General features: G+C 46.2%; 2 protein-coding genes and 1 long non-coding RNA gene across 5 annotated transcripts; 2 read left to right on the top strand and 1 right to left on the bottom strand.

Annotated features, from left to right (window-relative positions):
• Positions 1-187,669: 187,669 nt before the first annotated feature.
• On the top strand, positions 187,670-719,115 carry CCS (copper chaperone for superoxide dismutase). 2 transcript variants are annotated; one of them, XM_078660836.1, is made up of 8 exons: positions 187,670-187,802; positions 270,382-270,454; positions 304,393-304,530; positions 386,193-386,370; positions 484,286-484,346; positions 502,354-502,431; positions 611,542-611,645; positions 717,572-719,115. In XM_078660836.1, exons 1-8 carry the CDS (start codon positions 187,782-187,784, stop codon positions 717,726-717,728), a joined length of 810 nt encoding a protein of 269 aa, XP_078516962.1. In that variant the 5' UTR covers positions 187,670-187,781; the 3' UTR covers positions 717,729-719,115. The 2 variants fall into 2 exon arrangements, with proteins under 2 accessions (XP_078516962.1, XP_078516963.1); XM_078660837.1 differs by lacking the exon at positions 270,382-270,454 and having other exon boundaries at positions 187,681-187,802.
• Positions 719,116-1,020,276: 301,161 nt separating this feature from the next.
• On the bottom strand, positions 1,020,277-1,140,625 carry LOC144781822 (uncharacterized). The gene is made up of 3 exons (XR_013601072.1): positions 1,140,475-1,140,625; positions 1,061,998-1,062,171; positions 1,020,277-1,020,699 (listed from the first exon to the last, which is right to left on the bottom strand). It is a non-coding gene; the product is annotated as an uncharacterized LOC144781822 (long non-coding RNA).
• Positions 1,140,626-1,140,692: 67 nt separating this feature from the next.
• RBM14 (RNA binding motif protein 14) lies at positions 1,140,693-1,152,994 on the top strand. 2 transcript variants are annotated; one of them, XR_013601071.1, is made up of 4 exons: positions 1,140,767-1,141,460; positions 1,145,103-1,145,226; positions 1,148,928-1,149,918; positions 1,151,980-1,152,994. XR_013601071.1 is itself a non-coding variant. In XM_078660835.1 (3 exons), exons 1-3 carry the CDS (start codon positions 1,141,130-1,141,132, stop codon positions 1,152,173-1,152,175), a joined length of 1,518 nt encoding a protein of 505 aa, XP_078516961.1. In that variant the 5' UTR covers positions 1,140,693-1,141,129; the 3' UTR covers positions 1,152,176-1,152,994. The 2 variants fall into 2 exon arrangements, 1 of the variants encoding a protein (XP_078516961.1); XM_078660835.1 differs by lacking the exon at positions 1,145,103-1,145,226 and having other exon boundaries at positions 1,140,693-1,141,460.
• The last annotated feature ends 439 nt before the right edge of the window (positions 1,152,995-1,153,433 follow it).

The following is a 1,153,433-nucleotide window of genomic DNA, read 5'->3' as shown; positions in this document are numbered from 1 at the left end:
ACATCACTAAGTCAGACATCATATTATTTATACTTTCAAAGTCCCAATCATCAGCAAATGAGCTTGGTTTTACGAAGTCACTCAACGAGATCTTGATTTGGTGTGGATATTTCAGGATTTCAACCGGACCATAAATTTCGTAGTCAGTGTTGTCCCATGCTACCCCACCCAGTATAGGATTGGCTGTGAAGTTGACTGAAGAAAGTTCTCTTTTCTCGACGTGTGAAGATGTGTGTGGTTTGAGGATCAAGTTGATTTTCTGACTTGCTGTGTCCATTTTAGCATATTTTCCCTCAATGAAGCGTCCCAAAGTTAGTACCATGATGAGCCAAAGTATGAGGATAAATGCACCAAAACCCACCCAAATTTCAATCCATGGAGAAATTAGATATGTTTCTTTCAGTTGTTTCAAAAGTTCTTTAACTTTATCTTTAAAGGTTTTTGTTGATGGCTGTGTTTTTGATTCAGTGAAGCCTTCAGAGGAATCATCGAAGTTTATGAAGTAGCCGGATGCAGTTCTGTCAATTGTTCCAATTGCTTCAGGATTACAGTTTCTTGCATATTCGTTTGTTACTTCATTGTAGGTTGGTGTGTCTCTGCTAAATGTTTTTATTTGGGTTTTCAGAGTTCCATTGCATTGTTGCATAGTCCTTGTTGTTCTTCTGTAGGCGTTTCGAATGTGATTAGCCTCTTAGATTGAACCTCTGTATTTGTAGCAAACCTTGGTGTTCTGCTACTTATCGGGAGTCCACTTGGCCTACTGTTTGTTATCGGCCACATGATTGTGGTTTTACCAGGTCGATGGATACAACTCGGTTCTCCTTTTTACCAGCAAGTGGCGGTAGTACAACTGATCTTGTCCCGTTGATAGACAAGACAGGAACTCCTTTTCTGTAAGAAGGCCCAAATTCCTTCTTTAACGCGATCTTTTCTCTGACTAGATCCCCGACTTTTGGAATCCAGACAGGTCTTGCTGGGACAGGTGGTGGTTCTTCAGTGGTTGTTGGCTGCTGTTTCAACTTTATGTTGCTCAGGTCTTTTCTTGTTTCGTTTAAGTCCTGCAAAATAGCCAAACGATCTTTGATATCAAAGCTTTTTTCCTTCACCACTGAAGTCTGACTGTCGAGGTCTAAGACTAACATCCTAGTTCCAAATAATAATTCGTACGGACTGAATCCCTTCAGAGAATTTCTTGGCAGGTTATTTAGACTACGTTGGACACTTATTAGATGTTTGACCCACCCAGCTCCCGAACCTAATATCCTTTCTGTTATAGATAGCTTTATGCCTTGGTTTTTTCTTTACACCATCCCGTATCCCTCAGGAAGGAAGTGAGAAGAATCCCGCTATGCTATGCTCATTTGGCCATGTTTCCCCTCAGGCTTAAGGCTAAAGTGAAAACAATGGTCAAACGTAGCATGCTCCTAGCGTATATGCCATTTAGACTCGCAAATCTTTGTATAACAGTCCAGACGTCAGCCGAGTGCTGAGGATCTACATTATAAGTGGAAACTAGCCTGTATATGTTAATCGGACGCTTTGCTTTTTACTGTTGATTCTTTCTGGAGTGAAACGCCACGGTATTACACCGTTTCTCTCACCACTGCGATTTCTGTTACAGTTTGGGCAGTTCTTTACAAAAATGGTATGATGCAGGCTCATGCCTGGCCACCAGTACCTTGATTGTAATTCTTCCAGAGAATCTTTTAGTTTGAGGTGTCTGAGACCCTCACCCATATGTGCGTCTGCAATTAACAAGTTTCTCCTGTCCATGTTTGGAATTACTCTATCCCCCACTCCAGGGATTCGAGCAAAAGGGACGGAGTTTGCATCGATTATGTATGTGTAATTGAGTGGATAGTTGATCGGTAGCGCTGAGCAGTCGCCTTTTGATGACGTTTTCACCGCCAGCACTGTTTCACCGTCAATGTATTTTAATGTACGCTTTTTTCTAGCTACGGAAGCCGATTTAGTTGCTACCGCTGTGGCTGTCTCAGCCAATGAATTCCCTGCAACGTGAACGCCATCACGCTGATGACTCAGTGAGTGTGTCACGTGAGTCTTTGGTAGTTCTTTTTGTAAAAGAGCTATTTGTTCCCAGAGCAGTTTTTGCTTTATTGTTGCATCTGTGTCATCTTTGTACCCGTTTTGAATCCATGTCTGCAAATCGTTGTTATATGATTTGACGCAGTAATATGAATCGGACACTATAAGTGTCGGGAATTCGCGATCCGCATTATCTAGCGCCATTTTCAATGCTATTATTTCAGTCTGTTGTTCTGAATTAGTTTCTACTGAGTGTGTTTTTGTTAATAGAGGTCTTAGTTTACCTCCGCGCCACACTTCTTTTGTAATCTCACATGTGGGGTTGTATGCTTGTTCTCCCCAAACGGAGGGTTGAGCATGTCCGTCTGTATAGATTACACAAGCGTATTGTCGTAAGGGCAGAATGTCGATTGGCAGAGGGAATGTTCTTTCATATTCTAGATTTTTTAATTCCTTTAGTTCTGGATCAAAGTAGTAGTATACTTTGTCCGTTGTAATTGAATTCACCCATTGTATCCATTCCGGATTCAATGTTGTTGTTGGTAAATTACACGGTGTTGTTAATGCCTCAAAAGCTGATTCTGCTGTACTGACTGTGATACGTCTACCGTCAGCTTGATCTTTTTCTCTAGCTATTGCGGTTTGAACTGCATGAACAATGTTTTCTTTAATGCTGAACTTCTTTTCAGCTTCTGTGTACAAGTGTGATTTGAATGCAATTGGTACCTTTTCTCCCTTATTAGAGGTTAGGTATGTGAATCCGCATCTTCCTGGGATGACTCGAATCACAAGATTGCGTGTGTTATCACGTGTTTCTAATTTTGTTTTTATTAGCATGTCTGTTTGTAAGGATCTCAAAATTTCTGTGTGTATTTGAGTCCAATTGGTTCTTTTAAAATCTGGTTTTATTAGATCATAAAGGGGTTTGACCCTTTCTGCGTAATTTGCAATGTATGTTCTTCCGAAATTTAGGAAGCCTAGAATTGACTGTAGGTTTTTTAGTGTTCTAGGTGCTTGGAGTACGGCACATTTCTCTAGGAAATTGTCAGCCAGGCTTTTGCCTTCACTTGATAATTCATATCCTAAGAACAGGACTGTTAGATGGGCAATTCTGGATTTTTTTAAGTTGAATTTGTAACCCTCTGCTGCGAACCCAAGTATTATGGTGTTCACTCTCTTCAAGTGAGTATCCAAGTCATCATCTGTTAAGTATATGTCGTCGACATAAGATAATGCTTCGTCATCGTACGTTTGTAGTAATTCTGTTACTCTCGCTGCGAATACCCCTGGGCTATTCTTGTACCCCTGGGCTAACCAACAGAATTGTTTTTGAGTGCCATTTATTGAGAACGCAGACAAATATCTGCTCTCTGGTGCTATGTTTTGACAAAAGAATCCATTAGAGATGTCTAATGTTGTTTTGTATTTTTTGCGCACTATGTTATTCATTAGTGCAGCACTATGCGAGTTTTGCACTGCAAAAGTTTTGCAACATGAGTTAAGGTGTCGGTAATCCAAAACTAGACGATATGAATTGTCTGGTTTGGAGACCGGAAACAAAGGGTTGTTCATTTGTGAGGTGCAAGTTTCAATCACCCCCTGGTATTCTAATTGATCTAGAATTTCTTTTACCTGTTTTTTAGCTTCTTGCTTAATTGGGTACTGTCTCTGTGCAGTAGGTTGTGATTTTAACTGGATTTTGTGAGGAGGAGAGTCCTCATCCCATCCTACATGATTGTTATATAAAGCAGGAGCGAGAGCTACTGCCCACTTTCTAGCAAGTGTATATTTTTTATGAATTGGGATGTGATTTGAGAAGGCAGGCATAATTATTTCTTCGCCATGAGGGCAGTCCCTGGCAAACTCTGGTGGCCAGTCTTTTTCAGCTAGAAGGATGTCATAGCCTTTGGAGAGATTATCCCAAAATAGTCCCCTTATTTTTCTAGTCTTATCCCCCTCTATACGTAATGTTATTTCATATATTTTGTGAGGTTTGCTAACTCTGGTGTCTGCAGTTTCCACTTGAAGATATTCATTCGTGTCCACTGTCTCCAGAAGATTCATAAGGACTTTGCGAGCTATGCTCACTTCTGCTGCGCTGTCTAGCATTGTCTGAGCCCATTCTCCGTTTTTCAGTTGTGTCCTCAGTATTCTCGGCATTGTTTACTACTTTAATACTGGCTACCTTCTTTTTTGGAAATTGTAATTTCTTTTTTAGATGAGCAGGTTCCTTGTCTTTGGACTTGGCGTGCTCTTCTCTTTGTTCTGATCGTCCTCTTCTTTCCGATTTCTGCGAGGAAGTCTGAAAAGATTGAGAGGGACGTGTATCAATGTCTTGATATCTATCAGGCTTCTTTATATTATCCCTATTTCTAAGGTTATATCTTTTCCCAGAGGGGTCACTTCGGGGTGACCTGTGTCTTTGGTTCGGAGATTTTTCTCTCCGCCGAGGAGACCTTCCTCTGGACTGGAATTTCTTTTCTTTAGGATTGGATTGTTTGTTTCCATCCCAGCTCTTTTTTTGTGATGTTGAATTATTATTAAAAAATATTTTTTCAGGACTTTCAATCAGTTGTGGTTTTACTGGTATTCCACCTAAACTATCTCTACCTAGTTCCTCATAGGATTTTTCTATAATTCTGGCAATTTCAGCTGGTTGGTCTGCTATATCTGTCTCTTTTAACCTCTGGCGGATCGCCACGTTTGCTGCTTCTCCCTTTATGTTGGCTAATAATATAGCCGAGACCTGCTTGAAGTCTTTTAGTAATTTCATACCAAGAGTTAAAGCAGGTTCTGGACCGTATTCGTCTTGAATTTGTTTTAGAACATCTGGTATTACCGAAATGGATGGAACACCGTGCGTTTTTGTGTAAATGGAAGCAAAGACTGTACCCCAAGTGTCACAGTCCTCCACGTGTGGTGCGATTCCCATTGGAAGACAGATAGTCAGAATCCTGTGTTTTTCTAACGGGGTGGTGTCTGGAAACACCGCCTCTATTTGGGTGATTTTTTGTGCTAACCAGAATGGTATTTGTTCCCGTTTAGCTGGTACTTTACCTAGGCAGGATTGTATGTTCTGTGGTGTAATTTTATTTGTGTTCCCCTGATGAGGGGTCAGTTGTGGAATTTTAATTGCTGGTTGGATTGTTGAAGTCCGCATTACATATTGGACTAATTGTCTATGCAATTTTATTAATTGTTTTAGTTGTATTAAAAGATTTGCTGCAGACATCCCGTCGATGTCTGGATGTGGTGTGTATCCGGCTAGGACCGGCCACGTTGCTCCTGGTCTACCTAACGGACCGAGCCTGGTGTGGTGATTATTATGTTTTAGGGCGCCATTAAATAAGAGCAGGTGCTCTTGAAATTTAAGTGGTACTTCCACCTCCTCGAAAGGAGTGTACTCTTCAGGAGGTTCTTCTGTTTTGTAATAGTGGAAGACCTTTGTTACAGCATTTGCTGCTGGAAAGTTTATCCATGTATAGAATACCTCTGTCTGCCGATATTCGTGTGCCTCAATTACGAATATGACTGTGCCACCTCTAGGTGTCAGTCCATTTTCTATAAGTTTTAAAGTTATAGATTTCCTTGTGTTGGCCGGGATGATTATTATACCCGATTCTGCTTCTTGCAGTGCATTATCAGCTGCTACGAGTTCAGCAGTTATTCTAGCTGCCTCTCTATCTCCTTCATTGTCTGACATTGTACTGTCCAGAAGGTTATTCCGTTTGTTTGCAGATCAGGTTTCTTATGGAAACAAAGATTAGATGCACAATATTTTGGAACAGTGTATCCTTCAACGTTGACTAAACCAAGAACCATACATAGGAGTTTCCTCCTGCGAGGTCTGGCGGATATTACCTTTCACCCACTCCAGACGTCTTTGGAGTATTATGGGAAAAAGGGGTCTGAGTGAAAAAGCACGACTGAATTACTCTAAATGTCTTACGTTAGTTTTATCGCCCATCCAAACGCGTTGGGCGCCATGTAGTGTAGTTCCTATTATCCCAATAGGCTCTGCGCATTGGAATAATACCTTCAATAGTATAGGCCTAGACCAGACGTTAACTAGGTCTACTACTGTCGATATTAGACTTAAAGTTTTGGGTTTGCCAGCTAGCTCAGAGTTCACTAGAAACGTTCTCGAATAGGCAAGGAGGAGTTGAACCTCCCTGGATAGACAAGAAGGGATTTAGTTTCTGACAACCATAGAACATGACAACTTTGCTCTCCCCTAATCAAGAGTGTATCTCTAGAGTCGTGTGAAAACAAAAGACGACTTATTTTACTCAGTCAGTACGTGCATTCTTAGTCTCACCAGATTGTAGAGAAAAGGAAGAGACGGGCATGTTCAATAAAAGATGTTATTTATTGATCAGTCTCTTTTCTCATACAAGAGAAATGGATCGATATTATTGCAATACTTATGGTTAAGTAAAGTGCATACATTAAAAGCAGAAGTATAAAATAATACTGTAAAAACATTGATATGGTTTCTAAGCCATAAGATGGTTTAAAATGGATAAAATAGATACATACACATATACATTTGACTAATCGTACTCAACTGGTGTTTCTAACTACGCCTACCCCAGATGTACCTGACCTAAGCCTAATACGTGGGCGGGAATAGAAAGTAGCAGTTTAAGTTAAGTTTGTTTTGCCAAGTGACTGACTCAAGAATTCTCTGCGAGGGGTTATTCAGTTCTGTACCTGGAATTTAGGATGAATGAGGGATGGTATCTCTCGTCTCTGGTCTCGATATTCCAGGCTGCCTGCGAGGGCTACCCGGAAGCGCCGCAGCTGGGTTTCTCGGCAGGAGAAAGCAGCGTCTCGTTCTCAGCGCGTCAGGAAGGCGGGGCTGCGCCAGCGGGGTCTGCTCTGCTCTGGGCTTCGGCAAGTCTGGCTGCTCCGATCTCGTCACCACCGCGTGTGTTTGCATAGGGCAATATCGGTAATATTTATACCTTTAAGGTGCCGAGATTGACGTAAGGATGGACATAGATACGTCAATAAGGATGTCATACGACCTGGTCGTTAGCACATTCTTTTGCTGAAGTTCTCGGTGAAATCAAAACAATGGCCGCAGGGTTTTTCCCAGGTTGTCATAGGTTTGATTTGTTTTGAGAACTCCGTATGCCTTATCAGGGGCTGGAGGAATATCGCTTGTCTAATTAGATGGCAAGTGTTATGACCTAATCAGATAACACGTTCCTGTGCCGTAGTGTGGCTTAATCAGATAACGGTTCCTGCATCATGGGGGTTTTCTGCATCATGGGATGGCTGCTAGTTAACTTGTTAACCAGAATAGGGTCAGGAATAGGGGGATCGATACAGAACCTATAGGAATACATCACAAAGGAGGTTGCTCTAAGCCAGCCTTGGCGTCTGAGCACCGCAGCACCCGCTGACGGAAATTAGTATTCGCAATGTCCAGGGCACAATCTATTATTTCTGAAGCTGCTCTTTCTCCTTCAAGCAGTATCTTACGTGCCTCTTGTTGACGGTCCTCCGGTATTAACTCCAGGACTTCAGACAGCTCCGACCACATCTGTCGGTCATAGCGGGCAAGAATCGCAAGAGAATTTGCTGCCTTGATAGAGGATGCAGCGTTGATGGAAAACTTCTTGCCTATTAGGTCCAATCTTCTGCCTTCTTTATCCGGCGGTGTTGAGATTGGAGTGGACGGATTCTTGGACCTCTGTTGAGCGGCTTGAGATATCACAGAGTCCGGACGTGGGTGACCCACCAAACAGGATGGAGAGTCTGGTGGTGCTCTGTACTTTTTCTCTATACGAGGAAGGACTGCAGGGATAGAAGCGGGTGTCTTCATAATCTTTAGTCCTTCCTGCCAAATAAAGTCTATAATGGGTATGGCCCTTGTGATCCTCCTATACCCCTCTTTAAAATCATGTAAAAAACAGTCCGACTGCTCAATGGTAACTGGCAGTTCAAATCTTGTAGCAGCCCTTTGCATGATATTATGAAAGCCTCCAATGTCCTCCGGCGGAGAATCAGAGGGCTGTGGCAAAGGAGGTGAAGGCATGGGTATTAAGTAATCATCCCATGGATCCGTAGGCGTGTTGTCTTGAGGCAGCTCACCTTCCTCTCTTCCATCTTTAGCCGAAGAGGAAGTATCCTGATCTCCTTGTGGCGCGGGTTCCTCAGTGTGTCTTGATGACACTGGAGGTTGCGGTGGAGGAGGTGCAGGTATGTCCGCTGGTACCGGAGGTACACTTTGTTGCGTGGATGGTGTTGGTGGGTACCTCTGGCGATAGTTTGCCAACATGGCTTGCAAATCCTGTATCAAAGTAGGCGGGAGATGACTTGGCTCCTCCGAACATGGAGGTTTGTATGGCTGTCTATAGAAAGGGGTAGACAACTCCTCTTGGTAGAAATGTTCTTGGATATCCTCTTCGTCGTCCTCATCCTGGCATTTTATGTCTATTTCAGATGGATGGCGTGCAATCCCAAAGGGACCTTCATTATCTCCGTCATCCTCCTCAGAATCCTCTTCCTCCACATAAGACTCTAAGATCTGCGATGGCAACCGTGGGGAAATATTAGAGTAGTTCTGCCTATGATAGGTCTTCAGCTGAAAATGTGTATAGGCCACAGGTGAGACATGAGACACCTGAGGTGGAACAGGCCAGAGTCTTGTTGGCGGAGTTTTGGTGATAGCCGAACTCCTTGAAGATTTAGGCGTCTTAACCAGCTGCGCTGAGGGTGGCTGGCTTAATGGTGGAAGCGCCGTCGACGAGCTAGTCGTCGATGGGATCATCGATGGGGTCGTCGTCGACGGTGGTACTGTGGATGGACTCTTCGTCGATAGGGGCTGTCGTCGACGGGGTCTTCGTCGACGGGCTCTTCGTCGGCTAGATCTTCGTTGTCGACAGCTCTTCGTCGACGTTGATTTCAACGTCGACGGGACTTTTATCGTCGATGACTTCGTCGACGAAGGTATCGTCGTCGATGCAATGGTCGACGATGATCTTTCGTCCTTAGTCCCTGAAGATTTCTTAGAGGAAATCTTAGCTGAAACAATAGGTGAGGTAATGGCAGATGTAGATACCGTCACCGAAGAGCTTGAAATGGCAGAAGTCACAGAGACTGAGTGAGAAGACACCATAGAGACAGTCTTAGTCTGGGCTGTACTCACAGTTGATGATGATCCTGGAGAAGCTGGGGATTCCATAGGAGGAGAGGACAACCTCCTTGAGGGTTCAGACACTCTGAGAGGATTTGTGATGTTTTTTCCTCTCAGGAGAAGAGCTATCCCTTGATCTGGCTCTCTTGCTGCATGTTGAAGCCTTGTCCTCATCATCTGTGGAAGATGATTTGAGCCAAAGTAGAACCCATGCCTCCCTGTCCCTGATGGTTTTGGCAGGGAAGGTGCGGCACATCCTACAATCCTTCACAATGTGAGAGGGATGTAGATAGTAGATGCAGTCCTTGTGCTGATAATCTACATGGACCCTCTTCTTATCACAGGTTCTGCAAGCCTTGAAAAGAGCTTTCTTCTCAGACATTCTGAAGAAAAAAGGTTGAAAACTGAGTAGGCACTCAGGGAAACTCCCTTCCACACGACGTGTGGTGAAAATCTGAGGAGAACTGCCTCTGTTGGGAAGGTTCTAGAGGGTGCTGTCAGCTGATTGGTTGGAACTACTTTTCAGTTCTTTTTACATAATGAGGTAGATAGGCTGCTAAGTTTTGGGCCTAGTTGGGCCTATAGTCTTTTCAGCCTACTACAAATAATTTTCTAAGGCACTGCTATTGTATATATTATTACCGTGGGACTCCCGCCTCGACGACGGGGAATGATTCAGGCATGTGAATCTATGAAAGATACCCCAATACTGGATAAATACAGTTGCAGGTAACTTATTTTCTTCTCCAGCATTTGATCTTTCGTAGATTCACATGCTTGAAACAGAATAGTTAGCAGTAAAATCACTTACAATTAATAGCATAATCAGAATAAAGCGGATGGTGGGAAATACCTTAAGAAATGGCTCACCTTATTGAAATAGATTGTGCAACACTGCTTGCCCACAGCCGCAACACTTGTCAGAGGAATCAATAATGCTTTGTGAGGGTGTTCCTGCTGGAACAGCTTTGTAAAATGAGCCTTGACTTTACTTGTCAATAGTATTCAGCCTGCGTGTGACAGAACTGGATAGCTGCTGCAATCCATCTTGCTATGCTTTGTTTAGAAACTGGGAATCTTTTTCGAAGGTTTCCATAAGCGATGAACAATTAATCCGCCTTGCTGAATGTTCTAGTCCTGTGTATGTGGAACTTGAATAAGTAAATAAAAAGGTTTCCCTTTGGACTATTCAACTTCCATTTATTCCATACAATCACAATGCCATCACACAAATGAATTCTATATGTGGAACACCTCCAAAAATACTGCTAAGAAACCATCATTAAAAAAATATATGCATGTAATCAATCATTCAAATAAAAAATCACAATGTCAAGACATTTAATAAAAGTTCATTGTAAAAACATTACACTGGTTTCAATGTAATAGTGAGATACAAATCGATACCTCAAAACACTACATAGAGCAATACTAAAATATACAAAAACTATAAAAATAGCATGGAAGGATCATAGAGGAGGCAAAACAACTGTGCCTTTGCAAAGTTAATTCGAAATAGCTGTGAACAAGGCACAGGACAATAGTATCAAGCCTCTGTGTGACATGTCCCAATTCAAATGTAATGGGAACGTAAAGCGTTTCGGTGGGACCAACATGATAAAGCCACCTTCTTCAGGACGTGAAAATGTATTGTTCCTTCCAGAAATACAAAACGTGTATCTAACAAAACATAAATATAACACAATTAAAATCTCATCATGCAACAGAATAAAAAGATCTGCTTATTCGGTACAGATAGCTTTATCTAAACATATTGCATAAGTACACCCAAAACTTTTTATAGCACATATTAAAACTCAAAAATGGCATAATATGATATCACAAAGCTGCATATCTCATTTACCACAAATTGAATTCTAAATGGCATGATATAACGTCACCAAACTACATATTTACAGGTGCTTTTTGTTTAGAGCAACAGTTATATCATAATTCCATATATATCCTATAGAGGTGTTCCTCTCCCCCCAAATTTATGGCATCAATCCACCACGCCACATCCAGTTTCACATTCACCCCCATTCATGGGTGAAACATCAGGAGCGGCAAACTTGGCTGGGACGCCAACGGGTGGTGCCGTGAGGTGAACAGCGGAACTTTGTTTGGCAGACGGGGAGCGCCTGGAGACTCCCCGAACTACAGCCCCCAGCAGCCTCAGGGGCGGCGCGCCCGTGACACGCCTGGAGCGCCCGGAGGCGCTAGAAAAACGCTGACCTCCCGTGAGCCCAGGGGGGAACATCAGGAGCGGCAAACCTGGCTGGGACGCCAACGGGCGGTGCCGTGAGGTGAACGGCGGAACTTTGTTTGGCAGACGGGGAGCGCCGGGAGACTCCCCGAACTACAGCCCCCAGCAGCCTCAGGGGCGGCGCGCCCGTGACACGCCTGGAGCGCCCGGAGGCGCTAGAAAAACGCTGACCTCCCGTGAGCCCAGGGGGGAACATCAGGAGCGGCAAACTTGGCTGGGACGCCAACGGGCGGTGCCGTGAGGTGAACGGCGGAACTTTGTTTGGCAGACGGGGAGCGCCGGGAGACTCCCCGAACTACAGCCCCCAGCAGCCTCAGGGGCGGCGCGCCCGTGACACGCCTGGAGCGCCCGGAGGCGCTAGAAAAACGCTGACCTCCCGTGAGCCCAGGGGGGAACATCAGGAGCGGCAAACTTGGCTGGGACGCCAACGGGCGGTGCCGTGAGGTGAACGGCGGAACTTTGTTTGGCAGACGGGGAGCGCCGGGAGACTCCCCAAACTACAGCCCCCAGCAGCCTCAGGGGCGGCGAGCCCGTGACACGCCTGGAGCACCCGGAGGCGCTAGAAAAACGCTGACCTCCCTCTCGCCCCGCGAGTTGCGCGCGGGAGCGACCGGGAGAAGCCCGGGACAAGGGCGGGACAGTCTTTGGCATTCGTTGGCAGGAGGAGGCAGGGCAGGGCCACAGAGCCTGCTCCTTGCAATGGGGAAACGGAAGCTGACTGTGAACGGTGGAGAAGGTAAGAAGGCCAAGGTTCCAAGGAATTCAGAGACCATTATATCTTACCTGACATCTGCTGTGGGGGCACTTAATGATGAAATTGCAAATGCGGAAAAAGAACTGGGACTTGGCCAGCCCGCTCTAGAGCCCGGGGACCTAATCGACCTAGCTGTCCCCGAGTCTGCTTCTTATATTCCACTGGAACCCAATGTTGTTGTTAGGGCTCCTACCATTCCTCCCGCACCCAGGATTACCACCTCACCTCCTCAACCAAGTAGTGAAATTATATATTCTGAACTGGCTAAAATCCGTAAGGGTGACTCAGGCAGTGCGGACAAACTGATTCCCGAGGATGTTCAAGCCAGCCTGGCTGTAATGATCGAGGGCTTATTTGAATCGCGGTTGGAACCATTGTTGGTCAACATAGCGAAAGACATTGTGGACACCCTGAAATCATGTGTGAATAACATTATGAGTAAATGCGACAAGATTGATAAATATTTATATGAGCGCAATGCACACAGCGAGATGCACTCTAAAAGTAATTCAACACCTGAGCAACAAGGGAGGGCGTCCATGACAACTAATGACCAAGTCAGCCCGCACATGCAATCGCATAGCACTAACTGTGCCCCCATGGTTATAGCACGTGATGATAGGATTGCATCTTTGCGGGGGGTACAAAAGGGTGATGGTGCGGGGTTGGGGTACCAAGTGTGGCAGCGACCCCAACAGCGACTCAAATAGCCCAGGGGCACCAACCCAATGATCCCCGTAAAAAATTGACCCGGGCAGTGGACCTTCCACCGGATGCTGCCCGTTTAGTCGTTATCTTGACCGGGATCCCGTGCCTTAAACCACATCAAAGTGAATCTGCTAAATAGAACTAGAAATTGGTGTTCACAGTTCAGCAGTGGGAGTGTGGATGTGGGCAAACACATTATAGCTGCTCGTAGGGTCGATTGGGTGGGAAGCAAGGTCAAATGCATCCCCGGAGACTGTGTAATTGTTAACTTCAACAGATGTAACATGGCAGATACTCTTCTCTGGGATGGTTCCGATCTAGTTGGTGTTGGTATTAGACCACTCCCACTAGGGTTTTTTTATCCCCCTCCTACACACCCGCAGCTAAGATCATCCCACCAGCCTATCCCACACCTGAGAGGAAAAGCAGGACGGATAGGGGTTCCGCCACACATAACCTACCAAACCCACCAGGCTCTACTGCGGGTGAGACCAAATCCTGCAATAGCTCCACCCATCCAAGAACATTACATTGGCAGTCAGGGGACAGGAATCTTACTTAGTAATAGGTTCTCCCCGATTTCTACTGACTCTCCCCTAGATTCCAATGATTGACAACCACCCACCGCGCCCTCTATCACGGAGGTCACCCCTGTACATAGGCATTGCCATATATCAGTGGTAAGCTGGAACATCGCAGGGCTAGGGAAGAAAGCCACAGACGCTAGATGGTTAAACTTTGTGTCCCAATATGAGATTTTGGGCTTCCAGGAAACATGGGATGCCAGTGATAATTTTTTCTTGGACGGGTTTCGGAGTTTTTCAGTCAAGGCAACTCCCGGGGAGGGTGGTAGGCACAAAGGAGGGCTGCACATACTTTTCTCTTTAAAATTGGCGGGTGTTACTAGTAAGATTGATTGTACCTCTGATAATATCTTATGCATTGAGTGGGCCAGGCCAAATTCCCCGCTAACTCCGATAATTAATCACTATAATGCCCCTACAAGGGATAGAAACTGTTCACATTTGAATTCCTTATTTCTGTTTTTATCATCATATAAGTCAAAGCAACATGCTTCATTCGATATCCTGTTAATGGGAGATTTTAACGTCCACCCATGTGGCTGGGGTTGTTTGGACAAAGAGGTACTGGGCCCCCCGGGAGCTGTCAGTACTCACTTTGAGCATACTGCACAGGGGGCGGATTTGGAAGATCTACTCGCAAATCTAAATTTATATGAGGCTGAAGGGTCATGGGGAGATGAGAGGGCACCTACTTTCGTAGGTAGGGATGCCAGTACGATTATCGATTACATTTTCATCACTCCCGGGCTAATCGATTTGGTGGTATCCTATGAAGTGTGTACTTCCCCTTTCAGTGACCATAATCCTGTAGTCTTGACCCTAGACATGGGTAGCAACATTGTCACCCAGGTTGAGCGTCTGGGGAGCCGTGGTGATACCCTCGTCTCTAGGGAGCAGGGCCGCAGATTAAATTGGGCAAAGGTCGTCCCGGATAGCTTTATTGACAACCTTCTACATAACAGACAAGCTGACATCACAATTTGCACCGACAGCACATCTGAAGGTACCGCTATTATTAGTTCTTTCACCTCTATATGTACACAAATCAGCCATGACCTGACGACCATAAAGAAACGAGCGGATTCATCTAGCCCCAGATGGTTTGACAGGGAGTGCTCTAAAAAACATAATGTTCTCCTTCAGGCTCTTAAACAGCAGCCAAGAGATAGGGAGTTGGTGGGCCGGCTTAGAAAAGAATATAGGCAGGCTACCGAGACACGTAAAAAAACAATAAAAAGTGAGGCCTGGGACAGCTTAACATCGGTTAGTGTATTGAGAGACAGTTCCCAATTCTGGATGATTTTAAATCACCCTTATTTTGCCATCTCAAATAACACTGTTCTGGATTGTGTGATTCCCGAGGATGCCTGGGTGAATCATTTCAGTAAAATATATAATAGCGAAGATGGGCCTGCTACACTCCGTCCCCAACAGCCTTTTACTGAAGCATCTCCTCTGTCCTTTTCTGAATTTGAGGTTATTAGGGCAATCGATGAAATGACCAAACATAAGGCCCCGGGACCAGATGGTGTCCCTGCTGATCTATACAGTGCCCAGTCACCACTATGGGCCAAAATTCTTACTAATGTTTTTAATTCAACTGTTAATGAGGGATTTCCAAAAACCTGGTCTACCTCAACCATTATCCCTATATTTAGGAAGGGCTCCAGATCTGATCCGGCCTGTTATAGGCCGATCTCGCTAATCGATTCTGCCGTAAAGATTCTTGGTTTTTTTATCCCCCTCCTACACACCCGCAGCTAAGATCATCCCACCAGCCTATCCCACACCTGAGAGGAAAAGCAGGACGGATAGGGGTTCCGCCACACATAACCTACCAAACCCACCAGGCTCTACTGCGGGTGAGACCAAATCCTGCAATAGCTCCACCCATCCAAGAACATTACATTGGCAGTCAGGGGACAGGAATCTTACTTAGTAATAGGTTCTCCCCGATTTCTACTGACTCTCCCCTAGATTCCAATGATTGACAACCACCCACCGCGCCCTCTATCACGGAGGTCACCCCTGTACATAGGCATTGCCATATATCAGTGGTAAGCTGGAACATCGCAGGGCTAGGGAAGAAAGCCACAGACGCTAGATGGTTAAACTTTGTGTCCCAATATGAGATTTTGGGCTTCCAGGAAACATGGGATGCCAGTGATAATTTTTTCTTGGACGGGTTTCGGAGTTTTTCAGTCAAGGCAACTCCCGGGGAGGGTGGTAGGCACAAAGGAGGGCTGCACATACTTTTCTCTTTAAAATTGGCGGGTGTTACTAGTAAGATTGATTGTACCTCTGATAATATCTTATGCATTGAGTGGGCCAGGCCAAATTCCCCGCTAACTCTGATAATTAATCACTATAATGCCCCTACAAGGGATAGAAACTGTTCACATTTGAAGTCCTTATTTCTGTTTTTATCATCATATAAGTCAAAGCAACATGCTTCATTCGATATCCTGTTAATGGGAGATTTTAACGTCCACCCATGTGGCTGGGGTTGTTTGGACAAAGAGGTACTGGGCCCCCCGGGAGCTGTCAGTACTCACTTTGAGCATACTGCACAGGGGGCGGATTTGGAAGATCTACTCGCAAATCTAAATTTATATGAGGCTGAAGGGTCATGGGGAGATGAGAGGGCACCTACTTTCGTAGGTAGGGATGCCAGTACGATTATCGATTACATTTTCATCACTCCCGGGCTAATTGATTTGGTGGTATCCTATGAAGTGTGTACTTCCCCTTTCAGTGACCATAATCCTGTAGTCTTGACCCTAGACATGGGTAGCAACATTGTCACCCAGGTTGAGCGTCTGGGGAGCCGTGGTGATACCCTCGTCTCTAGGGAGCAGGGCCGCAGATTAAATTGGGCAAAGGTCGTCCCGGATAGCTTTATTGACAACCTTCTACATAACAGACAAGCTGACATCACAATTTGCACCGACAGCACATCTGAAGGTACCGCTATTATTAGTTCTTTCACCTCTATATGTACACAAATCAGCCATGACCTGACGACCATAAAGAAACGAGCGGATTCATCTAGCCCCAGATGGTTTGACAGGGAGTGCTCTAAAAAACATAATGTTCTCCTTCAGGCTCTTAAACAGCAGCCAAGAGATAGGGAGTTGGTGGGCCGGCTTAGAAAAGAATATAGGCAGGCTACCGAGACACGTAAAAAAACAATAAAAAGTGAGGCCTGGGACAGCTTAACATCGGTTAGTGTATTGAGAGACAGTTCCCAATTCTGGATGATTTTAAATCACCCTTATTTTGCCATCTCAAATAACACTGTTCTGGATTGTGTGATTCCCGAGGATGCCTGGGTGAATCATTTCAGTAAAATATATAATAGCGAAGATGGGCCTGCTACACTCCGTCCCCAACAGCCTTTTACTGAAGCATCTCCTCTGTCCTTTTCTGAATTTGAGGTTATTAGGGCAATCGATGAAATGACCAAACATAAGGCCCCGGGACCAGATGGTGTCCCTGCTGATCTATACAGTGCCCAGTCACCACTATGGGCCAAAATTCTTACTAATGTTTTTAATTCAACTGTTAATGAGGGATTTCCAAAAACCTGGTCTACCTCAACCATTATCCCTATATTTAAGAAGGGCTCCAGATCTGATCCGGCCTGTTATAGGCCGATCTCGCTAATCGATTCTGCCGTAAAGATTCTTGGCAGAGTCATTTTACACAGACTAGGCGTTATCATTAAGGAGAAGGGGGTGCTCTCTGACCTACAATATGGCTTCAGAGAGAAACGAGGTACAATAGAGTAGTGTTTGAACCTCCACATGCTGGTCAGTAAATACACTATGGCAAAGGAGGGCCATTTATATCTGGCCTTTATGGACCTTTCCTCGGCCTTCGACTTGGTCAATAGGGCCAAGTTATGGGCCATATTGGCTGGCATTGGGATCGATCCCCCTCTGGTAGACTTTCTGGCCGCACTTCATGCAGACCTATCAGCCACCATTAGAACTAACCGTGAAGGCAGTACCACCAGACCTTTTAATTCTAGAAGAGGTGTGAGGCAGGGCTGTATTTTAGCCCCACTTCTTTTCACCCTTTATATTAACTCCCTAGATAAAGCCTTGGAGGGGTCCACACCTGACATCCCCTATGTGGGGGGGTCCGCAGTACCCGTACTCCTCTACGCGGACAATGCAGTACTTGTAGCACGTACAGGGGTGGGGTTACAGAGGCTTCTCGACGCATTTGGCCACTTTATGACCTCGTTAGACCTCCTAGTCAACAACAAAAAATCACATATTATGCTGGCAGGGAGGCGACCTAGGCCAAAAAAGTTGAAATCCTTTAGCTGCTGCGAAGAGAGGATTTCGAGGGTACAAGTGTTTACCTACTTGGGTGTGATATTTGAAGAGAAGGGCTCGTGGACCCCACAGGTGGATGCGAAATCTCTAGCTGTCACTAGATCCACTTCCGCACTTTTGAGTTTCGCTAAGCGTCTTGGGTCTCGACCGATGGAGGTATTATTGAAGGTTTACAAAACCAAATGCTTATCTATAGCCTCCTATGGAGCCCCACTGTGGGGTTACTCTCACTGTGGTAAACTACAAACAGTAGAAAATCACTTTCTAAGGTCTTTATTGGGTGTTCCACAATCTACACCAGTCCTATCAATACACACCGAGTTAGGGTTGGGATATATCACTGACTTGCTCCAATTAGCGCCCCTAATATGTTGAACCAAAACCTGGCTGAACAAGGACATCACACTAAACCATACTATTCTTAGGGACTGCATGTCCTTGGATAATGCCTCAAAGATTCCGTGGCTGGAATACGTAAAGGGGGAGATGGGCAGACTTGGCAGGCCTGACCTTTTTAGTCACCCAAACACTATACTTAGGGAAGACCTGAAATGGATTAAAGAAAATTTCATGAGGAGGGCAACCCAAACAAGGGAGGAGAAAGAACTAACTAAACCTAGAGCTAGAGCCAACTTCCTCCTCCTGACCACGCCCCAAATTGAACCTTATCTAAAAATTGTGAGCAGACCATTCCATCGTCATTTGCTCATTAGATTTAGGTTCAATATAATCCAATACTCCCTGTGTGATTTCCCTGTGTGAGGTGTTCCTGATGAGTCTACCCCATGTAGCTGCGATAATTTTTCTGAGCTGACCCTCATGCATTTTGTCATGTTTTGTAGTCACTACAAAGAGAGTAGGATGAGGTTCTTGGCACCCATTCTAAGAGATGCAGGTTTTGTCCAGGTACGCCCTGCTCTACTTTACCTGCAGTTATTAGGTAGTACCAGGACAACCCTCGGGGTTGCTAGCTTACTGGTCGCAGCCATGCGTACGAGGACCAGGATGCTATCCCCGAGGCAACTGGAAGGGTGATCTCACTATCTTGTATTCGCTGCTATTGTTTTTTAACTATATTTAACCTTTTTATACTGTGTATGAATCATATTGGTGTGAATTTTTTTTATATCTACGTATATTGGACATTGTTACAGATTCTGACCTTGAATGTCTTTTAACTTCTTGAACTTTGTTACATTGTAATTAATTTTTAAATTTATGCTGCCTTGTTGCTTTTATGATTTTAAATGTAATCGAATAAAGCTTGTTTTGACTTGACTTGACTTGAATGTTCATTATATACTGTTATGGAAACCACCATTTCTCATAACACCCGGTCAAGGTCACGAATTAAATTAAAGACCCCCACCCCTGGTGTGTGTAAATATATATGGCACTATGGGACCTATTATTCAATAGACATATAGCTCTCCACTCACTTGTAATGCTCCCGTGCAAAAGATCAATACCTTGGTATAAATCCTGTTGTGTGCTGTGATCAGGAAGATCTAATGCTTCACAGTGAATTGTACTTTAAAAGTGTGCGTGCCTATAAAAAACACACAAATCACCCTTTATGTCATACTCCATGAGGTAAAGAATACATTAAAATAATAGTACAGAGGGAGCAACGGGTTGGCCCCCATCTGATGTCTTCACCTCATCATAAAAGTATAGAAGGGTCACCTCTGGACCCAGGATCAATAGATACTTCCTACTTCTGTCTTTCTAGGTGATTAGTCACACATCTATAAGAATGAATGCACAAATAAAATCAGTGCACACTTCAGTGATCTTTGTCTGCTCCCACCCTTATCCTACTTGATTACGCTTATTAAGACATGTTATCTGCTCACCTTATTTTTGTGGCGCTGTTGGGTTAATCAGCCGCGTCCCATTGATTTAAAGATTTGCTGTTGTAGGTGCACCTCTTATAAAATGAAAACCCTGGGCTCTATGGAACACATAAAAAGACTGAGCTATAATATAGCTATTCATATGTACCAAGACATATTATTCAGTCCCCATATGGTTAATAAACGTAATAAATCTAGTGTGTTTCTTAATTAGGGTTCGCTTCATTTTGAAAGGAGCTTTGCTGAGTACTGCTACACTCAAGTAATACATTTATTTTATAGCCCGGGGGTGGCTCTCAGTCTTGTATAGGAAACAGCAATGTTGAGAAAATCTTCCGGTAAGATAACAAAGGATTTTGAAGTCCATTTTTGTTGTAGTTTGCAGGCGTTAAAGCGATGACAATTTACACTCCGTCTTTGTAAATATGCCACTAAGTTTTGTAATGTCGACAATGTCGTCTTCCATTTAAATAGGGAGGAAGTATTTATTGAAGTTCATTATGAATCGTGAAGCATCACTGTCTAATTGTGATCGATAAAGAATTGAATGAGTTGTGTGCTTGTTTTGCCCGTAATGTGCATAGGGGCAGATTTACAAGTTCATTGCGTAACTATTGCATTACTTTCAAGATGTTAAAAGTGACACGAAAGTGGCGCAAGGGGGTTTCGAATCTGGTACACAGTGTTCTGTTTTACTTTGCTTTCCTTTCTGTAATGTAGAGGATCCTGGGTAAATATATAACGGTTTCTGTACAGCCAGTGCCTTTCAACGCTACCCCCAAACGGCTTTCTGCCTGTTACCATAGTAACAGTTCATGGAGCACTTAAATGAGCACAGAGGTTAGAAGTTCACCACACTATGTTGCTAATCGAAACAGTTACTGTGCTGTACTTTTAAAACTTTTCCATAGGAATCGTTAGTCATAGCTATAGACTCTGATAAAGATCTGGTAAAGAGTTAGCCTCAGAATTATACTTCAAATTGTAAATATCATTTCTATTTTTAAATGTTTCTAGGTATATTATTATCACAGTAAATAATAGTGAAATGTCAGAAAAAGATGACGTATATACTTTTTAAATTACATTTTATTCAAACAACAATAAATAACTAGAAACGTAACTTAAAAATAACAATATAATAAATAACTAGAAACATAACTTTAACAAAACAATATAATAAACAAAATGTGATATGGAGTCCAATAGAACGAACGGTAGGTAATCTGCAAAACAAAAATGAAAATAAGTGTTTAAAATTAGATCGATGTAACACTTGGCGATATTTGTTTTTTTTTTACGACTGCAGTGTGCCTGATACATTTCACTTGTCTTATAGGCCCGCGTTCAAGAGGTGTCTGTATGGAAGTGCCTACTGCACCAGATTTACACTATGGCTCAACAGGTCTTTAAAATGATTCAGAGATGAGACAGAATTAGGTGGGAGATCAAGTCATTATGGAGGACAATATACTTTAGGGCTTATTTACAAGAATCTTGCGACACTTTTGTGTTACTTTTCCCATGTTGAAAGTGACGCAAAAGTGGTGCAAGGGGCTTGTAAATAAGCTCTTTTTATTTATAATGCATTTAATCAGAGGTATTGTATATATAGGCCGCTCTGCTTACCTTGTGTAAACACTGTGACCAACAGAATTCACAACTTGAACTCAGCTTTGGTTCTACACGGCAGAGTGGACAGCAGTGTCCATAACATTAAAGGAGAAAGAGAAACAATGTGAGAGAGAGTGAGAGAGAAAGAGAGAAAAAACGACATTAAAAGTTTGAGAGAGAGAAAGTTATAGATGGAGCAGTTAATACTGGAGAAAATACTCGTAGCTCACCTTTTGCCTCCGTTGTGTGTCCAAGCACGTGCTGGTTCATAGTGCACCCTCCAGTTTAGTGATCTGAAAGATAATATATAGAGTTAGTAATAGCATAGTACATACAACTGCACACGTATATTTTTGGTTTATTTATTTGTACACTCAGGATACTGTATTACATTAAGTTCCACTGTAAGGAGGTGTCTCTGCGCTGTTTTTCTTCCAAAGTAGTATGTCCCATGCATTCCCACTGCATAGCGGTAAGTTCTAAATATTGCGTATCTAGACTGTTGCACCCCATTGACTCGCAGAGTCCGGAGGTGAGTGTTTTTCTTGGAAAGTCTGAGGCAGATTTAGAAGCTCCTTGCGCCACTTTTCCCATGTTAAAAGTGACACAAAAGTGGCGCAAGGGGCTTGTACATCTGCCCCTCAAACTGTTGTAACCTATCTATTCTCACTGCCTGGAGGTAATTGTACATTCCTACGCAGTGAAGCTGCTGCACACTACCCACTCTCTCCTTTCACAGATGACTTGTCGTTGTTTCGGAAACAAGCTTCTTTGCTCACCTTGTGCCATTGGCCTGATCCAAAGAGGGTGCACTACGTGTCGAAATAGTCTTCTCAGACGTTGTTACAATGGCCACGCATCATCGCAGAATCCTCGAACGTAGAGGTTTATAGGTGTTTTTGGGCGGGGATGACGCCAATTTGTGAAACACAACCTGTAAGATAAAAAGGAAGTTAACATTGTGTGTCATTTCTTTATCAAAGGGGAGAGGAAGTGAGAGAGTGACTGAAAAGAATATTCGCATCTCACCTTTCTGTCACCGGTGTGTTTTTCACCATGTGCCAGGACATAATGCACCCTGAAGCTCTACATCTAAAAGATAGTAAAAGAAGGATGTTATGATTGGTGATGTGAATTTGAATAACATCGCACTTTTTTCACATTTTCCCTCGCATTTAAAAACAACTATTTGTATAATTATATTCCGGACGTTTGACCGATTATGAAAACGTTCCTGCTATTGGAAAAAAAATATATAAATGAAATAACATTCAGTATATAGGACTGCATTCATCTAAATCGCTGCGTCGCCTTTTTGTATCCAGTCTGCTGCACCTCATCGACTCCCTTCGATGTGCACCCAGGCCTCATTGCTCACCTTTTCATGGACAGGACACCTCCTACATCATATAATCCCGCTCTGCCAGCAAGAAGCCTGACATATGGTGCCGAGTCTTGGTATCGGTATGGCTAACGACATACTTGTGCTCCCATCATCATCATCGCAGGTTCCTCACCCGCTCAGTCCTTCCGGTACCACTAACTCAGTGACCAAAGATGCCACGCACGAAGTGGTGGACCGTTGTACTCGGTGGTTCGGGCCTACATGGGGCGTTCAAACCACTAGGACGGGCCATCACAGCGCTTGCGATGGGAGCAACTCTAAAATGACGTACAGCACGTGCGCCCTGTCTTTTTTATTGGTACGGTCACATGTGTAGTGAAGGATGCGCTGGATGGGTGTGGTGTGAGTGTATACCAGCCATGAGGGAGTGTGTGTGTGCCGTTCTGACAACTAGACCTGGAAGTAAGAAATCACTACAATGGAAATCTGGGCAATGTTTCATTGTTGTTTTCCTGGAAGCGTAAGTGGAGTGGGCTGGCCTGATGTATGCCAGTGCTGCGTGAGGCTCTGAACCATGATTCCAGAGCTATGGGCGTGGTCCCGTTATGAGCTATACGAGAAATCAAGTGATTCGGGTGTCCGTTTTGTAGTGCTGACGTCACCCGGGTCTTAAAAACAAATGTGTCATTATATCTGTAAAGTCCCGCAACTTGGCCAACATGGAAGGTACGGGGTATCACTGACTATATTCGTTCATAGTTGCATACATAAAAGATGGTGGACATGACACATTTCTTCGACTATGAATGTTTATTGTACATTCCGTGGAGTGTTGTAGCTGTAGTAATACAGGGCTGTTTAAGTTGTAGTTTTTGGCACATGTAGGGCAGCTAATATGTATACGTATGTGGTTATTCAGGTACACTGTAGAACTTGGTGCTGGAAATCAGTGTTCGAGTGTTATACTTAGGCAACATATATATTTTTTTAACTTTGAAATTCACAAAACAAACACGAAGATTACAGAGACATTATAGTTAAGAAATATAATTCTTTTTAAATGTAGAAATTCACTGAAAAAACCCCCAAAGGTTACAGGGATGTTATAATTGGGAAATAGAATTATAAAAACCAAAGAAATTCACTGAAAATAACAAAGGTTACAGGGATGTTATAGGTAGGTAGTGATGTCACTGACCATGTCATGAGTGATGTACTATGTGATGTCATAAGCAGTGCATTGCGGGGCCGCAAGTTATAATTAAGGCTGTTAGCTATAACTGCTGAATTTCTATGGTTTTGTGCGAGTAAATTCAGTACCTTACTAGAACGTCCCTGTGACCTTTGTTTTATTCAGTGATTTTATATATATTCACTCAAAAAACTACAAGTTTTAGTGGTGTTATAGTTAGCTGGACATTTTACTCATACAAAACCATTGAAATTGCTCCTATATAGTTAGTTGTACTAACTATATTTCACGCACCCGCAATCCACTGCTGATGATGTCACATATTAGATCATTCATGACATGGTCAGTGACATCACTGATGACATCACTGATGACATCACTGATGACATCATCCAGTGAATGTGGTTTGCTTCGTTATTTAAATATGCATTATATATATAGCAATTTGCATTGAAGAATACGTGGATATATATAAATAAATATTTGGATGGAGGATTTAGTAGCAGTGTAATTGACTGTTTACTTGACCAATTTATAATGTCTCACTAAATATAGTGGATAGTGACTAAACTGTGTGAATATCTGTATCACTTTGTCAGTTGTTGTGTAAACTGATTCTACAGTTGGTTACTAGCTATGTGAAAGTCTATATTAGTTATTGATTAGTTAACTGAGTATTTGTATGGGAGTGTGAAAGTGTGTGTGGTTCGGTGGGGGGTGTGTGACTGTCCAAAGATGTGTGAATAGTTGATTCAGTAGATATATGAAGTTAAAACTACATGTTCTAACAGTTGTTTGGGTGAGTGAATCTCTTTATGGGTGTGGTGATGAGCAAATATATTTCTCAATGGTACATGTCCAACAAACTAGAAAAATAAAAGGCAGTGTATGTGTCAGTTGTTGTATATAAATAAGTATACATAAGACACAATGATTGTGTGAGTGACTGTATGGATAACTGTATCCTTGTAATAATGATTTTATAATTCACTAAGTATGACTTACTATCTAAATGAATAGAAGAAGTGGTGTTTGTATAAGTGTTTTGCTAAGTAAATATGTAAGTATGATCCATTGTTTGCATAAGTGAGTAGGATGACTTCATATGTGAATAGGATGCGTGCTGTTGTTTAATGTCGATATAGATGTATAAGTATTTTTGATAGTGTTCTATTGTTCATTGACAGCATGTATGAGTGAATCCATAGGTAAGTGATTAGATGTGTGTATACATCTATGAATCACTGAGTGGATTTTTAGATACTTGTATTGCTGTGACAATGGATTTAAATATGATACTCTGTATTTTACAGAGTGATGAAAAATTGTAATAGTGTATGAAAAGGTGTATGTGATTGTCACGTGGATGATGTCATCAGTGATGTCATCAGTGATGTCATTTGAGATGTCATCAGTGATGTCACTGACCATGTCATGAATGATCTAATATGTGACATCATCAGCAGTGGATTGCGGGTGCGCGAAATATAGTTAGTACAACTAACTATATAGGAGCAATTTCAATGGTTTTGTATGAGTAAAATGTACAGCTGACTATAACACCACTAAAACTTATAGTTTTTTGAGTGAATTTCAAAGGTTTTTTAAAAGCTAATTCCTAACTATATAACTCCTGAAACCTATGGTTTTTTCAGTGAATTTCAAAGGTTTTTTTAAATGCTAATTCCTAACTATATAAGGCCTGAAACCTATGGTTTTTTCAGTGAATTCGCAAGGTTTTTTAAATGCTAATTCCTAACTATATAAGGCCTGAAACCTATGGTTTTTTCAGTGAATTGCAAAGGTTTTTTAAATGCTAATTCCTAACTATATAAGGCCTGAAACCTATGGTTTTTTCAGTAAATTTCAAAGGTTTTTTAAATGCTAATTCTATTAGCGGATAACGTTTAAATATATTAATATCCTAGTGGGGCCACCTGAGCAGCCCTAAGGGGTCAGGGTGTTTGTACCCTGCCCCCTTTTTGTGTTCTACACGTTTGTTTTTCTGCTTTCTTGTGCCTAATTCCTGACTATATAAGGCCTGAAACCTATGTCTTTTTCAGTGAATTTAGGTGTGCCATACTTTTGTCATAAGTAAGACTGTTAGCGCTCTAGTTGTTCTTTAGAACACTCTGGGACATTCTGTCATTGGGCTATAGTTGGGCTACATCTGGCTGATATTTGTGCTACATTTGTTTTTTTTGTCTCTGGTGGCCATCTTTGGGCTACATTGGGCTACATTGGGCTACATTGGGCTACATTTGGGCTCTAACATATATATAGCCCAATGTAGCCCAAGATATATTTTTTCAAAGTTAATTTTCGTAAAAACCACTGGAGCATATATCTTGAGACATAGCAAAGGCACATCGGGCTACCAGTCCCTACAATTTTGCCAAGTTTGGTGGAAAACCATTCAGCCGTTCGGGCTAAAAGTGAGTCCAACTGCCCTATGGAAATTAACATGGGGAAAACATGTTTTGGGACCCCCTTTTATCTCGGCCCCCGCTTGACGGATCCCCCCCAAACTTTCAGGGAAGGACCGGAGCGCCGCGAGGCAAAGTTAAGGAGAATTTCAGGAAGATTCCTCAACCGGTGCCAAAGTTATCCCCAATAGAATGTTGCGATTTCCCTATGGAAAACAATCCTAACTATATATACCTACTGGCTATCGCCAGTAGGTAATATATTACCTACTGGCGATAGCCAGTAGGTATATATAGTTAGGACCTAGCTACCATAGGAAATCCGCAACATTCTATTGGGAATAACTTTGGCGCCGGTTGAGGAATTTGCGTGTAATTTTTCAAAATTTAGGCCAGCTCCGCTCCGCTTCTTCCCTGGAAGTTTCAGGGGGATTCGTAATGCGGGCGCCGAGAAAAAAGGGGGGTCCCAAAATGTGTTTTCCCCATGTTAATTTCCATAGGACGAATAGACAAGGCTACAGCCCGAACCCCTGAATGGAATTACACCAAACTTTGCAAAATTGTAGGGACTGGTACACAGAAGTGCCTTTTCTATATTTGGTGAAAATTGCTCCAGTGGTTTTTATGAAAATTAACTTCAAAAACACATATATAGGGGGGCGTGGCTAACCACCAGCCAAGATGGCCGCACTCTGAGAAAGCTCTGTGACTGACGAGCCCTCCTCTTGAAATCCGCTCACCTATCCGTACCTTGAGCAGTTGCTGCACGGCGGGATTGTGGCCCCCTTGTCCTCCGGTGCAGGTGGCTCCTACCAGCGTCCAAATCCGAGGTTCCCCGGAGCAGCTACGTCGTGAAGAAGACTGCGGCCTGTTCTGGCGCCAAGAGCCGGGGTCTTGCGTGAGGACTGGATCCGAGGAGCCCCGCACCCTGCGCCGCCTGCCGCACCCTGCGTGCACACCACACCGCCATCGGAGGACCAGACGCACTCCTGCCTCACCTACGGGACCTGCCAACGTCCCCGTGTGACACCTGACCCCCCGCGCTGGTTCGAGGGCTCAGCCGGGCTGCAGGCGGTGACGGATCCTGACAGGAAGGACTGGGGAGTGAAGGAGCCTCGCCGACCCCCACCACCACAGCGCCGCACAGCGCGAAGGCCCCCCTGTCCAGCCGCGGTGAGCTCCTGCTCCGGAGACTCGCGGCGGAAAAAAAAAGCGGCTCGCGCCCGACTGCCTGCCAAATCTCATGCATTTCGCGGGGCGCCCGACTGCCTGCCAAATCTCACGCATTTCGCGTGACGCTTGTATTGACTATCCAAGGCAGAACAAAAACGACAGGAGCAGGGGTAAAAGTGTCCCCCTAATAAAGCGAGGCTGGCCCATGCCGGCAGGCAGATCCTAGGGTCCCCATTGGCAGTGGGGGCAGGATCTGGTTCTCAAACCCTCCGCAGCGACCCTCGATCGCCCCGGGTATTCACGACCACCGAAGCACCGAGCTAGTTGGGGGATTGCAACTACAAGCAGGCAGAGGCTGCGAGAAGACCAAACAACGAGGCAGACAGCGTAATATCCCGCCAGAACCAATTTGGGATTCACTCCACGGAGCACCCCAAACGACTTCCTGCACACCACAAACGACGTCGGCGGCTATGAGTGGCAGGGGTACGAGGGGTCAGCAGACCTCGAAACTGGAGAAGTACGCCTATAATAAGGACCCACCGGACGCTGCGAGGGGAGACTCCGCATGAACACCACCCCACGCCGGGGTAGAGGGAAACAACACAGAAAAGATCACTCTCCACGACGTCATGGCGGCCCTAAAGACAATGCAATCCTCAATGGGCACCATCTCAACGGACATCTCCCTGATTCGCGCTGACTTCGCTAATATGTCTGACCACCTGGAGTCGGTCGAGAAGACAACTAAGGACCTTGAGGGAGACACGTCGGCGTTAAAGCGCAGAGTCCAACGGCTGGAGGACGACAACCTCATGCTAAAAGCGAAACTGGATGATCAGGAAGGCCGCTCGCGGCGAAATAATGTACGCCTGATTGGCGTTCCAGAATCAGAACGCGGCCCGGCCCTGGACCTATATGTTGAGGACCTTGTTACTAAGCAGCTCCAACCTAAAGGACTCTCGAAGTATTTCTCGGTGGAACGTGCCCATCGAATCCCTGGGGGTCAGCCAAAGCCCGGGGGCCCGCCTCGACCTATCCTGGCACGCATTTTCAACTTCAGGGACCGAGACACCATTTTACAGGCGGCGCGCACTCGACCTCCTATCCAAATTGACAACTCGGAGATCCACTTCTACCCGGATTACACAGCGGCAGTGGCTCAACAACGTCGCAGCTTCACGGAGGTAAAGAAAGAACTGCATGCTCGAGAACTCAAATACTCGATGATTTTCCCAGCGAAGCTACGTGTTGAATCCGAAGGCAAAACGTGGTTCTTTGACACGCCACAAGCGACTCAGGAGTGGTTGGAGGGATGGAGACCGGCGAGAAACCCGAAGAACCGACATCCGCAGCGCAGCCCTGGAGAGAGGAGCCCTCAACCTAACAACGAAGCAGAATGAGCAGGGGACGTCGCACTAAAATCTCCGTTGGGGTCACCGAAATCTCTCAACCTTTGATTTCCATGACAGACACCAATCCCCTCACCAATCTGTTGGCAAGTGCCGGACATCCAGTGAAAAGGTGAGTCGGAGGGCCACTTGCGGAGGGCCGAATAGGGTGGAACTATGAATCAACGGGGCAAGACCCATGCAGGTATGACTATACGGTTAAGACTAGCACTGCACGAGTATCTACAGAGAGGGGGGAACGACAACGGACACAGAAGTCTCACCCCCACGAACAAATTTCATGTGTTGGGACTGTAAGCACTCTGCTCAGTTGGGGAGGTGGAAGGTTCATTGTCCGCCGGGCAGGGAGGCAGGGAGGGGGGTAGGGGTTCTTAATGTTTTTACCTGGTTTAGTTTTTGTTTTAATAGTCTATTTCTAAATTGGTTGGCTAGTTACGGACACACGCAACACATACACGGTCTCTTCTTCATGCACTTAGGCTCGATGGCCTGGCCGGAGCGACCACCCGGGAGCTTCCGTTCTTGATTCCTTCCACGTGTCACCCGTCCCACAGGCACACTGCTAGGCACACGGGAGTACGTTCTACACTACCACGCACCTCGGACCTCGGTCCGCATCCTGAATCCGCTGACACTGCGACACCTGCTTACCGATGATCATGGCTGATCACGAGGTCTCTACACTGAGCCCCCAATCACAACCACTAGTTAGCCCCACACTCACAGTACTATCGTGGAATGTCAATGGCCTAGGCCATAAGATTAAAAGAGGACTAGTCCTCCAATATCTCAAGAGGAAGTCGCCCACATTAGCTCTGCTACAGGAAACACATCTAGTAGGGACTAACTCCAAGGCCCTTAATCGCTGGGGCTTCAAGATGGTCGCACACGCCGAATTCTCGGCGGGTTCCCGTGGGGTGGGAATTCTGGCCCAAAAAAACGCCCCACTCCTCATTCAACGCACATGGGCAGATGACCAAGGGCGGTTTGCGGCGATCCATTGTCAATGGGAGGGACGACCCTATAATATACTTTCGGTATACATTCCCCCCACGCTACACCAAGGGGCATTCCAAGACCTGGGTAAACTCCTGCTTGAACTCCCAGAAGGCGAACTGATCATTGGAGGAGATTTCAATGCAGTATCGAATGCAGCAATTGACCGGCAACCTCCTCGTGGATCCACTAGATCTGACCAACTGTTTACCGACTTCCTAGAAGCAATAGGATTGGTGGACATGTGGCGACTTAAACATCCCCATGACCGTCACTACACTTTCCATTCAGGGGCCCACAACAGTCTCTCTAGAATAGACTACATACTAACCCTGGCGATCCCCCCGGAAAAGATTACGGCCCTAGAGCTCCTCCCCAGAGGGATATCAGACCACTCCCCGCTGCACCTCACCTACACGGCACACCCCACTAGACGACGAAGAATATTTCCGATTTACCCCGGTTATCTTAAAAACAGGGCTATTTTGAAAGCTCTGAAAACTTCCACCACGCATTACTTTGAAGAAAACCCAGACTCAGTAGATTCGCCCTCAGTTCTATGGGAAGCATACAAGGTAGTACTCAGAGGACAGGCCATTTCTACCATTACCAGGCACAAAAAAGAACAACGGGCGGCTGTGGAGGAACTGGAAACGGCAGTCCAAACAGCAGAATTGGCCCATGCCTCAGTTAACTCGGAAGACACAGCGCACACATTAACATTGGCAGTACGGGAATACAAAGCATACGTAGAGGACATGACCAGAACAAAACTAACTGACACACTGCATAGGGTCTATGAGTTGGGTGACAAGACTGGTAAGATGCTCGCATGGATTGAACGTAAGGAAAGAGCCAATAGATGGATTGCCACCTAGAACGCTTAGATGGCACACGCACGACTGCCCCCCCGGAAATTGTAGAAGAACTGGCCACATATTATGAGACCGTATACACTGCACGGGGTGGGAAGACGGAAGAAGACTGCTCGCGGTACCTGCAGGACATACCCCTGCCCACATTACCGCAAGAGGACGCACAGACACTTGAGGAAGACTTTACAGGGGAAGAATTGGGGAAGGCAATAGCAGCACTACACACTGGGAAAGCGATGGGGCCCAACAGCCTACCAGTTGAACTCTACAAAACACTCTCACGACAGTTGATCCCCTACATGCTCCCGATGTATACAAACTGCCTGTCGAGAGGTGAACTCACGACCGACCAACGGCTGGCCACAATAGTCGTAGTACACAAACCAGGCAAACCACCTGTCCAGCCATCTTCCTATAGGCCGATCTCCCTAATGAATGTGGATGCTAAAGTTCTGGCAAAAATTCTGGCGCTACGACTACAGCCCCACCTCACAGACCTCATACACCCAGACCAATCGGGCTTTATGCCTGGTAGGAATACCTCACTTAATCTGCGGCGCGTCAATGGGGTCCTGCACCGTATTCCCATGCTACGGGAAGACGCGGCCATCCTCTCTCTTGACGCCACCATGGCTTTCGACCTGGTCGAATGGCCATTCCTATTTGCGGTCCTCAGAAAAATGGGATTCGGCCCTAAATTTTGCAATTGGGTCAAACTTCTCTACACCAAACCGACGGCGCAGGTAGTAGCCAATGGCCACACTTCCCGCACATTCACACTGGGACGAGGAACGAGGCAGGGATGCCCTCTATCCCCGCTCCTCTTCGCGCTTATTCTAGAACCCCTGGCGGTGCAGGTGCGAGTAGACTCCATAATTAGAGGAATCACATGGGGGACTGGATGGGAATATCGCATCTCCCTCTATGCGGACGATGTCTTGATTTATTTGATGTCCCCCACCCAATCCCTGGCGGCTTTGATGGACCTACTCAGGGCCTACGGTGAGGTATCAGGTTACACAATTAATTGGACCAAGTCACTTCTTTATGTCCTAAAAGGTAACACACTGACACTGCCCCTTGACTGCACCCTACAGACGGTCACCGGGGGATTCAAATACCTAGGAATCTATGTCACGCCACTGGAATCATTATTCATGGCAGAAAACTTGCTGAAACCCCTACTGAGGCTAAAATCTGACGTCACACACTGGCGCTCGTTACCACTTACATTGCTGGGAAGGGCCGCGTTATTTAAGATGCTATCCCTCCCTAGATTTCTTTACGCATTGCAAAACACACCCTTTCCGGTCCCTCTCACCTATTTTAAGTCCATAGACACGGAAATCTCAGCACTACTGTGGGATGGAAAGCCAGCCCGTATAGCACACTCCAAATTAATAAGGTCCTGGTATGACGGCGGGATCGCACTGCCGAGTGTTAAATTGTATTACTGGGCGGCACAATTAATAGTGGTTAATCAATGGTTGCACGCCCCACAACTTGACCCAGCCTTCCGCCTTGACCAAACTGTGCTGCCACCTGACCGACTCATGCGGGCGCTATACACGAACAAACGACGCCACGCTTTTACAGGCCCAACAGCTCACACGATCAAGATCTGGCATGTAGTACAGAGAGCCCTGGGATGTGAGGGAGTGCTCACGCTCGCCACGCCACTTTGGGACACGCGGCGTCTGGGTACACTGGCAAACACAAAGGGTTTCCGGCAGTGGGACTTAATTGGGATTACTAAAATCGGGGATTTATGGAACAGGGGTGAAGTAATCACTTTCCCAGCCCTTAAAGAAAAATACAGGATGGCAGACACCGAACACTATCGCTATGCGCAAATCAAGCATGCACTACAAGGGGCAATTCCGACGGGCACACAACTGATTGAATCCTCCCCCCTGGAGGACAGACTCCTTACTGACTGTCTAGAGAAAAAAGCGATCTCCCTTACGTATCGCAAGCTTATCAATAACATGCCTGACCCCACAGCTGTCCTTCGGAGCAAATGGGAAATTGAACTAGGGGACATAGAGGATGAGGATTGGCTGTACGCGCTGGCATCTGCCAGGGAGGCTTCCATCCCATCACGACTCAAATTAGTGCAATTGAAAATATTACACAGAATATACTACTCCCGCACACTCCTACACCGGCTGGGCCGCATCCCGGAACCTATCTGCCTGCGAGGCTGCGGCCTCCCGGGCACATTCTTCCATACCCTATGGGACTGTCCCAGGATCCAATCATACTGGGGCCATATACTCTCTGAAATATCGGAAGCAAGTGGTGTTGAATTGTTAAGAGAACTCAGATGTTGTTTATTAAATATTTGGTCGCCCACGGACATGAATCGGGGACTGCAGACATGGGCAACTTTGGGTATAGCCCTTGCTAAACGGAACATTGCCAGGAATTGGGGATCGGGTGTGACACCCACATGCACTCAGTGGGGAAAGGACATGGACATAGCTATGTTGGCAGAAAAGGCGGTATATGTTCACCGAGGATGCCCCAAAAAGTGGACTAGAATATGGGGGAAATGGAATGAATATAGGGGCCAGCTGTGCGACCCCCCGCAAGAACTGTCTGATATTGAATGTAGTCCGTGAAGGGAATGCCTTGAAGTGCTAATGACACATTGACCCAGGGGGAGGTATTTCCCAAAGGGAGAGCCATGGACCCTAGATAGCTATCAACAAGCATGATGGGAAACGGCTGAATATGAAAACATAAAGATGTCCCTCTTCCCTTAGGTGATGTTCGGGAGCACCCGTGGCCCAATGTGTTGGGGTATCACTAACTGTAGCAAAGGATAACTGCATTCTGCCTGATGTATGAGACAGAAAGATACACTGCGAAGAATATATGGCATGTATTCTATATTAAACCCAAAATGTCAAGTGTTGTATGTAACGTGTGAAAGCCAATAAAATATGTTTTAAAAAAAAAAACACATATATATCTATATAAGCTTACTGTAAGCTTACGGTAAGGTTACTGTACTCTGTACCTTCCCGAGTACGAGCTGCATTCTGATTGGCTGTCAATGTCTGTCAACACTCCAAAACAGAAATTGTTGGCAGCCATCTTGTACCTCAGTAGACTGAGGCACAGGAAAGCTGAAAAAAATGTGTAGAACTCAAAAAGGGGGCAGGGTAGAAGCACCCTGACCCCCTAGGCCTGCTCAGGGGGTCCCAAAAGGACCCCCAAGGCAAAAAAAGAATTTTTTTTTTTCAAAATTCAAATTCTTCATCCAAGAAGTGTTGGCAGCCATCTTGGGACCAATATACATGATAGCACCTCATTAAAAAGCATTGCAGTTAATAGAAGGTTTTAGGACTTTAGTTACATTATAAATCATGTGTTGATGGTACCATACTCATTTTAGGAATTGTGGTGTGTTCTAAGGTGATTTTACCATGTGAAAAAGCCTTCTGCTGGGATATCATGAATCATGTTTGAAAGAAAACTATTATCTCATGCTTTTCCCACAGTGGTTTGGAAGGGGATCTATAAGCTAAACTGAAAGCATATTTTCTGTAAATTCACATTATCTTTCTCAGTCATGTGAGAATGAAGTCTGACATTCTCAGTAAAACATGTACATCCAACAAGGACAGAAACTGTCAGTTGATTCCTTTGTGTTCTACTGCAGCTTCCCAGAGTGTTCTAAAGAACAACTAGAGCGCTAACAGTCCTACTTATTACAAAGGTATGGCACACCTGAAGCCATCTTGATTGGAATAAAGTGGTAACTCTTAAAACATTTAATTTAAAAAGGAACAAAATGAGGGGGTATATTTTGCCATAAAAAGTATGATTAGTGCTGCAGAAAGAAAAATTAGGGCACATTTTGAGTGACTTCTCAAATCCTCTTCTATTTCATTAAAAAATTCTGACATGCAGTCTCCCAAGATGGCCACCAGAGAAAAAAGAGCCCAAATGTAGCCCAAATATCACCCAGATGTAGCCCAAGTATAGCTCAATGACAGAATGTCCCAGAGTGCTGTAAAGAACGACTAGAGCGCTAACAGTCTTACTTATGACAAAAGTATGGCACAACAGAAGCCATCTTGATTGGAATGAAGTGGTAAGTCTGAAAACATTTAATTTAAAAAGGAACAAAATGAGGGGGTTCATTTTGCCATAGAAAGTATGATTAGTGCTTCAGAAAGAAAAATTAGGGCACATTTTGAGTGACTTCTCAAATCCTCTTCTATTTCATTAAAAAATTCTGACATGCAGTCTCCCAAGATGGCCACCAGAGACAAAAGAGCCCAAATGAAGCCCAAATAGCATCCAGATGTAGCCCAAGTATAGCCCAATGACAGAATGTCCCAGAGTCTTCTAAAGAACAACTAGAGCGCTAACAGTCTTACTTATGACAAAAGTATGGCACACCAGAAGCCATCTTGATTGGAATGAAGTGGTAAGTCTGAAAACATTTAATTTAAAAAGGAACAAAATGAGGGGGTTCATTTTGCCATAGAAAGTATGATTAGTGCTTCAGGAACAAAAATTAGGGCACATTTTGAGTGACTTCTCAAATCCTCTTCTATTTTATAAACAAATTCTGGCATGCAGTCTCCCAAGATGGCCACCAGAGACAAAAGAGCCCAAATGTAGCCCAAATAGCACCCAGATGTAGCCCAAGTATAGCCCAATGACAGAATGTCCCAGAGTGTTCTAAAGAACAACTAGAGCGCTAACAGTTTTACTTATGACAAAAGAATGGCACACCAGAAGCCATCTTGATTGGAATGAAGTGGTAAGTCTCAAAACATTTAATTTAAAAAGTAACAAAATGAGGGGGTTCATTTTGTCATAGGAAGTATGATTAGTGCTTCAGAAAGAAAAATTAGGGCACATTTTGAGTGACTTCTCAAATCCTTTTCTATTTCATTAACCCCTTCGACGCTCATGACGAGCTGGGCTCGTCATGAGGTAGCCTCCTCGCACGCTCATGACGAGCCCAGCTCGTCATGTAAAGTGCACTTTACAGATTCCCAGCGTACGGGCGGAATTCCGCCCGCACGCATGCGGTTAAAAACAGTCTGACATGCAGACTGAAACATGCACTTTGAATACCAGCAGCAGACTTCCCTGGTGAGCAGTAGCTTTACTACAGTGATATAATGAGCAACTAGAGTGCTAACATTAAGAATGTATGGCAAATGTGTGACACATCTGAATGCCTTCTTGATGGAACCAAAGTAAACAAGCATTGAAAATGCAATAGATCTCGCCCTCGTTTAAGTTAAAGCCATTCTGTTTGTAATGAGGTGGCTTTTTAGCTTTACTTTTAATAGTGTTTTTCAAACTTTCATGTAAATAACATGAATATGTATGCATATATTTATATGTATGCATGCATTTATATTTGTATTTATATAGATATGCAGATGATATATGTTTATATATGTATGTATATATATATACACATACATATATATAAATGCATATATATGCATATATATATATATATATATGTGTATATGTGTGCGTGTAGATAGACTGAGGCACAAGAAAGCAGAAAAACAAATGTGAAGAACACAAAAAGGGGGCAGGGTAGATACACCCTGACCCCCTAGGCCTGCCCAGGTGATCCCACAAGGACAAAAAAGGCCAACATTTTATTTTTTAAAACCTGGTCTGTTCTTTTAAAAATTACCCCCCCGGGGGGACCAAATCGCGGCGGCATAGTGATAAAGAAGTGTGGGGGTCCCCAATCCCCCCCACACTGCCCCGGGGACCGCCGCCCCCGGGGCAAAGCAACGCAGCCTCTTGGCGCATACTGGAAGCTCCTGGTGGGCTACTTGGCCCCCAGGGACCCCCAGTATGCAAGGGGAATTAGTTCCTATTCTGCAAACACGCCAGGGGTTGCGCTGCAGAGAGGTGTAAAAAAGGGTGTGGCCTCATTACACCTCTCTGCAATGCAGCGCCCTGGCGCACACTGCAATTTCCAGGTGGGCTAGTTGGCCCCCAGGGACCCGCAGTATGCATGGGGAATTAGTTCCCCCTCTGCAAACATGCCCGGGGCTGCGTTGCAGAGAGGTGTAAAAAAGGGTGTGGCCTCATTACACCTCTCTGTAATGCAGCTCCCTGGCTTATACTGGAGGCTCCTGGTGGGCTAGTTGCCCCCAAGGGACCCCCAGTATGCAAGGGGAATTAGTTCCTCCTCTGCAAACGCGCCAGGGGTTGCGCTGCAGAACGTTGTAAAAAGGGGGCGTGCCCTCTGAACACCTGCCTGCAAAAATGTAGTAAAATAATATTTAAAAAAATAACAATTAATACATTTAAAAATTGTCATTTAAAAAACCTTCGAAATTCAATGAAAAAACCATAGGTTTCAGGCCTTATATAGTTAGGAATTAGCATTTAAAAAACCTTGCAAATTCACTTAAAAAAACCATAGGTTTCAGGCCTTATATAGTTAGGAATTAGCATTTAAAAAACCTTTGAAATTCACTGAAAAAAACATAGGTTTCAGGCCTTATAAAGTTAGGAATTAGCTTTTAAAAAACCTTTGAAATTCACTCAAAAAACTATAAGTTTTAGGGGTGTTATAGTTAGCTGGACATTTCACTCATACAAAACCATTGAAATTGCTCCTATATAGTTAGTTGTACTAACTATATTTCGCGCACCCGCAATACACTGCTGATGATGTCACATATTAGATCATTCATGACATGGTCAGTGACATCACTGATGACATCTCAAATGACATCACTGATGACATCACTGATGACATCATCCAGTGAATGTGGTTTGCTTCGTTATTTAAATATGCATTATATATATAGCAATTTGCATTGAAGAATGAGTGGATATATATAAATAAATATTTGGATGGAGGATTTAGTAGCAGTGTAATTGACTGTTTACTTGACCAATTTATAATGTCTCACTAAATATAGTGGATAGTGACTAAACTGTGTGAATATCTGTATCACTTTGTCAGTTGTTGTGTAAACTGATTCTACAGTTGGTTACTAGCTATGTGAAAGTCTATATTAGTTATTGATCACTTTTCCAATTCTAACATCTTGTAGAATATTCTTGTAATCTTCATCCTTCGCCTGACGCATATTTTCATGCAGTTCAGCATAATTGAAGTTTAACCATATATTGACGTTGCCAATGCTCCCTAGGCACTTCCTGGTATCTTCATGCGTGAGCATTTTGAACACGGTTGTCCTTTCACTGGTGTCAGCTGCAGAAGATCTCCGAAAACAATGATGTGTTTGCCACCAAATAACACATCATACTCTGTTTTAAGAAGTTCTTGCATTCTCAAATGCACAAAGGCAAGCATGACATTGGAAACCATGCTTACTTCGTCAATGATAAGAAGTTTCATTTTCCTCAAGACTCTTGAAACTCACAACAAGCATCTCCAGATAACTTGTGGTATTGTAATTTGTTATCATGCTCCACTGGCAGCATCAGTAGACGATGCAAAGTAATACCTTTAATGTTATGTGCTGCCAGTCCAGTTGGAGCGGTGACAACACAAGACAGCGATGACTCAGTCCTTTCCTGCAAATAACATGAAATTGCTTTAATGAGGAAACTTTTTCCAGTTCCCGCTTCGCCACTCACGTACAGTCGGACAGGCTTCAACGACGTACATGAGCACTCTTTCTTCTCATGACTTAATCCATGATCAATTTGGTTGGTAACTTCGTCATATATTTTCCTCTGCTCAACGTTGAGTTGTCTTTCCAAGTCTTCTAAGTTAACCCCATCCTCCTGAGCATGTGCCATGGCTCTTTCCACTTCATTCATGGCAGTGGCAGCTTCATTTTCGATAACTGGTCCTCCTAGTGGATCCTGACTCAATGAAACAGAACTCTGATTGTCCTGAGAACTGTCTCTAGCAATCTCGGCTGCAATCGTTGCTTCCTGCTCGATTTCCGCATTCAACATTTCTAGATATTTGAGAAAAACAGGACATTCTATGGTCTCCTTGGCGGCAGTGAAAGAGTCTTCGTAACAGAGGAAATCTCCAAGCAGTTCCTCTTCTGCACGCCAAGGCTTGAAAAGTTGCAAAAGTGCTAAATAGAAAAACTCTTTTTTTTTCAGGAGATTCGCCACTCAATTTTCGATGGTTTACCAAGTGGCATTTTCTTTGCTTGACCAGACATCCCTCAGTTCCAATTACAGCATACACTCCTTTATCAATATCTTCTTTGATGTTCCTCTTGAATATGTAATTTTGTAGAATCTCATACAGACAAACATTCTCGAGGTGACTGCTTCTATTTGGATAATATGTATCCAACATGTTGGTCTTCAAAATATCGGTACTGTTTGGCTCCTTTTCTGCCAAATACTCAATTTCCCGCACAGGTTTCAGAACTCGATTACGCGTTGCAGCAAGACCAAGACTCGCCCAAACGATACTCCTGGATTTGGCATAGAGACTTGCTGAAGACAACCGGTCAGAACATTCGTAAGCTCCGATTTCTCGATGTGACAACATCTTCAGACTGAAACTGTACAACTTCTTGCTGAGGCTCTTTTCATGGGAAATGTCCTCCCACATATCCTTCAATTCTGTCTTTTCTTTTTTGGTGATGTAAGATGTCACATACCGACCCACAGCCATACAGTTATCAGCCACAAACTGTATATCCATGTTAGCATTCCACATGGACAAAATCACTGGGTTGTAGTCGTTGATGTACTTGGACTCTTCGTTCCTTTTCAAATTGTATGTGTTTTTAGGTGATTTCTTCATCACATTATGTCGCAGCGAAGACATCAAACTGTTTACTCTTCCTTTAGAAATCACCGGTCGTGGAAAGCTGAAACGACATTTGGTGTAGAACTTGTCCTTGTTTCTGAATTTACGACAACAGTACTTTCCACAACGATGGCTTTGGAAGCGTAGAACTTGTTCTCTTAGGCTTTTGTTCTCCTTTGCGTTTGGAACAGCACACGTAGAATACTGTTGTATGAAACTCATCACTATGTCTTCTGGATCTGTTCCAAATTTAGGTGCATCCTTGATCCACAGCAGCATATGTATATGAGGAGCACCTCTTGCTTGGTACTCCTTTCTCCAGAAGAAATCCAACACCTCTCCAAGAGGTGGATTTTTCTTGTTCATGATGAAAGACATCATAGCTTCAAATCTATGATTGAAGTACCTGCATACATTCACTGGATCCAAAGAGCACAGTTCTCCGGGTGTCTTGAATTCGATATTTTCAATGTTTCCATTTGCCTCTCGTAGAAATTCAAGTAAGTCTTCCCAGCCATACTCAGCACAGCTCAGAGTGAGGAACCATGTGGGAGTTCCTAAGTTCCTCAGCATACATTTTAAATCACCATGACGACGGTACCAGTACTCATTAGTACCACGCTGACACGCCATGAGATTAATCAGGTGAGAATCCAAAATACTGTCTTGCACATTGACTTTATCCATAAAGTCACTTGCCGAGATGTTTTGCATCTGTATACCACTTTTCAAGATGTGGTTCACTGCATATGACAGTCCAGACAGATCGCTTTCAAACAGGAGATGAAACAAATAGGGAATGCATTGTCGAAACCTAGGATCTTCTGCATACAATCGTAAAGTCCGGTATTCAGAAGCAGGAATTTGATGAGGTCGCTCATCATATCTTCCTCCTTGACCTGTTGGAAATAACTGTGGGAAACACCGAGCTTCCAAACTTTCCTCCCAAACACTAATGGGACTTCCTTTGGCTTGTTTCATTTGAAACAACTCAATAGCATTCCCCATGACTTCCTTGGAATGCAAAGGATGAACACTATAATGTTCATATATTTCTTCAGTTTTAGAGGGTTCTACTTTCTCAATTTGACCAGCACACAAATCGCTATCCTCTTCTTCACTTACTTCCTCTTCTGCAACATATACATTCTTATAGTACTTATTATTTTTTTTCAAATACAATGTTGCCTTTTTGACTTTCTTAACATCCACTAAATCTTGCCATATTTTCTTACTCTTTGTCGGAACCCCATTAACTAAGATAACCAGAGGTTCCTCTTCCACTTTTTCTACTCCAATTGTATTAATGTTTTTCTTCAAATCTAGAGGCAAATAAACAACTCTTCCCTTTAATCCTCTCTGTAAATCTGATGGAGGCAATTTTCCTGTCTTTGGCTCCATTCTTACAATAGCCTGAAAGGGATGGATACTTTGAATCAAAATAGATTCATAAGTATTTAAATCCTTCAATTCAGAAGGAATCTCAACCAATTCCAGATTATTATGAACCGCTCTAGCAGGCATCTGGTTTTGATTTAATTTGTTACAACAATAAGTACACACACGTTGATCCGATCCAAATCAAAACAATATTCTACCATCAAGTATGTTGCGAAATCCTTCCATTCACTATTATTTTCCCTTTCACTTTTTGCATATAAATCCACTAACTTAGTCTGATTGTTATAATAAGTGCGTCGACAACACACACAAGTGAAATTAGGCCTCTCACTTGATTTCACCTGAAACGTGGCAATTTCCTTCTGAAAATTATCTGTACTGGAAACCTGTACACTATCTTCCACATTACCCTCTTCTTCTGGGTCAATTTCAACATTCTCCTCTTTACTTCCAAAGTAACAAAACTCAATTTCTTCACAAATATTCTTCACATCTATTTCAGAACCATGCAAAAGAGCAGTGCATAATTGTTTAAGCATAATTGCTGGACTCTTAGCATAATACAACATTCTAACTAATTTCCTCACTTTATTATGATGCACTGCTAGCATCCTGAAATGATGAAAAACACTCTGGCATACTCTCCTGGAAAGACAAGCCACTGAATGACCATGCAAACCTGTCACTTCTCTCACTCTGCAAGGATCTAATTCTTGCAACAACATCATTTTCTGCTTCAAACTTTTCTTATTAAATGTCCGTACAAAATCACAAAGCAAATTGATGGAATCCTGTCGTACACTGCAAATACTACTACAATTCCAGGTGTACACAGGACCCTTAGGACGTCTTCCTAAAACCTCATTACCTAACACCTCTTCTGTCTCTGTTGTCACAAGTTTTTCTTTTTCAACTGGACAACCATCTCTCACCTCATAAGCTCGACCACTGGTGTCAACTGCATGCACCAAATCATTATCCTGGAAATAACTCTCCTCAATAAAAAATGCCTCACAACTTGAACTATGCATCCATTCTCCGAAAAAAACTTCACAAAAATTACTACGATTAACTATTCTCTTCCATCTACTATTTCTTTTGAAATCATAAATTGCCTTGTTTAGCTTCCTAATTCTATTGATTATCAAAATAAATAACTTTCGTTTAATTTCAAATGCCTGATCAATAACTTTCTCAACTTTTTTTTTCTCTTATAAAAAACCACTTTCTGTTTACCTTTCTTAATATTTTTTAACAAATTGCCAATTATCCTGTTGTGGAACATTCGTTTACGAATGTCCCTAAACTGTTGTTTCCTTCTACTATCATGCACAGAGTTATCTCTTGCTCTAGCAGTAATATTTTTGATTGGCCTTTCCTTTCCGTTTAAATTGCTTCTCTTTTTCTGGACTAAAACATTTTCTGTAGTACCACTTTTTTTTCTACAAATGTTTCTTATGAATGATTTCGTTGTCTAACCCGGTGCTTTCTTGGTGACTTGACGATTTTTTATTGTAGAGGACTGCTGCAACAATTTATGAACCTGCTGTCTTTGACGTTTTGTAGCCTTTCGGATTCTATCCTTAGACGGCATTCTCTAATTTTGAAATGATCTGCAGTTGAATCTGTGGTAAAATATAATAAAAAATGTTATTAACCACTATTACCAAACAGTAAATCAATGACAGTCATCAAAAACTTAACACACTACTTGTCATTTTTACATAGAATAATTTTTAGTGCATTGGCAAATTTAGTATTCACAAATAGTAGCAAAGAAATGGAATGCTTCTACATTTTACCTGTGCTGTTTTATATGTGAATCTGATCTAATTTTATGAGCATATTTGAATATTTTATTGAAGACACTACACATAACCTGTTTTTGAAGGTGTGTTTAATTTTAAATGAAACGGTTTACATTTTTACTTTTCATTTCCAGTACATTTTAAAAATAAATGTTTATAGTTCCATAGGCTCAAGCAGGTCAGCTTCCCACCCTATGTCATACAATTCTGACAAATCGGCATCCTCATCATATTCTTCATCATCCTCAGGATTTAAATCATCCAAGGGATCTACTTCCACTGACGTTTCAATGACAAATTCAATGATAAGATCAAGATCAACTGATTGCTCATTATCACTCATGCTTGATGTTGTCGTTATCTTTAAAAAAAGAGAACAACAATGAGATGTTGCAGAGTAAGACACAAATCTCAGAGACTATAATAGTAAAATTGTTTAACAAGAGTAACATTTTGCAGCTATTATTTAGCCATGTCCAGCGATGCTGAGGAGGTGAGGCCTATGTCCAAGTTTTCAGTGAACAGGACTCATCTCTTCTTAACCTTGGATAAGCCTCACCGACTCTGTGTCCCCTGCTCATACTTAAATGTAAAGGGGCAGATTTATGTTAACTGGCACATCCCCAGGGATGCACCAGTTAACGTGCACCGCTGCTCTGCCACCCATGGTGTGCCGCATTTACAATGTGGAGCACCATTGAGTAAAAACAGCACAGATGCGTCACGCATCTGTGCCGCAAAAGCAGCACATTGCAGGAATCAAGTCATAAGCACGACATGTCTACTGCAATGCACAGGAGGAAGCCACACATTGCATGGTGCATCACTCCTTATGCCTGTTTCAAACAGGCATAAGGATTTGATTCAGCAATGCTATAAAGCTGACTCAGTGAAATCTTCTAAATTTCACTGTGTTAGTTTTACAGGGCTTTCATGCAAATGAATGCCCACCCTGCAACAAAACACCTATATGAAACCTGACGCAGGTTTCATGTGGCACAGGACTTTACAGCATAACACATCTGCCTAGATGCATCAAGTTGTAAATATGTCACAATATAGCAAATCTTTTGCACCGCCGCTGCATCACAAAAGTGACGCACAGCGGCGCAAAAGAGGCACACACCTATCATAAATCTGTCCCTAACATTTTAAATGATTGATTCAGGATGACGATAAGGTGTAGCCTATCCAGAGGTTTGTTTGAGGTGAGGCCTACTCAGGGTTGCAGATGAAATTTAGGCTTGTTGAAGAATACAGAGGAGATAATACATGTGCAGGCCTACCAATGAAGTGAGTCAAGTCCACTTCACTCTTGAACAAAGGCCAGACCTCTTCTGTGTCCGTGGACAGGCCTAAAGCTCATCTGCACAATGTCATTCGTAAAGTTAGGAAACACAGGTGATGTAAGTGAAAAATGTGGAGTTTCTTTTCCTCATTTCACAATCACATCACCTGTGTTTCCTTTGCTTTTGTATCTCATAGTGCAGATGGAGTCTAGCATATTAAAGAGTACACAGAAGTTGAGCAGTGTATACAACAATTTTGACATTTACAGAAGATTCAGCTTCTTATCTTGTTGGAGATGAAGTGAGGCCTGTCTTGCAACATGGTGCATCTTTTGCATCACTGCTGCATCGGTTTCATGTGGCACGGGACTTTACAGCATGACACATCTGCCTAGATGCTTCAAGTTGTAAATATGTCGCCACATAGCAAATCTTTTGCACCGCCGCTGCGTCACAAAAGTGACGCACAGTGACGCAAAAGAGGCATACACCTATCATAAATCTGTCCCTAACATTTTAAATGATTGATTCAGGATGACGATAAGGTGTGGCCTATCCAGAGGTTTGTTTAAGGTGAGGCCTACTCAGGGTTGCAGATGAAATTTACGCTTGTTGAAGAGTACAGAGGAGATAATACATGTGAAGGCCTACCAATGAAGTAAGTCATGTCCACTTCACTCTTGAACAAAGGCCAGACCTCTTCTGTGTCCGTGGACAGACCTAAACCTCATCTGCACAATGTCATTCGTAAACTTACGAAACACAGGTGATGTAATTGAAAAATGTGGAATTTCTTTTCCTCATTTCACAATCACATCACCTGTGTTTCCTTTGCTTACGTATCTCATTGTGCAGATGGAGTGTAGCATATCAAAGACTACGCAGAAGGTGAGCACTGTATGGAACATGGCTATGTAAGTTAAATAATCAAAATCTAAATTTGCCAAGCACACAATGGTGTGTATTTACAAGGACCTTCCACCACGGGGAAATGTCTTTAATTAAAATGGGAAAAATAACATCAAAGGGACTCAAATGCCTTTTAAATATACCCCAAGCAACCTATGAAACTCTAGCACTACATATCAAGAAACCTAATTGATTTCAAAAATCGTTTTTAAACACATCATCCAAATCAATTATATACCTACATTCAAGGGGAAATGACTTAAAATGGCCTAAGACACATGAAAGCGTTTTTTAGTGCCCTTGCACCATTTTTGGGTCACTTTTAACATGGCTATGTTAGTCAAAGAATTAAAATCTAAATTTGCCAAGCACAGATGGGGGCGTATTTACAAGGACCTTGCACCACGGGGAAAGGTCTTAAATTAAAATGGGAAAAATAACATCAGAGAGACTCAAATGCCTTATAAATATGCCCCAAGCAACCTATGAAGCTCTAGCAGTACATATCCAGAAATCTAATTGATTTCAAAAAACGTTTTTAAACACATCATATAAATCAATTATATACCTACATTCAAGGGGAAATGACTTAAAATGCCCTAAGACACATGAAAACGTTTTTTTAAAGCCCTTGCACCATTTTTGGGTCACTTTTAACATGGCTATGTAACTCAAAGAATTAAAATCTAAATTTGCTAAACACGCATGGGGGCGTATTTACAAGGACCTTGCACCGCAAGAAAATGTCTTAAAATAAAATGGGAAAAATTACATCAAAGGAACTCAAAAGCCATGAAAATATGCCCCAAGCAACCTATGAAACTCTAGCAGTACATATCAAGAAACCTAATTGATTTCAAAAAACGTTTTTAAACACATCTTGTAAAGCAATTATATTCATACATTCATGGGGAAGTGAGTTAAAATACCCTAAGACACATGAAAGCTTTTTTGTAAGACCCTTGCACTATTTTTGCGTCACTTTTAACATGGCTATGTAACACAAAGAAACAAAATCTATTTGTAAAACACTTGAGACAAAGCAACATTTTAAATACACAACTTTCTTCATAATTTTCTCCTTAAAGCATACTATTCTCTATCTAAATTAAATGAATCTTTTCTTACCTTAGCAAATACTTTATGAGTTTCAAAACAGTCTCAGAAACACACCAATTTGTCTTTAGCAGAGCAAAGGGTATGCACTCCAAAGGCTGCAGCCATAAAAAGCACAGAAATGCTGTAATTCATCACACATATCTCTCATGCCACCCAATCAAAACTCTTCCCTCACTTTTTTCAAATCAACACCCTTCCCCCCCTCTGCCTTTTCTGCCTTTTTTGCTTAGCAACCACCTCCTGAAAGACCTCTGATGTTTGCAAGTTCACACAACAATGTTTCAATTGAACTCTGAACTCTCAGTGCACCTGCATATCCAGTGCAATCTTTCATAAAATGATTTTTTCTTGACCATTCAAATTACATCTTTCAAAGAACTCATCCATGCGCCCTAACTTTCTGTTTTCAGCAATCAAAATCCACCAATCACTGCTACTGCTTCCTTAACACAGAAACTCCACAGTTTTTTTCATTTTAAACTCTTATTTTTTCAACTGCCATTTCATTGCCACACTTCATCTGACTGCAGCAGAACCTCCTCTCACCATGTTTTCTGTCTGGATTGTTGGACATAGTTACATCTACTGGGCTCAGAGGTATGCTGATAACAGAAATTTACCTAACCTCAATTTACAAAATGTGGAAATTAAGTGGATTGGCCACAGAGGATTAAAATGTCACCAATTGATACCATTGGTGAAAACCTTTATGCATTTGCCAAAACCTGACCTGTTAATTGTGCACTGTGGAGGTAATGACTTGGGCACTTTGACTGGGGTAGGTCTGGAAATGCTTTTAAAGGACACCTTTGAGCAATTGATGGCACTTTTTCCTCAAACTGCCTTGGTATATTCAAATATATGCCAAAGACAGAAATGGAGGTGGTCGAACCAATTTTGTCCACAAATTGAGAAGTCGAGGAAGCATGTAAACAAATCTGTTTCAGCTTACATGAGAGACCATGGAATGGGCTCTATGTACAACAATAACTTGCGTTACTACATGCAAGATATCTACAGAGGAGATGGAGTTCACTTCTCAGATGAGGGGAACAGAATTTTCATTTTGAATTTAAGACTGTGCATTGGTACCTACTTATAAGTACCTAAATGTACCATAAACCCAAAAGCTCTTCTCAGAGCTACCCTAACTATGATCACCATAAACAATATTTTAATGTAAATTTTTTTTACTAATTTTCACAATTTACGCTTTCCGGAGCGCTACCCGGTACGCACACCGGAAGCTAAGCGCGCGAAATGTTTTTTAAAAATGTTTTTTTTTCGCACATATGGACCTCCTCAGCCACCCTCAGAAAACCTAGGGGGTCAGGATACGTCTACTGTGCCCCCTTCTACCCATTCTGAACATTTTTTGTCCTCCATCTTGTATCTCAATTCTACCGAAACACAAAATGGAGGACTCCCGTAACGCTGCCGGTTCGCGTACCGGGGCGCTCACCGGGAAGCGTTCATTTAAAAAAAGGTGGGAAAGTAATTCACAGAAAAACGACTGGAGACACTTTCACCAACTATAGATTAGCTCATACTACATACCAATCCCTACCATTTTCACAAATTTGATTGAAAATCCATTTAGCCATTTAGTCTGTAGACCTCTCTAAATACCCTGAGGTAAATTACTTCACAAAACACATCTGAAGTGTTGGAATTGGCCACCAATTAAAATGTTACTTTCATTTTCTACTTTTTTTACCTGACATTTGATTGGTTATGTACCTGAATATATATAAATAAAGAGAGAGAAACACAGCCATTTTGACTACTACTTCCTGAAGTACATTGCAAGATCATTTTCACTCACAACTTAAACTTGTTTTTAAAAGGTAAGATGTTATTTTATAAATTTGAAAACATTTTCAGATAGTTATATACTATCCCTCTGTAAGAGATAGACATTGAGAAATGCTTGTTTATTATAATTATGGATTGATTTAGGTTTCTGTAGTATAATTATGAATTTACGTAGGCTTTTTCACAGGCACTTATTAATAGTACTACTTCAGGCCTCAAAAGTACCTGTCTGAACTTAAAACCAACAGTGCCCTATCTCTACTGATATATTTATTTTTTATTCAAATTTCAGCACAAAAATGCAAGGAGAACAGAACGTTTCCTTTGAAATTGTCCTAGACATGAACAATGAGGAAATCATTGAACCCATTGACTTAGAATTCATGGATGAATCACGAGACCATGAACTTCTACAATGTGTAGAATCTGTGGATTTGTTACTTCATTATGATGACGGTCAAATGTGGGAAGTTATGTTCACTCAACAAGAGGACATATCGGACAGTCAAATGTTAGACGTTCTATTAAATTTTGAAAAAGAATCAGAAAAATAAAATTATATTTAATATTAAAAAATTGTTTGAGTCTTTAATCATTTTTATATGTAATTCATAAACTAGTACCAAATTGATTATAATGTAAAGTCAGACTTATAGTATACTGTGCACAATCCCAAAAATAAATTTATATTTAATAATCATTAATACTGCTACTTAAATTTAAATTTTTTTTTAAAAAAAACAACAAAAAGAACAATCAATAAACATACAATATTTCAAAATATCATAGTCTATCATTCTTTTTTCCTTATAGAACGCTCCCCAGACCGCTTCCCGGTGCGCGTACCGGGCGCTCCCTACGAAAAAAACCCAACAATTTTTTTTATTTTTTTTTGCCCCGCGGGGCCCTTTTAAATCCTCCACATCAAACCTAGGGGGTCAGGGAGGATCTACTATGCCCCCTTATGGTAATTTCCCCCTTTGTTTTGGCTCCTCTTGTCTCTCGATCCTACCGAGAGACAAGATGGCGGCCGCTCCGGACTGTTTAGAATGTTGACAGACACCGGAGAGCCAATCAGCTTCGTTTCGCGAAGTTTCGTTACGCGTCAAGTACGCGAACCGGGGCGCTGCCCGGAGCGCTGTTACAGATATATATATTTTTTGGACGGTTAATTTATCTAAATCCACTGGAGCACATATATTGAGACCTAGCAAAGGCACATCGGGCTAACAGTCCCTACAATTTTGCCAAGTTTCGTGCAAATCCATTCAGCCATTCGGGCTAAAAGTGAGGCCAACCGCACTATGGAAATTAACATGGGACAAACGCGTTTTGGGACCCCCCTTTTTTCTCAGCCCCCCCTTCACGACCCCCCCCCCCCAAATTTTCAGTGGCTGCTCAGAAACAAAATGTTCCATTTTCCTGAAAATTTCAGCCAATTCCGTCCTCAAACGCCAAAGTTATTAGACATAGAATTTTCAAAAATCCCATAGAGAAAAAATCCTAACTATATATACCTACTGGCGACCGCCAGTAGGTAATATATATATATATATTCACTGAAAAAACCATAGGTTATAGACCATATATAGTTAGGAATTAGCATTTAGAAAACCTTATTTTACTCACACAAAACCATTGAAATTCCATATATAGTTAGTTGCACTGGCTATATATCGCGCACCCGCAATCCACTGCTGATGATGTCACATATTACATCATTCATGACATGGTCAGTGACATCACTGATGACATCACTGATGACATCTCAAATGACAACATCCAGTGATTATGTGTTTCTGTAAAGTTTAAATATGTTTTACATATTGAAGAATGAGTGGATGTATAAGTGTCTGAATGAAGGTTTTAGTAGGTGCGTGATTGACTGTATGAGTGAGTGATTAAATGCGTCTTACTAAATGCACGGGTTAGTGACTAAACTGTCTGAAAGTGTGCATCAGTATGTCTGTTGTTGTGCAAGCTGCTGCATGTGTTGATCAGTAGCTATATAAGTAGCTATATGGGTTATTGATTGGTTGCACAAGTATTTGTATGGGAGACTGAGTGTGTGTATGGCTGGCTGGGAGGTGTGTGACTCTGTGCAGATCAATGTGTACTTGTATCAGTGATTCTATAAGAGAGTAAGTATGTGTTAGTATATGTTTGAAAATGTAAGGTACTCTATGTTTAACTGTGTAGATTAGAAAATGGAAGTGTGATTGATTCTTTACAGGACTGACTAGGTGTGTGAGTATCTCCATGGATGAGTGGCAGAGTGTGAGTGTCTGTATAGGTGTATGAGTGCATATGATAGTGTTGTAAAGATGAGTGATTGTATGTATGAATGATTGTATGGGTGAATGAGTGAATGTGTGTGTAGACGTAGGAATCAGTGAGTGCGTATGTAGTAACTAGTATTGGTGTGTCAATGGTTTCAAAAATTATACTCTGTATTTAACACTGGGTGTAACAGAGGTTATATTAAAGTGTGAGGAGATGCATTGTATTGTCACATTAATGATATCATCATTGATGTGACCATTGATGTCAAATGAGATATCATCAGTGATGTCATTTGAGATGTCATCAGTGATGTCATTTGAGATGTCATCAGTGATGTCATCAGTGATGTCACTGACCATGTCATGAATGATGTAATATGTGACATCATCAGCAGTGGATTGCGGGTGCGCGATATATAGTTAGTGCAACTAACTATATATGGAATTTCAATGGTTTTGTGTGAGTAAAATAAGGTTTTCTAAATGCTAATTCCTAACTATATATGGTCTATAACCTATGGTTTTTTCAGTGAATTTCATTGGTTTTTTAACAGCTAATATCTGTAGCTGTAAAATGTATTCTTCTTTAAATCCAAAAATATATTTTGTTTATTAATAATTTTTTTTAAAAATATTTTTTTTTCTTCGTTCCCGCTTCGCGAATCGGGAAACTTCCCGTTAGCTGACCTTGATGCCGCGAAATAGACCGCGAGCCGGTAAACGTTTCTTTACCGCAACTGCCGCGTTAGAAAACAACATCGTGACGCCTCCCGTCCACATGACGTTTCGCGTTGTCGCGTGATACGTCATATGACGTGCTACGTTAGCGAACTGGTACGCGAAGCGAGGCGCAAAGCGCAGGTTTCTGGAAGCAAACCGGGAGGCCCTGCAAAGCGCGTAACGTAAACACAGCAGGTCATGTGACTTGGTAATAACACTTTTCATTGGTTCATTTCACTTTTGGTTTCCTAATGATGTAAGACTAGGTCATATAATCTAAAATGAACACTTTTCATTGGTTGAGAACTATTGTTTTTCCCAAATGATGAAAATCCCTCCTTCTTTCCTCACTCTGACTTTCATCATTGTGAGAGAAAGACCCTTTGTTACCAGTGAGCAATGGCTTCTTTAGTAGCTTCAGCTGGTGCTTCCCCACCACCTCCACCACATCCAAGGAAGAGTGGACCACCTGCTGAAGTTATAATTCAGCAAGAAGAGGAAGAAGAGGAACAGGACGAAGAGCACGAAGAGAGGCACTTTTTGCCTGAGGAGCCCAGGACGTCTCACCGGAAAGAAAACTTCATTTGGCAATTTTTTAAAATTCCCAAAGGTCAGAAAAAAGTAAATGCAAGATACGTAACTTGCCTTATATGTCAAGATAGACTGTCCAGAGGGACCGACAAAAAATACAGTTTCGGAAACTACACAATGCATCGCCATATGACTAGGTGGCATCCTAACAACTACAGTGCTGCACAGTTTCGTAACGACCTAGATAATCTCCCTATTATGGCCAGAAGATCTGTTGTACCGGAAGTAACGGACCAGAGGGCAGGGAGATGGTGCCAAATATACAAACGAGATTTCGTGAAGTAAAACAAGTCTGCGTACATTGCAGTGGATTCATTTGCTACGGAGAAAGTAGCATCACTCTGATCAACAGAGCTATTGACAATCATGCTCATGTTTGTCCGAAACGCCCCAAACAATAAATTCTTTTTGTTTTTTTGTTGCTCCTGTTGAGCCCTTTACAATGAATCGTTTTCGTTGCCCCCTCCAAAAAAAACAAAAAAAATATAAAACTGTTCAGAAAAATTCAAAAAAAGTAAAAAAATGTTCAGAAAAATAATAAAAAAAATATAAAACAACAAAAACAATAAAAAAAAGTTCTTTTCAGAACTACCTCCCCGGTATTAAAAAATTGGTACAATATTTGGAACTGTGCCAACCTCTATTTCTCTTAGTTCGCTTCCCAGTTCGCTCGCCGGTACGCGAACCGGAAGCGAACCAAAAAAACAGTAAGTATAAGGGAAGGAAACAGACAGTTATGTTAAAAGAAAGACAGCTATAGGGGAGTAAACTAGAGATACTATTACCCGTAATCCACTGCTGATGATGTCACATATTACATCATTCATGACATGCTCAGTATGTATGGAAAGGGGCAGATTTATATTAACTAGAACATCCCCAGAGATGCACCAGTTAACGTGCACCGCTGCTCTACCACCCACAGTCTGCCGCATTTACAATCAGATAGGACAAAGCTGCATCAAAACCCTGCGCCTGCTTGAAGCAGGCATAGATCTTGACGCAGGTAGGCTGAAAGCTAAAGCAACAACTAAGTGTCGTGTGCAGAAGTTGCAAAAAAGGAAAAATGGCGTTTAAACCAATAATGAGCCCATGCTAACTTAACACAGTGTAAAGATATCCAGGATCTACATCAGTTTGGGGTTCACGAACCTGGCAGGTAAAAGGCACTGAGGCTTTGCACCGTGCATATCTCATCCCAAATCATATGTTGTTTGTGAATGAAACAATTTCCCAGACCAAATGCTTTGGATTGGCTACTTCTAAAAAATTAAACACCCCTACTATCCCGGAGTTAGAGGAATATGATGGTTGGAGTAATTTTACTCGGTTGTCCATTAAAGATTTACAGGCCCTACTCCATAATTCTTCCTTTAACATTTCCAGTATAAATCCAAAAGGTTGGCTGCTTTGGCAACGTGCCTTATCCACGGTTTAATAACGCTGCCTTTTGCTTTATATAAGTTTTCAAATTGTATGAAATATATACCAATAGGTCGTTATGCACCTTTAGGTAGTGGTTTTCTTCATGAGGTCTGGTCGCTTCCATACACATACAGATGTTTCAAAGATGATCAAGAAGTTTATCTGAATGGAGAGGAATGCACTGAGACGCCAGATCATTCACTAATGTGTAGGCACATACAGTTACACGGTTCATGCAACAAACACCGACCAAATATGGCTTGCGTGTTGCAAGGCACGCCAGTTCCTGCTATCATCCCCACGTTCAAGTTGTTGGAAAATGGTAGTTATTTGATGCTCAATAATGAAGATTGTTCTGGGTTAATAAAAAGTATTCCTTTTATCGTAACAGTAAGTGAACGGGTTATTTGCTGCAGAAATGTTCTATTTCCTCCCACACATGAACATAGGGAGTTTTCAATCTGGCCACAAATACCAACCTTGGGAACAGATTTCAACGGCATGGCAAGAATAAGAGCTCTTTTGTCTCAGAGAGAGGTGGCCTTGAGTTCGGCCCGTGAAACTTTCGTGCTTCACATAGCGAACACCCGTACAGAGGTGCAGACCCTTTTAAATACAGATTTGCCTTTCCATTTCAGCAAGATGGTTCGGACTATCTTTAACGCGTCCTCCACAAAGGGCCTGGCGCACTTTTTTAAAGTTGTTACCAGTGGTCTCGTGACTTCATTTGAGAAAATCTTTGGAGTCATCCCTGCTTTCTTTCATTCTATTTTTTCCACTGTGCTTGGTGGATTCCCATTTTTACTTGCATTACCAGCGGACGCTCTTGTGCTTTTTTACATTTTTAAATATGGATGTCCCTCCTGTGCAAGCTCCCGCCCTGCAGCTGCTGACGCTGTTCCGCAATCGCATGCTTGAATATTATGGCACAATGCCGTTGGCGATATTAAGCAAGGCATATGGATTATCTTTTCGATTCTCCTACTTCACCTGTGTCCAGCCTGTATTTCACTGCCTGACCTGTGATTTCGATTGGGCCATTGATTTGTGTCTCTGCGGACCGGTTTCTCCTGACGTCGACTTTAATCAGCTGATGACTCCTATCATTACTCACGAGTTGGTTTGTCCTGGCGAAAGGATTATGGCTGTGGCATTGATGCATGGACTAATTGGTCCCTGGAATTTACTGGCGGCAACACAGTCTTTCTTGGAACAGAGCTTTCTTGAAAACCCACCGAGCTGTCCTCTGATGGTGATTGAGGATCCGGTGCTGGGAGAGCACGTATGTTCTTTTCCGCTTTTAAATTGGATGGCTGAACTCTTTTCGGATGAAGACGGTGACTTCCTATTGGAGGCTGTTGCAGCTTATTCTGCATACACAGTTATGTCATAGACCTTTTTCATGTTTGATATGCTGAGTACTAGCATTTCATTGACAATTCATTGACTTATTTGTCAAGTTTTTATTATTTAGCTTGCCTATTGGCTTAAGCCTCGATAAAGTAGTTGGCTGTTTTATTTTTCTTTAGCATTAAATTTTCCTAGTTTTTAATGTTTTACCTTGCGGACCGTCCACATATAAAGTTGCAATCTGCTCTCATGAGATGCCACTTCTATTATCTTATTCAGTTCGTTTCCGGATCATGGGGAGGTGTCATCTAGATCCTGGATATCTTTACACCGTGTTAAGTTAGCATGGGCTCATTACCGGTTTAAACGCCATTTTTCCTTTTTTGCAACTTCTGCACACGACACTTAGTTGTTGCTTTAGCTTTCAACCTAGTAGTTCATCGTGGTTACATGAGAATAATATGTTATTGCTCTACTATCTGCTTTGCTTGTTAAACTATATCTGTACAGCGACTGCTGAAGTTTCAAGAACAACACGATACAGAATTGTTATGAGGTCTGATCTCCACGACTTCATACTCATAACATAAGTGCAGCTTCTGCCAATTCTGGGCATGAGGCGGGTTTTATATTGCTTTGCCGAACACACATACACAACACTTGATGCGGTTCACATGAAGAGAGCTGGTGTATGCTGATGTGATTCCTTCAAATCTAAGACACTAAAGTATGGGCACGCCCTAAACCAACACAAAGAGACCTTCTTAGCAAATAATATAATATGTGTATTAGGGAGGGTCAGATATAAGCAGCTGCGGGCCGTGGAGGGAGTTACGGTGAGGCAGGGAGGCGGGGAGGGGGAGGGGCAGGGTGGAGCCCTCTCCACCCTGCCCCTCCCCCTCCCCGCCTCCCAGCCCCACCGTAACTCCCTCCACGGCCCGCGGCTGCTTATAAGTGTTGCTAACTCTTATTCATTTACAGCATGTTAACATACTGTCACCATTCGCTTTTTATGTACTAGTAACTATGCTGGTAATTTTGCTACTGATAATATGTGTACTTCTATTATCTAAGATACTACGCCTGAGAAGACGGCATTAGTAAATAAACATTTCAAATACACATGTGTTCTTCTTAACTCCATGTTCTGGTTTCTAAGAAATATATAACGACCGACTGTTCATGAGTTCCACGTATCCTGAGGTACTATAAGTTCATATTCTGGATTGTCTAAACATTGAGTTTGTTATATCCAATGTGACACTGTACCTAGCTTGCTAAGGGGTTTTTGATTACTAAGGTGAGTTTTGGGGCACCCTAATTCGCCGAGGTTCCAATCCTCTGTCCACAGTTCTGTGTGAGAACAGAAACCCTGCGACAGGGACACCCCTGAGCCTTGCTGGAGCTTCATCACACTTGCAATACAACTCCAGCAATGCGCCACCTTTACGGCACAGATACGTCACGCATCTGTGCTGTTTTTTGCCCCATGATGCGCCGCATTGTAAATGCAGCACACCATAGGTGACGGAACAGCGGCACAGAATGACTAACACATCCCTGGTGATGCGCCAGTCATCATAAATCTATCCCTATGCTTCTTATCTTGTTAGAGATGAACCGCCATATGTATCATCAAAGTTTTTTGCATTTCCTAAATAGCGAACTTTAAGGAATAAATAGCGATTCTTTACCATTCCTAGTTTGCGATGAGCTATTTGCTAATTACAAATTACCCATTCATTTCCATGCAGCAGGAGGCCCATAGGAATGAAGGTGCAATTTGCGATTAGCAATTACCTCATCGCAAATTACGAATTTTTCCGAGGGTGCAGGGGTGTCTCAAGAACACCCTGCTGCACCCCTGAAAAAGAAATTTGGGGGCATATGGCGCACATAAATTTTGAAAACATTCCTTTACCTCAAAAACGATTTTCAACTCATAATTTGAAAACACTGCACATGGGGAAATGACTTAAATTGTCCTTAACCCCTTCAGTGCTAATGACAAGGGTAACTCGTCATGGAGTTTCCATTGATTTCAATGGAAAGTCAATGGGAAGAAGAGGGAGTACCTTAGCAGCCAAGTGGTTAAGACACATAAAAGCGTTTTTTGATTGCCTTTGCAGCATGTTTCAGTCACCTTTAACATGCCTATGTAACGCAAACATTCAAAATCTAAATTTGCCATGCACAGGTGGGAGCATATTTACAAGCAATTTGCTCCACAGACAAACTTCTTACATTGAAATGGGAAAAATAACATCAGAGACTCTCAATTACCTTATAAAGAAGCAGACACCATTATGTCCTTGTCATCAATATTAAAACCATTGCTTTTTCTCAAAAACGATTTACAAGTCATAATTTGAAAACACTCCACAGCTCCTATGCACATAAAAACCCTGTCAGTACTAATACTTCACATTTTCTCCAATTACAATTTCTCAAAGAAACAAAATCTATTTGTAAAACACTTGAGACAAAGCAACATTTGAAAAACACAACTTTCTTCATAATTTTCTCCTTAAAGCACACTATTTTCTATCTAAATTAAAGAAATCTTTTCTCACCTTAGCAAATACTTTGAGTTTCAAAACAGTCTCAGAAACACACCAATTTGTCTTCAGCAGAGCAAAAGGTATGCACTCCAGAGTCTGCAGCTATCAAAAGCACAGAAATGCTGTAATTCTTCACACATATCTCTCATGTCACCCAATCAAAACTCTTCCCTCACTTTTTTTCAAATGAAAACCCTTCCCCCCTCTGCCATTTCATGCCTTTTCTGCATGGCAACCACGTCTTGGAAGACCTCTGGTGTTTGCAAGTTCACACAACAATGTTGCAATTGAACTCTGAACTCTCAGTGCACCTCATATCCAGTGCATTCTTTCATTTAATGATTTTTTCTTCACCACTCAAAATACATCTTTCAAACAAATCATCCATGCACCCTAACTTTCTGTTTTCAGCAATCAAAATCCACCAATCACTGTTACTGCTTCATTAACACAGAAACTCCACAGTTTTTTTCATTTTAAACTCTTATTTTTTCAACTGCCATTTCATTGCCACACTTCATCTGACTGCAGGAGAACCTTCTCTCACCATGTTTTCTGTCTGGATTGTTGGACATAGTTACATCTATTGGGCTCAGAGGTATGCTGAGAACAGGAATTTACCTAACCTCAATTTACAAGATGTGGAAATTAAGTGGTTTGGCCACAGAGGATTAAAATGTCACCAATTGATACCATTGGTGAAAACCTTTATGCATTTGCCAAAACCTGACCTGTTAATTGTGCACTGTGGAGGTAATGATTTGGGCACTTTGACTGGGGTAGGTCTGGAAATGCTTTTAAAGGACACCTTTGAGCAATTGATGGCACTTTTTCCTCAGACTGCCTTGGTATATTCAAATATATGCCAAAGACAGAAATGGAGGTGGTCAAACCAATTTTGTCCACAAATTGAGAAGTCGAGGAAGCATGTAAACAAATCTGTTTCAGCTTATATGAGAGACCGTGGAATGGGCTCCCTGTACAACAATAACTTGCGTTACTACATGCAAGATATCTACAGAGGAGATGGAGTTCACTTCTCAGATGAGGGCAACAGAGTTTTCATTTTGAATTTAAGACTGTGCATTGGTACCTACTTATAAGTACCTAAATGTACCATAAACCCAAAAGCTCTTCTCAGAGCTACCCTACATCTGATCACTCACAATTATTATTTTACTCTAACTTTTTTCACTAATTTTCAAGAAAGTACGCTCCCCAGAACGCTTCCCGGTTCGCGAACCGGGCGCACTCCACGCAAAAAAACTAAAAAAACGATATATTTTTTTTTTGCCCTGCGAGACCCTTTTAAAGCCTCCACATCAAACCTAGGGGGTCAGGGACGATCTACTATGCCCCCTTATGGTCATTTACCCCTTCGCTTTGGCCTCCTCTTGTCTCTCGACCTACCGAGAGACAAGATGGCGGCCGCTACGGACTGTTTCGAATGTTTACAGACGCCGAAGAACCAATCAGCTTCGCAAAGCTCCGAAGCGGAGCGCTGTTACAGATATATATCTTTTTTTTAACGTTAATTTCTCAAAATCCACTGGAGCACATATATTGAGACCTAGCAAAGGCACATCGGGCTACCAGTCCCTACAATTTTGCCAAGTTTCGTGCAAATCCATTCAGCCGTTCGATTATTATTATATATATTTGTTTTTTTGCCACGCGGGGCCCTTTTAAAACCTCCACATCAAACCTAGGGGGTCAGCGAGAATCTACTATGCCCCCTTATGGTCCTTTGCCCCTTCGCTTTGGCCTCCTCTTGTCTCTCGATCCTACCGAGAGACAAGATGGCGGCCGCTACGGACTGTTTGGAATGTTTACAGACGCCGGAGAACCAATCAGCTTCGCTTCACAAAGCTCCGTTGCGCGAAAAGTACGCGAACTGGAGCGCTGCCCGGTCCGCTGTTACAGATATATATCTTTTTTTGAACGTTAATTTCTCAAAATCCACTGAAGCACATATATTGAGACCTACAAAAGGCACATCGGGCTACCAGTCCCTACAATTTTGCCAAGTTTCGTGCAAATCCATTCAGCCCTTCGGGCTAAAAGTGAGGCCAACCGCCCTATGGAAAACTCAATGTTAAAAACACGTTTTGGGACCCCCCTTTTTTCTCGGCCCCCCCTTGACGAACCCCCCCCAAATTTTCAAGGGCTGCTCAGAAACAAAATGTGCCATTTTCCTGAAAATTTCAGCCAATTCCGTCCACAAACGCCAAAGTTATTAGACATAGAATTTTCAAAAATCCCATAGGGAAAAAATCCTAACTATATATACCTACTGGCGACCGCCAGTAGGTAATATATATATATATATATATATATATAAAAGGGGTCCAATTAAGATTGGAATATAATGTCACATGAGTAAATCAACTAAAATCCTCCTTTTCAGTAAACAAGCACAAATAGTTGGGACTACAATAGGATCTATAAAATATAGTATAAAAGCCCACTGGAGGGCAGCAGGAAAGTTTAAATGGTTTCCGAAAAGGAGCCACTTACAATAGTGTAGTTCCATTAAGAATGAATGCCCACTGGAGGGGTGGAGGAAGTTTTAAATACCATGTTTTTATGCGTCAGCTGCTAAAATTGCGGGAATACAAGAAAAACATCAGGAGCCATTAAACATTGGATCCAATGTTAGTTAACGGGAAATCCCATCCCTTTATTCTGGAGAAAATACATTCTCATCATTAAATACACCAACCACGGAGTTAGATAAAAAGAAAGTAAAAGTGGGTTTCTAACCTAAACAGGGACTGATAACATCCCATTTCCGATAAAAATGATAGAATCCCTGGTTAAAACGACAGTTTATACAGAGACACATACAATAACTCTAAAACGGTTTTAAATGCCAGCAATATAATGAATATCATGAACACATACATGAACTGCCCTTGCCTACAAGTACCACAATACCATGCACAATCTGTTCGAGGAAGTTGTCACGAGTCACATGGTGTTTTTAGAACTGGGATTTAAAAAGAATACATCCAAACTTGGTGTTTGTAACCGTGAGCAAGCAGCGGACGCTGCGAAACGCGTCGGTTTTTCATTGACCTAGACAGTTGCCTTTGAAAAATAAAAGGATTTGGGACACGCTTTCTCCTGCGAGTGCGTTTTCATTCTTTCCTGCAAAAAGGAAGGTTGTCTGTGAATTAAATTCGGCGAGGCTCTGCCGAGGATTTACGCACCAGGACTAGAGGCGCAATGGGTCCGATTTTCTGAGCTATCTTTGTGGCAATCAATTACACGGAGCCCGGTGCACGCCAGCTGTCGGAAAGGAGATGGAGATTTACAAACACAAATGCACGGTATATGCCTGCAGACTAACATCGGAGGGTGAAGGTAAGCATGGCAGATAACCGTGTGTAATGTTGTAAGTGGTGGAACAATTCGGAATGCAAGAATGTTTGTTCTGCAATAAAGCTGGTTTTCTCCGTGGTAGGAGACACGTGTGTAGTGACAAGATACCGCAATAGCAATTCAATGAGAAGGAGCGGTTGAAATCTTTTATTAAACAGTAACAGTGTCTGTTTTCCCTGAACCACGGGCAGGAGCGATATCCCTATAAAGCAATCATATGATTAAAATTTACAAGCAGCAACAGTATAGACCAGGTCTTTAAGAATATTAAACATGGACAAACGAGATGCTAAGCGCACAGAGGAAATAGACTCGTTTTTTTAGCAGGATGGAACCTCACAAAATCAAACCTCACAACAGAAGAATGTGTCTTTTAAGAAATCTGACACACAGAGCAAATTAATACAATGGGAAAAATTAAGTAAACAAGCATTTACAATGCAATGGTTTCGCCTTTGGAAAAGTTAGAGCTATTGGCATTGTAAATGACAAAATTTGTATTTATGTGTTGGTTTTGAAAACAGATAAATAAATGGCATTGGCATTTACATTGCCATTAGCTTAATCTCTCGCAAATGTGAGACCTATTGTACCCTACGGACGAGCTCAGCAGACAGCAATTACTACCACACACACACACACACCCAGAGCCATACACACACACCCAAAGCCAGCCACACACACACACCCAAAGCCACACACACACACACCCAGAGCCACACACACACACTCAGAGCCACACACACACACATCCCCAGGGCCACACACACATCCCCCAGGGCCACACACACACACACACACACACACACCCCTGCACACTCCTGGAAGACTAAAGACAAGGCACAACCGAAGACTACGCAATGCACACTCCCGGACCGGGAGAAAGAGACAAGGCACGTTCAAAGGTTGTTCCCTGTAGACCCCAGGAGCATAGAGAAGGGGCACAAGGCATAACTGAGGACTGTTTCCTGCAGACACTAGAACCTGGGAGATGGGGCACAAGGCATAACCTGAGGCTTGTCTTGCAGACTGTGGGAGCATGGTGGTTGGGCGCATGATACAGCCGAAGACTGTGCCATGCACACTCCATGGCTAGAGAGTCTACAGACATGGGATAACTGAAGGCTGAACTCTGCAGACTCCAGCAGCAGGTTTACAGGGTGCAAGGCACACCTGACGGTATGCCTGGAAGACTCCTGGACAGTACGCCTAGAGGCAAGCCATGGATAAAAGCAAGGCATGGCCGAAGGGTGTGGTCTGCAGGCTCGAGGAACAGTAAAACTAGGTGCAAGGCATGGCCGAAGGGTGTGATCTGTAGGCTCCAGGAATGGTAAAACTAGGTGCAAGGCATAGCCGAAGGTTGTGGTCTGTAGGCTCCAGGAACAGTAAAACTAGGTGCAAGGCATGACCGAAGGGTGTGGTCTGCAGGCTCGAGGAACAGTAAAACTAGGTGCAAGGCATGGCCGAAGGGTGTGATCTGTAGTTAAAAGCTCCTAGTGTTTAGAACCAAGACGGCAAGGATTTATGCAAACAGCCGGAACAATCTATATAATTAAAATCAAAGAGTCAGAATTGAGGGGGCGCTGGAAAACCGGCGGACAAGATGGGAACACCTTAGGGAGGCTCTGTGCAGCAGCAGCCTGCACTTACTGCTGTCAGAGGTGTGACATGGGCGAGTGTAGGCTGCACTTACTCCTGTCTGAGAAGATGAGACTGGCATGGCGAGGCTGCATTTACACCTGTCTGAGGAGTGAGACGGGCGCGCAGCAGCAGGGTGCACTTACTCCTGTGTGGGGAGTGAGACGGGCATGCACTTGCTCCTCTTTGAGGGGTGAGACAGACGTGCACTTACTCCTATCTGAGGGGATGAGACGTAGCAGGCGCGCACTTACTCCTCTCTGAGGGGGTGAGGCGGGCGTAAAGTTACTCCTCCTCTGAGGGGATGGCACGGGCGTGCACTTTATTTTTACTCCTGCCTCCGAGGATGAGCAGGGCATGCGCAGGCTAGGGGCGTCTCGTGAGTAACTTCGCCCCATTTGAATGAATGATTAAAAACCAGAGGGACGTTGTACTGACTGCCGACGCTGTATCTGGTAAGGTCGCCTACATATTGTGAGATTTTAAAAAACTATTTTTCCGTATGGGATGACCTAGAACATGTTAATCCTCATCCATGGCGCATCCAGTGGCAATGCTGGGTGCCTGCAAGATCGGTCCATTATACAAACATACTTCACAAGCGCTGCATGCCACGGACGTGAAGTCATCCACACTGCTGGGGTAGGCATAGTTGGCACGACGTGCCATCCCACCATTTGGGAATGCGAACATTCCACCGTTATGATGGATTTCCACTGGGGCACACTGAGTCCAATGGGTGGGCGTGTCAGCATCCCTTGATGGGCACCTGCAAAAGGGCCGTCACCTCCGATGTACAGTACCCGCCCACTGGCACGTGACACACTCAGAACGTTATTCATGTGAAGGTGCAAACACACATTTTTTGTTTTTTTATTCTAGCTGTATATAACGCTGTCAACACAGGCTCTAAAGACCTAGAACTAACGTTTAATATACAATCAATATATATATATAACTCCTGCCTGTTAAAATTCCAGAAACTATACAGTGGGTCGGGCCTACGCTTGACACCCTGAGTTTTGCTATACTATATTCCAATGTGTTCAAAAGCGCTTACACCGCATGTGTGATCCGCTGCACGTGTTGCAATCACGCATGCACGAATACTCAACTTGCAGATCACACACACTGCGGTAAAATGCTCATGGTCTGCAGTACGGCTGTGTAGGAAACTAGAAAACACCGCCACTTATATATGGAATGCTCACAAACTGAAGGACACTCTAATGCTCTCAATAGTTTCACCACGCCAGTGCCAAACACACTGTCTGCATTCAACAATAAACATAAATACACAAATAGCACGATATTTTGTCACACATCTGGGCCATCATATCATATCACCACAATACACATCTTTGCAAAATAGCCTGCAGTGAGGCTGGGTGAGTTGAGCGCTCGCTGCTGACAAAAGCGGTGTTCTGAAGATCACAATTTCGAATCCGGGTAGGCAGACTCAACCTTTCAACTTCAAATGTATTGCAATACATAATAGTGACATCTTTCATTTACAGCGCTTAGAAATGGCAGAACTGCAGCCTGTGGCCATATAAAGCGTTATCAAGATATCTGAACATAACACAATAACAGGTAACACAACCAACCAAAAGGCTGCAGCACAAGCAGGCACGAGATGCAATTTAGTGAGTGGGCAAGTATGCATACAGGAGATCACGTTGTGTGATCTTGGGCCTTTGACGATTGTGAGCTTTTAGAATTAGACTAAATGCTTGGTTGCTGTTTGTATAAAACTGGATATTTACAGTATATAATGGGCACCTTCATGTCCTCTGACAGATTTGTGGCCGAGAACCCTGGCGTCAGGCAGTGTGTTTTTGAAGTAGTTACAGGCTCGGTTTAAAATGGACAGAATTTCTAATGGGTGCGCCAATTTAAAGCACTGCTGTGGGTATGTACATCCAATAATGCACAGGGTCTAACACATGATCACAAAAAGAAAAGAAATTAGAGTGAAGGAGATATAAAGAGCTCTTCTCAAGCCACCACCTGCGCTGCCGTAGTGACCAAAGCAGAGAAGATGGAGGCGTAAGCCGCGGGCAGCTGCAAAAACATAAAAGCACGCTACTATGCGTGTCGGATCACAATGTTTTTTTTTTTTAACAAGTGAAAAATGCATTCTTTCATTTACTTGAAGTGCCAGCTAAAAAGTATGGATTACATGAAATGGAGAGTCATGGTCGATCAATTAAATACACATTTGTAAATTTTACTCGCTTAAAAAAGCTCCCCTTTGGAATAAGGTTTGAGGTAGTTCATCCTTAAGAAAACATTTTACCGTCATTTTCCAAAAGCAAGGGATAAAAACCTCCCCTTTCAAAACCTTATCTGCAGCCTTGCACAGAGGCCTTTTATTCTAGTTTTAGCTTGGCACAGCATGCGGCGGGAAGGGTGCTTGAAAGCATGGCCTGGAGGCGCTGGACAGGGGCCTCTACACCTCCCCCCTCACCCCCCCCCAAGTGCGTTTCTTCCGGGTTGATGAGGGGTCTCCCATAGAGTGTTTTTCTAACGTGCGCCCGAGTGTTTCTTGGCACAGTATAACAGATGTTTATTATACCTCAAAAGTACTCATTTGATCAGCCTCAGGAGGATGAAAGTCTGCGCGGCCCGCTGTGACAATGGGGTCGACTGAGGCATCAGCCGCTTAGGCTGGGAAGGCCTCTCCAGATACTTGCATACATTTTTTTTTTACTTTATCTCCCTTTGCTCAAGTTGTGGTGAGATAAATAGGGTGCCGAGAAGAAAGATGCGGCGCTTGTCTATTCGGCCCACCCTTGGGAAGGGCCTGGGGTTGAACAGAGCCTTTTGCATCACCTTTCCTTGAAAGAGGGGAGGGCATGCCCCAGCCCGTGGGCTCACACCTCCCCATCTGTCATCCTGCCTCCCAGTGCCTAAACAGCCAGGCCTCTTCACGGGACTTCAAGCTACTCCCACGACTCCTGCCTGTGACAGGTCATTGTTAAACACCCCTTCCCTTTTCCACCCCTCTCCATTGTCATAAAGACGTGGCTGCAAGAATGTCCTCCCCCCTCTCATCTCTGCCAACAGCAGCTCCCGAGAGCCATGTAGGCAGTTTCCTGAGGTTTGGAAGATTTGCTGTCATGACACCATGCCTTGAGAAATCGGCTTTCATGTCACAATAGGGTGCATTCTGGGACTTGTAGTATTCGGATGCTTCACTGAAATCATCTGGCCAAAGTGATCTGTTAACAGTGATTTGTGAACCGAGAGCAAGCATTTGTAAAGTTCTAGGGGCTTGTTGCAATTGTGTTCTGCGTGTACGCAAACACATATGGTAAGTATGGATCGCTTGTGTCATTCCGTGTCTAGTGTGTGTGATGGCGGGTTTGTTCCTGCCAATAATGCACAGGGTCTTAACATGATCACAACAAGACACGGTACAGCTGGGCAGAAAAGGAAGGAAAGGGGTTGTAACAAAGGTTTAAAAAAGAAGTTTTAAAACTACGTAAAAGAAAGCACTTTACAGGGAGTGGGAATACACTCCATGATTTTCAGAAAAGCACAGCAGACCTGCAATAAATGCATTTAGCTGCAGCTTGTTGGGTCTTGGGACTTCCAAGGTCAGTACGATTCAATCGGTTGCCTCTGAACCTCGTTTTTACCGAGCTGCAGAGCGCTGTGAAAAGAGTCAAGTGAAGCCACTAATAGCAGAACGCATAAGGGAACCAACGACATGAGTGAATGTACATTTAGTGCAAAAGTCCCCCCCACCTCTTTCTGACAGAAAACAAAGACAAGCCACGGACGATACACGGAGATGACGGTACACACAGAATACAGAACACAAAGACAACAGCCACGCACAACGAGACAACAGAGACAACAGGACACGGGGTAGACCTACAAAGTAAACAACAACAAAAACAAGTCAGGTCCCGGGCCGGCCAGCCAATCACAGCGCGGCCCGGGAATGACGTCACGGGGGTGTCCCGGGCCGGCAGCCAATCGCAGCGCGGCCCGGGACAAAGGGGCGGGGCTTAAAAAAAGCACCAGAAACGCCCCCGAATCGCGTTTTCGTGAGAAAGCGCGATTGACAGCCTCTGCCTCCCAATGGCTAGCCTCCATTTATGGAGCTAGCCAATTGGAAACAGAGGCTGTCCTAACCTCACTACTAACAACAAAAGATTTCGACTGGGAGGGGCTTCGCCCCTCGCCAAAAGTCGAAACCTAAAAAGAAATTAACAAATGGTGGGAGTTGACGATGCTCAAAAAGTATTTAGAGGTACAAAGAGTCCTGAGAGGACTAAGGATTTCCCTCATGCCTAGTCAACAAGATGCAAGCAACGAACTATTGCAAGAATGGGGGGGAGTACGTTCTCAATTCCTCATTGAGTGTCATACATATTTTGGTCAAACATATAGAAATATCATTATCAAAGATTAAAAATGAACTACAGGAGTTGGAAAAGGAGTTAACAATGATTGAGATGAATGCAGAAATTACAAAATTAAAAAAGGATTTGGAAAAATATGCGGAGAAACACGAAGAAGTTGTAAAAACAAGAAAACAGTCTAAATTTCAAAGGACAAGGAGGATTATGCGCAAGGGCGCATAATTATGTATGCAAAAAAATTTGATTTTTTCAAACATCAAGGTCAGATGCCACATATGATACCAAGCTCAAGCAGTGTCACGTCACTTACATCGAAAGAAGCCAGTGAAAACGATGCTGAATCAAGTGGAGAACAATCCAGACAGGATTTTTTAGGGGACATGAGGCTAGTCCTCCAACAGGGACACTGGGAACAAAATCAGGGCCTATATCAAGCCCCAAGAGAAGGGAAGAGGACGCAAATGGGTCCCTGGAGGACCGGGACAATCAAGCCCCAAGAGAAGGGAAGAGGACGCAAATGGGTCCCTGGAGGACCGGGACAAACAACAAGAAAGCAACAAGGAGAGGCAAAAGGAGAAAGTGGCTCCGAAGAAATTGGCACAAAAACCAGGAGCATGCGTCAGAAGATTGCCAAATAAACCCAATGCCCGCTCCGCAGCATACTGAAGAGTTGGTAGTAATGAATTTATCAGCCCGAAACATCACAGAGAACGAGATCTCACTCTTAAAACATGGAATCAACTTCTGTCCGACACAAGCTATGGATATGGCTCAAACACGAATATACATTTACAAATATGTGAGAAAGATCAAGCTGGCCAAAACCTTTCAGAAGAACCAAGAGATGGCGAATTTCTCAAAGAGAAAAAAAGAAAAAAGTGAGATCAATGAAGGAGAACCATCACTCACAACCACGGATATGACAGCTCTACTGACCTTAGTCAATTTGGATGTGGTAGACGACCAAGATATCATCACACAAACCACAGTGTGCCCACAGAAGGGAGCAGGTTTGAGTGGGAAAAAACCTTCCTCTCGGTTGCCTCGTGGTAATAAGATTGACCTCTTTCAGGAGGCTGTAGTCCAAGATATTTCTAAAATCAAAGGAACCAAATATAAAGACAATCTCAAGAAGGAAGAGAGAATGGCCTTGAAAAATTTAATGGAGGATAAATTGATAACAATCAAAATGGCAGACAAAGGTGGCAACATCATCATCCCAAATACGACAGATTATGAGCTGGAAGCCCACCAACAATTGAAAAATAAAGAATACTACAGAAAATTGAATAGAAATCCAACAGATATACATATAAAGAAAAATTGGATAAAAAGATCATGGAATGGGAATTTCAGAAACTCATTGATGATGACGAAAGAAAATTTCTAACAACAGACCACCCAATAACAGCAAAACTGTATTTTCTGCCAAAAGTCCACAAAAATCCATGTAAACCACCCGGACGACCAATAGTCTCCGCAAAGGTATCTTTGCTGGAGCCAATAGCTAATTATATTGATTTTTTCTTAATGCCCTTTGTATTTAACTTGAGTTCATATTTGAGAGATACAACTGACCTTCTAAGACATCTTGAGGACCTCTCATGGCAAGCTTCCTACAAACTCATACCGATGGATGTAATATCTCTCTATACAAACATTGAAAATAACATCGGTCTACTGGCATGTGGTTTCTTTCTCAAAGAACGTGAGATACGATTCAAACATCACAACCAAATGTTGATGGACATGATAGAAATGTGCCTTACACAGAATGTGTTCTATTTTGGAGAAGAAATCTACCAACAAATCAAGGGATGTGCAATGGGGTTCTCTTTCAGCCCAGGATATGCGTATCTCACTATGGGGTGGTGGGAACAACAAATTGCATGGCACCCCGAAAATGATAGATTTGTAAATAGAATCACCAAATGGCTAAGATACATTGAGACATCTTGATTGTGTGGGACCGTACAGAAGAGGAATTTGAGGAATACTTCAAGATCTTAAACTCAACTGAGGCCAATATTAAATTCACATATTCTATCAGTGGTGATAAAGCGATTTTTCTGGATACTGAAATCTATATCGCCAATAACAAAATAGAAACCACACTACACAGAAAAGAGACATCAACAAATGCCACTCTACACGCAAATAGTTTCCACAAAACATCGGTAATTGAGAACATCTCATACAGGGAATTCTTAAGACTCCGTTGCATCTGTTCGGAAGAATAGGAATGGGACAAACACAGCCAAAGAATAGCTGAAAGATTCAAACAACGTGGATACAAGGATTATGTAATCAAACGAGGATGGGAACGAGCAAATGATAAAAATCGAGTGGAGATATTGAAAGCGAAATGTCAGATATCGGATGAAGAATACAAAACTGGGGACCGAGTGAGACTAATCCTGGATTACACTAGAGAATCTAAACAAACTGTAAAGATCTTAAGAAAGAACTGGAATTTGTTACATCTCGACCCCACGGTGGGGCAAATAATGGGCAAACATCCCAATGTGACTTTCCGCTGTGCACAAAACCTAAGAGATAAATTGGTACATAGCCATCATCAGGGTCTAGGAAGGAAAAAAGGAACCCAATGGCTAAAAATAAAAGTCGTTATTAAATGCCAGACATTCAAGGTTTGTCAAATTGCCAAGAACACAATGACAGTGGCTCTGCTAAATAACAAAATGTGGCAGATCAAAGAGTTAATTACATGCAAAAGTCAGTTTGTCGTATATGTAATTGAGTGCCCATGTGCATTGAAATACATTGGGAGCACAAAGTGCAAGTTAAAAAAAAGGTTACTTGAACATGTGCGCGCCACTACAAATCGGGATAGAAGTAATACAGTGGCGAAAAACATGGAAGCAAACCATGGAGGAGATTGGAAAGGGTTACGCTTTTATGCACTGGAAATGATACCTGTCCACGAAAGAGGTGGAGATCAGGAAAAGAGACTAAGACAGAGAGAATCCCGACAAATTTTGAACTTTCGAACTTTTACTCCGTGGGGTCTCAATCAAAGTGAGGAACTTTATGTACATCTTTAGGGGGAATTTTGACCATCCTGTTTTTATGAGTAATATGTGGTATGAAGAGGGGCTAAATATTGATTCAATTTCATTAATTTTTGTTTGCTGGAGGGAATCTCTTATTGTATGTTGGTATTGTTTAACAACCTCTGTTGTTTCATGTAGAGTATTTACATACATAGCAATCATATAAAAAATAATATAAATATATATATATATATATATATATATATATATATATATATATATATATATATATAAAAAAAGGGGTCCAATTAAGATTGGAATATAATGTCAAATGAGAAAATCAACTAAAATCCTCCTTTCCAATAAACAAGCACAAATAGTTGGGACTACAATAAGATCTATAAAATATAGTATAAAAACCCACTGGAGGGCAGCAGGAAAGGAACCACTTACAATAGTGTAGTTCCTTTAAGAATGAATGCCCACAGGCGGGCTGGAGGAGGTTTTAAATACCATGTTTTTATGTGTCAGCTGCTAAAATTGCAGGGCACAAGAAAAACATCAGGAGCCATTAAACATTGGATCCAATGTGAATCTAACGGGAAATCCCGTCCCTTTTTTCTGGAGAAAATGAATTCTCATCATTAAATACACCAACCACGGAGTTAGCTAAAAAGAAAGTAAAAGTGGGTTTCTAAGCTAAACAGGGACTGATAACATCCCAGTTCCGATAAAAATGAAAGAATCCCTGGTTAAAATGACAGTTTATACAGAGACACATACAATAACTCTAAAACGGTTTTAAATGCCAGCAACATAATGAATATCATGAACACATACATGAACTGCCCTTGCCTACAAGTACCACAATACCTTGCACAATCTGTTTGAGGAAGTTGTCACGAGTCCTATGGTGTTTTTAAAACTGGGATTTAAAAAGAATACATCCAAACTTGGTGTTTGTAACCGTGAGCAAGCAGCGGACACAGTGAAACGCGTCGGTTTTTCATTAACCTAGACAGTTGCCTTTGAAAAATAAAAGGATTTGGGACACGCTTTCTCCTGCGAGTGCATTTTCATTCTTTCCCACAAAAAGGAAGGTTGTCTGCAATATATATACATATATACATATATATATTTATTTTTTTACGAAGCTGCAAAGCGAAACGCCTCTGTCGGGGATGAGGGGTTTGTAATAAAGCATTGGGAGAACGGATATCTGAGTGCTTGCCGTTTTTTTAACTCAACCTAGTTAAAGTGTGTTGGAATATATATATATATATATATATATATATATATATATATATATATATATATAGATATATATATATATATATATCTTTTTTTTCTCAAAGCTCCAAAGTTACCCGCAGGCAAGGCAGCACCCTCCAGCAGCTTGTCGCAAGCATATTTCTCGCAGCAATTGTAAGGGTAAAAGCTACACTCTATCCTTCTGTAATTACAGTCCTTGTGTCGCATAATGAAGCCTGGCGCGTTTCTGGGCTAATGCCCTCATCATATTTATATATTTATATATGACCCAGTATTTTTTGTGTATTTTTATTCAGCCAGTGCCACCATAACGCGTTTCGGGAGATCCCTTCCATGATCACATGACAACTCACAGGCATTACCAGTCGCTTTTTAAAGTGCTAGTGCAGTGCAGCCAATGAATAAACATAGTGGAAATACTTTGTGTGAGTACATTTTCTGGGCCAATTGTACATTGTTATATATATCTTCAACATAATGTTTAAAGTATGGTTCTGGAATCTCCGAAATTCCTCAAAATTGTTGTCAAGGAAAATCAAACAGTGAGATTCACAAAAAGAAAATAACAGCTTAAATGCTCAAAGTACTCCAGTTCCCCACCATGTGAAAACAGTGTTACTTATTCAAGTGCCTAACAAAAAATAATAGTGCAATTTCCATCAAGTGAATAAGTTAAACATAAAAACACTCAAAAGTTTCAGTTTGTCAGCAAGGTGACTATCATTCCGTGCAAAAGTTGCATAAACACTTAAAGTGCAAAGTAGCTTCAGGACAGTTAAATACATAATTCGTATTTCATATAGGGTTAATCCATGAGAAAAATCACTATAAATATCAGAAGTATAAAATAATTTTATATACTTTCTATTTAATGACTTTTAAAAATCAATCCCTAAGCTTATAAATATATAAATACATAAATAACACTATCCTAAAATTACTATACACTCCAAAATTATCAATTTACATTCGGTGGATCTGATATCAGTTTACATTTCCCCTTCCAATGAGTTTCATACTTCATCAATGGCTTATATATCATTATAATTAGATGTTCATACCTATATTTAGATGTTCATAGTATACAGCAAAACTTCAGTTAACCTACTAATATTCCATAAATATTCTTGTTATAGGAAGGTATACAGATCTTCACTGATGTTGAACCCATTTGGGTATTTTGAAACAAACCGCAGGATGTATGTTGTTTCCAAACTCCTCAGTTTAGATTCCCTGTCCCCTCCTCTTTTCTGCGGTATTATGGCGTCTATGGCATAGTATTTCAAATACCTCGGATCGCTATTGTGGCTTTGTTGGAAATGCCGTGCAACTGGATAATTATCATCTTTGTTGCAGATAGCGCGAATATGCTGAAGTACCCTCTTGTGTACAGGTAGTTTAGTGCTCCCTACATAGCATAAATTACAACTGCAGGTGAGCACGTAAACTGCAAAATCAGATTTGCATGCAAGATGTTGGTTGTTTTTGCATATTACAGGACCAAATGCCGTGGTGTAAGTAGTGGTAGTAACACCATATTGGCACGCCTTGCATACAGAGCATTTATAAAAACCCCTTCCTTGCCATTAGCCAAGACCCCTTGCCTCTGGTTTCAAAATTACTCCTAACCAGAGAAGAGCCCATACTGTTATTTCTCCTGAAGGTTATAGATGGTAAATTAGGCAATGACCCCCCCCCCCCATTACAGGGTCGCCCTTGACAATGGGCCAGTTTCTTCTGACTATCTCCCTGATCTGTTTCTCCTGTCGTGAAAAAACAAGGATTAGTCTTATGGGTTCCTCTCTTAAATCCTCGCTGCTCTGTTTTTTCCTGTACTTCAGCAAATCCTCCCTGGCCAACGATTTTGATTTTACAATCGCTGACTCAATGACTTCCGAGCTATATCCCCTATCCAGAAACCTGCTTTTGCACTCACTCTGTTTTTTGTTACAATCATCCTCCCTGCTATATATCCGTCGTATACGGAGCATTTCCCCATAGGGGATGCTCCTGATTAGATGAGGCGGATGCAAGCTGGAAGCATGCAAGAGTGTGTTGCCTGAACAATATTCGTTTTCCTGCGGTGTGGATGTAGTGCCGCTCCCCTCAGAACTCCTTGGATTGGGCGCGCGAGAACAGCAAACTCACGGGGAAATACGACCGTCCATCTACCTGTGTACAACCACTAGATGTCCCAGTCGGGAGGCATTCAGCGCCTGCGAGTCCGTTAACGTCGCGGCCAGGAAAACGCTGGAACACCAGAGAGACTCCTAAGACGTTTGAACGCGTGATAGATAGCAACATCCACAGCTGCATCTACACAGTGAGTCCATTTTACCAGGCCTTTACAGTTTTCTGCCCATCGCGCCTATCGCGGCTTACCTCTAGGAGAGGCGGGGCGGGCTTGGTCCCCCTTGGTGCGGCAACGGCCGTGAACGAGTGGGGCAGAGAGGAGACTCGTGCGACACAGGAGGAGGGGTTCGCACAGTGGTCCAGGGCAGACCTTGAGATTCGGCGCGGTTCGGCAGAGCGGCGGCCAGACTCTCCCCAGAGGCAAAGGCAGGGGCTGCACATGACTCAATGTCCCAGAATCCCTCAGAAACAGTAAAAGTGTAGAGGGAGCACTCAACAAACTATTTGAAAAAAAGCCAAGTCAAGTTGCTGCAGGGAGCAGATTTTGACCCGAACAGCTCTGAAAACAGTGACAAGCTTCTTCGGGAAGGGGAAGTAGCTACAGAGGGAAACCCACAGTGAAGTGAAGACAAAAGAGTACAGAGGATACAACAGAAGAGGGTCCATCACTCAGATACACTCAGATACACTTTAAAAAGTACAAATAAAAACTCTGACATAAAAGCTGATAACATACTTAGTGGGTTTAGTCACCTTGACTGGACTCGAAGGTCCAGGAGCCCTCAGCACACTTGCGCCCGCCCACAAGCGCTAGAACACTCCTTGCGGCCCCCGCGGGCGCGCGCTGGGTGAAGCCTTGGCCAAGGGCGGGCCTGTTTGAGCCCGTTGGAGACTGGAGGAGGCTGGGCTGGGCCCCCTCTCTAACGTCGACAACCTGAGAGATAAAGTAAGTTCATTTACCTGCATGTGCTTCTTAAACTACTTTATCTCTGCCACCGTAGTATTCCAACAAACTTGATATGGCCGGACGTGCAGGGAAGGGGAGGAAGGCTGCAACAGGAGGCTATGTGGCCGGGACACTCAACCAATTTATTACAAGGGCCACATCAGTATTAGCGCACGAAATCAAACTTACGGAGCGCCGCCTTTTTCTAGACCCAGTTTTTTGCAAAAGATCCTCTCTGGGAAACTTAATGTTGTCTGTTACCCCGGAGCAACGCACAAATGCTATTGTAGAACTAGGCACCTTAAATCACAACAGTAACGTAACAATGGAGGATATGGGGAATACCAGGATGAATGGGGCTCCTAGTGTGCAGGCCCAAAGTAATATCAACATACCAATAACTGTACCTGGCAGGGTATCTACTCGCACATCTATGATGACTGCTCTCGAAGTTGCACCACCTCTTCCCGGGCATATATCAGGAGCAATCCCTAAGAGGAAGTGTGGTGGGGGTGGCCCAAAGGGAAAACCCCCCTAAGGTGGCCAAAGCTAAGAATATGTTTAACTCGGTATGTTCCGCATCCACTATTCCTGAAGATCAGACAGCGGCACCATGTACCCCACCTAACATCCCTCCTGTCGATACCACGGCTATATTGGATGAGGGTTTTTGGTAAAAAGTAGGCGGACTTATCACGTCTTCTATACAGCTCATCCTGGTAAGATTGTCGTCAATTGAGGACAAATTAAAGAAACTCGAACAATTGAGTATATCAAATTTTGAGTGTATTAAGAAGAACCAGCTAATAAACAATCAAGATAAGAACTTGTCGTCAAGTGGCACAAGGAACACTCCCGTCCTTAATCTGATCCCAATACATCGGAACAGAACTCCACGGAAGGCACCTTGCGGGTCTGCGTTGGAACTGGACTGAGTACTAAGGATGATGTAGTGTTTCATGGAACCTTGGACACAGCAAAGGGCAAAAGTACAGACCACCATGTGCTGGGAGGGGGTATAGCGAAAACCCTGCAGGGGGGACGGAAGGGATCCTTTAATATTGCTGAGCACGAGAATTTGTTACCACAAATTGACTTACCACCAGAGTCTATACACTATGTTGTTGTCCTGGCAGGGGTCCCAGTATTAGAGAAGGGTAGCGTGGAATCGTTTGTTGAATTGAAGAATAAAACAATTCACTGGCTGAATGCCAATAGACCCCTCCCCTCATACATGCACAGCCAAATTCTGTTCGCACGCAGAGTTAGCTGGGTGGGCAGGAGCAGGAAAGATATACCAGGTGACTGTATCGTCATACATTTTAGAGATATGCGAGTAGTGCAACACATTTGTGAGAGGTGGAACCATATCACAAGAACTAGAATTCAGCCACTAGATCTTACCTACTTTTATACTCCCAAAACACTACGAGTAAACCCTGTCTGTAATGGAAATGTTTTTGAAAGGGGTTCTGGGGAAAATAATGGCAGAAATGGGATCGGGAAAGATGGCTATGGTTTTGTTTCTAGTATTCCCCTTAGTAACAGGTACAGTGTACTTGATATGGTGGATTGACTTACCCCAAATAGTACTAACTTCCATGGTGTTTTCACTCTGGATAGAGGAGTTGGGGCTATGAGGCAACAACCTGACAATAATTCGATCAATGCGTATTCTGGGGGGTCTGAAAATTGTACCAAATATAGTATAGACGGTGCCTTTAAGGAAACGGGATATGATATTGTTGTTACTGAAATTAACCACTCTATACTTAGTGATGGCAAACCCCACCCCGAGCCTAATATAACTCTGAAAAGAGGGTAAAGGGAGGAGACTCTGGAAAATAAATATCAGGCTACCCAATACAGTCCGATTGCAGCGGAACAGTACAGAGAAGTAAGGAGCCCAATGGGAGATGTTACCACCCAAATAGCTGTTAGTCCGAAAATTAACAAACCAGAAATGGATAAAATTTTAAGCTGATGTCGTGGAACATCGCTGGGATTTCTTGTAGAGCAAGGGACCCAATTTGGTTAACATTTATATAGAATTTCTCCATTATCTGCTTGCAGGAATCATGGGTAACCAAGGCCATACATATAAATGGGTATCGTACCTTCCATACCCCTGCCAGACCGAGCATAAGGGGACGGAACAAAGGGGGATTATGTACTTATGTTTCTAACCTTTTGAACAAGTGAAATTTGAAAATGGATCTGAATATTACCAGATACTGCTAGTAAGCGAAGATGACGGCTGAGTGAAGAGCCCAGTCGTGAGCTCCTTGCCCGAGGGAGCAGTTTTTTTCCCTAAAAAAATGCCCACCGGAGCTGAAATATGATGTTACCTCGTCTCCTGTCGTATGTGACCTGGGTCCGCGTTTGTGCTCACACAAACATCTCGAATCACCCTGAATTGCCAGCGCCAGTGTTTATGCCTGTGTTCACGTCAGCCTCTGTGCTTGCATCCGCGTCCGCGAGGAGCCTGGTGCCCCGACCGGTGAGTGCCGCTGGCTGTCAGCCTGCCTGCCTGCAACTGGGGGTCTGTGGAGAGTGGCCCCGGGTCTGGGTGGCTCAAGGTTGCTTCGGATCACCCTCCATTAGCTCGGAGGCCCAGGGGACGCGGCTGCATCCTACATCTCTGCTCTCTGCTCTCACATGACGGAAACAGTAGCCGCCCCTGCCGCCTCGGAGCTCAGCTGTTTGGTGCACTCGGCTTTCCGACCCCACAAAGCTCGGGGGTCCGTGGTTTAGTGGAAAAAACAAACAATGCTGGGCTCATTGAAGAGGCTTAATCTAGGAGCCAGCAACGAAAAAAAAAACGGAAAGCATATTCTGAAAAAACTTAAAACGATCTATCAGAGAATAATTAAACTCATTGTGGGCTCTGTTCTGCACTGATTTGGATCTGGATTGTCCACCTCACACCACATCTGCATCTGCGCTGCATCAGCGCTGCACGGCTTGCCGAGAACTGTAGTGGCGCGCTCTAGTCTATGCACGTCACGTAGCTACGTGACGTGCGGCGGCCATTTTGAGGGACTGCGCGCGCAGCGCATGAGGAAGCGCGGCAGCCGGGGAAACGGAGCGCTGGCTCGGCGCTCTTCAGGGAACCATGTAATTAAATAAAGAAGCTGTTAACAAGCCACATTGGGTCAGCGGTTTATTCTTAAAGTACATCACAACAGTGGCGACGAGGATGGGATATGCCCTGCGTTCAGGGCCAAGTGTCTGCACTGTGGCATCATCGGCCACTACGAGAAAGTGTGCCGGAAGAAAATGTCCAAGGGCGTGGTGAAATATGTAGACCAGGAAGAAGAAAACCAGGAAGAGACGGGAGAGGAAGAAGTCATCACCGTGTTATGCATATACGACCAGATCATGAGTATAGAAGGGAGAAGGACGACTAAACCCGTGTTGGAAATGAAGATGGGAGGAGTAACCATCAGCGTAGTGGCAGACACAGGTTCTCCCTTCACGATAATACCAAGAGCAGTGTGGGAGAAAACATTCAGACCAAAGATCGGACCGGAGCTGGAGAGATTGGACATCCGACCAGTCACATATAATGGCGATCGTATCCCAATGGTAGGATATAGACTCTTGAAGTTTGAGTTCAGAGGCAGATCAGCGGAATGCAAGCTGTACATCTCAGAGAGAGGACCGTCCGTCTTAGGGTGGCTGGACCAGGGCGACCTGGGAATCAAATTAGACCCGGGAGGCAAAGAACAGATTTTGCTCACAGAACCAGACACCTGGCCCAATCTCGAAAAATGGAAAGAGGAGTACCCAAGAGTGTTCGGAGGCACAGTAGGAAAGCTTGAAAGGTTTCAACATAAGATCGTGCTCAAGGAAGACGCAGTTCCAGTTGCCCACAAGGTGAGGAATATACCCATAGCGGTAAGAGAGGCGGTCCAAAAGGAGCTTCAAGAATTGGAGAGCAAGGGGATAATTGAGCCTATTACCTGCGCAGAGTGGCTCGCACCCTTGGTGGTAGTCATGAAGCCGAATGGAAAGGTCAGGCTCTGCGTCGACCTAAGAGAGTTAAATAAGAACATTGTCGTCGAGAAATTTCCCCTCCCAAGGATCGACGAAATGCTAGCAAAGACCAGAGGAGTCAAATGGTACTCCACCATCGATTTGACCTCTGCGTACCACCAAGTAGTATTGCACCCAGACAGCAGGAAACTCACGTCTTTCATCACCCCATTCGGATGCTACCAGTTCTGCCGCATGCCGTTCGGACTGGCCTCGGCGGCTGCGGTATTCCAAAGATTAATGCACCAACTGTTTAAGGACTTAACTGGCATCCAGTATTTCCAGGACGACATTCTGATAATGGGGCGAGATAGAATGGACCACGACCAGAAACTAGGGAAAGTGTTGAAGACCCTGGAAAGCAAAGGCCTCACGGCAGAATGGACCAAATGCCGCTTGGGACTAGAATCGGTGACTTACCTAGGTCACGAGATAGGGGTGCAGGGCATTACACCCAAGGCAGACAACGTAAAGGCAATTGCTGAAGCTCCGCCCCCCACCAACAAGGAGGAAGTCAGGTCGTTTTTGGGCATGGCGGAGTATTACAGTAAGTTTGTGGTTCACTTTGCCTCCAAAACGCACAATATGAGGATGCTGACTAGAGAAAACACCACTTTCGAATGGACACCAGAGGCACAACAGGAGTTTGATACCATTAAGAGAAACGTCACGGGAGCAGTGCCACTGAAAGGATATGACCCACAGGGTGCCACGGTCCTCACCACCGATGCCAGCGAAAAAGGCTTGGGAGCTGTGCTCATGCAAGAACGAGGACAAGGTCAGATGGAGACGATTAGTTTTGCATCTAGGGCATTGACGGCCACCGAAAGCAAGTACAGCGTCATCGAAAAGGAGATGCTGGCGGTAGTGTGGGCTACAGCGAGATTTAGGCAGTTCCTATGGGGCACCAGATTCCTGCTCAGAACAGATCATAAGCCATTAGTAAAAGTGTTAACATCGAGTGGGCATGCCAATGCTACGCCCAGGATTTCGAAGATGTCCCTAAAACTACTCGAATTCAGGTACGACGTGGAGTACCTCCCTGGAAATCGCAATCGAGTGGCCGACTATCTGAGCAGGGCAGCAGCAATGGAGCCTGGAGAAGAAGACCCCACGGACCAAAGAGAGCTGGTGGCTTTGGTGGGGGATCAAGGCAAAGTTATCGACTATAAAGAGTGGGTTGAAGAATATAAGGAAGACAGAGTGTTGGAGGAAGTGAAGAAGTACATTGTAACGGGATGGCCAGATAAGAGGCACGTGAGTGAAGATGTCAAACCCTACTACGAAGTCAGAGAAGAATTATCAGTGGGGGATAGAGGAGTGTTCACATACAGAGGGGACAAGGTAATCCCTCCCAGGAAACTCGTAACCCAGTTACTGGACATGCTACATGAGGGCCATCTAGGCATTGGGAAACTGAAGTTAAGGGCCAAACAAAATTACTGGTGGCCAGGCATGGACATAAGAGCGGAGAGGCATGTCAGAGAATGCCCACAGTGCCAGGGAGCGGACAAATCACTCAAGCCCCTGCGCCCCGCGCTGGGACAGTTCGAGACCCCACAGAACCCGTGGGAGGAATTGTCTATAGACATATTGGGACCCATCCTGGATAGCCAGGGCACTCAGAAGTATGTTTGTGTCCTCATGGATAGATACTCCAAATGGCCTGAGTTGAAAGTGGAGGAGACCATGGACACGGAGAACATCCTGAAATTTCTGTCAGACACTTTCGTGAGGGAGGGCATACCCAAATCCATCTTGAGCGATAATGGCCCCCAATTCACGTCAGAAAGGTGGAACAACTTCATGCAAAGGAACGGCATAGCCATTAAACACACAGCGATCTACCATCCCGCAGGGAACGGCTTGGTGGAAAGGTTTAACCGAGTGGTGATGGGTGCCGTACAAGCAGCGATTTCCTGTAATAAGGATTGGGAAAAAGCCATAGAGAACATGGTATGGGCTTACAGGATTACGCCAACTGGAACAGGATACAGTCCATTTCAGATCCTGAGAGGGCGAGAACCTTTCACCCATGACAATCGGATTTGGAAGGAGAAAGTTATCACCAGCGAATGGTCCCCAGCGGTGGTACGTGCCAACCTAGAAAAGGCACAATCGATATACACCAACCACTACAACAAACGGAGAAATGTAAAGGGGACAAGGTTGGAAAAGGATGAGTGGGTAAGAGTAAAGTTGGCAACACTACAGAAGAAGGGAGACAGTAAATACAGCAGGCCCATGCAAGTAAAGGAGGTGTACGATCGTGCGGCCTTGCTGAGTGACGGCAACGTGTGGTCCCAAGATCGCATGGCCAGGTGTAACAAAGTTTTACAATGGAATCAACATGGAGCTGAGTGGGACGATGGAGAAGAGCCGAATGCAGAAGAAGAGCAAGGAACCGGCGAGCAATGTGAAGAAGGAAGTGGTGGAGACGAACCAAGAGAGGGAAGAAGGAGCGTAGAGGAGAACATGGCGGAACAGAGAGAGGAAAGAAGCGATGAGGTGCCGAGTCAAAGGTCCCAGGGGGGCTACACCCAGGTAACCAGGAGCGGAAGACCGGTGGTGAGACCAGCAAGGTTCCAAGATTTTGAAATGGACAATTGAACTGTAAGTGACTCTTGAACTGTTTGGAAAAAAGGGAGATATGTAGTGGCGCGCTCAAGTCTATGCACGTCACGTAGCTACGTGACGTGCGGCGGCCATTTTGAGGGACTGCGCGCGCAGCGCATGAGGAAGCGCGGCAGCCGGGGAACCGGAGCGCTGGCTCGGCGCTCTTCAGGGAACCATGTAATTAAATAAAGAAGCTGTTAACAAGCCACATTGGGTCAGCGGTTTATTCTTAAAGTACATCACAACAAGAACTTTCTTTGAAGCTACAAAAACGACCGTAGCCTGCATAAAGGGAGCTAAAGTGAGTTACAAGATCGACCAGCTAACAGAGGCAAGACTGACACCCAGTGGAGAAAGGGTGAACTGCACGGCACTGGAGTCACACGAAATTCAAAGCCCTGTGGATCGGGGCTCACTGGTAGTGTGGGCAGAGGCAGCCCGAGCACACCAGAAAACAAGCATTTACAATGCAACGGTTTCGACTTTGGAAAAATTTGAGCTATTGGCATTGTAAATGACAAAATTTGTATTTATGTGTTGGTTTTGAAAACAGATAAATAAATGGCATTGTCATTTACATTGCCAATAGGTCTAACTTTTCCAAAGGCGAAACCGTTGCATTGTAAATGCTTGTTATGTTTGTGCCTTATGATTTCAATTTAACAAAATGTAACCATTGCACCAATTTTGTCAAGGCCAGACCTACTGGCTTGTTTTTAAATGTGCTCAGTTGTCATTCGATATTGTCCAATACGTTTATTATTAATTGTCACGTTTGTTTGTTTCATTTGGCTTTCATCAGTGTTGGCACATGTTACATTAGAGGTTGTGTACTTTTATTGAGCCATGGTCAAGCACTGTACTGAAATCAAATGACCTGATTCTCTCAAAAGGTTTAGACTGTATATTCATTTCTGAGACATGGACGAGAGAAGACTCTGGACCTGAACTAGTAAGCTGCTTTACCTCCTGAATACTTGATTGCTACGCTACACAAACCCCTCTGTAGAGGGGGAGGACTGGCCTTGATTTTCAAAAACTCGCTAAACTGCTCACTAGAACCCTTATGCCTTGGGCCATCCGAAACATACGAGATGGCCCGTTTTAGAATCAAAGTTAATTATAACTCCACATTTTCAGGGCTTTTGGTCTACCCCCTCTGGGTCACTGGTTAAAGATTATCGAGGAATGGAGATTCGTATTGCAAACTTACAGCACTTGTCACCGTATACACTATTTTGGGGGACTTTAATTCCCTTCCAGAGGACACAGACTATAGTGACTCCACTAGGCTGCTGGAACTAATGAAGGACTTTGGTTTCACCCAAGTAGTGGAATTACCTACTCATATGGTAGGACACGCTTTAGATGGTATCTTTGTTAATCACAATGCTCTGGAGGGGGGGGGGGATCTTCTCCCGCTGTACTGGACTGACAACTTTCTGGTACCTTTTAAAATTACTTTACAGAATGACAAAGGTCAGCGGCAGAGCAATATCTCTACTTTTGGGAGAGGGAATATTATCACTTCTGAAAACTTAGAAGTTGCTTTAAGTGAATCCCTAGTAAGGATTTATAGACCACTGGAATGCACCTTTAAGATCAGGACATAAACCAGAATATCTCCTCCCTAGTTCTCACAGGACTTAATAAATCTTAGACTTGAGTGCAGAAGGCAAGAGCAGAGATGGCGGCGTATGTCCTCAACGGAAGAAAAAGATAAGTCTAAAGAATTGGTGCGTAGGTATAAGTGTGCCATCGTGGCAGCTAAGTCTTCCTATGTTTCTGCAAAAATGAGATTGGGTATTAATACTCCCAAGGAACTTTTTTAAGTGATCAACAGTCTTTCCACCCCGCCGGCCCTGCAAATTGTGTAAAGCTCACAAAGCTTTTGCAATAGTGTGGCAGCTCAAAACAGGAACAAAATCATGAAGAGTGTATCCTGTTTCATTTCTAAGGAAGATGATTCCCCCTTATATAGAACTGAGGAGGTAATTAACCCTGCCTTGTCTCCCACTCTAGCTGCCTTTCCGCCATTTCTTTTTAAAAATTAAAGAGCTTCTCCTGCATTTAAAATCCAGCTCTCCAGATGACCTGTGCCTTCCTAGAATTCTACACTTGGCCCTGGATTAGGTTGTCTCCTTTCTTGAAAGAGCTTTTAACCATATTCTTACAACTGGGATGTTTCCCCCATCTTGGAAGGAGGCAGGAGTCAAAAAGAAACCCAAAGGAGACCTTGAGAACCTAAGAAATGTGTGTCCTATTTCTCTTTCGAATGCGAAGATCCTTGAAAAATATATTAATCAGGAACTGACGGAGATCCTTGCCACTAAAGATCTTCTGGATCCTTCACAGAATGATTTGCAGAGGGCCACTGCACTCAATTCGCCCTGCTGGTGGCTACTGGTGCTATATGCTGCTTGGTGGATCAATGAGGGTCTGCCGCATTGGTATTGTTGGTTCTCTCAGCTGCATTTGATATGGTGTCCCCTTCCCATCTGGTCCATAGGCTGCACCAGGCAGGTCTGAGGGACTCCACTTTGGCCCTGTTAAATTCCTCTCTCATGAATAGGACCCACGTGGTGAGTTGTGGGTATTTCAAGTCAGAATCTTCCCAGCTGCCTTTGTGGGGTTCCGCAGGCCTCTTGTCTTAGCCCAGCTTTGTTTAATCTGTAAGTTGCCCTTAAGCAAAACTGATGAAGTGTCATATGCGGTTGACACCCAAATTATTGTCTCTATTTCAGATGACTTTCGTGAGGTAGCTGATGGGTTCAAATGTTGCATGACAGAAATAAGTACCTAGATGAAAGAGACTTGGTTAAAACTGAAAGAGATATTCCTGTTTGGTGAGCACATTTTGATGTGGTCTGAATTGTGATAGCCAGAGGTCTGTGGCCCCTTACTGCGTCCTGTCACTGAAGCTAAATATGTAGGTGTAATTTTTGACTGTAACCTCTCTTTTGATTCTGAGACCAAGAGAATAGTGAGCACCTGCTTTCTCATCATCAGGATCCTAAAAAAGAGTTTCCCTTTCATTCCTGCTGAGCTCAGAGTGGTAGTGGTCATTGGCCGTATAACGTCTCGGTTGGGCTAATGCAATTCTCTGTAATAAAATATCAATTAATCTACTCTCAATAAACTTCAGAATGTCCACAATGCAGCTGCTGATTTGATTCTAGATGTCCCTAACCGATTATATGTTAGGGATGGCATTCGGTCCCTTCATTGGTTGCCGATCAGGAAACGTGTGACCTTCAAAGCTCTGTGTTTGGTTCACACTGCCCTGCATTTGCAGGGCCCACTTGCCTTGAGAATGACTTTCCAATGGCATATTCCCAACAGATGTTTGAGATCGTCCTCTAATATGAGGGTGAATACTTCAAAAGAAACTCAACACCTGTCTTTCCTCCCTTCCGTGATGGTTGGTTGTTGTCTTTCTCACGTGACTGCCTCTTCCATCATTGCTAGCGCTTTCACATTCTCGGGTATAGTGCGTTTTAAAAATTCCTAATACAAATACATTTGGAGCTATATATGCAGGCTGCATTAGTGGAACCAATAGAATGTCCCTCTTTGATGATCAGATCGCCTGACTCACACGAGTGCTGCTGGAGAGAGCAGGGGATGGATATGTTAAACTTTCCCTGCAGTTTACACCAGGGCTCCAGAATGGCTGCAGTAGCTGCCATTAGTACGCAGCATAGTTTTTTTTGTTCGACAACAAAAACAACATATGTTTCTTAGTTTCCAATTTGAATAAATTGCTTTTATGTTTTGGCAGGATAAAAAAAGCCATCCGTTACAGACTTGTATTGCTGAAGCAAGCAAAGTAGCGTTGATGGAAGTCGAAATTGCACTCCAATTAAATGATGTACATTGTACAACGTGCGTGCACGCGTTCGATGTTTTATATATAGCGACGCGAGGTGGGCCCAAACAGCGTCTCACTGCGTTTGACGCACGTAAAGTCCTAGCCGAGAAGCCGCCATCTGCAGACACCCCAAGCAGAAGGAAGCATCAACCAAAATACTACGTTTACTGAACGGCCACGGGGAAATAACGTGAGCCTTCGCATGTGTCTTAAACCCAGGCGAGGAGTTTTTATTTTCGATTGCATCAGGCTCCCTGCCAGCAACAGTCATTTATTTCGCTGCTGCTATTTTTAGAGCGCCGTGTGTGTGAAATTGTGAAGGCTGAAGTGCCGATCCCAATCCGCCGTGCGCGAGCTGAATTACAGGGCGCGAGGCAGTCTTTATCTCCAAACTCGTTCAGCCCCCCCAAAAACGCGCGTTCGAGTTCAGCAAAGGAGGCTAATTCTGTCTCCGGCATTGACGTCACTAGCTTTCCTTGTACCAATCTATTTTTGGAACTGTGCTGAATTTAATCTGGGAGCCTTTGAACGAAGCTGTCGTGCCATAAAAATACAGATAAAACGTGCCCCGTGTTAACTAATCTTTTCTCGCGATGCTACCCATGCGAATTCAGCAAACTTTTATCGCGGTCAAATGAAATGGTGTGAGCCAGCGCCGTGCAGCAGTACGAGTTGAGACTGGCAGTCACTATCACCATTTCCACATCTGTCAGTATTTGTGCTGTTGATGTAAAGATCCGTGTTGCTTGCTTAGACACAGACCCTTCCTGATGTTTTAGGCCTGGCTCGCGTGGATAGAAATAGCTCTCTGACGCTGTCAGTGGGAGAAGTAAATAGACTTTAGTGGACTTTGAGTACCCTGTTTACACGGCGGGAGGGGGCGGGAGGAGGCGGGAATGGACAGCAAATGTGGATCACGTGCGGCGGGAGGGGGCGGGAGAGGACACGGACGGCGGGAGGAGGCGGGAATGGACAGCAAATGTGAATCACGGACGGCGGGAGGGGGCGGGAGGAGGCGGGAATGGACAGCAAATGTGAATCACGGACGGCGGGAGGGGGCGGGAGAGGACACGGGGGGCGGGAGGGGGCGGGAGGAGGCGGGAATGGACAGCAAATGTGAATCACGGACGGCGGGAGGGGGCGGGAGAGGACACGGACGGCGGGAGGGGGCGGGAGGAGGCGGGAATGGACAGCAAATCTGAATCACGGACGGCGGGAGGGGGCGGGAGAGGACACGGACGGCGGGAGGGGGCAGGAGAGGACACGGACGGCGGGAAACGTGCACAGGACAGCGAGGGGGGGGCGGAAAGGCACACGGAGGGGGCGGGAATGGACAGCGCATCAGTGAAAGGGGAGGGAACGGGCAAAAACGTAACTCCGCCCTGGGAAAAAATCTCGGGAACGCCCCCGAATCTGGTCCGGCCTTGACGGACAGATCTCTGTTCCAATGGCTAGCCTCCATTTATGGAGCTAGCCAATGGGACAGGGGGGCGTATTCCATTCTCCTTACTGGAAATCAAGAGATTTCTCTGGAGGCGGAGCTAAGAGCTCCGCCCTCCAGCCGAAACCTAAAAACCAACATTGCCCATCGCGTCTCCTTTAGGGGAAGCACTATATCCACTTTGGACTATTCTACAACATCTAACAGTGCTAGGACTGATAATTGTACCCTTAAAAATCTGAAAGGAAGATTGAAAGGAAGAGAAACAGAAGGAGATCAACAGCAAGACACAATAAGAGACACCCCTTTTCGTTCCTACACAAAAGGTTGTGAGTCTGGGGACCCTAGGGTGTCGCAAAAACTAGCTCAGGAAGCTGCAGTGAAGAGTGGAGAGGGGGAAAAAGTGGAAGGTGGAACCTACAAGACAGAGAAACTGGAAAGACCTAAGGCCACCCTTGTAGGAAAAGAAAAGAAAAGTTTGGCGGAAGAGAGACATATTGGAGGTGGGTATAGCTTGAGGAGCTCGAAGAACAGACATTTGGATACAAAATCCATCAAAGATCCGAAAAGTTTAAAAATAACTAAAGACCATAAGGACACCAAAAATCCTAAAGAATCTAGAGAGCCTAGTGATAGTGACAAAAACACGGACAAGGAAAGGGACAAAAACAGAGGCAAGATACACCTTACCCCCAAAGAAACCAAAAGAAGAAACAAAAAGGGCACGGCTCCTCTTTCACGAGCAACCCGGCTCAGTTTAGTAAAACCTGGGCCGTGCAGTATCCAAAAAATTACCCCATCACTTAGATCCTTTTTTAAGGTACAAGAAAAAAGTACGAATAAAGAGCTCCAAGCAGTACCAAATACAAGTGTAGCCTCAACGATGGCCGAGAAGCCTGAAATAGGAGGCTTTGGAGTACCAACAAGCAACAAATATCAAGCATTGGTTATGGTTGAAAACCAAGAACTAGAAGGAGGAAGTAAGCCTGAAGAGCAGATGAAAGATACCAGAAACACAAAAGCACAAGATCAAGCTTCTCCACCCAGAAAAGACCATGACCTAGAGACAGCACACACCAAAAATTGTAGCAACAGTATCAGCAACAGTACCCAGGCTAGCACTAGTGCGGATCACTCTAACGAGCCTCAGGCGGAAAAGATCTTAGGAGAGATGGGGGCAATGATGAGAGAGCTAAGAGACAAATTTGCAATTTCTGAAAAAAACCATACAAAGATTCAAGAAACATGTGAGACACTCGACCAAAAAATAAATACTCTTATCGACAGAGTTACACATGTAGAAGGAGAAATAGAAACCTTGAACAAGAAAACGGAAGCAAACCATAAAGAGATAAATAAACTTAAAACTAGAGAACTGGAGATCAGTGAGAGGCTAGAGTCTATGGAAAATCATGCCAGACGAAACAACTTAAAAATACTAAATATTCCCGAAGGCTTAGAAGGGGAAGATATAAAGGGTTTCATAGTCCACCTTCTAGAAGAACTAATTCCCTGGACCAAATCCATCAATCTTGCTGAAGATATCCAAAGGATACATCGGGATCCCTTTAGAAAAGGCAAACAAAGAAAAAATCCCCGGAAAATACTGATTAATTTTATGACCTATTCTCTAAAGGAACGGATTCTAAGTGAGGGTCTAAAGGCGGTTTCATTCTCAAAGGATGGATGGTCTTGTAGGATTAGATCGGATATATAAAAAACCACTCAAGACAGACAGTGGGAACTGGGACAACACATGCCACAACTAAAGCATTAGGTGCAAACGTCCAAATGCGTTTTCCGGCCTCATTAAGGATCATGTGGAACAATAAAATGTTTAATATAAGGGATCCAAAAGAGGTGGAAAACCTCATAGACCAAATCAAGACCCAGCAGGAAGATCACTCTCGCATCCACTCTCACTCCTAATCAACAACTAATAATCTTTAACCTAACATCTAAACAATAGTATTATATGGAGACAGGCCTCAGCAAACGCTTTAAGGTGGGAAAGGAAAGTGCACAACTTTGAACTCAAAGGCAGGGAGCTCAAAATGGGCAGTATATGCCCAGCGGAGAAAAGAAGAGGGAGGCTTCTCCGGGGGGGGGGGGGACTAAACACAGTAATCCTCACCAAGGAAAAACAAAAAAGAGAAAAAGAAAAAGTATGTCACAAGGTGGGGAGCAAATTGGGGGGGAAAAAAAAATAATAAAGTCCTAAAAACAAGCTATGGGGAGTTGAGAGGTCACCAAGTTAAAAGCATAAATTGGACTGAGGATGATTAATACAAGTTCAGGAGGGGAAGAAAAAACGCTCAACATCGTAACTTGGAATGTAAATGGACTGCGAGTAAGAAAACGTAGAGCAAAAATCCTGGAGTATCTGAAAAACATTGATTGCGAAATAATAATAATTCAAGAATCTCACCTAACTAAGGAGGAATGGGAGTCTATATGTAAAAGCCAAAGCTGGATAGAACACTGTATTCCGACAAACCAGACTTGTAATGTAAAAGGAGTGGCAGTCATCTTTAAGAAATCTCTTAAAGCAGTCATTGAAAATTCGGAAGTAGATAAGAAGGGAAGATGGGTGAGCATAAAAGCAAAAATATATAACAACATGTACACGGTGGTGGGCTACTATGGTCCAAACATTGACGACCCTGAACCACTTCAAAATCTGTATTCCCATTTATTGATGGTTGACTCACCCATAATATTGGGAGGTGACTTCAATGTTTTACTAAACCCTAAAGAAGATCGATACCCGATAGGAAAATCATTTCTAACACCCAAAATGAGAGAGTGGCTTGGAATCTGTATCAAAGACTTGGGGATAGATGATATCTGGAAAGAAAAAGGGAATAAACAACATAAATTTACCTTTAAAAATAAGAGATTAGGTCACGAATCCAGGATTGACTTCTTCTTGGTCAGCAGTTGTCTAACTGAACACATAAAAAAAGTAGAACATATACCAGAACATCTCTCAGACCACGCCGCGGTAAAGCTTAACATGACTCTAATAAACTCTCCCATCCTCCAAAGATGGACAGTAGATAAGAAAATATTATTGGACCAAGCTTGCATAGCTAAACTAACAGAGGAAACTCAACAGTTTTTTGATTTAAACAAAGAAGGAACAACAAAGCAAATAGCTTGGAATGCTTATAAAGCATGTATTAGGGGGAAAATCACTAACATAATGGCCTATAAAAATAGGGAGAAAAGATCTTTTGTAAAAAGCATTGAGAAAGATTTAATGGAACTCAACATACAGTTATATAGGGCCAGTACCAGTAAAGAGAGAGAAGAATTAGAAATCAAAGTAAAAAGCAAGAAAATGGAAATGAATGACTACTTGGAAACAACAGTCAGAGAAAGATGGGAGGCCAGCAAACTTTCGCATTATGAATACGGTGAAGGGTGCGGAAAGATCCTAGCATGGAAATCAAGAACTGAGCGAACTAGGAATAGGATTAACAAAATACAAAAAGCGAGCCAGCAAGGTATACTCTCAGAAAATAATGAAATAAGGAAAGAATTTGCAGAATTCTTCACAAATTTGTACACCGAAGAATCTTCTTGCTCCAGTGACGAAATACAAAGCTTATTAGAAGGGATTGAAATCCCAAAGGCATCCCTAGACCACAAGTTAGATCTTAATGAAGAAATTACTGAGAAAGAGGTCTCTGAGGTAATAAAGGCTCTAAAAAGGGGAAAAGCAGCAGGCCCAGACTCTCTACCAAATGAAGTCTTTTTGGCCCTTCAAACGGTTGTTTTGACTCCTCTCACTGAACTTTTTAATGAAATCTTCCTTAATAATAAAGATCTCCCCGGATCCTGGAATGAAGCAATAGTTAGTATCTTGCTGAAACCAGGAAAGGATCCTACTAAATGTGATTCCTATAGGCCCATCTCACTCTTAAACTGTGACTATAAGATCTATACACAAATTTTGGCAAAAGGATTAGGGGCTGTGGCAGGGTCCCTAATCCATCCAAACCAAAAGGGTTTCATCAAGGGCAGGCAAATTACGGAACTATCACATGAATTGATTACCACTATAGACATTGCGACTCACTATCATACACCTTTGGCAGTTATAACATTCGATGCTGCCAAAGCCTTTGATAGGGTCAGTTGGCCCTTCTTGAATGCCACTCTGGCTAAGTTCGACTTAGGGGATAAGTTTGAGAACGCAGTAAAAAACATCTATAAAAGACCAACAGCAAGAATTTTGGTAAACGAGGGTCTCACGGACAAGGTCCAGGTAGAAAGAGGAACTAGACAAGGATGTCCCCTCTCCCCCTTATTATTTAATTTCTATATAGAGCCTCTTGCATGCCTACTAAGGGAAGAAGAAGGGATAATTTCTTTCACACATAAAGGATGGGAGAAGAAAGTTGCATTATTTGCAGATGATTTAATGATATTCACGAGCAACTTAACAAGCTCACTGCCAAAAATAGAAAACATTTTTGATTGATTGATAGCTTTATTTCGATATGCGTATATCATAAAAGCATTACACAAAAATATATAAAAGACGACATATCAGAAACTCATAGACTGTACATAACATCAATAGTAAAAACAGAATAAATAGATTATTTTTAAAAAAGCATTAAATCGATAGGGACAGTCTTTTAAGACGTATCAACCAGGCCCATTAAAAAAATTTAGACACAGCACAGACAATAGGGGGGGCAGTGTTAGTCAGTAAAATGCGTAAAGCCTCAGAATGCTTGCGGATACCCATCTCATTGCAAAGCGGTTTAAGCCAGAAAGATCTTGGGCGCGCATAATCTGGACAATCAAGGAGAAAATGCGCCACAGTTTCACAACAGTCAGAACAGAGGGCACAGAAGCGTGATACCTGCTTTTGCGAGTTCCATCTGGAAAGGAGGTCAGCTAGGGGTAAAGTTCCTAGTCTGAACTTGATGTACAGAGCCCGGTCAATTGGAATGGTGATGATATCCAAAAAGGGTTCAAAGGCTGTGACATCTTTAATCCTTAAATATACTGCGGTGGAATTGCAGTGGTGTTGGTTGCTCATGAGTTTTGTAGACACCCAACCCCAGTATATTTTCTTCAGGATCTCCTTTGGGGGGGCTGAATGAGTAAGCCAACAGTTGTCCAGACCTAGTTCCCCAAGCAGATATTTAATGTCCCTGAGCCACTTAATCTTTGACCAGCCAACCGAATGCATTATCTCTGCTAGCCCGTCTGCATAGGATTTTAGTTCCGGGACTCTCCAGAGTCGGGCCCACAGTAGAAGGGGCCGAAGGCGGGCCAGGTCTTTAATTGGTTTACAACCTGCATCCATAAGCATCGGTACCGTCGGGGTACTCATCGGGACTGCCATTAAGTCTTTGATAAATTTGTTCTCTGCTTTAGACAGAGACTCCATGCAGCCCAAACCCCATAACTCTGCTCCATATAGCGATGCAGGTACCGCTCTAGCCTTGTATATATCGATGATTGGTGATACGCAATGTTTCGATGATGTACTGTATTCCTTAAGCAAAGCTCCCCCCACCCTTTTGTGAACCAGTGTCATTTTGGTGGTATGGGGTACCCAACTCATACTGTCACTCAGCCGAATTCCCAAATAGTCGAATTCTGCAACTTTTTCCAGCGGGATCGAATTCAGGATAGGAGGGCACCCCAGTTTTCTGGGGGGATTCATGACTAAGTATTTAGTTTTTTGTACATTTATTACGAGACCTCTCATTACACAGAAATCCTGGAACCGGTTCAGGAGTTTTTGAAGGCCCTGGGGAGTTTTTGAGATGAGACGGGTGTCGTCAGCAAACAACAAAGTTGGAATCTTAACATTACAGAGTGTGGGGGCGTCTGCTGGATCTTCAAGCAAGTAGTCAACCACCCCATTCACGTAAAGCGAAAATAGGGTGGGTGCTAGGACGCAGCCCTGCCGTACACCCCTCTCTACCTTGATCTTGTCAGTCTTCTCCCCATTCAAGCCCCATCTGACCTGGGCATAGTTAGCTTTGTGCAATTTCATTAGGAGGTCCACGATGTATGGGGGCATCCCAAGGCCGTACAGCACCCTCCAGAGTTCCTCCCGGGGGACAAGGTCAAAGGCAGTCTTCAGGTCTATAAAGGCCAGATAAAGGCTGCCCTTGCCCAGTACCACCACCTTCCAATACAATAGCAGGAGTCTGAAGACTTGTTCAATTGTTCCTGTGCCTGTGCTGAACCCGGCCTGCATCTCGGATAGTATGTAGTTTTCGTCTACCCAAGAGAGGATCCTGCCCAAAATTGCTTTTCCCGCCACCTTCTGGGTCGAGTCTATCAGGCTTATGGGCCTATAGTTTCCCGGTAGATCACGATTTCCCTTTTTAAATATTGGGACTACCTCTGCCCCTTTCCAGGACTCTGGAACAGACCCTCCCTCCATGATGGCATTGAGGAGAGCGGAGATCAACACCCCCCAGTCACCTGGATATGCACGAAGAAGATCCCCTGGTAGCCCATCTGGACCTGCTGCTTTTAGTGGAGTAAGGGTTTTAATTAAATTCTCAACTTCTTGGGCTGAAAAAAGCACCATATCTCTATCCATAGGATAGGAGGGGAGAGTGAATTGGTCGTTAAGTGGGCCTTCAATAGCACAGTAGAGACCCGAAAAGTGATCAAACCATGCCTTGGCTGTGATAGTGCATGTCCTCAAGGTGTCATCAGGGCGCTTCCTACTACCCACCAAATTCCAAAAACTTCTCGCATCTCTCCCGCGACTAGCCGTCAGGAGTTCCTGCCAGAAGTTGTCTTCCCACTCCTTCTTTGCGATTTTTTGGCAAAGTGAATATGACCTTCTGGCCTCCCTAATCCTTATTTGGGATTTAGATTTAACAGCATCAACCAGCAGAGTCTTCGCCTCTCTGCACGTGCGGTTAAACCAGCCTTGTCTAGCCCAAGAACCTGGCCTCTTTCCCTTGGTGCTACTTGGGACAGTAAAAAGGTCACTAAGGGCCAGGGTTAATTTACAGAATCTTACAGATACATCCCCCACCCCACTCCCCAGAGGATCAAGATTACCTACAGCTGCCGCTAGGATCTGTGATATGGAAAAAAGTTTCTCAGTTGAAAGTGACAGCTTGGCCCATTTTAGCCGACGACCGCAATTCGAAACTACTGACATATCCGGGACTGAGGAGCACACATTTTTTCTGCCAGAATCATCTAAACACCTGTTGGACAAGGTAAGTGAAAGGAGATTATGGTCACTTTCTACGGTGGGTATAATAACCATATCCTTAACAAAACTCCATAAGTGAATATGGAGAAAAAGATAATCTATTCTGGAGGAGTGCGCAGGTCTATTGTAGGTGTGAGCTCCCTTTTTGTCAGAGTTGGTCCTACCATTGAGTGCCCTCAGGTCAAACTCAGATGATATAGAGTTGATCTGGAGCGCCACTTCCGACCATTTCTTGATTGGTCTAAGCTCTAGAGCCGGTATGCCCCACCTATTATCCACAACCTCTTGATCCTCTAGTACTTCAAGGCCAAGAGGCTCAAAAGTACAATTAAAATCACCACCCACCAAGGTGCAGTGCTTGTATGGCGAGGATCGAAGCAAGGCTTCCAACCGCGCTATAATGGGGGATTCTCTACCTCCCTTTACACCTCGGGCATAGATGTTAAATATATTGAGGATAACCTGGCCCTTAGGATTTTTTAGTGTGATATTAAGAAGACATTTTTAGTAAGTTCGGGGCAGTTTCAGGATACCAAGTAAATCAAACAAAATCTGAAATAATGGAATGGAACAACTTGTCGGGGAACCCCCTCATGAAGAACAAAATAAAGTATCTAGGGATAGAATACATCAAAGATATTGAAGGGATAGCCGCCTTAAACTTTAAGAGAATATATAAGGACATAAGAACTCTCCTTAAGGCCTGGGCCGGCCTACATCTTTCCTTCCTAGGGAAGTCAAACTTAATTAAAATGACGATTGTTCCAAAATGCACATACCTGTTTAATTCTCTCCCGCTTGATTTTAACAAAATGGAGATAAAAAAACTGCAAGGAGAGTTATCCAGCTTTATTTGGGCCTCAAAATGAACAAGGATCAGCTGGAAAAAGCTGAGAAGAAGCAAGATGCAAGGAGGCATTGCCAGTCCAGACATTTTGGAATATTGTAAAGCTTTCCAGTTTAAAAATATAGGGACCCTGTTGGGCATCTGCGAAAAATGGCCCATGCACTGGAAGGCCTTAATCGGTCCTGGGGAAGACTACTACCTATATAAATTCGGACACCCAAAATTTTTTAAGAAAATTAAATTGAAGACGGTAAGATCAGCAGCAAGAACCTGGTATGAAGTCAGAACCACTTTGACAATACCCTATTACAGTAAATTCTCTCCAATCTGGGATTCCCCAGGCACACCGGATTGCCTAAAAGACACCCTAATAAACCCCTTAAAGGAAGCTAACATAAACTACTGGGGTAACCTGATAAGCGATAGCAAGATCATAGAATGGGAGATACTAGACAGAGAAACCAAAGGAACCTTATCAAGGTTTAAGTATTACCAACTAAATAGCTGGATCAAAGGAGTAAAAGAAAACATGCAAGGGGATGAAAGTATCGAACACAAACTTCTGGACACAGAACCTTTTAGAAAAGAAATAGCTTTCTGGTACTGGGCATTGATAAGATCTGGTGAGGAAGAATACAAAGCCCCTCAAGACATCTGGTGCAAATCTATGCCAGAGCTCGATATTACAAAAATCTGGGAATCCTCTAATAACATCGCAGGACAAGTGGCAAAATCTGCTCCTCTGAAAAAAAATCACTTATTCACAATTCACAGAGCATATTGGACACCAAAAAAACTGTCAAAATTCAAAAACAATACAGTAAAGAAATGTCCCAAATGTGGAATCGAAAGAGCAGACGACCTCCACATGTTTCAAGATTGTGCGATGCTAGAGGAATACTGGAGCCAGATTGGTAAGACACTTTCAGAAGTACTAGAACAACCAGTGGAGGTAAGCAGTGATTTGATTATTTTTGGGGTTAGAAATAACTTGCATGCCACTAATGCGTCGAAGGATAAAGAAAAAATCCTCTTTTTGTTAATTCTCCTAGCTAGAAGGGAAATTTGTATTAATTGGATAAAACGATCTCCTCCAAGATACTCGGATTGGCTTAACTCAGTACTTAGGGTATATAATCTGGATAAAAAGGGAAGGCAAAGTAAGAAAAATAGGTTCTGGAATATCTGGGAAAAATACAATTTGGTAACATCTAGGGTGTCCAATGATTAAGGCAAAAGTAACAACGATTTCAAGCGGAGTCTTGAATAGAGTAGTCATAATGACTAGCTCCCCCCACTGTCAAAAATCGTGTATCTAGACATGGAAAAAAGGGGGCCTCAGAGGACAAGGCAAACAGTTCCCCCAGAGAGTTATAAGGTGGTCGTTTTGGAACGGATCCAAACGAGATAAAGGGGCCCCCGACTTCTCCATACTCTAAGAAATCTGTTTGCTTGATGAGGACTAAAAAAAAAACAAAAACAAAAAAACATTTTAAGCTGATGTCGTGGAACATCGCTGGGATTTCTTGTAGAGCAAGGGACCCAATTTGGTTAACATTTATACAGAATTTCTCCATTATCTGCTTGCAGGAATCATGGGTAACCGAGGCCATACATATAAATGGGTATCGTACCTTCCATACCCCTGCCAGACCGAGCATAAGGGGACGGAACAAAGGGGGATTATGTACTTATGTTTCTAACCTTTTGAACAAGTGAAATTTGAAAATGGATCTGAATATTACCAGATACTGCTAGTAAGCGATGAGGGGACAAAGAAAACAATCCTAATACATTTTCACAATAACATCCCGAAATCGTAAGTTAGTAAGGTGTTAGAAGAGTTAGAAGAGTTATGTCAAATCCTGAAGCACATTGGTGAACATCTGTTTGGGGACATGTGCGTAATATGGGTTGGCGATTTTAACTGTTCTCTATGCCCATATAGCCATCTGGGCATCTGTGGGTTGGCACAGATAAAGAGGACCCCTTAACACATTTTTCCCATACTACTCTGGGTAACTGGTTGAATGAACTAACTTTTCAATTTGACCTGGGCATTGCAAATGAATTATGCATCCCCCCGGTCCCCTTTGAGCCAACTTTTATTGGGAGGGGGTGAAAATCAGTCATTGACTTAGTTCTCATCTCAAATCGGTACTCTCGTTATGTTTCTACTTGTGAAACTTGTGATATAGTGACGAGTGACCACCTTCCATATAGGCTACTTTTTTCTCTTGCAGGGAGTAAAAAAAATCTAAAGAAATAGAACAAACATATAATTATAAACCAAAACTTGCAAGGACTAATGAATATGCCATAAAATGGAATAAAGTGGAACCCACGGCCTTTTTTGAAACCCTTGTAAAAAAATAAATATAAGGAATTCGAAACTTGTCTATCCCGGACAGGCAAAAATGCCCTAGTCACCGAGGCTTTCCTTAGAATTACTGAGGAAATACGAAAACTCCTCACAGGGACACAGAAACCGGGCATGAATAAGGCACAGGGGTGGTTTGACAGGGATTGCAGAAAGGCCCATGCACACTTATTGAAGGTATTAAAATGTGAGCCGAGAAGTAGGGATGACGTGAGGCTGGATAGAACTGACTATCAACGAGCAGTTAAAAAGCGCAACAGTCAGTTGAAACTGAAAGCGTGGCAGGCGCTACACCAAGCCTGCTTAATCAAGGACAATACGGGCTTCTGGAAGGTTGTAAATGCTCCTTTTTTTGTTGATAGGGTAGCAGATACAATTGAAGTGGAAATCACAGAAGACAGATGGGTTAACTATTTTAAAGACCTCTATCAGGCAGATGATTTAATTGAGAGCGGGGGAACTGGCATAATTGAACAAGATGAAAATGTGAATAACACACCTTTTCCCCTGAACATCGAATTCTCACTTGCAGAAGTTTTAGTTGCTATAAATGAGAGTGCCGCAGGGAAAGCCCCAGGACCAGACGACGTGCCAGTGGATATATATAAATCTAACACTGAGTTATGGGCCCCACTCTTAACTAATGTTTTTCATTTCATTCATTAAACTTTATTCGGTTCTCAAAATAAAAACCACTAATGTTTTAAATAGCTGTAATAAATATAGGTTCTTTCCCACCTGGCTAGAGGCAATAGTGATTCCAATTTATAAAAAGGGTGACCGAAATGAACCAAGTGTTATCGTCCAATATCATTATTGGACTCACTTATGAAAGTTGCTGGGAGAGACATATTAAATAAATTACAACTCTGGGTAGAAGAAAGGGGCATACTTTCAAAGTTCCAATACGGTTTTAGGGCAGGACTCGGAACGACAGAACAAGGATTAAACTTGGCGCTGATCATTGCTAAATATGTATCAGCCAAAAGGGAAAACTTGTTTTTAACGTTTGTCGATCTGGAGTCAGCCTTCGATTGTTTAAACCATGACAAACTTTGGAGCACCTTGTCACAAATGGGTGTGGACCCAAATTTGCTCATATTTATTAAGGAGTTATATCGGGGGGCGGGGGCGAGGTTGCGGTACGGTAAGCAGGGCGAGTGCACAGCTAAGTTTAGTATAAATAAAGGAGTCATACAAGGATGCATACTCGCACCGTTCTTGTTTAATTTATATATAAACAGTGTAGGCTCCCACCTGGTCCAGGATAAGCAGGATTACCCTCAGATTAGAAATGCCCCAGTCCCCATTTTATTATATGCGGATGACGCAGTAATCATGGCAAGGACCCAGATAGGCCTCCAAAGAGCTATCACCAAATTCTCAAATTACATGAATGATAGAGGCCTAAAAATAAATATAAGCAAAACATTTACTATGTGCTGTACTACACGTAAAACCACCACATGTAAAACTTTTATTTCATAAACGAAAATAGATACAATTGATAAATTCTCGTATCTGGGTATTACCTTTGAGAAATCGGGCACTTGGTCATCTGCGGCACACGCAAGAAAATTGGCTTTCTCCAGAGCCATAGGTGCAGTTTGTAACTTTTCCAACAAGTTGGGTGGACGACCAGTTCCAGTGCTTGTGGACATATATAAATCTAAATGTGTATCCACAGCGATATATGGGGGCGGGGATTTGGGGAATAGCAGAAGTTCACAATATACAACTATGGGCCAGATGTAGGTGGCCGTTTCAGGCCATTTACCGACCGGTAACGGCCGATTTCGGCCGTTACCGACTGGTAAATGGGTTTTCGGTATGTAGGGGCACTTTTTTACAGAATCGGTAAATTTACCGATTCGGTAAATTTACCGATTCTGTAAAATACCGAATCGGTATTTTTACCGATTCGGTAAATCTGAGATGTAGGTGGGACTCTTCTGAGTCCCAAAAGCCTTACCGAATCGGTATTTTACCATCAAATCCAATTTGATGGTAAAATACCGATTCCGGTGTGCATGCACATGTGTGCATGCACACCTATGCCATATGACAGGCAGACCTGCCCTTAGGGCATGTATGCCTGCCACATGGCACCCGAGCCTGTTTTGGGGGGGCCAGAGGGTGTCAAAGTGACACCCCCTGCACCCTTGTGAAAATCGGTATTTACTGATTCGGTAAATACCGAATCGGTAATGCCCATTCATTCCTATGGGCTTCAAAGCCCATAGGAATGAATGGGCATTACCGATTCGGTATTTACCGAATCGGTAAATACCGAATTGTTCCGATTTGGTATTCCAGCACATCTGGAATACCTATATATCCACCCCTCAGATTTACCGATTCTTAATTACCGAATCGGTAAAATTCGGTAATTTTCGGTAATAAGAATCGGTAAATCTATTCTACCTACATCTGGCCCTATGTGAGAATGCGTTTTTGTGCTATCTCCTTGCCGTCCCGGCTTCAACCTCTACTTATGCATGCCATAAGGAACTTGGCCTGCCATAAATATCGACCTTATTAAACTTAAAACCCTCCTTTTATGGCATAAGGTGTGGTCCACTGATGAGACCGGCCTTAACAGAGATATAATCAGGGATTGCCATGATTTAGAGGGGGTTACCAGGATCTCCTGGATTAAGTATGTAAAGAAACTATTTTATGACATTGGTTATCCAGAATATTTTGACTCCCCAAACTGTCTAGAAACTGTATCAAGGAAGAGCTTGAAAGAAACATGTTTACATTTCCTAGAGAATAAGCCCTGGCTTATAGAGAAATGTAAGATCTCAGTTATGGAGAACCATTTGATGCTCCAAGGCAAGGGAATTCAACCTTAGCTAATACAGATCCAAAGCTGCTATTCACGCATGTTACTGACACGTTTTCGAGGGGGGACTTTTTTTAGACTGGTTACATTCCCAGAGGCAAACTCTTGGTCTAAAAATGTGTTACCGTGTCCATGCGACAATACCTCTGTTCAATCAATGTTGCATTGCATACTTTTCTGTAAATTTTATGACTTGCCAAGGAGAAGATTTCTAATATTTATTCTGAAAAAGTGGGGATTTAGACAATGTAGAGCAGCACTTTTGAGGCTTCAAATGCTGGAGGATGAACTGATCATGTTGCTTATGTCGTCCTTTTTAAAAACTGTAATCAGACATAGGATTACAATGAATTAATTTATAATTATCTGTCTGAGTAAGCCCAAAATGTTGATGTATTTAATACGAGCTGCTTTTTCTATTGTATTATAATGATTTATAGTAATGCTCATGCAATTTTATGGTAAATTTTTTATAACACAAATTGTTTTTTACTGTGCTTTTATGGTTTTTAATCAAAATCGAATAAAGCAGTCTTTGACTTGACTTGACTTGTGTTGCCTGATGAAGGTTTACGATATAGGGTAGTGGTTAACTCATTCTCAACAACCTGAACTTTCACGTCAAGGAATGTGACAATTTCTGTACTTATCTCCGCCGTAAAATGTAGATTAACCTTGTTGCAATTCAATGTTTCAATAAAATAAGTAGCACTTTCTATGCTTCCGTCCCACACTATAAACAAATCATCAATATAGCGTAGCCATGTTACCACACTGCTGTTAAAATCCATTTCATGTTGCTGCCTGAGGACCAGCTCCTCCCACCAACCCATAAATAAACAGGCATAACTGGGGGAGAAGCTGGCTCCCAAAGCTACACCCTGCGCCTGTTGGAACATTTTACCATCAAAAAGAAAAAAATTGTTTTCTAGGCAGAATGTTATCATTTTAAGCAACATATTGGAATGCTGAGAGTAAATAATGGACCTGGTATGCAGAAAATACTCAATTGCTCGCATGCCGTCTTTGTTTCTGATACATGTATATAAACTGGCCACATCAAGTGCTACCAACATGTGGTAAATAAATAATTAATTACCGGTACTATTTTTCTATACATTAACTAAAACAGATAGCTCAATAAATAAGAGGCAGGATCCGTGATATCTGAGTCAGAATGGCTTTAATCGGATGGCTCGAGCCTAAAGACCATGAAGTGGCATGCAATGGAATGGAATGGCAGCTGCCCCGTCTCATTAACATTTCATAGTATATATAGTAAAACAGTATAATTGCATTGCATACAGTAGGCGTAACAAGTGACAAACGTAAGATAAGAACATATGGGCGTACAAAGAAGGCGTGCACAGGGCGTGCACGTAGACATGTGATGAAAACGTCACAGAAGTGTCATAAATGGGTGGGTACATGGAGGGGGCTACCTGGGCAGCTGGAACCTTTAACCTACTGGTGCGCGCAAACGGGCCATGACGTGTAACTGAGGAGAGCTGGGGGCTCTGATTTCTACACTAGAAGAGGAGACTAAAGTCTGGGATGTCAGGACGACATGTGCCTATAGCATATCTGATATCTTGTGTTTGGAGTACATGTTGATAGGATCTAAATGTCATCAGGGTAAAGGCTACTTGACACTAAGGCTGGTGCATGCATATATTCTACATGTATTGCGTGTGCTATGAATCTTCTATGGATATTAATTCAGTAATTCTCTTGCATGGAGACAGGAAGACTAGACTATAGCTGAAGATGTTTATGCGGTTCGTTAGCTTAGGAATGTGAAGCCGGGGAGCTGAACTGATAACTAGAGGCATAACATATTCTTGGCAGACAGGCAGGCAGGCCAGGCCGGGCACCGCGCTGCTTGGCAGAAAGTAAGCGAAGGGTCAGGGATGCGGGCGGGGCTGCATCGCTCCTCGGAGTGATTTCAGGAGACTGGAGCTTGAATCTGGTATCCGGGCCCTAGGAGGCCTAAAAACGGGGACAACTCGATGAATTAACGTGCACAATGTAAAACGTTGGCAACATAGGCCTAATACTCGTTGCTTTCACGAGGACTGGATAACTGGCATACTAACGTTGGACACAACTATAATTGCGTCTTTATTCGGTCAAGGGGGAACATATGCATATCGATCATGCACATATAACATATAATGGGGAACACGTAGGGACACATGACAAGGCAAAATTCAATTTTCCTCATTCCCTCCTTGTGCCCTACGTTTCCTTCAGGAAACATCAATATTCATGATACCATCTATCTGTTCATATAGCATCATTTGTTCGTCTCGAATCTTCTTGGAACGGGACTTAGGACTTGGAATACAAGAGGTAGCGCACAAGCCGCAAATCGCAGGGCCACATTGTAAACATAGACAACAACTGAATAGGATCATTACTACTATTCCTAGGAATGACAATACTTTCCATCCCCAGGCAGATATTATACTCCAGAGCCAACCGGACCATGTCCAGGTGCCTGGATTCTGGTGTAACTGATGGGCTATTTTATGAAGTCTGGTTATAGCTGAATAAACAGACGGTGCGTTATTAGGAATGAAAATGCAACAACTAGATCCGATGACTCTACAAGCTCCGCCCCTATCGGCCAGTATGACGTCAAGAACAAGGCGGTTCTGAAGAACAACAAATCTCATAGCAGATTGTTCTTCAGTTAAGTTACCTAGAGCGGAAGTAGTCTCATTCACTACTGCTTCAAGGGTTCTGGTTAACCTACGTATTAGCTTACTATTCTGGACAGGTCCTATGAAGAAAAAGAAACCTTTATTGAAGTCTGTATACTGTTCTAATGCAGTTTCAGTTTGATCGACAATTGGGGACTCGATCTCCCTTCTATGTCTGACGTGTACTAGATGTGTATTTCTGTGATAATCGGATGGGGCTAGAAAAACTGGTGGCAGTAGGAAGGCAATGTAACATGTTCCATCCCAATCTAGGGGCAGACGTACATATGCGGTCTGACCACATACAAAATATGAATGACGTGAGGCTTTGAAAGTAGACTTCCCACTGTCACTATACTCGACCACAGTAGTACAATCACTATGTCCTAGATGTACTGAACCATTCTTTCTGACACATAATTCGCCTTTCACTTGTAGGACTCTAATAGCAGGCAAATCTGGAGTAGTCTCGGATTGAACATTCAAAACCATGAAATTCGAGGAATAATTACCTAGATCATATACTTCATTTTCTAGATCTAACTCTGTTCTATGGGATAGTCCTTCCTTATCGTAGAAACATGTTCTATTCAAAAGGGACTTATCGTCTGAGGATGACGTTATCGTAAACCATGCTCCACACGAACCATTGTGTGAAAACGGATAGGGAAAGAGTGGCAGAACTCCCTTCGGTGTCTGGAAAGGGGGGAGTCGACCACACACCCAACAATTAGTGGCATTGCTAGTCTGGTGTGAATAGTGTAACATTCGGATAAAAGTATTGTTGCGCATGGCAAGTCTGTAAGATAACTCGTGAGGAGGTAGTTCACTAAAGGTGTGCTCTACTGTATCATTAGAGGACAAATGTACATGTAAATCAATAGGAGGAAAATATACATGTAAAACATAACTTATGCATGTAACCATAAGACTCAGAAACAACATAAACAGTAACGTGATTACGCATCGGCTGCACACATTTTTACAATAACGTATTTTCTTGGAGTTTCGACTAACTCTCTCACTATGGGGGTCTATCTCATACATGTCAGGAACCTGTCTAACCGCTTCACCCGAGAGGGACTTAAACAATTAAACTGTCTGACTTGCTAGACCTCAGTTTCAGTTTATACTCCTGCTGCGGAGTTTTCTCTAACAGGGGGAGTTTAGAGTCAGTATCTGGGCAGTCCTTGAAAAAAGTCTTTGGACGGAATCCATGAAAACGTTTAACGTGACTGGAGTGGAGCCATCCCTTGCGGCCCTCCACTTTGACGGCGGTCCTTGTGGTCATCAGAACAAGCTTCGGTTCTTTCCAGCGGGGCTCCAGCGGACTTGAACGATCAAAATTCCGGATCAAAACCAGATCACCTGGAACGACCTCGTGCGGTTTCACTTGCGTGTTGTCTGGAAAGGCAGCAGCGACCTGTGAACGACAAGAGAGTAGTGCAGACATCAAGGAAGCCAGGTAATCTGTCAGCATATTACTGTCAACATCTGTTATTTTACGTGGCATTGGTGTACCCCACATGTTCGGGGGACGACCGAAAACAACTTCGAAAGGTGACAGACCTGAACGGGAGTGAGCGACCATTCTCATGTAAAAAAGGGCGACTGGCAGAGCTACCATCCAATCTACGCCTTTCTCGGCACAGACCTTCGCAATGCGTATTTTCAGAGTTTGATTATGTCTCTCGACGAGGCCAGCTGCCTCGGGGTGTCGTACACAATGGAACTTCCACTGGTACCCTAACAGAAGAGATACTTGTTTCATGAGTTCGGATGAGAATGGCTGGCCGTTATCTGAATACACGACCCTAGGTAAACCATAGCGGGGAAAAAACTCACGAACCAACTGCCTGGCAGTGGTCGCGGCAGTGTAATCTGGGACTGGATATGCTTCCGTCCATCTGGACAAAGCGCAAACTACTACGAGGACATACTTGAAGCCTCGGCATCGATCCATCTGAATATAATCCATCTGGAGGACTTCAAAAGGGTGGTCAGGAGGATGGAATCCACCTTGTTCCACCGGGACACCTTTACCTGGATTGAATTGACAACATATCATACACGTACGTACTTTCTGTTTGGCTGCTGCTCGCAAATGCTTGTTAAACCAAATATTCTGGATACTGTCTATCATGGCTTTCTCTCCTAAATGTGCTGGACTATGCGTGGTATTAATAATAACTTGAACCATAGAGTCGGGGAGAAACCATGTGGCTTTTCCCTTCGTCAACCATCCCTGATCTGTCTGGACCCCTCCTTGTTCAGACCATTTCTTGATTTCGTCTGGGGTAGCATGTGTCTGTTTGTCTAGTACGTCTTGTGTAGGGTCCTTTACTGTCATACAAGTCGTCTGCTCTGGAACATCTGTCTTTGACTTGTCAGCTGGAATGACTGGAGTCTGAGCTGTAAGCTTGGCTGTTCGATCTGCTAGATCGTTACCTTGGGAAATGGTGTCAGTAGCTTTCGTATGTGCTTTGCACTTCATAATGGCAATAGCTTTCGGTAAATGTATTGCTTCTAACAGAGCTTGAATGAGGGGACCATGCTGAATCTTGGCTCCATGAGAGGTCATGAAACCTCTTTCTTGCCAGAGTACTCCAAAGTCGTGAACGACTCCGAATGCATAACGTGAATCTGTATATATGTTTACTTTCAGGTTCTTAGCTCGTATGCAGGCTTGGGTCAGAGCGATGAGCTCTGCTGCTTGAGCAGACAGGGTGTCAATACGATGTGTTTCTATAACTTCAGTTCCAGTAGTCACTGCATACGCGGCTACTAGTTCTCCTGTACTTGTTCTCATACATGAACCATCCACATAAAGTGTCAGGTCGGGATCAGGTAATGCAATGTCTGTCAAGTCTTGTCTTGGCTTCGTCATGATGTCAATAACTTCCACACATTATGAACTCTTGTGTTTTCTTTAAATTTCATATGATGACGTACTTCAGATTGTAAGGGGGAACACTGAGTCTTGGCAATCACTCATACTTTTCTTTTCTCATCTTTGTTACAGCTTTCACATAAATCATTCAATTGTGTTATGAATTAGCTCCTTTTACTTTTTTTCATTTTAAACGTTTTTTTCACTTTTACCCTCACTTTCACTTTTACCTTGTCACCTTAGACACTCTTGTATCAAGCGTAGGAACACAATAAGAATCCATGACAGTATGGCTGAGACTCTCTTTGAGTTTATTTCAACACACTTTTGTGCATAATTTCACTAATGAGGGTAGTACACTACAATTTCTTTGTCTTAACTCAGGATAAAGGACTTTAGAATTAGTGACCCTTTAAGAAAACACTGAACAGGTTCACTGATGATCCATACGACAGATGCACTCATTGTACACAGTGTTAAGGCTGCAGGGCGCACTATAACCGCCATGTTTAGAGAGGCAAAACAAAGTTACGTGACTATTGTCCCTCCTTTGTGTTGAGTAAGGCTGTATCCACCGGGCGAGTTCCGCACCACGTGATCGGTAGGGCGGACTCGCACCGGAGAACTCATTCAGGACGCTGAAGCTGGAGGCGGCAGGTTAGTTGACGAACACAAAATTATTAGTTAGTTTTGGTAAGGGCGGCAGCCTTACAGCATTGGACTGACCGCGAGTCTTATTTTAACACATAGAATGTTGCTGGGCGACCACTTCGTGAGCAGCGTCTGCACCCGTTTCTGAAGTTGGCGGTAAGATGTGTTTTGAATTCAGAATCACACTGGCATATAAATATAGTGCATTAGAGTAACAAAGGCTCCCATTTATTTATTTGTTGTTTAGGTTTGGACACAGAAAGGGATATTTATGCTGGATAAATCATTTGATAAACGTGAGACTGTTTACACGAGTGTACGTACTCTTTTATATTGAAGATGTACCTTTAGACTTAAGGGCAGACATTTGGATACTGCAATTCACCTGGTGAAATTGTCACCGGCATGTTTTTTTATGTCACGGTTTTGTAGCCTGTTTCTCACTTTTTGAGAGTGCAGCATGTTTAATTTTCAGTACTTTTCATTAATGAGTCGGTTTCATCTCCTGCACCTCACATTCATTGATTGTTTTGTATGACACGGGTGTCATCTTTTGGTGGCGTGTACTTTGGCCTTTTTCCCTCAGTGTTCACTCCAGAATGTTCTTTTGTGATGAATTCTTGTACATATGAAAAAATTCAATATATTCTGGTATGTTGTTGTTTTTTAGATCCTGTCGAATCTGCACTTTGAGATACCAATCATTCAAGGACGATTGAATTTTTGACTGTATATAATTAATCCCCTGAAGAAGGGTTCCTCACGTAACCCGAAATGCATTGGGATGTTGGTTATTGTTTTTGAATACCTATTATTGATGAACCGTTAATACCATCTCACAGGAATTGAAAATATGTCTTGTTAATATTTTCATGTGCCAAATGCTGACATTGATTACGAATGTTCTTTGAAACATGTGTATATACATTTTTGATGATTACTACTTATGAGCAAATAAGCTACTCGTTGAAAAATAAATGAAAACATTGAAATCTGATTACATGTGTAAAAATTCCATTTAATTTCGAGAGGCTTAATGCCCAACTGCTGTGCTTCTAGCAGCCCAGGGTCTCCCTGGACTTGTATTTGAATGATTATTATTTAGGAGGGAGTTAGGCACGCAACCCTCACGCTAGTAAGCACGCTAAGATTTCCTCAGAATCCACATAACCTATTTACATAATTGAGTACTGGTGTGCAGATCCACCCCACACAAGCAATAACTTCCACACAGTCATGTGTGGCAGGGTTTGGAACAGTCGAGGGTAACAGTGTAGCCGGATTTAAAATATTGCAGCGTCTGATTTCTATGTGTGGCTGAAACAGTGTCAGTTCATAACCTGTTAATCGTGCAATTGTCAAGTGCTGAGTCTGTGTTCGGTTTAAAAGAACTTCCACGGAGTGTGGAACTTGTACTGTCAGGGAATGTCCTAACACTATGGAATCACTTTGTCTGATAGCTAGAGCTGTGGCTGCAACTGACTTGAGGCACACAGGCAGAGCCTGGGCTACTGGATCTAATGTGCTAGAGAAATAAGCACAAGGCTTGTGTTGTCCTGCTTGATCTTGTGTGAGGACAGATAATGCTGTACCATCACGTTCAGTAACAAAAAGTGTAAAAGGCTTACTGTAGTTTGGTGTCGCTAACACAGGTGCATTACATAAAGCTTTCTTTAACTCATTAAAAACAAGTGTATGTTCCTGGGTCCAAGGGAGGACAGTCGATGTCGCTGCCTCCTGTGTGGTTAACTGTATCAGTGGTTTAGCTAGATATGCATACTGAGGGATCCATTGTCTGCAGTAAGAAGTGAGGCCGATGAAAGCTCGTACCTCCTTCTGTGTCTTGGGCTGTGGAAGATGTGCTATTAACTGGATACGGTCAGGTGTCAACTGTCTACCCCTCTTGGACAGTAAGTGTCCAAGGTATACCACTTGCTGGACACAGAATTGCAGTTTCGAAGGGGACACCTTGTGCCCCATCTCTGCCAGAAAATACAAGACTGTCAGTGACGCACGTTCGCAGTCACGTTCTGTACGGGCTGTGATTAATAGATCATCGACATACTGGAGCAGGGCAGTGTCAGTTGGCATGTGAATACTGTCTAGTTGTCTTTTAAGTGCTTGACTGTAAATACTAGGACTTTATGTGAAACCTTGAGGAGCTCGTGTGAATTTATAGCTTCTTCCATTTAAACAGAATCCGAAAAGAAACTGGCTGTCTGGATGAATGGGGACACTAAAGAATGCGTTCTTGAGATCAATAACAGTAAAGAACGTAGCTTCAGAATCAATGGCAGTTAATAGGGAGGAGATATCTGGAACCACTGGGTACTGGGGTATGATACATTTATTAAGTTCTCGGAGGTCAATCACTAATCGATATACTGGAGGTGCATTTGGATCAGTACGTTTAAGAATCGGAATGATAGGAGAATTACATACATTGGAGTCAGTTTCTACAACTACTCCTTGAGCGATGAGTTCGTCAATTATTTTCGATAAGGCTGCTACAGCCTCAGGGGGTAACTTGTACTGTCGGATTCGTGGTAGTACAACACCTTGTTTCAGAGTGACACGATATGGTGTAATATGCATACAACCTACATCAGTTGGACCTTGCGCCCATAAATGCTGTGGTACATTCAGTAATCTAGGATCAAAATCTCGTAACACATAATGACCTTTAAAATCACGTAAAAACAATCTCACTCCTTCCGGAGAGCAGCATATTACCGCTCCTAATTCTTTCAATGTTTTAATACCTAGTAAATTTTCAGGACATGATTTCGTAAGTAACAAGTCGGTAGTTCGGGACAATGGACCAACTTCTAGGGAAACTGGTTTCGATATTTCATTAACAATAGGCTTTCCTGAAAATCCCAGGGAAACATTTCTTGAGCCTGAGAGTGGAGCCCCTGGAACCTCGTCATGACTGATAGTAGTCCTACTTGCCCCTGTATCAATCAGGAACTTTCTGTCTTTCCCTAATACTTGACTGTGTACATAGGGACCCTCTTGATCTACAGGAACCTCGATGAGAGGCAAGCCAACCTCCCTCTCTAGGCTGTTTCATGAATACTGCTGATATTCTGGATAATCTGACTGTGCGTACTGGTACATCTGTTGTGTAACGTGTTGTGTGGCAGCTATAGGCTGTGGTACTGTAACGGTCTGCTGTGCGTTCTGCGGTGGCTGGGAATTCTGCGGAACATGTTCTTGTCTAGGAGGACGTGGTCTCTCTTTCGTCTTACCTGTAGCTATGTTGTGTTTCAGAACTGCACATTCGTTTATATAATGACCTGGCTGTTTACAGTAATTGCATGTCCCTTTAACAGGAGTTGCAGAATGACTAGTCTGATTCGGACCCCTCTTCTGACTATCTTGTGGAACGGACTGTGCAACTAGTACTTTCATTTTCGTGTCTTTCATACGTCTCCTTTCGTGTTCTTGCTCTTCCCTGATTCTATTCTGGTGATACTGTAGCATCTGGAGTATTTGAGATGGGGTATTAGCTTGCCAAGTACTCTCGACTTTCAATACTCGGTTTTTAACTTGCGGTAAAGAATTCTCAACTAGTTTGGTAACAAAAAGATGGGGATACGATTCACTACTTGTTTTCAGACCGCTATTTATAATGAAACATTTCTCAAATCTGGAATAAAAATCACTAGTGTCTTCGTCTTGTTTCTGTTTACAGGCTGAGATGGCATCCCAGTCTTCCTTTTTCGTGGCTAGTAATCTTGGCAAGACTTGTATTAGCAGTTCGGGCAACTCTTTGGCTTTATCCCCAAGACCAGTACCTGGGACTCGTGTGTTATCTTCGGTCTCTAACGCGGTCCAGTCAATCTTTTTCTCTCCCACCTCCCATTCTTTTTCTTTCAGTTTTTCATATATGCCCGCAGGCAACAGGACCTTTAACATTTTGATGATATCGGGATACGTGTATTCTCCCATACGGAGCATGTCTTTTAATTCTCGGTGGAACCCTGCTGGATCTTTATCGTGACAGGGCACTAACTTTTTCATTTCTAGTAGTTCTATTTTCGTTATAGGGGTGTAAACAAATACTCGTTCGAGATTACCCCCGTTCCCTTAACAGGATGCACTTCTCGTAACGGATTCTGTCTGTCTATGTAGAACGGAGGTGAAACAGGAACAAAATGCGGAGTCAAGAACGTTCTGTATTTGTGGCGCTGTTCTAAAATGACGTGAATTAAATCGGTACCTAGACCTTTCCATCTGTTTAGTAGTAATTCGTTCAATACAGTATATAAGGGACCTGGATCAGAATGCTGACTCTCGTACAGTGTGATGAGGTGCTGGATCATGTACATACCCACCAGTCGCTGCTCGGCTGGGGGCAGTTTCAGAAACATTTGGGCCACTACTTCGTCTGGAAACGTGGCAGAATCACTAACCCATCGGACTGCTGATCGGGCTAATTCTTGTTCATGCATGGTACCGAGTTCACTGTAACCTATTCGTAGTTTCAGAACTTTATCGGTAGCCTGGAATACTTGTTCAAGAGAACACTGTTCTGGTACGGGAGGAGGAAAAGCTTTCTTGTAATCTAGGTGTGGTAAATAAATAATTAAATACCTGTTCTATTTTTGACTAGATATACAATAACAGATAGCTCAATAAATAAGAGTCAAGATTCGAGGTATCTTGAGTTTGCAGGTTTTAATACAGCATAAAGGACAGCAACAGGACAACCTGCACGGGAATAGGATGGCAGCTGCCGGGGGCAGGATCTGGGAGCATAAGGGTAACTTTTAATAACAGTGCACAAGTATATATATACTAGAACAATTGCATTACAGTTAATACAGTAGGCGTAGCAGTGGGCGGAGTTCGTAGCAGTCGCGAAAGATAAGGCTGAAGTGGGTGTAACAAGAGGCGTGTACATAGACATGTGATGTAAACGTAACAGAATATGTCATAAATGGGGCGGAAACATGGAGGGGGCTACCTGAGCAGCTGGGACCTCTGACCTAGTGGTGCGCGCAAGCTGGCAATGACGTGTTACTAGGAAGAACTGGGGGGCTATGACTTCTGCACTAGAAGAAGAGACGAAAAGTCTGGAGTGTCAGGGCGACATGTACCTAAAGCCTATCTAGTATCTAGTGTTTAGAGAACATGTTGATAGAATCCAAAAGTTATCAGGGCAAAGGCTAACAGACACTAAGACTGGTGCATGCATTATTCTACATGTAGTGTGTGTGTGAGGAATATTCTATGAATATGAATACAATATTTCTCTTACATGGAGACATAAAGGCTAGACCATGACTGAAACTATTGATGTGATTCAGTAGCTTAGGAATGCAGAGAAGGAGGGCTGGACTGATAACTAGAATCATAACATACTCTTGGCAGACTGAGAGGCAGAGCCAGGCCGAGCCGGGCACTGTGAGGCAGGAAAAAAGTGAAGGGTCAGGGATACAGGTGGGGGCTGTATCGCTCCTCAGCGAGGGTTCAGGAGACAGGAGCTGAATCTGGTGTCCGGGCCCTTTTGAGGCCTAGAAACGGGGACCTTTACTGAATTAACGTGCACACTGTGAAACGTGGCAACATAACTTTACATAAGCTTGATACTCGTAGCTTTCACGAGAACTGGAAACTGACATACTAGAGATGGACACAACTGTAATTGCGTCTTTAATTGATCAGAGGGGAGTACATGCATATCGATCATGCACATATGACATAACATGGGGAACACGTAGGCACATATAACATGGCAAAATTTACTTTTCCACATTCCCTCCTTGTGCCCTACGTTTCCATCAGGAAACATCTATATTCATGATACCATCTATCATTTCATATAGCATCATTTGCTCGTCTCGAATTGGCTTGGAACGGGATTTAGGACTAGGAATACAAGAGGTAGCACAAATGCCGCAAATCGCAGGGCCACATTGTATACAGAGGCAGCAACTGAAAATGATCATTACTGCTATACCTAGGAATGACAATACTTTCCATCCCCAGGCAGAAATTATACTCCAGAGCCAACTGGACCATGTCCAGGTGCCTGGATTCTGGTGTAACTGATGGGCAATTTTATGAAGTCTGGTTATAGCTGAATAAACAGACGGCGCGTTATTAGGAATGAAAATGCAGCAACTAGATCCGATGACTCTACATGCTCCTCCTCTATCGGCCAGTATGACGTCAAGAACGAGACGATTTTGGAGCACGACAAATCTCATAGCAGATTGCTCTTCGGTTAAGTTACCTAGAGCAGAAGTAGTCTCATTCACTACTGCTTCAAGGGTTCTGGTTAATCTACGTATTAGCTTACTATTCTGGATAGGGCCTATAAAGAAGAAAAAACCTTTATTGAAATCTGTATACTGTTCTAGAGTAGTTTCAGTTTGATCGACAATCGGGGACTCGATCTCCCTTCTATGTCTAATGTGTACTAGATGTGTGTTTCTATGATAATCGGATGGGGCTAGGAAAACTGGTGGCAGTAGGAAGGCAATGTAACATGTTCCATCCCAATCGAGGGGCAGACGAACATATGCGGTCTGACCACAAACAAAATAAGAATGACGTGAGGCTTTGAAAATAGATTTCCCACTGTCACTATACTCGACAGTAGTAGTACAATCACTATGTCCTACATGTGCGGAACCATTATTTCGGACACATAATTCGCCTTTGACTGGTAGTACTGAAATGGCAGGTAAGTCTGGAGTAGTATCAGACTGAACATTCAATACCATAAAATTCGAAGAATAATTACCTAAATCATAAACTTCATTTTCTAGATCTAACCCTGTTCTATGGGGAAGACCTTGCTTGTCTGGAAAACATGTACTATTCAAAAGGGACATATCTGATGAGGATGACGTTAACGTGGACCATGCTCCACACGAACCATTATGTGAAAACGGATAAGGAAAGAGTGGCAGAACTCCCTTCGGTGTCTGGAAAGGGGGGAGTCGACCACACACCCAACAATTAGTGGCATTGCTGGTCTGGTGTGAATAGTGTAACATTCTGATGAATGTATTATTTCTCATAGCAAGACGATAGGATAGCTCGTGAGGAGGCAGATCACTAAATGTGTGCTCTACTGTAGCATTAGGAAACTTATTTACGTGAGAAATTGGAAAACATAAATGAAATGCATAACTTGTGCAGGTAACCATCAAACTCAAAAATAGAAGAAAACATAGAATAACGATACATCTGATAGAGTTTTGACTAACTCTCTCACTATGGGGGTCTATCTCATACATGTCAGAAACCTGTCTAACCGTTTCACCCGAGGGGGACTTAGACAATTAAACTGGCTGACTTATTTTACTAGACCTGAGCTTCTTTTTATACTCCTGCTGCGGAGTTTTCTCTAACAGGGGGGGCTTGGAATCAAAGTTTGTAGCGGGACAGTCCTTGAAAATAGGGCAGTTTTTAAAATTCTGGCAGTCCTTAAAAATGTTCTCGGCAAACTCTTTTTTCCGAAGTCCATGAAATTTCTTGACGTGAGACAGGTGCACCCAGCCTTTGCGGCCTTCCAACTTCACGGCCGTGCGGGTGGTCAGAAGGACAAGTTGAGGTTGTTTCCAGCGGGGCTCCAGCGGACTTGAACGATCAAAGTTCCTCACAAGTACAAAACATCCTGGAACGATTTCATGCGGTTTCACCTCGGTATTGTCTGGAAATGCGGCGGCAACCTGTGAACGACAAGAGTGTAGGGCAGACATCAAGGAAGCTAGGTAATCTGTCAGCATATTACTGGAAACATCTGTAATACTTCGGGGTCTAGGTGTACCCCACATGTTCGGGGGGCGGCCGAATACGACCTCATAAGGGGACAGACCTGATCTGGAATGTGCGACCATGCGCATATAGAATAGGGCGACTGGCAGAGCTACTAGCCAGTCTACACCTTTCTCTTTACAAACTTTAGCAATGCGGATTTTTAGTGTCTGGTTATGTCTCTCTACGAGACCTGCTGCTTCAGGATGGCGCACACAATGAAACTTCCACTGGTACCCTAACAGAAGGGACACATGCTTCATTAACTCAGATGAGAATGGCTGGCCATTATCAGAATACACGACCCTAGGGAGTCCATAACGAGGGAAAAATTCACGAACCAGCTGCTTGGCAGTGGTCGCGGCTGTGTAATCTGGAACTGGATATGCCTCTGTCCACCTGGACAAAGCGCATACAACTACAAGGACATACTTGAAACCTCGACATCGCTCCATCTGAATATAATCCATCTGGAGGACTTCAAAAGGGTGGTCAGGGGGTTGGAATCCACCTTGTTCCACCGGGACACTTTTACCTGGATTGAACTGGCAACATATCATACAAGTGCGGACTTTCTGCTTGGCTGCAGCTCGTAAGTGCTTGTTGAACCAAATGTTCTGGATACTGTCTAACATGGCTTTTTCTCCTAAATGTGCAGGACTATGTGCGGTATTAATAATGACTTGAACCATTGAGTCGGGGAGAAACCATGTGGCTTTTCCCTTCGTCAACCATCCCTGATCTGTCTGGACCCCTCCTTGTTCGGACCATTTCTTGATTTCATCAGGAGTAGCATGTAACTGGATATCTATGACATCTTGAGTGGGGTCCTTAACTGTCATACATGTAATCGGATCTGGAGTGAATGTCTGTGTCTTGTTAACTGGAATGTCTGGTGTCTGAGCTGTAAGCTTGGCTGTTCGATCTGCTAGATCATTACCTTGGGAAATGATGTCAGTAACTTTCGTATGTGCCTTGCACTTCATAATAGCGATAGCTGTCGGTAAATGTATTGCATCTAACAGAGCTTGAATGAGGAGACCATGCTGAATCTTGGTTCCATGAGAAGTCATGAAACCTCTCTCCTGCCAGAGTACTCCGAAGTCGTGTACAACTCCGAATGCGTAACGTGAATCTGTATATATGTTTACTTTCAGGTTCTTGGCACGTATGCAGGCTTGGGTCAGAGCAACTAGCTCTGCTGCTTGAGCGGACAGGGTGTCAATACGGTGTGTTTCAATAACGTCGGTGTCAGTAGTCACTGCATACGCGGCTACTAGTTCTCCTGTACTTGTTCTCATACATGAACCATCCACATAAAGTGTCAGGTCGGGATCAGGTAATGCAATGTCTGTCAGGTCTTGTCTTGGCTTAGTCATAATGTTAACGACTTCCACACAGTCATGTGTGGCAGTATTTGAAGTAACTGACGGTAACAGTGTAGCAGGATTTAGAACGTTGCAGCGTCTGATTTCTATGTGTGGCTGGAATAGTGTCAATTCATAACCTGTTAATCGTGCAATTGTCAAGTGCTGAGTCTGTGTTCGGTTTAAAAGAACTTCCACGGAGTGTGGAACTTGTACTGTCAGGGAGTGTCCTAATACTATGGAATCACTTTGTCTGATAGCTAGTGCTGTGGCTGCGACTGACTTGAGGCACGCAGGCAGAGCCTGGGCTACTGGATCTAATGTGCTCGAAAAATAAGCACAGGGCTTGTATTGTCCTGCTTGATCTTGTGTGAGAACAGATAATGCTGTACCTTCACGTTCTGTGACAAAAAGCGTAAAAGGCTTACTGTAGTTCGGTGTTGCTAGAACAGGAGCTTGGCATAAGGCTTTCTTTAATTCATTAAAAGCAAGTGTATGTTCAGATGTCCAAGGGAGGACAGTCGATACGGCTGCCTCCTGTGTCGTTAACTGTATCAGTGGCTTGGCTAGGAATGCATACTGGGGAATCCATTGTCTGCAATAGGAAGTGAGGCCGATAAAAGCTCGTACCTCTTTCTGTGTCTTGGGCTGTGGAAGACTCGCTATTAACTGGATACGGTCAGGTGTCAACTGCCTACCCCTCTTGGACAGTAAGTGGCCTAAGTAGATCACTTGCTGGACACAGAATTGAAGCTTCGAAGGGGACACCTTGTGCCCCATCTCGGCTAGGAAATACAGAACTGTAAGTGACGCACGCTCGCAGTCACGTTCAGAACGGGCTGTGATCAGTAGATCATCGACATACTGGAGCAGGGCAGTGTCAGTTGGCATGTGAATATTGTCTAGTTGTCTTTTAAGCGCTTGACTGTAAATACTAGGACTTTCTGTGAAACCTTGAGGAGCTCGTGTGAATTTATAGCTCCTTCCATTTAAACAGAATCCGAAAAGGAACTGGCTGTCTGGATGAATGGGGACACTGAAAAACGCGTTCTTGAGGTCTATGACAGTGAAAAACGTGGCTTCAGAATCAATGGCTGTCAATAGGGAAGAAATATCTGGAACAACTGGGTACTGGGGAATGATACATTTATTAAGTTCTCGAAGGTCAATCACTAATCGATATACTGGAGGTGCATTTGGATCAGTACGTTTCATGACTGGAATAATAGGAGAATTACATACATTGGAGTCAGTTTCTACAACCACTCCTTGAGCAATGAGCTCGTCAATAATTTTGGATAAGGCTGCTACAGCCTCAGGTGGCAATCTGTACTGTCTGATTCGTGGCAGGACAACACCTTGTTTCAGAGTCACACGATAGGGTGTGATTTGCATACAACCAACATCAGTTGGACCTTGCGCCCATAAATGCTGCGGTACATTGGACAATCTTGGATCAAAATCTCGTAATACATAGTGACCTTTATAGTCCCTTAAAAACAATCGTATTCCTTCTGGGGAGCAGCAAATAACTGCACCTAATTCTTTTAATGTCTTAATGCCTAACAAATTTTCTGGACATGATTTCGTAAGTAATAAATCAGTAGTTCGAGACAATGGACCAACTTCTAGAGTAACTGGCTTTGATATCTCGTTTACAATAGGCTTTCCTGAAAATCCAAGGGAAACATTTCTAGAGCCTGAGAGCGGAGCCCCTGGAACCTCGTCATGACTGATAGTAGTCCTACTTGCCCCTGTATCAATCAGAAACTTTCTGTCTTTCCCTAATACTTGACTGTGAACATAGGGACCCTCTTGATCTACAGGTATCTCGATGAGAGGCAAGCCTACCTCCCTCTCTAGGCTGTTTCATGAATACTGTTGATACTCTGGATACTCTGTCTGGGCATACTGGTACATCTGCTGTGTAACATGCTGTGTTGCAGCTATAGGCTGCGGTGCTGGAACTGTCTGTTGTGCATTCTGTGGCTGAGAAGTCTGTGAAACTTGCTCTTGTCTAGGCGGACGTGGTCTTTCTTTAGTCTTACCGGTAGCTATGTTGTGTTTCAGAACTGCACACTCGTTTATAAAATGACCTGGCTGTTTACAATAATTGCAGGTCCCTTTAACAGGAACTGCAGGATGACTGGCTTGATTCGTACCCCTCTTCTGACTGTCTTGTGGAACAGATTGTGCAACTAGTACTTTCATTTTCGTGTCTTTCATACGTCTTCTCTCGTGTTCTTGTTCTTCTCTGATTCTATTCTGGTGATACTGGAGCATCTGGAGCATCTGTGACGGGGTACTAGCTTGCCAAGTACTTTTGACTTTCAAAACTCGATTTTTAACTTGTGGACTTGAATTCTCGACTAGTTTAGTAACAAAAAGATGAGGGTATGACTCGCTACCTGTCCTCAAACCACTGTTAATACTAAAACATTTCTCGAATCTAGAATAAAAATCACTAGTATCTTCGTCTGGTTTCTGTTTACAGGCTGAGATTGCATCCCAGTCTTCCTTTTTCGTGGCTAGTAATCTTGGCAAAACTTGTATTAACAGTTCGGGCAATTCTTTACATTTTTCTCCAAGACCGGTACCTGGTACACGTGTATTTTCTTCAGCTTCTAGAGCTGTCCAATCTATATTTTTCTCTCCCACCTCCCATTCTTTTTCTTTGAGTTTTTCATATATGCCCGCAGGCAACAGGACCTTTAACATTTTAATTATATCTGGATACGTGTATTCTCCCATACGGAGCATGTCTTTTAATTCACGGTGGAACCCTGCTGGATCTTTGTCGTGACAGGGAATTAACTTTTTCATCTCTAAAAGTTCCATCTTCGTAATCGGGGTGTAAACAAATACTCGTTGCATTTCACCATCCGGTGTCCTAACTGGGTGTACTTCTCGTAACGGATGTTGTCTGTCTATGTAAAATGGTTTACCTTCCGGGGGTGAGACGTGAACAAAATGCGGGTTCAGAAACGTTCTATATTTGTGGCGCTGTTCTAGAATGACACTAATTAAATCAGTACCTAAACCTTTCCATTTATACTGGAGTAACTCGTTCAGAACATCATGTAACGGACCTGGATCAGAATGCTGACCCTCATACAGTGTAATGAGGTGCTGGATCATATACATACCCACCAGTCGCTGCTCGGCTGGGGGCAGTTTCAGAAACATTTGTGCCACTATTTCGTCTGGAAAAGTGGTAGAATCAGTAGCCCATCGGACTGCTGATCGGGCTAGTTCTTGTTCATGCATGGTACTAAGTTCACTATAACCGATACGTGATTTCAGAATGTGATCGGTAGCTTGAAATACTTGTTCAAGAGAACCTTGTTCTGGTGCTGGAGGATGAAAAACTTTCTTGTGTTCTAGGCGTGAATGTCGGTCTGGAAATCTGATTCTACCTACATACGCTATTCTAGTGGGATTCTCGTCGTCTACCTCTTCAGTAGAAGAGTCGTTTTCCTTCTCGCTTACTTGTGCTTCTTTACGATTTTCGTGTAACCTTATTATTTCCTTACGAATTTTCTTGTACATACTCTCTATACTACTGAGTGTCTTGTGTCTACCCTCAGCTATATTATCACTCCACCTTGTCAGAACTTTCATTTCGGTCGGATCTTTAGTCGGATAATCTTGTTCCCTTATTAAACAATTTATTAGGAATTTTAATAGCATGAACTGAATCTCAGCTTTTCTTAGAGACATGACTTCGCCAATACTTTCTGGGTCTGTTCCTGTACGAATGAAACGATATATTCTATCTAGATCTTCTTTCATATTTGGTAGGGTGTCCAAATACTCGGTCACCCGTCTTACACGCAATGAATATATAACCATACTATCATCACCTGGGACTGGATCATAACGGCATTCGGTAAGAGCTCGCCTGATATCTGCAACGGACTGATATTTGGGCGTACGCTGTAACGCACGTTCATGTAACTCGGCTAATATTACACGTTTCTGTGGCGGCGGGGTACCAGGAGCACCTCCCCCCGCGGCCCCTAAACTGGAATCGTCGACTGATACTCTTCGTGCTGGCAGAGTGATCAATGTAGCGGGTACTTGTAACGTAGGCTGGACCGGGGGTACCGTAACAGGTGCTGTAACAGGTGCCCCGGTGACTGGAGGAGCAGGAATTATATTATTTACAGGAGCTGGCGGAACAGGGTTTGCATATTCTGGGACTGTGTCGTCCAAATAGGACGAGAGAAAAATATCAGCTGCGGTCGGTTTGTGACGTAGCTTGGTCGGAACTAAGGGTGGCGGAAAATTACTGGATGCCTCCGGGGTTGCTTTTGGCAAGCCCTCGGCAAGAAGAGGGTACATACCCTTAATAAGGGCATTCCTCTGTCTGTCTGACTGTTCGGTTTTAACTCGTTCACCTATTTCGATTAATTCCCTTTCTTGGGCTCTTTCTGAGGATTCTCTACTCAATTCTGACTTTCTGATTTCTTTTTCCGTTCTTTTATGAGATTCTTTTCGCCATAACTCGATGGCATCTTTCTGTGACTGTCTGGCTTTCTTTTTCCATAATGCTTCTTCTACTCGCATGATGCACTCGGCATCCCATGTGCCTGATACAGGCCATCTATATTTCTCTTCTAGATCTTTAGTATACTCGACCCATAAGTCTAGATATAATATGGCACTTATGCCATGCTTATGATACATAAAATGACCTGGACTGTCCCTAGGCGGGACAGGAACTGCTTCCTCGAGCAGACCTTTCCTAGTTCTTAACTGACGTAATCTTGAGAACAGAGGCATGACTTTGACTGGAATCTAGACACAATACAATACACGATGAACACAATAATGACTGGGGAAACAACTCATTCATACCACGACATTGAAAACACATTGAAATGACATTTAAAATAACAGTTCGGACAGAAACATTACCTGGAATACTTGAAAACAAAAACACATGAATTTCTCGAGAACAGAACTTACTAGAATTACTAGATGCACTGCTGAAACAGTACGAAACATACCGGTCTCATAAAGAGACACGTCAGGACCCGCATCCACCTAGGTGGACACTTCGTGTTGGATTTGCGTACCCAAACCCACGGACCAGAGACAAATTAATTGACCCTGTCTAGATACTACCCCAGCAACGGTACTCACCGGGCAGCAAGAACGGAAGGCCTCGGACTGGACTGGACTGACTACGACGACGGACGACGAACTTCGAACTTCAGTTACAGGTGGGCCTCCGGATACCTCGGACCTTGGACTCTCGGCTTGGGCTCTGGTCGGGACTCGCCGCGTTCCTCCACCGCCTCGTCTGGATGCTGGACCGCAACCTCCGTCTCCTCCGTGGGCCTGAGGGATACTTGAAGCAGAAATATCTGCCACTGCGCAGGATGGTTCCGTCACGACTGCAGAGGATCAGGGGGCTTGCGTGGCTTCTCCGGCGCGTGGGGAAAGGGCAAGTCCCTGTTCGGGCGCCATTATGTGGTAAATAAATAATTAAATACCTGTTCTATTTTTGACTAGATATACAATAACAGATAGCTCAATAAATAAGAGTCAAGATTCGAGGTATCTTGAGTTTGCAGGTTTTAATACAGCATAAAGGACAGCAACAGGACAACCTGCACGGGAATAGGATGGCAGCTGCCGGGGGCAGGATCTGGGAGCATAAGGGTAACTTTTAATAACAGTGCACAAGTATATATATACTAGAACAATTGCATTACAGTTAATACAGTAGGCGTAGCAGTGGGCGGAGTTCGTAGCAGTCGCGAAAGATAAGGCTGAAGTGGGTGTAACAAGAGGCGTGTACATAGACATGTGATGTAAACGTAACAGAATATGTCATAAATGGGGCGGAAACATGGAGGGGGCTACCTGAGCAGCTGGGACCTCTGACCTAGTGGTGCGCGCAAGCTGGCAATGACGTGTTACTAGGAAGAACTGGGGGGCTATGACTTCTGCACTAGAAGAAGAGACGAAAAGTCTGGAGTGTCAGGGCGACATGTACCTAAAGCCTATCTAGTATCTAGTGTTTAGAGAACATGTTGATAGAATCCAAAAGTTATCAGGGCAAAGGCTAACAGACACTAAGACTGGTGCATGCATTATTCTACATGTAGTGTGTGTGTGAGGAATATTCTATGAATATGAATACAATATTTCTCTTACATGGAGACATAAAGGCTAGACCATGACTGAAACTATTGATGTGATTCAGTAGCTTAGGAATGCAGAGAAGGAGGGCTGGACTGATAACTAGAATCATAACATACTCTTGGCAGACTGAGAGGCAGAGCCAGGCCGAGCCGGGCACTGTGAGGCAGGAAGTAAGTGAAGGGTCAGGGATACAGGTGGGGGCTGTATCGCTCCTCAGCGAGGGTTCAGGAGACAGGAGCTGAATCTGGTGTCCGGGCCCTTTTGAGGCCTAGAAACGGGGACCTTTACTGAATTAACGTGCACACTGTGAAACGTGGCAACATAACTTTACATAAGCTTGATACTCGTAGCTTTCACGAGAACTGGAAACTGGCATACTAGAGATGGACACAACTGTAATTGCGTCTTTAATTGATCAGAGGGGAGTACATGCATATCGATCATGCACATATGACATAACATGGGGAACACGTAGGCACATATAACATGGCAAAATTTACTTTTCCACATAGGCGTGAATGTCTATCTGAAAGTCTCGTTCTACCTACATACGCAATTCTGGAGGGATTCTCGGTGTCTACATCTTCGTCTGAAGAATCATTTTCTTTCTCTGCTACTCTCATTGCTTCCTCCTTTTGGTGTATACTTATAATTTCTTTACGAATCTTCCTGTACATGGTTTCTATACTATTCTGTGTCTTGTGTTTTCCTTCTGCTATATTGTCACTCCATCTGGTCAGGACTCTCATCTCTTCTGGATTTTTATCAGGATGATCCTGTTCTCTTATTAAACAATTTATTAAAAATTGCAAAATCATGCCTTGAATCTCAACTTTTCTGTGTACCATAGCTTCGTGAATACTTTCTGGTTTCTCCCCTGTTCGGATAAAGTGATATATTCTGTCTAGATGTTCTTTCATATTTGATATGGTAACCAAGAAGCTTGCAACTCGTCGTAAGCGTATGGAATATATTATCATACTATCTTCACCTGGTACTGGATCATATCTACAATCAGATCCGCACTCATTGAAATACTTTCTGAGGGCTTCGTACGTAGTCACTTTCGGCGTACGTTGTAACGCTGCATCTCTCAGCGTCAGTCGCTTTGTTTGAGGCGGGGTGATAGGAATACCTCCCCCTGCTCCTCCTGAACTGGAATCGTCAATTAATACTGAATGTGCGGCTACTGGTAACGTAACTGGCAAAGTAGGAGCACATAATGTGGGTTGGTCCTGGGGTACTGGCACATGGACAGGGTTCCCGGGACCCACAACTGGAGGCACAGGAATTACATTATTGACAGGAGGCTGGACTTGAACTTGGACTGACGGGGTAGGATCTGTATTAGCATATTCGGGAACAGTGTCGTCTAAATAGGAAGAAAGAAAAAGTTCAGCGGCAGTCGGTTTATGACGCAGCTTAGTCGGGACCAAGGGTGGCGGTAAATTATGGAGTGCTTCCGGGGTTGCCTTCGGCAAACCCTCGGCGAGAAGAGGATACATACCTTTAATAAGGGCATTTCTCTGTCTGTCCGACTGTTCTGCTCTAACTCGTTCACCTTCTTCTAGTAGTTCCCTTTCTTGGGCTTTTTCGGAGGATTCCCTACTTAATTCTGCTTTTCTGAATTCTTTCTCGGTTCTTTTATGAGATTCTTTACGCCACAACTCTATGGCATCTTTCTGAGACTGTCTGGCTTTCTTTTTCCATAATGCTTCTTCTACTCTCATGATGCACTCGGCATCCCATGTACCTGAAACAGGCCATCTATATTTTTCTTCGAGATGCTTGGTGTAATCAACCCATAAATCTAGATGCAGTATGGCATCTAAGCCATGCTTGTGATACATGAAATGTCCAGGACTGTCCCTGGGAGGGACAGGAACTGATTCTTCGAGTAACCCTTTTCTGGTTTTTATCTGACGTAATTTCGAAAACAGTGGCATATTTGAACCGTACTTGAACTTGAACACAATACACAATGAACACAATAATGAATAGCAAAACAATCATTCATACCACGACATCAAGAACACATTAATAACAGTTCGAACAGAATACTACCTGATACATAGAAAACACAATACTTGAATTTCTCGAGAACGGACTTACTAGAATTTCTGGATGCACTGCTAAAACAGTACAGAACATACCGGTCTCCTAAAGAGACACGTCATACCGTATCCACCTAGGTGAACACGTCGGACCGGATCTGTGTACCCAAACCCGTCGGACCGGGCACAAATTAATGAACACCCGTCTAGATACCCCCAGCAACGGTACTCACCGGGAAGCAAACTGAAGGCCTCGGACTGGACTGGACTGCTACGACGTCTGGTAACTGCTACGCACTACGCATGCGCTTCGGGCTTCGGGCTTCGGTTACAGGTGGGCCTCCGGATACCTCGGACCTTGCTCTCTCGGCTTGGGCTCTGGTCGGAACGACCCGCCTTCCTCACCGCCTCGTCTGGATGCCGGACCGCAGTCTCCGTCTCCTCCGTGGGCCTGAGGGAGACTTGAGCAGAAATATCTGCAGGTGCGCAGTAGAGGTCCGTCACGGCTGTAGAAGGGTCAGGGGGCCTGCGTTACATCGCCGGCGCGTGGGGAAGGGGCTCGTTCCTGTTCGGGCGCCATTTTATGTGGTAAATAAATAATTAATTACCGGTACTATTTTTCTATACATTAACTAAAACAGATAGCTCAATAAATAAGAGGCAGGATCCGTGATATCTGAGTCAGAATGGCTTTAATCGGATGGCTCGAGCCTAAAGACCATGAAGTGGCATGCAATGGAATGGAATGGCAGCTGCCCCGTCTCATTAACATTTCATAGTATATATAGTAAAACAGTATAATTGCATTGCATACAGTAGGCGTAACAAGTGACAAACGTAAGATAAGAACATATGGGCGTACAAAGAAGGCGTGCACAGGGCGTGCACGTAGACATGTGATGAAAACGTCACAGAAGTGTCATAAATGGGTGGATACATGGAGGGGGCTACCTGGGCAGCTGGAACCTTTAACCTACTGGTGCGCGCAAACGGGCCATGACGTGTAACTGAGGAGAGCTGGGGGCTCTGATTTCTACACTAGAAGAGGAGACTAAAGTCTGGGATGTCAGGACGACATGTGCCTATAGCATATCTGATATCTTGTGTTTGGAGTACATGTTGATAGGATCTAAATGTCATCAGGGTAAAGGCTACTTGACACTAAGGCTGGTGCATGCATATATTCTACATGTATTGCGTGTGCTATGAATCTTCTATGGATATTAATTCAGTAATTCTCTTGCATGGAGACAGGAAGACTAGACTATAGCTGAAGATGTTTATGCGGTTCGTTAGCTTAGGAATGTGAAGCCGGGGAGCTGAACTGATAACTAGAGGCATAACATATTCTTGGCAGACAGGCAGGCAGGCCAGGCCGGGCACCGCGCTGCTTGGCAGAAAGTAAGCGAAGGGTCAGGGATGCGGGCGGGGCTGCATCGCTCCTCGGAGTGATTTCAGGAGACTGGAGCTTGAATCTGGTATCCGGGCCCTAGGAGGCCTAAAAACGGGGACAACTCGATGAATTAACGTGCACAATGTAAAACGTTGGCAACATAGGCCTAATACTCGTTGCTTTCACGAGGACTGGATAACTGGCATACTAACGTTGGACACAACTATAATTGCGTCTTTATTCGGTCAAGGGGGAACATATGCATATCGATCATGCACATATAACATATAATGGGGAACACGTAGGGACACATGACAAGGCAAAATTCAATTTTCCTCAAACAAGTAAGAAGACTTCCATCCTATGTCATGTATCTTCCTAAGAAAGTCACTTGTATCCTGCATGTATGATTTCAGACCCCTGACAAGGTCTTGCAGGAAAAAATCAATGTACCTCGAAAGGTTTTCCAGTAGGCCATCGCATGCGGCAATAATAGGGCGACCCGGTGGTTTATCCATACTTTTGTGAATTTTGGGTATGAAATAAATCACCGGGATGATGGGATGTTCCTTCTTCAGATATTTGAACTCCTCCCAATTGAGCAATCCCACACTTTTCCAAGCCAATAATTGTTTAAACAAAGCCTCTTGAGTGTCTTTGTACTTTGCAAATGGAACTTTCCTATAGCATTCGATGTTATTTAGTTGACTGTACGCCTCATGCAAGTAATCCTGAACAGGCCATAACACCAAATTCCCTCCTTTATCCGAGTTCCGTATTATGACTTGGTGATTGTCCTTCAATTTATTGACAAGTTGCCAATACTTCCTCTCCTGATTTGTTAATTTCTTTTTAGATTTTGTAGTAACAATATTGAGTCTTTTAACTTGTGCTATCAATTGTTTATTAAAAACATCTATTGAGTCCCGTGCCATGATGGGTACAAATTTATATTTTTGTTTAAATGATGTTCGAGGCTTGACATTCGTCCCTGCTATTTGTGTTGGCTGGATGTTATCATCTCATCTCATTTTCTGACATAGGTACTCCTGAATCTCCCAAAAAACAAACCATAGAGGTATTCACCATGGGGCATGCCGACGCCACGCCAGTCGGGCAGACCAGCCATCAAACAACAGAATAAGCGGATAACAGGAAAGCATGTGAAAGAGCCAAAGTCAAAGAAACGCTACAAGGGCCAATGAACAATACAAAACTGCACTCAGCCAATCCCTGTCTGGGAGAAAAGGTCCACGCTGGATTGTGATGTCTGCAGTGGAGGGGAATTGGACCTTGAGCCACTCGACGCCCCATTTTTATTGTTCTTGAAGTCTCGAAAGAACTCCTGAGCAGCATTCGGAGTGTCGAAGATCCTTGGCCTGCCATCAATGTCCACCTTGAGACGAGCTGGATAAAGCATGCCGTATCGGAGCCCCAGATTTCTAAGCATGGCCTTAACACTTTGATACTTGCGCCTGGCCTCCTGCACCATGACCGTGAAGTCCGGAAAGAAAGAGAGACTGCATCCCTGCCACTGATCTCGCCCTTCTCGCGGGCCGCTCGGAGTGCAGTGTCCCGATCACGGAAGTTCATAAGTCTTGCGACAATTGTTCTGGGAGGCAAACCAGGTTTGGGGCGAGGGCCTAAGGATCGATGAGCCCGCTCTACAACAAAGCCTTGGGTGAAGGATTCCCTGCCAAACAGATCAGAAAGAAGCTGCTCCACGAATGTGTCTAGTCGACCAGTGGCTGTCGTCTCCGGTACGCCGAGAATGCGTATGTTGTTACGGCGCCCCCGGGCCTCCAAATCTTCGTTCTTTATAGCCACTTCCTTAAGGATCTTCTCGACCCTCTCCAACCGCTTCAGAGAGGAGGAAGCCCCATCTTCAAGATCCGAAACCCTAGATTTAACCACATCTAGCCTACGATCGTGGCCCTAAACCTTTGCATTCATGTCAGCAAGTTTCTTATCAAGGTCATCGAACCGAGCATCAAGGGCCTTGAAGCCCGCTCTCATTTCGACGAGCCTGGCAACGGCCAGGGGGGCCGAATCGATTGCTTCCTGAGGGGGTGCAGTCTCCGCGGCCGAGTCTGCCGAGGGATCCGACATGGTACCCGGCGTCTTTTCAAATTGGGGCTTGGGCTGCCTAGGGTCCTTCTTGACCATCGTGGCAAGCAAGTTGAAGCAGAATTGTGAGGAAGATGACCAATACTGAGCTCCTCAAGTAGGACACGGGTGGCGGAAGGTGCAGCCAGGCAAGGGGGCGGGTGCAGAAGCGAACAACTGATCACAGGGCAGGAGCAGGGCCGCCCGCGTGGGCAATGCTGCAGGCACAGTGAAAGTCACTGTGAAATCCAGGCCCCCAAGCAAACAGTAAACCAGTAGAAGCAGGAGTGCCACCAGGAAGGAGCAGCAGGAAGGCGAGACCAGTATAGCGCCAGAGGGGTTCATAGCTGCGGTGTAAGTATGGCCGAACGGCCAGGAGAGGGTCATGTGGCAAACAGTAGTGGCTGGAAACGGTCAGCAGGTTCCCGGTTACAGGATGGCCAAAGAGCGCAGCAACCCATCAGGCAGGACCAGAAGCGAATGTAGGCCCATCAAGCAGGGACGGACGCATATCAGGGAGCCCAGGCATCCACCAGCACAGCCGGGCAATCAGGGCCACAGGTGTGTCCCAGAGGGGCCCCAGACCGGAAGGAAAGGGGGTCCTGAGTAGGCCCGCAACCCAGCCGGCCACAGAGAACCCCCCAGTAGCCGAGAGGGGGGGAGCACAACCGCCCACCACCACAAGTCCACTACCAATCCCCGACCCCCACCCCGACCCCGGATCACCTCCCCGCAGCCCGCACCCAGGTCTGGCCTACACTCCTACTTGAGGCCCCGGCTTTGCAGCGCGGTGGGCCTGAAGGCCAAGAGGTCTGCACTAGCAGTGGGGCCGGGCAGGAGAGAGGCGATCGCGTAGCGGGCCGCGAGAGCAGGCCCCAGGGCAGGCAGGAGCGGGAAAAGCGATCGGGCAGGGGGTGGCAAAGGGCGAAGACTCACCCCGTCTCCGGCGGCACCGCGAAGGAGTCTGGTAGGCCCAAGCCGGGGCCCGGTGACATCGGGCGCTGGCGGTGTCCTGCGGAGTGTCCCAGCAGCTACGGCGGCATCAATCACCGGCGCAGAGCCCCGTGATCACAGGGGGACGGTTCAGGCGTGTGGAGAGGCTCCTTCATCGCAGGATCGAGGCTGCTGACATTGCCCACCGGCGGAGCTCTAGTCGGATGCTGCCATCTTGGTCGCCTCCGTAGCCACGCCCCCGGGCTGATTCCTCACTTCATCCTGCCCCTGCTGTGAGACTGTTGACCCTCATGCAGCCGAACTCCACCCTGCTCACATGAGCAAGACAGCGCTCTCCGTGAATCCCTGGAGAACTCCTCCCATAGGGCTGCGACCCGGGACTGACTCTATGACCCGTCATACCCCTTCTACGCGACTTAACTCCTGTGCAGCCGAATCTGAGCACGCAATCCTCAACAGGGATCGTAAAGGTAACCTTGCAGCCAAGCTCCCCTCAACTCATCTATACCAGCATTGGGAGAATTCTATAACCTGAAGCAGAGACCATCTTTTTGATCTCGTTCAGACTGAATCAGACGATTGCGTGTTTAGTTTATATTCGAAAATCATGCGTCATGCACACATTAATTAAGCTGTATGTTGACCTACTCTGCCTTCCGATCGATCGTTATGATACTCGCATAAAATGGCCGCTGGGTTAGAACTCTTTTCAGATGTTCCTGGGCTATTAACCACTGATTTGCCTGTTGCCTTGGGAGTGCCTAAGGAGGTGCATGCTGCCACTGCTGAAGCCTGAGGGTCTCGCAAGTTTTGAGGAGTGACTGGTTGTTGCACTGTTACACTGTGGTGCCCCTCTGATCGCTTCCGAGGGGACTCCAGATGGTATGGGAACCTATTTTTATTTTGAATCCCCCGATTACTGAAACCCTTTCTGCGCTGCCTCTGCGAATAACAGAAGTTAAAGAAGAACGCTCACATCGCTCTGAACCTCACACCAATTAGTTGACTAGGTCACTTGTGTATTGTTTTACTGGAATCACCTAATCTCATTTGTTACCCCTCCTGCCTCCTTACCGCTTTCAGGAGTTTTACTCTCGTCACTTACTGCCCCTTTACGGATCAACAATGCCCCCCCTCACTAACTCCCTCATTTCGCTGGATGCAACTATCACTAGACACGCCCCAAACTCTTGGACCATTCTCTATCCCCCTAACCTCTCCACAAATGCCAAGAAAAACTTTAAACACAATCAACTAATTTGTCACAAAGAAACGCTATTTGTAGATAATTATCGCAGTCTCACCTCTATTGTAAAAACCAACTACATTTTCTACTCCAAAAGCCCCTCTAAATGGAAAAGCACCTTCCTCCACCACCTCCCTATCACGAGGTCATGCAAAATCCCATATGGCTTAAAACTATCTACCACCCCTTCCCCTACTTTTCTTGGTGAAATAGACATCTCCAGTTTCAAATCTTGAAACATCCTCATTCAAGCCTCGGAAAAACATCTCACCATCTTTGAACACCATTTCAGCGCCTTATCCCACCTACATTCTATACCTTCCTCTGACCCATCAGCCTCCCAATCACCGTACGACCCTACACCACCTCTGTCACATACTCTAATCCCCCCTCTTACAGTCTTTGAAAACACCATGGAAGTCTCCCAAGCAGGGACTCTCAATCTCTCAATCTCTCCCCTACCTTAACAACTGGCCCTCCTAATGATTCACCAACGGCCTACTCAACTGCCCTTACTCCCTCTCCTCCTCTTGAGGCTCCAACATCTCACAGCAGTTCCCCCCTTCTAGCTTCTTCTTCCTCCCAACCCCCTCAATTTGCCTCCCTCAGACCCAATCACCTGCTCCAACTGACCTTACCCTCCTTAACCAAGAGGTCAACCCTCCTCACTCTCATCGAGCCCCCTTTCCCTCTCCTGACTCTCCTCTATCCCCAGTGGCTGCCTTGTCTCACCTCTCCTCCCTCCCTTCAGCCATAAATCGAAAATCCCCTCTTCATCCCCCACCTGGACTCCCTCCCCTCCATCTCCCCAGGCCTCTTGTCTTGACTAACACAGAATATCCTCCAATTCCCCCTGAACTCCCAACCTCCATCCCCTTCTCCCTTATTCCCCAGACGCTTTTTAATATAGAACTCCATCTCGCTAACCTCTCAGAAAAGATGTTAACTCCCTCTCCTCACTTAACCACCCCATTCACTCTATTTCCCTGTGCAATGAACACATAAACTCTACACTCTCCCAGCAACAGGTTACTACCCCCCTCTATAGTGATACACTTAGAACCTTCCCCGCCCGAACGACCTACCCGCCTCTGACCTACCTGACCACTGTAATCCTTCCCCCCCCTGCTCCTTAACTACTGACCCTTTGATCCCACAGGTACCTATCCCTGTGATCCTGGGGACTAACAGAATTCCAACTTCACCAACTTCACCTAGACTTCCCCCGCAATTTACCACAATCCACCCCTGCCCTACCCCTACAAGCAACCCTACACCCCTGACTTGCATGCTGGTTAACTGTCGCTCGGCGGTCCGTCATGCGATTGAAATTTCCGAAACCATCCTTAGTGAATCCATTGACATCGCCTTTCTTACTGAAACTTGGCTTAAATCTCCCTCCTCTTCCATTCTTGATATGCTCTCCACCCCTGGCTACTCCATCCTCAGGAAAGATAGACCTGTCAAAGCTGGAGGCGGGCTAGCAATAATCTATAACAAGCATTGGAAATGCAATAGGTCTCGCATTAGAAAAGTAGGAGCTATTGGTCTTGTAAATGATTTTTTTTTTGTGTGTGTAGTTTCTCCAAATAGCTACATTGATAGATTTGTCATTTACAATGCCAATAGTTGTAATTTTTGTGAATGTGACACCTATAGCATTTGGAATGCCACATGATTTGTATTGACGTGATTTTGATGGCAGCTTTTGTTGTTATGCCACCTTTTAGAGAACAGGAGAGTGCAGCAGGGGATAGAAGCACAGCCCTGCAAGCTGAGCGTCCTCCCATCGCACACCCATTTGTGGCTTGAGTGGTGTGAGGGTGAGGGGTGTGAGAGTGAGGGATGTGAGGGTGAGGGGTGTGAGCGTGAGTGTTGTGAGTGTGAGGGAGTGTGAGTGTGAGGGGGTGTGAGTGTGTGTGATGGTGAAGTTGAGTGAGTGTTTGTGAGGCTGAGTGTGTGTGACGGTGTGTGTTGGTGAGGGTGTGTGAGGGTGAGTGAGGGTGATTGATGTTGATTGAGGGAGTGTGAGTGTGTGGGTGTGTGACGGTGTGAGGGTGAGGGTGTGTGAGGGTGAGTTAGGGAGTGTGATTGTGTGTGAGTGCTTGAGTCTGAGAGTTAGGTGTTGTGATGTTGATTGAGTGTGAATGAGGGTGAGGGGATGATGGTAAGGGTGTGTGAGGGTGAGGCGTGTTGATTGTGACAAGTTGCAAGGCTGAGGGTGGGTGAGTGTGTGGGAGGGTGTTTGATGGTGATGGTGAGGGTGCGAGGTGTAGTGAGTGTGAGAGTGTTGTGAGGCGTGTGAGGGTGTGAGGGGAGTGAGCGTGTGTGAGGGTGATGGGATGTGAGGTTGAGGGGGTGTGAGTGTGTGTGAGGGTGAGGGTGAGTGAGGTTGTTTGCGGCTTAGAGTGTGTGAGGTGTAGTGAGTGTGAGAGTGTTGTGATGGGTGTGAGGGGAGCGTGGGTGTGTGAGTGTAAGGTGTTTGAGGGTGAGGGTGCGTGTGTGTGAGTGTGAGGGTGAGTGAGGTGGTGTGAGGCTTCGGGTGTGTGACGGTGTGTGAGTGTGAGTGTGTTTGAGGGTGAGAGAGGTGTTGTTAGGCAGAGGGTGTGTGACGGTGTGTGAGGGTGTGTGAAGGTGAGTGTGATTCATTGTGAGTGAGTGTGAGTGAGTGTGATTGAGTGTGAGTGAGGGGGTGTGAGGGTGTGGTTGTGTGACGTTGTGTGAGTGTGAGTGTGTCTGAGGGTGAGTGAGGGAGTGTGAGGTTGTTTGAGTGGGTGAGGGTGTGTGAGTGTGAGGGTGTGAGGGTGACTGAGGGTGTGTGAGGGTGACCGAATGAGTGTAAGGGTGTGTGAGTCTGAGGGAGTAAATGTTGAGAGAGGGTGAGTGTGGTGAGTCTGTGAGGGTGAGGGTGTGCGGTGTAGTGAGTGTGAGAGTGTTGTGAGGGGTGTGAGGTTGTGAGTGTAGCGATGTTGTGTGGGGGTGTGTGAGGGTGAGTGTGTGTGTTTGATGGTGAATGATTGAGTGTGAGTGTGTGGGTGTGTGATGGTGTGAGGGTGTGCGAGGGTGAGTTACGGAGTGTGAGGGTGTGCGAGTGGGTGAGTTTGAGAGTTAGGGTGTTTGAGGGTGACTGAGGGTGAATGTGGTTGAGGGGATGAGGGTAAGGGTGTGTGAGGGTGAGGGGTGTTGATGTTGATATTTTGCAAGGCTGAGGGTGGCTGAGTGTGTGTGAGGGTGTTTGAGGGTGATTGTGTGAGGTGTAGTGAGTGTGAGAGTGTTGTGAGGGGTGTGAGGTTGTGAGGGGAGTGAGGGTGTGTGAGGGTGATGGGGTGTGAGTGTGAGGGGGTGTGAGTGTGTGTGAGGGTGAGGGTGAGCGAGGGAGTGTGAGTGTGTGTGAGTTGTTGAGGGTGAGAGTTATGGTGTGTGAGGGTGATGGTGTGAGGGTGATTGAGGGTGTGTGAGGGTGAGGGGATGAGGGTAAGGGTGTGTGAGGCTGAGGGGTGTAGATGGTGAGAGAGTGTGAGGGGGGTGAGTGTGTGAGGGTGAGTCTGTGCGGTGTAGTGAGTGTGAGCTTGTTGTGAGGGGTGTGAGTTTTTGAGGGGAGTGAGGGTGTGTGAGTGTGTGTGAGTGTGAGGGGGTGTGATTGTGTGTGAGGGTGAGTGTGAGTGAGTGTGTGTGAGGCTGAAGGTGTGTGATGGTGTGTGAGGGTGATGTTGTGTGAGGGTGATTGAGGGTGTGTGAAGGTGTGTGAGAGTTTTGGGGTGTGAGGGTGATGTTATGAGTGTGTGTATGTTAATAAGAATTTTTTAATATGTGTCGTGTGGAAAAACGCGTGATCGAGCTTCCCTTTGTAATTGTCCTGCCTTATGTGTATTTTTTTATGTAATTTAACTGTGTGTGTGTTTTAATTAATGTGTGGTGTTATGTGTGTTTTTTGTGTCAGTGGAGTCCCGTATTAATAGTATTATTTTTAAAATGGCCGACGCAATGCGTCACCTTGACGTTGCCTACGTTAGCAATCTAGTTTTTTTTGTGTTGTGAGTGTTTACGTTTCCTTGACGTTTATTTGTAGCCAATCGGAACGCGACGTTTTTGACATTGCGTTCTGATTTGCTTACGTCAACGGTGGAATTCCCCAGAAGATCGAGAATGTTGATGCGCGGAAGGCGTGTTCTTGTTCCTGTGCTGTTGCTGCGTCGTTTGACAGGTAAGAATGTATTCCAAATTTTTTTTTTAAGTAATGTAATGTAGTATCTATAGTATGTTTAACTTAACGAATGAATAGGAGTGTATTTTTATAAATGTTGACATTGTTTGTTTTCGATCGCAATATTTGTAAATGATTATTACGTAATGTAAATTAAAGTCTTGTTTTTATTCGTCGATATGTAATGTATATGTTTTCGTAAAGTGTAATGTAATGTATTTTTAGCTGGTGTTTGTTATTTGACGTACAAGAGCTGTTGTTTGAATTTCTAAGTACTATTTAGTTGCTATTATATTTATGTATGTTGTGTTTGCATTGTTTTTTTTCCTGTGATGCTGAATTAGCCTGATTATATGTTATTGAGGTAATCGATGTATTAAAGGAAATTTTTTGTATTTGCAGAATTTATGTTCCCTATCAATGTATTAAGAGGATGCACAGTGATGTAATGTGTGTATTTTATGCGTTTTGTGAAATAACTGTTTTATTTTCCAATCCCTGTTTGCATATTTGTGTATTAATAGCTGCACTCTCCTTACGTTGCTTTAAGTTTGCATTTTGGAATAGGTGCAAGTGTGTAATCCGCGTTGTACGTGTATCTGAAATAGTTGCTTAACGATTTTTATGTGTACAGTTGGAGGCTGGAGTTGTATTTGGAGGGTAGAGTTGTAGAGTGGTATTGTAGTTATAGGGTGTAGTTTGAGGCTGGACTTTGACGGTGTGAGTGTGAGGGTGAGTGCATGTGAGCCTTTTGGAGTTTGCCACAGTATGTGTGACTTTGTAGTAGTGTATGCAGTCTATTTTTTTTCCCAAGCGTTTTTTGTGTTTTTTAGCTTTCTATGTGTTAGATCAGAATGTGTATGTGAACTATCTTTGATGTATGCAATAGTGAGAATAAGGGTTTACACATAAGTATTTTGAAAGTAAAGCTAGCCATCCCTCCTGTGCCTCGAACTTGCTCTCATTTTTCTGTTTTTGGTCTGGCGAAGTGGTATGAGCTGATGTATGCTTTGTTCGTAAAAATCAATCTCCCTTCTCACCCAACAGACATACTGTAAATGTTTGCATGTATTTATTGTTCGCAAGCATTGTAAAGGTTATAATAACGTAATCCCAATGATGTCAAAATAGGAAATGTTTTTTAGGTGCAAGCCTATAGATACAATCGCAAAAATTTGCGTAGCACGCTGTAGAGGGAGGGGGGGGGGAAATATTAGGCCTGCTGAATGGGGGTGAGTCTGTGTCTTTTATTTCGTTTATACATAAGTATTTTGAAAGTAAAGCTAGCCATCCCTCCTGTGCCTCTAACTTGCTCTCATTTTTCTGTTTTTGGTGTGGCGAAGTGGTAAATTTCCGTAGCACGCTGTAGAGGGGGGGGGGGGGAATAGTAGGCCTGCTGAATGTGGGTGAGTCTGTGTCTTTTATTTCGTTTACACATAAGTATTTTGAAAGTAAAGCTAGCCATCCCTCCTGTGCCTTGAACTTGCTCTCATTTTTCTGTTTTTGGTGTGGCGAAGTGGTATGAGCTGATGTATGCTTCGTTCGTAAAAATCAATCTCCCTTCTCACCCAACAGACATACTGTAAATGTTTGCATGTATTTATTGTTCGCAAGCATTCTAAAGGTTATAATAACGTAATCCCAATGATGTCAAAATAGGAAATGTTTTTTAGGTGCAAGCCTATAGATACAATCGCAAAAATTTGCGTAGCACGCTGTAGAGGGAGGGGGGGAAATAGTAGGCCTGCTGAATGGGGGTGAGTCTGTGTCTTTTATTTCGTTTATACATAAGTATTTTGAAAGTAAAGCTAGCCATCCCTCCTGTGCCTCTAACTTGCTCTCATTTTTCTGTTTTTGGTGTGGCGAAGTGGTAAATTTACGTAGCACGCTGTAGAGGGAGGGGGGGGGAATAGTAGGCCTGCTGAATGTGGGTGAGTCTGTGTCTTTTATTTCGTTTACACATAAGTATTTTGAAAGTAAAGCTAGCCATCCCTCCTGTGCCTCGAACTTGCTCTCATTTTTTTGTTTTTGGTGTGGCGAAGTGGTATGAGCTGATGTATGCTGATGAATGGGACAGAGGCTGGATGAATAGTAATTAAAATAATGTATCCAATGTATGATGTTGAATGAGAGAGATGCTGGATGATTTGTGTGTAAAGACCGAAATGTAGACACAGGTGTGGCAAAATGGTATGAGCTGATGTATGCTGCAGAATGGGACAGAGGCTGTATGATTAAGATTGTAAATAATGTATTCAATATATGATGTTGAGTGAGAGAGATGGTGATTGATTTGTGTGTAAACAGCAAAATGTATACGGCGATTTAGATTGTAATTCGTCTGTGAATTTTTTTTTTTTTGACGACGATTTCAGTTTCAAGTCTTTCGTTTATTGTGTTGTGCGAGCCTGGCTGTGTGCAGGGAGAGAGAGGGGAGGTGCTGGCGTCTGGGGAGGGGGAGTCGAATTGCGAGCCTGGCTGTGTCCGGGGAGAGAGAGGGGAGGTGCTGGCGTTTGTGGGCTGGGGAACAGATGTCGAAGGCTGGTGAATTTTGTTTACAAAATAGTCTGTTTCAGTGTCCCAAAAATGATTTGTGCAGGTTAGGGTTTAAGACGAGACAAGGTTTAAGGGTTTAAGAGGAGAGAAAGCCGTGATACTGCAGGGAGAGAGAGGGGAGGTGCTGTCGGATGGGGGCAATAGGTCTTGTATTGGTAAGAGTTTAAGTTTTTGTCATTGTAAATGACAATGCCTTTAATTTATCAGTTTAGATAATTAACAATAAATTACAATGCCAATAGCCAGCGTTCAAATGCTGGTGAGCCCAACAAAATCAAAATACAATGGCAGCCCTCTATCTGTTTCGTGTGGCTTGATGGTGTGGGTGGCTGAGGGGGCTTTCAATGCGGCTTCCCTTTGCAGGCTCAGTTTGAAGCCCTGGTCTTAAGTATGCAGCCTCGGCACTCGATACAAACTAAGTATCAGCAGAAAGGAAGGGGCTGCAACTTGGAGACACGGCCGTGATACTGCAGGGAGAGAGAGGGGAGGTGCTGGCGGATGGGGAGGGGGAGGAGAATTGCGAGCCTGGCTGTGTCCGGGGAGAGAGAGGGGAGGTTCTGGCGGCTGGGGGCTGGGGAACAGATGTCGAAGGCTGCCGAATTTTGTTTTAAAAATAGTGTGTTTCAGTGTGTGAGTTGTGCATGTTTAAGGGTTTAAGACGAGACACGTCCGTGAAACTGCAGGGAGAGAGAGGGGAGGAGCAAATGACAATGCCTTTAATTTATCAGTTTAGATAATTAACAATAAATTACAATGCCAATAGCCAGCGTTCAAATGCTGGTGAGCCCAACAAAATCAAAATACAATGGCAGCCCTCTATCTGTTTCGTGTGGCTTGATGGTGTGGGTGGCTGAGGGGGCTTTCAATGCGGCTTCCCTTTGCAGGCTCAGTTTGAAGCCCTGGTCTTAAGTATGCAGCCTCGGCACTCGATACAAACTAAGTATCAGCAGAAAGGAAGGGGCTGCAACTTGGAGACACGGCCGTGATACTGCAGGGAGAGAGAGGGGAGGTGCTGGCGGATGGGGAGGGGGAGGAGAATTGCGAGCCTGGCTGTGTCCGGGGAGAGAGAGGGGAGGTTCTGGCGGCTGGGGGCTGGGGAACAGATGTCGAAGGCTGCCGAATTTTGTTTTAACCCCTTCAGTGCTAATGACAAGGGTAACTCGTCATGTAGTTCCCATTGATTTCAATGGAAAGTCAATGGACCTACATGCATACCCCTTAGCAGCCAAGTGGTTAAAAATAGTGTGTTTCAGTGTGTGAGTTGTGCATGTTTAAGGGTTTAAGACGAGACACGTCCGTGAAACTGCAGGGAGAGAGAGGGGAGGAGCAAATGACAATGCCTTTAATTTATCAGTTTAGATAATTAACAATAAATTACAATGCCAATAGCCAGCGTTCAAATGCTGGTGAGCCCAACAAAATCAAAATACAAAGGCAGCCCTCTATCTGTTTCGTGTGGCTTGATGGTGTGGGTGGCTGAGGGGGCTTTCAATGCGGCTTCCCTTTGCAGGCTCAGTTTGAAGCCCTGGTCTTAAGTATGCAGCCTCGGCACTCAATACAAACTAAGTATCAGCAGAAAGGAAGGGGCTGCAACTTGGAGACACGGCCGTGATACTGCAGGGAGAGAGAGGGGAGGTGCTGGTGGATGGGGAGGGGGAGGAGAATTGCGAGCCTGGCTGTGTCCGGGGAGAGAGAGGGGAGGTTCTGGCGGCTGGGGGCTGGGGAACAGATGTCGAAGGCTGCCGAATTTTGTTTTAAAAATAGTGTGTTTCAGTGTGTGAGTTGTGCATGTTTAAGGGTTTAAGACGAGACACGTCCGTGAAACTGCAGGGAGAGAGAGGGGAGGAGCTGGTGGCTGGGGAGGGGGGTGAGAAATGGCAGCCTGGCTGTGGAGGAATGCGAGCCTGTCTGTGTGCGGGGAGAGAGAGGGGAGGTGCTGGCGGCTGGGGGTGGGTATTGCCGTGGGAGGGAGCCTTGTAGCTTTCATGTGCGAGAGAGAGGGGAGGTGCTGGCGGATGGGGTTGGGGATTGCCGTGGGAGGGTGCCTTGTCGCTTTCATGTGCACGCGCGTTTAATGTCAATGCGCTTGCGTATTGAGCTTCAATTTGACGGGCACTGCAAGGAATCGCCATGGAATCGCAAGTTGGTTAAAGTCTGTTTAAGCCCCCATAGTCTCACAAGCTCAATGCGCATGCGCTTTGACAGGCGAGACCTAAAACGACCTCCAACTCTCCCCTGTGCTTAGCCCGATCTCTCTCGCTCTCGGGAGCCTGAAAAAGAATTTTCACTCGTTGCCGTTGTTTGTCTGCGGGGCCAGCGGACCGGGGCGAGAGGTGACCACAAGCCCCGAGCTGCCACGCGGTTACCAGTGTCACCACCAGCGCCCGAAGGCGCAATTAACTTGGAAGCGGCTCCCGCAGCACGGGAGCCTGAAAAAGAATTTTCACTTGTTGCCGGCTGTTTGTCTGCGGGGCCAGCGGACCGGGGCGAGATAGGGCCACAAGCCCCAAGCTGCCACGAGGTTACTAGCGTCACTGCCAGCGCCCGGAGGCGCATTTAACTCGGACACGGCTCCCGCAGCGCGGGAGCCTGAAAAAGAATTTTGACTTGTTGCCGGTTGTTTGTCTGCGGGGCCAGCGGACCGGGGCGAGAGAGAACCACAAGCCCCAAGCTGCCACGCGGTTACCAGCATCACCACCAGCGCCCAGAGGTGCATTTAACTCGGACGCGGCTCCCGCAGCGCGGGACACGTGCGGGCAAAGCCGGGCCAAGGGCGGGCCCGTCCGCGCCCGTCAGCGGCCGGAAGAGGCTGGGCTGGGCCACCCCTCTTTTATCGGACAATTCGTGTCTCTAAAGACTTGGTTAGTGAGGTTGTCTTTTAAATTAATTTTGTAATTACTGTCATTTTTCCTAATGCCCAAAACCCATTTGCTGTCTGTTATCTCGCTCATATAGCTGCAAGCACTGGGTTGACAGCTTTAACCAGTTGTTGCCCCCTGCTGCTTCTATTGGGGCCAATAGGGGACTATATACCAAAATATTTTATCCGACCTATTGGGAGAGTAGTCATCAAGAGGTGTCGATCACGGGGCTGGGCTGGGGTGTCTGTCAGAGGCAGCTGGAGGCAGTGCTAGTACTCTTACCTAACCTTCCGGCTTTAGTACAGGACTTTGTGGTATAGGATTCTGGTTTGCAACCAAGAGTAAAGGCAAAGGAAGATCTGTCGTTGGGACACTAGACACTTTCTTGTCGAGGGCTGAATCTCTCCTTGTCCACGAAATTCAACTGACAGAGCGTAGACTGTCCCTAGAACCGCCACTTCCACAGTCTAGACTTTCACTGACCCCCACACTTATGGTAAATAATATAGTATCAAATAACATGACCTCACCATCATTAAATCACACTCCAGTACAATCTTTAACAAATTCAGCCGCGAACACTGTCACCCTAACATCCCCTGAACCTAGCTCCATTGGGCCAACTGTTATAACTAGAGGACAAAAGGCAAAATGTAAACGCAAGCACGTCCAAAATGCCGAGTCTTTATTAAAAATTGCAAAAGATAAAGGCAAAATTATCCCTAAACAGAGTAAGATCATTGCATGCTTAAAGGGGAAGAAAAGAAAATTGACTGAAGTTGCATGTGCATCTACGGAGCACTCAGGAAGTTTCTCTCAACAGAGAGAAATAGTCAACCCAGAGCACCTACTACAGGACAATAACTTTTGGGATAAATTAGAGTACCTGATGTTAACTGTCATGGAGCCCATTTACTCTAAAATCTCAAGTATAGAAACACGGCTAGCAAAAGTTGAAGAGTTGATGCTAGGCACTCTTCAACCGGTACAGAAAGCCGCCACTAAATCAATAGCATGCACGCTATCTAGCAAAGCTAAAGAGCATACTGTGGGTCTGGCCTCCAATCCTGTAATTACTGAGAAAACAAACGTAATGTTGTGAACACTAACTTAAAGCCAGATAATCCTGCTTGTATTGAAAGAAGAATAAATGCAGGGGGGATGGAAGGGGGAAGCCCCGACATGGGTACAATTGACACAAATCAGCGGAGTCACCATGAGAATTATTATAATTGCTCTCAAAATTTAAACTTACCTCCGGAAGCCACCCCGTACACGGTTGTCTTGGCCAATGTTCCTCGTTTAGCACCTAATGTATTTGAGCATTGGTCAACCCTAAGGAATAAGGCACTTCACTTCCTTACCACCAGGACCGGTCTGAAAGATCATCTCTTTTCGGAGTTTAAAATGGACCGTAGGATCGGTTGGGTTGGCCCATCCCTAAAATCGTTAAGAGGAGACTGTGTCATTATTACATTTAGGGCACCACAAGTAGTGCGCACTATCATAGAGAGGGGTCTAAATGGGCCGGTTACACCTCATGATATAAACATATTACCTCTAGGATATTTTTATTGCCCTTTAGAGCCTGTAATGAACCTAGGCCCTCAATATTCACCAGGAAACTATCCGGATACTAGGCACCCAAGATATGGTCTACCCATATATAATCGCTTCGAGGCTTTGAGCGGTTTGGAAGACAACGATTGACTTAACCTTGTGCCAAGTGTAAAACCCTTTCATGATATGGAACGGCATGTAATTGGTGATACTCAAGGATATGATGATAAGAGGGACAATATGCCCCACGATCTTTGCAACGAGCCCCCAAGTAATAACCAAGCTGTCCCTAACGATTCTGCTCAAATAGTTAATGACTCCTACAGAGGGTGTAAACGTCGTTATTTCCCCCATATCGGTTGTAGAGCCCCAAGCGTGTCATATTGTATCTTGGAATATAGCGGGCATTCGATTGAAATTGAATATTCAACTATGGTGGGATTTTGTGATACAATATAAAATTATCTACTTCCAGGAGACCTGGACCAAGGAAGCAATTCATTTAAATGGCTACAGGACTTATCACATCCCTGCGGTTGAAGGTCGGAGCGGTAGAGCTAAGGGTGGTTTGTGTGTGTACTTATCTAACACCTTGAGCTTAAAGCTGATAACTGAGTTCCCGCTTCTGTGCCACCCTGCTCCCCGCTTCCCGCCGCTGCTCCCCTGCAGCCCCGCCTCATTCTCTTCTGTACCACACCCCTTCCTAACGCCCATTGGCCGCCCCGCTCCCGCCTCCCAGCTGCTCCTCCCTCCCACTTCGCCATTCATGGAGGACGCCGCGCGGAAGCACAGTGGATGCGCGAAGCGGGCGCGCGAAGGTGCGCCCGCACCTGGACTGCCCCCAGCGCCAGAACCCCTGGCCCCCACCCAGCGCCAGAACCCCTGGCCCCCGCCGGAACCAGGATACCCGAATGAGATACGACGACGCCACACTCATCGCACTCGACACCGAACGACCACCCGCATACTACCAAGCCACCCCAAAGCGCACCCACGGACCCTTCACCTGTCAAGCCTGCAAATTCACCTGCCCCCAACCCCGCACCCGGCCCGCCAAAACTAACAGCAAAAACAACCACCTCAAGCGCATCCTCCTCAACACCCGCTCCGTTCACAAGCACGCCATCGAACTCTGGGACCTCCTCGACACATCAGCACCAGACGTCGCCTTCATTACGGAAACCTGGATGAACGCCTCCTCAGCCCCCGACATCGCCATAGCCATCCCAGACGGCTACAAAATCACCCGGAAGGACCGCATCAACAAGGAACAGGAACACCATCAGCGTCACGACCAACGCCGAAGATATCATCTCCACCGCCGAACAACTACACTTCCAGATCCACACCGACCCCCAGACCACCTTCAGAGGAACGCTCATCTACAGACCCCCGGGCCCACGCACACAATTCAGCAAAACCATTGCAGACTTCATCAGCCCGCACGCCCTAGCCTCACCAGAATACATCCTCCTAGGAGACCTGAACTTCCACCTGGACAAAAACGACAACGCCACCACCACCCTGCTCGCCAACCTCGTCAACCTCGGACTCAGGCAACTGGTGGACACCCCCACCCACCTCGCTGGCCACACGCTCAACGCCATCTTCTTCGCCAGAAACCACGTCACCTTCAACCACTCCACCGGACTACACTGGACCGACCACAGCTGCATACACTTCACCTTCAAGAAGACCACATCTCACCACCTCATGCATCGGATCCCCCGCAGATGCTGGAGCAAAATCACCATAGACCAGCTAACCACATCACTGAGCCAAAACCCACCAGCCGACACCAACCTACCTGACACCAACAACGCAGCCCACAACCTTGCACAGTGGATCACCAACTGCGCCAACGACCTCGATCCACTAAAGAATCCCCAAGGCAAGACCGGCATCAGAAAACCCTCATGGTTCACAAACGCCCTCAAAGCCGCAAAGAAATCCTGCCGAACACTCGAAAAAACCTGGCGACGCGAACGGACAACAGAAAACATGACACCCCTCAAAAACGCCACCCGCAAATACCACCAAGAGGACATCGTTCAAAGAGCAACTGGACAACAACACCCACAACAGTAAGGAACTCTTCAGCATCGTCAAAGAACTCTCCAACCCCAACGCCAGCATCGCACGCAAACACAACATCAACATCATCTCCTACGCTGACGACACACAACTGATACTCTCCCTCACCAAAGACCCAGCCTTCGCCTAAACCAACCTTCAGGAAGGCATGAAAGATGTAGCACAATGGATGAAGCACAGCCGTCTGAAGCTCAACTCGGACAAGACGGAGGTCCTCATCCTCGGACAATCCCCATCAGCATGGGACGACTCCTGGTGGCCCACAGCGCTGGGCACCGCACCGACCCCCACGGACCACGCACGCAACCTTGGATTCATCCTGGACTCCTCCCTCACGATGACCAAGCAAGTCAACGTCGTCTCATCCTCATGCTTCAACACCCTGCGCATGTTCCGGAAGATCTTCCGATGGATCCCCACCGAAACCAGAAGAACAGTCACCCAGGCCCTCGTCACCAGCCGAATGGACTACGGGAACGCCCTTTACGCAGGAACTACTGCCAAACTTCAGAATCGCCTCCAGTACATACAGAATGCCTCCGCACGACTCATCCTCGACATCCCTCGCCACAGCCACATATCCGCCCACCTGAGAAACCTCCACTGGCTCCCTGTCAACAAAAGGATCACGTTCAGGCTACTCACCCACGCACACAAGGCGCTCCACAACATGGGCCCGAATACCTCAACAGCCGTCTCTCGTTCTACACCCCCACCCGCCAGCTCCGCTCCACCAGCCTCGCCCTCGCCACCGTCCCACGAATTCGCAGAACCGCCACCGGAGGAAGATCGTTCTCCTACCTGGCAGCGAAGACTTGGAACTCCCTCCCCAAACACCTACGACTGACCCAGGACCACCTCACCTTCAGGAAACACCTCAAGACCTGGCTCTTTGAGCAATAGCAGCAGCCCCCCCCCCCCCCCCAGCGCCTTTTGAGACCCTCACAGGTGAGTAGCGCGCTCTATAAATGTCTTGATTGATTGATTGATTTGCTAATGATAAATATTATCAATTACTTGTCCTAAGTCTGGACTCAAAGTGCTCTTTAGCCCTGGATAATTTTTACAACAACCTTCCCCCAGGCTTACTGTATACTGTGATGAAGAACATGTATAAATCTTTGACTCTTTTAAGTAAAAGTAAAAGGAGTGATATTATGTTATTTTTGGTGGGGGACTTTAATTGTATGTTGTGTGTAAATGCCGAAAACAATTTATGTGGGGCCCTACGTGAAGAAGGTGTATGTTCCTCACATTTTAGTTATTCTGCTTTAGGGGATCAGCTGAATGAATTAACTAATAGTTTTGATCTTGGGTCTGTTAACGAAATATGTTTATCACCAGCTCCCATGCCGCCAACATTTAGCGGTCGGGGTTGTTGTTCTACCATTGATTTCATGTTAGTTTCTATTAATCATGCACCCAGACTTCATTTTTTTCATGTATCTGATAACTCACTTAGTGATCATTTTCCGCTCTGTTTGACTGTTACACTACCATCTGAGAAAACACTAGGGTTTAACAATAGTGATCGCTTGTTAGAGAATTTAACAATTGCAAGTACAAATTGTTACTCCCTGCAATGGGCTATGGTGAACCAAACAGAGATGCTTACATTAATAATTGTCAAATGTTATTCAGATATAGAGATGTGCCTTAGTGAAGACACTATCCCCGCTGTTATATTAGTGTCCTTTCAAGCAGTAACTAAAGTAATCAGAGAATCCATCACCAGGCAATTCAAGAGAAAGAGGGCCCAGAGTGGGTGGTTCGACTCAAAGTGCACCCATTATTAAAAAAAGAATCACATAGAAAACCTAGGAACGTTTCAGATGTCAGAAGAACCAGACTGACCTATAAACAAGTGCTCAAAGACAGGAAAAACATGCTAAGGAAAGAGGCTTGGGAGGCCCTGCACTTGGCTTCAGTAATTAATGACAGCGCAGGCTTCTGGAAAGCAATCAGAACTCTATTTTTATCCAACGACACTGGCCCTACCATTGAGATTGCCATCACGGAGAATCATTTTACTCAGGTATATGGAGGAGAAACATCCCCACCAGAAATTCGAGATACAAATGATTCTCCCTACTCCTTGGACTTAGTGTTTACCTTGGAGGAAGTTGAGAGGGCCTAACGTGCCAGTCAGGGGGCAAGGCTCCTGGACCAGACGGGTCCCCATAGACTTGTTTAAGTCAATTATTCCATTTTGGGGGCCTCTTCTTGTGCAGGTCTTTAATGTGAGCTGCAACTCCTGATTCCTTCCCACCTGGGTAGAATCTACAATATTTCCTATCTTTAAAAAAGGGGATAGGAACGATCCGGGTTGCTACAGACCGATCTCCCTGCTGGACTCTGTTACGAAGGTAGCAGGCCGGGTCATATTAGAACGCTTATTGGACTGGGCTGACGAAAACTCGATCCAATCCGATCTGCAATACGGCTTCAGAGCCGGCTTAGGGACAGTGGAACAGGGACTGAACCTTTCCCTGTTGGTGGGGAAATACACGAGGGCTAAGAAAGGGAGCCTGTTCTTAGCTTTTGTGGACCTCTCAGCCGCTTTCGACTGCGTGTTCCACTCAAAACTATGGAAATTGCTGGGAGATTTGGGGGTTGATGTGAATATTATTTATTTTCCTAAATGTTTTTATTGCGAGGCCAAGGCACGTGTGCGTTACGGCCTGAAGGGCGAGTGTTCGGCCGCATTCCCGATTAGGAGTGGAGTTAGGCAGGGCTGTGTCCTGGCTCCATTCCTTTTTAATTTGTACATAAATAGGCTCAAGGAATCCTTGTGTAAAGATAACTGTGACTTTCCCCAGGTCAACGGCCATCCAATACCAGCCCTATTGTACGCTGATGATGCTGTTTTAATGTCACGTACTCAGGTGGGTCTGCAACGCGTTGTGGATAGTTTTACTCTTTTTATGGAAGAATTGGGTCTAAGGGTCAATTTTTCAAAAACATTTATTATGCGCTGCGGCAGAGGTTTTAAGATTAACTAAGATATTTTTATTGCAGGACAAAAGATCAAGGCTACTAACAAATTCTCCTATCTGGGTATCCTTTTTTCCCAGAATGATTCCTGGGTACAAGCCGTAGCAGCAAAATAAATTGTCCATTTTACGCTCTACCTCTGCATTTACTATCTTCGCCAGGAAATTGGGCAACAGACCTCCTGAGGAATTAATTTAAATATATAAGGCTAAATGTGTTTCTGCAGCACTTTATGGGAGTGGGGTATGGGGGTTTGCCGATCTTTCCCCTATCCAGATAGCTGAAAACTCCTTTTTAAAATACAATTTAGCCGTACCTGGGTACCTCAGGGTGTGTTTGCCATGCTGAACTAGGTATCCCGTTCATCTCTGATTTAATCAGGATAGAGCCTGTGCTATTGTGGCACAGGTTATGGACGAAAGATGAAACCAAATTAAACAGAGATATCCTCACAGACATACTGAAACTGGGAGGAGTTATGAGGATTCCCTGGTTGAGATATGTTCACAACTTTTTTAAGGATCTGGGCCATTCACAATATTTTTTAAATCCATCCTCTATTATCACAGTAACAAGAAAGGATTTGAGGAAAGTGTTTAATGCTGCTGGATACCTTGAGAATGACATCTGAGATTTTAAAGCCTTCTGTCCTGCATAATCAATTAATTTTAATCACTTTTAACATTCAACCCTACTTATCTTTCGTGCCCGGTGCTTACGACAGATTCCTGCTAACCCGTTTTAGGTTGGGGACATTCCATAGATTAGTTGTTTTTCCGGTTAGGAATGATTGGAAACATGATCTCCGGCCCTGCCCCTGTGATAAAATTTCCCCCTAAACCACGATCCACTGTATTTTATTCTGCACATTTTTTTCCACTGTAAGGCGGCTGCTCTTAGTCCCTATTCTAAAGAAATCTGGACTACGCCAATGTCGCCCTGCCTTACTGTTATTACAGCTATTAGACAACGAAAATGGAATCCTAGCCTTTTTGAAAAAAGTGCTCATCTTAGGAAACTTATGACTACTTGATGTTTGCTTTTTGCACAGTAACGATGGTTACAATTTTATGAATATTGTACTATAATTCTTTTTTAATATGATATATGTAATATTCTCATTATGGATTTTTAAATGAAATTGTCTTTGTATGTTATATTTGTGTGCTTTTATGACTTTTATTTAACAATCGAATAAAGCTTTTCTTGATCTTGATCTTGATCTTGAATACCTCGGAGCGGAACTTAAATTGCAAGGCTCCCCTCCAACTCTATTACACAACATCTATCACCCTCCCGGCGACCCTCTGCCTTTTGTAGAAGAATTGTCTGACCTTCTCACCCAATCCTCACTTTCCAACTCTAAAAACCTCTTCATCAGAGATTTTAACCTCCATTGGAACAAAAAGGACAATCCTATGGTTAACCTCCTCACTAATCTACTTGACATCAATGACTTAAAACAACTATGCCACTCTCCCACACACTCCAAAGGAACCACTCTTGACGCTATCATTACTAACAATGAGTTGGCCTCCCTTTCCTCCATAGTCCCCATCGACTGGTCTGACCACCACCCCATCCTTTTCACGATAACCAACAGAGTTTTACCCCCTCAACCTAAAACCATCAAACAAATGAAACTGACTAGGAATTTTCATCCTATCCCCCCCAGGCGAACTTGAGGCCAAAGTCAAAGCTCAACTTCAACTCTCTCCTCACTCCCAAAATACCAATGCCTCACCAAATACTTTAACAAATCCACCATTGAGGTCCTAGACCAAATTGCCCCAGCCAAACTTAAACGACAGAAAAGCTCCTCCAATTCCTGGTTCTACCCAGATCTCAACTATGAGCGGCGCACACTTAGATCAACTGAACGCTTATGGAGACAAAACTCGTCCCCCTTTAACCTCTCTCTCCTCAGACCCGCTAGATCCAAATATAAAAATCACATCCTTAATGCTAAGACATAATTCCTCCGCTCCCAACTCAACCGGGCAAAAACAGACCTAGGGAACTCTTCAGTATTGTGAAAAACCAAACTTCTTCTGCACCCCCAAGGTGATTGCCACCACTGAGAGATGTGAGGAAATTGCCACTACTTCTCAGAAAAAATCTCCATAATTGACGAATCCTTCCCCCTAACTCCCCTCCTTCTTAACCCACTACCCTCACCAGACATCTCCTCAAATCCTCCTTCACCCTCTACGCTTCCTCACGACTCCCTATCGCTCCATCTTATCGTCCCTATTCTTGAACCCAGCCCCATCATACTTGAACTAAAAAACAATGCTTCTTGGCACAACTTCCATCCAGTCACTGAACTTGATGTCCTTAACGTCATTTCCAGGCTGAAACCATCATCTTACACTAAGGATCCTCTCCCTTCTAACCTAGTCCAAGATCTAAAACATATCATTGCACCCTATTGGACCTCTATTGTCAATTCCTCCCATCCTCAAAAATCCTGCTGGCGACCCTAATGACCTAAATAACCTTCGTCCTATCTCTATCCTGCCTCTCCTCTCAAAAGCCCTTGAAAAATGCGCCCTGCTCAAACTAGATAGACACATTGATTCTTTCAATCTTTTAGACTTGTTCCAATCAGGCTTCAGGAAGGGCTGTAGTACAGAAACAGCAATGCTAAACATAATTGATGACATCCATCACGCCCTTGACAAAGACAAATCCTCCCTACTCATTCTCCTAGATCTTTCCGCTGCTTTCGACACTGTTAATCACCCTACGCTTCTTAATATACATAAAGATCGTTTTGGCCTCAACGGTTCAGTCTTCAAATGGTTCACCTCCTTTCTCCAACACAGAACCCAGCAAATTAAAATCTATGACTGTCTTTCTAAACCACAGCCCGTCTCCCTAGGGGTCCCGCAGGGCTCTATCCTCTCCCCTTCTCTATTTAATCTCTTCATGGAACCCCTCACCCTCATCCTTAAACAAGCGGGAATCAATTACTACCTCTACACCGATGACACTCAACTCTACTATAAGATTCAATCCAGCTCAGATGCCCTTCACCTCAATGATACCTTGTGTAAGATTCAATCCTGGTTCCACTACAACCACCTCAAACTCAACCCAAAAAAGACAGAAATCATTCTTTTCTCCCCTCAGAACAACTCGCTCCCCATTCAGTCCTGGATCTCTGACCTCACAGCACCCAACTGATCTCTCACTATATCAAACTCAGTTAAATCCCTCGGTTTTAACACTGACCAGAACCGTACTCTTATCCCCCACATAAAAAATGTGTCCAAAAGTGCACTCTTCACACTCCATCACTTAAAGAAAATCAAACCCTTCATTCCTGCTGACGACTTTAAGTGAGTCGTCCAATCGCTGGTCCTGTCAAAAATCGACTATGGTAATGCCATTCTCACTGGTACTCCTAAAGCCCACCTCGTCCCAATCAAATCTGTTCTTAACCTTGCCGCTAGGCTCATTTCCGACCTCAAACGGTTTGATCATATCTCCCGTGCCAATAAGGCCCTCAAGTGGCTGCTTGTTGAAGGAAGAGCTTCATACAAGACTGCTTGCATTACGCACAAAGCCTTTCATCAACACTCCCGCAGTACCTCACAGATAAACTTCACAAAGCTGGCTGCTCTAGATCATTGAGGAGCTCCAACACCCGCGCTCTTGTCCCTCCTCTATTAAACAAGAAAACCACACAATCTCGCTCCTTTTCTGGGAATGCACCTAAGATCTGAAACTTCCTCCCAAATGATCTTTGTTGCAAACCCTCTTACATCAGCTTCAAAAAAGACCTCAAACTTCTCCTGCTTAACATACTGGGGTCCTTAAATCCTCCCTTGGGTACTCATCCCACCCCTACCTCCTATTGTTCTCCTCCCCCTCTCTCTTCTTCCTTCACCCACTTAATCCTCCCTCCAGTCTTTTCCTTTAGGACCTGCCTCGCCCCACCCGGTTTTACCTTATCCTCCCCCCCTCATCAGCCTCCCCCATTCCCATACCCTGCCCCCCTCTTCTCCATCCTTTCCCTCCCACACTAGGCTAATTTCTCAGGACTTGCTGTAACCCTTTGTACATGTAATGTGATGGTGTAAAATTAGAATTGTTTTTACTTTCTTATTGGGTTTTGAATTCTACCTCATTGTAATTCTGTTACATTCAATCAATTCCTCTCTGTATAGCTGTTCGATTTTGCCTTAACTATTCCTTTCCCGTGCCTCTCCCCATTCCTATACCTTACCTCCATCTTTTACATCCTTTCCCTCTCTCACTAGCCTAATCTCTCATGATTTGCTGTAACCCTTTGGCAACTTGTTTAATCAGACTGTATAATATTTAATTGTTTTCTACCATCTGTATTGGTTTCTGAATACTACCTCATTGTAAATTTTGCTATATTGAAATGTACACTCATGTAAAGCGCTCTGGTACCCTCGGGTCCAGCTAGCGCTATATAAAACATGTTAAATAAATAAATAAATAAACCCTGCCTTTGCAGGCTGCAGAACTGTCAAACCAACCATGCATCCTTACCATGAATGTGCACTGGTGAGTTTCTCTGAGACGTTATGGACCAACTTCCCAGTACCCTACCTTATAACCAGTGTCTCTACTTCCACAAGAGCTACTCAATAGGGTTCAGGGAGGAGGGCCGGATACTGGACGCTGATGGGATCTTGTTGTCGACCTGCGAGGCAACAAGATTTAATTACCTTAGTGTATCAGTTGTATTTTAACTCACAACGAATCCCCTCCATTCTTTCTAATTGAAATAATTATGTTTGTTAACCTTCCTACCTATGAGCTTGAGATGATGGGCACTGCGTCCTAGTAGTTTTGTGGTGGTTGGATTTTGTCACTGTGTTGATTTATTTACGGGAGGGGGCGTATTGTCGAGCGAAGTGTTCTTCAGTCTTCTTTGTCTAAAGAAATAAATATCAAATTATTTCTAAAAACTATTCACTGCAAGATATTTGTTTTTTTAACTATGTTGTCTCAATTTTAACTATGTTGTCTCAGGTCTTTCTTTTTTAAAAACACTTACTTTTCAATGTTACCCCAGATGTGTTCCATCACTAAAACAAAATAAACAAAAGAGAAAAAACAAACAAAACACTCTGCATTGTGATATGCGACAAGAATATTATACTTTCATCATGAATGGTCTTTGTTGTGCCTAATGCTGTTCTTTTCTTTATAGCATTAATTCAAACAAATGTCCAAACTTGTTCTTCCTGTTGAAGAAAAAAACTTTCCAAAAATTGTCTCTAGGTTTTCATTTAAACGTCCTACCAGTTAGCACTGTCTTGCTCCACAGGTTTTTAAGCTATGAGAAGAGCGCAACGCTGCTGCACAGCCGAGATGTCATCTGAGGAGAAAACGGAGTCGAAGAGGTGCTGTGACGACTCCCAGGTAAGCGTTCCTGGAAACCAGCACTCGTCTTGGCAACCGGTGGAAGGCTAAGCACCTTCCAGAAGTCGGGTGTGGCATTAAATAGTAGTTCCACACCCAAGATGGCCGCTACACCGACGTACACTCTGCGTTACGCAGCGTGCAGCGTTCCTCAGTTCTTTTCTTAGTTTCTTTGTTTCAGGCTGCGAATCAGACATGAAATTTTACTGCGGTCCCAGTTAGAATTCTATGTCAGGACAGGAGGCTCTGATTATGCTTTCTCATTTCTTTAATGAAATGCTCAGCAGCCAATAAAACCAAAAACTACAAATCCCATGAACACTTGGGAATGACCATAGAGATTACACTATATAAGGTCCAAACACTAGTCCTTCTTCCTCTTTCTTTGCTGCTCCGCAGCCAGTTAAGTCTCTTTACCTTTATTATGATACATTTGCTTATATTGCTGTTCTAGCTTATTGTTGTTTACACTTGCCTTGCATTCCGCTGCTTGTATATCTTGTGCGCGGTGCTTGTGTACTTTTCGTTCGGCTCCTCTTTCGGTGCCGGTGTTTTGGGCGTCCGTCTTGCGGCGTGTCTTCTTGGGAGCGTGTGTTCGCCTCCCTGCGCCTGGCCGCTTGTGCCCGGTTGCGTTGGTGGAGTGGGAGCAGGGGTCGTCGGCTTCTTAGGAGAGCGCGAGCGCTCTCGAGCCGGTGTTTCAGCGGCAGCAGCGTCGCGCATGCGCGCTGCTTTATTTCCGGCTTCAGGCTGTGTCTCCTCACGCCGGTCGAGTGAAGGAACGCTTCTCACCAGCGCTCACGCCCACAGCCCTGAACTTTCGACCCCGGTCTACACCGGAGCACAGATAAGTGCTTTGGTTGCTATTATTGTGTGCATAGGCTCTGCCTAGAGTGATTTTTGTTGGCAGGCTTGTCTCCCTCCACATTCTAATTGTTTTGTCTTGAGTTTGGTTCTTCCAGCCTCACTTTAGCCTGCTTTGGGGTGGTCACTCCCCCTTATTTGTATCTTTGATACTCAATATCTGTTCCAGTCATCTTGTGGGCACTGAATTTCTGCACTCTGGTGCGATGGCTGATTACTATGACGCAGATGATGACTGTTTTTATGATGAACAAGAGGATGACTCTCTTGAGTATAACCTGGTGGAGGAATTGGATAAAGGAGTGCAACTTTCAGTGAATAAGGCGCTTGTGAGAGCTATAAATCCTCTAAAACGTCATTTGAATCAATATGCTGTTCAACAGGGCTGGTTGCCTCCATCCCAGAAGTCCGCCAAGTCGCCTCGTAACCCTCATAAATCAGACTTTCAGAGACTGGCGAAGACTTTGACTTCGGAAAAGCCCAAATCTTCTGCGTCACGCTGCACGGAGGAGTCAGACCATGCTCAGACCTCTTCAGGTCAGGATTCTCCCCCTCCGGCAAAACGTCTCCGCAAGGAGCATTTTGTTGACGCCCCTGCGCGTCCTCTCCTTTTGAATTTTGAGCCAGAGGACATTGTCCATCCTAATTCGTCATCGTGGTTACCCGCACCGGAGGTGGCCGCCTATCTTGAGGCGCATGTTCGCCAGCCATTTGAAGTGCCAGTGCGGACTAGGCTTCGATCCGAATGCCCGAGGCCGGACCATGCGGGCCACTTAGCTGAGACTCCGGAAGTGGACCCGATGATGGTTACCTACCTTAAGAAATATTCAAAGGATCCTAAAAAGGGCCTGGACCGTTCCTGGAGGTCTTGCCAGGATAAGTTACTGGACATGCTTGGCCCCCTTTCCAAGATCCTAGATCTCGGCTTCAAAGCTAAGGAAGCTTCAGCAACTGTCAACCCGGATGAGCTCATCGAGTGGGCTCAGCGGGCGGTCTGCATGCTAGGGAATGCTAATTGCGCGATTTCTGCAGAACGGCGTAGCTCCATTCTCCTCAAGTTGGATCCCAAATTGGCGGAATTGGCGACTTCAGAGGCCGGTCTGGAGGCACAGGGCCTTTTATTTGGTCAACCCTTTTTGAAGGAGCTCACAAAATTTGTGTCCGCCTTCAGCGGAATTGATAAAGCACAGGCGTCCTTGCGCCGGGCCATGCGCCCGGTTTTTGCCAAGGCCGGACGACAGCGGGGACGGTCGTTCGGCCGTGGGTCGCAGCAGCAGTCCCAGAGAGGAGCCTCGCAGCAGCGTGGTGGGCAGTATGACTCTGGTTACTCCACTCGCGCCAATTTCTACCCTTCCCGTAAAGGAAAAGGTCAATACGGCAAAGGGCGATCTGGTGGACACCAGGGCCACTATCAAGATTCCGGAGCTACAGGTGAGCCTAATTCAAGCATGCGATGTGATGTTGGGGGGCAGAGTGCAATTTTTTCTGAACAATTGGCGCATGATCTCCAACGATGCTTGGGTGCTAGAAACCGTTCAGGGTTTCAAGATAGAGTTCTATCACCCAATGCATCAGACCCGTCTTCCACCTCCTATGCTTTTTTCCCGTCACTCTCAGGTTTGTCTGTCAGGCGAAATCGAGGTTCTACTCAGCAAGGGAGCGATTGTTCCTACCGAACGCCATCCGAAGGGCTTTGTCAGCTCAGTCTTTCTGGTCGAGAAAAAAGGAGGCGGGTCTCGCCTAGTTCTCAACCTGAAAGACTTCAACAGCGGGGTGGTTTACAGACACTTCAAGATGGAGGGCATCCATCTTCTGCGGGAACTCCTTCGGGAGGGAGATTGGATGGTCCGTCTGGACCTGAAGGATGCATATCTGTCAATCCCGATTTACAGGCCCCATCGCCGATTTCTCCAGTTTCAATGGCTGGGGCGTTGGTACGAGTATCAGGTTCTCCCGTTCGGCCTTTCGTTGGCACCATGGTGCTTCACGAAATTGCTGAGGCCAGTTGTAGAGCATCTTCGTTCCAGGGGAGTCAGACTGATCATATATCTGGACGACATCCTTTTTATGGCGGATTGTCCTCTCAAGCTTCTGCAACATCTGGAGTGGTCCATCACACTCTTGCAGTCTCTAGGTTTTCTAGTCAATGTTCCGAAATCGGTTTTGGTTCCCACTCAATCTATCGATTTTTTGGGCTTTCAGATAGATTCGGTGACTTGCCAACTTCTCTTGCCCAATCAGAAGCTCCGTTACATCAGGAGGGAATTGACGTCTGTTATTTCCAAACAGACTGTGTCGTTGAGGTCGTTGGCACGTGTGGTAGGTCTTCTAGCGTCCTCCATTCAGGCAATCTTTCCGGGTCCTCTACATTACAGGGCGATGCAACGCCTGAAGATTCAGCATCTCCGGAAAGGCCTCCGCTATTCGGATCAAGTTCCTCTTTCGGAGGGGGTGCGGGGGGAGATGCAATGGTGGCTGGACCACATGGAGGCCTGGAACGGGCGAGCCCTGTTCGGTTCATCTCCGGAACTGGTGATCGAATCGGATGCCAGTCAGTGGGGTTGGGGAGCCCGTTGCGGGTCTGTCTCGACAGGGGGTCGTTGGTCACCCCAGGAGTTGTCTCTCCACATAAATTGTCTGGAACTCCTGGCGGGTTCCCTTGCGATACGGTGTTTTTCTCCCCTACAGACGAGTTGTTGCATTCTTCTCCGAATGGACAACGTGTCCGCAGTCCGCTATGTCAACAAGCTGGGCGGGACTCGGTCCAAGATATTAGCGGAGATCGCCAAGGATTTTTTGCATTTTTGCCTACACCGGAAGATCACGGTTATTGCAGAGTATCTTCCGGGTCGCAACAATCAAGTTGCGGATTGGCACTCCCGACATCTTCGGGATTTCAGCGACTGGAGACTTCATCCTCGAGTCTTCCGTGCCATTCTTCGGCAGTGGGGCCAGTGTCACCTGGATCTGTTTGCCTCTCGCCTCAACGCGCAACTTCCCCAGTTTTACAGCTGGAGACCGGATCCCTTAGCTCTGGCCACAGACGCTTTTCTCCAACAGTGGCCATCGACTCTTTGTTACGCGTTTCCCCCGTTCATGATGCTTCCCAGAGTGCTTGCTTACACCAAGCGGTTTCGAGCGGAGCTGATTCTGATTGCTCCCTTGTGGAAGGCTCAAGCGTGGTTCCCGGTTCTCCTGGAGATGTGTTGCGCGCCTCCCCTCCTTCTTCCCCTGAAGTGGAATCTGTTGCAGGATCCTCTCGGAGATCCGCATCCCCTCATTCTTTCCGGCACTCTCCAGTTGCTGGCATGGCGAATCTCGGGGATCGTTGGTCGATCCCTGGCATTTCTAGCGACGCTGCCAAATTCATTAGTAACGCCTGGTCTCCCAATACCCACAAGCGGTATCGAGGAGCTTGGAAACGCTGGTGTGATTGGTGTGTTCAACGGGAAGTTGATCCCGTTTCAGCGGATGTCAGTCTAATCATTAATTTTTTGACTTCCTTGGCCACTTCCGGTCTGGCTTATCGGACCGTTAATAGTTTTCGTTCTGCTATTTCTGCGGGCCATGTCCACATTGATGGTAAACCTGTTGGTGAACATCATTTGCTTTCCAAACTACTTAAAGGGATTCGTCTTGCGAAACCCCCCACACCGAAATATGTGTCTTTGTGGGATGTTTCAGTTGTCCTGAGGTTTTTGGAGGCTTGGCCTTCTAATCTTTTGTTGTCCCGTAAACAGTTGTCTGCAAAACTGACCATGTTGCTGTGTCTGGTCTCTTGCAAGCGTGTTTCGGATATTCGCGCATTAGACCTTGCGGGTCGCAGTTTCACCCCTGAGGGTGTTACTTTCACTCTCTCTAGGAGGACTAAATCCAACACTTCCTCCATAACATATCCTTCTTTTCCTGATCATCCCAATCTTTGTGTTGTCCAGTGTTTGAAGGATTATGAGGTGAGTACCGCTTCTTTGCGTACGGACATGCAAGGTCAGTTGTTGATCGCCTTGCAGAAGCCTTTCCGTCCTGTTGCACCGGCTACTCTGGCTCGCTGGGTGCGCTGGCTCATGTCTGAGGCGGGCATTGATGTTTCTGTGTTTGGGGCACATTCTGCTAGAGGGGCAATGGCCTCAAAAGCTTATTCCATGGGTGTTACTTTATTTGACATTATGAGAGCTGCAGAATTGTTAGTGTTGCTTCTGTTGTGGTGGACGAGCTTTAAACAAGCATAATCAGAGCCTCCTGTCCTGACATAGAATTCAAAATTTGCAAACATTCGTGACAAGAATTTTCAATTCTATTAAGGACTAGGAGGCGAGGATTATCCCACCCTTATTATGACTATGTTGCATTGTTATGTACTGTATTATATTTGCATATTGTTGCAGCTCTATATTTCCTTGTTCTTTTTCCCCCCCTGACTTGCTTTGATTTTTTCTCCATTATTTGGATATTACGGCTCTGTATCTTTTTCCAGGTTCAGATCAGAAATGATGTGGTTGATCTTCCTCGAGAGTCTCCTATGTCTCCTACTTCTCGGGCCCAGTATTCCTCCATCATCTGCTACAGGATCCTTTGGATTTCGGCAGCGTGCTTGGAACTGTTGTTGTTGCTCTACCTGGGATTGTTTTTCGATGTTGAACTGTTTCCCCAAAGAAAGAGGAAGAAGGACTAGTGTTTGGACCTTATATAGTGTAATCTCTATGGTCATCCCAAGTGTTCATGGGATTTGTAGTTTTTGGTTTTATTGGCTGCTGAGCATTTCATTAAAGAAATGAGAAAGCATAATCCTCGCCTCCTAGTCCTTAATAGAATTGAAAATTCTTGTCACGAATGTTTGCAAATTTTGAATTCCTTTTTACCTTGCGCAATTGAAGTCAGTAATTTCTTCCTTGAATACAATCTGCATAAGACCTTAACACAAGATTCTTCTTTCTAAAAATGTTTGTGCTCATTATTTCACATAACATGTTTTATCAGTAAGAACACTTGTGCTTATTGATAAAGCATTAAGCATTATTTACGGTGCAGAAACAAAAAACGTGAATTGTAAATACAGTCATGTGCATTATAAAGATTACACTAACCACCCAACGGGTCGTGCTGGTTGCACAGGATAGGGGTGTTTTTTTTTTTTTAAACATCTTTTTATTGAAAGAAAAACAGTTCCATCATAATACACATTTTGGAGCAGTGAAAGAGCAGTATTAGCTTACAGTATGAAAATCACATCAATTCAATCATTAGCGGGTATTGGGATGATCTACCTCCAGTCCAGTGCGCCCTCTAGCCCGACTCCAGCCTTCAGTCCATCCCCTGCCCTCCTAACCACCCTCCCTCTTGACCCTCCCCTCCTCTCCTACACCCCTATCAGAAATGCAAGCCGTAGCTGAGTCTAAGACCATAACCTCCCTGGAAGGAGGGAGCACAGGCATTTCACGGGCGGTGCCCGACAGGGTAAGGCCCCACTACTCATCCTCCGAGGCGTCCAGCCACTCTCCTCTGTACCTCCTCCAGGCCTGCCAGATCTTTTCCCATTTTCTGGGGCAACCCTGACTGTTATATATGACCTTTTCCGCCCTCTGGCACCAATCCATGTCTCGTTCCCATTCCTCTATTGTTGGTAGCAGGTCACTCCCCCAGAGACGTGCGATATTTCTCTTTGCCACCATGCTCGCAAAAGCCAACCACACCTTATCTCCCTTGGGCCATGTTACCTCTCCCGTGACTCCTAATATATGCCACCTGGCCTCCAGCGGCACCTCCGCCCCAACCACTTCCTCCATTATGTCCTTCAACCAGACCCAGTAGGAACTAATTTTGGGGCAGTCCCAGAGGATGTGGAAGAATGTACCCTCGTTCCCGCACCCTCTCAGGCAGAAGTGTGATGTCGCATATCCCATTTTAAATTGCACCGTGCGTGGGGTGTAGGACCTATGAAGGATACGAAGCTGTACCAAATGGAATCTTGCCCGAATCGCCACTTCCCTGGGACACTGCAGGGCCTCGCTCCAATCATCGTCTTCTAGCAAGCCCAAATCGGATTCCCATTTTTCCCGCAGTGGTCCGAGTGTATCTCGGAGTTTATTAATTAGTTTCTTATAGGTGAGTGATATAGCCTTATCAATCATTGGGTCCAAAAGCAGCCTGTCTTCGAGTGGGGCGTACTCAGGTAGCTGGTCCCCCTGTGATAAATGCGAATTTATGGCATGTTTGAATTGTTGGTAATGGAGGAATTCACCATTCCCCACCTGGAATTCAGACTGCAAAGCCGCGAATTCCACCACTTGCCCCCTCTTCCAGACATCACCCAATAGATCTATGCCGATGAGGCTCCATTGGTGCAGATCGCGGAGTTGAACTACTTCCCTCAGGAAGTCGCCTTTCCATAGGGGCGTCTGAGCCGTGAGCTTCCTCTCCCAGCCGAGCAACTTCGTTGCCCGCTGTCAAGGGGTGGGTTTTTAACTTTGAATGACTCTGCGATTTGCAGAGGAATTATGACAAGACCAAAGTGAAGAGTTGACATGGCACACATCTCTGTGTGCCATGCCTACAACCCACTGCCCTGGCATAGATCAGTCACCCCTCTAGCTGGGTGAACTATACCAGTGGTGAGGGTACAGGTGCATGAGCCCTGTACCCTTACAGTCTCTAAGTCCATTTTTAGTCATTGTAAGTGCAGTGCTACCATTAAGAGTATATGGTGCTGGGAGTTTGTCATTACGAACTCCACAGCACCATAATGGCTACACTGAATACTTTGGTATCAAACTTCTCAGCACATTAATCCCACACTGATGCCAGTGTGGGATTTAATGAAACATGCACACAGAGGGCATTTAGAGATGCCCCCTGAAAACGAACCTACCACTAGTGTCTAGGCTGAGTGGATGCTTTCAGCTGCCACCACCAGATGTTTCTGGACCCCTGGGTCGAAAGCCTGCTGCTCTCTGGGGCCTGAAACAATGCACATCCTGCTACAAGGTGCCAAGCCCCGTCCCCCAGGATGGGCAAGGTTCACGAAGGGGAAGCTTCAAAGGCTTACCGCCTTTGTGAGCTTCCCCAGGCCCCTTGCTGCTTTCAGCAACTGGCCCCCACTAGTTCTGACCCCCCCTTTGGGCGGAAGAACCGGTCGGAAAAACATGTGAGGAAGAAAGGTGTACCCACCTCTGCCAACTCCACCCCTCAGGTGGGGGAGGCGAGGTGAAGCACAACTCTCAGTCCCCACCATCTGGGGGGACTCAGCCAACCAGGCAAAGGCTCATGCCCCCCTCCCACTCGAGGGTGGCATTACCCACCCCAGGGAAGGGACCCACCTACCTACCTACCTGTAATGCCCCTAAATCTAGTATTTAGGGGCACCCCTGAACCTTGCTTCCATAGACAAGAAGAAACTACAAGAAGGACCAAACAGCCGTGCAGCAGCTAACAAGAGAAAGATATTCACTGACTTGGCCACAGCCCTACCGGCCTCTCTCCACCTTGAACCTGCTCCTGTGAAATCCCGCTGTATTCTTCAGCCAGCAACCTCGAAAACCCTGGACCTGCCTGCCTTCAACCACAAAGACTTTGTCTCCAGTGAACACCGGATTTGTTCATCTGCAACCTCTGGCTCCGGCCGGACACCGCAAATCCACCCCACTCTGCATCTGCCATCCACGGCCCGAGCTCGGGTGGGCAAACACCACGAGGAGGTCCCCCCGGCGATCCTGACCTGAGATACGGCAACCCCTGACCTGCCTCAAGCCTCCAGCCGCCGCCTGCAGCCTAAATCCAGAAGGCCCCCCCAACCGCGATCAGGAGCTTGTAAGAAGTTCCGACCCCAAGAGGCACCCCTGCACCCGATGCCCCACAGCCTTGGGTGTCCAAACCGACATTGCCTATCCAACACCTAACTTCCCAACTTACCTCTCGAAGTCCCAAAGCCTGCAGTGCCTTTGCAAACCGGATGTTCCCCATTGAAAATAACAGGGCACCCGAAGTCGAAACAGCACCCTGCACCTGGCCGTCCTAGTGGCGCTGATGGTGCATCTTTGGCGCTACTTTGTTTCCTCATTTGCCCTGAGCTACAGTCCAGGAGCTTTGCTCCCACAAACAAGTGGTCTGCTTGCCAGCAGCCACCAACTGGAGGCTCCCTATCCCCCATTGGATAACATTGGGCCTAAGCACTCCGCATCCAACAGCCCTAGTGCCGCTGAGGGTGTAACTAGAGTTTATCCTTGACCCTGGGGGCCCCTGAGTCTACCCCCAGAACCTCAGCTCCCACTACCAAATACTTACCTTAAAACCGATAACACTATTTTCGTCCACAGGATAACATTGACTGTTTTTCTTGGAAAAGTTTCTGTGTGTGGAGTTTGAAAACCTAAAGAAATTCTTTAAAATTGCACTAACTAACAAAAACGATTATCTCATAGTAGTATCCAGGTATACTACTCTAAGTACTAAATGTAATCTCAAAAGTAACGTACCTGTATTTAACTGAAAAGCCCATTCAAGTCTATGTACTGTATTTACAAAGTACTGCATTTCTCTGAAACCATACAGTAAGTCAAAACAAAGTGCATATACAATTTCAATTCAAACTGTTTACAAACTTCATTACTACTTGTTGGAAATGGCCCTTTTTGCAGGGTCATCCCTAAACGTTTTGCCATCCTCTTGTATTTTTTCTGACCTGTTGTTGTTGGTGTTATGACTCTGGGCACTTTACCACTGCTGATCAGTGCTACCGTGCATATGCTCTCCCCTGTGTAAATAGAACTGTGAATTGGTATATCCCTGATTGGCTTATTTGGTTTACCTGTTAGTCCCTAGTAGTGTGAACTGTGTGGACAGGGCTGGTAACCCAAATGCTGCTGGTGGGCCTGCAGCACTGGTTTGCACCATCCACAGAAGCAGCTTGTAAAGTGTACCTCAGACCTGCCACTGCAGTGTCTGTGTGCAGTCCAGAACTGCCATCTTGGTTGTGAAGTGTCCACACTTTCAGCCCCTGAACCTTCCCTTGGCATCATATAAGTCACCCCTATGGTAGGGTGCATTGTATGTGTAAGGTAGGACATGGCTTGATGTGTGTAGCATGTCCTGGTAGTGAATTACACCCCATTTCGTTTTTCACTACTCCAAGGCTACCTGTTCTCCATAGGCTAGAATGGGAAGATTGACTATTACATCTTATAGTCCTAACTGACTCAGGAAATATGGTAGAAATTCGAGTTTAGTATGCCTGAACTCAGAATGATAAAATACATATTTTAGTGAAGTTAGTTTTAACATTCTATGTTTGAAAATACCACTTTTAAAAAGTGGGTATTTTCTTGCCTAAGCCTTCCAGTGTACTCTGCTGTTATGTGTATTGGCTGTCTGGGTTTAGAGGGGCAATGCAGGCTGAGTCAGACCTGGGTTGAATAGAGAGATCTGCATTGAGTACTGGGGAGGGATAGCTCCTTGACCTGAATAGGGCTCCACCTCCTACTGTTCGTCTGATGGCAGACCCCTTCTTTCTGAAAGGAAGGATGCAGCCTGGTAAACAAAGTGCTCCAGGCCTGAGCAGGACTGGTTTTGGCTGGGTTCAGTGACTAGTGACTTTTGAGAACAAAGACTTTTGGGGTATAAATATCTGTGCCCAAAGCCCTACAATTGGTATTGCCCCTGGATGTCATGAAAACCTCTATCCGTTTCACTGTTCGGAATCTGCAGGAGAGGACTGTCCTTGTGCTTGTGTGCTATTTCTTGGATTGGCCTGCAGTAGTTCCCCATGGACTTGGAAGAAGAGGGAAAAGCACTTTCAGAGAACTTTTATTTGCTAAAGCAATCACCCAAGGGCTAGAAGAGAGCTAGCCTCCTGCTGGAATCACAGGCACATCTGACTCCCCCACCAGCCTCCAGATTCCTCCCAGCGAGGATTTCTATCTGCAGGTGAGGCTCCTGTGAGTTCCAGGGCCTCTAGTTCTACTCCAGAGAAGAGAGTGCTGAAATCATCGCTAACGCCCGTTTGCGAGCCGCCGCAGCTGAAGAGTGTTAGAAAAATTACTGAGCTGCTGCCGCCGAGCGCTCGCAAACCAAAGATCATCGCATCGCATGCTTGCGGGCCACAAAGTGCTCGCTAACCCCAGAGATCGTTGCATCGCTCGTTTGCCGGCTGTTGAGTGCTCGCTAACCCCGGATCATCGCATCGAGATCATCGCATCACGACATCGCAGTGCGGGCGCAGTGCGTCCGCCATTTTCCTCGCATCGCACCAGGATCGTTGCTCCCTCGCGGGGCGCCATTTTCTTTAATTGCAACAAGGTCACACACACAACCGGACCAGCGCATCATCCTCCCTTGCGGCAAGGATTCAATGCATCACTGGGCCTCGCGTGAAGAAGTCTGTTGCTTTGTCCCGCACGCATCCGCAGACCGGCGCATCCTCCTCCCTTGCAGCAAGGATTCAACACATCGGCGACCTCGCGTGAGGAAAATCATTGCTACAGCCCGTTTGTTACATTTTTGCTTGTTTTGCTACGAAATCCAGGTACAATGTAAGTAAAAGGGTCGCAGAGACCCCTGCTTTGAACCAAACCCTTATTTGAACCCTTTGAACTCTTTTTACAGCTTTCCAAGAGTACCCCCATTTTCCAGTATTGTGGCTTTTTATCGTTATTGGTCTTGTGTTAAGTCTATATATAAAGATACTGATTTTTTTATAACTACTTGTGTGCTGTCCCTTTGTAGTGTCCTTCGCTGTGTTACTGTGTATGATCATAAATGCTTTACACTCTGCCTCTGAGATAAGCCTAGCTGCTCGTGCTACGTTACCACATGGTTGAGCAGGGGTTATCAAAGGATGTAGCCCCCTCACTCTGACTTAGGACGAAGGGTCCCTACTTGGACAGTGCCAGCCACTGCCAACTAGAGACCCCCATTTCTAACACTCTGGTAAAGTATTTATTGCTTACATGTCCTAGGCTTGCTTGGTTATATAAAATAAAATAATATTTTCACACAAAAACAATTGGTCTGTAGTTCAGTCTTTGAGTGTGTGAATTCATTGCTGACTGAGTGTGTACAATGTGTTTCCATCGAACATGCTGGTATGTTCAACAGATTTACCCCCAGATGCATCAAATACCCAATTTGAGATTCCTTAATAGCCAAAAATACCGATTCCCTATTAAGGAATAGCAAAATGGAATGCACCAAGAAATCACTTAAAAAATAGCGATTTCTTAGAATTCCTTAATTGCGACTCACAAATTGCGACTCGCAATTAAGGAATACCTCCCCATTCATTCCTATGGGCCTAGAGGCCCATAGGAAAGAATGGGAAGATAATCTCAATTTGCAAGTCGCAATTAGCGATTCGCAAAATCAGATTGCGATTTCAAGGGTGCAGGGGTGTCCAAAGTACACCCTGTTGCACCCCTGAAATTGATATGTGCACATATGTTGCGCACACACATGCCCTTAGGGCATGTGTGTGCGCAACATGAAACTTTTAAAAATGCACAAAAGTGCATTTTTCAAAGTTTTTCCAAATTACCATGAAGTTGTACTTCATGGTAATTTGCATGCCCTACTAGCGAATTCGCTATTTTTAAAACTTTCATGCATTGCATTTAAGGAATCTCAATTTGAGATTCCTTAAATGCAAATAATCGCAATTTAGCGAATTCTCTATTTGCGATTTTTGCATTTGGGATGATGCATCCCAAATGCAAAAATACCGCTCGCAAGGGGCAGATTCTCAGAACCTGCCCCTTTGCGAGCAGATTTTTGTTTGATGAATCTATGGCTTAGTCTCTTCGATGCGTCTACGCGTTTCGGTGGTACTACCCAAGTTTAGGCCACCTTTATTAAGACCAGATTTATTTCTCTCTTTTGGTATTCTTGTTCTTGATACCTATATATAAGTATCACTGTTACAGTTTTTGCACTACCAAGTTTCTTAATCAAAGTGCTACATTACATATATATTTTAATAAAACACAGTGCCAAGCACTCTATGTCATGTCTATGTCGGACTCGCTCAAAACCGGAATTTTCCCGGAGTCTTGAAAACATGCCCAACTGGTCCCGATCTTAAAGAAAGCTAATACAGATCCTAATGAGCCGGTGAACTATCGACCCATCTCTCTGCTCCCAGCCCCTGCCAAGGTCCTTGAAAAGCTAGCGCAGCAACAACTGGCAGGTTTTCTTGAATCCCACGGTCTACTTCATGAATCCCAACATGGTTTTAGAAAGTGCCATAGTACTGAGTCGGCCCTTATAGAAATGGCCGACTCTGTGCGGTGGAAACTGGATGGGGGTTCCAGAGCGGTGCTGGTGCTGCTCGACTTGTCGGCAGCATTCGACACCGTCTCTCACCCCATCCTGATTGACCGTCTTCGGTCGAAGGGCATTCAGGGGAAGGCCCTGGAGTGGCTGACCTCTTTTTTGTCTAATCGCACCCAGGCAGTCTATACTCACCCTTTTACTTCTGTTAGCCGTACCCTGAAATGGGGTGTCCCTCAAGGCTCGGCTTTGAGCCCACTATTGTTCAATGTTTATTTTTCTCCTCTGGCCGAACTCATTGCTAGGTCGGGCATTATAGCTACTTCCTATGCAGATGATATTCAGCTGCTTTTCTCCTATGAGAGTGCCACACAAACTACTTTTGATCCTTTGAAGAATTGTCTGCGGGACATTTCAAAATGGATGGACCATAACTGCCTCCGCATGAATGCGGCGAAAACGGAGGTTCTCTTTTTCCATCAACCCTCCCCTCTAGATGCAACTCTCTGGTGGCCACAGGAACTCAGCCTTCCCCCTGTCCCTAAGGACTCTGTAAAAAATCTAGGGGTCAAGTGGGACTCAAATCTTTCCTTTAGTAACCAAATACAGACCGTTTCTGCCGCTTGTTTTTCCAAGGTCAGGATGATTAGGAAATTCATCACCTATCTCCCCAGTGACACCAGGAAAACCATAGTCCAGGCATTGATTACATCTCACCTGGACTATGCGAACGGCCTGTATTTAGGGTTGCCCGCGGGCCTGCTACATCGGCTCCAGACAGTCCAGAATGCGGCTGTTTGGCTGGTCTGTGGGGTTTCCCTACGCACCCATATTTCGCCACATCGCAGAGCATTACATTGGCTACCAATCCTTCAAAGAGCTGCATTCAAAGCCATGACCTTAGCCCATCGAGCAACTAGGGGTAGGGGATCGGCCTACCTCTCTGTTAGCATCCGTCCTTACTGTAACTCTCGGAACCTCCGTTCCAACTCCCAACATCTGCTTTCCATACCAAGATTCAGGAAAGCACGTTCTGGAGGTAAAACCTTCCAGGTCTGTGCCACAACTCTCTAGAACAAACTCCTGATCGCAATTAGGATGATCCAGGAAGAATTACCCTTCCGTAAGGCACTAAAAACTTTCCTCTTTTGTTAACCCCCCCAGGATTATCACTCTGCTTTCACTCAGAAGCGCCGGGACACCCCGTTGGGGTAGCTGCGCGCTATATAAAATACACAATAAAATAAAATAAATGATTCCATAAATTAAAATCGCTAGCGTTGATCATATTGTGGCACCATAATGTTAGTCAGGGCTAGACCCATATATATCCATCACTCACAGCAACTCCCATTGGACCACACCTGACACAATTCATACTTAACACCACCGATAACAACTCCCCTTATTGTCATTGACACTTTCATTGCTGTACACGTAGTTAAAAAATCACCAACTTCCATTCTATTTTAAGCCAACCATATTTTCAAGTGCTCAAATGTATTTAATACTTTTCTATATCTAACGAAGAGAGTTCCATCCCCTATAAACTCACTGATTGAGTGCCTTAGTTAGTCTCTGTATTATATCAAATGCATGCTCTTTTTGAGACCAAGCCAATAATCATGTTTTACTTGATCGTCCAGTGATGTTTAATCTCTATTAAAAGTAGATGAAAAAAGAGAATAACATTATTTCTCTTTCTACAGAACTACTCTTCTTTGGAAGGTGAAATGAAATACAATATAACTGAAACCAAACAAACGGAATTCCCCACCTTATTTTTAGAATATTAACCCTACTTTGTAGTGGTATAGGTGTTCCTTCTTTAGCCATGGACAAGTCCTCGTCATTGACCATTTGGCAAAGGAAATGGCATCCACTCGGCCTCTATGGATCCGTTTTCTCTAGATAACAAAAAATATAGGTGCGTTACATACCCCAACATCCCTTGGTACAAGTATGACATAAATGAAACCCGACCCTCTGTACTGGATTAACTCTACACTCAATCCCCTCACCTCCGCACTCGAATTATAAGCGCCGTCCATACAGATTGCCTTTCCATCCTGAAGGAAGGTCCAATTGCTCAAGGTAAACACATTCTTGTAGTTTCTCAAGTGCCAAGCCCGAAAGCTGTAAAAAAAAGGCAGCCTTCCTAATGGAAAAGCCCTCTACCCTCGTTGGAACAGCCATGGATGTCAACTTCGTCTTTGACTGTTCTTTGCAAACACAAGAATTTTTGCAATAGGAACATGTCTATCCTTTGTCTTCTTTGATTCAGCCCATCGACCAATATATGTCCATCATTTATACAGATGGGTCTGCACAACCTGCAATAGGTTCTAAGCAGCAATATTCTGCTGCATACGCCATCATTCTTGGGACTATCTCCGATGGCATCTTTCATCATTAAGCTACTTGCATGCAGTCTCTTGGGGACTGCACTGCGCAGTTGACCGAACTGAAGGCTTTAATTCTTGCACTTGAAAATACACATCCTAAAAATCCTGCGCTTATTGTGTGTGATTCCTACTTTCTGCACAATATTTTAATGATCATTTACATTTCGGGTGACAAAATGACTTCAGAGATACCAAAGGTAGCATAATCAAGTAAAATATGCTTTGGGTTAAAGTGGCAAATCTTACCACAGACTCATATTATACATACCTTGAGCCATCAACGTGTGGGAGCACACCCCATAGGAAATTCTCTGGCTGATGAAGTGGCCAAATCTGCAGTAGCAACAGCAAAAGTAGCAGCAATCACGTGCTCTAAGACATGTATCAACAATATTATTTTAGTAGCCGTTAATACTTTTAAAAGCGGCACGCCATTACCAATGGGCTTTTCTTCTACATATTCTTATAATTTAAATTACAAAAATGTTCCTTTTGCAACTATTCCTGGCATTGGTTATCACATGATTCCCAACTCAGACATGATTTAATTGTAGCCGCACGTGAAGGTATAGCATCTGCACATGCCGGTGTGGCTGCCACCATTTCGTTATGACAGCAACACTATTGGTGACAAGGTTTATACCAACAAACCAGAAAATATGTTTTATGTTTGACAGTTGTCAGCAAATTAAAATCTCTACTGTGTCTCGTCCATTGCAGACGCAACTCTTTATCTCAAAGCAGCCATTTGGTGCATTTATTTAGAGCACTGCGGTCCACTGATTTAAGATACTGCTTGCAAATTTATTTTGGTTGCAGTTGATTCCAGATTTCTGTGTTTGGCCACACTGCCTGGCTGATACTTGAACTGTGAATAAAGACTTGCAAGTCTTCATTGGGACTTTTGCCTGTTGGGCATTCCACTCGGACCCAGGTCTGGCTTTCGCTTCAAAAGTGTACAGTGATTCGATGAATTCCATGGGTGTGCGCGTGCATGTTTCTTCTCCGTATAGACCTGGGGTACTGGGGTTGAACAAATTCAAAACCCTGCCACCAAATCATAGTTTATCTTAAGTACTTGAAAGATGATAACAAGGTGCCTGTTTATTTGCTCCCATTGCATTGATATCTAGGAGATAAGCGTCAGATAGGTACCGGACAGGATCATACTTGCCCAAAAGGAGGGTCCCTTAAATTCGGTCTTTGTTTTGGTCCTATCTAGAATTATAAATAAGAAGGCCCCTTAACTGCCTGCATGTTGCTGCTCAGAACTGAGAGCAGATAATGAATTTGTCCCGGTGTATGTAAATTACAACAGGACAAATTCACAATATTTCATTGGGTCCAGCGCAGCTCTAACTTAATAATAGCTGCCAGATCCTGCGGGATCCCCTCATTTCCTATACTGTATGACGCACTGACATCCCTTGATTACTACCACAGTATTGTCAGGGCCATGTAGGAGGGGAAAAGTTGATCTTTAAAAATGTGCTCTTGATTAATGTCTATGTAATGATATATCCTAATGTACTAAACAGAACATAGTTGTTCAAGAAATAATCTATGATAAGCTGAAAGTGTCTATGCCATATTTATTTCCTGGTAACATCAAAAAGAATAGTTGACAACAAGTCGGTCACAAACATATGCCAATTAAAACCCATTCACCAGGAATCACAGTTCCAAATTCACAATACAATATGAAAATATGCAATCCAGAACATGTAATAGCCAGTCCCATAAGCCCACAGGTAATCACTGGGAAATAAGGAACGTAAGTGAGAGCGTTGGGTTCAATCGGAGGTACACCTGGAGGAGTTACCAGTATTCTCACCTGAGGCTCAGTCTGACCCAGAGAGGTCCAGGAAGGAAGACAGTATTTTTTTCCCCAAGTATCGACATCCTCCCCCAGTTTGTCGTTAGTTCCTAATTTTTTCAGTCAAACTTCCTCTGCCACTGTCCATTCAGCCACATCATGTTCCAAGCGCTTCAGGTCTGTGCCCGCCGTGCCCATCCAAGTGACTGCAAAATGGCGCATGGCAAGGACAAGATGTTAGTGTAAAAACGTAAAAGCCATTTTCCGTCCCTTCGCGTGGCGACTGTTCCCCAGGATACAAGCAATTGTGTCTGCTAGACAGGAGATCAGCACTACTGCCGTCTCACCCACTCGGTCCCAAAAGGCACAGCACCCACAGGTAGTGCAATGCGAGGATCAAGAAGGAGGCTATTGGGTGGGCACAAGGGGGGCACAGCCGGGGTCCTGGAGGAGTCTATCATGTGTAGCATGTATGGTGTCAGATATGTTCGATACATATAGTGAAAATGTGTGAATTTAAATCTGGCGTTACTAGAAATAGACTGTACTAACCCACATATGCGGGGCAACTGCAAGCCGTCAAGCTCCAATACCAGTTCTGCACTCCAGGCCGCACTAGCGGGGGAGGGAACCTGCTCTCCATTTGCTGACATAGCCTTGTATAAATGCAAGATCAGGTGTCGCACTCCGCCCTACTCCAGCAGGGCCTGGAAGGTGTGGGAAGTGGGAGGGGCAGCTGTAAAAGAGGCCCAGGGAAGTAATAGCAGAGAGGCTAGCGTATTGAAGGTAACATCCTAGACCCAGAGTAAAGGCTTCTTGAGCTGCCTCAAATGTTATAAAGTATTCATTAGGGAAGAGATTCCCTAAGGTGTCACACCCTCTCTCCCGCTATGGGTTCATATTGACCAAACTCATGAGTGGCCTAAATGCTGGTAGCTCTCATTGCCTGGAGACCCTCTCGGGTGAGTTGCACGCGTTAAAAACCCGATTGATTGATTGATTCTAAGTACATTCCCTTGCAAAGGGGGCCCTTTCAGCACAAATCTGGGTGTGTGTTCCCACAGCTGTGTGTTGTGTTTCACCAGAAATTGCACCAGACCTTCCCTCCTACCCCAGCCATCAGGATCCGAGGTAATGAAATGGCATTGGAGTTGTCTCAGAGAAATTTCTTCTCCCAGTTTTTTCTCTCCATGGGCCAATGTACCTCATTATATATGTGTGGCCAGGTAATATTACAGTTTAAGGACTGCCAATCCCCCCTCCATCAGAGAGCGAAACAGGATGCCTCTGGCAACACAAGAGTGGCCGCTTTCCCATAACAGAGAGGAGGGCAGGGCGTTCAGTTGTTGAAATATGGTAGAAGGGATACAGTCAAATGAATGTTGGATGCAGTAAAGGCAGCGCAGCAGGAGGACCATTTTGGTTCCAAAACTGAATGGATGAGCAAAGGCCTCCCATAATTCTAACGATATTGTGTTGCAAGTGTTTCTGAGTGGAATGCACCACCATTACAACCAATTAGCGAAACTTGATGGTCTACGAGCCCAGGGGAGGGTTGGCTAGGTCGCGGGGTCCTGAGCAGAAGAGCAAGTACTTTCAATAATGAATATGAACGCCCAGTACCCTTCCGAACTTGTCTAAGAGATCCAACAACCGGGGAAGCAAGTGTCTCAGTGCTTACAAATAAGAGAGTGTGGTCCGCATATAGGGACACAAGGTATTTAGTGTCTCCCACTGTGAAGCCCCAGGGTACCATCTCCCGAAAAAACCCAGGCCGTCATCGGCTCCACAGCAAGGGCAAAGAGAAGCGGGGATAGGGGGGCAACCCTGATTTGTTCCCCTGCCAATGGGCCAGCTCTCAGAACATAATTTACCCACTCGAAGCCTGGCGATAGGCCTTGTGTACAGAAGTTGTACCCTGGAGTGAAATTGAGGACCAATCCCCATGGCACCCAAAACTTGCATGAGGTATGCCCATTCCACTGTGTGGAAGGCCTTTGCAGTATCTATGGAGACAATGGAGTTCAGAGAGCGTGCAGCGCGAGAGCCCCACTGGACCTTTAGACAGCCCTGGGTGTTGAGCAGACTGGCCGGTGACAATGGGGTAATAAATGACAGAGGTCTGTAGCACAGGTATGGTAGCCTCGACATTAATCAGGAGCTCCCCCCTCCCCCTTATCCAGTCCTTACTGGGAGGCCCAGCTATGCTGTGCTTTCCCCGTGCCTCTGATACCTCAGCCAAGATCTATTTCACCCCTCTGCACAAGGTTTATTTATTCCTTTATTGGTTGAGTTGCGTTAATTAATTTTTTTTTCTTTCTCTTCTATTGTTTGTTCTTGATAAAGGAAGTAATATTTTGATGATTATCAATGTTATATTTGTATTTCGGATTGTTGGTGGCAACCCCCACATACAACTTATTGTGGACTAATTTTAGTGAAACATGTACTAGAAAAGATAGGCATCACTTGTAGCTGACAATAATATGATGGACAATTATTTGAATGTAAGCGGATATGTATACGGACTGCAAGATACATAGTCAGAACCAATCCCTGGTTCTGCTCTTGGACATTGAGCTGTATACCCCTGAACTGTGTTATCACTGTCATTAAGCAAACTGTTTCTACTTGTGATGTTTCCTAACCCATATGTTGTATGTTAGATATAACAAAATGCCAATAAAAATACTTTAAAACAAAATACATCTATGGAGACAATGGCCAGTTCTTCCTCCCTCCCAACCGCCTCGGGCAAGACGTGGGTCAGCTGTTGTAGGTTCATAGTGGTATTACTACCAGGAATTAAGCCATATTGATTCTCGTGGACCAATTGGTGAATGGCGGGTCACAGACATAGAGCAAGGGCTTTACTAAGGATTTTGCTGTCCGAATTAATCAGGGACAAAGGTCTATCGGAAGAGCTGTCAGACCCTGATTTAACCATCATGGAGATGTATCAATACCGCAGAACCCCAACACAACTGGCACCTAGTGGCAGAGAGATTGGAACTTGTAAGCAAATATAAATACCTTGGAGTCTGGTTCGAACGGCCCTTGAAATGGAAAATTCATCTAGAGACCCTGAAGACCAGAGCTATTGCCTCGGGGAGCGGGTTGACAACATTTAACAAGGCCTTTGGAAAAATGTCATGTAGACCAGCACTAAAAACATATGCAGCAATGATCCCCGCAACTGCAATATGGAGCTGAACTGCTATACATAAGTGGCAAAAGCAGGTGGGATGCTGAGGAGGGGAAATGCTTGAAGTATTTGCTCTCACTCCCCAGCTCCGCCATGATACAAGCAATAAGAATGGAAACTGGCATAATCTCCTGAAATATACTGGCTGCACAAGCCTTAGTATGGTTCTGGGGAAAATTGATTGGGGAGGAAGGTCAGAAAGTGGCTCAGTGGTGCAAGAATGTAATTGTGCAATGTAAACTCAAATGGGCCAGAAGGGCTAGGTCTAACATGGTTGCCGTGTGTAAAGATATGAAAGTAAGGCTGCCTCTGCAGTCCTGACAGATTGAAATTTTCAAAAAGTGAGCTGAAAGCACTAGGCAAAGAATTGTCCTATGAAAGTGACTACAATTACGTAAAAGAGAAAAAAATCAGTTTGCTTTATGCTTAACGCATGGCGGAATAATGTGAGTTACCCGTATGTGGACACCCTACCTAACCAGTTTTTATGAAATGAAGTATTAGGAGTAAGAATTGGTCTTAATCCTTGTAAAACAAATGATATGATAAAAACTAAAATGCTCAGTATAAGTGGGAATGGAATTGTTCTTGTGGGTTGAACTCTAAATGTGACATGTTGCATATTCTGTTGGACTGCCTAACAATTAAACAACAGCAGAGATAGTAGCTACGCCCAATATTCCTGGAATATGAAATTAAGACACAAGGGCACGCTGCTGAATTTTTAACCGATATGCGCTTTGTAGATGTAGCATGTCCTACTGGAAGATTTATGAGGGCAGTAAGGGTAATGCTTATGGAGAATTAGGAGGAAGGCTGAGGTACCACTTATGGGCATTCGTAGTTCTAATTGGAAAACATGTCGATTTTATTGGAATTTATATTTTATATGAGAATTGTATATGGTCTTATCAGATGTATTTTTATATATGCATTTGAACTATATTTTAATTGTGTGTTGTTTAAAGGCCGTTGGTCTAAATAAACATAATTTTTTGATTAATTGACTACTAGCTTCTTGATATTCTTCCAAAAGGTGTTGGGTGAGGGAAGGCGAAAAAGCCTAGTAGAACTCTGCTGGGAGGCCATCACCGCCCGGTGCCCTGCCAAGAGGGTGGAGATTGACTTTGATGAATACACCCACAATTTGTCTCTCAAGGGGTTCCCTAGAACCATGTATGGCTGCCAGTAAAGCCACACTGGAAGGTTTTGTCTCCCGCTCTGGAGGCTGTTCCAGTGAGAAACCCAACCCTGCTGCATAACCCTATGCGGCGGTTGGTGGTATACTGTGTGATGGTGTTGCCCTGGGCATGGCGCTGAGATCTGACCTCCCTCATCCCAGTGGCACCACCGCAAGCTGGCACAAACCAAGTGGTTCAATGGGTCAAGGAGCTATCCCCCAGGTGTGCAGGCCTTCAATCTGGGAGGGAGGCTGTCCAGTGACCCTAAGCTACTCTGGGTGCTAGGGCAATCGGTGTACCAGAGCGCCACTCAACAATCAGGCCTTCAGCAGTGGGTTTGGCCCCAGCACAACCTCCACATGGGCCATCCATTGCTAGTGGTTTAAATCCCTGGATCTCCACCAGGGTAGGGGTAACCACCAGGGGAGCAGAAGCTCACCAGCCCCTGCAAAACACCAGCCCCTGGCAACAGGGCCACCTTACAGCAGACGCAGCAGCTGGGCCCGGATGACCTGGACAGTACTTTTTTGCTGGGAATCACAGCCAGCAGTCAGTTCAGGTGGGAGTCTGCGGTCACCCATAGTCCTTGCTTTCCCCTGGGAATCCCCGCACCACTCATCCAGGGGGGAAGAGGACCTACAAACTGGCCCTCGGTGCTCTGTGCTGCTTCTCATCGCTTCAAAGAGGGGGTGTCATACTAGGCCAGCACTCCGCCGACCATCGGCAAAAGGAAGAGGGGCCCCCCTTGATGAGCGGATACCCCGGCAAGCAGCTACCAGCGCCCTCCGCAGTCAGGGGGGGAGGTGCACCCTCAGTCTTTCCTCCTCTGTCGGCGCCCATTCCAGCCGAGCGGCGCCCCAGTGCAGACCTCCAATGAAGGGCAGCTTTGCCAATGTCCCCAGCCGCGTGGGTTCGGGCCGCCTCCAGCTGCACAGAGACTCGCAGCCCGACCGCTTCTCCCCAGCTCCATGGGGCTTTGGCCTCGCCAGTCCAGGTGCTAAGCTCGTTGAACTCCAGCAGGTCAGTAGTGGGCATAGGGTGCTGCTGTCTGAGCCCCCTACAGCCGCTGGAGACCCCAAGCAGGTAGCCGAGCCTCAGCCACCCTTGTGGCTGCATTAAGGATGCGGGGGAAACTACAAACCCCTCCACCACTTCAGCTCTTGAGCGATCAGTGAACCACTGCAACAACTTTGTGGACTACTTTGACAGAAAATTCTGAGACATCCATATCTTCCCACACACCTGTGAACTTCCGGAAACTGTGTTTCTAACATGCAAGGCACTTCATTCATGGTCCTCTTTGTCCCCTATTTCTAAACGAGACCTACAGCGAACAATCTCTAAAGTTAAACCCTCTAACCACCTTCAGGACAACATTCAAGCAAACCTCTTGACACACACCTACACCCCCTATGCACCAACATGGTCAACTCCTCTCTTTAACAGGGCATATTTCCAGAATGACTAAAAGTGGGTCAAGTCTCTCCTCTCTTGAAAAAATAATCTTTCGACCCAGAGACCATGAACAACGACCGCCCAGTTTCCACACTTCCATTTTTAGGCAAAGTCATTGAAAGTTGCATTGCTTCTCAGCTCACTTCACACATTCGAACAAACAACATCCTAGACTCTCTGCAATCAGGGTCCCATCAGGGCCACAGTACAGAAACTGCAATCCTACAAATAGTCAATGACTCCGTTAGAATCCTCAACTCTGGGGACTCCTGCCTCTTGGTCCTCCTGGACTTGTGCGCGGCATTTGACACTGTTAACCATCTGAACCACCTTCGCACTCTTGAACAACACATGAGCCGTGGATGCACAGTCCTCAATTGGTCCTTCTCTTACCTGTCCAACCGCTCCCAAATTGTGAAAATGGGCAACACGTTCTAGAGACCAGTCAATATACATCAGAAGGTCCCTCAAGGCTCGATCCTCTCCCTAACCCTCTTTAACCTGTACCTAGAACCACTATTTGTGATTCTCAGAAACAGCGGTATTCTCTTCCACCTCTACGCTGACAACACTCAAATATACCTGAAAATCTCTTCTCCTGAAGACCTTCTCCTCCTTTAACTCCTAAAGATTAAAAACTGGATGTCTAACCATCATTTAAAAGTCAACCCAACCAACACAGAATTTCTTTTGATCTCACCTCCGAAAGCAAAAAACAACTTTACCATCCTGGATGGCTGTCCTGCCATTATCCAGAGTGCTAGATCCCTTGGTAGCACCCTTGAAAATCAACTAAATCTCCACAGCCACATTGCATCCATGGCCAACAGCACACAACACCAACTTAGGCAGCGGTGGGGCGTCAGACAACTGATCTCAAAACAGTGGTGCAGTCTTGCTTACTCTCCAGACTAGTTTACGGAATAGCCCTTCTCACAGGCATTCCCAAAGTTCATCTAGGCCCACTGAGAGCAACTCTACATGCAGCTGCATGCTTCGTGTTTGGTCTCAAGAAATGTGACCACATTTTCCTAGCCCTGCTAATCCTCCAATGACTTCCCATTGAAGCTCGGACCCAATTCAAAACCGCCTGCATTACCCACAGAGTGCTGCACTCCTCTTCATCCGCCTATCTAAGCGACAAACTGAAACTCCCTGGAGCAAAGAAGGGTTCCAGAAATGCCCAATCCCAGCTCCTGGAACCCCATACCTTCAGTCGAGAACAGTACATGAGCCCGTCATTCTCTGGTAGTTCCACAAGAATCTGGAACTTCTTACCTCTCTCCCTTCGCCTAACACCCTGCATAGTCACCTCGAAAAAGGACCTCAAGCTCCTCCTATTTGACAGACACCTGGGTTAATCACCTTCAACCACACCTAAGTGCTCTATCCAAGAGACAAACTACCTTCATCCTGTGTCCCTGTGATCTTAATCAATGCTTGAACTGTGTACTTCCTTGTTCAACGGAGGCTTTTGTCTTGGTCACAGCTACCGATGCAATATGTCTGAACTCAATTATTGTAACTGTAACTTGCTGTACCTTTGTATTATGCTACTGTTGTAAAGCGCTCTGATGCCTTCAGGCCATGTCCACGCTATTGCAAAGATAAAATAAATAAATAAAAAATAAATGGGCCTCTTCGAACCTAACCAAAACAAGTCAGCTTTCACTGGAAATTATTGGAAACCAGGGGCCAGATGTACGAATGATTTTAGCAGTCGCAAACAGAGATTCAGGCCGTTTGCACCCACTAAAATGCTTTTTGGAATGTACCACCCCTATTTTGCGAGTCTGTAATCAATTATTGACTCGCAAAATGGGGTTTGCGTATCGGCATTAGGAAGGGTAGTGGCAAGGGCTTCTCGTCCGAATAGCGAGTCGCGGGGGGGGGGTATGATTCTTATTCAACGGGAATGCGGTCACAAAGCAATCGCAGTTTTCCTCATACTTCAAGCAGGTGGTAGCCCATTCCCGAGGGTACCTCGCCCCCTTGTGAATCGTAGCGAAAACATTTTTTAAGAGAAGTCAGTGGTCCCACAGACCACAGTCTACTCTTCAAAAATTAAACAGAAATGTTTCATTTTTCTTTTTGAAATGCATCCTGTTTTCCATTAAGGAAAAAAGGCTGTGTTTAAAAAGAAAAAAGTTGCTTTATTAAAAGCAGCAACAGACATGTTGTCTGCTGTCCTCAGCAGGCCACCATTCCCTGTGTTATTGTCTATTCCCAATGGCCCGCAAATTGCAACCTGCAGCAGGTCCGTTGCTACCCATTTTGGAATCGCTAATGTGTCTGAGACACATTAGTACATTTCATTTTGTGAATCTCGAATTGCTAGTCGCAAAAAATTACAATTAGAGACTCTCAAAAAGAAATGTTTGTACGGCCCTAGGCTTGAATCCTGGCAAATCTCCCTGTGCCAAAAAAGCAGAAAAAAATGGGTAACACAGTCGGTGTTTAATGTCAAGCTCTCTTATGCCCTTGGGCAATGTTCTGACTATGTAAAACTGCCAAAAATAAAATGTTAATTCTGCCTGTCCCCACACTTTCATCTCATTGTCCAAAAATTTAGGACAAAGCCTTAACCTTTGATGATATAAAACTATATCTATCTAGCTGCTAAATTGCAGTGTGAAACTGGAAAATCTGAGATCAATTTTGGCTTCCCTGCAAGTCAAGATTGTGTTCCTATGTGAATACTTTATTTCACTAAGCATATTTTGTTTGTTCTTTATCAAATTTGTTAGCACATTCAAATATGCGAGCTCACTACGTGAACTGTACTAAAACCTCTTGTGTTGGATTTTAAATGCTATAATTCTATGTCAGGACAGGAGGCTCTGATTATGCTAGTCTCATTTCTTTATTTAGAAAGGCCCAGCAGCCATGTAAAAAACCACATTACCCAGAAACACTTGGGTGATAACCATAGAGTCTGCACTATAAATAGGTAAGTAGACAATCCCACTTCCTCTTTCTTTGCTGCTCCGCAGCCAGTTAAGTGCTCTCTTACCTTACTATTAATGTTATTGCGCTTGTATCTGTACTTGCATTGCTGCATTATTTGTGCCTGATGTTGCGCTCTGCTTGCGCTTTCCGCCGCGTTCTGCTTGGTTAGCTCCGCTTTCCGTTTCAGCGTGACGCGGTTGGGTGCGAGGTCTCTCCACCCAGGGGCCGGGCGCTTTGCGCCTGTACTCCTTATACTTGTGGAGTGGAGTTTTGGGGTCCGGACAGCCTCGCGCTGCTCGCGCGAGCTGTCCTACTTCCTGGTAGGCGGCCGGTAAACGCGCATGCGCGTTCTGATATTTCCGGCGCTCCGTGTCTCTCCCTTCACCGGAGCTTCCCTGAAGGACGTCCTTCGCGACGTTAACGCCCACGGCCTCCAGACTTGCCCCTTTGACGCCGGAGTCTAGCAAAAGGCTCTGGCTGTAATAATTTGCATAGGCTTTGCCTAGAGTGACGTTTTTTGTATGGCAGTGAGCCCTCCCTCCACTCTTTATTGATTTACATCAGTGGTTTTTTCAACTGTTTGGCTTACTGTGAGGGTTTTTTTCACTCCCCTGTGCATTTTTGCCTTTGGCATTACTTATTGTTTACCTTCCTCCTTTTGTGGGCATAATACTCGTACATTATGAGTGAATATTATTATGAGGAAGGTGGGGAGTTTGATGAGGAGGCACCTGACTCCCTGGAGCATGACCTTGTGGAGGCATTGGACAGGGGTGTCCAACACTCCATGAACAAAGCCCTTGTACGTGCTATTACGCCTCTGAAGCGGCACTTGACCATGTATGCCCAACAGCAGGGTTGGGTCCCTGCGGCCAAAAAGTCCTCTTCATCTTCTCCTAGTAATCCGCATGCTTCGGACTTCAAGAAGTTGGCACAGTCTTTGTCTGCCAAGCCACCTACTATTGTGGAGGATGACGAGAGTGATGAACAGCAATCCTCTTCGTCTTCTGATCCCGCTCCTCCCCCTCCAAAGAAGAAGAAGAAATGTAAGGAGCATTTCGTAGACGCACCGTCTCATCCTCCGGTTCTCACTTTCGAGCCTGCGGACATTGTCCACCCCCAATCCTCTGCATGGCTACCATCCCCAGCTGTGACGGAATACGTTCAGCAACACATCCGTCAGCCTTTCGAGAAGGAGGTACGTGCCCGCCTCCGTTCTGAATGTCCCCGTCCCGACCTGGCAGATCACCTGGCTGAGACTCCTGAGGTGGACCCCACCATGATCACTTATTTACGCAAATTTGCTAAAGATCCGAAGAAGGGTCTCGACAGGTCGTGGCGTGCCTGCCAAGACAAGGTGTTAGATCTCTTGGGACCACTCACCAAAATGTTGGATCTAGGTTTTCTGGCAAAGAGTACCTCCAGGATGGTTGATCCTGACGAACTCATCGAATGGGCTCAGCGCGCCATTTGCCAGTTGGGCAATGCCAACTGTGCGCTCTCTAGCGAGCGGCGCCGTTCCATTCTGCTCAAACTAGACCCTAAGCTGCAGGAACTGGCGACATCGGAGTCGGGCCCTGCTGCTCAGGGTCTACTTTTCGGGCAACCTTTCTTAAAAGAATTGACCAATTTCGTCAATACCTTCAGTGGCCTGGATAAAGCCCAAGCATCTCTTCGCCGGACCCTTCGTCCGGTTTTCAACAGGGCCGAAAGAAGTAGGGGACGTTCCTCCGGCCGTGGTCAGCAGCAACCCCCCCAAAGGGGGTTCCAGTCCCAGCGAGGTGGCCACCAAGATTCGGGCTACACACAACGTTCCAATTTCTATCCATCAAGGAAAGGCCATGGCCAATATAAAAAAGGACGTTCCGGTGGCTCCTCCGGCGGATATCACGATTCCGCCACTTCAGGTGAGCATTCTTCCTGCATGCAGTGTTGTTCTGGGGGGCAGGATTCGCCATTTTCTAGACAATTGGCGATCGATCTCCAGCGATGCATGGGTGCTGGAGACAGTTCAGGGCTTCAAGCTAGAGTTCTATCAGCCAGTCCGTCAGTCCCATCCTCCTTTTCCCCTATATTTCTCAAGACTAAGTCAAGAGTTCATCACAGAGGAACTCAGGTCTCTGGAATTGAAAGGGGCAATTGTGCCGACGACACGTCACCCTCAGGGTTTTGCCAGCTCAGTCTTCCTGGTGGAAAAGAAGGGAGGGGGATCGAGGTTAGTTCTCAATCTGAAGGAGTTCAATGCGGGAGTGGTATACCGTCACTTCAAGATGGAGGGCATCCATCTGTTGTGGGATCTCTTGCGGGAACGGGATTGGATGGTCCGACTGGACCTCAAAGATGCTTACCTCTCGGTTCCAATTTTCCCGCCCCATTGCCGCTTTCTGCAATTTCAGTGGCTGGGGACTTGGTATCAGTATCGGGTTCTTCCCTTCGGCCTTTCGTCAGCACCTTGGTGCTTCACGAAACTGTTACGTCCGGTAGTGGAATCCCTCCGCAGTCGCGGGGTCCGTTTGATCATCTATTTGGACGACATCCTCCTACTGGCGGATTGCCCTGTCAAACTGATGATGCATCTGGAGTGGACTGTCGACCTTCTTCAGTCCCTCGGGTTTTTAGTGAATGTTCCCAAATCTGTACTACTTCCTACTCAAGTGATAGATTTCTTGGGGTTCCAGATCAATTCCCTCACTTGTCAACTTCTGTTGCCTCGTCAGAAGATTCGGTACATCAAACGGGAATTGAGTTCCGTTATCTCGAGTCCGACAGTGTCATTGAGATCGTTAGCTCGAGTTGTCGGTCTTTTGGCATCTTCACTGCAGGCGATATTTCCTGCTCCACTGCACTACCGTGCTTTGCAGCGTCTGAAGATTCAGCATCTTCAGCGGGGTCTTCGTTATTCAGACCACATTCCTCTTTCGGAGGAGGCGAAGTCGGAAATGAAGTGGTGGTTGACTCACATGGAGGCCTGGAACGGCAGGGCTCTTTTCGGATCCTCTCCGGAGATTGTGATCGAGTCGGATGCCAGCCGTTGGGGCTGGGGGGCCCGCTGCGGCCCAGTCTCGACAGGGGGTCGGTGGTCCCCGCAGGAACTCTCACTCCACATCAATTGTTTGGAGTTACTGGCGGGATCGTTCGCGATCAAGTGTCTGTCTCCTCTTCAGTCCCGCTGCTGCATACTTCTCCGGATGGACAATGTATCAGCAGTCCGCTACATCAACAAGCTGGGAGGGACTCGATAGAGGATGTTGGCGGAGATTGCCAAGGAATTTTGGCACTATTGTCTCCACAACAAGATCACAGTTATTGCGGAATACCTTCCGGGTTGTCGCAATCTTGTGGCGGATTGGAACTCCAGGTATCTGAAGGACTTCAGCGATTGGAGACTCCATCCACGTGTCTTTCGCCAGCTCCTCCGGGCTTGGGGCCCCTGTCAGATCGACCTCTTTGCGTCCCGTCTCAACACCCACCTTCCCCGGTTCTTCAGTTGGAGACCGGATCCAGAGGCTCTGGCGACGGATGCTTTCCTTCAACCGTGGCCGTCCTCCCTCTGTTATGCGTTTCCCCCATTCATGATGATCCCCAGGGTTCTGGCCTATGCGACACGCTTTCAGGCGGAATTAATTCTGATTACTCCTCTGTGGCGGGCTCAACCGTGGTTCCCTGTTCTCCTGGAAATGGCATGCGCATTGCCATTTCTTCTTCCTCGGAAGCGGAATCTCCTGTTAGATCCGCTTCAGAATCCGCATCCCCTGGTTCTGTCAGGCTCTCTCCTTCTCCTGGCGTGGCGGATTTCGGGGAACGTTGGGCGGTGTCAGGCCTTTCTGCGGACGCTACCAGATTCCTCAGCAACGCCTGGGCACCAGGTACTCACAAACGTTACAGAGGTTCATGGAAACGTTGGAGTGATTGGTGTGCTCAACGGCAAGTTGATCCGACATCAGCTGATGTCTCTTTGATTGTCAATTTTTTGGCTTCTCTGTCTTCTGCTTCTGGTTTGGCGTACCGTACAGTCAACAACTTCCGTTCCGCAATTTCGGCAGGCCATCTTCCTGTTGATGGGAAACCTGTGGGGGAACATCCTCTTGTGACTAAAGTCCTTAAAGGTATTCGAATGGCTACCCCTCCACGTCCCAAATATGTTTCTTTATGGGACGTCTCGGTTGTCTTGCGTTTTTTGGAAGCTTGGCCGATCAATTCTTTGTTATCTCGTAAGCAACTCTCGGCCAAGCTTACTATGTTGCTGTGTTTGCTTTCTTGTAAACGGATTTCAGACGTTCGCGCGTTAGATCTTGCTGGACGCAGTTTCACACCTGAAGGGGTTACATTTCGCCTTTCCAGGCGCACTAAAACTAATACTGAGGTTATTTCTTACCCTTCTTTTCCTGCTCGTCCCAACCTTTGTGTTGTCCAATGCCTTAAAGATTATGAGGTGAGTACTTCGCCTCTTCGCTCTGATATGCATGGTCAATTGTTGATTGCTTTGCACAAGCCCTTTCGCCCCGTTACTCCTGCTACATTGGCTCGCTGGGTACGGTGGCTTATGGGGGAGGCGGGCATTGATGTTTCTGTATTTGGTGCTCATTCTGCTCGTGGGGCCATGGCCTCTAAAGCTTTTTCATTGGGTGTCACTTTGTGGGACATTATGAAAGCTGCTGATTGGTCAACAGATTCTGTGTTTACGACTTTTTACTTTAAGCCTATTGTTACTGTTGCTTCTGTGGTGTTGGATGAGCTTTGAACAAGCATAATCGGAGCCTCCTGTCCTGACATAGAATTAAAAATTTGCAAACATTCGTGACAAGAATTTTCAATTCTATTAAGGACTAGGAGGCGAGGATTATCCCACCCGTTGTTTCTACATTGTATTTACTAACGTATATTGATGCATTACTCTGTTGCAACAGTTTCTATTGCCTTCTCTTTTTCCCACCCTTTTTTGAACATGTTCCTGTATATGCTGGACGTGTATTACGGCTTTGTGTCTCTTTTCAGGATCTGATCCCAAGTGACGTGCCTACAGTGCGGCGTGGAGGCTCCTGTTTTCTTCTTTGAAGATTCTTCCTGGTTTCTGCCTTCGGCTGTTGCTGTTTTGGAGCTTTCCGTCATGTTCCCTGGACTGGGGTTTGCTTTTGCATTGACTTTCTTGAACTGTTTGCTGTTTCCTGGATTACTCCTCACCAAAGAAAGAGGAAGTGGGATTGTCTACTTACCTATTTATAGTGCAGACTCTATGGTTATCACCCAAGTGTTTCTGGGTAATGTGGTTTTTTACATGGCTGCTGGGCATTTCTAAATAAAGAAATGAGACTAGCATAATCCTCGCCTCCTAGTCCTTAATAGAATTAAAAATTTGCAAACATTCGTGACAAGAATTTTCAATTCTATTAAGGACTAGGAGGCGAGGATTATGCTTATACTCAATTTCTTTACTGACATACAGCAGCCAATCACAGAACAGTAAAGAAACAAAAAACTACATTACCCATAAACCCAGGGTAACCATAGAGTACACCAATAGTATATAAACAGTCCTAGAGGTAACCACTTCCTCTTTCTTTGTCCAAAATCCATTAGGAAGAACAACTTGAACATCATAAATCCAGGAAGGATATCATCCAGAAGAACCAAAATCCGAACGAGGAGGCGAAGGAACTTCCCAAAGCCACAGGAACAATAGCAGGCCAACGAGGAGAAGAAACTCGCAGCACACCTCCCACAAGGATGGAGCCGGAGGAACATCATTTGGGATCAGAGCCTGAAAAAGACACAAAGCCGTAATACACATTCCGTGTAAGCATGAGCAAATAAAGGGTGGGTAGAGAAAAACAAAGGAATCATCACAGTACAGTAGGAATAAGATCCACGAATCATTGCACAATAACACTATATGATATAGCAAATGCATATACAATGGGTGGGATAATCCTCGCCTCCTAGTCCTTAATAGAATTGAAAATTCTTGTCACGAATGTTTGCAAATTTTTAATTCTATGTCAGGACAGGAGGCTCCGATTATGCTTGTTTAAAGCTCCTCCACCACAACAGAAGCAACAGTAGTAACAGGCTTGAAGTAAAAAGTTTTAAATACTGAATCTGATGACCAGTCAGCAGCTTTCATAATATCGCATAAAGTGACACCCAAAGAGAAAGCTTTAGAGGCCATGGCCCCCCGAGCCGAATGAGCCCCAAACACAGAAACATCAATGCCCGCTTCACCCATGAGCCACCTTACCCACCGGGCCAACGTGGCCGGAGTAACCGGGCGAAAGGGCTTCTGCAAAGCAATCAACAATTGACCTTGCAAATCAGAGCGATAAAGAGAAGTACTCACCTCATAATCTTTAAGGCATTGGACAACACAAAGGTTAGGCCGAGCAGGAAAAGAAGGGTAAGAAATGACCTCCGTATTAGTCTTAGTGCGCCTGGAAAGGCGAAAGGAAACACCTTCGGGCGTGAAGCTACGTCCCGCAAGATCCAAAGCGCGGACATCAGAAATTCGTTTGCAGGAAAGCAAACACAACAACATAGTAAGCTTGGCCGAGAGTTGTTTACGAGATAATAAAGAATTAACCGGCCAAGCTTCCAGAAAACGTAAGACAACCGAAACATCCCATAAAGAGACATATTTAGGACGAGGGGGAGTAGCCATACGAATCCCCTTAAGAATTTTAGACACAAGAGGATGTTCACCAACAGGTTTCCCATCCACAGGAAGATGGCCCGCCGAAATAGCGGAACGGAAATTGTTGACTGTGCGGTAGGCCAAACCAGAAGAAGAAGACAGAGAAGCCAAAAAATTGACTATCAGAGAGACATCAGCCGATGTGGGATCAACTTGTCGTTGAGAACACCAATCACTCCAACGTTTCCAGGAGCTTCTGTAACGTTTGTGAGTATTAGGGGCCCAGGCGTTGCTGAGAAATCTGGTAGCGTCTGCAGAAAGGCCTGACACCGCCCAACGTTCCCCGAAATCCGCCATGCCAGGAGAAGGAGGGATCCGGACTGAACCAGGGGATGCGGATTCTGCAGTGGATCCAGCAGGAGATTCCTCTTCTGAGGAAGAAGAAATGGAAAGTCGCACGCCATTTCCAGGAGAACTGGGAACCATGGCTGGGCCCTCCACAGAGGGGCAATCAGAATCAATTCCGCCCGAAATCGTGACACATACGCCAGAACTCTGGGGATCATCAAGAACGGGGGAAACGCATAACAAAGGGACGACGTCCACGGCTGGAGGAAAGCATCGGTGGCTAGAGCTTCCGGATCCGGTCTCCAACTGTAAAACCGGGGAAGTTGTGTGTTGAGACGTGACGCGAAAAGGTCGATCAGACACGGGCCCCAATTGCGAAGAAGTTGGCGAAACACCCGAGGATGGAGTCTCCAGTCGCTGAAGTCCTTAAGGTACCTGGAGTTCCAGTCCGCCACAAGATTCCGAGAACCGGGAAGGTACTCCGCAATAACTGTGATCTTGTGCTGAAGGCAATAGTGCCAAAACTCCTTGGCAATCTCTGCCAGCAACCTCGATCGAGTCCCTCCCAGCTTGTTGATGTAACGTACTGCTGAGACATTGTCCATCCGGAGAAGGATACAGCAGTGGGACCGAAGAGGCGAAAGGCATTTGATCGCAAACGATCCTGCCAGCAACTCCAAACAATTTATGTGGAGTGAAAGTTCCTGCTGAGACCACCGTCCCCCCGTCGAGATCGGACCGCAACGAGCTCCCCAGCCCCAACGACTGGCATCCGATTCGATCACAATCTCCGGAGAGGAGCCGAAAAGAGCCCGGCCGTTCCAGGCCTCCATATGGTCCAACCACCATTGCATTTCCGACTTGGCCTCCTTCGAGAGAGGAATCAGGTCGGAATAACGGAGGCCCCGTTGAAGATGTTGAATCTTCAAACGCTGAAGGGCACGATAATGCAGCGGAGCTGGAAATATCGCTTGTAGGGAAGACGCTAAGAGACCGACAACTCGAGCTAACAACCTCAATGATACAGTCGGACTCGAGATAACGGAATTCAATTCCCGTTTGATGTATCGAATCTTCTGTTGGGGAAGCAGAAGTTGACAAGTGAGGGAGTTGACTTGGAACCCCAGGAAATCGATCACCTGAGTAGGTCGTAGCACGGACTTGGGAACATTTACCAGAAAACCGAGGGACTGAAGAAGGTCGATGGTCCAGTCCAGATGAGTCATCAGTTTGATAGGACAATCCGCCAGTAGGAGGATGTCGTCCAAATATATGATCAAGCGAACACCGCGGCTGCGGAGAGATTCCACCACAGGACGTAACAGTTTCGTGAAGCACCAAGGTGCTGACGAAAGGCCGAAGGGCAGAACTTGAAACTGATACCAAGTCCCCAGCCACTGAAACTGCAGAAAGCGGCGATGGGGACGGAAGATCGGAACGGAGAGGTAAGCATCTTTGAGGTCCAGACGAACCATCCAATCCCGTTCCCGCAGGAGATCCCGCAACAGATGGATGCCCTCCATCTTGAAGTGTCGATAAACTACTCCCGCATTGAATTCCTTCAGATTGAGGACCAACCTCGATCCCCCTCCCTTCTTCTCCACCAGGAAGATCGAACTGACAAACCCTTGGGGATGGCGTACTGTCGGCACAATGGCTTCCTTCAACACCAGAGACTTGAGTTCCTCTGTGATGAACTCTTGACTTTGCTTGGAGAAATGAAGGGGAAAAGGAGGACGAGACTGATGTAAGGGTTGATAGAATTCTATTTTGAATCCCTGAACCGTTTCCAGTACCCAAGCATCGCCGGAGATTGCGCGCCAATTGGCTAGAAAATGGCGATCCTGCCCCCCAGAACAACACTGCATGCAGGAAGAAGTCTCACCTGAAGTGGCGGAATCCTGATATCCACCGGAGTTGCCGCCTGAACGTCCTTTGTGGTATTGTCCACGACCTTTCCTGGAAGGGTAGAAGTTGGAACGCTGGGCATAGCCTGAATTCTGTTGGCCACCCCTATGGGACTGGTATCCACGTTGAGTGGGTTGGAATTGACCACGGCCGGACGAGCGTCCCCTGTTTCGTCCGGCCCTGTTGAAAACCGGACGCATGGCCCGTTTCAATGTAGACTGTGCCTTGTCAATACTGCTGAAAGTAGTGACAAAATGCGTGAGTTCCTTTAAGAAAGGCTGGCCGAAAAGAAGACCCTGAGCTGCAGCTCCTGCCTCAGAAGAAGAAAGTTCAGATAATTTCGGGTCCAACTTAAGTAGAATGGAACGCCGACGTTCACTCGAGAGTGCACAGTTGGCGTTACCCAACAGGCAAATGGCGCGCTGCGCCCATTCAATAAGTTCATCAGGATCAACAGTGGAGGAAACCTCTTTGGCTCGGAAACCCAGGTCCAACATTTTAGTGAGGGGGCCAAGAAGGTCCAAGACCTTGTCCTGGCAGGCTCGCCAGGATCGATCCAGACCCTTTTTGGGATCTTTAGAAAATTTCTTCATGTATGTTAACATGGTAGGGTCGACTTCAGGAGTGTCCGCCAGGTTATCTGCCAAATCGGGGCGCGGACACTCTGAGCGAAGACGCGCACGCACGTCTTTATCAAATGGATGGCGGATATGTTGCTGAACATACTCCGCCACAGCCGGGGAGGGGAGCCAGGCAGAGGAGTGAGGATGCATAATATCCTCAGGTTCAAAAGTCAAGACAGAAGGTTGAGAAGGAGCGTCAACAAAATGTTCTTTACATTTACGCTTTTTAGGCGGAGGAGGCAGTGTCTCCGAGGAGGATGAGGAAGCATCTTGGTCGTCACTCTCAACAACTACAGGAACAGTCTTCAATTTAGAGGAGGACAATGACCGTGCCAGTTTACGAAAGTCAGAAGAATGGGGATTACCAGGAGCTGACTTTTTGGAAGGCACCCAACCTTGCTTTTGCGCATAATGCGTTAAATGGCGCTTCAGGGGCGTAATGGCGCGAACCATCGCCTTGTTCATGGAATGCTGAACCCCTTTGTCCAGCGCCTCAACCAGGTCTTGTTCAAAAAATTCAGACCCGTCCTCCTCATAGTCACCTTCATCCTCATAGTAGTAGGAATCACTCATGATACACAGGGAAGTGTAAATATATATATATATAGCCCACTAGGTGACTAGAAATCTGGTATGTCAGTGACACAGTCTGAGGGAGTGAAAAAACCTCACAGCAAGCCAGTACAAGCAGAAAAAACTGCGTGGAAACAATAATTAGAGCGTGGAGGGAGGCTTGCTGATAAAAAAGAGAGTCACTCTTGGCAAAGCCTATGCAATTATGCAACCGGAACCTTATGACCAAGCTCCGGTGTCTGAAGGGGCCAGCTGAAAGGCAGTGGGCGTATTCGTCCTTCTGACGAGTTCAGGAGCCGGCGCTGCAATGTTTACAATACAGCGTGAGGGGAAAGGCAGCGTGACAAAGGTCGCGCATGCGCAGAGAAGCCGGCTGGCCAGACAGCAACGGAAACCGCTCGCGCTAGACGCGCGCGAGGCAGCACCACCCCAAAACTCCCTCCAGAATGAAATGCGGGATACGGGCAGCAAGCACCCGACCCAGGGAGGTGACTCACGCTCCCCAACAGCGAGCGCCGCTCGAGCGAGGACACCAAACAAACGGCAGCAAGAGCGCGAGAGAAGCGCGTATCAAAGCGGCAAACAATGCAAATACAGTGAAAACAGCATGAAAATGCACAATTTAACCAAGTAAGTACAGAAGAATAACAATAATGCACTTAACTGGCTGCGGAGCAGCAAAGAAAGAGGAAGTGGTTACCTCTAGGACTGTTTATATACTATTGGTGTACTCTATGGTTACCCTGGGTTTATGGGTAATGTAGTTTTTTGTTTCTTTACTGTTCTGTGATTGGCTGCTGTATGTCAGTAAAGAAATTGAGTATAAGCATAATCGGAGCCTCCTGTCCTGACATAGAATTGAAAATTCTTGTCACGAATGTTTGCAAATTTTTAATTTTGCTCTATCTATATTATAGAGTCTGTGCCAAATATAGGGTACACGTGACCCCTGACTTGCCTTTGAACAGTGATAGCATGGTCATTGGGGCAGGAGAGTTTCCCAGTTCGTTTTAAAACTCTCTTTCGATAAATACATCTTTGTTAATCTGATATAACAAGGAGAAACACCTCCAGGTGTTAACAAAATTCAATGTTTGAGTTCTGAAGGCACATCATACTCAACATGATCTCTGTTGCACGATTTCCATGCCAATATACAATCAACACTCAGAGGCGACTCTTAGCTCTATTCTTGTTAGGCTCCCCTGGTAAATGAGGTTTGATGCATGTCATTAACAAATTGATGGTTCGGCTCGCGGCTCTAAAAGCATAACGAATAAATGTATATAATATGCGCACGTAAAAAGCTGATGTGGATTAAAATGGCGAGCGTTCGAGTACATCCTCCATGCCTGGTGTGAGGAAGAACCACGCAGGTAGAAAGGTAAACAGTGCCAAAATCAAGACTGTGTAGCTCACCCGGCAGGCACAAAGAGGTGACACATTAGAAACCGGCACAAAAATGGCACATGATAATCGTCAAGAATTGCCTGCGCTAGGGAGATAGAAGGAGGGGACTGTGTCAATGACACGCACTGTGTCATTGGTGGAGACCGTATGGCTGCTGAAGCTGGAGTCGAGTGCATAGCCAATCACAGTAGCAATTTCCCAAGCCAATGCAAAGTCATTACACTTCCCCACCAATAACATTAGAATGTGCCTTCCTACAGGATTGGTTGAAAGCTATGTGCGTGCCAAAGGTTACATTGTGGTTTCCGTGTTTACAACTAAGAAAGAAGGCGCATGTCGGGAGTTGACACAGTCAACGAACATCAGTCTTTAATAAAACGATCCACTAATACCCTAAATGGAGAAACCCAGAAAACAAGTGAGTGGATGAATAGCTTATAGAAAAGCCCAGGGTGATAAGCACGAGTTATGGTTTTAGAAAATTGGACTCTGGGACTTGTAGTTTCGTTGTTACATTTTCTTTAATTATCTCTTTATAGCTGGATAGCGGGCTCATACTATGTGAGTCGCCTTGAAACATTTCTTTTTTTAGGCACATTTTGTTCTTGGATATGAGGTTTTGTTTCCACAGTGTAAGGGAGGACAGAATGCCAGCGGGCAAATTACTTCTGGTAAATGAGCGAGGCTGGTTTCTCAATCATAGGACGCTTCGCTTTGGGCCACTTAGCAGCAGTGGGTAATGTGTTGAGAATCTGATGGGTGAAATGGGGGCCAGTCGACAGTTGCTTAAGCACAGGTGAGGAGATTCAACGAGACCGTGAACCCTTTCTCAGGCCACAGATAAAGTGCAGCATAGTGTCATGGAAGATCGTACATGGTTTGGGGTACACTACACAGTGGCATGAAACGGCATAGGTGTGGAGGTTTAGCAGCAGAAGCCACGGATTACAATAGGCATAGAAAAACCCAGAGGGCGTTAAGACGCTCTGAAAAGTTCAGGACAAATATATTTGTTTATTGGGGATTTGCGATCAACAGTATTCTCTGCCCTTTGGGCAAGATACTATTTCAGTATACTGGGAGTGAGAGAGAGACGGGTGTCACTCGCAGAGCCATGAATAGTTTTGAATAGCTCATCCAGTATAGAGGAGTTTTCTTTGCAATCTGGGATTTGTAGTCCTAATTTTATAATGGGTTCAAGCGAACCACAAATCCCAGAATACAAACAACAAGCATTTGCAATGCAATAGGTCTCCCATTTACACAAGTTTAAGCTATTGGCATTATAAATGACACCTCCTTTTATTTATGTTTTAGAAACAAAAATAAGAGGCATTGTTATTTGTTATCAGGGTTAAGGGCATGTGGCGTCACTTCCTGAAATTCCGGTTAAAAAGTCCTATGATGTCACTTTCTGCTATCCCTGCCATTTCGGAGAGTCAGCGCCCATGGGCACATGCCCAGATCGATTGATACAGTGCAGTCTCAAGTCTTGGGCAATGCTTCATAGTTTCCATATTGGTGGTGCGCTGCACACTGCAGGGCCACGGGCAGCACTGCACTATTACCAACCGCTGGCCTGAGGGCTCTGGTCCTGCTGAACTCTCGGGGTCTGTGCATCACATCCATAGGTGACTGTCATGTGTAGTACAGCTGCACACTCACGGACTACGAGTGTGACGTTCTCTCCCTTCAACAGACTTGCCGTATGACTGTCCTCTCGGGTGACAGGGGTGCCAGGGTCTAAGCCCAGCTCTATCCGGAACCCTCTCCCTCAGAGATAACCTCCTTCCTTCCACATACGGGTTGTAACGAGCCCTTAGCAAGTCCTACCCTACAGCTCTCCTGCCTGCCTCTCCCCTGCGCTCGGCCCGGAGCCCGCCCTTCATCAAAACCCTCTTTCCAAAGAATGCGGGCAGGGCTCGATCCCCCGCCACTGACGTCAGAATCAAGGCCACGTGACTCCGAAGGAGCACCAGCCTCACAGGCGGAGATGGAGGGGGAGAGAGTGCTCACCTAACACGCACACTCTGACCGGCGCTGACACGCAGCGACAGAGGGACGCCCTGATTCAGTGACACATGCACATGCACAGAGGCAGGCATGTAAAGACGTGAAACTAACTAGGAGGATGGGGAGGGAAAGTGAAAGCGTGCCATGCGCATGCTGTGTTCAAACGCCAGCCCTACGCGATGCTGTGGCGTTGAGTGGTGCTGTGCCATTCAGTGGTGCTGTGGCATTCAGTGGTACTGAGTGATGCTGTGGCGTTGAGTGATGCTGTGTCGTTGAGTGATGCTGTGTCGTTGAGTGATGCTGTGTCGTTGAGTGATGCTGTGTCGTTTAGTGATGCTGTGGGGTTGAGTGGTGCTGTGTCGTTGAGTGGTGCTGTGTCGTTGAATGGTGCTGTGGGGTTGAGTGGTGCTGTGGGGTTGAGTGGTGCTGTGGGGTTGAGTGGTGCTGTGGGGTTGAGTGGTGCTGTGGCATTGAGTGGTGCTGAGTGATGCTGTGTCGTTGAGTGGTGTTGTGGGGTTTAGTGGTGCTGTGGGGTTGAGTGGTGCTGTGGGGTTGAGTGGTTCTGTGGGGTTGAGTGGTGCTGTGGGGTTGATTGGTGCTGTTGCGTTGAGTGATGCTGTGGCGTTGAGTGATGCTGTGTCATTGAGTGATGCTGTGGTGGTGAGTGATGCTGTGGCGTTGAGTGGTGCTGTGGTGTTGAGTGGTGCTGTGGCGTTGAGTGGTGCTGTGGCGTTGAGTGATGCTGTGGCGTTGAGTGATGCTGTGGCGTTGAGTGATGCAGTGGCGTTGAGGGGTGCTGTTGTGCTGTGGCGTTGAGTGGTGCTGTGGCTTTGAGTGGTGCTGTGGCGTTGAGTGGTGCTGTGGCGTTGAGTGGTGCTGTGGCGTTGTGGTGCTGTGGCTTTGAGTGGTGCTGAGGCGTTGAGTGGTGCTGTGGCATTGAGTGGTGCTGTGGCATTGAGTGGTGCTGTGGCGTTGAGTGGTGCTGTAGCGTTGAGTGGTGCTGTGGCGTTGAGTGGTGCTGTGGCATTCAGTGGTACTGAGTGATGCTGTGGCGTTGAGTGATGCTGTGGCGTTGAGTGATGCTGGGGCGTTGAGTGATGCTGGGGCGTTGAGTGATGCTGTGTCGTTGAGTGATGCTGTGTCGTTGAGTGATGCTGTGTCGTTGAGTGATGCGTGTCGTTGAGTGATGCTGTGTCGTTGAGTGATGCTGTGTCGTTGAGTGATGCTGTGGGGTTGATTGATGCTGTGGGGTTGAGTGGTGCTGTGGGGTTGAGTGGTGCTGTGGGGTTGAGTGGTGCTGTGGGGTTGAGTGGTGCTGTGGGGTTGAGTGGTGCTGTGGGGTTCAGTGGTGCTGTGTGATGCTGTGGCGTTGAGTGATGCTGTGGCGTTGAGTGATGCTGTGGCTTTGAGTGATGCTGTGGCTTTGAGTGATGCTGTGTCGTTGAGTGATGCTGTGTCGTTAAGCGATGCTGTGTCGTTGAGCGATGCTGTGTCGTTGAGCGATGCTGTGGGGTTGAGTGGTGCTGTGGGGTTGAGTGGTGCTGTGGGGTTGAGTGGTGCTGTGGGGTTGAGTGGTGCTGTGGGGTTGAGTGGTGCTGTGGGGTTGAGTGGTGCTGTACCATTCAGTGGTGCTGTGGCATTCAGTGGTACTGAGTGATGCTGTGTCGTTGAGTGATGCTGTGTCGTTGAGTGATGCTGTGTCGTTGAGTGATGCTGTGTCGTTGAGTGATGCTGTGTCGTTGAGTGATGCTGTGTCGTTTAGTGATGCTGTGGGGTTGAGTGGTGCTGTGTCGTTGAGTGGTGCTGTGTCGTTGAATGGTGCTGTGGGGTTGAGTGGTGCTGTGGGGTTGAGTGGTGCTGTGGGGTTGAGTGGTGCTGTGGGGTTGAGTGGTGCTGTGGGGTTGAGTGGTGCTGTGGGGTTGAGTGGTGCTGTGGGGTTGAGTGGTGCTGTGGGGTTGAGTGGTGCTGTGGGGTTGAGTGGTGCTGTGGCATTGAGTGGTGCTGAGTGATGCTGTGGGGTTGAGTGATGCTGTGGGGTTGAGTGATGCTGTGGGGTTGAGTGGTGCTGTGGGGTTGAGTGGTGCTGTGGGGTTGAGTGGTGCTGTGGGGTTGAGTGGTGCTGTGGGGTTGAGTGGTGCTGTGGGGTTGAGTGGTGCTGTGGGGTTGAGTGGTGCTGTGGGGTTGAGTGGTGCTGTGGGGTTGAGTGGTGCTGTGGCGTTGAGTGGTGCTGAGTGGTGCTGTGGCGTTGAGTGGTGCTGTGGCGTTGAGTGGTGCTGTGGCGTTGAGTGATGCTGTGGCGTTGAGTGATGCTGTGGCGTTGAGTGATGCAGTGGCGTTGAGGGATGCTGTTGCGTTGAGTGGTGCTGTGGCGTTGAGTGGTGCTGTGGCGTTGAGTGGTGCTGTGGCGTTGAGTGATGCAGTGGCGTTGAGGGATGCTGTTGCGTTGAGTGGTGCTGTCGCGTTGAGTGGTGCTGTGGCGTTGTGGTGCTGTGGCGTTGTGGTGCTGTGGTGTTGAGTGGTGCTGTGGCTTTGAGTGGTGCTGTGGATTTGAGTGGTGCTGTGGCGTTGAGTGGTGCTGTGGCATTGAGTGGTGCCGTGGCGTTGAGTGGTGCGTGGCGTTAAGTGGTGCCGTGGCGTTGAGTGGTGCCGTGGCGTTGAGTGGTGCTGTGGTGTTGAGTGGGGCTGTGGTGTTGAGTGGTGCTGTGGTGTTGAGTGGGGCTGTGGTGTTGAGTGGTGCTGTGGTGTTGAGTGGTGCTGTGGTGTTGAGTGGTGCTGTGGTGTTGAGTGGTGCTGTGGCGTTGGGTGATGCTGTGGCGTTGAGTGATGCTGTTGCATTGAATGATGCTGTGGCGTTGAGTAATGCTGTGGCGTTGAGTAGTGCTGTGGCGTTGAGTGATGCTGTGGCACTGCGGGATGCTGTGCGCTGAGTGGTGCTGTGGCGTTGAGAGGTGTGGCATTGAGTGGTGCTGTGGCGTTGAGGGGTGCTGCGGCATTCAGTGGTTCTGAGTGATTCTGTGGCGCTGAGTGGTGCTGTGGTGAGTGATGCTGAATGATGCTGTGGCGTTGAGTAATGCTGTGGCGTTGAGTAGTGCTGTGGCGTTGAGTGATGCTGTGGCATTGCGGGATGCTGTGCGCTGAGTGGTGCTGTGGCGTTGAGAGGTGTTGTGGCATTGAGTGGTGCTGTGGCGTTGAGGGGTGCTGTGGCATTCAGTGGTTCTGAGTGATTCTGTGGCGCTGAGTGGTGCTGTGGTGAGTGATGCTGAGTGATGCTGTGGCGTTGAGTGGTGCTGTGGTGTTGAGTAGTGCTGAGTGATGCTGTTGCGCTGAGTGATGCTGTTGCGCTGAGTGATGCTGTTGCGCTGAGTGATGCTGTTGCGCTGAGTGATGCTGTTGCGCTGAGTGATGCTGTTGCGCTGAGTGATGCTGTTGCGCTGAGTGATGCTGTTGCGTTGAGTGATGCTGTTGCGGTGAGTGATGCTGTGGCGTTAGTAATGCTGTGGCGTTGAGGGATGCTGTGCGCTGAGGGGTGCTGTGGCGTTGAGTGGTGCTGTGGCCTTGAGTGGTGCTGTGGCGTTGAGTGGTGCTGTGGCGTTGAGTGGTGCTGTGGCATTGAGGGGTGCTGTGGCATTGAGGGGTGCTGTGGCATTGAGGGGTGCTGTGGCGTTGAGGGGTGCTGTGGCATTCAGTGGTGCTGAGTGATTCAGTGGTGCTGAGTGATGCTGTGGTGTGTTGAGTGGGGCTGTGGTGTTGAGTGGTGCTGTGGTGTTGAGTGGTGCTGTGGTGTTGAGTGGTGCTGTGGTGTTGAGTGGTGCTGTGGGGTTGAGTGGTGCTGTGGGGTTGAGTGGTGCTGTGGCGTTGAGTGGTGCTGTGGGGTTGAGTGGTGCTGTGGGGTTGAGTGGTGCTGTGGGGTTGAGTGGTGCTGTGGGGTTGAGTGGTGCTGTGGGGTTGAGTGGTGCTGTGGGGTTGAGTGGTGCTGTGGTGTTGAGTGGTTCTGTAGCGTTGAGTGGTGCTGTGGCATTCAGTGGTACTGAGTGATGCTGTTGCGTTGAGTGATGCTGTGGCGTTGAGTGGTGCCACAGATTCACAAACACATCACGCAGATGCAGAAGTAGTTTGACCAACGGGAGCCAAGAGTCACAAAAGCAACACAATTAAAAGGAAAACAGAGACAAAGCACCCTACCAGTAGAAAAAAAAGCATTGTCAAAGTCTGGTGTTGGCTGCCAGACTTCTGACTTTGTCAATGCTTGTTTGATTCTGTTGAGAAAGCTACTGGGCCCTCGTGGATTTAAAAGAAAAATTTTTTTAAAAATGGGGAGAAGAGGATAAGCTGATAAGCACTAAAAGAAAAGGGTGCCGGCAGAGGAAAGGCAGCGCTGGGAGGGGGGCTGGGCAACCATGCCAGCATCCCGATTCACGAGCGATATCGAGGGTACGCGGAGGCAATATCCTTGTTTTTTTTACTAGTTGGGAAACTGCATCCATACTCTTGGGTACAAGTGTATTTAAAAATAAAATTGTGCGCTATCTATCCCCGTTGAAAGGCATATCGGCTCACCCTGCCTTAAATAAAATATGAAAAAATAATTCTACCCTATGAGACGAATGATGTAAAAATCAGCTGCTGGCTGAAACGCCACTGCACAACCCTCATGCAGAAGAGCAAAACGCAGCATTGTACATAATCTCCAGTAAAGAAGTTTGCTACAAAGGACGGGGCCCAGATAGGTGTTCAGGTTGCCCCCGCGCGTAGAGAAATAAACTTGAAATGTGGAAAATGAACGTTAATGATCAGCGCGGCGGCCGTGAGATGGGTGCAGCGATGAGTGAAATGAATGCCTGTAATAGGTGGTGGGGGGGGAGTGGGAGGGAGTTACTGACCAGCGCGGCGACTCTGAGATGGGAGTCGCGCTGAGAAAAATAAATGCTTGAAATATGTGAAAAATAATGTTACTGACTACGCGGCGGCCATGCACTGAGCGTTAATTGAATGCCTGTAATGTGAAACGAGCATTGGCAAGGTCAGAAAGTTAAGCGGGCGCCTGCTGAAATATTAAGCATGGGGCCCGTGTTGTTGTTCATGTTGAAAGCATAGCGCGTGACGAGGAGCAGTAAGGAAATGAGGAGCAGGCTGCAATGCTGGGTAACTTTTTTTAACAAGAAAGACGAAACTGGCATTGCGCAGAGGGGGGCGGGGGAGAGCATTCCTTTGAAGTCTGAAGCTCTCGCTATGGCGGGTCTGATGCGTGCGACAAATGGTTGTTTGTGAGATGGGTGGGGGGGAGCGGAAAGGATTCCTTGGGAGCAAATACCACTGCACAACCCTCATGCAGAAGAGCAAAACGCAGCATTGTACATAATCTCCAGTAAAGAAGTTTGCTACAAAGGACGGGGCCAGATAGGTGTTCAGGTCGCGTAGAGAAATAAACTTGAAATGTGGAAAATAAACGTTAATGATGAGCGCGGTGGCCGTCCGATGGGTGCAGCGATGAGCGAAATGAATGGCTGTACTGGGGGGGGGGGGGGGGGGGGAGAGGGAGTTACTGCCCAGCGCGTCAACTGTGAGATGGGAGTCGCGCTGAGAAAAATAAATGCTTGAAATGTGGGAAAATTAATGTTACTGACTGCGCGGCGGCCGTGCACTGAGCGAAATAAACGCCTGTAATGTTAAACGAGCATTGGCATGGTCAGAAAGTTAAGCAGGCGCCTGCTGAAATATTAAACATGGGGCCCGTGTTGTTGTTCATTTTCAAAGCATAGCTCGTGACGAGGAGCAGTACGGAAATGAGGAGCAAGCTGCAATGCTGGGTAACTTTTTTTAACAAGAAACACGAAACTGACATTGTGCTGAGGGGGGCTGAAATATTAAGCATGGGGCCCGTGTTGTTGTTCATGTTGAAAGCATAGCGCGTGACGAGGAGCAGTACGGAAATGAGGAGCAAGCTGCAATGCTGGGTAACTTTTTTAAACAAGAAACACGAAACTGGCATTGTGCAGAGGGGGGCGGGGGAGAGCATTCCTTTGAAGTCTGTAGCTCTCGCTGTGGCGGGTCTGATGCGTGCGACAAATGGTGGTTTGTGAGGTGGGGGGGAGGAGCGGTAGGGATTCCTTGGGGGCAAATTGGTGCGAGGCTAGGTGAGTGAGGCCAAGCGCGCGCTGGCGAAGCGTCATGCTTCGATTGATCACATGCATTGGGAGGAATCCGCTTGTTCAAGAGAGTTTGTTTACCCTGCAATAGGTTCGAGCTATTAATCCCTGCGGGATATAATAGTCGAGACCTAAAAATTACAAAGTTATTATGCATCAGGAATCAATCTGCATTCCGGCAGCATGTCAGGATACAACAGGAAAGAAAAGTTTTTTTTACGCCTTCTTTTATACCCTTTGTACTAAATAAACTATCTAATTTTCTGAAACATTTGGGGTCTCAAATGTCTCTGATTGGTCCAACCAAGGGGTGGATGATCATAACCTCATCTCAGCTTCCGCAATTTCAGCAATTTTCAATATGGTCTTTGTCTTTGTAAATGTTCATGTCACTCGTGTCCTCAATTCGTAATTTTGGTCTTCTTTCCCATGATTTCACTACCGACTTCCAATTTGTTGGCAGTCATTCAGGGTTCCAGGGCAGTTTGTCCTTGACCCATCTCATTCAGCTAGAGGCTTTGCAAGCTTCGTCTACAGTTTTCATTCACAGCTCTGTGCATGCGTAATACGCCTCAAACTAGATTTCATGCAAAGGTCCATTTTCCTACAGGCCGCAGAGGCCCATACAGGAACTATTATAGAAACAAACACAGCTATTAATTATTGAATTAAAACCCATTCTGTTTACCTCCCCCTTCATTAAGGTATCCCTGTTAGTTGTTACTTCAAAATAAAGCACAATTATGCGTGATTTTTCTTACCCATCTTTCTGTTTCTGCCACAAATAGACAAACAGAAAGCACATTCATGCCGCTTTCGGATTAATTTAAAGCTGCTTGTTAGTTTAGGACATGACAAAGTTAGTATTTCAAACCACTCAATTAGTTCATGTTACTGTTATGGGAAAGAGACTTTACAAGGGGTATACAAAATTTTGTTTCTACCCTCGCTCCATCAACTTCCCCCTTTGGTGATCTTATCACCAAATCTCCCCTAAATTTTATCAAAATTTAATAAAACATGTTTCAAATTCTTCAGTTAGTATTAGTCTACAAATTTGTTTAATCTATCTCTCTATTTCTTTTATACTCTATTGATTGAAATTCTTCCATCTCAACATCTTCATTTTCTCGTTCTTTATCTTGTCTTTCTTTACTCATCTTCTTTATTGATCTCTTAATATTTCTCTTTTTCTAATCATGCAACATATTCTTAATATTAATATCACTATTGCTATTACTATCACTGGAAAAATTACCATACCTATAATTGAACTACCTATTTCATATAACCAATGTTTAACTGCTGTAAAACCTTTACCTATTTTTCCAAGAACCCTATAAACTTCCAGTGCTTCAATTTCTTTATGCAACTCTGTAATATTTCTAATATACTTTTCAATTTTGTGACTTTTATCTGGTATGTACGTGCAACAGTGCTGTACATGTAAGGTTCCACAAACTCCTCCCTCTTTTGCCAAGATTATGTCAAGAGCAAGACGATTCTGCATCACCATAGCTCTCATAGCAACTAATTCAGTATCTACCATTAAAAATCCTCGTGCAGTATCTGTTGACAATCGATCTACTATCGTTGACAACTTTCAAATTTTGTTTGCATTAAAAGATATCCCCACCATTTGTATCAGTGCTCCAAAAATGTCACCAATTATTTCAGCTACACTCTCTCTTTTTCTACGACTTAAATGTTTACCTATCTCATATGTTCCTCTAGTACTTCTATCTACATGAAAGATTTTTGGAAAGAACAAGCCAACCTAGCATGTCCCGTACCAATGATTTGGTAATTTGTAATTAGCCTTATTTCCGCAAATAAAATATATCCCAGGAAAAATTGGATCCTTACCTCCTTTAAACCCCCATCCCTCAATTATACGATATGTATCTTCACATTGACTCGCTCCCACAAAGTAGTTATCATACAAAGTATTGTCTCTGCGAATACAGAATTTCCCTAGGGATGGAGTGTCTATATTTATAGCACCATTCATATTCTGACCATTCAATTTTTCATCCTCAGCTTGCCAAAACTCTGATTTGGTATGTCTCATGCTTTCATTTCTTTTGTACATAGCCCTCCTTTCTTCAACCATATTTAAAAATACTTTTTCTTTATTCCTCATCTTTCAAGTCAAATTATGTCTAAAGGCATACTCGTGTGTCAATTCCCGCGTTACTAAGAAAAATTCTCCCATTACTTAAGCTGGCTTGACCTTATTTAATGCATTATCAATTCTCAGCTTCGCAAAAATATCAGAATTGGAATAATAATACTCTAATTTTCCTGTGTGTGTGTGTTATAAAACAAACTCGCTATTACACTGCATGTCACACCATATGTAAGTGGAAGATGTTGATAGGTCACACCTTCTGAGACAGATGCTGGTAATTTCACACACAAGTAGCAATCGCTAGCATCCATAGTTCTAACATACTCAGATAGCAATCTTGAAAAAGTATTTCTAAAGAAATCGCTAATCGATCTATCCTGGTGAATTTCTGGTCCATATGCAGGTGGTTTATCAGTTTTGAACTCATTCTTAGTCACATTGTATTGTAACTTCTCAAAATTGTCTCTAAAAAGAATAATAACAGCTAAAATCAACCATACTAGAATTAGCAATACAGTGCATATCATTGACATTTTGCAACATTTTCTAAAAATTGAACACTTAGTAACTTGTTCATTACTAGCCATTTCTCTTTTTTTTACACAGCGAGTTTTCTAACAATTTTCTTTACCCTTATTTTATTGCCTCTTCAGTATGCATTCATAATGCTTTTTCAATGTCAGTCTTTTCGAATTTTGGATCGTCCTTCAAGCCTTCACAATCAGTACTTCTTTTTTCTTTTAGTCTCAGTTCCTTTTACTCACTTTCTTTTTCCAAATCTATGATATTCAGATTTTCTTGGCTGATTCCTACTTCCTCTATAGGAGGCAAGATTATATATGTCCACTCAGGTAATTTGTATGTCTGATTTGGTCTTTTTACTCTCTTTGCCCTCTGAACTACTTCAATTTTCCTTCCCAATGATTCCTTTTGACTTGTTATTTCATCACTTGATCTTCTGATTTCCTTGCTTTATTAACCAACTTGAATCTCAGTCCATCATTTTCTTTAGGCCAATTGTCTCCTTTTCAAACTTTGTTTGTCTTTGGTTCTGTAGGATTATGTTCCACTCTCCAAGCTCTTTTCCTAGAACTTCTCCTTAATTGTGCTTCATCATCACTGTTATCAGTTTCACATTCTGTATTTTCAACAGTTTCATTTACAATGACTTTTATGATGTCTGTACCTTTTTCAAAATCAAGTCTTTCTTTACTCGGCAGTTTCACTCTGTTAGGATCATCTCCATAACTGGTACTTGGAATCTCATCCTTGTCGTGAGTTACTTCCGCTTTTCCAGTGTCAGGACTTTGGTCCCTATTTTCAGAGTTTTCTGACTGCTTTTCAATACTTTCTTGAGTATCAGTTTTGTCTGTATTTGGTTCAATACATTCACTGGCTTCAGTTCTTACCAAATCTCGACATTCAGGTCGATCTTCAGAATTTGGTATTTCAACAACTTCACCTTTCCTTCTGATGCAGAACTGGCATCCGATACTTCCAGATGTCGACGTTCCTGTCGAGCTTCAGTATCTGGATTCTTCTCTGGTTCTCCTTCTGAGTCAGAGTCAGTTGTGCTTTCACCTTCGTATGGATCATCAGGTTCAGGCACACAGATTGTGTGGCTTGCATGCACCCATCTTTTAATTCCAGCACACTTGACTGCAGTTGTGCTGACCAGAATAACTTGTCTTGGCCTCTGCCAACGAGGTACCAAACAGTTTCTTCTTCGGGTGTACCTTTATCCGAACCCAGTCTCCTGGAACTAGATCATGAGCTGGTTGTGTTTCTTTCGTGTTTGATTCAGTTCCCACCCAATGGAACACAGAAGTTACCACGTCAGACAGATTCTTGCAGTAATCCAGTATGATGTCATCACTAATAGTTAACAGTTTATCAACTGGTACAAATGCCTGTCTCATGACCCTGCCCATCAAAATCTCATGTGGACTTAATCCAGTCTTTTTGGCTGGTATGCTTCTTAGGGTCATCAAAACAAGGGGTAATGCGTCCGGCCATTTCAGTCCTGTTGAAAAACACATTTTTGCAATCCTGTTTTTGATTGTTCCATTCACCTGCTCAACTACCCTTGAAGCTTCTGGTCTGTAAGCACAATGTAGTTTCTGGCGAATGTCCAGTGCTTCACACATCATCTGTAGCAACTCATTCTGAAAATGTGGTCCACAATCTGTTTCAATTGTTACTGGAAAACCGTATCGTGGTATGAGCTCACGTAAAAGCAATTTTGCAACAGTTACTCCATCATTTCTCCTGGTAGGGAAGGCTTCAACCCACCGAAAGAACAAACAAATAATCACCAGTACATATCTGAGTCTATTGCAAGGTGGCAATTCAATGAAGTCCAACTGCATTCATGTGAATGGACCTCCCTCCCGTCCTATGGTTCCCAAACTTACAATAGTTTTCCTGTTTGGATTGAACTGTTGGCAGATGAGACATCTTTGGCACAAGCTCTCAGCAATCCTCCTGAACTTTGGATTGTCCAGGTTTGTCTGAACAACCTAATCATGGCATCCCTCCCAATATGGGCTTGACCATGGTACATTCGGGGCATGTTGGAAATCATGCTGTCAGGCATTACTGGTCTTTCATCTTTATAAACCCAGATTTCATCTTCCTCTCTTTGTCAACATCCTGCTTTTAACCAAGTATTTTTCTCCTCGTCACTGGCTTCTTCCTGCATTTGCCTCACTTCCTGCCAGGTTTCAACTACTGTGGTTAGCATTAAAGGACTTGAAACATGTTCTTTTTCCCTATCACCATTTATGGATGCAAGATTTCTAGCACAGTATTTTGCAATGGAATCAAAAGACTTATTTCCTCTAGTTATGTAGTCATCTCCTCTCTTGTGCGCCGCACACTTAACCACAGCAATCTGGTCAGGCAGCTGGATAGCGTCAATCAACATTCTCACAAATTCAGCATTTCTAATGGGGGATCCTGCAGAAGTTAAATAACCTCTTTGGGACCACAATTGTCCATAATCATGAACAACCCCAAATCCATACTGACTATCAGTCACTATGGTAACTCTGATTTCTTTTCCCAATTCACATGCTCGAATCAAAGCAATCAATTCCGCTATTTGAGCAGAACGAATTCCTTTCAGACAAGATGCTTCCAAAACACCTGCAACTGTGCACACTGCATAGGCAGCACTCAAAATACTCCGTTCTTAGGCATGAACCGTCAACCAACATCACATAGTCAGATTAAGGCAACGGCTCACCCCTAATGTCAGGTCTTGGTTTAGTGCAATATTCAAGAACATCCAGACACTTGTGATCAACTTCATTTCTCACTTCAGCTTCCAAAGTATCAGGTAACAATATGGATGGGTTCACATTGACACAACGGGAAATTTCCACATTGTCTGCTCCCAGAATGACCTTTTCATACTTTGTCATTCTGTTATTTGTAAGATATTGTGTCTTGGTTCTAGTGAGGAGAATTTCCACAGAATGAGGCACATATACCCTCACAGGAAATCCCATCACTATTCCTTCCCTCTGTTCCAAACTCACACTTGTGGCTGCTACTGCTTTTAAACAACCTGGTAAGGCTTTTGCAACTGGGTCTAAGACAGCTGAGAAGTATGCAAATGGCTTTCTCAGTTTTCCGTGTCTTTGTATTAGTACTGACAATGTACATCCTTCTCGCTCACTGTAATACAGTTCAAACTCTTTTTCATATTCAGGCATCCCTAATGCTGAAGCTTCACACAGGCTTGTTCTTAACTGTTCAAATGCTTCCATCTTAGTTATGTTTAACACAATAGGGTCTCTTATGTTTGCTTTTGTCAATCTCTGCAAAGGCTTTGCAATCAGTGAAAATCCACTTATCCACTGTCTGCAATAACCTACCATTCCCAGAAACATTCTGACTTGCCTCTGTGTTTTTGGTGGTTGCATTCCTTGTATCATTTTTATTCTTTCTGCAGTGACCTGTCTAGTTCCCTTTGCAATCTTATGACCTAAATATTGCACTTCTTTCTGACAGAACTGTAATTTTGATGGAGACACTTTATGTCCCTCCTCAGCCAAATGATTCAATAATGCCACAGTATCTGAAATGCATTCATCTTTTGTTTTTGATGCCACCAATAGATCATCGATATATTGTACCAATACCGATTCTCCAGGCATGCTCAGACCTTCTAATGATTTCTTTAACAACTGATTGAAAATCGATGGACTCTCAGTATACCCCTGTGGAATTCGGCACCATGCCAAAATACGATCTCTGAACCGGAACGCAAATATTGGCTGGCTTTCTGGGTGTAATGGAACCGTAAAGAATGCATTGCACAGGTCAATACCATTCCGCATCATGTAGAATCTGGTATAGAATCACTGCTGGATTCGGTACAATTGGACAACATGGGACAACAATTTTATTTACCTTTCTAAGATCCTGTACAATTCTAAATGTCTCGTTTGGCTTTTTCAATCCCATTATCGGCGAATTACAAGGACTGCTTTCTATTTCTCTCAAAATACCTTGTTCAATCATTTTGTTAATTATTGGCATTACTCCTTCAATTATTTCTGCTGTCATTTTGTATTGTGGGACATTTGGGTAACTAGCTCCTTCTTTCACAGAAACGTTTACAGGATCTACACCTTTCATTAAGCCAATATCTTCTCCTGTAAAGTCCTCCACTTGCTCTTTCACTGTTTCCTTTAGCTCTGCCGGGATCTTTTCTTTGTCAAATCCCAGAAATAATTCACTTTTCTCAGCTTCTATCATTGACATGGTCATTTTATACAGGCTGTCTTTATCTGGAGTTTGTAGTTCTATGCCATCCGGTGAACAGTATATGGCACAGTTCATTTTACACAAAATATCTCTACCTAACAAGTTTATAGGACTGCTATCACACACCACAAATTGGGGCATGTCTTTGAAATTTCCAATTTATACTTCAACTGGTTTTGTTAAGGAGGTTTTAATTTGTTTATTCGCTACACCTACAACTTGGATGTGGTCTCCCGAGAGAGGAAGATTTTGGACTTCTACTGATCTAACGGTAGAACGGGTAGCACCTGTGTCCACTAGGAAAGTTATTTCTACATCATTTATCTTTCCACTCACAAACGGACCAGATTGATCTACCTCAAGAGTGGCTCCAAGCACACACTCTTCTTCCTCCCTCAGACACCGTCAGAAACTATCGTCTGACTCACTCCCGTTTTCCTCTTGCAACCAATACTGAGAGCTCATATTCACTCTGGGCGATCGGTTTACCTGTTCGCCTCCTTTGAATCCTGTTTCTGCACTGTATCTCTGTAGATTTACACTGTGTGGAAGTGGCGGTTGTGGCACCTGACTTTGCTGAGTAACTACCTGTTGCTGTAGCGGAGGTTGCTAAATTATCTCCCTCTGCATCTGTGAATTTAATGTTGTGTTTTCGGGATTAACTTTTGGTGGATACTTACACTCTTTTTTTCCAGTGCCCTATCCTGCCGCAGTTATGACAAGGGAACTTTTACTTGAGTTCTTCTATATTGCCTACCGTTTTTGTCTTATTAAAATTTCCTTTTGATTTTCCCTGACTCGAATCAGCATTCTTATTCTCCAATTGTGCTATCTGTTGTGCTGCTACCTTAACTTGTGCCCACATAGCCTTTTCTTTCAGCTTCTTTTGTTTACCTTCAATTTCATCACTACAGTATTTGGCTTGTCTCAACACTTCATCTACGGTACTTTACTGCCATCCTATTAAGCTATGCCTAATCATGTCTCCAATTTCTGGTCTTAATCCATACACAAATCAATACACAAAATGACTCGTGTCTTTTTCGCTTAGTTCTTCGTATCCACTGTATTGTTTAAACACTAGCAATAGTCTTTCATAAAATGCATGTACTGATTCTTTCGATTCTTGTATAGTTCTGTCTATTTTAACCCAATCTGTTTCTTTTGGTGGAATTTTATTTTTCAAAAACATTATTACTTGCTCATATTTACGCATCACCTCAGGTGATGGGGCACCTGTCACTTTATCATGAGGGTATTCCTCTCTTGGCCAATTTACAGTTATCTTGCACTCAGTCCACAAATCTGCAGGTAGAACTATGTCAAACAATCCATCCAAATCAACCCATAACACTTTTGAAACTTTCACAAATCGATCTACTTGTCGGTACCACTCTACTAGTTTTTCTCTCAAACGGGGAAAATCATTTGTAAATGATAATATATCCTGTCTGGTCCAGGGAACATGCACATATCCTCCTCCTGGTATCTCTCTCATTGGGAATTCATTTATGACAGTCTCTTTCTCTTTCATAGGAAATGCTAATGAGGATTTATCACCGGCTTCTTCTTTTTTCTTATCCCATTTTATTCTCCACTTATTCACATCACCCCATCTCCTCAACAACACAATTAATTCCTTTTTTTGGGTTATTCTTCCTGCGGTATTCATGTTTTCGATGTCTTTTTCTGTAAAATCTACTCTGTACGATTTCTGTAATGTTTTCTGTTTTGAAAAATCCACTTCTGATTCACTAGCTAATCCTTCTAGCTAGTCATGTATAGATTTTGTTTTCCAGATAATACTTTTGCACATGAACATTAGTTCATCATCCTGATATGCTTTTAGTCTATTGTGGAAAAGTAAATTTTGCCATGTTCTGTGTCCCTACGCCTCATCCATCATATGTTATGTGTGCATGATTAAATATGCATATGTATTCCCCATGTCTGATTAATGACGCAATTACAGTTGTGTCCACCTCTAGTATACTAGTTTCCAGTCCTCGTGAATACTACGAATATCAGACCTATGTAAAGCTACGTTGCCACGTTTCTCAGTGTGCACGTTATTCCATTATAAAGTCCCCGTTTCTAGGCCTCAAAAGGGCCTGGACACTAGATTCAGCTCCTGTCTCCTGAAGCCTCGCTGAGGAGCGATACAGCCCCCACCTGTATCCTCGACCCTTCACTTACTTCCTGTTTCGCAGTGCCCGGTGCAGCTTGGCTCTGCCTCTGAGTCTGCCAAATGTATGTTATAGTTCCAGTTATCAGTTCAGTCCTCCTTCTCTACATTCCTAAGCTACTGAACTGCATCAATAGTTTCCGTCATTGTCTAGCCTATTCGGCTCCATGTTAGAGAAATACTGTATTCAATGGTCATTTAATATTCTTCATCACGCACTACATGTAGAATAATGCATGCTCCAGTCTTAGAATCAAGTTAGCCTTTCCCCTCATGACTTCTAGTTTATATCAACATGTTCCCTAAACATCAGATACTAGATAGGGTTTAGGTGCATGTCGCTCCAACCCTCCAGACTTTAGTCTCTGCTCCTAGCACAGAGTTCATAGCCCCCAGCTTCTCCTAGTAATACGTCATTGCCAGTTTACGCGCACCATTAGGTTAGAGGTCCCGGCTCCTTAGGTAGCCCCCTCCTATGTTTCCGCCCCATTCATGACATATTCTGTTACGTTTGCACCACATGTCTATGTATATGCCCAGTTACACCTCTTTTTACTCTTATCTTTCGCGACTGCTACGCGTCACGCCTTCTGCTCCACCCACTGCTACGCCTACTGCCATGTAATGCTATGTGTTTGCGTTATGTATATAAGTTCATGTATTGTTATTAAAAGTCAGCGCGCTCATCCCAGACCCAGCCCCAGCAGCTGCTGGGCCCCTGTTCCCGTGCAGGTTGTCCTGTTCCTGTCCTTATGCTGTAATAAACCTGCAAACTCCTACTACCTCGAATCTTGACTCTTATTTATTGAGCTATTTGTTATGATATATGCCTAGTCAAAAATAGGGTATTATTTATTTATTTACCACATAATGGCGCCCGAATAGGGACTTGCCCTTTCCCCACGCGTCGGTGAAGCCACGCCGACCCCCTGACCCTCTGCAGCCGTGACGGAACCATACCGGCCACGTGCAGATATTTCTGCTTCAAGTATCCCTCAGGCCCACGGAGGAGACGGAGGAGGCGGTCCAGCATCCAAACGAGACGGTGGAGGAACGCGGCGAGTCCCGACCAGAGCCCAAGCCAAGAGTCCAAGGTCCGAGGTATCCGGAGGCCCACCCGTAACTGAAGTCCGAAGTTCGTCGTCCGTCGTCGTAGCAGTCCAGTCCAGTCCGAGGCCTTCCGTTCTTGCTGCCCGGTGAGTACCATTACTGGGGTAGTATCTAGACAGGGTCAATCTAAATTGACTCTGGTCCGTGGGTTGGTGGTACCCAGGCCCACAAACGAAGTGTTCACCTAGGTGGATACGGGTCTTGATGTGTTCCTTTATGGGACCGGTATGTTCCGTACTGTTTCAGCAGTGCATCCAGTAACTCTAGTCTGTTCCGTTCTCGAGAAATTCTTGTATTCTGTTCTCAGTATTTTTCAGGTAGTATTCTGTTCGAACTGTTATTCATAATGTTCTTCATGTATTTTAATGTTGTGGTATGAGTGCGACGTGATTTCGTGTTTTCATTGTGTATTGTATTGTGTCTAGATTACAGTTCAGTCATGCCCATATTTTCCAAGTTACGTCAGTTAAAAACTAGAAAAGGTCTGCTGGAAGCAGCAGTTCCTGTTCCGCCTAGGGACAGTCCAGGTCATTTTATGTATCAGAAGCATGGCATAAGCGCCATATTATATCTAGATTTATGGGTAGATTATACCAAACGGTTAGAAGAAAAGTATAGATGGCCCGTATCGGGTACATGGGATGCCGAATGCATCATGCGAGTAGAAGAAGCATTATGGAAAAAGAAAGCCAGACAGTCACAGAAAGATGCCATCGAGTTATGGCGCAAAGAAGCTCATAAAAGAACCGAAAAAGAAATCAGAAAGTCAGAACTAAGTAGAGAATCCCAAGAACGAGTCCAAGAAAGAGAATTAATCGAGATAGGTGAACGAGTCAAAGCCGAACAATCAGACAGACAGAGGCATGCCCTTATTAAGGGTATGTATCCTCTTCTTGCCGAAGGCTTGCCAAAAGCGACCCCAGAGGCATCCAGTAATTTCCCGCCACCATTAGTTCCGACCAAGCTACGTCACAAACCGACCGCAGCTGATATTTTTATTTCGTCCTATTTGGACGACACAGTCCCTGAATATGCAAATCCTGTTCGCGCTCCGCCAGTCCCTGTAAATCAGGTAATTCCTGCTCCTCCAGACACCGGGGTGCCCTTAACAGCTCCCCCGGGTCAGCCCGCCATACAAGTCCAGCCCACGTTACAATTACCGACCCTGCCAGGACGAAAAGCATCAGTTGATGATTCTAGTTTAGGGGCCGCAGGAGGAGGTCTTCCTCAAACCCCGCCGCCACACAAGCGTTTATCAGCACTCGAATTACATGCTCAAGCATCACAGCGTACTCCTAAAAGTAATAAGTCTGTTACAGAGATCAGGCAAACCCTTGGCGAATGTGCCTATGACCCAGTTCCAGGCGAGTTTAATATGGTTTTATATTCCGTACGCGTAAGGAGGGTGACCGAGTATCTAGTCACCCTATCGAATATGAAAGAAGATCTAGACAGAATATATCGTTTCATCCGTACAGGGGATGATCCAGAAAGTATTAGTGATGCCATGTCTCAAAGGAAAGCCGAGATTCAGCGTATGATATTAAAGTTCTTAATTAACTGTCTAATAAGAGAACAAGATAACCCGTCTAAAGATCCAGCCGAAATGAAAATCCTGACAAAGTGGAGTGATAATATAGCCGAAGGAAAGCACAATACTATTGGTGCCATGGAAAGTATGTACAAGAAAATCCGTAGAGAGATAATAAAGATACACGAACAGCGTAAAGCAGCACAAGTAAGCGAGAAAGAAAGCACCTCTGATCCTGAAGAGGAAGACGACGAGAATACCGCCAGAATAGCGTATGTAGGAAAATCTAGATTTCCAGATCACCATTTACGTCTAGAACACAAGTCTATTTTCCATCATCCAGCACCAGAACAAGGTTCCCTAGAACAAGTATTTCAAGCTACCGATCACATTCTGAAATCACGAATCGGTTATAGTGAGTTAAGTACTATGCATGAACAAGAACTAGTCCGATCAGCAGTCAGATGGATTACTGATTCTACCACTTTTCCAGACGAAATAGTGGCACAAATGTTTCTGAAATTGCCCCCAGCCGAGCAGCGACTGGTGGGTATGTATATGATTCAGCACCTCATTACTTTGTATGAGGGTCAACACTCTGATCCAGGTCCGTTACACGATATTCTGAACGAGTTACTCCAGTATAGATGGAGAGGTCTAGGTACCGATTTAATTAGTGTCATTCTAGAACAGCGCCACAAATATAGAACGTTCTTGAACCCGCATTTTGTTCATGTCTCACCTCCAGAAAGTAAACCATTCTACATAGACAGACAGAATCCGTTACGAGAAGTCCACCCAGTTAAAGGAACGGGTGGCGAAATGCAGCGAGTGTTTGTATACACTCCAATCACAAAGATGGAACTCCTTGAAATGAAGAAATTAATTCCCTGTCATGACAAAGATCCAGCAGGGTTCCATAGAGAATTAAAAGACATGCTCCGTATGGGAGAATACACGTACCCAGATATCATTAAAATGTTAAAGGTCCTGTTGCCCGCAGGGGTGTATGAAAAGCTAAAGGAAAAAGAATGGGAGGTGGGAGAGAAAAAGATCGATTGGGCAGTTCTAGAAGCTGAAGACAAGGCACGAGTACCAGGTACCGGTCTTGGAGATAAATGTAAAGTATTACCAGAATTATTGATTCAAGTTTTACCCAGATTATTGACAACTAGAAAGGAAGACTGGGATGCAATCTCAGCCTGTAAACAGAAACAAGACGAAGATATTAGTGATTTTTATTCTAGATTTGAAAAATGTTTCAGTATCAACAGTGGTCTCAAGACAAGTAGTGAGTCATACCCTCACCTTTTTGTTACTAAATTAGTCGAGAATTCAAGTCCACAAATTAAAAATCGAGTTTTGAAAGTCGAAAGTACCTGGCAAGCTAATACTCCGTCCCAGATGCTCCAGATGCTCCAGTATCACCAGAATAGAATCAGAGAAGAGCAAGAACACGAAAGAAAACGTATGAAAGACACGAAAATGAAAGTACTAGTTGCACAATCCGTTCCCCAAGACAGTCAGAAGAGGGGTCCGAATCAAGCCAGTCATCCTGCAGCTCCCGTTAAAGGGAACTGCAATTACTGTAAACAGCCAGGTCATTTTATAAATGAGTGTGCAGTTCTGAAACACAACATAGCTACTGGTAAGACTAAAGAAAGACCACGTCCGCCTAGACAAGAGCAAGTTTCACAGACTCCTCAGCCACAGAATGCACCACAGACAGTTACAGCTCCGCAGCCTATTGCTGCAACACAGCATGTCACATCGCAGATGTACCAGTATGCACAGTCTGAGTATCCAGAGTACCAGCCATATTCATGAAACAGCCTAGAGAGGGAGGTAGGCTTGCCTCTCATCGAGATACCTGTAGATCAAGAAGGTCCCTATGTTCATAGTCAAGTATTGGGGAAAGACAGAAAGTTTCTGATTGATACAGGGGCAAGTAGGACCACAATTAGTCATGCCGAAGTTCCAGGGGCTCCGCTCTCAGGCTCAAGAAATGTTTCCCTTGGATTTTCAGGAAAGCCCATCGTTAATGAAATATCAAAGCCAGTTACTTTAGAAGTAGGTCCATTGTCCCGTACTACTGATCTGTTACTTACTAAATCATGTCCAGAAAACCTATTAGGCATTAAGACACTGAAAGAGTTAGGTGCAGTCATATGCTGCTCCCCAGAGGGAATACGTCTGTTCCTACGTGACTTTAAGGGTCACTATGTATTACGAGATTTTGATTCCAGGCTGTCTAAAGTTCCGCAGCATTTATGGGCGCAAGGTCCAACTGATGTAGGTTACATGCAAATCACACCCTATCGTGTGACTCTCAAACCAGGTGTAGTGTTACCACGAATCAGACAGTACAGATTGCCACCAGAGGCTGTAGCAGCCTTATCCAAAATTATTGACGAGCTCATCGCTCAAGGAGTAGTTGTAGAGACTGACTCCAATGTATGTAATTCTCCGATCATTCCAGTCATGAAACGTACTGATCCAAATGCACCCCCAGTATATCGATTAGTGATTGATTTACGAGAGCTTAATAAATGTATTATTCCGCAGTACCCAGTTGTCCCAGACATCTCTTCCCTATTGACAGCCATTGATTCCGAAGCCACGTTCTTCACTGTAATAGACCTCAAGAACGCATTTTTCAGTGTTCCCATTCATTCAGACAGCCAGTTCCTTTTCGGATTTTGTTTAAATGGAAGGAGCTATATGTTCACACGCGCTCCTCAAGGTTTCACAGAAAGCCCTAGTATTTACAGTCAAGCACTCAAGAGACAACTAGACAATATTCACATGCCAACTGACACTGCCCTGCTCCAGTATGTCGATGATCTACTGATCACAGCCCGTTCTGAACGTGCTTGCGAGCGAGCATCCCTTACAGTCTTGTATTTCCTAGCCGAGATGGGGCACAAGGTGTCCCCTTCGAAGCTTCAATTCTGTGTCCAGCAAGTGGTCTACTTAGGACACTTACTGTCCAAGAGGGGTAGGCAGTTGACACCAGACCGTATCCAGTTAATAGCGAGTCTTCCTCAGCCCAGAACCCAGAAGGAGGTACGTGCCTTTATCGGCCTTACTTCTTATTGTAGACAATGGATTCCCCAGTATGCATTTCTAGCCAAGCCACTGATACAGTTAACGACACAGGAGGCAGCCGTATCGACTGTTCTCCCTTGGACATCTGAACATACACTTAGTTTCAACGAGTTAAAGAAAGCCCTATGTCAAGCTCCAGTTCTAGCTACACCGAACTACAGTAAGCCTTTTACACTTTTCGTCACTGAACGTGAAGGTACAGCATTATCTGTTCTTACACAAGATCAAGCAGGACAATACAAGCCCTGTGCTTATTTTTCGAGCACACTAGATCCAGTCGCCCAGGCGTTGCCTGCGTGCCTCAAGTCAGTTGCAGCCACAGCCCTAGCTATCAGACAAAGTGATTCCATAGTTTTAGGACACTCCTTGACAGTACAAGTTCCACATTCAGTAGAAGTTCTTTTAAACCGTACACAAACTCAGCACTTGACAATTGCACGTTTAACAGGTTATGAATTGACACTGTTCCAGCCACACATAGATATTAGACGCTGCAACGTCCTGAATCCTGCTACACTGTTACCATCAGTTAGTTCAAATCCTGCCGCACACGACTGTGTGGAAGTAGTTAACATTACGACAAAGCCAAGACAAGATTTGACAGACATTCCGTTACTAGATCCTGACCTGACACTTTATGTGGATGGTTCATGTATGAGAACTAGTACAGGAGAACTAGTCGCCGCGTATGCAGTGACTACTGACACTGGAGTTATTGAAACACACCGTATTGATACCCTGTCCGCTCAAGCAGCAGAGCTAGTTGCTCTGACACAAGCCTGTATACATGCCAAGAACCAGAGAGTTAATGTTTACACAGATTCACGTTATGCATTTGGAGTTGTACACGACTTCGGAGTGCTCTGGCAGGAGAGAGGTTTCATGACTTCTCATGGAACCAAGATTCAGCATGGTCTCCTTATTCAAGCTCTGTTAGATGCCATACATTTACCGACATCTATTGCTATCATGAAATGCAAAGCACATACGAAAGTTACTGACATTATTTCCCAAGGTAACGATCTAGCAGATCGCACAGCCAAGCTTACAGCACAGACTCCAGACATTCAAGTTAATCCGACACAGACACATACTCCAGATCCGATTACATGTATGACAGTTAAGGACCCTACACAAGATGTCATAGATATCCAGTTACATGCTACTCCCGATGAAATCAAGAAATGGTCCGAACAAGGAGGGGTCCAGACAGATCAAGGATGGTTAACGAAGGGTAGAGCCACATGGTTTCTCCCCGACTCTATGGTTCAAGTCATTATTAATACCGCACATAGTCCAGCACATTTAGGAGAAAAAGCTATGTTAGACAGTATCCAGAACATTTGGTTCAACAAGCATTTACGAGCTGCAGCCAAGCAGAAAGTCCGTACCTGTATGATATGTTGTCAGTTTAATCCAGGTAAAAGTGTCCCGGTGGAACAAGGTGGTTTCCAGCCTCCTGACCACCCTTTTGAAGTCCTCCAGATGGATTATATTCAGATGGAGCGATGTCGAGGTTTCAAGTATGTCCTTGTAGTTGTATGCGCTTTGTCCAGGTGGACAGAAGCCTATCCAGTCCCAGATTACACAGCCGCGACCACTGCCAAGCAGTTGGTTCGTGAGTTTTTCCCTCGATATGGACTCCCTAGAGCCGTATATTCTGATAACGGTCAGCCATTCTCCTCAGAATTAATGAAGCACGTTTCCCTGTTGTTAGGGTACCAGTGGAAGTTCCATTGTGTACGCCATCCTGAAGCAGCCGGTCTAGTCGAGAGACATAATCAGACTCTGAAAATCCGAATCGCCAAAGTATGTAAAGATAAGGGTGTGGACTGGCTAGTAGCTCTGCCAGTCGCTTTGTTTTATATGCGCATGGTCGCACATTCCAGATCAGGTCTGTCCCCTTATGAGGTCGTATTCGGCCGCCCCCCTAACATGTGGGGTACTCCTAGACCCCGAAGTATTACTGATGTTTCATGTAATATGCTGACAGATTACCTAGCTTCCTTGATGTCTGCCCTCAACTCATGTCGTTCACAGGTTGCTGCCGCATTTCCAGACAATACCGAGGTGGCACCGCACGAAATCGTTCCAGGATCTATGGTGATGGTCCGGAATTTTGACAGATCAAGTCCGCTGGAGCCTCGATGGAAAGAGCCCCGTCAGGTCCTCCTCACCACCCGTACAGCCGTGAAGTTGGAAGGCCGAAAAGGATGGATACACCTTTCTCACGTTAAACTTTTTAAAGGACTGAAACCCGTCTTTAAGAACATTTCCCAGGATTCGAAGGACTGCCAAAACATTGTTCCTAAGGACTGTCCCGCAAATAACATTGATACAACCCCTCCCTTGGTAGAGAAAACTCCGCAGCAGGAGTATAAGTTAAAGCTCCGGTCTAGTAAAATAAGTCAGTCAGTTTGATTGTCTAAGTCCTCCCCTAGGTGAAACGGTTAGACTGTTTCTGACATGTATAAAATAGACCCCCATAGTGAGAGAGTCAGTCACAACTCAATTCAATGTATCGTTTTTCTAAGCTTCATATTATTTCTCAGCATTTTGATTTCCTGCACCAGTTACGCATTTTTTCTGTATTTTCCAGTTCCTCATGTAAATAAGTCTGCTAATGCTACAGTAGAGCACACGTTTAGTGATCTGCCTCCTCACGAATATTCATACCGCCTCGCTATGCGTAATAATTCATTTATCCGTATGTTACATTACTCACACCAGACCAGCAATGCCACAAATTGTTGGGTGTGTGGTCGACTCCCCCCTTTCCAGACACCGAAGGGAGTTCTGCCACTCTTTCCTTATCCATTTTCACATAATGGTTCGTGTGGAGCATGGTCCACGTTAACGTCATCCTCAACAGATATGTCTTTTCTTAACAGTACATGTTTCCCAGACAAGCAAGGTCTTCCCCACAGAACAGGTTTAGATCTAGAAAATGAAGTATATAATTTAGGTAATTATTCGTCGAATTTCATGGTCCTGAATGTTCAGTCTGATACTACTCCAGACTTACCTGCTATTTCAGTACTGCCAGTTAAAGGCGAATTATGTGTCCGAAATTATGGTTCCGTACATGTAGGACATAGTGAATGTACTACTGTTGTCAAGTATAGTGACAGTGGGAAATCTATTTTCAAAACTTCACGTCATTCTTATTTTGTTTGTGGTCAAACCGCATATGTTCGTCTGCCCCTCGATTGGGAGGGAACCTGTTACATTGCCTTCCTACTGCCACCTGTTTTTCTAGCCCCACCTGACTACCATAGGAATTCCTTCCTAGTACATACTAGACACAAGAGAAATCTCCCGATTGTCGACTATACTGAAACTGCTGCAGAACAATTTATTGATATAGATAAAGGTGTGTTCCCTTATTTAGGTACAGTTGTAAATAGTAAGCTAATCCGTAGATTAACAAGAACCCTTGAAGCAGTAGTAGATGAGACTGCCTTCGCTCTAGGTAACTTAACCGAAGAGCAATCCTTTATGAGAATTGTCGTTTTACAGAATCGTCTCGTCCTTGACGTCATACTGGCCGATAGGGGCGGGGCCTGTAGAGCCATCGGATCTAGTTGCTGCATTTTCATTCCAAATAACGCGCCGTCTGTTTATTCAGCTATAACCAGACTCCATAAAATTGCCCATCTGTTACACCAAAATCCAGGCACCTGGACATGGTCCGGTTGGTTCTGGAATATAATTTCCGCATGGGGATGGAAAATATTGTCCTTTCTAGGTATTGCAGTAGCGATCATATTCAGCTGCTGCCTCTGTATACAATGTGGCCCTGCGATTTGCGGCATTTGTGCTACCTCTTGTATTCCTAGTCCCAAGCCCCGTTCTAAATCTCGTTCCAAGATAATTCGAGACGAGCAAATGATACTGTATGAAATGATAGATGGTATCATGAATATTGATGTTTCCTGATGGAAACGTAGTGACAAGGAGGGAATGTGGAAAAGTAAATTTTGCCATGTTCTGTGTCCCTACGCCTCATCCATCATATGTTATGTGTGCATGATTAAATATGCATATGTATTCCCCATGTCTGATTAATGACGCAATTACAGTTGTGTCCACCTCTAGTATACTAGTTTCCAGTCCTCGTGAATACTACGAATATCAGACCTATGTAAAGCTACGTTGCCACGTTTCTCAGTGTGCACGTTATTCCATTATAAAGTCCCCGTTTCTAGGCCTCAAAAGGGCCTGGACACTAGATTCAGCTCCTGTCTCCTGAAGCCTCGCTGAGGAGCGATACAGCCCCCACCTGTATCCTCGACCCTTCACTTACTTCCTGTTTCGCAGTGCCCGGTGCAGCTTGGCTCTGCCTCTGAGTCTGCCAAATGTATGTTATAGTTCCAGTTATCAGTTCAGTCCTCCTTCTCTACATTCCTAAGCTACTGAACTGCATCAATAGTTTCCGTCATTGTCTAGCCTATTCGGCTCCATGTTAGAGAAATACTGTATTCAATGGTCATTTAATATTCTTCATCACGCACTACATGTAGAATAATGCATGCTCCAGTCTTAGAATCAAGTTAGCCTTTCCCCTCATGACTTCTAGTTTATATCAACATGTTCCCTAAACATCAGATACTAGATAGGGTTTAGGTGCATGTCGCTCCAACCCTCCAGACTTTAGTCTCTGCTCCTAGCACAGAGTTCATAGCCCCCAGCTTCTCCTAGTAATACGTCATTGCCAGTTTACGCGCACCATTAGGTTAGAGGTCCCGGCTCCTTAGGTAGCCCCCTCCTATGTTTCCGCCCCATTCATGACATATTCTGTTACGTTTGCACCACATGTCTATGTATACGCCCAGTTACACCTCTTTTTACTCTTATCTTTCGCGACTGCTACGCGTCACGCCTTCTGCTCCACCCACTGCTACGCCTACTGCCATGTAATGCTATGTGTTTGCGTTATGTATATAAGTTCATGTATTGTTATTAAAAGTCAGCGCGCTCATCCCAGACCCAGCCCCAGCAGCTGCTGGGCCCCTGTTCCCGTGCAGGTTGTCCTGTTCCTGTCCTTATGCTGTAATAAACCTGCAAACTCCTACTACCTCGAATCTTGACTCTTATTTATTGAGCTATTTGTTATGATATATGCCTAGTCAAAAATAGGGTATTATTTATTTATTTACCACACTATCAGTTCCAATGGTTCCAATAATGAATTCTTCCATGTCTACTTTCAGTCTGACGACATCTAATACCATGGGTTCATTATCCTTTACTTTTAGGGTTTTTAGCCAATCACTTAACTCTTGTTTTGACGGACCAATTGGGGTTTGTGTCAAGTCTATTTTCTCTATGCTCCTCTCTGGTGTCGCAGAGTCAGATTCTGCTCCGATTGGAATTCTATACGGTAAACTTTGATTAAAAGTTAAATCTGGCGGTATTAAGTTACTTGTTCTCTTAATCTCGGATAAATCTGGATACTTTTTTCTTTTAGTTTTTGCAAACTCGGATTTAAAGGAATGGTCAACATTGGTTCTTTTATTCTCTGAATTTCAAAAACTGGGATTACAGGACCTATAGTCATGGGGACTGTCGCAGCTTCTATGTTCTTGGTAAGTTCCTGTATCTTTTCAGTTAATTCATTTGTAGAACGTATATACTCAGAAGTACTTTGCTGCTCTTCAGTTCATCTCTCTACATCTTTTTGAATGTCATTACTTTGCAAAGGAGTCCCAGTAAGTCTGGTTTCTCTCACTGGTGTATTAGAATCATATCTCATTTCTACTCTTTCAGGTAAGTCCTTCAAATTTGAAAACTGTTTTGGGGTTTCATTAAACCTGTCCTCTCTTGTTGGAGCATTAGAAGTAGTCCATGAAGAACCTGGCTGATAAGGTGGCGGCCTTCTATTTAATATTTCTTCCAGCACTGCATCCTCCGAATCACTCTCTCCACAACTTCTCCTTCCTATTTCTGCATTATTTCTTTTCTCAGTGCATTTTTGCGTCCTACCATGTCATCTTCCAATCTAACCGGATACATTCCATCACATATGTCAGCATTTCTCCATCGATGCATTCTACTCTCATGTGTCTCTCCCCATAATACACATATCCTACCCTTAATTCTGCGTGGATTTTCAAATCTTTCCCTTTCCATCTCGTGCATCTCATCTTCCCATTCAGCTAATGCTTCAAACTGTGTTGGGCTAAGTCTCGGTTCAAGTCTTATAATTTTTTCTCTTAAATTTCGCAAAACAGCCGGATTTAGAGATCCTACTTCTGGGAAAGCTACAGCACCGTCATTTTTAGTATATTGAGGCCAATTCTCTAACCATATACAGGTATGATATCCAAATTTTATTGCCTTGTAGGAAGCGGGCGTTTTTACTGGAGGAAGCACTTTTCCTTCCCTCGTTACTATTTCTTTGTCTGGTTGAAATACAATTTTCAATCTTTTAAACCATGAAGGTTTCTCCCTGTGTTCTCTGTAATAATAATCCATATTTCTTGATTGTTTTCCTGTCTTTCAAAAGATCGCTCACTTTTTTGTTGCTGATCCGTAACACCAGCCTATCACAGCACGGTTTACACTAGCGTACCAATTAGAACAAGATACGTCTCCTTAGTGCTTAACCAATTGCTTATCTGCTTTCGCTAATGTACCAATCAGCCCTTACTCTGTCTTGGTCTCGAGGACCAATCCCTGCGCAACACTTTTGACGTCACCAGCGCTCCGGCTTCTTCAGGGCTGACTGACCCCTCCTTTACAGGATTTTTCGAGAAGCCGTATTTACAAGATATACAACTGAATCAGTTAGTAACTTACACAAAAGAACTCCATTTGTCTGTTTCGCTAAACAAAAGTGATAGTTTCCTCAATCACACAAGTATTCTGTATTTCCAGTAGACAGCGCTTACCTCTTCTCTACCACAGAATTTTACACTCACCGATAAAGCAGCGCTTACCTCTACCTTTACCCTTCTCACAAGCTCGGGTTAAGCTCTATTACTCTCCCTGCAGTAAGTTTTTTAAAACAGGATACTCAATGATCCCTGTACTCGAAAGCTAAGATTTTATAGGCTGTCCTCGCTATGCATTTATCCTTCCACACGAAAAGTCCCTAAACTTGTGATGTGCGACAACACCACTTGTGATATACGACGATACCACTGCAGTATATGACAATCCTACTTTTGAAACAGACTACGCGATGTGCAACTTCACTTGCCACACTTCCTCTGCCTGCAGACAGAAGCATCAGCTTCACGCATTCCTCGGAAGCCTTTTCAGGACTACATATAACGTAATATGAACTCAACAGATGTTAGTCATAATTCTGTACATCAAACTCTATATATTTCACCTTATACATTATCCTAGCTAATTCTATAGCAACCAATGCTCTGCTACCAAGTTTATAACTGATGCAGCGCCCCTCCTGAAATAATTTCTAAAAATCCTCATCACCTTTCCCTGAAGTCACAATTATCACATTTACTCATCAGTGGGGCCCATAACACTGATTTCACTTTACGCACTTTCTCTCTACTTCATGGATTGGTGTGATTCAAAAGAGAGCGGCTGGATCATAGCGGAGTGTCTAAATTCAACTAAACTATTTACAAAATATACATCTGCAGTTTAAATTCTTTTACCATCGTTCTAGTGTTAAATTGGTTTATTCAGACACACCACCATTAGTTGCGATGGATCATGCTAGTAAAAATCAGGCTAAGGATGAACAAGACCAGCTTAATTCTTCATTTATCTAATTTTTATTTAGCAGAGATTCTTTGTCATGACTTATTTTATTCACGCAATTTTTTTAAATATACTGAATTCAGGTTTATTAATCAATAAATCTCAAACATTTAATTTATTAAATGTAAGCTCAGAAATGGACATTTATTTAGATTCAAAGGACACTGTTATATAAAAGAAGACATAATAGTTCCCAAGTTCATCTTTCTATTTCCCTATCTCTCAACCTCACCTAAAGACTCTATTCCCATTCAGGCTAAGTTCAAAATCTCGAGAAAAAACGATAAACTTACGCATCAGGAAACAATCAGCATTCCGGCAGCATGTAAGGATACAACAGGAAAGAAAAGTTTTTTTTACCTCATAGGAACTCCTTCTTTTATACCCTTTTTACTAACGAAACTATCTAATTTTCTGAAACATTTGGGGTCTCAGATTGGTCCAACCAAGGGGTGGATGATCATAACCTCATATCAGCTTCCGTAATTTCAGCAATTTTCAATATGGTCTTTGTCTTTGTAAATGTTCATGTCACTCGTGTCCTCAATTGGTAATTTTAGTCTTCTTTCCAATGATTTCACTACCGACTTCCAATTTGTTGGCAGTCATTCAGAGTTCCAGGGCAGTTTGTCCTTGACCCATCTCATTCAGCTAGAGGCTTTGCAAGCTTCGTCTGCAGTTTTCATTCACAGCTCTGCACATGCGTAATACGCTTCAAACTCGATTTCATGCAAACGTCCATTTTTCTACAGGCCGCAAAGGCCCATACGGGAACTATTATAGAAACAAACACAGATAGCTATTAATTATCTAATTAAAACCCATTCTGTTTACCTCCCCCTTCATTAAGGTATCCCTGTTAGTTGTTACTTAGCAAAATAAAGCACAATTATGCATGATTTTTCTTACCCATCTTCCTGTTTCTGCCACAAATAGACAAACAGAAAGCACATTCATTCCGCTTTCGGATTAATTTCAAGCTGCTTGTTAGTTCAGGACGTGACAAAATCACTTTATTAGTCAATTATGGTTGCAACATAAGCAAAATTAGTTTCCCACGTGTACTTGTGTAGGTGCAATTTTACTCTAGGTTGATTAGTATTTCAAACCACTCAATTAGTTCATGTTACTGTTATGGGAAAGAGGCTTCACGAGGGGTATACAACATTTTTGTTTCTAACCTCGCTCCATAACAACCTCCGCTTCTCTTCGAGTCTTTACAATTTCGGCGACAACCAGTTCTGCCCTGAAACCACGACCAACCCGCTGCCTTTTTCCTTTCACCGCTGATGCCAGTCGTGCAACTGCAGCCTGCCTCATTGTTCCTGCTGTAGATTGTGTGTACCCTCAAGTTTTCTCCTGCCTGGCCGATGCCTGGTGGAGCTGTTTAAGGCAGCTATAGAGGAGATTGACTTTGGTTTCACCCCCTTAGCCGTCACCTACCCAGCCAGACGTTGGACATTGTTTTTCTCGTCTCTCCTTTGTGTATCCTTCCCTCCCCCGCCTCCCCCCTCCGCGATTCTGTGGTTGACTCCCCTTTCCAGCCCTATCTGAACTTTTTTTTTCCAACACCCCTGTCTTGATCCCTCTCCCCCACCCTCCCTCATGCTCCAGGTAAATCGTCGGCAATTGCATGCAGTGCCCGTGAAAAAAGCGCGTGCACTTCAAAGCCACCAACCTCCCTCCCACAGGCATCTGAAGCTGTGCGCTCTGCCTCAGGCATTTCTCCTCCCCTATTTATTCACGGCCGGCCGGCCGTACTTTCCCGGCCGCCAGGCCGTGTCTCGCGTTTCTCCTCCCCCCTTCCCCCCTCCCCACAGCAATGCCAAGAGCTTGCTTGCAGTCATTGATGTAACAGAGTGCCCCATATGGTGTTCCCTCCCACTCGCTCATCAAAGGCTGCCCACTCCCCTTCTCCCCTGCCCCCCACCCCATCCGACTTGTTCTCCGTTCAGCCCACCTATTCCCTGTGATTTCTCCTGATGCTCCCCCTTATCCCCCCCTCCGTATCCATCTGAGTAACCGCATCGATTTCCATTACACGCCCTTATTAGATTTTGCTCGTAAGTTAGATCGTTTCCATTCTTGTTCTTTCTGACAAACGAGTAAACCTGGCAGCTATTACAGTTTCCATCCACAATTCATCCTCTCTCAAGATCTGGGTTCACTTCGACTCTAACCCCTTCAGTCCACTCTCAGATCGAACGTGTGTACAATAACCACACTGCCCCTAAACCCATCAAGAGTCACCCACAGCCTGGTTACCCTCCAGACCGCATGCTGCACTTAATCTTTAACACTGAGCCCGCTGCCGTGTCTCGCGTTTCCCTCCCCCTTCCCCCCTCCCCACAGCAATGAAAAAAAGAGCTTGCTTGCAGTCATTGATGTAACAGAGTGCCCCATTTGGTGTTCCCTCCCACTCGCTCATCAAAGGCTGCTCACTACCCTTTCCCCCCGCCCCCCACCCCATCCGACTTGTTCTCCGTCCAGCCCACCTATTCCCTGTGATTTCTCCTGATGCTCCCCCTTATCCCCCACCCTCCGTATCCATCTGAGTAACCGCATCGATTTCCATTACACGCCCTTATTAGATTTTGCTCGTAAGTTAGATCGTTTCCATTCTTGTTCTTTCTGACGAACGAGTAAACCTGGCAGCTATTACAGTTTCCATCCACAATTCATCCTCTCTCAAGATCTGGGTTCACTTCGACTCTAACCCCTTCAGTCCACTCTCAGATCGAACGTGTGTACAATAACCACACTGCCCCTAAACCCATCAAGAGTCACCCAGAGCCTGGTTACCCCCCAGACCGCATGCTGCACTTAATCTTTAATACTGAGCCCGCTTTTACATTCAGAACACGGGTGCACACATTTAACAATGCCACCCGTGGCTCGCTGCCCGTCATCCTCGTTTATCGGACGCACATTCCCCCTGCAGCAGTCTCCGCTGTCAGCCATTAGCAGACTACATCTGGCTGCCCTAATGACCACCCTTGCGCCATCAGTCCTGGGGTCTAATCCTCTGCCTGTCCACGTGCTTGGTAAGAATTATTCAACAGTCTTTACTCAGTTCTTGCCTGAATTGTGTTTTTGTTTTGTTGCATGCTAGGCCCTGTTTCTTAGCAACTAAATTGTTCCAGTTGGCATAGGAATAATTTTTCTTTCAGCATTTATGTTTCCATAGCTCTTTGTTTGGCAATGTATTGTTTCCATTCACCATCTTTTCAGTGACATAGCACATCACTAAGCTGATGAGTGTTACTCTTTGTAAGTTCATTTACTCGGATATATATATAAATCCATAGGTAGGAAAACAACTTGCTGCGGAATGCCACACAAAGTTAGAGTTTTTTGTGCCCTTCTGCCCTCTGTTAGACTTGTTTTTGTGCCTTTCTGCCCTCTGCATCACCACATCATCACTCAGCGCTACCCCAGCATCACTCAGCACCACCACATTATCACTCGGAACCACCACATTATCATTCAGCACCACCACAGCACAACTCAGCAGCACCACTCAGCACCACCACAACATCACTCAGCAGCACCACTCAGCACCACCACAGCACCACTCAGCACCATCACATTATCACTCAGTACCCCCACATTATCACGCAGCACCACCACATTATCACTCGGCACCACCACAGCACCACTCAGCACCACCACATTATCACTCAGCACCACCACATTATCATTCAGCACCACCAAAACACCACTCAGCAACTCTCAGCACCACCACAACATCACTCAGCAGCACCACTCCGCACCACCACAGCACCACTCTGCACCAGCACATTATCACTCAGTACCACCACGTTATCACTCAGCACCACCACGTTATCACTCAGCACCACCACATTATCACACAGCACCACTCAGCACCACCACAGCACCACTCAGCACCACCACAGCATCACTCAGCAGCACCACTCAGCACCACTCAGCACCACCACTCAGCACCACCACAGTACCACCCAGCACCACCACAGCACCACTCAGCACCACCACAGCATCACTCAGCACCACCACAGCATCACTCAGCACCACCACGGCACCACTCAGCAACAGCACAGCAGCAATAAGCACAACACCAGCATCATTCAGCGCAACACCAGCATCACTCAGCGACACCCCAACATCACTCAGCGCCACACCAGCATCAGTCAGCAACAACACAGCATCACTCAGCACCACCCAAAAATCACCATTAGCGCCAACACAGCATCACTCAGCACCAACACAGCACCGCTCTGCGCCACCACATTATCACTGGGCAGCAACACATTAACACTCAGCGCAACACCAGCAACACCACAGCACCACTCTACACCACAACAACACAAATCAGCACCACCACAGCAACACTCAAAGCAAAGACCAAAGCCATTGGGATTTGTAATATCAATACATGTAAGTCAGGGAAAAACTAAACATGTAGCTTTACTAATGCTATAGGTGTCACATCTAATTTTATAACTATTGGCATTTCAAAGAACAATATTAATAATTTTAATATTTTAAAAACATAAACATAACTTAAAAAATAATTATATTTACAAGATCAATAGCTCCAACTTTTCTAATGCGAGACCTATTGCATTTCCAATGCTTGTTTTTTTCTCTGCACCGGCGTTGTGTTGCTTGCTCTGATCCTATCCTATTTGACTTCACCCCTTGAGAGCATTTTCCTGCAGTACTGTCTCCCCTCAGACTCTTTGTCTCTTCAGGCCATACTGTGCAGCTCATATCTCACTTGACATCACTGGAATGCAGCGCACACCGCAGCCATTTTCCTTTGGGCTACACGTTTATACGTGGCTGCCATTTAATGTAACACGCAGTGTTACCAACGTTTATGCCTTTCTACATCAGTGATGCTCACACTTTCAAGTGCTTCCACTTAGCGTGATTGTGCTAGCTGCTTTATATGTAACATGTTGTGTTACCGTTATCATGATTTGTGCTAAGCTACTTGATGCCATTTCCGTCTCTGAAAGGCACATTCACGGCTAACAGCATCCTCCTTCAGTGTCATTGCACCTCCTGCAACCAGTTTGTTGTTACCAGCCTGTACTGATTCGGTGTCCATAGCAACAAGTGTTACCCACGCTGATGCACTTAGCTGTTCACAAGTGCGGCACGCTGAAGATTCTTTCACGCCGATGCACTCAGCTGTTCTCTTGTGCGGTGTACAGTGTAAATTCTGTTCGCTGATACACACAGCAATGTTATCCTGACTTTTATCTTCTCCCCACGTTTATGCCTTGTTTTTTTTACATGTGTGTTGCACGTGTTTTGTGCACTATTACTGACTTATGCACACAGCTCATTACGTTCATGCATGCAGTCCATCACCACCCCCTTTTGTACCGCTTTTGGCCGCCATAAGTGTGGCAGGGTATGCTCAGACTGAGTGCCTTGCTCACTTTGCCACTGGATTCAAGCAAGCCGGGCTGAAGACGGCTGGAATGCCAGAAACCGGTCCTCGGAAGCTTGTTTCCGGTCCAGGGAAGACATGGCTTGGCAGTTCGGGCTGGACTGTTCCCATGAGGCACAGGGTCAGACTGATTTGCATATAGCCATGCCTGAACTGGGGTGGCAGAGTGGGCTAAAAAACGGTGATGGATTAAACCCAGATCTTTTGACTGGGTGTGAGTGTTTGATTGATTCAGATGCTCCGTCCATCACCACCCCCTTTTGTACCTGCAGTTCTTCGCAAGCATCACTTTATTGTTACAGTGCATTGCAGCTACATTTGGTGTACATCATGTGTGTCATTTCATTTCTTCTCCTTTTCTTTCCTGGTTCTTTCTCTCCTTATAATGACCTCGGGTAACGTTTGGAACATCTCTATTCCTCAACCTTTTATTCCCACGTCTGGCGATCCCTCTCTCAAGTGGGAAGAATGGCGTGAATATTTTGAGAACTACATTTCCACCTTCAACGATGATGAAGATTTAACTCCAGAAAGGAAGGAACATTTTTAGGAGCTCAAGGAATGAAAATTTACAATCGTATCAACAAGAAACCCAGACTTGCGGGCCAGGGTGATTTGCAGACCAATGCTATCAAGAATCTGCCCAACTATTTCAAACCTACTGTTTGCATATCAGTTGATAGATTTACGTTTATTCATCGCAAAAAGGGAATGGAGAAATCTGTTGAGGATTTCGTTGCTGCACTCAAAAATGTAGCATTATCTTGGTGTTTTGGCACGCTACTTGATGAATTTATTCGCAATTAAGTTGTGATGCAAGCCTCAAATCGCAATAGACAAGAGAAATTGTGGGCAAAAGGAGAATCTTCCCTCCAAGAAGTTATTTACATTCTAAAAAGTGCAGAGTTGATAGGAAGATACGCCAATGCAGTCTTGTCAGAAGAAAAAAACAAAACTCTCCTTCTGTGTCTTTCCTCCGTTTTTCACTCGTTCTTTACCCTCATCTCAATGTCCCCCTTTCACTCTCCTTCTGTGTCCTCTGTCTTTCCTCCACTCTTTCTTGCACTTTTCCTGCCTTATTTGCACTTTTCTCTCTCTTTTTGCCTTTTTCCTTTTTCAGCCCACTTTCCCCGCCGCTGCTGCCCCCGCGGCCCCTCCCCCCCAGCACGTCCAGAGCGACCGGCCCAATCCAGCTCCCCTCCCCGCCTCCCAGCTGTCCAGCCCTTCCCGACCACTACTTATTGGCGGCTGCTGCGGGGACAGGCGAGCAAGACCACTGACTCATTGTCAGTGAAATTGCTCTCCCTCCCTCGCAGCTCCACCATTAAGTGAGGCCTTCCCCCAAGCCCTTGCACTCTCGAGTGTTGGTGTTCGAGGCCCTCCTCCACCCGCAGATTTCACCTGCGCCTCATCCCTGGTGGTCCAGTTGACCTCTGTCTCCATGCTCTCGCTCCACTTTTTCTCTCCTTTTTCACTCGTTTTTTCCCTCACTTAAATCTCCCACCTTCACGCTCCTTCTGGGTCTGTCCTCCATTTTCTGTCGTTTTCCCCTCATTTCAAGCTCCCCCCTTCACTCTCCTTCTGTGTCTTTCCTCCGTTTTTCACTGTTTTTTACCTTCATCTCAATCTCCCCCTTTCACTCTCCTTCTGTGTCCTCTGTGTCTTTCCTCCACTCTTTCTTGCCCTTTTGCTGCCTTATTTGCACTTTTCTCTCCCTTTTTGCCATTTTCCTTTTGCCTTTTTCAGCTCGTTTTTTCCCGCCTCTGCTGCCCCGTGAGCCCAACCCCCAAGCACGACCAGTGCGACCGGCCCAATCCTGCTCACCCCCGCTCCTGCCTCCCAGCTGTCCAGCCTTCCCTGACCCCTACTTAATGGCGGCCGTGCCGCCGGCGCACCAGAGGCAAGCCCATCCGAGCCCATCCGTGACCCGACTGCGACCAGCACCAGGAACCCTGGATCTCTGCACCGCCAACGCTACGACCCAGCGACACTCCACACTCTCAACCCAGGCTGCAACAACAACTGCAAGCCAGCATCACCAGCCGACACCCACTGACCCTTCAGCTGTCACCGCTGCCGGCACACCTGCAACAGCGCCAAGACCACGGACCCAGCGCAACCCGCCCGCAAGAACACAACCGAATCGAAGATTCTGCAATGCATCCTCCTCAATGTCCGATCCCTCTACAAACACGCCACTGAAATATGGGACCTCCTCGACATCACCACCCCGGACGTTGCATTCTTTACCGAAACCTGGACCAACACCACCTCGGGACCGGACATCGCCATCTCCATTCCCCAAGGATACAAGATCTCCAGGAAGGACCGCCCCACCTGCTCGGGAGGAGGAATCGCCGTAGTCCACAAATCCATCCTCCGCCTGAGCACCCTCCCCGACGAGCCCACAGACCTGATGGAACACCTTCACTTCAAGATACTGGCCAGCCCTACCTCCACCCTCCAAGGAACCCTTATCTACCGACCCCCTGTAACCCTCGGACTTTTCGCCAACTTCAACATGGATATCATCTCCCCGCACAGATGGATCTCCGACAGCGCCAACACCATAGCCCCTCTAAAGAAAAACAACAACACCCACGCCAAGAAAGCTAGATGGTTCACCACCGAACTTCGAGAGTCCAGACGCACTTTCCGCCACCTTGAAAAGGCCTTGAGGAACACCATATCCACAGAAGCCCACAAAAACTTCAGAGCCACTACCTACGCCCACCACCAACTCATCGGAAAAACGAGGAAAAAAGCAATTGAAGACAGAATCTCCACTCATGCACACAACAGCAAAGAACTCTTCAACATCATCAAGATGTTCGTTCCCAACCCACCAGCTAGTCCACCAACATCCCTCCCTCACAAGACCTATGCGACAAACTCAACACCTTTTTCCACCACAAAATCAAGAGCAGCTACGACAACTTCGAAGACAACCAACACACTGATCCCTCACCAACCACCCTGACACTTTGCAACCAGCGATTGACAACTGGACATCCCTCACCCCCGAAGACACACTGAAGACGATGAAGTCAATCCACTCCGGGGCCCCCATGGATCCCTGCCCCCACCACATTTTCAACAGAGCACCCGACACCATCGCACCCATGCTCTGCCACACCATCAACTGCTCCCTGGCAACCGCCTCGCTACCTGACGACTGGAAACACGCTGAAAAAAATACAGACCCATCTCCCTGCTCCCGTTCCCAGCGAAAGTCATTGAGAGAGCCATCAACAGCCAACTCGCAACATTCATCAAAGAGCACAACATCCTCGACTCCTTCCAATCCGGCTTCAGAAAAAACCACAGTACGGAAACATCCCTCCTCACCGCAACAGACGACATCCGTACCTTACTGGACAAAGGAGAAACAGCAGCCCTCATCCTCCTCGACCTCTCAGCGGCGTTCGACACGGTCTCTCACCGCACCCTAATACGCAGACTCCACAACGCAGGGATCCATTGCAAGGCCCTCGACTGGATCCGCTCCTTCCTCTCCGACAGAACGCACCGGGTCAGACTCCCCCCTTTCCTCTTGGACCCTACACCTACCACCTGCAGAGTCCCTCAGGGGTCCTCCCTCAGCCCTACGAGCTTCAACGTCTACATGGCTCCGCTCGCCCCCATCGTCAGAACCTACGGACTCAACATTGTGTCATACGCAGACGACACCCAACTCATTCTCTCCCTATCCAACAAACCCAACCCTGCCAGACACAACTTTCGAGAAGGCATGGAAGCCGTAGCCAAGTGGATGAAAAACAGCTGCCTACAACTAAACACCAACAAAATGGAAGTACTCATCATGGGCCCAAACCGTGACACCTGGAACGACACCTGGTGGCCCTCCGCCGTCGGAAGCCTGCCCACTCCCACGGACCACGCACGCAACCTGGGAATCACCCTGGGCTCAGAGCTCAAAATGAACCACCAGATCAACTCAGTCTCCTCCTCCTGCTTCCACACCCTCCGCCTCCTACGTAAGACCTTCAAATGGATCCCCCTCGAACACAGAAAGACCATCACTCATGCCCTGGTCACTAGCAGGCTCGACTACAGCAACGCACTCTATGCCGGAATAATCAAAAACATCACCGCAAGCTACTGAACATCCAAAACTCCGCAGCAAGACTGGTCCTCAACCTGCCAAGACACTGCCACATCTCCCAGCACCTGCGCACACTCCACTGGCTCCCCATCGAAGCTAGAGTCACCTTCAAGATGCTAACCCATGCTCACAAGGCCCTCCACGACCACGTACCAGCATACCTGAACAGCCGTCTCAAATTCCACGCACCCCAAAGGACCCTAAGATCAGCCCAGCTCTCCTACGCCGTGGTCCCCCACACCAGAAAGACCAGATCGGGAGGCCTCTCCTTCTCCTGCCGCGCGGCCAGAGATTGGAACAACCTTCCGCTCCACCTCAGACAGACAACATCGCTCGCCATCTTCACAAGAAACCTCAAAACCTGGCTCTTCGACAGAAACCCTCCATGATGGACTGGAACCTGCGACCCCCCACAATCCCCAACGCCTTGAGTCCCTTACGGGTGAGTAGTCACCCTTAACAAACACCTGATTGATTGATTGATTGAATGAGCATTCAACAGTCGCTAGAGTCAGTAACTCTAAAAGCACTGCTCATAAATTTCCTTCTGAAATTAGATCTGCAAAGAAGGATTTTAGTCACAAAACAAAATTAGGACGGAACAGGAAATGTTTTAGGTGCGGTAGCAAGTTTCTGCGGAAACCTCTACTGACCTGTAGGATGATGATATAACCAGGTCAGTGGGAATCCTAACTCTTATACCACAGAAGTAAAGATGGTGTGTATTGTGGGGAACTGAATAGCAGTGCTTTAGAAAAAGGTGTAAGTGAAAAAGGATAAGAAAAAGTTCTAAAATTAGGTCGTGATCAGGGAAAAAGAACAACTTTAATATATGCCCTAACACTCCTAAATCAATAAAAACAGTGCAATTAGCAGTGTAACAAATAACCGCTAAACTTAAGATGTAAGGTCGACATGTTTCTGCAGTCACTGGAGCAAATGACACTCCTGCTGCTTCATCAGGACCATTAGTGCTACTGCTGTATACAAATTAAGACCATATCACCTGATAAGTGTATGTGTACTCGTCTTCCCGTTCTAGAACAGAAAAATGAGAAAAGAATATAAGGGTACATATGAATTGGTTAAAAACTATATGATAAGCAACGAACATGGTCGTGCACTGCTATTCAGTTCCCCACAATACACACCATCTTTACTTCTGTGGTATAAGAGTTAGGATTCCCACTGACCTGGTTATATCATCATCCTCCAGGTCAGTAGAGGTTTCCGCAGAATCTTGAACCACAAGAGATCCCAGATGATGAAGGGCGGTCTCGATGGTGAACTGATGGGAACTCGTTTCAAGTAGTAACCTTTCCCTTATATTTTTGGTGTCTATTCGGGTACATATTTGGTTTACTTAGACTCACTGCTAATTTTTGTTGGTGTTATGTAGATACAGGGGTTTAGCAGTAAGGGTCTTTAAACTTTCCCTGGGACCTTCTTTTGTGTGTAGTTGCGGTAGCAAGTTTCACCTTGCAAATGTCAAGAAATGTCCCGCACTTAAACAAAAGTGTTCTAGATGCGGTTTTGAGGGGCATTTTAAAAAAATGTGTCGGAGCAAATCGAAAAATAATGCAATGTGAAATTTGTCGAACCAGAAGATCTCAATGATTTGAATTCTTCTGATCATGATTATATGAATCTATTTGTCTTACAATTTGATGAGCATATTCTCAAAGTGCATGGTAAAAGCAGGAAACCTATGTGTGATTTAAAAATGTGGTGGTGTTGAAATATCCATATTAGCAAATTCTGGTTCACCTAATACCATTATTAACAGGAATTTATGTTTAGAAAAATGTGTACCTGTCGTAGGGAAACATTTAGTGAACCCTGACATCTCTCCCAAGACGTTCACTGGCGAACCTATCTATGTATTAGGTTACAGGGAACTTTGCTTTCAATTCAAAGAGAGCGAAATGCTGGGAAATTGTCTGTTTCTGGTGTTGGTCCTTCCGTACTTGGTTGGAGGGATCAGGGAAAATTGGGCATAATATCAGATCCTAATAGCCTGAATCCTGTGCTGTCCTTACATTCTGCAGACGAGTATAAGAACATCATTGTTAAAAGGTATCACAGAGCTTTCTCGGAAAACATAGGGATATTAAAAGGTTCCAACACAAAATTCAACTTAAAAAAAAAATGCTGTTCCATGTATTCACAAGTCCAGACACATTCCCTTCTTCATTAAAAGTGAATTTGAAGCAGAGCTTCGCAAATTACAAAGAGCTGGTATAATTGAACTTATTGAGTCAGCTGAATGAGTCGCACCCTTAGTCGTTCAAAAAAAGCCAATGGCAAACTCGGCTTATCTGTAGATCTCTGTGACCTTAATATGAATATTCTTATCTATCAGTTTCCCTTACCCAAAATCAGCTAGATACTTTCACACACCAATGCCATAAAGTGGTTTTCAACTATCAATCTCACTGCAGCATACCATCAAGTTGCACTCCACCCAAACAGCAGGTGCTTCACCACCTTTGTGATGCCCTTTGTGTGCTTTAGGTTTAAGAGAGTACCCTTTGGGCTGGCCTTTTCAGCGGCTATGTTCCAAAGACTAATGCAAGTAATTTGCAAGGATGAACCTAACCTTTTCATTTTCCAGGATGTCATTATGGTCATGGGCCCTAACGGAGATGAACACAATGACAGGCTAGCCAGAGTCTTAGAAATCCTTAAAAACAAAGGTCTCTCTGCAGATATTAGTAAATGTAAATTTGATGAGACCAGTGTCACCTATTTAGGGGACGAGATTTCGGGGAGGGCATTAAACCCAAGAGAGAGCTTCTGTCTGCTATAAAAGAAGCTCCCACCCTTAAGAATAAAGAGGATGTTAGAGCCTTCTTAGGTCTCTCAGAGTTTTATGCCAACTTTCATTTTACGACAACTGATAAAACAAAAATAAATTTGAATGGACGGATGCTTGGGAGGAAGCGTCTACTAGGATTAAGAATTACATTTGTGATGCACAGCCTTTTACAAGGGTTCCTTACATTGCATTGTTACAACACATGCTGGTCTTGCATTGTTACAACACATGCTAGTGGTAGAGGCCTTGGAGCTATATTGAGTCAAACCGATGTGATTGTCAATGAAAGAACTATCACTTTTGCCTCCAAATACACCCACTGAAGAAAGGTACTCTGTGATAGAACGTGAGGCTCTTGCATGCGCATGGGGCTTGGAGCATTTCAGGCAATACATTTGAGTTTACCTTAGAAGTGATCATAAACCCCATGTCAAGGTTCTTACCACCAGGGGACTGCAAAGTGCTTCACCTTGTCTAGCACATGTCTGTCAGAATGATGGATTTCAACTATGTGGTACAATACGTCCCAGGCCTCAAAAATGTTGTAGCTGACTGTTTGAGTCTTTTGCCTTTGCCTGAAGTGAGTGAATTTGCTTTGGATATTGAGTCTTTCTGTGTAGCAAACATTCTAGAAGAAATTCCCTGCATTTCTCAGTCCGAAGAGTCATTGGCCCAGCAGGCTGATACAGTTTTATGCGAAGTGAGAATGTATGTCATGGATGGTTGGCCCACTAAAAAAGACGTCCCTACTAATTTGCATACCTTCTGGGAGTTAAGACATGAATTGTTATGTAAAGGAGGTCTTATTTTGAGAAGCGGAAAAGGAATACCCCCTGTTTGCCTGCTGTCTAAACTTCTTGATATTTGCCATGAAGGACACGTAGGCATTGGTAAGACTAAAAGTAGAGTAAAAAAACTCCTACTGGTGGCCAGGATTAGATCTTGAAAGTTAAAGGAAAGTAAGGGATTGTTCAGCATGTGAAAATTCAGACAAAACCCAATGCACGTTTAGACCACCTTCACCTTTGCAACCCCTTTCCAGCCCCAGTATGCATTGGACCAGATTAGGGATAGACATTTGTGGCCCCATTTGGGAGAATGGTGAACAGTTGTACCTCATCGTTTTGGTTGACCACTTTTCCAAATGGCCTGAGGTAGAGGTTGTACATAAAACTGATACCAAGACCATTATTAGTTTCTTGCATAAGTTATTTTTAAGAGAAGGATTACCCAAGTGTATTGTGAGCGACAATGGTCCCCAATTTGCCTCTGATGATTTCAAGAAAATTTTGAAGGATAACGGTATCACTAACAAGACCACCTCTCTGTACCACCCTGCTGGCAATGGTACAGTAGAGAGATTCAACCGAGTCATTAAAGGTATTATCCAACTTGCCAACCACAATGATCTTTCTTGGAGGAAAGAATTGATACACAATCTCTGGGCTTTCCTGGTTACGTCTTCCGAGTCTACTGGTTCAAGCCCTTTCATGTTTTTGAGAGTTAGGACCCCTATCACCAAGGATAATGTAGGATAGTTAGCACCCAAGAAAGTAGCTTGGTCCTCAGAGGGTGTTAGGAAGAAACTTCTACACTCCCAAATCACTAGCAAGAAATATTACGATTCCAGACATGGATGCAAACCTGTTAGCATTCGCATAGGTGACAAAGTCAGAGTAAAAAAAAGTGGTTCTTTTAAAAAGGGACTGTCATTTTTCACAGCCTTTGGTTGTTGAGAAAATGTTTTGCAATCTGCTCTTTTAAGTGATGGCAAGAGTTGGCATTTTTTATCCTTGTCATTGTGTAGAGGAGAAGGGAAGGTGGTTCAACAGCAAACTGGTTCTGTGTGCATCAGGTCCTCTACCTACCTTAAATATGATTGGCTTCTGGATGAAGATACCAGGAGTGACAATAACCTTGAAGGTGCTGTTGGTGGATCTTCTGGAAGAATGGTGGTGCAGAGTGGTGAAGCTGTTCAGAATGATAACTGTGATGACTGTGTCTGTGAAGAGACTGAAGATGATATACTGCTTGACCCAGTTGCTTATGGAGAAAGAATATACATAACGAGGATGATGAGAATGTTGAACAAGAATATTCCTGTCACAATGACTCTCACTGGGAGGAAGGGACCATGAGGGAACCCCTTGTGAGCAGACGGGGAAGGGAAGTCAGACTAACCGCGAAGTTGCTGGATTTTGTGTGTGAATAACCCCTTCCATATTTTTTTTCTGTATCCCTTCTGGGATTGTTGCATTTACTTACGTGCATCTGCATATTTTGTAATTGCACTGTATTTCTCCTCCCCTATTCCTCCTTTCCTCTTCTTTCCTAATTGTAGCTCTCCCCTAGCCATCTTTTGTATCCACCTAAAGTCTTTGCATTTCTCACCCTTTTCCACGGTTTGTATTGTACTTCATTGTTGATAAAAAGGAGATGTGTTGTGTTGTACCTTTTGCCTCGCTCTGTCTTCCTGGCCGCGTGCACGTGCCCAGGGTTCTATGACGTCCATCCATTGTGGAATAGACCATCGGGCATGGGCGATGGTTGGGAAGACAGTTGGGGCTGACTTCTCCTTCGAGAGGACACCCAGTCTGGTGTTAGGGCATTTGTTAATAAAGACTCACCTACTTCAACGTCCACGTCTCTTCGAGTCTTTACACTGGTTTCTTCTTTTGTTCATTCGATATTCCATCCAGGCAGCTCAACTGGACGGCAGCATTGCCAGTGGCTCCTGCCTGCTCTTCGTGGGCAACTTTAATGGCTATAACTTATTCTTAGAAATAAACTCTTCCTCGTACTTTCTAATCAGCTTTCAGCACGTTATTGTCCTGGGTATTCAACATATTTTGGCGACGAGTAGGGACCCTGGCATGAAGTGTGGAGAGAAATCGTGGAATGCTAGTGAAAGAAAGCAAGACCTGAGAGTCGGTTAGAAGTCAAGGTCAGTGATGCACAGATCCTATTGATGTAGCGCTCTTCCTGCCCACGGCCACTTTAACTCCAGGTAGTTCTTGCTGTGCTCTCCCTTTGTCTCCTAATAATGAATAGATTGCATGCAGAATCTGCACTTGACAGTTAGAAGGAGGGCGAGCCAGGGGATCTGTGCCCGTAGGCAGGGGTAGATGTTCTTGGGAGTATGGCCCCAAGGTACAATTACAGCAAATAAGATGTCTGAGTTGAACGGTGGTGAGGTCCCCCTTTCATATTAAAATAAATTAAATAATTTGGTGAGATTTTTAAGACACACAAATTATGGATGGAACGCAGAACAAATCAATAATTCACCCTCAGTCAAGAGATCTGGGTTAAATCCATTGTTCTTTTGCTCAACATGCCACCCAAGTTTAGACCCACCCATATGCAAATCAGTCTTGACCCTGCCTCATAGGAACCGCCCATTCCGAACTACCAAGTCAGGTCCTCTCTGGACCAGAAACAAGTTTCCTGGGACCTGTTATGGGGTATCACCCCTCATCAACCAGGCTAGCTTGAATCCAGCGGCACAGTGAGCCCGTAACCCAAGTTTAGGCATACGCGGCACACTTAGGACGAGAAAGCAAAAGACCCACAAATGATGGACAGGATGCAGAAAAAATCAAACATTCAGCCCCATTCAAGAGATCTGAGTTAAATCGATTGCATTTTTTGCTCACCATGCCACCCCAGTGTAGATCCAACCATATGCACATCAGTCTTGACCCAGCTCCTCATGAGAACAGTCCAGCATGAACTGCCATGCCAGATACTTCACCGGGTATGATTTGCATATGGCTGTGTCTAAACTGGAATGGTGTGGTGTGTAAAAAAAAAAAAATGGATTTAACCCAGATCGGTTACTGGGGATGAATGTTTGATTTGTTCAGCATTCCGTCCATCATCTGTTCTTTGACGGTCGAGCCTAGAGTCAGTGCGTATCCGCTGCTCTGCAAGGCATGATGCAATCCGCCTGTGGCTTTCAAAATGCCCACCACTTTTTCATTGGTTGCTTGGTCTGCCTTTATAAATTCCATTGATTTTGTTGGTGAATAATGTGCATTTGTCCTGTATTGTTACTGTTTTGTTACCGCCATGGCAAAAGGTTCTGCTACATGGATCCTTTCACTAGTAGCTATATGTTTGGTTTCAGTGCCTTACTTTATCTTTCCACCCTCTCCTCGCATCTCCCTTGTATTTATTGTTTCCTGCTCCTGTCTTCGGCGCTTGTTCAGCTTCAGCGACTGTCGCTGGTCCCAGCTGCTTGTCTTTATCCTAGCTGTCATGGTGCCTTGTCCTCATCTTTTTGCTGTGCTCCCAGTGAACAAGGCCTTGGACCCGGCGCATTGGACGCTTTCAGAGGGGCAGCACCAGCTTGCATCAGCAGGGAGCTCAGAGGAGGCAGGTTCACCCCTTCGGGAGGCAGCCGGAAGGCCAGGACCGCCATCCTTCTCTCTCCTTCTCTGGTTAGGTCTCGCCTACGCAGCGCGATGCGTTGCATAGGAAAGAGACCTGTGGCCATCGATTGCCTTTTTCAGGCTAAAACGTGCACGTGTTCCATTGCCTTCAATGGCAACGCGTGCACGTACGGCGATTCCCTTGCGGAATCGAGCTTTGGAAACATACAAACACATGGTGCCCCTGACTCTCTCCCGCAGGGGAATCGCGCAATCCCCCTCTTCTCTCCCTCCCCACTGCTGCCAGCACGTGGCGCGCGCGCTTGTTTTTTTATGTTAGTCCCCCTGGGGCACACACACACAGGCATCCACTTCTGTCTTTTTGCTGCGATCAGCTGTAATGACAGAAGTGGATGCCTGCTTGTGGCCCGGTGAAACTGCAGGACAGCTGAGAATATGTCCCAAAATGGCGGACTTTAAAACGATGCCACCATACCTTTCAGCAAATGCAGCAGTAGTTTTTCGGAATTCACAAAGGCTTAAGGATGGGAGGTGCTGTGCGCCTCACTATGCGCCTTGAGTAGTGATTGGGATCGTGTGTTGAGTGATTGCCGCAGTGTGTGTAGTGGGTGACAGGCGTGAGCTGTGCAGTGTCATCTCGCTTGGTACCACGATTGTCCGGAGAGCGGTCGTGTTCTTTCATTGTATCATGGGTGGCTGCACGGGTAAATCTCTGCTGTTTCGTGCCATGAGTAACTAAAGATGTGTCCCTAAGGAGATAGGTCTGTATATGTGGTTTATTTTATTTTTTATTTTAAGGTTTTATATAGCGCGAACTAGACTCTTTCGAGTATCAGAGCGCTTTACATGACAAGTAGAAATATAAATGCAGAATATAACATGCTATAGTGAATCACGTAATAAGGAAGTGATAGAAAATTCAAGAACTGTAAAAAGGCAGTGCGATGCTAGTGTAAAATGGCAAATATAAACAAAGGACGCATATAAGTGAAAAACAAGTAATAAAGTACAGAGGATAGATAGAGTTCACGTTCCTTGAGCCATGAGGATAGCTTTGACTTCTCTTTTGAAGGAAGCCGAGGAAGGGTTCATTCTAGTTTCACTGGGCAGCGCATTCCAAATCCTTGGAGCCATACCGGAGAAGGACCGGTTATACGTTTTTTTTCATGGCAAATCGTTGTGGTTGTTGAAGAAGAGTCTTGGCACTCCTGGAAGCTCTGCTGCCCGCTGAGAGCACCAGTTTCTGAGCTAGATAAAGTGGAGTGTTGTGGTAGAGAGCCTTGTGTGTCAGGCAAGCGATTTTTAAATGAATTCTGGCTTCAAACGGTAGCCAGTTGAGGGTTCTCAAGTCTGGGGATATGTGGGCATTTCTCTTAGAGCCTGTGATGAGTCTCGCAGCAGAGTTGATCGTGGCTCTTAGCGGGGCTGTCGATGACCTCGGGAGTCCGCAAAGGGTAACTGCTCCGTATTCCAAGCGAGGTATAACTAAGGCTTGAACAGCTTGTTTGAAATCGTATGCGGGTAGATAGGGTTTCAGTTTTCGTAGGGTCCTTAGGTGGAAGTTGGCTCCCTTTGTTGAGGCGCTGATGTGTTTCTGCATGTTGAGGTGATTGTCCAGCGTTACCCCTCCGAGATTTTGCTGAGTCGACCACGAGTGGTTGACCATTTAGGTGCTTCATCCAGTCTGTGATAGTTTGAACTTTGTTTGGGGGGGCGATTATAAGGAATTCCGTTTTCAAGGAGTTAAGTTTCAGGTGGTTTTCGGCCAGCCAGATTTGGGTTTTTTGTAATGTGGAGTTGAGTGATTTGATGTCTTCCAGAGAGAGAATTTTTTTTGGGGGGAAAATATTTTTATTGCGAAATTATAAGAAGGCACAGGTTACACGGTCATCCAAACCACTTACATGCAAAGGTTGATAACATGCAGTTTCTATGACAATACACAGCCATATTCGGCCCACAACCCGGAGGCTGGGCGGCGTAGGAACAGAGCATGTAAAAAAGGGAATAAGTTCATCCGTGCTCTAGGAATATGGAACTATCCTTGTATTTGCTAGTTTTCCATTTTTTGTGCAATTATTCTATTTAACGTTTAACAAGAACCAAATTCCCCAACTATGGCATCATTAGTACAGAGTTTAACGAGGCAGGTCATTTATGTGAGGCCCAGCTAAGGCACAGTCATTGTAATACAGTAAGGACCTGTGGGGATCACAGCTATTTACAATTATGCGTATCAAGGAATATTTGCGCGGCTGCGTAGGGCCTTCACACCGGGTCCAAACTCTCCAATTCAGCCCCCTCCCCAGCACACTCAGACTCTGATTCAGCCGAAGTGAATAATTCAATGCTGGTGGCATCCGAATCATCATCTGCCAACCCCTCTATGCACAACATCCTCCAAGCAAGCAGATCATCCTGTAGCTTCCCATCTCTGCGAGTGCGCTGCATGTGCGTCTCCTCAGCTAGGGCCCATTCTCTAGCATCCCTCAGCCAGAGGGAAATCTCGGGCGCTCTTTGACCCATCCAGGTGATAGCCACGCGCCTCCTTGCCAAAACCAGCAACAGCTGTAAGAATTAATAAGACAGCTTCTTCTTTCTGGGTTTGGGCACTAGTGCCAGGAGACAATGGAGCGGGTCTAGGAGAATTCTGATTTTTGCGGCTCGAGCAATGTGGGCCACCACCTCCCCCCAGAAGTTATGAACCAGGGGACATTCCCACGCGAGATGGAGAAAGCCCGCTCTTTGCGCCCCACACCTAGGACAATTGTGTCGTTTATCTGCTGATATGCGATTCAGAGATACAGGGGTCATATAGGTGCGGTGGACAAAATTGAAATGTATAAGTTTAAAACGTGCATTGCAGGAGACCTTACGGGTCAAGAGTCCGATTCTTTTTCGTTGTTCAGGTTCCAGCCCCACCCCCAAGTCCGCCTCCCAGGCCGCCCAAGCCGGTGCGATCGGGGGGGTCGAGTCCCGACGCATGGCCGAGTAGAGCAGGGAAATCAGCCGTTTTCCTCTCCCACAGGATAAAATAATGTCGAGAGTATAGGTGAATGGAGGTGCTTCCGGGTATTGGGGCCACGCTGTTCTGGCTATGTCCCGGAGGCTTCTGTAGTGGAGGTATTGTCCCCCACTTAGCTCAAAGGACTCCATGGCACGTTCAAAGGACACGAAGGAGTCGCCCGGGTAGAGGTCCGCCAGGGTCTCGCATCCGCCACAGCGCCACTCTCGGTAGGACATGTTCTCTTCCAACCGGAGTACCGGGGCCAAGATCCAAACTTGGAGCTCCCTATGAAACGGAGCCCTCCTCAGTACCCTTTCAACAAACCGCTGCCAAATTCCTGCTGTGTGACGCACCACATATGGTAGAGTTTTATCGGCGCCACGACCCTGCATCAAGGCCTCCCTCAGAGCTTTTTCATTCGCCGTACCTGCCAGCAGTGCCAGTTCCCATTTTTCCTCGTCAGCGAACCACTTTGCGGCTGGGAGAAGCTGCGCCGCATAATAATACAAGTCAAATCTCGGGGCCTCTAGGCCTCCCTCCTCCCAACACCGTGTTACTGTGCGTAGTGCTACTCTACTGCGCCCGCCCGCCCAAAGCAGGGAGGTAAGGAGCGAGTCAAGTGTACGAAACACTCGGGGGGCAATGGACATAGGGCATTCTGTAAAACGTACAAGTTCCTGGGGAGCATCACCATTTTGGCGATCGCCAATCGCCCCATAAGAGAGAGAGGAAGCGTGTACCAGAAGGTAACAGATTTATGGAGAGCTTGGAGTACTCTGGCGACATTGTAAGTCAGCAAAGCCTCATCAGATGTGGCCACCTGAATGCCAAGGTATCGGAACACCTTCCGCTCACAACGCAGACCCAAATACGACAGATCCACGCCTGGGTCCGGAATACAACCCGTCAGCGGGAAGACCAGGGATTTATTGAGATTAATACGCAACCCAGAGGCTGCAACAAAGCGGTCAAGGGTCCGCATCAAGACGGGGAGGGCCTCAGTGGGGGAGGTCAGATAGAACAGTGCGTCGTCAGCGTAGAGTGAGACCACATTTATAGTGTCACCCACTGTTATCCCCCATTGCTGTAGCTCAGCGCGGGCGGAGACGGCGAGGGGCTCGATCGCGAGAGCGAACAGGAGAGGGGAGAGAGGGCAACCCTGTCGGGTGCCTCTCTCAAATGGCCATTCCTCCGAGCGGGCCGAACCTAGCTGGACCCTGGCTCGGGGCGTTCCATAGAGCACCCGAATCCAATTACGAAATCCCGGTCCGAACCCCGTTTTTTGGAGCACCTGTAGTAGATACCCCCAATGTACGGTATCAAAGGCTTTAGCCAAATCAATTGACACCAACACATGAGGACTTTCTCAGATAGAGAATTTTGATGTAGATTTGGGTACCTTCAGCGTACATGTGGAATTGGATTTTGGAGAGGCTGAGAAGATCAGTGAGGGGTTCCATGAAAAGGTTGAAAAGGGTGGGGGAGAGGGAGGAGCCTTGAGGAACGCTCAGAGTGACGATGGGAAGGACAAGGATTGGTTGACCTTGAATCTTTGGGATCTGTTTTGGAGGAAGGAGGCGAACCAGTTAAATACACTTCCAGATAAACCCATTCTGTGTTTCAAGAGATTCAGCAGGTTGTCGTGTTTGACGGTGTCAAAAGCTGATGACAGGTCGAGTAGGATTAACAGACAGGCATCATTTTGGTCGAGGATTTTCAGAGCGTCATCTACTATATGAGTCATGGCTGATTCTGTGCTGTGACCTGCTCTAAAACCAGATTGAAATTGGTTCAGCAGGTTGAAACGATCAATGTGACAGTTCAGTTGTATGTTAACGCATTTTTCCAGGAGTTTAGCTAACATAAGGATGTTGGAGATCGGGCGATAGTTATTAGGGTCGGTGGGATCCGCTGTGGGTTGAAGCTAGACCTTATTTAAATATATAAACACAAAAAGTGCCTCACCACACTTACTTCAAATAGAACCTTTCAAGGAATGGAAACATATTTATTCAATCCAAACCGGGCAAATTCGTTTATTGCCAGTTATTTTGTATTTCATCCCAAAAAATTTGATTTAAACAACAGAAAACACACACTATGCATTGAGATATTTTACACTTTTTGTATATAAATCATATTTTTGACAAATAATCCAACATCTAACATTATACAAAGAAATAAGTACATTACACAAATAACACCACAAATACATATATGAACAATCAATAAATGGACAAATCTAATGTGTGGGGAATATTGCCAAATTAATAGCAATAATGATAATCACTGGACTCTTAAGTCCTAGTTGTCATTCCTGATCAAATTATATTCCACCAAACAAAACTGCCGACGCGCTTCGAGGCCAGGACGACTGTCCCTGGTCTCTCATCAGGGCTTTTAATCTTTGTATCTGCAAGATGCAAAGGAAAAAAGCTAATTAATTGAATTGAACTAATGATTGTCTCTACTAGTATCTCATATTTGTATTGCCCGTTGAAAATTAGTACATACCAGGCTTATTTTGTGGGGAGGAGGCGATATATTCATAAATTTTCTAAACCACCGAGGGATTCAATCTTTTTGTTGTGGGTAACCTAATGAGAAAACAGGTGAAAGTGTGTATAAGTATATCATGTCACAGCCTGATGCTGATCCGCGGCGTCTTAGTGAAAAAATGGATGCAAGGGCACTGACCTTGTATCTGCCGTCTCGCAGCTGAATATCAGGGAAAGTGTGACCATCTGCCGTTTTTTCTATAAAAAAGAACATTTATGAACTTGTGATGACCTGTGTGGCTGGAGAAACCCTCCCGTATAGAATGTTGAAAAAAAGCGCAATTTCAAGCATACCTTAATGATGCTTAGATGGCCCGTAAACTGGGTGATAACTTCGCACTGCCGCACCTGACGAGTTAAAGAAAAGACGAAGTTGAAATAGCGTATTGCCAGTTTTGAAATTCGAGGCAAAACGGAGGGATTGATGCGAGCGCTTCTTACCGTTTATCTCCGTGTTGTCTCAGCGCTCAATTGCTTCGACACAAAATCAAGATGGCCGGTTTGCGGCTCACAGCAATTTATATAGATGTAGCCCTGGTGCATTATGGGCATTGAAGTTTCTAGTGGCATTGTGCGCCGTATAGGACCATTTGCGCTCAATATCAAGGTTTCCGGTGTTAGGTAGCTGACGCTACATATCACATGATATTCAAAATTCTCTTTGATCGGTTCATATGGGGGGAAAAAAGGAATAAAGCACTGCCGCACTGACGAGTTAAAGAAAAGACGAAGTTGAAATAGCTTATTGCCAGTTTTGAAATTCGAGGCAAAACGGAGGGATTGATGCGAGCGCTTCTTACCGTTTATCTCCGTGTTGTCTCAGCGCTCAATTGCTTCGACACAAAATTAATTTTTAAAAACAAACGTTTTTATTGCAGAACCAAGTTATACAGCATACATTTATAATGACCCTGCACTGCCAGCGCCAGTGCCTATTCTTGTTCATATGATCTTCGTACACGGCCTGTAATCCCACATCTCGGAGGTCGGGCGGCGTCAATCGATGGATCACCATTCTCAGCAATATTTTAACATTTGTAGTCTTCATGCAAGGATTTCTTCAGTCCGCTTTTCCTTTTTTTTTTTCCCTCCCACCCCGGACCCGCCACCCCCCCAACTTCTAATCTCCCTAACCCCCTCCCCTACCCACCCGCAAGTGCCCCCACCTACTCCTGATCTCGCTGCTAGCGTGTGTGTATGAGTACTAACAGGAGTAAATGATTAACTATGGAGAAAGTGTACCTGGTGTGTTTATGGGAACGTCAGCACCTAAGTCGGAAGGTCCCTCCTCCGCCTCCAACGTGCTGTCTCACAAGGCCTGCACCAACGTCTCCCATGCCGCTGCCGCCTCCAATGCCTTGTCGTCGGACTCGCGGCGAGCCATCTGATACCTGAGTGTACTTTCGCTCGCCGCCCATTTCAGAAACTCATTAACCCACCGCTTGTGCGTGGGACCCTTCCTCGACTTCCAATTCCTCGTTATTTCCCTCTTGGCCAGTATCAGGCCCATATCTGTAAATTTACTCGTGATCCTATTCTTGGGTGTGTGCGGAAACCAGTGCAATACGCTGATAGCCTTGTTGTATTGTAAATCCCTGTCCGTTACTTCGTTTAGTGTCTCGCCAATCTCCTGCCAGTAATCCCGTAGGCGAGGGGAGTCCCATAGCATATGGCCCAGGTCTGCTCCCGCCATATTACATCTGGGGCACGCCGCGTTCTCCACTCCAAAATACTTCCAGATTTTCCCTGGTGTGAGGTAGGCTCTATGGAGGACATAAAAGTGTATCAACTGGAAGCGTGCGTTCCTCGTGCTCTTCCTTGCCCGTCTCATTATTTGCACCCAAGTGGTGTCAGGGATCTCTGTCTGAAGATCTAATTCCCATTTAGCTTTCAGTGCCGTTAAGGGCTGCAAAGGTTCGCACAGCATTCTGGAGTAAAGGCACGTTATCGCTTTATAAGTACCAGCTGACATCATAGCATATTGGCAAGCCATGGACGTAGCGGGCTCCAGAAGCCCTTCCCCCAGTGCGCCTGCGTAGCCCCGGTCACAGCTGCATGCATCAAATAGTCCCCCCTCGGAAGGTCAAATCGATCTTGCAAGGTTTGGTATGGGATTAACGCCCCATCTTTGTATAGGTCACCTAGCATTTGCAGTCCCGCATCCTCCCACATCTGTAACCGCGACGAATCGCCGCCGACAGAACCAGGTATCCACATAGGCAACGTGCGAAAGTAGTAGAGAAGGTGTGGTAAAGCTATCATTTTCAATAATGAAATGCGTCCCGTTACCGAGAGCGGGAGGGTGGCCCAAAAGGACATGCTGCCCTTCAGTGCCCAGATACAGAGGCCCACATTGCCCTCCAGCATATCCGCAGCCATGTGATACACATGTACCCCCAAGTATTTCAGGCAACTAGGTTCCCAATTGAGCAGCGGGCGGGTGGCAGGTCGCATCTCCCCCTGTCGCAGTGGAAATAAACAGGATTTGGACCAGTTGACTTTCAAACCAGACAGCCTACCAAAGAGCGCAAGAAGTCTCTCTGCGCCCTCCAGCGCCTCGCTTGCGTCCTCTAGAAATAACAGGAGGTCATCCACATACAGCGAGATAAACTGTGGGCTTCCCCTATAGACTAGGCCCTTGTAATAATGTCCCGTCCTGGCTTCTGCCGCAAAGGGCTCTATCGCTAATGCAAACAACAGGGTGGATAGTGAGCACCCCTGCCTAGTACCACGGCACACCCGATATTGGTGCGATATGAGGGAGCCCACCCGCACTCGTGCCATCGCCGATGCATACAGCACTCTCGTCCATCCTATGTAACCGTCTCCAAGGCCAAAGCGCTGCATGACCCTGTACAGATATTCCCACTCTAAGTTGTCGAACGCCTTCTCAATATCGATTGACAGTACTTAAGGCGATCGCGCACTCGGCATTGGGTCTCCCAGCAATTGTATCAGTCGTCGTATATTGATCGTAGTGTTTCGCGTGGGGATAAAACCGGTTTGGTCACTATGGATCAGACCCGGCATGTGCTCTAACAGTCTAGTCGCCAGAATAGTACTCAGGATTTTGTAGTCCGTCGTCAGCATGGACAGCGGCCGATAGGATGCTGGTCTGCAGCTCTCCCTCCCTGGCTTCAGCAATGGAATCATTAGAGCCTCACACATGGACTGAGGCAGCCTGCCTCTGGCCTTGGCTTCATTATATACCATTTGGAGCCGCGGAGCAAGTTGCCCCAGGTATTTGCTGTAAAATTCTTTGGGCAAACCGTCCAAGCCCGGGGTTTTATTACGAGCCATCCGCTTCACAGCCCTCCCGATCTCCACTAGTTCAATATCCCTGCCCAGGGTCTCCGCCTGCTCTTGGTCTAGCTGCGGTAACTGCAGCCCCTCCAGGAAGGTGTCAATTTCGCATTCCGGTCCCTCCAACGCACTCTTATAAAGCGTACCGTAGTACGATTGGAAGCTGTCCAGTATTCCCATTTGGGTGTTAAACGTGCGTCCCCCTTCCCCCTCTATGGCCAAGATCGGGTGGCTACGTCTAGTGGGGTTGGCCAACCAAGCGAGCAACGTCCCAGCCTTGTCCCCCTCAGCGTGTGCTCTCGTCAAATAAGTCTTGTGGTCGAAGCTACAAAGCCGTTCCATTTCGACCGCTACTGCTTCCTTGGCCTCACAGACAGCATTCTGCAGCTCAGGATGATTAGGTCGTGCCATCTCGGCCTCCCGCAGTGTCCTCTCTGCCTTATCCAAATCATCTAGTAAAACCTTGCGCACTCCTACATATTTCCCTATGCAGTGGCCTCTGATAACAACCTTGAAGGCGTTCCATTCCATCGCTCTGGATGCTGTGGTGCCGTCGTTTTCCTCAAAATAATGAGTAATCCTCTCTCCCAGCGCTTCCCGAAACAGGGGATCGTCTAGTGTGTCGGGTCGCAGTTGCCACGTTGGGACCCGCGAGACCTCAGTCATCCAATTTAGCGTTAGCAGCAAGGGGTTATGGTCGGACAGCGTACGAGTTAAGTACTCGGTACCCGCCACAGCAGAGATCACGAGCGGGGAGCACAGAATAACATCAAGTCGGACATGCAGGTCATGTAGGCTGGAGTAATACGAGTAGTCTCTCATAGTTGGGTGTTGCATGCGCCAAGCGTCCTCCAATTCCCACCTCTCTTGCCACTCAAGCCCACGCTTTGCCAATCGGTGCACCGGGGATGTTCCTAATGGTGGGTGGGACCTATCCAGTGTAGTGTCCGCCACTGAATAAAAGTCTCCGCCCATGACTATGGGGCCCGCTAAGTAGCTCGCCAGCGCTCCAGAGAGCCTCGTCAAAAATGACGATTGGTCGACATTGGGTGCATACACGCTACAAAGCACTATATCCCGACCCTTAAGTTTCCCCTCTACGGCCACAAACCTACCCTCTGGGTCTATAGTATGCCTAACCACTTGAAAAGGAGTCCCCGCCCTTATCCAAATCAGCGCGCCCCTTGCAAATGCAGAATACGTGGTGTTGAACAGTTGCCCTCTCCACCTTTGCTGCAGCGCAACACCCTCCTGCTTTGTCAGATGTGTTTCCTGCAATAGCGCAATCTGAACCCCTCTACGAACTAAATAAGCGTGAACCTTATGCCTCCTTGCCATAGTATGTAGCCCCCTCACGTTCCAGGTTACACATTTCACTGTTCCAGCATTAGCCATAGTGCCATATTAACCAACATGATGTAACATAAGTCTGCATCCAGGCGCATGTGGTGGGACTCTCCCAACCCAACCCCAACACAACTATCCCCCCCTTCTCCTGTCCCCCGCCTCGAGCCCCCCCAACTACTCTCGGCACCCTCCCCCCCAGAACAGGACCTAACTTCGCGAAAGCAGCTCCCATCCAAACTTAGAAAAGGGCTAAATAGACCCCCCTCAACTACCCCCCTATCCCGCAGTCTACACTACGGCAGCCTTATGGGCCAATAGGGCGTAACTCTGCTCCGAAGGTGGTTACCACAGTCCCATCCCTCCGCCCCGCAATCCCCTCATAAACACTCACGAACATCCAAACTGCTTTGCTGCTTGCTACGGTATCGGTAGGCACAGGCCCCCCCAGGCATCGTTTGCAATCAGCACTGCTCGGCTCCCTCTTTAAGATTCAATAATTTCCTCCGATGTCTGCGGCGTTACCACTGGGCCCTTGGCGCCATTAAGTTCCGACAGGTCCGTTTCCGAGCCCGTGACGTGGCACTCCGAGTCCGAGCCCCTACGTGAGTGGTTTCCCACAGTCCCCGATAAATCCACCACTGCCTGCAGCGCTGCTCTTCTCTCCTCTTCCGTTTGAGATTCCGTGGGTTTTCTAGATCTCTGCCGATGCCTTCGGAGCCTCTGCGATTTCCGCACCGGTTGTTGTCGATTCTCCTCTTCGGCTCTGAATTTTGCTCCGTCCGTCCCCGCCTTGTAAGTGTCCCACCACGCCCAGGCGTCCGCTGACGTAGGAAAGAAGAGCGTCTTGCCATCCACCACTACTCTTAGCTTGGCTGGGAAAAGGAGCGAGTATTGTATGCCCTCCGCTCGCAGTTCTCGCTTGATTGATAAGAAGGAGGCATGCAGTTTCTGAGTCTCAAACGTATAGTCAAGGAACAACGTTACGTTGCTGTTGTCCACTTGGAATGGCCCCACGTCCCTGGCCCGTTGCAGCAGCCAGTCTCTGTCCTTATAGTGCAACAGTTTTATCACCACTGGACGGGGCGGTTGGCCCGGCTTAGGAGGCCTCGCCGGGACCCGGTGCGCTCGTTCTAATGTGAAGAGAGGTGAAAGGCCCTCCGGCGCCACTTCTGACCGTAACCAGTTGTCCAGGTATCCCACAATGTCATCGCCTTCCTATTTCTCCGGCAGACCCACCAAGCGTACATTGTTGCGCCTGCTGCGGTTTTCGGCTTCTTCCGCCCGCCTTTCCAGCACCTGTATGCGATCAAGCGCATCCACCAACCGCCCCTCCATGGACTTATGTGCCGGTACCAGCCCCTTGCGGGTGTCCTCCGTGCTTTTGACCCTGTCTTTCAGCTTGGCATGGTCCGCTCGCAGGAGCCCCAGCCCCGTCGCCACCTGAGCTATATCCTGCTGCAGAGCGTCCTTCGTAGCCGTAATGGCTTCCAGGATACGGTCCTGCATCTGCTGTAAATCCGCAGGGCTCTGCACCGAGCCATCCGGCGCCTCAGAGCCGGCAGCTCCTTCCACTCTTCCCTTGGGCTTCCCCATCCTGCCCCTTTCGCCAGCCGACAGTGCTCTCACTGCAGTTCCCGAGGGGAGGTCCGCTCCGCTCCCTCCCAGGCGGAGGAATCCCAGCAGGCGCTCACTCAGGGCCAATAGATCTGCGAGTCCGGGGTCTCAGGCCGTCTCCAGCATATTCCGGACTCTAGCGCATAGATGCCTGTCAGTGCCAATGTCCCAACAGCTACTTAACGCCCTGTTGTCCCAGCCCCCAGCTCTGAGGGATCGCCCACGTACCAGGCACACGCAGCGTTCCACCTCTGGGCCCGGCTAACCCCGGTCCATCGTTCGGCGCTTCAACCCTTCTCCAGGCTAGCACTCCACTAGGGTCCTGAGGATCCTCCAATATCACGCACTCTTTGCTCCGCTCACCTCATGTGTAGCTTCAGGCTAGCACCGTGACATGGCTCTTGCCGCTGTCCCGTTTGCAGAGCCCGTTGCCTCCAGGTCGCTCTACCTCTGTCCAGGTCTGGGTCACTGTGGCAATCATCACCGGGACTCCCTGTCGCAGCCCAAGGGCCCCCCTGTCGCCGATGCTTCCTCCTGTTCCGCTTACACAGGGTGAGTCCTCGTAGTGGGCGCCCAGCCACCTACTCCCACTCCAGGCAGAACAGATGCCGTCAGTACTGCCGGCAAGGAGGCCCCAATACGGTCTTGGCGCAGGCCCCTCACGGGACTCTCCTCTTCTCCAGGCCAGCCAGCGCGCCCGACTCCAGTGCCCCCAGAAGCGTAGCCAGACCCAGTGCAGCCCGGATCTCGCACCTCCTCAATCTTGGCGCGCCAGCGGGGGTCACCTCTCCCTCTGCCATTGCCGGCAGCTCCCCATCGGCCCGCAGCGCTGTCAGGTCCGTCTTGCTCCACACTCCAGTCGCCGGAAAATCCTCGCCTCGTTGGGCAGATGTGCCGTCCTTCCCACAGCCAGGCCCAGGGCAGGGTATCCGCTATTGCAGTGCTCACGGCTCTCCTCCTCCGCCTCAGCTCACGGCAGCTTCTTCAGTTACTAACTCTCGGGGCGGCCGCCATCTTACAGGTCTTTATGACGGCAGGTCAGCGGGCGAGTCAACCCTCATCTGCAGGGTCCGAAGTCTCGGCTCCCGTTGATGTCGGTGCTCGGATGCACCCGAGTGGCGCCACCACACTCCCAAGCTCGTCCGAGGAGGTCGCCGTGCACTATCAATCCTTAGCTGTGCCGGCCCTTGGTGCCATCCGCCATTTTGGGTCAGATTGCCCCGATGTCCCTTTGTTCTCGCCTATGGGTCGTCCTACCGCCGGAGGTGGCGTTGTGTCCGGTTCCTGGGGCTCCGCTGCCGTTCCGATGCCTGATGCTGCTAGGATGATTCCGTTCACGCTGGATTTCGTCCCGTTTTTCAGGATTTTATCGGGGATCGGGCGCGGAGCTCCAGGCTCACGCTGCCAGTCCCCTCGGCATCCAAGCCACGCCCCCTTCGACACAAAATCAAGATGGCCGGTTTGCGGCTCTCCGCAATTTATATAGATGTAGCTCTGGTGCATTATGGGCATTGAAGTTTCTAGTGGCATTGTGCGCCGTGTAGGACCATTTGCGCTCAATATAAAGGTTTCCGGTGTTAGGTAGCTGACGCTACATATCACGTGATATTCAAAATTCTCTTTGATCGGTTCATATGGGTGAAAAAAAGGAATAAAGCCAGCCATATTTCTTATGAACCCACAAAACATAGGTGGCATTTTATTTACAGGATATTATTTAGAAAATGAGGAACATGGCCCTTCCATCAACCAGTCAAGTCACATAGGGCACCAAGTCCGAACACAATTGAGGGCAAGGAGTTCATTCACCAAGGGATCAAATGGTCGCACACTGAATTTTCAAACTGTAGGACCAAAAATGTTGTGTATGCGATACTGTGCCCCTGCTCAAAGATCTATGTCGGAAAGACGAACCAACAGATTAACCATCGAATCAGCCAACATCGCTCCAGGATTAAAAAGAAGGTGACGACGGCCCCTATGGTCGAACATTTTCCAGAAAGGTGACATACTGAGCATGATTTTAGATGGTCTATTCTATATGTAGCAAATTAAAAAAAACATCTCCAAGATGTAGATCGCGTCCTGCTCCAGAAAGAGGCATACTTGATTTTAAAATGTAATAGTGCCCAGACAGGATTAAATATTCTTTCTGAGGTCGCGCGCCTGTGAGACCCCAACTTTGGGAAGCGACTTGGTGCCCTATGTGACTTGCCTGGTTGATGGAAGGGCCATGTTCCTCATTTTCTAAATAATATCCTGTAAATAAAATGCCACCTAGGTTTTGTCGGTTCATAAGAAATATGGCTGGCTTTATTCCTTTTATTCCCCCCATATGAACTGATCAAAGAGAATTTTGAATATCACGTGATATGTAGCGTCAGCTACCTAACACCGGAAACCTTTATATTGAGCGCAAATGGTCCTACACGGCGCACAATGCCACTAGAAACTTCAATGCCCATAATGCACCAGGGCTACATCTATATAAATTGTGGTGAGCCGCAAACCGGCCATCTTGATTTTGTGTCGAAGCAATTGAGCGCTGAGACAACACGGAGATAAACGGTAAGAAGCGCTCTCATCAATCCCTCCCTTTTGCCTCGAATTTCAAAACTGGCAATAAGCTATTTCAACTTCGTCTTTTCTTTAACTCGTCAGGTGCGAAGTTTTCAACGAGTTTACGGGCCATCTAAGCATCATTAAGGTATGCTTGAAAAATGCGCTTTTTTTCAACATTCTATACGGGAGGGTTTCTCCAGCCACACAGGTCATCACAAGTTCATAAATGTTCTTTTTTATAGAAAAACCGGCAGATTGTCACACTTTTCCTGATATTTTGCCGCGAGACGGCAGATTCAAGGTCAGTGCCCTTGTATCAATTTTTTCACTAAGACGCCGCGGATCAGCATCAGGCTGTGACATGATATACTTATACACACTTTCACCAGTTTTTTCATTAGGTTACCCACAGCAAAAAGATTTAATCCCTCGGTGGTTTAGAAAATTTATGAATATATCGCCTCCTCCCCACAAAATAAGCCTGGTATGTACTAATTTTCAACGGCCAATACAAATATGAGATACTAGTAGAGACCATCATTAGTTCAATTCAATTAATTAGCTTTTTTCCTTTGCATCTTGCAGATACAAAGATTAAAAACCCTGATGAGAGACCAGGGACAGTCGTCCTGGCCTCGAAACGCGTCCGCAGTTTGGTTTGGTGGAATATAATTTGATCAGGAATGACAACTAGGACTTAAGAGTCCAGTGATTATCATTATTGCTATTAATTTGGCAATATTCCCCACACATTAGATTTGTCCATTTATTGATTGTTCATATATATATTTGTGGTGTTATTTGTGTAATGTACTTATTTCTTTGTATAATGTTAGATGTTGGATTATTTGTCAAAAATAGGATTTATGTACAAAAAGTGTAAAATATCTCAATGTATAGTGTGTTTTTTCTGTTGTTTAAATCAAAACATTTTGGATGAAATACAAAATAACTGGCAATAAACGAATTTGCCCGGTTTGGATTGAATAAATATTTTTCCATTCCTTGGAAGGTTCTATTTGAAGTAAGTGTGGTGAGGCAGTTTTTGTGTTTATATATTTAAATAAGGTCTAGCTTCAACCACATATACAGACCTATCTCCTTAGGGACACAACGTTAGAGCGGGTTTCCACCCGCGAGAGATTCAGGACAGTAAAAGAAGTCCTTTATTGTACACACAATTAATAAGTAGAGAGACTTTCGGGTCTCTCTTAGTTATGGCAGAGAAAGACACCTTGTCCTTCACTGAAAGTCACATTCAGAACCTGATTGCCTCTTCCCCTTTCTCTACGGTCTCACTGAGCACTAGTGCAAAGCAACAAAACAAGTTATACAAATTATTTAGACTCCGTAAAAAGCACGTAAGAACTGAATTGCACGGGTATTTCCTCCTGAAGCACCTCAAGGGAGGCACAATTCCTTGGGGCCTTCAGGTGAAGAATATTCCCGTTATTTTTACTGAAGATCAAGAATACAGAAAAGGCTTCAGTTTTATCAACACGAAGTGCAGCCGGGACCTTATGGTCCACACCATAGAAACTGCACAACGGCTATGTAGGAAGGAGGAGGAAGAGATTGAGGAACTCACCAAGGCCTTAGAGACCAGCCAGGTGGTCACAGACGCCAAGTCGCTCTTGGAAAAGATCGAAAAAGAGATACAGGCATTTAAAGATTATACGATCAACGATAAGAGCAATAAATACGAAAGGGACATCAAGGCATTTAAAATAGATCAAGTCTATCCCTTTTTGCGAGACGAGTTCTACCTACAGTCAGATTCACGGCAGGCTCTGTCTAATTTCCAAGGGAGATCAAGAACTAGGTTCACAACCTTCTCAAGTACGTCCTCGTCGGATTCATCGGGATCTGACAACAGAAACAAAAAGAAGGGTGTGTCTTTTTTAGAACAGGGCAAACAATCCAAACCCAGATACAAGGTACCATGGGAGATGCGAACACGGAGCAGCCATTACAAATCGTAGGTGGTCCAAGCACGGTTGTCAATTTATCATCTAGGCAACTATCTGCTGATGAGGAGGCAGTTTTAAATTTAGGTCTCAAATTTGTTCCCTGTTTAAGAACAGATTATACTAAGCTCAAAATGGAAGCTATGGAGTTCTGTCGGAAAGTTAGGCTTAAAGCCTTTTTTGCTAATTGTTAGAACTGGGGGTCTCTAGTTGGCAGAGGTAGGTACCACTGTCCAAGTAGGGACCCTTGCTTCTAGTCAGGGCAAGGAGATAACCCTCTGAGATAACCCCTGCTCACCCTCTAGGTAGCTTGGCACGAGCAGTCTAGGCTAACCAGAGGCAATGCGTAAAGTATTTGTACCAACACTCACAGTAACCCAGTGAAAACACCCCAAACTGACTCCACAACAGTTTTAGAAAAATAAAGGTATTTAATCTAAACTACACAAGACCAAAACGACAAAAATCCAACTTACACAGTTCAAGAATATGGTTTCAAAAAGAGTTCTTAAGGTTGCGTTAAAATTCTTTAGGTTGCGACAGAATTCTCTACGTTGCGATAGAATTCTCTACAGATGTGTGAAAAGTTCACAGTTGCATCACGTTTACTCACAGTACCTTTTAGTTACAACAAAGTTCGAAAAGCAGAAGCTGGTGCGGTGGAAAACAAGCGATGCGTTGCTCCTGAGACCCTGGGGAGGCGTTTGCGACAGCCCCGCTGCAGCAGCGGGCGTGTTGCGACGAATCCGGTCTGTATGGGGAGGAAGGCCACTTGTATGGATTCCGGTGCGTAGGTTCCGTAGGAAGTTTGTTCTCGCAAAGGCACGATGCAACGATCTCGTAGGGGCTGCGACGATCTCCGGGGCGACGATGCGCGGTCCAGCGGTGATCCTCTCTCTCGCAGCTCCTCGATGCGATGGTTTCTGCGACGACACTCGCAGCGACGTGATGCGGTCCGCAAGCAAACTGTGCGGCGATCTCACCCAGCGACGACAGACTCAGCGACGACACTCGCAGCGATGTTCGATTCTCCCGCACCGGTCTGGTGCGTCCCGCAAACGAAGGATGTGACGGCTCTGGCAGCGGCGTCAGGCGCTGCGATGATCTCGGCCTTCGTAGCGGCGGGAATCTTCTCGCACTGTCGGGGATGCGCTCCGCAAGCGAGCGATGCGACACTTTTCAATTTAAAAAGTCTCTCAAGCTTAGTTTCAAGCTTCCCAGCACAGGTACAACTTCCAGAGGCCCCACAACTGGATCAAGCACTCTGGGAAGGACAGAACTCTCTCAGCAGAGTTCAGGGAAGCTGGGGGGGAAGTCCTTTTGTTCATGGGACTTCAGAACAGGGAGCCAGCTCTTCTCAGGCCCTTGGAGATTCCTTCAAGCAAGGGGACACAGTACACAGCAAAGTCCTCCCCCCCTCCTTGGCAGCAAAGCAACAGGTCAGTCCAGCAGAGCAACAGCAGGACAGTCTTCCTTCTTCAGTTTCAGCTTTCTCCTTGGCAGAGGGTTCTTCTTGAGTCCAGGATGATCTACTTTTCTGTTGTCAGGGGTCCTGTACTTATACCCCTAAAGTCTTTGTTCTCTCTGTGCATGTGGGCCCTGAGCCCGGTCTGAACCAGTTCTGGTGTTTCCTGAGTACTTTGTTTTGCTGGCTGCTTCTTTCCTTTCAGAGTGAGGGGCAGGGTCCTCAGCCGCCCAGCAGGAGGTGGAGCCAGCATTGTGGAAGGCAGGCACAGCCCTATTCAGGCCCAGGTGCTAACTCCTCCCACCACTCCAGTTGCAAATGCAGTCATTCAGCCTAGTGCTGACTCATCCATCCTACTGGGGAATTCCCCAGCCCCTGTCACTCTCAAACCAGACAGTCAATACACAAACAGGCCCAGGCACACAGAAGGGTCAGACAAGAGAACAGCAACTTTCTAAAAGTGCTGTTCTCAAACACAGGATTTAAAAACAACCTTTCCTAAAAGATGTGTTATTAAATTCTGAGTTCAGGGATACTAGATACTTATGTCCTATCTTGTTCCTATGGGAAGAAGTGCTGTTAACCACTGTAGCCAGCATCCCCCATGTTAATCTATGGAGCAAGATAGCCTTACAATAGTGAAAAACGAAAATGGCTGCCATTCACTATCAGAGCATGTTATCTGCACTAGTACATGCTCTACCTTTTACATACACTGCACCCTGCCCAGGGGGGTACCTTGGGCCTTCCATAGGGGTGGCTGATGTGCACAAAAGGGAAGGGTTAGGCAGGAGGACATGGCAGTTCTAAACTGCACACAGGCACTGCAGTGTCAGGCCTGAGACATCATTTTAGGGCTACTCCTGTGGGTGGCACAATCAGTGCTGCAGGTCCACTAGTAGCATTTGTCATCACCAGCCCTGGCACACCCAGTGCACTTTACTAGGGACTTAGTGGTGATACAAATATGCCAAACATGTATATCCAATCAGAATAATACTTTACATAGGGACCACTTACACTCTGGCACTGATCAGCTGTGGCAGAGTGTCCAAAGCATCTAAACCAGCAAAAAACGAAATCCAGCACAGCATCAAAAATACAGGGGGTAGAGGCAAAAAGATAGGGGAAACCACGCCAAAGATGCCAGGTCTAACACTAATACTCCAGCAATTGAAAATACTGAGCCGACGGGCCTGAGGAATTTGTCCAAGTTTGTTCCATACAACAACATTCCCAAACAAGTTGTAGCATTTGAGCAGGTTCTGCTATCCTCTATCAGCAAGTTTGAGAAAAATAAAAATAAAAGCTATACCCACCAAAATATGAGCCAACAATAACGTGCTGCAATAAGATCCCTAAAAGACGACCCTTCCATCATAATAAAACAAACGGACAAAGGCGGGGCGGTAGTCATCTCTCCCCGCCCTATGTATATTTCTGAAGGTGAGAAACAAATTAGAAATACCACTTGGTATCGTGCATTACCAGAAGATCCAGTCAAGCAAATCCAGGGAATGATCTCTCAAGTTTTAGAACTTGGCAAAGAAAGCGGTTTTTTAGGCAATAAAGAATATGACTACTTGCTTAAAAAATTCCCCAGGACGCCGGTCCTTTATCTTCTCCCGAAGATCCACAAGAGCTTGCACGAACCACCGGACGCCCGGTAGTTTCGGGTTGCGACTCCTGTTTGGAACCGAATGCACAATACGTAGATTTCTTTTTTAAACCCTTTATAAGAGAAGTTAGATCTTACCTGAGGGATACGACAGACTTCCTTCTTAACCGCATCGATGCGGTGCATTTTCCCGTTGTGTGCTGGAAAATGCAAAAACAAATGTTCCATGACGAACTGGGCTCGTCATCAGCGTAGCAGGAGGCTACCTCATGACGAGCCCAGCTCGTCATGAGCGTGGAAGGGGTTAAAGTAGAAGGTACTCCATTCGATGCACAGTCACAAATAATGGTCACCATGGACGTTATGTCCCTTTATACCCAAATTCCTCAGGAAGAGGCTTTGGAGGTGATGCAGTTATACCTTGATAAAAGAGAAAGACCTCATCGGGTACCTACGTCTTTCATTCTAGAATTGGCTTCAATAGCCTTGAAAAAGAATTACTTTACCTTCAATGGTGAGTTCTTCATGCAGATAAAGGGGACTGCCATGGGGTGTCCTTATGCCCCAGAAATGGCAGTCCTCTTTATGGCACAGTATGAGGAGAAATTTGTGGAGGTAAATAACCCCTTCAGGAATCACATCATGCAGTGGTACCGTTATATTGATGATGTCGGGCTCCTGTGGCAGGGGAGCCAGACTGAATTAATGACATTTCATGCTTGGCTTAGCTCAAAACACAGTGATATACAGTTTCTATTGAGCATAGCATCAGCCACATGACATTTCTTGACGTTGAGCTCACGTGTGCCCAAGGACAAATCAAAACATCTCTCTTTAAAAAAAACTGACAGGAATACTATTTTACACCACAGGAGTGCCCACCCAAGAAATCTTAAGGCTAATTTGCCTTTTGGCCAACTACTCAGAATTCGGCGTAATTGTTCCGAAATGAACGACTATGACAAACATGGCCTTAACTTTTGCTCTGACATGCGACAAAGGGGCTATCCCAAAAAGCTCCTCAAGCATTCTTTCAAAAGAGCTAAATATACACCTCGGGAATGCCTATTACAAGTTAAGAAACGCACACCACTTGACAAACTTGTATGCGTTACAACATTCTACCCTGATACACACAAACTAAGGCAAGCTGTGCTCAAAAATTGGCACCTTTTGGAAGGGCTTGATTGTCCTTTCCCGAAGCCCATCTTTGCGTATAGAAGGAATCGGAGCATAGGCCAGCAGTTAGTCAGAGCTGATATTGCCATACCAAAACCAAAAAACGATTTGCTGGCACAATGGAAACTCAAACCCATTGAGGGCCACCACAAGTGTGGAAACTGTGTCGCTTGCCCAAACACAATTGAGGGCAATGAGTTCATTCACCAAGGGATCAAATGGTCGCACACTGAATTTTCAAACTGTAGGACCAAAAATGTAGTGTATGCGATACTGTGCCCCTGCTCAAAGATCTATGTCGGAAAGACGAACCAACAGATTAACCATCGAATCAGCCAACATCGCTCCAGGATTAAAAAGAAGGTGACGACGGCCCCTATGGTCGAACATTTTCTAGAAAGGGGACATACTGAGCATGATTTTAGATGGTCTATTCTATATGTAGCAAATTCAAAAAACCATCTCCAAGATGTAGATCGCGTCCTGCTCCAGAAAGAGGCATACTTGATTTTAAAATTTAATAGTGCCCAGACAGGATTAAATAATCTTTCTGAGGTCGCGCGCCTGTGAGACCCCAACTTTGGGAAGCGACTTAGTGCCCTATGTGACTTGCCTGGTTGATGGAAGGGCCATGTTCCTCATTTTCTAAATAATATCCTGTAAATAAAATGCCACCTAGGTTTTGTGGGTTCATAAGAAATATGGCTGGCTTTATTCCTTTTTTCCCCCCCATATGAACCGATCAAAGAGAATTTTGAATATCACGTGATATGTAGCGTCAGCTACCTAACACCGGAAACCTTGATATTGAGCGCAAATGGTCCTATACGGCGCACAATGCCACTAGAAACTTCAATGCCCATAATGCACCAGGGCTACATCTATATAAATTGCTGTGAGCCGCAAACCGGCCATCTTGATTTTGTGTCGAAGCAATTGAGCGCTGAGACAACACAGAGATAAACGGTAAGAAGCGCTCGCATCAATCCCTCCATTTTGCCTCGAATTTCAAAACTGGCAATAAGCTATTTCAACTTCGTCTTTTCTTTAACTCGTCAGGTGCGGCAGTGCGAAGTTATCACCCAGTTTACGGGCCATCTAAGCATCATTAAGGTATGCTTGAAATTGCGCTTTTTTTCAACATTCTATACGGGAGGGTTTCTCCAGCCACACAGGTCATCACAAGTTCATAAATGTTCTTTTTTATAGAAAAACCGGCAGATGGTCACACTTTCCCTGATATTCAGCCGCGAGACGGCAGATACAAGGTCAGTGCCCTTGCATCCATTTTTTCACTAAGACGCCGCGGATCAGCATCAGGCTGTGACATGATATACTTATGCAAGCTTTCACCTGTTTTTTCATTAGGTTACCCACAACAAAAAGATTGAATCCCTCGGTGGTTTAGAAAATGTATGAATATATCGCTTCCTCCCCACAAAATATGCCTGGTATGTACTAATTTTCAACGGTCAATACAAATATGAGATACTAGTAGAGACAATCATTAGTTCAATTCAATTAATTAGCTTTTTTCCTTTGCATCTTGTAGATACAAAGATTAAAAGCCCTGATGAGAGACCAGGGACAGTCGTCCTGGCCTCGAAACGCGTCGGTAGTTTTGTTTGGTGGAATATAATTTGATCAGGAATGACAACTAGGACTTAAGAGTCCAGTGATTATCATTATTGCTATTAATTTGGCAATATTCCCCACACATTAGATTTGTCCATTTATTGATTGTTCATATATGTATTTGTGGTGTTATTTGTGTAATGTACTTATTTCTTTGTATAATGTTAGATGTTGGATTATTTGTCAGAAATAGGATTTATGTACAAAAAGTGTAAAATATCTCAATGTATAGTGTGTTTTTTCTGTTGTTTAAATCAAAATTTTTTGGATGAAATACAAAATAACTGGCAATAAACGAATTTGCCCGGTTTGGATTGAATAAATATTTTTCCACTCCTTGAAAGGTTCTATTTGAAGTAAGTGTGGTGTGGCAGTTTTTGTGTTTATATATTTAAATAAGGTCTAGCTTCAACCACATATACAGACCTATCTCCTTAGGGACACAACGTTAGAGCGGGTTTCCACCCGCGAGAGATTCAGGACAGTAAAAGAAGTCCTTTATTGTACACACAATTAATAAGTAGAGAGACTTTCGGGTCTCTCTTAGTTATGGCAGAGAAAGACACCTTGTCCTTCACTGAAAGTCACAACATTTTTTGGATGAAATACAAAACAACTGGCAATAAACGAATTTGCCCGGTTTGGATTGAATAAATATTTTTCCATTCCTTGAAAGGTTCTATTTGAAGTAAGTGTGGTGAGGCACTTTTTAGGTTTTGCCTGGCGAAAACGATGCGAAAGCATCGTTTCGCTAGGCGAAAACCTAATGAGTATAGTATGGGGCTGGGAATCCGCCCCCGTCTTTCATTGGCTAGCTCCATAAATGGAGGCTAGCCATTGAAAGACGGCTCTGTCCGTCAATCCCGGACCAGATTCGGGGGCGTTCCCGAGAATTTTTGGCTTTTGGCGACGTCAGCCGAAAGCCTGTCCTCGGGAACGCCCCCGAATCTGGTCCGGCATTGCCGGCACCCGCCTTCCTGCTCGGGGTTGTGGGCAGATGTGTACATTTGGCCTCCGTGCATGGTGTGAGGTGTATTTCCTCTCTGCATGGAGTGAGATGTGTATTTCGTGTGGTGTGGGTGTTGTTTCGAGCGTCTTGGATGTGGCTTAAAAAAACTCCGTGTTATGGATACATCCCGCTCTCCCGTTTGAGAACGGACGGTTCTTTTATTTTTCGACAACCACATGGGCTATGCGTTTATTAGAAAATGCCTCTAACTCTTGTGGTGGAATGTAAATATCTACTTTCTCACTTTTTATATGAGAACAGCGAGCATACCTGGGTCTGTAAAAAGCACTCGGCCTGCGAATGTCATGGGTGAATGCAGCAGAATCGTGTGCAATGAATGAACTGTACACGTGTGCACCTACCTACCGGTGTCATCTTCATATCCAGAGCTGAAGTGTTTCAAACGTAGAGTAAAACTATGATCAGCGCGCGTTAGGCTGGAGCACGGACAGATGAAAGGTCTGGGCTTGTGAATCATGAATGGACTGCGGGTGGTTCAAAAATGTAGATGCCTCCCAGCTAAGCAGAGAGCATGTGAAAGTATTCGCTTGAAATAGAAGTACAATTTTAAGATTAAATTAAAATCGGGTGTTTTAGCAGCGAAAGAAAGGTGATGGAAACGTGAGAGTGACTGTAAAAGTCAGGAGTTACATAATAGTGAAAATAAAATTAGCGGGGCTCAGTTGCTATTAGTTTTCTTTCATGTGGACCTCTGCAAATATTACATAGAAGCAAACATTCTATAGGTTTCTTGGCTCAATGGAAAATGTGTTGCGATGTTTTTGACACGCAGTGAAATCGTTTTATTTTTTCCCCCATGCCGCCCTCAGAATGTGATATTTCTGAACTGCCACTTTCTGTTTACTCGTGTCTGCTGTTCAAGTAGGGAACAGTGCAATACACAGAAAATTAATCTGATAAAAACATGAATGTCTGCACTCTGATACATGGCTATATGTCACTCTCCATGTACAGGGGATGCCGCACAAATCACGTATAACCGCTGCGCTGCAGAACTTAAGTGATAAATCGACGTGTATTGTGCCACATACAATCAAGTGTTTGCTTTATCCACGAGGAGGAAAAATCCGCTGGAGAATACATGGCGGAAATGCATGTTCGCAGCTTTTCACTGTACCTTTTTCACCATAAGGAAATATTTCCCCTGTGGGTGGGAGGATGAGCGGATGAATAAGTGGGTGGGAGGATGAGCGGATGAATAAGTGGGTGGAAGGATGAACGGATGAATGAGTGGGTGGAAGGATGAGTAGGTGGAAGGATGAGTAGGTGGAAGGATGAACGGATGGATGAGTGGGTGGAAGGATGAGTGGGTGGAAGGATGAGTAGGTGGATGGATGAGTAGGTGGAAGGATGAGTGGGTGGATGGATGAGTAGGTGGAAGGATGAGCGGATGGATGAGTAGGTGGAAGGATGAGCGGATGGATGCGTGGGTGGAAGGATGAGCGGATGGATGAGCGGATGGATGAGTGAGAGGATGGATGAGTGAGAGGATGGATGAGCGGGTGGAAGGATGAGCAGATTGATGAGTGGGCGGATGGATGTGTGAGCGGATGGATGAGTAGGCGGAAGGATGAGTGGATGGATGAGTAGGTGGAAGGATGACTGGATGGATGAGTGGGTGGATGGATGAGGTGGTGGAAGGATGAGCGGATGGATGAGTAGGTGGAAGGATGAGCAGATGGATGAGTGGGTGGAAGGATGAGTGGGCGGATGGATGAGTGGGCGGATGGATGAGTGGGCGCGGATGGATGAGTGGGCGGATGGATGAGTGGGCGGATGGATGAGTGGGCGGATGGATGAGTGGGCGGATGGATGAGTGAGCGGATGGATGAGTAGGTGGAAGGATGAGCGGATGGATGAGTGGGTGGATGGATGGATGAGTAGGTGGAAGGATGAGTGGATGGATGAGTAGGTGGAAGGATGAGCGGGCGGATGGGTGGGTGGAAGGATGAGCATATGGATGAGTGAGAGGATGGATGAGCGGGTGGAAGGATGAGCAGATTGATGAGTGGGTGGTTGGATGTGTGAGCGGATGGATGAATAGGTGGAAGGATGAGTGGATGGATGAGTAGGTGGGCAGCTGGAGGGAGGGACGAGGGAGCGGATGTATGATGAGGTCGGCGGGCGCCTGCTTTGATAGATGAGTGGGTACCAGAATGGACAAGTGGGCAGCTGGGTGGGTGAATGAAGAGATTGGCAAGTGCACGCGTAGATAGATGAGCGGGTGGATCAGTGGCTGGGTGTTCAGATGGGTTAGATGAGTGGTTGAATTTGCTATTGTAAATGACAATGCCATTTATTTATGTTAAAAAAAAAACCAAATAAAAATAATGTCAAGAGCAATGCCAATAGCTCTAACTTTAACAAAGGCAAAACCATTGCATTGTAAATGCTGGTGTTTATATGAGTAACTAAAGAGGCTGAACCGTTGATGTCTGGGGAAAGGGGGTGCTATTGGTGCTGAACTGTTGATGTTTGAGGGGAGGTGGTAGTGGCAATTAGTGAGAATTAGTTTCACAGGAGACTGGGGTAGACGTGCCAAGTGCGTGCCAAACTCCACACAGGTTTGCAATGTTGCTGCTAGTCATACGTATGGAATTCTCAAGCATCTATATTTTTAACAAGTTTTTGAATTTTATGAGGGGACTTCATGTGTGCTATGTGTCCGTCTTCTTTCCACTTATTTTATACCTGGTCTGGTTTTTTAGGTCTCGCCTAGCTATCGCGTAAGCGATCGCTATGCGAGAGATTTAGTAAGGGGCACTAGAAAATGCTCCCAAAGACCTTTGGAATGCAGTTTAGGGCCAGTGCATGTGAGGCATTCTAGCGCGAAGCTGGCATCTGGCATCGTACTTGAAAGCAGCAAACTGCTTTCGCCAGCACGCGCTCGGCCTCACTTCCTGCTCCCCCTCATACAACAATTAACTTTCGTTAAAATTTTATTTCTATTAGTCCTTGATCATTACGGACATAAATTAATTCATGCCGATGTTTAAGCATAATGGTATATTGTAATAATTGCGATATTGCACACTGACCACACATGCACTTTATTGGTATATTGTAATAACTGCAATATTGCACATTGACCGTGCATGCATTTTTCTAGAAATCGATATTGACACAGAACAAATAGAATTTTCCTGTCCATACATTGCACAGGTACTTTATAGATGAACAAAATACTAGGACAACCTCTAGATTGTCAAGTCCAACTTGTGGGACTTTTACAAACCCGAAAAAAGATGTGTATGGATGCGATATAGTGAGGAATGGATGAGTGTATTTTAAAAGAACTGTTTATGTATGTATTGAATTGTACTGTTTTCTTACTTTTATGGCCTCATAGGCCGAAATAAAGTTTTTGGATGATAATGACGTACTCCTTCTCTAGTGCCAAACGGGCATCAGTGATGATTATTTTGGCAAGTCTAGCAGCATTACGCGTTTTGACTCTCTTAATCATATGCAGTTAATGAGACTAAGTATACACTTGATCTTTTTAAACGTAACTTCATGACAATGAAGAAAGACAAGGAATCCAAGCAATTGCAGTTGGTATTTAAAGTGGCAGTGGATCAATTATTCAGAAATGTAAATACGAACTTTTGCATCGAAACAGTGTGAAGTACGTGATCTTTCTTGATATTCCTGACAAACCTCTTTGTGAGCGACTACCACAATCTGTGAATAGCCTTTGTTTGTGTGCAGTGAGGACCAAGATTGTCCGCACAGACTGGAAGTCATTGATAACTTGTATCAATCTGTTGGATTGCATTGTTTAGCATGTGGCACATGTATCTGTTGTGGTGCGCAAAATCGAGATGTTCGGCTGAAGCAAATTAAATACCCCAGAAAAGTTTGAAAATATTTAATTCTTCTTTAACCCCAGTTTTTGATTTCCTTTTTTCATACTAGTGACCCGAAACTGACTTTTCCCCAAAAAACTGTCACAAAACATTTATGAAAAAATAAAAAATAAATGTTCTTCCCATAGTTCACTCTAATGCTATAAACATTTATAATTATGTGATTTGTTTTTATATATGAGTGGGATAAAGTGAGTCAAACTGCAGAAGATGAGGAGGGTGAATGAATGAAATTGAGTGAGTATGTGAGATGACCTGAGTGGGTGAAATAATAGATAGCGAGGTAGAGTGAATGTGAAAGTGAGCGAGTGAGTGCATGAGACATACACAAGAGTCCACTCCGTAATGGATGAAGTCATGAAGAAACAGAGGGCACAAACGAGTGTGTGCAAAGGAGAATGGAGGGGCCAAAAGCTAGTGTATTGAGGAGCCAAGGGCACAGCTTCAGTGTGCAAGTGTGCAAGATGGAGCCCATCACACATGTCAAGAGGTGGAGCATGGCCATGGTTTAGCCAAAGACACAGCTGTGGTATTACATGAGGGCCCAAGTGGTCAGGGGAGAGCTGTCAACCATATAGATGGAGTTCTGCACCTGTTTTTGATTGAGGTAGTACATTGGTTGCAGAAGATGTATCTATTTCATTTCGGGTCTGTCTCCTAAGTTTATTGACAGTAATTGGGTGCAGTTTGGTAGGAGCTATCATGTCATCTGTCTGCTGGAAACCTGAGAAGCAACTAACCTTTTTTTCCTAGAAGGTTATAAAACGTATTTTTCCCCCCGCAGGGATGTTGGTGTCAGGGAAGGCTAAAGGGGGGCTGATCATCTTTCTGGGATTGGATTTGTGTGGTTATATTAAACATCTCATGTGGGATTCACATCTGTTTTGGGCCCTGAAGCTGATTGTCTCCGACTTCATATCCATAGTATTGATTATCTTCTATAATGCAAAATCAGGGTCATATGGGGGCTCTAACCTCCCCAGTTTATGCTCCGCTATTAAATTCCTGCCATTTGGGCGTCTGCCCTAGAGCTTTAGATAACATCAAGCCCAAATTTATGATAGCAGAGGTTCATACATCGGTGCGTGCGGAGTGGAGCATCTTTTTAAACACTCATAACCTAGTTTCCACTGTAGAGAAGTTAGTAAATTCTGTTAATCAACACATTTTCCCCTTGTTTAAGGGGGTTGTCCATTATAGAATTTATTTTTGTTTTTGTCCCTCTGTTTTTGTTTATCTCGAATTTTAATTCTCTGTCCCTAGCCATTGGAGGAGTAAAGAGTGGGATTAGGCAATTGGTGAAGACACAGAGCAGGCTTTCTTTCTCTGACCAAGCTAGATGACTGAGATGCTCACATTAGACCCAAAGGAATTTTATTTGTCACTCTTTACTGAGTGCTGATTGGAGTTACCTGCCTGCCTGGATTTGAACTCCTGTGGGTGATATTGACTGCATTTGTATGTATTACCCAGATCGTGTCGGCATTATTATCGGTCCCAATGACTACACCTAACAGAGATAAGCCAAAATGGCTTGATCAAGACTGTACTAAATCCCTATATCTCTTGAAAGTTTCCCTAAAGCAGGTTCCCAGAGACAGGGAGCTTGTTGCCCACATTCAGAAGGAATATAAGAAGGCTTTAATTAATTGCAATCTTATTTTACGCAAGTCTGCGTGGGAGGACTTCGCTTAAGCTAGTGAAAATAGAGAAAGTGCCCTCTTTTGGAGGGTGATAAATAAGCCTTGCTTTGCCGAACTTACGGTGCCTGCTCTATGTCATCACATCTCGGAGCAGCATAGGTTGGACCACTTAAAAGGCATGTATAATTTTGGATGTGCTGATAACGTGGGGATCAGAGTGGAATAGCGTTGGGTAGAGCTAATGTTGTTTTCACCTAGGGGAAGTTTCTCAGGGCATCCAGGTGCTATCTTATAACATGGCGCCAGGACTGGGTGGTATACCTCCTGACTTGTTTCGGGATAACATCGAAGCCTGTGGGCCGTTCCTGACGCTGGTCCTAAATGCGGCAATGAGGGAGTTTGTCCCACTCTCGTGGTCCACTGCTGTAATTGTCCTGATTTTCACCAATCTCAGCAAATCTCACTTATTTATGCAGCGGTGAAGGTCCTTGGGAGGGTACTTTTAAATGGGTTGATGCTGTGGGCAGATGTGAATGATATATTTTCAGAGGTTCAATATGGTTTTAGACCAGGCAGGTTCACAACTGATCAATGCCTAAACCTTTATTAAATCATAAATAAGTACACTGTTGCCCACCCAGGATCGCTTCACCAGGCGTTTATGGACCTCACGTCCGCATTCGATAGGGTCAATGCAAGAAGCTGTGGGATCTGCTCATTGTCATGGACATAGAATAGGGCCTGGCTTGCTGTACCGGGCATCAGGTGTTTTCGCAGGAGGCTGTAAGAGTGGGGGCAAATTCGGCAGCGGTGTAGGCTGGTTTTGTTTCTAGGGGCTGGTTTTGAAGCAGTGCCATAATATCAGCCCCCAGTAACAAAAGCAGCACTGCTTCACACTTGGCCCCCCAAAGGGCTGGTCCGACAATATGCCAGGGTGGCTTTGAGTTTCCAGTCCTGGCGTGGATCCAGAAGTAGTACTCCTCTTATTGTACCTAGATGCTAACACCTCAGCTGCGGCGAGGTACTCATTTTAGTACCACAAGGGGAGTGCATCAGGGTTGTATACTTGCACCTTTTTTGTTCACCCTTTATGTTAACAGGTTGGAACAGGACCTCCTTTAAGTGCAGGTCGATTGTCCTAGGGTGGGTAAGAGATAGTTACCGGTCTTGCTATACACCGATGACGCAGTGCTAATGGTGCGTACTGCTGTGGGACTGCAGTCACTACTGGACAAAGAAAACTGCCATACAGGAGTGTATCAATGCCAACGCACACAACATCAAAGCACTCTTCACCGTGATCAAAGAATTTGTCAAACCCAGCACGGATGTCACAGACATCCCCCCGCCCCAGACCTTTGCTACAACCTCGCCACTTTCTTCCACTAAAAGATCATAGATATCTACAACAGCTTTGCAACCCAGGTCCCACCCACAGCCACCGCACCCAAATGTTCCAGATCCCAGTCGACCCTGCTCAACTGGACCACCCTCACCACTGACGGCACCCAGAGGATCATGATATGCATCCACTCTGGAGTCCCCTCGTACCCCTGTCGCACCACATTTTCAACTGAGCCTGCGCCACCATCGCTCCCAAACTCTGCCGCACCATCAACTGCTCAATCGAGTCTGCCACCTTCCCTGAAGACTGGTAACATGCAGAGTTCAACCCCCTGCAGAAAAAACCCTTGGCTGACCCGCCGAACCTCAAGAATTTCAAATCCATATCTCTGCTCCCCTTCCCAGCCAAAGTCATCAAGAAGGCCATCAATGCCCAACTCACCAAATTTGTCGAAACAACCACACCCTGAACCCCTCGCAATCAGGCTTCAGGAGCAACCACAGCACAGAGACTGCAGTCCTTGCTGCAACAGACGAAATACGCACTTTCCTCGACTGATGCGAAACCGTAGCCCTCATCCTCCTGGACCTCTCTGCTGCCTTCAACACTGTCTCCCACCATGCCCTCTGCATGAGACTCCATGACGCCAGCATCCGCTGCAAAGTCTAGAGTGGGTCCTCTCCTTCCTCACCGGCTGAATCCAGAGAATCTCGCTCCCACAGTTCTCCTCAAAACCTATAGAGATCAGCTGCAGAATTCCTCATGGCTCCTCTCTGGGTCTCACTGACTTCAAGATCTACATGGCCCGCTTGCAGTCATCGTCATAAACTACGGACTCAACATCGTCTCCTACGCCAATGACACCCAGCTGATTCTCTCCTTCACTGACAAACCTACAGCCGCTAAGAGCAACTTTCACAACGGGATGAAGGTAGTCGCCACCTGGATAAAGGACAGCTGCCTCCAACTCAAGTCAGACAAAACCAAAGTGCTCATCCTGGGCACCACACCCTCTGCCTGGGCGACTCCTGGTGGCCCGCCGTGCTCTGAAACCCCCCCCACACCCACTGACTAAACACGCCACCTCAGCATCGTCCTTGATTCCTCTGTCTCAATATACCCGCCAAATCAATGCCATCTCATCCTCCTGCTTCCATACATTCTGCCTGCTTCTGAAGATTTTCAAGTAGATCACCACCAAGTCTAGGAGAACAGTCACCAAAGGTGCTCGTCAGCAGTAAGCTCGACTACAGCGACGCACTCTACTCCTACGCCACCCAAAAACTCCCCAAAAAATTGCTGAGCATCCCAGAACGTCTCCCCCAGACTTATCTTGGACATCCCTCCAACGCAGCCACATCTCCGGTCACCGGAGAGACCTTCACTGGCTCCGAATCAACAAAAGAATCACCTTCAAGCTCCGCACACATGCCTACAAAGTCTTCCACAACACTGGACCTGCATGCCTGAACCACTACCTCTCCTTCTACACACCCACCAGACATCTCCGCTCTGCCCAACTTGTCTTTGCCACTATACCACAGATCCACAAATCTCAGCCGGAGGAAGATCCTTCTCCTACCTTGAACTGGAACTCTCTACCTCTACATCTCCAGCAATCACCTTCACTGCCTCAATTCAGGAGGGACCTCCAGACCTGGCTCTTCGACTGAACTGCAGAATCCCTCACTTCAGTGCCTTAAGACTCTAACAGGTGATTAGCCATGCTCTATAAGAACCCTGATTGATTGACTGATTGTCAAGTTTGTCACTTTTATGGACAGTTTGGACCTTGCGGTTAAGTTTGCAAAATCATACATTAAGGTAGTTGGCCCTCCGTCCACCAGTTCCAAAACCTTCTGGGTGGGGAGTCATACTTTGGCAAAAGTTTCAGCTTTTTCCTATCTTGGGTGTTATTCGATATAAACTTGATTTGGAAACCCTTTGTTGAGGGAAGGAGCTGTGATCTAGTCAAAACCACTGGGGCAGCAGCTAGTTTTGCGCAGAGGTTGGAATCATGGTCACCCGACACCTTAGTTAAGCTTTACCAGGAGAAGTATGTTTCCGAAGGCTCTATAAGGCAGTGAGGTATGGGGATATAGAACGCTGATAAGATCCAGCTAGCAGAAAATATGTTTCTAAGAGGCATTCCTCAGGTTCCTCAAAGTACCCCAACCTTCTCTGTTCATGAGGAGCTTGGTGTAAGATACATTGGATAAATCGTTGCACTCTGGCCCTTGCTTTGCTGGATCAGGATTTGGACCGGGGAGGGCTCCCAGCTGAACACACTGATTCGGTCTGATTGATTCTCCCTTGGCCACACGCAGAGAATCCCTTGGATTGCCTATGTGAAGGCAGTTTTTGCCAGCATGGGTAGGGCTGACATATTCCATAACTAATATTATCTGCTCCCCCTGGAGCTTAAATAAGTGAGAGATTTGTTTTTCAAACGTGTTGTACTGCAACAAGGACAAACAAAGCATGTGAAACCTAACTGCGGCTCCTCTGCTAAGGTAGAGGAGTGTTGCCCCCACTGCTCTGCGAGCAGTATAAAAATGAAAGCTAAAATGATAATAACTAATTTTTTAGGATTTTAGTATTCCTTCCTGCTTAGGTGCAGGGCGGGGCTGGCCATCGCCGGGGCCAGGGGTCGGAGTGTTAAGCACACTCTAAACTGCACATGACATTTTGCATGGCCCTCTTGGGACGGCCAAACAGTCATGCACACTTTGCATGTTCCCCATCAGGTTGTAATGCACAGCCTGGTGAGGAACATGCACAGTCTCCCAGTCCCCCTCTGAGCGCCAAACCACGGCGCACAGACCAATCACAACGCTGCTGTAAGGTAGCGTCGTGATTGGCCTGGTGATTCTGGGAGGCTATGTGCTTCCTGATCCTGTATTTTTTTAGTAACTGCTCCACCCCCGCCCACCACACCGTTCAGTAGCAATCGCTACTTGTGAAACCCATGGCATGGGGGCACATTCTATTAAGAACTGCTATCTTTCCCTTCTACTTAACAAGAGGGACACATTGTGGTGGTGAGATTCAGGTGTACTTTGCTGCACCCTCATTTGGTCTCACCCAGGAACTATGGAGCCCTGTGGTTGTGACAATATTTCTGCACCAGACACCTTACATTTTGCGCTGTTCTGTAAATATTTTAGCATGGTAAATACTATATGGGGTTAGACACGCACCGTTGAGTAAACAAAAGGTTGAACTGATAAAAAGTTGTCGCGTGCAAACCAGGGCTTCGCTGTCTGAACAAATCAGCCTTAGAGTCAATACAATACCGCAATCTCCCAGTGGGAGTTGTCCCCCCGTGCACCGCGTTGAAAAATACCCATAGGTATAATGAAGTTCAAATAAAGACCAAGTTCATTCCAAGTCAATTTGTAATTGCAATTATCATCTCATCATTACAAATTTCTTAGTTTTCATCCATGTGATGAAGTTAATTTCTTAGATTTGAAACTATACATCCAAAATTCATTATTTTCATATCCCTATGCATTTCGGGCTTGTCCAGCCCTTCATCAGGGGAATAGTTGGAAATGTATTACCGAGACGCTATGAATCACAGCTCTCCATTTAGCGCTAAATGGAGAGCTGTGATTCATAGCGTCTCGGTAACACATTTCCAACTATTCCCCTGATGAAGGGCTGGACAAGCCCGAAATGCATAGGGATATGAAAATAATGAATTTTGGATGTATAGTTTCAAATCTAAGAAATTAACTTTATCACATGGATGAAAACTAAGAAATTTGTAATGATGAGATGATAAATGCAATTACAAATTGACTTGGAATGAACTAGGTCTTTATTTGAACTTCATTATACCTTTGGGTATTTTTCAACGCGGTGCACTGGGGGACAACTCCCACTGGGAGATTGCGATATTGTAATATTTTAGCATGCACAGGAATCAGTTTATCCTACCGTTACTGAAAGTGCTTAATTTCTCACAAGCTGTGTGGGGGAAAGGCTCGGTACATACGTTTGAGTCCCTTGTGGAGCAATATAGTCTACACCAAAATGAATACTTCCGATACTTGCAGGTGAGACATGCTCTCACCACTCATGTCCCCAAGGCCACGGATCTCCCGGAGGCGTTCCCTCTTGAGGACCGTGTACTGGATGGGCATATTCCGGCGAAAACCAATTCATTGATATATCGGAAATTGGTTAATAACTCCGAGAATCCATTGTTGAAGGTTAGTGGAGTGTGGATGGGCTAGAACTTGACGACGAGGATTGGGTGGAGGCAGTGTCCTCCCCCAAGGTAGTCGCTATCCAGATGCGGCTCCGTTTGGTGCAGCTGAAGATCCTGCATAGATCTTACATTACGGGGCCTCGCCTGGTACGAATGGGGCGTGCTGAGAGTGGAGTTTGTAGGAGGGAGTGCGGAGCAGTGGGCACCTTGACGCATACCCTCTGGCATTGCGATGTGATACAAACATACTGGGCGAAGATTTACGATGAGTTTGGAGTGGTACTGGGGGTGGAGGTGAGGTCAGAAGCCCGGAGATGTCTGTTGAATGTTTGGGAGCCATCCGATCTAAGTGTGTATCAGAAACAGTGGGTTACGTTAACGTATATGGTGGCCAAGCGCAATATCGCTCAACTTTGGGGTGCCAGCCAGCCGCCCCGAATCAACAAATGGGCGGAAGACCTTGATTGGTGTATGTTCAGAGAAAAGTCGGTGTATGTGGCCCGGGGTTGCCCGCAGAAGTGGGGTAAGATTTGGGGGGCGTGGAATAGTCATCGTGGGGGAATCTGTGAACCGCCCATGTCAGGTCTTGATTTGGAAGCACAAGAATCCGCTAGACCCTAATATTAGCTGTTGGGTATTTAATTCTGTAATGTGCCGTATTAACCCGTGCGTTGGAATTGAAGGCATTCACCTGAGAGTTATTTTATGTGTTTATTTGTTTTTCTTGTTTAATAAAAAGATTTTTTTTAAAAACTCTCACAAGCTCGTCTGACACTTATGTATTTGCAGCTCCTGAAGAATGTACATATTTTATTTGCTGTTTAATGCTTTTTACCTGCAGCCTTGAGATCAAGGCGATCTAGACCTGATTAACCCCGTTGTTGTAGGTGAGGATTTTTCTCTGTTTTTTTAGAAATACTTTTTTTTTTGTAGGTGAGGATTTTTAATGTAATGTATTGTCAACACAATTTTATCTTTAAATTTTTTATGGTATTATAATAATACATTCTCATTTGTTTTTACAGTTTTATGAAGTTTGTTTAATGATTTTATACTCTTATATGGTTATATTTACAACCAATTAAAGATTTATATGATGCTTCATTTCTTTTTTCAAGCTGGAGTTTGCAGTGCAGATGACCTGCCAGAGTTGTGTCCAAGCTGTTGAACAATGCCTCAAAGGAGTCCAAGGTATGCTGCCTGGGGGAAAAGGGCAGCTCTTATAGGGCTTGTGGCTGTTCCTTCTCTTGCATCAAAAAGCCTCACGCTGCATTAGCGCACTAGGAGTGCTGGGCCCGATTCACAAAAGTAATCTGAGACAAAATCCTAACCTTACGCCTTTCGGTATTCACAAAGGGCATTTAGGAGTAGTGAAGTTAGGATTCCTAACTTTACTACTCCTAAATGCCCTTGTGAATACCGAAAGTCGTAAAGTTAGGGTTTTGTCTCAGATTACTTTTGTGAATCGGGCCGTTGTTCCTACTTTGTAAATAAGTAATCCTAGGCAAGGTTGACGCCTTCGTTTATGTAGTGCTTCAGTGTGCAAGTGGCCCTGCTAATGCTGTGTTCTCATTCAAACCTCTGCTAGACAATGTCAACATCATTTTAATTCTTTAATGTACCAGGCTGGGAAATAGAGTTACACTGCGAAGCTTCAGACGTTTTGTTGCAATCTATAACTGGTTTTGGCTTGCGTAGTTTATATTGTGTATGCTGAGCAATTTTTAGGTCTCGCCTAGCGATGCAGCGCACTTATGGAAGTGGGGTTGATGACCGCCCTGTCTCCCTTAGGCCCCGCCCACCTGGTCTGGACTCGTCATCTGTTGCTTGTCGGCACTTGAGGTTGGCATGTTGTGTCCTTGCCTCAGGCTCAAGCCCCCCTTCTCTGAGAGGCTTGCGTCGTGTCCCACCACCGCAAATCAGTGCTTGTTATTTAATTCAGTGTGTTCATGTCCTATTCTTCTCTGTATTTATATTTAACAAAGTCCAATTCCAATGTGTGTTCATGTTCTAAAATGGTTACAAACGGAGATCTGCTCTCGGTTGTTGCTGCTAGGTTCACACCGCAGAACTTGCTTAGAAGCACTGCAAGAAACTCATACAATAACAACGCATAGGTCAGAGATCCTTGCCTGAGCCTTCCCTGTTATCGGCCCCACATAGTACAGCATGAAAGCATGTACCAATGTGATACAGCAAAGTCTGCTTATTCAACAGTTGTTGTTGCCTGGAAAGGAGACAAGTTACAAGGGAATATATAGCTTGCCTTCCTTGGTAAAGAAAGCCCGCAGCGGCCGATGCAATCTGCCACTGATAGCCAGGCAGAGGGGCGCGTCGATAGAATAGACTCTTTCAGTCAAGGCTTGCAGGGCAGGGCCCAGGGATCGATCGATATCTATGCTGGTCAGTAAATGACCGGTCATAATGCAGCTGGCTCGGCCAAAAGCTGAAGCAACGGGACCACAGTGAAAATCGTTACAAAACGAGATGCCAGGGGGGTGCAATTCCGTGGGGGTTGTCTTTGTCTTTTGAAGCTGAAACCCGCCCCTCTCTCCTCCACGGCCTGCTCCAAGGAACCGATTTCTGCAAATGGAAAGGTTTTAAAAAGCAGCAATGCTCCTGGGCTGCCAAAAGTATTTATGACAGTTTTCTAAATCAGCTTACATACATGACCTCTCCTAGCTGCATAACAGTAGTTATATTTGTTGGTAAAACATGGTGTTAAAGATGTCTCCCAGCTCTTTGTTTTACAGTTAACAGGTCGGCAGCTAAGGCGTTTGATATCTTCATTATCGGAAAGAATACATATTCAGTTTAACACTATTTTCTTTTGATAAAAAATGGAATCCTGTTTTCAAGGGGTGAAGAAACAGGGGCTCTAAGAAGGGGTGAAAGAACAACTAAGCCTTGTTACCAAGTAAATGGTCTTTTACAGACCTGTGAAGTACTCGAGTGCGGCTGCAGTAAGACGGACGCCAGCCCGCAACAACTCAGAAACTGCCCGGGAAGCTGTCCCAGCCCGAGCTGACACACACGACGTGGGGTGGGTGGGGGTTGCAGTGGGGGGAGGTGGGGGGGGTCCGATGGGCGTTGTGCACCTGACTCAGTCAGAGACCCTTGCTTTGAAAAAAGCAAATATTAATTAGGTAAACTGACGTCACGTGACACGGAAGAAAGGATGCATGGTAGAATATTACGGCTGTAACCAGTTTGAGCTATTGGCATTTGTAAATGACAATGCCTTTTATTTATGTGTTGTTTTTTAAAACTGATGAATAAAAGACATTGTCATTTACAATGCCAATAGCTTAAACTCTTGCAAATGTGAGACCTGTTGCATTGTAAATGCTTGTTTAGAAGAGCAGCAACTCGGAAATTTAATTGCACTTTTCGGTTTCTGGACCGTAAGAGTCCAATTGTGAATGATTCATACTTTGGTAGCTTATTAAGATAAGGCAATGTTGCCAAATCATTTTTAGGTCTCGCCTGAGCCAACGCATGCGCTGCTCTGGCGAGACATTTAGTGAGTGGGCTTTAAAAAGCCGACCACAGTTTTTTGTGTGGCCTAGCGCATGCGGTTACGCGCACAGTTACGAGCAGAGGCGCCATCTGGCTTTCCTCTCTCGTCATGGCTCATTCAGTGCATCGCTCGAGGGCACCCTTACAGTCCGCAATCACTTTCACTTTGACAGCAGCGTTACTTTCACGACCACGCGGCCAATGCTTATCGTTCTTTTTTTCCAACAGAAGTCTTTGTCCCTTTCCATCTCCCTTCATTAGTTTGTGCTTTTCCCACATTTATGCTGCCTTCGGCCGCTCATGCTTGTAAATCCATGTTTTCCTCCAAATTTTCCCTCTTAGCAGTTCCCACATTTCCTCCCTACTCCTTGTACAGTCCTTGTGCACGGTGCTTCTAAATTTGTCATGCGACACATACATACTTTAAGCCAGGCATGGATGGCCTTGTAGCAAGGGGCATTTTGAATTTTGCACCCCGTGGTTTCATTTTTCCCCATTATAAGTTTATGACCGAGTCTCAGTTTTTATGCTCCCTTATCTCCCTTGATCCATTCTGTTCTTTCCGCAGTTCATTTAACCACTGGGCAATCCTCTTAGCAGTTTCCAGATGTATGCTGCCCCATCACTTCTGAGGTCCCTTCTTGAACGTACAGCAGCTTGTTCTTGCCAGAGGCGCTGCCTTCTTTACCTAGTCTCGCATCCCCTTCTCTAAACATTCCACAGCCCCGTGTGGAGATCCCCACGCCCCCATCCTTTCAGAAATCCATTCTGGGGCAGTGCCCTGATAGCGCAGTAAGTCTCCAGCCCTACCACGCTCTGGCAGCCCTTCTGGAAAGCTGTGGACAGGGTGTGCTCTGTGGCTCTCTGTGCTGGATTTGGCAGCTTTGCAGGACCTTTCACAACAGCAGTTTCAGGAGGTAAACTAAGGTTGATAGTGACCTCGGGCGATCCCTCACCAGAGATGAGGCAGCACAATTGCAACACTGTGCGGGGAGGGGCCTGTGCCTAGGGTCAGTACTGCATAGTCACCTAGTGGCCTGCTCTCTGTAGAAAACAATTATTTTACTTGTTTTGTGCGTATTGGTATCTAGTGATAACTGGACTTGAAATCGCGTCGCGTGACAGTGACCTTCCACCCATCTGACCCATGACTGCCTCTTCCGGCCATTTTTTTCTTTTTTAAACCCACTTGGCCTTTGCAAAGTCTGAGCCTAGCAGTACACGCCACCGATCATACAGGAAGGCCCAATTCTCCTCACAGAGCTTCACTGACTGAGATGCAGAAGGCGAAAGCTAAGCATGGAATTGGCGAAGGCCTGTAGCGCTCTCTGGTGGTCCGACTGGGAAGGGCAGTACGTTCACCCTGTGTCCATTACTGTCACTTCTCGGGGGTTTCTTCTCCACTGGAAGGGAATGTGTTTTCTTAATATTTTGTACTTCTCTTGATATTATCGCTTCTTAATAAGCCCTAAAACCCACAAACCGCTTAGTATTCTCCCCTATTATTAAATAATCCTCACAACTGACATCAGTCAAAGTCAAAAGAATGTTGCAACTCGTTTCTAGGCAGTAGGATCAAATTTCCTGCTGCCACTGGTACCATGTGCCGCGGTTGTGACTACCTAATGTGACCCAAAACTGGCTAGAATGACCCTCACTTCTAAGAACCATTAGTATACACCCCTCAGTGCTCCATGACTATTCTGATTTACCCCCGTATCGTCTAATACAGGGTCCTTTATTGGGAAAAATAAGACTGCGTGGTTCCAAATCTCCCTCCTGGGAACACGAAACCCTCCTTTCCTACCCGAAACAGATTTCAGAACGAAAGTTCAATTACTTCTCTCACCTTCCTGGAAGCCTTATCCCCAACTCCACACGGACACACCTCAAAGCCACCCTGTATTCAGCTGTATATTAAAGCCTGAAGAAGTTCAACCACATCCTGACCAACTTTGAACAGCTACGAACTCCTCTTGCAACTCCACATTATCTGCTAGACAACTTTGAGGCCACCTGAAGTAGCATCTCTGACCTACTACAAAGCACTGAAAGTTTCAAGTGGTGCATTTTCAGCAGAAAAGACGGAACTATTACATCACACTAGATAACAAGCATTGGCTTAGCCAATAGGTCTCGCCTTTTGGACCTTATAAGTGTTTAGCCATGCAACAGTTGATGTTGTTGCACCAAGGATATTGTGCTGCATAACTAAATACTTACAAGGTCCCAAAAGCGAGATCTATTAGCTATGCCAATGCATATTGTTCCTTTTAGGTCGGCAGGGTGTAGGTTTGACGGTAATCGCCATATTAGTAATAGAAAAATATGAATTCAGTTCAAGTGCTACAGATATTTGTAGTGTCATCTCGCTATGCAAAAGTCTTCTAAAATTAGCCCTATGCAATATGTGTTTTATTTGTGATGTTCTACTTAATACAATGCTTTACGTTTTTTAATACTTTTAACCCAAAATTCTTGAGAATATGAAAGATCTTGATTAATTTTGTAAAACTATTCGGACTGCTCTATATTTGCTCTAACGACATTGTACAACACTTACATACGTTATTTACGATTGCCCTTTGTCATTTACCTTATTGTCTAAGGATGAGCATAGCTCAGTTGATGCTGGAGCGATAATACGATTGGTTGGTCAAAAAAGGCTCTACATTATCTCTGCACGGCAGATGTGTGAATTTAATTTTAAGACACACGATATTAGAATGACTTTACCAGCAATAGTGATTGTATGAGATGAATGTCATGTTTCTGTAACGCAAGTAGAGTCCTAAAATAAAATGCAATAAAGTTTGTGGGAGAAAAAGAAAAACAGCAATAGTGATTGTAGATATTATTGGCACCTCAAGGGCAATAGATTGACAGAGATGGAGACATTTTCCAGTTTGGGTACCTCATTGAAACACAAAATCAACTGTTCAGCTAGTATTAAAAAAACATAATGTTTCAATGCTATAATACTTTAAGGGGGTCTGTCGCTGATTAAAAACTTTGTGAGCCTGTAATGGTTTCTTCAGTCTCGTTAACAGACTTGTGTGATTGGAAAATCATACCTCTAGTTCCATATGTGTCTGTGCTATGGGGGGAAACTAAGAGCTCTGTCTTGACGAAAGAGAATTAGATAAACTACAGTTAGGAATCTGGGTAATTGCAGTGGCAGTCAGGAAGAACACAGTCAGAGCGGCTATCCTCCTAACTCTGTTTGTAATTGCGTTTATATAGTGCTTACTGCCCCTGATGAGGCTTTGAAGCACTTTACAGCGAGTAGCACACAAATTGTATGCATTTACTCAAGTCCTGTTGTGAGCAATTATAATAATACCAGTTAGGTGTGATCAGTAATGGGGTCTCTTTGTGGTATCCGGTGAATGGTTGGTGAGATAGATAGGCAGGGGGAGATTAGGTAATGTTAGGTTGCAGGGATCTTGTTTTAAAGCCAGAGAAGTTGTGATCTATGAAATGAGGTGTCTGCCTTTTGCAGAATAACAATAAGAGCAAATAACTCAGGCGTGCATCAGACTTAGAGGACTTACACTCAGAAATAGAAAGTATGCCGAGGATGGAAGGTAACAAGAGGGTTACTGTGAAGAAAGAGAGGAGAGGAACCAAGCCCAAAGGAATCAAGTGGAATCAGGTCAAGTTCAGTTTTTTTATGCAGGGTTTGATGAGTAGAGTGGAATGAGGCTTTCGAGACCGCAAGCAGTGTAAGGATGTAAGCTGTAGAAAGCAATCCGAGGATGTAAGCTGTAAAAAGAAAACTTTATGCATAGTGAACATGCAAATTCGAGTGTACACATCACTTAAACTTTGAGTCTAGCCTACTGTGTGCCAACCCTAGGACAGCCCTTTTAATCATAGTCTGGAGTATGTCAACTTTGGTACAGGGTCTGTATGTTGCACAATGCCAAAGTATACTTTATAAACCTTCCTTAAAATGGGGACATGTCTTCAAAATTATCACTTCCTGGATATAAGGCCCTACTTCTGATTTTGAATAATCAAAGACACTCCTAGTCACACATTTAAGCAATGTCTTTCCTTTTCTTATCTTCTTTCTTGCGTTTCTTCTTGTCTTCCATGAACTATTAGTCCTTATCTTGCTCCTTCTATCTGAGGGTTGGTTGTGGAGTTTTAAAAATAACAGTGTCTATAGCGCTTGGGGCCTAATGGTAAAAATACTTTTGTTTAAGAAATATTCTGAACAAGACCGGTGGTTAAGATTATGCATTTACCTGCTTTACTCCAAAAACCTAATTTTAAAGACACTTATATTTACATAGTAAACCATCTCTCCGGCAACACCGGGGGAGGAACTACGAACTATATAGGCATTTACAAATCGCATTACACTTGCTCCCACAAAAGGGGTTCAGTCAGAGTCAGTGTGCTTCCTTTCTTTGCTGCTCAGCAGCCAGTTAAGTTATTTCTTTTAATTCTTTATAAAATATTCTGTGCTGACTGCCATAGTTTGTGTTCCGTTTTGCTTCATTTCTGCCTTTTTATTTAATAGTTATGTGGCATTGGCAATTGTTATGTATATTTCTCTGCACCTTGGGTGCTGCCATATGAACTCGCCGGAGGTGACTTTAGACCAGATGCGCCAAGTCATTCTCTCGTCTGACGATCTGATGACTATGTATGTGCCTTATCGAGGATAAGCAATGTTTCCTGCTTAACCGGGGTTCTATCACAGCAAGGAGGCACTCTTTTGGGAGGCATCTTGTATCACTGTATGGCACTTGGGTACCAAGTTGCTCCCAACATATGGCACTTGGGTACCAAGTTGCTCCCAACATTTTGTGAACATTAATCAATGCAGGAGCAGCACCCTTAATCTCCATGCGCATAGCTTTGGAGAAGCTGCCCCAGATGTTCTCAATTCAAGCATGCGACTCCTGCAGGCCGTTATCGCAGACCTACTTCTCTTCACTTTTTGGGCCATGGTGGTTTCTCTTCCCTCCACTATTACTGACCCAGACCTTTACAGGTGGCCCGTATGAACTCGCATGCATGCTAGTTTTGTTTATTCTTGGTCACTCAAAGGGGGAATTTTCAATTTGATTGGCATTCTGTTTTTCTGGCTCTTTCTTCACTATTCAAACTATTGGAGGCACAGATTAAACAAGTGATTTCCTGTTCAGCTTGTTTTACCCCAGGTATATAAAATGGGTAGTCTTAAATGTGACGAAGGTGAAGGCTTCAGCCACCCTGATGCAAGAAGAGTATAGGACCAAGGTTGGATAAATTGTATCATCAGCCCATTCAACATAAGAAACTTATGGTGGTTCATTCTCCTCAATATCAGAAGTCACATCATTAAATGGGGTACAGATAAAACCTCTGCTCTCGTTCCAGGGCCCCATACTTTAGTCCATTTACCGGGGCAACCCCTACTTTCATACACCGCCCTCTCAGCTTGCATACACCAGTCCATGTCCAATGCCAAATCAGCGTATCGCAATTCGACCCACCCTTCCATGTTCTTGCAATGTTATGTTTTGCTACCATGCAACCTAAGGTAACCCAGATCTGTTCGAACCTTGTTAGGTCCGTAGCCTCCGCACAGTCAATTCTTGGGAGAAGTCGGGGGCTTGAGCAAGGGTGCTGTGTACATGACCTCTTTCAGGGTGCCAAAAGCATTCTGGAACACCTCTGTCCAGATTACCTGACATGGCTGCCTCTTCTGAGTCAGGTCTGTCAAAGGTGCAAGAATGGTGCAATACCACTTGACAAATCTCCTGTAGTAGCCTCTCACCTCTGTCTTGGTCCTGGGGGGAAGGGAGGGGGAGGTCTTTAAACCGTAATGGTTTAACTCTTGGCACAGGGGGCTGCACCTTGCCTCCTCTGACTTGGTGACCCAAGTAGACCACTGAACCTGCCCAGTCTGTCGGTTACTGGCCTTGATAGTCAGGCATAGTCTGCAGAGCCTGAAGCACTTGTCTGAGATGGCTTCAGGTGGTCCTTCCAATTAGAACTGAAGACCGCAATGTCATTTAGGTAGGCAGCACTAAAGTTCTCCAACCTAGCCATGACCCGGTTGACCAACTTCTGGAAGGTGGCAGGGGAACTTGAAGGGCATGACCCAAACTGGAAGTGTCTTCTGCAGTAGATAACACAGCCCTCTCCTTGGGCCCCTTATCCAGATGTTAAATCAAACATGCTGAGAAACTTGGCAGCTTATAGCTGAATATATTAGATCAGCAGCTCTTGGGATGGGGTGCGTGTCAGTCTTGGTGAGTGTATTGAGCTCCCGGGAATACACACAGAACCTAAGTTCTGGAGTAACACCTACAGGGGCAGCCTTGGGGTCCAACACCACTGGGCATCACCAAGGACTGTTTGAGGTCTCAATACCTCTAACTTCAGTATCTTAAAGACTTCCTCCTTAATGTTGGCTCTCACAGTATCAGATAACCTGTAAATCTTTCTCTTCTCTGGCGTTTTGCCCTCAGTGTCAATATCATGGGTACACCATGTAAGAAGAGTCCCGGGGTAAAGGAGAAAAAAGAGGTAAACTGCCCCAACAATTGGTGTCAGTCTCTCTGTGGTCTAGGGTCAGTGTCAGGGAGAGGCTGACACCTTACACTGAACCATCCAGCTCCTTGGAAGAATGGGGGTTGGGGAGAGGTTCACTCTCCTCTCCCACCCCATCATGCATGACCAGGAGCTTGGTTAACTCAGACCTATCGAAGTGGGGTTTGAGGCAATTGACATGTGATACCCTTAAAGGGTTCCTAGGAGTCTTATTTATTCATTTATTTATTTATACCATTTGTAGAGCGCACTGTAACCCTGCGGGCATCCTGGCGCTAAGACAGCATACGGATCGGAATACTAGACAGATCAGCTGGATGGGCGCCACTGATATAGAATTAAAGACTCAGGGAACAGACTTTGGGAAAGAGTCAGGTCTTTACTTTCTTACGAAATGGCATTAGGTTCTGTGTGCTCCTAATTTTCAAGTGAAGGCTGTTCCAAAGGCGGGCAGCCGCCACACTAAAGGCTCTTCCCCCCATGGTTGCTCTCTTTGTCCTTGGTATCCTGACCGAATAGGCAGATGCAGATCGAAGGTTACGAGTGGGTACGTACCATTGAAATCTGGCTTGGATCGGCTTTGGTCCTTGTCCATGAAGTGCTTTAAACGTTACGCACAAGGATTTAAACAGGATCCTTTGCGCTACTGGGAGCCAATGAAGCTCCGCTAAGGCCTGTGTTGTCGAGGAGCGACGTGGGCGGCTCAGCGCAAGCTAGGCTGCAGTTGTCTGGACTCTCTGGAGTCTGGCGATCAGATACCCCGGGAATTCCAGAAGCAAGGCATTACAGTAATCTAGACGGCTTAAAATAATGCTCCTGACTACTGTGGTTCTTGCCTGAACAGGCAGCAAAGGTAGTATTTTCCGCAGTCCTTGAATAAGAGTAATGCAAACTCCTACTACTTTGTTTACGTGGGACTCCAAGTTCATTTTCTCATTAAAGCTGACCCCCAGATTGCGCACAGATCTTACTGGTGCCAGCAAGCCGTTTTCATTTGTTGGCCAGAAATCATTCGGCAATCCTCGAGAGATCTTTCCCACTTTGCAGTGCAGAATCTGTCTTTTCCCTGTTGAATTGAAGCGAGTTTCCCTTCAGCCATTTTGCCATTTCAGACATGCAGGCATGAAAGCTTTCCAATGAATCGGCTTGGTCGCCATCCAGGGACACAATGAGCTGGGTGTCATCGGCGTAATTAATCACACTGATATTATACATTTTGATGATCCCCAGCAATGGTCGCAAGTACACATTAAACAGAATCGGGCTGATGGAAGACCCCTGTGGAACTCCATATTCATTTTTTACAAATTGCGATTGGTAAGGAGGGAGCGCTACTGCTTGCCACCTGTCAGATAGATAGGGGCGCATCCACCCTAGTGCCACCCCTGTCACTCCTAAGAATTCCAGCCTTGTCAGAAGAATATCATGGTTGACCGTGTCGAATGCGGCGGACAGGTCTAGCAGTACTAAAGTTACCGATTGCCCCCTGTCCGCCCGCATTCGGAGATTGTCCAAGACGGTCACCAAGGCTGTCGCCGTTCCATTACCCGGTCTAAACCCAAATTGCTCCTCAGCCAGTTTATTATTTGTCTCCAAAGAGAGAGACAATGCCCTTCTGTCCAGACACTCCACTATTTTGGTCAGATAAGGCAAGAGGGAGATGGGCCTATAGTTCTTATAGCATCCAGGATCTAGTGTGTTTTTTTTTCAGAAGTGGCGTGATAATGGCCTGCTTCCAGCTGGACGGAACCAATCCGTTGATGAGCGATTGGCAGCACAGCTGATGCAGAATGGGGAACAACTCTGATCCGAGTTCTTTCAATATCTTATGGGGGACGGGGTCCAAGGGTGACCCAGATGAAATTCCCAGGGCCGTTTGGGTGAACTCCTCTTTCGAGGGTATCGGAAAAATATCCATGATGGCCGTAGATACTACCGGGCAGATGTCCTCGTACCAATTATCACAACTGTCACCCTTCATCTGGTCTGGCTGCCTAGGTGGGGTCGTATCTTTCAGACCTTCCATGATCGTGTTGATTTTTTCTTGGAAGAAGAGGTTCAAACCATCGCACAGCTCCTGCGTAGGTTTGATTTTACTGTTAATAGAGTCAGGGTAGGTCATATCTCTTACAATCCTAAAGATATCCCTGGATTTATTGGCACTTTTGAGGATAGTAGAGGCGAAGTATTCTGCTTTTGCAGTGGCTATTTCACTTTTGTATTTTATTAAAGCAAGCCTCCAGCTGGCTTTATCTCTTTCTCCATCGTTCTTCCTCCACTGTCTTTCAGCCATTTTGCAGGCCAGTGTCAGGTTCCTGAGGTTTTCCGAGTACCAGGGAGCTGAGGGGTTCCCTCTTTTTCTAATATCTTTTAAAAAAGGTGCAATTTCATCAATCTTCCTGGTAAGCTGCTTACAGAGAGCTATATAGTTTTCTGTGACTTGTTTCTTCGGGTTAACCAAGGATCCTAGATCGAACAGAGGGCCCATTTTTGCCTTTCTCAGCAATCCTTTCCAGTCTCTACCACGGAAAGTCCTTTCATGCCCCTTAGCTGGCCTCATCTGATTTCGGATATGCATACTAAAGTTAACCAGATGATGGTCCGTCCATCCCACTAACAGGGTATTCCCCATGGTAATAAGGCCTTCCTCCGCAAATACCATGTCCAAGATGTGCCCCTCCGTGTGTGTTGTTTCGGATACCCATTGTCTCAGGCTCAGGTTATCGCAGGACTGAATACGGTTGTTAAATGCTGTATCCAGCCTACCATTGGCCCACAGATTAAAATCTCCCAGGACCATAAGTCTGGTATGGGTGAGGGCCATATTATTAATTACATTGATCAGCCCATGCTGTTGTTGCGCGTTCATTACTCCCGGTGGTCTGTAACAGACCATACCCGGGAGGGGCTGTCCTGTCGGCTCTTTAACGGAAAAACCTAGGAGCTCCGCGCCAGAGACATCATCAATGTTTAATGGGGAAATATCCAGGGTTTCTTTAAAGATAATTCCAGTCCCACCTCCCCGCCCCCTGGATCTAGGTTTATGAAAGGCTCTGTATCCCACTGGGCATGCCGGATCAAGCTCCATCTCCAGCCCTTCCATGGTCCAGGTCTCCGTCATAAACAGAACGTCTAGACTATGCGTCTCTACCAACAGTTGTATTTCTGTGGAGTGCTTAGGGAGAGATCTTACATTGAGCAGACCACAGTTAAGAGCACCATGTCCCCGTGGGCCGGGCACCATCCCAACCACGTTGCCTGGCATCCATTTACTTAGTCCATCAATGTTATGAGTGTAGCTATTTGAGAACCGAGTGGGCGACCGTAAGAGAGACGTGCTCTGTGGGAGAGGCGATAGGCAATTAGTACAGAAGGCTACTAGACATTCTCGGTAGATGTCAGGTGACAGCCAAGGGCAGTTTGCCTCTTCCCGCAAAGGGTTAAGATCCAGGAGAAAATCTCTGGAGTAACATATCCTCCCTGGAGCAGGAGAGCCAGGGGGACTGGCCCTGAGCCCGGTCCGAGCGCAGACGGGCGCAGACGGGCTTGCCTTTGGCGCGCGGGCGGCGCACCGCTGCACGCCCGGCAAGCCATCTGCCATTAATCCCAATGCCCCCGGAAGTGATGCAGTCAAGGGGAGGAGCTATGTCCCTCCACTCAATCGGTCCGCGAAGACCGTGGTGGACCGGGGATCCACTAAGCCCTAAAGTGCGAGTGCAAAGGTAGGAAACAATGTTTTAAAAATGCCCTCAGTTAGCAGCAATGATAAAAACAGGTCTGCCCTCCTGCGCGCGTTTGCTGTCACTGCGTGGCCGGCAGCTTTCCCCCTTTAACCCCAATGCCCCCGGAAGTGATGCAGTCAAGGGGAGGAGCTATTTCCCTCCACTCAATCGGTCCGCGAAGACCGTGGTGGACCGGGGACCCACTAAGCCCTAAAGTGCGAGTGCAAAGGTAGGAAACAATGTTTTAAAAATGCCCTCAGTTAGCAGCAATGATAAAAACAGGTCTGCCGTCCGGCGCGCGTTTGCTGTCACTGCGCGGCTGGCAGCCTTCCCCCTTTAACCCCAATGCCCCCGGAAGTGATGCAGTCAAGGGGAGGAGCTATGTCCCTCCAATCAATCGGTCCGCGAAGACCGTGGTGGACCGAGGACCCACTAAGCCCTAAAGTGCGAGTGCAAAGGTAGGAAACAATGTTTTAAAAATGCCCTCAGTTAGCAGCAATGATAAAAACAAGTCTGCCCTCCGGCGCGTTTGCTGTCTTGAGGTCTGCCAGGTAAGTGACATCACTCTTGCGCTCCTTCCCCTCATAAGGCCTGACCAGCAGTCTTGTAGGGCCCTAGGCTCCATAAGCCACACTTTTTGGCAGGCTGAAACTCAAGAGTGGCGTTCTGGTCATTACACCATTTTTTACCCTCCTTGCTGGCTTCTAGATTTTCCTGCGCTTGCTTCCAGAAGCTCTTCATCTGGTTATGGAGGGTTAGCATGTAGCCAACCACAGTCTGGGGGGGCCTTCTTGAGAACTTGCTTGCATCCCTCATTCACTAGACTGAGAGGTCCTCTCAAAGGATGTCTGTACCGTTTTCAAAGGGGCTGAAACCAAACCCCTTCTGAGGTACCTCCTTGTAGGCAAATAAAAGGCATGGCAGGAGGATGTACCACTTCCGGCTCTGACAGACCCATTATCATGCCTTTTAGCCTCCTGCTGATCATCTCAACAAGACCATTAGTTAGGGAGTAGAAAGGAGTGGTAACTTATGGGTTACCCCACCCTCCTTCTACATGGCCTTTATGTACCCCGTTAATTTGGTACCATGGTCTGACATCACCTCCTTGGGGAATCCCACACGGGTAAAGATCCCCATCAGTGCCCTGGCAACAGCGTGTGCACCAACTGTTCCTCAGAGGAATAGGCTCCGGGTACAGGGTGGCATGGTCCACCAAGACCAGGATAAACTTGTTGCCCATGACTGTCTTGGGGTCCAGAGGCCCAATAATATCAATGCCCACCCTTTCAAAAGAGATGCCAACGACGGAAAGATTTCAGGGGAGCTTGCCCTTCCCTCCTGACCTGCTACTGGCCTGGCTGGTAGGACAGGGCCAGCAGAAAGCATCGGAGGCCCTCCTCATTTGGGGCCAATAAAAGTGGGAGACAAGGCTTTCAAAGGTCTTGTTCTACCCCATATTACCTGCCAGGAGTACATCATGAGCCAGCTCCAGTAGGAGGGACCTGTAGCAATGGGGGACCACCAACACAAGAGTTGCACCAGGCTCAGGAACCTTAGGCTCACAATACAGGAGACCATTCTTCCAATAATTCAGGTGATCGGCAAAGGTGTCACCAGCTGCCTGGGTCTCTGCATACTGCCGTAGGACCCTAAGAGTAGGGCATTCCCTCTGCGCTTTGCAGAACTCCTCCCTGGTCAAACCCCCTTCCTGCTGCTAGTTGGCCAGTTCAGGTAGGTTCAGCCTTTTTCCCCCACCATAGGAGTTTCTGGAGCAGGGTTTCCGTTCCGTGCCCCTTGCCTTTTTTTGTTTTTGGCAGTCACCTGGGCAATTTTTCCAGGCTCCATGTCATTCTGTCTGTCTGGCTACCCTCTTGGGTGCCCAAGGACTGTGTGGATATGCACACTCACTTAGACAACCCCAACATTTCCAAGTGGGACCTGAGATCCACATTCTTCCAGATGGTGTGCTCCAGGTTATTGCCATCCAGACAAGCCATGGGCACGGACAGACTCACAGCTACTCTCAGGGAACCTAAGACCCACTCCTCCATACACTTAAATGGAACCAGAGTCATTGGGTAGTGATTCTTATGGTTGTCCGCTACAACAGCTTGGTGGAATGCATTAGGTACTACTTGCTTTGAGGTCACCAGATGACATCTGACGTTGTCATGCTGGCTTCAGTGTCTCTCGGAGCCCCCTGCCCATTGATGGTGACCAACTGCCTGTATTTCCTAGTATTACTAGGCAAGTGAGTTCTCTGCACCATCTCTCCGTCACCCAGGGGCACTAAGGTAACCTCTACACTGTCCCCTCCACTAGCTGGGATAATTTCCTCCCCAAGCACTAAACTAGCCATCCCCGGTGTCTGCTCACCCGCATGAGGCTGTGCCCACTTAGCACACTTGGCATCCCCCTTGATGTGCCCTTCCTGCTGGCGCCCATAGAGCACTTAGGGAGTGCCTTCCCTGAAGACTTACTCTCAGGGAACCAACTTTCTGCTTAGGCGGGGAATAGGAGTCCTGACCAATGGAAGTCGTTTGAGGCCCCTTAGAGAACTCCTTGTTTTTAAGTTTGTCACTCCTCTCTTTCATCAGATGGGGGCCCTTTCCACCCTTGTGGTGACCCCCCGTCCCCCTGACACCTTCTTTTGGACACTGATGCTGACTCAGCTGTCCTCCTCCTTAGCAAGCTCCATGGAGTCAGTGAGCTTACTATCAATCAAATGTTGGCGCAGATCTGCAAAACAAAGGCTAAACATATTCTCCTTTGCAATCCAGTTGTGCAGCCCCTGAAAGTCCTTTACATCTGAAAGAGTCACGTTAGTGATAGATTCCTTACCTTAGAATATTCCCCAGGCGTCATACTGGATCCGGAAAGTTTTCTGCTTAGCAGTACCCCTGCATGCTGGTATGTGGCGTCATGCGGCTCCGCGCCCGTCACTGGCGTTGTACGCGCCGGGATGACGTCACGGAGACTACTTAGGTGCCACCCATGCGCGCTGACGTCAGTTCTTTCTTTTTCCCCACCGAAAGCGCAGATCCAGATTGAGCACGTACCTCTGTCATTTTTTGACCACTTTTTTTAGACTTTTTGTCTCCTTCTCTTGTCTCCTGGTACACGTAGGGATGCCCGGCTTTAAGTCTTGTGGGTCGTGCCGTCGTAATATGTCGGTGGCGGACCCCCATGATGTCTGCCTCTACTGCATGGAGACCGACCATGACTCCCGGGACTGTCGAGCCATGGCCCCGAAGGCCCTGTGGGAGCGTCGCCGGAAGTTGCTGGAGGTCCTGCACTCCTCTCACTGCCGCTCCTGGTCTAGGGGCTGGTCACTGGACCGCTCGCGGGACCTGAGCCGTCGCTCCTCAGACTCTAAGTCTTCACCTTCGGATTCCGGAAAGCGACGCCATAAAAAGAAGTCGAAGAAGCGTGTTCGCTCTCCGACGTCCCCCCGTCGCTCCTCGGAGGTGGACGAGGGGGACAGGGCCTCCTCCCCAGCCGCTCCTCCGGAGCCTGGGAGTCCCACGGCCTACCCGCTATACACGGGTCCGTCTGCAACTCCCGAACAGATGCAAGAGTTTCTTGCTGCCATGGACCGCCTTTTTAGGCCTCGGGCTCCTGCCGGTGCGCCTGCGGGCCCCGCTTTCCCGTGTCCAGATCCTGTTGGCCCGACGGCACCGCCTCTTTGCGCCAGCCATGGAGCCAAAGGATCCAGCGCCCTCGGCTCCGGCGCCACAAGATGCTCAGCGGTACAAAAGGGGTTGGTGATGGACGGAGCATCTGAATCAATCAAACACTCACACCCAGTCAAAAGATCTGGGTTTAATCCATCACCGTTCTTTAGCCCACTCTGCCACCCCAGTTCAGACATGGCTATATGCAAATCAGTCTGACCCTGTGCCTCATGGGAACAGTTCAGCCCGAACTGCCAAGCCATGTCTTCCCTGGACCGGAAACAAGCTTCCGAGGACCGGTGTCTGGCATTCCAGCCGTCTTCAGCCCGGCTTGCTTGAATCCAGTGGCAAAGTGAGCAAGGGACTCACGTCTGAGCATACCCTGCCACACTTATGGCGGCCAAAAGCGGTACAAAAGGGGGTGGTGATGGACGGAGCATCTGAATCAATCAAACACTCACACCCAGTCAAAAGATCTGGGTTTAATCCATCACCGTTCTTTAGCCCACTCTGCCACCCCAGTTCAGACATGGCTATATGGATATCAGTCTGACCCTGTGCCTCATGGGAACAGTCCAGCCCGAACTGCCAAGCCATGTCTTCCCTGGACCGGAAACAAGCTTCCGAGGACCGGTTTCTGGCATTCCAGCCGTCTTCAGCCCGGCTTGCTTGAATCCAGTGGCAAAGTGAGCAAGGGACTCATGTCTGAGCATGCCCTGCCCCGCTTTCCCGTGGCCAGATCCTGTTGGCCCGGCGGTACCGCCTCTGGCGCCAGCCATGGAGCCAAAGGATCCAGCGCCCTCGGCTCCGGCGCCACAAGATGCAGCACCACTGGCTCAGGCCTCGGCGCTTCCCTTGACTCCGGCCCCAGTGCCGCCCCTGGCTCTGCCACAGGTGCCGCACTGGGTGCAGTTTATCCCACCCTTGCCCCGGTTCTCGGACCATTTCGTTCCAGCCTGGGATCCCTATTGGGATGCGGCTCCGGCTTCGCCGCGGCCGGTTCCTTCTACTCCGGAGCAGGACGAGGACTGGGACGGCTCGAGGACCCACTTGCGCGGCAGTGTGACTCCGAGCAGGATTGGGTGGATGACCTTCAAGATGCGGGTGAGATTGATGTGTCTTCTGACCCGGGATTTGTCTCCCCTCCGCCTACTATGGAGGAGGGCGCTTCCTACACTATGGTGCTGCGTCTGGCGGCAGAGGCTCTTCATCTCAACCTCCCTATGCTAGCCCTTAAGACCAACCTCCTTATGGAGGTGCTCCAGCGGCGTCTACGTTGTCGGAGCCGCTGCTCCCTTTCAATGAGGCCCTTACCAAAGTCCTCTTGGGTACTTGGTTGCGGCTGGCCTCGGGGGCACCGGTGGATAAGAAGGTCTCTAGGCATCATTGCTCGGCGCCTGGTGATCCTGCCTTCTTCACCACTCACCCCACGCCTGAGAGCCAGGTCATTCAGGCTTCAACGTCTCCGAGTGCCTATCCCACGGCTCCGCCGGATCAAGACTCTAAGAAGATGGACCAATATGGCAAGAGGTTGTTCTCCTCAGCCAGCTTGGGAATGTGGTTGGTTAATACCGCCTGCTTATTGGGCCATTACTCCCACGCAGTGTGGGATTCTGTAGCAGAGGTCCTGCCTCAGTATTCTGAGGAGGTCCAGGCTGTCCTTTCCCAACCGATTGCGGAAGGCAAGGATGCGGCAAAGTTTGCCATCCAGCGTGGTCTGGACACGGCTAATTCCTTGGGCAGGGCGATTTCCACGACTGTGGCGTTGCAGCTTCATGCTTGGTTGCGGTCTACCGGGTTCTCGCCTGATGTCCAGAGCTCGCTCATGGACATGCCCTTTGATGGCTCCCGCCTCTTTGGCGACTGATAGTGCCCTGGAGCGCTTTAGAGACTTACGGGCCACGGCCAAGTCCTTGGGCCTTTCTGCCAAGAGACATGCCACGCCTGGGTTTCGTTCCTTTCGTGGCCAGGGTCGAAGCACCCAAGCACGCTCTTCCACGAAGCCTGTGCAGAGCCAGCCTCAGCGCAGCCGTGGACATGGCTTCCGCAGGGGCTGGTCTGCTGACCAGCGAGCGGGTCAGTCCACCTCCACCCCCGCTGCTTCCACCTCTAAGCCTTCCTAATCCGAGCTTCAGGGAGAACCCCACGCCGGTAGGATGCAGGGTCCGTCACCACCTCCACCACTGGCGCGAGATCATATCGGACAAGTGGGTGCTGCAGATAATCTGCCAAGGTTACTCGCCACAATGCCACCTCAATACCACCGCATATCGGGGGATCATTTGGCTCTTCACCGTCAGGAAGTCACGGCCCTCCTGGCAAAGGGGGCCATTGAGTGCGTTCCCAGTCAGGAAGTAGGGAGTGGTTGTTATTCCCACTACTTCCTGGTCCCCAAGAAGGAGAAGGGGGGCTTGCGCCCCATCTTGAACCTCCGGTACGTCAATCGCTTCCTCCGGAAGGAGAAGTTCAAGATGCTGACTCTGGCTCAGGTCCTGACTTCCCTGGAGACTGGATGGTAGCGTTGTACTTGCAGGACGCATATTTTCATATCCCCGTCCTGCCGGCCCACCAGCGTTACCTGCGATTCACGGTAGGCCACGAGCATTTTCAATTTGCCGTGCTCCCCTTCGGCCTTACCAGTGCCCCTCGGGTGTTTATGAAGGTGAAGGTGGTCGTCACAGCTCATCTGCGCAGGTTGGGGGTGCCAGTCTTCCCCTACCTCGACGTCTGGCTGTTGAAGGCGGGCTCGACCCAGACGCTTGTCGCCCACCTCCAGACTACGGCCGACCTCCTGCATTTGCTGAGGTTCTACATCAATGTGCTGAAGTCGCACCTGAGTCCCTCTCAGAAGCTCCCTTTCATCGGAGCGGTTCTGGATTCGACGCTGTTTCGGGTTTATCCTCCCGAGCAGCGAGTCCGGGATATTCAGGCTATGATTCCACTCTTTCTGCCTCTATCTCTGGTTTCAGTCAGGATGACACTCCGGCTTCTAGGCCTGATGGTCTCCTGCATCCTGCTGGTGACACATGTCAGATGGCATATGCAGGCTCTGCAGTGGGACCTGAAGTTCCAGTGGGCCCAGCATCAGGGCGTCCTGTCCGATCACGCCCAGATATCGGAGGGAGCTGCAAGACAGTTCCTGTGGTGGCTCACGAATCACGATTGGGTCAGTGGCAGATCCCTCTCCCTTCCCCAACCGGAGCACACAGTGGTACAGATACGTCCCTCCTGGGATGGGGAGGTCACATGGGTGAGGCGGAGATCAGAGGCCTCTGGCCTCCGGCGGAGTCCTGGCTCCATACCAACCTTCTGGAGCTGCAGGCGATCCGGCTTGCACTGAAGGCATTCCTTCCCTCTGTCCGGGGAAGTGTAGTGCAGGTGCTCAATGACAACACCACCGGCATGTAGTATTGCAACAAACAGGGCGAGGTGGGGTCGTGGACCCTCTATCAGGAAGCTCTGCGCCTCTGGACATGGCTGGAACGTCAAGGCATTACCTTGGTGGTTCAACACCTGGCAGGTTCTCTAAACACCAGGGCGGACAAACTCAGGCCGCCAGTGGATGATGGATCACAAAGGGCACCTGGACTCGGATGTGGTGCAAGGTCTCTTTCTGCAGTGGGGAGAGCCCTGGTTAGGTCTATTGGCCACCGAAGGAACGCGCAATGTCATCAGTTCTGCTCGTTGGAATTTCCAAGGCGGCACTCGCTCTGCGACACTTTTCGTCTCGAGTGGAGCTGCGGTCTTTTGTACGCCTTTCAGCCTATACCACTTCTGCCCAGAGTGCTGAAGAAGATCAGGCGCGACCGGGCCCAAGTCATTCTTGTGGCTCCGGACTGGGCTCGAAGAGTATGGTATGCCGAGCTACTCAGTATGAGCATCGATCCCCCGATCCGTCTGCCTCTTCGGGAGGATCTTCTGTCGCAGCAGCAGGGGACGGTCCTCCACCCGAACCTGTCCAGTCTCCACCTCCATGCATGGAGATTGAGCGGCGGAAATTGACACCTTTCGATCTTCCGATGTCTGTGATGTCATTCTGTCAGCCAGGCGTCCCTCCACTAAAACGGTATACGCCTGCCGATGGAGCAAATTTGTGGCATGGTGCACAGCAAAGGCTGTGGATCCCCTTGCTGCCCTCTTTCTGACGTTCTTTTGTTTCTTCTGTCTTTGGCCCAGCAGGGCTCTGCCCTGGGCACTATCAAAGGTTATCTTTCTGCCATCTCCGCCTTTCTCAGGCTTCCTGCTCAGCCTTCTCTTTTTAAGTCCCCGGTTGTAAACCGTTTCCGCATTACACACACGTTTCCTCCAGTGCCTTTCATAATGCCTCAGTGGGACTTAAATCTTGTCTGGACTTTTCTGATGTGCGCTCCCATGAAGCCTCTTCATAATTGTCCTTTACGCCGTCTTACCTTAAAGACTGCTTCCCTGGTTGCTATCACCTCTGCCAGAAGAGTGAGTGAGCTCCAGGCTCTTTCTTCAAAACCTCCTTTGCTTTCTGTTCATCCGGACAAGGCGGTTTTAAGGACCCGTCTTTCTTTCTTGCCAAAGGTTGTTACGCCCTTCCAAATCAGGCAAACCATCACTTTGCCCACCTTCTTTCCGCCTCCGCATCCTTCCAGGGAAGAGGAGAGGCTCCACCATCTGGACCCCAAATGTGCGCTCGCATCCTATCTGCAGCATACACAACAGTTCCGGGTGGACAATCAGCTCTTTGTTGGCTACGTGGGCACCAAAAAAGGTCGGGCTGTGCACAAACGGACCATTTCCCGGTGGGTCGTTCTGTGCATCAAAGTATGTTACTCCTTGGCCAAGAAGGAGCCTCCTGTGGGGCTGTGTGCCGATTCGACCAGGGCAACTGCAGCCACTACTGCCTTGGGACGAGGTGTTCCCTTGCAGGACATTTGTCAGGCAGCTACGGGGCCTCGCTGCACACGTTTACAAAGTACTACTGCCTTGACAGTCAGGTCCAGAGAGACTGCTTCTTTGGCCGTTCTGTGTTCCGTGACCTTCTGGTGTAATCCTGTTCGCAGACCCACCTCCGGGTCCTGAAATTGGTGGGGTATTTATTCTTAGGTAAGGAATCTATCACTAACGTGTCTCTTTCAGATGCTCAAGTTACTACTTGTGTAATGATATATCTGTAAGAGAAATTAGTTAGTGATAGATTCCTTACCGCCCCACCCATCCTCCCCGTTCTGTGAGCCGATTACTAGGGTTAAGGACATCCCCTTTTAGGGCCCTAGTTGTATGCACCAATGGTCAGTTTCTTGCATGGCTTTGCGTTTCGGCGCGGAAAATCGTGTACAGAACTGATGTCAGCGCGCATGGGTGGCGCCTAAGTAGTCTCTGTGAAGTCATCCCGGCGCGTACAACGCCAGTGATGGACGTGGAGCCGCATGACACCACCTACTGGCGCGCAGGGGTACTGCTAAGCAGAAAACTTTCCGGATCCAGTATGGCGCCTGGGGAATATTCTAAGGTAAGGAATCTATCACTAACTAATGTCTCTTACAGATATATTGTTACACAAATAGTAACTTGTGCTTCACTGCCCTTCACTTAACCACCCAGCGCCTTGCAAAAGGTATCCACATAATCCACCCAGGTATGTTGGCCAGCTTTTGACTGTCCCTGAACTTCTGCCTGTCCTTGAACTTCTGCCTATACTTCTCTGGGGTAAGGACATATTTTCTGACAAGCACTTCCTTCATCTGGGGATTCCTCATCCTGTCTCCCTTCTCTAGGGCCAGAAGGGTGTCACACCCTTCACTGGGGATATGCCTCCACACACTAGTTCACCCCCAATCTTCCTCGGGGATCTTGTGCATCTGTAAGACAATCTCATAAGCCTCAAACCACTTGTCAATATCGTCTCCCTCAGCAAAATTAGGCACGACACCTTTAAGAATTTGAGCCCTCTTGTCTTCTGAGGGCACTGCAGGTATTTTGCCTCCATCACTGCTGGATTCTGCTTACCTGGCCTTAATGTCCAGCTCCTTGAGGCTCCTCTCCTGAGTCAGCAAGCCTTTATTTTCTTCCATGGCCAGTCACCTTTCCTCCATGGCCAGTTTATTTTCCTCCAAGGCCATCTCAGCCTTTTTCTCCTAATTCTGAGCTTGTCTGTCTGCAGCCTTTTATTCTCTCTCTGCTATCCTTTCCGCTCATTCCTCTGTGGACATGTGCAAGAGGACACACTGCTTCCTGCACTGGGAGGGATCTCCAATCCTGGGGGTAAGTCACCCCCTCCTCAGCAAGCTGCATTTCATAGACCCTCCTGCAGGTCCTTCTCTGATACCTCCTCATCATTCTCTCCCTCCTAGTCCTCTGTAGTGACTGGCAACATGTAGACCACTGCTCATGCCCTCAAGGCCTCTCGGAGCTCCACCTTGTTGGTACGCCTCTTGGCGGCTACCCCCTCTCCTGACAAAATTCCTTGAGCTTAGCCACAATGTAGCCCTCTAGGTTAGAAAGCTCAAACTTTATCTTTGCCGGAGAGTTCATAAACACAATCAGTCAGGTAGAGTAGGAATGAATTTAAAACAAAAAGGCCAATCAGGAGAAATTTAAAACTCAAATTGGTATTCAGTATATTATGGTAGTGTACACCTGAATCACTGTATGGCACTGCACAAACACAAGTCCTAATCCTCACCTCTGATCACCAGTGTTAGAAATTGGGTTACTGTTTGACTAAGTTCTGAGACCTGGTCAAGCAGTAACCACAATCCTGGTCAGGGTAAGGCACAAGCAAACCCCAAAGTAACCTGTTAGCCCCCTGGTAGCTTGTCACAGAGCAGCCAGCTTCAAACAGTAAAACAGTGAAAATGCCTCACAAAAGGCACCTAGGTTAGGAGTATAGAGCAAGATTCAATAAATATAACAAAACCAAAACAACAAAAATGCAATTAGTAAAACTGGAGTTATGAATTTTCAAATAATAAGCTGTAAAGTAGCACCTAAAAGCAAAAAGCAGGAGTTGCGGCTATCTGGTCTCACTGGACTGGGTCAAGGTCAAACGTTCAGGCTAGCCGCAATGGAGCGTGGGTGGAATACAGTCCCAGATTAGTCCAGATGAAGTTTTACCTTCTCATATGTTTGTGCGAAGAGTCTTGTTCGCGTTGTGGAGTAGGGCGCAAGGAGAGCATGCTGGCGGCAGGCGGCATAGTGCAAAGAGCAGGCCAGATGTCGTTGTTCGGGTTGGCAGTCCCCCCAGACTATCGACGCTGCTGTGCAAAGAGACCATCTGAGGGCTAGTGTTGAATTATGATGCGAGTGGCACAGTTCTGGGACAACGTGCCAGTTTGCAGTCGCAAAGAGCGCAACAGTTTGGATTTCAAGAGCTTGTGAGCCAGACCAATGATCAAGATCCTGAGAGGCACTACTTGGGGGTCAGGATCTCGCTGACGATGGGTCCAGGAGCTTTTGGCTAGCCTTTTATGTCCCTGAGGCTCAGATCAGGAGGTCAGCAGACTAGCCATTGGAGTCAATCTGGCATCCTGGGTTCTAGAGGAAGTTGCAGGTCTAGTTTGTCTTTCCCAGGCAAGAGGGTAGTGGGCAGCAGTTCAGCAGAGCAGCAGTTCCTTTAGAGCAGTAGCCCAGCAGGGCGGCAGTCTTTGTAGCTGCACCTTCTTCCTTCTTCCTGGCAGAGTATCCGCAGGTCCAGAAATGTACTGAAGAGTTGGTGTCTGAGGAACTTCTTTCATACACAGTTATGCCTTTGAAGTGAGGAGAAGCTTCTAGAAGTATTCCTTTGAAGAACATTGATGCCCTGCCTTCCTGGCCCTTGCTCCAGACTATCATTAGGGCTTATGCAGGACACAATGCACAGTTTCTTCCTCATATCCTACAAATGATAGCCCATCTAGTCACATCTAAGCTCCCATTGTGTGTGTGGCTGTCTAGGAGGAATACACAAAGTCCAACTGTCTCCCGCATCGAGTCATGTGACCCAGAGACAGACTGCGGGCACCAAATGGCAAAGGCAAGAAAATGCCAACTTCCTTGAGATGTTGGCCCTATACAGCCTAAGGTTAGACCAGTTTTCTTGCGCAAACTGAAATATACCTAGGCTACTTTCTTTATTGGTTCAGGTTTATGATTTCCTGATGCCTCTGGTTTTTATTTTACCACAGTTATGTTTTATACCTTTCTATCCATTTTTTCATGCCAAACATCATTAGATCACATGCATGACAGGATATAAAAGCCCATTTGGGCCTTTTTAAAACACAATTACAGTTGTACCTTCTCAGTTACACTTTGTTCAAAACTCAGTTACAATAATACTTCCAATAGAATGTTTTGCAAAATGCAGAAAACATTAAATCCACATTTTCCTATTGACATATGTAATACATAAACAATATATTATAAACATATACTAAACCAGTCTTGAATTTTACAAACCAGACTCCATATCTTTTTCTTTCTTTAGATAGGACTCTTGAATGACCGCATTATAAACAGGGGTTATATTCACTGCTTCTTTTTACAAGAGAGGTCCCAAGATTAGTTAATGGTTGCCTCAGGTTGCAGGTTTAACTTTACAGTTTTTAGACTCCCTCGTATTGGTAAAAAACTGACACCTTTCGACCTCTTCAATCTAAGGTCTCTTTAGGACCGAGGCCAGTTTGACTGTAAAGTAAAAAATATATATAAAAAGGCAGAATTCTATCTCTGTATCTGCAATGTTTGAATTTTTTTTAACATTTATTTACCCCTGACATCTTTGACACTCCTATCTTTTAGCTGTGCAGTACTCTATTTTTTGGATAGGTTTTGCCCCGTGTGTGCTTTTTACAACCATGAATGTTGTTGATCTATTAGAAGATGATGAAATTTGAAAAATGCTTACACTAATATCCTTGCATTTATTTCAATTCGTCATGTGTTTCTACAGTTATTTTTACTTGCCCCGTGTTCTGTTCTTTTTCTATTTTCTTCAACTACCTTTATTGGCATTTTTAGACGACACAGCAGATATTCCAATCAATTTCTTTAAGGCAGATGACATTTTAACAACACAGTCCTCTTCAGCATGGAATGGCTTTCCAACTAGCGACCATACATAATTACATACTTTGTGATCTATTTTCACGGATTCACAACATTTTGTCTACCATTACACATGCCGTACAAATCTTGGAAATAAACTAGAGAGAGCACGTGCAAATGGAACACAAAAGAAGAATTTACGACAACAGTGGCAACTACCACCAGTTCAAGGCCACCATAAATGTGGCCGCTGTATAACGTGTGATCAAACCATAGAAGGCTCCGAATTTCAACTGGACAATTAAAATGGAAAAGTACTGTGTTTTCAAACTGCTGCACAAAAAATGTGAACTATGGCATCATTTGTCCTTGCAAAAAACTATACATTGGTAAAACAGACCAAGAAATCAGCCCAAAAATAATCCAACATAAATCAAGAATTTAGAAAAAAGTAATTTCAGACCCTTTAGTTGGACATTTTTGGGAAAAGGGCCACCAAGAAAATTACCAAAAGTGGACAGCTCTGATGGTCATACAAACAAACCCAAGGGGAGGAGACACAGAGCGGACTCTGGTCCAGAAAGAAGCATATCTACGTCTGTGTTTTAACACAACCACCAAAGGATTAAACTAAATGTCCATGATCCAGAGGCTATGAAAATAATCCCCTAAGAACATTTTTTAAAAATTGCTTCAAGATGTGATATATTATGTACACAATAAGGTCTAAAGTACACGAAAATCCCGTTTTACCTTGTATGATGCTATGTTGGAAAAAAACAGTTGAGAGGAAAACTACCCTAACCAGAATGCATCTGGAATGCTCAACAAAAACGGACAAAAAAATAAAATTACCGACAAGAAGGAAAATTAGACATTATATTCCGTTGTGAAATAAAGTACGGCTCAACTAAAATACATACAGCCAGATGCATCAACCTAAAAACCGGTCGCAAACGGGCCGATTCTCAGAATCTGCCCCTTTGCGACCTGCATTTTTGCATTTGGGATGCATCATCCCAAATGCAAAAATCGCAATTTAAGGAATCTCTAAATTGAGATTCCTTAAATTGCGATTGCGTTTAAGGAATCCCAAATTGAGATTCCTTAAATGCAATGCAACAAAGTAAAAAAATTAGCGATTTCGCTAATAGGGGGAGGAAATTACCATGAAGTTGAACTTCATGGTAATTTGCAAAAACTTTGAAAAATGCACTTTTGTGCATTTTTCAAAGTTTCATGTTGCGCACACACATGCCCTTAGGGCATGTGTGTGCGCAACATATGTGCACAAATTAATTTCAGGGGTGCAACAGGGTGTCCTTTTGACACCCCTGCACCCTTGAAATTGCATTCTCAATTTGCAATTCGCTAATTGCTAATCGCAAATTGAGAATGTCTTCCCATTCATTCCTATGGGCCTCTAGGCCCATTGGAATGAATGGGGAGGTATTCCTTAATTGCGGCTCGCAATTTGCGAGTCGCAATTAAGGAAAATGTAGGAATCGCTCTTTTTATAAGATTCCTACATGCATGGGCTTTTGCGATTCCTAAATAGCGATTCCTTAAAAATCGCTATTTAGGAATCGCAATTCCATCTGTTGATGCATCTGGCTGATAGTACTAAAAGGAATCATGCTTTAAGAAAGCTTTTATATCAAATAAAAAAGACAGGAACGAAAGGAAATAGGCAGTTGGCTGTAAATGTCTGTCAACGTGTAAAGATAAAAATCCACAATGGCAGCGTACCCGAATTACGCAACAGAAGCCCACTGGACATGGAGAGAAATCTGGGGGAAAAAAGCCACCACTTAAAAGGCATTCAAAACCTTCAGGCTGCTGCATAGCAAGCGACGATTAACCGATCAGAGCAGCTAACTTACAAGTATCCTTGTCTTACCTGTTTAGACAACAAAGTAACAAACATAAACAAAAGCGTACCCACTCTTGTTCCATACAGAACTCTCAGGAAATCCACAACGGAACACAGAGGCAAGTAAAATTTAACTGTAGGCATGCTTGACAAATAGGAATAAATGAAAGTATATTAGTGTAAGGATTCTTTTTATTTGATCTTCTAATAGATTGACAACATTTATGGTTGTAGAAAGCATACCCTGGACAAAACCTATCCCAAAAATAGAGTACTGCACAGCTAAAAAAGGTAGGATAGTCAAAGATGTTGGAGGGTAAATAAATGTTTAAAAAATGCAAACATTGCATATACGGAGATAGAATTCCCCCTTTTTATATATATTTTTAATATATTTTTTACTTTACAGTCAAACCAGCCTTGGTGCTGAGGAGTCCTCAAATGGAAGAGGTCGAAACTTGTTGACTTTTTACGGCTACGAGGGAGTCTAAAAACTGAAAAGTTAAACCTGCAACCTGAGACAACTATTAGGTAATCTTGGGGATCTCTTGTAAAAAGAAGCATTGAAAATAACCCATGTTTATAATTCGGTCATTCATGATTCCTAGCTAAGAAAAGAAACATTTTGACTCTTGTTTGTAAAATTTAAGACTGGTTAAGTATATGTGTATAATATATTTTTTCTGTATTACATGTGTCAATAGGAAAATGTTGATTTCATGTTATCTGCATTATGCAAAACTTTCTTTTGGAAGTATTATTGTAATTGAGTTTTAAACACAGTGTACCTTTGAAGGTAAAACTGTTTTGAACAAAGCCCAAATGGGCTTATATATCCTGTCATGCTTGTGATCTAATGATGTTTGACATGAAAAAATTGATAAAAAGTTATAATCCATAACTGTGGTAAAATAAAAACCAGACTCTACCCTTGAAAGTACAACTGTAATGGTGTTTTGAACAATGCCTAAATTGGCTTAAATACCCTGTGATGCATGTGATCTAAGTTATAAAAAGTAACTGTAGTAAAATAAAAACCAAAGACATCAGGAAACCATAAACCTGAACCTATAAAGAAAGTAGTGTAATGAATAGTTACAGCCTAGGTACATTTCAGTTTCACAACTTTCTAAAAGTGCCATTTTCAGAATTGTGATTTAAAATCTGACTTCACCATAAGTTAGGGTTTTTAAATTAAGAATCAAGAGGCACCAAACATTATCCTAGTTATCTCTTCCCATTTGGGAATTACACTTATAAAATGTAACAAGGCAACTCCAATGTTATCATATGGGTGAGATAGGCCTTATACTTGTGAAAAACAAATGTAGGCGTTTTCCACTTCCAGGACATTCAAAACTTAAAATTATATGTCCTACTTCTTAAATATATTACCTACTGCCCTCTGGGCTGTCTAGGGCCTTCCCTATGGGTGACCTATGTTTATTAAAAAGGAAGGATTGTGCCTGACAAAAGGTTTATTTTGCCAGGTCAAAATGACAGTTTAAAACTGTGCATACAGGCTCTGCAATGGCAGTGCTACTTAAGTAGGTGGCACAACCAGTGCTGCAGGACCACTAGTAGCATTTAATTTACAGGCCCTGGGCACATGTAGGACCAGTTTGCTAGGGACTTGCAAGTAAATTAAATATACCAATTGAGTATAAGCCAATGTTACCATGTTTTATGGGCAGAGCACAGGCACTTTAGCACTGGTTAGCAGTGGTTAAGTGTGCAGAGTTATGAGGCCAGCAAAAATATAAGTCAGCAAAAGCAGGATGTCTAAAAGGAAAACGTTAGGGGGAAGCCACACCAGGGATGCCAGGTCTAACAGAGAGGATTGTAAGTGACTGCTATTTATTTATTTATTTATTTATTTTCTTATATAGCGCAGGATTCGATCCCCAAAGGGATATCTCCGCGCTTGCGCCTGGGTGCAAATGCTGGACTTGTTAGTAAGATGTAGGGCTACCAGTGAACTATGAGGTCGAATAAAGATAGGTTTTAAGGCCCTTCCTAAAGGATTGAAAATTTAAATTAGTTTTTAAGACAAGTGGAAGTGAATTCCAGAGAATGGGGCCTTTGTAGGAGAGGGCCCGTCCTCCCTGTCTCACTCTCTTAATCCTGGGGACCTGAAGCAGCTGCTGATTGCTGGAGCGGAGAGAACGTCCGGGGCTATATGGGATGAGCTTATCTGTTAGGTATTTGGGGCCTACACCAAAAAGGCATTTGTGGATAGTGCAGCAGATTTTATGTTTAACCCGCTGCCGAACCGGCAGCCAATGAAGGCTATCCAGAAGCGGGCGGGAAGAGGTTCTGGGCTGGGCATTTAGTACCAGCCTTGCTGCGGTTTTCTGGACCACTTGCAAACGACTAAGTTGTTCCTCGTTGGCCGAGATGAGCAGGCCATTGCAGTAGTCCAATCTACTGATTACCAACGTCTGGACAAAGGTCTTACGATGGTGGTCAGGCAAGATTGGAAAAACACGACGCAGGAGTCCGATGGTGTGGAAACATAGGCCGGCAACTTGATTGACATGCTCTTTGAGCACCAGTGCCTGGTCCAAACGCACTCCAAGGTTTTTAACGGTGAGTTTTGGACTTGGCACTGGCCTGAGATCTAAAGGCCACCATTCTGGGGACCACAGAAGTGGGGCCTCTCCGAATAACATCACCTCTGTTTTGCCTACATTGCATTGAAGGCAATAATCCAGTTAGAAACAGCCCTCATACCATCCGCAAAAGATTTCCTTATTGCTGGAGTGAGGGAATGGAAAGGAAACAGGAGCTGGGTGTCATCAGCACAGGACACCGGGGTGAACCCATATTCTCTCACAATGTTAGCCAGGGGTGCCACATACACAATAAATAGTGTAGGGCTGAGGCATGAGCCTTGTGGCACTCCCTTGGTGAGCTCCCTAGAGGTGGATTGATGGGAGCCCAGTCTGACACCTTGTGAGCGGCCTGTGAGAAAACTCTCTACCCAGGACAGTGCTACACCCCCTATGCCCACCTCCCGCAGACGGCCGAGAAGAATCTCATGTGACACCGTGTCGAAAGCCGCGGACAGATCTAACAGCACCAGAATCATTGAGCCCCCTCCATCTAGTGTCATCCTGATCGTATCGGTCACTGAGAGGAGGGCAGATTCGGTGCTGTGATTGGGTCTGAATCCCGATTGCGAGGGGTCCAGACCGCCCGCTGTCTCGATGAAATTTGACAGACAGGTGTTCACATGCTTCTCGGCCATCTTGCTAAAGTATGGTAAAAGGGAGATGAGTCGGAGGTTGGAAAGATTCGTCCATGGGTGTGCCGTGTTCTTACGAATAGGGTTCACCACTGCTCTCTTCCATTCCATAGGTACGTGCCCTTCCTTGAGTGAAAGATTTAATAGAGATGTGACCACAGGTCCAATCAAAGTACTCAAGGGGGCAATCAATTTGGCAGGTAGAAAATCATCCGGGGACCCAGATTTTATGTGACTGATAAGATTGAAAAAATCAGTATCATTAATCGGTGGAAAGGTGGTAAGTGAATGGTTCCCAAGTGTGGATGATTTAGGTGGACTAGGAGAGCTGTTCATCTTACTGGAGGCTATCGTAATCTTATCATAGATCATATTGATTTTATTTTCAAAAAACAGGGAGATGTCATCGCAAAGAGGCTGTGAGAAGTCATCCGAACTTTCGCAGGCCATCGGTTTTACGAAGGTCTGTAGTATTTTATAGAGCTCTTTAGTGGAATTGCCTGCTTCATCGAGTTGCTGGATGAGACTGTTCTTCCTAGCCAACCTTATATTTTTATAGTAATTCGATTGAGCCTCTTTATATGCCCTTTTATTCTCCTCTGTTTGGGTTTTCCTCCACTTCTTCTCTATTTTCCTGCAACCCTGTTTCTCAACTCTAAGTGCTTCGGTATACCACATTTCTTGCTTAGAGGTGGGATGTTGTTTGTGAGTTTTAGTGGTGCAAGAGTGTCTACTGCCACTGTAAGATAATCAATAAGTTTAGAAAGGGCCAGATCCACGTTGTCTGTCTCAGTGAAGATTGGTTTCTTCCATGCTATCTCTAGCTCTTCTACTGTTAATTTATGCCATTGTCGTCTCCAGATGGATGGGAGCAATGGCTTAAGGGAGGATTTAGAAACACCCAATAAGGAAAATTCCAATAAATAGTGGTCAGACCAGCTTATCTGGGTTGCAGGATGGCATCGTATGTCAGGGCAGTTAGAAAAGAGTATGTCCAGTGTGTGGCCTCCTTTGTGTGTAGGGCCCTTGTTATACATTTCAAGACCTAAGGTAGAGAGATCTGCTAAAAAAGTTGAGGTCTCTGGATGTGAGGGAATATCAACATGAATATTAAAATCACCCAAGAGAATAAAGTTTTCTTTAGCTTTAAAATGAGGTGCTAATGCTTCCACCAGGGATAGGGTAAAACCCAATAGAGGTCTAGGTGGGCGATATACTAGGGCACCTTTCCAAAAGGTTTTAGCATCAGAGCTTATTTTAAAAATCATTGTTTCCATAGATAAACAGTGGAATTGCTCTAGTATAACAACCTTCAACTCTTCCTTGTGTAGGATGGCTAATCCACCCCCAGTTTTATTGGGCCGATCAAAATGTAAAAATTTGTAGCCTAAAGGAACCCCCAGTGTTATTGCGGGAACTGTATGGGGTTTCATCCAGGACTCAGTTAGGAAGCATATGTCAGGCTGTAAGGAAAACACAAGGTCCCATAGTTCTAAATGATGTTTTGGCAAAGAGCGCACATTCAATAAGAAGCTCTTCAGGCCACATTGTGGCAGAGGTTTTAATGGTTTCCCCCCAGCAGTTGGTGCAATATAGGATGCCTGGAATTGGCAATGTATGCAAGAAAACTGACCCTCTGGACACGGCCAGGAGTTTCTATTACATCCATTGAGTGGGGCAGGACATAGATGATGTAATGCAATGCTGGAGTACCTTATTCTAGGCGCCATTGAGACTGTAGAAGTTCCACGAGGAGCAGAGCCCATGGCCCCTGGCCCCGTCCTGGCGCGGACGGGCGCAGACGGGCAACTCTTTGGCTCCTCTTAGGCGATCTTGTAGGTGATCCACTGCGCGCGACCGCTGCGTGCTCGAGGTGGAAGAAGGGCTTTATGCCCCTCGCACTTGTAAAAGCTAGAGCGCTAACCGCTCGCAGACCGGAAGTGTGTCTGGCTCTTGCCTGTCCGCCCTCCGCTCAACGGTGCTAGTCACCGAGTTGGAACGAGGCGTGCAGGCTGATGATTGAGCCCAGACTCCTTGGAAGTGTCAATGCAGATAGGTAAATAAAATGACAATAATGCCAAGTGATAACGTTTTTAAAATATGTCCGTTTTTAAAATTGCCACGATAATTCTGACAGTTCATGCAGTCATGCAGCCTTTTACACAGCAGTAACGCTAGCTTGTTCTAAGAAGCGGAAAGGGGAGACTCTGCCACCGTCTCTGCCTTTACCGCAAGCGCCCGCTGCTCCTTCCTGCCTTTATGCCCCTCGCACTTGTAAAAGCTAGAGCACTAACCGCTCGCAGACCGGAAGTGTGTCTGGCTCTTGCCTGTCCGCCCTCCGCTCAACGGTGCTAGTCACCGAGTCGGAACGAGGCGTGCAGGCTGATGATTGAGCCCAGACTCCTATTCTTTGCGGATAAATGAGAACGTGGGTGGATAAGAAGAAGGTTCCCTTTACTTAGATGTTGAAGTTTGTGAGAAGGTGAAAGAAGGGTAAAGCAGTTGCGTCTGGCAACATTAAAATTTGGTGGGGTGCGATACCCCAAAACCTCACCATATATGTTGCACTTCCTGGCCTCCGTCCAGTGTCTCTCTTCTCGGCGGAATTCTGGTGTCCTTGCACAGGAAAAGGGAGGACTTCCTTCCTGCTTGTGGAAGGCGAATCCAACCAATCCTTGAGCTGCTCTCATACTGTTTTCAGCATGAGAGCAGCTCCCGGATTGGTTGGAGCAGGCTAACCCAGCGCTCCTTTTGAGGCTGGGGGCCTGTGCCAGCAATCCCCAGGCTGTTTCACAGCCCTTGGATTGCTGGGTCACAGTGAGCTTGTTGAGTTGGCCGTCGCAAGACAGACGGCCAATCCGATATGTGCAATGTAGACCAGTGCAGTTATACGCCATGCGTAGGATTCAGGCTCGCCCTGTACACAGCACGAGCAGTGGCAAGGTAAAATGGCATTGACATACCATTTTATTTATTTGTGTTTGCCTGCTACTCTCGGAGTAGGCGGGGGGACTCTCCTCCGCTCTTTAGGAGGAACTGCACCTGGAGTAAAATAAATTGAAAGCAGAATATAGTGGCAGTAAAAAGGTCAGTGTGCCCAAAGATACTGTTGGTTGTTGGTTTCACATAAGAGATCTGATGAGGGAGGAAAACTAGAATCAAATTTGAGGAATATGGTGAGAGTGCACTGTTTGTGTTGGCATGCTGTTAGAATCTTTGGGAATGATTAGTGGAATCCTCTCAAAAAAAATCAATATTATTTCCTGTCTAACGTTGTCTACAGTAGAGCCAGATTTTTATGAAAACCTTCTAATTGCAAGCAATTGAATATAACCTTTAGTTGCTCCATTTCCACTGTTCAAACCAGGGACAGAATGTTAGGCTGCGGTTGGTAAGTTGTCTAAGCATTCCCATAAGCAAAAAAGACCATGCCAGTCTAGCCAAATTACTTTATCTCCATTTGCTCTATTCCTTCATTGGGAAATATATATAAAACATAGATTTGTATCCTTGCTAAATACCGTTCATTCTGCTTCCTGTAGGCATTCAAGCTGTGACTGTGAACCTGGAAGCTGAGAGTGTGCTGGTAGATACATCACTGACAGCTGAGGAGGTTCAGGATCTGATTGAGAGTACCGGCCGCCTGGCAGTGCTGAAAGGCATGGGAAGCACCACCCAGAGTAAGTAGAGTGGACTAACAGACGAAACGGGGATGCCTTATTGGGGCAATAACCCTTTCTGCCTAATTGTGCTTAGCAGAACCCAAAAATGTTAGTATTGGATTTTACCACATAAGGTATAGTACATCCTGTTTTGTGTCTGCAAGAGTAGCAACTGATTTGCAAAATGATGGAGGTCCACTTAATAAATGGGGATTGTAACAGATCTTGCTCTTAAAGAGATCAGAATCTTTTTTTCAGTAGGGTACCCAATGTATGTGTGTGTGGGTGGGCATTGAAGGATTTACATCACTAGCCTTATATGAAGTTGCTTCTGTATCTGACCTACAAGAGTAACAACTACACTGAACTTAAAGAGTCAATAAATGCTGGTACGCTGTGTTCTGAAAGGGAACTGTGCCAACAACATTTTTATTATTGCACCCGTGCAAAAAAACTACCTATCTATAATACTGAATTCATGTTTTAATATTCACAGAAATATCCCACATATGCTGCGCTCCTTAACTGATTGATTATTTTAGTGTATATGTGTATGTTATTTGAGTTGGTCTCTGTACCTTATTTTAGTGTACCTTATTTTAGTGTACCTTATTTTAGTGCATCTGTGCATGTTATTTGAGTTGATCTCTGTTCCTTATTTTAGTGTATCTGTGTATGTGCCCATAACTTTCTAATGGTTTTATGCTTTTCTTCCTCACAATTTTCATTTAGTTTAACTTGATTTCCCAGTAACTTTCCCTCACAATGGAGCCTGTGCAAGGAAAGTGGGGTGGCTGGGCCCTGGATTTGTTCCCTGTTAACTTTACCCGTCTGTTTGTTAGGAAACTCTCACTCGCGCTACGGCGCTGGCGTGTACACACGCCCACCCTCTTACGGAGGGATATTTAAATTGGGCTGTAGCGCAGACGCACAGCTGGCGCACCAAGTGCAAGCCCGCCTGTGTCTGGACCGAGCCCAGTACCGGAACCTCTGCCGGTTTTAATGTACATCCCAATACGAATATCAGATACTCAAGTAAGGAGCTACTTGCCCTCAGAGGATCCACTAAAGAGTGCCCCTGTTTTAATTTGCACTCCCTTTGGTTTGGAAATACTGCTGGCTGCAAGTCATGTGGTTTTTCTTTGGTAGCCCCCTCTCCACCACTAAGCCTCCCCGCACCTTGCTCACAGCGCAGGTCAATCCTTATCCCTCTTTGTACCATTGTGCACTCATAAATGCCCAGTCCCTGGTTATACACGCCATGGAAATGGCTATTTTTATTGAAACCTACCAAATTGACATCATGTTTATCACAGAAACATGGGCCAATTGAACCTCCACCCCTGATGTGATTACTGCAATTCCCCCAGGATATACCATTTGAAGACTAGACCAAACCCTAAGAAGAGGGGGCAGACTCTGAATCATTTACAGGGATCAGATCAGGGCTAGATTCCCAGCCACGTCCAATAAAGAGTGTGAATCCCTATCTTTCTGGATCGAACTCACAAGAAAATAAATCCTTTAGAGAGCTGCCTATTTACCGCCCACCCGGACCACAAAGTAGGTTTCTAAATACTGTTAGCACTCTCCTGGAAGGAGGCATCTGTAATTCAGACGTCACAAGTCTGGGAGATTTGAACTTCCATCTAGACTTAATTGAAGAGAAAGACACCAGGGACCTCCTGGAAACTATGAATGATTTTGGGCTTACTCAGCTGATCCAGAATCCCATCCACATAGCAGTCCACACACTGGATACCATCCTTAGCAACAATGACTCGCTCACTAGATTAGACATTTTACCCCTTGCATGGTCTGACCATTCCGCTATTCTTTTTGAACTAGAAATCAATAAAGATACTCCAGTTATCAACAAGCAAAAGGGTCTGATCTCTATCCAGCATGGAAGAACTTAAACTTCAGCCAACTTCGGATGCAGCTTTTAGAAAGTATGCCTCCCTCCTCTCCAGACCCTGTAAAGGCCGCCCCGAATTACTCAAACTGGCTATATGCTACTTTTTCACAACTAACTAGCTCCTCCTAAAGCCGTCACACAAAAGAGGAGCCAACCCTCGGAGCCTTGGTACTCAGAGGCTCTTTGACTAGAAAAACAAAATTGTAGTCGACAAGAGAGGAAATTGAGACTTAACTATGAAGCTCATGAGAAGGAACTGTACAGAAGTACTCTGCCCAAATACAAAACTCTCCTGGCCAAAGAAAAAACGGTGTACTTTACGTCCCAAATAGAATCCTCGAAAAACTCCCCTTGGGAGCTCTTCAGATTATAAAAAAAAGAACAAAACCTCCTGCAGCTAAAGAAAATAATAGTGGTCAAATCTTCTGTGATAATATAGCTCAATACCTCAGAAACAGGGTGGACCAAATCTACAACCTTTTTAGTGCCTCTGGGAACAACCACCTTATCCAGCATCCTGTTAACCAGTTATGGAGGTGAATTATAACAAACCTCTCCCTTTAGAATTGCTTAGTTTCAACCCAGTCTCTACAACTCAGGTGCAGCATCTTATTCAGACCACTAAATCTGGATTTCCAACTGACCCTTGCCCTCCCGCAGTGCTCAAACAAATTCCTGAACCTATTGCTAAAGTTCTGACGAACATCTTTAATTCTATGTTTGGGTCAGGTTGCTTTCCCGCTTATTGGAAGAATGCTGCTATGATTTCACTCTTATAAAAGCCCAATCTTGATCCGATTTCCCGCCTAGCTACAAACCCATCTCCAGACTTCCTTTCCCTGCCAAAACCATTGAAAACATTAAGAATACTGAATTCACTCAATTTATTAAAGAGCATGATCCGTTAAACCCAACACAGTTTGGTTTTTGATCAGACCACAGTACAGAGACAGCTCTCATCAAAGCAACTGATGAACCTAAAGCTATCCTTGATGAAGGAGGCAATGAAGCTCTGATCCTGCTGGAGCTACCTGCGGCCTTCGATACCGTAGATCATTTAACATTATGCCAGCGGCTAGAGGCTATGAGCATAAAGGGTTCAGCTCTAGACCTACTTAGAAGTTTCCTTAAGGAGAGGGGAAATACAGTGATTCTAGATAACTTCAGCTCCAAACATTCTCGCTACCACGTGGGGTTCTGCAGGAGTCCTTGGTCAGTCCCACCCTTTTTTAATATATATGTAGCTGAACTCACTCCGCAGAACCAGTTGTTTGGCCTCTTACTCATTTCCTACACAGATGACACACATATTGTTCTATCTGCTGCAAATAAGGCCAAAAACACAAGCTCGCAGCTACACAACTGTATGAAAGAAATCAGCACTTGGATGGACAGTCACTGTCTAAAGTTAAATTCTGACAAGACAGAGGTTATTCTCTTCAGAAACAATACCCACTATTGGACTCCTGAATGCTGGCCATCAGAGATGGGCCCACTCCCAGTGCCAAGCCCCAAAGTTAAAAGTTTGGGAGTGATTCTGGAGTATAAACTAAATCTTGGTAGACAGATCAATACCATCTTATCTACTTCTTATAACATCTAATAACCATCAACAGGTCCTTCCTTACATACCCATCAATTCGAGAAAAACAGTAATGTCCTCCCTCAATTTGATCTCAAATTGATTATTGCAATGGTTTATATATCATCTACAGAAACAATACATTAATAAACTACAGGTCCTCCCAAACTGTGCCACCAGAGTATTGCTCGATCTCCCTAAACATCTTTCAGGATCTTCTGCTATCAAAGAACTACACTGGCTTGCCATCAGGAATCGAATTAAATTTCAAAGCCTCTACCTCACTTTTAAGGCTCTACATGGCTCTGGTCCCGAATTCCTACAAAAAAGCTATCACTTGGTATAGCCCTAACAGGAAACTTGGATCCTTAGGAACTCAGTAAGGGCCAGATGTAGGTCGCCCAATACCGGTCGGTAACGGACGAAATTGCCGAATTTCGGACGTTACCGACCGGTATTTGGCTTTTGAGATGTAGGTGGCATGATTCCTGGATTCGATATTTTACCGAATCGGTAATTTAAGGAATCAGTAAATGACTGAGGGCCAGATGTAGGAGCCCAAATACCAGTCGGTAACGGCCGATTTCGGCCGTTACCGACCGGTATTTAGGAATTGGCATGTAGGGGGCCAATTTTTGCGATTCCGTAAATTTACCGAATCGGTTAATTTACCGAATCTGTAAAATACCAAATTGGTATTTTTACCGATTCGGTAACTTCCAGATGTAGGTGGGATTCTTCTGAGTCCCAAAGGCCTTTCAGATTCGGTATTTTACCACCCAATCCAATTGGGTGGTAAAATACCGAATACAGGTGTGCATGCACATGTGTGCATGCACACCTATGCCATGTGACAGACAGACATGCCCTTAGGGCATGTCTGTGTGCCACATGGCACACATGCCTGTATTCGGGGTGCTAGAGGGTGTCAAAGTGACACCCCCTGCACCCTTGCTGGATTCGGTATTTACCGAATCGGTAAATACCGATTCGGTATTGCCCATTGATTCCTATGGGCTTCAAGGCCCATAGGAATCGATGGGCAATACCGAATCGGTAAATACCGATTTTTACAGAATCGTCATTCAATTACCGACTTTACCTAAATCTCCCTCCTTCATATTTACCGATTCATAAATACCGAATCGGTAAAATTCTGTATTTATGAATCGGTAAATACGAATTAGCTACATCTGGCCCTGAATTCTTAACATACCGATTCGGTAAATTACCGAATCTGTAATGTAGGGAGCACTCAAGTTAGTGCATTCCTGAGTTAAGGATTTGTTATTTACCACCAACTACAAGTTGGTGGTAAATATCGAAAACCTTTGAAAAAGCAAATATTTTGCTTTTACAACAGTGCGATGTGGCAGACATACATGCCCTTAGGGCATGTATGTGTGCCACATGTGCACCCATGTACTATTCAGGGGTGCAACAGGGTGTCAATGTGACACCCTGCCACCCTTGAAAATGTTTCCCCTATTACCGATTCGGTATACTGAATGGCTTCCCATTCATTCCTATGGGCCTCCAGGCCCATAGGAATGAATGGGAATTACCGAATCGGTAAATACCGATTCTTAATTACCGAATCCTACCGATTCGGTAAAATTGACCAAATAATTATCTACATCCCATTTACCTATTCTTAAATACCGAATCGCTAAAATTCGATATTTAAGAATAGGTAAATTGAGATTACATACATACGCCCCTAAGTGACCTCCTTCGGATTCAAGAAAACCAAATTGGGTGGCAGCAGCTTTCTCACCGTAGCCACTAGACTCTGGAGTACGCTGCCTCTCCACAGCAAATCCACTGCATCCTTACAAGTTTTCAGGAAACTTCTTATGTTGATCTCTGTAACTGTGCTATGATTTACTTAGAGTTTTTAACTTTCAATTTTAAATAGGTAAATGCTATATTGTATGATATGACTGGTGTTCTTCATGGAATCCAGGGTAACAGTAACTATTCTAGTAAATTATGTTACTGTTATGTTCTGATTATTTTCCATTCTTAACCTGTAAGTTTTCCTGCAACCCAATGAAAATTTCTGCAATGGATGTTTTAATTCAGTTTTGCGTGCCAGTACTATGCATGAATGTATTGACCATACACCGCATGCCCCATCCCTGTGTATATCCTCACCACTTGCGTTTTTGCCATTAACTGGTGAATATCGAAACTTGTTTCTATATTCGCCAGGAATTTCTTGATCAGTATCTAGCTTTTCTTCCCGTCTCCTACCTTCCCGCACTCCCCCCTTCATGGCCTTCTTTACAGGTGAAGGCTACATATTTTATTGTTGTTTTGTATCTTGCTGCATGTATTTTTGAGACTACAGAGGAGTGCTTTATAACAAATACGGTGCTGGAGCTAGTCTAGTTCCAAGTTGACAGAGTCATCTCAGAGCTCCCTTTCTTTACCTTCCCCTCTGTCTTGCCTGCATGACACCAGCTGACCTAGTGGGCTGGGTGCCGTGGCATCGGACACCTAATATGGATAAGCGACTCGAGGCAGAGAGATATCCCCAGTGTTTTACAGCACGAGACTCTGGCCTATCCCCCCTCTGCCATTTCTTGTGGGTAGTGTAAGCTGCAGTGGTGGTGGCGACCTTCCCTTGCTTTGCATCCATGTTTTGGGTGTGCGATGTTTGTGCCCTCCTGGAGCGAGCAGAGGTGCAAGGGAAATGCTGGTGGTATTCTCTGTGATACCCAAAGCAGAACCAGAGCCACTGGCATAATTATGGGCTTCCTGATGTAACCAAAGCAGGGGAGAAGACCCCTGGAGAAGACAAAGACTTCAGAGCCTCCAGTGGGGCACCCTCTGAATATGCGAGAGCCTACAACTGCCTTCTTTGGGCCAGCACACACCACCTGTTCATGGACAAAGGGTGGATCAGCATCCCTGGGACAGTTTTCAACATCTCCCGATCTTCTATTGGGAAGAAAGTTAAGAACTTTGACTTTGCAGGCCCGAGAGTTTGGATTGGCGCAGTGTCAGAATGGAAAAGGGACAGGTAAGATTGCTTTAACTAGAAATTGGTTATAAGGTTTAAAGAAGACCGTACTCCGGCTCTTACATGTGTGGCGGGGGAGTGAATGCTGTTGAGCTACATTAATGCTTAACTTTGTAATCCCAACTGCTGGGATCGGAAGAACACTCCAGCAGTTCAGATCATATAGTGTAGGATAGGAGTGGAGCGGCACAGCCGTGGGAACATTAGCCTAGAAATAGAACAGTATTCTAATGTACTATCTGTAGACTATTAAACCATGGCCATTTAAAGAATTGCCACAACGCTGAAGACTTTTCCTGGCAGCATACTCACACATCTCGAGGGAAACATACTACCTGCCTGTAAACATGACTGAGCCAGCCATATTGGTCTTTGATGACACAGTGATTTCCAATAATTTTACAGTTTTGATAGACACAAATTTGATACAGTCCTTCGCCCACATGAGCTTTTGGTAATTATTGACACATATGAAGTGGAACCAAATAAAAACAACGCTCCACGATACAATCATGACTGGGTACCTCAGGGCCTCATCCCTGATACTGATCAGTGAGCCACGCATTTTCCTTGATTTGACCTTCGGCAAGGAATGGTCATTCATTGCCTGAAAATGCACTAGAGACTGGCTGGTTGTGCTAATAAGAAACACATCCAAGTTCATTTCTGATACAATGCTGATCCAGACAAGCGAGAATAATCTAAGAGGAGTGGTCCAGGTATCATCTTTAAAGAAAAGGCTGGATGAAATCAGTAACGATATGAACTACACAGGAAGTTCCCGACTAATTCGAAAATAAAAACTGCAGAAGGATGTCTGAAAAGTCGGTTACGAGAGCACTTCCCCTACTCTACAGATGAGTACTAAACAACCAATACCATCAACCATACACACAGAAGCAAGGGAACAGAAGGAGACCAATGCCCCAGAACTGGTCATTCATTTCCGACGACAAGAGTACTAGCAGTGATGAAAGTACACCCATTTGCAACCCCCCCCCCCACCCCCCCGCCAGGTTTCCCATTTGGGGTTTGGCCAAGCCTGTACCAGCAATTCCCGCCTATATTTCCATTCGCACAAGGAAGAGACAGAGGAAGGGACTGAGAGAAACAAAAAGACAGCTAAGGGTCCAATGGTCTAACGAATCCAAGATAGTGACAAGGAGCAAAGCGAATGACAACTTACCAGTCTCAAACAAAACAACCTAGTAGTCAGCCTTATTACAACCATTCTATCTGAGATTGAGATGCAAGTCAAGTTAAAATAAGCTTTATTCGGCCATGAAGACATAAAAAATACACAACACAGTTATACAAAGCGCATATAAACAATACAGATATGCTATAAAATATATTTAAAATAGTGCAAAACAAACACAAATCCCTGTTGTGTGTCTTTCCTAATAGAGGACCAAATTAAACTGATGACAGCATGACAGACACATTCTGAGACTGCATATCTACAGTCAAAAGAACGTAAAATGGAGCGTACATTTTTGTTCCTAGGAACAGAATAAAAACTGCACAAGAACATAAAATGTAATCAACATTGCTGGCTAGTACCATTACAAGGGCAACAAGGTGGGAATGGAAACCAACTGCCCTGTAGAGGGTAAGCAACCAAAAAATGAATGAGGTTCAACCTGAAAAGCGTTAAATAAAATCGGTGCTTTGAGTTAGGGATCCACTCCAAATAAGATCCGGGTTGTGCCGGAATAACAATCTCCATGTAAGAGCTCACCGTAGCCATCGCTGAGAATTTTTTTAGATTGATTTAAATTACTATTACATAAAAAAGGGAACAAATCAAGCCTTCTAATTACTATCTACCTCAGTAGGAGAATAAAAAAATTGTGGTACACCCTGGTCTGTGAAGAATTTTTTAACATAAGCCAACCGAGGGATGTTGTTACCATGGTCTAAAGTGATGCAGTCAGTCAGGAAAAGGCTGGAAAAATTTGTGAAGGAAGAACTCCAGATTTTTACCCAGAGTAAAAGGGGTGCAAATTTAATTGTGTCCTCAATATGACACGTTGACCTCAATATGAGTGATAAATTTGGACGTATCCTTTGGGACTGGCAATAATCTAGAAATTAATTTGTTTTCCACCTTTTGGAAAAGGGTAGAGTTGGCATACCCTCAAACACCATAAGTTCACAAAGAAAGACACTTTATAGGGTGATTAGATCCCTTATTGGTTTTATTTTAGTTTTTTGACAAACAAAAAGATTGCATCAATCGCATTACACAGTTTAAGCACTTGTTGGGTCAATAAGTTATCCCAGTTAAAATTAGTGTCCATTACAATCCCTAGATAATCAAAGTTTGAAACTTTCAGAATAGGAGTCTCATTGATTGTAAATCTACGTGAGCGAGTATTCCTAGGGCCAACCATCATAATAAAAGATTTAGTGTGATTGACCTTCAAACCTAAGTTGATCGTAAAATCATTAAATACATTATTCTTTTTTTCTTTATAAAACTTTTTATTGGATTTTGCATTTCACAAATTGACATATAGCAAACATTTGCATCTGTGATATATAACACTGAGCTAGTGCTAACATTGAACAGAATGGCGGTGGAGGATCTGATCCCGAATTGAGTACCGGAGATAGGGAAGGGGGGGATTTTGCACCTCACTACCGCCTGTGAGATCGGGAGGTATGTAGGATACAGTCAATGGATTAGGGACCGCAGTTCTTTGGCGTATGCCACAGTGTCCATGTCCCTTCCTCCCATGCATGAAGTTAGAAAATGATAATCCAAAGTCTAACTGGAACCGGGGGTCGAAAAAACCCAGGGAAAATGTAGGGTGGGGGGGGGGCAAAGGGGACGTAGCTGGCGGGGAGCCAGAACGAAAACGTGGCTCAGCAATTGCGCAAACCCATTAAAGTGGTTCCTGTATGGCGGTGACGCATAAGCAGAACAGAAGCCTAGTGATGGGGTGATGCGGTGCGGGGGGAGCGTGCGCAGATTGGTGCGAGGTCGTGGGAGCCCGGTGTCTCTTGTGGCGCCTGTGCTGGGGTTGCGCTCGTCGTTTGTGTTTGCTGGAAGGTATGAAGGAGTGTCGCCCACTCAAAGGAGATGGGTCTCCGGCGAATGCCACGAGCCTACTTCAAGCAAATAAGGTCTTCTTCAGCCGCTGCCCATTTCTTCACTGCCCCCCACCACGCAGCCCAAGGGGGGCCCTCCGCCGCGCGCCAATGCATTGCTATGCTGCGCTTAGCCAACAATATGGCTAGAATTGCAAATTTGGTCTCTACTTTCTTGCGTTTGTTTCGCTTAAAAATGCCTAGGGCACAAGCCTCCCATGTGTGAATATTTGCGAGGCCGGTGACTGTCCGCAGAGTGGTATGGACCATCACCCATAAGGTTTGTAGTTTGGGGCAAGTCCAAAACATATGGCAAGTCCAAAACATGTGCATGAATGGGGCGACTGGCGTGTTACAGCGGGGGCATTCAAAGTGGGAGGCTGGGTAAAAAAGCTTGAGACGCGCCGGTGTGAGGTAGGCGCGGTGTAAGATGTTGAATTGTACATTTTTAAATGGCTGGTTACGGGACACCTTTTTATGATGCTCTAGGGCCTTTCGCCATTCCCCATCATGAAGGTTGCGCCCTATGTCCTCCTCCCATCGGAGCCTGAGGTTCGACAGGGATATCTGGGTGAGTTCTATAATGGATTTGTAAATCCATGTGATCTGGTCTCTGCCCGCCCCCATATGAAGTAAAGTGTGTATTACCGGGTGCGTCACAGGTTCCCCGTTCCGTAGATCCCACGTGCGTCTGCAATCTGCCATTAGTTGCCGATGTAGTAGGAATTGGCCAGCTGGCAACCCTCTATCTTCGGCTAGTTCCGCAAATGTGGCTAGTTGGCCGTCGATACATAAGGCCTCCATTTCAACGAGTTGGAGGTCAGTCCAGACGCGAAGATCTCTCGCCGTATAGAACTCGCGCCCTTTTGGGAGGCCCACCAGCGGGAGCAGTGGAGAATAAGCCGGCGTCCCTTTGGACATGCGATGGACCCGCATCATACAGGATCGAGCTGCCTGGACCAACATTGGGTAAGCCGGGTTGGGTCTCGTGCCCGGGAGAAGCAAGCGCGTTACCTCCGGGACCGCCAGCTGCCCGTCTAGGGTTGTAGTTTCTCCTAGTTGCCGCTGTGCCGTCCAGCGTGACAGCCACTGTAGCTGCGCCGCCAGGAAGTAGGCTTCGAAGGACGGGGCGCCTAGCCCACCCCTATCACGGGGCAGCTGAAGGATCGAGAGGCCCACTCTACTGCGGCCCTGTCCCCAGACCAGTGAGATTAGTAATTAATTTAATTCACGGAAGAAGGATCGCGGTGGGACCACTGGGATGTTAGCGAAGTAGTAAAGGAGCCTGGGCACCATAATCATTTTTGACAGGGCAGGCCTCCCGATTGGAGCCAGGGCCAGTGTTTTCCAGAAGACCACCTGACCCTTAAGGCCTCGGAGGGCTCAGACATGATTTCCCTCCAGAAGATCTCGGTGGTCATGATAAAGTCTGATCCCCAAGTATCACGGGGGATCCCCAGTCCACGTCAGAGAGGCTTCCCCAAGACGGACCCCCCTGGGCTGGAGGTTCGGTTGCAAGGGGTAGAGAGAGGATTTCTCCCAATTCACTCGCAATCCCATAGCCCTTTCGAAGTCTGAGAGTGCGGCTCAGATAGTCGTGAGGTCCGAAGCAAAGTCTCTGATATAAATGAGCATAGAGGAAAACACAGTGTACGCGGTTCCCTAGCGGAATCCCCCAGTGGTGGCCCAGTTCCCGTAGGCGGACTGCCAGTGGCTCCATAGCAATGGCAAAGATGACAGGGGACAGGGGGCAACCCTGGCGTGTCCCGCGCATTATCGGTATTGGAGGGGAGACCGAGCGGTTTATTCGCACCCTAGTGGAGATGTCGGAATATAGTAAGCGCGTAAATGCAATGAAGTGGGGTCCTATTCCTACCTTCTGAAGTACCTCGAACAGGTACTGCCACGCCAGGGTGTCAAACGCCTTCTCGAGGTCCAGGATAAGGCAGGCAGCCCGCAGGAACCGATGTCGAACTCCATCCTGGACCTGGAACAGACGTTGTAGATTTTGGGAGGTATTTCTCCCAGGGACGAATCCGCTCTGATCCGGATGGATCAGCCTGGGAAGTAGGTCTGCCAGTCTGTCTGCTAGGATTCGTCCTAGGATTTTGATGTCCGTGGTCAGCAGGGCAATGGGTCGGTAGGAGGTACGGAGCAGTGCGTCCCGATCTGGTTTGGGGAATGTCACCAGGAGAGATTCCCGCATGGATTGGGGGAGCAGGCCGATCTCCAATGCCTCCCGGAAGACCGCGTAAACCCGGGGGGCCAATTGCCGGGAGTAAGTGGCATAGAGCTCCACCGGAAAACCGCCATGGCCCGGTGCTTTGCTGAAGTTTGATCTCTGTCACTGTAATCGGGGCATCGAGTGAGGTGCGCTCTTTGTCTGTGAGTTGGATTATCGTGTCCGCGCTCAGTAGGTGTCGGATGTGAACCTCCCGGTCTGGCATTGGTTCCCTATATAGTACAGTATAGTAGTCGTAAAAGGCGGATATGATATCCGCTTGTGCATAGACAATATCCCCTGTGGCGTTGCGAATGCCAGTGATCGGCTACGTGTGGGTATCCTGGCGGATGAGCCATGCCAGCAAAGCGCCAGCGCGATCCCCCTCTTTATGGGCTCGGGTAGTGTAAGCTCGAGAATTTTAACGCCGCAGGTCTGCACAGGCCTCCTCATATTTGGTTTTGGCTTCCGCCAAGGGCAAGGGGAGGACCTCCCGTCTATCCTCCGCTTTAGATAACTGCACAACCCGCCGCCTGAACTGCCCTTTCCAAGGTCTGCTTCACGCCCGTGATTTGGCGAATACAAGCCCCCCGCAAGACCACTTTGAAAGCGTCCCATAGGGAGCGAGACGCCGCGGTGCCACTGTTTTCGGCAAAGTAAAGGCGAATGGTGTCGATCTGTTCGTGTTGGAACACCGGGTCTAAAAGGCAGTCCCTGGGGAGGCGCCATGTAGGTATCGGTGGTGTGGGTGGGCGCCATGCAAGGGATACTGTGTGCGCATCGTAGTCCGACACAACCCTGCCTAGATAATCGGAGTGGGCAATGCGCGTCAGAAGAGATCGTGCACATAAGAATCGATCTAATCGGACCCGCAAGTCTTGCGGTATCGAATGGAAAGAATATAATTTGGTGGCTGGGTGAATATGACGCCAAGCATCCGTGAGTGACCAATGGGTCACCCAGGCAACATGGTTTGGTCTGCATTCGGGGCATAATTGCTGCCTACCAGGATGGGTTGTCCGTCTAAGAGCCCCTCTAGCAGGGCATAACGGCCCCCGGGATCTGTCCGCCTGCTAAGTTCACGAAAGGGGACTCCGGGCCGAATCCAGATGAGCGCACCTTTTGCGAAGGCAAAGTACGTGGTACCACAGAACAGGCCGCCACCATTTCCTCTGGAGTTTGCCCAGTTCCTCCCCAGTAAGGTGCGTTTCCTGAAGGATGATAATCTGCGCCTGCTGCCGCTTAATGTATGCATATACCGCATAGCGCTTCCTGGCCATGTGCATCCCCCCTCACATTAAGGGTGAGAAACTTCACGTCTACATGTGCCATAATGGTCTCAGTGTCGCGACATACCTGCGCGCAGCGGCGGGTGTAGTGGGGTCCCCCATCTGCGTCTGTTGAACTGATTGCGCAAAGCTGTAGAATGTCGTGAGTGTACGCCCCTGCCCTACAAATAGGAGGTATCGGAAGGTCATGGGTATCAGGGATGGGGAACTAAGAACTGGGGATGGGAAACTATCCCAATACAGGGGACCTATCGCCGAAAGCGATACGTCCAAACTAGCCCTCCACGTAAAGGAGAGTGGTAACGAACAATCAACAATCATGGGGTGGTGGAGTGTGCATGCGAGAATGGTCCTCGACGGACTGTGTAGGATTAATGTACGTCAAGGGTCTCTCCGTAGTGGAGAGTAGTGCCGTGAATGTGCCCTGTGGCGAGTAGTAGCCTTGCAAGGGGGGGGGGATCCCCGGACCTCCCAGGGAGGTGTGGCCTCCTATGTGAATACGGGGTGTCAGATATCGGGGGCCCTTCGGGGGATACACCTTCTGGTGAGTTCACTTGTCCATTAACTGATAAGATCCGCTGTCTGAGGTGTCACCCGAGGGAGGGTGACCGAGTCCCCCTTGGATGATGTGCCGTCGCTGTCGTCTTCCCCCGCAGAAGAGAACAATCGCGGGGCCCCATTCAGGTCGTCCGATCGTGGCGAGGCCTGCAGTGACGAGACTGTCTGGAGGACATCCCTGCGTTCCTGCATTATGCGTTCCAAGTCTGAGGAGTCGACCGTGAGACTGCGCGCTCTAAGAGGTCTATTCGCACGACGCCGGGGTTGACTGCGTTTCTTGGGTCGTGGCGCCCTTTGTCCCCGACTCGGTTCAGGACCCGGTCGTGGTAGTCGCGGGCAATGTAGCTTTGCCCAGTCCAGTGCCTCCTCCCCGCACGTGAAAAAGAGAGTAGAGCCCTTATAGATGATGCGAAGCCGAGTGGGGAACAACAGGGAGTATTGAATTTCATTTGCCCGAAGGCGACGCTTTACGTCCAAGAAGAGTGACCTCTGCTGCTGCACTGCCCTGGCATAGTCGGGGAAGACCATCACTTGTTTGTCGTCGACACGGAGAGGGCCAGAACGTCTCGCGGCCCTGAGCACTGCGTCCCGGTCTTTGAAATGCAGGAATTTAGCCAGCATCGGGCGAGGCGGTGCTCCGGGAGGGGGCCGATGCGCCGGCACCCGGTGGGCGCGTTCAATGGAGAAGAACGCCGACCAGTCGGTGTCCGGAGTGAAGGATTTCGTCCATGCCTCCATATGGCCCACTGGATCCTGCTTCTCCACTCCCTCTGGCAGGCCCTGGACCCGGATGTTGCAACGCCGAGAACGCCCCTCCAAGTCGACCATGCGCTCCTCTATGGTGGACAGGCGAGTCAGGACATCTCCGTCGTCTGCTGATGGTCCTTGACCATCGGTTGTAGATCCGTAAGTATTTTCCTCCCATCGGCGACCCTGTCCGCTAATTTCCGGTGGTCATCTTTGACTAGTGTGAGGTCTGTTGCTAGAGCGCCCAGCCGTTCCTCCATGGATATTCGGGATTGTTCAATGACGGCCAGGACGCGGTCCAGCTTGACCAAAATTGATTGGTCCGGCGGGGGTGTAGACGATGCGGCGCCCATCTGGTGGTGGGGCATATTCTCTGGCACAGTCTCTGGCACAACCGTGGTTTGCGTATGCCTAGGTTTCCTCATGGGGCTGGTGAGGGAGGCTGCGTGGTGCTGTGGTCGCGTGCTGTGGAGATCGGGCGGGTTCAGTAGGAGCGGCTCCTTCCACAGATGGGGGGGCGAACGGGTCCTGACCCCGGTTCCAGTCACTGATGGGGGCACCCACTGTTATGGAGGAGCTTCTGGATCCGGGTGCAACGACGTCCCCCCGCTCTCGCCTCCTCACTGAGCATTAGACAGGCGCCCTGCGGGGTATCAATGTCCCAGGGGTCGGACTAATTTCTCCACCCTTCACACCGACTCCAGTGGTGCCCAGGGCAAAAAGTGCTGTAGGAACCGACCCCACCCGGCCCCTATGGATCCAGCGGTTTGAGCGTGGAGTGCCGGGAGACGATGGAGCCTCTTCCCGTGCAGTCAGTAGCGCACTAGGCCGCCATTGCAAGGTCAGGCAGGCAGCCGGCGGGGTCTCAGTAAGGCGCGGGATGGCTGTACCCCCCCCCCGTATACAGCAATCCCGGGGGGGGGTTTGCCCTCCTCTGTGTCACCTACCACAGGGCGTTCGTTGTTTCCTGGCCCGCCACGGGGTGTGCGGCGAGTGCCGGCCGCCACATTGGGGTCAGGCAGCCCCGGTGCTGAAGGCGCCTTCACTGTCCTGCAGCGGGGTGATAGGGCTGCTCCGCGTCCTCCAGTCGCCTCCCGATGGTACTGCCTTCCTCCGTCGCCCTGTTCAGCCGCACACAGGCGGCCTAGCCTCCCGGCACCTTCTGCTACGCTGGATGTGGCAGGCCCCCAGGACTAGGTCGCCGGTCCTAAGGCGCGCCGCGCCGCTGCTCACCCCGGGGGTCCGGTGCTGATGGTGGGGGCCGCCGCAATGTCTGCGCGGCTCAGGATCTCTCGCTGGTCAAGCCGCCATCATAAAGGCTCAGCCCTCAAGCATTAGGCTGGGCTGGGCGCGGCCGACATTTTGTCGTCGCCTCGCGGGGGAGTCGTCCCGCTCCAGCACCGGTTTCACCCCGAGATCTGCTCCGTTTCGGGGTCGACACCACTTCGTCGGGCTCAGCAGGGGTTCTGGTCTCAGGAGCGGCAGAAAAGGTTGCGGAATGACGCTGTAGAACGGATCCGTCCCGCCGAGGAGCCTCAGCAGTGCACGTCCACCATCATGGCCCTCTTGGCCACGGCCCCAAATCATTAAATACATTAAGTAAATGTTGCAGCCCGTTGACTAGTGCTAGTACTGGCCCATCTCCTATTCTAGGCAGATCCTGTCCATTTGTCTGTAAAAACCTCTCCAAGGAATTAATATAAAAAATCAATAAAAAGGATGCAAGCATGCACCCGTTTCTAACCCCCTAGCTGACCTTAAAAGTAGATGTGCGCTTCTCGAAAGGATCATATATATCGGACCTGTGCCAAAGTGTCCCAGTACAGTTGTTTTAAAAGTTCGATTATGGCAGTATAAACCCCAGCACCATTCATCAGAGTCCACAACCTACACCTGTCCACAAGGTTAAAAGCACTAGACAAGTCCATAAAGGCCAGATGCAAAACGCTGCCTCTGGCCCTTACATACTTCTCTGTGATCAAGAGCTGGTTGAGAGACTATTCGACCATGTCCACACGTGGTCAAAAAACATATTGTACCTCTGACAGAAACCCTCAATCTTCCGCCCATTCCTCCAGTTTCTGGAGGATCACTACCCACAATCTTGACAGTGGAATCCAACAATGACATTGGACGATAACATGTAGGATTTCCTGTGTCCCCTTTCTTAAAGACAAGGACAATGGTAGATCTCCTCCAGGAACTAGGTCATCCCGCCTGGAGAAAGACCCAAACATATTTGCCAGTATAGGGGCCCAAAATGGTACATTGTGACTAAAGACATCTATTGGGACCCCGTCTGGGCCAGGGGTCTTCCCAGTGAAGCTATTTAAAATGGCAACTGTGACATCAGACGCATCAAATGAAAGCGCAGGAAGAAAACAGTCCGTCACTTGGGTGGCAGGGAAATTTGCCTGGCTGGGAGGGCTATTTGAAGGACTAGAGCCAGGGGAACTAAAAATCGCAGTCAAATGGAGCAATCACTCCTCCGGAAAGACGCAAGTCATTAACAAAGGCCTAGGATTTGTGCCCACTCCATGTCTGGGCAAATTTAATCTGAGGCGTGAGCTCGCATAAATGTTTTGTAAGGTGGGATTAAAAGCATTTCTTCAGGATAGCACCATACTCGGATGATCTGAGCCACAGATGGGTAACATGATGCTGTTCTTTCAACCAAAGGTTGACTGAAGATCTCAAATCTACAGCTTCACCTTTTTGGTCCTCCAGCCACGTGCTCTAGCCCATGCTGTGCATTGCTTTGAGATCCAGCCAGTGTCCTGAGTAAAATGGAAGTCTTCGGCTGTGCATGCCTCTGTCTTAGTTACAGCCCGGGTTCCTGATTCTCAATCCACCTACCGCAGTGTTGCCCAATCATACCTAAACAGCTTGTGAAAGTGATCAGGCTATATGGCAGCATTTATCAAGCAAGCCGCAGCCGCCTAGTACCTGAGCTTCTGGTGTCTGCCTAGACTTCAGCTGTTGCTCCCTTGCTGTCTGCTAGTACCATTTCATTTTTAACTGAAACTGCCAGCTAGCGAAGTCATACGATGTTGACTGTCTGGGGAGGGAATTGTACTGCTGGGTTGAGGTACAGTCTGAAGTTTTTTCATCAATCTTAAGTAGGAGTGGTATGACACTTTAGTGGTGTGGTGCCATTATCACTGCCACATGTTTCAAAGTTTTTTAAGTGAAGAGCATGGCTGCCAGGTAACATTATGTTCCATGCAACACCACCATTCAGTCCCGATTTTCTCTCCAATAGCACTTTGCATGCAGAGATTTTTAAGCCAATGAATCTAAATGTATAAACAAAAGTCCCAAGTTCTAGATGTGGTAAATAAATAAATAATACCTCTCTTTTTGAATGCATAAATGAATAACAGATAGCTCAATAAATAAGAGTCAAGATTCGAGGTAGTAGGAGTTTTGCAGGTTTATTACAGCATAAAGGACAGGAACAGGACAACCTGCATAGGAATAGGATGGCAGGGCCCAGCAGCTGCTGGGGCTGGATCTGGGATGAGCGCGCTAACATTTAATAACAATACACGATCATATATACTAAAACAGTTGCATTACAATACATACGATAGGCGTAGCAGTGGGTGTGGTCAATAGCAGTCGCGAAAGATAAGGGTGAAAATGGGTGTAACAGAGGCGTATACATAGACATGTGATGCAAACGTAACAGAATATGTCATGAATGAGGCGGAAACATGGAGGGGGCTACCTAAGGAGCCGGGACCTCTGACCTGATGGTGCGCGCAAGCTGGCAATGACGTGTTACTAGGAGAAGCTGGGGGCTTCGAACTCTGTGCTAGGAGCAGAGACTGAAGTCTGGAGAGTCAGGGCGACATGTACCTAAGCAGTATCTAGTATCTGATGTTTAGAGAACATGTTGATGGAATCCAAAAGTTATCGGGGTAAAGGCAAACAGACTCTAAGACTGGAGCATGCATTATTCTACATGTAGTGCGTGATGAAGAATATTAAATGACCATTAATACAGTATTTCTCTAACGTGGAGACGTGAAGGCTAGACAATGACGGAAACTATTGATGCGATTCAGTAGCTTTAGGAATGCAGAGAAGGAGGGCTGTACTGATAACTGGAATCATAACATACTCTTGGCAGACTCAGAGGCAGAGCCAGGCTGAACCGGGCACTGTGAGGCAGGAAGTAAGTGAAGGGTCGAGGATACAGGTGGGGGCTGTATCGCTCCTCAGCGAGGGCTTCAGGAGACAGGAGCTGAATCTGGTGTCCAGGCCCTTTTGAGGCCTAGTAACGGGGGCTTTACAATGAAATAACGTGCACACTGAGAAACGTGGCAACGTAGCTTTACATAGGCCTGATATTCGTAGTATTCACGAGAACTGGAAACTGACATACTAAAGGTGGACACAACTATAATTGCATCTTTAATCGAACATGGGGAATAACATATGCATATTAATCATGCACATATAACATATGATGGAAGACGCGTAGGGACACAGAACATGGCAAAATTTACTTTTCCACATTCCCTCCTTGTCACTACGTTTCCTTCATGAAACATCAATATTCATGATACCATCTATCATTTCATACAGTATCATTTGCTCGTCTCGAATTTTCTTGGAACGGGTTTTAGAACGGGGCTTGGGACTAGGAATACAAGAGGTAGCACAGATGCCGCAAATCGCAGGGCCACATTGTATACAGAGGCAGCAGCTGAATATGATCGCTACTGCAATACCTAGAAAGGACAAGACTTTCCATCCCCAGGCGGAAATTATATTCCAGAACCAACCGGACCACGTCCAGGTGCCTGGATCTTGATGTAACAGATGGGCTATTTTATGGAGTCTGGTTATAGCTGAATAAACAGACGGCGCGTTATTTGGAATGAAAATGCAGCAACTAGATCCGATGACTCTACAGGCCCCGCCCCTATCGGCCAATATGACGTCAAGGACGAGACGATTCTGTAAAACGACAAATCTCATAGCAGATTGCTCTTCGGTTAAGTTACCTAGAGCAGAGGCAGTCTCATTGACTACTACTTCAAGGGTTCTTGTTAACCTTCGGATTAGCTTACTATTCTGGATAGGTCCTATAAAGAAGAAGAAACCTCTATTGAAATCTGTATACTGTTCTAGAGCAGTTTCAGTATAATCGACAATTGGGGACTCGATCTCCCTTCTATGTCTAATGTGTACTAGATGTGTGTTTCTATGATAATCAGGTGGGGCTAGGAAAACTGGTGGCAGTAGGAAGGCAATGTAACAGGTTCCCTCCCATATCGAACATATGCGGTCTGACCACAAATAAAATAAGAATGACGTGAAGCTTTGAAAATAGATTTCCCACTGTCACTGTATCTGACTATAGTAGTACAATCACTATGTCCTACGTGTACGGAACCATTATTTCGGACACATAATTCGCCTTTGACTGGTAGTACCGAAATTGCAGGTAAGTCTGGAGTAGTATCAGACTGAACATTCAGGACCATGAAATTCGAAGAATAATTACCTAAATTATACACTTCATTTTCTAGATCTAACCCGGTTCTGTGGGGGAGACCTTGCTTGTCTGGAAAACATGTACTGTTAAGAAAAGACATATCTGTTGAGGATGACGTTAACGTGGACCATGCTCCACACAAACCATTATGTGAAAAAGAATAAGGAAAGAGTGGCAGAACTCCCTTCGGTGTCTGGAAAGGGGGGAGTCGACCACACACCCAACAATTAGTGGCATTGCTGGTCTGGTGTGAATAATGTAACATGCGGATGAAAGAATTATTTCGCATAGCGAGGCGGTAAGAGAGTTCATGAGGAGGCAGATCACTAAACGTGTGCTCTACTGTAACATTAGAAGACTTATTTACATGAGAAACTGGAAAATACAGGTAAAATGCATAACTGGTGCAGGAAATCATAATGCTGAGAAATAATATGAAACATAGAAAAACGATACATCGGATTGAGTTTTGACTAACTCTCTCGCTATGGGGGTCTATTTTATACATGTCAAAAACAGTCTAACCATTTCACCTAGGGGAGGACTTAGACAATCAAACTGGCTGACTTATTTTACTAGACCGGAGTTTCAACTTATACTCCTGCTGTGGAGTTTTCTCTAACAGGGAGGGTGCAGTATCATTGTTCTTTGCGGGACAGTCCTTAAGAATAGTACTTTGGCAATCCTTCAAATCCTGGGAAATGTTCTTTGAGACGGATTTCAGTCCATAAAATTTCTTTACGTGCGAAAGGTGCACCCAGCCTTTGCGACCCTCCAACTTCACGGCTGTACGGGTGGCAAGGAGGACCTGTCGGGGCTCCTTCCAGCGAGGCTCCAGCGGACTTGAGCGGTCAAAATTCCGCACCAGGACCATGGATCCTGGAACGATTTCATGCGGTGCCACCTCGGTGTTGTCTGGAAATGCGGCGGCAACCTGTGAACGACAAGAGTTGAGGGCAGACATCAAGGAAGCTAGGTAATCTGTCAGCATATTACTTGAAACATCGGTAATACTTCGGGGTCTGGGTGTACCCCACATGTTAGGGGGGCGGCCGAAAACGACCTCATACGGGGACAGACCTGATCTGGAATGTGCGACCATGTGCATATAGAACAAAGCGACTGGCAGAGCTACTAGCCAGTCCACACCTTTCTCTTTACATACTTTGGCGATGCGGATTTTCAGGGTCTGGTTATGTCTCTCTACGAGACCTGCTGCTTCAGGGTGGCGTACACAATGGAACTTCCACTGGTACCCTAACAAAAGGGAAACATGCTTCATTAACTCTGAGGAGAATGGCTGGCCGTTATCAGAATATACGACCCTAGGGAGTCCATAACGGGGGAAGAACTCACAAACCAACTGCTTGGCAGTGGTCGCGGCTGTGTAATCTGGGACTGGATATGCTTCTGTCCACCTGGACAAACCGCATACAACTACGAGGACATACTTGAAACCTCGACATCGCTCCATCTGAATATAATCCATCTGGAGGACTTCAAAAGGGTGGTCAGGGGGCTGGAATCCACCTTGTTCCACCGGGACACTTTTACCTGGATTAAACTGACAACATATCATACAGGTACGGACTTTCTGCTTGGCTGCAGCTCGTAAATGCTTGTTGAACCAAATGTTCTGGATACTGTCTAACATGGCTTTTTCTCCTAAATGTGCTGGACTATGTGCGGTATTGATAATGACTTGAACCATAGAGTCAGGGAGAAACCAAGTGGCTTTTCCTTTCGTTAACCATCCTTGATCTGTCTGGACCCCTCCTTGTTCGGACCATTTCTTGATTTCTTCGGGAGTAGCATGTAACTGGATATCTATGACATCTTGAGTAGGGTCTTTAACTGTCATACATGTAGTCGGATCTGGAGTGTGTGTCATGTTAACTGGAATGTCTGGAGTCTGTGCTGTAAGCTTGGCTGTGCGATCTGCTAGATCGTTACCCTGGGAAATAGTGTCAGTAACTTTCGTATGTGCTTTGCACTTCATGATAGCAATGGATGTCGGTAAATGTATTGCATCTAACAGAGCTTGAATAAGGAGACCATGCTGAATCTTGGTTCCATGAGAAGTCATGAAACCTCTCTCCTGCCAGAGCACTCCAAAGTCGTGTACGACTCCAAATGCGTAGCGTGAATCTGTGTAAACATTAACTTTCCGGTTCTTAGCGTGTATGCAGGCTTGTGTCAGAGCAACTAGCTCTGCTGCTTGAGCGGACAGGGTGTCAATACGGTGTGTCCTAATAACTTCGGTGTCGGTAGTCACTGCATACGCGGCGACTAGTTCTCCTGTACTTGTTCTCATACATGAACCATCCACATAAAGTGTCAGGTCGGGATCTGGTAATGGAATATCTGTCAGATCTTGTCTTGGCTTGGTCGTGATGTTGACTACTTCCACACAGTCGTGTGTGGCAGGATTTGGATTAGCTGATGGTAACAGTGTAGCAGGATTGAGAACGTTGCAGCGTCTGATTTCTATGTGTGGCTGGAACAGTGTCAATTCATAACCTGTTAAACGTGCGATTGTCAAGTGCTGAGTCTGTGTTCGATTTAAAAGAACTTCCACGGAGTGTGGAACTTGTACTGTCAGGGAGTGTCCTAAGACTATGGAATCACTTTGTCTGATAGCTAGTGCTGTGGCTGCAACTGACTTGAGGCACGCAGGGAGAGCCTGGGCTACAGGATCTAATGTGCTTGAAAAATAAGCACAAGGCTTGTATTGTCCTGCTTGATCTTGTGTGAGGACAGATAATGCTGTACCTTCGCGTTCTGTGACGAAAAGTGTAAAAGGCTTACTGTAGTTTGGTGTAGCTAGAACTGGAGCCTGACATAGGGCTTTCTTTAACTCATTAAAACTAAGTGTATGTTCAGATGACCAAGGGAGGACAGTCGATACGGCTGCCTCCTGTGTCGTTAACTGTATCAGTGGTTTGGCTAGAAATGCATACTGAGGAATCCATTGTCGGCAGTAAGAAGTAAGGCCGATAAAAGCACGTACCTCCTTCTGGGTCTTGGGCTGAGGAAGACTCGCTATTAACTGGATACGGTCAGGTGTCAACTGCCTACCCCTCTTGGACAGTAAGTGTCCTAAGTAGACCACTTGCTGGACACAGAATTGAAGCTTCGAAGGGGACACCTTGTGCCCCATCTCGGCAAGGAAATACAATACTGTAAGTGATGCTCGCTCGCAAGCACGTTCAGAACGGGCTGTGATCAGTAGATCATCGACATACTGGAGCAGGGCAGTGTCAGTTGGCATGTGAATGTTGTCTAGTTGCCTCTTGAGTGCTTGACTATAAATACTAGGACTTTCTGTGAAACCTTGAGGAGCTCGTGTGAACATATAGCTCCTTCCATTTAAACAAAATCCGAAAAGGAACTGGCTGTCTGGATGAATGGGGACACTGAAGAATGCGTTCTTGAGGTCTATGACAGTGAAGAATGAAGCTTCGGAATCAATGGCTGTCAATAGGGAAGAGATATCTGGGACAACTGGGTACTGGGGAATAATACATTTATTAAGCTCTCGTAGGTCAATCACTAATCGATATACTGGGGGTGCATTTGGATCAGTACGTTTCATGACTGGAATGATCGGAGAATTGCATACATTGGAGTCAGTTTCCACAACCACTCCTTGAGCGATGAGCTCGTCAATAATTTTGGATAAGGCTGCTACAGCCTCAGGTGGCAATCTGTACTGTCTGATTCGTGGTAACACTACACCTGGCTTGAGAGTCACACGATGGGGTGTGATTTGCATATAACCAACATCAGTTGGACCTTGCGCCCATAGATGCTGCGGGACATTGGACAATCTGGGATCAAAATCTCGTAATACATAGTGACCCTTAAAGTCACGCAGGAACAATCGTATTCCCTCTGGGGAACAGCATATAACTGCACCTAACTCTTTCAGTGTTTTAATACCTAATAGATTCTCTGGACATGACTTAGTAAGTAACAGGTCAGTAGTACGGGACAATGGACCTACTTCTAGAGTAACTGGCTTTGATATTTCATTTACAATGGGTTTTCCTGAAAATCCAAGGGAAACATTTCTTGAGCCTGAGAGCGGAGCCCCTGGAACTTCGGCGTGACTAATTGTGGTCCTACTTGCCCCTGTATCAATCAAAAACTTTCTATCTTTCCCTAGTACTTGACTGTGAACATAGGGACCTTCTTGATCTACAGGTATCTCGATGAGAGGCAAGCCTACCTCCCTCTCCAGGCTGTTTCATGAATATGGCTGATACTCTGGATACTCGGACTGTGCATACTGGTACATCTGCTGTGTAACGTGCTGTGTTGCAGCGATGGGCTGCGGTACAGTAACTGTCTGTGGTGCATTCTGTGGCTGAGGAATCTGTGAAACTTGTTCTTGTCTAGGCGGACGTGGTCTTTCTTTAGTCTTACCAGTAGCTATGTTGTGTTTCAGAACTGCACACTCGTTTATAAAATGACCTGGCTGTTTACAATAATTGCAGTTCCCTTTAACGGAAGCTGCAGGATGACTGGCTTGATTCGGACCCCTCTTCTGACTGTCTTGAGGAACAGATTGTGCAACTAGTACTTTCATTTTCGTGTCTTTCATACGTTTTCTCTCGTGTTCTTGCTCTTCTCTAATTCTATTCTGGTGGTATTGGAGCATCTGTAACATCTGGGACGGGGTATTAGCTTGCCAGGTACTTTCGACTTTCAAAACTCGATTTTTAATTTGTGGACTTGAATTCTCGACTAATTTAGTAACAAAAAGATGAGGGTATGACTCGCTACTTGTCTTGAGGCCACTGTTGATGCTAAAACATTTCTCAAATCTAGAATAAAAATCACTAATGTCTTCGTCTTGTTTCTGTTTACAGGCTGAGATTGCATCCCAGTCTTCTTTTCTAGTTGTCAATAACCTAGGCAAAACTTGTATTAACAATTCTGGTAATTCTTTACATTTATCTCCAAGACCGGTACCTGGTACTCGTGCCTTATCTTCGGCTTCTAGAACTGCCCAATCGATCTTTTTCTCTCCCACCTCCCATTCTTTTTCCTTGAGCTTTTCATACACCCCTGCGGGCAACAGGACCTTTAACATTTTAATTATATCTGGATACGTGTATTCTCCCATACGGAGCATGTCTTTTAATTCTCGATGGAACCCTGCTGGATCTTTATCATGACAGGGGATTAATTTTTTCATCTCTAAGAGTTCCATCTTTGTGATCGGGGTGTAAACAAACACTCGTTCTAGTTCGCCACCCGTTCCTCTAACTGGGTGGACTTCTCGTAACGGATTCTGTCTCTCCATGTAAAATGGTTGGCTTTCTGGGGGTGAGACATGAACAAAATGCGGGTTCAAAAACGTTCTATATTTGTGACGCTGTTCTAAAATGACACTAATTAAATCGGTACCTAAACCTTTCCATCTATACTGGAGTAACTCGTTCAGGATGTCATGTAACGGGCCTGGATCAGAGTGCTGACCCTCATACAATGTAATGAGGTGCTGAATCATATACATACCCGCCAGTCGTTGCTCGGCTGGGGGCATTTTCAGAAACATTTGTGCCACTATTTCGTCTGGAAAAGTGGTAGAATCAGTAGTCCATCGGACTGCTGATCGGGCTAGTTCTTGTTCATGCATAGTACTTAACTCACTGTAACCGATTCGTGATTTCAGAATGTGATCGGTAGCTTGAAACACTTGTTCTAGAGAACCTTGTTCTGGTGCTGGATGATGGAAAGTTGACTTGTGTTCTAGGCGTAAATGGCGATCTGGAAATCTAGATTTTCCTACATACGCTATTCTGGCGGAATTCTCGTCGTCTACCTCTTCAGTATCAGAGTTACTTTCTTTCTCGCTTACTTGTGCTGCTTTACGTTGATCGTGTAACCTTATTATTTCTTTACGAATTTTCTTGTACATACTTTCCATAGCACTGATGGTCCTGTGCTTACCCTCGGCTATATTATCACTCCACTTTGTCAGGGTTCTCATTTCGGCTTGATCTTTGGACGGGTAATCTTGTTCTCTTATTAAACAATTAATCAAAAACTTTAGTATCATGAGCTGGATCTCGGCTTTCCTTTGAGACATGACTTCGCCAATGCTTTCTGGATCATCCCCTGTACAGATGAAACGATATACTCTGTCTAGATCTTCTTTCATATTCGGTAGGGTGACTAGATACTCGGCCACCTTTCTTACACGTAATGAATATAAAACCATATTATCCTCGCCTGGGACTGGATCATAGCCGCATTCATTAAGGGCTTTTCTTATTTCTGCTACAGACTGATGTCTGGGCGTACGCTGTGACGCTTGTGCATGTAATTCGGCTGACGTTAAACGCTTGTGTGGCGGCGGGGTTTGAGGAGGACCTCCTCCTGCGGCCCCTAAACTAGAATCGTCGACTGATCCTCTTCGTCCTGGCAGAGTGGGAAATGGAAATGCAGGCTGGACTTGTATGGCGGCCTGGACCGGGGGTACCGTAACAGGTACTCCGGTGTCTGGAGGAGCAGGGAGTGCCTGATTTACAGGGACTGGCGGAGCGCGAACAGGATTTGCATATTCTGGGACTGTGTCGTCCAAATAGGACGAAATGAAAATATCAGCTGCGGTCTGTTTGTGACGTAGCCTGGTCGGAACTAATGGTGGCGGAAAGTCACTGGATGCCTCCGGGGTCGCTTTTGGCAAGCCCTCGGCAAGAAGAGGATACATACCCTTAATAAGAGCATGCCTCTGTCTGTCTGACTGTTCGGTTTTAACTCGTTCACCAATCTCGATTAATTCCTTTTCTTGGGCTCGTTCCAAGGATTCTCTACTTAATTCTGACTTTCTGATTTCTTTTTCGGTTCTTTTATGAGATTCTTTGCGCCATAACTCGATGGCATCTTTCTGTGACTGTCTGGCTTTCTTTTTCCATAATGCTTCTTCTACTCTCATGATGCACTCGGCATCCCATGTGCCTGACACAGGCCATCTATACTTTTCCTCTAACTGTTTGGTATACTCGACCCATAAATCTAGATACAATATGGCGCTTATGCCATGCTTCTGATACATAAAATGACCTGGACTGTCCCTAGGCGGGACAGGAACTGCTGCTTCTAGCAGACCTTTTCTAGTTCTCAACTGACGCAGTTTTGAAAAGAGCGGCATGGCTGAACTATAATCTGGACACAATACGATACACAATAAACACGATAACTACTTCACACTCATTCCACGACATCAAGATACATGAAGAACATTCAGAATAACAGTTCGAACAGAATACAACCTGGAATACAGGACACAGAATACCTGAATTTTCTCGAGAACAGAACTGACTAGAACAGAAACTAGATGCACTGCTGAAACAGTACGAAACTTACCGGTCTCATACAGAGACACGTCAGGACCCGCATCCACCGGAGTGGACACTTCGTTTGTGGGCCTGTGTACCACCAACCCACGGACCAGAGTCAATTAAATTGACCCTGTCTAGATACTACCCCAGTAATGGTACTCACCGGGCAGTAAGAACGGAAGGCCTCGGACTGGACTGGACTGCATCGACGCCGGACGGACGAACTTCGGACTTCTGTTACGGGTGGACCTCCGGATACCTCGGACCTTGGACTCTCAGCTTGGGCTCTGGTCGGGACTCGCCGCGTTCCTCCACCGTCTCGTCTGGATGCTGGACCGCCTCCTCCGTCTCCTCCGTGGGCCTGAGGGATACTTGAAGCAGAAATATCTGCCGGTGCGCAGAAGAGTTCCGTCACGACTGCAGAGGGTCAGGGGGTCGGCGTGGCTTCACCGACGCGTGGGGAAAGGGCAAGTCCCTGTTCGGGCGCCATTATGTGGTAAATAAATAAATAATACCTCTCTTTTTGAATGCATAAATGAATAACAGATAGCTCAATAAATAAGAGTCAAGATTCGAGGTAGTAGGAGTTTTGCAGGTTTATTACAGCATAAAGGACAGGAACAGGACAACCTGCATAGGAATAGGATGGCAGGGCCCAGCAGCTGCTGGGGCTGGATCTGGGATGAGCGCGCTAACATTTAATAACAATACACGATCATATATACTAAAACAGTTGCATTACAATACATACGATAGGCGTAGCAGTGGGTGTGGTCAATAGCAGTCGCGAAAGATAAGGGTGAAAATGGGTGTAACAGAGGCGTATACATAGACATGTGATGCAAACGTAACAGAATATGTCATGAATGAGGCGAAACATGGAGGGGGCTACCTAAGGAGCCGGGACCTCTGACCTGATGGTGCGCGCAAGCTGGCAATGACGTGTTACTAGGAGAAGCTGGGGGCTTCGAACTCTGTGCTAGGAGCAGAGACTGAAGTCTGGAGAGTCAGGGCGACATGTACCTAAGCAGTATCTAGTATCTGATGTTTAGAGAACATGTTGATGGAATCCAAAAGTTATCGGGGTAAAGGCAAACAGACTCTAAGACTGGAGCATGCATTATTCTACATGTAGTGCGTGATGAAGAATATTAAATGACCATTAATACAGTATTTCTCTAACGTGGAGACGTGAAGGCTAGACAATGACGGAAACTATTGATGCGATTCAGTAGCTTTAGGAATGCAGAGAAGGAGGGCTGTACTGATAACTGGAATCATAACATACTCTTGGCAGACTCAGAGGCAGAGCCAGGCTGAACCGGGCACTGTGAGGCAGGAAGTAAGTGAAGGGTCGAGGATACAGGTGGGGGCTGTATCGCTCCTCAGCGAGGGCTTCAGGAGACAGGAGCTGAATCTGGTGTCCAGGCCCTTTTGAGGCCTAGTAACGGGGGCTTTACAATGAAATAACGTGCACACTGAGAAACGTGGCAACGTAGCTTTACATAGGCCTGATATTCGTAGTATTCACGAGAACTGGAAACTGACATACTAAAGGTGGACACAACTATAATTGCGTCTTTAATCGAACATGGGGAATAACATATGCATATTAATCATGCACATATAACATATGATGGAAGACGCGTAGGGACACAGAACATGGCAAAATTTACTTTTCCACATTCCCTCCTTGTCACTACGTTTCCTTCATGAAACATCAATATTCATGATACCATCTATCATTTCATACAGTATCATTTGCTCGTCTCGAATTTTCTTGGAACGGGTTTTAGAACGGGGCTTGGGACTAGGAATACAAGAGGTAGCACAGATGCCGCAAATCGCAGGGCCACATTGTATACAGAGGCAGCAGCTGAATATGATCGCTACTGCAATACCTAGAAAGGACAAGACTTTCCATCCCCAGGCGGAAATTATATTCCAGAACCAACCGGACCACGTCCAGGTGCCTGGATCTTGATGTAACAGATGGGCTATTTTATGGAGTCTGGTTATAGCTGAATAAACAGACGGCGCGTTATTTGGAATGAAAATGCAGCAACTAGATCCGATGACTCTACAGGCCCCGCCCCTATCGGCCAATATGACGTCAAGGACGAGACGATTCTGTAAAACGACAAATCTCATAGCAGATTGCTCTTCGGTTAAGTTACCTAGAGCAGAGGCAGTCTCATTGACTACTACTTCAAGGGTTCTTTTAACCTTCGGATTAGCTTACTATTCTGGATAGGTCCTATAAAGAAGAAGAAACCTCTATTGAAATCTGTATACTGTTCTAGAGCAGTTTCAGTATAATCGACAATTGGGGACTCGATCTCCCTTCTATGTCTAATGTGTACTAGATGTGTGTTTCTATGATAATCAGGTGGGGCTAGGAAAACTGGTGGCAGTAGGAAGGCAATGTAACAGGTTCCCTCCCATATCGAACATATGCGGTCTGACCACAAATAAAATAAGAATGACGTGAAGCTTTGAAAATAGATTTCCCACTGTCACTGTATCTGACTATAGTAGTACAATCACTATGTCCTACGTGTACGGAACCATTATTTCGGACACATAATTCGCCTTTGACTGGTAGTACCGAAATTGCAGGTAAGTCTGGAGTAGTATCAGACTGAACATTCAGGACCATGAAATTCGAAGAATAATTACCTAAATTATACACTTCATTTTCTAGATCTAACCCGGTTCTGTGGGGGAGACCTTGCTTGTCTGGAAAACATGTACTGTTAAGAAAAGACATATCTGTTGAGGATGACGTTAACGTGGACCATGCTCCACACGAACCATTATGTGAAAAAGAATAAGGAAAGAGTGGCAGAACTCCCTTCGGTGTCTGGAAAGGGGGGAGTCGACCACACACCCAACAATTAGTGGCATTGCTGGTCTGGTGTGAATAATGTAACATGCGGATGAAAGAATTATTTCGCATAGCGAGGCGGTAAGAGAGTTCATGAGGAGGCAGATCACTAAACGTGTGCTCTACTGTAACATTAGAAGACTTATTTACATGAGAAACTGGAAAATACAGGTAAAATGCATAACTGGTGCAGGAAATCATAATGCTGAGAAATAATATGAAACATAGAAAAACGATACATCGGATTGAGTTTTGACTAACTCTCTCGCTATGGGGGTCTATTTTATACATGTCAGAAACAGTCTAACCGTTTCACCTAGGGGAGGACTTAGACAATCAAACTGGCTGACTTATTTTACTAGACCGGAGTTTCAACTTATACTCCTGCTGTGGAGTTTTCTCTAACAGGGAGGGTGCAGTATCATTGTTCTTTGCGGGACAGTCCTTAAGAATAGTACTTTGGCAATCCTTCAAATCCTGGGAAATGTTCTTTGAGACGGATTTCAGTCCATAAAATTTCTTTACGTGCGAAAGGTGCACCCAGCCTTTGCGACCCTCCAACTTCACGGCTGTACGGGTGGCAAGGAGGACCTGTCGGGGCTCCTTCCAGCGAGGCTCCAGCGGACTTGAGCGGTCAAAATTCCGCACCAGGACCATGGATCCTGGAACGATTTCATGCGGTGCCACCTCGGTGTTGTCTGGAAATGCGGCGGCAACCTGTGAACGACAAGAGTTGAGGGCAGACATCAAGGAAGCTAGGTAATCTGTCAGCATATTACTTGAAACATCGGTAATACTTCGGGGTCTGGGTGTACCCCACATGTTAGGGGGGCGGCCGAAAACGACCTCATACGGGGACAGACCTGATCTGGAATGTGCGACCATGCGCATATAGAACAAAGCGACTGGCAGAGCTACTAGCCAGTCCACACCTTTCTCTTTACATACTTTGGCGATGCGGATTTTCAGGGTCTGGTTATGTCTCTCTACGAGACCTGCTGCTTCAGGGTGGCGTACACAATGGAACTTCCACTGGTACCCTAACAAAAGGGAAACATGCTTCATTAACTCTGAGGAGAATGGCTGGCCGTTATCAGAATATACGACCCTAGGGAGTCCATAACGGGGGAAGAACTCACGAACCAACTGCTTGGCAGTGGTCGCGGCTGTGTAATCTGGGACTGGATATGCTTCTGTCCACCTGGACAAAGCGCATACAACTACGAGGACATACTTGAAACCTCGACATCGCTCCATCTGAATATAATCCATCTGGAGGACTTCAAAAGGGTGGTCAGGGGGCTGGAATCCACCTTGTTCCACCGGGACACTTTTACCTGGATTAAACTGACAACATATCATACAGGTACGGACTTTCTGCTTGGCTGCAGCTCGTAAATGCTTGTTGAACCAAATGTTCTGGATACTGTCTAACATGGCTTTTTCTCCTAAATGTGCTGGACTATGTGCGGTATTGATAATGACTTGAACCATAGAGTCAGGGAGAAACCAAGTGGCTTTTCCTTTCGTTAACCATCCTTGATCTGTCTGGACCCCTCCTTGTTCGGACCATTTCTTGATTTCTTCGGGAGTAGCATGTAACTGGATATCTATGACATCTTGAGTAGGGTCTTTAACTGTCATACATGTAGTCGGATCTGGAGTGTGTGTCATGTTAACTGGAATGTCTGGAGTCTGTGCTGTAAGCTTGGCTGTGCGATCTGCTAGATCGTTACCCTGGGAAATAGTGTCAGTAACTTTCGTATGTGCTTTGCACTTCATGATAGCAATGGATGTCGGTAAATGTATTGCATCTAACAGAGCTTGAATAAGGAGACCATGCTGAATCTTGGTTCCATGAGAAGTCATGAAACCTCTCTCCTGCCAGAGCACTCCAAAGTCGTGTACGACTCCAAATGCGTAGCGTGAATCTGTGTAAACATTAACTTTCCGGTTCTTAGCGTGTATGCAGGCTTGTGTCAGAGCAACTAGCTCTGCTGCTTGAGCGGACAGGGTGTCAATACGGTGTGTCCTAATAACTTCGGTGTCGGTAGTCACTGCATACGCGGCGACTAGTTCTCCTGTACTTGTTCTCATACATGAACCATCCACATAAAGTGTCAGGTCGGGATCTGGTAATGGAATATCTGTCAGATCTTGTCTTGGCTTGGTCGTGATGTTGACTACTTCCACACAGTCGTGTGTGGCAGGATTTGGATTAGCTGATGGTAACAGTGTAGCAGGATTGAGAACGTTGCAGCGTCTGATTTCTATGTGTGGCTGGAACAGTGTCAATTCATAACCTGTTAAACGTGCGATTGTCAAGTGCTGAGTCTGTGTTCGATTTAAAAGAACTTCCACGGAGTGTGGAACTTGTACTGTCAGGGAGTGTCCTAAGACTATGGAATCACTTTGTCTGATAGCTAGTGCTGTGGCTGCAACTGACTTGAGGCACGCAGGGAGAGCCTGGGCTACAGGATCTAATGTGCTCGAAAAATAAGCACAAGGCTTGTATTGTCCTGCTTGATCTTGTGTGAGGACAGATAATGCTGTACCTTCGCGTTCTGTGACGAAAAGTGTAAAAGGCTTACTGTAGTTTGGTGTAGCTAGAACTGGAGCCTGACATAGGGCTTTCTTTAACTCATTAAAACTAAGTGTATGTTCAGATGACCAAGGGAGGACAGTCGATACGGCTGCCTCCTGTGTCGTTAACTGTATCAGTGGTTTGGCTAGAAATGCATACTGAGGAATCCATTGTCGGCAGTAAGAAGTAAGGCCGATAAAAGCACGTACCTCCTTCTGGGTCTTGGGCTGAGGAAGACTCGCTATTAACTGGATACGGTCAGGTGTCAACTGCCTACCCCTCTTGGACAGTAAGTGTCCTAAGTAGACCACTTGCTGGACACAGAATTGAAGCTTCGAAGGGGACACCTTGTGCCCCATCTCGGCAAGGAAATACAATACTGTAAGTGATGCTCGCTCGCAAGCACGTTCAGAACGGGCTGTGATCAGTAGATCATCGACATACTGGAGCAGGGCAGTGTCAGTTGGCATGTGAATGTTGTCTAGTTGCCTCTTGAGTGCTTGACTATAAATACTAGGACTTTCTGTGAAACCTTGAGGAGCTCGTGTGAACATATAGCTCCTTCCATTTAAACAAAATCCGAAAAGGAACTGGCTGTCTGGATGAATGGGGACACTGAAGAATGCGTTCTTGAGGTCTATGACAGTGAAGAATGAAGCTTCGGAATCAATGGCTGTCAATAGGGAAGAGATATCTGGGACAACTGGGTACTGGGGAATAATACATTTATTAAGCTCTCGTAGGTCAATCACTAATCGATATACTGGGGGTGCATTTGGATCAGTACGTTTCATGACTGGAATGATCGGAGAATTGCATACATTGGAGTCAGTTTCCACAACCACTCCTTGAGCGATGAGCTCGTCAATAATTTTGGATAAGGCTGCTACAGCCTCAGGTGGCAATCTGTACTGTCTGATTCGTGGTAACACTACACCTGGCTTGAGAGTCACACGATGGGGTGTGATTTGCATATAACCAACATCAGTTGGACCTTGCGCCCATAGATGCTGCGGGACATTGGACAATCTGGGATCAAAATCTCGTAATACATAGTGACCCTTAAAGTCACGCAGGAACAATCGTATTCCCTCTGGGGAACAGCATATAACTGCACCTAACTCTTTCAGTGTTTTAATACCTAATAGATTCTCTGGACATGACTTAGTAAGTAACAGGTCAGTAGTACGGGACAATGGACCTACTTCTAGAGTAACTGGCTTTGATATTTCATTTACAATGGGTTTTCCTGAAAATCCAAGGGAAACATTTCTTGAGCCTGAGAGCGGAGCCCCTGGAACTTCGGCGTGACTAATTGTGGTCCTACTTGCCCCTGTATCAATCAAAAACTTTCTATCTTTCCCTAGTACTTGACTGTGAACATAGGGACCTTCTTGATCTACAGGTATCTCGATGAGAGGCAAGCCTACCTCCCTCTCCAGGCTGTTTCATGAATATGGCTGATACTCTGGATACTCGGACTGTGCATACTGGTACATCTGCTGTGTAACGTGCTGTGTTGCAGCGATGGGCTGCGGTACAGTAACTGTCTGTGGTGCATTCTGTGGCTGAGGAATCTGTGAAACTTGTTCTTGTCTAGGCGGACGTGGTCTTTCTTTAGTCTTACCAGTAGCTATGTTGTGTTTCAGAACTGCACACTCGTTTATAAAATGACCTGGCTGTTTACAATAATTGCAGTTCCCTTTAACGGAAGCTGCAGGATGACTGGCTTGATTCGGACCCCTCTTCTGACTGTCTTGAGGAACAGATTGTGCAACTAGTACTTTCATTTTCGTGTCTTTCATACGTTTTCTCTCGTGTTCTTGCTCTTCTCTAATTCTATTCTGGTGGTATTGGAGCATCTGTAACATCTGGGACGGGGTATTAGCTTGCCAGGTACTTTCGACTTTCAAAACTCGATTTTTAATTTGTGGACTTGAATTCTCGACTAATTTAGTAACAAAAAGATGAGGGTATGACTCGCTACTTGTCTTGAGGCCACTGTTGATGCTAAAACATTTCTCAAATCTAGAATAAAAATCACTAATGTCTTCGTCTTGTTTCTGTTTACAGGCTGAGATTGCATCCCAGTCTTCTTTTCTAGTTGTCAATAACCTAGGCAAAACTTGTATTAACAATTCTGGTAATTCTTTACATTTATCTCCAAGACCGGTACCTGGTACTCGTGCCTTATCTTCGGCTTCTAGAACTGCCCAATCGATCTTTTTCTCTCCCACCTCCCATTCTTTTTCCTTGAGCTTTTCATACACCCCTGCGGGCAACAGGACCTTTAACATTTTAATTATATCTGGATACGTGTATTCTCCCATACGGAGCATGTCTTTTAATTCTCGATGGAACCCTGCTGGATCTTTATCATGACAGGGGATTAATTTTTTCATCTCTAAGAGTTCCATCTTTGTGATCGGGGTGTAAACAAACACTCGTTCTAGTTCGCCACCCGTTCCTCTAACTGGGTGGACTTCTCGTAACGGATTCTGTCTCTCCATGTAAAATGGTTGGCTTTCTGGGGGTGAGACATGAACAAAATGCGGGTTCAAAAACGTTCTATATTTGTGACGCTGTTCTAAAATGACACTAATTAAATCGGTACCTAAACCTTTCCATCTATACTGGAGTAACTCGTTCAGGATGTCATGTAACGGGCCTGGATCAGAGTGCTGACCCTCATACAATGTAATGAGGTGCTGAATCATATACATACCCGCCAGTCGTTGCTCGGCTGGGGGCATTTTCAGAAACATTTGTGCCACTATTTCGTCTGGAAAAGTGGTAGAATCAGTAGTCCATCGGACTGCTGATCGGGCTAGTTCTTGTTCATGCATAGTACTTAACTCACTGTAACCGATTCGTGATTTCAGAATGTGATCGGTAGCTTGAAACACTTGTTCTAGAGAACCTTGTTCTGGTGCTGGATGATGGAAAGTTGACTTGTGTTCTAGGCGTAGATGGCGATCTGGAAATCTAGATTTTCCTACATACGCTATTCTGGCGGAATTCTCGTCGTCTACCTCTTCAGTATCAGAGTTACTTTCTTTCTCGCTTACTTGTGCTGCTTTACGTTGATCGTGTAACCTTATTATTTCTTTACGAATTTTCTTGTACATACTTTCCATAGCACTGATGGTCCTGTGCTTACCCTCGGCTATATTATCACTCCACTTTGTCAGGGTTCTCATTTCGGCTTGATCTTTGGACGGGTAATCTTGTTCTCTTATTAAACAATTAATCAAAAACTTTAGTATCATGAGCTGGATCTCGGCTTTCCTTTGAGACATGACTTCGCCAATGCTTTCTGGATCATCCCCTGTACAGATGAAACGATATACTCTGTCTAGATCTTCTTTCATATTCGGTAGGGTGACTAGATACTCGGCCACCTTTCTTACACGTAATGAATATAAAACCATATTATCCTCGCCTGGGACTGGATCATAGCCGCATTCATTAAGGGCTTTTCTTATTTCTGCTACAGACTGATGTCTGGGCGTACGCTGTGACGCTTGTGCATGTAATTCGGCTGACGTTAAACGCTTGTGTGGCGGCGGGGTTTGAGGAGGACCTCCTCCTGCGGCCCCTAAACTAGAATCGTCGACTGATCCTCTTCGTCCTGGCAGAGTGGGAAATGGAAATGCAGGCTGGACTTGTATGGCGGCCTGGACCGGGGGTACCGTAACAGGTACTCCGGTGTCTGGAGGAGCAGGGAGTGCCTGATTTACAGGGACTGGCGGAGCGCGAACAGGATTTGCATATTCTGGGACTGTGTCGTCCAAATAGGACGAAATGAAAATATCAGCTGCGGTCTGTTTGTGACGTAGCCTGGTCGGAACTAATGGTGGTGGAAAGTCACTGGATGCCTCCGGGGTCGCTTTTGGCAAGCCCTCGGCAAGAAGAGGATACATACCCTTAATAAGAGCATGCCTCTGTCTGTCTGACTGTTCGGTTTTAACTCGTTCACCAATCTCGATTAATTCCTTTTCTTGGGCTCGTTCCAAGGATTCTCTACTTAATTCTGACTTTCTGATTTCTTTTTCGGTTCTTTTATGAGATTCTTTGCGCCATAACTCGATGGCATCTTTCTGTGACTGTCTGGCTTTCTTTTTCCATAATGCTTCTTCTACTCTCATGATGCACTCGGCATCCCATGTGCCTGACACAGGCCATCTATACTTTTCCTCTAACTGTTTGGTATACTAGACCCATAAATCTAGATACAATATGGCGCTTATGCCATGCTTCTGATACATAAAATGACCTGGACTGTCCCTAGGCGGGACAGGAACTGCTGCTTCTAGCAGACCTTTTCTAGTTCTCAACTGACGCAGTTTTGAAAAGAGCGGCATGGCTGAACTATAATCTGGACACAATACGATACACAATAAACACGATAACTACTTCACACTCATTCCACGACATCAAGATACATGAAGAACATTCAGAATAACAGTTCGAACAGAATACAACCTGGAATACAGGACACAGAATACCTGAATTTTCTCGAGAACAGAACTGACTAGAACAGAAACTAGATGCACTGCTGAAACAGTACGAAACTTACCGGTCTCATACAGAGACACGTCAGGACCCGCATCCACCGGAGTGGACACTTCGTTTGTGGGCCTGTGTACCACCAACCCACGGACCAGAGTCCATTAAATTGACCCTGTCTAGATACTACCCCAGTAATGGTACTCACCGGGCAGTAAGAACGGAAGGCCTCGGACTGGACTGGACTGCATCGACGCCGGACGGACGAACTTCGGACTTCTGTTACGGGTGGACCTCCGGATACCTCGGACCTTGGACTCTCAGCTTGGGCTCTGGTCGGGACTCGCCGCGTTCCTCCACCGTCTCGTCTGGATGCTGGACCGCCTCCTCCGTCTCCTCCGTGGGCCTGAGGGATACTTGAAGCAGAAATATCTGCTGGTGCGCAGAAGAGTTCCGTCACGACTGCAGAGGGTCAGGGGGTCGGCGTGGCTTCACCGACGCGTGGGGAAAGGGCAAGTCCCTGTTCGGGCGCCATTATGTGGTAAATAAATAAATAATACCTCTCTTTTTGAATGCATAAATGAATAACAGATAGCTCAATAAATAAGAGTCAAGATTCGAGGTAGTAGGAGTTTTGCAGGTTTATTACAGCATAAAGGACAGGAACAGGACAACCTGCATAGGAATAGGATGGCAGGGCCCAGCAGCTGCTGGGGCTGGATCTGGGATGAGCGCGCTAACATTTAATAACAATACACGATCATATATACTAAAACAGTTGCATTACAATACATACGATAGGCGTAGCAGTGGGTGTGGTCAATAGCAGTCGCGAAAGATAAGGGTGAAAATGGGTGTAACAGAGGCGTATACATAGACATGTGATGCAAACGTAACAGAATATGTCATGAATGAGGCGGAAACATGGAGGGGGCTACCTAAGGAGCCGGGACCTCTGACCTGATGGTGCGCGCAAGCTGGCAATGACGTGTTACTAGGAGAAGCTGGGGGCTTCGAACTCTGTGCTAGGAGCAGAGACTGAAGTCTGGAGAGTCAGGGCGACATGTACCTAAGCAGTATCTAGTATCTGATGTTTAGAGAACATGTTGATGGAATCCAAAAGTTATCGGGGTAAAGGCAAACAGACTCTAAGACTGGAGCATGCATTATTCTACATGTAGTGCGTGATGAAGAATATTAAATGACCATTAATACAGTATTTCTCTAACGTGGAGACGTGAAGGCTAGACAATGACGGAAACTATTGATGCGATTCAGTAGCTTTAGGAATGCAGAGAAGGAGGGCTGTACTGATAACTGGAATCATAACATACTCTTGGCAGACTCAGAGGCAGAGCCAGGCTGAACCGGGCACTGTGAGGCAGGAAGTAAGTGAAGGGTCGAGGATACAGGTGGGGGCTGTATCGCTCCTCAGCGAGGGCTTCAGGAGACAGGAGCTGAATCTGGTGTCCAGGCCCTTTTGAGGCCTAGTAACGGGGGCTTTACAATGAAATAACGTGCACACTGAGAAACGTGGCAACGTAGCTTTACATAGGCCTGATATTCGTAGTATTCACGAGAACTGGAAACTGACATACTAAAGGTGGACACAACTATAATTGCGTCTTTAATCGAACATGGGGAATAACATATGCATATTAATCATGCACATATAACATATGATGGAAGACGCGTAGGGACACAGAACATGGCAAAATTTACTTTTCCACATTCCCTCCTTGTCACTACGTTTCCTTCATGAAACATCAATATTCATGATACCATCTATCATTTCATACAGTATCATTTGCTCGTCTCGAATTTTCTTGGAACGGGTTTTAGAACGGGGCTTGGGACTAGGAATACAAGAGGTAGCACAGATGCCGCAAATCGCAGGGCCACATTGTATACAGAGGCAGCAGCTGAATATGATCGCTACTGCAATACCTAGAAAGGACAAGACTTTCCATCCCCAGGCGGAAATTATATTCCAGAACCAACCGGACCACGTCCAGGTGCCTGGATCTTGATGTAACAGATGGGCTATTTTATGGAGTCTGGTTATAGCTGAATAAACAGACGGCGCGTTATTTGGAATGAAAATGCAGCAACTAGATCCGATGACTCTACAGGCCCCGCCCCTATCGGCCAATATGACGTCAAGGACGAGACGATTCTGTAAAACGACAAATCTCATAGCAGATTGCTCTTCGGTTAAGTTACCTAGAGCAGAGGCAGTCTCATTGACTACTACTTCAAGGGTTCTTGTTAACCTTCGGATTAGCTTACTATTCTGGATAGGTCCTATAAAGAAGAAGAAACCTCTATTGAAATCTGTATACTGTTCTAGAGCAGTTTCAGTATAATCGACAATTGGGGACTCGATCTCCCTTCTATGTCTAATGTGTACTAGATGTGTGTTTCTATGATAATCAGGTGGGGCTAGGAAAACTGGTGGCAGTAGGAAGGCAATGTAACAGGTTCCCTCCCATATCGAACATATGCGGTCTGACCACAAATAAAATAAGAATGACGTGAAGCTTTGAAAATAGATTTCCCACTGTCACTGTATCTGACTATAGTAGTACAATCACTATGTCCTACGTGTACGGAACCATTATTTCGGACACATAATTCGCCTTTGACTGGTAGTACCGAAATTGCAGGTAAGTCTGGAGTAGTATCAGACTGAACATTCAGGACCATGAAATTCGAAGAATAATTACCTAAATTATACACTTCATTTTCTAGATCTAACCCGGTTCTGTGGGGGAGACCTTGCTTGTCTGGAAAACATGTACTGTTAAGAAAAGACATATCTGTTGAGGATGACGTTAACGTGGACCATGCTCCACACGAACCATTATGTGAAAAAGAATAAGGAAAGAGTGGCAGAACTCCCTTCGGTGTCTGGAAAGGGGGGAGTCGACCACACACCCAACAATTAGTGGCATTGCTGGTCTGGTGTGAATAATGTAACATGCGGATGAAAGAATTATTTCGCATAGCGAGGCGGTAAGAGAGTTCATGAGGAGGCAGATCACTAAACGTGTGCTCTACTGTAACATTAGAAGACTTATTTACATGAGAAACTGGAAAATACAGGTAAAATGCATAACTGGTGCAGGAAATCATAATGCTGAGAAATAATATGAAACATAGAAAAACGATACATCGGATTGAGTTTTGACTAACTCTCTCGCTATGGGGGTCTATTTTATACATGTCAGAAACAGTCTAACCGTTTCACCTAGGGGAGGACTTAGACAATCAAACTGGCTGACTTATTTTACTAGACCGGAGTTTCAACTTATACTCCTGCTGTGGAGTTTTCTCTAACAGGGAGGGTGCAGTATCATTGTTCTTTGCGGGACAGTCCTTAAGAATAGTACTTTGGCAATCCTTCAAATCCTGGGAAATGTTCTTTGAGACGGATTTCAGTCCATAAAATTTCTTTACGTGCGAAAGGTGCACCCAGCCTTTGCGACCCTCCAACTTCACGGCTGTACGGGTGGCAAGGAGGACCTGTCGGGGCTCCTTCCAGCGAGGCTCCAGCGGACTTGAGCGGTCAAAATTCCGCACCAGGACCATGGATCCTGGAACGATTTCATGCGGTGCCACCTCGGTGTTGTCTGGAAATGCGGCGGCAACCTGTGAACGACAAGAGTTGAGGGCAGACATCAAGGAAGCTAGGTAATCTGTCAGCATATTACTTGAAACATCGGTAATACTTCGGGGTCTGGGTGTACCCCACATGTTAGGGGGGCGGCCGAAAACGACCTCATACGGGGACAGACCTGATCTGGAATGTGCGACCATGCGCATATAGAACAAAGCGACTGGCAGAGCTACTAGCCAGTCCACACCTTTCTCTTTACATACTTTGGCGATGCGGATTTTCAGGGTCTGGTTATGTCTCTCTACGAGACCTGCTGCTTCAGGGTGGCGTACACAATGGAACTTCCACTGGTACCCTAACAAAAGGGAAACATGCTTCATTAACTCTGAGGAGAATGGCTGGCCGTTATCAGAATATACGACCCTAGGGAGTCCATAACGGGGGAAGAACTCACGAACCAACTGCTTGGCAGTGGTCGCGGCTGTGTAATCTGGGACTGGATATGCTTCTGTCCACCTGGACAAAGCGCATACAACTACGAGGACATACTTGAAACCTCGACATCGCTCCATCTGAATATAATCCATCTGGAGGACTCAAAAGGGTGGTCAGGGGGCTGGAATCCACCTTGTTCCACCGGGACACTTTTACCTGGATTAAACTGACAACATATCATACAGGTACGGACTTTCTGCTTGGCTGCAGCTCGTAAATGCTTGTTGAACCAAATGTTCTGGATACTGTCTAACATGGCTTTTTCTCCTAAATGTGCTGGACTATGTGCGGTATTGAAAATGACTTGAACCATAGAGTCAGGGAGAAACCAAGTGGCTTTTCCTTTCGTTAACCATCCTTGATCTGTCTGGACCCCTCCTTGTTCGGACCATTTCTTGATTTCTTCGGGAGTAGCATGTAACTGGATATCTATGACATCTTGAGTAGGGTCTTTAACTGTCATACATGTAGTCGGATCTGGAGTGTGTGTCATGTTAACTGGAATGTCTGGAGTCTGTGCTGTAAGCTTGGCTGTGCGATCTGCTAGATCGTTACCCTGGGAAATAGTGTCAGTAACTTTCGTATGTGCTTTGCACTTCATGATAGCAATGGATGTCGGTAAATGTATTGCATCTAACAGAGCTTGAATAAGGAGACCATGCTGAATCTTGGTTCCATGAGAAGTCATGAAACCTCTCTCCTGCCAGAGCACTCCAAAGTCGTGTACGACTCCAAATGCGTAGCGTGAATCTGTGTAAACATTAACTTTCCGGTTCTTAGCGTGTATGCAGGCTTGTGTCAGAGCAACTAGCTCTGCTGCTTGAGCGGACAGGGTGTCAATACGGTGTGTCCTAATAACTTCGGTGTCGGTAGTCACTGCATACGCGGCGACTAGTTCTCCTGTACTTGTTCTCATACATGAACCATCCACATAAAGTGTCAGGTCGGGATCTGGTAATGGAATATCTGTCAGATCTTGTCTTGGCTTGGTCGTGATGTTGACTACTTCCACACAGTCGTGTGTGGCAGGATTTGGATTAGCTGATGGTAACAGTGTAGCAGGATTGAGAACGTTGCAGCGTCTGATTTCTATGTGTGGCTGGAACAGTGTCAATTCATAACCTGTTAAACGTGCGATTGTCAAGTGCTGAGTCTGTGTTCGATTTAAAAGAACTTCCACGGAGTGTGGAACTTGTACTGTCAGGGAGTGTCCTAAGACTATGGAATCACTTTGTCTGATAGCTAGTGCTGTGGCTGCAACTGACTTGAGGCACGCAGGGAGAGCCTGGGCTACAGGATCTAATGTGCTCGAAAAATAAGCACAAGGCTTGTATTGTCCTGCTTGATCTTGTGTGAGGACAGATAATGCTGTACCTTCGCGTTCTGTGACGAAAAGTGTAAAAGGCTTACTGTAGTTTGGTGTAGCTAGAACTGGAGCCTGACATAGGGCTTTCTTTAACTCATTAAAACTAAGTGTATGTTCAGATGACCAAGGGAGGACAGTCGATACGGCTGCCTCCTGTGTCGTTAACTGTATCAGTGGTTTGGCTAGAAATGCATACTGAGGAATCCATTGTCGGCAGTAAGAAGTAAGGCCGATAAAAGCACGTACCTCCTTCTGGGTCTTGGGCTGAGGAAGACTCGCTATTAACTGGATACGGTCAGGTGTCAACTGCCTACCCCTCTTGGACAGTAAGTGTCCTAAGTAGACCACTTGCTGGACACAGAATTGAAGCTTCGAAGGGGACACCTTGTGCCCCATCTCGGCAAGGAAATACAATACTGTAAGTGATGCTCGCTCGCAAGCACGTTCAGAACGGGCTGTGATCAGTAGATCATCGACATACTGGAGCAGGGCAGTGTCAGTTGGCATGTGAATGTTGTCTAGTTGCCTCTTGAGTGCTTGACTATAAATACTAGGACTTTCTGTGAAACCTTGAGGAGCTCGTGTGAACATATAGCTCCTTCCATTTAAACAAAATCCGAAAAGGAACTGGCTGTCTGGATGAATGGGGACACTGAAGAATGCGTTCTTGAGGTCTATGACAGTGAAGAATGAAGCTTCGGAATCAATGGCTGTCAATAGGGAAGAGATATCTGGGACAACTGGGTACTGGGGAATAATACATTTATTAAGCTCTCGTAGGTCAATCACTAATCGATATACTGGGGGTGCATTTGGATCAGTACGTTTCATGACTGGAATGATCGGAGAATTGCATACATTGGAGTCAGTTTCCACAACCACTCCTTGAGCGATGAGCTCGTCAATAATTTTGGATAAGGCTGCTACAGCCTCAGGTGGCAATCTGTACTGTCTGATTCGTGGTAACACTACACCTGGCTTGAGAGTCACACGATGGGGTGTGATTTGCATATAACCAACATCAGTTGGACCTTGCGCCCATAGATGCTGCAGGACATTGGACAATCTGGGATCAAAATCTCGTAATACATAGTGACCCTTAAAGTCACGCAGGAACAATCGTATTCCCTCTGGGGAACAGCATATAACTGCACCTAACTCTTTCAGTGTTTTAATACCTAATAGATTCTCTGGACATGACTTAGTAAGTAACAGGTCAGTAGTACGGGACAATGGACCTACTTCTAGAGTAACTGGCTTTGATATTTCATTTACAATGGGTTTTCCTGAAAATCCAAGGGAAACATTTCTTGAGCCTGAGAGCGGAGCCCCTGGAACTTCGGCGTGACTAATTGTGGTCCTACTTGCCCCTGTATCAATCAAAAACTTTCTATCTTTCCCTAGTACTTGACTGTGAACATAGGGACCTTCTTGATCTACAGGTATCTCGATGAGAGGCAAGCCTACCTCCCTCTCCAGGCTGTTTCATGAATATGGCTGATACTCTGGATACTCGGACTGTGCATACTGGTACATCTGCTGTGTAACGTGCTGTGTTGCAGCGATGGGCTGCGGTACAGTAACTGTCTGTGGTGCATTCTGTGGCTGAGGAATCTGTGAAACTTGTTCTTGTCTAGGCGGACGTGGTCTTTCTTTAGTCTTACCAGTAGCTATGTTGTGTTTCAGAACTGCACACTCGTTTATAAAATGACCTGGCTGTTTACAATAATTGCAGTTCCCTTTAACGGAAGCTGCAGAATGACTGGCTTGATTCGGACCCCTCTTCTGACTGTCTTGAGGAACAGATTGTGCAACTAGTACTTTCATTTTCGTGTCTTTCATACGTTTTCTCTCGTGTTCTTGCTCTTCTCTAATTCTATTCTGGTGGTATTGGAGCATCTGTAACATCTGGGACGGGGTATTAGCTTGCCAGGTACTTTCGACTTTCAAAACTCGATTTTTAATTTGTGGACTTGAATTCTCGACTAATTTAGTAACAAAAAGATGAGGGTATGACTCACTACTTGTCTTGAGGCCACTGTTGATGCTAAAACATTTCTCAAATCTAGAATAAAAATCACTAATGTCTTCGTCTTGTTTCTGTTTACAGGCTGAGATTGCATCCCAGTCTTCTTTTCTAGTTGTCAATAACCTAGGCAAAACTTGTATTAACAATTCTGGTAATTCTTTACATTTATCTCCAAGACCGGTACCTGGTACTCGTGCCTTATCTTCGGCTTCTAGAACTGCCCAATCGATCTTTTTCTCTCCCACCTCCCATTCTTTTTCCTTGAGCTTTTCATACACCCCTGCGGGCAACAGGACCTTTAACATTTTAATTATATCTGGATACGTGTATTCTCCCATACGGAGCATGTCTTTTAATTCTCGATGGAACCCTGCTGGATCTTTATCATGACAGGGGATTAATTTTTTCATCTCTAAGAGTTCCATCTTTGTGATCGGGGTGTAAACAAACACTCGTTCTAGTTCGCCACCCGTTCCTCTAACTGGGTGGACTTCTCGTAACGGATTCTGTCTCTCCATGTAAAATGGTTGGCTTTCTGGGGGTGAGACATGAACAAAATGCGGGTTCAAAAACGTTCTATATTTGTGACGCTGTTCTAAAATGACACTAATTAAATCGGTACCTAAACCTTTCCATCTATACTGGAGTAACTCGTTCAGGATGTCATGTAACGGGCCTGGATCAGAGTGCTGACCCTCATACAATGTAATGAGGTGCTGAATCATATACATACCCGCCAGTCGTTGCTCGGCTGGGGGCATTTTCAGAAACATTTGTGCCACTATTTCGTCTGGAAAAGTGGTAGAATCAGTAGTCCATCGGACTGCTGATCGGGCTAGTTCTTGTTCATGCATAGTACTTAACTCACTGTAACCGATTCGTGATTTCAGAATGTGATCGGTAGCTTGAAACACTTGTTCTAGAGAACCTTGTTCTGGTGCTGGATGATGGAAAGTTGACTTGTGTTCTAGGCGTAAATGGCGATCTGGAAATCTAGATTTTCCTACATACGCTATTCTGGCGGAATTCTCGTCGTCTACCTCTTCAGTATCAGAGTTACTTTCTTTCTCGCTTACTTTGCTGCTTTACGTTGATCGTGTAACCTTATTATTTCTTTACGAATTTTCTTGTACATACTTTCCATAGCACTGATGGTCCTGTGCTTACCCTCGGCTATATTATCACTCCACTTTGTCAGGGTTCTCATTTCGGCTTGATCTTTGGACGGGTAATCTTGTTCTCTTATTAAACAATTAATCAAAAACTTTAGTATCATGAGCTGGATCTCGGCTTTCCTTTGAGACATGACTTCGCCAATGCTTTCTGGATCATCCCCTGTACAGATGAAACGATATACTCTGTCTAGATCTTCTTTCATATTCGGTAGGGTGACTAGATACTCGGCCACCTTTCTTACACGTAATGAATATAAAACCATATTATCCTCGCCTGGGACTGGATCATAGCCGCATTCATTAAGGGCTTTTCTTATTTCTGCTACAGACTGATGTCTGGGCGTACGCTGTGACGCTTGTGCATGTAATTCGGCTGACGTTAAACGCTTGTGTGGCGGCGGGGTTTGAGGAGGACCTCCTCCTGCGGCCCCTAAACTAGAATCGTCGACTGATCCTCTTCGTCCTGGCAGAGTGGGAAATGGAAATGCAGGCTGGACTTGTATGGCGGCCTGGACCGGGGGTACCGTAACAGGTACTCCGGTGTCTGGAGGAGCAGGGAGTGCCTGATTTACAGGGACTGGCGGAGCGCGAACAGGATTTGCATATTCTGGGACTGTGTCGTCCAAATAGGACGAAATGAAAATATCAGCTGCGGTCTGTTTGCGACGTAGCCTGGTCGGAACTAATGGTGGCGGAAAGTCACTGGATGCCTCCGGGGTCGCTTTTGGCAAGCCCTCGGCAAGAAGAGGATACATACCCTTAATAAGAGCATGCCTCTGTCTGTCTGACTGTTCGGTTTTAACTCGTTCACCAATCTCGATTAATTCCTTTTCTTGGGCTCGTTCCAAGGATTCTCTACTTAATTCTGACTTTCTGATTTCTTTTTCGGTTCTTTTATGAGATTCTTTGCGCCATAACTCGATGGCATCTTTCTGTGACTGTCTGGCTTTCTTTTTCCATAATGCTTCTTCTACTCTCATGATGCACTCGGCATCCCATGTGCCTGACACAGGCCATCTATACTTTTCCTCTAACTGTTTGGTATACTCGACCCATAAATCTAGATACAATATGGCGCTTATGCCATGCTTCTGATACATAAAATGACCTGGACTGTCCCTAGGCGGGACAGGAACTGCTGCTTCTAGCAGACCTTTTCTAGTTCTCAACTGACGCAGTTTTGAAAAGAGCGGCATGGCTGAACTATAATCTGGACACAATACGATACACAATAAACACGATAACTACTTCACACTCATTCCACGACATCAAGATACATGAAGAACATTCAGAATAACAGTTCGAACAGAATACAACCTGGAATACAGGACACAGAATACCTGAATTTTCTCGAGAACAGAACTGACTAGAACAGAAACTAGATGCACTGCTGAAACAGTACGAAACTTACCGGTCTCATACAGAGACACGTCAGGACCCGCATCCACCGGAGTGGACACTTCGTTTGTGGGCCTGTGTACCACCAACCCACGGACCAGAGTCAATTAAATTGACCCTGTCTAGATACTACCCCAGTAATGGTACTCACCGGGCAGTAAGAACGGAAGGCCTCGGACTGGACTGGACTGCATCGACGCCGGACGGACGAACTTCGGACTTCTGTTACGGGTGGACCTCCGGATACCTCGGACCTTGGACTCTCAGCTTGGGCTCTGGTCGGGACTCGCCGCGTTCCTCCACCGTCTCGTCTGGATGCTGGACCGCCTCCTCCGTCTCCTCCGTGGGCCTGAGGGATACTTGAAGCAGAAATATCTGCCGGTGCGCAGAAGAGTTCCGTCACGACTGCAGAGGGTCAGGGGGTCGGCGTGGCTTCACCGACGCGTGGGGAAAGGGCAAGTCCCTGTTCGGGCGCCATTATGTGGTAAATAAATAAATAATACCTCTCTTTTTGAATGCATAAATGAATAACAGATAGCTCAATAAATAAGAGTCAAGATTCGAGGTAGTAGGAGTTTTGCAGGTTTATTACAGCATAAAGGACAGGAACAGGACAACCTGCATAGGAATAGGATGGCAGGGCCCAGCAGCTGCTGGGGCTGGATCTGGGATGAGCGCGCTAACATTTAATAACAATACACGATCATATATACTAAAACAGTTGCATTACAATACATACGATAGGCGTAGCAGTGGGTGTGGTCAATAGCAGTCGCGAAAGATAAGGGTGAAAATGGGTGTAACAGAGGCGTATACATAGACATGTGATGCAAACGTAACAGAATATGTCATGAATGAGGCGGAAACATGGAGGGGGCTACCTAAGGAGCCGGGACCTCTGACCTGATGGTGCGCGCAAGCTGGCAATGACGTGTTACTAGGAGAAGCTGGGGGCTTCGAACTCTGTGCTAGGAGCAGAGACTGAAGTCTGGAGAGTCAGGGCGACATGTACCTAAGCAGTATCTAGTATCTGATGTTTAGAGAACATGTTGATGGAATCCAAAAGTTATCGGGGTAAAGGCAAACAGACTCTAAGACTGGAGCATGCATTATTCTACATGTAGTGCGTGATGAAGAATATTAAATGACCATTAATACAGTATTTCTCTAACGTGGAGACGTGAAGGCTAGACAATGACGGAAACTATTGATGCGATTCAGTAGCTTTAGGAATGCAGAGAAGGAGGGCTGTACTGATAACTGGAATCATAACATACTCTTGGCAGACTCAGAGGCAGAGCCAGGCTGAACCGGGCACTGTGAGGCAGGAAGTAAGTGAAGGGTCGAGGATACAGGTGGGGGCTGTATCGCTCCTCAGCGAGGGCTTCAGGAGACAGGAGCTGAATCTGGTGTCCAGGCCCTTTTGAGGCCTAGTAACGGGGGCTTTACAATGAAATAACGTGCACACTGAGAAACGTGGCAACGTAGCTTTACATAGGCCTGATATTCGTAGTATTCACGAGAACTGGAAACTGACATACTAAAGGTGGACACAACTATAATTGCGTCTTTAATCGAACATGGGGAATAACATATGCATATTAATCATGCACATATAACATATGATGGAAGACGCGTAGGGACACAGAACATGGCAAAATTTACTTTTCCACAGTCAGGCAGCCCCGGTGCTGAAGGCGCCTTCACTGTCCTGCAGCGGGGTGATAGGGCTGCTCCGCGTCCTCCAGTCGCCTCCCGATGGTACTGCCTTCCTCCGTCGCCCTGTTCAGCCGCACACAGGCGGCCTAGCCTCCCGGCACCTTCTGCTACGCTGGATGTGGCAGGCCCCCGGGACTAGGTCGCCGGTCCTAAGGCGCGCCGCGCCGCTGCTCACCCCGGGGGTCCGGTGCTGATGGTGGGGGCCGCCGCGATGTCTGCGCGGCTCAGGATCTCTCGCTGGTCAAGCCGCCATCATAAAGGCTCAGCCCTCAAGCATTAGGCTGGGCTGGGCGCGGCCGACATTTTGTCGTCGCCTCGCGGGGGAGTCGTCCCGCTCCAGCACCGGTTTCACCCCGAGATCTGCTCCGTTTCGGGGTCGACACCACTTCGTCGGGCTCAGCAGGGGTTCTGGTCTCAGGAGCGGCAGAAAAGGTTGCGGAATGACGCTGTAGAACGGATCCGTCCCGCCGAGGAGCCTCAGCAGTGCACGTCCACCATCATGGCCCTCTTGGCCACGGCCCCAAATCATTAAATACATTAAGTAAATGTTGCAGCCCGTTGACTAGTGCTAGTACTGGCCCATCTCCTATTCTAGGCAGATCCTGTCCATTTGTCTGTAAAAACCTCTCCAAGGAATTAATATAAAAAATCAATAAAAAGGATGCAAGCATGCACCCGTTTCTAACCCCCTAGCTGACCTTAAAAGTAGATGTGCGCTTCTCGAAAGGATCATATATATCGGACCTGTGCCAAAGTGTCCCAGTACAGTTGTTTTAAAAGTTCGATTATGGCAGTATAAACCCCAGCACCATTCATCAGAGTCCACAACCTACACCTGTCCACAAGGTTAAAAGCACTAGACAAGTCCATAAAGGCCAGGTGCAAAACGCTGCCTCTGGCCCTTACATACTTCTCTGTGATCAAGAGCTGGTTGAGAGACTATTCGACCATGTCCACACGTGGTCAAAAACCATATTGTACCTCTGACAGAAACCCTCAATCTTCCGCCCATTCCTCCAGTTTCTGGAGGATCACTACCCACAATCTTGACAGTGGAATCCAACAATGACATTGGACGATAACATGTAGGATTTCCTGTGTCCCCTTTCTTAAAGACAAGGACAATGGTAGATCTCCTCCAGGAACTAGGTCATCCCGCCTGGAGAAAGACCCAAACATATTTGCCAGTATAGGGGCCCAAAATGGTACATTGTGACTAAAGACATCTATTGGGACCCCGTCTGGGCCAGGGGTCTTCCCAGTGAAGCTATTTAAAATGGCAACTGTGACATCAGACGCATCAAATGAAAGCGCAGGAAGAAAACAGTCCGTCACTTGGGTGGCAGGGAAATTTGCCTGGCTGGGAGGGCTATTTGAAGGACTAGAGCCAGGGGAACTAAAAATCGCAGTCAAATGGAGCAATCACTCCTCCGGAAAGACGCAAGTCATTAACAAAGGCCTAGGATTTGTGCCCACTCCATGTCTGGGCAAATTTAATCTGAGGCGTGAGCTCGCATAAATGTTTTGTAAGGTGGGATTAAAAGCATTTCTTCAGGATAGCACCATACTCGGATGATCTGAGCCACAGATGGGTAACATGATGCTGTTCTTTCAACCAAAGGTTGACTGAAGATCTCAAATCTACAGCTTCACCTTTTTGGTCCTCCAGCCACGTGCTCTAGCCCATGCTGTGCATTGCTTTGAGATCCAGCCAGTGTCCTGAGTAAAATGGAAGTCTTCGGCTGTGCATGCCTCTGTCTTAGTTACAGCCCGGGTTCCTGATTCTCAATCCACCTACCGCAGTGTTGCCCAATCATACCTAAACAGCTTGTGAAAGTGATCAGGCTATATGGCAGCATTTATCAAGCAAGCCGCAGCCGCCTAGTACCTGAGCTTCTGGTGTCTGCCTAGACTTCAGCTGTTGCTCCCTTGCTGTCTGCTAGTACCATTTCATTTTTAACTGAAACTGCCAGCTAGCGAAGTCATACGATGTTGACTGTCTGGGGAGGGAATTGTACTGCTGGGTTGAGGTACAGTCTGAAGTTTTTTCATCAATCTTAAGTAGGAGTGGTATGACACTTTAGTGGTGTGGTGCCATTATCACTGCCACATGTTTCAAAGTTTTTTAAGTGAAGAGCATGGCTGCCAGGTAACATTATGTTCCATGCAACACCACCATTCAGTCCCGATTTTCTCTCCAATAGCACTTTGCATGCAGAGATTTTTAAGCCAATGAATCTAAATGTATAAACAAAAGTCCCAAGTTCTAGAATGCAAAGTGCTGTTCTCTAAAAAGAGAGAACTGGCTGAAAGTGTCTTAAAATTGGCCTAATCGGAAGCTATGGAGGTTGGTGATTCAATTGGCTCGAATCGGGGTGCCTCAGCAGACTCTGGTATTGGTCAGAGTTCTGGAGTACCAAGGTGTGCTGTGGTTCAGAATGCCCGGTTACTCACCGGTATTCTTAATTACTCCGAGTCCTGTTTCTGATGATTGATTTGCTTTTTTCTTGAGTTTTCTTGTGTATTCTCAGGAAGTGTGGGTGACGCACTTTCCCCTTTATGCATGCCGGACCGGGTAGACGGGCCATATTGGGGGCATTATTTGACTTTGCTAGGTAATAGGTTTCGGGAGAAGAGACAAACCGCTCCTTGGTAAGAAATGGGCCGGGAATATGGATGAGGGGGTAATTGATGTTATTGGTAGTAGAGAATGGGACACAGAGCAGAACTGCCAGTAGCATTGATGTGAATTCAAGTATTAGAACGTGCATCTGTGCAGAAAGTGCTTAGTTAGAGGTATATGTTGTTCCAATATTTTAACAGAAGGGGGTGCTACATGTAAACGTTGAGGTACGTTAGCAGAGCAGTATGAAGTGCCTCCCTGCAGTGGAATAGCAGGAGGTGCTGGCGTTTGTTAAATACTGGAATTGAGGGCAGGACGTTAGTGAGATGCACCAGTAAAATAATTTAAAGATAACACTACTGTAACGAGGCTGAGTGGAACTAGACGATGAAGGCACCTGGATGGAACGTGGAGGGTGTGAGAGGTGTTATTAACAGGGCTGAAACTATCCATTTATTTACAGTCTTGCATGGCGCTCCTCCACCAAGTGATATTAAGGTGCTATACAGCAAACCACGCATTGTCTTCAAAGAAGGTTACCCAACGAAACCAGTGCAAAAAACTGAATAACATTTAGAACTGGAAAATAGGCATTCGGCGACTGAAAAGTCATTCAAAAACATCTATTTTTGTATGCATTCATGTTACTTAGCGTGGGCAGCGTGTGGACAGCTTCCACCTAGTGGGTCAACAACTGCACTACATAAATAGACAACAGGGGTGGGAGCACACTGCTACACCTCTCAAGCAAGTTTCACCCCTGGCATTCTGGTAAATGCAGTCTCTTGTTGCTCGCTTTGCTGAAATATTTTCTCGTGTTTCGCCAGAGTTGGCACAGATGGTGCTGATCTCTAGACACGTGTTTCTGATTTGTTAACCGTCATCAGTAGAGATTACAGGCTTACAATTGGGGGTTTACTGAGTAGGCTGCTAAACAACATATCAGGTCAGGTACCTCTCACTGGCGTGCAGGTACTTCTTCCACGAGCTCGTCAGCTCCATGACTCACAGGTGTACTTTTAAATAGACAACAGGGGTGGGAGCACACCACTTCACCTCTCAGGCAAGGTTCGTCCCTGGCATTCTGGTAAATGCAGTCTCTTGTTGCTCGCTTTGCTGAAATATTTTCGAGTGTTTCGCCAGACTTGGCGCAGATGGTGCTGATCTCTAGACACGTGTTTCTGGTTTGTTAACCGTCATCGATAGAGATAACAGGCTTACAATTGGGGGTTTGCTGAGTAGGCTGCCAAACATCATATCACTACATAAGTACTCTGACACGAGTCATTACTTTTACCTTAGGCTGCACTATACAGTTCGATGAAGGTCAGGGTGCATCATCCTTTTATGCTCTGGATGCAGTAAGTGGTAATCTGCAATTGGGGAGAAAGTGCATTAGGCAAAGGCCTGTCATTGGCGAGAGTTCAGGAACATAGATCAACTCGGGGAAGGTTCTAGAAGAACGGTTCTCCCATTGTGGAGGGTGCAGAAAGTACGCCAATGGGGACATTGCAAGAAGCCTAGCCTTGCCAAGCACGGAGAAAGTAGGAAAAACAGATCAGCTTATTACCAGGGGTGTACAAGAAGCTTAGGCCTTTATTATGGAGGGCAGAGAAAGTATTGACCTGCTCTCTTAATGATGCCCAGGTGTGAAGGGATATGCTGCTATTCTGTGCAACCAGGTAGCTCTCTCTGATTAAATGCTTCCATTTTCAATTATTGTCCTGGCAAACATTGCCCAAACACGCCAGGCCTACAAGCTTTGGAAACATTAATTTATCATAGATGTATCCAAAACTCATCCCCAAACAGTATTTAAACAATATTTCACGATAGACTGTGATCTGCCGATATGGGCTACTTTTCTTTGGGTGCCTGGGCCTATTTTTAGTCCCTGGCCCACTCTTCCCATTTGTTCTAACTTTATTCAGTACCCCCGGACTTGCCCAATAGGAGTGTTTTGCTTCTTCACCTTGTATTTCTTCCCCACCCACCTTATCTATGGGGCGAAGTGCAGTGCACATTTGGACCAATACCTATCCCAAGTGCAAGGGAGGTAGTCCTGCAAAACCTCAACAGAGCTGCTGGACCCTCCCCCCCCTTTCTCTTGGAAGGATGCCGGTGAAGGTGCACTGGGACAGATAACGGGTTTTCTGGTGTCTGGATACTGGCAGCTGGTAGTAGTCTGTCTTCCTTATGTGGTATACTTTTGAGGCTCAATAAGGACTGAGGCAAGTGACAGCTGTCCTTCTGGTCTGTTCGCTTTCATGAACAGCTGTGACATTTTACGTTCCCCGTGTCGTGTGGTCTTTTGTGGGACAAGGTGGAGCAGTCCTGTCCGAGTAGTCGGGTGTGTTTGATAACTAAGTCAGATTTAACTTGTCCCTGTTCTTTTCCACCCTCATTGTTTTGGCACTGAAGGAGGACAGTGGAGAAAAGCCCCTCCTGCATAAGAACATACATCTTCCCCATTTTCTAGAGCAAGTAGGGAGACAACTCCTGCTATCTTTGGGCAAGACTAGGAGAGGGGTTCTCAGTTTTTAGCATGGTGGCGGAGTTTTCACTTCGACATTAGCAACACTTTAACAAGCAAACAGTTTGGTCTTTGAGGCCCCCTACACAACAGTAAAAGATTCAACAAATGTTTAACCAACATTGACAACTCCTTTAACAGGCAAGTGTCCATGTTGGAGCAGTCAACTCAAAGAAAAGCCCAAATGGCTTACCAAATGCACATGCATGCAAGCACACAGAGACCATTTTGGAATGGATTGATTCCCAGGGTGGCATGTGCGCAATACATGCTTCTTAATGAACCAGCGACCTTTCAGCTGGTATTTACCTTTCCAAGGCGGCCAGCAGTTAAACAAAAATGCCAAAAGGAGTGTGCAGCTGGGGAAAAAAATAAAACAGATGCGGCAGTTGTATTGTGGCGCTGCTATGCCCTAAAAAAATGGGAGTGGGGCAGGGATGGGGCAAGGGGACGCTGATGGGCAGCAGAAAGATCAGGAGTGGAAGCTGGTGTGCACGCAGAGGAAGTAATAATAAACAAGCATTGGGATAGCCAATAGGTCTCGCTTTTGGGACCCTATACGTATTTAGTAATGCAACACAATATCCTTGGTGCAACAACATCAACCGTTGCGTGGCTAAACACTTATAAGGTCCCAAAGGCGAGACCTATTGGCTATGCCTATGCTTGTTGAAAGAGTGGTATGACGGCAAAGTCTGAACTCTTCGGTGATGTTCCATATGCTAGCAGCTGAGCCACAGAAGGCTTTCCGGGTTTACAAATTGACTGCAGAGTTCCTTGGATCCATGCTGCGGAGAGAAGCATAAGTGTGGGCTACAACAGCCCACATGTTCCCCTAAGGTTGGAGTCACTCAAAGGGCTGGCGGTCTGAGAAGAGCAAATGGTCAATTGAACAAATGTAATATCACCCACCCCACACTCTGAGATTTGTGTTTCTAACCTCTAGCCTACAGCGGCCTGCAGATCTCTGCAGTAGCACCTCAACCCATGAAAGCTACCTTTCAAGCTATAACCATTGCTAAGGAGGGCTTATGTATTTTAGCGCCGTGATATCTCTCTAGGATGAATGTTGCGCTCTACAAGTAGAGGAAAGAAATACATGTATGAAGAAAGATAAAGAACGTAATTTTATTTCTATCCTGAGCACATATAGTAGAAACTCTCTAGGCACTAACAAACCGGGACATTAGCTCTTAAGCGCCAGACGCTTACAGGGACCAGAGGTGAATGGGGACATACAAGAACAGCTCTTCAGGTTACACATATTTGTAATTTTAGGCATAGGGAGATGAAGTGATCTGTGCAGAATTGAATTTGTTTGGTCAAATGTTATAACCTGGACCAAAACCCACTGCCTGTTGCTCACACAAACAGCAAAAGAAAATAGGCAGACATGGGATATTAAGGGAATTGTAGACATCCTTATACAGAACACGAGGCACTGAATTTAGATAGCTGCACTATCCCTTACAAGCACATTTATCTTACACCACAGCTGTGCTTTGGGTGACCAAAAACGTACAGGCTCAAATCGCCTGCAGCGGATCTATCCCTCAAGTTACACAGATCTTACAAAAGTCCCCTTTCAAGAAGATGACGTATATTTTAGGTTTCATAAACACTACAGGCTCAGGCCTAGCACAGCAGAGCTATCCCTCAAATTCAACAGATCTTACAAGAGTTAGGTTTTAAACAGGCATATGTAGCTTATGCTGTACAAATGCTACAGGCTCAGGCCTAACGCAGTAGAGCTATCCCTAGGGTGACACTATATACAAACACTAAAGGCTCAGGCCTTACAGGAGAGCTATCCCTGCGATAATACTACATAGAAATGCTACATGCTTCACAGCTGAGTTATCCTTTGAGAAACACTATGTACAAACACTACAGGCCTCCCACAGCAGAGCTATCCTTGTGATAACAGTATATAGAAACACTACAGGCTCAGGCATCACACAGCAGAGTTATCCCTGGAGTAACACTATATGCAAACTCTACAGGCTCAGGTCGCACAGCAGAGCGATCCCTGCAATAACACAAAATCAATCAATCAATCAGGGCATTTGTTAAGCGCGCTACATACCCATGAGGGTCCCAAGGCGCTGGGGGGAAGGTATTGCTACTGATGAAAGAGCCAGGTCTTGAGGAGTCTTCTGAAGGCCAGTAGGTCTTGGGTCTGCCGTAAGTTGGTGGGGCGGGTGTTCCAGGTCTTGGCGGTGAGGTGGGAGAAGGATCTGCCGCCGGCGGTCGTTCTTCGGATGTGGGGGACTGTGGCGAGGGCGAGGCCGGCGGAGCGGAGCTTGCGCTTAGGGGCGTAGAAGCTCAGTCGTCTGTTGAGGTACGCTGGGCCGGCGTTGTGGAGGGCCTTGTGTGCGTGGATGAGGAGCTTGAAGGTTATCCTCTTTTTTACGGGGAGTCAGTGTAAGTCTCTCAGGTGGGGTGTGACGTGGCTGTGGCGGGGGATGTCGAGGATCATTCGTGCCGAGGCGTTTTTGATGCGTTGCAGCCGTCTCAGTAGCTTGGTTGATGTTCCTGCGTGGATGGCGTTTTTGTAGTCCAGCCTGCTGGAGACGAGGGCCTGGGTGACTGTTCTTCTCGTTTTGGTGGGGATCCACTTGAAAATCCTTCGAGCATTCGTAGGGTGTTGAAGCAGGATGAGGAGACGGCGTTGACCTGTTTAGTCATGGAGAGGGTGGAGTTGAGGATGACCCCCAGGTTGCGTGCATGGTCAGTGGGTGTAGGGGCTGTTCCCAGTGAAGTCGACCACCAGGAGTCGTCCCAGGCTGAAGGAGTGGAGCAGAGGATGAGGACCTCCGTCTTGTCCGAGTTCAGCTTCAGTCGGCTGTTCCTCATCCATTCGGCAATGTCCTTCAGTCCTTCGTGGAGATTAGTTTTGGCGGTGTGAGGGTCTTTGGTGAGGGAGATGATCAGCTGAGTGTCGTTGGCGTAGGAGATGATGTTCAGGTCGTGCTGTTGGGCGACGTGGGCTAGGGGTGCCATGTAGATGTTGAACAGCGTTGGGCTGAGGGAGGATCTCTGGGGTACGCCACAGATGATCTCGGTGGCGGTGGTGCGGAAGGGTGGTCCAGTCCAGGGCCTTCTCTTGGATCCCGGCGTCGTGTAGGCGTGTTCGTAGTGTGTGGTGGCAGACCGGGTTGAAGACTGCTGACAGGTCCATGGAGGATGAGGGCCGCTGTCTCTTCGTTGTCGAGCAGGGTCCTGATGTCGTCTGTGGCGGCGATGAGGGTGGTTTCGGTGCTGTGGTTGCTGCGTAAGCCGGACTGGGATGGGTCCAGGATGTTGTTGTCCTCGAGGTAGCGGGTCAGTTGTTCGTTGACGATTTTCTCAGTGACTTTCGCCGGGAACGGGAGCAGGGAGATGGGACGGAAGTTCTTGAGGTCCTTGGGGTCTGCCTTGGGCTTCTTGAGTAGGGCGTTGATCTCTGCGTGCTTCCAGCTCTCCGGGAAGGTTGCTGTCTCGAAGGAGATGTTGATAGTTTTCCGGAGGTGGGGGGGATGATTGTGCTGGCTTTGTGGAGGATGTGGTGTGGGCACGGGTCAGACGGGGATCCAGAGTGGACGGAGTTCATGATTTTGATGGTATCATCGTCGTTGACGTTGGACCATGCGATCAGGCGGCTGGTGGGTACGGGGGCGGAGGTCTCGGTGGTTGGCGGGGTGGTCTTGGCATTGAAGCTGTCGTGGATGTCTGTGATCTTGCGGTGGAAGTAGGTGGCCAGTGAGTCGCATAGGTCCTGCGAAGGGGGGATGTCATTGCTGTTGGAGCTGGGGTTGGAGAGTTCCTTCACGATGCTGAAGAGCTCTTTGCTGTTGTGTGCGTTGTTATCCAGGCGGTCCTTGAATGCGGTCCTCTTGGCAGTTCTGATGAGTTGACGGTGTCTGCGGGTGGCGTTCTTGAGGGCCTTGTAGTTGTCTGGTGATCGGTCGCGGAGCCAGTTCTTCTCCAATTTCCAGCATGCGTGCTAGGAGGCCTGGAGGTCTTCAGTGAACCAGGAGGCTTTCTTGCTGGTGTGGCTGTTGGATGGTGTCTTGAGCGGGGCAAGAGTGTTGGCGCCGTCGTCGATCCACTGTCGGAGGTTGAGGGCGGCGGTATCGGGTTCGGTGGGGTCAGCTGGTGGATTTTGGGAGAGGGTGGCAGCTAGCTGTTCTTCAGTGACTTTGCCCCAGCAGTGACGAGGCATCTGTTGGGTGTGGTGGTGTGTGGTGGGCTTCCTGAAGGTGAAATGGACGCTGCGGTGGTCGGTCCAGTGGGGTTCGGTGGTGTGGTTGAAGAAGATGTGGGGGCTTGCGGAGAAGATGGGGTCTAACGTGTGACCGGCGGCGTGGGTGGGTGTTGTCACAAGCTGTCTGAGTCCGAGGTTGGTGAGGTTGTCGATCAGGGTGGTGGAGTTGACGTTGTTGTTGTTCTCGAGGTGGAAGTTCAGGTCCCCGAGGAGGATGTAGTCTGTGGAGGCGAGGTCGTGGATGCTGATGAGGTCGGCGATGGAGTCGCTGAACTGTAGTCTGGGTCTGTAGATTAGGGTTCCTCTGAGGGTGGTGTTGGGGTCGGTGTGAATCTGGAAATTCAGGTGTTCAGCAGTGCTGAGGGTGTCATTGGTGCTGGTCGAGACGCTGAGGGTGTTCTTGTGGACGATGTCAATTCCACCTCCTGTTCCATTGGTGCGGTCTCTGCGGGCCATCTTATAGCCTTCCGGGGTGGCTATGGCGATGTCGGGTGCTGAGGCGGGGTTCAGCCAAGTTTCTGTCAGGAAGGTGACGTCTGGGGCTGCTGAGTCGAGGAGGTCCCAGATTTCGACGGCTTGTTTGTGGGCAGAGCGACTGTTGAGGAGGATGCACCTCAGGTGGTTGGGTTCATTGGTTGGTTGGTAGAACCCTACATGCCCATGCTTCACATCAGAGCTATCCTTTGAGTAACACTATGTACAAGCACTACAGACCTTACCTCAGCAGAGCTATCCCCCAGGTAACACTATATACAAATGCTACAGGCCTCACAGGCCTCACACAGCGGAGCTATCCTTGTGATAACAGTAGGTACAAACACTACAGGATCAGGCCTTACACATCAGGGCTATCCCTTGAGTAAGACTATAAACAGACACTATAGGCTAAGGCCTCACACACCAGAGTTATCCATCGAGTAACACTATATACAAACACTACAGGCTCAGGCCTCACACAGCAGAGCTATTACTGGAGTAAAACCTTATACAAACGCTACAGGCTCACGCTTCACAAGCTATCCTTGTGATAGCTGTATATACAAACATTACAGGCTCAGGCCTTACAAAGCATAGCTATAGCTTGAGTAACAGAGTGTATACAGGTTTGGCCTTTAAAAGACAAAACTCCCAGGTTACCCAGATCTTTGGTTAGTTGCTTTAAACAGCAGACCTATACCTCAGGCGATAAACCCTGTAGGCTTTGGCAATAAACACTAGAGATATCTATGGCTTATTCTGCATGGAGCGTACAGTTCCGGACTGCAGAGCTTCCATTAGGTGGCAAAAAAAATTGCAATCTCAAAACACGCCAGTATACCAGAGGTTCAGCCCCCAGAAAACAGAGCTATCTCTCAGGTTATGCGGACCTAACAGTGAAGCCTTATACAGCAAAGCTTTCACTCAGATTGCTGTTCCTATAACATTACTAATTAAACATACCAGATCAACAAAGTGAATTGCTCAAAATCACACTAGAAATTTTCACTTTAGCTGAAGTCGTCAGTTCTCTACCTACTCAAACTCTGATGGATGCTGCTTTACAGGTGTTCAGTTTTCAAATTTCACTTTTCACTATTTTAAATTATTAAATGAGTTTCTGTTAGCAGTAAATCTGGCTCTTGCATGGTGCATGTATTATTCAGGACCACTGGAATTAAATGGCAGAGGAGAACTAAATTGTGCGGCAGTATTTACTAAATTATAGTATAATAAATCTGCTGGTTATTCAGAAGTTGATTAATTATATGCCAACTCCAGAAAATCCATAACTATGCAGAAAACGCTGTGTCTGCAAAATTGCATAATTCCGATAGCCCCGGTGTAATCTGACACTAAATTGCCTTTCCCCTATTTTTCTCCCCGCGTTCTCCTCTCTTCCGGTCCTTCTTCCCACTCTCTCTTTGTCTGTCGCACCAGTCACAAAACTGCTAGTCAGGAAGCAGAGTGACTCACAGGAATGGGACAGGCTTTTTTGTCATCTCAGGTGGTCCCACATCACACATATAACATATGAAGCTAATTTGGGCTCTGAGCCAGCAGCATGCTGGGACTTTCAGGCCTCCTAATCAAAGATAAAAATTGATGCTCCAACGCAATTTAAAAGTAACATGTATGATATACAAATAAAATTAAAAAGACACCTTCGGTGTGAAAAGCGAAACTACAGGTCCTAGATGCAAAGTTTCAGTAACTAAAAGTACCAGTGCTGGGTGAAGGGAATAGTGAGCTAGGCAATCAGGCTAGGGCAGTTCCCTGATCGCTCACCATCCCTGGCCCACACAGGCAACCCAATAACCAGCGTCGGATTGGTAACGCGGGCATTCGGGCAAGTATTTCAGCAGTGTAAACGAACGTGTACATTTTTTTTTACACCCCCCCCCGTGCTTTTTTTTATAAGATTACGCCGAAGCAGTCATTTGAGGAAAGGCATTGTGCAAATGTGGGCCAATTCTTTTTTTTGCGTGCCAGGCCGATTTTCAATCCCAATCCAATCCTGCCAATAACCACAGTGCCTGTTCACATCTGCTGTCCAGATCACGCTCACTGACGGCAGCACAAGGATTCAAAATGCATTAATCTAATTAAATGGCAACACAACTATAAGTCCCAGAATGAAATGATGTGTTAAATGGCCTGACCGGAACTATGACGTTATGTGGCGATCCTACTCCAAAAGTGATGATCATCTCTAAATGTCCTGATCACACTGAAGTTGGGACAGAAAATCGTATCATTTAATTTAATAATACACATTCCAGTGCAACAGGATAGGCAGCTTCACATAGGCAGCAGCCGCCTCTGGTGCAGCTGCAAAAAAGTACAGAAAGGTTTTATTTTTTGCCGTTTCAGGTTTCTTTCTTTCCATGTTTAACCATGTACTTACTGGTAAGTGTCTGCACTCTTCTAAACAAAGCCTGTTTATCATGGCTCAAAAAATGTTTAGAGAGTTTTAACTCTTTTCAGACTCTTAAATGCATATAACCTCCTGTTACTTGTTAGTGACCAAACAGCCGCCTGAATGAGCAGAGGCCAGAAGAGCATATGAAACAAGAGTAAAATGCTGTCTGAAGATAAAAATAATATCACTTTAGCGACAGTATACGCACTTTCACCAATGCAGCAGTGCGCGGGAAAATCACCAGGGCTCGTTTTAGAGCCTTTACAGTAATCTTGCTAAAAGTATCCCAGTCACCTCTTCCAGTGTTGAGAACGTTGTTTAATAATCAGAGAGGTTGGAATGTCAATAAACCAGGTCTCCCCTCTCCGCTACCTAGGTAGACGCAAGGGCTGGCAGTTAAGTTCGCTCGGGCCCGTAGTACCTATATTTGTATAGTACGGCTGATAGATGAGATGCTGGTGTGCCTCGAGGACGGGGCCAGCACTGTGCATAATGATGATGTGAGGCGCTGTGAAGTGGTCCTGCACGGCACTCCGACAGCGCTCCGCAGGAGCAGAAGGAGTTGGGGGTCTGCATTTGTGTGCCTCGGTTACGGGGCCCTCGTTTGGCAAAGTGAAAATCACCCTGTAGCTGCGCCCTGGAAAATAAAAGAAAGGATGTGCTGCAATAATTAAAGATAAAGTGCAGCATCGGGCATGCAGTGCTGGAAGTGCTCGGAGTCTGTCTTACTGAGCGCGTCCTGCCTGCAAAAGCGTTTGGCAAAGTGAAAGTCACCCTGCAAGCCTTACGTGGAGAGAGAATAAAACTTAGGAAGGCACACCGCCATAATTAAAGATAAAGCTGGGCCTCGGAAATGCCCTACTGGAAGTGCTTTGTGTGTCACTGAAAGGCAGGACAAAGCTTTTTAAATAAGCATTTGCTGCGCAGCCGTGAAAGGGGACGCGTTCTGAGGTGTGGTAGAAGCGGAGTGAGGAAAAGCAGATGGCGGCACCGCGAAAGTGAAAGTAATCGCGGCTGTAAGGGTGCCCGCGAGATGGCGCCTGTGCTCGTAACCACGCGCGTAACCGTTCGCTGGTGGCCGGAGAAAGCCTTTGGTAGCACTTCAAAAAGCCAGTTACTAAATGTCGCACCAGACCAGCGCATGTGCTGGCTCTAGCGAGACCTAAAAAATGAATCCAGGCCAAAGTGTGTGGGCCACTGTCTTAGGCTGTAGAAATCCACGAAATGCCATGGCTGATAGCTATACAAAATAGACATAGACTATGTGTAATACCGATGCCTAAAGAACCCGTAATGGCTGTCCAAAGCCTCTTTCCGTGTGCATGTGTGTGTTGTGTGGTTTGATGACATGAGCTCTTGCCCGGAAACTAAAGCTGTCTTTAGGGAAAATCTCACAACTGCGATAGTTTCATTTTTTCATTTATTTCTCTTGGTTAGAACCTCTGAAGTTAGGCGCTTTGGTAAGTGTACTAATCTTGAGTACTGACAACAGTATTTAATTTTTCTTTTGAATTTCTCTCGGTGTTACCAGACATTGAGTGGAAAAGTTGCATGTTTTTGACATTTATTTAAACTTTTATTTCTCTGTGCCGAGTAGAAGAACTGCAGAGCAATCATTTTTTCATCATCTGCAATTTGAGTAATAATGTCGCAAATTTTTACAGATGAACGGAATCCCAGTTTAAAATGCTAAGAGAATTGGGACATCATCAAGTGCAATCAAAGGTTGTCTTATAAAGAGTATTGAAAAACCTAGGCTAATACGTCATTGTAACGGCAAGAAAGTTGTGCCGTTGATGTGTGTTTTATTGCACCTAGTACAGTTTTACAGAGTGTAGTCTGTCTGTGACGTCTCTACTACATATGCAGCCTTTAACTTAGGTTCCCAAACATCCTTCAATAGGGGAGTTCTGGAAAGGGATATATTTAATGTAATGTAGATGTGGCATAATGCCAGTCATAAATTAGCTTAGGGCGCGCACATCCATGTTTTGTATACATCTGATTTAATTAGCTATATCCCTACGTAGCTGACCCCACTCATTTTCTGTAATCTGACTTCCTAATGTAATCTTCAGTTTCTTTATATGTTTGATTATTATTTCCCGAAGGGGTCATTAATAACTTTATAGCACACATTTAGCACTGGAGATTGCCGCTCCATATTTCATTGCAACTATATGCTGTGCCTCTTAGAGTGCCCTTATGCTGGTGCTTATGTAAACTTTAGTATCTCTCTGATTCGTAGGGATTCATGGAAGGCCCCAAGGTTTCCTCCCCATCACAATCTAGTCCAGTGGAGCCCTCTACCCGTGATACTACATCTGAATTCTTTCTGGCATTACCTTCAAATGGGCCAACTGATAGTATGGTCCGAAACTAGGGGGTGAGAGTCAACAGTGGGTGGCAATCTATTTTTGTTGTCCACCAGTGATTAATTGCAATTGATCTAAGACAATTCAACCAAGACTGGAAGAGCCTGAAATTATAAAGTGGGCATGTTAAGTCAATCATTATAACGGCATTGAATCTGCCCAGTCAAGATATGTACCAGATGTTTATTTTGAGAGTGTAAGTTTTAAAATAGCCTATATCCCCTGTAAGTCTGGTTTAGCTAGAGTAGAAAATGTTACAGTAATGGGATTCACCAGTTATGTTCTTCACTGGGTTTCCTCCTCCTTTCCAACCAACACTAGTTTATTCACATGGGCATCACCAGGTCACAAAAGATCTCTATCACACGTGGAGTCGCCCAGAGTTCCATACTGTCTCCAGTCTCCTTCAACCTCTAAATGGATACACTTGGTACTCTACTCACAGATAACCGCATCAAGAGTTACCAATATGCTGATGGTAGACAACTCTGCTTGAAGGTCTCCTCTGCTTCAGACATCCAAAGCTTCAAATACAGCGTTCACATCATCCACACCTGGATGTCCTATCTGAAATTTAAACCAATCAATAAAGAATTCCTGTTACTTGTCAAGAAGAACAAACAAGATACAGAACAAACTTGTCATGTTGACTTGAACCTTGACGGCTCAGAACCACAACTTTCACAGAATGCAAAGTCAGCTTGGTTCACCCTGGATACCAACCTTACCTACAAACACACATTGCTACAAACACAAAGACTGCCTGGCCTGGTACCAGCTCTCTCTTCTAAAAGAAAAAGTTGTCGGTTTCTTCTAGAAAGTTAGTTCAGAACTACTGTTCAAGATCTGGGACTCTTGCATCCGGATCGTGGTAATGTCCTATTCCTTTGCCTCCCAGGCTTCACATTGGTGCCCCTTAGGGGCATCCTACATGCCACAGTGCATCTCATCCATGGCCTGAAGAAATATGATCATATCATCCCCATTCTGATGGAAATCCATTGGCTCCTCTTGCTGGCCTGCACCATCTTCAAAACCAGTTGTACGATTTACAAAGCCATCACGACCAGCACCTCCATTTATCTTGCAGGCAGTCTCACCATCTCTGATAGTGTCATGGCTGCTTGTGTGCAAAGAACCATCAGATTGCAGACTAAAAGGTGTAAAAAAGGAAAAACCAGGCAGCAGGCCTTTTTCATCTATGTACTCAGGATGTGGAACAGCATCCCTGTATCCTTATGGGCTGCTCAGCACTGTTCCAGTTTAGAAAAGAGTTGAAGACTCACCTGTTTAAAGAATACTACATCACAATGCATTACCCACCCACAACCCAGCTTCCTTTCCTTTTGCACGTTAACTCTAAGCTTGCCTTTGACCATGTACAGCACTCTGCTGCCTTGTGGCTAGGATTGCATTATAGAAATATCAAATACTTATATAAATGCAGAGAGAGAGGTGGATTATTATGGCAATGAAACAGTTGCTATGTAGAAAGCTATATGGGAAAGAAGGTAGGTTGTTTATGACTTCAATCTTGAGCAATGCTCAATATGATTTTTGGTTTTAGGTCTGGAAGATCCACTTCTGACCAATGCCTGAATCTTCATCTCATTGTTAATAAATACACAGTTGCCCAGTCTGAATCATTGCACTTAGTGTTTATGCACCTGACGTCCGCGTTTGACAGGGTTAACCATGTAAACTATGGGCCTTGCTTTCCAAGATGTGGTTGATCGGAATATTGTGGCCCTTTCAGCTAATCTCCACTCTAATACCTTTGCCTGAGTGGTTTTCTCACAGGGTGCTGTACACGACCCTGCCTTTCCCCACTAGTAGGGGTGTTCACCAGAGATGCATTCTCGCTCCATTCCTGTTCCCCTTGTATGTGAATGGGTATGCCAACCTGGCTAAGATCCGAACTGTAGCATTGAGTAGCGCGTGTACCACATCGTATGCTGTGTTTTCAGCACACACGGAGCTTGGTCTTGGTCATGTGATGGATACAGTGGTCCTTAGCCCCCTCTTGTGCTGTATCAAGGGTTGGACCAGGGAAGATCTGAAGGTGAATCGACTGATCCTTTCTAATTGTCTGGCTCTGGAACTGGTGCACAAAATCCCTTGGATACCGTTCTGTAAAGGCAGCTTTTGCCTCCCTGGAGAGAACAGATATCTCTACTGATCCCAATTCACTATCCTCTCGTGAACTGAAGGGTGTTAAAAGATTGTTCTTTGATTGAGCCCAGTTGGAAAGAGAGTGGTTCGGTGATGGTAAACATGCTCTAAAAACTGTTCAGGGCATGGAGCCAAATTTAGCCCAGGTTCGACACCAGCGAAATAGGTTTCTTTCAGCCTGGTTCAAGTTTAACTCACTTTGGGATCTCTTGGCTTCCCCATGTGGTTGGGCCTTGCCCGATTGTGGGCTGCCATGCTGCTGCGTGAATAGGTCTCTGCAGGACACCCTACATTTTGTTATGTTTTGCTGCTGTTTTAGTAGTCCCTGGAAGCAATTTTTAGTTCCCTTGTTGAAGTCCCTGAATTTTTCTAAGGTTAGGCCGGACTTGGTTTACCTACAGATGCTTCCTAATGAATTTCTGTTTTATATTTTTTACAAGCTGCACTGACGTCTAGGCAATCGAGACCCAACTAATTCCTCTGATTTTGTTGGTCTGGGATCTCTTTTTTTATTTAATGACTGGTTTTACTGTGTGGAAATGTGTTACTTAGACGATTTTATATTTATATGTAGTGTATTCTTTTATGGTTGTTTCTGTCAACCGAATAAATATTTTATAATGATGATGTTGATGACTGCAATTATGATTCCTGCGATGCAGAACCTGGAGTACAAGAAGGTAACTATTTATTCTTTGTTGTATGATCTTCATTGCTACTTATAGCCTCTCACTGCAGCTCCTGGGCAGGAGAAGCTAAAGCTATATGAACAATTGAACATTTGCTGAAAATGTTATCTGGTTAACCAAACTTATTTCTCAGAGTGGCTTGACCAATCTTAGAGTTAACATTTATATATGAATCCATGCTGTGATGTCTGGCAAAGGTATGTACTGATCTCTAAGGTTTGCATTATAGAAATATGAAAGCAGCTCTGCAAATGTCTGCCAGAGGCACGCTTCTGTGCCAAGCTGTGGTGACAGTCTTATTTCTAGTGGAATGAACTCTAGGTTTTCCTGGAAGGGGCTTATCATCTAATTGTTGAAACATGAATATGCGTACCACAGCTCACCTGGGGATACAATGCTTAAATGTAGCTAGACTATGTAGAATAGGGCCATCATTACAAAAGAACGTGTGGATTTCTGAGGTAACTTAGTTTGTCCAGAAAAAATCGAAGTACCCTTCTTACACCTCCAGGGTATGCTGTCCTGGTGTCAGTAGATTGGGACAAAACACAGGCAAAGTAAGGGTTATGTGATATTCTGACACAAAATGAGGCAGAAATTAAGGGTTCTCATAACCACCTTGTTAGCAAGAACATCTATGCATGGGTCCATGGCAGAAATGTCTTGAATTTCACTACTCCTACATGCAGAGTGTATGGCTATTAATTATGCTGTTTTCCAGAAAAGGTAGTTACTGTAGTGTAGCCCTGTGAATGGGCTCTGAAAGGAGTTTCAATTACCTTTGACAATATGAATGAATCAATATAAACTTTACTCAGTTTAAAAGAAACCTTTGAAGTACATATAAATTCACCAGTTAGATACAAATCACAAATTGCTAAAAACATTCCTATTAGAACCATTGACCACAGTGGGTCTAAAATCAGTTACCATTCATTAAATACTGGGTGCAATAAATTATAAAAATCAGCGAACCACTAATAAAATGAAGAGAAGAATAGAATTACATACTAGTACTGCTGCGGTCAGCACATTTTAACAAGCATTGGCATAGCCAATAGGTCTCGCTTTTGGGACCTTATAAGTATTTAGTTATGCAGCACAATATCCTTGGTGCAACAACATCAACTGTTGCATGGTTAAGCATTTATAAGGTCCCAAAGGCGAGACCTATTGGCTATAACAAAGCTTGTTAAATAATGGCATAATGGTGAGATCAATAAAAGTGGACAGTTATCTTATTTTATACTTCTTTGAAGGAAAGCCGATAACAATGAATTTTAACTTCAAATTAGATTTTGTTGTTGATTTATTGTTTTTAATTTTTATTTTTGACTGTATATTTTTATGTTTGTGTTTTAATGGTTATGGACCATTTTTAACTGAAATACATTTAAGTAAACTTTAAAAACCTGTGGGCATTCAAGTGCCAAAAGGAAGTAACTTGAGGCAATCAACAATGTTGGACCCAAATTCCTCAAGAACTCATTCAAACCTCATACCACTTCCAGAATGCTCCGTTCTAATACTGCCCACTTGCTCAACATACCCAGAACTAGAAGAGTTAACTGGGGAGACAGATGCTTCACTATCGCCGCTGCAAAATTGTGGAATTCTCTTCCCCTTAACATAAAAACCAGTCCCACCCTTATCATCTTCAGGAAGCAATTAAAGACATGGCTGTTTTCTCACTAATTTATCATCTTCAGAAAGCACTTAAAGACAGGGTTGCCTTCTTAGTAATCTCATCTCAGTTGTATTAAACATAGCTTACAGCGCCGAGACACCCATGGGTAATTGCAGCGCTTTAAAAATCGCATAAATAAATAAATAAATTACTGGCTGGAGTACAACAGTATTGTGGCCATGGGAAACCATTGATAAATAACAGTATAAATATAGGATACTGCCTAGTCCGCCCTAGTTGCCCGAGGTCCCCATGAGAAGCGTGACCATAACTTATTGGATAAACTACTGTCTAATCGCAAATAAGGAATAACTCCCCATTCATTCCTATGGGCGTAAAGGCCCATAGGAATGAATGGGGAGTCAATCCTTATTTGCGATTAGCAATTAGCTAATCGCAAATAAGAATGGGATTTCAAGGGTGCCAGGGGTGTCCAAAGGACACCCTGTAGCACCCCTGAAATGGAAATGTAGCCTGATGTTGCGCACACACATGTCCAAAGGACATGTGTGTGTTTAACGTACCACTTAGAAAAATGCACTAAAGTGCATTTTTCTAAGTTTTCGCTATTTACCCCGAAGTCAGACTTCGCGGTAAATAGCGGCCGGAAATTGCGAATTCGCAAATTTTAAAAGTTTCATGAATTGCATTTAAGGAATCTCAAATAGAGATTCCTTAAATGCTATTCCTCGCTAAAATGCGAATTCTGTATTAGCGATTTTTGCATTTGGGATGCTGAATCCCAAATGCAAAAATTGTGCTCGCAAAGAGCCAGATTCTCAGAATCTGGTCCTTTGCGAGCGCAATTTCCCTTGATGAACCTGGCTGAAAGACACTAATGCACAGCATGAAACACAAAGGTCCTAGGAGTCAATGTCAGACATGGTTTGGAGGTGCCATGGTGCAGGCTGGTGCTATTTGGCCACTACAGTGGTTATTGAGGTAGTTCGCCACTGGATCTATGAGGTCTGTCCTACAATGGCTCTGCAAACTGCACCAAGTACTCCCCTCCGTATTTGACTCTCATAGTAGTGATGACGACCAGTCAAAAGTTTCTCAGGGAGCTAATAGGGGGTGAAAAAAATCGTACCTCAACATTCAACAGGCAGAAAAACGGTTTGTCCAGCCAACTGCTTATAGCAAACCAAATACTACATAGTTCAATATAGGTTTCTGTTGTAGGTTTTTAATCTTGTCTACGCTTCTCAATGAAGCGCTACAATTCTGGTGCCCTCTCACCACTATAAGAGTTAGCTAATGTCTATAGCTCTTGATATGGAATAGGTCTAGACCTTAAATTTGCACAGGTGCAGTTACTCTGGATTACTCCACTGGCTAGCTGCATGAATAAGTATAATAAATTAGATTTAGCTAACATGTCTGCACCTAGGCAAAAATCTTTCGTTCATATGGCAGATTGTGCACTCAGTCTCTTGTGCCTTCAAAGCTAGGCCCCATCTTCTACCTGCTTGCTGGAGATGCAACTCTGGGGGTGCCAACAGATGCGTTCTACACATCCACTCCAGCAGCTTTAGTGTCATCGTGCAGGGACTGCATTTTCCCCAACACAAGCCGCTTGCAGAAACAACACAGCACGGCTGCAATGGGCACTCATCTTCAGTAGTTGGAGCTGCTGGGCTATGCCCTCTACAGGTGTCTTCAGAAGTTGCAGTCTCTGGGTCGATCAGGATGCCTGCGTTTGTGGTGGGCACAAGGACTTCTGCTTTGATGTCCGGCATTAGCAGCGGTACCATTCTTTTGATCCCGCAGCGGTATGCTGAGCAACACATTGATGCTTTGCTTTGAAAGTTTTGGGACAGTTCACAATGTGTAGTGCTTGGGAGACGGGGGGCCCTCACACCACATGTCTCTCCTGGCTTTTCTCCCACTCTGTTGACTTCCTCCGGGTGTTATTTACATTGGGGCTACACTGCGTGCATGAGAAAAGAAAGGCAGCGCATGCTTTATGCCTGGTGCACGCGCAAAAAAAAGAAATGAAAAAAAAACACGCGAGTGGTGAGCGAATTGTGTGCGCGCGCAACAAGGACATTTTAAAAAACATGCGAGTGGTGCGCACGCGGCAGCAGTGAAAGTGATCGCGCTCCAGATGGCGCCTCGGGCGCTGAAAGCTGGCGGCGGGGCGCGTAACCGTAAACGCTAGGCCAGCAAAAGCGTGTGGTAGCGCTTTTAAAAGCCCACTTACTAAATGTCTCGCAGACAGCGCATGCGCTGGCTCAGGGGAGACCTAAAAAGGAACGGACAGTTATACAAATATATTGTTGGCAAAAAGTTTGTGAAAACACTAGTTCAGACCTACATTGTCTAAAATTGTGCATTTTCAAGATGGGTAAATTAAACTTCCTAGTATATTTAATGTAATAGGCACAGGAAAACACAAAATCCAAAAGCGTTTAAGGGGACGAATTGTCACAAGGGCATGCAGGTACCGTATGCTGACCTAAGGGATAATAGAGCAGATTTCTAACACATCCAAGTCTAAATCTCAGCAACAACCCTCGCGGATTGGAAGTGTACAACAAATATGGGTATATATCAGAAGTTGGAGATAGTAATAAATATTGCAAAGATTGCTGAATGGAGTGTTTTTAAGCTCTGCCTCAACCCTCAACCTTCTTCTTTCCTCATAAAAGTTGTTTTCATCCAGTACAATATTAGAAATTCAATTTTCAAATGCTTTTGGGGTCATCGAAAAGAGTAGGCCTACTCAATTTAGAACAGTTAGTTTTGATGTAAGCAAGCCAAGGGATGTATCTTCGCTTATCACAGTCCAAGCAGTCCCTAATTATAAATTGGTTTAGGATTTTTCCAGATTGTAACCAGATTTTCAAAGTGGCAAGCCTAATGATATCCTCCATATATCTCAGCCGGAGCGCCTTGTGGTACACAAAATATGGATAGCAAGGGGGCTGAGATATTAACCTACGGCAGAAGCGGTTGTCCTCAGTATGGAGGCAGACTGCCTTTGAGTGCTCCCACACACTTGCGCCATATGTAGTCTCTGAGACACACTGGGTATTTGGAGGGAGACAAACATTGTTATCTTTGCTAAAAAGGGGAAAGATCCTACATTTTGTGGGTCATACCATCGAATTTCACTATTTAATACCAATTCTAAGATGTATACGGTGTTCTCGTTAATCGGTTGTCTGCTATAATTGAGGATTTGTGGGATCTGAATCAGCATGATTTATCCCTGGACGGGGCACAACATCTCATGTTAATACTGCTATTATGGCTCTGGCTGTAGCCATGGTTGGGATTACGTCAGTCGGTTTGATATGTTTGGGTGCAGGGAAGGCCTTTGATGGGGTCTCCTCGCTCTTTCTTTGGGGGGTCATCGAGGCTGTAGGCTTAGCGCAGTTTCCATCTCAAGGGTCAGGCATCTTTATTCGGGTCTTAAGGCTCGGATATGCAGTTCAGGGGAACAATCGTATCTTATTTCCATTCTTGCGGGACTAGGCAAGGGTGTCCTCTTTTCCTTCAGTTGTTTGTTCTTTATATCGTACGATTTATTCAGTCTCTCAAATAGATGGTAGAAATACAACTCCCAGACTTCATCACTTTGAAGTGAAAATCCTAGCATATATAGACAACATTACCATCCTGACTTCTGCCCTGATTAGCCACTTACGTGCAGTAGGGTAAGGGGCTCAGTCATGTGGATAATTTGCTGGTTATAAGGTAAATCAGGAGAAGACTCCAATTTTATCCAATGTGGTTCCTCCTGACCAGGAAGTGAGGTGGGTTCAGTCTTTGTTCTATCTTGGGGTAACTCTATCGGTCAACACTTTGGAGATTTATAGAAAACAACTATGGTAAGTTGTTTCAAAATTCAGCTGAGTTGTTCCTCAAAGTGGACCTGTTTACATTTGGGGATCATCGGCTGCTATAATCTTATCAGAATTATTATTCTCCCCGATATCTTTATTTATTCCATTTTATCCCACTTTTTTCCTCTGTTATTTTCTTTACAAAAGTAGTGTCATTGTTGCATTCGTTTATTTGGTCAGACTGGAAGCCTCTGTGCAAAATCCAGTTTGTGCAACAGTCTAAAGAATAGGGGGGAGGGGTCTCAATCCCGGCCCTCAGATTCTATTATTTGGAAGGTTTTTTTGGTTGGTGCAGGGCTGTGGGTAATGGCCCTTGGATCATATGTTTATCGAGTTCCTCCTCTTGGGGTAATCGAATACCCCTGGCACGGGGATTGTGGACACAATGTACTTCACGCAAACTCGGTTAAAGACCTTAAAAGTCTTTAATCTTATCTGGGGTTACTTCATGAGAATTTATTTTGGCATTTCCTCAATCAACCTGCTTACATTCTAGGGCTATAACCCCACTTTTTCTGATTATATCCATGAGGGTTGAAGGGAGACCTGGGTAAAAGCCAATCTCTTTATCTTAGGCCACGATTTGATGGCATGGTTTTAGCCTCATTTGATAATTTACAGCAGTAGGTTCCTCTCCCAGCACCTGTCTTTTTAGGTCTCGCCTGTCGATGCGCATGCGCATCGAGCAAGCGAGACTATAGGGGCTCATCGACTCTTTATCTAACTTGCAAGGAATCGTGGCGATTCCTTGCAGTGCCCGTGACTTTTAAGCTCAATGCGCATGTGCATTGAGCTTAAAAGCGCGTGCACAGCCGCCCGCATTCCTCTGACACCTTTGAAGTGAAGCTTAGCTTCACTTCAAAGGCCCGGCTTCTTCACACCCACATGCCGCTCTGCCCCGCTCCGCCCCCTCCCCTGAGTCAGCACTGCAGAGAAAGCCGCCTCACGCTTTGAAGCCTGTGCATCGGCCATTATCTTTCGCCTTCCTTCTCGCTCACTTAAAATGGCTTTCCAGTCACCACGGGTGGCGGCAACACGAAGCGCAAGTCTTTTGTTGCTTCGAACGAGATATGCAAGTAGCCAGCCTGAACGCCTCACCCCGGATTCCTCTGTTTGTACACGCTTGATATATTTTATTCCTGCAGTATTTGTTAGGCTTCGGTGGGAGAAATGACACTCATTTCGCGTACACAAATGTTTTTTTGAATCTGAGCATATTTATACAGAAGCCCTTGTGTTGTATGGAAATGAGATTAAACGTGTATTACCACCTCCGAACCTTATTGTTTTTATTCTTTTCTATTTGCCTCGTACAACGCATTTTGCACCTTCAATACAAGAACTATCGCATATGGCTACACGTCTAGGCAGGAGGAGTACATGATTTCGAGAATGCCCTATTAAACTGCATTATTTTGGCGTATACCATAAAATCGGTGCAACTCCCACGGTCTGACTACCAGTTACAGTCCCCAGGGGGTTATTTCTCCATAAGACCCTAGTACTGTTCGTGGTCTTTGCAGTTGTGTCGCACGTGCATTCGGCTTCTGTGTACGACTCCGGCCTCAGTCTCTACCTGGGGGAGGGGGTGGGCTGGGCAGCTCGGTTCTCCTGCCTGTGAGCGTCGCACGCACTATGCTTGTCGCAGCTCTACACAATGCTTGTCGCAGCTCTACACATTTCACGCACCGGGCGCCACGTGTTTGAGTATATCTCACGCACCCTGAATCTCGTACAGGCATGGTACCGGTGTTCACCTCACACACTTTGTTTTTGAGAGTCACACACAACACGCTTATGTTTCCGAGTATCTCACACTATTCCTGCGTCTGTGAGCATCTTCCATGTTATTTTTTTCATTTATTTTATTTAATGCGATTTTATATAGCGCGAATATTATCCAAGGTGTCAGAGCGCTTTACAGGGGCATCACAGGCACACACCAGGCGTCTCGAGAGCGTCAGACTCGCCCATACTCGGCGTCTATCTCACACCCGTGTGTGTGAGCCTCTCGCGCTCTGAGCGGTTCACACGCACTGTACACGCTCGTATTCTCACACCAGGGTTACCCTGTGTGGTAAAATCACACACAGGGCTCGTTTGTTGGCACCTCACACCAGTTTCCCATGTTAAACGATCTTTTCCCACCTCACACTTCTGTGTTTCTATTCCTTCTCCACCTTCCCGTGTGTGAGGAGCCCCACGCATTACATACAAAATGCTTCATGTGTTTGTCTCCCACATACTTGAGTTTGTTGTGCTTGTGTTGTGAGCATCTCATGCACTGCTCTTTTGTGACCTCGTGCGGTGTACTCGCTTGGAAATGTTTCTCACAGTTTTCAAGTATCTCCCTCGGGCTCTCGTGCTGTGTTCATCGCAAACACCACACTTCTGAGTACCACCCACACACAGCCACCTCGTTCTGTATATCGAACTATGCACATCATTGTGCATTTCCCGCTCCACATCAGGGCTTCTCGCGCGTGTACCTGTATCTCACACACGCCCGCGCATCCTAGCATCTGGCATGCTGCAAGCTTTTCATATTTGTAAGGTTCTCGCACCGTGCGTCTCCTTTTGCACCTCACTATGATACAGGCGTGAGGCGTCTCATAACTCACTCACCCTCACTCACTCACACTCAGTCACTCTCACTCACACTCAGTCACCCTCACTCACCCTCACTCACCCTCAACCCCTCACTCACCCTCACTCATCCTCACTCACCCTCAACACCTCACCCTCACCCTCACCCACCCTCAACCCCTCACCCTAACTCACAATAACCCTCCCTCACCCTCACCCTCACTCACTCTCACTCTCACTCACCCTCAACACCTCACTCACCCTCAACACCTCACTCACACTCAACTCCTCACTCACCCCCACCCTCACTCACCCTCAACACCTCACCCTCACACAGTGCAATAGGTCTCACAGGATTTTTAGTTAAAGCTTTTACAAATGTTTATTGCTTTTTTGATTTGTAATTCTTTAGCATTGGCTACAAAAAATAAAAATGCAAAAGATTTACAACAAAAAACCCATAAACAATTCTAAATGCACTAACTCTAATGCTGCGAGACCTATTGCATTTCCAATGCTTGTTTTTATATCTGCAGTTGCGCCATGTTATTTTTGGCCTGATGGGAGGGGATCTGAGCTGTATGGACAATCCCTGTCTTGACCTCATTCTGATCAGTCAAAAGATGTGTTCCTGGCGAGAGCTTGTAAGTGGAGTTCCAGACATAATACGGAAGTCACTTGTACTGATCTTAGGAACAGCAATATTCTGTTTCATTCAGCTTTGAATGTATCCCATATTAAGGTACATCATGTTAAATGTACTAATCCAGCACTAAACAATAGTATAGTGTAAGCCTATTTCCTTTCAGTCCCTGTGCGTTGGGTCTGGGATGTGACCCATATACATCCCACAAAGGTGATTATGAATCACCACTAACAGAAAAACCGAAATTGACCTGAGCAAAAAAAAAATATCTCTATATTATGTATAGATGGTCTAGTACATCAAGTCACAGCAAAAAACATAATATATCAATAAATAGCTTCCCAGATAGACAAGGTAAACAGTTGCAAAACTTAACACTTTATTCCTTTAAAACATCACAGAATTGCTTGCCGCCTTCAGTCCTTGAGTCCGTGGTGTCTTTGACTGGTATTACACCCCACATTGTCCTTTTACTGTGAATCTTCAGCCTGATGATCACTGCTTTTGGTGTGGATTCGCGGGAGACAACGCGGTGCATGTCTTTGCATCTTGTCCAGCCTTAAGGCTTTTCTGGGAATTTGTCTTTGGTAAATTAGGGGACATCTTTAAGCTGACAATTGTTGTGGATCTGAAGCTGATTATTTTGGGTCATTCACCAGTTATTCTCATTTATTTCTCTGGGCCTCATTTTTCTCTATAGCAATTAGCTGGAGTGGTTCTGACTAAATTCTAGCTCTCTAGCGATGCTCCCAATCCTTGGATCTGATGGCATGAATTCCAGAATCTGTCGGATGGAGGTGGCATTGATAGAGAACGACCTTCGGAGGAAACTGCTAGGCTAGATCTGGGATCCTGTCCAGGGCAAGTTGGCGCTAGTGGCTGCCCCCCAGGATTGGTTTGCTGAGCTTGTAGCTTCTTAGGGGGTCTTTTTGTGGAGTCCACAACGTTTCTCCCCGTCCACTAATCTATTTTTCTCAATGTTATGGTTTGTCATCTGGTTTTAGTTCTACAATAACATGTATAGTATTACCTGGCAATTTTTGCGTATTTTGGCTGCTTCTTTTTTTGTCCTTTGCCTAATAACTTTAATTGCCCCTCTTTGCTTGGTTTCTGTTATGTGTTTAATTTTTATTTTTAAATGAGACACATTGGGTATTGCAATGGCCAAAAATGGTACAATGGATTTCTCACCTAATGGGTATAATGTAAAAAAGCGTTTCAATCATCTGTACATATTTAGATCTTCTAGCAGCGATGTATGTGTTCCAAGTACAAGTTGTGTCAAAGTTTACCCCCAAGTAAGGGAAACTGCTCATCGCTAACAGAACATTTCCATTGCAGTTAAAAGGTTTCAAGTTACGTCTCTTCCCACCTCAGAAGATTCTATTCTATTTTTGCATCGCTGGCACTTCCTCCTCTTAAAAAATCACTTTTACCTCTACTGTGCCTATTTTGCGCCTATATAGGATAGACTTGGAGTAGGTGTTGATACTAATTTCTGCAGTTCTGGAGGTTTATATTTGCATAGGAGTATTGTTGTCCTTCAGGAGTCCTGCACCACCCATGACAGACTGTGGGCTTTGAGCATGTGGAAAAGTGTAAATTCTATGTTCGCATAAGCGGCAGCCACTTTGACTGTCGCGTCCATTTAGTTTCTATCGTATTCATTTTACTCTCTGCTGTTCGCCTTTTCACCCAGCCTGTGTCCTTAACTTTAGCTGACCTCTCTGATATGGTCAATCTGGTGTATGTGCTGGGGGCTGCAGCTGCCTGTGCACCTGGTCTCAGATGTTATCAAATGATTGCTTATTGGCGCCATAAACTTCCTTACTCTCCCTCCTCGTCTCCTGACCACCTGGTCATCTATCTGCTCTTGTTTGCCTATAGCTATTAACGTGTTTAAACTTGCTTCCTCCAGTTTTCCTTCCCATGCGATTACACTGCAACAAACAGTATATAAGGGTGTTGGTTTTTGCATTCAATGTACTTCCTCCCACAACACTTGAGGGTGTTGTTCGGACGTAGTCCCACTCATGAGTGTTTAACCCCTTGCATGCTGAGGACGGCCCCCGTCCGTCATGCACTACGGGGCTCGAGAGCTGATGATGGCTGGGGGCCGTCAAAAACCCGCCCACTCGCAATTCTGCCGCACAGGCGCAGAATCGTGGCAGCATGCAAGGGGTTAATAAACTTGGTTTGTTTTTCTTCACTCCAGTGCCAATCTCTCTTTTGTTAGTCTTCGGACCTGTGGACGAGAGGGTGACCCTGCACCAGTGTGCCCTCACGGGGTACATTTACACAAGCAGACTTCTAGATAAGGATAGACAAATATACTCTTGCATCCTAAATGAGCCTCCACTACAGCCATATGTTTGCAGAAGTGCCAGGGACTTATTTGAGTCCTAAAGGTAGGACTGTGTATTGGTAATGTGAGTTTCAAACAAAAAAACTCCGAGACTTTCTGTGGTGTTTTGCTTTTTTGGATGTGGAAGTAAATATCTTGAAAATCGATTGCACACATCCAGGTCCCTGTTGCACGATAGGCCTGGTAGGACCATTGAAATTGTAAAATGCACTTTATTTACCCGTGAGGAGCCCACTTGACTTTCTGACATTGCGCAACACTCTTTAGCTGTTGGTTTATCCTCTACCCTCCAGGTTGGTAGGTAACAATTATATACTCTCCCTTCTGGTTTTTGGACGAATGCGCAACAGGCTTTGTAGGATTCTGGACATTCTATACTACATTTTAGGATCCCAATTAGACACAGCATGTATGTTACTCATTGTATAGCCTTCCCTGGCGTCAGGTTTTGCTTTTTAGTAATATTAGTCCTTAGAATCATATGTTTTCTAAAGGTGTGTTTGTATCAACAGCCCCACTTGTCTAATTTCCTTAATTTTTTGTCTCATAACCATGCCATACTTTGCTACTATTTCAAAGTATAATGCATTTTATTCTTTGGACTAAATGTTCTCAAGGGAACGGGTGGGCAGAAAAGTGCTTTATTTTATTGAAAGTTTTCTTCATATATCATGATTTTACTGTTGATTGGAAAAGATGCAATGCTTAAGCACTTTTATGACGCACTGAATTGACGGATGTATGCAGGGATCAACTGTGATAATATTGACTCTGTTCTGTTTAAATATTTTAATCTTCTTTGCTAAATTCTTACCGTCTTAAATAATTAGAAACAATAAAATGTATTTACTTACTTAAATTTTTCCTGTTTTAAGTGAGGGAAGATCTGATGGAGCGCCAACATATAAAACTTTTCCTTCCAGACTCTCTCTTCGGTGAAGCATAGATCCAGAGTTAGTCTAAATTTTGATTTCGACCTTTCTTTTAAACCAGGAAGTATCTGGACCATGCTCCTGTTAGCTGCTGTACCGCACATTTTCTTTACTGTAGTGTCCATGCTCCTGCTTTCCCTATCTAGAAGTGCCGTTTTCTCTGAGGCAGAGGCATATCACACTCTAACTGATGCGATTATTATGGAGTACAATTTTGGGTCTGATTTTTAGAACTCCAGGCCCTGTTGAAGAGGATTGTAATTTTTAAGAAGATGCTACGTTGCTACCTTGACTTTTGCCGAAATTAGGAATTTTTCCTCCACTATGTATACATTTAACTATTAGTCGGAAAGAAGTGAGCTTCAGGCTAAAGATTGAGTAAAGTCTCCTTTAAACAATATTAACCTTTGTGGTTTTCCAAGATAAATGTCAAGTTATCCTGAAGAAAATATTAACGTTCAGACTGAGAAACTTCAGATCTGAAAAAATATTCAGCTCCCCAGCTGAAAAATGTAGATGCGCTGTGAGGGGGTGGGGGGGTTCAGGCGCAGTAGCTGCCCACAGCCCCTGTAGCTTAGCAGAGAAGCCTGGGACTGATGTCTCGGAGGCTTGAATTATTGAGTCTGGAGTTTGCGGATCTAATACTTCTGGACCCAGACACACCAGGAAAGGCATATTTGCCCAGAGTGGTATTCTCCCGTCCCTGGAGATACTGCTCCAGGCAGCTCTTAATGGGGGTCCTTAACCCCTTCCGCGCTGATGACGGAACCGCTCCGTCATCAGCCGCGGTAGCGCTGTGCTGATGACGGAGCGGTTCCGTCATGGCCCGCTTGACACGCCTGCGTGGCGCTGATTTCACGCCTGCGCGGCGCGTTCTATTGAGCGGGCGGGGCCATGACGGAACCGCTCCGTCATGAGCACAGCTCAACCGAGGCTGGTGATGGAGCGGTTCCGTCACCAGCATAGGCGCACCGCGCGCCCCCCCCCCCGCCCCCTTAGCGCTGCGGCGGAATAGCCGCCGCAGCGAAGGTGTTAAAGTGTTTGGACAATTGTACAAAGATCTATTGACTTTTGAAAGAAATTTGTGGACTAAAGACAGCACATAAAGCTCCGCAGGGGACAAAGAGGAAGCATAATGATATTTTTGTGGGTCGAAATCCATGTAATCTGTCTGTTTTCCCCCTATAAAATGTGTTGGCCTTTTGTTAATAATCTTGACAGTGGCTCGAGTGAATTCATCACATACAAACATTGTTAACCTTACGTTACAATATGCAGATATATCATCTCTGCAATCTTTGTCGGTATTTGCAACTTTGAAGACAGTTGAGCTTCTCAGAGAGGAGTTTCTCATCTCAGGTCCTACTTCTGTTTCTCTGGGGTACCTTAGGGGTGCTGAAGCCTAAGGATGTCCAGCTTGATTATTTAAAATACAAAGGTTGTAGTAGCTTTGTCCCCTCTGTTTTGCCTATGTAAGCCTTTCTGCAGTTCCACAATCTTGTTGAACTCTATCCTCCACCCCTTATTCAGAAAGGGTGCTTCAAACCTGCAAGGAAATTGTCCTGTTGTGCTGCTGGACAACAAAGCCAAATAATTCACTCATTTGCTTTTGGGGGATTTAGTGGGGTGGTTGCAAAACTCAGCTGTTACCATACTGATAGAAAGTGTTCTCACCATCTCTTTTGCGATAGCATTCTGCAAGTTGCAGTTTTGATACATTGCTCTGTCTACATGTTCCCTGTATGAATATTATTTAGATGCTAGTAGGACCTTGCATGATGTGGACAAGAGCATTAAGGGAAAAACGTTTCGATTGGGGCATCCCTAAGGGCTTGCTTCTCTTGTTTAAATCACTATATAGGGTTCCACTATTTTAGGATCCTGTACAGCATATAACCATTTCAAAACTGACCCAGCACTGGTTGCTCGTGTAATAATCTAATAGGTTCAAAGAGCATGTCAGCAATGGATCATTTCTTGACATTGTCACGAGGCTGCATCACTGATGTATACTTTAAAAATGTTTTTGCTAAATATTTGAGTGACCTTTGTGAAATTCTTACCATCATTGGTTTATGATCTAGAAGCTCATCATGGGAAGATACCTATCAGTTAGATTTATATAGATCCCTCTTTTGTCTCCCATCGACCACTGTTCAAGACCTGTGTTCTTTTTCTTAAGACAATCACTGGCTTGTAGTGTAAACTTCTTAACACCTGTTTGCGCAGAAACAGCGCCCTCAATTTATAGAAGAGCTCAGTAAGGGAAGAAATGTTTTACCTCTATGGCTAAAGACCGGAATAAATGGTATTGTTTTCTTTATTTTATGCTTTAGACCTTTGATTCTTGGCCTGCATATAGTCCGTATTTACAAGTTTGATCTAAATGTGAATCTGGAAATATCATTATTTGATAGAGATTGTATCGCTCTAGCTACCAAAAGGATTTTGAGTACATCACAAATACATATACTTTAAGGTAATCCTAGAGGTATTTAATCTAAGCCACCTCCTTGAAATCTCTATATAAGATAATGACCAGCGATTTTGCTTGTTATTTTTAGCTGGATTCAAGTCTTCTTGACATTAGGCCACTTCTTATGACTGAAAGCGTATCCTCTGCGCAATTAGAGATGTTAGCAGGGTTTGTTTCTTCCTTGAATTGGGTGACACTGACAGACATTAGTTTACTTGAAGTTAGGAGCATTAAAGTTCCCAATCCTCTATTAAATCGATTGACTATACAGGTGCAGACCTTTTTACTTCTGGATCCGGAGTTCACCTGCCATGACAATCTCAGTTGAAAGAATGGTTAAGGAAATGTCTGCAGGAGTTAAAAAAATGTCTAATGAATTCGAGTGAATGAACGATACGTGTTGCAAATTTAGGACTGAGGGACAGAAATTCGCATTGGGGATTTCGTTTTCTTGGATGCGCCAAGGAGTGTGGTGCGGTTTCAGAAAGTAAACTGATTTTTCTGTTCTTTCCCCAGAAGACCTCGGTGCTGCTGTTGCCATGGTCGAAGGAGTGAATTCCATACATGGGGTGGTGCGCTTTGTACAGTTGTCGCTGGAGAAGTGTATCATTGAGGGGACCATAGATGGCCTGAAACCAGGATTGCACGGGCTGCATGTCCATACATTTGGGGATCTCACAGACTCCTTTAACAAGTTAGTATCTATCTTTATCTTTACCTGATGCAAAACGATTGTGTGGCCAGACTCGTTGATTCTCATGCCCTCTTTCCCTCCCTTAATCTATAGCTTCATTCACAAGGCTGCTCTGGATCTGAGACAGATTAGACTCTACCTACTCACAAAGTTGTTTCAACCCAGTAATCTACCAATCTCTTATCTGCTGTTGTTTCTCAACATTTGAGATGAAATCTTTTTGATTATGTGATCTATCTTTATTCCGTTCCCTATGATTATTACACTGTTAATCTAAAGTGTAGGCAGACGTTTTTATTTTCTTTGAATCATGCTTTGGTTAGAGTTTTCTGTCACTGGAGCAATAGAATGCCCTCCTAACCATCAGAGATAAAGCTAATGCTTTTTACAAGTGATGAGTTTTCCTTCCAGACACCAAGGATGAATTAGTTGCTCCATAATGGAACGATGTCTTTCTTTCATTTTCTTGACCATCCCCATGCTGTAGCTAAATACAATGGGGGATGTGCCCATGTATATTCTAAAAAGCATTCAGAAATGTTAGACAAATGCAGTGGTGTGGTGTAACGTCAAGGGGAGGTGTGATGTGGAGCTCCAGCGAAAACACCATTGACATATGGTTGGAGCTCCAGCGAAAACACAATTGACATTTGGTTATGTCAAACATGATATACACGAGGCCCTTAAATCATGAAGCACCTTGACGCTCTTTGCTGCTGGTTAATAGAGGGATACTGGAGAGAAAGCCAAGTCTCTGTCTGCTGCGAGAAGCCGCAGGCCCTTGCAGAGAAATCTCTGGTGAAAAGATGAGAAGCTAATTGACTAACTTAATGCAGACCCTCCTGCAGTTAACCTGAAAGCATCGCAGGAGATGGACACAGGAAAGGAGCTGAGCATTTTCTTGGAAGGGCAGCAGGTGTCACTTGGGCTCCACTACATGGAGAAGCATATATCAAAAAAGGAACAGGACAGGAGGCCCACTTTCAACAAAATCTTGATGTGGGTCCTTGCTGAACTTCATGCCCTGGGAGAGTACAGGGTACATGAAGCAAAGACAGCAATACAAGCAGGGGGTTGGGGTCACATGGGGGGGGGGGGGGGTGGTTGGATGTAGTTACCTAGTGCCAAAACAGGTCATTGTCTGCCCTTGACTGAATGAAGACTGGAGCACATAGGAGGCACAGAGAGAAATAGGAAGAGGGGCAATGCAATAGTGCTAGAGCACACACCATTAGAGTTTGTAACTCATTTTACCTTGGTATGACAATTGATTCGAAATTTCATGGAAATCCCATATAAATAAGGCCAAGATATTCCTGCTCCAAAATGCTATGCCTGTTGTAAAAAAACAGCTAGCTACTGAGACTAAGGCAATCTCCCCGGCATTGCAGGTTTACAGATGTAGAGCCCAAATAGCAGCCCTTTATGGGGCTGAACTATGGGCCGGAGAATCTGAATTCAACTATTTTGGGGGAAAACAAAGTGAATCGCATGTTAACATCCCTTCCCCAAAATACTCATTTGATTCCCTTGTTTTATGACATTGGCATTAAGAGGTTTTAGCACCTAGCCATATTGAAACCCCTAGTATATTGGATCAGAATTTGGGTTACAGAAGAAATAAAATCTTACAGACAAGGCCTGAGAGAGCTATTGGAACTTGATGGCCAACTCGCGTTTCCTGGTATAGCCACTTGCAAAATTGGTATTCCCTGTTGGGTTTGAATAGATTTTGGACAGATTCTAGTTTATTGACCACAAATTCGAAAAATTAGTTAAAGCACATTTATTGGGATTTTATTTTGGATAAAGTCACACTAGATTTTAGAACGGGAAGGCTCACTGCGCAGTTTTTATCTTTTAAACCAACACCAAGTTTTGAAACCTGTTTGGATGAAATCCAACCCTAATTACCTAAAATTTCCTTTTTGAAATTTCGCTATGAGATCCTCCAGATCAACTTGTTTACAATCAAGTGGTCATCTGGCCAAGCAACAGGGAAGGAAACTAAATGCAATTTATGTTCGCTAGATGTTGAAGAAGATATTGCACCTATTTTATTTTTCTGCCCAGAATATGCTATTATCAGAAGAAAACGGATAACACCATTATGCTTGGGTTTATTGACTAGGGAATTTTCGAGGCCTTAAGAATATTGAAAACAGATAGCTCACGACTAATTGTATTTGGCTTTAGCAGATTTTAACTTGTTGTGAATAATTTACGGAGAGAGGTCTACAATTTTAGTCTTTGCAGATTATATTATGTTTTACACGACTGATAGTTATATCAATATCATAATGCAAAACAGTGAAGATTAGCCTTTTATTAATGGATTAGATCATTTTTAGGTCGAGGCTAGCGCAGCGCGCATGCGCTGCTCTAGGAGATGACCTTTTGGAATCGGTCTGTACTTTTCTAATACTCGTGCGTGTGGCGACATCCACCTTGCAGGAGCGAGCAGCGCCACGCAGGGGCCATCTGTCTATAATTAGCGCGGCCCGCTTGTTTATATTTGCCTGTCTCGCGGTCGCTTTCACTTTCGTGTCGTGCTTGTCTAGGAATGCTTCCCACCCTACCGGTGACCATGCATTTCTGAGAAGGCTCACTCAATTGTTTCTAAAAGTTTAGTTACTTCCCGGAAATGCCGGGCACTTACATCTGGGTGACAGCAAACTGCTTGAACTCATAGGAACAGTTCCTATACAACTGCTCAATTTTGTGAAACCTCAGCACAATTTCATCCGGGCGACTGTTCACTTTCGGAAAACCTTGAAGAATTTATTCTACGTAAACCCTTATCATTTTGCTAAAAGTTGCATTATAATAACAAACAAAGGGTTCTTAGGGAATTTAAAGATCTACCTCTGGTTTAGTCCCCAACCTCAACATATAAATAACCAGAAAAACCCAGGGGTCTACTCACTGATTACCAGTCTACACTAAGTGTGCCCACGATAATCATGAACCCATATCTGGAACAATTACAGAGCAGAAACATGACCCTTATGAGTGGTTGGATTCCCATCAAACTCGTAACCTTGATCAAACTTATCATCATGGGTTTCCATCCACTTACCCTCTTGATCATAGAGGGTTGAAATGTGGATGATATCATGAAGGGGTCTTCAGAAGAGACCACAGAAAAGAGATAGACCAGGTGCAGATAGACCCTATAGAAGTGGTCCTACAAGAGGGTGTTACGATGGGAATGTTTTGTACAGTGCAAAGTGTAAGTGCAGATTAAAAAGGATTCATAGCAGAAAAATATTTTCTTCGAATATCCATACTAATATTATAAAGAGAGAGCCCAAACCTTTGAGGCGGGTAATCTCAGTAACCACAGCACCAATCACAACAGCAGAAGGCCATAGGCTATGCAGACGGCCACCATATAAATTTTTTTTTATTTTTTATTTTAATTGTTTTTATTAACTTTTCAAGAAACAGTGGTGTTCATCACAATCATACAGTGCAAGACATACAATTGTACCGTAGGACACCATATACATTTAAAAGGTAAAAGAACCGTGCCAGCAAAGTAGTCCCTTGTGGGCGTGTCTGCGTTGTGCTGTGGGCGTGGGCTGCGGCCATGACTAACGCTAAGGGCGTGTGGTACGGCCATCACATCGTGGGCTGTGGGCGTGTGCTGGGGTCGTGACAAACGCTGGGGGCGTGACAAACGCTGGGGGCGTGTGTCCGCCCTTCATGCCATGTGAGTCGTACATACAAGCGTCAATTACGTTGCTGCGCAGCATCAAGGGTCACGCTGGGGGCGTGACACGCTGGGGGCGTGTGTCCGGCCTTCATGCCATATGAACGCAATTGCGCCGCATCAAGGGGCACGCTGGGGGCGTGTGCTACGTTCCGCCCTTCATGCCATGTGGGTCGTACATTAATCAGAAGATCGTCTGCTGTGGCCGTGTGCTGGGGGCATGACAAACGCGTTCAGCTGGAGGCCTGGTAAGTAACATTACTGCAGCCTCTCCTGTGCGCTGTTACTGAACTCTCTCATTCAACGAAATTAGACGCGCCTGCTACCATCAACCAGGGCTCTAGCCGGGCTCAGGCGGCGGATCAGTACACTAAGTACACGCGCCTGATAACATCAACCAGGGCTGCAGCTGGGCCTCAAGCGGGGGAACACACGCCTGCTAACATCAAACAGGCCTGCATCTGAGCCTCAAGCGGGGGAACACGCAAATGAGCGTGTCTGCCGGCACAATTACTGCAGCCTCTCCTACTCGCTGTCACTGAACTCTCTCATTAAACGGATTTACCCGCGGCTGATAACTCTCTCATTCAACGACATTACACGCTCCTGCTAACATCAACCAGGGCTGTAGCCGGGCTCAGGCGGCGGATCACTACGCCAATTACACGCGCCTGCAAACATCAACCAGGGCTGCAGCTGGCCCTTCTCCGTCCCTATTCTAATGAAACAAAAAATGTTGTCTACCGCGAGATTTTAAAATAAATTGCCCTTGCCAAATACACACATTACACGCATTCTATTTCATACCCGGGCAACGTCGGGACGGGCTGCTAGTCTGTTATAATCCTCACTAAAAACAGTGCATACAGGCAGTTTCATACATCACTGGCTCTCTATATGGTCAACATGTTTCAGCCTTCGGGACTGATAGTCCCTGGCTTTCATCAGGACCTACTAGTTGTATTGCTACTGCATTGGTGTCTTATGTGTAATAAGTACGAGAAAAAAAATTGCGAAAAATAATTTTATAAAAATTATCTCAAAGTGCAGATTGGAATGAATACAACCTCACCTATCGAGTGTGTATCCTCTGTATCCACAGGGTGTAAATATACCTGGAACAAGAAGATCATGCATGGTAATTATACATAGAGTCACACAATAATCACTTGTTAACGCAAAAGGCTGGTAATTCAAGGTCTGAAAACATTTACAACCTTTAGCTTGAAAAGACTTAGTATTTCACAAAAACAATAACATTTGTCTTGCTCACCTGTAAGATACGAGGAATGGGCCTCACCTCGCCTGGAACACAGCTCAGGTGTAGGAGGCCACGCTCTATTAGGTGTGGAAACAAAGGAGATAGAGAACCACAATGAAGAAATCTCTTACTGAATCTTCAAAGAGAACCCTCCTTCCACTCATTCAAATACCACATGTATACAACTACATTGCCATATATTCAATGTAGTGGAGCAACTAGCTAGCACACATATTGTGTAGTATTGCTAGGGCAGGTCAAAGGCAACAGAAAAAAGAAACGAACAAAAACTAGAAATTAAAACAAAGAAATTAAAAGTATCCTAATTCAGAGAGTAAAGTTAGATCTCTTCTGAACTATGTCAATTCAGTTACTCAAAAGTCACCTTTTAGCGTGTGAGGCTTTATGATAGCAATCTGTTATAGCACACAGGTCGCCTTCCCAGCGTACCTCTACCCTTGTTCCAATGGACATTGTAAACATCCTCCTAGGTTGTAAAAAGCGGACAATGTTTCTACAAGGTGCTATCTTTAACAGATACTACATCTCTAGTCACTCGGATCGGAAGAGGAAAGCACAGGCACCTTGAAATCCTTACACTATTGATGTATAAAAGAAGCATCGATGTATCATAACATTAGGCATGAGCGTGTGCTAAAAGATGTTGACCATATAGACAGGCAGTGATGTATGAAACTGCCTGTATGCACTTTTTTTTAACGAAGATTATAACAGATATTCTAATAAAATATTTTTCTGCTATGAATCCTTTTTAATCTGCACTTACACTTTGTACTACACAAAACATTCCCTTCGTAACACCCTCTTGTAGGACCACTTCTATAGGGTCTGTCTGTACCTGTTCTATCTCTTTTCTCTGGTCTCTTCTGAAGACCCCTTCATGATGTAATCCACATTTCAACCCTCTATGATCAAGAGGGTAAGTGGATAGAAGGCTGGAAACCCAGATGATAAGTTTGATCAAGATTACGAGTTTGATGGGAATCCAACTGGTAATCAGTGAGTAGACCCCCGGGTTCTTCTGGTTATTTAAAAGTGGCATTATCACATAATTTGTCTATCAATCAGAGTTTTGTGTGAGACATTCTTGACTGTCATGGTTCCTATGTCAGATCCGCGATTGGCTAGTCTGGAGCCTTACTAATCAAAAGAGAAGGATAATAGAAATACTCAAAGAACCAGATTCTTTCCCAGAGCAGAGATTTTCCTATATTGCGGTAACATAGCTGAAAAATGAAGGAAACACATTTTTTTCGTGAGTTTGAGGTAAGTATGAGTATGTATTCCTTTTTCTGTAGATGTATGAGTTTAAGGCTAAATCCTTTTTGCTTAGGTGCGAAGTGTCATTCAAACTTAAAAAATGAATTCCATTTTCATTAGAGTATTTCCAAACAAATAATTATTGTTTACTCCTATATTATATTGCATGCATCACCTGGAACGCAGAACAATAGTTCAAAATTACGCTATTGTCCCTATGATCTATAATATCTGATCACTAAGTATTATATGTAAATACCACTTTTCATATTGGCACTGTCACTTCTCTCCCTTTTTTAGGGCTCGCTGCGAAAAGCGCGCGAAAGCGCGCTCTCGCAGAGAGAACTATAGCTGTCGGCTCAGCCGACAACGAGTGGAAAGTGGAGACAAGACCTGGCCGCGCACAGCGTTTTCCCATAGGATAACGTTGCGCGCGTGAACTTCTGCTGCTTTCTGCATGGCAGAAAGAATCGGATCGCGTTGTGCGCCTCGTGAGCAGTTCCTTTGGAATGCAGGGGGAGTCTGCAGAGGGGCGCGCGGCGCTGTTCACGAGGCGCGCGGCGCTGATAAGCAGGCTGGTTTTTTGTGTGAGCATTCCACGAAAATGCATGTTCTTGTTTACATTGCTGGTCCTTTCAGATAAGTTTGGTTGTTTCTTCTTCATGCATTTGGTTCTGCTGCATGTGCTTGTTTATTCTGTGTGGGCTTGTTTATATTTTATGTGTCAGTTTCTGCTGTATGTGCTTGATTTTGCTGTGTCGTTTTCTGCTGTGTGTCTGGTCTGCTATTTGTGTCTGTTTTTGCTCTGTGTGTGTCTTTGTGTTGCTGATCACTAGCCTGGCTGTTTTGCTGCCTCTCGTCCACCCTGCTCTCGTTTGCCTGCTGTTCCTAATGATGTCAAATGTTGTATATATGACATCAGTGCTAACATGTATGTTTACATGCTGCCACAGTCCAGAGGTGCTTGACTGTGTTTTTAAATATGCATTGTGCAGTGCTCTGAAACCCGGCAAGGTGGACTAAGCACTGTGTAAGACATTGCGCTATTTTAAAAAGTAACAAGCATTTCTTGTTTTCAACGCACATCTATAACAACGTGTTAATGCATTGTAGGTGTGATGACGTTCGCCACCAGCACCAAGCACAGTTTCACCCACTCACAATACTTTGGAAGCACATATCGGTGTGTGGGGTGCATCACAAGTTGTTGTCGGTTGTGTTTTACGACAGGTGAAATATATACCTCCTATCACCCATAGAAGAGTAACTAATCAAAAGCTGATGTTTGCCAACGAGTATCTTTTTGAGGGGTTTTGAGCACATCATAGAATCACCCATGCATCTATATATTAACCTTAGACTTCCGCCTCACGTTTTGCTTTTATTTCTGTCATTTTCTTTACTTCATAGGATAATACTGTATTATGATTGTTTAGAAAGTGGCAGTGTATCAACAATACTATTAAACTCTGTTAAAAAACCGCAGCGTTGTGCTCCACACTGAGCGGTTCACTCACATTTGAGCAATGTAAACCTTTTAGTCTTAAGTCATTGATCCCATAATGTTCAATCAGCAGGGGGTGCGAAATCGCTTTATTTTATTCGTATGAATGTTCTCAGAATTTCATTAGACTTTGCTAACGTAAGATTCATAGCAGCATGCAGATGTCAGTTTATTCAGCATCCAAAGGTTATCACTGCTCCCAGCTGCCTCTTGCTGGCGAGGGCACCCTGTCCGTTTGTCTTGGCATTAGTAGACATCTTGGGTCCCTCCGTGACCTGTCTCTAATGTCACTTGTCTGAACTTCCTAGCGCTGCAGGAAAATTAGTGTACCCCCGCTTACCTGGGAGCCAGTTACTGCCCTTCAGTGCCTGCTCCTCCTGTGCCTGCCCCCTTTAGGTTTCTTGAGCTGCACCATATCCTGTTTATTAATGTCGTACTAACGACCAGACTTACATACTTAAACACACATTTGAAATGCAATAGGTCTCGCATTTACGTGAGTTTGAGCTATTGGCATTGTAAATGACAATTACTTTTATTTATGTTTTTGTTTTTAAAACGTAAATAAAAGGCCTTGTCATTTACAATGCCAATAGCTCAAAGTCGTGTAAATGCGAGACCTATTGCATTGCAAATGCTTGTCTTTCTCTTCTTCCTTATCACTCCTTCCCCTTTCTTCTTGATATATACACATATGTTATTTAGTCATATTTTTCTCAAGGGAAACTCTGAACGTAGCTTAGAAGTTTTCCCTTGGTATTTTAATCTAGTCAAAAAAATAAATAAATAAATATTCTTTAAAATCTGCATTTTTTTACAAAACTTCTTTTGATCCACTGATCCTCTTGCACTCTATGGTTTTTCATTTCTGCTCTCCTGGGCTCACTTGGACTACAGTGGAATCTTGATAAAATACACTTCATTTTTACTTGCAGCCTTGAGAAAGCCCTGGCGCCACTCGCCACACAGGGCGAAACACTTGTCGGCTGTTAGTGTTCAATATTGAATCAATAAAGGATTTGTTTGGAAATACTCTAATGAAAATGGAATGAATTTTTTACGTTTGAATGACACTTCGCACCTAAGAAAAAAGGATTTAGCCTTAAACTAATACATCTACAGAAAAGGAATACATACTCATACTTACCTCAAACTTTGAGATTTTGAAGCTCATAGGGTCCAGAGCTTTGAGTATGATTCCCTTGCCTCTACAAAAATTGTGAAAACAGATATAGGCCTGGAATCCTTGGACCTATTGCTTTTGTTGAACATTTTTTTCGTGAATAGTAAAGAATCATACGGTCTTAAAATGGTAAACCACATGCATATTAAACCAGAAGAGCACGTGGTCTCCAATGGAGCCTGACCAGCATGAGAGATGTTTTCTTAGTACTGTTCCTTAAAGCTTGAACACAAATCTGTTCCCCTCGTCCGCGCCTATTCAGCTGAACTCGTTTGCTCCAGTATTGGCTCACAGAGGCTGTTATGTCCTGTAATTTTCTGTGTATATGTCATACATAGGCTTTTGTGAACTACTGGCCCTGATCTGGAGTGTGGAAGTCCCAGTACGTGTGGTAAACCCCCATTCTGCCTCGCGCTTTCCCTTTTATAGTCTAAGAAGCGCTCCATAACACTGAGGCCCCTCCCCACCACACACAGTCTAGGATGGCAGGAGGTTCCCAGGCACTCCAAGCAGCACAGCCCAACACAGCAGAAAAAATAGCTTTGTTAAACGCGCGTTCTTTCAGAGGCTGATCTGTAAATTAAACAACTCAGCAAAAAATAATACAAAACTACATATCGTGTGTATGGCTGGGAAATTTTGTTTCACGAATATTAGCATAAGCTTTCGTTTACCGAGGTTGTTTGTAAATGCTTTGGTCTCGGACACAAAGTATCAGTGCTCACTGGGCTAAATCACAGTCACAGCAGCAGCCTGCCTCCTGCGAGGGGAAGGCACGTGCCCCTGCTATGCTTCTTGCTGTGGTGTAACCCCTATCTGGGCACCTCTTATTGTCACAAGGTTTTCCATGCCAGCACCCGTGAACACCCAAGAGGGAAGCTATCGCGAGAACTGCTTTCACCATATACTTGCCCTGTGGTAGTGAGGTTTCTTTCAGGAGGAAGAAAGTAACAACAACAACAAAAGTAACAATAAATAGTTTACAAGAGATACCAGATACGTTTACTTTCAGCTTCACCCCGCCGCCACGCAATGGTGCCCAAATGTATTTAAATGATTTTTTGTTCCGACCGTTCTAGTGGCCAAAAAATATCAACCATTTCGGATTTCCCAACAATAAACTTGGTGGATTTGGGAATACTATGTTGCAGGGCAAGGCCTCTGAGTGCAACAATTACTCTCTGAACAGGAAACAAAAGAGAAGGAATCATTGTGCACAATGGCATCCCTGCTGTACGATTGCTGGTATGGCCAGGGACTACCGAACATCCCCCTCCCCCGCCTTTTGTTTAACCAAGATTTATTAAAGATGGACATGAGAGAGGATTTCTTTGGAGACGGGGGTCGTACAACCCCCGGCCGTATTTATTAAAACATAAAATCAAATAAAAATTTAAATAAACAATATTTACACATTTTTACGCAGAAAACGTAACATGACATTTGATTACGATTCATTGTACAGATATCAGATGGCTAACCTTAACATACTTCTAATACAAAGTATTTCCTATCCAAGTCTAATATCTGAACCATAATTATACATTAATTACTTTTCTGCGTATCCTATTTGGGCCTACGGCAAGGTCGCTAACTGGTGTCAGATCCTTATCAATTGGCCACGCCCTCCCGTAGGAGAGCGCATGCACAGAGGGCCCGTTTACCGAGAGGGTACTCCAAGCCCCCCCCGGTTACCCCCCGTACGCTACATGAACACCATTAAAAAGGGGGCCCTTGCACTCTGTGCGGTTTAGTAACGTCATTGTGCCCGTGCGGGGTGGCCAACCAGCCTAAAGAAAGCATGACTCCCCGCACCCATCCAGCCAACCGGATGTACCGCCCCTGGAGTTCTCGGAGAGACCACTTGTTCCTCCCCCTGGGCGACCCCATTCAAGAAATGCGCCCCCCCCTGAGGACCTTAAATTTACTGCTCACCAATCATGACCTTACTCCCTGACCAAGGAATAGTAATAAATACGACGATTGGTGACCTACAAACAGGAAAAAGTTCAAAGGAACAAAAATAATCGTACGACACACCTGTCACATTGGGAAAAAAGATGACAGTCTCCTAGAAGGCTGGGTAGGGCAGGCCTCGGAGCGCGGGAAAAAGAGAACGCCTCCCGCGCTCCCCTGCCTTTCAAACCCCATATTGGCCAGGCCGATTCTAACCGGCCTGACCCCTGCTCCCCCTTGACCCGGAAGCGATCCAATTGCTTCCGGGTCACTTGGGACCCCTTGGGCCAATCGATGATGAGGCGCGCCCACCGCGTCATGATGACGCAGCGGGGCTCGCCCCATCATGGATAGCAGGCGAGGGGGAGGGGGGGCCTGTGCCCCGCCATACCTGCGGCGAGGCAGATGACGGCTCCCACCTTTCTCTATGGCCAGGGACTACCGAACATAACCCCTCCCCCGCCATATGTTTAACCAGCATTTATTAAAGATGGACATGAGCGAGGATTTCTTTGGAGACGGGGGTCGACAACCCCCGGCCATATTTATTAAAACATAAAATCAAATACAAATTGAAATAAACAATATTTACACATTTTTACGCAGAAATCGTAACATAACATTTGATTACAATTCATTGTACAGATATCAGATGGCTAACCTTAACATACTTCTAATACAAAGTATTTCCTATCCGAGTCTAATATCTGAACCATAATCATACATTAATTACTTTTCTGCGTATCCTATTTGGGCCTACGGCAAGGTCGCTAACTGGTGTTAGATCCTTATCAATTAGCCACGCCCTCCCGTAGAAGAGCGCATGCGCAGAGGGCCCGTTTACCGAGAGGGTACTCCCCCCCCCCCCCGATTACCCCCGTACGCTCCATGAACTCCATTAAAAAGGGGGGCCCTTGCACTCTGCGCCGTTTAGTGACGCCATTGTGCCCATGCGGGGTGGCCAACCAGCCTAAAGAAAGCGTGACTCCCCCGCACCCATCCAGCCAACCGGATGTACCGATCCTGGAGTTCTAGGAGAGACCACTTGTCCCTCCCCCTGGGCGACCCCATTCCAGAATGGCGCCGGCCCCAAAGGATCTTAAATTTACTGCTCACCAATCATGACCGACTATCTGCCCCCCCCTATCCTCCTACACTTAAAGGTCATGCCCATCCCTGACACTCCCTAGCCAAGCCATTATATTTTCCAATAGGATTTCATTACCTAATCTAGTCAGGTGGACCCCGTCTATTAAGAAGCACAGTTCCTCCCTGACACGCCCATGCGCTATGTTTTGCAACTGAGGGGACCTGAACAATTTCCCTATTTTATTGTTGATCCTTCTTACCGAGTGATTCAACGCTTTCACAGAATCTCCCCCCCTCCATTTGAAACTGGGTATCATCTGAGACCAAACTATGGTGCAGCCCTGGCATGCCTTCGCTAACCAGCCTACTTCAGAGATGATATCCTCCATCAAGACCCTCCTCCCCAGGTTTACCAGATCGTTCCCACCCAAATGCAAGATAACTATTGTGGGTGGAGGACTGTGTATACTCAACCGATCTGTAACAAAACCCCTAAACTGACTGAGGCAGAGACCCCTTTACCAAGGAAAGAAACCTTGAAACCATCCCGCTCAGCTCTCTGTCTGTAATTAACTGCAAGAAAAACAGATTTCATACGCCGTATATAAGAATGACCAATGACCCATACAACCATACAACATGTGCTCCCTTGTCCTGTGGATGTGGCCGCCGTTGTGAAGAATTTTGCAGGTGGTGCGCTGACGGCAGTTTCCCCCCTGCATGACAGGTTCGAGAAACTGAAATATAAGCAAACAAACAGGACAGGCATCAGTCCACAATTGTATTGCCACCCTCACAACATGTGCAGCCGCACATAGCCCTTGTAACAATTAGAAGACCATCTTCCAATTATTTTCACAATGTTGCTGTGCAACCCTCTAGCTGTTGCCTATGTGGCAGCCTCTATTTGGAATGAATGAGTCCCAAAGTCCTTAGGATCCAAACCTGTGCTGTCAATCGCCATGGCCAATACCCTTTTAAATTAGAACCTGGTAAGCGGGGTACCGTCAGCATGCATTAATAGTGTCCCCCCCACTGCACTATTCCTCTGTCGGAGGAAGGCTTCTAGGTGCATCACTGGGCAGCATGAGTTGTCTTGTGCCCGGTGAAGTACTATCCCTTCACCACTGGATTCCTGATCAGTTTTAGATTTTTTAATGGTTATTAGCAGTGTGTTGCCCTGTATCCTCGCGTGCTCCAGCTGGAGCCCACCTAGCACATCCTGTTTGTTGCGCGCCACCTGTTCCCCCACCCTAAATGCCCCATAGAAAGCCAGTGCCAAGGCAGCTCTAAACAGTAATGCCTCCCCTTTTGAACTGCAAATGCCACCCAGGGCAGTTAGCAGTGATGTCAGCCGCTCTAAACCAATCGGTTGTCTCGTGTCCGGGGCGGCCCCCTGGAGGCGCCTCCACCCCTTTAGAGCCTTCCTCACTATTAAACTATTTGTGGGGTCCCTGGTGTTCCTGATCCGTGCAAACAAAGAAACCGCTGCCACATGCCACCTGGCTGTCGCCACAGAGCGCCCTTCTTTATTTAAAGTGTCTAAATACTGGAGGAATGCCCTTGACTTATGCCAGCTATCCGCCGAATCTTGCCCCAAAAAAGAGCAGTAAGACCAAAACGCCCCTTCGTAAGCCTTCCTGGTCCTTGGGCGCTAGGCTAGCTGCCACGAGGTTCTGTAGCTGGGGGCACCAATCTGCCAGAGTGCTTCTGGGAAGTTTGTTGGTGTCGCCTCTGCAGACGGTTGGTGTTCCCTGAAAACCTGCATCTTGAAGCGAGAGAGTGTGTCAGCAGCATTATTTAGCACCCGGGACATGTTTAGCCTTAAACTGTATGTTCAGCTTCATACACAACAGCACTATCTCTTTCAACAGGCGGAGGATTATTTTACACCGGGCAGCCTGTTGGTTGATGCATTCCACCACTGTCACGTTGTCTGACCAGAAAATCACAGATTGGTTACGCAAATGATGAGGCCAAACAGTCAGTGCAACCTCACCAAGCTGGCCAATGCTGAGCCACCCATTCGTTCCCGAGTATGGCACCAAATCCCACACTGCCCGCAGCGTCAGTCCATAAACCTAACTCCGCGGAAGTAGTGGGCCACACTACCCTGCTGTTGAAACCCTCCAGAAATGTGATCCAAATCCGCATGTCCTGGCGAACCTCAGACGACAGTCTTGTGTGTTGGTGTTTCTCCTGCAGGCCTGTCATGGCCTGTGAGATGGAACGGGAGAATGGTTGTGCCATAGGTATTGCCCTTAGTGCAAAGTTCAACTGGCCAACTGTCTGTTGTAGCTGATGTAAGGTTACTTTATCTTTTGCCAAACATTGCTGGAGTGCTGCTCTAAATTTCAATATTTCTTCCTTAGGTAACCTAAAACATCCCTGTACAGAGTTCAACTCAATGCCTAAAAATTCTATTGTGGTTGCTGGACCCACCGTCTTCCCCGCGCCAGAGGGACCCCAAAAGCTCGCATGAGCTCTCAAAATTCCTGCAATGCCCAAGTGCATTCTCAAGAGCCCGCCGACCCCAGAAAGAGAAAGTCATCCAGATAATGCATGACATATTGGTGCCCCGTTGCCTGTCTCAAAACCCATTCCAAAAATGAACTGAATTTTTCAAAGTAAGAGCAGGAAAGAGAACAACCCATGGGCATGCACATATCCATGTAGAATTTGCTCTGAAATGAAAAGCCTAAAAGGTGGTGATCTAAAGGATGGACAGGCAGCATCCGGAAGGCTGATTCAATATCTGATTTGGCTAGCCAGACCCCTGGTCCCAGAACCCTTAGCATATCAATTGCCTGGTCAAAAGAGGCATATTTCAGGCTACAGATTTCTTCGTTGATGGCGTCATTTAATGAATTGCCTCTAGGGGCTGACAGATTATGAATCAACCTGAACTCCCTTTCCTCTTTCTTTGGGACCACCCCCAGGGGCGTGGTATAAACAAAGTGGTCCCAGATATACAACCAATTAGTTCAAAATTGGAAATACATACAAAAGATATTTATAACACCATTGTTTTTAATCACAACGTGTAGCATTCACAAACATTGTAAAAATCAATACACAGTAAAACACATATAATGCCCCTGAAGGGTAGGATCGAGGAAAGGTTAGTGATGAAGTAGTGAAAGTATGGAAATAACAGAAGGTTGGTCATTAATACCCAAATACAACAAAGATACTTGAAAGTTAACACAATGGAAAACAAATCAATATTGGATTAGGTAATCATGCCTCAACACAAAATCACAAATGATAATTTAAAGAGGAGGCTGGACACAGAAAAGAAAGTCGACGTTTCGACCCAGGTAGATGCAGGCGTGCTTTAAACCTTGCTAGAGGGTCTTCATCAGGACGGGGGGTGTGTGAAGAGTGGGGCAATCGATCTGCATGAGAAATTTGATAAATATTGTTTAAGGGTCACAAAATGATCCCAAAAATTACTAAAATCGTTTGAGGAAGAGAAGGAAACACATTGATGTTATATGAGGAATACATTACGGGGCACAACTAGTTGTCAGAAACACATCTCATTGGGTGCAATAGCTCAGCATATTGGCACGGATCACAAGGAAGTAATTTAGTTCTCATGCCAGCACATACCAAACATAGGACCCAGAATAAATAACGTCCAAAGTAAGGCTGCGAGATCACTAAACAAAGACAATTACCAAATGGTTGTAAGGTCTAAGATGTTATTAAAAACGGGTTTGTTGTCAAATTGCGGCTCACACAGGCACGCCCTAGGAGCATAACCAGCCATTGTGCTAGTATATAGACAACCTATTGGGCGAAGGATAAATTACCTATGGTTGATACAATACAGCCATAAACGTTATATTCGGTAACGAAGACTTTTCAGGAATTCAAGGTACATGCAACATCTAAAAAAAGACTAATTGTCGGTTAGATTACATGATTGATATATACACCGTAAGTTAGACCGGCTATGCATACCTGATAGGCTGGTCCGTTATCAAGGCGTCATGAAATAACAAATTTGACTGATGATGTCGTGTCTGAATTTAATAAGACAAACATAATGAACGAGTCACTTGGATACTTAAAAAATTATTACATTATGTACACACTACAATGGCAAATTGTTGGAACGCATACCTGATACTCGAGTAGTATTGTACAGTGATGTCAGGATCTATTGTATTGTCGCAGTCTATTGAGATATAAAGCGGGGGGGCCTTGATTTAGAATACGTACAGTATCACAGGCAATACAGTTAAACCAAACTTATATATATACAACCCGTCGCATACCTGTAACGGTGAGAGACACCGCCGGAAATGGGAGTCACTTTGGAAACGGCACTCGGTCTCAGCCGGAGCTAAAGTAAGCGCTCAGATAGCGTGTTCGAAATTCACGGCAAGGGCGGGGGCTCTGTGGAATAGCGGAACAAACAATAAGTAAAACCGCTCTAGCTTAAGAGACTTGGACTAATCACAGAGAAAGCCCTGAAAAAAGAGGGAGGGAGTCCAACATACCTGTAGCAGTGTAAGGACGAGGGGCGTCTCTTAGGATTCAAGAAGCAGTATTCAGCACATAACGCCGTCTGCAACAGGTCCTAAAATAACTTCCTGGTTGGGCGGGTGTCCGATCATGTGATCATCGTGATAGAGGACACACTCGGGGTGATATACTGTTGTGAAAAAAAGACTAGCGTGGCAGAGTCTACAGTCGTTTACAGAATGATTGTAGAACGTATTTGAAACACAATCAGACGTGACATATTGATGTGTGAGTCTACATTGAATCACATAATCAGTTGTGTCCTAATACTAGAATTTAAGATATAACGTGCATAAGGTCGCGGAGCCGATATATTTATTTAGAGAGGAGCCCATCATTGTAACATAATGATGGGCTCCTCTCTAAATAAATATATCGGCTCCACGACCTTATGCACAGTGTATCACCCCGAGTGTGTCCTCTATTACGATGATCACATGATCGGACACCCGCCCAACCAGGAAGTTATTTTAGGACCTGTTGCAGACGGCGTTATGTGCTGAATACTGCTTCTTGAATCCTAAGAGACGCCCCTCGTCCTTACACTGCTACAGGTATGTTGGACTCCCTCCCTCTTTTTTCAGGGCTTTCTCCGTGATTAGTCCAAGTCTCTTAAGCTAGAGCGGTTTTACTTATTGTTTGTTCCGCTATTCCACAGAGCCCCCACCCTTGCCGTGAATTTCGAACACGCTATCTGAGCGCTTACTTTAGCTCCGGCTGAGACCGAGTGCCGTTTCCAAAGTGACTCCCATTTCCGGCGGTGTCTATCACCGTTACAGGTATGCGACGGGTTGTATATATATAAGTTTGGTTTAACTGTATTGCCTGTGATACTGTACGTATTCTAAATCAAGGCCCCCCCCTTCTATATGAAATGAAATGAAATGAAATGATTACGCTCTTGTATAGCGCACGACTACCCGTAGGCATCTCGGCGCTTGCTTAGGGAACCCGTCCTGGTATTCCCCTGTGAGATACCCTGGCAGGGTGTCCACAAGGTGAAAGCCAGGCATCCCGCCGCGAGGGGCCGTAGTGGAGATTAAGCAAGCTATTGCCCAGAGTCGCAGAGTGTGACCCCGTGAGTTGAGTAGGCACCGGAACGAGAATTATCGAGTCCGTGGAATTTTTGAGCCCGAGACCCGCCGAGGCGGGGAATCGAACCCTGGTCCACGGCTGATCTCAGCTTCCAGGTCTGCTGCCTCTAACCACTGAGCCACGCTTCTCCACTCAATAGACTGCAACAATACAATAGATCCTGACATCACTGTACAATACTACTCGAGTATCAGGCATGCGTTCCAACAATTTGCCATAGTAGTGTGTACATAATTTAATAATTTTTTTAAGTATCCAAGTGACTAGTTCATTATGTTTGTCTTATTAAATTCAGACACGACATCATCAGTCAAATTTGTTATTTCATGACGCCTTGATAACGGACCAGCCTATCAGGTATGCATGGCCGGTCTAACTTACGGTGTATATATCAATCATGTAATCTAACCAACAATTAGTCGTTTTTTAGATGTTGCATGTACCTTGAATTCCTGAAAAGTCTTCGTTACCGAATATAACGTTTATGGCTGTATTGTATCAACCATAGGTAATTTATCCTTCGCCCAATAGGTTGTCTATATACTAGCACAATGGCTGGTTATGCTCCTAGGGCGTGCCTGTGTGAGCCGCAATTTGACAACAAACCCGTTTTTAATAGCATCTTAGACCTTACAACCATTTGGTAATTGTCTTTGTTTAGTGATCTCGCAGCCTTACTTTGGACGTTATTTATTCTGGGTCCTATGTTTGGTATGTGCTGGCATGAGAACTAAATTACTTCCTTGTGATCCGTGCCAATATGCTGAGCTATTGCACCCAATGAGATGTGTTTCTGACAACTAGTTGTGCCCCGTAATGTATTCCTCATATAACATCAATGTGTTTCCTTCTCTTCCTCAAACGATTTTAGTAATTTTTGGGATCATTTTGTGACCCTTAAACAATATTTATTAAATTTCTCATGCAGATCGATTGCCCCACTCTTCACACACCCCCCGTCCTGATGAAGACCCTCTAGCAAGGTTTAAAGCACGCCTGCATCTACCTGGGTCGAAACGTCGACTTTCTTTTCTGTGTCCAGCCTCCTCTTTAAATTATCATTTGTGATTTTGTGTTGAGGCATGATTACCTAATCCAATATTGATTTGTTTTCCATTGTGTTAACTTTCAAGTATCTTTGTTGTATTTGGGTATTAATGACCAACCTTCTGTTATTTCCATACTTTCACTACTTCATCACTAACCTTTCCTCGATCCTACCCTTCAGGGGCATTATATGTGTTTTACTGTGTATTGATTTTTACAATGTTTGTGAATGCTACACATTGTGATTAAAAACAATGGTGTTATAAATATCTTTTGTATGTATTTCCAATTTTGAACTAATTGGTTGTATATCTGGGACCACTTTGTTTATACCACTTATCTGCCCAGGTCCCAGTGACTTCGTGGGTTAACCCGTGTTTCTACAGCACCCCCAGGGGCGAGCAGACAAAGTTGGGCCCGGGGATGTGATCAAAAGGACCCGCTATTCAACCCAGGCGCAGTTCTTTTGAAATTCTAAATGCTGCTACCCCCAGGTTGGACCTTACTGACAGCTGATTTTTACATTCTGGTGTCCCTGTGTAGTCAACTGCCGGAATCCTAAAGCCATATAAAAAACCTTCTTGTAACATCCTAGCCGTGGCATGGTCTGGGTACCTGTTGAACCAAGGAGTCATATCTAGAACGTCAATGGGTGAATGTGTTACCATTCGTACTTTTTCCTTATTCCTGTTTCGTCCTACCTCTATTTCCTGAGAATGAGTTCCCTTTCTTTTTTTTTTTTTTCCCAACAACCTTTATTGCACCTTCAAGCTCACACAGCTGTTGGCCTACAACCCATCGGGCCGGCCGCCATCACATTCCTGTTAGCAAAATGCGGTGAAAGCAGATTGGGATCAGCAAGTCGGTTCATACATCAGCACGCAATTGCCACAATTAAAAAGGTACAGCACTGTTGATGATTCGTCCGTTAGTACCGGTTCTTGGTTTTCTATTGGTAAACAACAACAACATAAACAATTCGAGGAATCACATCATGGTCAAGCAGATCGTTCAGAAGGTCGCATCCACTAATTGTACATAAGCCCCTCCCCAGAGTCTCCATCCCTGGTCCCATCATTCCCCCATGAAACCTGGTAAGTGTGAGTAGTCGGGCTTACGCGGACGCGGTTCTCCAGGTCCCTTATCTACCAACCGTCGAACCCTCCTTATAGAGTTGTGGTGTATCTAGTGTCCATGGCCCCCCGCCACTGTGTTCAGGATGTGTTCTACTCCTCTTCCCCCTCTTCATCCGATAAGTCTTGTTCATCTATTGGCAAGGGATCACAAATTTCACCCCTATATTCGTTCCACTTAGTCCAGATTTTGTTCCACTTCCCTGGGCACGCCCTACCAGAATACACTGCTCTTTCTGTCACTGTGGAAAAGTAAATTTTGTCATGTTCTGTGTCCCTACGTGTCATCCATCATATGTTATGTGTGCATGATTAAATATGCATATGCATTCCCCATGTCTGATTAATGACGCAATTACAGTTGTGTCCACCTCTAGTATGCTAGTTTCCAGTCCTCGTGAATACTACGAATATCAGGCCTATGTAAAGTTATGTTGCCACGTTTCTCAGTGTGCACGTTAAAGTCCCCGTTTCTAGGCCTCAACAGGGCCCGGACATCAGATTCAGCTCCTGTCTCCTGAAGCCTCGCTAAGGAGCGATGCAGCCCCCACCTGTATCCTCGACCCTTCACTTACTTCCTGCCTCGCAGTGCCCGGTGCAGCCTGGCTCTGCCTCTGAGTCTGCCAAGAATATGTTATGATTCCAGCTATCAGTTTAGTCCTCCTTCTCTGCATTCCTAAGCTACTGAACTGCATCATTAGTTTCCGTCATTGTCTAGCCTATGCGGCTCTATGTTAAGAGAAATACTATATTTAATGGTCATTTAATATTCCTCATCACGCACTACATGTAGAATAATTCATGCTTCAGTCTTAGAGTCCGTTAGCTTTTCCCCTCATGACTTCTAGTTTGTATCAACATGTTCCCTAAACATCAGATACTAGATAGGGTTTAGGTACATGTCGCTCCGACCCTCCAGACTTTAGTCTCTGCTCCTAGCACAGAGTTCATAGCCCCCAGCTTCTCCTAGTGACACGTCATTGCTAGTTTGCGCGCACCATCAGGTTAGAGGTCCCGGCTCCTCAGGTAGCCCCCTCCATGGTTTTCCGCCCCATTCATGACATATTCTGTTACGTTTGCATCACATGTCTATGTATACGCCCAGTTACACCTCTTTTTACTCTTATCTTTCGCGACTGCTACGCGTCACGCCTTCTGCTCCACCCACTGCTACGCCTACTGCAATGTAATGCTATGTGTTTGCGTTATGTATATATGCTCATGTATTGTTATTAAAAGTCAGCGCGCTCATCCCAGACCCAGCCCCAGCAGCTGCTGGGCCCTGTCATCCTATTCCTATGCAGGTTTTCCTGTTCCTGTCCTTATGCTGTATTAAACCTGCAAAACTCCTACTACCTCGAATCTTGACTCTTATTTTATTGAGCTATCTGTTATGATATATGTCTAGTCAAAAATAGGGTATTATTTATTTATTTACCACATAATGGCGCCCGAACAGGGACTTGCCCTTTCCCCACGCGTCGGTGAAGCCACGCCGACCCCCTGACCCTCTGCAGTCGTGACGGAACTCTTCTGTGCACCGGCAGATATTTCTGCTTCAAGTATCCCTCAGGCCCACGGAGGAGACGGAGGAGGCGGTCCAGCATCCAAACGAGACGGTGGAGGAACGCGGCGAGTCCCGACCAGAGCCCAAGCCAAGAGTCCAAGGTCCGAGGTATCCGGAGGTCCACCCGTAACTGAAGTTCGAAGCCCGAAGTTCGTCGTCGTAGCAGTCCAGTCCAGTCCGAGGCCTTCCGTTCTTGCTGCCCGGTGAGTACCGTTACTGGGGTGGTATCTAGACAGGGTCAATTTAATTGACTCTGGTCTGTGGGTTGGTGGTACACAGTCCCACAAACGAAGTGTCCACTTCGGTGGATGCGGGTCCTGACGTGTCTCTTTATGAGACCGGTAAGTTTCGTACTGTTTCAGCAGTGCATCTAGTTTCTGTTCTAGTCAGTTTCTGTTCTCGAGAAAATTTATGTGTCTGTTCTCAGTATTTCCAGGTAGTATTCTGTTCAAACTGTTATTTTAAATGTTTTTCATGTATTTTAATGTCGTGGTATGAATGGGGTATAAGTATCGTGTTCATTGTGTATTGTATTGTCTCCAGATTACAGTTCAGTCATGCCCATATTTTCCAAGTTACGTCAGTTAAAAACTAGAAAGGGTCTGCTGGAAGCAGCAGTTCCCGTCCCGCCGAGGGACAGTCCAGGTCATTTTATGTATCAGAAGCATGGCATAAGCGCCATATTGTATCTAGATTTATGGGTAGAGTATACCAAACAGTTAGAAGAAAAGTATAGATGGCCCGTATCGGGTACATGGGATGCCGAGTGCATCATGCGAGTAGAAGAGGCATTATGGAAAAAGAAAGCCAGACAGTCACAGAAAGATGCCATCGAGTTATGGCGCAAAGAAGCTCATAAAAGAACCGAAAAAGAAATCAGAAAGTCAGAATTAAGTAGGGAATCCTTAGAACGAGCACAAGAAAAAGAACTAATCGAGATTGGTGAACAAGTCAAAGCCGAACAGTCAGACAGACAGAGGCATGCCCTTATTAGGGGTATGTATCCTCTTCTTGCCGAGGGCTTGCCAAAAGCGACCCCAGAGGCATCCAGTAATTTCCCGCCACCATTAGTTCCGACCAAGCTACGTCACAAACAGACCGCAGCTGATATTTTCATTTCGTCCTATTTGGACGACACAGTCCCTGAATATGCAAATCCTGTTCGCGCTCCACCAGTCCCTGTAAATCAGGCACTTCCAGCTCCTCTAGACACCGGAGTACCCGTTACGGTACCCCCGGTCCAGTCCGCCATACAAGTCCAGCCTACATTTCCATTTCCCACTCTGCCAGGACGAAGAGCCTCAGTAGACGACTCTAGTTTAGGGGCCGCAGGGGGAGGTCCTCCTCAAACCCCGCCGCCACACAAGCGTTTAACGTTAGCCGAATTACATGCACAAGCGTCACAGCGTACGCCCAGACATCAGACTGTAGCAGAAATAAGAAAATCCCTTGCCGAATGCGGCTATGATCCAGTCCCAGGCGAGGATAATATGGTTTTATATTCATTCCGCGTAAGAAAGGTGGCCGAGTATCTAGTCACCTTACCGAATATGAAAGAAGATCTAGACAGAATATATCGTTTCATCCGTACAGGGGATGATCCAGAAAGTATTAGCGAGGCCATGTCTCAAAGGAAAGCCGAGATCCAGCTCATGATATTAAAATTTCTGATCAATTGTCTAATAAGAGAACAAGATTACCCGTCTAAAGATCCGGCCGAAATGAAAATCCTGACAAGGTGGAGTGATAATATAGCCGAGGGTAAGCACAAGACCGTCGGTGCTATGGAGAGTATGTACAAGAAAATCCGTAGAGAAATAATAAAGATACACGAACAGCGTAAAGCAGCACAAGTAAGCGAGAAAGAAAGTACCTCTGATACTGAAGAGGTAGAAGACGAGAATCCCTCCAGAATAGCGTATGTAGGAAAATCTAGATTTCCAGATCGCCATTTACGCCTAGAACACAAGTCTACTTTCCATCATTCAGCACCAGAACAAGGTTCCCTAGAACAAGTATTTCAAGCTACCGATCACATTCTGAAATCACGAATCGGTTACAGTGAGTTAAGTACCATGCATGAACAAGAACTAGCCCGATCAGCAGTCCGATGGATTACTGATTCTACCACTTTTCCAGACAAAATAGTGGCACAAATGTTTCTGAAAATGCCCCCAGCCGAACAACGACTGGTGGGTATGTATATGATTCAGCACCTCATTACTTTGTATGAGGGTCAACACTCTGATCCAGGTCCGTTACATGATGTCCTGAACGAGTTACTCCAGTATAGATGGAAAGGTCTAGGTACCGATTTAATTAGTGTCATTCTAGAACAGCGTCACAAATATAGAACGTTTCTGAACCCGCATTTTGTTCATGCCTCACCTCCAGAAAGTAAACCATTTTACATGGACAGACAGAATCCGTTACGAGAAGTCCACCCAGTTAAAGGAACGGGTGGCGAAATGCAGCGAGTGTTTGTATACACTCCGATAACAAAGATGGAACTCCTCGAGATGAAGAAATTAATTCCCTGTCATGACAAAGATCCAGCAGGGTTCCATAGAGAATTAAAAGACATGCTCCGTATGGGAGAATACACATACCCAGATATAATTAAAATGTTAAAGGTTCTGCTGCCCGCAGGGGTGTATGAAAAGCTCAAGGAAAAAGAATGGGAGGTGGGAGAGAAAAAGATCGATTGGGCAGTTCTAGAAGCTGAAGACAAGGCACGAGTACCAGGTACCGGTCTTGGAGATAAATGTAAAGAATTACCAGAATTATTGATACAAGTTTTACCCAGATTATTGACAACTAGAAAAGAAGACTGGGATGCAATCTCAGCCTGTAAACAAAAGCAAGATGAGGATATTAGTGATTTTTATTCTAGATTTGAAAAGTGTTTTAGTATCAACAGTGGCCTCAAGACAAGTAGTGAGTCATACCCTCACCTTTTTGTTACTAAATTAGTCGAGAATTCAAGCCCACAAATTAAAAATCGAGTTCTGAAAGTCGAAAGTACCTGGCAAGCTAATACCCCGTCCCAGATGTTGCAAATGCTTCAATACCATCAGAATAGAATCAGAGAAGAACAAGAACACGAGAGAAAACGTATGAAAGACACGAAAATGAAAGTACTAGTTGCACAATCTGTTCCTCAAGACAGTCAGAAGAGGGGTCCGAATCAAGCCAGTCATCCTGCAGCTCCCGTTAAAGGGAACTGCAATTATTGTAAACAGCCAGGTCATTTTATAAATGAGTGTGCAGTCCTGAAACACAACATAGCTACTGGTAAGACTAAAGAAAGACCACGTCCGCCTAGACAAGAACAAGTTTCACAGACTCCTCAGTCACAGAATGTACCACAGACAGTAACAGTACCGCAGCCTATCGCTGCAACACAGCATGTCACATCACAGATGTACCAGTATGCACAGTCTGAGTATCCAGAGTACCAGCCATATTCATGAAACAGCCTAGAGAGGGAGGTAGGCTTGCCTCTCATCGAGATACCTGTAGATCAAGAAGGTCCCTATGTTCACAGTCAAGTATTAGGGAAAGACAGAAAGTTTTTGATTGATACAGGGGCAAGTAGGACCACAATTAGTCACGCCGAAGTTCCAGGGGCTCCGCTCTCAGGCTCAAGAAATGTTTCCCTTGGATTTTCAGGAAAACCTATCGTAAATGAGATTTCAAAGCCAGTTACTCTAGAAGTAGGTCCATTGTCCCGCACTACTGATCTGTTACTTACTAAGTCATGTCCAGAAAATCTATTAGGCATTAAAACACTGAAAGAGTTGGGTGCAGTTATATGCTGTTCCCCAGAGGGAATACGATTGTTCCTACGTGACTTTAAGGGTCACTATGTATTACGAGATTTTGATTCAAGACTGTCCAATGTCCCGCAGCATTTATGGGCGCAAGGTCCAACTGACGTAGGTTACATGCAAATCACACCCTATCGTGTGACTCTCAAACCAGGTGTAGTGTTACCACGAATCAGACAGTACAGATTGCCACCTGAGGCTGTAGCAGCCTTATCCAAAATTATTGACGAGCTCATGGCTCAAGGAGTGGTTGTAGAAACTGACTCCAACGTATGTAATTCTCCGATCATTCCAGTCATGAAACGTACTGATCCAAATGCACCCCCAGTATATCGATTAGTGATTGACCTACGAGAGCTTAATAAATGTATTATTCCGCAGTACCCAGTTGTCCCAGACATCTCTTCCCTATTGACAGCCATTGATTCCGAAGCCACGTTCTTCACTGTCATAGACCTCAAGAACGCATTTTTTAGTGTTCCGATTCATCCAGACAGCCAGTTTCTTTTCGGATTTTGTTTAAATGGAAGGAGCTATATGTTCACACGAGCTCCTCAAGGTTTCACAGAAAGTCCTAGTATTTACAGTCAAGCACTCAAGAGACAACTAGACAACATTCACATGCCAACTGACACTGCCCTGCTCCAGTATGTCGATGATCTACTGATCACAGCCCGTTCTGAACGTGCTTGCGAGCGAGCATCCCTTACAGTCTTGTATTTCCTAGCCGAGATGGGGCACAAGGTGTCCCCTTCTAAGCTTCAATTCTGTGTCCAGCAAGTGGTATACTTAGGACACTTACTGTCCAAGAGGGGTAGGCAGTTGACACCAGACCGTATCCAGTTAATAGCGAGTCTTCCTCAGCCCAAGACCCAGAAGGAGGTACGTGCTTTTATCGGCCTTACTTCTTATTGCAGACAATGGATTCCTCAGTATGCATTTCTAGCCAAGCCACTGATACAGTTAACGACACAGGAGGCAGCCGTATCGACTGTCCTCCCTTGGACATCTGAACATACACTTAGTTTCAACGAGTTAAAGAAAGCCCTATGCCAAGCTCCAGTTCTAGCGACACCGAACTACAGTAAGCCTTTCACACTTTTCGTCACTGAACGCGAAGGTACAGCATTATCTGTTCTCACACAAGATCAAGCAGGACAATACAAGCCCTGTGCTTATTTTTCGAGCACATTAGATCCTGTAGCCCAGGCTCTGCCTGTGTGCCTCAAGTCAGTTGCAGCCACAGCACTAGCTATCAGACAAAGTGATTCCATAGTCTTAGGGCATACCTTGACAGTACAGGTTCCACATTCCGTGGAAGTTCTTTTAAACCGAACACAAACTCAGCACTTGACAATTGCACGTTTAACAGGTTATGAATTGACACTGTTCCAGCCACACATAGATATTAGACGCTGCAACATCCTGAACCCTGCTACATTGTTACCATCAGTTAATTCAAATTCTGCCACACATGACTGTGTGGAAGTAGTCAACATTACGACAAAGCCAAGACAAGACCTGACAGATATTCCGTTACCAGATCCCGACCTGACACTTTATGTGGATGGTTCATGTATGAGAACAAGTACAGGAGAACTAGTCGCCGCGTATGCAGTGACTACTGACACTGAAGTTATTGAAACACACCGTATTGATACCCTGTCCGCTCAAGCAGCAGAGCTAGTTGCTCTGACACAAGCCTGTATACATGCCAAGAACCTGAAAGTTAATGTTTACACAGATTCACGTTACGCATTTGGAGTTGTACACGACTTCGGAGTGCTCTGGCAGGAGAGAGGTTTCATGACTTCTCATGGAACCAAGATTCAGCATGGTCTCCTTATTCAAGCTCTGTTAGATGCCATACACTTACCGACATCTATTGCTATCATGAAGTGCAAAGCACATACGAAAGTTACTGACATTATTTCCCAAGGTAATGATCTAGCAGATCGCACAGCCAAGCTTACAGCACAGACTCCAGACATTCAAGTTAATCCGACACAGACACATGCTCCAGATCCGACTACATGTATGACAGTTAAGGACCCTACACAAGATGTCATAGATATCCAGTTACATGCTACTCCCGAAGAAATCAAGAAATGGTCCGAACAAGGAGGGGTCCAGACAGACCAAGGATGGTTAACGAAGGGTAGAGCCACATGGTTTCTCCCCGACTCTATGGTTCAAGTCATCATTAATACCGCACATAGTCCAGCACATTTAGGAGAAAAAGCTATGTTAGACAGTATCCAGAACATTTGGTTCAACAAGCATTTACGAGCTGCAGCCAAGCAGAAAGTCCGTACCTGTATGATATGTTGTCAGTTTAATCCAGGTAAAAGTGTCCCGGTGGAACAAGGTGGATTCCAGCCCCCTGACCACCCTTTTGAAGTTCTCCAGATGGATTATATTCAGATGGAGCGATGTCGAGGTTTCAAGTATGTCCTTGTAGTTGTATGCGCTTTGTCCAGGTGGACAGAAGCATATCCAGTTCCAGATTACACAGCCGCGACCACTGCCAAGCAGTTGGTTTGTGAATTCTTCCCTCGTTATGGACTCCCTAGAGTCGTATATTCTGATAACGGCCAGCCATTCTCATCTGAACTCATGAAGCATGTTTCCCTTTTGTTAGGGTACCAGTGGAAGTTCCATTGTGTACGCCATCCTGAAGCAGCCGGTCTAGTAGAGAGACATAACCAGACCCTGAAAATCCGCATTGCCAAAGTATGCAAAGAAAAAGGTGTGGACTGGCTAGTAGCTCTGCCAGTCGCTTTATTTTATATGCGCATGGTCGCACATTCCAGATCAGGTCTGTCCCCGTATGAGGTCGTTTTCGGCCGCCCCCCTAATATGTGGGGTACTCCTAGACCCCGAAGTATTACCGATGTTTCAAGTAATATGCTGACAGATTACCTAGCTTCCTTGATGTCTGCCCTCAACTCATGTCGTTCACAGGTTGCCGCCGCATTTCCAGACAATACCGAGGTGGCACCGCACGAAATCGTTCCAGGATCCATGGTGATGGTGAGGAACTTTGACAGATCAAGTCCGCTGGAGCCTCGATGGAAAGAGCCCCGACAGGTCCTCCTCACCACCCGTACAGCCGTGAAGTTGGAAGGACGCAAAGGCTGGGTGCACCTTTCTCATGTTAAACTTTTTAATGGACTGAAACCCGTCTTAAAGAACATTTCCCAGGATTCGAAGGATTGCCAAAATATTGCTCTTAAGGACTGTCCCGCAAAAGACATTGCTACAACCCCTCCCCTGTTAGAGAAAACTCCGCAGCAGGAGTATAAGCAAAAGCTAAGGTCTAGTAAAATAAGTCAGTCAGTTTGATTGTCTAAGTCCTCCCCTAGGTGAAACGGTTAGACTGTTTCTGACATGTATAAAATAGACCCCCATAGTGAGAGAGTCAGTCAAACCTCAATTCGATGTATCGTTTTTCTAAGTTTCATATTATTCATCAGCATAGTGATTTCCTGCACTAGTTACGCATTTTTCCTGTGTTTTCCAGTTCCTCATGTAAATAAGTCTGCTAATGCTACAGCAGAGCACACGTTTAGTGATCTGCCCCCTCATGAACTGTCTTACCGCCTCGCCATGCGTAATAACTCATTTATCCGTATGTTACATTACTCACACCAGACCAGCAATACCACTAATTGTTGGGTGTGTGGTCGACTCCCCCCTTTCCAGACACCGAAGGGAGTTCTGCCACTTTTTCCTTATCCATTTTCACATAATGGTTCGTGTGGAGCATGGTCCACGTTAACGCCATCCTCAACAGATATGTCTTTTCTTAACAGTACATGTTTTCCAGACAAGCAAGGTCTCCCCCACAGAACAGGTTTAGATCTAGAAAATGAAGTGTATAATCTAGGAAACTATTCGTCGAATTTTATGGTCCTGAATGTTCAGTCTGATACTACTCCAGACTTACCTGCTATTTCAGTACTACCAGTCAAAGGCGAATTATGTGTCCGAAATTATGGTTCCGTACACGTAGGACATAGTGATTGTACTACTATTATCAAGTATAATGACAGTGGGAAATCTATTTTTAAAGCTTCACGTCATTCTTATTTTATTTGTGGTCAAACCGCATATGTTCGTTTGCCCCTCGATTGGGAGGGAACCTGTTACATTGCCTTCCTACTGCCACCAGTTTTCCTAGCCCCACCTGATTATCATAGAAATACACATCTAGTACACATTAGACATAGAAGGGAGTCCCCAATTGTCGATTATACTGAAACTGCTCTAGAACAGTATACAGATTTCAACAGAGGTTTCTTTTTCTTTATAGGACCTATCCAGAATAGTAAATTGATCCGTAGGTTAACCAGAACCCTCGAAGCTGTAGTAAATGAGACTGCCTCTGCTCTAGGTAACTTAACCGAAGAGCAATCTGCTATGAGATTTGTCGTTTTACAGAATCGTCTCGTCCTTGACGTCATACTGGCCGATAGGGGCGGGGCCTGTAGAGTCATCGGATCTAGTTGCTGCATTTTCATTCCAAATAACGCGCCGTCTGTTTATTCAGCTATAACCAGACTCCATAAAATTGCCCATCTGATACACCAAGATCCAGGCACCTGGACATGGTCCGGTTGGTTCTGGAATATAATTTCCGCCTGGGGATGGAAAGTCTTGTCCTTTCTAGGTATTGCAGTAGCGATCATATTTAGCTGCTGCCTCTGTATACAATGTGGCCCTGCGATTTGCGGCATTTGTGCTACCTCTTGTATTCCTAGTCCCAAGCCCCGTTCTAAATCCCGTTCCAGGATAAGTCGAAACGAGCAAATGATACTGTATGAAATGATAGACGGTATCATGAATATTGATGTTTCCTGATGGAAACGTAGTGACAAGGAGGGAATGTGGAAAAGTAAATTTTGTCATGTTCTGTGTCCCTACGTGTCATCCATCATATGTTATGTGTGCATGATTAAATATGCATATGCATTCCCCATGTCTGATTAATGACGCAATTACAGTTGTGTCCACCTCTAGTATGCTAGTTTCCAGTCCTCGTGAATACTACGAATATCAGGCCTATGTAAAGTTATGTTGCCACGTTTCTCAGTGTGCACGTTAAAGTCCCCGTTTCTAGGCCTCAACAGGGCCCGGACATCAGATTCAGCTCCTGTCTCCTGAAGCCTCGCTAAGGAGCGATGCAGCCCCCACCTGTATCCTCGACCCTTCACTTACTTCCTGCCTCGCAGTGCCCGGTGCAGCCTGGCTCTGCCTCTGAGTCTGCCAAGAATATGTTATGATTCCAGCTATCAGTTTAGTCCTCCTTCTCTGCATTCCTAAGCTACTGAACTGCATCATTAGTTTCCGTCATTGTCTAGCCTATGCGGCTCTATGTTAAGAGAAATACTATATTTAATGGTCATTTAATATTCCTCATCACGCACTACATGTAGAATAATTCATGCTTCAGTCTTAGAGTCCGTTAGCTTTTCCCCTCATGACTTCTAGTTTGTATCAACATGTTCCCTAAACATCAGATACTAGATAGGGTTTAGGTACATGTCGCTCCGACCCTCCAGACTTTAGTCTCTGCTCCTAGCACAGAGTTCATAGCCCCCAGCTTCTCCTAGTGACACGTCATTGCTAGTTTGCGCGCACCATCAGGTTAGAGGTCCCGGCTCCTCAGGTAGCCCCCTCCATGGTTTTCCGCCCCATTCATGACATATTCTGTTACGTTTGCATCACATGTCTATGTATACGCCCAGTTACACCTCTTTTTACTCTTATCTTTCGCGACTGCTACGCGTCACGCCTTCTGCTCCACCCACTGCTACGCCTACTGCAATGTAATGCTATGTGTTTGCGTTATGTATATATGCTCATGTATTGTTATTAAAAGTCAGCGCGCTCATCCCAGACCCAGCCCCAGCAGCTGCTGGGCCCTGTCATCCTATTCCTATGCAGGTTGTCCTGTTCCTGTCCTTATGCTGTATTAAACCTGCAAAACTCCTACTACCTCGAATCTTGACTCTTATTTTATTGAGCTATCTGTTATGATATATGTCTAGTCAAAAATAGGGTATTATTTATTTATTTACCACATTCACAAAGCAGACAAAGTTGGGCCCGGGGATGTGATCAAAAGGACCCGCTATTCAACCCAGGCGCAGTTCTTTTGAAATTCTAAATGCTGCTACCCCCAGGTTGGACCTTACTGACAGCTGATTTTTACATTCTGGTGTCCCTGTGTAGTCAACTGCCGGAATCCTAAAGCCATATAAAAAACCTTCTTGTAACATCCTAGCCGTGGCATGGTCTGGGTACCTGTTGAACCAAGGAGTCATATCTAGAACGTCAATGGGTGAATGTGTTACCATTCGTACTTTTTCCTTATTCCTGTTTCGTCCTACCTCTATTTCCTGAGAATGAGTTCCCTTTCTTTTTTTTTTTTTTCCCAACAACCTTTATTGCACCTTCAAGCTCACACAGCTGTTGGCCTACAACCCATCGGGCCGGCCGCCATCACATTCCTGTTAGCAAAATGCGGTGAAAGCAGATTGGGATCAGCAAGTCGGTTCATACATCAGCACGCAATTGCCACAATTAAAAAGGTACAGCACTGTTGATGATTCGTCCGTTAGTACCGGTTCTTGGTTTTCTATTGGTAAACAACAACAACATAAACAATTCGAGGAATCACATCATGGTCAAGCAGATCGTTCAGAAGGTCGCATCCACTAATTGTACATAAGCCCCTCCCCAGAGTCTCCATCCCTGGTCCCATCATTCCCCCATGAAACCTGGTAAGTGTGAGTAGTCGGGCTTACGCGGACGCGGTTCTCCAGGTCCCTTATCTACCAACCGTCGAACCCTCCTTATAGAGTTGTGGTGTATCTAGTGTCCATTGCCCCCCGCCACTGTGTTCAGGATGTGTTCTACTCCTCTTCCCCCTCTTCATCCGATAAGTCTTGTTCATCTATTGGCAAGGGATCACAAATTTCACCCCTATATTCGTTCCACTTAGTCCAGATTTTGTTCCACTTCCCTGGGCACGCCCTACCAGAATACACTGCTCTTTCTGTCACCACGACTCTGTCCATGTTAAGGCACCATTGTGACTTCGTAGGTGCATCTGCCGCCCCCCACCTCTGAGCTATGTCTCGCTTCGCTACGATCAAGCCCATCGTGACCCAAAGACGACCATGCCTGGATAAGTCTGTAGGTTCCCATACGTTCAGTAGGCACCTACGTGGTTCGGACAGCAATGAGATTTCCAACGCCTGTGACATCGTGCGCATTATTTGCCTCCAGAACTCTAGGATGAGAGGGCAGTCCCATATAGTGTGGTAAAATGTACCCTCCTCCCCGCACCCACGCAGGCAGTAAGGGTGTTGTAATCTAGCAATACGATGTAACATTGTCCTAGTGTAGTATGTCCTATGTAACACTTTCAATTGCACTAGCCTCAGCCGTGCGGAGATGCCTACTTCCTTGGACGACGCCAGCGCCTCGTTCCATTCCTGTTCGTCCATGTCACAAGTGTCACCCTCCCATTTCTCTTTCAGTAGGGCCAATGGGTCCGGTAGGTTGTTAAGCAGTTTACGGTATATAAGGGAAGTCGCACGGTCTGCCATAAACTCCGTGAGAAGGCGGTCTTCGAGCGGGGAGGATTCCGGCAGTTCGGTGCCAGGGGGCAGGACTGCGAGTAATGCATGTTGTATCTGTATGTACCTGTATAGTTCTCTCTCTCCCATATCGTATAGCTTCCTCAACCTATCAAAAGGTATCACAGCTCCCCTGTCCCAGAGATCCCCCACCGTGGATAGTCCTATAGTATCCCAGTGGGAGAACCCCCTGCTGTTTCTCATGTTACCCAGGGCTCGAGAGTCCCATAGTGGGGTCAGTTTGGTCAGCTTCCCCTTCCATCCGAGCGCAGTCGTTGCCGTATGCCACAGCGTCGCTGTCAGTTTAGTGGGCCCCACCAATTTGCGCAGTTTACTCCTGTCATACAACGGAGCCAGTAGACTAACCGTACCCAATTGAGCCCTGTCTGCTCGAAACGCCGGTTCAGTTTGTGGAGTGTGTAGCCAGTGGTTGACGGGTTTAAGTTGCGCTGCCCAATAATACAGCTTCAGATTAGGCAGTGCAATTCCGCCATCATACCAGCCCCTATGCAGCTTGGTCTGTGCAATGCGGGCCGGAAGGTTCCCCCATAGCAGGGTCGAAACCAATGCTGCAATGTTTTGAAAGAGTCTCGGAGTCACCGGGTAAGGGGTATTTTCAAGTATATATAAAAATCGGGGAAGGGACTTCATTTTGTATAATGCAGCCCTTCCCAGTAGTGTTAGGGGCAATCCCGCCCAGAACTGAACATCTTGTTTGAGTCGTGCCATAGGAGGTCCCAAATTTTTATCCATAAATTCTGCTGGGTCCCTCGTAACATGTATACCTAAGTATTTAAAGGAGGATCCAGCCGCCTTTAGGGGGCAGTCCAACGATAGCGCTGGAGTCGGACCCTTCAGGACATACATCTCTGACTTGTTCCAATTTAACGTATAACCAGACACTGCACCGTGTTCATCACAGAGTTGTAGGAGCGCTGGTATCCCCTGTTCAGGGTCAGTTAAGTAGACTAGCATGTCATCGGCATATAGGGAGAGCCGATCATCCCAGCCCTCCTCCCAACGTATCCCCGTCAGCAGCGGGGATGTCCGTATTAAGGTGGCCAGAGGTTCCAGGGAGATCGCAAAGAGCAACGGCGATAGGGGGCAACCCTGTCGAGTGCCTCTCCCTAGAGGGAAGGAACTGGAGATATGGCCATTCGCCACCACCTGCGCTACCGGGTCTGCATAGAGCAACTTAATCCAAGCAATGAATTTGGGGGCGAATCCCAAACGCGACAGGACCTCGAACAAGTAGTTCCACTCTACGAGGTCAAAGGCCATCTTGGCGTCCAGGCTCAAGATCACCGCTTGCGTTGATAACAGGTCCGCCCTAGCTAGAGCCCCATGTAGTCTGCGCAGATTCAGCGCTGTGTTTCTACGTGGCATAAAACCGGATTGATCCGGATGTATGATGTCAGGCAGATGCGGCAGAATCCTGTTCGCTAAAAGCTTGGCGAGGATTTTGGTTTCTGCATTAAGCAGTGAGATGGGTCGATATGAGGAGCAGTCTTCCGGTGGTTTCCCCGGCTTGGGGATAGCTACGATCGTGGCCAATCTCTGATCTGGTGGAAGTACCCCTTTCTCTAAACATTCCGTGAACATTGCTAGCAGATGCGTACTTAGGCTCTCCGATGCCGATTGGTACCATTCTATAGGTATGCCGTTCGGTCCGAGCGCTTTGCCCGGGTTTAAGGCATGTATGGCCCGTTGGATCTCATCCTCAGTGATGTCTGCGTCTAAGTCTGTTGCCGCCTCCGAGGAGAGAGTCTGGACTTTGATACGTTCTAAGGCTGCTCTGGCAGTCTCAGGAGTTATCACGTGCTCAGGGGTGTAGACTCCCTTATAGTGGGTCGCAAGCGCCTCTACTATGCGTTCCGGGTTCGTGTGTAACACTCCCCGGCTATCCCTCACTTGTTGGATTCCTCTAGAGCTGCCCCCTTTCTTATCGAGCCACGCCAGTATCTTGCCCGCCTTGTCCCCAACCTCGTATATCCTATTCTGGGTGTCAGTTATATGTCCCTGGACCTGGGTCCGCAAATGGTCCGTGTAGAGCTGTTGTTGGAGGTTAAATGTGTGTAACGAGGTCGGAGTGGGGTTCAATTCGTGTGCCGTCGTCAAGTCCCGTAGAGTTAATTCCAAGGTGGTCAGTTCTTGAGTTTGTACCCGTTTGTAGCCCGTGATCGAGTTCATGGCTTGGCCCCTGAACACTGTCTTGTATGCCTCCCATAAGATTTCTGAGGAGCCTACTGAACCCGTGTTTTCAGTGAAATACAGTGTCGTCATTTTTTTGAGTGCCTTGCGGACTTGGGGAATTTTGAGGTACGAAGCGTGTATGGGGTAGACCCGTTTACGTGCCTTCTCTCGTGTGGATATTGTCAGCGTGATCGGGGAGTGGTCCGAGATGCCCCTTGGGTGAATTTCTATGGTGTCTACATGTTGGATGCCATTTCCCAGCGCCAGGAGGTAGTCAATTCTGGACATGCTACCGTGCACTGCAGAGTGAAAGGTGTATTGTTTAGTCTGAGGGCGGGTGTGTGTCCATATATCGATCAGGCCAATAGCCGTCAGAAAGCGCTGGAAGCGGGAGGGCCCCCCTGCAGGTGGCGTCGCCGGGAACCTATCTAATTGAGTGTCTATGGTGGCATTAAAGTCTCCCCCCAGAATAACATCCCCCTCAGGAAGGGTCAGTAAAAAGTCCGCTAGTTCTGGCAGCTGTACAGAGTGGAGCGCAGGGGGGATATACACAGAAACCAAATTGAGGAGCCGACCCTCCCATTGTCCCTGCAACGCTGCGAAACACCCCAGATCGTCAGTCTTAGTTTGTAAGGGAATGAACCTGGAGGACTTGTGGAGCAGGATACCCGTTCCCCTGGTTCCGGACGTGAATTCGGAGTGTATTGCCATTTTATATCCTTTCCTATCTAGTGCTCTGGAAGCCCCCCCTGTTAAGTGTGTTTCCTGCAGTAGTGCTATTGCGGGTTTCAGCCTTTTCAGCGCAGTAAGCACTAGCCCCCTCTTCACCTTATCACCCAGCCCTCGCACATTCCACGTCAGTATTTTTAGGGATAGGTCACGCTGGCCCGGGTCAGTGAGTGGAATGTCTTCCGCCATTCATGGGTATGAAAATGATAGTGCAATCGACCAGATACACAGCACCAAAGCTATCTGTACAGCCATACGTCAAACTGCTTGGGATCCCCCCAGAGGAGCTAGATCCACTGCGCGGATATCTAAGCATAGTGAAATCGCCCTTGTATATCACAATTTTCCTCAGGACGTCGTTAGTGTGGTGAACCCGCTCTGAACCCCGAGTATCTGTACCACAACCATTCCAGAAAGTGCACTGAGTCCTCAGAGATGGGCCAGACCAGTTTCGTGTGTACCAAACTTCCGTTACTGCTACAAAAAGGCTAACATTATTCCTCGACCATACATGTGCATTCCTAACAACCTCAAAACAACCCCCCCCTCACCCCCCCTCCCTGCCCCCCTGCTTATCGGACTTCCAACTGCCCGCCACCCCAACTGAGCAGAGTGCTTAACCCATCCCAAAACCAGAGTACTTGCGTGTAGGGGGGGAGAGCGTCACCCCCAGCAGGCGGCATCCCTGCTCACATCCGAGGCAAAGCGAGCCAACGTCCAGTTGCAACTGTGAAATTTTAGTTCCGTTAACAAGAGACAGCGACCATGTTGACTCCTACTAGCTCGGGTCATTCGTTTCCACCTGCTTCCGCTAGGTCCTGAGTTGGGGATCGGCCCGCTCCTCCTCTGCCTGATGTTTGTGACCCCGTCCGGCTGCCCTCGCGATGGCCGTTATTCGGCCTATGAGTCCTCCGATGTCTGTCCACAGTGTGCCAGCCCTCCAGCCAATCCCTGGCCGCGTCGGGGGAGTCGAAGAACCAGACCTTCTTATCAGCTACCACTCGGAGTCGGGCTGGGAAAAGCATTGAGTAAGGCAGTTCCTTTTCTCGTAACGTTTTTTTCACCTCAAGAAAGGTTCGTCGTCTCCGCGATACCTCCGCCGTGTAGTCAGGAAAAAAGGATACCTTGGAATTTTGGATCTGGATGGCCGGAGCCGCCCTAGCCGCTTGTAAAATGGAGTCCCGATCTCTGAAATTAAAGCGTCTCGCCAGTATCGGCCTCGGTGGACCTCCTGTCTTCGGCTTTCCCCCTGGCACCCTGTGAGCTCTTTCCACTGAAAAGAAATGCGAGAGTCCTTTGGGTTGGAGTCGATTTTTGATCATATCTTCCACATAAAGGTCCATTGCCCCCGCGGTTTCAGACTCCGGTACCCCCAAAATTCGGACGTTGTTTCTTCGTGAACATCCTTCCTGGTCATCTAGTTTCTCTTTCAGGAGTTTGTTGTCCGCTCGCAGGTTACCCATTTCGATTTGCAGTTCTGACACATCTTCAACCAAGGATTTGGTCACCACTTCGACCTGCTTCACCCTCTCGTTCATCTTCTGTAGGTCCGCCCGTATCAGGTTAACTTCGGTCGCTGTCGCCCCCACCGTCTCCTGGACCCGCGCCAACGCCGCCAGAACGTCGTCCAGTGTGGCTTTCTTCGACCCCTCCGAGTCCGCCATTTTCCCCACGGTCTTGCGTTGCTCCTGCGGGGGGGTACTCTTGTCGTAGGCGAATTTGTCGAGCTTGGCTTGTGTGGAACTATTTCTGGGACCTCTGTTCGCCATGTCGTTAGCCCGCGAATGAATGGTCCGTCCACCACCAGGGAGGATAGTGCACTCGCGTCACTTGGATGTAGTTCGTGTATCCGTCGCGGCAGCCCCTGCGCAGGTCCCAACGTCGTCCTCTCCACGTGCCCACCAGCCCGCTAGTACATCCGCTATGAGCAAGTCCGAGTCAGGCAGGGTCCCTTGCAAACTGTTGGCACTCAGGGTGAGTCTTATGTCCCTTTCCCAGTGCAGCGGATCATGTGCCCCTTTCAATCGTCCCGGAGCCGCCTCACAGTGCGATTTTCCCACCGGCCATCGCAGGATATGCAGGTAAACAGGTGGCCTAATGGGAGTTCATGGCACCTGCCCCTACTGTTGCACAGCAAGTCCGAGTAGTATAGGCTCGGGGCACGAGCACTCAGGAGCCAATGGAGATGGAAAAAGAAAAGGGGGGGGGGGGGGGGGATTGATTCCACGCGTCCCTCCTAATGTGCTCCCCGAATGCTTGTGGTGACCACTCACTGGTCTTCACCTCCCCGCTGCCCCACTCTCAGTCCCGCAACACAGGCTTACCCGCCCAGGGGGTTTGCAATGGCGGCCCCTTTCCCGGAGTTGCGGTGTCTCCCGCAGTGTGTCGCGCCCGTTGTATGTGGCTGCGTCCGCTTCGGTAACCTTCCGCTATAGAGGCGGTTCACTCAGGAGGCTGCCGCTCCAAGTTTGACAAGTTGGTCGGAGGACCGAGACTTCCGGTCGAAGGCACCCGCCGGGGCGCTACTTCCGCCCGGGTGCAGTCCGCAGGCCACCTCGCCGCTGTGATGAGGACTGCAGGCCCCTCCTCACGCACCACAAAGCCGCTGATCGCCGGGCCGCCGCCGCCTCAGAAGTGCCTCGCTCGGTGTCGCACGGTCGCCAGACCCGGTCCGCCCCGACAGTGCATAAAATTTAAAGGATAAGGATATCGGATTTATGGGGGATGCCGCCTTGCTGCGGGAGCCTCCCTAAGCTGCTGCCGCCATCGTTGGCTGCTAGCCACGCCCTCATGAGTTCCCTTTCTTGAGGCATTTTGATTCTGGGTGAATGGGGTGGTAACATATGGAGCATGCATGTCTGAATTTACAAGTGCCTTGGGCCCTGGTACATGTCCTTCTATTAAAATCCCAGCGTACTCCTTTTCGTCCCCCCCCCCCCGTTCCCTGAACCAGGGGCCGTGCCCCCGGTTTGTGGTGGCCGAAAGGGCTGAGGTGTTTGGGAAGTGTGACCATTGTTCCAGTTTTGCACTGCATTGCCCGACTGTCCTGGGCCAAACTGATCAGACCACGAGATTGAGTCAACCCGGTCCCAGGTAAGTGATGGGTCAAATTCCTTAACCTTCCTGAAATTCATGTCATAGTCTTTCCAACCTACACCCCCATATTTATCATGAGTCATAGTAACCCTGCTCTGGTAACACGCCATTTCCGCTTGCAGATTAGGCGAACGTTCAGCTATTATGGCCTTAAATACTGAGAAAGCCCTAATCTAGTTGTTCAGGGTCTCCTCCACCTTGAATCTCAACATTTCAACACGCCATTCACTAGGAAGCATCCAATCCTGCTGCTTCCTGGCATACTCCATTTCCCTGTTATCCACAGCAAAGAAAACATATTGACATAAGCATCAGACCATATCAATTCCTTCACCTCCCGTGTTACATGCCTTGCCAAATGCTCCCTCCTAGAGGGTAGTACACCTGCGCCCAGCAATGGCAATGCTACCTCCTTACCTATTGCCCCAACTCCAGCTGGCTCCGTCACCTTGTCTTTTTCATTGCCGCTCTCCTGCACCGCTGGTTGGGGTAAATTAGAAATCCCTGGCCCTTCGCCTGGCACCCCGCTTGGGTCAGCAATAATCTTCGCCACCATCCTCTGTGCCTCTGCTAACGGGTCCTCCACTACCTCTTTTGTACCCACTGAAGACGGTAACATTTTTCCCCTTCCTAACCAAGGGAGAACTGCCGATAGCTGAGCCGCTAACTCTGGCGTTACCTGATTAACCCCCGTTGGTGTTGGGACTGGAGTGGGGGCCACTGGATCAAGAACAGGAACCACCGGGAACGATGCGGGGTTAGGTGTGGGCACCACAGGGATTATCGTTGGGACCAACGAGATTGGTGCGAGAGGTACCGAACTTGGTGTTGGCACCAGCGGAATAGGAGCAGGGAACAATGGGACACTTGCCGGAATTTCACTTGGTGTGGCCTCCTGATTCTTCCCCTTCTTGGGTCTAGTCTGCCTAGGGAGTGGGTCCAATTCCCCCCTTGGTTTTGGAGGCACTATCATTAACTTAGGCCTGCCTGTTGCCCCACTCTGCCCATCTACTCTTTGTCTGAGCTCAGCAAGGCTCTGCCCCATTTGTTCAACCTTTCCCCATCTCCTATCCATTGTCGCCATCCTACGCATCATTCCTTCCAACATATGTTCCATGCAGGAACGTTTTGCCCCACGCCTACTCGACATGGCTCCTGAGACAACAATTACAAGGTTAGGGGCCACACACCGGCCGTAAGCACCACGCAACTGGGACCACGCCACACCAGCTAGCCTGGATGTTGGGCGAGCAAACTCTAGCCCGGCTGCCCACAGAAGCAGTGAAGTGCAGGCCTGTCTGTGACCCCTAAAAGCGATGTCCTCTGTTTTACTTCTCGCTGAACCTGTGTGCTGAGTACCCCTGAGTGCACTGTTAACATAAAATTCACCGGTTACCAAAACATTTCTTGGCACACAAAATTAACACCTTTGAAATCAAAGCATACGGTAATGTTAGTTAATTATTTAGTGCACCCTTGGATGCTACAAAAATTCCTCTTTGCTAAGTGATGTACCACCTTCACTTGTTCCCTGATGCTCAGTGCACACGTGGACTCCTAAAATGCACTGAGAGCCCCTGTAAGCTACCACTGGACCATCTGTCCTACATGAAATGCCCCCCCCTTCCTGCACACGAGTTATCCTATGGCACTGGGGCAAAAAGCCCTCCACAATATTATCTGCTAGCTGACCTCCTTCAAGCATCCGAGTTCAGTTGCACCTTTGCGCTTGTCCCCTGAGCATCAGCGTGAATATAAAACCCAGTAGTGCCGGCTTTCAAGACCCTGTGCACCCACACGGTGTATTTAAATTGGCTACTCAACCCCGTGTATTTAAATTGGCTACTCTACCCCGTGCACCCACATGTTGTATTTAAATTGGCTACTCAAATCGGGCCCCCACGCGGTACTCCATAGTCATCGGAACGCTCCGGCAAGCTCCTTGACCCTCGCTTTTTTGGGCCTCCCCTACCCCGTGTTACCTCTCTGTTGCGACTCGCAATCCGGACAAACACGCAGAACGTTGGCGGGACCGGCTCCTTCAACGAGGTCCTCTCTCTCTCGCTGCCACAGGCTGCCGCAGTGTGGAAGCGCCAAAGAAGGCAGGACCGGCTCCTTCAACGAGGTCCTCTCTCTCTCGACTCCGCAGGATGCCGCAGTGTGGAAGCGCCGGCAGCCGCTTCCGAGTGTTCCTCCGTACTTGTTTGCGACCTACAGCATAAAAAGAAAAACAAAGACGATGCTCCTCTCGAACAGCAACCTGAGGAGAAAAATGAGAAAAAGATTACAGCCTCCTAGAAGGCTGGGTAGGGCAGGCCTGGGAGCGTGGGAAAAAGAGAACGCCTCCCGCGCTCCATGGCCTTTTATACCCCATATTGGCCAGGCCGGTTCTAACCGGCCTGATCCCTGCTCCCCCTTGTCCCGGAAGCGATCCAATCGCTTCGGGGTCACTTGGGAGCCTCTTGGGCCAATCGATGATGAGGTGCGCCCACCGCTTCATGATGACGCAGCGGGGCGCGCCCCATCATGGATAGCAGGCGAGGGGTGGTGATGCCCCGCCATACCTGCGGCGGGGCTGATGACGGCCCCCGCCTTTCTCTATGAAGAGCACACCCTGCACCCGCCACCAAAGTGATTGCTACTACTGTATCTTTGAACTAGCCTATTCGCCAACCAAGACGCTGGGCAGGCTACGTTATCTCGATTTCCAAAAACACACGTCTCTCTGTGCACTTTGACTGTTCAAAACAAACAGCTGCTGCTGGCGCTCTCTTTTCAGTCTGGAATTCAGAAATAATGCAGAAATCTGGCAGTCCTCCTCCAGCTGCGCGTCCCCTCATCTGGCATATGCGCGTGGCTGCATGTGCTTGTTTTAGATCCAGTATGCTCTGAAACCCTAGCACTGTAAACAACCGGAGGAGTGAAGACAAGCATTGGCATAGCCAATAGGTATCGCTTTTGGGACCTTATAAGTATTTAGTTATGCAGCACAATATCCTTGGTGCAACAACATCAACTGTTGCATGGCTAAACACTTATAAGGTCCCAAAGGCGAGACCTATTGGCTATTGCAATGCTTGTTAACTTATGCCACCTAGGAATGCTTTTTAGGGTAGTTCTTATTGACACAAAAACTATCCCGATTGGTGAACTCTCTCCTTTTATTTATGCATTATACACTTTATAAGTAGTTAACCTCTGAGTAACTCTGACCAAGTACACATTATCAGATATGATACCCCGTATAGTGAACCTTTTAATGTTTGCTACAAGATGTATGTTTTAATTGAGTCACCCATCGATTGATATGAAATCACTGTTATGAAAATACACTTAGTGCCTTATATTTGCATATAGATTTTTAATGTCATTAACTTACTACAGAGATGTATTATATTTTTATTGTGATGCTGTTATTATGCAATTTTATTGTTCTTTGAACCGAAATAAAGTTTAAAATGAATGATAAAAATGAATAGGGGCATATAGGAGTAGGAGTAGGTCAGGGCCACTGACAGCAGTGCACTTAAAGCATGGGACGTAATAAGATTAGCGAGGAAGCTCCAGGGCCATTGTTGATGAGACTGTATTGAAAGTGCCATTGCCGTGTAGGCTGTGGTTGTGGCTTAGTAATAAAGAGACAGCACTTGTTCGCCATAGTTTGAGTATCTGTTGAAAAAGAGAGGGGCAGGCAGTGAAGAAATGTAATCTTCATTCTCAGGGAATACTTACTAATAGAAAGAAGAACTTGGCACAGAAGCTGCAATATGAAAAGACATCTTTATTAAGTGAAACTACGTCACACAGGAGCCGTAGCAACTGAATGAGGCAGTCTGAAGAATACAGAAAACAGAGGCCTTTTATATGCTTAGGGTTACAAACTTCAGCATACAAGTAAGGGGCAGTCCTAGCTTTTGCAAGCATGCAAAATACCTAACATTCCTTCTTACACAAGCCGGGCAAACCCATAATAAAAGGACCACAGCCCAAATCATTAACAGACCATAAAAGAAGGAACAGAAACAGTATGAAGTAGGATAAGGCATGTTTGTGTGCAGTAAAACTTTATGATGTCCTGTGCTCTGATCCTTAATCTTGATCAGCTAAAGGGCAGGAACTGGTTTAACAAGGTCAGCTTCAGGCAACAGGGTCAGTTCACTCAGGTCAAACAGGAGTCAGCACGAACTCGAGCTAAGGTGTACATGTCCTTAAAAAGACTAGTTCAGCCACAATCATCGGCCTATGTGAGGGCAACCACAAAATGGCTGCCATACACAAAATGGAACCCACGGGTTCAGAATTCACAGAACCTCAGACCCTCCTTTTTCCCTTACATAGGCAATCACTCAGTCTGTATCTGAATCGATATCAATATTATCCGTTATTCCCTTCACTAAGGCATTATTACTCGAGTTATCTTTCATGGAACGCAAGGGATAGACTTCGTTGGCATAAATAAACATCGTCTGATATGCCAATACAGACCCATTGTAACTAAATGGCAGAACCTAATAGGGAATACCTCGATCTGTAGTATGTGGCATAAGACCACACACCCAACAATTAGTGGTGTTCATTACTAACTGGGGTTGATGCTGAAACTGTACAAAGGAATTATTAGTAAACTCTGACCTCCTAACCAGTTCATGTTCAGGTAAAGTATGGAAAGAATGCAAAGAAGTAGGAGTAGGACGAGATATAGGTTGGGAGGTGGGTACAGATGTCAATTGGGTAGCAAAAACAATCCAACCCACAAAAGACAACGTCATGCTTAAAAATACTATAAAACACGTTATTAAGATCATAGAGACAACAGGTGAATGTAATGACCACTATTACAAACAAAATTATCATTTTCACAACTCTAAGCAGAAAGCAAATCCTAAAATTATCTAGTAACATTTTTATGGCTCCTATGTATTTCAGTAACTTATTATATGTTCAGGTGAAACAGGGGTGATCCTCATCAATGCTCTGAGGTGAAAAGGGATACTCTTCCACAGGGAATGGACTTTATTCTGCTTTTACTAAACAGAATACTACTTTAAAACAATGCCAGCAAAACAGCAAAAATCAGTCACCTAACACCCATTTTATGCAATCGCACGGGAAATACCCAGAGTCCGTCCAAGCCTCTCCGGCAGGCTTCTATTGTTCATTAAATCCTCTTCTGTTGTTTTCTTCCGCATGGGCCTCTTCATTCAGGCCTTTCATGAAAATGGTTCTTCTCAGTATCCGTTGGAGTGCCTTCCTGGCAAACACTTGCAGCTTATTTGACAGTCTCAATGTCTCAATGCAGTTTACCAATATCTCTTCTCTGCGGCAGGCACTACAGATAGTGTGCTCTCCATTGATCAAGGGCACAGATCATTTTATGCAGATCCGGGTCTACATTCTCAGGCTCCAACACTCATTACTCAGTGTCAGAGAACGCTCAGGCTGCTCTTTCATGAGCACCATAATGTAGTGCTCTTTGCAATCTTGGATCCTCCGGTGCACTGCACTTCCGTTGGAGCAAAGGAAAAGGGGGGGTGGCCAAAACTCAGGATAAGGGGCTCAATGGACTGCCTACTGGCAGAGGTTACCAGCACATGACAGGTGAAAAATTAAAACCTTAAAATAACTGGAATCCTTATCTTTCGCTCTTTTGCACTGAAACTGGTTCTATGATGTCCAATGCCGTCTGATGGAACAAGTACGATTCTTTTGAGATACCATGGATGGCGCTCTGGCGATCACTGTCCAGCCTTGCTGCTTTTCTGGGTGCTGAGACTGTCACTGATGGGAATTAGCTTTTCATCAAAGGTCTGCAGGTTATTATGACTTAATCCCGCAGAACCTAGTGACGTAGGAAATGGGACACATTTGTTATTTTCCTTCAATTTAGTACAAAAACAGTTTGTTTTTAACAAGAGGATTGCAAGCAGGAGGCCTGCAATCTGCGAGGGAGTGGCCATACGCCATGAGACAATTCTGGTCTAGAACACACTGTCATTCTCATAGAATACAAAGACAAAGGCAATAAGCAAAACAGTGCCTCTAATTTCTTCAATTGGGTTTCCATGTGAGAACATATCCTCTACCATCTAAGGGTAGATAACTATATGAGAATTTTATCTAAATGGATGTCCTCACACATAGTGACATCGTCTAATGGGGTAAACACATTTTTTCTCTCAATGATTAAGTCTAGGTGTTCCTAAATTCCTTATCTAGAACATCTCAAAAAAGAAATCACATGATACAGATTATCAGGGACATGTAGATACCTCCCTTTTCATAACTGTGCCTCAAGTGCACTATGCAATACACAGGCTAATGATCAAAATGTGGAAACTTGTCTTATAATAGCATTGAGTCAGTTAACCAGTCCATCATTACCATGACGGTCAGACTGGAAAACATCGAGGTAGGCCTAAAGAAAATTCTTAAAAACCAGTCTGGTCATATAAAAGGGAATTATACATAATATAGGGGGTTCCTAGTACATTACTGCAATCTGGAAGTGTGAACCTGAACAATACACCTACAATAATAAAGGCTGACTAGTGAAAGGAATATGGAAAAGAGAAATGGGACTAGGTCACAGTTAAAATCCCCAAACGCTAGGCACGATGTGACATCGGTCAGGGGAGAAAAAGAAAAATCTATAGGAAGAACAAGAAATTACTTGAGTGAACAAAAAATCTAAAATAGTTCAGAAATGTTAGCTTTACCGCTGGCCGCTAAACCATATACGGTAATCTCAGCTAATGTTCCAGTTCCTTTCTTCAGGGAAAAATGAAACCTTGTTTCCTTTATGGTACAAAGCTATACACTACTTAGGAAACCGAACAAAACTGACTAATGCAATATAGAAATTAGGTCACCATGTACAAGAGTCACAAATCTATAATTTTATCCTTACGTCCAACCAGGATACATAAATGTAGGGCTGCCTGTTCCTTAAGGGGAGGGGCAGTACGTGACTAACAGCATGTGACACACTTTGATTCTGTATATCTCTTTTTTATTTTCCTTCAAATACCATTAAAGCCAAATTTGACATACACTGATGAAGTGTTGTCTGTCTTTCTGTGAAATTTAGTGTCAAAGCAAATCTACCCAACTGTTTGCAGGATACACATCGTCATGTATATCCCTTCACAACACAGGTAAACTTGTAATAGTATTAAAAACAACAACATAAAACAAAAAACATGCAAAAAAAACGCACAAAACGGACATGTCAAGCCATCAGATATACTTGCTGTATATCAAGCACAAAAAACATAGACAAGACAATAGCATATGTAAATGAGCGGCGACACACACACTTCAAGTCCTTTACTTTATGCACTGTGAACCTGCAGCCCAAAACTCAATATTTGGGCTTGCTTAATTTGTCATGTTTAAAATCCTCACCCTCCTTTTGACAGCAAATCTCCATTTAGTGGACATTTGGCTGGCAAATACAACCCACTATGTCTCTTCTGACACACAGGACCCGCAGGAACAATTCATGATAGGACCAACGCAAAAACACATCCCTTTTTAACCAACCAAATTCACGGGTCTTGTCAGCCTTAAAATCACCCAGAACAATCCATGAAAGATCTGTGGGCAGAAGCAAAAAAAATACACAACACACAAAAGAGAGACATTTCTCATAACAAACAGACATCAATTATAACTTTTTATCAGAAGACAAAACATAATACACATGAACAGACACAAAAATAAATTTCCATTACTTAACTGTTACCATCTTGTCAGTCAGCTTGCAACATTAAGCCATTTTAACTTTCCAAAAGTAAAATTCTTTCACTGACACTCCATGTTATCTTTGGGCCACAATTTCCACTGTAAAAAATTATTCTTAATTGGAAAATCGTTCTCACTTAGGCATGTAGCCTTCAAAATGTCAATAAAAAGCTTTGTCTTATTTTCTGTCTAAGACTTAATGCAATGCTTCATTTCCAGTCAAATAAAAGCAACTAGCAGACATTATTTCTTTAGAGGCAGAGATAAAAATATATCATTTATGCAGAGCATTTAGCATGTGTTGGAACTTTCAAAGAAACCTTTTTCATATTTTCCCTTTGGAATTAAGTTCTTTAATTTTGTGGAGAAACCAGAAACCCTTCCTTTTAGAGGCCTGTTTAGCAAGGTCATTCTGCATTTCACAGAGACAAGGCCCTAATTTAAAAGGTCACAAATGTCAACATGACAGCCTCCTTCCATTGTTTACAGGAAAACTAAAGATAACACCTCAGCGGGACTTGAGCAAGCCTCTGCAGCCCTACTAGCCCCCACCCTCTGCTCATTCTGATGCTGACAAAGGCAAAAGGCCTTCTTAATTCCTCCTAACCTGCAATAATTCACTCTATTTTGAAAAATAATGTCTCCTTTTTAGGCGCTAAAAATTATCTCAATTCCCAGATTATTAAACAACATTTACTGTGAATAATTCACAGAACCTAATAACACACATACCAGTTTTAGAACAAATGCTTGTTGCAATGGTACTTATTTCATCAACCTTAAATGAATCTCACTGGGCCATTTAAAAGCAAACCCCAAATGAGGACAGCCTGCAAATTTGTAATATACCTAAATGTATGCATTCACTGAAGCCTAAAAGCACTTTAAAGCTATTATAAATGGCAAAAATACCCAAATTCGACTTTGATATTTGGGGCACTTAAAAATAAATATCCTATAAGTATGTTACATATTAATCATCCTCAGAATGTTCTTTACACATTACAGATATTAGACATTAGACATATCTCATGTAAATCCTTAGAAACATGAGTTTTTTACGCCTGCGCTAAGTGAGATGTCATATGCTAATGTCCTCATTATGCAGTGCAACACAACTCAAATTAAATTATAATGCTAGGAGGTCACAGTATGAGCATTAAGCTTCATGAATAGTAAAAAACGAATTTTGTAGCACTTATTTTTAATAATTATTTTTCATAATTTAATAATTATTTTTAATAAACCCAATCATTTTTGATAATACCACATATAAAAGCAAGCTGCATCCCTTATTTCAGACATAAACAGAAAGGGGTGAAACACTCAGGACACACAATACGGCGCGCTTTAGCCATGCATTTCATAAATAGCGCCAACGCTATTCACTTACGGAAATTGCACTAATGGGAAAACCACATAGACATTTAAACATACATTTAACCCACAAACCAATACTCAGAACAAAAACAAAGGACAGCCCACAGACTGTACTTAAACCAAACCATTTGTAAATACTAGTTGTAAGTCATATTTACAAGAAACGCTTCTCAATAGTGTTCCAAAAGACTTCAAAAACAGCCCAACAGACTGATGTATGTCCAAGAAGCGAAAATACACTCAATTCACTAACTTTGGCTAGCAGAACACCAAAAATCGTTCTACATATCAAAAAAAAATGCACAGAACGAAGGATCCTTGTTTGTATTTTGTCATATTTTAATTCCCTGGGGATTACAGAATCACCAAGGAAGAAATATGTTTGTATACTTAAACCTATTTAAGTATTCCTTCTAGGAGAGCCGGCTAATTAATTTCACATCACACTATGGTACCTTCCAAATAAAGCCACACATTCTTCGTATGTGAGCTTTTAAACAGGCATGCCAAAAAATATTGCAAAATATACAATATTATAATCAATGTAGTGCTTAATGTACTTTTCGTACGTGCACCGTTCAACTAAACCAAATAGAGAAAATTCTCCTCATTACCTGTTATACACAAATTGCAATTCGCATATACAAACCTATACAAATCCAAAATTGGCCAACACAAATTCCAAAGTTCCAAAGTTACAGTCCTAAATTTGCTAAGACCAGGCATTTTATAGCTCACTAATCTAGCTTCAAACTTTAAGGGGTTATCAAAAACGATATACTCGCAAATATACGAGACCCTCGGCTTTGGTAATTGCAATAACCAAATCAAAACCAAGAAACCAACCCCTCGGCTTTGGTAATTGCAATAACCAAATCAAAACCAAGAAACCAAACAAAGTTGTGGGAGCGACCCACTTGTACTTCTTATTCTTACTAATCAAAAGGTTATCCAAATTCTAACTGTCAAGTTCTACATGACCTAACGGTCTTTTTTAGAATACTCACGCCAAAAAGGTTCTCAGTCAGGAGTGACATCATGTGGAGGATCAAAATCAGGAAGATCAGAAATATACTGGGCTGCAGAAACAGAGAATCTCCAGAATTCCTGTGTAGAGTCCCGTCCTGTTCTCCTCAGTAGATTTCAGTCTTCTGACAAGATCACTCCCACTGAAAGTCACTTCTCTGATGAGGCCCACGTTGGCCGCGCCATTTGAAGAAATGTAATCTTCATTCTCAGGGAATACTTACTAATAGAAAGAAGAACTTGGCACAGAAGCTGCAATATGAAAAGAAATCTTTATTAAGTGAAACTACGTCACACAGGAGCCGTAGCAACTGAATGAGGCAGTCTGAAGAATACAGAAAACAGAGGCCTTTTATATGCTTAGGGTTACAAACTTCAGCATACAAGTAAGGGGCAGTCCTAGCTTTTGCAAGCATGCAAAATACCTAACATTCCTTCTTACACAAGCCGGACAAACCCATAATAAAAGGACCACAACCCATATCATAAACAGACCATAAAAGAAGGAACAGAAACAGATAGAAGTAGGATAAGGCATGTTTGTGTGCAGTAAAACGTTATGATGTCCTGTGCTCTGATCCTTAATCTTGATCAGCTAAAGGGCAGGAACTGGTTTAACAAGGTGAGCTTCAGGCAACAGGGTCAGTTCACTCAGGTCAAACAGGAGTCAGCACGAACTCGAGCTAAGGTGTACATGTCCTTAAAAAGACTAGTTCAGCCACAATCATCGGCCTATGTGAGGGCAACCACAAAATGGCTGCAATACACAAAATGGAACCCACGGGTTCAGAATTCACAGAACCTCAGCAGGGAGGATGAAGTGGACAATACACTCATAAGAAAAAACACTGATAGTCCAAGGAAGACAAGTGAGCCACATGAGATTTAACCAGTTTGTTGCTAAGCCTTTTCAATGGAATGCTGAATAGAATTTCCGATATTTGGAGCAGTTTGCTCTTAAGCTTTCATAACTTTTCTTTCTACATCTGAAGTCCACCTTTTTTATCGACATGTTGGGGGATTGTAAAGGTTTCTAGGGTTTGTAATCTCCTCAGTGGGGCTGTGAAACTATTCAAAATTAAGCAAAATACTGTTTGAGTGCTGTGCATGAAAGTGTGCCATCATGCGATTTTCTAAGCATGGCATCAAGTAAGGAGTTGCTCTGATAAAATTGCCTTCTTCCCGACTTTCAGAAACAGAAGACGAAAGCAGAACACTAATCATTTCTGAAGACTAAGCCTGAATTCAGTGAATTCAGCAAGGAGCCCTTTGTGTAGCTTGGTCAAAGTTTTCTCAGAGAGGCTAAGAGTTTAAATTAAAAGGAATAGTGAATGCTAGGTTTTGGCTTGCAGGGCAAGATGCCAGTTGTTCCTTTCTCGAGCTTTAGCTGTAGAACCATGCAAATATCCTTCAAATTCCTTAAAAGTTGAAAAAACTGCATTTAACCAGTTTGTACGGGTAAGTAACAATGTAGTTTTTCCTTTACAACCAACTCTAGGCCCCAAATATTGAGCGGTTCCTGGTCTTGAAAGCTGTGGTCCCTCTCCTGCAACTGTGTGGTGCAGGACTACAGGGGCAGGAAACATGCTGGTATGTGACCTATCACCCTGGACATCAAGCAGGTCTGTAGATTATGTGAACCTTGCAGCTAAAGCCCTGCGAAAGGCACCAGAGTCGGGCCTGACAGGCAATTGTGTTTGGAAAGGACTGTAGTGGAGTGGCAATAGGAGAGTGTGCGACAAAGAATTAATCTCTTCCAGTGACTGTCCTGATCGACCAGTGGAGGATGTTTGTTTGGCTGAGGTTGAGAGGCTCCAATTGTCCACGCAGGTGGAGGTTGTGCAATGGCAGAGTGACTCTCATGCCCATGGGCTTCTGTGTTAGGAGTACAGCATAACACTGATGATTGGCGATGTTGGAAGGAGGCATCACCATGTGGATGAAGAGAGGGCTGCTCTTGATCACCCACCACAGCAGCAAGTTAGGATAGAATAGCCAGCATAGACTAAATAGTTCCTTGTTTAGTCCCGGAGCTGGTCACGGCCTGTGGTGTATATGCAGCCCCAATCTATATCACAGGGGGTCTTGCCTTGCTCAGATACACTGTCTGGATCCTACTAGGATTGCCATGTGTTTCTGGGCACATGGCCTGGAAACTGGATAAGGGGTAAGCTGGACACTGATAAAGAGGGAATTTAAAAGCAACTGCAAGAGTGAAATGGATCCTTTGGTCCAGCTGTCTATAAGAGTGGATGATAGCATTTAGGGTGTCCCTCTTGATTGAAGAGATTTGAATGACTTTGGAAGAAGGGCATTTCGTTGGACTCACGGCCTGATTGATCTTTAACAGGTGTGTAATTATTAGGAGTATTGGAGACTGAGTAATTGATCTCTCTTGAAGTCAAGTCAAGTCAAGTCAAAACATTTATATAGCGCACAACATACCCAGAGGGTTTCAAGGCGCTTAGGAAGGGGAGGTGGATTATTTGTCAAAAATCCATGTTTTAAGCTGCTTTCTGAAGGCTAGGTGGTTCTGGGTGAGGCGAAGGTAAGCGGGGAGTGAGTTCCATGTTTTGGCAGCCAGGTATGAGAAGGATCTGCCTCCCATGGTGGTCTTGTTGATGCGAGGAACAGTGGCGAAGGCTTGGTTGGAAGAGCGAAGTTGGCGGGAGGGGGTGTAGAAGGACAGTCGAGAGTTGAGGCAATCTGGTCCGATGTCGTAGAGTGATTTGTGTGCGTGGGTAAGCAGTCGGAAAGTGATCCTCTTATTGACGGGTAGCCAGTGGAGGTCTTTAAGGTGACCAGAGATGTGTTCGTTGCGTGGGATGTCTAATATGAGCCTGGCTGAGGCGTTTTGGATTCGTTGTAGTTTCTTCTGGATTTTGGCGGTGGTACCTGCGTAGAGGGTGTTTCCGTAGTCCAGTCGGCTCGTGACTAGAGCATGGATGACTGTTTTCCTTGTTTCGGAGGGGATCCAGCGAAATGTTTTTCTGAGCATGCGAAGAATGTTAAAGCAGGAAGAGGATACGGCGCTGACTTGTCTGTTCATAGAGAGTGAAGAATCCAGGATGACGCCAAGGTTTCGTGCGTGGTCTGTCGGGATGGGTGCATTTCCGAGGGCTTCCGGCCACCAGGAGTCGTCCCATGCAGAGGGGGATTTACCTAAGATGAGGACTTCTGTTTTGTCTGAGTTCAGTTTCAGACGGCTTTGTTTCATCCATTCGGCGACTTCTTTCATTCCTTCGTGTAGGTTAGTTTTAGCGGTGCTGGGGTCCTTGGTGAGAGAAAGGATCAGTTGAGTGTCATCCGCGTACGAGATGATGTTGAGGTTGTGTTGGCGGGCGATGGCTGCGAGGGGGCTCATGTATACGTTGAAGAGGGTGGGACTGAGTGAGGATCCTTGTGGTACGCCGCAAATGATTTCAGAGGCCTCGGACTTGAATGGTGGGAGGCGGACTCTCTGGGTTCTTCCGGTGAGGAACGAGGTGATCCATTCCAGTGCCTTTCCTTGGATTCCGATGTTTCTGAGGCGTTGTAAAAGGGTGCTGTGGCAGACTGTGTCGAAGGCTGCAGAGAGGTCGAGGAGGATGAGGGCGACTGTGTCTCCATTGTCCAGTAGAGTTCGAATGTCGTCTGTTGCTGCGATGAGGGCGGTCTCAGTGCTGTGTTTGGCTCGGAAGCCAGATTGTGAGGGGTCGAGTGATTTGTTGGCTTCGAGGAAGGCGGCGAGCTGGTTGTTGACAGCTTTCTCTATGACTTTGGCCGGGAATGGAAGAAGCGAGATGGGGCGGTAGTTTTTGAGTTCGGTGGGGTCTGCTGTTGGTTTTTTCAGAAGGGCGGTGAGTTCAGCGTGTTTCCAATCTTCTGGGAAGGTAGCGGAGTTGAAGGAGCAGTTGATGACGTCTCGGAGGTGAGGTGCTATGACGGAGTCTGCTTTGTTGAAGATGTGGTGAGGGCATGGGTCCGTGGGGGATCCAGAGTGGATGGAATTCATCAGGCGGATGGTGTCCTCAGTGGAGATTGGGTTCCAGGCGTTCAGGGTGTTCACGGGGGGAAGATGGTCGGCAGCTGGTAGGGTGGGTTGGTTTTCGGGTTGGTTGTCAAAGCTGTTGTGGATGTCTGCAATCTTGTTGTGGAAAAAAGAGGCTAGGGAGTCGCAGAGGGTTTGAGAGGGGGTGATGTCGTTGGAGTTGGCCGAGGGGTTGGAAAATTCCTTGACGATGTTGAAAAGTTCCTTGCTGTTGTGGGCGTTGTTGTCAAGTCGATCCTTGAATGCTGTTTTCTTGGCTTTTCGGATCAGTTGGTGGTGAGTGCGGGTGGCGCTTTTGAAGGCGTCCTTGGTGCTGGTGGTTGGGTCTTTTTTCCAGGCCTTTTCAAGGGAGCGGCAGAGTTTCTTGGATTTCTTAAGATCATCGTTGAACCATGAGGCCTTCTTGCTGCCTGGTTTGCTTTGCCGTTTTTTCAGTGGTGCTAAGGTGTCGGCGGTGTTGGATAACCATAGGGTGAGGTTGGCGGCGGCTTCGTTGGCGTTAGAGGAGAGGGCTGGGGAGGTTTGAAGGAGCGATGTGGAGATCTGGTCTGTGGTGATTTTGTTCCAGTTTCTTTGTAGAGTTGGTTGGAGGTGGATGATGGGTTTCGGCTTGTTGTAGGTGAAGTGAACGCAGCTGTGGTTAGTCCAGAGGAGATCTGAAGTGTGGCTGAAGGAGACATGGTTGCTGGAGGTGAAGATGGGGTCGAGAGTGTGACCTGCGATGTGGGTGGGGGAAGTGACCAGTTGTTTAAGTCCGAGGTTGGCGAGGTTGTCTAAGAGGGTGGCGGTGTTGCGGTCGTTGATCTTTTCAAGGTGGAAGTTGAGGTCTCCCAGAAGGATGTAGTCTTTGGAGGGGAGCGCGTGTGGGGTGATGAAGTCCGTGATGTCTTCACAGAATTTTGCGCGGGGTCCTGGTGGTCTGTAGAGGAGGGTGCCTCTGAGTGTGGTCTTGGGGTCGATGTGGATCTGGAAGTGAAGGTGTTCGGAGTTGGCGAGGTTGGCATCAGAGCTGGTAGAGATGCGGATTGTTTTCTTATGGACGATAGCGATTCCACCTCCTGTATGGTCGGTGCGGTCCTTGCGTGTGATCTTATAATCGTCAGGGATAGCGATGGCGATGTCAGGGGCGGAGGAAGCGTTCATCCATGTTTCCGTTAGGAAGGCGACGTCAGGAGAGATGGTGTCTAGTAGGTTCCAAAGGTCAATGGCGTGCCTGTGGACTGAGCGGGTGTTGAGAAGGATGCATTGTAGGTGGTTGGGGTCGGGAATCTGTGGTGTGGTCGTAGCGGAGATGTTGTCGGTGCCGCTGAATTTGCAGGAGAAGCAGGAGAACGGTCCATGGGTGCGTCCAGGAGCGGCTTGGACGCAGTTGGGGGCGCGACCGGGGTTAAGGGCTAGGAGGGTGGCGGCATCGTAGGTGACGCGGGGGGGCTGGGCAGCGCGAGGGGCAGGGGGTCTGGCGCTGGGCGCGGTCCAGGCGTAGACGGGCTTACCTTTGGCGCACCTTCGGCGAGGCCGTAGCGCGTGGACGCTGCGCGTGGGGGCATTGGCCATAAATGGATGGTGGAGGGGGTGGAGCGTGGGAGGGGCGGCTGGGAGGCGGGATCTGGGAGGAGCCACGGGCTGCCGAGGGTAAACACAGCTACAAAGTAGGTAAACAGTGAAAATGCACTCTACAATCGTCTCTTATCTTATTGAAGGCCCCTGGGCCTAGCTGATGCTGCAGTCATCGAACTCGGGCTTACGTTCATGGTGACATGCTTTCATTGGTTGCGCTTCTATTAATGACTGGGGATCAGTTGCACTGAGTTTGGTGGAGTAACTACTCATCAAAGTGCTCAGGTGGTGATCGGGCTGTGTGAGACACTCTGCCAAGACATACAGGAATGTGGGAAATAAATGAAACGGCTGCGGGACGCATTGAAAGTTAATGGTAGTAGTTGTTTTGGACTGCGTGCTGCAGTCTTTCCCTGGGGTCCCGACCTTTGTGTTGCTTCTGACCTTGAAAAGCTGGTGCACCCCCCAGCCGCAGCATATCAAGGAACCATTGCATGAGACAAAAGGGAGCACACAGCCAACCAGGGCAAAGTAGATAAATTCGTCCAAGTCACCACATCAACTACAAAGCAGAATTGTGATGTACGGATGAAGCCTGGGACCGACAAACTGGAATTCACCAACCTAAATGAAGCAATACTGAAAGCTGTAAGAGACACTTGCTCCTCCAACCAGGATAAAATAGGGAAGGTGGAAGCCAATGTTGCGTTATTGTGCCTGTGTCTCTGCATAACACTGGACAGAAAGAATGAGGTAGATAGTAACATTTGTAATCTGGAGGACACTGTATTTTAACTCACAACAACAATCATATAGCTTATTGGTGCATCCAGACACATAAGAAAACAGGGTTGAAGATGCCGGGCCTGGTGATGCAACTTCCATAGTCCAAACGCTTTCATCCCTCATAAGTTTAGAGTATGACTTCATGCTCTGCTGTCTGTGATGTTTAGTAGCAGAGTGGACTTACAAGATGCTGGCTCAGGGAGCTTCTCTTGGATCTTGACCAATTAGTGCCAGATTTCTTAATGACAAAAGAGGGTGTTATACAGTTCCTAGTAGCACTGTGTATAAGACCAACCAATCTTCATAACACACAGTCTGAGTCTTATATAATGACTAAATGTTGCTAGCTTGCAGTATCGCATCGAAACCCCTAACCGTACAGAGTTATAGATGTTGTCGGCAACCTTGAACATGACCAGTCGGATTCCCAAGGAATTTGTGGAAACAGATCTAACCCTTTAGTTTGTCAATTTTACACGCCCAAAGTGATGCAAAAAAAAGAAACATTTTCAAACGTTTATGGAGAAGCTCTAATCTTTGTAAATATAATGTGAACTGCAATTATTAAACAGATGAGACACATCATGTTTATAAGCATTATTAGAATGGTGAACAACTGAAACAATTCAACCATGTTGATGGTTCCTAATGTTACTCTTTTCTGTCACTGATAGATCTACATTAGCAGGAGCCTATCTGGAGTACCCTTCCACCACACCTGTTGATCTAGTCCCATATTGTTGTATAATGTCAGGAAGTGGGCCTCAGAGCGTTAATGAATGCACCTTGTCTGGGTGTGCAGGCCTGCACACTTATCTCACACACATCCTTCTCAGGATGAAGATTGAGGCCCGCAGAGCTGCATCTCAGTTACAGCTCACAACAGTTTTCATGATAACTTCGGAATGAAGTGCCTCTCACCGAATTCAGCATGGATGCTGTTTAAATAATTAAACACCATCCTTATCATACTGTACCAGAGGTGCAGCACAACGTCTTTAGTTAGTCTGGGGATAAAGAGTCGTCTCCTAAGAGCGCAAAAATAAAACAAGGGCATTGTGTTATAATGTGTGTGACCCTGGAATAATTGTGCAGACTAGAGGGCGACAATGCCTACCAGAAATAAAAACGTAGGTGTAGCACATTCTCGTATTCGGGGAAGACGTGCAAACCACCATTAGAAAAAGATACTACTTTAAAAAGGATAGCTAAAATTGAGTTTTGGAACATAGGAGTGCGTAAGTGTATGAGATGCATGAATGTCTGCATTTCCTTTCACACTTCTAAATTGCTGTTCATTTTGCAAAGTAGCAATAACATACCAGTAGACGATAGTTGTTTGACAGGATCTGTCAAATTACGGACCTGAAGAAAGCCACAAGACATGGTAGGTGCTATCCTGGATGAAACATGTGGAATATGATTTGTTGAATGCCTAGGGTGTCCCAATAAGCCCTCACATATGTTTTAACCTTACCTTGGCACCAGTTGTCAGATAAGGAATCCTTCCCTGTGGGTACGACAGGTAATTTTAAAAGTATCACCATTCCCGAAAAGGATATTATCCTTAGAAGTGCTCCCTCTTTTTGGAAATTGAGTCCATCCAGGCACCCTAGGTGCTTCGGATGTGTACTAGATAATAAAGCATGCCACGAGAGGAAACTCCAGTAGGTGATAGTCCTTTTGAATATTTATAAGAATTTTCAGGATAGGAAAGGCATCATAGTGGCACCATTACCCTCTGATTAGTTCTATTTCTACTAAAAACCTGTTTGGTAGGGGGAGACTGTCAGCAGCCAGATGTCACAAATCCAGTTAGCAAAGATAAAAGTGAAAATGTTAATGTCGCTATTGCATAGGGCAGTTGTCCTATATGATCTGAATCTGCTCAGATTCTTATTAGGCTGTAATTTAGGAATCAATCTTTTTTTTATTAACGGAAGACATAGTTGATAGACACAGCTTCCTGCCTACATCATCACGCCGGCAGAGCGATTAAATAGTACATTGCACAGCGTGTATGGTCAACACCCTGGAGGCAGGCCGCGTAGTGAGCAGGACTATTTCTGAATAGTAGCACAACTTCCGGATTTTCAAACAATAGGTAGAACATCACCTGACAACAGTACAGGTGAAGGAACAAAAAACAAAGAAGAATCCCTCCCACCCCACCAAACCCACCCCCACCCTCCACGCACCAGCCGTCGTCTTCTTACAAAAAGGCAAATTGCAATCAAAATTAAAAGGAATGCTATATAGATCATGCTGCCTAGGTCGGGCCATTGACTCCTGATCCAACGGTATTGGTTGAAGAATTTGCAAATATTTGGGACTAGTAACTTCTCTCATGTCTCTCGTCAGCAAGTCCAAAAAGGGCGCCCACAATTTAGCAAAGTCTTTACCTACTCCCGCCACTCTCATGGACATAAGCTCCATTGCTAGCAGATGCCATAAGCAATGTATCCAGGATAGCAGGTCAGGTTCTGAGGTTGTACCCCACAGCGCTAGAATGACCTGCTGAGCAGCCAACAGCGCGAGAGCTATGTGCCTGCCCCGCAGGGACTTTAGTGGAAAAACTTTAGGGTGTTAAAGACCAAGAAGTGTATACTCTGGAGCTCTGGGCAGTGTTATGCCAAAAACCTTATCTATGTTATCGAGAACCTCAGTCCAATAGCGTTGAAGTTTCAGACCATGCCAGAGTAAGTGTGCTAAAGTCCCTGACATTCCACACCCCCTCCAGCAGTGATCTGTCTTACTCTTGTCCCAACTTTGGATACGGGCAGGTGTGTATACCAATAGAAGAATAGCTTGAAAGCAGAGTCCACCCTCGCTGTATTGTGCGCTGTGTGATGAGTGCGGTATAGGATGTGCTCCCATTCCTTGAATGTCAGTGGCCTACCCAATTCCGTCTCCCAGCGAACCTGCGCCTTCATGCGTTTTGGGGTTGGGTTCAACATTAACATAGCATACAATTCAGAAATGAGGCGACGGTCGTCGCTTTTACGGACCTACCATCTTTCAAAGCTGGTGAGGGGCCTACACATATGGGAGTAGTTAGAGGGCATTGTGACCCAGTGAGCCAACTGCCGATAGGGGAATTCGTCAGTAGGTAGAAGGCCATAATCGAGTCGAAACTGTGCAAATGGGATCAGCCCTTCTGTGTCAAAGAGGGAGCCAACTCTTTTACAACCGGCCTCCCTCCATCGGTAAAAGACTGCTGAGCCCTGACCCGGAGGGAAATCGGGGTTGTCAACGATGGGAGTCATCGGCGAGGGAAAAGAGGTCCAGCCTTTCTGCTGCGCCACTCTGTCCCAGATCCGAAGTGTCGGCGTAGTGACCGGAGACGAGTAAAGGCCCCATGCCCTATGTTTGCGGGGCAACCATAGTTCCCTCCAAATATTACTTTTTGCAACCAACTGGTCCATAAAATTCCAGTGCTTGCTGGACATACACCTGTTCCACTCCATAATGTAGCGGAGGTTGGAAGCTTGATAGTAACTCCTGATCATAGGTAAGCCCACTCCACCCTGGATTTTTGAACTCGTCATCTGGGCAAGCGAAAGACACAGCTTCTTCCCATTCCATATAAACTTATTGATGAGCAGCTGAAAAAGATAGAGGATGCGCAGAAGAACGGTCACCTTCACCGCTGCAATCCGCCCAAACCACGCCAGGCGCAAACAAGACCAAGCGCCCAGCGCTTTAGTCGTCTGTTCTAGAAGCATCTCATAGTTAAGCGAGACAGTGCGGGCAATGGTAGGAGCCAGTCGGATGCCAAGGTAAACTATGTCTTGGTGCGTTCATAGAAACGGAAACTGCAATTGCATCCCCCTCATCTCATCTGGAGGAATTCCCAGATTCAAGATAACCGACTTAGCTAGATTAACCTTAAAGCCTGAGACAGTGCCAAAAGAAGTGAGCTCTTGCAACAGGGCTGGCAGGGTGGTTTGCGGCTTCTTAAGGGAGAGAATAATGTCATCCGCATAAAGAGTAATTTTATGTATGTCTGCATCGAATTTCATCCGTAGTATACAATTGTCTGCCCTAATCCGCTGTGCCAAAGGCTCCATATAGAGCGCAAATAAGAGAGGGGATAAGGGGCAGCCCTGTTGGGTCCCTCTAGCAATTGGAAATGAGTGGGACCTAGCGCCATTAACTCGTACAAAGGCTGTGGGAGCGTAATATATGCAGCAAATCCAGTTGATAAAATTCTCTCCAAACCCAAAGCGACACAGGTTTCTAAGAGGAAGGCCCACTGTGACAGGGCGAGCCCGCCATCAACCTCAGATATCCCCGATAGGGAATGGTGGGCAGCGATACCTCCAACACCTCCTTGTGTCCCTCACCCACAGGGAGAATGGAGCAGTGACAGCCCACTCCACGGAAACACAACAGACGACGAAAGCAACAGCGGTCCCTTTAACTGGACCGGTTCCTTCAAAGAAGCCCCACCCTCCGAGGACGTCAGCGGCCAGCCATTGGAGAAAAGGAAGGAAGGTCAACCGTGGGGGTGGTCCGAAACCGCGGAGAAGACGGAAGGAGATTTGGTGGCGTTTGCGGCAAACCGGAGAAGAGAAGACTGCGACCCTGAGGAGCCAAGCCGGGAAGAAGAACACTGCGCCCGGAGCGTGCCGAGGACCGAGAAAGAGACGGCGGAGCCTGAAGGCCAAAGACCCCACGATACTTCGAGCCACGTTCCCGGAGGAGGGTGGCTGTTCCAGGTACGGAGGAAGGTCTCGAGGTGGGTTGGGAGGCGGGGGAGTCCGTCAGTGTGAAAGCCCGGCTCGTTACAGGTTTCTCTCCCCCCCTCGTTTCCCTCCTTCCCTTCGTCATTCGTTCGTAGATTTGGTTTCCATTTCTTCAAAACCAACTGTAGTAATCACAAGCACACCCCCCTCCCTCCTTCACGTGTTTTTTTTTTTTTGCTACACCGCAATACATTTTTGTACAGGCAGCAGTCGTCCTTGCACTCCCGGTTCCCTCTTGGATGATATTACTGACGTAAGAACGTCTATCTGAAACCGGTTTTTTTTATTTTGTCTTTCCAACCCTGGCGAGAGTTCTCCAGAACGACTACACTTAACTAACCGGAGAGTCAAGATCCAGCTACACTCCACTACCATCCACTGAAGCCTCCAGACCAGAGTATCCTCATTTCCATCACGGATCCATTCCCCAGAGACAGAGAGAGACTGATAAACCCTACTAAAAAATAAAGCCTTACGCTTCACGACCTGGCCTAAGTTCTTTTCTTCCGGCAAGGTTAAAACTGGTGTCAGAAGTGGTATCGACGGCCTCCCACTGTCCATTCACAATGGATCAAGTAATAGAACATCTGATCAAAGGACAGGAAAAGCTTGAATGGGCGATTGAAAGACAGCTAACTTTGGCCCAAGGAGACAGAGAGATGTTTAAAAACGCGATTACCACTCAGATTGAAGGCCTACAGAAACAGTACTGGAACCCGGAACCTCTATTACAGTAGAGAGGAGAACACCCGTCCCTCACCCTTCGGGGGTGTCACTCCAGAAGTACATATCAGGGGAAGACCCCGACGCATTTCTAACTAACTTCGAGTGAGCCGCCTGAGCCTGCGGGTGGCCGGAAGATAAGTGCCCGTTTTTCCTGGCGCCCCTCCTGACTGGAGAGGCCCAATCAGCTTACCAAATAGCCAATGCCAACGGAGATACCCCCTATTCCGAGATTAAGGAGATAATCCTTGAACATTTAGGCCTGGATGCCGAAGCCTATAGGGTCTGATTCCGTAAGAAAAAAGGGGTACCGGGAGAACACCCAAAAACCTTATACTTTCGGTTGAAAATGGCCGCCGACAAATGGTTAAGACTCAATACCAGCAGTAAAGAAGAGCTAATGACCAGAATTTACTTAGAACAATTTATGGAAGCGCTACCATACGGAACGCTGAGGTGGCTAAGACAACATTCTGGTCTTACAGTAGAACAAGCCATAGAGATGGCTGCCAACTATTCTCGAGCCCAACCTCGTATCCTACCATGGGACACCGAGAAAACCCCCCAAAGTGGCATCTCGGACAAAGTAGAAAAAAGTCTAAACAGGGGACAGACCTTGTGAAAAGTAAACCCCTTAAACTTGAGACCCCCCTACCGAAGAGCCCCCAATGTTTCAAATGTGGGGAGTGGGGTCACATTGCCCGATTGTGTCCCCGCAGAAAACCCGCCGAAGAGCCCATGGAGGTCGGGTACATCCCAATGGCAGTGATGTACACAGCAGAGATGGGCCCCTCTTTTTATGTATGTGTGAATGTGAACAACCGATTAGTAAGAGCCTTATTAGAGTCAGGCTGCAAACAGTCCGTGATACAGAAGAGCTTAATCCTAACCCCCAGCTCATCCCTGAAGAGGTGGTACAAATTAGATGTGTACACGGATGTTAAATCATACCCCCTAGCAGTAGTGACCATATTTCCCCACGGTCAAGACCCCTGTACGGTAAGGGTGGGGGTGGTAGAAACCTTACCTGAGGATCTTATAATAGGGGTAGATAATCCTGACTTTATGTCCCTATTTCAGCTTAAGCTCACAAATTCAGGGACGAGAAACAAAGCACCCCGCCCAGCCCTGATTACCACCGAACCGTGATTGTTGGATCGGAGTTTCCGCTTCGCCCAGGCGAATGATGTGACCCTCTTTAACGCCTGGGAAGCGGCCCATGTCAACCTCGATGTAAACCCACCCTCATATCCCCGTTTTGTGATCCAAAACGATCTGCTATATCGAGAAAGATGGGCTGGGAATCCTCTGCAGCTGCTCATACCCCAAATCTTTTGTGAACAGATCTTATTTTACGCCCATGCCTATCTCACGGCCGGACACTCCGGAGCAGAGAAAACCACCAACATCTGCTGAGACTGTTTTATTGGCCTGGCATATATAAGGATACACAAGCCTACTGCCAACAGTGTGATATATGCCAAAAAGGTATATGCATCGTCTCCCAGCCGTCCCCCTTCAGCCTCTGACGATCATTGGAAATCCCTTTGAGAGGGTAGGAATGGACATCATTGGCCCTCTTCCCCGGACTTCGAAGGGTTATTGTTATGCTCTAATATTGGTATATTATGCCACTCGTTTCCCGGAGGCCTTTCCGCTCAGAGCTGTTACTACCAAGAATACAGCGGAAAAACTCCTAGAGCTGTTTTCAAAGGTAGGATTTCCTAAAGGAATCCTAATGGCTCAAGGGACACCGTTCGTCTCTCGACTGATGAAAGAAGTATGTAGAACCCTGGACCTACGTCATATTTGTACGTCAGTTTATCACCCCCAAACTGACGGTCTGGTTGAGTGTTATAACCAATCTCTGAAGATCACGCTGAAGAAAATGCTTACTGTGGAAGATAAGAACTGGGATCGCCTCCTACCCTTGGCACTGTATGTTTTGCAAACTCAGGTACAAAGTAGCTTAGGGTGCTCCTCATTTGAACTGCTTTACGGTCATCAACCCCGTTCCCTACTGGAAATTACCAAGGATGCCTGGGAGAAAGAAGATGAACAGGAGCACCGATCTCTGTTGGACTACACACACCACTCAGATCCAGACTAGGGAAATTGAGATACCTAGCCTATTCCCATATGGAAACAAGTAGAGAAAAGCAGAAGATCCACTATGATCGGGGAAAGAGATGGAGGAGGCTAGCTGTAGGTGATTGGGTGTTGGTCCTGTTACCCTCCTCCTCGCGAAAATTCCTGAGCGAATGGTTAGGCCCATATCCAGTCGTAGTGACCATAGGCAACGCCACCTATCGAGTACGACTTTCACCATCAAAGACTCAATGCTACCACATTAACATCCTGAAAAAGTGGATAGAACCTGTACCGAAATCCTCCCACTTGGTTATACCGTCATCTGACAACCAAACAACCCTCCCACGAACTCTGGTTCTGTTCTCGGATATTTTTTCAGATTCACCCAGGAGAACGACACTAACAGAACACTGTATTGAGACACCTGAGGGAAAAACCATAAAACAAAGACCATACAGGATACCAGCCGCCAGAAGGAAGGATATAAAAAAAGAGGTACAAGACATGCTTCGGCTTGGGGTAATTCGCCCCTCCAAAAGTAACTGGTTTCCTCCCATTGTGATGATTCCCAAGCCTGATGGAAGTACTCGGTTTTGCATGGATTTTAGAGCATTAAATGCAATATCCTCCTTTGATGCGTACCCAATCCCCAGGGTCGATGAACTGATTGAACGTCTAGGGGAAGCCCGGTTTATCACCACCTTTGACTTAACGAAAGGCTATTGGCAGGTGCCCCTTCGAGAAGAAGACAAGAAAAAAACCTGCTTTCTCAACAGAAGACGGCCTCTACGAATTTAACGTCCTACCCTTCGGCCTGCACGGGGCACCTGCCACATTTCAGCGCCTCATGAATACTATTCTGCAGCCTCATCTATCTTTCTGTTCGGTTTATTTAGATGATATAGTCGTATTCAGCAATACCTGGCCAGAACACCTGATACAGCTGAAAAAAATACTACAAGCCTTACAGCAAGCGGGATTACACATCAACGCAAACAAATCACAAGCCGCCTATCACAAGGTCCGATACCTAGGATATGTGTTAGGAGATGGAGTCATCGCCCCACAAACCGAAAAAGTCCGGGCGATTGTAGACACCCTCTTTCCAGCTACTAAACGGTACCTACGAGCCTTTCTGGGACATATTGGTTACTATCGGATGATCATACCCTACTTTGCAGAACTGGCAGCTCCTCTGACCGACCTCCTCAAGAAGGATAGTAAAAAAGCGCAACTGCAACATCCAGCCGAAAAGGTGATACAAGCATACCAAAAACTAAAAGAAACCATCACCACGAGCCCAGTGCTTATTTCTCCCAACTTTGAAAAAACATTTCTTCTGTCCACAGATGCCTCTGACTCGGGGCTGGGCGCGGTGCTTTCACGAATAGGGGCAGACGGGTTAGAACATCCTATCCTATACCTTAGTAGGAAGCTGTTTCTCCGAGAGTGCAAGTACCCCACAATAGAACGAGAGTGTTTAGCCATAAGATGGGCAGTAGACAAGCTAAAATACTACCTAGAGGGAAAACCCTTTATATTATATACGGACCATGCACCTCTGCAATGGCTGCACCGGAACAAGACCCAAAACCCCAGGGTGCTCAGATGGTTTTTATTCCTGCAACCCTTCCAGTTTGAGGTAAAGCATCGAAAGGGTATCTTCAATGGCAATGCAGATTTTCTGTCTAGAGTCCATCCTCTCCCCGATCGGGAGAAACCACGGGGGAGGCATGTGACAGGGCGAGCCCGCCAGCAGCCTCAGATATCCCCGATAGGGAATGGTGGGCAGCGATACCTCCAACACCTCTTTGTGTCCCTTACCCACATGGTGAATGGAGCAGTGACAGCCCACTCCACGGAAACACAACAGACGACGAAAGCAACAGCGATCCCTTTAACTGGACTGGTTCCTTCAAAGAAGCCCCGCCCTCCGAGGACGTCAGCGGCCAGCAATTGGAGAAAAGGAAGGAAGTGCAACCGTGGGGGTGGTTCGACACAGCGGAGAAGACGGTAGGAGGTTTGGTGGCGTTTGCGGCAAACCGGAAAAGAGAAGACCGCAACCTTGAGGAGCCAAGCCGGGAGGAAGAACACGGCGCCCGGAGCGTGCCGAGGACTGAGAAGGAGACGGCCGAGCCTGAAGGCCAAAGACCCCACGATACTTCGAGCCACGTTCCCGGAGGAGCGTGGCTGTTCCAGGTATGGAGGAAGGTCTCGGGGGAGTCGGTTAGTGTGAAAGCCCGGCTCGTTCCAGGTTTCTCTCCCCCCACCGTTTCCCTCCATCCCTCCATCCCTCCATCATTCGTTCGTAGAATTGGTTTTCATTTCTTAAAAACCAACTCTAGTAATCACGAGCACACCCCCCTCCCTCCTTCACGTGTGTTGTTTTTTTTTTTTTTGCTACACCGCAATACATTTTTGTACAGGCAGCGGTGGTCCCTGCACTCCCGGTTCCCTCTTGGGTGATATTACTGACGTAAGAACGTCTATCTGAAACCGTGTTTTTTTGTTTTGTCTTCCCAACCCTAGCGGGAGTTCTCCAGAACGACTACACTTAACTGACTGGAGAGTCAAGATCCAGCTACACTCCACAACCATCCACTGAAGCCTTTAGACCAGAGTATCCTCATTTCCATCACGGATCCATTCCCCAGGGAAGTCTGACTTCCCCCCCCTAGAGCGGTGCTTTGCGCTCTAGTGTTTTTGGCCTTTGCGTCGCGTCACTTCCGCCGAGCTGTCTTCGTTCACTGCTTTCCGTGCTCAGACCGTCTCTCGTGTTTGGATTTTCCTTCGTTGGTGCGGGACCTAGTTACCTCCCGTGTCTGAGCCCCCTTCTGAGATCCTTGTCCCTAAGGGGTTTCGCTGCTCTTTTGCAGGGCCTTGGCAAACCCACACTTCGCCTCCGTCCTTGTTGTTTGGGCGGACTCGAGGGTTCCTCTCCATTTTCCTAGCGCCGGCTATCCTCTCCACTGCTCCCTGGGGGTCGCGAGCCTGTTGCTCCCGGTTCCGCCCGCCGACCGGACTTTGTGTTCCGTTGGTCGGCCGGACTTGGGTTGGGCATGTGCTTGGTTGCTCCAGGGGCATTGTGGTAGTTGTGGTCCGCCTAGAGTCCTTCCTCTCCCTAAGTATTAATCCTCCCTTGTTCTTTTGGGACTTCCTTATGGTATCAGATACTTGCATTCGTCACAGTCTTGAAGCTTGAAGACATGGTAAAGCGTTTTGCGCAACTTTATGATTATATCTAAATTGAACCATCTGTATGCTTATGCTTGACTTGCTATGTTTCAGAAACTACAGACTTGAGAACCCATTATTAGGACTTTCTTACCTCCTTTGCTCAAGCAGTTCACGATAGAGTAAGAACCAACACCGTAGCACTAGTTTTAAATAGCATTGAGTAGGCATACCCTGTATATACATATGTCTTCATTCATATAGGCTTGCTAGAGTCGTTATTGTGGTGATTCGGTCCTATGAAACTCCTGGGAGCAAGTTAGTCGCATGAATTGTATGAAACTTGAAGACACCCCTTAGGTAAACACTTATAGAAATACTATATATTGTTATATGATTTCTCTTGTTGCATGTTGACCATAATTCTTTCTTTTAGCACCTGTTTCCGACCTGCTGGATTGTCCTGTCCGTGGAATCTTTTTCCCTTCCTTTCCTTGTTTTGTTCGCTCCTTTCCCTCCATATCACCATTGTGCTCTAGAGTTTGATAGACACAAGAGGTGTAGGGGTGACGGGTTGGGCTTGTCTTCGGTTCATGGCACTCCTGCGGAAACAGCACTTGGATCCTTACAGATGGGCCTGTAAGAACCACATTCTAGCGCATCTTTATCAGGCTTCAGGATGACCGAGATCGCTGCCTCGGACCTGGAGGGGGTCACCCTACCGGATTCTAAAAAAGAGTTAAACAACTTTGTTAAACAAGCATTTGCAATGCAATAGGTCTCGCATTAGAAAAGTTTGAGCTATTGGTATTGTAAATGACAAATTTTGTATTTATGTGTTGGTTTTGAAAATAGCGAAATTAATAGCTTTGTCATTTACAATGCTAATAGGTATAGCTTTCGCAAATGTGACACCTATACCATTTGTAATGCAATATGTGTTTTATTTACGTGACTTACATGTATTAATATTACAAATAAATGGCTTTTATTTATTTTTTAATAATTAATACTTAAATAAAAGTTATTGTAATTTATAATGGCAATAGCTTAAAGTTTTGTAAATAACTTTTGTGAAGATTATGTTCAGTGTATTTTATTGTGATGAAAATCCAAGAATAGATGTAAAATATTAACATATTTTTTGTGACATTTATAATAAAGCTTGAAACATTGAGAGAACATATTTGAACTAGTTGTTGTTGAATGGTTGCACAGATTGATGCTGTGGTGGCGCGGAGTGATGTTGTGGTGCCTCTGAGTGATGCTGTGGTGGTGCGGAGTGATGTTGTGGTGATGTGATATATAGAGTGAGGGCGATAGATAGATAGAGAAAGGGCGATAGAGTGGGGGCGATAGATAAATAGAGTGAGGGTGATAGATAGATAGATAGATAGATTGATAGAGTGAGGGCGATAGATAGATATAATTATGTGGCACTGAGTGGTATTGTGTGGAGTGTGTGTGTTGCATTCAGTAAAGTGTAATTATGGGGCGTGAAATTATGTAGCACTGAGTGGTATTTGGATTGTATGTTGCATTGAGTGCAGTGTAATTATGTGGCGTGTAATTATGTGGCACTGAGTTGTATTTGGAGTGTATGTTGCATTGAGTGCAGTGTAATTATGTGGCGTGTAACTATGTTGCACTGAGTGGTATTTGGAGTGTATTGTTGCATCGAGTGCAGTGTAATTATGTGGCGTGTAATTATGTGGCACTGAGTGATATTTGGAGTGTATGTTGCATTGCGTGCAGTGTAATTATGTGCCGTGTAATTATGTGGCACTGAGTGGTATTTGGAGTGTATGTTGCATTGAGTGCAGTGTAATTATGTGGCGTGTAATTATGTGGCACTGAGTGGTATTTGGAGTGTATGTAGCATTGAGTGCAATGTATTTATGTGGCGTGTAATTATGTGGCACTGAGTTGTATTTGGAGTGTATGTTACATTGAGTGCAGTGTAATTATGTGGCGTGTAACTGTGTGGCACTGAGTGGTATTTGGAGTGTATTGTTGCATTGAGTGCAGCGTAATTATGCGGCGTGTAATTATGTGGCACTGAGTGATATTTGGAGTGTATGTTGCATTGCGTGCAGTGTAATTATGTGGCGTGTAATTATGTAACACTGAGTGGTATTTGGAGTGTATGTTGCATTGAGTGCAGTGTAATTATGTGGCGTGTAATTATGTGGCACTGAGTGGTATTTGGAGTGTATTGTTGCATTGAGTGCAGTGTAATTATGTGGTGTGTAATTATGTGGCACTGAGTGATATTTGGAGTGTATGTTGCATTGCATGCAGTGTAATTATGTGGCGTGTAATTATGTGCACTGAGTAGTTTTTGGAGTGTATGTTGCATTGAGCGCAGTGTAATTATGTAGCATATAATTATGTGGCACTGAGTGGTATTGTCTGGAGTGTATGTTGTATTTAGTAGCGTGTAATTATGTGGCGTGTAATTATGTGGCACTGAGTGGTATTTGGAGTGTATGTTGCATTTAGTGCAGTGTAATTATGTGGCATTGAGTGGTATTTGGAGTGTATGTAGCATTGAGTGCAGTGTAATTATGTGTCACTGAGTGGTATTTGGAGTGTATGTTGCATTGCGTGCAGTGTAATTATGTGGCGTGTAATTATGTGGCACTGAGTGGTATTTGGAGTGTATGTTGCATTGCGTGCAGTGTAATTATGTGGCGTGTAATTATGTGGCACTGAGTGGTATTTGGAGCGTATGTTGCATTGAGTGCAGTGTAATTATGTGGCGTGTAATTATGTGGCACTGAGTGGTATTTGGAGTGTATTGTTGCATTGAGTGCAGTGTAATTATGTGGCACTGAGTGATATTTGGAGTGTATGTTGCATTGCGTGCAGTGTAATTATGTGGCGTGTAATTATGTACAATGAGTAGTATTTGGAGTGTATGTTGCATTGAGCGCAGTGTAATTATGTAGCATATAATTATGTGGCACTGAGTTGTATTGTCTGGAGTGTATGTTGTATTTAGTAGAGTGTAATTATGTGGCGTGTAATTATGTGGCACTGAGTGGTATTTGGAGTGTATGTTGCATTTAGTGCAGTGTAATTATGTGGCATTGAGTGGTATTTGGAGTGTATGCTGTGGTGTTTCAGAGTGATGCTGTGGTATTTCAGAGTGATGCTGTGGTGTTTCAGAGTGATGCTGTGGTGTTTCAGAGTGATGGTGTCATTACCTTAATGGTCTGTCCGACAGACTATGAAAGCAAAATCTGCAGTGCACGGGGGTCTGTACATGCGATATGATATTTATGTATTTTTATCCTGAGGGGCATTTTGTAATTGTATTATGATGGGTGGTAGACACAATGTGGTCCGTGGATATTAACGATCAGGCACCATCCCTGCACATCCTCCCAGGCTGGCAGCCTCCACAGAGATAAGCCCAGCAAAAACATTAATAAACAATTGTGGACTGGCAGTCTATGCTGAGTGTTACAGAATAATTACTACTATTGGGTGTTGTCAACAGGTGAAGAATGGTAGATACAGGAGGGTGGGACCAGTGAAAGGATGGATGTTGTTAGTGAATGCGGTCTATGGGTACCAAAGATTATCGATATGTCCAGCCTACTCACCCAGGCCAGAAGTCTGTAGAGCATCCCCTTAATGTTGACTGTGGTTAATAGTTTGTTTTCAATGGGTGCAGGATACAGGATGACTCATGACATTAGTGATGAATGGAGGATGCCATCTTTGGATGCTGGGTGATGTAAGTAAGTGTTTTGGTGTCTCCAAGTGATGTGATTAGGTATGCTACGGTTAGTGAGTGCCAGGTAAAGGGTTCAATCTGTAACATGCAGGATGCTGTGAGAAGGTACTGGTGGTCTATGAAGGTGATGGGGAATAGGAAGGGACGGTTGTTTATGGAGACGAACAACAATGCAGGATGATGATGCATTATGTCTGATGGCATAGAGTACAGTAACTCAATCAATGATTGCTGCCCTTAAGTGAAGTGTATGAGGTGCAGTTTGGTCATTGCGCCCTGATACACGGTGATGCCGGTTTGGTGTTGTATTCTGTTGCCAGTGATTGATGCCTGCTGCATTGTGTGGTCTGTGGCGGCTGGATACAGGGTGCTGTCAATGATGATACAGCAAGTAGTTTCTGTGAGTCGAAAGTGGGAATGGGCAATGTCTGGAGTGTTGGGTAGCAAATGGAGCGAGGACAGTAGTTTCTCGATAGAGGGTGACTGTGTAGTGGGCAGTTGGTGCTGGGAGCGAGAAGCTCTGAGGCAGGATGCGTTGGTTGCTGGAAGTTGTCAGTGACTGACGCCTGTATCTAAAATGTGAAGCAAAGTTTGCGAGCAGGATGGTGGATGACACTTGCGAGGTTGTGCTGGCTTTGGCAGTTGTGCGAAGTCCGTGGGTTTGTTTGTAATAGTTGGTGACACATGTTTTTTGGTGGGTGGAAGCTAAAGGCTGGTGTTGCCAGGGTCGGACCTCAGTAGAAAGGGAGGGGTTCAGCGCACTCACCCGGGCTGGTAGCCCCCGCAGGAGCCCCCGTGGGCTGACCGTGGCCCGCACTGTCTCTTCCTCGCCCTCCACCAGCTCTATGGCGGTCCGCAGGCTGCGTTGCTTGCTAGAGCGCCGGTGCTTCCAGCACAGATAGCCCAGCAGGCCCCTTAGGACCACAACCAGGCTGATGTTGTAGTAGCCAGCCATGTAAACGGGTGCCAGCAGTGCCAACAAAGCTCTGCGCAGCTGCAGGAAGCACGGGTGGAAGGAAGCAGGGGGGCATGGCAGTCTGAGGACAAGGGGGGGAGGGGGGGCATTGTGGAGAGACTGGGAGAAGAGACACGGGGGGGGCTGTGTGGGATTCAGAGCCGCCGGGGCAGCTGGTGAGACAGGAAGTATGAGACAAGGGGGCCCCGGGCTGCAGGGGAGGGGGGGCTTGAGGGAGCGTGATATCTCACCCACAGCAAGGACATTACCCAGAGGCCTTAGAGCGCTTTACAGGACAAACAACTGCAAACAAGAGCTATAAGCGACACGCAGGGCGCCGCTCGCAGCCAGGGGGCCCCTCAAGAGTTGATCGTTTTTCAGTATCGATCAATTTCCCCCTCTCGCTGGGCCTGATCGCCGCATCGCAATCAAGGAGCCCTCCCCTGTGGAGTGCGCCCGATCCTGTGAGAATGAAGAGCAGAGTCACCCGCAGGGCGCAGGACAAAAGAGAGAATGAGGGCTCAGATCACCCAGGGTGAGGGGAAGGCACCGAGGTGAATGAAAGGGGCACGAGAGCGGCAGGTGTGAGCACAGCAGCCAAACACGTGGTGCACGAAGAGGAGCACAGCTTATTTATTTATTAATTGTATGCGTTTTTATACAGCGCAGACTTTACCCGAAGGTGTCAGAGGCTTCACAATAGGAACAGGAATGAAACATGAGGAGAAAATTACAAGTGAGCAAATTACAAGAGCAAACGTTAAGTTACATGAGGCAAAAGTGACAATTAAGAGCAAAAAAAATACACGAGGTAGCAAACAGTGGATTACAGGAGGAAAAAGTGACGTGTGCATGTTACAGAAGCGAACAAAGTACAATTAAAGGTAATATACTGCAATTTTCTGTGGAGGAGAGTGGCTTTAGTGGAGAGACGTCTATAATAGCAACATTGGTGTAAACGTGGACATGATTATTCCGTGAGGGGAGATTAATCACGGACTTCAAAACCTGTACCGGACACTCTAGAAGGAGAATGTGCCTAGAAGCAAAGATGTCAAAGCCAAAGCAAAGCTTTTCATGGAGACAGAGATAACCATAATGGATCCAAAAGGCTCACCAGAGCCTGTAGTTGCAAACACTGTGAGCCTGTCATTTTGAAGCAGCTGGATAAACCGAGCGGGCCGCTTAAGCAAAAAAAACGGAAGTCAGGCACTTTTGCCTGAGACGGGGGCGGGGCCTGCAATCCGGCAGGAAGTCCCGCCCGCCGCCGAGGAAGAAGTGGAGCCGGCCGACTGATGGCCTCTCCGCAGCCCGGGGCTCCCAGGTGCTGGAGGGAGCCCCGGAAGTGAAGTCCTGCCCCCTGGTACCAGCGCTGCCGTAGATGAGACACTGAACACGCCGAAAGAGCCCGGTAAGTGGTGGGGGTGGGGGTGGGGGTGGGGGGGTGGTGGACGCGCGTGTGTCTGTTCGAATGTGTCTGTGCGTGTGTCTGTGTGTGTGCGCGTGGGTTTGCGTGTGTGTATGCAGTGTGTGTATGCAGTGTGTGTGTGCCTGTGTATGGCTGTGTATGTGCGCATGCGTGAGTGTAGAGTGTTTGCGCAAGGGAATGAGGCAGGAGAGGGGCACGGCGCCGTGCGCGCTCACGAGGTCAAAACTGAGCAGATCTGCGCTCGTGCACCCTCTCCTGTCCACATTCCCAAAAACGGGTAGCAATAGTTGTCGAAGCACACTGCAATCAATGCTTACGCATTGAGTGCAGGTCGTGCTTCGACCTAAAAAAGGAGCCCACTCAGCACAGAAGGCCTTATAAAAAGAGGCCGAGAAGCCATTGGGTCCCGGGGATTTGGCAACCATCAGCTTGGAAATCGCAGAGATCACCTCCTCAATCCCAATAGCTCTATCAAGCCTCGCAGCAGAAGCTTCAGATAGAGGGGGTGATGTCACAACTGCTTAAGTAGGTACTCTGATCAAGCGCCGGGGAATCCTGTTCAGAGTATAGCGCATTATAAAATGAACGGAAGGCCTCCAAAATGTGCGCATCGGAAGTGCGCTCCTACCCCTGTCCGTCTCGAATGGCCCATATAAGCGAGTTCTGTGTCTGCGCCCTCAGTCTATGTGCCAAATAAATGCATATGATCAATCGGGTCCACCTCACGTAGGGTGAGTGTATATCCTGGTGTTAATGGAATACACCTTGTTTATTAAAATACCCCTCACACACCAAAAGGGCCCTTGGTGTCATGCTTCATCATCGGGGTCTTCCCGTCCCGCTGCGGGACGGGGCAGTGCTGCGACAAGCGACTACGCTGGAGCACCTTTAGGTGGGGGTGCTATGTGAGTGTAGTGAGTGTCAGTGAGGTCAGAAGTGATACAAAAAGTGCTGTTAAAAAATACCTGGCCTAGTGATACGAAAAAATATTTAATAAACACTGGCTGGTATTGTTAAAAATAAGTGTGAGACGGAGAAATACAGCTGGTTAATGGGCTTATTCTCCTGTGTGGGTCAACATGTTTCGGGGCGTGGAGCCCCTTCGTCAGGACCGAGAGGAGATCCCCCTGGCACTCACTAGTGTTACACCACAGTAAAAAGATTCTAATAAAGTGTATGTACAATTAAGTGTGAAGAAAAGTTCTTATCAATGTGTGTAGCTATATATTTTATATTTACACAGTTCCTACCACTATCAGAATTGCTGATGTAGTATGCCTGAAAGATAAGAATGAGTGGTTATAATTGCGCGGATCCCAAATGTGCTTGACTATGAGTCACCTGTGAGGGAGAAAGAGACAGACAAACATATATACCGACTGAGGTACTGGGATCATTGGTGATTATGAGAAATACTCATTTGTGAAACAGCTGGACACTGTTTGAAACATACAGTCAAACACACACAGAAAAGGGACACATATTGGTAGGTTAGGCCATGCATGTAGTCTATATTAAATACATACTTTTTAGAGGGAGGAGTTAATGCCCCATGAGCCAGCTCTAGACAGAAGGGTATTGGAGGGTCCAACTGCAGACGGGGAAAGAAAGGAAGAGAACACAAAAGGATGTTTCCCTTTCCAAAGTTCCCCTCTGGAGGTCCTCGTGAACTAGAGTGAAAAGGCTCTGAAACAGACCTCTTCGTTCGGCTATGCCGTACTTACTCAACCCCCAGCACGACGGTGCTTCCTCCTTTGTCCGTGGCTCCCGTGTGTGTGGAAGGAGCGAATTGGGCGGGTATTTATATGCTCACAAGTGGTGGAGTAATTGGTTAATTGCTTAGTTAACGATCCCGGTGTGCCGCTGTGGATAGTGCCTCAAATCATGTTATTGCGGCGGCCATTGCTGACTGGTAATTTTCTATTTGTGACGTGGGTAAACATGCAATATCAACCAATACCACCCTTTATGGGGAATCAATTTCAGCCTTGGAACCCACAAGCTCCCCCATTCAATTACTATGGACCACCGCCTTTTTTAGGCTAGCGCCGAGGCCCCCGAAGGGGAAGAAATCGAAGAGGCACACAGGTCCACTGGAACCAACCACCAGAGACCGCCCCGGGAGTGTCAACCCGGAGCCAAACAGCATCCACCAGCCGGGGAACCTAATAGTTAATCTGTCGGGTCACCAACTAACAGAGGCCCAAGAGAACGTCCTGTCCAAAGGGCTTGGTTTTGTCCCTACCAACAAAATGGACAAATATAAAATCTGTCAGGAGGTTAAAGAGTTCATGCGGAAATTAAAGCTTAGAGCTTTTTTACAGGACTCTACCAATGAAAACACTGACCAGTCAGACACAGGGCTGAAGAAGAAATCAACTTTCACCCCTTTAGACTCCACAATACCTGTCGAACTCTTGCCCTTTGAGAAAGCTGTTATGGAAGATATTGATAAGTTGCCCATAGGTGACAAAGTGCCTTTCCAAAACACATCTAGACTGGAGAAGGTTGCACTCCATGAACTTGCCAATAATCAAGATATCGTGATTAAACCGGCCGACAAGGGCGGGGCCACGGTTATACAAACCTACACCAACTATGACAGGGAATGTAGAAAACTATTGGAAGATAGACGCAACTACCAGGTACTTAGAGAAGATCCTACTGAAGAAGTAAGGGTCTGTATCTTGATAATGATCGAGGAAGCAAGAGCACACAATTGGCTCACTAAGAAAGAGAGTGAATTTCTGATCCAAGGCAACCCTAGAACACCCTATTTCTATACTATACCGAAGATTCATAAGGATGCCCCATATCCACCTGGGCGCCCTATAGTATCCGGTATTGATTCGATCTTGGAACCTCTGTCGAAATTTGCCGACGCATTTCTTAGACCTATTGTACAAGCGACTGATACCTATCTGAGGGACACAAAGGCGGTCCTCCAAGTGATCAATGAGATACCTTTTGACCCACAACAAGACCTTCTTGTAGGCCTGGATGTAGAGAGCCTCTACACGAGCCTCCCTCACAGAGAGACTTTGGAAATAATAGAAGAAGTACTTTTCTCTACACCTTGGGAATACCACACACCGAGACAGGTGGTACTTGAATGCATATCCCTCTCTTTAAAGAAGAACTTCTTCCAGTACGAAGACACGTTCTATTTACAGAGACACGGAACGAGCATGGGGAGCACCTGTGCACCGAGCCTGGCAGGTTTATACGTGCACCACCTCGAATCAACTAAAATTCTGAGTCGCCAAAATCCCTACAGGCAACATGTACTAACATGGAAAAGGTACATTGATGACATACTAGTCATCTGGAGAGGTGACCATGACTCGGTCAACCATTTCATGACCTGGCTGAACCAACAGGACCAGTTCCTCAAATTCACCCACACGGTTTCCAAAGACAATCTAGTTTTTCTTGATTTGAACATCTATCCCATAGATGGGAAACTTGAAACAAGCACTCATTTCAAGCCTACAGCTAAGAACAGCCTGCTACTTTACAGTAGCTTCCACCCGCGACATCTACGGGATAATCTCCCCTACGGACAATTCCTCCGTCTGCGGCGTAATTGCAGCAACATTAGGGATTTTAAGACACAAGCAGGTGAACTAGAGTGCAAACTTCTGAACAGGAATTACCCGAAAACCATTGTCCACAAAGGCCTCAAACGAGCCAGGAATAACAACAGGGAGGCATTACTGGAAGACACCGTGGTAAAAGAACCTGATTCACGTCCAATCTGCGTTACAACGTACAACACCAACTCCAACCGCATCACAAAAATTGTAAACAAACACTGGAGACTGCTAAATTGTGGGAAACTTAATTTTCCTAAACCTATGTTTTCGCATAGGAGGGGAAAGAATCTGAAGGACCTGCTAGTCCATACAAGACCGAAAAAAACTACTGGCAATGAACCACAGAGACTAACAGCAGTCAGCGGTCACCATCCATGTGGCTCTTGTGTATCCTGCGAATACACACAGAAAAGCCAAAGCATCACTTTCTCCAACCAAACTGTATGGGAGCAACGCTCCTTCACCAATTGCAATAGTCGCAATGTGGTTTATCTGATCACTTGCCCCTGCAATAAAGAGTACGTTGGCATGACCAGTAGACCTGTCAAGATTCGTATGGGTGAGCATCGCAGCAATGTACGCTGCAACAAAACAACAACCAGAATGGCTGCACACTATGCCACTGTGGGGCACAGTATCCACGAGCTTAAATGGACAGTGATCGAGGCCTTCCCAAATGAGAAAGATCTCTTATCTAAGGAACAACGCTGGGTGTACCGCCTTGGAACACACCAGACTGGCCTGAATGATGACATTCCTTGGTCTCAACTCCGCCCTTGATCCCCCTCCAAACCAAACCATTGTCACAAGAGTGACATATTTGTATCAGGCCCATATACTCCATGACCTAAAACGGCACCTCAGCTAGAAAACCTCTTATACTTGCCAACCTCCTCGTTAATTGTAATTACTCTTGTATGCACGCTAAGCCTAACTCCCAGTGAACGCCTATACGACCCAATAGTATTTGCCACACCCACCTTGACACGTGGCCTCTAGCGCCAAAGCCGCTGCACAACGGCTCCCACACGCGCATGCGCTGTGAATGTACCACTTCAGTCACTACGTGGAGGGCATTGCTGCGCATGCGCGTGAGCTTACGGTAGCGTTCCATTCTGTAGGTATACCTGGGTACCCGGGCGCAAGTCCTACTTAACTACGGGATCCAACCTCCACCGACGAATCCGCATAATAAATGTTTACCCACGTCACAAATAGAAAATTACCAGTCAGCAATGGCCGCCGCAATAACATGATTTGAGGCACTATCCACAGCGGCACACCGGGATCGTTAGCTAAGCAATTAACCAATTACTCCACCACTTGTGAGCATATAAATACCCGCCCAATTCGCTCCTTCCACACACACGGGAGCCACGGACGAAGGAGGAAGCACCGTCGTGCTGGGGGTTGAGTAAGTACGGCATAGCCGAACGAAGAGGTCTGTTTCAGAGCCTTTTCACTCTAGTTCACGAGGACCTCCAGAGGGGAACTTTGGAAAGGGAAACATCCTTTTGTGTTCTCTTCCTTTCTTTCCCCGTCTGCAGTTGGACCCTCCAATACCCTTCTGTCTAGAGCTGGCTCATGAAGCATTAACTCCTCCCTCTAAAAAGTATGTATTTAATATAGACTACATGCATGGCCTAACCTACCAATATGTGTCCCTTTTCTGTGTGTGTTTGACTGTATGTTTCAAACAGTGTCCAGCTGTTTCACAAATGAGTATTTCTCATAATCACCAATGATCCCAGTACCTCAGTCGGTATATATGTTTGTCTGTCTCTTTCTCCCTCACAGGTGACTCATAGTCAAGCGCATTTGGGATCCGCGCAATTATAACCACTCATTCTTATCTTTCAGGCATACTACATCAGCAATTCTGATAGTGGTAGGAACTGTGTAAATATAAAATATATAGCTACACACATTGATAAGAACTTTACTTCACACTTAATTGTACATACACTTTATTAGAATCTTTTTACTGTGGTGTAACACTAGTGAGTGCCAGGGGGATCCCCTCTCGGTCCTGACGAAGGGTCTCCACGCCCCGAAACATGTTGACCCACACAGGAGAATAAGCCCATTAACCAGCTGTATTTCTCCGTCTCACACTTATTTTTAACAATACCAGCCAGTGTTTATTAAATATTTTTTCGTATCACTAGGCCAGGTATTTTTTAACAGCACTTTTTGTATCACTTCTGACCTCACTGACACTCACTACACTCACATAGTACCCCCACCTAAAGGTGCTCCAGCGTAGTCGCTTGTCGCAGCACTGCCCCGTCCTGCAGCGGGACGGGAAGACCCCGATGATGAAGCATGACACCAAGGGCCCTTTTGGTGTGTGAGGGGTATTTTAATAAACAAGGTGTATTCCATTAACACCAGGATATACACTCACCCTACGTGAGGTGGACCCGATTGATTATTAGTACTTCTGACAAGAGGAGGACGTGCCCACCTTGGTGCCTTCCAGCACCACCTCTTCACTCCCCCCTTTTGATTTTCCCTAAATAAATGCATATGGCCAGGTCTGAACTGGGGTGGTGTGGAGTGCAAAAAAATCGATGGATTTAGGCCCAATCTCTGTACTGGGGTGAATGTATGACATTGTTCTGCATTCTGTCCATCAACGGTTGTTTTTGCCTCAGTCTATGTGCCAGCATCCTACCGCACTTGTCACTGCTGAGGAAGAATTTATGCCGGAGTCGTAGAAGGGCATATTCCGCTTGATCTAAATCTAGGTGTCAAAGCATGCGACGGCGTTTTTCTAGTTCCCTCCAAACCTGAGGAGCCCTGTGCGCTTATGAAGTGATTCAAGCTCTAGGACCTCTTTTTCCAACACCCCACGCTTTTCTTTACGAAGATTGTTATGAGCCGCCGAGGTAGCTATGAGTTCTCCCATGACCACTAACTTTAGCGCGTCACATACAGAAGACAGAGATGTGGAGCCCACGTCACTAAGTGCGAGATATTCCTTGATTACGTGCTTAAGACGCTGCAAATTCTCATCCGAATGTAGCAGAGATTCAGGGAGGCGCCAGCTAGGGGGAAAGTCGCGCGCCCGCTGCGCTGGGAGATATGTAGCGATAAGGGCGTGATCTGAGAGAGAGAGAGAGGTTCTATCCTAGTAGTGTGGAGGGGAGGGAATAGGGATGCTGAAGAGAGTAAATGATCCAGTCACGCATAGGTTTTGTGTGCTGCAGAGTAATACGTATAGTCTCGCTCTCCGGGATGGTGAGCGTGCCAAACGTCTATTAACCTATTGTCCCTCAGCCATTCAATACCCCTAGCGGAGAGTGCCCCTGCTTGGTGTGTGTGCTGCCCTGATCTATCAAACCCCGAGTCCATCACAAGATTCAAATCCCGCTCACTAAGAGCGCTGCATCTGGAGAGGCGAGGATTTCCGCAAGAGCGGATAGAGGAAAGGACTCTTGCCGTGTGTTTGGAGAATAAAGTGACGCTACAGTAAGGTGAGTGTCCCCCCATAGTATTATAATAGCCAATAATCAACCCTTTATTGCCGCAACAGATGCTAGTACCTTGCCAGCAAAGGGGGCCCCAAGTAAAATAGCCCCCCCATTCCTCTTGGATGGCCCGGTAGACCAAAATTGTTGAGGAAAACGCCTTTCACGCATCCATGGTAGATCTTTGGAAAGGAGATGGGTCTCCTGTAAGAGACATATGTCTCCCTCTGCACTATCCAAGAGGGACAAGACTGCTCCCCTCTTCACTTGATTATTCAAGCCCTGAACATTGAGGCTAACAATTTTAAGATCCCTACCCATGTTAAGTGTAGAACTCAGACTGCAGGCTATGTAAAGTCACAATAAGGCCAACTCAAACAGAAAAGTATTAGATACCTAGTACATTCCAATTACAATCCCAATACAGTAGCTGGTGAATAACCCAAACAACCCCTCCCCCCTCACCCCCAAGGCAAGAAGCAATGCGGTAGTCCTAAGAACGTACATGAAAACTGACCAATGTCTGTCAGAAAAAGGAAGACCTGAAGGGACATGGCACGAGGCAACTGTTCTACCCAAAGAGGGTGAAAACCCTGCCTACCCGCCAGCAGAGAGGCCATCAACATCAGTTCAGGACAACCCTCCGATCCCACCTGCCTCCCCGCAAAGTGTCTCTCCCTGAGTCTGCGTTAAAGTACCTCATGGTGTGTCCGGGCGCTCCGTTACTTGCGACAGTGAGGTGAGAACTGCCCCGTTCCTTTTCTGCGCACCTAGAACAGGTTTCTGTGATGCGGTGCCTTTTCCGACCTTCGGCCATCCCTTCGAATGTCTGCGGCTTGGAGTCTTCGGCTGTTCATCTTGTGGCGACACAGTAGTATCCCCCAACCCAAGGACCTTAGTGGCCTCAGACAGAGAGCGGAGCTGAAGGAGCTTTCCTTTGTGCTTGAAGATGATGCGGAAGGGGTGACCCCCGCATAGGGGATCCCCTGCTCTCTGAGATACGTCATCACCACCTTGAATTTGCATCGCTTGACCAACGTAAAGGCCGCCAAGTCCTGATAGATAGCCGGAGAGTGACCTCTAAACTGTAGGGGTTGTGTCTCTCTCGCCTTGCGCACGATACGTTCTTTCTGGTGGAAGTTGTGTATGCACATCAGGATGTCTGGCGATGGGGAATTAGCGCCTCTTAGTAGGCCCACTCTATGCATGCAAACTATTTGGATGTCCATAGTTTCATACTCCTCCAGCTTCTGGCGATACAATGGACCCACATAGCTGCTCAGAGCGTCCCCTTCTTCCTTCCATGGCACACCCCGGATCCTCACGTTGTTGCACCGGGACCGGTTTTCAAGATGCTTGGCGTGCGCCTGCAGGTCAAGATGTTGGTCACGCAGACGCAGCATATCCTGTTGAAGCTGATGGAGGTCCCCTTCACGGCTCACGTCATGTTCCTCCAAAGTGGCCACACACTCCACGATACCATCCACATCTCGTCTCACTTTTCGTAGATCCGCAGCAGGCTGATCTTTGATATCTTGTATGTCCTCCTTGATTGCCGCAAACAATTCCATCATAAACGCCTTTGTGGCCGGAGCATCAGCCTCCTCACTTAGAATCTGCGTTTTCTCCCCCGTCGTGTAGGCTGCCGCTGTTTGTTTTAGGTACCAAAGGGGGTGGTGATGGACGGAGCATCTGAACCAATCAAACACTCACACCCAGTCAACAGATCTGGGTTTAATCCATCACCGTTCTTTAGCCCACTCTGCCACCCCAGTTCAGACATGGCCATATGCAAATCAGTCTGACCCTGTGCCTCATGGGAACAGTCCAGCCTGAACTGCCAAGCCATGCCTTCCCTGGACCGGAAACAAGCTTCCTAGGAACGGTTTCTGGCATTACAGCCGTCTTCAGCCAGGCTTGCTTGAATCCAGTGGCAAAGTGAGCAAGAGACTCACATCTGAGCATACCCTGCCAACTTATGGCGAACAAAGCGGTACGAAATAGAGTGGTGATGGACGGAGAATCTGAGCCAATCAAACACTCACACCCAGTCAACAGATCTGGGTTGAATCCATCACCGTTCTTTAGCCCACTCTGCCACACCAGTTCAGACATGGCCATATGCAAATCAGCCTGACCCTGTGCCTCATGGGAACAGTCCAGCCCGAACTGCCAAGCCATGCCTTCCCCGGACCGGAAACAAGCTTCCTAGGACCGGTTTCTGGCATTACAGCCGTCTTCAGCCAGACTTGCTTGAGTCCAGTGGCAAAGTGAGCATGGGACTCACGTCTGAGCATACCCTGCCAACTTATGGCGAACAAAGCGGTACTAAAGGGCGTGGCAATGGACGGAGCATCTGAACCAATCAAACACTCACATCCAGTCAACAGATCTGGGTTTAATCCATCACCGTTCTTTAGCCCACTCTGCCACCCCAGTTCAGACATGGCCATATGCAAAACAGCCTGACCCTGTGCCTCATGGGAACAGTCCAGCCCGAACTGCCAAGCCAAAGTGAGCAAGGGACTCACTTCTGAGCTTTGTTCGCCATAAGTTGGCAGGGTATGCTCAAACGTGAGTCCCTTGCTCACTTTGCCACTGGATTCAAGCAAGACTGGCTGAAGACGGCTGTAATGCCAGAAACCGGTCCTAGGAAACTTGTTTCCGGTCCAGGGAAAGGCATGGCTTGGCAGTTCGGGCTGGACTGTTCCCATGAGGCACAGGGTCAGACTGATTTGCATATGGCCATGTCTGAACTGGGGTGGCAGAGTGGGCTAAAGAACGGTGATGGATTAAACCCAGATCTTTTGACTGGGTGTGAGTGTTTGATTGGTTCAGATGCTCCGTCCATCACCACCCCCTTTTGTACCGCTTTGTTCGCCAGAAGTTGACAGGGTATGCTCAGACGTGAGTCCCTTGCTCACTTTGGCTTGGCAGTTCGGGCTGGACTGTTCCCATGAGGCACAGGGTCAGACTGTTTTGCATATGGCCATGTCTGAACTGGGGTGGCAGAGTGGGCTAAAGAACGGTGATGGATTAAACCCAGATCTGTTGACTGGGTGTGAGTGTTTGATTGGTTCAGATGCTCCGTCCATCACCACCCCCTTTTGTACTGCTTTGTTCGCCATAAGTTGACAGGGTATGCTCAGACGTGAGTCCCTTGCTCACTTTCCCACTGGATTCAAGCAAGCCTGGCTGAAGACAGCTGTAATGCCAGAAACCGGTCCTAGGAAGCTGTTTCCGGTCCAGGGAAGGCATGGCAGTTCGGGCTGGACTGTTCCCATGAGGCACAGGGTCAGACTGATTTGCATATGGCCATGTCTGAACTGGGGTGGCAGAGTGGGCTAAAGAATGGTGATGGATTAAACCCAGATCTGTTGACTGGGTGTGAGTGTTTGATTGGTTCAGATGCTCCGTCCATCACCACCCCCTTTTGTACCGCTTTGTTCGCCATAAGTTGGCAGGGTGTGCTCAGACGCGAGTCCCTTGCTCACTTTGCCACTGGATTCAAGCAAGCCTGGCTGAAGACGGCTTTAATGCCAGAAACCGGTCCTAGGAAGCTTGTTTCCGGTCCAGGGAAGGCATGGCTTGGCAGTTCGGGCTGGACTGTTCCCATGAGGCACAGGGTCAGACTGATTTGCATATGGCCATGTCTGAACTGGGGTGGCAGAGTGGGCTAAAGAACGGTGATGGATTAAACCCAGATCTGTTGACTGGGTGTGAGTGTTTGATTGGTTCAGATGCTCCGTCCATCACCACCCCCTTTTGTACCGCTTTGTTCACCATAAGTTGGCAGGGTATGCTCAGACTTGAGTCCCTTGCTCACTTTGCCACTGGATTCAAGGAAGCCTGGCTGAAGACGGCTGTAATGCCAGAAACCGGTCCTAGGAAGCTTGTTTCCGGTCCAGGGAAGGCATGGCTTGGCAGTTCGGGCTGGACTGTTCCCATGAGGCACAGGGTCAGACTGATTTGCATATGGCCATGTCTGAACTGGGGTGGCAGAGTGGGCTAAAGAACGGTGATGGATTAAACCCAGATCTGTTGACTGGGTGTGAGTGTTTGATTGGTTCAGATGCTCCGTCCATCACCACCCCCTTTTATACCTTTTACAAGGGCAGCGTAAAAGTGAGGCAGCGGTAAAATTAAGAACAGGGAAAACCTGGTCTTAAGCTGGCGAAACTAGGAGAAATGCATTATTTCTCCTCATTTTTGCTTCATCCATGTGTGCTGCCTTGTGCAGCACACATGGAAAAAGCAAAATGCCTTGTATGTGTAATGTTTAAAAAAATCCATTTTGTGATTTCTGTGTGTGTTGTATTAAGCAGCACACATGGAAGTGGGACAAATGGCATTTAAAGATTGTTTATGTACAGGAAGGTCCCACTCCTGTACATAAACAATCTTTTCCCTGCACCCAGACACCCTTGCACTATGGTGCAATGGAGTCTGCTTTGGCGCTTCACAGCTAAGTGGAGCGCCAGCGCAGGGAAAACGCAAGGCTGCACCATATTGTTGTAAATATGGTGCAGCCTTCTGTTTCTGAAGTGGCGGAGAGAGGCCTTAACCCATGACTGCTAATGCCTCACTCCGCAACGTCCTTGAATATATGCCCCTCAGTTCTTTGATCTGCATGGTACACCTTCTTTGTAGCAGGCACATTAACCCTCTGTGCTGTGAGGGTGGCAAGAGTGCTCATGTGAGTGCACAGTGAGGTATGCGACAGTGTGAGAGTAGGGTAAGTGGAGTGACTGCAGTGTGAGTGAGGTGACCATATGAATTTGGGTGTGCATGTTAGTGCAGAGTGGGACTAATGAATGCATGGTTAGTGATGGGCTTGTTTAAGTGAGATTGCAGATTGAGCAGTGAGGGGGACAGGTGAGTGAAATGTCACATGAGTTCAGGGTTGGTAGTGTGCTTGTGTGGCTGCAGGTTGAGGTTCAGGGAAAACCGCGCAATTGCATTGTGAGAGCAGAGTGATCACTGAGTGCAGGGTGAATGGTGTGAGTGAATTGTGATCGCTTTGAGTGCAGGGTTAGCATGAAAGTGAAGGGCGAGAATGAGGAGCAAGTTGTCTGAATGCAGGGTGCATTCCCAGACACTTGCAGTAATTCAGCATGCTACTGACGGCAGCGCAGGGTTTCAGATATGTTAAACTATTGCTATTGCAATTATGGCATTAACCAGGGATCAAGGGTGGAGGAAGTAAATACTGGGCTGATCTTGCAACAAACTTCCAGTTTTATGATTAGGGTTGCCAGCTAATTAATTTGTGGGACACCCCCGCGCCGCACGGCCACCAGCTGCTGCGTGTGCCCCCTCTCCTCGCTCTCTGCCTCGCTGCCTGCCTCGCGGCCGGCTGACCCTGCAGTCGTCCGTTTTTCCCTGTTTTGCTGTAAACTTATGCTTGTATTTTTTTCTCATAGTGTTTAGCCCGTTTTTCCCTGTTTTGCTGTAAACTTGTGCTTGTATTTTTTCTCTCATAGTGTTTAGCCCGCTTTTCCCTGTTTTGCTGTAAACTTGTGCTTGTATTTTTATCCCTAGCGCTTTGCCCGTGTTAGATTGTTTTTGCCTACATTTGTGCTTGTTTGGCAATAGCTTTGCCCGTGCTAGCGCCCTCCTTCTGTTCCCGCCCTCCTCGCCGCCCCCCGTCTTCCCTCCCCGCTCCCCGCCACCACCGCAGACCCCGCCCCTTTTTTCTTCTGTTCCCTCCCCGCTCCCGCCTCCCAGCTGCTCCGCCCACCCGCGCACTTGGCCTTATATGGCGACCGTGCGACACAGGTAAGTGTGACCCACTTGTGGGACACCACCGCGCCGCACGGCCACCAGCTGCTGCGTGTGCCCCCTCTCCTCGCTCTCTGCCTCGCTGCCTGCCTCGCGGCCGGCTGACCCTGCAGTCGTCCATTTTTCCCTGTTTTGCTGTAAACTTATGCTTGTATTTTTTTCTCATAGTGTTTAGCCCGTTTTCCCCTGTTTTGCTGTAAAGTTGTGCTTGTATTTTTTCTCTCATAGTGTTTAGCCCGTTTTTCCCTGTTTTGCTGTAAACTTGTGCTTGTATTTTTATCCCTAGCGCTTTGCCCGTGTTAGATTGTTTTTGCCTACATTTGTGCTTGTTTGGCAATAGCTTTGCCCGTGCTAGCGCCCTCCTTCTGTTCCCGCCCTCCTCGCCGCCCCCCGTCCTCCCTCCCCGCTCCCCGCTTCCCGCCACCACCGCAGACCCCGCCCCTTTTTTCTTCTGTTCCCTCCCCGCTCCCGCCTCCCAGCTGCTCCGCCCACCCGCGCACTTCGCCTTATATGGCGACCGTGCGAACGCGCAGCGGCCACGCGCAGCGGGTGCGCCGATTGTGCGCCGAAGGCGCGCCAAAGGTAAGCCCGTCTGCGCCCGTCCGCGACCGGACCGCGACCAGTGCCAGGACCCCTGGCCCACGAAGACCCCGACCGACCCGCCTGACGTACTCCGCCGCCACCCTCATCGCACTCAACACCGGCCGACTCCCAGATTGCCACCAAGCCACCCCACGACGCACCCACGGACCTTTCAGCTGCCACGCCTGCGAGTTCACCTGCACCCGGACCTGCCTCGCACCAGCACCCGCCAAGTCAAACACCAGCAGCACCCACCTCAAGTGCATCCTGCTCAACACCCGCTCCGTCCACAGACACGCCATCGAACTCTGGAACCTCCTAGACGCCACAGCCCCTGACGTCGCCTTCCTCACGGAGACCTGGATGAACGCCTCTTCAGCCCCCGACATCGCCATCGCCATCCCAGAGGGCTACAAGATCGTCCGGAGGGACCGCAACACCAACCAGATGGGAGGAGGCATCGCCATCATCCACAGGAACACCATCCGTCTCACGAACAGCACCGACAACACCCTGACCAACGCCGAACATCTGCATTTCCAGATCCACACCAACCCAACCACCACCCTTAGAGGCACCCTGATCTACCGACCCCCAGGACCACGCACACAATTCAGCGAGGACATCGCCGACTTCATCAGCCCGCATGCCCTCCCCTCCGCTGACTACATCCTCCTGGGGGACCTCAACTTCCATCTGGAGAACAACAACGACCGCAACACCAGCACCCTGCTCGACAACCTCGCCAATCTGGGACTCAAGCAGCTGGTGTCCACCCCCACCCACCTCGCCGGACACACACTCGACGCCGTCTTCTCATCCAGCACAGACGTCGCCTTCAGCCACGCCACAGAGCTTCACTGGACGGACCACAGCTGCGTCCACTTCACCTTCAGGAGAACGACGACTCACCACCACCAGCGACAGGCCGCCCGCAGAAGCTGGAACAAGATCACAGCAGACCAGCTCGCCACCTCCCTGAGCCAGCACCCTCCTGCCAGCTCAGCGAACCCCAGCCAGGCCGCCGACAACCTCACGAAGTGGATCAGCATCTGCGCGGACGAGCTCGCCCCGCTGAGAACCCCGCCCAGCAGACCCGGCAGCAAGAAAGCCCCATGGTTCACCGACGAACTCAAGAGCTCCAAGAAGAACTGCCGAGCCCTCGAGAAAGTCTGGAGAAGGGAACCTACACCGGACAACAGGACCACCCTCAAACTGGCCACTCGGAAGCACCACCAGCTGATCCGCGCCGCCAAGAAAACTGCATTCAAAGACCGGCTGGACAACAACGCGCACAACAGCAAGGAACTCTTCAACATCGTGAAAGAGCTATCCAACCCCAGCGCAGGAACCAACGACATCACCCCATCGCAAGACCTCTGCGACTCCCTCGCTTCCTACTTCCACAACAAGATCGCGGACATACACAACAGCTTCAACGAGCAACCAACGCACACCATGACCGAACAACCTCCCCCCACCACCACCCTCCACGCCTGGACCCCGATCAGCACCGAAGACACCATCCGCACGATGAACTCCATCCACTCCGGATCACCGACCGACCCCTGCCCTCACCACGTCTTCAACAAGGCCGACGCTGTCATCGCACCCCACCTGCGAGACATCATCAACACATCCTTCAACACCGCCACCTTCCCTGAGAGCTGGAAGCACGCCGAACTCAGCGCTCTACTCAAGAAACCAACAGCGGACCCCACCGAACTCAAGAACTACCGTCCCATCTCGCTCCTCCCGTTCCCAGCCAAAGTCATCGAGAAGACCGTCAACAAGCAGCTGGCCGCCTTCCTCGAGACGAATGGATCCCTCGACCCCTCACAGTCCGGCTTCCGAGCCAATCACAGCACCGAGACCGCCCTCATCGCCGCCACCGATGACATCCGAGCCCTGATGGACAACGGAGAAACAGCGGCCCTCATCCTCCTAGACCTCTCCGCGGCATTCGACACGGTCTGCCACCGCACCCTAGTACAGCGCCTCAGCAACGTCGGAATCCAGGACAAGGCGCTGGAATGGATCATCTCCTTCCTCGACGGAAGAACACAGAGAGTCCGCCTACCACCGTACAAGTCAGAGGCCTCCGAAGTCATCTGCGGCGTCCCTCAAGGATCCTCTCTGAGCCCCACCCTCTTCAACGTCTACATGAGCCCCCTCGCGGCCATCGCACGCCAACACAACCTCAGCATAATCTCCTACGCCGACGACACCCAGCTGATCCTCTCCCTGACCAACGACCCCGCCACCGCCAGAGCCAACCTACACGAAGGGATGAAAGAGGTAGCCGAGTGGATGACGACCAGCCGCCTGAAACTGAACTCGGACAAGACGGAGGTCCTCATCCTGGGCTCTTCACCCTCCGCCTGGGACGACTCCTGGTGGCCTCCCGCCCTGGGCACCGCACCCAAACCGACAGACCATGCACGCAACCTGGGCTTCATCCTGGACTCCTCCCTCTCCATGACCAGGCAAGTCAACGCCGTCTCCTCAGCGTGCTTCAACATCCTACGCATGCTACGGAAGATCTTCTGGTGGATCCCCACCGAGACCAGGAAGACCGTCACCCAGGCCCTCGTCACTAGCCGACTGGACTACGGCAACGCCCTCTACGCCGGTACCACCGCCAAGCTTCAGAAGAGACTCCAGCGGATCCAGAACGCCTCAGCCAGACTCATCCTCGACATCCCACGACACAGCCACATCTCCGGACATCTGAGAGACCTTCACTGGCTCCCCGTCAACAAAAGAATCACCTTCCGCCTCCTCACCCACGCACACAAAGCCCTACACGACCAAGGCCCGGGCTACCTCAACAGCCGGATCAACTTCTACGCTCCCAAACGCCACCTCCGCTCAGCCAACCACGCCCTCGCCGCCGTCCCCCGCATCCGAAGAGCAACCACAGGAGGAAGGTCCTTCTCCTACCTGGCCGCCAAGACCTGGAACTCCCTCCCGACCGACCTGCGCCTGACCCAAGACCACCTCTCCTTCAGGAAGAAGCTGAAGACCTGGCTGTTCGAGCAGTAGCGGCACCCCCCCCCTCCCCTAAGCGCCTTGAGACCCTATGGGTAGGTAGCGCGCTCTATAAGTGTCAGTGATTGATTGATTGATTGATTGATGTCCCACGTGGTACAAAAAAAGCAGTCACCTAAAGCTCTACTTTCAGCACTTATCTGTGCATACTCTAAACAGCAAATATAAATAGAAAGCACTTTAAATTGTGTTTTAGGGCTGCTTGAATGATATGACTGATAATAAAAGGGAATAAAGACAGAAAAGTCACATCATAAATGAATACATACTTCTTTATAACCCATATTTAGTGTCAAGAGAAGCAATTTGCAGGCTGTTTAAACACCTGACTGGGATTTCTCTTTTGGCAATTTAAAACCCTTTTAGCCCTGTGATCATTACACTCCTGCCGGTGTAATTTAAAAAGCAACATTGTCGCCTGTCTGGGAATAGCAGTCCCTCCCTGGATGGGGTTAAATTCCGAGAGCTGAAATGCTTCAGCTGCAGTGGGAGGCAGGAAGCCTTCTCTGCTAAAACTGAAAGCAAGTAACAGACATTCATTTAATCTGCAGTGTGAAGCAAGGAGTCTCCTCTGCTATGAAATCGTGGCTTTCAGTTTTAGCAAAGGGGGATCCTTGCCTCCCACTGCAGCTAAAGCATTTCAGCTGTAGGAATTAACCAGGATAGCCCCCCCCCCCAACCCCCGTGGCAGCCTGATGAGACAGCTTCCCAGCGCGCACACACCCCACTCGAGTATTTCACAGGTCTTTAAAAGACCTTTTTCTTGTTAATGAGGCTTTGACGGTTTTCACCCCTTCTTAGGGCCCCTGCAGCTCCACTCTGCATCAGTAGAGGACAAAGGTGAGATTTTAGGGTGGAGTGCGCGCGCCCCCTGAGACGGCGTCGCCCCCCCCCCCCCGCCCAAAGGGGGGCGCGCCCCACAGATTGAAGAACTCTGTATAATAGAGTGTCCTTGACTGTCTCTCCGGAGACTTCTTAACCTATTTGACGACTGCAGCTCCAGCCTACACACCTACAACACTAGCTAGGGCTTGTACCTCCACACTAATGCATGTAACACCCACAGCGAGATCAATCTGTAGCAACAAATGCTTGAGTGATCACAGCTTTCATTTGAAATAGCCTTGCAACTCTATTTCCCAATTTTGTATCATCTTGCAAAATAATGACTTTGATAAAGTATATAAGAAACCTTCCCACACAGAGTGCCATATGAGATTTCAACCACTCATAAGTGGGCATCGTAGGCTTTGCCAGTCTGATCCCATTTAATTAGTCAGACCACCCCCAAATCCCTTGCTATAAACTCGAGTTTCTGGTCACCTAAAAAAAAATGACGACCCAGGCCAGATACACAAAAGCATTAATATTTTCAATCTAGAAATGCATGTCTCGTCAAATCTACCCCAACATTAAACATTCAGAATGTAACTTCCCTTCATCTCGTTATAATGACAACATACTCTGGGCATAAAAATAACGAAAACCAAGAAATGATTACTAACTGCATCAAAATCCCCAATATTATAAAACGAAAACCAATACTCCGGTAAAACAAGACAAGAGGCATATTTTTAAGTTAAGGCCACCTCTTAAAAGTCTAAACAGCATTAGATATAAACCAACCCCAAAACACCTTTTTTGAAATTGTCAAATAGGTGACCAATTCTCCTACTTTCATAACCATTAACCTTGAGAGCAAATGTTAAGTATTGCCTACATTTGGTTCTGAGTCGACTGACTGCATCCCCACTGTACAGAAAATCCCAGAATAATTAGACAACATTTAAAGAGATAATACTATTTAGCAGGTCTTGATGAGCTATTGTTTAATTAATTCTCTAAGCCCATTCTTGCCACATTTGGGCACCTTATGGAACAAACCTAGTTAAAACTTTTTCTAACGCAAGGTCAGCTTCTGCATTATCCCTCAAATCTAAACAAGTCTTATATATTCTGGAAGAAAAACCTAAGCAGACCTTAAAGGCCTGAACAGTGTCCATCCAATGTCAGGTCTACCTTTCCAGCAAATGAACTTTAGAGTTGTTAGACGCTACACTTAATCAGTTTGTCAGTGATGATCAGGTAACAGTACACAGGCGGCCAAGCCTCTAATAAATGAAGATGAACTGGGTATTTTCAATAATTGTAATGAGAAATGTGTTATGCAGATAACGGAAAGAGTTGTTCTTTTCGAGTAAAATGCAGTAACAAACAACAGTTAAAGAGAAGCTGAAGCACTCCATGTTATCAAAGTGTACATTCTATTGTTTATTTGTTTTTTACACCACCGGCCATTATCAAACCCTGGGTATATCCTCCAGCTGCAACGTAAACCTAACCTCCTTTCACAATATGAGAATTCATAGAACAAGGCACACTCGGTGCCATATAACATTACCTGAATTAAACTCTGATTTTTATAAGTAGAGTATATGTCCTATTCGAATGCTTCATATCATGGAAAGCTACCCATGTGTTGAATAATGGTCTGGTTATCTTCACTGCTGCCTTCCAATCAATTCACTTTCACTGTTGATCATTTAATTATATCACAAACCTGTTCCTCATTTGAAGATACCAACTGTAGTCATTGCTTTTACGAGAGCACTGCTGGTGCAATGAATATGCCGAAAGCCTTGACCGATTTCTTAACTAAGCTAGTGGGTACCATTCGGAAGACTTGCTCATTGTAGCACTCTTCCATTTTCATAGAAAATGGAAAATGATGTGGTTGTCCGACAGCTCAAGATTTACTGCCATATGATTTAATTGCGGCTGCATACATTATTTGTGTTTTGTATCTGCTGGAGTGTGGGCAGCCGGCAAAGACCAGAACATTGATTCAGTTAAAGGGCTTGGCTATCGTTCAATATGCTGTAATCAAATGTGGGCTGACTGTGGTTTTAAGCCAGAACTGTTATATTCTGTGATTTTATGTATCTTTTTACTGTATGTTTCATGTATGTTAGATAGGTGTGTATTTATTTAAGTCTCTGTGTTGCCTAGCAGTAATGGAATGTTGAGATTCAGCTCTTCCAGTCTTCAACTTTTTCCTAAGATCAAATCTTCTTTTATCATAAACTACTATCCTTGTTTTCCTTGGATGCAACAAGAACCTTAGCAAATTGCAAAATACAATGAACGTAAAACTGCAATATTAACTTAGGCAGTAAAATCTTTTTTGAGTGCAGTAGTCACATTTAAAGGCAGTCAAGAACATGCCATCACATGAGGAAATATCTTGTGATACGCGACCAATATTATTAGTTACAAATAAAATGCAATTTTAAGCAGTGGCTTGCTCTCTCCTGATTATAGTCTGTAAGGCCACAGACCCTGAATAACCATGTTTGTGGTAAGAAATACACCACATTTAATACACTAGCTAAAGAATATTGAAATATCTAAAAACGTTGCGTGAATAGTGCTAAGCACACTAACTTCAATATTAATTCATTGACCCGCACACCCCACCTGTCCACACTAGCAGTAATGCAAGTTCATTATTTAGCCAAGTTGTACCTTTGGATGGATGCAAATTGATCCGCAATTCATGTTAAAATTCCCCTTAGTTTTTTCCTTTTTTTATTTTTGTAGATTTTATATACATAGTACATGCTTGTTACATGGGTTTTCCGCAGCAAGTAAATACAAAGTATAAAATTCGAGAGTACCTTTGCGCGGCAGGTAAATACAGAGTATAAAAGCCAAAAAGTAGATTGCGCGGTTCCCCTTTTGCTGGTTATACTTGCACAGAGGTAGGTCTGAGATAGGAAAGAAGGGAAAAGAAAAAGGATAGAGATAGGTGAGGATTAAAGGGTAAGACAGACATCTCGATACACCCTTCTGACTGGGCTCAGGGCGGGCGTTGGACGGTGTTTTCATGGCGGTACCTCTAGGGTCATGCTTTGTCCAGTGCTTCCCACAGGCCCCTGGGTGCTACTCAGTTTCAAACTAGTTTCCACTACCACACTCAATTAACTGTTCTCAAATCTGTTGCTTATTCACCACGCATTCCTTTATTTAGCCACCTGGTGCCCCTTAAAGCCCCCAAAAGCTTCTCCTTTGAATATAAAATGTTCCTGTTTATGCTAGCTGCAGCAACATAACAATGTCTCTTTCACAGCAGGACACGCAATGGCACTCAACAGCACAACATACTACTAAAAGCAATGATCTCCGATTGACTCCTAAGTGCACCCGTAGCAAACTGAAAAGCACAGTGCTGTACAACATCCACAACAGCACACCCCTCTCACATTCATCATTACAGCAACATGCTTATACCGCCTAACAGCACTATGCCCCTACCACTCTGATACACAGCACCGCGCTACAGACAAAGCAGTCATTTTGCCCACTAGACAACCTCAGCAATGTACCCATGCCTGTGATGACCCAGCGGCCTAGTACCTTCAGAGAATCAGAGTGCCATGACAGCGTCTGTAGATACACATTTACTGAGGGTGAACACAGCTCCCATCGCTCTCCCTAATGCTGCGTCAAGACAGTTGCTTGGAACAGCTTCAAGAGCAGCAGGCTATGGCCCACACATTGCTTCCACTAGAGCCAATGTGTGGTATCCTGCTGCTCATTCGAAAAAAGGGGAGAGTTTTCCCTATTAAACCCAGAAAGGACCGGGAGATTAAACTACAAAAAAAGGAAATTCCTTTCTGAGTGTTGAGATTCTAAATTAACAATAACATTTCTTTTAGTTCATTTGATCAACAGTTTCCCCCAAGAAGTTTATATAATCAAAACATAACATTTGAATGTATCTAGATTTTTTTTTTATAAAACAATTTCTTACATATAATTACATACACAATAAAAAAAGATTTTTTAATTAAAATACAATAGAATAAAATCACGTAGGTTTTTTTCTCTCAAACAGGCATTTTACATGAATCCATTCAGTTTGTTATAGCAACTCATCCTGTCAAGATACATAAAACAATCAATTACTACAATGAAATAAGCTTGTCGACGCGTTTCGGTGCTTTTCTGTTTGGAACACCTTCCTCAGGACTATTTTAAAACATCTTCTTTTCTGTAAATGGATACATAACATTTGTTAGTGCTCAGCCAGAATGTCTGCCTGATGGAATGTCTGACTTTATCTCTATGTATCTAATTTACCACCTCAATAAATCTATGTGGTAAACTACCTGGCTTGGAGCGTCCTTTCTTCAATACTACACAATGGTCTGGCGTAGTAGGCATCTTAAATCATGGCATAAGCCTGCCTTTGCTACGGTCCTAGGTAAAAATGTATGGCAAAATAATAGAGCATGAATTTATCTTTATGGCTGTTTGTACTGAGATGCGGGTAAATTCAGTGTGTGTACTTCACCCTTGATTCTACTTCCAAATCTGTAAAAGGCAAGAAAAAACATTCTAAAACGGCCCTACATTGTTTCTTTACTGTTTCACGGGGAAGTGAAACAATGTGTGTATTTACATACTTTGATTATTTTTGTGTTCAGCTCTTACCAGTTTTTGTAACAGAGAGCAGAACAAATGCTAGTAAACACCTTGAGTAAATGTGCAGTTGAAACATATGTGATTTTTCAGTTTTTTTTCTTTTCAATGTCCTTTTAGAAACATGCTTATTCTGAAACAGAATAACTAACTCGGTACGACCGTCCTAAAATTAGCACGGCAGAGCTCCAGAGAGTTTAGAACTCCATTTTAGGAAAACTGCTCTCCGGACTGCTTTCTTGTTGACAAACAGCCTAGCAACCTGTGACGTAAACACAGCGTTAAGTGGTTGATCTCTATATGCTACCGTACATATTTATCAGTGTACATAGAGGCAGATTGTTACAGGCAGAGATGCCCTGGGGTTGTTACCCCGTAGAGAAACAGGCATGGATTGTTACAGGTAAAGCTAGCCTCGGATTGTTACCGACAGACAACACTAACATTGTTAAAAGTAGACGAAGTGTCTTTTAAACAGAAATTAGTAAGATGGAGGGAAGGGAGGATTGGGGTCGTTATGGTTTACTGTTTAACAATCTGCAGCTGCCACATGGCAGCGATTGTATACTAGACTGGTAAATGTCAATTGGCTGGGCTTCCCCGCCTTGGACTGTATTTTATATGTCAGACCTTGGACCGAATTCTCCCATGTTGGAAGAACAATATGCTGTATGTAATAAGAATTGTATCAGGTGCTATGTTTTTAAGAAAAATCAATAAAATGTTTTTCAAAAACGGAAATCAGTAATCAGAGATGATGACAGTGGTAGCCTAGAATGCGACTGGTTGAAATAACCTCAGATTGTTTTGGGTATGGCTAGGCTAAGATTACCCCGGGTATACATCGCGTAGGACTGTGAAAAGGAACGAGTGATGTGGTGGTGTCCCCGAGTGATGTGGTGGTGTCCCCGACTGATGTTGTGGTGGTCCTGAGTGATGTGGTGTTGTCCCTGAGTGATGTGGTGGTGTCCCTGAGTGATGTGGTGGTGTCCCTGAGTGATGTGGTGGTGTCCCCGAGTGATGTGGTGGTGTCCCCGAGTGATGTGGTGGTGTCCCTGAGTGATGTGGTGGTGTCCCCGAGTGATGTGGTGGTGTCCCTGAGTGATGTGGTGGTGTCCCTGAGTGATGTGGTGGTGTCCCTGAGTGATGTGGTGGTGTTCCTGAGCGATGTGGTGGTGTTCCTGAGTGATGTGGTGGTGTTCCTGAGTTGTGTTGGCTTTGAAAATATATACATTAATAGCATTGTTATTCACAAAGCCAATAGCTTACACTTTCCTAATGCAAGTCCTATTGGCTATGGCAATGCTTGTTGGTAGCAAGAGTGATGTGGTGGTGTCCCTGAGTGATGTGGTGGTGTCCCTGAGTGATGTGGTGGTGTCCCTGAATGATGTGGTGGTGCCCCTGAGTGATGTGGTGGTGCCCCTGAGTGATGTGGTGGTGCCCCTGAGTGATGTGGTGGTGCCCCTGAGTGGTGCCCCTGAGTGATGTGGTGGTGTTCCTGAGTGATGTGGTGTGTGAGGGTGAGGGTGTGTGGGGGTGTGAGGGTGAGGGTGTGTGGGGGTGTGAGGGGTGAGGGTTGTGAGGGTGAGGGGTGTGAGGTTGTGAGGGTGGGTGTGAGGGTGAGTGAGGTTGGGTGAGGGGGTGTGAGGGTGAGGGAGGGTGACGGGGTGAGGGTGAGGGTGTGTGAGGGGGAGGGTGTGTGAGGGTGAGGGGGTGTGAGGGTGAGGAGGTGTGAGGGTGAGGGTCCGAAGTAAATGGTGGCAGGGCAGACATCATAAGACAGAGAGAAGAGACTACGTGGTGACTGCGTTGGTCAGTTTCAGAATCAGGGGGGACAGAGTCAGCACAGTCTGCGAGGGATCAACGTGTCTAAAGGCAAAGCATAGCGGATGTAGTAGCATTGCAGCTAGCAAGTTGAGTGTTTTCAAGCTGAGTGTCCCTAGAGAGATGGCAACAGAGCAACCGCATTTGAGGAGCAAGGCTACTGTAAACAAGCACGGTAGGCTTTCACTTTCGTCCAGAAACAAGCTCTCGGCATTGCTGTGGCAGGGGGTGGGCCGGGGAGCGGCAGCCTTTGAAGTCTGATGCCGAGGCACAGACAAATGGTGGTGCGCGATGTGCACGCGGGGGGGCAGGGGAGCGGCAGCCTTTGAAGTCTGATGCCGAGGCACAGACAAATGGTGGTGTGTTATGTGGCTGGCATTATGTGTGCACGCGCATAGATCACATGAACTGTATGCGATCCGCAGCCGTTTTGGTAGACTGTTCTTTTCCGCTTACTATAATCTCGCCGGAGCAATGCGCAAGCGCATTGGCTCAGGCGAGACCTAAAAAGCCAGGCCTGCCTAAGGTTTCCTCACCTTAGACAACTGAGACTGCAGTCCCACACCAACCCCCGCATCCTAACAAACGGCAGTGTTCAGGAAGGCAGCATCCAGGTTGGCTCCAAATGCCCGCAGATGGCACATTTGGCATGCAGAGTTGCAGCTTAAGCTGTATTGCACCACCTGGCGATGCAGGAGAGCTATAGCTAAGGGACAGGTTTTCCCGAACTCTCTCGCATCTGGACACCTATTCATAAGATGATGAGTATTATATATCCACCAGAAATATTGTTAACGATGGTAAGTAACGTTTTCTTTATCACATTGAATTGGTCGACTCCTGAAGCACTCGCACTGAGCTTGTCCACAAGTACATTGATATATATGAAGTAAATGGAAAGAGTCACACACTGCCCAACACTGCAACTGGTAAATATGATGGCACCCTGAGGTCACAGTTCAGTATCAGACACCAGCAGATCAAAATCAAGACTTAGACCTAGTAACAGTAGTGAATATGGCACAACTAAAGTGTAAGCCTAATGAGAAGACGTCTCACCCAAAGATAACCCCCAGACATACATGAAAAAACAACTTATAGTTAAAAAGCTAATGCATATGTACTTTGCAAGATGTTACAGTCTTTTAAGTTACCATAAGTCACGTTTTGTTATTTTCAGCTGTTTAGGTAGTTGTATCAAACGTTTTTCTCTGCAGATTGGAATAAATGACATGTTTGAAATTATACCTGGAAATTGAGTTTCACGCTAATACATAAATTCAATAAAAGATGCATCTAAAAAGCAAACGCCAGCCACAAGTTCAATTTCATATTGCAAATTTAACTAGGTTCTCTTATTTTAAATGATGAGGTCGCACAGGACTGCAATAACAACAGTGATATTTTCCCAGTGTTTGCATGCTATATTTTTTAATTAGTGTCATGCGAAAGAAGAGACTAATCATGTTGAAAGTAATAAGTGTTTTAATATGGGCTGGTGATAATTAATTTGAATTTATGACCTTAACTCTTCCAGAATTTGCAGGAAACCCTGGGTTCACCTTCCCAAATTGTGTTCCCTCTTACCTACAGGACCTGTCTCAAAGCATTTTGTTTTTCCCTTTGGCGATTATTGAAATAGGCTTACTGGGTCCTAACAATGTCGGAAGCGTGTTATACAAAAAAAAGCATATATACAATCAAACACTGAACAAATATTCCTCTGCACAGCTTGGCAGTATTAAGAGTAATGGAAATTATGTAGATTGGAAATGAAGCCAGTGGTATGCTATAGTCAGAATCGGCAACATCATTGCACATATGAGAATTCTGTTTCCTAGCGTGATATCTTTTTTTCTGACTTGTGTCCTAGATGTGGGGACCATTTTAACCCCGACGGGAAATCTCATGGTGATCCAAAGGATTCAGACCGGGTAAGTTTCCTTAAACATCCCTGGCTTTAATATTTCTGCTCTGGTCTGCCATGGAGATTACATTTCCAATCTGCTTGAATGTGCAGGGTTTAGAAAACACCCGCATAGCCCCCAAGGAACAAAGCGAGAGCAGTTACACTGTTAAAACACAGACAGTTTATGGGTAGTTTCCCTGTTGCATTTTTGAGGTCCTTGGTGGGTCATGGAGCCTACTTTCTGAGTCAATAGGCGTTACTTTGGTATTTCTATATTTCAGTCAGGCCAAGGAGGGAACGTAAAGTGATTATGTAATATGATAAAAATACAACTGTAAGAAACAAACAAGGCAACGCAATACACTAATGTATAGCACAACCACGAGCAAAAACCACACAACGGAATGCAACACCATGCAATGCAATTCAATTCAAGACACAGCAGTACAATATGAAACAGTACACTGCAGTACAATAAACAAAAATACCCTACCACCATCAGAGCCTACCCAACCATCCATCCACCCATGCTAAGTCATGAGAGCCTGCCCATGAATCCACCCTACCTTCACAACACACTTATGTATGATTACAACCAATTCTGACCCACTCATCTATTTAAAAAGAAAAATCCATTGATGCTTCTATTCATTCCTTCATTTATTCACCCATCTATCTATCCATCCATCTGTCTACACAAACTGTCCTACATACACACACCATGACTCACCCTGCCCAGGAGTCACTCCAACATACTTCCTATGAACCGACCCATCCATGCCTCGCACACTACCCAATCATCCATAAATATCAACCTACATACATACAAGAAGTGCTTTAAAGGGTCAGGTATTGCCCAGTACTGAGTACCTGCACTTCTTTAATTTGAAAGGGAGCGCACCTCTCTCAGCAATGCTGCAATTCATTTAATGATGACCTTCCGCCACTTCTCAGGAGCAAACATGTATTACAAAGAGTGAGTAGCAGGTACTCTAAAGAGAGTACCTGTACTTCTATATTTTCATATTAAGCCCTCAATACAACCATACACCACCACTCACCCTTCTCACAGGTCCCTCCTCCTGTACGTCCTACAAACACACCCATAGAACAACCCACCCAAGCCTCCCATCCCACCCTTTTGTCTATAAATAAGTACATACTTGCAACTACCACTGACCCTGGTCACTAATCCATCCACCCATGAATCCTGCTAACCCACCTATCTACACATCTATCACCCATCACCCTAGCTATCCAAACCCACCCAGTCTGTCATCTATGCAGTTTTACACCCCTATAGACATAGATACTACCCGTAGCGTTAGTCTGTCCACTGGGCAATGCACTCATTATCCTCTACAAGCCTCCCCCACCCAACCCTTCAAGGGCCCCCATTGAGCCAAGGTCAATGAATATCTGTGAGATATGGGTGACTCAGGGACAACTCATCACATTCTGCTAGGGGGGGTCTGTCATTTTGCGTTATGCCACTGGGTATTTATGGTAACAACTGGAAGGGATGAGGTGATAATAAAGGTATTGGGCTTTTGCATCTCCCACCAGGGGCCCACAGGAAAGAACAGCGCACATTCGTGGAGCGCTGACCTGTTCTTACCCTCTCTCAGTGCTGGACACCTCCATACTCACAGGACGTGTGTGTCCAGCACCGAGGTGTGTCCAGTCTTTCTGGCTTGGTGTCTGTGTGTGTCAGAGGCACTAGTATCGCAAACTTAACTCGGGACTCCCATGTTTCTTGTCAATTTCAACAAGGACTAATACTAAAAGAACGGAAGTCACTAATAAAAGCACTACTGAATAGTATGAACATTCGAACGTGCAGGGAAGCCGTAATCACCTGGCTTGACGGGTCCTCAATCACTCTAGTATGCAGGGGGGTGAAACTTTTAAATGTGTATTTAAAGGAAATTGGCTGAAACTCCGTGGAGATCGCAATAAACTGGCATAAAGACAAGAACTCCCAAATCTCCATTTTAAACGGAATTTTAAATAATTGATGTATATTAGTATGTTTTAGATCAACCGTGTAAAAATTATACTAATGATTTTACGTGTTTATATAAGTTTGCACTAGTACTATTATAAATGTCATTGGTGTAATGTTTTTTGTTTTTAAAAGACCGATCACTTAAATAAATAAATAAATAAACAAGGACTAATAGATAACTGAGATGTTATGTTTTTCTCATTTCTGGTGACACGCATGATTTGTCAATTTTAATAAAATTTCATGTTTTAGACAAATAAAACAAACTGTAATTAATGTTTCTTTTGTTTTATTAAAATATATGACTGTGCCTTTTGGTCGCTGTAATTATTGGGAAAAAGATCACAAAGCTTTCATAATAAGTAAACAAAGGACAACGGGGTCAAAATAATGAGAACTAAATCTCGGAGCGCAGAGGGAAAATACAACTTTCCAGTATCCCAGATTGATGCCCCTCACGCTGCTCGGTGGATTTATGACTGCGATTTTCAAACAAAAAACAACAATTATCGAAGGCCTCGTGCTACACGCTATCCGTCTGCTCTCGCTTCCGCATAGGCCGGGGCATTGATTTTTAAGGAAAAGTTTGAAACGGATTGTCCGTCGCGGGGATAAATCAAAAGGTGTATTTTATGGAGGCGCATTATCCTAAGTGAACGAATTTTGTAAAATTACTGAAACCGATAAAAATGGAATTATTGGCCCGGGGGAGAAGTGGTGAGGGGGCCTGGGGGATGATTGCATCAACAGGCAGGAGATAACCGGGAAACACGAGCGAAGATGTAAGCGGGGCTTTTCATCTGCCTCGGACTGAAAAAATGACTTTCAACGATGATTGAAGGCCCCTACCTTCTCCCAGGACGCGACGTCGAGACGAGAGACACAGTAGAGGGGCTTTATGCGAGCTAAAAACAACCAGCCACTGGCACTCTCGGGCGGACGGCAGGAGTCCAGGACATAGCTGCCAAGGTTTCAGATTGCTACGTGTGACATTTTCATAAATACAGTGTAATTATGAGTGACATTTCAGCGACTATGAGTGACACTTGTTCACAACCAAATAAAGCAAGGAAGAGGAGGGAAACATTTAAATATCCATTTGAGCAACGAGAAAGTCTAAGTTAACTGCTTCAAAGCATAAGAAATAGTTGTTAAACAACTCATTTATCAGACTGTAGCAAAAATTGCGGAAAATAGATCAAGCAGACTGTCTGGAAGAAGTTCCTAATTTATTTAATCAGATGAGTGACTCACAGACTCACTCCATTGACGTTGATCACATGAGCTGTAAGCAGGGCTGCATTAGAAAGCGGAGAGTGGGAGGCACTCATTTAGGCCACAGCTAGGCTGATAGCAAAGTCTCACTGACCTGACTTTTAGAACACTTTCTTTTGAGGACGGCGACGAGCCAGCTCTGTGGTAAAGATGATGCTCAGTCCTGGTGGCACACACGCTGTGATGCATTTTTGGATTAGGATTTGCACATTAAGTTATTCCAAAAAAAGGTACTGCCACAGGCCTTTACTTTCACCCACCTCTGCAGTTTAGACCACAGTTGGCAAGTTTTTTCCATGTCATGTTTTACTTTTTCAGCCAGAATACCGTTAAAACCTTTTACATTTTACATTGCACTTTAAATTTTTGTGCTTTTAGTTTAGTTCACTTGTAACACAACGATTGGCTCAAATCTATGTCTGAACATAAACTGCTGTTTTTTTATGGGTTACTAGATATACGTTTGAGAGTTGAAAATCACACTCACCACAATCTTAGCAGGATGCGATAAAAACCGTCCAAGAAATGAGCTACCTGTAGGAACACAGCGAGGGGCATACACCGGACCCGAGGTCCCATGACAAATGTACAGAACATTCTCGCAACCTTTCAGGCGTCCCCCAAAGACACTGTAACATGCACATGCCCTGCCAAGTTTTTAAAAAACACTTTTAAATAAAAAGGCAGACTCATGGCATTTCTTAATGTTTGCATCAATGTACTTGTCATTTTGTAAATCACCATTATCACTTATTTTTGCTTTTTTGCGGTTTAGTCAAATATTCAGAATGTATTTTCGCTGGGTCGCATAAGCACACACGCGCTCCCATGACTGGCACTTACTTTGATTCTTTGCAGGCAGCGACTGCGAGGCAAGCAGACTGCAGTCACCGTGGTTCAGGTTCCGTTTACCGCCCAGCTCCTTGGGGTTCTGCTGTCCTGAAAGCGTTTGTCCTCCAGTCAGTGTCGGGCTGTCCTGGCAGCCGCTGCAGATGCCGGTCACTACTGACTAAATGACGTGAGGCTGAGCTCCGGTGATGAATATTTTTTATTCACCGTGCAGTCCTGCCAAGCATCACGCATTACGTGTGACACTAACGCATTTCAGTGAGGTGGTCCGCATCACCGCACTGAAATGCGAAGTCACGCATATATGCGATGTGCCTTTAAAGCGCTGTGGTCAGAGCGGTGGCTATATAGTTATTATATTGATAATTGGCACTAGCGTCAGCCGCACAGGCAGGCACCCCGTACTGCTCAGCAGACGTCTTGGGAGCTGGGCTCTGAGCTGCTTGCTCGCTAACAAAGTATCCACTGTTTTAATCACTGCCCGGCTGGAAGTGCTGTGCGGCATACTTTCACTTTCACCAGCCTGCCTTCCGAGGCGCGAGCGCGCAATAGCTGAATTCGGATATGGGCCCATGCTGTTTATTACCTCTACTGCCAACGCGGTAATGCATCCTACGGTCTGCAGTGACGTGAGGGACCCAGCTGGACCCACCACAGCCCGGGCGGGGCTGGACTGGAGGCAGAGGAGTCACTCAGAACACTGTGGCGGCCGCGGTTGTTCGTTGTCGTTTGCAGGCCGGAGCACCGGGACAGGTCTGACTGTAAATCTGCGCTGGCAAGGCCCGAGGCAGCTGTGCGGGCGCCGCAGCAATCTTGCCACTCGCAGCACTGCCTGGTGCTTGCACCTGCCCAGGCCGCCATTGTGTGCTGTCCCACGGTGAATAAAAAATATTCATCACCGGAGCTCAGCCTCACGTCATTTAGTCAGTAGTGACCGGCATCTGCAGCGGCTGCCAGGACAGCCCGACACTGACTGGAGGACAAACGCTTTCAGGACAGCAGAACCCCAAGGAGCTGGGCGGTAAACGGAACCTGAACCACGGTGACTGCAGTCTGCTTGCCTCGCAGTCGCTGCCTGCAAAGAATCAAAGTAAGTGCCAGTCATGGGAGCGCGTGTGTGCTTATGCGACCCAGCGAAAATACATTCTGAATATTTGACTAAACCGCAAACAAGCAAAAATAAGTGATAATGGTGATTTACAAAATGACAAGTACATTGATGCAAACATTAAGAAATGCCAGGAGTCTGCCTTTTTATTTAAAAGTGTTTTTTAAAAACTTGGCAGGGCATGTGCATGTTACAGTGTCTTTGGGGGACGCGTGAAAGGTTGCGAGAATGTTCTGTACATTTGTCATGGGACCTCGGGTCCGGTGTATGCCCCTCGCTGTGTTCCTACAGGTAGCTCATTTCTTGGACGGTTTTTATCGCATCCTGCTAAGATTGTGGTGAGTGTGATTTTCAACTCTCAAACGTATATCTAGTAACCCATAAAAAAAACAGCAGTTTATGTTCAGACAGAGATTTGAGCCAATCGTTGTGTTACAAGTGAACTAAACTAAAAGCACAAAAATGTAAAGTGCAATGTAAAATGTAAAAGGTTTTAACGGTATTCTGGCTGAAAAAGTAAAACATGACATGGAAAAAACTTGCCAACTGTGGTCTAAACTGCAGAGGTGGGTGAAAGTAAAGGCCTGTGGCAGTACCTTTTTTTGGAATAACTTAATGTGCAAATCCTAATCCAAAAATGCATCACAGCGTGTGTGCCACCAGGACTGAGCATCATCTTTACCACAGAGCTGGCTCGTCGCCTTCCTCAAAAGAAAGTGTTCTAAAAGTCAGGTCAGTGAGACTTTGCTATCAGCCTAGCTGTGGCCTAAATGAGTGCCTCCCACTCTCCGCTTTCTAATGCAGCCCTGCTTACAGCTCATGTGATCAACGTCAATGGAGTGAGTCTGTGAGTCACTCATCTGATTAAATAAATTAGGAACTTCTTCCAGACTGCTTGATCTATTTTCCGCAATTTTTGCTACAGTCTGATAAATGAGTTGTTTAACAACTATTTCTTATGCTTTGAAGCAGTTAACTTAGACTTTCTCGTTGCTCAAATGGATATTTAAATGTTTCCTTCCTCTTCATTGCTTTATTTGGTTGTGAGCAAGTGTCACTCATAGTCGCTGAAATGTCACTCATAATTACACTGTATTTATGAAAATGTCACACGTAGCAATCTGAAACCTTGGCAGCTATGACCGTGGGACAGCACACAATGGCGGCCTGGGCAGGTGCAAGCACCAGGCAGTGCTGCGAGTGGCAAGATTGCTGCTGCGCCCGCACAGCTGCCTCGGGCCTTGCCAGCGCAGATTTACAGTCAGACCTGTCCCGGTGCTCCGGCCTGCAAACGACAACGAACAACCGCGGCCGCCACAGTGTTCTGAGTGACTCCTCTGCCTCCAGTCCAGCCCCGCCCGGGCTGTGGTGGGTCCGGCTGGGTCCCTCACGTCACTGCAGACCGTAGGATGCATTACCGCGTTGGCAGTAGAGGTAATAAACAGCATGGGCCCATATCCGAATTCAGCTATTGCGCGCTCGCGCCTCGGAAGGCAGGCTGGTGAAAGTGAAAGTATGCCGCACAGCACTTCCAGCCGGGCAGTGATTAAAACAGTGGATACTTTGTTAGCGAGCAAGCAGCTCAGAGCCCAGCTCCCAAGAAGTCTGCTGAGCAGTACGGGGTGCCTGCCTGTGCGGCTGACGCTAGTGCCAATTTTCAATATAATAACTATATAGCCACCGCTCTGACCACAGAGCTTTAAAGGCACATCGCATATATGCGTGACTTCGCATTTCAGTGCGGTGATGCGGACCACCTCACTGAAATGCGTTAGTGTCACACGTAATGCGTGATGCTTGGCAGGACTGCCAGGAAATGCGACTTCATCACGCTCATAGGACACGAAGGAGCCGAGGAGGCTATGTACACACAGACAAGGACTGCCACACACAAACACTTACGCACACACATATACATACACACGTGTGTGCATATACTCACTACAAGCATACACAGGCACCCACAGGTGCTTACATACATGCACATACACACGCCACACATACGCACATGTACAGACGTTCAGGTGACGCTCAGAGGAAAAAAGGAACAAACATCCATAAAAACGTGGACGAGCATAATATATATATATATGTGTGTGTGTGTGTGTGTAGAAGTGATCATAAAACAAACATATATATACACACACACATGGACACATGCAAATGTACGCATCATGCAGGGGCACTCACCATTATAAAACTCACACTTGCAAACAGCTAAATACAGATACATGCATGCACACACACACACACACACATGCAATCACCCAATGACAGACAGGTTGATTTCAATTGCAAATGAGGCAAGGTGGCACTCACCTACCCACTATTACCTGAGAATTGGAGTGGTCAAGAGGGAATTGGGCATTTCGTGGGAGTGAAATCACACACACACCTAGCCACCCACACACACACCCTGCATTCGTGGGGCTGTAGCACCACATCGCTCATTCAGGACGCAGCCATATGCAGGACATTTGAATTACACAAGCACCCGTACTTAAGCATTTACGCACACAGAAACACATACACGCGTACTGTCCCCCGACAAGCCAGGAGTCGACGCTTGCTCATAAACAAAGAGCACTTTGAGCAGAAACACCACTACACAATACCCACAGTCATCCTCATCCATGAGAAGAGAGGGGCGCGAGCTGAGGACATGTTCTGGGAGCTGTCTCCTCACGCACACCAGCACCCCGGACAGTGCTGTTTCTGCCAATGAGGACAGGGCAGCGTCGGGTAGTTATCACATCAGGCTGGGAGCTGTCTCCTCACGCACACTAGCACCCCGGACAGTGCTGTTTCTGCCATATAGGACAGGGTAGCGCCGGATAGTTATCACATCACGCTCACAGACGCGCACGCATTTGTATCCAAAAGGAAGAAGCACATCCAGCGAGCTGTCCTCTAAACAGTATACGCACACTGAATAGTCTTGTGACCAGCCCGAGGCTTTCCCAAATGTCTGCGTTAATACAGTGCTTTGTATTTTTTTTTAAAATAATTATTTTTATTGAAGAAGCATCAGTAAAAATCACATTACAGAGGGTCTGTCATATCCGCCGAGCATGCATCAGGGGGGTCACAGGATAAACAAAACTTACGATTGTAAAGGAACTTCACGGGGAGGGGGGATCATCAATGGCCACATTTAGGGGTGGTGTACAAATTTCCCCCCTGTAACTATACCAGGGCCCCGATACCAATGACCACTTGCGAGGGCGTCCCCTCGCGAGGTATGTAGTCTTGCCCCCTAAACATACACTAATCTAAATTCTTTTCCCACACTTCCAGAGTGGGAGACTGTGCCGCTCCCCGCAATTGGGCTATATTTCGTTTGGCGAACATAAAGCCCAGGGTAGTCCATTGTGTCTGTGAGATGTTTAGGTCAGTAGGTTCCCAGATGTTAAGCAAGCAGCTCCTCGCCTCCAGTAGTAGGGAGATCCCAGTACTCTATGCATAATGTCATGTATGTTGCGCCAATATGTGCCGATGTGCTCACACTCCCAGATAATATGGATAAAAGTACCAACGAGACCACACTGTCGTTTGCATAGTCCCATGTCCGAGAGCCCCATATGTACTAGTCGGGGTCCCATGAGGTAAATCCTGTGTAGAATTTTAAGTTGAACTAATCTCAGTCAAGCTGGAATTGCCACTTCTTTTGGGGAGGACCGTGCTATCTGCCAATCCTCTTCATCTAGCTCTATCCCATCCTGCATCCATTTGTCCCTTAACACCTCAAGGGGTTCAGAACTGTGGTTAATCAGTTTTTTATATATCAGGGAGATCGTTTTGTCAGGAAGGTGTCCATCTAATATCCTATCTTCGAGCTGTGAGGCCTCTGGGGGTTCTGTCTCCTTGGGTAGTGCTGAGAGAAGGGAGTGCCTAACCTGCCCATAACTGAAGTATTCGGAATTTGCTAGCTTATACTAGTGCTATGTATTTTGTTTATCACACCCAGAGCCTATGCATACCGACTTGCCATCAAGCCTAGCGGTCCAAGCTATCCGTTCCTAACACCTGGGGACGAGGTGAACCCTCTTCCACGCCCAAGGTCAGGCTATCCTTTCTAACACCCGGGGACGAGGTAAACCCTTTTCCATGCCCAAGGTCTGGCTATCGCTTGCTAACACTAGGGACGAGGCGGATCCTGTTCCACACGCTAGGTCAGGCTATCCCTAGCTAACACCATGGGGCGAGGTGGACCCTGTGCTCTACACCCAATGTTGGTTCGCTACCTTTGCCTTCTTCTAGCATGCTGACTATGGGAAAAACGAAAGCAGTCTACTCGCTTGTCTCAGTTTGCCATATGCCACATGTTGGGACTAAGGATCAGATGTAGTCTCTTAACCTATGACGGCTGTCGCTGGACGGACCTACGCAACATGGATTCAGCAGAACTTCTAATAAATTATGGTATTTGCTCATTGTTCTTTTTGGACAAAGAAATCAGTTTGGGCTGGGGTCCTTTCTTCGCCGCAGTAGGGCTCCATGAACAAATCTGTCCTATCTGGCTCGCCAAAATGTTGCTCAGTAATGAGTTTACCTTAAATAAATTAAAAGACAAGAGATGTTTGGCGTAACAGGAACAAGTTGGTTTTATTAAACGCTGCGGTAGGGAGAGGCTCGACAGAGTTCATCTGCTCAAAGTCTCTCGGTTTATAATGTTTTGTGTGCTGTTATATACAGTTCATGAGGTGCAATACAAAAAAATTCTACCTTCCAAAAAGCATCTTGGTTGTAAATTAACAAGCGCGGGCATCTGATAAATACACAGATGGCTCTCGACTTTGGGGAGAGTTAGTGTGGGTCATTGTGTGTGTCCAGATGTCGGGCATGAGGAGTGCGTGATCACTACATGTGGTGTGCATGTTGTGTCCTGATTGGCTGAGTGCATCAAAAAAATTAGCGTAGCCTGGCTCTTTGGCTATCGCATACACTCTGCACATATTCACAGAAAGGGAACCGTATTAGTTTCAAAAAATGTATATTCAAACATAATAACGTCCGCACTAATAAAGTTTAATTCAATTGGGACACTGATGACCAAGGCACAGCGGCCCGATTGTTGCAATACTCCACCATAGTGTAACGGTTGAATCGGCTTCACGTGGCTCTCTGGCCATCGTGAAGTGGTAGAATGACCTCACGTGGTGGGTTGCATTTTTCCAGCCAGGTGTTGAAATTGGGTAACCATACAGTTGCGAAATTAAAGTGTGGGAACCATTTGTTACAAGTTACGAAGGCACAGACAATCCACCTATGTTAATGACTGTATGGCAGGAATATCACGGCTAGAATATTATGCCACACGGTATATGCATAATCTGAAAGAGACACGTTAGTGATAGATTCCTTACCTTAGAATATCCCCAGGCGTCAGGCGTCAGGCTGGATCCGGAAAGTTTTGCTTAGCAGTACCTTTGCGCGTCAGTAGGTCAGTAGGTCCTGCGACTCTGCGTCCGTCACTGACGTCGTCAGTGCCGAGATGACGTCACGGAGAGTACGTAGGCGCGACCCATGCATGCTGACGTCAGTTCTTTCTTTTTCCGCTCCAGTAAGCGCAGATCCGGAATGAGTATGTACCTTGGTCTATTTTTTACCACTATTTTGACACTTTTTGTCTCCCCAACCTTCTCTTGGTGCACGTAAGGATGCCCGTTTTCAAGTCCTGTGGGACCTGTCGCCGAAACATGTCGGCAGCGGACTCCCACGATGTTTGCCTCTACTGCCTGGAGGCCGACCACGACTGCCGTGCCATGGCCCCCAAGGCCTTACGGGAGCGGTGTAGGAATCTGCTGAAGGTCCAGCATTCATCGCGTTGCTGCTCCCAGTCTAAGGCCGCTACCGGGACCGGAGACGTCGCTCCTCGGACTCCAAGTCTTCGCCCTCGAATTCCAGTAAGCGTCGCTATAAAAAGAAGTCGAAGAAGCGTGTTCGCTCTCCGACATCCCCCCGTCACTCCTCCAAGGTGGATGAGGGGGACAGGGGCCTTGCCCCTGCGACTCCTCAGGAGCCGGCGAGTTCCGCGGCCTCCCCGCCATACCTGGGTCAGTCGGCAACTCTGCAGATGCAAGAATTCCTTGCTGCTTTGGACCGCCTTTACAGGCCTCGGGCTCCCGCCGCGGGCCTTAGGGCCCCGCGGAACAGTGTCAAGATCCTGCTGGCCCGGCGGCTCCAGCCCTGGCGCCACAGGATCCGGCGCCGCTGCCTCCGGCGCCATGAGGTGCGGCATTGCCGGCTCCGGCGCCACCCTCGGCTCCAGCCCCGGTACTACCCTCTGCTCCAGCCTCGGCTCCGCCCTCGGCGCCATTTATTCCACCCCTGCCCCAGTTCCCAGACCATTTTGTTCCGGCATAGGATCTGCATTGGGAACTTGATGGCCCTCTTGGCCAAGGGGGCCATCAAGTGCATTCCTGGGCCAGAAGTAGGGAGTGGTTGTTATTCCCACTACTTTCTGGACCCCAAGAAGGACAAAGGGGGGTCTGCATCCTATCTTGGACCTTCGGGACATGAATTGCTGCCTCCGGCAGGAGAAATTCAAGATGCTCACTCTGGCTCAGGTCTTGGCTGCCCTCGACCCTGGAGTCTGGATGGTGGCGTTAGACTTGCAGGACACGTATTTTCACATCCCCGAATTGCCGGCCCACCAGCGTTACCTCTGGTTCACGGAAGGCCAGGAGCATTTTCCGTTTACTGTGCTCCCTTTCGGCCTTACCAGTGCCCCTCGGGTGTTCACGAAAGTGATGGCGGTGGTCGCAGCTCATCTGCGCAGGTTAGGGGTGTCAGTCTTCCCCTATCTCGACGACTGGTTGTTGAAGGCGGGCTCGCCCCAGGCAGTCGTCACCCACCTTCAGACTACGGCCGACCTCCCGCATTTGCTGGGGTTCTCCATCAATGTGCCGAAGTCGCACCTGAGTCCCTCTCAGAAGCTCCACTTCATCGGAGCGGTTCTGGATTCAACGCAGTTTCGGGTTTATCCTCCATAGCAGCGAGTCCGGGACATTCAGGCTATGATTCCGATCTTTCAGCCTCTATCCCGGGTTTCAGTCAGGATGACCCTCCGGCTCCTGGGTCTGATGGCCTCATGTATTTTGCTAGTGCAACATGCCAGGTGGCATAATGGGGCTTTGCAGTGGTTACTGAAGTTCCAGTGGGCACAGCATCAGGGCAACCTGTCAGATCATGTCCAGATCTTGGAGGGCACTGCACGACACTTGCAGTGGTGGCTCACGAATCGCGATTGGGTCAATGGCAGATCCTTCTCCCTTCCCCAACCGGAGCACACAGTGGTGACGGATGCGTTCCTCCTGGGATGGGGAGGCCACTTGGGAGAGGTGGAGATCAGAGGCATCTGGTCTCCGGCAGAGTCCCGGCTCCATATCAACCTTCTGGAGCTGCGGGCGATCCGACTTGCACTGAAAGCATTCCTTCCCACTGTCCCGGGAAGTGTAGTGCAGGTGTTCACGGACAACACCACCGCCATGTGGTATTGCAACATACAGGGCGGGGTGGGTTCCTGGACCCTATGTAGGGAGGCTCTGCACCTCTGGACATGGCTGGAACATCAAGGCATTACTTTGGTGGTTCAACACCTGGCAGGTTCTCTGAACGCCAGGGCAGACAAACTCAGCCGCTGGTGCTTGATGGATCACGAATCGTCTGCACAGACGTGGCGCAAGGTCTCTTTCAGCAGTGGGGAGAGCCTTGGATAGATCTATTTGCCACCGAAGAGAACGCGCAATGTCATCAGTTCTGCGCGTTGGAATTTCCAAGGCTCTTTCAAATTCAGGGTGAACCCGGTAAGCCACAGACATCTGGGTAAATAAAGTCATACATAAAGCAAGATGATGCCTAGGACACTAGTAACTGAATCTATAGCAATAGGTGAGATAATTAAAGTATCTCGCCCTACGACAAATATATTGTCTGGAAAAACATCAATTTTTATATTTATTTAAATAGAATTTCCCACCTCCACAGAGAGAACACCAAATATTAATTTCCTTATTAGTTTTTCACTTTAATTGAAAAAGAATTAGAATTAGATTGGGGCTTGTGTAATTTGTAGGCCCACTTGAAGATAAACAAACAGAGAAACATATATATTTACACATCACTTTTTACATAAACATTTACCAACACATATATATACATTAATCAAAAAATTGTAGCCCAATTTTTCTTTCAGAAAAGGATGCTCGCTATATGTACAGACTCCGCATTCCTCTCTAAGTAAGCTCCACCAGACCTAACACAAAGAGAGTGAATAGTCCATATCTTTTTTAGGCTATCTTCAATCTTTTTTCTCCTTGTGAATAATAATTTCCACAGATTCAAATAATTTGGCTGGGGTCTTCTTCAAACAAAATGTCGACGCGTTTCAGCCATCATAATTCGGGCCTCATCAGGACTAGGGCTAATGAATTATCCGGTCTTCAGAGATAAATATATCCTCTTTAAACAGGCATGTCTGGAAACTGCTAATTTTCATCATGTTACTGGCTGTTTAGTTAGCGGTGGTGAACTCCTTTAAAATCACCATTTGCCGTCCTTCCATATTTAAGAGAACGCATTTGTCACACTCTTTCTAGGGACCTTTCAATTGTATCCCGAGTATATGACTCTTGCCGCCACTTAGAAAAGCTAAACAGCACGCCAAGTGTAGGAGTGCTATGTTCGTTCGCCGCAGCGTCTTTCCAAGGCGGCTCTTGCTCAGTGACGCTTTTCGTCGCCAGTGTAGTTATGGTCTGTTGTACGCCTTTCCGCCGATACCACTTCTGCCCAGAGTGCTGAAGAAGATCAGGCGCAACCGGGCCCAAGTTATTCTTGTGGCTCCGGACTGGGCTCGAAGAGTATGGTATCCAGAGCTACTCAGTATGAGCATCGATCCCCCGATCCGTCTGCCTCTTCGGGAGGATCTTCTGTCGCAGCAGCAAGGGACGGTCCTCCACCTCCATGCGTGGAGATTGAGCGGTTACAGTTGACGGCTTTCGACCTCCTCCTGAGGTCTGTAATGTCATTCTGGCAGCCAGGCGTCCCTCCACTAAAACGGTATGTGCCTGCCGATGGAACAGATTTGTGGCATGGTGCACAGCAAAGGCTGTGTATCCCCTTTCTGCCCCTCTTTCTGAGGTTCTTCTGTTTCTTGTGTCTTTGGCCCAGCAGGGCTCTGTTCTGGGCACTATCAAAGGTTATATTTCTGCAATTTCTGCCTTCCTGAGACTTCCTGATCAACCTTCTCTTTTTAAGTCCCCGGTTGTTAACCGTTTCCTCAAAGGCATTACACACATGTTCCCTCCCGTGCCTTTCATAATGCCTCAATGGGACTTGAATCTTGTCTTGACTTTTCTGATGTGCGCTCCCTTTGGGCCTCTTCATAACTGTCCTTTACGTCTTTTTACTCTAAAGGTGGCTTTCCTGGTAGCTATCACCTCTGCCAGGAGAGTGGATGAGCTCCAGGCTCTTTCTTCTAAACCTCCTTTCCTTTCTGTTCATCCGAACAAGGTGGTTTTAAGGACCCGTCCTTCTTTCTTGCCAAAGGTTGTCACGCCCTTCCACATCGGGCAGACCATCACTTTGCCCACCTTCTTTCTGCCTCCGTATCCTTCCAGGGAACAGGAGAGGATCCACCATCTGGACCCAAAATGTGTGCTTGCTTTCTATCTGCAGCGTACACAACAGTTCCGGGTGGATGATCAGCTCTTTGTTGGCTACGTGGGTGCCAAAAAAGGTAGAGCTGTGCACAAACGGACCATTTCCCGGTGGGTCGGTCTGTGCATCAAAGTATGTTACTCCTTGGCCAGGAAGGAGCCTCCTGTGGGGCTGCGTGCCCATTCGACCAGGGCTACTGCAGCCACTATTGTCTTGAGACGTGGCGTTCCCTTGCAGGACATTTGTCAGGCAGCTACGTGGGCCTCGTTGCACACGTTTACAAAGCACTACTCTCTGAACAGTCAAGTCCGGAGAGACAGCTTCTTTGGCTGTTCTGTTCTCCGTGACTTCCTGGTGTAATTTTGTTTGCAGACCCTCCACCGGGGTTGGTATTGCTGGGGCATCTATTCTAAGGTAAGGAATCTATCACTAACGTGTCTCTTTCAGATGCACAAGTTACTACTTGTGTAACAATATATCTGTAAGAGACATTAGTTAGTGATAGATTCCTTTCCGCCCCACCCATCCTCCCCGTTCTGCGAACTGATTACTAGGGTAAAGGTCATCCCTTTTAGGGCCCTAGTTTTATGCACCAATGGTCAGTATTTTGCATGGTTCTGCGTTCCTGGCGCGGAAAGTCGTGTAAAGAACTGACGTCAGTGTGCATAGGTGGCGCCTAATTACTCTCCGTGACGTCATCTCGGCGTTGACGATGCCAGTGACGGACACGGAGCCGCAGGACGCCACCTACCGACGCGCAAGGGTACTGCTAAGCAAAGCTTTCCGGATCCAGTTGGACGCCTGGGGATATTCTAAGGTAAGGAATCTAACACTAACTAATGTCTCTTACAGATATAGCGTTACACAAGTAGTAACTTGTGCTTCAGAGTTAAGACGTATAATCTGACAAACGTTCACTAACATTTATTCAAGTGGGAATATATAGAATAGGACTACATGTTCCAACGCTTCTATCACATATCACGTGAGCCATTTCACATCCGGTTTCGTGGTAATTGACCTCGGGCGGGTACTTCGCTCCTATCGAAGCTCACATGAACTCCCTTTAAATATCGGCAGTAAACATCACTTGTTGCGAAAGCCCGGAGACGCCCGACACAGTAGGTTTTGGATGCGGGGCAGGACCCATGATGATGTGAGTAGGTTATGCTGCCCAGAGAGGGATACATTTCACAGATACACAGGGGTAAATTCCAGACATTTGGGAGATAGTTTGAAGGGCCCATGTGCGCCTTCTCAATTTTTTATCTCCTTCATTTACATATGGGTTATGCTGCAACTTGCCATGGCTATTTAACTCGATCCTCAGTGTGTGACTAGAGGGCTACCACTACCTCTCCCAAAATGGGGTAAAGTATGCACGTTCATGTTGTGAATGCAGTATGAGCGGCTGATTTGATTTCTGTGTGGTTTGAGGTGAGCATGACGTGGAGGTTCCTTGAATAAAGCACAGATTCATAGTTTTAGAATAAATCCAGAATGCAATGTGTATCGCCACAACACCATATAAAACACTTGTTTTGACATGCTAAAAATTAGGGAAAAGAGATAACGAAGTGTGTACTAGACACTTGTTATAGATTGATGGCTCACTATCACCCGTTTAACGCATCGGTGATTTTTAAAGGCACATCACCTGTGGGAGGAAAAAGTAATTACAATAATGTTGTTTTGTTATGTTCTTCTTTTCTTCTGTTTCCCCCTCCCCCCCTTTTCCTTACAGATGGAGAAGAAGGATTATTATCCTCATAAACTAAAGATAAGTTTGTCTGATGTTTTGCAAAGGAGCATCTATCTTCCCTTTTTTCACAAAGTCGTAGTAGCTTGGTAGTTATTCACTGCTTCATCCAGGGAGGGAACTTCTATACTCATTGTCCTAAAGAAAGCCCAGGACCTATATTGGACCAATTAATTCAGCTGAAATCTGTCTGCACTAGGGTCGTAGGACCACAAATATCCCATCTGACTCTATATATGTTTGTAAAATTTTATTATCCCAGTCGGTTCCAAGAATAAAGGGAAACCGGAAACTGCCTGAGGATTTTTAATATTTAAAGACCCCCTGGTCAAATCTTCAAAGAGCTCCCTGAAATACGGTTGAGCCCACCCTGACCTTTAGGAGTCAGTCCGACCCGACGATGAAGCATGATACCACTAGGGTGTGTGAGGGTAATTAAAATAAAAGCATTTTTTCCTTTCCCACAACCGGGTGGGTAACAACTAGGATGCTTTAATGACCATCTTCTCACTCTTAACCAGGGTTATAGTCGTTATCTCAATAATTGTGGGGTACTTAGCGTGATTTTGAATGTTTCAATCTACATGTGGCATCTTGCTTTGTGGTATTTTGGGGAATGTGAGCCCTTGGCCAAACATGTTTTATTGGGGCCAATTTCCTCGGACCTGTTTGTGGTGCATCTATAAATCTGTTAGATGGATCAGTTGGTTTTCCCTGGGTGCATGTTTGTTAAGAGAGACCCCACCTGTGACCTGGTATTTGATAGGCATGGGTCGTAGGACTTGTCTAACCATATATCTCTGACTCTGTGTTGATGGGGAGGTCACCATGGGTGAATCAGACAGCAGTAATACAAGTTCATTGGAGCAACTAAAACTAATATGGCAGTCATTGGTATGATTTCTTTCGACATCCTTAACATTGTGCATACAGTTGTCATAGCATACATTGACATTGTTCTTACTGGTATTGACAGAGTTAAGTTTGCTTAAGTGCATAACGTACATCATCATTATTTTACTAGCAACAGGATTGTCAATTGTGCATGGATTAGGACATACATTGGTCTTGTTATTGCTGGTGTTGGCACCATTTTGCGGGTACAGGTTATGACATACATAGATATTGTATTGACGGGTATTGGCTTGGTCCTGGGGGCACAGTTTATGGCATGCACTGATATTGCCTTTATTGATATTGCTATTGTCAGGCCTGCGCATATCATGGTATTCATTGACATGGTATTCACCCCTTCCAACATTAGATAAAACGCAGAGAAGGTTATTAATTCTTTGACTCTGTTGAAGGGGTTGAAATGTTCGTTTAGTCACGCAATCAATTTTGGTGAAGAAGGTTCTCTTTTGTTGTTGCAGCACGTGGGCGACCTTGGAAATATCCTTGCTGATGAGATGGGAAAGGCAGTCTTCAGAATGGAGGATGACCACCTGAAGGTGATATTTCTATTGTCAATTTTCCCAATTTAGTTTTATCTAATTGGTTTTTGCAGACCTCATAGTGATCATGGTATGAAGTTTGTCTAACCACTGTCAAGTTTAGGCATTCTTGGCTAGATGTAGGTAATTCGTATTTACCGATTCATAAATACCGAATTTTACAGATTCGGTATTTATGAATCGGTAAATATGAAGGGGGGAGATGTAGCTAATTTTAGAAATTGAAATACCGAATCGGTAACATTCGGTATTTACCGATTCGGTAAATACCGAATCGGTATTCCCTATTGATTCCTATGGGCTATGAAGCCCATAGGAATCAATGGGAAATAACCGAATCGGTATTTACCGAATCGGTAAATACCGAATGTTGCAAGGGTGCAGGGGGTGTCACTTTGACACCCTCTAGCACCCCGAATTCAGGCACGTGTGACATGTGGCACACAGACATGCCCTAAGGGCATGTCTGTCTGTCACATGGCATAGGTGTGCATGCACACATGTGCATGCACACCTGGATTCGGTATTTTACCACCCAATTGGATTGGGTGGTAAAATACCGAATCTGTAAGGCCTTTGGGACTCAGAAGAGTCCCACCTACATCTGCAAGTTACCGAATCGGTAAAAATACCGATTCGGTATTTTACCGATTCGGTAAATTTACCGATTCGGTAAAATAGGGCCAATACCCATTTACCGGTCGGTAACGGCCGAAATCGGCCGTTAACGGTCGGTAAATGGCCACCTACATCTGGCCCTCTGTTCCTACTGGATGTGTTCTGTGAAACGGATTTTGTTTCAGTGGTAAGTTGTAAACCAATAAACAAAGCAGTGCAGTTGTTTGAAGTGAAGACCAGTGTGCAATCGGTGGCTAAGTCAATATCAGCTCTAAGACAAGTATCTTAACCTCCTTCTGGCTGAATTCATTATATTACATGCCTCGAGTCTGCTCACTTTGGGCATCACTATACTAACTTGTGCCTCAGTCTGTCCTCAGCTTGGTCTCTTAGTCAAGGGAGATGTCACAGAATCTTGATTTGTCCTACTTTATGTGTGGTGCCTCTTCCCGACCAAGTAAGTCACATATGTGACTGTTGGTCAGTCTATTACTGTCTTTATGTTTACAGGGTATTCTCTTACAGAAGACGAGTCACTGTGCCTGTTTATCCTTGTTTCTAGTTTTCTCACTGATGGACAGTGGCTGTCCCTCCTTTTTCCTCTGTGAAATCTGTTCCTTCTCTCCTTTGTTCTCTTATCCTGAGAAGATAAAACTTACTAAGCTCACAATTTATTTATTTTATTTTGAAGGTTTTATATAGCGCGAACAAGACCCTTGCGGGTATCAGAGCGCTTTACAGGGAGAATATAGGAAACAAACAGGCAAGTCGTACATAATATAATGTTCAATACAAATCAGGAATTGTATAACACTTATTGTAGGAGAGTAGGGTCTGCTTCCTATGGTCACCCCCACTTTTTGCTGTGATTTTCTGGTTCTTCGACTTTATTGTGGCTGTGGGCCTGCTAATCAGACCCACAGCCCAGCTGTTCTCTCTCTAAATTGATACCATGTACTTTAGGTACATACCGAATTGGGTATTGGGTCACCTTTGTGAGCCCCTGTATAGTGTACCATAGGTACCCAGGGCATAGGTGCATCCAAGGCCTACCAGGGGCTGCAGCATGTATTATGCCACCCCTGGCTGGCCATCCAAACTGACACCACAGGCTGATCACTCAGCTTGGGTAAGGTTGTGTAATCACCCCTTACTTAGATATAGTATACCTATATCTAACCATATATATTGTATTGTATTGTATCTGTGCTTATATAGTGCAGCTGCCACCCTACGGGTATCCTGGCGCTCAGATATAATAACACCCAATTAGCATGATGATGAGCAGAGCACGGAGCGTACTAGTCAGGACAAGGAGCGTACTGATCAGACTTTCGGGAAAAGCCAAGTTTTCAGGCTCCTCCTGAATTCAATCAGAGAGGCAGCCTGTCTCATCCTCTGCGGCAACTCATTCCACAGCTGAGCTCCTACCACACTGAAGGCCTTCCCTCCCATCCGTGAGCGTTTAAATTTCGTGGTTGCTAATAGGCTAGCACCAGAAGACCGAAGCTGTCTCCGCGGAAGGTACAAAGAAAACCTTTCTTGTAAAGGGATTGGGCCCATCCCCTGTGATGCTCTATACACCTGACAGAGTGATTTAAAGAGGACCCTTTCCTTGATTGGTAACCAATGGAGCTCTCTCAGAGCACGTGTAGATGACGCGCTACGTCGCAGATTCAGCACTAGTTTTGCCGCAGCAGACTGGACTCTTTGCAGCCCCTGAAAAATGTACTGAGGAGCCCCTAAATACAAAGAGTTGCAATAGTCCAGCCTGCTCATGACTGTGCTGCTTACTACCAAGGAGCGCAGATCCTTTGGTAAAATTGGTAGTATCCGGCGAAGCAGACGCAGCAAGCCAAAGCACACGCTAGCTGTCTTAGTTGCCTGAGACTCCATCTCGAGGTTCTTGTCTATTAGAACCCCGAGATTCCGTACCGTATGGGCCGGAGTCAGTGGGTCCTCCTCGGGGGTTAGCCTAAACTCCGTCGGGATATATGAGGACAGCCTCACCGGTGCACAGTATAGCACCTCCATCTTCCCTCCATTGAACTGCAGAGAATTCCTCTGCAGCCAATTTGCGGTCTGGCGCATACACTCTTGGAAGCGGTCCATGGAGACTGCCTGTTTTCCTTCCAAGGAGAAAGCCAGCTCCGTATCGTCCGCGTAGTTGACCAAGTCAACCCCGAACGACTTGATAATAGGGAAGAGTGGCTGCAGATAGACATTAAAAAGGATGGGGCTGATGGCAGAGCCCTGAGGAACCCCGTAGGCAATGGGTGACTTACAGGATGTAAAGGGCGCCATGGTGACTGTCTGTTCTCTCCCTGTTAGGTAGGACCGTAACCGCTGTAACGCCCGTCCCTTCACGCTTATTCTCTCCAATCTCTCCAGAAGGGTTGAGTGGCGCACTGTGTCGAACGCGGCCGACATATCGAGAAGCACTAAAACTGTGCCATCCCCATTGTCGGCCCGCATTCGTAGATTGTCAAGCATGGTCGACAGAGCTGACTCCGTCCCATGTCTCGGCCGAAACCCAAACTGGTCCTTGTCCAGCAATAGATGTTCCTCTAATAAGCTGGAAAGCGATTTGCTTACAACCTTTTCAAAGATTTTAACTGGAAAAGGGAGCAGAGAGATCGGTCGGAAATTAGCCGGATTTGACGGGTCCAAGGTGGGCTTCTTTATCAGGGGTGTTACCACCGCCTGTTTCCATCCCACCGGGACGGTACCCTCTTCCAGGGACTGATTACAAATCTGACGAAGCCAACAGAATGTCGTTTTCCCGTAGGTCTTCCACACTTTCTGTGGTAGTGGGTCAAGAGGGGATCCTGAGGATATACTTTGAACCACGATGTTAAATGCAGGGGCATTAAGAGCCTGGAAGCTATCCAAAGTGTATAGCTGACCCAAGTTCCCTTCCCGCTCCTGTAGATCGCGAGATTGGGCACCCGTATTATTCTCCACAAATGAGCTGACAATCTTTCCCACTTTATCTAGGAAGTGTGAAGCAATGTTGTCACACAATTCCTGGGAGGCCACCACTTTATTATTCAAGCAGGTTGGAGTCGAAATATCCCTGACAATTTTAAACAGTTCCTTGGTCCCATTAGAGGCATTTAGGATTGAGTTAGCATAGAAATTTGCCTTACATTCTAGGATCCGTAGCTTGTATTTGGCCTGTGCCACCCTCAATTCCTGTTTATCCCCCTCTGAGTATCTCCTCCTCCACTTTCTTTCAGCCTTTTTACATAACAGGCGAAGATGTTTCAATTCCTCGTTATACCATGGTGCTGAGATTTTGTTTCTAGTTCTAATTTTTTTTTATCGGGATTAATTGATCCAGAGCATCCATGATATATTCCTGGTAGATATTATAGTTCTCCTCTACCGTGGCGGAGGCACAGAAAAGATCATCAGTAGGTGGTGTTAGTAAGGCACCAGATCTGCCTAATTTAGCCCATTCCCTACCTACCCGGTAGACCGCAGGCCTGTTTCGTTGGTCCCTTAGGCCAGGTGTTGTTATCCGAAAATGAATTAGGTAATGGTCTGTCCAATGTTGAGGTATAATGTTCAATACCTCCGTATCTGTACCATTAGCGAATAGCAGGTCAAGAATGTGTCCTCCTCGATGGGTCGGGGAATTGATTAATTGTTGAAGGCTAAAGTTAGCACAGATATGGTGCAGATCTCTCAGGTGATTACCCAGGGTAGCATTCTCCCACAGGTTAAAGTCACCCAAGATGCTATAGACACATATGCACCTATAAGTCACTCCTATGATAGGACTCGACAATCCTGGAGGCAGAGTGCTTGGTTTTATGTGAGAGGGTGCCCTAGCATGAGCTGAGCCTCTATGCAGCTTTCGGAACCATCTCCTTATAGCTGTTCTATGATATAGCCATACCATATACTCTTAAGTGCAGTATAATCCTCGCAATTAATGGTAACTTTGATTTGGCTTTATCAAAACATGTCGTGTAAGGTGTCAAACACTTTGGAATACTACCCCCCCCCCCCGCCTGTTCTGGCTGCGGGTGTAGCATTCCACCCTTCTAGAGGGAAAAGACATGTATGTTACTGCTTTACCCAGTTAAAGTTAAACAGAGCCCCAGCATCACAAAATGGATGCTGCTGCCACAGACACAAGTCTGACCTCCTGCTGCTGGACGAAACTCCGGCAGGGGAGGCCTGGACAATAGGTTCCCTGTCCAGGGAGATGCCAGCACCTCTCCAGACAGGCAGATGTGTATCGGGACAGGGAGGGCTGCATCAGCAGATGCTTTTTAAGACACTGCCTGGGACACACAAGGTGCTCCATGCATAGCCCGGTTCAAACCAGTTGCTGGGGCACTCCAGCCCCGCTCTGGCGCGAAACTGGACAAAGGGAAAGGGGTGTAACCACCCCCTCTCCAGGTCCACCCATAGGAGGGTCCTAGCAGGTAATCCAGCCCCTTAGCTTAGTATAAGTATAGGAGCTGTGTCCCCAGGATTTTAGATTATCCTGGATTGAAACTTTGATACAAAACTCTTGGACCTTCGGCGTTCTATTTCGTCTAGAAGACTGAAGACATCTCCTTTGCTGATGAATTTTTTGGAGCCGAGACGTCTAGCTCTGTGAACCCCTACGTATCATCTTGTTACTCTGCAGACCTCCTATATCCACCAGAATTCTGGGTGCTGGCTTATTTGCAGACATACACGAATATTCTGGACGCTGGCTTGTCCCTGCTTCTACCCTTTGCCATCTATCTATGAGGAACGAGAGCAAATACGAGCCTGATTCTATCCTCCTATCAGGCGACCAGATACTGCCCATAAATTGAAGAAACCACGTTTCCGAGCTCCGGCGTGACCTGGACAAGCCTCGGGGTTCTCTCCCCATCGGGTACCCAGTGGACATCCTAATCCCGAGAACCGACACTGTCAAATTGTGCATGTCTGCGGACTTCTTTTATAAAAACTTCTCTTAAAAAATCATTTGTTAGCGGTTTGTCCCATACCTTTTGGTCCTTCATCGCCCTGACGAAGGTGTGGCCTAAGTGGGCCGGAACACCGAAATGTGCGTTGGCGTAATTTCCCCTGTGGGCTGGATCAACGATATCATCTATGATACTTTTTACATCTTTATGCCCCTTTTTAGGGCTCGCCTGCTGTGCGCATGCGCATAGCTGGCGAAGCTCTAATGTGGCTTATCCCGAGGTTAACCACCACTGGCGATTCCACTGGCGATTGCATGTAGTGCATGTGCTTTTTAGGTGATTGCGCAAGCGCAAGCCCTAAAAAGCGCGTGCACAATGCCACCAGCCGCCTGCCTGCCTGCCTCGCATTAGCACATCAAAGGCAGCCCTCCCAGCGCATTTCTCACCCCCTAATTATTCACGGCCGGCCGGCCGTACTTTCAGTTTCACGGCCGGAGGCCGTGTCTCCTTTTAAAACTTGTTTAACTTGTTTCTTTCAAAGTCCGTCCTGATAAATTTCGGTAAATGCACCACTTGACTCACATTTTGCTGCTGTCTCTGGACAGGTGAGTTAAGCTTGAAATGTTGAAATAAATGTTTGTGTGAAAAATGAGCCCACGGTTCTGATTGCTTTTACATTAAACTATTATCGGCACCACTGTTTTGTTAACCAAAATATCGACTCACTTTAGCATAGATGGCGTACTCTGTCCGAGTTTAAAATTAAATTCTCCTCCCAACATTTGTGATTCAGCTTCCCTACCATACAAGGTATGTCACATTTCATTTTCGATTCCCCTTTGCTTTGCAGCTTCAGCAGCTTGTGGTGTTTCTGTGCTGAAAGGAATGGGCTTTTGCCTGCCAGTGCTGCTGGCCATGTCTCCCGCAGGGCGATATTGGACAGTATCGTATTGTTGCTCTTGCGCAAAAAAGTGTAGGCAGTTCATCCCAAATAGCTTACCATCGGTACAGAGAAATCCTCCCCTTTTTATTTCCTTACAGTATCCGGAGTGGGTGGGATAAGGCCATGGGTCAGCAAGTAGGGCAGTGCCTTTTTTGTGGTCTACGTTCAGTTCGGTGGTTGGGGAACACTGTAGCAGTGGTCGACACAGTCCGAGCTTTCTATCTAGCGGTGTGTGTGTGGTAAAGTGAGCAGAGGGTGATTCTCGGTCTTGGAAGGGGCTACACCTCTAACCCCAGGCTAAGGAGAGCCGTGGGACCCTGTTTCTTTCTCTCTGCTGTCCTGGTTAATACACAGCACTCTGAGGCATAGAGCTTCTTCTAACACAATCGCCATGTCGCGGACCTCGCTATGCTTCTAGCTGATTGCTGGTAGGCCAGGGTGCCTAGTGACCTTTGAAAAGAAAGTTATCCTGTAGCCCCAGTCTGCTTATGCAAGCACTTGTGACCCCACCCAACCCACAAATGACCTCTCTGGCTTCCCTGTCGTGAGACAATACCCTGCACCGACTAATCTTGTGTCGGTCAAAGGCTGGTTAGTGGAACTGTCTACTGAGTATGCCTGTCACTTCTGGTGTTCCAGGGTGGGTTAAAACTTTTCCAGTGTGCTGGCTGTTTTAGGCCTTCAATGAGGGGCTTGATGCCATACAATTAATGGGTCTTAAAAATGTATCGCCGCTGGGTCCGCAACAGTGTTGAAACATTTTGCTTATGTCTGATGGCTGCAGCGTTGGTTGGTATGCACCCACCACACAGCTCCACCGAGGCACTCACCATACAGCTCCACCAAGGCACCCACCACCCAGCTCCACCGATGCACCCACCACACAGCTCCACCGAGGCACCCACCATACAGCTCCACCGAGGCACCCACCATACAGCTCCTCCGAGGCACCCACCACACAGCTCCACCGATGCACCCACCACACAGCTCCACCGATGCACCCACCACACAGCTCCACCGATGCACCCACCACACAGCTCCACCGAGGCACCCACCATACAGCTCCACGAGGCACCCACCATACAGCTCCTCCGAGGCACCCACCACACAGCTCCACCGACACAGCTCCACCAATGCACCCACCACCCAGCTCCACCGATGCACCCACCTCTACCGACACAGCTCCACCGATGCACCCACCACACAGCTCCACGATGCACCCACCACACAGCTCCACCGAGGCACTCACCACACAGCTCCACCAAGGCACCCACCACCCAGCTCCACCAATGCACCCACCACACAGCTCCACCGAGGCACCCACCATACAGCTCCACCGAGGCACCCTCCATACAGCTCCTCCGAGGCACCCACCATACAGCTCCTCCGAGGCACCCACCACACAGCTCCACCGAGGCACCCACCACACAGCTCCACCGATGCACCCACCACACAGCTCCACCGATGCACCCACCTCACAGCTCCACCGATGCACCCACCACACAGCTCCACCGATGCACCCACCACACAGCTCCACCGATGCACCCACCACACAGCTCCGCTGATGCACCCACCACACAGCTCCACCGAGGCACCCACCACACAGCTCCACCGATGCACCCACCACACAGCTCCACCAATGCACCCACCACACAGCTCCACCGAGGCACCCACCACACAGCTCCACCGAACGACCCACCACACTGCTTCACCGATGCACCCACCACACAGCTCCACCGATGCAGCCACCACACAGCTCCACCGACACAGCTCCACCGATGCACCCATCACCCAGCTCCACCGATGCACCCACCACCCAGCTCCACCGACACAGCTCCACCGATGCACCAACCACACAGCTCCACCGATGCACCCACCACACAGCTTCACCGAGGCACCCACCACACAGCTCCAACGATGCACCCACCACACAGCTCCACCGAGGCACCCACCACCCAGCTCCACCGAGGCACCCACCACCCAGCTCCACCGAGGCACCCACCACCCAGCTCCACCGAGGCACCCACCACCCAGCTCCACCGAGGCACCCACCACCCAGCTCCACCGACACAGCTCCACAGATGCACCCACCACACAGCTCCACCGATGCACCCACCACACAGCTCCACCGAGGCACCCACCACACAGCTCCACCGAAGCACCCACCACACAGCTCCACCGAAGCACCCACCACACAGCTCCACAGATGCACCCACCACCCAGCTCCACCGATGCACCCACCACCCAGCTCCACCGATGCACCCACCACACAGCTCCGCCGAGGCACCCACCACACAGCTCCACCGATGCACCCACCACACAGCTCCACCGATGCACCCACCACACAGCTCCACCGATGCACCCACCACACAGCTCCACCGATGCACCCACCACACAGCTCCACCGATGCACCCACCACACAGCTCCACCGATGCACCCACCACACAGCTCCACCGAAGCACCCACCACACAGCTCCACCGATGCACCCACCACCCAGCTCCACCGATGCACCCACCACACAGCTCCACCGATGCACCCACCACACAGCTCCACCGATGCACCCACCACACAGCTCCACCGATGCACCCACCACACAGCTCCACCGAAGCACCCACCACACAGCTCCACCGATGCACCCACCACCCAGCTCCACCGATGCACCCACCACACAGCTCCACCGATGCACCCACCACACAGCTCCACCGATGCACCCACCACACAGCTCCACCGATGCACCCACCACACAGCTCCACCGATGCACCCACTAAGCTCCACCGATGCACCCACCAAGCTCCACCAATGCACCCACCACACAGCTCCACCGAGCCACACACCACACAGCTCCGCCGAGGCACCCACCACACAGCTCCACCGATGCACCCACCACACAGCTCCACCGATGCTCTAACTAAGCTCCACCAATGCACCCACCACACAGCTCCACAAATGCACCCACTAAGCTCCACCGATGCACACACCACTCAGCGCAACCACAGCATCACTCAGCGCAACCACAGCATCACTCAGCGCAACCACAGCATCACTCAGCACCACCACAGCATCACTCAGCACCACCACAGCCTCACTCAGCACCACCACAGCATCACTCAGCGTAACCACAGCATCACTCAGCGCAACCACAGCATCACTCAGCGCAACCACAGCATCACTGGTTCAAATATGTTCTTTCAATGTTTCAAGCGGTTTTCAAGCTTTCTTGCTTTATTACAAATCACAAAAAGATGTTAATATTTCACTTCTGTTCTTGGATTTTCGTCACAATAAAAAACACTGAACATAATCTTCACAAAAGTTATTTACAAAAGTTTAAGCTATTGCCATTACAAATTAAATAAATTATTTAAGTATTAATTATTTAAAAAAATTAAAAGCCATTGTTATTTGTAATATCAATACATCTAAGTCACGTAAATACAAAACATGTTGCAATACAAATGCTATAGGTGTTTGCGAAAGTTAGAACTATTGGCATTGTAAATGACAAAGCTATTAATTTAGCTATTTTAAAAAATAACACATAAATAAAAAAAAATTATTTATAAGACCAATAGCTCAAACTTTCCTAATGCGAGCCCTATTGCATTTCCAATGCTTGTTTACCTGTGTCACTCCTTGTCCATGAAGTATTGACCATTGTAATTATAGTTTGAGGCACTGATGCAATTGATGTATCACGCTGTGTGTGGGTTGTATGAATGAACGACTGGTAGAATGACAGTAGTATTTTGATATGATTGTGGCCATGAATGTTTAACGAGTTAGTGTGTATGGGACACTTTTCTCTATTGATGAACATCAAATGCTATGAAATATATGTGGGTTTTAATGTTTGTAAATGAACTTGCACCTTTTCAAAGAATTGTTGAAAAAAATAAATACTATGAAAATAAAAATGACTAAAAATGAAAAAATCATAGTGTTCAGGTGTTGAATATTTTGTGTGGCTTTGATCGTACTAAGTGTTGCTCATTTGAAAAATATAGGATCTTCCAGTAGGACCTTCATTAAATAGTGACGGCAGGGTTCTGTTCCTATTTTTGTGACATCTCCTTTGTGGTCAAGGAGTGACCACCCTGTGCAAACAGGCACCATCAGTAACTTGCCGGTCTGCTTTGTCGACGCTCCCGCCGGAACCCGAAGACTCAGCGACATAGGAACTGGACTTCCAGACTTCTCTGACTCCGACCCACATCCACAGCAAAGCTGACGTGGGACCGGATACCCTGGACATCCTGCATTTTGCTAACTGCATCGACTCCTGAGGTAACTCGAAGGTGTGCGTTGGGGTACGAGAAGCCCTAGACCCGAGCACCATTTGCACCGAAGCTCAGCCCTCCACACTCCACGAGTGCCGCGTGGGGCCTGCTCTTGAATTTCAGCTCGACGTGTCTTCCCGGTTGCTGGCCCGTTGGCTAGTGAGCCTCCTGAAGACAAACCTTTGAAACCAAACTGCTTTCCTGGTTGCTCCAGGCTTGCTCCAGGTTCCCTGCAAAGGAGAAGCTCCTCAGACCTTGCTGGTCTGCACCGAAGCCCATCTTCACTTCTTGCGTGGATTGCGATTGCCAAGGCTAGTTGGATCCAGTCCGGATACCGACACCGCAGTCAACTAGATCCTTCGTGGGACAGCTCGAATCCAGCTCCTGGTCATCGTCGACACCTCCTGGTCCTCGTGGCTACAGAGACACGCTTCACCTCTTCACCTGAGATCATCGCGACATCACCTGGTTCCTTCCTGGTACCTTCCTGGTCATTTGCTAGTGACCCAGACTCTGTCCCCTCTGCTTTCAGGTTCTTCACATTTTCGATCCACCCTTGAATCCACCCGGACACTCTTACTCAAGTCGCCTGCAGCACTTCTTTGCACATCTCCATTGAAAATGGACGAAACCCGACACCAAAAGGCAACTATGCACCCGGCTTCCCTGGGTGAGGTAACACGAGTACTCTGGTGCTCCCGTGGGTCTTGACTCTCGAAGTGTCCTAGTCTAAAGGGGTTTTGTCGTAGTCCATTCGGAAGTGCCCTTAAACAGTAACTTTGTAACTTTTACTTTCTCCATTATAAGTCAATGGTAACTCGCGACTGTGTTTAGATACTGCACGCGTCTCCCGTGGGCCTCCTACTTCCTAACCTTTGGTTGTCTAGTGTAGCCCCAGTGATTCCCTAGGCCTACTCACTGTTTCTGTCGTGGTTCTTATACCACTTGCTTAGTATATGGTTTGTGAGGCCCCTAGGGCAAAACTGTATTTGTGCAACTTATCGTATGCTAATTGAGTAACTTGTGATGTACTTTTACCTCTGACCTCATAAAGAGTGCAGAGGGGTTGTGTTAGAAATACATACATATATATATTTGATATATACCTTGTGTGGTGTCCTTTCATTTGGTAGTCAAGGGATTATAATTGGTAAAACAGCTTGCTTCTCATGCTCCCTGAAGTCTTAGCCTATGACTGCTTGTCCTTGCTACCACTAGGATAGCTTGTCTATAAGGTTGACTTCACAACCACCATCCATAAGGGTCGATTAGACTGGTGCAAGGTGCCCACTAGAATAGTGGACATCATATGCCAGGCTAACTTCTCACACTTATGAACATGGCTCAAGTGAATTTATCCATGAGAAGCGATTTCACTTCCTTTTTGAAAGATGCAATAGAGGGATTCAGCCTCGTTTCTGTGGGCAGTGCATTTCAGATCCTGGGCGCCATCCCCAAGAAGGCCCGGTTGTATGTTTTCTTCTTGATGAATCTTTGTGGTTTCAGTAAAAGGTTGCTGGCACTTCTGGAAAATCTGTTGCCACATGAAGGCATATGTATATACCTTGTATAAACACAATACCTCTCCTTCTAACCTGTGCTAACTCGTACGACTTGCTTGCCCTAAGCCAGTCACTGTACTGTTTTGTGCCTGTCTACCCACAACAATGTATTTTGCTTCTCTGACCATAAGCACATCGCTGTGTACCCAACTCTGGGTCTGTGGACAGCTCTTAAGATGCAAAAGTGTCTCAGTTCACTGTCTATTTACTCTGTGTGAAAAGAAATGGATTGTGAGCAGTTAGAATTCAAGTCCTCCGGAAAGCAGGAGCTTTCTCCACCTGATCATTGCGTCCCTTATCCCTTCCATAATGGATGACAAATGAGTTCAGGTTATATTTGTCCTTGTCATTTATTTAGCAAGCTGCATCTTAGTAAAGCCAACAGAAGTGCTTTAATCTTGCCTGAACGAGTGGATAAAAATGTTATTGGTTGATGAGGTTTCTGTTTACAGTAGAGTGAGTTATTTGAGTAACCGCAGGATTGGTGCTGCAAATGTATTTCAGAGAGAATGTTGCAGCATATCATAAGGCATGGATAAAAAACTGTGTACACAAGAGCTGGGTAGGCTTAGCAAAGATGCGGGGATCATTGGGAAGGATCATAAGGCAATATGTATATACGCATTTTTGTAGTTGGAAAAAGCCTGATTTGCAGAATTGCGCCGTTTCCCCCTGCAAAAATGATTTTACATATGTATAGAGCACAAATTGTGATTCGGTAACATGTTAATGAATCGCAATTTGTATTGTGGTATTTGGAAGGGGTGTGTTTAGGGCATCCCTTCTAATTGTTTTGCGACCAAATTACGATAGCAAAAGATTCATTTTGTACCAGCATATCAAGAGTGGTGGTAACCATTCGCAAATAGAAAGGGGGGGGGGTGCCTTTATGAATGTTGAAAAAAAAATGTTTTAAGAGCAGCCAGTAGTTCAGGGAACACTGCCTACTCTTAAAAAATGCAAGTTAAACATTTAATTTTCTTTTATTAAACATCCCGTTTCCCTTTAAGAAAAACGGGCTGCATTAAAACAAAATGTTTTTATCAAAAAGCAATCACAGACATGGTGGTCTGCTGACATCAGCAAGCCACCATCCCTGTGATGGCAGTAATTCCTAATGGGTCTCAAATTTCAACCTACCTCGTTAAAATTCACGAGGTAGGTCTATTGCAACCTTATTAGGAATTGCTATTACTAACGTGCACATTTTTGTACATTAGGAATTGCAATTTCCCAATTGCGATTGGCACAGAATCGCAAATAGGAACTTTCAGTCCCTTAATTCTGTTCATATGGCCCATAATGCCTTGGTGAGGAGTTAGAGATCTGTGGTTGTGTGTATATGTCATATGCATAAGGGCCAAAGATGTGTGGCAGTTTTGATGCCATTCAAATGTGTACCTAACTTGAGGGGTGGCTGGTCGGAATGTGTTGAGGTAAGATTGGGGAGGACTGTTCAAGTATGTACCTAAGTTCCCATACTTTTTATTTAAAAAGCAACTATCCTAAACAGTTGAGATGCCGCAGCTTGAAAGGGGAGAAGAGGGGCCCCCTTGGAGTGAGAGAAGGGAAAGGCATTTAAAGAAGAAATAAGGCTTTTCTCCAGGGTGCCTGCTACCTGAAAGAAATATAAATGTAAATGGTTAATCGGTAAATCTAAAGGTTTGGTAGCCAGGATACGCTTTCCTTTTTCTAATAATTTTAATGGAAACCTTTAAAAAAGGTTTGCACTACGTACAATCAGTGTATTACTGAAAACATAACTTTTGAGAGCGCCGTGCACACTTTTTGACAGCCTATTTACACTGTGTTCAATACATTTTTTGAACAAATAGCCTACTTATTGTACATCACTATTTACCCAGTGCACCGACCAGGATTCAAATCAGATAAACATCTGGTTACACCCTTAGACAGTGATAGCATTACCTGACTGAGCTGTCCTACCAAAAAAATGCATTCTATGTCAGGACCGGAGGCTTCGGATTATGCTTTACGTTCTTTTTTTAAATTTTTTATTTTTTTATTTTTGTAAGACCTGTATTGCACATTATACATATACACAGCGGTGTGCCTACAACCCACTGGTAGGGCCGGCCGCAACCAGTGTACCAGCCAAGGGGGCTGAACTCAGAAATAGTCGTCATTAGCGTAAGTACACAACATGGATAGGCACAGCACGTGAAGGCACATCAGGTTATCCAATTGCAATGTTCAACGTACACCATAAGTCTGTGGCCGTATCGCCCTCGTGGAATCTCGGTCTCATTTTACAGTTTTTTTTAACCAAACTCAAGCAACAACAATCCCCAACTCCCACCCATTCAATCCCGGTCCTGGTCCTGGTGAGCATTCCAAATCGTAGAGGTATAACGTCAAAGAGTCTCACAACCCCCAAGTGGCAAGGAGGTTAATAAACAGGGTATATAGACATTGATAAGTACTCTCATCTTGGTACATAATGTAGCAGGTATACAAATGGCTTCCGGACCGCACCAGTCTCTCATGGTCCATGTGGACCCCTTAGATAGGGCCGTGGTCTACTCATGGTAAGCACGACCTACAACACTCTCTTTCGCAGGTAGCACTCATGCAGGTTCACCCCCTCCGTCCGATAATCCGGCATTCACACTACTGTCGCTATCCGTATCAGCTAAGGAAAGCATATATTGCGTATATGGAGCCCAGATATCCTGCGGTCGTGCATTCGCTCGTAGCCCCTCATAGTAACAATTCAGTTGATCTCTGCAATAAGCCATGTCAGTCAGCCACAGTTGCACATCTAGCGCTCTCCTCCCCCCCACCCCGCTTTACGTTCTTTACTTCATTTGATATAGCAGCCATCTTAAAACAACTTAACAAGACAACATTTCCCAGCAACCACAAGAAATTGGTATGAAAACAAACAAGGGACAAACATATCCCTCAGTCCAATGTCCAATCACAGCGCTGGATCCACCATCAAGACCGTCTTCTGCCTCCTGTCCATCCTCTTTCTTTGCTGCTTGCACCCATCAGATGAGTACTTCCCCATTTTTCCTACAAGTTGTCTGTCAGAATCTGTGGTAGGGGTTTTACAGCGCAGTTGCGGAGCCACGTATCAGTCCCCTGCGACTGCGAGATGGGTTAATTGCCTTTGTTGATTGTCTTTGTTAAGTGCCTTGGGTTGTATATTGTGCCGTTGAAATTTACATGATTGTTTTCTTGGTTTCGTTTGTCACGGGACTGATCTACGGTCCTACGTGACTTTCTTTCTCTTTAGCTTCTGTGTACAGTGTGCGCTTTGTGCTGAAACGCACTTAACTTTTCAGGCGGCGGCTCGCCTATGTGACACCCGCTTCCCCGATCCCTGCGGCGGAATGTGGTCTGGACCTCCGACCGCCCGGTGGTGCTGCTTCACGTTAGCATCTCGTTGGCATTTCTGTCCGTTTCCAAATCCACCCGCCGTTGCCTGTGCCGCCGCCAAACCCCTGGAGAGTCACGCCCTCGCTCAAGAGGGTCTGTACAGGTTGATAGCCTGCATTCTAGCTGACGCTGAAAGGCATTACTCTGAGTTGGTGTGTGTGAGTTTTTTTGACGCCCTATGAGTGTATATCTGAGCCCTGTTTGACAGTCTGAAGTCAGGCCTGCAGGACACGGTCTCCGAGGGAGGAGAGGTACGGGGGTGGGGTTTGGGCCTTTCAAGGAGTCAATTTGCTTTGAGAGACTCCTTCAAGCAGGGTTGTGTACCGGGGGCTCTGCCCTCCTCTACTACTCTTAATTGGGGCTGTGCCCTTGTTAAATTAGCTGCTCCCCAGCATATATAAAGCAGTCATCAGGACTGCGGAGGTAGCCACTGGTGCGCAGCATATATTGGACAAGTTGGCAGAGTCCAAGTACTCTATTAAGCATGTCTGAACAGACCGACATGCAGTGGGATGAGGATCACCTGGCCCAACTTCCGTTGGACGTCGAATTTTATGGCGCGGTCGATGTGTCGATTTACCGGGCGGTTGAGGAAGTTATGGCTCCCATGGAGGAGCGTTTAGCGCAAAAGATCGCGCGTTAGTGTGGTAGATAGGCCCAATCAACTTCCAATGCCCCTATCACCTAACAGGGTGCGCAAGGGGGAGATCAAGTTCCTGCCAATCGCCCCAAGGTGGACGGGGTGGATCAAGACGCTTTTGATCGCTTGAGTGAAGCGTTCTTGGCTCAGAACCAGTCCTGCGTGGGCCCTTTAGACCCCACCCCCTCCCCATCTCCGTCGCAAGTGTTTGGGGATGACACCCAAGGGGACACTGATGAGGAGCCCGGGCCATTAAGACCATGGCGCCTAACAGTGAACCAAGGGCCTACTGAGCCTCAAGGGGCAGGGGGCAACTCAGATATACTGGACCCTGAGTTGATTTTGCACTCCCGATCTTCTGAGTGGACACCCTCCGTGAAGGTGGCTGGCTACGTGGCTAGTCGTATTTGGACTCCTTTGGGGAAGGAAGCCCGTAGCCGCCTCCGGTCGGAGTGTCCGAGTCCCTCCCTAGATGAGAAAGTTGCGCAGACCCCAGAATTGGATCCCAGAATGGCTACAGTTTTGGGCAAGTTTATTAAGGGCCCCAAGAAAGGTATAAATAGGTCCTGGAGTGTGTTCCAGGACAAGCTTCTGTATGCCCTGGGCCCGCTCTCCCTGATCCTGGATATGGCAGAAGATACCAAGATTTCAGTAGCCCTTATATCACTGGAAGCACTTTCGGACTGGGCAAAGCGAGCGGTGGTGTTCTTATGGAACGCCAATTGTGCTCTCTCAACAGAGAGACACAGATCTTTCCTCATCAAGGTTGACCCAAAGTTAGGGGATCTAGCCGACTCCGAGGCAGTGGCGGTAGCCCAGGGAGGTTTGTTCGGCGAGCCTTTTATCAAAGAGCTCGGCAAGTTCGTGAACACGTTCACATCGCTTGATAAGGCTCAGTCTTCCATCAAAAAAGTGTTCTCTTCCCGGCTTTTCCCGGGGGCCGGTAGAGGCAGGGACCGCTCGAACGGCCGGGCCCTCCAAAACTCCAGGGAGCAAGGCTCCAGTCAAGGGCAAGGGCAATATCAAAACCAAGCCCGTTATAACAACTGCTACCCCTCCCGTGGACACCTCTAATGCTGGTAAGTGTTTCTTCCACTTCTCTGGTGCGAGTGGGTGGTCGACTGGCCGAATTTGTGCATGTGTGGAAAACCATCACAAACAATGCTTGGGTGTTGCAAATCGTTCAAGGGTTTCACATAGAATTTTGTGGCAACCCCAGTCAAGCAGTCCAGCCCAGACCTATACAGTTCTCCCGCCGAGAGGCAGAGTTGATCGATGCGGAAATGTCCGCCCTTTTAGGAAAAAAGGGGCTCTCTGTCACACTTCATTGCACCCTCAAGGTTTTGTCAGCAACATGTTTTTAGAGGGCAAGACGGCGGAGGGCAGAGACCGGTCCTGAATCTGCTTGATTTCAACGAATGGCAAGTGTATCGCCATTTCAAAATGGAGTTAATTCACCTCTTAAGAGACGTTTTACGCCCGACGGATTGGATGGTCCATTTGGTTTTAAAAGATGGTTACTTGCCAATCCATAGTTTTTCTCCACACAAATATTTTTTCAGTTTCTCTGGCGCCAACGAGTGTACCAGTTCACACTTCTCCTCCGCTCCTTGGTGCTTCATGAAGGTGCTAAGACCGGTCGTGGAGTACCTCAGAGCGAGGGGCACTGGTCCTATTGTGTACTTAGACATCATGCTTCTGTTAGCACAAGATCCACAGGTTTTATGGGATCAGTTACAGCAAGCAGTCACCCTCCTGGAAGGTCTGGGTTTCATGATCAATACCAAAAAAATCACTGTTGGTCCCAGCTCAGAAAGTCACCTTCTTGGGCTTCATGATAGACTATCTAGGCAACTCTCAGTCTTCCCTCGCGGAAGATGCCAAGATTCAATACGAGTTGCGTTGCACTTTATCCAAGGAGAGGGCCCCCTTCGACAAGTCGCACGCGTAGTGGGACAGCGGTCGGCTTCCATACAGTCAATATTTTCTGGCCCGTTGCACTACCGAGCCTTGCAACGTCTGAAAGCAAAACATCTGCGGAAAGGGCTTCCTTATATCCATCCAGTTTCCCTGTCAGAGGAGGCACGAGAGGAGATTCATTTGCGGCTCCCTCACATGGAAGCCTGGAATAGGTGAGCTATTTTCAGCTCAACCCCGGACCTCGTTATCGAGTCAGACGCCAGCAGGTCAGGTTGGGGTGAACAGAAAAGCACACAAGGTGATGGACGGAATGTTGCACATTGACAAAACATTCACCCCCAGTCACAGATCTGGGTTTAATCCATTATTTTGCTCACCACGCCACCCCAGTTCAGACATGGCCATATGCAAATCAGTCTTGACCCTGTGCCTCAAGGGGGCCAGGTGTGGAGAATTCTCCACAGGAGGATCATGGTATCTGCAGGAGCAAACTCTGCATATCAATTGCCCAGAGCTGCTGGCGGGGTCCTTCGCCGTGTGGGGCTGGACCAAGGACTGGGTTCAGTCGGCTGTCCTGTTAAAAATGGACAATATCTCAGCGGTCTGGTATATAAACCACCTGGGGGCACCCGGTCAAAGGTGCTTTCGGATCTCGCAACAAACCTATGGCAGTTTTGCCTAGATCATCATATTTCATTGACCGCAAAATATCTTCCTGGTCGGGAGAATCTGGTGGCAGATTGGCATTCGCAGCACTTGAGAGATTCCAGTCTGTGGAAGTTACATTTTTTCAATGGTGCAGGACCGTTGGGGTCTTTTTTCAGTGAATCTTTTCGCCTCCAGGTTGGACCATCAAGTTCATCGATTTTTCAGTTGGAGGCCAGATCCGCTAGCAGTGGCCACGGATGCTTTCCTGCAAAATTGGAAGCAGGAGCAAGCTTATGTGTTCCTGCCCTTTGCAATGATCCCTCGGGCGTCGCCCCAGATCAGGCGGCAGTAAGCGCAAGTGGTTCTCATCACACCAATTTGGAGGTCACAAGTTTGGTTTCCAGTTCTTCTGGAACTTTCCTGGGATTTTCCAATCAGACTCCCCCACTTTCCCGAATTGGTTCTCAATCCGGATCAGGTTCCACATCAGATGGTGCTCAGCGGAGCCCTGCGTCTCATGGCATGGAGGATTACAGGTCTACATGGCCAGTCCCAGGCCGTTCGGAGTTTGCTGTGGACCTCTTGTCCAAGGCCTGGGCTGATAGTACAGTCAAGATATATCGCTCAGCAAAGAGGCAATAGTGTCGTTGGTGTGTGCGACTGGGTTGTGATCCCGTGGGCGCAGATGTAGTCCAGGTTTTAAACTTCCTAGCGAGCTTGGACCAGCAGGGGTTAGCCTACCGTTCGAAGAACACATTTCGATGTGCCTTTTCAACAGGACATATTCCGTGCAAGGTGCTCCGGTGGGGGAGCATCCTTTTTTTCTGCAGACTTCCAAGGGGTCTCGGGCTTTCACTGCCCCGGAACTGAGATACTCTGAGTTGTGGGATCTCAATAGAGTTCTTCATTTGTTTTTGTCTTGGCAATCCAATGAGCTCCTTTGCCTTATCTCCTGTAGAAGAGTTTCGGATGTAAGGGCCCCGGACATCACGGGCAGGCTTTTTTCTCCCTCTGGTGTATCATTTACCATTCGGCGGAGGACCAAATGTCACACTAAGGTAATTGAATATCCGGAGTTCCCGGATTCTCCCACGTTGTGTGTGGTTCGGTGCTTAAAAGCCTACAAAGAAATGTCTTTGGAGCTCTGAGCCCCAGGTGAGAGACAACTTCTGATAGCTCTCCGAAAGCCGCATGAGGCGGTGTCATCTCCTACGATTGCACGTTGGGTGCAGTGGGTCATGCAGGAGGTGGGTATTAGCCTGCGACTATTCGGTGCTCATTCAACCAGGGGCGCGATGGCTTGCAAAGCTTTTATGCTTGGGGTAAGATTAGAGGAGATAATGAATGTGGCTGATTGGTCCTCGGATTCAACCTTCAAAAGATTCTACTTCAAGCCTATTATTGATATGGCTCATTTGGTGGTAAGTAAGCTTTAAACTAGCATAATCCGAAGCCTCCGGTCCTGGCATAGAATGAAATATTTCCTAGCTATCGTAACGGAAAGTTTAAATTCTATTAAGGACTCGGCGGCGAGGATTATCCCTCCTGTGGAGAGTCTTTCAAGATGCCCACCCATTGGGAGTAAGTACCTTTTTCTCTCTTGTCTTCGCGGTTTTTGTTGATGTACTTGCACGAATTGAAGTAGTTTTCTATCCCAATTTGATTCATTGTTCTTGGGACTTCTTGTAACTCACATTCCAGAGTTTATGTCAATTAAGGAATTGTTAGCTTGTTTGCAAATATTTTATTTTGTTGATTGGCATTCCTAGCCCTGATCTTGTGTTTTGATTCCAGGAGCGGATTCCTGGAAGCAAGACGCATAGTAGGAGGCAAATGGCGTGACTCGCGCAACGAAAGAGGATGGACAGGAGGCTGAAGAGGGTCTTGATGGTGGATCCGGCGCTGTGATTGAACATTGGACTGAGGGATATCTTTGTCCCTTGTTTGTTTTTTTACCAATTTCCCGTGGTTGCTGGGAAATGTGGTATCGTTAAGTTGATTTAAGATGGCTTCTATATCAAATAAAGTAAAGAAAGTAAAGCATAATCCCCGCCTCCGAGTCCTTAATAGCTTTGAAACTTTCCGTTAGGATAAATAGGAAATTGATCATTAACCACGATAACTTTAGGTTGCGTACATTTTTTATTTGACAAAAAAGTTACAGAATATTTTTTTCTTTTAAGCCATGTCTCTGACATTGCTCCCCACAGCCACTGACCAATTTTCCATTGTACCCAGCATCCCAGTTCCAATACTTTTCTTTATGCACTTTGGCCACTCTGACTGTGCAGCATTGTGCAGACCCATGAGGAGTTGAGTGTAAACCCGATAAAAGCAAGGAAGCAGTGTGTCAGGAGTCCGCTAACATTAGCGAGACGGAAGCGCCCCCGGACTCTAACGCCAATATATTGCCTTACCTGCAGGCAGGGCTGTAGCCCTTTAATGAAAGTTGCTCGACGGGATTCCCGGAGGTGTGGCCGGTGACGTGTCCCTCCACCAGCCAATCCCACGACGAGAAGAACGGAACAAGAGAGGTGAGCGTCCGGACCTACACGGAAGGAGAAGCTCGGGAGAGGAGAGAGTCGTCGGACGCGGAGAGCCAGAAGGAAACCGAAGACCCAAGAAAAGCAGAGAAGAAGAGCGCCCACGGAGAGGAAGACCACACACCAGGAGCCTCACGATACTGCACTCCGCCCGCCACCCTCCCGGAAGAGGGTGGTTTAACAAGGTACGGGCAAAACTGCAGGGATTTTCTGGGCACGGGTAGGGGTGGGAAAACGAGGGAAGACACAGCCAGGGCACACATGGTGTCGGCGTTTTGGGGGATTCGTCCCTCACTCCCCGCTACCTTCTCAAAAAGATTGCTATTTCCCCAGTATTCTTTGTTTATTTATTTTTTTGTTTTTTACTGATCCATCCCCGCTATTGGAGCCCTGAAGACCTTCAAAAGGACAAGACCAGCTCGCTGGACTAGAAAACCAGGCAAAACTGAAATTAATATTGTACCGGACTCTGAAGAAAGAGAGAGACAATAATGAACTGTTTTGTGTACTGACCACTGAACGAAGAGGCAATAAAAGAGGAGTTTTCTTTTGATGCACCGTCTCTTTGGTTATACCGTGATATCCCTCCCGATTAACCCCCCCCCTCCCTGACACAGCCAATTACAGATGGTAGGTAGCTGATAACAAAGAACGAAGGAATACTTTTCAGTGGATGAACCCAGATGGTATGCAGCTATAGAAGCAAGCTTGTGTAACCATTCACAAATCATTATGCACTCTGTAGTCATATACCACACGAGGAGGTTCACTAGAACCCCCTGGAGCACGGAACAGAAAAGCAAGTAACAGTTCCTAAAGGAGTATACTGTCTCTTCTCAGGTGCAAAGTTTAACAGTCGAAGGAGCACTAGGGTGTGAGGTCTACACGGGAGCTGTTGTCAAGACCTAGCAATAAATGGAATGTTTTATTTGTATAGTGACAGATCACTAGAGTAGTCATGTGCCCAATAAGAGGCGTTCTCGAAGATCTGAGAGAAAGGATGGCTCAAAACAGAACAGAGGCTATTTTGCAAGGAAGTTCTTGAGCATAGTGCTAAGCAAGGCAAAGGTCTAGGAAAAGTTCCTAAATTACTTAAGGTGATAGGGTGGATAAGGGTTCGTGCCACGGAACCTTCTAGCATAGAACATAGCCAGATAGGGAAGTCAGTACTATATACGTTCACCCTTTTCTGCTTTAGCCATTAGGTACCGTGCCTCCACAGGATGCCCTGGAAAGAGTGGAGAAGTCATTGAGGAAAGAGGGCCAAGTAATCGCTAGAGCTTATCAGCAACCTCAGCTTCTTTGGGTTGCAAACCTAAAAAGAAAGTGACTTTTCAAAAGTAGAAAACCATGGCAGATTAAACCATCAAAGATGCTCCTAACAATCCTGAATTCTACCAAATCTAATCAGGAGACATGGGGCGCACATTAGATTTCAGCACATTGGTTGAAGCTGTGACATAGCTAAACATTAGTGAGACACACGTTTTAGATACTCATCACAATATTTCAGCTGGTCTAGCCCTCAACCCCCAGTAGATTCTTTTTAAATATAACTATAGTCTAATTCAGAATATGATCAATCATTTGTTTCACTACACTACTGTTTAACAGTGAGTGAGCGAAACATCAGATGTGAATTCCCTGATGATAGACAGTGATGGAAGAATTAATTTTTCATAGATTCTTTGTGAATTATTCCACATTCCCAGGCTGGAAATGCATTGTAAACTATAAGAGTGGTGTAAAACAGCATTACTGCAGAGCAATACCTTGCAGTATAATCATAGCACATCCACCTCATTAGGTTGGCCTAAACTTAGGCCAGACAGGTGGCGTTCCACTCCCCAGGTTTTTATCTGCATGCCATGTGAAGGTAAACAGATTTAAGGAGAAAAGACGATTTATGTGAGCATCTTATGCTTCTCATATAAGCTCTTCCTATATTTTCAAATATGTATAATGAACTTTCTCAGGTTATAACCATCTTTTAACTGCTGAGTTGATGCTGCTCTAATGATCTGTGGTAGCTGTTTTGTCACAGAGGAAAATTCACATTTTCCTTTTCCCAGGGCAGACTCCACCGCAAAGAAATAAAACATCTGCAATATGTTTGTGGCCTTAAGAAGCTTTTTATTTTTAATTGGGTTGGCATACTGTCAGGGCTTCATCCCCACATATCCAATTCAGTTGTGAAAGGTCACCGTCGAATGACTTGTCTTTGCATGGGTAGACAAAATACCCATATACACCCCTCTGCAGTCCCCCCAAGGACCCCTCGATCCATCCCCTGGTCTTGTCCCCCTACCCTCTGCCACAAGTTTGGATGCCATATCTTCTGCGTTTCTCCATGGACCCCATATTTTTCATACTTGTGGGGCCATTCCATTGCTTGAGAAACTAACTTTGCAGCTATCACGAAACCAATCATTATTACTCCCCCCCCACACACACACACACACTCCTGTTTTTTTCCAGATACCTAGGTCACCACTTGCAGGGTGAGCGTCTCCAATAGTTCTATTGATGCCGAAATCCTGGAACCCACTTTACCCTTAGACTCTAGGGGTCTCAGGCAATCCCAAATCTCATGTAGCAGGGTCATCCTCTGTCGACAACCCCTAAGGCAGAGATCCTTTGTCAATCCTCCCCTTGCGGATTAGCCTGGGTTCTAGTAAAGGATGTTCTGTGGAACTGTAAAAAATAGAAATCTTCTCAGGGGTCCCACTGATACTTGGTCCTTTTAAACCAACAAAGAAGAAATTGGCACAGAGCTGAAATATAGAAGTAACATCTTTATTTACCTCAAATGAGGGAACCTACGTCACACAGAAGGCTTACCAAAGGAATGAGGCAGTCTGAGGAGAGGCCTTATATATGCTTAGGTTTACATAGTCAGCATAAGACCAAAGGGCAGTCCTGGCATCCTGGCACATGTAAGCATGCAGAAATGACTAGGATGGGCATGCAACATCTGCTTGCTCAACAAAGTGGCAGGCACTAACAGTTGCTTATTCTGGTGAACACATCCTGACGTTTACAGACTAGAAACAGTTGCAAGGATAGCTGCAAGCTCAACTGAGCATGTGCGAAGGTGGAAGATGCTAAATATAGTTTGTTTCTAGGCAGATTACAAGAGCAGTCAACACTGAGGGAGGACAGAGCACATGGCGAGCACGTGGCAGCACATGGCAAACAAGATGGCTTCCAGAAATACAAAATGGCTTTCAGCTCATGCTAACAAATGCGTCCAATCTTTAAACGATGGTCCTTTTAGCATGAGCTAAAGACATTCCTATGATCCAGTAGGAACATAGAAAATATTTGCACATTCATTTTCATAAATTTATCAATATCTTAATTCATTGCTAGGTGGACATTTTCCATTCTAAACATTTCATTAAGCGGGTACACGTAAGGTATAAGCAGGAATACAAAGGGAACAAAGCATCGGGTCATAATTAGCATACAGATAGCAGGAGAAAGTATTGACCACTATCACAAACAGAATTATCATTTTTCCTAGTCCTAAGCAAAAGCAAATCCTAAAATCATCTAGTAAACATTTTCAGGGCTCCTATGCATTTCAGTGACTATTCATTTTAATTTCAGAATAGCCAACAACACATATCTAAAAAATACATTTTCCAATTGACTTTTACATTTTCCTTTTATAAGGGCTAGAACATCAATCATATCTGGGACCAGGAGGACCACACAGGGCCATAGGAATTAGAACGAAGAGCTGCAAAGGGCTGCTCCTCCTCAAAAATGAGACGACTAAAGGGGTACATTATTGACAAGAAAAAAGAAGAAGTCCTTGGGGAAATTGAAGCCGCTGTACAACCAATCAGAGGGGAGTCTTCTCCCTGTGTCCGTTTGAGCCTCACAGGCAGGCTCTTGTTGTTTCCACGGTGGAGCTGCACAACTCGCAACTCAAGAATCACAGCCCAGTTTCAAGGGAAAAAGTCTCTTCTTTCAGGATAGGGCAGTCACCCACCAGGCAAATGCTCTTAGCGATCCTGTCCAGTATCTCAGGCAGTGCACCAGTTTTCTTTACTTCAATCTAACAGGCACCAGAGACACAGCACCTGTACCCTAATCTCAAGTCCTTCCCTAACTCCTGTATTGCTCTGCTGGCGCACTGCTCATTCGTTGGGGCTACACATTGCATCCAGTATACCCAGGTATCTCTTGACCAACAAACAAAGAAGCAAACTTGCATTCACTTTAGGACCAGTATTCAGAGGTCTGATGCTAGGATCTCTGATGCAACCGTTGTTTCAAAAGGGGTCAGCTCAAGCAAAGCTTCCTCGCCATTCTGGTCAGTCTGTGACTCTCAGCTGGGCATCAACCACAATTTCTCCTTTCTGATTTGTGACCCCGTCTTTCGCCCAAGACAGTGGCAGGTGTACACACTTAACATCCCAGGGCTTCCACCTTCCCTGATGTCCTAGTTGCCAGCAATGTCTGTGCTGGTTACCCTCACTTTGGCTTCAAGGTGGACTGGTGCTGACGCTGACTCCCCAGGCTGAATCTGATGTCCGGGCCCCTCTGGCAATGGTTGTGAGGCAGCAAATATCTATTGGTGGACAGAACAAAAGGTCTTTAGACAAGGCACAGAAACAGTCTATCAACAGAGAGAATAGTCAGAATACTTCCTATTCTTGGGACGCCCCATATATTAGCAAGGCACCCAAGAACCACTTTCATCTATCTATGAGAGAGAGAAAAAAGCAACAGCCTGGACCTATTGGCAAGTATAAAAGGAACTCTTTGGTGAACAAGAGTAATACAACACCCAATCCCAAGCAGCCAAGGAAGTCTGTATTCAATTACTAAATTGTGAGGAAAAGAGAAAAACAACACAGACATACCCTAAACCCTTACATTGGTGTATTCCTGTGTGCTAATCTGAAAACCCTAAAAAAAAAGGAAATGTTCTACACTTTTGCTCATAAACTTTACATTACTTGTACAGGACTGCAGACATTTCTAAAATGATTCTTCTTAATGAAAGCACCTACATTGTACGCTTTAGGACCATGCTCTCATGTTATAGGAGCAGCAGGCAAATCTAAAACTGCTAATTTAACAGGAGTTTCTTATCTATAAAACAACATCTCCTTCAAAACATTTTTTGCTAAGGATCACATGGACAGCTTCCCTGCGTTCTACTTTTCATGATCCAAACTATGCAACATCAGCTCTAATAAGGACTGTCAGTTTATTTACACAGACTAGCTAATAAAAAACTAGCAATGCCTTTGCAAAACTATGTAGCATGGAAAAACATACAATAATGGTGTATTCACCTAAGAATTTTAGAACAAAAACTACCCACATCTAGCTCCCCTTAAAGGTCAAAATAAGGGAACAACAATCTATTTATCCTGTCATAATTTCATCAAACAGGATGGGCAGTAGCATAACATATATTTATTTATTTTATTAATGCTAAAAATGTTTAAAACAGTATTACTGAATAGCCAATTAAATGTCTCATTGCTATTTCACAGACAGCTTAGACAGGCTAAACAGAAAATTGAGAAAAGGAGAGAGCAACATACATATTACCTAGCCTTAATTTGTAGAGGAGCTAGCCTCCTTCCCCCATTTTGACAGCAGGAAACCTGAAACAGGTTTTACTTCTGTCAACACTATCAACCCCTATTTGTAGCAACTGGCTATAAACAAAGTTATAGGAGGTACATAGCACTTTTGAGGAGGTAAAGAATATGAATACCAATTCAAAGAAGTCTTTATTCGATTATTACATCATAAAAGACATGCATCACAATGTACAATGGCTAAAATACATGTATTGTTTATAAGAATAATTTAAGGTAGTATTAAAAACAATCTAAGACCATATTAAATCGTTTATACAGATCTTCATTTGAAAGTTATTAAAAAATTTACAATAGATCCTTAATTAAATAATCATAGTAAATTCGGGCACAATAAGTAGTTACACATTTACACACAATCAATGGAGAGCCTATAATTATTAGGCAAAAGCCTAGGTCGAGTTAATAAACCTTGCTCTTAAGATCCAAGGCCAGCCTAAGTATTTCGCTACTCCAATTACAATCACGGGCGACAGATCTGTCTTTAATATCCTACTGGCAGTTGCTGCTGAACGTGTTCCCAAGCTTCTACAAACTGGACTTAACCACTTTGATCTTGGGGCAACATACAGCGGGCAGACAAAAAGAAAATGATTTACACTTTCACCCTGTCCTGAGCACATAGGACAGTGCCCAGACCCACCCTTACCACACGTTATAGTGAACTCCCTTAATGGCAATGAACCGCATCTGTATTGGTGAAATAATTTACGGTCCAGGGGCTTGGTTATAACATCCCAGTATTTTTCAAAACAGGAGACATCCTTCATAACAACAAAAGTACCAGTGAGGTTACTAACAGTCAATCCTGCATGTCTTTTTCCTACAACCCAATCCCAATATTGTAGCTTCAACTCCTTTTTGGAGGGGAAGGTTGCAGTATTGGGGTTTAACCATAGTTCTCCTAGGCCCAAGGCAAGCAAGGTAGTTCTTAAGTCTTTAAACCAACCTATGTTAGAGGAGCCAGGAAGATCCCTGACCTCAATGCATGCTCTTGCATAGAGCAGAAGTTCGGGCGTTGTCCAAAGGCGGCGCCAGAACGCTAATGGTCGCAATCTGGCTAGGTCCTCCACTGGTTGACACCCAAGATCATACAGGAGTGGGATCCGCGGTGTTGACTGCGGGAGACCAATGGCCACCCTAAGGAATTTGTTTTGGGCAACTTTCAGAGGATCTAGGTTACTGTAGCCCCAGAGCTCCGCCCCATACAAGACAGAGGGTAGAACTTTCGTTCCATAAATCTTCATTAATCGGGACAAAGGCCGGGTATAGGAGCTTTTATGTTCTTTAAGCAGGGCTCCTCCTATCTGCGCATGCTTTAATGCCAATAAGTCAACCTGTTGAGACCAACTAAGGGTCTCACTAAACGTAACTCCAAGGTAGGTAAACAATTTAGTCTGTTCCAGGGGTGTGCCCCCCATAGTAACCTTAGCTGTAATCGGGGTGGGTCCTCTTAGTACCATAAATTCTGTTTTGGACACATTCACCTCAAGCTCATGCTCGCGGCAGAACAGTTCAAACCTTGTCAGGGCCTGTTGGAGGCCCTGTCTGGTCTTGGAGATTAAAAGAGTGTCGTCCGCGAACATGAGCAAGGGGATTTTCATTCCAGCCAGGGACGGGGCATCAGTGGGGTGATTAGCAAAATAATTAGTTACCCCATTTATATATAGAGAAAACAGGGTAGGAGCTAAAACACACCCTTGCCTTACACCTTTAGCGACTGGAAATCTATCCATTACCTCACCTGGTTTTCCCCAACGTACTTGGGCAAAGGTTTGAGCATGTAAATTCACCAAGAGACGTACAAGAGGAGTTGGCATACCCAGCTTCACTAAACAATCCCACAGCTTTGCCCTTGGAACAAGGTCAAATGCAGACCTTAGGTCCACAAAGGCTGCGTAGAGTATACCTTTACCTAGGATGACAGTCTTCCAATAAAGAAGAATGAACCGAAAAGCCTGGTCTAAAGTACTCACATGGGACCGAAAACCAGCCTGGAGTGGTGTAAGAATGTTGAATTCACTAATCCAGTCCTGAATCCTGCCAAGAACAAGGCGGGCTGTGATTTTTTTGTACCGCATCTATAAGGCTGATCGGACGGTAGTTGGAAGGAACCGACCGATCGCCTTTCTTGTAAATTGGCAGGATTTCTGCCCCAAACCAGAACTCGGGGACCTTAGCACCAGAGGCTAAAGCATTAGCCAGATGGACTATATAGGGGGCCAAGAGATCCTGATCCTGCTGAAATAAATCAGCAGGTATGCAATCCGGGCCTGGTGCCTTACCCCTCGGAATAGACTGCAAAATATGTTTAACTTCACTACTCGTAAATTTAAGAGGATCAACCAGGGCAAGACAGGGAATGTCAACCTGGGCGCTACTGTAGTTCCTAAATTGCTCCTCAAAGTAGCATACCCACTGATGTTGGCCAACCGAAGCAGGGCTTGGGCGATCTTCCTGGGATTTACCCCATTTTAAAAGATGCCAAAACTGTCGCATATTTCGAAAGCTGCATGCTTCGGTTAGTGATAACCACCGTTCCTCATCCCAATTAGTCTTGGCTTTGTGCTTAGCATCTTTATATGCCTTCCTACAAGTCCTAATTTGACTATGATTTTTTTGCTTTATTGCTTTAAACAAATCCCCATGGGTCTGTCGACACTCCTCATCATACCAGGTTATAATTTTCAATTTCCCCCTCCTACCCTGCTTGGAGATAGACTTCACAAACAGCTTTTTCAACCCCAAGGATAGACTAGTGTGAATATTAGTAATTTTTGCATTAATATTGTCCTGTGACCCACAACTAGATATTTCTTCCAGGGAGTTAGACACCAGGGATCTAATCTCCTTACGTGCCTCTACGTTAGCAGAATTTGTTGGCCACCGTACCCTTCTCATATCGTTACTGAGTACGACTTCATCCTGAACGGCGTTAGATCTACAGCTCTCAGACCCAAGAAAACTGTGGTCCCTTAGTTCCACCACCAGCGGATCATGATCACTTTCCGGGCGGGTCATGACCACCATATCCTCAACTGCAGCCCACAGCTTCACATCGACTAGAATATAGTCAATACAGCTACTGTGTCTGCCGTTGCTGAAGGTATGTCTACCCGTCCTATCTGATCGCACTCTACCATTTAATGCTCGCAGTCCCTGGTCCAGACACAACCCTTTAATAAATGTCGCGGATTGTGTCCATTTCCCAATCGGGGATAACTCAAGCTGGGGAATCCCCCAGGTCATATCTTCAACCTCAGTGAGTAAGCCATCATCCAAACTCAGGGGTTCAAAACAGGAGTTAAAGTGCCCCATCACAACAGTGTACCCGTCTACTGATGCTCCTGATAAGAAGTCATCCAAAAGGCGGAGGGTTGGAGAGACCCTTCCGCCCTGGATGCCCCTAACATATATGTTAATCAAAAGAGTATTAAGGCCTTTAGAAGATCTTATACTAACCATTAATATATCAGGGCTATCAATTGGAACCTCCTCCACTCTTACACCCTCATACTGGCGAACCCAGGTAGTCAAGCCTCCCATAGCACGCCCTCTTTGTCCTTTAATTGCTGGTTTGCTGAAGTTTAAATAACCCACAAGGAACACCGATGAGAGTGCCCAGGTTTCCTGGAATGACCAAACATCACCTTGTTGTATGAAATTCACCCAGTCCGGGATACACATACGGGACTCAAGCCCAGCTATATTCCAACTACCAAACTTGGTGCCGTTTGATACCGCCAGGACAGTAGTTTTGGCCTTAGAGTGGGAGGGTACTACATCCTGTGATAGAGGAGCTACATTATCATCATATGCCCCCCTATAATTTGGAGTATCCTGTATGGGTACATCCTCACTCCTTTTATCGGTTGCAGCCGCACCGTAAACTGCCAACACAGATTCCTGGCAACCATTAAAAGTCCCTCCATGAAGGCCAATCACCTTATTGCCAACCTCTAGAGTCAATACATCCTGAGCCTCAACCTCATCTGTTTCCAGTCTCACACCCCGGACCCCGCCGGGGAGATCATACTTCCCATTCCCACAATGAGATGGCTTTTCATTCGATGCTTCATCATAGGAGGGAGCTTTATCTGGGGTAACAAAGATACCCGTACAATCTTGGTTGGCCTCTAGATCTAGGAAAGGAATAACAAGTCATTCATTAGAATCCAACCCCGAATAAGGTTCATACAGGTTATGCAACGGGATGTTCCAATACTCGTGTTCGGTATAATTAGTGTGATTATTTGGTGTGGGAAAGTGGCTAGGAGGATGGCGGCGTAGAGGAAGGGAAAAAGGATTGTTAGAATTATTGGCAGGGTGGGAGAGAAGGGGTGTATAATTAGCCAAATTCAGAGAGTGAGTGTTTCTACTAGATCTGGGATGTGCAGGGGGTCTAAGCAAAGCCTCTGGATAAAAATAGCTTAGATTTCGAGTTGAAACACCTCCTTCCTTATTTCCTGGATACCAGTCACTTATATGTGAAACGACTCTGTGGTCCTTAAAATTAACGATCACAATGTCTCCATCTATATCTTTCGGGCTAAGGCCCACCCAATTGCATCTTCTTACCGAGATTATATCACCGTTTAAATGGGCAGGGAGGGGTCTATTTGTTCTCAACCGAAAGATAACTTTGTTTTTCAGATTTACATTGTGTTCGGGATTTCCATTTACGATCGGGGGAACACCGGTTAATAAGATCACAAAGTTTGCCGACTCTGGAGGTAAGTCCACTATGGTCCTACGATTTGGGGTTGCTCTTTGACTTATACTTTTAGTTTTGGGTACCCCTGGGAACATAGTTGACTTGTTCATAGGTGGAATCAATTTATTCGGAGCCGACAGTGTCTTCTCTTTAGCTGGCTTGAGTACTGTTGTTGGTTTAGTTGATGTTAGGGGGGCATTAATATTGTTAGAAGTTAGGTTTCCATTAATTTTATGGTGTCTACTTGGGATCAAAGTAGTGGTACTGGGCTGGCATTTCGGTTGGGACTGGTTCTAGAGTTCGCTGCGTCAGAATTTGTGTTCGGATCGGCAGCTGCTAAAAGGCAATCCATTTTTCCCCCAAAATCCTAACTCTCTCCATAAGTGGGAGCATATAGGATTTTAGAAGTTGGTCGAAGAGTTCTATTGACTCTTTTTTGGACATGGGTGGCAATTCTTCGGGGAGGGATGGTAGAGAGTGGATTCCTGGTGATACCTCCCTCACGGATGGAACGATTGAATTGATTTCGGGGTTTACCAAAAGTGGTGGAGAGCTCAAGGGGTTATGGCCTTTTCTTTTAACCCCGCCCTTTCTCCTTTTTTTTCTTGGCGGAGAGCGAAATACCCTGCGTGGATTCATGGGCTTAATTTCGGTCTTACTATTGGTATGTGTCGGAATTATCTCAGTGGATGCTGCAATATCAATTGAATGATTAGAGAAAGTTGAATGGAGTTGTGGAACTATGGTCGAGGCAGCTGGGGTATTTAGGTCAATAAGACTATTAGAGACAATAGGAGGGCTGTTTATATTATCCTCGCTATTAATAGCAGAGTGGGCAGGAGTTGTATTGTGGTCGCGAAAAATACTAGGGATATGGTCAGTACTGAATAAGTCGACATCTACGTCCAACCTACCAATACTGCCTGATTCTTGGCTAGTAATTTGATCTAGTGGGGAAGTCATTGGTTTCTTTTTAAGTTGTTCTATAGAGCGACGACGCTCAGCACGTTTCTCCGCTAGTAAGAGTTCTTTATCAATTTCCTTGTTTGCCTTCGCAAAATATTTGTCGAGAGGCCCAAGGATCGAGACCCCAGCACAGGAAGGTAGAGAACTAGACATGACTATAGGAGTCCTTAACATGTAGGGTACCCCGGAGACCGACTAACCTGGAACAACAGTAGGCAAAGTAAGAGTGTTAGGGACCGGGCCCAGCCCAGCCTCCCTCGGCCCCTGACGGCCACAGACGGTCCCGCCCTTGTCCCGGGCTTCTCCCGGGATGCTCCCGCGCAGCGGAACGTACTACTCGCTAAATAGAAGGGGGGGAGGGAGGAAGTGGTCGGGGGCGGGTCAGGCTGACAGGGAGAGCGGACCAGGTGGAAATGGTGATTACCACAGGGGCTCCTGGGAAACTGAGTCCCTGTGGTTGCAACGCTCGCAGCCCTGTTAAGCCCTCGCCTTTCCCCAAGGTGTCAGTGACAGTAGAGTCCTTTGCCCAAGATGCGGGACCCGCAGAGCGGGTCCGGCGAGTTGTAGCGGTGTTCGACGGGCAGCAAGCAGGATAGAGAGACCTCCTCACAAAGAAGAAGCCAGTAGGTTTCGGCAGCGTCCCCAAGGTTTCGGCAGCGTACCCAAACCCCAATGCTTTTAGCAAATGTACAAATGTAACATGAGGGCGAATGAATTCAAACTAAATCCCATTAGCTCAGCCCTAGTAAGCACCAAACTAAAAGCATTAGTGCTGTATATATGGCCAAGCTCACATATACAAAGGTATGTGGTATATTCATATGAGTGCATAAAACTTGCTTTTGCCAACAAAAAAAATAATCACAACTCCTCCTTCTTTCCCTGCGCTGCCATCTAGTCTTTCAAAAAGTTTCAGATGTCAAAATGTCAAAGCAGAACTTGCTCTGGTAGCCCTGCCAGGCTTCTAAATATAGAACTGACTTTTAACTCTTCCCAGCTGTCCTATTCTGTGTGCAAATCTTCCATGCAGCTTTCCCTATTCAAAGTCACCCTGAAAACAGAAAGCTGACCCATTCCCCTGTTTGTCCGTTTAATAACTTCTGCTGATTTTTGATACATATTTTCAATTAAAAGCAGTATGCAGTAGACTTGTCTAACAATATAGAAGTCAGCTATTTGTATTATACCTAAATGTATGCATTTACTGAAGCCTAAGGCACTTTAACCCCTTGCACGCTCATGACGAGCTCAGCTCGTCATGAAGTACACCTCTTGTATGCTGATGACGAGCTGAGCTCGTTATGAACTGCGGGGTTTTAAAATCTTTAGTGCACAGCGGGAAAATGAGCCGCACGGATGCGGTTAAAAGCTGCTCTGAATGGAAAAAATGCTGTTTAAATAGTGAATTTTGCCCAATTTCGACTTTGATATTTGGGGCACTTAAAAATGAATATCCTATAACTTTTTTGCATAATAGTCATCCTCAAAATGTTCTCCTGATAGCCCAGGAGTGAGAAATCAGAAATAATCATATATACCGTTATAAAAATGAGTTTTGTACGCCTGCACAGAGTGAAATTCCATATGCAAATATCCTCATTATGCGGTACAACACAACTTAAATTAAATGTTAATGCTAGGAGGTCTCAGTATGAGTATTAAGCTTTATAAATATTTAAAAAACTAATTTAAAAGCACTTATTTTTTAAATAATTTTTCATAATTAATAAAAAAATCCTAATAAAACCAATCCTGTTTTATAATTCCACATGAAAAGCAAGCTTCATTCCTTGCCTATCATATTTAGACGCATTCATTCACAAGCCTAAGCACAGAAGCCTAACTTGAAACATGAAACATTTTGCGCCACTTTTTTTTTTAAAAGGACAGTCATAGTCATTATTTAAACATCAGAACCAAGAATGTGCTTATGTAAAAGACCTTAAGAAAGGAAATCCCTACTTTAAATGTTTTCCTGGTATCTAAAATAATGAACCTGATTTTTGTAACCTTTTAAAACAGCAGTCTGAAATGCAGGATTTTACCCCGTGTTTAACTGACAAAATCCTGGCTGCGTCAACATTCCTGTCTCTCCATGGCCTACAATCAAAACAACAGCTGCTGCTCAGCAGTTAAAACACAGTTGTTGTAAAGCTTTTTTTTAGTGTTGAAATGGAAGCACGGTGACTGTCTATTTAAAACTGAAGCATTTCAATGCATGTTCTATAATATGTGTTTTAGTTCAACAACATCCAATTTACTCAGATGATGTGTTTGCCTGTTAATATCTAATACAATGTATCTAAGGAAAATGCTTTATAATTGTAAATTTATTACAAAACACACAATTTCGTTTTTGAGACCTATTTTATTCCTATTGAATGTGAATTCTAATGTTATCTTTTAAGCATTAGCAGTTTGTACATGTGCATAGTTGCTTACTCTATAAATTAAATAGTAACATATAATTATTTAGCATATCATATGGTTCATTTCTGGATTTTTATTTAATATTAATTAAATGACATTTTACATAACAGACTGATGATAGTAAGGAAACACAAACACACACATTGAGCTCATTCCAGACATATACAGAAGGGGTCATACACTCAGAATCACATAATACAGCGCGCTTAAGAGCCATTATTTCACAAATAGCGTAATCGCTATTTACTTACAGAAGTATCACTAATGTGAAAACACGAACCACATAGACATTTAAACACATGATTAACCCACAGATCAACACTTAGGACAGAAACAAAGGACAGCCCACAGACTGTTCTCAAACCAAACCATTTGTAAATACTAGTTGTAAGTCATGTTTACAAGAAGCGCTTCTCAATAGTATTATAAAAGACTGCAAAAAAACAGCCCAACAAACTGTTTTATTTCCAAGAAGCCAAAATACACTCAATTCACTAGCTTTGTCTGGCAGAACACCAAAAAATCGCTCTGCATATCTCCATTCATAAACGTGCGTAGAAAAAGGATCCTTGTCTGTATTATGTCCATATTTGAATTCCATTGGGATACAGAATCACCAAGGAAGAAATATGTGTTTATACCTAAACCTATCTAGCTATTCCCTCAAGGCAGCCGGCTAATTTAATTCACATCTTACTATGGTACCTCCAAAAAGCAACACATTCTTCAATGTGTGCTTGAAACAGGCATGCCAAAAATATTGCAGAATATGCAAATATTATACCCAAAGTAGCGGTTAAGGTACTCTTCGTACGTTGCGCCGTTCAACCAAATTCAAACAGAGAAAAATCTCCTCATTACCTGCCTACACAAATTGCAATTCATATATCCATACATAACAAATCCAAAGTTGGCCAACACAAATTCCAAAATTCCAAAGCCACAGTAAGCGTTACTAAACTACCTTACCAATCCAAGGCATCAAACCAACAGCAAGTGCCGCAGAACGACTCTTACCAAACAAATGGTTGTCCAAATTCTAACTGCCAAGTTCTGAATGACCCAACGGTCTTTTAAGAATACTCACGCCAAAAAGGTTCTCAGTCAGGAGTGACATCATGTGGAGGATCAAAATCAGGAAGATCAGAAATATACTGGGCTGCAGAGACAGAGAATCCCCAGAATCTCCGTGCACAGAGTACCTCCTTAGTAGAGTCCTGTCCTGTCCTCCTCAGTAGATTTCTGTCTCCTGACAAGATCACGCCTTAGATAGCCACTTCTCTGATGAGGTCCACGTTGGAGCGCCATTTGTAGAAAATAGAAACCTTCTCAGGGGTCCCACTGATACTTGGTCCTTTTAAATCAACAATGAAGAAATTGGCACAGAAGCTGAAATATAAAAGTAACATCTTTATTAACCTCAAATGAGGGAGACTACGTCACACAGAAACCTTAGCAAATGAATAAGGCAGTCTGAGGAGTACAGAAAACAGAGGCCTTATATATGCTTAGGGTTACATAGTTAGCATAAGACCAAGGGACAGTCCTGCACATGTAAGGATGCAAAAATAACTAAGATGGGCATGCAAGATCTGCTTGCTCAACAAAGTGGGAGGAGCTAACAGTTGCTAATTCTGGTGAACACATCCTGACATTTACAGACTAGAAACAGTTGCAAGGATAGCTGCAAGCTCAACTGAGCATGTGCGAAGGTGGAAGATGCTAAATATAGTTTGTTTCTAGGCAGATTACAAGAGCAGTCAACACTGAGGGAGGACAGAGCACATGGCGATCACGTGGCAGCACATGACAAACAAGATGGCTGCCAGAAATACAAAATGGCTTTCAGCTCATGCTAACAAATCCATCCACTCTTTAACAGAACAACTTCAGATGGATTAACCAAAACACTCTCCCTTATAAGCATCTCCCTCGGTTAGTGCTCCAGGTCCATGACCGATCTATCTGTCAACAGGAACAGCTCTTATGTAGAAAAGGCTAGTTATTAATCACTAGCAGCTGTGCAACCCAGTAGTACAGTCGTAGGTTTAGGAAGGCAGTTCCTCCAGTCCGTCTAGTCACTGTTGCCAAGGCAATCCTAGTTGTCCCCCCATCCCATAGTAGCGCAAACTTCACCTCATCCACTGAGCAGAAGAACCTATCGGGGACCTCTAAGGAACTGTTTTGCAGTACATATAGACATTTCAGTAAATATATCATCTTATAAAGGCCTCACTTCCTAGTAGTGAAATTGGAAGTGTTCACCACTGCCCTGCTTCATTACTATATGCCTCGAGAATTCAGGTCAGGTTATGTTGGAAGAATTGCTCGCAATCTGCAGTCATGAAAATCCCCAGTTATGTGAAACCTCAGGATTCCCTTCTGGGGTGGGGGTCGCCATTGAAAAGCCACCACTAACATATACCAGTTGATGAAGATCCCTGCATATGACCAAAATAATTTGAGAATCCGCAGTACTTGCGGGATGGGACATTCTGGGTGTGGCAGGTCTATCAAGATACTGTACACATTTAACAAAATAGGTCCTCCCATTTGAGGTCCCATCGGCGGCCATGGATCAGCTTGTCTCTGCGTATCCATGTAGCCAGTGGTTCTATAACTACTGCAAAAAGTATGGGAGACAGCGGACAACCTTGACAAATGCCCCCGCTCATTCCAAATTCCACAGAGAATACCCCATTGACCCTAACTCTGGCTTTCGGATCTTTGTACAACAGCCTCATCCAAGACAAAAATGTTGGGTCAAAACCCATCTTTTGAAGAATGCCCATCATGCACAGCCATTCTAGTGAATCAAGTGCTTTTTCAGCATCTGTGACAGGATGGCTGTTTCAAATACGGTATCCCAGCAAGTTAAACACCCGACAACCCTCTAAAGATTATACCTTGTCACCCTATAGGGCATAAAGCCTGATTGATCTGGGCCACTAGGGTGTCTACCACTTTCATCGACGATTTGCCAGGACTTTCGCCAATATTTTTGTCTCTACATTAAGCAGAGGTATCTGTCAATAGGAGGCACAGTCCTCTGGTGCTTTCCCCATCTTAAAAATCAAGGCGATCATCACATGTCATATATCCAGGGTGAATATCCCATACTTCCTGGCCCATTGAATATCATACAGAGTAGGCCCACTACCCGGGACCTCACATTTTTTAATAATTGCGGTGGCAGGCTATTAGAGCCTGGTATTTTACTGCCCTTCAACAAGGTCAATTCCCAGAGATTCCATCTCGATAATCTCCCTTTCAAGAGAAAGGCATACCTCATTTCCAAGTCTGGGGCCTAGGATTTCATTGATGAAGCCCTCCAAGTCTCTTGCTTCGTCCCTTGTGCCCCAGTAGGTCCTCTACATATGAGGCAAAGGCCTTGGTTTATCTCAGCCTTCTCACCAGCCTCCGAATTAGCCATGTGTACCCATTGTTGCCCCCTCCTTATTTTGCCAACCAGACCAAGAGTTTCCCTGCCTTATTGCCCACCTCTGAGAGCCTTTCCTTTTCTAATCTCTATTAGGCCCTTGCTTCTTGCTGTGTGTGTCATGCACTCTTCTCTGGTGCCTTCGATCTTTTGCGCCAGACCCTGTGAGGGCACCCACGTACTCCTGTTTCTAGTACTGTAGTTTTGGTCTCCAGATCCCTCGCTTCTTCCTCGTCATACTGTAGTGTAGTTCCTATTATCCCAATAGGCTCTGCGCATTGGAATAATACCTCCAATAGTATAGACCTAGACCAGACGTTAACTAGGTCTTCTACTGTCGATATTAGACTTAAAGTTTTGGGTTTGCCAGCTAGCTCAGAGTTCACTAGAAACTTTCTCGAATAGACAAGGAGGAGTTGAACCTCCCTGGATAGACAAGAAGGGATTTAGTTTCTGACAACCATAGAACATGACAACTTTGCTCTCCCCTAATCAAGAGTGTATCTCTAGAGTCGTGTGAAAACAAAGGACAACTTATTTTACTCAGTCAGTACGTGCATTCTTAGTTCCACCAGATTGTAGAGAAAAAGAAGAGACGGGCGTGTTCAATAAAAGATGTTATTTATTGATCAGTCTCTTTTCTCATACAAGAGAAATGAATCGATATTATTGCAATACTTATGGTTAAGTAAAGTGCATACAATAAAAGCAGAAGTATAAAATAATACTGTAAAAACATTTATATGGTTTCTAAGCCATATGGTGGTTTAAAATGGATAAAATAGATGCATACATATAAACATTTGACTAATCGTACTCAACTGGTGCTTCTAACCACGCCTACCCCAGTGTCCCTGACCTAAGCCTAATACGTGGGCGGGGATAGAAAGTAGCAGTCTAAGTTAAGTTTGTTTTGCCAAGTGACTGATTCAAGAATTCTCTGCAAGGGGTTATTCAGTTCCGTACCTGAGGTCTAGGATGGTTGAGGGATAGTATCTCTCGTCTGAGGTCTCGATATTCCAAGCTGCCTGCGAGGGCTGCTCGGAAGCGCCGGAGCTGGATTTCTCGGCAGGAGAAAGGCAGCGTCTCGTTCTCAGCGCGTCAGGAAGGCGGGGCAGCTAGTGGGCTTCGCTCTCTGCTGGGCTTCGGGAAGTCTCGCTGCTCCGATCTCGTCACCACCGCGTGTGTTTGCTTAAGGCAATATCGGTAATATTTATACCTGTAAGGTGCCGAGATTGACGTAAGGATGGACATAGATACGTCAATAAGGATGTCATACGAGCTGGTCGTTAGCGCATTCTTTTACTGAAGTTCTCGGTGAAATCAAAACAATGGCCGCAGGGTTTTTCCCAGGTTGTCATAGGTTTGATTTGTTTTGAGAACTCCGTATGCCTTATCAGGGGCTGGAGGAATATTGCTTGCCTAATTAGATGGCAAGCGTTATGACCTAATCAGATAACGCGCTCCTGTGCCGTGGTCTGGCGTAATCAGATAACGGTTTCTGCATCATGGGATGGCTGCTAGTTAACTCATTAACCAGAATAGGGTCAGGAATAGGGGGATCGATACAGAACCTATAGGAATACATCACACCCACTCCACGCTAACTATGGCCATATTTACGAATCTAGGCATAGTAAAACATACTGTAGAGTATCGTGTATACCTTACCACCCCAAAATACACATAATGCATTTTGAAATTATGTAACATGCGGGGGAAAAATAGTCATATGTACTATATGCACTCCAGCAGTCGAATAATGCTAAAATAATCACGCATATGTATACATTATTAGTAATTGAATATTAGAATTACACATGAAATGGCTCTTAATACAGAAGAAAAGTTCGAGACCACTTCATCACAGTTCAAAAATATTTATAAACATACCAGCGGGCAGCTAATGTCTATGAAGTTTCTAAAAATAGAAATTAGTTCTCTAAGAATAGTTCTTACTTTAAGCAGAAGAAAAGTGTCCCGTAAAATGTAAAAAATATTTTGGGGCTGCTAAAAAAATTGCTGTCCGTGAACTGGAGGAAAAGTCGATCTTGCTACTTTATTATTAAAGTTGAAGGTCAAATTCAAGGTGTCGGGAACGCCGTGTGCTAGCTTGTTCAAGAGTCATTATTTCTGCTCTGGTGAGAACAACATATCGTTGAGACTGCTGAAAAAGCTGTCAACAGCTTCCTGTGATAGTTCCACTCATTCGGAAAAGGATGTAACCATGCATTCATGTGCATGATTGTCTCCATTGACGTTTTGATTAGTATTGCTGACAGAAGGTTGTACCTGATCGATGCTGCTTTCATCTTGATCTTCACTACCCCTTAATCGTAGTGGTGAAGTTTCCACGAATGCCGTCATCAGGATTGGCAGCCGTTGAGGGCAGCACAATGCATGAGCCTTTACCGGACCCAACAATGTTTCTGCATCCATTGGCGCATCCGATTGTAGCGTCAGACAGGTGTCCAACACGCATTCTTCTCCGCACAGCATGCACCTTAATACAGGTAAAACACATCTTTGCCATATCGGCCGAAATGAAAGAAACCAAGTCATGTTCAGGTCTCTAAGCCGGGTTGGTCCCAGGATTTTTGATATCCGGTCCCGGTATCCAATGGCTCGGATTGTTTCTTCCCTTGTCGCAGGTGTTTTGTCTGTGACACGGTTTGCCATAACGAAATATAAGGACTAAGAATAGGATTCCTGCAATTAGTCCCAAAATGAGGGGAAGTCCTCCAAAAATCGAATGGACGAAGTCTGGAAAAATACCCAGTATGGCTTTGAATGGTGTTAATGCCATCGAAAATACTGTCTTAAATACATTTGAGACTCCACTGGTATCAGAAATATTTAAGATTTCATTCAGGATTTCTGCAAAATGTATGGGGGAATTAGTTGATAACAATGAGTGAATCTCTGCAGTCGTCCTTGCGACTAGGAGATCATACGTTTCTTTTGATGACGTGAGCCTGGTCGGCGTCTGAAGAAGCACTGTTTTTATTCTGCTTAAAGTATCAACTCGAATAGAAGTAATTTTCAAGTGAGGCCATGCCCTTGCCTCCCTGTCTGGAAAGGAGCTGGGGAACAATAAGCGTCCACAGCACATGACCTTCGCAGTCGTACTAACGAGATAAGGAACCCCGGGCAGTAGACTACAACATCTGCGATCCACAATTAGAATGTAACTCCCGTTATAGAGTCTTTTAAAGAATGGTTCTATCTCTGTTGCAGGTGTGCCTAGCTGGTGACATGAAAGGTTATTTGAGTTCCCTTCACAGGCTCCATGCAAACTAATTCCATTACACAGAAGTGTACCGCTTAGTGACATCGCACAATTATTGCCACTAAGAAACACTTTCTGTCCTTTATTACTGACACATGCATGTGAATAGGGCAAGTTCCATGTTGTCTTAATGTACCCTTTTCCCAATTTTTCGTACATGCCAGCCTGTATAAATTTTTGGCAGTATTGAAACCTGAAAGTAGATATCGGAATATTAATTATCCCATGTATTATCCATTCAATGACAGGTCGTTCTGACATTGTCAATGGTAATCTCTCGAGTTTCTCAATGCTCAGGATTGTATAATCAGCACCCTTTTGTGCCATACTGATCTGTTTATCAGTAAGGTTAAAGATAGTGAATAGTGACGTTGTGTTGATTAAACGCCAAGGCACATAGCCTGAACGCAGGTTTTGTAACGTCCAGCCAAGCTGTACAATAGAACGCAATTGAGACTGACCGTGTTGTAACAACAGTAAGTCTTGCGATATTATGTCGATTGCTGATGACACAATGCTGTCCAATGAAAAGATTCTGGAGGACAGAGTCATTAACCCATTGTCTACTACAGAAAGCGATTTTTCCAAATTAATACGGTCAATTTCCCGTATACTTTCTGCTGTCTCAATTTGAGTTATCTTCCAGGCCTCGTTGTAAGCTGCTTATATAGAGGCTGCTATGAAGCGTTTTTGACGCTGTTTGCGTGGTCCCATAATGAAATCACGCAAGTCAGCACCATCATTAAGTAAAGTTAGGTGTTGCTTAATTTCTGTCAGTGTGGAAGTTTTTAGCCAATGAAGGCATAGTTTGCCCACACTGTAGGTGGTGATTATCCCTGGGTGTTGTCTTTGGGAATATCTAGGGTCTGGCCTGGTCAATGTGAACCCCTGTGTTTTGTTCAGGAATCTGTCTTGACAGTTATTAGTATCTGTGGGCCAGATTAACCATTGTTTCCAATCAGGATTTGTTCTGTTTTGGTTTAATACATAGTTTACGTCTATTTCTTCATCTGCAGAGTTATTGCTGTTCATTGTTGGTTTTGGAATAGACGGTTTATTTAAGTCTTTGATTTTGGCTAATCCAAGACAGGTAGTTTGTTGAATAGTTTCATTCAAGAATATAATTTGTTCTGGGATCATGCAGGCTCTAAACAATGATTCTATACCTTGTACTTGCCATTCTTTTGTACCCCAAACACTTTTTACTTCAACATTTTTGTCCCAATAATCAAAACCAAATGTATTCATTTGTTCAAAAAATGAGTCCGAATATATCAATTTTGTGTTTGTAAGCATGGTTTTTGTTCCTGTCTTATTTGACAATTTGAAATAAAATGTTTCAGCATTACTTGTATTGAACCCTGAAAAGTATGAATATTTGTCATAAAACGTTCTTGAGCTTCCTTTTGGAGGGGTTGCACAATGTTCCCATTGATTATAATTTAAAACATTTCTAGGTTGTGCTGATTTATGTAAAAAATGGTTACCATAGTGGTTGTAGCAGTACATACTATCATAATTAGACGAACCCTGCAAATAATCATGTTTGGTAAATTTAGCAGACATCACTAGATCAGACATCATGTTATTAATACTTTCAAAGTCCCAATGATCAGCAAATGAGTTTGGTTTTACAAAGTCACTCAACGAGATCTTGATTTGGTGTGGATATTTGAGGATCTCTACCGGACCATAAATTTCATAGTCAGTATTGTCCCATGCTACCCCACCCGGTATAGGATTGGCTGTGAAATTGACTGAAGAAAGTTCTCTTTTCTTGACGTGTGAAGACGTGTGTGGCTTGAGGATCAAGTTGATTTTCTGGCTTGCTGTGTCCATTTTAGCATATTTTCCCTCAATGAAGCGTCCCAAACATAGTATCATGATGAGCCAAAGTATCAGGATAAATACACCAAATGACAACCAAAATTCAATCCACGGGGAAATCAGATAGGTTTCTTTCAGCTGTTTCAAAAGTTCCTTAGCTTTATCTTTAAAAGTTTTTGTTGATGGCTGTGTCTTTGATTCACTTAGATCTTCAGAAGAATCTTCAAAGTTGATGAAGTAGCTGGATGCTGTTCTGTCTATTGTTCCAATTGCTTCAGGATTACTGTTTCTTGCAGCTTCAGCATATTCATTTGTTACTTCATTGTAGGTTGGTGTGTCTCTACTAAATGTTTTTATTTGGGTTTTCAGAGGTGTGAGTTCCATTGCATTGTTGCATAGTCCTTGTCGTTGTTCTGTAGGCGTTTCAAATGTGATTAGCCTTTTAGTTAGCACCTCTGTACTTGTAGCAAACCTTGGTGTTCTACTACTTATCGGGAGCCCACTTGGCCTACTGTTTGTTATCGGCCACATGATTGTGGTTTTACCAGGTCGATGGATACAACTCGGTTCTCCTTTTTACCAGCAAGCGGCGGTAGTACAACTGATCTTGTCCCGTTGATGGACAAGACAGGAACTGCTTTTCTGTAAGAAGGCCCAAATTCCTTCTTTACCGCGATCTTTTCTCTGACTAGATCCCCGACTTTTGGAATCCAGACAGGTCTTGCTGGGACAGGTGGTGGTTCTTCAGTGGTTGTTGGCTGCTGTTTCAACTTTATGTTGCTCAGGTCTTTTCTTGTTTCGTTTAAGTCCTGTAAAATAGCCAAACGATCTTTGATATCAAAGCTTTTTTCTTTTTCCACTGAAGTCTGACTGTCAAGATCTAAGACTAGCATCCTAGTTCCAAACAGTAATTCGTACGGACTGAATCCCCTCAGAGAATTTCTTGGCAAGTTGTTTAGACTACGTTGGACACTTATTAGATGTTTGACCCACCCAGCTCCCGAACCTAATACCTTTGCTGTTATAGATTGCTTTATGTCACGGTTTTTTCTTTCAACAATTCCGTTTCCCTCGGGATGAAATGGACAAGAATACCGCAATGTAACGCCCATGCTGACCATGGCCTCCTTATAAGCTCTAGAGCTAAAAGCAGGACCCTGGTCCGAATGCAGCATGCCAATTGCGTATGTGCCGATAAAGACTCGCAAATCTTTTATAACAGTTCTGGCGTCAGCCGTTCGCTGGGGCCACATCCATATGAATCTCGTGCATGAATCCACTGCGACCAAGATATATTTATAGTTACCATCCCTTTGTAAGGGACCACAGTGGTCCAGGTAAACACAGCCTAATGGTTTATCCGAGATTAAAAGGGGCGTCTGTGCTGGTCGTCTCACTGTTGATACTTTCATTTTTTGACATATTTCACATTCTAGAACATAGTTCCTGGTTTGTCTTCTCATTTGTGGCCACCAGTATCTCTGTTTTAATAACGATACTGTGGCTGAGCCGCCAGCATGTACAGAAGCAAGTCCTTCGTGTGCCGCTATGATGAGTCCTAACCTATGTTCCATGTTTGGAATTACTCTATCCCCCACTCCAGGGATTCGAGCAAATGGAACGTTATTTGCATCAGTTATGTATGAGTACTTTACTGGAAAGCCTTTTGGGAGTGTTTCTATCGCATCTTTTACTGTAGCGCTGACAGCTTGTAATATATCGCTGTCTATTTTTGTTTTTGACCGAGTGATGGCAGCTACGGAAGCCGTTTGCACAGCTGCCTTCGCGGCCTCATCAGCCAATGAATTCCCTGCAACGTGAACGCCATCACGTTGATGACTCAGTGTATGTATCACGTGAGTCTTTGGTAGTTCCTTTTGTAAAAGAACTACTTGTTCCCAAAGCATTTTATGCTTGATTGTGCCTCCTTTTGCATCCTTAAAACCATTCTGAAGCCAGATCTGTAAGTATTCATTGTAAGACTGAACGCAATAATACGAATCACATACTATGAGTGTGGGGAATTCTCGATCGGTATTTTCAAGCGCCATCTGGAATGCTAGTAGTTCTGCTCGCTGAGCTGTACAATCTCCTAGAGATTGTGTTTTAGTGACCGCTGGTTTGAATTTCCCATCGTGCCAGCGACCTTTTACAATCGCACACGCAGCACTGTAAGCTTGTTTACCTCCTACTGCGGGTTGTGCTGATCCGTCTGTATATATTATACAGCCGTAATGTTCTAGAGGCAGAATTTCGGTCGGCGGTGGACATTCGAATTCGTATTGGAGAAACTCTTGTGTTTTTAAGTTAGGATCAAATTCGTATGCCACGTCTGTTGCAGCAAGAGAATTAGCCCATTGAATCCATCTCGGATGGAGCGCTTTAGCATTCGGTATGCTTGCTTTTGTTACAGCCTCTAGGGCTGGTATCGGTGTAACGATTATTATTCGTTTACCTTGTGAAAGGGCTCGTTCTTTTGCTATAGCTGTCTGTGTTGCAGTAAGAATTTTTTCCGTTGGGCTAAATTTCATTTCAGCTTTAGTGTACAAGTGTGATTTGAATGCAATTGGTACCTTTTCTCCCTCATTCGAGGTCAGGTATGTGAATCCGCATCTTCCTGGGATGACTCGAATCACAAGGTTGCGTGTGTTATCACGTGTTTCTAATTTTGTTTTAACTAACATATCTGTTTGTAAGGATCTCAGAATTTCTGTGTGTTTTTGAGTCCAATTTGATTTTTTAAAATCTGGTTTTATTAGATCATAAAGGGGTTTGACCCTTTCTGCGTAATTTGCAATGTATGTTCTTCCGAAATTTAGGAAGCCTAGAATTGACTGTAGGTTTTTTAGTGTTCTAGGTGCTTGGAGTACGGCACATTTCTCTAGGAAATTGTCAGCCAGGCTTTTGCCTTCACTTGATAATTCATATCCTAAGAACAGGACTGTTAGATGGGCAATTCTAGATTTTTTAAAGTTGAATTTGTAACCCTCTGCTGCGAACCCAAGTATTATGGTGTTCACTCTCTTCAAGTGAGTATCCAAGTCATCATCTGTTAGGTATATGTCATCGACATAAGATAATGCTTCGTCATCATATGTTTGTAGTAACTCTGTTACCCTCGCTGAGAATACTCCTGGGCTGTTCTTGTACCCCTGGGGTAACCAACAGAATTCTTTTTGAGCGCCATTTATTGAGAACGCTGATAAGTATCTGCTCTCTGGTGCTATATTTTGACAAAAGAATCCATTAGAGATGTCTAATGTTGTTTTATATTTTTTGCGCACTATGTTATTCATTAGTGCAGCACTATGCGAGTTTTGTACTGCAAAAGTTTTGCAACACGAGTTAAGGTGTCTGTAATCCAAAACTAGATGATATGAATTGTCTGGTTTGGAGACAGGAAACAAAGGGTTGTTCATTTGTGAGGTGCAAGTTTCAATCACCCCCTGGTATTCTAGTTGATCTAGAATTTCTTTTACCTGTTTTTTAGCTTCTTGCTTGATTGGATACTGCCTTTGTGCAGTAGGTTGTGATCTTAACTGGATTTTGTGAGGAGGAGAGTCCTCATCCAATCCTACATGGTTTTTATATAGAGCAGGAGCTTGAGCTACTGCCCACTTTCTTGCAAGTGTATATTTTTTATGAATTGGAATATGATTTGAGAAGGCAGGCATAATTATTTCTTCGCCATGTGGGCACTCCCTGACGAACTCTGGTGGCCAATCTTTTTCAGCTAGAAGGATGTCATAGCCCTCGGAGAGATTATCCCAAAAAAGGCCCCTTATTTTCCTAGTCTTATCCCCTTCTATATGTAAAGTTATTTCATATATTTTGTGAGGTTTGCTAACTCTGGTGTCTGCAGTTTCCACCTGAATGTATTCATTCGTGTCCACTGTCTCTAGATGATTCATAAGGACTTTGCGTGCTATGCTCACTTCTGCTGCGCTGTCTAGCATTGTCTGAGCCCACTCTCTGTTTTTCAGCTTTATCCTCAGTATTCTCGGCATTGTTGAATACTTTAATACTGGCTACCTTCTTTTTTGGAAACTGTAATTTTTTATTTGGATGAGCAGGTTCCTTGTCTTTGGACTTGACGTGCCCTTCCCTGGGTTCCGATCGTCCTCTTCTTTCCGATTTCTGCGAGCAAGTCTGAAAAGATTGAGAGGGACGTGTATCAAAATCTTGATATCTATCCGGTTTCTTTATGTTATCCCTATTTCTAAGGTTGTATTTTTTCACAGAGGGCTCCCTTTGGGGAGACTTGGGTCCTTGGTCCGGAGATCTTTCTCTCCGCCGAGGAGACCTTCCTCTGGACTGGAATCTCTTTTCTTTTGGATTGGATTGTTTGTTTCCATCCCAGTTCTTCTTTTGACTGTTTAGATTATTTTTAATAAATATTTTTTCAGGACTTTCAATTAGTTGGGGCTTTACTGGTATTCCACCCAAACTATCTCTACCTAGTTCTTCATAGGATTTTTCTATAATTCTGGCAATTTCAGCTGGTTGGTCTGCTATATCTGTCTCTTTTAACCTCTGGCGGATCGCCACATTCGCTGCTTCTCCTTTTATGTTGGCTAGTAATATTGCCGAGACCTGCTTGAAGTCTTTTAGTAATTTCATACCAAGAGTTAAAGCGGGTTCTGGACCGTATTCGTCTTGAATTTGTTTTAGCACATCTGGTATTACTGACATGGATGGAACTCCATGTGTTTTTGTGTAAATGGAAGCAAAGACTGTACCCCAAGTGTCACAGTCCGCGATTCCCATTGGAAGACAGATAGTCAAAATCCTGTGTTTATCCACAGGGGTGGTGTCTGGAAACACCGCCTCTATTTGGGTAATTTTTTGTGCTAACCAGAATGGTATTTGTTCCCGTTTAGCTGGTACTTTACCTAGGCAGGACTGTATGTTCTGTGGTGTAATTTTATTTGTGTTCCCCTGATGAGGGGTCAGCTGTGGGATTTTAACTACAGGTTGGATGGTTGAAGTCCGCATTATATATTGGACTAGTTGTCTATATATTTTAATTAATTGTTTTAGTTGTACTAAAACATCTGCTGCAGACATTCTTTCGATGTCTGGATGTGGTGTGTATCCGGCTAGGACCGGCCACGTTGCTCCTGGTCTACCTAGTGGACCGAGCCTGGTGATGTGATTATTATGTTTTAGGGCACCATTAAACAAGAGCAGATGCTCTTGGAATTTGAGTGGTACTTCCACTTCCTCGAAAGGAGTGTAGGTATCCGGAGGTTCCTCTGTTTTATAACAGTGGAACTCCTTTGTTACAGCATTTGCTGCTGGAAAGTTTATCCATGAATAGAATACCTCTGTCTGCCGATATTCGTGTGCCTCAATTACGAATATGACTGTACCACCTCTTGGTGTCAGTCCATTTTCTATAAGTTTTAACGTTATAGATCTTCTTATGTTGACCGGGATGAGTATTATATCCGGGTCTGCTTCTTGCATAGTATTATCAGCTGCTATTACTTCAGCTGCTACTCTAGCTCTCTCTCTTTCATCATCACTGTCTGGCATTTTACTGTCAGGATGGTTATTCTGTTTGTTTGCAGATCAGGTTTCTTATGGAAACAAAGATGAGATGCACAATATTTTGGAACAGTGTATCCTTCAACATTGACTAAACCAAGAACCTTACATAGGAGTTTCCTCCTGCGAGGTTTGGCGGATATTGCCTTTCACCCACTCCAGACGTCTTTGGAGTATTATGGGAAAAAGGGGTCTGAGTGAAAAAGCACGACTGAGTTATTCTAAAGTCTTGCGTTAGTTTTATCGCCTATCCAAACACGTTGGGCGCCATGTAGTGTAGTTCCTATTATCCCAATAGGCTCTGGGCATTGGAATAATACCTCCAATAGTATAGACCTAGACCAGACGTTAACTAGGTCTTCTACTGTCGATATTAGACTTAAAGTTTTGGGTTTGCCAGCTAGCTCAGAGTTTACTAGAAACTTTCTCGAATAGACAAGGAGGAGTTGAACCTCCCTGGATAGACAAGAAGGGATTTAGTTTCTGACAACCATAGAACATGACAACTTTGCTCTCCCCTAATCAAGAGTTTATCTCTAGAGTCGTGTGAAAACAAAGGACAACTTATTTTACTCAGTCAGTACGTGCATTCTTAGTTCCACCAGATTGTAGAGAAAAAGAAGAGACGGGCGTGTTCAATAAAAGATGTTATTTATTGATCAGTCTCTTTTCTCATACAAGAGAAATGAATCGATATTATTGCAATACTTATGGTTAAGTAAAGTGCATACAATAAAAGCAGAAGTATAAAATAATACTGTAAAAACATTTATATGGTTTCTAAGCCATATGGTGGTTTAAAATGGATAAAATAGATGCATACATATAAACATTTGACTAATCGTACTCAACTGGTGCTTCTAACCACGCCTACCCCAGTGTCCCTGACCTAAGCCTAATACGTGGGCGGGGATAGAAAGTAGCAGTCTAAGTTAAGTTTGTTTTGCCAAGTGACTGATTCAAGAATTCTCTGCAAGGGGTTATTCAGTTCCGTACCTGAGGTCTAGGATGGTTGAGGGATAGTATCTCTCGTCTGAGGTCTCGATATTCCAAGCTGCCTGCGAGGGCTGCTCGGAAGCGCCGGAGCTGGATTTCTCGGCAGGAGAAAGGCAGCGTCTCGTTCTCAGCGCGTCAGGAAGGCGGGGCAGCTAGTGGGCTTCGCTCTCTGCTGGGCTTCGGGAAGTCTCGCTGCTCCGATCTCGTCACCACCACGTGTGTTTGCTTAAGGCAATATCGGTAATATTTATACCTGTAAGGTGCCGAGATTGACGTAAGGATGGACATAGATACGTCAATAAGGATGTCATACGAGCTGGTCGTTAGCGCATTATTTTACTGAAGTTCTCGGTGAAATCAAAACAATGGCCGCAGGGTTTTTCCCAGGTTGTCATAGGTTTGATTTGTTTTGAGAACTCCGTATGCCTTATCAGGGGCTGGAGGAATATTGCTTGCCTAATTAGATGGCAAGCGTTATGACCTAATCAGATAACGCGCTCCTGTGCCGTGGTCTGGCGTAATCAGATAACGGTTTCTGCATCATGGGATGGCTGCTAGTTAACTCGTTAACCAGAATAGGGTCAGGAATAGGGGGATCGATACAGAACCTATAGGAATACATCACAATACATCTGGTCAGTTGGCAGCTTATTACTGTTTAGTAGGCCTCCCACATGCCAGCCTCTGAGTTAACCGTTCCTGTATTCTCTTTGGAATTGAGATCTCTGTTCTTGATAATCCTTCCCAGGTGTTCCAGTCAGTCAGCTTCCACAAGTTTAGTCTCCATTTCCCCCTCTTGCTGGTGTATCTGTCCGTATGGATGTGACTATGTGCAACTGGTCCGATATACCTCTTGGCAGAAGGATGTGTTTTTGAACCTATCCAGATGATGGTGCAGCACCAGAAAGTAATCCAGTCTAGACATAGACTGCATAGAGTACTGTCTTGCCCCTGGGTGCTCCTCCTTCCATAGGTCCACCATTCAGAGGGCATGCACAAATGTGTCCAGATGCCAGTCAGCACTTCATCTAGCCCCAGATGCAGTCACTCTGTCCATGACCCCCTGCAGGGACACTTTTAGGTCTCCCCCAATAAGTTGTAGGGCCTCTGGTATATTCAATGCCCATCCCCCTAATTTATCTAATCCTTCCGTCAGGCGGGGGCCCCACAATGCCAGCTCCAGCTTTTTTCCTTTCCAGTATCCGCTCTCTGCAGATTGACACCAATTTCTATTCACCCAAGGCTGTGTGACCTCCAGTGGGAGGATTTAAGGGCTTGGATTCCAACTCCCCTGGAGCCTGGGAAGAATCCTGCATGAACCAACAAATTATGCTTGTCCCGGTTTAGGAATCCACAATTATTAACCAGCAAATTGGTCTCCTGAAGCAGAACAATGTCGGTGACTGTCTAAATCAGTATTTCCATACCACACTCCTCTTCAGCTTATTGCCCAGACTATTCACATTTAATGAGAGTACCTTTAGGGTCAAACCCTGTGGTTAGCTTTGCAATGTGCGATCTACCATTCAGGACAACCACTAATTGCAGACCAGCGCACACAACTCAACCTCACTCGCCCCTCAAACTGCCTTCACCCTCCCAACTATCTCGTGCTGTGGGTCTAAAACTACCTGCCACCCCAATGCTCCGTTCATGTACAGTTAGTCACTCAATGCATTGTTGATATAGGTAACTGAAACAACGAAAGGGGCGCCGCCCCCTGACTCTCAATATGGCCTCCAGCAGTGACCAAGATAGCTTGCTTCCGCCCCAGGCAGGGCCTTCAGTCACGAGTGCTGGGCCGTCCTTTTGGCCCCGTTCCTTTTAACCCAGTGAGTCTACCATCATTGGTTAAGCTTTTCTGTTTTTCTCTCGAGTTCATTCCAGGTTTTGCAGGTGCTCTGAGAGAGACAGCGAGGCGAGACGAGTGAGAGGAGCGAGGAAGCTGAAGCTGACGTAGAGCAGCGGCGAGTAACGCGGGGGACAGTCAACTTTCGGCCCGTCAGGCTAGACCCGACCCGACCCGTCCTTAGTCACTGGGGAGCGGCCGCAGCTGGGAGCACTGAGGCCGCGACCTGTGCAGAGTGCCCGGTGCCTGGTGCCGGTGAGCCCGCCCGCTGCCCGCCAGCATGACCGTCCAGCCCGTCCACCTGCCCGCTTCCGGCCGCGGCTCCGTGCTCCGTGAGAGGGGGCAGGAGCAGGAGTCACGTATACGGCGGTAGGGGCGGCAGTGGAATTAGCGGGACCAGCAACAAGGGGCAATTTTGGAAAGACTCAGCCCAGCCCAGCCCTGCCAGCCCTCCTAACATCCGAACCCTAGCCCTGCCCAGCCGCAACAGCACAGAAGCGGGGACCAGCAGCGGCAGTGGTAGTGGGGGTTCGGCAGAGAGGCACTGTGAGCAGTGTGGTTCCTAGGAGACACAGAGGGAGCGGTATCCAGGTGCTCAGGAGACACAGAGGGAGACACAGAGGACACAGGGGGAGTGGTATCCAGGTGCTTAGGAGATCCAGAAGACTCGGGGAGCCTCAAAACCAAATAGTGGCAAAAGCGACAGTGGCTGACGCATGTTGGAGTGCCCAGAGCCTGTGAGTAAACTGTTTCTCCTTGTATGCTTTAACCCCTTGCCCCACAAGGAACGGAGGGGCTAGAGCACCAGGGTAATTTCTCCCAATTGTGTCGAACCAAACCCCACTGCCCTAACTACGTTCCAAGGGTGTGGGCTAATAGCAACAAAAGCAAAACAAACAAAAAGAAAAAAGCGGGACTGGAAGCTCACCTCCCGGATATTTCAGTGTTTTTGGGACTTTGTTTTAACGCCAGATTAGAGAGTACCCACTGTCGATCCTGTTATTAGTGCATAGGCCCTTTCCTCCATTAAAGACGCAGTGAGTAAAAAAGATCTCCAAAATTAAACGGGTACATGTACATGCTTGACTGAAACATCATTAAGGAACATAGTTGGAGTAAAACTGGAAATGAGATCTGGGAAAATTTGTCAAGCGTTATTAAGTAAAAAAAATAAATAAATAGTATCTGAGAAAGGCTCCCCGCAATCTCAAAGAGGGAAGCCGCCAAGCATTACAGCCGTCTTCAGCCAGGCTTGCTTGAATCCAGTGGCAAAGTGAGCAAGGGACTCACCACCCCCTTTTGTACCGCTGTGTTCGCCATAAGTTGGCAGGGTATGCTCAGACGTGAGACCCTTGCTTACTTTGCCACTGGATTCAAGCAAGCCTGGCTGAAGATGGCTGTAATGCCAGAAACCGGTCCTAGGAAGCTTGTTTCCGGTCCAGGGAAGGCATGACTTGGCAGTTCGGGCTGGACTGTTCCCATGAGGCACAGGGTTAAAATGATTTGAATATGGCCATGTCTGAACTGGGGTGGCAGAGTGGGCTAAAGACCGGTAATGGATTAGACCCAGATCTTTTGACCGGATGTGAGTGTTTGATTGGTTCAGATGCCCCGTCCATCACCACCCCCTTTTGTACCCCTTTGTTCGCCATAAGTTGGCAGGGTATGCTCAGATGTGAGTCCCTTGCTCAATCAAGAGGTCTTTATTCGATTTGCATCATAAAAGACAAATACTTAATAAAAACAATTCATGCGCTTTTACAACTAAGATAATAAATACATTACATTTTAAAACCATGTTAGGAAAAGTATTACATTTTTAGACAATGATGAACGAGAAGACCCCTTACTACATAAAAACAATGCTACATTAGAGCTGAAAGTCATAAAAACATATGCAATCATATACAATGGGAACTTCATTTGCCAAGGTTGCGAGTACGAATTGACCAAGCCCAACTCACAAATTTTGCTACACCAATAGCGATAGGAGGGGAAGTATCAGTTTTAAGAATCCTAGACGCTGCAACAGCAGATCTGCTACCTAGTAAACGGCAGACTGGTAAAAGCCAAACTTTCCTGGGTAACAAATACTTAGGGCAGCAGAAGAAAAGATGTTCAATATTCTCTACTGCTGTTACACAGAAGGGGCACTTATCGCTACCACCAGTTGTCCAAGAGTGCGTAAGCCCCCGCACAGGTAACGAACCTACTCGAAATTGATGGTACAGTTTGCGATCGTTTGGCTTAGTAATTAAGTCCCAATAGGCTTCGTATTTAGGGACATCCTTTACAACCAAAAATTCCAGTGACATGGTAGGACCAACAACCATAGCGGATCTCCTCTCATTGATCCAATGCCAATAAATGACTTTAAGTGCCTTTTTTGATGGAAAGGTCGCGCGTGCTGGATCAACCCATAATACCTCCAGGCTCAAATTTTTCAGAAGCATCCTGAGATGAGAGAGCCAGGGAACCCTGTGGGACCCTTCAAGTCCCCTCACCTCAGCGATAGCCTCAGCAAACAGGGTTAATTCGGGTGTAGTCCACAGACGACGCCAGAACGCCAGTGGTCTATACCGTACCTCATCCTCGATGGATTTAACACCTAGGTCAAGCTGCAGGGGTAAGCAGGGTGTTGATTGTGGGAGACCAGTTGCCATTCTCAGGAACCTATTCTGAGCCACCCTCAAAGAGGATAAATCACTATACCCTCATAATTCTGCACCGCAGATAGTTGCAGGAATTATCTTGGAACCATAAATTTTTACCAACGGTGCCAGGGGTTTAGTGAGAGATTTTGCATACTCCTTCAATAAGGCTCCCCCAAGTTGTGCATGTTTCAGGGTCATAAGATCCAGTTTCTGGTTTCCAGCTCAAGTTCTCACTTAATGTGACACCCAGGTATGTAAAAACCTCAGTTTGATCCAAGATGGCTCCGCTCATCGACACCTTGGCCTTCACAGCCTTGGGGCCTCGCAGAACCATAAATTTGGTCTTGTTAACATTCACCTCTAACTCATGCTCGCTGCAGAAACACTCAAAACAGGTCAGTGCGGACTGAAGTCCCTTGCTCACTTTGCCACTGGATTCAACCAAGCTTGGCTGAAGACAGCTGTAATGCCAGAAACCAGTCCTAGGAAGCTTGTTTCCGGTCCAGGGAAGGCATGGCTTGGCAGTTTGGGCTGGACTGTTCCCATGAGGCACAGGGTCAGACTGATTTGCATATGGCCATGTCTGAACTGGGGTGGCAGAGTGGGCTAAAGAACGGTGATGGATTAAACCCAGATCTGTTGACTGGGTGTGAGTGTTTGATTGGTTCAGATGCTCGTCCATCACCACCCCCTTTTGTACCGCTAAATTCAAAAGTAAGGGCTGACAGGGTCCTATCCGCTTCTTTTATCCGAACCATGCTCCATCAGGTCGGTCATATTTTTCAACTTTTACGTTGCTTTGTGCGAATAGATGTCCGTGGTTGGAACTTTGATCTTTACTGTGCTAGTTTTAATAAAAAATGTATACCTTTGGTCCTACTGATTTGGGTTTTGTGATTTTGGTGTCAAATAATTTATTAAAACCTACTATTTTTTCTAAATTGGTTTGGAATTTTTCTTGTGTTGTGTTTTCACTTTATTACTGTTTGTGTGCTACATAACTACTCTACACATTGCCTCTAAGTTAAGCCTGACTGATTTTTTTGCTAAGCTTCTCAGCATTCAGCACAAGCGACTTTTTGTGGTTCACGCTGCAAGGGCTTGTGGCTGTTCCTTGACCAATTGCTCACCTCAAATGTTTGTTTTTCCAGCAAAGGTTTTAAGCATAAGATTAGCACAGTGCCATCCACACCGAGCTAGAAAGGGACAAAATATTTTGCCATTTATGCAGAAAAGTCTTTAAGCATAGTTTTAACTAGTGTCATCCATGCCGAGCTGTACAATGACAGAAGCATTTTACCACTCCAGACACAGTACCACAACTTTGGAATGGCAAAATAGTCTACCTGGAATGAACAAAAGCAACCCCTGACACGTGTTTTGCTGTCATTACAGCTCTTCAGAGAGGGGTGGGTGTGTGTGTGTGTATGTATATTCAGTGCAGGCACAAGCCACCTACAGTGTGACTCAGAACTAGATTCTGCCTCAGAACTGAACATCGTTCACAATTCATAAAGTCTCAATGTGGAAGATTTTCTTTCCTAATAATGGTTTTCTTGGCACATAGGGTCACAGAAATTCAAGTCTTAAACAGTCATGACCTGTATACAGTGTTCCACAAGAAGAAAGTAAATATGATGAAACACTTGTTTTCTCCCCAAGTTGGTGTCGGACTTTCAAGTTAATCAGACCACTGCTTTGTCTACATTCTTCAAACTCCTGTGTTTGCAGTGGAGGTATCTCTTCATGCTCCAGTCATTTAGACATTAAAGAAGTGTTACAAATCTACTTAGAAAGACTAAAAAGACAAGAAAAACGAAACGTGTTTTGTAAGCTATATGCCTATTAAAACTGGTTTGGCAACAACAAAGCAATCAGTTTGAAGATGAATAGTTTCTTACGTTATACTTTGTTGACAAAAAACATTGAGGCCAGTTCACTCGGGTCTTTTCAGCTGTAAAAATACATTGATGCCCAAAATACTTCTGTTTAAATGTAGAAATTCAAAGGAATCCTGGCTGGTATCAATGGTTTGCCCGCTGTGGATTTCTGAGCCACATGTATACGTAGTAAATCTCACACAAGGAGTGGTAATTGAGTGACTAAAGTGTGGCAGGTGTGTACATTTAAAAAAAGCCCATACATTAGTACATTTGTATACATTGGCAATCCAAGAGCTGGAGACACTCCCCTTCCAAGATGGATAGGGAAACTGATCATCCACAGATTTGGTGGGGTATAGGTGAAGAAATATCCCAAAGGAGATGTCACAATTCAATCCCAGCTGTATGCCTGTTAATCTGCTTCTGGTACAGCTTTCCAAGTGTACTTCTGGAAATGCATATGAATTGCAAAACGTCTTAGATCTGCACCCGTAGGCAGCCGCACTTTTAATTGACCTCATCTGGTATTCCTAGTGCTTATTTAGCAATCGCTATACCCGCTACTATTACTCTGCTGAAAACATCTCCATTGTGGAGGTGTGTGAAACCGTCACTTCGACGTATTTCTATCCTTTAAAGAGACATGATTGTTTTGAGATTGACTCCAGAGATTATAGCCAGGAAGGAAAGCCCTTAACGAGAACTTAATTTGGGTAGAGGACTGTTTATCGTTGTCTTTATCTTGCTTTCTTAGAGGGTGGACTTGTTATTCTGTTCCCTCTCTGCGATTATTAATGACTCATGGACTCGAAGGAAAAGTTACTTTCAATCCAAGTTCTTCTCCAGAGAAATCTTCCTTATAGTTCTTAGTGCCCCTTCTCCTCCAGGGAAATAACTAGTAAATATTTCGTTCACAGAATCCTGAGTACCCCTCACATTTGAACTGACCTATCTGCCATTGAGAGTGCATGGTGGGATACTCAGAGTTATATGCTTCCTTAAAGAAGAAGGGCCACTTTTTCCAGACTCTGAAAGTGGCAGCCTAGCTATCTGCACTGTCCCTGTTTTCTTTTTTTTTAAATTTAAATTAATGATCTCGAATGCATGTTCAAAGTTAGCATGAATTGATTGACCAGTACAAGCTTCACTAATGTCAGCTGCTCTACATAAATTGAGCTGCACGTTATCAACACCAGCACTTATGACATCCTGCCACCAGAGGCATACCTGTCATTTTGCCATCGGGCAGAGCCGTGAGGGGAACGGCGGTAGGCAGCAAGACGCCGGGAGGCAAACCGGCCGGACCACACTCCCCAGCAGCCTCTGGGGCGGCAGCGCGACCGTGACGCGCCAACAGCGCCCGGAGGCGCCAGTAAAAGGCTGACCTCCCCTCTCGCCCGCGAGTTGCGCGCGGGAGCAACCGGGAGAAGCCCGGGACAAGGGCGGGGCCGTCTGTGGCCGTCAGGGGCCAGAAGAGGCCGGGCAGGGCCACCCCCTTTGGTTCAACCTGTGAGTATTTGTAGGTGATTAACTGTGGAATTAACTTGTTTTACAACCAATTAATTATTTGAGACCTCTGAATAACCCCATAATGTCAGTCCAAACAACTCTACCGGACAACTATTTGTTGAAAGTAGTCTCCAGAATTAATAGCGACAGAAGGAAATCTCTGGGGAAAAGTACTGTTTCAGACCTCCCACTGATTTCATCTGCGGATATCATCGCCAATGAGACAGACAATGAGACAGACATTGCGGTGGAGCATAATAATATTGGTGATAATGTTGATTTAACTATGGCTCTAGACAATTCGATAAGGGTGGAAGATGACCCATGTGAGAACTCTGGGGGTACACCCCAGCAATCCGTTAGGGCTACTAAATTTATGCGAGCCTGTAGGAAAACTGTACCTAAGCGGGGTCATAACCCAACTCGAAAGAATAAAAAAGATGCCATATACAAGGAAAGTGCTGAGGAAATAGGGTCATTAGTAAATGATAATTTTGTTTCCATTAAGCCCAATCAAATTGACTTGTTAGTAAGTACTATCAACAGTAAATTTAATATGGTGGTAGAGCCCTTGTTAACTAAAATTGATGATCTGCGGGCGGAAATAGTAAGACTAAGGGCTGTGGTGGACCAGCACGCTAACTGGAAAAATGTATAGTAGATATTAAAATACCAGCGTGCTTAACCTCTGTCTCTAGGATAGGGTGCAGTCACAACCACGACCCATAAACAATGCCCCTCCAACTAACATTAGGGAACAATTACCTAAAGAGTTACCTGCACCTGTACCTGCACCTGCACCAACACCTATTATGGCCCGGGAGGCAGGTAGACCTTTAAGGCAACAAATTGTTGGGTCAGTAAGCACAACGTCGGGTACTTTACAGAATGATGTTAGACCTATATCAGTTCCTAAGAAAGCCTCGGTACCAGCGGTATTAACTTTACCTGCTGCTTCAGGGGGAACTAACGGGGTACCCATGCGGATTTGTAGGCGTCCAGTAGATCTCCCACCCGATTGTGTACCCTATGTCGTGGTCTTAACTAATGTCCCGATCCTAACCCACGTCCCTACTACTCAGGAGTCAGCGGAATCTTTAAGGAATAAAACAATCTCCTGGCTAAACCGCCATTGTGGTTATCCAGTTGGATATTCTGATCAAATTATTTCTATCAGAAGAGTCAACTGGATTGGTAACACCAAAAAGACATGTGGGGGTGACTGTGTGATTATTAATTTTAAGCACCCGCAACACGTTGCGACCGTTTTGCTTAGAGCAGCCTCAATCACGCAGGCAGAGACAGATGTAGTTGCCAGACCATTGGGCTATTTCTACAATCACCTTAGCAGGCCGCAGTCTGTTAATTGTGGAGAGGGGGTTACGAGCAACTTTACATATCCATCTTTTATAAATAGATCAGTGTTGTCCAATGTCTGTCCTGGTTTTCAGGATGGTACACTTACCCCGCCGATGTATACAGCGAACTCTGTGACAGGCGGGAATAAATTCATAACACATACCCCCAACCCATTTATAACATATGGTAGTACCTCTTTGCCTGTTAGTGAGAAGATTTATCAAGTCCCTATCCAGAACAGGTATCAATCATTGAGTTTTTTAGATCAAAATGATTGACATGAGATTGATTTTTCTCGGGGTGATGCAAATAGTACCAATTATGGAGAAGAAATTATATCTGTAAATGAATTGGAGGATAATGTGACTGTAGACTGTATGCTGATAGGGGAAGAAGTCTCAAAATCAATGTATAACATAGAGCTTTTTAACAATGAAAATAACATGCCCATACATAGAGATGAACTGCCTATTGTCAGCCATGAGAGTGATAGTGTAACTTGTTATATTGCCAGTTGGAATATTGCAGGCTTAGTGGCCAAGGAAGATATGCTAGGATGGAAAGATTTTGTGAACTTATTCGATATCCTTTGCCTTCAGGAAACGTGGTGTAAAAACTTTAATGGCATTGATGGTTTCGTATCCTACGAACTTCCTGCATTGGCTTCAACTCATGGTAGAGCTAAAGGAGGGTTGTTGATGTTGATTTCAGTCAAATTACCTATCCTGGTGAAAAAGTATATAAAAGTGGGGGCTCATTCACAAATTTTATGGCTAACACAAGAAGCAGGTAGAAACATACTTTTGATACATTTCTACAATAATATATTTGATGGCACTAGACATGTTGCAATTAATGAATTAGACAGGGCATTGAATATTTGTGTTAAAAATTTTAATGGAGTTTTTGAATTTATTTTTGTGGGGGATTTTAATGTCTCAGTATGTCCATTATCATCTCAGAAGTTATGCGGTGTGTATAACCGCTTGGGGGATGCTGATGTCCACTTCCCCCATCACTCTTATGGAGAGACCCTGAATAACTTTCTGATTGATTATGATATGGAAATTATGGAAAACGCTACAAACGATATAGGTGAAACTATACCGACTTTTAAAGGAAGGGGCGCTAATACTATTATTGATTTTATATGCATGTCTTCAACACTTATCCCGTTATGTTCAGTGCCCAAGGTGGTCGATGTTATGTTAAGTGATCATAACTGTTTAACTACCGAAGTAACAATATGGAATGATGTCCGTATACGTGAACAGGGTAGTATCGTTAATATCGAACCCCATAGGCAGAATGGGTATAGGTTGAGGTGGAAGGGAGACAAAGCGGATATAACATCTGATTCCATTATTTCTAGTTGTCTGATGGAAATCACGGCAATTTTAGAACAGGATGAAACCTCGGCCGCTAGTATTGACCACTTCGCTAGAATTAATTCAACCATCAATAAGAAGTTTACCAAAAAGGTTGGGCACAAGAGTGAATATAAAAGAGGATGGTTTGATCATGCTTGCTCTATTGCCCAGAGGGATCTTAAAGTGGCTTTAGCAGTTAAACCAAGAGATAAGGATCTGGTGATCCAACTTAGGCAGGATTATAATTTGATCCTTAAACGCAGAAAAACTGAATTACAGCAGGAAGCGTGGGACAACCTTACACAAGCAGCAGATATGAAGAACTGTACTCTGTTTTGGTCTACGGTAAATAGCCCATTCCTAAAAGATGAAAGGGTGCCAGAACTCACATCAAATGTGAGTATGGAATCTTGGATCCAACATTTTTCCATTATTTTTGACTCGAGTAATAGACTGGTTTCCAATGGAGAAGGGTGGCCGATCATAGCCTTGAATATCTCTATAGATGAGGTTATGGTTAGCATAAGAGCCAGTAAGGGAGGGAAGGCCCAGGGACCTGATGGTGTGCCCATAGACGTGTATAAGACCGCTCCGGAGATTTGGGGCCCATTGTTGGCTAAAACCTTCAATGCAGCTATTTGCTGTAAAATACCGTCTACCTGGGAAGAATCAATAATCGTCCCTATTTATAAGAAAGGTGACCGAGGTGACGCCAAATATTATCGACCAATATCCTTACTGGACTCATCTGTCAAAATTATGAGTCGGGTCCTTTTAGTAAGACTAGAGGAATGGGCTGAAACTAATGAGATTTTAACTAACTGCCAGTATGGATTCAGAAAAGGACGTGGCACCATTGAACAGTGTCTGAATCTAGAGCTCCTGGTAGGGAAATATACACAGGCCAAAAAAGGGTCGCTTTATTTATGTTTTGCTGATCTAAGCAGCGCTTTTGATTTGGTAGACCATGCTATATTATGGACCAAACTGTTAGAAATGGGGGCTCCTGAAGGTATAATATATTTCCTGGCCCGCCTGTACGAAAAGCTAAGCACCAGTGTTCGATATGGATCTAATGGGGAATGTACGACCAAGTTCAGGATCGGGAGGGGAATTAGACAGGGGTGTGTTTTAGCACCCCTGCTTTTTACCCTCTTTATAAACGAGGTAGATTCTGTCCTGCAGACAGTCACGGCGGATGCCCCTAGAGTTAACAATTTAAATATCCCTGTGTTACTCTATGCGGATGACGCCGTGCTACTGTCCAGGACTCCCCTGGGTCTTCAACGTTTGATGGACTGCTTTGTGCAGTTCATCAAAAATAGGAAACTGGTGATTAATAAATCAAAAACATATGTGATGGAGTGTGGGCCCGGACGAGCTAAAACGAAAAGCAAATCCCATTATTTTATTGATGGTGAACCGGTTCAAACAGTTGAAAATTTCTGTTATTTGGGAATTACTTTTTCAAAAAACGGTAGCTGGGATACTGAACACAAAGTTGTTAAAACAAAGATGATTAGGAGTGCTAATGGGGTCTTTGTTTTTGCCAAGAAGTTGGGGAGTAGACGAATTAAAGACATGCTAAAAATTTATCAAGCCAGATGTCTTTCTGCAGCCCTTTATGGGGCTGGTGTTTGGGGTGTGTCATCAGCGGGGAGCCTTCAGGTGGAGGAGAACAATTTCCTGAAAAGACTCCTATGTTTACCCAAATCTACCTCCAACACCTTGGTCCATAAGGAACTGGGGATTCAAACACTAGGTGATATGATCATGTTAAGACCCCTATTATTATGGCGCTCTATCTGGCTGAGTGACGGCACCTCATTGAACAGAGCTATTATTGAGGATTGCCTCTCCTTAGATCAGCATTTAAAGATCCCTTGGATTAAATACATTATATAATGTTCCCAAAAGGTTTTTAGGCTTAATGTGATCAATGATCCATACAGTATCTTGGATATCTCCAAATTAAATATGAAAATAACTTTTCTGAACCATTGCAATGAAAGGCAATTTTTGAAGGATTCTAAATTATCTACATGTATACTGTACAATAGCATGAATGATTTTACCGGATTTCATCCGTATTTGTCACATGTAACTAGAATTTCGCATCAGTTTGTACTAACCAGAATGAGGATGGGAACAGTACATTATCTTGTTGCGTGTCCTAATATTAAATTGCGCCCTAATGGACCCTGTGCATGTGATAATAAAACGGAACAGAGCACGAGGCACTTTCTCTTATCATGCGAACTGTATAGTGAATTACGGAAACTCTTCCTAAAGCCGATGTTGAAAAGATTTGGAGTGAGAACAATTGTGGACTCTATGAAACTGCTTTTTAATTTACACCACCCGGACATTTGCTTTTTTACTGCTACATTTTTGCTTAAAGCAATTAGCGCCAGGAAAAGTATGTGTTTTTAACCTTTTTAAATATTTATTCCATCCCCCTCAGGATAATATATGTATTATGTGTTCTCTTTTAATGAAATGTTTGTTTTTGCAACTGTATGTGCTTTTATGGACATGTTTTTTAATGTTCCGAATAAAGCTTTATGAAATGAAATGACATCCTGCCACATGGTGGCGCTGTTTGTCTCATTTTGTGATAAGCACACCAGCAGTTGTTTTAATAATATAATTTACATTAATATGTCTAATACCTGCCGCTCAAAGCTATAAGAATAGCTCTGGCGGCAGGTATTAGTCATTGGGATTGTGTATTAAAAGTCAGAATTGTCACACTTGTAGCAGTGTGAGGGTTAGTTGTGTAGGTACTGCCATTTGCAGCGCTGGAAGGGGCAATGGGTGGTGCAAGCTGCTGCTGACTCCTGACAAGGGCCCTGACGCTTATGTTTTTAAACAAACTAAGCACTGGTCAGCTGATCCTCTTCTTCCCTTAGCATACAGGATACTTTTTAATATCATCTTCCAAAGCATTGATATACTTACATTGATGGTTCATCAGTCACATCAAATTCATTTGTTGTAAGTAGTGATCTGTTATTGCTGTTATATGTTGGGCTTCTGTGGGCCTTTACTTTAGTCTCGTGGTCTAACATTTCTTTACCGTAAACTAAACTGTGGAGGTGAATGACACTAAAATGTCCCTTTATATACACGCAAATAGACGCTAGATGGAGGGAGGAGACAACCATCCTGTTGCAGCTGATGCTACTTCTATATGTTTGACTCCCATACCGTATCTATTTACAAAAGAAATCTATGATTCACTCCTAATTTTCCTTTGTCTGTTTAGATCTCACGGGAGTTCATTATCGTCCCTACGTAACCGCTTACATAACTATGTCCCATTGTTGTGATACTGGGTATTTCCTTAGCCTCCTATTCTCTTCAGTATGATGCACCATACTCTCTGCTCTTGTATATTATTCGACCACATGTCTCAATCTACTGCCACATGGCTATTGCCCTTCTCGTTATTAACAGCGCAACATCTAAAAACTTGGTGTTTACTCTCAGTGACCTAGTACACACTATTCAGTCTTACATAAGCCCCAACACCTTTTCCAGCTGGCTTGTCATTTCGCCCAAGCATTTTGCAGTTATCAGGCACTCCCACTTCTATGCCAGTAGCCCGCTTCAGTGCACCCACAGGGAGGGGAATCTGAACTCACTGCCTGAAATATACTTTGATGTGTCTTTGTGAACATAGATGACCTGTGATGGAATTTAAATTGTTTGTATTTCACTCTTGCAATTCTCATCACTTTATGTGGGAATATACTGCCAATAAAGTCCATTCCGACCCATTGAGTTGGGCTGTGCGCCTTTTAACGACATGCCCACTTTCTTTTTCACCATCGTGTCTTGTTTACTGCTCAAGGCAGCTTGCTCGCCCTGGCCCATCTCTCCCTTCACCCTGCTACCACCACCCCTCCGAAATCGCTGATTGTATTTTAAGTGATTTACCCAAAATCACAGGATGTTGGGCCAACACCGAGGCTTGAAGTCCCAAGTCGGCAGCTCTGACTGCACGCTCTACACAGCATGTTTGATGTTGTTTCATTGCTGTTTTTAAGTGTTGCCAGATGGAGTCATTTATAAGCTCAAATGCTGTTCCAGGCACATTGCGTAGTCACTCCCAACTGAGGGGTGGTGCGTCCATTAGGGCGCTAGGGCGTTGACCCGCAAGCCGCGCCCGCAACTCCCATGGCGGCTCTGCCTGAACTGACTGCATATCAGTCAGCATGACGCTGGACCGCCCACCCACATCATAGTCTGAAGGGGGTGGGCGGTCTGGCGTCATGCTGACTGACATGCATTGTCAGATCAGGGGGTGGTGCGGAGCGCACAGCAGGCAGCAGCACATGTGCACATGTTTGGTTTAGGTCGGAGAATTTTTCCGACCAGCTCAGTCATGCGCACTAGTGTTTGCTCTGGCTGGCGGCTGCGCATTGGGAGAGTGAGGCTTGATCAACGCCGCAACCCTCGGTCTCCTAATGGGCGGCAGGGCAGCGAGTATCTCTGCTAAGCCAATCCTGGCGCTGCTGGAGCAGCGTCAGTATTGGCTGAGAGGGGTTGCCAGTGACGCGGCTGTTCCTGTTCACAAGTTGAAGTCAGAGCGCCAACACTGGACCCCGGCCCAGGAGCAGAGGCAGCCGGGACCCGGTCAGGTATGTTTTTAACTCCCCCGGCCCCCACCCCCTTGACGATTCCCCCTCCGCAAGGCGAGTATTGCGAACCGGCGCTGGATCTTTGTCGTGGGGCTTCTGCTTACTGCGCGACAATCGTTTGTTTGAGTAACTGTTGGCTCACAGTATCAGATAAAAGGCTAATTGCCTTCAATTTCTTACTAGTTAACTAAAAAATTAACTTCGGTCCACTCCACGCCTGTGAGCCTGTTAGTGGAATCTTGCTTTACAGCGTGAGTCGCATTATTCCTAGTCTTACGTTTTTAATCATATTTCTCCGAGCCTCTATTACATCCAAAGGACAAAGGGTGATAGGCTTGCCAATTTCAACAGTACCCTTTGCTGGAAGATAGGCAGAGGTGAAAGAGGGAAATTAATAAATAACTAGGCAAAACAGCAGTCCTTTCTCCAATGGATAAATGAAAGATTTCTTTTTTTTCTTTTCTTTGTTCGTCCAATGCTTGATCTGTGTCGATTCATCGTCACTCCTGCAGTTTTTCAATGAAGCGTGTGAATCGCTTGCACTATTAGTGCCTGTAAGGAAACGCAGGCACTTTATGTATGTTGAACAATTTTGTAGCTAGGCTGTAACCCAAATACTGGAAGCGTGTTATGCAATTTATATAACAAAACGTTCAGTGAATGCTGCTTTCCTGCCAAGGACCTTGCGTGTCACAACATGTAAGTGTGACTTGTGCGGTATTCAGAGCTCTGTGTTTACTGTCCGCTTACATAGTTGTGATTTAAGCAAACATCGGGGGTGCAGGCGTGGGTGACCCCTAGCTGGGGAGACAGACACAGAATTAATGCTTCTACTGCTGTAGTTACAATGTTGTGTTTGTCTGCTACAGCTGAAAGCACCTTTCCGTTAACGGGCATCTGAAAGGAGGTTTCATTGCAAAAGCCTCTTAGGTGGTACGGTGTGGGTGCGACACTACCTTCTTCCTCTTGCCTCTTGGCAGGGCTGGCTTTAGCGCTGGTGGTGCCCGGTGCGACAATCATTTTTGGCGCCCCGCACCTCATGACCGCCTCCTCAGTTTCTCTCACTACCACCGTGGAAAAGTGCGCCTCATCTCTCCAATCATAAGCTTTTGCTAAACACGGTGCCCTCCCCTGAGGTCGGCGCCCGCCTCACAGGTTCGCTCCCAGTGCAGCTGCACCAGTTGCACTGCCCTAAAGCCGGCTCTGCCTCTTGGTAGAGAACTGTACCCAGCCCTGCAGTGGCATCAAAATGCACTTTATCGTCAAGAGATAGCTGCCGAATCTTCAGATTGCTTGTGTGCAACATTTTCATAGTTTCATTTCCAGAGTACTTGCGTCAAATCATACAAGTGGCTCACTACAGTAACTGTTTAACATATTAAAGGCAGTAAGATATGGGGCAGGTTTTGATGTGTTTAAATATTTCATCACTGCACTTTCACAATTGCTTTCTCAAATTTGGCTTAAAGTATACCATTTGCCACTGGTTTCTTGAAAGTTTTCTCCCCAAACACGAGATAACACTTATACCCAACCTTTACACCTTACCACTTTCAAATGTCACCAGCCGCCACTGCCCACCCCCTCACTGTGCCATCTCTCCCTACCCCTTCAACCCACACCCACCACCCCTCAACCATTGCGTCTTGTTTCCTGCTCATAGCAGCTTGCTCACCCTGTACCTACTGTCTCTCCCTATCCCTTCACCCAACCACCTCTTCGAGACCGTGTGTAATGATGAGAAGTCCACAAGTGATGTAGTATTTAAGAGATGCTTTAATCCAAGATGTACAGAGAGACCCCACCAGGAGCATCCATCATGGTGCTCAGCCCAGCCAACTGTAAACTCACAGGCAGGTCACCAACATTCTGATAGATGCATGACATGAACATTCTATTAGAGGTAGAGAAGGACAGCATAGAGAATACCAAGATACTACACCGTGCTTCTACTTTTAATTGATAAACTCAAACTCCGCTTGCTCATCAGCGACTCAGCACCCTGAAAGCTGCGGGCCGCACAATATGCTGCATTACTAAATCCTTATAAGGTCCCAAAGGCGAGACCTATTGCACTGCAAAGGCTTGTTATGGTCTGGCTTGACAGCACACCTGTCACCAGGAAATTGTGTGAGCATTACTAGCTATATGATTTGTCATACTTCTGAAAAGCAATTTAAAATTGAGTTTATGATTTTGTCTGTTTTTCTTTTGCTTGTGGACAATTAAGTGTTGAACAGACCAGTGAGTGAGAGGGTGGAACAGCCTTTCAAAGGCAGATGCCCCCTTGTCACTATTAGTGGGGTAACATTAACACTGGCGGATAAACACATGGGTGTGTTAAAAAGATAGTTCCAGGACAACGCGAGCAACAGCAGCTAAAGTGCCCGAAGAGTCACTGAAAAAGAAAAACAATGTGCTGGCACACTTGTCCTGTCCCCATCCTCGCCCTAAAGGTTGCGGAGTTCCTGACACGAGCCCTGTCTTAAACAAGTGCAGCACATGCTGCAGGTGCTGCCAGTGCAGGCAGTTGAGCATGCTGCGACAGGTGAAAAGCTTGTGCTCGCCTTCAGAAACCTTCCAAGAAACTAGAGACAGATCTGGCTCTCTCGCTTGCCCCACTCCCGAAGGAGTGGGGCAAGGATGTTTCCAGGATGTGGGGATATGACTGAGGGCTACAGAATTAAAATGTTGAACGATTATAGGGGTCCAGAGTTCCACATATGATTTAAAAAGATCCCCGGGTACCCCATCAGGGCCTGGCGCTTTTCCTAGGGAGGTTTCCAGTCCGCCAGCTCTTACCTCCTCTAATTCAAATACCAGCAGCGGCCCCTCTTCTATCAGTGTCAATGAGTAATGTGCACAATTTCTGGAGAAAATATTTTCAAAGTGCGCCACCCAATCTTTAGCTGGAATCATTTACCTTATGTCTTGTGGGGTTAGTTCATTAAAAATAGGGTGGTTCACAATCCTCCAGAAGGCTAAATTATTTCTCTTTGCATGCTTCCTTTAGTTTCTCTCATGCCGTTTTTACAAGTTGGCTCTTCCTATCCTTTTGTGCTTGCACATAATTCCTTCCGCTAGCTTTAATTGCCATCGTATTCCTAGGTTTTAGTTCAAGGGCCCGCTTTAGATCTTTATGGGCCTTTGACCAAAGCCTATCAAACCATTTGGGTCCTGCCTACTGTCTTTGAATTTCGGGCTTAGGAGCGCTTTTTGTACCTTTCTGCATATGTTCACATTCGCATCCAGAATAGCCTGATCTGGGGAGTTCGGATTTAGGCAGACCTCGAAGTCACAATTACAACCTATGATCAGCTTCCTTAAAAAATCCTCAGTGACTATCCTGCCCCAACTTATTCACCTACCCTACTCCTTTAGTATAAGATGGTTGCTGTACCTGTTCTGAATCATCTTCCCTAAACCTCGCCAGCCAGATTTGGCCAGAAGGGGATTATGGTCGCTAAAAATGCTCTAAAAAAGTCCTGAACCCCGAGGCGCCAGAGCGCCCACAGCAAGATGGCCGCAAGTTAGTGCTGCTCTGCCCGCTGAAAACATAATCCGTCAATAATCCTGGGGGAAAAAACTGCCATCCAGAACTGAATGAAGGGGCAAGCAACTGAGAAAGGCACTGTGGCTCACATATATATCCGCAGGATCAAAAACGATCTTTAAATAGTTGCACAATGAGAACGTTGAAGACCGCTCATGAGCTGGAGAAAATGGCGATCGCCTGCTGAGTAACATCAGAGGAAAGAAGGACACAGCTGAAGTGAACCTGGCGTACCGCTCTGTTAAAGGCGCTGCAGAAGAACTAGCAGGGGAGAAAGTGAAGCATCGGCCTGCACCACCTGCCTGGCTGTAAGTGCACCCGCCCGGGCCAGAGATCCTGCGAGTGTGAGGACGGCATTATGGACTGGGCTAAAGGCTTGCCTAGCTGCTCGACGATCCGGTAAGAACAACGGGACACTCCGCGGCACTGCCCACACAACACTGTACAGGTGACCGTGATTACACTTAACTGCTTGGAAGTGGCTGCCGCGAGTATGAGGGGACGGTGCTGTTCCCTGCTAAACAGAAGAGTGCGGTAAGGGGCTAGGCAGACAGGGCGCAGCAGGCAACACCGCAGCGAAAGAACGTGCGGTAGGCCTGAGGAGAGCATAGAGACTAGGCCTCAGTTGAAAAAAGAGTGGATAAGAAAAGCTGCACTCAATAAATAAAGTGTAGGCAGAGTGCAGCACCTGGAGACAACAGTGAGCCATTCAGGAGCAACGTAGAAACAACGCAGTAACGGATCAAACAGTTGCAGGTATAAGAAGCTCAGGCCTGTATACTGCTTAGGGTGTCCAGAGAGAGGAACATTATTAAGACATACGCGAAACTGCGCTTACCACTATTATGAGACGCTCTATTAACGGCTTAGAGTGTACTGAGGACCAGCTACTCCCCATACGTGTTGGGCAGAAGGAGCCATGGGGAAAACAGACAAGCAGCAGGCGAAGATTGTGTTTAAGGCGCGCAAATTTACTAAAGCGCAGCACGCGCTCTTAGACTCAGAGCAGGAGTTCATGGTGCCGAGATCCACGGCATTGGAATCCACCCTTTTAGAAGTGCAGAAGAGCCTACACACAATTGATGGCGAAATATACGCCCTAAGTCTGCGCATGGTCCATATGGTGGCGAAACTAGATAAACAAGTTCCAGACTGGAGGAGGCAGAACAGCGCATCTCCAGTGTGGATGACGGCCTACAGGCAACCGCCACGAAATGCTCAAGCATGGAAAAAGTACTAGCCATGATACAGGCCACAAACGAAGATTTTGAGGAGCGTTTGCGCCGAGATAACCTCCGGATCACAGGGATACCAGAATCCTTCAATACAGGCAAGATGGAGCAATATATTGAACGTATGTTACTAGTACTATTCAGTGGAGAACAACTATCCCAAGTCCTCATTGTTTATGGGGCACACAGATCGCTAATGGCCCGCCTATGCCATGGAGACCACCACGCCCAATCATAGCTAAACTGCTCAACCACAGGGACTGTGATGCAGTTTTACGATTGGCGCGTGAGAAGCAGAACATAACCTACCAAGGGAATAATGTGGCATTCTACCCAACTTCACGGTGGTGGTGAAGGCTGCACGGAAGGAGTACCAGCAGGTGAAAAAAGTCCTAAGATCAGAAAAAATCCAGTGTGCCATGTTGTGCCCTGCTCAATTGCGCATAGAGGCAGAAGAGAGGAGCAAGATCTTCATTTTACCGAAAGAAGCAATGACTACACAAAAACGCTGCTCAAAGAAGTAGATGGGAATCCAGACAATTGAGCAGGTCATGGCAGTAGAAATTATTGGAAACCAAGTGACCGAGGAGAAAAAATTAGTGACTACATGATCAACAGCTAGACAACAACACTGGCTTATGGAGCTGTATGCAGAATAACTGTGACGGACAGGATCAAAGGCAGATTAATCAAACAGCTCCACTCATACACTTCCTGAGAGAGCTTTACAGCGACGCGAAAGCAAGGGTCTGTTATGGGGCAGGGGCAAATGCAATGCTCTGTTTAATGTAGAGAGGGGGGTAAGACAGGACTGTGTCCTGGCACTGTTTTTATTTACACTTTACACAAATGGTCTGGGTCAAGCCTTGGTGGACCGGTGTCAGGACTTGCCACAAATAAATAACTGCCCCATACCCGTCCTTTTGTATGCAGAAGACACAGTGCTGATGGTCCGGTTGCAATTGGGGCTCCAAAGGGTGCTAACAAATTATACCACATACATGAATAATCTGGGTCTTAGAGTTAATACTTCAAAAACCTTCATTATGAATTGCGGGAGAGGCAGTGTAAATTGCAGGGACATATACATTGATAATAAAAAGGTGGAATTTACTAATACATTCCCTGATTTACTTATCCTATTTGACCAAAAGGGGGCATGGTCCCAGGCAGTTAAAGCTAGGAAGCTACTATTCATTAAAGCCACTGTCAACCTAGCTAATTTTGCAAGGAAATTGGGCAGAGGACCCATTGTTGAGTTTTTGCATATATATCAGGCTAAATGAGTTACCACTGCCATTTATGGTGCAGGTGTGTGGGGCTATTGCGATCTTAACGCCATACAGCTGGTTGAGAACTTTCTTCTAATATTCCTGCCAGCTGTTCCAGGCAGCACCTCTACCTACATATATGTCATTCAGAATTGGGAATACCATATATTTCGGACTTAATGCAAATCCAACCTGTCCTCCTGTGGCACAGGATTTGGACTTCTACAAAATCTAATTTTAATTGTCACAACATAAAAGATAGCCTTAAGTTACATTGGGCACTTAATATCCCATGGCTAAATACATGAAAGATTTTATGAATGATCTTGGACACCCGGAATATTATGAAGATCCTGACTACATAATTTCGGTTACCAAAAGGGATTTTAAAAGACATTGTATGATGCTTCTGGAGACGATTAGATTTTCTGTAAAAATACTAAGACCATCTCTACACTCTAACCAAATGATACTGACAACTTAAGGTATTCAGCCGTACCTCAAAATCACTGTAGGTGGACAGGATAGATTTGTCCTGACCCGTTTTAGACTTGGGTTTTTCCATTGATTAATACGTTTCCCTACTTATAAATGATTGGTCTAAATCATTGAGTAACTGCCCATGTGATGATATATCACAACAATCGGCAATACATGTATTTTTATTCTGTAAATGTTACAAAATACAAAGGAGATGAATTTTACCCATTTTACGGTCAATGTCAGGCTCCGTCTTCTCCACTCTTCGGGGCTGTGCTGAATGACCTAATGCCTCCCCTACACAACTCCCCCAGATCCTGAAGTATAAACACAGGCAACTAGGACAGTCCCGCAGGGGAAGGAAAGGAAGGGGACAGCAGGGAGGGAGATCTGTAACGAGAACAACAGCCAGTTAGAATATTCCCCCCGCACCCCCTTAATTGAGGATCTATCACTTCCTTTCCTATACATATATAACACCTCACATATAGTACAGTGTCCCCCCTACCTGTAAAGGAAAATACGTTGGACCTGAAATCTAGGAGAAGAGATACGGGCGACATTAGGGTGTTGCAACCAACAGCTGAGGAAGACACAATATACAACATATAGTTCACACTCTTACTTGTGTTGGACTTACGTACAAACAATTTTTATGCATACCAAACACTGTATGTTTTCATTCCTGTAGGAATAACACGCCCTCTGGCTTGTACCCCCTATCTCGTTTCTCCTGTGCAGGGATGATAAAGTATATAACAATGTGAAGACTTCTCAAACAGGTCAGGAGTCAAAAGGATCACGGTTTCATTTGAACCGATATGATTCCAGGTTCTACGGGCGTCTAATACCTCTTAGACATCCATGCAATGATGCAGCACAATATAACGATAGAACATAGTCAGAGCCCCGAATTCATTTCTATGACACACGATACCTTTTCGTGTTTGGGCTCAGTGTTCCCCTTGCAACGAGACGGTAGACTTACGTCTCTTCCAACAGGGAGTATTAGGATATCGAGCAAAACATGCCCCAAGACTCGTTAACAACAAGACTCCACTTGGAACATTCGCGGCAGCGTACCCGACCCAGAGCGGGGTACCTGTTGGTTTTCAGGAAGTATTGGAACAGAGAAGGACCTTACCGAACCGGCTGCATACCAACCATCTCCATCTCTTCTCACGAATAATCGGCAAAGTCGGCGTCTTTGGCACACCCTTTACTTCCTTGTTTGCGTGAATTGCGTTACGTACGCAACGTGATCCCCGGAATGCCGGGAATCGTAGTTCTCTGTTGCCGTTGCTGCTTTCTTCGGGACTCGGTTGTGCCTCTAGGGATCAACAACGATCCGCGGAATACAGAAATCTTAACAGTCAATGTGTTAGAGACAATGTCGTCCTGCATTTCTATTATTGCAATTTCCATGTAATGAACATTTGACGAGGTTGATAGTATCTTTAAAAAACTGTAATTGAATGTAGAAAACTATTCTAACATGAAACTTTTGAACTTGATTGAATGAAGTTGTTTGCACCATCAATTATATTTTAGCAATCAATTATATTTTAGCAATGTTATCGTATTTCTCCTTTGATCATGAAACTAATATATGAATTATTGTGTGTGTTTTTATGATTTTCTTGCAAAAATCGAATAAAGCTTTTATTGAATTGAATTGACTGCCCTGTGGACAAATACCAGTGGGAGGCATGTGTTACTGGCATAGGCCCTATTATAACACATACAAAACCCTTGGGGGGGGGCCCTAATGACTCACTTCGGACGTTGGCAGGATGCAATTAGACGTTCAGCCATCCCGTCCATCTGGAGGGAACCAGGCCTCTGGTAGCCCCCGGAGGGTATACCCCAAATGACTGTTATTGTTAAGATGTTTTTTTAATCAGGCTGGGAAGACTTTGGCATAATTGGGATGCTAAAGTGGGTGGGGGCTCGGTGTATTTGTTTTCTTAAAGAGCTGAAACAGCATTGCACAATATCTCAGACATGTAGTCTATCACTCAATGAAAGGTTGTACACTATGCGTCCTATCCCATTGAAAAGCACAAGCACTACCTGACCAGTAAAGGCAGGATGATAAGATTCTTGACATATGATATAAGAGGGATTACCAATCCCAAAAAAACAAGGCAGGTGATGGTGTAGCTGGACCACCATAACATACAGGTCGCCCTGCTTCAAGAGACACATCTTATGAAAGCAACCGAGGAACACGTAGGCGCCAGATGGGTGACAGAGTAGCCTCATCATACTCTTCATATTCAAGAAAGGTGATCATACTGCTGAAGAGAGGGACCTCATTTACAGTCACCAACAATAAGGTGGGGAACGGCTGGAAGCCCGAGAGCCGTCGGTGGTGATATAGGGAGGGGACCTGAACACAGACCTAGACCCCCCAAATGGATCGAGAAACAACCTCCGACTGGCATGGGAAACAGGCTTCTTGAGCTGTCTATAATATTATGGATGTCACATGCCTAATTGATATATGGAGGGCACGGAATCCAGATACGCAGGAGGGGCCACACATATGGTAGGTGCATAACACATGGAAAGATGATTGGCTGGTGTCGTGAGAAGCCAATACCAGGACTAAATCAGTGTCACAGCTAGCTAGGACGCTGTCTGATCACAGGCCGGTCATGTTGGAAATGGAGCTACTCACACAGAATAGGCCGCTATATCAGTGGAAACTGCAGCGCTCCTCTCTGCTGGACCCGGTGTTCAAAGATTGCATAAGGAAGGGGATAGGCCACTTTTCCCAGGAAAACGTGGGATCAGTGGAGGGGAAGGGGATGCTCTGGGACGCGTTCAAGGTTACTATCAGGGGTTAATGTGTAGGAGTCCAAGCTGGGGTCCGCAAAACACTCCGCAATAGACTGAAATACATTGAGGACGTAATACAGGAACTAGAACGCAGCTATATTCAGCGACACGCAGGAGACACACTAGCTAAAATACTGGAGTGGATCAAGGAATATAACGAAGTAGCGGAGGAAGGAAAGCACCAGATTGCTAGACAATGGAGGGCATGGACATACGGAGAAGGTTTCTGGCCAGGTCGCTCTTTAGCTTCTTAAATAACTTCACCCACGCTGCAAACGGCCATAATAGAGATAACAGAAGATAAGCAGGGAGTAGACCACCACATCCAAAATCATATCTGCATTCACGGACTTCAACATGAACTTATATAGCCCACGAAAAAGGGAGCGTCAGAGGCTCAGATTATGGAATATTTGGTGGATACAGCTCTGGCCTGGCTTTCTCCTGGGCAAAGAGAATATCTGGTGAAACCAATAACGCTAGAGGAGGTTAAGGAGGCATTCAAACGCTTACCAACGAGAAAGCGGCAGGTGGCGATGGGCTCCCATGCTTAGAAAGCGTATATAGAGCAACTAGGCCCACATTTACATGCAATGTATCTGGAGGCTTATGAAAAAAAAGACTGCCCCTGTTAGAAATGGGATTTCTGGTTGGCTAAGACTTGCGCCAAAGCCAGGCAGAAACCACCACTCTAGTCAGGGCAAGGGAGTTACACGCCAAGATAACCCCTGTTCACCCCCTTGGCAACGTGGCACGAGCAGTCAGGCTTATCCCGGAGGCAATGTGTAAAGCGTTTGCGCAACACACTAGGCACACCACAAAGAGGAACTCCACACAAGGTTATATATAAAAATAGCCTTTGTATTACCATAAACACATTAGATCATAATCACACAGACACCCTGTGCCAACTGGCACTGGGCAGTATTTACAGGGGATTATTTACACATGACAGGGCCACGTGGGCCACTGTCAGAATCAGCACTTAGTAGAAATAGCACTTCTAGAACATAGAATAATTGTAGTACAAAATAACAATTGTAGGACACAACCAGTAACCACTGGTAAAAGGTAGGTACACATTACGCAATACTAATCACAATAGGCATAGATCACGCAGGAAAACATAAACGCACTAGCATAAACTATACTAGGCAAAACAATCTCCTAAGCATGAAAACACATTTAGAGGTATAGGCATTAAGGCATTGCACATTACGCATAAATCACATTAGGCATAACCAGGGTACCCCTAGCGAGGGCACAACACATGAGGACTGTCCCCAGGCCAACTTGCCTTCCACAGGGGCTCAAATGCCTGATGTCCAGTATGTCCGGGCTGGCTGCGCAAGCAGCGAAAGCAACACAGGAAAAGAGCATCCTAAACGTGGCAGCTGCCCACTAATTGCTGGGCAGCTGTAGAATCACCAAGAGGGGCACGGTCATTCACTGTGCCCCCAGTAGAAGACTGCGCAACGTTGCAGCTGCCCTCTGCCAGGCGGGGCAGCTGTAGAAGAATGTGAGCCCCTACACTGGGACTTAAATAGAACAATGGCACAGAGGAAAAGAAAGGGGCTGGCACCACTGCGCCTGTTAAACCCCCACTGGGGCTTTTAGGGTAGTGGGGCAAAACGTTGCAGCTGCCCACTGTCGGACGGGGCAGCTGTGAAAGGAACCCGCACTGACCAGGGGCCCGTTGGGGTCCCACTCAGGGACTCTGGAACTACACAAAGGAAATGTCCCGCCGGTGCAGCAGCCTGCAACGGCGGCGCCGCTGTGGAGGTCAGCCCTACACTGAGGCACTAACAAAGGTAAAGGGCGGCACCACTGGCCCTTGGGACCCCCACTTGGGCCCCCTAACCAACTGTTTCCCCCAACGTTGCAGTCCCGCTCTGGGGCTCAAAAACACAACACCGGCACTTCGTTTCAGTCACCGGTCTCTTGTGGGGTCACACAAAGGCGGGGTAGGCTCCCGCCTCGACCCAGGCTCCTGCGGTGTCTGCGGCGGCATCTCGCACCTTGGTTGCGGCCCCCTGTGCCTCACTGGATGTCAGCAGCGGCACTCTGCTCTTCGGCCTCCCGGGCGGACTACCACGGCACGGAGAGAATGACGTGGGGCTCTCTTCCCCTGGGTCCCCTCCTGGGACCCGGGACTCGGATGTGGAGCCTGCCGAACTCCAGACCTACACCACAACACGTCCCAGTGCGGGGTAGGCTCCCTCCTGGGTTCCCTGAATGCGGCGCTTCCCAGGACACCGGCTCACTTCTCCTCTAGGCACCCGAGCGCGGGGTGGGCTCCCGTCATCTTCCGGCTTCCTCTTCCGGGGTTAGATCCACCCTGAGTCAGGTGGACAGGCCTGACTTCCGCTTTTCTCCCGGGGCCGCAGCAGTGAAAACGGGGCAGATGAGGGGTAGGCTCCCTCCGATTTGAAAAATATAAAGCGGGGTGGGCACCCGCTAGGACACAAACTGGCAAAGTTCCTGGCGGGATGGGCACCCGCTAGGGATATTAAAACTCGGCAAAGTCCCTGGCGGGGTGGGCACCTGCTAGGGGATAAAAGCACGGCAAATATGCGGGGTGGGCTCCCGCGCCGAAAATCAGCCAAATTGCGGGGAATCTCCACGCCGGGGATTTCCTTTGGAAAAGGATTGCAGCGTCACCAGCATCAGAAGTGCTGCTCCTCAGTCAGCACAAATACAGCACCTTTCAGGAGGAAAAGTAAAGCGCTCCCAGGCGCTACAGTCCAAGAAAGAGTCCTTCAGAAGGCAGGGGGGGCAAAGGCTGGGCCCAGGGGCCAGCTCACAGGGGCCTCCTGCTTGGAGGCAGTCCCCAGTGGCGGTTCCTCCTGGTGCCCAGCAGCAGCATGCCCCCATTAAGTCAGGATCAAGAGAGCATTTTTCATGGGGTCACAGCCCCTTTTTATACACCATTTCCCTTTGTCTAAGGCTGTAGGGCAGGGGCTGAACCAGTTACAACTGGTTCTTGAGCACTTTGTTTTGCTCAGCCCCTCTTCCTATTCACAGGACAGGCTAGGAACATCAGACACATCACAGGGGGTGGAGTCAGCATTGTGGAAGGAAGGCACAGCCCTATTCAGGTCCCAGGTGCACTGCTCTCTCCCATCTACATGCAGATCTCCCCATTCACCACCGGGCAGACCCATCCTAACTCCTAGAGCCAAGCAGACCAGCCAGCCCCTGTCACTCACAAGCCAGACAGCCAATCCACATTCACTGCACGCAGACATGCCAACTTCTAGAAGTGGCACTTCTCCACTAAACACATAAAATTTGCGCACACCATCACGCAGCATTTAATCTCACGAGTTTGCACATACCAAACTCGCCCCTGCACTCCTCTCACATCAGGAACTACCGTGGACACACATATCCCCCATGCATTCCTATGGGAGGGCAGGCCAATCTCACCACACGCACTCCGATTGCGCACGCACTTTACACTGGGACACAGTGTTAAAGTGCGCAGAAGCCTTAAACAACGAACACCAGGTCACATTTAAAGGCAAAAAGTTTAGGGGTGAACCTACCAAAAAGGCCAAGTCCAACAGCCTCCAACACTTCGTGAGGCCCTCATAATCACACTGTTTGATACCTGGGAAGACGCCAGGTGTGAGTCATATCGACCGCTCTCCCTCATTAACACAGACACAAAAATACTGGTGAAAAGTATTGCTGCACTACTGCAGCCGCTCTTATAATAATAATCCTGTATTTGTAAAGCGCACAGCTACCCGTAGTTGGTTTCCCGGCGCTGGGGGCCGTCGGGAAGATTAAGCAAGCTATTGCCCAGAGTCACATGGTGCTGGGCAGACCCCTGCCGCCGGTGTCGGGGATCGAAGCATGATCCCCAGCATCCGGCGTCAGTCGCCCTGGCCGCTGCGCCACACCTCTTCCACAGTATTGCCAGATCAGTCGGGGTTTGTCCCTCAGAGATCGACCACACATAATTTGCAAACAATGTTTGCCATCCTGCACCAGCTGAACCCAGAGATGAAGGCCGCGGCAATGTTACTCGATGCTGCCAAAGCCTTCGACTCTATACAGTGGGAATACATGTTCGCAGTATTACGACATATGGGTATGCCGCTATTGTATAATAGTCCGATAGCCAGAATTTGGGTAAATAAATATATCTCAGCACTCATTGAAATATGCAGGGGCAGTAGGCAAGGATGCCCCCTATCACTGATACTCTTCACCATAGCCCTAGAACCACTATTGTGCATAATGCGCCAGAGGCATGCGGTGGCAGCACTGCGATTTAGACTACGCCCGATAGTGATTTCACTATACGTGGACGACATGGTGCTAAATGTGCGAGACCCAGAGCTAAATCTGACACCACTTATGCAAGAATATATTAAATATGAGCATTACTCCGGGCACAGTATAAACTGGGATAAGTCAGCCATTATTCAGCTTACGATAGCCACAACCCGGTATTGCATGGAATTTCCTCTCATGTGGTGCGAAGACCCGGTCCAATATTTAGGGGTGTGGGTACATAGGAACCCGGAGGTTGTAAACCATGTGAATTATGGCACAGCAGTTACAAAACTAAGTGGCAAGATGCATAAAGCTGCCTCTATCACTAGCAGACTGCATCGACATTATGAAAATCGTAATACTGCCCAAATTCCTATATATGTTTATCAATATACCAATACCACTGCCTGAGACCTATTTTAAAACGCTTAAATCCTGTCTGATAAGACTCACCAGGGATGGCAAAAAACCAAAGTGTAAATGGGAAGCACTGACACAGCCTTATGAGCAAGGCAGATTCGGGGATCCAGATATGGAATTATACTACCTATGTGCCCAGGCGCAATTTGCGCTTTACTGGTACCACCCAATACGATATATACCCCTCACAGCAGTGGAGAGCGATGATGCCCATACAGTGCCCCTATCCGCTATCCTGTTACATAAAAGACCAGAGGTCACGCGAGCTGAGATAAACTGGGCTGGACATGGTGCTATGTATGCTCCTGCGTTGCCACTTGCGAACCACCCAGAAATTGTGGTTACTTCTGAGCCCCTGATGATGGCAATATTGGCAAAGGCGGTGTTCAGAACATTAGGGGACCTGTATCCAAATGGTCAATTTTTATCCCTAGATATATTCGCTGTTCTGCAGCCTCCAACAACAATATCGGCATTTGCATACCCCAAACTCCGAGCTGCAGCGCAGACATTGTACCCCCAATTCCCGACTGCACCGTCAACACTCACTGCACTGCAGGGGATGCTCACGTGTTCCACAAAGAAAGGCCTCATGACCAGGTTATACAAGGCATCCATTAAAGATAAATGTGGAAGCATGGGTAGTGCCCTTGAATGGAATGCCATGCTGGAGACACCATCAGGCACACAAACTTGGGAAATATGGTGTGCACTAACAGGGCACCTCACTGCAAACTACAACCTCAGAATAATCCACTTTAAATACCTACAGCAAATATATTACATCCCCCGAAACCCCGGACAGTGGTATTAAGTTTAGGTGATCGGCGCCATTAAGAAGAATCACACAATAAAATATCTGGATATACCAAGTTCACGTGACGGTGCTGAAAGGTGGGGTGAACCACCAACCTCCCCAAGATAGGCTTGAGCCACCAAGAACAACTAACACTCCCCAGCACACGTTGAGTACAAGTAAAGTTTTCCAATTAAGCAGTGTACATAGTTAGCACAATACATATACAACAAACACAATTATTTTCTATCTCTTCTTGGTTGTTTTAATAGCGTAGATCTTCAAACAGCTCCCAACAGCCAACAAGTGTTTAATCGCACACAGGGAGGTTATCCCGCGACTTTCTCAAGGCTGTATGAGTACAAACACATAAGATACCATTGTATTCTCTTAGATTCAATAGTCCATTGACTACAGCATCTCAAAACAATGGTATTTCAGGAGAGTATAGATTAATGCACAAGGTGGATTTATCATGTAGAAAAACACAAAGCCAATGTGCCACAGAGTTCAATGAACTAAAAGGAATACATTAATTAGTCTATAACCCAAGGCAGATGGCGAGATGACAGCCGTTAGCACTGTGATATATACATGCGCGTCACACCTCACCAATAGTGATGATTCAATATCATTTGACTATTTAGAAGTGAGTGGGTAAAGCCAAATGCTAGTGGCACATTCAAAGCCATTGAAGGATACTTTTGCCAAGCTACCAAGTACTATACAATCTATAGTTCTCTTTACTTACGGGCACTCTCCTCCCCCACAGGTAACCTGATGATACTTTAATTCAGCTCTGGCAAGCCAGTCAGTATCTGCAGGTACATCAAAGCAGTTAGAGATGGAGATGGTGTAAGGGCTAGCTCCGGCAACAGTACCTCTTTCTCTTGGGGGGGCCCTTGCTGAGCTCCAGTCTGCGTAGCTATTGACTCTACAGGGAACCCTTTTTGTTTGATTATTAGATTTATGATAATACCCAAGTGGTAACAAGTCAATTTTGCTGGAATCTAAGTGGGAACTCATACTTCCCAATAAAAGGCTTTTGGCCGAAGGAGGGCAATTGAAATTAGCAATAATACAATCCCCTTAACGATAGGCGACCTCCGAGTTATGTTATGTTATGTTATGTTAGTGATATTTGTACTGCGCACAGCTGCTCCAGCGAAGGAGCGTCCCGGCGCACCGACAAGGTGGCGACACAACACAACAAGGAGGCAGAAAATATTTTAAAAAGGGGTTTAAAAATGTAACATAACTGGAGAAACAAAAAGGTTTTAGCGGCCTTGCGGAAAGAGAGCAGAGCCAATCCATCCCACTCTCCTACCCACCAAGATATTATTGACCCATATCAACTCCTCCCCAGTGACCCTCTGAGAGAATTGCACATCCCCAGCCCCTGTCACTCCAGAAACTCCAGACTGTCAATCCACAAACCAGCAGAGGCACACAGTATGGCTAAGCAAGAAAACACCCACTTTCTAAACGTGGTATTTTCAAACACACAATATAAAAATAATCTTTATTAAAAGATACATTTTTACATTCCTAGTTCAGCCATACTAAACTCCATCTTGATGACATAGTTGCCTGGAGGGCTTTTCTTCCATTTTTCGGCAATGTTGGCTGCCTAGATGGTTTCGGCACCTTTTCTGATTTACTACTCACCGAGGAGGAGGGATTTGATAACAGTAAAGCAACCTCAGAAACCTTGATGACCTTGATCCAGCGCTCCTATTGAAAAACTGTCTCAATAACACTACCAATCACCTCAAAACTCACCATTAATCATATAACACTTATAAAGGTCCATAACACCAATGAGACAATTTCGGAGCGACTGAATCATGTGGTCTGATTAACATATACTACTTACATATTATTTACACTATTATATACAACTGCAGTTAACTGTATTCACCATGTTTTTTTAAACATTTATAAATCATTAATCAGGCCACTAAGGCGATTGAATCAACTGATGGTAACTAGATCATGAATAAACAAGACCAGCTTGTCATTTCAAATCTAATTTTTATTAACTTTATTTTTCAAAGGAAAAGCATATACTTTTAAGAAATCTTTATTTTATAAGCAATCAAGAAAGCAGCATTTTAGTGAGGAAATGAATTAATAAACTGACATTTTTAAAGCGAGCTCAAAATCATGAATTAATAGCAAAATAACAGTTTCCATTCCCTAAATCTATTACCCTGTCTGATTCTCACTCCACCTCGAAAGGAAAAATCATTTAAAGTCTGCTGTCCTTACGTGCGCCAAAAGTCCGACAGCATCTCACGTCAATCAGGAATCGGAAAGAAGAGAGTTTTTTCTCCGCTCCAAGTGTTAGGTTTTATACCTTTCTTTCTAGCTAAACTTACTACATTTTACATAATTTAGAGTGATTCCGAGCTCTCCATTGGCTGTTCTGAGTCAGTCCACGATAAAATGTTAAATCACGTCCGTTACTTGACCAGGCCCGGGCTTATACAAAAGCCCTATTGTCTCTCATTACAACATCTTCCGACTTCCTCAGAAAAGATACTTTCTTTTTCACGAGTTTTAAACTCTTGCTTCCTAGCCTTGGCAGACATAACAAGTTCCTGTCCTTGAGCCTTTCTCCGTGTGCACGTTCAACTGAGCTGAAGAACTGCTTTTTCAATTCACGTGATGTTTGTGCAGTAAAAGTCTTCACAGCTGCGCATGTGCAAGGCATTACTCTGGACAAGTTTTCATCTGCAACTCTGTCAGCCATACGTTTTGAATCACTTCTAGGCCTCACTTCGAAAACTATTATTAAACAAACTCAAGACATCAATTAATTAAGGAATTGAAACCCATTCTGTTACCCACCCCCTTTGCTAATTAACCCTGTTAATTATGTAACCTAGCTGAAGTACATATAAGCAGCATTATATCTACCGTTCCTTAAGGAACTGCAGGAACTCTTTTATGCATTTTGTCACAGAAAAGACATAACATAAGCAAACAAAATAAGCACATGCCATTAGTTAAAAAGCCGCATTTAATACTGACAAAGACAATAGACATGGTTAATTTATTATTTCTTCTTCGCGTTTACAACATAAAAGCACATTAGTTAACCTGCGTGTACTAGATGCAAAAACTCTTATACTATGTTGATTAGTATTTTCACCACAAGGATATTAATTCAATTATTATTATTGAGAGATTAACTTCGCAAGTTTGAACAAAATATTGTTCTGCACCTTGCCTCATCAACTCCCTCATCTGGTGATATTAAAATCACCAAACCATACCCACAAATGTATGAATTTTCAACCCTTGAACATGTTTTGGACTTTCTTAATATTAGTATTTCTAATCCTATTTCTTTTTCTTTCTCCTTTCTAAGTTTGCAAATTCTTTTCTTTTCCATTACATGTTTTCTTCTCTTGTGTATCATGCAACTAATTTTTAACAAAAGTATAACTATTGCTATGACTATTAAAGGGAAAACTATTTTACCTATAATTGAACTACCAAACTCTTGAAACCAGTGTCTAATTGCTGCAAATCTTTTACTTAAACTTTCTGAAAAACTATCATCTTCTAAAGATTCAACATCATTATGTAATTCTGTTATGTTTCTAATGTACATTTCTATATTCTGACTCTTGTCTGGGATATAAGTACAGCAATGTTGGACATGCAAAATTCCAAAGACTCCACCCTCTTTTGCTAGCAAAATGTCTAAAGCAAGACGATTTTGCATTACCATAGTCCTCATGGCAATAAGCTCTGTATTCACTAATTGAAAACCATTTGCAGTATCAGTTGACAATCTATCAACAATTGTAGACATTTTTCTGATCTTAACTGCATTCAGGGTTATACCCACCATAGGTATTACTGCACCAAATATGTATCCCAATATTTCTGAAAAACTTTCCCTTCTAAATCTATTCAGGTGATTGCTAATTTCAAATGAACCTTTTGCATTTCTATCTACATGGAAAATCTTGGGAAAAACTAAACCTATATAGCATGTTCCATACCAGTGGTCAGGAAGATTGTAATAAGCTTTGTTCCCACACCCAAAGTATATTCCAGGAAAAATTGGATCTTTGCCCCCTTTGAATCCCCAACCCCCTATTATACGATAAGTGTCTTCACATTGACTTGCACCAACAAAATAATTATCAAACAAAGTATTATCTCGTCTTATACAAAATTTTCCACTAACAGGTGTTTCTATGTTAATTGCAACATTCTCAATTCTACCATTGAGTTTTTCATCTTCCATTTGCCAAAATTTAGACTTAGTATGTTTCATCATCTCATTTTGTTTGTAAATTGCCCTTCTCTCTTCCACCAAATTTAAGAACGACTTTTCTTCTGCTCTCAGTTTACATGTTAAATTGTTTCTAAAAGCATACTCATAAGTGAGTTCATTAGTTACTAGGAAAAATTCCCTTATCTGTTTAGCATGTTTCACTTTATTCAAGCTATCTACAACTTTTAAATTTGCAAACATTTCATCAAAATCAGAATAGTAGTATTCCAAACGTCCAGTCTGATAAAACAAACTAGCTATTACACTACAAGTAATGCCATAAGTAAGAGGAAGCATATTATAAGTTACACCTTCAGACACATAAGTCTGTAATTTTACACAGATGTAGCAATCTTTTGCATCCATCACCATAACATATTCAGATAAAAGACTTGAAAAGGTATTACTAGAAAAATCTCCTACAGATCTATCTTGATGAATTTCTGGTTTGTGTACAATGATTCTATTAGTCTTATCAATTTCATCATGATTAACCACAACTTTACTAGTCATATTAGTTTTATACATTTCTTTATCAATACCAAAAGGAAAAATGACAGCTAAAATTAACCAAACTAGAATTATCAAGATTACACATATTGAAGACAATTTGCAGCACCTCTTGAGAATTGAGCATTTCGAATTATTATTATAATAAGGCATCTTTACTTACAATCAAGAACAAACAAAAAAGAAAAATTTAAAATTACTAAATATATGATACTAAATATATGAATATACTCCCCTCTTTTTTTTTAACAAATAATTTTATTTTCTAACAGCTTTTCTTCGACCTTATGTCATACATCAATATATTTTCCAGCTAACACAATTTCTTCGACCTTGTGTCACCTAACACAATTTCTTCAACCTTGTGTCACCTAATAAATGAAATCAATCATTATCACTTGCATCATCAAAATTACTTTGACTATTTACCTCTACTACTGGAGGAATGATTATATAAGTCCACTCAGGTGAATTGTACTTCTGATTTGGCTTTATTACTCTTTTTGCTCTGCTGTTTATCACTTCTATTCTTTTGCCTGCTTGAACTTTTTTATTTGAGACTTCTTCTTTTTGACTTGTGATCTCGTTAACCTGCTCCTTTGCTAATTTAAACGTTAGGCCTTTGTTTTCATTTGGCAATTATCTCCCTTTCTTGATAATTTCTTTTTCGGTTCTGCTGAATTATATTCCACTCTCCAAGCTCTTTTCCTTGATCTTTTCACCTTTGATTCATCTCCACTTTCATCTGTTTCACTTTCTGTGTCATCAGCTGATTCATTGATAATCAGTTTTACTTTGTCAGATTCTTTTTCAGATTCAGGAACTTCTTAACTCTGCAGTTTCACTCTATTAGGAACATCATCCTTATAGCTGGTACTTGGAACTTCTTCTTCTTCTTCTTCTTCCTCAATTACTTCCAATTTCCCAGTTTCAGAATTTTCGTTCCTGCTTCCAGAGCTTCCAATCTACTTTTCAATACTCTCCTGATCTTGATTTTGAATCACTACTTCTTCAGCTTCTTTTTCTGCTACTTGATCTAGCAGATCTTCATCATTTTCATTTTCTTCAGAATCTTGTATCACAATCTCTTCATTCAATGCCTCATTCGCATTTGAATCTTCCAGATGTCGACTTTCCTGTCGATCTTCAGGATCTGGATTTCTATTTCTTTCAGGTTCTTCTTGTGAATCTGAATCAGCAGTTGTAATACCTTCGTCAGGATTCTCAGGTGTTGGGACTCGTATGGTATGGCTAGCATGAATCCATCTCTTCAATCCCCTACACTTAACTGCATTTGTTGTGACTCATATCACCTGTCTTGCCTTCTGCCACCTTGGTACTAGGCAATTTCTTCTTCGGTGAACTTTTGTCCTCACCCAGTCTCCAGATAACAGATCATGAAATTGTTCCTTCCCTTTTGTAATTACTTCAGTTCCCACCTGATGGAACACAGAAGTCACCACATCAGATAGATTTTTACAGTAATCCATTATGATGCTATCATTAATGGTCAACAGTTTATCAACTGGAACAAATGCTTGCCTCATGACCCTACCCATTAGTATTTCATGAGGGCTCAAACCTGTTTTTCTATCTGGAATGCTTCTCAAAGACATCAAAACAAGTGGACGTGCGTCTGTCCACTTCATTCCTGTTGGTAAACACATTTTTGCTTTTCTGTTTTTTATTGTACCATTCACTTGCTCAACAACACCTGATGCTTCTGGTCTGTAAGCACAATGCAGCTTCTGCTTTATGTCCAGAGCTTCACAAACCAATTGTAGCAATCTGTTTTCAAAATGTGTGCCACGATCTGTCTCGACCGTCACAGGAAATCCATACCTTGGTATGATTTCTCTCAAAAGCAATTTTGCCACGGTAATTGAATCATTGCGGCGTGTTGGGAATGCTTCCACCCATCTTGAAAATAAACAGACTATCACCAAAACCTATCTGAGTTTGTTGTGAGGTGGCATGTCAATGAAGTCAAGCTGTAATCTGGTAAATGGACCACCCTCCCGTCCTATGGTTCCCATGCTCACAACAGTTTTTCTGTTTGAGTTGATCTGTTGGCAGATAAGACACCTCTGACAAAGGGATTCTGCAATTATTCTGAATTTTGGATTGTACCATGTTTGTCTAAATAATCTGATCATTGAGTCTCTGCCAATATGTCCTGGACCATGATACATGCGTGCCATGTCAGAAATTACTACTCTGTCATCTTTGTAAACCCAAATCTCATCATCTTCTCTCTATCTGCAACCTGCTTTTAGCCATGTGTTTTTCTCTTCATCATCTGCTTCATCTTGCAACTGTTTTACTCCCTGCCAAGTCTCAACTACAGATGTTAGCATAAGTGAGTTCAAAACATGTTCATTTGCTTTTTCCCGATTAATTGACACATTATTTTTCGCACAGAATTTTGCCACTTCATCAGCATATGAATTTCCTTTTGTTATGTAATCCTCTCCTTTTTTATGTGCTGTGCACTTTACAACTACAATTTTTTCTGGCAACTGAATTCCATCGATTAGTCTCTTGATCAGTTGTGCATTTCTGATTGGTGATCCTGCAGAAGTTAAATAACCTCTTTGAGACCAGAGCTGGCCATAGTCATGGACTACGCCATATCCATACTGACTATCAGTCACTATGGTGATCTTTTGCTCTTTTCCCAATTCACATGCACGAATCAAAGCAATCAATTCTGCTACTTGAGCTGAACGAATTCCTTTGAGACAAGATGCTTCAATTACATCTGCAACTGTACAAATCGAATATGCTGCATTCAGAACACCTTCATCTGTTCTCAAGCATGAACCATCAACAAATAAAACATAATCTGATTCAGCTAATGGGACATCTTTTATGTCCTGTCTGGGTTTAGTGCAATATTATAATACATCCAGGCATTCATGATCAACAGCCTCATCTCTGATTTCTGTTTCAGAAGTGTCAGGTAATAATGTGGAAGGATTTAAATTCACACATCTCGCAATTGACACATTATCTGAACCAAGGATAACCTTTTCATATTTCGTTAGCCTACTGTTTGTCAAATGTTGTGTTCTGCTTCTTGTGAGGAGAATATCAACTGAGTGTGGTACATATACTTTTACAGGAAATCCCATTATTATTCCTTCACTTTGTTCCAAACTCACACTAGTTGCAGCTACTGCTTTTAAGCAACCTGGTAATGCTTTTGCAACTGGGTCAAGAACAGCTGAGAAATATGCTATTGGCTTTCTCATTCTTCCATGTCTCTGAATCAGAACTGATAATGCATATCCTTCTCTTTCACTGCAATACAGCTCAAACTCTTTTTCGTAGTCAGGCATTCCCAATGCCGGAGCTTCACACAGACTTCTTTTTAACTGTTCAAAAGCTCGTAACTCAGTTTCTGTTAGACTAATCGGGTCTTTTATGTCTGCTTTTGTCAGTCTCTGCAGTGGCTTTGCAATTACTGAAAATCCACTAATCCATTGGCGACAATAACCAACCATTCCCAGAAACATTCTAACCTGTCTCTGTGTTTTTGGAGGTTGCATTGCTTGAATCATTTTTATTCTTTCTGTTGTCACTTGTCTGACTCCCTTTGCAATTCTGTGACCAATATATTTTATTTCTTGTTTGCAAAACTGTAATTTTGCAGGAGACACTTTATGTCCCTCATCTGCCAGATGATTTAAAAGAGTAATGGTATCTGTTACACAATTATCTCTTGTTTTTGCAGCCACAAGGAGATCATCAATATATTGCACTACCGTAGATTTTCCAGGTAAATCTAGATTCTCCAAGGATCTCTTTAGCAATTGATCAAAAATAGATGGACTTTCGGTGTACCCTTGAGGGATTCGACACCATGCTAAAATACGCTCTTTGAACCTGAACGCAAAAATTTGTTGGCTTTCTGGATGCAATGGAACAGTAAAGAATGCATTACATAAATCTATAACTGTATACCATTCTGCATCATGCGGAATCTGATATACAATTACTGCTGGGTTTGGTACAACAGGGCAACATGGAACAACAATTTTGTTAACTTTTCTCAGGTCTTGAACAATCCTGAAAGTACAGTTTGGCTTTTTAATTCCCATAATCGGTGAATTACATGGGCTGCTCTCAATTTCTTTTAGAACACCTTGTTTTATGAATTTATCTATTACAGGAATAACTCCTTCAATCACTTCTGCTTTCATTTTATACTGTGGAATGTTTGGATAATCTGATCCTTGTTTTACTGATATTTTTACTGGGTCTACATTCTTCATCAAACCCATTTTATCTCCAGTGAAATCCCAAATTTTAACATTCACCGTGTCTTTTAATTCTTCGGGTAGATTATTCTTATCAAACACAGGAAATAGTTTGCTTTCTTCTGCCTCAACCATTGGCATTGTTAATTTGTAAAGCCCATCTTCTTCTGGAGTTTGAAGCTCAATACCATCCGGTGAGCAATATATTTTACAATTCATCTTACAAAGAATATCCCTACCCAAAAGATTAACAGGACTGCTATTGCAAACGATAAATTTATGCATGTCTTTAAATTTACCTATTTCAACTTCTACTGGTTCAGTTAGATCTGTTTTAATTTGCTGATTAGCTACACCTACTACTTGGATCTTTTCACCAGAGAGAGGGAGGTTTTCTATTTCCACTGATCTAACAGTAGAACGGGTAGCACCTGTATCCACTAGGAAAGTAATTTCTACATCATTCACTTTACCATTTACAAATGGACCAGACTGATCTACCTCAAGAGTGGCTCCAAGCACACACTCTTCCTCCTCTCTCAGGCACCGTCAGAAGTAATAATCAGATTCACTCCCACCATCTTCTTTCAACCAATATTGTTGTGACACATTCGACACATTCACTCTTGGTGGTCTGTTTACCTGTTCACCTCCGCTGAATCCTGTTTCTGCACTGTATTTCTGCACATTTACACAGTTTGGAAGTGGCGGTTGTGGTATCTGACTTTGCTGATTCACTACCTGTCGCTGTAGCTGTTGCTGCTGATTTATCTCATTCTGCATCTGTGTATTTAATGATGCATTTTTTAAATAATTTCTGGGCGGATTCTTACATTCGCGCTTCCAGTGTCCAATTTCGCCACAATTAAAACATGGGAGTTTCTGTTTAAGCTCTTCTATATTTCCCATCAATTTTGGCTTATTATACTTACCTTTAAATTTTCCTTGATTCTGGTCAACATTTTTATTTCCTAGATTTGCCATTTGTTGTTCAGCCACTTTTACCTGTGCCCACAAAGCTTTTTTCTTTTAGCTTCTTTTGTTTAGCATCTATTTCATCACTGCAGTATTTTGCTTTTCTCAATATTTCATCTACTGTGTTTGATTGCCAACCAACTATTCTAGTTCTTATCAACCAACTATTCCAGTTCTTATCATTTCACCAATTTCAGGTCTTAAGCCATATACAAATCTGTATATAAAATGGCTCATATCCTTTTCACTTAAATTCTCATAACCACTGTATTGTTTGAATACCAGCAGTAGTCTTTCATAAAATGAATGTACTGATTCTTTTGGCTCTTGGGTTCTTCTATCTATTTTAACCCAATCTATTTCTTTTGGGGGAATCTTGTTTTTCAAGAACACAATTACCTGATCGTATTTTCTCATTACCTCTGGTGAAGGAGCACCTGTTACTACATGTCGAGGGTATTCTTCTTTAGGCCAATTTATAGTAATTTTACATTCTGCCCAAAGATCTGATGGGACAACTATGTCAAAGAATCCATCAAGATCAATCCACAAAACTTTTGAAACTTTCAAAAATCTGTCTACCTGTCGATACCATTCTACAGGCTTTTCTCTTAATCGAGGAAAATCATTTGTGAACATTAAAATGTCCTGTCTTGTCCAAGGGACATGCACATACCCACCTCCCGCTATTTCTCTCATTGGTAATTCATTTTCCACTTCCTCTTTCTTTTCTCTGACAGGAAAAGTTAAGCTTGTTCTGTCTTCATCTCTTTTCTTTGTCCATTTCACTCTCCATTTAGCTAAATCACCCCATTTTCTCAAAACCACAATTAAGTCTTTTATATGAATGATTCTTCCTGTGGTATTCATATTCTCAATGTCTTTTTCAGAGAAATCCACCCTGTAATGTTTCTGCAAATTCTTTTGCTTACTCAAATCTACTTCTGATTCAGCAGCCATTTCCTCTAATTGATCATATTTGTTTTTAGTTTTCCAAGTTATGCTTTTGTAAATAAACAATAATTCATCATCCTGATATAGCTTCAAACTGTCAGTTCCAAGTGTTCCAATTATTAATTCCTCAATATCTGCTTTCAATTTTGCAAAATCAAGTAATGTACATTCTTGGGTTTGTGTTAAATCTATTTTATTTGGACTCTTTTCCGCAGTTCCAGAGTCTGATTCTGCACCAGATGGAGTTTTACTTATCATACTCTGATTAAAAGTTAAGTCAAGCATCATTATTCTCTCTCGATGAATTTCAGACAAATCTGAATAAAATTTTTCAGTCACCTTCTGTATTTCTGAATTTAGTGGAACAGTCAATGCTGAATGTCTAATTTCTTTTTGATCAAATACTGGAAGAACAGGTCCGATTGTTACAGGTACTGTTACTGCTTCCATGCTTTTAGTTAATTGCTGTATTAATTCATTCGTAGAACAAATATTTTCTGAGGTACTTGGTAATTCCTCATACCTTTCTGTTCTTTTTCTATTTAATGTTACATTTCTCTGAACCGGAGTTTCATGTACTGGTGTTTCATTTCTATGGACTGGGGTTTCAGCATAATTTCTATTCTCTCCCGATAAATTTGAACTACATCTTGTTTCTACTCTTTCAGGTGTTTTTCCATTATTCGAATTTGTTTTAGGAGATGACTCATCAATAATTTCTCTTGGAGGAGCACTAGGAGAAGTCCATGAACCAACTGGTTGATAAGGTGGCGGTTTTCTACTATAAATTTCCTCTAATACTGCATCTTCTGACTCATTTTCTTCAATAATGTTATTTTTCTTTTGAGTACACTTTTGTCCAGAAACCTCACTAATTAGTCTCACTGGGTACAAACCATCACACATGTCTGCACTTCTCCATCGACGCATTCTATCCTCATGTGTTTCTCTATTAAGATCTAGTCCTGGTCCCCTTGATATTCCTCTACTTTCTCGTTGTAATTCAAACATTTCATCCTCCCATTCAACTAGTGCTTCAAATTGAGTAGGTCTGGGCTTTGGTTCGAGTTTCATCATTTTTTCTCTTAAGTTTTTCAAAACTGCCATGTTAAAAGATCCGTCTTCCGGCCATGCTAACACTCCATCATTTTTAGTATACTCCATCCAATTCTCAATCCAAATACAAGTATGATAACCATATTCACCCAACATATACGCTGCAGGTGTTTTGTACTTATGAATTAATCTTTCACCTCGCGTTGCAATTTTCTTGTCAGGTTTAAGTTTCTTTTTCAATTTCTGAAACCATGAAAGCTTCTTTTTCTCTTTCTTGAAATAATAATCCATGTTTTTAAACAATTTCCCTCACTTTGGCAAAGATCGTAACAACTTATAACAAGGAAGTTGTTATTCCGCAACACCAACCAATCCGTGCGCGACACTCACCAGCAAGCCAATCAGGTTAAGCTACGTCAGTATTCTGCTCAACCAATAAAATTACTGCTTTTCAAGATAAGCCAATCAGCTGTAAGCTTGCCTTAGTCACGTGAACCAATCTGTGCGCGAACACTGTGACGTATGTTAGCCAATCACAGCGCGACTCTTGTGACATATGCTGCCGCTGCAGCTCTCTGCCTCTCGCTCTTCTCCTTAAACTGACACCTCCTTTACAACATTTTTTCAAAGCGCCATATTTACAAATCCTTCAACTGAATTCAGTTAGTAACTCCACAAATGAACAAACCATTTGTCTGTTTCGCTAAATAAAGTGATAACTTTTCTAGTCATTCAAGTATTCTTTTGCGTGAAATAGAGGATGCTATTTTCACAGAATATTTAAATTCGTCGATAAAGTAAGGCTACTCTACCCTTCTAGCAAGTAATAACGAACTTGTTTCTCTCTAAATGCACATACAGAGATATTTTACACCTCCTTAGAGACAATTCAGAGTTTAACTCGATCATATATTACAAATTCATTTACGCACATCCATACGGAAAAATCCCTAACCATGCATACATAAAATCTTTCGTAGGACTCTAACCCACCAAAAGAAATCCTCACTCGCCAGTAAAATAGACGACACTTCCTTACCCTTCACTCAAGCTTAGATAAATTCTACTACTCTTTTCACAGTGAGTTTTAAAACAGGCTCCAAGTCCCTATACTCAAAAGCTACGATTTCATAGACAATCCTTACTATACATTCTACCTTACACACCTAAAATCCCTAAACTGGTGTTGTACGCGCACAACACCAGTGATATACGACGATACCACTATTTTGAAACAAAACAAATGCACTGTGTAACTTCACCTGTCACACTTCTCTTGCCAGCACAACTAGGAATTTTCACACTGCTGGAAAAAACCTTTCGACTACATATAACAACTGAACAGACTTAAACTTAACTTAACATATGTTAAACATTGATCCTATGTATTTACCATGTAACATGTCAGTTACCATAGTAACTGAACTCTGCTACCAAGGAATTGATCCAGCGCTCCTATTGAAAAACTGTCTCAATAACACTACCTATCACCTCAATACTCACCATTAATCATATAACACTTATAAAGGCCCATAACACCAATGAGACAATTTCTGAGCGACTGAATCATGTGGTCTGATTAATATACACTACTTACAAATCACTGAAGTCCGGTCCGGAGTTTGCAGTTGACCGTTCGTCCGTGTGAGCCGAGACCCGAGAGAGTTGAGCAGCAGCCTGGGGCAGTGTGAGGCGGTGTGGCGGGCGAGCTACGGCGGAGCCTCGTGTGGAAAAACCATTGTGTAACCCCCTCCGGAGGAGATAACGGTGCACAGAGAGTAACCTTCCCGCTCTGAGCGCTGCCAGCCCGCCAGCTACCCTCCGCGCCTTCGAGCTGTTATGGAGCCCCTTGAACTGTGCCGCAGAGTGCCGCCCCCGCCGCCGCCAGCCTTGCAGATAGTGGTGTTGTGCGAAGAGCGGCGTGCGGCGCAAGGTGCAGAGAGCCTGGAGCAGTGAGTGCCGGCTGAGAAGAGGAACAGGTGGCAGGTGGCAGGGGGTTTGGTGGCGGCGTGCGGCCCCCCGCTGGCGCGAGAAAAAAAAGCTCAGTGGCAGCCAGCTCCACCTTACCTATACGACCGCAACAGTTTAGGAATCAGAGGAGTAAGTCGCAAGAGGCATCAGGTGACCGCAAGTGGCTCTCCGGTAGCGGCAGAAGCCGGCAAAAAACCCTCGGCAGCGGCGGCAGCCGCAAGAGGCAGCAGGAGACTGATAGCGCCTCTCCGGTGGCGGCAGAAAGCCGCAAAACCCTTTGGCAGTGGCGGGAGCCGCAAGAAGTGGCAGAAGACCGCGAGTGCCTCTCCGGTGGCGGCAGGAGCCGCGGTAACCCCTTGGCAGCCATTGGTAGCGGCGGGAGCCTCGAGGGCCTTACCCCGCGCACGGAGGGAATATTGGCGGCAGAGGCAGCAGTGGCGGTGAAGATTCACGGGACGCCAGAGACCTTGGAGGCAGAGCCGGAGCCAAGACGTGGTGAGACGTGGTGAGAGTGCTGCGGCTGCGGTGGATGTTGGCAGCCCCCCGAAACAGTTGAGCGTTGTTGGGGGGGGGGGAGGCTGCAATTCTAGAACACAGCGCAGCTCAGAAAGGTGAGAAGTGTAAAGTGCCGAAAAAGTGCTCCACGGAACATCAGGTGCCTCGAGAGAGTCGTGAGAGCCTTAGTTGCAGCTGCAGGGTGCTCAAGGGAGTTCGAGTTAGCAGAACCTGAGGAAGTCTCCCCTCAGAGCTGCGAGGCCCCATGAACCCTTGACTTACAGTGCAACACTCTGAAAACTCCTTTTTTAGATTAAGTAAACTACTAGCTAAGAACAGCCAAAAGCATCGACTAAACACAAACACAACGCGATTTAAGAGAGCACAGGTTAATAAGGTTAATAAACCAACAATTGGCACGACTATCCCCATAAGGAGATACACCCTGCAAGAGAACTGTGGGGCGATCAGTTTTGGCGCAGTTTTGATGCTGAAAAGACGCTAAAAAGACTCTGTATATACGGAGCATCTGCATCTGCGTTTTGGTGCTACAGCACTACCAAGGAGCATTTGAGAACCGGGAACTGCGAATTGAGATCTGCGAATTTCCTTGTGCTTTTGTGAATTTTCCGCGACGGCCTCCCTTAGCGAGAAGCGAGAAAGGAGAAGCGGGACCCTGTAGAGGGGTACTGTGGCCGCAGCACCGCACAGTACCACACAGTGCATCACAGCGCGGGCCAGCGGAAGTTCCCGCCCCGACGAACCCCCCCCCTTCATAAATCAGGGCAGTGGCAACAGTGGTGCCAGAACTTTGGAAAGGAAAAGAAGAAAGCCACCAAGTCACACAGCCGCATAGTTAGACAATTATATATCAATATCTATATAACTACATAACTACCTAAATAATTGTACCACACAACTAGAGTTGGTGACCGTGTCGGGCCGGATTGACGGCCTTCTAGTGCCTTACAGTGACTACAGTGACAAGTGAAAGGACTGCGCACTCGGTGCTCCGGGTCACTAACCACTCTTAGCACAGCAGGCACCATGAGATCGGGCAAAGAAAGACGGAGTGTCTCATCACTAGTGAACAATCGGAAGAAAAAAAATAAGATACTTAAGGTGCCCGCTGACAGCCAGGAGAAACTAACAAGTCAATCGAGATCTGGCCTAAATCCTGAGGATGATATCCTAGTTACTCTGGTCAGGGACGCCAAAGCAGAGGGACCAGTGTTAGATCAATCCAACCTACAAACTCACATCATACAAAAACTAAAAAGACCTCTCTCCCAACCAAAAATCTACTCCAAATTTGCTTTTGTAAAAGATGCTGGAGCAGTTCTAAATTACATGAGCACCACGCAGAAGGGCCTTCCCTCCCCTCTGCTCCCGGAGATAACTGTCTCAACAAAACAAGACGGCATAGAGCCAGGAAGAAGCTCTCCATCAGTAACGACATTGGCAACTCACCCGGACTATGAAAGCCCATCACAGTCCCACCGGGCCCCTACGTCCAACTCGTCTACGTCTATGCCTAACCCAATCACAGAAGCAATCATTCACCATTACACTGAAAAAGACGGAGCAAACCCCACAAGGCACACCAAACGATCAGAAGCCAATAAGGATGCGAGCGCAAAAAGAGGACTTGGAGCAAGCGAGCATGACGACCAAGGCAAAGAGATATCCTTATATGAGCATTTAAAACAACTCCCACTACAAAATCAATCGCACCACTCTACACCAGTCAAAAAATCAGAGTCTGTGCCCCTTGAGCTAGCTCTGGAGAAAATAACCCCATCTCGACCCAGCCTCCTTGGCACAATCCTGACTGAGCAGGCCCCTCTAATCAGTGCAAACAATGTTGCCTCGGCACCAAATACGCTAACTCAAGCTAGGCTTTCAGACTCAATCTCAATCCTCCACTCAGGCCCAGCAGCTACAAATAAGTCAGCCCTATTTCCTGTCTACCCCTTATCAGGTAGACAGGACAGTGTATACACAATCAGTGAGCAAGAACAATGTGGGGGGCGGATCCAGCACCTACACATAGATCAAATTTCAAGAAATGTAAACTGGCAACAAACCAAAATTGCTTCTCCAGAGAACAATGTCATCAACAAACAGCAAGCTCGATCCCCGGGGACAGTTGGAACCAATTCATTCTCCCTGACAACTGAAGAATGGGAGAAAGATGGTGGATACATACTCCCAGGGAAAAGGGGCGACGCTGCCTCAAGACACAGAAAGCAAACCTGACGACTCATCAAAGACTCAAAGGATAGAAGAGAGTGGTCTATGGGCGTCACTTCTAAATACCATGACCCTCGTGACAAAAGCAATGGAATACCATTCGGACAAAATGGACATTCAATTAAACTTGCTAACTCGCTTAACCACTCACGTCATTAACATTGACACTTTGTTATTAGATTTGAATGAGCTGATCAAAAGAGTTCAATCACAAACTACAATCAGTCCCCCTAGCTGCACATGTTATTCTATCATCGACAAGTTATCCACCTTACCAAAAGCAATGAGCGAACTTTTAACAGACTTCAAATCCGTAAAAACCTTGCAAAGAGAGGCGTGGGTAATAGCAAGTAATGAGAGAAACAAGCCAGACAATGAAATAAGGGAAATAACTGAGGTTGTGACCATTCCCAACTCTATCATGGACTTAAATAAATCAAACGGTCAGCCTAAGGATTCGAACGAACCGAGACTCCAACAAGCCGGTTCCCTGTCCGCCCACCGGACAGAACAATATCAGCAGGTCAAGACTAGAGATCCACCAACAATCGTCGAAAGCCAGGATCAACCAGGTAACAGACAACTGACGGCTAAACAAAGAAGGAAAATGAAGAGAAAAGGGAGAAACAAGATAGGCTCCATTAAAACTTATTTCCTAGAAGTAAATAAATCATTGGCAGAACCAAAGAAGGATCTAGGGAGCACAAAGGAGGAATCAAGCCCCAGGCCCGGGGAGAATACCTTCCCCGCTCCCGATCTCAAGGGCCCAGAGACAACTTCTCCCAAGATCAATCATACAGAAGTACAGCCCACAAAGGAGACAGATGAAGAAGGGCTAAAACGTGACGAGTTGGGGGCGACAAACAAAAGTGTAAAAAAAACCTTATTTCCCCAGATAGCAGACTCACTTACAGTTCACAATCTGGTTGCCCAACCGACTGGAGGCACCAACCCCTGGAATCCTGCCACCTGTACCTTTTCAACAGCCAGCAAAAAAGAACTCAATGTAAAGCTTGACATGGAATCACTGACCCGGAGAGTTCAAGTCTCTGGACCAGTTGAACACACAGCACTCGAGATAAAACCAGGACCATCGCCGGAGAACAACAAATATGACCCCTGCGATCCTATAGCTAACCCGGGTCCATTGACTGAGAGAGAGCAAGGTTTACAAGCCCAGAGAGTGCAGGGCTCACAAGCCTACGATATACATCAAAGTACGGGACGGGCAACAAATCAAGAACTACTACAGGAGGCTACCACTGACGACGAGTATAAAACAATACTCTTCATTCCTGACTACAGATCCAAAGGCCACGAGGATATTCTAAACCGAAGTAACATCCTTCGAGTGTTGAACTCGATTATATCCTTAAATACGCTTACTACCCAAAACTTGGAATCTATTGAATTCATTACTATGAAACATCTATCTGAGCAGGAAATAACAAAAACAATCTGGAACACAGGAGAACTGGGGAAGAAAATCTTAAAAGAAGAAAAACAACTGAAAGAATGGGGGATTCGAATCAAACCATACCTCATCCCCGGATATCCGGTTCCACTACTCCGTAATCCCCAAGAAAAGGTTATATCGACCATGAGTAAACGCCAGCCAGGGACACTCAAAAAATCTATACTAAGAGGAGCACGCGGAAGCTCAGCCGAAAGAAAGGCCGGTGCTTCCCCCCAGCAAAAAAACAGGATCCCATATCAAGAATGGGACTGGATCGCTAAAACAATCAACATCAGACACCCCGACCAATGACAATTTAACGATAGAAACAACAGCACCCCAAACACAAGGCCGCCATTAAAACTGTGTTCCTGGAACATAAATGGACTAGGAGCAAAAACCCTTAACAAAGACTTACTGTCATACTTTCAGCAGTATGACCTAATTTTGTTACAGGAAACCTGGTTATCAGATCCATTCCATCTTCAGGGCTATAAAACATTCCACCTCCCAGCAAGGAGAACCTCAAAATTTGGTCACGAGAAAGGTGGCTTAACCATATACACCGCAATACAAACAATAAACCACGTAAAAGAACTTCTTAATAAAAATACTTCGGGGATTGAAAACAGGATCATTGCAGTCCAGCTGGAAATATCCACATCAGGAACCATCAGGCAGGAACTAATCCTGGTTAACACTTATTTGCACCCAAAAGGCAAAAAAAGCGGGGCTAAACACCTGGTGATCGAATTGACTAAACTAATAACGGAAGCGGAAAACTCGAACCTTATTGTCTCAGGAGACTTTAACATGTTCCTTTCGAAGTCATCTGGCAAGAATCCGCCAATGGAAGATCATCCGCTTGTCAGGGGGATACCCCCACTGGAAGTATGTCCATGGGGCAATTTGACAAACCTATCAAAAAGGTTAATGGAAGATTTATCAAACCTGGGCCTGATTTCGATAAACGGCCGGTCCCTGGGGGACAGACCCCAAGCGGCAACTTTTCACAACACTACGGCCAGCTCGGCGATTGACTACACCTTCCTGTTTTTTTTAATGTTCACATTAGTACAAGCCTTTAGAATTGGCACATTCGACTGCAGCGACCATCTCCCGCAAGAATTGACACTGAGGGCTCAAGGAACAGCTCTGACATTTCCCACCAATGGCCCAATGCTATTGACTACTACAAAATGGAAAAGAATTAAGTGCAACATCAGTGATCCGGAGCAACTAGCGAAAGATGCGAAGCAGTGCTGGGAAAGCGCTGCAGAACTGAATGCTGGTAACATTACTGCCTGGGAGTCCTTCTTGAAATTTTTTGCCCTCTCGAATTCCAAGTCTAAATTGTCTCAAGAAATCGATGTACAGACAGGCCAAAAAACACCCGTCCGGCCCACTAGCGACTCAAAAAAACATCCTCAGACTCTTCTATCTCCCGATTTAAGGGCAACAAAAACGGCCATAAATAGTACACTCCGCGAGCTGCGGAAAGCCGGGAGTGATAACGACCTAATGACCAAACTGAGAGCATTAAAGTGTCAAAAGAACAAAATCCTGTGGCAAATCAAGCAGGAGTCCACTGAACAAACCTGGGCGAAACTGCTTTATGATTCAAAAAACAACAACAGCGCAAGATTCTGGAAAACAATCAACAAAATAGAGAATCCGAATGCCCATGGTGTGAATTCACACATCACTGAGGACACCTGGGCAAATTTTCTGTTTAAACACTTTAACGATAAAGGCTCATGTAAAAACCATCAAAGCCCTAAATTTTGCCAAGCGATCCAGACGGTTTTAAAACCCTTAGTTGAGGAGTCCAACTTCCCAGGTTCAACCATCCAGTTGAAGGGTCGAATCGCGAAAGGCCGGAAGGAGGGAGCTCCTGGCCCAAATGGAATTCCACCCATCCTCTACAAGCAAGATCCAACTTATTGGGCCGATCAATTGCTCCCTCTTTTCGTAGAAATCTGGAGGGCCGAACAACTCCCATCCTCCTGGAGGGGTTCGATAATTGCCCCAATTTACAAAAAGGGCAATAAGAGCGAGGCAAAGAACTATAGGCTCATAGCCCTTATAGATATAGACGCCAAATACTTTTCGGGGCTTCTCTTGGAAGAATTAACGGCATGGGCGTCACGCAAAAAATTAATCCCCATTAATCAAACCGGATTCCAAAAAAATCTCGGGACCACGACAAATATTTTAGCCCTTTCCCTGATGATAGATGCTACAAGCGAACACAAAAAAACACTATATGTGTGTTACATCGATTTTTCTGCTGCATTCGACAGCGTTGACAGAGGAAAACTGTGGGCAAAACTTTCAAGGTGGGGAGCTGACCCCAAGTTGCTGAAACTTCTGATGTTACTACACACAGATACTTGGATCCAAGTAAAACTGGGGGCCGGCAACTGTTTGTCAAAAGAAATACCAACCACAAAAGTGTTGAAACAGGGGTGCGTTCTTGTACCGACTCTGTTCAACCTTTTTATGTCCGACCTCTCCAAAGATCTGGATAACTGCAACCACCATGCCCCAAAGCTAGTGGGTTTTACGCTGTCCAACCTACTATACGCAGACGACCTGATACTAATCAGTCAAACAGCAGTAGGCCTGCAACACCTCATCAACACCACGAGCAAATTCGCTGAAAAGAATGGGCTAAGCGTAAACACAGAAAAATCCAAGGTGATGGTACTAAATCAAAAATCAAAAAAGCATGTTTTCCAATGGTCTCTTCATGACAAAAAAATGGAAATAGTCCAAGAATACAAGTATCTGGGCATAATTTTGTACTCAAATGGCTCCTTCAAACAACAACAAACATCAATAAGGAACAGAGGGATCTCATTGGCCATTGCATTAAAAAATATAAAAAATAAAATAGCGGGCCCAAATTTAATCCCCTTGCTAGACATATTTCGTGCGAAATTGCTGCCGTCAATTACATATGGAAGTGAATGTATGAGAGGGAAGGATGAGACCACCTTAGACAACGTGGTCAGCAAAACATTGCGAATACTATTCGCGCTTCCTCCATACACTTCCCCAGCACAGCTAAGGCTCAAGTTTGGCCTACAGAAGCAGCAAATCGCACGCAAGGGTGCACTGGCACAAAGTAAAGAACGCGGAAACAGACTCTCTAAATGCCCATCTTTGGAAAGAACTGGAAACAAACAAGGACTCCCCTGCAATGGTCTACCTCCAAGCAGCCATTAATTCCCTTGTGCTAAGAGATCTTTGGGACTCGAGTTGCACACACAATTGCTTCAAGCGTCTTGTCAATAAATCTGTGAAAACAATTTCCTTGGAAGAGGACAAAGCAGTACTAACCAAGAGGTCCCATGGGTGGTTTGTGATTCAAGGCTACATCAGCGCCTCACCACAGCCATACCTCAGCACCGGCTTTTCAAGGAAGGCGAAAGAAGACTTTCTGCGGTTGAGGATGGGGGTAATACCATCTAAAGTACACCTCCCCCCCTGGATGTGCCTGGACTGCAATCCCAACTGCAGGCTTTGCGAAAATGCTAATGACGACGTTCTGCACCTGCTGTGTAGCTGCAAAGCTCTAGATAGTATCCGAAAGAGCTTACTAACACAGCTTTGGAACCAAAGACGTGTGCGAACTCGTAGACAAGCTCTGTTGATGAGCTTTAAGGGAGAAGACATCCAACTAGCAAGCAGGCTAGTGCGCTTTATGAAATTAGTCAACACGGCCCTAAACCCAGCGGTTAGTAATTGAACTTGACTTAGCGTGTATGGCTTCTGCTCTTCAAGACTATTTTCCTTTGATAACCAAAGACACAATTGATCGGGAAAGACCTTTTTCACTAATGCATAGTACTGTACCACCCGCATGGTTCTTCTTTTACTTTTATAACTTCTCCAAATGTTTTTTTAAATTGCTTTTCAAAACCCTTTATTCATGTACTTTTCTCCTTCTTGTTTTTATTGCCTAATTGCAAAGATTTTAATTAATCATGCAATAAAGATTATTATTACATATTATTTACACTATTATATACAACTGCAGTTAACTGTATTCACCATGGTTTTTTAAACATTTATAAATCATTAATCAGGCCACTAAGGCGATTGAATCAACTGATGGTAACTAGATCATGAATAAACAAGACCACCTTGTCATTTCAAATCTAATTTTTATTAACTTTATTTTTCAAAGAAAAAGCATATACTTTTAAGAAATCTTTATTTTATAAGCAATCAAGAAAGCAGCATTTTAGTGAGGAAATGAATGAATAAACTGACATTTTTAAAGCGAGCTCAAAATCATGAATTAATAGCAAAATAACAGTTTTCAATCCCTAAATCTATTACCCTGTCTGATTCTCACTCCACCTAGAAAGGAAAAATCATTTAAATTCTGCTGTCCTTACGTGCGCCAAAAGTCCGACAGCATCTCATGTCAATCAGGATTCGGAAAGAAGAGAGTTTTTTCTCCGCTCCAAGTGTCAGGTTTTATACCTTTCTTTCTAGCTAAACTTACTACATTTTACATAATTTAGAGCGATTCCGAGCTCTCCATTGGCTGTTCTGAGTCAGTCCACGATAAAATGTTAAATCACGTCCGTTACTTGACCAGGCCCGGGCTTATACATAAGCCCTATTGTCTCTCATTAAACATCTTCCGACTTCCTCAGACAAGATACTTTCTTTTTCACGAGTTTTAAACTCTTGCTTCCTAGCCTTGGCAGACATAACAAGTTCCTGTCCTTGAGCCTTTCTCCGAGTGCACGTTCAACTCAGCTGAAGAACTGCTTTTTCAATTCACGTGATGTTTGTGCAGTAAAAGTCTTCACAGCTGCGCATGTGCAAGGCATTACTCTGGACAAGTTTTCATCTGCAACTCTGTCAGCCATACTTTTTGAATCACTTCTAGGCCTCACTTCGAAAACTATTATTAAACAAACTCAAGACATCAATTAATTAGGGAATTGAAACCCATTCTGTTACCCACCCCCTTTGCTAATTAACCCTGTTAATTATGTAACCTAGCTGAAGCACATATAAGCCGCATTATATCTACCATTCCTTAAGGAACTGCAGGAACTCTTTTATGCATTTTGTCACAGAAAAGACATAACATAAGCACACAAAATAAGCACATGCCATTAGTTAAACAGCCGCATTTAATACTGACAAAGACAATAGACATGGTTAATTTAATATTTCTTCTTCGCGTTTGCAACATAAAAGCACATTAGTTAACCCGCGTGTACTAGATGCAAAAACTCTTATACTATGTTGATTAGTATTTTCACCACAAGCATATTAATTCAATTAATATTATTGAGAGATTAACCTCGCAAGTTTGAACAAAATATTGTTCTGCACCTTGCTTCATCAACCTCAAAAGCTGCGGTCTTAGGCAGCGGCATTGGGCTTACACAGCTTGAAGGGATCGGGTCATTAGCAGAAGAAGGAGTATTTATTTTATGTTTAGTCCCCTGCTGCATTGATAGACAGTCTTTTCTGTATGACTAATTTCTGTGTTGATAACTCTCATGGCACTTTGCAACATCTTGTCGAGCATTGTAGAGACCGGGTAGCTGGGCGGTTGTGCATTATGTACACCCCATCTTGCTTTCCTCTTACCCAACTCGGCACTTGCTTATATTACAAAGCATAAAAAAAAGTTCATAGGGTTCAAGGGCAGAACGGCTAGTCCAGCGTGGGATTGGTAACACGGGCAATCGGGCAATGCCCGAGGGGCCGGTGTCCGAGTGCTGCTTTGGGCATCTTTTTTGATCAGTCTGGGGGGCCATTTGGGCGCTGTCTCTATTGTTCGAATACAGCCAGCGGCCCAACAGGTGTCTGGGTGGCCTTTCTATAGGCAGGTGGGCGCTCATTACCTCCGTTTAGCAAGAGGTGTCACTTCCTTTGTCTCGCTGGCCGGCCCATTAATGTGTGCACATACTGAGCGGGGGCAGGGGGCCTGAGTAGAAGTGGCCTAACTTGTTTCACAATTGTAAACTAACACCTGCATTTTTTTTACCCCCCTCCTAAAGTTTTTTTTTTATAAGATTACGCCAAAGCAGTGATTTGAGGAGTGATTATGCAAATGTGGGCCGACTTTCTTTTTTTTTTGCGTGTCCGGGCCGATTTTCAATCCCAATCCAACCCCGGCTAAGTCTGTACTTATCGTATCTGCTGGGGATCACAGTACCTCCCCAACATTCAGAGACAAACGTTGCGGGCTTAACCTGCCTGTGCAACTCATCCTCAATCAAACAAATGAATGATCCGGAAGACAGGGCCAAGAGAGTAGGCCTGCCTGGCCCAGCCTCGGTCGTCTGCGGATGGACGCAGACGGATCCGCTCTTAGCCCTTCCAGGAGAAACTACAAATAGGCACATCCGTGCGGTTGCAGTGGCGGTGGCGGCGGCTACCCCCTGCCGCAGGGAGAGCTGGGGTTGATATTCTTCCCTCATAGGTAACCAACTTTCACACATGTATCAACCTTGATAGCGGCTAGTTGGCAACTTGTTGTGGGGATAATTAGTACCTTTTTGCCCGTTTTTCTGCAGGTCACTATAATGCGGAGGTACTTATGGGTAGAAGAAGAGGTTTAGCTAATGGGAGCTCCAATGCCCCTACATAGTAAGTCCGTCATATATGCGAGGGGAGGAAGTACGGCAGGAGTGCTGTTGCTCTGCAATTCAAGAGCAGTGATTGATCTGTTCAGGCTCACCTCACTTCGTCGACCTTTCTCCCTCTGGTTCGCTTGGTTCTAGGCTATCTCTCCTGCATACCGCCAGGTGTTCACAGCTGCACCTTCAGTAGTAGGCCCCTTCTTGGCAAAGTAAACACCGACTGTAGCGGACCACGTTGCTGCAGTGTCCTCCTCTCGTCTCCCACAGCTCCCACGGCCACCACTCACAGATCTACAGCTCTGTGGCTTGCTCCTCCCCCTCTTTCACATCTCCTTCGCTCGTGTGAAGCACGCGCAGCAACGGCGGAGTACCTTTGCTACAGCTCTGACTCCTTCCACGGCGTGGCTTCGGAAGCCGGGTAGTGCAGAGAGCAGCTCTCCGGACTTACTGCACCAAGTGGTGAGCCCACTTCGCCCTCGGTCTTCAGCTTCTAAGACTACTCAGTGCCCTGGGCTTGTTGCTTCCGGCAGCCAGGGCAAGTCTTCAGGGTAGTCCGGCTACGGGCGTCAAAGTACTGTATAATTATGACCTAGCATCCTCCAAGCATCCATAATGAGATTCATATTTTAATGAATCATTCTAAATAACCATAAATATTCCGCCATGATGATAAAAACAACCACTAAGACTTCACTAAAAAAATGCCACTCTGGAAATTAGCCCACATTTTCACTAGACACTAAATTCTGGATTCAGATTCCAGATTCCAGAGTGGGTCTGGCTTCTTTCCACAATCTATTTGGGTAACATGATTGTGTTTCCGTCTCCAATAGATAATTTACTTGCTCGCTTCACAGTGTCAAGATAATAAATGTGCAATTTTATTCAGTATCCACAATCTTAGTTAATTTTTTTATGTCAGAATCCCACTTGAATGGTAGAGAGACATCTCATCAAACTGCTGTTTGTTCTTTTTTACTTCAATTCGTTTTGCCTCCATAGATTATTGAGACTTTATGTAAATCATTTATCTTCTTCTGAGAAATCCGTCATGCAGTCAGAGGGTCCATGAACCTTTTGTCTATTGGGGGGGGGGTATATTTTTTGGTGTTGCCTGTTAGACAATCAGGGCAGGACAAGGTCCTCTTTCAAGGTATCCTCTGATGTAGATTGGCTAGATGCAGCACGTAGCACTGATTTTGTTGTCTGGATCATGATTCCTGTTTTCCTAAACACAGAATACCTGTATTTGTATGTGGGAAGCTGGGTAACAATTGCCACTTTCGGCAAAAAAATTAATTAATCTGAGCTCAGATGGGCAAAGCTTGACATGCTTTTAAGTGAGAAGAAGTAATTGAATCTATGCATGGTAGTAGTTCCTAGTTCATTGTTGTCCTTTATTATGTTATATATCAACCCGCCTATGGTACAAAGTGTTGTCATCTGCCGGGAAGCTTGGTCGTACTCAACAAGAGAGGCTCTAAGAGAGATTTTAGATTCCGCAAACTCCAGACCGTCCAGAACGCTGCAGCCAGACTTATCATCAACATCCCACGATATGACCACATCACCCAACACCTTCGCGACCTCCTCTGGCTCCCCGTTGAAAGAAGAATGACCTTCAAACTGCTGACACACGCCTAAAAAGCCCTTCACAACACCGGATTTCAATACCTCAACAAACAAATCTCCTTCCACACCCCTAAGAGAAATTTCCGCTCAGCCGAAATCGTCCTAACCACCGTCCCTCACTTCCACAGGGCCAGAGCAGGTGGCAGATCCTTCTCCTACCTCTCAGCCGCGACCTGGAACAAACTCCCCTTCACATCCGACAAAGCCCTACACTGCACCAGTTCAGAAAGGACCTCAAGACCTGGCTGTTCAAGTGACCAACAGAGCTGCTCAAACCCCTCCCCCAGCGCCTTGAGACCCTCACAGGTGAGTAGTGCGCTTTACAAACCTTGATTGATTGATTGAGTTCGTTGATCACAGGTTTTCCAGAGACATGGCTTCAGTGAAGCAGGACTCTCCATAGAGGTTTGGAAAAGTTCCACCCTAACGTGTTTTGGTCTTGGACAAGTATAGGGGTTCTGACAACACTTCACCCAGAGAAAGGCAAAATTGACGGGCTACAGCAGGAACTTTTTTTTAGATGCTTGAAAAATAATTTTGGTTAGTGCTACGTGGTAATACTGATTGTTTTTCCTTTTGCCTCTTTTGTCCCTGCTTCATGTCCCTTTGGTGGTTTCTCTTTTGAACTCCCCATGGTGTGATAGCATTTGTGTATGCAGGAGAAGGTTTCCTTATTTACAAGTTGATATATCCCATATCGAACCAGGCTGTGGTTATGATGGTTACAAATTGGAGCTTTTATTAGAGTCTTAGAACTTGACGTTCAGTTTGTGAACAAAGATAGGCCTATTTGGGTAGCTAAACCCCACTTTGGAGTTTTCACTCATTGAGTATCAATTCTCTTTATTTCTGAGGGACTTCTGCCAAGTTAATAGGTTTTATAAGACTTAGCAGCTCCTTGGACTTTTGATTCATGTCTTCTCAGTAAGTACAGATCTCTCTCTGGACTTGAATTATTAGCATTTGCTTGGGGGCATGACTGCCATGGCATAGTTTGAAATTGTGCCAGAAATGCAGTTTTCCTTACCTCCTAGACCGTTGATCAGAATGCGGTGGTCTAGTCCCAGTTGTCGCAGGAGTATTTTTGTAAAGTTGTCTCCTTTCTTGGCCTCCCTGTATATTGATTGGGCTCCACAGCCTTTAGCATATTCAATTTTACATGATTTCTCCTTGTCGGATAGGCTTTCTTGTTCAGCATGGTGCCTTGTTACATCTGAATGCTTTGCAATATTCCTATATATTTTTAGGAAGTGAGTTACATGTATTAGTAAATACAAATTACAAATCATAGTGACCTTTCAAGTTGTAGTTCTTATACGCCCTTTATACCGCTTTTCTCGAAACTCACGTTATGTCTTGCTTTGGCATGTTTTTGCTTTCTCTGTGCCTTCCAGCATATACTTCCACTGCCTTACTGTCCGAGTTCATAGATGTTTCTGCACCTTCTGTATTTCATTGTGGCTTCTCCTCAGCCCCATTCTCTATGAAATTGTGTGGGCCACTTTGCCTCTGTATGTCTCAGTTTGTATCACAGTCCTTCACATATTTTGTCCGAGCTGAGACAAAACACTAACCTGCTCTACACTGCTTAAGAAATGCATACCACCTCTGTGTGTCTTCTGCTTTTCAGTCTTCTTGCATACATTGAGGAAACTTGCTGTAGTGAGAAGTCCTTCAGTCTCCTCACTGCAAGCAGGACTTTTTCTAGTGGCCGTGGCTGCAGGCACATAAAGGGAATCCTAGAATATGACATCTTGCAGGACTCTGCTGACTATGTTTGATCATATCCCAAAAATATATTATGTTGCATGGATTGTAAATCAACAACAGATTTCTTCATTTTTGAACCTGTAGAAAGTGGCCCGCACTCAACTGCAGGATTGGCAATTCTTTCGAAGATGACTGTGCGTACAGAAGCAGAACCCCTTCCACCTCATATTACTTTGGGGTTCATATTGCTTTTCATATGGCCAAGTAGCTGCCCTTCTTTTCTTTCCATGCACCCCATTACCTACAGATCTATCAGAGAGAGAGAGATTCCCACAGATTCTACTTTTCCCAGTACAGCTTACTGTGCTGTTGTGTATGTCATCTGCTTCAGAAACTTTTTCGTAAATAGATTATAATGTGCATTAATTTACCTCCTCTAGGTTTGGGATATCATCGGTCGTTCTATAGTTGTAGACGAAAGGGAGGATGACCTGGGCAGAGGACGAAACCCACTCTCAAAAATATCTGGCAACTCTGGGGAAAGGTGAGTTTGAATCAAGTATTACTGTTGTATGTATTTACTGTTACTTATCACTGCCTGTAGTGTGTAAGTGCTCCATATTTTAACTGATGATTTGCCACCTCTGCAGCATTAGATCGCTCAAAGATTCACATGCTTAAATCAGTCCCCATTGTCGGAGTGGAGTCCTTGTGTAACTATAACATAGCAGTACAATGCACTGACATCTGAAAAAACCACAGGCATTGTCCCATTTGTTAGCACATCCACCTGATTCTAAAGAGACCAAACACTAGCCACGGAGGTGAAAGTTCTCTCAGCCTCAATCCTCCTGGAAGTCTTCACACCTAAAATTTCAACCACACATTATGTGGCTAGAAGTGCCTGAACTTTTCTCTTGCTTCAAATACAGAGCTGTGAACTTTGAAACATTTTTCTTGGGCTTTAGATGAATACTTGAACTCTACTGCCTCTGGAAAATGGCAACATTGGGAAATCCAGGAAAAGTCTTTTTAAAGCCTGTGGGAAAATTAAGTTTTTTTTCTGATGACCCTTACAAGATGTGCACTTAGTGTCTCTATCCAGATCACAAAGCTAAAGACTGTAAGATCTGCAGAATCTTCTCTGCCAACACACTGTGGTCGTGAAGGGAAACCTTTGAGATGGATTCAGAAAAGTAAGACATCTGAGCACCTCTCTCCATGGGATGAATCTGAGACCAGTACCTTCAATCTAGTGTGAGAAAATGAGAAAAAACAAACCCTGATACATCTGAATCCTCAAAAGGCAAAACTAGACCAAAGAAATCTTCCTCAAGTGAACCTGAGGAAAAAAATACAAAAAGGCTCTCAAAAAGTCAGCAGACATTTCTTTTCAACAAAAAGAGGCATTCTTCACCTTTCATGCCTCCACCATCATCTCCGCTTACTATAAAAAATTAAAGGTTGTCCCACCATCAATAGTAAGCCCATCGACAACCTTGACCACGACAAGCCTTAGTCTATTCCTCTAAAGATGAAAAAGCAACAGGCAAACCCACATAGATCATCGTCACAAAAGATTTTGTCAATGCCACCATCAATGAGGGATGTGCCAATAAAGAAACCATCAACAGAGTTGTTCACAAAGAGAACACCAATGATTGACCTGTTGACGACTCACTCCTTGCAGACTGTCCCCAAAGTGACAAAACCACTGTCAGTGACTACCCTATTAACAACAACGTTGTCGATCTTATCGTTGACGACTTCATTAACCATGACATCACTACGATCGGAGCATACATGACCATGTAAAATTTCTCCTCAAGTTCCAAATAAGGTCATGGATACTGAAGTAGAAGAAAAATCAGATAGAAGGGAACCCCTTTGGCGTGGCTAATAAACCTGGACAGCTGAATATTAAATGTCAGGACACAGACTACTAGGCATATTTCCCCAGAATCACAGCTTGAACCTTTCTATCCAAACTTCCTCCCACAGCATTGGATAGAAAGGAAATAGTATTATCACCATTATGACCCTTATGAATCGATATATGAGAACTTTGAACAACAGCCTATGATGAAGGTGCTGTTAGATCTTAGAAAAAAGGCTTACAACATATGATGACAGACTATTATACACAATTTGCGCCAAATTCATAGCAGCCACCCACAACTTCTCTACCCCAAAAGGCACAGAGTTCTCCTACACCTGTAATAAGGGCATCTACACAGGAAGGCGATCACCATTCACCTCAAACTCTACGACAGCCTGTACAGCAACTCATAGATGTCCATCATGATGACAAATATGCCAGTGTTGAAGAGGGTGAAATCAGATCTTCCAAGGGGCACCGACTGGTATGATTATATTCTCCCTGTTACAAACACACCAACACCTCCACCTATAGATTCCCCGCTAGACCTTATCAACAAGTTTCATTTTATGGTGAATAGGGCAGCATAGAGAATTAACTGGTGTGTTACTGTCAAAAAGACTGACAGTTTCTTACAGAACTTCAAGTACCCAACTAGAAAATCAGTCAAAGTGATTCCTTTGGTTGCTCACATCTAGCAGGAAGGAATAATATCAATGCAAGCACCAGCTCCAGTGTCAGCAGTGGTACCCAGATTAGATAAACAGTACAAATTCCCTTAGAATTCACCTCCTGGGTCACCCTAAAGCAGATTCAGTAATCATGCAAGTGATGCAGCAGCAATCCATAAATATGTTGGCACTGTGCACAGCACAACCAGCGCAAGAGGGACGCCGAATGCACATGGCCGGCAAAAGGTTGTCCCTCATGGCGGCGATGTCTATCAGAAATGCTAATGCAATAGGCAGATCTGACAGACAGATGTGGTCAGATATAGCCCCAGATCTGGACCTATTGCCTGAAAATAAAAATCAAGAGGTGGAGTCTCTACTATATGAGGGACCGAAAGCATTGACTGTACTTCTAGACAGGGCAATAGATGTGTTAAATATACGTTTTAGACAACTTGCCCGATCTGCCATATTATGCAGACAAGGAAGCCATCTCTTTCAAGCTAGAGGTCGAGAAATAAATCATGGGCATTCTATTTGATGAGAAATGGCTATTTGGGAAACGTGAATTATGCTTTGCAGATTTAAGCAGATACGGACACATCCAGGTCCTTGGGCGTCTTACAGCAAAGAAAGCCTCAGTCCTTTCACAGAAGAAGGAGAATGCAGCTGTAAGAATTTATATCTCACATATGGATATCCAAAGTATTATCCATTTTACCAACCTAAGTCGTACCATTAGGGTTACGCACCCAGTCAGCAACAGCAGTATCCCTATAGACAAGTGCAACAACTGTCCTACTCGAGACAGCCAGAGAAACCAAAAGCCCATCAAAAGGGATAAGACTCCAGAGTCACTGACAGTTTTTTAGGCATGAGATACCAATATACAGACAATCAAGATATTGGGCTCTGTGTTGGGAAAACTTTTACCTTCCGCAGCAACTAGAAGGTAATCCCTACAGACACATAGGTGCTGAAAAGTGATTCGGTATGGTGGCACTCTGGAGTTCATACAACATCCACCAATGACACTGCCTTCCAGAATAAAACATCTTCACTTGTTGAACACAGAAATTCAAACCATACTGCAAAAAGGAGCTACAGAAATGTTTCCAAAACATCATCAAAATGTCAAAGTCAAAATATGCTTTATTCGAGATTTCACTCATAAAAGCAAGAACATTCTAAGTTTAAAAGTACAATTAAATTTACAATCGATTATATTAAAAACTAAAGCATAGTATTTACAGTTTATGACTCGATATACAATTCCAATTTTGAAAGTTTGCATACAATACAAAATTAGCCATTTTTAAAAAATAATAAAAGAAGTTAAAAAACAGCTAGATATAACAAATTTGTAATAAAAACGTAGATAAAACATGCTGACAGATTATCCAGACAGAGAATAGTCAACTGACTAGCAGTCTCTGTCTAATCGACCATGCCCAACCAAGGTATTTGGCAGTGGGTATTGATATCCACATCACAGTGCTAGTACATATAATACGCAAGGCAACTGTACTACTGGTAGTCCCTAAATTCTTGCACATTGGTTTTAACCATACGCGTCTTGGGTCCGTATAGGCTGTACAAGAAAATAAAAAATGGCCCGTTGTTTCTTTGATGGAACCACAAGCAGGGCAACTATCGCTCGACCCACCTTCCCATTTAGCTGTCAAAAATCTGAGGTGGAGTGAACCTGCTCTCAATTGGAAAAGGAGTTTTCTATCACCAGGTCTAGTTATGATATCCCAGTAAGGTTCCAGAGAAGGATACAACTTAGCCTCTAAGAATCCTTCAGTCATAGATCCTGTACTAGAGCTACTCCAACCCCGGGCGGCTACCTTTTCCCAATAAATTTCTTTTAGAGCACTTTTAGTAGGGAATGTTGCTCCAGCTGGGTCTGTCCAAAGCAAACTCATTTCAAGCTCAGTCAAAACTGCTTTCAGCGATTTGAGCCACCCGATTTTATGGAATATATCCGCTTTGATGATGTCTAAAAAACCCTCAGCATAATGGGAAAGCTCAGGCGTGGTCCAGAGCCTTCTCCAGTACAGAATCGGTCGAAGCCTGGCCAAATCTGTAACCGCTTTTCTGCCCAGATCGTACCTAAGGGGCAGCAAGGGAGAACTTTAGGGACACCAGTTATTGCCCGGAAGAACTTATTTTCCGAAATTTGTAGGGTAGCCACCTTCTCGAATCCCCATAGCTCAGCACCGTATAGTGCGGAGCCAAGAGCCTTTGCTTCATATACCTGCAGAGCAGACTTTACAGGTTTCGTCAGGGACTTTCTATGCTCGGAACTAATGGCACCTGATAGTTGCCTATGTCTCAATGTAGCGACATCTATATGTTGGCACCATCTGCTCTTATTTGAGATGTGGATACCCAGATACGTAAAAGTGTTCACCACCTCTAGAGGACGACCATTCATGATAATTTTAGATTTAAAACTACGGTGGGGATTAAAAATCCTAAGTTTTGATTTGGTCACATTGACCTCAAGGCCGTGCTCCCTGCAGAATAAATCAAAGATAGACAGTGCACGCTGTAAACCACTTGGAGTCTTTGATAGGATAAGCGTGTCGTCTGCGAACATTAAAATAGGTATTTTTATACCAGCTAATGAAGGAGCGTCCAACTTCACAGATAACATGCGGGATACAACACCGTTAATGAACAGAGTGAAGAGTGTGGGAGCCATTGTACAGCCTTGCCGGACGCCCCGCTCAACCGGGAAATCCGCTGTCACCATGCCCTGCTCCCCCCCCACTGGATTCTAGCAAAGGTTACTTCATGGAGCCGCATTATCAGTGTCAATAAATCATCTGGTACTCCCAGGTTCTTGAGAACAAACCACAGCTTCGACCGTGGTACTAGATCGAAGGCAGCCTGTAAGTCGACAAAAGCCGCATATAGGCTACCCCTCCCAGCACCACGGTCTTCCATTGCAGCAAGGTAAAGCGGAAAACCTGGTCCACGGTACTTGTGGACCTACGGAATCCCGCTTGAAACGGTGAGAGAGCATCATTATCCTCAGCCCAGTCAAGAAGCCTGTTCACAATCACACGCCCTACTATTTTTTGAATGGTATCAATAAGGCTGATCGGCCTGTAGTTGCCGGGCTGGGATCGGTCACCTTTCTTAAACCCTGGTATAATTACTGCTCCCTGCCAGGATGTCGGTACCTCAGCACCCTTAGCAATATTGTTAATAAGAAGGTAAATGTACTTACACCAACGTTCTTTGTCGTTAATAAAGACGTCGGCAGGAACACCGTCTATGCCAGGGGCGCGCCCGCTATTCACGGAGCTCAAAGCCACCAGAATTTCTTGAAGACTAAAGGAATTATCTTTGAAGTGGGTTTGACGTATATTCTCTAGAGATGTAACCAGTTTTGCTTCGGCATACTGTGTTCTAAAGAATTTTACCCACTCTTCTTCCGGAACATTGTTATTTGGGGGTTCAGGTATCCCCTCACCACCCCACTTACCAATGCTCCAAAACAGTCTAGAATCTTTCTTGTCACTCGCTCTTTTTAATTCGGACCAGTGATGCTCATCCCAGGCTTTCTTAGCGTTCGCTATACTAGCTTTATAATCCTTTCTAGCAGATTGGATAGCCATGGACTCCCTACCCTTTAAAGCGGTACCTAGGGCAATTCGTGCATCCCTGCAATGGGCATTGTACCATTTTGCATTCATAGGGACTCTCTCACCCTTGCCCTTCACAGGCTTCAAGAAGTGGTTTTTAATCGCGCAAAAGAGAGTATCATGAATTTCAACCAGGCTACTCAACCCAGAACTAGTAGAATTAATATGTTCCAAGGCTAATATCGCTTTATCGGCTTCAATGTTGATATTAGCAATGGCCTGTTGGTTGGTCGCTACGTTTACCCATCTCAACCTACGCATATCGTTTGCGGGGACAATTAGGGGTGGAACAAGGGCAGTAGAGCCGCTGGGCCCGTTGGAAGGTGACCACCATTTATGCTCTTACACAGAGGGTTGTGGTCACTCTCGGTCCTCCACACAACCTCCATGTCACAAATCAACGGCCATAGTTTCAAGCTACAGAGTACATAATCTATTCTGCTCTTATGCCGTCCATTGTCAAATGTCATAGACCCATTTTTGTCACTTAATGTCCTTCCATTTAGTGCTCTTAAACCTTTTTCAAAACATAAGGCATTCATACCAATCACATCCTCGGTCCAGCGTGCAACTGGTTTCAACTCTAGTTTTGGGACTCTCCAATGCCAATCCTCTTCATCCCCAAGGAAATCCTCCTCTGTGGCTAAGGGTTCAAATGTTCGATTAAAGTCACCTGCAATGACAATATTATTATCTTGAGAGTAAGTATCAAGTAGGGAACCCAAGGCCGCTAAAACCTCTGACCTCCCGCCCTTGCTACACCTCACATAGACATTGTAGATGTCCAGTGATCCCAAACTGTCGGAATTCATTCTGATTAGTTGAATGTCTCTGTGGTTGGTCTCTATTACCTTAACATATAATTTTAGGGACTGACGAACCCAAATGGTTAGACCACCCATTGGTCTCCCCTTTGGTCCTTTTAATGCAGGCACATAGTAGTTTAAGTATCCCTGCGCAAAGGATGGTTCACATAACCAGGTCTCCTGAAATATACATAGATCAAAAGAGTTAACAAATCGAAGCCACTCTCCAGAGTCCAGTTTAGAGCACAGCCCTGCAATGTTCCATGAAAACAATTTCCCCACATTGTCCACGATACCATCCAGGACCTTCGATAGAGGGTTGGCATAGTTATCCTCTGACAATTCTTGTTCAGTTACATTTAGCAAACCTTCGTGACAGTTAACATCAATGACATCTACCCTTTCAGGGGCATTCTCAAAGTTAGGGCTTGCTATAGATGCAACAACACACACTTCAGACTCAGCCTTCGAGGTGGAATCGGACGGGAGCTCGGAGTATTCATACTCCTTACTGTTTACTAGAGAAATTGTCACACCTGCTAATCTTCCTTGGGTCATGGAAGTAACATTTGTGAAACCATTTCCCTCGCCTATAGGAATGTATGTTCTGTTTAGCTCAGCCGGATCATTAATCACAACACTGCCAGCCCTCTCAAGTCAATCACATTCATTCAAGTCTGACAGTGCCGCAAATCTGTTTTCAAGGTTAATTCCCCATTCACTGGGTTGTACACCCCTACCCCACTTAGTTGTCACCGAGTTCCACTTTGTCCTTAGTATACTTGGGTTCACTGTACCACCCCTACGGTAGAAAAATTCCAGAGTTAGCGGAATAATCTCAGTGCTCCTACGTTGTGGGGGAAATATGTTTCTTAAGACATCAGGGAGTACTTCTGGACTTAGAAAATGCAGAACTACGCAATCTCCTTTAAGTTTTTTCACACTATTCCCTATCCAGTCCACCCTTCTTGCCATAGTAATTTCCCCAGCTAACTGCTGTTTACCCCTCGGTGATATCATCATGTTATTACTTAGCCAGTGGAATGCTTTGCTGATCAAAGAAGAAGTAGATTCCACTTTACCTGGTTTTAGGGGAGGTACATTGGCCAGGACCAGAACAAGAGGAGAGGCCTCTACAATTAGTTGAACCGGGCCTTTCTCTATACCCATCCCTGCTGATTTTGATGGAAAGTCTTCATTGACCGTTACCTGAGCGTCATTGGCTACTGGGTGCTGAATAGGGGGTGGGTCTGATATCACTTTATCCCTACCCCCTGCCCCATCCCCAAGATATTCGCAGTTGATTCAACTCTATTTAAAACTAGAGTTGATATGTTACCCACCTCCTCCACTTACTTGTTTATCAGTCCCCCTAGCCTATTTACCTCAGCTGTTAACTGGTCAATTTTGGCTACCAATGGTTTAATTATAAATTTAATCTTGGAATCGATCATACTCACTAGCTTTTTAATCAGCTCTTCCTCTAATATCTCCTTCCCACCTTGCTCCCCATTAGCCTCTAATGTAGCCATATTTTTAGGTGGGGAGGCTGTTCTTTTCCTGCTAGAGCGTAACCCACCTCGTTTACTCTGGCCCTTTCTACATGCTCTGACAGCTCCAGTTGCAGGCACAGACACAGGGGAGGGGGAAATATCTTCTATCGTGTTTGACTGGTCAGCTGGATCATTGACCAGATTAACAACAGTAGATATATTTAGATCAAGATTGACATCAGAGGGAGACTCAATATCTGGAGCGTCACTGGAATGCACCTGTATCGGGACTTCTACCATAGTGGGTTCTAGCAGAGAGCTCTGAGTGGGGATAATAGGTGGTGAACTCAAGCCCAGCGATATCCTTCTTGTGCTATTAATTTTACTTACAACCTGCACCAGGTAATTGTCCATAGTATTAGATACAGAAAGAGACCTTTGTTTGGACATGTTGCACACAGTGAGATGGTAGTGAGCCAGCACTGGTAACCCAGAGGCAGACAATAAATAGAGCTTGCCAGTGATATAGGAACACAAGAGTTCCAATATAGTGTTGAGAAAGATAAGTCTTACTAGAGGGATACCAGAGATGGACCACGGCAGCAACAAACAAGGGGCCGGGCCCAGCACAGTCACGGTCAGTCTCGGACTGTCTCAGACTGTCCGCCCTTTGTCCGGGCTTCGTCTAGCGCGTCCCGCGCGCGTCCTCGCGGACGAGGAAGCAGGCAGAGTTTTATGCGCCTCCTGGCGCTTGAAAGTGGTGGGGGCGTGTCCTGGCGTCGAGGCTGCTGGGAGTAGTAGTTCCTGACCGGCGGAGCCAAGCCCGGCCAGTCAGGACGTGCAGGACAGCAAAACAACAGGGAGACGTGAAGAAGCCTCGGCGGAGCAGGGTGAGCTCGGCCGGTATGCAGAACCCTTCTAAAGCAGCAACCAAAGAGAAAATATTTGCATGTGCAGGCCCATTTAAAACACTTCCCCTGTAGCTGTGAAGGTTTGTCCCCGTGTCCAACACACTCTCTCTACAAAGGACACAGCAAGCACTTCTATTCGGGGTTGTGTCCTCCTTTCCCTAAAATGTCATGAGTAAGCACCTGGAATTTTATTACCGGTGCTTACTCATAAAAAAGAAAACTACAAACTACAAAAGAGTGGAGGCCCATTTTGATCAGCACCAACTCAAACTCAGTGTTAGGTAAATAAATATTCAGAGTGGTGACCATCAAAGAAGCGTTATCGCTTCTAATGAGGAACACATAAAAGGCACTATTGGATCTCAAATATTCTCATTCATAGAAAACATAAGTTCCTAACGTTTGAGGTAGCCGGTTGCCACTATCAGTTTTGAGTAAATCCCTTAAGACTTCTGTCTGCACCTAGAATCTTTGCCAAGTGCATGGCTCCGCTTTCAGCCCAATATCAGTGGCTAGGACATCAATTGTCCCTTACCTAGATGACTGGATGCCCAAGGGCTCTTCCATTAGCTTCTGCAAACAACTCAGTAGCACCTGTATCGGACTCTCAAGCCTCTAGCTCTCCAGATCAACAGAAGCAAGTCTTCTGTGACACCTTCAAATAGCATTCACTTCTTAGGAGAAATAGCAGACACTGCAGAATCAAAAGCATGGTTTTGCCTATACCGGAAAAGAGATGCTGAAACAGGAGGAAGTAAAGGTGCACCTCCTTAAGAGAATTCTAGCAATGATGCTGTCATGCTGTGGAAAAGTAAATTTTGCCATGTTCTGTGTCCCTACGTGTCATCCATCATATGTTATGTATGCATGATTGAATATGCATATGCATTCCCCATGTCTGATTAATGACGCAATTACAGTTGTGTCCACCTCTAGTATGCCAGTTTCCAGTCCTCGTGAATACTACGAATATCAGGCCTATGTAAAGCTACGTTGCCACGTTTCTTAGTGTGCACGTTATTCTATTACAAAGTCCCCGTTTCTAGGCCTCAAAAGGGCCTGGACACTAGATTCAGCTCCTGTCTCCTGAAGCCTCGCTGAGGAGCGATCCAGCCCCCACCTGTATCCTCGACCCTTCACTTACTTCCTGCCTCGCAGTGCCCGGTCCAGCCTGGCTCAGCCTCTGAGTCTGCCAAAAGTATGTTATAGTTCCAGTTATCAGTTCAGTCCTCCTTCTCTGCATTCCTAAACTACTGAACTGCATCAATAGTTTCCGTCATTGTCTAGCCTTCACGTCTCCACGTTAGAGAAATACTGCATTTGATGGTCATTTAATATTCTTCATCACGCACTACATGTAGAATAAATGCATGCTCCAGTCTTAGAATCAAGTTAGCCTTTCCCCTCCTGACTTCTAGTTTATATTAACATGTTCTCTAAACATCAGATACTAGATACTGTTCAGGTACATGTCGCCCTGACTCTCCAGACTTTAGTCTCTGCTCCTAGCACAGAGTTCATAGCCCCCAGCTTCTCCTAGTGATACGTCATTGCTAGTTTGCGCGCACCATCAGGTTAGAGGTCCCGGCTCCTTAGGTAGCCCCCTCCATGGTTTCCGCCCCATTCATGACATATTCTGTTACGTTTGCATCACATGTCTATGTATACGCCCCGTTACACCTCTTTTTACCCTTATCTTTCGCGACTGCTACGCGTCACGCCTTCTGCTCCACCCACTGCTACGCCTCCTGCAATGTAATGCTATGTGTTTGCGCTATGTATATATGCTCATGTTTTGTTATTAAAAGTTAGCGCGCTCATCCCAGACCCAGCCCCAGCAGCTGCTGGGCCCTGTCATCCCATTCCTATGCAGGTTGTCCTGTCCCTGTCCTTATGCTGTATTAAACCTGAAAAAACTCCTACTACCTCGAATCTTGACTCTTATTTATTGAGCTATCTGTTATGATATATGTCTAGTCAAAAATAGGGTATTATTTATTTATTTACCACATAATGGCGCCCGAATAGGGACTTGCCCTTTCCCCACGCGTCGGTGAAGCCACGCCGACCCCCTGACCCTCTGCAGTCGTGACGGAACTCTTCTGCGCAGTGGCAGATATTTCTGCTCAAGTATCCCTCAGGCCCACGGAGGAGACGGAGGAGGCGGTCCAGCATCCAGACGAGACGGTGGAGGAACGCGGCGAGTCCCGACCAGAGCCCAAGCCAAGAGTCCAAGGTCCGAGGTATCCGGAGGTCCACCCGTAACTGAAGTCCGAAGCCCGAAGTTCGTCGTCGTAGCAGTCCAGTCCAGTCTGAGGCCTTCCGTTCTTGCTGCCCGGTGAGTACCGTTACTGGGGTGGTATCTAGACAGGGTCAATTTAATTGACTCTGGTCTGTGGGTTGGTGGTACACAGTCCCACAAACGAAGTGTCCACTTCGGTGGATGCGGGTCCTGACGTGTCTCTTTAAGAGACCGGTAAGTTTCGTACTGTTTCAGCAGTGCATCTAGTTTCTGTTCTAGTCAGTTCTGTTCTCGAGAAATTTCAAGTATTTTCAGGTGGTATTCTGTTCGAACTGTTAGTCATAATGTTCTTCATGTATTTTAATGTTGTGGTATGAGTGCGACGTGATTTCGTGTTTCCATTGTGTATTGTATTATGTCCAGATTATAGTCCAGTCATGCCGCTCTTCTCAAAATTACGTCAGTTAAAAACTAGAAAGGGTCTGCTGGAAGCAGCAGTTCCCGTCCCGCCCAGGGACAGTCCAGGTCATTTTATGTATCAGAAGCATGGCATAAGCGCCATATTGTATCTAGATTTATGGGTAGAGTATACCAAACAGTTAGAAGAAAAGTATAGATGGCCCGTATCGGGTACATGGGATGCCGAATGCATCATGCGAGTAGAAGAGGCATTATGGAAAAAGAAAGCCAGACAGTCACAGAAAGATGCCATCGAGTTATGGCGTAAAGAAGCTCATAAAAGAACCGAAAAAGAAATCAGAAAGTCAGAATTAAGTAGAGAATCCTTAGAACGAGCACAAGAAAAAGAATTAATCGAGATAGGTGAACAAGTCAAAGCCGAACAGTCAGACAGACAGAGGAATGCCCTTATTAAGGGTATGTACCCTCTTCTTGCTGAGGGCTTGCCAAAAGCGACCCCAGAGGCATCCAGTAATTTCCCGCCACCATTAGTTCCGACCAAGCTACGTCACAAACAGACTGCAGCTGATATTTTTATTTCGTCCTATCTGGACGACACAGTCCCAGAATATGCAAATCCTGTTCGCGCTCCACCAGTCCCTGTAAATCAGGCACATCCAGCTCCTCCAGACACCGGAGTACCCGTTACGGTACCCCCGGTCCAGTCCGCCATACAAGTCCAGCCTACATTTCCATTTCCCACTCTGCCAGGACGAAGAGCCTCAGTAGACCTAGATTCCAGTTTAGGGGCCGCAGGGGGAGGTCCTCCTCAAACCCCGCCGCCACACAAGCGTTTAACGACAGCCGAATTACATGCACAAGCGTCACAGCGTACACCCAGACATCAGACTGTAGCAGAAATAAGAAAATCCCTTGCCGAATGCGGCTATGATCCAGTCCCAGGCGAGGATAATATGGTTTTATATTCATTCCGCGTAAGAAAGGTGGCCGAGTATCTAGTCACCTTACCGAATATGAAAGAAGATCTAGACAGAATATATCGTTTCATCCGTACAGGGGATGATCCAGAAAGTATTAGCGAGGCCATGTCTCAAAGGAAAGCCGAGATCCAGCTCATGATATTAAAATTTCTGATCAATTGTCTAATAAGAGAACAAGATTACCCGTCTAAAGATCCGGCCGAAATGAAAATCCTGACAAGGTGGAGTGATAATATAGCCGAGGGTAAGCACAAGACCGTCGGTGCTATGGAGAGTATGTACAAGAAAATCCGTAGAGAAATAATAAAGATACACGAACAGCGTAAAGCAGCACAAGTAAGCGAGAAAGAAAGTAACTCTGATACTGAAGAGGTAGACGACGAGAATCCCTCCAGAATAGCGTATGTAGGAAAATCTAGATTTCCAGATCGCCATTTACGCCTAGAACACAAGTCTACTTTCCATCATCCAGCACCAGAACAAGGTTCTCTAGAACAAGTATTTCAAGCTACCGATCACATTCTGAAATCACGAATCGGTTACAGTGAGTTAAGTACCATGCATGAACAAGAACTAGCCCGATCAGCAGTCCGATGGATTACTGATTCTACCACTTTTCCAGACGAAATAGTGGCACAAATGTTTCTGAAAATGCCCCCAGCCGAACAACGACTGGTGGGTATGTATATGATTCAGCACCTCATTACTTTGTATGAGGGTCAGCATTCTGATCCAGGTCCGTTACATGATATCCTGAACGAGTTACTCCAGTATAGATGGAAAGGTCTAGGTACCGATTTAATTAGTGTCATTCTAGAACAGCGTCACAAATATAGAACGTTTCTGAACCCGCATTTTGTTCATGCCTCACCTCCAGAAAGTAAACCATTTTACATGGAGAGACAGAATCCGTTACGAGAAGTCCACCCAGTTAAAGGAACGGGTGGCGAAATGCAGCGAGTGTTTGTATACACTCCGATAACAAAGATGGAACTCCTCGAGATGAAGAAATTAATTCCCTGTCATGACAAAGATCCAGCAGGGTTCCATAGAGAATTAAAAGACATGCTCCGTATGGGAGAATACACATACCCAGATATAATTAAAATGTTAAAGGTCCTGTTGCCCGCAGGGGTGTATGAAAAGCTAAAGGAAAAAGAATGGGAGGTGGGAGAGAAAAAGATCGATTGGGCAGTTCTAGAAGCCGAAGATAAGGCACGAGTACCAGGTACCGGTCTTGGAGATAAATGTAAAGAATTACCAGAATTATTGATACAAGTTTTACCCAGATTATTGACAACTAGAAAAGAAGACTGGGATGCAATCTCAGCCTGTAAACAAAAGCAAGATGAGGATATTAGTGATTTTTATTCTAGATTTGAAAAGTGTTTTAGTATCAACAGTGGTCTCAAGACAAGTAGTGAGTCATACCCTCACCTTTTTGTTACTAAATTAGTCGAGAATTCAAGCCCACAAATTAAAAATCGAGTTCTGAAAGTCGAAAGTACCTGGCAAGCTAATACCCCGTCCCAGATGTTGCAAATGCTTCAATATCACCAGAATAGAATCAGGGAAGAGCAAGAACACGAGAGAAAACGTATGAAAGACACGAAAATGAAAGTGCTAGTTGCACAATCTGTTCCTCAAGACAGTCAGAAGAGGGGTCCGAATCAAGCCAGTCATCCTGCAGCTCCCGTTAAAGGGAACTGCAATTATTGTAAACAGCCAGGTCATTTTATAAATGAGTGTGCAGTTCTGAAACACAACATAGCTACTGGTAAGACTAAAGAAAGACCACGTCCGCCTAGACAAGAACAAGTTTCACAGATTCCTCAGCCACAGAATGTACCACATACAGTTACAGCACCGCAGCCTATTGCTGCAACACAGCACGTTACATCGCAGATGTACCAGTATGCACAGTCTGAGTATCCAGAGTACCAGCAGTATTCATGAAACAGCCTAGAGAGGGAGGTAGGCTTGCCTCTCATCGAGATACCTGTAGATCAAGAAGGTCCCTATGTTCACAGTCAAGTATTAGGGAAAGACAGAAAGTTTTTGATTGATACAGGGGCAAGTAGGACCACAATTAGTCATGCCGAAGTTCCAGGGGCTCCGCTCTCAGGCTCAAGAAATGTTTCCCTTGGATTTTCAGGAAAACCTATCGTAAATGAGATTTCAAAGCCAGTTACTCTAGAAGTAGGTCCATTGTCCCGCACTACTGATCTGTTACTTACTAAGTCATGTCCAGAAAATCTATTAGGCATTAAAACACTGAAAGAGTTGGATGCAGTTATATGCTGTTCCCCAGAGGGAATACGACTGTTCCTACGTGACTTTAAGGGTCACTATGTATTACGAGATTTTGATTCCAGACTGTCTAAGGTTCCGCAGCATTTATGGGCGCAAGGTCCAACTGATGTAGGTTACATGCAAATCACACCCTATCGTGTGACTCTCAAGCCAGGTGTAGTGTTACCACGAATCAGACAGTACAGATTGCCACCCGAGGCTGTAGCAGCCTTATCCAAAATTATAGACGAGCTCATGGCTCAAGGAGTAGTTGTAGAAACTGACTCCAACGTATGTAATTCTCCGATCATTCCAGTCATGAAACGTACTGATCCAAATGCACCCCCAGTATATCGATTAGTGATTGATTTACGGGAACTTAATAAATGTATTATTCCGCAGTACCCAGTTGTTCCAGACATCTCTTCCCTATTGACAGCCATTGATTCCGAAGCCATGTTCTTCACTGTCATAGACCTCAAGAACGCATTTTTTAGTGTTCCAATTCATCCAGACAGCCAGTTCCTTTTCGGATTTTGTTTAAATGGAAGGAGCTATATGTTCACACGAGCTCCTCAAGGTTTCACAGAAAGTCCTAGTATTTACAGTCAAGCACTCAAGAGACAACTAGACAACAGTCACATGCCAACTGACACTGCCCTGCTCCAGTATGTCGATGATCTACTGATCACAGCCCGTTCTGAACGTGCTTGCGAGCGAGCATCCCTTACCGTCTTGTATTTCCTAGCCGAGATGGGGCACAAGGTGTCCCCTTCTAAGCTTCAATTCTGTGTCCAGCAAGTGGTCTACTTAGGACACTTACTGTCCAAGAGGGGTAGGCAGTTGACACCAGACCGTATCCAGTTAATAGCGAGTCTTCCCCAGCCCAGAACCCAGAAGGAGGTACGTGCTTTTATCGGCCTTACTTCTTATTGCAGACAATGGATTCCTCAGTATGCATTTCTAGCCAAGCCACTGATACAGTTAACGACACAGGAGGCAGCCGTATCGACTGTCCTCCCTTGGACATCTGAACATACACTTAGTTTCAACGAGTTAAAGAAAGCCCTATGCCAAGCTCCAGTTCTAGCCACACCAAACTACAGTAAGCCTTTTACACTTTTCGTCACTGAACGCGAAAGTATAGCATTATCTGTTCTCACACAAGATCAAGCAGGACAATACAAGCCCTGTGCTTATTTTTCGAGCACATTAGATCCAGTCGCCCAGGCTCTGCCTGCGTGCCTCAAGTCAGTTGCAGCCACAGCACTAGCTATCAGACAAAGTGATTCCATAGTCTTAGGACATACCTTGACAGTACAAGTTCCACACTCCGTGGAAGTTCTTTTAAACCGAACACAAACTCAGCACTTGACAATTGCACGTTTAACAGGTTATGAATTGACACTGTTCCAGCCACACATAGAAATCAGACGCTGCAACATTTTGAATCCTGCTACACTGTTACCATCAGTTAATTCAAATTCTGCCACACATAATTGCGTGGAAGTAGTTAACATTACGACAAAGCCAAGACAAGATCTGACAGATATTCCGTTACCAGATCCCGACCTGACACTTTATGTGGATGGTTCATGTATGAGAACTAGTACAGGAGAACTAGTAGCCGCGTATGCAGTGACTACTGACACTGAAGTTATTGAAACACACCGTATTGATACCCTGTCCGCTCAAGCAGCAGAGCTAGTTGCTCTGACACAAGCCTGTATACATGCCAAGAACCAGAGAGTTAATGTTTACACAGATTCACGTTATGCATTTGGAGTCGTACACGACTTTGGAGTGCTCTGGCAGGAGAGAGGTTTCATGACTTCTCATGGAACCAAGATTCAGCATGGTCTCCTTATTCAAGCTCTGTTAGATGCCATACACTTACCGACATCTATTGCTATCATGAAGTGCAAAGCACATACGAAAGTTACTGACATTATTTCCCAAGGTAACGATCTAGCAGATCGCACAGCCAAGCTTACAGCACAGACTCCAGACATTCAAGTTAATCCGACACAGACACACACTCCAGATCCGATTACATGCATGACAGTTAAGGACCCTACACAAGATGTCATAGATATCCAGTTACATGCTACTCCCGAAGAAATCAAGAAATGGTCCGAACAAGGAGGGGTCCAGACAGATCAAGGATGGTTAACGAAGGGTAGAGCCACATGGTTTCTCCCCGACTCTATGGTTCAAGTCATCATTAATACCGCACATAGTCCAGCACATTTAGGAGAAAAAGCTATGTTAGACAGTATCCAGAACATTTGGTTCAACAAGCATTTACGAGCTGCAGCCAAGCAGAAAGTCCGTACCTGTATGATATGTTGTCAGTTTAATCCAGGTAAAAGTGTCCCGGTGGAACAAGGTGGATTCCAGCCTCCTGACCACCCTTTTGAGGCCCTCCAGATGGATTATATTCAGATGGAGCGATGTCGAGGTTTCAAGTATGTCCTTGTAGTTGTATGCGCTTTGTCCAGATGGACAGAAGCATATCCAGTCCCAGATTACACAGCCGCGACCACTGCCAAGCAGTTGGTTCGTGAGTTTTTCCCTCGATATGGACTCCCTAGAGTCGTATATTCTGATAACGGCCAGCCATTCTCATCTGAACTCATGAAGCACGTTTCCCTGTTGTTAGGGTACCAGTGGAAGTTTCATTGTGTACGCCATCCTGAAGCAGCCGGTCTAGTCGAGAGACATAATCAGACTCTGAAAATCCGAATTGCCAAAGTATGCAAAGAAAAAGGTGTGGACTGGCTAGTAGCTCTGCCAGTCGCTTTATTTTATATGCGCATGGTCGCACATTCCAGATCAGGTCTGTCCCCGTATGAGGTCGTTTTCGGCCGCCCCCCTAACATGTGGGGTACTCCTAGACCCCGAAGTATTATCGATGTTTCAAGTAATATGCTGACAGATTACCTAGCTTCCTTGATGTCTGCCCTCAACTCATGTCGTTCACAGGTTGCCGCCGCATTTCCAGACAATACCGAGGTGGCACCGCATGAAATCGTTCCAGGTTCGATGGTGCTCGTCCGGAACTTTGACAGATCAAGTCCGCTGGAGCCTCGATGGAAAGAGCCCCGACAGGTCCTCCTCACCACCCGTACAGCCGTGAAGTTGGAAGGACGCAAAGGCTGGGTGCACCTTTCTCATATTAAACTTTTTAATGGACTGAAACCCGTCTTAAAGATTATTTCCCAGGATTCGAAGGATTGCCAGAATATTGCTCTTAAGGACTGTCCCGCAAAAGACATTGCTACACCCCCTCCCCTGTTAGAGAAAACTCCGCAACAGGAGTATAAGCAAAAACTTCGGTCTAGTAAAATAAGTCAGTCAGTTTGATTGTCTAAGTCCTCCCCTAGGTGAAACGGTTAGACTGTTTCTGACATGTATAAAATAGACCCCCATAGTGAGAGAGTTAGTCAAAACCCAATTCGATGTATCGTTTTTCTAAGTTTCATATTATTTTTCAGCCTTATGATTTCCTGCACTAGTTACGCATTTTTCCTGTGTTTCCCAGTTTCACATGTAAATAAGTCTGCTAATGCTACAGCAGAGCACACGTTTAGTGATCTGCCTCCTCATGAACTCTCTTACCGCCTCGCCATGCGTAATAACTCATTTATCCGCATGTTACATTACTCACACCAGACCAACAATGCCACTAATTGTTGGGTGTGTGGTCGACTCCCCCCTTTCCAGACACCGAAGGGAGTTCTGCCACTTTTTCCTTATCCATTTTCACATAATGGTTCGTGTGGAGCATGGTCCACGTTAACGCCATCCTCAACAGATATGTCTTTTCTTAACAGTACATGTTTTCCAGACAAGCAAGGTCTCCCCCACAGAACAGGTTTAGATCTAGAAAATGAAGTGTACAATTTAGGAAACTATTCGTCGAATTTTATGGTCCTGAATGTTCAGTCTGATACTACTCCAGACTCACCTGCTATTTCAGTATTACCAGTCAAAGGCGAATTATGTGTCCGTAATTATGGTTCTGTACATGTGGGACATAGTGAATGTACTACTATTGTCAAGTATAGTGACAGTGGGAAATCTATTTTTAAAGCTTCACGTCATTCTTATTTTATTTGTGGTCAAACCGCATATGTTCGTTTACCCCTCGATTGGGAGGGAACCTGTTACATTGCCTTCCTACTGCCACCTGTTTTCCTAGCCCCACCTGATTATCATAGAAATACACATCTAGTACACATTAGACATAGAAGGGAGTCCCCAATTGTCGATTATACTGAAACTGCTCTAGAACAGTATACAGATTTCAACAGAGGTTTCTTTTTCTTTATAGGACCTATCCAGAATAGTAAACTGATCCGTAGGTTAACCAGAACCCTTGAAGCTGTAGTAAACGAGACTGCCTCTGCTCTAGGTAATTTAACTGAAGAGCAATCTGCTATGAGATTTGTCGTTTTACAGAATCGTCTCGTCCTTGACGTCATACTGGCCGATAGGGGCGGGGCCTGTAGAGTCATCGGATCTAGTTGCTGCATTTTCATTCCAAATAACGCGCCGTCTGTTTATTCAGCTATAACCAGACTCCATAAAATTGCCCATCTGATACACCAAGATCCAGGCACCTGGACATGGTCCGGTTGGTTCTGGAATATAATTTCCGCATGGGGATGGAAAGTCTTGTCCTTTCTAGGTATTGCAGTAGCGATCATATTTAGCTGCTGCCTCTGTATACAATGTGGCCCTGCGATTTGCGGCATTTGTGCTACCTCTTGTATTCCTAGTCCCAAGCCCCGTTCTAAATCCCGCTCCAGGATAATTCGAGACGAGCAAATGATACTGTATGAAATGATAGACGGTATCATGAATATTGATGTTTCCTGATGGAAACGTAGTGACAAGGAGGGAATGTGGAAAAGTAAATTTTGCCATGTTCTGTGTCCCTACGTGTCATCCATCATATGTTATGTATGCATGATTGAATATGCATATGCATTCCCCATGTCTGATTAATGACGCAATTACAGTTGTGTCCACCTCTAGTATGCCAGTTTCCAGTCCTCGTGAATACTACGAATATCAGGCCTATGTAAAGCTACGTTGCCACGTTTCTTAGTGTGCACGTTATTCTATTACAAAGTCCCCGTTTCTAGGCCTCAAAAGGGCCTGGACACTAGATTCAGCTCCTGTCTCCTGAAGCCTCGCTGAGGAGCGATCCAGCCCCCACCTGTATCCTCGACCCTTCACTTACTTCCTGCCTCGCAGTGCCCGGTCCAGCCTGGCTCAGCCTCTGAGTCTGCCAAAAGTATGTTATAGTTCCAGTTATCAGTTCAGTCCTCCTTCTCTGCATTCCTAAACTACTGAACTGCATCAATAGTTTCCGTCATTGTCTAGCCTTCACGTCTCCACGTTAGAGAAATACTGCATTTGATGGTCATTTAATATTCTTCATCACGCACTACATGTAGAATAAATGCATGCTCCAGTCTTAGAATCAAGTTAGCCTTTCCCCTCCTGACTTCTAGTTTATATTAACATGTTCTCTAAACATCAGATACTAGATACTGTTCAGGTACATGTCGCCCTGACTCTCCAGACTTTAGTCTCTGCTCCTAGCACAGAGTTCATAGCCCCCAGCTTCTCCTAGTGATACGTCATTGCTAGTTTGCGCGCACCATCAGGTTAGAGGTCCCGGCTCCTTAGGTAGCCCCCTCCATGGTTTCCGCCCCATTCATGACATATTCTGTTACGTTTGCATCACATGTCTATGTATACGCCCCGTTACACCTCTTTTTACCCTTATCTTTCGCGACTGCTACGCGTCACGCCTTCTGCTCCACCCACTGCTACGCCTCCTGCAATGTAATGCTATGTGTTTGCGCTATGTATATATGCTCATGTTTTGTTATTAAAAGTTAGCGCGCTCATCCCAGACCCAGCCCCAGCAGCTGCTGGGCCCTGTCATCCCATTCCTATGCAGGTTGTCCTGTCCCTGTCCTTATGCTGTATTAAACCTGAAAAAACTCCTACTACCTCGAATCTTGACTCTTATTTATTGAGCTATCTGTTATGATATATGTCTAGTCAAAAATAGGGTATTATTTATTTATTTACCACAATGCGGAGTGCTAAAACCATTTTGCAGACTGGACAGGCCACCTATAAGGAAGAATTAAAAAAGCAGTGGACTCAAATTTCCGGCTTCTTTGAAGACAGGAAAGCCCTAACTTCAACAATGTAAGAAACGCTGTCCTAGTGAACATCAAGAGACAATACAGATTCAGGACTCACATTCCTCCAGCCACAATGTCAGCTTGTAGTCACCCCAGACTCTTTGATAAAAAATGGGGAGCTCACCTACAATAACGTTTTTGCTAGAGGGCTGTGGGCTCCACAGAAGAATCATTTGGTGCTCGAGTTTAGAGTGGTCTGATCACTACAGTCTTTTCTCTCTCGTATCCACAACTCAAAGGTGTTGGTCTGAATGGACAATGTTTTATATTAACTAGCAGGGTGGAACGTGCTCTCGAATTCTGTCAGCGGAAGCTCAAACGTTATGGCATTTTGCAGTTTACAATGGAATAACCATTACAGTTGAATATCTCCCAGGTACAATCAATGATCAAGCAGATTACCTCAGCAGAATGCTACCAGACTGTAATGAGTGGGAGTGGAAGTACATTGTTCTGAAAGGAATATTCCACATCTGATTGAAAGGGAAAATAGACTGCTTCGATACAATGGACAACAAGAAATGCCATACTTATGCAAGCAGGTATCCACAACCAAATGCCTGGTGGGAACGATCTTTTGATAGGATGTTGGAAGATGTTTGCCTTCTCTTTTTTGCTGATTCTCCTTTTGCCAAAAGTGACCTCCAAAATGAAAAGAGAACCCTGCAGGTTGATACTCATAGCCTCTACCTGGCTGAGACAGGACTGGTTTTCAGACCTTGCTTCAACTAGCACAGGATCAACCTAAACTGTTGAAGTTGAAACTGGATCTCTTATCCAGATGGCTGGCCAGATTTTTCACCACAAACACAGTCTCTCAAATTAGCTGCTAAGCTCCTGAGTACCAGGAGTTGAGAAAAATAAATATCCCAGAAGACTGTAAAAATATCTTATGCAAAGCAGAGCCTTTTCTACTTGAAGGACTTCTATTGCAAAACGGATGAGTTTATTTTGTGTGTGTGTCATACTAAAGGATTCCTTTTCATATACAGGATCATCAAATACAAACATATCATCTAGAACAGGAAAAGTCAGGATTAGAAAATACAGACCCATCAAATACACACATATCTTCTAGACTGACAAAGTCAGGATTGAAACATACTTCAATCGGAGTTCCCCTGGCAATCCTCTAACTTTTTAAAAGGACACACAATGAACCATCTATATAGCCACACAGGAATGTAAAAGTGTGTTTGAGGCATATGGGCTGCAGACCACACACTGTTGCATTAGATCACCATCTGGTGGTGGGCCCGGATGATTACACTTTGTTGTTGTCTTGGAAGAGTCTTTGTCTGCTGGATGACTCCTCCCTTAGACCGTAGTGTGCATGGTCATCGTGTTTTTTTCCGCCATCGGGATCGGATGTGTTCATCGTTCAGTCCTGTTACCGATCTCCTTTCGAATCCATAAATCAATCTACAACATCAATATCGTGTTGGACTATGATTCCGGTCGCCCGCGTCGAAGAAAGTATCCACTTCTCGATTCCAGCGCTCCTCGGGGCCATTGTGCCCAACTGCGCCATTGGCTCATGGAAAGAACACCATTCAAGAAGTGCCCTCAGTGTGGACACAGTTCCCCCACACCGACCTTCATGAGGTTTGCAACCTGTGCTTGTCTCCAGAGCACGAGAGTCGAGACTGTGAGGCCTGGGCTTCGTTCCGGTCCAAGAAAACAATCAGGGACCATCGAGCTTGAAGAGCTATGGAGCAGTCATCATCGTCCACACCAGACCTCATCATCGACGAGGCGCCGATCGAGGTAGACGTCGAAGAACAGCAAGAAGACGTCGCTTTTGAAGCAGAAGAGTCAGCTTCCGGAGTAGAGGATCGATCCGAAGATGATGATCTTCTTCCAGCTGGTCAACAGGTCGTGAGTAAGAGTGTCGACCCTGTTCACCCCCCCATACCGGGACAGGCTTCGGTTCCACCCCCACCTTTGGGACCGGGTATACACAGATCGAAACCTTCCGACGCCCCGCCTTCAGGCTCGGCAGCGAAGAGTATTAAAAAGCCTCCAGTCAACTCGGGCTTGAGTCAGTCTATCGGTCCTGAAAAGCAAAAAGTGCTTAAGCCGAAGTCAACACCGCCACCCAAACATCCATCGGTACCGAAAGTTACCGAACCGAAACCAAGTTCGGTGTCGAAAGACGTTCTTAAGGTTACCGAAATGAAAACGACCACGGTAACGACAAAAGCGGACCCAAAAGCAGTTTCCATACCGAAACACACTTCGGCCCCAAAGGCAGATGAGTCTAAACACTCTGGATCAAAAGCTTCGGATCCAAAAAGCACAGATCCAAAGAAAAGGCAAGAAAAGCCTTTGGAACCGAAACCAAGACCCGTTCCAAAGGCAATAGACACTGTAAAGCATAAACCTTTCGGCCCCAAACAAGATAAATCGGCACCGAAAAAGGATTTACCAATAGAAGAGCTTTTCCAACCTGATGTAAGGCAAAATACTCAAAAAATTCATCCAAAGACTGGACATGTGTACACAGTGCCTGAAAAGAGGAAAATGGACTGTCCTAAACCATCACCTGTTCCTCCAAATAAGCATGTTCAGACCTCCCCTATAAGACTGCCTTCACCAGAAGTAGAAATACTACCAGATATTTCTCCTGTACATTCACCAGCTAGCACACATAGCCTTATACCACAAGATGAGGATTATGGAGATACATACTCACAAGACAGTTATCATCAAATAGATGAGGTTAATGACCCAGATGATATTGCTGGGCCATCAGGTGACCCATGGGAAGATTACAATGCACCAGATGCACCAGATCTACCACAAGACGAGGCATACCCGTCTAGACCATCTCCACCAGATGACACCATTGGGTTAACACAGCTCATTCATAGAGCAGCTACTTTCCATGGAGTAGACTTGCATACAGATCCAATAAAAGAAGACTTCCTTATGGACACACTATTAACGTCACATAAGACCACAACCATACTTCCAATACTTAATGGAGTTGTAAGACATGCACCAGAAATAGTTAAAGACCCAGTCAGAGCCCGGGTAATTAACCCCAGATTGGAAAAGAAATACAAAGTGGCTCCCTCTGATCCAGCATATATTAAGGGACCGTTGCCACTAGATTCACTGGTAGTGTCAAATGTGAGAAAACGAGCCAACTCGCAGACAACAGGGGATGCTCCATCCCCTGACAAAGAATCTAAGCTTTTGGATGCTTCAGGGAAACGCACCCTATCACAAGCTGCAAATATATGGAGGATTGCTAACACTCAAGCTCTGTTAGCAAGATATGACAGGGCTCATTATGATGAGTTAGAGTCTATCATGCAACACCTGCCAGAACAATATAAGGCCAGGGCTGCTGACTTAATACAAGAGGGCAAAGTAATAACAAATACCTCCATAAGATGCCCACTAGACACTGCAGACACAGCATCTAGAGCAAGTAAATACAGGGGTACTGTTGCGCAGACATGCATGGCTATGAATCTCTGGGTTTAAACCAGAAGTACAAGCCAGTATATTAAACCAGCCATTTGACCAACAACATCTTTTCGGTCCAAATGTAGACAGTGCATTGGAAAAAATGAAAAAAGATACAGATATGGCAAAATCAATGGGAGCTTTACAAACCCAAACCCATAGACCTTTCTTTCGTTGCTCCTCATATAGGGGCGCCTCTAAAAGTTTCCAAACTGACAACACCTCCTCTACTTACAAAACGCCCAACCAAACCTCGCCTAATAAGGGATATTGTAGAGGAGGGTATAGAGGGAGCAATAACAAAGGCAGAGGCAATAACAATTGCAACGCCTCTACTCCCAAACAGTGACTTCCCTTCCATCCCCCCCAGACCATTCCACTCCGGTCCGGGGAAGATTACAACAGTTCCTACCTGTCTGGAACTCCATCACCACAGACAGGTGGGTAAGACAAATAATTCAGTCAGGTTATTGCCTGGAGCTCACTTCCACTCCTCCAACAATACCACCCAGACAACGTCCTATGTCACAGGAACACCTCTCACTACTAAGACAAGAGGTAGAATCACTACTGCAAAAGAACGCAAAGAACACGTACCAAAAGAACATCAGAACACTGGGGTTCATTCCCTCTATTTTCTCATACCCAAAAAGGACGGGTCTCTCAGACCGATTCTACATCTAAGACCCCTAAACCTAAACATACATTCAGACCATTTTCATATGGTCACATTACAACAGGTTCTACCGTTACTAGAGGAAGGCGACTTCCTTGCCACATTAGACCTCAAGGACCCCTACTTACACATTCCCATTCATCAATCCCACAGAAAGTACCTAAGGTTTGTACTAGAAGGTCAGCACTACCAATTCAAAGTGCTCCCCTTCGGAGTAACAACAGCTCCTCGAGTGTTCACAAAGTGTCTAGCAGTAGTAGCAGCACACTTAAGAAGGGACAACATTCATGTCTTCCCATACCTCGACGACTGGCTAATAAAATCCAAGTCATACAACCAATGTGTACAGCACACGAGTCAGACAATCTGCCTGCTGCACAAGTTAGGGTTTACAATAAATCAAAAGAAATCACATCTACAACCATCCCTACCTCAGCAGTATCTAGGTGCCACAATAGATACTTCCAGGGCAATAGCGTACCCCAACTTAATAAGAATACAAGCTATACAGACTCTCATCAAAAGATTTCAGCCACAACACTCACTACAAGCTTGAGTGTTCATGCAGCTAATAGGAATGATGGCATCTTGCATTTTCATAGTACCATACGCAAGACTACAAATGCGCCCCATACAAGAATGCTTGGCAAGTCAGTGGAATCAGGCTCAACAAGAGATAACAGATCTGGTGGTGGTAGACGACCGGGCACATCGCTCTCTGCAATGGTGGAACACCAAAACCTTTCCAAGGGCCGTCTGTTTATAGAACCTGTTCCACAAATTATATTAACCACAGACACATCTCTCACTGGATGGGGAGCGCATTTAAAGAATCACACAGTACAGGGTATGTGGACAATGAAACAAAAAGTACTCCACATAAATTATCTGGAGTTACTAGCAATTTTTCAAGCTCTAAAATCGTTCCAACATTACCTGTCAAACAAAGCTGCACTAGTCCGACGGACAACATGACAGCAACGTATTACATTCAAAAGCAAGGAGGGAGACACTCCCTACAGCTCTCCCGGCTGCCACAGAGCATTTGGAGATGGGCCATCCCTCAAAACATTTTTCTGTTAGCAGAGCATCTGCCAGGAGTTCACAATCAATTGGCAGATCTGTTAAGTCGTCAAAGACAACAGATACACGAATGGGAACTTCATCCTCAAGTTCTTCAGCCTTTCTTTCAGAGGTGGAGACAACCAGAGATAGATCTGTTTGCCACACACCGCAACTACAAATGCCCAAGCTTCGCTGCCAGATATCCACACCCATTATCCAAAGGCAATGCGGTATGGAAGAACTGGTCGAACAAATTTGCGTACGCTTTTCCGCCTCTCCCAGTAATTCCATTAGTGGTAAGCAAGCTACGACAACATTCTCTCACATTAATTCTCATAGCACCAACATGGGCGAGACAACCATGGTACACCACACTACTACAGCTCTCCGTAGTACCACATCACAAACTAAAACTCACCCCACATCTACTAACACAGAACCATGGAGAGATTATGCATCCAGATCCAATGCAGCTCAATCTAGCGATCTGGCTCCTGAAGTCTTAGAGTTTGGATATCTAAATTTACCTCCTGATTGCATGAATATCATTAAGGAGGCAAGACGTCCTACCACCAGAGCATGTTATGCAGCAAAATGGAAAAGGTTGGTTGTCTATTGCACAAATAACAACGTCAACCCCTTGGATGTTTCTATACAAAACATCATATGTTACCTATTACATTTGCATAGCTCTAACTTAGCGTATTCCTCAATCAGATTACATCTTGCTGCTATAGCAGCATATCTCCAAAACAGACAACATGTGTCATTGTTTAGAGTACCTGTAATCAAAGCATTTATGGAAGGGCTTAAACGAATAATTCCTACCAGAATACCACCCTCTGCAGTATGGAATTTAAATATTGTTCTCACAAGACTTATGGGTCCACCTTTTGAACCATTGCATAAGTGTGAGTAACAGTTTCTTACATGGAAAGATGCCTTTTTAGTAGCAGTTACCTCACTAAGAAGAGTGAGTGAGATTCAGACATTAACAATTCAAGTACCATTTATACAACTTCATCATAATAAAGTGGTTCTCAAAACAAATCCAAAGTTTCTGCCAAAGGTAATTTCACCGTTCCATCTCAATCAATCAATTGAGTTGCCAGTATTTTTTCCACAACCCCAAACAGATGCAGAAAGAGCTCTACACACACCAGAGCAAAGAGCACTTCTATACTACATTGATAGGACAAAACCTTTTCGTAAAACTAAACAACTGTTTGTGTCGCTAGATGGATTGTTAAGTGTATTCAAATTTGCTACCAAAAAGCAAAACGCACTCTATCCATTCCTCCTAGGGCTCATTCGACCCGTAAGTTAGGAGCATCTATGGCATTCTTAGGGAATATACCATTAGATGATATCTGTAAAGCAGCTACATGATCTAATACACACACATTTACAAAACACTATTGTGTAGATGTGCAGGCAAAACAACAAGCAAGTGTGGGCCAGGCTGTACTAAAACATTATTTCAAACTACTGCAACAGATGTGGGTGGCCGCCGCTAAGGGAGAAACTGCTGTGCAATCTATGCAACAGTGTGTGGTCTGCAGCCCATATGCCTCGAACGGAAAATGCTACTTACCAGTATGCATCTGTTCTTGGCATGTAGGGCTGCAGAACCACACACGCCCACCCGCCTCCCCGGCTACCTATATCTGTTCCAGTATTATCTTATTTAGATACACAACACATGGTCATTTTATCTGTAATTATACAACTCCATCATTTGCCCAATGGCGAAAACAATCTGACGATGGAGTCGATGACCATGCGCACAACGGTCTAAGGGAGGAGTCATCCAGCAGACAAAGACTCTTCCAAGACAACAACAAAGTGTAATCATCCGGGCCCACCACCAGATGGTGATCTAATGCAACAGTATGTGGTTCTGCAGCACTACATGCCAAGAACAGATGCATACTGGTAAGTAGCATTTTCCTTCTGAAGGCCTTTTTAAGAGCATTCCCACCATCTAGAACATGGCCACCAGTTTCGGGAACTAAATTCAGTGCTTTTGCATTTGATGTCGGACTCATTGGAACCAATTAACAAATCAAGCCTAAAATACTTAAGCTAGAAAACTGCTTTGCTCCTAGCCATTACATTGGTGAGGAGAGTTAGTAAGATCCAGGTATTTACTCTCACAGACCCCTTCCTACACGTCAAAGGGCAAAGTCATACTGAGAACTAATCCCAAGTTCACAGCTAAAGTACCAACAAATTTCATCTCAACGAGCTGGTAATCGTAAATACATTCTTTCAAAATCCAGCAAATCCAGCTGAAAGAGCTCTGCATTCATGGGCTGTTAAAAGATGTCTCATGTTCTCTCTGGGTAAATCTAGTAAATAAGAAATTCCAGTCCGCTTCCAGTATCCTTCTCTGTACCTTGAAATCGGCTTCCCAGTCAGAAAGCAGTTAATATCAAGATGGGTACCTGTAACAATAGCTTTTTGTCACACAAAAGCAGGAAGACCTCTTAAACACTCAGTTAAAACCCATTCCATGAAGAGTTTGGTGACTTCATTAACGCTCAATACAGAGGTGCCACTTGAAAACATTTGCCAAGCTGCAAAATGGAGAAACAGACACACTTTCCCAAAACACTTTTGCTTGTAAGCAGTTGCACACAGAGATACGGCGATAGAACAGGCGATCCTCTGTCATAATAAGGCAAGCTAGTCTAATATATATCCCACAATCCTCTCTGGATGTATATAAGAAATCAAATTCTTATCACTGCTTTCTATTCGGTTTCAAGTGTGTAAATCAATGAAAGAGTCAATGTTGGAGAAATAACAAATGTCTTACTTGTAACTTTGGTTCGCCTACGTTGGAATCTATCATAGATATACAGGCGGCTCACCTTCCTACATGAATGGCGTCTCATTTCAGCATTGCTTTTATAATTATATATTCCAATTTTTGTGCACAGAAATCTGAGGTGTGAAGACCTCTGAGAGTGGTGAGACTGAGAGCACTTTCACCTACCTGGCTGTAGTTTCTTCCTTTAAGAATAAGGTGGATGTGCTAACAAAGTGGGCACTGTCTATGGCTTTTACATCTGTCAGTGTCTTGTACCGCTATGTTAAAGATGCTGAAGCACTCCCACTTCGACAACGGGGAATGAATCAAGCATGCGAATAAACAAAAGATACCAATGAAGGAGACCACAGTTACAGGTAAGTAACTGTTTTTTTATTTTGTGTATTTTCTTCTTCTGCTAGGTTGTGCACATACCACAGCATTCCACACTCTTAAAGTCTGCGTTATCAAATCACAGCATACTAATCATTGCTCAGCGAACTTTCATACACCAAGCAAGCTGGAAACTACCCTAAGCACACTCACTTAATATCCATTTACTACTAGCAGCCCTGTGATCATTCTTTGAATGCCTGACTGTTGACTCAACACAATATCTAATAAAACACCCTTCAATTATAACTGAACACTATCAACATAACCCACAGAACTCTGCTTTAACACTAAATCCACTATGCTCCATCTCTTCCATCATATTCAAAACCATGCTCCACAATAAAACATGTATGTACCTAATTGAACTGTGTTACAGTGCACCATTTAGTTATCAGATGCTTTGTTTTTTTATCTAAAAGTGCACTGGAACCAGGCCCCAGTGTCAGTGCTCATTCCTTTAAAAATGACTTTTGTGTATTGGTACACCCACTTGGCAAGTATTTTTACACCCCTGTAAGACCCTAGTATACGGTACCAGTGATACCCAGGGCAGGGATGTAAAAAGGGCACCTGGGCTGCAACACTTCTTGTGCCATCCTGAGCGACCCGGATGAAACCTACGGCTGCAGGTCTGCCATGTTAGCGCTGCACGAGCAGCTTTCCTGCTTGCCTGCGACTCTGTCCACACCATGTGTGACAGGGTCCTCTTACTGCCTTTAATATATGTCAGTCATCCCTATGCTAGGCCTCCTATAGCCCAGGAGGCAGGTAGCATTATATTATATGTGTAAAGATATATGTGCCAGCATATATCACCCTGTGGTAGCCTTCCAAATGTTATTCTACCACAAGTGACTGACCCTCCATAGGATAACGGGGGGTGGACACTGGCCATATCCCAGATGTCGAGCCCCATTATGGAACAGCCGATTTTCTTTGTGTTTGGTGTTAAACACCAAGCTTTTTAACTCCCGACACGATGGTGGTGTCGAGGTTTAACCAGCATGTACCCAGCTTGCACTTTTGACAGTGCCCACCAAGTTAACCCAGTGTTCTCATGCCTTGACAGACTTTTCCAAGGGTTTGCCGCCAAGACTGAAGTCTGACCTCATGCTGGAGAGTGTGTGCCGCTCCCAGAGGCCAGAGACAAAGACCTGTGTGTGCAGGAGGTGACACCTCCGCCCATACAGGATGGCTAGTGAATGGCCCATCGCAGTAGTTGAGCCTCAAAGGCTTAACCTGCATCATGGGACAAAGGAATTTGTCCCTCACTTGAGGACAAAGCCTCCGCCAGCCACTGTTTTTAGTGGGCAGATGGCAAACTAGCTATGCAGGAGGCGTGCATCTCTACCAGGCTGATCACACCTCTAAGGTGTCGCAGCTGAGGTGTGCTGAGGTGTACAGAGGATGGGGTTTGGACATCTTGAGTTTTGTCTAAAAACTAGTGTTCGAGGCATGTGAGCTGTAGATCACATGCTTGTGCATAGATTGCCATCTAGTGTTTGGCCCGGATGTTTGCACTTTGTTTTTCTTCGAAGAAGTCTTTCTAGTCACAAGGTAGGTGCTCCTCCTTTCGGTGATAGTGCGCATGGTCATCAACTCCATCTTCAGATTTTTTTTTTCCGCCATCGGGTTCGGATGTTACTGATTTAACTCGCTGCGCTCCACTTCGACAACGATCCATCGGTTTTCCTCGGTGCGTACACAACTCCCTCTTGACGGTATTCTTTCCGATCGCGTACTCCATTCTTTGTTTAGAAAAATCCCACTTTTGATCAGAAAGCTCGTGGTAGGCCCTCGGGCTTAACCTCCTCCATCCAACTTAGTCGATGGAACAAACTCCCTTTAAATACTGCCCACGGTGCCATGTGAAATAGCCACACACCGACTCACACGAAGTGTGCAACCTGTGTTTGTCACAGAACACAAAGAACTGGACTGCGACGCGTGTAAGCCTTTCCGTTCCAAGAAGATGCTTCGCAACCGTCGGGTTCAACGACACAACATGCAGAGCCAATGCAGAGACTCCACTCCGGACCCCTTCGGACCTGAATCTGAAGAAGAAGCCTGCGACCCAATCGGGGCCGAAGAAGAGCAGGATCCCATTTCCGTTTCGGAGGAGACCTCTGACCAGGATGACGACATCCCACATGGACCACATACTGTAAGTGCAGTCCCCTCTTCGCCCAACCAGAAGGTTCCGGACCAACCCGCGCCCTCGGGCACCGATCGGCACCGAGACCACAGCACCGAAACCTACCCAAAAGCCCTCCGGTTCCCAAAAGCCCCATTCCAAGGCGGGCACCATAGCTAAAGCTTTCGGGATCGAAGACCAAGTCCGGCTCTGATCATCACCACTCGGCACTGAAAACTAAATCGGATCCGAAAACACCAGCCCCGAAACAGACTGGTACACTAAAGTCACCTAAGAAGCATAGTTTCGGTGATCCACTCAAAAAACCTAACCCGAAACAGAAGATTTTGGTCATACATCCAAAAACTGCCCACATTAGTTCCAAAGGGACTTTAAAAAGAAGGGCTACTACTGAAGAGGAATACCATATTCCATTAAAGAAGAGAACTGTTGAGACATATCCTTCCCCTCCTCCTTTCCCTTCTCCATCTTTACCTCAGCTTCTGTCTTTGCCCACTTCACCTGAGCACTCATCACCATATATACCAGCAGATCAGGGTGATGGGGACAGGGATGATAATAACGATGACAAACAACCTGCACCTACAGATGAGTGGGTTGACTATAACACTGACTCACCCACAGGTAACCCCTTTGTTAAAAAGGTTGAATTTTATACAGGTGCGCCCAGCTCTCTTTTATCTACAAATGTTGAAACCTGAATGTATTCCACTTGTTGTAGTCTTTTTGAAATCCTCGCTGAAATCTAGAAATTGTATGGAAAATTAATAACACCCCAATACTAGCAGGCAGCCTTTTATCCACCAGCCATGAATTTGTATGTCCAATTACTGGTAGCCCGTTATTTCCCCCGCTTTTAATATTGATTCTGATGTATATATTTTTGGGGGTATTTTATTGGTGTGTCCATTATCACTTAATTCCATGAATTGTATGCTTTTATATTTTTAATGGTGCTGTATAACTTTAATGGGTTTTGTTTTTAAACCGAATAAAGTTTTCTGAATTTGATTTGACTCACCCACAGACAATGACCCTGACTTATACCCTACCAGGCCCTCTCCACCAGATGACAGTGTAGGATACAATGAATTACTAGGCAGGCCTGCTAATTATCATGGGGTCCAGCTGCAGAAAGAATCCATTGAAGAGGATTTCCTCTTTGAAACATTAAACAACACACAAAAATCCACACATATGTTGCCCATGCTTAAAGGAATGACCAGACATGTAGGCGGTATATTTAAGGATCCCGTCAAGGCACGTATACTTCTCTTCCAGGGGATCCTCATCAATAGTCATAAGCACTGAATATTCCCGCCCATGTGCGGGACCCCGGAAACAATATAAAAATATATATGTAAAAAACACATATATCTCGCTCCACATATATGTATGTACATATATCATTTTTCTCATACCAATGCAGCTCCATAACTGAGGCTAAGAACAATGTAAGCACATATACACACAATGCAATTAGTAAGGAAGCAAAATAAAAACACATTAGGTCAAATAACCTTTGAACTTTGTGTTTTAATGAGTAGACTACTCATAAATCCTGAAAATTGCTTGCAAATAGACATTGTTAGCCCTCAGGCTGCATTGCAAAACAATAGCATAGAAAATGAAACCATTTTCAACAAAAACTGGCACCGTGACTTTAAGGCAGCCATGACCCCAGGCTTCCCATCATGCCTCAGGGGTGACAGTTAGGTCAGTTGTTCTTTCCGGCTCCTTCAGTCAGGACCCTGGTGAAACAGCTCCCTTTCTTTTTGACTTTTTGTCAAAAAATATTCTTGTTATCTACAATTTTTTGCTTTCACTCGACGTCTTTTTGACTTAGGGTGTTACTTCTACCTTTTTTAGGCTCAAAAAAGGTAATTTTTCTGTCAGAGATGCCTTCACTCTTTGACAAGTGCCCTTCATGTGGAAGGAAGATGGCCAAGACTGACACTCATTCAGTGTGTATCCTGTGCCTACCAGACTCTCACTCATCGAAAACCTGTGAACACTGCCAGGTTTTATCATCCAGAACTCTGAAAGAACGTGAGAGAATTCGTGTTTATGGGCTTTCTGAGAGAGGAAGATCTCCCAAGAAGCAGAAAAGTCGGAAGACGCGGTCGACGTCGAAAGAAGCCCCGACTGGTTCACATTCGGCGTCGAGATCGGCGTTGGAGAAGCAGTCGACGGCGACGAAGAAGATGTCTTCAGCGTCAACATCGAAGGTACCTCCGCTACAGACAGCGTCGAGGGATAGGTCACCGTCGAAGCGGAAGAGTTCGACGGCGAGCCACCTGACGTCGAAGCAGCATCGTCATGCTCTGACGTCGAGGCATTCTCCGTCGACGCCTGGCCACCGGCGTTCGGCGTCGAGCCATCCTCCGTCGACGACTAGTCATGGTTGTTCGACGTCGAGGGAGCCTCTATCGACACATAGTCGATCGACGTCGAAGCAGCCTACGTCGACGCCCGATCAATGGCGTTCGACGTCGAGGCAGCCTCCGTCACATTCGGCCTCAAGGCACACCCCGTCGCCGACAGAGCACCGGCGATCGGCGTCGAAGCAGCCTCAGTCGTCGTCGAGTAGACAACCTTCGACGGCGAGGGGCTCTATGCCGAAGGACATTCATCGTCACCCGAGGTCGGCATCGAGGAAACCACGGTCGACGTCGAGGGAGCGCCTACCTGCTCGGCGCTCGGCGTCGATACAGCCACCGTCGATGGATCAGCGGAGATCCAGAGAACGGAGTGTTTCGCAGCCCCTGAACATCTCTCCCGCAAGATCACAGGAGAGGTCGCCTCTGCAGCAGGTTCTGCAGGAAAAGGAGGGTGAACCATTGGACTAGTCTCAATTATTGAGGTCTCAGTTAGGTTCTCCAGGATCTGCCTCAGCTGCGGAGGTGGGACAATCTCCACTACAGGAGCCTCCGGCCAAGAGAAGGAGGGTCACAGAGGAGAGATCTCGTTCCAGGTCTTCCTCTAGACCTATAGTGAGCCTATCCTCATCTTCCTCAGCATCTCGCAGTGGCGGATCCTCGGATGGAAGAAACAGTGTTTCGGATAGGGAGAGATCCAAGTCCCCTGCAAGATCACAACAGGCTCAAGTGGATCAACCTCCAAGATCACGTTCACCAGTGAAGGATTCCGCACACAAATCTCCTCCTGTTCGTCTGTCCCCACGGTGGTATAGACCTCTTCACCACTGGGCCAAGGACAAGGAGACAGCTGATCGGCTGAATGCATATCGAGACCAAGCTCATCGCCGTAAGGAACGGTCACGTTCTCGGCACTCAAGTAAGAGAGGATCTCGTCGTAGAGACCGATCGCACTCTAGAACGCGCTCAAGTAGAAGATCTAGGTCCAGGAGGACCCGTAGCTCTTCAAGTTCTTCGAGGACCCGCTCTCACAGGGATTACTCTCCGACCTTGACAAACAGTCCACGCTCAAGGATATCTCCAACTGAGGATATTTTTTCATTCCAGGATATCTTGGGCAGGGGAGCCCTAAAGCTAGGAGTGCCTATGACTGCTCCACAGATCAAGACGACAGTCATATTTGAAACCCTACAGCACAGAACGACACCCAAACCCTTGTTGCCGATGGTCCCGGGTATAATGGACCCAGTAAATGAAGTCTTCCTGACGCCGGCAACGGTGAAGTCCGTCCCAGCGAGGATTCTCAAGAAGTATCGTCCTCCTGAAGAGGATCCTCTGTTCCTGAAATCTGATCCCCCGCCTGATTCAGTAATCATTGCGGCGGCTAGAAAATCCAATGCGGTAGCTTCCTCATCCACGGTGCCTCCGGATAAGGATAGCAAGGTGCAAGATTCCTGGGGGAGAAGAGTCTGTAACACCTCCGCTTCTTTCCTCAAAGTCTCCAATGCGGGAGCGCTGCTCGGCAGGTATGATAGATCTCTGTGGGACTCACTACAGAGATTTTCTGAGAAACTTCCTCAGGAAGATAGAAAGGACTTTGAGGAAGTTCTGATGGAGGGCAGTCAAGTCTCCAATCAGATTATAGGAGCGGCGGCAGATGGGGCAACGCTGGCTGCGCATGGTTATGCGCATGGAATCACAGCGAGGAGATCCTCATGGTTGCGCCTTACGGCATTAAAACCCGAGGCTCAAGCCAGGATTCTAAACCTTCCTTTTTCGGGCAAGTCTCTATTTGGTGGATGAGGAGATGCAGCGTATGAAGACTGAGTTGGACACCCTCAAAGCCGTGGGGCTTGAAAAGAAAAAAGAATTCAGGAAGAAGTTCCCTTCGGACAACAAGGGAACTTCGAAGCAGAGGGTTCAAACCCCTCAATAGCAGAAGGGCCAGAACCAACAAGGCCAACAGAAATCGCAGTACAAAGGCAAACGCAATTCCAAAGGAAATGGGAATCAGCGCCAAGGCAACAACTTCAATAAGTCTCAGCAGAAGCAATGAGTCTTCACTTCCCCCAGCGCCGTTGCCCACTCCAGTGGGGGGAAGCATTGCGCATCACAGGACAGAGTGGCAGGCCATTACAAAAGATCAATGGGTGTTGTCTACGCTGCAGAATGGGTACTGTCTTCGTTTCCACCGTCTACCTCCTCCAGTTCCTCCGATGTCAACGTCAAGCCACCAGCTACAAATGTTGAAGAAAGAAGTAGCGACACTCCTCGAGAAATCAGCCATCGAGAGGGTTCCGGTGGCTCAAAGGGGGAAGGGAGTATACTCGAGGTATTTTCTGGTCAGAAAAAAGGGCCAGAAGGCAGAATACAGACCTATTCTGGACTTGAGAACACTCAATCTACATGTACGAAAAGAAAAATTCCGCATGTTGGCGCTCCATCAAATATATCCACATCTCAGCAAGGGGGATTGGATGTGTTCGGTGGACCTTCAAGACGTATATTTTCATGTCCCGATACGACCAGATCACAGAAGATTCCTTCGGTTCCGGGTGGGGACCTCTCACTACCAGTTCAAAGTCCTTCCTTTTGAGATGAAGTCGGCCCCCAGAGTGTTCACAAAGTGTGTCGCAGTGGTGGCGGCAGCTCGGCGCCGCAGGGGAGTCTTCGTATACCCATACTTAGACGATTGGCTGTTGAAAGGTCCAACTCCAGACAATGTACGGAGTCAATTCCAGACATGCATAGAACTTTGTCAACGTCTAGGCCTGCATGTCAACTACAAGAAGTCGGTCTCCCATCCCACTCAGAAGATTCACTTCCTAGGAGCTCTGCTAGACTCCGAGGTAGGAAAAGTGTTTCCTTCGGAGGAGAGACAGTTTTCAATAGCGCTCAAGTGCCAGCAAGTTCTTCGCAACAGAACTCAGAAAGTGCGAAAGATAGCCTCCCTCTTGGGGTCGATGGCTTCCTGCATATTCTTGGTACCGAACACCAGACTTCGGATGCGTCCTCTTCAGCAGGATCTGGAGGACAAATGGGACCAGCAATCAGATCGATGGGACGATCAGATCACTCTGTCAGAGGTAGCACGAGCTTCCATTCCGTGGTGGACGAAGAAGGAAAACATGCAAGTGGGAGTTCTCTTCCATCAATCTCCTCCTGCGCAAACGATCATCACAGACGCATCATTGCAAGGCTGGGGGGCGCACATGGGCCCTCTTCAGGTGCAGGGTCTGTGGTGGCCAAAAGAAAGCACCTACCACATCAACTTGCTGGAGTTGAGAGCAGTCCACCTTGCTCTCAAAGCGTTCCTTCCCTCGATTCAGACAGAGGTGGTGTGGTGCTAGTACAAACGGACAACACCACCACTATGTACTATTTAAACAAGCAGGGAGGAACCCGCTCAAGGACTCTGTCACTGGAAGCTCAGGGCATCTGGCATTGGCTTCTGGCTCGCAAGTTGTCTGTTCAAGCAGTCCACCTTCCAGGAGAGCAGAACGTGAGGGCGGACGCACTAAGTCGGCACTTCGAGGACAGAGAAGACTGGGTTCTCAACGACGAAGTACTAGACGACGTTTTCCAGGCTTGGGGTCGTCCTTCCATAGATCTCTTCGCGTACGACGTAAACAGCAAATGCCCAAGCTTCGCCTCGAGGTTCTATCGACCAGGAACGAGGGGGAATGCTCTTTTGATCGATTGGTCAGGGGAATTTGTGTACGCCTTTCCACCCCTTCCTCTGATCCCGAAGGTGGTGAGCAAGCTGAATCACTCGTGCACAACAATGATCCTGATTGCCCCCGACTGGCCGAGACAATGGTGGTACACGGACCTCCTTCACCTGTCAGTGTGTCCTCACAAGAGGCTTCCGTGCAGGCCGGACCTGTTATCGAAGATGAACGGGAGGATTCACCATCCCAACCTTAGTCACTGAACTTGGCAGCATGGCTCCTGAGGTCATTCAGTACGGCCATCTAGGACTGTCACAAGACTGCATGTCCATTCTGAGAGAAGCACGACGTCCTTCCACGAGACATTCTTACGCATGCAAGTGGAAGAGGTTCTATATGTGGTGCATGCAGAATGGTCATAATCCGGTGAAGAGTCAGGAAGAGGCAGTTCTTCCATACTTATTGTATCTTGCTAAAGCAGGTTTGAAGTTTAACTCCATTAAGGTGCATTTAGCCGCTATAACTGCTTATAGGCGATCACCTTCACAAACCTCCTTTTTTCAGTTGCCAGCAGTAAAAGATTTCCTGCAAGGTCTGAAAAAGGTGTACCCTCCTGTACGGCCTCCTTCTCCTCCCTGGGAGCTGAACTTAGTACTATCAAAGTTGATGGGCCCACCTTTTGAGCCCATTCATAAAGCTACTTTGCAGCATATCTCCTGGAAAGCGGCTTTTTTGGTAGCGATTACGTCAGCCCGTAGGGTGAGCGAAATTCAGGCCCTGTGTACTAAAGAACCGTATACAGTCTTTCATTTGAACAGAGTGGTGCTCAGAACGCACCCTTCCTTCCTGCCGAAAGTGGTGTCAGATTTTCATGTCAATCAGTCTATCTCTTTACCCACTTTCTTTCCTAATCCCTCTACTCCAGCTGAGAGGGCGTTACACTCTTTGGACCTGAAAAGGGTTTTAAAGTTCTATCTGGACAGGTCCAAGTCTATTCGACATTCTGATCAATTGTTTATTAACTATGGTTCGATCAGAACTGGCCATGCAGCATCGAAACGTTCCATTTCCAGGTGGATCGTTTCGTGTATCAAGCTTGCTTACCAATTGGCGCAAAAACCTCTGGGGTTTACTCCTAAAGCACATTCCACCAGAGGTAGAGCGGCCACTACGGCTTATCTACATGATGTGCCCATGTCTGAGATTTGTAAAGCGGCGACCTGGAGGTCTGTCCATACATTTACCAGACATTACTGTCTTGATTCTGACACTAGAGCAGATACCCAGGTGGGCCAGGCCTCACTGAGGAATCTGTTTAACAGCTGAATTATTTGGCTGTCATGACTTGGTTGGGTCATATACTTCTCATTTACCTGCAGGTGGTTGTTGGGCTTGCTATTCTATTCAGTGCTTATGACTATTGATGAGGATCCCCTGGAAGAGAAGGATAAGTTACTTACCTGTAATCCTAGTTCTCTTCCAGGGGTATCCTCATCAAAGTCATAAGCAACCCACCCGCCTCCCCAGGTAAATGAGATTTTGTACTATTTCAATCTTGTGGTTGAGCCCTGTCAGGGTTATGCAAAGAACAACTGACCTAACTGTCACCCCTGAGGCATGATGGGAAGCCTGGGGTCATGGCTGCCTTAAAGGCACGGTGCCAGTTTTTGTTGAAAATGGTTTCATTGTCTATGCTATTGTTTTGCAATGCAGCCTGAGGGCTAACAATGTCTATTTGCAAGCAATTTTCAGGATTTATGAGTAGTCTACTCATTAAAACACAAAGTTCAAAGGTTATTTGACCTAATGTGTTTTTATTTTGCTTCCTTACTAATTGCATTGTGTGTATATGTGCTTACATTGTTCTTAGCCTCAGTTATGGAGCTGCATTGGTATGAGAAAAATGATATATGTACATACATATATGTGGAGCGAGATATATGTGTTTTTTACATATATATTTTTATATTGTTTCCGGGGTCCCGCACATGGGCGGGAATATTCAGTGCTTATGACTTTGATGAGGATACCCCTGGAAGAGAACTAGGATTACAGGTAAGTAACTTATCCTTACCCCAGGGTGGATAAAAAATACAAACCTGCACCATTCGATCCAGTCTACATAAAAAGACAATTACCCCTAGACTCATTAGTTAATTCTAATGCACGCAAAAGGGCAAACTCCTAGACTACTGGAGACGTACCACCCCCAGATAAAGAGTCAATGCTCCTTGACGCTTCAGGGAAAAGAATAGCCTCCCAGGCAGCTAACTTCTGGCGCATATCTAACACACAATCACTGCTAGCCAGATATGACTGTGCGCATTGGGACAAAATGGAACAACTTAACCAATTTTTACCCCAAGAACATAAATCTATAGCGCAAGACCTGGTACGTGAGGGGTAACTAATTTCCAACAATCAAATTAGGTGCTCCCTAGATGCAGCTGATACATCCGCCTGGGCGGTTAACGCTAGTGTCCTTTTAAGAAGGCACACCTGGCTACGTATATCAGGATCTGAAAGAGACATGTTGGTGATAGATTCCTGACCTTAGAATATCCCCAGGCGTCAGACTGGATCCGAAAAGTTTTGCTTAGCAGTACCCTTGCGTGTCAGTAGGTGGCGTCCTGCGGCTCCGCGTCCATCACAGGCGTTGTCAGTGCCGAGATGACGTCACAGAGAGTACTTAGGCGCCACACATGCGCGCTGACGTTAGTTCTTTCTTTTTCCGCGCCAGTAAGCGCAGATCCGGATTGAGCACGCCCCTTGGTCTCTTTTGACCACTATTTTGAGACTTTTTGTCTCCTCAACCTTCTCTTGGTGCACGTAGGGATGCCTGGTTTTAAGTCCTGTGGGACCTGTCGCCGAAACATGTCAGTAGCGGGCACCCACAATGTTTGCCTCTACTGCCTAGAGGCCGACCACGACTCCCGGGACTGCTGCGACTGCCGTGCCATGGCCCCCAAGGCCTTACAGGAGCGGTGTTGGAAGCTGCTGGAGGTCCAGCATTCATCGCATTGCCGCTGCCGGTGTAGGGGCCGCTCGCGGGACGGGAGACGTCGCTCCTCGGACTCCAAGTCTTCGCCCTCAGATTCCGGTAAGAGGCACCATAAACAGAAGTCGAAGAAGCGTGTTCGCTCTCCGACGTCCCCCAGTCACTCCTGGGAGGCGGACGAGGGGGACAGGGGTCTCGCTGCAGCGGCTCCTCTGGAGCCAGAGAGTTTCGCGGCCTACCCCCCATACCCGGGTCCGTCAGCAACTCCCGAACAGATGCAAGAATTCCTTGCTGCTTTGGACCGCCTTTACAGGCATCGGGCTCCCACTGGCGTGCCTTCAGGCCCCGCGGACCAGTGTCCAGATCCTGCTGGCCTGGCGGCTCCCCATCAGCTCCAGCCCAGGTTCCTGCGCGCTGGCTCCGGCCCCGGCCCCACAAGGTGCAGCGTTGCCGGCCCCAGCGCCACCCTCGGCTCCAGCCTCGGCTCAGCCCCTGGCGCTGCACTGGGTGCCGTTTATCCCACCCTGCCCCGGTCCACAGACCATTTTGTTCCGGCTTGGGATCCGCATTGGGAACCAGCACTGGTCCGGCCCCGGCCGACGCCGTTCCCGATGCCGTTCGTTCCATCACCCGGCCCTGCCTCTGCATCCAGCTCCCTCCACGCCAGGGTCAGACGACGACGGGGAGGGGTCCGAGGACCCGCTTGCTCGGCAATGTGACTCCGAGCTCGATTGAGTGGATGACTTGGAGGATGCAGGCGACCTCGATGTCTCTTTTGACCCGGGATTCGCCTCTCCCTCGCCCACAATGGAGGAGGGTGCCTCCTATATGGTGGTCCTCTGTCGGGCTGCTGAGGCCCTCAATCTTGACCTCCCCACAGTAGCCCTCAAGACCAACCTCCTCACCAAGATGCTCCAGCCGGCGTCTAACTCAGTGGAGCCGCTGCTTCCCTTTAATGACGCTCTTACTGAAGTCCTCTGGGCACCTGGTCAAGGCCGGCCACGGGGGCCCCGGTGGATAAAAACTTCGCTAGACGCCACCTCCCGGCGCCAGGTGAACCCGCTTTCTTGACCACTCACCCTACGCCTGAGAGCCTGGTCATTCAGGCCTCGATGTCGCAGAGTGCCTTTCCCACGGCCCCGCCGGATAAGGACTCTAAATGGCTGGACCAGTTTGGGAAGCGCTTGTTCTCCTCGGCCAGCCTTGGGATGCCATCGGTGAACACCGCCTGCTTTTTGGGCCTCTACTCCCACGCAGTGTGGGACCCTGTTGCTCAGGTGTTGCCTCAGTGTCCTGAAGAGGTGCAGGCTACCCTTTCTCAGGCGATTGGTGAGGGCAAAGATGTGGCTAAGTTTGCCATCCTGTGTGGGTTAGACACCGCCGACTCCCTGGGCAGGGCGATCTCTGCAACCGTGGCGTTGCGGCGCCACGCCTGGTTGCGTTCGACCGGGTTCTCGCCTGATGTCCAGAGATCGCTCATGGACATGCCCTTTGATGGCACCTGTCTGTTTGGCTGCAAGGCTTTCAGTGCCCTGGAACGCTTTAAAGATTCGCCGGCTACAGCCAAGTCCCTGGGTATTTCTACCAAGGCTCCGGCCACTCCTGATTTTTGTTCCTTTCGTAACCAGGGATGAGGCGCCCAGGTGCGTCCTTCCACCAGGCCTGTGCGGAACCAGCCACAGCGAGGCCGCTGTCACGGATTCCGCAGGGGCAGGTCAGGGAACCAGCGCGTGGGTCCATCCACCTCCACCTCCACCTCCGCTGCTTCTGCCTCTAAACCCTCCTAATCTGAGCGTCAGGGAGCACCCCACGCCAGTGGGTGGCAGGATCCGCCACCACATTCCCCGTTGGCGTGAGATTACGTCAGACAAATGGGTACTTTAGATAATCTGCAATGGTTACTCCCTTCCCGTTCAGTCCCCACCCCTAGCCATGCCACCTCGGTGCCACTGCATGTCGGGGGATCATTTAGCTCTTCTCCAACAGGAAGTTGTGGCTCTCTTGGCCAAGGGGGCCATCGAGTACGTTTCTGGGCTAGAAGTAGGTAGTTGTTGCTATTCCCACTACTTTCTGGTCCCCAAGAAGGAAAAAGGGGGTCTCTGTCCTATCTTGGACCTCCGGGACGTGAATCGCTTCCTCCGGAAGGAGAAGTTCAGGATGCTAACCCTGGCTTAGGTCTTGACTGCTCTCGACCCTGGAGACTGGATGGTAGCGTTGGACTTGCAGGACGCATATTTTCACATCCCCGTCCTGCCGGCCCACCAGTGTTACCTGCGGTTCACGGTAGGCCAGGATCATTTTCAATTTACCCTGCTCCCCTTCGATCATACAGTGCCCCTCATTTGCGCAGGTCAGGGGTGTCAGTTTTCCCCTACCTCGACGACTGGTTGTTGAAGGCGGGTTCGCCCACAGCAGTCGGCAACCACCTTCAGACTACCGCCGACCTCCTGCATTTGCTAGGGTTCTCCCTCAATGTGCCGAAGACGCACCTGAGTCCCTCTCAGAAGCTCCCCTTCATCGGAGCAGTTCTGGACTCGACGCAGTTTTGGGTTTATCCTCCCAAGCAGCGAGTCCGGGATATTCAGACTTTGATTCTGATCTTTCAGCCTCTAACCCGGGTTTCAGTCAGGATGACCCTCCGGCTCCTGGGCCTGATGGCCTCCTGCATCCTGTTAGTGCAACATGCCAGGTGGCATATGAGGGCTCTGCAGTGGGACCTGAAGTTCCAGTGGGCACAGTATCAGGGCAACCTGTCCGATCATGTCCAGATCTCGGAGGGCACTGCACGACATCTGCAGTGGTGGCTCATTAATCGCGATTGGGTCAATGGCAGATCCCTCTACCTTCCCCAACCGGAGCACACAGTGGTGACGGATGCGTCCCTCCTGGGATGGGGAGGCCACTTGGGAAAGGCTGAGATCAAAGGCCTCTGGTCTCCGGCGAAGTCTCGGCTCCATATCAACCTTCTGGAGCTGCAGGCGATCCAAGTTGCACTAAAGGCATTCCTTCCCTCTGTCCGGGGAAGTGTAGTGCAGGTGTTCACAGTGGGGAGAGCCTTGGTTAGATCTATTCGCCACCGAAGAGAACGCGCAATGTCATCAGTTCTGCGCGTTGGAATTTCCAAGGCGGCACTCGCTCTGAGACGCTTTTTATCTCGAGGGGAGCTGCAGTCTACTGTACGCTTTTCCTCCTATACCAATTCTGCCCAGAGTGCTGAAGAAGATAATGCACGACCGGGCTCAAGTTATTCTTGTGACTACGGTCTGGGCTCGGCGAGTATGGTATCTCGAGCTACTCAGTATGAGCATCGAACCCCCGATCCGTCTGCCTCTTCAGGAGGATCTTCTGTCGCAGCAGCAGGGGACGGTCCTCCACCCGAACCTCTCCAGCCTCCACCTCCATGCGTGGAGATTGAGCGGTGACGGTTGACGGCTTTCGACCTTCCTCCCGAAGTCTGTAATGTCATTCTGGCAGCCAGGCGTCCCTCCACTAAAACGGTAAACGCCTGCCAATGAAACAAATTTGTGGCATGGTGCACAGCAAAGGCTGTGGATCCCCTTTCGGCGCCTCCTTCTGAGGTTCTTCTGTTTCTCCAATATTTGGCCCAGCAGGGCTCTGCTCTGGGCACTATCAAAGGCTATCTTTCTACCATTTTCGCCTTCCTGAGGCTTCCTGATCAGCCTTCTCTTTTTAAGTCTCCGATTGTTAACTGCTTTCTCAAAGGCATTACACACACTATTCCTCCCATGCCTTTCATAATGCCTCAATGGGACTTAAATCTTGTCTAGACTTTTCTGATGTGCACTCCCTTTGAGCCTCTTCATAACTTTCCTTTGTGTCTTCTTTCTCTAAAGACGGCTTTCCTGGTAGCTATCACCTCTGCCAGAAGAGTGAGTGAGCTCCAGGCTCTTTCTTCTAAACCTCCTTTCCTTTCTGGTCATCCGGACAAGGCGGTTTTAAGGACCCGTCCTTCTTTCTTGCCATAGGTTGTCACGCCCTTCCACATCGGGCAGACCACCACTTTGCCCACCTTCTTTCCGCCTCCGCATCCTTCCAGGGAAGAGGAGAGGCTCCACTGCCTAGACCCAAAACATGCACTTGCTTTCTATCTGCAGCTTACACAACAGTTCTGGGTGGATGATCAGCTTTTTGTTGGCTACGTGGGTGCCAAAAAAGGTCAAGGTGTGCACAAATGGACCATTTCCCGGTGGGTTGTTCTGTGCATCAAAGCACGTTTGTAGGAAGGTGGCTACCTGACTATGGTTACCCCAGATTTTTTGCCTTGTGTTTAGCTGGTTTTCGACTTAGTTGGCCTGGTTCCCTGCTAATCAGGGCCCCAGGCTATCTGCTCTCTCTGTAAAATGGATTCCATGTACCCTAGGTACATACCACAATTGGAAATGGACTCCTTGTCAGCCCCTGTACCATGAACTAGAGGTGCCCAGGGCATAGGTGCCACCAAGGCCTACCAGGGGCTGCAGCATATCTTTTGCCCCCCCAGGCTGGTTCCTAAATTGACACAACTGGCTGATCACTCAGCTGGGGCAAGATGGTGTAATCACCTCTTGCTTAGGTATAGTATATCTAAACCTATATCTGGACACATATAAACCTGTGAGCCACTCCTATGGAAGGCCTTATCAATTCTGGAGGCAGAGTGCGTGGTTTAATGTGAGATGGAGCTCCAGCATGAGCTGAGCCTGTCTGCAGCTGTCGGGAACAACTCCCTAAGCTGTTCCGGGATAATGCCATACCATATACTATTAAGTGCATTATAATCCTCGCGGTTATATAGCAACTTTGGTTTGGCTTTATCAAAACATGTCGTGTAAGGTGTCATACGATTTGGAATACTATCCCCTCGCCAGTTCTGGCGACGGGGATAGCATTCCACCCCTCTAGAGGGAGAAGACATGTTACTTTACTGAAATGCGGTTGATTTTTAAAAGAGCCTCAGATCCACAAAATGGATGCTTCTGCCACAGACACGAGTCTGACCCCCTGCAGCTGACCGGAACTCAGCCAAGGGGGCCTGGACAAAGGGTTTCCTGTCACAGGGAGGTGTCACACCACCCCACACAGGAGATAGTGGATTGTAGCAGGGAGGTTTGAAAGAAACCAGACACTGCATGGGGAGCACAAGGCTGCCCCTTGCATAATCCGGTCAAACCGGTTCTGGGGCACACCAGCCCCAGTCCCAGCGCGGCCTGGATCAAATGAAAGGGGTGTACCCACCCCCTTCCTGGGTCCCACCCATAGGAGGGGACCTAGCAGGTAATCCAGCCCCCCAGATTTGAATAAGAGTGGGAGCAGTGCCAATGCACTTCAGATTATCCTGATGAAACATAAGAAACGAAACTCTGGACCCTTCGACATCCTACTCAACGTAGAAGACTGAAGAATCTCCCTTGTGGTCAAGGAGTGACCACCCTGTGCAAACAGGCACCATCCAGCACCTCGACGTCTGCTTTGTTGCAGTTCCCGCCGGAACTCGAGCGACAGAGATCGACGAGATCAAGCTTGCCTGCCTTCCAACAGCCCGATCCACAGTCCCTGCAGAGCTGAGACCCGTGGAGGCGACCGGAAGCGTGGGGCACGCCATCTTGAAAAGACCACGAGACGCTGACCGTGCAGCCCACGAGTCACCCTCGAAACTGTACACCGGGGTTTGAGAAGCCCCAACCCTGAGCCACTCTTGCACCGAAGTTCACCCCTCCACACTCGACGAGTGCTGCGTGGGGCCCTTCTGCTTCTTTTGGCTCAACGCGTTGGCCCGGTCACTTGCCAGCTGGCTAGTGGCCCCTGTGCCGACGAAAACCGAAATACGACTTGTGATTCTGGTTGCTCCAGATTTGCACCCGCTCCCCTGAAAAGGAGCACCCACTCTGACCCTCCTGGTTCGAGTGAGAAGCAATCTTCCAGTTCCGCGTGGATTGCTTTTGCCAAGTGTTGTTTGCTCCAATCTTGAAGCCGACAGCGCCGACGGTGAGAGCCTACGTGGGACAGCTCGTGACCCGCTCCCGGACGTCGCAGATGCCCCAGAGCCCACGTGGCAGCGGAGAGAAGCTCCTCGACAACCACCTGATTGCGCCCGACATTGCCTGGTTCCGTCCTGGTTCCACCCTGGTCACTGCTGAGTGACCCAGACTCTGTCCCCTCTGCTTTCAGGTACTTTTCTATCCGGATCCACCCTTGGATCCCACCGGACACTTCTCTTTCCCATCGCCTGCAGCATCTCCAGCTCTAAGCGCCCAGAACCTGCACGACGAAACCCGACGCCACTTCGACCCTATGCACCCGCTTCCTGTGGGTGAGGTAACATTGCAACGCCGGTATTCCCACACTGGTACACACCTCTAGGGTCTGTGTCTAAAGTTTTGTCCTTCTAGGTTCAGCGGTAGTATCCTAAAACTCTATTTGTGTAACTTTTACGCACCATTGACTTGCATTGATGCATGCGTGTGCTTTAAGCACTGCACCCGAATCCTGCGGGCTTTTCCCGACTTCAGCATTGCTTGTCCCGACTGCTCCCAGCGATTCCCTAGGCCCTAGGCCTAACCACTGTTCGATTGGTATCTCTTATACCACTTCCTTAGTATATGGTCTGAGTGGCCCCTCGCCCTCATCCATAATTGTGCAACTTTGTATGTTATACTGTGCTTTTGATTTAACGCTTGTGCCCCTTTGTTCATAAAGAATACTGGGGATTATTTTAAGTAATAAATACATATATTTTTATAATATATACTTGTGTGGTGTCCTTTCATTTGATATTACAGGACTGTGATTGGTAAAACAGCTCGCTTAACACGACCTCTTGAGTTAAGCCTTTAAGGCTGCTTAGTCTATGCTACCATTAAGATAGCTTGTCTACAAGGTTGACTTACAACCAGACACCATAAGGGATAGCTTGGACTGATACAAGGTGGTTCCAGAATTGAAAACATCATATATCAGGCCAACTTCTCACAATGTTACTCCTTGGCCAAGAAGGAGCCTCCTGTGGAGCTGCGTGCCCATTCGACCAGGGCAACTGCAGCAACTACTGCCTTGGGACGTGGCGTTCCCTTGCAGGACATTTGTCAGGCAGCTACGTGGGCCTCGCTGCACATGTTTACCAAGCACTACTGCCTTGACAGTCAAGTCCGGAGAGGCGGCTTCTTTGGCCGTTCTGTTCTCCGGGACTTCCTGGTGTAATTTTGTTCACAGACCCTCCACCAGGGTTGTTATTGCTGTGGTATCTATTCTAAGGTAAGGAATCTATCACTAACGTGTCTCTTTCAGATGCACTCTGTATATCTGTAGAGACATTAGTTAGTGATAGATTCCTTACCGCCCTACCCATCCTCCCCGTTCTGCGAACTCTTTTCTAGGGTTAAGGCCATTCCCTTTTAGGGCCCTAATTTTCTGCACCAATGGTCAGTATCTTGCATGGCTCTGCGTTCCTGGCGCGGAAAGGCATGTACAGAACTGACGTCAGCGCGCATGGGTGGCGCCTAACTACTCTCCGTGACGTCATCTCGGCACTGACGATGCCAGTGATGGACGCGGAGCCGCAGGACGCCACCTACTGACGCGAAGGGGAACGGCTAAGCAAAACTTTCCGGATCCAGACTGTCGCCTGGGGATATTCTAAGGTAAGGAATCTATCACTAACTAATGTCTCTTACAGATATATCGTTACACAAGTAGTAACTTGTGTATTCAAACCGGAGGCTCAGACCTTAATATTAAACACACCGTTCGATAAAGAACACCTATTTGGGCCGGCAGTATATTCTTCACTTTAGAAGATGAAGAAAGATACAGAAGTGGCTAAATCAATGGTAGCCCTTCAGTCTCAACAAGACTGTGGTTCCTTTTGATGCTCATTTTATCGAGCAGGTTTCAAAACCATGTCCTTGGACACTGCATCCACATATAAAGGCAATAACCAACCCTCAGGTTCCAAGACTTACTTCAGGGGTGGTTATAGAGGAAACAACGGTAAGGACAGAGGTAGAGGTTCCAGCACACATGCCTCGCCCTCTAATACAAAACAATTACTTGCCCGCAGTTCCTCCCGACCACTTAACACCTGTGGGGGAAGACTGTCACAATTTCTACCAAAGTGGCAGTCAATAACAACAGACAAGTGGGTTCTCCAAATTATCCATTCTAGTTACTGCTTGGAGTTAATCAAAACTCCTCCAAACATTCCTCCAAAGTCACACAAACTTTCACTGGATCACCTACACCTCCTCAAACAAGTGGTACAATCCCTTCTAGGAAAAAGAGCCATAGAGCCCGTACCATCAAAACATCAAGGGTCGGGCGTGTATTCCTTTTACTTCCTAATTCCCAAAAAGGACGGCTCTCTCAGACCTATATTAGATCTCAGAGAACTACATTTTTACATACAGTCAGACCATTTCCACATGGTAACACTTCAACAGGTACTACCTCTTTTGCAAAAGGACAACTTTCTGTCTACTCTAGACTTAAAGGACTCATACTTTCATATTCCAACAGGGGTGTAGAATTCCTATAGCCCGACGCCCAGGACATATTGTTTGGGGTCAAGGGCAACAAGTTTTAATGTGTATTTTGTCCTTGGGACAAGTAGGCCCAACCCCCTACAGCACAAACCCTTTGCCTGCCAGTTTGCAGTACCACATTAAAGGTCAGGGAAGGGCACTGCTTGCAGTTAAGTTAATATTTGTGTGCATATGTTAATGCTGTTCAAATTTGTTTATGGTTCATTAATTTAAAGCCTTTATTATTAGGGTGAGCGCTCTAAGTAAATGTAAATTCTGATTGCACTACTGACAGTGGTTCCAGTATAAACATTTATGCACACGGTTTCAAAGTTTAGCAATATGAGGCTATGCATAATGCCCCCAGAATGCTCTATGATTAGAAGCAAATATTTGCAGGAGCTTGAAAGCAAGATTAATGATTCTTAGCTATCAATTCAAAATGTTCCTAAATGAAAGTAGGGAAAAACATTTTGCTAAACTACTGTCAAATTTCAGGTACCATTTCTTTGCAGCATCATTTAGTAAAATGTGTTGATGCATGCTAGTATTTCCCAAAGATAGTCATATTGGAAAATCAGAGTAACCAGTATCAATAAGATTATGGGAAACATAAAATAAACAAGCGTTGGCAAAGCCAGTAGGTCTGAAATTGCTTGTCAGTGTTTTAGTTTTAGCAACGCGTGACTTGTTTTGGTATGGTTTTTGTAAAACCTTATTGATGTGAGAGCTGCCGGGCCCTCACCATTATAACAAACATTGCCGAAAGCAAAAATAGTTTTTGTTCTCAAAAAGCACACACTGCCAAATTAGATATTGGCACTGAACAAAACTATGTTGTGTGCCGATATGCTCTTTGTGAAAGAGTAGAAAGCTGTCAGGCACAGTGAAGCCAGCCAATACAGAGGAGAGAGAGAGAAGTTTAATGAACCCAAAAGATCATGGTTAAGGCCAGACAAAATTAGGGGCCCAATTATTAAAGAAAGTCTCAAAAGTGCACCTGTGGTATATGTACTTGCATTAAGTTTAGCTATATGGTTTTCACGAATTCACAAGAATTTACAGAAGTAGGACAAGAAATTGTACACCTAGAAAATATTTGTGAACTACATTTTAGCATGAGCAATATATGCATGTGTAGATTTGCTCATGTGAAAACCTGAGCGTTTGCAAGTTCATTTTCCCTCCAACCACTTTTTTCCTAACTCTGGAAGAAGGATTGCGTCTGCCATTATCAGGAGTACGGTACATGAGGGGGTGGTGATGGACGGAGCATCGGAACCAATCAAACACTCACACCCAGTCAAAAGATCTGGGTTTGATCCATCACCGTTCTTTAACCCACTCTACCACCCCAGTTCAGACATGGCTATATGCAAATCAGTCTGACCCTGTGCCTCATGGGAACAGTCCAGCCCGAACTGCCAAGCTATGCCTTCCCTGGACCGGAAACAAGCTTCCGAGGACCGGTTTCTGGCATTACAGCCGTCTTCAGCCCGGCTTGCTTGAATCCAGTGGCAAAGTTTGCCACTGGATTCAAGCAAGCCACACTTTGCCACTGGATTCAAGCAAGCCGGGCTGAAGACGGCTGGAATGCCAGAAACCGGTCCTCGGAAGCTTGTTTCCGGTCCAGGGAAGACATGGCTTGGTAGTTCGGGCTGGACTGTTCCCATGAGGCACAGGGTCAGACTGATTTGCATATAGCCATGTCTGAACTGGGGTGGCAGAGTGGGCTAAAGAACGGTGATGGATTAAACCCAGATCTTTTGACTGGGTGTGAGTGTTTGATTGATTCAGATGCTCCGTCCATCACCACCCCCCTTTTGTACCGCTTTTGGCCGCCATAAGTGTGGCAGAGTATGCTCAGACGTGAGTCCCTTGCTCACTTTGCCACTGGATTCAAGCAAGCTGGGCTGAAGACGGCTGGAATGCCAGAAACCGGTCCTCGGAAGCTTGTTTCCGGTCCAGGGAAGACATGGCTTGGCAGTTCGGGCTGGACTGTTCCCATGAGGCACAGGGTCAGACTGATTTGCATATAGCCATGTCTGAACTGGGGTGGCAGAGTGGGCTAAAGAATGGTGATGGATTAAACCCAGATCTTTTGACTGGGTGTGAGTGTTTGATTGATTCAGATGCTCCGTCCATCACCACCCCCCTTTTGTACCATTATCAGGAGTACATTTCCAACATTTCTCAGTATGGGAAAAGATTAGAGAAGAGTTGTTAAAAACCCTTAAACATGCAGGTTAGTAGGTTTGCACAGACTCAAAAGGGCATTCCAACCCTGAAAATATTGCTTACCACTACCTTCAGTCCCAGTATGTAAATCTGCCGAAACATGGTAACATAAAGGGATTGCTAGTATTCAAACACTACCATGGTATGAGCCCTGGCATAATCAGAGCGGCTACATAAGAGCTCTTATATAATGAGATTGCTGCCATAATTTGTCGCCGCACTACATGGCACCAAAGGGACAAGTGGGTTTTGTTACAGGACAAGTAGATTTATGAAGCAACCTGCCCCATGGACAAGTAGATATTTTAATCAATTCCACACCCCTGTTCCAAACCACCCAGCTCACCGCATATTTCTCAGGTTCGTGGTAGCAGGTAAACATTACTAATTCAAGGTACTCCCGTTCGGAGTCACCACTGCACCCAGAGTCTTCATAAAGTGTCTGGCGGTAGTAGCAGCTCATCTACGAAGACAAAGCATTTATATCTTTCCATACCTGGACGATTGGCTCATCAAAGCTGGCACGTATCAACAATGCTGCAAGCACACTTCCGTAATCATTCAGTTACTTCACCAACTGGGTTTTACAGTTAGTGTGTTAAAATCACATCTTCGGCCAGCCAAAACTCAGAACTACAGAGAAGCCACCTTAGATACTCAAAGGGCTCTGGGGTTTCACAACGCAGCTAGAATTCGAAACATGCAGGCGTTAATTCTCCAGTTTCAAGCCAATCAATCACTTCAAGCTCGGGTTTTTATGCAGCTGTTAGGAATGATGGCGTATTGCATCATAATCATTCCCTATGCCAGGCTTCACATGCGTCCACTTCAAGAATGCTTAGCCAGCTTCATCATAGGGTCTTCCCGCCCCTCTGCGGGTTGGGGCGTGCTACGACCTACGACTAAGCAGGAGCACTCTTATGACAATACTATGTGTAGTGATAGGGTAGTGAGAGGAGAGGTCGGGAGTGAGTACGGGTAAGTGATTTAAAAAAGGACCTGGCTTCATGGACTTAAAAAACTTTAATAGGTCGTCGAGGCTGGACCTGTTAAAAAAGTGATACGGAGATGTCCTGCCTATAATGTGCGGATACTCTTATATAGTCAACATGTTTCGAAGCAAATGCTTCTTCATCAGGACTGAAAGATCCCCTCAGTACTCACTATGTGGATTTTCCCAAATGGGTGTGCTACATACAAAAGTGATAAATGAAAACTGAAAGATGCATGAATAATATGCACTTAATACGATACCCTCGGGTTGGCGTTATTTTGAGGCGAGGCTGAATCAACCAGACCAGCTACGTTTGGCGACACCCTTCCCCACCCGTTACAAGAGACACATGGAGTATTACCTCCTACATTACATAATTAACACATAGATGGTACTATTAGATATTGTGTTAAGTGCATAATATTCGTGAATCTTTCAGTTTTGACAACGGTCCTTTTGGTGTGTGAGGAGTATTTAAGCAAACATGTTACCTATATAGGAGTATCCGCACATTATAGGCAGGACATCTCTGCATCACTTTTTTAATGGGTCCAGCCTCGATGACCTATTAACGTTTTTTAAGTCCATGAGGCCAGATCCATTTTAAATCACTTACCCATACTCACTCACGACCTCTCCTCTCACTACCCTACCAATACACATAGTTTTGTCATAACAGTGCTCCCGCATAGTCGTAGATGGAGATATTTTGCGAACACCTACAAAGGAACAGCAGCCCAATTGTGACAACTCTGTTGAGCAGAACAAGTTAAATGGTGTAATTCCCACAACATCCTCTATGCCAGCATCCCATGGAAACACTGATTCCCTGGGGGAAGAACCTCTTTTTTCGACAAGGAGCACAGTTCAACTCTAAAAGACTAAGCACAGGGAGTCACTTTACGCAACAATGGCAGTCTTCCATCCAAAGTACTATATAGTGGAAACAGAATATACCAAAAGCTGCGGATCTAAATGTAGAGGCTGTAATCCAGGGTGAATAAAATATAATGTTCACAATCGCAAAAAAATTGAACGAGAATAACCATGGGAAGCACCTTGAAAACTCCTTGCATTGTTCAAAGACAAGATGAGCCAGAGGTGGTGTGGGACCGAGAGCTTAAGAAATTGTGCAACGTCTACATTACTGGATGATCAGTCAAGAATTCCACCATCATTGGCTGGGGATCATGATGTCGGTTTCAATTACTGTGGCTTTAGAGAGAAATTGGCAGCAAGAAACGAATTGTCATTCGCCACTTGAGCAAATACCGACATTACTCGAAGAAACGAAGGGCCTGATTTAGTTTACAGGACAGGGTATTCAATTCGCAAATGCGACAGGCTACATGGTCCGCCAAACTGATGGTCCACCCACCTCATTTGGATTCAGGTGGACCTTGGGTATTCAGTCGACAGATCACCTCCTGACTCTGTCGGCAGAGTACTTCCTCGGACAACCTAGCAGAGTAGGGTCTGTCGGAGAAGGACTTTACACCATCTGCCCTATTTAAGTTGGAAGCTTAAAGGCTTTTTTCTAGGCGAAACATCCCAGGATGTGGGGGCCGATAGTTTATTGTTTTTCAAAAATAAACTCACCATACCGGTTGTTCCTGTCAATGTAGACAGTTATCCATAGGGCTGGTGGCCAAATCTAAATTTCGTGGGCGGATGTATTGTCTTCCACCATCCCGAAGGAGTTAACTCCATCTGCCAGTATCTAAATCAGACCCATTGTCTGCCCCAACAACAACAACAATACGAGTCCTGCTTAATGCTCCTTTTCATGCTTTTGATAGTGTTAATTAAACTTACATGATTTAGCTATAACAAGTGGTGTATGCACCTACCTTCAAAATGTTTTCTCTTCCCTAGCTATTCTATTCAGGCTTCCCAACAAAACACATGTTTTCCAAGGAAAGCCTCTGTATTTGGTTCCCCAAATTTGCCTGTTTCTATACATGGGTGTTTATACACAAGTTCACACTCTACTTCTGATGTGTTTGGTAGTATTTCTGGCCTTTATCGCAGTTTTTTGGTCTAGCCTTTGAGAAAGCTTTAGTCGTCAGGCAGACTATTGTTTTTTTAATGATATATGATAAATACATATAGGGGCTTTTTGTCAATCCTCTTTATCTATTGGTCTGTTTGCTTGTCATTTACTCTTTGCGTCCACCCACCACACAATGCAGCATGTGGCAATGGGTTAGCCAACTTCAGCCACTGGTTTCTTTGATTGTGAGTAACTGCATTCTGCCTGTACATATTGTGTACGTCTTCCTTAGAAGTACTCTCCTTCTGTGCCCTGCCCTTCCTCCACCCTTTTGAGCACTTCACTGCAGCTCACAATGCTAGTGCATCCTGTTCTATTACAGTATCAAATGCCCGTCCCACCTTCTGCTTTGCACCTCCTATACTGCCAGCTCCTCGGACATTCTTGCAGAGCCACTTATCAGCAATGACAGGCATCTTTGGTGATGGCACGAGTGCTACACCAACTTCATCAGTGGACCAAGCTATGTTGACACCAAATTTTACAATTAAACCGTCACACATGTCAATAGATTCAAGTCAACTGCGCAAACTTTTTAAAGCCTCTAATTCTATTAAATTGCTCACTCGTCATTACAATTTGTGTGACTCATAGTTACATAAATGAAAACAGTCACAATCATAGGCATTCAAGCTATTTTCCCTTGAACTGCTTATTAAAGTTCATTTTTTACCTTCTCTGTTGTTATCCATCTAACCTGGAAATAGACATTCTCTAATAAATTGAGCCTCAGGCTCCTTGCACCCACTTTGTATGAAAACATCCCAAGTGGCACGATTTTCTCATTTTAATAATGGGTCTATCTTATTGACTGTCGAAGACTCTTTATTGTATATTTTTCGAGCTACTATTTATCTGATGTTGCCTAGAAAGGATGCAGGTATGTAAATGATATTAAACTAAATTCAAGATAGCTCCCCTATGACATCTACTCATCTGCAAGGCACCAGTTAGAAACTTGGAGGGCCAACCCAGCCCTTCATCATTATGAAGTTAATACATTTGATAATATTAGAAAATACAATATCAATGCACGTCCCAATATGTGTATGTTTTATAACGAACTCGCATCACCATTGTTGAATTAACCCGATATGACCTCCCCCTCAACCCCGAGTCAGAAGTATGTGGTCAGGCAGGCGCCGTGACCTAGGCCTGAAGCAATTGATGGTCAGATTACAGGTGGACTGACACGCAGCCCTTAGACAAACGTGCAAACTTGAAAACCCAGATCGATCCCACAGATAGGCAGCGATACCAAAAATAGAGTTAGGAGATTTGCCCAAATAATACACGTTTGGCCGAAGGGGTGCACATTACCAAAACTCCGGAAAGTCAGTTGCCACACTAAGTTAGGAACACTCAGCTAATTAGAACACAGCATGCACACTACACGCAGTGATCACATGTTCCCGTGCTGGACATCTGGACACGTACCAACTTGCCCCATCTTGTGTCCCCGCAAGGTCGAGACCCACCTGCACTTCTTAAAAATGACCAGATTTATCACCCTTTGACTAGACCCAGAATTCTGTCTCCATAGAAATGTACAAATTACTTTATGACGCTTCAAGTAATATATAAAATGACTGCCGAAACCAATGTACTTTGAGACAATCTTCAGATCCTGACTCCGTTGCCTGCTTTACCGGCCCCTGCATTTAATTAAACTAACTGTTCCTGTTTTGCCAAACGCCTCTTGTCTTTTATTTTTTCAAGGTAAATTCAAATGCGAGCAACAAATTGTCTACCACAAAATTCAGTAAAATCCACACCTGTTTTTTTAGAGTACCTCGAAATGGTAAAATCTGAGGAATGAAACATTAAATAAAAGCAAGTTCTTATTTTAAACTTGCTTGACAATGTTATGCTCTTCTTGCAAGTGTATGGTTGCTTTTTTAAAAACAGAATTAATTCATGCTGCCTGTGGATGTTTGTTTTAAGATGTTCTATCTTTTAATCTATAATATACACTACGACTCTTGTACTGATGTGCACGGGACAATCTAGCAACTCTGAGACTTAATAATGGCTTTAATAATGCAATATGCAACACACATTCAAGGCCACATCTATTTGCTTTGCTAGTCCTTGTTAACTTTACTATCCTTTTCTCCTTCTTCATTAACATCATAATTGTTCATTGTGTTTATTTTGTTATTTTATTTTAATTCTATTGAATGAAAGCCAAAAGCGTTATTGAACTTGAACCATAGGTAGATGAACAGTTCAGGCACATCAAATTGCTTTCTTAAAGGCAAATGAGGGGATGTTCACAAACAGCAGAAGTAAGAAGGAACCATAGCCGCAACCAAGACTAAACCTTAGAATGGAAAGGAGGTGCCACCCTTCAAATGGATTAGCCTCCACCTTCCTCCTCTATTGGGGATGGGGCTAAACTAGGAGTAGCCCATTTAAAGGCAGAAAACAGCTGAAGCAGTGCAGGTGTGGATCCCAGAGCGCTACTGTGATTGCTGCTGCTTCATCTCCTTGTATTGGATGCTATCGAGTACGAGGATTCCATTGGTTATAAGGTTTGACACATAGGGTTTGGTTGGAGGCAGTGTCTCCCAGGGTGGTGGTTTAATGGTTGCTTCTTCTTTCCAGCTCCTTAGCCAGTTTCATGACTCCTGATTAGTGATGACTAAAGTGAAACAGGAATGTGTTTTCCTTCCAACCTAAAGACTATACTCCTTAGGCTGGTACTGAAGGTGGAACATAAAGTAATATTGAATCTCATGGATAAGTTTACGTGCAGATTCCTTACCTCGCCAACCTCGGACTCAAGCAACTGGTGACCACCCCCACCCACTACGCCGGACACACACTCGACCCGATCTTCTCTTCCAGCAAGGACATCGCCTTCAGCCACGCCACGGGACTCCACTGGACGGACCACAGCTGCGTCCACTTCAGCTTCAGAAGGACCACGCTCCACCATCACCAGCAACAGGCTCCCCGCAGAAGCTGGAACAAGATCACTGCAGACCAGCTCGCTACTTCCCTGAGCAAGAACCCTCCCACCAGCACAACAAACCCCAGCCAAGCAGCCACCAACCTCACGAAATGGATCAGCGACTGCGCAGACGACCTCGCCCCGCTGAAGACCCCGCCGAGCAGACCCGGCAGCAAGAAAGCCCCATGGTTTAACGACGAACTCAAGAGCTCCAAGAAGAACTGCAGAGCACTCGAGAAAACCTGGCGCAGAGACCCAACACCGGACAACATGACTGCCCTCAAGCTCGCCACCCGAAAACACCACCAGCTGATCCACGCCACCAAGAAAACCGCATTCAAGGAACGACTGGACAACAACGCACACAACAGCAAGGAACTCTTCAACATCGTGAAAGAGCTCTCCAACCCCAACGCCGGAAACAACGACATCACCCCTTCGCAAGACCTCTGCAACTCCCTCGCCTCCTACTTCCACAACAAGATCGCGGACATACACAACAGCTTCAGCACTCAACCGACGCACGCCACGACCGAACCACCGCCCCCCACCACCACCCTCCGCGCCTGGACCCCGATCAGCACCGAAGACACCATCCGCACGATGAACTCCATCCACTCCGGATCTCCGACAGACCCCTGCCCTCACCACGTCTTCAACAAGGCCGACGCTGTCATCGCACCCCACCTGCGGGACATCATCAACACCTCCTTCGACATCGCCACCTTCCCGGAGAGCTGGAAGCACGCCGAACTCAGCGCTCTACTCAAGAAACCATCAGCAGACCCAACCGACCTCAAGAACTACCGCCCCATCTCGCTGCTCCCGTTTCCGGCCAAAGTCATCGAGAAGACCGTCAACAAGCAACTGGCCGCCTTCCTCGAGACGAACGGTTCCCTCGACCTCTCGCGGTCTGGCTTCCGGGCCAACCACAGCACCGAGACCGCCCTGATCGCAGCTACCGATGACATCCGAGCCCTGCTCGACAACGGAGAAACAGCGGCCCTCATCCTCCTGGACCTCTCCGCGGCCTTCGACACTGTCTGCCACCGTACCCTAGTACAGCGCCTCAGCAACGTCGGAATCCAGGAGAAGACACTGGAGTGGATCACCTCCTTCCTCGCCGGAAGGACACAGAGAGTCCGCCTCCCCCCGTTCAGATCGGAGGCCACCGAAGTCATCTGCGGCGTTCCTCAAGGCTCCTCGCTCAGCCCAACACTCTTCAACGTCTACATGAGCCCCCTCGCAGCCATCGCACACCAGCACAACCTGAACATCATCTCCTACGCCGACGACACCCAGCTGATCCTCTCCCTCACTAACGACCCCGCCACCGCCAGAGCCAACCTGCACGAAGGGATGACAGACGTAGCCAAATGGATGTCGAACAGCCGCCTGAAACTGAACTCGGACAAGACGGAAGTCCTCATCCTGGGATCCTCACCCTCCGCCTGGGACGACTCCTGGTGGCCCCCCGCCCTGGGCAGCGCACCCAAACCAACAGACCACGCACGCAACCTGGGCTTCATCCTGGACTCCTCCCTCTCCATGACCAGACAAGTCAACGCCGTCTCCTCGTCGTGCTTCAACATCCTGCGCATGCTACGTAAGATCTTCCGATGGATCCCCACCGAGACCAGGAAGACGGTCACCCAGGCCCTCGTCACCAGCCGTCTGGACTACGGCAACTCCCTCTACGCCGGAACCACCGCCAAACTCCAGAAGAGACTCCAGCGGATCCAGAACACCTCAGCACGACTCATCCTGGACATCCCCCGCCGCAGCCACATCTCCGGACACCTGAGAGACCTGCACTGGCTCCCGGTCAACAAGAGAATCACCTTCCGGCTCCTCACCCACGCACACAAAGCCCTACACAACCAAGGACCAGGATACCTCAACAGCCGCCTCAACTTCTACGCTCCCAAACGCCAGCTTCGATCGACCAGCCACGCCCTCGCCGCCGTCCCCCGCATCCGAAGAGCCACCACAGGAGGAAGGACCTTCTCCTACCTGGCCGCCAAGACTTGGAACTCCCTTCCGACCCACCTCCACCTCCACCTGACCCAGGACCACCTCGCCTTCAGGAAGCAGCTCAAGACCTGGCTGTTCGAGCAGTAGCGGACCCCCTCCCCCCTGCGCCTTGAGACCCTCCGGGTGAGTAGTGCGCTATATAAATGCTCTGATTGATTTATTGATTGATTGACCTTCGATATACCAGGTGCCAGCCTGGATCCGGAAACTTTTCAATACCTCTCCCATGCTGGTAGCAGGCACCAGCCACATTTCGGCATCGCTCCCAACATAGTGTGATGTCACTGGAGCCATAAAGCGCCCCCATCGTAATGATGGCCTAGTTACCATTTTTTCTGCATAATTGACACGTTCTGAAGCTCTCAATTTTTCCCAGGAGTGTAAATCGGTTTCTTTTTTTTCTTTTTTTAAACATATTTTATTGTCAGGTTGCACATGTGATGCAGGGCTCTGCACTCCAGAGACAACTGCAGTATCAAATATTACACCAGCCAGAAGGCAATCAACTTTTCTTTTGGTAAAACAAGCAAATAAACGACATGACCATGCATATGAAACCACATTCCCCCCCCAAACAAACCTCCGCCCCCCAACACCCTCCGCCTCCCTCACACCCTCCCCCAAAGTCACACAGTGGCTACAGAATCCAGGCTACAAACGACCTCCATAACACTGAAGAATATCTGCATACGTACACACGCGCCCCGAGCCCCCCGCCCCACCGCAAGACAGACCCACACCTCCTATTATTCACTTCCCCGGAAGATCCTCTGTTACGACAGGAGGCTCTAGACACAGGCCACGGTATTCTGCCCAACCGTTCTATATTTTATAATGCTTTCGTGGGCATCCCCTGGCAACAAAGATCGGTTGTTCCAATCCCATACAAAAGTCTAGACCATTTTTCCACGCCGCCACAGACGGGGCTCGTGGATCTTTCCATGCCCTGGCTATATCTTGTTTTGCCAAAGTGAGGCCAAGCTGCATCAGGTGTCTTTCATAAACATTGCCCCCTACCCCTTCCATAACGTGTAGCAGGGCAAACTGTGGCATGCGTGGGAGTCCCCACCCCAACACTTCTGACAAACAGGCCAAGACCCCCTCCAGAACCGATCTAGGGAGCCACTGCACCAGACTGTATGCAGAAACGTGCCCTCCTCCCGGCCACATCGGAGACACTCTGGGGGGGCAATCAGTCCCGCCCGCCACAGCCGAACCCGGGTGAAGTAGACCCTGTGTAGATATTTAAATTGGATGAGGCGGAGACGCATTGCTATGGCCGCACCCCTGGGGGCGGCCAGAGCCTCCCTCCAATCCTCCTCCTCAAGCGTGACCACGTCCTCCGCCCATGTCTCCCGAAGCCTCTGCAGCGTCGGGGAGCAATGAGTGACCAGGGACTGATACATTCTGGATATCTTCTTTGTCTCCAAATCCCCATAAACACTTTTGCTTCCAGAGGACTAAACTCAGGGAGAGACTCTAATCCCTCCAGGCTAGGAGACAGTGCGTGGCTGAATTGGAGGTACCGGTAGAACTGGGACCGGGGCATGCCAAATTCTGCTTGTAAAGCTTGAAAGGAACTGAGTGTCGTGCCCTTCAGAACATCCCCCAGGGTCGAGATTCCAATGGCATCCCATCCCTGGAAGCCCTGAAGTACCGCGAGGTCGGGCAGACGCCTGTTATTCCAAAGGGGGTTTCCCCCGGTGAGAGTATTCCACCACCCTATGCGCCGCAGTGGTTGCCTCCAAAGTTGAAAACTACCCGTGTGACAGATGGCAGTGCACCCCTCAGCGACGCAGAGTACAAAATAGTGTGCAGTGTATGGGACCCCATAAGATAGCGTTCCAATGCATACGACGGGTCCCCCCTGTCGCCATACCACCACTCATTCAGGACCTACAGGTGTGAGGCCTGGTAGTATGAGAGGATATCAGAGGTCGCCAATCCTCCGCAATAGGTGGAAAGAAAGCATGTGCGCAGCGCTACACGCACAGCTCCGCCCTCCCACAAAAACTGCCCGAGCACAGAATTCACCAGCCCGAACTATTTAGGCGGGATCGGGTACGGGTGATTCTGCAGCTGGTAAAGCAACTGAGGAAGCTCTACCATCTTAAAGATTGCTGATCTGCCGTAGATTGTCAGAGGCATATGTGACCAGGTCTTAATATTTGCACGAACTCGCTCCCATACTGGCACCAGATTCCGCTCCCAGGAGATTGCCGGCACCTCCGAGAGGACCCTTAGCTGAGCAATCATGCGCACCCACGCAGCTAACGGCCCCATAGCCAGGGCAAATAAATATGGCGAGAGGGGACATCCCTGCCTGGTGCCGCACCTGATAGGGAAACTGGAAGAGATCGTACCCGCCACCCGGACCGATGCTGTCAGGTCTGTATAAAGGAGAGTCAGGTATGACATGAAATGGGGGCCGCGATTAAGCCGGGGCAGCAGCACGAACAAATAGACCCAGCTCAAAGAGTCGAATGCCCTGTCCATGTCAGCCAAGTGGAACTCCGCCTGCTCCCTGGTCCGTCGGACAGCCGCCATCGCCACCTGTGCCCACTGTATATTGTGCCTGGTCGCCCGCTGGGGCAGGAATCCGGCTGGATCTGGGTGTACAAGCGCTGAGATGTGTGGTAATAGCCGATTAGCTAGCGCTTTGGCCAGGACTTTGGCCTCCACGTTCAGAAGAGAAATGGGACGGTAGGAGGCATGTTGCTCTGTGGGCCGACCCGGCTTATGAAATACCACCACTTCCACATGCCTCCAATCTGAGGGAAGTCTACCCTGCTCCCTGGCCCCCTCCAAGGCTGCCCGATAGTGAGGGGCCAGCTGTATATTGTATCGTTTGAAGAATTCGCTCTGGAACCCATTGGGTCCAGGAGCCTTCCTGGAGTTGAGCTCGCCCAGGGCCTTGCCCAGTTCCTCATCGGTCAGAGGGAGTTCCAACCTGTTGCGCACCTCATCCGACACCGCCTTAGGTGGCAAGTCTGCTATAAACTTGTCCACCACATACTCCGGCAGGCACTCCCGTGGGGCATACAGGTCCGCATAGTACGCAGCGAAACTCTCCGCCAAAGCCACCGGGTCTGTAATCGGAGCTCCCGCCTCGTCTAATATACCCGGAATTTTCTGGGCATGGAAGGTGCCCTGACAGAGCCGATGTAACATCTTGCCGGACTTGTCCCCCCACTGACATATTCTTCTACGCGTCGCCAACCAAACCTGTTGTGCCTCTTCCAACAGAAGAGCAGCATAGGACTGTTGTGCCAGGAGCAACTGCCCCAATGCCTGTCCCTCACCCACCCCCCGACTCTGACGCTCAAGCGCCTCTATCTCAGCCTCGGCCCGCACCAACTCCGCCCTGCGCCCCTTACGAGCCGCCGCACACCAGGCAATATCCACCCCACGCAGGGTGGGCTTCAAAGCTTCCCACAACATCCCAGCACTGGAGACATATCCCTCATTCACGACGAGATAGTTAGCAATCGCCTCATTCATGTTTTTCCGGTAGTCCACCTGCTGCAATGGAATGGCTGCCGCCCCCTACCCATCCGGAAAGCAACGGACACTGACGAGTGATCCGAGAGCCCGCGAGGGAGGATTTCCGCCGACTCCACCCGTCCAGCCATTGCTCGGGGAACGAAAACATAGTCTAGTCTGGAAAATGATTTGTGGACTGCTGAGAGGTATGTGTACTCCCGCTTGTCTCCATGCATGTGCCGCCATGTGTCCACCCAATCTAGACCCACCACCATATCATGCAGTTTCGTGGACTGGCCACCGCCCGGGCCCCCCCCAATCCTGTGTCTGTCCCTAATCACATCCAGCACATCATTCCAGTCCCCAACCACCACAGATAGCGCGTCAGGTATGTCTGCCCACACAGTAAGCAGTTTCTCAACCAGTGACCACTGCAAGGGGGGGGGGGCGTAGACTCAACCCAACACCAAGGGATCTTCCCCGACCATGCCCCGGATGAACAGGTATCTCCCCTGCGTATCAGCCCACTGTTTGGAGTGAACATATGGGATTCTTCGGTGCACTAGAATGGCCACCCCCCTCGAACCCCTCACGAAGCCGGCATGGAAGACCTGCTGGTACCCCTACCGCTGCAAGCACAGAACCTTCATACCCAGTAGGTGGGTTTCCTGTAACAACAGAACGTCGGCTCTGGTCCTCTTTGCCTGGCGCAAACAGCCCCACGTTTAACATTATCTAAGACCCCACGCATGTTCCAACTGAGAATACGAAGGGTACCCGGGGGCACCCGATCACCTTCAGAGCGACCAGCCATTAAGGAACAGACAGCGCCATGACACAGGTGGAGGGCCGCGAAAGTGTGCGCATGTAGTGTAGTGAACCCCTTATCTGAAAGAGACACGTTAGTGATAGATTCCTTACCTTAGAATATCCCCAGGCATCAGACTGGATCCGGAATTTTTTTGCGTAGCAGTACCCTTGCGCATCGGTAGGCGTCGTCTGCTGCTCCGCATCCGTCGTCGGCGTCGTGGGCGCCGTGATGACGTCGTCGGAGTACTTAGACGCTGCCGCCGCGTGCTGACGTCAGTTCTTCTTTTTTCCGCGCCAGCAGCGCAGATCCGGAAAAAGTGGTACCTTAGTCACTTTTTGACTATAACTTTTTGATCTTTTTGATCTTTCCTTTCGAAGTCTTCGACTCCGAACGGTGCCGGTAGGGATGCCAGGTTTCAAGCCCTGTGAGGGTTGCGACCGACTGATGTCGGTCACCGACCCTCACCGTCGGTGTCTCTACTGTCTTGGCATCGACTACGACGACAAGGCCTGTTCCGACGGCCGGGCCCTGACTACTAAAGCTAGACGGGAGCAGTCCCGTAAGCGGCTCGAGCTCCGGCAGTCGGTCCCGCGCCAAGAGAGGTCCCGGTCCGGCCGGCGGTCGAGGGACCGGTCGCGGGAGCGGAGGCATCATAGCTCCGAGAGTCGACGTCACTCCTCCGGGTCGAAGTCGTCAGGTAAGCACAAGAAGTCGAAGAGACGTCATCGCTCTTCTGACTCCCCCCGACGCTCGCGTGACGCGGCCGGGGGTTCAGGTGACACCGCCCACGCGGCTCCGTCGCAGGCGCCGCGTCCGGCCCCATACCCTCCGGTGACTGGGCCTCACGCAACGCCGGAGGAGATCGAGCGGTTCCTCATGGCCATGAGGACTCTCTCTCCTCCGACGGGCTCCGCTGCGCCTTCGGGCCCAGCGGACCCGTCTCGGGGCCCTAGCGGGTCGGGGGCTTCGGCCCGACGCCGTCGGGTGCTTCGGCTCCGACGCCGCCGGCGCCTTCGGGCCCGGCGCCGCAGGGCCCCGCTGGATCCGGCCCCGGGTCCTCGCTGGTGGATTTAACGACCTCCCCAACGCCGGCCCCACAGGTGTCACCCCCGGCGCCGTCCTCGGGCGGCGCCGTCCCCGAGACCTCCCTCGACCCGGTTCCGACGCCGTTCGGAGAGTATACTTTCCATGAACCGGACCCATCCTATTCTTACCCTGAATACCAGTAGATGGGTGATGAGGAGGATTGGGAGGGGTCTGAGGACCCTCTGGCACGAGAATGCCAGTCTCATGAGGACTGGGCAGGTGACCTTGGGGACGCCAGTGGTATTGACACTTCGCCAGACACTGGCTTTGTCTCACCTCCTAGTGTGGCTACGGAGGAGGGGGCAACCTATAGTGTGGTGTTGATGAGGGCGGCCAAGGCCTTGGGCCTTGAGCTTCCCGTCGCGGCCGTGAGGACTAACCTCCTCACTGAGGTCCTTAAGCCGCAGTCATGCTCGGCCGAGCCTCTGCTGCCGTTTAACGAGGCCTTAACCGACGTTCTTTTGGGCACTTGGTCCAAGCCCGCTATGGGTTCACCCGTAGATAGGAACGTGGCCAGACGCCACCGCCCGGCTCCGGGCGACCCATGTTTCCTGTCCACCCACCCCACCCCCGAGAGCCTGGTCATCCAGGCCTCCAATTCCCAGACCGCATTCCCGTTGGCTCCGCCGGACAGGGAATCCAAGAGGTACGAGCAGTTCGGTAAAAAGATCTTCTCCTCCCTTAGTCTGGGACTGCGGTCTTCCAACACCGCCTGCCTCTTGGGCCGCTACACCCACTCTCTGTGGGATACGGTTGCGGAAGTGCTGCCAGAGTGTCCGTTGGAGGTACGGGCCACACTCGGCAAAGCCCTTGTGGAGGACCGGGATGCAGCCAAATATTCTATCCGGTGTGGGCTGGATACCACCGACTCACTAGGTAGAGCGATGGCAACGACAGTGGCGGTCAGACGTCACGCCTGGTTGAGGTCCGCCAACTTTTTGGCCGATGTCCAAAACACACTGATGGACATGCCGTTTGATGGCCGTCGCCTTTTTGGCGACAAGGCAGACTATGCGCTGGAGCGCTTTAAGGACTCCAGGGCTACGGCCAAGTCCTTGGGCCTCTCGGCCCCGCGCCAGCAATCGGCTGCCTTTCACTCCTTTCGTGGCCACGGAAGGCGTGTTCCCACACGTGCTGCCAGCCACGCTCCGCAAGGTCATACCCAACGCGGTGGCGGCCGTGGAAACCGCCGTGGCGGCGGTCGGGGTCAACGGCGAGGTCAGTCCACACCTTCCCCCGCAGCATCCGCCTCAAAACCCTCCTAGTCCGTGTTTTCAGGCCCATGTGACGCCAGTGGGGGGCAGGGTTTGCCATCACCACCTCCACTGGCGCACTGTCACTTCGGACATGTGGGTGCTGCAGATCGTCCGAAGGGGCTACTCCCTCCCCTTCGAGGCGACTCCTCCAGCCGTGCCACCGCAGAACCACCGTGTATCGGGGGATCATTTGTGACTTCTGCAGGAGGAAGTTACGGCCCTCTTGGCCAAGGGGGCCATCGAGCGCGTTCCTGGGCCTGAAGTAGGGTGTGGTTGCTACTCCCATTACTTTCTGGTACCCAAGAAGGGCAAAGGGGGCCTACGCCCTATCTTGGACCTACGGAATGTCAACGGCTTCCTCCGGAAGGAGAAGTTCAAAATGCTGACTCTGGCTCAGGTCTTAGCTGCCCTGGACCCAGGAGACTGGATGGTAGCGTTGGACTTGCAGGACGCCTATTTCCACATTCCCGTCCTGCCGGCCCACCGGCGCTACCTGCGGTTCACGGTTGGCCACGAGCACTTTCAGTATACCGTGCTCCCCTTCGGCCTTACAAGCGCCCCACGGGTGTTCACGAAGGTGATGGCGGTGGTCGCAGCTCATCTGCGCAGGTTAGGGGTTTCAGTCTTCCCCTACCTCGACGACTGGCTGTTGAAGGCGGGCTCGCCCCAGACAGTCGTCCGCCACCTCCAGACTACGGCAGATCTCCTGCACCAGCTGGGGTTCTCCATCAATGTGCCAAAGTCACACCTGTGCACCTCTCAGGAGCTCCTCTTCATCGGAGCGATTCTCGACTCTGCGCAGTTTCGGGTTTATCCTCCCGAACAGCGGGTTCGGGATATTCAGGCTCTGATTCCGATCTTTCGGCCTTTATCCCGGGTCTCGGTCAGGTTGACGCTGCGGCTTCTGGGGCTGATGGCCTCCTGCATCCTACTGGTGCATCGCGCCAGGTGGCGGATGCGGGCTCTGCAGTGGGACCTGAAGTTTCAGTGGGCCCAGCATCAGGGCAACCTGTCCGACCACGTCCTGATCTCGGAGGGCACTGCGAGACAGCTGCAGTGGTGGCTCACGGACCGCGATTGGGTCGGTGGCAGGTCCCACTCCCTTCCCCAGCCGGAGCACGTAGTTGTGACGGACGCGTCCCTCCAAGGCTGGGGAGGCCACATGGGAGAGGCGGAGATCAGAGGACTCTGGTCTCCGGCGGAGTCCCGGCTCCATATCAACTTTTTGGAGCTGCGGGCGATTCGTCTAGCACCGAAGGCATTCCTCCCCTCTGTCCGGGGGAGTGTAGTGCAGGTGTTCACGGACAACACCACCGCCATGTGGTACTGCAACAAACAAGGCGGGGTGGGGTCGTGGACCCTTTGCCAGGAGGCTCAGCGCCTCTGGCAGTGGCTGGAACAGCAGGGCGTGACCCTGGTCGTTCAACCCCTGGCAGGTTCTCTGAACGCCAGGGCGGACGAACTCAGCCGTCGGTGCATGATGGATCACGAATGGTGTCTGAACTCGGACGTGGCGCAAGACCTCTTTCAGCAATGGGGAGAGCCTTGGTTAGATCTATTCGCCACCGAAGAGAACGCGCAATGCCATCAGTTCTGCGCGTTGGAATTTCCAAGGCGGCACTCGCTCGCCGACGCTTTTCGTCGCGTGTTGAGTTGCGGTCTGTTATACTCCTTTCCGCCTATGCCACTTCTGCACAGAGTGCTGAAGAAGATCAAGCGCGACCGGGCACAAGTCATTCTGGTGGCTGCGGACTGGGCACGAAGGTACTGGTATCCAGAGCTATTCAGTATGTCAGTCGATCCCCCGGTTCGTCTGCCTCTTCAGGAGGTTCTTCTGTCGCAGCAGCAGGGGACGGTCCTCCACCCGAACCTGTCCAGTCTCCACCTCCATGCTTGGAGATTGAGCGGCGACAGTTGAGGCCATTTGACTTGCCTCCTGAAGTCTGTAATGTCATTCTGGCAGTCAGGCGTCCCTCCACAAAGTCGGTATAAGCCTGCAGGTGGAACAGATTTGTGGCATGGTTTACGGCAAAGGCTGTGTATCCTCTCTCTGCCCCTCTTTCAGAGGTTCTCTTCTTCCTTCTTTCTCTTACCCAGCAGGGCTCTGCTCTGGGCACTATCAAGGGCTACCTTTCTGCCCTTTCAGCCTTTCTGAGGCTGCCTGATCAACCTTCATTGTTCAAGTCCCCTATTGTAAATAGATTTCTAAAGGGCATCACGCACACGTTTCCTCCTGTTCCGTTTGTGATGCCTCAGTGGGACTTGAACCTTGTTCTTACGTTTCTGATGTGCGCTCCCTTTGAGCCACTTCACAACTGTCCTCTCCGCCTTCTTACTCTGAAGACTGCTTTCCTGGTTGCCATCACCTCTGCCAGGAGAGTGAGTGAGCTCCAGGCCCTTTCTTGTACTCCACCTTTCCTTTCTGTCCATCCGGACAAGGTTGTGTTGCGTACTAAGCCATCTTTCCTGCCCAAGGTTGTCACAGCCTTCCACATCGGGCAGTCTATCACCTTGCCAACCTTCTTTCCGCCACCGCATCCCTCTAAAGAGGAAGAGCGGCTCCACCGCCTGGACCCAAAACGCGCGCTCTCATTCTATTTGGATCGCACACGCCAGTTCCGGGTGGATGACCAACTCTTTGTTGGTTACGTGGGCGCTAAGAAGGGGAAAGCGGTGCACAAGAGGACCATCTCCCGGTGGATCATCTTGTGTATCCAGGCATGCTACTCCTTGGCTAAGAAGGAGCCCCCTGTTGGATTACGGGCTCATTCCACCCGAGCCACGGCAACTACAACTGCCCTGGGCCGGGGAGTGCCCTTACAAGACATCTGTCAGGCAGCTACGTGGGCATCACTGCACACGTTTGCCAGGCACTACTGCCTGGACAGCCAAGTCCGGAGGGATGGCTTCTTTGGCCGTTCTGTCCTCCAGGACTTTCTGGTGTGATTATTGGTACGCAGACCCACCACCGGGGTTGGTATTGCTGGGGTATCTTTTCTAAGGTAAGGAATCTATCACTAACGTGTCTCTTTCAGATGCACAAGTTACTACTTGTGTAACGATATATCTGTAAGAGACATTAGTTAGTGATAGATTCCTTACCGACCCACTCATCCTCCCCGTTCTGCGAACCAATATCTAGGGTAAGGGTTACCCCCTTTCAGGGCCCTAGTTTCAATGGCACCAGTGTTGGTTTTTAACATGGCTCAGCGCTTCTGGCGCGGAAAAGCTGTGTCTAAGAACTGACGTCAGCACGCGGAGGCGGCATCTAAGTACTCCGACAACGTCATCACGGCGCCGACGACGGACGCGGAGCCGCAGACGACGCCTACCGACGCGCAAGGGTACTGCTACGCAAAAAATTTCCGGATCCAGTCTGACGCCTGGGGATATTCTAAGGTAAGGAATCTATCACTAACTAATGTCTCTTACAGATATATCGTTACACAAGTAGTAACTTGTGCGTTGAAGTGCGACTAGTACCCAAGAACAAACCCCCACCCCATACCTCAAAACCACTGAAGTACCTGTTGCAGCATGGTGAACACCCAGTCCCCAACAGGGAGAAGGGGGCCACCCCAACCAATGGATCCTCAACCTGGAGCACCAGCCCCTTCTGAATATTCTCCATGTTCGCTACCTTTTGCTTCAGGGCCACCACATCATCCACCACTCCTGAAATGCGAGTCTCCGCTTCCGTGATGTGGGCCACTGCATTCCACAAGTCCTGTCGCAGCAGCTGAACGTCCGAGCCCACTGCCCCAATCCTAGTGTCTAGCATGTCTCTGGATTTAGTTATCGCCGCCATCAGAGCCGCATTATCTGGGATGGCCTCCTACTGGCCCCTACAAGCCCCAGCCGCCGCTCCCGGGCCAGTGAACTTTTCTATGGGCCCCTGTTTTGTCGAGCCTCCGCTGCCCTTGTCCCTCGTCATGTCTGCCCTCTACGGCCGGCCCACAAGCGCAAACGATGGTCAGCCAGGCGTCGCTACCGCTACCCCCACAGCGCGGACACGCACCTGTCAATCCAGGCCCTGGTCTATCTCTGGAGGGGAGGCGTCCCTAAGCAAGAGCCAGCAAGCCTCTTCAGGGACCCACGTCAGGGGCCGTGTAACCCGCTGCAGGCCACACTCCTCAGGCCCCACTGCCTGACTGACCACTGACAAAAGGGGGGATAGAAAAGACAGGAGCAGCAGCGGGTGGGCCCAGCAGCAGAGCCCCGATCCTCACCCACGCGGCTCGGTTGTGCCGCCGATCCCCCGCAGCAGCTCCCAAGATAGGGAAAGGCACTGCCACCCCCATTCGCCATCTCCACCTGCTGCTGAAGCTACACCAAGGGGAGAACACGAAAATCAGAGGGGTATCGCACCCCCCGGGGGGCTCCAGCTGCCAGCCGCACCACCAAGTCACCAAGTGGGATAGACAATAGCCTCCTCCAGGCCAGCCTCCACCGTCCAGCCAGAATCCTCTCCAGTAGCCCTCAGAGGCAGCCACAGAGTCCGGGCCCTCCCGCTTGCACGCACGCGGTCCGGCTGACCGCCGATGTGTTCGTGCTTAAGAACCGCGGGGGGCCTCCTCCACGCTCGTCCCAGGCCGCACGGTTCTCTCAACTGCCACCGGAATCCCCAGGCCTTAGGGGCCCAACAGGCTGCCGGATCCCTGATCCAGTAGGCCTCCACGGGGGGATGTAGGAAACTGTCAGGCAGGGGAGGGGGGGAGAAGAAGCGAGGCCAACGTCCGGCCCCGTATCATGCGGCTCGATACTGCCGCCGAGTTGCTCAGACCCCCAAGACATGGGGGGGAAGCACCACAACGTCCCGCCAAAAACTGCTGCCTCCGCCGAGGTGCTAGACTCCAGGGGGCACAACAACGGCCCGGCGGGGGCTGATGCAGGTTTCCGCTCCGGCCGCTCCTCGCCTGTCGGCCGCCGTGACCCCTCCTCTACTCCTGTCTCCGGCTCCGCCGCAGGGTCCCCCAGCCTCAGCCACGCTCCCGACTGCCGTCTCCGCTTCACTGCGCTGCCGGGACACCCCGATAGCCAGCAGCCACCTGCGGCCGAACACTGCAGCCTCCAACCTCCGGTTCCCCAGGCTCGATCTCCCAGCTCCTCCGCCACGCTGTGGGCTGCACTCAACACGGGCCCACCCGCTCTGCTCGCCGCTGCTCCAGGTGCCTGAAAGTCGCACCGAGTGACCCTGAGAACTCGCCAAGCTGCTGGGTTGCCCCCAATATTTCCAGAATGTCGGGGAGCAAGGATAATTACAGGATATATAACGGGCCGGACAGAGCTCGGTTAGCAGACGTCCGCCATGATGGCTCGCCAAGCCACGCCCCCCGTAAATTGGTTTCTGATTTTTTTTATTATAAAACTGCTTATATGCAGTTTTCTGTCACGATGTCACCACCAAAAATTCTGGTTTCAAACCATGTTGAGACTATGAGGGTCAAATGTCCATCACGGACCCTCACAACTTCAGTCTCTGTCTCTGGTGCCTTAGCTCTAACCACAACTTCGGCGCCTGTGAATCCTGCTACAAGATGCATCCCAAAGGCCTTAAAATGGAAAGCCAAAATGTTTATAGCCAGAGTGTAGAATGACTACCCAGGACTTTTAATGTCCAGACCTAAGTCAAGGTCTCCATCTTCATGACCATCCATGAAGAAACATAAAAAAACAAGCATTTGTAATGCATTGGTTTCGCCTATGTGATGAATAAAGAGCTGCTTTTATCAATCATCGAGAAGGAAAGAGCTCCCTGACAATTAACACGGCAGTGGAGAGTATGTGGCACAGCCACCTACTTGAGAGCTGGGGATCCCGGTTCGAGTCTCGGCAGCGCAATATCTTGTGATTCTATGCAAATCCTTTAATCTCTCCGGGTGATAAATTGTTATATAGTTATGCTGCAAGAGTAAAAAGCGGCAAAACTTTATGAAAAAAAGAGTTCCAGCAAAGCGGATGTTAATAGTATTTCATCTACGGGAAACTGATAAAAAAAAAAAGCAGAAGAGGAACAAGCATTGGTAAATGCAGAAAAATATGTTACAGCCTTTAGAAATGGAGGAAAAGTAAGTACCACACACTGGAACCAATGAGAAGCCAGGAAAGAGACGATGCGAGATGTAAGCCCATTTTAAGTGTATATTAAAAACAAAAGATTTCTCAAGCACAGCTCAAGCGCTGAGCAGGCAAAGCCTAAAAAGAGGCATGAATCTTGAAGGCATGCCTCATGAAGCAGATCACCAAGACTCTTGGCTTCACCTCGACCAACATTCGATCAGTAACACAAACAGAAGATCCTTTGGAAGATCCAGAGCCCGTAGCTCTATCTGACCCAGCTCCAGACACTGTGGTGCCGACTCAAAGGCCTCAGACTGGTTAACCGTACTCCGAGTTTCCCAGCACCTGGGATTGATCCATCAGCTTTTCTGAACACAGTGTTCAGGGTGTTCTCTCATGCCATGCTTCCCTCTGGTGCACCAGTTGGCACCATGGGTCGATCCCCTATTTGCTGGGCGAAATGCTGATGTCCTGCCTACCGGTGCCCTTTACTCTATTTCTTTCTCTGTCTCAAGTCTCTTGGACGAATCCGAACCTGCTGCCTTCTGGGTGGTTGTTGAGTTCTGAGCTTGTTCACCTCACACAACTTCCCGTTGAAGTCTGTGACTGCTTGCCATTGCTACTACTGAGATGAGTGCTGAAAGATTTGTATTGCCCAGTTTGCAAAGTCAGAGTAGGGGGGGACCTGAACGTCTGAGGGAAAAGCCCCAGCCCCCACAGAAGAGGACCAGTGGCTTCTGCTTGAACGTAACCTCCCCCCATACACACACTCTTAAATGGGGTCTTACAAGAAATATCCTGTACTTACTCCCACCAAATCCTTTAGTATAAAACGTAATTATGGTTGTATTGGCCTTCCAAATTTCGAACAGCCTCCTTATATTAACTTCCGGCACTGACCACACCACAAAGAAACACAGTTGCCATTAACTTCAATTTGACACATCTATATATAGATGTTGACTTCCGGACCATAGGATGGACTTCTACATGCCTTGGGAAAGGAATCTCACCAGGGTCCTTCCGACGTTTCGATAGTACTAGCGCTTTTACACACTGCATCATGATACTTCCAATTAATGTTATGGACAGTAGTACTTGTCTCTGCAAGTCCTGATGATGCCCTTTAGCTGAAACAGGTCCACCTTTCAACAGAGGAGTTAACTCAAAAAGAGGTACAATTACAAACAGGAGAAAGAAAGAAAGAAAGAAAAAAATGAGTTTTCGTTACTTCCCTGCTGGGCTACAACGAGCTACCCCTGTTGCAGGGATTCTGCACATACAGAGAACTATGCGCAGGAAACCAGGAACTCGGTGTATAGAGGTTTACCAATTTATCACCTTAGTGCCCAAAATGCCCAAAACCGACTATAGTGTCTCTTTCGTTCTCCGACATAATAACAAAGCTAGCAATGATTAGACAACTCAGAACACAACGCTCCCGACTCTCTCAGGAATCGCGGTAGCAAGGCAACTCTTTCGCTCACTCATTCATATTTGCCCACAATGAGAGTAATCAGAGTCACGGTATAGTTTAAAATGTTTATTTTAACTAACGAGCTCTATGGTACAGTACACGTGACATTACCAGCAACAATATGCATAAAAACAATATCGTTAGCATTGTTACAATTCCATAGAATACAAAAGGGGATGTCATTTTATAAAGACACTGGAAACGGAATATAGGACCTAACCACCCTCGCTGTGGTAAGAAATAGCTTATTATAAAAAAGAAGACCTCTGGGCTTTGTCAGCAGACCCAATACCTCAAGGCCTAGATGAAATGGTTTACATCTCAGGACCAGCACAGCTCTTCTCTCTGGAAAGGACTCTCTCCAAGTGTCTGGAGAACATGCAGTTCTGCAAAATTAAAGCACATGCTTTTAGTAGTGCAGCTGTGTGTTCTGTTATGTCTAGGTGCGAGGGACTGACCAGAACAGAATAACAAGGGGCATTGTTTATCGACCTTGTACATCGTGTGCAGACTAAACTCCAGAGAACAACAGAGAATGCGAAAAGCAGGCAGTTCTCATGTGAAAGGCAGAAACAAAGCCGTGCAAAATAAAAGCATGTAGTAACGTGAGCAAAAGCAGCTTCATGGCGGCAAAGCTCATGCTAACTTAGCAATGTTGACAATGGACCTACCAACCATACAACACCCTCCCCCTGGTAAGTACATAGTATATAGACATAGGACCGAAACAGAATTCAAAATGTGAACAGAGTCCAAAGGCGCTTTAAAAAAAAAAAACATTTGGGAAAAATCGAAGAAATACGTTTGAAGCATAACAACCTGAGAGATGCCGTTGGTGCCGTAGCAAAATTAATCCATTAGAGTGTATGAGCAAAAGAATGCAACACCTTCCAATTGGACATCATTGTCATTCGCAGAAAAAAGGGAAGCCATCAAATTCAGCAAGCTGAATGAACAAGCATGCGCCTCACAATCAGGCACCTCCATGAGCATCGCCAGATAACTTGCATGATATTCAATGTAACACTGATGCAGGAAATTCTATGCAGCCTCACAGATATCCCATTGAGCCAAGACTCCCAAGTGCAGCCGCACGCGCCATATGGCCAGTTTCAGAACAGTCCTGCTCATGGGTCATTAAGGGACCAATCAACTGGTCAAAATTCAGGTCTGAACATAACATATTGGAGAGGCATAAATCCAACGCTCATGTGAATGGACAGCGTAAACAAAAGAAGACTAGTTGCACGCAAGTGAAGTAGGCAAAGTGGAAGGACAACCCATAAGACACGCTGGGCGTTGCTAGTCGTAATGTACCAAAGCACCCGTGCATACGGTCACGGAGCAATTTGAGCCAGCCCGGTCTGTGCAGGGCGACCAGTGGAGCAGCCATTGCGCAGCAGGCACAGTAGAAGCAGGATTCTAGCAGCTAATGCCAGTAATAAAGGGAATCCACCAAAGACGCTGGAAAAAATAGAGTGAATGAAGACAGATATTACTCCAAAGATTGTCTGGAAATAAGTCACAAGGCCAGAGGCAACAGCTTTAAAAAAAATGTGCAAGCTGTGTGTACCAGATGCATTGAATATGCGGTGTATGAGCTCCCCAAAATGTTGTCGGAGGTTAGTACTCAAAAGGGACTGAATTGCGCTAGATGTTCTAGCCACCTGCAATTCGAAGGTCTTGTGCACCGAAGTGAGGGAGGCTTCTTGTTGGAATAAAGAGCTTTAAGCCTGCTGAATTTGTTGAAATATGTTTTCAAAGTTGGAATGGAAGGCCAAATTGAGCTATCTAGCTTCCCACATGGAGGAGGAAAAAGCTATTTTTTTCAGCTAGTTATGTGTTGTGAAATCGTTACTATGTACGGGATTCCAGCCAGTAAACCACAGCAATCCTCGTTACTGAAAATAAGATAACTACCATTAGTAAGCAGGGTAAAGGCGGGAGTTATTGTGGAGACTGGCTCACCTTTTAAAACTCAAGCAAGGTTAGGAGCTGACACGTTACAAGCCCTGTGCAACTTTGTTTTTACAAACAAGGGAATGACTTACTGTAAAATCACACTCCTCCCCTGTCAGGTATACTTCCTTTCCCTCACGTAGACATCTGTACGTGAAGGGCAAAGACCACAACTCATGCAGAAACGCTCTACCCAGAGGTTCAAAGCTGCCAAGCGGGTAATGTTTCATACAAGAGGTGAACTGAAACAACGAGAAAGGCAAAGATATAACCCCATGAATTAACCAAGCAGCAGAGTCAGTTTCGGCAACAGAGAAAGGCAAAGGGTCTAACTTTTCAATGTGTAAAAGAGTGTATGTAGCCTCTTTCATGGACATAGACTGTTGTTTTTCAGTCAGATTGAAAGGCAAAAACAAAGCAGAAGTGTTCAGAAAATCCCATGGTACTTTCCCCATTTTTAAAGTCTGTAAAGTCCATGTGAATTGCATCACTGAACGTAATTGTTTTTGACCATGGTATAACACAGATACATCCTCTTGTACAATATCAATAACAGAAGAAACAATATTATCCAAGGTATAAATGCGTGAAGACAGTGTGTTAATACTATTGTCAACTACAGCAAGTACCTTCTCCAAATTTGCTTGGTCAATTTGACCTAAACAGAAAGCTGCTTCGATTTGTGAAAGTTTTCAGATTTCATTGTAAGCTGCGTAATTTAATCTCTTTGTTCTAGGTACCCTCGGTCCCAGTACAAAGTCAGCCAAATTGATTTCACTGGACAAGAGCGATAAGCGTTGTTTGACAGAGGATAGTGTAGAGTGCTGTAACCACTGTTGACATAATTTCCCAACGAATAGGTGGTAACCGAATGTGCGTCTGAAAAAAATGTGGATCGGGTCTATCCTGTGTATAACCAGGAGTTGAATTATAAAAATAAGGCCTGTAATACATCAATGGTTAAATTTGTGTATGCTCGCCAATTGCTATATTCAGCTAAAGTAGAATGGAAGGGCGTTAAACTTTTTTACAGTTGCCAACCAAAACAAGTTGTTTGGTACACTGTATCATTCAGAAAGTATTATATTTGTGCTGGGACGAGGCAGGCACGATGTAAGGCTTCAGTGCCCGCACTTGCCAGTTCTTAGAACCCCAGATAGATTTCAAATCAATGGTGGCCTTCCAGTGATCATAGCCCTGTACAGACAGATCATTTTGGAAAGAATTGGAATAAATTAATTTTGTATGGGTCAACATAACCTTGGGACTCAAAGAAGTGTGCAATTTAAAATAATAGGACTCAGGTAGTGACCTATCATAATCGTTGAAGTATGTACATTTATTTCTAAGGGTTTTCGAACTACCCTTCACTGGTGTAGGGCAATGGTTCCCATGGTGTGTAATTAAGAACAGGTCTTAATGTATTTGTCTTATGCAGGAAATGATGCCCATAATGTTGATAACAAAATAAATCAGCAGAATTGGCAGAATTTAAATAGAAATCTTCTGCATTAAAAGCTGCATAATATTTTAAATCAGAAGACAATGATTGTATTGCATGCACATCCCAATCAACGGAACGTATGTCCTGTGTCACCACATCACCCATGGAGACACAAAATACGTATGGCACGTTCAGCACCTCAGTCGGACCAAGGATTCGAAAGCTACTTTATCCCAAACGATGCCATCTGCGACTGGGAACGCTGAAATGTTAACAAGAGTCTGATCACATTTCATAATGTGGGAAGATGAATGGGGTGCCAGAATACCGTCAACCAAGTTCACAGCATCGCGTTCTGGCAAGTAATGACCATTGATGAGTAAGAAAAATTCTGTCACAAAACCAATTGACGTGAAAAGAAAAATGAGGATGAGTATCAACCAGATGTAGGTCCATGGAGGGACCAAGTAAGTCTTTTTGAACCAGGAGACAAAAATACATAATCTGGTAGGGCCAATTGATGAAGTGGAGGACGAGTCATAAGAAAAGCTGGCATGGTGTATAAGACTTCCCGGTAGTTCCTCCAAAGACTCCCTCGTAGGATAATCATATTCAACTTCATCGTTGCATGAGGAAGCAGATAGGACAGGCAAATGGTCAATGATAGGATCCATCTCGATGATAGTGTCGTATGGAGTATTTAAAGCAGCGGCTACCCCAGGATTCCTAGAAATTGTGGGGCACGAAACAGCAGGCGTGACACTATTCAGATCTGGCCAGACATTGTACCTTGACGTTGTCCACTGAGATGTATCTGTTGTTTTTACAACCAGGCACCGGTTGTAGTATTACTGTACGAGTACCCTTCAAGCCAAGGACTAAACTGGTGCACGATAAGAGGGACCAAATTCTTTTTTGTTCTCCAATTTTTCTCGGAACTTTCGGAAGCTAGCCGGCAACCGGACTCAGCAGTGCAGCATCAGTGGAAGAGGGCAATTGTTCAGTTGCAAGATTGTCACAGATCTCTTGTAGGTCCTGTAACATAGTAGAATGATTATCTATGTCCAAGGCTGCGGCAGCCGCCACACCATCTAGACTATCAAGGTATGGCACAAACATTTTAATGCCAAAGAGCATTTCGTATGGGGTCCGCCCACCCAGAGATCTTCTTGGGAGATCATTAAGTGCACGTTGAACTCCATGTAAATGGAGTTCCTGCAGTACCTAAGACCCTAGCTGTCAAGGATTGCTTTAAGTCACGGTTCTTCGTTCTACAATTGAATTGCCCTCAGGCCTATATGGAGACAAAAACTGCACCAGCACCCCCAAAGACTTAATCACGTTCTTGTAGGCCTTAGAGGTGAATGCTGCACCTTAGTCTGAATTGAAGGTCCTACAGGCAAAGTTCACGACAAAGACACACAAATCCCTGATGACATTTTGAGCGTCAGCACTGCGATTGTGGCCAAACCCAAAGGAATCTAGTGCACAAATCAACTGCAACTAAAACATATTTATATGTAGTATCAGAAAAAAATAGACCGCAGTGATCAAGATATACACGACCAAAAGGCTGATTAGAAATGCATAACTGCATTTGCGGTGGGCGTGTTACCATCGAAGGTTTGATTTGTTGACAGATGTCACAAGAAGCTACATAACTACAGGTCTGTTTATATAAACCACGCCACCAGTAGCATTGCTGCAATATAGAAACTGTTGCAGACACTCTGGCATGGGCAGAAGCCATGCCTTTGTGTGCGGCCTTGTTTAAAGAGTGCCTGCGGTCCGTGTTGGGAATCAGCCAATCCCCAACGTCCGGTATTCTTGCAAAAGGAATGTGTTCATGGGTTAACTGATAAGAATACTTTGAAGGGAAACCCTGAGGGTAAATAGTGCCCTCATTAGTAGCAGCTGTAGCCATCAAATTCTCATTATCAGTCTTAGTCATGGACCTTGTAACTGCGGCAACAGAACACGTGGCTACTGCAGATTTGGCTGCTTCATCAGCCAGAGTATTACCAACAGCATATGCTCCCACAGGCTGATGGCCAAGAGTATGGATAACCTGTGTGAGTGGGAGACGTGATTTAAGTTACGCCACTCGAACCCAAAGCTGTTTATTCTTTATTGTGCTGCCTTTAGAATCTTGATAAATATTTTGAGACCAAAAGAATAAGGTGCCATTGAAAGAATGAACACAGTAGTAAGAATCACACCCAATTAGAGTATTCACATTTGGATCTGCAAACTTGAGAGCAAGAACCAGTGAGCGCAGCTCAGCCAATTGGGCGGTACAGTCTCCTAGCGACTGTGTTTGCACTATGTTAGACTTAAATTCTCCATTCACCATTGTATCTGCCACAATAGCACAAGCTGCTAAATAAGCATGTTTTGAGCCGGTGGCCGGTGGCCGATTGCGCCGCGCCATCAGTGTAAATAATACATTTAAAGGAAGTAAGGACTGAGGAGGAGGATGAACGTGTTCATATCGTAAGAACTCCTGTGTTTGAAGAGCGGGATCAAAGATAAACGTGACATCAGGAGATGTCAGAGAAGTAGCCCATTATATCCAACGGGGATGTAATGCCTTAGAGTTTGGTACACTTGCCTTAGTCACTGCTTCTAAAGCAGGGAAAGGCGTAACTATTAGAATACGTTTCCCCTGTGCTAGTGCACTTTCCTTCAGGACCACCATCTGCACTGCTGTCAAAACTTTCTCAACATTTGAAAATCGCATTTCGGCTGAAGTGTACAAATGTGATTTGTATGCAATAGGTACTGGGTCACCTTCATTATACGTCAAGTATGTGAAACCCACTGTGCCTGGTACAATCCGTAACACAAGGTTTGTGTGGTTATCACGTGTCAACTAGTACTTAGATTCAAGTAAATCAGAGTAGATCAAACTGCAAAGACTGCAGTATATCCAAGTGTTAGGGAAGCCAGCTGGCAGTGAAAATGTAGGTTGCATCAAAGAATAAAGAGGCTTGATACACCGATACACTGAGCATAATCGGGAATGTAAGTCCTCCTGAAATCTAAAAATCCCAGCAAAGACTGAAGTTTCTTCAGTGTGGAGGGAGACTGCAATCTTGCACATTTCTCCAGAAAGTGAGGGGCTAAGCCCCTACCCTCATTGTTGAGCTCGTAGCCCAAAAAGAGCATCGTATAATAAGCGATGTGTGATTTGGCAAAGTTGAATTTATAAACATACTCAGCAAACATAAGAATGATGCGGTCGACACAGCAAAGATGTGGCCATAGTTCATCGTCCGTCAGGTAAATATCATCAACTTACGAGTACGCATCAGGGTCTATGCTTTCCAACAAGTAAACAACATGCACAGCGAATACCCTGGGGCTATTCTTATACCCCATAGGCAAACACCTATATTGTTTTGTTTTTCACCGGCCGTAAATGCTGTACATTTACTGCATTTAGGAACTAGAGTATGACTATAGAAGCCACTGGAAATATCAAGTGTCGTTTTATATTTCTTACAAACAAGACCGATTACAAATGCAGAGCTATGGATATTCTGTACCGCAAATGTACGATAATGAGAATTCAAATGTCGGTAATCTAACACAATGCATTACAACCCATCGGGTTTGGATACTGTAAACAGAGGATTATTCATCGGTGACACACATGTCTCAATCACACCTTGATACGCCAACTGTGTTAGAACATCATAAACGGGGGCTTTAACCTCCCGCTGGATGGGATATTGGGGCTGAGGCTGTGGCATAGACCGCAATGGAATCTCATGTGCAGGTGAATCTTTATCCCAGCCCACCTGATTACGGTGCACCGCTGGAGCAAGGGCCAAAGCCCACTCAGATGCAAAAGCCTTCGCATGCTCTTCAGGAACGTAATGTGAAAAACTCGGAAGTATCATGTCCTCCCATCTAGATGCGGCTAGAACAAACGGTGGGGGCCAATCTGCCTCCGCCAACAAAATGTTGTAAAAAGAGGTTAGACTTTCCCAAAAAATCCCTGTGATCACACGCTCTATGTCACCTTCAATTTGAAAGACAATGTTATACAGTCTATCTGGGGGGGCAACTCTGGTGTCTGTTGTTTCTACCATAATGAAAGTTTCAGTTGCTGTCGCCTCCAGACAAGGATGCAGTGCCTCCAGTGCTATGGTAACTTATGCTGCGCTGTCAAGCAAAGTCATTGCCCCAGTGAAATCCAGTAGTCACGTTCTCACCGTCTGAGGCATATCTCGCTGTCAAAGCGGAAACCTTCTTCTTTTGAAATGGTGGGCGAAACCGAGGAAGCTCCTCTTGTTTGGCTTTAACTTCAAACTGTCAAGGTAGATCCCATCCCTGTTGCATCGATGGCCCTTTGCCACGACCTTGGCTGTCCCCCGCACCAAATTGGGAGAGCCAATGTGTCCTGTAAAGAACGAGGAGAGCGTTGGTCAGGGACTTGAAATCTATCGGGTGACTTAAGTTTAGCGCAATCGCCCAAATTATAAGTACGTTCAGAAGACTCCGGGGTCGGTAAACCAGCACGCGACTCTTGCTTCAGTTGTTGCTGCCCCTTATTTTTATTCCTCCAATTCTTTTTAGAAAAGAATGGTTTCCCGTCCTTATCAGATTGAGTTTTTGGCGCTTGGGGCTGTGCCTGCGCTTGAGAAAAAGATTTAAACCCCAAACTATTGCGCCCTATAGTTTTGTAAGCCGTTGCAATAATCTTTGGTAATTCTCATAGTTTGTGTACGTCAGCCACGGCCTCCAGGCGGTTAGCCACCTGAAAGCTCACGGCATACTCCTTAACATTAGCAAGGATCATATCAGCCACTACGGCGAACACCCCCACCAGTCGCAAGCCCAATTCCATAGCTGCTTTGGCTCTGCGATCATCTTGAACAAGATTAATCACGGACGGGAGTACGGTCATGGAAGGGGTGCCGAAGCACATTGAATACACCGCTGCAAATACTTTACCCCAAGTAGTACAGTCTAAATCAGGAACCAGGTCTTTAGGGAAGCTCACTGTAAAAATCCTGTGTTTTTCCACAGGAATAGTATTGGGAAAGGATGCTTCGAGTTGGTCAAACTTTTCAGCAAGCCAATAAGGACACTCGTCCTAATTTTGGAGATGCTTGCCCATTACAGAATGAATCATAACGGGACTGATGCCCACCGCCCACCCCGCCTGTTGCGCAGCAGCCCCAGGCGGACCCGCCTGGAAATTGTGCGAGACAAAGTGAACAACAGCCCTATGTACGCGTATCTACGATGTATGCAACACGAAGAAGCTCTGCAAGCGTAGCAGCAATCGCGTAATGCGGATGTGGAGTATATTCAGCCAAATGGGCCATGTGGCTCCATCAATCAATGAGGGGCCCAAATGGACCGGCGTTAGTGGGTGAGGAAGAGCGCCATTGAACAAATTTGGTGTTGCCAAGCTGTGAGCGGAACCTCGAGAAACAGGTAAGGGCGATAGCCTACAGGAAGGGCCGTGGCAGTATATTCATGAAACAGATTATCCGTTCAAGTCAACTGCCGGAAATGTGACACAAGAATAAAACACCTCAAAAGGATAAGCTGCATTTGCCTCAACTACAAATATGAGCGCAACCCCAGCTTCAATGACTCCATGTTGAGTCAAGTAGACTTTGATTGCGGCTATATTAGGCGGCGGTATAGCCACTGCTGCCATGCTGAAGAAACAGTGAACAACAACTTGCGCGTGGCAGCACGATAGTGAGTACAAAAAGAATATGATAAAGACCTTTTAAAATTCAAGTTTGAAAAACCCATACAAATTCACAATATAGGAGGAAAACCCCTTCACAACTGTCTCCGGAAACAGAAGCGAGGGGATTGTGGACAAGCACAAGCACTACTCAAGCATCTCGCAGATAAGAACCAGACCAAACGTTGGCGGCGCCATGTTGCAGGGATTATGCACATATACAGAACTATGCTCATGAAACCAGGACCTCGGTGTATAGTGGTGTACCAACCTATCACCTTAGTGCCCAAAAACCGACTAGATATAGTGTGTCATTCGTTCTCCATTATAATAACGAAGCTACCGGTGATTAGACAAACCTGAACACAACACTCCCGACTCTCTCAGGAATCGCGGTAGCAAGACAATTCTTTCACTCACTCACTCTTACTTATTCACAATAAGAGTAATCAGAGTTACGGTATTGTTTAAAAATTTTATTTTAACTAACGTGCTGTATGCTACAGTACACGTGCCATTACCAGCAACAATATGCATAAAACAATATTGTTAGCACAGTTACAATTCCATAGGATACAAAAGGGGATGTCATTTTATAAAGACAGTGGAAAAGGATTATAGGACCTAACCCCCCTCCCCGTGGTAAGAAATAATATATTATAAAAAAGAAGACCTCTGGGCTTTGTCAGTTGAATCAAGGCCTAGATGAAATAGTTTAAATCTCAAGACCAGCACAGCTCTTCTCTCTGGAAAGGTCTCCCCAAGTGTCTGGACAACATGCGGTTCTGCAATATTAAAGCACACGACTTTCAGTAGTGCAGCTTGCTTGTCGTGTTATGTCTAGGTGCGAGGGACTGACCAGAACAGAATAACAAGGGGCATTGTTTATCGACCATGCACATCGTGTGCAGACTAAAATCCAGAGAACAACAGTGAACACGAAAAGCAGACAGTTCTCATGTGAAAGGCAGAAACAAAGCTGTGCAAAATACATGCATTTAGTAACGTGCACAAAAGCAGCCTCATGACTGCGAAGCTCATGCTAACTTAACAGTGTCGACAATGAACTACCAACCATACAACACCCCGAGGTATACGATGGGCTAAATACTTACATAGACACACTGACAAACCACTGAACAATCTGCAAATGAATCAATAAATGAATGTATATTTTTGTATTTCTGTGTATCAACACGTATTCTTGTTTATCCCAATGTTAATGCCTTGAGTTTGAATGTTTTGAGTGTTCTGCTTGCTCTCTCTGGGGCTATAAAGAAAAGTTTAAATACGATGATCAAACAGATTTAATTTGTTTTCCTATGAGAAATAATAATTTCATCATTGTAGAATTATGTTACTTCAACATTCATCACTATAGGGAATCACATTTCTTATGTCGGTTTAATGTGCTCAGGTTCTACAGGGTTAGTCAGGCAACACCTGTTTTGGTACTATACTGTTTATATTTGTTTGTCACTTACTTTTTCCAACCCTTCACGCTTATGAGCTATGCAAACTGTTTTGGTTTTTTTTGCAACTGGCCAAGCATCCTATTAAGCTAGATGGCCAACTATGCTCCGGCGCCACTCGTAACCCACTTTTTGCGCTTATGGTTTTGACGATTTAAGAACTATTCCATCAAACGTCCCTGTCTGCTGAATGCATGGAGAAACAAGCATTTACAATGCAACGGTTTCGCCTTTGGAAAAGTTAGAGCTATTGGCATTGTTAATGACAACATTTTTATTTATGTGTTGGCTTTGAAAACATAAATAAATGGCATTGTCATTTACAAAGCTTGGGAGGCATTCCATTAATAGCGAGACCTAAAAAACACTTCTACTGCCAACGATCCTAGTACCCTAATTACTGGTAGAAATCTGCATTGTCAGATAAATATAAATAAAGTAGTAGACACTGCAGCAGCTGACAACAACAGGGACAGCGCAGTGGACACCGGCACTACAGCGGCTTCAGCAGAGGCGCACATGGGCACAACAACAGCACCAGGTATTGCAATAATAATAGTAATAGCCAAGGCAACTGAAACTACGTTAAATAATGGCATCACACCATAGATAGTAGTGAGTAAAATGGTATTTACAAGTTGTCCTCCACAATCGCACTACCGAGGGAACTTGCAGCATCTCTACTGACAGTTGGAGGACGTGCGTTCCTTCTGCACATGGCTTTTGATAATGCGCCCGCTGCTTCCTAAGGCCTCCTGCAGAGTTGCGGCCGAGGGTGGTGTGGGGGCCGTTATGGCTGGGAACACAGGGGCGTGGGGAACCGACAAAACTAGTACTACAGTGAGCACTTCAATCCGCATTCAATGAGTGCCCAAAATGTCAAAGAGGAAACACGAGGGAAATGCAATGACGTATTTCGGGCAACAGGTACTGAAACTACAAGCGAGTAGTGTATGTGCACTCTAGTTAGTCTAGCAGCCACCTTGAATTGGGGGGATATATGCACTCTACGTGTGGGTGTCTCTGCAGACTTCAATGCAAGAGCAGGGAATTTTACAAGAAGGCAGTCAAACGTTAACAAATGCTGAAGCGCAGGGGTGAAGGGCTACTTGGGAAATGAAAGTGAAAGTGTGCATAGTGAAGCTTCTATCTCATCGCTAGGGGACTGCAGAATACACATACAAAGTTTGACGAGCGATGCCGAAGAAAAGAAAGGTGCGGCTCACCAAACTGTAATTGTTCAATATTTTAGGCTGTATGCCGCTGGGCACTACTACACCTGGGAGATGGGTAGTATGGAGAGAAGCTCGCCCTGCTGCTCTTTGCGAAGTCTGCTCTGCAAGAGAGTGAGTCGCGCTACACTTCTTATGGTCTCCCTGGAGTATGTAAACTTGTATTGCCGCCGCCCACTTGTAACTGAAACATCATAAACAAGTAGTAGCCACCAGCCACTGCATGCATCAGGGAAGTAGACCTGGCAACTGCAAATCAAACTACAGCTGAGTATTTCAAGCACGTAATTCTCCCAACATAAGGAGTTTCCAAAATAAGATTACAGTTGAACAGTTACCGAATGATTTCCAGCGCCGGCCCGTGACATTACATTTTAAACATGGATTAGCATAGACTAGGACGAATGTTAATGAGGAATCGTATGTTAATATCTCACAAGTTCTTTTTACAATAGTATTTATCAATAAGTATCTTACAGAATAAAAAATAAAACAAAGATTTAGAATAATCGGTCCTACTACCAATTGTGAAATATGTCTCGGATAAAACAAAGGAGGAAACAATCTTGTATGCCTTAAGTAAATAAGTATTGCTAGGTGTGCCTCTTTTCCGAACCCCGAGACCTGGAAATGCTTGAAGCCCCTCACCCATGTTAAGATGAGAGCTTTAGACGCGAGCATGGAGGAGGCGATAGGGGCTTAATAAAAAAAAATGTTTTAAACTTACCGTCCTTTTCCGGGGATAGCCTGGACCCGCAATGTGGTGCCGGTTTGGGACCGAGTACGATCCGATATGAAGATCTGGTCCAGGATGCCCCAAAACATATATGGCCGCTCTGCCATTTTTAAGATGGTGGCTCTCCCGCGCCTTTTATACCAGTTGCAAAACCATCCATACCCGATTGCGCCACACTGGTTTAGGCAAGTGAACTCTGCACTGAGCCAGTTTCTCTGGGCTGGCGGGGCGGCCAGAGTGGCGCTCCGCACCTGTTTCCTTTCCACGTATTGTGGGGGCCTGGCGACTTCGGACATCCTATCGTATTACCAGGCATCCCATCTTCTTATACTAAACGACTGGTGGTATGGGGACCGGGGTGACCCGGCTTATGCCCTTGAAAGATACCTGATGGACCCGGACACGCTCCATACCATCCTTTACTCGGCAGGCAAACGGAAAAAACTCCCAATGGTTACTCAAGTGGTTTTCCGAGTGTGGCGTGGTGCCCTACGCCGTATGGGTTGGTGGAACGTATTAACAAAAGAAACGCCCTTGTGGCACAATGGACGTTTACCGGAGCTCGCGGCTCTCCAGGGGTTCCGGGGCTGGGACGACATTGGCATCTCGATGCTGGGCCACGTTATGCAAGGCACGACCCTTAAATCGTTCCAGGTTCTGCGAGATGAATACGATATGCCGCAGACCCAATTTTATAAGTATTTACAGTTCCGCCATGCTCTGTCCCCCTCGGTAATAGGTTTAGACACGCTACCCGAATTTAGCCCCGTTGAAGCCAAGGTGTTTATGGGGGAATTGGGGGACAAGAAAATCTCCAATATATATCAAACTCTGGTCACGCACTGCTCTGCTTCACTGGATAAGTTACGTAAGGTGTGGGAGGAAGATATTGGTGCCTTGGAGGAGGATGACTGGAGGGAGGCCTTAGAGGCTCCACGAGGGGCGGCTGTTGCGGTGCGCTTGAGATTCATTCAGTTTAAATATTTGCATCGTGCATACTACACCAGAGAACGGTTGTGGCGAGCTGGTCTGATTGCCTCCCCTGAGTGCCTGAGATGTGGTAGCACGGTAGGCACGTTCTTACATACAGTATGGTCGTGTGTGCGGCTGACACGGTTCTGGACAGGTGTGTGGGACTGCCTGTCCGAGGTGCTGGGCTGGGACCTCCCCCGCTCCCCGAAACTGGGCCTCCTTCACGTAATGGAACAGGTGGGAGGGAATATTTATAAACGCCATCTACTGCTCCTGGGCCTTACGGTGGCCAAGAGAGATGTAGCTCGTGCCTGGAAAGACCCCAGGGCTCCTGTACTAGAGGTGTGGAAGAGAGGGTTGGACTTTACCATGGGACTGGAACGTCCGGTCTTTGAAGCCAGAGGTTGCCCCCGAAAACACTTTAAAATATGGAAGCGTTGGGCAGAATATAGAGGACTCTGGCTGGAACCGCCAGTGCAACGGGACTCCGATGTAGAACATTTGCAGATTGACTCTGGGTGAAGAGGCCAATGCACTGCTTGTGACTCCAAGAACTAATACTTTGAATCGTATGAACACTGTGCCGGGGGGGGGGGGGCTCCGGGAGGGAAGGGCCAGCGAGGGTGTGGGGGGAGGGGAGTTGGCGGGGATCCTTTCATCCCAAAATGTTGATTGCAATGCTATTATTTGTTGATTGTCTTCTTTGCTCACTGAACCCCTGATAAATAGGGGATGGTGTCCTAATTGTATGCTATTTCAATGAAATAAAATTTGTTCTGAAAAAAAAAACTTACCGTCCTGCGCCAACTCAGCTTCTAGATTGGCCCAGAGGACGTGGGTTGGTTGAGGGACTGTAAGTATTATTACACACGTACCACCCACTATCCAACCGGGTAGGTTGGAGGGTTGCAAGACCCACTTTTTGTGCAGTTAGATAAAGCGCAAAGTTGGGTCAATGGCATTAAAGCGCTTTACACAAGAACTTCGCAATACATTTTTTTAACATATAAAGGATACGTGATTTGCCCGGAATCACTGGATGTTGACCACACAAAGGCAGAACTCGGAATTTGTTCATTGGTACCACAGCCCACAGCTCCAAACGCTAGAATGCATCTCTCCCACCTGGAACACCTCCCTAAGGATAATCCGGGGAGTGGTATTCCGCAAGTGTAGATTTTCCTCTGCATTACAGAGCTCTGACGGCGGGCAATGCGCAAAAGCGCTAGCTATTCAATGAGCAAAAAGCGCTAGCTATTCAATGAGTAAAAAGCGCTAACTATTCCCTGTGCCGTGGTGCTCACGCTTGCAGCGTAGCATAGACCTGCGCTCCTCCAGCTCGGCGTATCATCCTTCCGAGGCCCACAAAAGGAGTGTTTTTACGCGGAGTGACACTCACACCCACTCGTGAGAGCGCTGCAGAGTTACGAGCCTGCTGCAGCATTCACGATATGTTCGAGTGTGCAATAGTTGTGATATAATCGGGTCGCTCGTTGTCCCAAAGTATTCCGAAAGGTTTCACCCCCTCTGAGCCAACCTGTGTTTTACAGTGGGGCTGAGGGGGCGGGCGGGTTTAGAAAGCCCCCTCCTTCATTCTCATGTTTATGCCGCCTGAATGAGCTTCGCAGGGAGTGGGAAGTGAGGTCGGGGGGGCTGAAGGGAGGCAGCCCCTGGGAGAAGAAAAGCCAGGCAGGCAGGGGGTAAAGAGCAGAGGGAAGGGGGGCGATTATTCATCGCTGGTAATTCCCCATCCCAGCTCCCTGTCCTCTTGCCCTCTCTGAGGCAAGGGGTGGGGGGGAGGGGTGAATGCGAGGGGCAGCACGCAGATGGGGAGAGAGGCAAGAGAACACACACTCGGAGAGAGGGTGCAATGTATGGCCTGTTGTCACTCCTGGCAAAGTACATCACCGTTGTAAGTATTTCAACCTGAAAACGCACTTTGTCAACAATAACCTCCCAAGACTTTTCACGGCAGTTCAGCACCCTTGGAACAATGCACCACGTAGAAGAGGTGTAGGATTGCTGTACTTGGACGCGAAGCCTCGCACAGAAACAAGACGTTAGTTAAATCGACCCAGGTAAGAAGTGTACATGTTGTGCAATAAAAAAGTAAAGTAGACCTCCTGAAAAGCGCGTGCACCATCTAATCAAAAGAACGAGTAGCTTCAACACTTCTGTAAAGCATAGTAAGCATGGTTCTTTGACAAGTCCCAGTACAGAGAGTTACATTAAAAGGAGGCTAGCCATGCAGCGTAGTTTTACCGCTACCACGTTAAAAGTATAATAGCTCACAGAGGGTTAAATAAACGAGGATGTATGTTAATAAAAGAACATCGCCGAAAGAAAGAAAACAAGTCAGGTCCCGGGCCGGCCAGCCAATCACAGCGCGGCCCGGGGAATGACGTCACGGGGGTGTCCCGGGCGGCAGCCAATGACAGCGCGGCCCAGGACAAAGGGGCGGGACTTAAAAAAAGACCGAGAAACGCCCCCGAATCGCGTTTTCACGGGAAAGCGTGATTGACAGCCTCTGTCTCCCAATGGCTAGCCTCCATTTATGGAGCTAGCCAATGGGAGACCGAGGCGGGACCAAAGCCCCATATGTAGGATCATGAGATTTCGCCCTGGGCGGAGCAACTGCTACGCAGTTGCAACGCCAGGGCGAAACCTAAAAAATGCTCTTTAAAGTCGATACAAGGAATGATAGTGCCATTTCTGTCTTCAACCCCCTACATTTTAAAAACATGTATGCTTGTATCTTTAAAATGCTCTCATGAAAGGGCTGGCCGAATAGGTATAAATAAATAAATACAATGGACAATACATTTTACTGCAGTTTTGTGAGTCATGTATAATTCAGAAGTTGCACGCAGCAAGCCACCTATGGATTTGGTTCAATAAGACCGTTTTGTTCTAGGACACATCCTTCGGGAGCAACAGTGTAGCTAACACTGCAATAACTTGTTGACTTTACTTCGCAGACATTACAGTTAGAAGAACCGTCAGCGCCCAGCTAAGTAGTTCATTTTGTCAGTTTAGTGTGGTGTGTCTTATGTGTTTATAGGGCTGGGTGCCAGGGCATTTGTAACCACCAAAACTTTAAAATGAGGATTAAGAATGTGTCGATTGGTTTGCATCTGTGTTGATCTTCACTACAGGCATTCCATTGTTCAGAACTTGTGTTATTGCAGCTGTGAAGTCGTCGATTGTTCATAACTAATAGAGACATTATGAATGCCGTTTCTGTGTCATATACATTAGGAAGGGGCTTTACATGGTGTAATGACATGATAATACTGTAGGAACGGGTTTACATTTGCATTTTGATAACAGCAGTAGGGAATGTTTTTAAATTGTGAGTTTTCTCATAAAAATAACATGAGAGTTTTTTTTATATTGCAGACTCTTTGACAAATACATTGGAAACGGGCCTAACATTGTGACGACTCTCCCAATTATGAAAGGAAAAATGTTTCACATTGTAAAGTTTAAACTCCAACACAAACACCAGTGCAAGGGGCTTTACATTGTTTGCACAGATCAGTGGCTCAGGAAGGACGAGAATGGGCGGGTCTTCACCGTATAGATTTGTAATTTTATGTTTGGAATTTTATGTGTGAGCACTTTTTTTTTTAAGTGAAAGCTCTGAGCGTTATTGTATGCTTTGTGGAGTTAAGAGTTTTCAACTCACTCTACGTTCCTCAGTAAGACTTGTTCTGATCTGCCTCACTACCCTGTGGATGAGTTGCTAGAGTTATGTACTTGGTGCTCAGTTTGGGTCCAGCAACATGGCGGGCCACCATGACTTTGTGTGGGCACTAAAGTGTTTTTTGGTATCCGTAGAGAGAGAGCTTTAGCTCCTGTCAACAGAATGAGCTGTAAAAATGTAATATGGAGTGACAGACTTTGGCTTTGCCCCAATGTTGAACTCGATTGAATGTGATTGCCCAGCAGTTGTTTAGTCTGCTTCTTAAGTATTTCTTTGCAGCAGGTGGACAGCGAATTGTCCATATACTGCAGAAATAATAATTTCTTTCTTTATTCGGATGAAAACACATCCATAAAAGATTCAATTATACAATCATACAATATAAAAATCATTACATACAAATACAATGATGCAGCAAGCTACTAAAACTCCAAAGATCTAACAGCCAGATTCATCAAACAAAAATCCGCTCACAAAGGTCCAGATTCTGAGAATCTGGCCCTTTTGCGAGCGGTATTTTTGCATTTGGGATGCATCATCCCAAATGCAAAAATCGCAATTCTAGAAATCGCTAAATTACGATTATTTGCATTTAAGGAATCTCAATTTGAGATTCCTTAAATGCGATGCATGAAAGTGTTTAAAATTGCGAATTCGCAAATAGGGCACGCAAATTACCATGAAGTACAACTTCGTGGTAATTTGCAAAAACTTTGAAAAATGCACTAAAGTGCATTTTTCAAAGTTCCATGTTGCGCACACACATGCCCTAAGGGCATATGTGTGCGCAACATATGTGCACATATCAATTTCAGGGGTGCAACAGGGTGTCCTTTGGACACCCTGGCACCCTTGAAATTGTGGCAAATTTGCGATTAGCTAATTGCTAATCGCAAATAAGGAATGACTCGCCATTCATTCCTATGGGCCTTTAGGCCCATAGGAATGAATGGGAAAGCCATTCCTTATTTGCGATTAGCAATTAGCTAATCGCAAATTAGGAATCAGTAGGAATCGCAAATAATATTGCGATTCCTACATGCATTCCTTTTGCGAGTCTTTAATAGCGAATCCTTAAAAATCGCTATTAATGACTTTGAGGAATCTGGGGGTAAGACTATACATCCCATCGAACCAGCAATAACTTCATAAATACAAAAACGATGAGAAATTAATAAATTCTTGATAGCCTAGCTCTATGACCTGCCCGCTAAAAACCTATCATTGCATGAAGAGTATGAGTTTGGTAACAGCTGCAAGTGCAAAAGTGCCACTTTAGCCTGCCTAAATTTCAGTCTCTTTAGTAAAGGCCAGAGATATCGCATTCTTGGCACTGAAAACAGTTTACACAATAAAACAAAATGAAGCATGTCCTGTGGAGATCTGAGATCGCAGCCACAAGGGCTTCTTTGGGTTAAAGGAAGAAATCCAGCCGGAGATGCTAAACGATGGTGCAATTGATTAAATCTAAAATGGGTAATTAAAAATCGGTCATGAGCTCTAGAAAGTGCAAGAAGATATGGCTCCATACCCAACACAGACTTAACATTACATATGCCCTTACTATGGATTTACCAAGCTACATAATTTCACGGTGGGCAATGGCAAATTTAAAATAGAGGGTTTTTTGTAGGATTACATCCCTAGGGCTCAAAGTGTGGTGTGTAGAAAAAAAAGTATGGCCTCCCTATGGCCTTGAAGGATTCCTTTATATATCGGATCCAAGGGATTTTGCTACCATGTTCCAAGGCCAGACAATCTGATAAGATTAGGCGGTTTAAGCCCTTAGCTTCGCATGTCCAAATATTTACCCAGCATAGTAGGGGTTTAATAGCCACTTGGTCCGTCAAATACTCAACCCCCAACTCTTTGTGCACAAAACAAGCTGGCGTGCCTTGGGGGAATAGCAGGAGCAGCGCAAAAACTTATTTTCCACCACCTGTAACCTATGGTAAGGGGCCTACCGCCAGACCTCATTTCCATATAACCCTTTAGAAATGGCCTTAGATTTATACAGTTTTAGAATGTTCTCTGGAGTCCATGGGCCCAGTCTGCTAGGAAAGCTGGAAATAGCCCTGCAGCTTTATTCAACTAGCTAAGTTTCCCATCTAAAAGGGGTCTCCACTGCAATCGGTCGTCGAATAACACACCCAGGTAGAGAACAACCGGAACCTTAGTGAAGATATGTAGACTCGCTTTAAAACATTTCAACCGAGGCCCCCGACGACCAGCAACTAGAACATACGACTAAGCAAAATTAACAGATAGATCCAGCCTGTCCATAAAAAACATAGCCATCTATTAAAATTTGTAGGCCCTGAGCCATGTGGGCCATAAGCTCTGCATCATTGGTTTAAAGTAAAACTGGGAGGGCTCACCTCCCCACTCTAGGGGTATCCGACTGGAGTGTCAATAAGGCCGCCATAAGACCATTAATATAAACCGAAAATAAAAATGGGGCTAAAATACAGCCTTCGAGCACCCCCCTAGTACACATAAAATGATTTGTAAGTGCCCCCTCCTGTGTGCATCTCACTGCTGCTGTCGTCGGGGCATGCAGTGATAAAAGCAAATTGACAATACGGGGGTCCACTCCCAAGGAAATTCAAATGTCCCACAACTTTGACCAGTTAACTCGATCAAACGCTGATGTAAGGTCCATGAAGGCTAGATTCCATATACTGTAGTAGAGTTCATATATATTAATACTTATGAGTATATATTTATTTATTTTTTCCTTAGACTGCCTTAAAAGAAACCACAAGTCATACATTTCTGCTGTCATGTCAATGAAAAAAGTGCTTCATGCTACACAGAGCAGCAGTAGCGTGGCCACTTTGACGCAGTACGACTGGCTGGAGATTCCCTGCAAGAATGATGACTGCTGCAGTCGTTCTGACTTGACAATGTCATTTATCAGGCGAGCTGCATTGGATTGTGAGGAGCCAGTCCTCATTGGAGGAGGCCACATCCTCAACCTGACACATTGGTCTTCTTACATGAGGAATTTACCCTCACAATCTGGTTCACCAGGCAGACCGTTAGACTCTCTGGCAGCTTGTACACGATCCACCCCAGCCCATCTGGTTTTATATCTGTTAAAACTGTAAACACATTTCAACAGTTGGCTCTTCCTTGAAAATATGTTGAACAATTATTCCTCATTGAGTTTTTATGTGATTTATTTCTTTGAGTTTTTATGTGTTTTCAAGACTAAATTGAAGAAGATTCGTGCCTCAAGCCCTTTTCCTGGCACTTAGGGAATAATAAAGAACTGACACGATCAGCCACATGTTTGAGCTTTCACTGTTTCATTTGGGTGAAATAGTTTTTTAAATTAAAAAAATGTATTTATTCCAGTTGTTAAGTTCCCATACAGATCTCAGCAAAGAACATTGGGGCTGTGCTATTTCGCATCAAAATCCTTCAATCCTATCTGCCCGCTTTTAACTTGCAAAGCCATTTTGCCTATGTGTGGCAAGAAGCAATTTCCAATGTTTCTACTCAAGTAGCATAGATACCACCCAAGTGTAGAGATTTTGCAAGGGCAGAATTCAGAAAAGATAAAGTCATGATTCTCTGTATCCTGTACCCCTTTCAGACCCCTCGGCCTAGAAGAATCTCCTGTGCTGTGACATAGGCACTATCTTCCTAGCCTTGTATCTAGCCTTGTACAGTGATTCTCAGAAACACACTTGGGAAAACACTTGATGTAATGAAGGGTAAAAGATGGTGTAAGTTTTGGGATAGCCCTGTTGGATACAGGCATGTTTTTCTGAATCCCGGATACATAAATGGACAAGATTTGTTGCCTTGATTTTTTGCACTTGTTTGTTTCCAGCCTGATGGTATGCTAGCTGCGAATGTGACAAGACACACTATAATAGGTGAGCTTGTCAGCCAGATAGGCAATGGTGCTGGTCGTACTAGTTTTATAGATGATACAGCTTGTTTTGAAGGTGGTGTGGGTTGGCAAGGATAGCCAGTAGAGTTCTATCTATGTGAGAGTGATGTGGTCATATTTCTTCATGCCATTGATGAAGCTGTGGAATACAACATTGCCACTAGCCTGATACTGGAGTGCAAAGGTTTTGGTGGCAGTTCCGAATTCACTTTCTGGGAGGAATGGTTTCACGTTCTGCAGGAAAGAGAGAGGGAGATAGAAATGGTGCCTAGATGTCTTGATATTCTTGAGCATGTGTTCCTTGGGTTGAATAAGAGTGACTTGGCATTGGGTGAAAATTGATGTTTGAATCCATACATATTCTGACTAGTTCTTGCTTCTTGTTCTTGGTAGATAGTAGGAATTCTGTCTTTCTGGGTGTGACCTTCCGGTACGTGCTAGTCATTTAAATCTGTATAAGGTACAGGCAATGTTTGTTGCATTTGGATGCCAGGAACAGAGGGAACTGTTTAGTAGAAATGTGTGTCATTGGCATATTGGTAAATTTTAAGACTGTTTTTGATGAGTAGAGTGTGAAAAGGGGACAGAGTTGAAGGCAATGGAGGACAAAAAAGAAACCTGGGGAATTTCACAGGTGATGGGAATCTTCTGAGATCTGGAGGCACTCATGGTAACCAGCTGGTGTTGGTTGGACAGGCAGCTAGAGAACCAGTGAAAATAGTTGCAGTTGAATCCCATTTGAGACTTCAGGGTGTTGATGAGGTTGGGGTGATTAACAGTGTTGAAGGTAGCTGAAAAGTGTTTTGGTTGAGAATGAGCAGAAAGATGGGGATGGAAAGGTGGTTGTTATAGTGCAGTGATTTCAATTGAATGGTTGATGTTGAGAAGACGAGGGAGAGAATTTATTTAACCTTTTGAAGTGTGTTGACATGCCGTACCACGTTTAGTGCATCCATGAGGTTGAAGAGAGTCTTTTGTTTTATCCATGCTTGAGTTGGAGGGCGTGGCTTGGAAGCCAAAGATGGCACTCTAAAAGGGTCCTGGCACTCTCGCAGCACGGGACGCAGAGCGCAGTGACACCGTATCGGGGACCAAATATCCAGGCATCCCTAACGACGCGACCGCCGCCGATCTTCTACCACGCCAGCAGGCACTCTGAAAGGGGCCTGACACTCCCGCAGCGCCGGATGCTCACGGGCGGGCCCGTCTGTGTCCGGGCAAATCCCGGGCAGGGGCCGGCCAGTCTGCGCCTGGAGGAGGCTGGGCTGGGCACACTCCCTGAAACTCGCAACCTAAAGTTCAGGGATTACAGACTATCCATCATACTAAGGTACTGTGACTGACTCTGTCCCCCACAAAGTCCCAAACAGTTCCTTAAACATCCAGTGGTTGCTCTTATACTGCACTGTACTCCAGTATAAATATGGGTAAAAGGAAATCAATTGAGGGAGGTCTGGATGGTGCCCTGAGGAAAACAACCAAGAAACGGATCTGGAATCATATCCCTGGCTAGTTCAAGTTCAAGTTCAGGTATTTATATAGCGCACTACTCACCCAGAGGGTCTCAAGGCGCTTGTGGGAGGGTGTGTGCATTACTTATCGAATAGCCAGGTTTTTAGCTGCTTTCTGAAGGAGAGGTGGTTCTGTGTAAGGCGGAGGTGAGTGGGGAGGGAATTCTAGGTTTTGGCTGCGAAGTAGGAGAAGGATCTTCCTCCCATGGTGGATCTGTGGATGCGCGGAATTGCGGCGAGGGCTTGATTGGATGATCGTAGTTGGCGGGTGGGTGTGTAGAAAGACAGTCATGTGTTGAGGCATTCGGGTCCTAGGTCGTAGAGGGCTTTGTGTGCGTGGGTGAGGAGACGGATCGTTATTCTCTTGTTGACGGGGAGCCAGTGGAGGTCTTTCAGGTGACCGGAGATGTGAGCTTGACGGGGGATGTCCAAGATGAGTCTGACTGAGGCGTTTTGGATGCGTTGGAGTTTTTTCTGTAGTTTGGCCGTTGTTCCGGCGTAGAGGGTATTTCCATAATCCAGTCGGCTAGTGACCAGTGCATGGGTGACTGTCTTTCTTGTTTCGGTGGGGATCCAACGGAAGATTATTTTGAGCATGCGAAGGATGTTGAAGCAAGAAGATGAGACGGCGTTGACTTGTCTGGTCATAGAGAGGGAGGAGTCCAGGATGAAGCCGAGGTTGCGGGCGTGGTCCGTTGGTTTGGGTGCTGTACCCAGGGCCGGAGGCCACCATGAGTCGTCCCAGGCAGAGGGGGATGATCCTAAGATGAGGACTTCCGTTTTGTCCGAGTTTAGTTTTAAACGGCTGTTCTTCATCCATTCGGCTACTTCTTTCATTCCTTCGTGTAGATTGGTTTTGGCGGTGTTTGGGTCTTTGGTGAGGGAGAGGATCAGCTGGGTGTCGTCTGCGTAGGAGATGATGTTGAGGTTGTGTTGTCACGCGATGGATGCGAGGGGACTCATGTAAACGTTGAAGAGGGTGGGACTGAGTGATGATCCTTGTGGTACGCCGCAGATGACTTCGGTGGCCTCTGATTTGAATGGGGGGAGGCGGACTCTTTGGGTTCTTCCGGCGAGGAACAAGATGATCCAGTCCAGAGCTTTTCCTTGTATTCCGACGTTGCTGAGGCGTTGTATGAGGGTGCTATGGCAGACTGTGTCGAAGGCGGCGGAGACGTCAAGTAGGATGAGGGCAACTGTTTCTCCGTTGTACAGTAGCGTTCGGATGTCGTCTGTAGCTGCGATGAGGGCGGTTTCGGTGCTGTGTTTGGCTCGGAAGCCGGATTGTGAGGAGTCGAGGGAATTGTTGGATTCAAGGAAGGCGGCGGCTTTCTCAATGACTTTGGCAGGGAATGGGAGGAGTGAGATGGGGCGGTAGTTCTTAAGTTCAGAGGGGTCTGCTGTGGGTTTTTTCAGAAGGGCGCTGAGTTCGGCATGTTTCCAGCTTTCTGGGAAGGTAGCGGAGTTGAAGGAACAGTTGATGACATCGCGGAGATGGGGTGCGATGATGGAGTCTGCTTTGTTGAAAATGTGGTGTGGTGGGGTCGGTTGGCGATCCTGAATGGATGGAGTTCATCAGGCGGATGGTGTCTTCAGTGGTGATTGGGTTCCAGGAATAGAGATTGTGAGGGTGCTGTTCTGGTTCGGAGGTGGGTTGAGTGGACTGTTCTTCGGACTGGTTTTCTAAGCTGTTATGTATGTCGGCGATTTTGTTGTGGAAGAAAGAGGATAAGGAGTTGCAGAGGTCTTGGGAGGGAGTGATGTCGTTGGTGCCGGCGGTGGGGCTGGTAAATTCTTTGACGATGTTGAATAGTTCCTTGCTGTTGTGGGCGTTGTTGTCGAGTCGATCCTTGAATGCTGATTTCTTGGTGGATCGGATCAATTGGAGGTGTTTGCGGGCGGCGTCCTTGAGGGTGGTCAGGTTGTCAGTGGTTGGGTGTTTTCTCCAGGTTTTCTCGAGAGTACGACATAACTTCTTGGATTTCTTGAGGTCATCATTGAACCAGGGGGCCTTTTTGCTACTTTGTTTGATCTGGTGGTTTTTTATGGGTGCTAATTCGTCAGCGCTGTGGGTGATCCATTGTGTGAGTTTGGTAGCAGCTTGGTTTGGGTCCGATGATATGGCAGGAGGGTTTTGGTTAAGCGATGTGAAGAGTTGGTCGGTGGTGATTTTGTTCCAGTTTCTTCGAGGAATAGGTTGTGGGGGGTTGTGGGTCGAGGTCTTTTTGTAGCTGAAGTGAACGCAGCTGTGGTCCGTCCAGTGGAGAGCTGTGGTGTGATCGAAGGAGATGTGCTTGCTGGAGGTGAAGATAGGGTCTAGCGTGTGTCCGGCAAGGTGGGTGGGGGTGTCGACAAGTTGGTTAAGTCCGAGATTGGCCAGGTTGTCCAGAAGGGTGGTGGTGTTGCTGTCGTTTTTCTTTTCCAGGTGGAAGTTGAGGTCTCCCAGTAGAATGTAGTTTTCGGAGGCGAGGGCATGTGGGCTGACGAAGTCAGTGATGTCTTCGTTGAATTGTGTGCGGGTTCCTGGTGGTCTGTAGATGAGGGTGCCTCTAAGTGTGGTTCTGGGGTCGGTGTGGATCTGGAAGTGAAGGTGTTCGGCGGTAGTGAGGTTATCGTCGGAGCTGGTCGTGATTCGGATGGTGTTCTTATGGACGATGGCAATGCCTCCTCCTGTTTGGTTGGTGCGGTCTTTTCGGATGATTTTGAAAGCGTCTGGGATGGCTATGGCGATGTCGGGCGCTGATGAGGTGTTCATCCAGGTTTCTGTTAGGAAGGCGACGTCCGGCGATGTGGTGTCGAGTAGGTCCCAGAGTTCAGTGGCGTGTCTGTGGACTGAGCGGGTGTTCAGCTGGATGCACTTCAGTTGGTTAGAGTCGGAGCTGTGTTTGGAGTAAGTGGATTTGGTGCGGGTCCTGATGCAGGCGAACTTGCAGGAGTGGCAGGCGAAGGGTCCATGGGAGTGTCCTGGGGCAGCTTCGCAGCATTGTGGTGTGCGTCCGGGGTTAAGGTCAAGGAGGGTAGTGGCGTCATACGTTATGCGGGTGGAGTGGATTTTGCGGGGGCCAAGAGGTTTGGCGCTGGGCGCGGTCCAGGCGCAGACAGGCGTAGACGGGCTTACCTTTGGCGCACCATCGGCGCGCATGGGGCGCGACCGCTGCGCGTAAAAGCATCTGTCATAAGAGGGTAGTGGAAGGGGGAGGGGCGAGGGAGGACCAGCTGGGAGGCGGGAGCGGGGCGGAGATTCGGGCAGGGAGGCACAACAAACAACAACAAAATGGCTGGCAGCCTAAAGCGAAACTGGATGTAAATGCGATGCAAATGGCGGTGGCACCGGCACAATCAGGCACACATCAATATCCACAGTGCAGCGCAGATGAAACTGTAGTAACAGCGCACTTTGGCAATCTAGCGCTACGAACTAAAAATGATTACAATAACAATCAATGCAATCTGGCGCTACGATCTAAATATGAATTAATGGACAGTCAAAGCAAGCTAGCGCTACTTCGATAATGTGCAAATTAATCAGGCAAGCAGTCTTGCGGTGATGCGCTACGATACCAGGCTGCAAGCAGGCAGGGCGGGGAGCAGCGTGGGGAGCGACCGCTTCTGTTTGGAGCAGGACGGTCACCGGCTGGAGAGGGAAGGGGAACGCTGGGGGGATGTGATGTATCAAATTGATTATATATTATCTGACTGTGAAGATTTGCTTACTACACCTGCATCACTTGCTCCCGTAGCTGCTTCCACCATATATGCCCCCCAAATTTCCAGCATTGCGGCACCTGTTAATCTAGCCGCTGGCCTGATAGTATACAAAGCTTATTTAAAAAGGAAGCTAGTAAGAAACGGCCAATAAACGTTACTGACGCGCCTTCCATCAGTCTGCCGTCCAAATACATTGAAACCCAAGGTGAGATATTAGCAGACTAAGCCTTGAACAATAGATTTGCACCTTTAGTGGACCAACTGGATATGCCTGGCACATCCACCCATGAGGAGGGTCTGGGACCCAGGGGTATAGCTTCTAGTGGGATGGATACGACCCCCCACCATGGTGGCAGTAGGGTGGTGGGTATCGAAACATCGTCAACCAATCCTGAACTCCAGAGGTACACCCTAGCTCTAAAAGAAACAATAGAGGTCCTGACCGGCCTTGTTTCCAAATGTATCTTAGGTTAGAAGAACGTAGCAGCATAGAGCCATCACCATCTATGCACCTCCAACGCGCAGCTACAAATTTGAAATTGAACCATCCCACCACATACAGCACACACAAGCAGAACGTGACATCCCAAACGCCAACCCTACACCCCGACTGGTATTCCAGGCAATCGTGGTGGGGACTCTTGCAGTGTGCCATCTATCCAGGACAAACACCTAGGAGGCCCTAGTGGGAGGGAGGAATTTGGGCCTACATTGGCCACAGAGAAAGATCCATTGTGCCAGAGTATAGGCTACAGCGAGGTGCCTCCACTCCTTAGGCATTATTCAATCCACCACAATACTTCGCAGCGCACCTTCTACATGGTGAATATACCTAAGGCTGATTGTAACAAATATGAGAACGGTGATGCCCTAAAGAACAAAGCCATACACTGGACCAGGCATATTAGGGGATGTAGATCCGTGATAAGGAACGACATTTTGAGGGCATGGAGACGAGTTCTGAGAAGTAGCACTGCTGATGAAATAGAACTTATTATTCTCACTAGCGAAAACCTATTGCACAATTAAGTTGCCTTGGAAGCCAGAACTTGCCTTCCATGCTCCACAAATATTCAGCTGAATCTGAACATCTCCGTGGTAAACCCCTAAATAGCAATGATATCTCTAAGGAATCAACCACTCTCGTCCCTATCACAGATTTATTGACTACCATCAGAGCCCTCACAGAAACATGTGTATCTCTCTAACAATAACAATCATGATACCAATCCCACACCGATGCACAAAGGTATTGAGGGCCGAACCCTAGAATACAAGCCAGTGACATTAAGCACTCATCTGGTCTCACAAGCACTTCTAGTCTGGCAAACGAGAAACAATCCCCAGGCTGGAGATAAGATTACATGCACTCACCTGACTAGCTAAATGGCTTAACTGGATCCATCTCCTCTCTCCCCAACCCACCGCACTCCATAGACACCAGGGAATTCAAAATAGATCGTGGAATGTGGCAGGTGTAAGGGGAAAAGTAGGTCTCCTGCACTGGCTAAAGCTTATTTACCAACCTGAGATCTGCATCCTGCAGGAAACCTGGAGCTTGACACCTATTTTTATTACAGGGTTTGTAACATTCCCCAAACCGGCAATCCCCTCTAAACATGGCCGTCCCTCTGGAGGGTTGCTTATTCTGAATAATATCACACTAAATTGTGTCCCCAAGGAGCTTCCTATTAACAACCCAGATATCCTTTGGGTTAAACTCAAAGGCCCATCGAGTAGGAGCATTGATATCTTCAATGTTTAAGCAAGGAGCTCCAGAACAAGCAGATCACCAACTCTGCAGGCCTTAGACGAAGTGCTGGACACAAAGCAGGCGGCCCACCCATTAATCGTGGGCGGCGATTTCAAAGTAACCTTCGAGCCCCTCGATTGGGAAGATGTCTTAGAGGCCAATGAGGAGGATACCATGTGGTCAGTCCCATGACTGGACCTTCCTCCAATGAAGAAGTGGTCCCAAGCAGCCTTGCAGTTGAATTACATAACCCTAGCACATCGGCTACGTGCCACAAATAGAAGACTCATTTCTGATAAAGGCAGGGAATTACTTATGTTGGGTCAAATGGGTCCAGTAGGATAAACTATATACTTGTGGACTTTAGTTTAGGGCCACATATATTAGACATGTCTATAATCCAGACTTGTGAAAGTGACCATAATCTTCTTAGTCTGGCAACTGTGCACCCATGGGGAGAAATGGTGAGGACAGCTTCCGCCCTCCTCTCTACAAGGGAGGTGACTCCCTCAAATGACAAACGCCGGCTCAAATAGTCCACTATCTTGGCTGATTAACTCAAGCTTAACACTCTAAATAGTGACCTTGACAATCATCAGGGGGTGTTGCTATCTGAGTCAAATGAGCAAACCACTTCAGAAAGCTGCAGTATTCTACATTCAAAGTTTTTTATTCACCTGGCAAGGTATTTTATTGTTCATACACACAAGGCTAGGTCGAATCAGGCGAAATCAACCAAGACGACCTCATGGTTCTCAAAGGAATGTAGAACATTAAAAAGATGACTTACTCTAGCCTTAAGAGGAAGGGACACTTTTTTAATACGCAAACTAAGGAGACAATACAAACGGGCACAAGTCAAGGTAAAGAGAGAAAGGGACGAAAGGAGATGGGAAGAACTTGGGGAATACATTTTGCATCCAGATGCCAGGATGTTTTGGGTACTCGTGGGCAAGGGCAACTCTGAAACATCCAGACCCATGGCTAATAACATCCCAGCGAACGTGTGGAAAGAACACTTTGGCGCCCTTTACTCCACCCGCTGTAGCTTTGCAAAAGAATCAGTAGTGCTTGACCAACTGGAACCACCATATGGTCTCTCATTCACCAGCGAGGAAATTCTGACCTCTCTAAAGGAATTCGTACCTGCTGAATGGCCCAGATGGTATTCCAGGGGACCTTTTCCGATCTGACAGAGAGAAATGGACAACCTATATGCTGATACTCTCTAAGGACATCGCTGGTGGGGGAGGAGCCCAGAATCATGGAAAGGGGCCAAAGTGATTCCTATTTTTGAAAAGGGCGATAGGTCCAATCCTGCCAACTACCGACCAATTAGCCTGATCGATGGTGCCCAAATAGTATTTTGCCGCTCTCTTCTAGCTAAAATCCAGGATTGAATGGATCAGAATAATATCCTCTCCCCCTCCAAGCGGGCTCTTGACAGAAGACCGTTACAATCGATCAAGTCTTACGCCTCCTTATGTTGTACTGGAAGGTGGTCTTGCTGGGCAAAGGGAGCCTATATATTGCATTCATAGACTTTAAGTTTGCATTTGATCTCGTTCCCAGGGACAAACTTTGGCGGTCTTTAGAGAGATGGGCATGCCCCCGGGTATCCTTGCACTCCTGATCAGGCTACACGAAGGGAACTGTGCCAGAGTAAGATGGGGTAGCCGGGGACAGGTCACCGACCCCGTCAAAGGAGAGCGGGGGGTCTGCGTTCTCGCCCCAACCTTGTTTTCACTCTACAATAATTATGTTGCTGAGGTTCTATCTGCCATTCCAGCTGATGCCCCCACCTTAGCTAACCAAAACATTGCATGCCAGTCTTCTATTCGCAGACGATACCTTTCTCGTCTCGAAAACACCAATGGGCTTGCAAATATTACTGAATCAATTCAAGCTCTTTTGTGATAAAAGGGGGCTCAAAATAATTACATCTAAAACCAAAATAATGCTACTAAACCCCCACAAGTCTTTGAAGGAAAAACTGCTCCTAGACAACATTCCCCTAGAAAGAGTGGGATTCTTCGTTACCTGGGAATCAAATTGTCTGAGGACATGGCCTGGAAATTTCATCTTAATAAGGCCCACCTCAAATGTTCCCAAGTAACAGGGGTTGTGCGAAAAAAACACCACCTCTCCCACACTAAGCCCATTGCACCTGCTCTGAAAAGATATAGCTGCATGGCAGTGAGCTGCATCCTTTATAGGGCAAAGTTATGGGATATGGCAAAAGTAAGTGAGCTGACAGCCCTGGAGAACAAGTTCCTTAAAAATCTGGCTTCTCTCCCCCAAAGTACTCTGCTTAACCCACTAAAACTTGATATGGGCATCAAACCCATTTGTGATTTAGCGAGGCTTCGAACCCTGTTGTTTTGGCAGCGGATGGTTTCCACCCCAGAACTGACATTTTATGCCGCTGCCTTCGAGGAGGTCAATGCCCTAGACACTACGAACAAAATAGCCTGGATTAAATGTGTTAAAAGTCTTATGTCCAGTCTAGGTCTTCCAAGACATAATGTTGCTTGCTCACCCACCCACACTAGAAGTCAGATTAAAACCCTACTGGGAATGGGTTGAGCAAAATGCATATCTCGATAGTATCAAATGAATTTAGAGACTTCAAAGTCAGCCGTTCCCTAGAAAGTTACCTTGACATAATCAAGGTGCCGGCTGACAGGAAGCTCTATATTCAATTCAGGCACTGTAGTCTTCCTAGGGATGCCTTCACAAATTTGTGGTCGACAAATAGAGCACAGCCAAAGGGTTGCTGTTGCCTTGCCTACATGAATCCATTGGCCATGTTTTTTCTCGCCTGTAAAGTGTTTGCTAAACCTAGGAGCAAATGGTTGACTCCAGTCTGCAGACAACTTGGAACTTGTGATTCTAAAGTGGCCCTGCGCATCTGAAATCTGATGCAAGACCTTTATTTGTGTGCACAATTGCGAAATTCTTGGGCCACTCATGGGCGATTAGAAGGAGGGCAGAAGCAGCTCTCCCGACTCACTCTCCAGAGCTGCAGTTATGATCATCTGCCTTATCAAAGTTATCTATTAAGATGACCAACAACCCTATAATGTAAATCGTTATTTTTATTTTTGTACATACGTATATTCAAACTCTTTCTTAATGGTTTTTATTGTGAAGATGGGCGTTTTTAAATCTTGATTTTAACTTAGATTTGTATAATCTAAGAATGTAATTCCATGTTTCTGACGGCCACCTAAATATCAACTGTATGCATGTGCACTTTAGACAACGGACTTTGGTACTTTGCACTGCAAATCTGGTCTGGACCACGGAATGGAAATTATGAATCATATGATACTTTGCTGTTTTTAGGTGTTTTATCGCCAGTCATTATAACTCCATCATTGTCTGTCACTTTTTAATTGTATTTTACTTTTAAAAACTATAATGCGAATGCGAATTGTCTTGCTGTTTAATGTTATGTAGAACTCCATCTTGTATGCTTGTCTCTTTTCTGGTCTTTAACCGAAAATAAAGAGTTTGATTTATTGATTGATCCCCCAAAAGATGTCCACAGCTGTGTCTCGTATTGCAGCACAAACCTCCTCACGCTTCAGAGTGAGGCAGGCCATCCTTTGCAAACTCTGCCAAGCATAACTATTTTTCCAGTAATGCTGTCACAATGTGAAACTTTACTTTTGCATTCATTACCACATTTATAGTCGCACCTTTTGCTCTGACAATGCTGGTTCTAAAAAAATACAAGGTTGAAAAAAAGCTTTAGCATCAGTCGCATTAGTCAGGTGTACTTCATAGTACAAAACATGAATAATTCGATTTGAAGCCAACCTTTTTACAAAAAATGTTCACCCATACGCGTGTCTTTTCATCATACCTCTATAGTTTAGGCAGTTGCAGAACAGTTTTTTGCAAGTATCAGACAGTAAAATAAAAAGTGTGGGGGGGGGGGCATTTTATTTAAATTTACAGCCATCTATGCATCACGTCCAAGTTCATTCTAGACATTTTCATCACTGCTACATCTAGGAACGGAAAGCGTACAAGTAACAGTATGAGACAGCAGGGTATGTTATCAATAGTAGACTTGTAGCCCAACCCTACTCCCACTAGTGATTGTAAAGAAAGGGACATGAAGGAATACGGAGTACTGATTCACCAATGTTACTTCTTCTCTTTTAGATTGGCAGGTGGTATCATTGCATGCTCAGCCGGCCTCTTCCAGAACCCCAAGAAGATCTGCACATGTGATGGGGTGACACTTTGGGATGAACGTGAACGAACCAGAGCTAGCTCGGGACAAAGTCTGCGGCTTCCCCAACCTTTGGCTAACCTGTAGCGACACCACGCAGATGGGAATACAAGCCATGTTATGGTGACATGCACAATGTGAAGCAGAAACTGCTGGAGATAATAAACCATGCAATCTTTCAATAATCAGGAGATTTGGCTATTGCAGCTAAAACCATGGATTCCAAGGTGTGATGTGTCCATGCTGAGGAACAGTAATTCAAAGAACATTGTGAAATATTTGGCTGTTGCTACTTCCGACTGTCCCCTAAATATTCCAGCACATATGATCATGGTAGTGCTTTCTTTTAGGCAGTGTCTATTTGTACTATCATTATTTTTTTATCTATTTTGACAACAGACATGGCATGCTTAAGTATAGAATCACTGGGTGACCTCCAATTTCTCCCAGCACTACTGTCTGTGCCCTTCACAATAATTGACAGATCACTGGATTTAATTAGATAGATTTAAATAGTGGCTCTAATTGATTCGTTCAGATCCAATTTCGGGGAAGACCAGAACTCAAGTCTTACTTAGATGTCAGAGGTTGCAAAATGTTAAATTGTTCCTTTACTATATGTTCTTTGATTTCTAATCACGAGGGTCGTAGATGGAACTTGGTGTATAATTAGATGAGAAGCCCCCTCATTTTTCTAGAAGCTTTAGTTTTCCTTTATTTTAAATATTCAGCTGAGGGTGTGCTATAGGGTGTCAGTGCTCTGACATCTGGCTGAATGTCAATCCTTGAATACTGATGCGTACTTTTCTGTGCAAGACTGCCTCTCCAGACTCTGAGTCTGGAGCTTAATTTTTATTAAACCTCCCTCTCTTCCATTCATTCCTACATCTAATCATTTTCTTCTAACTACACTTTTCTGCAGCACCACAACACTTGTCTGCCAGTACATTTTCACCTATTTTTCTAATATTCTCACTTTCTGCACTACTTTCCCTTAACTCTGATGACTCTAAAGCCACTTTTCATTTTACAAAAGCTACTAGTATTGGTTACTTCTATCCTGAGAAGACTGTAGTTTGTGCAGAACGCCTCAGCTCTGCTTTTAGTGAAAGTGCTGAAAAGGAGTCACATCCAGCATCACCAAAAAGAGCGTAATCGGTTTCCCATTAAAGAGCAAGTCCGTTTCATGCTGACACACAGGGCCGTTTACCTAAGAGGGCCTTTCTATCTGAGAAACAGGATTAGACCGTATATTCAGGATCGATCTCTTCACTACTCCAGTACTCTTTTGCACTAATTCCTATGGTCATGAACATTGCAACCCTAATTGAATAGACCTCTTTTAATCTCATTGCATTTTAAATGTTTTATCTTTTTTTTTTCTTGTTTTTGTTTGTTTTAACAAGGTCGTAATATGCTTCGCTCTTTGTAAATGATTGTTGGTAATCATACAATAAAGTATTTCTAGTCAGTGCTCTTTTGCTGTAAGTTCCAAGATGTCAGAGCAAAAAAAAAGGTGGTTCTTGTTTTTCGTTTAGTCGCTCCCTCTGCTTGGAACTCCCTCCCTACCTCTGCATCTTCGGGAGGTAAAGGAAGAACAGACCTTTAAACGCCTAAGACCTGGCTTTTTGAAGGAGCTTTTGAGTTGAGATGTCTTAGTACAGGTATTTAGTGAGCTGTGAAGCGCCTGGACACTCTTCGAGGATCCGTGCTCTCTACAAACTCCATGATTGATTGATATTCTTCCTTTGTTCTGCCTATCCCACTACGTTCTCTCAAACTCTGTCTACAGCCTCTCTCTTCCAATATCTTTCTTCCATATTCTAGTGTATTCTCTTCAATCAATCAATCAATCAATCAATGCATTTATATAGCGCGCTACTCACCCGGAGGGGTCTCAAGGCGCTTGGGGAGGGGGGTCCACTACTGCGCGAACAGCCAGGTCTTGAGCTGCTTCCTGAAGGCGAGGTGGTCTTGAGTCAGGCGGAGGTGGGTCGGGAGGGAGTTCCACATCTTGGCGGCCAGGTAGGAGAAGGACCTTCCTCCTGTGGTGGTTCTTCGGATGCGTGGGACGGCGGCGAGGGCGTGGTTGGTCGATCGAAGCTGGCGTGTGGGGGTGTAGAAGTTGAGGTACTAGTTTTCCATTTTTGTCTTCTTTTTTTAGCATCACTGTTACTTCTGGTGTTCCACCTCTTCCTTCGAAGCTGTGTGTATTCTCAACCTACAGAACCATATATGGACTCTTCTGCTGCTTTCAGAATACTCTCCAACTTCACTATTCCCCTCCTCATCCTACAGAGTTCTGTCCAAATTTAAATCACTTCATATCAGTGGCCTTACTACGTATTCTGCCTGTTTTAGCCTGGCTTCTGCGCTGCCTGCTCCACAGAAAATATTCTTATCCTTGTTCACAGCTTTACTACTTTGACTCATCACATGAATCAGACCTCTAACCTTGAACTGCTAGAACCTTTGTTTTACCTTCCATTGGCGGCTGGTGACATTTGAAAGTGGTGTGGCGTAAATGTTGGGGATGAGTGGCCTGTGGCGAGCGAGCGTAGCAAGCAAGCCCTACTGGGATAAGGGGATTCCACCTAATGAACATTTTGAAAAAACTGTTGGGAAATGGTGCATTTTTAAGCTAATCTGAGAAAGCAAGAAGGTTATTAAAGCACCTCAGCGTTTCTCTCCCCCACCTTAAAGTCTTGGCTATCCCTCAGCCTCTCTCTCCTCTACCTCCAAGCCTCTGCTCTCTCTCTCCTCCACCTCCAAGTTTCAGCTATCCATCAGCTTCTCTCTCCTGCACCTCTAAGGCTCTGTGTTCTCTCAGTCTCTCTTTCCAACTCAAAGGCTCTGCTCTCTCTCATTCTCTCCCTTCTCCACCTTCAAGTTTCTGCTCTCCCTCACCCTCTCTCTCCTTCACCTCTGAGTTTCTGCTCTCTCTCAGCCTTCCTCTCCTCCAACTGCAAGCCCCCACTCTTCTTCAGTCTCTCGTCCCCAGGACCCTGCTGTCCAACAAAACCAGGCAAGAAAATGTATACTGTAGTGTACGCATGCCCTTTACAGACACACAAACAAATTCCTTTCTGTTACTTTAGGGCTGCTTGCTCTCCTCTCTCTCCGCAAGTAGAAAATACACCCACAGGCCACCTGTACTGCCTGCTGGTTTTTTAGGTTTCGCCTCGCCGAAAGGCTGCGCAGCAGACTTTCTGCGCAAGGCGAAAGCTTTAGTTCTAGAGTAGTGTGTGTAGTACCGCCCCTCTGTTCCATTGGCTAGCTCCATAAATGGAGGCTAGCCATTGGAACAGACATCTGTCCGTCATTGACGGAGCAGATTCGTGGGCGTTCCAGCGATTTTTACTCATCCCACCCCTTTTCCTGCGGCGGTGGGCGGTGCTTTATTTTTTTTTTCGTATCGGCATGTTGGTTTCATTACCAACGTGTGCCTTGCAGGGGTGGGCTGCGCGATTTCGAGTTGCTAGCAGGTAACCTTTTTTTTTTCCCCTCCCGCTGTTCGTCTTCCCGCCCCCCCTCCCGCTGTCCGTGCCTTCCCCCCCCTGCCCCCCCCCCCCCCCCCCGCTGTCCGCGTGCTCTGCTCTCCTCCGTGGAAGATCCTTGTTCTGTTGTATGTTCAATTCTCCCGCTTTCATGTTAAGTAGATAACTGTGTGATACGTTCGTTAAACGGTGGCATCAAAGGAATCCGATGGTTGACTAGCTCTGAAGAATGCATTGCGCTTTTGAGTCACTCGCACCTTGCTGTGTCACACTTCCACGCCTCCAGGAATAGTCAAAAATACATTCTGGGAATAACAAGTTGTACTTTCTAAACCTGACACTAGGTGGCAGAATTATGCGCGCCTATCTGGATCAAACCAAAACAAGCAGCAAAGTAATAGCTGTATGGATGTAATATTTTTCTTTTATCGTGTGGTATCATTTTACCCTTGCTGAACTTGTGCTTGTTTGCTATTTATGCCACGGCCTGCCAAGGGAAGCCATGTGTTAATGCCCGTGTTTTCTGCGTGCGCTTTGTCCTCCTATTATTTTCAGAGTACGGGTTATCTCTCTGGATATATCCATGGAGGTTTCTGTGCATTTACTGGGATTTCTGGCCCCGTATGCGACATTATCTTATGTGTCGGCGCCGCCTCCGGATTGGATGCAAAACATTGTAGTTTCTGGGCCTTTTTGGGAAGCCGGCGTGTGTGCAAAGGAAGGGAATTTCCTCGGCAGCCGCCGTAAATAACAAAGCGCAGCTATTATATGGCGCGCGATATTGGTCAGTTTCTGAAAACTCCCTAATTTGGCTAGAAGTAACCGAGACACAGGTAACCACTTCGCTCATGCGGTCATTTATGGAGTTTGTTTTCAGGCTCCGTAGGCGACAGCCTTAAAAAGTCTAGAGGGCATTGTGAAAACACATTATACGCATTTTAGAACGTCAGTCTGGAAATTAATGAGAAATATAACCAGTCCTTCGAAATTAGGTACGATATGACCAAGGCCTCAAGAATTATGCGACAGGGGAGAATCACATAAAACAGCGCATGCTCTATTGCATGCACGAGATAGTGTAGGAGCCTGCCTACTGCTTACCATTTGTGGGCTTGTCACTCTTGCTGTCTTGCATTTGGCCAGCGCGAGCTGGCTTCACTTTTTTTGTGTGGCTCGTGGACCAAGTACTGATTGCTTTGTCTTGATTAGTATCCTTCCACTGGTCTGGTACTATTTTTCTCTTCTACTTTCATCTTTCTGTCTTGTTTCTTTTTTCTTTTTTCTTTCTTCTTTTCATCATGTTGATGTTTTTCTTTCCGCCGTTGTGCTGCTCATTGTCAGTGTTGCTCCCTCCTGTTGTCTGTACTGCTGCTTCCCTCCCTTGCTCCCTCCCACCCTCCCGTGGTCCATGCTGCTGCTTCCCCCTCCCACCATCCTGTTGTCCATGCTGCAGCTTCCCTCCTCCCACCCTCCCGTTGTCCATGCTACTGCTTAGCGTCCCTCCCACCCTTCCGTTGTCCATGCTGCAGCTTCCCCCTCCCACCATCCTGTTGTCCATGCTGCAGCTTCCCTCCTCCCACCCTCCCGTTGTCCATGCTACTGCTTAGCGTCCCTCCCACCCTTCCGTTGTCCATGCTGATGCTTCCCTCCCTTACGTGCGTGGCTCAGTGGTTAGAGGCGGCAGACCCGGACGCTGAGATCGGCCGTGGACCAGGGTTCGATTCCCCGCCTCGGCGGGTCTCGGGCTCAAAAAATTCCACGGACTCGACAATTCTCGCTCCGGTGCCTACTCAACTCACGGGGTCACACTCTGTGACTCTGGGCAATAGCTTGCTTAATCTCCACTACGGCCCCTCGTGGCGGGATGCCTGGCTTTCACCTTGTGGATACCCTGCCGGGGTATCTCACAGGGGAATACCAGGACGGGTTCCCTAAGCAAGCGCTTAGATACCGGGTCGGTGATTTGCGCTATATAAATACATTTACATTTACATTTTACACCCTACTGTAGTCCATGCTGCTGCTTAAATCCCCCCACCCTCCCGTTGTCTATGCTGCTGCTTCCCTCCCACATTCCAGTTGTCCATACTGCTGCTTATATCCCTCCACCCTCCTGTTGTCTATACTGTTGCTTCCCTCCCTCCAACCCACCTGTTGTCCATGCTGCTGCTTTCCTCCCACCCTCCTGTTGTCCATGCTGCTTCTGTGCCTCGAGTTTTCCTTGCTGCTGCTTCCCTCCCTTCAGTTGTCTATGTTGCCGCTTTCCTCCCTCACACCCTCCAGTTGTTCATGCTGCTGCTTCCCTCCCTCATACACTCAAGTTGTCCATGCTGCTGAAAGCATACTTCCCGGCCCCCCTCCCGCTGTCTGTGTGCCCGTTCCCGCCCCCTCCCGCTGTCCGTGTGCCCGTTCCCGCCCCCCCCCCTCCCGCTGTCCATGTCTCCTGGATGTGCGGTGGATTGCAGTTCACAGCACTTGCCTGGCCCAGTGTACTGTAGTGATGACTGTGTATGGTGGGTGACAGCTGGCTGTGTAATTGGACTATAGGTGACAGCTGTACTGTGGACGGTGGGTAAGTGTGCTGCTTATGACGGTTGATTGTGCACTGTTGGAAGCTGGTTGGGAACAGTTACTGTAGGCCACTCCTAGTCGTACATTTTACAGGTGACAGCTGGCTGTGCAGTATACTAGGAGTGACAGCTGATTGTGCACCATTAGTGACATCTATCTGCACAGTGGTTGTCATCCAGCTGTGCATACTATGATATGGGTGACACGTGGATGTACGTAAAGTAAAGTAAAAACTGCTTGCATTGTACAGGTTCCTGTGCAAAAATAGTAACAACTGGTTGTGCACCGCGTAGAAAAGTTAGCAAGAGCCGGCTGTAGTTTGCTGTAAGTCACACCTGGATTTGCGTGTATCATGTATGACAATTGGATTTGGTCAGTTTGCAACAGATAGCGAGCAGTTTACTGTATGTGATTGCATTCTGTTTTGTACTCTAGGTTGATGTGCGTAATGCCCCGTGGCTGTAAGCCGAGTGCTCAGTATGACAGAGATGTCAGCGTGCTCAGAAAAGTATTGTGGTTGGCAGCTAGGTTTTTGTTTTCCAGCTGGTGGAGCTGATTTTGCACTGTGTATCGTGGGTGACGGGCCTGGGCATGCAGTGTGTTTTGGTATAAAGCTTCATGTATAGGGTATGGTCGTTGAACTGCACATCATAGGCTACATAGGTGGGTGCTTGCAGTGTATTTTGGTGACATAGGTCTGCTCAGTATAGGTCACATAGCAGAGTGCTTACAATATGTGAACGAGCTAGGTTGAATATATATGTACAAAATAAGCATGCATTCTTTACAGTGTGCAGCTGCCTGCAAATGTGTACTCATTACAGAGCGTTAGTGCACAGTCCTCAACTTATTTTCTGTACTGTGTGTGTTGGGGCTGTGTGTGTTGGGGCTCTGTGTGTGTTGGGGTCCTGTCTGTGTGGCTAGCTTTTTTTGTAGGTGGCTGTGTGTGTGGGTGGCTGTATGTGTGGGTGGCTCTGTGTGTGTGTGTGGGTGGCTCTCTGTGTGTGTGCGTGTGGGTGCAAATGCAATAGGTGTCGCATTTGCGCGAGATTGAGCTATTGGCATTGTAAATGACAATGCCATTTATTTATCTGTTTTCAAAACCAACACATAAATAAAAAAGTTGTCATTTACAATGCCAATAGCTCTAACTTTTACAAAGGCGAAACCTTTGCATTGTAAATGCTTGTTTTTCCTCTTGCTCCTAGTCCTTCATAACAGACAACCAGGAACCATGCGTGATGAGGGGCCACTTCTATTGTGCTTAAGTAACTTGTTCTGAAGTGCATCTTGCCTTGTCTGCGAGCCTTAGCTTTGTGCTTATAATCAAGGGTGTGTGCGTGCGTGTGAATGTGTGTGAGAGAGAGAGAAAGAGAGAGATTGTTGCTGTTTTATGTGTGGTTGCAGACGATGGGGGTGTGCGCATGATTGGACCTTGTGTATGTAACAGAGCCGAAGTATGTAATTGCAGTTAGGTTGTGTGTATGTAATCAGAGCCCTTGTCTGTCATCCAACGGATATGTGTCATGGGAGCTAATGAGTGTGAGCATGACTTGAGTGCCTGATCAGAGCTGACTCGCACTCTGAGCCCGTTAGGCGATTTGCATCGGGTCCGAGTGAGGAGTGAAGCCCCTGCTGTTGCGCTCTTAGCCGCGACCGTCTCTTAATGTTTGCTTTACAGAGCAGGCTGCGGACTCTGCTGAGTCACATACAGCCAGTGAGGTGATGGGACTAGGGCGTGTGCGTGTCCCCATCGTTCTTCTGCACGTTTACGCATGGAAGCATTAGACTTTTGTTGCAACTCATAGACGTAAGGTGAATGCTATTCAGGCGTGTGCAAATAAGTAACCGATGCTGCCGCCGCCATGTGATTAAAGTGGCTGAGCCCTGTTTAGGTCTCGCTGTCTCGCTACTGACAGCTTTTTACTGTGTGTTTTTGAAATCGGTGTCATGGAGGTAACACACATAACCTGAGCCCACCCCTGGAACTGGGCAAGAGTCCCAGGCACAATGCACAGCAGTGGCCTGTTTGAGCATCACAGTTTCTCCCTAATAGACAGTCACATTAAGGCAGTACGGTCCGCCAATTTGAACAACACGATGTCAGTGCTGCCTTAATTAGCCGCTGCCTCTCCAAACGCAGCACTACTACGTGTCTGAAATAACTGGCAGAAGCGAATCAATATTTTGGGATTCAGACGTTATTTGCAGATAGCATGCAATCAACTAACAGTTGAGCTACCGGAACTCTAAGTTTCAAGATGCAATGCGAACACATGTCTTGCTGAAAATGAAAACATTGTGGGGAGTAGGGTCAATACAGTCGCGACTCGCAATACTGGGGGGGTTTAAAATAGAAAGTAAGAAAACTTACCTGACCCGCGCCGCCTCTGCTGCTGGGGTCCCGCGTTGGTGCCATCAACATCTTCTGCGTCACTAGAGTGGCTGGCAACCCCTCTCAGCCAATCCAGACGCTGCTCCAGTAGCGCCAGGATTGGCTTGAGCAGGGATACTCCCCGCCCATTAGGAGACCGGGGGCTGCGGCATGAAGCAACCCTTGCTCTCCTAAGGGGAAGGCTAGTGCGCATGTGCGGGCTGGTCGTAAAAATGACCAGCCCAAAACCGAACATGCGCACTATTGCTGTACAATGCGCTGTCACTCAAACCCTGAGTGCTGCCGCAGCCCGACCCCCTTCGGCGTCCTTGGTTCTACTTCTTTTGGCGCTAATTCCAATCAGGAGTCCTGATTGGAATTAGCGTCAGAAGTAGAAAGAAGAATTTGTGTTTGTTATTCATAATTAATTAAAACGATCAATGGATGGGGCCATGGCATTAGTGGGGCAACGCCCCAATGGACGCACCGCCACTGCCTTCAACCATTTCTGATCTGGACGCTCTCCTTTTTTTAGATCACTCGGCCTGCCTTCGTTGTTTTCGCTTCTACTAGTCATGTTTCTCTTCTGTTTTTTTCTCATGCCCCTATCAGTCATCTCTTATGCTTTGTCCCTGCCTTTTGTTCTGCTACCATGCCCCCTCTGTATGGGCAAACTTATTTATTTTTATGGAATTCATTATGACATTGTTTTCCTCTTGCCAGCCTTTAGTAACAACATCAATTCGTATTTTTAAAATGTTTTTCTGCTGCTCAGTCTTCAATCCACTGCTAATTTCTTCTGTAAAACCTTCGTAATCCAGCACTCATTAATTATCAGTCTGCCTCTAGTGGTAATCCCTACTAAATTGGATTTTGTGAAAAAGTGTCCCAAGCTTTGACAAAAAAAAAAACATAAACAGCAAATAGGCCACCATTAATGGATTTAAAAACATAAACCCGGGACAAAACCACAACTAGTAGAAAGACAGCTTGCATTTGCCCAAGTTAGTTTTTTATTCCACGAGTTTCCATAAGTGAAAATAATATGATTGTACAGGGTGTGATTCTAGCTACAAGCCCAGGGGCCCTTGTTCATCAGTCTTGTTGAGGCATGTAGGCAAACTCTGTCCCCTTAAAACTGGGCGACACTATCCGAATTAAAAATGACATTGATAACACCTTGCTGAAATCAATGGGAATGCATCCTCAAGGCCCTAAACATTACTGCCTAATTTCCATTGTACCCTTCATATTTCAGAATGCTGCTACAATTCATCTGCATTTGTATTTGTAACAACATTAAAGGTTGAGAGAGTAGCATACACAATATAGACTCATTAGAGAGACCGAGACAGCGCTAATGGATGTGCAGAATACCATGCTTACCCTCACGGATGTGGGAGAGCCCACCTTGAAAGTTTTGTTTGACATATCATTATCCTTCGACATCCTTGACCATAGTATGCTAGTACATCTGTATGAGGTCAATGGGGTGTTGAAGGTTTGCATCCTTTCACTCTTACTTCTCAAGAAACATGTAGTGTTCAACAGGATATGTTTTTCTCCACTACTTTACTGTGGATCTCCAGCCCTTGCATAAACTACTTACAGAAATGGGTGTGCCATTCCATAATTACATGGATTATATGCAAATTATTGTTCCATTTTCAACGAGAGGTTGTTAACTGATCAAGATAGGATCGGATACCTGAGGCTATTTGCTGTACACATCTGCAGTTCTTGAATTGTGTCATCTTTAGTGGTATTATAAATGGACCCCAAAGACAACATCCAATAACAGGTGAACAAATTTGCATATTCAACTTGCGACACAGCATCAGGAATCTTTTTGATCAAATGCCTCTGCTCCAAAACATATGTTGACCCATTTGCAAGAAAGTGTAATGCCTGAATTGGTGAACATAAGTTCATATTTCACAAAATACAGAATTTCAATCTAATATAGCCAAATATTTTATGGAATAAAACATCTAATACTGCAAATGAGATACTAAGTTTGTGTAAAAATCAATATGCTGCAACATGGAGGATATTCTCAGTGGATACTTTTCCAATAAGAAGTATTTTGGATTGAACATATAGAGCCACAGATATTAAATGTGGAACAACTGTCTTGTTTTCGATAATTACGACTGTGCCTCCTGAATATTTCCAAAAACAAGAAACACCATGACACAACTGAATTAAAATTAAAGAGCAAGAATAATAAAAGTCAGTAAACCACATTACTCTGAGTTTCTCCACTATTGGATCTTTTATAGATTCATATGCTTGAATCATTCCCTGTCTTCGAAGTGGGAGTCCAACAGTACCATAGTACAGCAGTATATAAAAGTACCATAGGCTATAATGGCAATGCACGGTCACCTTAATAGCTTATCTATATCATTTTTTTTAAACATGCCAGACCTGTGTTATGTTTCATATAGATACCCCAATATAGGCTCTGGTAGTCACCTAACCTTTCACCTATTATTGGCTTCTAACATTTGGGGGTCCGACCTGTCGCCCTTTTTGAAGATGGGCACTATAGTCACTATTCCCCACGATTCAGGTGGCCCCTGGGCTGCATAGCATTTAAAGATGTTTCTTAACAAGGGGAGCCCCAGTGACGTATTGGCCATAAACGATTTTGCAGGTACATCGTCAGGGCCTGACGCTATGTTCTTTACAGTCTGAGACAGAGCCCTATCTACTTCCTCTATTGACGGTGGTGCAAGGGTTGATGCCTCATATTGTAAATCAGACATAACAGGTCTTGGGACTGACCTGTTACCTAGTTACGGTACTGCTTACAGGACGTGGGTTTTTTCCTGAAAACTAGCCTCATCCATTATACATGAGGATTCTTTGAAACTCTGCAGGACTACCATCTCCTGCATACTATTTATTTATAAGGGTCTTTCCTTTTGTCATTCTAAGTCTGAATGACACAGCAAGGTAGAACCCCTGCGGGAACCACTTTGGGTATATCAACACCATATCTTGCTGAGGTAGGCAGAGAAAAAAAAGGACTTTCATGCTGATACACTGACACGAGGCGCTGAGGTTCCTGCACGCAGACGCTCCAGCTCGCAGTGGTCTGACATCCCTCGTAGTGTGTCCATCTCAAGACCAAGGCGGGATCCCACAGTCTCTCACTTCAGGTAATGGGGTTGACTTTTTCATAGAGGGATTCTTGGCTACACACCTACATACATGCTAGGTACACTTAGGTACATCTAGTTAGGGTCGCATCTTAGGAGCACGCATTTTGTTGCAATGTAATTTAATACCTGCCTGTATTTGTTTTAGCACTATGGTAGAAATCTACCATCCTTTTACTCTGTTGGTGCTTATAATAATTTACATCTGTTTCTGTCTTATGGTTGTTTCAGCACACCTATTTTACACCTGAATGACGCTGGTTCAATAAATACTTATTGAAAAACACCCCCACAGTTTATTCTGTGTATCTCTCTGAGACAAAGTGAGCACGAGTGACTGAGCGAAAAAATAATATATTGTTTCAACGATCCCTGATGGGACAGAGTTGTCATGTTCGATAGTTGTCAGGAACTATTCTTTCCTTGATAAGAGGGGTTTCTAGTGGCACTGTGAGCTAGCAGGTATACAGACAAACATACCCGGTAGGGGTGCCTAGACTCCGTCTGAACACCAATCCTACAGTCTATGTTGTCGCGCAGATCCTATATAGGTTTATAGGAACTACACAACACCTGAACTATAACCAATGTGGAGATATCACTCCTCTAGAACACTCCAAAAAGAGGCTGAATCCCTCAGATTTTCTACTGCACATCCGTCTTCCTGAGCTAAGTTTTTCTCAGTATATTCCAACTTTTCGATATCTACAATGTCTGAGTCTTCCAATAAAGGCCTCTTCAGATCCTGCAAATCCTGTGGAAAGAAGAGACTTCATGTGGATGACCTACACAAAAACTGTCTCTATTGCCTCTACCATCAACATCAGGTAAAGGAGTGCAACATTTGTCATACCTTTTCTTCTAAGACATTAAGAGACTGAGAGGGAAGGCTACTTCTGTGGCTACCCAGCTGGTCTGAGGAGGACATGATTAATGCTCCCATCTCTTTGAACAAGGTGATCTCCTCCTCTAAGTCGACGTCACAGTTGCCTTTGGCTGGTTCACTGTCGAGGAAGTCACCGCCGACCGGAACACCTTTGACAGTTAAGACGTCAACAAAAACACACTGACGACAGCAGCGCCACCTTCAGCACCAACGACAACAGCACTTCCGACCGTTATACCGGCGATGACAGGATCATAAACAAAACCACAGTTAATGCCGGTACCAGCAGCTAGGGAATTTTTACCACTGATGCCCCAGTTCACTTTGACGTCATCCACAATGTCGTTGGTTGTCGATTGGACCATCTACGAGAATTCAAATAGCCAGAATAACCAAGACTGCATTAAGACCTGAAGTGACCTCCCCAAGTAAGGTCTCACCTTTACTTCGAAGCCAATTACGGGATGTGGAAGAGTTGGATGATGACCAGACTTTTGGGGAATTACACAGTCCTTCAGAGCTCCAGGTGAAATACCAGGAGGAAGGCTCGGATGATGATAATGAAGAGCAATATTACTAGTCATATTATGCCCCTCCTAGGTAGCATTATGAACCTTACGAATATCACCCATGTCCCCAGCCTCGACATGACGAAATGCACATGCCCGCGTTTTTAGTGCAAGATCTGCAAGCCACGCTGTAGGATTACATGAGATTTCCAGATCCTTCACAGGATCAGCAAACATTTCCACCTCACCTGTTTCTCCTACTACACCAAGAAGCGGCTCTCCACTAATCACGCCCAGGATAACACCTGCTTCCAATATTACACTACCTCCAGGGGATGACCACACGTCCTCACACGATGGGAGAGAAGAAGGAGAGATTCTTCCTCTCAACAACCACGAGACGACTGGGATGATTACATGATCCCTGCACAATCCCCTCTGCCACCTCAACCTGCAGACTTTCACCCAGAGGACATCAGAGGTGTTCATATTCTGATGGACCAAGCTGCAGCACAATTTCATCTGTTCAAGTTCAAGTTCTTGCATTTATAGAGCGCACTACTCACCCAGAGGGTCTCAAGGCGCTGGAGGGAGGGGTTTATTGTTTATCGAATAGCCATGTTTTCAGTTCTTTTCTGAAGGAGATGTGATTCTGAGTAAGGCGGAGGTGGGTGGGGAGTGAGTTCCAGGTCTTGGCAGCCAGGAAGGAGAAGGATCTGCCACCCATGGTGGTTTTTCGGATGCGCGGGACTGCGGCGAGGGCTTGGTTGGACGATCTTAGTTGGCGGGTGGGATAGTAGAAGGACAGTCGGGTGTTGAGGCATTCGGGTCCTAGATTATAAAGGGCCTTGTGTGCGTGGGTACGAAGGCGGAAAGTAATTCTTTTGTTGACGGGAAGCCAGTGGAGGTTTTTTAAGTGACCGGTGATGTGCTCTTGGCGCGGGATGTCTAATATGAGTTTCGCTGATGCGTTTTGGATGCGCTGGAGCTTTTTCTGCAATTTTGTTGTAATTCCGGCGTAGAGTGTGTTGCCATAGTCCAGTCGACTCGTGACCAGTGCATGGGTGACAGTCTTTCTTGTTTCGAGGGGGATCCAGCGGAAGATCTTTTTGAGAATGCGAAGAACGTTGAAGCAGGAGGACGATACGGCGTTGACTTGTCTGGACATTGAGAGGGAGGAGTCTAGAATGAAGCCGAGGTTACGTGCATGGTCTGTGGGTGTGGGCGCAGATCCCAAAGCGGAAGGCCACAAGGAGTCGTCCCAAGCTGAGGGGGAGGATCCTAGAATGAGCACCTCCGTTTTGTCTGAGTTGAGTTTTAAGCGGCTCTGTTTCATCCATTCGGCTACTTCTTTCATACCTTCGTGAAGGTTGTTTTTGGCGGTGTTGGGGTCTGCCAACTGCTGTCAAGCAGTCCGACTGTTCTGTACACGATTTTAAAGAGCAAGCTGGAAAGTCTGTAAGATCCATGACCATTGTAGATTATTTTTGGAATGAGGGAATAAAAACAATGAAAAGTCCAGCTATAGTAGCACCACTACCACCTCGCCTCAACAAGAAATATAGGGCCGCTGATGATTGCCCTGCTTGCCTCATCAGCCATCCCAAGCCTGACTCTGTCATCTCTCAAACAGCGTAAAGGTACTCCAAAAATCCCTTTGCACCCGACTCTGTGCCGCCAGATAAGGAGGTTAGACGCTTGGACAATATTGGGAAGACATTCTCCCTCATGTCTGCGATCCTGGGGTGCTAGGACCGCCAGATGTGATCAGATGTCACAAGTCTGCTTGGTATGGTCCCTGAAGACAGGAAGGCCGAGGCAAAGAAAATCTTACAAGAAGTGGAACACACTTTCTTTTTTTTTTTTTTTTCTTTTTTTTTTCTTTTTATTTAATGGCAAATTCAGACGTTGAAAACTATTTACAGAAGAATAAGCAATGCAAATAAATATAATATGCATAGAGTACAGCGTAGGAACATATCATATGTTGGAGTAAATAACCAATAAAATACCAAGAAGAAATAGAACATCTGTGAGATAAAAATATCTTAATGGAATGGAAATCAATGCAGCCTATAGCATATACTTTTTAAACTTTTTAAACATAGCACGCATCATTATACTGCAAAGTAAAACACGCTGTAGGTCAAATATTTAAAGATGGGAAGCGAAGAGAAACATAGTATCAAAATACATCAAATATCTAATTAAAGACGGGAAGCAAAGAGAAGCATAGTGTCAGAATACATCAAATATCTAACACTTAATTTCCACTTTCTCTATTATACCACCTAGTAATAGGCTCCCATAGCTGTTTCCCTATTGCCCTCATTTTCCTACCTCTTGTGGCATATATTGCAGTTTCTTGTTTATAGATAGCTAAAAAGCGACTAAGCCACATATGGAAGGTAGGGGGCTCTGTATCTTTCCATCTAGCTGCCAGAATTATCCGAAGCACAGCATATCCCAGAAAGAGCACCGCCTGTTCTTCGGAGTTATGCTCCAAGGAATCATCATGGCCTAATAGGAGCAATGTTATAGAGTCTTTTATTTGATGCCCGAAAATTTGGGCCCAATATTCCAACATCATAGTTTTAACTGTTGCCAATGCAGGGCATTCAGCGAACATGTGCAGGAGATTTGCAAGTGGTTGATAGCATCTGGGACAATTATCATCAGTCCTGAGCCCCCAGGCAAACAATTTAGCTGGCGTATAATATAGGTTATAGATAGTTCTGTAATATTGAGCCTTTAAATTAGAGGCTATAAAATATTTTGCTGAGAGGGTTAGTGAAAGATCTATATCTACATTGGGGTTAGCTAATTTCAGAGCCCAAGATTGTTCCGTACGCTCAAGGTCGTCAGAGGCATTGGTCATAAATAGCTGATATAGGACCCCGATTCTTGTGGAGTTTTTCCCTATAATATCAAGTAATGGCATATTATCTAGTACGATTTTTGGTGTAGTATTACGGATACTAGATGAAATTTGGTAAAATTTTAGAAAATCATAAGCGGGAATATTGTATCTTTCTTGAAAAGCCTCAAAGGATAGTGGAATACTGTTAGCAAATAAATCGCCTATTGTTTTAATGCCTAGGAGCTCCCACCTCTGAAATATAATGTCATTAAGAATGTAAAAGAAAATTTTGCATTGCAATAATGGTGTGTATTTCGTATATATAGGAATAACCAGATGTTTGCAAATAGCTTTCCATACTACACTGGCATCTAAGACTGTCTTTAATTTGATTTTTTTGTAATATGATGGTTCTATCTGTCTTAAGAACAATCCCTTATGTTTTCCACCTAAACTAAGCTCATATATTGATGGAATAACTGGGGCTATGGGGGCTAAGGCTCCAGATTTAGCAGTCAAAATGGGATCCATATGTTGTACTAGTGCTGCCCAAAAATAAAATCTCAAATTTGGTAAAGCTAAGCCACCTCTGTCCTGAGGGAGCGCTAATAGAGGAAGGGCCCGTCTTATTTTACCATGAGACCAAATAAACTTTGCGATAAGAGAATCTATAGTCTTAAAAAAGAGTTCTCCAGGCAGAAGGGGGATTGCCCTAAAAAAATATAAAACCCGTGGGAATATGTTCATTTTAACATAGTTAGCCCTTCCTATTATCGAAAGGTGCAAGCTATCTATTCTTCTAAGATCACTTTTGATTTTATCAATGAGGGGAGAATAGTTTATTTCGCAAATCTTGCTTATCTCCACAGAGAGGCCTACTCCCAGATATGTAGCCTGTTTAACCCTAAGTATACTTTCATATTGGGTATTATTAGTGGCTAATACCACCGTTTTATCTCTATTCAAAGAGTATCCTGAATACAGCCCAAATGCCTGAGTAACAGTCTCAATTTGAAAGATTGCTTCAGATGGATTAGTGGTTATGATAGCGACGTCATCAGCATATGCCATAACTTTTGTGGAGAAAGATCCAGTAATAACTGGATGAATTGCGGGTGAGATTAGTAATTTCTGAATGAGGGGATCAATATATAGAGCGAACAAGACCGGGGAGCATGGGCAGCCCTGCCTTGTACCTCTTTGAACCTTAATAAACTCCGACTCGTCGCCAGCTATAGAGATTTTGGCCGTTGGGTTAATATAAATGGCTTTAATGGCTTTAATAAAGTTGTTTCCAAAATTTTTACTTTCCAGGATATTCCAGAGAAACTGCCATGATACTCGGTCGAATGCCTTTTCGGCATCGAGGAGGATCATCGACATCTCGCCCCCCGTGGCGCCCATGATGTCAAATAGGGTTATGGCTCTCCGAGTATGGTCTGTAGTGCCCTTGCCGGGGATAAAGCCATGTTGCCACGGGGACACGAGATGTTCGATGACCCCGCCCAATCGATTTGCAAGTATTTTAGCATACAGTTTTGAGTCGGAGTTAATCAAGGATATGGGCCTATATGAAGATGGGAGATGATGCGGTTTACCCTTTTTTATGGAAAATTATTATACTTGTTTGCTTCCATGATTCTGGAGGAGTTGTATGATATTGTACACCAAGAAACAAATCAAGCAGGAAAGGAGTTATTTGATTACCAAGGATTTTATATAAATCCAATGGGATTTTATCCGGACCTGCCGCCTTACCTTTGGCCAACTCGGCTAGTGCAATTTCCACTTCAGTGATCGTAATTTCTCTATCCAGATAAGCCTTGGTCTCATCATCAATAATTTTATTTAACGTCCGATCGGGAAGCCAATTATTTAAAAATGTTAATATTTCGTTGCTAGAATGTGAAGTATCGCTACCATAGAGTTTTTGATAATACTTTTGAAATACTTTGAGAATCTCTTTAGGAGTTGTATACTCATTACCCTCAAATTCAATTTTTTTAATGCTACCTAATGATTGTTTTTGACGGGTACGTAATGCTAACTGCTTCCCCACATTTTCTCCTGATTCATAGAGTCTAGCCTTATTTGCCTGGTAAGTTTCAGCAGCCTTTTGAATGAGCATACTGTTGATCTCATTTTTTATGATCATTATTTTGTTTAAGGTTTTCCCAGGGTCTGAGGTAGGATCAGCTTGCCCTCTCTGAGACTGATTTATTTGGGAGGCATGAAGGGTCTCGAGATTAGAGAGTTCTTGCATCTGTTGTATATTAATCTGCTTTTCCTTCTTCCGTTTGTTGGCTACAAATGAAATAGTTTCCCCCCTCAATGCAGCTTTAAAACAATCCCAAACTATTACTCGAGATGCGCTATACTGGTTACAATCAAAAAAGGACTGAGCCCATAATTTAATATACGCTATATATTCTTGGTTAACCAGTAACCTCCTGTCAAAAGTCCACTGGGTCATTGGTTTAACCAAATTGGCCGTATCAAAGATGAAGGTCAACGCGTTATGGTCAGATATTGTTTTCGGGGATTTGGTTATTTCTATGATGTCCCTCTCCTCTATGTTTGACATAATGTAATCGATTCTAACGTATTTATTGTGGGGAAATGAGAAGTAAGTAAAGCCATCAGGATTTGGACCCTGGAGTATTCCCCAGACATCAACTAAGTTATGACTTTTCATCATCTGACCTAGTGCCCTGTATACCTTTGGTTTACGCCCTTTATAGTTTAGGGACAGATGATTCCCTGACGGCAACCCTGTATCAATATTAAAATCCCCGCAAAGAACCAGAGAGCCAGACCAAGAAGCCAATTCGATTTCAAGCTCCCGAAAAATTTCGGGATCGTCTAGATTTGAGCCATAAATTGCGCAGATAGTAATACCCACCTGTAGCTGAATTATGACCCATCTACCATGTTTGTCGGCCAGTGTGCGAATTGGGGAGCCTATTATGGGTTTAGCTAAAATGGCTACCCCTCTGGTTTTGGATGTTTGGGATGTAGTTACCATTAAATTATAGCCAGGTAGTCTAAGTAAATCTTTATCAGTATATGCTATATGTGTCTCTTGAAGGCATAATATATCAACTGAGTTTTGCTGTGTTAATTGAAACAGCTGGGCCCTTTTATTTTTATGATTGAGGCCTGCCACATTCCAAGTGCATAAACTTATTCTCCCCATTTTCTAGCACAAAAATCTAACCCAGATTCAACATATTGGAACCGAGTACCTCCGTTTATCTTAAAGTGCATAGTACAAATTTGCTTTCTACAGTTTCGTTTTTTGTTTAGGTTATAGTTCACTTCATACATTATTCTTTTTGTACACCGTAGCTTGTGACTGAATTTGCCACATTTTTTTTTTTGCATTCCCCCCCTCCCCTCCTCGGGCCCCTCCCCGAGTTCCCCCCCATCCCCCTCCCCCCACACACCACCCTTTGAGGCATATAGACTCTAACTAGAGTCTGTAGTGATGGAAAGACACCCTGTGCCGTGCCAGGTTATTACTTATTACTACAACTACCACCCAATAACACATATGCGGGGTAACAGAGAGATATATAACAGGAGTCTAAAAGAGTTATCAATCTAGACCCTGTGGTACCTACTGAGCCGCAAAAAAAAAGAGATCCCACACTTTCTAAGAAATTATTGACTGTGCTCTCGACATTGCCTCCACAGGCTTTCGTCAGATAGTGGGAGCAGCAGTCCTAAGGTGACAAGATTGGCTTAAGGCTACCTCCTTCAGACCGGAGGTCCATTCAAAGATGCTGTACATGATCTATGACGGCTAGACTATGGGAAGAATATCGATGATGCCTTATTAGCCATCAAGACAGATATGGACACTGCCAGATCGCTTGTCACTCTCCAATTCAAGAAGTTGCCCTTTCAAGTAGCTAGAGGAAAAGGTTTCTCAACTTTCAGAGCCGGCTACCAGTGACCCCAGCATTATCAGCCTCAATCACAGTATGGGCCTATCTACCATCAGGCCTACAGCCAACCACCCTCAGCAGTCTATCTCAAGCAAGGCGCATGCCGAAAACATCCCCCCACAGGGTCACAACACCAGCCTCAAACAGTTACCTGGACCAAGTACCAGCCACACCCGATCCTTCCACCTATGTGGGCGGGAATATCTTCAACTATCTTGCGCAATGTAAGTAGATAACATCGGACAAATGGGTGTTGCACCTCGTAACCTACGTACACACCCTAGAGTTTGTGCACAGACCACTAAACAGTCCTCCAAAAGGAACGCACCCACCTCATCTTCAATTACTGAGGAAATAAGCTCCAATAATGCTGGCCAAGGGTGCCATAGAAAGAGTTCCTTGTTCTCAAAAGGGCATTGGATTCTACTCCCTTGCTTTCCTTATTTGAAAGAAATCAGGAGAGTGGAGGCCCATCCTGGATCTCAGAAGCCTGAAAACGTTTCTGTGCGAACAGTCTCTCCTTATGATTACTCTTGCCTACATTCTCCAGCTGTTGAACAATAGAGACTACATGACCTCCCTGGATTTACAAGATGCTTACTTCAACATTCCGATACATCCAGAACTTCGCAAGTATCTGTTTTACCGTAGTCTGTACCTATTACCTGTTCAGGGTCCTTTTCTTTAGACTTTAGTCTGCTCCTCGGATTTTCACAAAATGTCTCGCCCCCATAGCATCCACACTTGCTAAACAAGGTCATCAGGTATTCCCTTACCTAGATGACTGGCTGCTAAAAACCTCAACACCGCAAAAGGCCTCCAGGACTACCTCGGTCTGCCTTTCACTTTTTCACAGGCTAGGCCTTACAGTTAATTACTCCAAATCCTTCCATCCAAAATCGGACAAGGATATTTTTGGGGTACAACTTCAATACCATCAGAAACAAGGCTTGTCACAAGACAGCCAACAAAGATTATCAACCCTGGCCCTAAAGATCTAAAAAAGAAGGTTAGTTTCATTGTGGAAGTTCAAGTCGCTCCTCAGCATGATCTCCGCTGCAATACACCTGGTTCCACTGGCATGGCTGAATTGAGGCCATTGCAGACAGGCTCCTTCAAAGATTTGATCAGCATTACCTGAAGGATGCAGGAGACACTAGCGAGGTGGTCACAATAATCTCATCTCCCAGAAGGCTTCACATTCCTGACGTCGATTTCATATTACATCATCACCACTGATGCCTCCATGACAGGCTGGAGCAGCCATTTGCAGGACTTGCAAATCCAAGGAAAATGGTCCGCACTCCAAAAGTCGATGCACATCAATCGTATAGAGGTCATGGCTATTTTTCTCACTCTTCAAGCCCTCCTGCCACATAGAGCAGGAGCATCTGTGCTGGTCAATACAGACAATACGGCCAGCATGTATTACATCAACAAGCGAGTGGGTACAAGGTCCCTATCTCTCTCTCAAGAGGCTCAGGATATTTGGAATTGGCTGGCAACCCACAACATAACTTTAAAAGCTGAGCATGTATCAGGAGTGAACAACACCTTGGCGAACACTCTCAGAAGAACCACAGACAGTTGTCACAAGTGGGAACTGGATCAGCTTTTGTTTTACAGGGTTTTCTCACATTGGGGCAAACCAGCACTGGACCTTTTTGTGACAAACAGGAATGCCAAATGTTAGTTTTATGCAAGTCGATACCCGCTCTCGGGGATGTGGGGGAATGTCCTTCCAATAAGATGGTCCGGTATTTATGCATACGCTTTTCTCCCCTTCCCTCTCATACTGAGGATCCTCACCAAGATGAAGATGGAGAGATGTTGCCTCATTCTTATAGCTCCCAGGTGGCCTTGACAGCATTGGTTAAAGGAGTTCCTGCTGCTAACGGAGACCAATTCCATTCGCTACCCAGGATCCACAATTTCCTGACCAGGAACAATGGACAGATCCTACACCCGGATCCAGCCTCTCTCCAATTACATGCATGGCTCCTGAATTCAATGAATTCCAGAATGTAAATCTCTCCCAAGACTGTAGGGACATTCTGGCCAAAGTGAGAGCCAAAACAACAAACAAGACATACAAATTTAAATGGAAAAGATTTTGCCTGTGGTGTCCGTAATCTAATCTCCATCGCTAAGAAGCGTCACCTGAACACATTCTGCCATACCTACTCTCTCTAGATAGATCAGGATTTGGTGCATACATATGTAACAGTTTACCTCGCAGCAATTTCAAGATTCAGACAGTCCTCTCATTCTCCCTCTCTCGGTTCTTCTACTAGTTTAGTCAAATCAAATCAAATCAAAAGTCCTTTATTCAGTATTTCAGATAAAAACACCATAAAAGTACATATAACATTTACATTTAAAATATTTGTATAAAAAGGTCATTTATAAAATAGCATCCAGTTAATAAAATATTCAATCAGTAGTTTTACAGAATGGGACAGTACATAATAAAATACAATGCACAAATTTCATAATTTGGGATAAAAGTTTAAGCTTTACACTGTAAGTGAATAAAGTACCTAATCTAAATTTTGCCTATGCTTAACACAGAGTTTAAAAAATTGTGCTATATTTTTTGCAAAGCTTGGGTTTTCCAGAAATTGTAATGCAAGATAAGCTGGACGGCATCTCCTAAGGCCCAAAATTCTTAGCAGAGGAATAAACCAATGTTTTTTGAGTTCTATGTAAAACGTACAGACAATCACTACATGTATTGTTGATTGGGGCGAGATGTCATCGCAGGGACATAACATCAGGGTGGCTGACCAGTCGATTATTTTTGGAAAAGACATCATGCGGTGAAAGATATTCAACCTAAAGCGTGTTAGCAAGAATTTTTCGAATGCACTTAATTCAGATGATAAATAAGGCTGCATGTCTAGAGTAGTTTGGATAGCTACCGCTGTCATGGACAGTAGGTTTAGATGCCTCTGAGGACAACCGTAGATGTTCAAGGTGAGAAAGGCATAGTTTTTTTTAACTCTTTTTTGGAATTTCTGAAATTGACAGGGGAAAGTTGTAATACCTTGTCAAACCTAAGTCATTAAGGAATTTCTTGACATAAAGCAACCAGCCTATCTTATGACCATACTCCAAAGAAAGACAGTCTTGCAGTAGTGCTCGAGTAAGTGTGGTTTTGGTTGAAGTCCAGATGCAATACCACAGAGGGATTGGTTGGAGCTTAGCGATATCAATAAGATGTGATAAGGCCAAATCCAAATGGCAGCTATATGTTGAAGTACTGCGGGGTACTGCAAGGAGATACCTCAGGAAGTTATTCTCAACCTTCTGAAGTGAATCTACCTTGCAGTAACCCCAAATTCAAGCTCTATAGGTAGCTATGGTTACACATTTTGCCCTATAGATACTAATCAATTCCATAGGGGGTCTTTTCCCTAGCCGCTGGGCGAATTTAACCAATACAGCTGTTGCCCTCATAAAGAGTTGTTTTCTTGTTTCGATAGCCTGCTTCCAGGAGCTTTTGTCGTCTATTAGTACACCCAGGTAGGGATAAGTCTTAGTATGTTCTAATTTGTTATTATCAATGAAAATCTCCCTAGACTTCTTCGCACTGGGTCCAATAGATATGACAAACGTCTTTTTTATGTTTACTCTGAGATCTAGCTCTGCCATGAAGCGATGGTATCTATTCAGGGATCGTTGGAGTTCAGCTGGGGTTCGGGACAGAATCACGGCGTCATCGGCGTATAAGAGGGCGGGGACAGGGCGTTTGTTAATCATGGGCAGGTCCTGACACCCCTCCAGCATGGCACGCTCCAAACCATTTGTGTATAGAGTAAAGAGAAAGGGCGCCAGGACACAGCCCTACCTCACCCCCCTCCCCACGCCGAATGGAGCCGTGAGTTCGCCGTTCTTTCCGAGCCTCACCCTGGCTGTTGCATTAGAGTACAATTCCCGGATAAAACTTAGCAGCAAAGGCTCTACTCCCATGTCGGACAAGATAGACCACAGTTTGGAATGGCTTACGCAGTCAAACACAGATGAAAGATCTACGTACGCCATATGTAAGTTACCATTCTTTGCGTTAACATATTTTCCAATCAATAGGGTTAGATTTAGTACTTGCTCCACCGTGCCTAGGCCTTCCCTGAACCCAAACTGGATAACACTGAGTTTATTATTGTCGTTAGGCCATAGCTGCAGGCGCTCAAGAATGATCCTGCCCATTGTTTTTCCCAAGGAATCTAACAGCTAAATTGGGCGATAGCAGGACGGGGACTGACGATCACCCTATTTATGAATTGGGACCAGAATAGACTCTGACCATGATTTTATGAGCCCTATGGCCTCTATGACTCTGGTCAACAGTGGGGTCCACAGTTCCACATTGTGCTTGAATAGATCAACTGGAACCCCATCTGGACCGGAGGCTTTCCCCCCCCTTACTCGCTAGCAGAGCCCGCTCAACTTCCAAGTGGATAATTTTAAGATCTATGGAGAAGACTGTTTGAACGGGATGAGGGGCAATTTGTTCCCTTGCGTGTTGGACCTGGTGCTCATCAGTCGGGATACTAAAGATCCCTGTAAAATGTTGGACCCATAAAGCTTCATCTATGGCAATATCCAGTTTGGGCATGTCCCTTTGTTCTGAGAGAAAAGGGGACCTAAGAACTTTCCAAAATGAAGTGCTGTCCTTCAATTTGGAGCTATTGTGTAATTGCAACCAAAGGTCCTTTTTAAGCTCTATTTTCCTGTCCTTTATAGCCCGATTATAAACCTTTCTAAGGTTGGCTATCGCTTGTTTATCCCTCTAAAGGATAAACAAGCTTTTTTTAAGGTTGGAATAGGCTTTGGTGCAAGCCCCATTAAACCATCCTGTGTTTTTTCCCTTGCTGTCACTCAGTCTCCTGCTTAAGGCTGATTTTACTACATTGGTAATATTAGAGAAACTGGCCAGAATCTCATTGTTGGAAGCTATTGGGTCTAGACAGTTCTCGATTGATGTGAAAGACTTCCTCACAATCTCTGTGGTGAGCCGGTTCGGGTCGATTTTGTCCCACCTTAACGTGTACCCGTTTATTTTGTCTAAACGTAAGGATCCTAACCCATAGATCCTTGGAGAATCCGGCTTCTGTGAGTTGTTTAGAAGGAGTAATGTGATGCAGTTCGGGAAGTGATCACTGGTGGTATTTCCTAAAGTGCCATAGTTTAAAATACGTGATGCTTCGCATCGTGAGACAAAAGTGAAATCTATTATACTTGAAAGTCCCCTGCCGCTAAATGTGGTTGTAAGAGGGACTTCAGGGACCACTAATTCATTTGCTAACCCCAAATCTAAGGCGAATAACATTTCATTAAGACAGTCGCCAATTGGTGTATGGGGAAAGTGAGCCAAGGTGTTTTTAGCCTCATCCTCTATGCCACAATTTGATTTCATATTGTTGCGGGTACAAAGGGTTAGATTGAAATCACCCCCCCAAACTATAAGTAGATTTTCCAGGTGTGTATTTTGAAGCTCTTGTAGGAATTGAGCGATATTCTTAAATGTAAGTGGTAACTGGGAATGGTGGAGATTGGTATAGAAATTTATCAAGATATAAATGCCCCTAGTGTTCATGTTTTTTTTTTTTTTTTAAGTATTTATTGAAAACTCAGTTTAGTTACACAGCGTCACGCCGACATCCCTGAGGCTGGCCGCTATCAGATCATATTGCATCATAAGTTAGGCTTCGTAACATATAGCATACAGCGTAGTATCAGCATGCACATCTCGGGCGCGTTGACAGTGAGCATATGCAACAGTAACAAATCAATATATCTTACAATTTTCAGGGTGATAGACATGTAGCGCACCATCAGTGGAGAAAGGGAAACGGAGCGACAGTACAAATGTATAGGCACTATAAGCAGAAAGCAAAACATTACAAATCAAGCAATGTCTACCAGTCCTTTTTTACCCCCCCTCCCCCAAAAAACAACAACAGAACCCAACTCAGGTGCAGAGGAAAAAGCCACAAGCGGGCAGAAGGACAATGGCAAGGAAGGATCAATGCCTCCGGGCGAGGCGCTACAAAGCGAACGCGCAGGCATCAGCAGAAATCACATTAGCAAAAGGGACCATGTCAGTGTGAAAGAATGGGAGGAGCAGAGCTGCGCTTGGGGGGGGGCACAGGCCCCGGGAGAGATATAACAGAACTTGCAGATGCATAGGCCCAAAGACACACGCAGAGCCCATCACCTCCAGAGCGCACCCATGGAATGCAGCCACGCCCGAGGCCACACCACCTCAGGAGAATACAAGTATATGACAAAGTGGGGTCAACCCATATCGTCAGACACCGCTCCTGGCATCGATTGTACAGAGTCAGGGGAGGCTGCGCGCTCCCGTGCCCACTGCGTGAAAGGCTCCCAGATATCTCTAGGACGGGAAGCGGTAGGCATCGTTTCCCAGTAGTGTGCAAGCTGTGTGTTGCCGTATGTCACATCTCTAACCCATGCAGTAAATGTAGGCAAAGCACGTCGACCCCAGTGCACCGCCACCTGTCTCTTGGCATAAAGGAGCAGTAGTGCATGTAACTTCCTGTGTTTGGGCAAGGTGTCCTGAACCCAACCCAGCAGCCCCAGGATTGGAGACGGTGCATCTGTTCTGTGAAGTATCTGATTAATAGCAGTGAAGGTGCCCGACCAGTACTCCTCCAGTTTAGGGCAGCTCCATGCCACATGTATAAAAGATGATTCAGAAAAGGGGGTGGTGATGAACAGAGTGTCTGAATTAAGCAGACCACTCTTACCCAGTCCAAAGATCAGGGCTTGATCCATCACCGTTATTTAGCTCACTGCCACATCCCAGCTCAGAACCTGGCTATATGCAAATTAGTCTGTCCCTGGCCCAGTGCATCATGGGAACAGGGCAGACCAAACTACCAAGCCAATTCTTCACCAGAAAGGAGACAAGCTTCCGGGGACCGGTTTCTGCCATTTCAGGCGTCGTCGGCCCGGCTTGCTTGAATCCTGATGGAGCAGTGAGCAAGGGACTCATGTCTGAGTATACCCTTCCACGCTTATGGTGGACAAAATGATTCAGAAAAGGGGGTGGTGATGAACAGAGTGTCTGAATTAAGCAGACCACTCTTACCCAGTCCAAAGATCAGGGCTTGATCCATCACCGTTATTTAGCTCACTGCCCCATCCCAGCTCAGAACCTGGCTATATGCAAATTAGTCTGTCCCTGGCCCAGTGCATCATGGGAACAGGGCAGACCAAACTACCAAGCCAATTCTTCACCAGAAAGGAGACAAGCTTCCGGGGACCGGTTTCTGCCATTTCAGGCGTCGTCGGCCCGGCTTGCTTGAATCCTGATGGAGCAGTGAGCAAGGGACTCATGTCTGAGTATACCCTTCCACGCTTATGGTGGACAAAATGATTCAGAAAAGGGGGTGGTGATGAACAGAGTGTCTGAATTAAGCAGACCACTCTTACCCAGTCCAAAGATCAGGGCTTGATCCATCACCGTTATTTAGCTCACTGCCCCATCCCAGCTCAGAACCTGGCTATATGCAAATTAGTCTGTCCCTGGCCCAGTGCATCATGGGAACAGGGCAGACCAAACTACCAAGCCAATTCTTCACCAGAAAGGAGACAAGCTTCCGGGGACCGGTTTCTGCCATTTCAGGCGTCGTCGGCCCGGCTTGCTTGAATCCTGATGGAGCAGTGAGCAAGGGACTCATGGCTGAGTATACCCTTCCACGCTTATGGTGGACAAAATGATTCAGAAAAGGGGGTGGTGATGAACAGAGTGTCTGAATTAAGCAGACCACTCTTACCCAGTCCAAAGATCAGGGCTTGATCCATCACCGTTATTTAGCTCACTGCCCCATCCCAGCTCAGAACCTGCGTATATGCAAATTAGTCTGTCCCTGGCCCAGTGCATCATGGGAACAGGGCAGACCAAACTACCAAGCCAATTCTTCACCAGAAAGGAGACAAGCTTCCGGGGACCGGTTTCTGCCATTTCAGGCGTCGTCGGCCCGGCTTGCTTGAATCCTGATGGAGCAGTGAGCAAGGGACTCATGTCTGAGTATACCCTTCCACGCTTATGGTGGACAAAATGATTCAGAAAAGGGGGTGGTGATGAACAGAGTGTCTGAATTAAGCAGACCACTCTTACCCAGTCCAAAGATCAGGGCTTGATTCATCACCGTTATTTAGCTCACTGCCCCATCCCAGCTCAGAACCTGGCTATATGCAAATTAGTCTGTCCCTGGCCCAGTGCATCATGGGAACAGGGCAGACCAAACTACCAAGCCAATTCTTCACCAGAAAGGAGACAAGCTTCCGGGGACCGGTTTCTGCCATTTCAGGCGTCGTCGGCCCGGCTTGCTTGAATCCTGATGGAGCAGTGAGCAAGGAACTCATGTCTGAGTATACCCTTCTACGCTTATGGTGGACAAAATGATTCAGAAAAGGGGGTGGTGATGAACAGAGTGTCTGAATTAAGCAGACCACTCTTACCCAGTCCAAAGATCAGGGCTTGATCCATCACCGTTATTTAGCTCACTGCCCCATCCCAGCTCAGAACCTGGCTATATGCAAATTAGTCTGTCCCTGGCCCAGTGCATCATGGGAACAGGGCAGACCAAACTACCAAGCCAATTCTTCACCAGAAAGGAGACAAGCTTCCGGGGACCGGTTTCTGCCATTTCAGGCGTCGTCGGCCCGGCTTGCTTGAATCCTGATGGAGCAGTGAGCAAGGGACTCATGTCTGAGTATACCCTTCCACGCTTATGGTGGACAAAATGATTCAGAAAAGGGGGTGGTGATGAACAGAGTGTCTGAATTAAGCAGACCACTCTTACCCAGTCCAAAGATCAGGGCTTGATCCATCACCGTTATTTAGCTCACTGCCCCATCCCAGCTCAGAACCTGGCTATATGCAAATTAGTCTGTCCCTGGCCCAGTGCATCATGGGAACAGGGCAGACCAATCAATCAATCAATCAATCAATACATTTATAGAGCGCACTACTCACCCGTAGGGTCTCAAGGCGCTAGGAGGGGGGGTGCCTTTACTGCTCGAACAGCCAGGTCTTGAGCTTCTTCCTGAAGGAGAGGTGGTCTTGGGTCAGGCGCAGGTCGATCGGGAGGGAGTTCCAGGTCTTGGCGGCCAGGTAGGAGAAGGACCTTCCTCCTGTTGTCGCTCTTCGGATGCGCGGGACGGCGGCGAGGGCGTGGCTGGTTGATCTGAGGTGGCGCTTGGGAGCGTAGAAGTTGATTCGGTTGTTGAGGTAGCTCGGGCCTTGGTCGTGTAGGGCTTTGTGTGCGTGGGTGAGGAGGCGGAAGGTGATTCTTTTGTTGACGGGGAGCCAGTGCAGGTCTCTCAGGTGTCCGGAGATGTGGCTGTTTCGTGGGATGTCGAGGATGAGTCTGGCTGAGGCGTTCTGGATCCGCTGGAGTCTCTTCTGGAGCTTGGCGGTGGTTCCGGCGTAGAGGGCGTTGCCGTAGTCCAGTCGGCTGGTGACGAGGGCCTGGGTGACCGTCTTCCTGGTCTCGGTGGGGATCCACCAGAAGATCTTCCGTAGCATGCGCAGGATGTTGAAGCACGACGAGGAGACGGCGTTGACTTGTCTGGTCATGGAGAGGGAGGAGTCCAGGATGAAGCCCAGGTTGCGTGCGTGGTCCGTTGGTTTGGGTGCGGTGCTCAGGGCGGGGGGCCACCAGGAGTCGTCCCAGGCGGAGGGCGAGGAGCCCAGGATGAGGACCTCCGTCTTGTCTGAGTTCAGTTTCAGGTGGCTGGTCGTCATCCACTCGGCTACATCTCTCATCCCTTCGTGTAGGTTGGCTCTGGCGGCGGCGGGGTCGTTGGTCAGGGAGAGGATCAGTTGGGTGTCGTCGGCGTAGGAGATTATGTTGAGGTTGTGTTGGCGTGCGATGGCCGCGAGGGGGCTCATGTAGACGTTGAAGAGGGTGGGACTCAGCGATGATCCTTGAGGGACGCCGCAGATGACTTCGGTGGCCTCTGACTTGTACGGTGGTAGGCGGACTCTCTGTGTTCTTCCGTTGAGGAAGGAGGTGATCCATTCCAGTGCCTTCTCCTGGATTCCGATGTTGCCAAGGCGCTGCACTAGGGTGCGGTGGCAGACAGTGTCGAATGCCGCGGAGAGGTCCAGGAGGATGAGGGCCGCTGTTTCTCCGTTGTCCATCAGGGTTCGGATGTCATCGGTGGCAGCGATGAGGGCGGTCTCGGTGCTGTGGTTGGCTCGGAAGCCAGACTGTGAGGGGTCGAGGGATCCATTCGTCTCGAGGAAGGCGGCCAGCTGTTTGTTGACGGTCTTTTCGATGACTTTGGCCGGGAACGGGAGGAGCGAGATGGGACGGTAATTCTTGAGTTCGGTGGGGTCCGCTGTAGGTTTCTTGAGTAGAGCGCTGAGTTCGGCGTGCTTCCAGCTCTCCGGGAAGGTGGCGGTGTCGAAGGAGGTGTTGATAATGTCCCGCAGGTGGGGTGCGATGACAACGTCGGCATTGTTGAAGACGTGGTGAGGGCAAGGGTCAGTCGGAGATCCGGAGTGGATGGAGTTCATCGTGCGGATGGTGTCTTCGGTGCTGATCGGAGTCCAGGCGCGGAGGGTGGTGGTGGGGGGCGTTGGTGCGGTCATGGGGAGCGTTGTTTGTGTGCTGAAGCTGTTGTGTATGTTGTGTATGTCGGCGATCTTGTTGTGGACCAAACTACCAAGCCAATTCTTCACCAGAAAGGAGACAAGCTTCCGGGGACCGGTTTCTGCCATTTCAGGCGTCGTCGGCCCGGCTTGCTTGAATCCTGATGGAGCAGTGAGCAAGGGACTCATGTCTGAGTATACCCTTCCACGCTTATGGTGGACAAAATGATTCAGAAAAGGGGGTGGTAATGAACAGAGTGTCTGAATTAAGCAGACCACTCTTACCCAGTCCAAAGATCAGGGCTTGATCCATCACCGTTTTTTAGCTCACTGCACCATCCCAGCTCAGAACTTGGCTATATGCAAATTAGTATGTTCCTGTCCCAGTGCATGATGGGAACAGGGCAAACCAAACTACCAAGCCAATTCTTATACTGGGAAGGAAACAAGCTACCGGGGACCGGTTTCTGGCATTTCAGCCTCGTCGGCCCGGCTTGCTTGAATCCTGATGGTGCAATGAGCAAGGGACTCACATCTGAGTATACCCTTCCACGCTTATGGTGGACAAAATGATTCAGAAAAGGGGGTGGTGATGAACAGAGTGCCTGAATTAAGCAGACCACTCTTACCCAGTCCAAAGATCAGGGCTTGATCCATCACCGTTATTTAGCTCACTGCCCCATCCCAGCTCAGAACCTGGCTATATGCAAATTAGTCTGTCCCTGGCCCAGTGCATCATGGGAACAGGGCAGACCAAACTACCAAGCCAATTCTTCACCAGAAAGGAGACAAGCTTCCGGGGACCGGTTTCTGCCATTTCAGGCGTCGTCAGCCCGGCTTGCTTGAATCCTGATGGAGCAGTGAGCAAGGGACTCATGTCTGAGTATACCCTTCCACGCTTATGGTGGACAAAATGATTCAGAAAAGGGGGTGGTGATGAACAGAGTGTCTGAATTAAGCAGACCACTCTTACCCAGTCCAAAGATCAGGGCTTGATCCATCACCGTTATTTAGCTCACTGCCCCATCCCAGCTCAGAACCTGGCTATATGCAAATTAGTCTGTCCCTGGCCCAGTGCATCATGGGAACAAGGCAGACCAAACTACCAAGCCAATTCTTCACCAGAAAGGAGACAAGCTTCCGGGGACCGGTTTCTGCCATTTCAGGCGTCGTCGGCCGGCTTGCTTGAATCCTGATGGAGCAGTGAGCAAGGGACTCATGTCTGAGTATACCCTTCCACGCTTATGGTGGACAAAATGATTCAGCCCCTTTTCTGAATCATTTTGTCCACCATAAGCGTGGAAGGGTATACTCAGATGTGAGTCCCTTGCTCATTGCACCATCAGGATTCAAGCAAGCCGGGCCGACGACGCCTGAAATGGCAGAAACCGGTCCCCGGAAGCTTGTTTCCTTCCCAGTACAAGAATTGGCCTGGTAGTTTGGTTTGCCCTATTCCCATCATGCACTGGGACAGGAACAGACTAATTTGCATATAGTCAAGTTCTGAGCTGGGATGGTGCAGTGAGCTAAAAAACGGTGATGGATCAAGCCCTGATCTTTGGACTGGGTAAGAGTGGTCTGCTTAATTCAGGCACTCTGTTCATCACCACCCCCTTTTCTGAATCATTTTGTCCACCATAAGCGTGGAAGGGTATACTCAGATGTGAGTCCCTTGCTCATTGCACCATCAGGATTCAAGCAAGCCGGGCCGACGACGCCTGAAATGGCAGAAACCGGTCCCCGGAAGCTTGTTTCCTTCCCAGTACAAGAATTGGCTTGGTAGTTTGGTTTGCCCTGTTCCCATCATGCACTGGGACAGGAACAGACTAATTTGCATATAGTCAAGTTCTGAGCTGGGATGGTGCAGTGAGCTAAAAAACGGTGATGGATCAAGCCCTGATCTTTGGACTGGGTAAGAGTGGTCTGCTTAATTCAGGCACTCTGTTCATCGCCACCCCCTTTTCTGAAACATGTATAAAAGAGGCATTTTCGCAGCCGCATTTCCAGCACGCAGCATCATCTCTAAGACCCATACGATGGAGTGATAGCGGCGTGCGATAGTACCTGTGTAGAAACTTGAAGTGTATTAATCGTAACCTATAATTGGGCGATAACGTCATAAGTTGCCTGCAGCAGAACTCCCACTGTTCCTCCGACAGGGGCATCCCCAGGTCAGCACTCCAGGCATGCATCGAAGAAGGCACAGTGACAGGGTATTGATCTTGCATACAGTTGTACAACCGGGACACAAGCTTCTTTGGGGAAGGTCTCGAAAGTAGGTCCTGAAGCGCTTGGAGCTGCGGCGGCTCTTCAGGGAACTGGGGCCACAGTGCTCTACAGGACGCCTTAAGTGAATGATACAGGAATAGGTCTGAGAACGACTCGGGATTTCCCTCCTCGCGCAAACCCAGGTCCACGAAGGTGCCATTAGGGTAGAGGTCGGCAAAGGGGCGTAAGGTTTTCCCCCGAAGCGCAATGGTGCCACCCCCATCGCGCAAGCAGGGTATCATAGGATTACCTCGCAGCGGAATGGCTGGCGCGTACAGTAGGGGGAGTCTCGCCCTGTTCCGCAATTCGCGCCATGTCCAGCGAAGCATTTCCACTGTGTCCACGTCTTTTGATGGACGAGACACCTTGCCATATATCGCCACGTTCAGCGGGGACGGGGCTGCCACAGCCAGCTCCACTGCAACATGCGGCTGGTAGGGAGTGGGAAAAACCCAAAAGTGCAAGAACTGCGCCTGCGCACAAAGTGAATATAGTTTCATGTCAGGAGCACCCAAGCCACCCTGCCGCAGTGGCAGCGTGAGCAACGCCCACGATGTCCTCGCTTGGCCACCAGCCCACACCAGTGCCAGCAACAGCGACCGTACACGTGCATGAAAATGTGCCGTCAATGGTATGGGAATATTGACAAATAAATATAGAAATTTGGGGAGGACCACCATTTTTGCCAGAGCTATCCTCGCGACCAGCGAAAGGGGGAGTTTGTTCCATATTTCCACCTTTCCCTCCAGCCAGTTCACTGCCCTGCCAAAATTCAGAGTCCACAAAGCCTGTATGTCACGGCTAATCCAAACCCCCAAATATTTGACTGCGTCCAATTCCCAGCGCAGTGGGTAGTCAGAGTGCGACTCGCGAGTGGCATCAGTTAGAGGGAAAGCCACAGACTTGGACCAGTTAATTGATACCCCGGCTAGGCCCTCAAAGTGAACAAATTCTCGCAGCAGGGGGTTCAGGTTGACATCAGGGTTGAGGACGTACAGCGTGACATCATCAGCATACAGGGATATCAGCAGACTACGCGAACTGAATCCTATCCCTCTCGCTGTATGATGTTGTCGAACTCGAGCCGCAAGGGGCTCCATGGCTATCGCAAATAGCAACGGGGATAAAGGACAGCCCTGTCTGGTCCCGCGTGATATGGCAAATGGCTGGGATATAAGCCCGTTAACGCTTACTCGTGCTCTGGGTGCAACGTACAATAACCTGATCAAATTTATGAATAGTGGACTGAAGCCCATCCTCCCCAAAATCCTAAATAGGTAGGGCCATTCAAGCGAATCAAACGCTTTAGTAGCGTCCAAAAAAGTGACTGCAGCCTGTATAGAGGGATGCAAGTAGTGCAGAACAGAAAATATCGTCCTGAGGTTGTGAGACGTCGCTCGGCCAGGTATAAAGCCCGATTGATCTGGGAGTGCCACCATCGGCAACAAAGGCTGAAGTCTGTCCGCAATGATTTTTGCATATATTTTTACATCTACATTGATTAATGAGAGGGGTCTGTATGAGTCGAGGGCCTGACAGTCTTTGTCCGGTTTTAGCAGGGTTATGATTAAAGCTTCGCGCATCGAATCTGGCAGGGATCCCAGCTCCAGAGCCTCAACAAAAACTGAGTGAAGTTTGGGGGCCAATTCCACGGCGTATGCCTTGTAAAAGGCCGTAGTCAGGCCATCCGGGCCCGGGGCTTTGTTCGCAGGCATGCTTTGAATCACCTGAGCTATATCTTGAACAGTGATAGGGACATCCATATACCGGCGGTGAAGGTCATTAAACCAAACGATAGCAATGGAGTCTAGGAAACTCTCCAGGGAATCTGGGATCGTGTGTTGTCTAGTGGTGTATAGGGATTTGTAAAACTCAGCAAATGTGTCTAGTACAGCTTCCTGACCTACAACCAGCGTCCCCTCATCATTTCTGACGGCGTGTATGTAGTGCGAGTGTGTGCGAGAAGAAATCAGTCTTGCCAGGGTTCTGCTCGGCCTGTCCCCCTCTCCGTATCTGCGGGCCTCTGCCTGTTTTCCCAGGAAGTTAACCTCCCGCTGAGCCTCCTCGTTAAAGGCGAGCAGTTTGGCTTTCATTTGACCCGCCAACTCCGGAGAAGGGTCCCGACAGAATGCCAGATCCAGCTCCCTCAGCTCCCGCTCAAGCTGAGTCAGAGTTTGGCGTATAGGCCGCAACACCCCGGCCTGTCTAGCGATACACTGGCCTCGAATGACCGCCTTGAATGCATCCCATACTATAGCTTCAGTGGATGCCAAGCCCTCATTTTCTTCAAAATATTTCACAATATCTGCTCTAATTTCTTCAGTGAAGACAGTGTCAGTAAGTGCATGGGGGGGCAGGCGCCAGGAAAATGCTCTCCTGGTGACTCCGGGTATCCTCAATTCTAACATGCAGGGGGCATGGTCTGAGAGAGATCTGGCCTGTATGTTCACCTCCATCGTCCACGATGCCACGACAGGCGACACAAGCCAATAGTCTAGGCGGGACCAGGCCGCATGATGGCTCGTTATGCATGTCCCCACCTTGTCCCCTGGATGTCTAGCTCTCCACACGTCTAATAGCAGTCCCTCCCCCATCACATCAAGAATCGTTTGGCGAGCCCCAGCGTGCGTAGGCCTACCCACGCCCCTGCGATCCAAGTCGTCATTAAGTGCTACATTGAAATCTCCCCCTAGGACAATGTGCGAACAATCTAACAGCATGATCCGTGCCCATACAGTCCGAAAAAACTCCGGATCATCCACATTCGGGCCGTAAATGGCCGCAAGTATTAGCGGTCTGCCTTGTAGTGAGCCATGCACAATCACATACCTACCCTTCCCGGCCAATATAATGTCAAATTCTTTCCAGTCCAGGCCACTGCGGATGAGTATTGCTACACCCCTAGCGTAGTTGGAATAAATTGCAGAGTACACCTGTGACCACCTGGAGTGCTTCAATCTAGGTGAAGGAGTGGAGTTAACGTGCGTCTCTTGCAAAAAACATATATCTACATTATGTCTAGCAAGCATACCATGCATCAATCTGGCCTTTTTATGGTCCCCAAGACCTCTAATGTTCCATGTCCACAGCTTAACAGTCCCCATTGTGTATTTCTTTTAGATTCTCAAGCGTCAGCCCGATACCTGCCCCAGCCCCTCCCGACAACTCGGCCCAGTGAGAGCATAGCAATATTACATGTGTTTCATCCGCTGGACAGTATCCCCTTACGCACCAATGTTGAACACTTATCAAACAATCCAACTCCCCCCGCCACCCCCCTCCCTCGCCAAGCCCCCAATCAGGTTGCGACAAAGCCCACTTAAAGACACCCATAGCGTGTCGACAAACTAGAAACACGAACAGTGGGAGACACCCCATGGGGGCGTGGTGCTCCTGGCTTACACCCCCTGTTGACACAGGGTGGCTACATTCAAATTAAATGCTCCACGACCTCAGCGGCCACCCTAACACAGGGCCGACTCGCGACCCACCAGCAAAACATAAGAAACATTGTGCGCACAAGCAGCCTCACACACGTGACAGGGCAACAACTCCGACCCCACCCCCATCTCAAGTTAAGGCAAGCATAGCAACAGAAAGTGTGGGGGGGAACTGATCGGTTAAGCAAAGCATGAAATAGTGAAATAGATATCGTCACAGTGCGTTCATCAACAACATACTAATCATTATCACTAAGCCGGTCAGAGTCATTCTCCAGCCTCGGCGACTTACGTCGCGCCCCCGGTCCGCCAATGTGTTTCGCAAACTTTAGCGCAGATTTCGCATCTGTGAAGAAGTGCGTGGTGTGCTCATGGACTACCTTAAGTTTTGCTGGATACAAGAGAGAGTATTGGATACCAGCTTGCATCAATATTTTCTTGGCTGGCATGAATTCCTTCCGAGCAGCTTGGACCAGGGGGGTAAAGTCAGGGTAGAAGGAGATGATGTTTCCTTTGTGCGTGATCTTACCCTTCTCCCTAGCGAGGCGTAGGATGAGGTCCCTGTCCTGAAAATTCAATAGTTTAGCAAGAATGGGGCGAGGCGGTGTGCCCAGTGGTGGCACCTTCCCAAGCGATCTGTGCGCCCTCTCGACTGTAAATGCCTGTGAAAGGTGCGGGTCGAAGAGTTCATGTAGGAGGTCCGCCACAAACACCTCCATCTTTCCAGTGTTTGCCGTCTCAGGAATTCCCGTGATGCGAATATTCGATCTCCTGGAGCGTGCCTCCAAATCGTCCGTCTTGGCTCGCAGGGACTCCAATTCCTTCTCAATGTTCGTGATGTGCTGCTTGGCTTGTTGCTGGAACTCGCAGCACTCAGTCTGCCTGTTTTCCAGGCAGTCCAGTCTCGTTTCATGCGCATCCACCTTGGTTTTAACCGATTCCAATTGCGAGGACATAGCATCCAATTTAGTGTCAATGCTTTTCAGGCTCGACCTGACTTCCATCATCAATGCCCCAAAGTCTACGTCCGCGGTAGTACCCTGCGAAGAGGACTCGTCCGCGTCCTGATCGGCCGCATTCTGCCTGTTCTGGCGCTTTTGTTCAAAATTGAGTTTGGGCTGCCTCGCGTCATTTTTCCCTCCCATCTTAGATCAAACCTTGTGGCGTGTATGAGAGCGCACAGTAGAGAGGGCCTCGTGAGCCTACCCGCAATGACAAGTAAGGCAGCTCACCAGTTCCAGATGCACTCAGGGTTCTTGTGCATACAGCACAGCCAGGTCACCTCGCCCTCTCGCGCGTCTCCACAGGGCTGCACGGGTTGGCAGGGGAGAGCCAAGCTGAAGTTAGTGTCCAGACAAACTTGCTCGAGTCCCCAAAATGGCGGATGCATCCACGCTTGTGTGCGCCAGATCAGCCCGACGGTCTCATGTATCAGACCGCCACTCAGGAGCAAGGGCACCCAGCCAGGTAACGGGCAACCGCAGGCGCATGAGCACTGTCGCAGGTATGAGCAGCAACGCCGTTCAGCGACAGGCACGGGGAGCAGTCTCAGGCCCCGGCCGCTGGGCCGAATGCGCGCCAATTGCCTCTCGGGTCACTAGTTCCGCAAACAAGATGGCGGGTACACCTCGGGCGCCCCGCCAACGTTGGTGCTCGGGAGCCCAACACCAAGTCCCATGCACCGACGGGGCGAGCTTAGGTGCAGATCTCTATCGCAGCGTAGCAGCGACTCATCGGTGGAACCTGGGGGGCAGCGCAAATGCACGTGGGTCAGACCGTCGCCTCTCAAAGGTCTCCAGGTGGCCCTCCAAGCCTCGGGCTGTAGTGGGACGCGGCGCCCGGAGCGGGCTCCGCTGCAGCACTTCTCCGCTGTCGCACAGTCCGGCCAGAATGTAGAAGGCTGCAGCTGCTTGTGTCGGCGGCCAGTGCGCTCCAAACTTGGGACGAAGGATCAGCTCCGCTTCCGCTGTCGATCCCCGGTCAGAACCAGGCCCCTCGAGGTCAAGGAGCAGGATTATGTAGGATTACTGTGTGTAGCCGGCGGAGCTCACTCACAGAGCGGCCATCTCGCTGCCCGGTTGGCCACGCCCCCCCCCCGCCCCTAGTGTTCAAGTTTAATTTTATTATTTGAAAGTTCGGATCAGTTCTAACTACTGTAATTTCCTTAATATTAATAAGATTGGAGATGAAAATTGTTAGGCCTCCTTTGGCTCGCCCCGAAGTTGAGGGGGTCACGGGGGAGAAATATGTTTTATACCCCACCATATGGCTTGGTTCAGAGGATGTCATAATCCCCCACAAATCTTAACCAGATGTCATTAGGCAGTTTGGAACGAAAACCTGCTACGTTCCAAAACAATATTGTAAGTGTACGAGCATCCGTGGGAGCCGGGGAGTCTAGCGAAATTGGGCCCTGAGGAATTCTCTCAGCACATAGTGGGGAGCTTTTTGTATTCTCCTGCCCATCTTTATCTGGGTCTGGGTTCATTTGAGATGACAGTCTATGGCTCTCCATGTTAGGTAAGCTATTCAAGTTCTTATGGTTATTAAAATCTTCTTCTAATTAGACCTGGATAGTTGTAGGGGAGTGGGCTGTATTCATTATGCCGTGATGGATTAATGGTCCCGGAGTGCCTGGGAGAATATGATTAAGGTTAGTCAGTCAGTCAGTTTCGTCCAGGGCAGATAATAAATTAAATCTGTTAGCAGTTGGGAGACCATAGTATTCGCCCTAGAATTGTGTTAAATTTTTAAACTTTGTCTATTGGCGGGTAAAAAAATCCAAGGGGAAGGACACTAATCCTTGTTTCACTTACAAAGTCATTTCCCGCCTCCCGAAGAATCTTCCTTACCAATAAGGGGGATCTGAATGTTAGAGCAATACAGTCTCCGTGCAGGGACTTTCCAGAATTTCCCACCCACTTCACCCGTCTTGCCATCTTGAATTCTTCAAACAATGGGTTAGTCAGCCCTGTCCTCCCTCCCAACCAGTGGAGTGATATGTTTCTGAGCATCTCCCAAGATTCGTCCTCTGTGGCGCCCTTTCTTGGAACGTTCGCCAAAATTATTACGTAGGGAGTTGCCTCTGGGGGGAGATGAAGTGATGGGCCTGAGCTGGGATTAGTTCGGGAATGGCCTGATGGGGTGTAAGAAGTCTGATATGACGTGGGTGGGGGACAGATTGGTAAGGATGCTACCTCTGGAATGCTCTGTAAGCTCTCACCCCGAAAGTTGGATCTTGTAGGGAGGATGTTTGCCTTATAAAGAGTGTGTGGAACTGGCCTTATCTCATTGCTCTCTGATGTTAATGGTTCTGATCCCTTCCTTCGAGAATCCTTGTCTTTAATTTTTTGATGGGCTCTTTCCAAGGAAGTTAAAGTATCCTGCTCTAAACCATTACGGCCAACCTCCCTCTTGGATTCTTGATCAACTGCGTTAGTGCCACCACTCTGGGTGTTATTACTACTGGTAACATGTTTTTCTATGAGGGTTAACCTCCCCCTTAGTTGATCCAGATTGACTCTAAGATATAGGTCCAATCTTTCCACCAAGATGGTTAGGTTCTTGATATCGTTAGTAAGTGAATCAAGAGTTTTGCCATTCTGATCTTTGGCTCTTTCGGGGGCTTTTCTTATACCTAAGCTCATTTGACCTTTCTTAGTGGATTTCGTTAATTTTGTCCGCCCAGGGATATTCCTTCCCACCAATCCTGCCACTTTTGTAAGATGTGGAGTCACTACCAGAGGTGGGTTCTTTTGTTTTTTCTGGGGTGGCTGCAATCGGGACTCTGGATCACTTATAGATATATCTTCAGTGATATGTTGTATGGACCCGTTTATAATGGAGGCGGGGGCAATAGCCTGAGTTGAAAGCACCTGTACTTCATGTGGGGTTGGTAATAATGTGTACTGTGATGAAACCGCCTCTATTGACTCCTCTACCGAGGAAATTTGTTTGTTCATGGCCCCCGTTAAGTAATTTAAAAGAGATTGTAGTGAATCTGTAGAACTTCTCTTTGATGCGGTCAGCTTTGGGCTAGTTATTTTCCTTTTACCCATTTCTAAATGTGTTATAGTTATATTTTATTATATAGACAGTTTAATGGCACTATTCTGCCCATACAATTTCAAGCACAATTGTTTAAGAAGATCTTTTGATAAGGCAAACTAAAGTTAAATGGGAAGCTTACTAAGCAGTTATATCTTACTTCCAGTCCTTTCGTTGCGCGTTTGGTCCTTAGTGCAGAGTCCAAGAGAGAGGGCCCAGTCCGGCCTCACACGGGCAAGGACGGGCCCGCCCTTGGCCCTGGCTTCGCCTGGGTGAGCCCGCGCGCCTCCCGCGCCGCGGGGACTCCCAGCTGATTTTATAGGCTGGGGCAGGCTCCCGCGGCTCCTCTCGCGAGACCGCACTGCCTTCTGGGGGGTGTAGTGCCCCGGCAATCGGCGGTCCGCGGGAGCGACAAGGCAGCTGGTTGTGGCGAGAAAGGCTTAGTCCAGTCTCAGTGGCAGAACAGAAAGCGGTAAGGGCAGCAGCAGATTGTGTCCCCAAAGTGAAGAGGCTCCCAGCTGATTTTATGGGCTGGGGCAGGCTCTCGCTGTTCCTCTCGCGAGACCGCACTGCCTTCTGGGGGGTGTAGTGCCCCGGCAGTCGGCGGTCCGCGGGAGCGACGAGGCAGCTGGTGGTGGCGAGGAAGGCTTAGTCCAGTCTCAGTAGCAGAACAGAAAGTGGTAAGGGCAGCAGCAGATTGTGTCCCCAAAGTGAAGAGCGCGTTTAGTCAAACAATTCATGAAGGGGCTGTTCAGAGCTTTCCCTCCAGTAAGGGCTTCTCCCCAAAAATCTCATCTCAGTGTGGTTCTATCGTAGCTTATGAAGCCGCAATTTGAGCCCATTCACAGGGCAGATCTCAAACTTCTCCTCTGGAAGGTCGCTCTATTGTTGGCTCTCACATCTACTAGAAGAGTCAGTGAAATTTAAGCTTTTACAATTCAGGAACATTGTTTGCGCTTCATTGACGACTATGTGCTTCTCAGGACAAACCCAAAGTGCATCCCCAAGGTTCCATCCCAATTCCATCTAAATTAACCCATTTTACTGCACACTTTCTTTCCGAATCCGCAATCCCCAGCGGAAAGGTCTCTCCACACCGTGGACATTAAGTGCTGTCTCAATTGTTATCTCCATTGTACGAAGCAGTTCAGAAAATCAGACCAACTGTTGGTCACTTACGGACTCTCTCATAAAAGTATGGCAATCACAAAAGCTACCATTGGCAGACGGATCTCTGCTGCCCTACAAATCGGTCACAGAAAAGCTGGTAAACCATCTCAACTATAGCAAAGGTGCACACCACAAGGTCAGTATCAACCTCAGCTGCTCTCTTTGCAGGCATCATACTGGAAAAGATATGCCACGTTGCAACTTGGAAGAGCACCCACACCGTTCACGCAGAATTACTGCCTAGGACAGGTGGTTTTGCGTCATTTGTTCCAATGAGTTGAGCCTCTTTAAAGATAAGTAATGTGGCTTTGTCTTTACTAATGTATATCACAGTGTTGTATACTGCAATATTGTCTCTTCCAATATACGTTATTTAATTACCAGAGCCTTTTTAACTGCCCTGATCCCAGGACCTTGCAGCCTCACTACCCCCGGTCAACGGCAGGACCCTTCTGCCAACAATGTGTATTCTCCTGCAACGTCAACCCACCCCCCTCGGAACCCAGCCCATACCCACTGACAAAAGAGAAATCCAATGCCTCCTGAGCAACGCCCGATCACTCCAGAAATATGCCACGTAAATCTGGTACACCATCAACTCAACTCCCTCACCCCTGATGTCATCTTCCTCACCGAGACATGGCTCCACCCTGCTTCTGCACCGGACATCGCCACCCACACTCCCAGTGGCTACAATATCATACACCGAGACCGAGTCAGCAAACACGGAGGTGGTATAGCCATACTCCACAAAGAGTCTCTTCACTGCACAGCGGCCACTGATGACACCCCCCTTCCCCTCCTACATTATGGAACACCTCCATTTCAAACTGAGCACAGACAGCAAGTCCACCATCAGGGGCCCACTGGCATACGGACCACCAGGACCACGTCCCGCCTTCTAGTAGGACATCTCTGACTTCCCAGACCCCCTGGCCACTCTGCTCCGAGAACAACTTCTTCCTCTGAGACCTCAATTTCCACATTGACGACCAAAGTGACGCCAACACTGCGAAATTAATAGAGAGCATGAACAACCTCGGCCTCACCCAAATCGTCACCGACCCCACCCACATAGCTGGACACACTCTGGACCGATCTTCACAGCCAGCAACAGAATCAAATACAGCTACACCTCGGAGATCACCTGGTTCAACCACTCATAGGAACTGGAGCAAGGTAAAAGAAAATCTATGGACCAACACCTTCCCACCGAACACCACCTCCAACCTCAAGGTGGCCGTCTAAAATGTCAAAACCTGGATCACCGATTGTGCCAACATAGTTGCATCCCTCAAACCCGTAAAACAAGGCAGACCCTACAAACACACCAGCTCGTTCACTCCTGAACTAAAAGCCTCCAAATACAATTGCTAACAACTTGAAAGAATCTGGCGCACAAACAAAACACCCAGCAACCGAGCCAACTTCAAAGTGGCTCTCAATAAATATCACATATGCCTGAAAAACTCCCAAAAAGAAGCCCTAGCCACCCACCTCGAAGTTGACTTCGACCATAGCAAGGAACTCTTCAACATCATCAAGGAGTTCACCAACCAAGAACACCGTAATCCCCTCACACGAGCTCTGCTCACCCTTGCAGATTTCTTCTACAATAAAAACGCCACCATCTACAAACACTTCGATCCGCAACCAACCAGTAACAACTTCAAAGAACTCCTCAACAGCAGCGACTCAATCTCAAATACTATAATCATTATGTGGGATCAACTAACCATGCAAACCACCGCTACCAACATGAGCGTCATCCACTCAGGAGTACCCAGAGACACCTGCCCCCACCACGTTTAACCTGGGAAGCAACTCCACCAGTAAGGAACTCACCACCATCCTCAACTCATCCATCACCGCTGCCTCCTTCCCAGAAGGATGGAAACACGCAGAAATAAAACCTCTGCTTAAAAAAAACTACCTCTGACCCAGAAGAACTCAAGAACTACCAGCCCATCTCCCTGCTCCCAGCTAACGTCCTGGAGAAAGCAATACACAGGTAAATATCTAATTACTTGGAGATCATCAACCTCCTGTATCCATCCCAATCAGGATTCAATGCTAATCACAGCACAGAAGCCACCTTAATCGCAGCCACAGATGACATCTGATCTCTCCTAGACCAAGGAGAGACCGCTGCCCTGATCCTCCACAACCTCTTCGCAGCCTTTGACACCATGTCGGACTACACCCTCCGACATGGACTCCATCTGATGGGGATCCAGGGAAATACCCACTCCCACAGACCACGCCAGAAACCTCGGCATCATACTCGACATCAAGCTTACCATGAAGAAGCAGATAAATGCTGTCTCCACAGCCTGCTTCCTCAACCCCCGCATGCCTTGGAAAATATTCAAATGGCTCCGCATCAAGACTAGAGGCACCATCACCCAAGCTCTCATCACCAGTTACCTGGACAACGAAAACTCCCTCTACGTTGGCATACAACTACTGAGCACACTGTAAACCATCCAAAACGCTGCAGCCAGACACCTCCTCAACCTCCTGAGAGGAGCCCCCATCACTCTCCAACTCTGAGCACTCCATTGGCACCCCATCCTAAAAAGGTGTCGGTTCAAACTGCTGATCCATGCCTACAAAGCCCTGCACAACAAAGGAACAGCCTACCTCAATCGCAGACTGAACTTCCACCAACCCTGTAGACACCTACGCTCCACCTCCCTCTCCCGTGCCCACACGCCCTGCTTCAGCAGAAGTGGCGGCTGCACCTTCTCCTACCTGGTCGTCAAGACCTGGAATGGCCTCCTGCTCCCCCTGCGGACTGCACCAAACCTACAGAAGTTCAGGGATGGCCTAAAAACCTGGATGGCCGACTGACAGCTCCCAGCAGCGGCTTCCCCCCCCAGCACCTGGATACCCTCACGGGTGATAAGCAGCACTCTACCAATTGTTGATTTATTATGCAAACATCTTATAGGTATACATTTATTTGTTCACGGATATGTGCTAAAATGTTACACTCTATGCCCAAGGGTACCCTTACCCGTATATGTATATTATCTCCACAAGTACTGCTTTTCTCAGTACAAAGCGAATCGCACTCCAGGGTTGTAAATCCAATATTTAGTTTATTGATTGCATCCTCAGTTTGGTACGAACAAACGCCCTGCGCGTTTCGGTCCCTGTGAGAAGTTGGCCTGATGTATGATGTCCACAGTTCTGTGGGCACCTTGTATCAGTCCATACAATCCCTTATGGTGGTGGTTGTAAGTCAACCTTGTAGACAAGCTATCCTAATGGTAGCATGGACTAAGCAGTCTTAGGCTAAACTCAAGAGGGCATGTGAAGCCAGCTGTTTTACCATATGCAATCCTGTAATATCACATGAAAGGACACCACACAAGTTATTTATTATAAAAATATATGTATTTATTACTAGAATAATCCTCTGTACTCTTTATGAGTGCAGAGGCACAAGCGTTTAAACAAAAGCACAGTTAAACATACACAAGTTGCACAATTTTGGATGAGCCCGGAGGCCACTCTAACCATATACTAAAATAGTGGTATAAGTACCATCTCTCGAACAATGGTAGGGCCTAGGGCCTTGTGAAAGGCTGGGACTACTCGGCACTAACAGTGATGAAGTCGGGAGAGGCCCGCGGGACACAAGTGCAGTGCCTAAAGGACACGCATGCACCAATGCAAAGTCAATGGCGCGTAAAAGTTAGAAAGTTACTGTTTTGGAAGTCTTCCGACTGGAATAGAATTACCCCACTTTAAACTAGGACACTAAAGGTGTAAACCACTACAGGAGCACCGGTGTTTGATCGTTACCTCACCCACAGGAAGCGGGTACATAGGTGCAAAAGTGTGTCTGGTTTCGTCGTGGAGATCTATGGAGCCTGGAGATGAAGATACTGCAGGCGGCCAGGAGAGAAGAGTCTGGTTGGATCCAAGGATGGATCGAAGATGTAAAGTACCTGAAAGCAGAAGGGGCAGAGTCTGGGTCACTAGCCAGTGACCAGGATGGAACCAGGAAGGAACCAAGCAATGTTGGGCGCAAACAGGTGGTTGTCGAGAAGCTTGTCTCCGCTGCCACGTGGACTCTGGGGCATCGAGGGCGTCCAGGAATGGATCACCAGCTGTCCCACAAAGGCTCTCGCTGTCGGCGGTGTCGGCTTCCGGATCAGAGTCAACAGGCCTTGGCAAATGCAACCCACGCATGATTTGAAGATCGCTTCTTACTCGGACCAGCAAGGTCAGAGCGGTGGCTCCTTTTCAGGGGAGCAAGGGCCAGTCTGGAGCAACCAGACTAGCGGTGTAAATTTGAAGGTTCGTCGGTACTGGGGCCACTAGCCAACGAGCAAGTGACCGGACCAATGCGTCGAGCAGGAAAATGCAAAAGGGCCCCACGCAGCACTCGGTGAGTGTGGAGAGGAGATCTTCGGTGCAAAAGCTGCTCGGGGCTGGGGTTTCTCAAACCCCAATGCACAGCTTCGAGGGAGCCTCGGGAGCTGCACGGTCAGCACTTTGTAATTTTTCCAAGATGGCCGGCTCCACGCCTCACGTCGCCTCCACGGGTCTCAGATTCGCTGGGACTGTGGATCGGGCTGTTAGAAGTCAGGGAAGCTGGGTCTCATTGATCTCTGTTGCTCGAGTTCTGGCGGGAACTGCAACAAAGCAAACCGTTGGGCGCTGGATGCTGCCTGTTTGCACAGGGTGGTCACTAAGTATGGGCGGATTTTGCGAATATGGGGTACGCGAACTTGTGTATTTACGGATTCGCAATCCGCAAAATCCGCGAACTCTCGCGAATTTGCAGATTTTTGTGTTTTTTTGTGTTCGCAAGGGTTTCTGCCAGTTCGCGAGGTTTGTGTACCAGTTCGCAATTGCAAACTTACTTGTCGGCTCGCAACGGCCGCGACTATGTTGTTTCTACGTCTGGTTCATCATCACAGGTTCACAGCACCCTCTCTTTCACCACTGCCACCCTCTGGTACACCCATGCCACCCTCTGGTACATCACTGCCACCCTCTGGTTGGTTTATCACTGTAGATTATGGGGGTGAAAAAAAGCAAGCACACCTGCCCTGCTTCGACTGCCATGAATTAATTTGGGGTTGATTAATGTGTCACTGATTTTTAAACTTCCAGTCTGGCTGGCACCTGCTTCCTTCCTTATCTGTAATTTGCTTTCTGTTGCAGTGCAATTTTTTTTCACAGGACCTTTATGGCCTACTTGTAGCTATTCTATGAGCCTGCTGTGAGGGTCAGAGCAGGGTCATAGAATAGTTGCAAATAGGCAACTGAACTCTGGAGGGGCCCCTCAGGAAGCACTAGAGTGAATGGTTACTAATGTTAAGATTGAACTTTTGCACCTGCTGAGTGCTTTCAGTTTTGCAAAAATCGTTTTTCTGCAATTTCGCGCGATTTGCGGGGCGCGAATCCGTGCGAGATCGATTTCGGAAGCCGCGAATTCGTGCAAATACACGATTTGGTTTTTTTGCGGCGTGGTTGTTCGCGTGATTTTTTGCGTGTTTGCAAGCCGCTTGTAGCGCAACGTTTGCGAAGTTACCCTAGCGGTCGTACATGGGCGCGGCCATCTTGTTTGCGTGACGTAATTCCGTTTCAGGGCGCTATGTGTAATCTCGCAAAGTGTGCGGCTCGCTAGTACAATTTCGCGTGTGATCGCGAGGAAAATCTCGCGCGAACTTACCCACGCGGTCGTGAACGGGCGCGGCCATCTTGTTTCTCATTCATTGCTATAGTTCTGGGCATGCCCTCTGTATCCTCTCTGAATCTCTGCCATCCTTTGCTTGATGGAAGTTTTTTTTATCAATTTTACTTATTATCTATCCCTCTATTTTTCTAGCTCTATATTTTTGTGTTTTCTGCTACTTTTTGTTAATTTTAAACTACTTTTTTTAACGCTTTTCTTTTCTTCTTCCCTGTTCTATTTCTTCTTTATTATTTTGCTTCCTTTCTGCCCAGACCCGCGGAGCCGGGAAGAAGCCCGCGAAGGGGAAGGGTCCCGCACCCCGTGCCCGGCTCCCGTGCGGGCGTTTGAGGGGGAAGACAGTTCTAGCTCGGGAGATTTTTAGTGCGGAGGAGGTGGCCGCACTAGTCTTTCACGTCCAGCGCCGCCTCCCCAAGACCATCATGGGAGGCGGCAAGATCGCTACGGGATCCGGGAGCGCCGGAAGCGGTGGGAAAAGGTGTGCCGGGCCATGTTTGAACACTCTGGGGTCCGGCGCACCTATAACCAGGCCACCCATCGCTGGACGGATCTCATGGACCGGGAACGCAACTTGCTGGACGTGCTTGGCGTAGAGATCCCCGGGCTTGGTGAGTAGTAGTAGCTATTTCTAGCTATTTCATCACTACTCTGTTTTCTCCCGCTCTGTGTGTTATTATATTGCAAATTTTTGTTTTTTACCAAGAGCAATAAACTTGCGCCGGATCGCCCCCTGATGGCGCAGGGCTTTACAACGTGATGCATCTCCCATATGCGTCACGTTGTTAATATACGCCGCACCATGGCGCCTCTTTTGTTCTGCCGCTGCGTCACAAAAGTCACGCAACAATGGAGCAAAAGAGCCGCAAGGGGCTTCTAAATCAGCCCCTACAGACTCAAGTCCAGTCCTTCCTTTGTACACATGGCGATAAGAAGAAATAGTGGTGGTGGATTGATAGTTTGAGTATTCACTGATCTGCAATCACGATGGACTTTGTCTGTCACTTCGCGTGCTGCGGACTGCTGCCTGCCAGGCCTAGGCGAACCTTTTTAGTAGTTTGTTTAGTGAGTTACATAAGAACTTTCCAAGTCGACGGTCCGCAAATCAAGCAATACTAATAACGTAGTAGACCACATGAGATCGGTCAATATATCCCGTGGAATAGTTGTCTATTTGCTATTTCGCCAAAATATTTTGTTATTGTTCTTTTGAAATATTTGCTTTGGTTGACAAATATCATCCATGTTTTCTGGTCTTTCTTTCTTTCATGTTGTACATCAGCTCCCCCCATCAGCTCCCCCCAGGGGCAAGAGGGCATTGGAGGAGGCTGCTGCTGCTGCTGTAGAAGGCCAGGATTGGCCAGGCAAGGGCAGTGGCCCCAGTAAGTTTTCATTTTAATATAGAGTACCTATTTTTTCCTAGCGTTCCTCATTCGATTTTTTATAAATCGTCTTTGATCTTCTTCTAGACTGTATCTAAATTCTTATCCTGCCTCGACTATGACTCCCTGTGGTATTACTAGATTATTCTCATTAGTCTGTCTGTGTAGCTAACTAAGATTGCACATTTGGCAATTCCATTGGACTCCCATTCTAGTCAGCAATAGCTCTATGCACTGAGCCTTCCCTGGAAAAAGGAAAATTTTTACTTTAGATTAGACAGTCACAAATTATTACATTGTTCTGGTTTTTTCACATTTCTTTATTCCTAGACCAAATATTATATAGTAGTGAGTGGTGTATTCTAACATTCTTAAATGTACTTTGTAGGTGGAACATCTGGTGGCGGGGCCAGCGCGGAGGTGGTGGTGGTGGATGAGGACTCTGAGGACATTTCTGGGGAGGAGGCGGTGCAAGTGCCGGACGACACCAATGTGCCTGTGAGGGTTCACACGGTGGTGGCGGGCAGAGGTAAGCTATATATTCCTTACTTATTGAGATTGAAGACTGCAGAGTGTGCTTTCTGCACGGGTGTATCAACCAGGTAGTAGCCTCCTCTAAATGTACTTCGACTTAGCTGTGAAGTTTTTGGCGAGAAGAATCCCAATCAGATCTGAGATGAACTTGATGGATGGGATGAACGAAAAGCGGTATTTTATGTGCATATGTCTGTGGTTACTGCTTTTGTCACAGAGATTCTTTTATTAGTGTGCACATAAAAAAACGAAAAGCGAAAGAAGGGTGTAAGTAAGTGTGGAAGGACGAGAAATGTAATGATGACTGGCAAAGAAGAATGATATGTGTTTGCTTGGTCCCCAAGGTGGCTGAGAAGAATATGATATGGTGCATGGCTGGGTGAATGATAAAGCAAGAATGGGTGGAAGGAGAACAGCCTTGGTGGGTGAAACAGAAACTGTATGTGTGCATATACTTTGAATGGATGGATGCCTGGATCATGGTACTATCTGACTCTTAGATAGCATATGTGTATTTAGAGAGAGTAGACGGTCACTGGATGAACTAAGTCAGGGGTCTCCAAACCGGTCCTGGAGGGCCGGATACATGCCAGATTTTTAAAATAACTACATGTATCTCAATGGGGATATCCAAAAAATCTGGCATGGATCCGCCCTCCAGGACCGGTTTGGAGACCCCTGAACTAAGTGTTACTTTGAAGAGCATGTAACACCGCACCCGCACGTCCGTTCCAGTGTAGGAAAGGCAAGGAAAAGAAGTTGTAATTTTGTCCAAATACTACCATGAATAGTAGCAGTAGTTTGTATGCAACTGCAAGCACAGCATATATCCGGTTATTACGGTGGACCCTCCCTACCTCTCTTAATAATTTTAGTTTAGTAGTAGTACGTCATTCATGTGTGGGTGTATCACTGTTCACTCAAAAAAGCAAAGCACCTAAAGTCATCCGATATGTAATCAAATACATCCCATGTGAAGTGATAGATAATCAGATTATTTAGTTTCTTCTTTTTCCTTCTCTAGTACTCATTTGCACTGTAGGGTGAAAGTTAAATTAATTAAGCAGTAGCCCTTTTAACAGAGTATTCTCAGTGCCACCTGTAATGGAAAAATATGAGCTTCACCACCTGCATGTACTGTACCGGTACAGTAATGCAAGTCTGTCTCACTCATCATGGTGTGCGTCTGTTTTTCTCGGGTGCAAGTTCACTGTGCTGGCATTATGCCGGCTTGCAGAAGATAACGTACCAATTTTCATAAACAAGAGAAGAAGAAGAAGAATAAGACTGGTGTACTACTGTCATAGTCGACTGTAATGGAAGTCCATAGTGCTCGTAGAATTTGTTCCTTAAACTCACACTAATGTTAGAGCAAGCCAAGGATGAAGAAGTGGGAGGTTAGATAGATACTGACCTCAATAGTTATGTACTGTGCTTTCAAGTTGCTACTTGTACTGTGACACAACTTTCTGCTCAATCATTTTGTGTTAATCTTAAGAGCATTGGTTACAGACTATGTCTTTCTTTCTTTATATAGTTGCTCCTTCCAAATCCAACAAACGATCAAGGAAGGAGCAGGCTCGAATGGCCCGGCAACGGAGGCTGGATGCCACTGTTGCAGAATATCGGCGGCTGCTGGCCCTGGAGGAGGAGGACACGCAGTCTACTAGTACATCTACTGCGACAGCTGCATCCTCCTCCGGGCCCACACGGGCTGCCAGCCAGCGCAGTGCTCCAGCGGTACGGAGCCGGGCTACCAAAGCCAACCGCCACCGCCGAGCAGCAAAGACATCAGCTGCCCCCCACAGGAGTTGCAAGGCACGCCAGCGCCGCTTATCCCTCAGAGTGTCCTACCTGGAGCAGGAGGTCTTAACGTATAAGAACTTGGTGGAGGGCCTCCGCTTCGACCATGCCACCCTCCGCAAGGAGTATGATGCCCTGGCCGCTGCAGTGAACAGCATCCTGCTGTAGTGTCCCTTGCCCCTTTTTTAGAGACTTTTGGGGGGTGGGATTTGGGAGTTGGGTTCTTTTTGGGACTTTTGAAAGACAATCGTTGGGGTTAGGGAGGGTCTTGAGGGAGATTATTTTGTTAGGGCTATACAAATATACTTTTTGAAACTATCTGAGCATACCTGTTTTTTACTGCTTTTGAGTCTGGTGGGTGGTGGTTTAACAGTAAGTTTGTTTTCCTGAAACTTAAGTCAGTGTCATTTTCTTCCTTTAAGTGTAAATGGCTAAATGTTTTCAACACTAAGTGCCTCTCACAGAGTAAGTGATCCCCCCTTTCCCACCATGGATTTTCTTCAAATCACTTGCAACAAAAAGTACACATTCCCACGAGTGCTCTAAAACCCCAGAACTCAGTTGCAAAAATCAAGAACACCCCGAAACACATGCAATCCTGCTGCTAGGGCTAACCCTAACGAACCCTAAGTTACAAAAAGTGCCAAAACCTTTTTCCTCATGGATGTTGTTTAAAACAGTTTTATCCGGTATTAGACCTTCCCAGCAATGGCCCCAGAGCCGTCAACCCAGGCGAAAACAAGTAGAAGACCCCCAAAAAGCAAAAGTACAAAAATGTGGACTTAGTCACTTTTCTGAAAATTTGCAAAATCACTCAGCGCGCGCTCTGCAGCTAGGCCCTAACTCCCCTCTGCCTCCATGGATTTCCTGCAAACCTCTTGCTATCTAAACTATCCATACCCAGTAGTGCTCCCAGACCCCGAAACCCACCCACAAACACCAGGAAGCCCCCCAAACAGGCCCCCGAAAACGCTACATTGAGCGAAAAGTCAGAAAATGCAAAACCTTTTTCCTCATGGATGTTGTTTAAACCAGTTTTATCCGGTATTAGACCTTCCCAGCAATGGCCCCAGAGCCGTCAACCCAGGCGAAAACAAGTAGAAGACCCCCAAACAGCCAAAAAGCAAAAGTACAAAAATGTGGACTTAGTCACTTTTCTGAAAATTTGCAAAATCACTCAGCGCGCGCTCTGCAGCTAGGCCCTAACTCCCCTCTGCCTCCATGGATTTCCTTCAAACCTCTTGCTATCTAAACTATCCATACCCAGTAGTGCTCCCAGACCCCGAAACCCACCCACAAACACCAGGAAGCCCCCCAAACAGGCCCCCGAAAACGCTACATTGAGCGAAAAGTCAGAAAATGCAAAACCTTTTTCCTCATGGATGTTGTTTAAACCAGTTTTATCCGGTATTAGACTTTCCCAGCAATGGCCTCAGAGCCGTCAACCCAGGCGAAAACAAGTAGAAGACCCCCAAACAGCCAAAAAGCAAAAGTACAGGTGATTAAACTTTTAATTATATTAACTTGTGCAAAACAAAGAAAGACAGAAACACAGGAATAAAAGTGAATAAGTACGAAAAAGAAAATTTCTGAATTCATTGGCTCATTTTCAGGGCTCGGTGTCAGGGAAGAAGAGTTCGTCCTCATACTCTGCAAATTCAGACAGGAGTAGTCAGTGTCACCTAACACAGAAGAAATTCCCTCATCTAAGTTGCTGTCCTCCTCGTCTTCTTCCGTCGTGCAATCTGGTACTTTGAAATCTAGTGGTATGAGGTGCTCATTCATCTTGATCATTGTCAATATCTCCACATTTTTGGGCGAGAGGCGGGTCCGTTTGCAAGTTACAATGCCACCAGCAGCACTGAAAACACGTTCAGAAGACACGCTTGCGAGTGGGCAAGACAAGTAATGTATAGCCAGGCGGGTGATCTCTGGCCACAATTCTTTTTTCCCATGCCAATACGCCAATGGGTCAGCATTAACATAGACCTCTGTTGAGTCATTCAGATAGTCCTGCACCATCGACTCAAAGTTCTCCACGGTTCCTCCACTTTGCTGAATTTTTGCTCGGACCTTTTGAGAACCATAACCAATCTCAGCTAGCCAATCCTCTTCATCACCCGATATTTCTGTTGTGTCTGGTGCAGATGATGTGGTTGCCGGTGTCTTTAACGGCTGAGAGGTCACTTCTGCCACAGCCACAGGTGCAGAAGTGGAGTCTTTTGACTGGGGATGGCCTGCTGATGCTGATGTACTGCCTTTTCCTTCAATTTGCTTCCGTTCTCTTTCAAACCTGATGGCTGACAAGGCTAGCCAACGTTTGTACTTTGTAACATCTTCATCACTAAAAGGAAATAATGCACAGCCTGCCAGCGCCTTTTTGTAGCATGGATGCAGAATAGTAGCACAAATGTAATGCTGTTCTGAGTGGATCTTTTGAAGACGTTCATCGCCAAGTAGGCGCTCTAATAATTTCTCCGCCAAAACAAAAGCTTCTTGCTTTTCTTCATCTTTTTGAAACTTTGAAGACACCGCCTTCAGTTTGTGCTCCAGCATGCGCAACAATGGGATAGCTTTTCCCAAATGACAGTCCTCCCTGCTGACTGCATGCGTGAAGACCTCAAAAGGACGAAGCATGTCTGTCAGGCTTTTAACTAGCTCCCATTCCGCCGCATTTAACCTCAGGTCCTCCTTCACAGCTGTACCCAGTGTTAAGAAATACTGATCGAGTACCGTAAACTGCTCATACAGACGCTCAAGCATGTAGAAGGTTGAGTTCCAACATGTTGGCACCTCCTGGATGAGTGCTTTCACTGGCATTCGACGTTCATGTAGCAGGCGCCTCAGATGCTTCCGGGCCTTAAAAGAATGGCTGAAATGGTTGCACATTTTTCGGCAGGTGACCACTAACTGGCATGCTGGACTGTCTTTATCCAAGAATTTTTTAACAACCAGGTTTATACAGTGCGCCAAACACGGCACTCTGAAATAGTCACCCAGTTCCATGGCCTTAACTACATTGGCGCCATTATCCGTGGAAACATAACCAATGCCGCATTTTTTTGGAGACAGCCAGTGAAAGACCTTTGTGTTGAACTCATTCAAAATGTTTTGTGCTGTATGACGTTTCTCCAAGCCAAACATGGCTAGTGTTGCATGTTTCCGAGCAGCTTTAAAAACTTGGTCCAGGTCAGCAACTGCGTTTAGCTTTGCTTTAACCCCTGAAAAAGAGACCCAGTGTGCAGTGATGCACATGTAATCAGTGCCTGCGCCACTGGTCCACATGTCTGTTGTCAGATGTATAGTGTGAACAGCACTCTTCTGCAAAGCTGCCCCAATCACCTCCAGCATATCTTCATGTAGTGCTGGAACCGCAACTCGGGCAAAATAGTACCGGCTAAGAACCTTCCATTTAGGGCAGAGCGCTGCCACTAATTCTAGAAAACCAACCCCTTCTACAAAAGAAAAAGGGAGAAGATCCAGCGCTAGCATTTTAGCCAGCTTAGTGTTATACAGACGCACCATTGGGTGGTTGCGGTCATATGGCGCGTCTGAAAACAACATTGTTTTAATGTTGCCCTGGACCATTTTACGGGATGATGATGATGACTTCTTCGACCCAGTTACGCTCGCTGATGAACTTTTTCGCATTGGTGTCTCATTCTGTCCTACACTCTTAGTGTGGCTCACAGGGGGTGTGCTGACAGGGGTACTGGGTGTAAGTGAAGTGTGTGACACTTCTTCCTCCTCGTCATCATCAGATGGAACATCAACGTTTTCTCGACTTGCAATTCGGGCTTCCTTGATCTCCTTTAGGTGCGCCAACCATTGGACAGTGTGCTGTCTCTTAAGATGACCTCTCTGGCCTCCTGTCCCATAGTTGGTACCAGGCTTACCACGACTAACTGCAAGCTTACAAATGCTACAAATGGCTATGTTTTCCCTTTTTGGGCAAACACTAAAGAAGTCCCAAACTGCGGACTTCAAATGTCTGTGGGGGCCGGAGGAGGCGATACTGGTGGTGGTCGTGCTGCTAGTGCCAGATGAAGTGGAGGATGTGTATTGCTGAACTTTACTACGTTGTGCACTTTCACCACCACTAATTGAGGTCGAGGTGGATGGAGGTCCCTTCTGGCGAGTAAGAAATATGGAAGCGGTAGGTTGTGGTGTACTAGTTAACATCAATGATTGTGGTGTTCCCACTGCCTCCTTGTCGACTTCATCATCACGCTCAGCAGCTTGTCGGGCTAGGGTCAAAATGTCTGTTTGCTGCATGCCCGCTGGGGCTTCAGTGACGTTAGTGATGATGACTGCGTCGTCGTCGTGAGAGTCTTCAGCAGCAGGAGTATACGCCACTTCTTGTTGAGCGTCATCACACTCCATAACTATGAGAGTTTTGACGACCTTCCTTTTACGCTTAGCTACCTTTGTCAGATCATGGTGTGCCTCCTCAACCTCACTCTCAGACGGCAGTGGTGCTGGTTCCCAAGTAAGATCCATATCATCAGAAGGAGGTGGGCTTGAAGAAGATGTAGACACCAACACCCTTGATCTTTTCCTTGCTCGGGATGTGGAAGACAATGAATGATCATCAGGAGGAGTGGCTTCCTCGAATGATACCTCGGCTTGATTGTCGATTTCCAGATGTGCCCCTACTTCTGGAGGAACAACTATTGTGGCCACTTGTTGTGCCCCTCCATGCACCTCTGCTTGCTCCTCTCCTTGCGCCGCCTCTCCTTCCACATGTACTTGGGCTTGTACTTGCACATGTGATTGTTGTTGCGGCTGTGGTTGTTCAACACTCGTCAGATGAGTTACAACAACCTGTGTTGATTGAGGGACATTGCTGCTACTTTCTTGCGATGAGCCAACATCACTGGTCGATGGTGATCAAACAACTGTACTGGCGGCCTCTGCAGCACTCAAGGGCTTGGACCTAAGTTGGCGTGGTGGTGGTGGCACTGAGCCCAATGGAGCGGGGGTGCTGCTCCCAGCTTGGTCCCCAGCAGATCCTGCTGCTGCTGCAGGCGTACTTTTTTTTTTATTCCCAAAAAATGTGGCGGGCGGCACACCAGTCTGCTTGGCAACTTGCTTCTTCTGCTCCTTTCTGGCATCTTTCTTGCTAGAGGAGCTACGGGGAACTTTTTTCGGGGCCATCTTCTTCAGATGTCACTATGAACAGCAGGCCGCAGTTGCACAAGTTGCAGAGTTGTCTGTGGCCACACGTGATGTTGTGCTGCACACACCGCAGCAGGACTTCTTCCTGGCACTGGTGGTTCTCTTGTGCACCTACAAGCAATGGAAGACAGAGGAACATCAGTTATACACCCCAAAAAGTCAAAAAAACACACACAATTCTGCACAATCCCAGCCCATCCATGGCCTCAATGGTGTTTAAATTCAAGAAGACACCCCACAGAAAGACTAGGCCCATGCACCACTCACTAACCCTGGGCAAAAGGCCCCACCAGCAGCCCCAAAAAAATCGACAAAAACCACAAAATTCAGCACAATCCCAGCCCATCCATGGCCTCAATGGTGTTTAAATTCAAGAAGACACCCCACAGAAAGACTAGGCCCATGCACCACTCACTACCCCTGGGCAAAAGGCCCCACCAGCAGCCCCAAAAAAACGACAAAAAACACACAAAATTCTGCACAATCCCAGCCCATCCATGGCCTCAATGGTGTTTAAATTCAAGAAGACACCCCACAGAAAGACTAGGCCCATGCACCACTCACTACCCCTGGGCATAATGGATGAAAGCTAGGCAAAATGGGTGCAGGCCTCAGACACTGCCTCTCTTCAAAATGGCCCCTTGAACCTCAAGCACATGTTGCCTGTACCAGCACTCAAGATGGCCACCACCACCACCCACATGGCCAGTCCACATCAACAGTACACCCAAAAAAACGACAAACACACAAAAATCACCACAATCCAATGCCATCCAGGATGTTTACATTAAAGAGAGTGAGACCCCACAGGCAGACTCAGTCCATGCACCACTACCCCTGGGCAAAAGGCCCCACCAGCAGCCCCAAAAAAATCGACAAAAACCACAAAATTCTGCACAATCCCAGCCCATCCATGGCCTCAATGGTGTTTAAATTCAAGAAGACACCCCACAGAAAGACTAGGCCCATGCACCACTCACTACCCCTGGGCAAAAGGCCCCACCAGCAGCCATAAAAGAAACGACAAAAAACACACTAAATTCTGCACAATCCCAGCCCATCCATGGCCTCAATGGTGTTTAAATTCAAGAAGACACCCCACAGAAAGACTAGGCCCATGCACCACTCACTACCCCTGGGCAAAAGGCCCAGCCAGCAGCCCCAAAAAAACGACAAAAAACACAAAATTCTGCACAATCCCAGCCCATCCATGGCCTCAATGGTGTTTAAATTCAAGAAGACACCCCACAGAAAGACTAGGCCCATGCACCACTCACTACCCCTGGGCAAAAGGCCCCACCAGCAGCCCCAAAAAAACGACAAAAAACACACAAGATTCTGCACAATCCCAGCCCATCCATGGCCTCAATGGTGTTTACATTCAAGAAGACACCCCACAGAAAGACTAGGCCCATGCACCACTCACTACCCCTGGGCATAATGGATGAAAGCTAGGCAAAATGGGTGCAGGCCTCAGACACTGCCTCTCTTCAAAATGGCCCCTTGAACCCCAAGCACATGTTGCCTGTACCAGCACTCAAGATGGCCACCACCACCACCCACATGGCCAGTCCACATCAACAGTACACCCCAAAAAAAACGAAAAACACACAAAAATCACCACAATCCAATGCCATCCAGGATGTTTACATTAAAGAGAGTGAGACCCCACAGGCAGACTCAGTCCATGCACCACTACCCCTGGGCAAAAGGCCCCAACAGCAGCCCCCAAAAATCGACAAAAAACACAAAAATCCGCACAATCCCAGCCCATCCATGGCCTCAATGATGTTTAAATTCAACAAAACAGTTGTATCATGCACCCATAACCAACCCTGGTCCTACTGGATACTGTGGCTACCCACAATATATTTTATTTAATGTTCTGAAAAAGTTCCAAAATTGTAGTTGCAGCAACTATAATGCCCCAAACAAACTTACTTGTGAAAGTTGATTTCTAATCCAAATGTGATCCAAAGAAAGTCTAAAAGGCCTCAAATCCAAATATCCAGCAGCACCCACAAAAAGTAATCCTTCCAGGTCAAGGTCCAAATGAAAGTGACCAGCACATGAAGAAAGCACTGGAAGGAGCCTGCTGGACAGGAACAGGAAGCTGGAGACTGTGGGGCACTTCCTTCCTCCCCCCCCCCAAATAATGGACTCCTTGCAAAAAAAAGTGCAGGCAAATGTCAACCTGAGGAGTGATTCTGATAAAAACCATCATTTTCTGAAGGTTTATGCTGTTTGCTGGTGGATTTCTTGTGCAGAATTGCAAAATCTCTATTTCGCGAGTGCGAGATTGTTCCTGCCCGCCGCACCTAAATGTTCGCAATTGCGAACTCTCGCGATGCGTGCTGTGCAAGGTGGTGGCAAGCCGCGATTACGTATTCGCGGGCGCCAAACTCCCGCGGGATTCCGCAAAGATCCAAAATGGCGCAGCACTGGCAAAATATCGAGAAAAACAGCTCGGCAAACGCTGAATGACGGAAAGTGAACGCCGCGCGCCGCAATATTGTATCACCAAGCAAAAAAATCCGCCATTTGCGGATTTTCTGCAAATTCGCGAGATTTCGCGGATTGCGAATTTGTCGAAAATCCGCAAAATACGCGAGCGGAACGGATTTTACGCCCATGCTTAGTGGTCACTCCTTGACCACAAGGGAGATTCTTCAGTCTTCCACGTCGAGTGGGATGTCGAAGGGTCCAGAGTTCTGTATCAAAGTTTCAGTCAGGATAATCTGATGTGCACTGGCACAGCTCCTACCTTTATTCCAAATCAAGGGGCTGGATTACCTGCTAGGTCCCTTCTATGGGTGGGACCCAGGAAGGGGGTGGTTACACCCCTTTCCCTTGTCCAGTTTCGCGCCAGAGCTGGGGCTGGAGTGCCCCAGAACTGGTTTGACTGGATTTTGCATGGGACACCTTGTGTGCCCCAGGCAGTGTCTAGTTTCTTTCAGCCCTCCCTGCTCCAATCCACTATTTCCTGTCTGGGGTGGTAACACCTCCCTGTGACAGGAAACCTTTTGTCCAAGCCTCCCCTGGCAAGTTTCGGTCAGCAGCAGGAGGCCAGACTTGTGTCTGTGGCAGCAGCATCCATTTTGTGATGCTGAGGCTCTGGTTAGTTTTAACCGTGTTTAAGTAAAGTAACATTTGTTTTCCCTCTAGAAGGGTGGAATGCTACCCCCGTCGCCAGAACTGGCGAGGGGGTAGTATTCCAAAGTGTATGACACCTTACACGACATGTTTTGATAAAGCCAAACCAAAGTTAGCAATTACCGCGAGGATTATAATGCACTTAAGAGTATATGGTATGGCCATATCCTGGAACAGCTATAAGGAAATGGTTCCGAAAGCTGCAGACAGGCTCAGCTCATGCTAGAGCACCATCTCACATAAAACCAAGCACTCTGCCTCCAGGATTGTTAAGGCTTGCCATAGGAGTGACTTATAGGTATATATGTGTCCAGATATAGGTTTAGATATAGGTCTACTATATCTAAGCAAGGGGTGATTACACCACCTTGCCCCAGCTGAATGATTAGCCAGTTGTGTCAGTCTGGATGGCCAGCCAGGGGTGGCAAAAGCTATGCTGCAGCCCCTGGTAGGCCTTGGATGCACCTATGCCCTGGGTACACTGTACAGGGGCTCATAAGGTGACCCAATCCAATTAGTTATGCGCCTAGGGTACATGGAGTCCATTTTAAAGAGAGAGCAGATAGCCTGGGACCCTGGTTAGCAGGATCCCAGGCCAACTAAGTCGAAAACCAGCTAAACACAAGGCAAAAAATCTGGGGTAACCCTAGTCAGGTATCCACCTTCCTACATAACCGCCCCCCAAATGAAAGGAGATAAGGATATCCTTGACCAGGTAAGCCTATATTGCCTAAGTGGCCATATAAGGAAGTACCTGCACTAGCATGGTTACCCCCTGTCTCATGGTCCACTAAGCAATCCCTCACCCTAGGGGTATCAGAGGGTCTCCACCATAGGGAATAACTACCTGTGGTGTGTTTTGGCAAAGCAAAAGGCTGGTGTTGAGATGGAGTACTGAAGTGAGGCTCCACTAATGTAGGGCTCAACTTCCTCCAATCACTGTCCACCATGGATGCCTTTCCTTCCATGACTGAGTTGCACTGTGCTCTCAGGGTCAACCTCTGGCTGCCTACAGCTTGAGGCAGGGTCACTTTGGTTGGCTTACAGGAGGGACAGGTCAGGTTTGGGGCCTTGGGGTCCCAGGTTTGGCTGTGCCCAACAGTGTCCATCTGGGGGAGGTCCCTAACTAGTGGTAAGGGGGATCCCTCAGGAATTGTTAAAGTTTTGACCCTGCTAGAGCTGCTAGCTTTGGTGCCCCTAATCTACTGATGGGGGTGTTTTATTGGACAGGGGGCCCTTTGGGGTCCACTGACCTCCTTGACCTCTGCAGCCCTGGGCTGGCTGAGAAAAACCAAAGATGGTGATAGACGGAGCGTTGACAATACAAACACTCACCCCCAGTCAACTGATCTGGGTTTAATCCATCTCCGTTCTTTAGCTCCGCCACCCCAGTTCAGACATGGCCATATGCAAATCAGTCTGACCCTGTGCCTCATGGGAACAGTCCAGCCCGAACTGCCAAGCCATGTCTTCCCTGGACCGGAATCAAGCTTCCCAGGACCGGTTTCTGGCATTACAGCCGTCTTCAGCCGGGCTTGCTTAACTCCAGTGGCAAAGTGAGCAAGGGACTCACGTCTGAGCATACCCTGCCAACTTAGGGCGAACAAAGAAAAACCAAAGGTGGTGATGGACGGAGCGTTGACAATACAAACACTCACCCCCAGTCAACTGATCTGGGTTTAATCCATCACCGTTCTTTAGCTCACTCCGCCACCCCAGTTCAGACATGGCCATATGCAAATCAGTCTGACCCTGTGCCTCATGGGAACAGTCCAGCCCGAACTGCCAAGCCATGTCTTCCCTGGACCGGAATCAAGCTTCCCAGGACCGGTTTCTGGCATTACAGCCGTCTTCAGCCGGGCTTGCTTAACTCCAGTGGCAAAGTGAGCAACGGACTCACGTCTGAGCATACCCTGCCAACTTAGGGCGAACAAAGAAAAACCAAAGGTGGTGATGGACGGAGCGTTGACAATACAAACACTCACCCCCAGTCAACTGATCTGGGTTTAATCCATCACCGTTCTTTAGCTCACTCCGCCACCCCAGTTCAGACATGGCCATATGCAAATCAGTCTGACCCTGTGCCTCATGGGAACAGTCCGGCCCGAACTGCCAAGCCATGTCTTCCCTGGACCGGAAGCAAGCTTCCCAGGACCGGTTTCTGGCATTACAGCCGTCTTCAGCCGGGCTTGCTTGACTCCAGTGGCAAAGTGAGCAAGGGACTCACGTCTGAGCACACCCTGCCAACTTAGGGCGAACAAAAAAAACCCAAAGGTGGTGATGGACGGAGCGTTGACAATACAAACACTCACCCCCAGTCAACTGATCTGGGTTTAATCCATCACCGTTGTTTGGGCTGGCTGAGGCAGGGTAGAGAGGGGCAGGTTACCTGCTCCAGACTGAGTCCCACCTTGGAAGGGTCCACTGACATCAGGGGCTCTGCCAGGCTAGTCCTGACTACCTCTGGGGCAGTTTCTACACAAGGGGTAAGATCAGTTCCCTGAGGAGGCTGATCCTTTCCTAAAGTCTGGTGGGAGGGAGATTTCTCTTCCTCCTCAATGCTCTCTGTTTGTGTGGAGTGAACCATAGTTTCAGGCTTCACAACACATGAATCTGTTTGAGTTTGGGCTGTGGCCATCACAGCCCCACCAACCTTTTCAGGAAGGTACTCAGTTTGGATATGGGCTGTCACCATCACAGCCCTGCTAACCTGTTCAGGGAAGCCATCTGTTTGAGATTGGGCTGAGACTGGCACAGCCCTCCGAACCTGTTCAGGAAGGACATCTTGGTTTGGGGCTGTGGCCATCACAGCCCCACTAACCTTTCCATGGAGATTTACCATTTTAGAATGGGTTTCTTGTTCTACCTCAGCCCAGGCTGAGATTTCTAAATCATTCCCAAGTAGACAATCTACAGGTAAGTTTGTTGACACTGCCACTCTCTTTGGGCCAGTGACACCTCCCCAGCTGAGATTTACTACTGCCATGGGATGATTTTTCTGCACTCCATCAATATTGGTCACCTGGTATGTGGCACCAGGTAAAAGTTTCCTTGAGGGGACTAGATTCTCAGTCACCATAGTGATACTAGCCCCTGTGTCTCTATAGGCCTCAACTTTCTGACCATTGATGAGGGGCTCCTGTCTGTACTTGCTCAAAGTGTTTGGGCAAGCAGTGAAGTTGGCAAACCCCATGCCATTTTCACAGACAAGAGTAGCTGTAGTTGGGGACCTGGTTAGGCCAGAGTCCACCTGAGTTCCAAAAGTAAACCCAGCCAAATTCTTGGGGGTGCTCCACCCACCTGGGGGATTACTACTAACAGTAGCAGTAACAGGAGGTGTTGGAACTTTACTTGGAGGAATATTTTCTTTATTGTTATTCTTTGGACAACAGCTATCTGTCTTCCAGTGGCCAGTCTGCTTACAAGAATGGCAATAAGGTTTCTTAGGGTTAGAAGAAGTGTTTTGGGACCCACCCCCATCCTTGGAGTTTTGGGGCCCTGTGGGAGACTTTTCTTTTGATTTATCCCCACCTTTCTCTTGAGCCTTGGAAGTATCCTTCTTTTGGTCATTACCCTGATTCTTAGGCCTAATCCTGGTTCTGACCCATTTGTCTGCCCTCTTACCCAATTCTTGTGGAGAGGCCAGTTCTGAGTCCACCAGGTGCTGGTGCAAAAGCTGGTTTTGACAATTACTAAGGATATGCTCCCTCATAAACAAATTATACAATCCTGTATAGTCAAGTACTTTGCTGCCAAGTAACCAACCTTCCAGAACCTTAGTAGCACAATCTACAAAATCAGTCCATTCCTGAGTCTGAGCTTTTTGGGTATCGCTGAACAACAACCTGTATTGCTCAGTGGTGAGGACAAACCCATCAATAAGAGCACTCTTCAGGACAGTGTAGTTTTTAGCATCCTCAGGTCTAACAGTGAGGAGCTTATCTCTCCCTTTCTCAGAAAAGGAGTACCATAAGATTGCTGCCCACTGATCTTGGGGAACCTGCTGTACCATGCAGGCCCTCTCCAGAGCAGTTATCCATTTGTGGATGTCATCCCCTTCCCTATAGGGGGGCACAATCTTTGTCAGGTTTCTAGTATCAAAGGACCTGACTTTCTCTTTGGGAATAATGCTGCCACCAGTGGGTATTTCCCCACTCAATTTTTGTTCCCTTGCTAAAGCAAGTTTAGCTTGGGCCAGGGCTATCTCTTCCCTCTCTATCTGGAGTCTGACCGCTCTCATCCTGGCCTTATGCTCTTTTCTCTGGGGGGAAGTCATTCCCCTTTGAGAACCCCTTGAGACATTAGAAAGGTTAGATTCCCTGGAAAGGGATCTCTCTCTTCTATTGCCTGGGAGTATTCTGCTATTGGGTCTGGGGAGGTTCTGTGCCTCTCCATCTCCATGTAGGCTCAAGTTAGCATGGCTAAGCCTCCTAACTTGGACCTGTATATCCCCCTGAGTATCTGAATCATCTCCATCTGACTCTGGATCCACCTCCTCATCTTCTACTTCTGGGGTGGTGTTCTCATTTTCTGGGGGGTTCACTCCCTCTCCTGGATTACCTGAGGGACCTGCACTGGCCTTCTCAAGATCATCCTTTTCTAGGAATCCTATCAGGATGGAAATGGTAGGGTTGTGACCCTTTTTCAGCCCCCTTGTAGCACACAAGGCACTCAAGTCTCTGAAGCTGAGTTTGTCATAGTTGGAAGGTGCCTTGGTAAGGTCACCTACCACAGGCAGAGCAGTTGGTTGCTCACCTGTGCCAGACATGACTCTAGTGAGGTGTAAGTGGTGCACTTACCTACACTATGTGTTTTCCTACTGGACCTTGCTAGTGAGTTGTAGTCAGGGTGTGCTAAGCCCTTTAATCTACAACTACTAAGTTCAGTAGAACTTAAGTATGTAAGCTTTGTTTATATGTGCCTATAGTACTTAATATGATCTTCCAAATGATATAAAGATTGCAATGGTAAAACAACAGCAAGCTCAAATCCCAACCGCTGCCACCAATGTGAGAAGTTGGCCTGATGTATGATGTCCATAGTTCTGTGGGCACCTTGTATCAGTCCAAACAATCCCTTATGGTGGTGGTTGTAAGTCAACCTTGTAGACAAGCTATCCTAATGGTAGCATGGACTAAGCAGTCTTAGGCTAAACTCAAGAGGGCATGTGAAGCCAGCTGTTTTACCATATGCAATCCTGTAATATCAAATGAAAGGACACCACACAAGTTATATATTATAAAAAATATATGTATTTATTACTAGAATAATCCTCTGTACTCTTTATGAGTGCAGAGGCACAAGCGTTTAAACAAAAGCACAGTTAAACATACACAAGTTGCACAATTTTGGATGAGCCCGGTGGCCACTCTAACCATATACTAAAATAGTGGTATAAGTACCACCTCTCGAACAATGGTAGGGCCTAGGGCCTTGTGAATCGCTGGGACTACTCGGGACTAACAGTGATGAAGTCGGGAGAGGCCCGCGGGACACGGGTGCAGTGCCTAAAGCACACGCATACACCAATGCAAAGTCAATGGCGCGTAAAAGTTAGAAAGTTACTGTTTTGGAAGTCTTGCGACTGGAATAGAATTACCCCACTTTAAACTAGGACACTAGAGGTGTAAACCACTACAGGAGCACCGGTGTTTGATCATTACCTCACCCACAGGAAGCGGGTGCATAGGTGCCAAAGTGTGTCGGGTTTCGTCGTGGAGATCTATGGAGCCTGGAGATGAAGATGCTGCAGGCGGCCAGGAGAGAAGAGTCCGGTTGGATCCAACTGTGGATAGAAGATGTAAAGTACCTGAAAGCAGAGGGGACAGAGTCTGGGTCAATAGCCAGTGACCAGGATGGAACCAGGAAGGAACCAAGCAATGTGGGGCGCAATCAGGTGGTTGTCGAGAAGCTTGTCTCCGCTGTCATGTGGACTCTGGGGCATCAAGGGTGTCCAGGAGTGGATCACAAGCTGTCCCACAAAGGCTCTCGCTGTCAGCGGTGTCGACTTCCAGATCGGAGTCAACAGGCCTTGGCAAATGCAACCCATGCAGGATTTGAAGATCGCTTCTTACTCGGACCAGCAAGGTCAGAGCAGTGGCTCCTTTTCAGGGGAGCAAGGGCCAGTCTGGAGCAACCAGACTAGCGGTGTAAATTTGAAGGTTTTTCGGTACTGGGGCCATTAGCCAATGGGCAAGTGACCGGACCAACGCGTCAAGCAGGAAAATGCAAAAGGGCCCCACGCAGCACTCGGTGAGTGTGGAGGGGAGATCTTCGGTGCAAAAGCTGCTCGGGGCTGGGGCTTCCTAAACCCCAATGCACAGCTTCGAGGGAGCCTTGGGAGCTGCACGGTCAGCACTTCGTAGTTTTTCCAAGATGGCCGGCTCCACGCCTCACGTCGCCTCCACGAGTCTCAGATTCGCTGGGACTGTGGATCCGGCTGTTAGAAGTCAGGGAAGCTGGGTCTCGTTGATCTCTGTCTCTCGAGTTCCGGCGGGAACTGCAACAAAGCAAACCGTTGGGCGCTGGATGCTGCCTGTTTGCACAGGGTGGTCACTCCTTGACCACAGGGGAGATTCTTCAGTCTTCCACATCGAGTGGGATGTCGAAGGGTCCAGAGTTCTGTATCAAAGTTTCAGTCAGGATAATCTGATGTGCACTGGCACAGCTCCTACCTTTATTCCAAATCAAGGGGCTGGATTACCTGCTAGGTCCCTCCTATGGGTGGGACCCAGGAAGGGGGTGGTTACACCCCTTTCCCTTTGTTCAGTTTCGCACCAGAGCTGGGGCTGAAGTGCCCCAGAACCGGTTTGACGGGGTTTTTGCATGGGACACCTTGTGTGCCCCAGACAGTGTCTAGTTTCTTTCAGCCCTCCCTGCTCCAATCCACTATCTCCTGTCTGGGGTGGTGTGACACCTCCCTGTGACAGGAAACCTTTTGTCCAAGCCTCCCCTGCCAAGTTTCGGTCAGCAGCAGGAGGCCAGACTTATGTCTGTGGCAGCAGCATCCATTTTGTGATGCTGAGGCTCTGGTTAGTTTTAACCGCGTTTAAGTAAAGTAACATGTGTTTTCCCTCTAGAAGGGTGTAAGGCTACCCCCGTCGCCAGAACTGGCGAGGGGGTAGTATTCCAAAGTGTATGACACCTTACACGACATGTTTTGATAAAGCCAAACCAAAGTTAGCAATAACCGCGAGGATTATAATGCACTTAAGAGTATATGGTATGGCCATATCCTGGAACAGCTATAAGGAAATGGTTCCGAAAGCTGCAGACAGGCTCAGCTCATGCTGGAGCACCATCTCACATAAAACCAAGCACTCTGCCTCCAGGATTGTTAAGGCCTGCCATAGGAGTGACTTATAGGTATATATGTGTCCAGATATAGGTTTAGATATAGGTCTACTATATCTAAGCAAGGGGTGATTACACGACCTTGCCCCAGCTGAGTGATCAGCCAGTTGTGTCAGTTTGGATGGCCAGCCAGGGGTGGAAAAAACTATGCTGCAGCCCCTGGTAGGCCTTGGATGCACCTATGCCCTGGGTATCTATAGTGCACTGTATAGGGGCTCATAAGGTGACCCAATCCAATTAGTTATCCACCTAGGGTAAATGGAGTCCATTTTAAAGAGAGAGCAGATAGCCTGGGACCCTGGTTAGCAGGATCCCAGACCAACTAATTCGAAAACCAGCTAAACACAAGGCAACAAATCTGGGGTAACCATAGTCAGGTATCCACCTTCCTACAGTCCCCCTGGGACCTTTCTCACAGGATAATTCGTCAATTGGTCTTTTTACTATGTTTATACATTTTATGCTGCATTGTGACTTTACCACATAGTCTGGGATTTGTAGTTTTCTCAAATAATAAGGGTGCTCACTTTAAAAACTGTGAAATGTGCAAATTATGCATGATTTAAAGTGTTTAAAACATTTTGAAATTTCAGCAAATTAAGCATGAGTATCAATTTAAACATTTCATGTCGTCCCAAATTATAGCTTTTCTCAGTTAAGCCTTTGATTTTCAGAGAGTTTCTTTCCAATATCGATTTCCAGTAGTGTTGTAAATTGACAACTTGGCTTCGTTTGTTGCCACGCCCTCTAGTGTGTTTTATACAGAGATTACGTTGCATTTTGGGCTTGGTAGTTCCTCTGAATTTAACAATTGTTTTCCATTTTCTGTTACCTCCTCCAATGGATTTATCAGTTTCTTCGAATCCTTCAATTTTTAGACAGTGTCCTTTCAATGTCTGTTCCCAATAAATGACAACATTGCCCCGTACATTTCAACACCCTCCAGTTTGCTTTAATCACAGATTATCCATTTGGCTTGTGTGGTTTCCACAAGCCTTCCCGTGGTTGTTTCTGAATTTTTTAATTCACAAATGGTGCTTCCAATGTATTTTTGACCACAAGGGCATTCTATTACATACACCACATACTGGCTCTTGCACATGATATTTTGCCAGATTTTCAATTTCTGATTCATTGCTGAAGTAAATTCTTGTGTTTTAACTGCAATTTGCCAGACTTTACAATGTCTACATTTCCAGAATCCGGGATGAGTGAGCAAATTGGATGCTGTTTTCTTGAAATGACTATGTACCAATGTGTCTTTAAGATTTTACACTCTTTGAACAGTCATATTTGGATTATCACCCATTATTTTTGCGAACATTGGGTCTAATTGTAACAGGCTCCAATGTTTTCTTAGTATTTGATTCACTTTTCTTGCTTCAATTGAGTATGTTATTATTAAACGTATCAGGCCCTCTTTTTCATTTTTAAGTCGAGCCTAGCGCAGCGAGCATAGGCTGCTCTAGGAAAACGACTTCTTGGAATCGCTCTGGACTTTTCACACTCTCGTGCGTGTGAAAACGCCTACAGCTTGTGGTTACGAATAGCGACGTGCAGTGTGCCATCTGTTGTGTCAGATTTCACACGAGCGCGCGCGCATCACTCGTGGGACGCTGCAGCTGCTTTCACTTTTGCCGCCACTTGGCAGCACTTGTCTTATTAGCTTTCACTTTTGTGTTTTTCACGTCTGCGCAGCTGCGCTTATTGTTTCTTTCCCTTTTCATTGTATCCTTCCTGTTTGTTCTCTCATATTTGTATCCCTATCCGTGCCTCTGTCCTCCCATTTCGGATTCTTTGTTTCCACACTATTCCATGGATTCCGGTGTGCTGCTGGTCGTTGTGTCGTTTGCATTTTTCCATGTTCTCAACGGGAGTGTGGATCGGTTCTTTCCTACCCCACACTCCGCACTGCGAAACCTGTGGAAATGGAGAAACATCTGGACCTCCTTTGTGCACATCCTGCTTACCGGCTGCTGGGGTAAGTGCGGTTTGTGAGTGTGTCCCTGAGTGACAACAGTGGCATGGACCACAGGTGTGGGGATGTGGGTGGATCACTTCAGAGGTGGTGTGGACGGCCAGAGCTGTCGGGTGTGTGTGGTTTAGACAATTTAGAGACTGCAAACCAAAACGCAACTGTGCTGAGTACGGCTCACAAGCGAACAATGGTCAGAAGAAGTGTGGGTCAAAGGTCATAGGTAAACTGGAGCCACTGCTGCAGCAAGACTTTATGAAACCGTAGGCATTACGCTGCCCGGTCTGTAACGCACCCCCCCTCGGCCCCCAGATCCTGTGACCAGCTCTATATCACACACACACACACACCCGTTCACAACTTCACACTCATCTGTGTCTCTGAACATAGTTTGGTGGGACAACAGCAAAACTCACTGGAAATTGTGAGAGAGGCACACATATTCAGACACCAAGAGGAGTTTTCTCTGATGTGTACTCCCGCCTGCTTCTACACCTGGGCGGGCCATGGCTCCATCTCATCAAGGACACTTTTCCCACTCGTAGTCCTTCCTGTGACGGGCTACGCGTTCACAGTATAGTAATCTGGGTTTGTGTCAGTTGAACTAGTCAGACAAACTTATGTAATAGTAGTTTTCAGTAGGGTAAGAGCCTATACCTGTAAACCGACTATTTGATGACGTGGGGGAGGGCGTGTGTGTGTGGGGGGCTGGGGGTGGCAAAACTTAAGCACTCCCATCTGGTGCAGACCGAGGAACTGACACCTAGCCTTCACTGTCTAGCTGACCTCAACCTTTCTCTGTGGAGAAACCTGTTCTTCACCCGCCACCTGAAGTGCGTGCATGGTAGCATAGCACAGCTGTATTTTGCAGCAAAACATCCATACACACCCTGAGTGGATATTTCAGTATAGGCACACTTAAGCACTGCGATGAGGCTTTAGAAGGCAAACACTGAGGAGAGATACATGCACATAGTGTGGCTTCTGGAAAGGCCTTGCGCCACTGAGTTCCACATCCTTTATCCAATGTATTTATTTCTATCCTTACAGCTTTATAAAGGCAAGTGTGGGTTAAAATGCACAGAACAACTCTCAGGACAAGAATACTCTTATTAACATGTTTAGAGTTGTTTGCCATTCTCCATATATTGGGACTGAAGCCCCAGTTTGGCTTTAAAATAACGGAACTGCCCTGTTTGACTTTTTTGCTGGCCTTCGTCAGAAACCCCACCCTTTATTTTTTTAAGGCAGCTTCACTTTAATTACCTTCCTGCATTATTTGGGCCCAACATGGTTGTAACACAGGTAACACCACAGTTGGTGTCCCTTTCATTGGACCACAGTGCCCAGCTTATGACTCATTTACATAAATAGGGGACAACCCCTCATTCACAGTGCGCACCATGTTTCATCACTGCGGCTAATCCTGCGTGTCTCTTATTGTGAAATGGAAGGGTCAGTTCATAGCACCAAAGGCAAAGGAGTAGTAGGAACTATCGTCCTATCTCTCTCTTACCTTTTTTCTCAAAAATCTTGGAAGCCCATGTCACTGCCTGTCTCTCGGGGTTCATCGAGAGTTCCATCTTTCTCGAGGCCAACCAGGCCGGCTTCCGCCCTGGTCATTCTACGGAGGCTGTGATCCTGGCTGTCCTAGACACCTTGAGAGACGGAGCTGACAAGGGTACCTCCCAGGCCCTGGTTTTACTAGATCTGTCGGCCGCTTTCGACACGGTGGACCATAACATCCTTCTCCACCGTGTCGAACAGGCCGGCATCCAGGGCCTGGCGCTGGCCTGGGTGAAATCTTTCCTTATGGGGAGATCCCAGTCCCTCAGCCTAGGTACATTTAGGGCCCCTAGGGAACATCTGCCTTGTGGGGTCCCTCAGGGCTCCTCTCTATCCCCTCTTCTTTTCAATCTCTATCTTCGCCCTCTTCTCTCTTCTCTGAGGCAGTGGGACGTCCGCGTCTTCAATGACGCGGACGACCTACAACTCATTTTCTCTCTTAACTCTCCCTCTTCTATTCCTACTTTTCAGGCAGTCATGTCCCATATCTTTCAGTGGATGTGTCAGAACCAGCTGAAATTGAACCCCGGTAAGACGGAGCTCCCCCTGCCAGGTAGGAGCGCCGTCCACTGGGGTCCACATTTCTGGCCGACAGAGCTTGGCTCTCCTCCCTCCCCGGTAACCTCGGTGAAAAGCCTCGGGGTCACTATTGACGCTGGGCTCTCTCTGGGGCCGCAGGTGGGGACAGTGGTTTCCTCCTGCATGTTCCAACTGCGCAGGATCAGAAAGGTGGCCTACCTTCTTACTCCCGATGCCTTGCTTCAAGTCATCATGGCCCTCGTTCTCTCCCGCCTGGATTTTTCAAATTCCATCTATCACAGCTTGCCCAAATGCTCCATCAATAGGTTGCAAGTCATTCAAAACCAGGCGGCGAGACTGGCCCTCGGGATTCCGAAGTGGCAGTCCGCCAAACCCCTCCTTATCAAGCTACATTGGCTCCCGGTTAGCCTAAGGGCTGCCTTCAAGGTTGGCTGTCTTATTTTCAAATCTCTCTCTGGTTCCTGTCCCGCCTTTCTGAAATCCCTTATCTGCCCCTACTGTCCCTCACGTAACCTTAGATCACTTCAATTACATCTTCTGGTGGTCCCTCCTTTCAAACTCTGTAGATCTGGGGGTCGAAGATTTGCCTTTCTCGGCCCCAAACTTTGGAACTCTCTTCCCCTCTCAGTTAGGACTTCCGGTACTCTCATTCAATTTCGCAAATCACTAAAAACCTGGCTTTTCCCACAATCCCGCTAAATTCCCTCTGTTTCCTCAGCACCCTTTCAGCGCCATGATACCTCCGGTGACAGTGCGCTATACAAAATCCCCTTAACATAACATATTAAGACACTAGCATTGTTGTCCCAGGGAACCCCTATCCTGTTGTGTAGCCCCCTCCTTTCTCTGCGATGGCCACATATTCTTGAGGTGGGAATTTTTCGAGCGTTCACCCTAATACAGTTTCCACAATCAACTTACTTTGGATATTCTGCTCTGCTTCCAAGAGCTCCTCAAACTAGAGAATGATTCCCCCATAAAAGTATGTTTGCTGGGGTACAATGGGGTTTGAGACGCTGAGGTAAGGGAGACTACTGGAGCCATATCACAAGGAACAAGCATTGGCATAGCCAATAGGTCTTGCCTTTGGGTCTCGCCTTTGGGACCTTATACGTGTTTAGTTATCCAGCACAATATCCTTGGTGCAACAACTTGAACTGTTGCATGGCTAAACACTTATAAGGTCCCAAAGGCGAGACCTATTGGCAATGCCAATACTTGTTCTGTTTACTTTTGCCCTTTAGCATTTTAAATCTGTTTTTTTTTTGGTTTTGTCCAATCCTGTATTGATCACTTGTTTAACCCCTTGTATACTCATGACGAGCTGAGCTCGTCATGGCATACAGTGCTCGGGTGCTCATGACGAGCTCAGCTCGTCATGAGCCCCACCCGTGGGGTGAGCGCCAGCACTCCCCCCGCGGGTGCCCGATCTATTTCGTTTTTATGGGGGAGGAAGGGGAAGAACTCCCCCTGCCTCCCCTCGCGTCATCAATGACGTCAGCGCGCGAGGCGCGCTGATGTCATTGGAGGTTCCCTTTCTCCACCGACGCGCAGGGAAGCCATTTGCTTCCTGCGCGTCGTTGGAGAAAGAGGTGAGTTTTGGGGCTGGGGAGGGGGGGATTGAAATGAAAGAGGCATCGGGGGAAAGGAAAGGGTTTTCCTTTCCCTCGATGTCTCTTTCTTCACGATCGTGCGATCGTGCAGCAGGAATGCCCACTAGACACCAGGGATTTTTTTTTTTTTGATTGGCAAAGTTTGTTGGTTTGGGGAGCGGCCCATTGGGCAAGGGTCGCTCCCATATTTGGGGGCACATAGTTTCGCTTTCTCTGGCCTCCGGGGTGGGGGCAGAAGTTTCCCTTTTTTTTTAAAAAAAAAAACGGCATTTTGGGGCATTGTCTGTGCGTTCGGAGAGTGGCCCCTTGGGCAAGGGTCACTCTCATTATGGGGGCCATTTTGTGTAGCCCTTTAGTTTATTTTTGTTTTGGGGAGCGTCCCCTTGGACAAGGGACGCTCCTGTATTTGTGGGGCAATATAAATGTTATATGTTTTTTTTCCTGGGGCAAAGAACAGTGGAGTGGCCCCTTGGGCAAGGGCCACTCTTTTATTGGGGGCTATCTTGTGTGGCCCTATTGTTTTTTAAGTTTTTGGGAGCGACCCCTTGGACAAGGGTCGCTCCCCTTTTGAGGGCAGTAGTATACAAATGTGTCTATGCACTGGGGCAAAGAGCAGGGGAGTGGCCCCTTGGGCAAGGGTCACTCTCCTTTTGGTGGCCATTTTGAGTAGCCCTAATGTTTTTTTTTGTGTTGGGGAGCAACCCCTTGGACAAGGGTTGCTCCCCTTTAGGGGGCAATTACTTTTGCTTTGTCTGCCCCCTTGGGCAAGGGTCACCTTCATTTTGGGGGCCATTTTGAGTAGCCTTAGGGGCATGTTGTAAGCTTATGGCTGCCCCCGGGGGGGGGGGGCAACATTTTAGAAAAATAACCATAATGGTCAGTCTGATTTGCATATGGCCATGTCTGAACTGGGTTGGTGAAGTGAGCTAAACAATGATGATGGATTAATTCAAGATCAGTTGCCTGGGGGTGAGTGTTAGATTTGCGCATGCGCTCCGTCCGTCATCCCCTTTGGTATCACCTGGAAGGGCAGTTCTGCTTTTTTTTTTTTTTTAGGGCCACTAGGGCACCAGAGTTTATTGATCCGCCCCATGCTCATGGGTCGGTCCCCTTCCTTTATGGGAGGATGATTGTGGCCTTTTCTGCCCTCTTTGTGTGCAGAGTAGCAGTCCCATCTGTTCCCAAGGGGGGCAGAAGCCAGTAGACACCAGAATTTTTAAAAAGTTTGTCTTTTTAGGGGTGGCCTCAAGGGCAAGGGTTGCTCCCCTATTGATGTTATACTGTTAGGCCCACCTACCCCTTAACTTGGCATGTTGGACTAGTGTATTTTTTGTGTATGTGAATCTAATGTTTTTTTTCTTCTTTTTAAATCTAGTCTCAAGCTTTTGATTCCTGTTTGCGGTTTCGACAGTGGTTGTTCTGCCGTTTTGTGAATTTGCATTTTTGTAGGTAAAAAAATTATTTTTGTTGTATGTACTCCAAATGAGTAATATTGTAATGTTTGGATTATTTTTTGCCAGTGGTGTCTTAGTGGCATTTAGTTCGTGTTTTGTGCATGAACATTTTTGTGGTGTATTTAGCATTGTCTTATGTGTATTTTTTTCTCTTTCTTTTTTAGTGGGATATTGTTGATCCATACTGTGTCAGTGCAGACTACGTAGTGGTGGGTTTAGTTGCTTCTGGCAAGTGAGTGGTATTGTTTTTCACTGTGTAGTTATTTTTGATAAAGGTGAATTTTGTTCATTGCTTATTTCACATAGTGATTATAGTTGTTGACTTGTGTGTCAAGTTACCTTTGTTAGTAATCATTATGGCTAGCCGTAGAATGACTGCTCAGCAGGTGGTAGGTATGCTTCTTGAATCTTCCTCTGAGCCGGATTATGACACTGACAGTGCGTCTGAGGGAGAGGAGGGAGGGGAAGATTCTAGCAGTGAGTTTTCTCTCCACATGGAATCATCGGATGATGATGGTACTCTCAGTGCAGATGAAGGGCCTCTGTTAGAGGAGGACACTGCTGTGCCAATGGTGCAAGAGGCAGCTGGATTTCAGCCAGAGGCTGCTAGTCTTCCTACTGGAAGTGTTGGGCTCTGGGTTGATCCGAACATGGTGCAGCCAGTGTTGTCTGCCTTTAGCGCTGATGCAGGGTGTAGAGTGGATTGTGAAAACGTTTTGCCTATACAGTATTTTCAGTTATTTATGGATGATGTGTTTTTGGGTGAGATTGTTGAGCAGACTAATTTGTATGCTGAACAGTTTTTGAGGGTCAACAGTGACAAACTTAGGCCCCACTCTAGAGCTACCCGGTGGACTCCCACAAATCTAGAAGAGCTGAAGAAGTTTTTGGGATTGACTTTATTGATGGGTTTGTTAAAGAAGCCGAACCTGGCTTCATATTGGTCTACCAGTCCTTTGATGGCAACAGCCATATTTCCAGCTGTTATGACTTGTGATCGGTATTTACTTTTGCTATGCATGTTGCCTTTTGTGGATAATTCTGAGGCGTTGCCACGTAGTCACCCTGACTGTGACCGTCTTTTTAAGATTCGGCCTGTTCTTGATCACTTTGTTGATCGTTTTTCAGAGATTTACATTCCTGGGAAAGAAATTTCTATTGATGAGTCTTTGGTTTTGTTCAAGGGTCGTTTGGTTTTTATTCAGTACATCCCTAGCAAGAGGGCACACTATGGAATTAAACTGTATATCTTGTCTGAGAGTAAGACAGGGTATGTTTTTAATTTTCGTGTGTACACTGGTAGAGATTCCACTATTGACCCCCCTGGTGGTCCGTCCACTTTTGGAGTGTCAGAGAAAATTGTGTGGGATCTTGCTAGAAGACTGTTCAACAGAGGCCACCATTTTTACCTTGAGAAGTTCTACACTGCTGTGCAATTGTTTAAATAATTGTTTAAAGTTGACACTTTTGCATGTGGCACAATCCGCTCTAACCACAAAGGTTTTCCTTTTTTTTTTTTTTTCATTTTTATTTGAGCAGATTTTCAGGATACATAAACGAAAAGTAGCAAACAGTATATAAGGAATTTACAAACATGAGTTCGAAATAAGAGATAAAAGTGAATGATTATAGATTTGAACAATAGAAATTAGAGCTTATAATACATTTACCGTTTTAAACAAATATATTAAGCTAAACAAGTACTGCAACATTACACAATTCATTTCACCGCCATTTCATAAAAGGTCCTTAGTATTCCAAGAATTTTAAGGAAAGAATATCTACAGAGAATACTTTTGTATAATGTTTTTCCAGTTAGAAAAATTATTAATTCCTTTGACTTTCATACCAGGTGGTAATTGGAGCCCATATTTGTTCACCGAGTGATCTCGATTTATTACCTCTGGTTCTATAGATTGCTGTTTCTTGTTTGTAGATGCCTAGCAGTCTATTCAGCCATCCCTGAAAAGTAGGGGCGTCATGATCTTTCCACCGTGCTGCCAGGATAATTCTATAGACAGCCGTACCTACATATATAGCAAAGATTTCTTTATTGCTATGACCTAAGGAGTCATCGTATCCTAGGATAAAAAGAGCTGATGATGCTCTTACTTCATGTCCGAAGATTTCGGTCCAAAACTTAACAATGCATTTTTTAATCTCGTCAAGTTTTGGGCATTCCGCGAGCATGTGAGTGAGATTGGCTGGTCCTAATGCGCATCTAGGGCATTGATCATGTTCCCTTTTTCCCCAAGTGAATAATTTAGAAGGGGTAAAGTATAGATTATATATTGTTTTATAGGTTTGGCCAGCAAGATTTTAGATGATAAATGTAGAGACATATCTATATCGATATTTGCGTTATTCAATTTGTTGACCCAGTTTGTTTCGATATATTCGAGATCATCAGGATGATTCCTTATAAATAAATCGTAGATATTGCCTATTCTGGTTGTACATTTGCCTATGAGATCTAAAAGTGGTATGGATTTATATTTAATATCGACTGTCTAAGGGATGTGGAGATTTGTATGTATTTTAAATAATCTGTAGGGGGGATTTGATATTTAACACAAAGTTCTTCAAATGTAGTTTTACATTCCCTGCCGAGAAAATCACCAGCTGTTACTAGACCTAGTCTATCCCACCGCCTAGAAGTATTATCATTAAGATACAGTGGTATTATTGAGCTATGCCATAAGGGTGTATATTTAGTATATCTTGGTATTGTTAGTGTTTTGGTAGCTCTTTTCCAAGTTTTTTAAAGTATCTGTAAGAATCTTGAATTTAATCTTTATAAAATAAGATGGTTCAACTTGTCTTAACAGTAAGCCCCTGGCTTTGCTACCCAACATTAATTCATAAATTGATGGTATAATCAAATCTCGGCTAATGTCCATATAACTTCGCGTTGAGAATAAGATAGTCATTTGTTGTAGGTGGGTTGCCCATAGATAGTATGTTAGGTTTGGAATTGCCAATCCACCTCTAGAATATGGTAATGTCAACTTAGGGAGCGCTCTCCTAATTTTTCCGTAATTCCAAATAAACCTAGATATTGCTGACTCTAACGTTTTGATTGTATCTCTGTTAACTAAAAGAGGAATTGCTCGAAACATATATAAAATCTTTGGAAATACACTCATTTTAATGTAATTTCCTCTGCCGATTATAGAGAGGTGAAGATTATTAACTCTAATTAACTCTTTTTTAATTTTGTTAATGAGTGGGTCATAATTTAACCGGTTAATTTCGCTAATTTTTGGCGAGATATTCACCCCCAGATATTTTGCGCTATTGACTCTATATTGGCTGATGAAAGGCGTGTTCTCAGTACAAATGACCATCGTTTTATCCCTATTCAGGGAGTATTCTGAGTATAAGCCAAAGGATCGAGCGATTTCATCGATCTCAGCTATAGCCTCTGTGGGATTTGTGGTTACTACTGCCACGTCATCAGCGTAAGCGAGTACTTTAGTGCTATGTATACCTACTTTGATTGGTTCAATTAAAGGCGAGGTTATGAATTTAAGAATTAGTGGGTTGATATATAGGGCGAAAAGTAGTGGAGAGCACGGGCAACCTTGCCACGTGCCTCTCTGGATGTTGATATATTCAGACTCGCAGCCGCCGACCATGACCTTTGCCTTAGGGTCCACATAAAGGGCTTTAATAGACTTTATAAAGACCGGGCCGATGTTATTTATAGCTAGTATCTCCCAAAGGAACTGCCATGAGACCCGGTCAAAGGCCTTCTCTGCGTCTAATAAGATCATCGACAACTGGCCTCCCTCTACTCCCATGATGTCAAAAAGTGCGATGACTCTACGAGTATGGTCTGTCGTACTTTTGCCAGGTATAAAGCCGTGCTGCCAGGGGGAGACCAGCTGTTCGATGATCCGACTCAGACGATTGGCAAAGATCTTGGCGTAGATCTTTGAGTCCGAATTAATTCGTGATATTGGTCCATATGAAGTTGTTTGTTCTGGTGGTTTATCTTTTTTTGGGAAAATGGCTATGTTAGTTTGTTTCCATGATTCGGGAGGTTTACCATGCCATTGTATCCCGAGAAAAAGATCATGAAGAAATGGAATGATTAAATTACCCAGTATTTTATAGAGATCTAATGGAATTTTGTCTGGCCCTGCTGCTTTTCCTGTAGCTAGTTCTGATAAAGCTAATTCTACCTCCGTTCTAGTTATTTCTTTTTCAAGGTCTTCTCTTGTAGCTTCATCTATGGTTTTACCCAGATTTGTCTCTGTAAGCCAGTTGTTTAAAAATTCTTTAGTGTCAGATCTCGACTGTCTATCTTCATTCTGGTATAATTTCTGATAATAGTCTTGAAATGATGCAGCTATACCATCCTGGGTAGTATGTTTCTGTCCCCCATACTCAATACTTTGGATAGAATTACGCAATTGAGTCTGGCGAGTTCTAAGAGCCAAATACTTCCCTACATTTTCTCCAGTTTCGTATGTTTTATTTCGATTTACTTGGAGAATTTCCGCTGCTTTTTGTGTAAGGTCACTATTGATCTCGGCTTTAAGAACTAAGATCTTACGGAGGATGTCTTCCGCGTGATTCCCGTGATGTATCTGATTGGCGTGTAGGTGTTCTAAATTCATTAGGTCATTTATTAGTTGTGCAGATAGTCTATCACGCTCTTTTTTGCGAGTTGCTACAAAAGTAACGGTTTCTCCTCTTAAAGCTGCTTTGTAGCTATCCCATACATTCAGTCTAGATGCACTATATTGATTAATATCAAAAAATTCTTTAGTCCATTGTCTGATATGCGTTATATAGTCCTGATTAACAAGAAGTTTACGATCAAATGACCACTGAGAGTACATTTTCTTATATCTGGAAACTTCAAATGTTATACAAAGTGCGTTATGGTCTGATATCGTCTTGGGGGCTTTAGAGATAACGGCATTTAGGGCAATATCGGCAGTCAACAATATATAGTCTATACGTACATACTTGTTATGAGGATATGAGAAGTACGTATATCCAGGGTCACCTTTGTTCTTTAAAATCCAGACATCTCTTAGATTGTGACTAGTCATCAGCTGCTGTATTGTCCTAAATACTTTGGGTTTACGTCCTGTGAACGCATACTGAGACTGTCTATTCTGTGTATGGCCCATCGTTATATTAAGGTCCCCGCATACTATTAGCGTGCCTGCCCATAATGCCAGCTCTAGTTCTAGGTCAATAAACAAAGTGGGATCATCAAGGTTTGGGCCATAGATCGAGCAGATGGTAATACCTATGTCAAGTTGTACAATGGCCCACCTACCATGTGGGTCAGCCTTTTTGCGTATTGGTTTACCCAGCTTCACTCTTGCCAGGATGATAACTCCCCTGATCTTAGAGGTTTGTGTAGTTGAGACCAGAATGTTATACCCAGGGATTTTTAGTTGGTCTATTTCGCCTATTGGAATATGGGTTTCCTGTATACATATAATGTCCCATGAGTTTTGATACATTATTTGATTCAGTTGAGCCCTCTTCCCCCTGTCGTTAAGCCCTGCCACGTTCCAACATCCTAGTTTTAGCTTCCCCATAATATCGTTTCACAATTTAGACGATATATAGTGTTATTTGACTTCGTGCATTGAACCAAAGTGATTGTGCTATTTACAAAAGTACTATTAGTATCCTTTAACCTGCTCATTTTATACTGCTTTTTTCCCTTGCCCCCCCGCACCCCCACCCAACACCCCCAACAAACCCCTCCCCCCTTACAACCCCCATAAAGGCAGCTAGACTCCGTGAGAGTCTATAATGATGGATTAGCACTGCCTAACCAGTACCAGAAGAAGCATGCAACATTAAAAAGAAAAGAAGTAGATAGAATAAAGGGAGAAAAGAAAATAATGTACATATTGTGAAACAAACAAAAGAAAGAAGAAAAAGGGGAGAAAAAAAGGAAAGAAGGTGAGAAATATAAGATATTATAGATGTTAATTTAAATCTAGACTGTTGCATTCAGTGAAGGTCTATTTGATCCTGTAATTAGGATGTCTTCATAGCTTCTCTATCCATATAGTGCTATAATCATTATCTTCCTGGTTTATTTAGAGTCCCAGTAGAGTCTGCAGACTGTAGTCTAAAAAACTACAATTAAATTTATTTTATACTTTCAAGATATTCTTTTGCTTTGATCTCTGATGTAAAGAATTTTGTTTGTCCGCCATATATGACTTTCAGTTTGGCTGGATTGTTCAAATATACCACCGTTCTTTTCTCTTGAAAAGGTTTAATTAGCTGTCTAAGTGGCCACCTCCTCTCTACTGTGAAGTGGCAGAAATCCGGGCGTACAAAATACGAAATGGCATCTTTACTGCGGTGTTTGTCTGGTGTAGCTTTATCAGAGATGGCCTGCCGAAGCATGAAGTTCCCGAAATAAACTAAGACAGCTCGTGGGTATTTCCCTGTCGTAGCTGTGGGTTTTAAGGTTAGAGGAACCCTGTGAGCCCGCTGTATCTCGTAGTTCCAGTCCCAGCTAGCGAGTTCAGGAAGGGTGTCACGCAGTAGCTGTATAATAAATGCTTGACAATCCTCGCCTTCAGATTTTTCAGGTATGCCAAGGATGCGAAGGTTATTTCTACGCAGCCTATTTTCATAATCCTCAAGTTTCCATCTTACGTCCTGGAGCTCAGCTTCGTGAGCTTCTACTCGCTCATTAGTCGTTGCTGCCTCTGTCTCGTTCAATACTATACGATCTTCCAGGTCGTTGATTCGTTCGGTGAAGGCACCTACGGTTTTAGAAAGCTTACGCACAACACCTTGGACCTTTTGTAATGCAGCTCGTGCCTTTCGACTATCCTTAGATGTCTCTTCGCGATGAGATGCAATGGCTTGTAGTACTGTGTCCATGACTTGTGTTAGCGTAGCTCCTGACGAGTCAGTTTGCTCTGATGTTGAGTTTTGGATTGAGAGTGGCGGTTGAGGCGTTACAAGAGTAGAGCTTTGGTTTGAACCCAGGTTTGTTGGGGTATAATCCCAAGCCAGATCATTTGCCCCAGGGTGTCCTCCTTTTTCTTTTTGAGTATAGTCCTCCTTCTGTCACGCGTCTCCTTTGGTGGATCTGAGTCAGTCTCTGAACTTATATTTGACTCGGGATCTTCTTCTGCTTCGACGATCTCCTCCTCTGTATCACCCGACCAGCTGATATCCTCCGATAATGAATAGAAGTCTGTAGGATCTGTAAGATCTTTATCTGTTTCTATTATTCCAGCCAGATCGATTGCGATAGTTTCTGTCGCATTATCAGTTGCCATGATATTTTCATTCACTCCTACATCTACATTTGCCTTCAGATTGGTGGTTGCTTGTTCGGGTATAGTGCCTTGTTGAACAGCTATATTTTGATCAGTACCAAGCTCCCTATTGATGTTTTGTGAAAGCAAGGGGGGGTATAGGTGTGGTTATAGGTACTTCCATACTCTGTTGGGCGTTATTATCATTGTCATTAGTTCCCTCACCGGTAAGAACAGTAGCAGTAGAAGGAGGAGCCATAATATTTGGGAGAGTCTGTGCAGGCATTTCTAAGATATCTATTGTCGCCACTGCAGCACCCATGTTAGATACTGCGCTGCCATCACCCATTAAAGACATACCTTTCAAAGCTTGAGACATCAGGAGCTCCGTTGGTATTTCTTCATGATTCAAAGTCCCAGGAGTCTCAGGAGTGGCCGTCACAGAGACCCTTTGCCTTTCAATTTGCCCCACAGGGGCCAAGCCTCGAGGCACTTCCATACACATCATAGATGCCGACTCCAGCCGTTCAACAGATGTCCCAGCTGGGGAACAGCCCTCCACCTGCACAGAAACCTCAGGAGCAGAAGCCGCCTTCAAAGAATCCTGCTGTGTGTGTTTACCTGGGGCTTTCTGGCTTGCTGCTCGCTGCATCAGTGAAATCACAGTCGGGGCGGGAGACGATGCCGGGGTGGACTTAGTCGTACCCTTCCGAGCCGGTGTTCCTTCAGCTACAGGGCTGCCACCACGATGAGCAGCTGCACGTCTATTCCCTGCCTCCTGGTCACGGAGAGCTAGTTTCGCCGCTCTGGTCTTTGCTGCGGCGGCTGCAACCGCGACAGAATTCTTTGGAGCCATGCTAGCGAGAAAAGCGGCGTCCTTCGTGTTTCCCTCTTGCTGCTGCCGCCGTTGAGAGGGCTGGACACCTAGAGAGGGGCGGCCACTGGTCAGCAGCCGTATCACTGCAAAGCCGATCAGGGAGGCAAACAACGAGAGCTGCGTTCTCAGCACTGCAGCTTTGCAACTGGGAGGTGAGTTTACTAACTCGGTGCTCTGCCTATTCTGCAGCGCGGACATGCTTCAAGTCAACTTGCGTTAGATATTATTTGCTATTTCTTATTGATTTTTTGTTGTTACTGGGACATCGTGGGGTCATCTCGGAGTATTATTTGAATTCCCAGTCGATAGTTAAAATTTGAAGCTTTTTCGTTCATTTTCCCCCAGTATCGGCGTGCCTCTTCTGGAGCCAGTTAGGAGCTGCTAACGGCGTTCTAGCCTGACGCCGCCATCTTCGCGCCCGTGATCTCCCATTCACCACAAAGGTTTTCCAAAGGAGCTTGTTTGCAAGAAACTTCAGAGGGGTCAGTGCAGCTCCTTACGTTTTGGCGAACTACTAGCTATGAAATTTGTGGACAGGAGGGATGTGTACAGACTGAGTACCATCCATGATGAGAGTACTTCACCTCTGCCAGTTTGGGGTCAGGTTGCTGAAGTGCACAAACCTGTGTGCATTCAGGACCACAATAAGCACATGGGTGGTGTTGACAGAGTAGATCAGAGGTTGGAACCTTACACAGCTATTCGGAAGGCTTATGTTTGGTATAAGAAGTTGGCCATCCATTTTTTCAACTTAGCAACTTTCAATGCTTTTATTGTGTTCAAGGCGTGTTCTCCTGGGTCAAAGTTGACCTTTCTTCAGTTTCAGCACTCTGTGATATCTAGCCTTGTTGTTGTGGAGCAAGTAAGTGTTCCTAGATTTGGAGTGGTGGAGGATGTGGCTCGATTGAAAGATCGCCACTTTCCTGATGACATTCCTCCCACATCTAAAAAAGACTTTTCCACTAGGAGATGTAGAGTCTGTTGGTGAAGAGGTTTGCGGAAGGAGACTCGTCTTTACTGCCCTGGGTGTCCTTCTAACCCTGGGCTGTGTGTGCCTGCTTGTTATAGAGCTTACCACACACAAAATAATTTTTGGGAGTATCCATGAGTGGTAAAGTGTACTGCCTGGTCTATCAATCAATCATGGCATTTATATAGCGCGCTACTCACCCGGAGGGTCTCAAGGCGCTTGGGGAGGGGATGGACCGCTACTGCTCGAACAGCCAGGTCTTGAGCTGCTTCCTGAAGGCGAGGTGGTCTTGGGTCAGGCGGAGGTGGGTCGGGAGGTAGTTCCACATCTTGGCGGCGAGGTAGGAGAAGGATCTTCCTCCTGTGGTGGCTCTTCGGATGCGGGGGACGGCGGCGAGGGCGTGGTTGGTTGATCGAAGCTGGCGTGTGGGAGTGTAGAAGTTGAGGCGGCTGTTGAGGTATCTTGGTCCTTGGTTGTGTAGGGCTTTGTGTGCGTGGGTGAGGAGTCGGAACGTGATTCTCTTGTTGACCGGGAGCCAGTGCAGGTCTCTCAGGTGTCCGGAGATGTGGTTGTGTCGGGGGATGTCCAGGATGAGTCTTGCAGAGGCGTTCTGGATTCGCTGGAGTCTCTTCTGGAGTCTGGCAGTGGTTCCGGCGTAGAGGGAGTTGCCGTAGTCCAGTCGGCTGGTGACGAGGGCCTGGGTGACCGTCTTCCTGGTCTTGGTGGGGATCCACCGGAAGATCTTACGTAGCATGCGCAGGATGTTGAAGCATGACGAGGAGACGGCGTTGACTTGTCTGGTCATGGAGAGGGAGGAGTCCAGGATGAAGCCCAGGTTGCGTGCGTGGTCTGTTGGTTTGGGTGCGCTGCCCAGGGCGGGGGGCCACCAGGAGTCGTCCCAGGCAGAGGGCGAAGGTCCCAGGATGAGGACTTCCGTCTTGTCTGAGTTCAGTTGCAGGTGGCTGTTCTTCATCCACTCGGCTACGTCTTTCATCCCTTTGTGTAGGCTGGCTCTGGCGGTGGCGGGGTCGTTGGTGAGGGAGAGGATCAGCTGGTGTCGTCGGCGTAAGAGATGATGTTGAGGTTGTGCTGGCGTGTGATGGCCGCGAGGGGGCTCATGTAGACATTGAAGAGGGTGGGGATGAGCGAGGAGCCTTGAGGGATGCCGCAGATGACTTCGGTGGCTTCTGATCTGAAGGGGGGGAGGCGGACTCTCTGAGTCCTTCCGGCGAGGAAGGAGATGATCCAGTCTAGTGCCTTCTCTTCGATTCCGACGTTGCTGAGGCGCTGCACTAGGGTGCGGTGGCAGACAGTGTCGAAAGCCGCGGAGAGGTCCAGGAGGATGAGGGCCGCTGTTTCCCCGTTGTCGAGCAGGGCTCGGATGTCGTCGGTGGCTGCGATGAGGGCGGTCTCGGTGCTGTGGTTGGCCCGGAAGCCGGACTGCGAGTGGTCGAGGGATCCATTAGTCTCGAGGAAGGCGGCCAGCTGCTTGTTGACGGTCTTCTCGATGACTTTGGCCGGAAACGGGAGGAGCGAGATGGGGCGGTAGTTTTTGAGTTCGGTGGGGTCCGCTGATGGTTTTTTCAGTAGAGCGCTGAGTTCGGCATGCTTCCAGCTCTCCGGGAAGGTCGCTGTGTCGAAGGAGGTGTTGATGATGTCCCGCAGGTGGGGTGCGATGATGGAGTCGGCCTTGTTGAAGACGTGGTGAGGGCAGGGGTCGGTTGGAGATCCGGAGTGGATGGAGTTCATCGTGCGTAGGGTTTCCTCGGTGTTGATCGGGGTCCAGTTGCGGAGGGTAGTGGTAGGGGGAGCAGGTGCTGTCGTGGGGTGCGTTGGCTCTGTGCTGAAGCTGTTGTGTATGTCCGTGATCTTGTTGTGGAAGTAGGCGGCGAGGGAGTTGCAGAGGTCTTGTGATGGGGTGATGTCGTTGTTTCCGGCGCTGGGGTTGGAGAGCTCTTTAACGATGTTGAAGAGTTCCTTGCTGTTGTGGGCGTTGTTGTCCAGTCGTTCCTTCAATGCGGTTTTCTTGGTGGTGTGGATCAGTTGGTGGTGTTTTCGAGTGGCGAGCTTGAGGGTGGTCATGTTGTCTGGTGTTGGGTCTCTGCGCCAGGCTCTCTCGAGGGCACGGCAGTTTCTCTTGGAGCTCTTGAGTTCGTCGGTGAACCATGGTGCTTTCTTGCTGCCGGGTCTGCTGGGCGGGGTCCTCAGTGGGGCGAGGGCGTCTGCGCAGTTGCTGATCCACTTTGTGAGGTTGTTGGCGGCCTGGCTGGGGTTCGCTGAGCTGGCGGGGGGGTCCTGGCTCAGGGAGGCGGCGAGCTGGTCGGCTGTGATCTTGTTCCATCTTCTGCGTGCAACCTGTTGCTGGTGGTGGTGTATCGTGTTCTTCTTGTAGCTGAAGTGGACGCAGCTGTGGTCCGTCCAGTGGAGTCCGGTGGCGTGGCTGAAGGAGATGGCTTTGCTGGAGGAGAAGACGGGATCGAGGGTGTGTCCGGCGTAGTGGGTGGGGGTGGTAACCAGCTGCTTGAGCCCGAGGGTGGCGAGGTTGTCCAGCAGGGTGGTGGTGTTGCGGTCGTTGTTGTTCTCCATGTGGAAGTTGAGGTCCCCGAGGAGGATGTAGTCAGCGGAGGGGAGAGCGTGCGGGCTGATGAAGTCGGCGATGTCTTCGCTGAATTGTGTGCGTGGTCCCGGGGGTCTGTAGATGAGGGTGCCTCTGAGGGTGGTCTTGGGGTCGGTGTGGATCTGGAAGTGCAGGTGTTCGGCGGCTGTGAGGGTGTCGTTGGAGTTGCTCGTGATGCGGATGGTGTTCCTGTGGATGATGGCGATGCCTCCTCCGGTCTGGTTGCCGCGGTCCCTCCGGATGATCTTGTAACCGTCTGGGATGGCGATGGCGATGTCGGGCGCTGAGGAGGCGTTCATCCATGTTTCCGTGATGAAGGCGACATCTGGTGATGTTGTGTCGAGGAGGTTCCAGAACTCGACGGCGTGTCTGTGGACGGAGCGGGTGTTGATCAGGATGCACTTCAGGTGGTTGTTGTTGGATCTCGGCTTGGTGGGTGCGGGTGCGGTGCAGGTCCGGAAGCAGGAGAACTTGCAGGAGTGGCAGCTGAAGGGTCCGTGGGTGCGCCTCGGGGCAGCTTGGTAGCAGCCAGGGATCCCGCCAGTGTTGAGTGCGAAGAGTTCGGTGGCGTCGTAGGTCAGTCGGGTCGTCTTCCGTCGGTGGGGGCCAGGGGTCCTGGCACTGGGCGCGGTCCAGGCGCGGATGGGCGCAGACGGGCTTACCTTTGGCATGCAATCGGTGCACCCGCTGCGCGTCAACGCTGCGCGTACGCACGGTCGCCATTTATGGAGAAGTGGGAGGGAGGGAGGAGCAGCTGGGAGGCGGGCGCGGGGAGGGTACTGAGGGAAAGGGGGCGTGGCCGCACGCAGGCGGCGGGGAGCGGGGCGGGGGGCACAGGGGGGAGAGGGAGACAATATGGGAGAAGGCAATCTAGCAACAATATGGGGGACAGACAGTACAGAACGAAGCACAGAACGAGGAAAAACAGGCAGAGACCAAAACAATCACGTAATTACGGCGGAGGGCGGGGTTGACGGGGCGGGCTCAGCAAGGCTGAGAACAGCAGCGGGGAGGAAACGCACACGCTACAGCTGGTGGCCGTGCGGCGCGGGGATGCCCAGAGGTCTGTGTTTTTTAAATGATTTGTATTCTTTTTTAAGGTTGGCATTTGTGCAATGTTTTTAGTTACAGATTTTGTATTACTAGATTCTTAACTATTTGCAATTATTTTGTTTGTTTTGTCAAAAAAAATTCAAAATCTGATGGTGTGCGTAGGCTGGCGGTGTGGGCGGAGTGGTGCTTGGCTGGCGGTGTGCGTGGCATGGCGCTTGGCTGTCGGTGTGCGTGGAGTGGCTTTTGGCTGGTGGTGTGCGTGGAGTGGCGCTTGGCTGGTGTTGTGCGTGGAGTGGCGCTTTGCTGGTGGTGTGTGTGGAGTGGCGCTTGGCTGGTGGTGTGCGTGGAGTGATACTTGGCTGTCTGTGCACGGAGTGGTGCTTGGCTGGCGGTGTGTGTGGAGTGGCGCTTGGCTGTCGGTGTGCGTGGAGTGGCTTTTGGCTGGTGGTGTGCGTGGAGTGGTGCTTGGCTGGTGGTGTGCGTGGAGTGGCGCTTGGCTGGTGGTGTGTGTGGAGTGGCGCTTGGCTGGTGGTATGCATGGAGTGATACTTGGCTGGCGGTGTGTGTGGAGTGGTGCTTGGCTGGTGGTGTGTGTGGAGTGGTGCTTGGCTTGCGGTGTGCGTGGAGTGGTGCTTGGCTGCTGGTGTGTGTGGAGTGGTACTTGGCTGTCGGTGTGCGCTGAGTGGTGTTTGGCTGGCGGTGTGCATGGTCTGGTGCTTGGATGGTTGTGTGGGTGGACTGGCGCTCAGCTGGTGGTGTGTGAGTAATTACTTTCTGTTGGTCACTACACACACTGCTAGTTGAGTGACACTCCACGCAGTCCATCATTTTGTGTAGTTGCAGTGTCAGGAATGTTGGCGTGTGAAAGTGATGGGCCCTTGAATGGCCCTGTCTGCTGGTGTGAGTGTTGTAATGTGATGGGTCCGCGGCTGGCAGTGTGAATGTTTTGTATGTGTCACATGTACGAAAGGTGTATGAATGGCCTGTAAAGAGGTTGGTGCCTTGACGTGGCTTTACAGCTCACGAGCTGTGAGTCAGTGGTTCAGTTTCTCATACTTTCAATTATACGCAGTCTATTTCATTTTTGTGAAATTACTTGCGAATACAATTGTATGTACTGAATCATCACTCACCCTCGTGCCAAATCCAACCAGTATGTGTGTGTGCTTGCGGATTAGATGGCTGTGCAGTAATATTTGTCTTTTTTCCCTTTCTGAAGTAGGGTGTACCTTGTCCCTTTTTGTGAATGTTGTAATGTGTTGCTTTTCCTTCCGGATGGTGTCAATGGTCTGGTGTGTATCAGGTATGAAAGGTGCGTGAATGGCCTGTAAAACGGTTGGTGCCTTGTCGTGGCTTTACAGCTCACGAGTTGCGAGTCACTGGTTCGGTTTTTATGCATTTATTTATTGACAGAGCATTTAATTTTGTTGAAATATCTTGTTAATAACATTTTATGTACAGAACCATCACTCGCCCTCGTGCCAAATCCAACCTGTATGTGTGTGTCTTTGAGGAATAGATAGCCGTGCTTGAATGTTTGACTTTTGAGTAACTCTGTTAAGGTGTACATTATAGCTATAAATAACTTACTAAATTTAGATATTATTGTTAAACCATGGGAGTATATGGTCATGTCTTTCTTGTGAATTCTATTGTTTTTTTATCCACAATGTCCTGCAAACTTGAAAATGTCTGTCACAATTTTCATGCAATATTGTCCCAAAAATCTCACGCTCTCAAATTGAAAACTTAATTCATTCAAAACAATTTGGTTTTGCAGGGGGGTTCCCATGAGTTTTTGGCCCGGGGCTCGGTGGCCATCTTTGGAAACTACCAAACCCAAACAGTTCTGAATACTAGACAACCGGGGGAGTCCAGGGAGGTATGGCATGCGTGGGTCCCTCAATGTTTTCCAACCCAGAATTCCCTGCAAACCTTAAATTTAGGTAAAAGAAACACTTTTCCATATATTTTTGCGTGGGATCTCCGTGCCGGCACAAATGTCCTACCACCCAACGTTCCCCTTGATCTCCCGAGTAAAATGATACCTCACTTGTGTGGGTGGGCCAAAGGCCTGTGACTAGGATGACCCCAAAACAGTAGAATTATCTGAGCTTAATTTGTCAATACTCAATGCTACAATTTCTAAAAAATAAATTTTTGCCTGGTCTGCTTTGTTCCACCCACACAAGTGAGGTATCATTTTACTCGGGAGAACAAGGGAAACACTGGGTGGTAGGACATTTGTGCCGGCACGGAGATCCCACGCAAAATAGTTTGGAAAAGTGATTTTTTTTACCTAATTTTAAGGTTTGTAAGGAATTCTGGGTAGGAAAACATTGGGGGACCCACGCATGCCATACCTCCCTGGACTCCCCCGGGTGTCTAGTTTTCAGAATTGTTTGGGTTTGGTAGTTTCACAAGTTTGCCGACGAGCCCCGGGCCAAAAACTCAGGTGCCCCCCCCAAAAAAGAAGGTAGTTTTACTATAGGTTATTTTTAAGTCTACACCGTACGATTTGTGCCTTTTCCTGTTGCAGCCACTATGCCTACCCACGCAAGTGAGGCACTATTGTTTTCGGGAGACCTGGTGTAACGCGGGGTGGGTTGAAATTTGTTGATCCACACAGATTCCAGAACTTTTCACCACAGAAATGTGAGCAAAATGCGTTTATTTTGTCAATTTTTTAGGTTTTCAAGGGATTCTGGGTAACAGAACCTGGTGGGAGGCAGTCGTGTCACCCCATCCTGAATTCCCCTGGGTGTCTAGTTTTAAAAAATGTATAGGTTTGCTAGGTTTACCTAGGTGCCGGCAGAGCTAGGGTTCAAAAACGAAAGGTAAGCACTTTGCCAAAAAAGGGCCCGTTTTCACTGCGAAATTGCGGTGCGAACACTTAGCATTTTGCGCTGTTTCCTGTCGCAGGCACTAGGCAGACCCAGGCAAGTGAGGTACCATTTTTTTCGGAAGACCTGGGGGAACGCAGGGTGGGTGGAAATTCGTTGATCCACGCAGATTCCAGAACTTTCCACCACAGAAATGTGAATAAAATGCGTTTGTTTGGACAATTTTTTAGCTTTGCAAGGAAATTTGGGTAACATAACCTGGTGCGATGCAGTGGAGTCACCCCATCCTGAATTCCCCTGGGTGTCTAGTTTTCACAAATGTATAGGTTTGCTAGGTTTCCCTAGGTGCCGACAGAGCTAGGGTTCAAAAACGAAAGGTAGGCACTTTGCCAAAAAAGGGCCCGTTTTCACTGCGAATTTGCGGTGCGAACACATTGCGTTTTGCGCTGTTTCCTGTCGCAGGCACTAGGCAAACCCAGGCTAGTGAGGTACCATTTTTTTCGGAAGACCTGGGGGAACGTGGGGTGGGTGGAAATTTGTTGATCCACGCAGATTCCAGAACTTTCCACCACAGAAATGTGAATAAAATGCGTTTTGTTGGACAATTATTTAGCTTTGCAAGGGATTCTGGGTAACATAACCTGGTGGGAGGCAGTGGAGTCACCCCATCCTGAATTCCCCTGGATGTCTAGTTTTCAAAAATGTATAGGTTTGCTAGGTTTCCCTAGCTGCCGGCAGAGCTAGGGTTCAAAAACGAAAGGTAGGCACTTTGCCAGAAAAGGGCCCGTTTTATTTATTTAAGTAGCTTGTACAGCGCGCAGCTACCCCATCAGGGGTGTCCCGGCGCTATGACAGATGCTCAGGAGTACAGAAGGGGATCAGGACAAGTTCAGAACTGAGTTTATGACCTGGAGAACAGCCAAGTTTTTAATTTACTGCGGAAAAGGGACTCAGACGAGCAGAACCTAAGGTCAGGTGGGAGGCAGTTCCAGAGTTTGGCAGTCATTACGCCAAACCCTCTGCCGCCCATTCTGGATCGTCGGAAGCGTGGTACAATCAGAAGACGTAAACTGTTAGATCTCAGCGATCTGACTGATTGAGATATTACCACTCGCTTTTTCAGGTATCCTGGCCCAAGACCGTTAAGAGCACGAAAGACAAGGGTGAGGGATTTGAATTGAATGCGGCTTATAATAGGAAGCCAGTGTAGTTTTTTGCAATAGGAAGCAACCGACTGCCGATAGGGGATATTGCCGATCAGTCTTGCAGCCGCATTTTGCACCATCTGAAGACGTTCAATCAGATATTGAGGGGCACCTGCGTACAAGCTGTTGGCGTAGTCCAGGTGCGATGTAATGAGGGCCTGAGTGATGGTTCTACGGGCATCTAAGGGGAGATAAGGAAAGATCTTTTTGATCATGCGAAGTTTCGCAAAACAGGCTGAAGTAACCTTGTTAATTTGTGCTTTACAGGAAAGGGAATCATCAAACTGAAAGCCAAGGTTACGTGCTGATTGAACAGGAGTAGGCGGGGGGTTGAGCACTGAAGGCCACCACAGGCTAGGGGACATCAGAGTTTTCTGGTTAAAAAATAAGACCTCTGTCTTATCAGTGTTGAGCCTGAGGTGGTTGGTGGTCATCCAAGCACAAATATTGTCCAGACATAGGCGGAAATTGACAAAAGTGGAGTCAGAGTGATCTCTAAAAGAGAACACCAGCTGAGTATCATCAGCATAAGAGATCACTCTGACCCCACAGGACTCCACCACATTAGCCAAAGGTGCAAGATAGACATTACTGCAAAATTGCGGTGCGAACACGTTGCGTTTTGCGCTGTTTCCTGTCGCAGGCACTATGCCTACCCATGCAAGCGAGGTACCATTTTTTTCTGGAGACCTGGTGGAAAGCGGGGTGGGTTGAAATTTGTTGATCCACACAGATTCCAGAACTTTCCACCACAGAAATGTGAGGAAAATGCGTTTATTTTGTCAATTTTTTAGGTTTTCAAGGGATTCTGGGTAACAGAACCTGGTGGGAGGCAGTCGTGTCACCCCATCCTGAATTTCCCTGGGTGTCTAGTTTAAAAAAATGTATAGGTTTGCTAGTTTTCCCTAGGTGCCGGCAGAGCTAGGGTGCAAACACTACAGCTAGGCACTTTGCCATAAAAGGGTCCATTTTTACCTGCAAAATTGAGGAGTGACCACGTTGCATTTTGCGCCGTTTCCTGTCGCAGGCACAAGGCCGACCCACACAAGTGAGGTACCGTTTTTATCGGGAGACGAAGGGTAATTCATATTTGTGAATCAACTGTTATTACCTATTGAGTTTTCATGCATTTCTCCCTTCCCAATGAAAGACATTGTGTAAAAAAAAAATCTTTTTGAAAAATTACCAATAATTCTCATGCTAGTATGTGTATTTCCAATTTCGAAAATGTGCAAATATATACTGTTTCTAAACTCTATAATTTGTACCCAATTCAGAAATACATAGGTGTCTTTCATACCAATTTTTCCATGTATACATTTTCCAAGAATAAGTGCTCTATACCCAGTAAATAATAAAAAACCATTGCAAGTTGCTGCTCAGTTTTTGGCTCTGGGTTCGTCGGGTTCTTGGTAAAACTACAAGTCCTATATATCCCCACAACCAGGAAGGTCAAACAAATATAACGGTATATTACTTTCAAACAGCTGTCAAAATTACAAGAAGTTACAGGTGAAAACGTTGAGACAAAAGGCAGTTTTTTTCAACTAATGTTCAATTATTCCAATATCTAACTGTTAGTTTCTATAAAGAAACCTTCATGAATTAGACAAATGACCCCTTTCTGAATTCAGAATTTTGTCGACTTTTCGAAAATGTATAGCTTTACCGGATCCATTATTGCTTTCAAACTCATTTCTACCATTAACTGGAAGGAGGTTGAAAGCTCTAAAAATAGCAAAAATAGTCTATGTCCCAGAAAAATGCCAAAACTGTGTGAAAAATGTTGGTTCTCTGACAAAAGACTGTCATTCCCTAAAATCTGAGAAAATTGAGATTTCAGCCCCACAAACCCTTTTTTGATAACATTTGCAGGGAAAAACCCAGAGGCTTTCATTTGCAGCCCGTTTTTCTCAATTTTCTGAAAAAAACAAAATATTTACTGTATTTTGCTTAATTTCTGGGACTCCTGCAAGGGAATCCACAAACCCTGGGCAACTTTAGAATCCACATGAAGTTGTAAGAAAAGGACACAAATTTGGCGTGGATACCGTAAGTGGTCAAAAAGTTACAGGGGCCTAAGCGCGCACTACCCCAAATCGCCAAAAAAAGGCTTAGCACAGGAGGGGAAAAGGCCTAGCAGCGAAGGGGTTAAGGTTTTTCCTAGTTTGAAATCATTTTACTGTGCCATTGCTATGTCTGTCCATATCTGTTTTCTGTAAGAAAATTCTTTTGAGTCTTAGGAACTCCCCATAGGGCATGCTCCATTTTAGACGCTGTTGATGGAAACTTTGCCTGTAATATGGCATTTGAGGCAGTTGGTTTGTGATGTAATGTTGTGTGAAGCATGTTGTCTTCAATATATATTTCGGTGTCCAAGAATATTACTTTGGAATCACTAATTTCATATGTGAATTTGAGTGTTGTTTCGAAATACTGTTCAAATTCCTCTTCATTGTCATCCCAAATTATGAATAAATAGTCTATGATATGCAGCCACATGAACATTTTGTTGACAAATCATCATTTTCTGGTGTCCATGCTATTTATTGTTCCCACCATCCCATGGTTATACATGCATTGTTTGGACTAAAAGAAAAACCCATTGCTGTTCCTCTTATCTGTGTGCATATCTCCGTATTGAATACAAAGATATTCTGGGTCAATCACATAGCAATCATTTCTAACAACACCAGGTTGTGATGGTAATGTTGTCTTCAATATATATTTCGGTGTCCAAGAATATTACTTTGGAATCACTAATTTCATATGTGAATTTGAGTGTTGTTTAGAATTTTAAAATACTGTTCAAATTCCTCTTCATTGTCATCCCAAATGATAAATTAATAGTCTATGATATGCAGCCACATGACCATTTTGTTGACAAATCATCATTTTCTGGTGCCCATGCTATTTATTGTTCCCACCATCCCATGGTTATACATGCATTGTTTGGACTAAAAGAAAAACCCATTGCTGTTCCTCTTATCTGTGTGCATATCTCCGTATTGAATAAAAAGATATTCTGGGTCAATCACATAGTAATCATTTCTAACAACTCCAGGTTGTGATGGTAAAAAAATTATGTTCCTCTTTTTAAGGAAGTATTCACAGGCTTTAATGCCAATTCTATTCTCAATACTGATGTTGAGTGATATTATATCCATTGTTATTAGTTTGTAATTTGACTACCAAGGAATATGTTTTAGATGCTGTTATAAATCACCTGTATCCTTAAGATATGAGCTTACATTTTGAGCAATTGGTGGTAGGGAAAAGTCCATCAATCAACAATACTTTATTCGGCTGTTGTAAAAAAAAGAAAAAGTCAAGATTTCAACAATTCAGGGTACCCCCATCCTATATATCATCATCCCTCTGTTACACTTTTTCATTATTATATGCATGCTAAAAATACACATGATAAAAATGCAGATAAATGTAAATTAAAAAGATGCAAAGTAACCTTGCGTCCAAGCCTGCTCCGCTCACAGTACTTAGGGGTCGATTACGATGGCGGACGGAAGGACGACCGCCGGCCTGGAGTAGGCGGGAAATGCCTTTTTTCAGTACGCCTGCCGCGGGCACTACGTCCGCCATATTAGGATGGGAAACACTGTCAAAAGTCCGTACACGGTGGAAGAGCACGCACCGCCGCGGAAGTACACCCGACCCCACGGCGGACGTAACCAATCCAGAGACACCGCCGTACGGAACGACGTCTCCGACCGTCCTCTAAAACACGATGGCGGAAAACACACATCAAATCGCTGCGGAAAAACAACCTGCCTGACCACGGCGGATTCACCACAGCGGAGATACAACACATTGCAGAGATACCCACCACAAGCAGATCGCCGTCATGGATCCAGCGCTACACGCATTTCCGATACTCTTCGTGCTCCACCACCTGCAAGTCATGGCCCATCGCCGACGACGACGCAGTTTGCAGGTACGCCAATACACCAATTGCTGTCGGAAGGGGAATACCTGCCAGGGCTGTGACGTAGGAAGGGGGAGTGTCATGTTTGAGAAACTGCATGTACGATCGCACCAATATATCAACAATTCAAGTACACAACCAGGAATGACAACGACAAACCACGAGACATGATTGACTTGCTTTATTAAACAGAATAGGGGTATAATCGTACACTACCCAAGAGCATCTGCACTGGGTAAAACAGGGCAGGTACATCTGAAGCAGCACATGAGGGCACAAAGCAGTATCATAACAGCAACAGGGCAGTGTTTACAACATAGCAGGTACATCAGAGGCAGCACGTGAGAGGGCACAATGCAGTATCAGAACAGCAACAGGACACTGTGTACAACAGAGCAGGTACATCAGAGGCAGCACATGAGAGGACACAACGCAGTATCAGAACAGCAACAGGGCAGTGTTTACAACATAGCAGGTACATCAGAGGCAGCACGCGAGAGGGCACAATGCAGTATCAGAACAGCAACAGGGCAGTGTGTACAACAGAGCAGGTACATCAGAGGCAGCACGTGAGAGGGGCTAAGTGCATCAACAGTCCATGGCAAGGCACGGGTACATCATAGGCAGCACGTGAGAGGGGCTAAGTGCATCAACAGTCCATGGCAGAGAACATGGCAGGTACATCAGAGGCAGCACATGAGAGGGGCTAAGTGCATCAACAGTCCATGGCAAGGCACAGGTACATCAGAGGCAGCACGTGAGAGGGGCTAAGTGCATCAACAGTCCATGGCAGTGAACATAGCAGGTACATCAGAGGCAGCACATGAGAGGGGTAAGTGCATCAACAGTCCATAGCACAGAGCAGGTACATCACAGGCAGCACGTGAGAGGGGCCAAGTGCATCAACAGTCCATGGCAAGGCACAGGTACATCAGAGGCAGCACGTGAGAGGTGCTAAGTGGATCAACAGTCCATGGCAGTGAACATAGCAGGTACATCAGAGGCAGCACATGAGAGGGGCCAAGTGCATCAACAGTCCTTGGCAAGGCACTGGTACATCAGAGGCAGCACGTGAGAGGGCACAATGCAGTATCAGAACAGCAACAGGGCAGTGTTTGCAACAGAGCAGGTACATCAGAGGCAGCACATGAGAGGGCACAATGCAGTATCAGAACAGCAACAGGGCAGCGTTCATAACAGAGCAGGTACATCAGAGGCAGCACATGAGAGGGGCTAAGTGCATCAACAGTCCATGGCAAGGCACAGGTACATCAGGGGCAGCACGTGAGAGGGGCTAAGTGCATCAACAGTCCATGGCAGTGAACATAGCAGGTACATCAGAGGCAGCACATGAGAGGGGTAAGTGCATCAACAGTCCATAGCACAGAGCAGGTACATCACTGGCAGCCCGTGAGAGGGGCCAAGTGCATCAACAGTCCATGGCAAGGCACTGGTACATCAGAGGCAGCACGTGGGAGGGCACAATGCAGTATCAGAACAGCAACAGGGCAGTGTTTACAACAGAGCAGGTACATCAGAGGCAGCACATGAGAGGGCACAATGCAGTATCAGAACAGCAACAGGGCAGCGTTCATAACAGAGCAGGTACATCAGAGGCAGCACATGAGAGGAGCTAAGTCCATCAACAGTCCATGGCAAGGCACAGGTACATCAGAGGCAGCACGTGAGAGGGGCTAAGTGCATCAACAGTCCATGGCAGAGAACATAGCAGGTACATCAGAGGCAGCACATGAGAGGGGCTAAGTGCATCAACAGTCCATAGCACAGAGCAGGTACATCACTGGCAACACGTGAGAGGGGCCAAGTGCATCAACAGTCCATTGCAGAGAACATAGCAGGTACATCAGAGGCAGCACATGAGAGGGGCTAAGTGCATCAACAGTCCATAGCACAGAGCAGGTACATCACTGGCAGCACGTGAGAGGGGCTAAGTGCATCAACAGTCCATAGCACAGAGCAGGTACATCAGAGGCAGCACGTGAGAGGGGCCAAGTGCATCAACAGTCCATGGCAAGGCACAGGTACATCAGAGGCAGCACATAAGAGGGCACAATGCAGTATCAGAACAGCAACAGGGCAGTGTTTACAACGGAGCAGGTACATCAGAGGCAACACGTGAAAGGGGCTAAGTGCATCAACAGTCCATGGCAAGGCACAGGTACATCAGAGGCAACACAAGTACGTGGGTCAAGCGCCCCGGCCCAAGGAAGGTAACAATGCTAGGGGGGTTACAATGGACAATCGAGACACAAAGTCAAATTACATGTGAGTGATGGGAGCTACACCTCACAGCACAGAATCTGGTGGACTGCTTGAACTAGTCGCCTCGGACACACTGCCAGCACCAGATACAGGAGTGTGAGACACAGCCACAGCTCTAGTGACTGACACATGAGCCATAGACCCAGACACACTGCCAGCACCAGACACAGGAGTGTGAGACACAGCCACAGCTCTAGTGACTGACACATGAGCCATAGACCCAGACACACTGCCAGCACCAGAAACAGGAGTGCGAGACACAGCCACAGATGTAGTGACTGACACATGAGCCATAGACCCAGACATACTGCCAGCACCAGAAACAGGAGTGTGAGACACAGCCACAGCTCTAGTGACTGACACATGAGCCATAGACCCAGACACATTGCCAGCACCAGAAACAGGAGTGTGAGACACAGCCACAGCTCTAGTGACTGACACATGAGCCATAGACCCAGACACATTGCCAGCACCAGAAACAGGAGTGTGAGACAGAGCCACAACTATAGTGACTGACACATGAGCCATAGACCCAGACACATTGCCAGCACCAGAAACAGGAGTGTGAGACACAGCCATAGCTCTAGTGACTGACACATGAGCCATAGACCCAGACACACTGCCAGGACATGTCCCTGTACACCTACCAACAAATACCATGCCAGCATCTGACATATGAGAGTGGCTGACACACACAGTGCCAGTACCTGAAACAGGAGAGGGCACAACTGACACAGTGCTACTACATGATGCATGACAGCGAACAACAGACACAGTGCCACTATCTGACACATGAGAGTGAACGGCAGCTGACTCACTAGGACCACTGAAATGATGAGCCACAGGGCTGTATGGGCCAGGAGGCAGGGTGGCTCTGGGAGCTGGGGACAGCTGTACTGGAGCGACATTGGGGTGGTCAGGTCTCACTGGTGTGTGTCTCCGTTTCTTTGTGAAATGTAGGGGCACCCTGGACATGACTGGACCGGTAAGTGTTGTGGCCTCATCAGACATCAAAGAAGGATCATGTGCTTGTGGTGGTTGTGAGAAGTTGGCCTGATATATGATGTTCACTAGTTCTAGTGACCACCTTGTATCAGTCCAAACAGCCCTTATGGTGATTGGTTGTAAGTCAACCTTATAGACCAGCTATCCTAATGGTAGCATGGACAAAGCAGTCTTAGGCTAAACTCTTTTGGCATGTGAAGCCAGCTGTTTTACCACAATATAACCCCTTGAATACCAGATGAAAGGACACCACACAGGTTGTTATGAAAATAAACAGTATATTTATTAATAACAACACCTCTGAACTCTTTATGAGGTCAGAGGGCTAAGCACATGACAATCTCTTAAGAAAAATGCGACAAGTTGCACAAATTACAATGGTGCCTTAGAGGCACGACAAACCATATACTAAGTAAGTGGAATGTGGGAGTCGATAAAAGAAATGGAGCTGTCCAGAGGCTGGAGGTTTGCTAGGACTACGCTATCTTCACCTTAGGTAAGTAAATGTAAATGTAAATGTATTTCGATTTATATAGCGCACGAATCACCCAGGGGTCTCAAGGCGCTTGCTTAGGGAACCCGTCCTGGTATTCCCCTGTGAGATACCCCGGCAGGGTATCCACAAGGTGAAAGCTAGGCATCCCGCTGCGAGGGGCCGTAGTGGAGATTAAGCAAGCTATTGCCCAGAGTCGCAGAGTGTGACCCCGTGAGTCGAGTAGGCACCGGAGCGAGAATTGTCGAGTCCGTGGAATTTTTTTGAGCCCGAGACCCGCCGAGGCGGGGAATCGAACCCTGGTCCACGGCCGATCTCAGCTTCCGGGTCTGCCGCCTCTAACCACTGAGCCACGCTTCTCCACATAAGTAATAGGAGGCCCACGGGACGCGTGTGCAGAGTGTGAACTCACACACGAGACGCTTAACAACGTCTATGGACAGTACAGTTCAAGTTAAAGGTGAGTACGGACAATCCTGACTAGGTTGTAGTGTAGCTCCTATTTTCCCAATAGGCTCTGCGCATTGGAATAATACCTACAGCAGTAAAGGCCTAGACCAGACGTTAACTAGGTCTACTACTGTCGATACTAGACTTAATTTTTGGGTTTGCCAGCGTAGCTCAGAGTTCGCTAGAAACTTTCTCGAATGTTCAAGGAGGAATTAACTTCCCTGATTAGACAAGAAGGGATTTAGTTTCTGACAACCATAGAACATGACAACTTTGCTCTCCCCTAATCAAGAGTCAATCTCGAGAGTCATGTGAGCACAAGGCAATTATTTTACTCAGTCAGTACGTGCATTCTTAGTCTCATCAGAATGTAGAGAAAAGGAAGAGACGGGCGTGTTCAATAAAAAGGTGTTATTTATTGATCAGTCTCTTTTCTCATACATGAGAAATGGATCGATATTATTGCAATACTTATAGTTAAGTAAAGTGCATACATTAAAAGCAATAGTATAAAATAATACTGTAAAAACATTGATATGGTTTCTGAGCCATATGATGTTTGAAATGATTAAAATATATTTACATACACATATACATTTGACTAAACGTACTCAACTGGTGTTTCTAAATACGCCTACCCCGTGTACCTGACCTAAGTCTAATGCGTGGGCGGGAATAGAAAGTTACAGTTTAAGTTAAGTTTGTTTTTGCCAAGTGAATAACTAAAGAATTCTCTGTGAGGGGTTATTCAGTTCTGTACCTGGAATTTAGGATGAATGAGGAATGGTATCTCGTTCTCTGGTCTCGATATTCCAGGCTGCCTGCGAGGGCTACCCGGAAGCGTGGTGCTGGGTCTCTCGGCTTGAGATAGCAGCGCGTCTCTCAGCGCGTCAGGAAGGCGGGGCTGCGCCAGCGGGGTCTGCTTCTGCTCTCGGCTTCGGCAAGTGTGGCTGCTCTGTCTTGTCACCACGCGTGTGTTTGCATAGGGCAAGATCGGCAATATTTATACCTTAAAGGTGCCGAGATTGACGTAAGGATGGACATAGATACGTCAATAAAGATGTCATACGACTTGCTCGTTAGCACATTCTTTACTAAAGTTCTCTGTGAAATCAAAACAATGGCCGCACGGATTTTCCAGGTTGTCATAGGTTTGATTTGTTATGAGAACGTCGTATGCCTTATCAGGGGCTGGAGGAATGTCGCTTGTCTAATTAGATCTCAAGCGTTATGACCTAATCAGATAACACGTTCCTGTGCCGTAGTGTGACTGCGTCAGATAACGGTATCTGCATCATGGGGGCTTGTCTTGCCTCATGGGCTGACTGTTAGTTAACTTGATAGTTAGTTTAACCAGAATAGGGTCAGGAATAGGGGGATCGATTCAGAACCTATAGGAATACACGACACCCACTCCACGCTAACTATGGTCATATTTACTAATCTATGCATAGTATAACATAGTACAACATACTATAGAGAATAGTGTATACCTTACCACCCCAAAATACATAAATGCATTTTGAAATTTTCAAATATACTGAAAAATTGCAGTCATATATTTTGTATGCACTTAAGCTATGAATTAAATGCAAAAGTAAACACGCATTTGTATGCATTATTGCTTAATTTGGTATTTGAGAAATGCACATGAAATGGCTCTTAATATAGCTATACAGAAAGAAAGTTCGAGACCATTTCATCACATGATAAAATATTTGTGAACATCCCAGCGGGCAACTAACTTTTATAAAGTATCTAAAAATAGAAATCTTAGTTCTCTAGGAATAGTTTCTTACTTTAAGCAGAAGATCAGTGTCCCGAAAATTTTGTAAAAAATAATTTGGGGCTGCTAAAAAATTGCTGTCCGTGAACTGGTGGGAAAAATTGTTCATGTGACTTTATTTTTAAAGTTGAAGGCCGAATTCAGGGAACGCCGTGTGCGAGCTTGCTCAAAAGTCTCTATTTCTGTTCTGGAGAGAACATCATATCATTCAGGCTTTCGAAAAAACTGTCAACAGCTTCATGGGAAAGTTCCACTAAGTCGGAAATAGGTGTAACCATGCATTCATGCGCATGATTGCCTCCATTGGCTTTCTGATTCGCATTGCTGACAGAAGGTCGTACCTGTTCGATGCTGCTTTCATCTTGAACTTCACTACTCTTCAATCGTAGTGGTGAAGATTCCAGGAATGCCGTCATCAGGATTGGCAGCCTTTGAGGGCAGCACAAAGCGTGAACCTTGGTAGGAACCAACAGTGTATCTGCATCCACTGGCGCATCCGATTGTAGCGTCAGACAGGTGTCTAACACGCATTCTTCTCCGCATAGCAGACACCTTAGTACAGGTAAAACACACCTTTGCCACATTGGTCGAAATGATAGAAACCAAGTCATGTTCAGGTCTCTAAGCCGGGAGAGTCCCAGGATTTTTGATATCCGGTCCCGGTATCCAATGGCTAGGATCGTCTCTTCCATTGTCGCGAGAGTTTGATCCGTGACATGGGTTGCCATAACGAAAAATAAGGACTAAGACTAGGATTCCTGCAATTAGTCCCAGGATCAGGGGAAGTCCGCCAAAAATCGAATGGACGAAATCTGGAAAAATACCCAGTATGGCTTTGAATGGTGTTAATGCCATCGAAAATACTGTCTTAAATACCCCTGAGATCCCATTGGTATCAGAAATATTTAAGATTTCGCTCAGGATTTCCGCGAAATGTACGGGGGAATTAGTTGATAATAATGTATGTATCTCTGCAGTCGTCCTTGCGACTTGTAGATCATACGTTTCTTTTGATGACGTGAGCCTTGTAGGCGTCTGTAGAAGCACTGTTTTCATTCTGCTTAAAGTATCTATTTGAATAGAAGTAATTTTCAAATTGGGCCATGCCCTTGCCTCCCTGTCTGGAAAGGAGCTGGGGAACAAAGAACGTCCACAGCACTTGACCTTCGCCGTCGTAGTGACTAGATAAGGAGTCCCGGGCCTAAGACTACAACATCTGCGGTCTACAATAAGAATGTAACTCCCATTATAGAGTCTTTGAAAGAATGGTTCTATTTCAGTTGCAGGTGCGCCTTGCTGGTGACATGAAAGGTTGTATGAATTCCCTTCACAGGCTCCGTGCAAACTAATACCGTTACACAGAAGCGTGCCGCGTAGTGACATAGCACAATTGTTGCCACTAAGAAACACTTTCTGTCCTTTATTACTGACACATGCATGTGAATAGGGCAGGTTCCAAGTTGTTTTAAGGTACCCCTTTCCCAATTTCTCGTACATGCCAGCCTGTATATATTTTTGGCAGTATTGAAACCTGAAGGTTGAGATTGGAATATTTATGATTCCGTGTATTATCCATTCACTGACAGGTCGTTCTGACATTGTCATTGGTAATCTTTCTAGTTTTTCAATGCTCAAGATTGTATAATCAGCACCCTTTTGCGCCATACCGATTTGTCTATCAGTAAGGTTAAAGATTTGGAATAGTGACGTTGTGTTGATTAAACGCCAAGGCACATAGCCTGAACGCAGATTTTGTAACGTCCAGCCAAGCTGTACAATAGAACGCAATTGTGACTGACCATGTTGTAATAACAGTAAGTCTTGCGATAATATATCGATTGCTGAAGACACAATGCTGTCCAATGAAAAAATTCTGGAGGACAGAGTCATTAACCCATTGTCCACTACAGAAAGTGATTTTTCCAAATTAATACGGTCAATTTCCCGTATTCTTTCTGCTGTTTCAATTTGAGTAACCTTCCAGGCCTCATTGTATGCTGCATATACAGAGGCTGCTATGAAACGTTTTTGACGCTGTTTGCGTGGTCCCAGAATGAAATCACGCAAGTCAGCACCATCAGTAAGTAAAGTTAGGTGTTGCTTAATTTCAGGCAGTGTGGAAGTTTGTAGCCACTGAAGGCATAATTTGCCCACACTGTAGGTTGTTATTATCCCTGGGTGATGTCTTTGAGGATATCTAGGGTCTGGCCTGGTCATTTTGAAACCTTGTGTTTTATTCAGGAATCTGTCTTGACAGTTATTTGTATCTGTGGGCCAGATCAACCATTGTTTCCAATCAGGATGTGTTCTGTTTTGGTTTAATATCTGGTTTACGTCTATCTCTTCATCTGTATCAGAGCTATTGCTAAACATTGTTGGCTTTGGAATAGACGGTTTATTTAAATCTTTGATTTTGGCTAAGCCAAGACAGGTGGTTTGTTGAACAGTGTCATTTAAAAATATCATTTGTTCTGGGATCATGCAGGCTCTAAACAAAGCTTCTATACCCTGTACTTGCCATTCTTTTGTACCCCAAACACTTTTCAAATCAACATTTTTGTCCCAATAATCAAATCCAAAAGTATTCATTTGTTCAAAGAATGAGTCTGAATATATCAATTTTGTGTTGGTTATCATGGTTATCATCCCTGTCTTGTTTGACAATTTAAAATAAAATGTTTCAGCATTACTTGTGTTAAAACCTGAAAAATATGAATATTTGTCATACACGGTTCTAGAGCTCCCTTTTGGAGGTGTAGCACAATGTTCCCATTGATTATAATTTAAAACATTTCTAGGTTGTGCAGATTTATGTAAAAAATGGTTACCATAATGGTTATAGCAATACATACTATCATAATTTGTAGAACCTTGCAAATAATCATGTTTTGTAAATTTAGCAGACATTACTAAGTCAGACATCATGTTGTTAATGCTTTCGAAGTCCCAATCATCAGCAAATGAGTTTGGTTTTGCAAAATCACTCAAGGAGATCTTGATTTGGTGTGGATATTTCAGGATCTCGACCGGACCATACATTTCATAGTCAGTGTTGTCCCAGGCTACCCCACCAGGTATCGGATTGGCTGTGAAGTTGGCTGAAGAAAGTTCTGAAGAAAGTTCTCTTTTCTCGACGTGTGAAGATGTGTGTGGTTTGAGGATCAAGTTGATGTTCTGACTTGCTGTGTCCATTTTAGCATATTTTCCCTCAATGAAGCGTCCCAAAGTAAATACCATGATGAGCCAAAGTATGAGGATAAATGCACCAAAACCCACCCAAAATTCAATCCATGGAGAAATCAGATATGTTTCTTTCAGTTGTTTCAAAAGTTCCTTCGCTTTGTCTTTAAAGGATTTTGATGATGGCTGTGTCTTTGATTCACTGAAGCCGTCAGAGGAATCATCGAAGTTGATGAAGTAACCGGATGCAGTTCTGTCAATTGTTCCAATTGGTTCAGGATTTTTGTTTTTTGCATTTTCACTTGGTACTTCAGTATAGATTGGTGTGTCTCTGCTAAATGTCTTTATTTGGGTTTTCAGAGGTCTGAGTTCTATTGCATTGTTGCATAGTCCTTCTTGTTCTTCTGCAGGCGTTTCGAATGTGATGAGCCTTTTTGATAGGACCTCTGTGCTGGTAGCAAACCTTGGTGTTCTGCTACTTATTGGGAGTCCACTTGGCCTACCGTTTGTTATCGGCCACATGTTGTGGTTTTACCAGGTCGATGGATACAACTCGGTTCTCCTTTTTTCCAGCAAGTGGCGGTAGTACAACTGATCTTGTCCCGTTGACAGACAAGACAGGAACTGCTTTTCTGTAGGAAGGCCCAAATTCCTTCTTTACCGCGATCTTCTCCCTGACTAGATCCCCGACTTTTGGAATCCAGACAGGTCTTGCTGGGACAGGTGGTGATTCTTCAGTGGTTGTTGGCTGTTGTTTCAACTGTATGTTGCTCAGGTCTTTTCTTGTTTTGTTTAAGTCCTGCAAAATAGCCAAACGGTCTTTGACATCAAAGGTTTTTTCTTTCACCACTGAAGTCTGACTATCAAGGTCAGAGATCATCATCCTAGTTCCAAATAATAATTCGTACGGACTGAATCCCTTCAGAGAATTTCTTGGCAAGTTATTTAGACTACGTTGGACACTTATTAGATGTTTGACCCACCCAGCTCCCGAACCTAATACCTTTGCCGTTACAGATTGCTTTATGTCACGTTTTTTTCTTTCAACAATTCCGTTCCCCTCAGGGTGAAATGGACAAGAGTACCGCAATTGCACGCCCATGCTGACCATGGCCTCCTTATAAGCCCGAGAGCTAAAAGCAGGACCATTGTCCGAATGCAGCATGCCAATTGCGTATGTGCCGATAAAGACTCGCAAATCTTTTATAACAGTTCTGGCGTCAGCCGTTCGCTGGGGCCACATCCATATGAATCTCGTGCATGAGTCCACTGCAACCAAGATATATGTATAGTTACCATCCCTTTGTAAGGGACCGCAGTGGTCTAGATAAACACAGGCTAATGGTTTATCCGAGATTAGAAGGGGCGTCTGAGCTGGACGTCTCACCGTTGATACTTTCATTTTTTGACATATTTCACATTCTAGAACATAGTTCCTTGTTTGTCTTCTCATTTGTGGCCACCAGTATCTCTGTTTTAATAATGATACTGTGGCTGAGACGCCAGCATGGATAGAAGCAAGCCCTTCGTGTGCCGCTATTATTAGTCCTAACCTATGTTCCATGTTTGGAATTGCCCTCTCCCCCACTCCAGGGATTTGAGCAAAAGGAACATTGTTTGCATCAGTTATGTATGAGTATTTTACTGGAAAGCCTTTAGGGAGTGGTTCTATCGAATCCTTTTCTGAAGCGCTGACAGCTTGTAATATTTCGCTGTCTATTTTTGTTTTTGACCGGGTGACGGCAGCTAGGGAAGCCGTTTGCACAGCTGCCTTCGCGGCCTCGTCAGCCAATGAATTCCCTGCAACGTGAACGCCATCACGTTGATGACTCAGTGTATGTATCACGTGAGTCTTTGGTAGTTCTTTTTGTAAAAGAGCTACTTGTTCCCAGAGCATTTTATGCTTGATTGTGCCACCTTTCGCATCCTTGAAACCGTTCTGAAGCCAGATCTGCAAGTATTCATTATAAGACTGAACGCAATAATACGAATCGCACACTATGAGTGTGGGGAATTCTCGATCGGTATTTTCAAGCGCCATCTTGAATGCTAGTAGTTCAGCTCGCTGAGCTGTACAATCTCCTAGGGATTGTGTTTTAGTGAGGGTTGGTTTAAATTTCCCTTCGTGCCAACGACCTTTAACAATCGCGCACGCAGCACTGTAAGCTTGTTTACCCCCTACTGCGGGTTGTGCTGATCCGTCTGTATATATTATACAGCCGTAGTGATCTAGAGGCAGAATTTCGGTTGGCGTAGGACATTCAAATTCATATTGGAGAAATTCTTGTGTTTTTAAGTAGGGTCAAATTCGTACACCACGTCTGTTCCAGCAAGAGAGTTAGCCCATTGTATCCATCTCGGATGGAGTGCTTTAGCATTTGGAATGCTTGCTTTTGTTACCGCCTCTAAGGCTGGTATTGGTGTCACGATTACTATTCGTTTACCTTGTGCCAGGGCTCGTTCTTTTGCTATAGCTGTCTGTGTTGCTGTAAGAATTTTTTCCGTTGGGCTAAATTTCATTTCAGCCTTCGTGTACAAGTGTGATTTGAATGCAATTGGTACCTTTTCTCCCTCATTAGAGGTCAGGTATGTGAATCCGCATCTCCCTGGGATGACTCGAATCACAAGATTGCGTGTGTTATCACGTGTTTCTAATTTTGTTTTAATTAGCATGTCTGTTTGTAAGGATCTCAAAATTTCTGTGTGTGTTTGAGTCCAACTGGATCTTTTAAAGTCTGGTTTAATTAGATCATTAAGGGGTTTGACCCTTTCTGCGTAATTTGCAATGTATGTTCTTCCGAAATTTAGGAAACCTAGAATCGACTGTAAGTTTTTTAGTGTTCTAGGTGCTTGGATTACGGCACATTTCTCTAGGAAATTGTCTGCCAGGCTTTTGCCTTCACTTGATAACTCATATCCTAAGAATAGGACCGTCAGATGGGCAATTCTGGATTTTTTGAAGTTGAATTTGTAACCCTCTGCAGCGAACCCAAGTATTATGGTGTTCACCCTTTTCAAGTGAGTCTCCAAGTCATCATCTGTTAAGTAAATGTCATCGACATAGGATAATGCTTCATCATCATATAGTTGTAGTAATTCTGTTACTCTCGCTGAGAATACCCCCGGGCTGTTCTTGTACCCCTGGGCTAACCGACAGAATTGTTTTTGAGTGCCATTTACTGAGAATGCAGTTAAATATCTGCTCTCTGGTGCTATGTTTTGACAAAAGAATCCATTGGAGATGTCCAAGGTTGTTTTGTATTTTTTGCGCACTATGTTATTCATTAGTGCAGCACTGTGTGAGTTTTGCACTGCAATGGTTTTGCAACATGTGTTAAGGTGTCGGTAATCCAAAACTAGACGATATGAATTGTCTGGTTTGGAGACCGGAAACAAAGGATTGTTCATTTGTGAGGTGCAAGTTTCAATCACCCCCTGGTATTCTAGCTGATCTAGTATTTCATTTACCTGTTTTTTTAGCTTCTTGCTTAATTGGGTACTGCCTTTGTGCAGTAGGTTGTGATTTTAACTGGATTTTGTGAGGAGGAGAATCCTCATCCCATCCTACATGATTTTTATATAAAGCAGGTGCTAAGGCCACTGCCCACTTTCTAGCAAGTGTGTATTTTTTATGAATCGGGATTTGATTCGAGAAGGCAGGCATAATTACTTCTTCGCCATGAGGGCACTCCCTGACAAACTCTGGTGGCCAGTCTTTTTCAGCTAGAAGGATATCATAGCCCTTGGAGAGATTATCCCAAAATAGTCCCCTTATTTTCCTAGTCTTATCTCCCTCTATACGTAATGTTATCTCGTATATCTTGTGGGGTTTGCTAACTCTGGTGTCTGCAGTTTCCACTTGAAGATATTCATTCGTGTCCACTGTCTCCAGATGATTCATAAGGACTTTGCGAGCTATGCTCACCTCTGCTGCGCTGTCTAGCATTGTCTGCGCCCACTCTCCGTTTTTCAGTTGTGTCCTCAGTATTCTCGGCATTGTTAACTACCTTGATACTGGCTACCTTCTTTTTTGGAAATTGTAATTTCTTTTTTAGCTGAGCAGGTTCCTTGTCTTTGGACTTGGCGTGCTCTTCTGATCGTCCTCTTCTTTCCGATTTCTGCGAGGAAGTCTGAAAAGATTGAGAGGGACGTGTATCAATGTCTTGATATCTATCAGGTTTTTTAATATTATCCCTATTTCTAAGGTTATATCTATTCCCAGAGGGGTCACTCTGCGGTGACCTCTGTCTTTGGTTTGGAGATTTCTCTCTTCGCCTGGGAGACCTCCCTCGGGACTGGAATTTCTTTTCTTTAGGATTGGATTGTTTGTTTCCATCCCAGTTCTTTTTTGGTGAATTATTATTACAAAATATTTTTTCTGGACTTGTAGTCAGTTGCGGTTTTACTGGTATTCCACCTAGACTATCTCTGCCTAGTTCTTCATAGGATTTTTCTATGATTCTGGCAATTTCAGCATGTTGGTCTGCTATATCTGTCTCTTTTAACCTCTGGCGGATCGCCACGTTTGCTGCTTCACCTTTTATGTTGGCTAATAATATAGCCGAGACCTGCTTGAAGTCTTTTAGTAATTTCATACCAAGAGTTAAAGCAGGTTCTGGACCGTATTCATCTTGAATTTGTTTTAGCACATCTGGTATTACCGAAATGGATGGAACACCGTGCGTTTTTGTGTAGATGGAAGCAAAGACTGTACCCCAAGTGTCACAGTCCTCAATGTGTGGTGCGATTCCCATTGGGAGACATATAGTCAGAATCCTGTGTTTTTCTAATGGGGTGGTGTCAGGAAACACCGCCTCTATTTGGGTAATTTTCTGTGCCAACCAGAATGGTATTTGTTCCCGTTTAGCTGGAACTTTACCTAGGCAGGATTGGATGTTCTGTGGTGTAATTTTATTTGTGTTCCCCTGGTGAGGGGTCAGCTGTGGAAGTTTAATCGCTGGCTGAATTGTTGAAGTCCGCATTACATACTGAACTAATTGTCTATGAATTTTTAGTAGTTGTTTTAGCTGTATTAACAGCTCTGCTGCAGGCATTCTTTCGATGTCTGGATGTGGTGTGTATCCGGCTAAGACCGGCCACGTTGCTCCTGGTCTTCCTAAAGGACCGAGCCTTGTAATGTGATTGTTATGTATTAGGGCGCCATCAAATAAGAGCAAATGCTCTTGGAATTTGAGTGGTACTTCCACCTCCTCGAAAGGAGTGTACTCATTAGGAGGTTCCTCTACTTTGTAATAGTGGAAGTACTTTGTTACAGCATTAGCTGCTGGAAAATGTATCCATGAATAATATACCTCTGTCTGACGATATTCGTGTGCCTCGATTACGAATATGACTGTGCCACCTCTAGGTGTCAGTCCATTTTCTATAAGTTTTAAGGTTATAGATCTCCTTTTAATGACCGGAATGAGTGTTATATTCGGGTCTGCTGCTTGCATGGTAGCATCAGCATCTGCGAGTTCAGTTGCTAATCTAACTGTTTCTCTTTCATCATCACTTTCAGTCATTTTACTGACCGGATGGTATTATAGCTGTTTGCAGATCAGGTTTCTTTATGGAAACAGAGATTAGATGCACAATATTTTGGAACAGTGTATCCTTCAACGTTGACTATACCAAGAACCATACATAGGAGTTCCCTCCTGCGAGGTTTTGGAGGATATAACCTTTCACCCACTCCAGACGTCTTTGGAGTACAATGGGAAAAGGGGTCTGAGTGAGAAAGCACGACTGAGTTACTCTAAATGTCTTACGTTAGTTTTATCGCCCTTTCCAAACGCGTTGGGCGCCATATAGTGTAGCTCCTATTTTCCCAATAGGCTCTGCGCATTGGAATAATACCTACAGCAGTAAAGGCCTAGACCAGACGTTAACTAGGTCTACTACTGTCGATACTAGACTTAATTTTTGGGTTTGCCAGCGTAGCTCAGAGTTCGCTAGAAACTTTCTCGAATGTTCAAGGAGGAATTAACTTCCCTGATTAGACAAGAAGGGATTTAGTTTCTGACAACCATAGAACATGACAACTTTGCTCTCCCCTAATCAAGAGTCAATCTCGAGAGTCGTGTGAGCACAAGGCAATTATTTTACTCAGTCAGTACGTGCATTCTTAGTCTCATCAGAATGTAGAGAAAAGGAAGAGACGGGCGTGTTCAATAAAAAGGTGTTATTTATTGATCAGTCTCTTTTCTCATACATGAGAAATGGATCGATATTATTGCAATACTTATAGTTAAGTAAAGTGCATACATTAAAAGCAATAGTATAAAATAATACTGTAAAAACATTGATATGGTTTCTGAGCCATATGATGTTTGAAATGATTAAAATATATTTACATACACATATACATTTGACTAAACGTACTCAACTGGTGTTTCTAAATACGCCTACCCCGTGTACCTGACCTAAGTCTAATGCGTGGGCGGGAATAGAAAGTTACAGTTTAAGTTAAGTTTGTTTTTGCCAAGTGAATAACTAAAGAATTCTCTGTGAGGGGTTATTCAGTTCTGTACCTGGAATTTAGGATGAATGAGGAATGGTATCTCGTTCTCTGGTCTCGATATTCCAGGCTGCCTGCGAGGGCTACCCGGAAGCGCCGGTGCTGGGTCTCTCGGCTTGAGATAGCAGCGCGTCTCTCAGCGCGTCAGGAAGGCGGGGCTGCGCCAGCGGGGTCTGCTTCTGCTCTCGGCTTCGGCAAGTGTGGCTGCTCCGTCTTGTCACCACGCGTGTGTTTGCATAGGGCAAGATCGGCAATATTTATACCTTAAAGGTGCCGAGATTGACGTAAGGATGGACATAGATACGTCAATAAAGATGTCATACGACTTGCTCGTTAGCACATTCTTTACTAAAGTTCTCTGTGAAATCAAAACAATGGCCGCACGGATTTTCCAGGTTGTCATAGGTTTGATTTGTTATGAGAACGTCGTATGCCTTATCAGGGGCTGGAGGAATGTCGCTTGTCTAATTAGATCTCAAGCGTTATGACCTAATCAGATAACACGTTCCTGTGCCGTAGTGTGACTGCGTCAGATAACGGTATCTGCATCATTGGGGCTTGTCTTGCCTCATGGGCTGACTGTTAGTTAACTTGATAGTTAGTTTAACCAGAATAGGGTCAGGAATAGGGGGATCGATTCAGAACCTATAGGAATACACGACAAGGTAGGACTAAAACGACTGTGGAACTGGACACTAGGACAGTTAAACTACCCTTGAGCACCGAAATGCTCTTGTTACCTCACCCACGGACTGCGGGTGCACAGGTGTCAAAGTGCGTCGGGTTCTCGTGTTGAATTCTATGGAGCCTGAAAGAAAAGATGCTGCAGGCGACCAGGAGGAAGATGTCCGGTGCGATCCAAGGGTGGATCGGTGAAGAAGGAAACCTGAAAGCAGAGGGGACAATGTTCACAGTCACTAGCCAGTGACTGGAGTGGAACCAGGAAGGAACCAGATGTCGACGTCGCGATCACGTGAAGAGTGGACGCTTGACTCTGTAGCCACGTGGACCAGGAGGTGTCTTCGACAACCAGGATGGAGGCACGAGCTGTCCCACGCAGGCTCTCGCTGTCGGCGGTGTTGGATCCAGAATCGGCGTCAACAGGCCTTGGCAAAGGCAACCCACGCGGTGAGTGGAGAAAGCGTCTGGTGCGGACTAGGAGAGTCCGGGGTGCCCCTCTTTTAGAAGGGAGCAAGGGCCAGTCTGGAGCAACCAGACCAGCAGCAAAGATTCAAAGGTTCGTCGTCTAGGAGGCCACTAGCCAGCCAGCAAGTGACCAGACAACGCGTCGAGCAGCAAACAAGCAGAAGGGCCCCACGCAGATCTCGTGGATGCTGGAGGGCTGATCTTCAGTGCAGGGGCTGCTCGGGGCTGGGGCTTCTCAGTCCCCCAAAGCACTTGGTCGAGTTTACCTCGGGAGTCGTGCTGGAAGCGAAGTGCAGGTTCGTTCAAGATGGCCGGTCCCACGTGTCTCGTCGCACCCACGGGTCTCAGCTTTGGTGCAGATGTGAGTTGAGGTCGGAGAGGTCTGGGAATCCGGGTCTCGTCGGGCTCTGAAGTCTGGATCCTCAAGGGAAGACGACAAAGTGAAGCCGCTGGATGCTTGATGGTGCCTGCAGATGCAGGGTGGACACTCCTTGCCCACAAGGGAGATTTCTTCAGTCTTCTGTGGAGCAGAACGTCGAAGTCCAGAGTTTCTTCTTGTAGAGTAGTTCAGGATTAATCTAATTTGGAATGGGACCAGCTCCTACCTTTACCTTGCTAAAGGGGGCTGCACTACTGACTAGGTCCCTCCCCTGGGTGGGACCAGGAAGGGGGGTGGTTACTCCCCCTATCCTTTGTCCGGTTTCCCGCCAGAGCTGGGGCTGGAGTGCCCCAGCAACTGGTTTGAACCGGTGTATGCGCAGGGCACCTTGTGTGCCCCAGGCATGTCTCATTCCTTTCAGGCCTCTCCTACCCAATACACAAAACCCTGTCTGGGGTGGTGCTAGCACCTCCCAAGGCAGGAAACCCTTTGTCCAAGCCGCCCTCGCTGGAAGGGCTCCCAGCAGCAGGAGGTCAGACTTGTGTCTGTGGTGGCAGCATCCATTTTGTGATGCCAAGGCTCGAGTTAACTTTAACCTTGGTTCACAGTTACATACATGTCGTGTCCCTCTAGAAGGGTGGAATGCTACCCCCGTTGCCAGAATTGGCGAGGGGGTAGTATTCCAATTCGTATGACACCTTACTCGACATGTTTTGATAATGTTATACCAGAGTTAGCATTCAACAGCGAGGTCGATAATGCACTTAAGAGTATATGGTATAGCGTTATCATGGAACAGCTATTAGGACTTGGTTCCGCAAGCTGCAGACGGGCTCAGCTCATGCCAGAGCACCATCTCACATAATTCCAAGCACTCTGCCTTCAGGATTGTTAATGCCTGCCATAGAAGTGACTGATAGGAGGATATGTGTCCATTTTAGGGTTAGATATAGGTATACTATATCTACAGCAAAGGGTGATTACACCACATTGCCCCAGCTGTTATGCAGCCAGTTGTGTCAGATTTAGATGGCCAGCCAGGGGTGGCATAATACATGCTTCAGCCCCTGGTAGGCCCTGGGTACACCTATGCCCTGGGTACCTGTAGTACACTGTACAGGGACTGATAAGGTGGCCCAGTACCAATTGGTAAATGCACCTAAAGTACATGGTTGTCAATTTATAGAGAGAACAGCTGTGCTGTGGGTCTGATTAGCAGGCCCACAGCCAGGGAAAGTCGTAAACCAGTGAAGCAAAAAGCAAAAATCTGGGGTGACCATAGGATTGCAGACCCCACTCTCCTACAGTGGTCTGCTCTCTTGGGACGTGCTGGACCCTGCTTGACGTTTGCTGTGGCCCTGCCTTCTGCCCTCTGCATCATGTGTAATGGGGGATGCAACAACAGTGTACTCCTTATTCTGCTTCTGCGGGGTGTGGATGGGAGTTGAGGTATGTGGGGACTCCACCGCTGACACATGTGTTTTATGTTCCTTCAACAACATCAGCCTCAGGGCAGCCAGGGGTGATGTATGCCTGTCCTTGATGGAGCTCGTGTCCATGGGAGAACCCTTGGCCCTGGGATGTGCCTTGGACGTAGGAGGTGTCCTGTCTCTGGAATGTCCCTGTCCCTGATCCCTGGGCGGTGCCCTGTCCCTGGGAGCAGACTTGTCCATTGTAGTGTACCTGTCCTTTGAAGTGTCCTTGTCCTTGGGAGTGTCCCTGCTCTTGGGAGGTGCCCTTTCCTTGGAAGCGGCCTTGTCCTTGGGAGTGTCCCTGCTCTTGGGAGGTGCCCTTTCCTTTGTAGTGTCCTTGTCCTTGGGAGTGTCCCTGCTCTTGGGAGTTGCCCTTTCCGTTGAAGCGTCCTTGTCCTTGGGAGTGTCCCTGCTCCTGGGAGGTGCCCTTTCCTTTGAAGCGTCCTTGTCCTTGGGAGTGTCCCTGCTCTTGGGAGGTGCCCTTTCCTTTGTAGTGTCCTTGTCCTTGGGAGTGTCCCTGCTCTTGGAAGTTGCCCTTTCCTTTGAAGCGTCCTTGTCCTTGGGAGTGTCCCTTCTCCTGGGATGTGCCCTTTCCTGTGTAGTGTCCTTGTCCTTGGGAGTGTCCCTGGCCTTGGGAGGTGCCTTTTCCTGTGTAGAGTCCTTGTCCTTGGGAGTGTCCCTGGCCTTGGGAGGTGCCCTTTCCTTTGTAGTGTCCTTGTCCTTGGGAGTGTCCCTGGACTTGGGAGGTGCACTTGCCTTGGGAGTACCTTTTGAGGGGGATGCGTCTGTTACATGTGAATCACTTTCCCCCAACACCCCTTGAGGATCCTGTGTGTCAACTCCAGTGTAGCTCATGTCGTGATGTGTGAAAGATTTCCCTGTCCTAGGGGATGGTGTTTGTGCCCTCCGTGCCCTGCCTTGCTGCCTGTGGCTGCTTCTAGTGCAATACCCCGAAAATGACGCCTGGTCTGAAATTTTACTCTCCCCTGAGACATCTAGTGGTGTGGATGGGGGAACAGAAGCAGCACCCTGTCCATGCGACTGAAGAATGGCTGAAGACAAAGTGTTTGCTAATGACTGAACTGTTCTGTGGAGACCAGCAACATCGCCATGCATCCCCTCCATGAATGCTACCAACTGCCCCAACTTCCTATCGTGGTCTTGGAATGCATTGATCATGTTGGTCTGCCCTGCCTACTGTCGCAGCAGATCAACAGCCTCAGCACAAAGTGCACTTTGTGGCACATGGGCAGGGGCAGCGGTGCCTGTGCCGAAGGCAACTCTGCTCCCCCTACTCTGGCGAGCACGAGCAGTACTTGTTGCAGTTGGTGGCAGTGTGGGCCCTGTGTGCTGTGTACCGACTGAAGGTGTTGATTGCCCACTCTCTGTCTGTGACAACAGTGCTGACTCACCACCACTGTCTGAGGATGAGGACGATGGTGTCTCCACATGTGAATCCTCAGGGACGGTTCTGTCCCCCTCTCCGGGGCTGCCCCCTTCAGTGTCAGTCTGCGTGTGTGTCATCTCGGATCCGGATGCATTGCCACCACTCATCTCCGTCGTTTGTGTGTCAGTGCCCTCGGCCAAAGCTGGAAGAGAGGGAAGAGATGTTAACCTAAGTGCCAGACCCACGTACTGAAAGTTACAAATTCACACCTTTCCTTACAGTCGAGTGACATGTAGCACCCATCCTGCACACGAACCACCCCTACCAGACATCCTCATATCAAAGAACCGGGGGTGCCTGTGAAACATGTACATCATACAAACAGGGCAACTGCATGCAGACCACCACACATGTCATGCCATGGGACCACAGACCTCAACGGCATGTCCTGGAACTCTCAACTACAAATCAACTGGTATGTCCACCTGGCGGACATGGGTGCTAACGCTCACTCCGCTAATGGCACCAACATGCAATTGCTGCAAAACATACGCACCACGGATGTCACAACTGTGTCTGAGCACCAATACATGCATGCACTCACAAGTTACAGACACATACAGTCTGCTTACCGCTAGTTTGCTGTTGATCCCCTCTCAGCCGGGCGGACAGGTCAGGATGCGTCACAGCAATTATACTGTGCCTTAGAGGGGTCATGGTGCGTCGGGCAAGGCGGCTTGATCTTGGAATAATACCCAGTGTCATCTCCGCAACATTCTTGCTGAGCCTGGATATGTCGTCCCAGCGCTTGTGGCAGTGTGTGTGTCGTCTATTGCACACCCCCACTGTCCGTACATCACGTGCTATGGTCCTCCACACGGCCTTGCGAAGGTGCAGCTTGACCTACCATGATAGGAGACAATAGGGGAACGTCAGTGGACAGTTTGACATTCACAAACATCGTAGAAACACGTATCTTCATGCAGCCATGCTCAGTACAACACATGTTAAGGTCCCACAAGACACCGCCAAGCTTGCAGAATCCAGGAGTCAGTGACCACCTCATGCCCATCAACATGTTACCCACTGCACTTACCACCTGTCCGGGGGCACCATAGAGCCGTTCATAGTGGCTGAGCACACCGTCCACAAGGACATCAAGCTCCGCTGCGGTGAAGGGACGAGACCGGATCTCTCGCACTCTCTGCATGGCAAGATCCAGGACTGTGACACAACAGCAGCAGTTGTTGGATGGCTCAGGAGCAGCAGGTCGAGGTGACGGTCGCAGGCATCAGTTGTTGGATGGCTCAGGAGCAGCAGGTCGAGGTGACGGTCGCAGGCAGCAGTTGTTGGATGGCTCAGGAGTAGCAGGTCGAGGTGACGGTCGCAGGCAGCAGTGGCTGGAAGCAGTGAATGTGTGCAGAAGAAATTCACACATATATAGGGCCCTGAGCTCATATCTGTGGCACACGTCTGCAGCAATTGGTTTTCCCTGGATGCATCTTTCAAAATGAGCCAATGACTTGCCCTGGTGTGGCGGTGCATGGCTTCCGCTATTTTTGAATGCGCTTACGCGCCCCGTGTGACCTGTTTCCATTTGCTACATGTGCACGGACCGTCACGGTCACACACCGCCAACCGCATGTGCGCGCTACCGCGACGGTGCATCATTTGAAAATAATCAGTCACTGGCGTCACTATGGCGGTGCACGCATTCCGCGGGGGCGGTGCAGGCTAACACATACATTTGAATATGCAATTTGAAATGGCAGTTGAAACCCCCCTTACAGTCACATTGCGTCACCCACCGCCAGTCCTGGCCAGTCAACCGCCGCCGGTCGTGGCCGGTCACCCACCGCTAGTCCTGGCCAATCACCCACCGCCAGTCCTGGCTGGTCACCCACTGCCAGTCCTGGCCGGTCACCCACCGCCAGTCCTGTCCGGTCACCCACCACCAGTCCTGGCCGGTCACCAACCGCCAGTGCTGGCCGGTCAACCACGGCCAGTCCGGGCCGGTCAACCACCGCTGGGTGCTGGCGGTGGGTGAGCGGCCTGTGCATTGAGGTCACCATGGCATGGGTGGCCCTGGCCGGTCAACCACCGCCAGTCCTGGCCGGTCAACCACCGCCGGTCGTGGCCGGTCACCCACCGCCAGTCCTGGCCGGTCACCCACCACCAGTCCTGGCCGGTCAACCACCGCGAGTCCGGGCCGGTCAACCACCACCAGTCTGGGCCGGTCAACCACTGCCGGGTGCTGGCGGTGGGTGAGCGGCCTGTGCATTGAGGTCACCATGGCATGGGTGGCCCTGGCCGGTCACCCACCGCCAGTCCTGGCCGGTCACCCACCGCCAGTCCTGGCTGGTCACCCACCGCCAGTCCTGGCCGGTCAACCACCACCAGTCCGGCCGGTCACCCACTGCCAGTCCTGGTCAACCACCGCCAGTCCGGGCCAGTCAACCACCGCCGGGTGCTGGCGGTGGGTGAGCGGCCTGTGCATTGAGGTCACCATGGCATGGGTGGCCCTGGCTGGTCACCCACTGCCAGTCCTGGCCGGTCACCCACCGCCAGTCCTGGCCGGTCAACCACTGCCAGTCCGGGCCGGACAACCACCGCCGGGTGCTGGCGGTGGGTGAGCGGCCTGTGCATTGAGGTCACCATGGCATGGGTGGCCCTGGCTGGTCACCCAATGCCAGTCCGGGCCGGTCACCCACCGCCAGTCCTGGCCGGTCACCCACCGCCAGTCCTGGCTGGTCACCCACCGCCAGTCCTGGCCGGTCACCCACCGCCAGTCCTGGCCGGTCACCCACCGCCAGTCCTGGCCAGTCAACCACCGCCAGTCCTGGCCGGTCACCCACCGCCAGTCCTGGCTGGTCACCCACCGCCAGTCCTGGCCGGTCAACCACCACCAGTCCGGCCGGTCACCCACTGCCAGTCCTGGTCAACCACCGCCAGTCCGGGCCAGTCAACCACCGCCGGGTGCTGGCGGTGGGTGAGCGGCCTGTGCATTGAGGTCACCATGGCATGGGTGGCCCTGGCTGGTCACCCACTGCCAGTCCTGGCCGGTCACCCACCACCAGTCCTGGCCGGTCAACCACTGCCAGTCCGGGCCGGACAACCACCGCCGGGTGCTGGCGGTGGGTGAGCGGCCTGTGCATTGAGGTCACCATGGCATGGGTGGCCCTGGCTGGTCACCCAATGCCAGTCCGGGCCGGTCACCCACCGCCAGTCCTGGCCGGTCACCCACCGCCAGTCCTGGCTGGTCACCCACCGCCACTCCTGGCTGGTCACCCACCGCCAGTCCTGGCCGGTCACCCACCGCCAGTCCTGGCCGGTCACCCACCGCCAGTCCTGGCCAGTCAACCACCGCGAGTCCGGGCCGGTCAACCACCACCAGTCTGGGCCGGTCAACCACTGCCGGGTGCTGGCGGTGGGTGAGCGGCCTGTGCATTGAGGTCACCATGGCATGGGTGGCCCTGGCCGGTCACCCACCGCCAGTCCTGGCCGGTCACCCACCGCCAGTCCTGGCTGGTCACCCACCGCCAGTCCTGGCCGGTCCACCACTACCAGTCCGGCCGGTCACCCACTGCCAGTCCTGGTCAACCACCGCCAGTCCGGGCCAGTCAACCACCGCCGGGTGCTGGCGGTGGGTGAGCGGCCTGTGCATTGAGGTCACCATGGCATGGGTGGCCCTGGGTGGCCATGTCTGAGCCCCACGTTATTTAACATATATGTGGCCCCTTTGGCGGAGATTATAAGATCTTATGGGTTCTCCCCAATCTCTTACGCTGACGATACTCAGCTGTTGTTTCCCTTCCAAACTATTACACCTGCAGTCATGCAATCTTTTCAAAATGGCATGAGAGCTGTGGCAGGTTGGATGGCCCAGAACTTCCTCCAATGCAATGTGACTAAAACGGAAGTCATGTTGTTTGGAGGGGCCACCTTGCTCTGGTCCCCGGATTGGTGGCCACTTGAGCTAGGACCTGTCCCAGCGCCCAAACAGACCATCAAAAACCTGGGAGTACGCCTAGACCAAACCCTGATTCTAAAAGATCATGTCAGCCAAGTCACGGGAACGTGTTTCCGAACAATTGGTCTTCTACGGCGTATCTTCCCCTTCCTGCCAAACACCCACAGGAAAACGTTGGTACAGGCACTTGTCCTTGGGCGAGTAGACTATTGCAATGGTCTACTCATCTCTGCCAACCATGAACAACTACGCAGACTGCAGGTGGTGCAGAACACCGCGGCAAGACTCATCCTGAATGCCCCCCCCGTACCCCGTCCCGCCCTCTCCTTTCCCATCTCCACTGGCTTCCAGTACAACAACGGGTAAATTTTAAACTCTGCTGCATTATGCATAAGTGCATCTATGGGTCCGGTCCCAAATACTTAAAAGAAATTTTTTTTCCCTACTCTCCCGGACGTGCTCTACGATCCAGCAACGTCATGTTGCTACATGTACCCAAAGTTACTAGAGCGAGACAGGGTGGCCGAGCACCCTCTCTTAAAGGCCCCTTGCTGTGGAATTCCCTTCCACCTCAGCTGAGACAAGTTTCGAACCTCTTTTCCTTTAGAAAAAAACTAAAAACATACCTGTTCACACAAGATTAATTTTTCTTTTATTTTTCCCTTTCTGTCATCTGCTCAATAAAGTTTGCCCGACTCATACAGAAGCTACGCGCGGAGATACCCCTTCAGGGCTGATTCATGCGCGCTATAAGAATATAAATAAATAAATAAATAAATTGAGGTCACCATGGCAAGGGTGGCCCTGGCTGGTCACCCACCGCCAGTCCTAGCCGGTCACCCACCGCCAGTCCTGGCCGGTCACCCACCGCCAGTCCTGGCCGGTCACCCACCGCCAGTCCTGGCCGGTCACCCACCGCCAGTCCTGGCCGGTCAACCACCGCCAGTCCTGGCCGGTCAACCACCGCCAGTCCTGGCCGGTCACCCACCGCCAGTCCTGGCCGGTCAACCACCGCCAGTCTGGGCCGGTCAACCACTGCCGGGTGCTGGCGGTGGGTGAGCGGCCTGTGCATTGAGGTCACCATGGCAAGGGTGGCCCTGGCCGGTCACCCACCGACAGTCCTAGCCGGTCACCCACCGCCAGTCCTGGCCGGTCAACCACCACCAGTCCTGGCCGGTCAACCACCACCAGTCCTGGCCGGTCAACCACCGCCATTTTAAAATGTATGTGTTCGCCTGCACCGTCCCCGCAGAATGCGTGCACCGCCATAGCGACGCCAGTGAGTGATTAGTTTCAAATGATGCACCGTCGCGGTAGTGCGCACATGCGTTTTGCGGGGTGTGACCGGGATGGTCCTTGACCATACAGCATATGTCATGCTTAATTGCTGTGTCAATGATCATCTTCTGTGTTGGTGGAAGGCGTCCCCAGATGGCGTATGTACACACACTGCATGTCTCCGCACACATGTAATGTTCATAGTTGTACATGTGTGTCAGGACATGTCCGGAATGCTGCAAGAATAATAATGTCAAGTCAATGGCCCGTGTCCACGTGTGACATTCATGTCCATTTGTTGCATGTGTGCTCATACTGTTGACCTTGCCAGTGGTTAACAAAGGCTAGTGATGTGCACCCAAGTTGTGTCAGATGTGCATGTCGACGTGTTGACGTCTTGGTTTTGCGGACACACGTTTCCATTGGTACACATCTACACAGTACATCAAGGGTGTGTACCCACATTTAGAAGCTGTTGTGAGTGTGTGGTTTGTGTGTGCAAGTAACAATGATGGGGGTGTACATGCATTCTGTGTATGCGTGTCTGTTGTTGTGTGCCCATGCATGTCATGTGAGGATGCCCAGTATTGCAGGTGGGGTCATGGGTGCATGAAGACAAGGAGGGTGTGTTCCATGTTCGTGTTGTGTGTGCACGTACACGTGTGTCTGTGTGGACGCTTGTCCACATTTGGGCCATCAGTCATGTGTTGTTGCCAGATATTTTAACATGTGTGCACGTTACATTGGACATGTTTGCACACAGGATGTTGTTTGTGAGTGAACATTGTGTGTGTAGTTAGCTGTATTGCCTTATATATTGGTCACGTCACACATATAATCACTGTCTGCAACATGTATTATTTGCATTGTGTTGGTCAAGATGTGATAGTGTGGCATAGCTATGCGGTGTTGGTCAATTGACATCTGCTATCATATACTCCCACACAGGAAGGCTCCAAATGTGGATCGACCATACACTGTGCTGGAGGACATGGTTAACGAGGAGGTGATCCGCAAATTCCGGCTTGATCGACGTAGATTGCTGGAGCTTGTAGCCCAATTGTCACCTCATCTGCAGCCACGCAGGACATATCCAGGAGCTATTACACCGACAGCAAAGGTGATGGCGGCACTTCACTTCTTTGCAACTGGCACTTTCCAGTACACAATTGGTCATGCCGGGGGGATGTCCCAATCCATGTTCAGCATGGTACTGCGGGATGTTCTGAATGCCATGATGCATTACAGGGATGATTACATCCATTTCCCACGTCCGGCAGAGTTGGCAGCAGTCAAAGGGGACTTCTATGCCCTGGCACAGATACCACACGTAGTGGGTTCCATTGATGGCACACATATTGGTCTCATTCCACCCCGGGCACGTGAACCTGTATATAGGAATCGAAAGCACTACCATTCGATCAACGTGCAAGTGGTGTGCCTGGCTGACAACATCATCTCACTTGTGTGTGCCAGATTTCCCGGCTCCGCCCATGACTCACACATCCTGCGGAGCAGCATTGTCCCCCAACTGATGGCTAATCTGCGTCCAGAACGTGCGTGGCTTGTAGGTGAGTGTGCTGAGAGGACAATTGTGTTGTCAGTGTGTTGTGAGGACAATTGTGTTGTATGTGTGGCATGGTGTTGCCACCAATCCTGGTAATGATATTTGTCTCTGTCATCCCCCCACCTAGGCGACTCTGCGTACCCAAACCGGCCATGGCTGCTGAGCCCCATACGGAATCCTACTACCCCTGGTGAAATGCGTTATAATGATGCCCATGGGAGGACATGTCGAGTGATAGAACGTACTTTTGGACTGCTGAAGTCTAGGTTCCGCTGCCTTGGTAAAACCGGAGGGGCCCTGCCATACTCACCAGGCAAAGTCTGCAAAATCGTGATTGCCTGCTGCAGGCTCCACAACCTGGCCTTGCGCAATAACATTGAACTGATCGTGGACCCTGAAGACCAACAGGTTGCTCCGCCTCCCATCCCACCCATGTCCACCGATGAGGATAGTGGGGAGGAAGAAGGTGTGGACCAGAGGCATCAGCTCATGATCGATATTTTCCTTGAATGTAAGTAGCTACCTCTTGTGCAGCTAGACAATGCGTGATGGATGTGTGCTGGTGATGTGTGGGTGTGGTGTGTCTATGCTGCATGTTCTGGTATGTTCTGTTAGCAGATATGTGTGTGAGATGTTGTACATGCAATGCTCCCTGATGTGTGTCCTGTGATCCACTTAATTGGTGATGAGTGTGGTTTGTGGGATGTTGCAGTACATTGTGTTGTGATGGGTGTGAATCACTTTTCTGACCTGTGCTTGTTGTTCTGTCATTTTCCCTAGGTCACTCCCACAGTGGCATGATTCTCCAGAACATTGATCCCTGCACCTGGTAATGACAATTTATTAGACAAACATGTGATTAAAACATGGAGGTCACACAGCACAGAGTGTTAACGTGGTGTTTATTTACAGGTTGTGGATTGATGTTGGTGCATATTTACAAGTAGGTGTTGGAGGGAAGTGAGAGTTGAAGGTCATGGCAGATGAAAACACCGTGGGGATACCACATTGCGTGATGTCCACCTAGTCCAACAGACGTGTGCCAATGCTTGGCATTGTGGGGCAGGATAGTTGACAGGGTGAATGGCAGGCTCAAGGAAGGGTGAAGTCACTGGCGGCCCCTCTTCGAGCGGGTAGATGGTGCACTTCCACTGCTCTCAGCTGCATCCAGCCTCGGACGGCCCCTCCGTCTTGGAACCGGAGCGGAGACAGCTGTGGGGGCAGGTTGGTCAGGGTCCACCTCCCGGTCCGTGGCCTCAGGTGATGGTGGCGGTGGTGTTGGTGACCTGTCCCACTGAGCAGTTGGGTGAGGGGGTGGTGGTGTGGCGCGGGATAACCAATCCCTCCACAGAGCAGTTTGCTGGCCCATGAGATCCACAATTTGGCCAATCCGTGTGTCAATGGACCGCAAAAACTGGCTGTTCTCTTGCGAGTCTTGGTGGGCCCGATCGGACTGAACCCGCGACCGCTCATAGGAGGCATTGACTCTGGCGATGGCTTCCAGGGTCTCGGCCCCATGATGGGGTGGGTCTCCTTCCCGACCTCGCCGAGCAACTTCACTCCTGGTTGTGAGCTGTGGCCTCACCTGTGTCCTCTCCCGCCCACTCTCCCTGCTAGCCTGGGATGTCGATGGCCTATCATCGGGCGATGGGTCAGGCAGGGTGGCACAGGCAGGAGTGGTGGTGGTGGTGGTGGTAGCTGCACAGCTCACAATGGCAGGTGTTGGTGTAGTGACACAGGCCAGGGTGGTGGAGGCTGGGATGTCCTGGGAGCCTGATGGCCCTGGGAGTCTGTTTGGGCCAGCTTCGTCCTCTGCACCCGAGCTGTCAATGGGATTGTCCCCGGAGAGTCCTGGCTGTGAGGGGGGCGACTGGTGCTGGCGGTTGCTGCTTTCGCCGGTTAAGTTGCGATCACCTGAGGGACAAGAGTTTCATAATTAATGCTGTGGACATGACATGTTTTTTGTAGCAACATTACAAATCACTATGGAATCAGGACATGGTTGTTGTTGTCATCATGTTGTTGTGGTTGACAGTACAGGGCAATATGGGCCTGTTGGGAGTTGTAGTGCTGGTCTCTCACACACCCCACCCACCTCTCACACCCCCCACCCACCTCTCTCACACCCCCCACCCACCACCACCCTCCCTGTAGACATGGGGGCCTGTTGGGAGTTGTAGTGCTGGTCTCTAACACCCCCCACCCCCACCACCCTCCCTTTTGACATGGGGGCCTGTTGGGAGTTGTAGTGCTGGTCTCTCACACACCCCACCCACCTCTCACACCCCCCACCCACCTCTCTCACACCCCCACCCACCACCACCCTCCCTGTAGACATGGGGGCCTGTTGGGAGTTGTAGTGCTGGTCTCTAACACACCCCACCCACCTCTCTCACACCCCCACCCACCTCTCTCACACCCCCCACTCACCACCACCCTTCCTGTAGACATGGGGGCCTGTTGGGAGTTGTAGTGCTGGTCTCTAACACACCCCACCCCCCACCACCCTCTCTTTTGACATGGGGGCCTGTTGGGAGTTGTAGTGCTGGTCTCTCACACACCCCACCCACCTCTCACACCCCCACCCACCTCTCTCACACACCCCACCCACCTCTCTCACACCCCCCACCCATCACCACCCTCCCTGTAGACATGGGGGCCTGTTGGGAGTTGTAGTGCTGGTCTCTAACACACCCCACCCACCTCTCTAACACCCCCACCCACCTCTCTCACACCCCCCACCCACCACCACCCTCCCTGTAGACATGGGGGCCTGTTGGGAGTTGTAGTGCTGGTCTCTAACACAGCCCACCCCCCACCACCCTCCCTTTTGACATGGGGGCCTGTTGGGAGTTGTAGTGCTGGTCTCTCACACACCCCACCCACCTCTCACACACCCCACCCACCTCTCTCACACCCCCCACCCACCTCTCTCACACCCCCCACCCACCACCACCCTCTCTGTAGACATGGGGGCCTGTTGGGAGTTGTAGTGCTGGTCTCTCACACACCCCACCCACCACCACCCTCCCTGTAGATATGGGGGCCTCTTGGGAGTTGTGGTGCTGGCTGCTTTGACAACATGCAAGGCTGGGAACATAGGAGGCCACATTTGTGTTTGGTCATGGTGGGTGCATTTGAGCCCAGGACTTCACATTTGGGTGACTATGTGGCACACATGCATGGATTGGAGCATGGGAGATGTGTGATGGCAGTTGTGCAAGGCAGACCATGGCAGTGTGATAGTGGTCATTGGTTTGTACTTACCAGTCTCTAGTCCCTCCTCAATTCCTTCCAGGCTCTCAGGGTGCAGTATGCCCAGCACCTTCTCCTCCCATTCTGCAAATGGTATGGGCTCCGGGGGAGTGCCGCCGCCAGTGTGGTGTGCCCGCAGGTGGTTCTTTGCCCTGATGGCTTTCACCCTTGCCTTGAGGTCGTGCCACCGCCTCTGGATCTCATGTTTCGTGCGTGGCACGGTCTCTGACGCATTCACTCTGGTCACTATCCTGTCCCACATGTTGTTTTTGGTTGCCAAGGTGTTCTGCTGGACTAGGGTGCCGAAAAGATGTGGTTCGACACGGATGATTTCATCCACCATGACCTTCAACTCACTGTCTGTGAACTTGGGATTTTTCTTAGGTGCCATGGTGTGTGATGTGCAAGGTGTTGGTGGGGTGGGGTGGGTTGTGCAGGTGTGTGGTGTGTAGGGATGGAGTTGTGGGTGTTTGTGTGGTGGGTGTGTTTGTGTGCAGGTTGTATGTGTGTTTGTGTGTGTCTGCTGTTAGTGGTTTTGTGGCTCTTGCTTGCAGCTATGCTGTGATGCAAAGGACTGTGGTAGTGGGAGGGATTCATTTTATACTCTGTGTGGTGGTGGTGTCCCAATGGTTGTTGGCAATCAGGTGTTCTGTGGGTGTGGTGTTTTTGGTGCATTTTTCGGTGCTTGGGGGGTGTCATTGGGGCGTGTAGTTGCTGGGGTGGGTGTTTCAGGTGGTTGGGTGTCCTGTTTAGAGTGTTTTCTATTTACTTCCGTCTGCCATTTTGTAATCGGTTTGATGGCAGGGATGGTGTTTGTGTGGTCCTTCCGCAGTCATGGTCCGTTTGGCGATGCATTGTTTCCGCGGCGGTCGAGGACGGTGGTGAGTTCCGTTGGAATGGCGGCGTTATCCTAATCGCGCGGCCGGACCCTCTGCAGGTAAGGCGGCGGTTGGGCCTGTTCCCGCGGTCATGTTCGTACGTGGCGGAGGGTGTTTCTTTGGAACCGTCCGCTTACGGCAGTCTTTGGTGTGCTCCGTCCACCGCGGACGGTGTTTGTTATGATCCGACCGCCGCGGTCGGAGTTTCTTGACATAAATATCCTAATCGCAAATGCGGATTCTCCGCGGTGCGGTCGGGAGATATTTTGCCACGACCATGGCGGACAGAACACATTTCCGTCCGCCATCCTAATAGGCCCCTAAATCCCAGCTCAATCTGAGCCTGACTGCGGCCTTTAGAAAACTAAGAACATACCATACCATGGTCCCTAAGAGCATTGATAAAAAGGTAAAAGCAGGACGCACTTGTTTGAAATTTACTTTTTTTAAAATTGGAATTAAATAAGTCTTTTTCTGCACCTCTTAGTTACTACAGAACATTAAAAATTAAAGCATATCCTGTGGAGACTTGCCGTCGCAGCCACAGGGCAACAGGGTCTCACCTTTATTACTCCTTTGTGGATGAGCGAGGAGAAGATGGAATAAATCAAAGCGAAACCTGGTCAGTAAAAAGGGGTCATACCAGCTAGGGAGTGTAAAAACCTGTGTCGGGTCGGGGACAATCGATGTTTGCCCGGCGGTATCGCCTCTGTGACCCTCTAGTTATTAAATCAAATGAAGAGGCAGGCGCTGGAGACTGGAAAGCAGGAAACAAGGATTTTATTCTCTCCGGAGGAGAACACAACGAAACGGACAGAAGGTATCGTTCTGAGGTGCTCTAATGGTATTCCTGAGGCCTGGCCTCTTATACACACATTTATGACTTTATTGTAGATTACACATACATGTTAAAGCTTTGATGTACGGAAAAGACATTCTCGGAACTCCCCTTTGGGCCCGTTCCCACACACATTTACAGTTGAAGTCCCCACCCTAGTCACAACAGGTGATGAGTATCGCGCAGCTGGATAATCCGCCGAGTCACGGAATGTGGGGGGTTTGATCGGATCTCATGGGGTGGGGGGCTTTGATCAACCCGGGGATTCTTTGATGGGGGAAGCTTTCTATTGTACGGGGAGGGGCAAGGATGGTTTCGGCAGAGCTGGGTGTCGGCTTGGGAACGGGGAAGACAAAACGGGCACACGGGGAAAAAGGGGGTTTGCATCTAAGGGCCGGAGATCCTGAAAGGAAAGCAGGGAGGTGTCGCGCTGGGAACAGGATGAGGGCCTGGGGCAGAGCAGCGCCGAAGAGGGGTTTATGACTCGAGGCAGGTGCAAGCAGGGGGTGGTCAGCGTGCAGGCCTAGTGAAAGCGAAGGGCTATGTCAGGGGCCAGCGGCATGCAAAAGGGTTCGTTCTGATCGGGGCATCTTAAAATGGCGGGTGTGCACGACAAAAGTGTGGCATCAGGGGAAGAGGCAAGATGGCGCAGATAATGTTCACAAAAACGTACTAATTTTCAACAGTCCTCCCTTTAACATATTCAAGACATCTTGCTGGTTCATTTTCTACTTGGTTCTATTGTGGTGGGCATGAGAGAGAAAACGGTAGGAACCCTAGGTGAAAAGAGTTGTAAACAATACATTTTAACATTTCTAGTTTTTAGGAGGTGGGCCTATTTGATAAACTTTGATAAACTTGTTCAGCAGGAAAGTCATAGGAATGTAATACAAAAACGGTTCTGTAGCGAGAGCAGCAAGTACATATTTCATACTGGCAGGTTATTACATATATCTCAGGTTCGAATTGGAGCATGATCAATACAATGGCGGCTGGGAGAGAAATGAGGCATAGCAAAAACGGTGATTGAGGATGTCAAGTGTTCGAAGTTTACGAGTTCTCATTGTTCTTTGTGGTCTTTCGTTGGCGCTGTTGAGCACCGGCGGTGGAGCTACAAGTCCAGCTCTGTTCTAAGTCCTGCGTTGCAGGGCACGACCCTCTCCTCGCGTTTCTGGTCGGAAAGGTCCTTTTCGCCCTGTGTCTTTTGAGGTGATGGTCAGAAAGTTCAGATGGAAGAAGAGTGTTCAAAAACAGTCCATAGGGTAGGTCAGAGGAAAAAGGGGGATGGAGCAAGGCCAAATTAGGAACAAACTAGGGGAACGAGAGACTTCAAATAGGCGGGCGTGTGACCAAATTCAGAGAGCGGGAACTTGTCGATAAGCACTGGACGTCGAGCAGGGGCATCAGGTCGACCCTTTCTTCTCATGTTGTCGAAAACAGTGCCTCGTCCTGCAGCTCTTTTCTGTCGTGGTCTCGCCTTGGCTAATGTTGCAGGTGTTCCTTAGTCTGCAGTCAGGCCTCGTGCTCCCACATCCGGTCCTTTTCTCCTCCAACAGCAGTACCCTTAAACAAGTTTGAAAAGACAGTTTTTAGAAAATTTGCAAATGAAGATAATCAAAAAAGTCTATTTCTCTCCCAGCTCCAGGCAAAGAATGAAAATGCTCGTTCTCACAACTGGCATATGAAATGACCGGTGACGGGCCTGTTGGATTTACTTATGACTTTCCTTCATAATTAGTTCACGACAGTTCATCGGATGGTGACCCACCTTCGTGAGATGAACCTGGCAAAGATATGCTGTTCTCTAGAGTTTTACATTTACAAAGGGTACTGTGAGTCGTCAACATGGTACTACACAGGTATTTTGCTGAGAGGCGAACATGGCTAAAACATTTCCTTTCTATAGATGCATCCTGCTTTTAAACTACTACGGGGTTCATTTCGGTGATTTCTTTACCTTGGACTAGTCTGTTAACCTTGTAAAACATCATTCTGGATCCTACATAACCTTTTACAGCCCGATTACTTAATCAGGAAGGACAGGGGTTTTACGGGAAACGACCAGGGACATAGGAAACTTGTGGTAAGGGCAAAAATCGACCCATCTCTCACAACCGGAAATGAGGGGTAGTTTCATAATTCCAGTTTTGGCCGGCTGATACAGGGGAGGTAACAGGGGTGATCATTCTTCTGGTTTGGGTATTGCGAAAATTCGGGGAGAGGAGGGTCGCGTATTCTGAGGTCCTTGTTTTATACTATAGGAGCCGTTGACATGTAGTTCCCTTATTTCGGGCCAGATTAGGGAACCTCTGCCGTCTTACCTGTCCTTTCCCTTACGGGCCAACCTTGGCTCATTGACTTCTAGCGGAAAAAAGGAGAGGTAATGACGCGGTCTCGGGGTGATTGTATTACAGACAAGTTTTTGTGCAAATACTGACGGTATTTGAAGCCAATTAGGTGGTGTGCTAGGGGTGGCAATCTGCCAATTTCGGGGTTAGTCACTCGGAAGAGTGGGAGCGCAAAAATAGAGGGAGAGAGAGAGAGAGAGAGAGAGAGAGAGAGAGAGAGAGAGAGAGAGAGAGAGAGAGAGAGAGAGAGAGAGAGAGAGAGCGTAACGGCAGGCTAAATAGTACACGTGCAACAGAGAGGGTGGCAGTGTATTCAAGAAAGGCTATTTAGTGCATTACACAGTAAAGGGCATTCACGGGTCTGGGTTAGAATCTTGTAATCATGCAGTTTGAGCATCAAACAGGGTAGAGGGGACATGCCTTGAGAAAAAGGAAAGAAGAAATGAGGTACCATTTTGTCGCACTTTCTCGCATTCTCGGTCCTTCGACCAGTTGGGTCAACGTCTCAGTCACACACACACATTCCCTCATAGTTTCGCATCATACGTGACATGGGTTCATTCATCCGGTCTGGTTTAAGGGTGATCACTTTTTATCAGGTTGTGCTCATTTTTCGGGTTTGTTCGGTACGTGAGTAGTTTGCAGGCGTGCTTAGACACCACCTTGCGGTGCTAGTCCGCTTCGTGTATTAGGCATGGCAAGGCTTCAGATCTTCGCCACACCTCGGCTGTAATCTCTGATGTAACCTGCAGAGGGAGGAAAAAAGGGGGGGGGTGGGGAAGACAGCATTCGCGCATATTCAAATACATGGATTCATAAGTTCTTTACCTACCTCTTACTCGTCTTTCCTCCTCGGGGCAGGGTCCCCGGGGATATGGTTTCTGAAGTCGGGGGAGGGGGGGTAGTGTGTCCATATAGGTCGTGTGCGGGGAAACGTAAAAGGAAACCAGAGGTGCTTAGTGCGAGGTATCTAGTCAAAAAAGGATGTATTTCACTATCGGGATCCTTGAAACCCCTTCCAACGCTGTGGCGTTCTAAGGTTCTTTGGTTCTTGGGTCCCTGCTACTTTGGAACGTTGTACTTTATAATATTTACATTATTTCATTTCACCCTCCCTTTACATTCCCTCATTTACACCGTTCGTTTTACCCATCCTCGGAAGTCAAGGTCTTCCTCTACGCGAGAGTTCATGAGTCAGTCGCGTACTTTGAAGGCGGAGTGTCGTGTTGTCGATCCGATCCGTCCTCCAGGGCTGGGCAACCATCTTCTTTTAACCTTAAAGAGAGAGCAGAGTAGGGTGCACAGAAAAGAACTTTCCCACCGATCCCACATTTTTTAAAATAAAACATGCAATACCCGTCCATAGTTTCAAAAACTTTATTTTTACAAAAATCATTTCAACATGTGGACTATGAGGGTGCGGTCGTATTTGGCCGGTCGTGGCAAATGGCTAAAGTGCGTACAGTGGGGGGTGTCGTTTGCAGCAATAAAACATCGGAAAGTTTTACTCATTCATTTGTAAGAAACTAAAACGTCTATTAATTGGCTGGGGGTTCGGGGGCATTTATTTTCATAATTTAGAAACATAATCATAATAGTTGTAATCAGATTTCCTATATGCATACCGTACGTGTGCGTCGTAAATGAGGTTTACATCAGTTATAAAAATATAATACATTGTACATTTGTAATCAACATTTGTAACGGGGATCTTTTCATACTGTTCGTCGAGTGAGCTCTCTTTGTCTTTTCTAGCCAAGTGTACAAAGGATCCTATAAAATCTCAGAACATCAAGTTTATATGAGTGCGAAGGAACACCACGAGGTATTCGTAAGTTCCGATTGATACCAGCGCCATTTTGGGCGGGGCCGGCTCAGTCCGGAAGCAGCATCAGGGGAAATGTTTCCCATTACTGGCAGTTTGGACCAGAGTCCTTTTCGGCAGTTCTAGAATTCAGGCTAACAGAAGGAGTGGCAATGTCATGTTTGTTTCGTTGGCGATCAAGGCAGCCGTCCCTTACCGGAAGCCTGCAAAGGCCGAAGGTTCCGCCGGGGACCTTCGTAGGATCTTCAAGGCTGCGGAGATGCTGTCGGAGATGGGGGCTCGTGCTCCAGGGGCAAATGTTCGAGTTATATGGCTGGCCAAAGTTACTCTAGTGGCCGGGGCCCGCCTTCCAGCGGATCCAGACGCCATTTTGAGGCCCCACAGGGGCCACTCTCGTCGAGTTTGCAAGAGTGGAAGAGACCCTTCGGAGTGAAAGGAAAAGAGCTCTGTTTTGTGAAAGCGGGACGTTCAGCTGGGGTGCGGCTGTGATGCCCCCACCTGGGGGGCGCGAGGGAGACTCGTTCGCCTCGTCTCCTTCTCCCGGTGCACTTCATGCCGCTCCTTTTCATCGCCCCGCATGAAGGTCTCTCCACATCCGGTGTTCCCCAAGTCCTGTGCTCGGTGCTGTGGGAGTATGGCCACCATTGCACGTTCGGTGCCGCGCAAGTACTTGGGTGCCACCATTGTGTGTTCGGTGCTGTGGAAGTATTGGCACCATCGCCTGACTGGGGGTGTTCGGCGTCGGGCCAGGGGCTGGGAAACCTCCTACCGGTGGAGGTGGGAGAGGCTCGTCCGCGTCGCCTCTCCCTCCCAGCCCAACTTGGACAAATTGTTGTGGAGGTACGTGCAGGACATCCCGCCGTCCAGAGCTGCTGCGGCTGTCACGGAAGAGAAAAGGAAGAGGTGCCTCGTTCTTCTCCGGACATGTGGCGGGACCACTTTAGTCTTTCCAGGCCCGTTGCGGCCGGCCAAGGAGACATGTGGCGGGACTACCTGCAAATGCCCAGGCTGCGGACTCCAGCCTCTCCTCCGGCTCCCCCATACGTTAAGATTTCCTGACCAAGAGTTGGTGGCCGGGCTCGCCTTATATGGGTTGCCGTTGGTTGGGCGTAGCCGTAACCCTGCCCTACTTTGGAAGGTTCCAGAATGGGGGGGTGGCGAATGTTCTGTTTGACTTTCATTTTCTACAGTTTTACCGTTATTATTCCTTGTTTGTTGTGTTAAATTAAAAGTTCAAGTTCATTAATGGTCTACGGATTTTGTTTTACCATTTCTTTCTTTCCAGGTTGTTTTTATGCTAAGTTTCTGCTAACAGAGATTGAGTAACACGGAAACACGTGTAGAGGGATGACGCAGATTTGTACATTACATACACACAAACTCAGACGGGGGACAGTACAAGTATGACATACAAAGACCTAAGACGAATAAAAACAGTTATTGGTCATAATTATCTCTTTCTGTCTGTGAATTTGAAACGAGGCTGGGTTCCCGTCTTGACGTTGCCCGACCTAGGAGAACTCGAGCATGCCGCTTAAATTGTCCTGGCGAAATCTGTGCCATCGGGCATAATCAAACGTGGTGGTTCTGTCTGGTCTGTCTATGTAAGTCGGGTTCTTCTTTGTCTTGCGCTTTTTCTCGTACTGCCGGTCTGTCGTTCCTGTTGGCCTTTTGCCTTTACTCACGCTCAGTAGAGTCGGGCACTGGGCTTTCCAGTGTCCGACATACCTACAAAAAGCGCATTGGTTTGACCCTAAGTCTGGTCGTGTTTTGCATAGTGTCGGGGGATAAGTTGTGGGTAGCGGTGTCCTGGGGTTGTCCTGTCGGTACATTTCCCTACTTAGTTTGTCCTCGTTTTTTCTCTGTCGTTGCATAGCCTCTCTGCGCCACATACCGAGACAGTCGAGCATAATTGGCGTTGTCTTATTATTTCGAAGGGCTATTTCTAACGTTTCTATTTTATCAAGGTCAAAGGATCCTGCCAGTGGCCACTGTTTGTCTTGACTCTTTTCGGTATACCTGTGCCACAATTTATTATAGGCTATGGTGACTAATCCATAGCTTATGAACATGTCCTTATTAGGGGTGCCTTCTAGTGGAGCTATATGGTCTACCTCTAATACATGGTCCGGGCTAAACAGGCTATTAATCAGTGGGGAGAAGACAGACATGACGGCTCGTAACAAAGGACTAATAAGTCAGCAGTGCCTATCTTATCACTAGGTGCAAAGACTAGACAGAATATTTCTATTCTACGTTGTTTGCAGGCAGTGAATACCTCATGGACAAAAACCAAACGACCAATAAATAACGTTGGGAAGAATAAGTAGGTCCGCAAAGATCTGCGTCACCTACCCTTTTCACTGTCTGCAAAAAGGTTGGTCTCTTCCCTGTTTGCAGACAGGGAATCTCCAGGAAACAATATTTTTGCGAACAACAGTTCAGTTTCAAGCAATTATTGAGTGGGGGAGAAAGAAATAAGCACGGCTGCTACCCTACCTATCCTCCACTGCTTGCAAAGAGAGAGAGCCTGTTGTTTCTCCATTTGCAGACAGTGAATCTCCAAATAAAAAAAATAGAAATAAAAAAGAGCAATACTAGTATTTGGACAATCAAACAATCAAGCAATTATTTCGTAACTTGTCGTGATTACACGACCTTACCCGGACCATACGGACAGTTTCTTGTCTTCCGAATCCAGCGCCCGATCGTCCTCTTTTCCTCGTATTTTTCACGGCACTCCTGATGGTTCCCAGTCAGGACCGTAGATCACTCGAGAGAGGTCTGTTCGGAACTAGTGAAGTTCGGATGATCGGCTGCCAGACGAGGGTCTATTGGGCAAGAGCTCTCCCGATCGTTGCAGTCGTTCACTCTGTCGTCGGGACCTCTCCCACTGGATCCACGAGTCGCTGATGGGCCCCACGCTTGGGACGCCAATTGTAAAAACCTGTGTCGGGTCGGGGACAATCGATGTTTGCCCGGCGGTATCGCCTCTGTGACCCTCTAGTTATTAAATCAAATGAAGAGGCAGGCGCTGGAGACTGGAAAGCAGGAAACAAGGATTTTATTCTCTCCGGAGGAGAACACAACGAAACGGACAGAAGGTATCGTTCTGAGGTGCTCTAACGGTATTCCTGAGGCCTGGCCTCTTATACACACATTTATGACTTTATTGTAGATTACACATACATGTTAAAGCTTTGATGTACGGAAAAGACATTCTCGGAACTCCCCTTTGGGCCCGTTCCCACACACATTTACAGTTGAAGTCCCCACCCTAGTCACAACAGGTGATGAGTATCGCGCAGCTGGATAATCCGCCGAGTCACGGAATGTGGGGGGTTTGATCGGATCTCATGGGGTGGGGGGCTTTGATCAACCCGGGGATTCTTTGATGGGGGAAGCTTTCTATTGTACGGGGAGGGGCAAGGATGGTTTCGGCAGAGCTGGGTGTCGGCTTGGGAACGGGGAAGACAAAACGGGCACACGGGGAAAAAGGGGGTTTGCATCTAAGGGCCGGAGATCCTGAAAGGAAAGCAGGGAGGTGTCGCGCTGGGAACAGGATGAGGGCCTGGGGCAGAGCAGCGCCGAAGAGGGGTTTATGACTCGAGGCAGGTGCAAGCAGGGGGTGGTCAGCGTGCAGGCCTAGTGAAAGCGAAGGGCTATGTCAGGGGCCAGCGGCATGCAAAAGGGTTCGTTCTGATCGGGGCATCTTAAAATGGCGGGTGTGCACGACAAAAGTGTGGCATCAGGGGAAGAGGCAAGATGGCGCAGATAATGTTCACAAAAACGTACTAATTTTCAACAGGAGTCCTAGGAGATATGGTTCCGTAGACTGAACAGTTTTCAAGATAATAACTCTACGTACACTGGGCTTCCCTAGCTCGCGCTCTTCCCTGGCCACCCCCCCCGCTGTATAAGAAATACCTCCTTGGCCCAAAACAGGTCCTTCCTGCTGATTGAATCTGGATTGCTAAATAGATTCATTCTTCCTAGACTACTAAAACCTTTCCATATATATTTAAGACAGGTAATGTAATGAACATGGTCTAGGGCCAGGCAGTCTCTTAGGATCTCTTTGTTTAAGGCAGTCCCTTTACTTAACCATATTTTGAGCCAATGGCATAGGGGGCGCAAAGACAACAAGTCTGACAAATAGGCCATACCCAGTTCTTCATGTACAATTAACGTAGAGGTTCCCTGAGGTACACATAAGAGCCATCTCAGGGACCTATTTTCAACTCTTTGGAGCTCGTCCTGAGAAATATATCCCCAGATTTTACTACCATATGCCACCTGTGCTATGCACTTGGCTCTATAAATCTGCAGGAGTGCGTCTATCGTTTATTTTACCCAGACTGGAGGCAAAGTTAAAAATGGCAGCTTTGGCCCATAGAAATGTCCCCTGCTTTCTACTTTTTAATAGGCCCCAGCCTAACTTTTCATCCAGCGTGACCCCCAAGTAAGAAAAAGCACTGGTCTTAGGGACTAAAGCAGACCCGATCTTAAAGTTAAAGGACTTCTTTTAGCTATGACCCACCGGCATCACATATGACTTGGAGTTGTCAACCAACAGGTCCTGGTCTTTCATAAACATCACAAAAGAGTTGAGTAGAGTTTGCCACCCACTCGCGGTTCGGGCCATGAGGACAGCATCATCTCCATACAATAATACCGGCAAACCACGCCGTCCCACCTGGGGGAAATCCACCTGGGTATCTACTAATACCTTCTCAAGGTTATTAATTTATAGATTAAAAAAAAACGGGGCCAATATACAACCCTGTCAAACCCCTTTTCTGGATTGAAAACTGTTGGGTCACCTTACAATTGTTAGTGTAACCTACCTCCGCTTTGGTGTCCCTATGGAAAAGGACAATACCTTTACCCACACCCATACACAACAGGGTTTCCCATAGCTTACTTCTATTCACTCGATCAAAGGCGGAGGACAAGTTCATGAAGGCCAGATAGATGGTGCCGGGCCGAGCAACAGTGTATTTGTTTTCAATCATATACAAGTTCAAGCATTGATCCACTGTTGACCTCCCCGGACAAAAACTATATTGGATGTCTGCTAGGATATTATCGTCTGCTCATATAATTAGCCTGTCCAATAGAATGTGCCCCACCAACTTTACTGTTGAGCCCAAAAGGGATATTGGCCTGTAACAGAGAATACTATCCATCTTACCTTTTTTAAAAGCTGGGACAATGGTGGATATAGCGCAGGTGCTAGGCGGGTCGACTCTTATAGCTGCATTGATAATTGGGGTGAGGACTGTCACCCACAACTGTGGGTTAGATACATAAAAATCTGGGGGAATACCATTGGGTCTGGGTGCCTTATTTCTAGACAACCCTTCAATACCCTTTCCGACTTCATCAGCTGTGATAACGAGAGCCGATTTCCCTTCTCCACTACCATTGGGTATATTATCATCTAATTAGCTTCTAAACATTTCCTCATAATGACCAACCTTATCGTCTTCTCTAATATGTGCATCAAGAACCTGTGCAGCATCTCCTACCAGAAAACAACTGTTAACAGTACTCAAAAACTTATCACTATTCTTAAGTGCTTTCCTCAGAGAGCTTACTCCATGCCTCATCCCTCAGCTCGGCCTTACGCCTTGCTAATTCAGCTTTATATAGCCCTCTATAAGCTTTTACTAAAGCCGGATCCCTTGGTTTAATACCTAACGCTTCCCTCAGTTTCCTAGCTGCTCGAGACCAAAAATCGTGAAACCAACTTTGGACTCGAGTCATAAGAGACATGGACAGGGCCTTTAATAAGTCTCCAATTGTACAAAAGATGACTGTAAAAGCCTCCAGGACAATCCCCGGCGCTACCTGCATGGTTGTACAAGTATCTAGTTCCTAATGCACCTAGCTAGATGGTACTCATGGAAGAAATCCGGGGTTATCTGTGCCCACCTTAACATTCTAGCTTGGTCTTCTGCCTTTATTGTCCCCCTAGCTGCAGTCATCCTAGGTTTCCCTACTGGAGGCCACATGATCAAGATGCACAAAGCGTTGTGGTCGCTAAAAATGCTGTCTTCAATTGAGAAGTCCAACAGAAGTGAGTAAAGGGGGCTTGAAACAAAAATAAAATCTATAAACAATGCACTCCCCTCCCTATAAAGGTAGGAATGATGCGTTTCCTGACTCGGTCCAGCTGGCACGTGTCCAAGATTAAATTGAACTGATAGACTAAAGAAGTAAGAATGTCTCCCTGCTTATTATGCTCTACATGCATGCCCCTCAGGCACGGGCAACCCATGTTAATTAAATTTAAAACAACCTGGTCCCCTCATAAGTGAAGATTAAAGTCTCTTGCAATCATAAATTAACCATTATGAGGGCCCTTAAAGGTCAAGTTTCTTAACAAGGAACCCACCCTAGAAATGTTACAACCATCTGGAGAAACGTTGGTAGCATTATAGAAGTTCAATAGCAACAAATTATCAGAACCATGTGAAAATGACAACGCCTACAAACAAGGATTATCGGCTGGCAGCCTCGTCAGGCAACAACGAGCTGCTAGGGAGACATAAATTACCTACCCCCGGTGTCTTCTTGAGATCAGAGGGTGATGGCTCTGCTGGTTCTGTCATGGTGAGTCAATCGCTGCTGTCCAGCATTTCCAGAGGGCCAAATCTGTTGGAGAGGGATGTATCATAAGTTACCATCTGCCAATCAGGCTGAGAGCGAACAGGATGAGCAGGGAACCTCCACGGGTTCATCTCGCTAGGTGTCATTGTGCTGCTCGAAGGCCTATAGAAATGCCCCATAAGGAGGGCCACAATGGACGAGACAAGATCACAAGATTTACTCTGTGTAGCTCAATGCAGAATTCTCTCTACCAAGTGAGGTCTGTTAAAAGGAACAATTACACAGTCTCCTTCCACGTATTTTGTTGACCTTCCAACCCTAGAAACTCTGCGCACCATGTTAATACATTTCTCCATCCTTAGAACCAGGACCATGTTACGGTTCAGCCAGTGCAGGACTTTATTCCTTAATTGATCAAAATATTGAGCAGCACCCGAGGAAAGCACTGGAATATTCCCAAGTACAACTACATACGGTGATGATTCAGGTGGAATGTGTAAAATTGGTAACCTCTGCCTCTGTCTCTGCCCCAAAGGGTCTGCTACCCGAACCTCTGTACCAGCCCCCCTCCTCTCAATATCCCTCCTAATGGGGATTTGGCTGGCCCCGGTGGGCTTTAGGGCTCTGGGTTTTTGAGGCCTCCACTCCACCCAGTGGGCCTACCACCAAGGGCATAAATCCAACTGGAGGGGGGGGTTGAGCGTCACTATCTTGCACAGGATTTAATGATGATGACTGCATCTGCCCACTTGTTCGCAGATCGCCCACTCTAACATTCTCAGCCGGAAAGCCGGCTGATGCCCCCCAGATCTACTTTGAGAGTCGTTTTCCCTCACTAAGCTATGATGGCTGATCTTTGAGAGCTCCGACTCTATTGTGGCCAAGCATTGCCTGATAGGATCTAATTTAAGGTCCATACTTGCCAACAAAGAACCCAGACAGGCTTCCATCATAGCCGCCATGTCGTCCTTGGTCAGGGTTTGCAATTTATTGGCACATTGCGCTATCTCCTATGCCCTAGGACATTTTGCTTTGCTCTTGGTCAAAGAGCCTTTCCTTTTAACTCCCTGGTCCTGTCCTCTCTGATGCTCCCTGTCTGGATGGAATGCTCCGAGGTCTGGAGCACAGCAGAGCCCTTGCTTCACGCAGTGGAGCATGGTGACTCCATGCTGGTGTTAATGACCGATACTTACTTGGAGCCAGGTCCTCCATCCACCCCCAGACTGGTAGATCTTGCTGGGGAGGTTAAGGGCCCTAGGTCCGGCTGGGCAGTCTGGGATACACTAACCCTTGGAGTACTTGGTGGGCTAGTGAGGGGGCGAGTTACAGGAGAATGGGAAAGACGACAGGCCGCCATCTCAATCTCTTTGTCTGTAATCCCTCTGCTCTCAATATAAAGGACTCCATCATAGGTGCAGACTGCCCTGAGGCTACTGCCATCGGTCCCTTACATTTCCACATAGCTCTCAGGCAGGAGCTCACAACAATAAATGACCTAAACAAGCTGGGCTCAAACAGTACACCAGTATCCCCCTGACCAAAAACTAAGAAGGCAGTAGATTTTTCTCCTTCTTGCTCTTGCTGGAAGGTGATGATGATGCCCCACAAGGCCCTTTTCTAGTGGCTCCCTTGAGGCCTCAACCGAGAAAATCCACACAACTTCGATCCAAGCTCTTACCAAGGGATCCAAGATCGGGGACCAAGAGGGTGGCCCAGCCCAGCTTCCTCCAGGCTCTGATGGGTGCGGACGGGCTCACCCTTGGCCCGGGCTTTGCCCTAGCACAACCTGCACATGTCCCAGGCCGCGGGAGGCAAACTGCATTTCAGCGCATGTAGGTGTGCTGCCAAAGCTCAGCCTCCTCTACTTCAACAGTTCTAGGGCACCGAGTCCCTCGTCAGTAAACATTCTAGAAATGAGTCCCGTGCCACGGAAGGCAAACAGATCTTTTCAGCGCGCGCAGAACGGGCTTGCTGCCAAAGCTCCCCCTCCTCTCCTTCAGCAGTTCTGGGACACCAAGTCCATCGTCGGCAAAGATTCCAGAAATGAGTCAAAAAGTCAATGTAGATGGATACTGGTTTTAGTAATGGCCCTTTTGCCGATATGATTGGCCTGCCTGGAGGATTCTTTGCATTTTTATGAATTTTGGGCAAGAAATATGTAATTAAGTACAATACTGCTTGCTATTCTGCTTCAACCATGTTAATCTATGAAAGATCCAATACCTGTAAATGCAGTTCTCCAGTTTTGGTATCTTCCAAAGATTCACATGCGACCCACCCTCCTCCCCACAGAGGTACCACCTCATAGATCTGGATTATTTATTCCTACTTGTTCTTGGAAATCTGAGGGACACAGCCTCTGACTGGAGTGTTATAGAAGGTGCTATCGCCTGATTGGTTATAGTTCAGGTTTGGTCCTTTTTTTTAAAGGACATAGGCTATTAAGGTAACCTTGCATTGCCATTATAGCCTATGGTACTACTACATACTGCTTTACTATGGCACTGTGGGACTCCCACTTCAACCAAAAGGAATGATTCAAGCATGTGAATCTATGAAAGATACCAATACTGGAGAACTGAAGTTACACAACGGAATGATTCATGCATGTGAATCTATGAAAGATACCAATACTGGAGAACTGAAGTTACATGCAGTTACATCTAAGTAACTAATTTTCTTCTGTCAAACAGTGGAATAAAATGCTGATGAACTGCATCATCCTTAATGCCTCACAGATTTTCGTTTTTATTTCCACTCTCTCTGATAACCAAGGAATGCAACAATTGCACAACTGCTGAACACCAAAAAAGCAGAGCACAAAGATTCAACAATACGAAGAAACATGAATGAGACAAAGGGGCATATCATCAAGATAGGCGATAAAATTATCGCCGCTTTGGCGGCAGAAAACTGCAGCTAAAACGGCGATAATGGGCTTGATAATATGCTCTATGGAATTCCAATTGAAGGATTAGATGTCCTTCACATCTAACATGGGCTTCAATTGGAAGGCCATAGAGCATATTATCAAGCCCATTATCGCCATTTTAGTGGCAGTTTTCTGCCGCTAAAGCAGCAATAATTTTATCGCCTGTCTTGATAATATGCCCCAAAGTCCTCAAATTGCCTACATCTAACATTTAATTAGACTCTAATTAGTAATTTGAAATCAGTGATGCCACACACTGTTTTAAAAATGCTAAACATATTTTTGTATGTAAATCAATCTGTAGATCAATGAAAGATAGTATATTTGTTCACATTTTATTTCAGATAATTTGTAAAGAAATGATTTCCCCTGAAGAAAGTGTATATCCCAAACAAATTGAGAATGATAGTATGTAATACAAAATCACATTTAAAAATGTACATAAGAAATTGCTTAATGAAAATATTTGACATAAATAAAGTAATTCTCCCTTTCCTTAATGAGTGTACACTGGCGCCAAGAAAGAGTTCATAGATCAATAATCATCGGTGGCACCTCTCAGCTGCAAAATCTTTAGCAAAGTTTTGTTATCTCTATGAAGTAAAAGCAAAATTTCCCAAATGTCTGCTTCCCAGGCTGTGTCAAGGCCTCCCTCTCTATAACGGATTAATTCAGTTCAGCCATATTAGTTGCGAAGGAAGTGAAGGAAACCAGTCGCGTCTCGTTATTTATAATTTGGGACTACCCACCTCCTATCCCATAGGCAATTTCTTCCACATAAAGACAGCCCTCATTTTAGTCTTAAAGGACTTTAAAATGTCTACATTCACGTTATCCTCTTTAATGCTTTGAAATGTCTTGGACTTTTACCTTTACTGTACAAACTCCATTTACTGTCTCAGCAACAAAATCGAAGACTTAGTTTTATTTGCAAAGTTACATACATGGGATGCACCAAATCCCCATTGGTGTAAACCCTTTCTTCTGAAATTGGAAAACCAAATATTTATTCACCTTCAGCAAATAATTTCCATTTCTCCAGCTCTGAATCTTTCATAGATGGACATACATGAATCATTCCCTGTCATCAGTCTGGGAATCCCTAGTAACTTTAAATAGCAGTAAATCGTGTTAAAGTGACCATAGGCTTAACAACAGTGTTTGTTTAGTATGACAGCCACCTCAGTTGAAACAGCTTCAGCCAGAAAGGAGCTCTGTTCATCACAGAGGCAAAGGTCCCATATTAATACCGGCAAGGATATGGCTGCAGGTTATTTTCTTTAACACAACCTGCATCGAGTGGGTGCAATGCACCACGGATTTAAGGATCCTAACGCATTGAGTATAGCCCTGAAGAAGTCGCTGCGCACAACCGTAAGCGTGATGAAACACGAGTTATCTAAGGCTGTTTGGAATAAACTGAAGGGCATGTACCAGCAAAGACTCAAGCTTTTGTCACACTGTTATTAATATTATTTATCATCATCAAAAACGAGTGACAGAGTGCACTCCTCTTTCTTTATTGTATTCTTATTTTTTCTTTTCTTTAAACCTGTTTGCGTGCAAGCCCGGTGCCGTGTACTGCCCAATCACGGACGTGGAAAATCATTTCAAACATTGGGGTGTATTGACGCCCCTACCTGGACGCACAGCTGTGCGTCGGATAGGGGTGTCAATACGCCCCAATGTTTGAAAAAATTAATATTATTTATACACTGTTAGTGTGTGCAAGGGGACTGTTGTTCTGTTTAGCATTTGAATAAATCAGAAAGCAGGCTCACCAATATTGAAACAGGCTGTACAGAACTGCTTGACTAACTCACGTGTTGGCTGCTGCATTATCATACAGGCAGTGGTGCTCAGTGAAAGCATGCCTGCTCTTCCGCATGCTGCATGGCACAGGTCTTGAAATGGCCCTCCAGTGTAGAGAGTGGCTGTTGTGACCATGCTTCTTGTGGAACGGGCTCTCGCTTTTTAGGTCGAGGTAGAAGTGCGCATGCGCAGTATGCATCTAGCTTGACAACTATTGTTGTCAGTATCCTGGGAATCTGAGACAGGGGATGGGCACGAGCGCCGATTTCTCCTCGTGGGCGCGCACGGCGCCGTGCACATCCCCTGCCTCGGATTCAAAGCCTCTCTCAATCACACACAGCCACACTCACGCATGCGCACACACACATACACCCACGCAGGCACAATGCATCGGGACACACACACACATACAGAGACCCCCCGCCACCCCCACACACACGAGCACACACACACACACACACACACACACACACAGAGACCCCCCCACTCCCCCCACTCACCGCATCGGCGCCTTTCCGGACTCTGCAGCCTCCGCGTCACCGCTGCTCCTCTGGCCAGCCACTCCGTGGGCGCGGGCTTCAGAAGACGGACGTCCTGCCCCACAACAGGTTTCGGTTTCTTACACGCTACCATCGCGCGCTTTGCGACAGCTCATGCTCCTTCCAGCCTTGTTACATCTACAGTTATTATCCTTGGTATTTTTTTCTGCTATTATTACACGCACATGTTTGTTGAACCTCCTATTCCCCCACCCTATTCACATCTAGGAAAATTCTTTAATAAATAATTAAAAAAATTACATCGAAAAAGATTCGGAACCAACGCCAATTTGAATGCATAAGGCCATTTTCGAACCATGCGTCATCGAACCACTTGTTGCAATTGCTCAGACATAGAAAATCGGCCCCATGTCAGAACGGTTTCCGGTAATTCTACGGTGACCAGATGTTCGCAGCTAAATCATCGGCAATGTTAATCGGTTTAGCTTCAGTTGTACATGAAAATACAAACCTGGTCTATTGGCTCTGACTTTGCGTGTCTCTATTCTGGGCTGCTACTGCCGCGTTATTTAGGGAGACCTGCCAGACCAACTTGCATTCATTCCTACCAAGCCCTTTTAGGTATTTGCTAGAGATCTGGTCTTTGAGAGATGCAGAGTGCGTCAGTAGTATGTGAATGCTACTCAGTGTGCAATTGTTGTCTGCTAGTATGTGATGAGCGTAAGAATTGTTCAGTGTGTGACAGCTAGTCTGTAAGGCGGCTGAGAGTGCTTGTTATTTGAGGCAGGGAAATACATATGTCTGTAGTTCTAGCCATGAGCCGCATAACTTATGTGACATTCATGCATGGAATAGTCATGCTGAAAGTGGTGGCAGACCAGAAATCCTAAATCGGGGTACCGATCTATCACCTTTGGGGCCCAGACATCATTAGTATGTGAGCTAAGAGTCTATCAGTGGAGTATTTATTACTGGTTTCTCTTACTTAATTTCCCTATTTCTCTATGCTTTTATACACACCTCACTCCTCTTGTTCTTTCTTGTCCTCTTCTCGCTGGCAAATATGCACTATTACAATTTCTACCAACCTTCCGCTTTTCTTCTACATTTCTCCATCTTTCCGCTTCCACATTTCTAACTTTGTTTTTCCGAAAGTGCTACACTATGGTCCCTGTCCTCCTGCTAACCTTTGTATCTTTTTCTTGTCACTCCTGATAGAAACCGATTAGGAGAAAAAAAGCGGATAAGTCTTTACAGGTCCAATGAAAGGCGTTATGCTCGGTTGGCAGCAGATTGTCAAAACTTAGTAACTATGATTACAGTAAGCGATGTCACATTCAGACCAGGAAGAAGGTTTAAGTTCAGCTTCGAATAGAAAGGAATTATCTGCCTACAGAATAGATAGGACTTTACAGAGAGTATATACAAAAGTTATTTACAAAAGTGTAAGCTATTGCCATTATAAATTACAATAGCTTTTATTTAAGTATTAATTATAAAAAAAAGCCATTGTTATTTGTAATATCAATACATCTAAGTCAGGTACATAAAACACATATTGCATTACAAATGCTATAGGTGTCACATTTACGAAAGTTAAAACTATTGGCATTGTAAATGACAAAGCTATTAATTTCGCTATTTTCAAAACCAACACATAAATAAAAAATGTGTCATTTAAAATACCAATAGCTCAAACTTTTCTAATGCGAGACCTATTGCATTGCAAATGCTTGTTCTTGAAGCTGGTGATTTGCATTAGTGTGTCAAAAGGTGATACAGGGTAACAGCCAACTAATAATTCCTTGTTTGGGTGAATGGACAGCCTCTCCTGGCTGCTGACAGAAACGATAATTGCTCAGAAGTACGAAAGTAAGTCTTCAGTTTTGCCCCTGTAAAATCTGACGCCTCTCTAAATGCAAAGATCTGTCCACTGATGTGGATGGACTGGGGCAGGAATACACAAAGACAATTTCATTTAAGTGAAAGCCTGATAGTACCATGGGCATGAATTTAAGGTTGTTACGTAAAATGTGTTTGCCTTTTGTAGAACGATGGTATAGCACTTCTGTGGGGAATGCTTACAGCTCACCAACTCTTCATCCTGAACTGAAAGCTAGCAACAGTGTAGTCTTCTATGAAATCTATTTACCAGCCCTATAAATTGATTTGAAGGGAGGAAGCGTCAATAGATTAAATCTATATTTAACTCTGTGGGACAGGAGGGCGCCTCACAGGGGGAAACCCCTAAAAAGTCCATTAAATAACTGATTGGTTATTCTTTGGGAGAGTATAGACAATGACCATTCCTCTGAGTCTAGAAATGGTGAACAAATGGACTCTGAAGGAAAAGCACCATTGTTTAGCTTAATAATTGTTGTGAAAAGGTAATTCTTCGTTATTTCTAGCAAGTTCGGACACGCTTGATGGGGCTGCATTGATACCGAGTTGAGCTTCTGTGTTTGCACCATATAGTGCCAAGCTTCAACTTCGGCATAATACGTTTTTGTTGTAGTCAGTGCTCATGCCAGCGCTTATATCTCTATACAATCCATTGGGATGTCCAGATGGCCGAATTCTAGGTAGTCAGGAACCAAGGTGTCGGGTTCAGTGATTTGAGATTGTGGTAGAGAATCTCTCTCCTGTGGCTGGAGAGGAGGTTTGGATGGTTCTTGAGCTGTAGTGAGTAGGGATGCAGACAGTCTCAGCAAGTTACTGTACCAGAATTGCATTGGCCATGTTAAAACAATCCGAATCAGGAAACCGTGGTCTGCTTTGGTATTGGTTGACACCTTGGGTATGAGGGGAAATGGCAGAAAGGTTGTAAGCTAAGACTTTCAACCATATTATCAAACAGATGTTGCTTCTAGGTCTTAATTGCCTGTACCTACTGGCGTGATACTGGCATTTCTTTTTCTGTAGTATGACAAACAGGTCTCGTGTTGGATGGCCCATTTCTAGAATTATGCTGCACTTGATCATGATGAAGCTCCATTGAGGAGTTGCACCATCTCATTTAAGTTGAGCAGTGGGAACGTGTGCATGGACTGACTGTAACATTTTCATACTTCCCCACAACTTAAATAATATGGTTAAGCATGCCAGTGAGACTTTCTTTATTTTCTAGTTAATTATTTTAAGTATCCGGAGTTCCCCTGTAAGCAGGGGACTCATAAAAACTGTACAGGCTAGGGCTCTCACCTTCTTGTATGTACAGACAAAGTAATATGTTTGGTGACTGTTCAGCTGTATTTTTATCAGTGCAATGTATATGTATTTTCTTTTTCCAAAGATCAGTGCCAGCATTGCTGAAGATGATCTGACAGCTATGTGATGATTCCATGAACTCTCCTTCAGAGCATCCACTGACACCCATGGAGATGGAGATAATGTAGTTGAGGAAACTAAGCTTTTAAAATGTATTTGTATGCCATTTTACTCCATTGTAACACATTTCTGGAATGGGCCTTGCCTCCACTCCCTTAGCTGTGATTGCTTTCCTTCTTACCAGTACAGTGTCTCACCTCAACACTTGGTTTTGCACTCGGGAGAGAAAGGCATGCTTATTCCATTTCTGCATACACAGAAAAGTGCATGGGTAAAGTACCACCTGCCGCACATTATAAGGATATTGCAATTCACACAAGAGTCCCCTGACCATATATGGGAACGATGCCAAAGGCAGAGTTCCTTTATAACGTCATGGAATTCTGAGGTGCCTTGCAGCATCCTTTTAATGCATGTCACATGGTACTGCATTCCTTATAGTGCATGGTCATACCATCCCCTTCCCGCAGATCACTAAATTCCTTGGCATCTTTATCTTTCATTTTCATCGCAGATATAAAGAATACAAGCAGAATCCGTACCACAATATTAAACACACCAAAAAGCAGTTGGTAATTTTTTGCAAAATGATATTTCAGTTGAGCAACTACGTCATTTCTTTATTACAGGCGACGAGAGACATCGCTACTTGCCTGTAATAAGTAAATTGGAAACAAACTTCTTTACATGGATTACAGGCTTCCATGGTTTAATTACTCATCTGCTTATAGCTAGGATTATCCCTAATACCCAGCATTTGTAAACATATAAACAAAATGCTGCAGATATTAGAGATAACTTTTCATTATGTTATTTTCTTAATATTAGGTGTATTCTTTTTATTTTTCTGTATGAACAAGACCAATTAGAGGTACAAATGATTGGTGGCTCCAACCTCTGGTCTCCTCTAAATCTGCCTCTCAAAGACTGCACAGAATGGATGTTTCTCCATCTGCCCTCCCTCACATCTTGTATCCACAGGTGCTCCTTTCCTTACCTTTTGCTTCCCGTTCACTTACTTAACCTGTTTTTATTGAAGCTTGAAAATCCATTTTTCCAATACAAATGGCAAAATGATTGACTTTCAAATTGCTTCTTTCCTTTTTCACCTCCTATCCTGCTCACAAGTTTTTCATGTACGTTTCAAATCTTAAGTCTAGGCTATTTCAGATCTTTTCTTTCGATGACCTGTTGTTTCGTGTTCATGTCCTATCGAAGGTTTCATCTTCATATTTTCGCTATTTTTATTTTCTCCTTCCTTTACATAGAACCTTTCTGTCTAAAAATGTAACTCTTCTAATTCCTCAATAACAGTTGTTTCAAAAACGTATCTCCATTACTGACTTAATTTGTCAATCTACAATACATCATCTTGTCATTGTTTGTCTTTGTTTCTACCACAAGCCAGCGGGGAAGACAGATAGTATTGATGGATGGCATAGGACAGTCTAATCTGGATGTCACAAAGTCTGGATCTAGTCTAATGAATCCGTGGCTGGAAAGAATGATCGGGTTAAAAAAGGACTCAAACATGCTGTACCTGCTCTAATGACTTGAAAGCCTTTACAAGCATTTTAGGCAAGAAGTAGCTCAGCAAGTCTTAGGCCTCGCTGCTTATTTTACTCACTGTACCTGCTGTATTGCTGTTCCCTCAGGCTGCGTTCCTGTAGTGTAAACTAGATATTTGACAGATGCAATAAACCAGGAATTTGGATAAGCAGATCTGACACGTGCACTAATAGTGTGTCTTTTGACAATTTGTAATTATACCGCAAACAACTTGAGAAGTACTGCTCAGGTGCTTGCTTTTGAGTGTTAGCCATTGAGGCCTCTTGTTATGGCCGTAGCTGAATCCTTACCTCATAGATGTTATAACATTGAAGTTACCGTTTTGTATGGTGCAGTTTTGAGTTTGACTTTTTGTCTGTGACGTCAACCTTTCAATATTCTTTGTGTATATTCTAGGCCTGGGCTCGCGGAATTTGCAGAATTTTGGCAATTCTGCGGAGACTGCGGAATTGCCAAAAATTCCGCGATCTTCGGCATAGCAGAATTATTTAATTGCTCGCGCTTTGAAAATTTGTTTTCGCGCACACGGTAGCAACTTACTGGGATCCCTGCGTTCACCAATGAGTTTTCCTATCCGTTTGCGTGCGCCACGAAACTTTGGTAGCCGGCCGCGCGATCCTGCGATCGCGAACACGTCATTTGGACATTCGGCGGCAGTTTGCTGAAGCTCGCGATGCCGAACATGCAAAATGTGCAATATGGAGAAGAAGAAGATCTTGAGCAGCATAATACCTTCTCAAATGATGTTTTGGATGAAAAAAAACTTCTCAGATTGACATTTGGCTGTACTTTTTAGTGCAAGGAGTCCTTTTTTAAAAAGACTTTTATTTTGGAGAGGATGAAGTGCCCCAGAGTCTTCAACTTCCTGTTCCTGTCCAGCAGGCTCCTCCCAGTTCTTTGTCCCTGTCCTATTCACTTTGCATTTGTATTTGGAGCTGGAAGGATCACTCTTTGTGTCTGCTGCATCATATATCATTGGATTTGAGGACTTTTGGATTTCAGATTTTACAAGTAAGTTGGTGTTGTTTGTTTGATTGGGGCATTGCAGTTGCTGCAACTACAGAATTTTTGTACTTTTCATAATTTGTAAAACAATTTATTGTGGGTAGCCAGTAGGCCCAGAGCTAGTCATGGGTGCATGATGAAACAACTGTTCCTTTGGTGTGTGTTGAATTTATTTTGAAAATCATTTAGGGCATGGATTGCATTGGATTGGATTGCAAAATGTTTGTTTTTTTGGGGTCATTTCACTTTTTTGGTATGTGTTAAGTAAATGCCTTTGTTGTTGTGTGTGTGTGTGGTGTGTTTGTTGTGAAACTTGCACACCTTTTTAGCCCTGTGGATTTTCGTTTTTTCATTTTATTGCATTAAAAGCTGTGTTGTTTAGCATGCCTCCTTTGCCTGGTTATTATAGGCCTGTTTCAGTTCATTGTTTTCCAGGCCTCCCGCTTGTTGCTTGTTGTGACTGTGAGTGTCCATGTGGCCATTTCTGGTGGTAGTTATAAGCGTGCTGCTTTTGCCATATAGGCCTGCATGTGTTTCCTTTGTTCCTTTTTGGCCTAGGTTTCTTGTTGTTGTGGGCCTGGCCATGTGACTGGCAGCCATCTTGAAGACAGACAGTGTTCTTTTGCCATAGGCCTGCATTGTCTGTCTTCCCTTTAGTTTCTTCTTGTTGTGGGACCGGCCATGTGGCTAGTGGCCATTTTGAAGCCAGGTAGTGTGCTTTGCCATAGGTCTGCAAGCTTGTGGCCTAGCCTGCCAATAGGCCTTTCATCCAGTAGGCTCAGATGTAGTCATGGGTGCATGAAACAACTGTTTCTGTGTGTTCTGTTGAATTTAAACATCATTTAGGGCATGATTGGCATTGGATTGAATTGCAAAATGTGTTTTGGGGGGGGGGCATTTCACTTTTTTGGTATGTGTTAAATAAATGCCTTTTTTGTGTGTGTGGTGTGTTTGTTGTGTAACTTGCACACCTTGTTTAGCCCTGAGGTTTTCGTTTTTGCATTTGTGTTGTTTTGCATGCCTCCTTTGCCTGACTATTATAGGCCTGTTTCAGTTCATTGTTTTCCAGGCCTCCTGCTTGTTGCTTGTGACTGTGAGTGTCCATGTGGCTGGTGGCCATTTCTGGTGGTAGTTTAGTAGTGTGTAGGGTGCTGCTTCTGCCATATATGCCTGCATGTCTTTCCTATGTTCCTCTTGGCTTACTGCTTCCATCCCCTTTGCCAGCTGCAGCTCCCTGAATGACGCGATGAGCAAATTAATGCCAAACAGGTTCCACTTGCATTACATTTGTATTTTAGTTGTTGATCTTCTTCTTTCCTATCCTTCCTGAGTGTACACAGTATACCACGAAAGCCATTGTTATCAAAGTCTCACAAATGGCTACACTGTTATGTTTTTTTTATAACTTAAACTGAGTTAATAAAATGTAATAATATAACACTAACAAGTGTGACCACCACACACTAAGTTATATATTATATTTGTTTGTTTGTACTAGTAGTAATTGAACCACAACAACAATTGCAACATTTCACTGATGTTCTTCTCCTGGCTTCTTTGCTTTTAGGTGCACAAAAAGACAGAGGAGGAGGTGTCATCATCACCCGTTGTACTGCCAGACAGAAGTCCTGCTGCGCACCACGTCACGTCCACGTATGGCCACAGACATCTCTACAACTTGTGCACCTGCGTCCTGCTGACATCGGTGCTGCGCACCACGTCACGTCCACGTATGACCAAAGACATCTCTACAACTTGTGCACCTGCGTCCTGCTGACATCGGAAGGAAGAAGATGGCCCCAAAGAAAGGTCCCAGGTCCTCCAGTACCAAGAAAGTTGCCAGTGAGAAGAAGGAACAGAAGAAGGCAGTGGCACTTACCAAGACTGGTGTGCCGGCCAACGTGTTTTTTGAGAAACAAAAAATTACGCCTGCATCAGCGGTGTCCGGGAACCAAGCTGGGAGCAGCACCTTCGCATCAGCGGGCTCACCCCACCAACCTAGGCCCAAGCCCATGAGTGTCGCAGAGTTAGCCAGTCTACTAATGAGCAGTGATGCTGAAATGTCATTATTGCAAAGTAGTACCCAATCAACTCAGGCGGAAACTCAACAGATAAGTGGGCACAAACAGCCGCAACAACAGCCACCACAACAGGCGCCAAAACAGCCGCCACAAAAGCCCACAATAGTAGTTGTTCCTCCTGAAGTAGGGGCAGTTCAGGAAATCGAGCTTCCTGCAGATGAAGAGGAGCAAGCCACTCTTTCAGAAGATCTATTGTCTTCCAGATCTCTAGCAAGGAAAAGGAGGGTTAGTCCATCAACTTCTTCTTCAAGCCCCACTTCTGATGATCTAGATGCCACTTGGAACCCACCAGCTCAGTCTGAGAGTGATGCATGCCACAAGACAAGGCTAGTGAAGAGGAAGGTTCCAGGAAGCCTTAGAGTTATGGAGGTAGATGTAGAAGAGGGGGATGATAATGACGAGCCAGTCGAGGCCTAGCAGGGACCTACATCTACATCCAGCTCAACCACTGTTGTGATTTGGCAACGATTAGGTTAGCATTAGCGGAAGCCATCCTGCATTTACAGACTATCTTGTCCGTTTTGTGGAATCCATTTTGTATTTCTGTCACCCATTTTGTTTGCCATGTGCTACCATGTGCTCGCCATGTGCTCTGTCCTACCTTCCTGTTAACTGCTCTTGAAATCTGCCTAGAGACGAGATATATTTAGCATCTTCCACCTTCGCACATGCTCAGTTGAGCTTGCAGCTGTCTTTGCAGCTGCCACTAGAATGTAACTGTCAGGATGTGCTTGCCAATGTTGGATTCCGTCCACTCAACCCACACACTGCAGGAACGAAGTATAAACCAATCCTCTTCCCCTGCCCATATGCCACTCACAAGATATAAACTATGAGTGTGCCGATGGACCTGAAAAGAGGGTGGAATATGAGGAGACACCAAGCCTTCCACCCTGGTAGAATGAAGAGTTCACTGCTCCCTCCTCCACGCTTCTGCACCTAAACAAACAAAAGGAACACACTTCACAATACATGTACCTTTCCCAAATACCCCAAAACCAGTGACCATGTCCTGCCAAGGCAATCACATTTCGCTTACCAGTGGAGGATGCAGGCTTAGCTTCGTGAAGACATCGGGCAGCAGATAAAACCAATCCAAGATAACCTCTCTTGGAATCAGGAAAATGACTTATACATTGTATGGTGTCCCTCGTATTATTTGGGCATTAGGGGAAAAAGAACATGCCTCTATATCGACATGAACCAAAAAAACCCTATCCGTTTTCGTTCTTATAATAAAAACGGCACTGGGAAGGGGACAGGAAATGTTGCGGTGGAAAGACCGGCTATTCCAGCACTCGTGATCAAAACCTACTCGCGGAATGACCTAAAACATAATTTCCGCGTATAACGATGTGGAGCGATGAGAAAGAGGAACGCGAAAAACGAAGCCAATTGCCTCGATATGTACCGCGTCTCCTCCACACTACTCCGCTCTCTAGAACTGGAAGAAGGCTCAGCAATAGGAGGGTAACAGGAGCCCCTATAAACCCCCAAGCCTACAAAAACGGGTACTGAAAAAACACCAGGGAAGGAGAATAGACAAAGGGATCCTAACTAACTACACCAGGGAAGGAAACAGGGAAAGGGGAAGGAATACAGGAGCCAAAGGCAAGAACTCCGAAGGGGGTCGAAATAATCCTCACAAGCCTGTGAGGAATACAAGAACAATCCCAGGACAAATGACCTGACCAAACGAGGTGCATGCACCCCCCCAGCCGGCTCCCACGTCCTATCCTCCGGGGCGTATCCCTTCCAATCTACCAGATAATAAAGGTGACCCCTCCTACGCCTGGAATCGAGGATAGCATGGACCTCAAACTCTACCTGTCCATCGACAACCAAAGGTGGGGGAGGGGACAGCACTCGAGTCGAGGGTACGTAGGGCTTCAACAATGACGTGTGAAACACAGGATGAACCTTGTATTCCTGCGGCAACCGGAGCTTCATAGCCACCGGGTTAATCACCTGAACCACTGGAAAAGGGCCCACAAACCGAGGTTGCAATTTACGGGAACCCTGCATCCTCAGATTACGGGAAGCTAACCAAACCTGATCTCCTACCTTATAACAAGGGGCAGGGGTTCGATGTCTATCCGCCTGCAAGTTCATCTCAACCTTGGCTTCAAGCAACCTCTCCCTCGCTAAACCCCAGATGTCACTCAACCTCTTACACACATCATCTATGGCTGGCACATGCCCAGTGGGTTGGATAGCTACAGCTCTAGGATGGTACCCCAGTGAACAATAAAAAGGTGTCATACCCAAAGCGGAATGCAGACTGTTATTATAGGCAAACTCCGCTATGGGAAGAGCAGTCACCCAATCACATGACAAGGATGAAACAAGACACCTCAAATATTGCTCCATGGTCCGATTGGTACGCTCGGTCTGACCCTCGGACTGCGGATGATACGCTGATGACAATCGTGTTTCCGTCTTGAGCACCAAGCAAAGCTCAGTCCAAAAATGGGACACGAACTGAGCCCCCCTGTCAGATATAATCACAGACGGTAAGCCATGTATCCTCACAACCGAGGTCATAAATACCAAAGCCATCTCCTTAGCCGTAGGGATCTTGGATAGCGGGATGAAATGCGCCATTTTTGTAAATAAATCCACCACCACTAGAATGGCGGTAAATCCAGACACAGATGGTAAATCTGTCACAAAATCCATACTGATGGTATGCCAAGGGGTAGGAGGGACCTCTAAGGGCTGCAAAAGACCAGAGGGCTTACAGTGCGAAGGCTTACTAATGGCACAAATCGGGCAAGCGGTCACATAGCTTTGGATGTCCCTCGCCATTGACTCCCACCAAAACCATCTCAAGCACAACTCTTTCGTTTTCCGTATCCCGGGATACGCCACCAATGCAGAGGAATGACACCACTCCAAAACCGTTTCCCTCAAGACGGGGGGAATAAACAACAGACTCTCATGGTACAACAACACGTCCTGAGCGACAACCTGTGGCAGTGCTAACCAGGGAGCCAAATCCATCTGACACAACCGCTCTTTCACCACAGAAGGGAAGTCATCAGCTATTACGGCTCCAATGATCCTTTCACCATCAATCATAGGCCTGACTTCACCCAAGGGACTTACTTCCCTAAGATCAACATGAATCCGAGAAAGAGCGTCGGATTTGATCTGCTGTGCTGCAGGTCTGTAAGTTATAACAAAGTCATATTCGTTGAAGTATAGGACCCACCGCATCTGTCGTGGTGTTAAAGCCCTAGCAGATCAAAAAAACTCTAGGTTTTTATGGTCGGTATAGATGGTAATGGTATGCCGGGCGCCCCATAAATAGTGGCGCCATTCCTCAAAAGCCAACTTCACAGCCAACAATTCTCTCTCTGCCACAGTGTAGTTACGTTCCACCGGCAACAAGGTTTTAGAGAAAAAGGCGATGGGGTGCATATGGCCAATGTCTTTCTCCCGTTGGGATAACACCCCACCCACCGCACACATGGAAGCGTCTGTTTCAACAAAGAACGGCAGGGCAGGCTCAGGATGCACCAACACGGGTGCCGACGTGAATTGCTTGAGCAACAGTTGGAAAGCGTCCTGAGCCTCAACAGACCAAACGAAGGGAACCCCCTTCCTCAACAGGCGAGTCATGGGTGCCACTATATCGGAAAAGTGTGATATAAAACGCCGATAAAAATTGGCAAACCCCAAGAGCACCTGGATATGCTTCACAGTAGATGGTATGGGCCAGGTCACGATGGCCTGTATCTTTTTTGGGTCCATCCGGACACCTTCCGCCGAGATAATAAATCCCAAAAACTCCACCTCAGGGGTGCTGAACTGACACTTTTCTAGTTTGGCATACAGATGATGTTCCTGCAATTTCTGTAGCACTTGTGTCACATATTCTTGATGTTCAGCACCGATCTCCAAAAAGATGAGGATGTCATCCAGATAGACGATGACAGTTCTATCCAAATATTCGCTAAGGACCTCATTGATGAAGAACTGAAACGCCGCTGGCGCATTACATAAGCCAAACGGCATTACACAGTATTCAAACAAACCATGTTTGGTCTTAAAAGCCGTCTTCCACTCATCCCCGGGTCGAACACGAATAAGATGGTAAGTGCCCCGCAAATCCAATTTGGTAAACACCGTGGCTTTGCGGAGCTGGTCCAATAACACGGGGATGAGTGGAAGAGGGTACTTGTTCTTCACCGTAGCTTTATTCAAGGCCCTATAGTCCACACAGGCCCTCAATGTCCCCTCCTTCTTCGGTATGAAGAAGATCGCCGATGACACAGGCGAACAGGAGGGACGGATGAAACCCAACTTTAACATCTCATCTATGTATTCCTTGAGATGCAGCTCCTCAGGTTCTGACAATGCATATATGCGGCTACATGGTAAAGGAATACCCGGCACCAAATCAATCTTACAGTCGAAAGACCGGTGCGGAGGAAGACCCTGAGCATGTCCTTTATCAAAAACGTCCTTGAAAGCAGAATACTGCAGTGGGACAGAGCCCACCTCAGCCACCGCACAGGACAAAGGGGGGATCCGTTCACTGGCCTCATTATAACAATGTTTCAAACAATAAACGGAATCCAACGTCACCAAACGCTGCACCCAATCAATCTTAGGATTGTGTTCCTGTAGCCAGGGAACCCCCAACACCAAACCAAAGGAAGGAGCATTTATCAAATCAAAGACTACTGTTTCGGAATGCCCATTCTCGCACAGTAACCGTAAAGGAACAGTTTGACGGGTAATACAACCAGATGTCAATTCAGTCCCATCTATGGCTCTCACCGGTTCCGGCTGTTCCTTATAGTGACAAGGAATCAATAGTTTATCTGCCAAAGAAATATCAATAAAGTTTCCAGTAGCACCGGAATCCAGCAAAACTGACACAGGGACTCGGCTATGCACAGAAAGCAAAATATGGGCATTAATAATGAAATGCCTAGGTGCCTGATCTATTTCTCCCAGTACATCATACTGTCTCTTCCGTTCCTCCTCCTTGTTTGTGCGTCCATCCACCTGGATAAACGCTACTTTCTTGCCATACCCCACACCTGACGGCTTCACAGGCCATTCCCTGGCAAAATGACCTCCCTGTCCACAGTACAAACACAGGTTCAGCTCTCTCCTCCTTTTCTTCTCCTCCGGAGTCAAGGGCCCTTTCACCCCTCCTATTTCCATAGGTTCAGGCGCTGTCTTGTTCTCCCCAATGGGCTTTGCCTCAGATTTAACATTGCTTCCCCGTGATACCTGGAAACGAGTACGTTCACCACGCCCCTCTGACAACCGATGGTTCAATTTGACTACAAGGTCAATGAACGCCGCACAGTCGTCAGGTGGATCCACCACCTGTGATACCACGTCCTTGAGGTCCTCACAAAGACCCTGGTAAAACAAGGAAGTCCTCTTCCCCATTGGCCAATGAGTCTCGGACACCAACCGGTTAAACGAGGCTATATATGTTATCAAATCCTGCATGCCCTGCCGCAGCTTCAAAAGCTCCGCATCACTCGCTTGCATAAAAGCATGCTTGGCAAACAAGCCCCGCATCAACTCCTTAAACGCCGAATAGTCGTACAATACGCGATCATCGCTGTCTACTAAGGGAATAGACCACTGAGCAGCAGTGCCAGCCAAATACGATATAGTGAAAGCGACCTTGTCAGAGTCATCTGGAAAGGCACCTGGCTTGCACATAAAGTGTAATTGGCACTGGTTCATGATCGTACCGAACTTATCACTGTCCCCAGTAAACCTCTCAGGGGGGGGCCAAAGGTACAGCAACAGGGGATGTAACTGTCACCGCTATAGGAACCCCGCCTCCAGCGGTACTCTGTCCCGACCCACCACCGTACTGGAATGTTGCAGACTGTATAACCGGTCCTTGCCCCCTATGCTGCATCTGTTCCCTGGCCCTCACAGCCACTAGTTCTTGCTTCAAGCCCACATTCTCCTGCCTTAAATCCTGCACCTGAGTCTGTAAAGCTGCCAAAGCCCCCATTACGTCTTGCATAGTGGGAACACCAGCGCCCCCACCCGAGGGATTCCCTAAGTCCTCATCCATACTCGTCCGGGCAGTGCGATTTTTCGTGGGCTTGTTATTCTGTTGGATTCCGTCCACTCAACCCACACACTGCAGGAACGAAGTATGAACCAATCCTCTTCCCCTGCCCATATGCCACTCACAAGATATAAACTATGAGTGTGCCGATGGACCTGAAAAGAGGGTGGAATATGAGGAGGCACCAAGCCTTCCACCCTGGTAGAATGAAGAGTTCACTGCTCCCTCCTGCACGCTTCTGCACCTAAACAAACAAAAGGAACACACTTCACAATACATGTACCTTTCCCAAATACCCCAAAAACCAGTGACCATGTCCTGCCAAGGCAATCACATTTTGCTTACCAGTGGAGGATGCAGGCTTAGCTTCGTGAAGACATCGGGCAGCAGATAAAACTAATCCAATATAACCTCTCTTGGAATCAGGAAAATGACTTATACGTTGTATGGTGACCTTCGTAATATTTGGGCATTAGGGGAAAAAGAACATGCCTCTATATCGACATGAACCAAAAAACCCCTATCCGTTTTCGTTCTTATAATAAAAACGGCACTGGGAAGGGGACAGGAAATGTTGCGGTGGAAAGACCGGCTATTCCAGCACTCGAGATCAAAACCTACTCGCGGAATGACCTAAAACGTCATTTCCGCGTATAACGATGTGGAGCGATGAGAAAGAGGAACGCGAAAAACGAAGCCAATTGCCTCGATATGTACCGCATCTCCTCCACACCACTCCGCTCTCTAGAACTGGAAGAAGGCTCAGCAATAGGAGGGTAACAGGAGCCCCTATAAACCCCCCAGCCTACAACAATGGGTACTGAAAAAACACCAGGGAAGGAGAATAGACAAAGGGATCCTAACTAACTACACCAGGGAAGGAAACAGGGAAAGGGGAAGGAATACAGGAGCCAAAGGCAAGAACTCCGAAGGGGATCGAAATAATCCTCACGAGCCCGTGAGGAATACAAGAACAATTCCAGGACACCTAGGAACCAGCAACCAGCAACCAGGAACCCACACAATAGCAATAACAAGCAGAGAAGTAAAGGTAGGACAAACCTATATCCCTTTCCTGGTAGGTCATGTGATGTCAGTTCATGGTCACTGAAAGGGGACTAGACCCATATCCTAACAGCCAAAAACAGCCACTGTTAGCTCCTCCCACTTGTTGACTGTGCATTTTCTGTATGACCTTATATGTACCTAAAACCAGCATTTTGTACTTGTACCGCCTTCATTTGAGCCCCTGTGTGGGTATAAAAGGACCAAGCTCCTTCCATTCAGTGTGCTACTTCATACATTACCGAAGGGTGCTGTGTGAATGTAGTTCCACCTCATGAGGTTTATTAAACTCTGTCTTTTCTATTCCAGTTTCTGTGCCAACTTCTTCCTATTGGTCTGAGGACTCTGTGCAGTGAAGGGCGAATCCCTTGCACTGGTGGGCTTTGCTGAGGCTCACCACCACAAATTGGCGCTCCAACTGGTCGAAGCGAAGGATTGGAATCTCGCTTTGGACGCGATAGCTGGCTGAGGGGACCCAAGTCTTGGCACCCACGGCGTTTTTCCTTTCTTTCTGATCTGACCATCCAGGTGGTGCCGGTCCTCGACTGAGATCTCTTCTGTTGATTCGCCGTGCAGTGACCATTTGGTCGATTTGAGAACTTGGCAGTTGGAACCTGGACACCATTTGATTGGTAAGAGTCGTTCTGCGGCACATGCTGTATGCCTTGGATTGGTAAGCTAGTTTAGTAACACTTACTGTGGCTTAGATTTGCGTTGGCCAACTTTTGATTAGTATGTATGTATATATAAATTGCAATTTATATAGGCAGGTAATAAGGAGATTTTTCTCTGTCTGAATTTTTTTGAACGGCGCAACGTACAAAGAGTACCTTAAGCGCTACTTTGATTATAATACTGCATATTTTTCACTATTTTTGGCATGCCTGTTTTCAGCACACTTCGTAGGATGTGTTGCTTTTGTAGAGGTACCAGTTTGAGACTCGATGAAGCACAACCGGCCCCCCTGGAGGGGACGCCTAATAGGGACATGTATATTAAGTATGGTATTTCTTCTATAATGTACAGCACGTTATGGAATAAATTCACTCGTAAGGATCCTGAGTTGCATGGGTCATTGATTTACGAAAGATTCAGTATGTGGAGCAACAAATGTTTAAGCAGAAGGCTAGGCAAGACATGTTTGACTGTGTGCAAATGTGGGAGAAAGAAGTGCGTGAGCGAATGAAGTGTGAGCAAGCCTTGATTGAAAAAGAACAACATAAGAGCATTCATGCGAAAGCATTGAAAATGAAAAATATGGAAATTAAAGAGAGGGAAGCTAGGGAGCGTCATTTACAGGTAAATGGCCAATACGCTGTTCGTAGACCTCTTTATCCCAAGATGATTCTCTTTTATTAGATCGTTGACCACCTTCCTTCTGCTCCTTATGAGTCGGATGAGGACTCTCCTACAGACCTGGACAAAGCTTGAGAAACTCGTTCGATGTTATCTGCTGGGCGTGCGTCTGACATTAGATCTGCTGTGCGTAAAGCCGTTCGTAGTACTACTACTGCTTCTGAACTTCTAGATAGTATAAAAAGTTGGCAGGAAAGTGAGCAGATATATTTTACTGAGGTATTTGCTTCAGAGGTTATTGAACGGTTTAGGAAATATTCGGTAGAAATGGAGCCCGATGATGTAGCAAATGATTGTAAGGAACTGCATGAAGGTCTTTTTGTCTTCTCCCAGGTGGCTGACACAATCAGATTTTTGGTTAAACTGCGTGTTGAAGCAGCCCGTTTGCGAGAGGAGAAAAAGGCAGCAGATGCAGCTGCACAAACATCTCAGACCGGCGTGGCACAAGCTTCTATCTTCGGAACAGATAAGACTATGATAGTTCATGCGAAACCTATGCGGGAAGCCGCACCTTTGTATGTTCCTCCTAAAGGAGCGGGTACGAGTGATGATAAGACTTCTACTGATGCAAAGGGTTACTTTCTTTATAATTGGGTTTACACTCCTTGGAATAGAGCGCATGCTATAGCCCTTAAAAATGCATTGCCTGATCCGCGTAAAAATCCAGCAGCTTTTTATGAGGAAGTTGAGGGTGCTATTAGCTCTTGTACCATGACTTTGCCTGATATTGATTTGTCTTTCAGATTGATATTGCCGCCTGACATGTGGAGAACTGTGCGTAAAGTTGATGATCGTGCAACTTTTGGGGCATTATGGAAAGAGTTAGAAAAAATGGATGTAGAGCGGGAGCCTGCACAGAAACCGTGTACATTGATTTTAGATCTCCCTACAGCTATATTAGTTAAGTTAAAGATGATTATTCCTCCTAAAAAGATAGATTGGACTGTATTAGCGTCGTGTAAGCAAAAGGCAGATGAATCGGTTTCAGATTTGTTTACACGCTTTGAGGAGGCATTCCTTTCTTCTTTTTTTTAACAATTCATCCTTCATTTAATTATTAGAGTGTACATGCATAGTGCCTTTTTTTTATTTTATTTTTATTAAGCAACTCAAAATATTGTACAAAAGATGATAAAGATATTCATATACATCAGTAATAATTATTTAAAAAACATGCATAATACATAAAGTTAATTAGAAAAGATAAAACCTTGCATTATTGCGATAAATAACATGTATCATGAAGCCTAAGATATATATAAAAGAGAGGAGCAGGAATAAAAACAATTCATCTTTAAGCATTTCTAATGGCCCTTCTCCAGGCAGCAATTTGCAGCCAGATTTTACAACCACGTATTCTAGATTTTTTCCCTCTTGCTGCATAAATGGCTTTTTCTTGATTATAGACTCCCAGAAAACGAGTTAGCCACATTTGAAAATTCGGGGAATCCTCCTTCCAACGAGTTGCCAATATATTCTATATACTGCTGTGCCTAAGAATGCCAGAAACCGGTCCTAGGAAGCTTGTTTCCGGTCCAGGGAAGGCATGGCTCGGCAGTTTGGGCTGGACTGTTCCCATGAGGCACAGGGTCAGACTGATTTGCATATGGCCATGTCTGAACTAGGGTGGCAGAGTGGGCTAAAGAATGGTGATAGATTTAACCCAGATCTTTTGACTGGGTGTGAGTGTTTGATTGGTTCAGATGCCTTGTCCATCACCACCCCCTTTTGTAACGCTTTGTTCGCCATAAGTTGGCATGGTATGCTCAGACATGAGCCCCTTGCTCACTTTGCTACTGAATTCAAGCAAGCCTGTCTGAAGACGGCTGAAATGCCAGAAACCTGTCCTAGGAAGCTTGTTTCCGGTCCAGGGAAGGCATGGCTTGGCAGTTTGGGCTGGACTGTTCCCATGAGGCACAGGGTCAGACTGATTTGCATATGGCCATGTCTGAACTGGGGTGCAGAGTGGGCTAAAGAACGGTGATGGATTTAACCCAGATCTTTTGACTGGGTGTGAGTGTTTGATTGGTTCAGATGCCCTGTCCATTACCACCCCCTTTTGTAACGCTTTGTTCGCCATAAGTTGGCAGGGTATGCTCAGAAGTGAGTCCCTTGCTCACTTTGCCACTGGATTCAAGCAAGCCTGGCTGAAGACGGCTGAAATGCCAGAAACCGGTCCTAGGAAGCTTGTTTCCGGTCCAGGGAAGGCATGGCTTGGCTGTTTGGGCTGGACTGTTCCCATAAAGCACAGGGTCAGACTGATTTGCATATGGCCATGTCTGAACTGGCGTGGCAGAGTGGGCTAAAGAAGGGTGATGGATTTAACCCAGATCTTTTGACTGGGGGTGAGTGTTTGATTGGTTCGGATGCCCTGTCCATCACCACCCCCTTTTGTAACGCTTTGTTCGCCATAAGTTGGCAGGGTATGCTCAGACGTGAGTCCCTTGCTCACTTTGCCACTGGATTCAAGCAAGCCTGGCTGAAGACGGCTGAAATGCCAGGAACCGGTCCTAGGAAGCTTGTTTCCGGACAGGGAAGGCATGGCTTGGCAGTTTGGTATGAACTGTTCCCATGAGGCACAGGTTCAGACTGATTTGCATATGGCCATGTCTGAACTGGGGTGGCAGAGTGGGCTAAAGAACGGTGATGGATTTAACCCAGATCTTTTGACTGGGTGTGAGTGTTTGATTGGTTCAGATGCCCTGTCCATCACCATCCCCTTTTGTAAGGATGAACATGTTTCCTCTTCCGTGCTATGTCCAAGAGTACTATCATAACCAAGAATAAAAAGGGTGGGCGATTCCGCCACTTTATGGCCAAACACTTCCTCCCAAAATTCTGCTAACATTCTTTTTAATGATGTTAATTTTACACATTCATAAAACATGTGTACTAGAGTTGCAGGGCCTATTCCACATCTCGGACATTCATAATTTAGTATTTTGCCCCAAGCGTATAACTTAGCCGGTGTATAATATAGGTCGTAAATAGTTTTGTATAGTTGGGCTTTTAGATTAGATGATAGGAATAGTTTGGATGTTAACAGCAGAGACATATCAATATCTACATTGGGATTAATAAGTTTACCCGCCCACGATGTCTCTATGTGTTTAAGATCGTCCTTTTGCTTCTCCAATAGCATATCATAGATTGTACCTATTCTAGTTGAACGTTTACCTATATTATCAAGGAAAGGAATGTTCTCAAGTGTAATTATTGGGGTTTTTAAATTAAGAATAGTATTAACTTGGATAAACTTAAAGTAATCAGTGCTAGGAATAGCAAAGTTTGTTTGAAGGTTCAAAAACCTAGTATCTGAATCACCACCAAGAAAACCCCCCACTTAATTGAGCTTGATTCAATACCCATCACTTGGATCTTGATACATTGCTTTGATTGAATTTGCAAAGCCGGGCCCAAAGTTATTCAGTTCCAGCACCTCCCATAAAAATTTCCATGAAACTCGATTGAAGGCTTTTTCGGCGTCAAGGAGGATCATCGACATCTGGCCCACCGTCCCGCTCATGATGTCAAAAAGGGAGATGACCCTGCAGGTATGATCCGTTGTGCCTTTGCCTAGAATAAAGCCATGCTGCCAGGGGGAGACCAGATGTTCAATGACCCTCCCGGGCCGATTGGCCAAGATCTTTGCGTAAAGCTTCGAGTCAGAGTTAATTAGTGAAATTGGGCGATATGACGATGGAGGCTCTGGAGGCTTTCCCTTTTTAGGGAAGATGATTATATTAGTTTCCTTCTATGACTCGGGCGGGGTACCACTCCATTGTATCCCAACAAATAGGTCTAGTAAGTAAGGTATTATTTGTTCTCCAAGAATTCTATATAATTTTAATGGAAGTTTGTCAGGACCTGTGGCTTTCCCTGAGGCTAGCAAGATAGGGCCAGCTGCAGCTCAGTGACCGTGATTTCTTTTTCCAGATCTTCTCTGGTCATGTAATCAATAGTCCTGCTCAACCCAGTCTCCATTACCAATGCCCTTAAATATTCTCTCATTTCATTCGGGTCAATTATATCATCACTTTGATATAGCTTTTGATAGAACTGCCGAAAAGCTTTCACAATATCGCCCGGTTTTGTATGTTCTTGACCCTCAAATTTAATAGCAGTAATCATATTATAGGATAGTTTCTGACGGGTACGCAATGCCAGCTGCTTTCCCACCCTTTCCCCATTTTCATAAATTATATTCTGGTTTGACTGAAAGGTCTCTGCTGCTCTCTGGGTAAGCCCATTATTAAGCTCTGTTTTAAGAACTAACATTCAGCGCAAAGTTATTCCCCCATCTTCACCCTGCATTATTAAGGTAGTATGTTCTTCCTCTGCTTTAGCCAATTCTCGCATCCGTTGGTGATTGGCCTTGTCTTGCTGTTTCTTACGTTTGGCCACAAAGCTAATTGTCTCTCCCTTAAGGGCGGCTTTAAAACAATCCCACACCACCCCCCTGGATGCGCTATATCGATTGCAATCAAAGAATCTCTGAGTCCAGGCTGTTATATATTTTATATATTCTCTATTAGCCAAAGGTTTTATTATATCAAATGTCCCATTTGAACGTGGCCTGTTAAAATTGGCTATATTGATTGTGAGAATCAGTGAGTTATGATCAGAGATTGTCTTTGGGCACTTAATAATTTCTGCTTGAGTAGAGTGATCTCTGGTTGTCAATATATAATCGATTCTTACATATTTATTATGGGGATACGAAATATATGTATACCCGGGATCCGATTGGTTTTTAAAATCCCAGATATCTATAAGATCATTGTGACCCCTAAGTTGGTTAATGGCTCTAAATACTTTCGGTTTACGGCCTATATATGTATCCTGCCTCTGCCTGTTCCCTGTCGACCCGAGGGAGACATTAAAATCACCACAGAATATTAGTGTTCTAGGCCAAGAGGCCAGTTCTAGTTCCAATTCTTCGAATATATGTGGGTCTTCCTGATTTGACCCATAAACTGAGCAGATAGTGATACCCAGTTTAAGTTCTATAATGGCCCACCTTCCAAGAGTATCAACTGCCTTATGTGTAGCTTGTCCAAGGGAAATTTTTAGCTAAGATGGCTACCTCACGGGTTTTTGATGTTTGTGTTGTAGACGCAAGCAGATCATATCCGGGAACCTTTAATAAATCCCTTTTGTCCCCAGGCAGGTGAGTCTCTTGGAGGCAGAGTATATCATAAGATTTCTGTCTAATTATTTCATATAAACGGGCCCTCTTACCCCTATCGTTAAGTTCAGCCACATTCCATGAACATAACTTTAGTTTCCCCATTGCGGTTTATTAATTGACACGTATATGATATGTACTCTTCTCATTTTTACAAATAATACTGGGATTTCAATCTTTTGCATGTCTTCCAACCATTTTATTCTTATCATACATTTAGAGTTGCTTTTTTTATTGCTTTTTCCCCCTGCCTTCCCGCCAACCCTCACCCCCAACACCCAAAGTGAGGCACTCAGACTCCGTCAGAGTCTGTTTGTGATGGAAATGCGTCTCCCGACCAGTGCACAGTTTAATACTCCTAACTTATAAAGCTTGCAGATAGGGTAATCCTGTAAATATTTTTAACACACACACGTGCAGATTTAAACTAGCCCACCATATAGCCTGTTTCTTAGTCTCTGCCCCTAAATGATTTATTCATGCTACAGCTTGTAGTTATAGTTGTTATCAAAACTTGCTAATTCTGTTTAAGTTCTATTTAAGCTCATCGAGATATTCTTTAGCTTTAATTTCTGAGAGAAAGAATTTCGTTTGACCCCCATATATCACTTTAAGCCGAGCAGGATTATTGAGATATGCCTGCGCCTTCTTTTCTTGGAACGGTTTAATCAGCTGGTGTAACCTCCACCTCCTTTCAACGGTGGTGTGGCAGAAATCAGGGCGCACAAAATCGGGGATCCCACCTCTAGCACGTTTAGCTTTAGGCCTAGCTTTCTCAAATATTGCCTGTCGGAGGAGGAAATTTCCCCCAAAAAACCGAGAATACCCCATGGGTATCCCCCAGGTTTCACTGGATGTTTTAGGGTGAGGGGTACACGATGAGCGTGCTGAACTTCCGTGGCCCAGCTCCAGCCGGACAATTCCGGCAACGAGTCACGGAGAAGTTCTACCACAAATGATCAAACATCTTCCCCCTCTTCTGCCTCCGGAACACCCAGTATGCGTAGATTATTTCTTCGTTGGCGGTTTTCAAAATCCTCTAGCTTCCATCTGACATCCGCCAGCTCAGCCTCGTGAGATTCGACCCGCTCCTGGTTTGCGTCAATCTCAGAATCATTGGTAATAATTCGAGACTCAAACTCGGTCATTCGATCTCCAAACGTATTGACGGTTCTGGTCAATTTGCGCACCACTCCTTGCACCTTGCGTAAAGCTGCCTGGGCTTTACGCACGTCTTGGGATGTCTCTTCACGGTGTGCGGCAATGGCTTGGAGCACAGTGTCAAGTGTTGGTATAGCTGGATTTGAGTATACTGGGCAGTCTGGGTGCTGTGGAACACTTGCCGAGCCGGACATCAAGCCAGATGGACTAGTGAGCTGAGTAGACGGGGTATAGTCCCAGGCTAATTCTGCTGCTCCATGATGGCTTTTTTTCCGTCTTAGGACAGTTTTTGGATTAACCTTGGGATCGCCTAGTTTTACACCATCGTCACTCTCATCCGTTAGGTAGGATTCGGCCTCATCAGACCATTCCAGCTCGTCCGAAAATGAAAAAAGTCACTAGGGTCTTTATCTTGTTTGGTATCAGCACCCTCTGTGTTAATCAGGTTTGATATAGTAGCCTTTCTAGTGTCAATCGCTGCCCTAGAGTCAGCTGGGTCAATTAAAGGCTCCAGAGACTTTGAAACATCCCCTGCCACATCATATTGCTCATTAACTTCTCCAGCACCAGCTCCAGTCGTATTGCACATACTGGACCTATTGCAAATACTGGGCCTCCCCCCTTCATCTCTCACAATAATGTTAGTATCAATGTCAGTTATAATGTTGTTATCAGTTTCTACCATCAGGGGGAGCAGCGAGGGGGACATACCTTCCTTATTGCCAGGGTCCACAAGTTCGATGTCACCTTCAGCGCTTGTGCCCGAGTTCGTGGTCACCTCAGGGATCATGCTGTTGTCTTCAGGGTTCGCTAATTCAGATCCTCCAGGGACGTCAATAGCACCAGGGGCACCAGGGGTGCTGACTGCAGCGTCAAGGTGCTCATCAAACAGTACTGCAGCGGGAGCTGGCTCACCCGGGTCTCCTGCCTTGATCTTCCCTCCGCGACCCAGAAGGAGTTTGGCCGGCGTTCTCCGAAGCATATCCGCCACCGATGGGCCGGTCGCACTCCCCTTCCTGGCTATTGCTCCTCCCTGCTTTGGAGTTCTGTAGCCTGAAGCTGCTTCCACCATGGTTCCACCGCCCAGCTTGCCTGCCGGCCTCTCGCTGTGCTAATCTTGCCGCTCTCGCCTTGGCCGCATTTTTCGGAGCCATGACAGCGTCGACGTCGGCACTCCACTCGGGGGTTGCAGAGAGATATGCTCCGTTTCCTACTTCGGCCTGTATTTTTAAGGTGTTAGATCTCTCCGTCCATAGTTAGCGGAGTACTGTGAGACCAATCAAAGAGCCTAAAGTCACTAGTTGGTTTCTGGCCGGCTTTCTCCCGTCGGAACAGGTCTCCGCCACCATCTCTACACCTCCTCCTCCTGTTAGTTTTTGTTTGTTCCCTGTTGTATAACGTAAGGCGTAAAATTTCTAGTATCGTTTTCTCAGCATGTTTCTAGGCAGGCAGCGGCCCTTGTGTCGGCATAATCCGCATGACCTGCATCTATTTTTCCAGAGCACTGGTCTGAGCGCACTGCTGTCTCACACAACCGCCATCTTGCCTCCGCTCCACCAAAGAAAAACGTACATGCATCTTGAGGAGGCTTTCCACGATTTTAGTGGCAAGTCATTGACAGATGACACTGGTAGGCATCTGTTTGTCGATAAATATGTTGCAAACCTTTTGCCAGGATTAGCTAGTCGCCTAAAGGCCAGTGAGAGTTCATGGACTACCTCTTCTCCGGTTTCTCTTTTGACTATGGCTTAGTATTATGAACGCCAGGAATTAGAAGCGAAGGGTAATGAGGATAAAAAGACTAAAGAGTTGAAAACAAAGGTTATGTTGGCTCAGGCTTATGGTCCGCCTTCTAGAGGTAATGATAGAGGTGGACGTGGATCTTATGGTTTGTCCTTTCCTTGCTATACTCGTTCAAATCTGTCTGTTGACCATGATGTGTACTGCAAGAAATTTGGACATTGGATTTCTGATTGTCCAGTGCTGAGTGCTCAGCAGTGTCCACGTGGTCGGGGACAAATGAGGAGACATTCAGGATATTCAGGGCCTAGAGGAAGCATAAATGATCGCGCTAGGTTTGATGCTAATACACATGGGCAGGATGGGTTTAACACTTTTGATAGAAGGAACCAATATCAAATGTCCGACTATGTGCTGTCTGATTTTCAAGATTCTGCTTATGCATAGGATTGCCTAGGATGGGGTGAGGAATCAGTTGAAGTTCCAGTAGATCAGAGGGGTCCCTATGTTACAGCACATGTTTTGGGTTCTACTGATCAGTTTCTGGTTGATACAGGAGCTACTCGTAGTCCCTTATCTAAACAATTGGTTCCAAGGGCTCCCCTGTCTGGCTCAACCATTACATCGATAGGGTTCGATGGAACGCCTTCCCTTAGCCCATTGTCACAACCACTCGCATTCCATGTTGATAAGTTTACTGCTCCATGTCCATTTTTGCTCTCTCTGAACACACCAGACAATATTGTGGGTCTTGATATGCTCAAGTATTTCAGGGCTACGATACGATGTTCTCCTGAAGAAGTACGTGTTATTTTGAATGACAACTACCCCATGACTGAGAGATCTTGTTTGGTTAAAGAAGAACACTGCATTAGCTTCAATCCCTAGTGCTTTGTGGGCTACTTCAGACACTGATGTAGGACAAATGGTTATTCCACCAGTGCATATTAGTGTGAAGGAGGGCGCTTCATTGCAGCACTTGCCTCAATATAACATTTCTCAGGAAGGTGAAGAAGCACTCATTCGCATTGTCCATAATTTGATTAAAGTGGGGGTTGTGGAAGAAGTCCCTTACAATGTTTGCAATAGTCCGATTCTTCCCATTTTGAAAAACGATACTGACACTAGGATTTACAGATTCATCATTGGCTTGAGAGAAGTTAATAAGATTGTTGTACCACAGTACCCTGTGGTTTCTGACATAACGACATTACTTACCCTAGTCCCTCCAACAGCAACTACATTTTCTGTAATTGATTTGAAGAATGCTTTCTTCTAAATTCCTATTCATCCTGATAGCCAATATTTGTTCGGTTTCACTTTAAATAATTGATCAAACAGATTTTGTAGAATTCCTCAAGGGTACACTGAGAGTCCTAGTATCTATAGCCAAGCACTGAAAAGACAACTTGATTCTTTCATCTTACCTAAATGGGTGGCTCTCATTCAATATGTCGATGACATCTTGTTGGCAGCCGATACACCTGAACTATGTGAAGAGTGTACTTTGTCTTTGCTTTCTTTTCTTTCTACACACCATCATAAAGTGTCACAAAAGGAATTGCAATATTGTAGACCGAAGGTAACCTACTTAGGTCACCTTCTGTCTAAGGGGGGCCGTGCACTGACACCAGATCGCATTCAAGCAATTTTAGACACACCAGTACCTTCTACTCAGAAAGATGTCCGTGCCTTCATTGGTTTGACTTTGTTTTGTAGGCAATGGATATTAGGATTTTCACACATTGTTAAACCTCTGCTAGCGCTTTTGACGAAAGACACTCCAGTGCCCCTTCCATGGACAACTGAATGTCAGAATGCTTTTCATCAGTTACGTCAAGCTCTTTGTTCTGCACCAGTGTTAGGCACTCCAGATTACACAAAGGGTTTTACACTCTATGTACATGAGAAAGATGGATGCACATTGTCAGTTTTAGTGCAGACACATGGTGATAAGCAGCGTCCCTGTGCATATTTCTCAGCAGTACTTGATCCTGTTGCTCGTGCATTACCTGGGTGCTTTCGTTCAGTTGCAGCAACAGCTGTGTCCATACGTCAGAGTGAAGGGATAGTTCTGTCACATAAACTGTTGGTGCTAGTACCCCATGTAGTAGATCCCCTTTTGAATCAGACCAAGACACCACACTTAACTAGTGCCCGCTTGACAGGATATGAATTGACACTGTTAGCACCTCATATTACCTTGAAGATATGCGAGACACTGAACCCAGCCACTTTGTTGCCATATCCTGCAACTCAGTCTCAGTCAAAGGAGCCTCACGATTGTATATTCCTTTCTGAGGAACAGGCAAAGGGTCGCATCGATTTGCAAGATACGCCCCTTCCAGATGTAGATGGGAACTGTGGGTTGATGGGTCCTGTTTGAAGTTACCAGATGGCACGACCTCAGCTGCATATGCAATCACGACACTTGAGACAGTAGTGGAAACAGCTTGCATACCACAGAAGTCGGCTCAAGCAGCTGAACTAATAGCTTTGACACAAGCGTGTGAACTTAGTACTGACTTATGTATGAACATCTACACGGATAGCCGCTATGCTTTTGGAGTGGTTCATGATTTTTGCCTACTCTGGAAGGAAAGAGGCTTTCTTACATCCCACGGGATGCTGATAATGCACGGAGAATTAGTACAAAACCTCTTAACTGCACCTAAATACCCAAAGAAAATTGCTGTTATGAAGTGTAGCGCACATAGGAAAGTGACTGAGAAGATAGGACAAGGTACTGCTTTTGCTGATCGCGTAGCTCGTGAGACTGCAATGCAACGAAGCACTACTTCCATGTACGTAGTGAAATCACAAGCTGAGCGTTGGCATGATGCTAGAGAGGAAGTATTGGATATACAGACATCTGCCTCTGTGAAAGAACTTGAGCAATGGTCTAAAGAAGGAATATTGGACGATGAGAGTTGTTGGCGCAACAAAGACATGGATAAATGAAAATTGCCTGCAGCCTATTTACAACCTATGCTTCAAATGGCACATGGGCTGGCACATGTTGGAGCTCTAACAATAACTAAATTGCTTACGCAAGTTTGGGAGCATCCTGAAATTGACAGCACAGCTAAAAGAGTAGTACAGACCTGTTTGATCTGTTGGCAGTATAATCCTGGTAAAGGGACACAAACTCCTACAGGAGGGTTTGCTACACCAACCGCACCTTTTGAAGTTTTGCAGATGGATTACATCCAACTTGAACGCTGCAATAATCTCAAATATGTCCTAGTGGTGGTATGTGCCTTCAGTAAATGGATAGAGGCATGCCCTACAAAGGATAATACTGCTCCCACCACAGCGAAGGTGCTTCTAAAGGAGTTTTTCCCTAGATATGGTGTTTGTAAACTTTTGTGGAGTGACAACGGACCTCATTTTATTGGGCAAGTTGTTGAGCATGGCCTGAAAGGATTAGGGATCAAGCAGAAATTCCATGCAGTCTTCCACCCGCAATCAGCAGGATTAGTGGAGAGGTACAAGGCTACCTCGAAATTGAAGTTGGTGAAAATACTGGCTTCCACGTCTTTGAAGTGGCCAGATGCACTACCCTTGGTATTGTTGTCCATAAGATTAGTGCCACATTCACGATCTGGCCTTACCCCTTATGGAGTGGTATTTGGGAGACCGATGAACATTTGGGGAGTTCCTAAGTGACGCCCCATACATGATGTTCCTTGTGTTCTGATGAATGATTATTTGGCACAGTTAACCAACAGTTTGATCCCAATTCATCAACAGGTTCGAGAAGCAGTTCCTGACAGATCTACAGGTGAGGCCCACGAACTCCGTCCTGGCGACCATGTGATGGTCAAGGTCTTCGACAGATCGAACAGTTTGGAACCGAGGTGGCGAGGACCGGAGCAGGTGCTCCTAGCAACAAGGACTGCAGTTCGAGTGACGAACAAGAAGAACTGGGTCCATAGCACACACTGCAAACGTGTGTCGCCTGCCTTGGTGGAACCTGCTGTGTTGACCGACCATCGAGAGATTCTGGAGATGGAGAAAGGTCAAGCTATCTCACCTGACGAATCTGCGGAAGACATCCCGGACCACACGATCGCTGGAGAATCCCGATATCAGCTAAGACCAAGGAAAGAATCTGCTTTGCCGAAAAAGACTGGTTGAGCTACCGCCCTGGGTTAGTGAAACAAAGAGCCGATGTGGTAAGGGGGGATCAGTCCTGCATAGTGTAGTGACACCCGTCTTGGCCCGTGGTGAAGAAATCAACGGATGCCCAGGGATAGTAGCTCCAACGATTGTTTCAACGAGTTTGTAGAAAGATCAATTATCGCTGTTGCTAAAATGCATAACAAAAGAATCATTTGTGCTGTAGGGTTTGTTGTTGCTCTGGTAGTTATGGCAATAATCACCTGGTTTGTTGAGAAAGTGGCTCTTGCTCGACAGCTTTTTGTTGCCACTACTACAGTACCAATGGAATACCACTACTTCACGCTTCCGTACAATGAGCAGAAGCATCGACAATCCTACTTAAATAACACATTCATCCAGATGTTGCATCATACACATAATGCCACGAATACCACCAACTGTTGGGTGTGTGGGATGATACCTGCACACCAAAAGAAAAGAGGAACACCTTTTATTCCTCTGCCGTTTTCCCATAATGGTTCATGTCCAGCTTGGTATGCACTTTTGTTTGCATCTTAAAAGCCTTCAGTAGGTGAGATTAACTTTCACCTCAATTAAGTATGCTACCAAGATAAAGAAGGTTATCCGCAAGCTAAAGGAACTAAATGGGAATGGGAAGAGTATAAACCTGACAATATTTCGACCCCATATGTCTTCACGAATATGTGAAATACCAAGAACAATGGACCTTTTGTAATTTCTGTGACAAGAGCCAAAGGAGATTTATGTATTAGTAGTGATGGGAGAATTCCAGTGGGGAGGAGTGAATCTACTGTAATTCTAACCATTGAAGGTGCCAACAACAGCACTTTTAATGCCTCGCATAATACTTACTTTGTATGCGGTAATAAGGGATATTATCAACTCCCCATTGGATGGTCTGGGGTATGTTATGTATCATTCTTGTTACCCCCTGTATTCTTGGCCCCCCCATCGTATCACCAGGACCTGAAACTATATAATGATATCTCCAAGAACAGATGCAAAAGAACAATAAGTACAGATGAGGTTGATCAGACTGATACCAACTCTGCAACAATATGTCGATTTTAATTTTTTTTTTCTTTCTTTGTGGGCGTTGCATTGAACAGTAGGAAAATAAGGAGATTGACTCGTGTTGTGGAAGCTGTTACCAATCAGACAGCAATGGCACTTGGGAACATTACAGAAGAACTGCAAATTGCAAGGATTGTAGCACCACAAAACAGAATGGTTCTTGATGTGATTTTGGCTGATCGAGGTGGTGCATGTCGCATCATCGGTAGCAGCTGTTGCGTGTTCATACCAGATCACTCACCTTCAGTATATGACACAATATCAAAACTGCATAAGATTGCTGCAGAAATTCACCCAGAGACTGGTACATGGACTTTTTCGACCTGGTTCTGGACACTATTTGCTACTTGGGGCTGGAAATTACTGACTATTTTATGTATACTGTTGGCAATATTATTTACATGCTGTGCTTGTATACAATGTGGTCCTATGCTTTGCTCCATGTGCATCACTGCTTGTACACCTGCCAAGAGAAATATTGCAGAAATGAAAGCACAACAAATGTTAAATAAAGAAATCACTGAGATTATGAGCATCAATGTACAGGATGCATATCTAGACTACCCCAGATAAACGAATGTCTTCAGCTAATGCTAAAAGGGTCATCTGTTGTAATTTGGCAGCGATTAGGTTAGCATTAGCGGAAGCCATCCTGCATTTAGAGACTATCTTGTCCGTTTTGTGGAATCCATTTTGTATTTCTGTCAGCCATTTTGTTTGCCATGTGCTACCATGTGCTCGCCATATGCTCTGTCCTACCTTCCTGTTAACTGCTCTTGAAATCTGCCTAGAGACGAGATATACTTAGCATCTTCCACCTTCGCACATGCTCAGTTGAGCTTGCAGCTGTCTTTGCAGCTGCCACTAGAATGTAACTGCCAGGATGTGCTTGCCAAAAACAGCCACGGTTAGCTCCTCCCACTTGTTGACTGTGCATTTTCTGTATGACCTTATATGTACCTAAAACCAGCATTTTGTACTTATACCGCCTTCATTTGAGCCCATGTGTGGGTATAAAAAGTCCAAGCTCCTTCCATTCAGTGTGCTACTTCATACATTACCGAAGGGTGCTGTGTGAATGTAGTTCCACCTCATGAGGTTTAGAAAACTCTGTCTTTTCTATTCCAGTTTCTGTGCCAACTTCTTTCTATTGATCTGAGGACTTTGTGCAGAGAAAGGCGAATCCCTTGCACTGGTAGGCCTTGCTGAGGCTCCCCACCACACCACCACCTCAGTAGGTAGTGGTACTATAAGTGCACTGAGTCAAATTCCGCGCCCACCCTCCAGTTCCTCTGGCATTGAAAGTAGCACCTCCAGCAGCACCATAAAGTTCACCTCTCCAGTTTGGGACTTCTTTGTGGTTAGCAGTAAGGAGGAGAACATTGCTATATGCTCAATTTGTCAACACGCTGTTAGGCGGGGTAAGCTTGGTACAAACTATGGTACCGGAGGCCAAACAAGTCATCTCAAAAACAGCACATAATCCAGTGGGAGGCTCACCTACTTTGCGTACAAGAAAAAAGTAAAACTGGACCCATTGCTGTTGGTGGGGATGAAGAAGTACAAGAAGATATGATCGCGGTGGAAGGTGAACAAGAGGGAGACATTTCTATCCCTGTCCCCAGCAGTGTAGTGGTACCGCCCACCTCCTCAGCAACATCTCTTTGGCACTGTAGTAAGAAGAGTCAGACTGAGACACCAAGGCAACCGAGTACTGCAATGAAAAAAAGTGCATCGTTGAGCCTAACTGGGTTCAAGAAGACAGCTGCACCACAAAGGAAAATAATCCAGCCTACCATTGACAGCATGCTTAGGTTGGAGGGGCAGTACGAACGCAACCACCCAACGGCACGTTTGTACAATGCGAAGCTGGCTAAAATGTTAGCGCTGGACCTTCTCCCTTTTTATTTTGTGGAAGGGGTGGGTTTCCTTGAACTTGTGTCAGCCATCTGTCCTAAATGGAAGGTTCCAAGCCGGTCCTATTTTGCCAGAGTTGCTGTTCCACCACTACATCACGATGTGCTGGAATTGCTTGGACAAGCTTTGCAGCAGAGTGCTGTTCACAATATCCACCTGACAACAGACATGTGGACCAGTTGCCAAGCCACTGATTACATGTGCATCACTGCACACTGGATCTCTTTTGTGGGGTTTAGAGAAAAGATATCTGAAGCAGGTATTGTTGACACTGTTGAGATTTTTCATGCTACTCGGAAACATACAACTGGAGCCATGTTCGCCATTTCATACTGATGCAAGTATTTTGGGAGAGTTTAATAGCAAGGTCTTTGAATGGTTGCACCCAAGAGGGCTTAATATTGGTTTTGTTGCCATGTATAATGGCAGTAATTTACTTAAGGCCATGGAGGATGGTGCCTATTTCAGGGTCCCGTGTTTGGAGCACTTCATTAACATTATTGTTCAAGACTTTCTGAAAAAAGAAGCCATAATCAGCAACTTACTGACCACCTGCTGAAGAATATGCACACATTTAAGCCATTCTTTTAAAGCCCGGAAGCAGCTGAGGATTATTCAGCGTGACTATTGAATGCCAGTCAAAGCACTCATTCAGGGGGTGGCAACGCGTTGGAACTCATCTTATTACATGCTTGACCGTCTGAGCAGTACAGACCAATCAATGAATATGTTATGTAAAGAAGGGATGCTACTGTGAAAGGCATGACCCTTCAGAAGGACCAATGGTGCTTAGTTAAATGCCTGACAGAGATGCTTCTTCCTTTTGAGGTCTTCACAGGTGAAGTCAGCAAGGAGGACTGTACTATGGGCCAAGCTATCCCATTGTTGCACATGCTAGAGCAACAGCTGAAGGAGATGTCTGGAGTGTACATAGGTGTGGAGGAAAAAAGAAAGCATATGAGTTTGTGGAGAGCTTATCCCGTCGCTTAACTGAAAATACAAGGGTGCAAACTAAGATTGTGTCAGAAAAACATTACATTTGTGCCACAATTTTGGATCCACAGTACAAACTGGCACTGAACAGTTAGACATTAATTCCTTTTCAGAACTGGAGGTTGCCCGGTACAAAACTTGGATAGCTGAGGCAGCCAGTGACTTTGAAAATGAACGGCTGGCAATTAAAGACCCACTACTCAAACCCACAACAAGTACTGCAGCAGGGCATCCGGCGTCAAGTTCCACATCAGAGCCTGAGAGCAGTGCGTTTGGCTCAGAGCGGTCACCAACACTATCGACAACAGCAAGAACCGGTTCATTACTGTGCCTCAGTAAAATCGGCACAGGATTGGTATTTACAGCAAGGGCTTGCTAGGTCCAGTGCTGATGCAAAGAAAAAAGAGGCCAAACAAGGTGTAGCACCCCTAAACATTGAGCAGATGGTCCAGGCCTATCTGGATGACCCAGCAGAGGTCTACATTGATCAAAACCCATTTCGGTATTGGTATGGAAAAGGGGCCAATGGCCAGTGCTCAGCAGGCTGGTGATAAACTATCTGGCATGCCCTGTCGCAAGTGTCTCTTCTGGACATGTTTTCAGTGTTGCTGGTGCCATTGTAACAGTGAAAAGGACCAGTCTCTCACCCAAAAACGTGGAGAGGTTAACCATGATCAAAATGAATCAGCACTTTATACCACCGAATTACACAATCCATGAGTCAACGCAGGAAGATGAGGACAGCGACTTAGGTGACAGAAGTAGTGTGTTAGATGATTACCTACTTCTGATTGAACCCCCAGAATTTGAGGACGAGCTATACTTCCCTGACAACTAGGCTTGAACTTCTTACTTTCTTTCTTATTTACTTTTATTTTTGTGTGCCTTTCTTTCTGGTTCAAAACTTCGAATCACAACAAAACCATCACCACCATCTTCTAGTCTTTTTATTGCCATATTGGAGATACAGCTGTCTGCATTTAACTGAAGTCCACTCCGAGTCCTGCTACTCCATCCTCCATCCTCCTGACTCACTCTAAATCCATTTCCCTCAAGCCAGATGATAATTGGATGTAGAATAATAGAAGAAAAAAGAAAATGTTGCCTCATTGAGTCCCTCCAAAAGAAGTGGAACATGATGACTACCATAGCTATCCTCCTTTCCGAGCCGAGAGAGACTGCCCCTTAACTTAAGATGAGAAGGAACAGATAATAAATTATGGAATGCATTGGACGCTAACTGAGTGATTTTTGTTGTTATTGTTTGTTGTGCATGAAGTGAATTCCTTGTGTACTAATATTTAATCTACACACTAAAAGTAACTCAAGTCAATGTTTCCCTTCTTGTTTTTTAATAACAAAATTGTACTTCTACTGCAGGCCGATCCATTCAGACTCACTCTGTACACTGCACACTGAGTTGGACAATACCATGATGTTGACCACAGTGACATAATATCTTCACAGTTACTCAGTAGAATCGGAGATGATTGATGGAATAAGTCAAGGCGTTACATCAGTGGCATAAAAGGTCAACAACAACCACAGCAGACCTACATGTCTGTGTAGTAGTGGTGGAGTCAAGTGTAGTGGTATGACTGACAGCGGTTCATTGATTTAGTCACTTAATTTGTAAAATGCTATGTTGCTGTATATGTGCTTTGTCTGCCTCTGTCAAAATGTAAGCTAAATGGAGGATAGGTCACGGGTGCAGTGGGCCTGCTCTGTCCTATTGTTGTTGTAGGTTAATGCTTGAAACAGAGTAGACATGATGTAGCCACTATCCATGCTGCCTCTAAAAGTGTTCTTGTTGTACTCCACCGTAATTTATGCCTTTTCCTTGATTTTTCGATTCAATTTTTATTTGTTAAGGAACTCCTACGGAGGTCCACAAAAATACACCAATACATTAAAAAAGACATACTTTAAATACAATACAAAATTGTTTTCCCTTTTTTCTAAAATACACCAGTAGATTAAAAAGTGGGAAGGAGAGACATACTTTGTATACAATACAACATTCTTGAATGTCCAACCACTAGACGTTACAACCTAGAAGCTACACTTTTAAACATTTCCTAATAAATAGCCAGAAAAGTTTTGAAAAATTGGAATATTCTATGACAGACCATTTCATTTGGTGGGGATAGAACAAATGTTCAGACCTCCTGTGCAGAATGGATATTACATTTAATAAACGATGATCTTAAAAACATATGCCTTGTCCTTTGTAATTCCGTTCACACAAATAGCACATGATTGAGATCCTGAATTTGTATATGACATAATTCACAGATTCCCTCATCTCTTGGGGATTTTATCCCATATACCAGAAACTTCTACTAAGGGCAACAGTTTAATTCTCAAAAGAAGTATCAGTCTTCTAATACCATGTGGATGATTCCATGTTAAATAAGGCTGTGGCCTGTTCCCCAAGGCACTCCCACAAACTACCTCATTGCGGGACTTAGGTAAGCTTAAAGCTAAATCTCTTGCCATGCTAATCGAGCTTGCGGACATCTTCAGAAATAACTTCAGAGCTGGCTTTGGCATAGGTGAATCACTATTTAAACTGAGCCCAAATATGTAATTTGTGTAAGCAAATGATCTAAAGAATGTTGATCGATCCATTAATTTGTCAAAAATTTCCATTCTCAAGGCGGCCCTAAGAGAGCCCTCATAACCCCCAGAGAGAGCTTTCCCCCACCTCAGGACTGCTGACAGATGAAATATATGAAGAGACTAGAACGAATTCCAAGCAAAGAACATGTGGGGCAGCAAGAGAGTTTAAATTACAAATTTGGCGGAAGAACCGGCCTTCAGCCTTTTCAAAAGCGAGTCAATAGTTATTATCCAATCCTTCTGCAGCATAAGTTAATGAAGGAGGAATTTTAACCTTGAATACGGACAGGACATGACTAGAATGGCGTCTCCCACAGGTTTTATAAAATCTATTTAGAGCTCCAGCCTGGGAGGCAGCCTTACCAACACACATTTTAATATACTCCGAATTGCAGCCATTGTTTTAAAAAACCTTTCCCAGGTACAAATATGAGTCAACCAATTCTAGTTCTTTAAGACCCAACCACCACTTGTACCCTTTCTTTATTCTTTGACCTTTCTTGCAGAAGACTAATATTTTGCTTTTGGAAATATTGATTTTCAAAAAATGGTTCTCCGCATATTTAGTAAGGGCATCCAGTCGACGTTGCAAGCCAATAGGAGTTAAATCGAAAATTACAACGTAGTCTGCATATAGTAAAGAACCGATGGACAATGTACCGATTCTATGGCCTTCCCCCTCACTGAATTTAACGTGCTGGGGAGATCATATATATAAAAAGAAAACAGTAGAAGGGCCAACAGGCAACCTTGCTTAAGCCCAGTATCAGTCTCAATCCTACAAGATAGACCCTGCGGGCCTCCCATTATCAGTTGACACCAGGTGTCTGTATGTAATTCTATCAAGAGGCTCAGGAGATGGTGTGGCATACTGAGATGGTGGAGCTTTCTCCACACCAATTGACGATCCACTTTATCAAACACCGTGGAGAAATCAATGAAAGACATATAAACTGGCATGCTTCCTGAGAAAGCATATTTCTCTACGATGGTCTGGACAGCCGCAATGTTGTCCAGGGTTCCATGGCTCCTTCTAAAGCCAGCCTGTTCTGGTGGTAAGAAGTTCTGGTCATGGGCCTATTGCCCGAAGCGTCCAACAACGCAATCTGTCTAAAACTAGTAGGTAGACTCTTTGGACCCTTTTTGTACAGAGGAACTATACTACTCCCCTTCCAGGAAGAGGGAATATTAATCTTTCGAAAGCAGAAATTAAACAATGGCACCAAAAGGGCTCCCTTTTAATTAACACAATCGGGATTCCATCCGGCCCTTGTGCGCCGGAGGTTCTAGCATTCTTTATGTAACCCACTACTTCATCGCTTGACGGAGGACCAAATTCCAAAAATGAAGAAGACTCCTCTATGGCGAGCATCAAAAAAGGTACTGAACCGTTATTTTTACATTTTTTGAAACAAAGTTTTATTGATTTTTATTAGTTTTCATGTACTATACAGTAACATAGGATTGCAGAGTTATTGCTAGATATATCTTACATTATTGCAGATATCATTCTATTGGCATTCCTGTTCCTTTATCTACAGTGCAATATCTGATACTTTGCAGTGTATTACACATTAGGATTCCACAAAAACATAGCTGCTGTCCACTTAAATCACCATCGAAACAGCGACATTTGAACTGTCTGCATCTGCTGTATGCTCTTGTGGCTGGTTTTATTGCTGTCTTACATCAACAGATATTGAACAATCCCACAACTGTACTGTTCCCTCCCCCACCCTCTAGTCCTGCATGCATATTAATCCACAACAAAAAAGGTTAGCCATTTGCACTACCATAGTGTCATCCTACTGCGGGTACGTTGCACTCTACTTATGTCCAGGGCTCTGTCGGCCCAAGTCCCAGTTCCAGACCCCTCATTGTGTGTTACCAACCGTAGTATCGAAGACTACATCCAAGAACCTAAACGTTTCCATCATTACATCCCAGTCCGTTGCAATCGGGGTCTTCCGCAGCCCTCTCTCCTCTGCCCGCCTCAACGCAGCACTCTCTGCCCCCCCAGCGTACCACTTCACTGTGCCATGCAGATACTGTGGGCGGCGGTTTAGATTTTTACCGCATGGTGATCGCCCGTACTGCCAACAGGAGTGCCATATTAACAAACCTATACTGCACTTTATATTTGGAAGTTCCTTTCCTTAATCACAGAATACAGCCCTCTATAGTAGCCGGAATCTCCCTTGTTGTGATCTCTGCCGTGCGACTCCTAACCGAGTCCCAATACCCCCCAATCCGGGGGTATGACCATATCGTGTACACCAGGTCAGCTCCTTCCGCTTTACATCTGGGGCAGTGGTGCCGTGTAGTTGGGAACATTTCGTCTAGTTTACGTCAGATACGCCCTGTGTAAAATCATGGTTTGAATAAACTTGAACCTCGCGTTCCTCGATACCTTTTTGGGGTGTTCCACTACTCTCTCCCATTCCTTATCCTCAAAAACCCTACCTATGTCTCCCTCCCAGGCATTACGCAATGGGGTCAGGTCAATCTGTGCCCAGCCCTACATACAGTCACATAATGAGGTGCCGGCCCCTTCCCATGTAACACAGTGTTTTCACAAGATCATTTGTGGGGGGTTCTTGCCTCTGTGGGGCCCAATGCACTCTAACAAATTGCAATCGCGCTGCATGTAATAAATATAAATGGGCCGGCTGCCCCGTTTCTCTCACAAAATTATCATGGTCCAATAACACCCCGTCACCAAAGAGATCTGCCACCGTATTGACCGCCGCTTCCAACCACGGCATGAGTCTGCGTGTCGTCAGGCATCCACCCTGCAATGGAATGCCAAGCAGAGGTATATTCCGAGCATATGCAGGGAAGACTCTGGTGTACTGTAAAGCTGCCCTCCAGCAGTGCAATGCCGTGCGCAAAAGAGGGGGGAGATCCCGCGGGAGTTTGCTATTAGGCAGTAAGAGGGTGTGTAGCACCCCATGCCCTATGTCCTGCTCAGTCATCTCTATTTCTTGTAAATTCTGCCCCGCTGTCCAGAAGGACAGCCACTGTAGTTGGCAGGCGTAGAAGTACGCTCTAAGATCAGGTACTCCCAAGCCCCCTCCTGACGTGCTGCGCTGTAAGCGTTTTAGGCTGATTCTCTGCCTACCCTATCCCCAAATGAGTTAGATTAGTAATGTATTCATTAATTTGAAGGTGGTGCTCGGGAGCATAAATGGTATGTTCGTAAAATAGTAGAGGAGCCGCGGGAGGACCACCATCTTTGCGAATGCCGCCCTACCCGCTACTGACAATAGCAGAGTGGTCCAGAAGGTAATGCTGGAACAGAGGGCTCTCAGGGCTCTGCTCAGGTTACCCTCTAGCATGTCTGCCTGCGTCCAATATATGTTGATGCCGAGATACTTAAACATGTGGGGTGCAACCTTAAATTGCATTGTGCCAAACTGAAAGTCCGGCAAGGGCGCCTGTTCTTTAAAGAAGAATACCGTTGATTTCAATGGGTTGATAGCAAGACCTGACAGCTGTTCAAAGCGTTCAAACGGTGCAGCCATATCATCCATAGAGATGCTGAGATCGCGCAGGTAGAGGATAATATCATCCGCATATGCCGACAAAAAATGTGTGGTGTTACCCAGTTTTATCCCCATGTCATCCAGTTCCGCCTGGATCTTCAATGCTAGTGGTTGAAGTGCCAGTATAAATATAAGTGGGGAAAGCGGACACCCCTATCTCGTCCCCCTACGTATCTGGTACTCTGCCGATATGTGCCTACCAGTCCGCGCTCTAGCCGTAGGGGCATTATACAAGAGGCGGATCCAACTAACATACCGCTCCGACAGCCCAAATCTCCTCAGGGCCCTGAATATGTATTCCCACTTAATGGTGTAGAAAGCTTGGTGCATATCTAATGAAACACAACCTGCATAATCATATTGGTTTGGGGCCTCTGTGAGCAGGTGATACAGTTTCCTGGTGTTTAAGGACATGCTACGCGCAGGCAAAAAACCCGTCTGACCTATACGGATCAGCTTATGCAGTGTCGGCATGAGTCTATTAGCTAGTACTTTACTAAGTATCTTACACTCCATTGTTAATGACAACGGGCGATAGCTGGCCATGTCAGTGGGGTCCCTACCTGGTTTTGGGAGTGACACCACCAGCGCCTGCGCTGTGGTGAGGGGCAGGTAGCCCTTCTCTAGCGCCTTGTTGTATAAGATTTCCAGCTGGGGCACAAGGATATCCGCATAGTCCCTTGATGGCGGTAGAGATTTCTGACTTAGTGATGGGGCCCAGTAACCCTTTCTGCGGCTGTGCTGATAGCTGAGGGCATGGTATTGCAGATAAGAAGTCATCTATGTGCGTTCCCTCATCTCCCATTGGTTCACAATATAATGCCGCATAGTATTGTCTTCAGGCCTCCTTAATGTCTCCTTGGGTAGACACTGTATCTCCTGCGGGGTAGTGACCATGTTAATAACGACGTTAGGGGGGTCATCCCGTATTAATTTGACCAACAGGGTCCCTGCCTTATCCGCATCTGTGTGACTCAATTGCGTGTATTTTTGATGGTCTACGACCCGGAGCGACTCCTGTAATTCAGTGTATCTGATCCTGGCCTCTTGCAAGGGGGCCTTCTTTTTTGCGTCCCTCGCGGCTTCCTGTTCAAGCCTATCCAGCTTCTCTTCTATGTCCATAAGGGACCTATGAACTTCTTGTCGTGCCCCTACCGTCGCACCTATCGCCCACCCACGGACCACTGTTTTAAGGCGTCCCACTCGATCAACCCATTAGACGCTGTGTTACTATTTTTGGTAACATAGTGTTGAATAGTGTCTGCTTTAGTAGAACGGAACACTGAGTCTTCCTGCATTTGAGGCCATAATAGCCAAGTTGGTACCGGGGTGGGTACCCTGCCCCTGCTATCACTAGTTCCAGTGGGTTGTGATCAGAGAAGGACTTTGCCAATTGTGTAGTAGTGAGCACCTGCATTGCAATTCTATTGGAACAAAACAGTCTGTCAATTCTGGTGTGTAGCATGTGAACCGGTGAATAGAAAGAGTACTCCCTATGTATTGGGTGTCTCATCCGCCACACGTCACACAACCCCCAACCCTCAGCCCATCTACATAATGCATTTGCCTGTTTACAAACCCCCGTCCCATGGAGGGGAGGATGCGATCTATCTAGTACAACATTCATCACCACATTACAATCCCCACCAATTATCCAAGGGTAACTCTCCCAACCCGCCAGGGCCACAGACAGCATACTCAGGAACTTCTCCTGCTCTGAGTTTGGTGCTTATATAGAGCCTAGGACTACAGGCTGGTCATCTAAAGTGCCCCGCACTAGAGTGTACCTCCCCTGCTGATCCACCCGCTGCTCCACTGACATAAAGGGGCCTCCATGTCTGATCCAAATTGTAGCACCGCTCGCAAACCCCGAGCATGTGGTAGAGAAAATCTGGCCCTTCCACTTCTTACAAAGTTTCCTCAATTCCTGCTCAATCATATGGGACTCTTGCAGGTATCTTATCTGCACCTTGCGCCTCAGTAACTGCGCATGTATCCTACAGCGTTTCTGGACCGAGCGCAGGCCCGAACGTTCCACGTAATTATGGTATATTTATTCTGTGTATGCATTGTGCATTGTACATTGTGTACCCAGATCTGACCGACATGCGGTCGGCGTAACGTGTTTGGAGTTGTGCCCACCCAGGAGAATGTGCAGAACAGGACCATTTCCCTCCCCAATAGTGCCCAATACACTGTCCGGTCAAAGAACTATACCGGACCACCCAACTAAACACAAAACATAGAAATCTAAATTGCATCCATACAGAGCCTTCACATTTTAGGGTACGTGGCCAAACCTACCCATTCAGCGCACACTCTTATTCAGGTTAATAATGGTAGTCAAACATCCCCCGGGCCATATTTACAAACAGTTTGATGCCGTTATAACAATTGAGATATTAAGGATACAGTGACTGGTTACATTAGTGTCCAGTTCCAGGTTCACCATACTGTTCATCCAGCTAAGGAATCAGGCCATCTGCCTTCTGCGGGGTCACGGAGGGGAACAGAGCTATATTCCCCTCAGAGCCCGATCTGTGAGTGTCCACTTCGGAGGTGGTCAGTTCGCCAATCTGTGTCGTGGTTCGAAAGAAAGAAACCGTGAGGATCGCCTTCTCTTTACCGTTTTGCATTTGCTGGGTTCTTTTGCGTAGTCTTTGCGAGCTACATTGTCCGGACGTCCGACCATCACGGACAGTTGAATTCGAAGTCTGGGATGCAGTTCTCGATTGCTTCTCTGGTTCCATCACTTCAAACCATTCCTCCACATCCCCAGGGCTCTCGAAGAAATATGTCTTCCGCTCGTGGATTACCTTTGACCTCGCCGGGAAAAGGAGGGCGTATTGTAGATTCAGGTCACGCAATTTCTTTTTAACTGGCAGGAAGGAGGAGCGCTGTTTCTGCACATGAGTGTGTAATCCGGGTATAATGAGACCTTGGTGTTCTCGAAGTTAATTTGGGGCAAGTCTCTTGATTTCTGCAGTAGCACGTCCCAGGCCCTATAATTCAGTAGTTTCATTATGAGTGGTCTCGGCGGGGCCCCCAGGTTTCAGGTGACCCCTAGGGATCCTGTGTGCCCGCTCTATGCAGAATTGCTCTGAAAGGCCCACAGAGGTGACATATTCCTTGAGCCACCCCTCCATATATAGGGCAGCGTCATTCCCCTCACTTCTCTCCGGCATAGCAATTACACGTATATTGTTCCTCCGCGCTCTCCCCTCCATGTCCTCCACTCGATCCATCAGGGTGGCCACTTGGGTCTGCAGCTGTTTAATATGGGCAGTGTTTTGGGTCTGCTGAGGGGATAGAACATCCAACTCTATCGTGGGGTCATTCACTCTGTCGGCTAGTTTGGCGTGGTTGGCCCAGAGCAGCGACAGACCCGTCATGAGGACACCAATTTGCGTTTCTATGGCCTTTCTTGAATCTCGCTCTCACCGCAATATTAAATCCAATTTATCAGATGTCTCAGTTGCATTAGTAGGCGGAATACAGCTGGTCGGTTGGGAGGCGTCCATGGATGCCACAGTGTCCGGGACGTGATCCAGACCGGTATCTCCGTCTGGTTGCTTGCCTTTCAACCACCCCATCTTGGTGTCACAAGAGGCCCTTCCCGTCACAGTAACTGTGTAGTCGTCCACTATGGCTCCGAAGTCACTTGCCCTGCCTTCACTGCACTACGCAGCGCCCAGTTCTCCCTCACCCCAGCTTCCCAGCGCTGTTCTCCTGTGCAGGTCCTGGCTGTCTCAGTGGGCAGGGGGGTAGGATCCCCTTGTGCTTTCAGTCCTGCCCACGCCCAACAGGGCAGTCCCCAGCAGATTATGCCACCACATGCTCCGTACCGTCCTGTGCGCCACTTCAACACTTCACAGACTAGTCTTCACACTGCTCCTAGCTTTATTGCGGCCCCGTCAGCTCTTCACCACCATGCGGCTATCAGTCCTCCTGCAGCAGCTCGGCAGCGTTGCCTCTGCAGGAATCCGTCAAACTCCATCGCAGGGGCTTCTCTCCCTCACAGTCCCAACCGCTCCTCTCGTATGCCTTTCAATACCCTCCGCTTACGGGGAGACTCCTCCTTCTGACGCCATGTGTAGCAGGCCCCTACAGGCCGCACCGCGTCCCAGGTGCTCGCGTAGCTGTGACCTCGGTCTGCACACACCAGGCCTGCAGCTGCTCACCTCCAGGGTAGTGTCTGGTCTAGGGTGTCACTCTGCCTTCCCTGCTCGATCCCGACAGATCTCCACAGCGCCAGTGACACCCTTCCACCGCGCAGCTCACTGTCGTCTCACAGCGGTGCTTTCGTTTTGGCGGGCCTCGCCACAGCGCCGGCCCAGTCCAACGCAGTTCCCCGCTGTCTTGCAGGCCCTGCAGCGGAGGATCTCACAGCTACCCTGCTGGGACCTCGCAGGGGTCAGACTGCAGCTCCGAATGTCGACACCGGCTTCCTACGGCAGCGCCCGCCTCTGGTGTTCTGCAATTAGTATAAGAAACGGCTATCATTCAGGATATCATGGCCCGGAGCTCCCTCATGAGGCCTCCGCCATGTTCGGCAGTTGGCCACGCCCCCCAACCGTTATTTTTATATAATAGTGAAATATAGACCACCCACTCACTTTCTGGAATTGGAATAGGGAGAGCCCTCTGTCTTGAATCGCAATATTCTGCGATCAGGTGCGAGTATTTATTTGAATCTTTGGCTCTTGTGGCTTCCCTCAACCCAATCCATTTGGCATCAAACTCCCTTCTCTTTTCTCTGAGTTTATAATGACTTCTTACATGCTTAAGGCGTTTGATTTCCTGTTGATTGCCAATAGAGAATTGTGAATGTTGTTTTCGGACTAAACGGTTATTCTCTTGATTTAATACTTTCACAAGGGCAAACCCTGGTTTGCCACACGGGGCAACAAAAACAGAACTTACATTTTTTACCTCCTTCATTTGGGCCTAAAAACACCGAATAATGTTTGCAAAAGCATGGCCCTGCTGTTCTACTTGAATTTTCTTCACTATCACACCTACCTCGGTGGTATTTTTTGGGGTCCAAAAGGAACGCCCATTAGCTTTATTAAAAACCACCGAGCCCTGGTCCAAGTTCCCTTTATTCAGTGCCGGTAGATTAAAGGCTATTGTCAAGCTTAATATGCTGTGGTCACTTGATACTAACGGAGATACAACTAAGTTTTCACAGGCTCCAAACATTTGCTAGGAGACAACCACGTAGTCTAATAGGCTTTGTGTATAATGGGAGTTAAAAGTAAATTGTGCTATTTAATCGACCGGTACCCTCCCATTTAAAATTACCAAGTCCATGCTTATGGTACTATCAAGCAAGAGAAAACCCTGTTTGTCCGTTTTTATTTTATTTGGTAGTAAAGAATCTGGAATATGCCAGATTTCCTCTTTATCTGGATTGGCATAAATCTCCAATGCAGAATTTGAGCTTTTCCCATTCAAATCTCCCACTAATACCACTAGGTGGCATTCTTCCATGGTAGCTATCTCATGAATACATGAAAAGAGTGTACTCAACAAATAGACAAAGTTTCTCCGTGGAGAGATATAGAGATTTGCCACCAGGAAGAAGGTAGGACTGACAGACTCTCCCAAACATGACAGCTTAAGGCAAATGCAGAGATTTGATGAATGGCGTAAGGCTTTCTGATTCCAGTTTATCGAGTTGTTGAGCAAAATGGAAACCACCCCTGCTAGCATGTTCCCTTTCGGAGTGCTTGGCATGACAAGAGAAGACAAAAAAGCCATCACAATCAAAATCTTTGCACAACCAGGTTTCTTGTAAACATATGATCGAAGGATTCAAGGATTTAAAAAAGTAAAATTTCTCTTCTTTATGGCCCAAACCGGCCATATTCCAGGAGAGAAGTAACCCCCCCCGCCGGCTACCTTAAAGAAACACTTCTTTCTACTACCTGACAGTTGGTATTCAGGGATTTTGCAACCCATCTCCACTGGGCCAAATCGTCTTCTATGTCTGTGTCCTGGCAGGTGCCTACAACATCCGATTTATTGAGTGACCCCTTTTATTTAGAGAGACCATAATGTTTTTAGCATTACCCAATGGGAACTCTGACAGCGTCTAACACCACAGAATTACCGGCCCTCTGTACTTTCGGGCACTGGATAGTATGACGCATAGTGGGATATTCCTTAGATTCTAATACAGGCATTAGATCCAGCCCTCGTTTTAAGAAATGCTTGCAATTCTGCATGACTAAGTTGGCCACAATCAAAGAGCTAAAGATGACTCTAGAGTAGAAAACGCTCTCATGCTGGATAATCTTCACGAGTGAAATGTCCCTACTTTCTAACAGGATTCACCATCAAATAGCCAAATAAAATCCACGATGGAAGAAGAAACATTCTGCACCACATTATCTTTCTTCGCGGCGTCTCTTGGGGGGATCCATAGAGGCACTCTATTACCACGACTAACAGCTTGTACCTCCTCATTAGACTGACTCGTCAGGTGCAAAACAGTAGTGGTGATTGGGATATCTGACTTTCTATTATACGATGCTGTTGTCCCTGTAAACATTCTATTAGATCCCATCTGTGAATTGCCCAGTGTTTGCAGACCCACCTCTAAGTTGGCATCCACTCTGGTCCCCAAAGCTCTGGACCATGTCTGGTGTATGGCAGCCCCACCTCCCTTTAGAATTCCCCCTACCCAAGGAATTGCACGACTTGCTAGTCTGAAGAAAATGGAGTACTTGTGGAGACTGCAACACTAGACTCGACGGAATTGCTGCCGTTCCTGTAGCCCCCACTCTCCCATCTGAAGTCAAATGCACTGTAATTGGGTCCCTGGGAGCACCCTCCTCAGCTGCTAATTTGAGACCTCCCTCCTCCATTATAGTCTGAAAATCACTCTGGCAATCAGGGATCTGTGGGAAATACAGTTTTGACATTTTCCCGTTCGGTAATTGTCTTGTCTTTTTATGTTTCTTTTTCATATTATCCCCTTTAATGTTTGTTGCAAGACCTCCCCTCTTCCTAGATTTTGATCCTCCTTTCCCTGATGTGGTAGGGGGTTGGGGCCTCCCTCTCCATCTCTCCCAAGCCTTTCTGCCTAACATAACTCCTAATGTTCTCATCTTTCTCGTTATCTCTATTGCCCCCCTTTTTTCCCTTGATGAACAAAGGGTAAGATTTTAGTGTGACATTTCCCGGGGGGGAACACTATGGTCTCCCCAAATAGTGAGCTTAGACAAAGCTCTTCCTTTTCAAGATTACACAAAGGTTCAATGGGGGGGCAGTAGGAAAAGGGGTATTCCTGCTTGAACAGACACATCTCTCTGCTCTCTCCGGGGGACAGGTGAAAGAGGCCTAACATTTGTCTGTTCTCCCACTTGCGTAGGTATCATAAGTGAGGGTTTTAAGGTGTCAAATTTTGTTAACTTTTGCACTTCAGACAACATTACAGAAATCATTTCCAGCATATGATCTGAACTTAATACAGATTTCTCCAATAAAGACAAAATGTAACTTAGAATTCTTTCAAAACAGACAAAATATTCCGAAGGCACACCATGCTTCTCATTTTCATTTCCCAACTTCAGCTGTGAACAAGGCAGGAATACACCATGAGAGTCATGAGCATCATACGCAGACTCCAGGGAAGTACCAATCAAATGACTTGTGCTACAATATAAAAAAGGCAAAGAGAGTCGTCTGGGGGAAGAGCTTACAACTGGGGTATTCTTCTCCCTGAATCTACTCTTAGGATAACCATCCTTGTCAGCATGATCAAGAGGGACTTCCCAGCCCCTTGTTTGGGCTTCTATATCAATATCTGGGAGTGTAAAGTCTTCCCTTAGGTTACATTTTTCACATGCCGTTGCCTTCTCATCCATAGCAAAAACGTCCCGTCCGGAATCCTCCCGGGGTCCTCTGGTACACCCTGGTACACAGTCATCACGTATTCCCTTGTCAGCGCCCACCCCCTTGTCAACGCCCCCTGCTCTAGGGAGACAACAGATACAGGCACAGTCGTACAATTACAATTTTCCATATGCATAGGATTGTTTTGTTGACTCTGCTGGTTAGGAAGATGTTCCGAACCTAATTTTGCATACAAGACAGCGGCTGAAACGGTGGATGTGCCAGCAGTTGGGCACTCTAGGATTGATTGGTTCCGAAAAATGTGTTGTTTGCTCTGCTGGCTCTGTTGGTTTGGATGGTGAGCGCGAGACCCGGGGTCCAGGTTTATGCGTAGGGGAATATCAGATGGTCCTCAACACTCTGCAAGGGTGCCACGGAAATCTGGGACATCCTGAACAATGAAGCCCTGGATATTCTATTTCTCACAGAAACATAGCTCTCTGACAAAACGAACCAAGAGGAGGAATTGGGAACATCTTCAAAGAAAAAATCATTTGCACCAGTGCCACCAACGATGCACCACCCCACACATGGTCTACCTACACTTCAAACTGCAGATTTCTTTAACTTTCACGCTGAATGGAACCCTCATCTACCGCCGCCAGGACCCAGAGCCAGCTTCCCCGACAACATCACAGATTTCATCACTCCTCTCACCATCGATGCAAAAGGCTACATCCTACAATGAGATTTCAACTTCCACCTTGATAACTGGAACAGCCCATGGTTCGCCTCACTCCTCGAAAGCCTGGGAAACCTTGGACTCATTCAACACGTCACCAGACCAACACACCCTCGACCCAATCTTAGCGACCTTCAACAACATGAGAATGACTGCAACCACGCCTCTCACCTGGCCTGACAACACCATCGTCCACTTCCAAATCCACACCCTTCATCAGGCGAAATGCACCACCATTAGCCAGGCAAATCTTAACTGGAGCAGACTCACGGAATCAAAATGCTTCCACACACTGCACATGAACCAGCCTAACCCCATGGCAATGTAAATTGCAACGCCAAACTACTCGACAAATGGATCACAGACTGCGCCAACTCCCTTGCATCCCGCAAAAACAGCAGCCAAAAGAGAACCAGGAAGCAAGCAAGTTGGTACATAGATAAACTCTGAGCAACTAAACAGCATTGCAAACTACTGGAAAGATGATGGAGAACTATTCACAAAGAAGCAGACAAAGAAACCTTCAGACTAGGAGTCATCCATGATGAACAACTTGACATATCAACCCAGGTAAATGAGGTGACCTCCTCCTGCTTCCACATCATGAGGATGCTAAAGAAAATCTTCAAGTGTCTACCAGAGAACACCAGGAAAATAGTAACTGGCCAGGATTACTAGCAGTCTCTACCCTGGAATTACCAAACAGCTCAACAATTCCAAACCATCCACAACGGTGCAGCTACACCTGTCCTCAACATCCCTTGCCACACTCACATCTCTCAAAGAACTTCACTGCCCCCCCATACACAAGCACACTCAATTCAAGCTACTCATACACACACATACAAAGCTTTACCTAACACTGGCCCACCTACCTCAATAGCGACATACACTTCCACCACCCACCTGATCCAGCAGACACTCACTAGCACAGGTACCCTGCATACACAAGACCAGAAGTCGAGGGTGGGTCTTCTCTCACATACCCACCAAAGCAGGAACGACCTGCCACAGAACATTGAGGCTCCTCATCACTTCTCAAGCTGCACAAGAAGCTGAAAACCTGGCTCTAAAAGTAATCTTCGCCTGGTAGTGCATAGCCTATCCACCTGCAATGCACATGGATACCCTTGTGGGGAATTAGTGCACTGGACAAATGGACAGGACATAACATGGCTAAGATGAAAGTGCCAGATCTAGAATATACCTTCTCAATTCATGACAAAAAGACTGCACAACTTGAAAAGTCCTAAATATGGCAAAAGCCAAAAATGAAGACCTAGTGGCCAGATCCAGGAGAAATAATGTGAGAATCATAGGTGTGCCAGAGTCTACCCTCATGGGGAAGCCCCAGCTTTATGTTGAGACCCTTCTGATCAGTCTCTTTGGCCACCACTAGACCCTCCTGATCAGTCTCAGAGGTTTTAGTGGTGGGGCGGGCCCACAGATCCCACCTCCCAGGGCCCATCCTCATCCTTTTGTAGTGCACATATTGAATTATCGTCACAGTGAATCTGCTCTGCAGGAGGCCAGGGAGTAAAGAGTAGTGGAACATCACGTGATAAAATTGTCCATCTACCTGGATTGTATACAAGCTGTCTCAGATGCTGAATTCACTTTTGCACCTATCAAAAAATGCTTAGAGAATTCAAAATTCCACGTTATGCTTGTATCAGTACAGTGAGATCATGACATATTTTTGTGAGCACCTCATTAGTACTCAAGTATGCTAAAGAAAAATGCGGCAACAAGAGATGAGACAGAACATGATGAGAGGCTTCAACTTACAACAGAGAAATAAATGGTTCTATGCTTAGTGTAGAGGGCAGATACCATACATTGTATCCCCGCACCACCCTTCGTGAACGGGCTTGGTCCGAGGGTTAAATAAATGGGCCCAGGTCGCACGTGATCTTCGGCCAAGATGTGCAATAGTGTCCAGGAGTATGTCTGATTAGCGGGCCGCCCAAGCCCTATCACATACCTGTAGGTGCACGCTACATTGGTGACAAGGGGAGTGTGGACTCTCATGTCTCCCCACACTGCTGGCACATCGCACTGGCAGTCTGCGTGTGGCATGATCAGCCGCTGGAGACTCCACTCGGCTAACACGCCACGCACAGGCTTCCCTGACAGGAGTGCACGTCCCAACACTGCCAAAGACCGGCGGCTGGAGTACCCATGGCCGTACAGTGCAGCAATCAACCTCGGAGCGGAAGAGATCCGCAGTGGGCATTTGTCAGCCCTACACCCGGCTCCTGCAAGACACACAGCGTGAGGGCGGGGCTTGTGCATTCCTATCTCTGGCTGATCGGAGGCCAGACAGTGACCGGAGGCCTCACCCAGCAGGCCGCAGACTGCACAACGGAAGTGTGTGTGGCAGAGAGTGAAGATAAAAAAAACAAAGACAAGAGAAAGAAATAAAAGGAAAAAAAGAACAATACACACGAAGGATGAGACAAGAAAGAGGGCGAGAGACAGCTGCATGCTGCCCGTGCCGGTGCCCACAGTCAAGCTAATCAGCTTGCCCTCTGCGCACTGTAACTTTGACCCGGGTGGGTTTCTTAATCAAAACATACAAATCACTTTAGACAAAACAATGAACACAACGCAAATTTTTGTTTCTGTTGAAATGAATTATATTTTCAATGATTATTCTTGAATAAATTTACAACTCTCATTTAGGTTATGAACAAGATTCATGAAAATTAGATGTTAATTCACATCTATATGTAATTTACATCTTACAATTTTGTAGCCATAAGTTCTTGAGCCCAATGCATTTCGGGCCACACGGCCCTTCTTCTTCGGGAGACTGTTTATGGCGCACCATGGGCATTGCGTCCTCCCCTGCAGCACGCTTAGAAAACTAGTATAAAAAAGAAATTATATGTGTAAGAAATTGGAGTGCCTCTCCCACCACTAACTTTTGTTTTGGTGCCCACAGTCAACCACTAGCTATGTGTGGCAGCTGTCAGGGCCATCACTGCAAGGAGGAGCCCAGGCTGGAGAATCAACCCCCAAGGTCCGCAGGTCAGTTAAAAGACCCAAAAGAGGGTCGCACATGAGACACAAGAGGAGAGAGGGTCATCGTCACAGGGGATAGAGTTGCAGCGACACTCCACACACTGCGCACATCGCCGCATTCAAAACAAGGAAGGACCAGTCCTTGCACATCATGGGTGACCCCCTGCTGCCAGAGGCACAAGCGCCAGCAGCACCGCACTCACATGCGTCAGTGATGCCCATACCCCCGTTGAGCCAGCTCACCAACCCCGCTACAGCTGCGCCCAGATGGAAGCTCTGGGTAGGGTGCCTAAACCACTACTTTACCGGGACCAGAGAGACAGACGGGGCGGTAAAATGCTCTTTGTTGATGCAGTTCGGGGGAGATGAACTGTACGAGCGGTTCGAGACACTGCTCGACACGGGGCGACCCATGAGTATGACACAGACATCACGGCACTCAATAAATACTTCGACCCGCAGATGAACCCCGACTACAAGGGGTTCAAATTACACCTGGCCCGGCAAACCGAGGTGGAAACGGTAGACATGTTCTACTCCGGCTCAGAAACTTGGCGCAAACGTGCACAGGCATTGATCAAAATGAAGAATTTAGGGCACAGATAATTCAAGGATGCAAGTCTGTTGGGCTGCGACGCCAGATGCTTCGATAACTGGAGATATCCCTATACGAAATCCTGATCCTAGCCTGTTCCCAAGAACTGTCAGACAAACGGACGGAAGAAATGGAGGCCATGCGAGTTCAAAATACTCCAGCCGCGTCAACGCCAAAAACAGTACATGACAAGGAAGAGACATTGGACGCAGTGCAGAGGGGGTCCGCGCCTGGACAGATGCGATTCACCGGGAGCCGGACAGGTGGCAAGTGTGGGTATTGTGGATTCGATCACAGAGAGCAAGACGAGTGCCCAGCAAGACAACAGACCTGTGCAAAATACAGCAAGGCAAACCACTATTCTAGGGACTGCCGAAATGGGGGTGAATGCTCCAGAGGAGGTGCATCCAAAGGGCGCCCAATGACCCTTCGACACCTAAAGCTCGAAGAGAACGACAACACCAGCACACCACACGTACATGGCGCCACTGCCTAATATGAGGACGATGACGACACGCTCATCATCTCGTGTGTAGGAAGGGCCGGACGCAAGAGGCACCCACCCTGATGTGCAATATCAAGGTCAATGGGACATCTTTACACGCCCTGATAGGCATGGGTGCCTGGGTGAACGTGATGGACTAAGAACAATACAAACTATTGTCACCCAAGCCACGCCTAGCACCCAGTTCAGCTAAAATAAACACATACGGAGGCACAGAACCTATACCCCTCCGAGGGATGGTGGAGGTTGACGTCTCAAATGCAGAACACTCCGTAAAGACCAAGTTTAAAGTGACGGAGGGGAAGAAAGGAACGTTGCTGGGGTGCCCCACCACGGAAGACCTGGAGCTGGTGTTCTTTGCCAAGCAAGTTCATGATACCCATGCAGAGGACATGCTGAGGGAGTTTCTCTAATTTTTCCAAGGTCTGGGTTAGCTCAAGGGACATCAAGTGAAACTACATATCGACAAGGAAATCCAGACAAGAGCACACCGACACCGGAGGATTCTGTTTCATCTCCGCCCCTTGGTGGAAAAAGAGCTGCAAGACCTTGAGGACTTGGGGGTCATCGAGAAGGAGTCGGGGCCCACTCCGTGGGTACCCCTATTGGTAGTGGCACCAAAGCTGAAGCAACCTGGTGCCAGTCGACTGTGTGTCGACATGAGGCTTTCCAATCAGGCCATCCGGAGAGAGAGACACGTGACCCAGATGATGGACGATATCGTGGCGTGCTTGAATGAGGCACAGTGGTTTTCTAAACTTGACCTAAACTCTGGATATGATCAATATGATCAGTTGGAGTTGGTGTCAGAAAGTCGCTACATTACCACATTCTTCACACACGTCGGCCTCAGACGGTATACCGGGCTCTGCTTTGGTCTGTCCTCCGCCGCAAAAGTGTTTCAGAATGCCATCAAGGAAGCCCTCTCATGCCTGGTCGGAGTGATGAACTTGAGTGATGACATCCTGATATACTCACAGAACCTAGAGGAGCACCATGTCCGCTGAGAGCGAACCTACAGAGGCTGGCTGACTGCGGACTCACACTCCACAAAAAGAAATGTGTGTTCTACCAAGGGTTGATAGACTTTTTGGATATGTCTTTTTGCAAGACGGACTCCGCGTCGACCCATGGAAAGCTGAACCTATCAGGAGCGCCCCAGTCACGCAAAATCCCACGGAAATAAGGATCTTCCTCGGAATGGCGACTTACTGTGGGAGGTTCATCCCGAATCTCGACACTATCTCATAGCCCCTGAGGCAGTTAACAGAAACCAACATGCTCTGGGAATGAACGGTGAAAGAAGAAGAGGCTTTCCAGAACATCAAGAAGGCCTTTCTGGATCAGACAATGATGGCGTATTTTCACCCTTAGAGGAAGATGGAGCTTTTGGTCGACGCCAGTTCCGTCGGACTCGGAGCAGTACTTCTACAAGAATACACTAAGGAAGTCTGTGCCCATGTGGCCTACGCCAGCCGGCATTATCCCCGACAGAAGCACGGTACGCTCAAATAGAGCGGGAGGCATTGGCCATATGCTGGCGTGCCAACATTTCCACTTATAGCTGTGCGATCATCCCTTCCGTGTGGTAACAGAGCACAAACCCCTTCTGCCGTTGTTCAATGGATCCTCGTGCCTAGCGCCCCTAAGAATAGAGAGATGTGCGATTCAGCTACAGACGTACTCATTCCAACTGCTGTACAGACCTGGGGCGGACAACCCCGCTGACTTTCTGTCCAGATAACCTACCGCAAATGATGGGGGAATGATGATGGATGGTGCCGTTAACACAGAGGCCTTCATAAACATGGTTGAAGCCAATGCCTGCCCAGTGGCGGTGTCAAAAGAAGATCTTCGGGAGGCCACCGATAAGGATGACACCATGGGAAAAGTGAAGGAGGCCCTGGCAAAAGTACAATGGCATCGGTTCCTTGATGGAATCTCCTTGCTCACCGAGGAGGATCAAAACTCCAGACGCCAACTCTGGAGAGTACATCACGAACTCAGCATCAGTGGATTCGGACTGGTACAACGGGGACAGCGCATTGTCGTGTCGAACAGCCTGTGCCTGCGTATGGTCGTGCTTGCCCATCAGGGTCATCAAGGGAATGCCAACACCAAGACCAGATTACGAGCGAAAGTATGGTTCCCCAACATGTTCCAAATAGTGGATGAGGAGGTCTGGCGCTGCCACCCATGCACCATCACTCGAGGCGACCTGGCTCCGGTACTCACAGAAGAACCCTGTCTCATGCCCTGGACGAAAATCAGCGCCGACTTTGGGAGCTTCCTAGATGGGCGGCACACCATGGTAGTCTTGGACTTATTTTCAAAGTTCCCAGTGATAGAGTTTGTGCCATCCCCAGTATTCACCCATGTCCAACCTGCCGTGAAGAAGATATTTGCCATGTTTGGACTGCCTAAAGAAATAAAATCTGACAACGGGCTTCCGTTACAGGGCCAGGACTTTCACGACTTCTTGGTGCGAAGAGCTATCTGACACCGGCGAATCACCCCTCAATGGCCGCAAGCTAATGGCGAAGTGGAAAGGTTCATGAGGACCACAACTGAGCCCTCAGAATCGGAGTGAACCAACACCAAGACCCTGAGGAACGCTTGCATCAGTTACTACTTGCCTATCGGCAAATGCCCCAATCGACATATGGGTGCACCCCAGCCTCGCTCCTGCTGAAGCGATCAACGAGGGGCCGGATCCCCGAGGACCCAGAGTGGGTGCTGCCACGCCTGGATGTCGAAAGGACCCAGCAGAAACGGAAGACAACCAACGAGAAGGCAACCGCAAACCGAAGAACCCAAAACCCGACGTTGCGGGTGGGTCCAAGGTAGTCCTCAAAGATCATCACCAGGGGTGGAAATTTTGCACCCCCTTTGAGCACGAAGTGTGGACTGTCACTCAAGTTGATGGTGCCAGGATCACAGCACAGCGGGGCAGACACACTGTGGTGAGAAATGTATTCTGGTTCAAGGAAGCACCTGGTACAAGGATCGGTGAGCACTCGTCTCAGGAAGAAGGTGAAGAACCGGTGAATACGCTTTTGATGATCTCCTTGGATATAAGCCCAAGTCCCGCACCCTCCACAGTTCCGACGGAAGCGAGTATGCCCAGGAGCAACCAAGCCGGGCAGATGCCGCCAGAGGCTTCTGTGATGAGTCCGGAGGATGATGCCAGCGACTTCGGACCAGAGCACTCCCTAGATCAACGGTACTTGCTACGGCCAAACCCCATGCCCAGTCAAAGACTCAAGGACTTTGTGTGCTGAACGAGCATTGCGCTCACAGGCTTGATGTTGATGACTCTAAGCCAAGCTGTTCCAACATGTGATTTCCTTTTTTCTTCTGTTCCTCTCCTCTCTTTACATTTTTCCTTTTTTTCTCCCCCTGTTGGTAACATTCATCTAAAAGAAAGGAGGGATGTAGAGTGCCACCCAGCAGATACCATACATTGTATCCCCGCACCACCCATCATGATCAAGCTCTTTCAGAGGGTATAAATAAATATTGACAGGGTCCCAGAGGGCCCAACTGATCTCTGGAAGGGTATATAGTGACTGATTTGGTGATCTTTCGATGACCAGGGATTTGTCAGACTAAAATAGTTTGTAGTGGGGTGGCTGTTGAGTCGTGGGTCTTGACACATGCCTTTCATGTGTAATGCAACTGTTTATGTTTCAGTTATAACTTTACATCACTTGTTGTTTAGTTTTTTTTGCTGGTCCATTTGTATGGTAGAGTGGCAGGGGTAGCATCCGCAAGGGTTAATGTGGAGTCAATTTACCTGTTTACAGGACAAGAAGTGTATAAGAGATCCTACAGTGTCTTAGCGATTCGAGAATTGGAGTTTGCAACCCCACAAATTTCAGGTACTGCAACAAGCTCGAGATAATGGAGAGGGAACTTGAACTAAATCTGATATTGTTGAATTTTAGAGGATTGGATGATATACATTAAGCAAGGAATGTTCTAGCTTACCTCAGAAGTCCCAATGTGCGTATAACGTTTCTCCAGCATACGCTAATGATGAGAGAAAGGAAGGCAAAATTTGCCAATGGATGAGGGTCAGCTAAATATTACCCACCATACAACTCATGTTAAAGGTGTTGACATATTAATCCACACAGGGAGACCCTTTTGACACTTGAATACTCTTTGTGGTGATGAAGGGTGGTACTTCATAGTCCAAAGTAAATTTGGTTCTAGCAGATATCACGCTGATGAATATTTATGACCCAATAATCCTGAATTTTTTGAGTAGCCATTTTTTTTTATTTTCCACCCTCAATGCCTCACATTGTTCCGGGGTGGAGACCTTAATAGTGTCATGGAAAGACAGAAGGACCGTTTGCACACAGCTGGTCACACACGCAATGCTTCCACCAAAATCCGACTGTACCATTAAAGAGGATTTCAAATTACAATTCATTTGAGTTCAAACTTAACTTTCCTACCTGTTCCTAATCACAAGTTAGCACTTATTGAGTGTAATAATGTAACCCAATGTTATCCAATGGGATGGGTGGGCCTTACAGTATTGAAAAACACATTTAGGTGTTTTCCACTACCAGGGCATGTACAATCAAAACCCAAATGTTGTATTTATAAAATACAATGCACCCTGCCCTATGGGTTGTCATATTTATTAAAAAGGAAGGTTTAGCCTTGCAAAAGATGTATTTTGCCCTGCCAAATTGGCAGGTTTAAACTGTACTACTGGCTGCAATGTCAGGGCTAAGACATGTTTTAAAGGGCTACTTAAGTGGGTGACACAATGAGTGCTGCAGGCCCCCGGTAGCATTTAATTTACAGGCCCTGGGTACTTGTCGTACAATATACTAGAGACTTACAAGTAAATGAAAACTGACAATCAGGTGTAAGCCAATTGTACCATGTATTAGGGAGAGAGCACTTTTGCACTGGATTACAATATTAAAGTGCACAGAGTCCTAACACCAACAGAATGAAAGTCAGAAAATAGGAGGGTTGAAGGCAAAACCTTTGGGGGAAGACCACACCAAGTATGACAGGTCTAACAGTTATGTAAATTCAGCATTAAACTGGAACAGAAATGTAATAGATGTAATGCTGATGTGGCAGACATTATACATATTGCATGCAAACATCTAGCATCTCTGAATATCGGGTGAAATATTAATAGAGCTAAGCAAAATGACGGAAATTCCAATGACACCTTTTCCGCGAATGCCCCTACTGGGATGGGTACACTTGTACAAAACAACTATCCAAGAATGCTCTAATCAAGCCTCTCCGTTCCTTCCAACACATCTCACACGATAAATGTATGGACCTGGTCAAAGCAGGCAGGCCTGCCGGCAGCCCTTCTGACCCCTGTCGGCCACAAACTTTCAAGACAATTCTTTTAACAACCTCTGCTGCCATTCCAGTAAGAAGAATCATCAACGATTCCTTAACTACTGGAATATTTCCAGAAGAACTCAAAAAGTCATACATACGCCCTTTACTGAAGAAAACAAACTTGGACCCGCTGAACCCCGACAACTACAGACCCATTACAAATGGACCTTTCCTGGTCAAACTGATAGAAAGAGCAGCGTTCGCCCAGATGTCACAATTCATTGAAGAGAATGACATACTTTCAGATTTCCAAACAAGATTCCGTCCGGGAAGAGGCACTGAATCTTCCCTCCTTGCCATCTGGGATGACCTAAAGATTACAGTTGACTGCAACGGGGTTGCTGCGCTACTCCTCTTTGACCTCTCAGCTGCCTTTGACACGGTTGACCATGACACTCTGAAAAAAAGACTTTATGAAGCCGGCATAGAGGGAACTGCTCTAGACTGGATCGCGTCCTACCTTCGAAACAGAACTAATGTCATCCACACCCCACCTTTCTCGTCCAAACCGTACTCCACAAAAGCAGGGGTCCCTCAAGGTTCTATCATCTCGCCCATGCTTTTCAACATCTACATGAAGTCTTTACAAGTACTGATCAATAAATTTCACCTCACGTGCTACAACTATGCAGATGACACGCAAATACTCCTTCAACTGGAATGCCCCAAAGACATTGGAAAATCACCAATTTTCAGCTGTCTCAGAGCCGTGGATCAGTGGATGACTTGGAGCCATCTCAAATTGAATGCTTCAAAAACTGAAATACTCACGTGTGCCGATTGGAAAAATTACAACCCGCTTGCCGCATGGCCTGATGTACTGGGATCACTGTCTAAAGTATCGAAGGAAGTAAGAAACCTCGGAATGACCATGGACTCCAAGCTGTCGATGAATGTCCAAGTAAATAAACTAGCATGATCAAGCTTTGCTACTATAAAAACGCTGCGACGAATTTTCCCTCATTTGGGATTTCCACACAAGGTCCAAGCTACCATCTCCCTTGTTCTATCCAAACTCCATTACGCCAATAGCCTCTACCACAGATCACTTTTAACGACCATGAAAAGACTACAACGGATTCAGAACTCGGCTGCCAGACTACTCTTGCATATCAAACCACGAGACCACATCTCCCCTGCCTTGAAAGCTCTGCATTGGTTACCGGTTGCCAGAAGATCCACGTTCAAGCTGCTTTGTATTACCCACAAAGCAATACATGGAATACGACCACTCTTCATCAGGAATAAAATCACCAAACACATTCAACAAAGGAACCTACACTCTAAAGGAGCATCTTGCCTCAAAATTCCACCATACAAGAAAAAACAATGGGTGGCACATCCTTCTCTGTTCAAGCAGCCAAACTATGGAACTCTTTACCCCCCAACATAAGATCCAGCGACAACCACCGTATCTTCAGAAAACTACTCAAGATCTGGCTCTTCCCCACATAAGCACCATACGGAAATAGAAATTTACAGCATATCCCTCTGTATATAAGCTTTTGTTTTCACTCTAGATATGTACCTATCTTTGTGTATTACTTTATAAAACATGTAAAACAATTATGTTGTTAAGAGAAGAAAAAAAAATATTAATAATAATAATCATCAATAAATAAAAATCATTTTTGGTCTACATGTACATACTTCCATTGTACATCTATGTACCTTACATGTACTTGGATCTGTGTGTCTGTTACTTTTCTCTTGAAAAAGCATATCCAATGCACTACCCTATTTCTCATCCTGTGCCTCTATCAATATATTTAATCTAAATATACTTACTTCTTTTATGTGTCTATATATTTATCACTTTCTTCTAATTTAGCATTTCCAATGCACTAGCCTTTCTCAGCCTATACTTCACTCAATATATCTTCTAGCCCAACCTTCTGACTCCTCTCAAACTTCTTTCTACTACTCCTTCTAATGCACTACCCTATCTCTCATCCTATAGATCTATCAATATATCCTCTACATCCACTCTCTCATTTATCCCAAACCCCATACCACTACTATGATCGCCAAAATCACCTTTTCTAGACTCTCTCCTGCTCTACCCCTCCTTGCATCATCTGACAACTCTTTTTACTACACCGATCCCCTAAAACAAACATTTCTAAACTCTCCCCTCTGACTCCTTCCCTCCAAAACTCCTTTTTACTCATCCAAAAGCCTCTTCCTACTGCTAAGACTTAAAAAAAATAAAAAAATACAAAATCCTTCACTCTTTTATCCCTCCACTATCCTTTTTCAATCAAAATGAACAGACTAACATGTTTCACTTCTCAAATTCCATATTCCATATTCAACTATACTAATATACTGCCCAAATAACTGAATAACATATCCACTACTCAAATTACTTCATAATAATACTATAATAATTTTCAACACTAATCCTTTGTGGGTTCCGGAGTGTCGTGCTACTCGCCAGAAAAGCGCTTCAACGCCCATCAGGGGTAACAAGTGCTATATGAATGCAAATCTTTCTTCCCCTTTTATCCATCCGCTATCCTTCTCACTCCAAGTAACAGACTAATATCCACCACTGAAATTACTTCATATTTCACCATATTAATTCACCACTAATCCTCTATAGGCTCCCTGAATAGCATGCGTCAACAAGCGAGCGATAAATAAATACAAACCTTTGTCCTACTCTATCCTTCTGCTATCATTCCAAATCCAAATAACTGCTTAACCTATCCACCACTTAAAATGTACTTGCATGTTTCACTATACTAATTCAACACTAATCCTCTGTGGGTCCCGGAGTAGCGTGCTACCCGCCGAAAAAGCGCTTTGACGCCTCGTCAGGGGTAGTAAGCGCTATATAAATGCAATTACAATACAATACAATACAATACAAGATTTCTGCAAAGAACAGGTGCTTTGTAGCATTGTGGCTTTTGCTGGCCTAAAGATGGGTATTAATGGCCTGGGGTAGAGGCTCATTGCTGTAGGCAAGATGGTAGATGGCAAACTTAGGGCCCGATTATGACTTTAGCAGTGTGGGAGCAGGCTACCACTCCACTGCCCCACTCCCACACAGCCAAATAGGGCCGCTGACCACGGGCCAGATTATGAGTGAGCTCATGGTCTGGCGCGCAGGTGGCTTAGTGGTTCCGCCGCGTTGTAGTAAAAAGGCTTAAATGTGAGCTTTAATGCTCCACCACCGCAGGACTGCCACAGTGTGTTCCAGCACGGCATGGACTGTAAAGTCCATCCCATGCTGGAACTGGGGGTGAATGCACACAGGTGGCAACATGTGCCCCTCTGCATGCACCAACATGCATGGGGAAGGAGGGCCCTTTAGCGCCCCCTTTGAGCCACCTTTGTTTCCTGACCTCCAGCAGTTTCATGAATTAAGAACCTCCTTGAGACCTCTGGCGGTCAGAAAACTCGTAATATGGATGGGCGGTGCTGCAGCAGCACCCCCTGCATAGTGTGAGCCCCTGACCACCGTGCCACCACCAGTGAATGCAATTGCGGTGGTCCAATGGCGGTCCGACTGCCTAAGCTGTAATAAGGTGGCCAGACCACCAGAGTGGCGTTGGTCGGACCGTGACCGTCGTGCCACCGTGAGTTTGGCGGTCCACGAACTGCCAAACACATAATCCGGCCCTTAGTGTTTTGGAACAAGACAAAGAACAAGCATCCCTCATTGATACTGTCCTCATCCCGACCTAACGATATATAGAACTCTCTGCAGCAAAACCTGTGATCACATGTGTTAGAAAACATTACCTTCAGAGACAAAGTCTTGAGTTTGTTATTTGACTTAAGGAAGTGGCACGTCACTTGTGAGACATTATGGGGGCAAGTTGGTGAGAAGAAAAGCCTAGGTGACAGGGGTGTGGAATTTTCCAAATAATCTAGTTGTCCAAGGGATTAAATTCCACTGAGAACTACATGTCCTGTAAAATCCACTTGTCCCACCTACTCCTGTCCCACATCAAACATAAGGGATTCAGCTGACAGAGATACATTAATATATTTTTGCTTTATTAAAAGCAGTAAACCATTAAGGGCCAGATGTAGGTGGCTCATTACCGGTCGGTAACGGCCGAAATTAACGAATTTTGGCCGTTACCGACCGGTAATGGGCTTTTCTTATGTAGGGGGCCTAAATTAAGGATTCGGTAATTTACTGAATCGGTAATTTAAGGAATCGTTAAATTACAGATTTCTTAAATACCGATTCGGTAAATTACCGAATTCCTAATGTAGGGAGCACTTAAATGAGTGCTTATCCCATGTTAGGATTCGTTATTTACCACCAACTACAAGTTGGTGGTAAATAACGAAAAAAAAACAAAAAGCAATTTAATGCAAATTGCTTCAGTGCAATGTTGCACGTGCACCCATAAACAATTGAAGGGTGCAACAGGGTGTCAAAGTGACATCCTGCCACCCTTCAATGTTTTCCCCCTTTTACCGAATCGGTATTTACCGATTCGGTATTTGATATTCATTCCTATGGGCCTTCAGGCCCATAGGAATGAATGGTAATTACTAAATCGGTAAATACCGATTCAGTAAATACCTAATCTTAACGATTCAGTAATGTTTACCGATTTTTTAGCTACATAGTATTTACCGATTCGTAAACACTGAATCGGTAAAATTCGGTATTTACGAATCGGTAAATACTATTTACCTACATGAGGCCCTAAATGCTGTGCAATAATAATGCTAAAGGAAAACTTGTCAAGCGATATTATCCCTTTTATCCAAACATATAGAAATTTAATAGAAATACAACAATAAACGATTATGCATGGCAGGATGCTCTAAAACCCATATTAGCAATACTTCAACAGTTATGATAGATGTGCCCTTTTATGTCCGCACACAGGCTTTGTGCCTCCTGTTGTAAGCCAGAAATTAATAGCTCTTCTGGGGTCATAATCCTCAAAGTTGGGTCCTTCTACTTTAAGAAGCATTAGGTCTTGGAGAACATCTTGATTTAACCGTGTTCTTAGTGGGTTCTTAATGATATTCATGGCAGAAAACACACGTTCAGCTTCTGCTGTAGATACACTGAATGTGAACATCATCTCCAAAAGCTTTAATATATTAGTCAACGAGCAAGGTTTTGTTGCTAGCAGGGTGGAATATGCAGGCAATACAGGAATACCTTTGGTCTGAAAGCTTTTCATATGGGTTTTAAGTCCACAAAACTCCTCTACAATTGCCAACCTCTCGTCTGTGGTGAAAAGTACCTAAAAATGTTGTACAATTGCCTCAATATCAGAGAGCCCATATGTATAGAGCTCCTCTCTACTTTCTGGCCACCGTGTATAATCGAATACCTGAAAACCTTGAACCGGCATGCAATTAAAATGTTCAAACCTCTTATCAATGTACTTAACCATACTGTCAATGAGCTCACTGTCAATTTGGATTGTTGCTGCTGGTGGGCAGTGTCCTGATAACTTTATTTCCCAGCCATCAGTAGAAATGTGTCCAAACTTCTTTTCTTCAGGGTGGTACAGTTTTTTAAACTGCTGCATATATTCACCCAGCTCACACTTTAGGCCCACTAGGGTCAACACACACCTCTCTACAGCAGGTGGAACATGCAATGAAAGCAGTTCATTAGACTGAAAGAATTGTGAAAGCTGAGACACTGGCTTCAGAACATCTCTCAGACTGTAAAGGTTTTTTATAAATGTAAAACTACTAGTAACAACTGAAACTTACTTTTTTGCCTTAGCAGCAGAATCATCACTACCAGCTGCGACCGGACCCAAGTGTAGAACCACTGTCTGCAGTCTTTGTTGCATGGCTGCCAAAGCCCTGGTTTTGCTGGATACCCATCTAACCTGTTTAATATCAGTGAAATGTGCAAAGTTTTCATCAATTATTCTTGAAATTTCTTTGGCATCTCTTCGCCTCTTAGGACTATACCAATAGAATTTGAAAATCCATTTCAAAGTTTGCTCAAACTGACAAATAGAGGAATGGGAATTTACAGCATGTAGAATCCCAAGCTGAAGCTTGTGAGCTACACAGTGGAACGGCAGAAGAAAAGGAGTGTCTTTCTTTAGGAGTGCTGCAACCCCTCCCTTAGATCCCATCATAACTGCAGCACCATCAAAATTGACAGCGATTAGTGATGGACCCAGATGTTCTGTAGACCTCATATCTACTAAATCCAAAGTTAACCTTTTGATTCCTTTAACTATACCGTCCAGAACTCCTAGAGCATGTGCATGTTAAAGTGGAACAAGATCTGCAAATAGAGTGTAGGGTTTTCTACCATTGACTACTCTGACCAGCACAGTTTCCTGCTCAGTGATGGCACTATCTGTGCTTCCGTCAGCAATAATGCAGTTGAAGCGAGAATTTGAAACAATTTTTTTGTTGTCCTGTCGAAGTATATCCGCCTCACATCTAATGAACTCCAATGCTTTTTCGCGGTTTGCATAATTTTCTCCTATATCCACACCTGCTTTCTTCATAGCCCTACATAGGGTGTCCATGTCTGAGAGTGGCTTACCTTGTTTTGCAATTAGGTAAGCATTGTTAAACAAGATGGTCAGTTTCTTTCTTTCCGTTTCCTTCAGTTTTTGCAGTGGTTGCATGATGAGGGGCTTCTCTGTAGGGACACTGGAATTTGAGATACTCGCTGTAGGAGTCTGACATTGCAAGGTGATTTCTTTCATTTCCTAGTGGTGCCATGAAACACAAGTCATATGTGCCTTACTAGTTTCATGAGCTCTGATTGGTTCAATGCACAACTGGTCACATCCACTTAAGAATGCATTCCTACCAGAACACGAAAAAGCTAACTGCTATAATAGGATATTTTTGGCAAATAGTGCAGTACATTTTTGGTCCTTCCCCCTCTGGACTTTCCTTCAGGGCTAGCCATGGCCAGGATTCCACCCAGTGTGACTGAAAAACTTGTTTTCTTTTTTCAGCGTCATACTTTTTGTTCTTAGTTATGTTAGGATTCTGTGCAGTGGTACAAGGCCCAACCTCACTTGTTTTTTTTATTTTGTTTCCTTCTCCTGGGCTGTCTTTATCACTGTCTTTACGTTTTTTGAATCCAAAGCTGAATAGACTTTGTTGGGACATATGTGCCTGTCAACTGGTCAAAGTAATCAAGTATGAGACTATACTTAATTCAGTTTTAAACTCACTGTCCCGAAATGTTGAGCTATTTATAGCAACAGACTTTTCAAAGATAGGAAATTACACTAAATCTTGAATGATGCAGGTTTCCTCTTACACTTTTCCAAACTCTTCGAGAATCAAGGGTTGCGGCTGCCTGCTGCAATGAACCTCTATGCTGCCTCTACGCTTCGTAGTGATTCTGTTTCATGCCAAGTTGTGAACGCACAGCTGGTGCTACACTGGTTGGCACTCTAGACCTAGAAGCCAAGAAAAGATGTACACTAAGAACAAGGATTTGAGCTTTTGAAAAGTACAAGGTTACATAAAGATAATTCAAATCTACCATCCATGTTACAAATAAAAAAATAAATGAAAAACATTGGAAATCATGTGTAACTGACTGCTCGAGAAAGATGATTGATGGATAACATAAAGGAAAGAATGAACAGAAAGGTAAAAGAAAATAAGGCAAAAAGAAAGGGAAAAGAAATTAAGAATGAAGGAAGGTAATAAAGAAAGGAAAGGAAAAAGGGAAGATAAACAGGAAAGGCAGAAAAGTAAGAAGGAAAAAAAAGGAAGACAAAAAGGAAAGAAAGAAAATGGAAGGAAAGAGGGACCAGTATAAAGAAATGTTGGATACTAAAACCCAAGTTACACACCCCACCTACATTTCAATAAAACTGCAGCAAACTAAACACTATAAAATGTGTTTTTTCCCTGGGCAAAGTTGATCAAATAACCACTGGTGATAGAGAGTCCAGGAATGCCATGAAATAGCAGCAGTCCACTTCAAACAGAATTTACAACAGCGTTGGAAGGAGATAGGAACTGATAAAGCTGAAATATGCCATGGGCTCACTTCAAATGTGTCCTACGGTCACATCTGGCAACACTGGTACTAAAGGAAACTCCTTGAGCGTCGATGTGCACCTTGTGAAGGAGAAAAATGCACTGGAACTACTCAAAGTGACTTTAACCAGAGGATTAAGTACTGATGCTGACCCGCTTCCCCATGCTGTATGCTGTAGTGGGTGGAAGCAAAATGGGAATGACACAACAACAGACCAATGGGTGAATAGAGGTGGCGGAAAGCCCCATTAAGTAATATTATACTTATTTTAGTAAAATCAAAAGTTCTTGGCCAAAGCCAGAACTAAAAGTGATGACGCAATCACAGATCACGCCACTTACACATGCATGCTTGATGTTCATGTACATTTATCAGAAAACTGCACGAGCAGAATGGCTTCAGTGCCATTTATTTTTTTTATTTACTGCCTGATCGGAGGGATCTTGCTTTTCTGACCTATTGGTTTTGCGAGTGTTTTTTTTTTTTTAGAGTTTTATATAGAGTGAACTTGACCGGAATCGGGTATCAGAGCGCTTTACATAGCACCAGTTACGTTACATGAGGACACACATTCATTTTTGTTAGGCATGGGGAGATTAACTGATTTGCCCAGAATCATAGGATGTTTGGCGTTGTTACCGAGACTCGAACCCAGATCCCCAGGTTCAGGTCGAGCGCCCTAGCCGTTAGGCCAACTCCTCTCTTTTTGCCCATGCTGTGCATTATTAGCAAAAAGCTTTTGGCTAATGCCGTGTAGCATTGTGTATATAAGAGGAAAAACAAACAGCCATGATGATGACTGGATCATTTCCTAGGCTCACAGATTTATGAGGGTGTGTGCAAGTGCGGGCATCATCGTAAATGCATGTGCCTATGGAATAAAGGAGCACATGTTTTTGGAAATATTTATTTACTGATCAAAAATGGACTCCCTTTGGCTTGCCTACAGACACAGAAGCCTGTTTCATGCCCTGCCACGGAGCTAGAATCTCACCGATTATGTCTGTCAGAAATGTATAAGTAGAAAACAGAACCCTCATGCTCGATTTCCCCGCACCCTCAGTCTTGACATTCTATGATGTACCACACTGAGTGCGTGCCATCAGTGAACCAAGAGGCAAGACAGTTGTCATGTGAACACTGTATGTGGAAAGAATATTATAGAACATTGTAGTCTAGTTATTAAAAATCAACAGGTTTTTGTACCGCTGGTATTCTTTACGCATGCATTTGAAAGTGCTTCTATTCTTGATTATGAAGATAAAGTTTTGATGAAATAAATATTTGCCTAAGATCACACAAATTAAGCATGGAAGCCATTTTTTATCCAGCCAGATTCTCTTTCACAAAGAGTACTTAAATAGTTCCAGACCGTCATGAATAATTCTGCAACATGACACAAATAGCAGAATTTGATATTATTAGTACATTGAAGCGGCTACTGTGTTCTATGGAAAACAACGTTCACTTTTCGAAATAAATATATTTTTCACCCACATTCAGATCTGGACTGGGTCTGAACAAACAATGAGAATGGTGCAATTTACACGTTGTGCCTCTGTTCCATACTGCCAGGACCCTCCTCAAGACAATCATCATAGTGAGTCCCACAAATGCAATGCCACTTTTGGGCCTCCCTCTAGGGTACCTCCTTACCTATTATTCAGTAATGCCAGTGTCCTTTTAGAATTTTTAGCAAGCCTGGCAGCTCAAGAATGATAAATTGCAGTGCTGACACTGAGGCGCTGCCGCAGCTTAATAAAATGCATACAATGGGCCAAATTAAGCTTGAAAAATAGAAGGCACTGGCCAATTGATTATTTACTCGCACAAATGGGAAAAATATCACCCATTTGTGAGGGACATTGCCCAATCTGGCATCTCTGTCACACGCCTGGTGTGAAAGGGAGTTTGAATCTGCTCTGCCCACCAATGGAAAGGTGCGCTGTAGGCACTACACCAATAGCAGCGATGAGATTGATGGGAGCCCGCGCTTCCTGAAGCCACAAGGGCATCTGAGTACACGCGGTCCGTCACAGCAGGCGCAGCAATTCTATTCTATTCAGAGCGATCTGCTAGAAAAAATAACCTTTTTGAACACTAGCAATGCTTTAAAAATATATATATTTTAATCACTGTATTAAGAAGATTACTTACAAGAGGTGAGATTTACAGAGACACTGTCCACGATTCTCAGAAGTTCCACAGAAGCAAGGGCCCTTACACCTGAAAATGGACTTTACCAGCGATGAAAGGATTTAAACAAGCATTTACAATGCAACGGTTCCGCCTTACAAAAAGTTAGACATGCTTTCAATTTTAGTAGAGGAGACCCCTTGCCTCCCACTGCAGCTGAAGTATTTCAGCGCTGTGAATTAACCCCCTCCTGGGAGAGTTAGGTTTATTTTTTCAGAGGACTTTTAAGGCATCTGCAAAGTGGACTCTGGCCCATGGTCCCAGCCTTTCAAAGGGGGTGGGAGTGAAGGGGAGGTGTGGTGTGAAAGAGTCAGCTCTGTTCTACAGATTTTTGCGCTCATCACTTATATTAATTTTTAACGACAATCTTGTAAATAGTTTATTTGTTAATTTATTTTTAATGTATATTAGACAATTTGCAGACAAAATGTGTTATACTAGGAAGCCATAGCTGGATGGATTAGTGAAAGTATGAATGGATGAGTGAAGGGGGGAATGGAATGATGAGGGAAAGGATGGATAGATGAGTGAATGAGTGGAAGGATGGATGAGAGAAAGCGTAAATAAATAGATGTATGTGTGAAACGGTGGATGTATGCGTAAGGGTGGATGGATGAGTGAAAGGATGGATAGATGAGTGAAAGGGTGGATGGATGAGTGAAAGGATGGATAGATGAGTGAAAGGGTGATGGATAATGAGTGAAGGGTGAATGGATAATTAGTGAAAAGATGGATGGATGCATGAGTGGAATGTTGGATTAGAGTAAATTAATTATTTTATTGGTGGAAGAGTAGATGGATGTGTAAAAAAAAGGTGGATGTATTATTGAAATGGTGGATGGATCAATGAAAGGGAGGCTGATGCATCAGTCAGTGGATGGATGAGAGAAATTATGGATGCATTGATGTATTGATAAGTGAAAGGATGAATGAATAGATAGATGGATGAATGAAAGCGTCGATGTAAGGATGTATGAGTGTGTGAGGAGAGTAGAAAAGACTGTGTGGATGAGTTGTTAATGGATGAATTAATGAGTGGATTAGCAAATGGATGAGTGGGTGGATGGGTGAAGGGCGGATAGAAGGATGGGTGTTCAATTGAAAGGGGAATGGAGAGTTAAATGGAGGATGGATAGATGGATGAGTTATTTGCAGAATGTATGGGCAAATTTGTGCATGGATGAGTGAAAAGAAGAACCTAAAGATGTATTAGTAAAAGAATGCATACTTGAATGAAAGGGAGGATGTATAGCTGGAAGGCTGGATGCGTGGATGGATGTGTGCAATGTTGAATGGGTGAATGGATGAGTGACTGGGTGGATGAATGAGTAAGTGAAAGGATGGCTGGATGAGTGAAAGTGTAAAGTGTTGGATGTAGTATTGAATGGATGGATGTGTGGAAGAGTGGATGGATCAGTGGAAGAGTGGATGGATGAGTGAAAGGATCGTTTTGGTGAAAGTGTACATAGTTGGATGGATGAGTGAATGGATTGATGGGTGGAAGAGAGGATGTATTAGTGAAAGGATGTATTTTTGTGAACAGATGGATGGATGATGGATGGATGAGTTAAAGAATGTATATATGAGTGAAAGGGATGGTGGAGAGCAGGAAGATAGGATGGATGGATGAGTGAAATATTGAATGGGTGGACGGATGAGTGACTGGGTGGATGTATTACTAAGTGAAAGGATGGCTGAATGGGTGAAAATGTAAATTGTTGGATGGAATATTGAAAGGATAGCTTGTTTGAAAGTGTAAATTGGACCTGAAAAAGAAATAAATAAACATAAGATTAGCACAATAAACAAAATGCCTTACCTCTAACAGCAAAACAGCAGCATATCGGGACCAGTTCGTGCACAGCAGTGCACACAGCTGCACAGAGACGCCACGGGCCATATTGGACCTGAAAAAGAAAGAAATAAACATAAGATTAGCACAATAAACAAAATGCCTTACCTCGAACAGCAAAACAGCAGCATATCGGGACCAGTTCGTGCACAGCAGTGCACACAGCTGCACAGAGACGCCACGGGCCATATTGGACCTGAAAAAGAAAGAAATAAACATAAGATTAGCACAATAAACAAAATGCCTTACCTGCACCAGCAAAACAGCAGCATACATACCAGTCGGAATAACTTCGTGCACAGCAGTGCACACAGCTGCACGGAGACGCCACGGCCATATTGGACCTGAAAAAGAAAGAAATAAACATAAGATTAGCACAATAAACAAAATGCCTTACCTCGAACAGCAAAACAGCAGCATATCGGGACCAGTTCGTGCACAGCAGTGCACACAGCTGCACGGAGACGCCTCGGGCCATATTGGACCTGAAAAACACAGAAATAAACATACGATTAGCAAAATAAACACATTAGTAAAGAGTCAGCATTAAACACACATTAGCATTAGCAGTTACTAAAAATAAATAATAAAAAAAAGTCTTACCTCTCATTCTCGTAATGAACACAACAAAAACAAAATGCTGTGACGAAAAAAGGGGCGGAGGGCGGGTGACGAAAGCCGTGACGAAAAAAGGGGCGGGACTTAAAAAAAGGCACGGAAACGCCCCCGATTCGCGTCCGGACGGGCAAAGAGTGACGGACAGCAATGTCTGCCAATGGCTAGCCTCCATTTATGGAGCAAGCCAATGGCAGACTAAGGCGGGACATTGCCACATACTGTAGATCATCAGATTTCGCCTGCGCGAACGCTGCTGCGCAGCGGACGCCAGGCGAAACCTAAAAATGAAAGCATTCCAACCTCCTAAAAAGTCCATACAAAGGATGGGAAAGTTAAAACCCCTCCCCTTCCAGTAACATCTGATAGCGACTTTGACACTTCACAAATAAGTGCTTTCCCACCTCATTGAGAACACCCCTCACACAGCTGCATCCAGTCAGGAGAAATTGTATCTCTGTACAGCAGGCGCGCTGCGCAGCGCCCCTGGGATCAAAGAACTTCAGACCCCCCTCCCTCCCCCCTCCCCCTCGTGTGTGTGCCTGGGCTGAGATAGCTTCCCGGGCACACACACAGCCGCAACCGAGTACTTCACAGGTCTTTCAAAGACCATTCACTTGTTAACGACGCTTTTTTCACCCCTTCTTAGAGCCCCTGCATCGCCACTCTCTGCCTATGGCTAGAAGATTAGGCCCCCCCACCCCCGAAATGTGCCTTCTTCTAGTTGCGCCTCTGTCTGCCTTATTGTGTTTAACAAACATTAATCCACTATGCAAATGTTCAAGTGCGCAATACAAATACGGATTTACATTTAAAAAATATTTTACAAGTACCTAACCCTTGGTGCACATTGAAGTCATGGTACCCCGCTGTATATCGGTGAAAAAACAACAGCTTGCCAAAATGCCACCCCAAGTTTCACAGAAACTGAGATTAACTTTGGTCAGGCCCAGTAGATAAAAACTTAACATGTAACCCGTTTTAATGCAAGAGTGCTTAAGCATGTTACTATTGAAAATTCCTGTATAATTCGATTTCAGGACAGGAGGCTCCGATTATGCTATACTCATTTCTTTATTAGAAATGCCCAGCAGCCAATAAAAACACATAAAAATCACAATACCCATGAACACTTGGGTAACAACCATAGAGTCTGCAGTATATAAGGCCAGGTAGATAGTCACACTTCCTCTTTCTTTGCTGCTCGGCAGCCAGTTAAGTGCTTTATTATTACCTTCTTACATTTTGCTGTGTATTTGCTTGTATATTGATTAGCGCTTTGCTCGCGCTCTGTGCCGTGCTGTGTTCCGCGTTCCCTCGCGTCTGTGCCGCTTTTCCCTTTGTTTTATTTCTAGCGGCGTTGCGTGGCTGGGAGCGTGTGTTCACCTCCCTTCCGGTCCGGGCGCCTTGTGCCCGTGGAGTGGGAGTTGGGGGTTGTAGAGGACTCACGCTGCCTGCGCGAGCTCCTCTCTTCTTCTTTTGAGGCAGCCGGTGTCCGCGCATGCGTGGTACAGATTTCCGGCGCTCCGTGTGTCTGACTGGAACCGGAGCTTCTGAGAAAGACGTCCCTTGAGACTAACACGCCCACAGCCTCAAATTTAACCCCGCATTAATGCCTGTTGCTGGAAAAAGCTTCAGGCTGGATAATTTGGCATAGGCTCTGCCTAGAGTGCTTTTTGATAGGCGGCAATCCCTCCCTCCACCTTCTAATATTTATTGAGGCAGTTTTTCTGCTTTCCTTGGCTTGCTGTGGGGTTTTTGTCGCTCCCCCTGACTTTTGCCTTCGGCAACATTTCTATTCAGTCATCTTGTGGGCAGAATTGCACTATTGCTATACAATGAGTGAATATTACTATGAATATGACGCTGCTTATGACGACGAGGCCTCTGAGTCTCTTGAGCAAGATTTGGTGGAAGCCCTTGATAGGGGTGTACAACATTCCATGAATCAGGCTCTGGTTCGTGCGATCCATCCTCTGAAGAGACATTTGACGCAGTATGCTCAACAACAAGGTTGGATTCCTGCATCACGTAAATCCTCTAGTTCCTCTGGGAATCCCCATGCTTCAGACTTTCAGCGCTTAGCTAAGTCTCTGTCCGCCGCCAAGTCCAAATCTGCGGCAGCTGAAGCTGATAGTGAGGACCAGCTTTCCTCATCTTCCTCAGACCACGTTCCACCACCTCCAAAGAAGAGGAAGTGCAAAGAACATTTGTGGATGCCCCCACTCATCCTCCAGTCCTCACCTTTGATGCCTCGGACATTGTCCACTCCAATTCTACAGCTTGGCTCCCATCCCCGGCGGTGGCAGAGTATGTGCAACAGCACATCCATCAACCTTTTGAAAAGGAGGTCCGTGCACGTCTCAGTTCGGAGTGCCCTAGACCGGATCTGGCGGACAACTTGGCAGACACACCAGAGGTGGATCCCACCATGGTGACTTATCTTCGCAAGTTCGCAACAGACCCGAAGAAAGGTCTGGACCGTTCATGGCGTTCGTGCCAGGAGAAGGTCCTTGATATGCTGGGTCCCCTTACAAAGATTTTGGATCTTGGCTTCATGGCCAAAGAGTCATCTGCGATGGTGGATGCGGATGAACTTATCGAGTGGGCTCAGAGGGCGATTTGCCAACTTGGCAACGCCAACTGCGCACTCTCCAGTGAGAGGCGTCGGTCTATCCTTCTGAAGCTTGACCCCAAACTGGCAGAGCTTTCCACCTCGGAGTCGGGTCCTGCTGCTCAGGGCTTGCTTTTTGGTCAGCCTTTTTTGAAAGAACTGACCCAGTTTGTCAATACCTTTAGTGGATTAGACAAAGCCCAGGCATCACTCCGACAAGCTTTTTGTCCGGTTTTCAACAAGGCTGGACGAAACAGGGGACGCTCGTTCGGCCGTGGTCAACAACAACCCAATCAGAGAGGTTTACCAGTCCCACAGAGGAGGAAATCAAGATTCCGGCTTCTCCCAAAGGTCGAACTTCTATCCCTCCAGAAAGGGCCACGGACAGTACAAAAAGGGACGTTCCGGTGGACCATCCGGTGGATATCAAGATTCCGCAACTTCAGGTGAGCCTGATTCCTGCATGCAGTGTTGTTCTGGGGGGCAGGATACGTTTTTTCCTAGACAATTGGCGCTTAATCTCCAGCGATGCATGGGTGCTGGAGACGGTCCAGGGGTACAAAATAGAGTTTTATCAACCCCAGTGTCAATCCCATCCTCCTTCTCCTCTTTGTTTTTCCCAAAAGGATCAGGGGTTCATCACCGACGAACTCCAGTCACTTCTCTTGAAAGGGGCGATTGTTCCGACCGTGCGTCATCCACAGGGGTTCGTCAGCACGGTCTTCCTTGTGGAGAAGAAGGGAGGGGGCTCAAGATTGGTGCTCAATCTAAAAGAGTTCAACGGAGGAGTGGTCTACAGACACTTCAAGATGGAGTGAATCCATCTGTTGCGGGATCTTCTTCGCGAGAAGGACTGGATGGTTCGTCTGGATCTCAAGGACGCATACTTGTCCATTCCCATCTTCCGCCCCCATCGCCGCTTCCTCCAGTTCCATTGGCAGGGGACTTGGTACGAGTATCAAGTTCTCCCTACCGGCCTCTCGTCAGCACCTTGGTGCTTCACGAAACTGTTGAGGCCGGTCGTGGAGTCTCTTCGCAGTCGAGGAGTTCAGTTGATCATTTACTTGGACGACATCCTCCTTTTGGCGGATTGTCCGCTCAAACTGATGTCTCATCTGGAGTGGACCATAGAGCTCTTGCAATCCCCCGGCTTTCTGGTGAATGCTCCCAAGTCTGTGTTGCGCCCTACTCAGGTGATAGACTTCTTGAGTTTCAAAGTCAACTCTCTTACATGTCAGCTTCTATTACCCAATCAGAAGATTCGGTATATCAAGAGGGAATTGACTTCCATTATTACGAAACCGACTGTGTCATTGAGGTCGTTAGCACGAGTCGTCGGTCTCTTGGCTTCTTCCCTTCAAGCGATCTTCCCGGCTCCGCTGCATTACAGAGCTTTGCAGCGCCTAAAAATTTGTCATCTCCAGAACGGCCTAAGATATTCGGATCAAATTCCTCTCTCGGAGGATGCGCGGTCGGAGATGCAATGGTGGCTGGATCATATGGAGGCTTGGAATGGTCGAGCCCTGTTCGGGTCCATGCCAGAGGTGGTGATCGAGTCGGATGCCAGTCGTTGGAGCTGGGGGGCCCGGTGCGGTCCGGTCTCGACGGGGGGTCGGTGGTCTCCCCAAGAGCTCTCCCTCCACATCAACTGTCTGGAGCTCCTGGCGGGATCCTTTGCGATTCGTTGCCTCTCTCCCCTTCGGTCCAACTGCTGCATACTTCTCCGCATGGACAACGTATCGGCAGTCCGCTACATCAACAAGCTGGGGGGGACTCAGTCGCGGTTACTGGCGGAGATTGCCAAGGAGTTTTGGCACTTTTGTCTGCAACAAAAGATCACGGTTATTGCAGAGTATCTCCCTGGTTGCAACAATCTCATTGCAGATTGGAACTCGAGGCATCTGAGGGACTTCAGCGATTAGAGGCTTCATCCTCGCGTGTTCCGCCATCTTCTCCGGTCCTGGGGACAATGTCAGATAGACCTATTTGCGTCCCGTCTCAACTCTCAGCTTCCACTGTTCTTCAGTTGGAGGCCGATCCGGACGCCCTGGCCACGGATGCCTTTCTCCAACCGTGGCCGACAACGCTGTGTTATGCCTTTCCCCCGTTCATGATGATTCCCAGGGTCCTGGCTTACACGAAGCGCTACCAAGCGGAGTTGATCTTGATTGCTCCTCTGTGGAGGGCTCAAGCATGGTTCCAGGTTCTCCTGGAAATGGCTTGTGCAGTGCCGTTCCTTCTTCCCCAGAAGTGGAATCTCCTGCTCGATCCTCTTCAGAATCCGCATCCCCTGGTTCTGTCAGGTTCTTTCCTTCTTCTGGCGTGGCGGATTTCGGGGAACGCTGGTCGGTCCCAGTCCTTTCTGCGGACGCTTCCAGATTCATCAGTGACGCCTGGTCTCCTGGTACACACAAACGCTACAGAGGCTCTTGGAAGCGTTGGAGTGACTGGTGTGTTCAACGGCAAGTTGATCCAACATCGACTGATGTCTCTGTGATGGTCAATTTTTTGGCCTCGCTTGCTTCGTCTGGTTTGGCGTATCGCACGGCGAACAACTTCTGTTCTGCTATTTCTGCAGGTCACCTCCAGGTGGACGGTAAACCGGCGGGTGAACATCCTTTGGTTGCTAAATTGCTCGAGGGTATCCGCCTTGCGAATCCTCCACGTTGTAAACACGTTTCATTATGGGACGTGTCTATTGTTTTGCGTTTTCTGGAGGCTTGGCCGGTCAATTCTTTGCTGTCCCGTAAACAGCTGTCTGCCAAACTGACTATGTTGTTGTGTCTAGTTTCCTGCAAGCGGGTGTCGGATGTCCGTGCTTTAGATCTCGACGGGCGTAGTTTTACTCCTGAGGGCGTCACGATTCGTCTCTCTAGGCGTACCAAGACCAATACTTCGTTTATTTCTTATCCGTCCTTCCCCGCACGTCCTAACCTGTGTGTCGTTCAATGTCTCAAGGATTACGAAGTAAGTACTTCTTCTTTTCGTTCTGATTTGCAGGGTCAATTGTTGATTGCTTTGCAGAAGCCCTTTTGCCCCGTTACCCCGGCTACGTTGGCTCGGTGGGTACGTTGGCTCATGGCGGAGGCTGGAATTGATGTGTCTGTGTTTGGGGCTCATTCTGCACGAGGGGCTATGGCTTCTAAAGCCTTCTCCTTGGGTGTCACTTTGTTTGATATTATGAAGGCCACTGATTGGTCCTCTGATTCTGTTTTTAAAACCTTTTACTTTAAGCCTATTGATCATGTTGCTTCTGTTGTGGTGGATCAGCTTTAAACAAGCATAATCGGAGCCTCCTGTCCTGAAATAGAATTCAAAATTTGCAAACATACGTGACAAGAATTTTCAATTCTATTAATGACAAGGAGGCGAGGATTATCCCACCCATCGTTGTATACATTCTTGTTACTGTACACATGTTGATGATTTCCTTGCTGTTGACATAATGCAATGATCTCGTTTTTCTACCCACCCTTCTTTTTATGATCATCTTGCACAGACTGTGTATTACGGCTTTCTGTCTCTTTTCAGGATCTGATCCCAAGTGATGATTCTTCATGGAGGCCTGGTCTTCCCTGCCTGCTCCTTTGAGGATTGTGGTTCCTGTCTTCGGCTTTTTGGCATTCAGAGGTTTTTTTCCTTGACCATCCTGGATTGGTGATGGTGTTTTACTTTGACTGACTTTCCATGTTAATTTTCTGGTTATTTGAACAAACTGTTCTCACCAAAGAAAGAGGAAGTGTGACTACCTACCTGGCCTTATATACTGCAGACTCTATGGTTGTTACCCAAGTGTTCACGGGTATTGTGGTTTTTATGTGTTTTATTGGCTGCAGCACATTTCTAATAAAGAAATGAGTGTAGCATAATCCTCGCCTCCTGGTCCTTAATAGAATTGAAAATTCTTGTCACGTATGTTTGCAAATTTTGAACTCTTGCTTTTTATTACAGTTTTTCTTCAGGCCATACAACACTCTCTCCTGCCAGATATCGGCTGTATACAAACACCAACTTTCCGGTTCGATTGTCTTATCCGCGTTGTGGCGACCTAATCCTCGAGTCTGAAGTGAAGTTCTCAGACTGAATTCCTCCTTCCTCAAAGGAAGTACTGCAGCATATACTACACGCAAATGGGTCATCAACTTCCATGTGTTCAGTGCGTTCCGTGCACAGTCTGTAGAATGCATCAAAAGGATTTCGGCCTATGAAAACATAGCACGGGGATCGAAGTGTAAAGTGTTAATGACGGGCCATTGGGTCCATCGAGTCCGCCACCCATGCCCTTCATAATTATCTTCACTGTACTTGTCAAAGAACTCTCGTTTTTTGGGGTCACTAACCAGGTCTGAAACCTCCGCAATCACCATGACGCTGTCCTCAGAGCCTGGCTCCTTGTTTTTTTGTCAGGGTGGTGGAGCAGCGCGACTGCTTGTGATACGCTTTTTGACGTGCTCCACTGAGGCCCACGCGGGCCAGGCCTAGGCTTTTGAACTAATTAATCTTTTTACCGATGGTTGCTAAAAGAAATCGCACCTCTGCCACAATATCACGCAATCAAGTACAGAACAGTTTAATGCAAGCAATGCTGTAGAAAGCAAAACTGCTTAATTTACCTGAATGAGAGCCTCGCAGCGGCCACGGACTACTGCTTGCAGAGGCTGAGTGACGTTTCACTCCCCCAGCCAATCACTGGCTAGAGCCCAGTCATGGGCTGCTAGCCAATCAGATGCCTCCAAAGACTCTCTGCAAGCTTTGGATTGGCTGTGAGACCCAGAGTGCCCACAGCCTGTTGTGTTAATGTGATTTAATGTCTACTTGTCCGTCGGACATAATAGACAATAAATCTTCTTGCCCATCAATAAAAACAACATGGTTCGGGCGTCGGGCGATATGATTCCCCCACCCCTGACTGGTGAGCTCGCCAGCTCTCTGCGAGTAAATTGGGAGGAAGGCAATAATAAATATGTTAGGCTTGGCACTTACTTGCGGACCCTGACTTTCTATGTTGTATATAAAAGTATATTGCATGATGGATGCATTGTACTGTGGTAAATAAATAATTAATTACCGGTTCTATTTTTGACTGGATACAATATAACAGATAGCTCAATAAATAAGAGTCAAGATTCGAGGTAGCTGGAGTTGACAGGCTTTAATTAAGCATAAAGGACTGGAACAGGACAGCCTGTACGGGGATGGGATGGCAGGGCCCGGCAGCTGCCGGGGCAGGATCTGGGAATGGCTAGCAACTTTTAATAACAGTGCACAATATTTATAGTTAAACAATAGCATTACAGTTAATACAGTAGGCGTAGCAGTGGGTGGAGTTCGTAGCAGTCGCGAAAGATAAGGCTGAAGTGGGTGTAACAAGAGGCGTGTACATAGACATGTGATGTAAACGTAACAGAATATGTCATAAATGGGGCGGAAACATGGAGGGGGCTACCTAAGGAGCCGGGACCTCTGACCTAGTGGTGCGCGCAAACTGACAATGACGTGTTACTAGGGAGAACTGGGGGGCTATGACTTCTGTGCTAGAAGAGGAGACGAAAGTCTGGAGTGTCAGAGCGACATGTACCCAAAGCCTATCTAGTATCTGATGTTTAGAGAACATGTTGATAGAATCCAAAAGTTATCAGGGCAAAGGCTAACAGACTCTAAGACTGGTGCATGCATTATTCTACATGTAGTGCGTGCTGAGGAATATTAAATGACCATTAATACAGTATTTCTCTTACATGGAGACGTAAAGGCTAGACCATGACGGAAACTATTGATGCGATTCAGTAGCTTAGGAATGCAGAGAAGGAGGGCTGGACTGATAACTAGAATCATAACATACTCTTGGCAGACTGGCAGGCAGAGCCAGGCCGAGCCGGGCACTGCGAGGCATGAAAGTAAGTGAAGGGTCAGGGATACAGGTGGGGGCTGTATCGCTCCTCGGAGAGGGTTCAGGAGACAGGAGCTGAATCTGGTGTCCGGGCCCTTTTGAGGCCTAGAAACGGGGACTTTTCAGTGAATTAACGTGCACACTGTGAAACGTGGCAACATAGCTTTACATAGACCTAATACTCGTAGCTTTCACGAGAACTGGAAACTGGCATACTAGAGATGGACACAACTGTAATTGCGTCTTTAATTGATCGAAAGGGAATACATATGCATATTAATCATGCACATATAACATAAGATGGGGAACACGTAGGGACACAGAACATGGCAAAATTTACTTTTCCACATTCCCTCCTTGTCACTACGTTTCCATCAGGAAACATCAATATTCATGATACCATCTATCATTTCATGCAGTATCATTTGCTCGTCTCGAATTGTCTTGGAACGGGATTTAGGACTAGGAATACAAGAGGTAGCACAAATGCCGCAAATCGCAGGGCCACATTGTATACAGAGGCAGCAACTGAAAATGATCATTACTGCTATACCTAGGAATGACAATACTTTCCATCCCCAGGCAGAAATTATACTCCAGAGCCAACCGGACCATGTCCAGGTGCCTGGATTCTGGTGTAACTGATGGGCAATTTTATGAAGTCTGGTTATAGCTGAATAAACAGACGGCGCGTTATTAGGAATGAAAATGCAGCAACTAGATCCGATGACTCTACATGCTCCTCCTCTATCGGCCAGTATGACGTCAAGAACGAGACGATTTTGGAGCACGACAAATCTCATAGCAGATTGTTCTTCGGTTAAGTTACCTAGAGCAGAAGTAGTCTCATTCACTACTGCTTCAAGGGTTCTGGTTAACCTACGTATTAACTTACTATTCTGGACAGGTCCTATAAAGAAGAAGAATCCTTTATTGAAATCTTGATACTGTTCTAGAGCAGTTTCAGTTTGATCGACAATCGGGGACTCGATCTCCCTTCTATGTCTGACGTGTACTAGATGTGTGTTTCTATGATAATCAGATGGGGCTAGGAAAACTGGTGGCAGTAGGAAGGCAATGTAACAGGTTCCATCCCAATCGAGGGGCAGACGAACATATGCGGTCTGACCACAAACAAAATAAGAATGACGTGAAGCTTTAAAAATAGATTTCCCACTGTCACTATACTCGACAGTAGTAGTACAATCACTATGTCCTACATGTACGGAACCATTCTTTCGGACACATAATTCGCCTTTGACTGGTAGTACTGAAATAGCAGGCGAATCTGGAGTAGTATCAGACTGAACATTCAGGACCATAAAATTCGAAGAATAATTTCCTAAATTATAAACTTCATTTTCTAGATCTAACTCTGTTCTATGGGTGAGACCTTGCTTGTCTGGAAAACATGTACTATTCAGAAGGGACATATCAGTTGAGGATGACGTTAACGTGGACCATGCTCCACACGAACCATTATGTGAAAATGGATAAGGAAAGAGTGGCAGAACTCCCTTCGGTGTCTGGAAAGGGGGGAGTCGACCACACACCCAACAATTAGTAGCATTGCTGGTCTGGTGTGAATAATGTAACATTCTGATGAATGTGTTATTGCGCATAGCAAGACGATAGGATAACTCGTGAGGAGGCAGATCACTAAATGTGTGCTCTACTGTAGTATTAGAAAACGTATTTACATGAGAAATTGGAAAACATAAATGCAATGCATAACTTGTGCAGGTAACCATCAAACTTAGAAACAATAGAAAACTTAGAAAAACGATACATCGGATAGAGTTTTGACTAACTCTCTCACTATGGGGGTCTATCTCATACATGTCAGATACCTGTCTAACCGTTTCACCCGAGGGGGACTTAGACAATTAAACTGGCTGACTTATTTTACTAGACCGGAGCTTGGATTTATACTCCTGCTGCGGAGTTTCCTCTAACAGGGGAGGCTTGATTTCGAAATCAGTAGCGGGACAGTCCTTGAGAATAGGGCAGTCTTTAGAATTCTGGCAGTCCTTTAAAATGGAACAGTCCTTTGAAAAAGTTTTAGTCCGTAATTCATGGAACTTCTTGATGTGGGACAGGTGGACCCACCCCTTACGGCCTTCCAACTTCACAGCCGTACGGGTGGTCAAGAGGACTAGTTGAGGTTGCTTCCAGCGGGGCTCCAGCGGACTTGAACGATCAAAGTTCCTCACAAGTACAAAACATCCTGGAACGATTTCATGCGGTTTCACCTCGGTATTGTCTGGAAATGCGGCGGCAACCTGTGAACGACAAGAGTGGAGGGCAGACATCAAGGAAGCTAGGTAATCTGTCAGCATATTACTGGAAACATCTGTAATACTTCGGGGTCTAGGTGTACCCCACATGTTCGGGGGCGGCCGAATACGACCTCATAAGGGGACAGACCTGATCTGGAATGTGCGACCATGCGCATATAAAATAGAGCGACTGGCAGAGCTACTAGCCAGTCCACACCTTTCTCTTTACAAACTTTGGCGATGCGGATTTTTAGGGTCTGATTATGTCTCTCTACGAGACCTGCTGCTTCAGGATGGCGCACACAATGGAACTTCCACTGGTACCCTAACAGAAGGGAAACTTGTTTCATGAGCTCAGATGAGAATGGCTGGCCGTTATCAGAATACACGACCCTAGGGAGTCCATAACGGGGGAAGAATTCACGAACCAACTGCTTGGCAGTGGTCGCTGCTGTATAATCTGGAACTGGATATGCTTCTGTCCACCTGGACAAAGCGCATACAACTACAAGAACATACTTGAAACCTCGACATCGCTCCATCTGAATATAATCCATCTGGAGGACTTCAAAAGGGTGGTCAGGGGGTTGGAATCCACCTTGTTCCACCGGGACACTTTTACCTGGATTGAACTGGCAACATATCATACAAGTGCGGACTTTCTGCTTGGCTGCAGCTCGTAAGTGCTTGTTGAACCAAAGGTTCTGTATACTGTCTAACATAGCTTTTTCTCCTAAATGTGCTGGACTATGTGCGGTAATAATAATGACTTGAACCATTGAGTCGGGGAGAAACCATGTGGCTTTTCCCTTCGTCAACCATCCCTGATCTGTCTGGACCCCTCCTTGTTCGGACCATTTCTTGATTTCATCAGGAGTAGCATGTAACTGGATATCTATGACATCTTGAGTGGGGTCCTTAACTGTCATACATGTAGTCGGACCTGGAGTGTGTGTCTGTGTCATGTTAACTGGAATGTCTGGAGTCTGAGCTGTGAGCTTGGCTGTTCGATCTGCTAGATCGTTACCTTGGGAAATAATGTCAGTGACTTTCGTATGTGCCTTGCACTTCATGATAGCGATAGCTGTCGGTAAATGTATTGCTTCTAACAGAGCTTGAATGAGGAGACCATGCTGAATCTTGGTTCCATGAGAAGTCATAATGATGAAGCAAAGCTTCGCATATTTTGCGGCTTGCCGAAGTCAAGAACCTCGTTTATGTGTAATAAGGTAACAAAATGTATGTTTTACTAACATTTATTCTGTTTAGGCAAAGTTCCCGAAGCTTGCCTATGTGTATTTCTAATGAATTTAATCCGTGTCCTCTAATATGGCCGCCGCTTGTATTTTAGTTACTGCGCATGCGTCAGCCACACTCACGTGTCCTGACGCGTCTGCAGAAGTGGAGGGAAAGTTATGCGCCTGCGTAATTCAAAGCTGTGCTTATCATGTGGTACTGCTCGTGCCACTGCTCTTGTGCCCGTATCAATGTAGCTAACATTTAGATGCAATAAGTTTATTTCTTGATGATGAGTTAAAAGTACAAACCCTGTGATGTGTTTTCATAATGACATTATTATGTATTAATTTGTTTTCGCTTACTTTTCATGTACCGCGGGAAATGGGGGTCTGAGTGAGAGGAGAGCCATATTTGAGGTCCCTTCTGCGCCTGTGCGACATTCGGCAGCACGAGGGACCTTGACAGATGGAACACCGCCAGTTGGCAGTGATGGGCAAGATGCTCCTGAGAAAGTCACCTCTGCCCTGCGAGAACAGCGAATGTGGCTTATTATATGTTACAATGTAAATGTATTGCTGCTTGCCGTGTAGTCTCTCATGGGAACCCCTATCTCAATAGGCGGTACCAGAAAATGTTAATGTGGCATACAAATAGACTGTTCTGATTGGTGTGTTACCCAAATCCTACCTTAGGACCAATCCAAATTGAGGGATTTTGACACTTTGCAACATTGGGGGGTGGTACACTGTCCCCAAACTGTATATCTACCCTGGGTTCACCTAGTGAACCGTCCGACTTGTCTGGTTTAGCTGACCTGTCACTGACCCAACGCACTCAATAGGTGACTGAAGATACAGAGCGCTGCAAGCACTCTGTCCGAATTTGACCATAGACTGAGGTTCTACTGAACCTTAAAGTGCTGGCAAAGCACTTAGCTGGGAGTTCGCTGACCCAATCGGGGTCTTGATCGATAGCTGCAGAGCGGGTGGAGCGCAGGCGTTGCTTCCGAACTGTGGGTTCCGGTCCTGTCCTGAAGAGGGTCCTGTCCTGAGGGTTTGCTGTCCTGTCCTGAGGGTCCTGTCCTGATTCCTATTCCGAGGGTATCCTGTCCTGTCCTGGGTGTCCATTCTGCACCTGCCGTCCTTGAGGGGTATCCTTCCTTGAGGGTTTCCTGTCCTTAACCGACCCGTGGCCAGGGTTTGGTTTCCACACCTTTCTAGGTAAATATTGCTCTGAACCTCTTGAAATTCTTGCACCTTCTGAATTTCTAACTTTTGCTTTAATAAAGTTCAACATTGCATATGTGATATTTTCCATGCCTTTCTGCAACTATTGAAAGTCATTTATATTTTCCATAAGTTTATTCCTATGTCTTCTCATTTGTTAGAAATTATATTTTGCATAGCAGTGTGTCATTTCCTGATATGGTCTAGAACTTCGTTGCCTAGATTGTTCAAAGGCCCCTTCACCTTAAGTGAAGCGTGTTATTCATTATAAGCTCTCCTATAGTCACTCACACTTAGGCTATCCCTGTTTAGATAATACTGACTTGCATAGTATCTTTTCTCGTTACATTTTATTAGTACTTTGATGATTACTCTGTCATTATTTCTTTATGCCTATGTGATTTACGTTATCTTGGTTATTGATTTGCCTTGTTTTATTGTACCTCATGCAAGAAAATAATGAACTTTAGATAAACATTTTAAAACTTCCAGTTGTCCGTGGTCATTTAAACAGTACTTGAATGTTATTGGTTGGGTTTGTATTTTGCTGCCTTTCCTTACAGCTAGCTCCCTGATTCATTGTGGTCATTAGGCACCCGCATCGGTGGATGGTAAGTCGGGTGCACCGAAAATTGGTAGCAGGGAACACACACACACCAACTTGGTAGAGCTCGTGAAGTCACCTGATCGATGTATATGGTGATTTGAAAAGTATATGGGCCCTGAAGCCGGAAACGGCGAAAACTATTGGTCGGGTGGCCTCGCGCGCTCTATCAGTTTTCTGGTAGCTAGAGGATGGTTAGGGACTAGTTGAGAGTAAGGCAGGGATTAGTTGGACTAGTTAAGTCGGAAGCTGCTATTATATTAATGCTGCTATAAGAGCGGCTGTTCTGAGGGAACTGATCACTCTCTTGTGAATACGCTGCTGAAATTCATGAATTACTGTATTGCCATTATTCTTGTTCTTATATTGTTATATGTACTAATCCATGCAATTGTCAATCGTTTAGTTGTATGTTGTCCGAACTCCCCGGGGAATTGAAAGGGCAAGTGGTGAATAGAATCCATTGTCCTGAGGTCACAGGTTCGAGGAAAGTTAGGTGCAGGTTAGGATAACCGGGAAGCACTAACTAGGGTTTTCTGAATACATGTGTGAATAAATGACAGTAACGGGGTTCATTGGCAAAATTCCCATAGTGGCGTAACCTAGTAAGGGTCACATCGGAAGAGTAGCAGGTTCCTCGGAGCTAGCGTGAAAGCAGAGGGGTCCGCTGAGAAACCTTAAACTCGGAATATATCCCGGAAAGAAGTGGATGAGTTTAGGGGAATAACAGGTTCACCGATGCTAGAGTGAAGGGTAGGCAGAAGAGATCTGCCCGCAGCGAGTGAAAAGTAAATGGAAGTAGTTTACTTGCAGTAAAACAATTCTTTCTCTGTCTAGACACTTGAGCACTGTGGCGAATGTGTATTTGTTGTAAATTAACCAAGCACTGAGCACTTTAAAAGAAAGAAAGTTTCCGTTACCTTGTGAAGGGAGGGAGTCAGTCGCGAAGCGCCTCTGACGTCACTCTGTGCCGCGCTGGGATTGGTAGAAGCAGCGGGCGGGTAGCGGAGCTGGAATTGTAAAGGAGGGGTGAGCGCCGGAGCGTGGGAACTGTCCCACGAAGGGGCCGCGCACCCATTGGAGGAGCTTATTTAGTGTCACGCACCCATTGGTTGCACGAATTTCTGAAGCGCGTTCTGATTGGAGGTAGTTTGTAAACAAAGTTAGCGCAGAAGTCGTATGTGGCACTCGCAGACTACAGGAACTCGACCTGATCCAAGGCACCTAGGGTTTGAAAGGGATCAGTGGAAGACTAATAGATACGATATTATGTACGGAACCAAGAGAAAAATGTCCCTTGTAAGTAAGGTGAAAAATTATTTTAAAACGGACAAACCGATTAAATCTAGGGAAGGTGTTCTTGTCCCAGCACCCAATACTCCCGCCTCATTCATGATGTTTGACCGAGGGTACAATACCTGTGTGTGGCTGGAGAATTGGGTGAAGTACACAAAAGATGACGGAGTATTGGCTTTTCCGTTAGATGGTACTTTCAATGGTAGGATCTTATTTAATTTAAGAACCCGAATGAATGAACTGCATCCCAGACCGAGACTAACGCAGTATGAGGCATTAGAGGAATGGGAGATTGAGGCTTTTGAAAGAGAAAGACCCCGAATGGACAAGGGTTTGACCAAGTGGTACCCCAGCCAGAAACAGGAATCCAGGGATAAAAGGATGAAACAGTGGAGGCAGAGCATGATTGTTGAGGGTCTGTTTCCCATGATGCCGGCATGTCATAACATTGGAGCGGGTGAGAAAAGTACTGAAAAATGTAAGCATTGGGGGGCCCTGGGGGATTCAGATGATGAACTAATAGATGACATCTGTACCAGAAGTCCGCCACCTTACAATGAGGGAACCCGACCTTCCAGTGTAGGAGATGTTCCCCGAAGCCACTTCCTAAAGGAAGAAGACAGGTCCCTGGGACTGGGAGGGGGTGGTCAAGTATTGCCCTATCCTGAAAAACCCGAACCGACGGAAACAAGGGATATATATCCCAAAGTGCCCGCAAGCCAGGAAGAAAAATATTCACGTACGAAAATCTTTTTTCCCAGACCCTTGTATGAAAGCGAAGAGAAACCATCGAATTCAGGACTGCCTTTTGTTCAACCTCCATATGGGGAAGAGCGCAGGTCCTTTAATACTGGAACTTTATTCCCGAAACCAAATTATGGTGGGGGACCAAGTGAAACGCATCCTACTGCCCCGAGTTTTACTCCTCCGTTGACCCCACAGATATTACATGACACAACTTTAAGAAGGGTACTAGTGGAAAAGGAGCAAGAGGCTCTAGCTAGACAAAGGACAGAAATAATTCAGAAAATTTCCCAGTTAAATACCAGTCCTGAGGCATTGACTATTCCAGTAACTATTGGACCGGTGGTCCCGTTATACGGAAATGGTCAGGGAAATCCGATTACTCCAGTTATGACCCCAGGCATGGCAACCCCGAGACAGGAACCGATCATCATAGATGATCAGTCCAGTGAGTGCGAGTCTGAAGTTGCGTTTTTGGAATTGCCAAACAAACAGACTGGAAAGGGAATACAGCAGAGGCATAACCCTTTTAATACAAAAGAAATTAAGTTAGAGACAGCAACAGGTACTAGGAATGTCTCTCTGGTAACTCCGGATGAAATTGAGAGTTGGAGTCGTGAATTAGAGAAGCAGACTCCGCAAACAAAACCTTTAGACCTCTACAAGCTGAGGGTCGAAATAGAAGAATTAATGGCAGGAAATGTGGGGTTGGATCGATTGAATACCTACTCTGAAGAAGAATTGTCGTTCATATGTAAAAGCTTTACAAGGAACACCAGAGTGCTCCACGAAAAACTGACCGAAACAGCAGTTAGTATGGGGGTAGATATCTCAAAATCCAAGCCCTTACAGAAACCGTACAGAGCAGACTTCTCAGACAAAGATATAGAACACCTGAATGTGGCAGGGAAGAAGTTGCAGATTAAAGAATTAATGGGGGTACTGCAGAAATGGGGAGATGTGGAAAGATGGAGAAGCAGGTGGGCGAAAAAGAGGGAAGAGGTTCGCTCCCGACAAGTGACTCCCGAGTTTGCTTTAAGAGAGGTAGAAAAACCTGAGCAGTTATGCCCCATGCGCGAAGTTCCAGGAGGGAAATATGTGCATGTTCCCTGGTCTAGGCAGGATATTGTGTCCTTCACGAACGATTTTCCAAAATTACGAGAGAAACCAGTTGACTGGTACAGGCAGGTGGAAAGGTTCGTGAAGGTACAGAAATGTCTGTGGAAAGACCTGGATGGGTTTTTCGACATTGTGGTTCCAGTAGATTTATGGACCCAGTGTAAAATAAACATAGACTGGCCGAGTGAGGAGTACCCCAGAAACAAGGAAACTGGAGAGCCATCAAAGGATGTCATGCGAAAATATGAGCAGGTAATTCAGCATTTGAAAGAAAAGGTGCCCGCAAAGGAAACTGATTGGACAAAAATAGATAGGACAACACAGGAAAGGGACGAGACAGTGCACTCCTTCTATGAGAGGTTATTGCAGGTATTTAAAACATACAGCGGTATTGATAACATCGACCTGAAGGATATGACGCACTTTATTTACAGGTTTGTAAATGGTTTAAGACCTGAAATTTGTCAGTGGATAAAAGATAATAAAATCTGTTGGCATACTAAGAAAATGGATGAGGTCCTGCGGTACGCTAAGTACTGCGAGGACGAGATGGCAGAGAAGAAAAAGGCCCTTAAGGAAAAGGTGATGTGGGCTCAGGTGAAGCTCGCAGAACAGCAGGAAAAACAATTGAGTAACATGGTTAAAAATGCTGAGAACAAAGGTCCTGGGGGAGGGGGTGGAGGAAAGCCCCGGCCCAAATTTAGCAGGGAAGAGGCTATGAAGAAATTTCCCTGCCATCAGTGCGGCGAAATTGGACACTGGCGAAACGAGTGTCCTCAATTAGTCGATGTTAATGAAAAAACTCCTGATTTAACTCCACAGACGCAGAAAGAAAGACCAAGAAAGACTCAACCCCAGGTAAAAACAGTTCAGGTGCCTCGAGCACCCAAGCAGGTATACAGGGGAAGACAGGCAGAAGATGAAGAGATAGAGGTTTGGGAAAGCGGGGAGAACAGAAATACAGCAACTTCGCAGTATCTGCTGAATGATACCTTCCTTTGTAATGATCAGGACTGACGGGGCCTGAGAGGGGAGGACGAGGAGTGCGTACTTGGCGCTTCCTTGCCGGTAGACCAGTCTGGACCATATATTGAAGGAAAGGTTGACGGAAATGATGTCACCTTTCTGTTGGACACTGGCGCTACCCGTTCTACTGTAAGAACAGTGGACGTTCCAAACCTACCCCTCTCGGGAGAAAATATCCAAGTAGTGGGTGTATCTAATCAATTGATTAGTACTCCTGTTACCGAACCAATGGAGATTTCAATTGGAAATTTTAAACAGATGCATAGATTTGTCGTCTGTGACACCAGTCCAGTGAATCTACTGGGTCGTGATTTGCTGTGCAAAATGAACTGTACCATCTTTTGCACACCAAAAGGTGTTGAAATACAGACCCCAGATGAAGACGGCATTTATAAATTATTGTTGCTTAGACCTGACTCAGAAATTAAAACATTGACCCTGCAGGACTTGCCCCAAGAACTCCAGGAAGCCGTAAAGCCAGAGGTGTGGGATTTCACTGGAAAAGATGTGGGGTTGATGAAAGATGTGGACCCCATACAGATAGCCATCAAGGACAATGCAGTATATCCTAACACTAGGCCCTACCGAATGAATGCTGAAGTGAAAGCAGGTGTCACTCTGGAAATACAAAAATTATTAGAAGGAGACATCATACAGGAAGTGATGAGCAGCCCATGTAACTCACCGATTATGGGCATCAAAAAGCCTAGTGGCAAGTATAGGGTAGTGCAGGACCTGAGAAAGGTTAACAAAATTGTAGTTCCTTGCTGCCCTATTGTCCCAAACCCTGCAGTGATATTGTACCAGATTCCTTGGGATGCTGAATGGTTCACTGTGATTGATTTATGTCATGCATTCTTTTCGATACCCCTGCACCCCGACAGCAAATTTCTTTTCTCATTTGCCTTCGAGGGTCACGTGTATTGTTGGAACCGGGTCCCTCAAGGGTATACAGAGAGCCCCTCTATCTTTAATCAGATCTTGAAAAAATGTCTAGAGACTTTGATCTTACCTGGGAACTCTGTGTTAGTACAGTACATAGACGACCTTCTACTGGCGTCTAAAAGTCACAGGGACTGTGTAGTTGACACCATTGCCCTCCTAAATCATCTGTGTGAGAAAGGGCATAAAGTGGCCCCTGACAAACTACAGTTCTGTGCGAAATCAGTGAAATATCTAGGACACCAGATAGAAAAGGGTGTCAGAAAAGTCACATCAGAAAGAGTGAGAATAATTCAAAAGATGCAGTTGCCCCGTACTCAAAAAGATGTCAAAATGTTCCTGGGGGTATTAGGGTACTGCAGACAGTGGATTCTGGGCTTTGCAGCCTTAGCCAGGCCCTTGATAAAAATGACCACGAGAGGAATGCCAGATGTTGTAGAGTGGGACGATGAAAGTCTAATGGCTTTCACAAGACTGAAAAACTGTCTGTGTACAGCCCCTGCGTTGGGAATGCCAGATTATTCCAAAGAGTTTGCCCTTTTCTGTGACACTCGCGATAATTGCGCATTGTCAGTCCTGACTCAAGAACATGGCACGACTAGAAGGCCTGTGGCTTATTTCTCTGCCACATTGGACCCAGTAGCTGCTGGGTTACCAGGCTGTCTGAAAGCAGTAGCTGCTACCTGTGCAAGTTTGGAACAGAGTGAGTCCATTGTCATGGGACATCCTGTGACCGTGTATGTTTCACATGGAGTGGTAATTCTATTGACCAGAACTAAAACACAGTATCTCACCCCTAGTCGGCTGACTAAATACGAGAGGATTCTTGTGGGTGCAGCAAATGTAAGCATTGTTAGGTGCGGTATTCTGAACCCTGCCACCTTACTCCCCGACCCCTTGGAAATAGAAGGTGGGGATGATGATGAACATGATTGTATTGACCTGACAGAGTTCAGTACTAAGCCACGCCCAGACATAAAAGAAGTACCATTGCCTGAGCATGATAAATAACTATTTGTGGATGGTTCCTGTCTAAGACATGAACTAGGAGGCTTGAGTGCTGCTTATGCAGTAGTGTCTTTCACCAAAATTGAAGAAGCAGGTTACCTATATAACATCAAGTCTGCACAAGTAGCCGAATTGATAGCCATGATAAAGGCTTGCAAAATTGGGAAGGACTTACGCATAACAGTGTATACTGACAGTCAGTACTGTTATGGAGTTGTGCATGACTTTGGCCAATTATGGCTACAAAGGGAATTCATGACTTCCTCAGGTTCTCCCATTCGGAATGCAAAGGTTGTTCATGACCTTTTAGAGGCCATCCAGTTGCCCAAAGAACTGGCAGTGGTAAAATGTGCTGCTCATCAAAGGAGCATGGACAGAGTATCACTGGGAAACGATTATGCTGATCGAGTGGCCCAATGGTGTGCCAAAGATCGGTATATTGTAAATCCAAAACGAGGGGGGCCAGGAACCAGCTGCCAGCTTCAGGTGTTTGAAGAAGTGCCTACGTGGGATGAAGTGAGAGAGTGGCAGGAATCGGCTCCTTGGCAAGAAAGAGAGAAATGGAAGGAGGATGGGTGTAGACCGAGACGTGTGGATGGTGTGATTTTGGGCCCAACTGGTATGCCTGTGTTACCCCGACACTTGCTTGGCACAATGGCAAGATTAATACATGAAGGATCACACATTGGTAGGGATGCCATGATTCTGGTATTTAAACAGACTTGGTACAGTAAAAAGTTCAGGAAGGTAGCAGAGTCCCTCTGCCAGAGGTGCCTGTCATGTCAACAGATGAACCCAGGCAAGAGGACAATGGTTGAACTGAGCAGGATTGGGAGATCAGGGGGTCCCTTTATAAGGATACAGATTGATTTCATCACCATGCCCCGTTGTGAAGGGAAACGATATGTCCTTGTCATTGTTTGCGTATTTTCAAAATGGGTAGAAGCTTACCCTACTCCTCAAAGTGACGCACTGACAGTAGCGAAGTGTTTACTAAAAGAACTGATACCTAGATTCGGAATACCATACATTATTGAATCAGATAAGGGTGGACATTTCCAGAATGAAATACTGGCTGAACTGTGTAAGGCCTTTGGAATAAGGCAGAAACTCCATTGTGCATACCACCCAGAGGCTTCTGGAATAGTGGAACAAGTAAATGGAACTATCAAAAACAGACTAGCAAAGCTGACAGATGCTACGGGCATGACCTGGGTGAAGGCCCTGCCCCTGGTCCTGATGGGACTGAGAAGTGTTCCTGACCGCAAGACAGGCCTAAGTCCCCATGAAATCATTATGGGAAGAGTGATGAGACAAGCATGGGTGCCAGGAAGCAAACTGTTGAGTATTACTGATGATTTGGTGCTTGAATACTGCAGAAGATTGGGTGACCAAGTGCGTTCTATCTCTCGCCAGATTGGAGACGACGGCATCCTCAATCCAACGACTCCTCTCCACAGCTTGGTTCCAGGAGACTGGGTCAAAATAAAGAAGCACACTCGATCAAGCTGTCTGGCACCAAGGTGGGGAAAGAAACGCCAAGTAATCCTGGTAACAACCACTGCAGTGAAGGTCGCAGGTGTTCCCCAGTGGATCCACGCTGGACACACCCAGAAGGTATTGCCAGACAAAGGATTTGAAGAAGAAGGGCAACCAGCAGAGGACCCTGAAGGAGCCAGACCAGAAGCAACTGACAACGAGCAGCCCAGCACCAGTCAGGTTGCAGGAACAGCAGACGTTGGCCCAGGAGTAGTTGACTACGAACTGCCAAGAAACCAGCCTGTGGAAGAGGTCCAGGAAACTGAGCCAGGAGTAGCTGAAGACGAGCTGCCAAGCATATGGCCAGAAGAATGGATACCGATGATTGATCTGACCGAAGATCCTATCAGAACAAGAGAACGACTTAGTGAAGGTAGAGAGTGGACTAGTCAGGAAAAGCAAGGCACAGGCGAAGAACCTCAGCCGCTTGAGATTCAAATCAAAACTGAGGAAGGAGAAGGTCAGACAGGGACAGAGCAGGTATTCGATACACCACCGCTAACACCTGATGCAGATAAGGGAGAGACTAGAAATAGAGTGATAGTTCGAGCAGAAGAAAATCAAGAGATCGAAGTGCTTGAACAGGATCAGAGAGGGTTAAAAGAACGGGGTCAGGAAACCGAAACAGAAACAGAGACAATCGAAAGCCAAAAACAAAATATTCCTGAACAAGGCCAGATTAGCAACCAGGCAGAAGAATTTGATGCTAGCCCTGGAACTAGCCAGATAAGGGAAGTAGGAGAAGAAAGTGGAGAAGAATTACCACAAGATAAAGAGAACAAGAGAATAAGAAAAGAAAGTGAAGTCCAAGTACCAACTAAGAGACTAAAGAAAAGAAACAACCTTGAGCCTAGGTTTGTAAAAAGATTGAGACTAAGGATAAAGACAGTGGAAGAAAAACGTGCAGAAGCAAGAAGAAGTGCTCGAATAGCAGAGCAAGAAGAAGACTCTTCCAAAAGAAGGAGTGAGCGAATAAAAAGACAAAACAAAAAGTACAAATCTCCTGAATGGACACTGGTTTTGGAGGAACTTGAAGATCTTGATATAACTGACGTGAGCGACGGAGAACCCGTCCCAGAGTACTCAGCTGAAGAGGAAGACGAACCACCGTGAATTTGCACAAAGTAAGCTAATTGTGTGAAGCCAAAAAGAGGGGTTCGAGAGACTCCTTCTGAGCCAAAATGTCTGATTCAACAGTGAATGGTAGACCTAGTTGCAGCCGTTTTAAGACGTGTTGCAAGGTGTGTATATGTAGTATAGTAGTGCTGATAGTTATCTGGATAGGATTAACAATTTTCATTCCCTTTGCTGTAAGTAAAGATACTAACATTGTCCCTACTGAAGTTGTAAATACCGATAATGAGGAGCTAACAACACAGAGTGTAGCACGACATGAGAGAGCTTTGAGGCAAACAAAGCAGAACTTAGAAGCATCAGATGAGGGAGGACTACATTATCATGGAATGAAGAACAGGACACACTTAAATGTTTTCGCAAACTTGTTAATGCACTATGTAGAGACTATGGAAATTGAAGATTGCTATGTCTGCATGAAGCTACCTACTTCGGTGGCTGAGGGCGTGACATACCATCATCTGCCATTGACATATGGAATCTCCTGTAGCATTTTAGCTAGTTTATTCTATAAAAGAGGACCGTTACAGTACTATTACTCTAACAATGACGTGATCTTTTCTGAACTTCCTATACGTGGGAACTTGAATCCTGTACATACCAAAACTGACACCATAAGATATATGGGAGACTACTTTCTGACTATAGGTAACATTGACATAGCAGACGCACACAGAGATAACTTGACTTGTTCTTTGCGTGAGCAGGAAAAGATGTTCCTGAACATGGCAGAGAAAAGGAGAATTAAAATTCAAAAGAAGGCTAATGACGAAAGTCAGAAAAGGCCAAAGTGGGCAGAGAACATGGAAGGCACCTCATCTGGTGGAGCGGGTCCTGCTCTGTTGCTGGATTTTGAAAAGAAAGGCAAGCTATGTCTTCACCGCGAGAAGACTAGCTATTATAATAATGTTTTCATTGGTTCCAGTGAATGCGAACATAATTACAAGGTAATTGGAGGTTGGGGTTTCAAAAATGGGTCAGAGCCTGTGTTTCCTGGAATTTATTATATTTGTGGGGACAAGGCTTATTTCAAATTGCCGGATCACTGGTATGGAAGCTGCTACTTTGGCATTGTCTTCCCGAAAATATACCATGTGAATGGAAAAGCTGGAAGCAATGAAGATACTAATGGCTTAGTGCGTAGTAAAAGAGAAAGTATAGGTGAAATTATGGGTAGTATTTTCAGTGCACTGATACCTGGAGTGGGAGTGGTTCTGAACACTCACAGAATTTGCAAATTGTCTACTATAGTAGATGTGCTGTCTACTGAAACAGCTCATGGATTTCTGCTGGTCAATACCGAAATGGTTGCGATCAGATCAATGGTTTTACAAAATCGACTTGCTCTTGACACCTTATTAGCGAAAGAGGGCGGAGTCTGCCGGATGTTGAAGGCGCAACATTGTTGCACTTATATTCCGGATAAAAGTGTACAGATCAAAAGATATGTGAAAAACATTACTAATTTGGCAAAGGAACTCAAACCACTCGAGGTTGATAGTGCCTGGAAGAGACTGGTAGATGGTCTCTCAAATGTAGGTCATTGGCTTGCTAGCATAGGTAAAAGCTTATTATTCAAAATTCTGATGCCAATTGGTATTATAGGTCTTATTATACTTTCCATTTTCTTATGCTGTAAATACCGCAAGCGTACCAAAAAGCACGAGGTAAATGCAAGAGGAGTGAAACGAAGTGTGGATGAGATTGAATTAGAGGAGGTGAATGATCAGATATACAAAAAGGTGAAGACTTCTCACCCTGCTAAAACTGAGAGAGAAAAGTTAGAACGGCTGCTGGAAGAAATAGAACTTTATAAAGTATGAAAGAAAGTTGGCATCTGGTTCCATTATAATTTGTGATGATAGTAAATATCATCAAAGAGGGGATTGATGAAGCAAAGCTTCGCATATTTTGCGGCTTGCCGAAGTCAAGAACCTCGTTTATGTGTAATAAGGTAACAAAATGTATGTTTTACTAACATTTATTCTGTTTAGGCAAAGTTCCCGAAGCTTGCCTATGTGTATTTGTAATGAATTTAATCCGTGTCCTCTAATATGGCCGCCGCTTGTATTTTAGTTACTGCGCATGCGTCAGCCACACTCACGTGTCCTGACGCGTCTGCAGAAGTGGAGGGAAAGTTATGCGCCTGCGTAATTCATAGCTGTGCTTATCATGTGGTACTGCTCGTGCCACTGCTCTTGTGCCCGTATCAATGTAGCTAACATTTAGATGCAATAAGTTTATTTCTTGATGATGAGTTAAAAGTACAAACCCTGTGATGTGTTTTCATAATGACATTATTATGTATTAATTTGTTTTCGCTTACTTTTCATGTACCGCGGGAAATGGGGGTCTGAGTGAGAGGAGAGCCATATTTGAGGTCCCTTCTGCGCCTGTGCGACATTCGGCAGCACGAGGGACCTTGACAGATGGAACACCGCCAGTTGGCAGTGATGGGCAAGATGCTCCTGAGAAAGTCACCTCTGCCCTGTGAGAACAGCGAATGTGGCTTATTATATGTTACAATGTAAATGTATTGCTGCTTGCCGTGTAGTCTCTCATGGGAACCCCTATCTCAATAGGCGGTACCAGAAAATGTTAATGTGGCATACAAATAGACTGTTCTGATTGGTGTGTTACCCAAATCCTACCTTAGGACCAATCCAAATTGAGGGATTTTGACACTTTGCAACATTGGGGGGTGGTACACTGTCCCCAAACTGTATATCTACCCTGGGTTCACCTAGTGAACCGTCCGACTTGTCTGGTTTAGCTGACCTGTCACTGACCCAACGCACTCAATAGGTGACTGAAGATACAGAGCGCTGCAAGCACTCTGTCCGAATTTGACCATAGACTGAGGTTCTACTGAACCTTAAAGTGCTGGCAAAGCACTTAGCTGGGAGTTCGCTGACCCAATCGGGGTCTTGATCGATAGCTGCAGAGCGGGTGGAGCGCAGGCGTTGCTTCCGAACTGTGGGTTCCGGTCCTGTCCTGAAGAGGGTCCTGTCCTGAGGGTTTGCTGTCCTGTCCTGAGGGTCCTGTCCTGATTCCTATTCCGAGGGTATCCTGTCCTGTCCTGGGTGTCCATTCTGCACCTGCCGTCCTTGAGGGGTATCCTTCCTTGAGGGTTTCCTGTCCTTAACCGACCCGTGGCCAGGGTTTGGTTTCCACACCTTTCTAGGTAAATATTGCTCTGAACCTCTTGAAATTCTTGCACCTTCTGAATTTCTAACTTTTGCTTTAATAAAGTTCAACATTGCATATGTGATATTTTCCATGCCTTTCTGCAACTATTGAAAGTCATTTATATTTTCCATAAGTTTATTCCTATGTCTTCTCATTTGTTAGAAATTATATTTTGCATAGCAGTGTGTCATTTCCTGATATGGTCTAGAACTTCGTTGCCTAGATTGTTCAAAGGCCCCTTCACCTTAAGTGAAGCGTGTTATTCATTATAAGCTCTCCTATAGTCACTCACACTTAGGCTATCCCTGTTTAGATAATACTGACTTGCATAGTATCTTTTCTCGTTACATTTTATTAGTACTTTGATGATTACTCTGTCATTATTTCTTTATGCCTATGTGATTTACGTTATCTTGGTTATTGATTTGCCTTGTTTTATTGTACCTCATGCAAGAAAATAATGAACTTTAGATAAACATTTTAAAACTTCCAGTTGTCCGTGGTCATTTAAACAGTACTTGAATGTTATTGGTTGGGTTTGTATTTTGCTGCCTTTCCTTACAGCTAGCTCCCTGATTCATTGTGGTCATTAGGCACCCGCATCGGTGGATGGTAAGTCGGGTGCACCGAAAATTGGTAGCAGGGAACACACACACACCAACTTGGTAGAGCTTGTGAAGTCACCTGATCGATGTATATGGTGATTTGAAAAGTATATGGGCCCTGAAGCCGGAAACGGCGAAAACTATTGGTCGGGTGGCCTCGCGCGCTCTATCAATAAAACCTCTTTCTTGCCAGAGCACTCCAAAGTCGTGTACGACTCCGAATGCATAACGTGAATCTGTGTAAATATTAACTTTCAGGTTCTTGGCACGTATGCAGGCTTGGGTCAGAGCGACTAGCTCTGCTGCTTGAGCGGACAGGGTGTCAATACGACGTGTTTCTATAACTTCGGTGTCAGTAGTCACTGCATACGCGGCTACTAGTTCTCCTGTACTTGTTCTCATACATGAACCATCCACATAAAGTGTCAGGTCGGGATCAGGTAACGGAATATCTGTCAGGTCTTGTCTTGGCTTTGTCATAGTGTTAACTACTTCCACACAGTCATGTGTGGCAGGATTTGAAGTAACTGACGGTAACAGTGTAGCAGGATTTAGAACGTTGCAGCGTCTGATTTCTATGTGTGGCTGGAATAGTGTCAATTCATAACCTGTTAATCGTGCAATTGTCAAGTGCTGAGTCTGTGTTCGGTTTAAAAGAACTTCCACGGAGTGTGGAACTTGTACTGTCAGGGAGTGTCCTAATACTATAGAATCACTTTGTCTGATAGCTAGTGCTGTGGCTGCAACTGACTTGAGGCACGCAGGCAGAGCCTGGGCTACTGGATCTAATGTGCTCGAAAAATAAGCACAGGGCTTGTATTGTCCTGCTTGATCTTGTGTGAGAACAGATAATGCTGTACCTTCACGTTCTGTGACAAAAAGCGTAAAAGGCTTACTGTAGTTCGGTGTTGCTAGAACAGGAGCTTGGCATAAGGCTTTCTTTAATTCATTAAAAGCAAGTGTATGTTCAGATGTCCAAGGGAGGACAGTCGATACGGCTGCCTCCTGTGTCGTTAACTGTATCAGTGGCTTGGCTAGAAATGCATACTGAGGAATCCATTGTCTGCAATAAGAAGTAAGGCCAATAAAAGCACGTACCTCCTTCTGTGTCTTGGGCTGTGGAAGACTCGCTATTAGCTGGATACGGTCTGGTGTCAACTGCCTACCCCACTTGGACAGTAAGTGGCCTAAGTAGATCACTTGCTGGACACAGAATTGAAGCTTCGAAGGGGACACCTTGTGCCCCATCTCGGCTAGGAAATACAGAACTGTAAGTGACGCTCGCTCGCAGTCACGTTCAGAACGGGCTGTGATCAGTAGATCATCGACATACTGGAGCAGGGCAGTGTCTGTTGGCATGTGAATATTGTCTAGTTGTCTTTTAAGCGCTTGACTGTAAATACCAGGACTTTCTGTGAAACCTTGAGGAGCTCGTGTGAATTTATAGCTCCTTCCATTTAAACAGAATCCGAAAAGGAACTGGCTGTCTGGATGAATGGGGACACTGAAAAATGCATTCTTGAGGTCTATTACCGTAAAAAATATGGCTTCAGAATCAATAGCTGTCAATAAGGAAGAAATATCTGGGACTACTGGATACTGGGGTATGATACATTTATTAAGTTCTCGAAGGTCAATCACTAATCGATATACTGGAGGTGCATTTGGATCAGTACGTTTCATGACTGGAATGATAGGAGAATTACATACATTGGAGTCAGTTTCTACAACCACTCCTTGAGCAATGAGCTCGTCAATAATTTTGGATAAGGCTGCTACAGCCTCAGGTGGCAGTCTGTACTGTCTGATTCGTGGTAACACTACACCTGGTTTGAGAGTCACGCGATGGGGTGTGATTTGCATAAAACCAACATCAGTTGGACCTTGTGCCCATAGATGCTGGGGAACATTCAGTAATCTTGGATCAAAATCACGTAATACATAGTGACCCTTAAAGTCACGTAAAAACAAACGTATTCCTTCTGGGGAGCAGCAAATAACTGCACCTAATTCTTTTAATGTCTTAATGCCTAACAAATTTTCTGGACATGATTTCGTAAGTAATAAATCAGTAGTTCGAGACAATGGACCAACTTCTAGAGTAACTGGCTTGGATATCTCGTTTACAATAGGCTTTCCTGAAAATCCAAGGGAAACATTTCTAGAGCCTGAGAGCGGAGCCCCTGGAACCTCGTCATGACTGATAGTAGTCCTACTTGCCCCTGTATCAATCAGAAACTTTCTGTCTTTCCCCAATACTTGACTGTGTACATAGGGACCCTCTTGATCTACAGGTATCTCGATGAGAGGCAAGCCTACCTCCCTCTCTAGGCTGTTTCATGAATACTGTTGATACTCTGGATACTCTGTCTGGGCATACTGGTACATCTGCTGTGTAACATGCTGTGTTGCAGCAATAGGCTGTGATACTGGAACTGGCTGTGGTGCATTCTGTGGTGACTGAGAAGTCTGTGAAACTTGTTCTTGTCTGGGCGGACGTGGTCTTTCTTTAGTCTTACCAGTGGCTATGTTGTGTTTCAGAACTGCACACTCGTTTATAAAATGACCTGGCTGTTTACAATAATTGCAAGTCCCTTTAACGGGAGCTGCAGGATGACTGGTTTGATTCGGACCCCTTTTCTGACTGTCTTGTGGAACAGATTGGGCAATTAATACTTTCATTTTCGTATCTTTCATACGTTTCCTTTCGTGTTCTTGCTCTTCCCTGATTCTATTCTGGTGATACTGGAGCATCTGGAGCATTTGGGACGGGGTATTAGCTTGCCAAGTACTTTCGACTTTCAAAACTCGATTTTTAACTTGTGGACTTGAATTCTCGACTAGTTTAGTAACAAAAAGATGAGGGTATGACTCGCTACCTGTCTTCAAACCACTGTTAATTATAAAACATTTCTCGAATCTAGAATAAAAATCACTAGTATCTTCGTCTGGTTTCTGTTTACAGGCTGAGATGGCATCCCAGTCTTCCTTTTTCGTGGCTAGTAATCTTGGCAAAACTTGTATCAATAACTCAGGTAATTCTTTACATTTATCTCCAAGACCGGTACCTGGTACACGTGCATTATCTTCAGCTTCTAGAGCTGTCCAATCTATCTTTTTCTCTCCCACCTCCCATTCCTTTTCCTTGAGTTTTTCATATACCCCTGAGGGCAACAGGAATTTTAGCATTTTAATAATATCTGGATACGTATATTCTCCCATACGGAGCATGTCTTTTAATTCACGGTGGAACCCTGCTGGATCTTTGTCGTGACAGGGAATTAATTTCTTCATCTCTAAGAGTTCCATCTTGGTAACTGGGGTGTAAACAAATACTCGTTGCATTTCACCATCCGGTGTCCTAACTGGGTGTACTTCTCGTAACGGATGCTGTCTATCTATGTAAAATGGTTTACTTTCTGGAGGTGAGACGTGAACAAAATGCGGATTCAAAAACGTTCGGTATTTGTGGCGCTGTTCTAGAATGACACTAATTAAATCGGTACCTAAACCTTTCCATTTATACTGGAGTAACTCGTTCAGAACATCATGTAACAGACCTGGATCAGAATGTTGACCCTCATACAATGTAATGAGGTGCTGAATCATATACATACCCACCAGTCGCTGCTCGGCTGGGGGCAGTTTCAGAAACATTTGTGCCACTATTTCGTCTGGAAAAGTGGTAGAATCAGTAATCCATCGGACTGCTGATCGGGCTAGTTCTTGTTCATGCATGGTACTGAGTTCACTATAACCGATTCGTGATTTCAGAATGTGATTGGTAGCTTGAAATACTTGTTCTAGAGAACCTTGTTCTGGTGCTGGAAGATGAAAAACTTTCTTGTGTTCTAGGCGTGAATGTCGGTCTGGAAATCTGATTCTACCTACATACGCTATTCTAGTGGGATTCTCGTCGTCTACCTCTTCAGTAGAAGAGTTGTCTTCTTTCTCACTTACTTGTGCTGCTTTACGATTGTCGTGTAACCTTATTATTTCCTTACGAATTTTCTTGTACATACTTTCTATACTACTGAGTGTCCTGTGTCTTCCCTCGGCTATATTATCACTCCACCTTGTCAGAACTTTCATTTCGGTCGGATCTTTAGTCGGATAATCTTGTTCCCTTATTAAACAATTTATTAGGAATTTTAATAGCATGAACTGAATCTCAGCTTTTCTTAGAGACATGACTTCGCCAATACTTTCTGGGTCTGTTCCTGTACGAATGAAACGATATATTCTATCTAGATCTTCTTTCATATTTGGTAGGGTGTCCAAATACTCGGTCACCCGTCTTACACGCAATGAATATATAACCATATTATCATCGCCTGGGACTGGATCATAACGGCATTCGGTAAGAGCTCGCTTGATATCTGCAACGGACTGATATTTGGGCGTACGCTGTAACGCACGTTCATGTAACTCGACTAACGTTACACGTTTGTGTGGCGGCGGGGTACCAGGAGGACCTCCCCCCGCGGCCCCTAAACTGGAATCGTCGACTGATACTCTTCGTGCTGGCAGAGTGATCAATGTAGCGGGTACTTGTACCGTAGGCTGGACCGGGGGTACCGTAACAGGTGCTGTAACAGGTGCCCCGGTGACTGGAGGAGCAGGAATTACATTATTTACAGGAGCTGGCGGAACAGGGTTTGCATATTCTGGGACTGTGTCGTCCAAATAGGACGAGAGAAAAATATCAGCTGCGGTCGGTTTGTGACGTAGCTTAATCGGAACTAATGGCGGCGGAAAATTACATGGTGCTTCCGGGGTTGCTTTCGGCAAGCCCTCGGCAAGAAGAGGATACATACCCTTAATGAGGGCATTTCTCTGTCTGTCTGACTGTTCGGCTTTAACTTGTTCACCTACTTCGATTAATTCCCTTTCCTGGGCTCTTTCTAAGGATTCTCTACTTAATTCTGACTTTCTGATTTCTTTCTCTGTTCTCCTGTGAGATTCTTTGCGCCATAACTCGATGGCATCTTTCTGGGACTGTCTGGATTTCTTTTTCCATAATACTTCTTCTACTCGCATGATGCACTCGGCATCCCATGTACCCGATACGGGCCATCTATACTTTTCCTCTAATTCCTTGGTGTACTCCACCCATAAGTCTAGATATAATATGGCACTTATGCCATGCTTATGATACATAAAATGACCTGGACTGTCCCTAGGCGGGACAGGAACTGCTTCCTCGAGCAGACCCTTTCTAGTTTTTAACTGACGTAATTTTGAGAACAGAGGCATGACTTTGACTGGAATCTAGACACAATACAATACACGATGAACACAATAATGACTGGGGAAACAACTCATTCATACCACGACATTGAAAACACATTGAAATGACATTTAAAATAACAGTTCGGACAGAAACATTACCTGGAATACTTGAAAACAAAAACACATGAATTTCTCGAGAACAGAACTTACTAGAATTACTAGATGCACTGCTGAAACAGTACGAAACATACCGGTCTCATAAAGAGACACGTCAGGACCCGCATCCACCTAGGTGGACACTTCGTGTTGGATTTGCGTACCCAAACCCACGGACCAGAGACAAATTAATTGACCCTGTCTAGATACTACCCCAGCAACGGTACTCACCGGGCAGCAAGAACGGAAGGCCTCGGACTGGACTGGACTGACTACGACGACGGACGACGAACTTCGAACTTCAGTTACAGGTGGGCCTCCGGATACCTCGGACCTTGGACTCTCGGCTTGGGCTCTGGTCGGGACTCGCCGCGTTCTTCCACCGCCTCGTCTGGATGCTGGACCGCAACCTCCGTCTCCTCCGTGGGCCTGAGGGATACTTGAAGCAGAAATATCTGCCACTGCGCAGGATGGTTCCGTCACGACTGCAGAGGATCAGGGGGCTTGCGTGGCTTCTCCGGCGCGTGGGGAAAGGGCAAGTCCCTATTCGGGCGCCATTATGTGGTAAATAAATAATTAATTACCGGTTCTATTTTTGACTGGATACAATATAACAGATAGCTCAATAAATAAGAGTCAAGATTCGAGGTAGCTGGAGTTGACAGGCTTTAATTAAGCATAAAGGACTGGAACAGGACAGCCTGTACGAGGATGGGATGGCTGGGCCCGGCAGCTGCCGGGGCAGGATCTGGGAATGGCTAGCAACTTTTAATAACAGTGCACAATATTTATAGTTAAACAATAGCATTACAGTTAATACAGTAGGCGTAGCAGTGGGTGGAGTTCATAGCAGTCGCGAAAGATAAGGCTGAAGTGGGTGTAACAAGAGGCGTGTACATAGACATGTGATGTAAACGTAACAGAATATGTCATAAATGGGGCGGAAACATGGAGGGGGCTACCTAAGGAGCCGGGACCTCTGACCTAGTGGTGCGCGCAAACTGACAATGACGTGTTACTAGGGAGAACTGGGGGGCTATGACTTCTGTGCTAGAAGAGGAGACGAAAGTCTGGAGTGTCAGAGCGACATGTACCCAAAGCCTATCTAGTATCTGATGTTTAGAGAACATGTTGATAGAATCCAAAAGTTATCAGGGCAAAGGCTAACAGACTCTAAGACTGGTGCATGCATTATTCTACATGTAGTGCGTGCTGAGGAATATTAAATGACCATTAATACAGTATTTCTCTTACATGGAGACGTAAAGGCTAGACCATGACGGAAACTATTGATGCGATTCAGTAGCTTAGGAATGCAGAGAAGGAGGGCTGGACTGATAACTAGAATCATAACATACTCTTGGCAGACTGGCAGGCAGAGCCAGGCCGAGCCGGGCACTGCGAGGCATGAAAGTAAGTGAAGGGTCAGGGATACAGGTGGGGGCTGTATCGCTCCTCGGAGAGGGTTCAGGAGACAGGAGCTGAATCTGGTGTCCGGGCCCTTTTGAGGCCTAGAAACGGGGACTTTTCAGTGAATTAACGTGCACACTGTGAAACGTGGCAACATAGCTTTACATAGGCCTAATACTCGTAGCTTTCACGAGAACTGGAAACTGGCATACTAGAGATGGACACAACTGTAATTGCGTCTTTAATTGATCGAAAGGGAATACATATGCATATTAATCATGCACATATAACATAAGATGGGGAACACGTAGGGACACAGAACATGGCAAAATCTACTTTTCCACAGTACTATGGTTACCTATGCTGAAGTTGTTTGTGTATTGGTTGTGTTTGACATTAACATTGAAAATTAAATAAAACTTTTAAAAAAACACTGCTCAAAACTCGTTTCATATTCTCTTTTTTTAAATAAGCAACACATTTTCAATAACCGCTTTTATGGGCATAACCAAAGGGAAAAAACTGCTCCACCTCCTTGCTTTGATGTATGTACATGTGTGTTACACCGTCTGCAATAGTGACAGTCTAGTTATAGTTAGGATCCAGGTTCGATTGAAAGCTGTTTGTTGATTTTCTTACAAATTTGGCATCATTTGATAAATCTGTGCAAAACCTTATTTTTAAAATTTTATAAATAACAGTGTTTCTGTATGTTAAGTTTTGTGCTGTTTCGAAGACTGTTCACAGTGGGGATTGGTCATCCACAGTGGGTAATGGGGGGTTGATAGCTTGTGGAGGGTTGAGAGACGAGCCTGACCATGGATCAGGCCCTGTCCCCCATCTATTACACGCGGCCAAAGGCAGTACACAGCAGAGATTCAACAACTGCGGCGAGCTGGGACTGGGACTGCCAGGCAGAGTTAGGGTTGGTCACCCACAGTGGGCTTTTGCGAGGGCCAGAAATTTGCCAGATTCTCCACCCAAGCCCTGCTGCACACAGCCTCCAACCAAGCGCGGTGGAGGATGGTTGCCTCAACAGGTTGGATAAAGGCCCCTGGCCGAAAGGCAAGCCCTATTCCCAACCCCCAGTGCGCACGGTCACTGGCCATGCACAGATTGCGTTGGTTACCTGTGATGGGTTGAGCGTTACGTTGCCCTTTAACTTTGCACAGCAGGTATTGGTCACTTGTGGTATGTTGGGCATTGGGTTAAGCCACACCAACAATCCTGGATGCAAACAGATTTTGTTGGTGCACAGATTGCAGTGGGAATTGGTCACACTCTGCTTGTTTGGGGCAGAGCCTGGCATTCAAACCTGCAAGCTTTGGGGATTGGTTTCTATTAGCTGGTTGGTCTCGGAGCCTGTCACCAAACGGGCATTGTGTATGGTCTTTATCGGTCGGATATCTACTGGACAATGAAACCCTTTCCTGCTTTTGGTATGCTGCTCTCCCGTGGTGATCCTATAGTGAGCAATAATCTGCAGATTTTGGTGAACTGCTCTTTGAATCATTTGCATACATAGCTGATGGCTTGTTACCGAAACTACTGAAGAGGCATAGTTTTGGAAGGCCAAATGTGAGGAAGAAACCCATAAGGATAATAGCAAGGGGTCTACCCAGTGAGGAGTGCAACACATTATTATAGGCAAACTCTGCAAGAATAATCTAGCTATTCCAGGCATGCTGATGGGAAGCTAGAAAACTAAGTCTTGTTCAGCAGGTTGGTGCATTGGCATTTGTTCTTATAGCTGCAGTCTTTTGTGCCCCACCAATTCATTAGTTCTTTCTAGAACAGTGCTGTGAACTAAGTTCCAGTCAGTGATAATGGTGTCTGGAAGCCCAAGCAAACGGAAAATGTGAACTACAAAGATACCTTCTAATTCCACAGCCATGGGTAAATGTTTGAAAGAAATGAAATATCCTAGCTTTGTGAAGTAATCCAGTACCACCAGTAATGTCCACTTAGCATCTCCAGTTATGGCATACTTCATTGATGTGAGATATAAGCACATTTTTATTTTCTGTCTAGACAGTGATTTTTGTGGTATGCTCTTCCAGATAATGCCTTCAATAAGTGAAAGCTCCATTATGGCCAATAATGTCCTCTCATAAGTGGTCTAGGGCCAGATGTAGGTAATTGCATTTTACTGATTCTTAAATACCGAATTTTACCGATTCGGTATTTATGAGTCTGTAAATGCAATGTAGGTAAAAAATCGGTATTTTTTTACCGAATCGGTAAAAATCGGAATCGGTCATTCGGTATTTACCGAATCGGAATATACCGAATCGGTATTTCCCATTCATTCCAATGGGCCTTTGGCCCATTGGAATGAATGGGAAATACCGATTTGGTAAATACCGATTCGGTAAATACCGAATCCGAAACCAAAGAAAAGTGAAACTGATTCAGGCAGCCAATCAGGTGCCACCACCCTCTTCCTCTCTACCTGGAAGTGGCTACACAGGCAGCTGCAACTAATTAGAAGCTTCTGGAGAGGCAGTTGGAGCTGAGCTTAGACCCTGAGCAGCAGAAAGAGTTTTGTGCACTTTTAAATTAGAAAAATGGCAAGCAGCACAGACAAAGATCAGCCAGAGAGGAAGAGGAAACTGAAATTCAGCAGCATGGAGCTGCAGGTCCTTGTTGAGGAGGTGGTGAAGGTGTACAGAAAACTTTTTGGCAGGCAGTCCCTCACTGTGGCTGAGTCTGCTAAAAGGAACATTTGGCTGCACATTCAAGAGAAAGTAAATGCAGTTGGAGTGACTCCTAGAGACATAGAGGACATTAAAAAGAGGTGGTACGACCTCAGGAGCCTGACAAAAAAAATCTCTGAACACCACAAGCAGGCAAGCAAAACTGGTGGAGGGAAGAACCCAGCACCCCCCCTAACTGACCTGAGGAGATGGTGAGCACAACCATAGAACCTGAAAGCGTCTGCGGACTGGGAGAAGTAGACAGCTCAGCCTGAGCAGCCAGCAGAAAAGGTAAGACGCATGCACAGCAATCCCCCCCACATCATCATCCTTCCCTTTACCCTATGTGGCTAAGTGAACCCCAGTCCAGTAGAGCTAGCACTACACAGGAGCAATGCATTATGGGACATGTATGCAGGAAATGAAAGTCAATGTCATACAGCATAGCAACAAGCAAGTTAGGGAAATGATTGCAGACAGAAAGAAGCGCAGGCAACATGTACAGTGTTCAAGTGAAAATTATTTAATTGTAGTGGCTGTGAGGCAGTAGCACTTAGCTAATGTACGCTCATATGTCCACAGGTAAGACATCTCGCAGGCGTTCCGGGGAGACTGAAAGCACGGCACCAGAGAGGGATGGGAGTCAGGAGTCCGGTCAAAGTGCACAGAATGTATCAGAGGACACAGGTGCACCAAGTACACAGGCACCATCCCAAGACACAGAAATTGTTCCAGAGTTGCAGGCGTCCCAGAACGTACACAATCCCCTCTGTTACTATCATCCCCAGAAATGCCAGCATCACTGCCTGTGACAACACCTGCCGCAAAACAGAGCAGGAGGCATGTTGTTTCCCCACTATTGGAAATGGAGTCATCAGCAGGTGACATGGAGGGGAAGACACACACACCTTGCCTGGTGAAGGTAGCACTGCCGCACTGCAGTCTAGTGCAGAGGTGTCCCGTAATGTTTCCAGATGCCGCAGGCTCCGAAAAAGCAGTGTAGCTGAACGTGTGGAGGGTCCCAGTGTGTTCCGTGGCCTGGAGGGGAGCATGGTGAAGATCCAAAGGATGCAAGGAAAGGCCATCATGTCTGTCCAACGCCAAATGAGGACCCTAAACAACAATATGGAAGACATAGGGAAGGGCATCAGAGAAATAGTTGATGTCAACAAGGATATTGCAGCAGGGATGCATGATATGTCACAATCGGTGCAGCTTCTGTGCACCAAACTAGATAGGGAATTTGCATCAAGGCGCAAGGAGAAGCATCGTGCGCAGCAATAAAATAAAGCCATCAACCGCCTGGCCACAGCCACTTCCCTGCTATGCAGGAGGTGCATTACATGCAGGAGGGACTCACGCAAAATAACAATGAGGTAACTAGGGGCATTGCTAGTCTGACCAGTGCCGTTGAGGTGCTGATAAATGCACAAGCAGCACAAACTGCTGCTCTGGATGTGCCAGAGAGTGAAGGGAGCACAAGTAGGAGCAGCATGGCAAGCCCCCTTGTTGTAGAGACACGGAGGAGCAACAGGCGCCAGGGTGAGGCAGCAGCCTAAACGCCAAGTGAAGACAGCCAGCCACAAACATCTGGCACTGGTAGGCTTGGACGAAAATGAGAAAATCAGTTAATGGGGAAGTGACCCAGGACTAACATCTTTGAATGTATACTGTTTGAGTTGCACAATTGTGCTTTTGGAACCTGCGTAGTGACAAAATTAAACTACGTTGGGTGCATACTCCACCTGTCTGTGTCTCTTTACTTACTTAAAAGTAGTTGCGTGTGATCTCTTCCCGTCTGTGTCTGCCATCTGTTGGTATTGCAACTCCTGCAGTGTTGGGTTCACGCAGTGCTTGTTCGTCATCATGGTCCTCATAATCTGATAATTCCACCTCTGTGCCCTTCTTCATGGCAAGGTTGTGCAACATTGCAGAGGTGGACAGGTTGCAATTATCCTGCAGCAGGTCACTGGTGTGTACTGGCGGCCCCTCCACTTTTGTGGAGGCAGCTGAACCTGCTTTTCCACAGGCCAAATGTTCGCTCCACAATGTTCCTGGTGGATTTGTGTGCCCTGTTGTATCGCCTCTGGCTGAGGGTTGAAGGGTTGAGGTAGGGTGTCAGGATGAAGGACCGGACGGCATATGCACTATCCCCTTTTTAAAAATGAGAAAAACGTTACACACATGCACACATTCACATACATCTGAAAAATGTATCAAGGGAGTGTCACACACTGTTTACCTAGCAAGTAGCCTTCGCCAAAAATTCCCCCGCAGTCAGTCGTGCGTAGATCCCACTATTCTGGAAAATGTAGGAGTCGTGGGTACTGCCTGGAAACTTGGCCACTATATCCGTGATGATGTAGTTGGCATCGCAGATGACTTGCACATTTATGGTGTGGGTTGATTTTCGGTTTCTGTAGATGTACTCTGTGTCAGCAGGTGGGCAAATTGGAATTTGGGTGCCATCAATGCAACCGATGTCGTTGGGGAAGTGCGCTATTTGATAGAACCCAGTCTTTGTCCTGAGCAGTTCAGCGTGCGTTTCAGGAAAGGTGATGCATTTGCTGAATCATGGCCTCTAGGAACTTCCTAAAGAAGCGGGACATGCAGTTCTGGGACACCCCACCTACCGCAGCAATGACACTCTGGTAACTTCCAGAGGCAAGCAGGTGTAGGCTACACAGCACCTGCACATGGGGTGGGATGGTGTGTGCCCTTGGGGTTGGATGCTCCAAAAGTGGGTGCAGCTCCCTGATCAAGTCCAGGATGGTTTGGGGAGGTAGCCTGTACCTTTGTTGTATCTCAGCATCAGTGAGTTGGAACAGTGTAATCCTCTGTCTGTAGACCTGCTCCTCCCTTCTCCAGACCCTTTCTCCTTCTGCCTGTAGCCGTAGCCACCTCGCAATCACATAGAATGCCGCCATTCTGGTCAAACTGTTGCATTTTGGGCCCTTTTTTATAGCCTGCACCTGGTTACCACCTGCTTTCAATCCATGGTAAATACAGACTCTTAAATACCGATTTTCATGCAAAATCGGTATTTTAGAGGTTACCTACATCTCAAAATGCATTTTTACCATTTCTTATTTACGGAATCGGTAAATTTACCGATTCGGTAAACTTACCGACTCTGTAAATTTACCGAATCGGTAAATTTACCGATTCGGTAAAGTTTCCAACTCTGAAAATGTTCCGATTCGGTAAATTTACGGATTCGGTAAATTAACAGAGTCGGTAAATTTACAGAGTCAGTAACTTTACCGAATCGGTAAATTTACCGATTCTGTAGTTTTTTGAGCCCCTACATGTTGAAATGCAAATACCGGTCGGTAACGGACGAAATTCGGTATTTTCGCCCGTTACCGACCGGTATTTGGCTACCTACATCTGGCCCATAGTTTCTTTCAGTTTCTGACGATGCAAAGCTTGAATTTCACTGGAACCTCCTTGTAGGACTGATCTAGTAGCAAAGCAAGAGATACCTGTCTCAAACACAACCTGCAATATTGCATCAGTGTTTCTTTTTGAGATCCGTTTGACTGCTGTCTTCATTCTGTAGAAGACCTTCTATTGGTATTCTTTCCAGCAAAAAGGAGAACCCTTCTTGGTTAACTGGACAAGGAGTTCAATAATGTTTTAGAAATCTTGTAGGAATTGTTGGTAAACATTGGTAACCCAACAAACCTTTACACGTCTTCTGTGACTGATCTGAAGGAAGACCAGTCTAGTACTATTTCCAACATTGAGGAATCCAGGCAAATTCCACTTACGGAAATTGTGAAGAAAAAAAGTAATGCTAGGAAACTCTAAATGATGTTTCTCAGCTTTGACATATTAAGTATGTTCTGTGTGTCTAGTGAGTACTTCTCAAACATAAGTGCATAGTTATTCCAATATATCAGAGTAAATTAAGATGACATACAACAATGTAGATGTTCCAATAAATCACGCAAAATGTACAAAATGTATTGCACCAATGTTGAAAGGCTGCTGTATGACTGCAGAACTCAAAGCGCGAGATCTAATACTGAGAGTCATTGTACAGTGTGTACAAAGTTGTTTTCCTCTCATACCCTTCATATATTCATTAAAAGATATTATGTTTCTCTCAAGTCTAACTTCAGGACAATCAAGATTGTCCTGACTTGGTCGAGTTACACTGAGATGAGGGTTAGAGGGATTTCTGATAGTGATAGCATTAGGTTCTCAATATCAATACAAGGCTTGTTTTCGCAATGGGGTTTCGGAGTTAAGAATATTGAGAATCAACTGGTGCAGTTGCGTGTTTAAAAAAGCCTGTATCTAGATTTTCCTTCAAATATTGTCCTACGGCTTCACCCTTATTTTCTGTTATATTCCCCACCCTTATTTTCTGTTGTATTCTCCGCCCTTATTTTCTGTTATATTCTCCCATGTGGTGTAGATTTCCCGGGAACCAGTGGAACACCAATAGTGGTGTTCCCGAAGAGGATGGAGGGTAGCTGTTCCTTCATCACTAAAGTAATCATAAATGTCTCTGTATGGTGTGAGCATTACGTTTCCTCTAGTTAAAACTTCCTTTGTAGACATAAGAGGGGCCTTAAGCAGAGCAAAACACTGCAGTGTTCAAGTTTCTTACACAGTGAGGTAGGCAGTAAACCTATGTTCAGTGTAATGAGTGGAAGAAAACATAATAGTAGCTACCTCCAAGTATTGTGAGGATCATAACTACGATGTCCCAAAGACTATGGAAAATGAAGGTCTATTAATAAGGTCAAATCATTCATTCCACACGGCCCATTTTTTTGGCCGTTTCGAATTAGGGAGTGAAAGGCTTTGACTCAAAATTAAGAGTGAGGCCAAGGTCAGAGCATCTTTAGATTAAATCTGAAAGTACAAAAGCTATTTGTGTTTAGTCCAGAGTGAACTGGTGAAGTTGAGCTGTAAAATGTTAATGACATTGCACCACAAATCTCTGGGACAGTTGGTAGTAGGGAATTCATCTGATGCGGAGTCACCAAGCCTGTCTCCACATTAAGGGGCATATTTATCAAATTATCACACAGTGCACCAAGCCACTCTGCTGTGCTGTGTAATAAGGAAAGTTTTAAAGAAACAAGGGAACCCTCTAGGTAGTCAAGGACCAGGGGTAACAGTATTATAAGGCAACAACGGTCCTTAACTTAATTAGATATTAAACAAGCAGTTAATGAAATATAGACAACGATGTGTACTATAAGCCAAAAAGTACCCAGACGGATACTGATTTAATCAATGTAAGAAGATCAAAAAGGATAAAGTGAACAATTTATACAATGGGATACAATCCTGTATCCAATACATATATCACATAAAAAAGGAAGAGAGGAAATCAAGACAGATAAAGAGGAGGTAAGTCAGGCAATTTTGAAGCGAGGGGACGCTTACTTAAAGGGTTTGTGAATAGCCTAGCTGTCCCCATGTAGCAAGCACAATTTAGTGACACAATGAAAAGACTGGTGTGCAACTACATAAACAGTCGACGGCGTTTCGATCCTATACAGATTAAGGATCATCATCAGGACTAACGTTACATTGCCTGAGTTTTTGGTATTGCAATTAGTGTTATGCAAGCCTGTGGAAAAATTGGAGAAAAGGCAAGGAAATAATAAAATAATTACAAATTAGAAGTAAGAGATTAAAAGACCAACACAGTTTAGCCATACTGATACCAGACCATGCTTAAGGTGGCGACCTTCCATACGTGAGTGAAACTGTGTAAGGTTTCACTCAGTCCGAGCAAATAAGTGACATTTGTGGGCAACAATACGGGGGCCAATGATAAAGTGCTGGACGGTTGTTAGGTGAAGGAACTTCCTGCAAGTGCTAGGGGCACTGTAAGGGGCCGCTAAAGGCATGGGTAGGACTGGGTAGCATACCTTGCGAGCAAGCAGAACCGGTAACTGTGCTGGGGGCCTGGGTTGGTCCCAGTGATATTAGCTAGTGAAACTGGGTAAAACCACTGTCCTTCCTCCCCCACTACGAGTTAATTTCACCCTACTCGTGGCTACTCCACTACCAAGATGGCTGCCCCATTAGTTTCTTACGTAGTCACGCAACGTTCAATTCCGCCACTCACAAGATGGCCACCACACGTCTACTTTAACTCCGGCTGGAACTTCCCATTCACCACCGCCGCTGACACAAGCCATTCTGCCCGGCAGCAATTTTGGACTACTTAATCGAGGGTACTAAGGTAAACCTCACTCCTCTCCCTCTCCATTCGCCCGTTCACCCGGCCTGCCCGGATGACACTGACCATTTTTCTCCCATGTTTCCCCAGAGATCGGCTTACAAAGCATACGGATTCTCCGCCGGTCCGCCAAACAACCCGCCCCCCGTTGGCAGCACCCTCCACGGGCATTGGTAAGCACCCGTAACTCTAACCGCCACTGCCCTCGCTTTCTCTCACATCCAGAATGGCTCATAGTTGCTATTCCCTCCACAGAGCCGTCATCACCTCCCGGGCTTCTTCCACATACCGGCCTATCCCAACCGCCAGTCCCCAGGATCTCCAGGCCTTCCACCGTAAGGACCTGTTCACCCAGTTTCACTAGCTAATACCACTGGGACTGACCCAGGCCCCCAGCACCGTTACTGGTTCTGCTTTCTCGCAAGGTATGCTACCCAGTCCTACCCATGCCTTTAGCGGCCCCTTACAGTACCCCTTGCGCTTGCAGGAAGTTCCTTCACCTAACAACCGTCCAGCACTTTATCATTGGCCCCCGTAATGTTGCCCACAAACGTCACTTATTTGCTTGGACTGAGTGACACCTTACACAGTTTCACTCACGTATGGAAGGTCGCCTCCTTAAGCATGGTCTGGCATCAGAATGGCTAAACTGTGTTGGTCTTTTAATCTCTTACTTCTAATTTGTAATTATTTTATTATTTCCTTGCCTTTTTTCCAATTTTTCCACAGGTTTGCATAACACTTATTGCATTACCAAAAACTCAGGCAATGTAACGTTAGTCCTGATGATGATCCTTAATCTGTATAGGATCGAAACGCCGTCGACTGTTTATGTAGTTGCACACCAGTCTTTCTATTGTGTCACTAAATTGTGCTTACTACATGGGGACAGCTAGGCTATTCACAAACCCTTTAAGTAAGCGTCCCCTCGCTTCAAAATTGCCTGACTTACCTCCTCTTTATCTGTCTTGATTTCCTCTCTTCCTTTTTTATGTGATATATGTATTGGATACAGGATTGTATCCCACTGTATAAATTGTTCACTTTATCCTTTTTGATCTTCTTACATTGATTAAATCAGTATCCGGCTGGGTACTTTTTGGCTTATAGTACACATTGTTGTCTATATTTCATTAACTGCTTGTTTAATATCTAATTAAGTTAAGGACCGTTGTTGCGTAATAAGGAAAGAGCAGGAATGCACTGTATTTAACATTATACGGCACATTCCTGTCATTTACCACAGCTGGCACACAAACTGCTGCCTAGCGCCAATGCAGGTACCCTTACATCATGGTGCGAGGATGTCTGCGTTGTAAGTATGATTGTTTTTTAGCAGAAGCTACACCTTCCTGCTCAAAAATAACCCTGAGGCAGATTACTCTGTCTGCAATGGCAGCTGTCAGTTGGTTGGGGCTCACCCAACATCATAATCGGGCCCTCAATGTGTGTTGCAGAATGTAGCATACATAGAAAGAGGAAGTAACAAGAAGAAATAAAGATATTTCTTCTTGTTACGCCTCACCTGAGACAGGGCTAGCATTTTGACACTTTCCAGGTTTATTGCTGATAGCGAATCTGGGAATGTGCCAGAATGTATGGGTGGATGCATGGGAACACCCATGCTCCACCTATGGAACACCTCCCTGGGGAAGAGTAATCCATTGCAGCAATTTGTGAAGCATTGTATCACTGTAAATTTATCAAGTCATGCAGGGCCATGCAAGGGGGAAACATCCTAAACAACGAAGTTGTAATGACGACTTACCTGAACAACGAAGTCCGAACAACGACAAGTCATGAACAACAAAGTCCTAAACCACGACTCTTCTTAACAACGATTCCCGGACTGCAATGCACTCTAACTTGGCTCCCTCTCCATGCCTGCGGATTTGGCAGGGTCACATGATTTAATCAGCCAAGCAAGGAACGTATAACATCCTCTAAGAGCGCAGGTACGCAGAGTGCATGCAGACACTATCCAATCATGTTTCATGTTTCTCCTTAGGAACGTGACATAAGCAGGGACGGCCCTAGGCATGTGCAAAGTGTGCACCTGCACAGGGCCGCCAAACCCCAGGGGCCGCCACGACGAGGATCGGATCGGAAGGATCAATGATACATCGTGGCACTGGCGGCCCCCTGGCAGGATTTGGCGGCCTCCGGCTCCGACCCCGGCTTCCAATACTAAGTTCCGACAGTCACAGTTCCAAGCCCTGACACAGTGAGTCACCCCCCCTCCTCCCTTTAACTTCCCTGGCCTCTGGCTCCGAGTCCGCACTGAACTCGTTCCTGATTGGGCAGCAGGGGCGCCGGGGTGTTTCAAATCATCATGACTGTCACCCGGCTGGCTGGCACAGACACCCGAAGCCAGGATAGAGTGATCTGCGGCAGCGCGCAGACTCAACCTAACCTGCTGCTTGACTTCCCCGCGTGCGTAGCTAACTTGTGGGACTGGTGGCGTATGACTCTCTCTGCACAGCCCAGCCATTTGGTGGTCGTCGATGTCGGAGTCGGACAAAAGCTGAGCGGCCCCTGAGCTCAGACTGAGAATAAAGTGAAGAAGTGTGAACGCACCTGCCGGGTAAGGGCAGAATAGATCTATTCACTCAGATGATTGATAATGATATTTCTGCACACTGTTTGTGGCACTGACTGACTATCGCGACGCGTCATGGCAAGCAAGCGAGTCATATTATGAAGATAGGGGTAGCCGGGCGTGAGTGTAGCTGTTAATGCTTGAGGTCGGAGGGGCGAGACTATCGCGACGCGTCATGGCAAGCAAGCGAGTCATATTATGAAGATAGGGGTAGCCGGGCGAGAGTGTAGCTGTTAATGCTTGAGGTCGGAGGGGCGAATTTACTGCAGCCGGGAGTTTTGCCACATCGAGGAAGCCCGCCCGATGTCTGTCTTCCAGTGGCAGCGCCGGCCACTGATTTCCTTTAGGCCCCTTTCCGCCTGTGCCTGCAGGGCCTATAATAAAGGTGGAGTCGGGGGCTGTACTATTTTGCATTAAATTAAGAGGCAGTATATGGCTGGCTCCCAGCCAGCGGAAGGCCTAATCATTGCCGAGTATTACATTTCGGAATCACTGACACTTTCTCCGAGGGGGGCCCGCCGCATATTCAATTTGCCGGTGCCGCATCCATCGACTCGTAGGCCGCTGTCTGTCTTCCAGTCAGTGGCAGCGGGCGCGGCCTCCCATGTAAACTGGTGGTGATTGATTTCTTTAGGCCCTCTGCTCGGCCTGTGCCAATAAAGGTGGAGAGAAAGGGTATTTCTGCACTATTAAGCGGCAGACAGTTGAAATATGGCTCCATGTCCCAGCGACTCCTGGGGGCCCCTAGAGCTCGGGGGGAGGAGGAGCGACCGGGCCAACCCGAGCGCTTTCAGTTTCACACAGCCAGGTGCGGGCCCCGGTGGAGCGCAGAGAGCACCTATGGTTACTCCAGGGGAAGGAACTCGCTGCTATCTCTCTCTCTAGCAGTCCTGCTGTCCGTTACTGGGACTCACCCAGCTCTGCCAGAGCACCTCACTCCTCAGCTGGGGCGTCCCGTAGGCACATGTGAGATACATAGAGAGGGAGGGAGGTTAAAGGTACATGGAGAAGTAGAACTAGAGTCAGGTTAAGAGAGAGGGTGAAGTGAAGTAAGGAAATAAGGAAATCCCATAGAGTATTTATTAAATTTTATTGCCACCAACTGCCGGAGAGTGCTAGGGTTAAGGCTAGATTGGGCACGCCAGGCATGCACACCAAGGGGCAGATTTTCTTTATCGCAATGCAGCACAGCAACAAAAGTTACTGACCTGAACAAGGGTGAGATTAAAGCAGCACAGAGCCGTATATATTAGATATGGCCTGCTGCTGCTCACTACTCGCTCGTCACATTACTTGTCCTGAACTGCGTCCCCAGGGCAGCAGTGGGCGTGGCAAACACAGGGAGGTCAAAATTACTATTCTTACTCCACGTTTTTCATTTGCCTGCATATCCTACAGTCAGTTTTTGCATACATTGTTATGTATCATTTTAGGACCCTAGTGTAATTTTCCCGATTAATGCCCTTTGCCCTTATATAGGCATAGATCTCCATATCCTTATATAGGCATAGAAATCATAACCAATGACCGATTATTTCTCTGTGGGGGGTTGTGGGGGTCCGGTGCCCCTGTCATGGCCCTGGCACTGCAGCTGTCTGTGCGTCCAGTCCCTCATGTCGTGTGTCACAATGCCCTCCTCCTCCTAAATTCTATCGTTCTGAGATGAATTCGAAAGGGTAGGAGCAGCCGCAGGTACTGGTCAATCATCTAACGACTTTTCTGGATGTATTATTAAAACATCTTCCTGAGCTCAGCCCCGTCCGGACCCCCTCTTCCGGGGCCCCCACCTACGCTCCCTGCACAGGGCCACCATGAGCCTAGAGCCGGCCCTGACGTAAGCAACACGCCTAACACTCCTCACAGATTGTGGCTTTCATCAGTTGTAAACTATGCCAGGGCTTGTGCAAATAAGCAGGCGAAGGCGGAATATTATAATGGTGTACAGAAATGGGATACGTCTAAAGGAATTATGGCAGAATTTCATGAAACTGTTTTTTGTGCTGCTAGTTTCTGTTCGAAATTCAGCAGCAACGCAGTGTGACTGGCAGGAAGGCAGAGCAACGGGGCGAAGCGTTTAACATATTTAAATTCGTAAATGCCATTAACAAGAAGAAATGCACACCACAGTTATCTGGAGTTGCAAGTTAAAAGGACGCACTGTAGCAGGGCTCCTTGGATTAATCAATATTTTGTTAAACAAATGCCAAAGTTCATCAAAATCAACTTTGTTAAAGAAAAAAGAGAGTGAGGCTTCGGAACTAAGCCCTGTAACAAGATCTCTCTCGCCGAAGGAAAGGAAGGGCGGTGAGGGATATTCGAGGAGGTGAAAGAAAAATATAGCACAAGATTTGCCTCAGGTGTGTGTGAGTAATCGTGTTTATATTTAGGGTGGGTGCAATTCGTTTTTAAGAGGTTGGGGGATCTGGGTAGTAGATGTAAAGCATTTTTTTATAAACAAACATTCCTTTACCACAAAAGAACGTGGTAAAGGAATGCGTGGAAAAAAAAGTTGTGGTTTAGACGAGGTCGTGGTTGCGACCTCGTTGTTCAGGAAGTCGTGGTTGTGGAACTCGTAATTCCAACACACAACCCATGCAAGGTGACCTTATGTGGCTTAATAAATTTACTTTAATACTTGCGTCGCTCTTGCACCCCATTGCATAGCGCCCAGATGATGCAGATCTTTGCTAAATTTGCCCACAAGCACCTCCGTATCATCCTGCCTGTTACAAGTCCCTTTCTGGGCCTTTTGTCAGGGTATTACTGAGTTGGGCAAGCATTTGAATTTTAACTATGAGCCATGCAGCCTTGAATAACTGGCTACAAATCCAACAATTGTAGAAAATATGGAAGCTGGACTCATGCTGCTAACATTGCCCGCACTGTGGTTTGAATAACTACAACAATTGTGAGGCAGCGATACTGGAATCTTTAATTTCCATGGTAGTAAGAGTATTAATGATTTAACAAGAACGCCCTTTTTAGCGAGCCGTATCTAATTCTTGTATTTGAGAGAGAGATTGCACCATCGCTTGGAGAAGATTTTCAGGGAGGGTCCTTGAGCTTAGCAAACTGACAAGTTCCTGGTGGGTGGACTCATTGAAAATCTCTGCAGTCCCCCTGAATTTCTATGCAGGAGGATCAATGTAACAAAAAGCATGCTGCAGAAACGGGAAAACAGGGAAAGGGTAGAGAGATACACATTGCACTGGAATCGCGCTTGGAATGGAGTTGTCCCAATCTTTGGTCGAAAAGAGGGATTCCAAGGAGCACAAGACCAGCAGTAAGGCCAAAAGTAACATACAGCTCAGTACAGAGCGCCATCACGAGTTAGAATAACATGAAGGCAAGTGGAATCAGGCTTACCCGTCTTAACTGTGCTGATTGCGGCCATGAGCATCAACCAGAACGACAAGGTGACCCATCGGCTGAAGATGCGAGCGATAAATTGAATACCAGAAGGTATCACCAAGCATACACCAAAAGGAAGAGAGCTCTAGCTGCGGGAGCACCAGAAAGGTAGAAAACAACAAACGCGGGAAACACAAAAGCAAGGTGCACAGTGGTACAAAGCCGAGAGCCAGAACAACTAACAATACATTGGATGGCATTTGTTTCATGTCAACTTTGGCCTAAAGCATTAGCTCTGCTTACTCTTCCATGGAAGTGCACCAGTAACTCAGAAGTGAACGTAACTCCAAACCTCTGTTGTTTAGTCTAGGGTCTGTGTATTTTCAATCTCCACTGCCCAGTGCTCCACTGTTTTCAAGCCATTCATGCGCAATAAATATTCAGATTTCTGCATCATGTATGAATCCTGACAGTTCCGGGCCCTCAGTTATAAAAACTGAGGTTGTTTACCACTTCCCTCCTGTACCACAATACTAACACACTCTGACTGAATGATCATGTACTCTCACTTAGAACTTGATTCACAGGTCAGTGAAATTGAGCAGCTAAAGCATACTCAAGAAGGTGGTTTAGGGTTAGACGCTCACTAAATAGTATCTGTCAGGTGCTGGACACAACAGCAGCTCATTTTTAAATCATCCAGCTGCTCAAAGAAAGGGAGCCTCCTGTCTGTAGCCATGGTGCTCTTGCACAAGTGTAAATTAGGGTGGAAAAGGCAAGTGTCAACTAAGAAAAGCCACAACAACTGGACTAAAAAGCCAAAAATGGCAGAAACAATTCCAGGGCAAGAGCAGAAACAAACTGAAGAACACTGAAAAAGAATGAAAAGACACTGACATTAAATAGCAAGGAAGGGTGGAGCTGGGGAGAAGTGAGGCCCAGGAACAAGAAGGAAATCTGAAGAGGTGCTGAAAAAAGACAGAAAAACGTTTATCGAATAGAGATATAAACAAAGGAGAGTAGACCCTGCAAAAATACTATTCAAAGGATTTGCTGCATCTTATACAGGGTTAAACCAAAAATGAGAACAAATAGGATATGAAGGTGACAAACAGGAATCCGGGCATTCATGACTGCGTGGGAAGGCATTATCATAAAGTGAAAACAAATAGGCCATCTTAGATTGGTATACAGAGAGACATACAATATTTGTTTTGGAGTGCACTATACTGAATAACACAGTGTTGGCAGGAGAATGACTCCTGCATGGGAAACGCAGGTGTACTCACTGCCCTCTTAGTGCCTGAATGCATGTGAAAATGGTATCCTGACTTTTGTTTGTCCCTGGCATCACACTAATCTAGCGCGGATCAAGAGCCCTAGGACTGTCCCTGGTAATGCGAGCTCCAGAACCTGTTCTGGGATGATGAGTGGCGCACAGAGTGTACCATTTGTAGCTGGAATACGACTACTGCTCCTGCCCGGAGTGAGTCACATAAGACGGTGGTGGCAGCATTGCGAGATGTTTGAATTATCAGTGTGACCAGACCTTGTTTTCTCTGTGTAACTGTTATGTGAACCCCAGATGCTTGTGCTGACATTCTGAGTGCATATGGAGTTTCTGTATGTGCTAAGAGTGTGTGATAAATGTATGGTAGGGTGTTTGGGCAAAATATTGAAAACAAAATATTGTGTCAAGAATATTGGGATGTCAGAAAGATTGTCAACAGGACTATCGAAGGTAAAACTATCGTTTTAAGCATTGTTTTTAATATTGGTCTAAAAGATATTGATTTAGAAAATATTGTATGTAATATAATTTGTGTTTTTTGTATCTAATTGATTGTATTGTGTTTTAGTCTATATGTTTATTATTTTTATTTGTGTTTTAAGATAATGTATTAATTATGAAATTGTTTGAATTTGTGTTACATACTGGATGCAACTGTTAAAAGCCAACATAACCTGCCCTCTTGTGTAGAGAAGCCTAACTCCAGAGATCCTTCCAGCATCTCAAATATCTCAGACATTGATTTACTATCGTCAGTCCAGAATAGTGTAGCACAATTCCCATACCGCGCTTCACAGTAGCTGAAGGGACCTGTGTTCTCCATATCAAAGCTATGACTTGACCTTTTGACTGACCTCTCAGATCACGGCAAACTGTTTAGCTGGAAAGGACTTAAAGGAGTGGTATTAACGCCTGTGGAAGAGGCGAGCAGCGCTGCTCGAGCTTTTTGCTCAGGTCTTCACACTATTGCGCTATGAGATGATACCAATGGCTAGAGTGCACTATACATACCCCAGTGAGGTAACATGACATCCCAGCAGTGACCACGCAAATGTGGTAGGACTGTGTGGTCGGCCAGCCTTTGCAACCCATAAGACCCTAAGGCAGTAATACCTGGAGAGAAGTGTTTTTTTTACATTAGTCCATGGCTGCCCTTTGGCAATTTAGTATTCCGCAGTTTACCTCCCATGCTTTTCTGTCATGAGCAACTAAGCAACATTAGTGAGTTGAACTTTACGTGGTGCTGACGCGCCGCTATAGAAACGAGCATTGATAATACTAGTAAATCTGGCATTTGCTAGCCTGTGATATTATATTGATTTTTGGCAAATATATGCTATAGTCCTTAACCGCATCGATGCGGCGTATTTTCCCGCTGTGCCCTGAAGATTGCAGAATCCCGCGGTTCATGACGAGCTCAGCTCGTCATGAGCGTGCAAGAGGTGTACTTCATGACGAGCTGAGCTCGTCATGAGCGTCGAAGGGGTTAAAAGTGTAAATGTAATAAAAAGTACTAATGCTGCTGCGTAAGGAGAGGGGTGCCAATAAAAGACCTCAAATTTGTTGTCTGTAATGCTTCATCTCGGTCTGTGGAGGGAGCGGTTATTGTAGTCCATTTTTCTATGTCTATAACAACCGTCAAATAGTCCTACTTTTATGTTGATGGTTACTGCAAACCGTAGTCCTACTTCTATGTCTATGACCTGTCCCTGTTTTTTGTTTTGAGAATCTGGTCACCCTACCTTAAAGAAAGTGGCCTGCTCTGTATACTTGCACCAAACTCTTACCCGGTGCATAAAAACTATTTACAAAGCTTAAAGTTGCAAGGGGGCTATAGTGTTTCTTTCTGCACACACATAGAACCCCTGTTCAGGAGGGGCATATGCGCCCTTATGCCTCCCAGGTGAATAGGGTGACCAGGCGTCCCGGATTGGCCTGGACGGTCCCGGTTTTTCACCAGGTGTCCCAGCAGATCTCAGGAAATTTAGCTCCTGTCCCGGTTTTAAAAGAGGGTTGACTGAAAACGTGGGAAGTGCTTTTTTATGTTGTACAAAGAAGGAATACTTAGCAGTTATTTCAAGAAAGCAAGTTAAATAAAAGGCAAGCTACTGGGTTTAAAATAGCATTTTATGTATGTTTTAACTGCCTGTTCTGTAAATCTCTGCTGAGGAGCGCTGTCATACTGTGCACTCCCTTGAAGTAAAATTGTAGTCCTTCTTCTATTGCTGTGAACTGTCCCGATTTTTGGCTTTAAATCTCAGGTTACCCACAGATGAACCATATTGGCGTGGCATATATCAGATATTACATTCCTTCACAAACGTGCTGCGATCCCTTGGATGTAAATCAACATAAGGCGGGCACGAAGATGGCCTGGAGATATTAGCAATACGCTCTGTAACACACGTAGGTTTGTGTCGTGCTGTAGATTTTCCCAAGGCCATTACCGCAGCATTTCAGCTCAGGATTTACAGGCATCAAAACTTTGATTAAACCGTCAGACACTTTTAGAGTCGGGTCAGGCTGTAAACCAGCTGGCCAGGTAAAGTGCCCGAGTAAGAAACAAATAAATTGTAGATAAGCGGTGCACCAGAGAACAATATATCCCGCTTCGTGGACAGATTAACAAGCAATGGCAATCATTTTGGCTTTGCCAAAGTTTGTTTTATCATGGTTCCTGTAAAACTAAACTGCCATGAAAGCTGACAGCCCTTCATCTTTAAAAAATACACTGGCTACAAACAAACACTACTTTGTGTGTGGATGTGTTCCCAGGAAACAGGAAAAACACTGTTACTCAGCTAAATTGGTCAATGGGTGAAGAGGGCTGCCCTATATCCCTATGCTGTATTGGGTGAGTGGTAGGAAAATGTAAATTACACAATAAAAAAACAATGGGTGAGGAGCGCTGGCTGAATGCCCCTTTTTCCAACGTGTATAACATATATATTAACCAAAGGCTAAATACAAACATAAAAACACACTCGTTCTCCGAATAGTTACAAGTTCCTTGGAGTGGATAGCAAGGTCTCCATGGGTCCTAGCGCACGGCCATTGACTGGATAGTGAAATACAATGATTATATGGATGAAGATGAGCCTTCCGATAGTGTACCTCAATGCGTTTCCACATAAGCCCCCGTTCGGAAATAACTAATTAATTACACCTTAATTATTAATAAGTCAGACTTGTCGAAGAAAGGTTTCTGAAACAGATACTTGGAGAACAGAGCAAAACTCAGCTCTAAACACAAGCGCGAGCCTAGCACGGCAGCAGGGGAGGGGGCCTGTGAGATTCCCTTGCGGGAGCTTGCGACCATATGGCGCCACCATATGGTGCCGGGCGCTCCCGCAAGGAAATCGCCAGACGTGCATGCGTTGCCATTGCAAGCAATGCAACGCGTGCATGTCTTTGCAGGGAAAGCTCTACCGATGGCTACAGGTCTCTCTCCTAAGCAGTGCATGCGTGCTGCGTAGGCGAGACCTAAAAATGGATCACATCATTTTTTAGAGTTCTTGATGAGCAAATACCACCAGAGGATTCCGAAGATACATGTTTTTATGTTTACATTTATTTTATTGGTTTCAGATAAAAACAAATACAGTACAGTGCAATAATGAGTCCACGAGAAGATGCAAAGGACAAGCTGGCATAGCCTCTTTGTATAGACCTGCACATAACCTGCAAAGGTCGTCTGGCCCCACTAGTGTCCTTGTGTTGTGCCGCCATAGTAATTTGTGGCTCTAGACAAAGATCTTCCATGAAGCAATAACAAAATTAACAATCCCCCTTCCCGCCCCCGAAATCCCCCCCCCCTCCCCAACCAGTGTGCCGATGAGTGTGAATGGGATGTATCGTGGGTGTGGCGTGCTCACGGCACCTCTGTCTCAGATTCTGTGGTGGCTTCGTTTGTATCTGTCAGGCGTAGTAGGCGGAGGTATCTTGGGCAGGGTATTTCGTTAAATTACTGGGATAGAAGCGTTAGCAGTGGTTGCCAGAATGTGTGGAATGTGGCTGTGGACTGCTGAGTGTGGCTTGGATGTGTTCCATCCCAAGTGTATACCAAAGTTTGTGCAACCAGCCTGTGTGAGTGGGCCGTGTGTTAGTCCCCCAAAGAGATAGGATGTGTTGGGAGGCTGCCTGCAGTGCTAGACCCATTTGTCGCCCCTAATGGATTTTAGAGGGAAAGTGAGCGTGTTCGGGAGTCCTACAAATGTATAGGCTGGGAACCGTGGGATTTCGGTATCTAGAGAATTGTCTATGTCCTTAAGGACAGTTGTCCAATACGCTTGACTTCTGTGCATTCCCATAGGAGGTGCATCAGAGTGCCTACTTCACCACACCCTCTCCAGCAGGACGCGCTCCGGGATGGATTGCCCTTATGCAGCCTAGCAGGGGTGAGGTACCAATACGTGGCAATCTTCACGGCTGTCTCTCTGCCCGCTGTATTCCTAGCTGTATGGTTGGCCCTGTAGTGTATTGAATGTTCTCCCTAACTCCCCTGTGTCTCAGAGGGAGGGGAGAGCAACCTATAAAGATCTGTAATCAGGCCACGGTCTGAGTCTTTTGTAACTAGCCATTTCTCAAATCCCGTCATGTGCCTACCGACTAAGGGACTAATCTCGGGTTGTGTGAGCCAATGTCTGAGTTGAAAATATTGAAAAAGCTATGGCAATTTGACGTCGTAGACCTGTGACACTGTGGAGAGCGGCATAAAGCCCTCTAAGTCGAAAAGATGCCTTGCCGATCTACAGCTGGAGCGTCGCCATTGAAGGAACGAACGGTCGTCAGTACCTGGGGAGAATTCAGGATTATCCAACAAAGGAGTTAGCGGCGATGGGAAAGATGTGAGCTGCTGCTTAGTAGCCACTGAGTCCCATACTCCCAGTATGGTTTGTGTAATGGGTGATTTCTGAAGGTAGCGCGGTCTGTGTGCGCGGCGAGGAATGGTATTTTCCACAAGGAGGTTTGGGCCATAACCCTATCTTGGAAGAGCCACCTCTTCTCCGATTCGGGCCTGTGCCACTCCACTGGATATCTCAGATGCGCCGCTTGAAAGTATTGTTGTAGATTGGGAATCCCTAGGCCCCCCCCCCTCATCCATCCCTCGAAAAGCTAGCTGTTTGTTCCTTCGCGTTCTCTGCCCCCCCCAGATGAAGTGTTGGATCGCAGCTTGCAGTGTTTTAATAGTCCCGGCTGGAGGAAACACGGGAATGGTCTGAAAGATATATAGTATCTTGGGGAGTGCCGACATTTTCACAGCCGCAATCTTCCCCAGCAGCGACAGTGGTTGCTTCTTCCAGCGCCCCAGATCATTATGGATCTGCGATGTTACGCTGGCGTAATTCAAAGCTACCGTCCGGTCCGTCAATGGCGTGAGGGTAATGCCAGAGTAGGGGAGCTGCAACTGAGTTAGCAATCCCCCTCCATACGCGGGTGCTCCGTGCTGTCTGTGGGTGTTTTTACCCAGTGGTAACAGCAGCGACTTCCCTTTGTTTATCTTGAGGCCTGACACCCTACCGAAGGCCTCCATTTTCTCCAGGAAGGCCGGCACCGAGCGCTCGGGACTGTCAAGTGCCGCTAAAATATCGTCGGCATATAGGCCGATTGGGTGTGGCTCCCTGCCGAAAGTTATGCATCGGATATCAGGGTTGTCGCTCACTCTGTGTGCTAGAGGCTCAACATAAAGCGCGAACAGGAGGGGCGAAAGGGGGCACCCCTGCCTAGTGCCATGTTGGATTTCGAAGGGACTGCAGCTTAAACCGCTGAGACAGATCCGCGCCTGCGGGTGATGGTAGCAGCTTGTAACCCACGCTTGAAAGCGCTCCCCCATGCCGAAATGTGTCAGAACCTTCCCTAGAAAGCTCCAATTGACGCGATCAAACGCCTTCTCAGCGTCGATGGCTAAGAGTACCGAGTTTGATTGTTGGAAATGGGCTTTGTCAATTAAGTGGAGGATGCGCTTGCTGTCACTGCATTGTCGGCCGGGGATAAAGCCCGATTGGTCTGGATCTATGATCCCCGGGAGGCAAGGTCCGAGCCTCGAAGCCAGCACCCCAGTAAAAAGTTTGAGGTCAAGATTAAGTAGGGAAATCGGACGATAAGTGGAGCACTGGGTGGCGTCCTTGCCCGGCTTAGGCAGCACTATTACATCAGCGTCCAGCATATCAGGTGGGATGGAACTGGGGCCCTGGAACGAATTAATAAGTTTAGTAAGAATCGGGGCGAGTAGCAGACAGAAAGTCTTATAGAAACCGGCGGAGAAACCATCTGGGCCTGGTGACTTTAGGGGTTTGAGGCGGGAAATAGCACTGATCACCTCTTCAATTTGGATAGGGGCATCTAGGGAGCTCATGTTCGCTGAGTTCAACGCAGTAGTGGCCGCACCACGCAGGTAAGTGTGGGCACTATCTAGAGGTGTGGGATCTGCTTTATAGAGGGATGCATAATAGTCCTGAAACTCCCCCGCTTTGTTGATTGATTGATTGATTGATTTTAATGCTTATATAGCGCATGCTGTCACCCTACGGGTATCCTGGCGCTTCAGACTGGGAAGAGTAGACCAGAGTGGAATAAGTCAGAGCGAGAAGAGGGGAGATCAGAGGCTAAACCTTAGGAAAGAGACAAGTTTTTAAACTCCTGTGAAATTCTAGCAAAGAGTCAGTTTGTCTGAGGTTTAGAGGTAATTCATTCCACAGACGGGCGCCGGCCAAATTGAATGCCCTCCCTCCCGACTTGGAACGCTTAACCCTGTAGATCTTCAGTAAACCGGCCCTCAAAGAACGAAGCTGCCTCTTAGGCTGGTACCATGTAAATTTTTCCTGTAGTGGGACTGGACCCAGCTCATGCACCGCTTTGAATACCAGACAAAGGGACTTGAAGTGGACCCTTTCCTTAATAATCAGCCAGTGTAGATCCCTCAGCGCCAAGGTGGTAGATGTGCATCGCTGCCTATTAAGTGCTACTTTTGCTGCTGCAGACTGGACCCTCTGCAATCCCTGAATGATGTATTGTGGGGCCCCCAGATAAGGAGAAGCATACATTGGCGGTCTTATTCTCCTGTGACTCCATCTGAAGGTTGTCATCAATCAGAACCCCCCAGGTTGCGTACCCTACTAACTAACTGGCGCTGGTGGTTCCTCCTCAGGGGTGAGTTTGAACTCAAATGGTAAAGGTTTCGACACCCTGGCAGAGGAACAGTACACCACCTCGGTTTTCCCGCTGTTAAATTGTAGGGAATTTCTTTTCAGCCAGTCAGCCGTCCGCCGCATACACTGCTGGAATATATCCAGAGAGATTGCATGTTCACCTTCTATGGAGAATGCCGGCTGTATATCGTCGGCATAGTTGACTAGGCTGACTCCGAAGGACTTAATAATGGGAAGCAGGGGCTGCTGATATACGTTAAAAAGAATAGGACTAATCGCAGAACCCGGTGGCCCCCCATGTACTACCGGGGATTTGCTGGAGGAGAATGGTGCTAGAGTTACTACCTGCTGTCTTCCTACAAGATAGGACTGAAGCCATTGCAGTGCCCTTCCCTTCACTCCTAACTTCTTAAGTCTCTCCAGCAAGATGGAATGGCTCACCGTGTCGAATGCGGCCGACATATCGAGAAGCACTAAGACAGTAGCATTCCCGTTCTCGGCTCGCATGCGCAAATTATCCATCATGGTGACCAAAGCCGTCTCAGTCCCGTGGCCTGGACAAAACCCAAATTGGTCTTTGTCAAGCAGGTGGTTATCCTCCAGGAAGCACGATAGTGTGCTACTGACTACTTTTTCCAGAATCTTAACCGGAAATGGCAGAAGAGAGATGGGCCTGAAGCTTGCCGGAGTTGATGGGTCCAGGGAGGGTTTTTTAATCAATGGAGTCACCACTGCCTGTTTCCAGCATTCCGGGACTGTTCCTTCTTCTAGTGATTGGGTACAGATCAGCCTCAACCAGGGAAAGGTTTCTCGACCAAATGATTTCCAGATTTTATGAGGAAGGGGGTCAAGCGGAGAACCCGAGGTCACACTGAAGGCCAAACTATTGAAAGCAGCATCAGTGAGGAACAGAAAGTTGTCCAGGATCGCTAAATGGGGAGGATCTTCCACCGATGATTGTTCTAAATTGTCTTGACCATCATTGTTATTAGAATGGAGGGTATCAACAATTTTGTCGATCTTGTCCTGGAAGTAAAAAGCAATCTCATCACATAGTTTTTGTGATGCTGCTACCTTGTTATTCAGACAGGCAGGGGAGGAAAGCTCCTTAACGATTTTAAAAAGAGCTTTTGCCCCATTTGGCGCTTGTATAATAGAGGAAGCATAATAATCTGCATTGGCACTGAGAATAAGCTTTTTATATTTTAGTTGTGCTGTTCTCAAATCTTTTTTATCTTCCACAGTATAGCCCTTTCTCCATTTCCTTTCTGCTTTCCTACAGAGCATGCGCAACTGTTTCAGATCTTCATTATACCAGGGAGCAATGATTTTATTCCTATTTTTAGCTTCTTTATTGGGATTGCCTGGTCCAGAATGTTGGTTAGATAACTAGTGTACATTTTGTAATTTTCCTCGACCGTCACCGTGGGTTTGAACTCATTGTCCTCTGGGGCGGGCATATTGGTTCCGAACTTATCTAATTTTGCCCAGTCCCTGCCTTTCCTATAAGAATTTTTCAGACTGGTTCCATCCTTTACGCATGGTAATCTGAACTCAAAGTGTATTAGATGATGGTCAGTCCAGTTCTGAGGTATTATGTTTAGTACCTTAGTAATCGATTGATTGGAAAACAGTAGGTCAAGAGTATGCCCCCCTTGATGAGTAGGCTGTTCCACCAGCTGAGAAAGATTACAATTTGTGCAGGTGAGTCTCATATCTCTCATGTGGCTACTAGAATTCCCATCCTCCCTAAGATTGAAGTCTCCTAGAATTATCATTCTGGTGTGTGTCAAGGATAGATTAGTGATGATATCAAAGAGCTTTTGGTATTGTGTGGCACAACCTGGGGGCCCATAGCATTGCAGTCCTGTAAATAGGCTACCTCTGAGTGCCTGCAGCGAGAAGCCCATAAGTTCTATCCCCTCTACTTCGTCTATCGCTAGGAGCGTTATGTTCAGCTCCTCCCTGACAATCACTCCTACTCCTCCACCTCTGCCTGTACTTCTTGGCTTATGCAGGATGTAATATCCATTGGGACAAGCAAGCCCCAACTCTGCCACCGACTCAGCGGTGGCCCAGGTCTCTGTCAGTAACAATGCGTCCAATCTCATATCTTCAATCAGACCAGATGCCTCCGCATAGTGCTTAACGAGTGACCGACAGTCCGCATGTGAAGGTCTTTTCCGCCATCTTCTCAGGAACCATTGGGTGGAGGGCTTTACAGTTTGTCTTACCGAGACTTATAAGTTGTTTCCGGCAGTAGGTCAGCCGCCCTTGGTCACCATCGAAACGGGCAGCATGGCTGGTGCTGGGCGTGTCCGGGGCGCGGACGGGCACAGACGGGCTCGCCACATTGCCTCATTGTGGATCTCCTCCCCTTCCTTGTTGCATAAGGTTAAGATTTGAGCGCTGAACTTTGGCCCGCAGCGCACTTGCTATCAGGTGTCCCGTCTTGTTCCCCCCCCACGTAATATGTGTGTCGTACCCTGAGAGCCGCATATTCGGCCGATCTGTATTCAGGCTCGGCAATTGAGCTCTGGCGACCTTCAAATGTGTCCAGATCCCTGGGGCTCCCGTGCGACTATGTACTCGTTCCAACTCCACTACCTTCGGCCGTTAGGGATTCTCGTTTGGTTTTGCGGTCTTTGGCCTCTGCCGCTGTTATGTCGATTAGTTCACCCCTCACTACTGCCTTCAACGCCCCCACACTGCCATCATAGGCGTATCTGGCCGGTCATTAACCTCAATGTAATCAGTGATGCGTTTACGGAGTTGCTGGACTATCTCTCTACGCTGCAGGAGGGGTTCCCTCAACCGCCATTGACCAGGTAGTCTCTTGATGCTAGGGACTCTAAGCGTAATTTCCACGGCCTCGTGGTCAGAAACGGCTGCCGGACTGATGTCCACATCCACCACCCGGGTCTCGAACTCAGAGGAACCTATGAAGTGGTCCAGTCTGGCATATGTGTAGTGCACATGGGAATAGAAAGTGTACTGTGATGTCTCAGGGTGCTTAGCTCGCCATATGTCCCTCAGCCCTCTTTGCGTCAACCACTCTTTCCCCGCTTCCAAGATAGCACCTGCGCTTCCATAGCGGTGGTCCGATCTGTCCTTCTCTTTATCCATCATCAAGTTGATGTCCCCCCCTAGAAGTAGGAAGGGATCAGGGGAGCGCAGGGCCTCCGACAAGGCATTTTTTAGAAAGGGCTCCTGGCTCGTGTTAGGGGCATAGAGAGATCCCACTGTCATTGTCATGCTTCCAACTGTGATGCTATGGGCCAGAAGTCTACCTTTGATCTCTCTCATTTCGTCTCCAACCTGACCATGGAAGTGCCTAGCGACTAGAATCGTGACTCCCACCTTTTTGTCAGGAGTGGAGGAGAAGAACTGTTGAGGGAACGCCCGGGACCTCAACCTATGCCAATCTTTAGAAAGTAAATGTGTCTCTTGAAGTAAGCAGATCGCTGCGCCTGAGTTTTCTAGATATGACAGGACAGCTCGCCGCATGATGGAGTTGTTGAGGCCCTTTACGTTCAATGTAATGATTTTCAAAGTGGTATCAGCCATCTGTGCACAAGGGGATAATTGCTGTGCAGTTTGCCCTCTGCTTCCGCGCTGCACCTTGCGCGAGGGCCTCAGCCCCTGTCGGCACACTGATTCCCCCCCTCCCACCCCTCAGCCCCGCAACTCCCCCAACTCTCGCTTCCCAACCTGCCCGCTCGCCCCTCCACCCCCCCTTCCCAACAAGCTCAGTCCCACCTCCCCCTTCCCAACAAGCCAACTGCCCTCCTCCCCCCACCCTAACCCCAATGTAGAAAACCCAATGTTGTATCATAGTCCCAGGCTGGATAACCCCCAAGACAGGCCCGCGGTGAAGTTATGTGAGGGAACGTGTGGCTCTGGCGACCTTTCCGGCCCCCCGTCCACCCCCCCGACCTGCATGGATGTGATGCGATAGAGACCCCTCGCCTAGCAAGGTCAGTCCGCTGCCAATGTGTCTCTCGACACCTCCTGAATGGCCAAGGCCTGTTCCTGGGCCACGGTAGCGGGGTCCGGTTTCAAGGAAGCTCTGGGTGAGCGTCTGCGACCAACCCATTGCCACCCGCTCTGGGGTGAGCGCTGTGATAGATCTTGTGACGGTCATTGTGAGGCGGCCAGCGAGGAGGCATCTTCATGGAGTTAAATACCTAACAGGGAGCAGGTGTCCTGCAGGGATCTCATCTGGTGCAAGGACCCATTCCACCTAAAGATCAGTCTGAAGGAGTGACCCCAGGAGTAGGGGATTCCTTTATCTCGTAGGAACATTGTGGCTATTTTAAAAGCTTTCCGTTTGTGTAGGGTGATGGCTGACAGATCCTGATAAAGTGCTACTGGCTACCCCTGGTACATTAGGGGTTGTTTCTGTCGCGCCTCTCGAAGGATTCTCTCCTTTAAAGGGGAGTCGGGCAAGAAGGCCAGTATGTTGGGAGGGGGGGCAGGCACGCGGCGCGCGAGGCCGACTCTGTGCGCCCTGTCTATATGTAGGTCGAAATCCTTTGCTTCCCCCAGGATTTCCCGAAACATGTCCTGTAAGAAGCTCACAACGCTCGTCCCCTCTGCTTTGGATGGCACACCGCGAACCCTGATGTTGTTCCGTCTGAATCTGTTTTCAAGGTCCACTGCGTGAGCCTGCAGATCCACTTGTTGGTCATGGAGGCGGATGAGTTCCTGCTGGAGTTTCTCCACTTCTTCGCCTCTAGACTGTTCCACCTCCTCGACAGCCGCCACCCGCTCGCCCAAGCCATCTACATCTCGGCGAAGTTCACGATGTTCACCGGCCATATCCTGCTTCAAAGTTTGGAAATCCTCTTGCAAGGAGTTGAATAAGAGTTTTGAGAAAGGATTTGGTTATGGGTACCTCCCCGTCTCCTTGGTCTGCAGGTGTCTTGGCTGGTGGAGAGGGGCAGGGGTCTTGTCGCTCTTGGGAGGACCCTTGATAAGCATATCGGTAAGGGTGCACCCACCTCTTCGCCCTGCGTTGGCCATTTTGTCGCCAAACTCGCTGTGTCCCTTTTCAGGAGGCTGGGGACTTCGGTGGAACTCGTGCCTCGCGTATGTGGGGGAGGATGTGACCCTGGACCGGGGACCAGGGCGCCGCAGGTGGAGACGTCAAGGGGGACAGCCCCAGTCACTGTCCTTACCCTCCTCACGGGTCCGGGCTGTTGCTAGTTGTCAAGTACCAGGGGTGCAGCTCAAAGGGTCCGCTATCATGCCAGGAGTATGGGGAGCAACCACCGCTCTTCAGAAAAATCTCCTCGACTCTGACTCTCATAAGCTGTGGTGACTCGAGAATGTGAAGGGGAAGCCTCAATATGGGAGAGGGTCCCAGTGGTGACCAGGATGCGCGTCCCGGGGGAGCGCCAGCCCAGGGCCGGTCTGACTTTGCTCTGTTGCTTGGGGGCAGTCTCCCTGAGTCCCCTATGTGTCTGTCCCCAGACCAGCAGGCAGTGTTGGCTCTCTTCTGGTTTGGCGGTCCGCTGCCCTCTCAGGGCCGATGTGGGCAGCCTCCTATGGTAAGGTACTCTCTCTGCCGCGCCTCTCTATTTCCGGGTGTTGCGGGGCTCCGTTCCCCACTGGTCTTATGCTGTCACCGGGCTTGGATGGTCGGTGCTCCTCGCCCCCCTCTCCACCACAGCGGGTGCTCGTCAGGACCAGCCTGGGCCGCGATTGGGCCGGTCACATAGGCCTCCAAGCCTCTGCCTAAATTTTCACGCTTAGTGGGGTCTGGGGTCCCGGCCCCCAGCGCTGTACGCCGCCTGCCGCCTCCCCGGTCCCCGCCATGGGGGGGCAGATCCTCACCTCTGCTCTTGAGGGTGGTCAGTGTAGCTGGTGCTTAACGTTATCCAAGTCCTGATTTCGTGACCCTCGAAGGGGTCCCGCTGCCGCCGCCAATCACTCCCGACTCCAGCCGCCGCTCTCCCGGATGCACCGGTCCCCTCTTTTGCTCGCAGGCGGTGCCGGGTCTCCTCTGCCTTGGCGGTGCACCGCCCCCACTGGGTGGTTGCGGAACGCCTCCAGTGATATGGAACCCCCCCAAGCGCGCCCCTCCGATGCCTGGTGTCGCGGGGGCCCCGCACCCCACTTGTCATCCACTACCTCTGGGGTGTAGGTGGCTGGTGTTCTTTGCCCCTCTTCTCTGCTACTGCGAGTGCTCACCAGGGTCAGGGTGGGCTGTCGTCGTGCCAGGCACGTAGGCCTTCAAGCCTCAGCCTACATGTTTGCGCCCGCCGGGGTCTGTGATTTCGCCCCCCAGCGCTGCCTGTCGCTCGCCGCCTCCCCTGTCCCCGCCGCGGGGGGCAGCTCCTCACCTCCGCTCTCTGGAGTGTTTAGCGGCCGCTGGTGCTGGAGGTTGTCCGGGCACCCGCTGTGGAGTTTGCGGCCCGCCTCTGGTCGGCAGGCACGGGCGCCCGGATCTCGAGTTTTGCGGTACCCCGAAGGGGTCCCGCAGCTGCCGCCAGTTACTCCCGGCACCCGTCGCCGATCTCACTGGTGCACCGGTTTCATGCCTGCCACCCCTCCAGGGTGGGAACATGACGGGTGCAGCAAAGCGGCACCGGGTCAGGTGGCTCTTGTGGGGTCAGGGTGCCCGCTGCACCGCTCATGGCTCACGCAGCTGCCATGTCGCGGATGCAGACCGCTGACCGCAGCACCGGCCGTACAGTGTCTCTCGGGGCCCCAGGCAGCTCCCCAGCCGGGCACCTCTTTTCTTTATTGCTCTTGGCTTCGAGCCTCGTCAAGCTGGGGTGTTGTTGCGATATTAAGACCGGAAAAGGGGACTTGGAGCGGGGAATCTGGAGGTCTTGCTGCCGCTCAGGTCGCCATCTTGGCCACCCCCCTCAAGAGATACAGGTTTTTGAAGGTTTTCTCACTTTTAATTTCAAACCCAAACATGCACTGATCAAAAAAAGTTTGGAATCTTTTAAAAGTTTGTAAAAGTTAGTGGGGCTACTCCATCCTGACTTGGGTGACCAAATCGGACATGATAAAGGTCTGGGAGTCCAATAGGGTAGATTTGGAGAGTTACCTGGCCACCAGAGCATTTCTCAGTGCAGTTCCAAACCTTACATCACAACTGCCATAGACTTTAATGGAGTTGCCCTGATGCTGGAGATACAGGATGACGCCCCGCCCTTGGGGATTTACAGGAGTATCTTCGCATTAACAACTGGAAACAACGAGATGGATTCCATGACTAACAGGGAAGTACTGTGTTATCTACTCAGAAACAGACTGTTATTCTGTATTGTTGTTTAGAGCTTCTTGTTTCTTAACCTTGCAGGCATGCATTTGTTGTAAATTGATAACTTATTGTGAGAAGTTGGCCTGATGTATGATGTCTCCAATTCTGGGGGCACCTTGTATCAGTCCAGACAATCCCTTATGGTGGTGGTTGAAAGTCAACCTTAAAAGACAAGCTATCCTAATGGTAGCATGGACTAAGCAGCCTTCAAGCTTAACTCAAGAGGGCATGTGAAGCCAGCTGTTTTACCATATGCAATCCTGTAATATCAAATGAAAGGACACCACACAAGTTATATATTATAAAAATATATGTATTTATTACTAGAATAATCCCCTGTACTCTTTATGAGTATAGAAGCACAAGCGTTTAAACAAAAGCACAGTTTAACATATGAAAGTTGCACAGTAATGGATGAGGCCGGTGGCCACTCAAACCATCTATCAAAAAAGTGGTATAAGTATCACTTTACGAACAGTGGTAAGGCCTGGGGCCTTGGGAATCGCTGGGACTACACTGGACTAACAGCAGTTAGGACGGGAGTAGCCCGCGGGAATCGGGTGCAGCGCTAAAAGCACACGCATGCACCAATGCAAAGTCAATGGTGCGTAAAAGTTATCGAGTTACAGTTTTAGGAGTCTTCCGACTGGAATAGAATTACCACACTTTAAACTTAGACACTAGGGGCCAGATGTAGGTAGGCGAATACCGGTTGGTAACGGCCCAAAATCGGTAAAATCGGCCGTTACCGACCGGTATTTAGAAAATGAGATGTAGGTGTCAAAAATGTACCGAATCGGAAAATATGAATCGGTAAAATACCGAATCTGTATTTCCCGAATACATATTTTCCGAATCGGTATTTACCGATACCTTATTTACCGAGTCCTTATTCACCGAATCGGTAAATAAGAATTCGGAAAAAAATCCCATCGAGATGTAGGAAAGGATAAAAATACCGAATTCAATGAAATTCGGTATTTAAGAGTCGGTATTTACCATGGACTAAAAGCAGGTGGTAACCAGGTGCAGGCTATAAAAAAGGGCCCAAAATGCAACAGTGTTGCAAGAATGGCGGCACTCTATGTGATTGCGAGGAGGCAAAGGCTACAGGCTGCAGGTCAGAGGGTATGGAGAAGGGAGGAGCAGGTGTACAGGCAGAGGATCACCCTGTTCCAATTGACTGAGCCTGAGATACTGCAGAGGTACAGGCTGCACCCCAGAACCATCATGGACTTAATAAGGGACCTCCACCCATACCTGGATCACACAACACCCAGGGCCCACGCCATCCCACCCCATGTCCAGGTGCTATGTAGCATACACCTGCTTGCCTCTGGGAGCTACCAGAGTGTGATAGCTGCAGTAGGTGGTGTATCCCAGAGCTGTCTGTCCCGTTTTTTCAGGACGTTTCTGGATGCCATGACGCAGAGAATGGAACATTACATCCGGTTCCCTGACACACCTGCGGAACTTGCCAAAACAAAAACTGACTTCTATGGACTGGCACACCACCCGCATGTGATAGGCTGCATAGATGGCACCCACATTCCCCTATGCCCACCTGCAGCCACTGAACACATCTACAGAAACCGTAAGTCAACGCACTCCATCAATGTGCAGGTGATATGCAATGCAAGCAACATCATCACCGACATAGTGGCCAAATTTCCTGGGAGCACGCACGACTCCTACATCTTCCAGAACAGCGGAATATACACAAGGCTTGTTGCTGGAGATTTTGGTGATGGATATCTGCTAGGTAAATAAGTGTAACACACCCTGAAATTAATGGCAGATGAATGTGACATGCGAATGTAACTCATGTACCTCTCATTCCCTCCTAGGCGATAGTGCATATGCCCTGCGTTCCTTTGTGCTCACACCTTACCTCAACCCAACTAACAGAGGCGAAAGGCGATACAATGTGGCACACAGGTCAGCTCGCAACGTAGTGGAGCGAAAATTTGGACTCCTCAAGAGCAGGTTTCGCTGCCTCCACAAGAGTGGAGGTGCGCGACAGTACACCCCCATCCTGTGTTGCAAGATAATAGTGACTTGTGCCATTTTGCACAATCTTGCCACCAAAGAAGGCACAGAGGTGGAGTTGACACATCACGAAGACATTGATGATGACGAAGAACATGCAGACCCCCAGGCAACAGGACCAGCAGCAACAGATGGGAGATTGAGACGGACAGAAATTACACATCGATATTTCTAGGTAATGCATGACTCATAGACAGGTATAGTGTTTGACAAGTGTAGTTTAATAGTCACTACATCATCATCACATATGAAAAGCCATTTTCCATCAAAGCATATGTCCATGACTGCATGTGCTCAGTTGCCGTCACTGTGTGCAGTCGTGTGGATCTGCGGCATTGGTCAGTGTTTATATCCACGCACCACATTGCGCGATTGATGTGGCTGGCTATCAATATCTCGGCTGGGGCCTGACTCTGCATGGCTACGCCTGCCGCTCCTGCGCACCTCTGGTACAGGTGTGCTGGAGCCACTCCTGCTGGTTGACCCCTATGTCTCCTCCACACCCGTGTCACCAGCATTGCCTGTGTTACTGGTTAGCATTTGCTCCATCGCAGAGGTCACCCTTCCCATTCCCCGTGTCAAGTCTGTGCAGCAGTGCACAATTGCATCCTGCATGGATATAGAGCGTCGGCACAGTAGTGACGTAGCTGAAGCAAATATGTTCATTGCCTTTGTCTGCTGCCGCATGTACTGCCGCTCCCTGTCACGCTGTAGTTGATCCCTGTCCAACTTATCTGACAGTACACCCATGTATGTGGAGATGTCTGTTATCCCCTTTGATATTGCCTCCAAAGTACATGCTATGTGGCCTATTCCTTTATCCATCTTGGTCATTTTATCGTTCATGCAGCGAACCTGCCTATGCACGGCCAACAGTGCCTTGGCCTGCATGCGCTGTACTTTGACCATTGCGGCCTCCAGGCCACAGAAGACGTTCTCACCTTCCTGCCCCTTGCCACCCTCACGTGCCCTCCTGCCAAGGACACTGGTGCGCGCAGCGCCTGCTGTAATCTGTGGTCTAGCCTTGTCGGCCACAGGTGCAATTGTCTGAGGTATCTCCAAAAGAGAGAGTTTCCCAGGGACCAGAAAGGACTGGGTATCAGATACTTGTCAAAAAGAATTCCTTTCTGTGTATTACTCTTTTAGTTAGTGACCATGAGGCCTACACATTTAGATCAATGACATTTGATTTGTAACTGTGACACTAGACAAATATTAGTACTCCACACTCGAATATCCTTTTTGTTACTCTCAGAATTTATTTTCATAGGAAAACATTTATACTCAATAAAACCATATTTTAAAATTGCATTCAATATATACTCTTATTGGGTGCTCTGGTACAATCTTATATATGCTATCTAACAATTCCGGTTTACGGTGTCTATCTCAGAGTCACACACAATTCAAAATCATATACTTTCAAAATTACAAATTAAATACTGAACAAGTACATTTCATATACATTAAAAAGTCCCACTGTCGACGCGTTTCGGTGCGTTGATTACAATTATGGCACCTTCCTCAGGACGGATGAAGTTTAAAACCAAATATTATACTTCTTTTTGAAGTATAGGGATTGGTGTCCTTTTATGGATTTTCGGGACGACTGTATCACCTCTTAACTTTGTGATTTTAGGTCACTTGCATCATAGTCAGTGGAATCATAGAACTTATTAAAAAGTCTGGTTGACACATATTCAATGGTGTCTTAAAGCAGGTACGTCTTTCAATATGCACCGCCTGTAATTGGTTATCTTGCCGTGCCAATGGGTTTTACGCCTAATGTTAACATTCAGGCTGTCCTTCCCTGCACCTGTTCAAGTGGTGTCTTGGTACCGGTTAAGGACTACAATGTCCCTTGGCAGCCTGAATAGGGACAACGCTATCTCCTTTTCTTTTGGTGCTGTTAGCCACACTGTTGGTTTTGGGGATATTTTGACTTCTATCTTCTCCCAACCTTCAAATCTTAGACTCTCAGCGAACCTGCTTGTGACGACGTCCTGCTTCCACCGCAACTGGTTCGCCGAGACACCACTTGAACAGGTGCAGGGAAGGACAGCCTGAATGTTAACATTAGGCGTAAAACCCATTGGCACGGCAAGATAACCAATTACAGGCGGTGCATATTGAAAGACGTACCTGCTTTAAGACACCATTGAATATGTGTCAACCAGACTTTTTAATAAGTTCTATGATTCCACTGACTATGATGCAAGTGGCCTAAAATCACAAAGTTAAGAGGTGATACAGTCGTCCCGAAAATCCATAGAAGGACACCAATCCCTATACTTCAAAAAGAAGTATAATATTTGGTTTTAAACTTCGTCCGTCCTGAGGAAGGTGCCATAATTGTAATCAACGCACCGAAACGCATCGACAGTGGGACTTTTTAATGTATATGAAATGTACTTGTTCAGTATTTAATTTGTAATTTTGAAAGTATATGATTTTGAATTCTGTGTGACTCTGAGATAGACACCGTAAACCGGAATTGTTAGATAGCATATATAAGATTGTACCAGAGCACCCAATAAGAGTATATATTGAATGCAATTTTAAAATATGGTTTTATTGAGTATAAATGTTTTCCTATGAAAATAAATTCTGAGAGTAACAAAAAGGACATTCGAGTGTGGAGTACTAATATTTGTCTAGTGTCACAGTTACAAATCAAATGTCATTGATCTAAATGTGTAAGGAATTCTTTTTGACAAGTAATTGTCTGAGGTATAACATCCTCATCCTCCGAATCAGAGGTTTGCAGGATCCTCTGAGGGGGCACATCAGGCCTACTTGCCCTTCCCTGCATGGCCAACCTGGACGTTGCTATGGTTGTAGGCGGTGTGCTTAACAATTCAGGAGATCCAAACAACAACGGTGTTTGTGGGACAGGTGTTGTGGCTCGCTCTGGTGATGAGGCTTCCTGGGTGGTGGTGTTGCCTCCTTCTACAGCGCTGTGACCTATTTTTTTCTTCTCTTCTTTCTCCCTTCTCTTAGTTGCTGGTGCCCTCTCCTCCCTTGCTGGTGCTGGAGTGCGTGAGGACTCTCCTGTGGCATCAAATTGACATAGGGTCAATGTTTTTGTTCACCTGTGTGTATTCCTTGAGTAAATCGTTTACACACCTTTGCACAGTGTACATTGTGTGTTTGGTGATGTGTGTGGCATGCCTTGCAGAGTCTTGTAGTGTATGCATTGCATCTATGTACTCATGACTACGTGTACCATGATGCATTGCTGGTACCAAGTATGAGCTGTGCAGCAGTGTAATGTTTCTACACACTGGGGTACGGGTTCAGGTTAATGGTTGTGGATTAGGGTACATGGCTCTTACCTTGTTTCTTTGTAGCTTTTGCTGTACTGTCCAGGTCTCCAATCCCATGGATGCATTCTGGCTCCATGGTGGATTCAACAAGCTCCTCCATCTCAGTCAGCTTTGGTGCTTTGCCCCTGCCACCTTCTGTCAGTCCAGCATCCTTTTTTAGTGCAGCAATCTTCCTCTTGGTTATGATGCGCAGGTCATACCATCGCTTTTTGATGTCCTCGATGTCCCGGTGGGTCACACCAATGGCATTCACTTTGCCCTGTATGCCAAGCCATATGTTCCTCTTCACAGTCTCTGCAACATGCAGAGACTGTCTCCCGAATATTTGGTTGTAGTGACTTACGATTTCCTCTACTGCCACCTGAAGTTCTTCTTGGCTGAACTTAATCTTTCTTTTGCGCTCAACACCATCCTTTGGGCCTTCATGTGACTCCTGTAGCACTGCTTGGCTGTGGATGCTCTGCTCCTCTCACCTCAGCTCAATTGTTTGTTCAGCTGGTGTGCACCTGCATGGGTGTGGCCACTCCCAGGTACTGGGGAGGGGTGCTTCATTCTGATTGGTTGGATTCTCCGGGCCTTGGTTGTGGGGTGTGTAGGGTGTCCCTGATTGGTTGGCAGGCTCACATGTCGTTTTTTGAAGTTTCCGAATCAGTATATACCGAATCGGTAAATTCCGATTCGGAAAAACCCATTCATTCCTATGGGCCAGGAGGCCCATAGGAATGCATGGGTTTCACCGGTTCGGAATTTACCGATTCGGCTTTTACCGATTCGGTATATACCGAAATGAAATACCGAGTCATTCCGAATCGGTAAGTTTTACCGAATTTTTACCTACATACCATTTACCGATTCTGAAATACCGATTCGGTATGAGTCGGTATTTAAGAATCGGTAAATGGAAATTACCTACATCTGGCCCTAGAGGTGTAACCACTACAGGAGCACCGGTGTTAGATTGTTACCTCACCCACAGGAAGCGGGTGCATAGGTGCCAAAGTGTGTCTGGTTTCGTCGTGTAGATCTATGGAGTCTGGAGATGAAGATGTGCAGGCGGCCAGGAGAGAAGAGTCCGGTTGGATCCAAGGGTGGATCGAAGATGTAGAGTACCTGAAAGCAGAGGGGACAGAGTCTGGGTCACTAGCCAGTGACCAGGAAGGAACCAGGAAGGAACCAGGCAATGTCAGGCGCAATCAGGTGCTTGATGGGAAGCTTGACTCCGCTGCCACGTGGACTCTGGGGCATCGAGGATGACCTAGAGCGAATCACGAGCTGTACCACGAAGACTCTCGCTGTCGGCGGTGTCAGCTTCCGGATCAGAGTTAACAAGCCTTGGCAAGTGCAACCCACGCAGGATGGGAAGATCGCTTCCTGTTCGGACCAGCAAGGTCAGATAGATTGCTCCTTTTCAGGGGAGCGAGGGCCAGTCTGGAGCAACCAGACCAGCAGTGTAAATTCAAAGGATCATCAGTATTGGGGCCACTAGCCAACGGGCAAGTGACTGGACCAACGCGTCAAGCAGAAAAATGCAAAAGGGCCCCACGCAGCACTCGGTGAGTGTGGAGGGGAGATCTTCGGTGCAAAAGCTGCTCGGGGCTGGGGCTTCTCAAACCCCAATGCACAGCTTCGAGGGAGCCTCAGGAGCTGCACGGTCAGCACTTCGTAGTTTTACCAAGATGGCCGGCTCCACGCTTCACGTCGCCTCCACAGATCTCAAATTCGCTGGGACTGTGGATCGGGCTGTTAGAAGTCAAGGGAAGCTGGTCTTGTTGATCTCTGTCACTCGAGTTCCGGCAGGAACTGCAACAAAGCAAACCGTTGGGCGCTGGATGGTGCCTGTTTGCACAGGGTGGTCACTCCTTGACCACAAGGGAGATTCTTCAGTCTTCTACGTCGAGTAGGATGTCGAAGGGTCCAGAGTTTCGTTTCATAAGTTTCAGTCAGGATAATCTGATGTGCACTGGCACAGCTCCTACCTTTATTCCAAATAAAGGGGCTGGATTACCTGCTGGGTCCCTCCTTTGGGTGGGACCCAGGAAGGGGGTGGTTACACCCCTTTCCCTTTGTCCAGTTTTGCGCCAGAGCTGGGGCTGGAGTGCCCCAGAACCGGTTTGACTGGATTTTGCATGGGACACCTTGTGTGCCCCAGGCAGTGTCTAGTTTCTTTCAACCCTCCCTGCTCCAATCCACTATCTCCTGTCTGGGGTGGTGTAGTACCTCCCTGTGACAGGAAACCTTTTGTCCAAGCCTCCCCTGCCAGGTTTCGGTCAGCAGCAGGAGGCCAGACTTGTGTCGGGGCAGCAGCATCCATTTTGTGATACTTAAGCTCTGGTTAGATTTAACCGCGTTTAAGTAAAGTAACATGTCTTCTCCCTCTAGAAGGGTGGAATGCTACCCCCGTCGCCAGAACTGGCGAAGGGGTAGTATTCCAAAGTGTATGACACCTTACACGACATGTTTTGATAAAGCCAAACCAAAGTTAGCAATAACCGCGAGGATTATAATGCACTTAAGAGTATATGGTATGGCAATACCCTGGAACAGCAGTAAGAAATGGTTCTGAACTCTGCAGACAGGCTCAGCTCATGCTAGAGCACCATCTCACATAAAACCAAGCACTGTGCCTCCAGGATTGTTAAGGCCTGCCATAGGAATGACTTATAGGTGCATATGTGTCCAGATATAGGTTAAGACATAGGTATACTATATCTAAGCAAGGGGTGATTACACCACCTTGCCCCAGCTGAGTGATCAACCAGTTGTGTCGATTTAAATGACCAGCCAGGGGTGGCAAAAGATATGCTGCAGCCCCTGGTAGGCCTTGGATACACCTATGCCCTGGGCACCTATAGTGCACTGTACAGGGGCTGATAAGGTGTCCAGTACCAAATTGGTGATGTACCTAAAGTACATGGATATTAATTTAGAGATAGAACAGCAGGCTGTGGGTCTGATTAGCAGGCCCACAGCCACATTAAGTCGAAAACCAGTGAAGCAAAAAGCAAAAATTGGGGTGACCATAGGAAAGCAGACCCTACTCTCCTACACTTATGATGGCAATGATTGCGTCGAATGTCAGAGACTTATGTTTATGATTGAAATGTCATTCATACGCCTTACGGTAGATTGATGAAATGATGACTTTACACATTGTTAACAGGGGATGGGAATGAGGTCCAGAGTGCCTAACTTCCTTAATTGAAGAAGAAGAAGGACTCCGGCATGGAGTTTGTTATATGGATTTATGAACTGTTACAGGATTGGCTGATGGTCACCATGGTTATTGTTGGAGTGTGGTTTTTACCACACACATTAGCACTAAAATTTACTATCTAAAATATCAAGTCACACGTCTGAAATTGCAGGAATTGAGTCAGTGTCAGATCTCGAACTAGGGGTTCCCCGACTGCACTACCATAACCATATTACATTGCCATGGTAGTGAGTGGTGTGCTGTCCCATACTGCCTAGGGACAGATCAGCTGATACTGCTGGGAGGTTCTTAAGCCTCCAGAGACAACATGGCGGCGCTTGGCTTTCCTTTACTGCCCTCATCCCTTCGGGAATCTCTTCCTCGTGTCAAGCTCTGTCTCCTACTGTTTTCTAGCCTGCCTGCACCTTGTGTCACGCCTTCGTGTTGGAAGCTCCCACCGCTTCATTCCCACCTGCGATTATCCCAGTGACACGAAGCCTTGCCCTGCTTTTTCCGCGTCGCGTTTCAAGGCGTCCTTCGGTTCCTGACCGAGCTATTAGCTAGCGGACATTCTTGCCGTGATCAGCACTTCGGGAGAAGCCCGCGGTGTTGCTGTCAGCGTCACCCATGAATTATTACAACGGGTGGAGGCGTCTTTTTTTGTTTGTTGTTTTGCATTCAACTTTATTTGGGACTTAAAATTCCTGGAAGGAAGTGGCGCGGTTGAGACTCTGCATTCACCTGATTGTTGGAAACGCTAGGTAGCGTTTTTCTTTGGATCGTCTTTTTTATCCGGTCTGCTGCATACCATAGACCCTTGTGACGGTGCGGGTCAAATGACCACGGGACAATCACAGGACTCGAACTGGTGGACAGTTGCCCCCCTGTTACCCACTTCTGTCCCTTCTCTGCAGCAGCCCGACTGGCCGGAAGAAGAAGACAGACACCGGTGGAACACAGAGGAATACAAACAGGATGCCTTTAAGGGGGAGGATACCTATGAAGAGAACACGCCCCTAACCCACGTCACGTCCCAACCCCCGTCAAAGAGAGGAGGAACCCAGGAAGCGACGGACGGCATTTCCCAGGAGGAGCAAGAGAGACGTGAGACCGGAACGAGGAGGACGAGCGAGGACGCGGAGAAACCCGAGGAAGCAGAAACCGTAGAGGAAGAACCGGAGAAGCCAGGAGGCCACCGACTTCACGAGTCGCCCCGCCACGCTCCCACGGGAGGGGCGTGGCTCCAACAGGTACGGGGCAAAGTAGCGGGCTGGGTGGGACCGCGTGCCCGACCTTTTGAGTAACTTGTAGATAGTGTAAAGACCCGTGTGTGTATATTCTTGGTAATACCCCTCCCTCCTCACGAGCACTGATTATGCACAACGACTGAGGGTTACTGGCACTTATACACATGGTTTTTCTCCTCACACCCGGCCCTGTACCTGTCCCAGTGAAGCCTTTCCCTAACCCGATCCTATTTCTTTACTTCTTTTCCGGTTGCTGTGCCTGGAGGAAGAGTGTCCACCCATCCATAGACATCCTGGAGTCATTAAGGAAGCCCATAACAGACCCGGCAGCGTTTGCTCGTGAGCGCATAACCAGCAGGAAACGAAGATCGTATATCAAAATAAAGCCCTCTTTAAGATCCCTATTGAAAGTCTCTGACTCAGTCTCTTCAGCCCCGGCCACCCCGGTACAACCCTCTATTTCTGGGACCCGAACTCGTGTCTTTGAATTCAGTCACGTGTCTTCTTGCTGCTGGAATTGTTTGGTGACTTTATCACTCAATCCTGCTTATTCATATTGTAACGGCTCTGGCTCCGGGTCTTTGAGCTTTGCCCCCGTACTCGTAATTCTCTGCCTGGATGGTGGTTCATTTTGAAGCTGGATTTCTCCCGGATATTGGTGAAGAAAACCCTGGGCCTTTTTTCATTATTTACAAGAGACCAAGAAGCTACATTTGACTCCATACTTTGAAGCCTTCTCTGTGAGGTCACAGGTAAGTGTGGGACAGCACACACTTAAAGTCATTAAAAGGTTTAGAGTGCACTTGTAATTACACTGTATTTAGCACTTTTATCCCTGTTCTGTTTCCTTGTCTCCACTGCAGATATATTCGTCTTCCCTGTTTGAAACACTTCTCCAGCTTGTTGACTGCAGAACTTGGTCTCTTCATTTTCTGAGGTTGCTTTCCCTCCCTGATGTGTTCCTTAGAGACACAGTGAGAGAGGCATCTTTGGGGAAAAGTTGAGATAGTGGCTTCGCTCCCGGGGTTATTGGAATTCTGCCAGGAATCTCTTGTGAGCCCGACAGAAAGCCAAGCCAACTTTTATAAACTCCCCTTGAGCGAAGTAGTAATATGGATGTGACCATGACAGGAGAATCTGCTGATAGCACTATGAGGGAGTTAGCAGCAGCAGTAGTAGTAAACCTACAGACTGAGTTAAAATTTGTCAAGGGAGAAAATCAACGTTTATTATCAGAGATTGCGGTACTGAAGACACAGAAACAGATAGAGAGTAAGGTGACTGATACTACCCCTAAATTCAAACTTAGTTACATACAGCCTGCTCACTTTCAGGTCCCTTCAGCTAGCGATTCTTCTGCTTCCTCCGAGTCCGCTGCTTCTCCTGTTAACATCACTGTAGTTACACCACCTCAGACTCTCAGACTCGGTTAGCCATGCCTGAACGTTTCAATGGAGACAGTAATAAATACGGAGTATTTATGAATCAATGCCATCTACAGTTTCTATGTAGAGCTACCTCATTTCCGGATGACGCGGCCAAGGTAGCTTTCATCATTTCCTATTTCAGCGGTAATGCTGCGTTGTGGGCAGTAACCCTGGTGGAAAATGATGACCCGATTTTGTACAATTTGGTGTTGTTGAAAGATAGAATGAGGAGTCTGTTTGCTAGACATTCATATATGCAAGCAAGCGACAATGAATTATTGAATCTCAAACAGGGATATAAGGATTTATTAACTTATATTACAACCTTTAACAGGTTAGTTACTGAGACCCAGTGGCCAGAGAAAAAGCGGAATTCCCTGTTTTATAGAGGACTCAAGGATGAGCTTAAAGATATCTTATCCCAGATAGTGGATCCCCCTGAAGAATGCTCAGCCTTCATGCATTTAGTGGTTAAGCTAGATCACCATCTAACCGAGAGAAAAGGGGGAAAAAACAAGGGAGAATATACCAGATTTTTTGCAAACAGAAGCGAAAAAAAGGAACCCAGAGACACCAGTGAACCAATGCAAATCGGAGGAGTACGGGGCCCTTTGTCTTCCGAAGAAAAGGAGAAGCGTAGGAAGTTGAACCTTTGTTTGTATTGTGGCAAAGGGGGCCACTTTGCCAAAGAATGCCTGCGAAACCTAAAACACCTTTAGGAGACACTGCTGGTAAAAGCAGTCGGTCTTGCCTTCGGAAAACTAACTGACTTGGGGAGTCGCGAGGTCGCTCTACCAAGTCCTTCTGTTTTAAAGACCTCACAACATTTGGCCAACACCTGGGCCCCCATACCACAGCCCTTTTCTATAAATGTTGTATTCCTGTTACCTTCCCAATTGAGGCATACCATGGCAATCCTGTTGGATTCTGGAGCAACAGGAAATTTTTTAGACATTACTGTGGCTAAGGCTTTGGGACTGGAGTTTATCCCTAAAAAACATCCAGAAAAAGTTCGAGCAGTGGATGGGTCAGAACTATCCTCTGGTCTGATATTGTATCACACCCCAGAAATCATTCTCATGTGTGATAATGGACACTCAGAAACTATTTCCTTTGACCTTATCGATACTCCTACTTTTAGGGCTACATTGGGGGTCCCATGGCTCCAAAAACATAATCCCCTAATCGATTGGGTAGCCAGAACTGTAACTTTGCGATCTCCATATTGCCTAACACACTGTTACCGGGATATCACGCATTGGCATACTCCTGTGTATTGTGCCCTCTCTACGATCGATGGCGCTACTCTCCCTGAGGAGTATCAACAATATTCAGACGTGTTTGATGAGGCGAAAGCAGTAGCCTTACCCCACCATAGATCCTATGATAGTAGGATAGATCTGATACCTGGTGCAGAACTACCGGTCAGTCGTATATATGCCCTCACCGAACCCGAGAGACCAAATATCTGTACGATTACCTGCAAGACATGCTAAAGAAGGGGTTCATAATACATTCAACCTCTCCAGTCTCTTCCCCTATTTTTTTTATCCCAAAAAGGGAAGGAGACCTCAGAGCCTGCCTAGACTATTGCGCCCTCAACAAGGTGACAGTGAAGAACAAGTACCCTCTTCCGCTCATCGCCACCCTTTTAGATCAGGTGCGTAAGGCCACCATATTTAGTAAACTTGACTTAAGAGGGGCCTATCACCTGATCCGAATCAAGGAAGGAGATGAGTGGAAGACGGGTTTCCGTACCAAATTTGGCTTATACGAGTATTGTGTAATGCCCTTTGGCTTATGTAACGCTCCTGCCGCCTTCCAATTCTTTATCAATGAGATACTACGAGAGTAACTGCATGTGTTTGTTATCGTCTACATTGACGATATCTTAATCTACTCGCAGAATGAGACGGAGCATGTGGAACATGTAGGGCTGATACTGAAAAAACTGCAGGAGAACCACCTGTTTACTAAATTGGACAAGAGTATTTTCCACACACAGAGGGTAGCGTTTCTAGGGTTCATCATTTCTCCCGAGGGTATTCATATGGATCCAGCCAAAGTATCTGCCATTGTTGAATGGACTAGCCCTATCTCGGTGAGAGAAGTACAATCATTCCTGGGGTTTGCAAACTTCTATAGGAGGTTCATCAGTCATTTCTCTGACCTTATCACCCCTATCACAAGACTCCTAAAAAAGGGGGTAGAATTTAGGTGGGATGCAGAAGCCGAGAAAGCATTTCAAACTCTAAAGAACAGGTTTACCACTGCTCCCATCGTCAGACATGCGGATGAAACCCAGCCCTATTATGTGGAAGCTGATGGATCTCAATATGCGGTTAGTGGGGTCTTATCACAGCGAGAACAGAACAGTGGCACTCTGCATCCTGTGGCTTATTTCTCCAAGACTCTGTCCCAGACGGAACAAAATTACACCATAGGAGAAAGGGAACTGCTCGCCATTAAGTTGGCATTCCAGGAATGGCGTCATTACTTGTTAGGCTCACCACATGTAATCACGATCTACTCCGATCATCGCAACCTACATATTTTACGACAGCCAAAGCCTTGACCCCATGGCAAATGCGATGGGTGTCCTTTTTTGGCGAGTATGACTTTCAAATACACTTCCGTCCTGGTGTTAGACAGGGCAAGGCTGATGCCTTGTCTCGTCTGGGTAAAGAACATAAATGGTCAATAGAAAGCCCTGTCTCCATTATACCGGAGGACAGAATCATTGCTCTAGGGGATCAGAGTATAGACTCCCATACCTTTCTGACGTATCTTGAACAGGTCTACTCCTCCCTAGATCAAGAAGAGTGGTTAAAAAACCCTTCCAATACCATCATTGACAATCGCTTCTTTCATAACGGCAAGTTGCTCCTCCCCACAAAAGAAACACAGACCTTGGTCATCAAATGGTGTCATGCCCTACCTCTAGCAGGACACCCTGGAGAAGAAAAGACTAGATTGGCGTGTCAGAGATGGTTTTGGTGGAAGGGACTGGCCAATGATATTTTAGCATATGTAAACGCATGTCCTACCTGTGCCCGACAAAAGTCCTTACATTGTATTCCTGCGGGTCTTCTGCAACCCTTACCAGTGCCCAATAGTCCTTGGTCTTCCATCAGTATGGACTTTATCACAGACCTTGCCTTGACTCGAGGATATACCACTATTTTAGTAGTAGTGGATCTATTGTCCAAGATGGCGCATTTCGTCCCTCTTAAAAACACCTTTATACAAAACACTAGCAGCCCGTCCCGACGTTGTCCGGGTATGAAATAGAATGTGTGTAATGTGTGTATTTGGCAAGGGCAATTTATTTCAAAATCTCGCAGTAGACAACATTTTTTGTTTCATTAGGATAGTGACAGAGAAGGGCCAGCTGCAGCCCTGGTTGATGTTAGCACTGGTGTAGTGGTCTGCCGCCTGAGCCCGGCTACAGCCCTGGTTGATGTTAGCAGGCGCGTGTAAATCCGTTTAATGAGAGAGTTCAGTGACAGCGAGTAGGAGAGGCTGCAGTAATTGTCCCCGCAGACACGCTCATTTGTGTGTTCCCCCGCTTGAGGCCCAGATGCAGGCCTGTATGATGTTAGCAGGCGCGTGTTCCCCCGCTTGAGGCCCAGCTGCAGCCCTGGTTGATGTTATCAGGCGCGTGTAATTAGTGTACTGATCCGCCGCCTGAGCCCGGCTAGAGCCCTGGTTGATGGTAGCAGGCGCGTCTAATTTCATTGAATGAGAGAGTTCAGTAACAGCGCGCAGGAGAGGCTGCAGTAATGTTACTTACCAGGCCTCCAGCTGAACGCATTTATCATGCACCCAGCACACGGCCACAGCAGACGATCTTCTGATTAATGTACGACCCACATGGGATGAAGGGCGGAACGTAGCACACGCCCCCAGTGTTTCTCACGCCCCCAGTGTGCCCTTGATGCGGCGCAATTGCGTTCACATGGTATGAAGGCTGGACACACGCCCCCAGCCTTTCTCACGCCCCCAGCGTGTCACGACGCCAGTGTGCCCCTTGATACTGCGCAGCAACGTAATTGGCGCTTGTATGTACAACTCACATGGCATGAAGCACGTACATACGCCACCCAGCGTTTGTCATGCCCCCAGTGTTTGTCACGCCCCCAGCACACACCCACAGCCCACGATGTGATGGCCGTACCACACGCCCCCAGCGTTAGTCACGCCCCCAGCCCATGCCCACAGCACAACGCAGACACGCCCACAAGGGACTACTTTGCTGGCACGGTTCTTTTACCTTTTAAATGTATATGGTGTTCTACGGTACAATTGTATGTCTTGCACTGTATGATTGTGATGAACACCACTGTTTCTTGAAAAGTTAATAAAAACAATTAAAAAAAATGTATATGGTAGCCGTCTGCATAGCCTATGTCCTTCTGCTGCAACTGCCCTTTCCAACGCTGTATTGGGTGTTGTGATTAGTGCTGTGGTTACTGAGATTACCCGCCTCAAAGGTTTGGGCTCTCTCTTTATAATATTAGTATGGATTGTGCGACTGCATGGATTGCCTTCCATGTTCATATCAGACAGGGGTCCCCAGTTTATCTCCAAATTTTGGCAGAATTTATGTACAGCACTCCACATAGACCATCGCCTATCCTCAGCATACCATCCGCAAACAGATGGGCAAACAGAGAGAACTAATCAGACCTTAGAACAATTCTTGAGATGTTTGATCACTACGATTACAGGAGATTGGGTCCAAGCCTTGCCCCTAGCGGAGTTCGCCTATAACAATTCCACTCACTCTTCCTCTAAGACCTCCCCTTTTTATTTTTTCTCAGGGTACCATCCTACATTTCTTCCAGTAGAACTCCCTCCTTCAGTGTTACACACACCTGCAGTAGTAGATCATCATGCACATCTCTTACGAATTTGGGAACAAGCTCGACAAGACTTGATGGACGCTAAAGAAAGTATGAAAACGCAAGCTGACAAACATAGACGTCCTGCCCCTAGTTATACCACAGTGGATCTTGTCTGGTTAGCTTCAAAGAACCTCAAGTTAGAAGGACCACGTAAATTACAACCCAGGTACCTAGGTCCTTTCACAGTTTCTAAGGTTATCAATCCTGTGGCCATCAAATGAAGCCTTCCTCCAGAAATGCAAATACACCAGCTTGAACACACTCGGCATCAGAGCTCGGCAGTAACCCATAACCCGAGGTTACCTCTCGTCAGTCGTACCCGACTGCCACGCGCTGTGGACCCCTTCGTTTCCATTTCTTTCACTACTCCATACCTCCACCTTGTTACGAACACCGATACCACATCGCGCACCTCGCCGCTTGCAGCCCTGATGAGTCACAGGTTTTACCCTGTTGATGAAACCCGTGTCGGCTGGCGTCTGTAAAATCTGAAAAAAGAACGATATAAAGCATCACTTACTGACTCCGCCAGACTACCGGTGTCAATCGTATTTGTCTCTAACTACTGTATGATCAGAATTGCTAACCATACGTGTGCCCAGTACCTGTTGTACACCCTGTTTTTCATACTTCTTTGTTGAAACTATACCATTCTCCTTCATGTCAGGAACCCCCGCCACCCCCCATAAATGTAGAAGGTGAACTGGAGTATGAAGTCAGACGTATTGTAGATTCAAGAAGGGTGAGAGGCAAACTACAGTATTTGAGAGATTGGGTCGGGTACTCCCCAGAGGATAGGACTTGGGAGCCAGCAGAACATGTACACGCAGCTTTGTTAATTAGAAGTTTCCATGCCTTACACCCATCAAAACCCAGACCTGTGAGGAGGCCTTTAGGGGGGAGAACTGTAAGATCTCGAACTAGGGGTTCCCCAACTGCACTACCATAACCATAATGCATTGTCATGGTAGTGAGTGGTGTGCTGTCCCATACTGCCTAGGGACAGATCAGCTGATACTGCTGGGAGGTTCTTAAGCCTCCAGAGACAACATGGCGGCGCATGGCTTTCCTTTCCTGCCCTCATCCCTTCTGGATTCTCTTCCTCGTGTCAAGCTCTGTTTCCTACTGTTTTCTAGCCTGCCTGCACCTTGTGTCACGCCGTGTTGGAAGCTCCCACCGCTTCATTCCCGCCTGCGATTATCCCAGTGACACGAAGCCTCGCCCTGCTTTTTCCGCGTCGTGTTTCAAGGCGTCCTTCAGTTCCTGACCGCGCTATTAGCTAGCGGACTTTCTTGCCGTGATCAGCACTTCGGGAGAAGCCCGCGGTGTTGCTGTCAGCGTCACCCGTGATTTATTACAACGGGCGGACGTGTCTTATTTTGTTTGTTGTTTTGCATTCAACTTTATTTGGGACTTTGAATTCCTGGAAGGAAGCGGCGCGGTTGAGACGCTGCATTCACCTGATTGTTGGAAACGCTAGGTAGCGTTTTTCCTTGGATCGTCTTTTTTATCCGGTCTGCTGCATACTATAGACCCTCTATTTCTGGGACCCAAACTCGTGTCTTTGAATTCAGACACGTGTCTTCTTGCTGCTGGAATTGTTTGGTGACTTTATCACTCAATCCTGCTTATTCATTTTGTAAAGGCTCTGGCTCCGGGTCTTTGAACTTTGCCCCCGTACTCGTAATTCTCTGCCTGGATGGTGGTTCATTTTGAAGCTGGATTTCTCCCAGATATTGGTGAAGAAAACCCTGGGCCTTTTTTCATTATTTACAAGAGACCAAGAAGCTACATTTGACTCCATACTTTGAAGCCTTCTCTGTGAGGTCACAGGTAAGTGTGGGACAGCACACACTTAAAGTCATTAAAAGGTTTAGAGTGCACTTGTACTTACACTGTATTTAGCACTATTATCCCTGTTCTATTTCCTTGTCTCCACTGCAGATATATTCGCCTTCCCTGTTTAAAACACTTCTCCAGCTGGTTGACCACAGTACTTGGTCTCTTCATTTTCTGAGGTTGCTTTCCCTCCCTGATGTGTTCCTTAGAGACACAGTGAGAGAGGCATCTTTGGGAAAAAGTTGAGATAGTGGCTTCGCTCCCAGGGTTATTGGAATTCTGCCAGGAATCTCTTGTGAGCCCTACAGTCAGTGGTGACACTATTTGTAATAACAATTTAGACAATAAATGTCAAAGACATCATTAATCAAAAATCACACTATGCAATCTATTAGTAAGTTACAGGTGTCAAAGATACATCGCAGATCATGAGCATGTAATCTAGTATGTTTAAAATCACGACAATGCAAAAAAAAAAGAGAGAAAAAATTAATATCAAAGTACAAAGAAGCATTATAACCTCAATTAAAATGCTAAATAAAACAGTTAACCAGGAGCACTTCACTGGGAAAAACCACGGTGTGAAATGATCAATTAATCGGCCGGTGTGAGGGTGGCCCCGCCCCCATCCGTACCCGTGTACATAACCCCAAAGACATAACGTGGATTCCCTACCACTATGAGAATGAGGACGAAACTAGTACCGGATCATCATCGCTAATACGCGAATCTTCCCTCCTCCCGCAGCCTTCTGGAAAGAACCCGGATACAACTCGCTCCTTGGGAGGCAGGTCAGACGCCCTACGTGACCAATCAGGGCTCCGCACAGAAGAGCAGCCGCCGCTAAAGAGGGAAGGAGAGACACCATTGGGCACGACTGAAGAGGAGACACTGGAAGAAGATTACCGGAGGATCCAGGAGCCGCCGAGGGAGAACGCCGACTTCGAAACCGAAGACGAAGAGCGGGAGAGCTGGAGTGAAGACTAGTGGAGCCCGAAGGACGCACGAGCCGCCACAACTCAGGAGAGTTGTGGCTACTAGCGGTACATGACGGGACAAGGGCTTAGGGAAGGGGAGGGAGGTTGCAGTTGGTGAGAAGTTAACTTGGGGAAAGGGCGGGTTTTGACTGCAAGTTTCTTTGTTTCACGCCTCACCCTGATAGTTGCCACATATTCGGACCGCGTAAACTGCTTCACGCCGCTCCCCGATACTTGTCCACACATTCGGGCCCGAGTAAAGTGCCCCACTTATTTTAGCACACGCCGGGCCTCAGAATAATACCTTCTACTTTCCCTTATAACCTTCCCTATTGTAAAAATACCCTACACAAACCCATCTTTTGTAACACTCACGTAGTTTTGGTGACGGTATCCCTTAGTATTTAAAGGGTAGACTCTGACGCCACTCTCTTTTGTTTGAGGTGCCTCCGAAGAACCGGGCAGAACCCCAGAAACCCGTAATAGGTTTCTCAAGACATGGAAGACCACCAGAAACCCGTAATAGGTTTCGAAGCACCCAGAAGAGAGGAGTACTCATCCCTGGACTGTCTACCACGTCACTCTGCGTCTGACTTTATATTGCTATTTCACCCTAGCTGTTTGCCTTATCATTGTACTGTGAAAGACAAATACACCCTCACTATTGACCCCATAGGGCCTCCTCGTTTCTACTTCCGACCATCCCTCCGACATTTGGTGTCAGAAGTGGGATCGGAAGACATGGAGGCTGTAGTCAAGAAGATGGCAGAAGGACAAGAACGCCTGGAGAAAATTATGGCTCAGTTTTTGGAAATAGCAGAGTCTGATAGGGAGGCATTGCATAAGACTTTTACTGGACAAGGTCAATCTCAAGAAGCCACCATAGGAAAGTTGGCAGAGACATTGGGACAACCTCGAGGCTATACTGCCCCTCCCTCAGTAGTCGTCCAAAAATATGTACACGGGGAAGATCCCGATTTTTTTCTTTCAAATTTTGAAAGAATGGCTCGAGTGGCCCAATGGCCAGAAGATAGGTGGGGTCAGTACTTGGGACCTCTTCTGAGTGGAGACCTTCAGGCGGCCTACCAAGCCGCCAATCCCATAGGCACAATACCCTATCCTGAAATTAAACGCTGTGTCCTAGAAAGAATGGGTATAGACGAAGAGACATACCGAATGCGTCTCCGTCACATTAAAGAAGGTCCACAAGAAAACCCCCGGGCCCTCTGTTATCACATTAGAGACGCTGCAGACCGTTGGTTAAAACCCATGACCACTTCCAAAGAAGCCATCCTGGAGAAGATAAACCTAGAACAGTTTCTTTCTTCTTTACATCCACCCATTCAGAGGTGGGTTCGACAACACACAGACCTAACCCTAGAGAGAGCCGTAGAAGTGACATCTGCATACTTTAGGGCCCAAGAGGTACAAAAAGGGAAGGATGAGGGAGCATGGAAACCACCCCACCATCCAGCAGTTAGATCCCCTAGGTCATCCTTGTTTCCCAAGAACACAGAAACCGTTACCCTGATACCAAATACCCTCCCAGCCATGCCTAGATGTGCAGCCCCCTTGGGACCACAGTGTTTTCATTGCGGGGCTTTTGGACATATAGCATGGGTATGTCCCCAGAAGGAAGAGCCGATGGAGGTCGGCTATACAAGGCGGATTAAACAATGAATCCTGGTCCTTCCACCGACAAATTGCTGTAAACGGTGATCCCAGAGAAGCCCTAGTGGATACAGGTAGCAAGCAGACTCTCATCAGGTCCCAAATAGTCCCTGGGGGATCAACTCCTCCCACTGGATTGGTGAACATCCAATGTATTCATGGAGACAACAAGCTGTATCCCATGACTGATTGGACATTCAACATCAACCCACCCAGACTCCCATCAAAATGAGAGTCGGTCTTCTCCCCTGTAGGAGAGTAGGGTCTGCTTTCCTATGGTCACCCCATTTTTTTTTATTTTTGCTTCACTGGTTTTCGACTTAATGTGACTGTGGGCCTGCTAATCAGACCCACAGCCCTGCTGTTCTCTCTCTAAATTTCACACCATGTACTTTAGGTACATCACCAATTGGGATTTGGGTCACTCTTATGAGTCCCTGTACAGTGTACTATAGGTACCCAGGGCCTAGGTGCACCCAAGGCCTACCAGGGGCTGCAGCATGTCTTTTGCCACCCCTGGCTGGCCATCCAAACTGACACAACTGGCTGATCACTCAGCTGGGGCAAGGTCGTGTAATCACCCCTTGCTTAGATATAGTATTCCTATGTCTCACCTTATATCTAGACACATATACACCTATAAGTCACTCCTATGGCAGGCCTTAACAATCCTGAAGGCAGAGTGCTTGGTTTTATGTGAGATGGTGCTCTAGGATGAGCTGAGCCTGTCTGCAGCTTTTGGAACCATGTCCTTATAGCTGTTCTAGGATATTGCCATACCATATTCTCTAAGTGCATAATGAACCTCGCGGTCAGATGCTAACTTTGGTTTGGCTTTATCAAAACATGTCGGGTAAGGTGTCATACGCTTTGGAATACTACCCCCTCGCCAGTTCTGGCGACGGGGGTAGCATTCCACCCTTCTAGAGGGAGAAACATGTTACTTCCATTAATCCCGGTTAAAGTTAACCAGAGCCTCAGCATCCCAAAATGGATGCTGCTGCCACAGACACAAGTCTGACCTCCTGCTGCTGGGAGTCCTTCCAGCGAGGGAGGCTTGGACAATAGGTTTTCTGTCACAGGGAGGTGCTAGCACCACCCCAGACAGGCTATAGTGTATTGGGGCAGGGAGGGCTGAATGAAATGAGACACTGCCTGGGGCACACAAGGTGTCCCATGCATAGGCCAGTTCAAACCGGTGCTGGGGCACTCCAGCCAATGTTCTGGCATGAAACTGGACAAAGGGAAAGGGGTGTAACCACCCCCTTCCTGGGTCCCACCCATAGGAGGGACCTAGAAGGTAATCCAGCCCCTAGATTTGGTATATGGGTAGGAGCTGAGTCCAAGACTTTAGATTTATCCTGACTGAAACTCTGATATGAAACTCTGGACCTTCGACATCCTACTCGACGTAGAAGACTGAAGAATCTCCCTTGTGGTCAAGGAGTGACCACCCTGTGCAAGCAGGCACCATCAAGCGCTCAACGGTTTGCTTTGTCGTTGCTCCCGCCGGAGCTCGAACCAGAGCCTGACAAGACCCGGACATCCAGAATTCCTTCAGCCCGATCCACAGCCACAGCAAAGCTGAGACCCGTGGAGGCGACGCGAGACGTGGGACCGGCCATTTTGAAAAGCAGCTTCTGAGGCACCCTCGAAGTTGTGCATTGGGGATTGAGAAGCCCCAGCCCTGAGCATCGACTGCACCAAAGATCACCTCTTCACACTCACCGAGTGCTGCGTGGGGCCCTTTTGCATTTTCCTGCTCGACGTGTCTGTCCGGTCACTTGCCCGTTGGCTAGTGGCCTCTGTGACGACGAAGCCTTGAATTTCCAATGCTGGTCTGGGTGCTCCAGACGGGCCCTTGCGCCCCTGAAAAGGAGCAGCCCATCAGACCTTGCTGGTCTGACCCAGAAGCCATCTTCGATTCCTGCGTGGGTTGCATTTGCCAAGGCCTGTTGATTCTGAATCAAGAACCGACACCGCCAACAGCGAGAGCCTTCGTGGGACAGTCCGTGCCCAGCTCCTGGTTGTCGTCGACACCTCCTGGTCCACGTGGCAGCAGAGACAAGCTTCGCGACATCACCTGATTGCTCCCCGACATCGCTTGGTTCCTTCCTGGTTCCATCATGGTCACTGGCTAGTGACCCAGACTCTGTCCCCTCTGCTTTCAGGTACTCATCATCCTCGATCCGCCCTTGGATCCAACCGGACTCTTCTCTCCTGGTGGCCTGCAGCATCTTTTCTCCAAGGCTCCATAGAACTCCACGACGAAACCCGACAAACTTTGGGACCTATGCACCCGCTTCCTGTGGGTGAGGTAACGCGAGTACGGCGGTGCTCCTGTGAAGATTAACTCTCCTAGTGTCCTAGTTTCAAGTGGTTAGTACCTAGTCCAGTCGGAAGACTCCTAAATCTTTAACTTTCTAACTGTACGCACCCATTGACTTCTATGTGTGCACGCGTGTGCATTTAGACACTGCACCCGAATCCCGTGGGCCTCCTGCTTCCTAACTACTGTTAGTCCAGTGTAGCCCCAGCGATTCCCAAGGCCCTAGGCCTTTCCATTGTTCGTGACGTGGTTCTGATACCACTATTTTAGTATATGGTTTAGCGGGCCACCAGGGCCTATCCATATTGTGCAACTTATTGTATGTTATATTAAGTTATTTGTTATACGCTTGTGCTTCTGTTCTCATAAAGAGTTCAGGGGATTGATTTAGAAATAAATACATATATAGTTTGAATATATAACCTGTGTGGTGTCCTTTCATTTGGTATTAAAAGGTTTGCATATGGTAAAACAGCTGGCTTCACATGCCTTCTTGAGTTTAGCCTAAGACTGCTTTTGTCCATGCTACCCCTAGGATAGCTGGTCTATAAGGTTGACTTTACAACCATCACCATAAGGGTTGTTTGGACTGGTGCAAGGTGCTCACTAGAATAGTGAACATCATATACCAGGCCAACTTCTCACATCCCCACCTACCTGAACCCATGATACTTGGAACAGATTAGCCCCACTTTAACCAGCTATTAATAGGGGCGGAAAAAGTTGCAACAGAATGGAGGGAAGAAGCTCTTTTTTTCTCAGAATCCCATACTGAATGGAAACCCAGCAAAGACCGGAAAAGCAGGAGACAACGAAGACAGGAAAAACAAAAAGGGAAACCGGTTCTACTGACAAATCCCGATCCCTCTCTGTAGGAACAGGACAGGAGTTTCCGCACAGCCCACAGGGAGGACAACACCCTACAAGAAGCATGGAATCAAGCCAGCGAACAGGAAGACCCCCTTCAAGGAGGTCCACAGTTTTTTTATCAACAAAGGATAGTTTTATAGGAAGGGTGGGAAGACACATCCCTCACAGCTTTTAGTCCCGGTACCTTTCTGGGAAAAAGTTCTATACCTGGCCCACAGCCATTTGTTAGGCCACCATTTTGGCGGGGAGAAAACTGAAAAATCTATACTAGAAAGGTTTTACTGGCCAGGGATTTACCACCAAGTTAGGAAATACTGCAGGGAGTGTGCTGTATGCCAAAAACTAGTCAGTCACTTCCCCCCCGAGTACCCCTAAGACCACTACCAGTAATAGATGTACCATTCTCACGGGTGGGAATGGATATTATAGGCCCTCTACTTCCCTCTCGTACTGGATGCCGCTACGTACTCGTGCTAGTAGTCTATGCTACAAGATTCCCCGAGGCTGTGGCTTTGAGACAACCTAACACCACCCAAGTTGCCAAAGCCATGATCAGTATCTTTGCCCGAGTAGGATTTCCAAAAGAAATATTAAATGAACAGGGCACCCCTTTCACCTCCCGACTCATGAAAGAAGTATGCCAACAGTTGCATATCAAACAAATCCGCACTGCAGCCTACCATCCCCAGACTGATGGGTTGGTGGAGCAGTATAATTCTACCCTAAAGATCACCCTAAATAAATTACTGAATCTGGAAGCACGCAAATGGGAGGACATGCTTCCTGTCGCCCTTTTTGCTATCAGGTGTCATCAGCAAAAAAGTCTAGGTTATTCCCCTTTTGAATTACTATATGGGAGATCTCCCCGCACCCTTATGGACATGGCTAGGGAGGAGTGGGAAGAGGAAACAGACACCTCTAAACCCTTATTGGAATATGTAGCCGGTCTAAAGACTCAATTCAATCAGGTACGAGAGATTGTACGCACTAATCTAGAGCAATTTCAAATAGCGCAAAAGAAACAATATGACAAAGCTACTAAAGAGAGATCTCTAGAAATCGGAGATCAGGTCTTATTGTTACGCCCTTCCTCTGAGCATAAACTGCTCAGTCAGTGGCAGGGACCTTTTAAGGTGTTAGAGAAAGTCACTCCAGTCACGTATAAGCTAGAAATGGATTCCCAGAGTAACACCACCCAAATTTTTCACATAAATTTGCTAAAGAAATGGGAAGGACCTACCCCTGTGTTGGTGGCCCAACAGTACCCGCCCTTGACAGAGCAAAGTATAAATCCAGACCTTTCTGAGAAACTGAAAACCGAACTAAGAGAGACCCTAGTTCCCCTACAAGAGGTCTTTTCACTGACACCAGGTAGAACCACCCTGGTGGAGCACGAGATTCACACTCCACGCAGACAAATAGTACGGTTAAAGCCGTATCACATCCCTGAAGCCAGGAGAGAAGCCATTGAGAATGAAATACAACAAATGTTGTGTATGGGCATTTTAGAACCCTATAAAAGCGAATGGTGTTCTCCTGTGGTATTAGTGCCCAAACCGGATGGGTCCATAACTTTCTGTATCAACTTTGGGGAGGTGAACAAAATATCACAGTTCGATGCTTATCCTCTCCCTAGAGTCGACAAAATAGTGGAGAAACTTGGAAAGGCCCAGTACGTCAGCACCCTTGATTTGTGTAAAGGGTACTGGCAAGTACCATTGAGACCTCAGGACAGAGAAAAAAACGCCTTTTGTACCCCCAAAGGATTGTATCATTTTAAGGTCCTGCCCTTTGGCTTACATGGGGCCCTGGCAAATTTCCAACGTTTAATGAATAAAATCTTGCATCCCCATCAGTAGTATGCCGCTGCTTATTTAAACGACATCATAATTTACAGTAACTCGTGGGAGGAACATCTATGCCACCTAACCCAAGTCATCCAATCCCTACGCAACGCAGGGCTGACCATCAATCCGGCCAAAAGTCATTTATGGGTAGATGCATCAACGTTTTTTTTTGCGATTCCTTATTTGCGAAAAATAAGGAATCGCAAATAAGGAATCGCAAATGTCAATGCATCATTTTTTCTGCAATTTTTTTGCGATCGGTAAAAATCACATAATTTACCAAATCGCAAAAAAATTGCGAATTCTTAATTGCGAATTCGCAAAATGCGAAATCACACACATGATGAATCTCATTAAATCAACTGCCTGAAAGCCAGTACAGCAATTAGCCACAGCTGCTCTCTTTTTTGAAGGTGAGGTTTGGCAGTTTGCTTCGTGAGCTTTCCCTGGAGGTTGCTGCTGCAGTCTGTGCCTGACAAATTTGTGGAAAAATGGCAAATGAAAATCCTGTTGAAGAGGGGACAGCCAGGAAAAGGAAAATTACATTTTCTGATCAAGAGTTGGAAATTCTTATTGAGGAGGTGACTGCGAGACAGGAACAGCTTTTTGGGAAGCAGTCTCTGAGGGTTCCTGAAGCTGTTAAAAGAAATCTATGGATTGCCATACAAGCCAAGGTAAACGCAGTAGGTGTAGCATATCGTGACATAAATAATTTACAAAAAAGATGGTATGACCTGCGCAGTTGTGCAAAAGAGAAGTTAGCAAACAGGATTAAAGCAGCAAAAAAAACTGGAGGTGGAGCACCCAGGGATAGACCCAACACCCCCCTGGAAGACGTGGTGGAAGGCACACTGTTGACTGAGGCTGTAGTTGGAGTGATAGACATTGATACTTCAGAGATTCCAAACCCTTCTGAAGGTAAGTGAATTGTTAATTGTTTTTGTTTTCTGAATGGAGCCTAGAAATTGCAAGAGTCTTGTGAAAGTAGTTGTACTTGCAGAATTGTATTTCAGTAGTGTAGGATATCTTTTCTTCATTTTTCAAAAAAAAGTTATTTACTGTTTGGAAATTGGAAGCAGTGCATCATGGGAGTTGTAGTTTGAATCAGTCCTTCATTTACACAAACAAGAATTTTAAATATAACATTTTTAACAAAGAAGAAATATAAAGAAGTAGACTGGGATCATGTTATTGTATAGAATCTCAATTTTTATTAATTACTTTTTGGAAAGTGCAAACTTTAAATAACATCATGTTTGTATTTTTTTAACCATAGAACACTTCAGGAATTAATTGAGCGGGATTTGAGGGATTTCAGCACCCAAGAAGCTCAAGAAAGAGATGAGGGAAATGCCCCTACCATATCAGCATTACATTCTCAGACAGGTGAAAGACAGAGAGTGCGTCAACTGCTGCAAACTGATTCTGAAGCAGAGCACAATGATAATGTTGCTGAAAGGCAACCTCAAACTACTCCAACAGTCACAAACAGAAGGCTGAGTAGGCGAAGGAGACTTCAGCAGTTTTCTTTACGCCGTGGTCATGCAACAGATAGTGGTCGATTTGCGGAGGGTCCCATCACTGGCAGTCTTGTTGAAGACAAAATCCTCAAGGTACAGCGCCTGCAAGGCAAAGACATTAGAATAATCAAAGGTAAACTTGGACATATCAGCAAACAAATGGGTTCTTTATCCAACAGTATGAATAAAATGATTAATGTAATAAAGACAGGCCATGAAACATCTTCAGTGAAGCTTGACCGCATTGCCACTTCTTTAGAGAGCATGTGCTCATTGATGCAAAACCAGCAAATTATAAGTGAAAAAAGGCAGCTGCGACTAATGAACAACATGCAGGCTCATAACAGGCAAATGTCTCGCCTTTCAAATTGTACAACTAGGCTCTGCAAACAGACCCTTTCCACCCAGGTACTTTTGATGAAAACATTTGAACACATTCACAAGGGATTGGGGACTATCCATGACCCTTTGGAAAATCACATAGCAATGGATCACCAGAAAAACAACTACTAATGGAGGAGAGTGGAGCCGGCAGTGCTGTGAGTGGCACACTTGAGCATTGCTTAACTGGCACACGCCGTAGCAATAGAAAGCAGAATGATGCAAATAACATGGCCATGCAAAGTGGGAAAAATGCAGGGAAGGCATTAGGAGTGCGTGGACGTAAGAAATGACATTATGTCTGTGATGCCTTTTGCTTGTTATTGATAATGTCCAAGTGGTTTATGGTTTCATGATTTTCATTTTATAATTTCTGACTTAAACAAAAGTGAAATCTTGGTGATACATTTGAAGTCCATTAAGTGAATGCATTTATTTTGATTTTGAAATAAAAATTTCGTTTTTTTGAAAACCAAATAAATCAGTGTGTCCATCCTACCTCATTCAGAAGTAATGTTGTGTGATCTCTGCCCTTCTCCCCTCTGCTGCCTCTGGACCATGTGCTCTTGCTTGTGGTTGTGGAGGCTGATTGTCATTTTGAGGTAAAACATCTTCATCAAGTTCTATGCCTCTCTCAGTTGCTAGGTTGTGCAGCATTGCACATGCGGCTACTATTTTGCAACAAATGTCTGGCTGATATTGCAATGCTCCACCTGTCTTATGTAGTATGCAAAAGCGTGATTTCATCACACCAAAGGTCCTCTCTATCACATTCCTGGTTGTTATGTGAGCCTGGTTGTAATGCTGCTCTTTCCTGGAAGTTGAATTTAGGTATGGAGTTAAAATGTAAGACCTCACTGCATAGGCACTATCACCTATAAAAAGAAGAATCAAACATTTACACTTGCAAGGAAAAAATGTGTCCAGATGAAGAAAAAGTGTGTTACAATTTTCAAAAGCATATTTACCCAGCAAGTATCCATCTCCAAATTGACCTGCAAGCAGTCTAGCATGAATAGCACTGTGTCTAAAAATGTAGGAGTCATGGGCACTTCCAGGGTAACTAGCAACTATGTCTGTGATATTAGTTTTTGAATTACAAATGGCTTGAATGTTAAGGGAATGGAAGCATTTCCTGTTGCGAAAAATATACTCATTTTCAGAGGGTGGACAAATGGGAACATGTGTGCCATCTACACAGCCAATGACATGTGGAAATTGAGCCATTTGATAGAAATCTAATTTGGTTTTCATCAAATCCTGTTGTGTGTTTGGAAATTTTATATGATACCTTATTCTTTGTAACATGGCATTTAGGAAGGCATTAAAAAATCTGGAAAGTGAACTCTGGGAGACACCACCAGCAATAGCTATTACACCCTGAAATGACCCTGAAGCAAGGAGGTGCAGTGAACACAATACCTGCACATGGGTTGGTATAGCTTGTGTCCTGCGTGTTTGCCTCTGCAAAATTGGGTCCAATTCTTGAATTAAATCTAAAATTAAATTAGCATTGAGCCTATACTTAGCAAAAATCTCAGATTCAGTCTGCCCTAGTAAGGTTATGCGCACTCTGAAGATTCTCTCTTGTATGAGCCTTCTCCTCCATCCTGCAGCTACTCTCAACCTCTGCCTGCGAGCCAAAAAGAAAAGTGCTGCCATTCTGAAAAGCAAATTCATGGTCTATGAGGTCCTTATATGCAGTACTGATGATTAACAGCTGTAGTGAAAAAAGTTAGTGAAATTAGCACCAGGTTTGACTTCTTCTAATTTTAAGAATTCCAATTTGCGATTTCTTAAAAATTCGCAAATTGCGACATTTCATGCATAGCATTTTCTCGCAAAAAAATGTGATTCGCAACTATAGCAATTTTTTTAAAGAAATCGCAAAGACTTTAGCAATTCCTAAAAATGCGAAAAACACTTAAAACTTGATGCATCCCAAAACCATGAATTGCATTCGCAAACGGCCGAATTATGCGATTCGCACCGTTTGCAAATGCAATTCTGAATGATGCATCTAGGCATTAGCCTCTAAATCAGTGAAGTACTTAGGGTTTCTTTTGGGAGGGGGCTGCATGAGACCACAAGAAGAGAAAGTTGCAGCGATAGCCCAATTCCCCTTCTCTAAGAGTAAAAAGGACCTCCGAGCCTTTCTAGGCCTACTTGGTTATTATAGATGATCCATTCCTAATTTTTCTGACATAGCCAGTCCTTTAACCAATCTTTTAAGGAAGACAAGTCAGAACGAAAAAAGTTTGAGAAACGCCTCACCTTTAGAACTAGGCGCATTCCATCAATTTAAACAGGTTATTACTTCTAAGCCAGTCCTTACCAATCCTAACTATGAGAAACCATTCATATTACAAACAGATGCCTCTGATAATGGTATTGGAGCAGTACTATCGCAAGAAGGTGACACATGGGGAGGAACATCCCATACTCTTTATAAGTCGGAAACTTTTTCCAAGGTAATCCAAGTATGCAGTCATTGAAAAAGAGGCTCTAGCCATTAAGTGGGCTGTGGAAGCTCTCCGATATTATTTAGATGGAAGAGAGTTCCTACTATACACCGATCACGCGCCCCTTGAGTGGCTTTCTCGAAACAAAAGACAGAATCAAAGGATTTTTAGGTGGTTTCTAGCCCTACAGCCTTTTAGATACACTGTACATCATAGGAAAGGCAAAGACCATGCAAATGCCGATTTTATGTCCCGGTATCCCTGTGAACCATTTCATGTAGACAAGAAAGTTAGGGAAGGGGATGTGAGGGTGGCCCCGCCCCCATCCGTACCTGTGTACATAACCCAAAAGACATAACGTGGATTCCCTACCACTATGAGAATGAGGACGAAACTAGTACCGGATCACCATTGCTAATACGCGAAGCTTCCCTCCTCCCGCAGCCTTCTGGAAAGAACCTGGATACAACTCGCTCCTTGGGAGGCGGGTCAGACGCCTTACGTGACCAATCAGGGCTCCGCACAGAAGAGCAGCCACGGCTAAAGAGGGAAGGAGAGACACCATTGGGCGCGACTGAAGAGGAGACACAGGAAGAAGATAACCGGAAGATCCAGGAGTCGCCGAGGGAGAACGCCGACTTCGAAACCGAGGAAACCGAAGACGAAGAGCCGGAGAGCTGGAGTGAAGACTGGTGGAGCCCGGAGGACACACGAGCCGCCACAACTCAGGAGAGTTGTGACTATTAGCGGTACGTGACGGTACAAGGGCTTAGGGAAGGGGAGAGAGGTTGCAGTTGGTGAGAAGTTAACCTGGGGAAAGGGCGGGTTTTGACGGCAAGTTTCTTTGTTTCACGCCTCACCCTGATAGTTGCCACATATTCAGACCGCGTAAACTGCTTCATGCCTCTCCCCGATACTTGTCCACACATTCGGGCACGAGTAAAGTGCCCCACTTATTTTAGCACACGCCGGGCCTTAGAATAATACCTTCTACTTTCCCTTATAACATTCCCTATTGTAAAAATATCCTACACGAACCCATCTTATGTAGCACTCACGTGGTTTTGGGGATGGTATCCCTTAGTATTAAAAGGGTAGACTCTGACGCCACTCTCTGTTGTTTGAGGTGCCTCCGAAGAACCGGGCAGAACCCCAGAAACCAGTAATAGGTTTCTCAAGACCTGGAAGACCACCAGAAACCCGTAATAGGTTTCGAAGCACCCAGAAGAGAGGAGTACTCATCCCCGGACTGTCTACCACGTCACTCTGCGTCTGACTTTACATTGCTATTTCACCCTAGCTGTTTGCCTTATCATTGTACTGTGAAAGACAAAGAAACCCTCACTATTGACCCCATACGGCCTCCTCGCTTCTGACCATCCCTCCGACAGCCGGTAAGTGGCCCTTTTATACACTTTTAATGAGGACCCGCTGACCGCAAGATCTAGCTTTAGCAGGTGTTTGCCCGCAGAACATAACAAAAAGTTGCATATTTTATTAAAAACTATTTTCATCACTTCTCGGAAGCTTTATGGCGAAAGCTCCTTAAGCTATTGTTTATTTGAAGCCCTGTCGCTGTCTTAGTTTCCAAAGCTGCGGAAAGTCCCAGTTGGCCCCCACTCCTACTCTTAGCCCATCTTGTTCTTCTAGGTGACAGATGCATCCTGTTTTACTACATCTTCTTGATGTTCAGAAAGATGTACACGCAGATAACAAGGGCTCGGAGACTTGTTCATCAGAAAGACAGTGACCTGAGGTTATTGGCCTTCATAGGAGAGATACATCTGAAGTTACAGGAGGGTGTGAGGCCAACTGCCTCTGTAGATGCGCAAGGCAGTGTGGACAATTTTAGTACAACCCTGTCTATGGGCTGGCAGGGACAATTGAGACTCTCATGCTTCAGATGTGGACAGAATGGGCCTGGGGCACTATATGGTAAAACTAGATTCTGCTTCATTACTCCCTGTGGTTCATGGGCTTTGTAGTACGTTTAGTGGTGTTTTTACTTTTTATCTTTGAACATGCTGTTTAATAAAAGTGAAGAAATTAATGCATAATCCTGGCCTCCAAGTCCTTAATAGACTTGAAACCTTCCTGCATTTTAACTAGGAAGTTTTGGGGGGCGCTAGAGAGCCCACAGCAAGATGGCTGCACATTAGTGTAGCTCTGCCGGCTGGACAGCTAAGCCTACAGAATCCATCATATGGGCAGGCATAGGAGGCCCTAAAGTACAGTATTGAGTGCTGTGGTAGACGAGAGATACAGATCGGAGCAATAGTGCTCCACAGACAGTGGCGAAAGTAATAAGGAACCGCCGTCAGTCAGAGCGGCAAGGCAAAATGGCTGCCCGGAGCGCTCACCACTAAACAAAGAGGGCTGATACCGGACAATAGTGAAGTCTGCCTGAGTGCTGGAGGCAGGAATGCGCCGGAGGGACTCATCATGTAACGCGGGTGAGCACAACAGACTGAGTAATATTATCCAGCAGGCCAGCGTCAGCGATCCTGGTGCGTGCCGCCTCTACATGTGCAGTTCCGGATTACCTTTAGAGGGGAGACAAGTGACAGCATCGCCCTGGCGCACATCGATAACCAGACAGGGAGCGCTTCATGAGGTGAACCGCGAACGGAAACCACGCGTCAAGACAAATGAAGTGAGACAGGAAGTGGGGGAAGTGGTGAGAATCCATGCGCTGCACTGGGAGCCCAGAGGGCCATGCGGCCTGGAATAACATAGCGCGGCCCGCAAGAGCCTACAGATGCGGAGGAAGGCGATGGGGGAAGAGGCCCAGAAATAAAGCGTAACACCTGAAGCGAGAGACCTGTGAAGTGGTGCGAGTCCACTCCACCCCACCGTGCCTGTACTGGAAAATAAAGGCGGTATTGCCGGCACGACCAGGGATGAGAACACGCCGTTGTGAAATCAGAGGGGGACAGTGGCTGGGTCCGCATAACCTTCGCTAACCTGCTTGAGCCATAGCAAACCACAGGAATGGTGCTGGGCATTGGACGCCTACACAGCTTAGAAGGATCCAGGCCCAGCGAGACCCATTAAAATGAGAGAGGAGCTACTATTTTATTTATTTTTAAAGTTGTATATAGCACAAACATGACCCTAGAGCAGAGGTCTTCAAACTGGTACTCCTCATCATCAACAACTATCGACAACCATAAATGCGCCTGTTAGACCTGGCATATTTTGGCATGTTTCCCCCGTTTTTTTCCTTTCTGACATCATAGTTTTGACTTTTTTATCTGGTTTAGTGTCTCTGCGCACTTTCTCACTGCCGTTCAGGGTTAAAGTGCAAGTGCTCCTATTGTAAATTGTATTATGGAATGGTGTTTCCATGATTGGCATGTTTGACTTGTTAGTAAGTCCCAAGTAAAGTGCACTGAGGGTGCCAGGGCCTGTAAATCAAATGCTGCTGGTGGGCCTGTAGCACTGATTGTGCCATTCACCAAAGCAGCCTTGAAAAGGGTTTTCAGATCTGACACTGCAGTGTGTGTGTGCAGTTTATAACTGCCATGTTGATCTGGCAAGTGCACCCACTTGCCAGGCCCTATTTTTCACTTTTCTTACATGTAAGTCACCCCTGAGTTAGGCCCAAGGTACTCCTGTGGGCAGGGTGCCATGTATATTAAAGGTAGGACATGTACTGGTGGGTGTGACATGTCCTGGCAGTGAATTACAGTGTGTTTCATTTTTCACTATGGAAAGGCTATTTGTCCCATAGGATGGAATGGGAGTTTACTTATAACATCTTACAAGCATATGTTCCCATTGGGACACGATGGAGAAATGGGTTTTAGTATGCCTGAACTCAGAATATAAACATGAATCTTTTAGTAAAGATGATTTATATGTTCTGCGTTTGGAAATAGCACTTTTAGAAAGTAGGTATTTTGTTGCTTAGCCACCCTGTGTGTCTCTGCTGGGTTTGTGGATTGACTGTCTGGCTTTGGAGTGACAGGGGCTGTGGATGTGCATTTTCATCAGACAGCCACTGGGGGGTCAAGGTGTGTCCATCCTTTCCTGGATGAGTCAGGGCTGTGCTGAATAGACCTGGGCTGTATTTATAGTAGTGGGAGGAGATTTCCTGGCACCTGAATGGGCCTGGTGTGTCTTGGACAATGCTGTCACCACCTCCTGCCAGGAAGCTGGGCCAGAGAGAATGGAACTGGTTTGGGCTTGGCACAGGCACTCTCTGCCAAAAAGCACAAAGAGAAACTGAGTATAAATATTGGGGCCCAGAACTGTAGAACTCACTGGAATCAAGGAACCTGCCAAGAAGAAGAGCTGGAAGAACTGCCTAGAGGAGTACTGCCCCTTTGCTGTGTTGTTGCTTGGTTGGGTTGGCCTGCAGTTGCTGCTTCTGCCTTGGGCAGTGAAAGGACTGGACTAAACTTTCTTTACTTGTTGCTGAGTATCTCCAAGGGCTTGAAGTAGAGCTTGCCTCCTGTTCTGAAGTCAAAGAGACCGCAAAGACTTCACCTACCTCTGGGTACCGCCTCTGGAACCGTGGATTCAGTTGCCACAGAGGGGGAAAGCAACCGACTCGTCACCGACTCTGTCGTTGACTCCGTCGCTGGCTCCGTTGTAGTGTAGTTCCTATATTCCCAATAGGCTCTGCGCATTGGAATAATATAAACAGCAGTGTAGACGTAGGACTGAGGTCGACTAGGTCTCTACTGACTATATTAGACTTAATTAGTTTTGCCAGCTAGCTCAGAGGTCACTAGAAACTTTCTCGAATGTTCAGGGAAGAGTTAACTCTCCGGATTTAGACAAGAAGGGATTAGCTTCTGACAACCGCATAAACATGACAACTTTGCTCCCTCAGAATAAAGAGTTTATCTCTAGAGTCGTGTGAAAACAATAGACGGTTATTTCACTCAGTCAATCGTGCATACTTAGTTTCACCAGAGTGCAGAGAAATAGAGAGACGGGCGTTTTCAATAAAAGATGTTATTTATTGAGCAGTCTTCTTTCTCATGCAAGAGAAATGAATTGCCACAATTGCAATACTTAACATGAAGTAACGTGCGTACAGTAAAAGGAGTATTATGAAATAATACTGTAAAAGCATTGATATGGTTTCTTAGCCATATGATACTTTAAAATGGATAAAATATATACATACATATACATAAAAACATTGACTAACGTACTCAACTGGTGCTTCTAATCTACGCCTACCCCGGTGTACCTGACCTAAGCCTAATACGTGGGAAGGAGTAAGTAAGTTGCAGTTTAAGTTAAGTTAGGTTTTTGCCAAGGATCTGAATCAAGAATTCTCTTAAGGGTTTAGTCAGCTCCGTACCTTGGTTCTTAGAATGAAGGAGGTCTTGTATCTCTCTCTCAGGACTCGATATCCCAGCAACCCGCAAGGGTGGCTGGAAACACCGGAGCTGGATTTTCTCAGCTGGAGAAAAAGACAGCGTCTCTCTCAGTGCGTCAAAAGGGAGGGCGACTTCCTTAGGCTCCTCGCATCAGCTGGGCTTCCGATAAGTAGATGCCGCTCTGCTCCAAACCACCGTGTGTTTGCTTAAGGCAACGTTGGTATATTTATACCTGAAAGGTACCGGATTTGACGTAAGGTTGGACATAAGACGTCACCAAGAACTAACAGTTCTTTCTGACTCTAGGAGTTCTTGTGCAAATCAAAACAAGAGCAGGGGTATTTCCCGGGCTGCTGGAGGCTTGGTTTGTTTAAAGATCGCGTTGTACTTTCTAGGAGTCTAGGGGAGTAGCCTTGCCGTATTTGGACTGCATGGGCTATTACTAAATATGGATATGATTCTTATGCCTCTATAAGGCTATTATTTATTATAGCCACATAAGGGCATAAATCGGGAATATCGAATTAGGGTCCTAGATAGAAAAACAACACCCACTCCACGAATGAATGTCCATCATTACTAAAAACTAAGCAATATTAAACATAACGATGCATGTGTGTTTTCCAACCCACCCCAAAATACATAAATTGCATTTGAAATGGTATATGGCAAATACACGAAAATGAGTATTGGTACTGTACGCTTTTCAAGCAGTGTTATCATTCAGTTAAATGCATATATATATCAGCTGAATGAATTGCGAAAATTACACATGAAATGGCTCTGAATACAGAAAAGAAGGTCGAGACCATTCCAACACATATTTATGCAAATGCTATACATGTGCTAGAGGCTGAGGTAAAATATTGTTCTAGAGTTCCTAAAATAGAAGCTCTGTTCTATAAGAATAGTTCTACTTTAAGCAGAGTATTTTGTGCCAGAAAGAGGGTAAATATTTTGGAAGTGAAAAAAAAAATAATTTTGCTTTCAGGGGAAAAAATAGTTCCAAATGTTTTCAGTAGCTGTGTTTATCAAAAACTGAAGGCCTAATTCAGAGTTCAGGAACGCTGTGTGCTCGTTGTTTAAAAAGTTATTCTTTTTGTTCAGGGGAGAACATCATTTCAGACAGACTTGCTAAAAATTGGTCTACAACATCAGGTGAAAGTTCGACCAAGTTCGAAAATGCTGAAATTGTGCATATGTGAGAATAGTTGCTATCATCGATGTCAGGATCAGCAATGCTCACAGAAGGTTGTACCTGTTTGGTGCTGCTTTCCTCTCGTACTTCACCGCCACCTACTCATAGTGGTGTAGTCTCAACGAATGCTGTCATCAGAATAGGTAGCCGCTGGGGACAACACGATGCATGAGTCGTTACCGGACCTAGCAAAGTATCGATATCCATTGGTACTGCTGATGGTAGTGTAAGACAGACGTCCAACACGCATTCTTCTCCGCATAGCATACATCGAAGCACAGGTAAGATGCAATTTTATACACCAACAAAAAATAGCAGTGGGTCACAGGGCTAACTAAATTATGTATCCTTCATAACAATGTGTTCAAAATCAAACAGTGAGATCTTGCCGGGGGAGACTCCTCAGCGTGAAAGAGTTCCCATCAGTCCCCCATCGAGACCGCCCTTCATCATCTGGGTACTCTCAAACTTTGAGGGAACTGATACCCATAACAGATCGGAAGATGTTCTAAACCTAATCTGGGGTATATCAGTGAAAACAAGGCTAAGATATGAATTAATGTGTCTCTAAAGGAACTGAATAGCAGTGCTAACTATAGTGAAAGTGCAATGGTGAAAGTACTCTAAAATTGGATAGTGCTAGGGGAAAAAAGTTTATTATGCACCCCTTCACTCCCAAATCAATAAAAACAGTGCAATAGTAGTGTAACAAATAACTACCAATAAGAATCTTAGGTCGACATGTTTCTGCAGACACTCGGAGCCAGAAGGGTCTCCTGCTGCTTCCTCAGGACCATTAATACTACTGCTAAATGTATAAAAGAAATTATATCACCTGAGAAGTGCAATATATTTTTTCTTCCTCCTGACTTCACACGGCAGGAGAGATTCCAGATACATAAAAAGAAAGACCAAGAACGCACAGTCAGTAACTCTACCAATGTGCTAGAATCAAGAAACAACATTTTTAGTTTTTTGTTCTACACGCTAGCTCTTAAATGCCAGCCACATATGGGCAATAAAGTCTACCATATACAGTAATTGTTTGTGTTCACTCACCTATTAGGCAGAAGGGAAAAGCCCCACCTCACCTGGCACCAGCTCAGGTACTAGGAGCACCGCTCTAGTAGAAGGAAAGAAACAAACTTAGGGGCTCATTAGGATGGCGGACGGAAGGCCGTCCGCCGTCCTGGAGTAGGCGGAAAAAGCCCTCTTCCGTCCGCCTGCCGCGGACAGTCCGACCGCCATATTAGGATGGGAAAAACTGTCAAAACTCCGTACGCGGCGGAAGAGAACGCACCGCCGCGGAACTACACCCGACCCCGCGGCGGACGTAACCAATCCAGAGACACCGCCGTACGGAATGACGTCTCCGACCGTGCCCCAAATCACGATGGTGGAAAACACACAAAAAAACGCTGCGGAAAAACAACCTGCCTGAACACGGCGGATTCCCCACAGCGAAGACACAACACATTGCAGAGATACCCACCACAAGCAGCTCGCCCACATGGACTCAGCGCTACACGCTTTTCCGATACTCTTCGCGATCCTCCACCAGCAAGTCATGGACCATCATCGACGACGACGCAGGTACGCTACACACCATTTACTTCCGGAAGGGGAGAACCTGGCAGGGCTGTGACGTTGGGAAGGGGAGTGTCATGTCACAGGAAATACATTGACGAACGCACCAAAATATACACAATTGAAGTACACAACCAGGTATGACAGCGACAAACCACAAAACATGATTCATTAGCTTTATTCAACATAATAGGTGCATAATATCAGAAAATCCAAGAGCATGGGCAATGTGCCCAACAGAGCAGGTACATCATTGGCAGCACGTGAGAGGGCAGAAAGCAGTATCAGAACAGCAACAGGGCATTGTGCCCAACAGAGCAGGTACATCATTGGCAGCACGTGAGAGGGCAGAAAGCAGTATCAGAACAGCAACAGGGCATTGTGGACAACAGAGCAGGTACATCATTGGCAGCATGTGAAAGGGCAGAATGCAGTATCAGAACAGCAACAGGGCATTGTGGACAACAGAGCAGGTACATCAGAGGCAGCACGTGAGAGGGGCTAAGTGCATCAACAGTCCATTGCACTGGACAGGTCCATCAGAGGCAGCACGTGAGAGGGGCTAAGTGCATCAACAGTCCATTGCACTGGACAGGTCCATCAGAGGCAGCACGTGAGAGGGCAGAATGCAGTATCAGAACAGCACCAGGGCATTGTGCCCAACAGAGCAGGTACATCAGAGGCAGTAAACGAGAGGGCAGAATGCAGTATCAGAACAGCAACAGGGCATTGTGCTCAACAGAGCAGGTACATCAGAGGCAGTAAACGAGAGGGCAGAATGCAGTATCAGAACAGCAACAGGGCATTGTGGACAACAGAGCAGGTACATCAGAGGCAGTAAACGAGAGGGCAGAATGCAGTATCAGTACAGCAACAGGGCATTGTGCCCAACAGAGCAGGTCCATCATTGGCAGCACGTGAGAGGGCAGAATGCAGTATCAGAACAGCAACCGGGCATTGTGCCCAACAGAGCAGGTACATCAGAGGCAGTAAACGAGAGGGCAGAATGCAGTAGCAGAACAGCAACAGGGCATTGTGCCCAAACAGAGCAGGTACATCAGAGGCAGTAAACGAGAGGGCAGAATGCAGTATCAGTACAGCAACAGGGCATTGTGCCCAACAGAGCAGGTACATCATTGGCAGCACGTGAGAGGGCAGAATGCAGTATCAGAACAGCAACAGGGCATTGTGCCCAACAGAGCAGGTACATCATTGGCAGTAAACGAGAGGGCAGAATTCAGTATCAGAACAGCAACAGGGCATTGTAGACAACAGAGCAGGTACATCATTGGCAGCATGTGAGAGGGCAGAATGCAGTATCAGAACAGAAACAGGGCATTGTGGACAACAGAGCAGGTACATCAGAGGCAGTAAACGAGAGGGCAGAATGCAGTATCAGTACAGCAACAGGGCATTGTGCCCAACAGAGCAGGTCCATCATTGGCAGCACGTGAGAGGGCAGAATGCAGTATCAGAACAGCAACAGGGCATTGTGCCCAACAGAGCAGGTACATCAGAGGCAGTAAACGAGAGGGCAGAATGCAGTATCAGAACAGCAACAGGGCATTGTGCCCAACAGAGCAGGTACATCAGAGGCAGTAAACGAGAGGGCAGAATGCAGTATCAGAACAGCAACTAGGCATTGTGGACAACAGAGCAGGTACATCAGAGGCAGTAAACGAGAGGGCAGAATGCAGTATCAGTACAGCAACAGGGCATTGTGCCCAACAGAGCAGGTCCATCATTGGCAGCACGTGAGAGGGTAGAATGCAGTATCAGAACAGCAACAGGGCATTGTGCCCAACAGAGCAGGTACATCAGAGGCAGTAAACGAGAGGGCAGAATGCAGTATCAGAACAGCAACAGGGCATTGTGCCCAACAGAGCAGGTACATCAGAGGCAGTAAACGAGAGGGCAGAATGCAGTATCAGTACAGCAACAGGGCATTGTGCTCAACAGAGCAGGTCCATCATTGGCAGCACGTGAGAGGGCAGAATGCTGTATCAGAACAGCAACAGGGCATTGTGCCCAACAGAGCAGGTACATCATTGGCAGTAAACGAGAGGGCAGAATGCAGTATCGGACAGCAACAGGGCATTGTGGACAACAGAGCAGGTACATCAGAGGCAGTAAACGAGAGGGCAGAATGCAGTATCAGTACAGCAACAGGGCATTGTGCCCAACAGAGCAGGTCCATCATTGGCAGCACGTGGGAGGGCAGAATGCAGTGTCAGAACAGCAACAGGGCATTGTGCCCAACAGAGCAGGAACATCAGAGGCAGTAAACAAGAGGGCAGAATGCAGTATCAGAACAGCAACAGGGCATTGTGCCCAACAGAGCAGGTACATCAGAGGCAGTAAACGAGAGGGCAGAATGCAGTATCAGAACAGCAACAGGGCATTGTGGACAACAGAGCAGGTACATCAGAGGCAGTAAACGAGAGGGCAGAATTCAGTATCAGAACAGCAACAGGGCATTGTGAACAACAGAGCAGGTACATCATTGGCAGCATGTGAGAGGGCAGAATGCAGTATCAGAACAGCAACAGGGCATTGTGCCCAACAGAGCAGGTACATCAGAGGCAGTAAACGAGAGGGCAGAATGCAGTATCAGAACAGCAACAGGGCATTGTGGACAACAGAGCAGGTACATCATTGGCAGCATGTGAGAGGGCAGAATGCAGTATCAGAACAGCAACAGGGCATTGTGGACAACAGAGCAGGTACATCAGAGGCAGCACGTGAGAGGGGCTAAGTGCATCAACAGTCCATTGCACTGGACAGGTCCATCAGAGGCAGCACGTGAGAGGGGCTAAGTGCATCAACAGTCCATTGCACTGGACAGGTCCATCAGAGGCAGCACGTGAGAGGGGCTAAGTGCATCAACAGTCCATTGCACTGGACAGGTCCATCAGAGGCAGCACGCGAGAGGGCAGAATGCAGTATCAGAACAGCAACAGGGCATTGTGCCCAACAGAGGAGGTACATCATTGGCAGCAAACGAGAGGGCCGAATGCAGTATCAGAACAGCAACAGGGCATTGTGGACAACAGAGCAGGTACATCATTGGCAGCATGTGAGAGGGCAGAATGAAGTATCAGAACAGCAACAGGGCATTGTGGACAACAGAGCAGGTACATCAGAGGCAGCACGTGAGAGGGGCTAAGTGCATCAACAGTCCATTGCACTGGACAGGTCCATCAGAGGCAGCACGTGAGAGGGGCTAAGTGCATCAACAGTCCATTGCACTGGACAGGTCCATCAGAGGCAGCACGTGAGAGGGCAGAATGCAGTATCAGAACAGCAACAGGGCATTGTGCCCAACAGAGCAGGTACATCATTGGCAGTAAACGAGAGGGCAGAATGCAGTATCAGAACAGCAACAGGGCATTGTGCCCAACAGAGCAGGTACATCATTGGCAGTAAACGAGAGGGCAGAATGCAGTATCAGAACAGCAACAGGGCATTGTGGACAACAGAGCAGGTACATCAGAGGCAGCACGTGAGAGGGGCTAAGTGCATCAACAGTCCATTGCACTGGACAGGTCCATCAGAGGCAGCACGTGAGAGGGGCTAAGTGCATCAACAGTCCATTGCACTGGACAGGTCCATCAGAGGCAGCACGTGAGAGGGGCTAAGTGCATCAACAGTCCATTGCACTGGACAGGTCCATCAGAGGCAGCACGTGAGAGGGGCTAAGTGCATCAACAGTCCATTGCACTGGACAGGTCCATCAGAGGTAGCACGTGAGAGGGCAGAATGCAGTATCAGAACAGCAACAGGGCATTGTGCCCAACAGAGCAGGTACATCATTGGCAGTAAACGAGAGGGCAGAATGCAGTATCAGAACAGCAACAGGGCATTGTGGACAACAGAGCAGGTACATCATTGGCAGCATGTGAGATGGCAGAATGCAGTATCAGAACAGCAACAGGGCATTGTGGACAACAGAGCAGGTACATCAGAGGCAGTAAACGAGAGGGCAGAATGCAGTATCAGTACAGCAACAGAGCATTGTGCCCAACAGAGCAGGTCCATCATTGGCAGCACACGAGAGGGCAGAATGCAGTATCAGAACAGCAACAGGGCATTGTGCCCAACAGAGCAGGTACATCAGAGGCAGTAAACGAGAGGGCAGAATGCAGTATCAGAACAGCAACAGGGCATTGTGCACAACAGAGCAGGTACATCATTGGCTAGCCAAGAACGTGTGTCAAGCGACCCGTCACAAGGAGATTAACAAAACGTAGGTGGTTACATTCGTCAATCTACACACAAACTTACATGACATGTGACTGATGGCAACTAGACCTCACACCACAGAATCTGGTGGACTGCTTGAACAACTCGCCTCGGACACACCGCCAGCGAGTGTGAGACACAGCCACAGATCTACTGACTGACACATGTGCCATAGACCCAGACACACCGCCAGCACCAGCAACAGGAGTGTGAGACACAGCCACCGATCTACTGACTGACACATGTGCCATAGACCCAGACACACCGCCAGCACTAGAAACAGGAGTGTGAGACACAGCCACCGATCTACTCACTGACACATGAGCCCTAGAACCAGACACACTTGCCGGACATGTCCCTGTACACTGACCAACAAATACCATGCCTGCACCTGACACATGTGAGTGAACAGCAGCAGAGCCACAAGGACCACTTAAATGGTGAGCCACAGGGCTGTATGGGCCAGAAGACAGGGTGGCTCTGGGAACTGGGGACAGCTGTACTGGAGTGACATTGGGGTGTTCAGGTCTCACTGGTGTGTGTCTCCGTTTCTTTGTGAAACGTAGGGGTACCCCGGACATGCCTGGACTGGTAAGTGGAGTGGCATCACCAGACATCAAAGGTGTATCATGTGCTTGTGGTGGTCTGCTCTCTGGGGACGTGCTGGACCCTGCCTGCCGTTTGATGTGGGCCTGCCTTCTGCCCTCTGCATCATGTGTAATGGGGGATGCAACAACAGTGTACTCCTTCCTCTGCTTTAGTGGGCCGTGGATGGGAGTAGAGGTATGGGGTGACTCGACCGCTGATACATGTGTTGTACATTCCTTAAACATCATCCTCAGTGCAGCCAGGGGTGAAATATGCCTGTCCTTGATGGTGCTCGTGTCCATGGGAGAACCCTTGGCCATGGGATGTGCCTTGGACGTCGGAGATGTCCTGTCCCTGATCCCTTTCTGGTGCCCTGACCCTGGGTGCAGACATGTCCATTGTAGTGTCCCTCTCCTTTGAAGCTACCCTGCTCTTGGGAGGTGCCCTCACCTTGGTACTGTCCTTGTCCTTTGAAGCTACCCTGCTCTTGGGAGGTGCCCTCACCTTGGTACTGTCCTTGTCCCTGGGAGTGTCCCTGCTCTTGGGAGGTGGCCTTTCCTTGTTACTGTCCTTGTCCCTGGGAGTGTCCCTGCTCTTGGGAGGTGGCCTTTCCTTGTTACTGTCCTTGTCCCTGGGAGTGTCCCTGCTCTTGGGAGGTGGCCTTTCCTTGGTACTGTCCTTGTCCCTGGGAGTGTCCCTGCTCTTGGGAGGTGGCCTTTCCTTGTTACTGTCCTTGTCCCTGGGAGTGTCCCTGCTCTTGGGAGGTGGCCTTTCCTTGGTACTGTCCTTGTCCCTGGGAGTGTCCCTGCTCTTGGGAGGTGGCCTTTCCTTGTTACTGTCCTTGTCCCTGGGAGTGCCCCTGCTCTTGGGAGGTGGCCTTTGCTTGGGAGTCACGTTGGTGGGGGATGGCTGTGTAGCATGTGAATCCATTTCCATACACACCCCTCCATGATCCTGTCTGTCAACTCCAGTGTTGGACACGTCGTCTTCGGATAAAGAGATCACAGGCTTAGGGGATGGTGTCTGTGCCCTCCGTGCCCTGCCTTGCTGCCTGTGGCTGCTCCTAGTGTAATGACCAGAATAAGAGGCCTGGTCTGAAGACTCACTCTCCCCTGTAACATCAAGTGGTGTGGATGGTGGTACAGAAGTAGCACCCTGTCTATGCGACTGTACAATGGCTGAGGACACAGTGTTTGCCAATGACTGAACTGTTCTGTGGAGACCAGCAACATCGCCATGCATCCCCTCCATGAATGCCACTACCTGCCCCAACTTCCTATCATGGTCTTGGAATGCATTGATCATGTTGGTCTGCCCTACACACAGCTGTCGCAGCAGATCAACAGCCTCTGCACAAAGTGCACTTTGTGTCACTGGGGCAGGGGCGGCGGTTCCTGCACCGAAGGCAACTCTGCTCCCCCTCCTCTGGCGAGCACGAGCAGTACATGTTGCAGTGGGTGGCAGTGTGGGCCCTGTGTGCTGTGTCCCGACTGAAGGTGTCGATTGCCCACTCCCTGTCTGTGCCAACAGTGCGGACTCACCAACACTTTCTGAGGATGAGGGCAATGGTGTTTCCATATGCGAGTCCTCAGGGACGGTCCTGTCCCCCTCTCCGGGGCTGCCCTCTTCAGTGTCAGTCTGCGTGTGTGCGACCTCTGATTCGGAAGCCTTGCCACCACTCATCTCCGTCATCTGCGGGTCAGTGCCCTCTGCCAAAGCTGAAATAGAGAGAAACGCGGTGTGAGTAAGTGCCACAAACACGTACTGAAGGACAACAGATCTAGGATTCAATTACATACATTGTACATGTGGCACACATCCTGCACACGTCCCACCCCTACTATCTGCACACATGTCATGCCATGGGACCACAGACCTCAACGGCATGTCCTGGAACCCTCAACTACCAAGCAAGTGGGCTGTCCACCTGGCGGACATGGATGCCAACGCCTACTCCGCTAATGGCACCAGCATGGTATTTCAGCTAAACATACGCACCACTGAAGCCACTACTGTGTCCGAGCAGCAATACATGCATTGCAGGCCCAAGTAACATACACATACAATCTGCTTACCGCTACTTTGCAGTGGTTCCCCACTCAGCTGGGCGGACAGGTCAGGATGCGTCACAGCAATGATACGGTGCATAAGAGGGGTCATGGTGCGGCGGGCCAGACGTGTAGATCTTGGAATCATCCCCAGTGTCATCTCCGCCACATTCTTGCTAAGCCTGGAGATGTCGTCCCAGCGCTTGTGGCAGTGTGTGTGTCGTCTATTGAACCCCTCCACTGCCCGTACATCACGTGCTATCGTCCTCCACACGGCCTAGCGAACGTGCAGCTTCACCTGCCATGTTGGGAGACAAGAGGGTAACGTAAGTGGACAGTATGACATGCACAAACATCGCAGGAACACGATTCAACATGCAGACATGCTCAGCACTACACATGTAAAGGTCCCACAGCACACCGGCAGGCCTGCAGAAGACAGGAGCCACTGAACACCTCATGACCAACAACATGTACACCACTGTACTTACCACCTGTCCGGGTGCACCGTAGAGCCGTTGGTAGTGGCTGAGCACACCCTCCACAGGGACATCCAGCTCCGCTGCGGTGAAGGGACGCGACCGGCTCTCTCGCACTCCCTCCATGGCAAGGTCCTGGACTGTGGCACAACAGCAGCAGCCGTAGGTCAGCTCAGCAGAAGCAGGTCGAGGTGATGGTCACAGGCAGCAGCCGTAGGTCAGCTCAGCAGCAGCAGGTCGAGGTGATGGTCACAGGCAGCAGCCGTAGGTCAGCTCAGCAGCAGCAGGTCGAGGTGATGGTCACAGGCAGCAGCCGTAGGTCAGCTCAGCAGCAGCAGGTCGAGGTGATGGTCACAGGCAGCACTGGATCGAAGCAGTGAATGTGTGCTTCTGAAAGTCACACATATATAGGGACCAGAGCCCATGTCAGTGGCACACGTGGCCAGCTATTGGTTCCCCCTGGATGCCTCATTGGAAAAGGCCCAATGACAGGCCCTGCTGTGGCGGTGCACTGTTTCCGCCATTGTCGATGGCGCATACGCGCCCCGCGTGACCCCTTCCCATTGGCTGCCTGTGCACGTGCCGTCACGGACACACATCGGCAACCGCAAGTGCGCACTTCCGCGACGGTTGCATCTTTTGCAACAATGTTCAATCAGTGGCGCCACCATGGCGGTGCACGCCTTCCGCGGGGGAGGTGCAGGCCAACACATCCTTCTGATGATGTCAATGGAGATGGCAGTTCATGACCCCCCTTACAGTCACGTTGCATCATCCACCGTACACCATCCGTGCCCGGCCCGGTCACCCACCGCCGGGCCAGGCCCGGTCACCCACCGCCGGGCCAGGCCCGGTCACCCACCGCCGGGCCAGGTCAGTCACCCACCGCCGGGCAAGGCCCGGTCACCCACCGCCGGGCCAGGCCCGGTCACCCACCGCCGGGCAAGGCCCGGTCACCCACCGCCGGGCCAGGCCCGGTCACCCACCGCCGGGCCAGGCCCGGTCACCAACCGCCGGCCTGGCCCGTTCACCCACGGTGGGTGACCGGCCCGGCCCGGCGGTGGGTGACCGGGCCAGGCCCGGCGGTGGGTGACCGGGCCGGGCACGGACGGTGAACGGTGGATGATGCAACGTGACTGTAAGGGGGGTCATGAACTGACATCTCCATTGACATCTTCAGAAGGATTTGTTGGCCGGCACCTCCCCTGCGGAAGGCGTGCGCAGCCATGGTGGCGCCACTGATTGAACATTGTAGCAAGAGAAGCATCCGTCACGGAAGCTTGCACATGCGGTTGACGATGTGTGACCGTGACGGTCCGTGCACAGGCAGCCAATGGGAAGAGGGAACGCGGGGCGCGTATGCCCATTAGGAAATCGCGGAATCTGTGCACCGCCATGGCGGCGCCTATGTTAATATTTTGACCGCTGCACCGTGCTGTATAGGCGGCTCTTGCGTTATGAGGGTTGTGACCGTGCTGGCAAAACTGCATATGTCATGCACTATATCATGTGTGTTCATACTATGCCCATTGATGTGCACACAATGTGCTACACATGTGCATGTCGACGTGTTGACGTCTTGTATTTCCCTACACAGGTTTCAAATACTTCACATCTACACAGTACATCAGGCCTGTCTCGCCACATTCTGAATCTGTTGTCAGTGTGTAGTTAATGTGTGCTAATAACAATGGTGGGGGTCCACATGCATTCTGTGTATGCGTATGTGTGTTGCCTGTTTGACCATGCATGTAATGAGCGGATGCTCACCATTGTCTGTGTTGTCATTGGTGCATGATGACATGGAGTGTGTGTAGCATTATTGTGTTGTGTTTGCATGTCCATGTGTGTCTGTGATGTGGCTTCTACAAAATTGGGTCCTAACATGTCTTCTTGGCAGTAATGTTGACATGAGACTACGTTGCATTGTACAAGTTGACGCACTTCATGTTGCTAGTGGCAGCACATTGTTCATAGGGCACTTCGTATTGTCGTAACTTTCTGACATGTCACATATCTATTGTCCACAACATTTATCTTCTTGCTAGTGTTGGCTTACATGTGATGGAGTTGCACAGCCATGCGTTGTTTGCAAGTTGACTTATATCACGTCTACTCCCACACAGGAGGGCTCCAAATGTCCATCGCCCATACACTGTGCTGGAGGATATGGTTGACGAGGAGGTGATCAGGAAATTCCGGCTAGATCGACGTAGATTGATGGAGCTTGTAGCCCAATTGTCTCCTCATCTGCAGCCACGAAGGACGTATCCTGGTTCCATTACACCCACAGCTAAGGTGATGGCGGCACTACACTTTTTTGCTACTGGCACCTTTCAGTACACAGTTGGACATGCCGGCGGGATGTCACAGTCCATGTTGAGCATGGTACTTCGGGATGTTCTAAAAGCCATGATGCTGTACAAGGATGACTACATCCATTTCCCACGGCCGGCAGAGTTGGCAGCAGTCAAAGCAGACTTCTATGCACTGGGCCAGATACCACACGTAGTGGGTTCCATTGATGGCACACACATCGCTCTGATTCCACCTCGGGCACGTGAGCCGGTATATAGGAATAGGAAGCACTTTCATTCGCTGAACGTGCAGGTGGTGTGCCTGGCCGACAACATCATCTCCCATGTGTGTGCAAGATTCCCAGGCTCCGCACATGACTCCCACATCATGCGGAGCAGCATTGTACCCCAACTGATGGCTAATCTGCATCCAGGACACGCGTGGCTTGTTGGTGAGTATGCTGTGGGGACATTTGTGATTTCTGTGTGGCATGGGGTACCCACCAATTCTGGTTGTGATATTTGTGTCTGTCATCCCCCTACATAGGCGACTCGGCGTACCCAAACCGGCCCTGGCTCCTCAGTCCCATACGTAATCCTACTACAGCGAGTGAAATGCGCTACAATGATGCCCATCGAAGGACACATAGAGTGGTGGAACGTACTTTTGGACTGCTAAAGTCCAGGTTTCGGTGCCTGGATAAGACCGGAGGGGCCCTGCCTTACTCACCAGGCAAAGTATGCAGGATCGTGATTGCCTGCTGCATGCTCCACAACCTGGCAGTGCGCAATAACATTGAACTGATCTTGGACCCTGAAGACCAACAAGTTCCTCGGCCTCCCATCCCACCCATGTCGACTGATGAGGATAGTGCTGAGGAGGAAGGTGTGGACCAGAGGCGTCAGCTCATTGATCGCTATTTCCCTTGAATGTGAGTGACTACCTCATGTGCCGGTTGACAATGCGTTTTGTATGTTTGTTGGTGGTGTGTGGATGTGGTGTTCATCAGCTGCCTGTTCTGGTATGTTATGTTTGCATGTGTGTGTGTTTATTTCTCTGGACATGCAAGTCTCTATGATGTGTGTCCTCTCATCCACTGACTTTGTGATGGGTGTGATTTGTGGACTTTTAGACTGCTGTGTGTTGTGATGGTTGTGATTCACTTACCTGACGTGTGTTTGCTGTCTCTGATTTTCCCTAGGTCACTCCCACAGCGGCAGGATTCTGTACGACATGGTTCCCTGCACCTGGTCAGGTCTGTTTCTGAGACAATCATGTGAATAAACATGGAGTCAACACATCATTGAGTGTGTAAGTGAAATTTATTTACAGGTTGTGCATTGGTGCTGGTGGATATATACAAGTAAGTGTTGGGTGGGGGAGTGTGAGTTGAAGGTCATGGTAGATGAAATGTCCGTGCTGACACCACATTGCGTGATGTCCGGCTAGTCCAGCAGACCTGTGCCAATACTTGGCGTGGTGGGACAGGATAGTTTGCGGGTGGATGGCAGCCTCAGGCAGTGTTAGAGTCATTGTCGGCCCCTCTTGGAGCGTGTAGATGGAGCATCCCCACTGCTCTCCCCTCCATCCGGCCTCGGACGGCCCCTCCGTCTTGGAGGGGGTGCGGAGTCAGCTTGTGGGGCAGGTTGCTCAGGGGCCACATCCGTCTCCAGGGGCACAGGTGGCGGTGGTGTTGCTGACCGTGGTGGCTGGACACTTGGTTGAGGGGGGGGGGGTGTTGCGTTCTAACCATACCCTCCACAGTGATGTGTGCTGGGCCACGAGGTCCACTAATTGGCCAATCGGCTGTCAATGGCCCGCAACACATTGGTGTTATCAACCATGTCCTGGTGTGCACGATCAGCATGTCCCTGCCCACGCTCATAGGAAGCCTGGACTCTGCCTAGGGCTTCCAGTGTCTCAGCGGCAGGATGGGGTGGGTGTCCTTCCCCAGCTCGCCGGTGTGAGTTACTCCTGCTTGGGGGGATGTTGCCTCGGCTCTCTCCTTTCCCGTCCACTCTCCCTGCTTGCCTGGGATGTTGATGGCCCTGCGTCTAGCGGTGGGTCAGGCAGGGTGGCACAGGCAGGAGTGGTGGTAATGGTGGTGGTGGAGGTGGTGGTGGTAGTTCTACAGCTCACTGTGGCAGGTGTTGCAGGAGTGACACAGGCCACGGTTGTGGAGGCAGGGATTTCCCGTGTGCCAGATGGCCCTGGCAGTGTGCTTTGGCACGCTTCCTCCTCTGCACCGGAGCTGGCTGTGGCATCGTCCCCAGAGAGTCCTGGATGTGAGTGAGGAGAATGTGGCGGCGGGTTACTGGTTCCACCAGTCAAATTGCGATCACCTGTGGGGGAAAAGTTTTGATGATCAATACTTTGGACATGACATGTTTTGATTGGCATACATTACTTTTCAGTGACCTCTCTCACACACCCTACACCCCACCACCATCCCTGTGGACATGGGGGCCTTTGGGAGTTGTAGTGCTGGTCTCTCACACACCCCACCCACCTCTCACACATACCCTGTGGACATGGGGGCCTATTGGGAGTTGTAGTGCTGGTCTCTCACACACCCCACACCCCACCACCCTCCCTGTGGACATGGGGGCCTGTTGGGAGTTGTAGTGCTGGTCTCTCACACACCCCACCCACCTCTCACATACACCCTGTGGATATGGGGGCCTGTTGGGAGTTGTAGTGCTGGTCTCTCACACACCCCACACCCCTCCCTGTGGACATGGGGGCCTGTTGGGAGTTGTAGTGCTGGTCTCTCACACACCCCACCCACCTCTCACACACACCCTGTGGACATGGGGGTCTGTTGGTAGTTGTAGTGCTGGTCTCTCACATACCCCACCCACCTCTCACACACACCCTGTGGACATGGGGGCCTGTTGGGAGTTGTAGTGCTGGTCTCCCACACACCCCACCCTCCACCACCCTCCCTGTGGACATGGGGGCCTGTTGGGAGTTGTAGTGCTGGTCTCTCACACACCCCACCCACCTCTCACACACACCCTGCGGACATGGGGGCCTGTTGGGAGTTGTAGTGCTGGTCTCTCACACACCCCACACCCCACCACCCTCCCTGTGGACATGGGGGCCTGTTGGGAGTTGTAGTGCTGGTCTCTCACACACCCCACCCACCTCTCACACACACCCTGTGGACATGGGGGCCTGTTAGGAGTTGTAGTGCTGGTCTCTCACACACCCCACCCTCCACCACCCTCCCTGTGGACATTGGGGCCTGTTGGGAGTTGTAGTGCTGGTCTCTCACACACCCACCCTCCACCACCCTCCCTGTGGACATGGGGGACTGTTGGGAGTTGTAGTGCTGGTCTCTCACACACCCCTCCCACCTCTCACACACACCCTGTGGACATGGGGGCCTGTTGGGAGTTGTAGTGCTGGTCTCTCACACACCCCACCCACCTCTCACACACACCCTGTGGACATGGGGGCCTGTTGGGAGTTGTAGTGCTGGTCTCTCACACACCCCACCCACCTCTCACACACACCCTGTGGACATGGGGGCCTGTTGGGAGTTGTAGTGCTGGTCTCTCACACACCCCACCCTCCACCACCCTCCCTGTGGACATGGGGGCCTGTTGGGAGTTGGGAGGTTCCGTGACAATTGTAAGTGATGTTTTCGACTCGCACGAATATGGTCGAGTCTGGTATCTAAGAACCGCAAATGACGAGTTTAGTAAGTATACGCAGTTTCGCTGTGCTAACTTAAACCGTTCGTTTGATATGTGGGTTTTTCATCTGTACCCACGGGTTCCATCTTAGATACGGCATCCATTTTGTCTCTTGCCCTCAAGTAGCCAGCGAACGGACACTGTCCGCTTCGTTACCTTGGGACTCTCAAGATATTTGTGGAAGACACATGTTCTTTGTAAATATCTTTTACGATGAGGGGGATGATACTGTAAGGCAGATGGCCCCGCTTTTGCCGTGCCGGTTTATTGTCTCAGCCGTGCATCTCATTAGGCACGTCCCTTTGATGCCTGTATCTCGTGTTTCCCGATACCTCCCCTTTTACACCCTTTTCGATCTCCCCACTGTCTCCATCTTCCTCTGCACCTGTCTTTGTCCCTATTTCGATCTGTTTTACTGCCGATCGGAATTCACTAATGTTGGGAAGATGGGTTTTTACAGTTGGGAACCGCCAAATGTTTCCGCACTTATGTTCCGGACCTTATGTGTACCAAAGTGACCAAAGCGACCCCTCTGAGGGATAATTATGGGAACCAGGTTGTAAACTTTTGTGTACCATGTTGTCCTATGAGTAAATTCTGTATAAAAGGAGCGCTCCACAGAACCAATTTGAAGCAGTCTCCCCAAGTTGCACGTGTTGTACTTGTTGTGACTTCTGTGTTCCCTGCAGTAAATAAACCTTGAATCTTTGACGCCGAAGGAAGTGTCCCGTGCCTCTGTAGTTTGTGCGCCGAAACAGGTATCCCATGAAGGTTATAGGTGTTGTTCCCTGGCACCGCTGGTACTGTTAAAAAGTCCAGTCCTTCAGTTGGCGCCCAACGTGGGGCTCGACTTCAGCGGTACCGGTCCAAAGCCTGATGATCGTGAGGAACTTCGTGTGAAATCTCCGAGGGAAGGTGCACCCCGCTTCATCGATCCTGTTGTCGAAATAAGTGGCCCGAAGTTTTTCCCTGCGAAGATTCCCGCCTCCTGACGGCTGCGACGGACCGATGCCCTGACTGTCGACCTGTCTTCGACGCCCGGCGTAGACCTTATGTACAAGCGAGACGACAGACGGGCCTTCCTGGTGACGCCATTGAAGTTCTGAGTTAAGTATTTGTGGGTCGCTCCCAGTCCTTAGTGGTTGTTCTAGCTTTTGAAAGCTTTGTGGTTAGCCTTTAAGGCTTTGTGGTAATAGCTCACTGAGCTTTGTAATAGCCTCCTCAGGCTTTGTGGTTAGCTCTCCGAGCTTTGTAATAGCCTTAAGGCTTTGTTGTATTGCATGGTTCCATTGCATTTGTGGTTCTTAGTATTGGTTTTTAGTATTATTTGACAGTTGCAATTGCCAAAAACCGAGGGTTTTGACTTACACGAGGTTTTATTGCTTCGGTAATCCTTGAAGTTTGATACTAGGTTAGTGTGCACGATGCCTAGCCATAGTGATTTGTTTCGTATTTTCAAATGTTGCGCAATGGATTCCCGGTTGGAGGACTCATGTCCGATACCTCCAGTTGGAACTCCGATACATGATCTTTATAGTCGACATGGTGTGGGTCCTATAATCTATAATGATTACTGGGTCCGTTATACAAAGAAAGACGGTGACCTTAGATGGCCACCACATGGAACTTTTGAACTTTCGATTTTAGATAATCTTGAGGCTAAATTATTTTCAAAGAAAGCTAGGCCAGCTATGTTTGATTCTTTTCGGATATGGCGTAAAGAGGCCAAGCAGAAAGAAATCAAACAACTTAAAAAGGATCAAAAGCAAGAGTTCGTTCCTGTAATGCAAGCTATAAAAGAATGTAGACAAGACAAAGAAGAAAAAGACATGGAAATCGCTACTAGATTGCATCACATGAAAATAGATAAATGTTACCCAGTTTTACCGAATAAATCAGAAAAGAAAGAAGAAGATTTGAAGGAGGATTCCTTGCTGTCATACTTGATGAAATCACCACCTCCTTATGTACAGGGTGCTACTGCTCCTGTAGTTGCTCCTGTAGTACCTCCTGTTGTACCTCTTGTTGCTCCAGCGGCTGCGGGTCAGCCCGCTGTTAACCCTACGTTTGTTTCACCACCTGTCCTCGTTCCTACTGCTCCTGTACCTGTACCTTCGCAGACTGTTGTTTCTGCCACTCCAACTATCTTGTCCGTTCCTACTATGCCTTCCTTCACCTCCAGTGTTGTTGCCCCTGTTTTTCTTTCTCCTTCTGTTCGTAAGCGTGTTCCTAACTCTGTTGCTACCCTTTATTCACCTCTTTCTGGTCCGTTATTTTCGTCTAATTTATCTGAAACTCCTCAGAGACGGAGTCAGATCCCTAGTGGTAGGGAGAAAGAGACGTTAGTAACAATGGCACATAGGTGGATAAGACATCCTGCTAAATACACTCCACGTGTAGTCTTTGATACGTTTTCTCAGTTTAATGAGCCTACGCAGAGATTCGTATTTGAGGAGATGTGTAACTTTTTGAGAGAAGAATGGTATAATGATGATGTAGATAATGTACCGTCCGACATAATTGAACTTCAGAGTCACTTTTCAAACGGTATGATTATAGGAGGCGATGTACGACGTGCCGTGGAACGCTTATTAGCATTCAGACCCACAGCACATTCTCGGGTATCATTAGATGATACCACTGAAAACTGGAAAGCGGTTCCTGGTCAGTATCCTATGAGAGAAGTCCCGCCACTGTGGGTGCCTGGAGATCCGCAGGGTAACCCTGTGGTGCTACCGCATTTTCGAAGAGTGTGGATACATCTTCCATGGAAACGATCGGAAGTTTTGCAAGTGAAGCAATCCTTACCCGATCCGCGTAAAAATCCGGCTGGTTATTATAAGGAGTTATCACAACTGATAGAAGCTTCTATTATGAACCTTGCCGACATCGACATGTTGTTTGGCAACGTTGTACCGCAACCAGTTTGGGCTAAAATTCGTCAAGCCAATCACGCAGCTGAATTAGGGGGTGATTGGGCTGCACTGCTAGCAGCTGATGCATTACAAGTCGATGGGGCCAAGCCTGAACAGTTGATCTTGGATTTGCCTCAGAAAATCATTACGCTCATGAAAACTCTCATGCCAGCGATGAAGGTGAACTGGGATAAGTTATCAGCTTGTAAGCAAAAGAAAGACGAGAGTGTCTCGGATTTCTTTACAAGGTTTGAGGAAGCGTTTGTCGACCACAGCGGCCAGGACATGGGCGCTGAGGGAGGCCAGCGGTTATTCGTTGACAAATTCGTGTCGAATTTGTTGCCTGAACTAAGCAACAAACTAAAGAATTCAGAAAGTGCATGGGCAGTTTCAACCCCTGCGCAAATACTAGCAACGGCTCAGTATTATGAGAATAGGGAAAAGGAAGAAAGTGATCGTGTAGAAAAGAAAACGAAGGAGCTCAAAACGAAGGTTTTGTTGCAGCAAGCATACCCTCCACGATCAAACCAAAATGATGCACAACAGCAGTATCGACCACGAGCACAGCTCGATAGAACACAGCCGCGCTCTGACAACTTTGATTCCAGATCTTCACTTGGGTATAATCAGTGCGCATATTGTAGGAAAGAGGGACACCTAAAATATGATTGTCTTGCCTTACGGGACCGTCTGAATGGTGTGTCGACACGTGGAAACCGTGGTGGTGGTCCTCAACAGGCACTTCGTGGTAGAGGTCGTGGTTCATCCCACAATCAGAGTGATCGTTATCAAAATCAATCGGATGTAAATAATTACTTTGATCAGCGAAATGCGGGGTCAGTTCGATCTGCACAGTATAATGTTGATGATTATTATGCAGAGTATGAAACTGTTGTAAATGACCATTACTAGGACAGCCAACGACAAAGAGAGGGAGTAGTGTCAGTTCCGGTCGATCAGAGTGGGCCTTACGTTGCAGTGGCTACATCGTGTGTAGTGGAGCCTTTTCTGTTAGACACTGGTGCGACAAAAAGTTCCATCATGCATTCAAAACTCCCTGGCGCACCTTTGTCTGGCTTAACGAACGTTTCCGTTGGATTCTCTGGCGCCCCTGTTAGTAACCCAGTCTCTAACCCTTTGCCTCTTATGATTGGACCTCGTGAGCTAACCGCTCCACTGATTCTATCTACAGGTTGTGGTGAAAATCTTTTGGGTCTGGATTTGTTGAAACGATTATATGCAACATTGTATTGTTCCCCCGAAGGAGTGAAGCTTACATTGGGACGGAGAGTGATCTCTCCCATGTATTTGTCAGTCGATAAATTCCCACCGGAGTTGAGTTCCCTCCCTGCGTCCTTATGGGCCACAGGTCCCAATGACGTGGGCCTGTTAGACATTCCACCCTATGTGATTCAATTGAAACCAAATTCGCGATTACCGCGTTTACCTCAATATCGTATTTCTCTCGAGGGCGAACGAGCGCTGTTAGCAATTGTTTATGATCTCATTGGAAAGGGTGTTGTTGAAGAAACTCGTGGAAATTTATGTAATAGCCCTGTATTGCCAATTCTGAAACGAACTGACCCAACTAAACCTCCTGTGTACCGTTTCGTTATAGATTTGAGAGAAGTAAACAAAATAGTGGTTCCACAATTCCCCGTGGTCCCTGACATTACGGCTTTATTAACAATGATCCCGGCATCTGCCTCCTGGTTCACAGTGATCGATTTAAAGAATGCTTTCTTTAGCATCCCAATTGCAGAGGAAAGCAGAGACCTATTCGGATTTTCATTAGGTGGTCGCAGTTTTAGGCTAAAACGCGCTCCACAGGGCTACTGTGAGAGTCCGTCAATCTACAGCCAAGCACTTAAAGGTCAACTTGATGACTTTGTATTACCAACGGGTGCAGCTTTGATTCAATACGTTGACGATCTTTTAGTGGCAGCTGATACAGAAACTATTTGCAAAACGGCTACAGTATCATTGTTACACTATCTACATGACTTGCACCACAAGGTATCGCCTTCAAAGCTACAGTATTGTTGTCAAGAAGTTACCTATTTAGGTCACTTATTGTCAAAAGAAGGGAGAAGGTTGACCCCAGAGAGAATTGCAGCGATTTCCCGAATGACTGTACCAAAAACCCAGAGAGATGTTCGCGCCTTTTTAGGTATTACGTCCTACTGCAGACAATGGATTCCAAATTTTTCATTGTTGGCGAAACCATTGATAGCCCTTACGTGCAAAGATGTTTCATCCCCAGTACCTTGGTCTGAAGAATGTCAGAAAAGTTTTTCTGAATTGCGTGATGCGTTGTGTTCGGCTCCTGTGTTGAGCACTCCTGACTACAGTAAGCCGTTTACACTATACGTTCACGAGAGGGATGGTTGCGCGTTGAGTGTTTTGACACAACCTTTTGGTGGTAAGCAACGCCCATGTGCCTACTTTTCTTCGACTTTAGACCCAGTAGCAAGAGCTTTGCCAAGTTGCTTAAGGGCAACAGCGGCAGCTGCGGCGTCCATTCGACAGTCCGCAGGTCTAGTCATGGATAATATGCTCACGGTAATGGTTCCGCATGCAGTCGACACTCTATTGAACCGAACGAAAACTCAACATCTGACAAGTGCAAGATTGTCTGGATATGAGTTGACGTTGCTGGCCAGTCACATACGGATAAAACGATGTAATGTGTTGAATCCAGCAACATTGCTGCCGATCGACACAGAATCAAGTGGTGAAGCAGTACATGACTGCTATCTCAGAACTGAAGAGGAAACCAAGGGTCGCATTGACCTAAAAGATACTCCATTGACAGATCCCGATGGTACTTTGTATGTGGATGGTTCTTGTTTCAAGTTGCCGAACGGTGATGTGACAACTGCGTATGCTGTAGTTACATTGAGAACGATTGTGGAAAACGCAAGGTTAAGTCAGAATTCGGCTCAGGCTGCTGAGTTAATTGCTTTGACGAGAGCGTGTGTGTTGTCTAAAGATAAACGGGTGAATGTGTTTACAGATAGCCAATATGCGTTTGGTGTGGCACATAGTTTTGGACAACTGTGGAGAGAGAGAGGATTCCTTACGTCACATGGTACGAAGATTCAGCATGGCCAGCTTGTAAATGATCTTTTGGATGCACTTACGTTGCCTAAGCAAGTGGCGATTGTTAAATGTAGTGCGCATCGTAAGGTGACGGATGATGTTGGTCGTGGTAATGCGTTTGCGGATGAGACTGCTAAGGAGACTGCCCGGAACCTTAGCACTCGAATGTATGTGACGAGTTCGGTTAGGTGGCCTGCAGAATCAAGTATGTGTGAAAACACTATCGAGAGTGTGAAAGCAATTCAGAATGAGGCCACCGAGACTGAAAAGACGAAGTGGAAAGAAAGTAAGGGAAAGTTGGATGCGAATGGTTGTTGGATTGACTTATCGGAACAGAAAAGATGGATGTTGCCTGATGCATATGTGCTGGCTGTTGTGACTATGGCACATGGGTTAGCACATATTAGCGCGAAAGGTATCTGTAAATTGCTGTTTCCTGTGTGGAAGAATGATGGTATTACGAAATGTGCTGAACGCTTGGTTAAGAATTGTATGGTATGTATGTTGTACAATCCTGGTAAGGGAACCCCAACTCCTCCTGGTAGTTTTGCTCCCCCTTCATGTCCCTTTGAGGTGATCCAATTGGACTTCATCCATATGGAGCGATGCAATAACTTGAAATACGTTTTAGTTGTTGTTTGCGCATTCTCCCGATGGATTGAGGCCTATCCTCTCAAAGACAATACTGCTTTGTCCACTGCGAAAATCCTACTGAAGGAATACTTTCCTCGGTATGGAATGCCTAGAATTGTGTGGTCAGACAACGGAAGTGAGTTTGTGGGGAGTGTGATGAAGAGTGTGTGCAAGGGCCTTGGAATTAATCAGAAATTCCATAGTGCCAATCATCCTCAGTCAGCTGGTTTGGTTGAAGGGTACAATGGCACCCTTAAACTAAAACTAGCAAAGATTCAGGCTACGACAGGTCTTTCATGGCCTGACGCTTTACCCTTAGCATTACTGTCAACAAGGGCAACTGTACACTCCCGAGTAGGGCTCAGTCCCTATGAAATAGTGTTCGGTCGCCCTGCCAATGTTTGGGGGGTCCCTAGACCGGGTGCCTTTTGTGATCTTGAGTATCCAATGTTGATCGATTATCTTCATGACTTGACTGCTAAACTGAGGTTAATTCACCAACAGGTTCACGAAGCATTGCCGACGCAGACGGAGGGTCCAGGCCACCAGCTCCAGCCCGGAGATTGGGTGGTAACGCGAAATTTTTCGCGCAAGAACAATTTGGATCCCAGGTTCACTGGACCCTATCAGGTCCTCCTTGCCACGAGAACTGCAGTTCGTCTTGAGGGGCGAAAGAATTGGGTGCATGCCACCCATACCAAGAAAGTCCCCATCCCGTTGCCAGCAGACTCGTGGGTGAGGAAAGGCATTGCATCAACTGAAACTGAAGGATTGTCAGCGTTTGTACCTTTCAGCGACGCACAACCTGTCGGAGAATCCTCAGTGCAGCAAAAAGGCATTGTTGAACACTTGTCATCAGAAGACTCAAGACCAGAACATTCAGCTGATCAACAGGGCGTTGTCCCTTCGACGGATCTTTTGTTTAACGAACAGACACGTCCTGGGAAAACTCAATATTTTTTGCGATCCAGCACTAAAGACTAATAAAAAACCCCGTTCTGTCCCTTGACAAGTGCATTATCCCGTTTTCCATGATCAGTTTGAACACTCATACTATTGTAATTATTTTGTACATATTCATTGAGCTTCGTTCCTTACACTTTTTGTTTCCACAGCTGAGAGACATTGTTTTCGCATATATATATATATTTGTGAAATGAAGGCCGTAGGGCCGCGCGCGTACTTCCTTCTGGTTAGTAGGTCTTGACGCTAGGTTAAAGACCGTCGGTTCCTGGGAACTCCTAGGAATTGACTATTGCTACACAGAACGAAGTGCGTCAAGAAACGTTGCGGACGGTCATAGGGAATGGCATTTTCAAAGCTGATGGACTTGGAAAGAGCTCAAGCACAAAGATTCAAGCTGCAGCAACTCAGTCGTACCAAATGTTTTGTGTTCCAAATATTCGTACTGTTTGTGACTGTTTCTGCGTTATTGGCGGGTGGAGTATATTACACGATGTCTTACTTCTTGCCTTCTATCATACCTACTCCTACCCCTGACCTTAAACTCATCTCCACTGATTCTCCTCATTCTTTTCACATCTTACCTGAACACGAGCAGGCTAGACGTGCAGAATTCCGCAACAATTCCTTTATTCAGCTCCTTCATCAGCATCAGTTAGTGGTTAACACTACTAATTGTTGGGTGTGTGGGTTGATGCCGCATACTACGGATAAGGGAATTCCATATCTGGTGTTACCGTATAGCTCCCAAGGGTCTGCTCGAGCATTTCAAACAATGTTTCAAAGCGCACTGGGTTTCCACCCCATTCGAGAACCACGTTCCCCCTACTCTGGTCCTACCTCGTACCAAAAACCTTTGTCTATAGCAATAGAGGATTTAGATAGCGATATCTATGATCCCTCGCTTATCCCTGAAGAAGAGGTACAAGCCTATAGGGTCCTAAGTAGAGGCGAATATAGTGTGTTTACTGGTGAAAAACAGCTTAAAAGCTCGCCTCCGATATGGGTCGTACCCCACATTGGTAATTTTTGTTTAATAGGTCGCGGCCGTAGATCGAAAGCCCGACTTGGAGAGAGTGCTTGCACTGAAAATTATATTTTGCCAATGGTCTCGTCCCCTGTGTTTTTGGCTGCCAAGGGTACATACTTTATTTGTCATGATCGTGCGTATGCATGGTTGCCCTCTGACTTCATGGGCTCATGTTTTATCGCAAACTTGTTGCCTCCGACGTTTACTGTAGATGCAGATTATCACAAAACTAGAGTTGTGAGAGGCGTAATTAGCGAAGAGGATACTGCCGGTCAAGAGGCAGGAGACTTTTTCAAGGGTTTCCTCCCATTTTGGGGACCTATGGTTAATAGTAGGAACCTGAGACAGTTGACTCGAGTGGTAGAATCGACAGCTAATATTACTGCCAGTGCCCTTGGTAATATCACCACAGAACTTCAGGCGGATAGACTTATGACGTTACAAAACCGTATGGTTTTAGACGTGATCTTAGCAGATCGAGGTGGGGTATGTAAGGTGATCCATTCGAGCTGCTGTATTTTCATTCCTGATAACGCTCCGACTGTCTATCAAGCCATCTCGAAGTTGCATAAGATCTCCGAATCCATACACGTGGATGTAGGGGATTGGACGCTACTTGGATGGTTTTGGGGCCTGATGTCGACTTGGGGTTGGAAGATTCTGATGATCATTGGAGTCGTTGTAGCGTTCCTGTTCACGTGTTGCCTTTGCGTGCAGTGCGGTCCTGCCTTATGTGGCCTCTGTGCTACAACGTGTATGAGACAGCCACCTGTTACCAAAGGGTCTCGGTTGAACAGAGCTATGCTACAGCAACATCTCGAGGGTCTGATGAATATCGAATATGATTCCGACTAGTGCTTGCCTACATGAGGGCAAAAGGAGCGTCTGAGGTTCCGTGACAATTGTAAGTGATGTTTTCGACTCGCACGAATATGGTCGAGTCTGGTATCTAAGAACCGCAAATGACGAGTTTAGTAAGTATACGCAGTTTCGCTGTGCTAACTTAAACCGTTCGTTTGATATGTGGGTTTTTCATCTGTACCCACGGGTTCCATCTTAGATACGGCATCCATTTTGTCTCTTGCCCTCAAGTAGCCAGCGAACGGACACTGTCCGCTTCGTTACCTTGGGACTCTCAAGATATTTGTGGAAGACACATGTTCTTTGTAAATATCTTTTACGATGAGGGGGATGATACTGTAAGGCAGATGGCCCCGCTTTTGCCGTGCCGGTTTATTGTCTCAGCCGTGCATCTCATTAGGCACGTCCCTTTGATGCCTGTATCTCGTGTTTCCCGATACCTCCCCTTTTACACCCTTTTCGATCTCCCCACTGTCTCCATCTTCCTCTGCACCTGTCTTTGTCCCTATTTCGATCTGTTTTACTGCCGATCGGAATTCACTAATGTTGGGAAGATGGGTTTTTACAGTTGGGAACCGCCAAATGTTTCCGCACTTATGTTCCGGACCTTATGTGTACCAAAGTGACCAAAGCGACCCCTCTGAGGGATAATTATGGGAACCAGGTTGTAAACTTTTGTGTACCATGTTGTCCTATGAGTAAATTCTGTATAAAAGGAGCGCTCCACAGAACCAATTTGAAGCAGTCTCCCCAAGTTGCACGTGTTGTACTTGTTGTGACTTCTGTGTTCCCTGCAGTAAATAAACCTTGAATCTTTGACGCCGAAGGAAGTGTCCCGTGCCTCTGTAGTTTGTGCGCCGAAACAGGTATCCCATGAAGGTTATAGGTGTTGTTCCCTGGCACCGCTGGTACTGTTAAAAAGTCCAGTCCTTCAGTTGTAGTGCTGGTCTCTCACACACCCCACCCTCCACCACCCTCCCTGTGGACATGGGGGCATGTTGGGAGTTGTAGTGCTGGTCTCTCACACACCCCACCCTCCACCACCTTCCCTGTGGACATGGGGGCCTGTTGGGAGTTGTAGTGCTGGTCTCTCACACACCCCACCCACCTCTCACACACACCCTGTGGACATGGGGGCCTGTTGGGAGTTGTAGTGCTGGTCTCTCACACACCCCACCCTCCACCACCCTCCCTGTGGACATGGGGGCCTGTTGGGAGTTGTAGTGCTGGTCTCTCACACACCCCACCCACCTCTCACACACACCCTGTGGACATGGGGGCCTGTTGGGAGTTGTAGTGCTGGTCTCTCACACACCCCACACCCCACCACCCTCCCTGTGGACATGGGGGCCTGTTGGGAGTTGTAGTGCTGGTCTCTCACACACCCCACCCACCTCTCACACACACCCTGTGGACATGGGGGCCTGTTGGGAGTTGTAGTGCTGGTCTCTCACACACCCCACCCTCCACCACCCTCCCTGTGGACATGGGGGCCTGTTGGGAGTTGTAGTGCTGGTCTCTCACACACCCCACCCACCTCTCACACACACCCTGTGGACATGGGGGCCTGTTGGGAGTTGTAGTGCTGGTCTCTCACACACCCCACCCTCCACCACCCTCCCTGTGGACATGGGGGCCTGTTGGGAGTTGTAGTGCTGGTCTCTTACACACCCCACCCACCTCTCACACAAACCCTGTGGACATGGGGGCCTGTTGGGAGTTGTAGTGCTGGTCTCTCACACACCCCACCCTCCACCACCCTCCCTGTGGACATGGGGGCCTGTTGGGAGTTGTAGTGCTGGTCTCTCACACACCCACCCTCCACCACCCTCCCTGTGGACATGGGGGCCTGTTGGGAGTTGTAGTGCTGGTCTCTCACACACCCCACCCTCCACCACCCTCCCTGTGGACATGGGGGCCTGTTGGGAGTTGTAGTGCTGGTCTCTCACACACCCCACCCACCTCTCACACACACCCTGTGGACATGGGGGCCTGTTGGGAGTCGTTTACATTTTGGTGAGTATGTAGCCCACATGCATAGGTTAGGGCCTGGGAGCTTTTTCTTCTCAGTTGTGTGTGGCAGGCCATGTCTATGTGCTCGTGGTGCTTGGTTTTTACTTACCAGCCTCTTCTCCTTCATCAATTCCTTCCAGGCTCTCTGGGTGCAGTATGCCCAGCACCTTTTCCTCCCAATCAGTGTAGGGTATGGGCTCCAGGGGTGTGCCGCCGCCAGTGTGAATTGCTCGTAGATGGTTTTTGGCACGGATGCCTTTGACCCTGGTTTTTAGGTCATGCCACCGCCTCTGGATTTCGTGCTTTGTCCTTGGCACGGTCCCTGACGCATTCACACGAGTTACAATCCTGTCCCACATGTGATTTTTCTGGGCCACGGTGGTCTGCTGGACTAGTGTCCCGAATAAGTGGGGTTCAACACGGATGATTTCATCCACCATGACCTTCAACTCTGTCTCCGTGAATTTTGGTTATTTTTTGGGTGCCATGGTGTGTGGTGCTCAAGGTGTGGGTTGGTTGTTTTGGGAGGTGCAGGTGTGTGGTGTGTAGGAATGGTGTGGTGAGTGTTTGTATGGTGGGTGTGTTTGGGTGGTGGTTGTATGTGTGCAATTTGCCTCTACTGTTCGTCGTCTCAGGCCTCTTGCTAGCAGCTATGCTGTGATGCAAAGGACTGTGGTAGTGGGTGGGAGTAATTTTATAGTCTGTGTCGTGGTTGTGTCCCAATGGTTGATGGCAGTCAGGTGCTAGGTGGGTGTGTTGACTTGAGTGGATTAGTAGGTGCTTGGGGGGTTGTCATTGTGGCTTGTGATTGGTGTGGGTGTTTCAGGTGGGTGGGTGTCCTGTGTAGTGTGTTTTGTATTTATTTCCGTCAGCCATTTGTGAATTGGTTTGACGGTAGGGATGGTGTCCGTGTAGTCCTTCCGGTGGGATGCTGGATTTCTCGTAGCATTGTTTCCGCAGCGGTCGTGGATGGGGGTGAGTTCCGTGGCACTGGCGGCGTTATCCTAATCGCGGGAACGAAGCATCCGCAGGTATTGCGGTGGCTGTGCCTGTTCCCGCGGTCATGGTCGTCCGCGGCGGAGGGAGTTTCTTAGCTTCCCTCCGCTTGCGGCGGTCTCAGGTGTACTCCGTCCGCCGCGGACGGGGTTTGCTGTATTCCGTCCGCCATGAACGGAGTATCATGGCATTTTTATCCTAATCGCAACGGCGGTTTCTCCGCGGCGCGGTCGGGAGTATCTTGGCCGCGTCCGTGGCGGACGGATCCGGTTTCCGTCCGCCATCATAATCAACCCCTTTGCTCTGGGAGAACTGTCTCCCTACAAACAACAAAGATCTGCCTATTCCTCGCACGCCATATCGAGCGCCGATAGGCCTCTCACTAAGCCACATAGGTGTAATTCAAAAACGCCTCCAATTGCAAGTAGCGTTTCATTTGTTATTTTATGCCACTGGTCTAAAACGCACCAACTTTAGACAGTATGCGAATATTTATAAAGCGGCGTACATTCAGGGCGTGAGTTGCCGAAAACACTCATGCTCCCGTACAAACTCTCTGCGTACCTATTCATACTCTACACACTGCTAACATCAACAATCGGGGGCCGAGATCTCCTCACCTCTCCGTCGGTACACCGGTCGTCCCTCTGGGCTGTATCTTGGGGATGTGCCGACACGGTGTACCGGCGGTAAAGAAATCCCTTTCCGGCCCCGACGTCGTGCGTACGTGTGATGTCATAATGACGTGCCGCGTCATACTACTAGGGAGATGTAGTTCCTTGGTACTCCGATGCCTTTTGCACCAGTGTGTGCCTGTACACAGCTTACTTGGTGATAACCAACATAGGAACTCACAAGCATCGTAAAATAAGCGAGTGATCAATAATACATTCACTAGTCATATTCCGCGATGACATTAACACTCTGACTCGTAACATGGTATATCCCAGTGTACAAAAGCTATTGTGTCACACGGCAAAAGCCATTTACATCAGAGGAGAATCTCAATTAATGGGTATATCTCAGTCAGCATAATGCTGGCACACACTGAAGTATTAATTCACTCCGCCTAGTCATACTTCAAGATGGTATTTATAGTTGTACTCTTGCCATGGTGTGTCCGAGTATCCAGATCATAGACAATAGCCTTTGGAAACAAACGAAAGTCTCAATTAACTTATAGGCCATGTCTAGGTTGGATCAATGCTGGCGTAAACATTAGTCTTGCTCCACCACAATAGGAGGGACATGCCTATACACTAATCTTTGCAAATCAGACGGCTCTGGTAACTCACACGGGGGTTATATGCTTCCCTACTCCAGGGGAAAGTTCTCATTCAGAACACACCCGTGTGAATTCAGAAGATATTGATAAGCCTACAAACTGAGCAGCCCTGTAAATGGATGCTTTCCAACACACTCACCCCCGTATTACTCGGAGGTTATCTATTAGAGTGACATCCAGGGAATTTCTTTGTTTAACCCAATCTTGTCAGTCTTAAGTCTGAAAACCCATTTTTGTTCTCGTCTGAATAAAAAGGTAGATACATCTGTAACCTCGGCAGGAATCAATGGTTGATCCAGTACTACCCAGTGTAAATCAGTAGGCCGATGTCCCACCTGTAAAAAGTGGTTGGTCAGTCTCGTGGCCTGTTTCGAGCACCCGATTAAACTTTTGTGTTCCGAGATTCGAACCTTAATTTTTCTGGTCGTCATCCCTACATAGTTTTTCTTGCAGGGACAAGTAATCAGATAAATTAGGTTACTGCTGTTGCAGTTCGTAAATCTTCTGAGCTGCCACGGTCGGTCAGTGCCAATATCAATACTGTACGTCTTCATTGTTTGCGGACAAGCAGCACAATTCCCACAGGGATGGTGTCCTGTGACAGCGGGCAAGTCCCATAATGTCCCTACCGCTCGAGGAATAGTTGTTTTCGGTCTGGTATGAACTAGTTGGTCTCTCAGACTCTGTCCTCTTTTGAACGCAAACAACGGAATTGGCAAGGAATCAGTACCAGTGTTTAGAATCTTCCAATGTTTTTTTACAATTTTTTGTACTTGGTTGGAATTAGTACAAAAAGTATTTACACACGTGATCCTTTCCTGTTTTGGTTTTGGAGGTACCAGCTCCAATAGGCTCTGCTCTCTCTGTTGTTGTTAGAGGCCCTTTTCTTTGAGTTCCGAATTAGGCGTTTAGGGTAGTTCTTCTCAGCCAGGTTAGCTGCCAATGTCCTAGAATGGACGTCAAAGGCGGACTTCGTAGAGCAATTCCTCTGTATTCGGAAGAATTGCCCAAAGGGCAAGTTATCCCTCAGAGCCTTCGGTTGACAACTCTCATAGCTCAATAGGGAGTTTCTCGCCATGGGCTTACGATATAGTTCAGATTGTAGCCCTGTGGTTGAAGATGTAATTAGCAGGTCTAAGAAAGCCAGTTGATGTTTGTCAAATTCAATTGTGAATTTGAGGAATCGATTTCTCGCATTCAGCCAAAGATGAAACTGCTGAAACTCTTCCACCGTCCCACGCCACACTACCAGGACGTCATCTATATATCTTTTCCACAATCGCAGACACTGCTGATGTGGATTTGTGTCTGCAAAAATGTGGTCCTGTTCGAATTTGTGGACATACAGGTTAGCGAGACTAGGAGCAAAAACGCTGCCCATGCTGGTCCCGCTAACCTGTAGATAGATCGACTCCTCAAACTGAAAAAAAAATTCAGTCATGGCCAAAGTGGCCAAGGTCATAATCAGTCTTGCCGGCGTGATGGAATTTAGGTCTCTATTCATCAAAAGTCCCTCGATCACCTCCAGTGTTTCAGTCTGGGGGATAGATGTATAGAGGCTTTCAACATCAAAAGACACAAGGATGTCTAGATCTTCATTATACTCGATGTCAGGGAGAATTCTCAGAACATCCTTAGTATCTTTGAGGAATGTAGGCATTTCCCTCACTAGTGGCTTCAAAAAGAAGTCTACGAAGGTTGAAAGCGGTTCAAGCAGTGAACCGATGCCCGATATAATTGGGCGACCCGGAGGTGGCCTTTGGGCCTTATGCACTTTTGGCAGTACATAAAAGTACGGCATTCTCAGATTCACTGTACAGAGGTATTGAGCCTCTTTGTGAGTAACCCAGCCTTCAGCCAGAGCTTCCTCCACTATATGTCCAATAGCTGTGGTGAGTCTTTCAGTGGGATCGCTGTAAGTTTTCGATAGGCCTTGGTGTTATTCAATTGGCGCAAACACTCTTCTCGATACATGCCTGCATCCAAAAGGACGATTGCACCCCCTTTGTCTGCTGGCTTCAATACCACAGACTCATTATTGGCCAGCGTTTTCACTGCCTCTTGTTCCTTTCTCGACAGATTAATGAAAGGGCTTCGTTGTTGTTGTTGATATAGTTCTCTTATATCGTGGTCTACTGCCTCCTCGAAGGCTAGGACTTTGGCTGGCAGGCCAACACTGGTGGGATTAAAGGTAGACGGCCTCTTGAGGCCGGTATTCTCACTTCCATCTGCACCATCTGAGCTGTAACTATGTTTATTGGCAAAAAGGTAATGCAACCTTATTTTTCTAAAGAACTTTCCTATCTCAATCTGGGCGATGAAAGGATCACCTATATTAGTGGTAACAAAACCCAGTCCCTTGTTAAGGACATGTTCCTCAATCTCAGTTAATACATAAGTGCTGAGGTTTATTACGAGGCTTGCCCTACTGATGTCCCTGGTTGTTCCTGAGGGATTTTCTTCCCGTTCCTCAGATCCATTGTTACTAGAGGGATATTCCAACGGACCTGGTCCTGTTGCTGGGCCCTCCGTCGTCCTCTCGACCGTCCCTGGCCCTGTCCTAAAAAAGACTGTTGGTTATATTCAGGATAGAACTGCTGTGGGCCAAAAGGACCCCCGGGAGGTGGAAAAGTAGATGGTCCCCATGGTGTAGATTGCCACCATGGCGGAAATTGTGGGTGGCCAAAATGTTGGTTGTAGCCCCTCCAGTTTCTCCTGTTACTTCCCCTACCTCTATTAGCATTCGGTGTATTCCCTCTGTTAGAGGAATCAGAGTCAGTCGATCCTTCATCTGAGCTTGATGTACAGTACGTTGATCCCCCTTTACGTCCATTCTTATTAAATGGCGCAGGTACATATTGTCAAGAATTCACCTGTTATAACCTGATCTTGTACTATTTAATGTATTAAATTGAGTTGTATTCATAAGGAACCTTGTTTAAAAACAATGCAATTTGGTTTTGCCAAGGCTTGATGTTTTATATGGCAGTTTCCAATGCTTGTTACTTTCTATGACCAAGCCTTCAGGCACGCTAATCCTAAACGTCTGTGCACGTTCCTAACAGCAATCTAACTACACGTGTCTCATGTAGCCAACGCCCTTGCTCTCAGACTATTTAAACACCCTGATCTCTGTTCAGGCGCTTCGCTTCGTGGCATTGACGCCTCGACGAGAGTTCCTGATTTGGCCTCCTGACTTCGTCAGTGTTCCTGCGCAAGAGAGTATCCTGTTTGCCTTTCGCCCTGCTCCCAGTTTCCAGCGCCCCCCGCCCTACCTACCTGGTCCGTGATCTCTGCAGAGGCCCCTGCGCTCTCCGGTTCCAGTTCTTTGCCGGTTTCAGCATCGGAGCTGTTTTCAGCAGAGGTTCTGATCCTGGCTCCAGTCCAGCAGCTCCCGGTGAACATGTCTTCAATAACGACCATGATTCCCTTTCAGCAGCTTCCGGTGATCGTCTAAACACACAAAGTAAGATCGTTACTGGTTACTTAGCAACAAGGGCAAAAACAAACAATCCTTGGTAACTGTAACATGCAATTTCTGAAGTACCTTTAAAAAGGAGTATTAAGAAACGATTCTTGACCTCGTTTGTTGGGCATTTTTAGTGGAACTTTGCGAAGACAATTTAGACAATTTCAAAAACAATAAAGCATTGGTAAAAACAATTCATAGCACTGTAGTGACAGAAAACTGCAGCCTTTGTTCTTAGTCAATTACCTTTCAGAGACAATCATTGATATATGCAAAGTCGATGTATATACGTTATGAGAAATTCATAAATCTGAAGTTTGAAAAAGCATTCTAGACAACTACAGAAGGTTTTTGACAATATCAAAGTTAGATGCTTGCATGTTCTTTTCTTTTCTCTTTTCTTTCTTTATTTTTTTTTAAATACAGAACCCCACTTTAAAGATTTGCATTTACATTGGCAAGGTAAGATTAGTGTGTAGAGTTATTTCTAACCAAAAACTAATCACTAATCTAAGTTAAATCATCTTGTTCCAGTGATGTTGTAGAACTGATAACGTTTTGTATTCATTTAAAGGTTTGAAGTCATAGAAAAAACTCCTGCCAATTGTAGAAGTGTCAGAAAGGGCCATTTCTTGAATGGTATGTTTCAAAACAGATTTGTTACTAGATGTCTTTTGAGAAGGTCATGAATATATTTTGAATGTAATTATATGCTATACAGTGACAACTAAAGAGTCCAGTAGAAGAGGCCCTGAACACTTCAAGAGAGAAAACTTCGCTGTCATCTCAGGAAGAGATCCAGTGTGTGCATAGTTTTCTCTGTCCACTTCCCCTTTCCCTTGGAGATTAGTCATTTGGTAAAGAGTTTTGATATCTTGCTAAGTGACTGGTTTGAGAGGGAGTTGGGAGTTTGCGTCGCCAAGAAGGAGACAACAGGAACCTCGTGAGCATCGTCTTGACACATATGTGTCGCTCGTGTACGGATACACCTTCTCAGCCGAGAATTTGGCAAGGTCTTTCTTAAACTTTTCAAGTTTACCGAACAAGATGGAATCTCTGAACTCTTTACTGGCTTTATTACCTAGATGAAATTTTGCCAGATTGGTATGAATGAAAGAAACCAAGTTGTACTTAGATCTCTTAGCCGGGCAAATCTGAGGACTTTAGTGATGCGGTCCCGGTAGCGTATAGCTAGGATCGTTTCTCCCATCGTTGCTGGAGTCTTGTCTGTGGCTTGGTTTGCCATATCGGAGCTGAAGGATAAAAAATAAAATTCCTGCTACGAGTCCCAAAAGAAGAGGCAGACCGCCAAATAACGAATGCACAAAATTCGGGATAATGCCCAGAACTGTTTCAAAGGGTGCTAACAGTACCGAAAAAATTGTCTTAAATACATGTGCGATGCCACTGGTATCAGACATGTTTAAAATTTGACCTGACATTTCTACGAAATGTACCGGGCAATTTGTTGATAATAGGGAATGTATCTCTGCCGCTGTCCTTGCAACTTGCAGTTCATACGTCTCTTTGGACGAGGTAAAAGGCACAGTTGTCTGTAAAAGAATGGATTTCATTCTGCTTAAAGTATCAATTCGAATAGAAGAGATATTCAAAGAAGGCCATATTGCCGCCTCCATGTCTGGATTGCCGTTTGGATACAATACTTGCATACAGCAAGTGACCATGGAACTAACGCTCACGAGATAGGCTTTTCCTGGCACCATGCCACAACAGCTATGGTCACTTATTAGAACGTAGCTGCCGTTGGAAAGCTGTCGAAAGAATGGCTCTATCTGTGTTGCAGGAGTGCCGTGAAGGTGACATGAAAGGTTATTTGAAGACCCTTTGCAGGCTCCATGCAAGTTAATACCTTGACACAGAAGTGTACCGCTTAGTGATTTTTTACAATTGTTACCACTAAGAAATACCTCCTTTTTCCCTTCACTATAACATTTGCGTGTATAAGGTAATTTCCATGTTGACTTGATGTATCCTTTACCCAACCTTTCATACAGGCCTGCTGGTATATATTTTTGGAAATACTTAAACTGGAAAGTTGTTATTGGGATTGTAATCATTCCATGTATTATCCATTCAATGACAGGTCTCTCTGACATTGTCAATGGTAATCTCTCAAGTTTTTCAATGCTCAGAATCGTATAGTCTGCCCCTTTTTGTGCCAAACTGATTTGTTTATCAGTAAGGTTAAAGATAGAGAATAATGACGTTGTGTTGATTAAACACCATGGCACGTAGCCTGAACGCAGATTTTGCAACGTCCTGCCAAGCTGTACAATAGAACGTAATTGGGACTGACCATGTTGTAGCATTAGCAAGTCCTGCTCTATTATATCAATAGCAGATGATACAATGCTGTCCAGTGAATATATTCTGGAGGACAGAGTCGTTAACCCATTGTCCACTACAGAAAGTGATTTTTCCAAATTAATACGATCAATTTTTCGTATTTTTTCAGCTGTTTCAATTTGTGTTACTTTCCAAGCGTCGTTGTAAGCAGCGTATATACCGGCGTATATGAAACGTTTTTGGCGCTGTTTGCGTGGTCCCAGTAGGAAATCACGCAAGTCAGCACCGTCTTTAGGTAAAGTCAAGTGTTGCTTAATTTCAGCCAGTGTGGATTTTTGTAGCCACTCAAGGCATAGTTTCCCTACACTGTCCCTGGATGTTGTCTCTGAGAATATCTTGGGTCTGGCCTGTTCTGTTTGAACCCCTGTATTTTGTTCAGGAATCTATCTTGACAGTTATTTGTGTCTGTGGACCAGATCAACCATTTTTTCCAATCAGGATTTGTTCTGTTTCGGTGTAAAATATGGGATACGTCTATCTCCACATCTGTAGTGCTATTACTATCAGGTATGGGCTTCGGAATAGACGGTTTATTTAAGTCTTTTATCTTGACAGGTTGTTTGCTGAATGGTGTCATTCAGGAACATTAATTGTTCTGGGAAAATGCAGGCTCTAAATAATGCTTCTAAACCTTGGACCTGCCAGTCTTTTGTACCCCAGATGGTTTTTGTTTCAATGTTGTTTTTCCAGAATTCAAAACCAAATGTAGTCATTTTTTCATAAAATGTTTCAGAATAAATCAATTTAGTATTTGTCAACATTGTTTTCATTCCTGTCTTATTTAACATTTTAAAATAAAACGTTTTTGCATCACTTGTGTTAAACCCTGAGAAGTATGGGAATTTCTCATAAAATGTTTTCGAGCTGCCTTTAGGTGGTGTTGCACAATGTTCCCATTGGTTATAATTAAAAACATTTCTAGGTTGAGCAGTTTTATGCAAATAGTGATGACCATAGTGATTATAACAGTACATTTCTTCATAATTTGATGAACCCTGCAAATAATCATGTTCTGTGAATTTAGCTGACATTACTAAATCTGACATCATATTAATAATATTTTCAAAGTCCCAATCATCATAAAAAGTACTTGGTTTCACAAAGTCACTTAATGAAACCTTGAACTGGTGTGGATATTTCAAGAGCTCAATCGGGCCATAAATTTCATAATCCGTTTTGTCCCATGCTACCCCACCGGGTATTGGATTGGCTGTGATGCTCACTGATGACAGTTCTCTTTTCTCGATGTGAGATGACTTGTGAGGCTTTAGGACCAAGTTGATGTTCTGACTTGCTGTGTCCATTGTACTGTATTTTCCTTCAATGAATTTTCCCAAACAAAGAACCATGATGAGCCAAAGCAGGAGGAAAAGTACACCTAACACAATCCAAAATTCAATCCATGGAGAAATCAGATAGGTTTCTTTGAGTTGATGAAAGAGTTCAGTTACTTTGTCTTTGAAAGTTTTTGTTGCTGGCGTTTCTTCATGTTCACTTGGATCATCAGAAAAGTCATCGAAATTGATGAAGTAGCCAGATGCAGTTCTGTCAATTGTTGAAATTGCTTCCGGATGTTCTTTAGTCTTTGGATCTTTCTTTGAGACATTAGTATAGTCCGATGCTACATCATTGTAGATAGGTGTTTCTTGACGAACTGTTGCAATTTGGGTTTCAAGAGGCACAAGTTCCATGGCTTTGTTGCATAGTCCTTTTTTATTCACTGCAGGGTTATCAAAAGTGATTAGTCTTTCAGTTTGAACCTCTTGGATTGTAGCAAGATTTGGTCTTCTGCTATTTCTTGGGAGTCCACTGGGCCTGCTACTTATTATTGGCCACATGATTGTGGTTTTACCAGGTCGATGGATACAACTCGGTTCTCCTTTTTACCAGCAAGGTACGGTAGTACTACTGATCTTGTTCCGCTGACAGCTAAGACAGGTACTGCTTTTCTGTAAGAAGGCCCAAATTCCTTCTTCACCGCGATATTTTCTCTGACCAGATCCCCAATCTTTGGAATCCAGACAGGTCTTGCTGGGACAGGTGGTTTTTCTTCAGTGGCTGTTGGCTTTAACTTTATATTACTCAGACTTCTTCTTGTTTCATTTAAGTCCTGTAAAACAGCCAAACGGTCTTTGATATCAAAGGCTTTTTCTTCTACCACTGAAGTGTGACTATCTAAGTCCTGGATATGCATTCTAGTACCGAACAATAGTTCGTAGGGAGTGAGACCTTTTAGAGAATTTCTTGGCAGATTGTTAAGACTACGTTGGACACTTGTTAAATGTTTGACCCACCCATCACCCGAACCCAATACCCTCGCCGTTATAGATTGCTTTATGTCCCGTTTTTTTCTTTCCACTACCGCATTTCCCTCAGGATGGAATGGAGAAGAGTACCGCAATGCAATGCCCATGCTGGCCATGGCCTCCTTGTAAGCCCTAGAGCTAAACGCAGGACCCTGGTCAGAATGTAGCATACCAATTGCGTATGTGCCGATAAAGACTCGCAAATCTTTTATAACAGTTCTGGCGTCAGCTGAGCGCTGGTGTCTGCATTTTAAGTGAATCTAGTCTTAATATTTATGGGATCGCATTTCTCCTGCTGGATTTTTGCATATAGATAGCCTTATGCTTTCTAATATAGGTGTCCTGGCACTAGTCTGGTCCGGTTCACGACTGCGATCTCTGTTGCAGTCAGGACAATCTTTTGCAAATTTGTAATGTTGCAAGCTCATCCCCGGCCACCAGTATTCTGATTGTAATTCTTTTAGAGATTTCATGATCTCTAGGTGTCTTCGACCCTCTCCCATGTGTGCGTCTGCTATTAATAAGACTCTCCTGTTCGTGTTTGGAATTACTCTGTCCCCCTGTAACGGGTGCGGGAGGAAAGGGCAGGAGACGTGTTTTGGTTGCAGGTAGATTTATTTGAGCAAACAGAAAGTCCGTGCAGGTTTTGCGGGAAGACACCCTCCTCGGGGAACGGCTTCTTTCCGCCGGTCTTCTCCTCCTGGGAACACCGTCTGCTGGTTGTATTCAGACTGGACTTCTGCTGGGTCTCGTCTCGATGTGCTCCGTGTTGCAGGGTCACGCTCGAGGCGGGGAGAAAGATGAGGAGAGAATCAGTCCGAGTGCTCTAATATACAGTGACAAAGGGGAGGGAGTGAGGGAGACACCATTCGTGGTTCAACTCGGCGTTAGGTGCTCAGTGGGTCGGGGAGTTCCGTGGAGGGAAGGGAACACCAGGGAACAACCCAGGGAAGTGGTTAAGTAACAGCCTCGCCTTTACGGCCCACCCAACCCGCTATACAGTCACGTACCTCGCGGAGCCACACACCTCCTCCTGGCGTGCGGCTGGGCGGCTCGTGAAGTCGTTGGCCTCCTGGCTCCAGGTCCTCTGACGGTTCCTTCCTCTGAGTCCCAACTTCCTTGGATGTTTCTTCGGTTCTCAGCTGCTCCGCTTCTCCCACGACTCCTCCAGCAGTTCCGTCCTCTTCCCGCGGTTCCTCAAACGCCTTCTCTCCTCCTCGCCTCCAATCGCCTCGGTGTACAAGCACACCTGTTCCTTCGGATCGTCGGCTTTTGACGTCAGTTCTTGCTCCGCCCAGTCTCCCAGCTCGGCCCAGTTAAAGGGGCCGTACTCCTCTTCCTCGTCCGGAAGACACCGCTGTACGCCGGTCCGCCACCATTCAGGCTGCTGTGGAAACAAGAGGGGGGGTCACGGGGTGAGTCCCCGAAAGGGGTTGCACAGGACCTTCTTCGCTGGGGAAGAGGGTCCCCCTGGTTACACACCATCACCCCAGGACACTTCCGTTCGGGGAGTGGATGTCTGGAAAGGAAATCAGCCCCTGTGTTCTCCGCACCCTTTTGGTGATGAACAGTAAAGGCAAATGGCTGAAGGGCCAGGAACCACCTCATGACCCAGGCATTGTTGGATTTGGCTCGGGCCATCCAAAGCAGGGGGGCATGGTCCGTATAGAGAGAAAACGGGCGTCCTTCCAGGTAGTAGGCTAATTTTTCTATGGCCCATTTTATGGCCAGGCATTCTTTCTCTATGGTTGGGTATTTGATTTCTCTCGGGAATAGTTTTCGACTGATGTAGATGATGGGATGGTTTAGTCCATCCTCCCTGGTCTGTGACAATACCGCACCTATCCCATAGTCCGAGGTGTCTGCGTGGAGGGCGAAGGGACGTGCAAAATCAGGAGAGGACAGAACTGGGGTCGTTGTTATAAGTCGTTTGAGGGTATGAAAGGCGTCCAACATATCAGGGGTTGGGTTGTCTAAGACGTTTTGTTTGACCCGCTGTTTTAAGGTGTCTGTGAGGGGGCGGCTAGTTGGGCGAACTGGGGTATAAAGCGACGGTAATAACCTATGAGCCCCAGGAAGGCCCTCATCTCACGTTTGGTGTTCGGGAAGGGGCTGTCTGCGATGGCCCTCACTTTCTCGATCTGGGGTTCTATGAGGCCATGTCCCAGGACGTATCCTACATATTTCACTTTTTGGTAGGCTATTCTGGATTTCTTGGCGTTGACTTTCAATCCGGCTTCTTCAAGTTTAAGAAAGACCTGATGGAGGTGCTGTAGATGGGTCTCCCAGTCCGGACTAAATATAACGATGTCATCCAAGTACGCTGAGGTAAAGGGGGACATGTCTTTCAATATGCGGTTCATGAGCCTCTGAAACGTTGCTGGAGCTCCATGGAGCCCAAACGGAAGTACTGTGAACTCAAAGTGGCCGTCTGCTGTGGAGAAGGTGGTTTTCTTGCGGTCTTCTTCCCTAAGGGGTACCTGCCAGTACCCCTTTGTCAAGTCCAGCGTCGAGATGTATTTCGCCTCCCCTAATTTTTCTATCAGCTCATCAATACATGGAATGGGGTAGGCGTCGAAGGTAGAAATCTCATTGAGGGCGCGGAAGTCCATACAGAACCTCCGGGACCCGTCAGGCTTCGGTATCATCACGATTGGGCTGGACCAATTGCTCGTGGAGGGCCGGATCACGCCAATCTTCAGCATCTCCTGGACCTCTTTTCTGAAGTCCTGTCTTCGAGCTTCTGGCACGCGGTAGGGTTTTATTCTTATGACTTTTCCCGGGGGTGTCTCGATTTGATGTTCTGCGAGGGTGGTTTTCCCCGGTAGGTCCGAGAACAACGAGGAGTGCCTTTCAAGGGTTGTGTGTAATCCCTGGATTTCCTGTTTTCCCAATTCTTCGTTGATGACTAACTGGTCAATGGTAGTCATCCGTTTGCCTTGAGTGGAGGAAGAGGAGGTCAGGAGTACTCTGGTTGGAGGGGGGCCAAGCCATTTTTTTAGCATGTTTATGTGATAAATCTGGGTCTTCCGGTGACTCACTTTCAGCTTGTAGCTGGTGTTGCCGATGGACGAGAGTACCTGATAGGGCCCACCCATTCCGCTTTGAATTTCTGGGTCGAGGAAGGGAGCAGGACTAGGGCCCAGTCGTTAATAGCCAACCTCCTCCATTTCTTTCCTTTGTCGTATCCGGCTTTCTGTTTCCGCTGATTTCGCTCCAAATTGGTGTAGGCCAGGTCTCTTAGCTTTCCGAGCTTTACTTTCAGATTTTGTGCATATTCTAGGGTCTTCCGTGTTTCTTCGGGTTGCTCCTGTTCCCATGCTTCTTTAGTCATGTCCAGAAGTGAGGTACTGGGTTTTTCAGAACCGGTACTGATCCGGTAACCCAGCGGTGCCAGGGTATACCCAAAGACCTCGAGTTCTTCCTGATTCAGACCACAGAAACTCAGAGTCTTCTAGGTGAAGTCAAAGATCGATTTTATTGGCTGCAACCAAGGTAACAAGCGTCCTAGAAGTACAACACACAGGAAGTATGTTCTCAGGAGACTGCCGCCATTCACGAAGTCAGGCTTCTCTTTTTATGCAAAATAATAAGCTTCAGGCAAACATTCCTAGATTTTCAGGATACTATTCACATATTTCGAACACAAATAAGTAACAGAGTTATGATGACAAGCTCACATTTCGGTTGTCCAATCCATAATGAATTGCCCGGCAAGGTCCGGCATTTCCATCAGATATCGGTGTTCCCCCAATAAAACGAGCACGTCCCCATCATAAAACAAGTCAGAGAAGAAGAGTGGGGCCAGGTGTGAGCAAGATTCGGCAGGGTGTGTGTGTGATGAAAGGGTTTTATGGCCGGTTGCGCCTAGATGCTATCTCGACCGGCCACTGGGAGAGGAACTGACCAGACGAGTTTAGCCTGGGGCGATGGTTTCAACCTGCCCAGGTCACGGGGAAGTCAATCAAGGAGTACGTGTCCTTTGGATATTGAATTAAGCCTATGTGAAGGGCAACACACAAAATGGCTGCCAAATACAAAATGGAAGCCAAGGGTTCAAGGTACAAGTGACGATTTCGAGGTGAGATCATTACTCGAATGCGACGAAAATGCTTGTACATAATGTACTCGTCATTCTCGGTCTTTTGACACCAAATTCGTCATGATACGACGAAGTTTTATTCTCGAGTCCAGAATTGTTACACGAGTTCGGGATTTTCAGTACTACAAACCCTCCTTTTGCCCTTACATAGGCAATTTAACCTAATCTCATGCTAATCTGAGTCTAGGTCGATATTCCTAAAGTCATTGAGATGTTGCTGTAACATCATCCTAGTACTTAGCTCGTCTCTGGATACAGGTTTCCTTACACATGATGTGACACAGAGGCCACATATTGCAGGAGCACACTGCACGCACAGACAGAACAGGAAAAGGATGGCCAAGACCATCCCAATGACCATCAGAATTTTCCATCCCCAGCCGGATATCAGTTCCCAGAACCACCCCATTATACACTGTTGGAGCGTTATCTGGGATGAAAACGCAGCAGCTCGATTGGATCAATCTACATACCCCACCTCGGTCTGCAAGTATGACATCTAAAGCAACCCTGTTCTGAAGGGTCATAAGACGATCCGACTGGAGCTCAGCAGTCAAGTTACTAAGGGCACCAGCAGTTTCAATCACGGTGGACTCAACTACCCTTGTCAATTGCCTTATGTTCCTGCTGTTTACCATGGGTCCTCAGAACGGCAGAAAACCTCTTGCAAAGTCCCCAAATTCTTGACCTGCAGTGTATTCTTTACTCAAGACACCTCTAACTATCCTTGTCCTGTGGTAATCCGCCGCTGCTGTGTAGGTGGGAGGCAACAGGAAGGAAACAAAACATGAGCCCGAGAAGTCAGGGGGCAACCATGTATAGGCTCTATCATGACAGATGAAATAAGTACCCTTAGCTGCTAAAAACGCAGGGGAAGTCTGAGACCCAAAAACATATGTTTCTGTACAGACACTTTTCCCTAACTGAGCTCTAGGATTCTTGCCAATACCTTGCAGACACAGGTTTCCCTGATGGGGTACTATCCAGATCGGGGAAGACCTCTTCGCTTGCTGTTTCTCACTTAAAGTAGCTCCATATCCGGTCACGTTCCAACCTACATATGCAAATATCTCATCATCTGGAGTATCTTCATAAGAAATTACTTCCTTAATCATGTCAACTATACCTTTGACTAGGGCGCTAGTCTTGAGGTTGTCTTTTACAGAACGTAGGGGTTGGACTTCTCGTGCATATATGAACATCGTTCTGTATGCCCACACAGAGCCATTACGACTGAAAGGCAGGACTAGATAAGGGATACCTTTATCCGTAGTGTGAGGCATAAGGCCGCAAACCCAACAGTTAGTTGTGTTCATTACTAGCTGGTGCTGGTGCAGGAGCTGAACGAAGGAGTTATTAATGAACTCTAATCTTCTATTGGATTCATGGTCAGGAAGGGAGTGGAAAGAATGAGAGGAAACAGTAGGAGGAGGAGGTGCAGGGGATGTAGGTGGTGCGAATGTTACATGAAAGGAGAATAAAACATATCCTATTAAAAATATCATCACACTGAATATCATGAAAATGCACAAAATTAAAAAACTTTTCTTTGTCATCACTCTACATAATTTGTGTTCAGAGTTCGTTTGTTCGGCAGGTCTCTCCATGTCAGAAAACTCCATCCTCTCTAGAGTGCTGCCCGCGGTGGGAGGTTGATTCTGCTAAGGGATGCTTCTGTCAGTCCAGGGCAACTCCCTTAGACCAACCAGAACTACCGACCTAACGTCGTCAGCTGCACCCCAAAGACTTTTAGTCAACCGCGGCCCTAGCAGCGGAACCCGGATGGCGGTTCGAAAAACAAAAATAAGCAAGTTTTCTTCTAATGGGAGAGCTGCGCTTTTAAAAAAGTACTTGGAGGGAAAAAGGAATTTTTTATTAGTCCATAGGTCTTGGTCTCAAATTATACCGTTTTCGTCCCGGTACTGTGTGGTCCTGAAACAAGAGTTCAGGCTCCAAAGTGTTCAATCGTTTCGACAATGGCACAGTCTCTTGCAGAATGTTCTCGTTTTCACGTTCAGAGTTAGTTCCTTTCACTCGTGCATCACTGAAAGGTACAAATTTCGGCACGGTGCCAGTCTCTGAGTCAGCGACACCTTCCTGGACCCACTGGTCATACGGCAGAGGAAGAGGGATCCTCTTACAGTGGACCCCGTGGATCCAGTGCTTCCTCCCCTCCACTCGGACCGCTGATCTTGTGGAGAGAAGGACGAGGTGCGGTCCGGTCCACCTGGGCTGGTCGTTTTTCGTCCTCTGAAAATTCCTCACGAGGACCCAGGATCCAGGGCTGATGGCGTGGCCCGGAGTTTCAGAGACCGGAGGCAGGGTGTCGTTGACCTGTTGATGCAAAACACGCAATTTAGCCGTCAATTCATATAGGTAATCAAGTAAAACAGGGTGTTCTAGTTCGCTAAACTTTTTGGGCCTAGGCACTCCCCATATGTTGGCCGGACGGCCAAAGACTATCTCGTAGGGGCTGAGTTTTACTCGCGAATGTGCAGTCATTCTGGTAGATAGGAGTGCTAGGGGTAGAGCGTCAGGCCATTTAAGACCTGTGCTCGCTTGGATTTTGGCTAATTTTAACTTAAGCGTGCCATTGTAACATTCTACTAATCCAGCTGATTGGGGGTGATTTGCAGCGTGGAACTTCTGCCGAATGCCTAGTCCTTCATATACATTCTTCATCACACGACCCACAAATTCACTCCCGTTATCACTCCAGATCATTCTAGGCATTCCGAATCTAGGGAAGTACTCTTTCACAAGGGCTTTAGCGGTGGATAGTGCAGTATTGTCTTTTAGGGGGTATGCTTCCACCCATTTTGAGAAGGCACAAACAACAACGAGTACGTATTTTAAATTGTTGCACCTCTCCATGTGAATGAAATCTAGCTGCAAAACCTCGAACGGATACGTGGGAGGTGCAAAATGACCAGCTGGAGTTGGGGTTCCCCTACCAGGATTGTGTTGCAGACACACCATGCAATTCTTGACGACATTCTCTGCACACTTGGGAATCCCTGAATTTTGCCATACTGGAGCCAACAACTTGCAAATCCCTTTCGCGCTGATGTGAGCCATTCCATGAGCCATTGTCACTACTGCAAGCACATACGCATCGGGTAACAACCATCTCTGATGCTCTGATAATTCGATTCAACAACCATTCGCATCCATTCTACCCGTACTTTCTCTCCATGTGTTAAACTCTTTCTCTGAAGCCTCAGCTTGAATAGACTTCACACTCTCTATCGTGTCTTCACACATTCCCACATCACCAACCCATCTTGCAGGTCCTGCAACATACATTCGGCTCATAACATTCTTCGCAGTTTCTTTCGCGATTTCGTCAGCAAATGCATTTCCACGACCAACGTCATCAGTCACCTTCTTGTGAGCACTACATTTCACAATCGCCACTTGCAGAGGTAAGGTCAGTGATTCAAGAAGCTCATTCACCAACTGACCATGCTGAATTTTAGCTCCATGCGAAGTCAGGAATCCACGTTCTCTCCACAATCGTCCAAAACTGTGAGCCACACCAAATGCATACTGGCTGTTGGTATAGACAGTCACTTTCATTCCTTTCGACAACACACATGCTCTTGTGAGTGCAATCAATTCTGCTGCTTGAGCTGAATTATGTGGAATACATGCAGTTTCAACAATCGTATGCAGAGTCGTGACAGCATATGCTGCAGTCGCGTCACCATTCGGTAGCTTGAAACATGAACCATCCACCCACAATGTACCATCACATTCAGCAAGAGGAGTATCATAGAGATCTACTCTCCCTTTAGTTTCTTCTTCTGTCTTAAGGAAACAATCATGCTGTTCTGAAGCATCTAATTCTTCTACAATTGGCAACAATGTGGCTGGGTTTAATGTGCTGCATCGTTTTATGTGGAAATGACTCGCTAGCAAGGTCAATTCGTAACCGGACAATCGAGCACTAGTTAAGTGCTGTGTCCTGGTTCTGTTTAACAATATGTCTACTGCATGTGGGACCATAACGACCAAAGTGTTATCCATCACTATACCAGCAGACTGTCGAATAGAAACAGCTGCTGCTGCTGTAGCTCTTAGACAACTTGGCAATGCTTTAGCCACTGGATCTAAAGTCGACGAAAAATATGCACATGGGCGCGGTTTGTTTCCAAACAATTGTGTCAGTACTGATAATGCACAACCTTGTTTCTCGTGGACATACAATGTAAAGGGCTTACTGTAGTTGGGGGTACCCAACACAGGAGCCGAACATAATGCATCACGTAATTCAGAAAAACTTTTCTGGCACTCTTCAGACCAAGGAACGGGATTGGGTGTACCTTTACACGTTAATGCCACCAAAGGTTTGGCCAATAACGAAAAATTTGGAATCCACTGTCTACAGTACGATGTAATACCCAAGAAAGCACGCACTTCTCTCTGTGTTCTTGGCACACTCAATTTCGCTATTGCCTGAATTCTCTCTGAGGGTCAATTTCCTTCCCTCCTTCGATAAGAGATGACCTAAGTAGGTCACTTCTTGTCGACAATATTGGAGTTTGGAAAGTGACACCTTGTGATGCAAATCGCACAGATGGCGCAACAATGACAATGTGGCTTTCCTACATATTTCCTCAGTATCTGCAGCAATAAGTAAATCATCTACGTACTGTACAAGAGTGGCACCATCAGGTAAAACAATCGTATCAAGCTGTGTCTTTAGAGCTTGACTGTATATGGATGGACTTTCACAGTAGCCTTGGGCAGCGCGTTTAAAACGGAAGCTTCGTCCTCCTAATGTGAAGCCAAAAATATCCCTGCTCTCCTCAGCAATGGGGATGCTGAAGAAAGCATTCTTCACGTCAATCACTGAAAACCACGTTGCAGAAGCTGGAATCATAGTCAGTAGGGCAGTAATGTCGGGGACAACTGGAAATTGTGGCACGACTATTTTATTGACCTCTCTCAGATCAATCACAAATCTGTACACAGGTGGCTGAGATGGATCAGTTCGTTTCAAAACCGGCAGAACAGGACTATTGCAAACGTTGCCTCTTGTCTCTTCAATAACATCTTTTTCAATTAGATCATGAACGATCGCTAGCAAAGCTTTTTCACCCTCACTAGAAATTCGGTATTGGGGAATTCGTGGCATTTTAACATTGGCTTTCAATGTTACAACATATGGTGGTATTTCTAAAAGACCCACATCATTAGGACCAGTAGCCCAAAGCATATCTGGAAGAGATGACAATTCTGTCGGAATTTTCTCCCTTGACAAATACATGGAGGAAACCACTTTCTTACCTAAAGTAAGTTGTACTCCTGAAGGAGAACAGTACAAAGTCGCATACAACCTTTTTAACAGATCCAATCCCAACAAATTTTCACCACAACCTGTTGTCAGAATAAGGGGTGCTTCTAATTCACAGGGACCAACAGACAGAGACAAAGGGTCAGAAATCGGGTTCCTAACTGGGGCGCCAGAAAAACCTACTGATACATTCATTTCGCCAGACAAAGGTGCGCCAGGGAGTTTGGAGTGCATAATAGAACTCTTAGTAGCACCAGTATCCAACAGAAAAGGTTCTGACACACCTGATGTAATTACCTCAACGTATGGTCCACTCTGATCTACTGGAACTGAAACAACTCCCTCTCTTTGTCCATGGCTGTCCTAGCAATCGTTACTTTCCCAATTTTCACCTTCTGTATAGTAATCATCAGCATAGTACTGAGCTGTCCTACCCGATGCGTTATTCTGCTGATCAAACTTATTCATAGAATTTTGTGGTGGAAGAGACTGCGTGTTCTGGGGGACGTTTCCACGTCCTCTACCTCTAGGCGCTTGCTGAACGCCTCTACCTCTTGTGTTTGAAACACCATTCGCACGTTGTAACAGGATAGGGCAACTATACTTAAAATGACCTTCTTCCTTGCAATATGAACACTGTTTGGGACCTACTTGGACACGTGGCTGATTATACTCGGCTGTTTGTGAGTTCCTCTGATACTGTTGAGGCTGCTGATAATTATTCTGATAGTTGTTCTGACCACCATTATTCTGGCCATTACCACCACCGCGTGGCGGATAGGCTTTCTGTAACAAAACTTTCGTTTTCAACTCTTTAGTTTTCTTGTCTGCTCTATCTTTCTCGTCTTTGTCTCTATTTTCGTAATATTGGGCAGTGGCCAATATCTGTGCTGAAGAAGAGACAGCCCAAGAACTCTCTGAATCCTTTAACTTTTTACACAATTCTGGGAGTAAATTGGGCACGAATTTATCGACGAACAAACGCTGACCACCTTCTGTGCTCATATCTTGACCACTGTGGTCGACAAATGTTTCTTCAAACCTGGTGAAAAAGTCAGACACCGTTTCGTCTTTCTTCTGCTTACACGCAGACAATTTGTCCCAGTTTACACGTATCGCAGGCATTATCGTTTTCATGTACTCAATTATCCTACCAGGGAGTTCTGCTACTAAAGGCTCGGGCTTAGAACCACCAGTTTGTAGGGCATCGGCAGCAACGATATTAGCCCATGAGTCACCTAATTCCTGATCATGATCTGTATGGCGAATCTTTCCCCATAAAGGCTGTGGAACAACGTTCCCAAATAACATATCGATATCGGCTAGATTCATAATACATGAACCAGCAGTCTGTGACAACTCTTTATAAAACCCTGCAGGATTTTTACGCGGATCTGGCAATGTCTGTTTAAGGGCCAAAACTTCAGCTCGTTTCCATGGCACATGTACCCATACTCACTGAAAATGAGGCTGAATAGGTGGACTAGCATTTGCGTCACCTTCCTTCCACTATGGGGGGACTTCTCTCATGGGGTACTGCCGCGATCTTTTCCTACTGGATGTGCCATGCTCAGATAGTGACCCAGAAGTGCTTCCCTTACTCCGATACGACAACAATATTTCAACCGCTTTCTTGACATCGGGACCTACAATCATACCCTCTGCAAAATCGAACCGCGCACGACATAATTCGGGCGGGTTGCGTTCCTGATCATTGTCTTCCAAATCTTCACAGAGAAAAACACACATTTGTTCAAAAACGTATCTCTGCTTCGATGCTTCCCATTGACGGAAGACATCCATGACAGAATCTACATCATATCTTACAGTGTCCATAACCCATTTTCGTGCTAAACGATTCAGTAAATCTCTCTCTTGATAGTCAGGCAGTTGGCTTCGCAACTGTCTTCGTTCCGTGTTAGGGGTCGTGTTAGGCGACCCAAGAAAAGGTGAGAAAATATTAGTAACAGTGTTGGCCATTCTTTGTCGAACGGAAGGAGAAACTGACGGAAGAACGGGCGGAAAAATAGGCTGAGATAAGGTAGGAGCAGAGACAATAGCAGGGGGAGTATTAGAAGTAGAAGGTACACTAGGCAAAGTCGTAGGAGGCATAGGCGGAGCAGATGTGATCGGTGAGCCTTGAGGAGGCTGCACCAGAGGAGTATGAGCCAGCTGAAGAGTAGCTGGTGGGTGCTGTAGAGAAGCAGGAGGCAATGCAATTATAGGTTGCGCAACTAAAGGTTGCGGAGGTGCCGTAGCATTTTGTGCATAGGGGGGTGGCGAACTTAACAAATGTGATATTAACGGATCTTTTCCCAGCTCTTTTGCTGCATCTTGCTTAAGAGTCGGCAAAACTGGATAGCATTTGTCTATCACCATTTTACGTTGCCTGTGCAACTGCTCACTCATCTGTTCTTCTTCATTGTCTTTATACTGCATAGCAGCTTGCATTATTGAAATACCCCTTTCTCTCTTATTTTTCTTCTGTAATTTAATTTCCTTTTGTTTGGCTTCCTTACGCCATAGGCGGAAAGAGTCAAACATCACCGGCCGGGCTTTCTTCTTGAACAGTTTGACCTCAAGATTATCCAGGATTTCAGTGTCAAAACTACCGTGTTGGGGCCATTTTAAAATACCATTGTTTCTGGTGTATTTAATCCACACTTCATTATATGTGATGGGACCTACTCCATGTTTCACATACAATTCATAAGTTGGAGTTCCAACCGGAGGAACCGGACACGAGTCCTCCAATCGGGAGTCCCTATTATTACAACCAAGACAAAACATGTTTCTAAGTCTAAGACCAGGCATTTTCGCTCTCTAGTCTAGTTCCAAACTTCAAAGGATTATCGATTACGATATTTCTCGTGAATACACGAGTCCTTCGGTTTTGGCACTTGCAAGTTCCAAATTTAATCCCAAGGATACCCAAAACTAAGAACCAACTAAGGACTGGGAGACGCTCCACTTATACTTAACTGAAATATCGATGACGTCACTAGAAGACTCGTCTTAGTGTTTCGCTCTACCAAACTTCAGGGGTCCAAATCAGGGCGATAGCCAGGGCAGCAGTCCTTCGTAGCCGTCGGGAAGCGGGGAACCTCGCAGTAAAGACCTTCGGACCACGTCGACATGCAGGGGTCGTTGAAGTGGTTGGCCGTCCTCCGGAATTTCCACACGAAGCTCCTCACGAACCTCTGGCTGGACCGGTGCCGCTCGAATCGCCCCAAACGTTGAGCGCCAACTGAGGTACTGGGTTTTTCAGAACCGGTACTGATCCGGTAACCCAGCGGTGCCAGGGTACACCCAAAGACCTCGAGTTCTTCCTGATTCAGACCACAGAAACTCAGAGTCTTCTAGGTGAAGTCAAAGATCGATTTTATTGGCTGCAACCAAGGTAACAAGCGTCCTAGAAGTACAACACACAGGAAGTATGTTCTCAGGAGACTGCCGCCATTCACGAAGTCAGGCTTCTCTTTTTATGCAGAATAATAAGCTTCAGGCAAACATTCTTAGATTTTCAGGATACTATTCACATATTTCGAACACAAATAAGTAACAGAGTTATGATGACAAGCTCACATTTCGGTTGTCCAATCCATAATGAATTGCCCGGCAAGGTCCGGCATTTCCATCAGATATCGGTGTTCCCCCAATAAAACGAGCACGTCCCCATCATAAAACAAGTCAGAGAAGAAGAGTGGGGCCAGGTGTGAGCAAGATTCGGCAGGGTGTGTGTGTGATGAAAGGGTTTTATGGCCGGTTGCGCCTAGATGCTATCTCGATCAGCCACTGGGAGAGGAACTGACCAAATGAGTTTAGCCTGGGGCGATGGTTTCAACCTGCCCAGGTCACGGGGAAGTCAATCAAGGAGTACGTGTCCTTTTGATATTGAATTAAGCCTATGTGAAGGGCAACACACAAAATGGCTGCCAAATACAAAATGGAAGCCAAGGGTTCAAGGTACAAGTGACGATTTCGAGGTGAGATCATTACTCGAATGCGACGAAAATGCTTGTACATAATGTACTCGTCATTCTCGGTCTTTTGACACCAAATTCGTCATGATACGACGAAGTTTTATTCTCGAGTCCAGAATTGTTACACGAGTTCGGGATTTTCAGTACTACAAACCCTCCTTTTGCCCTTACATAGGCAATTTAACCTAATCTCATGCTAATCTGAGTCTAGGTCGATATTCCTAAAGTCATTGAGATGTTGCTGTAACATCATCCTAGTACTTAGCTCGTCTCTGGATACAGGTTTCCTTACACATGATGTGACACAGAGACCACATATTGCAGGAGCACACTGCACGCACAGACAGAACAGGAAAAGGATGGCCAAGACCATCCCAATGACCATCAGAATTTTCCATCCCCAGCCGGATATCAGTTCCCAGAACCACCCCATTATACACTGTTGGAGCGTTATCTGGGATGAAAACGCAGCAGCTCGATTGGATCAATCTACATACCCCACCTCGGTCTGCAAGTATGACATCTAAAGCAACCCTGTTCTGAAGGGTCATAAGACGATCCGACTGGAGCTCAGCAGTCAAGTTACTAAGGGCACCAGCAGTTTCAATCACGGTGGACTCAACTACCCTTGTCAATTGCCTTATGTTCCTGCTGTTTACCATGGGTCCTCAGAACGGCAGAAAACCTCTTGCAAAGTCCCCAAATTCTTGACCTGCAGTGTATTCTTTACTCAAGACACCTCTAACTATCCTTGTCCTGTGGTAATCCGCCGCTGCTGTGTAGGTGGGAGGCAACAGGAAGGAAACAAAACATGAGCCCGAGAAGTCAGGGGGCAACCATGTATAGGCTCTATCATGACAGATGAAATAAGTACCCTTAGCTGCTAAAAACGCAGGGGAAGTCTGAGACCCAAAAACATATGTTTCTGTACAGACACTTTTCCCTAACTGAGCTCTAGGATTCTTGCCAATACCTTGCAGACACAGGTTTCCCTGATGGGGTACTATCCAGATCGGGGAAGACCTCTTCGCTTGCTGTTTCTCACTTAAAGTAGCTCCATATCCGGTCACGTTCCAACCTACATATGCAAATATCTCATCATCTGGAGTATCTTCATAAGAAATTACTTCCTTAATCATGTCAACTATACCTTTGACTAGGGCGCTAGTCTTGAGGTTGTCTTTTACAGAACGTAGGGGTTGGACTTCTCGTGCATATATGAACATCGTTCTGTATGCCCACACAGAGCCATTACGACTGAAAGGCAGGACTAGATAAGGGATACCTTTATCCGTAGTGTGAGGCATAAGGCCGCAAACCCAACAGTTAGTTGTGTTCATTACTAGCTGGTGCTGGTGCAGGAGCTGAACGAAGGAGTTATTAATGAACTCTAATCTTCTATTGGATTCATGGTCAGGAAGGGAGTGGAAAGAATGAGAGGAAACAGTAGGAGGAGGAGGTGCAGGGGATGTAGGTGGTGCGAATGTTACATGAAAGGAGAATAAAACATATCCTATTAAAAATATCATCACACTGAATATCATGAAAATGCACAAAATTAAAAAACTTTTCTTTGTCATCACTCTACATAATTTGTGTTCAGAGTTCGTTTGTTCGGCAGGTCTCTCCATGTCAGAAAACTCCATCCTCTCTAGAGTGCTGCCCGTGGTGGGAGGTTGATTCTGCTAAGGGATGCTTCTGTCAGTCCAGGGCAACTCCCTTAGACCAACCAGAACTACCGACCTAACGTCGTCAGCTGCACCCCAAAGACTTTTAGTCAACCGCGGCCCTAGCAGCGGAACCCGGATGGCGGTTCGAAAAACAAAAATAAGCAAGTTTTCTTCTAATGGGAGAGCTGCGCCTTTAAAAAAGTACTTGGAGGGAAAAAGGAATTTTTTATTAGTCCATAGGTCTTGGTCTCAAATTATACCGTTTTCGTCCCGGTACTGTGTGGTCCTGAAACAAGAGTTCAGGCTCCAAAGTGTTCAATCGTTTCGACAATGGCACAGTCTCTTGCAGAATGTTCTCGTTTTCACATTCAGAGTTAGTTCCTTTCACTCGTGCATCACTGAAAGGTACAAATTTCGGCACGGTGCCAGTCTCTGAGTCAGCGACACCTTCCTGGACCCACTGGTCATACGGCAGAGGAAGAGGGATCCTCTTACAGTGGACCCCGTGGATCCAGTGCTTCCTCCCCTCCACTCGGACCGCTGATCTTGTGGAGAGAAGGACGAGGTGCGGTCCGGTCCACCTGGGCTGGTCGTTTTTCGTCCTCTGAAAATTCCTCACGAGGACCCAGGATCCAGGGCTGATGGCGTGGCCCGGAGTTTCAGAGACCGGAGGCAGGGTGTCGTTGACCTGTTGATGCAAAACACGCAATTTAGCCGTCAATTCATATAGGTAATCAAGTAAAACAGGGTGTTCTAGTTCGCTAAACTTTTTGGGCCTAGGCACTCCCCATATGTTGGCCGGACGGCCAAAGACTATCTCGTAGGGGCTGAGTTTCACTCGCGAATGTGCAGTCATTCTGGTAGATAGGAGTGCTAGGGGTAGAGCGTCAGGCCATTTAAGACCTGTGCTCGCTTGGATTTTGGCTAATTTTAACTTAAGCGTGCCATTGTAACATTCTACTAATCCAGCTGATTGGGGGTGATTTGCAGCGTGGAACTTCTGCCGAATGCCTAGTCCTTCATATACATTCTTCATCACACGACCCACAAATTCACTCCCGTTATCACTCCAGATCATTCTAGGCATTCCGAATCTAGGGAAGTACTCTTTCACAAGGGCTTTAGCGGTGGATAGTGCAGTATTGTCTTTTAGGGGGTATGCTTCCACCCATTTTGAGAAGGCACAAACAACAACGAGTACGTATTTTAAATTGTTGCACCTCTCCATGTGAATGAAATCTAGCTGCAAAACCTCGAACGGATACGTGGGAGGTGCAAAATGACCAGCTGGAGTTGGGGTTCCCCTACCAGGATTGTGTTGCAGACACACCATGCAATTCTTGACGACATTCTCTGCACACTTGGGAATCCCTGAATTTTGCCATACTGGAGCCAACAACTTGCAAATCCCTTTCGCGCTGATGTGAGCCATTCCATGAGCCATTGTCACTACTGCAAGCACATACGCATCGGGTAACAACCATCTCTGATGCTCTGATAATTCGATCCAACAACCATTCGCATCCATTCTACCCGTACTTTCTCTCCATGTGTTAAACTCTTTCTCTGAAGCCTCAGCTTGAATAGACTTCACACTCTCTATCGTGTCTTCACACATTCCCACATCACCAACCCATCTTGCAGGTCCTGCAACATACATTCGGCTCATAACATTCTTCGCAGTTTCTTTCGCGATTTCGTCAGCAAATGCATTTCCACGACCAACGTCATCAGTCACCTTCTTGTGAGCACTACATTTCACAATCGCCACTTGCAGAGGTAAGGTCAGTGATTCAAGAAGCTCATTCACCAACTGACCATGCTGAATTTTAGCTCCATGCGAAGTCAGGAATCCACGTTCTCTCAACAATCGTCCAAAACTGTGAGCCACACCAAATGCATACTGGCTGTTGGTATAGACAGTCACTTTCATTCCTTTCGACAACACACATGCTCTTGTGAGTGCAATCAATTCTGCTGCTTGAGCTGAATTATGTGGAATACATGCAGTTTCAACAATCGTATGCAGAGTCGTGACAGCATATGCTGCAGTCGCGTCACCATTCGGTAGCTTGAAACATGAACCATCCACCCACAATGTACCATCACATTCAGCAAGAGGAGTATCATATAGATCTACTCTCCCTTTAGTTTCTTCTTCTGTCTTAAGGAAACAATCATGCTGTTCTGAAGCATCTAATTCTTCTACAATTGGCAACAATGTGGCTGGGTTTAATGTGCTGCATCGTTTTATGTGGAAATGACTCGCTAGCAAGGTCAATTCGTAACCGGACAATCGAGCACTAGTTAAGTGCTGTGTCCTGGTTCTGTTTAACAATATGTCTACTGCATGTGGGACCATAACGACCAAAGTGTTATCCATCACTATACCAGCAGACTGTCGAATAGAAACAGCTGCTGCTGCTGTAGCTCTTAGACAACTTGGCAATGCTTTAGCCACTGGATCTAAAGTTGACGAAAAATATGCACATGGGCGCGGTTTGTTTCCAAACAATTGTGTCAGTACTGATAATGCACAACCTTGTTTCTCGTGGACATACAATGTAAAGGGCTTACTGTAGTTGGGGGTACCCAACACAGGAGCCGAACATAATGCATCACGTAATTCAGAAAAACTTTTCTGGCACTCTTCAGACCAAGGAACGGGATTGGGTGTACCTTTACACGTTAATGCCACCAAAGGTTTGGCCAATAACGAAAAATTTGGAATCCACTGTCTACAGTACGATGTAATACCCAAGAAAGCACGCACTTCTCTCTGTGTTCTTGGCACACTCAATTTCGCTATTGCCTGAATTCTCTCTGAGGGTCAATTCAGGATCTCCTTGGGGAACCCTACGCCTGAGAACAGCTCCAACATTCTGTCAGCTACCTGCTTGGTGGTGGTGGTGGTTAATGGAAAGGCTTCCGGAAATCTTGTCGCGTAATCGACGATGACCAATACGTGCTGAAATCCTTTTCGTGTCTTGAGTAGAGGGCCGATGAGGTCAATCCCCACTCTTTCGAAGGGAGTCCCAATAATGGGGAGGGGCTGTAGTGGGACTGCTGGGGGTCTGGTCATGTTCTTCTTCTGGCATATCTGACATTCCTGGCAGTATTTCATCGTGCCTCTGTATATACCAGGCCAATAAAAATGGCGCAGGCTGTTCTGAGTAGTTTTCTCGGCTCCTGTGTGTCCCGCCACCAAGTGAGCATGGGAAAAGAACAAGACCTGTTCCCTAAAGGAAACTGGAACCAAGAGCTGTTCCGGATCATCTTTCTGTCCCTGTCTGTATAGTAGGTCGTTTTTAATAAAGAACCTGGGATACCTATGTAGGGCCAGGCCTGTATCCTGATGAGCGCACGCCCATGCATTATACAACGTGGGGTCGTTGATCTGGGCAAAGCGGAAACTACGGTCCAACACCCAAGGGTCCGGGGAGACAAAAGCCGGAAGGGGGTGTTGTCCGGGTTTACTGTGGGGGGATTTGCCCTGTAGGGAGGGGGTAAGGCTCTGGTGAAACATGTGGAGGAAGGCAGGGTTGTCGGTCCCTATTATTAAGTCTTCGGGAAGAGATGCTAGTACCCCTACTCTAACGGCGTGTGGAACCCCCTGGAGAGGTTCCAGGGGAATGATGGCAACTGGGTACTGTTTTACGTCCCCATGGACACAGCGTATGCTGACCTGCTCTTGGGGAATGAACGGAGTCTTATCCACATGCTGTGCCTGCACTACGGACTGTCTGCAGCCAGAATCTAACTACGCCTGTATAAGGGACCCATTCACTCTCACACTCACTCTAAAGCAGTTCCCCATCTCAGCGGAGTATAGTACAGTCTTAGGGAGGTATCCAACCTCCATGGGTTCTTCTGTGGCTCTCTTACGGGGACATAACCGAGCTATATGCCCCCAAGTACCACAATCAATACACTGGGGGCCACTAGGCCCTTGTAGGTCCGGCCTCCAGGGTCGTGGTCGGGGAGACTCCGCTACTCGGGGAGGAGGCCTTTTCTCAATTTTTGGGGCCATTCGGGTGGACTGCTCGGGTTCCCATGGAGTGGCTCGGGGTTGGGCTCGTGAGAAAGTGGCAGCCATTTCTACTGCCTGGGTGGTGGTGATATTATGATGCTGGCGCAACCACCTCTGAGTCGGGTAAGGTAACGTCTCCAAAAACTGTTCGAGGTAAATCCGATCCATGATCTCCTCTTTGGTGCAAGTACTCGGGGTGAGCCATTTATCGGCTGCCATTTTCAGCCTGACAAACAAAGTCTTGGGGTTCTCCCCCGGGGCTCCCCGCTCTTTCCGGAACCTGATACGATAGGCCTCGGCATCTAGGCCCAAGTGATCTAGTACAATTCATTTTATAACCGCATATAGGGTGTCCCCTGTGGGATTAGCCACCTGATAGGCCGCCTGGGCCTACCCTACCAGGAGAGGGGCCAAAAAGAAGGGCCACTTCACGAGGGGCCACCCACAAGCCCTGGCCGCCCTCTCAAAATTCAGCATAAACGAGTCCGGATCATCCCCTGGCTGGTATTTTTGTAATGAGACCCCTGCTGTTCCGTGGGGTATCCCCCTCTCTTCACTGCCTCTCGTAGCCGGCCAGGCTGTCAGGGTTTCTCCGGATCGCGCCGTCATGGCTGCTTTCATGATATCTCGGTCCTCTTGGGCGGATTGCAACTGATTCTCTACCGCCCATTCCAAGCGCTCTTGTCCTTTAATAAGCTCCTGCACTACGGCTTCCATCTCTGTTAAACAGATGGTCGGGTTGCCCGCATTCTCCACCACTGTAACGGGTGCGGGAGGAAAGGGCAGGAGACGTGTTTTGGTTCCTGGGGGAACGGCTTCTTTCCGCCGGTCTTCTCCTCCTGGGAACACCGTCTGCTGGTTGTATTCGGACTGGACGTCTCCTGGCTCTCGTCTCGATGGGCTCCGTGTTGCATGGTCACGCTCGAGGCGGGGAGAAAGGTGAGGAGCAAATCAGTCCGAGTGCTCTAATATACAGTGACAAAGGGGAGGGAGTGAGGGAGACACCATTCGTGGTTTAACTCGGTGTTAGGTGCTCAGTGGGTTGGGGAGTTCCGTGGAGGGAAGGGAACACCGGGGAACAACCCAGGGAAGTGGTTAAGTAACAGCCTCGCCTTTACGGCCCACCCAACCCGCTATACGGTCACGTACCTCGCGGAGCCACACACCTCCTCCTGGCGTGCGGCTGGGCGGCTCGTGAAGTCGTTGGCCTCCTGGCTCCAGGTCCTCTGACGGTTCCTTCCTCTGAGTCCCGACCTCCTTGGATGTTTCTTCGGTTCTCGGCTGCTCCGCTGCTCCCACGACTCCTCCAGCAGTCCCGTCCTCTTCCCGCGGTTCCTCAAACGCCTTCTCTCCTCCTCGTCTCCAATCGCCTCCGGTGTACAAGCACACCTGTTCCTTCGGATCGTCGGCTTTTGACGTCAGTTCTTGCTCCGCCCAGTCTCCCAGCTCGGACCAGTTAAAGGGGCCGTACTCCTCTTCCTCGTCCGGAAGACACCGCTGTTCGCCGGTCCGCCACCATTCAGGCTGCTGTGGAAACAAGAGGGGGGTCACGGGGTGAGTCCCCGAAAGGGGTTGCACGGGACCTTCTTCGCTGGGGCAGAGGGTCCCCCTGGTTACACCCCCACTACAGGGATTTGAGCAAAAGGAACGGAGTTTGCATCTATTATGTATGTATAATTGAGTGGATAGCCGAGAGGTAATGCTGCATAGTCGCCTTTTAATGAGGCTTTTACCGCCAGCATGGTTTCTCTGTCTATGTATTTTTTAGAACGCTTTTTAGTGGCTACGGAAGCCGGTTGAACCGCTTCCGCTGTGGCTCTGTTAGCCAATGAATTCCCTGCAACGTGAACGCCATCACGTTGATGACTCAGTGTATGGATCACGTGAGTCTTTTGTAGTTCTTTCTGCAAAATAACTACTTGTTCCCAAAGCTTTTTATGCTTTATTGTGGCACCTGCGTCATCTTTGTAACCGTTTTTGATCCATGTCTGCATGTCATTATTATAAGACTTGACGCAGTAATGCGAATCGCACACTATTAGTGTGGGGAATTCGCAATCGGCATTTTCAAGCGCCATCTTTACAGATCTTATTTCAGCTCGCTGAGCTGTACAGTTTCTGAGTGATTCAGTTTTGGTAATTAATGATCTGTGTGAGAAGTTGGCCTGATATATGCTGTCCTCAGTTCTGAGGGCACCTTGTATCAGTCCAAACAATCTTTATGGTGTCAGGTTGTAAGTCAACCTTATTAGACAAGCTATCCTCGGGGTAGCATGGACTAAGCAGCCTTAAAGGCTTAACTCAAGAGGTCGTGTTAAGCGAGCTGTTTTACCAATCACAATCCTGTAATATCAAATGAAAGGACACCACACAAGTATATATTATAAAAATATATGTATTTATTGCTCAAAGTAATCCTCAGTACTCTTTATGAGTAAAGAGGCACAAGTGTTAAACAAAAGCACAATATAACATATGAAAGTTGCACAGTTATGGATGAGCCCTAGGGGCCACTCGAACCATATATTAAGAAAGTGGTATAAGAGATACCAATCGAACAGTGGTCAGGCCTAGGGCCTGGGGAATCGCTGGGAGCAGTCAGGACTAGCAATGCTAAAGTCGGGAAAAGCCCGCTGGATTCGGGTGCAGTGCTTAAAGTGCACGCATGCACCAATGCAAAGTCAATGGTGCGTAAAAGTTAGAAAGTTACTGTGTAAGGATACTTCCGCTTAACCTAGAAGGACAAAACTCAAGACACATACACTAGAGGTGTGTACCAGTGTGGGAACACCGGCGTTGCAATGTTACCTCACCCACAGGAAGCGGGTGCATAGGGTCGAAGTTGTGTCGGGTTTCGTCACGCAGGTTGTTGGTGCTTGAAGCTGAAGATGCTGCAGGCGATGGGAAGGAGAAGTGTCCGGTGTGATCCAAGGGTGGATCGGAGCCGTAAAGTACCTGAAAGCAGAGGGGACAGAGTCTGGGTCACTCAGCAGTGACCAGGGTGGAACCAGGACGGAACCAGGCAATGTCGGGCGCAATCAGGTGGTTGTCGAGGAGCTTCTCTCCGCTGCCACATGGGCTCTGGGGCATCTGCGATGTCCAGGAGCAGGTCACGATCTGTCCCACGCAGGCTCTCGCTGTCGGCGCAGTCGGCTTCAGGATTGGAGCAAACAACACTTGGCAAGAGCAATCCACGCAGGACGGGAAGATTGCTTCTCACTCGGACCAGGAGGGTCAGAGCGGGTGCTCCTTTTCAGGGGAGCGGGTGCAAGTCTGGAGCAACCACAATCACAAGTCGTATTTAGGTTTTCGTCGGCACAGGGGCCACAAGCCAGCTGGCAAGTGACCGGGCCAACGCGTTGAGCCAAAGAAAGCAGAAGGGCCCCACGCAGCACTCGTCGAGTGTGGAGGGGTGAGCTTCGGTGCAAGAGTGGCTCAGGGTTGGGGCTTCTCAAACCCCGGTGTGCAGCTTCGAGGGTCACTCGTGGGCTGCACAGTCAGCGTCTCGTGGTCTTTTCAAGATGGCGTGCCCCACGCTTCCGGTCCCCTCCACGGGTCTCAGCTCTGCAGGGACTGTGGATCGGGCTGTAAGAAGGCAGGCAAGCTTGATCTCGTCGATCTCTGTCGCTCGAGTTCCGGCAGGAACTGCAACAAAGCAGACGTCAAGGGCTGGATGGTGCCTGTTTGCACAGGGTGGTCACTCCTTGACCACAAGGGAGATTCTTCAGTCTTCTACGTCGAGTAGGATGTTGAAGGGTCCAGAGTTTCGTTTCTTATGTTTCATCAGGATAATCTGATGTACATTGGCACTGCTCCCACTCTTATTCGAATATGGGGGGCTGGATTACCTGCTAGGTCCCCTCCTATGGGTGGGACCCAGGAAGGGGGTGGATACACCCCTTTCCTTTGATCCAGGCCGCGCTGGGACTGGGGCTGGTGTGCCCCAGAACCGGTGTGACCGGATTATGCAAGGGGAAGCCTTGTGCTCCCCAGGCAGTGTCTGGTTTCTTTCAAACCTCCCTGCTACAATCCACTATCTCCTGTCTGGGGTGGTGTGACACCTCCCTGTGACAGGCAATTCTTTGTCCAGGCCTCCTTGGCTGAGTTTCGGTCAGCTGCAGGAGGTCAGACTCGTGTCTGTGGCAGAAGCATCCATTTTATGGATCTGAGGCTCTTTTAAAAATCAACCGCATTTAAGTAAAGCAACATGTCTTCTCCCTCTAGAGGGGTGGAATGCTATCCCCGTCGACAGGACTGTCGAGGGGATAGTATTCCAAATCGTATGACACCTTACACGACATGTTTTGATAAAGCCAAACCAAAGTTGACATATAACTGCGAGGATTATAAGGCACTTAATAGTATATGGTATGGCATTATCCTGGAACAGCTTAGGGAATTGGTCCCGACAGCTGCAGACAGGCTCAGCTCATGCTAGAGCACCATCTCACATAAAACCACGCACTCTGCCTCCAGGATTGTTAAGGCCTGCCATAGGAGTGACTGATAGGTATATATGTGTCCAGATATAGGTTTAGATATAGGTATACTATATCTAAGCAAGGGGTGATTACACCACCTTGCCCCAGCTGAGTGGTCAGCCAGTTGTGTCAATTTAAGAACCAGCCAGGGGTGGCAAAAGATATGCTGCAGCCCCTGGTAGGCCTTGGTGGCTCCTATGCCCTGAGCACCTATAGTGCATGGTACAGGGGCTGACAAGGAGTCCATTTCCAATTGTGGTATGTACCTATAGCACATGTATTATGAATTTAGAGAGAGAACAGCAGGCTGGGGGTCTGATTAGCAGGCCCAAAGCCTCAGTAAGTCGAAAACCAGTGAAACAAAAAGCAAAAATTGGGGTGACCATAGGATAGCAGACCCTACTCTCCTACAATCTGAATTAAGCCAAGCGCCAGCGACCTTTAACAATCTCGCACGCCGCGTTGTACGATTTTTTCTCTACATCGTAGTGTTGTGCAAATCTGTCCATGTAGATTACACATGTGTACTGTTCGAGAGGCAGAATTTCCATTGGCAGAGGATATTCTTCTTCATATTCTAGATCTTCTAGTTTTTTCATTTTTGGGTCAAAATAGTATTTCACGTCTTCTGCAGCAAGAGAATTTTCCCATTGTATCCATTTTGGATCTAATGCCACAGCAGTCAAATTGCGTGGGCTTGTTAATGCCTCAAGGGCTGATTCTGGTGTTAAAACAGTTATCTTCCTGCCTTGGGCTTGGGCTCTTTCTTTTGCTACAGCAGTTTGAACCGCTATTAGAACCTTTTCAGTAGAACTGAATTTCATTTCAGCTTGTGTGTACAAGTGTGATTTGTAAGCTATTGGTACCGTTTCTCCCTCATTAGAGGTTAGGTACGTGAATCCGCATCTTCCTGGGATGACTCGGATTACAAGGTTGCGTATGTTTTCGCGTGTTTGAAATTTTGTTTTAGTTAACATGTCTGCTTGTAATGTTCTTAACATTTCTGTGTGTTTCTGAGTCCAATTAATTGGTTTGAAATCAGGTTTTATTAATTCATAGAGAGGTTTAACCCTCTCAGCATAATTTAGAATGTATGTTCTTCCGAAATTCAGGAAACCTAGTATTGATTGTAAGTTCTTCAGCGTTTTAGGTGCTTGGAGTACAGCACACTTCTCTAAGAAGTTATCTGCTAGGCTTTTGCCTTCACTTGATAATTCATATCCTAAAAATAGGGCAGTTAGATGGGCAATTCGTGACTTTTTAAAGTTGAATTTGTACCCTTCAGCTGCGAACCCAAGTATTATGGTGTTCACTCTTTTCAAGTGTGTCTCCAGGTCATTGTCTGTGAGATAGATGTCATCGACATAAGATAATGCCTCATCATCATATATTTGTAGTAACTCTGTTACTCTTGCTGAGAATAATCCTGGGCTATTCTTGAATCCCTGTGGGAGTCGACAGAAGTGTTTTTGCGACCCCATTATTGAGAAAGCGGTCAAATACCTGCTTTCAGGTGCAATGTTTTGACAAAAGAACCCATTAGAGATGTCTAATGTCGTTTTATATTTTTTGCGCACCATGTTATTCATTAGTGCTGCACTGTGTGAGTTTTGTACTGCAAATGTTTTGCAGCAGGAGTTTAGGTGTCTGTAGTCCAAAACTAGACGATATGAATCGTCTGGCTTGGAGACAGGAAACAAAGGATTGTTCATTTGTGAGGTGCATGTTTAAATCACCCCCTGATATTCAAGTTGATCTAAGATCTCCCTGACTTGCTTTTTAGATTCTTGCTTAACATGATACTGCCTTTGTGCAGTAGCTTGACTTTTTAACTGGATTTTGTGAGGAGGAGAATCCTTATCCCATCCTACATGATTTTTATATAAAGCAGGAGCTTGGGCCACTGCCCATTTTCTTGCTAATGTGTATTTTTTATGAATTGGAATATGATTTGAGAAGGCAGGCATAATCATTTCTTTGCCATGAGGGCACTCCCTGACAAACTCTGGTGGCCAGTCTTTCTCAGCTAACAGGATGTCATAGCCTTTCGAAAGGTTATCCCAAAAGAGACCCCTTACTTTCCTAGTCTTGTCCCCCTCTATACGTAGTGTTATTTCGTATAACTTATGGGGTTTGCTAACTCTGGTGTCTGCAGTTTCCACTTGAATGTATTCATTCGTGTCCACTGTCTCCAGAAGATTCATAAGGATCTTGCGAGCTATGGTTACTTCTGCTGCGCTGTCTAGCATTGTCTGGGCCCACTCTCCGTTTTTCAGTTGTGTCCTCAGTATCCTCGGCATGTTTTATTATTTTAATACTGGCTACCTTCTTTTTTGGAAATTGTAATTTTTTACTTTGATGAGCAGGTTCCTTGTCTTTGGACTTGACGTGCTCTTCCTTGTGTTCTGACCGTCCTCTTCTTTCCAATTTCTGTGAGGAAGTCTGAAAAGATCGAGAGGGACGTGTATCAATATCTTGATATCTGTCAGGTTTTCTTAATTTATCCCTATCTCTAAGGTTGTATCTTTTCTCAGAGGGCTCCCTCTAGGGAGACTTGTGTCCTTGGTCTGGAGATCTTTCTCTCCGTTGAGGAGACCTTCCTCTGGACTGGAATCGTTTTTCTCTGGGAGTGGATTGTTTATTACCATCCCAACTCTTTTTTGGAGTGTTTAGATTATTTTTAATAAATGTTTTTTCAGGTTTTTCAGTTAGTTGGGGTTTTACTGGTTTCCCACCCAAACTATCTCTACCTAGTTCTTCATAGGATTTTTCTATGATTCTGGCAAGTTCAAAAGGTTGTTCTGCTATATCTGTTTCTTTCAATTTCTGGCGGATCGCCACAGATGCTGCTTCCCCTTTTATGTTGGCTAATAATATAGCCGAGACCGGCTTGAAGTCTTTCAGTAATTTCATACCCAGAGTTAAAGCAGGTTCTGGACCGTATTCCTTTTGAATCTGTCTTAGCACATCTGGTATTACCTTCATGGACGGAACACCATGTGTTTTTGTGTAAATGGAAGCAAAGACTGTGCCCCAAGTGTCACAGTCCTCCACATGTGGGGAGATCCCCATTGGAAGACAGATGGTCAGAATTCTGTGTTTCTCAGTAGGCGTAGTATCAGGAACTACTGCCTCTATCTGAGTGATTTTTTTATGCTAACCAGAATGGAATTTGTTCCCGTTTTGTGGGTATTTTGCCAATGGCTGATTGTATATTCTGTGGTGTGATTTTATTTGTGTTCCCCTGGTGAGGGGGGGTCTGTGGAATTTGTATTGCTGGTTGGACTGTTGAAGTCCGCATTACATAATGGACCAATTATCTATGTATTTTAATTAGTAATTTTAGCTGAGCTAAAAGTTCCTGGACTGACATTGTTTCAATGTCTGAATGTGGTGTGTAGCTGGCTAGAACCGGCCACGTTGCTCCTGGTCTACCTAGTGGACCGAGCCTGCTGATGTGATTTTGATGTTTTAGGGCGCCATTAAACCAGAGCAGGTGCTCTTGGTAAATTAGTGGGATTTCAACATCCTCGAAAGGAGAGTATTCATCCAGAGGTTCCCCTATTTTGTAATAGTGGAAGTCCTGTGTTACAGCGTGTGCTGCTGGAAAATGTATCCATGAATAAAATACCTCTGTCTGCCGATATTTATGGGCCTCTACCACGAATATGACTGTACCACCTCTTGATGATAGTCCATTTTCTATAAGTTTAAGAGTTATAGTTCTTCTTACATTTACGGAATGATTATAGCATTCGGGTCTTCATCTTGGAGACTTGTGTCTTCCGCTAGGAGTTGAGCTGCTGTTCTAGCTCTATCCCTTTCTTCGTCACTTTCCGTCATTTTTACTAACAGAAAGCGTTTTGTTGCAGATCAAGTTTCAAGGAAACAAAGATTAGGTGTACAATATTTTGGAACACTGTATCCTTCAACATTGACTAAACCACAAACTATACATAGGAATCTCTTCCTACTAAGTTCCGGCGGATTTTAACCTTTTACCCACTCCAGACGTCTTTTGGAGTTTTTACGGGAAAAAGGGTCTGTGTGAAAAAGCACGACTGAGTTACTCTAATGTCTTGCGTTAGATTATCGCCTTACCAAACGTTGGGCGCCATGTAGTGTAGTTCCTATATTCCCAATAGGCTCTGCGCATTGGAATAATATAAACAGCAGTGTAGACGTAGGACTGAGGTCGACTAGGTCTCTACTGACTATATTAGACTTAATTAGTTTTGCCAGCTAGCTCAGAGGTCACTAGAAACGTTCTCGAATGTTCAGGAAAGAGTTAACTCTCCGGATTTAGACAAGAAGGGGTTAGCTTCTGACAACCGCATAAACATGACAACTTTGCTCCCTCAGAATAAAGAGTGTATCTCTAGAGTCGTGTGAAAACAATAGACGGTTATTACACTCAGTCAATCGTGCATACTTAGTTTCACCAGAGTGCAGAGAAATAGAGAGACGGGCGTTTTCAATAAAAGGTGTTATTTATTGAGCAGTCTTCTTTCTCATGCAAGAGAAATGAATTGCCACAATTGCAATACTTAACATGAAGTAAAGTGCGTACAGTAAAAGGAGTATTATGAAATAATACTGTAAAAGCATTGATATGGTTTCTTAGCCATATGATACTTTAAAATGGATAAAATATATACATACATATACATAAAAACATTGACTACCGTACTCAACTGGTGCTTCTAATCTACGCCTACCCCGGTGTACCTGACCTAAGCCTAATACGTGGGAAGGAGTAAGTAAGTTGCAGTTTAAGTTAAGTTAGGTTTTTGCCAAGGATCTAAATCAAGAATTCTCTTACGGGTTTAGTCAGCTCCGTACCTTGGTTCTTAGAATGAAGGAGGTCTTGTATCTCTCTCTCAGGACTCGATATCCCAGCAACCCACAAGGGTGGCTGGAAACACTGGAGCTGGATTTTCTCGGCTGGAGAAAAAGACAGCGTCTCTCTCAGTGCGTCAAAAGGGAGGGGCGGCTTCTTTCGGCTCCTCACATCAGCTGGGCTTCCGGGCAAGTAGATGGCCGCTCTGCTCCAAACAACCGTGTGTTTGCTTAAGGCAACATTGGTATATTTATACCTGAAAGGTGCCGGGTTTGATGTAAGGTTGGACATAAGACGTCACCAAGAACTAACAGTTCTTTCTGACTCTAGGAGTTCTTGTGCAAATCAAAACAAGAGCAGGGGGATTTCCCGGGCTGCTGGAGGTTTGGTTTGTTTAAAGAACGCGTTGTACTTTCTAGGAGTCTAGGGGAGTAGCCCTGCCGTATTTGGACTGCATGGGCTATTACTAAATATGGATATGATTCCTATGCCTCTATAAGGATATTATTTATTATAGCCACATAAATGTAAATGTAAATGTGGGGGTACTTGTAAAGCGCACTGCGACTCCATGGAGTATCCTGGAGCTGAAGACCGCTGGGGAACCCGTCCTGGTTTTCCCTGTGAGATGGTCCCTTTCTGGGTATCTCCAAGGTGAAACCAGGCATCCCCGGCATCTGTGGGGGGCCGTTGTAGAGATAAGGCAAGCTTAATGCCCAGAGTTGCCGAGTATGTTCCCTGGTTAGAGTAGGCACCGAGGCGAGAATTATCGAGTCCGTTTTGACCCTGGTCCACGACCCTGCCGCGTTGGGAATTGAACCCTGGTCCCGGGCCGTACTCTCCATACGGGTCTGCCGCCTCTAACCAGTGAGCCACACCACTCTACTAAGGGCATAAATCGGGAATATCGAATTAGGGTCCTAGATAGAAACACAACACCGTGTCCCGAAGGCACCACAGAGGGCACTGCCGCATCTTGCACTGCAACCCTGGTCTCACTGACGACAATGACCGCCGAACAGCTGCTGCTTGCACGTGACCTGTGGCCACCGCACTCTGCACCACCTTGCTTCACTTTGCCGCCCTGGTCTCACCGATGCCGTCGCTGACTTCGAAAACCAGGACCGCACCCTGGCTTGGGGGCACTGCTAGCAAGTCTTCGACACACCGTTCCGTCCCAGACCGCAGTCTGGACCGACCAACACCAGCTCCCCGCAACTGGCACTAACACCTGCACCGTGATCTGTCAGCACAGCAAAGAGCACCGTCTTCACTCCGCACCTCGGCCCTGGTCTCACCGATGCAGCTGGATGACCGCCACCGAGCCGAACAAATCTTTGTCATCACAAAGAGCCAGACTGCTCCCAAGTAAACAAAAACACTTACAGATTAACTAATAAGGCACATTTGCCTTTCATTCAGGCAAGCAAAGCAGCTGATAATGATCTAAATTAGCCTTCCCAGGGCAGGAGGGCTGTCTTTTTGCAGGGACAAGTGAAGGTGGGAAATCTGTGACCCCCTTCCCAGGACTCCATGACCCCCCAGGGGGTCGCGCCATCCACCCTTTCATCCTTTCATCCATACATCCATCCTTCATCCATCCACCCTTTCATCCAGGCAGCCATCCTTCATCCATCCACCCTTTCATCCATCCATCCACCCTTTCATCCATCCATCCACCCATCATTCATCCACCCACCTTTTCACACATCCATCCATCATTCATCCATGCAACTTTTTATCCATCCATACATCCATCCTTTATCCATCCTTCATCCATCCATCCTTCATCCATCCACCCTTTCATCCATCCATCATTCATCCACCCACTCTTTCACACATCCATCCATACATCTATCCTTCATCCATCCACCCTTTCATCCTTCCATCCATACATCCATCCTTCACCCATCACCCATCCATCCATCCATCATTCATCCACCCACCCTTTCACACATCCGTCCATCCATCATTCATCCATGCGACCTTTTATCCATCCATACATCCATCCTTCATACATCCACCCTTTCATCCTCCCATCCATACATCCATCCTTCACCCATCCACCCTTTCATCCATCCATCCAACCATCATTCATCCACCCACCTTTTCTGTGCCTCTCTCATGGGGGGGGTCAGTATTTCTCTGCGTCTTCTTCCTCTCTCATGGGAGGGCATCTCTGTGCCTCCCTGCTGGGGGCAGAGGGCAGACAGGCTGTAACAACATCTCACAGTGAAGAACAGACTCCCAGCCACATTACCCCTGCACAGGCGCCAGGTATGAGGGCTCGTTGGACTTGAACCAATGATTTATGGGAGATGTCGTAGGGGGGGGGAAGAGGAACTTTCACGTGCTTTACTGGTGGGACCCACAGCTCCAGGCGCGCAACGCCCATTGAACTCAAAGGGCAACAACCTCCTCTTCCAACCCCTCCAGACCCCCCGCCCCCCACCCTTGTGTATGTGAGCCCGGCTGAAACAGCTTCACGGACACACACAAAGCCACACCCGAGTCCTTCACAGGTCTTTAAAAGACCTTTTGCTTGTAAATGAGGCTATGATGTTTTTCACGCTCAGTGTTAATTAGGCCTCCGCCGCGAGCACCCTCAAACCAGCCCGACGCCACCTGCTCTCGACTGGTCCTTTTATGTGTGTACAATGAGCACAGCAACACTGCGGGAACCTTTAAAATATGCAGGTATGGCACTTATGGGTTAAGGCATGGGTACTCACAAGCTTTCTGTCGGGGGCCAAAATTACAGTGTGGTTTGTGGCCGAGGGCCGCACCGGTAGGGGTGGAGTCAGTGGGGGAGGGCGGGGTTAGAGTAAAAAAAATCAAACCCGTTTCAAAACAATACACAGTGTGATAATGCTGTATTTCGAAAGCAGATGTAACTACAAAGAGCACATTTTGATAATACTTTTTTATTAGCAGACAATAGCAATCTTAAGAGGTATTGCATAGCTTCATATACATTTTAACCTCAATTCCATCACAGTCTCTCTCGCTCTCTTTCTCTCCCCCAGTCCAGCTCTCTCTCTCTGTCAGTCAGTCTTTCTCACTCTGTCCGTCTCTCTCTCTCTGTCAGTCTCTCTCTCTGTCAGCCAGTCAGTCTCTCTCTCTCTCTCCGTCAGTCAGTCTCTCTCTCATGTAAACAAAAATCTGTGCTTAGCATAGTTTGCCACCCTACTGGTATTTTGCGGTTTGTCATTGTATCCTGATATATCAGATACAACCAGTGACATTATACCTGCAACAAGTCCGAACTATTGGCTTTGCATAAGATAAATAGGCAACAACTGTGGCTTTGTTGTGTATATATATTATAATATTGAAAATGCTTCTGTTGTGAAACGATGAGACTACTAAGGAACTAAAACAAGTCTAATTGAATTACATCAAAATCTTTGAGCAATGAAGCTGGTATTGAAATTAGATATTTTTGGTTCACCCTGAGGGCGAAAACGGAGACCCCAATAGTTGTTAGTAGCATAAGATAAATAATCAACAACTATGGCTTTGTTGTATTTAATATATAACATTGAAAATGCTTCAGTTCTGAAATTATGAAATTGTGAAAGAACTAAAACGGGCCTATTTGGAATTGCATCAAAGGCTTTGAGCTACTGTTGAGTTGATATTTATCTAAGGGCGAAAATGGAGACCCCAGTAGTTGTTAGTTGCATAAGATAAATAAGCAAAAACTATGGCTTTGTTGTATATAATAATGAGAATGCTTCAGGTCTGAAATGATGAGACTGAAAGAATGAAAACGGTGGATTTGAAATGACAAAGGCTTTTTGAGCAGTAGTGCTACTGCCGAGTTGATATATTTTTTTTCACCCTGAAGGCAAAAATGGAGCCCCAATAGTTACACGTCTCAGCAGCCCTGCCTGCTAACTCAGGGAGAACAAACTCGCATAAAAAGTACATTTCAGCTGATGATTAACTCACAATGGTAAACAGACAAAATATCGACTAAAAAATATCGAATGGACATAATATCGAGTACAAAATATAGGCTGGACAAAATATCGAATGGACAGAATATAGACATCAAAAATATCGTTTTGAAGGTAAGTAATGTAATATCGAATTTTAAAATATAGATAGTGAAAATATCGAAGTACATAATATAGGTTAATAAAAATATCTAAAATGTAATAATATCGAATTTTTTATAGTGTATTTTATGTGTGAAAAGTGTTTATTTATGTTATAATGTAATTTAATTAATGAATGTTATTTAAATTTTACGTAATTTAATTCTGTAGCGGGTTGTGGGTTTATAGGGGAATAGGGTGGGAAGTAATTTAATTATAATTAAATAAATATGTAAATTTATTTATTAGTATTTGTTTATAAATAATTGTTAATTAATTTGTATTTTGTAATTAATTAAATTTTAATTGCCAATTAATTTATTTAATTGATTAATTGATAATTATGTTAATTTAACTAATTTAATTTCTGTAGCGGGTTGTGGGTTTATAGGGGAATAGGGTGGGAAGTAATTTAATTATAATTAATTAAATATGTTAATTTATGTATTGGTATTTATTTATAATTAATTGTTAAATAATTGTTATTTGGTAATTAATTACATTTTAATTGACAATTAATTTTATTAAATGAATTAATTGATAATTATGTTAATTTTACTAATTTATTTTCTGTAGCGGGTTGTGGGTTTATAGGGGAATAGGGTGGGAAGTAATTTAATTATAAATAATTACATATGTTAATTTTTTTGTTGGTATTTATTAGATTTTAATTGTTAAGTAACTTTTTAATTACTAAATAATTAATTGTTAATTTGTAATTAATTAGTATTAATAGATAACTAATTGTAATGATTAATTTAAATTAGTATATGTAATTAAATAATTATTATATTATATTAAATTGGTAATTACATTTAATTAATTTTTTTATAGATATTAATATATATATATTTTTAAATAATATATGAAATATCTACTTTCCCTACTGTTGCACTCACTGGAGTGGGAATAGTAATTTTTACCCCTACGCTATCCAACGCTTTCCCTACTGTTGCACTCTCTGGAGTGGGAATAGTAATTTTTACCCCTACGCTATTCAACCCTTTCCCTACTGTTGCACTCTTTGGAGTGGGAATAGTAATTTTTACCCCTACCCTATCCAATGCTTTCCCTACTGTTGCACTCTCTGGAGTGGGAATAGTAATTTTTACCCCTACGCTATCCAACGCTTTCCCTACTGTTGCACTCTCTGGAGTGGGAATAGTAATTTTTACCCCTACGCTATCCAACCCATTCCCTACTGTTGCACTCTTTGGAGTGGGAATAGTAATTTTTACCCCTACGCTATCCAACGCTTTCCCTACTGTTGCACTCTCTGGAGTGGGAATAGTAATTTTTACCCCTACGCTATCCAACGCTTTCCCTACTGTTGCACTCTCTGGAGTGGGAATAGTAATTTTTACCCCTACGCTATCCAACCCATTCCCTACTATTGCACTCTTTGGAGTGGAAATAGTCATTTTTACCCCTACGCTATCCAACGCTTTCCCTACTGTTGCACTCTCTGGATTGGGAATAGTAATTTTTACCCCTACGCTTTCCAACCCTTTCTTTACTGTTGCACTTTCTGGAGTGGGAATAGTAATTTTTACCTCTACGCTATCCAGCGCCTTACCTACTGTTGCACTCTCTGGAGTGGGAATAGTAATTTGTACACTTCCGCTATTCTACGGTAATAATATTGGATATTTTAGTATCATATTATGTTACTATATATATATGTTTTAACAAATATGATTGTAAAAAAAAATTTGATAACTTTAATTCATTATTTTATTATTATAAGGCAATTTAAGTATTTTTAAGTATATTTTAGTAATTCATTTTTAATATTAATTTAATTTAACATTGTTTTTAATAAAGTCGATATTTTTATAAACTATATTTTTGTAAACGATATTTTTTACTCGATATTTTTGTACTTACCTGTTTGTAGATACAAAGTCGATATTCTGTCTGTCGATATTTTGTCGCCGATATTTTTGCTAGTCGATATTATGTCCCTCGATATTATGTCAGTGATCCCTCACAATATGTCACAGAATACGGCAATAGCGCCATCTACTGTTGCATGCACTTAAATTAATATGCAAAACCACTCGTAATAAATTGAAAAGAAAAACATACATAACTCTTCTGCCCAAGATTTTAAGCGCCCCGGAAAACCCCAAATGATATCTTTAACTTTTATGTGGTGCATAAACAAGGTCTAGCAACAGAAAACCACAAAGTATGGGGGCGCAGCAATAACAATTCTGGCATTGGCATACACTTACTGCTTTCGAAGGCGAGGAGACGCGGCAATTGGTGCCAGGTTGCAGGGAATCTCGGCTCGGTTTCAGCTGGGCACACACTGCTTCCGTTGGAGTGAGTCCGAAGTAGGATTCTGAGAATCTGCCCCTTTGCGAGCGGATTTGACCTTGATGCATCTGGGCCTATGTTTGCTAATGATGTCTATGCACAGATGTTCACAGGATGTGAGAATTGCAGAGTGGGACAGCTTTGCTGAGAGACTGTTATGGTATATACAGGAGATGCTTCCGCCAGTTCTCTTTACTCGATCAAGTATGATAATGTTGTGGCTAGGAGGGACTAGGATGTCAAGGATAGGACCTGATGAGGCGTTAAGCCAAGTTTCTGTGAAGATTGGGAGGTTGAGGTCCTGATCTACGATGAGATCAGCGATGTCCATGGCATGTTTCACAGCTGATCTACAGTTGAGCAGCATGCATTTCAGGTGTGATTTGTTGTCTGTGAGAGTAGGCTGTGAAATGGAAACTTGCATAAGGTTAGCAATGTTTAAGGCATTAGAGTTGGGTCTGGGAGCTCTATGTGGGTTTGGAGGAATAGATTAGATAGGCTCTGATATGACTTGCTTGTGACTAGTAGCTCTCGGAGGGTTCAGTGGGGTAGTTTGTGTGGGACCAGGTGAGACTGGGTTGACAGATAGAGAGGAGTTGTAGGCTAGGAGGAGGGAGAGAATGTCCGCTTCAGATAGGTGATTCTTGGATCTGATGGGTCTGGAGGGGGCGTTAGGGTAGGAAGTGGTCGTCAGTTATTGGCAGGCGATTTCTGCTTAGAATCACTCGTTAATACAGAGAAAGGAGTTGGTATTTTAGGGTATTGGTTGGATACTTGCAGAATCTCCTGCGAAGTCTTGTTGGACGATAGGTCAAGGTCATGGGCCAGCTCAGAGATGATGTTTATGAGTTTTTGTATGTTGGTTTTGAGTTTTTGAAGCTCTCGGTTTATTTCCTTAAGTCTAGAGGCAGGACAGAATTGAGGATCATAGCTCTTGGAGTGGGAAGGAGCATGGTCGTTCACGGGGGTAGAAGTAGGTGTGACACACAAAAGGGGATGATAAGGAGAGGGGCCGCCCCCTGAGGAAGATTTGAGGGGCAATTGGTTAGATGGGAACAGCAGGGGGAGCAAGAACTGGAGTGGTGAAGGAGCTTGGGGGGCAAGGGAGTAAGTTTCAAGAGTTGGGGATTCGAAAAGGAGTGAGGTCTAGTACTGTTATTGTGGTTTGGGAGATTCGACTTCAAAGTGGAGAGTGGGTGAGCCTTCGGCGGAGTTATGGGATTATCTAGATTAGTGCAAGGAGGTAAGGGAATGGAGGAAGTGTTATAGAGGTAATTAATGCTATGGCTATCATTGAACCCAAATACTGGGGGTGTTTTGGAAGTGTTCGCCACAGTGATATGGGAGCACTTAGTGTTTTATAAAATACCCCTCACACACCAAAAGGCCCTTTGGTGTCATGCTTTATCATAGGGGTCTTCGCACCCCTCTAACGGGATGCGGCGTGCTGCGACCTACGACTACGCGGGAGCACTTTAAGTATGACTATATGTGGTGCATGTGATTGGGGATATTTTATGTGAGTGGTGGGATTTAGTGAAAAAATTAAAAAATACCTGGCTCGTGGGTGTACTAGAATTTTTTTTTATTCATGACCCCGGGCTGGTACTATTAAAAGAAGTGAAGTGCGAGGTAATCCTGTCATGATTATGGACAGTACCTCATGTGTGCGTCGACATGTTTCGGAGGCAGAGCTCCTTCTTCAGGACGGGGGCACAACTTCCCCACCTTACTCACGTTTCACTAAATTGTCAAAAAATGTATTTATGTTATTGACAAAAGTGAAAAAAGTTAAATATATATGTGTATAAAACTAAAGGCTACAATGTGCCTACAGCGATCATTGAACCCAGCCATCTGAGAATGGAGGCGGTGAAGTCTGGGTAGTAGAGTGATGTTCGGTGAGTCCGTGCAACCTAGATGCTGTGGAACTATGGCCATGTGAGTGTTGTTCAAGGTAGGAGGGGAATTCAGCTGGTGATTGGGGCTCAGTAAGGAGACGTCTTGTAGGTCCTGAGGCATAGTTGAAGGACTAGAGTCCCTTGAGTAATAGAGAGTGTCACTTTGGTCAAGGGAATTTTTAATGACTGAGAAACTGTCATCAAAGACACCCAGATTACGATCAGAGGCTTGAATGAGGATATTCCCATTGTTGTAGATGGATATAGTGGCATTTGCTCTGAATGTGGGTGACGGAACTACCGAGAGCCTTAGGCCTTGAGGAAATTTCTTAGCCGAGGCAATCCTGAGTAGTGAGTGGAACGTCTTCCTCCACTGGGCTCTTCTTTTAGTATAGAAGAACAGATTGCTTGTACCAGCTCCTTTATTTGGGCAAAATTATGGATCTGAGGTAAGGGTTTCTGGATTATCTTTGAGCAATTTATGTTTGAGAGATTTAACTGCGTTTTTGGTTAGGTTAGGAGGATAATTAATTATGCAGCTATTCATACCTAGCTGCTCTAGCCTGGAGTCCAGTCTGCTCTGAAGGGCATGATTTAGTATGATAGCGGAGGGACCACTGTGGTGGAGACTCGCGGGGAGGGGGGCAGCAAGTGTAATTACTTTTATTCTGAGTAGCTCGCGTGGTTAGCAGAGTGTCTCTGACCATTCCAAGATGGACATCACATTGGGATAGTGAAGAACTGTGTGAGGGACCTCATTGGTGAAGATTAGCGGGGGCGGGAAGAGAGTGGATACACTTTCAGTGGAGTAGATCAAGTGTCTCTAACCGTTCCAAGATGGCTGTCACATAGGGATAAGAACAGTGTGAGTGACCAAGGTTGTTGCAGTATAGAATGTGTTTACAATCCTGATTGGAATGCGGGGAATCCCCCTTAACGTATCTCAAGAGGTTGTCAGAGAAAATACAAGCCGTTCCCAGAAGGCCCTTTCATTGGGATAGCGAAGAGCTGAGTGTACAACCCAGATTGATGCCCTAATGAGGAGGTGAGTGAAGAGCCCCAAGGGAGGTTGTACAGAGAGTCCCCAGCCAATTAGTGCCACGTGCACATGTAGTGAGAACTCCGGTGGGCAGCAGCAAGCACCCAAACCACAGAGGATGGATCTTGTGATTTAGGGAAGCATCAGCATTGGGCCATAGCGTTCCAAGATGGCAGCATCATTAGTATAAGGAGGAGCTGAGTGACGAGTTTAAAGAAGGCCGAAGAGATACCATAAAGGCTTCCTTAGCTTCATTAACATTAACATACTATAGCGAGAGCCCCGCATGAAGGGTAGGTTGGCTACGCGAAAATAGAGACAAGGAGAGATATAATCTCTCTCCTATAAGTTGAGCATCAGTAGGCAATATGAATGGAGCCAAAACTGTAATGGCGACGGCACATAAACAACAGCCACCACAAAACCTACGTAGCCCGTGCTATCTGAATTTCTCTAAAAACTGTAATAACCTGGTTAATTGTACAGTATACGGAAGGCTCTTAGACGAGCTGTAGGGTCCTGGATTTGCCTCCCACATACCACAACTGGTGTGACATATCAGAATCAAAAACAGATAAACCTTCAAATATGGGCAACACAGAGAAGCAGCAATTGCGATTGAACTTTGAATCAGGCCGTTTGATGAGGCCACCAAGTGTGCATTCAGACACAGAGCTGGAAGCCAGGCAGCCGGAGACACCATTATTAGAGGCCACTTTGATTTTGATGCAACAAGGCCTACAGGCAATTGATTGCAAGATCGACATGCTGATGCAGCATATGGATATCATGACGGCCAAGTTAGATAAACAGGCGGCTGGTTTGACCATGGCGGAGGATCGGATATCCTCAGTGGAGGATGAATCACATAAAATTGCTGGTAAATGCAGGGGCATAGAGAAAGTGTTGAATTTAATCAAAGCAAAGAGCGAAGAGTTAGAGGCGTGCCCCCGGCGCAATAATCTCTGCATCATGGGGGTACCACAAAGTACAAACACAGGACGTCTGTAGGACTACATCGAACCAGGCTAAAAGATATCTTCGGAGCAGAGCACCTCTCCCAGGTCCTGATCATTGAGAGAACACAAAGATCACTGGCCCCTAGGCCACCGCCGGGAGCCCCCCGAGGCCCATCATAGCCAGGTTATTGAATTACAGAGACCGCGACACCGTCCTGAGACTGGCGAGGGACAAAACAAACAATACTTACCAAGGAAATGAGGTGGATTTTTACTCACATTTTACTATAGCGGTACAGACAGCACGCAAAGAATTTGCAAATGTAAAACAAGAAGATCTGTATGGCAAACGTCCCATACGCAATGATGTACCCGACGCGCCTCCGGATTACGCACAAGGGCAAACCCAGATTCTTCATGACGCCTGGCAGAGCCATGGATTTCCTGAAGCAAATGCAGAGGAAACAACCTGGTTTGCCATGCTCTGCTTCCTCTGAGCACTCGGAATAGAACCAGGACATATAGGCCTGCGCGCAAACTCCAGAACAATTTAAAAAAGGGGGAAGGATGGTGCGCTGAGGACGACTAAGAGGTGGGAACACAAACAATTACCTTCTGCGACTGCATAACAATGACAGACTGGCGGCTATCTGCTGCAAAATGGTTGTAATGGTAGTAAGTGGTGTGGCAAATATACATGTGAGATTTTCAGTCACAAAAAAAGAGCCAAGTTTGCACACAGAACAACAATGCAATGCAGACAGTGTCATTACAATGCTATCAATAAGAAATCATGAGAGGATCCTCATAAGGCTGTAATTAAATAAATAACTTAAATTGCCATAGCACATTTTGAGATGCGGGCACCCTATAGTGTATATACTGGAATGACTCCGATGTAATGCTATAGAAAGGGCACGATTATAATAATATGCCATGACAATGCTTGCCCAATATAAAATATTCCCCCACCTACACCGGTGGGACCTTTGGCTCTCAGCTGCCCCCATGAGGGAGTACCCCCACATTTAAAGCAACACATGGATAAGAGGGGAACAAAGTTTTATCCGAGTGATCTTATTGTTACTTGTTGTATTTCTTATTCTGGATTGTCTTTGGCATAATTGCTAAAGTGGGAGGGGGGATTGCTTGTTGTTCACACTAAATGCGATGCATCACAAATATACATGCAGAAAAGTAGCGCACATAGGGAGGTTGGGGCGCCAGAGTAAGACACACAAGCACTATTATATAAAATACCATCAAGCCTACTGGGCGAAGCGCTATCGAGTTTGCACGCCGTCACAGTGTTGAAGAAATTGAGTATTGAAGTAAAGAGGAAGTCATTTGAGTATAATGGTATGCATTCCACCACCTACATTGTTGCATTTCATATTTAGATAGGCATCATGTCCAAGTAGTCCTGATGAAGGAGACTCATCTCACCAAATTGAGTGACACACGCGTGGGAGCACAATGGGCAGTGGTGAGGGCAGCAGCATAGTACTCCTCATACTCTAGAGGGGTTCTTATACTAATTAAAAAGAGTACTCCTTTCACACTCACTCACACTATAGCTGACGATAAGGTCCAATACACAATCATATAGGGTAGTTTGGAGGGCACAGCTAGAGAGCAGCCTATATGCATTGCAATCCACAATACTACTATGGGGAGGGGATATAAATACTTACATAGACCCCATCCAGGACCGCTGTGCTAAGACAGAATGGCAAGAAAAAAAGGCTGCACCTGTGGTACATGAGATCATGGATACCCATAGGCTAGTTGATATATGGAGGGTGCTTCACCCTGCGACACAGGAAGGCACACGTTTCATCTGTGCACAAAACATGGTCCAGGCTAGATTACTGGTTGATCTCTAGGGAGGCAGCCACATGGGTGAACACAGTAACTCACCTGCCAAGAATGCTGTCAGGCCACTCACCAGTGCTGCTAGAGTTAGTAATTCCCACACACCCCTCAGCCCTTCCAATGGCGCCTACAGGCCACATCACTTCTGGACCCTGTGTACAAGAAGGGTATACAGGAGGCCATTATACAATACTTCCTGGAGAATAAGGGCTCAGTAGACACCTCAGGCACGCTCTGGTAAGCCTTTAAAGCCAAAATATGTGGAAAATGCATAGGGCTACAGGCGGGAGTACTGAAAGCTCTGCGAAAAAGGATGCACACTATAGAACAAGCACTAGGTGGACTAGAGAGGGAATATGAAAAGAACCAGACTATAGATATCCTAGCAGAAATCAGAGACTTGATCGCAGAATACAATGAAACTGTGGAGCAAGAAATAAAACATATGTCTAGACGCTGGGTGTCCAGAGCATATGGGGAGGGAAGGAGACCTGGTCGTTGCCTAGCTTCCAAGATTAGGAAACCACATACACAAAACTACATCACTGCAATGGACCTACCAGAGGGCACTAAATGCTATAGCTCTCCTAATATATTAACCAGATTTATGGAATATTATGCAGCATTATAGGCCCTACGTGAGGCAGGGGATGAAGAAGACAAAACAGCTCCCATGGATGAGGAAGCGCTTGCATGGTTGTCTTCAGTGCAACTGGAGTATCTGGTAGAACCAATAACTGAAGAAGAGGTGAGAGAGCCGATACAATCGCTACTTGGAGGGAGGTACTCGGGGCAGACCTTAGACCACTGTTTTTAATAATATTGATTGATTGATTGATGCTTTATTTCGATATGCACATATCATAAAAGCAGTACAAAAAGATAAAAACAGCATGTCGAAATAAGTAAGACTGTACAAGTGGAATGATAATTAAAACACGATATGTCAGCAATAAATTAGATAAAAAAGAATTAAATTGTTATAGACAGTCTTCTAAGTCTTATCAACCAAGCCCATTTTAAAAATTTTGCAACAGCACAAACAATAGGAGGGGCTGTGTTAGTTAAAAGAATCCGAAGGGCAACAGAGTGCTGACGAGTCCCCAGTTCTCTGCAAATGGGGCCAAGCCAACGTGATCTGGGACGACCATAGTCCGGGCATTCAAAAAGGAAGTGTGGCACCGTCTCTGGTTTGTCCGGACAAGAGGCACAAAAGCGAGAGGTGGGCTGGGCTTTATTCCACCTTGAACAGAGATCCGCCAAGGGCAAGGTACCAAGCCGAAATTTAATGAACAAGGACCTATCCATAGCAACTGTTATAATATCCATATATGGCTCATACAAGACAACGTCTTTGAACAACAGGAAAGCTGCGGTGGTTTTGCAATGCTGCTGGCTACTAGAGCGCTTCACGTCAACCCACTCCCAGAAAAGTTTTTTTAGAATCTTCTTTGGTGGAGCGGAGTGACTATGCCAGCAAGAGGCCAAACCCAATTCCCCTAAAAGATGTTTTATGTCCTTCAGCCATTTGATGCTACTCCAACCATCAGCATGCATTACTTCTGCCAGCCCATTGGCATACGATTGTAGCTCCGGGACCCTCCACAAGCGTGCCCAGAGCAGAAGGGGACGAAGCCGAGCCTGGTCCCTTATGGCTTTACAGCCAGTGTCCAAGAGCATTGGGATGGTCGGGCTGCTCGATGGAATAGCAAGAAGATCCTTGATAAATTTATTTTCGGCCTTACTCAGTGAGTCGACTTTGCCCAAGCCCCACAGTTCCGATCCATAAAGAGAAGCAGGGACTGCACAAGCTTTGTAAATCTCCAGTATGGGTGCAACACAATGTTTTGAGGAGTTATTGTACTCCTTAAGAAGGGCGCCCCCCACCCTTTTGTGGGCCAGAGACATTTTATCGATGTGGGCAGTCCAGCTCATTGCGTCATTCAAACGGATCCCCAGATAATCAAATTCCGCCACTCTTTCTAGAGGTATGGAGTTCAGAATTGGAGGGCGACCAAGTTTGCGGGGTGGGTGCATGACTAGGTACTTAGTCTTGTCTATGTTGATAACAAGGCCTTTAGTGGTACAGAAATCCTGGAAGCGGTTCAGCAAAGACTGTAAACCTTGGGGGGTTTTGGAGATGAGGAGGGTGTCGTCGGCGAACAACAGAGTTGGAATTTTTACTCCACCCAAACTGGGAGCGTCTGATGGTTCGCCCAGTAGATGATCTACCACCCCGTTAATATAGAGGGAGAATAAGGTAGGGGCCAAGACACAGCCCTGTCTTACTCCCCTCTCGACCCTGATTTTATCGGTCTTTTCCCCATTCAGCCCCCATCTAACCTGGGCATAGGTGTTAGTGTGCAGGTTAATGAGGAGGTTCAGTAGGTACGGGGGCATCCCTAGACCATGAAGCACCCTCCAAAGTTCCTCCCTTGGTACCAGGTCAAAGGCAGTCTTAAGGTCAATAAAGGCCAGATAAAGACTGCCTTTGCCCAGCACCACCACCTTCCAGTGTAACAACAAAAGCCTAAAGGCCTGTTCAATAGTTCCTGTACCTGAACGGAACCCAGCCTGCATGTCGGACAGAATGTGATTGTCGTCCACCCATTGAGTAATTCTCCCCAAGATGGTTTTCCCGGCCAATTTCTGGCTGGAGTCTATCAGGCTTATAGGCCTATAGTTCCCGGGTAAATCCCGACTGCCCTTTTTAAGAATGGGGACCACCTCCGCACCTCTCCAGGAGTCAGGCACAAGCCCTCCCCCCATAATTGCATTGAGGAGTGCAGAGATAAGAGCCCCCCATTCTTCCGGGTAAGCACGGAGGATGTCCCCTGGTAGGCCATCCGGGCCAGCTGCTTTCAAGGGGACCAAGGTTTTGATCTGCTTTGTTACATCAAGGGAGGAAAACAGATCCAGGTCACGGTCTAGAGTAAAGGCTGGGATTTTAAAGGGATCATTAAGGGGGCCTTCAACAGGAGAGTAAAGATTTTGGAAATGGGAAAACCAAGTCTGGGCATTGATCGCACAAGTCCTCCGGGAATCGTCGGGACGATTCCTTTTGCCCACCATGTCCCAAAAACCTTTAGCATCTTTCCCTCGGCTGGCAGCCAGGAGGTCCTGCCAGAAGTTATCCTCCCATTCCATCCTAGCATTTTTCTGGCAAAGTGTGTAATGTCTCCTGGCCTCCCTAGTCCTAAGCGGCAATTTGGACTTGACCGCCTCGATAAGAAGTGATTTCGCCTCCCTACACTTTTGGTTGTACCAGCCCTGACCCGGTCGTAGGCTGGGTTTCCTTCCGCTCGGGTGGGCTGGGACTACAAAGAGGTCGCCAATGGCCTGAATTATGACACAAAACCTAGGTGCCACCTCCATCAGCCCTTCCTCTTGGCCGTCAAGATTGGCCATGGCTGAAACCAGAAGCTGCCTAATCGCAGAGGATTTCTCCTCCGAAAGAGCCAGCTTCGCCCACTTTAGCCTTCGCCCACAGTTCGTGACCACTGACAGGTCTGGAGCGGGGTTACAAGGAGAACCACTCACGGTGCTGTTGACGCACCTGCGGGAGAGGGTGAGGGACAGGAGATTGTGGTCACTCTCCACAGAAGGTAAAACTACCATGTCCTCCACCATGCCCCACAGGTGTAAGTCAAGGAGGAAATAATCAATCCGTGACGTGTGTCCTGGCCTGTTATAGGTGTGCGCCCCTACTTTATCGGACCTGGTTCTGCCATTGGCAGCTCTAAGCCCAAACTCCATAACTAAGGAGTTGATCTGAAGGGCCACATCTGTCCACTTTTTAACAGGGCCAAGCTCGAGGGGAGGAATCCCCCACCCATTATCAAGTTCCTCTTGATCTGCTAGGATGTCCAGATCAAGAGGCTCGAAGGTGCAGTTCAGATCACCTGCCAACAGTGTACAAGACCTGTATGGAGATGAGCGGAGTTGCGCTTCCAAGCAAGCTATAACTGGGGATTCTCTTCCCCCCTTAGTGCCACGGGCATAGATGTTAAAAATGTTTAGAATGACTCTGCCCTGGGGATTTCTAAGTAAAATATTTAGGAGGTCAGGGCAGTTAGTGTCCTTCTCCTCCACCCTACAGTTAAGTTCGGTGGCTACCCAGATTAACAAACCGCCAGAGGGGCGACCCCTACCAGTTGCACTTTCTGCTGCCGGCAAAAAGTGGGTGGAATAACCCGCCTTGTGAAGGGGCACCCGACTCCAGGTTTCCTGGAACAGGCAAATGGAGTATTGCTCCACACGCTCGCTCCAATCCGGCAACGCCAGCTTCCTTTCGAGGCCCGCAACATTCCAGCTGAAAACCCTAATCTGGGGGTCCGTTACAGCTGCAATGCTACAAACCTCGACAGGGGGTGACAAGTCCGCAGAACCCACATCAAGGGGACCAAACGGAGAGTTATGGGAAGCCCCGGTCTCCCCCTTCCTCTCTACAGACTCGGCCGTAGCCAGAGTCTGCAGTGGGGAGGAGGAGCCATTGGATCTGTGGTATGGTGTTAACCCAGCGACAAAACCTGGGGCCACCACATCCTCCCCCGGATCGTAACTGAGTCAACAACTCCCAGGTCCCCAGTTTGGTAACACTGGAGCTGGGCATAGCTGCTGAGAGAGAACTCCCGGGGTCAGAAGGCCGTGGGCAGTGTTTTCCACCAAATATTGGCCCCCTGGGCTGCCAGTGAAGGAGGGTTGTCCAAGGTGGAGTGAGGGGGTGGACATAATAGACCGTGGGTAAAAAAATGTCAAATCGACTATGTCGATACCCGAACCAGCCGTGGGTTGACCTTGGGAGCATATAAATTGGGCAACCCTAGCATCTTGGAAATTTACAACCACACAATCCCCTTCAAGCGATTTTTTCCCGTGTCCAATCCAACCCACCCTGCGCACACCAAGAATAATTCCATCCACTCCCGCAGGCAAGGGCCTGTTGGCTTTCAGCCAGTGGATGACCTTATTCTTTAGTGCCTGATGGTTTTCCCGCTGGGTACTCCCAATAGGGGGGACTTTCGTAAGGATGACAACATACGGGTGGCACTCAGGGGGGAGGTTAACTGGGGGACACTTGCGTCTACTGTTCTGAGGAGGACCCAAAGGGAGCTGATTTGTAGGTGGGACGGGAATAGATGCAACCTTAGGAGTTGATACAACACCACCAGTTGCGTCAGATATAACAACCCCAGGTTGCGAAGTAGGGCCCGTCCCACCCTTCTTGTGTTGCCTTGGGGCCTGGGTAGCCACCGGAGATATTGCCGCTGGGGGAAGGGTAGCATGCACGTGGGCAGCACAAGTTGGAGCCTTCGCCTTTATCTGTCTAAGACCGACCTTTGGAGCAGCCAAGATCGTATTCCCAGGTACATGGTGCTTGGGCGGCTGCATCAGTTGGTCTCCCAGGGGGGGGCTCACTGGGACCTCTATCCTATTGGACTCATCTAGCCTATCAGTCCTATCCTTACTGGGCTTTGGCTGGTGCTTGAGAAGGGTCTTTAGGGCAAAGAAATTGTCCCTAGTAGCCTGCTCAAAGCAGTCAAGCCTTTCCCCCAACCTCTTGACCTGGTCTATAAGTGGCAACACAAGAGACTTGACCATCTTCTCGAACGCCTCCATAGAGTGACCCACGTTGTCCTGAACAGGCGTTGGTGGGGCCGACAAGAGAGGTGGTACTGTATCAATAACAGCCGGAGCGCAGATGGCTGTCCCTGTGGATATTGGTCCTTGCTTGCTCTGGGGGGGAGGACCCCTCAGGGGCGGGTGCCTAGGATGGTTAGTGGTCTTAGATGGGCAACCCTTTCTAGTGTAATTTGCCCTTTTCCCCTTCCTTTTGATAGGCTCCTGGATGGGTTGCTTTTTAGTCGGAGCTTGTGGGACGGGAGCAGGAACCTCAGGGCAGTGTAGGGCCTGTATGCCGGGTGAGCCTACTAAAGAGAGCTCATTGCATGGATCCACAAGCACAGCACATGGACTGGTACTGTGGACACCAATCAGCGAGCTTTCGAACCCCTCTAAGCCACCCATTGGAGGTGCAATAAGGGAATCCCCAGGTAGATCCCCAAGCAAAGGTGCAGGGGAAGTAGGATTTAGAGGGGACAACACTATTGCTGGCGGTGGACTTTTAGCAAGAGGGAAGTCAAGTGAAAGGCGCCGTTCAGATATGGCAAGTTCATTGTCTATGACAGCCGCCACCCTTGTCAGGAATTTGTCCATAGAGCCAAACATAGCACCCCCGGGGGCACTCTCCCCGCAACCCCTCAAGGCCTTACCGGAGCGTGTTGACATGCTGAGACGCGGCACCACAGGTTGAAACCGGTACGGTAGATGGAAATGGGGTGGCCCTGCCCTGCCTCCTCCGGCCCCGGACGGCCACAGACGGTCCCGCCCTTGTCCCGGGCTTCTCCCGGCGCGCTCCCGCGCGCGCTCCGCGGGGCGGAGGTAGCGCTCCTCCTTTCAAGCGCCTCCGGGCGCTTCCTCGTGACGCTGGTGGTGTGCGCCGCCTGGGGGGTGCTGGGACTTGGAGTCCTACCCCTGGCGGCAGTGCTGGTATGGCGTCAGCGGGAGCGGGAGCGGGAGCCGTGCAGCAAGAACCCCGGTGCAGCCTCTGCTGAAGATGGGCTGTTTGCGTGGAAGCAGGTAGGCAGGTAACCCTCCAGCAATTTGTTCGACCTCGGCCCCCACAAGCTCCGGCAGCGCTCCTCCTTTCAAGCGCCTCCGGGCGCTTCCTCGTGACGCTGGTGGTGTGCGCCGCCTGGGGGGTGCTGGGACTTGGAGTCCTACCCCTGGCGGCAGTGCTGGTATGGCGTCAGCGGGAGCGGGAGCGGGAGCCGTGCAGCAAGAACCCCGGTGCAGCCTCTGCTGAAGATGGGCTGTTTGCGTGGAAGCAGGTAGGCAGGTAACCCTCCAGCAATTTGTTCGACCTCGGCCCCCACAAGCTCCGGCAGCGCTCCTCCTTTCAAGCGCCTCCGGGCGCTTCCTCGTGACGCTGGTGGTGTGCGCCGCCTGGGGGGTGCTGGGACTTGGAGTCCTACCCCTGGCGGCAGTGCTGGTATGGCGTCAGCGGGAGCGGGAGCGGGAGCCGTGCAGCAAGAACCCCGGTGCAGCCTCTGCTGAAGATGGGCTGTTTGCGTGGAAGCAGGTAGGCAGGTAACCCTCCAGCAATTTGTTCGACCTCGGCCCCCACAAGCTCCGGCAGCGCTCCTCCTTTCAAGCGCCTCCGGGCGCTTCCTCGTGACGCTGGTGGTGTGCGCCGCCTGGGGGGTGCTGGGACTTGGAGTCCTACCCCTGGCGGCAGTGCTGGTATGGCGTCAGCGGGAGCGGGAGCGGGAGCCGTGCAGCAAGAACCCCGGTGCAGCCTCTGCTGAAGATGGGCTGTTTGCGTGGAAGCAGGTAGGCAGGTAACCCTCCAGCAATTTGTTCGACCTCGGCCCCCACAAGCTCCGGCAGCGCTCCTCCTTTCAAGCGCCTCCGGGCGCTTCCTCGTGACGCTGGTGGTGTGCGCCGCCTGGGGGGTGCTGGGACTTGGAGTCCTACCCCTGGCGGCAGTGCTGGTATGGCGTCAGCGGGAGCGGGAGCGGGAGCCGTGCAGCAAGAACCCCGGTGCAGCCTCTGCTGAAGATGGGCTGTTTGCGTGGAAGCAGGTAGGCAGGTAACCCTCCAGCAATTTGTTCGACCTCGGCCCCCACAAGCTCCGGCAGCGCTCCTCCTTTCAAGCGCCTCCGGGCGCTTCCTCGTGACGCTGGTGGTGTGCGCCGCCTGGGGGGTGCTGGGACTTGGAGTCCTACCCCTGGCGGCAGTGCTGGTATGGCGTCAGCGGGAGCGGGAGCGGGAGCCGTGCAGCAAGAACCCCAGTGCAGCCTCTGCTGAAGATGGGCTGTTTGCGTGGAAGCAGGTAGGCAGGTAACCCTCCAGCAATTTGTTCGACCTTTGCAATTTTAAAAAAACAACGTTTCTGTTTTGTGCACTACTGTTGGTTCTGACTCTGTGGGGGCATTGCTGACACTCTCCGGTCCACCGAAATCACGTTAGGTGATTGTCTGAGTGGAGAGAGTAGTCTTTCCTTACTTTTTGGGCAAAAGTGAGTAGGCGGTTGGCGGTCTAGTTGTTAACCCGCCATCACGCTACTCGCATAAATCTCGGCTCACGGGCGGGCGCGCTACTTGGAGGAAGGTACTGGGGGCAGACCTTAGACTACTGTTTTTAATAATATTTGTGACCTTTGCAATTTTAAAAAAAACAACGTTTTTGTTTTGTGCACTACTGTTGGTTCTGACTCTGTGGGGGCATTGCTGACACTCTCCGGTCCACCGCAATCACGTTAGGTGATTGTCTGAGTGGAGAGAGTAGTCTTTCCTTACTTTTTGGGCAAAAGCGAGTAGGCGGTTGGCGGTCTAGTTGTTAACGCGCCATCACGCTACTCGCATAAATCTCGGCTCACGGGCAGGCGCGCCGAAGGCACGCCCGTCTGCGCCTGTCCGCACCAGACCGCCACCTGCCGCCTGGAATTACTGCCAGTCTGCCAGGAAGATCTTATGGTAGGTAGACTAACGCACACGCAGGAGACTCTCCTGGGTTAGAACCTCCCACTCTCATGTGCTAGGGAACTTAGGCCGCAGACAGATGAGGGGAAGAGGGGAACGACTGGGAGGTGCATTGACTGTGGGTGGGCCCCGGTCAAGCAGCTATCTCCGTCTCTTAGCTTTCAGTCTGGGAGACAGGAGAGACACTGTAAGTACCAGGGGGGAAATAACCTGCCTGGACTAGACAGACAGAGCCCTTGTATACGGGGACTATACCTATATGCCAGATCCATTCCTAAACACCCTATGGAGATTTGGGATCTATTAGAGGATTGTAGGCCTGATATCTGTCTTTTTACAGAAACATGGCTTAATAATGATGCCACTCCCGTCCTAGCAGTGGCCTTTCCGGATGGCTATGCTGCCATCAGATTGGATAGGCCGGAGAGGCGCGGCGGCGGATTAGCCATTGCCGTGCGGGCCCCTTATCACATTACTACATTGGATAGAATCTCGGTGGCCACTTTGGAGCTCCTTATTTTTAGAGTAGAATGTAATTTAGTGGTCGAATGGACAGGTGCATTAGTATACCATACGCCTGGGGGCAATAAAAAGGAGTTTAGTATAGCTCTTCTGGACAGACTGGCTCCCCATGTCCTGACTGCAAATACATTTCTACACGTAGGGGACTTTAACCATCATTTAGAGATGTCTTCCAATTTAGACTCTGCTAATCTAGTTGCTTTGATGGATTCTTTGGGGCTATCGCTTAGAACTATTGGCCCCACCCATAGTGCAGGCCATACCCTGGACGCCATTTTTTCCAATATACCGACCTGAGTACTGAACCTCCTCAGGTACTTGATTGGACAGATCATATGGCATTAAGCTTCTCGATACCGGCTGCCCACTTGGTGCAGCGGGGACAAGGTCAGCAGAGTTTTCGAAGACTTTGGTAGAGAGTAACCACCGCCGTTTTTAGTCAAACCTACAGAGACCCCCCGCCTAGTGTAGAGGCTGACCCTAATTCGGCCTTGAAAAGATTGGAGGGAGCAATTCAGTCAGCCATAGACATGATAGCTCCATTAAAAAGAGCCTTTATCCAGAAGAGGGTAGCCCCGGCTCCCTGGTATTCGGATACACTTAGGAAGGAGAAGTCCAGATGTAGAATTCTCGAGAGGAAATGGAGGAAATCAAAGGGGAAACCGGATGAACAGCTATACCGGAAAGCACATAGAGATTACTTAAATAGCTGTAACTCAGCAAGGAGGCTCCACCTGAGTACACTCATTACGGAGGCCAAGAATTCCTCTAGAGAATTGTATAAGATATTGAAGGAATTCACTAATCCGAAGGCGAATAATGTGGCACCTCCCCCCACACAGAAATTGTGCGATGACCTAGCTAGGCACTTTACCGATAAAATCGATCTGATCTATCAGTCCTTTGATACTACCTGGGAGGAACAAGGAGAGGGAGATGTTCCTAAAGTACCCCGGCTGGTAGAGGACTCTTATTGTGGGTTGGATCGTTTTGTTCCCATAACCGGAGAACAAGTAAGAATCCTATTAAGTCAGGTAAAGTCGGGCTCGCCTTTTGATCCTGTACCACCGACAGTGATGTCAACACTTAGCCCCATTCTAGCGGATGCATTCTCCAACATTTATAACATCTCGCTGGAGACAGCCACATTCCCAGATGAAGGCCACGGCGGACCCGTCTGAACTACAGAATTATAGATCCATCTCACTCCTTCCCTGTTGTGCGAAGGTTCTGGAAACTCTGGTAAACCAACAGCTGTCCCAGTATCTGGAACATAACCATCTTTTAGACCCCTCTCAATCCGGCTTCCGTGCATCTCACAGCACAGAAGCTGCACTCCTGGAAGTGACAGAGTCCATCAGAATGACACTTGATGGAGGGATTACAGTGATCCTTGTCCTCCTGGATCTGTCAGCAGCTTTTGATACCATCTCCCATCGGATATTGCTGGACAGACTGAGGGGGATCGGGGTGAGGAGTAAAGCTCTTGACTGGATCCAGAGTTTTCTATCAGGACGGACACAGAGTATGCAGATGGGGTCATTTGTATCCCAGACAGCAGGGGTAGACAGGGGTGTTCCGCAGGGCTCAGTGTTGAGCCCAACCCTGTTTAATGCCTATGTGACACCTCTGGCAGATATCATCAGAAGTTATGGGTTTAAAACCATCTCATACGCGGAAGACACGCAGCTAATCGTTCCAATTGAGGAGGATATCATGGCAACCCAAGGAAAATTTAGAAGCTGCGTGTCTAGTATCGCTGTCTGGATGAGGAGGAATTATTTGCAACTGAACTCAAAAACTGAAATCCTGCTTTTTGGGAAAGCGGAGACAATCTGGTCCCCCGAGTGGTGGCCACCCGAGTTAGGGGAGGCCCCTACACCCAGGATTAGGGCCAAGAATCTAGGTGTTAGGATAGATGATCAACTATCCATGGTTGAACAGGTTAAGACAGTATCCGGTCTGTGTTTCGGCACTATGAGGATGCTAAGAAACATCTTCCCCTGGATGCCTCTGTCGGTAAGGAAAACTCTTGTCCAGTCACTCGTGGTGAGTCGGCTGGACTACGGCAACGCGCTGCTGGTGGGGGCCAGGGAGAACCTACTAATGCACCTACAGGTGGTGCAGAACACCGCAGCCCGTCTGGCCTTAAATAAGCCAGCATGGACGCCGTCTGCTCCCTTACTGAAGCAGCTCCACTGGCTCCCGGTGAAGAAACAAGCCATTTTCAAGACGCTTGTTGTCGTCTTTAAATTATTACAGGGGAAAGGACCTATTTATCTGAGCAATAAACTTAGGCGATATCTACCGCCCCGACAACTGATATCTAGTAATGCTAATCTTCTGTGTTCACAGAGGATACAGAGGGCAAGACTTGTGGTTCCGTGAATTCTGGACCCTTGTCATAAACATCGTCGAATCATGGCGATTTTGGTATCAATAGACCGAAAATGACGAATATACTATATACGAGTGTTTTCGTCATGTTCGATTGACGTGATCACCCTAAAATCAGAGATTCCGTCCTGAACCCTCGGGTTCCATTTTGAGTACGGCAGCCATTTTGAGGTTGCCCTCACATAGGCCAATGACTAAGGCCAAAACGAGTCTTAGGGACACGTACACCTTTGCTGACTTTTGTGTGACCTGGGCAAGCTGACTCCACTGCCCGAAGCCAAACCTGTTCGGCCAGTTCTTTTCCCAGTGGCCGCTCGAGATTAGGATCAAGGCACAGCTTACCATAAACCCTTCATTGCACACAACTATGTCTAATCTTACTCACACCTGTCTCTGTACTTTTCTTTATGGCCTGCTTTACGAGGAGGAGGTGCCCGTTTTTATTAGGGGTCCGTCTGATATCTGATGAAAAGTGTTGGGCCTTGCCGGGTAATTGATTGTGGGCTGGACAAACTGAAAATGGGCTTGTCATCATGAATCTGCTTTTTCTTTGTCGTAGAAATATGTGAATGGTCAGCTGTAAAATAAGGAATGTTTGCCTAAAGCATAATATTTTGTATAAAAAGGGATGGCTGGCTTTGTAAGTTTGAGCAGTCTCCTGAGAATATACACCGTGTTGTACTTCTAGGATACCTGTTACTGGCTGCAGCCAATAAATTTGATCTTTGAAGTCACCAAGAAGTCTCTGCGTTTCTGTAGTCTGAGACAGGAGAACTCAAAGTCTTTGGGTGCGTTCCCTGGCACCGCTGGGTTCTAAATAACCCGGTACTTCATTTGGCGCCCGGTCCAAGCCTGAGGTCCGTGAGGAGCTTTGTGTGAAAATTCTGGAGGAAGGCCAACCACTTCATCGACCCCTGTATGTCGTCGTGGTCCGAAAGTCTTTTCTGCGAGGTTCCCCGCTTTCCGACGGCTACGAAGGACTGCTGCCCTGACTATCGCCCTGTCTTGGACCCTTTGATGATTTGTAGAGCGAGACGATAGACGAGTCTTCTGGTGACGTCATCGAGACTTCAGTTAAGTATGAGTGGAGCGTCTCCCAGTCCTTAGTTTGGTTCTTAGTTTGGGTATTCCCTTGGGATCTTTGATTTGGAACTTGCAAGTACCAAAGCCGAGGGACTCGTGTATTCACGAGAATATCGTATTCGATATCCCCTTGAAGTTTGAAGCTAGACTAGAGAGCGAAGATGCCTGGTCTTAGCAGACTTGGAAATTTGTTTTGTCTCGGTTGTAATAGGGATTCCCGATTGGAGGACTCGTGTCCGGTTCCTCCGATTGGAACTCCAACCTATGAGCTGTACGTGAAACACGGCGTGGGCCCTATCGCGTATAATGAAGTATGGATCCGATACACCAGGAAAGATGGTGTTCTAAAGTGGCCCCAATATGGTAGTTTTGACACAGAAGTTTTAGATAATCTAGAGGTTAGACTTTTTAAGAAGAAAGCCCGACCGGTGATGTTTGACTCTTTCCGCCTATGGCGAAAGGAAGCCAAACAGAAAGAAATTAAATTAGCAAAGAGGAATAAAAGAGAAAAGGGTATCTCGATAATGCAAGCTGCTATGCAGTATAAAGATAATGAAGAAGAACAAGCAAGTGAGCAGTTGCACAGGCAACGTAAAATGGCGATTGATAAGTGCTATCCAGTTTTGCCGCTTCTTCAGCAAGATGCAGCAAAGGAACTCGAGAAAGATCCTTTAATGTCGCATTTGTTGAGTTCGCCACCCCCTTATGCACAGAGTGCCACAGCACCTCCACAACCTTTAGTTGTACAACCTCCAGTTGTGCAGCTTCCAGTTATTCAACAGCCGCCAGCTCCTCTTCAGTTGGCTCCTACTGCTATGGCGCAACCTCTTCAAGGGCCGCCGACTTTGCTACCTACTCCACTTATACTTCCTACGACTTTGCCTACTGTATCAACTGCTTCTTCCGATATTCCTCCTGATACTACCTCTGCGTCTGCCTTGTCTCATCCTGTCTTTCCTCCTGTTCTTTTGTCGACTTCTCCTTCTGTTCGACAGAGAATGACTGATACTGTTACTAGTCTCTTGTCTCCTTTCTTTGGGTAATTAACTACGACCCCTGTTTCAGAACGTAAACAGTTACGTAGCCAACTGCCGGATTCTAGAGAGAAGGGAGTGTTGGATCATTTAGCGCATAAATGGGTTACTGATCCTACAAGATATGAGTTAGAGTCTGTTATGGATGTCTTCCGTCAATGGGAAGCACCGAAGCAGAGATATGTTTTGACAAAATGTGTGTTTTTCTTTGTGAAGAATTGGAGGATAATGATTTGGAATCCAATCCGCCTGAGTTGTGCCGTGTACGGTTCGAGTTTGCGAAGAGCACGATTGTGGGTTCCGATGTTGAGAGAGCGGTTGCAACATTGTTGTCATTTAGGAGTGAGGCTATCTCTCGGTCGTTGTTTGAACCTGATCCCTCTGCTAGGAGAAAAGCGCGACAATATCCGATGAGAGAAGTTCCCCCAGTTTGGAAAGAAGGGGATCTAGCAGCTAATCCACCTGTTCAGCCTCATTTTCAGCGTGTTTGGGTACATGTTCCATGGAAACGAGCTGAAGTTTTGGCCCTTAAACAGACCTTACCTGACCCCCGTAAAATTCCTGCAGGGTATTATAAGGACTTATCACAGACCGCAGACTTATGTGTTATGAATCTAGCTGATATAGACATGTTGTTTGGAAATGTGGTTCCACAGCCTTTACGGGGATTGATTCGTCATACGGATCATGCGCAAGAGTTAGGTGATTCATGGGTTAATATTGCTGCTGCAGATGACCGACAGGTTGGTGGTGCTAAACCTGAGCCTTTAGTAGCAGAACTCCCTGGTAAGATCGTTACTTACATGAAGACTTTAATGCCTGCGATGCGTGTAAATTGGGATAAACTGTCTGCGTGTAAGCAGAAGAAAGATGACACGGTGTCCCATTTCTTCACTAGGTTTGAAGAAACGTTTATCGACCACAGTGGTCAAGATATGAGTACTGAAGGTGGTCAACGTTTGTTTGTTGACAAATTCGTGCATAACTTGCTTCCCGATCTGTGTAGGAAATTAAAGGATTCAGAGAGTTCTTGGGCCGTTTCCTCTTCAGCACAGATATTGGCTACTGCACAGTACTATGAAAATAGGGATAAGGATGAGAAAGATAGGGCAGACAAGAAAACTAAAGAATTGAAGACGAAAGTGCTTTTACAGCAAGCGTATCCGCCCCGTAATAACCAGCGTGATTATCAGCAGCCTCAGTAGTTTCAGAGAAACTCGCAAAGGTTCGAGTTCTCTCAACCACGTTTTCCTGTAGGCCCTAATCAATGTGCATATTGCAAACAAGAGGGTCATTTTAAAAGTAGCTGCCCTGCCTTGTCACAGCGTATGAATGGTGTTTCTAGCGCAAGAGGTCGAGGTGTCCCACAAGCACCTAGAGGTAGAGGACGTGGAAATTTCCCCCAGAACGCGCGTCCCTTTCCTCCTCAAAATTCAATGAATAGTTTTGATCAGCAGAATAATGCGTCTGTTAGGACGACTCAGTACTATGCTGATGACTACTATGCGGAGGGTGAGAATATGGAAGGTGACGATTGCTAGGACAGCCATAGACAAAGAGAGGGAGTTGTTTCAGTTCCAGTAGACCAGAGTGGACCTTATGTTGAGGTGATTACATCAGGTGTGTCAGAGCCTTTTCTGTTGGATACTGGTGCTACAAAGAGTTCTAGTATGCACTCTAAACTCCCTGGCGCACCTTTGTCTGGCGAGACGAATGTTTCAGTAGGTTTTTCTGGCGCCCCGGTTAGGAACCCGATTTCTAGTCCTATGTCCCTTTCTGTTGGACCTTGTGAATTCGAAGCACCCCTTATTCTGACAACAGGTTGTGGTGAGAGCTTGTTAGGATTGGATCTGTTGAAAAGATTGTATGCGACGTATTGATCTCCTTCGGGAGTACAACTTACACTGGGTAAGAAAGTGGTCTCTCCAATGTATTTGTCGAAGGATAAACTTCCGATTTGTCGTTTCTTCCTGACATTCTTTGGGCTACTGGTCCTAATGATGTAGGTCTTTTGGAAATACCGCCATATGTTGTGACATTGAAAGCCAATGTTAAAATGCCACGCATTCCCCAATACAAGATCTCTAGGGAAGGTGAAAAGGCGTTGCTAGCGATCATTTATGATCTGATTGAAAAAGATGTAATCGAAGAAACTAGAGGTAACGTTTGCAATAGTCCTGTTCTGCCTGTTTTGAAACGTACTGACCCTTCTCAGCCACCTGTTTACAGGTTCGTGATTGATCTTAGAGAGGTGAATAAGATCGTTGTGCCACAATTTCCAGTTGTTCCTGATATCACTGCCCTATTGACTATGATTCCAGCTTCCGCGACTTGGTTCTCGGTGATTGACTTGAAGAATGCTTTCTTCAGCATCCCGATTGCCGAGGAGAGCAGGGATATTTTCGGCTTCTCTTTAGGAGGTCGAAGCTTCCGGTTCAAACGCGCTCCTCAAGGCTACTGTGAAAGTTCATCAATCTATAGTCAGGCTCTAAAAACACAACTTGATGCGATTGTTCTACCTGATGGCGCTGCTCTTCTTCAGTACGTCGACGATTTGTTAGTTGCCGCCAATACAGAGGAAATCTGTAAGAAAGCTACTTTATCATTGCTACATCATTTGTCTGATTTCCATCACAAGGCGTCTCTTTCTAAATTACAGTATTGTCGACAAGAAGTGACCTACTTAGGTCATCTCTTATCGAAGGATGCAAAATTGAGTGTGCCAATGACACAGAGAGAAGTGCGTGCTTTCTTGGGTATTACATCATATTGCAGACAATGGATACCGAATTTTTCTTTGCTGGCCAAACCTTTGGTAGCATTAACTTGTAAAGATACACCAAATCCCCTTCCGTGGTCTGAAGATTGTCAGAAGAGTTTTTTCGAATTACGCGATGCATTGTGTTCGGCTCCTGTGTTGGGTACCCCCGACTACAGTAAGCCCTTTACACTGTATGTCCATGAAAAAGAAGGATGTGCATTGTCAGTGTTGACACAGTCTTTTGGGGACAAGCAGCGTCCATGCGCGTATTTTTCGTCGACTTTGGATCCGGTAGCTAGAGCGTTGCCGAGTTGTTTGAGAGCCACAGCGGCAGCAGCTGTGTCTATTCGACAGTCTGCTGGTTTAGTGATGAATAATATGTTGATTGTGATGGTTCCACATGCAATGGACACTTTGTTAAACAGGACCAAAACACAGCACTTAACTAGTGCACGATTGTCAGGTTATGAGTTGACACTTTTAGCGAGTCATGTGCACATAAAGAGATGCAACACGTTGAATCCAGCTACATTGTTGCCGAGTGTAGCGGAGACAGATGCGTCTGAACAGCATGATTGCCTTTTTAGGACAGAAGAGGAAACGAAAGGGAGAGTAGATCTTAGGGACACTCCTCTTGTGAAGTGTGATGGGACCTTATGGGTGGATGGCTCAAGCTTCAAACTTCCGAATGGTGATACGGCTGCGGCATATGCGGTTACGACTTTGCATACGATTGTTGAAGCTGCACGTATCCCATATAATTCAGCTCAAGCAGCGGAGTTGATTGCACTTACGAGAGCGTGTGTGTTGTCAAAAGGAAAGAAAGTGACCATATATACCGACAGCCAGTATGCGTTTGGTGTGGCTCATAGTTTTGGACGATTGTGGAAGGAACGTGGGTTCCTCACGTCTCATGGAACTAAGATTCAGCATGGTCAAATGGTGAATGAGCTCCTTGACTCACTTACTTTGCCGTTACAAGTTGCGATTGTGAAATGCAGTGCACACAAGAAGGTTACTGACGACGTTGGTCGCGGTAATGCGTTTGCTGATGAAGTTGCAAAAGAAACAGCAAGGGATGTGATGAGTCGAATGTATGTTGCGGGCCCTGCAAGTTGGGTTGGTGATGTTGGAATGTGTGAAGATACGACAGAGAGTGTGAAGTCTATCCAAGCTGAAGCTACAGAGAAAGAGTTGAGTGTGTGGAGAGAGAGTACGGGTAAATTCAATGCAAATGGTTGTTGGGTTAAATTGTCAGAGCATCAGCGATGGTTGTTACCCGATGCGTATGTGCTTGCAGTGGTTACAATGGCCCATGGAATGGCTCATATCAGTGTGAAAGGGATTTGTAAGTTGCTGGCTCCAGTATGGCAAAATGCTGGAATTCCTAAGTGTGCAGAGAATGTGGCCAAGAATTGCATGGTGTGTCTGAAATACAATCCTGGTAGGGGAACCCCAACTCCAGCTGGTCATTTTGCGCCTCCAACGTATCCGTTCGAGGTTTTGCAGCTAGATTTCATCCACATGGAGAGGTGCAACAACCTAAAATACGTACTCGTTGTTGTTTGTGCCTTTTCAAGATGGGTAGAAGCATATCCCCTGAAAGATAACACTGCCTTATACACAGCTAAAGCCCTTGTCAAAGAATTTTTCCCTAGGTTTGGTTTGCAGAGAATGGTCTGAAGTGATAATGGGAGTGAATTTGTGAGTCGAGTGATGAAGAAAGTATGTGAAGGGCTAGGAATCCGGCAAAAATTCCACGCTGCAAATCACCCCCAATGAGCTGGACTAGTACAGTGCTACAATGGCACTCTAAAACTTAAACTGGCCAAGATACAAGCAAGCTCTGGCCTTAAATGGCCCGATGCTTTACCATTAGCACTTCTATCGACAAGAATGACTGTGCATTCGCGAGTGGGACTTAGTCCATACGAAATTGTGTTCGGCCGCCCGGCCAACATATGGGGAGTGCCAAGGCCGACAAAATTCAGTGAGATCGAACACCCTGTACTACTTGATTACTTGTATGATTTGACGGCTAAATTGCGTGTTTTACACCAACAGGTTCACAATACTTTGCCTCAGGTGTCTGAGGATCCAGGGCACATCATCGATCCTGGATCGTGGGTCCAAGTTAAAAACTTCCAGCGGACAAGGAATGATCAGCCCCGTTGGACCGGCCCCTACCTAGTCCTTTTGTCAACAAGATCCGCCGTGCGAGTGGAAGGAAGGAAGAACTGGATCCACGGCGTACATTGTAAGAGGGTCCCTTTGCCTCTGCCGTACGACCGGTGGGTCCAGGAACAAATTCTGAACGTGAGAGTGACAATCTTTTGCAAGAAGCTGTGCCACCGTCAATTCGATTGGACACTACAGAGCCTGAACTTTTGTTCCAAGATCAGACATTATCTGGAAAAAGCCGTTATAATCTGAGGCCGAGAACTATGGACACATAAATTCCTTTTCTTAGCTATTTTTGAAAGTGCAGCTCTCTCATCTGAGAAACTTTTTTATTTTTGTTTTTCGAACCACCATCGGGGTTCAGCTGTAGGGTCGCGGGCGACAAGTCTTTGGAGTGCAAGCCGAAGACACAAGGTCGACGGTTCTGGTTGGTCCTTGGGAGTTCCCTGGACTGACAGGCGCATTCCTTAGCACGGAACACCCTACCTCCGCGAGCAGCAAGGTTAGAGGATGGAGTTTTTCGAGATGGAGAGACCTGCCAAAGAGATGAACTTTAAAGCCAAAATGTGTATAATGATGACCAAGAAACGTTTTTTGATGAAATGCATTTTCATGTTGCTTAGCGTAATGGCGTTTTTAATAGGATATGTTTTATTCTCTTTTCTAGTGACATTTGCACCCACTACACCACCCATACCTCCTTCTACTGTTTCCTCGCATTCTTTTCATCCTCTGCCTGAACATGAGTCCACTAGAAGATTAGAGTTCGTTAATAACTTCTTCGTTCAGCTTTTGCACCAACACCAATTAGTAGTGAACACGACTAACTGTTGGGTGTGTGGTCTTATGCCTCATACCACAGATAAAGGTATCCCTTACCTGATCCTGCCATTCAGCCATAATGGTTCTGTATGGGCCTACAGAACAATGTTCATTTATGCTCGTGAAGTCCACCCCCTACGTTCTGTAAAAGATAATCCAAAGAATAGTGCTCTAGTTAAAGGTATAGTCGATATGATTAGAGGAACTACTTCCTATGAGACTATCCCGAGAGATGAGACACTAGCATATATTGGATGGAACGTAACCGGATATGGAGTTAGTCTGAGTGAGAAACAGCAAGCAAAAAGATCCTCCCCGATTTGGATAGTACCCCATCAGGGTCATCTATGTCTGCAAGGTAATGGCAAGAATCCGAGAGCTCAGTTAGGGAAGAGTACCTGCACTGAGACGTATGTTTTTGTGTCCCAGACTTCCCCTTCGTTCCTAGCAGCTAAGGGTACATATTTCATCTGTCATGATAGAGCATACACATGGTTGCCCCCTGACTTTTCGGGCACATGTTTTGTTTCGTTCCTGTTGCCACCCACCTACACAGCTGCGGCAGATTACCACAAGACAAGGGTAGTTAGAGGTGTCTTCAGTAAGGAAGACACTGCAGGACAAGAATTGGGAGATTTCTTGAAGGGTTTTCTGCCGTTTTGGGGACCTATGGTTAACAGCAGGAATATAAGGCAATTAACGAGGGTGGTTGAGTCCACCGTAGTTGAAACTGCCGGTGCCCTTAGTAACTTGACTGCTGAGCTCCAGTCGGATCGTCTTATGACTCTTCAGAACAGAGTTGCGTTAGATGTCGTACTTGCAGACCGAGGTGGGGTATGTAAAGTGATCCAATCGAGTTGCTGCGTTTTCATTCCAGATAACGCTCCGACAGTGTACCAGGCCATTTCCAAACTGCATAAGATCTCCGAATCTATACATGTGGATAAAGGAGATTGGTCGTTGATGGGAAGGTTCTGGGAACTGTTATCCGCCTGGGGATGGAAGATTCTGATGGTCATTGGGATGGTTTTAGCCATTCTTTTCCTGTTCTGTCTTTGTGTACAGTGTGCTCCTGCTATATGTGGCCTCTGTGCCACATCGTGTGTAAGGAAACCTGTATCGAGGGACGAGCTAAGTAACAGGATGATGCTACAGCAACATCTCAATGATTTTATGAATATAGACCTGGACTCAGATTAGCGTGAGTGTAGGTTATTGCCTATGTAAGGGCAAAAGGAGTGTCTGTGGTTCCGTGAATTCTGGACCCTTGTCATAAACATCGTCGAATCATGACGATTTTGGTATCAATAGACCGAGAATGACGAATATACTATATACGAGTGTTTTCGTCATGTTCGATTGATGTGATCACCCTAAAATCAGAGATTCCGTCCTGAACCCTCGGGTTCCATTTTGAGTACGGCAGCCATTTTGAGGTTGCCCTCACATAGGCCAAAACGAGTCTTAGGGACACGTGCACCTTTGCTGACTTTTGTGTGACCTGGGCAAGCTGACTCCACTGCCCGAAGCCAAACCTGTTCGGCCAGTTCTTTTCCCAGTGGCCGCTCGAGATTAGGATCAAGGCACAGCTTACCATAAACCCTTCATTGCACACAACTATGTCTAATCTTACTCACACCTGTCTCTGTACTTTTCTTTATGGCCTGCTTTACGAGGAGGAGGTGCCCGTTTTTATTAGGGGTCCGTCTGATATCTGATGAAAAGTGTTGGGCCTTGCCGGGTAATTGATTGTGGGCTGGACAAACTGAAAATGGGCTTGTCATCATGAATCTGCTTTTTCTTTGTCGTAGAAATATGTGAATGGTCAGCTGTAAAATAAGGAATGTTTGCCTAAAGCATAATATTTTGTATAAAAAGGGATGGCTGGCTTTGTAAGTTTGAGCAGTCTCCTGAGAATATACACAGTGTTGTACTTCTAGGATACCTGTTACTGGCTGCAGCTAATAAATTTGATCTTTGAAGTCACCAAGAAGTCTCTGCGTTTCTGTAGTCTGAGACAGGAGAACTCGAAGTCTTTGGGTGCGTTCCCTGGCACCGCTGGGTTCTAAATAACCCGGTACTTCAGACTGGGCGGTAGAGCCTTTTGTCATCTAGCCCCTAGACATTGGAACAAATTACCAGCAAACATTAGGGCTTGTAATAAACTACCCAGGTTTAAAAAAGTGTTGAAAACATGGCTGTTTTAGCTGGCTGTGTCCCCTGCACCTTTCCTCCATAGCGCCGAGAGATCCCTTTGGTGGTGATTCGCTTGCGCTTAATAAGTTCACAAAGTAAAGTAAAGTACCCAGTGGCAAGGCATTGGGAAGCGATGAGTTACCTAGCGAATTTTACAAAGCATTCACTTACCTGCTTACACTGCACCTGTATAACATGCACGTGGAAGCACATGGCAGAAAACAACATCCTCCAACCCTACGGGAGGCCATGGTGATAACCTTACTGAAGCCAGGAAAAAAATGCAGGGAGCTATGAATTCTATAGGCTCCTGTCACTCTTTAAACAAAGATACTTGCCAAAATTATAGCGTCCAGGTTGCGACCACTCTTACCTGCACTTGTGCTCCCAGATCAATTGGAATTTGTCCCGGAATGATCAACCACGCGTAATATAAGAACAATATGCGCTGTGATACACCAATTGAACCCAGATGTTAAAGGGGCTACGGTGTTACTTGATGCAGCTAAGGCTTTTGATTCTATAAAATGGGGTTTTATATTTAATGTACCAAACCGTCTGAGCATGCAGCAGGCATTTACACAATGGATAGGCCTATTATACACTGACCTAGTTGCTAGAATCTGAGTCAACAATACTCACTCCTCACCAATACTGATATGTAGAGGTACGCGACAAGGCTACCTATTATCCCCCATGCTATTCATGCTCATGCTGTTGTCCCTAGCACGTAGGGTGCAGCAAAAACATGCAGACGCGGCACTGAAATTTAGGCAACGACCATTAGCTATATCACTCTACGAAGATGATATGGTGCTATATGTCTGGAAACCGGAAGAGCGATTAAGCCCCCTGAGAGTATATTCGATATTAAAACTATACAGACTTAGTATACATTGGAACAAATCGACTATATTTCCTCTAACCGATAGCACGGTTAACTGGATTTTTAACAGGAGTGGAGTGTTGACCCAATCAAGTACTTGGGAGTATGGATACACAAAGACCCGCAAATAGTGTTTAGGGGGAACTATGGCTGAGCACTATCAACCATGGAGGACCAAGTATCCAGATGGATAAAGCTACCCCTGATGCTTGCAGACAGGGTGGCAGTAATTAAGATGTAGGTTCTTCCACGGTTCATTTATTTATTTACCAATGTGCCCCTCAACCTGACTAAAGCATACTTTGTTGCAGTGCGCTCCAAACTGATTAGACTGGTGCGGGCTTAAAAGCAGCCATGTTGTAGCTGGGAGAAACTCACTAGGCCTTACACACAAAAGGGATTCAGGGCTCTGGACCTATATTTATACTACCTTTGCGCGTGTTAGACCTCGAACTAGGGCTACCACAAATGCACTACAAAGACCATAATGCCTCATAAGGGGGATGAATAGTGTGCTGTCCCATACTGCCTTGCGATAGGTCACCTGGTACGAAGGGAGGTTCTTAAGCTACCTGAGATGTAATGGCGGCGCTTGGCTTTCCTGCCCTGACCTGAGTTATGTCGTTCTGGATTCCCTGTTCCCCGATTCTCCGTGCTGACTTCTCCTACTGCCTTTGAGTCAAGCTCCACCTTTGTCAGCGTTTGCTCCTTTGTTCGGTGCGCACATTGAGAGCTACGTTTTCTTGTTCGTAGCATATTCTCTGCATCCTTGTTGGTTGTTCCTCCCGTCACCCCACCCCTGAAGGTCGTGAGTCCCGAAGATTCTGCAGCTACCCCCATCGAGACCCACATCGCGATCCAGCTTCTGTGCACGTGCTGCCTTCACTCTGCAAGCAGCGTGCACTTCAGAATTATCGAAGAAACCAGATACTTGGCGTCCCCGTGGAGTAACGGGCAGACGCGCCTTTTTTTTAACCTTGTTGAAAACTTTATGCGAACATTATACACGGAACGCGTGTCCAGCACCTTTTTTGTAGCGTCTTCTCAGCGCTTTCTACTTGCTGCACCGCCTGGAAATCACGCATCGTTTTCTAGCGTGTGGACCGCCCAGCTACATTGTTCCTGCTTATGTCAATTCCAAAACATACAAGCAACGATAATATTTGAAGGACCTTTTTGGGCTATTGTGGATATATTACAAGGACTCTTGGAGCCTAAAGTAATCGGACCTTTTGGGAAATTACTTTTCTTTTATGTGGTGCATATTTTGCAGAAGCTCTGGATTTCCCATGCTGGTGACATTAACCAGAAGCCTTTTTTTATAAGAGACCAAGACGTTAGGTATCAAGTCTTCTGCCACATGTTCGCTGGTGAGTATGGGATAGCACACTGTATGGGAGTGACATTGAAGGAGCTTATGGTATATATACTTCTCTGTTAAATAATCTAAGTTTGTTTGATTTGTTCTCTCCTCCTCTGCAGTGATTATACCACCTTCCTGTCTGAGCCTATCAGCCCTTCCTGCCTGTGGCTCGCATCTGCGGACATATTGTCCTTGGTCTTTTCTTTTTCGGGAGTGGTTCTTTCCTCGCTGTTGTGTTCTCTGTAACACAGAGAGGGAAACACCTTTGGGAAAAGTTGAGGCACAAGCTTCGCTCCTGGGGTTATTGGTATCCTGCCTGGACACTCTATGCTCCCGACAGAAAGCCAAGCCCACGTTTAAAACGTACCCCCTGAGCGAAGTAGAACTATGGATGTGACCCTGATAGATGATTCCACTGAGAGTACCATGAGGGAGTTAGCGGCAGCAGTGGTTAATTTACAAACAGAGTTAAAACTAGTCAAGGGAGAAAATCAGCGACTAACATCAGAACTAACAGTTCTTAAATCACAGAGACATCTAGAGGGTAAAGAGACAGAAACAACCCCTAGATTTAAACGTACATACATACAACCTGCTCATTTTCAGGTCCCTTCCGCCAACACTTCTTCAGCGTCCACAGAAGCTGTTCCTTCTCCCGTAAATGTCACTGTAGTCACTCGACCTCAGACTCCACTAGCCATGCCCGAGCGTTTCAATGGTGATAGTCATAAATACGGAGTATTTATGAATCAATGCCACTTGTAATTTCTGTGTAGGGCTGCATCATTTCCCGATGACGCAGCTAAAGTAGCGTTCATAATTTCCTACCTCAGTGGGAATGCCGCATTGTGGGCCGTAACTCTAGTTGAAAATGACGACCCCATTTTGTATAACTTGACGTTATTTAAAGAAAAGATGAGAAGTCTCTTTGCTAGGCATTCATATATGCAAGCACGCGACAACGAACTATTGAATCTCAAACAGGGATCTATAATAATAATAATAATAATAATAATAATAATAATAATAAAAGAGCTTGTAAAGCGCTCAGTAACGCCATTGCGGCGTGTCCCCGCGCTGGAGCTATCAATGAAACAGCATGACATGCGATCCTATGCTCTACGCCGTGTAAAGATGTGTTTTAAGCAAGGCCCTAAACCGCGCTTCACTGTTCTCCAGTCTCAAAACAAGGGGAAGTTTATTCCATTGTTGAGCTGCTTGGAGCGCAAAGGATCGTCCACCTAATCTAGCCTTCCTTATCCTGGGGACTGTCAGCAGTCCGGCACCCTCCGAACGGAGGGTCCTAGTCGGTTCATAACGGCTGACTAAATCCTTTAGGTAAGCGGGCGACCTGTCCCAGACAATTCGGTGACAGAAAAGGAGGCACTTAAACAGCACACGTTTCTTCACAGGCAGCCAGTGAAGCGCATCCAGCGCCTTTTGCGAGTTGGCTCTCCTAGGTCTTCTTAACACCAGCCTGGCGGCGGAGTTCTGTATGACTTGTAGGCGGCCTAGGCTACCCTCGGTTGCCCCTAGGAACAAAATGTTTCCATAGTCCAACCGCGAGGTCACCAATGCCTGTGTTAGTGTCCTTCTGGCCGCTAAGGGTAGGAGGTCTAAGGTTTTATTTAGGGTCTTTAGTACTCCGAAACATTTGCCCACCAGACGCCTTATGTGGCCATCATATGAGAGAGATCTCTTGTCTTATATTACCACCTTTAACAGGTTAGTGACTGAAACGCAATGGCCAGAGGAAAAGCGGACATCCTTGTTTTATAGGGGACTAAAGGATGATCTTAAAGATATACTGTCTCAGATTGTGAATCCCCCAGAAGAATGTTCTGCTTTTATAGATCTGGTGATTAAACTAGATCACCGATTAAATGAGAGAAAAGGAGAAAAGAGCAAAGGAGACTACCCAAAACTATACATAAACAGAAATGAAAGAAAAGAACCCCGAGACACTAGTGAACCAATGCAAATTGGTGGGATTAGAGGCCCCTTGACTACAGAAGAAAAGGAAAAGCGTAGGAGGCTGAACCTATGTTTATACTGCGGCAAAGGGGGACACTTTGCCAAAGAGTGTCCCGCCAAACCTAAAACCACTTCACGTGATACCACTAGTAAAGTCAGTTGAGTTCTCCTTTCGGAAAACTAATTGACTTGGGGAGTAAGGAGGTCGCCCCTCCAAATCAGGTTGTTTCAAAGACCTCTCAACATTTGGCCAATACCTGGACCCCCGTACCTAAGCCATTTTCTATAAACACTGTATTCTTGTTGCCTTAACAATTAAGACATACCATAACCGTTCTGTTGGACTTAGGTGCCACAGGAAATTTCTTGACATTCAGGTAGCTAAATCCTTGGGATTGGAATTTATTCCTAAGAAACATCCAGAGAAGGTTCGAGCTGTGGACGGCTCTGAATTATCCTCTGGATTGATATTATACCACACCCCTGACATCATCCTCTTGTGTGATAACGGGCATTCAGAGACTTTTTCATTCGATCTCATCGATACCCCTGCTTTTGGGGCTATCTTGGGGGCTCCATGGCTCCAGAGACACAATCCACTCATCGATTGGGTGGCCAGAACTGTAACGTTACGATCTCCATATTGTCTAACCCATTGTTATCGGGATATCGCACACTCCAGTGTATTGCGCCCTGTCTACGATTGATGGAGCTCCCCTCCCAGAGGAGTATCAACAGTTTGCTAACGTGTTTGATGAAGTGAAAGCTGTGGCGTTACCACCCCATAGGTCCTACGACTGTAGGATAGATCTGATACCTGGGGCAGCCTTACCCGTGAGCAGAGTATACGCACTCACTGAGCCAGAGACCAAATATCTCTATGAGTACATACAAGACATGCTCAAGAAAGGGTTTATAAGGCATTCAACCTCTCCGGTCTCCTCCCCTCTTTTTTTATCCCGAAGAGGGAAGGAGGCCTTAGAGCCTGCCTTGACTATCGCTCCCTTAATAAAGTGACAATCAAAAATAAGTACCCTCTTCCGCTCATCTCTAACCTTTTGGATCAGGTGCGTAAAGCCACCATATTTACGAAACTTGACTTAAGAGGGGCTTACCACTTGATCCGAATCAGGGAAGGAGATGAGTGGAAGACGGCTTTTCGTACCAAATTCGGACTATACGAGTATTGCGTAATGCCTTTTGGCTTATGCAATGCGCCTGCCGCCTTTCAATTCTTCATAAATGAAATACTCCGAGAATACCTGGACGTGTTCGTGATCGTCTATATTGACGATATTTTAATCTACTCCCAGAACATGACAGAGCATGTGCAACATGTAAGTTTGATATTGAAAAGATTGCAAGACAACCACCTTTTTGCTAAATTGGACAAAAGCATTTTCCACAGACAGAGGGTGGCATTCCTTGGGTTCATCATATCTCCTGAAGGTATCCATATGGATCCTGCCAAGATATCAGCCATTACTCAATGGAGTAGTCCTACCTGGGTTAAAGAAGTGCAATCCTTCCTAGGATTCACTAACTTTTACCGGAGGTTTATCAACCATTTCTCGGATCTTATCACCCCTATCACTAGACTCCTTAAAAAGGGAGTAGAATTTAATTGGGATACAGAAGCTGAGAAAGCGTTCCAGACCCTAAAAAACAGATTTACCTCTACTCCCATTGTCCAATATGCGGATGAAACACAACCTTATTTTGTGGAAGCCGATGCCTCCCAATATGCAGTGGGAGGAATCTTATCCCAGCAAGAGCCTAACAGCGGCATTCTGCATCCAGTGGCTTATTTCTCCAAGACATTGTCTCAGGCGGAACAGAATTACACTATCGGAGAAAGAGAGTTACTGGCCATAAAACTCGCCTTTCAGGAATGGCGCCATTATCTGCTGGGCTCCCCACACACCATCACCATCTATTCAGACCACCGCAACTTAGTTCAAGTTCAAGTTCAGAAATTTGTATAGCGCACTACTCACCCAGAGGGTCTCAAGGCGCTTGAGGGAGGGAGGTGAATTTACTTATCGAATATCCAGGTTTTAAGTTGCTTTCTGAAAGAGAGGTGGTTCTGAGTGAGGCGGAGGTGGGTGGGGAGAGAATTCCAGGTTTTAGCCGCTAAGTAGGAGAAGGATCTTCCCCCCATGGTGGATCTGTGGATGCGCTGGATTGCGGCGAGGGCTTGATTGGACGATCGTAGTTGGCGGGAGGGGGTGTAGAAGGATAGACGCGTGTTACAGTATTTCAGAACTGCCAAAGCCCTAACCCCTAGGCAAATGCGATGGGTCTCTTTTTTTGGAGAGTACGACTTCCAAATAAATTTTCGTCCTGGGGTCAAACAAGGTAAAGCTGATGCCTTGTCACGTCTAGGTAAAGAACATAAATAGTCAATAGAAACACCTACTGCCATTATTCCCGAAGATCGCATCATTGCGGTAGGGGATCAAACTGTAGATTCACATTCCTTTCTTACACATCTGGAACAGGTATACTCTACCTTAGATCAAGAAGAGTGGGTAAAAAACCCGTCCAATACCTATCACCGATAATCTCTTCTTTCATAACAGCAAATTATACCTCCCCACAAAGGAAACACAGAATCTGATTATCGAATGGTGTCATGCCCTACATTTAGCCGGTCACCCTGGAGAGGAAAAGACCCGATTGACTTGTCAGAGATGGTTCTGGTGGAAGGGTATGACAAAAGATATTGCAGCATTTGTACACGCTTGTCCTACCTGTGCCAGACAGAAGTCTTTACATTGCGTTCCTGCTGGTCTTCTCTAACCATTAGCGGTGCCCAATAGTCCGTGGTCTTCCATTAGTATAGATTTTATCACCGATCTTCCTTTGATCCGAGGATACACCACGATCTTAGTAGTAGTGGATTTATTATCCAAGATGGCTCATTTCATCCCTCTCAGAAAGATACCAACAGCCTTAGAACTCACAGAAGCCTTCATTCAGAATATTGTGAGACTACATGGATTGCCTTCGGTAATCATATCCGACAGAGGCCCCCAATTCATCTCTAAATTCTGGCAGAATTTATGTACAGCCCTCCACATAGACCATCGCTTATCATCTTCCTATCACCCCCAAACAGACGGGCAGACAGAGAGAACCAATCAGACCTTAGAACAATTCTTGAGATGTTTGATCACTACTATTACAGGAGATTGGGTTCAAGCCTTACCTTTGGCGGAGTTCGCTTATAACAATTCTACCCATTCTTCATCTAAGATATCCCCTTTCTATTTTACCTCTGGCTACCATCCTAAATTTCTACCCATAGAACTACCTCCTTCCGTATCCCACACACCTGCCGTAGTTGATCACCATACACATCTCGTAAATCTTTGGGAACAAGCCCGACAAAACTTGAGAGAAGCCAAAGAAAATATGAAACGACAAGCTGACAGACATAGACGTCCTGCCCCTGTTTATGATATAGGTGACTTTGTGTGGTTAGCCTCTAGCAATCTCAAGTTGGAAGGGCCACGTAAATTACAACCCAGATATGTAGGTCCTTTTCCAATCTCCAAGGTTATCAATCCTGTGGCCATTAAACTAGATCTGCCTCCAGAAATGCAAATACATCCTGTCTTTCACACTTCCCTGCTAAAACCCTATCAAACTCCCTCTTGTCAAGAACCCCCCCACCCCCCATTACTGTAGATGGTAACTTGGAATATGAAGTTAGACGTATCCTAGATTCCAGAAGAGTGAGAGGTAGATTACAGTATCTAATAGACTAGGTTGGATATCCCCCCAGAGGATAGGTCTTGGGAGCCTGCAGAACAGGTACACGCCCCTTTGTTGGTCAGGAGGTTTCACGCATTGCATCCCACTAAACCACGACCTGTGAGGAGACCTTTAGGGGGGAGAACTGTTAGACCTCGAACTAGGGCTACCACAAATGCACTACAAATACCATAAGGCCTCATAAGGGGGATGAATAGTGTGCTGTCCCATACTGCCTTGCGATAGGTCACCTGGTACGAAGGGAGGTTCTTAAGCTACCTGAGATGTAATGGCAGCGCTTGGCTTTCCTGCCCTGACCTGAGTTATGCTGTTCTGGATTCCCTGTTCCCCGATTCTCCGCGCTGACTTCTCCTACTGCCTTTGAGTCAAGCTCCACCTTTGTCAGCGTTTGCTCCCTTGTTTGGTGTGCACATTGAGAGCTACGTTTTCTTGTTCGTACCTTATTCTCTGCATCCCTGTTGGTTGTTCCTCCCGTCACCCCACCCCTGAAGGTCGTGAGTCCCGAAGATTCTGCAGCTACCCCCATCGAAACCCACATCGCGACCCAGCTTCTGTGCACGCGCTGCCTTCACTCTGCAAGCAGCGTGCACTTCAGAATCATCGAAGAAACCAGATACTTGGCGTCCCCGTGGAGTAACGGGCAGACGCGCCTTTTTTTTACCTTGTTGAAAACTTTATGCGAACATTATACACGGAACGGGTGTCTAACACCTTTTTTGTAGCGTCTTCTCAGCGCTTTATACTTGCTGCATCGCCTGGAAATCACGCATCGTTTTCTAGCGTGTGGACCGCCCAGCTACATTGTTGCTGCTTATGTCAATTCCAAAACATACAAGCAACGATAATATTTGAAGGACCTTTTTGGGCTATTGTGAATATATTACAAGGACTCTTGGAGCCTAAAGTACTCGGACCTTTTGGGAAATTACTTTTCTTTTATGTGGTGCATATTTTGCAGAAGCTCTGGATTTTCCATGCTGGTGACATTAACCAGAAGCCTTTTTTTATAAGAGACCAAGACGTAAGGTATCAAGTCTTCTGCCACATGTTCGCTGGTGAGTATGGGATAGCACACTGTATGGGGGTGACATTGAACGAGCTTATGGTATATATACACTTCCCTGTTAAATAATCTAAGTTTTTTTGATTTGTTCTCTCCTCCTCTGCAGTGATTATACCACCTTCCTGTCTGAGCCTATCCGCCCTTCCTGCCTGTGGCTCGCATCTGCGGACATATTGTCCTTGGTCTCTTCTTTTTCTGGAGTGGTTATTTCCTCGCTGTTGTGTTCTCTGTAACACAGAGAGGGAAGCACCTTTGGGAAAAGTTGAGGCACAAGCTTCGCTCCTGGGGTTATTGGTATCCTGCCTGGACACTCTATGCTCCCGACAGCGTGCAGGCACACTTTGCACACTATTGTAGGAGATGATGGGGTAATCGGTCCCGAACCCTTACTAGCCTATTGATTGAGCAAATAGTAGCAATGGTGCTTGACCGTGACAGGGGGAGACCCCTGACCCCCTAATCTAGAAAAGTAGTTCCAATTGAGAGTCTGGAAAAGCTTGACAGATTTTCTTTTTCCCTGGAGTAAATTCCAATGCAAGGTTTGCAAAATAAAAGTTTTTTAATTTTTTTAAGTGTCTGTGACTCGTTTTCATAGCTTCGAGTCAAATAGTAAGAAAAAAGTGACAGCAAACTTTGCATTGGAATTTACTCCAGGGAAAAAGAAAATCTGTCAAGCTTGTCCAGACATTCAATTGGAACCACTTCGCACACTACTGGTTCCTCCCCCCCATTCCTGCCGCACATAGTAGTGGATGTGGACGGTGTACACACCACGCCACTCACCGCCCTATTGCCAAAAAAATGCCAACCTAACCCCAGAGTCAACACAATAGACAGTACGGTGAAGGCTTGGCGAACAATTGCAATCCGTGCAGGGAAAGAGACGCTATTTGCCCCCGCATTGCCGCTGGCACACCACCCTGTGATATCTGTTGCACAAGAACTGAAGGCGCTGGCTCTCCTGGCGGAGGTAGGGGTAACCACTATGGGAGATGCATACCCAGATGGCACGTTCCTCACACTGGAGGAGGTCTCTGTGCACCAAAACAGTGCCCCAATGCTGCCATTTTCTTACCACAGACTAAAATAAGCTCCTAGAACAATGAATCCTGCCACCAAGTAGCGCCGCAGACACTAACACAGCTGCAACTCATGCTTGCAAGCTCATCCAACACAAAACTAGTAACCTGATTATATAACGCATTGCAGACAGAGGTAGTTGCACAATATAGCAAAGGAATTGAGAGGTGGAATAAAGTCTTCGACATTCCATTTACACAGAAAGATTGGGAATACTGCTGCACACTAACTGGTTACCTGACAGATATTGCAATCTAAGAATCACTCATTTTAAATATATACAACAGATGTACTACACCCCAATCCAGTTACACAGGTATGGGCTGAGGGAATCCCAGGCGTGCAGAAGGTGTAAAGCGTGAGAGGCAGACTTCATGCCCCTAGCATGGCACTGTGAGAAGTTACAAGAGTACTGGATACAGGTAACTGAGGCTGTCTGATATGATGATGGAGGAAGTGGTGTGCACACCACACATGTGCCAACCTGGCTGGTTGCGGGACTGCAAATGCAGAACCGGAGACTAGTAGCAATCGCACTCCTGCTGGCGAAGCAAAGTAGGCCAAAATTGAGGTGGGAGAACAACCGCACAAGTAGCACAATGGTTAAAAGATAGAGCATACTGTAAGGACCAAATGACTCGATACGCCTAAGTACCCCCAGTGGGGTCTAGGCCTAAAGACATATGGGCATCTTTTACAGCATACCTTTTAAAAACTCAAAGTGAAGATCCACTAGATAGACCACTAGATGACTGAACTGAGCATGGTGCTTTGTTGTTATATCCTGGCCCCAGAGGATTGATAAGATATATGTACAATAAACTCTGTGTGTTGCCAATACCCTGAAGATGTGCTATGAAAGGTGTATGGGTAATGTGATTGTGCTGTAGGCACTGTGTTTGGTATTATCTTGTTATTGCATTGTATAACTGGAAAATTGAATAAAGAAAATAAAAAATAAATTTTAAACAATAGGACATTTTTCATTTTCCTCACAAATGTTGGAAATGTTTCAAGTCCAAGCCCCTCTTTATTGAGCACTTCAACAGACAACACATGCCCAGCCTACAAATTCCACCCAAAAATTACAGGCAACAGAGAATCAGATACTTCCACGACAGTGAAGACAGACAACGAAAGAAGGGCTATCCCGCCAGTACATGAAGACGCCATATTAGTGTACTTACGTTTTCAAGTAATATTAGCTTATAATGCATTTACATACCTTAAGATTCGTCACTAAAACATTATGAAGATTGTAACGAAAAATACGTAACAGGTCTCAGGTAACCAGACTACCTTAATAATAAAGAAACGCAGCATACCGTTATGTATTACCCAAACGACCTCATAATATGCTGCAATCGGCAAACGCTACAGGACGAATTCGATGCACAAAAAAGCTATAGCAATTTAATATTGGATTAGCCGGTGATAGCGCCACACATAGTTGTTACTCCAATATGGCCGCTTTCGCCGTACATGGTTAACCCCCTCCTTTTCCGGTCCTATGAAAGCTCGTGAATCGTCGATTGGTCGGATGACTAATACTGCGGATGCCGATTGGTCAACCTCTTCTTTGTCATTCTCTTTCCTTTTTCCTGTGACACCCTAGCAGTCTGACGCCATTTTACGGAACGGCGCTGAGGAAGCAAGAAAGTCGAGCAGTTCTTGTGGAAGGGATACTCGGACGAACAGACTGAGCGGGAGGGGGAGAGCGGCGGTCAGTCTCCGCCGTCCGCGCCATAGTTGTCGCCGCAGCTGCGCCATTATCATCCTGTCGCCGTTCAAGCGCCGACGCCGTGTTTCTGAGACGCATAAGACTATAAAGGGTGGCGGGTGGTAATTAGAGCATCGCATCCATTTTGTATTTTTTGGGGCGTCACGAGGGCTTAGGGGTGGGCGCCGTCGCCGTCGTAGAAAGACATATTTTGCTTCTTTGCTCCCTTTCCCATTCACACAGTCTTTACACGCATCAAGATGAAGATCTTCGTGGGCAACGTTGACGAGCAAACGACGCAGGAAGAGCTGAGCGCGCTCTTCGAGCACCACGGCACAGTGGTGAGCTGTGCAGTCATGAAGCAGTTCGCCTTCGTTCACATGCGCGAAGAGGACCGGGCCCTGGCCGCTATAGCGGCACTCAACGGCCGCGAGCTGAATGGCCGAAAGATGGTGGTTGAACTGAGCAAGCCGCGGCCTCTCAACACCTGGAAGGTGTTCGTGGGCAACGTCAGCGCCTCGTGCACCGTCACCGAGCTGCGCAACCTTTTCGAGACCTACGGCAGGGTGGTGGAATGCGATATCGTGAAAGGTAAAGGAGCATTGACCTTCCTACCGCTTACTAACCGCAGCACCTCTCACTGTCTCTTCAGTCGCAGGTTCTAGAGCATACAATATAAAATTCCCCGTGACCCCAAAAGATTAGACCCATGAACCCGAAGGGCCACGGCCAAACATTTACATTCACAGACTATGCTCCCACTAAACTACGAAGTTATCTCCTACCAAGCAAGTGTTTCGAAACATTAACCGGCGTTTGTTACGCTAGTCTCGGACACATGCGTCACTTACTCTTAGTCCCACAGTAATGGCCTTTAGCGTCTGACTCAGCCTTACTACTCGTAACAGGCCTTTTTTCAAATCCTTCGAAATTGCCTTTGTTTGGGTGGTTATTATGCTCTTTATATTTAAGGGGGTTTTGCTGTTTTAATGTTTTTAAACTTTTGGTGAATGAGTATTTCTCTTGTACTGAATGAAGCTAATAGTGGACATGTAGTTAAATCCCCACCAGATTAGCGCAACCGTCTATCTGTTAGGAAGGCTTCAGGCATGTATTTTAAAATGCACCTGGCCTTCCGACGGTTCCTAGAATGTAAATCGTGTTTTAAAAGCTCTTTCTCGGGCTGTCGATTGGGAGGTTAAGCTCTGGGTAGTGAGAGGCCGGAGCTTTACTGTCGTTCAATCAAAAGTACGTGCTCTGTCAAATGATAAACTCCATATGCTCAAACTTAACTACTGTAAGCATGTGGGGCGTCGACTATCCAACACGATTTTAGACCAGCCATGTTATCGCTAGTACTATACCATGTAGATCATATGGTTTCTACCAGGCCCTGGTAAAGCTGTCCTCTCGATGGGTAATCCTGACCGCAGGCTTAATATTTGGAGTTTAAAGTTTTGTGATTTGACCAATTTATTGGGTACGATTCTCTAAACCTTTTAGAATAGGGCATCATACTCCATGTTTGAATAACGTCATCTTGAATCTTTGGGCGTAAAATCTACTCGTGCCTAAAGAAACTACCCACAGATAGTGCTTTATGAACTGAATCTGTATATTTAGGTGTAACCCACAGCTTTGTGAATCGGTCCTGTGAAAACGCTCGCCCCATGCCAGACATTGGATGGTTGCACCTTTACAGTTCCCACTCTCCAGCAAGGGTTATCGGTGTTCTGTTTCCTGCTTTAACTGTTGAAACATTTGTACGGATGTTTTTTGTTTTTTTGTTTAGTGTCCCACTATGGTAAGTGTCCCCATGTGCGTGATGACCACCTACTTGCGGTTATTGGATTAAGGGATGCATCCCTTACAGTGTGGCAGATAAGGGTGACTGCTTTGAACAGCTCTGCAGGTCCCCTTCTTTGCCTGTTGCTGTTGTCCAGTTTGAGATACGTTGTTGAAAGGTTTATGGCTCTGACCAGCCAGGTTTAGAGATATTGTAGGGATTGGTCTGGTAGAATGTTACTGTCATCCCATATCGAATTGTTAAATGTTGTCAATTATCTAGCCGGTTGGGACCTGCAGTTGTGGACTAGCTTTAGTTTCCGATGATTAGCCAGCAATATGTGGTGCGTCTTTCCAGTTACTGTATGCCAGTTCCGTTGGCTGTGTACGGTAGTGGATCATGGAGAACCATAGCAGACGTTGCATGTCAGTGTGAGACGATCATCAATCAGTTTGGTGGAGTTATGCAACCTGCATGTACTATAAGTGGCTGCTGTCCTCTGTTTTAGAATATTAGTGTGGGCCAGAAGTGTTGCATATGAATTGACATGTTTGTCGGCGGTAAACTACAGATTCTACTTAAAGGTGCGATTATTCCAGGTTTTAATACATGGCTGTGGTACTTTTCTCTGGGGGGACCCACTAGCTGTAGGTAGCCAGTGAGGGATTGCAGGACTTGAGCATGTTTGCTTTGGTGAATAGAGCGAAGGAATCTTAGAATAGTCGTTTGATTAGGTTGTGCTTATGATGAAAGTGGGTAGCAAGGATGGATTAATTCATTTATTGGTGTCCTGGGTTTTTTCTCTTGAACTTTAGGTCAAATGCCGGGGCTAGTGTTTTTTGCCAATGCCTGCAGGTCGTGATCTGGTTTGGGAGCTTTAAAATTTTGTTCATGTGTAATCCGCTCTTGCGTGTCTAAGAATCTTCTTATTTTCGATACCCTTTGTCTGCTTGTTAAACTGGGTTTTATTGTGCCTTTAAAAAAAGAAGGGGTAGTTACCCCTCTTGACTAACGGAATTATCACACCTGCATTCCAAACTTTTAAGTGCTGTCCACAGAGTAACTGAGCAAAAAAGACAAAGTAGTGCAATCTGATATATATCTATCTTAACTATTATCTAGAAGTCGAGTATTTGTATATGACTTTATTAGCCTTAACCAGCAGATATTTGTGATCCTATTTAAATTAGCCTTTCCTCTATTCTGCCTTAATGTATCGCAATGCAGTTATTACCAGGGCGATTTTTGCGGCCGCTGCGTTTTCTTCGTAAATATGTATTTATTGCACATTACGTAATCCATCTGTTGCTGCAGATTTTAACCAAAAATGTGTAGCTCAAACGGTTCCAAAGCTACTAAAAATGCACTGCTGCACGCTTTGTTGTGTGGTTATTTGCCATATTGAGTTTTAAATTGTTATTAATTGGGCAGAAATGCTGCCCACTGTTAAAGTGTAAAAAAAGACAGTGATGTGATAAATATGGTTACAAAATATGCTGCATTCCACCGCATAATTTGTGGCCTTGCGCTATAATTTAGACGACCCACCCATTTATATCTTGGTCCTCCCGGGGCATAATTCCAGTCGCCCTGGTTATAGCTCTCAAATTAACACGTTCATGTTAAACGAGTCAGCAGCGTTTACAAGACGCTTGACTTTATAAGAGCAAAATTTCAATTTGGGGAAGAGTGCCGAAGTTGTTTATAGCGAGATCGTATATTACATTCAAGAATTACCTGCGCCATAAGTTCCACTTTTTGATTTTCTCAAGGGCTGCATGTACCCTTAGTCGCATTATTGAAATCTTGTGATACGGTCGCTGTAGGTGGGTGAGGGCAAGATATCCCCTTTGGCACCCGACACAAATTTCATCCGGCCCCGAATTTAGTAGAACCCCCGCACCGTCTGTCAAATGAAGCCAATGCTGCCACTCCGATTTTCGTCTGCTTTGAAAATTATTTCAAATCATACACAGGTTAAGGTCACACTAAAATAACTTGCGTCATCTAAAATAAAACACCTGACCGTAGACTATCTAACACGCTCATTAAATTTTATCAGATGCCTCATACGTAGTTTGCCCTACTGCACTTATTGTTTTAGGGCATGCTTATGATTTCACAATGAGCCGTGAGAATCCTCAAACTGGAGTTAAGTGTAATGCATGATATCTTGCGCCCCGTTCTGTGCTGCCTCGATAGGGAATTTCTGAATGGTTAATGGCTGCTAAACTGTTCTGTTTAAAAAATATATATATGCTTGAGTGTACAGTCTTAATTGAAAACTGACCTATTAATGGCGAACCATTTAAACTTTACTATTACATTTGAATGGCATTCATAACTTCCTAAGCTTCCGTCATAAAGGGCATTATTGTAGGCTTAATAGAAGAGGAATCGTTTTAGAACCGAAAATAATGTAATTTCTCTTTTCTTTTTTTATGTAGTGTTCTTTGTTCGGGCTTTTGTTTGAGCTTTACTACTGTTTCGATGGGGCAGGGCTAAGAGTTTAGCGCTTTCCCCAGGCTCCTCTACCTCAGTGAATGGAACTGACCCTGCTTCAAAGCTAAGGTGAGCCTGGTGCTTCCTTACATGAACTCTGAACATTCGTGTCCATATTTCACCCATGGTCCTATGTGTAGCCAGCTATACACCTTGTGTAATTGAGCTGCCAGACACGAGTTGAGCACTGCTAAACCTGATCAATGTTTTGTGTGTGGGTTGCACATCTCTTGGTGCTGGTTTCCTTTTAAACTGAATATGGTTAATTGTACCATGTTTGCGGTTTATTGCAAGTCTTGTTAAAAATTATAACATTATTCTGTTTTATACAGGGTTTTTATGTACTAATGTTACAGGTGAATTTAGCAGAAGGGCTCTGTAGGGCATGGCACAGTTTTGAAGTGTGAGATGGATTTGGAGTGTGTGAAGGCTAGGTGCTAGGAAGAGCTGGACCATTTACCTTGTTATAATCTTTAAATGGAGGTGTCTTCTGCTCTTTTCTAAATTGAAGAGTTATGGGCAGCTTTATGAATGTGGACGCCGGTCCAGATCGTGGGTGCATATAAACCTCCAGAATGGGGTCTGTAGAGGCCGATATGGTCAGCTAGATAAGCAGGAGTGTTTCTATGATGGCTCTGCAAATATGCACCCGTCAGGCATGTGCTGTTTTATCAAGGTGGGGGTGATGTGGTCCTGTGGAGTTAATGTGGTCAATGTGTTGTCTCGGGTCCCTTGATCAGGCCTTGTTCATTTATTTTTATTTCACACAGTTTTATATAGCGCGAACTTGACTACCATTCAGATAGAATTTAAACTCATTCTGGAAGTTGGGCTCCTGTGGTTATAGTTTTAATTTTTCAGTTAGTATTAAGTCATTGTCTCTCGACGGTGAGCCCATTGTCACTGGTGAATCTGGTGAACTGGATGTGGCCGTTCATCTGTCCAGTTTCCTATCTTGGCACCAAGTTTGAACCATTACAGTTTGTCGTTAGCCAATAGAAACTTGGTGGGTCAGTTAAATGCTTTACTTGGACGTCTGGAAAAGTTGCATGCAGCTCTTGGGGCGTTTGGTATCTAGCAAAGGAGACTTTCGTATAAAGCATGTGCGAAGTGTCATATGCACTGTGCTTCAACAGTTTTCTATGCTTCTCTGTCATGGTACTTAGCTGAAATGCTGGAAGGTTATATTTTTTTGCTCTAGCAGCTGACGCTCTTAATGATCAAAAATGTGCTCGCAGTTTTTAGTTTCGACACACGATAGGTGTTTGTACATGAGAACTGGAAATATCATTTAATTCAAGTTTTAAGTAGCTGCATAAGCAATAAAATACTTAACAATCTGACACTGTTAAGCACTCCGTACGATTTATCGTTCTCAGTAGTAACACACAGGACCACCTCGTAAGGCATTACAGTTAACAAAGTATACCTGAATCATGTCTGACTTATAGGCCATAGTTTAAACTTAAAACCATAACTCTAGTTAAGCCAGCAATTTGTGGTATGATGTAGAACACACACAGAAAAATACCCCACCACCCTTTCCCAAAAAAGGTAACTGAAAGATGGAGGGAAATGTCTGCTAAGCACCACCTAATGAGTCATGGCATAAGTTATTTAAAATCTAACAAGTGGGAGGCGACGGAAGAAACTATTGGTTTTGATCCATTTTTTTTGCTCCCTGCCCCCCCTCGTCTTTGAATCGCTTACGAGAGTGGCTGGTCTGTTCCTTTAGTATATATTTTAATCTTAACAATACCTTGCCTCGGTAATAAATAGAACTGCTTAATGTTTTTTTAGCTTGTCCCTAGTGTTTCATGGACAGTAGCACCTGTGCTACTTGATTTGGTGAGCGACCTTTGTTGTCATACAGCTGGGATGACGTGGCAGAAGTCTAATATGCCTACAAGTAGGAACTACATTGTAATTATTTTAATGGTAGTGTTCAATAATCGGTCCTTCCTCCCAACACTCTTTAAACGTAATCCACTGTTTTTCTTCTAAGAAGCTCATTTCCTCTATTTAGGTGTGACCAATGCAGCTTTAGCCGTTTAGACTACCAAGTAGTGGTTCTTAAAAACAATGTAGTACTTAGTACAGGGAGACTGTTATTTAAGTCGGCCCCTTGTAGCCATTGGTTTTCATGGGTTGCCGTTGTTTGGATGGGCCGTTATTCGAGGCAATTTCATTCCCTGTGTGATTGTGTTCCGTTTGTTTTCATTGGGTTTCAGTGAAGGGGAATTATGTAGTCCCTTAGTTTTACCTCATAGTCAAGGTGTGGCTTGTGAATAAGACCCAGCTGATGAGAACCAATGTATTTTCTTTGATGTATTTACGTTGCAGTAAAGATAACATTTTATTTGCAGATGTACATGCAAGTGTGTGCAGTTTCTATGTTTTAGCCTGGGACAAAGACTGTTCATTTATCACACGTGGATGCATTTTTTCACTTGGAGCTTAATAGGTATATCAAATGCGATAAATTCAGCCAGTTAAAGTGCAAACGTTACCTTCTGGCTCATTTTTATAATACTACTTAGAGTTCTTTTACCTCTCAGCTTACTTGGGGCACTGTGGTCCAAGATATTTCGTTGTAAGATCTTTTTAGGTCAGGTTTGGCAAAACTTGCTGCCGAATAACACGCGCTTATGACACAAAAGCTACTTTGACTTTACCAGTGCTTGTTTGAAATACACCTTTAAAGAATTTCCTTACTTTACGATCCGCTAGGTTCATGTAGGCTTGGGTCATTTTTTCTGAAGGCATGAAGAGCAGGTTCGGAAATATCCTTTCCCAGGAGTGTCTGATGTTCGAGTTCTTATTCGAAAGAAAGGACTCCTTTAACAGTATTATCTGAATTCAAGCCATCGTCAAGTGTACCGTACCCCCTTTTGATATTCTGCTTAAGTGTAGACTCAAGCTTCGTTAATGTACGTAGTTTTACGTAGTTTTTTTTACCAAAATGCCTCATTAAATTTCCACTTTACCTTTACCAAATTTTGTGAAGCGTATTTTGCTGCTTTTAGACTTGAGTGGAAATATAGGTATTGTCATGTCAATTTTGCTAAACCCTGCGTTTGAGGCAAGTGTTCGGAGTAGTTAATAATCCTGCATGAATAATGTTAGGATATGCTTTAAGTAAAGCAAGTTTAACTTCATGGTGTTGAGTACAGATTAAATGTAGGGGTTGTGCAAATAAAAGGATAGGCTGTCATTTCACTACATTTAATAGTTGATCTAAAGTAAGACATGACGTCATGGAGTCCAAATATGCCCGTTCTATAGTCTGCCATAACACATTAATGTAAATCTGTAATATACTTTGTAACTGCAAATGTTGAACGTTTAACAATATTCACTTGTGCTTTCGTATCATTTCAATTATTTATTTACTAACTTTGTTGTCTGTATTCATTTTCACCTCCTCTTCTAATCGCTATCCTAGTATGTTTTGTTTTTTTTGGGCGGGGGGGGGGGGGGGCGTGTACATGACCAGTTAATTTTTTTTTAGAGTTGCTGTTGGCTTGTTTGCAGTAGCTCTTTGGCTAGTTTTCGCATCTTGAGTCCATCCAGTGAGTTTAGTCGAATTGTAATTTGGCTGTTAGATTTTGTAACTTTAATAATATAACCATCGTCCTACTTGATTGGGTATTTAACATTTGTGAATATGGAACGGGTCTGTCTGCTACAAGCCCTGTTACTGTAAAATTGTCGTGAAATGTTTGCATTTTGGTGTCTGACTAGTAACCATTTGTCTACTGCTTTATCAGACTACGCTTTCGTTCATATGGAGAGAGAATCGGAGGCGAAAGATGCAATTGAACACCTGAATGGGAAGGAGCTGAAGGGGAAAAGAATTAATGTTGAGCTCTCTACTAAAGTTCAGAAAAAAGGATCTGGCCCAAATGGACAATCTGACAAAAGCCGACGAAATAACAGGGAAGACTCCCAGACGCGGAGTGAAGATTTTGATCAACGCAGATCTTTAGATAGTATTTATTCACAGTATGCTATGACGTCTCCATATGATCAGCGTGCTTATCTCGAGGCAAGCAGGTATGATGCTTATGAAAATAGACAAAGACTACAGTCTATGTATTATGGAAGAGATCGAAGCCCGATGCGCCGATCACCACCATTAGTGACTGGTTATTCAATGCCTGCGTCTGCGCTAGCTGCCCAGTACAGGGCTCAGTCTGGAGCCTATGGGTCGCAGCTGGCATCTGCATACGGGGCGCAGGCCTCCGCTGCACTGGCGTCTGCTTATGGCGCTCAAGCCTCTGCTGCTCTTGCAGCAGCTTATGGGGCACAAACCTCTGCTTATGGAACATCTGCCTCCGCTCTAGGGAGTACCTATGGAAACCAAGCTGCCTCCTCACTGGCATCTGCCTATGGAACTCAGACATCGGCTGCGTTGGCTTCCGCTTATGGAGACCAGGCATCTTCATTGACTGCTGCGTATGGAGCTCAAGCTGGTACTGGGGGCTCTGCTCAGTATTCTTCCCAGACATCTGGGTTGGCCTCACCTTATTCTTCACAAGCATCGGCTGCGCTGGCTGCATCATACAGACAAGCTGCCGCTCCTCTCGGAGCCTACGATAGCGCAAGCCAACTTGCAGCTCTTGCACAGCAGTCTGCTGCATATTCTGCATTGTCTCAGCATTCACCTACAGACACTCCAGGATATGAGCGCACACGCCTCTCTCCCCCTCGAGCTTCTGCCCTTGATGCCTACAGAAAGTCGCCAGAGCTATTGAAGAGGTATGTAACTTTCCTGCAAGGCCTCTAGAGATTAGGCCATGCCTGATCTGTTCAGTATGGCTCCTGTTTTGCCTTGTAATGGTGGGGGAAATCATTGCAGTGGTTGGTGAAGGGTGCGAAGGGGCAGTGATGCACAGGAAACCTATACTGTCGGTTTCATAATTTTGTTCCAATGTCCCTTTTACCTCGATTTGCTGCGCCGTCTCAACTTGAGGCATTCAATTTGTTTACTCGCTTCCAAAGTGTCGCATTCCCCACACTGATGTCCAGGCATTGCAGTTTTTTTTTTTTTTAAACCAAGGCAGCGGGGGCACTTCAGCTTCTCCTTTGCCTAAAACTCACACATGTTGCTTACTACCTTATTCGCTTAACTTGAAAGCAAACCTATCTACATTTCAGTGCTTTTGCTTTCACTGCCCTATTTAATCTTGGTGGCCCACGAAGATGTACATCGGCTAATAGATTTTTAATTTATTTATAAAGTTGGATAATTTGTATACCAGGCGAACATTTCGGTATGCATCGAAGTAACATGGATAGTTGAGACCTGTTTACTTTATCCAGCAAACGTTTAAAAGTAAGGATGTAGAATGCTGCTTATGCCGAACGGAGGCCAGTCTCGAGCAGGATTTTTGACTCACGACCCTTTGTTCCCAGAGGTGGACGAGTGTCCGCCATGGTAGCAGATACCTTTCTCTTCCACATGTTAATGTTTTCTTCAGGTGATTGTGTCGGCCTGCATGTGACCACTCCCGAACAATCTTGCCTTCCTCACGCCTAAAAACTAGATATGTAAATAAGGTGGCGTCAATCTGCTCTCCCTACAGTTACCTTTGGTTGCTTGCAGATCCATTTTTCTGATGGACGTTTTAAATGCGAGCAAGCAACATGCCTGTGTTCATATTTCCCTTTACCTTGGTAAGATGGTATCTGATAACTTGAATGTGTTAGGAAAATTATTTGCTTAATGTGCCTTCATTCGCAGGCTATTAATTCTCTTTAAAAGTGTTCCAAAGCTTGGTGTTGCATGCTTTTTTATAATACATGTAAACAAATGTTAAACTTTGCTGGTTTCTAATGTGACAAAGCTCGCCAGGCTTTACTTTTCGTGAAAACGGAGGCAGCTGAATTGAATGGAATCTCGGAAGGTACTTTATGGCCTGCACATTGCTTCCCCAATCCTTCTTTAGGGCCTGGCTATGTAATCCAAATTTCAAGTGTATACATTTTTTGTAGCTCTACAATGGGACGCTTTCCAAGTGTTAACATTGACTGTGAAGTTTACCCCCCCCCCTTTCTCTCACTCACACCCCCCCCCCCCCCCCTCAAGCCACCTTTTCTCACTTTTGGTTAAACACGTGTTCAATCCGATTATCGGACATTAATTGCTTCCTATGCAAAAATCACAATCATCTGAATTAGAGATGCCCAGGAGGGCCTTAGTATTATGATCCCAAACTTCGAATATATTTTCCCTTTTAAAGTATTGGCACTACCGTTTAAAATGTTGAGAATTTGTTGAACACCATGTTGAGATGTGTACGTAAAACAACCACCTAACTATCAACATACATTTTACTATTTCTGTCATCTTTCATTTGGATCGTTTCTGTCATCTCCCCCGTTAAGTCCTTGGATTGGTCTGACCCTATTTAGCTCCAAAGGCTTCTGCAATGTACTGCGATTCAATCCTTTTACCCTGTCTTGCAACATTTTTCTGGCAAGTACACTTTTTGGTCTCCCGATCATTGTTGCATTTAGAAAAACGATATTCTAAATCTGGACAAACACATTTTGATTTGATCACCTTATTGTGGCATACACTGTAACTACGGCGTTCGTCCTGCCTTGGGCGTTATGCGGTTACCCCTTGCGCTACAGGTTATCCCGTAGCCCAGAAACTCTTGGCTCCTAATTTCCCACATAATAGCTTCGAATACTATTCTGCTTGATTGGTTCATGTCATAGATCCAGCTTCTGTTTTGCAAAAGGTGGAACTAAAATTGTTACCTGGTATTTTTTTTTCTCCCATTCATGTAATATTCCTTTTGTCTTGACCAGGTTTGGGTCTGATCGCCGTTATACTGAGTCTGAATACCGCCGTTTAGCAGAATCGCAGGTTGCATACCGCCGTTCGCCGCCGTTGGAATATCGCCGCCCTGCAGAACTACAATCCGAATATTCAAATTATGCGGCTGCCTATGGCGATTATCTGCGTGCTGCACAGATGCAGTCTAATTTCCAGCGCCGTCTGTAGAGTGGTCATGGGTTGGACAGTTTTTCATTTGCTGGCTAACATTTGATTTCACAAACCCACTGCAGCCCCTATGCCCTAGGTCTGTGGATTTGCGTGACATAAAACCTTGTTAGCATGATCATTTTATACTATGTTCATCCATTGCAGAGGAATAACAGCCTTTTTTTTTTTTTTTAAACCCATTTTAGGCGCAGGGGCTTGTCACAAATGTGTTTTTTTGAAACCGAATGAAGTCTCCTAAAATGAATGTTAATTTGCAGGTTATTACAATAGTGTTTTGGATCGGAATGTCAATGCCAACTTTGTACCCAACTTATTTTCCTACAGTCATTTTAGCCATTATACTTAAAGCCCAGCAGAAGCCTGCCGTGCTCGCTCCAAAAATCAGGACAATGTTTGTGTAATGCGGCAGTGAGCTCACTTTGTCTGCACCCTACACTTGCTGTTCCTAGCATCTGGTAGCTGTTTCGTTTTCGTGATGAACACTCTGTATTGCTATTGCCGTATTTTATTTTTTTGCAATTGTGTAAGGTTTAGGTTTGGCTGCTTTTAATAAAAACTGTTAATCTTCAGAAATGTGAAGTGTTTTTTTTTCTTTTTTTGTTACAATTATGTCATAACAATGTATTTTGGGTGGGAAACGCTAATGCTAGAACAGAACTGTCCCCAAATGCATATCCCTAACTATTTGGCAGTTCTCGTCATATATTCCAGCTAATGCAACAGATTTTCCTGCTAAATATTCACTGTTCTTTTGGCATTAAATGTGTAATGCTTTTTTTTTGTATTGACTGCAAATAAACAATATTGGTATTCTAAGGCTGACTGGACTTTACTTCCTTGCCTTAGATCAAATTACTGGTTAATATTTATTTTGTTTGTTTTCATTCTCGCTTGTTAAACTTAATATTCCCACACTTTCAGGGAGACTTCCATACACTGCCTAGTTTCTCTATTGCAGCATTTCAGTTTTTTAAATTGTTTTTTTACTGATCAAGCATTATGTAAGTGTGCTTCTTATAGTGAATGCCTTTAGGTCTTCAAACTTTTGAAGGTTGAGCCCCCCCCTCCCCCCCCTGCTGAATTTTTTTTTAAATGTCGGGCCCCCCATTACCACCTGACAGAAATTTCTGGAATCTGATACACTACATAATCGACCGCCACCTGCATATCCCGAGCCATATCCAGCAAATAATGGTCAAAACAATGAGTCTCCTCCTTCTCCGTGAATTCCCTCACTACCACTCACCAACAATGC

Source organism: Lissotriton helveticus, chromosome 9 (genome assembly GCF_964261635.1).
Source record: "Lissotriton helveticus chromosome 9, aLisHel1.1, whole genome shotgun sequence".
Classification (NCBI taxonomy): domain Eukaryota; kingdom Metazoa; phylum Chordata; class Amphibia; order Caudata; family Salamandridae; genus Lissotriton; species Lissotriton helveticus.
Note: the sequence above shows the minus strand (reverse complement) of the source record. Positions and strands in the feature narration are given on the sequence as shown.

Bases quoted from the DNA above. Each gene is read 5' to 3' on its own strand.
- CCS (XM_078660836.1), top strand. From the start codon at position 187,782: ATGGAGAAACCCAGAAAACAA. The intron at 270,455-304,392 runs GTATGCTGCCTG...TGCTTCCTGTAG, and splicing joins ATGCCTCAAAGGAGTCCAAG to GCATTCAAGCTGTGACTGTG. The intron at 484,347-502,353 runs GTAAGTTTCCTT...TTGTTGTTGCAG, and splicing joins ATCCAAAGGATTCAGACCGG to CACGTGGGCGACCTTGGAAA.
- RBM14 (XM_078660835.1), top strand. From the start codon at position 1,141,130: ATGAAGATCTTCGTGGGCAACGTTGACGAGCAAACGACGCAGGAAGAG. The intron at 1,141,461-1,148,927 runs GTAAAGGAGCAT...CTGCTTTATCAG, and splicing joins GGAATGCGATATCGTGAAAG to ACTACGCTTTCGTTCATATG. The intron at 1,149,919-1,151,979 runs GTATGTAACTTT...TGTCTTGACCAG, and splicing joins TCGCCAGAGCTATTGAAGAG to GTTTGGGTCTGATCGCCGTT.